Source organism: Lycorma delicatula, chromosome 8, assembly GCF_047948215.1.
Source record: "Lycorma delicatula isolate Av1 chromosome 8, ASM4794821v1, whole genome shotgun sequence".
Taxonomy (NCBI): Eukaryota; Metazoa; Arthropoda; class Insecta; order Hemiptera; family Fulgoridae; genus Lycorma; species Lycorma delicatula.
The window spans coordinates 105515368-106644722 of record NC_134462.1 but is presented as its reverse complement, the minus strand read 5'-3'; the positions used below and the strand labels follow the sequence as shown (position 1 = coordinate 106644722).

Below are 1129355 nucleotides of genomic sequence, written 5' to 3'. Positions count from 1 at the left end.
TTTCAGATATGCTGTCCACTACATTATATGTTGTGGGTGGTCTGTAAATTTTTCATAAAAGTGAAGATTTTCTTTACGCAAAAAATATATTTCCGAGATTTCTTACTCTGGTAAATGGCATCCACGTCGGATAAGAAAACTGATTTTCTTGATTAATCATCTGGAAAATGTCTTAAAATAGCTGCAATTGGTTTTCTTTAGAGTAGAACAACGTTCCTCATAAACCCAAATAGGCTTAAAGGATCTTTTTTTTTCATTATTTTCTGAATTGTTGAACGGGGAACATTTTGCTCTGAATGCCTATTCCTGATCGAGTAAAGGGTAGATCGGGAAAGGATTCCTCAACATTAATAGAGTTATTCAATCGACTGGAAGGATGTCAAGGTTGTTTCAAACTGATGACTGACCCGGTGAAAAGGTTTTCCTTTTTTCGGAATGTTACTACTGTCGAAGATTCCTTATCAAAATTCTGAACGAATCTGTATGTTATATTTTCGTAGTTTTCATCTGCATTTGTAAGCTCATGCACCTAAAAACTAGCAATTCTTTATTAATACTTCCTTGGTCTGCAGTTATAACTTAACACTGCAAAAATCAAAATTTTCACTTAACATATGAAAATACATCAGTTTCTAACAACCTGATAGTTTCTTAAGTAAATGAAAACAGCTGGTTAATCTTTATATAACAGAAATACAGCGCCGACCTCCATGGCGCGAGTGGTAGCATCTCGGCCTTTCATCCGGAGGTCCCGGGTTTGAATCCCGCTCAAGCATTTTCACACACGCTACAAATCATTCATCTCATTCTCCGAAGAAATACCTAACGGTGGTCACGGAGGTTAAACAAAAAAAGAAATACAGCGTTACCAACCTGTAAATTATATTATGAAGAGGATTTTATGACTACTCTGAAAATTTTTCGAAAGTACTTAATCATACTTAATACTTTAATCATCCGAAAAAAGACATTTATTTAAATTTTCTTAATTTAAAAATTATTATATTTTTATTTAATAAATATGAATATTTATTTAAAAAATCTCATTTTTTGATTCCATTAAGGTATACCCAAATTGATTTACATAATCCACTTGAAGTTATAACGCTCAAATGAAGTTTCTTTCTAAAGAAGAAGAGGCATTAACAGTTATTTAGTTTACTACTACGCATAAAATATAAATTCCAATAAAATAGAAATATATTAACTAAAATTTAATCAAAATTTTTCTTGTTTTAATTTTTCGTTACTTAAAATGATATAGACTAATAAACAATAATAATTTAAAATTTTTTTCATTTTATATTGAAAAATAAAAACTTATAAATAAATAACTAAAGCCATCATATTCTTTAGCAGATAACCTAGCAGTCCTAACAGAAGGTCTGAAATCGTTAAGAGCTTAATTCAACATTTTAGATATAAAACAACTAAATCAGAACTAAAAATATTAGTTGAAAAGACAAAAATAATGATAAAGATTAAAACACAAAAAATTCTACCAACAGAAATAGGAGAAGGGAGAAATAGTAAAAGAATTCAGATATCTACTGTAGATAAACTTAAAGAGAAATATCAGTAATACAAAATAGAGTTTTAAAAAACCTGAAAATTAGACATTATAAAACGCTAATAAAATCAGAGAGTTTATATCCGTATGAATGCTTAAATATGAATACAAATATGAAAAATATAGAAAAGAAGGAAAAGAAAGTAATTAGAAAAAATACTAGGTCCCGATAAAGGATTCAAACACATTTAAATTTAGAACCAATAAAGAAATACAAGGATCATTCAATAATTAAAGACAGAGATCTGTGGAGGCAAAACAGTTGATAAGAGGATATGGTACTTAGGTTTTTAACCTTGTGATGACTTTTGATCAGATTTTGAAGTAAAATTGTTCTGTTTATATATCTTCAAAATTTCATTTTTCAAAAACGAATCTTATTGAAGATTGTGAAACAGTTGAACATCGTGCAGCGCTCCGGTTTTGTTTTCCGAAGATGAAAAACCGGTTAATATTTACTCTAGTATGACGAAACATACGAACAAAGTTGTACAAACCACAAAAATTTATACAAGTGGATAGAAAAATTTAAAAACGGACGAACTGCAGTAACTGACGAGCACCATTTTTGACGTCCGATTGATGAAGCTTTAACCCCAGCGCTAGTAACTCCCGTAAACTCCCTCATAACGACAGATTGTAGTTGAAAAATTACTATTAAGTGTCGGAACAGTTCATAACATTATCAAGATCGAATACCGTAAAACAAGCACAAATGGGTTCCAAAAGAGTTGACAGTTCACCGTAAGGAGACAAGACTTCACATGTGCACACACGTGAAACAGTGATATCAGTTAGAAGGTGATGCTTTTTAGCACAGATTCTAACCCGTAATGCGATATGGATTTATAATTATGAACTGGAATCAAAAAGACAGAGCGTTGGTGGAAGAGCATAATTCACCTGTTAAGAAAAAATTCCAAACCGGACTCGGAAGGTGGAGGAAAATTTCAAAAATAGGGGATAAAAAAGATTCCCACCTTAAAGTTAAGAAAAATTTCAGATTTACTCAATACGATAATGATTGCATGTTAAAAAAAGTTTCACGTGTTAAATATACGACAAGCCCCATTTTAAAATTCCAGCAACATTTTGGTCATCCCTTGCCGTAAGGGTTGGTCATGTAAAAAATTGTTTCAGAAAAAATTTTTAGGTAATTTTTAGAGTACTAACGATCACTTTAAAACGATTCGATACTGTGCCTACTAAGGGAGGTATGTTTTTTGTCTTTGAAACCCCATTCCTTTCACTTCCTGAGCCAATGGTTAGTGATATCAAAAAACTTTACTTGCATAAGTTTCAGGCTCTTATCCAATAAATAGTAGGAACTTTCAACGAATTCGATATTTTACTTAAGAAAATTATAGCGATATTTTGTTTTTTTCTAAACCCCATTTCCACCTTCATGGTCCGATTTTACCCATGAACGAACTTGACCAATATATTGGGTCATTATATTTTATGTATCAATTTGAAAGTGATTGGCGCAAATTACGGTTGTTATCATGTCCACAAGAAGGTGAAATGTATATATATATATATATATATATATATATATATATATAAATAAATGTTTTTATATGTATTTATATATAAACTTTGAGTTGAGGGTGGTTTTGGGGTCTGGGTGATGTGAAACGCATAAATATGTCGAAATTTTCTGGAGTTCGAATCATGGTACCCTTTACAATAGGTAGTTTTTTTATGAAATCTACCTAAAAACTAGGAAAAAAAATTCGAAATGAAGTGGTTGGAAGAACGTAAAGAACAATTTACAGAGAGAATGAAGAGGTAGTGGGAAGAGAAAATAAAGAAAAAAAACATGAAGGAAGTTGGATCATTAAAGTGACCAAATTCGAAAAGAAAAAGAAATAAGGAAAATCATAATGAAAATTATTTTGGTTAAATAATCCGAAATTATTAACGAAAAATATTTTTCTTGGAAATTAATATTATAAATAACCATATATCAAGATTAAAAATATATTTTTTAATCTTTCCTAGTTTTTCAAAATTCTTTGATGTTGAATTATTAATAAAATAATTTATAACGATTCACAATTTAATTTAATAAACATAAATATTCAGATTAGATTTAAAAATTCTTAATTTATTTTTTTAGATGGGTACGCTGTATACATAATAATTTTTGGCAAGTAAATTAATTCAACAAGGTAGACTAAATTTGAAAAGTATATAAAATACCTTGATAAATACCTACACAAGATACTTACATGAAATTTACTGCGGAAAATGTGTATGCAGTTTATACGCTAATAAAATTATAACAACAATAAAAAAGTGTTAATCTACGTATTTTATTACCCACATGAAATATTTCAACATATAATGTTCGCTGTTTCTTTTATCTATTTATTTATTACATTTACATTGTAATTATTATTATTACATTTAAAAAAGGTGGGATGATACATATCGATGGCGAAACGTAACATTGGCCGATGAAAGTAGGTAAAGGATGGTCGCCTGACCTTAAGTATGTACTAAAAATAATAACTCGAGTGTTGTTATTTTTAGATTATAAGACCGGTGTAGGGTCTGAGCGGGCCATCTTTTTTAGAAGAGAGGGGAAAAAGAAATGGGGAGAATCTAAGAAACATTTCGCTTCGCACCGGATTACGTGATTACAGATTGAGGTGGTGGTGCGAGGCGAAACGACGAGCAGTCAGCGGCCGATGTTTTGTGGTCGCGGAGGATAACAGACGACGCCGCTGACGATCGTTAGGGCCAGGTGAAGTGAAAGCGCGGTTTACTAGTTGTAACTGTACACACTGGTATTAGTATTAGTGGATCAGTTAGTTCTACCGACCTGATAGTCGGCAATGGGAGTGTTTAATGCGGTTCCTATCTTCGTTTACTTCTTGATATATTTCTTCTGATTTTCAAGAATTATTATACGTTATCGTAAGTAAAACTTATTCTGAACTTTTTTATAAATTAATACGAAGTTTCATTTAATTAATAAATTATTGTAAAAACTAGTAGTACAAATTCTTTAAACTTTAAACAACACTGAGTTACCTTTGATGAAAACAACAAAATAATATATATTTTTTTTAAACTGTTTTAAAATGTTAACCTTCAATTTTTTTTAATAATAAGGGTGCAGTTATTTAAAATTATGAATATTAATTAATTATTTTGTAAAGGTTACTCAGAATTAACTAATTATTCGTTGTCACTATTTTTTCAATACAATCCATTAAAAGTTTTATAAATTTGATTTATCTTTTGATATAACAAAAGAATATCGATAACATTGCAGTTAATAAATATTTTATAAAATCGCAAAAACAATTACTATTTATTTAATCGTTGAAGAATTTTAAAAATTATTTTTCCTTGAAAATTATTTCATAAAATTTAATTTTATTATATAAAATTAACGAAAAAATTACTTTATTTCGTAATCATTTCTGTAAACAAGGTGTTTTAGTTACAGCTAACTAGCGATGTTGAAATTTATCTATAATTGCGCGTAACATGACAACAGTTAAACCGTTTTGGATGAAATTCTTCGGTAAAGGATTAATTCGTCAATTTATATTTCAGATATAATTGATGTCTGAATCGGTAATTTTTCTTTCCACATACATATTTCTTTAAACGACCAATAATTGTCATATTTAGTCAATATATTCAACCCACAGTTATTGTATTTAAATGTATGTTTCCATTGTTGTCAGTTATTTAACGTATTTGATGTATTTAATCTCTTTTTATTATATGCTAATCGTTTAGCTTCAACATACTTGCTATATCCTGCAACCTACATACTTAATGTTATTATATTTCTAATGTACATATATATATGTGTGTGTGTGTGTGTGTGTCGTTTTAATACTTGATTTTCTTTACAGTTTCTAATCTGCAAATATTTTGTAGTAAAATCAAAATAACATATTCTCAGTACCTTTTTTGTATATATATATGCTTATTTATTTACATATCGCATATAAACAAAGTATATAAAAAAATTTACAACTTTTTACAAGTATGTAAAAACAACTTTATAATGAAATTAATAATTAATGCTTCTACCTTAAAACGATATATTTTTCGTATGAGATCATCACATACCAAATACATAACCTCATGGGAGAACGCAATTCAAAAATTTTAAATAGAAACGTAGGATTTTGACACATCTTAGTTTAAAGAGTATTTAAAAACAAAAATTTGTGGTAAACAATTTTAGCTACGACAGTCATAACCAAAATGGCGGCTATTTAATGTTTTTCATAGCTAGTTTCAAAAGCGGCCTTCAGTAGCTCTTAGATAAGTCCTCATTTATAAACACTAAAAAAAAATTCGTTAAGAGATTACTTGGGTACTTGGGTTCGTTATGAGATTACGGTTTTGTACCAAAACCGCTTCTAAAACTATCCGTAAAATATATTAAAAGATTGCCGTTTTGGTTAGGATGATTTAAGGTTTTTACGTAAAACTTTTTCTTTTTCAGTATCGTTTAAAATATGTCTATTTTCATTTAAAGTTTTTGTATTAATCCCCATGGGGTTTGAGAATGTGGTAGTCTCGTACTAAAAATCGTTTCGAGATGAAAACATTAAAAAAAATTTGTTTTTCTATATTTAACAGTTGAAAGATATATTTTACGCGTAGAATTTTTTCACGCGTAACAAAATTTATTGTCATCCAGGATCAGTAGTAATTATTACTTGCTGTCAACCTATTGTTGCTTTATAAATTATTTATTGATTTTAAAAATTAATTCGAAAAATATTATCTACTGTTGAAAATTTTCAGTTTAATTTCTAGTGATGTTTTTCAGGTTTACAAGGTTTTTAGGTTTTAGGTTTTTTAGGTTAATTATTACAAAAAAAATTAGTAGGAAAATTTGAATAAGAAAGTACATATATCTACAGTTAAACGCAGGACATTATTTATAATTTTTATGACTGTCACACATTAAAAGTACCTCTCTCTTTTTCTGTTTCGCCTTCGGAACGACCTAAGGTATTAACTCAGAGGATGACAATCCTTAAGTCAACCCATTCCTGAGATGTATGGTTAATTGAAACTCAACCACCAAAGAACACCGGTATCCACGATCTAGTATTCAAATCAAAATAAAAGTAACTGCCTTTACTAGGATTTGAACCTTAGAATTCTCGGCTGATTTACGATGTCAAGTTCACCACTAGACCAACCCGGTGGGTTACATTGAAAGTAGCTGCTCAGAGCATCTTTCTCTGATAGTAATGATGTTCATTATACAGCTAATCCTTATGATGAACATAGTGAATATATCATTTCCCAAGCTCAGAAATATAAGGGCGTATCTATCTGGTACACAATTCATTTTTATTTTTCGTTATTATTCTAATGGAAACCAAGTTAAAAAACTATATTAATGTACTGTACAAGATAATTACATTTTATTGGTGAAATTTGGACAGACAGGAGTAAATAACTAGTTTTTACTTTCCCGTCTAGCAGGAAATACTTTCCCGTGTAGAAGGGAAAGTATTGTAATGGTCCAATTTGTTCATATACTGGTTTCACTGGATCTTAACATTTTGACACCTAAGGAACCCAAAAAACCGAATGGAAATCTTCCGGATGTTCGTATGTACGCTGTATGTGTTCGGTGTCGCACTGTAAGCCACTTTATATCTCCAGAACTGCTGGACCGATTTTCACTAATATTGGTCAGATTACGTCTGTATCTGGAGCATTGATACCGTTAAATTCTCAACTAAAGGTCTAGGAGGTGTGACTGTAGAGCAAGTCCTTCAGTAACTCGAGATTTCGCCTAATTAAGATCATATTTTTCTTAGATACATTTGTTAATAATTAAAAAATATTTGCAAAAACCATTTTTTTGCAAAATCGTACCCCCACCCGAAACATTCTCTAACCTAGCGGCTAAGTGGTTACACTGCGTCAATAGTACGCCCTGTCATCACAAGGAGGACTAGCGACGTATTTTAAATTAAGTTTTATGTGTGTATAAGCCGTGCGACGGGAAAGTACAACTGAATTGTCCGCTTTTTTTAAATCTGCTAAAAACATGAAATTTTTTAGTTTCGCCTTTACCTTACTACGCATACCATTCTGAGTTAAATATTATCTGACTCTCCGTAGGTTTGGCCTGCTCATATACAATATTATGATTAAATAAAGAAAGCATTGAGAAACAAAAACACTTTTCACTTCCCCTGTTATGACTCACATGGGATGCTTGTTATTCTAGAAAATGTTTTATTTTTTGAAGTAGCTTTAACTCATCTTGGATCTCTTGTGACATCAAACAGGTTATATTTTACCAAGCAGAAGTCATGGGTAAAACATGTCATATTAACAATTTAGAATGTTTTTTATCAATCTTACGAATTAAACATACTCGTAAATAAATAATTAATATTTTAGTCGTATTTAATTTATTTATATATATTTTTTTTAAATATATGGCAGTCCCAATTCAGTGTTCTTTTTTAAAAAAAAAAATGTATTTTCAAGAAAAAAGTTTAAAGTAGAATGTTTAAGCGTTTTTTTTCAAAGCCAAAACTCATGTTTAAAAAAGACATGTTTTTTTTAAATCCTTTAAACAATCCTAAAGTTTTTTCAGACGAAATAATAAAAACAAAACGTGAAAGATAAGTATGGCCAAATAAACACAACTGATCTCGCTTCACTCGGTCAATGACTTTAAGTAGAAATTATTTGTTAATGCAATAGAATTTTTTTTTTAGTACAGACACTAAACTTTTATAATAAAATAATTTAAAATCAGGTTGCATTTCACGACGTCTTCTGAATGCATTTCAGAGTACCAGTTCCACTTAAACCGGTTGCGTTATCCATATAGCCTTCTATTGATAATTTTTTATAACAGAAATCGATGACACTTTGTTTTAAATTTATAACATATTTATTATTACAGCAATACATTATTTTTTATAATAAAGCCATTTAATAAAGTGTGTCCCATATAAAGCGCAACCCAACCTTATATTGGTAGGTATTGAAATAATAAAAAGGCATATGTAAATATAAATGTAATTTTTATTATTGCCATCCATTACCTTACATTTAGAGTAAATGTTGGAAGTGGCCGCCATCTTCTTGAATACAAGCTTCAATTCTTTTTACAGCGTTTCTTGCAACTTTTTTCAAAGTTTGTGGCTGGATATTTAATACGGCTTGTTCAATATTGACTTTTTAATCGTTCAGATGTTCGTATTTGTTGCTGTAGGCTTTTTCTTTGAGGTAACCCCGTAGAAAAAAATCCGCCACAGTCAAATCTGGAGATCTTGGTGGCCACAAGCCTCGACCGATAACACGATTACCAAAGAATTCCTCGACGAAATCAGAAGTTGAACCTGCGTAGTCCGATGTCGCACCGTCATGTTGTAGCCGGCAGTGTCTGTCTTCCTCTTCCAAGAGTGCGATGAACCGAAATAAAATATCCTGATATCGTTCTGCATTAATGGTGTACACCAAAAAAATAGGACCGATTATTTTCTTCCGCGATATCGCACACCACACGCCCGACTTCTGCGGGTGTAATTCTTGTTTTTCGTGATAAACGTGGGGATTTTCAGCGCTCCAAATTCTACTGTTTTGGCTGTTTACGTAGCCGTCCAAATGAAACCGCGCTTAATCTGTGAAAAATAACGAATCCATAACATTAATTCCCTCACCCAGAAATCGACGGAACCATTGACAATATTGTAGCCGTTTTTCTTTGTCGGGGTCAAGAAGTCGATGAACCGTTTGAATGCGATAAGGTCGTAATTGTAGTCGTTTGGTCGCCCGATGAACAGTTCATTTAGACAAATTAATTTCAGCAGACAAATGTCTGATCGATTTATTTGGCGAGGCGAGTAATCGGTCTTTGATTTCAGTCACTGTATCTGTATTCAACACTGACGCAGATCTTTTGTGTTCCTTGTTATTAACAGAACCGGTCTCTCTAACCGCTGTGCAACCGCGCAGTGCAACGGCAGTGCAACCGCTGATTTCGTACTGAAGTACGACTCGACAATGAAAACACGTTCATCTAGCGAAAACACCATCTTGTCTCTAGCAATACACTGAACGTTATTATTGCATTGTTGTTACTATCGGTAGTGTTCTACTGCGTCGCCGCGATGTTCAGATGTTGGACGAGTCCATTTCTGTCACGAGTAGGGGAGTAAGCTTGACTTTTGAAATTTTATGGATGAGTGATTGATGGGTTGCGTTTTATATGGGACAACCTGTAGAATTCTATTCCAGTAAAATATTTCGGTAGCCTGCATCAAACATTTATGGGTTGTTATCTACGGTTATAAAAAATCGTTAGGGTAACAGGAATTATTCTCTAGGTAATTATGAAAGTAGATACTCGTTATTAAATTGTAAGGTATTATCTATCACAAAATAATATTAATATAAAAAGCAAAGATTCTTTTTTCCGTAATATTATTCTGACTTGCTCAACAAATTTAATATGTTTCAATACAAAGTGTTCCGGGTCCTATTCGCCGAACTTCAGGAAGGACACCAAAATGACCAAAAACGTTCATATCGACTTAAGTCCTATTTTGCTTTGTATTCCGTCTAAACGCCATTTTGTGATTTTCAACAAAAAAATTATTTCTAAGGAACGGGAAATCTACTTTAATTAAATTTGGCAAATCTAAGATTAGTGTCTTATTCTACAAAATAAACAATTTTTATAACGTCACCTTCAAAAAATTCATAATGGCAGCCATCTTAACTTTTTAATCTTCAATATCTTCGTAATTATTTGTTTGATAAAATTTTTATTGTCATAAAGTTTATTAAGCATTTTATTTTCAACAAAATGACATCTTATTTGTAAAAATCCGTTTACAAACAATCGAGTTATTGCAAACAATTAACCCGGCAGTACGCTTGCGCACATTAATGCAAGCTGATAATTTTTATTAATTTACTATTATTATTTATTATTAATAATTTTTACTACATTTAAAGAGGGAAATAAAAACAGGCAAAAAGTTATCAGCTTGCATTATGGTGCGCAAATTCCAAAACACTCCTTGATAAACTTCTCGTTCGTACCCATTTGGAGGTCGCTACATTTAAGGCTGATAGTTTCAATCTGGGCAAAACCGTAGCATCTTTGAGAGACACCGCGATGACCTTCCTAAATCTACCGGTTCGTTCTTGCCCTCGCGGATTCTGACTTCCACCACTAGCCTTTCGAATGGATAGGATCTCCTTCGAGGTTCTGGTCAAGTCTGGCCACACCAGACTTGACTGACTGTAGTAGGCCGGCGTAAGGCTACTTACGCCGACTACTTTATCAGCAGCGTCTCTGATTTAGGCGCCTCAGCACCCACGCTAGCACCGCTTCTGGCAAGAAGGTATTCGTCGCCCCGAAGCCTATTTAAGCCTTTACAAGGCTTAAATAGACGAGGTCTATCGAAATGTTTGTAATATCAGCAAGCTCGCGTGACTTCAGTCGGCGATTTTAATATGTCGCCGTGAATTCTTGGATTAATTCATCGGTCGTAGTGATTTTTTAGGGTTCTAAAGGGGTCTCATCATCTTAAATGGATGTAGGATCACGTTTAAATTCAGCAGCTCATTTTTTACCGTAGAAAACCAAGGGGAAGAATCCTTTAAAATGGAATCTAACTCTTTTATATGTCCGTTAGGGTTAAACATTTTAAAACATAAGTATTGTATAACATCTGGATATTTAATTTATCCATTTTTTCCGAAAAATTTCAAAACTTGTTTGCTTCGCTCAATCGCCACAAACAAGCAAACGTCTGTAACTTCTCAGTACGCCATCTAATAATATTTTACGCTAAAATATAATTTATATTATATAAATTAAATATAATTTATATTAATTACGCTAAAATATAATTTTTTAAATATTTATATTTTTCTGACATCAAAGTAAATCCCTTAAGATCATTTCATTAGTTTTCAACTTTACGAAAACCAATGGCTATTCTATCTCTTAAAAATTTTATTTCGAACTATCACAGCAAAATTACTTAATTATTAAATTATTTTATAGAAAGATGGAAGAGTGAAATAATGATAAAATCAACAAAAAATCGATATATTAATAAAATGGCCTTCAAAAAAAAAAGATTATATTTTTTCGTTATGTTTTTCTATATTTTCACTTTAGTATATATATATATCTATAAAAACAGGTGTTAATGATCAACTTTGTTTTGGTTGATTTCTTTTAACTTATTCGGACAGTTCTATTGCGGAAACGTGTTAATAAATTATTTTCAATCCGCGTTGGCGTAGTTTATAACGTCTAAAAAAAAATTATATATATTTTACTAGTAGCAAGCCAAATTACATAATTAACACAAAACAAACAAACACAAACATTACGACATACAGCTGCAAAAATATAAAATTATAAATTTTCATTTAAAAAAAAAAAAATATATATATATATATATATATATCCTGAAATTTAAAATTTTAAGTAATAAATAAATTTTTATATATCTAAAGAACTACATTTGGAATATATATAAATATATAATTTTAAATGACAGTGATAGATATTCCATGCTAAATTTGACTTTTCTTGATGAAATAATATTAATACGGGTCGTATAGTAAAATTTGTTCAAATAACATTCGCTAACTACCTCTCGTATTTCATTAGCAAATCATCGCATTCATTTACCTTTTCTGTCGACTGTAATGATTGCTAACTTCCAAAAATATAGCAAATGACGTTAGCAAATATCGTTATAAATATAAGAAAGTAAACTTTAAATATAGAAAAAAAAGTTTTAAAGTGATTTTGAATTACGTTGTCTAATAAAAATTCCATTCATTGCGGCATAGATAACTAATTACAGTACAAGTAGCTATATTAATAACGGTTAAATTTAATTCGTTATATATGTATTTATATATTGGGATTTTTCAAGAAAACGTTTCTTCGTATTTTCCCGGTAGATGTCTTTAGGATCGCTTAACTCTGGTAATTTTAATAAAATCTGACAGTATTAAGAAGCTTTCGAAAGGTGATATGTCACCGAGTATTTTTAGAAGGCTATAATAATGTTAGTTGATTTTTTTCTTAAAGTTATTGTTGAAAAAGAAAGAAAATAAATAACATATTTTGTACAGTTTTATTACAATTCTATTACAAAAAACTAACTCGCCGGGTTAATGTGGTTTTATATAGATTTAAATACTACACTGTAGATACCGGTGTTCTTTGTCGGTTGGGTTTCAATTAACCACACGTCTCAGGAATGATCGACCAGAGTCTGTTCAGGACTATATGTTTACCGGTACATTTACACTTACATTTGCAGTTACAGGCCTGACAAGCAGTAATTTCATTTGCCTATACACACACACACACACACACACACACACACACACACACACTCACACAGAGATTTGGCAGCAAGTTGAAAAAACTAGTTGGAATAATAATTACAAAAAATGGAAGAATGCGACTCAGACTGCTAAAATATTTGTGTTGTTTATGGATACGATACGGTATCAGTATACGTATATCGCCGATGATTCAGTCATCGGCCTACGCATCATCCATAGATGAAATCATGGAAAAGGTTCAGCAAGATATTAGAGGTCGTGATATCACTGACGAACTAATTATAGGCCAAAAAATAGTTTTAAACCGATTGAAGAAGGTTTCATAAAAAAAACTCGATGTTTCGGGCTACATGATTTAACAATTAAAAATTTAATGGATCGAATTTCCATTTGCGAATAGTTGCTAAAGCAGAAAGAAATCGATCCATTTTTGAAACGGTTTGTGACGGACGATAAGAAATGGATTACGTATGACAATAATGTAAGGAAAAAATTGTAGTCGAAGCATGGTGAAGCTCAGCCAAAATTGATTCCAAGAAAAGTTATGCTAGGTCTCTCTCTCTCTCTCTCTCTCTCTCTCTCGCTCTCTCTCTCTCTCTCTCTATCTATCTATCTGTGTGTGTGTGTGTGTGTGTGTGTGTGTGTGTGTGTGTGTGTGTGTGTGTGTGTGTATGTATGTATGCGTGCGAACGCGCGCGCGCAGGTGTGTGTGTGTGTGTGTGTGTAATGCGTTTGAAGAAAAATTGCTCAATATAAGCTGCTGCTGCCCAGTTAAACGATTGATTCTAATCTCTACTGTCGACAATTTGAGAGATAATGCCAAGCGATGGAGATAAATCGACCAGAATTGGTCGATAGGAATAGTGACTTCAATCACGTCGATTATTATATCCTGGAATTAATATTCTACTTGGAAATAATATAATAACTTAAAAACACAGTAGTAATACCTCTAAGAAAATAGATTATAGAATTCTTCGCCGTATACACAAGGATTAGGCTTATACCTATGTAGAACTCACAATAAGCTACTACCATCTTTTACGTGGTATTCCAATGTCTCTCCTTCCGCGTGACTAATAATTTTATATTCGCATGAGAATCCTATTATCAGACATTCTCTTCTGGTGTTGCTTCTATTGATTGCTGTACTGACACTTTTCATTCAAGCTACAAATATCCAATTATAAAGTTAAAATCATAAATAAGAAAAAGTAAAGAAAAAATAAAGAAGATAAATACTAAAATTTAGAATTAAATCATGGCAGTAACAGTTAAGAGCTGTCAACACTAAATTAATGTTTTTTTTAGTTATTCTACCAATTTTTTTTTTTTTTACAGTATGTAAAAAATATATGCCATTCATACTTCAGGGTTAAAGTTATATTTCTTTATATTTACATCGCACAGTAAAATTAAAATACCCTTTTCTAAATTTAAATAAATACTTAACACAATAAAGAACGAGAATATGTTTTCAAAGAAGTCCTTCGAAAATAAATTTCTTATTTAATCTTTTATTATTGTTAAAAATAAATATTCTTTCTCGATATAAATATTTCTTAAGATTAACTATAACGGATTTTTTCCTAATGTGTACTTTGCAATCTGTTCAACTAGTGAACAATAAGCAAACTCACAGACCAATGAGATAAGGATGATATATATGATATGTAAATAAGGTAGTATTGTACAGACTCAGGCCGACCATTCCTGAGACGTGTAATTAGTTGGACCCCAACCACCAAATTATTCCGGTATCCACTGTCTAGTATTCAAATCCGTATAAAAGCAAACTAACTTTTACTAGAATTTGAATTTCCCTAGTAAAGGCAGTCACTTTAATACGGATTTGAATAATAGATCGTGGATATCGGTGTTCTTTGGTGGTTGGGTTTCAATTAACCACACATCTCAGAAATGGTCAAACTGAGACTGTACAAGACTACACTTCATTTACATTCATACACATCATTCTCTGAAGTAATACCTTACGGTTGTTCCATAGGATAAACAGAAAAACAAAGAAGAATACACCGGTATTATACATAGGTTAATAACAAGTATATTATTTCAACACAACACAATGAAATAAGATTATTTAGAAATTTCCTAAAATAATGTAAAAACCATAGATAAATGTAAGAATAAGAAGCACAAGAAATAACCAAGCAAAGTCGTACTTTAATTTTCTTATTTAACTATATGAAATTCATACTTATAAACATTATTAAAATCCTAAACGTATTTCGTGTGTCATGTTTTAAATAAAGAAATGCAACGTTGCCAGTACATATTACGTTATTACTGCTTCGTAAAACCATCGGAACTCGCACGGTTCAAACTCATCTTTCAGAAAATCGTCGGAAGCCGGACCATCGAAACTAGCACTCCCGTCCTCATTAGCTAAATCCTTTGCACATTCCCTTCTAATCGGTCCGTCGCTATTCTCTTCTACTTCTCTCTAAACTTCTAATTTTCTGAAAACTTTGATAGATCGTCTATAATTTTTTGTCTCTTTCTACCGTTTTTTAATACCTTCTGATCTTTTTAATAAATGTTTTAATCAATTCCGTCCGTGATTATTCAAATCAGTTAGTTTTCATAATTTAAAATTATTCTTATTAAACTATCATTCTCATTCTGATTTCATTTTTTTCTCTGTCTTACGTATATGCGAACGGGAAAAAACTGATAAAAATCTATTTTTCTGGAGGTTATAAACTCTTAATAGATATTAAAATTATACAATAATTCTCTCGACTTATACTTGTACTTATGTACTATTGTACAAGTAATGTTTCTCTCGTGTCAGACCGACAATTCTTGACTAATATTTTTTCCCCCATTGACCGAAGTACATAGTATAATTTTCATCACTTTCCTACTATTTCCATATTTGAGATATATAGAGCACTATTTTTCGTTTTTTTTTTTTTTTAATGATTATATTTTACAACCGTACAAAAGTACAGTCCAAACTTAACACTTTTCTATAATTCTAACTCCACCTTACTACTTATAATCGTTTTTTTTTTTCTATTAAATGCTTCCTTAGACTTTGTAATTTATGTTTTTATTTCGTTTTTAAGTAAAAGAAAAAGTTTAGTCTATTTTATGCTTTCTTTTGGTTTTCCTCTATTTACACCTAATCTAGTTCAATGTTTTGACTCCCACTTATTGTATAAAGTAATTTCCACTTACCAACAGTTTAAAAAAATGTAAATCCTATCGCTTTCAGAGCTGTTATTCCATCTTCAGGGATTTTCAGGAATTTTAATTTAAATTCAAATCAATAATCGTTTTTAAATTAAACTGTTATGTTCATAATAGTCGGTCTTCAAGAATAAAATTAATTCGTACGTCAATAATACAGTCATGTGACTATTATGTTGCAAACATTTTAAATATTTATAATAGTCGCAAACATCTTACAAACATGACGTTACTGCCTTATTGACGTACGAATTTATTTTATTTTTGACGATCGACTATTACAAACACAACAGTTTAATTTAAAAAAGATTATTGATTTGAATTTAAATTAACATCCCTGAACATGGAGTAACAGATCCGAAATACTAGGATTTACGGTTTTCAAATTGTTGGTAAGTGGAAAATTTATACATTTGTATTAATACCAACGGTGCCAAATGCTTTGTAAATTAAATCCCACATCTTGTGTTCTTATCATTAATGACAATATAAAAAGAAGCTTATAACTTGAAATTTTGAATTCGGTATTATTTAAAATTGTATATTAAAGTAAAAAAGTTAAATATTTTCCTCGTTTTATATTTTATAATAAAATAATTATTATTATTATTAATAATAATAATATTAAAAATAAAATTAGATAAATCCAGCTTCAAATCCAGTCTCAGGAACGGTCGAACTGAGAATGTACAAGACTAACACTTCATTTACTCATACATATCATCCTCATTCATCCTCTGAAGAATTATCTAAACGGTAGTTACCGGAGGCTAAACAGGAAAGAAAGAGAGATTCAAATCCAGTAAATTTATTGTTAATTGAATTTATTTTCAGTATAACAATATGTACTTCGATCAATAGGGAAAAATTATTATTCGAGAATTATCGGTCTGAGACGAGAGAAACATTACTGCTAAGTTGTAATTATAATTATGGTATAATTCTAATATCTACGAGGGTTATTTTATTTCAAGGTCCGATCGGTCGCGAAATAAAAACTTGTGTAAAAATCGGATGAACCTTTGCGCATATGTGTTGCACAACGTCTCTAGTATGGCCTTCAATCACGCCGCGTCACTTTGTTTAGTTCTGAACATGCAGCTAGCACGTAAACATGTCTACAACAATAGCATCTCCCGCTAAGTGTGAAGTGCGTGCGGTAATTCGATTTCTTCAGGCTGAAGAGTGTGATGCGGCTGAAATTCATCGACGAATTTGTACGGTGAAACTTCAATGAAAGACGGCAAAGTGCGACAATGGTGCAGGAACTTTAAAGCAGGGCGTACAGATGTTCATAATGCAGGCGGTCTGGGAAGGAAGCGAGTGTCAACCGATGATCTCGTTGAGCGAGTGGATGAGGCACTTCGAGAAAATCGTCGGTTCACAATTTCTGTATTGAGTGATTCGTTCCCTGAAATTTCAAGATCAGCTCTCTACACCATTGTGAGTGAGAGACTTCATTCAGTACCGCAAACTGTGTGCGTAGAAACATGGCTGAAAACACAGGCGGCTCCGTTCTATGAAGAGGGTATTGGAAAGTTGGTACAACGCTACGATAAATGTCTAAATCGGAGTGGCGATGATGTACAGAAATAGCGTAACTATGTAAGTACTTGTTACAAATAAAAATATTTTTATTTTTTGTCTGTGGTTTAATTTTGTGACCGATCGAACCTTGCAAAATAAAATAACCCTCGTATTACAAGGGTTACTAGGTATTACAACTCCAGAAAATACTGCAGAAAAATAAATTAGTTATTAAAGATACGATAAAGAAATGGCCGTATATTATGACATCCAGGTTTATGTAATTTGACCGTAGAGAGATGTGTAGAATGAAAAATCTGCACAAGAAGAAACAAATTTTAAACTTATAAAACAAATAACTGAGGCTGTAGGATATAATTAATATGTTGCTGTTAAAATATTAGTACAGAGCAAAAAGGAATGGAAAAAAAACATTAAATCAGTTAAGTGACTGAAGATTCAGAAAAGTACAAATAAAAAAATAGCACTTTAATAAATTATTACGAGGGTCATTTAATAATTAAAAACAAAATGGCTATAGAAAAATTATTGTTTATTTAATAACTATGAAACTAACGCTATTTTTCAACATGATCCCCGGCTACGTTTAACGACTTATCTTTCTGTAAGCTTTCTTACTTCATTAATAAATAATTGTTCACCTTAGTGTCTAAGACATTCTTGTACCGCTCATTATTGCCAAACTCGTGTCACGTAACAATTTTTTGGAAGGATGAACAAAAAAATCGAACGGTACAAGATTGAGATTGTAAGTTGAATGCGGCAAAACCCTACCGATCCGGACCGAAAAGTAATTGTAATCTTTGATTTAAACATTGGTCCTGCAAGATCAAAAAATTTATTTTATAATTACTAACCAGATTCATACCGTCAACGTGTTTCAGTTGATTTATTAAAAATGCATTATCGGAAGAGAAACTATAGTTCACTCAAAAAATAGGGAAGACTACGGTTACTGTTTATAAGCTATAATTATGAAATAAAAAATAATTACCCTGTTCAAAAAATTATGCATAAAAACAAATTTTTACAAAGCGTTTTAAGATGAAATATTAACATAACGTGTGTATTTTATTATTAAAAATGAAATAATATAATTTAATAAATACATTTTCTATGAATTTTTTTGATACTGGAAGACCCAGATTTAAATCAAAGATATAATTTTTTTATTTGAATTTAAATCTCTCTGTTATTAGTATATATAATGAAATATATTATTAATTATACGTTTAAAGCGATGCAAAGTAATAATTTACTTTTATGCTGTGTAAAATAAATAAAACTCGGTCCAGTAGCTCTTGAGGACTTAAAGGTTAATTTGATTTACATAAAAAATTATGAACTGAGAAATCGTTGAAGAAATAAAATTTATTATTTCTTTTACCAATTAAATAAATTAAATTTATTTTTCTTTTACCAATGAGGATATTAATTTTATGTAGGACGAATGTAATACAAATATTTATTTTAAGTTCGTTTTTTTAAAGTTTTTTGCGAAAGTTATGTGTTTTAACTGATGATCGATCGGTTACTTGTCGTAAATACGAAGAGGAGGCGAAGACGCTCACTCGCTTACAGATGTGGTCTGTTAATAAATCGCATTGCCAACATTCCAGTACATCGTTTAACGAAGTCAAAAAAAACATTCTTTTGAAAATAATTACGGTAACTCAATAATTATGCTCATTATTTTTCTATCTTAATTTTATATTTTACTACTTTGCTATATTGCTCGGTTATTGAAATCGTTAATTGTGTTTATTTAAACTATAATTATTAATTTAGCGTTTATTACGGCAGAGTTAATTTTTTAACTTAAAATTAATTAATTCTTAATGGATTTAAGACAAAGCAAATCATCCTATCTATATATATATATATATATATATATATATATATATATATATATATATATATAAATGAATGTTTGTCCCGTATGCGTTCCTATACCATTCATCCGATTGCGATGAAACTTTGGTGAGTTGTGCGCACGCCCGCGAAGGTTTCTGAATTAGTTTGGACCCGCTAAGTGGTGCTGGGGTCGAGATATTTACAAAACAAACAAAAATATACAAACAAACTTTCTTCTTCTATATATACCTAATATATATATAAGGCAATGTTCGTATGTGTGACCGCTATAAAACTACTGGACCGTTTTACGCGAGAATTTTTGAAAAATTGTCCGCGCTGTCCGGAGAAGGTTTAAAGCTACTGAAATCCTCCATCTGATCAGTATAAAGAAAGTTAGAGGTATTTTGAACCGACTACTGTGTTTAATGAGTAGTTTGAATTAAATCCGACAGGTAGTGCTGTTTTGACAATTGGATTTATTTACATTCTGACTTTTACAAGATGAAAGGTTAAATTTTGTGAAGTTCCGTAATGTTCAGTTTTTTAATGTTTTATCAAATTTTCAATTGTGTTCATTTAATCTATATATATACATACGCAAATCTAACAACAGAAAAGCATTGCCGGGTCTAATAGTAAAGTTAAAAAAAACTTTTAATTTTTTAGATTTAAACAAAAGAATAATCTGATTTTTATGAAGAAAAGAGATTTAATAAATTTTAAAAGCTACTTAAGAAACTAATTAAAAATTCAAATAATTTTTTGAGAGTCAATCAATCAATATAATTAGACAAGTGGCAATAGCGAAATAACAATTTATTAAAATAAACTGAAATTACCTGATGTTCAATTCGGTTCCTCTGACAAAGATATCTGTTATACGAAAACACTTCCTATTATTAAAATCTCTTTCGTTTATCTCACATTGTCGGTTTCGATCGAAACATGTTCAATGGAAGACCAGCAAGCTGCGATTAAATTTTTATTCTGTGAAGGTATAAATCCGGCCGAAGTTCACTCGCAGATGTCAAAACGGTATAGTAAAAAATGTTTATTAACCGAAAGTGGGTAGAACGGTTTAAATCGGAAATAACAAGTATCAATTTTATCGGAAGATCTGTAGAAAATATTACTATCGATCTGCAAAACCGTATTAATGATTACACTCGCAAGAAAAGGCGCATAAAAATTTGGAAAATCGCTAAAATTTATAGTCCGAGTATTGGTACAATTCATTCCATTATACATGATTAGCTGCTGAAATACGCAAAACGCATTCGAAGTGGGTTCTGAGACGGCAACTGAAAATCAACAAGGTACCCAATTCACATTTGTACAGTACTTTTAGTGGAAAGTAAATACTGGTAGATTTTAGAGCGCATAATTTTGAGCCGGAATCCAAACGCCAGAATATAGAATGGAAACATCCGAGTTCGCCCGCTAGGAAAATATTCTGAACCTACGTGACAGCCGGTAAAGTAAACGATGTTTGCCAACGGTTTTTGGATCTATAAAGAACCGCTTAATTAATTGAAATAACAACCTACAATTAACAGCGAGTACTACTGTTATACGCTTAAAAATAAATTGAAACCCGTAGTAAGGAGGAAACTTCCAAGTTCTCTCTTAAAAGGTATAATTCTTCTGCATGATAACGCTTGCCCCTCATATCGCTCAAAAGATACGGGAAGCGAGAAAAAAGTGGGGTCGGTAGAGATTGCCGCTGATTGAGAAATGTTACAAGAGAGATAGTTCGACGCTGTTACCGGTAGATGGATCTTCAGCTTGATAACGCGGATCAAGACCTGAATCGAGAGGAGACATGCGGAAGTGGACTTTTGGACGGTCCAATGGCTTACGGGTCACGGGTCGTTCGAGGTCTACCTCCAAACCAAGGACAGGCGTGGCTCACCTCTATGTCGCTACTGTGACGACGAGGACGTTGTAGCACATACGTTTCTCAGATCTCTACGATGGGCTTCGGAGCGATCCTTTGATAGGGCGGTTTCACCTTAGGAGGTGATGGAGAGTATTATTGGTTTGCTTGGTATTTCTCCCGCCACCAGCCCATTCGTTCGTCCTAAATCATAAGACCGAATGTCTGTGCCACAAACGGCTACTGAGCCACGAAACAGTTTAGCGACCGGTGTCCTAAATATCTCCTAGAGCTACCTAACAGCGTGAGCGGACTAAGCGCGGTGCCATACACCACCGTCTTACGTGTCCCAACCGCTCACTTGTCATATATTTCCTAAAATGGGTAGGCGCACCCCGTCAACTACTAAAAATATATATAACATCCGTAAAGTAAAATTTACTTTTTCAAGACAGCAATTCGGTGCCACGCCTAGGTCGCTGAATGTCAGCAAGTTCCTGTCCATCATATTAAAGCGCTTGGAGCCCTAACTAGCCGGTGACCAGCCATATATCTCAAGGTTAGCTTCCCACAGCAGTGTGTTAGGAATCTTTCCCTTACGTAAACTCCATCACTAAGTGATGGAGAGTATGATCGGTTCGGGCGTAGGTTTGGACAGGTGCTCGAGAAGGTTCAAAAGAGTTCTGTCCGTGAAATGACAAAAAGAAGGTATTGCCGCATCCACATTACAATTCAGGTCTTGTACCGTAAAATTTTGTTTTGTTCGGTCCTCTCCAATAGTTTTTACATGACATTGAGTTCAGGAACAAGCGGATCAAGAATGCAGTACAAAAATGACTCGGATATCGAGATGAACAATTCTACTAGAATAAGAAACTCGGATGGGACAAGCGCCTAAATATAGCCGGGGATTATGTTGAAAGTGTGTTTCATTGTCATAGAATTAATAAAATTCTTCTACAGTAATATTTGTTTCATTAATTATTAAACGCCCATTATAATTTAAAATTAATTTTTTTTAACGGAAAGTATCTCTTTATTTTTTTACAAGAAGTCTTTTTTTGTTATTTTGTAATAAAAGGAAAATAAAACAATTATTGTTTTTTTAACCGGTTAACAAAATTAATCTTAATATATACCTAGTTTTATACTTGCCGTAATATCGCTCTGAGATTTACTCGTACATTAAACATTTAATACGAGTATATTAATATTTTTTTTTTAAAGGGAACATTAAATTCAATGCCTGCAATTATACCAACACATGAAAAATGTTTACGTAGTTTCACGTTACAATAGCAAACAAAATACTATTTCTAAAATTGTTTTTTTTTTTTGCATTATGCAAAATATTTGTAATTTAAATAAACTACTTACTAAAAGTGATGAAAGAGATTTATTTTTTAGTTTATATGGCAGGTGCCAAACACGAGGTTATAAAATTAACGATGAAATTTAGCTATAAACATTTACCAAATGGTAACAACATTAAAGTGCATAACTAATTTTAATTAGGAAACGAAAACAAAATAAAGTTAATTGAAAATTTTTAATTATTAATCATATGTATAAATTAATTATGTAAGAATTTCCTTCTTTCTTTTTTCTTTATGAAAGAAAATATATATAATCCAGTTTTATTAGAGAAAAAACTAGAAAGCTACCTTAAAAATTCCTTAACAGTCGATTTTTACTAAATTAATCTAACACACCTACTTAATTATAAGCAAGAGTGTCGCATATAAAACGCAACCCAACCTTATACTGGTAGGTATTGAAATAATAAAAGGCATGTGTAAAATGTAAATGTAATTTTTATTATTACCATCCATTACCTTACATTTACAGTAAATGTTGGAAGTGGCCGCCATCTTCTTGAATACAAGCTTCAATTCTTTTTACAGCGTTTCTTGCAACTTTTTTCAAAGTTTGTGGCTGGATATTTAATACAGCTTGTTCAACATTGATTTTCAATCGTTCAAGTGTCCGTGGTTTGTTGCTGTAGGCTTTTTCTTTTAGGTAACCCCGTAGAAAAAAATCCGCCGCAGTCAAATCTGGAGATCTTGGTGGCCACAAACCTCGACCGATAACACGATTACCAAAGAATTCCTCGACGAAATCAGAAGTTGAACCTGTGTAGTGCGATGTCGCGCCGTCATGTTGTAGCCGGCAGTGTGTCTTCCTCTTCCAAGAGTGCGATGAACTGAAATAAAATATCCTGATATCGTTCTGCATTAATGGTGTACTCGAAAAAAATAGGACCGGTTATTTTCTTCCGCGATATCGCGCACCACACGCCCGACTTCTGCGGGTGTAATTCTTGTTTTTCGTGATAAACGTGGGGATTTTCAGCGCTCCAAATTCTACAGTTTTGGCTGTTTACATAGCCATCCAAATGAAACCGCGCTTAATCTGTGAAAAATAACGAATCCATAACATTAATTCCCTCACCCAGAAATCGACGGAACCATTGACAATATTGTAGCCGTTTTTCTTTGTCGGGCTCAAGAAGTCGATGAACCGTTTGAATGCGATATGATCGTAATTGTAATCGTTTGGTCGCCCGATGAACAGTCGATTTAGACAAATTAATTTCTGCAGACAAACGTCTAATCGATTTATTTGGCGAGGCGAGTAATCGTTCTTTGATTTCAGTCACTGTATCTGTATTCAACACTGACGCAGATCTTTTGTGTTCCTTGTTATTAACAGAACCGGTCTCTCAAAATTTTGCGACTAACCTTAATACTGATGTTTTGTTAGGAGCTGGTTTATCTGGGTACTTATGGCGAAACAAATCTTGCACTGCAACCGCTGATTTCTTACTGAAGTACGACTCGACAATGAAAACACGTTCATCTAGCGAAAACACCATCTTGTCTCAAGCAATACACTGAACGTTATGATTGCATTGTTGTTACTATCGGTAGTGTTCTACTGCGTCGCCGCGATGTTCAGATGTTGGACGAGTCCATTTCTGTCACGAGTAGGGGAGTAAGCTTGACTTTTGAAATTTCATTGATGAGTGATTGATGGGTTGCATTTTATATGGGACACTCTGTATTTAGTTTGAATAAAGATTAATAGGGACGATTGACTCGGACAGATCTAAATGACTGAAAAAAAATTATTATTATTATTTTTTTAACCACAATAAAAAAAAGCTGACAACTGTGGCTTGTTTCTGATGCACGGCCTTACACACACAACTTAATTTAAAATATTTATCATTTTATTTAAATATAATATTATTCGTTTATTTAAATAAATGATTCTAACCAAAGCGCGCGCGTATACCGTATTTAATTTGCGCGGGTGCCTCGGTACTAGCGGCGACAGTTGGTACTAACTAAACTAATGTAATTTCACAACTTAGGTAGAACAAATTTCTTTTGTACGGTCCGCAGCTGGTGTAGCCGCAAAGCTTAACGCACCAGGTACCGAGTCGACCGGACGATCGAGTTCGAAACCCGGCCAGACCGAATTACTTTTTTACATTTTAAATATTATTCACTTGTCCAACTCTACCGCTCACTTGTGACGTCACAACATAGCAGTAGTTCAGAGCATTTTTTGTGGTAGCGTGCGTACTTTTTTATTCATTTATTTAATTCTTGTACTCATCTGTGACGTCACAACTAGCAAACTACTACAAAAGCTGTACATCAGTGCTACCAACCTTTGAAATATTAGCTAAATTAATATTTAATGTGTAAAAAATAATTTGGTAGGCAACCCTGTAGAATTAAAAATTTCCCGGTTCAATTAGATGAGGGAAAAGGGAACTTCCCATATAGAAAAAGGGAAATTCCAACATGGCGTATGCGTGATACTAGCGCTCCTTGTGGTGACAGGGGGTACTATTGACGCAGTGTACCCACTTAGCCAATAGTTTAGAGCATTTTTTGGAGTAGGATTTTGCAAAAACGTTTTTGCAAATATTGTTATTTTTTAATTAAAAAATGGGCCTAAGAAAAATACAACCTTAATTAGGCGAAATCTCGACATACTGAGGGTCACTTTGCTCTACAGCCTCAACCCCTTAGACCTTTTAACTTGAAAATTTAACAGCATCAATGCCTCATACATAGATGTAATCTGACCGAGTTTGGTCAAAATCGGTCCAGTAAATCTGGAGATATAAGGTTATTTAGAGACCAACACCAAACACACTCACACACACACACACACACACACACACACACACACACACACACACACACACACACGAACATATGAACATTAACATCTGGAAAATTTCCAACCGGTTTTAGGTTCTTTGGGTTCTTTAGGTGTGAAAACGTCAAGATCCGCAGGAAACCACGTATGCCTAAATTGGACCGATTACAATACTTTCCCTTCTAGAGCTGTAGCTCTGCTATAGCGCTATCTAGACAGGAAATGTCTACATATTAAATATTTAGTGATTAAAATATTTAAATCGCTTAATTACAATTGCAAATCACGAAGTATGGTAGAGACCAAAAGCCGTCACGAGGAAAGCTTTCATGAAAAAAGATATGTACATACAATCTTTTATATATTCTTGAACCTAATAATTTTTTTTTTTTTTTTTTGTGTGTGTGCTTAACCTGCGGGCCCTCCGTTAGGTATTGTTTCAGAGGATGAGACGAATGATTTGTAGCGTATGTGAAAATGCCATGCCTGACCGAGATTCGAACCCGGGACCTCCGACTGAAAGGCCAAGATGCTATACCACTCGCGCCACGGAGGCCGGCGAATCTAATAATTAAAAACCTATTTTTTAAACTTTTGTACGAAGTACAGCAGTTACGGGTTACAGGTAAACCAGAAAGGTAAAATATTTTAAACGAGCTGTTGCAGGAGGATGTAAAAAAATGGATGGGTCGATAAAGTATGAAGCGAAGAGAGAGAGCTTAAGATAAATAGGAAAGGCGAAAAATTTAGAGCAGAATCTTATAAAAAAACGAAAGAGATTGGTATGTATTTTAAGACATCAATTTTTATTTCGGTGAGAGAAAAATGTGTAGAAGCTAAAATCTGTACAGAAAGATAAATAATGATTGTATGTTAGCACATAATCGAAGATTTAGTAATTATGCTAATGTTAAAAGACAGTGTAGAACAAAACGAAATGGAAAATGAAAAACAATTTAACTTAAAAAAATATTTAACATAAAACAAAAACATTTATTTTAATTAAATTTATCTTGAAATTCTATTTACTTATTTATTGCATTTATTAGAAAAAAAAAAAAAACAAAAAAAAACGTTATTTAAAATTTATGATACAAACAGTATTAAAAAAAAATTATATGATGAACTGTTACGAATTAAGCATTACCGAATGGGTTATAAAACACTACTGGTGATTAAAAGCACGCTTGTGATAGAAATAGAGGATTAGTAAATTTGTGTTTGTTTACATACCAAAGTGAAGACCTCATTTTTAAAACTGTTTCGTTTTAAAGAAGCCTATTGCAGAAATTTTAATTTCACCGAATTCATATAATTAATATGAAGCTTTAATAATTCTGACTAGAAGAAAAATACGTTAGCTTAACAATTGACCCAAATTGAATGGATTTTTTCAAGCAAACCATTACAGTTTGTTTAAAATTAGTTTGTTTTTTTTTTTAACCTTGAAATTTACTATTATTAGAAGAGTTTTTTTGAAAATTTAGAGTAAGTGATTTTATTTTGTTATATTATTATATTTTACGCGTATTTTAATGAGGAATATGAGATATAGGGGAAAAATCAAACGTTTGTCATGAAGAATCGAACCCGGAACCGGCTGATTAAATTATTCGGTACCTCATATTTACAATAAATATTTTTTACTTTCCCGGCAATAATTTTATAACTGTAAGAGAAAGTAATCCACCGAGATGGTCTAGGGTTGAGTTCGTCATCACAAATCAGCTGATTTCGAAATCGAGAGTTCTAAGGTTCAAATTCTAGTAAAGCCAGGTACTTTTAAACGAATTTGAATACTAAATCGTGAATACCGGTGTTCTTTGGGGGTTGGGTTTCATTTAACCACACGTCAGGAATAACTCACCGGGTTGGTCTAGTGGTGAACGCATCTTCCCAAATCAGCTAATTTGGAAGTCGAGAGTTCCAGCGTTCAAGTCCTAGTAAAGCCAGTTATTTTTACACAGATTTGAATACTAGATCGTGGATACCGGTGTTCTTTGGTGGTTGGGTTTCAATTAACCACACGTCTCAGGAACGGTTGAACTGAGAATGTACAAGACTACACTTCATTTACACTCACATATCATCCTCATTCATCCTCTTAAGTATTATCTAAACGGTAGTTACCGGAGGCTAAACAGGAAAAAGAAAATTATACATATCAGGAATGGTCCACCTATGACAGTATAAGACTACACTTCATTTACATTATTCATACATATCATTCTCATTCATCCTCTGAAGTAATACCTGACGGTGGTTCTGAAGGATAAACAGAAAAAGAAAAATTATTATTATTATTTTTTTAACCACAATAAAAAAAAGCTGACAACTGTGGCTTGTTTCTGATGCACGGCCTTACACACACAACTTAATTTAAAATATTTATCATTTTATTTAAATATAATATTATTCGTTTATTTAAATAAATGATTCTAACCAAAGCGCGCGCGTATACCGTATTTAATTTGCGCGGGTGCCTCGGTACTAGCGGCGACAGTTGGTACTAACTAAACTAATGTAATTTCACAACTTAGGTAGAACAAATTTCTTTTGTACGGTCCGCAGCTGGTGTAGCCGCAAAGCTTAACGCACCAGGTACCGAGTCGACCGGACGATCGAGTTCGAAACCCGACCAGACCGAATTACTTTTTTACATTTTAAATATTATTCACTTGTCCAACTCTACCGCTCACTTGTGACGTCACAACATAGCAGTAGTTCAGAGCATTTTTTGTGGTAGCGTGCGTACTTTTTTATTCATTTATTTAATTCTTGTACTCATCTGTGACGTCACAACTAGCAAACTACTACAAAAGCTGTACATCAGTGCTACCAACCTTTGAAATATTAGCTAAATTAATATTTAATGTGTAAAAAATAATTTGGTAGGCAACCCTGTAGAATTAAAAATTTCCCGGTTCAATTAGATGAGGGAAAAGGGAACTTCCCATATAGAAAAAGGGAAATTCCAACATGGCGTATGCGTGATACTAGCGCTCCTTGTGGTGACAGGGGGTACTATTGACGCAGTGTACCCACTTAGCCAATAGTTTAGAGAAAAAGAAAAAAAGCTGTAAGAAAATACGGTAATAGGTAAAAATGTTAGGTTTGGGTTTTTTCAAATCTCGACATTTCATTATTTCCTCTAACTGAAAAATACAAAACGAGATCGTGGAAAATTCTGGAAAGGTATACAACAATATATGTTGTACGTTAAGACTTGAAATTTGGCTCAAATATTTCTACAAATAGTTTATTGATACTATTTAATTTTAAATTTGATCAGACAACGGATCAAATCAATTAGCTTGATCAACAGATCGAACTTAATTAAAATTTAAACTTTTTATTCAGGCGTTTTAATAACTTGAATTTTCAGTATAATGTAGTACTTCATGAGTTATTTACGGTATTTAATTTTAATTTGTTATTTTATAAATTTATTATTTTTATTATAAATTTATAAATAATTTATTATTATTATTTTTTATTATTTTTTTATTATTATTTTTTTATAAATTTTGTTATGTATTTTCAAAAAGGATTACTAAAAATTGATAAAACTTGATAAAGATATTCATCTACATAAATTCTAATTTTTGTTAAATGTTGACCCGATCCGACAAGGGGGTATGACTGTATTTAATTTTTTTTTTCTTTTTTTTAGAGTTTGCTTAATATCTTCTTTCTTTCTTTTTTTAGCCTCCTACCGTCAGGTAGGATGAGATGAAATAGCAATTTTTTAGAATATGAGAAATCTCATCCTGGCCAGGATTCGAACCCGGGACGCTACAACTTTCTAATCCAGCTTAACTATAAAGTACTAAATTAGAATTAAGTATTTCTTTTCATAACATTTTAATTATATTACGTTCTATGCCCCTACATACAAATAGAAAAGGCGTTATTAAATTTCATATTATATTAGTTTTCTTCTGATATCATTAAACAAATTTTATATTAAAAAACGAACTTTAATTCAAATATTTCCTTATAATTGAATCATACAATAGGATATTAGTATTTATTTGAGATAAATGATGCTACATTTGCGCCTATTATCATCTAGAGAAATATCGCCAGAAACTTTAAAAACAACTTACACAAATCGATATCTAAAATCATACACTAAATTCGTTATTTAAAATAGTTTTTCCAGTATGTAACTGGTATTTTATAATTGATTTGATTGATTTTAAGTAGAAATAATAATCTGTACTATTATATAAAGAGGAAGAGGGTTTTTTGTTGTTCGAGATAAACAAAAAACTACCCGGTCAATCGCTACTAAATTTTTACCCATGTTTCTTGGCATGACTGAGAAGGTTTTTGGATATATTTTATCTCGAAAACAAAATATATATATGTGTAGTAGTGGAGGTTTGCCGATTCAAGCAAAAGCTTTAATTAATTGAAAAACTGATTTAATTAATTAATTGAACTGTGAGTGTCTATCACTATGCGAGCTGGGTTTGAACTGATTGCTTATGAACATCTAAAAATCAATTTCTAGATTTTTTTAGTTTCATTCTGAGTTTCAAGAGTTAAAGTTGATTTTTGAGTTTTTTTTTCAAACCCTGTTATTTTTTTTTAATTTCGCGGAAATAAATGAAGAAATCAATTTGAATTTTGGTGTGTGTAATTTTCATGTCAAGAAATGAATTTCTAAATTTTTGAAATTCGACCTTGAAAGGGATGAAGAAAAGAAAAAAAAAACATTTTTGAACAACGATTGTAAATTTTCCCGATTCCGACTATATTAAACGAGATATTCAGTAGATTTGGGCTTGCAAATAATCTTCGGATAAATGTTTAAAACTGTTTTCAGTTTTTTTTTAAATTCCAATAATTTTTAAAATTAGATTTTTTAAGGGGTGCGAAACGGCTCTGTGGGTCAACCTACACAGCCACGGCCACCGTTACTGTACTTGTGACGGGCTGTAATTGCCTCCGCTTATTTAAATAAAAACCATAAAATAACAAGATGAACGATACGGGAAACGCAAGTAACCATAAGCGCGGACGAAGCTGCGACTGGGAGCTAGTAATGAATAAAGTAATTACTATTTAAAACCCTATGTTATATTTGAAATAAAAATCTGTCAAGGTAATGCTGGTAATGTTATGCAACCTTTTGTCGACCTTCTTTTTAAAATATTTTAAATGGTATGAGTTATCTGGAATGTAAAACCAAGAAAATTTTTTGCATAGAATATTTTTGTGTGTATTTATATATATATATATAATGAGTAACAAAATTTATTCGTTAACTTTGCCTAAAGAACTAATGCCTTGTATGCTAAAAATAAATTAAAAAAAAAAAATTAAAAATAACCAAGAAAAGTGAATTCTTGTATTGTTTATTTATTATTTTTTTAAAGCAAAAAGCAAATTCCATTCAGATTTAATGTTGTAAGTTTTACAAAAATAAACTTCTTAGACATTTGAAGTGTTAACAGATTTATGTTTTTGAAAGTTTCAGAAAGATTTTTTTAAATGGAATTTTTTTTATATAAAACATTTTTACAAGCGATTTTTTGTTTTATAATTAGCTAAGGTATGTCTTTTTTGGATCACTCAAAATAAAAAATCGCATACAAATTACGGGTGCTTGATGTTAGAAGTAATCTGTGCCACTATTATTACAAGTAGTTTAATTAATTCTTTTTTAATATTGAATAAATATGGAATTTATTTTTGGATATTAGATTAGTTATTTATATAAATTACTTATACAACACAGTTCAACATAAATTTCCCTGTTATTGTTACTCATGTTACAAGAATAACTTTTCGCCAGCGTAAAATAAAATTAGCTACACAAAATAATATTACTTTTATTTTTTTAATTTTTAAACGGTAAATTTAATTAAATCGTTGATAAGTTAATGAAATAAATTATTAATAAAAGCTGATTAAAATACAGGCAATTAAAACAAAAAAAAAGATGTAAATTTTTCTTATAAGTTAAATATAATTTATTATTTATTTTTGAGAATTTGAAGCGTCAATTACTGCTGTAGGTATAATTCGTCCAATTTAAAACAAATTTCGTTTACAAACCCAGAATTGTTTAGTTCTTGTGATCTAATTTCTTCTTGGATAAATGATTAAAATATCATTTTTTACTTATGAAAATGCTGTTTCTGATTTTCTTTATCCTTAAACCATTATCTAGAGGTAAATAACAATTTAATATGGATACGGTCGAACGATTTGTCATTCGGTTGGATGCTATCATTCTCCACGTAAGTTAAGGGATGAGTTGGAATTTTTCTTTATATACCTTGTGCATGTTCTTGACAGAATCTAAAATTTCTAGAGGAAATGCAATTTTATTCCGGTATATACATATCTCAACTATTTAGGTAATACTATATACTCAACCTGGATTAAAATACCTAGTCTTAGAAAAGATTGTCAATCGGGTGGGCCATCACTAACTGAAGATTTTGAAGCACTATTTTTCGATGGATTTTTTCTCGCACCATATATCTTTTGTAAATAGATCGTCCTTTTTTTATTAATTTTAATCTATTTTTAAATCTAAAATACCTAAATACTTATAAAATGTTAGGAAAGAAATTTGATCTTATTTGTAATACGACCACTACTTTATCCGTTACTCAAATTATCATTAATTGAACCTGATGTTTCATGAATATATGATAAACATGATTTAGATTTTACTTTCCCGTCTAGCGCTATAGCTGTATAAGGTAAGTATTATAATCGATCCAATTTGGGCATATTCGGTTTTCACCAGATCTTGACGTTTTGACACCTAAGAAACCCAAAAAAACAAATGGAGATTTTCCGGATGTTAATGTACATGTGTGTGTTCGGTTTCGCACTCTAAATCACTTTATATCTCCAGAACTACCGGACCGATTTTGACCAAACTAGGTTAGATTACTTCTATGTATCGGGCATTCATGTCATTAAATTTTCAACTTAAAAGGTCAACGGAGTGAAACTGTAGAACAAGGTCACCCTCAGTATCCCGAAATTTTGCCTAAGTAAGGTCTTATTTTTCTTAGGGACATTTGTTAACAATTAAAAAATAACAATATCTGCGAAAAAAATGTTATAAAATCGCGCCCCCATCCAAAAAAATGCTTTTGTAGTCGTCTGCTATGTTGTGACGTCACAAGTGATCGGTAGAATTAGATAAATTAATAATATTTAAAATGTAAAAAAGTAACTCGGTCGCCCGGTCGACTCGATACCTGGTGCGTTAAGCCTCGCGGCTACATCAGTCTGACGACCGTTCAACGAAATCTGTTCTATATAAGTTGTGAAATTACATTAGTTTAGTTAGTGCCGATTGTCGCCGCTAGTACCACCACACCATCGCGAATTAAATACGGTTTGCGCGTGCGCTTTGGTTAGAATCATTGAATTAAATAAAACGAATAATATTATATTTAAATAAAATTATAAATATTTTAAATTAAGTTGTATGTGTATGTGTATGTAATCCGTGCATCAGAAACAACCCACACTTGTAGGGCTTTCCTGGAACGCGGCTTTAGCCACGTGACGGGAAAGTCCTACAACTTGGTTGTCAGTTCTTTTCTACAACTGTGTCGGCAGCTTTTTTTAGTTTTAATTGAAATATATTTTTATATGTATTTTATGTATTCCTGATGATAAATACTACACAATAAACTTGGAAAAATACAGTATATTAAGTAATAGATAAATTAATGATCAAATATTTTTAGCGATAATATTTGATATTGACAAATTTTAAAAATAAATATGTAAGAAATTAGTTTTATTTTCCGGTTTTAATAGAAAGTTTGTTTAAAATCTGATAATATAATTATATTAGGTTGGTAATACCGGTATATAATATTACCGCTTTTAAAATTAAACTACATTTATATGTGCTTATGCTATGAAAATAAAACATTTGAAAACATAATCTTTTTGGAGGTATTTATTGTTTTCAATAATCTAATACTACCGAAAACGGTCATGGTTTATTATTTTTATGTACAGAATGTTCCATGAAGAAAAGGAAAAACTTTTAATCCGTGTTCTACTGGTGAAAATAATGACAAATGTTCAATAAACATAGATCTGGAAACGCTTTATTTTCGAGTTGTAGCTAGCGAAAGATTTCGCCCGGATTTCAGCACTTCTAATAAAAAGAAGCCCTACTGTAATTCTTGGAACCCAAATTAAGGAGTACACTTAGTGATTTCTTATGTAATTTGAGCTGGGATATAGGATAAGACAGGTCTCAGAACTGTAAATCCAGTAGTTTTTAAGATATCCGACGTAAAATAGAAAATTCGGTGTCAAAAAACAAGTTTTTTTTCGATTTATAGTACAATAGCTTTGTTAAATGACTAATAAATGCAGAAGATTAACAAAAGAGGATTAATGCAGAAGAAGTAACAAAACCTGTAGAGAATTTATTTGTAAGAAAATTAATGTAAATACAGCCAATAAAAAGTAAAAAACCTTTTAAAAATCGGTTTTTTATTGAAGAAAAACATACGAAAATAAACAAAAAATCATACTCTTTCTGTGCGTAATAAACATTATTCTTAATATAACAAAACAAAAAAATAAAATATATGAAATGATAAGGTAATAGAATAAAAAATCTCGATTACAGTAATTGTTTGAAATTCCCTCCTTCACAATAAGCACAGCACTCTGCCCGACGTAAAATATTTCCGGTGGCTTTCCGTATCATCTCAGGATCGTATATTCCTTAATTTGAATCCCAAAAATTACAGTAGGGCTTCTTTTTACCCACTACGGAAACAAGACGGTAAATGTCAACGGTATACGCGTTTGGGATGACAGATTGTGCGATTGATAGACATATTTGCCCACGATGGAACGGCGACGGTATATGCGTTTGGATAAGAGGTTGTGCGTATGTCTGTTAACATTTTCCCCAAAAAATACTGGACCGATTTCGATGCGTTTATATGCATTACATAGATACTTCAGAACAGGTTCTTAGATTAATTTTACGGTTATAAGACGCCAGAGTATACTGCAGTAGATGTGTTTCTCTAAAACGGCTGGGCCGAATTTGATGCGGTTTTTTTCATTACATAGTTATCACCCCAGAGCAGCTTCTTAGATTAATTTTACGGTTATAAGACGCCAGAGGATACTGTAGTAGATATGTTTCTTCAAAACGGCATCGTAAATTTTAAAAAAGTTTTAATTTTATCACTTTTTATTAGAAGAACTGAAATCTGGGAAAAATCATTCGATAGTCGTAACTCTAAAACAAAGCGTTTTTAGACCTATTTTTATTTGAACTTTGTCCATATTTTCACCCGTAGAAGAAATTTTCCTGAAAGTTTCTCCATTTCTTCACGGGACATCTGTATGATAAAACCTGTATTAAATCATTAATACTACAGTGGCGAATAAATTGACCTGAACACAGTATTTTTAACAGAAAATTTTATTTTTAAATGAAAAAATGTTTAATTGTCAAATTTATTCAAATTTAATAGTTTATGTGTTCTCCTTTGTTTTTTATTATCTCATTAATCCTCTTTTGACCTATTTAATAAGGTCAGCTTTTGTATTACAATTTTTTTCCTAAGTCTTCTTTTTAGTATGGTCCATAAATTTTCAGTGGAATTCACGTCGGGGGAGTTCCCTGACCACGAGAGCACTCGAATTTTTGATTTTTGAAGAACTCTTTTGCTTTCTTTGACGTGTGGTATGGTGCAAGGCCTGTTGGAAAATGAGTTCCGGGTTCTTCTGCATAAATGGGATTATTTTTCTTTGGCATATACAAGTGGATCGGTCCGATTCCATCATCCCGTTCTCAGGTATTAGTACTCCTGGCTCTTGATAAGTAAAACATCCCAAAAACATCTTTTTGGCTGGGTGTTTGGGAGCTTGTTTTGCAGGTGTGCTGGAGTTGTAGTCTTCTCATCTGCTGCCAATGCAGGCAAGTCTCTCCCCTTGAATAAAGAAATGAGTCTCGTCTGAAAATTTTTTTTTCCACATCTCAATAGTCCATTCTTTACGTTCCTTTGCCCATTGAAGAAGTCTTTTTGTCTTCATAACCTGTGTCAGTAACTGCTTCTTTTTAGGTTTCCGAACAATCCTTCCCACTGCCTACAACTGTCATATCAGATACATTAGTCCCACTGGCTCTTAAGTCTTTATTAAGGTCAACTGCTTCTTATTAGTAATCGATCCTGTGTAGGCGTGGTTTTCTTTTTCCATCCGCATTTTCCTTTTCTCTTTGAAAAGACGGAACCTGTTTCCCTAAACTTTTTCATGATCATTTACAGTACCTAACCCCACACTACACTCACCGGCAATCCGTCTTTGAGTTATTTGTGTGTGTTGGGACAGAGCAACAATTTTTTACCGCTTTCGTGGGGTTACGCCCATTGTATTAACTAGGAGCGAATAAAAAACTTACAACAGAAACACACAAGTTTACCAAAAACTAATTGACAACCAATTATAAAAGCACAAAAACCACTAATTCTGTTTTGTATATGAACTAACAACGTAACCTAAAACACAACAGCAAGCAGTCTGCCACAGAATGAAAATTCCCTACAAAGAACAAAAATTCCCTTTGTTTGGAATAATTTTTTCGCTACTGTAAGTTTATTAAGTCAAATGTTTGTAACAAGCTTTATTCTTTTTACCTCTTTATATTTCTAAGTTGTAAAATGAATCTACGTTCATACGCGCGCGCGCGCACACACACAAATATATATATACAATATATAAAATACAGGTTATATACATTTCAAAAATTTATATATATAGTTTTTTTATGTACAAAACCTTTTTTCTGTTATTGCTGGCAATAATCCATATAATGTATGTTACTTTAAGTGAGTGAAACTAGGATTGTAAGCAACCCGATATGGCTATCCAACCAAACCCGTTGAGATCTTTCTGCCATTGCGTTTTTAATATTCACATCACAACGTCTTTTACCATCATAAGAAAACCACTTTACTAAACCGCAATTTAAATTTTATAAGCATTCGGAAATCAAATAGTTCCATTTCTTAAACCGGGTTTCTCCACCAACTCCCGTTTCTTCCATTATTGTTGAATCGGTTCTTATTTTCCTGAAGAATATTTATTATTTATTGTTAACCTCTGTCATTAATATTTTTTAACGTTTATATTATGCTACTTGAACTACAGAAAAATTATAAAACAATTAACAATTATTGATTCTGAAAGTAGTCGTATCAGTAATAATCGTAATACTAATAATAATATTGAACTTATTTTACTATAAAATAGACTAATTTCCATATAATATTAATTTAAAGAAAGAAAACATTTGATGAATTGGAGTTTTATACATAGAGTGATTCAGGTAGAATGTAGCAAACTTTTGGGACATGTTCTACTGGTGAAAATAAAAAAGAAACTTCATATAAACGTTAGTTCGGAAAAGCTTCGTTAGTGAAAGATTTTTCCCTGATTTCAGCGCCTTCGATAAATTAAGTCAGCTGTAATTCTTAGGACCCAAATTAAGTTCTAAATATAGGGTTTACATGAAATATTACCTGAAAAATTGAAGAAAAAAAATACGTCCCAGAATTTTTTTATTTTTAATAGTTTTGATAAATCTGGGGTATAAGATAAAATAATGGGAATCGAAAAACATACTATTTTATATTAAAATAACTTTTCTAAATGGGTAATAAATCCGTAAAACGTTTAAACAAAACTTGTAGAGAATTTGATTCTGAGTAAAATGGTTGAATAAAATTCACATAAATTAAATACAACGTAAAAATTTCAGTTTATTAAAAACAAAATATAGCAGATTTTAATTAAGTGTTAAACGAAACAAAATTTCCAGTAGTACAACACAAAAGAATTAACTATTTTAGAAAAATAAACTACCAAAATTTAAAAAAAAAAATTAAAAACACATACCACCACACAGCAATAAAACAATTCGATATATGTAAACGAATTAAAAATTAACTTTATCTAAATTTGTTTGAAATAATTTATTTCATAAGTTGGCAATATTTAATAGCTGATTCCAACTATTAAACTTTTTGTATTGCATTTCAACATATATTTATTTTTGCATGTCCTTTCTTTTTTTCTGTTTAGCCTCCGGAACCACCGTAAGGTATTACGTCAGAGGATGATATGTTTGAATGTAAATGAAGTGTACTCTTGTATAGTCTCAGGTCGTTCACCTGAGATGTATGGTTAATTGAAACCTAATCACCAAAGAATACCGGTATCCACGACCTAGTATTCAAATCAAATAAACCTACCCGTCTTTACTAGGATTTGAACCTTTGAACTCTCGACTTCGAAATCAGCTATTTTGCGATGACAAGTTAACCACTAGGTCAGCCTGACTGCGTTTGAACTACAATAGTTATTTAATGGAATAGTGCGTATTTGTCATTATCTAAAAATGTCTTATAAATTTTCCAATTAAGAATACGCAAACATCTTTTTCGTTAATAAATTCTACAATGAAAACGCACGTAAATGTTTTTTTTTACTTCTTTATTTTTATTTTTTAATTGTTGCTCTTTTATCTGCACAGCGAGAATCTCATCAAACATTTCCGAATAGGAGGATTCCTAGTCACACTGCTTGGGTATTTGCTTTGGTATTTCTGTGTTTATTAATATTACTAAAATTTATCAAATTGCGTTGTTAATAATTCAAATTGTATACTTAGACGTATACTTAAACTACTAAAAATACAGTTCTGGAACCGATTTTTTTTTTTTTAATTTTTCAGTTCAGATTTCTTATAGAACCACTAAATTTATCTCTTAATTTGGTTCCCAACAATTACAGACTAGCTTAATTTTACCGAAGGAGCAGAAATCACGGCAAAATCTTTCGCCAGTTGACACTCTAATTAAGCTTTTCCGAATCTGAGCTTATATAAACTTTCTTCTTTATTTTCATCAGTAGAACATATCCTGAAAGTTTGTTACATTCTTCGACAATCAATCTGTATTTAAAAACCATATTCAACAAATCTTTCTTTCAAATAATAGTATTATACGAAGATTACTCTGTTTTATAATCAAATTAAGTTCAGTATTATTATTTATACTACTACTACTACTAAATTTTTTTTATACGATTGCCCAAAATGGAGTGTAATGTATTTAGAGTATGTATTTATGTTTGTTCCTAAGCAGCTCAAATTAAAATAGCTTAACGTTGAGCAGCTTGGGACCCAAATTTAGGTGTAAATATAAGGTTTTATATGAAATATGAGCTGAAAAATTAAAGAAAAAAATTACCGTAGGAGCAAAACGGCAGAACCGATTTAGATATCTGACCCCGCGTTGGAATCCTTACGTTACCGAAATTGTCATAATCTGTATAAATACCTATATTTAAATAAATTTTAAAAATCTGATGTGGACATCACATGACGTCCCTGTACGTCTATTAAATTACATAAACAGATTTTTTTTTTAATCAAAAGTACATAAAATTTTATTTCATTAATAATTTCTGATATTTTTTCATTTTTTTATCAGATGTTAATAACAATTAATAAATCAATACATTTAAATTAAAAACAAAGTTTAAAAAAAGAAATGAAGTTTGATTCGAGCCGTAGTGCCTTCCCCTTGTAAGATCCAAATATTTCATTAATTAAAATTTTATTCGGCTATAACTGTGGAACCAAAGAAAATAATTACCACTTATGATAAATCCTTGAAAAGCTCTCAATGAGGGCTTATTACTGCAGTTAAGAAAAAATCCAAAATCCAATTTTTTGGAATCTGGTTTTATTGAACACTTTTGGTCCAGTCAATTGTAATAAATAGGGGAGGAGCACAACTAGATGTTACAGCAGTCCTAAATCCAAAATTTCAACATCCTACGGCTAATAGCTTTTGAGTTATGCGAGTACATACGCACATACGCACATACGTACGTACAGACATCACGCCCAACTAGTCAAAATGAACATTCCGTTGAAATCTGAAAACCGAAATTTTTCGCGTACTTTTACTTCGTACAAGGAAGTAAAAATTGAAAAAATCTATCAGATAAATGAGTCGTTTTTGAATAACTAATTTCACGTATAAGATACGAGGTTTCCGAATCATTCTGAATGAAGCATTGAGATGCGAGTTATTCAAAAACGACTCATTCATCTGATAGATTTTTTCAAACCTATCCATTTGATAGATTAAATGATCAATTTTATTCATGTAACTAGTTTTTTATATGCGACTACCCAAAAAATAGTGTAATTTTTATTGCTTATATATTTACGAATGTGTGTTTGTTCCAAGCAGCTTAACGGCTGAACCGATTTAGCTGTATCACCAATTCATTGTTTAATTTGCAATGGTGTTCTGATGAAGGTTTTTACCACGGGTCCATCATTGATTCTACCCAATCATATGCTGAATCAGTTCCTTTTTTTATCAGTGGAGATAGTATATCTACCATTTATGTTATGTATCTATTTAATTTTTTTTTTAATTTAGAAATAACGACTGCTTATTGAAATAACTGTTATTTAAAAAATAGTTGATAACTGGTATACCGTTGTTCGTAAACACTCATATTCAACAAACACATTGAAAACATATTAAAATTTTGACAGTTAATACATATTTTTAGAATTTTTGGGTTTCCTGCTGGAATAAGGTCGCATTAGTTTAAAAAATTGTCAAAAGAATACTTTTCTTCAATTTAACAGAGAAATGACTGAAAAAGAGATTGATTAATCTTTTGCTGTAATTGTGAAGCTCCAACACGTAGGCGTATATTTTTACAATAACTTATAGTAATTTTTTTACGTAATATGTTATTATGTGTAATTTGAAGTGTGCAATATTGAAGTTGCATTCATACAATTGACATAGATTGGATTTGAATATTTAATTAATATTGAATATTAAGGTGATCTTAAAACAAAATTATCGGAAATTGTACGCCTACGATAAGTGATTCATCGGAAATAATACATGTTATTACGTCTGGTCTCGTTTCTTAATTTATATAATAAACATAAATTATATTAGACAGAATTAAATAACACGAATACGAATGAATTGCAGTACAAGATTTATAAAGACTGTATTTGTTACGAAAAATACAACAGTTTATTGTCATCAAATTTTATCTTCTGTATTCAAACAAACAAAAGCGAGAGTGTCGCCAAAAAAAAGACACAATCGCACACTACGACAACATTACGCGGATTTTTAACAGTTATTTGGCGCCAAACTCCACTGGTCTGTTGTATGTTAACGTTATTTACGAGTTGCCTTAAAAAAATTTGATGGTTATATTGTAATATTAAAGATAAAATTTAAACTACCGTATAGTACTTCTCAAGTACCAAAACCAGAACCTAAAACGAAAAACACAAGCTCTTTTATTAATAAATAGATTTAAAGATCATCGCTCTTTAACTTACAAAATATACAAATTTATAAGCTTATATATATTATTATTTTTATATAAATAGATAAGTAACAATAGGAATGAAATTATACATTATCGTACAGTTTTACATGATACATTGTTTTAATGATAAAAAAGTTACAAATTAACATTAATTTTGTTTATAATTTTAATATTATATACAAAACCTCGTAATTTTTGATTTCTTGCCAACTTTTATAAAAGAAACACTTTTAATAGATTAATTCTCCTTGTTTATAAAATCCCGGGAAGATAATACTTTAAAATAGTTAATTTAGTTATAAACAGTAACAAATTATAGTGGTTTTTTTTTATTTCATTGTTAATAACGGGTAAAGATAATAAACAGATAAGTTTTTTTTCATAATGTTTATCTTTAGTTTTTTTATAAACTTAAGGATGTTAACCTTCCTTGACGTAATTAATGAAGACTGAAAAATAAACTTATTATTATTTTTCGTAAATAAATAATAAAAGAGTAGAATATTTTATAAACAAATTTATTTTTTATAAAAAAAAAAAAAAAAGCTGACAAATTGTAGGGCTTTCCCGCCACGCGGCTTTTTTCTGATGCACGGCTTACTCACACATACACACACACAACTTAATTCAATTTTATTTAAATACACTATTTTTGGTTTATTTAATTCAATAATTTTAACTAAAGCGCGCGCGCGCATACCGTATGTCATTCGCGCGGATATGGCAGTACTAGCGGCCATTTTAAATATTATTCATTTATTTAATTCTACAGCTCATCTGTGACGTCACAACATAGCAACCGGACTACTGCCGGCTACGGCAGTAGTCCGGTTGCTAAGTGGGATGTGTAAGGGGATGTGGAGGGTGGGGGTTGATGGGTTGATACCCCACTTTGACGGGGAACAAATTTATGGATCCAACGAGATGCTAATAGAAAAACTACAACGAAAAAGACCCGTTGTACTGCCTTCTACAACGTTTCGTAATTATTACTATTCTTTTTGATGTGAGGGTGCAATTTAGCAAAAAAATTTCAACACAAAAGATGTTTTTTTTTATAATTGTTCACAAAAATATTTTTTTTATAAATGCGATGAAAATCACCCTCTGTATTTTCTTCTATAAATCTTCAAAATTAAAATCATTTTTAGGAGTGGGAGTGAAATTTAGAAAATATTCTTTTTGCAATAGTTGTTTATTAATATTCACAAAATTATCAAAAAAAGATATAAAAACCTTAGTTATGCAAAATCTGGAGACGATTTCGTTTTTCCCCCTGTATCCCCAACGCATGACCTTTTGAATTGAAAATTTAGTAGCATCAATGCATAATTTGGTCAAAATCGGTCGATTACTTCTGGAGATATAAAGTGATTTGTAGACCAACACCGAAAACCATTTTTACGGGTGAGGGTGAAATTTAACAAAACATTTTTTTACAAAATTTGTTAACTTTATTAATATTCACAAAATTATCAAAATAAGATATAAAACCTGAGTTTTGCAAAATCTGGAGACGATTTCGTTTTCCCCCTTGTATCCCCTACCACCTGACCTTTTGAGTTGAAAATGTAATAACATCAATTCCCTTACTATATAAATATTATAGCTAAGTTTGGTGATAAATCGGTCAAGTAGTTCTGGAGGTATAAGACGATTTACACGTCAACATACATAACGTACGCACATTTTATCGCGAAATTTCACTGCCATTTTTCGGTTTTCTGGGGTCCGTAGAGATCAATTCGTCAAGATTCGGTGAAAACCGGATATGCACAATTTTGACCGATCACCATGCTTTCCTTTCTATATAGCTATAGCTGCTACATAGACGGGAAATTAATATTTTATAAACAATCGTATCACAATTGAAGTTTTCTTCAATTCTTTTTTTAGTCAACTTTTAACAATCGGCATCAAATCAAAAACACCTTACGAATCCTTACTTGGAGGCAACTTCGAAAAGTCAAGATTAAAATAATTGAAAATTATTTTTTCTACCTTTTTATATAATTTTTTAGTCAGATTTTATTTATTTACTTTATAAGTATATTTTATTTTATATTTTTTAATTACACATTTGTATTTATATTTTAAAAACTTTTTTTTTTAAAAAACCCGTTCCCAAATAACGCAAGGATGAAAAACCTACGCTTTGATAGAAATAAAAAAGATACCTCGAAAAACTAAGAAAATAAATAGCTAAAATTCTTGTTACTAAAATAATAATTACTATTATCTTTTCTGCTAAGATCAGTATAGTTTCTACGTTGAGTACTGCTTACCTTTCTTAGCTTCATTCATTTATCACTTGTTGACGCGTTTCGGAATCACGGCATTGCTAAAACATATTGTATTAGTACTTTTAAATCGCTGTTAATCTTAACATAACGTTTGGTCAACGCCCCTCGATATATTTGACGTGATGCCTAACTGGCCTTCTTTTTTATTTGTTATTAATGTTAATATATATCTTTTAATTTATTTATCTATTTCCTGTCTTCAATAAATTGAAGTTCTTGAAAAGGACATCTGTTTGATTATTGATTTGTTCATTTATGAACGTTTTATTGTTACATTTTAATTTAGATTTCAAAATATTCTAAAAATGTTCATTCTTCTTCCATTAACACATTGTGAATTAATTACATTGATTCTTCCATTTTCATCGGGGTATATCCATGTATTAAGTGCGCTGCATAATTAGAATCTTGTTTTTGATTTTTACAAGATTTCATGTGTTAGTCGTATTTTAATTTTAATTTTCTTCCCGTTAATCCAATGTATGTTACATTATATTTTGTATATACCATTACTATTGTACGTATCTTTTACTTCTTTTACTGAAGAATAATTTAATTGGGTAAATTTCTTTCCTAGTAATTGTTAATTTACTCCATTTAAAAGTTTCTTTATTCATTTATTTTTCTGATCATTTCTTTTTTGTACACGTTATTTTGAGCTGTTTGAAAAATAGTGTTTAATTCTTCTTTTTTTTATGCTGGTTTCTTTAATAGTAATTTATGTAGTCTATTGTTTTTTTAACCTCGGAGACCACCGTTAGGTATTGCTTCACTTCAGAGGATGCGATGAATGACAATAGCGTGTGAAAATGCCATGCCTGACCGGGGGATTCGAACCGGGACCTCCGGTTGAAAGGCGGAGACGCTACCACTAGCGCCACGGAGGACGGCTTATGTAGTCTACCATGCACCTAACAGCCACTAATTTATGCACCATTGGGTGATTCGAATCTTAATCTATGATGTTATCTATACAGGTTTCTTTCTGTATATTTCAAAATCTGGATTATTATTATTTCTTTTTATCGTTAATAAAATAATATACTACTTAGAGAAAATGTACTGGTTAGAGAAAATATAATTGCTACTGATATAAGAACTGCTATCTAGTGTACGCGGGAATGTATTGTGATGTTTGTGGGATTGTAGGGTGGAAATATTTTTACTATAAATTTTCAGATTAATTTACTTGTACTTTTTCTTTGAAATAATAGGAAAGGTAATAAATTGTTTTAATATTCAATGATTTTTCTTTCCCGGTTATAGTTGTCTTGGTAATGAACTCGTAGTTGCGTAGCCATGAAGGGTAAAGTATTGCAATCAGCGAACATTTTGGGTATCAGAATTTTTGCAAACTTCAAAGTTTCAAAACCAACTTAATCCAAAAAGAATACAAAGCAATAATATAGAAATTTCCATAAATAGATGTATTGCCCCATATTTTCATTAATATCTTCGGACTGCTTTAACAAAAATTCTTCGAAAATGACACAAAAAAAATTCTATATATTGATGGCATTTAATTGTGAATAAAATTAAAAAAGGAAGAGGAGGGTTTATGATTTTAAATTTTTGACTTTTTGTATAATGGTCGTAGAAAAGTCAACTTTAGTACGATGAAATTATTTTTAACTTATTTCAAATTCAAAATCTTTAAGTAGATCAGATTTAATGGTAGGAAGATATTTAATATTATCTCCAAACAGTTTCGTCACATCTCCAAACCCGTTTACGAAAAAGGTTGAAATCTAGCACAAATATCTGGTTATATACAAGAGGTTATCTCTAAAATAAAGACCGTTTCATTGTAAAAAAAAATTTATTCTGAAAACTTTATAAATATTTTTTATTTCTCTTAAACTACATACCTTATATTACTTCTTTATAAAATCGCCACATCAATTAAGGTATTTATCAGAGCGATACACCAGGTTCAATATACCCTTGTATTCTTCTGCCGCCAGTCCATTTATCCACTGCTTAACAGCATTTTTAACTTCATCGCCACCCACGAATTGCTTACCGCTCAAAAATTCTTTCAATTTTCCAAACAAATGGTAATCATAAGGAGCTAAGTCCGGACTATGTGATGGGTGGTCGTAAATTTCCCATCCAAATTTTCTTAGTAAATCACGTGTCGGACCCGCAACATGTGGATGTGCATTATCGGGCAGCAGGACGACGCCCTCGATCAGCCGCCCACGTCGGCAATTTTGAATTGCGCGCCATAACTGAGGTAGAGTTTCGCAGTAGGCTTCTGAATTTATAGTCGTTCCACACGGCATGAAATCAATCAGCAGTATGCCAAACCGATCCCAAAAGACTGTGGCTATCAGTTTGCGTCCAAATGGCTGCAGCTTGACCTTTGTCGGTCTGATTGGTGATTGAGGATGACGCCATTCATTTGACTGCCGTTTTCTCTCTGGCATGTAATACGAAATCCATGGTTCATCGCCGGTAACAATTGAATTACCTTTTCCACCTTTTTCTATGTAGCGCATTAAAAACTCCAAAGCAGAACCCATTCGGTTTTTATTGTAACGTTCCGTTAAGACGTGCGGCAGACAACGTGCACAAACCTTTCTGAAACCTAAGTGGTCATGAACAATACGACCGATAACAGCTCTTGAAACATCAGAAAAAGAAGGGCCAGGTCAGAAATCGTTGAGCGACGATCTTTTCTGATTTCATCATCGACACGTTTCAACAAGTCCTCGGTGATTATCAAGGGCCTCCCCGAACTTTCTTCATCACGCACATTAATTCTGTTATTTCTAAACATTTGACATCACGACGTTTCTTTCATTTATTACATTATCACCGTACACAGCAAACAACTGCCTATGAATTTCAGCCGGCTTAACGTGCTGATGTTTTAAAAAACATATGACTCCGCATATTTCACAGTCGGCGGCAACATCAATTTTCCTATTAATTTTATAATAATAACTCACACGTAATCAAAGATACTTCAACGCGACAACAACTTACAAACAACAATGCAGTGTGTACATTACTACATTACTAGCGTGGCATGAACGATACAGGTTCGCAAACCTTAAGGAGAGAAATTTCTCAGCGGTCTTTACTTTAGAAATATTCCAGGATTGGTTTAATTTCGGACAAAGTAGCAACATGCTATCTATTTCTTTTTTTGTAAAAGATTTTACAACCCTTTTTTAATTGGATTTTTTTACCCTTGTTGAATAACATTGCACCAAATTTTGGGCCGACTTATTGATGTAAATAATTGTTTTATTAAATTAACTTTTAAGCCTCCAATAAGCAAAGAGACCTGAACTTATACGTATTTAAAATATCAAATTTTTTAAACTGTAATTTTCAGTATTGATAATCCAACTGTACCTAGATACGGGAACCTTTTAATATTTTGAGGAAATAGATATATTTAGTAAAACAGGAAAAATAGAGAAAAGAACATAAATAAATATGCACTTAAGCAGGTGTATTTTATAAAAATAATGCTATTTTTAAACATACACCAAATTTATGGAGGTGGCTGGTAATTTTGGGTATGTGATCAGATCATACGAGTAGATTTGCTTTTTTGGATGCCTCACTCTTTTATTACTAAAATGGAATAGTGGATGAACACAGTAAAGAAAATTATTCAAAACCTTTTTTTTATTAACACAGATTAATTTTGTACAGAAAATTACTTAATTTTTTTCCATGAACCTTACGCAAAGAATAACGAACGGTTTACGTAGAGTCATTTCATTTATAATTTTCATTAGCATTGAAAAATTTTATAACGAAAATAATTTAATAATCTGTTTATATTAACTTTTTTCCTAATGTGAACGTTGCAATCTGTTCAACTAGTGAAAAATAAGCAACCCCACCCCTACAACCTAATGAGATGAGGATGATATTTAAATGAAATATAGGCTTTTTTCCTTTTTTTTAACCTGCGGGACTACCGTTTGATATTGCTTTAGAGGATGAGATGAATCATTTGTAGCGTGTGTGAAAATGTCATGCCTGGCCGGGATTTGAACCTGGGACCTCCGAATGAAAGGATAGGCTTGTATATACTCAGGCCTACCATTCCTGAAGCGTGTGATTAATTGAACCCCAACCGCCAAACGACACCGGTATCCACTTTCTAGTATTCAAAACCGTATAAAAATAACTTGCTTTTACTAGGATTCGAACCTCATAACTTTCGACTTCGAAAATCAGTTTTTAAACGAATGATTTAGAACAAGTTAACCACTAGACCAGGCCGGTGGGCTATTAAATATAAATGACATTATTTTTCTCTTTTTAGGGCGTACATTAATTTATACATTTTAAATAAAATTATATTTTTTTAAAGTTTTTAAAATTTTTATTTTTTATTTTAATACTACTTTACCGATTCATTATGAAAATCTCATTTAAATAAACGAGCAACATCACTTACATACCGATTAATCATATTTAACTACGTAAAAAACACAATACATTAGTTCAAACCTGCCAGTTGTAGAATAGTTGCCACCAAGCCGTATTTTATTTAACTGATCCTGTGTTCTATTTCTAGAAAAGATTTGCCATTTTATTCATTATTTTACCCTTAACATAATAAATAAATAGTAGTAATGAGATGTTCTTAATTAAGCATATATCCAATAACTAAACAAAAACACCTTACTAGAAATGTTATATCAATTCTTTATACGTACAATAAGTTACTTTTTTGGTTTTTTTCTAAGTTTGAAACGATTAAAAGTACGTTAGTCAAGCGATGGAAAAACGATGAAGTTTTAATCAGATAAAAGAATTAAAAAAATAAATTAAACAAATTCGACTGTATAGGTAAATGTAATACCTAACTCGAGTACAAAAAATGACTAATTTTCAGATAATGTTTTACAAATATTTTGAATACTTTAAGAACCAATAAACAAATGTTTTGCATTTTATTGGATGTTACTAAAAGTTATTTTAAGGACGATTTATCAGCTCTAATAAAACCGTCGTGCATACAATGGGTTATTATTATGAGGAGGGGGGATTTGCGTCATTACTTTTGTAGAGATGGCACCACTTTATAGCATCAAAATACAAAGAAAAATAAATCGTGCATCCGATTCAAATATACATTCACAGTTTAAATTCGGATGCCATTACTATATAAATACTGAAGCTAATTTATTCAAAAAATAAAAAACAGCAGTGTCTAGACAGACTCTCTCTCCGAGTTGCTTTTCCTTCCGTATTTTTTATTTATGTTAATTTGTTTAACAGAATGAAAAAATCTCACAAAACCAGTTAACTGTCACAATCAATGATATTGTTTTGCTCGCATAAACATGCCCAACTCATTTGGAACTACATCATTTCACTATACTGTGTAATCGACTTCAAAAAACAAAACGGTTTTATTTTCATGAATATATTCATAAAATTTCTTTACCTCAATTTTAAATCCGTCTTTCAACATCTTGTTAAACTTTGTATCTACCAATACTTTTTTTTGCGAAAATATTTCCTTCATTCGGTGTAAATATTATATAATTCATTATATTAGAATATGTCGATGAAAACGCACGTCATTAGACACAAAGAACGAAGTTTGCAAGATGGATTTAAAATTAACATTCTCAATATTAAAAAACAATTTAAAAAGAAAGATTTAGAAATCTTCTTCATGAAGATCATTATAAAACTAAAAATGAATGTTGTGTGTATGTATGTATTTTTTAATGTATCTTAAAACCTTATTATTTTCCCGTCTAGAAGGAAAAGTATTGCATCGGTCAAATTTGGGCATATGTGCCCAAATTGGAATCTTGACTTTTGACATCTGAAGAACCACAAAACCAAAAAACCGGATGGAAATTTTCCGGATGTTAATGTCTGTATGTACGTGAGAATGTGTTCAGTGTTTACCTCTAAATCACCTTATATCTCCAGAAATACTGGACCGATATTGACCAAACTTGGTCAGATTACTTCTATATATGTGGCATTGATGCCATTAAATTTTCAACTTAACTTCCTTGTACACATACACATACACATACACATCTAAATTACACATACACATTTTTAAAAGTATATGAAATTCTATTTCATTATTAACTTCTGATAATTAATTACTAAAGATGGACGAAGCAGGAGCGATATAAAATGCCGAATAGCACAAGCTAAACGAGCCTTCAGTAAGAAATATAATTTGTTTACATCAAAAATTAATTTAAATGTCAGGAAAAGATTTTTGAAAGTGTATGTTTGGAGTGTCGCTTTATATGGAAGTGAAACTTGGACGATCGGAGTATCTGAGAAGAAAAGATTAGAAGCTTTTGAAATGCGGTGCTATAGGAGAATGTTAAAAATCAGATGGGTGGATAAAGTGACAAATGAAGAGGTATTGCGGCAAATAGATGAAAAAAGAAGCATTTGGAAAAATATAGTTAAAAGAAGAGACAGACTTATAGGCCACATACTAAGGCATCCTGGAATAGTCGCTTTAATATTGGAAGGACAGGTAGAAGGGAAAAATTGTGTTTGGAATATGCAAAACAAATTGTTAGGGATGTAGGATGTAGAGGGTATACTGAAATGAAACGACTAGCACTAGATAGGGAATCTTGGAGAGCTGCATCAAACCAGTCAAATAACTGAAGACAAAAAAAAAACTTCTGATATTTTTTCATATTTTTTTTATTGTTATTATTGAATTATTATTTATTGTACATTTTTTTTTACAATCAGAGGTTAATAATTATTAATAAATATATGTGTTTAAATTAAAAAAGGAAAATGAAAAAAGGAAGAAAATTTTGAAAATAAAAAAAAGGAAGGATATGTAGCAAACAAAGAAAGAATAAAACCATTAATAGAAGATGATAAATATAATGAGGAAGAAAATGTTAAAACCAAAGAAATAATAAAAAGATTAAGAGAAGATGATAAATATAAAGAGGAAAAAAAGATTAAGACCAAGGAAAGAATAAAAAGTATAAGAGATGGTGAATATAAAGAGAGAGAAAATTTGAAAACTAGAGAATGTGTACACATATTAAGATCAGAAGAATTACATCAAGCCAAAGAGCAATTAAATTATTGGCAACAAAAAACAAATAAACGAAATAATGATCAACTCCGACTTAGAGAGAATATTGTCCGACAATATCAGAGGAGTAATGAACTAAAAGATAAGAATTTTTTGCAATTTACTAAACATCGGACACGTATGCCTGAGTGTATATGTTGTTCTTGCGAGGGTCATTTTTCAGTTACTCAGATACACACAGATAAAATTAAACAGAAATTAAACTAAAAAATAATACGATTTTAAATTATAATTTTCAATTAATATTAAGTAATCAGATGTTTCACCAAATCTGTTATATATATATATATATATATATATATATATATATATATATATATGTATAATAATGCCTATTAAATTACACATACACATTTTTAAAAGTATATAAAACTTTATTTCACTAATAACTTCTGATTTTTTTTTGTTGTAAGAATCTTTTTACAATCACGGGTTAATAAATTAATAAATCAATATATTTAAATTAAAAAAAGAAAAATAAATTAAAAAAAAAAACAGTTAAAAAAAAGGAGATGAAGTCTGATTCGAAGCGATGTGCCTTCCCTTGTAAGATCAAAATATTAATTAATTAAAATTTTATTTGACTATAACTCGGAACCAATGAAAATAAGTACCATATATGATATATCGTTGAAAAGCTCTCAACGAGGGCTTATTACTGTAATTAATAAAAAGTCCAAAATCCAAATTTAGATGTCACGCGGAAACTAGTCAAAATGGATTTAGGGATGGTCAAAATGGATATTTCCGTTGAAATTTGAAAACCAAGATTTTTCGCGATCACAGTACTTACTTTTCTTCATACAAGGAAGTAAAAACACGCACTACATAGTAAAAAACTAATTTTTAATTCTTCTTCAGATTTTGACGTTTTGAAATTAGTGCTACATTAGCAATAAACAACTACCGTTCTTTTATAATTTGGACACCGACTTTAAAAAGTCGAAATGTAAAGAATTAAAAAGCATTTTTTTATTTTCATCTGATGATGATTTTAATGAATTTTTCATTAAATTTAATAGATACAGAAGATGATAAAGTGATTTTAGCATGGCTTGAATAAATAACAAGTATCTAATAAAGAACTAGAATTTAAATGACCCTCAACATCTAAATGGCAATGACCCTCAACATTCTATTACTTTTTACACATTTTATAAAGAACTGAAATCTAAAATAATTGTTAAAGGGAAATTATATATTGTTTTTTATTTTACTAAAAAAAAATATTCTAAAAGGTAATTAATTTTTTTTTGATAATTACCTCGACTGATTTAACACAAAAGAGATGAAGAGAATCAATCCAAGGCTAAATGAACTGGTATCCAAGACATATAATAATAGTATTGCAAAGCCTGTATAATGGAATGACAATTGCTTTAGAACTACATGATATATTAACAGAGCAAATCCCAATAAACAAAGGAATTCATCAAGGGCGTTGTTTATCTCCTACGTTATTAAATATATATACAGAGTGTATCATGAAGTTCTCCCGGGACTTTCATAACGTATTTTACTCATGAAAATAATGGAAAAAATTCACATTAACATATGTCCTAAAATGCTTCGTTTACAAGTTACGGCTAGTAAAAGATTTCGCTCGGATTTCAGCTACCACATTGAAGTAAAATCGTACTGAAATTTTTTAAACGTTAATTGAGAGTAATTTCTTATGTTTTTTGACTTGAAAAATCGAATAGGTAGCAGAACCGAATCTCAATAGTTTTTGAGAAATCTGGGGCGAAAACCAATAAATTGGGGTAACGAAACCTGTTGTTTACATTTGATGATATACAATAACTTTGTTAAATGGGTGATAAACCATAAAACTTTTAAACAAAACAAGTAGAGAATTTAATTATGAAAGATAAGTTGAATAAAACAAAGAAAAAATTAGAAAAATTAGAATTTATTTTGAAACAGTACATGAGACAAAAATGCATTATACGTTCCTTTCTTTTTTTTCTGTTTAGCCTTCGGAACCATCGTAAGGTATTACTTCAGAGGATGAATGAGGAGGATATGTTGAATGTAGATGAAATGTAGTCTTGTACAGTAACAGGTTAAGCATTCCTTTTGAATACTAGATCATGGATACCAGTGTTCTTTGGTGGTTGGGTTTCAATTAACCATACATTTCAGGAATGGTCAACCTGAAACAATACAAGACAACACTTCATTTACATTCATATATATAATCCTCTGAACTAACACCTAACTGTGGTTCCAGAAGCTAAACAGAAAAAAAGAGAGGTATGTATAATGCACTTTAGTCTCATGTACTGTTTCTAAATGAAATTGGAATTTTTCTAACTTTTCTTTGTTTTATTCAACTTATCTTACACCAATTGGTTACAAATTAAATTCTCTACAAGTTTTGCTTAAACGTTTTATGAATTTATCACCCATTTAACAAAGTTATTTCATGTAAAACATAAAAAACAGGGTTCTTTACCCCAATTCATAGGTTTTTACCTCAAATTTCTCATAAACTACTGCAGATACAGTTCTGGGATCTACTTTATTCGATTTTTTGGGTCAAAAACCATAAGAAATCACTAATGCTGCCCTTAAATTAACATCCTAAAAATTTCAGTACGACCTCGTTTCACTAGGTTATCTGAAATCCGAGGGAAATTTTTCACTAGCCGTAACTTGCTAATGAAGCATTTTAGGACATATGATTGTATGATTTTTTTTTTTACATTATTTTGAAGAGTAGAATAGGATATGAAAGTCCTGGGAGAACTTCATGATACAACCTGGATTTATATTTATATGGGAACATATTTATGAACATGGAATTTATTGGTCGAATCGGCTCTCTTATAAGTTTATTGATTTATGGGGAAGCCATACTATTGTATAAGAAAATGAAGAAAAGTTAGAAAAAGGGGTATTTATTTTAAACAGATTCACACGAGTTTATAATGTGAAAATCTTCTTAGGTGAAAAATGGAAAATATGACTTTTAAAAGAAAGTACTCAAGAAGAACAAAAATAGAATTAGATAGTAAAATTGAATGAGTAAAATATTTTAAATATCTTGGAATCTATATGTATCTTATGATTTTAATAATGATGTATCTGACTAACTGGCCAGGTTCCAAAACATGCGGAAATACAGACATTTAAAAAACAGGCACAATGATTAGGTTTTATAATATTATTATCACTCTCTCACTTTTATATAGTTGTAAATAACAGGTCTACATAGAAAAAAAATTGATAGTAAGATTCTGGTTACTAAAATGAGATTTTTACGATGAGATAGGAACAAGAACATCAGAAATGAATCAGCTGTTCATCCTTTAATAAGAAAATAAAACAATATAGACAAAGATGGTGTGGTCAGTTAGACAGGATGCCACTTATATGACTACAGTTGGGTATATTGAACTACTCCATAGAAAAGAGAGATGTTGAAAGACCACGAAAGAGACCAGAACAGGTTTTATGAAGCCTATTCTTATTTGTGAAAAGGAAGAATAATAAGAAGAAGACAAATGAACAAAACAAAAATATGATAGGTGTTAAAAGAAAGAATTGAACTTCAAGAGATCTTGTTGACTTATAGTTTATTGTTTCAGTTATTTCTTTTTATTCTATAATTTTATTTTTTATTTTATAATCAACTGTGTATTTCATGATGTAACACTGATCAAGGATTTACTATGGTTTCCAGTGATCCATTCCAGCAAATTCTGGGAAAGTTCCTTTTTTCCATAGAGTAGCATATCAACCACTCCCAACATGATCTATATAATGTGCTATTTACCAACCAAAAGATTTATTCATTTATTTTTACTGATGTAATCTAGACTGTGATCACTGACTATTTTCCTTGAATTTTTCTAGATTTAACACCGCTATTTTGATCTAACACCACTTGTTTCCATTCTTCTGCTAACCTTAACTATTTAATAAATATTTTTTTCACCTTAAATACCTATCACTTTTGTGGTATATGTTAATACATAAATCTGTTAACAAATTAGTGTTATTTTTATAGGTCTACCAACTTCTCCTTTATTCATCTGATTTAACCATCATAAAATAATTTTTAAAGTATACTTAATGTGAATGTTACTTTTTCATGTTACAGGCAATGACTTCAAATGCGATTCGTGGAATAAGGCGCAAAAAGTCATCTCTTTCTGAAGTAAAGGTTGCTGTGATCGGAGCACCGGGAGTCGGAAAAAGTGGTAAATTAAAATCTTATAATTAAATTGAGCTCTTCATTCTTGTTTTGTAACTCTTTTACCATCATCAGAAAGTATTTGGTATGAGCAAAAGTGAAATAAGTTTTGAACACACCCTTGAATTACTTATGTTGGTAAAAATATGCAGTAAGCGTCTGTAGTTATGGATAAACTAAAAATTCAATGACTCATTTACAGGTCTGATATAGGAGAAAATATCAAAACAACTTTTCCTGTATTAATCAAGCACTATATGTAAAATTTTTCAACTTTTCTATAATTACAGTTATTTCACTACACAAAAAGTCAGTTGTTCAGATGCTGCATTATAGAACAAAAGAACATTTATCAAAATTTCAGAAAGTTGACAATAGATGTTAGAAATTTTATCATCATGTGATGACAAATAATTGAGATTTTCTTTCAAGATACTCTAAAAAACTTTGATTTAAAAAAAAAATTTGTTAAAAGCTCCAAGACTTCATTCAAATTATATTTTTGAATTCTTATTTTCATTAAGGTGATACGCTCAAAAGAATGATCAAAATTTGAAAGTTCTCAAGAAAAAATTTGTGGAAATTTTAATTGTCATTAAAATTAATTGAAGGCTTAAAAAGACAGTGAGAAAAGAATACCCTACAGTGAAGGTAGTTAATTTTTTGTACAATAAATTTTGATTAATTAACTCTTAGATTATTTTAAGTAGAGATTTTGTTTTAAATTTTCATACAAAAACATTAACTTTTAGTTGAAATATTCTTTTAATAGATTTGATTTCATCAAAAACCAAGTATACTAAGACATTTAATAATTACTTAACTTAAATCAAAATGCGTCTTAAAATAATGTAATCTATTATTAACTACATAGAAAAACATCACTTACAAAAATTTCAAATAATAGACATACATACTTTTATGCAATATGTACAGGCAATATAGTCAAAAAGTAAGAAAGTGTTAAGAATATCTTGAATAGTAATTCTCACATTTAAAATTATTTGGCAACATTTCTAAAAAACACAAGAGACATTGACATTATGCTCATCCGTGCCAAAATATTGTATTATTAATTTCAAAATACAAGGATTCAAAAAAATTTTAAATTAAGAAAAATATACATTTTTATAAATCATGCAAAATATACATGTTATAAGTTTATATTTAATTTTTAATTATTTATATTTTTGGATAAAGTTTTATTTGTTGTGTAATAAATTGTTTTAATCTAATTAACAGAATTTATTCAATTTGTAATAATAATGAAGTATTTTTTTAAATAATTCAGTAAAAAACCAAACAAACGAACAAAATTTGTCATAGTTACTTATTTTAAATAACAAAATCTTTATTATATGAAGAATTTGGAATACAGAGAAAATACCATTTGAAACAAACACTAAGCAACTTTTTATGATCTTTAATTTACGCTGTACAAATCTTACAATAAAAAATAAAGTACACCTTAAGATTATATATATATAAAGTAGAAGTTTTATTAACAATAGGGGCCTAATCACTAGGATTTTCTGAAAAATCCTATCTTAAAAGATTCTAAAGCCTTTAGTTATCTGAAAAGAGCCTATGCCTGGCCAGTCGTTGAGGTGAAGAAGATTTTTTGTGGTTTATTAGCCCAAATGTCACCTGCATTTTGGTGTTTTTTTAGGATAATATTCTTTATATCAGTTGCTATGATTGTAACAATTATCTTACTGACTGAAACATACTCCTTATCATGTGTTAGAGAAAACTATTATCTTCAAATCAAGAACATGGCTGGTTAATATTTTTTAATTGGTACGTGACAGAAAAATGTTGATTTCATTGTATTCACTTTTGTATTATAATGAGCCAGCAACAGTTGGTCTAAAATATCATAACTATTGTCATGCTAGAATACTACTCTGTTATCTGGAACTGTCACAGACAAATGATAAGTAGTAAGATTAAAATTTTCCAAAAGAGATTGTTATTAACATCATACTATCAATGATTAATTGAGGGAGGCTTTTCACTGAAGATGGTTCCTTAATATTAGACATTATAACTTTAACGATTAGGAGAAAAGATTATAACATACTCTTAGTCTATGAACCAATTAATTGTTACATTGACATTAATATTTCCGCAACTGGGCCCTGATTTCTAAACATGAATAACAGAAAACGATGTATTGTTCATAAAAGTACTACTGAATTTTGTACATGGAATGATGTATTCGAAGATTTAATGAGGTTAATTGTAATTAGGGTTGGAAAAAATGTTCCTTCATATTTTAATACAAAAGTAAAACAACTGTTTTTTGATATTTCAAACAAAGTTTATTAAATCAAATATATGTAATTTCGATCTGCTACCTTCTCCCAATTTTGAGGTAAAATCATAATCCTGTCACTAGAACTTTAGTTACGTTCTGGATGAAAAACTACAATAAGTAATTTTCTCAGAATTCTTTTGAAACTAACTTTATATCATTAAGATAGTTGGTAGAGATCAAATCAAATGGTTGTCTGACAGTGACATATAGTCAGGACCATACAATGGATGCATCAAAAGTTCCCAACCAAGCTCTCTCAATTTTCTATGGACCAAAGATATAGGGGTGTTATGTTGTCATGATGGAAGATGACATCTTTCCTATCGATCAATTTTATCTTGATCACGTAGTGTAATCTTTGCAGTAGTTAACAGTAAAAATTAGAATCAATTGTTTCTCAAGGCGAGACAACAGCTCTTTGTGAAAAATGCATTTCCGATCCCGCCATATACAAAGCATCACTTTTTTTTACATCAATCCTGCCTTTGCCACTTTTGGTGGAGCTTTATCTCATTTTGACCACAATATTTTTTGTACATTATTGTTCTTGGTGATCCATTTTTCATTACCAGTAATGAACTTTTTAAAAATGGTTTATTAATGGTATTTTTTCCACTTTATCAGCAATTCACAGATGGAAATTTAGATTCATTAAATTTTTAATTGTTAAATCATGTGGTACCCAAAAATTGAGTTTTTTTTGTAACCAGCCTTCTTCAAATGGTTTAAAACTGTTTTGTGATCAATCTTATATATGTTTCTAGTTACATGATTACAGTACTAATGTACTGGTTTTGCTCTATTTTTTCATACTTTCATCAACTTTTTCAGTTATTGGCAGATTGGTGGTGGATTGAGATGCACCAATGAAATCAAAATTTCTAGATTAAAAATTGCTTGAACCAGCTATGTGCCAACCATATTGATACCTCATCATGTCGATAAATATCGTAAATATTTTTACCAGCCTGAGTGACACTCTTCCCTTTATTGTAATAAAATTTCAAATTTATTGAGTTTCTTCTTTATTTTCACTCATTTTCAAGACGCAATAACTTTTATATAAATGAACTAACATAATCATAACCTTTCTAAAAATTCTCAGTAATGTGTCACCTCTCAAAAGCACACAATTGTTGCCAGATTGGTTAATTGTTATCAAAAAATGTGCAATATTATGAAAAAAAAATTTTTCCCTAATCCTGTAACATAGATATATTTAACTCAACGATTAAGAATTTCAAGAGAATAATAATCAGTACTGTTTCTCAAACAAAAACATATCTATGGCCCTCATAATTTTTTCTCTCTAACATTCTAGGCTTATTTAATTTGTAAGCTTTATAAATACATATTTTCACTATCTCTTTAATAAAGGATTTTTATATACTTTTTGAACCCGCTTTCCTGATATCTTTTTGAACCCGCTTTCCCTTTTAGTATAGGTTACCTTTATGGAGGCTGCGATGGTTGTAAGGAGTGTTGTGGAGGCCAAAAAAAAAAATTATTATTGTAAATAAATTTATAAACAAATAATAATTAATGTTTCATATAAAAAATTTAAAAAACATTAATTTTCAATAAAATTTACCATAGTTCTTGATAGATCTTTCAGAAAAAATTAATAACTAATTTAATAAAACTAACTATTAATAAAAATTAATTAATAGAGTTTTTCTTGTTTACTGTTTATAAAAAAAAATTATCAAGAATAAATCACTATAATTTGAATACAGCTACAGAAAAAACAATTTCTTCTTGTAAGCTGATAAAAAATGTTGAGAATTACACAGCTAAATTGAAAATTAAATATTTCACTAATATATAGAAGTAGCTACATGAGAGAAAATCATATCAGGTTTAAAAACATGGTCAAAGTATGACATTTTACTGTACTGGTTAGTATATTACTTCTTTTATACAACACATACTGCTTAATTTCTTGGCAAATATAAAATATTTATTTTATTATATTATTACAACATTACATAAAAAGATATTTATGCTAAATTTTCCATTTTAATTTCAGGTTATAAAATTACACATGTTAATGAAATCTGTTAGCAACACTATTTTAGGGCATTTAATTTAATCACCATACATTCTCAATTACACACACCATATAAAAAATGTAAATTAATTCTAAAATAGCATTAAGGTTACTAATGTATCCAGAGAATTATGATATCTAAATTTTATGTATAATACTCGTAAGTTTTAACTTCAGAACAAAGGGTCAAACTTTATAGAGATTACTTGAAGCAGTTCATTCATTTGAGCAGTTACCTCATTTGTAGCCAACCACACAGAATATGAAGATGTCAAATAATAAGACTATTTCCATACCTAAGAAGTTTTAATTTCTGTGCTGAATCACATAAAACTATCACTGATGTCAAAATATATGGACACTAGAATTATTCTTAAATTAAATAGCACATTATTGGTCAGTGAAAGTGAATAATGCATAATGCTTGCAAGACCAGTGTAGATAGTCATTATGCAGCAACAATAGTAATGAAAAATAAAACCATAATTTTTTTTAATGGCACTGCTAGTATCTAAAATTGTATCTATTTTCAGTGATAAAAATCAACAATGCAAACATTACTGCTCCACATACATTCAGACAGATAAAGCAATCACTAAAAATAGACCACATTTAACCTGACCCAGATTATGTGAAGGCCAGTATGGTGCTTAAATATTTGACTGGTCCTGGGATCTATGCCTGACAAGAATCTAGCATTTCATCTTGAATTATCATAATTAAAAAAACTGAAATTATATTTGGGCAGACACCTGTTTTAACTGATAAATAAGATATTTAAGCATTAGTAAATAAAAATAAAGCGTCTACTAATTGACACTGATGTAGCCAAAGACAATATATTCATACAATATTATGAAAAAATTAAAAATATAATAAATAAATCACAAAAAGAATAATAGTTCAATGTGTGGTTTTTTCATATTGTTGCCTGTTAGACTTCTTCAGAAGAAATCAACTTATCTTCATTAAATATCAACATTTAGAAAATCTTAAATGTTAACTTATCCTTGTATTTATATTTCTGAATATGCAATCTTTGATAAAATGAATTCTCACTTATTCTTAAAAAATAATAATATTCACCTCTATCAAACCAGACAACAAAACTGTTTTCATGTAACTCAGTTCTTCAGTTGATGAGAAATTATGCTTCCTTGACATTTTTAATAAATTACAGAACCATTTGAAATATCTTCCCACCAATTTATTTAAAATGCAATTTAAAAGATTTCTTTAAAAACAAACAATATTAGTGTTTAATTTTTAAACAATACTAATGAAAATATTAAAAAAAACTGAATGTTCCACATCCCATTTAAATGTATATAAATATAAGAACAAATAATTTTCATTAACAGCTTCTGAACTGTGAATTATTTTGTTGTTAAATCTTATATTTAATATATTCATGTATTTACCTTGACATTGCGTCATGTATTTACATCAAAAAATTAATATGGACTTTAATCAAATCAGTTTTTTATTTTATAATTAATTGTGTACTGTGAGGCTGCTCTGATCAGAGTTTTACCAAGGTTTTCCTTAATCCATCCAGGCAAATGCTGGTGCAGTTTCTTTTTTTTATTTACGGAGTATCTTCTCATTCCTGATGGATCTATGTAATTTATTATTATTATGTAAAAATCTGAATAAAAGGTTTATTTTATGTTACTTATTTATTTATTTACATTACTACAAATTTATGAAAATAGTATCAATATTCCCTTTCTATAATTTCAAGCTTATGTTCAGTTAGGCTAACCATACTCATTTCTTTTAATAATGATGAAATGAATTTTATGTCATGAGAAAAATGCTAAGCCTGACTGGGATTCAAATCCCCCAATCTTCCAAATTAAAGATAAGGTTGCTACCACCTTGCCACAGAGGTTAGGAGAAGTAAATTTATTTATATATTCACTAAAAATTATATTTTTACAAAATTTTCTTATGAAGACTACATCTAATTAAAACAAAATAAATAAAAGTTAAAAAACACAATAAACTCTGGAAATCAAATTCCAATCAGCAGTTTTTAATCCTATGCTTCAAATAGAAATCAAGGAAAATTTTCATACTTGAGTTTATAATTCATTTGACAAAACATGGTTAGAAATTAACTTAATATTTCATTGCCTATACACTAAATTTGAAAATTTATTTGGTAATTTTTTTTTTACATAATTGTAGTAAAACAAGACCTTATTGTAGGTTTTCTTTATTTGATCTGTCTAATAAAATCTGTCACTCAAAGTATTACTTAGTCTGTCATTTTAACATATAAATTAGATTACTTAATTGGTTTGTAGTGCATTAAACTGTAAAGATCAGAGATAGCCAATGTTATTTAAGTTAAGACACCGTACCTTACTTAACTTCTTAGTAAACAAAACATAACTGACAGCTGGAGATTTTACACCTGCTGGCCGTAAAACTTCTAAGTGATGTGCCAATTTGAAAACAGACACCCTTGTTTTTATAATTTTACTGCTACCTAACATAATTATACCACATATTTGTGTTGCTAATTTAATTTTAAAATAAAGTTAATAAATATTATGATATTTTTCACTTATATTGAAAGCAACTCATTTTTTGAGTAGCTCTGAAAATATATCCTTTTACTAATATTTCATTTATTTCATATTCCACCATTTTTTTTTTAAGTAGCATTTGTTTCAAACATCTATTAAAATTACACAAATACAATTGATTTCTGTGTAGCCTTTTAATAATCATATTTTTGAATATTTATGTAATTAAAATATGCTTACATTAATTTTTCTGAAATATTGTATTCTTCTTATGCTAATTGTTTAACCTTCTGTAATATTTTTCATCATTCAGTAAAAATCTGCAAAATTCAATAAACTTATAATTTATTAAATTTTAAATTGTCCTTCACGAATCAACATAGTAACTAACAATTTTTCTCCTCTTATCAAAAATGACAGTTTTATTTAAAACTATCAACATTTTAATCAAAGGAAACCAAATTTATTTAATATGAAGTTTTCATTTAACTTACAGAAAACATTTACTGAACATCTCATAAATGAAAATCATAAATATCTACCAATATTAATAACATTTATATTCTACATACACACAATTAAAGGTCTTACTTGAACATTATGAAATATATAAACATCCAATAACAACAAACTAAATAAACATATAACTCAAATCTAATCCATTTTTTAACAACAATTTAAATATGTGACAAACTCAAAAATGCACCAACAATAACATCTAATACCAGGATGAGAATTACAGCACTAATCGCAGAAGATAGTCGTATGAGCAACTGAAACATGACATGAGTGTTAGAAAATCTGTTTGAATAATTTGATTTGATTTGTCATGGCCGAAATAACTTGCAAAGGATACCCGAGTCAGTCATAACACGCAAATGGAAAGAAACAAATATGGCATTTAGGTGTACTTTATCTGCTACAAAAATTTATATTTATCTTTTCATATATTCACCATTTACAACAACACATTGCTCTAAACAGTGAACCAGTTTTCTTATTCTCTTAATGAAGAATGCTAGCAGTCTTTTCTTGATCCACAATCTCACAGTGTCCTTCAGTTCATCATCCATGGTGAGATGAATACTCTTAATATTCTACTTTAATCAGAAACAATTGAAAATCCCAAGGTGCCAAATGTGGTGAATTTGGAGGGTGTGTGGCATAAGTTCAAATTTCAACTTCACAAGACCCTCGGTGGTTGTGCACAATGTATGTGGCCAAGCATTATTGTATTGCAGAATTATTGGCTCCTTACCAAACGTGATACAAATGCCTCCTTAATTATTTTAACATCTCTATGTATCGATTAAAATTTACATATTGACCCAGCTTTCAGGTAGTCTGTTTCATATAAATGTTTGAAATCCCAGAACTCTGTCAAAAGGGCTTTTTTTTCAGAGGTTGTGTTTTGAAATTTTTTATGATGAAGAACCATAGTACCAGTATTACATTGTTTGACATTTTACTTTTGGGCCATAATGATGTACTCAAGTTTCATCTACTGTTATAATATTGAAAAGGATGTCATATCCCTCATAATGAGGGCAATAACATTTCAAAAGTTGTTCCATTTCAAAAGCTGAAAACATTCCTTTTGATGTTGTTTGTTCTTTTCTATAAGTTTCATGGCACCCAAGTGATTATTCCTCTTAAAAAATTTTATATATTTTATTTTATATAGCTTATATAATTTTATATAATTTTATATAATTTTTATATATTTTTATAATTTTATATATATTTTTATATAATTTTATATAATTTTATATAGCTTATTATTATTATTTTTTTTTTAATTTTCTAACTATTGGTCTAGATGATTCATACTTATGAGAACCAAGCAAATGATCTGACAGCCCATTTTTTGTATCTTTAAACTCGTTCTGATTTTTTGGTATAGCCCAAGAGAAATTATACTTTAGATGGGAATAATCTGCTAGCATAATAAATGGTTAATAATGATGACAAGTCTTAGTCTGTCATTTATTAAGCCTTATTGTTTCATTAAGGTATGTACTTTAAAGCAAAGAAATAAAATTTGAAATTTACCACTTTTCTAATATTCTATTTTTCCGGCAAAATAATCTCCATTAAAGGTAAAAATATGGCCTTTTTTGGCACCAAAATATGCTTTGTACATATAAATTGCTACCAATAAAATGTTTACTCTACTATGTTCTTTGAACATAAAGCATATGAAATACGTCACATAATCAACTTATAAATTGATTTCTTCATTTACTGATTCCCTTCAGCAATGTTTTTCAATCCACCTTTGTTTACAAAGAAATTTATGGTGTTCAGAGGGATAGGTGAGGGTTTACTTTAGAAAACCTGAGCCTGTTATCAGGTAGATATTAAGTTTCTGAAGGAAAAGTACTTTTGTAGTAACAGTTTATTTAAGCAGTTAAAATAAAAATCACTGATCTGTAATGTGTAATTATATTAAAAATAACTAAATCTTATTCTACAGTTTGGTACACCTAATGAAGGGTATCCCATGAATAAAATGTGTGACAGTTCCTCCACCAGCAGATTATTCTTATCCTCAGCACCCATTCATTTTCCTTAAAATGAATTAAAATTTTTCAGGAGTCTAATTCATGCTAAGGATACAGGGGGGACCTGTGGAGCCATTATATCTTTAGGTTATCTGGTGTTGATGGCAAGAAGAGGGAACATTGCCTGTTGACACAATCAGAGATTCACATTCCTTGAGTGATGTCTGTAAAGTACAGCTGTGCAGATATATGACACATTCAGATTACTGAAATTCCAGTTAAAATCAGATCAGCCAATATCTCCCAAAATACAATCAAGATATGTCTATAATGCTTGAAAAAAGGTTTTTGTCAAATTTGCAATGTTATGCCCGATTATCCATTTCTAAACCAACACGAATTTTAAAATTTGTAAAATTTATTTAAGATAAAACCAGAATTTATGTATTTCATACATTTTTAATCTAAATTAGTGTGATAAAGAACCCTTACCATATGTTCATTTCCAAAAACTGCTGATTTGTAATGATATAAGAGTGTTTTGTTGTTGCCAAACAGAGGTTATAAGTCACATAAAACAAACTTATGATAATCAAAATAGACATTTTTATGAGTTCACAAGAGATATTACAGGAATAATATTATAATTTACAATGTCATTCACCAGTAGTTCAACTCTTATTACCATTAAGAAGAAACAGATGAAACAGCAGATGTTAATTCAATCTATTATGATATTTGTGTCTATTTGCCTTTAATGTTAAATACATTAAGAACTGTAATCAATGACATTAAGCATTAAAACCACACAGAAAGCTGTTATACTCCTTCTTTCACCCATAATATATTGAAAATATTTTTTGAACTCTTGCCAACTATGTTGTTCTGTTGAAGATCTATGAACATCTACGTTGTTATAAAAAAAAAATTATTGAAGATTTAAAAGAATAACAAACAATGTTATATATATATATATTTATATTTATTTGTTGTGGCATTTTTTCATAGGTATTAGTTCTTTAAAAAACCAATTTAAAAATTTAGATGAGTGTTTTTTTATTTCATACACAGTTTAAAAAAATGATTTAAGGTAACACAGTTTTTGCTTGACATTATTCCTATATTATTTGTTATACTGTCTAGTACTCCTTCAAGATTTATAAAGAATTACATAGTAATCTTTATTTTCCTTTACAATTTGTATTCAATATATTTGAGTTATCTTTAATTTAATTTTTAATTATAAAAGCTATTTACCCTTGATACCTTACATTTTAAAACTAGCTATTCTTTAAAAGAATTCAGCAAAAAAAGGATTTTGTAATAATTGATGTTAAGATCTTTACAGTTCTATCTTCTTTCATAGTATTGTCTTTTTTAAATATATTTTTGTTAGTCCAACCAAGGAAATACAAGAGTTGTTCCAAAAGTTTTCAATCTGACAAAGAAAACATAAGATTTTTCAGGGTTTTGTTTTTAATTTTTCAACTTAGTCATTTTGCAATACGATACATTTTGACCAATGATTTAACATTTGTTAATTCTATAAGTACAATGCTTTTTGTCTAACTGCAAAGTATGCAATTGTCTCAGTTATGACCTCATCATTTGAAGTTAATCTTCATCCATCGAGCCATTTCTTCAACTTTGGGGAGTGGATGTAATCTCTGAAAACCAAATCTGGTGAAAACAACTTCAAAAAATATTTTCAATATATTATTGGTGGAGTATAACAACTGCCTGTGTGATTCGAATGTTTAATGTCATTGATTACAGTTCTTAATACACAGTGTTTATAAAAGAACTCCTTGGTTCCAAAAAGTTGTAATGGAATCAGTTAAAAGCGTCTGGTTTTCATATTTATGTTCATTATATTAATAAGTTTTTCACTGCAAATTTTCATCACAGTTTGTACCACTGTGTAACCTTCACTATGTAACTAGTCGGCAGTCTCACTCTGTCATGACAACACCACATCCCAATCCCATAGGGGGAAGACACCCACCTTGTGACGTTACCGGTCACCACACCACCCCCTCCGTTTTGAGCCCTGAAGGGCTTTACCGGAGGTTATCTTTAGACCCTATAACTGATTACATCTCACAGTCATCAGCCAGGCGCCTTGGTCAGGATGCCACCAATGTAAATGCCTTGGCAGATATTTGCCGAGGCATAACAACATCACAGCAGAAAGCTCAGTGCGTGATTTGGTTTATCAAAACAAGATCAGTTTCATCATTATATGGGATTTTCATCATAGATCAGTGCAATTATTGGCATGAATATGGCGGTGCCACGCCTATGAATAAAACAATACTTGAATGGTATCAGTTTAAGGAAACAGGTAGTGTCTTAAAGGGGAAATCATCAGGCAGGCCGTCTGTATCTGAACAGAATGTGGAACGGATTCAAACAACTTGTACACATAACCTGTAAAATCCATTAACAAGGCGCAGTTTAGAGTTAGGAATACCTAAATGTACAGTGTACAAAGTGATGCATAGTAAGGTGCTTAAACTATGTACGTATAAGATGCAACTTTTACATGAAATCAAACCCAATGACAAAGTGAAAAATTTGTTTTTACTGCTTAACAACATTGATGAAAATGAGGACTACCTGAAAAATGTCATGTTTTTGGAAGAGATGATATTCCACACTAGTGGGTCAGTAAATCAGTACAATTGCAGGATTTGGAAATTAGAGTCACTGCATGAAATTATTGAACATCAGCGTGACTCTCCCAAAGTCAATGTTTGGTGTGGACTGATGAGTGTCCATTTCGTGGGTCCATTAATTTTTGTAGAAAGCATAATTAATGCAAATATTTTCTGTGACATGCTCAAACTTTATGTTTTTCCACAAATTGACAATATTGAAGAAGAAGGATTAATTTTCTATCACCTAGATGGCGCTCCGCCACATTACAGCAACCGTGTTCGTGCTGTATTAAACATTCGGTTTCAAAACAGGTGGATTGGAAGAGGAGGGGCAATTGCATTGCCACCAAGGAACCAAGACATGACTACTAGATTTCTGGAATTATGGAATATGTGAAAAACATTGTTTATTCAGAGAAAATAATGTTTCTCTGAAACATTACCATCTACAGGATGCCTACCATCTACAGGAGCAGATTGCTGTGGCAGTAGCACCCATTATACCCAATATGCTGGGTTGTTTCATGGGAACAGCTGGATTACCGTTTGGAGGGCAAGGAAATGGTGCATATATCGAAGTATATTATACATCAAAAAAATCTTCAGAATTTACCCTTTCAGAGTATTTATTCGTGTAAGTAATATATAATATTTTTTTTAAATAATACTTGAAAGCGAGGAGTTCTTTTAACATTAAAGGTAAATAGACAGGAATATCTTAATATATTGAATTAACATCTCCTATTCCATCTGTTTCTTAATGGCAATAAGAGTAGAACTACAGTGAATGACATAGTAAAGTCTTAGACATTGGGACTTGGGACATATGTCCTAAGACATAGCCAAGTCCAGGCTGTAAGGAGGATGAACAAAAATGTCCTGATGGAATTGATTCAGAAGTTTTTGAGTTCTTTGAGCATTGTGACGACAAGTGTTGTCATGCAAAAAACAACACCGGATGACAGCTGACTGCAGTGATTGTTCTGAATGGCCCTAAGTTTCATCTCTTCACTCACATGAAGAAATGTCTTGGGTCGCAGCATTTCAGTTATGATGATGAGCTTAAAAATGCCATGAAAGATTGGCTAGGTACCCAGGTGGTTAGGGAGCCACTGCAGCCGATTGGTTTAAGGTTCCCAGGTGGCTGAATTTTATGAAGAAGGTATTTGTAAATTAGTGAAACACTATGAAAAAAGCTTGAATTAAATGGCAGCTGTGTTGAAAACTAGTTAGAAGCTGTAGTTTTAAGTTGTACATAATAAAATAGTTTTATCTCTGCAGGTTTTTTATTTATAACCAAATGGAGGTTACTTTCTGAACTTCCCTTGTATTTATAGATACACTATGATTAGTTACTTCTGTGAGACAGATCCATACACTCACCAAGCCAACATTTATCATTTTTTCATGTTTATTTTATTTCAATTATTCTATGTTCATAATAGTCAATAATTAAAATAGTAGGTTATTTGTAATATACTTACTTACATTAGTATTATCAAAGTAAATTTTGTAAATATATTGGAGTATTTTTACCAGTTTTAGAACATTTTGATAATGCTGAAAATTCTATTTACCTAAGTATTTGATTTTTTTCATATTAAAAATATCAGTTCCTATATAATGAATACTTTAAGAAGAAAAAATATTATTTTGTTTTAGAAAGTCATATGATACTAATAATATTGAATAAAATATTCCTTTACATGATTTTTTTAATTACAGTATATATTTACCTTCATCTGTTTACAAAGCCTATGCAACACTGGAGAAAAGTAAAAGCTAAAGCTAAAATGTTAATGAGAAGCTACCTTTTCTCTCTTATCTAAAACTACAATACCATGTATTACCTACTGTTTTGTAAACAAAGTAATTAAAGTAAAATTTTACTTCTTTTGGATGATTCATTTATTTAAGCTTATATTTTGGTAGTTTGCTTTTTTATATAAAAGAATACAAATTTATGTAAATTTACAGTCATTTAGTTTCATGAGAAATAATAATATTTATATTCTGTACTTAGATAAGTGACTTGAAGGCGTGGTTGAAGGACTAAATTAGAATAATATTTATGTTTACAAATGATAATAAATATCTTTCTAATAACTATAGAAGTACTATTTTGTTTTTAATATTTTATTTTTAATTTTGTTCTTTTCTTTGCAGCACTGACTGTGCGATTCTTGACAAGAAGATATATTGGAGAATATGATCATCAAGCAGGTAGTTTTTTTTTTAAGATTAAACCATTATTATGAAAATTTAACTAAAATTTAATGCTTATTACTAGTAATTTCATTATCTGTTTCCTCAGCAATTTGTTTATATTTATTTCATTTTTATTATAGGAGAAAACATGAATAATTAAAAATACATTATTAATAAAACAGAACCCTAATTTTATTTCAAATTTACAAAAAATGTTAAAAATTGTGTAATGTTAGGTTGAAATGAGAAAATTTTAAACTATAAACTCTGCTTTTTAGATATCCCTAATTGCTTTTTTCAAATCATTAAACAATTTTATTTTATTTCTCTTTCTTATATCCTCATTACCTTTTCCTCCTTCTTTTAATCCTTTCTTCTTTCTTTCTCTTTCCTGTTTTAGCCTCCGGTAATTACTGTTCAGATAATACTTCAGAGGATGAATGAGGATGATATGTATGAGTTTAAATAAGTGTAGGCTTGTATAGTCTCAGTTCAACCATTCTGAGATGTGTGGTTAACTGAAACCCAATCACCAAAGATCACCGGTATCCACGATCTAGTATTCAAATCCGTGTAAAAATAACTGATTTAACTAGGACTTGAATGCTAGAGCTCTCGACTTCCAAATCAGCTGATTTGGGAAGACACGTTCACCACTAGACCAACCTGGTGGGAGTCCTTCTTTTAATCCTAATGTTAAATAAAAATTCAATTTCATATGATGATCTCTATTTTTTAATCTTTTATCTTGCATATTACTTTACATAATATCATGAATTGTCAAACACCTCTTTCGCAACTACTTCTGAATAGCATGTCTATAAGTGATTGACAGTTATAATTTTTATTTTTCCATTTTCTTGTTCATGATGGTCAGTGATGACATTAATTTAAAATTTAAACTTTATTTTAACAAACTGAATAAATTTATATAAAAAGTTGTTTTTTAGTTTAGTTTATCACTAAAAGTTAAAATTTTATATTACAAAATATTATATTATACAAATATAATCTGGTTCAGTTAATCAAAAACAGTTATATGCTGTCATACAATTTTCATAAAAATTATGACATCAGCTCAAAAAATTAACTGGATGAATTGTAACCATCTAATTTTAAATATGCACAAAACCATTGCATTGTGCTTGTCAGTTAGACATAACATTGCTAATTGCTACAAAAGAATTCCCATTAATGGTTAAATATTTCTGTCGCCCACAAAGTGAAATTTCTGAGTATTTTATTAGATGACAAGTTGTTGTGGGATGATGAAATTGATTTCATTTGTAACAAAATCAAACTGTACTTTTTTGCTCTGAAGCAACTTAATAAAACACCAAGCTCGACATCATTATTAAACATTTATACATAAATTTATTCTCATACAAAATATATCACTGAGGATTCCTCAAAAATCAGAACAAGTTGTTAAGTTACAAAATAGGTTGTCAGATCATTATCTAAACAAGACCCATAAGTATGAATTGTGTAGACTTACTTATATTTAGAAAATGAAATATACTTGCGTTTATACTATTCTTGTGTTTATATTTATGAAAGTGTAATGTTTGCTAAAAATGACCACTAATTCTTAAAAAATAACACATATTTACCAAACCTGACAAACTCAATACAGTACTTTGGCTTACAAGAAAAGGCCTTAGTATGTTTCTACTGCCATTTTTAATAAATTTCAGAAAAATTGAAAAATTTTCTCACCAATTTATTTAAAATAAAATTAAAACATTTTCTTTTATGAAAACATTACTTTTTTGATGAATTTTTAAATAATACTAATTAAAAACTAAAAAAAACCTCTGATTTTTCTACATCCCGTTCATGTCATAAATAAAAAGAGCACTAGGAAAGTTTTGCAATACAACTTTATTTTTTAAAATAATTACCAGCACACATTACACATTTGTCCATCCTTCAAAACCAGTCTTCAAAGAAACCCTGCCATGTTTCATCAGAGATCTGGCCACATTCATTGTCCCAAGCCTTTAAGAAGTTATCATTGCTCATAAAATACCTCCCTTTCAGTCTGTTCTTCATCTGTGGGAAAGACTGAAGTCAAATGGTGAAGGTCAGGACTGTAGGGAGAGTTCTCTAACAGTTTTATTCCAGTATTGGCTAAATACTTGAAGCAAACTTTGGAGAGCATTAAGGAGTTCCTCCTTAAGTTTGGGTGCAGCTTCTTGAAAGCTTCAACAACTTTAGGCAGGCATTCTTTGGTACATCACTTCCCTATAACTGTCTTCTGTTTCCCACACAACTTGCTCTAAAACTCCTCTCACACTAAAAAATACCACCACCATTCTCTTTGCTGATCTGGATTTTTGAACTGCCATTGGGGTCTCCTCTTCTTTGAACACCCATACTTTGTTCTGAGCCTTGGTCGGGATGTCATAATAGTAAAGCCAAGTTTCATCACCTGTCACAATAGTGTTCACAAAGGGAGATTTCCCATTTTCAAACTTTTTCAGTATTTCATGGCACCATGAACAATATGCCATCTGATCGTCGGTCAAGTTATGTGACATTCAATAGTACAAAGCTTTCTAGCTTGAAGGTAATCTCACAGAATAGTATAAACTGTTGGTGCATTAATGCCCAAGGATACTTCTATTTATTAGTAGATCACATGACTGTTTGTCTCAAGCATTTTTCATATTTCAGCAAAGTCCCCTCAATCAGACAGATGAAACCCTGTACTGCCTAAATGTTGTTTGCACCATGAGGACAATCCTCTCTCTATTGGAAACCTTATATCACCATCTTCAGATGTCCTAGTCACATATCTTTTATTAAAATATTCTCGGATTGTTCTTCTTATGTATGCTGGAATTTTCCTGTTTTGGAGCTCACTAAAGATTATTTCCCACAGTATTTCATTAAAAGCATTAATGAACATTATGGAACCTATCCTCCTCATTCTCCACATTCCCTCTACTACTGACTTCACTACGCCCTTCACACACTCTATAGAATCAATCGCTGAACGTCCAATCCAGAAATCATACTGATCTGGATGTAACTCACCAAATGCCTCCACTCCCTCACTTATCCTCCTAAAAAGCATCTTCTCCAAGAGTTTTGCGTAACAATCCAGCATATACAATGGCCTGTTCGCTGTCTGTGCACCAATAGGTCCATCCTTTTTTTTAACATGACCAACCTCGCACCCTTTTACCTTTCGGCTACCCATTCATTTAGTAGCACCATGTTCATGGCTTGTAGTACTTTTTCTGGCTCCATCTTAACAGTGCTCACTACAACATGCGCAATCTTTTATATATTTAAACTCTTGTAACTTAACTATTTGATAATGAAAATACTTTATAGCAATAACATTATCATAAAAACTATTCTATTTGAATTAAATAAAGTGGTAATTAAAAATTTAACAAAATCTCATTTAATTTACACTAGCTAACTTTTGCCTGCTAAGAATTTATATATGTGATTCACATCCTTCTTCATTGTGAACTTCCTGACATCCACATGATTCCACCTCCTACTAATGAGACTGGTAAAACTTTATAGTATGAATACTGCAAAATGTTCAAAACTTTATTGGCAATCATAAACTAGAAGTTTTAATAGTAAATAATTGTAGATCAATAGTAGCATTGTTGTCATTGTTAATCAGTAGTGAAAATTACATATAACTATTAATCTTTAAAGGATCAAGTGTTTCAATATGATGTTTTTTTTATACCATATTCCTTTCAGTAATTTTGAAACCATTGGCTGTATGTTTTTTTATGACAGATGCCAGCAGATATTATTGTGTAATTTTTATTTAGGACGACATACTTAGGGTACAGTCAAAACATACATTAGACTTAGATTTGAATTGTTCACCTTTCTTCATTAAATATATAATTGTTGTATTATTGTATATTTCATATTGTTCAAGCGTATTAAGTTATAAGTTTTCTTGAAGAACATTAAGGTTAATATTTATTTGGTAGATTTGTGATTTCCTTCTGTGAAGTAATTAAAAAATGTTGATTCTTATTTGATATGGTATTCTAAATTGATATTTTCTTTATGTTTATTTTATCTTTAAAGCTGTGATTCACTTCTTCAACATAAACATTGTGGCACACTCAATAGTTTAATTTATATATTGCAGGGTTACTACACTATTTAACTGATAATATATTTTTTTGTATTTCAACTTTACTAATGCATAGATAGAACAAACCTGTTAGAACTAAACATAAAATAAACCATTGTGTATAAAACATTGTTGCTGACTTAATCCCATGAGTATGTAATTAAACTACTCCACACAATATTCTATATTAGAGAAATGGGATGCAACTTCAAAGATATAATGAACACATAAAATCACATTTTCCAATTACCTCATGAAAACAAAAAAACAAATCTATCAACATTATCAAAAGCTTTGATGTTCTAAAATTACTCAAGAAAAAAAGGTCACATCTGAAACTTGAATATTGATAAAAAACTTGTTTACTAAATGAATAGATTGATACATTTTTTGACTGTACCCTAAATAATAATAGTTGTCTTTATTGAATTACATTATAAGTTATATGTAGCTCAAAATAATTATTTTATACAGATAATACTCCTGGTTTCTAGACCAGGAGTATGGGACCTCACAATGAATGGAGGAGTTGAACGTCACAATTAACAAATAGAAAGATAATAATTCCAGTGGTATTATAAAATAAAATAATAATATTACTAATTAACAAAATTAAAAGTAATAGCCATGTTAATTAAACTCCTTAATCAAATGAACATCTATACATCCATGGCTTTTTATAGTATTTAGTCAGTTGCCACCAACTATTGCCATTTAGACAACCCTTCAACTCATCTTTTTCTAGAATTTATTTATTTAAATATTGTAACCTAAATTCATACTGGTCAGATGTTAAGAAATGTGTTTATTCTTCTTCTTTTCTTTCCTCAACACACACTCTTCTTACATGTTGAATACACTTTAAAAATATTTGTTCATGAATATTCATGAAAATATAGAACTAATTATATATTTTATATTAAAATCCAATTCCTTATACATCAAATGACTGTAATTATTATTGAATATTGATTTATCAATTTCATTTTGCCTTTAACTGTGTTTATAAATTCTTCAATTTTAAAGTCTGGATTTATTTCTATTTAACTGGAATGGTCCCAAGACCATTCCATTCTGTATAAAAGTAAGTCTTTTTCTGTATGATATATTTTAGTAATATATTTTAAACACTGTATTATTTCTATCTTATCTTTCATCTTGTACCCCATACTTGTGATCCATAGATCTGCATAGGATTAAAAGTCTCTGTTTTCTTATCAAATCTAAATAATAACTTATAACCATGTAAACAGTAAACCACATCAACTGATACTAAAGCAGAAAACAACTATACCAATCCTGACCACAAAAACATTGATATATGAATTTAAAAAATAAATTGTTACATTAAATTAAATTTGGTTCAGTGTCATTAAAAATTATAAATTACATATAATTTCAGATTATTTTTGCAATTACATGCCTAAAAAGAATAACATCTTACATTATAAGGGATGGACTGGTGAAATGGGAATAACACATTCAGTTCAGGAATTATCCTCAGTATAAAGCTTATTTTTAGATAAAATTAATCCTTGGCAGGTTATTTACATAGGTAGGTTAAAAATATAAATGTTTATAATATCTGTATGTATTTTTTTTTTTTATGAATGAAATATTTTGTACCATCAGTACTACTAATATGAGGTGTAATACACCTTGTGAGTTTTCTGGTTATTAAAAACATATCTTTAATCAAAAATTATTTTGAGAACATATAAAGATTTTACACATCATTATTTTTAATAAATTATTTCTAAACTGGTAATGTTGAGAGAATATATCTGTCTCCAGATGAATTATTTAAACTGAAGAAATATGTTCAATTGCTCTCAAGGTGAATCCTTTTTATCTTACTGATTTTGGGATGTAAAATTTTTTGTTTAATAATTATTCAACTAAAAATAAAATAGTTTTAGTAGTTAAAAAAACATTGTATTATTTTACAAGTTATTTTTGTGCATCCCCATTTCATAAAAGAATTAAACCAAAAAATTTTAAACTGTGCCAACCATAGTGACTTGACAGAGTAGTAGCATCTCTACCTTTCATCCAGTAGGTCCTAGGTTTGAATCCCAGTCAGGTTTAGCATTTTTTATGCACTATAAAAATTCATCTCTCATTAGTGGTGTAATTGAGTGGTTAGGCTGTAATTGCTTTAAAAAAAGGAAATAAATCTTATATTGTATTACCTGCTTGAATTTTTAATGTGTCATTCTGATGCTGCTGATAATGATTCTTAAAGCTGAAATATCCCAATTATAGGAGTAAAATGTAGGCAGACTATTGAAAATTCTGGTTTTATCTTATTTTCATATAAACTGATTAATTTCTCTCATTTTAAATTATGTTTCGCTACTGTTTGATAAGCTGAAAAGTTTTAAGATAAATTTTTGTATATTAAAAATTTGTTTCAGAAACCAGGTATAAACATGAAGTCTTAGTAGATGGAGAGCCAGTACTTTTTGAAATTCTTGATTCATGTCCTAAGGTATGTTAGACAATTTTATGTTTTTTCACAGTAAAATCACTATAATTTAACTGACTGGATGGGCCTTATAACACAAGTAAATGTTTTGTTTTTAATACTGAGTAGTAAGAAACATATTTGAAAGCGGGTACCATAAGTTGATAGTTGTAAAAGATGTGTTGTGAAGCACAAGTCACTAACAAAAATATTGTTTGTAGCAATTCTGAAGAATTTCAAGCGTCTGTACCTGGCTCACTGACAGTTTATGAGTGAAATGACCAAATATTTTTCAAGAGGCTAAACATATAAGAGATATTCAGTTTACTATTAAAACCTTTATTCTGTTCACACACTAACTGGTTACATACATATTAATACTTTAGAAGATGAGATATAAATATTTTATATATTTATTTAATCTTTATGTATATATATATATATATATATATATATATAGTATATATATATTAGTTATATATATATATATAACTAATATATTATATATTTTATATAATTTCTGTCATATTTTAACACTGAATTTGATTTCTTTACTGCAAGAAATAGTATTAACTATCTCTTCTGTAATCTTATAACATATGTATAGCCATAAATTCAAATTAAGTGTAGTAAGTGTAAGTTTTGTAAGGATAGTTGGTTGTACATTAGTTCATTTTGCTTACATCTGAGCATGTGTTCATGTTAGTGAGTATCATAGTCAGTGTGGTTGTTGGTTGTTGTAGTAAGCAAGAACTACCACAACCAACAGATAGGGAGAGAAATAAACTGTTTTGCAGTACAAGACAATCTTCAGTTTTCAGTCACTTTGCATCATTTGACAGCATCTTGTCTATTTCACTTGGACTGGATGATATTTTCAATACAACAAACAACAGTATTTTTTAATACTAAACCAAAATGCCTGAATCAAAATTGACATGCTTCTTAGCTAAAAAGTGATGCTTAGAAACCAGTAACTAAATAAAATTAAAATTATATCGCAGTAAGATTAGAAGACATGTCAAGAGGTAGGTTTCTGCTGCATGTACAATTATACAAGTACATACATACTCAGGAGAGCATATTTCATCCTACTCTGGCACTGCAATAGTAACTTGAAGTTAAACTTTTGTGCCTCTAAAACACCCTTCCAACCTCCCAAGAACTACATTTTCAAAACTTAGACTTACTGTAAATACTTGAATGTTTTGGTATGAAAACATTTTCACATTGTTTGAATTGTTTGTTCACACATTCACATTGTTTGAAACACAGTGAATTCACATTATTTGTGTTTACACTCCAGGATACAATATTTAAAGTATGTTTCTGTTTCCGATCTTGTTTTTTTTTTTACATGTTCATTTTCATTATCCATAATTCCAATCCTGATCTGAGGTTCATTGTTTAGTTTTGTAGCAGTTTTTTTTTCTAGGGTGGAGTTGCAAACACCCCGTACACATCCCCAACATGAAGGATCAGTGGGTTTTCTTCTAAGAGTTCCAGTTTCCTTATTTTTGTTTATTATTTTTTTTTTTTTGAAGAGGTGGAGGAACCCCATTTACAGGCTCCTAAGCAGTATCAGTTCACTAACAGGTTCCACAAGGTGTTATTAAGTATGTATGTATACCTGCGTACTACCGACTAAACCTCCATCCCTGACTCCCCACCCTTCCTGGAATAGCTTAAGGAATCATTTCAAGAAAGGGGGTGATATGCTCTCACACACAATCATACACCAATTGCTCTGTGTAATCATGCACAGAGCAAGAAAATAAGAATCACACACATCACACCAAACAGTCGCAACAGATCAACAAACAAGCATCATACACATCAAGCACACAAGCCTTTCACACTACTTACCGGAGGTTGCCATTGAGTACATGGGCGGAGTGCCCCCAGCCTCATCATACCCAGGTGATCCCCACATGCACGGGGAACCCCCTAGGTGCTCAGCAGAGGGCCTGTCCACCCCCGATGGCTCGTTATCAAACAAGACTCCTTCCAGGTCCTTAGTTCTTCCATAACCTTGTCTGTAAATCCAGACATCACCTTCCAGTTATTCTCTGATTCTACTAGCACAGCCTGGACCTCCTCAGGCATGAACATAGTCTCTTTATGGATGTTACTTAGCAATTCCACTTTCACATCCTCAAATTTGGGGCAGGAGAAAAACACATACAAAGGAGTTTCCTCCTCATCAGAAACTGGGCAAGAATCAGAGTAGTCCAACCCAAATCTAAATAGGTAAGATCTGAATCCCCCCATGGCTTGCCAGGAACTAAGTCAAACAGTAATCAAGCAAGCCATGGGATCGATCACACCATCTCCTGACTTCTCTCACCAAATGGTGCATCCACCTTCCCTTATCATCATCATCCCATTGTGGCTGCCATGAATCCATAAGTTTGTCCATCAGCATTCCAGTCTACTTCTTCCTTTCAGCAGGTGGTATTGACCCTAACTCCTGCAACCTCCTCCAGCATTCTATTACAAGATCAATCAGGAGTAGCCCAGCCAGCACCTCCACCACAGCTTTGGAGATGATTCGGTACACAGACACCACTCAGAGGCAGCAGCACCTCTAGCATGCCCCAATATATAGCATACCTAGAGACTCCACCCCACACTACTGCACCATATAAAAGTGTGAAATAGGCCACTCCTACTAATAGTTTCCTACTCTGCAATCTAGGGCTCTGGCGATTAGGTAATAGTCCAGCCACCAGCTTTAGTACCTTGTCCGTTTTTTCACTAGCCTCACGTACATGAACACCAAACGTAGCTGGGCATCTATCCAGACACCCAGGTACTTTATTGCAGGTTTAGAAGCAATTCTTTGGCCCTCCAATGTTAGTACCAGAGTGGGTCTCATTCTCAGAGCCGAAATTACAACTACTTCAGTTTTATCTGGGACCATCAGCAGCCCTACATCACGCATCCAATCATTTATTGTGTAATAGGCACTGCACCATTTCCTAGTCAGACTGCTTCTTCCCCAGCTTACAAAGCTCTATCTACCCTGAATTCTCCACATGCTGGGTTATCTCCATATGCTCATCTGTCTGTTCAGCAGAAGGGGTGGAAATATTGCATCCTGGAATGTGCAAACAACCCTGAAAGCAGGAAAAATGATGGAGGTAGGTGATGAAATGAAGAAATACAGTGTTGATGTAATATCACTACAAGAGGTCAGATGGAGAGGAATGGATAGAATGGACATAAAGGATTATAGCTTGTATTACAGTAGAAATGATAAAAGATCTGGCAGGTATGGAACAGCTTTCATGGTAAATGCAAATGTAGGATGATGTCTGTGGGCTTTTGAGGTGGATTGTGAGTGAATATGTAAAATACAAACTGAAGGGCGATTCAGGAATATAACTATGATTTCAGCCTATGCGCCAACAGAAGAAGCAACAGAAGATGAAAAAGGAACCTTCTATGAAAATTTGGCCAGGGTGTGCAGCGGAGTTTCAAAATATGATATGCTGCTGTTGTTAGGAGATTTTAATGCAAAAATCGGGATGGAGCCTCTTCCAGCAGAAGTAGCTGGAAAGTAAATATTCCACAAAGAAAGCAGTGAGAATGGAAGAATGCTGGCAGAGAAGCAAGCATTGTTAATTAACAGCACAATGTTGGAACATAACAAAATCCACCTGGTTATCTGAAAAATGCTAGAAACTAGTATAGTCAATCAAATTGCCAGCCTCTATGGCATGAGTGGTAGTGTCTCAGCCTTTCATCCAGAGGTCCCAGGTTCAAATCTCAGGCAGGCATGGAATTTTTCTTACAATGCAAAATTCCATTTCCATATCTCACACACAAACTTCAAGCTTATATGGCAATATAAAAAAAAGAAAAAATTGACCACATGCTGATGTCTAAAAGATATGCAGTCTCTGTGTTAGAACAGCACAAGGCACCAACTTGACTCTCATCATTTTATGGTCAGAACTGAAATTTTGGAAAACATGTCAGTGAATGACAGAGAACCAACTCAAAGAAGTTGAGATGGGGCAGAGAAAGATTGATGAACAAGGAAAGGAGGGATGTCTCTGAAAGTAAAACTCAAAAATGCACAGAGGTAAATAGAGAGAAAACAAGGTGATGTGGACAGGATGTGGGATGCCACAAAATAGGCAGTGTTAGATGGAAGCAGCAGAGGAGACCACTTGAGAAAGAAGAGTGGAAAGGAATATGGAATAGTTCAATGGAGAATGTAGAGTAATGATGTTAAAAAAGAATCAGCTTAGAATAGCGATAATTCAGAGGGAAACAAGACAGAGCGAAGAGAAATAAAAAGAAGCTAGGAGAGCAGCTAATAAAGTGATTAGAAGGATAAAGAGAGAGTAGATGAAAAGTAAGCTAGAAAGCATAGAAGAGCTCAATAGAGCAAACAAATCAAGAAGGTTCTACAAAGCTATTAGAGTAATGAATACTGGGTACTGAACTAATGTCAGGGAATGTAAGGATGAGGAGGGAGACATAACAGAGGAAATGAAAATTGGCCGAACAGTTTGAAAAGCTATGCTCCCAGGATGAAAATATCCAGAAAATAGAAAATTGGGTATCAGAGTACCATACAAGAAAAGAAGAAGTGCCAGACCTTACTTTCAGAGAGGTTAAGTGTTGAAGAGATTGAAAAACAGGAAAGCAGCTGGTGAGGATTCAGTGATAGTGAAAATGTGGAAATATGAAAGAGAGGAACTGGAAAGGTGAATACACAGACAGATTCTGATGATTTGGAGAGAAGAGAAGATGCCAGAAACTGGAGGAAGGACTGGTGTGCCCAACCATGTTTGTAAACAAGAAAAGTTGACCTGCAGCAATTACCATTGAATTACTTTGTTAGATGTAGCCTAAAAAGTCTTCTCAAAAGTCCTAACAAATAGATTAAGCACTTTAGCAGAGGGAATAGTTGGAGAATACCAGTGCGGATTTAGGCCTGGTAGAGATACCATAGATCAAATATTTACGCTACGGCAAACCATGGAGAAGTTCTATGCACATGACATAAGTTTATTTGTTATTTATTGTTTTTAAAAGTTGCAGATAGGCTTAGTAGTTAAAGTATTAAATGCTCTAAAGAGTTATGATATTCCCAAAAAGCTGTTGAGAATGACATGTTCAATAGCGTAGGTTCAGTATTAACCAATGGAAGGAGTAGAGAGTTTGATATAGGGAATCAAACAGGAGGATGTGCTCTCAGCTATGCTCTTTAATCTGGCACTTCAAAAGGCACCGGAGAACATCGATATGAGAGAAAGCATCATAAACAGAATGGTACAAGTACAGGTGTGCATGGATGATGTCTTGGTAGTGAGAAATGAAGGAGCCTTGAAGGAGATATTTGGATGTAATAAGCAATCCTACTGTGATGAGGATGAATAGTTTTTGAGAGAAGCAGCAAGAGATTGAGAAAACTAGAGACAAATCATGGAGGAGGTTGCAGCCTACACCAGGTTGTAGCGCCAAGATACATACATACATACATAAAAACATTTTCACTTTTTACTTTTTTTTTTTTAAACTATCCGATGATGTTTTGTTTCACCACTATTTCTGTTTTTCAGTTTAGCAAAATGAAAACTAAGCAGTTTTGAATTTAGATTTTGTAATATAATATTTAAGGTTCTAGAATATTTTTTACATATTTTTTTTATTTTCTAACTTATTTGAAGTTACCTCTTTTGATATCCAACATACTTGAAGCAGTGATAATCATTTAAAATGATTATCAGTTTTGGTAATATAATAACTGTAAAATGATAAATAGATGTAAAAGATTACATAAATTTAATTAAGTTATTTAATTAATAAATGATTGATTTATAATATGCACATCTTGATTACAAAAATAATCAAGAAGTAAGCCCAAACAACTTACAGACAACTTCTTAATCATGTTATTTTTTCACTTCACAAATTTATTGTTATTATTTAATTTGACACTTAAAATTACAAGTATGACTAAATTTGTTTTCCATTTAAATCTTAGTCCATGAGTAAAACATTAAATAATGAACATTTATTTTTGATTTTTTAGTTACTTTGTTTTTTTAGTTACTGATTTTAGTTTAAGTTTATATTTTTTCCTAAAAATACCCAATATTAAACTAAAATTAACCCACTATTTCTGCCAACTGAATTACCAGAATCACATTACTAACAAACTAAAATCATTATTAATTTCAGCTGCCTAGTTTTAAATTTGGAAATTAATAGCTTTGTCATAAATGGCAAATAAAACATTGTTGAAATATTTTTTAGAAACCTACTGATTTAATAAATAAAGTATATGCCTGCTTGACCAGGAATGTTATGGTAAATTTCTTTTCTTAGCTAACTTACTAAGCTAAGCTATACTGTATTCAGTTAGCTTATAGAGTGAACCCACTGGGTTGGTCTAGTGGTGAACTCATTGCAAATCAGTTGATTTCAAAGTCGAGAGTTCTAAGGTTCAAATCTTAGTAAAGGCAGTTATTTTCATACAGATTTGAATACTAGATCGTGGATTCCAGTGTTCTTTTGTGGTTCGATTTCACTTAATCACATTTCCGGAACGGTCAACCTTTTTTTTTTTTTCTTTCATTTCCTGTTTAGCCTCCGGTAACTACCGTTTAGATAATACTTCAGAGGATGAATGAGGATGATATGTATGAGTGTAAATGAAGTGTAGTCTTGTACATTCTCAGTTCGACCATTCCGGAGATGTGTGGTTAATTGAAACCCAACCACCAAAGAACACCGGTATCCACGATCAAGTATTCAAGTCCGGGAACGGTCAACCTGAGGCTGTACAAGACCACTTCATTTACATTCATACATATCATCCTCATACACCTCTGAAGTAATATCTTATGGTGATTCCAGAGGCAAACAGAAAAAGAGAGAGCTTATAGTGAAGAATTAACAAACATTGCGTTTGTTTGAGTTAGTTTGTCATGATTCTGCTGAATTTTGTGTTTCTGTTATTTATTTACTGGTTTTTTTTTTTGGTTTTTTTTCTGTTTATGTTATTTAATGCCAATAAAATAATTTTTTTTAAATGTACTGGAACATGAATATAATGTATTCCTAGATTTGTGTCTGTACGAATTGAGTTATGCCATTATTTTGACACTGTGTCAAACAATAGTGCCATGAAAAAGCCTTCCAACCTAACATAAGTGGAAGTTGTGCTACTTCATTGTACAATGTGATTTGCAAGTATGAATCTAATAATGAATTACAGTTTCGTAAAAATACAAAATCCCACAGGGTAAATGAAGAAAAATTTGACGATTTTGATAACAACGCAATTTGTAAAAAAGTACACAAATTTTATTTATTAAGAAATGGTTTAGCAATGTGTTACCTTCTCTGGAAGATAATTCAGTTATTGTCTTAGATAGCACCCCCTTATCATTTATGTAAAAAGGAAAGAATTCCAGGGTGTCTTGGAAAAAGAATATAAAAATGTGTCTTAGTTCAAAAGGTGTAATTTTTGAAGAGGATGACCTTAAGGTACAATTGTTGCAAAGGGTTTCATATATTAAACGTAATTTTAATATGTAATAAAATTGATGAGTTAGCAAGAGTCAATGATAAAACTACACTTCGATTACCTCCCTATCATTGGGAACTCAACCCAATTGAGTTAATTTGGTAATAAATCAAAAGTTACATAGCATTAGAAAATACTACTTTTAAAATATCTGATGTTAAAAATCCATGCTTAAAAGCCATCGATAAAATGGGCCAGCAGGAATGGTAAAATTGTATAAAATATGCAATGGATATTATTGAACCAAACTATTGGGAATTCGGTAATATAATAGAAAAAAAAAATTGGTTCTCTCATTGTATCTCTTAATACTGACAACACTTTGGATTTCTCACAATCAGAGGATGAAAAATAATTTAAATTTATTATTTGTTTATTATCAGAGAAATTTAATCTAAAATATTAATGAACTTTTATTGTTAGCGGACAATTGACAATTTCATAACTCTTAAAAAATTTAAGGAAACTATGTAACAACAAATAATTTTAATGAATAAAATACTCATGGGTTATTACATGTGCTGAACAATGTTAGAAATATATATTGTTAAATTTAAAATGTATGTATAATTTTTGTAATATATAATAACACATGATTTCTGAATATTAACATCGCGCAGTTTCTTTTATGTGCATCAGGATTTACAGGAGTTGCTTGTGAATCAAAGGTCTGAACATTCATACACGCAGTCTATTTACTTGAACTCTATAAGCTAACTGAATTAGGTATAAATGCCTATTGCCTTCAGCCACCAAGATTCAATTTATTAAATACCCTTTTGCAAGGCCACCAATAAGAAGCACCTGCACTTTGTCAGTGATAAATATTATCCAGTGATACCTGGTTAAGTAAAGTATTATTTTACATAATCAAAATGTTACTTTTACGAATATATAAGTTTGATAAAATTTCAATTTTGTACTTTTAAATATTATCATATTAATTAAATATTTAATTTAATAGTTATTGTTTGGCTTAGGGAGATGATGAATTTCCAAGCAATGAGACGATAAATTGGGCTGATGGTTGTTTATTAGTATACGCAATAACAGACCGAAGATCATTCAACTATGTACGTAGAGCAAAGCAACTTCTAAGTGAAACACCTCTTGTGCTTGTGGGAAATAAAGGTGATATGGTTCATCTAAGACAAGTGTCAACTGAAGAAGGTTGGTATATTATCTCATTTTATTAATGGGAATAAATTATGGCAGCTGGCCATTTATAGTAGTTAAATGGTAGGAATAATGTTCAGCTGAAAAAATCAACCTATCACATGCATCTTATCTAATAGTACTTCGTTAGGTAAGGTAGCTTGAATAAAAAATTTGTCTATAATCCTGTAATTTATTCAATAATATTTTAAAGATTAAAAATAGATTCATTTAAAAAAAAAAGGTTTAAATAAAAACCCTATTTAAAGTCAAACAAAAATAATTATTTCAGTCCATTCTTTCATTCCCAGTGGTGTTGGCAATTTTTATATTGTTAAAATACTTTAGTATTTTCTTTCTTTTTTTAATAAATAAAATTATAATGAAATAATAAATAAAATAAATTTTATTTAAATGTAAACTGAAATCTCCAATGACGATAGCAATTTTCAGTTTATGGAATTTAAAGACAATCTGCAGGTAGGTAAGGTAGAAAATTTAAAAATGAAGTTTAATATAAACAAAATGGGTATAGTAGGATTAAAGAGGAAGATGACATTAACAGCAATGATGTTGCAATTTATATTTTAGGAAATAATTACTACCAGGATAGGAATGAACCCAAAGAGTTTTCTTTTAGTACAAGTGTACATACTGACCACTTAGTATGAGTATGATGCTAATGAAATAATGAGTAAACAGTAAAGAAGATTATGGAAGAGAACAGAGAAAGTTATCATGAGATAATATTGGGGGATTGGGATGCTGCAGAGAAGGAAAAGATACCAACTAGTACTTAAAAGAAGACTACATATGGAGATTACTTTGAAACAAAAGTAGATAACATATTGTCTATGTAGTAATACATTGGCTGTGATACCAATTACATTTGTCCTAATTTCCGTAAATTAGGACAGGTGAGGTTTCCTAATTAGGAATTAAGTGAGGTATCCTATTTTCCTCTTGATTTCCCTTCTGTACAGTACAGGTGCTAGGTAGTTGATAAGAAAAGGTAAAATTTGATGTTACTTTGGTGAGATACCATACTGTATTGGTGTATTGGTGTATTGGATACCATACTGTGTTGGTGTCTAAACAAGATAGACATTGTGCAGCTCATAACTCTTCTAAGTAACTCAAATAGTTTTATTAATGACTGACAGATAGTGTTAGAAGAGGCAAAAGCTTACGAGATATGAATTTTCTATAACATATCAGTAGAAATGCGAATACCAGACAATTGGAGTTTGTACTCATGAAAATTACATGATTTAAAAAACTATCACAGCCAATGTACATCTGCAGTGATGCAAACTAAGTTAGTACAGTACAAACTATGGTTCATCTCAAACTTAAGTTGAAGCAGTCACCTAAACTAGATGACTGAAAAGTTCAACCTTTCCAGTTGTCATATCTATCAGTTTAGTTGCAGTTTGGTCAAATGAAAACCTTATTCCATAATTAACTAGGTTGTAAAAAAACACACAAACTATTGCAAACTACTTCATTAAAAAAAGAAATCCTTTTCGGCATGCCAGAAGGCAGAGCTAGATTTCAGGGAATAAAAAAGATTTCCACCTTAAAATTAAGAAAAATTTGAACTTTACTCAATACAACAATGGTTGCATGTGAAAAACGTTTCAGATGTTTAAAATATGAGAAGCCCCATCTTCTTACAATTCCAGCAATATTTTATTTGATCATCCCTTGCCATAAGGATTGGTCATATCAAAACTTGTTTCAGACAAAACTTTCAGGTATGTTTAGAAGACTGATAACCACTTTAAATAGATTCAGTACTGTGCCTATTAAGGGCGGTATGATTCTTTTTTGTCTTTGAAACCTCATTCTTTCAACCCCCTGGGCCAGTGGTTGGTGATATAAAAAAAAAAATTAACTAGGATAAGTTTATCCAAAGAATAGCAGGAACTTTAAACGAGTTCAATATTTTACTTAAGAAAGTTATAGTGATATTAATAAGTTATTTTTTGTTTTGGTCACCCTTGCCGTAAGGGTTGGTCATATCAAAAATTGTTTCAGATAAAGTTTTAGGTAATGTTTAGAGGACTAATGACCACTTTAAACTGATTCGATACTGTGCCTATTAAGGGAGATATGATTCTTTTTATCTTTAAAACCCCATTTTTTCCACCTCCTGGGCCAATGGTTGGTGATATCAAAAAATTTTACTTACATAAGTTTTAGGCCCTTATAAAAAGAATAGTAGGCACTTTAAACGAGTTCGATATTTTACTTAATAAGAAAGTTGTTATAGCAATATTTTATTTTTTTCAAAAAAGCCCCACATTTTCACCCCCAAGATCCAATTTTTGCAGAGCTGACAGTGGTTTTGGCGTTTGGGGATGTGAAATATGACGATATGTCAAAATTTTCCAGAAGTCAAATCATAGTACCCATTACAATAGGTAGCTTTCTTATGAAATCTACCTAATACTACAGTGTTTGTCCTTTTAAATTTGGCAGGCAGTTCTTTTAATTATACAGACTTTAATTATTTAATTAACTTAATCTATAATAAACTACTAATCTCATATGAAGTTACAAACAATTGCTGAAAGATCTAAAACTTGATTAACATAAAATGCTGATTGACATAAAATGGTTTTATTCATCCAATTTATGATAACAGAATGGTATGGATTATTCTTACAGTAATGGTCCTTTCTCTGAGAATAATGATGTTTATTGTACAAGGCAGTCAATGTGATGAACAAATTGGATCTGAAATAGGGCTGAATTTTATCTTCACTAGTAATTCTTCTCAAGAGAAGAATTCCAATTAGTTAAAATTGAGAGCATGTTGGCGGTCACTCCTTAATGTCCAGGTAGGCTACCTTAGATGTTAGAAGGAATTTTAAGTAGCAGTATGCTAAGAAAGGTATAGATGTTACTAAATAAATAACGGTGTATAAGAAGAACTGCTTTATTTGCAGAGAAGGCAAAACTACTACAGACTCAGCCTAGATAGCATTAAGTTTATCTGGTTACAGTGAACAAGTAGAGAAAGTTTGTATCATGTTTTCTAAATTTGAAATCACAGATTTCAGCAGTAAAAAATCATTTTAAAACGTAAAATGTTAAGATGATCCAGTGTAACATTTTAATGTTTAAGATTCTGTTCTAAAACTGAATTTTATTTATAACTGTTTTAATCATTTAAGTTATTTATTTGTTGTGATGTATCATTTTCAGAAATTGACATTATTAATTCTTTAAGTGTCATTTTACCCAAATAACATTCTCAGACAGTGTCAAAACTAACGTGAAGTTATAATGTTCTATAGTTATTTTTAATGTGCAGTTTTTTATCATTTTTAACAGCTTACATTCATCATATGTGCCAATGTACAACTCAGTATGAAGCTTTTCATCACATTTTACTTTACAAGTGACATTAACTAATGCCAGTTTTACCAAAAATCAGTAATTATTTTAATAAAGCACATAGAAATCATAAAGCATTTATTTACTTAATGAAAGCAGTAATTATTTATTAGAATTATTACTTTCTTTTATGTATTGCTTTTGTATATTATTCATGTTTGGTACTGGTTTTTTTAAAGATCTCTGATTCATTAGAACATTGTTTTGTAAAATTTAATTAAAATTTAAAGGTTTAAATAGAAATTTACAATTACTATCCCATTCACTTACATAAAATGAACTCAATAAAGTGAATTAATTTTATGACTGAGATAGTTAACATGGGTTTAGCATTTTAAATTTTAATTAAATATTATAAAAGAACATTTTGATGAAGCAGATATCTCTCTGCAAGCACAAAAATGAATAATAGATAAAAGCAGTACATGAAAAAAATTAATTAATAAATAACATTATATTCTACTGCAAGAATACAGTTTAAAAACTATTTATTTTTGTTAATTGTTGATAGGGTTCAACATGATGACCATCTGTATCAATGCATAACTCAAATCATTTATCTAAACTACCCAGGATTGGAATTCTTGTTTTGCAGACTACTGATCTGATGTACTGTCTAGCAAAAAAATTCAAAGGGGTTAGATCTGGGGATCCAGTTGGTCAGCTCTTTTACTACCACAACCAATCTACCAATTTGAAAATGTACATTCAAGTAATTATGATGTAATGATAATTTGTGCCACCTTGTAAAAGCTATCATATTAAAATTATCTTCAACCAACCTAGACTTGAGTAATTGCTGCTACATACTAATAAACCAGAAATAAATCACACCACAGTAGCAAAGAATATAGGGGCATAAATCATAGTTTCTATCCAAATATTAATCTTTGGAGAGTCTTTCATTGCCCTCTTTCTTTGGATTAACAACATGCTCCTCCATATTCTTGTTCAATCTAAACTAATTGCTCTCAATCTATGCTCTCAACTCTAATCATGCCCTCAATCTAAACCAATTGCAATTCTTCTCTTGAGAAGAATTAATAGTGTAGATAAAATTCAATCCTATTTCAGATCCAATTTCTCCATCATATTTACTACCTTACTGTACAATGAGCATCATTATTCTCAGAGAAAGCACCATTATTATTCATATTTATTATGTATTTATTATCCATATTCTTCTTAGGGGTCTGGAAAAATAAACTTATAAATTAACATTTTTCATTAAAATAGTACCTGAGATTGTCACTGGGTACAATAATAGAAATAAATAAATTCAGGAAATAATTAAATTAAATGTTAGCTTAAATTTACAAGAAAATCAATTAGCAAGTTGGGACGTCTTGTAAGGTTACACAAGATGACTGACTGACTGTTATCACAAAGAACTTAATTTTCATTGATATAGGAAAAAAATCCCTAACATACATATGTTATGATTCAAATAAAGAGTTTGGGCAGTATTACTGCTAGAAGGAGATAAGTTAAACAGAAATGCTGAGAACCACAGATATCAAGAATTAATGGTATAAATACCATTTTATAAGGGCTGTTTTTTTTTCAACTTCAAAAATCGTGCATCAAAAATAAACATGAGATAGGCGGGAACCAGGTCTGTGAATCGTGAGATTGCACCCACCCCCACCATAACCTCTTCCATTGCCGGCTCCACTGCATCAGTCTGAGCCAAGCTATGGGTAACTGAACATGGCTGCTATGATCAATGCTCTCACCAAGTGTGAATTATGAAGTGTGATATGTTTTCTGCGAGCAGAAAGATGTAGCACTGTTGAAATCTATCGCAGAATGAGCCTAGTGTATGGTGAAAACTTTATGAGTGATGGTAGTGTACAGTAATGGTGTACAAAATTTAAAGAAGGACGAACAGAGGTCCATGATGAAGGTGGGCAAGGACGAAGTCTGTTGCTACTGTACGCCTCATTGAGCATATTGATGATTTTGTGCACGACAAAATGGAGGTTTACGATAAGTGAACTTTCTGCAGAAATCCTAGAAATTTCAAGGTCTTCTCTGTATACAATTGTGACTAAAGACCTAGGATACTGGAAACTATGTGCATGTTGGGGTCCCAAAAATATTAAATGACGATCACAAAATGCAGTAAATGGCATCAGCCTTAATGTTTCTCATGCGTTACAATAATGAGAAGGAAGAGTTTTAAAAGTCTATCGTTACAGGCGATGAGACTTGGATCTAGTATGACAATCCAGAAACCAAAGAACAGTCTAAGCAGTGGATGCACACTTCTCCAAACAAGCCGAAAAAGTTCAAACAGACTCTAAGCAACAGAAAAACAATGGCAACAGTTTTTTAGGACCCTAAAGATGTCTTGGTGGACTTTACGGAACAGAGGACAACAATAACAAATTAAGTTTATTGTGAATCTTTACATTGCCTCCCCAGAGACGATTTAAAGATCCAGAACAATCAAAGAGGTATACACTTGTCCGGCTTAATTTTGATCCATAACAATGCACGACCACACTGTGCCAACATGATGCAAGATCTTACCAAACAATTTAAGTAGGAAGTTTTTGACCATCCACCATATAGTCCAGACCTAGCACTTAGTGATTTTCACTTCTTTTGAGAATTGAAGGCATGGTTGGGCAGACAACACCTCACCACCAACAAAGAACTTGAGGAGGCTGTCAAGATATAACTTATCTCACTGGTGACAAACCTCTTTGAAGAGGCCAATGAAAAGCTGGTGTCATGATACGACAATGCCTCAATCGTTTTGGCGATTATGCAGTAAAATAAGTTAGATACTACTCAACGTTTAGTAATAAAATCATTCTGTTATGTCAATATGTCTATTTTTTATAGTCCTATAGGAGGTTGAAAAAAAAACAGCCCTCATTTTTATGATTCTTTTGAGTTAATACATCATACACGAACAAAAATATTTATATACAGTTTTCATTTGTCTAGTGAACTGATGTTATAAAAAAAAAAAACATTTTAATCTTAGAATTTAATTGTATTAAATTATGAAATTGTTTATAATTACAGAATTACATTAATTATATACCAGTTTTTTTTAATTAAAAGCATCAGATCGTAAAATGACAGAGACTGATTGAAAATCCAATAAGTGAGTCTTATACATTCAAAAAAATGTTACCACAGCATAAAATAATTATCAGAAAAAAAATGTTACATTACATTCATTTTATATGGGTAAAAATATATGTTATAATAATTTTAACTGTATCTTTATCACAATTTTTTTCAGGTGAAATATTAGCGAAAGACTTTGAATGTTGGTTTAATGAAGTTGCTGCTGCAGAACAAGTAACACAAGTAGGAGAAGTGTTTCATGAACTTTGTCGTGAAGTGCTTAGTGTTCGACGTAAAAATAAACAGTCATTATTAGACCGCATGCTCGGTAATAAAGCATCAGTACGTATGTATGCTCGTGGCAAAAGTGATAGTGCATTGCCAAAAGATTGACACATGCATAAATAACTTCTTTTATTTATATGTGTACAATCACTATATTGAACCATTGTTCTACTTAGTACAGCAATGATCATCCAAATAGAGTATACACATTTACTAATGTTCAGCCACAGTATTCAGCTGGTATTGTCATTGCTTGTAAATACAAGAAGAACATTGGAACAATCTTCAATTAGTATTGTTACTTATGGATAGGAATGTTTTGTATTATGTTGTCTATGTTCAACCTATTATTCATGACATTTTAAACAATATTTCAAATGATTCTCTTTGTCAGCAGCAAAATAATTTTTTTAACAATGAACAGGCAGCAGTGTTTATTTTACATTGGAAAAACAGATTACTTATTAAAATAGTTTCTTGTAAACTTCTTCTTTTTTTTCTTACAATGTTATTTAGAATTTGAAATATTCCCAAATTTGACCATTGTAAAAAGCATTTGTATAGTCCATTTGCATTGTCACCATCTGATAGTAGAGATTCAGAAAGTGTTCTGAAATAGGATAAGGAGATAAAAATTAGGATTTTAAAATAAAAATTGAGACAGATGTTAATGTTACACCAAATAACATAATGATGCATAATGTTGCTTGTGTTTAGATTGAATGTTTTATACTAAAATATCTACTCTTCAATAATCTAAGAACATGTTTATAAAATTAAACTTTTTTATAAAGAAAATTTCACTTTCTGAATCTTGACAAACCAACACAGAAAAAGGGAATGTCACAATATTTATATTTACAGTTTCAGATATGTTACTTTAATGACTAATTTGTTATTAAAATTATTTTTTATTTGTAGCACTCTTAATGTAAACTAAATTTAAATACTGATGATTGTTATTACTAATCAGTAGTAACCGTAGTTTAGCAGGCTATTATAATATTGCTAATAGGGTAATATGAAATTAAAATTGTTTCAAATCCATTTAATTTTCATAAACACTGAAACAATATTTGTTAATAATAATATCCTTGGTTTATCTGTTCGTATTAGAATTTTTGTGTTAAGATGTTTTTAATGTGGCTGTGAAAGGAAAAATAAATAATTTTGTGAAGGTTTTATTAATTTTATCCTACTGCAAACAAATCTTAATCCTTATCTATCATAGGATTTTTTCAAGATTTTATTTTTTATATTTCAATTTACTTCAGTCATTTTTTTAAGTTAAACTATTAATAATATTTATTTTGCTTTCATGTCTGTTTTCCACTCTGCATTATATATAGGTTATTGCTATATAACATAGAAAAGAAATATCTACAAATAAATAATCTTTTTATTCTAAATGGTGTATAATAATATATATTGTGTCAGGTATCAGTAGATATGCTACTTGATGTATAAAGAAAGGACTGCCGCCAAGAATTTTTCTGGATGGATCAAGGGAAACTATGGTAAAACCCTGATCAGAGCAGCATCATAAAATACACAACTAATTACAAATTAAAGATAAATGATTGTGGTTAAAATCCATATTAATTACATGGTAAATTTTTACGTATGTATTTTTTATGTTGATTCAAAATATGACCTCAAAATTTGTCCTAGGCTTCATTTTTTAATTGTCTCTTGTAAAGGATGAAAATTATTAAAATGATTTATTTACTCTTAAGGTTAAACACTTGCAAAGATTTGTAATGAATCAGGGTTTATATTAATAATGAAATATGAATGTCTGAAGATATTTATAAATGAAACACATTTATGAAAGACTAAAAGTGGAATAATTTGGAGTGTGACCTGTGACTGATATAGTATTACATCATAAAATGTAATTACTACTAACTGGTTACTAGACTCATTCCTTCTAGATAAAATATATTTATCTCAGTAATATGATTTAATAGCCTTTATTAATGACCTCATAATTAATGTAGTCATTTTAATCATTATTTTTACTCTGGAATAACGTAGACCAGAGAATCATATTTACATGCGAATACCATTGTGGGTTTGATATTTGGTTTTATTCCTACATTTTCTAGTACAGATGTGTATTATTTTTGTATGTATGATATATTAGTAATTTGTATAAAAGTTCTTCGTAGTTGTATAAATCATCCTAAAAGTGTTTACTATGTGTATGTAGTGAATTAATGTTTAAATCTCAAAGTAGTATTACTGCTTTGATTAAACAATCATATGAGCTCTTAATTTGGGTTTAAAATAAGAGATCAGGACAAATCCCAGACCCTTGTAATTTTGTGTGATAATACTACACGACTGGCTAAGTAGGAAGCCACAATGTATGTTTTTTTTTTGTTCCTATGGACTGGAGTGAATCTAAGAACTACTGAAACAGATAGTTATTTTTGTAACACAAAAAGACACCACAAGTAAATTCAAGAAATTTCTTGCATATTCTAATCTTCCTTTACTCATAAAACTTATTCCATGCCGTGAAGGTGATCTGTCATTCTGCAGATTACCTGACGTACCTCTGCCTCAGTGATCTCAGAAGATTGTAAGTTGGTCTCGAAAACCGTGACTTCCCATCTGACACGCTGGCGGTATGAAACCACAAACACCATAGTGTCATCCAGGAACAAATCATTCAGCAAAATATTAAGGGCATGGTCCTTAACAATTACCACTCCCTCGCAAGACGACAAAGCTGACAAGAGGACATCTTTCCTGCACTTATGACCAAGGGCTCTGTATACAACACCCCAAAGATCTCTATTCCCTTGAGACTACCAACCAGATATACATTCCTGGCCAGTCCCTCCAGGAATAGCTGCTTCAGCCGCCACCACCAACGTAGAAGTGAAATTTCCTGCCAGGATATCTAATGGTAGGCCGTCAAGGTCTTGAGAAAAAATCTCCAGTCTGACCTCCAACAAAGAGGAGAATTTCAGCCAGTCCACCTTCCTGTGCAGGAAGCACCCCTGGTAAACAGGAAAGTGTATCTCATGGCCATCACGCAGCTCATTCCCTATTTCAAAATGTATCAATCAATCAATCAATGATCGCTAGAACAGTTGTCGAACACAGACCAGTCAAGGATCCTGCCAGGGATATTCCTACCAATGGTAATGTCAACATTTGTACCTGAAAAGGCCCTTTGTCCGTCAACCATACCAACAAAAGCGGCCAACTGGTCTGCAGCATTAAAGACCTCAAGATTATACACAATGAAACTTTCAATTAAGTCACTGCCATGTTCAGTGATCCCACTGTGCCAGAAAAGTGACTTTGCATTAACATCGGCACTAATAAGAATTGGACCATTACCCACAATATGAAGGATCCTATCCTATCTCACTAAATGTTCCTCAGTGGGATCCCTGTATTGGAAATATGAACTAACAACTGTAAGGTTCTGTCTGCAAATAGCAATCTGACCACAACATGATGTGCATCAGAAACCTGCCGTATAAAGATACTAACAAGTGCCTTCCTGCACAGAATAGCAGACGTATAGGTATGCCCTACACAAAACTTTTTCCAGCTGTGAAAGCCTGGCAGATCATCCCTAATTATATATGGGTGCTGCAAAAGAACAACATCGAGGCTCTGTCTCTCTACAACCTCACCTAACTGAACCTGGACTGCATAAGCATCCTGGGCATTAAGTTGACCAAACCTTACCACCTAAGGAATTTAAGTACAGATCAACGGCCCTTATATAACAGACACACTCCTTACTAACAACAGAGTGCTCATGATTCTTATGCAATCTTTTACAATTAGCACAGGCCAGAGCCTCAGACCTATGTGAGCAATCATCACGCTTGTGACCCTCCTCACCACAATGCACACACACTAAGGCAAACTTACAAAATTTAGCCCTGTGACCACATCTGCAGCACTTGAAACATCTTTGGACATCCATGTACTCTTTTACTCAGCAGGACCCAAAATCAATAAACAGTCTGCTTGCAGATGTAAATTTTTGAAAGAGAACAAAACCACTTCAAAAATTCTGTGATATTTCTGTCTACCCATTTTAAAGATCAGCCTACAGTCCCACCAGAGGCGCCTTCATCCAAATCATTGTTCTGCTCCCTAATGAGGAACAAGACATCCTCATCGGTAAGGCTACGATCAATATCATAGACTACAATTTGGGGCCTATGCATTCTCTTTGGGTCTACTTTTATATTCAATCACTTAACCACAGTGAAATCTCTAATTTCCTGAATGGTCTCTTTATCATCTGCTACTACAACTAATCCCTTATTGGTCTGTTTGATGTTTCTGATTTTAAGACCCTTCCAGTCACCCTGAAGCTCTTTCTTTAGCTGACTGGCTGGACACAGTCGAGTCCTCTGCCCTGTTGACAAACACAATCTCAGGTTTCTTAGAGGACTGGCTGGTTTCATGTCTGCCCCTAACCTCCTCAGTATACCTACGTGGCTGCATCGGGGCCGGGGCTTTCTGAACAGCAGTTACTTGCTTAGACTTTGAGGCAAGATTTTCAAAACCTTCCATGAGAGCTGTGAAAGCTGCTCAGAAGAATTCTAGACGAGGCAATAATCTCCCCTTGGTAGCTCCACTGGTACTCATGGTGTTTGCTAAATAGGAAAACAAGCCATCTAGTTCCACCAAAACATCATGGACCAATGGGGCAGAGCTGCTAGGCCTGCCCTGGCTTGTGAAAACTCTTCATCAATTGGGTTCATACCCTCCCAGGTGGTCACCCCTACATCCAATTCCAAACCATCATTGTCTGAACCAGTATTTGAGGAGGTCAAAGGAAAAAGCTCTGCCCCCCCCCTCCAGCTAGGCTTTTTACCTACCTCTCTAAAATCAGTCATGGTCAGAGATTCCCTGACCTAACAGTATACAAACAAAATGCTCACTGTATTCCTTCTATCCAGAAATGTTGGGCACAAGCCCACAAGCATGACGACTACCTGCAGTAAGTCTTGGGCAGCTGGAGACCTTCTGTATTCTCCTGTCATTCTTTGTACCTCTTTGCCACTACTGGATCAAATGCATGAAATCAAAGATCAACACACAATAACAGATTAACACACACTAAAAGAGCACGAGCAGGAGTAAGAGTAAAGGCCCCTTTGTTCGTAACAGGGACTTACTACCAGGAGTCTTTGCCACTCTTTTCACCGCGATGAGACAGGTGCACGAACAAATCATGTGCCAAAACACTCTGAATTCCTGTGAAATGAAGATGAATCATCTAAACAATAAAGATGCAAAACCGTTTTAACAGTTCTCAGACAGCAAGATTGTGAAACTGGAGAAGGTGCACACACGACCACCAGCTCAAAAATAGCACTGAAAAAGACTTTATACAACGCAAATACTCTGCTCGTGAAAAGAGACCAGAGTATTTTCAATGGACAACTATTATTACTTTAAAACATTCAGTTGTTAATTTTACTCATATTATATCTTTTGCATTTTATTTACCTATTACTTTATTTTAATAAAGCTACTTTTCACTGATTTATAATAGGTTATAATAAACAGTAATATATCTTAAACAAATCGCAGAAGAACTGGCTCCAATCAAACCCCATAAAAAACATCAGTGGTGGAACAGCAAATGCGATGAAACAATGGAGAAGAAACATCAATCATGTATACCACACCAGTCAGAAACATACTTCCAAAATCTAGTGAAACAAAGAAAAGAAACAAAACACCTCCAAAAATATGAACTCCCAACATTAATAATGAAGGATGAAAACCATAATCTGGCCCGTAATAATAAGGACATCATGGAAATCTTAACTAATTATTTCAACAAACTCCTAAGTTGTGAAGAACTAACAGAACTCTTAACTTCAAATCCAGCATCCCAACAACATCAACCCTACCACAATAAACGAATTTTACCAAACTGGGTTAGATGAAGAAGTTTACTGGATGAGATGAAGAATTACAAAGTGGCAGGAGAAGATCAGACCTTTGTAGAGTTCTGGAAACATGCTGGAAGACCAGCAAAAATCACTCTTCATCAACAGATGAAGAGTGATTTTTGACAAACTGTTGTTTGTCAACATCTGGATCAAAGAATAACTGCCAGAACACATCTGGGTGTTGAGGATGACAGCCCTCAACCACCCACTTCACAAAAAAGTGGACAAAACAGACCCTTACTACTACAGGGGAATCTCACTCCTAGATATACATACAAAATTCTTTCAAGAATCATCCTCAACAGGATCAGTTTATAACTCAAGAAAGAACTATGAGAATACCAGGAAGGTTTCAGACCCTGGAGAAGTTGTCCAAACCAGATCATGAGTCTCAAGTTAGTTATGGATTGCAACAGAAAAAAAGCAGACATGATGAAAAATAGGTCAAAAAATCAAAACAAACTGCCTTGGTTTTGTTGACGACTTGGCAGTGCTAGCAAATGACATTGCTATAATAAAACACAGCTATAACTTCAAAATGTTGCAAATAAAATTGGTCTCAAAATATCATTTGAAAAGACAGAAATTATGTTCCAAAAACCATCACAATTAAAAGAAGTAAACGTACATGGTAATAAAGTCAAAATAGTAACCCAGTGTAAAATAGCTGGTAGAAATAATAACAAACAACCTAACTCAAAAAAACCTCAATCCAGTATGAACAAATAAACTAGCTAAAGCACAAAAATTAACCTGGTACACCTACAGTAAAAATTGTCAATCCATAAATGCAAAAATAAGGCACTACAACACAGTTAAAAAACCCAGAAGCCACATATGCAGCAGAAACAACCTTCCGCCTAAACAATCAAAAGCCGACAGACTCCAGAAAATTGGAAGAACTTGCATTTACAAAAAGTAACAGAAACATGGGCATTGGTGGATTATGCCAACAAAGTCATGTACAAAGAGTTAGAATCCATCACTGATACCATGAGTAAGAGGAGACTAGGATTGTTTGGACACATCTGAGGATGCAAGATTCGAGACTTCTGAAACAGCTGTTACAGTACAATCTCGACTTGGAAAACACCAAGACAAGATCCAGAGAAATAAGTGAGCATCTGAAAGAAAATAGTCGTATACCAGAAGACTACACAGACAAGATAAAATTAAACAAAAATATCAAGGACAAAAACAGGAACATTTTCAAACCAAAAAGGGCATGGAAATCGGTATGTATGAAAAAGTACTGGAAGGACCTCTAACACCGAACAGTCCCTTCGAAGAGACTTGGACTGATTCTATGCAATCATAAAAGATTTTTAAAAAACAATAATATTAATAACAATTGTATTTATTACTAATAATATAGTAATAACAAAGTAATTATAAAATAATCTGACCAGATAAACGACCATAAAAATAATAATCAATGCTTACTAAAGGGTGGTGCAGAGAACGCATTTTTTTCACTACTGAATAACTTCGTTTGTTTTATTTATAGAAACAAAAGGTTTACATTATATAATATTTTTATTATATTTTTGAAATCAACATATCTTAATTAGGTTCGGAAAACAATGTCAGTAAGATGACGTCCTTCTTGCCGGAGCCTCTCCTCAAAGCTCTGTACGGCTTTCTCCAACATTTCATTCGACACAGCTTCAATTTCATAACGAATGGAAATTTTCAGGTCTTCGAGTGTGTGTGGCTTGTTCCCGTTCACTCTTGATTTCAGGTAACCCCACAAAAAGAAGTCACAAACAATAGATCGGGAGAGCGTGGTGGCGGAGAAACATCGCCTAATCGTGAAATGACGTGCCCAGGAAACATTTTCTGAATCACTTCAATCGATGCTCTCGCCATGTGAGCTGTGGCACTATCCTTTTGGAACCACTTTTTCTCATGTTCAACCGATGCCTTTCAGTTCTGGACGCAGGAAGTTGTTTAATATGTCGATGTAGCGCGCTGATATCATTGTAATTGCGGTTCCCCTCTCTTCAAAAAAGTAAGGACAAACAATCCCTATCTTGAAGACACCGCACCACACTGTTATTTTTGAGCTGTGGAGAGTTTTTTGGTGTAGTTCACGTAGGTTCTCTGACGCCAAAGTAGTACAGTTCTGCTCATTAACATAGCCATCCAGATGAAAATGGCCCTCGTCATTCATTATTAGGGCGTTTGCATCTTCCATAAGAATGGCTTTACTATGCCACAAAATTCTATAAGTTGCACAAAATCCCTTTCAGTTAGCTGCTGGATAATAATTATTTTGTATGGGGGAAATTTGAAATCACCGTGTAAAATGGGATGAAGCGAACGACCCGACAGCCTGTCGCCTAGCGGATTGTTTCGGACCTGCAAGATCCGCTCTTCTCACTTTGTCTACGTATTCCGGAGTTCGGACTGAATGGAAAAGATCAGGTGGGTTTTTCTTCATTACAGATCCAGTACTTCTAAATGCCTCAACCCATCGGTGTATGGTGATTCAATCTAGAACTGCACCTGGACGTTCGAAGGAAAATTATAATTAATTAATTAGAATTAATTAAAATTTCGACGGAAAAAACGTAGAATCGGGACCACTGAACCATTGTTTCTAAAAAAAAAAACTGCTGGACAGCAAACGCACGATGTTCTACGTTCCATAGCGATTGAACTTGCGTAGTCCGAGCTTTCCATCAGAAATCGCCGAAAGTCAATATCCCCACTCGCCGCTGAGTACTAGCGGTTTAAAAAACATGCGTGTCCTCTGCTCCACCCTTTACATACTACAGTAACAGCTTGGAATTTGCTGACTATGCAAATTATCATTTGCACTCAGCATGCAGCTACACAGGAAATGGCATATCTTGTACTTCATTTTTTCATCCACATCTGATGTCAAGCTGTGCATGACATCTGATGCTGATGCTGTGCACGTCATGCACAGTACAAGCTTAATGTACAAAAAGCTTAAATGCATGTAATGTAAAAGCTTAATGCATAGTACAAGCTATTTCAAAACTACGTACAAAAAACAACTTTGTAATTATGCTTTGTAAATCACCTCATAGAAACAGAACCCAAAATGGGAAACTTTAAAAAACCATGCACTAAATGGGTTTTTTTACTAAATATTTAATGAAGAAACACAACACAAACCATAAAGTATTTAACCTCACCCTACAGTAATTTTTCTAAACACTTAAAGTAGTGCAGTTAAGGAAAGCAGTACCTACTATCCTTGAAAAAGATCTCTGGTAAGTGAAAAGATATTTTGGAAATGCAGTTGTTACATAAGTAGAAAGTGAATTATTTTTCATTTCTTTTTAAAAAGAAATTTAAGCAGATTTAAAAACTCAATATAAATTTTGTAAACACACTGACAGAAACAACATATCAAATGAACAAACTTAACACAAAGCTGTTCTGTTTTCCATCACATCTCACATAACTTAACTGTTCTAAATTGATACCAATTATAACAACACAACATAATGTCAACAGGTTGACCAACAATTTGCTGATACCAATTCAAGTTAATGAATGAAATACTTTGTATTTTTTATACAATCGTTCTCATTAAAAAAAAATCAAAGTAAATAATATAAGTATAATTATTAATTGCTGTAATTTCTTATTATTAACAACATAAAAATAAATGTTTAATGAACTGAAGTAAAGAAATCACATTATATCATAAATGCAATTTTATCAACCTGAAGAATATAATGCTCTTTAATTTACCCACAGCCTTTGTGAATGTATATTCAGTAATCATGATGATGATAGAGAGTATGACTGTATGTTGTCTCCTCTTTAAAAATGTTGGCAGTAATTTAATAACAGCCTGAATTGTATGATTTTTTGACAGTTAAACTTAAAGAAATTCAGACTATTAGCATTTACAAATCAGTTAAGTTTTTTAAAATGCTGTTGAATCAGATATTGCTGCCTACTTGTTACAACATCAGCTTGATTGAGTGATTGTAAATCTGGCATCATTTCATTGTTGTTTCTTCATTTTATTTATCCCAGTAAATTTTAGAACTGTTAAATGGGAAAGCCAAATTAATTCATCCTATGCTATTTTCCTTAATTCCTAGAGTTGAAGATCAGGTTGATGTAGTGGATATAACTGATAACAAAAATTATGTAATTCTTGATTTAATTTCTGATATTAGTCTAAAATTGCTCATATAACAAAAAATGTGTAAATTTCAGTTTACAGGTACTGTTAGTTTTAAAATACAGTTTTATTAGAACTTCTTTTTTGTCTTCAGTCATTTGACTGTTTCATGCAGCTCTCCAAGATTCCCTATCTAGTGCCAGTCATTTAATTTCGGTATACCCCCTACATCCTACAACCCTAACAATTTGTTTTGCATATTCCAAACATTGTCTGCCTGCACAATTTTTCCCACCTACCTGTCCCTAAAATATCAAAGCGGCTATTCAGGATGCCTTAAGATGTGGCCTATAAGTCTGTCTCTTCTTTTAGCTACATTTTTTTAAATGCTTCTTTCTTCATCAATTTGCTGCAACACCTCTTCATTTATCACTTTATCCACTCATCTGATTTTTAACATTCTCCTATATACATTTAAAAAGCTTCTAATATTTTCTTCTCAGGTGTATATGGTTGCAGCGTAGCTCAAAACATATACACCTGAGAAGATTTTACTTTCAAAAATCTTTTCCCGATGTTTAAATTAATTTTTGATGTAAGTAAATTATACTATTGACTGAAAGCTCATTTCATCTGTGCTATTCAGTATTTTGTATTGCTCCTGCTTTGTCCATCTTTATTAATTCTACTTACCAAATAACAAAATTCTTCTATCTCCATACTCTTTTTTCATCCTATTTTTATATTCAGTGGTCCATCTACTTTATTTCTACTACATTTCATTACTTTCATTTTGTTCCTGTTTATTCTCATGCGAAGGACTTCATCCATGCCATTCATTGTTTCTTCCAAATCTTTTTTACTCTCGGCTTGAATTACTATATCAGCAAATCATAACATATTTATCTTTTCACCTTGAACTGTTACTCCTGATCTAAACTGTTCTTTAACATCATTAACTGCTAGTTCTATGTAAATATTAAAAAGTAATGTAATGGGAACATCCTTGTCCGACTCTCTTTTTTATTACTGCTTCTTTCTTATGCTCTTCGATTATTACTGTTGCAGTTTCATTCCTGTAAATGTTAGCAATTGGTTTCTATCTCTATACTTGAAACCTAAATTTTTTAAAATGCTGAACATTTATTACAGTCTACATTATCAAATGCCTTTTCTTATAAAAGCCATGTCTGTTAGTTTGTTTTCTGTAATCTTCCTTCTACTATTAATCTGAGCGCTAAAATTGCCCTTGACTCTATACGTTTCGTAAAACCAAATTTGTGTTCTCCTAATTGTTCTTCCACTTTCCTCTCAATTCTTTATACAGAATTCTAGTTAAAATTTTTTATGCATGTTATATTCATGCAGGTTAAAGGTTCTTAAATATATGTTTGCTCGATTTGTGTACAAAATATGTTTATATAGTTCAAAACAAAACAGAATATTATGCATTCATATAGTTACCATAACCATCTAAAATAATACTGTAATGAATTTTGTAGCGTGGGCAAATATGCAAAATCACTTTAATGTTATTATCCTTTACTATCGAAAAAAATATAGTAGTTAAAAATTTATAACAAGAAAAAGATTTATGACAAGAAAAAGATATAACATATTAAGAAAAATTACTGATTGAACGAGTCATTTTTGACTAATCCAAAATCAAACAAAACAGCTGTAGCAGGCGTACCTCTTAGTAAGTAGCTACAAAACAAAGTTGATGTTATATGTGGAGCGGTAACCGGTGGAATGATTAAGTGATATGATATAAAATATAATTAAAGTTTCTTTTTTTTATCAAATATCAACATGGATCCCGCATTACTGAGAGAAAGAGAGCTTTTTAAAAGGAAAGCTCTGACCACACCGACGTAAGTACTTAATAAAATATTTATTTTAACTGCCAGTCTTAACAAAACTGAGTTTGAATTTTTGAGCTCTTAAGTAATTATTTATTCATGACTGTCAAACTATATTTACGTTATTGTTGAAGTTACTTTAATTTGCAAAACCAAATTTGGTTTCCTAAAAGTCAATTTCCGAATTATTATTTCACGTAATTTACGGCAGAATTATAGTTAAAACAATTTTTGTAATTAATTATATATTTTTAATTGCGGAGTTTGGAACTTCGTACAAGTAGAAGTTTTTTCGCTATTTAAAAGTGAAAATAGTTATTTTTGGTTTGGTTAGTTTTGGTTAACCATTAATTAATTGTCGAAAACTATTTTTATTTTATTTTATATATATATATATATTTTTTTTTTTGTATTTTTCTTTCGAAAAAATCTTTTCCTTAGACCCAAGTAATAAAATATTTACTTGAAAAGTTTTATGATCATTGAAAAATTTGAAGTGGTGGGATTTTATTTCTGATGACCATTATTAATCTGCTTCTGTTACTTGATCATGTTCAATTTTGTTCATACTTTAATTTACCATAATAGATATGCTTAGGATGAGTATTCTATTCAATTACCTATAACTTTTGTGAGTTATCGATACCTGCTCAGATGTTAATCCATTCTGTGAAGAAAGGTTAGGGTTAAGGTTAGAGTTCTGTGAAGAGAGGTTAGGAATAAATTACAAAGATATGGCAATACTTAACCTATCTTGTCAGACAGCCGAATTTATGTTTAAATGAAAATATAGTCTCTACAGAGAGAGAGAGACAGACTTCACACGTTTCATTTTGATAGTCATATACCTTACGAAGATTGCTGTTACTTATCTTTTACGGCTGACTCTCAAGCCCAACTATGATGGCTGTTGAGATTAATTTATGGTTTATTCCTCTTTCCACAAAATTCTTAGATTTAACTCTAATCTTAACCCTAACCTCTCTTCACAGAATAGATTAGCATCTAAATGGGTAGTTATACAATTTCATTGTTGTTTACTAAACTTATATCATTTCGATTTATATCAATCGATAGTATAAGTATCAATAGCAAGCTAGCATCGAAAGAAATCATAGTGTAGAAAAGATACTGAAGAAAAGAGAGTTCTTATTTGATTTATTAAATTATATTTAAGTAAAGTATGGTCATCAATTGTATATTTGTTTAAAGGACTCAGTAACAGGTTACGGGCCCAAACATATAACTGAACAGAGGTCGTGAAAATTTTGTTGGAGATCTTTGTTTTGAGTTGTGACCATGTAGATAACCTCAAAATGAAATCACAACAGTTTATAAAGTTAAATGAAAATAACTGGAACGTTTGGAAAGTCCAGATAAGAGTACTACTATTGACAGCTAAAGATCTCTTCGATATTACCAGTGGAGATGTACAGAAACCAAATGCTTTGAAAGCTGCAAGATTGAAAAAGTGCCTGTCTTTATGATTTCTGAGGACTTTGAGTGAACATTTTCTGAACCACGTGCACATTTTCCTCCATCCTGAGGGGCGACCATGGCTCCTAACATCTGATACAGAACCTGTGTCCATCAACTTCAAGTGGCAATTCTGTATAGTCTGCATCTATCAAATACGAGGTCTTTTCACACTTCACCACCATCTCTTTACTTGCATCACAGACCACCATACTTCGTACCGGGATGCCAGCTGAGCCCACTCACCCAAGGTTAGACGTTGCATGCAATGACATAAATGAGATATCCTGTAATAAATTCTACCATTGTAAGGAACAAAATGCTTTTTGTTTCATATAAATTGGTTGAAATGTGGTGGTGCTCATACTGAACAATAGATTGTTTTGAAGTAGTACATTTGCTTAATTTCATATTTCTATGTTTAACAGTTAAAAAGTTATATATGTGTTGCCATATTTGTTTACATCTTGTACATGATACTACAACTATACGGATAATATACTCCCACATTTAGGAACTGTTCTGCGCTGCGCATGATGTCACTCACTGAGAGCTGCTAATCCGTGCCATCAGTTTCTATATAATATACCCACAGTTTATTAACTAGTACTTTAGAGTGAATCACCATCATGATCTGTGTTCTTCTGTGCGAGATTTATTTATTGTTTTTTTATTCTCATTTTAGCAAGTATATTGTTTGTACGTGAGTAAGATCTGTGAATGTGTACATCCAAAAACTGTGTGTGTGCCTGTTTTGAGTTTCAACACAGGCAGACAATTTTACAAATTCAAAATAGTGATGTGTGTTGTTTTTGGGTGGAGTAAGTTGGGCCACGTGCTTATAGATATCTCTTAAAATACAAATATCCACTACTGGCAGTTTTTAGACGTTAAAAAAATGGGCTAGCAAAGTTACGCCATTCCGGGTACACTAAGTGTCATAAGTATTTTGAAGGACTGCCATTTATATCCATTTGAAAAGATTTGTGTCCTCATAGCCAAAGAAATGAAGGTGAAAGAACTATATAAATTCAGTGAATAAAATGGTATGTTTCGTTTTCCCGTTAAATATATCCAAGTGATTGAAATTCGTGCTTTATTCAAATCTTGGAAGTAGTCTGTTGTATATTACTATGATTGCAAACTTACGAAACATAATTTTTAACATAACTCAGTTAGAGACTATTGTATTCAACATCTTGGCTATGACGTCTGACTTAAGAGTGGAAACCCAGGTTTGTGGAATGAACTGTGGGTTAATTTGAGGAATAATTATTTTTTAAATCTTGTTACAGACAAGAAAATTTATTTATTTGGTGATGCTCCACATCTCATTAAACATTTACTAAACCACTTTTTGGATTCTGGATTGTTAGTCAATGGAAAAATGTTACAAATTGTTAACATTTACGATCATTGAACTGTTGGAGAAAACTGGGTCTTCAGCTATAAATTTTGTGCAGAAAGTCACCGATCACCACTTGACTGTAACAGGTATACAAAGACAAAAAGTGAAATTAGCTTTCCAGCTGTTCTCTTACACCAGTTCATGTGCCTTAAATTTGTAGGGTCCTTAAAGCATCTGCAAACTGGAAACTGGGAAGAGCTGTCATCTTTCATGAAGTTGGTGAATAACTGGTATGATGTTTTCAATTTTAAACAACCAAGAATTGATTCCAGGAAGAGATTGGAATTAGAAATCCAAAATAAAATTCTCCTTGATATGGAGTCAGCAGTGATGACGGTGGGAGTTGGAAAAAAAACAACTCTCTTACCCTTTCAAAAAAGAATATTTATGAGTGTCAATTCACTAAGAATGCTATTTGAAGATATGCAAGCTAAATACAAAATTAGCTACATAATTACGAACAGGCTAAATCAGGACATCCTGGAGGGTATTTTTTAGCATCATGAGATACAGCGGAGGACTACAGGATTATCCTTCACTGCTAGAATTAAAATACAGATTAAGAAATTACATTATTGGAAGAAATGACGGGGTTATATCTTCAGCAGCAAATGTAGAAGATAAAACAGACAGTGGTGAAATCATGGTTACCGAAAATACTTTGCATTCTATTACATCCTTGCACCATAAGAATGACAACTCAAATGAAGAAACGGCGATCACTGCAAATATATTTCTTGTTTAATTGATAATGTTGTGAAGGCTAATGAATGAGTTCAAGGATATCGCCAAAATCGTATATGACGAGTTAGAATTGTTGGCAGATTCATCATGAATAAATCTAAAAATAAGTATTCAGAATTGGGGAAAGATACCTACATCGAGCAATTGTCAGAGATGTGGTTATACAAACCATCTATGGATTTTTTACAAAATCTTTCAAAAATGTGGTACATTTTTCATAGAACAGACTTTGTGCTTAAAGAAAATTTTATTAAATCTCTACTTGAAGAATCACAAGACGTTAATGCACCAGAAGATGAAAAAAACTTTTCTTTAGAACTGTTACATTGTTCCATTAAGAAACATAATTGTAACATTTTGCAGTAAATCACGGGAAAGAAAACTTCAGAAGACTGTTACTTAACTTCAAAAGACTGCTATATACCTAACAAATATCTAACCTTTTTAAAAAATATTTAGAATATAACAAATGAAGTATAGGCCTACTTGTAACTAGGAGATCAGATGTGCACTTTATTTGTTTTCCCATGGATATTTTCAAGAATAGTCATTTTTGTTAGTAATCAAATTCATATAATGTAAATAATATGCAATAATAATAACAATGTACATGTAGGATAACGACAATGTGTTTTGTCCATTTCTCTTGGGCCTGGGCATATAATAAATTATAGTTATTTTCCTCATATAATTAAAAAGGATGAAAGTTTAATTATACATATAAAACCATAACTTCCACCAAAATATACACAAGCTGTAACACATTATAACTGTTTGACAATATAAGTGGTGAGTCAATCTTCGCCTGGCGACGAGTTGTCAGGGATTTATGTCAAGTGTGGGAGTAAGAAAGCTGCACATGCCAAGAGACTATCTGTAGTCGTAGTGTCTTGCATCTTGTATATACAGTCTAATTAATATATATACCGTGTGGTGCCTTAAGATATCTCTAGTGGTGATGCGTTTGTTTGGTTTTTTCATTATTTTTCTCACCTCTTTGACCTTACATTCATTTACAAGGCATTTTTTAATTTATATCTACTGAAAGTTCTTATTGGATACTTTTAAAAATTTAGTATAAAAAAATTATAAATTTTTTTTTGGTAGTATTGTCATCGTTTTATATATTAAAAAAAAAAATTGTTTTATGTTATAGAGTTGAGAAGAAAAAGAAAGATCCTGATGCAGTCGCCTCTGTAAAAGAAGAACCAAAAAAGAAATCAAAACCTCCTTCATCTTCTTTAGGATCAAATGCAATTAAGTATGAAATGATTTCAATATTATGTATATAAAAGCTGTAGTATTACTTAAAATTTGTCTGATTATATATTAAAGATAATTGAATTTTATCGTATTAAGAAAAATTGTTTATTTATTTTTTTAATTATTTTCAGTGTTTTTGGTTTTACAGATCAAAACCTTTGTAGGAAATAAATTAGAGAAGTAATTAATTATCATTAAAACTATTTTATCAGAAGTATTTTCATTTTGATGAAATGTTTTAATTCTGTGTTTAATAATTTAAAACGTGTAATAATTTAATTTTTATTTCTCCTCAAACTTTGTATAAGTACAATCCAATAATTAGTTTTTTAAGGGGGAAAAGTAGTCTTCTATGAAAGTGTTATGCGCATAGCTTATGATAGAAATTAACAAGTGTTGGTGAAAAATGATTTGGGATTTAGAAAGTGGTATATGCTAGTTGTAAAAATGAATTCAGTGAAGTGCATACAAAGAAAGTGACAGACATACTAAGAATTTATATATCTGTTTTAGCATATGGATTTTTATTTACTTTGTTCAAATAGAGTTCACATTGTTATAACTATTTTTTTAAAATTACACTACAATTGTGCACTGTTTTTCTTTATCTGCATTTTAGAGTGAACTAAATGAGGTATCCATTATTGAAAGTTGAGAATTAAAAATATTGGTATTTCAAAATTATTGATGTTCTATCACTGTTACATGGAAATATAGAAATATAACAAAAGAAATAATTTATTGTAATACGTTTTTTATGCAGAGTGTTTATAAAGCCACATAACTTCAATATAAAACAAACTATATTTATTTAATGACAATTAATTTAATTATTCAATAAAGGAAACTAAGCAGAATATATTTTTAATTTTTTCTCCACATACATATCACAATAAATATCCTATTGTTCACCTTGAGCATTAATACAGTGATTAAGTCGTCTCTTCAAATTCAGTTTTCTTAGAATTTTTACTTAGGAGGTGTTAGAGGTGCTGTCTTTAGTATTTTCTTTCAGTTCATCCAAAGTGCACTGCTTGTTGTTAAAAACTTTATCTTTCAGATAACCCTATCTATCTAGGTACTGTGAAGCTTAGTCTGCAGAAAATTACATAGTAAATGAAAAAATGTATGTAACCAGTCAGGATCAGCAGTCAAGCATTTAGCAGTATGTTGCCATAACCAGCAGTTTTGCTCTTCAGTTTCAAGCTAGGATGCAAAACTTTTAATAATTTTTGAATAACATTCTATGTAGTTAATGTTTCTGTGCATAAAGTGGATCCAACCACTCTTTCTTGCAAAAGTTTGCACCGTACATCAACTTTTTAAAAATGCAGAGGCATTATGGGGATTCTCAGTGCTCCACACTCTATTGCTTTTTGGGTTAATATATCAGGAAAGATTTATGCAGACATCCATCTGAATTAAAAACATTTCCAAAATATACATGCCACTTCAAATGAAATGTTTGAATCACCTATTGTCCTGAAGTCATTTATTAAATTACGTTTTCTGAGTTGTTGCTGTTTTTGAATTCAATATGCGTGTAATTTACTTGAGGTTTTTTGTACCCTTGTTAACAACCCCACCAGAAAATTCAATCTGTTGAAAGTTTCCTGAGTAATTTTCTTGGAAAACGTAAAACCAGCTAATGAAGGTCGTACAAACTGTCATCATGTAACACTGATGGACATCACTGTGTTTACAAACAGCTACTGTTCCTGTTTCATGAAACCTAGACACTACACGAAAGGTAGTCTGTTTCTTTGGTACTGGCATTTCTAATAAGACTAAGTGAATAAATAATGTTCTGTAATGTAATTACACTCTCAGCTTATGAAAATGGCATGCTTTTTGTATGTTGTACTGCTACAAAACTACTGAGACAGATGGCGGGACAAGGAGTTAGGTGATCTCTGTACGTTGGTCTTATTTAGTTAGTATGGATTCAGCAAAATATCCACTTTGCTAGAAATCCTATAATTACAAATTTACAAGTGAAGAATCAATGCCCATTTTGAATTGTATGAACTTATGTACACATAAGATATTAAATATATAATAAATATTTAATAATGTATTTAGTATTTGGAATTTCATAGCTTACTAATACTTAAGATTTCTTTCTTCATTTTCTGTTATACTAATAATAGTAAATTTTTCTGTAAAAGTTAATGTCTCATATTGCACCTGCAATGATGTAATATATTAAAAATATGTCATACTCAAAACCAAATATATATAATATTGATAAGCAGTTTACTCATTATGTATGAAGAACAAAACTTTTGAAGTATTTACTACTTAAAAAGAGCAGAACAAACATAAAGATTTCATTAAATTACTTCTGCTGTAGACTTATACGATGAGTCAAATGCTATTCAATTGGTAAGCTGTTTAGACATATGTATCAGTACACCGTATTAAAACTTTTATTTCTTAAAATTATAAAACCAGTCTAGCAGTTACTGGTTATAAAATGGTTAAGTGGGCTGTGTAATAATTTGACACAGTTTGAATGTAACTAAAAGTTTGTAATTTAATACCGGTACACTAAAAGAAAAACTTGTGGTAAAACATAACCAACCAACACCATGTCGACTTCACAGACCCAACTGAGCGAGCAACACACATGAACAAGGGAGTAGGATAACTCCCAACTACACCATACACACAGACACGCACCACACGCATGCACATACAGAAAAATATCCAACACAATCATAAAAATTTCTGTCAGTTATATAACATTTCCTTATATTTATCATTGGTTTTTTAAGAAGTTTCAATTATATTTAAAATGGGAATGAAGAAAATCCTTAATCAAAGTATTATTCTTGAACCGATTGTATCAGTTGACCACGTAATACAAGGAAAAAATTGTTTTCAATTATCTGAAAAAAATACTATAACAATGGCTGCAAATACCATTTTTCATATGCTATATTTACATATCCCACGCACAAGCTTCAAGCTTATGTGGCAATATCATTAAATAAAAAAAAATAAAAAAATGCCTGCAGTTATCAGAAAATTGTGCTAGACATATGAAAACTTGCAAGATATTGTAACAGTCAATCAGTACATTTAAAGAAAGAAATAATCACTTGCCTTTGTCTTCTCCAATGTCAGTCAGTTAACTACAGCCAATGATCAGATTGTGGACAGCACACTCCCGGACCGTTAGTGGAGTAGTACTTTTTTTATGTTAAACATAAATTACCAATTGACGTAATAGACTTTATTGCATCAATTTTCTTAGAATTAAATTCTCTGCAAGTTTTGATAATAAAATTTACAAAAATATATTACGAATATATTTAAACATTTTTTTTATTATGCGTTTTTTTAGGTTTGTACTTCAAATCGAAAAAACTTGTTTTTTGTTACAAAATGTTTCTGTTTTATGTTGGTTATCATGAAAACTATGTGACATACAGCTCTTTGACCTGTTTTATTCCATTTTCCAGATCAAGAAACATAAGATACCATCAATTTACCCTTTATATAATGCCTTAAAATTTTCAGTATGACCCCATTTCACTGGGTAAACTGAAATAAATCCAGATGAAATTTTTTGCTAGCCCTAACTCATTAACAGAGCATTTTCGGACATATGTTTATATAAACTTTTATCCCTATTTCAAGCTTTAGAATAAGTTCCCAAATTCACCTGTACATTCAGTTACCAGTCATTAATTAGGAGATTCATGTTACCACAGGTCAATTTAAAAACAGTTACTGCGATTGAGAGCATGTTAAAAGTGCAGCATGCTATTGTTCATTTTTTGGTCAAAAAAACTTTAAAGGATAACCGTCAGAAAATGTTTCCTGTTTTTAGTGAGAAATCATGTAAAACAATACACAAAAGTCGCTCAAAACCTTTTGACAAAGATGAACCAGGTCATCTTTTTTCAAATTGTTGCGGTACTAACAATGTGATGGAGAAAATTATTGAAGTTGATTGTGTAGTATTTTCAATAGAATCCCCAGACTGTTAATTTAAAAATATTAAATGAATTGAATGAGCCTATATTTTTAACATCACTCAGAAGGTATGCTTAATAATTTTATTAGTGAGGCTAATTATATTTGCTTCACAAAGCATGATTCGATCCAATGAAATTGTACTTCTTTAACTTCAGGAATGCTGCTAACATCTACCATCTGCTTCCAAAAATAAGGCAGTAAAGTGAATACTGCAAGTTACTGTAAAGTGAGATTGATCCAGTTCAAAGGTATTGATTGATAACATCATGACAATGCCAAATCTCTTTATGGCTCAGTTAACGTAAAAGAAAACATGAGTTAGAAGTGAACCATTTGCAACATCCGACTTTCAGCCAGAATTAGCCTCAAGCAACTTTTCACCTGTTTTTTAATGATTAAAAACATATGTGGGCATCAAATTATGGCTGATGATGATTTTAAATATAACATGCATATGTGATCGAGGCAATATCTCAATGACTCAGGTTGCATATTTTAAGGTACTGATAAAAAAATCAGATAAGTCCATTAATGTTGATAAATTAAAAAAACTTATCAATATTCTTTGCAAGTACCTTTCATTACTTACCTTGCTATTCATCAGTACCTTTTTTTATTTTTATTTTTTTCAAAGTGTATGTTGTGGTTGAAAAAGGAAGGTACAGGTCAACTATTTACAGTCAATTGATTTATTAAAATGTTTGATGGATAGGTTAGAAAAATGTTTTCGTTTTCCTGTTATTCATGTTATTAACTCTTTTTTCCCATTATTAACTCTATTTTTTTTTTTTTGTAGTTACAAAACAATATCTGGAAGTTCACAATACAAGTTTGGTGTGCTAGCCAAAATTGTTAAGCATATGAAAACTCGTCATCAAGATGGCGATGATCACCCTTTATCATTAGACGAAATTTTAGATGAAACAAATCAGTTGGATATTGGTTCAAAAGTAAAACAGGTAATTAATATTAGTAACTTATTTAAACTTATGATAATGTGTCACCATATTTTTTAGTACACTTTTGTCTTAAAATTTTGAATTTTAAATTAAAAAAATTCATTAAATTAGAAGCTGTTTTATTCAAGACAAGACCTTTCATATTGTACTAAAGATGAAGAGGAATAAAGTAAGTATTTCCTTGGGAAGTACAGCTTTATTACTTTCTGCTTTGCATTAGTTGAAAGGTTAACAAAAATCCTACTAAAGATTTCTATCCATGAGGCAATTCAAATATAAATTACTTGTATATTGAATAGCAATTGAGAGAATGCTTGTGCACTTTTCATTAATACTCCTTGTCTGGTCTGTTAATACATAAGAGCAGTTTTTTTAAGTTATTTTAACTTTGACATCAGTTGAATTTCTTTTTTTTATAAATACTGAAAGTAAAATTTCTTAACGCTAAATTTTTTCTACATACAGTTATTTTTAGCCTGTAAAGTATAAGTTAGAATTTATTTAAATTTCATTATTTTACATGATACATCCTTTATTTAATTACACTTTTGTATGTTCTAGTGGTTGCTTACTGAAGCTTTAGTAAAAAATCCAAAAATAGAAGTTAATAATGAAGGTAAATTTATATTTAAAGCGCCTTATAAGATAAAAGATAAGAAAGGATTGCTACGTTTGTTAAAACAGCATGATCTTAAAGGTCTTGGGGGTATTTTACTCGAAGATGTCCAGGAGTCATTGCCACATTGTGAGAAAGCTTTAAAGGTGAGGATATATTATACCTATCTTTATTTGTAGAAAATGTACAAGTTTTATAATGGGTGAAGTGAAAAGCTTCATATTTTAATGCAGAACTAAAACAGAGTTTTTTGTTTTTTTTTACATTTGAAGAAGTTTATTAAACCAAATATGTGTTGTTTTTTGCCATTTTTGAGGTAAAATCATAATCCTGTCACTATAGAATTTTTGTGTTTTCTGAAAAAAAGACTGATGAATGATTTTTATAGGTATATTTTGAAGCCAACTTAAGAGATTCTGTAGAGACTGAAACAAATAGTTTGTCTGACAGTGCAAGGTCAGAACTATATGTTGGAGCATCAATCCATTAAATTTTTCATTGTTAAGTTATGCAACACTCAAACATCAACTTTTTTTATTTAGATTTTTTTTATACTCTTTTGTAGTTTTGTGGTTGACGTTTGGTTCATTAAACCACTAATGTTCTGTTTTTGCTCAATTTTTTCCATAATTTCATCAACTTTTTCAGTTATTGGCTAACCAGAATGAGGTCTTCTTGACATCAAAATTTCCAGATAGAAAATACTTGAACCAACTATATGCCACACATACTGACTAATCATGTCCAGAAAAACCACAATTTTTTTTAGCAGCCTGGGTCACATTCTTTACTTTTTATAATAAAATTTCAAAATGTATCAAATTTATTCTTTATTCATTTTCAAAACACAGTAACTTTTAATAGATAAACTAATATTATTGTAGCCTTCCTAAAATACTTGCCAATATAACACCTTTCTTTCAAAAGCACACAGTGTTGCCAGGTTTAATTAATACTAGAGTTATGTGACCCTAAGGCCACCTACCAGGAGAATACAAAGATAATTTTTTCCCAACCTCAATATTTTCTTCAATAATTAGTTGTGTTGAATTATGTACGTTTGTGAGAAAAAGTTAAAAATGTGCAATTTTTCTTATTGAAAATCATTTAAAATACAAAGTATAATTAAATATGAAGGTAACAATGATGTAATCTTACCTGGGCACAAAGGCCATACATGAAATATTAGTAGAACATATTGTTAGAAAAAGATAGAGAATTGGGGTATTAATAGAAAAATAATTGAGATAGTAAGATCACTGTTCACTGTGAATGAAAGTCATGCAAAAGTATCTTCAGGCAAAACAGGCTGGTTCTCAATCCATTCAGAATTGTTACTGGGAAATTTGTCTCCAAAACTGTTCGCAAGGAATTGACTACATAAAACTTCTAAAGAGAAAGCAATATAGAATCAGACAATAAGGATATTGTTTGAGGAGAAAAGGAAGAATAGATTCAATAGGAACTAGAAAATAAAATTGCCCAATTAAGAAGAATAGAAGTTAGCAGTGAAATATGTAAATTATAGATTGATTGTGAGAAGAGATTAAAATGTGAAATTAATGGTCTTCAACTAGAACAAGTTAAGGAATTTATGTATTTGAAAATAGTACTTACAGAAGATGGCAAATAACTGAAGGTAGAAAAATAAATGGGTGTTAGATTCAGAAGACATCTGGTTTTTATTAGAATGTAAGAAGCACAGTATGATATAAAGAAGTACCTGCACAGTAGAAGGAAATGCTTTGCGATGCTTACTAAATTATCTCACACATTTACCTGAAAACCAGGTACTGAAGTGATAAGAAAGGAGTAAAATGCAAGCAGTAGAAATGAAATTTTAGAAACTCAAAAATACAAGGATAAGGCAGGCAGTTTTTGGATATGGATAGATCGCTTGACAGAGATGGGGAAAAATTGAAACTATATAAATATCTGAAGAGAATGCAGAATGGGAATTAGCTAAAAACGAAGGCAGTAGAATCAGATGGAGACCCAGGAGAGATGGTATGATAATGTGATGAAAGAAATCGAAAGGAAAAGTCACAGAACAGAAAAAATTTGTAGAGAGCAATAAGTTGAAGCATTTGGCCCAGCCCAGGAAGCCTGAAAAATAGGAGCAGATGAAGTACATACATTTATACAAATGACTGAAAAACGCACTGGCTACCACAGGTAAATAAGGAAAATTTTGGCATAAGTTGGACAGTAGTGCTTAATAGTTATGACTATGTAATGTTGTCTTCTTTTTATGACAGTTGATGATACTATTCATTTAAAATTGTATGACAAACTGAACCAAATTGTACAATAAATATCTTTAAAACTTTACTTTGTCATTTTTTATTTCAAAAAACAACAGAAAAAGTAAACTTGGTAATTTAAAAAAAAAACTTAACATTTAATCTTTAAATTTGATATAAACTTCAAAATATTTTCGGTCATATGTTTTCAATCAGTTGTCTTCCAAAAAGGCAGCTGAAAAATGTAAGTTCTTTAAAAAAAAATTTATTGTACAGTTTGATTTGATTTTAATATACTTTTTCAGATACCTTTTGAAAAGATGAATGAAAACATTTTGAAGTAAGTTTCTTAAAAATGTTTTATTTATATAGTTTGGTTCGGTTTATTGTTACAAAAATTAAAATTTTAAATTTATAAAAATCAAATGAACATGATATAAGAATCATATTTAATTAACTTTTTTTTATATTACAATTCTGATAATCTAAAATAATGAATATTATCCTCTTGTGATTTATGTTTTATCAGTGTTAAATAGTATTAAGAAATATTTTTTGATTGGCTAATTTAGGTTACGGTTATTTTAGTTCTGTGGTACACAGAATTAAACATCATATTAACCAGTTGTATTTCAAAGTAGTATTTTACTTATTCACAAATCATTAGTTAAATAAGTGTTTATGATAAATTAGTTAAATAACAGTTTTTTATGATAATTAACATATTACAACCAGTTGATTTCTTAACTGTTGAAATCAGCCAAAGATTGGCATTTTCAAAATTGAAATAAAAGAAAATGCCTTATAATTGAGTCATAATCAGTTATAAAAGAGCTCTCAAACATTGTTGTACAATGGTTACGTTTGGTTTAATGATTGTGTATTTAGGTATTGTAGGCTGAAATTTTTTTATGGTATGACGTTTGCAGTTGATGTGTAATAAAAATAAAATTGATTTAAAAACATCGTACAAATTTCAAAAAAAAATTCTGCTTTAAAGTTTTGAAATTAGTATCTAGGAATTTTTTTTTTAATAAAAAAAAAAAAATACTTAAAAATGAAATTTTAAGAATTGGGAAGGCTTAAGTTGTTTAATTTTTAGGATTTTTTTTTAATTTAGTTTTAAAATTGAAAAGGTTTACAAAAAAAGAGCTGCCTGCACTAGAAAAAACGTTGTGATTCATACAAATGTAAAATGCAAGAAAGCTGGATCTTAATGGAAGTAACAAAAGGAATACAGAGAAATGATCACAAAAGAAATTTCATCTTTCTATGAGATTACAAAACTGATAACTACAAAAAGATGAAAAGCATAGTCATCTTGTCTATGTGGACAGTGTAATTTTTGGTTTAAAAAAAAATTCTACTTATTTGAAAAGTCTCTTCAGAATCACCACAGGAACCTAATCTAAAAAGTCTTTCCCACCCTACAATTAACATTTTGTTACTGTTTTAAAAATTGCACAGGGTTTGGTTCATAAGAGATAATTTCTTAACTTCTACTTGATATCCCTGGTCCGAAGGTCACAAATTCAACTGAGCAGTCACCAGTTATTTTTTTTCATAAATTATATCTGTTCATTGAAAGAACTGATATAATCAAGTCTGAAATAATCAAACCTTAATAATAAATAATCATTAGCTGAAATAATCAGCAAAATTTTTATCAGTTTCAATCAATTCATTACTTATAGGACATTTTAATTTACCAATTTGTATATTTTAAATTTTGTTTACTTTCTCCAAATATCTGTGTACGCATAATTCCAAATTTTGTGTGTATTTTGTATATATATATATATATACAAGGGTTATTTTTTTTTAAGATCTGATCGGTCACGAAATTAAAACCACAGTGAAAATAAAAAATTTTTTATTTGTAACAAGTACTTACATTGTTGCGCTATTTCTCTACATAATCGCCACTCCGATTTAGACATTTGTCGTAGCATGGTACCAACTTTCCAATACCCTCATCATAGAACCCACCTGTGTTTTCAGCCATGTTTCTACGCTGGTCTGCAGCTCAATGTCTGTGCCAAAATGTTGTTCTCCTAGCCAGCGTTTCATGTAAGCAAAGAGGTGAAAATCGGATGGAGCCAAGTTTGGGCTGTATGGTTGGTGATCAAACGCTGCAGGAGCTTCTTTGTTACAGCTGCAGTGTGTGGCTGAGAAATGTTAGGGAGGCATCCATTCTCCCATTGTTTTGTGACGGTCGGACAGCATCTTGGGAACCCATCTCGCACTCAGTTTGCGGTACTGAAGTCTCTCACTCACAATGGTGTAGAAAGCTGACCTTGAAATTTCAGGTAATGAATCACTCAATACAGAAATTGTGAACCGATGATTTTCTCAAATCGTCTCATCCACTTGCTCAACGAGATCATCGGTTGACTCTCGCTTCCCTCCCTGACTGCCTGCATCATTAACATCTGTACGTCCCGCTTTAAAGTTCCTGCACGATTGTCGCACTTTGCTGTCACTCATTGAAGTTTCCCTGTTCACATTCATCGATGAATTTCAGCTGCATTACACCCCTCAGCCTTAAGAAATCGAATTATCGCACGTACTTAACACTTGGAGATGTATTGTTGTAGACATGTTTACGTGCCAGCTGCGTGTTCAGAACTAAACCAAGTGACGGCGGCGTGATTGAAGACCATACTAGAGATGCTGCACAACACATATACGCAAAGGTTCATCCAATTTTTGCACGGGTTTTTATTTTGCGACCGATTGGACCTTGAAAAAAAATAACCCTCGTGTATATATATAATTTGGACATACATAATTTGAATATATATATATATATGAAATGCCTTTTTTTTTTTTGTAGCTGAGAAACTTTTATTTCTTTCTTTTTTCTTTCTTTAATAGCTTGTTAGTTTGTTCAGTAATTTAGTATGGATATGGTATTTACGAGGGCAGTCCAGAAAGTAACTTATGTTTGTGGGGATAGATTTGCCATCTTGGCATCAAAACGTTTCTACACTCAGTATGCATCAAGTTGTAGCATGTAGAATGTGATTTTTCTGCTTTGTTCGTTGTGAATTATTGAAATGTGGGCTTCAGTAGAAAATCCCGCAAGTTGTGAGTTGCGTTCAGTGAATAGGTTTTTACTGGTAAAAAACATCAAACCAATTTCAATTCATCTGCAACTTTGTGAGATGTACGAAGATGGAATAATGAGTAAAGGTGGAGTGAGGCACTGGTGCGTTCAGTTTAAAAATGGCCACATCAGTGTTCATGATCAGGACCGCAGTAGTCAGCCTAGCCTTGTGACTGATGAATTGACAGTGAAAATCAATGATAAAATTCATGAAAAACATCACATTACGGTTACGAAACTCTCGCTTCATTTCCCCCAAATTTCAGGAAGTTTACTGCATGAAATTGTATTGGGGAAGCTTGGTTATCACAAGTTCTGTGTAAGATGGGTGCCAAAAATCCAAGATGGCAGATTTCTACAGAGAAGGAATTGAAAAGCTTGTGCATCATTATGATAAGTGCCTCAATTTTAATGGCGACTATGTAGAAAAATAGTTTAAGATTGTCCCTTTCAAATGTATATAATAAAATTTCTTTTTTTTATTTGGTTGGTTTTTTATTTCAAAACGTAAGTTACTTTCTGGGCAGCCTTCATAGTTTTCAGATACCATTTTTATTTTTTCTGTATATTTTGTATAACTTTTCCTTTTTATTAATTATATTTAATAAAATTGTGTAACCCATGAATTTTTAGAACCTTTTTACTATGCAATATTTTTAGCTTTTCTAGTTTTAGCCATTAATTCATGTACTAATTCAATTAATAATTGCATTGCTTCATTTACATTATTTACAAAATATACATCTTCCCAGTTAAAGTTTCTCTTAGTAATATCAATAATTTGAAATTGATATAAACAAAAAGTCATTTTAAAAGATTCAGATTATTATTTCAGTATTAATATTTAAAAATAAAGGATAATCTGATAATTGAATCTTACAGATTTTTTTATTAAAAGAGCTTTTAATAAAAGCATTGTCTGTGCATGATTCATCAGAATTACTTCTGATTCGAGTACTTTTATTAAAATAAGGTTCAAATCCTAATTTATAAAAGTTATTAAAAAATTCAACACCCTTAAAATCATTTTTGTTTATATCACTATTGAAATAAATACTCATATACAGTTTTTTATTTGTTTATTACACATCAAATAATTATAAATATCCTTAATAAAGATTTTGTTTTTATAATTATGACTTCTTTTCAAAGCACTTATGGTTAATATATTTTAATTTTTTTAAAGGTATAGAAATCAGTCAATTCTAAATCATCATTGGTGGTTACTTTGTGTTCAGCATTGCAATCAAATCAAATATTTTTTTCAAAAATTTCTTCATTGACAGCATACTCATTGGTTGAAATCAATTCATTTCTTTCTTCATTGTTCTGATATAAATAACAAACTGAGGTGTATAAGAGTTATAGCTTTGCAGAATGGCTGATAAATCTTTCATTAATGGTATTTACAAGAGATATTAAAATAAGAAATATAATATCAAGGACACTACCCTTGTTCCAATAAATCAGTCTAAAAATTGCAATAAGAATTATATTTTATACAGTTATATAAGAGAAAACACATATAAAATAGTACAATCGCGTATAAATCGATGAATAACATTTCAACAAAATCCTTAGTAATAATTCAACCTACGTCTTTGACAAATTCAACTTGAGCGGCATATACAGTATTAAGTGCATAGACTGTGATGCCATATATATTGGAAAAACTGATAGATCGTTTAAGGTAAGATTCTCAGAACATCTGAGCGCATTCAAGAATAAAAAGAACAAATAGACACAAAATTAAAAGCTTAGCAGATAATCTTGAAATATTAGAAGTTTGTAACGTTAAAAACAAACTAAAGAATTTTGAAAAGTATTACATATATAAACATAAGGACTTCAATTTAGTGAACCATCAAACACATTTTCAACAATCTAAGTTTGTATAACGTTTGCACATTGACATCTGTTTTTAACAGTTGATTATGATTTAAATTAGTTTTACCTTAGTGACCAAATACCTGTTTTATTAATTATGTTATCTTGACAACTGATGATCGATCCAATGGGTCTGAAAAGGTCTTCTTGAATATAAAAAATTTTAACACTTAAAGGTGAGATCAATCTTATTTTTTGTATATGTGTGTATATGATGATTCTTCAACTATAAATTATATATATACACACACTATCTTCTAAATTGTTAAACATAGACTTAGAATATTAGGTTGGGTTAAATGGATAATTAGTTTTTTGTAACCTCTGCAGAAGCCAATTATAAGTCTCACAATTAACGTGTCAGCTGGGTGATCAGTTGGTCTGTTCTCATGATATTTATTACTGAAACTGATGCAATTAATGCATCTTTTATATCCTTATTATTGCATTCTATATCGATGATTACCAGTGCAAGTCCTGCAAGCAATTCTGTCTGTACATTTTTTAACACTTTGTCCATAATTACAGCAGTTAAAACATGGATTTAAATTAAAATCATTATAGATTGTGCATCTATTTGTACCAATAAACACGTTTTTTTCTATCATACGTACAGCATAAGCACTAGCAATTAATCCTGCTATGAAAGTCCATTTCTATTTCTTTTATTTTGATACTTATGTACAATTTTAATGCTATGTTGATCATTCATCATGTTTCTTTCTATGATATCACTTTCCAAATGAATGAAATCCAAAGTTCCTAATTCTTTATAAACTTCAATTATTTTAATTTTAGGATTTTTCATTTTTTCAATTTCAATATGAGAATCTGTAGATTCTAATTTAGTTAAAATATCTTTAGTTTTACTGATATCTTCACTTTTATTGCGCCTTATTGTAATATTATTATCCATCTTTTAAGTAGTTTTTAGTTGTACTCTGGTTTCTTGACTCATCTTTTGTTTTACTTTATTGTAGGTCTCCTCTGACAAATTTTCATTTGTAGATGTTATAATAATATTTTGTAGAGTGGTTATTATTTTAGGATAGATATTTTCTGTTAACTTAAGAATACGACCTAACCTGTACAAAATTTTCATGAGTTTAGATTTTATCTTGTAAAATAATATTTTCCTTCAACTGTGTGTTAAGATCCTTTAGTATATTATTTTTATCATTTAATTCAGTATTAATTTTATCAATTCTTTGATAATAAGTATCAATTTCTTTGATAATTTCATTAGCTTTAGTTTCAGATAAAGAATTATTTTTCTCCAATTGCTCAGATTTTAACTTAAATTTTATTTTAATGTCATATATTGACTTTTAGCTTGTTTACATTTATTTTTTCTAATCCTTTAATTTCTTCCTTCAGTGTAACTATAATCCCATGTGGATATTTAAAATTTAGTGAGGTTAGTTTTATAATGTTATGTTCATCACATATAACTAAAGAATTTGTGATATATTTCACATGCTTTAATTCGATTAAAATCACTTTTGTGATATACATTATCACATAGAATACAAATAATTATACCAGACGATTAATTACTGTAACATTTTAAGACCGTTGGGAGGGACTGCCTAAGACCTCCCTGTCATCTTAAACCTTCAGCATAAATTAATATAAAAAAACTAATAAAATAATTTACAAAAAAATATTTACAATAACAGATGTAAAATCACATAAATATAACTTATAAAAATTAACAAGAAAGGAAATCCACATAACGTTTTACTTGTTTTTTAGGTTAGGAAGGCACCATATATTTAAATTAGAACGGAAAAAGATTTTAAAGAAAAATGAAAAGATATCAGAAACAAAAATTTACAGGAATATTTTAAACCCAAATACAACCAAAACCAAAGTAAAAAAGCCACTCAGAAACAAAAAGCATGCAGCATACAAAATCACCTAATGTATTCCACACATCCATACTGCAAATGAACAGATATAATTTATAACAATTTTTTTTGTAATGTAAGTAGTATGATTACAAAAAAATTAATGTTAACAACTTGAATAGAAAGCATACGAGTAAAAGTAGAGCAAATGTTTAGTCTCTATATCTTAAACCTGGAAAGAATGATGAAATAAAGAAAATAATTAATAAATTGAAAAATAAATCAGGTGAGGGTTGATGGGATACTTCTGTGATAAAAATATTAAGCAGTAATATTAAATTTATTTATGCTCCAACTTATTTATACAATTTAAGCTACTATACTGGTATATGTCCTGATCAATAACTGAAAGTGGTCGAGGTTTTACCAATTTTTAAAGTTGGTGATAAAACTAATCCTGAAAATTATAGACTTATTTTCCTTGTCCGTAATTTTCTAAAGATATATGCTATTACATAATAGAATTTAGAATTTTCTGAATAAATATAATATTCTTTCTAACTCATAGTATGATTTTAGAAAGGGTCTTGAAACTAAAGATGCAATTGCTGATTTATTCGCTAAATGTAGACTAAATTAAACCTACAGCTGCTACATTTTTGGATCTGGCTAAGGCCGTCGATACTGTAAATCATAAGCTTGAAAATATCAGAAGTTTTACCTCTCCAGTTAATTCAAAATTATCCGCTGAATAGAAGAGAGTATGTTAAAACTAATTGAGTAAAAAGCAACCTATAAGATTTGAATACTGGCATTCTGCAGAACCATTCTTGGACCTTTATTGTTTATTACTTATATTAATGATATATTTGAACTACAAAATCCTGATTGCAAATTCTTATCTTATGCTGATGTCACTTATGTTATGAAAACTTTTGGTTTGAAGTTTACAATAGATTGGAAAAACAACTTACTGAATTAAAAGAATGGTTAGATTGTAATAAGTTAGCCCAAAATGTAAGTAAGACTAATTTTTGGTAATCATTATGACTGTATTTTACTGTCATTACTTCTAATTTTAATGTTATCGGTAATGAATTTGTTCAAAGAAAATTTTCCTCAAATTGTTACATTGTGATCATTGATCAAATTTCAGATGGGATTATGGAATTTCAAATAAAATAAATTATATAAGATATTCCATTTTTGTATTATTTAGACTAAGCAAAAATCTTACTGTTCAAAATTTATTTACTATTACGTTTGGAATTTATTACAGTATTGTAAGCTATGGTATAATTGCATTGGGGTTAGCTAATAAATATCAAATAAAACACATTTAAAAACTATACATAACAAAATAGTAAAAACTTTTTAAAATCAAATAAAAATATTAGATTACCACTTTATGTAATTGAAAAATATGTATTAGAATCTTTCAAACATCATTACAGTGAAATAGACGTAAACTGTATAAATAATTTCTCTAATATGAGATATAAATCCATTCTATTATTGAAAATATATAAAGAAATTCAAGAAGGAATTATAAATATTAGAAAAGGGTATAAGATGAATGAACTTGAATAAAGCCCCCCATTTATGAATGCTTAATTGACTGTTGTATTGGATATCATTTTTTATGTTTTTGTATTTTTCTTATATTTTTTATTTCTTTTATTTATTTATTTTTTTATTAATTTTTAATTTTTTTAGATTTGTACACCAGACTATGTACAGGTGCCTTGGCATTTGTGCAAAGTACTATTGACACATTGTCTCTATACTGTGTAACTATGTAATAGGGTATTAAATAAATAAGAGTGGCCAAACGTAATATACCATGATATATTACGTTTTTTTTTATATATTAAAAAAGTGGGAAACAATTTTAACCAACTTTTGTGAATGAAATGTCTGATAGAGGCATAGAACAATTTATTACAGCCTGCATTCTGTAATAGCACGATTTTCAAATGCATTGTTCATCATCACATTTTTTTTTCTGATGACTGAAATTTATCGCAGTTCATGAGCCAGGAATAATTAAGCCCTATGGTACCTCAATGTCAGTATACAACAAATGAAGAATTGCATAACAGCATGGTGGAAGAAGCCTTTTGAACCACAACTCCAGAAATGCTTCGCATGTCAAGGAGGGTGTGAGAAATATAGCTCTGGGTATTCAACACGATGCTGTTACACAGATCCAATGGATAAATATTTTGTAAGTACAAATGTATGCTAATTTTCATATCTGGGTAAAGGTACAAGTACTTGTCAGATATTATACTCTACAAAATAGAAAAAGAATTATCAAAATTGGCATGTCACTTAGTGAACATTAAGGTTTGAAAATACTTTTTGAAAATGTCAATTTATTGAATTAATAACCACCTCTGTTTTTTTAATTCTGTTAAAAGAAATAATAAAAGCGCACACTTTATTTTTATGGATTCTTTTTTTCTTTAAGAAATCCTGTCAGACCATTAATTCTTTTAGTATAATGAAACTTGGATAAATGGAATTTGAGTTTACTTTCATTTTTTACTATGTACTATCTTGTCAGTGTTATTGATTATTTTATTTTTTCAGATTCTAGCTAATGAAATAATTTACATTGCTAGGCCAGTTGATAAGAAAAAAATTATGTTCTATAATGATAAAACAGCAAATTTACCTGTCGATGAAGAATTTCAAAAGTTATGGCGTTCTGTTGCTGTAGAAAGCATGGATGATCAAAAAATTGAAGAATATCTAGAAAAACAGGTAAGTCTTATATATTTTTTTCTACTGATAAAAAGATTTATTTTTTTATTTCTTTTTAAGAGAAAAATAATAGCTCTATTTCAAGTCTGTCTCATTAACTAATTTTCTTAAAATTGATATACATATATATATTTATTAAAATAAAATATTGTAGTTTAATTGATTGCTAACTTAACTAATAACGTATTATCTACTTCATAAGGATTAAATGTTACTCTACTATGTCCATATTTTTTATTGGTCCTAGATTTTTCTAGTATTATTTAAAGGTTTATGATGATAAAAATCTTTTGTGTATTAAATTTTTCATTTCAAAGAGAAACATTTCAATTATAAAATTATGTTTATGTAAAGCACTTTAATGTTTTAAAAATTTTCTACACTGAATCTGTTAAAATAATTTCTAAGATGCATTTGTAAATCAATTCATGTTCAAAAATTAGAAAACCAATTTCAGTGACATTTGAAACAACAATGTATGAATAAGATAAAGATCTGATTTGATGTTTAATTAATGAATCTGGTAACATCATCTGTATAGAAAAAATTAGAATTTTGATTTATTTTTAAATATATTGTTGTGTGTTATCAGTTTGACTAGGACATTGTAAGGTAGCATATGTTACAATTTACGCTGTTTAAGATATGCAGTTTGTTCACGCTAGAATAACTTATATACAAAATAAGTAAATTGTGTGTTGAAATTACAATTCCGATTTTACTAATGAACTTTTCAACAGCTATTAAAAATTAATACAAAATTAACTAGCGATTATATCATTAAAAAACAGTTATTACGAAATTAATAATTATCTTTGTACAAGAATTATTTACTTTTAATATTTATGAAAAGAAATTAGCTTACACTTTCATCAACATTACCTTAACGGATGACTTACAAACCAACCAAGCCAAACAGTTACTCTTATTTACTGCTTTCAGAATTCAAAAAGCCTTGATTTTATTCATGGGTTAGACATTAGACATTTTTTTCATAGAATATAATTTTTTTTTATATTTTAATGGAATTCAATGATTTATTTGAAAATATATTAAGTGATTGTAATGTTATATCGTATTTCAAGGGAAAATTCATGCATAGCCCAGTCATCTCGTCACTTATTTTAATTATTTGTTTAGAAATAATATCCAACCTTGCAGACTGAAGTACATTGTAAGAGGGTTTGAATAATTTTTGCTAGAACAAGCCATACTACTTTTTTACAAGTTATAAGTTAAAAATGTTGAAGCATCAAAATATTCAATTATATTCAATGTCGTAAAATATTTTAATAATGTCCAATATGTTGCTTTATTGTATTCTACTTTAGGAGATAACTAAAATTGGTGGAAAGCACAATAATTTTAAAAACTAATTTTTTTTTATAATTAGAAATCTCAATTTGAATTAAACATTTTAATGTGATAAAAGGTACTTATCCACAAGTTACTTAGTGGCATCTATCACACAAATGGGTGGTGCCAATGGTTCTAATTGAATCACTTGCTATTTATTTATTCAGTTTGAAATGAAATGATTATCAAATTTTAAGTTTTAATATAATTTATTATGATCAATTTAGAATAAACTTGTGAAAATTATATTTATATAACAAATACGTATTGATTTCCAAATTGACTTCACGTGTATATTCTTTTTTTAGGTTATCAGAATATTCAAATTGCATTTGCGATATTCAATAGTTATAGCTCATCTTGATGTCCAACCATTGCTGAACTTTTATTAATTTTCAATAACTTTCAAAATGGAATGAGAGTTTCCAACGTCTTCTCTTGAAGTTGGTTTGAAGTTTAATAATTAACAGTTGTTCAACATTCAAAGATGTAGAAGTTCAATTGATACATCTCCAGAATCCATTTTATTAGCGGTAGTTAACTTTATTGGATTCTGTTTACATGTATGTATAATAGTATTTGTACATATATAAATGAATTGATGCACATAATAAACCACGAACAATTGATGCACTTGTGAAATTATAGGTTCTATAAATCTTCAAATTTTTCCTGGGGTTTCTAAATTCTGTATCTTTTTGATCATGTTGATACATTGATGTTGTGATCGATGTTTGTTCATTTTGTGTTGAAACAATTTGTCTTTGATCTGTTGTTAAGTGAGTAATAGTACTTCCCTTCATCTGTAAGGCATACTTATTTACATAACTATTTATACTTTTATTCCAGAATGAAAATTCCAGTGGTTTTTGGAATAAAATTTGTGCTCATACCATTTTAATGTACCTTTTCAAATGTATGTTCCTATAATATAGACTATTATTTCTTATCCAATTCAGAAATATTCCCAGGTTTGTTTACTTATATCATGTACTTAATCTGTACACATTTGTTATTGTTTGATAGGTTATAAAAATTGAATTGGAAAATCATCACAGAAACTACATTTGTATTGTTTATATTTGTAATTTCATAAAAAATGTATAATCAAGTAACATATTTCCAGATTGATTTGGGAATGGAAAGAAATCAATTTATTTGAAAAACAATCACCTTAAATTAATTATTTAATAAAAGTCAGTGTATCTCAATTTTAAAAAATCAGTAGAACCAATATACCTAGAAATTACCAGTAGTGCATTATGCATCATCCTCTGAATAGTATAGAACATGTATGGAAAATTTCAAAACATTTGGTGAAATAGTTGCAGGGGAGTTTGGAACAAAGTTTTGCACAAAGTTAGCCCAAGAAGGTTGGGCTATGCCTGGTTTCATCAGACTGTATCTAAGAAACACTATTTTTTGTTTGTAGAAAAAAACATTTTATAAACATTTTAAAATTAAAAAATTGTATTGATAACACAGCATGTAATATTAATCTATGCAGGTTTGAGTAATGAATTTTGAGTTTGATTTTCTGGTCTCATATAATGTTTGAATCAACTGAATCACTACCTGTGCCTTTGTGGTAATTCAGTTGGGGTCACATGAGTAATCAATTTGAAACTGTTGGTTTTAAATCTGTTTGTAAACATCAAGCTTATAAAATCATTTTCTGGTTGGCTGTTTTGAAAAAATAAATCTGTACATATAAACTTTTGAATAATAGTGAGTAATCAAAATTTAGAACAAAATGTAAAAATTACATTTCACGTGAAAATTGGCAAAATACCTACTGAAATACTACAGCTGTTGAAAGTAATATGTAGTTTATATGTTGAAAAAAATGAGTTATCTTTAAATGCCATAAGAAATTCAGAAACAAGCCAGAAAATGTGAATCACAACCCCAGAAGTGGGCAGCAAAAAAATAGAAATGGCAGATGATATGAAAAAATTGCAAGATTTGGTACAATATGAAAAATAATTAATTGTTGATGACAAAATTATAAGAAAGTGTTCAGAAGAAATGACTTTAATTATGGCCTGACAAGAGGTCATCCATCATGTGTGCCAAGATATGAGGTCTGTTCAGAAAATAACCGAACATTTTTAATTACATGCCAATGGAGATATTTAGTGATGTTCAGTTGGCAGGATTGTGTTCCGTAAAACCTCCTCTGTAATCATATGTTCTTGGATTGTTGATATCTCTTTTAGTTTTCGTGTTATTGTTATTTGAGTGCAATGTGTTTAAATGTTATTAGCAATTTTTGTAATGTGTGATTTTCAGGAGCAACGATACAACAAAACTTTGTGTGAAAGTGGGGAGAACTCACAGGAACTTTTCAAATTTTGAAACAAGCTTATGGAGATGATCCTCTGGATCATATGCAATGTTACTAATGGTTTTCATTATTTAAAAGTGGTTATCAGTCAATTGAAGATGACCCTTGACCAGGAAGGCCTTTGACTTCAACTGATGACACCTATGTTCAGAAAATCAATGATCCTGGTATGTGCAAATCGCTGATCGACTATCAGAGAACTTGCAGAAGAGATGCATCTCAAATGGATCATGCCGTGATATTTTGACTGAAAAATTCAACATGCAACGAGTTGAACAAAGTTAGTTCCTCGTTTGATGACCAAAGAGCAGAAAGAATATTGAGTGGACGCTTGCTAACGACTTCTTGAACAAGCCAATGACAATAAAACATTCATGCAAAGGATCATAATGGGAGATGAAAACCAGGTTTATGACTACAACATTAAGAAAAAGTTCAATCATCACAATGGATCGGCAAAGGATCACCCCAAGAAAGCACATCAGTCTCAATTCAATGTCAAAGTGTTGCTCTCTATTTTTTCAATTTTAATAGAATTGTGCATTTTGAATTTTTGCCTCAAGGTAAAACAGTGAACCGTGCATACTATCAAGATGGTTTTACAACGGTTACATGAAAAAATATGCAAAAAGAAAACAGAGTTGTGGCGAGAAAACTCGTCGTTTTTTGATCATGACAGTGCACCCGCACACTGAGCTTTGTCAATTCGTCAGTTTTATGCCAAAAATCAGATAACTATCTTCCTCAGCCTCACTAATTGCCAGATCTCACTCCTTGCAATTTTTTCTTATTTCCAAAATTAAAATCTGTGATGGTGAAAGGACGCCGTTTTGAGACTGTTGATAACATTAAAGCAAATTCATCATGGACCTTAAAGGCCATTTCAAATGAAGTTATCCAGGACTGCTTAGCATAGTGGAAACACCACTGGGAAAAGTGGGTGAATAGGGAAGGGGAGTACTTTGAAGGGACAAGGACCAGTAATCTGTCAAATTAATAATAAAGATTAAAAAAATAAAGTTTGGTTATTTTCTGTACAGACCTCATATGTTATGCTTATTTTGAGAGATTTTGGCCAAATATTTTATTCCAGATTCAGCTCAGGCTCCTTATTAACCTGACCTAACCCCTTTTCATTTCTAGTTCAAAAATATTTTCCATATAGATATCCAGCAAATACGATAAAGGAATTTAAGAGTATTTCAGAAAAAGAGTTCTAGGCTTGTGTACTAATGTACAGTTAGAAAAGTTTATTTTTTAGAGATGCATTCCAGGAAGTAATTTTTATACTTCATATATTCTAAAAAATATACTATATTTTTTATGTTCTAAATATAGATGACATTCTCTTATACCAGTGGTAATGATACCAAACCTACTTTTTTTGCATAGCATTCTGAACATAAAAAAATATGCCGATAATAAAAATTAAAATAATTAAATATATAAACTTCTTTAGGAAGTTATTATAATTTTAATTTAATAAATTATTTAGAAGTTAAAAATTACTTGGAAGTAATTGTAACAATTACGATTACAAAGTGCTACTTCCTGATAGATAGGAAAATAGTATTGGCTGGAGGCAGAAATCTAAGTGTAGGAAATATTACAGTACACGAATACTGTTCAGTGAAAAATTTTGTTTAATTAAGTCCGTAGAACTCTACTTGCTTTTTCAAACCTTCTTCATTCTTTCAAAACCATCCATTAGAATAGAGTTGATCCCCATAAAAGTTTTATTTGTTTATTTGCATATGTATATGGAGTCTATTAAATATGTAATCTATTTTTCTATAGGGTATTCGATCGATGCAAGATCATGGAATGAAAAAACCAGCACCGGCTCAAAAACGAAAGAAAGCGAGTCAGAGGAAAAGAATACAGAAAAAACCACGTGATAATGAACACTTGGCCGATGTACTTGAAACTTATGATGATAAATGAAAAATAAATTAGATTTTTCTATCCCAGTTTGTGTTCACAAATGTTAAGTAAATTTAATATTGCATGAGAGTTGATACTTGATCAGTGGTGTTAATGTTAATTATTTTTTATTACATGTGTAAATAGTTATTGGTAGGGAAGTGGCTTTTTTGGATTCCACAATATTCCTGTTCTTTCTTATCAATTTATTTTGTGTTTTTTTTTTATAATTGGTGACTTTATAGACTTTATTGGCCTATATATGTTTAGTATTATTAATTTTAGTGTATATACCGTAATTTTTTATAAAAATAAATTGTATTTAATTTTATAGGATGTATTTGAAATCAATTCATTTTTCAATAATTTTTAATTTTAACAGTGTAAAAGTTTTCAATAACAAATTATGTAATTTTCCTTTAAGTTTTACAGTAGTGAGTACATGGAACATCAAATTAATTAAGGATAGAACTCTTTATTTCGATGGTGAATTGTAAAAATAAAGTAATTGTTACCAAATTCAAAATAATGAATTTTTGAATATGTGTATATTGCAATTCAGTATGTGAGATTGAAAAACAATTATAAATTTTGAGATTAGAATTTTTGCTTTAAACATCATTGTAAAATTATAATTTCTGCTTTAATTAATTTTATCTGAAAAAAATAATCCCAAATTGTATGCTACCATAAATATCTCTTTTCTTCATCTGATATTTTACTTTTTGGGGAGGGGTATTACACTACAAATCAGAATGTAAAGTGACTGAAAGAGTTATTTAAGTTTTACAGATAATTTATTCAATAAATCTTTCATTTTGTTGTTTAAAAATCTGATATAATTGAAAATAGTTATCATAAATTATAAAGGACAGAAATGTAGCAAAACATCAAGAAAACTGCTTTACTCTACATAACAATAGACTTTAACTGGTTTGTAAAAGGTTTTAGAGGAATATCTGTTGATAAAAATTGCAACAGTTCATCCAAGTTTATTCTAAAATTTACAAGCAACTATGTTAAGTAATATCACACTTATTTCATCTGTTCTGTGTTTTTCTTTGTAATAATGTCATAATCTTTCATTTTCAAAGTTAAGTTGGTTATTATCAAGTGTTTATGACAAACAATGTACATTAGGTTTAATTTTAAATTCTACAAGATCAAGAGTGAACTACAAAATTGCTACAACAGTAATATGGTGCTGGTATACCCAAAGCAAGCTTTAAATATTAAATAAATCTATATCTAGCTTATTCTTATAAATGATAAAATTTTGACCCTCTTGCAGCATAATGCCATGAAGTATTACAAAAGTACATACAGCCATTTTGAAGGATTTGGGAGATATAGGAATATGTAAAGAAATTTATCAATTAGATTGTGCATTTATGTTTGCTAATATTTTTTGTATAGTAGACTGTTGAAAATTTTAGTTAATTAGCAGAAACATCAAAAGAAATTCTCCGTAGGGTTGGTTATGAATGACTGATAAATTTCTCTTTATTTTCATTAGTAGCTAGCTACAATCCCCCTAACAAAGTAACAGTCACCCCACTGAACAGGCTCTGATTTTTTAGGCACACAATGTTTCAAAATAATCAATTTATTGTGTAATTTTGGTGATAAAATTTTTAAATATTTTTGCATTTGCGTAAAGAAATATTTGTTAATCAACTTAGCAGAATGTGGTTAAATATATTTTAAAAAAAGGAATTAAAAACTTAATATCTATGTGTGAAACTTAGCTTCTAGAAGATCTTAAAGCAATTATACAGCTCTTTCATTATTGGTATTATATGTATCCATTGTTAACTGCACCAGCATTCTTTAAGAAATTAGAGAACATCTTTAGTATGTGGCCAAACCATACATTTGAATTGGGTTGTTTATGTAACAAGTTGTATTTGTCAAATTTAAGGTATGTAAACTTCATAATGGTCAATTTGTTGATATTGTGGTTTTTATGTGTTTTATATAAAATATCAAAGTTTCATCTAATATATCTCAATGTTTTTCAGTTTGTTTTTAGGTGATTTACAAAACTGTAAAAAAAATTTGTTTAGTAACAGCTAGAAAATGATCTTACCAATTGGTTTATCACACATAGTTTTATTTAACATATAAATTAACCTTTAGTATAATGTAACTATTAAATATGTAACAAGAATTTATAAAAACACAAAGTTATTATATTTTGTCTGCTGTCGCAATTACATAAGATTTGTTTAGTTTTAAGTTTAAGTTTTGTTTTTACTTAACAGCATTCAAATGAGATTTTGTTCACTTTCTTCTAGAAATCTCTGAGTGTTTATTTTATCCAATTATTGTTTATTACACAAGGGTTATCTCTAAAGTAAAGACACCTGAGAAATCAGGTGTCTTTACCTATCCTTAAGGTTTGTGAACCTGTGTTGTTCATGGACACGTTAGTAATGTACACACTACATCATTGTCTGTAAGTTGTCGTGTTATATTATCTTTGATTACGTGTGAGTTAATACATTATAAAATGAATAGGAAAACAATGTTGCCGCCGACTGAAATACGCAGTCACATGTTTATTAAACCATCAAAACGTTAAGCTGGCTGAAATTCATAGGCATTCTGTTGCTATGTACAGGGATAATGTAATGAATGAAAGAAATGTCCGAAAATGGTGAGAAAAGTTTAGAAATAATAGAATTAAGGTACATGAAGAACGTTCAGGGCGAAGTCCTAAGTAATCACAGAGGACATTTTGTAGTGTGTTGATGAAATCAGAAAAGTTCATCGCTCTACGATTTCTGACCTGGCCCTTCTTTTTCCTGATGTTTCAAGAACTGTTATTGGTTGCATTGTTCATAACCATTTAGACTTTAGAAAGGTTTGTGCCCGTCGGATGCCGCACGTCTTAACAGAACACCACAAAAAAATCTGAATGGGATCTGCTTTGGAATTTTTATGAGTTCCTTAATTCAGTTGTTTCTGGTAATGAAACATGGATTTTGTATTACATGCCAGAGAGAAAAAGTAGTCAAGTGAATGGCATCATCCTCAATCACTAACCAGACCAACAAAGGACAGGCCACAGCCATTTGGATGCAAACTGCTGGCCACGGTCTTTTGGGATCGGTTTGGCATACTGCTGATTGATATCATGCCACATGGAATGACTATAAATGAAGCCTGCTGTGAAACTCTACGTAAAGTCTACGGTACACCATTCAAAATCAGCAGAAGAATACAATGAGGGTAAATTGAAGCTGGTGTATTGCTACAATAAATGTCTTAATTCACGTGGCAATTATATAGAGAAGTAGGATAAGGTATGTAGTTTAACAGAAATAAAAAATATTTATAAAGCTTTCAAGATAAATTTGTTTACAATGAAATAGTCTTTACTTTAGAGATAACCTCTTGAATAATTGTGGGTTTTCCGAAAATTGAAAATTTTCATCCTTTTTTTCGACTTACGTTCTTATGCTCCTATTTTAGTAACATATATTTCTTAGTTAATTCATTTTAATTTTTTAAGGTTTGTACACATTACAAAAATATTTTATTATTACTTGTAAATATGAATAAACTATTGTACAATGGACAATTAAACAGATTTGTTTATAGGAATAGTGAAATTAAAAGGAAACTCTCAATTGTGCACAAAGGTCTCTACTGCCACATTGTCTTGGAATTGCGTAGTGCTTTTTTAAGCGAGAGATGAAAATCACAGGGCTATAGAGATGATGGTCAAGTGGACTCCATTCATTTCGTCTAATTTTCTACAAGTTAGAGCTGCAGTATGGGACCAAGCGTTATCATGGAGAAGAATAAGATCTCAAATCTGTTGGTCACATCTTTTGGAACAATAACCATCCTTTACCTCATTCATAAGCTCGCAATAATAAGCAGTATTTATTGTGTGACACTCATGCAAGAAATCAATATGCAATGTGCAAAATTGCCGGTCAAAAAAAACAGTTGCAAGCACCTTCCCAGCTGACAGCGAGTCTTGGCTTTCACAGGGGCTCCTCCCTCTCCTTCTGCCACTCCATGCTGGCTTGTTTGGATTCAGGCGTGTAGTGATGGAGCCAATTTTCGTCACAGGTGACAATTTGATTCAAAAATTCATTCCTATCCTCCGCAAACTGTCCTAAAAGCTCCTGACAGATCTGGACATGTCTCAACTTGTGTTTTGCTGTTCAAAGGCAAGGGACCCATCTGGCACACACTTTACGCAACCCTAGTTCTTTTGTCATGATTGTTTGATAGCTTCCATAACTTATTCCAACCTGTGATGCGATATCAGGAACTGTCAGATGTCAATCGCTTTCAATAAGGTCATAAATCATGTGAATGTTCTCCTCTGTTATGCTGGTCCAAGGACGGCAATCATGTTCCTCATTTTCAACCTGTTGATATCCTTTCTTGAACTCCTTATGTCAGGCAAACATGCAAGCCCTTGACACATGTTTGATCCCCGAACTGTGCAGTCAATCTTTGCAGAATTTCCACCAGTTTTACGCCTTCATGAACAAGAAATCTAATGATAATGCATGTACAGTGGAACGATACACCTGTTGCTCTGTCATCACGAGCGCTACTGCCAAATTGGTCTGAATCAGACCACCTGGTCTCCCCACCAATGCACTCTAGATGCAGCTGTCCATTCCCTTCACACTTATGCATTCAGAAAAGACTCATTTCATATTTGATCCACCCTCATAGTAAAAAAGTGAACCAAAGTGGATCAAGTGCTCATACATATGGTCTGAAAGAAAGACAATTGATATTAACAAAAACACTTCCTGTTGATCAAAAGATAACCTAAATAAACTCAAGAGTTCTTTTACAAACATATTTACAAAAGTATCAAATACTTTTAATTAAATCACTCATTGTCAAAGATAAAAAACTCTTAATTTTCAAATTCATTTAAACTGACATCAGTACATTAGCCATCACATAACGGCAAGTTTATGCTTAGTAGCATAAACATGTTCAATTTTTGTTTATAAAACAATGTATTTTTGTGTATTTACCATGTTAAGAAAGTGACATCATGTTACAAATACAAAATAGTTATTTTTGTTTTCCATATATATAAAGTTCAGTTCTGTGGTTCTCCTGTTCGTTACGGTACTTTTGTCATGTGTTGTGTATTTTGTTACATAGTCAATTATTGTAAGATATGATATTTTGTAAAATGTTTTTATCATGGTTTACTGTTCAAATTTTTTAAAGTAGTTCATTCATGTGGAAATAGTTAAGGCTCTGTAGTGAAAGGTAAAAAACTTTAAACGCAGGCTCATGAAATTGTAAACAAGTATGATGATTTCATAAAGAATCTTTAGCTGTACTAAATTAAAAATGACAAGCATTTAATTGCTATCCAGAAGTGTGAAGAAAGAACTGCAGCTGCCTGTGGCATTTCCAGGACTCAAGTTCAAAACCTACGAAAAGAAAAAATAGAACTTCAATCCAAGCAACTAGAATGATTGTTCATCACCCTAAAAAAGAAACATTCTAAACCAATTACTGGATTAGATAATTTTGATAAAGTTGTGGTTACGCGAACTGTGCATGAATTTCTTTCAAAGATAGGAGTGCTGCCAACAATTAACAATTTCTGAAAGTATTCAAATTAAATTAATTTTAACAGCAGTGAAACTAGTTTAAGAAGAATTAAGTTTTAAGTAGCGCAGAACAGAAAACGAAAGGAAAATTTTAGTTGAAAAACATTATGTTAGAAAAGGATTTCATATTTGCAGACAATCAGTGATTTTAGAAAATGTAACTGGGCAATTGTATACTTTCATGAATCTGTTTTATCTCATTCAATGGTAAAATCATGAGCTGACAGCAGTGTAGGACTTCATTTACCAATAAAGGTGAACGCTTGATTAAAATTCAAGCTGGAGGTAAAATGGGCTTTATTCCAAATGCAATGTTAATTTAGACATCCAAATCAAAAAGCAGCAATTATCATGAAGTATGAATACTAAAAATTATTTGAAATAGATTGAAGAAAAATTAGTTCCTAACCTTACTCATAAGTTTATAATAGTTGCTGACAATCCTCCGAATCATTATACCCTTGCTGAAAAACTTCCAGTGTTATCAAGCAAGAAACAAAACATGACTGTTTGGCTAAAGAAACATATATTAATTAATTTTTATTCATGTACATCCCTGTGTAATTAGTAACAGACAACTTTGTCATCTGTTATTACATTTTACAATATACAATACAGAATTAGCGGATTGTATTTAATTTCAAATTGTTGCATTCATTTGTTAAAAATAGAACAATTATTGGTAAGGGGAAATACTAAGATCGAGGAACAACATGTTATTATGTTAGATAGCAAGTGTCGCCACTCCAAGCTCATAGTTACTTTGCAGCAACCGTACATGCACCAGAGCACGAATTTACTAGAGCAAAAACCATGCTGCTTCAATGAAAGAAGTTTACACAAATAATTAAAAATCTGCTTTTATGTAATAGATATCTATAATTTTTGCAACCATTTTTAATTGATCAGGAAATTTATCATCCTTAAAAATTTTATTCATTAAATATCTAAGGGATCTACTCTTATTAAGTGCACTTTTTACAAAAAAAAATATATATATATTTTTTTCATAGTAAAGTTCTTATGACTGTTAAGTATTCTATTTGTACTTTGTATTTTAATTAGCATTATTTTGCAGTAATCAATTAAAAATGCATGTGACAACTTCTACTTTTTATACTTTTTTGATAAAATTTAAATAATTCATACTAAAATTTCTCTGAATTTAAATGATAAAAACTAAGTTAAGATAATACTTCACTTATAAACCTACTCAAGTGAAGTCACCACTTAGTAGATAGGTATTAATTCAACACCACAAACATTAACAGAACAATGAATTTGCCAGATTCCCATCTGGCAAATTTGATTTGTTAATGTTTTTCTTAATGAAAGAAAACACATTTCTTGATTAATCCTTTACTGAGGACAACACCTACCTAATACAATCATAGCACTGAATAGATCAACCTTCAAGACTATAACCACAAAGACACACATTATTATGGGTGTGGAGATCAGATTGCTGACCAATAAACAACGCAAGGGCTAGATAACAAAATTAACAGTGTAGAAGCACTAGACAAAACATGGATATCCACAAACAATAAAATGAAAAAGTAGTACATGCATTTGAATTAAAATACCAAAATGGGTTAATATTGTGTAAATATGTTAACATATATAAAGAAGTAATGAAACTACGTTATTTAATTTTTTAGTGCTATTTGTATTTTTTACACAAAACATACACTTTTAAATTATAATAGAATACAATTAATAAACATATAACTAAATAAAACTAATTCACAAAACTGAAAAGTAAATGCTTACAAAATAATACATTAACAAAATGTTCATGCTGATTTTTATAGTTGCATAACCAGAAAATAAATGTAAGAAGACAAAAACAAAACAAACATTGAAATACACAAAAAAGTTCATTCAATAGTACAAAATAAACAAATTAACATTTTAAATTAAATATAATAATGTCTTTGGATACCGTAATTAAATTCACGTTGACCTAATTACAAACTTAAATTAATTAAACGATAATAAATTATAATTATTAATTACATATGAAGATACATAATAACAATATAAGGAAAGTTTTATTTCTGCTATTTATGAGCAAACTATACCACAATATAAGATAACAGATGTTCATTAGAAATTATCTTAATATTAAAAAGGAATGTTATCATCTTCAACCGCTTCAGGATTGACCATTTCATCCCACATAACCTCAACCATTTGTACAGAACCGTCTTCTCCGACTGAAAGCACCTGTTTCGTAGAATCAGGATTTTCCATTACCTGAACGTACAGAGTACCATCCTCGGCTTGCTCCATTTTTTGCACTATCATCCCGTTTTCATCGACCATACAAATAGTGTTTGAACCATCAATAGAGTCTTCACCAGAGGCGACCTGTAATGTAACATGTTCCTGACCATCAGCCCCAACATCTCTTACATTCTCCGATTGAGAATCAGCAGTAGATTCAACAGCACTATTCGATATCATGACGCGTTCATCGGTAAATTCGTTGATTTCCGCCGCTATCATTTCAACTGTTTCAGATTCATCAGACATAGAATCATCTTTTTGCATGGCAGTAATGGTGTGGCTGTTTTGATCCCTATTCAGTTTATTATTACCATCGATTATTTCCATTGTTTGTAAAGGTATGGACTCTTCTTTTGACTGTGAACTGTCTTGCAAGGATTTTGTAATTTCAGTCGTTTTTTCTGTGGCAGAAGTCGACGATTCAGTCTGAGGTTTGTCTTCGGTCAGAGATTTTTTTGAAGGTTCACCATGTTTACGAATGTGATGGATCATGAATGAGTTGTAAAGAGTAGTATACTTGCATTTGTCACACTGTAGCCATGTATTTGATCGACCATCTTTTTTGTCTCTGTCTAAACTGTTCCATTCATCGTTCTCACCATCCATGCTTGCTGCCTTACGTTTACGAGCCTAAAACAAAATTGATATAAATTAAAAGAAATGTTAATAGAAGTAGATTTAAATTGTAAACAAGGTAAGGCACACCAATCATAATAATGTCAAATAAAATGCAGATTTTCTATTAATTCAACCAAACTGTTAAACCATTAACTGATCAAAGGATCATCAATAATTTTCTTTTCATAATTATTAGTTAGCATTTTTCTGTTTATTAATTTAACAAAAAAGAACAATGAATATATTCCAAACAAGTTGAATTAACCAGCATTCAGTCATGTATCAGTTCTTGTCTATTATCTTCAGGAAACAGTCAAAATCTATTTAAGTTATAACTATGATTTTAAGTCTAAAAAAAGTAACTAAAAATATAAATATATATATATATATATATATATATATATATAAAATAAATATTAATATAAAATATAAAGAGTTGTAACAACAATAACATTAAATACTATGTAAAATACTAATATGTCAAAGAAATAAAATTACACGGTTCAAAATTTCTGTCATTGCCCAGGATTCGACAAATGTTCCCAGGCAATTTAAATTTATGATGCAAGGCCACATAACGCATGAAATCCACAAGGATGTGGCGCACAGTCAAGCAGCAGTTGCATCATATGCACACTGGTGCGTTTACCGTTGACATCAGTAGCTCTTGTGTGTCCTATCCACAATCGGCAGAGGACCACTTCTTCACGACAAATTTGTCCCATGGCAACACAAAAACTTTAATGTACTGCGGTTTGTTATCTACTGTAGCCGTTCAGTCATCTTGCCACTTTGCTCAAAGTGTGAGTTTTACATGGTAAAGCACTCTTGGGATGTAAATAACACGGGTAGTGAAGATGACTACATGTGTCTTTAGTGACAGACTCTACACGTTCATTACTCAGAATCCCCATGTGGCTAGGGATTCAGCAGACACACACTTGTGTACTGTGACAGTCCAACAACTCGCCGACTGCATTGTAGATTTCAGTGACAATAGAATGTCTGGAATAAAAATTTTCTAAGGCTTTGAGAACACTACAAGAGTCGCTACAAATAAGAATATGTATGACCTTGGATTTCCAAGGATTGGATCAAGAACCAGGTGATTTGGCTGTCCCTTGACGAGTAAAATAAGATGCTAAAACCTGGTCCCACCTATCCCAAAGTGATGGCTCACCGGACCTGTAGCAAGCCGAAGGAAGCATGATATACAGCAGCATCCAGCATTTTAAGCACGGTATTATGCGCTGAAGAGTAGGCAACACCATAATCCAAAGAGGAACAAACTAAGGAATAGTAAAAATGCAACATAAATGATCAGCACCCCAATTGGTATTGCTAAGGACTTGCAGCATACATAAAAGTTTGGAACATTTCGTTTTTAATTCTTTGATGTGATTGACCAATGTAAGGTGGCTATCAAAAAATAAACCTAAAAATCCGACATCAGGAGGGATAGCAATTAGCTCTCCACTGAGAAAGACTTGCGGAATAAAGGGGTCTCACATCTAAGAAAAGACTACAAATTTTGTTTTCTCAGGTGAAAATGTGAAGCCAACCTTGGACCAAGCTTCAAGGTGAGATATAGTGTTCTGTAGTAGTCTCTCTGCTGTGGCTGTTGCACAGGACGCAATATTTATAGCAAAATCTTCAACAAATAAGGAGCATCAAACAGGTGGCTGCAGATATTTAGTAGTGCTGTTGATGGCTATAGAAAATAAGGTGGCACTTAATACACTTCCTTGAGAGAGAATCCCCAACACAAACATGGAAAGTAAGAAACCCCTAATAAAAGCAAGCATATTGCCCTTGACTACTCATTCTTTGAGGGTGTGTAGAATACATCACCAGGCCGTGACCAACGTCTTTGTGATATCAAAGAAGATAGTGATGAGATGCTGGCATAGTAGGAAAAACATTTTGAATAGCTGTTTCAATGGCACTAAACAGTCAATGCAGGATCGTCTTTGATGGAAACCACGTTCTGGAGATAAAAGGCCATATCTCTGAAGTACCACATACGTCTGTAGTATTCTCTCCATTACTTTGCATAAGATGCTTGTCAAGAAAATAGGGTGGTAGCTTGAGGGACTTGCTTTGTCTTTACCAAGTTTAAGTACTGGTATGACAAGAGCTTCTGACCAGCTGGGTGGAAAATTTCTGCAGAGAATAAATCATTATAAACATTCAATAGATGTTGTATCATCAAATGCGAAAGATATGACAGCATACTAAGATGAATGTAGTCAGGTCCAGAGGAGGTGTCACGTGAGTTTTTAAGTGTGCGTGACAACTCGTTGAATGTAAATGAAGCATTTAATTCACCGATCAAATCACCAACATTCAACAATAATACTTCCATTTGTATCTTTTACCTCTGAAATTCGTTACTATATGATGAAGTGAGAGATACTGCTCGGAAAGAGTTTACTAAGGTAGTTAGTTACCACTGCAGAAGGTGATGAATAAAAACATACAGGATGAATTCAGTAAAATACGAAACACTATTAAGAATACTATTTAAAAATAAGTTATAATACATATTGTTCATACACCTCTTTCATTGAAATCTAGCATATAAATGGTTTGCAAAAAACATCAGCTCAACATAAATATATTTGAGCATACAGTTGTATGTAGAAAAAATGTCATATTTAAATATAAAAGAAACTTCATACAGTAGGAAAATAATTGAATGAAGGTTTAAGCTTGACACTGTTTTGATTACATTTTTTGCATAGAGTTCCATTAGATAAAAATTCATACTTGTAGCTTGTAAATAAGCTTTTTTGTAAAAAAAAAAAAAAAGAATGATCACTAATTTTAGAAATAAATTTCTGTTTTGAAAAAGTATGGTTGTGCGTGAACAGTGTTCAATATACGTATCAAATAAATCATGAAAAATACTTCGGGATGTTTTATATATATATATATATGCCTATGTATAAAATTTTCAGCCCCAGAAACCTCCAAACTATTACATCAGTTTCATTGAAATTTATATATGCAAGTAACAAATTTGATGAAAATTGGTTGAGTTCTTTCCCTGAGTCATTCTTGACCAATCAGGATCAGCTGATCTCAGTCAGACCACTTCTGAAGTCTGAGTATTTTTAGAGTAGTTACTGTGGAACTTTGATGCCCTCCAATAAAAACGCAGAAATCCTAATCAAAAAACTGTTTTGCGCATAAGATTACATTTTTATTCAGGATTCTTAAACACAATTCATTTCATCTAATTCATTCCAAAATTAAGGAATTCATTAAAAAAAAGTTTTTTAGTTCTGTCAAGTTGTCATTATTTTATTTACTCCTGTAAATATGATTGAGAATTGAATTTTTAGTAATTTTTTATTTATTGTTGTTCCTGTTGTTAGAGGAAATCAGTGAATGATCTATTTTATTTTATTTATGTAGTTTGTATTTTATTTTGTTTATGTCAACTTCATTTTATTAATCAAATAACCAGATTCTTATAAAATTATTTACCACTCTCCCTATTGTTTCCCACCCAAAATTCACTTTTAGACTTGATACTTGAAATTTCTGTCAGAAAATATTATTTCAAAATTTTTTTTTGTGACTTATTGTCTCTTACCCCAGCAATATATTATTTATCTTTAGTATTTTAAAAATACTTATCTAGATATTGTAGCGAGAATTTATATCATTCTTCTTTCTTGATTCATCTCATAACCTCTTCAATTATGCTTCATCAGTCCACCTAATTTAGTGGACATTCTTCTACAACAATAAATTTCAGAGGTTGTAATTCTTTACTTTAACTTCCCTATTTTCTCATGATCCACAACCAGAAACAGTGCATTTGAGCTGTTTAAAAAATTGTTTTTTTTTCTTCCTCTGAGTAATCTGTTTTTAACAACCTTTCTGTTTTCTTACATTCCCCCCCCCCCACCCATTGTAATGTTTCCCGCAAAAATAAAACTCTTTCACTTCTAGTAACTTTTAACTCAAAAAAATATGTTCCTTTTAGTCAATTACTTCAAACTTACTCTTTATTTATTTTGAATATATATTTTCTCATTTTAAATTTTAGCTACAAGAAAACAACATCTGCATTAATTTATATTATATAAATATCTACAAAAATATATTTTATAATTCTTTAAGGGACAAATATATATATTTTATAATCCTTTAAAGGACAAATATATTTTCTTAAATGTCTAGCCTATTATCACATACTATCTTTAGTTCACAATAAAATTTAAAAAAAGACATCCCGTATGATTAATCTCAATATATATTAATATAACTTATCAGTTATAACATTTAATTGATTTAAACGCTTATTCACAAATAGCAAAACAAAATCACACCAAAAAAACCAGACAGCTAGCCAAATATAAGATTAAAAGATATATATATATATATCATTCCTTCTTACTGTTAACTGATAAGTTTTATAAGCCAAACACAATTTTTTGTGTGACTTACAAAACTTGTTTGGCTTATAAAACTTATTTGGGCCAAATAAATACTTACCACCAAGTCATTAGAGCCTGATCCTTTTTTCTGCCCTAAAACAAAATTAAAAGAAAACAAATATAATGAAAAGAATCATTGATATATAAATTAGATTATGATAAACAGTCGACATATTTTTTTTTTAACACATAATAATCTGCTAACAAAAAATGAAAGCTAAATGTGAGATGTTAAAATTTTACAAAAAAAGAAACTCGTAATATTTTATGTATGTATGCAATAAATCCTTTGTAACAGATTAACTACTGTCTAAAGAAGAAAAGAAAAAGTAAATGAGAACGCCTTTGCATTTCTTGTTCAATATAAACAAGAGATGATAAATTCTACTGATACACTGATGATGAAACATGGATCTGTCATAAAACACCAAACCCACTGAGTTTCATCATTTTACTTATTACAGAGAAAAGTCACTGATATTACATGGGAAAAAAAAGGAATCTTCTGAGATCAGAAAGCTTCCTTCTTGTTGATTTCAGGCTAGTTGGAACAATAATAACAAATTAACAGACTTATTTAAAACACTCAACCTGCAAAAATACACAGCCTATTATCAAACAGTATCAGAATTTGCTTCAAAAAATACCATCATTTTCATTCAGTTTCTGGAGCAAATGCTGTTAAAAAAACTTAGTTGAGAAGAATTTCAATATTCACCCAACACCCCTGTCTGTCAGACACCTCCTTCCTACATTAAAAGGAATTTTAGATGGTAGTCATTTTAAAACTGATGACAAAATTATAATGGGAAATTTAAAATGTATTCTTTTGTCATATTATTCAAAATTATGTTTATATTTTGAAATAATAATATTATGAAGAAATACAGGATTACGTATTATGAACAAATATGTATTACAGGATATTGCGAGAACTAGCAATTGATTGGAAATTAATGTGGTAAGTCTAATTTATCTAATTAGTGTTTTGATAGTGTGTACATTTGTGTGCTCATGTTAGTGTGTGTGCGTGCATAACCTATTTTGGTTAGGATTGACATAGTCTGCAGTTTTTTATGCCAAAACTTTAAAGTAATATCATGCTCTTTTCTTTCCATTTAAAATCTTTGAGCTGCTCCACATAGGGTGTGCTTGGGGTCTTAGTAAAAAGATAGTATCAGGGTAAAAACATTTGCTAAATTTTGTTTTACTAAGATTAACAGTTAAAAAGTTGGCAAAATCTGTTAATGGCCTGTATAAAAATAAAAAAATTTTGTATATAAATTATACCTACCATTTAAGTAAATTTCCTACACATTTATAATATATTAATCCTTTTATTTTATATTAATTCTAAATATAAAAATACAACATCTGATTATTATAATGTGGGAAGGAGGTAGATGAAGCAAGATATATATAGAGGTTGTGTACAACAATGCAAGTAAACCATTAAAGAGTAGGCAAAAAATCTATGCTTAAAATGATAAATCCTGAGTGTAAAAAAGGGCAGACACAAAATGGATTAGAAAAGCAAGAGAGTAACATAAAGTATTAAAATTTAAATGGCAACTGTTAATTTGTTTCATGAAAGCATTGAGCAAACCAAAACATAACAGTATGATGATTTAAATTTAACTTAATGTAATCCATCTGAGAAAAAAATCACTTTTCTTCGCTTGTAACATAAAAATAAAATAAAAATAACTTGTAATACAAATATTAGAAAATTGTGATAAAATGATATATTTATCTTAAAAATATAAGTTTTAAGAAAGTATGTTACCACTATATTAAAATTTCATAAAGTAAAACAAAAAAAAAATATTTGTTACTTCAATGTAATTCTTCAATACCTGATAAGCTTGCTGTCTTTTGAACTACTTTCATCATTTCCCAAATTTATCACAATATCTTCAAGACTTTCACACAAGCTGCACACTCGCTTCCCGTGCTTTTTTTCATGTTTAATTACATGTTGAATACTATTTGTCCAAGCATTTGTAATCTTTTTTATTAATACCTTCTATCAATAGATTTTTTATATCAATTAACTTAAAAGTTGTGTTATTACTCCCAAAGAGCCTTTGACTTGTGCCCAAATCAATTCTTCAGGTTAAAATTGCAACGGAATGGATGAAGACGCAAACAACATAATTTTTTAATTTTGCTATTTCATCAACTTTATAATTAATATATTTTTGTTTAACCAATTTTACTGTTTTTAAAACTTCTACTTTTAACATATATCTTCAGTATACGCAATTTTAAACCAATGCATAAAACTGTCACCATTCATTTAATAGTGATACTTTTGGAACGATCTGGATTCAAATTATTGGATTGCAATTATTTATTATTTAAATAACAATAATTACTGAATTTATTAAATAAATACTCAAAAAATTACGGTGTTAATTAGTCAAGGTTAGCGAGCGAAGCGAGCATAGGTTAAGTTTGGTTAAATTATATTTATAAAATAAATAAAGAGACTGTTTTGAATCTATGTTAAACTATATCGGGTCATTTTCCACCGAAATCCGATTGAATACTTTGTTTTTAAATAAAGCTGTAGCTGCAGTGGCGTTAATACGCAAGTACCGTTCCTTCACTAACACCTGTTGTATTACTTGCTTTCCGAGCAATGTCTACAACTGCAATTTTAGAGTTATCTTGTTTTAAGGTTATATATATATGTTGCCGATTTTTTTTTTTCAGTTAAGGGTTTTCCGGGTTTATGTTTCACAACAGAATCACTCATTGTTAAAACCCAATTGGCACAAAAACACAGGGTAAATTAAAATTAATGAAAATAACACTGAATAAAACTCATAAAAATGAACTATAAAACTGCATCGTACTCTACAAAGTAACATATATTGAAGCACTTTTTTCCACTGAACTGAATAATGGTGTGAAGCATTACAAATGATATTATCGTTATTAAACATCAATAACAAAAACTCAAAAAAATTATTAATTACTTATCACTGTCATGCAATGGCACTAAACAGTACATGAAATGTACTGTCATGAAATGGTGCAGCAGATATAAATCTGCTGCACCATTTCATGACACAAGGATTAGGTAAAATAAAAAACACAAAGTTTTACAAGTGGTACCAAATAAATATTTTTTAATCTCGTTTTAAATTCATTAAAAAAAAAAAACTAAATTAAGATACCCACCTAATTTGCTAAAATTCTTCTGAGATGGTAAGGAATTTTTAAGAAGCTCATCTTCTTCAAGTTCGTACTTCTTTTCAAGGTATCGCAGTACAACTGTTCTCAATGAATTCATTTCTTTTTCTAATCTATCTAAGGTATTCATCATAGATGCACATCCTCTACATATTATATCTTCTTCAGAAATAACAACCATATACCTGTAACAAACAACCATATATACACATATATATATTTTAATGATCAGTTAAAACTATAAAAATATACTAAAATATAAAAACATAACCATTAGTATGAAATACACAAAATACTATAGTGTCCTAAAATAAACGCAAGATTTACTTTAGAAAAAAAAACAATTTTATTTATTTATTAGTTCACAAAATTAATACATTATTTGAAAGATTTAACTATTAAGCGTAGGATAGGACATCTGACTATGTTCACAATGTATTTATACTCTCAAATTCTTTGTCAAAATTCTACATCACTTTTCACTGATCTCTGTGGAGTGGTAGCATCTCAGCCTTTTATCTGGAGGTCCCAGGTTCAAAACCTGGTCAGAAATGGCATTTTTCATATGCTACAAAATTCCATTTTCACTTCTCATGCACAAATTTCAAACTTATGTGGAGATATCATCAAGCGAAGAAAAAAATAACTGAATTCCTGCCTTCAATTCTGAAATCGTTTTTATTTTGTAGCATAAATTTTAAACTTAATCAATCCCCACAGAAAAAAATTGCACATTGTGAGGTCAAATGACATTGGTGGTCAATTCATTTTGTTATTGTGTAAGATAAGTCATCCATTAAATTTCTGTAATAAGTGGATTGTTTCAGACGTCATTCTAAATCATGCTGTCAAAATCAACAAAAAATCCAGTATCAAATTATAATGTTCACCATTTAAAAAAAAATGATGGCCCAATCATTACCAGTATGAAATCCACACCAAACTGTCATAAGATATGCATACGCTACATTGAATGTAGCTTTTCTATACAACCAATGTGACAATTTTCCTTGACACATGGAAATAAACCTCTTCAGTAAAGATGTTTTATTTAACAAAATCACAGTTCACTTATAGATTTTCCAGCTGCCATGTGATAAATCTGATATTTCAAATGGTTGATTGGTTTAATTCCTTGGTTAGCTAAATCTTGAATGGGTGAAGATGTAGATTTTTCGTAAAAACACACTGCACTGTACTGTACTTTTTGGAATGTCCAGTTGCTGTAACTTTTGGAGCAATGAGATTTTGCAATGCTCCGTTACATTATCAATCGTAGCACCGTGTTTTCAGCTGAAAGGCCAATAAGTCAGCAATTTTTTGGCTCCAACCAAACCTGTTTGTTTAAACTTTTCACAATTACTTCATTTGAAGTGACTTTCTCCTACCGAAAATGCAACTTAATTTGCATACAGTCTCAGCGAAACATTCTCTGTATTTTGAATGATCGTCATTTGTTCCTCCATTGTTTAGCATTCCATATTAACAAACAGTAACACATTTATTACATGTGGCCTTGAAGATTACTTTAATTCAGCAAGAAAATAATGGCACACAATTTAAATCCTGCGTGAATTTTGAGGCACTTGTTATTACATGGTTTCTAACCACTACTGAAAAGATGCGCACCTCTGAAAAAGTAAATTAGCTCATTTTTGTTGTATTTTGGCTAAAAACTACTTCACACTATGGTGATCAGACAACTTTTTTGACCATCTCTTCTGAAATATCATGCTTCTTTTGGCAGCGAATTTAAATTAATTTTTCATGCAGACTATATCTGTTTCATAATTATTTCATATTTTATAATTTTACAAGCTGGTTGTGCCTGTTTCTTGATATAAAAATGTGTTAAAATAATAATATAATATTTATTTTTATTAATAAATATTCAAGTATTGTATTAAAAACTGCTAAACATGTTTCTTTTCAAACAAACATTTTATCAGTACTTTTACATTGATAGAATATCACTTAATTTAGTGATATTTTTTGTTGTTGTTTTTACAGAGTTGTGAACCCTGAGATACAAAATCTCTGTACTCTGTAAATTTAACTACTTCAATATTAATAAAATTAACATTTTACTTACAGCATTTTCAACCAGATACATATCTGGAAGCCAAAATTAACTGATTACTTCCAAAATGGTGTCATAGAGTGCTCAGTATATATATTAAAAAAAAATAAAATTAAAATAAATGGGAAAAAGTAAAAGCTTCTTCATTGTTTGGCAAATTCACATTTTTTAACATCACAGCAGTAGAAATAAACTATGCTTGTACATTAATAAGAACAAAGTATGAATGAAAATAAACAAAAGCAAACAAGAAATAAATTCATCAACTGCCACAATATTTTATCTCAACAGCCAGCCCTGAAGTCAACAAATATCATGGTTATGACCAAAACATTTACAGTAACTGCAGTCTAATTGGATATCATGATGTCACTATTAAAAAATGTCAGTCTAATCTGTAATTATAAGTTGAAATACTGCCTTTCTCTTAAAAATAATGTTGATGAATATTATAATAAACAATCAAAACTGATTTGTTGCAAACACTGAAAAAGTGAAACTTACTTATCACCTACAAGTTGACCCAACTTTTCAATAAGTCTAACTTTTGAGGTCTGCGTACGGCATGTTGCAAGGGTAAAATATCGACCCACTGCAGCCCCATCACAAACAAAACAATTCAATCCTTCAGTACCCATTTTTCGTCTTGCTGGAGAATGAATACCAAACAATTACATGCCTAGAAGAAAAAAAACAGAATTTTGAATAAAATAATATGTATTAGGATTTTTCAATTAATATATAAAAAAGAAAATCTAAGCGCTTTTCATTTATCTTAAACAACTCCTACAACACACAATTTTAAATTTTTAACATACAAAAAATATATTGTTATTAGTATCCAAACTAATAGAAAATTTTTTTTCTATTTGAATTTTATTATCTACTAAAATGTAAGTCACAACAAAGCCTATAACACATCAAGGCACACTTTCAAAAAAATTAATTTATTTAAAAATCTATAAAATTTTCGTAAGTAAATTTCAAAATTATTTATTTATTTAAAATTTCTACGGCATCATTCCATAGCTCTCATGACATCATTCAACATTCACAAGAAATATGTAAAATACCAATAGTGGACACTTAAAAAAAAAAATAAAAGAAAAAAACGAAAATTTGAAATAAAAATCTCATTAAAGTAAATAAGCTAAATTATCAAAGTTTCAACAGTAAAAATTCTTGAAAAACCAGAGTGAAAAGATAATAAATATTTCACAAATATTGTTCTTTTTGGAAACGCCGTTTTGCTACCTAACTGTAATAAATCAACACCACAGATATGTTTATGTATACTACAGAACATTAGATATACCACTACTTCAAACAAATTTACTTGTCACAATCTAGACCTAAGACTCATCCACACATTTGCTAAAATTATACATTTTCTTTTCATTTAAAACTTCCTTTATTCTTAAAATTATAAGTAGAAACAATCCCGAAAAATGTATGCGTGTTTAATACCACATAAATTAAAGCATGAAAAATATTATTAAAATATTTACTGCTTTATAAAACTAACACGTAAAAGAACAAATATTTCACTAAACACAAAAAGAAGATATGCAACTTTAAAATCTGTTCCGATAACCCATAAGTATTATACTTTACCAACTAAACGACAAAATATCAAGGAAAATGTGTAACACGTATTAGCAAACCAGTTACCATGAGCTTACCAATTGCCTAAATACAATTAGGAGAACTGTCAAATAATTGTACTACTAATCCAATTCGAAGGAAATAAAAACACAAGCCAACTTACGAAAACATCTTAAACTAACCTCAAACTTTCAATTCACATTCAGTTTTCACACTAAAATGCGCCATTATGTATCAGGGTCGACAAAAAACGAAATAATAAAAGAGAACGATGCAATAAAATTCTTGAAATTCATAATTTCATCTTTTCTCTTTCTTATAAATAAAATATTATTATAAAACAGTAATTATTTAATTTATATGGGATTAATTAACAACTCTTTATCGCTAATAAAGAAATGCCTTCGTCACATGCTTTCTTCTTTGGTGCTTTTTCTGGGGGAACTCTTTGGAGAAAGTACATAATTTAGGAGTTTCATTTACTTTAGCAGTATTTCATTTAGGGCATTGTTTCTCAAACTTTTTCGCCCACTGCCCACATTGAGAATGAAAAATGTTCTAGCTCCCCCAAAAGTTTTAAACTTACCATCTATTAAAAATAATAATGCAATTATTGTTTTTAAACGTGGCATATCCTATTTCTGAGTTGAAACTTACATTTTAAACGAGAGCAATTAAAACGCATATTTAATCATATCAGGAATTATTTTTCATATATTTGGAATATTTCGGTTCAGACAAATTGTAGAGATATACAAAAAAAATTAATTAAAGCTAAAGTCTTAAGCTTTTAAACGATTTTAATGTAGTACAATGAAAAATTTCGTTTCCCCATGCGTTCGATCAAACACGAAGAAAAACTTTCAAATTTTTAAAACTATTCTCCCTGATTTTTTTTTAAATTTGATCATTTTCGATATCTGAAGAACATTATTCAAAAAGTAGAGTATTCAAGCTTTAATTTTTTTTTATTCATCTCTAAATTTATTGGATGCTAAGTTATAGTAGTTTGAATGCAATCATTTTTTATCATAAAATATAGGTGTTCCTTTAATTTGTTGTACTAGTGTAGTAGGTATTTAATTTTAGTTTGAAATATCAAGAAAACAATTTTACCTTTTTTTTAAATCAGCCATCGCCTTCCTAGAACGCCTTCAATTTTCTATCGGCCTTCTACCCCCCCCCCCCCCCTGAAGACCCCCCAGCGACCACAAGGGGGTGTTATAGCCCACTTTAAGAATGAGTGATTTAGGAGTATTGGAAGAATAACCGATAATATGAAAAAAAAAACAATCATTTTGCTTTCTTCCATATGAAAAAATTAAATCACTAACCACAAAGCAGCCTCATTTGTCCTTAATGCCTTAATATCAAAGGTTCAATTTACAATAAAATATAATTTTTCTTTGTATAGTATTAAAAATCGCACTTGAATTACCTATCTCACTTTGATTTGAATAGACTGCACCAGTTGAAGAAGAGTATGATATTTTAATGACATGAAGAAGAGTAGTTTTAAAACTACATTTTCAAAGGTATGCCATTAATTCAGTTCAGAGTATACAGTTTAGAGGATGCTTTTTAGATTAATGCAAGAGAACCACTTGGATTATACCAAGGGACTGAGATTTTTTGTAGAAACTGTAACTTTATGAGGAAAATTTAAGATCAATATTCAGGGAATTTAAAAGTGAATATATATTAATTGATTAAGAATCTAAAAATTATAATAACTATTGTAGAAAAAAAGAAAGATAAACTTAACAGAATTCAGTCAATATATGTTTAGTTTAATTATGGTTATCATGTATTGTTAACTGCTTGTTATATTACTGCACATCCATTTGGAGATCATCCAGTAATGTGAGTAAAATGGGTCTTACTCCAGAACCAGTTCATTAACTAATGACCTGGAGTTTTTTGTAGAATGTTTTTAAAGAACACAGAATTTTGATTGTGACTTCCCTACAATATAGAATTCCCTACTAATTTTTTTTTTTTTTTAGCTTGATGATATCACCTTATAATCTTGAAGCTTGTGCATGGGATATGGAATTTTGTAGCAAATGAAAAATACTGGCCGGAAAAAATACCTGACCAGAATTCAGATCCGGGACCTCTGAATGAAAGGCCGAGACACTACCTCTCTGCTACAGAGATTGTCATTAGAATTAATTTCAATTGCATTCAACAATTTTTTTTTATGGATTAGATCTGATTTGCATAATAGGTTTAAAAATTGTATATGACTAAATAGCTGAAAAAACATAGCTTTTGAATTAGGATCCAATTATCTACGTAAACATATCTAATGATGTAACAGAAAACAAAACAATTTGAAAAGTCATATGAATGTGAATAAAGTTTAGCTGAATTACTGCTCCAAATAAAATTTTATAACTCTTAACATTAAATGGTAGCCTCTGCCTTTCATATGCTACAAAATTCATTACTTACCACTATATGAAAAATAAATTAGAGTTGCTGAAATTATGGATAGTCATGTAATTACTGGAAGGGGAATAAATAAGTAATATATTTATACTTGAAAATGTTCTTTATTATTCTCCTCTGGTATTAAATAGGAGTTTGATAAAAAAAGAAGAAATCTTGTGTATGAATAAAAACCATACTCTACAACAAATATTATATGTGATAAGTAACTGAGAGCTAATTAATAGTTTGTTTAACAGATTGATTAATATTAACTAATTAATAGATTGATGCTCTCATGGCTTATAAATTTACTAATTTCTTAAATAAAAACATTTCTGGTAGGAATGCTGTTAACAATGGTGCTATCACTGGTAAGTAAATTCCATTATTAGCTACAAAAACAACTTCTGAAAGCATTTTCTCTACATAATTTAAAAGTCCCATTAATAATTTACAACAAAAGAACAGTTCATTATTGAATTCAACTTCTTACATGGGCAGTTTCCAGCCCAGTTTGGTTGGCAAAGTATGTGTATTATTTTTATTGTTGAAAAAACCTATGAGTTTAAATAATATGTTATATAAACTTATAGTAACTTTTGTTTTGCTTTATTATTTTTTACATAACATTAAATGTTTCTGTTAGTTATTTATTGAATTTATTTGATTGGCAATATAAATAATTCAAATTAAAAAAAATACTGAAAACATATGACTTGGCTTTTATTTCAGCAAATATTTACAAGGGATGGCTGTAATACAATTCACAATGAAATGTACTGGAAGAACAAAATGAAGCACAAAGTGACAGTTGCTGCGACTTGTAAATTCATTCCCTACTACCAACATTCCAAAACTTGTTGACCCACACCCTCTCATTTTCTTTCAATCACCATTGAGTTTAGTCAAGTATGATTGCTATGTTAACTAGTCAAAACAATATGTAGTGACTAAATTTTTGGCAGCAGAAAAAGTGAATGATAGTGATGTTCATCATTGTCTAAAAACTATTAATGGTACTATTGACCAAAATACTGTGAGTAAACGGGCAATAAAGTTTAATTCATCAGAAGATGGTAAAAGGCAAGTACTAAGGATGAATCTCGCAGTGATAGACCAATTTCTGTGACTTTCTTTTTCCTGTTTAGCCTCTGGTAATTACTGTTCAGATAATACTTCTGAGGATGAATGAGGATGATATGTATGAGTGTAAATGAAGTGTAGTCTTGTACAGTCTCAGGTCAACCATTCCTGAAATGTGTGGTTAATTGAAAACCAACAACCAAAGAACACTGGTATCCATTATCTAGTATTCAATATCCATGTAATAACTCATTTTAGTAGGACTTGAACGCTGGAACTCTCGACTTCCAAATCAGCTGATTTGGGAAGACGCGTTCACCGCTAGACCAACCCGGTGGATTAATTTCAGTGACTAATCAGATGCATCAAAAGGAGGTGGACAAATTGATTCAAACTAACCATCACATCACATAACACATCGCCAACTGGATAGTCATATTGAAGAAAAGTATACGACACTTTATTATAATAAAATGTGCTATTCTTTCAGTTCACCGTTAATTTCTTCGCCAAAAAAAGGTCACAATATTGCTCAGATTGGCTACCGTAGAATATGTCTATAATTTTGAATCGTGTATAGCTGAGCAACCAAAACTAATGTTTTCCTTTTTTTAGTTATTATTCGTATTTACACCAATATGTTGATTTTATCTTTTGGAATAAAAAATAACTAATAACATTTAATGAGCGTTCCTCCTGTTAATTTCTTAATAGGCATATGAGTGAATTATACCTTTATTTTTTTTTTAGATTGCTTGAATACAATGTAATTTTATCCAACCATTTCTTTCAGTAGTTTTTTTATAGATTCGAATTTCTTTCTTGTCGTCGAGTAGTTCTAATGTAGATCATTGTGCTTCAACTTATTTAACGTTCTTATTTAGTAACTCGTTTTAGAACTTTCACGAGTTTTTTAACCTTAAAACGTCGTGAGAGAATTTAAAATCATCTTCATATCTTGTATAATTTACGATGCGGTTTTGTGAAGCCATTATCGTTATTTCAGTTTAATTAATATAGAATAATTTCAAATTTACTAATACAAGAGTTAAACAATATAGAATTTGTAGAATTGTAGAATTTGTAAACATTGTAGAATTTTCTGTGCTGAGATCTCATTGTGGTACTTTATGAATGATGTATTTTGAAATCAGTAATGTATTTTAATTTATTTAAAATGAATACTGTTAGGCAAATACATTGTGTCGGCAGTTTACGAACAGTTGCAAAATATATGTATTCAAAAAATTCGTCGGGAAAAATATGTTTTAAGGTAAAATATTTAAATTTTTTTCATTGTCGAATTTTTACCGCTACACAGAATTCATTCAAGTTTAATTCTTATAGTAATTGTGTGTTGTACTTGCCAGAATAACAGTACTTTTGAAGCAAGATTTTATTTTTTGAGGAAATAAATGTCGTCAATTTTACTGTTGAAGATTTTTTTTGTATTTTAATACATGCCGACGTTTTTCACAGATTCTCGTTCGTTGTTAGCCTGTATTGGAAAATTAGCCATTGTGGAAAAATATATCTGTGACAGTAAATAACTGTTGACATAGGTATTTCATTAGCTGATTCTCAAATATTAGATTTCAGTTTCCATTTTTTAACTTTTACATGTCTTTAATTGTAATTTGAGGGAAGTGTTTGTAGTCTTTTAATGTGCTATGAACACAGCATTCTTTTAATATTACATGAACCAGTAGGGAGTTGACTGAATACCAATAAATCTATAATTTGAAATGTTGTTCACCTGTTTAGTTAAATTGTATAACTTCATTGCCCTATGTATTCATTATAAGGTAGCAATTTGATTTCTTTTTCAAATTGGTAGAACTAATATGAAGAATAATGTATATAATAAGGTGTATGGAATTTTTGTATATCAATATCTCACATATGTTATCATTAGCTTTCTACTTCAAGCCTGACCAAACTAGTTTTACTTTATTTAACATTGCCGTAGTCATTATTTTATTCTAATTAACGGTTTATCCTAGATTAGTGAGATCAATGTAAGAAGCTGAATGTACACCCATTACATTAACAAGGGATGTGGCTGTTGATTTGACAAATCAAGGAAGCTTAATTAGGTATCTGGAGACGTAAACTTATAACAGTACAATTGTATTTAGGATAAGTACTATGTATTAAGCAAGTTCATGGAAGTATAGTATTTCTAACAGTTTAAGGAGATTTAATAATCTAATTAAAGGTCTTTTATGTTTTATAATATTAGATAACTGACTTGATAGAGATGTGACCATAAATAATAGAGTATTACTTTGGAATAATGTTGTAACAATTGTTAACAACAAGTAGAAGATAGTATCAAAACACTGTTTATTGATGTTTATTAATTACATGTATGTAGTTCAAAAACCATTATCTACTGCATGAATAAGTATGGCATTTTGTGACAGTTGGGATACTTTTACAACAGCAGGATTTTATTTGCAACAAATAATGGTGTAAATTCTAAAGTAATGATTTTGCAGCCTTTAAAAGTATTTAATTATTATACTATATTTTTATTACACTATGTATGTATACCCTATGCACTGATTAGTAGGAAGTACTATTATATATATATAAATAAAATTAGACAAGGCATCCAAATAGTAAGTAATTAATTACCTGACTTTTTTTGGTACTTTTTAGTTAATAATTCTTTTCTCTAAATTATTATTATAATAATTATTTTTAAGTTCCAAACTATTTTACATGTCATCACTCACTTTGTTACTCAGGCTATATTTTCTGAAAAATGATGACCTATGTAAAGTAGTTTAATAACTTAACATTTTTCAAATTTCAGGTTATTTAGTTAAGAGGTAATTAAATAACAAACATTCCTTCATTTACCAAAAAGTAATTTTTTTACAGATAGTAAAATTTTATAAACTGATTGATATGTAGATAAAAATTATATAAACTGAATAATATGAAGATATAAAATTTGATAGCCATAATTTCCTTTACAGTGTTACTTAATTAAATCTATATATTAGTGTTGTGCTTGTGATATTGGGAATGTATAATCTTCAGAAATAATCTATTCATTATTAAAAGAGCAAATAAACAATAAATAAATTCCATTGGGTTAAATTTTAATGGTAATTTTGGTTTGTACCTGTATTTTAACATAGAACCTTATCATTTTTTTTTAAATTGTTGAATTTACTCCATTAAAGATCTGATAAAAGTAATCAGTGATTTCAGAAAAGTAAATTATTCTCCAAGATTTGCATAATTTTTCATGTTTTCTTTCTGTTATAAACTTACTTATAATAGAAGTATCAAAATATATTTCCACTTTGCACTTGAATTTACTATTGGTACTGACTGTTTGCTAGAAATAAGGATTTTGTTGCTGAATAGTAATTTTATCTTAGCCCACCTCTCTCTGGCTAACCATCACTTTTTGAGAGAGAAAAGTATGGTACTTCAGGATTTGAAATCCTCAAAAATGATACCTGGTCTTTGTGAAATAGATGATAATTGTGGGCGATTAAACAAATTTTCAAGCTGTGAGAATTTGGTTGGAGATTGAGTGATTATTTATTTGTAATTTCTACTTAGCAAAAATTAAAATAAAAACAGTATCTTTTGGTAATGTTATTAAACATTTTACATAGCCTACCACTTCACCTACTCCTTTACTTTATCAAAACACTACAAATGCCATATGATTCCTTTGTAATTAAATACAAGGGTACACACCTTAATTCTTATTTTTCATGATGTATTTTTTTCAGATAACAAAAGCTTTTTATTTTTGTTTACAGATCCCACTCCCATACATGCAAATATGTTGTTTTAGTACTACAAAGTCTATGAAAAAAGAAGATGTAATCCCAAAACCTGATGAAGATTCTCTTCTGGAAGTTTATAGAGGTTCTATATGCAATTATGTTTACAGAGTCAAGGCCTTTTCTTTAATGACAAGTGTTTTTAGTCTTGCAACACAACCATTTATATTAAATAGAGCACTCGAATCTGAAGAAGTAAATATTGCTATTATAGTAGGTAGTTGTACATTTGTCGGATTTTTCACATTTGTAACACCTTTACTACTTCACTTAATTACAAAAAAATATATTCTGAGACTTCATTATTGCCCTAAAACCAATTCATATACAGCTACAACTTACTCATTTTTTCTTAATAATAAACATGTAAGTATAAAAATTACATTATAGTTTTTATTTATTTTATCTTTAAATTTTGCCTGCTTCAGTATAATAATAAATTTTCCAAACAGTATAGAATTCTAAGTAAATTAGCTTTAAAACAACTTCAAAAATCTTTCTAAGAAGTAAAGAATAATTTTTAACTTTTTTAATCTGTACCAAATTAAAAACAACTAAGAAAAATTTACTAATCCATAATTTATCACCAACTTCATGAAGTAGAATTTTAAATAAGAATTGAATAGCACTTTTTTAATTTTTACGGACTTTTTTAAGTTTATTTTATTTAAAAAAAATTCCTGTCAGTGTGAAAAAATTCATTAAATAAAGAGAAGAAATCATATTATGATAAAAAAGAAAGAATGCAAAGATGATAAGTAATACTGATTGTGAGCTAGATGTCTAATGCAATTCTTCAGTTAATTTTTTTGAAGCTTTGCATAAAAATAATTTTAATATTAAGAGTTTCAAGCTATTTGTCATTACCTTATAATCAAACCAGTAATAACTGGATAATGATAATAAGTGAAAAATATTTCAATTGTCTAAGCAATTACATAAATTTTCATTAAACTATTATGTGTTTAAGTTACCTGAAAGTTACTATAGAACAATTCAGGGACTTATGCTAATTAGAGCAAATTTTGCATGTCGGGGTGTTTGCATATCTATGTCGGGGACATTTACATCCCTCTCTAACTAAAAAAACACAATTTTAGCATTGAAAAATTGTGGAAGATGTATGTATGTTAGCCTGGTTTTTGCTTGATACCTCCAGACTAGACAGTGACTTGGATTAAATTTGCACAATGATTTCTGTATACGGGCATTGATGCTGTTTATTCTTGATCATAATTAATCAAATGGACTTTAAGGTCCCATATCTCAAACTTTTACTCAGCATTTTTTTCCACTACTCAGTATAGTTTAATGTTTCGTAGGTAACATTCATATTTTCTAATGGTGTTTGATGTTATTCAGACCCCCATAAAAACGACTCCCTTTTGAACATCGCTTTCATTATATAGTTGGAGTGGAGTAGAGTAAGCCAATTTTTTTTTTAGTTTTTGTGAATTTCTGTTTTTTACGTTATCTTAAGACTGGATTAACTGATTTTTATGAAAATATGTATGATGACTTCTGAGTATGATCCATTGATATCATTTAATTTTGGTTAGAATTGGGAAAAGGGTGGAAATATAAGGTCAAAATGGATTCCTTATTTCAAAATTTTATTCAAACGGTAAAATAATTTTTTACTTGCATACTTTATTGTACCACTCCTGAGTAGTAGGGGTGAGCAGTGTGCTGAAAGTACATGCTATAGCATGCACTTGATGCTAGTGGAACATCTAATAGCAGTGGCAATTATTCCTTAAGGAATTGTAGAATTGTATGTAAATGTCGAAATTAAGACATCTTGGGAGAATGAATGGTCTAATTAGCTGATCATTAACTAGACCCCACCACACATTCATGTTAAATTGGTGTTGGGAATTACATTCTACTGTCGTGTGTAGATTGACTTCTGCGCAAGTGTGACTTGCAAAAGTTATTGAAATCTCAGTAAACTGAGCCTCATCAGTAAATAAAATGAACCTTTGCAATCGGTAGTTCTTATTCAACCAGTTCCAATATTGCAAATGAAGAGGAGGATCTCTTAATTGAAGATTTTGAACTCATTGATTACGGTAAGGATACAGCTTGATGTTATGAAGTGTCCTCCACACCACAGACTGATGAACTCTGAACCGCCAGGAAAGGTGTGTATTAACCCGAACTGTGTTGAGTAGCCTCGATAATGGTTTCATAATATCAGCATCGTAATCTGCAGAATGGAAGTGTACCCATTTCTCATAGCGTATGGTATGTTATACTAATTTTTTAGGATATAGAACTTCAATTTGTCAGATCAAAAAACCATAAGAAACCATCTAGTTTATCCCTTAATTTGGGTTTCTAGAATTTCAGTGTGGTTTTATTTCATTCTGCTCAGGAATCAGGGTGAAATCTTTCGCTAGCCATAACTTTCTTACAGAGCATTTCCTGACATATGTTTATGTGAACTTTTTTCATTAGTAGAGTGAAGCACCAGTAACACAACATGAATTACCACGTAAAAGATGAAATAAAGGAATAGAAGGAAAATTTGAATGTAAAATTTAAATTTAAAGGAAAATGTAAAGTAAAACAATTTGCTGATGATATTGCTTTGCTTGAAAGTAAAGATGAGATAGATGTAGGAAATTATTATTAATTGCTATTAAGAAATAAAATTTATGTGAAAGTAAATGTGGGTAAAATCAGATGTGACAAAAGAAAATTATAAATTCTAGGTTAGAGAAATATACTATTCTAGACTTATCAAGGTTTTTTTTTTTAATATAGGAACTTTACTAATACTAAAAATATATTTAGTTAAGGAGATAAAAATAAGTATCTGTAAAAATTATTGGGTAATATAGCAGAGTTGGTTTCAGTGAGATGAAAGCAAGAATTAATGCAATTTAAATTTATTGCAGAATATACAATGATTACTTGTATGCCTTTATCTTTTCATACAGCTTGATCATCCAGAACATAAAACAATTGATAGATAGACTTAACCAGTTTAATCAAGTGGGGTGTACAGTACACCGATTTAGTTATATGTCAAGATTATAGTTTTAAAAATCTATTTTCCTTAAAAAACCTTCTATGTCTAAAAAAATGTCCAAAGCTGACCTTGTCCTTGTAAAAACTTATTTTATTTTTTTGAAAGCACATTCAGTTAAAAGTATGTTCTTTGACATTAATTACAAATAAAAAGTTTTTAGCAGCTTTCCTATTTTTTCAAAAGGTATGCACATTATAGAATTGATATGAATATATATTCATCCAACTCTACTCAATATTTTACCTTAAGATTTATATCCTCTTGAAATTTGTACCTAAAATTATCAGTGTCTTGGTCAAACTCAAAGAGAGTCAGATTTTATCAGAATTTCTTCATTTAACATAATGTATATGTGATTTTTAATTTGTATGTTTTTTTAAAAATTAAATATGGTTTACCTAACCCACTGGACTGATCTAATGGTAAAGTCGTTGCAGATCACATGTGTAACAGCTGATTTCTGAAGTCAAAGTCTTGGTTTCATATCCTAGTAAAAGTTGGTTGCTTTTATATGGATCTGAATACTATACAGTAAATACCCATCAGTGTACTTTGGTAGTTGGAGTTTAATTAACCATACATCTCCGAACTGGTCAGCCTGAGTTTGTGTACAACTATACTTCATTTAAATATCATCCTCATCTCATTGAGCCAGTGGAGAGATTGCAGATTGCTTATTGTTCGCTAGTTAAAAAAATTCCATTGTACACATTAGGAAATAAAATAAAAAATCTATTTATATTTATAGAGTCCATATAAATAAATCTTATATTTTGATCATTACATAATAATACATTATACCGATCACATCATGAATGGATAGATAAGTAACTCCACAGATAAAAAAAGAACAGACTCATCATTTGCATGGATAGAACAAGGGAACCATGATAAGCTTTAAATCTTGATCAGAGCAGCATCACAAAATGCACAATTAATTATAAAATAAAAAATTAATGTGATTAAAGTCCATAATAGTTATTTAAAATCTAAACATATGAAAAAATGTTACAGTGCTAATGTAACATAACGTAATATGAAGATGCTAACTATAAAAAATAATCACAATTTAGGAAGAAATAATAAAAACTATTTGAGCACTTATTTATGTACACATTGAATGGAATGCAGAAAATTCATGGGTTTTTTAATTAGTATTATTTATAAACCCTTTGACAAAATAATAATCTTTCTGTAAAGAAAACTTTTTAACTGTATTTTAATGGAAAAATTTGTTAAATGGTTTGTAAATTTATTAATAACTGAAGTATAATTGGTTCTTTACAGTAATCCATAATTTCATAATGGAAGTATTGTGTTGTGTTGCACAAATACATTCATGTTGTCTGTTTGTTCATGGAGGGTAGATATTATTTTTTAAAGAATAAGCGATTAATTTTTTTTTAGCAAATATTGCACATTCATAAATATGAATGTCCATCCACAAGGATGGATAAGTTATCATTATTCATTTTTTAAATATTGGATTAAATTTAAAGTCCAAAAAATGACCTGGCAGCCTTCGTTTTTATTCTGAAAACTTGTTCTAACTATTTGAGGGAGCCCCAAGAGTTTACATATCTTCTACAGAAATTTACATAAATATTTAATAATTAACACAAGGTTAGTATTTTATTAAGACACATTAAGGCAAAACAATACAGTTTGATTTTGTTGAAAACTGAACCAATTTAATCATACCAAGAGGATTTTTGACATAATAAAACGCCCAAAAATTTCACTTACAGGCAACAGAAATATTATCATTATCCTTACTGGAAATTCTATGCTCATAGTAAAGCTTCATGAACAACTTTCTGTGGTAAATGTATGTAGCCTAGTACAAGATATAGTGTACACCTTGATTTGTTATGCTATATGGTACATAAAAACATTACTATCACTAATCTGGTAGTTCTGGTCAGTTTGGTATTTTCATTTACTACAAAATTCATAAAATTTCTATTCATAAATACCTTTAGATTTCTGTAATAGGGGTCAGCCTTGTTGCTGAAATTAATAAGTAAATTTTATACTTTCTGCTCATAAACAAAAGTTATTAGATCTTACAGTTATTTGCAGGTGTATTATTGTGCGTGCAATCTGATGTTTAATTGTGTTTTATTGTAGTTATTATAAACCGATAATGAAATTATTGTTTTCAGGATAACTTTAAGGCAGATGAAATTAATATACCTGAACTACCAGGAATGCTGACTACATTTGAAGCGAAAGGGAAACCATACTTTGTTGATAAAAATTGTTTTTTGGACATTAATCATTATAAAAAAATTATGGGTTTTGATAAACCATTAGATTTTAAATTATCTAAACCTGAATCTGTAAAAAAAGATAGCTTTTAAGTAATTTAGTTATTGTAAATACAAGATAGATTTACTGTATTATGTTTAATTGTTAACTAGTGAATGTAACTTTTTTTGTTTTATGTTAAAAATTCTCTATTTCTTTTCAAAGAACTGAATATTTTCAGAGTACGTGTAAATTTAAATGTTCACAAAAAAATATTAGTAATGTGATATGTATGATTGTTATGTTTTACGTTGATTTCTAGAGTGAAGTTTACCATCCAATTTTGTACTCTTAAGCCCCTTCTGTTGTATAAAATATTAATCGTTTACTTCATTGCATTATTCTGTCTGATATGCACATTTGTCAATTCTTGTATTTTTATGCAAAATGTATTGTTATGATTATTATGCATTCTACTTTTTACTAAATGTTATTCAGTTTGCTGGTGATAAAATTGTTTTTGAATAATTGTCATTGCTTAATTTCTAGATTTCTCTAAGCAGTGGAATCCTTCAGAAAGGATATCACTAGCGATTATTTATATATATATATATATATATATATATATATATATATATATATACATATACATGTATCAGTGCATTCATTTACTAAATGTTGCAGATAAATTTAATGATAACTACCACAATATTTCAAGTACAAGTAAAAGAATATTTATAAATTAACAGATGAATCTTTTTTCTCTGTATAAAAAATAACCAAATTTTTTTCTAAAAAGGTTTTATTGAATATTTACAGCATTATACAATTAATCTACTTCAAAATAATCTCCTTCCCCATTGTATATACTTCCCAATGTCCCTTCCACTTCAAGAAGCAGTTCTGGATCACACTTTTCTAAATTTCTGTTCTTTTATTAGCAAGTTTCATTTTGAAAATAAAATCCCTCATGGTGGATGAGGGATGTCACTGAGCAAATTGTTTTATACAAAACTTGTAAATTATCACAAGTATGTGGACTGACACATTATTTTGAAGATTGAAGGGTTATCACACTAAAATTCAGATCCCTTCTTCCTTACTTTTTCATGGAGATGTCTGATGACTTCTAGGATGTAGTGGGAGTTGGCAATTTGCTTTGCCAATAGAAACTCATAGTTAAGAATGCCTTTGATGTGTAAAAAAATTGTCATTTTCATGTTTGTGTTAGAATGATATTTATCTGTCTTTTTTAATCTCAATGGTGGTTTTCTAACTTAACAATAATAACAGAAATTGTTTCCACATCATACCCATACACCTGTATTACTAGTACTGTCATCTTCAACATTCAGAAGTTCCTGACATATTTTTATGTATTTCTGTTTTGAGTTAAGTTTCAAAAACAACTTATGGTGCACAATATTTTTTTTTTCTTAATTAGGATTTTGTGACATGAACCCACCTAAATCCCAGTGTCTTCTGCAACTTGAGGAACTATTATACTTCAATTTGACCTCACCAAATCGTTCACACGGGCAATGTGAAATGTGTCTGTTGATGATTGCTTGCTAGATAAGAATCATTTATGGTAGATTCTCAATCGCTTTTAAAACACCTGAACTACTTACAGCATTGTGTGGGGCTCAAAAAGTCCTCATAAGCATCTTAAATCATTTTACATTAACACAAACTTTTGCTGCAACTCTGTTCATGTAAGTCATTCCTTAAATATCGCCAAGGGCATCAAACCCCACCTTTTAAATAATTGCTACTAAAACTGACCATAGACAGTTGCACGGTGGAAGATTGTTGATTTACAGAGTGATGTCACACTTTTCAGATTATCTCTGTAAGCACCACAGGAAAAATTTTAATTATTTTTTGAACAGACCTTGTATTATATCTATACATATTTTAAACTTATAAATTGTACTTTAATTGAAAATCTGCAGTCACATCAGACTTATGCTAGGCTAGTGGTCAATGTACTGCTAGCTTCTACTCATAAAAGCAAGTAAATATTAATTCCTTAAATAAAATTTTATTGAAATATTAAATTAAGATTACAGTTTTTGATTATTTTTATTTTATTATGCGGTAGGGAATTCATCAGTAAAATAAAAAAAAATAAAAATATTTTCTGCAAATTTTCAAATAGAAAATAGGACTTGTGTAATTACTATTAATTTTTAAAGTTGTTGTTTTGACCCTCTGTTGTGGCAAAATACTGTTACCATAACTCTCTGAAAGTCTTTAATAAATTTGGCTCCTGATTACAAAAACAAATCACTGCATACTATTCTTCCCTGGTACAAACAGAAAGTGAAGTGAGCATAATTAATCAATCTTACAGGTCTAATTCAATTGACCTAACAATGTCACCTTATCAGAAATATTCATATGACCTTACCACTTAGTGTTACACAAGCACATGGTGCCACTGCTAATATAAACTCTAAACTACATTACAGTTAATTTTGACTTAGCTTTGAATTCGAACAACTGAAACTATCCAATAATTAAAGGAGACTACAGGTATCTGGTGAGAAAAGATGCTCAAAGCTCACTCAAGTCCCTATTAGGTTTTTTATTAATCTTCAGAAGCAGAATTCTTTTTGAAAAAGATAAATTCAAGTATTTCAACATTTTAACTGTTGTTTATTGAAAAGGTAGACAGATATTTGAACATGATTGAAATTAAGTTTTATATTGAACACCGAAGAGTTTTCAATTATTTGAATGTCTCAGTATTTTAATTTTTTTTTAACTGAAATTTTACAAAGAAGTAAGGGGCTATAGTCAATTTTCATATATCATGGAAATAAACAAGTTGGTAATACAAATAAACAGTGTGTAATAAATCATGAAATTAGTTGACCCTAAAATAAAGTGGCAATATTTGGTATAAAAGTTATCACGCTCCCTGTGACCAAAAAGCTCTATGTTCATTGTAATGTACTATTTGTTTTTTTTTCGTTATATAAAGAACGAATTAAGAACTCCTTATCCAAGATAAGGAGTTTATTACAATTAGTCGCACTGCAATATTTTGACATGGCAAGAAAAATGATTTATAGTGGATTTGACTCCATTGAGGTAAACAAAATTACAACTGTACTGTACTGAACGTAGTGGCTGTTTAGCATATATTCAGGGTGCTTTGAAAGAAATTATGCAATTTAGGACTTATTCTTGTAAGTTAATTCTTGGAACTTTGATTACCAGCTTGTACTAGAAATTCACTTCACCATTGCTAAATATCATACTCATCATTCATTTTTAGAAATAGGAAGAAAAACTTATAACTTTCCACCCCCTAAAGTTACAATTCTATAAGAAATTTGTTTTCTGATTGAAACAAGCTAACTACCGTAGGAACTTAATTCTTTTAAGATATATAATGTTCATGTCTCTTTGTCATTGAACAGAAATAACAATAAACAATATTATTGAGCAAGCAATAATATTGCAAATGCAATACAGCGAGCTGTGATGTAAATTACCTTGATTGGCAAGAGGTGAATAGTACAGAAGGAGGGGGGATACCATGACCTGTAGCTGTGAAGGAAATGCAGTTGAGCCAATTACCAGTGCACAAAGACGAATATGCCACTGACAAAGGATACCAGAATATTTACAGTCAGGGAATATTATGCACAGGGCAGATCGATCAAATGAGTACAAAAAAAATTTTGTACAAGTGTAACTGTTATGTACTCGTCAAATCATCCATAAACGAGCTCATGAAGTTTGAGTGAACTGGAACTGTGCTTGATAAGAAGCATCAATACCTACTTGTGAAAAGGACCTGAATTTGAAGCCATGCAAGTGTCATCCCTTTACAAGAGTTAAAGCCTATGAGGTCTGTAAATAAAGTAATGACACTGGTTCAGAAAATTTTTTTATTTACAATCCAATTGTACATGGTCTCTATCACCTACAAAATAGTTTCCTTGGGAAGCTACGCAACACTTCAAATGGTTTTCCCACTCTTCATAGCAGTGTTGGAACTCAGAAACTGAAATATCCTTCAGAAGGTCAGTTACATTTTTAAAATGTTTTTTACCGTTCCAAAATGGTGTCCTTTGTGGTGGTTTAAAAAAGTTGGGAACAGGAAAAAGTCACAGGAGTCCCTGAAAAAGTCACAGGGACTCAAAATCACTTGACTTTAAGTGAATAAGGTGATTGAGGAACTGTAGGAATGTTTTTCTTTGCCAAAAACTAATTAATTGAGAGTACAGTTTAACAAGGTGCATTATCATGATGCAGCATCCAGCTGTCTGATGGCTGATCTCACGTGGGCAACTATTTTCCACAATCTTTCAAGAATTTCTCTGTAAACATATTGATTTAAAGTCTGACCTGTAGGCAAAAACTCTATGAACAATACCATTACTATTGAAGAAACAGATTAGTGGTTTTGATTTTTTATTTGCACATTTTTATTGTTTGGGACACTGTGAGTTTGAAGTATGCCATTCCTTGCTCTGGCATTTTGTTTCTGGGTCATACTCAGATATCCAAGATTCATAACCAGTAATAACATTTTTTGAAAATCAGGATCAGTTTCAATTCGCTCTGGATCGCGGCACACTTCAACCCCGTTGTTTTTCTGTTCAACAGTGAGGTTTTTTGGGACCAATTTTGTACAAACTTTTTTTTATGTCCAATTCGTTTGTCAAAACTTGATGGACTGTGATATGATTCAAATTCAGTTGTTCTGCAAATCATTCTTCATTTTTTGGTCGTACCATATCAAGTCTCTGGTTCGCCCAACATTGTCGTCACGTTTTGACGTTAACAGTCTTCCAGAGCATGGATCATCCACAACTGATTCCCAGCCATCTAAAATGCTTTAAACCATTTAAAAACTTGGTTTCTGACAGTGCTTCATCTCCATATGCCTTTTTCAATTTTGAAAAGTTTTCAGTTTCATTCTCACCAAGTTTAACACAAGACATGAGATTGCACAATGTTGCTCAAAATTAGTATTGCTTATTTTTGAAATGCACAACAAAAACTTATTTCACAAAAAGTTTGTTTACTTCTCACATGGCAACAATAGACTAAAAATAGTAATACCTAATATGAATCAGCTGTTCATATAACCATATGTTTACTTACTAGTAACTTTACAGTGTCACCACTTTGGCTGCCAAAAAAAAACTACTCTTATTACTTTATTTACAGACTTGAATAGACCATGATAAACCATGTATGGTATTGCACTGCAGGAAATTGAAAGTGGTTTACTTGATCCAAACCTCTACTACATGAGGATGAGGCGTGGTTTCACCTCAGTGGCTACGTTACTTTGTGATATTGGTCTGTTAAAAACCCATGATAAATATTCGAGCTACTGCTATATTATGTAAAGATTGGTGTGTGGCACACTGTTGTCGGGAATGAGAATCATTGGACTTATCTCCAGAGACACAGTGAACTCCACATGTTATTGCCGACATCTTTCACTCCTTAAAAAGAAAGGTTATTTAAAAAATTAAATAACTTAAAAAGTTATTTAGAAGAAAAGATTTAAAATAATTAAATTCAGTTATAAGAATAGAAGAGGAAGAAATGGTAGATCTGATTTGGAGTTGACAAATACAAAGATGTCTTTCTCTGTTTCTTTCCAACTAGTACTTCTAAGAATTGATGCAGAAGTTGAAGGTAAAATGTGAGTGTAGAAAAAATGTAAATGTTAAGATCCACTGATAATATTGTTCTTTTGACAGAAACCAAAAAAGAGTTAGAAGAAATACTGAATGTATGCTTTTGTAGGTAGGTTACAACCTCATTGTGAAAGTAGATAAAGAGTACAACAGAGGTAATGAAATATGATAGAAATTAAATATTAATTAAGGGATGTTCCCAAAATTGGGAAATTTTGTTAAGGAGAAAAATTACAAAGAATGATTAACTAATTTAGACATCCAAAGCACACTGGTATGTGTGACGAAGTTTTCATGTAAAAGAGATTCCTGAAAGTATTATGTGGAGGCAGTACTTTCTTTCTCATAGTGAAATGCAGACAATAGTAAAAGAATAAAGGTCATTAAAATATGAGATAACAGGAGGGTGCTGAAAGTTAGATTGGTTATTTAAATACAAAATCAAAAGATCATAAAATAAATAGAAGAGGAGAGAAATTTATGGGGAAAGTAGGTTGTTGGCCAATGCATTTTTGACATGTAGGTTTAATTAATTTGGTAATAGAGGGACTTGTAGAAGGTAAGAAGTATAGAGGAATCCTGTTTGATGATAAAAAGATGAAGCAGGCTGTAGTAAATAAGTTGGGATTAAAAAACTGACTGCACAAAATGAATGGAAAATAGCATTGAACCAGTTACTGACTAATGACTGCAAAATAAATTAGCCAGTCAGTTAACTCATTGGTACTAATAATGGTTAATCTTACAACAGAGTTAAATATTACCACTGATGTAGCCTTAATGTAATTGAACAGCATGACAAAACATGATATTTTAGTCTTTACGCATTATATGAGGTGCGACAATAAAGTAATGAGACTGATGTGAAAAAAAATGTTGCTTACCGTTTTAGTCATGTTTATTCTTGTCTCCTTCAAAGTAGTTCCCCTCTGATTGCACACCCTTATTCCAGAAATGGTAACATTTCTGGAACTCATTTTCTGTAATATCCTCCAAGACCCTCGTCACAGCTTTTTGGACATCTTGTGTTGTTTGAAAATGGTGTCCCTTGACTGCCATTTTTACTCTTGGAAAAAAGTGGCACGGAGCGATATCTGCTGAATAAAGTGGCTGTGGTAGTACTGAAATTTGTTTTGAGGTTAAAAATTACTGTACTGACAGAACAGTATGGGATGGCGCATTATCGTGATGCAGAGTCCAATTATCAGCGATGTTGGCACGGATACGAAGAACTCGTTTACGAAGTCTTTCTAAAATTTCTTTATAGAAATATTGGTTAACTGTTTGTCCAAGAGGCACCCACTCTTTATGAACAAATCTCTTGGAATAGAAGAAGCACACAAGCATGCATTTCACTTTTCACTTTGACATGCGAGCTTTTTTTGGTCTGGGTGATCCCTTTGAGCACCATTGCGAAATTTGGCGTTTTGTCTCTGGATCGTATTGAAAAAACCAACCTTCATCACCAGTGATAACACGGATCAACAAATCTGGATTGATTTCAGTTTGCTTTAACAGATCGGCTGCCACATTTTTCTGTGTTTCTCGCTGTTGTTGTGTGAGATCTTTGGGGACCATTTTTGCACAAATCTTTCTTATACCAAGATCTTCAGTTAATATTAGAAGAACCGTTTCTCGATTGATGTTGAGTTATTCTGCAATCATTATCACGGATAATCTTCGATCAGATCGTACGATTTCACGCACCCTGGTCAAGTTGACATCTGTCCGTGAGGTTGATGGTCATCCACTGCGGTCTTCATCTTCAACATTCGTTCTGCCGTCACTAAAAATTTTATGCTACTGAAAAACTTGGGCTCTTGACATAACCTCTCCAAAAGCCTTCTGAAGCTTACCATAATTTGTCGTCATGTTTTTACCCAATTTAACGCAAAAATAAATGGCATACCGTTGTGCAATATTTTGCAGTTTCATTTCTGTGACGAGAGACACAAACACGTGTTCACTTATTACAGCACAACTCACGACTGAGCAGTTGCATCAATGTGCCGCTTGGACTAGAAGTAGCTTATAGACCAAGGTCAAAGATGGTGTGCGGCGTACGCAAGCTGCAGAGATGCCACATCTTGCAAAGAAAGGTCAGTCTCATTACTTTATTGTCGCACCTCGTATGTAAAATTTTCATGTTGTGGTTAACGTCTTTGTGTGTCTTTATGTTTCTGTTAGGTATCTTCAATCATATCCAGTTCATACAGGGATTGATCTAGTCCATCCTAAGGATGTTATGTTATATACAGTATAAGCATATTACAACAAACAATAAAAATAACTTTAGAAAATTACCTAACCAATAATCCAATTAAAAAAGGAGGTGCAAAATCAGCTCTTAAAGCTGAAAATCAGTTTCCATGTAATCTGGAACCAAGTTATGTATTTTTCAATATAATTAGGATACTGGAATCTAAGATAATTACCTCTTGGTGTAAATTTAGCACCAGTGGAAGTAATCGTTTTTTACTTTGAAGAGTAGATGTGTAAAAATCAAATCTTATAATTGGAATGAAGTTGCACTTTTCAGTTCACACTTACAATAATAACAAAATGAATAAATTAGCAGTTTAACACTTATTCTTATAAGTGATATACCCTATTAATAGGGATCTAAAGGCTAATTAAATACTTTTTAAGCCATTCTTTTAAAATAGTTATTCCTCTAGGTGTTAGTTTTTGTTTTAGCTAACTTCGTTAAAAAGTAATAAAAACTAAAAATGCTCTAAAGATGAAGATACAATGATGATGTTTTCAGTAATGTTTGCAATTTTCAACAAAGAAAAATATTTTGTAAAATTATTGATAATATAGAGGTCTAGATGAATTGAAAAGTACATGATTAGATTATATGTAGTTTTCCTGGTTAAATGTTGTTATTGCCAGATATTAACATGATTATTCATCATGTTAAAAACTTTCAGATCTTGCTGCAGGTTATGGTTTCCTTCAGAAGTGATGTAGATTTTGAGGGGTATTTAAGATGAAGTAAGTCTTTGAGGAGTACCATTGACACTCAAGGATGTTACGGAATTGATTGACTGACCTTTACATTCACAACTAAAAAAAGTATTCGTAAATAGTGTATTAAGTTAGATAATTTTTAAATATATTGTATATTATCCAAAGAAATTCTAGTCAGAAGTTTTTTCATAAACAATCTCTGCCCTTAGACCCATCCAAAAAAATTCAGTTTGGATTAAGGAATATTTTTCTATTAAAAAAAAAACTTAAAATAATTGCAAGGAATTATATTATAACAAAGACCCATTCATAACTAAATATTGTGTTATTTATTGATTAGAAAACCAGAACAGCTGTTAATAACCCCCTTATTATTTATTTGTCATATAGTAATAAAAAGGATTTATATTTTTATTATTGCGGGAAATGAAACTTCAGTATGTAAATAGAAATTTTCTTCATAAAATTACTTTATTTTGATTCTTTTTGTTAGTAGTAATGCTTTTAGACATAAATTTTATGAATTGTTTTGTTTCCATAATCCCTGAAAGTACCTTTTTCTTTGGTTCTATTTTTTCTAGTTTTCTAATAAATTAGATGTTATTTTCTAACCTTAACTCTGTATTACTTTATTTTGATGACATCTCATTTTTCTTTTGTATACTTGTACTTCAGTTATTTATTTATTAATTATCCCTTTCAGCATCTTCACTTCTTATATCACATTTTAAATACTGTTGTATTAAATTGATATATTCCAGTTATGAGACTGTATTATATTTAGGTTAAATTCTAATTAACATTGATGGAAACAATTTATGAATTTTTTTATATTATTAGGAAATAGGTTTGGCACAAATAACAGCTTTATCACAAAAGTTTATTTTTTTAAATTTTATTTCTTATTAACTTGATACTAGGGGTGATTCAAAGTTGAATTTAAATCTAATCATTAACTTATAACTACGTACTTACTGTTTTACTAAAAAGAGAAATTACCATCATAAATTTTGAGAAAAGCTATCTTTAGTAAATAAAAACCTTTTATCCCATTATTATTTAATAAACACCTGTTAAAAAAAGAAAACTCTTAGAAAATTTATTTAAAAAAACATCTCAAAACAATGTAAAAAATGTTTATGTTAATTAAAAGAACCATTCAAATCATTTTTAGCCATGGCTTTTATGCAGCCATGCTTTACAATCTATCCATCTGCTCTCATCAATCATCAGTTCCTCTGTTTTATCTTCTATTGGGTTGGCATTTAAATAATTTCAGTTTTGTAGTAAAAAATAGTCAACAACTCAACTTTTTATACAAAGGATAAACTTTAATCAATTATACATTTTCCATTTTGTCCGATAAGTTTTTGCCATCTTTCTGGTAACTTCATGATTCTGCACTTGTAGAACTTCTGGTCCTTATCAGCATAAAACTGAACCAAGTACAATATCAAGTAATCATCATTAGTAAACGTTTTACCATTTTTAGTTCTGCAAACTTCAAAATAAATGGTCATCTGATGGTATAAGATCAGAGCTATATGAGGGTCATCACTTCCCAACCAAACTCCAATAATTTTCCACGAGTTACCAATGATTTGGCAGGTCTCGCATCATCTTGGTGGTACACAATTCCTTTGCGATTTGTAAATTTTGAGCATTTTTCTTTGACTGTTTCACTAACTGATGACAATAAACATCGAATTGATTGTTTGGTTGCTTAGAAGGAAATCAAAATTCACAACTCTCTGTAATTCCACTGAATTGACAGCATGATGTTTTTTGATGCTATTCAGCTTTTGACATGGCTTGTGCCAGTTCATCACGCTTGCTGCACCATGATTGTTCTCGATTGATGATAATAAAGACAGTCCACTTTTCATCATCGGTAAAGATTCGTTTCAAAAAAGGGTAGACTATTGTGTTTGAGATGCATATTGCAAATACTTTTTCTATTCATGTGAACACAAATATCGAGCTTCCATGACATTTGATGTGATTTTCAATTGTTGTGTGTAATACATTTAACCCCTCTGCTCCCGAGTCTTTTCTTCTGCAAAATAACCAAATCTATCATCATTGCACCCGCCAGGACTTCAGCTACCTTCCTTAGAGACTGTTCTATACGCTACTATGATTCGCAGACAACATTGTTTATGAACCGACTCTAGTCTTCCACAATATTTTGCAAATCTCGTTACATCGGCACAAAGCTCCGCCCCGTACAGTATTGTAGCATATGTCACTCTCGCTAATAATCACCCTCAATGTATAGTCAGTCAGTCCACCAGTATTAGGTAGGAGGCCGGCTATTAATCTCACAGTGCTCTTGCCTCTATTAGTTGCTTCTACTGCTTGTATGCTACATCTTAACCTAGTATCTACCCATATACCAAGATACTTTATTGCCGGCCTCAACACTATCCTCTAATGTTACTTAGAGGATTGGTCTCTTCTTAGCCCCGGAGATTGCTACCACCTCCGTCTTATCTGGAGTGTAAATCCCACCCCCACCATCCAATTTTTTATTATCGTGTATGCTTCTCTTATTTTGTCAATGACCTTTCTCTTTGTATTCACCTTGACGACCAAGGCGAGGCCATCGTCATAATCAAATATCGTTACGTCCTGCTGAAGGTAAACTCAAAAAACACCGTCAAACTCAAGGTTCCAGAGAGTCGGTCCAAGTACCGACCACTGAGCCACTCCCCTATGAAGGTTCCGCAGAACTGTTTCTCCTTATACCCGACACTCAAGCCTGCGCCCCAATAAGTAGGGATGAACCATTCGTCGCAAATACAAAGGTACTCCATGTTCCTCCAAGACCTGCATTATGGCAAAGGGAGAAATGCAGTTACATGCATTTCTCACAATTAGAATAAGAAGTGCACAAATTTCTTGCTGTTCCCCTCTTGCAGCTCTACCAACCACCTCACATACCGCCGCTACAGCATCGAGGGCGGACCTTCTCCTACGAAAACCGTACTGACTTGCAGAGAGTTCACCCCCTCCTCGACTGCCTGAGATAATCTAATCTGGAGCACACGTTCCTGTATCTTGCCCAGCGTGTCCATCATCACCAGCGGTCGGTAAGAAGAAGGGAGCTCTGGATCTCTTCCAGGTTCGTGGCAAGCACTAGCCGCTGGCGCTTCCATATCTCAGGGAATACGGCTTCCATGAGACAACTGTTGTAAACCTCAAGAAAAATCAACGGCTTAGCTCGAACCGCTACCTTGACCACCAAATTCGGTAGCCAATCCGGACCCGGCGCCTTAGCCGGAGGTAATCGTGTTACTGCCTCCAAAATTTCAGTTCTCCTGTTCACTCCTCTCATCAGTCCTAAGCTGCCTCCTTCAGGAAAGAGCCCGTCTATTATATTGTGAATCTCATGGACATCCTGAGTAACAGGGGCTAACAGGCTAACTCCTGAGTAACAGGAGATATGAACCACATGGATAGCATATCTTAATATTTCACTTTAAGGACAGGTAAATTTTTAAATTAATTTAGTGCTTCGTAGTGAGCTATGTAGTTTTTGATGTTTAATATCCATGAAGGAGCTTTTTGTTACTTTTTGACCCAGGTGATGATAATGTGAAACCGTTTTTCATTCCAAAAAAAATAAATAAAAGAATAGGGGCTTAAAATGTTTTTTTCTGTTTTGTGGTTACAGGATGTGACTCGAGTCACATTCTTGTACTACTTAAATGATTCCATTACATTATATATTCTGCAATTTCATTTAAGGGTGAGAGGATCTTAGGCCAAATTTTTTTTTTGCTTTTTACATTAGTTAATGTTTTGCTTGATATCTTAAGAGTGGATTAATGAATTATAATGAAATTTTGTATGATTAGATCTAAATAAGGGTCATTTATGCCATTTAAGTTCGGTTGCAATTGGTCAAGGAGTTGGGGAGATACAGACCCAATAAGTCCTGTACCTCAAAATATTACTGAAAGAGTAGAATAATATTTTTACATAATTCTTTTCATACTTACATATTTTGATCTTCCCCTTAATTTTCCTTCTAAGTTATGTAAATTTTTGCCAGCTTTTTTAATTTGTATTGAGAGTATTAATTAAATAGCAGTTTTTATTAATAACTATTACTCAAAAAATAATTACTGAAATAATCAACATAATCACATAAAAAATAATTGACTGCTGCAACTGTAATAATTTCTTTATAAAACAAACAGAATACATCTTTTCATAATGTTACCAAGAACATGTAAAAGCACTTCATTCCTACCCTAAAAACAAACTAATTACATCACTGAAACAAGCAACAGACATATAAAAGTGTTATACATATAGACAGTAAAAGACAAACTAGATACATTCAGCAACTCAAAAAAAAACATAATTTTAATCACACTCTACCTAAAAATATATTTTAAAAATCTTCAAAGTCAATTTAAACAGAAACATCACAATACCCAACACTTCAAGTGTCAGACTATAAGAAACTTAAAGGAAAAACTAACTTCATAGAGGGGATGTTTTTATTGCTTTGACCTTAAAATAAAATGTACTGCAGCTGTTTTTAAAGTTCAGTTTGTCAGAATATGGTATATCAGATAAAAAAACTGAAATTTTTACAACGAATAATATTTTTAATTTATAAATTCATCATGTTAATATTAAAAGATTATTATGCCTTTCATAAAAAATTTTTGAAGGGATGTATAATTGTACTAATTAATAATAATGTAATTGTACTAATTAATTATATTATTCTTTTAAGATTGGTAAATCTTGCAAAATTTTTGCAACGCTTGTATAATTTTGATGGTACAAATTCCTTAAAAAATAATTATGTAGAATAAAGGTATTTTTACATTATGTTATGGATTTTGTTTTAAATAACGTAAACACTATCAACTTACTTTAGAAGCGTTTTAGGTTTTGGTTCGTAATTATTTTACATTTTTAATAACTCTATTCGCTTATTGTTATTGTTTTTTAAAACCATTAAGAAAAGCTCACTTCAATGAAACACTCGTTACTACATCATCTTCATGTATTGAGTAATAAATAACTTATTTAGTTACTCTTGTACATCACAGATAGCGCGATATGTTACTACAGTACTTCAAGTAAATATTGTGTTCTACTACTGCACAGGTTGTGTTATTAGGTTCGGAAGTAAAAACATGGCGGTGGTTGTTTTGGAAATTAAGTGTAAGGTGTAATATGTTTCACAGTTTAAATATAAGTTTTTGTTATTGTTTTTGTTGTGATTATCGAAATGAGTTAGCACCTTAGTTCTGTGCTTTCGCACCTCTGCCTAGGCCTCATGTGCCATACGAGAAGACTGTTAAACAAGACTGAGGACATTGAAGATACTAAAGACTGAGCTCAGGTTAGGCCAATTTAGAAAGTTCTTAATTTTTAATAATTTTCTTCAATCTTCTTATTTTAAGTGGCCACAGTTTATATTTATGCCGATTCATTACCGAATGATGCTGCCAACCCTTTTTAACAGATTTATTTAGAATTTCAGCCTGTCAGTTTAATGAAAATAAACGACTTGGTCTTCCTATATACCCAACAGTGTGCACCCTTATCTTAATAATTTACTTATTATTTTAAAGTTTAGTTGTTTTAAATTAACTACTGTTTTAAATTTATGTGGATGTTTTCATTGATAACATGTTTTATGAATTTACAGTTTCTATTTCTTCAGTTATTGGTTGTTTATTAGGGCGTATGGATATCAGTCGGATTCATTTTTACGATTAATTTAAAACATTAAATTTATCATTTAAATGTTTTATTAATAGTATTTTTTTTAGAGTGCAGATTACCTCAAAATTTTTGTACCAATAATAAAGTAATGGAAGTATTTATAAAAAACCACATGTTTATTTTCTAAGTCATATTTACTTACTTCATTTTATTTTTTTATCTTAGTGTATTGTTTGCCAAGTTGTGAGATAAATTTGGTGCTGCCTTGATTGTACAGCAGTTCATTGTTTAATATTATGTTTTATCACTAAAACAGTGTTATTATTTTTTATCACTGTTAATGTTAATTCAAAATTTAATAACTTCCTAATTGTGTCTGTAGAAGAATCAGTCAAATTTTCTTCTAAATTCTTGTTTGTAATAAAATTGACCTGTCTGTTATTTTATATTTTGTATTTCTATACAGCCTATCTATTGGATCTTGATTCTGAGTAACTACAAAATGCAAATAAGTTTTCTTTGTAAATGTCTATGATAAGTTGTAACATCTGTTCAGATGTTTTGCCCTTCTTTTTATAAAAAAACTTGTATAACCAGATTTACTACCTTTTCCCTGATGGCAAGAGTTCTAGAATTAAATAGTGAAAATCCTTGTTTCATTAGATACACCAAAGTTGTATTTGAACATATACGTGTGGTATAATTGTGCCAATAATTCCCTCCATTAAATCAAACAGGAGATGTAATTGAAAGGTGTGATAAAATATTATACTTACTGACACTATTTAGAAGTTTTAATTCAATTTTGGCTTGAATTTAAACATTTTAGTTAATATTTATTGTTATTAGTGTTCTTGGTATGGTATAAGTGTTGTTGTTTTTTATTTATGTTTTGTTATGGCTTTGTTTTATTTTATTCGTGCTCGTGTTGTGTATTAAACTCATCCTTGCCCATTACGGTGTAGTTCGCTTTATTGTCAGCTCAGTTGGTCCAGTCTTGTTTAAGACTATTTCGTTTTATACAGATAACATCGAATGATTAGTAGTACACAGATGGAAATGTCTCACGTGACATTTGCATCAGTGGCATCCTGACTAAGACAGAACAAGGCCGAGAGATGTCTTTGCCTGAGGTTTAGAAGATGTCTTCCGATAAAGCCCATCAGGGCTAGATATGGAGGAGGTGGTGTGGCGACCAAAATCATCACATAGCAGTTGTCTACCCCTACGAGGTCAGGATGTTAATTAAATATTTTTTAATTATGGTTTGAATTCACCCTAGTTTTATACTGTGGCATAAAACTAACAGATTGTCAGAGGATACTTGATATTGAATTTTTTAATCAAATTATTTCAACTTCGCATCCTAATCAGGATGAAATTTTATATAATACACCATTTAAAATACATTATTTTGGTGTCCCTGATAAAGATGCTGAAATTATAATAAAATTGAATATAGATTCAAATATATAAAAATCTTTAATGAAAGAATTCCTTTTATTTTAATAACCTCAGTATAAGGGTATGAATGTTTTAATAGCCCATCTTTTTACTAGTTATTAATTTCTGTGATTTTTTTTTGAGGGCAGATATAAATTATGATTATATTTTTTTTATGCATTTATCAGGTTTTATTTTACTGCACTACACAAATGGTTCACGAAGGTAATAGTGGTCCTGTTATATAGCATCCCCTCTCAGAGTTGTGGATATTAAATTTAACAATCATCTATTTTTTGAATACATTAGAGGATTTTCATCACCTCAATTATTTGCGTTAATACCTTGTTATTTGAAGATTTATTCTATTTACTATCATTGTTTTATTTAATTATCCCTATTAATTGTGGTTATACAAAAATAAAATATAAACAGTTCAAATTATATATAAATATATAATTATTTTCAATTTGGTTCATTATTTTGATAGTTAATTTATTAATTATGAACTTGAAAAATATTTCTAAATTTTATTTGTGTATTGAATCATTTGGCATCAGATCATCAAATGTCACACTTGACAGAAAAAAAAAAGCATTTGGAAAAATTAGCGACAAGCAATTCCAATATTAAGAGTAAGCATGATGACACTGAAGGTTTATTGACAAGTGTAAACCGATTTTATCATAGATTTGTTAAATTAAATTTGTGTTTAACCAGACTGTCGACTGATGAAAACCTTAAAATGGCAATGAGTCTGTAAAAAAATCTTTAAAATGCTAAGAAAAGAATCATTTATTGTATTTGTTGACCAGTATACACTTTGAAATAACACTTAAACATTATTAAATATAAAATGATTGTTTTTAAAAATAATGATTCTTTCTTCCTTGGAACTTTAATATATAATTAGCATCACTTTCTGTTGGAGTTACCTGTGGTGCTGTTATAGGGGCTTCTATTTAACTGAAGAAGATACTGGCTCTTTAGCTTTGAAAGAGAAAATTCCATTATTTTGAAAGCACTTTTCATATTTTATCCGTAGAGTAACATATTTTAATCACTCCTGATGTGATCTGTGTATTTTATATTACTTTCTATTGTAAAATAAAATATCTCTGTTTATTAACTTAGTTTTTATGGCTGCATCTAGTAAATTGGTTTCTCTCTTCAGAAATGTTGAAGGTAAAAACAAACTTGTTTAGAGAAGTTACGTATAAATTGATTTGTAAAATTGATATTTGAAATTAAAGATCCATAGGTCAAATTAAAAAAAGGATTGAAATTGTAATAATGTAGTGTTCGGCTAGTTAGATCACAGAAATAAGGTAACCCAAATACCAGCTGGAAACTTTTATCTAAATAAGTTTATTACAAATGAACATTTAAAAAAATGTATGTTATAAACAGAAATTAGATAGTAGGGAAGCCTATTTTATCAATGATGATAAAAAGCTTAATTGTTTAATAATGAAAAGGGATCAATATCCAACAGCCTCTTAAAATTTTTTTATTTTGTTCATGGGCGGGGATATTCCTTTGATTGGTTTAAAGTTCACAATATTTTTATCTTTCCTGAGGTAAATTTTTATTTATCAATTTTTTCAACTTTTTTTAAATATGCACAAGTCGTGTTATATACAATTTGCATTGGAAATTTTTGTATTTAGCTGTTTTTTTATTAGTTTTAAATGACAGCAGTTGAATTTTTAATGTTTAATTCCAAAAACACTTTTAAAAGCTCCAATTTTATAATTATTTATCAAATAATATATAATATTAGTGTTATTTGTTTTTTTTTCTGAATAACCCACCTTAGAGATACATCAAATTAATTATTACTTGTTGCGTATTCTGGCTTCTTTCCTTTTTTGCCGTTAAGCATTCAATTTTTCCGGCGTGGCTTTCTTTTGTTTTGGTTTTCCCCGCGTTTTGAGTTCGCTTATTCCTGGTTCATTGTTTTTATTTTTTTATATTTTGCTTCTGTTATTGGTTTCTTTTGGTTATACTTTGTTCTGTTAGATATTTTTGAATCAATATGAACTGTTTATTTTTTGTTTTTATAGAATTTAGGAATTAAAAAGTTTTGCTTTTTGATTGTTATTTATTCTGGAGAGATGACTGTAAAAGTTTATTCTTGTTTTTCTCATCGTATCTGTAAGCTATTTTATTGTAATTACGGATCTTTGTTGGAATTAGTTTTTTTTTTTTAATTTTAACGTAAATTTTCTTAATTATATTTTTCCCGTCCTTTTTTCTATATTATCCGTTATTCCTTTGGGTAATTATGAATTAACGCCACCGCAGCTACAGCTTTATTTAAAAACAAAAGTAGTTAATCGGATTTCGGTGGAAAATGGGCCGATATAGAGTTTAACATAAATAAATAAATAAATATTTATTTTATAAATATAATTTAAATTAATTTAATTTAACAGTAATTACAATTATTTATTATTTAAATAATCAAATTGCAATAATTACTGAATTTATTAAATAAATACTCAAAAAATTACGGTGTTAATTAGTCAAGGTTAGCGAGCGTAGGTTAAGTTTGGTTAAATTATATTTATAAAATAAATAAATATAAATAACCATTTATATTCTATATCGGCCCATTTTCCACCGAAATCCGATTGACTACTTAGTTTTTAAATAAAGCTGTAGCTGCGGTGGCGTTAATACGTAATTACCTTCCTTTGTTATTTATTGTTAAAATTTCCACTGCATACAAGGCTTCTAGTTTTCCTACTGTGTTTTCATTTTTAATTTTGGCGTTCCAAGTGTGATTCTTTTACTGTATGTCTTAAGATATTTGGAATGCAGGTTTGATCTGTTATGGATTTGATTGCTCGCTTGTACAGTGCATTCCGGCTGATCCATTTTGCTAAATATTTAAAATGTTTTATTATTTCAGTATTGTGATCATTGATTTCTAGATTCTTCTATATGTTGTTAAAGTTGGTCGTGATTTTATTTTTTTTAATTTCTTACTTTTTTGTAAGTTTTAAAATTTACTCAGCGCCTACTTGGATGATTGTTTAACATTAAAATTTGCCATTTAATCTTTGTTTTCCGAAACCGTTCACCAGATATAAATATGATTGCAGCATGTGCGACTAATATCTCAGTAGTTAAGACTGAGGCATTCTCCCTCGTACATTCCAATTATTGCGTTATCGTATAAGCTATCACTTGTCTGGCGCCGTGGCATGCCGATGATACGCGATAAAAATTTTATTGAATCTTTGTTATTGATGTTTAATAACGATAATATCATTAATGGTTCACGCGAATATTCGGTTCAGTGAAAAAAAGTATTTCTTATATGTTATCTTGTTACTCCGTACGGTTGTGTTGTATGCAGTTTTGTAATTCAGTTTTATTTTCATTAATTTTAATTTACCATTCGGTTTTGTGCCAATCGGGAGTTTAACAATGAGCGATTCTGTCGTGAAACATAAACCGCAAACACTTTTAAACAGCTCTGAAAACAAAAAAAAAATAATCAACAACGTATATATAACCTTAAAATAAGGTAACCCTGAAATTGTAGTCGGAAACATTGCTCGGAAAGCAAGTAGTGCAACAGGCGTTACCTAAAGTACAATTTTTAATATAATAAAGAAAAACAAAATTGATGGTAAAGCATGTTAGCCCTTAAAAGACTCGAAAGCGTTTGAAAACGATTGAAATTTAGTTTACTAAAACCCCTGTCAGAAAAAAGTTTTTTCGTTTTTTGTTTCGATAACGTGTTTCCTAACTTGAACAAAATATTAAATGCCGTGAATATCGATTCTGAACTGCTGAATTTTTTTAGAAGTACATTACATCCTGTTTTGAAATCAATGAATTTTTGTTTCATTAACAGAAAAAATAATACTTGATTGATTTATTCAATGCGAAGTTATTACTTCGTGGCGTAGGGAATATTTAAGAAAAATTAAGCGATTTCGTGAAGAGAATAAGACAATTTATTATCTAGATGAAACGTTGGTTAATGTGGAACACATACAGAAAAAGGTATGGATGGATAAAGAAACAAAAAGCGCAGAAACACTTTTGTGAAAGGTTTGTTAACCGGGATGAAAACTCCGGCTGGAAAAGGTTGATTAATAGTAACGCACGTAGGAAGTAAAAACGGGGTTTTGAACGGTGGTTAGTGGTTATTTGAGTTCAGTTCTTGTTAAGAGTATCACAATGAAATGAATGGTTACAATTTTCTGCAGTGATTTAAAATAATTGTCGAAATTGTTATTGAAGAATGCGTCATAGTATTGGATAATGCGCGGTACGATTGCCTGATAACTGAAAAAAAATTCGAACCGAAGATCGGAAATTTCCGCATGGTTAGAATCAAAGAAAATCACTTACACCGAAGACAGAGTGTAACTTATAAGATTAGTAAAGTAAGATAAAAAAATATATATTCATTATAAAGTAGGTGAAATAGTAAAATTAAAAATTTGTGTTGTGTTGCGTCGTACTCCTCCATACTATTGCAATTTTAACCCGATAGAATTGATTTGGGCACAAGTCAAAGACTCTGAGAGTAATAATACAAAATTTAAGTTGTGTTGTAAAACATTTATCGATTGAAATTGTTAATAGAGTAGATTCATCAAATGATTGGAAAAAGGGCATTCAACGTGTAATTAAAGAAGAAAAAAAAGCATGCTAGCGAGCAGGCAGTTTGTGTGAAAATATTATTGAAGATATTGTGATAAATTTGAGAACCAATGACAGTAGTTCAACAGACAGTAGCTTATCGGTTAATGAAGAAATAGACTGAGGAAACAGATATTTTTTCGTTTTACTTGATGCATCAAAAATCTTAACTAGAATTCTGTACAGAAGAATTGAGAGGAGAGTGGAAGAAGTGTTAAGAGAAGACCAATTTGGTTTTAGGAAAAGTATAGGGACAAGAGAAGTAATTTTAGTACTCAGATTATTAGTAGAAGGAAGATTAAAGAAAAACAAACCAACATACGTGATATTTATAGACTTAGAAAAGGAATTTGATAACGTAGACTGGAATAAAATGTTCAGCATTTTAAAAAGTTTAGGGTTCAGTTATAGAGATAGAAGAACACTTGTTAACATTACAGGAACCGAACTGCAACAGTAATAATCGAAGAGCATAACAAAGAAGTAGTGGTAAAAAATGGAGTCCGACAAGGATATTCCCTATCCCCATTACTTTTAAAACTTTACATAGAACTAGCACTTAATGAGGTAAAAGAACAATTTAGATCCGAAGTAACTGTGTAGGTGAAAAGATAAAGATGCTACGATTTGTTGATGATGTAGTAGTTCTAGCTAGATATTCTAATTAGAAGAAACAATGAATGGCATGGATGAAGTCCTTCGCAAGAAAATAAATAAGAACAAAACGAAAGTAATGAAATGTAGTAGAAATATTGTAGATGGACCACTGAATATAAAAATAGGAAGAGAAAAGATTACGGAAGTAGAAGAATTTTGTCATTTGGGAAGTAGAATTATTAAAGATGGACGAAGTAGGAGCGATATAAAATGCCGAATAGCAAGGACAAAACGAGCTTTCAGTCAGAAATATAATTTGCTTACATCAAAAATTAATTTAAACATCAGGAAAGCATTTTTGAGCGTATGTGTTTGGAGCATAGCTTTATATGGAAGTGAAACTTTAACGATTGGAGTTCCTGAAAAGAAAATACGCTTTTGAAATGCGGTGGTATAGGAGAATGTTAAAAGTCAGGTGAGTTGATAAAGTGACAAATGAAAAGTTGTTGCGGCAAACCGATGATGAAAGAAGCATTTGGAAAAAATATAGTTAAAAAAAGAAACAGAGATATAGGCCACATCTTAAGGCATCCTGGAATAGTCGCTATTGGAGGGACAGATAGATGGGAACGGTTGTGCAGGCAGGCAACTATTGAAATATGTAAAACAAATTGTTAGGGATGTAGGATGTAGGGGGTATACCGAAATGAAACGACTGGAACTAGATAGGGAATCTTGGAGAGTTGCATCAAACCAGACAAATGACTGAAGACAAAAAAAATATTTGATGAGATTTTAATATAGCAGTACGTACATGCTTAAAATTTTTATTTTTAAGATAAATATATAATTTTATCACAATTTTCTAATTTTTGTATTACAAGTTATTTTTAGTTTAGTTTTATGTTAAAAGTGAAGAGAATCGATTTTTTCTCGGATGGATTGCGCTAAAGTAAATTAGAATCATCTTAATGTTTATGTTTTGGTTTGTTGCACGGTTTCGTGAGACAAATTATAGTTTTAGATTTTAAGGTAAATAATTTTTTCTTTAGAATTTTATTTATTGATATCAGTAATCATTATCATAACTTTTTTTTATACATTTTTTTCAATCATCTTGTGCCTGAAAACCTGGTACCTTTTCGTTACTGCTTCATTCAGAAATATTACCTTATTTTCAGTCGCATTAACATCTTGCTATTTTTGGTTGTACTATTAGGTATGGTAGCCGTATGACCGGAGGCGTGGCTTCGTTCCGCCGATGGCGGTCCTGATTGTGACTTGGTAATGCTCCATGATGTGATTGGGTGGGGGTGCAGGGTTTGTCCCCGGCTCCTGCGCGGACCGGAATGAGGTTACATTCCCCTAGTGTGGTGACCTAATTTGGTCGACTTATTTGGGTGCAAGTCTGAATTTCTATTTTGTGTAAAACACAATTTTGATCGGTATGCGTGTAACACTGATTTGATTTACAACTCGTTCGTTTTCTGAGGCATTCACACTCACGAACGGTGCAGTCAATTTTGGACTAGGCGCGGGTCCGCGGTTTCGGTTAGTTAGTTTGAGGGAATCGTGTTAGGTTGGATGTGAAGATGTCCGTTTGAGGCCTACGTGAAGGCAAAATTTTATTTGTATTTTACTGATGCAAATGTCTGCCGAGGCATTTACATCGGTGGCATCCCGACCGAGGCCTGGCTGATGACTGTGAGATGTAATCAGTTAGAGGGTCTAAAGACGACCTACGGTAAAGCCCCTCAGGGCTTAGAACGGAGGGAGCGGTGTGGCGACCGGTAACGTCATAAGGTGGGTATCTTTCCCCTACTGGGTTTGTATGTGCTATTATCGGTAAGTTACTGAAGTATATCCTCCATAAATGTGAATTTTTTTTTTTTGCTTGATGATAATGCCTCATAAGCTTGAAGCTTATGCGTGGGATATGGAAAATGGATTTTTGTAGCGTACGAAAATGATATGCCTGATCGGGATTCGAACCCGGAACCTCCGGATTAAACACTGAGACGCTACCACTTCGCCACGGGGATAGGCATTGTTTTTTTATTATTTTTTCAATGTTAATCTTGCATTTCAAGTTTTATTTCTGTATCGAATACGTTATTATTGACAATTAAAAAGCCTACATCGTTATTAATATTATTACTATTGCTTATATTTTTGGAAGAAATTGTATTCACCTGTCCTGAATTTTTGTTTATCGTTTTAATACTGTTTATTGAAGAAAACACAGTATAAAATGTTACAATATATATTTATTTACAAATATGTACTGTGTGGTCTATTAAGCTACAAATCCTGCTATCTTGTCTTATTTTTTATTTTTAGTTCGGTTTTGGAGAGGAACGATTAGTGGTTGATATTATATCTAGTGTTCTCTATTAGTAACCGTCATCCAAACAGATGCTAAATTTATGGGATGTTTGTTAGCATCTGTTGGTTTACATCCTTTCATATATTGATCTTATTATAATATAGTAAATACTCTTCTAATCGATGATTAATTAAAATTTAAAAAATCAGTCGTTACAAAATTATACGAGTAATCGTTTTTTTTACCCAGGAATATTGTTTTTTTTTAGGTAGATAATTTTCAATATGCAATCGAAAAATTTGAGTACCATTCAGTATTTATAGAGATCATGTATCGAGCTGGAACTAGTGTATACTTAGTTCAAAATTTATTAAGAGATATAGTCCAGTCAGTGGGAAAAAGGTCGATTTTTGAGGAAAATTAGTGGAGTTTAGGGAAATACATGGGGTTGTAAATTAGAGTAAGCATAACTTGTTTATATACGACTGGACGAAATTGTGGCCGTTCAAAGGTGGTGAAAATAGGTTTTTCAATTTTGAAAGCGAAGACGAAAACATTGTGATTAAAAGTGTTAGTCATATGCAGAATCTATAATTTAAGCTCTTAAACGTTGAATTTCGTTAATTAGTTGCAAAAAGCTTAAAAACCAATAAAATGGCAGTTTTTTTTTGTAAAAATAACTTTTTTACTATTTTTATTGTTTTAAAAGTTAGAAGAGTGTGGTAAGTACATAAAAGCCGAGTATATGTGAAATAATTTGTAAAAACTGTTAGCGCAGTAGTTTTTTCAAGATACCCCAGATTAAAAAAATAATGGTCTCGGTCCGTCCGAAATTCGCGAGATAGAGCGATTTTTCGCACTCCGTCGATTTCAAGGTACGAATTCAGTTTTATTCGCGCGCGACTGTCGCGAACCGCTTCCCCCTCCCCTACTACCGCGCGAGCACGCTCTATTTTTCGCTCATTTTTTCGAAGAAGTTTAAACAAGTTTTACATTAAGTTTTGGTCTAAAATTTTTTACCGTTTGAAAATTCAAGTCTTGAAGAATAGATTGCATTTGAAATGGGCACGAAAAAATGCTTAAAAGCCAAAATAATTACAGTCGTCTGAAGAGTTTTTATAAACAAATAATAATATCTCAACTACGAATAAACCAATTTTCTTGTGTAATCACTCATTCAGTTTGGGATTCCAAGAAATAACCTAGTAAAAAAGTTATTTTTGCAATAAATATTGGCTTTATAAAAAAGGGCCATTTTTAACGGTTTTTTGGGTTTTTTTTTGCAGTTACTAATTAACGAAATTCAACGTTTAAGGGCTTAAATTATAGGTACTTCAGATATCTGCTAATTTTATTCACCTTTTCGCCTAGGAAGTTTAGCTTGGCCTACAAAATTGGTAAACCGATTTTCACCACCTTTGAACGGCCAGTAATCATTGTCAGTAATACCTGACAATGATTCCCGGAGGCTAAACAGGGAAAATTTTCATGGACTAGTTGGATCACTTGCCTATTGTGGTAAGGGTGCAATGGCAGCAATCAATTACAAACAAAAATTGTTTGTTGTTTCCGGTACCGAAGCTGAAGTGGTTGCGGTTGATATAGTAACGTACGTATATGCGTTGGAAAATTTGACACGGAGCTCAGCTTTGCATTGGAAAAGTGTCATGATGAAAAAAAAGTTGTGTATGATTTGTGAAACAGCTGGGGGAAATCGATTAAATAGGGGGAATATTAAAGAATCCGGGAAGCAGAAGAATGTTTTGCTTTTTAAATTTATACAGACAGGTTAATACTGAACGAATGGGATTTAAATGTGCAGGGGTAATTACAGCAGGAGAATGGGTACAGTATTTCCTGGTTTGCTATCCGTGGGAAGGAGGATCGGTTCCAGTTGCATGTGCGTGTCGTTTAGGATGGTTGAAATATTGGATTCTCCAATTTATATCGTATAATTAAGTGTGGTTTTGCAGAAACAAAAGAAAATAAAGCCCCGGGCTAGACGGGATACCCTTTTAATTTTACAAAGTGGCGCCTAAAGATTTCGGCAAAATGTTGGTTAAATTTTCTAAAATATTTAGTCACAGATCAAGTTTCGAGTAATTTTTCGGAAGGAACTATTTTTTTATTGATGTGATAAAAAAGTGCCAATTCATCGGGATAACTTTTCTTTATTTTTTATTTGTCCAATGTTCATGTTTGTTATCTATATTTTTGTAATTCCATGCTTTATTTGGATTTTCTTATTAAACAGGTTAGTTTTTACGTGTTAGATTTGTTTTAATGGATTTACGAGGTGTGTGAGAAAAGTAATGAGATTGGTAACACTGCGAGCGATCTGGCAACGCTGTGTCTACCGGTCTGTGCTAGACCGTTTATTAGTTCATCCCTTCCACATGCTCAGTATGAGTTTCAACTCCGTTCAGCCAACGCATTATTTTTGACAGCGCCATCAGTGAAGTTTTGTTTTTGTTGTGTGTTACGAAAATGGAGCATCGGAATTTAGAGCAACGTTGTGCAATCAAGTTGTGTTAAACTTGGGGAATCCGCGAGTGTGATCTTTGAAAAGTTGAGACAAGCCTATGGTAAATATTGGTTATCAAGAGCACAAGTTTTCCGCTGGCACAAATCATTTTTGAAAGGCCGAGAACTCGTTGAAGATCAACCTCGCTCAGGGAGACCTTCGACTTCAAAATCTGACGAAAACGTTGAGCGTGTGAGGGTTATTGTGAGATCGGTCTGATCTCACAATAACCCTCACACGACGGTCTGTCGTTTAACAATAAGGATGATGAGTGAATAGTCAATTTTAAACACTTTCACCGTATATCAAATTTTGACAGACGATTTGGACATGCGAAAGGTTTGTGAGAAATCGGTGCCGAAAAACCTCACAACGGAACAGAAGGACGATCGAAGAAACGTGTGCGTTGATCTTCTTGAGAGGATTGACAATGATAAAGAATTCTTCAATCGTGTGATCACAGGTGATGAATCCTGGAGATTTGAGTACGATCCTGAAACAAAGCTGCAAAGCGAAGAGTGGCACACTCCTCGACCGAAAAATATCGAATGAGTAAATCAAATATCAAAACCGTGCTGATTTGCTTTTTTGGCAGTAGGGGTATCGTGCATAAAGAATTTGTTCCTCCAGGACAAACGGTCAACCAAGTGTTTTACAAAGGTGTCCTTGAAAGGCTCAGGAAAAGAGTGATTTGCGTGAGACCAGACATTGCAGACAAGTGGATGCTTCGTCACGACAATGCTCCGTGTCACACGGCCATTTCCATTAGGGAATTTTTGACCTCAAAACGCATTCCTACGGTTCCTCAAACCCCCTATTCACCTGATTTGAGTCCTTGTGACTTTTTCCTTTTCCCGAAATTCAAATGTGTCTTGAAAGGAAGTCATTTTGGAGCTCTCGAGAACATTCAAAAGACTATGACCGACCAGTTAAAATAAAAGCTCTACCAGTTGAAGCCTTCCAGCGCTGCTACCAGGAGTGGGAACGACTCCGCCGGTGTATAGCTGCCCAAAGGAACTACTTTGATAGGGATAATATTGTTGTTTGAAAAAAATAAAAACTTTGGTAATTAAAAAGTCAGTCTCATTACTTTTCTCACACACCTCGTATTTTTCATTACATGTATGACCATACATAATTTATTTTTTATTTGAATTTTATTACTAATGATAAAAATATTTTAATTAGTTATTTTACATATATATTTATTTTTTAAGTTTTATACTGATTGTTTTTGTTTTTATAATTTTTTTTCTATATTGCATGGTTTTTTGTTAATTCAGTTAATTATTAACAATCGGATCGGTATTTGCTTTAAAAATATAAATTTTTAGATTCTTACGTAATGTAAAATTTTATATTCCATAATAAATCTTATGTCTACAATAATGTTTTATATGTATCGGCTAATATTATGACAACGTCGTTGTTGATGAAGCTTTCTCTGTGATCGATCCACAAACGCATTCACACTTTATTACAATATAATTTGAATGTTGTTGCTTTCACAATTCTACTTGTCTACCTTTATTACTCGTAGTTTTTGAATTCTTATTAACAACATATCATGATGGTTCTGTTAACCTCGTTTGTAATTCTTATTCATGAATATTGTTATTTTTCAATATGCACGATGATGATTGTTCCGGTATATTTAAACCCTTACGCATAAATATATTATTACTATTTCTAGTTTTCCTGGAAACCTTAATTGTTATATGACCTGCTCATATGATATAAGTTACATATATAAATCATTTTCCTATTTCCAGTATAATTTTTTTGCAGTGCTGCTGAAATATTAATATGTATATTGCTGCTGGAATATGTTAGTATTATATTTATACATCCCAGCATATTAATAGGTATGATTAACAACTTCTGTGGTATGTACTCTGATGAAAAAACAGGATTGTACGATTATTTTGTTGCCACATGCTTCATGCCTTCGGGCGCGACGATAACCGGTACCATGTCACGGAGATAATATACGTCAGTGTTATACGCCCATACCCACACACTCCCCCCACCATGCTGAGCGCCCAGCACCCCACCACGCGCTGGCGGCTATATAATCAGCGATACGAAAAGGCGAAAGCATTTGCTGTCTGACCACCACCAAGAGATGAAGAAGAAGGAAGAAGTTTGCTTCCTTCTTCTTCCCGGCAAATGTCAACATTCTCGCCGAGGGAGCCGCTGGGCGCGGACGCCACATTTCGCTCCAGCCTGCTGTGTTACAAGCGCCCTGGCCGGCGGCCCGATCAACGGGCCTGCCAGCAAGAGCGGGCTCAACTTGGAATTACCCCTGGAGCAGTAGGCCTGGCTGGCCGGTTAGCACAAGGTCCGATAGCGCCACTTGGCGTAACGGTGAAGACAGAGCCGGAAGAGCGCCGCTCGGGGAGAAACATCTCGGTCGCATCAAAGAAAGAAGATCGACGCCGACCCAACACTGCGGGGATCCGCGAGCCACCACACCTCTCTGAAGCGGAGACCCAACGTTGAGGGGAAGCACGGTTGGATTCCAATGGACGAACCGCAACTTCTCGATTATAACCCGTCAAGCCGAGCCGACATCGTCAGAAACCAGTGCCCGGACTCAACAGCCCTTTTCAGGGCAACCACATCGTTCATAAGGTGCCACATGCCATCAGAGCAGTGTAGCGACAATTCATAATTTACAAAATTTAGTTTATAATGACCTTTGTGTGAAAGACAGACATTAGGATTGTAATTTTATTTATGAAAAATCCTTAGATTTTATTCTTTTATTGAAAAGATGGAAAGATGAAATGTAAATTTAGCCCTTCATGCACCATATTTCGGAAATACGAAGTACTTAGTCTTTCTTGTGATTGTGATGCATGTAAAGCACCTGAAGTGCAAAAGTTAGCAGTTTTAGATTTTTATAGAATAATGGTACTTATTTTATTCAGCAGTTTCTGCGGTAACTAGAGTGAAGTTTTAACGTGTACAGCTGAATATATTTTAATTTCAGAGGAATTGCAAGGTCTTATATAATAATATGCAGTGGTATATTCGACTTGCCTTAAGACCTTGACAAGAAACTACTTTGCACCTCATTTTTTTTTATTGTCTTTCCATAAGGTGCTTGGTATTTTTGCAGTAGGCGTATATGAAATGATTTTTGTCTTGTGTCAGGTCATCTACAGCTGTTTTAGTAGTGACATCTAATAAACAGATAACTTATTACACAATTTAAGAGAGTTTATCTCATAAATAACACTGGCCTAAATATTTAACATGCATGATTTTACTTTCTTGCTTATGATTAATATAAAAACAACAACATTATATACGAGTATTTTATAAAATGTATGATATTACTGACTGTTATATCAAAATGTTGTAAAACATATTTGGTAAGTTTTTCTGGGCCATTTCATTTATTTACCGTGTACATAATGATTAATTTATTTACACAGTAATTTTGTATGGTGTGATTAATTAAAATTTACGTTATTTTGTTGTTAAATCTTATTATTTATCATCAACATTTTTTTATTATTCTTTTTAAAAAAAGTTTTCAGTATTAGAAACTTAATATCTTCTGCGTATGGAGATTAGGATTATGCTAGTGATGTTCGGAATGAATTTATTATAAGCTGTTTTAATTTGAGTTGATAATGTGTTTTATGTAGACAATCAGAATTGTTGTCATCACAAGTCTGCAAACAATTCTGAAATACAAAGCAATTCTGAATTACATTTAACAAAAATAATTGTTTAATTTTGGAGAATATTAACATTTTATTTTTTTTGAAGAAGTTAAATTTGATGTTTGTTATTAAAACAAACATATAACTATTAAAAACATATATAACATATATTAAATTTTAAAAAAATTAGGGTTTAAATACAGAGTTAGAAGAACAATTGCTAACATTTACAGGGACCAAACAGCATTTTTGAAATTTATATGTTGCTATACATTTTTATTATTAATTCCTTTTATATTTGGAATGAAAATTTACAAACTTGAGTTTTGTGAAAATGTTCCATTATGATTGTCACACTTCAGTTTTTTGTTGTAGTTTACATAATATGAGTATTATACTAATGAATATAATATTGTTACAATTAACTGTTAACTTATTATTGTTAACAGTAATAATTGAAGAACATAAGAAAGAAGCTGTAATAAGAAAGGGGGTCCAACAAGGATGTTCCCTATCCCCGTTACTTTTTAATCTTTACATAGAACTAGCAGTTAATGATGTTAAAGAACAATTTAGATTCAGAGTAACAGTACAAGGTGAAAAGATAAAGATGCTACGATTTGCTGATGATATAGTAATTCTAGCCGACAGTAAAAAGCATTTAGAAAAAACAATGAACGGCATGGATGAAGTTCTACGCAAGAACTAACGCATGAAAATAAACAAGAACAAAACGAAAGTAATGAAATGTAGTAGAAATAACAAAGATGGACCACTGAATGTGAAAATAGGAGGAGAAAAGATTATGGAGGTAGAAGAATTTTGTCATTTGGGAAGTAGAATTACTAAAGATGGACGAAGCAGGAGCGATATATAAAATGCCGAATAGCACAAGCGAAACGAGCCTTCAGTCAGAAATATGTGAGTTTACATCAAAAATTAATTTAAATGTCAGGAAAAGATTTTTGAAAGTATATGTTTGGAGTATCGCTTTATATGGAAGTGAAACTTGGATGATCGGAGTATCTGAGAAGAAAAGATTAGAAGCTTTTGAAATGGGGTGCTATAGGAGAATATTAAAAATCAGATGGGTGGATGAAGTGACAAATGAAGAGGTGTTGTCTCTTCAATAGATGAAGAAAGAAGCATTTGGAAAATGTAGCTAAAAGAAGAGACAGACTTAGAGGCTACATATTAAGGCATCCTGGAATAGTCACTTTAAAATTGGAGGGACAGGTAGAAGGAAAAAATTGTGCAGGCAGGCAACATTTGGAATATGTAAAACAAATTGTTAGGGATGTAGGATGTAGGGGGTATACTGTAATGAAACGACTAGCACTAGATAGGGAATCTTGGAGAGCTGCATCAAACCAGTCAAACGACTGAAGACAAAAAAAAATAACTACTAAGTAGGTTTCTTCTGAGTGGGTTTTCTATTAAATTTACAACATAATTTATTCATTCGTATTAATGATAAATTGTAATTAATTGTTAAAAAAGGTTTTTAAAATTTTTGAATTTATATGTGCTATACATTTTTATTATTAATTCCTTTTATATTTGGAGTGAAAATTTACAAAATTGAGTTGTGTGAAAATGTTCCATTATGATTGTCAAACTTGGGTTTTTTATTGTAGTTTACATAATATGAGTATTTTACTAATGAATATAATATCATTACAATATATTATATAATAAAAATTTTACTGGATGTCTCATAAATAAATGTACACATAAAACATGTATTAAGTGAAAATAAGGAAAAATTCATATAAAATGTGTCTGGAAATGCTTCCTTTTTGAGTTATAGTTTACAAAATGTTTGCTCTGATTTCTGCTCCAAACATAAAATGAAGCTGTACTAAAGTTTTGGAACCTAAATTACGGGTCAGTTTAATGGTGTTTTACCTAAACAACTGAAAAAAAGAAAACAAAAACGAAAAATAAATGGGCCCCAGGACTGTATATAGTAATTTTTGAGAACATTATTATAAAAAAGATTGTGTTGCAAAACACTATTTCTTAGGTTTGACATTAATATCTTTATTAAATTGTCAGTAAATAGATAGAATTTTGCAGCAAAACTTGAAGAGAATTAAATTCTGAGAAACTGTATGAGAGTAATAATGTCAACTGAACTGAATTTAAAAGTTTGACTTTTATTAAGACAGAACTGACTTAAACAAACTAGAAAAATACTGTATTATAAATTTAACAAGATCTTTCCAATATTGGTAAAATTTATTATGGCAATAATTTAATAGAATTATTTAAATTTCATTGTTTAATATTGGATTTGAAAAAAAAAATCTGATGTGGACACGACATGACTTCCTTGTATGCCTATTAAATTATATACACATTTATTTAAAATGTAAAGTATATAAAATTTTATTTCATTAATAACTTTTGATATTTTTTCATATTTTTTTTTTTTTATTGTTATGTTATTATTGTTTTATTATTTATCATAAACTTTTTTTACAATCAGAGGTTATTAATTATTAATAAATCAATATGTTTAAATTAAATAATAAGAAAAAGGAGATGAAGTCTGTGTGCTCTTGTAACATCCAAATATTTCATTAATTAAAATTTTATTTGGCTATAACTCTGGAGCCAATGAAAATAAGTACCACTTATGATATATTGTTGAAAAGCTCTCGATGAGGGCTGATTACTGCAGTTAAGAAAGAGCCCAAAATCCAAATTTTGTTTAGATTTTGGGCTTTTTGGACACTTTTGGTTCATTTGGTTGCAGTCAAAAGGAGGGGAGGTTTTCACAACTAGATGTTACAACAGTCCTAAATCCATAATTTCAACATCCTACGGCTAATCATTTTTGAGTTATGCAAGATACATTGGTACATACAGATGTTGAGCCGAAACTAGTCAAAATGGATTGGGGGATGATCAAAATGGATATTTCCATTGAAACTTGAAAACCGAAATTTTTCACTATCACAATACTTTCTTGTACTTGTACAAGGAAGTAATAAATTGATTGATTTATTATTTTGTAAGTTGTTAATCAACAAGTGAGATCTGTGAATCGCATTTGAATAGTTTTGTATGCTTTGAAAATGAAGAAAGTTATTGTGCCTAAAATATATCTTTTTATTTTTTAAGAAAAAAATATGCAGATGTAATGATAATTTTTTTACGGGAAATATGCCAGCTGTACATCATGAATATCAAGAAAATTTTCCTATTAAAAGGATTATAAATTTGAAAACCTACACCTCAGTTATTGTACATAACTGGTTGTTTTCCTACTATATTATTTTTCTTTTTTTTATCTTTCATGAAATATCTGTATTTAAATACATTTATATTTCGCATCTGCATATATATATATATATATATATATATATATTAGTTATGATATTTTTTTATTTTTATAGAAATTTTATGCACATCTTTTATTTAACAATATTAAGAATACCTGAATCATTTACATGGCTCACCTTACCATATCAAATAAGTTGTAAATATTGTTGTCATAAATGTTGGTTCTGAGGTAATATTCCCTTACACCATGTCCATCTCCATTCTCCTTCAGCTAGCACCTAATGAATTCCAGGTAGTTACCAATTCTTTTTAAATTATAAATAATCTTTATTTCCTTCTGGATGATCATTTTAAAAGTTTTAATCAATCCTTAGCTTTCCTATTATGAATTCCTTTGATTTAGTATTCTCTCATTACATCATAATTTTTCAATTTTTTTTTTTTTGTCTTCAGTCATTTGACTGGATTGATGCAGCTCTCCAAGATTCCCTATCTAGTGCTAGTCGTTTCATTTCAGTATACCCTCTACATCCTACATCCCCAACAATTTGTTTTACATACTCCAAACGTGACCTGCCTACACAATTTTTCCCTTCTACCTGTCCTTCCAATATTAAAGCGACTATTCCAGGATGCCTTAGTATGTGGCCTATAAGTCTGTCTCTTCTTTTAACTATATTTTTCCAAATGCTACTTTCTTCATCTATTTGCCGCAATACCTCTTCATTTGTCACTTTATCCACCCATCTGATTTTTAACATTCTCCTATAGCACCACATTTCAAAAGCTTCTAATCTTTTCTTCTCAGATACTCCGATTGTCCAAGTTTCACTTCCATATAAAGCGACACTCCAAGCATACACTTTCAAAAATCTTTTCCTGACATTTAAATTCATTTTTGATGTAAACAAATTATATTTCTTACTGAAGGCTCGTTTAGCTTGTGCTATTCGGCATTTTATATCGCTCCTGCTTCGTCCATCTTTAGTAACTTTACTTCCCAAATAACAAAATTCTTCTACCTCCATAATATTTTCTCCTCCTATTTTCACATTCAGTGGTCCATCTTTGTTATTTCTACTACATTTCATTACTTTTGTTTTGTTCTTGTTTATTTTCATGCGATAGTTTTTGCGTAGGACTTCATCTATGCCGTTCATTGTTTCTTCTAAATCCTTTTTTTTCAATATGGCTGTCTAATATTTTCCATTTCTTCCATGCCCGCATTACAAATGCTTCCAGTTTGTCTTTTTCTTTTTATCTTACCGTAAAGGTTTTACATCCATACCGAAGTACATATTGCAAAATATAATACTTAAGTCTTTCTGTATCTTTCAACATAATGCCTTTCTTCTTGTTAAATGTTTCCTTAACAAATATAAATAAATATTATTTCCTCGACAAATTAAGATTTTTTTCAACTTTAATTATTGTACTTGAGAAATTATTTGAAAATTGTTAAATGGGAGGGGGGAGCCCTCCCATAAATGTTTCATGTTAAAAGATAGAACATAAAAGATTAAAAGGTAGAACATTCATGTTCAGTGTATGATTAATTTCCCTTACAATTTATATTAAAATGTTTGAAATACCATAGTGGGATACAAACAAACATTTGCATCAATTTTTAAAAATACTAAAACATGAAAAGACTATTGAGATGAAAATGCTTACAAACATTTTTATTCATTTAGAGTTTCAGTTGCAACAAATTTTCTCAAATTTTAATTTTACATTAATTGTAAGGGATATCAGATTTTATTATTTAAAGACTCCTGGTGAGAAACCAAAGACAATCTACACCTTTCTGACACGATTAAGTCTTTTTACAAACTTTCAAAAATAGAAGTTTTGAAAAAATATAGTAATTTTTCAATAATCATAGTTATTACTTGTAGGTATGAATATTTGTTTTTATCAAAAGGTGAAAAATAATCATTTTTTTTTTTAATTGATAGAAGACTTTGAAAGGTAAGGGAGGGGTCTATTACTTCTTTGGCATAATTGACATTTTTATATACTTAACTTGCTCATGGTCTCAGGAATTTGAAAATTCTTAGCTACACTAACAAAAGTCACCAATTCTCCCTTTTCATTTTCCTGTTTAGCCTCCGATAACTACCGGTTAGATAATTCTTCAGAGGATGAATGAGGGTGATATGTATGAGTGTAAATGAAGTGTATAGTCTTGTACATTCTCAGTTCGACCATTCCTGAGATGTATGGTTAATTGAAACCCAACCACCAAAGAATACCGGTATCCACGATCTAGTATTCAAATCCATGTAAAAATAACTGGTTTTACTAGGACTTGAACGCTGAAACTGTCGACTTCCTAATCAGCTGATTTGGGAAGACGGGTTAACCACTAGACCAATCCGGTGGGTGTCACCAATTCTGCCGGTCAACCCCACTCAAAGACAATCCTTACACTCAACTTCCACCAAATAAAGTTTAATATTATCTTTCCAACGTTGTCTCAGGTCTACCCAAAGGTCTCATTCTGTTGGGTCTTCCGACTAAAACCGTAGCAGCTACTCTTTCATTCCACATTCATGCAGTGTGTCTTGTCCACCGCAATGTGGATGGGATTTGCTTTATATCGGTGGGGTTTTTATATGCCTGAGAAAAGTTTTGTAGTTTGAATATTATAAAATTTCAATATTTTGTAATGAAATGTAGAATTTTCTGTATTCAATTTTTTAACTGAAGGGGATAGGGATTGAGACTCTTGAGAAGATGACCTAACATTTTGGATATATTTTATATCATATTTCTTAATTTTTGTGAAAGTAATTCATATTTTGCAAAAGAACATTTCAAATATAGCAATATTTCAATCTTTTTTATTACAGGCAATGCGACAAAGGTTTCTGAATCTTTTTGATTTATTATGCAGTTTAATTTTTTTATTTTTTGTGGGACATTTATTTATTTTACCAAATATTGCATTTACATGTAATCTACTAAGGTTAACAAGTAACCTGTGCATGGTAATTGTACAATTGACAACTTAACATACTAAAAATAATAATAAAATTTAAAAAGATAATAAATAAATCATTTCCCAATAACAGTGGTGCATACATAACAACATTTTTTTTTCATATGAAAATGAATCATTTTTATTGAACATTCAAGTTAACTCATGTTTTCACTTTTTGTTTCTTAGCTACTTTTTTTTAAACAGTATTTTCATATTATTTGGCAGAGTATTAAACAATCAAATTATCACAATAAAACTATTTTTTTCACTAATAGTTTTAGTAATTTTTGGCATCAATTCCTGTTTCTAATTAGACTATTAGAAACTTTCGTAACGCTTTTGAAATCAATGTAATGATTTTTTAAAGCTATTTTTATATTTAAAAAAATAAAAATTTGAATATCGTAAATGTGGGGCTAACGGGTAGAACCTGGTTGGGCAAGTGAGCCTGAACTTCTTGGACATTATTGTATTCTTTTATTTTTTCTGAAGGTTGGTTTTATAAAATAATCTATTGTAATATTTCATTATTTTCCAAATGAGATTCTAGTGGACTCAGAAAGATGTTTGAAATCTTTTCAACCCTGGTGATGGTCATTGATGGCTTTTAGACTGGAAGAATTAGATCCCATAATTTTGTTCAGAGGAAGCAAAATTAGGCACACCATATGAGACAGGGTGAAATTATTGTTGCACCGCCTGTAACTCTCAGGAAGAAGTAAGCTTTAAAATGGTGAAACCAGTGGCAACATTTTTCAGAAAGTTCAGTAGTTCTTAAGATTATCCTGAACAAACTCTGAAACTGCTGACACACTATTGCAAATACAAGGGTATTTCTTTAGGATATCTGTGCTTGTTTACAAGTGGCTCTTTATTTTTTTGGTGAAGAAAAACCTTTTTTTTTGTTTTTTTTTAAGGTCAATGCAAAATTATTCATTAATTAAGCATTTGTTCTTACCTTACATAAAAATGTCCCATTCTCTCAAGAGATTGTGTACAAGATGGTAGTTGCTGTGAGAAGTTAAAGCTATTGAAATGGATGTTGAAACTATCCTCTTTGTAGTATTTTTTCCTTTTGCTCCAGAATGAGACAAAAGTGAGTTCTTTTTTTTTTAATCATTCACCTTTTTCCTTATCCTTAATTTTTTTATTCTTTTTAAGAAAAACTCTTAAAAAGTTTTTCTCAAATGGAAATGTGGAAATGGATGGTGATGTGGAGAATTAGGAATTATTAGGGAATTAGAAAAACTGAGTATTAAAAAAAAATACAAAATAAATTTCAAAAATATATTTGATTACATATAAAAAATTATTTTTTAAAAAAGCTTTTTTTTAGCGACCGTTTTTGAATTTTTCAATCCATTCGTAGACACTTCGTTGCGGTAATACACTGTTCTCGTACTGTACCGAAAGTCTTCGATGAATTTCGGCCCCTGATACATCTTCCGACCACAAAAAACGGATCACTGAACGTTGCTCTTCTTTGGTGCCAATAGAAAGCGGAGCAGCCATGGTTAACGGCAGGGCAACGATAATGGAACTAACGTAGCAGCATCAAACATGCACAGACATAACAACAATTAAACCACGCATGCGTCATCTACGCAACACGACAGTACTACCAACATAAACAAAAATATTACTAAATTGCGGATAATAATTGACTTACCTTTGTATTTTTTTTTGGTAGGGCTTGTACTTTATTGCTTTGAATAGCGGTTAAATAGTGCAACAATAATTGCGTTCATTATATTTTAATTTTCGGTTTTGTCTTTTTTCTATTCTTACTTATTACATTTACTTGATCTCATTGGTATTATGCGTTGAAGCTTTCATTGAACAAATTTTATTAAAATATAGAAAAAAGAATACTACTTATGAAGAATACAGTTCTTTCAACTGGATTAAAATTTGTTTTTAAAAATCTGTAATTAGAGTGTTGTTTAATTTAGCGTTAGTTTCTGGCATAGCTTTAAAATTACATGTTTAGTACTATTCAACAGCTTTCATTGTTAACTAATTCAATAAGATTGAACAGACTCAATTAAAGGTTTATTATTATTTTCAATCATTACCTTTTTTTAATTTAATCTGTAATGTAATTTACTTGTTTCAATTCTTGTTTAATATTATACTTAATTTTAATTACATGATTCAACTTAATATTTGAACAAAATTCAAATTATTATTATTAGTATTATTATTATTAAACAATTGATATTTAAAATTGTTTCACTATCTGTTTATTTTTATGTGGAAAATAGAGCTTACAAAAATAATGGACGTACCACCAACTAATATGATTCAAGCCATTTACGTTTTTTCTTTTGCATTGTCCATCTATGTTTCTGATCAGCCTGTACTTGCTTATCTACTTTATATAGTTGTCTAACTTTTTATAGTTGTCTGTTTTGGCTGTGAGGTTGTAGCAGTAACGATTAAATTCATAAAAAAACTACAGAAAGGCCAAATCACATTATTTCCTACCACTTACCAGTTATTCTGTGTTCAGTCATTTTCTTTTTGTTATATAGTAATGCTATCAGGCATAGTTTTAAGGATATCCTTTTATTACTAGGGTGGAACAAGCTTTTCTTAGGTAGTTTGTATAAAAAGCAAAGATTAACCTTATCGTTAGTAATTTTGTGTTACAGCAAAGAAATTCTTTGTCAAGAAAATACTGCTACTTGAAAGTTGATTATCTCTCATCTTTTATAATTATCCTTTTTTGTATCTTTATCCTTTCTTAATTCAATCAGTATTTTGAAAATTGTGTCGGCCAACATTTTGGATCAATTATTATCACCAACCTGGTACTTTCTAGTAACCGCTGTGCCATCGGTTTTTTTTACTAGGATTCTGGGGTTGACAATTCTGTCTTGGAAAATTGCTGTAGATTCACGTTCTCTATCTGTGACTCGAATAGTAAACCCAAATGAATGTTACTCACTGGATATAGTTAGGTCACCTATTCTGATAAAATTCAAACTAAACTTGTTTATATGTTATTGTATTATCTTAAGGTTCTGAACTACAGTGTTTTAGGATCTTCTTGCCGATATATCTTACCAAAATAATGAAACAATTTTATATGTACATTCTATTCTCTTTAACTAAGACTGCTATGACCAATCTAAATAATTCGTTTCTCAGCATCAAAGTTAGAACAATATGTTATATTTATTTGGATGCGATTTATTTGGTAAGGTAATAATATTTAATAATTTAATCTAAATAGTTAAATAAAAATTAATGCTTTTTGAAAAGATTTCTTTAAAAACAAAAAACGTTCTTTTTTGCATTAAATAAATCATATTATAAATATTAAATGAATTCAGTCCCAAAAAATATCTTATAGACCGTTACTTGAGAGCTAAGTTTTTCTAGACTTGTATTTGCGGAAAAATGTTTATTCGACCAATGGAATGTTGCTCTAAATTCCAATAAAATGCATCAGTAGATAAACAGCCTCTATAAATACCATTTTTTATGGTAACACTATAATGACCTTTTTTTTGTGAAATATTTTTCTCTTAAAATAATTTGATTTCAAGCTTTGTGCCAGCATTGGATTTAGTGTCTTGATTATTAATCATTTTCATAAATTATTCTTTTTAGGTATTTCATTCTATCTTCTATTTTTGTACATAATACATTGTTCACTTTAAAAACAGTTTTATAGATCTCTAGCTTTACTCTATACGAGGACTGGCTGTTAAACAACGAGACTAATGCTGTAAAATATTTTATTTTAAATTTATACATGTTTAGTTATTATCCGCTTCAATATACACCCCTCCTCTATCCGTACAACGCTCCATGCGAATTTTCCATTGTTCGAAACGGTGCTGGAAATCTTCTTCTGTGAGCTCTTTCATGACCCGTGCCGCTTTTTCTTTCACAGCTTCAACGGTCTGAAATCTTGTTCCTTTTAATGCAGATTTGACCATGTGGAACAGATAAAAGTCACGTGGTGCGAAGTCAGGCTAATAAGGCGGATGGTCTAACACTGGGATGTGTTATACTTAGCTAGAAACGTCTTGACAGACAATGCAGTGCGAGCCGATGCGTTGTCCTGATAAAGAACGTATGACTTGTTTTTCCACAATTCGGATCGTTTTTTTCTTATTTTTTCACGGAGTTGAGCAAGGTAGTAATGTTGATGTTGAAGGTTTGACTTTCAGGAACCCCGTGAAGGTACACAATTCTGTGAATGTCGAAAAAAACAACCATCATCGCTTTTAATTTTGATCATCTTCACCGTCTTCTCAGCCATCTTGGAAACGCTTCAACCACTCAAAAACCCGCGCATGTGATAAAAATTCATTGCCATATACTTTTTTCTTTAATAAAAAATAAGTTTCAGTAGCGGTTTTTCCAAGTTTCATATGAAATTTTACTACAATTCTTTGCTCTAAAAACACTTTTTCATTTTTTCGGCAAAACAAAAAAACAGGTGTTATCCATACGAAGGCCACGGCCAGACTAATATGTCTGCAGAAACTGGAGTGACAACAATCGAAAGAGAATGTTCGTGGTACATAGCTGTCTGTCGTACGAATTTTGCGCATGCGCAGTTCTTCTGTAGCAGCATCAGCCTCGTTATTTAATAGCCATACCTCGTATCTTATAGCTTCGATGCATCTAGGTTCAAGGGGCACTGGACAACATTGTTTTTAATTACAATAATGATGTACATTTTAATTTCCTTTGTGGTGTGGCAGAATGAAGGTGCCACTTGTAATGCCAAAGATGATCTGCATATTCATGAGCTCGGCAGCTAATATGCACTCATATATTTGCCTCTGTGAAGAAGATTATCATAAATCTCTTCCCTTTAGAAATCTCGGATATATCATTTATGGGACTTGTTTTTCAGGTCACTGTCACGATTATGACATGTTATGTACTTAATGTACATGTATACCGTTTTTTTGTTGTAACTTCTTAAACATTTATTATGATTTTGTTACTGATCGATCCATTTTGTTTTTACAAATCTTTCAATAGTTCATTTTTAAATACATAAACGTTCTCTTTGTTTTCCAGTAAAGGTAAATAAATACGCATTGTTTCATGAAAGAAGGGGGTTAATTTATTTTCTCGTTTAAATTTGTTGCAGTATTTTAACATACAACATATGGAAAGCACTTTTAACATTATGGAATCACCAATCAAGAGGTGATTACTTTGTTCGGAATGATGATGTTGATTACACAGTTATTACCTGTTGTATGCAGAGTTAAGGTTGCATTTGAAGGGTTAAATGTCACCTTCATTGTTATATTTTTAGTTGGCTGATATGTAACTGCAATCTATTTGGTCTTGTGTAAAAACTGCAGAAACCACTTTACTCCTCATTTTCCCTACCTTGTTCTAGATAACAGATCGACTGATTCTTCGGTATGATTCAATATCATTGTTTTATGCGTTGCAAGGTATATTTTTTTAACCTTTGTAATTGTATATTTAAATTGTATATATTTAATATTTTCATGATCGTTGTAGAGTAGTGATAACACAGATGTGAAGACTATTCCATAATAGCAGTGATTCAGCGATAGTATATTATTTGTTATCGCGTTTGTTATTCACTTTCAGTTTAGCTAGGCTATGCAATCGTAGCTTTACTTTTTTCTATACGGATTTATGATTCTAAAGATCTATTCGTCGAAATAAAGGTTGAAATCAATTTTATTTTTAAAGAATTATTTTTATAAACAAAAGGTTATAAATAACTAAAGTTTATTTTGGTGGTAGTCATACATTTGGAGCTACCTTCTAAACTGTTTCAGTAATATTTTAAATATTTTTGTTTCTGTTGATTTTTCCTTTGTCTTAAAACTTTTTTTTTTTGTTATGTACGTTTGTCCTGGTTAATTTGAATCCATTAGAATAATTAAATCGTAGTTAAATTATGTTTTCCAATTTCTTCCATAGTATTTTTAATTTTGCCGTTAAATGTATAGCGCAGTGACGTATATAATGAAGTAGTAATTAAGAAGTAATATTGTGTAGTTAATTGTTTTAAGCAGTTTTATGTTCAGTTTTATCATTATTTGAATGCGTTTTAATGACTTAAGAGTTTCTGATTTTATATTTCCAATATGTCCGATTGTTCCACGTTTTATAGGTAGATATATTTATTTTGAACTTTTGTATTTAATTTTTAATTACGAATTATTTATTCATTAGATTTGTGTGAGTGTATTGTCGTGCTAAACGCACAAAGAGCTGTACAACTCTATGACCTCCTCTTTGATATGTTGCGAAGGATTTACGGAGTTATTATTCGAAAGGCCTCCTTTATACTGTTACGGAATTTTTCATTATTATGTATCGACGTTGAGATACATAATAGTCTATTACGAGGGTTATTTTTTTTTCAAGGTCCGATCGGTCACGAAATTAAAACCACAGTGAAAATAAAAAAACAAATTTGTAACAAGTACTTACATAGTTACGCTATTTCCACCCCGATTTAGACATTTGTCGTAGCGTGGTACCAACTTTCCAATACCCTCGTCATAGAACGGAGCCGCCTGTATTTTCAGCCATGTTCCTACGCTGGTCTGCAGCTCGATGTCTGTGCCAAAATGTAGTCCTCCTAGCCAGCGTTTCATGTGAGCAAAGAGGTGAAAATCAGATGGAGCCAAGTCCGGGCTGTATGGTGGGTGATCAAACACTTCCCGACGAAAACGCTGCCGGAGCTTCTTTGTTACAGCTGCAGTGTGCGGCCGAGCATTGTTATGGAGAAAGACAATCCCTGATGACAGCATTCCTCTCCGCTTATTCTGAATTGCCCTTCGTAGACGTTGAAGAGTCACGCAGTATGAGGCTGCAGTGATGGTCGTGCCACGTTCCATGAATTCCACCAAGAGAACTCCATTCCGGTCCCAGAACACAGTAGCCATACACTTTCTGTTGGAGAAGGTTCAATTGAACTTTTTTGGTTTACTGAGAGAATGAGAATGCATCCGCTGTTTGAATTTTTCTTTTGTTTCTTCAGTTTCGAAATGGACCCGTGTCTCGTCCCCTGTGACAATCTTGTTCAAAAAATCTTCTCCTTCATTGTGGTAGCTCTGGAGAAACGTTAGGGAGGCGTCCATTCTCATTGTTTTGTGATGGTCGGACAGCATCTTGGAAACCCATCTCGCTCACAGTTTGCGGTACTGAAGTCTCTCACTCACAATGGTGTAGAGAGCTGACCTTGAAATTTCAGGAAACGAATCGCTCAATACAGAAATTTTGAACCGACGATTTTCTCGAATCGCCTCATCCACTCGCCCAACGAGATCATCGGTTTACACTCGCTTCATCCCCTGACCGCCTGCATAATGAACATCTGTACGTTCTGCTTTAAAGTTCCTGCACCATTCTCGCACTTTGCTGACACTCATTGAAGTTTCACCGTACACATTACTTATTCTTCGATGAATTTCAGCTGCATTACACCCTGCAACCTGAAGAAATCGAATTACTGCAACCACTTCACATTTGGCGGGCGATGCTATTGTTGTAGACATGTTTACGTCCTAGCTGCGTGTTTAGAACTAAACGAAGTGACGCTGCGCAACACATATGCGCAAAGGTTTATCCGATTTTTGCGCGGGTTTTTATTTCGCGACCGATCGGACCTTGAAAAAAATAACCCTCGTATTATCATTTCCCAAAATGAGTTGTCGGGGTTACGTGGGAACCGGTGATGTTTGTGAATCGGTATTTCCTGCCTATTATCCATTTAGGAAATCGTGCACTCGAAGAGCCAAATGAGATTGGAGCTCCGTCTTGCTGATTCCATAAGCGTTCTGAGATACCTTTCTAATGAAGTCAAGATATTAACGTTGTTTCCATTACTCGTATTTCTAAATAACAATTCACGTACTACGGTCCGACCAAGTATTCCTATGTAATGCTTCCCCGTACAACATGTGGTGGATTCCTTTCCGACTCGCGTTCAAAATGAGAATTCTCGTTTTCCCAGAAAACCAGATTCATGGTTTTTGTAGCTAAGGAAATTTTTTAATTTTTATAGGTTTAACCCCTATCTCCATTTTTTTTCCATTTTTTTTTTTCTCTACTCCCCTGGGCCGGACCGACTTGATGGTATTACGCCACCCAGGGGAGTGTCCGTTACTCTAATAGGCCCTCCCCGCCTACCGGCTATATACCGGCATGGCAGGTCAGGCCTACCGGTGGCTCTTTTGAGATTTTTTATACTCTATTATGTCCTCTATGGAACCACATCATACCTACAAGTCGTGATGTGACCCCCGGATCTTTCATAATACTCTCTTGTCCTTACAGCACACCCCAAGGAGTCCTCAGCGGATCATTGAAACCAGCACACTTAAGCATGCTGACTCTCACCGCTGAGGCTGTCCACCAAACCTAACATACTAGAAACCCTGTTCTAAGCAAACTTTCTAAGCTATTTTTTCTGTTCTAAGCAAACTTTCATCTACGCTAAACATTTACTATATTCTACAGCCTCAGTTACCCGTTTTATATATTCCAATCGTTTCGTGTTGTAATTATGAGTGTCTAAATATTTTATTAATCTGTCTGTCGTCAATTATTAATTAAATAATGAATAAATCGTAGGTGTTACCATATTTCCTTATGCTTACTGTAAATATAATTCTTATATAAATATAATTTCTTATAATTGCTTTTGTATGTACCGTATAACCTCTTTCTAAATTTTGTTTTAATTGTTCGCCAAAACAGTATCGAAAATTGTCGTTTATAAACTGTTCTTATCCGTTTAAATCAAGATTTTAGTCTTCCAAACAAAAATTTTAATTTAATGGATGTGGTCATCACAAAAGAGGTAGGTATCGATCGTTACAGCCAAGAAATTTATTAGTGATGATTATTTTATGATTTTATTGCGTATAATGACATTAGTATAATTTTCTTATTGCTTATTTATTTATTTTCCTTTTTCGCCTAGAAAACCCCCCCAAAAAATGTATATATAAATATATACATTTATGATTAATGCATTTATATTTGCTCTGGAATGTATCATCTGGCTAGAATATTACTAGATTGCTGTAATCACCGATGTAGATCATTTGATGCGTATTAAAAATAAAATTGGACCTTAGTACCCGACCTTGCGGTACTCCAGCTCGTGCTTCGACGAGTTGGGACTGATAATTTACTTGATACTGCTTTTTTTGTCCTTTGTCTTATTTGTATCCTTCTATAAAATATTTAAACTAGTTCGTTGCATCTCTTATACCTAGTTTATGTTTAAGTCAAAATTCATTCGATCAATGCTTTCGTTAATTAAAGATGAATGTTTATAACCTTCTCTTCTGAATCATGTTTTGTAAATAATTTATTAATGTACTTTTTGTCGATTTTTATTTTCTAATCGTCTTCAGCGCCCGCAAATTGTGATCGATAGTAAGTCTATTAAAAATTCTGCTTTTTTATGGTTCTATATTTGTGAATCTGGTGTCTTAGATTAAAAAAAAAAATTAGTATTTACTTAAAAATAGCAGTATTCCTTTTTTATTTTACACTAAATCTATTTTCGCGTAACAGAGCATAACATCATCATCCCACAAGATTAATACCCGGTAAATCGTGAAATGCCAGACCAAACAAAAAAAACAGCCAAAAAAAGAGGCTAACTACCGGGAATATAACACGCGAAAAAATTTGTTTTTTTCTGTTTTTACATATTTAAATGTGAATTGCCGAAGAATATTAATCGAAAAAATATGTCGAATGTGTTCTTTTGATTACATTTTGAAATCAAAATGGAATTATCTCAATTGATCAACTGTTAATCGTTAATTTGTTAATTTTTTTTGAAAAAAAAATTATTTAACGATTCGGTCGCAGTACCGAGATCGCAATATATGTATCTTGCGAACCTATAAAATATATCTTGAGGCAGTTGCCAAAAGATCGCATTTGCCAAATCGCACAAAAATCAACTTAAGATTATAAAGACGTTGAAAAAATAGATTATATAGATAGTATCAGAGCGCTAGCAGGCGAAAAGGACACGTTAACCAGGAATTAAGACTATGCAGAGTTTTTCCGAAATTTTTGTGATAAAATTGATGATCTAAAAGATATTTTCAAATACAACGACCTGTTTAAATAATAATTGTTAGTAATTTCAAAAAAAAATCAATCGATCAGACATCATAACTCCGATTTCTGTTAATTTCAAAAAAGGTAGCGTAACAAATATGTCTTAATGAATATAACAAGAAGAAAATATAAATTCGATAGTTGTTAATTTGAGAATATGATGCAAAATATTCAATTTGTTTCATCAGATAGCTTTGTAGTAGTAATAAACTTATTTCCGTATGAGGAAATCTGATTTATGAATAAAGAAAATTAAAAAGTGCGACATTGAAGATGCGAACAAAGAATTTAAAATTGAAGATAAATTATATACTGTAGTAAACACATTTTTTCATTTTGGTACATCTTTTGAGAAAGGACATTTACGTATACATGAAACAAATAAGAAATGGGTCCGTATACATGATGAAAAAGTTAAACGTGACAACCGGCATAGAAATACAAAAGATGCTTATCTCTTTACAGCAAAGAAAGAGTATTATAACCTGAAACACATTGAAATTGACAAAAAGGGAATACCTATCTTTTTTCGATGAAAACTAAACATATTCATATCATATGCAAAGTCGGTTATTTTACCAAATCATTCAATTATTGAATTTCATACAATTTGACAAACTTATGAAAAAAGCCCTGATATCACTCTTCAAAAACTAATATCATCGTAGTACGCCTGTACTTTACTCCGAACCAGAATGTCTGCAAATATTTAGGGCCCATACCATACATTTAATACTGAACGACTAGTGAGAGATGTCGTTAGGTTATGGAAATCAGAAATTTTTTTGCAATGTTCTCGTATTCGAAATATCGGGCGTTCCACTTTGGAAAAAAAATTTTATACGATTTAGTGAATAATTCAGTTTTAGTATTATCATAACCTTTAATATGATTGTTAAGTCATTTATAATTGTCGTCTAAAACGTTCATGATTATAAATAATGTAAAAACTTACTAATAACACCCTATAAAAAGTTGTATGTGATCACGATAATATTTTTCGAGATTTTAGGAATTCGTCATCAAAATTTTCATTGGTTAAATAATTTATGGTGCAATTAAAATGCGTACTTGCAATAAATTAACTGCCGATCCTGTCGCTATTTTTATTATATTATTTCATAAACAGATTACCTTCAATTAATGTAAATGTATTTTTTCATATTTATTAATTTTTATTTTAGTTCATTCTTAAGTCCAGACTTTTATCAAAGAATTTAAATACTAATTTATTTTACTTAATATTCCCAATTAATTCTGTTTCAGAAAAGTTAACTGATCGATCTAGTAACTCATTACTTGAAGTAAACCTTATTTAATGAGAATTATTAAAAGTTATAACCGAATGTTATATTTAAATGAGTAGAGACCAAAGCTTTCTAGTTTCTACATTGTAAAAGTCCAGAAGTAATATTACTGCCCTCTAGTAAATTTACAGATAAAATTTACTCTTCTGAGTGTGGTACTTTTAAGAGCCCGAAATTCGCTGTACTCAGCAGTATATTCGGGAGGAAAGAATCTGTCCAACTATGCCTAGTAAGTGACAAACATTTTCTCTGGCTAAGCTTTTTAACGAACTTGTCTGTCGGGTCTGCCCCCTCTAAAACTCCAAATTTTGGACAAATTTTTTGCTCCCGAGTTTAGTATTACTACACTATATTACTATACTTATTGTCGATAATTCTGTTATCTATTCTGAGATCAGTACTTTTCCCTACAGAATAGGTACGCTACCTTTTGAAACATTTACTGTCCAACATCAAATTTTACAATTCTTTCGACTAAATTTATTAGTTTAACAGACGTCAGTGGTAAAATTACCAACTTCGGTAGAAATAGATATTCTGCTCATTCCTATGTATTTAGCCAACGGGCTCTGATTAAAAAACCAATTTGTCACCTGAGCATGCATTTAAAAGAATGAGGATTATATTTTTTAATGAATTTTGAACTTTAGAACGATATGCTTTACAAATTATACATTTTACTTTCCCGTCTAGATAACGCTGTAACAAAACTATAGTTCTAGAAGAGAAGGTATTGTAGTCGGTCCAATTTGGGCATATGCGGTTTTCACCCGATCTTGACATTTTGACATCTAAGGAACCCATAAAAAACCGATTGGAAACTTTCCAGATATTAATATTCATATGTGTGTTTTCGGTTTTGGCCTCTAAATCACCTTATATCTCTAGAACTACTGGACCGATTTTGACCAAATTTGGTCAGATTACTTCTATATACGGGGCATTGATGACATTAAATTTTCAACTTAAAAGGCCAAGGGGGGTGAGGCTGTAGAGCAAGTTCATTCTCAGTATCTCTTGATTTCGCCTAATTAAGGTTATACAGAGTGATTTTTTAGTCCTGTTACGCAATTGTTAATGTCTGGTAATTTTTTTCTAAGAAAGGGAAATTTTGTTTTGTGACACGAAGTTGGTAGTCCTACTCAACCGGTATAGATACGGCAGTGTGAGTTGATTCTCCTTGAGCTGCGTAAACTTTTGTGTCGTTTCCGGTCGTGTCGAACAGAATGACTTTTATCATAGAACAACGAGTTTTCATTCTTGAACAATATTTTGCTACGAAATCGTACGCGAGTGTGAAAGAATCATTTCAAGTTAAATTTGTTTGTGTTCCTCCGTCAGAAAAAATGTCAATTTCTAGGCTAGCAAACCGATTTCAAGAGACAGGTAGTGTTTGCGACAGAAAACGTAGCGGTCGACCAACTTGCTTGACAGATGACGTTTTAGAGAATGTGAAAACAAGCTTGCTCAATTCTCCACGGAAAAGTTTACGAAAACTTTCCACGCAAGTCGGTTTGTCATATTCGAGTGTTCAGAAAGCCGCTAAAAAATTGAAATTGTATTCGTTTAGCGTACGATTAGTCCAAGAGCTTCAGCCTCCAGATTTAAACCAAGCGATTGCAATATTGCCGTCGGTTTAGGTCTCTCGTAAATGATAACTGAATCGAATTTTTAAACACAGTGTTCTTTAGTGATGAAACTTGGATCCATCTCGATGGTTATGTGAACAGTCAAAAATGTCGAATTTGGGCGGTTGAAAATCCTAAAGCTTTACAAGACAAATCTTTCCATCCTGAAAAAATTGGTGTGCGATATCTCGTCATCGTATATTCGGACCCATGTTCTTCGAACAGACGGTAAATGGTTAAGTATGCAGGAATATTGTGCGCCAGTTTGTGTCCCTCCTGGAACCTCAAGAACGGTATTGCTGGTTTGAGCAAGACGGCGCTACATGCCACACGTCTCGAGAAATCGTGGATTTTCTGCAAGAGTTCTTTGATGATCGAATAATAAGCAAGGGCTTATGGCCTCCAAGGTCCCCAGACTTCACATCTCCTGACTACTTTTTGGGGGGCTATATTAAGTCCGAGGTCTTCAAAAACAATCCTCACACTATTGATGAACTTAAAGTCAATATTACAGACTTAATCACGAATATTTCCAATGCAACTGTTAAAAAGGTTTCTGCTAATATGCTGAAAAGAGTCCGTGCGTGTATAACCGCAAGGGGTGGGCATTTTGAGCATATTCTTTAAAATTTATGTAAGTAATAGCTTTTTATTAAATCTCATTTATAAATAACAAATACATTTTTTTATTCCACCTAAATTTCCCTTTCTTAAATTACATTTAAAATTGGTAAAAGGACTAAAAAATCACTCTGTATTATTCTAAAGCTCATTTGTTAACAATTAAAAATATTTGCAAACAAAAGTTTTTGCAAAATCGCGTCTCCACCGTAAAAATTCCGTCACAGGTGAGCGGTAGAATTAAATAAATGAATAATATTTAAAGTGTAAAAAATTAACTCGATCTGGTTGGGTCTCGAACTTGATTGCTTGGTTCACCCGGTATCTGGTGGTTTAAGCCTCGCGGCTATACAATCTCCCGACCGTACAAGCGAAATTTGTTCTTTGTAAATTATAAAATTGCATTAATTTAGTTAGTGCCGACTGTCGCCACTAGTACCGCCACACCCGCGCGAATTAAATACGGTATGTGCGCGCGCGCTTTAGTTGTAATCGTTGAGTTAAATAAACGAAAAAATATTATATTTAAATAAAATTATAAATATTTTAAAGTAAGTTGTGTGTGTAAGCCGTGCATCAGCAACAACCCAGAGTTGTTGGACATTCCCGGAAGCCGAGTTATAGGAAACTCCTACAACTGTGTTGTCAGCTTTATTTGTTGATGTTTTATCTTTAAATGAGAAATATTGACATTATTAGTATAAAACCAAAAGTAAAACATTCCTCCGATATTTTTACAGATATTAAATTTTTTACCCGAAAATTTAATTTTATTAGTTTCGGATTAGCAAATGGGGCGCTTAATCAGTTAGAAGGCTTCTACTGAAATTGGTAAATGTGTTTTATTTTCTCTATGTGATACCATAAATTCATGAAAAAACTGATAAATGCGAAAATAATTGATCATTACAAGGCGGTACGTTAGATATTTGGAGTACATTGCAGTAAGATCTTTCGGATTGTCCTCTATCAATAACGTCTCTCAGTAAGTCGTTCAGTATTAAATATATCGGTCCTAAAAATTTACGGAGACATTCTGGTTTGATGTAAATTACTGGCGTACTGCGACGATATGGTCTTTTACTTTCGATGAAAATTTTCCCTTCAGTTTATTTAAAATCGGATAGAAAATTTTTTTTTTACGCAGTATTTATTTATTTTTGTTTCAAATATTGCTAATTAAATTAACACAAATGTTTTGTAATCTTCATGAGCGCGAACAGGTAGTATGCAGTCATACAATTTCTATTAAAGTTTTCTAAATCGCTATTTTGTACTTGATTTATTTTATCTTTACGAATATGCTTTATTATTATTATTTCATATATTTATTATTTTTATTTACCGTATTAAGAGGTTAATCATTTCTCATTTTTATTATTTTTTTGTTGTTTTTTCTTCCTTCTGCGAATTAAAGAAGTATTGTGATCGCGAAAAAATTCGGTTTTCAACAGAAATATCCATTTTGACCATCCCTGAATCCATTTTGACTACTTTCGACTTTCGATTAGCCGTAGGATGTTGAAATTTTTGGATTTAGGACTGCTGTAATGTCTAGTTGTACACCTCCCTTTTTGATTACAATCGTCTGAAGCAAAAGTGTCCAAAAAAGCCCAAAACCCAAAAAAGTTTGATTTTGGACTTTTTCTTAACTGCAGTAATAAGTTCTCGCTGAGAGATTTTCAACGATAAGTGGTACTTATTTTCATTAGTTCCAGAGTTATAGCCAAATGAAATTTAAATAAATGAAATATTTTGATCTAACAAGGGGAAGGCACATCGGTTCGAATCAGACTTCATCTTCTTTTTCTTTTTTTTTTTGTTTCAGTCATTTGACTGGTTTTATACAGCTCTCCAAGATTTTCTATCTAGTGCTAGTCGTTAAATTTCGGTATACCCCCTACATCCTACGTCCCTAACAATTTGTTTTACATATTCCAAACATGACCTGCCTACACAATTTTTTCCTTCTACCTGTCCTTGCAATATTAAAGCGACTATTCCAGATGCCTTAATATGTGGCTTATAAGTCTGTCTCTTCGTTTAGCTATATTATTCCAAATGCTTCTTTCTTCATCTATTTGCCGCAACACCTCTTCATTTGTCACTTCATCCACCCATCTGATTTTTAATATTCTCCTATAGCACCGCATTTCAAAAGCTTCTAATCTTGTCTTCTCAGATACTCCGATCGTCCAAGTTTCACTTCCATATAAAGCGACACTCCAAACATATACTTTCAAAATTCTTTTCCTGACCATTTAAATTCATTTTTTATGTAAACAAATTATATTTCTTACTGAAGGCTCGTTTAGCTTGTGCTATTCGGCATTTTATATCGCTCCTGCTTCGTCCATCTTTAGTAATTCTACTTCCCAAATAACAAAATTCTTCTACCTTCATAATCTTTTTTCCTCCTATTTTCACATTCAGTGGTCCATCTTTGTTATTTCTACTACATTTCATTACTTTCGTTTTGTTCTTGTTTATTTTCATGCGGTAGTTCTTGCGTAGAACTTCATCCATGCCGTTCATTGTTTCTTCTAAATGCTTTTTACTCTCGGCTAGAATTACTATATCATCAGCAAATCGTAGCATCTTTATCTTTTTACCTTGTACTGTTACTCCGAATCTAAATTGTTCTTTAACATCATTAACTGCTAGTTCCATGTAAAGATTAAAAAGTAACGGGGGTAGGAAACATCCTTGTCGGACTCCCTTTCTTATTACGACCTCTTTCTCATGTTCTTCAATTATTACTGTTGCTGTTTGGTTTCTGTAAATGTTAGCAATTGTTCTATCTCTGTATTTGAACCCTAATTTTTTTAAAATGCTGAACATTTTATTCCTGTCTACGTTATCGAATGCCTTTTTTTAATTTAAATATATTGATTTATTAATAATTATTAATCTCCGATTGAAAAAAAAAAATGAAAAAATATCAGAAGTTAATGAAATAAAATTTTACGTAATTTTCATTTTAAAAATGTGTAAATTTAATTTAATAAGCGTACAAGGAAGTCATGTTGTGTCTTCATCAGATTTTTCTTTAAAAAGAAAAGATTTTTATTTATGTTGATAAGTGAATTTTTAAAAATATTTCTCTATTAAATCCTGCATCATTAGGACAAATGTGAGAATTTTTTTATCGGGCTCTTCCTTTTGGCCGTACACGTTAAAATTTTAAAATATTCAAATTAAAAGTCGTCGATAAGTTATAGATTTTTTTCGCAAAATATATAATTATTAATAATTATATTTTGAATTGAAGATTTTTTTAATAATTTAATTTGTAGAAAATACTTTAGTCGAATAATAATAAAAGGATTTTTTTGTAAAATTTTAATCCGGTGACACTGAAAAATGTAGTTAACTGTAACATTATAGTTTTTTTTTTTTTTTTTTAATATAAATAAATGTATATTGAAGTACGCTATATATTTCAGCGTAGTTTAGTTGTTTTTAGTGTGGGAACATTGTTATTGTAAATGCTGATAGGCGCTTTTATTAGTAGAGTACTTAACATTTTTATTCACTGTCATAATTTATAAAAGCATTGAACTGTGATTGGTCGGTAGGCCGTTAGAATGGTAGGCTTGCATGTAATCAATTAGTGTACAACTGTTGGACTAGAGTGCACCACTGCACACGATAGTGTTTTTTTTTAATTACGTTTGTAAGTAGTGATGTTTGTGGCAGATTGTATTGATGGGTTTTCGTATGATCTTGATAAATTCTCTTTATACGTTTATCGTAAATATACTTGTTTATTATTTGTAAATAAATCCCTTACAATATAAAAAAAAAATGTTATTTATTGTATTGTTTTCTATTTATAACTTATTTTGTGTGATTTTTTTTTTTCATTCGGATAATTAGTAAACGGATCCGCAAAATTTTTTACTTTTTAACAGTAGTAGTTTTTTTTAGTAATAATGTGTTATTTATTATTTTTAAATTTAATTTAGGAAGCATAGGCGATTTGTTTATAAGACCACCATTGCACGTTTTTCCTTTATTATCCGTTCTTTAATGGAATAGAGCCAATAGTTATTATTAGACGTCGTTATTTTATTAATATTAACTAGCTTTTTTCTATTGGTTTAATTTACATAATGGATTTTTATGGCCTTTTTAAATCTTTTACAGAATAAAAGATTATATATAATGAAATCTTAAGGAAACTATAAAGTTTTACAAGTTTATTAAAAAATAACAGTAATTAGTATTTTTAATATCTATTTCCTTATTTGTGAGTACAATATAATAACGAATTTTTAATTGTTATTTAAAAAAAAGAAAATAATATAATTTATTGAAATCTATAATTGTTTTTTTATATATAGTTTGTGCGTACACCATTTGGCAGTGGTATCAAATTCAGTACTGTCGCAGAAGTTATATAATTATAGAAGCCGTGATCCACCTGTAAAGCGACTAAGGTCACTCCCAGAAATTAACGATATGTATGCACCTACACGAAACTACTCGCATAGTTTTGCCGTTAATGTTTATTTAAGTTTTGTGTAAGAATGGCTGAGCCGATATTTGACGGCTGTTACAACGGTTTAAATCTTAATCTGAATTGTAACTAAGTAGTAAACATACCCATAATTCTGTTGAAATATATTTTTTTATCATTCATTCGTTAACGATGCATTATAGAAAAAAATCTGTTATGGACACCACATGACTTCCATGAACGCCTATTAAATTACATATATACATTTGTTTTTAAAATTAAAAGTACATAAAATTTTATTTCATTAATAACTTTTAATATTTTTTTTTATTATTATTGAATTATTATTTATTGTACATTTTTTTTTACGATCAGAGGTTAATACTTATTAATAAATCAATATATTTAAATTAAAAAAAAAAAAAGATGAAGTCTGATTCGAACCGATGTGCCTTCCCCTTGTTAGATCAAAATATTTCATTTATTAAAATTTCATTTGGCTATAACTCTGGAACTAATGAAAATAAGTACCACTTATGATATATCGTTGAAAAGCTCTCAGTGAGGACTTATTATTGCAGTTAAGAAAAATTCCAAAATCCAAATTGTTTTGGGTGTTGGGCTTTTTTGGACACTTTTGGTTCAGTCGATTGCCATGAAAAGGGGAGGTGCACAACTAGATGTTACAACAGTCCAAAATTTCAACATCCTACGGTTAATCGTTTTTGAGTTACGCGAGATAAATACGTACGTATACACGTCACACCGAAACTAGTCAAAATGGATTCAGGGATGGTTAAAATGGATATATTTCTGTTGAAATCTGGAAACCGAAATTTTTGGCGATCACAATACTTCCTTTACTTCGTACAAGGAAAGTAATAAATGGATATTAAATGAAATGTAAACATTTTCAACCCTTCAGCCTGTTAGTAAATTACAATACAAAATTTAAAAAATTACTAAAAATTAAAAAATGATCTTACTCAGTCATTCTTTAAATTTCGACTTTTTAAAGCCGGCATCATACCATAAACGAATCCTTAGTTTTGCACCGACTTAAAAACTTAAAATTATCAAATTAAAAATGAATAATGTTAAGTAAATAATAAGTAGGATTAAAAAAAACGACATTCATTAATTAAAAGACTCTTTTGTGAGAAATTTAAAAGGTGAGAAACCTGCGTCTTGATAAAAGAACAATTCATTCGTTTTATATTAGATAATTAATTCAGTGGCGGCTTGTAGCTAAAATTAGTGAAGGTGGTGCTGCTCCAGAAAATTTCTTTCTGGACCTTTTCAAGGCCACGGTTAAAGTTTTCTGTAAAATAAAAGAACTTAAGTAAAATGAATCAAATAGAAAAGCTGGAAGCAGGATAATGATCTAATTCTACACTTTATCACATTCAAGAATGTGGTATACGGTACGTATTCAGTTTAACTAAATAAATAATAAAATGTCCGCTTAAAAAACAACATAATCCAGTGGTGCTTAATTTAAATTTCTATGACACAGAAACTAATTCATAAATAGTTTTTACTAATTACCTTCTCTTTCGCCCTTCCAGCGTGTTTTTGGACAGATTTGGCAATCAAAGAGCCCTTGCTTCCCGCCATCTGCTGATCACTACCGAAAAGACGGCTTTCATGTTCGTTCCACCGACTAAACTAGAAAAGGGAACGAACAAGGAACGTTCCATACACATGCGGAGTAAAAGAAAAACTTCCACCAGCATGCCAGGGTCGGCACTGCGGGAGCGACAGTGCTGTCTCTCCCACGGAGCCTGGCGTACAGCTTTCTATGTGCGCATGCGCACAACAGTCAAATGCCATGCCGCTGGAACTGTGAAGCGCAGAATTACGTACAAAGAGTTTTTTGTATCTTTTTCATAAACTGGGGGATGACTACTGACATTAAGCTTAAGGATTATATATTGTAAAAGGATAAAGAAAGGAATAAAGAAAAAAGGACTCATTATATTAAATGTTATCGATAATATCAAGTGGAAATAGGGGTGCTGCACAATTCCACAGTGCCTATACGCGAGCCTCTAATGCATTAATTACTATATTTAAGTACATTTATTAATTTTAATTATTTCATTTTAGTACATCTTATTAACGGTAGAAATGAAATCAGACTGAAAATTAGGTCATCAATTTTACTTTCCCGTCTAGCACTGTAGCTGTACAAGTGAAATTATTGTAATCGGTCCAGTTTGGGCATATGCGGTTTTCACCGGATCTTGACGTTTTGACCGTTAAGGAACCCAAAAAACCGGATGGAAATTTTGGATGTACGTGTGTGTTCGGTGTCTCACACATTATATCACCTGAACTACAGGACCGATTTAGACCAAACTTTGTCAGATTACTTCTGTATATTGGGCATTGATGCCATTAAATTTTCAACTTAAAAGGTCAAGAGGATGAGGCTGTAGAGCAAGGTCATCTTCAGTATCTCGAGATTTCGCGTAATTAAGGTCTTACTTTTCTTAGGCGCATTTGTTAATAATTGAAAAATAATACTTGCAAAAAATTTTTTTTTCAGAATTGCACCCCTACCCCAAAAAAATTCTATAATAAATTAGTGGCTAAATGTGTATACTGTGTCATTAGTACCCCTATCACCACGAGGAGCGCTAGTGTAACACTGACGTACACAGCTGCTGTAGTCGACTGCTGTGTTGTAACGTCACAGTTGACCGGTGTAATTAAATAAATGAATAATATTTAAATGTATAAACGTGTTTAAAGTGGCCGCTAGTACCGCCACACCCGCGCGAATGAAACACAATATGCACGCGCGCTTTGGTTAGAATCATTGAATTAAATTTAAAAAAAGAATTATTTAAGTAAAATTCTCAAAATTTTAAATTAAGTTGTCTGAATATGAGAATGTGAGCCGTGAATAAAAAAAAGCCACGTGACGGGAAAGTCCTGTTTGTACGCCCAATTTTAAAAACAAAGTGTCATTTTATTTACAATGAAATATTTAAATTTCTATAGCAAATAAAACGTTTTTTTCAATAAAACTAATGATTAACGAGAAAAAAGTAATTTTGAAATTGTGTACGTGTTTAGAATAGTAATGTTTTATATTTATTAGAGAAATTTGGTATAAATAATTGTACCAACTACAGGGTTATCATAAATGAATAGTGCGGTTTTGAACATGGTTTAAATTAAAAGAGAATTACTTACAGTTTATGTTTTTTATTTTTCAAATTTGCCGTCTCAAACATTTTTTGATATAATTATTAAATTTCAATATGTGCGCCCTTAGTCGCTCGATAAATATCCAAACGATACTCAACTTCTCTCCAAACATTAGTTAACATTTCTTCGTTAATGGTTGTCATTGCTTCATTAATCCTGTTTTTTAAGTGGTTTAGGTCGCGAATTTTTTGTGTATAAACTTTGATGCATCCCCATAAGAAAAAATCGCAAGGTGTCAGGTCTGGACTCCTTGGAGGCCAAAGTACGGGTCCTTGCCGGGCTACCCATCGATCTCCAAACTTTTCGTTCAAAGCGTCCATGACCAATGCATTGAAGTGCGGGGGAGCACAATCTTATTGGAAATGAAGTCGATGAATGTTTTCGAGTTCATCCGGCTGAGGAAAGCAATAATCGGTTAACATGTCAAGATAAACAACTCCATTAATTGTTTTTTCAAAACAAGAAGAAAGGCCTTATTACACGATTTTTCATCACACCACACCAAACATTAACTTTAGGCGAATCGCGTTGTTTCTCAATAATTTCGTGTGGGTTTTCAGAGCCCCATATTCGTGAATTGTGTCTGCTAACTCATCCATTCAAATGGGATGTAGCTTCGTCTGTAAAAATTATATCGTCTAAAAATGATTGGATGATCTGAATTTTATAAGCGTGTAATTTAAGTTTTTTATGTAAAAGTTTGTGAACTGCTGATTTTGGAATACCTAATTCGACGATTCGACGGGGGATGGACTTCCCAGGACTTCTAATTGACGATCGTCTAATTAGTTCAACCGTTTCGTCTGGTACACTTGGTCTGCCGGTCGATTTCTGTTTCTTAACCGATCCGGTTTCTTCGAATCGTTTGAACCAACGTGTTACGTTATTTTTGTGCGGTGGATCTCTTCCGAATTTACGTCGAAACGCACGTTGAACGAAAATTACGGATTTTAATTCAGCCATCAATAAAACACACTTTGCTTTGTCTTTATCCGTGAACATAGTGATTTACTAAAGTCACCGCAACAACAATACAAGAACTTACGTTGCGGTTACAACTGCTGATAAACAAACTTTTGGGTTGGAGGCTTTCAGGGATACCAATATAACATCTAGAAATTTCCCCACAATCTTCCTATGAATTACTGAAACCGCACCATTCTTTTATGATAACCCTGTATTATAGTACCTCCTTAATCTAATCTTGAGATATAAACGTTTCTTTTTAAAACACAAACCGGTGGACAGTAGAAAAAGAATAGAACTGGAAATCGTTATTTTTTCATAGAAAATTTATTGTTCAGTTTAATACGTAGAATCCGTAAATGAATAATTAAGTTGTTTCCGAAGGTTTCTGAATTAGTTAGTTTGGATCCGATAGGTGGCGCGGTGATCGATATATTTCAACAAAATTGTATATGTGGTCCGCTTTAGCTTACATTCAGAAAATATATTAGTTACGTGAAAATAAATATTTTTGTGAAAAAGGGAAGAAGAGAACAAGAAGCGTGGAAGAGGGGTAGGGTTGAAGAGCATCACAAAATTTAACCATTCCTTTTTTTTTCTCTTCCCGAAAAAAGTAAAGGTTAAATTTTGTGATTTTTGTAATGTTCAGTTTTTAATGTTTTATCCAACTTCCATTTGTGTTCATTTATATATATACTCAAATCTAGCAACATCGAAGCATTGCCGGGTCAGCTACTGTATATATAGACTTATTTCATGTAATTGGTTAGAACTTCGCTCGTAAGTTATTGTTCGCAGAACTGGACGGCACGGCGAAGTCAACCAACTATGTTTACAGTTCTAAACATGACCTAGCCTAAAAGTATTTTAAAATGGGGGAAAAATAAAAATTCAAGAACGAAAACATTATATTTCAGTTCAATTAGATTTGTAATAAAGAATTACAAAATATATCTCGAATTATGTTAGACAACGTTTTTTTCTTCCATTTGATGAACCGCGGGATTCGAGTATGTCACTTTTCCACAAAAATGTCAGTTTACCAATCGCGTCGCTAGGTAGCAGTACTTAACGGTGCCGTAGAATTTACGAATGATCTCATATGCAAAACCTTGATAATAAAATCTAAATGAAAATACACTACAGCTTGTGTTAGTAGTAGATGCTGTTATGTAAATGAAAGTAGGCTGAAGATGAAACAATTTTTTAATTCCTGTCACTTCATTAAAAAAAAATAAAAATGTTAGTTTACAAGAGATTATAGCTGCTAGTAGTAAAACACGAACAGTAGGAAAGTGTTGCAAACGTGGCAACAAAGATTTGTTACATGAAATAGAAATAAATATTATTGTGTAAAATTTTTATTCTACAATTGGAGCTATTTGAACTAATTGATGGACAAATAAAAAAAACTTTATTTAATAATGATATAAAGTGTATCCGCGGATACGATAAAAATCGAGGGTTACAATTACGAAGTAATAAGTGCAATATTAACATCACACATCTTCGATTCGTGAAGGTAATTATACTAGTTTTATTAAAAAAGGAAAAATATGGTGTGAAGTGAATGATGACTGTCAACAAAAAAAATTGGCCGAAAAAAAATGTATATTTTTTCTTCTAGGAAGGCAATAAATTTTAATAATAAATCCATAAAATAACAATCAGTAATTCATAAAAAAAAAATAATAAATAAATAAATAAAAAATAATCTAACAAAACGATGTAACATCCAAAAAAATTACAATAAAATTGTAAACCGTACGATAATTATCGCAGATATCATTTCTTCCGCTCAAAAAATAAAAATTTTTTTATCTAAAGAAAACTGTTTTTAAGAAAACGATACTGACATCTAAAGAGGTTAGACACTACATTTCTATTATCAAAATCTGTTACTAATTTAGAATTTTCTTTAAAAAAAAAAATCATGATAAATATATGTAATATACAATAGATATACAATAATAAATAATAAACAATGTTTAAGTGTTTCATATAATAAGCAAAAAAAAAAAAATTGTTACAAAACTCGTACCGGCCCGATTTCATTTATAAAAACAACGAATTATCATAAGAATTGTATTAGTTCTGTAAATCTGATATGTATTACATATAAATGAAATCGGGCCGGTAAAAGTTTTGTAACTAATTTTTCTATTTTTTGCTTATTATATAGAACTTTTAAACACTGTTTATTATCTATTATTGTATTAATATTACCTATACTTAACATGTATTTTTTTTTTAAACAAAATTCTAAATTAATAACTGATTTTGATAATAGAAATGTAGTGTCTTACGTTTTTTGATATCAATATCGTTTTGTTAAAAATAGTTTTATTTATATACAGACATTTTTGTTTTTTGAGCGGAAAAATGATATCTGTTAGACCTCTTACCGTACGGTTTACAATCTCATTGTAGTTTTTTTTTTTTTTTTATGTAAACGTCTATATATTTATGTACGGAGCTAGGTAAAAGTTCGAAATGTATGATTTTTTGCAGTCTATAGTTGATTTAGAATGTGTTTGATTGCTCTTTATTCAGCGTGAGCTGGTAATGCGTTAGAAACACAGAGTGTTCGGAAAATTAAGAAAATGTATTTTTTTTTTACTATTTTATGTGTAATTACTATTTTTTCGTTATAAAACTGTCGTTATAAAACGGTATATTTAATTATATTAATTATTCGTTATATTATTTTAATTACAAAATGACTTATTGAATTCATGGTGTTATACGTAGTTTTTTTTTGTCATAGAAACTCACCCGGTCGAAGTTTAAATAACTATTTACATAATCTTTTGATCGGATTAAATAAAGTTTAATCCCCATGTATAGGTTGTTCGATACCAGTTTTCTTTATCAGGCTATTAAAAACGATCTTTTATTTATTTTTAAGGCTTGGAAGAGGTGAAAAAATTGGTTAGTATTATGCTCTTAATAGGCGTATTTTTAGAATTTTTCTTGAGTTTAATGCGATTAATTCGGGTTCGTGTAAAAAGTTATAATTCATTTTTTTTAAGGTTAACGGAAAAATTATTTGGAAGTAAAATAAGACCGCCCTTGATTTTTCACCGTTTTTATGAGGCGAATAAATTAACATGAAACTCATCGGCAAAGATATAACTTGACTAATAAGGTGTGCTCGTTTTCTTAATACAAATCTATGTTCTTATGTGCATATGCGTATGAGGGTATAAACATTTATGAATTTACCTTTGCTTTTATTGACCTGCATTTATTATTTTGTTTTTTTAATATGAAACTATGATAGCAGTTCTATTGTTACAGTACATTTATGATTGCAGTTATTATTAATGTTACAGTAGAATTTTTCTTAGATTTTTTTCTGTCTATCGTTTTGTTATGTCTACGTTCAATCTATGAGGTTATATATCCCGTATACATACAGTGTGCGTTGTGGTCGTTTTGCTGACAATATGTAATGATCTCCTTTCACCCCGCTTCACCCTTGTGATCGTTACACGTGTCTTACGGTAAATTAAATGAAGCTATTATTCATTATTAACGGATAATATCATAAACGTTTTATTAATTGTTAATATATGATTTATGAATTAATTTACGATTTATTTTTATCGTTTTTAACTTTTACGACCTTCAGTATGGTGCGTATGTATGTGTAATTAGTTAACACTTAATTTATTTTAAAATCATTTTCTATTAGAAGTTACTATTTTGTTTATTTATCTGCTTGAATTTTGGTTCGGCCGGATTGAACAGGACGTCGATTTGTTTATTCTAGTTATCACGTTTTTTTCGCATTCATACAAGTTTATTCGTTGCGATATTGTTTTAATGAGATAAACTCGGTTAAAACAGAAATATTAAGAATTAAATATCCGTAGTGACATGCCCACACTACTTCTCGTAAAAGTACAAACATCATGGTAACAGCGTGCGTTATTATGGACATTGTTTACCGATTTAAAGGTTGCTGACAGTTTTCAGTAAGGTGTGACACTTACACGATTACTACTCGTCCGTTCCACAGTAAATATGATTAAAGTTCTAAATTTACTATAGACTCAAAGCCAAACAACCAAATCCGGATCTCAGATCAGGTTGATCTGTCGCCTTTCGGAACGAATACAAATATATTTAAATGTAGTTTTTTTTAAAAATAATTCCTACAACCAGAGAATACATGTAATCCATCATTTCGTAACGGTGGTACATTTCCACTAATCCGCCTACCATCATTTTACAGTTCAAAATACAGGTCATTTAAAAAGGTCGCAGTAATTTAAAAATATCGTATCTCAGAAACTACCAGAGATAATCAAACGAGTATTTTTTTTTTTGAAATTCACCAACTCAAAATGTTTTTTTTTTTACATACCTTAGAATGTTTCAATATGAGCTCAGTATCTCTGACACTCAATAATTTCATCGGATTGCTGATATTACCGTATCCTACAATTATGCCGGTTGACACAAACTACTGACATGGAAAGTCGCTTCATCCGTAAACATAACACGTTTTAAAAATTTTCCGTCATCGTCATTGTTATTAAGTATCTTACTTGCGAATTCTACACGCTTAGGACGATCCGTAGGTTTAATTTGATGTTTAAACTAATTTGTGTAAGCATAAAGGCGTAAACGGTTGTGCGGTACATTAGAATAGTTGTCTTTGGAATTTCCAACAGTAAACTTCGCCTAGAAATCGATTTTTAGAGCTTCTTAAACAATTTTGGCGTATACGCTCGACTGCTTCATCACTCGTTTTGGGTCTACCAGGGAACATTTTCTTCCACGGTGCCAGATTCCTTAAATTGATCGTACCAACGAGTAATTCTGTTTGCGTGAAACGCAATAATCATTGCCATAAAAACGCCGGAAAGTTCGTTGAATAGTTACACCGATTTATACTCCGCTTTTCCTAAAACGCACTGTGTTTTCTGCTGAACTATCGCCATTGCACTGACTGACAGTGGCGTTGTGCGCATCGGCTCAAGGTCATGACTGTTCACGTCTAAAAAAAACTTGATGATATTCCGATTATTTTGTATTTCCAATTAATATTTTATCTCTACATAGGGAAATATAATTGTTTTTTCTTGCAACGTTTTTCGATGATCCTGTATGCGAAGAAAAATTATATGCTTATTAAAACGTGAGAAAACGAGGTGTGAAAATTAGCTTAAAATAGAATATGTTGTGAGCAACTGAGGTAATACTCTGGTTTTTATTCATCATTGAACGATAAAATTTGTTTTATTATTATGTTCTGTGCAAAGAGTACTTCTTTGTTCACGTTCAATTAATTAGTTCAGTTCAGTTAATTTTGTTCTGCCGTCAATTAAAATAAAAAATTAATATAATTCCTACAAATAATATACTGAGACTTGTAATGCAAGTCTCAACATGATACACACATAACAGAAACGGTTCTATAAATATAGCTGCAAACAATTCATTCTGTTTAGTCTGATTTTATTGTTTTATATATAATACAGTATGAGTATGGCAAATGAAATAGAACAGAGCGAAGTTCAGGAAAACATTTTCCGACAGTGAAGAAAAAGTATCAGAGATTGAAAATCATTCAAATGCCGAGAATTATAGCGATAGTGATGACTCTGTTGTGGATAGTGGGGTAAAGCAAATACATTTTTCAGCGCACACAAGTATGCTTTCTAAAGATGAAGAGATTCAGTGGAAAGTGGAGGAGCTTTTAAAACAATACGGACGTCAAGCTACCCAAAATATTATCAAAAATGCATCCGGTGTCACGAGATATGCATCTTCCCCAGGATAGCTTACGCTGTGAGATCGTTTCATCTTATTTTCTGTTCTATCGAAAATGAAGCAATAAAAATGAATAATATTGAGAAGCTCGAGTTTATGGAGAAAAATTAAAGAATTAGGACAAATATCATTTCAGGCGTACTGTGGATTATTGTTACTGGCGGGGGTTTATAAATCTTACGGGGAATCAAAAATCTTATGGGATCAAGATAATGATGGTTCCATTTTCCGAGCAACTATGTCCCTTGAGATATTTTGTTCAGTATCTGGAGTTTTACGTTTAGATAATAGATCGACACGTAAAGAACGAAGGCGTTCAGATAAATTAGCTGCTGTCAGTGAAGTCTGGGAAAAATGAGTCGAAGTTCTATCAAAATTATATTGTACTGATGTAAATTAACAATTGATGAACAATTAGTTATGCTCCGTTGCTCGTTCAAACAATATATTCCCAGTAAACTTGCAAAGTATGATATAAAAATATGGACGTTATGTGATTGTAGTACTTCTTAGGCGCTGAAATTGCAGGTGTATACCGGAAAAGAACCAGGTAGCCGAACAGAGAAGAATCGGGGAACAAAAATCGTGTGGGAGTTTACTAGTGAGTTCAGAAGTAAAAATAGATAACGTTTTTAGATCTTACAATTTAAAGCGGTCTTTTCTTTGATGTAAAATAACTATGCTTGGTACCGTAAGAAAAAATAGATTAGAACTGCCGGCGCAAATCTTTCTTTGTGTTGTGCTAATAACACAACAGTAGGTGAATTATGTCGCAAAAAATAACAAAATTATTGTACTTACGAGTACTTTACATACTGGAGTAGAGATAAGCGCGAGAACTGACAGAAACATCACAAATAATTTTACATTATAACGTTAGTAATGGTATTCCAGATATTCGTGACCAACTCGTAGCTGTGTACTCGTAAATGCAAAATTAGCCGGTGGCCATGCGATAATCTATATATATATATATAAAAATGTTAAGTTCGTTTGTGTACGGCTTCAAAAACTCAAAATGTTCTGCACCGATTGAGCTCAAATTTTAGCACGATATATAACCCGCATCAAAGATTATTTTCATCTATTTTTAATAAATCTATCTATCTATTTTTAATTTGTACCTTTTTAATTTGGAAATGTAAACAAAGGAAAACCAATCAGATCAATGCAAGATGGCCGCTGTCAAACACAACGACCAATCACAATGAGCCTGTATGGCTGTTGTCAATGTAAACAAAATCACAACTGATTAAGTAACAAATTTCTTTGAATTATATTTAACAGCTAAAACATCTGTATTTTATTAAAAAAAACACCAAAACAAAAATAAAAGCCACCAAGAAGGATGACTTAGAGTAAATAAATTAAAACACCCAACTTTCTTATAGCCCAGATAGACTTAAGACTATGCAAACAACAAAAAAAGTCGAAATAACCAAATACACAGAAAATAATATCCCTACATAATGACCAAAAAATCCTATGTTAGGTTATTTTTTTACATATGTATGACCAAACAATCGTTTTTTGGTCATTTAGCGTTCTTTGCTATGTAAAAGCAAAGAACAAAATTTACAAATAGTAACACTGAAACCACACAACTAAGTATTCGTTTTTTTTTGTTTTTTCTAACCTCCGAAACCACCGTTATGGATTGCTTCAGATGATGATATGAATGATTTATAGCGTATGAAAATGCCATGCCTGACCGGGATTCCAACTCGGAACCACCGGATTAAAGTCCGAGACGTTACCACTCGCGCCACGGAGGCCGGCAAACATATTCGTTAGGAGCCGAATAAAAACACGACTTACCAATATGGCGTTGTGTGTCAAACCAGTTTTATACGGACTATAATTACTTTTAATAGGCGAAACCCTTTGCAATGATTGAACATTAACTTAAACCTCTTCAAACATTATTCCTTTTGAACTAAGTCACATTTTGATATCATTGTTTTTCTATAACACGGCTGGAATTCTTTTCGTTTAATGATAAGAAGCGTTGTCGAAGACAATAACCGAATTCTCTTCCAAAGGACATAATACACCGCTAAACTATTTCTAAATAATTCAAATTCGTGTAATTTTTTTACGAATCGCGTTTTTATCAAAATCTCCCCTTTTCTCAATTGACCTGCGGGGTTTTGTTTTCTTTGGAGACCGTAATTCATTAGTAGATTCATACTCGAGAATCACGTTGTATACTGAAGCAGAACAACTTCTACTTACGTTAGCAGTTTATTAACATCTGAAATCAACGCCGTTTGATTATTCTGTAATTTGTAAGCATTACTCTGCTTTTGTAAGCATTTAAAATGATGTGTTTTTTCGCACGACTTAAGGGCTTTTTTTCGCAGCTCACAAATCTTTATATATAAAAATGTTAAGTTCGTTTGTGTACGCTTCAAAAACTCAAAATGTTCTGCACCGATTGAGCTCAAATTTTAGCACGATATATAACCCGCATCAAAGATTGTTTTTATCTATTTTTCGCATCAGTCACATACCCGCGACCGCGAGAAAAGTTTTTTTAACGGTCAGCTGTGTACCAGTGACCGCGCCATCTGCCGGAAGCGAGGGCAATACGCGCCATACTAGCTAACGACAACCGCAGTCACATGTGAAACAATATCTGTTCCCAATTACATTGTTTATTAAAAAAAAAAAAAAAAAACGTATCCACTTGCATCCGATTCAGATTATTATACAATCTGAATTAAATATTCACTTTAATCGAGGTACTTTTGTGTGATCGTGTCGTGATTGAGCTGCGCCTTTCACCAAGCTCTGAATTTATTAGAAAACGACCAACAGTGGGATATATGTATTAATGACGCGTGCAACACTGTACATCCTAACCAAATTCGCGCATTATTCGCAATTATATTGACCGCTTGCTTCCCTTCATCTCCCACAGAGTTATGGGAAAGATATCGATCGTATATGGCTGAGGATATTTTGCATAGAGTACGCCTAGAAAATACCAATATGACCATGGAATTTACAGAAGGCATTTACAACGAAGCATTGATAAATATTGAAGATAAGTGCTTAGCTATTGCAAATAAAGTTCTTAGTCAATCGGGAATGCCAGCACCCACCCGAGCTGCGATTGCTTCATTTGATGTGGATTTACGCCGTGAACAGAGTTACAACATTGGTGATCTTCAGTCATATGTCCGATCAAACATTCCCAAATTAACGCGAGAACAGAAAGGCATTTATGATCGCATAATGCAAATGATAAATGACGGAGTTGGGGGACCTTCTTCTTGGATGCGCCAGGAGGAACTAGGAAAACCTTCCTCATTAGATTGATTCTAGCAACGGTTCGATCAAAAAATGACAATTGTCCTGTTGCGGAATATTAATCAGCGAAAACTCTGCAACGGCATGCGACTTGCAGTTAAGAGATTGATGAATAACGTAGTGGAAGCAACGATTTTAACGGGGCCTTTCAAAGGTGAAGATATCCCCATTCCTCGTATACCCATAATCCCGACCGATACACCATTTTAATTTAAAAAATTGCAATTCCCAATTCGATTGGCATTTGCAATCACAATCGATAAAGCTCAAGGTCAATCTTTAGAATTGTCGGGTTTAGGTTTAGATGCGGATTGCTTCTCACATGGGGAACTGTATGTTGCGTGTTCCCGATTCGGCAAACCAGATAGCCTTTATATCTACGCAGACAGTGGAAAAACAAAAAAATATTGTATATCCACAAGTATTGCAAAATTAAACTTCTATGAAACGTATGCTTTGCTTTGTTTCTCATTTCTCATCCATGCAACTACAATGTGCCACAGCGAAGCGTGGCGGGTAGAGCTAGTTTTTTATAAAATGCTTGACATATCTGCATACAATTCATATATTTTTTGGACATCGGTCAGTCCAAACCGGAATAAAAAATCACTGACTTAAAGATTTTATTTACAAGGACTGGGAAAATCAGTTATTAAACCGTATATAAAATCAAGCTTAGAACATTGAGTTCGCTTAGAAGTTGCGAAACTAAAAGCTAAAACAATATAAAGTTTTCCTCTCCAGGGATTTTTGACGGGGAAGTTACAGGGACAAAACGCGAGCGGTGCAAGTTTTATCCTTCAAATATGACAATAAAACGAACATTTGTTCTAAAGCAAACATTTATGCACCGGAGTAATTTTAAGTGAAATTTTCATATTGTAGCCTAATTTTCATTTAATTAGTGTTTTCATTCATTACATTTAGTGTTTTAATTTTATTTTTCAACACTTACTTAATGTCTAAAACTATAAGAAATTGTGCTTCGAAATTTGTAAACTAGAACAGTAGGGTATTCAATTAAACGTATTTTCATTTGTTCATTGATTTCATTATCCAGTTTATTGTTTTGTGCTTCATAAACGCTTAAATATTATCATTTACTGAACTATATAATAGTAATAATAAATATTTTTAACCAGAAAGTTATTTTTATACCCAAATAGTTCCATGAAAAAATATCACACGGGTCATATTGACCCGAACAGTATGTTAAAACAGTAAATGCGAACAAAACAGCTGGGTTAAAAAGATTTTTCATAATTTTCCCTTCGTCCGTTCTTTCTACACTAAATCCAGACCGCTTCAGTTTCCGAACCAGTAATCAAGGGGCCAACGAGAGGATGATCATACTCAAAAAAATATACAAAAATATATAATATATATATATATATATAATTATATATATATATATTATACCCAAAATCTATATTTTTTGGGTATAACATACTATACCCAAAAAAATTGTTATGATAACCCAGATTTTCCTCTGTGATGAAGAGATTAAACTCTATTTAATGTATTCAATTGTTTTTTTTTTTAATTTTATTATTAAGTGTCATGATAAATGTTTATCTAATATGAATTGTACTGTTACTGTTTGCTTCCAGGTATAAGTGGATTAAACTGTGCAAAAAGTAACAAGTGATGTTCTGTTCACATTTATTTTAATAAAATAAATTGTTGTATGTTATGAAAATTAGATTATTTGTATTGCATAGAACAATTACGTAATGGTTAAATTTTTTTCAGTGAAAAGAAATAAATAAAAATAATAAACCCTCTTCCATTAAAGAAATAGAAATATTAATATAGTAAATAATTTTTGAAGGAAGTGAAATACACACTTTATGCGTCATATCATGTAACTCTTTCTTTTAAACAATTTTCCTTGTAAATTAAAAATTTCAAAACCATTCGAGATAAGGCCTTGGTTAAGACAAAATTATAGGCTCTTAGCTATCCTTTCAACAAAAAGAAAGGTGAAAGAACTTCCTCCCTTAAAGGAAGTTAAATACATTACACGAAGTAAAAAAAAAAAAAACCTAAAAAGAAGATAACATATCTACAGAAATCAAACGACTGTGTATGTTACTTCAGTACGTGCCAAAAGAGCGCTGTACGATATTACAATTAACTGATAAACAACAGTCGCTAACGTAACTTAATAAATGGAAAATGTACTACATAAAGTTTATATCGTGTAAAAATAAAGAAATTAAATGAAAATTGTGTAAGAATTTGATATATATTAAATTTCATCTCTTTTGCAGTATAGTATGTTATACTAGACTAAGTAAATAGTGCAAAAATATTAAAATAAATCGGGCATGAGAAGCTTAAGATCGGTTCATATTAGACAAACGAGCAATAATGTATGCGACTTAATAAGCTCGGAATTCTCTTTGATAATGCTATTAAATTGAAAATCTACTATTTCAGAATGTATATATGTAAAAGAGTTGTTTAATTTTGACCGAACTTACTGTCGGTAACTAATAGAGTGCGGTATAAAGACGATTTTTGAAGAGAAACCTAATTACTTAACTAATTGTAAAATTTATTTTTCCGATACAATATGGTATAACTGCCATTTCTCAGTTACACAAATATGAAAATTGTATGAAAAAATCCAGTTTAAGTTTTAAAAATTACATCATCCTAATTCCGTTCTTTTTCACCGGCCATTCATCAAACCTTTAATCGAAGCTCTCAAAAATACGACCTAACGTGCTTTGCGTTACGGTAGCAATTTCTTGGCGTATAGTTTCATCCAAATTAGGGAGTTTATTCATATACACTCTGGATTTAAAAATCCCTTGCAAAAAAAAAAACACTTATACTGAGGTCCAAAGAACAAGTAGGCTCGCTAGTGGGTGTCTACACAGTGAAAAGTTAGGTACCCAGAAAATTTCTGTTTCAAATAATACATTGCAGTGGTAGCAGTACGAGCAATTTTGCCCCATATTGCCCGTACTAATTTGGATTGCAACTGATGCGGCTTCTTAGAAATTCGGGAATCATGAAATGTTTAAGCATGGAGAGGTAGGGACTAGTTCCACTTCTTGCGTAACGTACCTGACGTTGATGTCTTGGGTGCCCTTGGTCTTTCCGTAGACTTATCTTTTAAAGCTGAATCTGTAGTTTTGAATTTCTGCACCCATAACAATATCCCATTTTAGTGATGTATGATAAGTGGGCGGTGGGTCACGCAGGCGAGTGGTGTATGGTACCACGCTTATTCCGCTCACGCTTTTAGGTTAGTTCTAGCAGTTATTTAGGACACTGGTCGCTAAACTGTTTTGAGGCTCAGTAGCCGTTTGTGGTACAGACATTCGATCTTATGTTTTAGAGCGACCGAATAGGGTGGTGGCGGGAGAAATGCCAAGCAAACCAATAACCCATAACAATATGGAACACGACCTCTTTGACTCGCATTGAAGTATTGGAGGAACAACCGTTCACGGAGGCCACGGTCCTCTGCTGAAGTTTTTTTTAAATCGCATGAACGAGTGCTTGTGGATCGTTTGATAGTCCGGTCGAGAAATATTGGCCTCGCTATACGATTTCTATAAACGGCATGCCATACACCGATTTTCTGAACGTTAAGAGATGGCTCAAACATCCGGTTTGAATTTTCTATCATCCGATATTTGGTGTTGTGCGAGTTAACATGCTCGTTCCTCGTCTGACGTGAAATAAAAATACAGCATCGTGGCTATCGGTCCATTAACAACGTTTTTTTGAAGCCAGTCTCAGTAATTAAGACGTTTCGGGTTGTCTGTTCTATTAAATTGTTACACGATACAGTTTCAAATTTAAATCAGGAATAACCTTACGGCAAGATGTATATTTTATACCGTATTTTTGTGATAAATTATCTATATATTTTTTCGGATCGGCAGAAATATTTCTTTGAATATTGGCTGTGGCCTCTCGACTCCTAACGGAAGGTTGAGATCATGAATGCTAAAATCAAGATCATAATTTCGTTTTTTGTTTGAAACCGACCCCGTTGTACGCCATTTTTTTTTACGGAATCTTTTATGCTTTCTCTTTGCTGGGGTACTGGCATACGGAAATTTTTGTCTGAATATTTGACGAATAGTTCGAAAGGATACAGATTCCATATAAACTTCCACTTTAGTAACCCTTCCCTTATCGGGTCTGAAACTTTGCAGCACGTCATCTAAAGGATCATATTTAACAAATATCGTAGTAGTTTAGTCATATTTGCGCCATTTCCGTGTCAGGCCGAGAACTTTCCGAACGAAGTACTAATAATGAACCAGCTAAATAAATATTCACTATTTTGGTAAGGAATATTATCGAGAAATAGATTAGTCGTTAATTTTTATTAAAGAACCGTATAAGTTGTCAGATGATGAAAAAAATACACTGGCAAGGCCATTTATGATAAAAAAAGTGTTGGTTTTTTTTGGGAGATAAGGACTTTCAGCCGTAACTGTCGGAGACTGTTTGATATTTTACACGAATAGTTACACATGACTTGATGTTCAGAGGCTGAATTTTAAATCCCTGAATCAGATAGTCTTGGAGGGGCACTTTCTTAAGACTTTTTTCTGGTATTTCCAACTGCAGTTCCATCATCTTTAGGTACAAATACTTTCCCTGCAATTTCTTTTATTTTTTACATCGGTTAAAGAATTGAGGGAGAAAAGATTAATATAAATAAGGTATTTCAGAAAAAACAAACTGCAAAGAACGAAACTGTACTTCTTTGAGAAATGAACAGTTACAATTGACAGTATAGACTATGAGTGGTAACATACACAACCAGCAGTGGCGCTAGTATTAGCTGCGTTAAAGGTGACACTCAAATGACTGCGGTTCGGTTTGAAGTTGTTCACTTGGTGTAATTTTGTATATTTTTTAAACCGTAAATAACTAACATGTTTTCATAACATAACTTGAGTTATGTTCTCTTCTCATTCCCGTTCCCAGAAGTATTGTCGTGAAGATGTAAAGGTTCAGTCTGTTCTTTAAGAATTGATGTGAATCAGTAAACATGACATTAAAACGTTTAGAGAAGCTGTTGTAATATCATAAATTATTTTAATTCGACAGACAAATTGTTTTATCGCTTTTTCTCAAAATTTTAGTCGATTAATTAAGCCCTGTTACACGCATTTATTTAAAAGTGATAAATAAATAACATCGTTTGATTCAACGTCTTAATAAATTTTTATTTGAAAACGGCCATTTTTATCGTAAATCTATTAATCTATGCAGAATGCGCAATTCGTAGAATTAATTTCCGTTTCATTTTTATTGCGACTTTCAGTCACGTTACGTAATAATAAAACTTTTATTACGTTTCATTCTAGTATACGCTCTATTGTTTTTCCTAGCTTGTAGTACTTTTATTATCTAAGCCCCTGTGTAGTATAAAGGTTTATTTATAGGTTATGATGTAATTTTTATTTGAAAAATAAATTAATGAAATGAAATGCGTTTATTTTAATAAAGAGAGATTATACTGTAAATACTGAGATACCGATTAATGTTTTGTGCTGTTTGTTATGATAATATTTGTAATAGCTTGTGGAAAGATTATGAGGTATTGATTATTACGGCACGATCGAAAGGATATTGGTTTACAAAACTTATTTGATAACTTTCTATTTAATAACATTAAATCGATATTATTATGAACTTATTATTCTTCTTCTTATTATTATTATTATTCTTACAAAGGGATCTTATTATTGCAAAGGGATGGAAGTCGGTAAAATACTATATCTGTGGTTTGAAAGAAAAAGAACAAAGGGAAAAGGGTATAAATTATTTATCTTTGATTACCTGAATTACTTAGCGTTCAATTCTTGTCTATTATCATGGAATGAAGCGTGATAAACAATTTAAAAAAATAGTTGCTGATGTAAGTTATTTCAATTTTTTATTTATATTCACTTTTCCTCCTGAATTCTTTTACCGAAGTAACAAATAAAAGAAATTACAGGAAAAATATTTGCATCTGTAGATGGTAGTTGGAAATTTCAGAAAAAAGTCTTAAAAAAGTGTCCATCCAAGGCTCTCTGATTCAGCGATTTAAAATAATAATAATCTTTATTCCACAAAATAAACAGATTACAAATGAAAATAAAATTATTTGGAGTTATAAATTCTTAATACATAAGCTTAGTAGACATACAACCAAACAATATAATATAATTAAATTTAAACAAATATTACTTAATCTTGTGGAACTAGTACCCCCTATAGTAATAACTGTATTGGAGGTTACCAACCATTATTTCTCCATGAGTAAAATAATAAACTAACCGTTTAAATTCAGCCTCTGAACATGAAGAGTTCAATAACTCTTAGTGTAAAATACCAATCGGGTCTCCGAGCGTTACAGCTTAAAGACCTGATTCGTCCCCATAAAGAAAAATACACTTTTTACCATGAATGGCTATACCAGTGTAATTTTTCATCATCGATCTAAACTTATAGAAACCTTTTTTAGAGTTGTTCAATAAAAATCTAATTAATCTATTTCTCGCTAATATTCCTTAACAAAACAGTTAATATTTTTCATCTTGTTCATTACGACGTCGTTCATGAAGTTTCAAGACTGACAAGGAGCTGGCGCAATTATTATGATCAAGTGATTATGATATTTGCCCATTATAGAACTTTAGATAACGTATTACGAAGTTTCAGCGCGTGCGTTTAGTTGCTTGTTTGTGACGATCGAATAAAGCAAATAAGTTTTGGCATTTTCTGAAATACGGATAAAACTGAAATTCGAGTTTTTAAGCGGAACGGAATGCAAGGATGGCTGGAGAATTCCTATCTCCCTACTATCACAGAACCTGGACGAAAGTCCCTTGCTGTTGTGTCTTTCTTTTATAAGGCGGATAGGAATTTATTTTGTGGCGGTTATAATTATTTTATTTTATTTATGGACGGAATTATTTGCGTTTGATTTTCCAGACCGGGAAGAAACGTTTTGATTGGGGTTTTTAATATCCGCGTACGAGCTGCTTTCTCCCGGCGTGATTCCACTTCATTCCATCTCCTGAAGTCCTTTCGGTGCTAGAGTCTTCCGTCCTAGTAAGAATGCGCCTTTCAGGGGCCCTAGTGTTTGGAGTTTGCAGTGCATTCTCCTTTCCGGAGGGAGTCGGATGTGCTGGCGATGAAGCTTTTAAGCTAAAACTACTTTGTTTAAAAGGTTTAATCCCAACGAACATACAAGTAGAGTTAGAGTCTACTTTTTAAGGATCGTTTCTTTTCGACAGTGGAAAAAGTGGGTTGCTGAATTTAAAGGTGGTCATGCATAAATTCAAGATTATTCAGACTCGGGACGCCCAAAAGCTGCGACCGACGAAATAGTCACAAAAATCTACAATGTCTTGCTAATTGATACCCGACTGAAGACATGGAATCTCACACTGACATCGCAGACATCTCTATACATTTTACACTACACTCTGTTCCACTACATTCTACATGATGTTTTCGTTATGAAAAAGCTTTCCGCTCAATTTATGCTACATTTGATAACAGTCTACCAAAAAACGCTTTCGACTGAACACCTTCCAAGGGTGTTTAGACTTATTTAAATGGACTCCTCTACATTTCTTCGACTTTTTATAACACTAAATGAATCTTGAATTCTCATTACACGCCAGAGATGTTTAACAGTGTTTAAACACAAAATAAGCCGTTTATTTTATAGAGTTGGACAAATCGTATTACATTCAGTTCATTAACATTTGTAGAGTCGCTTGTCTAAATGTATTGAATTGAATGATTGACTTTTTTTAAATTTAGAAAAAATGTCTCTTTTCTTTGTCAGGTCGAGAACTTTCTGAATAATTCTCGTATGTCTGCGCGTTCAACCTTTGTTTTGTAAAAATGCATAATATAAAATTTGAATAGTTTTCTTGATCACAATTGCGGGTTTTTTTTATAGGAATGCAGTTTCAACATGTCTGCATTTTTAATATTAATTTATTAAAAAAAAACAACTTCTGAATTGTTTCAGGAGATGCAAGAGTCGGGACCACGAAGTGGAGAGGATGAAGCTGATTGTGAGCAGGAACAAGAAGATTCCGCCGGTGAGGGAACCTCAACCGCGCAGCATTTGCCTAGGTAAGGATAAAAGTTCCTTAAATTAAATTAATATTGTGTTGGCGATCCTGTCGACTCTTGTCAAAAAGCGATTGTTGATTTGTCGGAACGCGAGCGAGATAAATTTAGATTTCTGATATATGGTTTATAAATTAAAATTTTTCTGCTACAAGATGCTAGTTGTACTATTACAACGGTAGAAACCGAATCGCGTTTAAAATTCCAGGCGCACAAATAGCGAGTTGGTATCAGTTCAATAGTGAAACACTTAAGACGATGACGTAATAGTTTTAATGTATTTATACATAGTTTTAAATACGTAATTAATCGAGAATATTATATATGTAATAACAACGTTGAAATTACTAATAATTACGTACGAGTAAATGTAACTTATATTTAATTGCCCTAGGCGCTCTTACTTTTTTATCCGTATCGAATGAATGAGAAATAAAATTTGGCTACGTAATAAAAATACGTCTGTTTTTAAGAGGAAGACGTACAGTAAATTTCTGTCGTAGCCAACTTATCATATTTTGCACGTTTCCTATTACGTTTTGCCAATTGTTTTATTTTTTTCAATTAAGTTTCTTCTCTTAAACGGTCATTAATGTTTAAATTGCTTAGAAATATGTCGGTTTTACGTCAAATATTATTATTATTATTTTAAACAGTTTGTATGAGTAATTCCATTTTAATATGGCAAACGTTGTGTTTTGTCTCTTTTATCTTTTGTAACAATAAGTGATTTCATGTTCTGTATTTTGCTGTCTTCTTATTTTTATAACGCTAATTTTTTTTTGTTGTGATTATGCAAGGTGTAAAAGGGTACACTTAATCCGTCACTCTAAGTGACGGATTATAATGTTATTTCTTTAGCTGCGTCTAAATATCACAAGGTAGTAAAACACATAATTTAAAAATGAAATTTTACGAAAACCTACAAAGCTTAAAAATTTGCAGCTACAAGTAAAAAAAAAAAGTTTAACCATCTGCAAGAATTCTATTAAACTGTTAAATAAAATTTTATTGTTTGTGTCCGCGAATGGCTTCTGGGTAGCTTTTAACTTTTTCAGAAACGTCAATGGGGTTTGGTTCATTGCAATTGTGATTCCTATTCTCGTATTATTTTCCTTTTTTTATTTACAATTTACTACAGAACGGCAGTACTTTTACAATAGGGGAATATTAAAGGTAGTTGCGATTTATGAATAATTTCTGATATGCCACTGTTTGCCTTCAAATTTTTATTTATCTTCTATCTATTCGTTTTAATCCGTTACATACCACCAGCTGATATAGTAACTCTATTCTTCCATCGATCTGTTTTCCTGATGTATACAAATATAAAAAAATGAATTATAGTAGATATTATTTTTTGTTCTGCTTTTCATCGATATCCACGTATGTTACAAATTCGTTATGGATGTAAACAAATTAAATTCTTTTAATTTTTTTTTTACTTTGTACGAGTACAAGAATATTATTTTTTAAAGAAAAAATCGTTTTGTCATAAATCGATAACAGACTAAGCCACGTTGAATGTTTTGCCACCATTCGGTGACAATTCGTTGGACATCACCATCAATTCAAAAATTTCTTAACTTTCAGAAAAAGAACAATGTCAGCTGTCCGGAAAATTATAATCCATCGACAGATTAACAATATCTCACGTCGAAACTTTTGTGACCTTCTGTCGTGTTACAACCCCAAGACGAAGACCCATATTGTCATGTTACCTCGGTGAACATTCTAGATTGATGGTGTCTTCTGGAGGAAGTTGATCGGTTAAATGACTATCTTTCCGGGTCGTAGAAAATTTCGTTGATGACGATTAGGCTTTCAAACTTCGTTTCATCATGTTTGTTGTTTTCCCTTCGTTGAGTAATTAACGTTTTTCTGTATATTTACCTTTTCATCATATATTCGTGTACTTAGACCGGTTGACGATGAATTTCAGAAGGCGATTATTTATTGGATTTAAAAAACGAATCGTCAGCCGATCGTATCTCGTTTGGTGAAATCGACTATCAACAAACGAGGTGTAATCAAAAAGTATCCCATTTTTGCTTATAAAAATGAAAATACTTCACCTATTTAGTTCAATGACTCGGCCCCTTCTGATGTAACACACTTATGTCAGAAGTTTTTCGCTTGCCGGAAACATTTTTCAGTCATTTTAAGCGTGCACGATAAAACCTCTTGTCGCATTTATTTTGATATTTGCCTTCATATCTCCTTATCCACAGATTCTTGGCAAAATATAGGATCGAACAATTTCAGCAGGGTTTTTATTCACTAGACACGGCCCCCTGGGATTTTTTTTAATCTTTTCTAACCTTAAAATTCCGCTAAAGGAAAGAGATTTGACGATAGAAAAGAGTTCCAAAAGAAATGCTACAAGAGGACTTATGGTAATAACTAAAAATGGTCTTGAACAATGCTTTTGACAATGAAAACATCATTTAGGTAAGCGTACTGCATCAAATGGGATATGCTTTAAAGAAAACAAGTCATTCAACTAAATAAGTTAGGTTTTTCTTCTTTTTTTTTTACCCACCGGGTTGGTCTAGTGGTTAACGCGTCTTCCCAAATCAGCTGATTTGGAAGTCGAGAGTTACAGCGTTCAAGTCCTAGTAAAGCCAGTTCCAGTTATTTTTACACGGATTTGAATACTAGATCGTGGATACCGGTGTTCTTTGGTGGTTGGGTTTCAATTAACCACACATCTCAGAAATGGTCGAACTGAGAATGTACAAGACTACACTTCATTTGCACTCATACATATCATCCTCATTCATCCTCTGAAGAATTATCTAAACGGTAGTTACCGGAGGCTAAACAGGAAAATGAAAGAAAGGTTTTTTGTTTTTATGTACTGAAGTCGTATGCATTTTGATTGCACCTCGTAGTTCTTAAAATATTACTGAAAAATTATGTAATTAGGTTTTTGGGTTTAATGTACCGAGGTCGTATGCATTTTGATTGCACCTCGTAGTTATTACAATATTACTGGAAAATTATGTCTGCATTTAAAAGCTGCCGATTGTCAGGGTCAAACATATATGTTTACAATCAGACTTACATAAGGTCAACTTGTGCAAACTTAATAATAATGTATGCAAATGATAACTAGTTTAAAACTGACTCTCATATATATCATTATATTATGAACTGCAATTATTTTTCATTCGCTCGACCACTTTTTATGTCGGTAATAATAATATTACCTTAATTGAATAAATTATGTACGTAATTTAATATAAAAACAAAATGATGCACAATACTCGCAGTAAACTCTTATTTAACTTACTCTGCTGTTACCCATGGACAGCTGATCGTCTTGGGGAATTGAGTGCTAGAAATGAATCCGCAATTACCTTTCATGAATCAGGAAATAAAATCAGTTTTTAGGTTTTGAATAGTATGAATTGCTTAATAGGTTAGCATTTAAAATAGAAATGAGCGATAAAAGAGAACCAAAAATCAAAATAAAGTTTAAAATAAGTGGAAAAGAACAAGATATAAAACCAGATCAAAAAAAAAAGGAAAAAGATTTTTTTATATTTATATATATAACAAAACGACCCTTTTTTTCGATTTTCAGACTATTACGGTATTTCCCAACTTATTTATGATCATTTAAACGTTTCCTCCATTCAAATACAATTTCTATTGATAAAATAGGAAAATTAATATTTTAAATTTTGAATAACATCCGTCATTTAACAGGTTAAAAAAAAACACAGGAAAGAAACATATGTAAGGAGCAGAATCACTAATGACATTAGAAATATCTTCATATTCATTTTTCAGCTATATATATATATATATATATATATATATATATATATATGTGTGTGTGTGTGTGTATAAATTGGCAGTTACAATTTTATATATATATGTGTGTGTGTGTGTGTGTGTATAAATTGGCAGTTACAATTTTTATAGTTTAAATTTCCACGTGTATGTATACGTACAGTTTTCCTGAGGGGAAATAAGTTTTTATAAATTGCTGTAAACAGTAAAGAAAAGAGTTTTATCCCAAATGTAGACGTAGAATAGTTTTTATTGCTGTAAAAATGATTAAACTTGCCACAGTAGTGTATGGGAAGTAAGATTTTAATTGATAGTGTTTGAAATGTAATAGCATTTTGTGTTTTAATCTTGTTTATCAATGTGTTTTAAATGTTCACAATATTTTTTTTTTATACATAAACATAAATAAATATGTCGGTTAGTTGAGGAATAGTAATACGGATTGATTCGAGGGCGTTGGGCTAAGTTACGGCAGCGTATCATTTTAACCCACCGGGCTCGTCTAATGATGAACGCGTCTTCGCAAATCAGCTGATTTCGATGTCGAGAATTCCAGCGTTCAAATCCTAGTAAAGGAAGTCACTTTTATACGGATTTGAATACTGCATTGTGAATACCGGTGTTCATTGGTGGTTGGGTTTCAATTAACCACACATCTCAGGGATGGTCGACCTGAGACTGTACAAGACTAAACTTCACTTAACACTCATACACATCATCCTCTGAAGTAATACCTGACGGTGATTCCCCAGAGGCTAAACAGGAAGAAAAGAGAAAGCTTATCATTTTAATGTCCTTGAATCGCGTGGTTTGCTTTCAAACTTAGCTACAAACTTGAGTAATGTTTAAGCTAATAATAAATATGTCTTCTGAAGAAAAAATGTATTTTCTTGACAGCAACAGTTTTATTGAATTTTATATGACAGCACAGACGTAATCCTTTTTTTTTTTTTATAAATATTGTTTATTGTTATTCGTTATATGGCCGTCGATCAAATATTCTTGACAGTATAACTTTCAGAATATTTATGGTTCTTGACATTATAGATCACGCTATGTGTGTGTTCAAAAACATAAATGTGCAAAAAAGAGACAAGTGTTATATATCATACAATGTTTTTTACCAGAAAAAATAAAAAATAAGTATTGTGTACATTAAATAGATATGAAAATGAAGGAATATTTTTCATATCTTACTTTCTAGTATTTGCATTTATTTTGATCATTTTGGTTTATTTTCAGATCACCGTAGACTTCCAATTTTTTTTACATAATTTTCTAGGCCTCCTTAGTCAGAATTTTAAAACAGTTTGCGTGCACCTCCGTGTTTTTGTGTGGGTTGGCGTCTACTTTGGTAAGACGTCTTACCTAAGTTGGCAGGAACGGTCGGGCCAATTAATTAATCGTTCGAACCAAATTGTATCTTGTGTTGATCTGTTGTACAACAGATCAACACAAGATATAAGAAGTGTCACTGCATACTGTTTTGTATGCAGAGACACTTTATTTTTAAGCGGTTAAAGTATTGGAGTTTTAACTGTTCGAAAGTGTGAAATAAGCTAAATTTTAAAAGAAAATTAATAAATATTAAAATACCCAATTTTTGCCCTTCCCAATTGATAAATCTTATTATGGTTTATTTTATTTGGAAGAAATTTCACGGTAGGATGCGACTGCTTAAATTAAGCAGGCCAAGTGATTTTTTTTTTTTTTGGCGATAGCAAAGGGATTAATTTAAGTTATATTAATAAACATTACTGTAATTTTTTAAATATTCCCGTTGTATATCAAATTTTTTTTACGTACAAATTTAATTAATCAAATCTAATTAGAGAAAGATTACCAGTAACTACGTACTAAACTTGCGCGTCGTTACGGTTATAAATGTATATTATTACCGTGTTTGTATGTAAGTAAATGCCATAACCGTAAATAGGCGATTTGATGAGTCAAGTCTCCGTCGAAAATGTGTAGCCATTTTCTAGATTAAGAGTATTTCGTGCAAGGCTTCTAAATAAACTGAGGAGTGAAAGGTTTTCCCATTGCCTTGTTTATTATACGGTTACGTATCAGCATGCCAAGTCCACCAAGATACCCACCGGGTTGGTCTAGTGGTGAACGCGTCTTCCCAAATTAGCTGATTTGGAAGTCGAGAGTTTCAACGTTCAAGTCCTAGTAAACCCAGTTATTTCTACACGAATTTGAATACTAGATCGTTGATACCGGTGTTCTTTGGTGTTTAGGTTTCAATTAACCTCACATCTCAGGAATGGTCGAACTGAGAAATGGTAGAAGACTACACTTCATTTGCACTCATACATATCATCCTCATTCATCCTCTGAAGTATTATCTGAACGGTAGTTACCGGAGGCTAAACAGGAAAAAGGAAGGAAGGAAGTCCACCAAGATGCAGTTGTTAATTTTCCCTCAACTGATACCTTCATTACTTTCATCGTAGTGTTTGGGTCTATAAAGAACATCATTACTCTTTGAGAAAGCAGCTCTTTTTTTAACTTCCGGGACTACCGTTATGTATTGCTTCAGAGGATGAAATCTTTGTAGCGTGTGAAAATGCCATGCCTGACCGGAATTCGAACCCGGGACCTTCGGATGAAAGGCCGAGACCCTACCACTCGCGCCACGGAGGCCGGCAAGAAACAACTGTTAATTAGTTTTTCTTGCACCTTCATTCCTGTATACGGGTATAAACATAAAAGTAAAGTAACTAATTATACTCTTTCTTGTACAAAAAGCGGGTAGTTTATCCCGGTTTAGTTCAACAGTGGCGATTACGAAATTAGGACTGGGAATTTGAATCGGTTTTCGGTTTGTTCGAGAGCAACGGAAATTTTCCATTCGCTAGGTAAATAATGCGTTGCTAAGTAATGATAAATTTTAACGGCAAATTGCAGAATGATACATCGCAATCAGTGAAGCTTAAAGTTTCTCACGTACAGCAAAGATAAAACAAGTTCAGACTGCTTCTGGTTATCTTTGTAGTCGCACGCAATAATCATCGCAGACGTCAGAGACAATCTAGTTCTATTAAAAGCTAAATCGTCTCTGATGTGACACATTCTTCATATTAATGTAGCATATCCTTGTAAATATTTGGCCAGTTGTGTGCGCGTGTTTTTTTTTGTAATTTGAAAAATCCCTTTTTGACATTTTAATTTCAGATTGTTGAAAAACAATGTTTTACAAAAATGTGCATTTATGCGGCAAACTTATTGTAGAACCTTATGTAAGTACACGTGCCCTGGCGTGTAAAGTAACACGAAAATTTAAAGTACCGTTGCTTTATTACTGTATCCCGCTATAATGTAATCGTTCAGAGACTCGCCGATTCGGTAATAAAGGAACCGATTTCCAGTAAATCCGTCTTCTAAAAAAATTAAAGTTTACATTTACATGTTTTATTCGCAGTTTGGTAAAATAAATTGGATCTATGTCACTGTTCGATCAGTATAATATTTTAATCAGATATACAGTACGTCGTAAAAAAGTCTTCTTGTTAACAATAGATACATTTTCATAACCGCTTCTTGTGCAAAACTTTATTTTAGCATTACGAAATAAAGTTTTACTATCAGTTCGTAAAGTAGGGGTTTCTCTTATTGTATAAGTTGTGTATAACGTTTGTATATTTGCACGTGCTACGTTTCTAATTTGCTGTCTCGCTATTTTCGATCGATTGTTCTAAAATCTGTTCATTTTATTTTTTAAGAAGATTATTAATGTGTGCTTTATGGAAGATACGTCCTGATTCATGATAATTGTTATTTTTACCCCCGAATATAATTTAATAATCGTATTGTTTTAATTATTTATTATTTCATACTTTGAATAAATTTTAAGTAATTATTTCTTACAAATGAGATATCAATTTTAAAGTTGACGAAACTTTACGATCACCGTCCAGCAATTTTTCTCTGGTCCGCTAAAAATTAAAAGCGGAATTTTTTGGGTTGGTGTTATCCCACGACCAGTGCCGGCTCGTAGCTAACATTAGTGGGGGTGCTGCTCCAGAAATTTGTGCTCTAGGTCCGCTTAAAAACACTATAGTCCAGTGATGCATAATTTAAATTTCTATGTACACAGAAACAAAATCACAAACCTTTACTAATTACCTTTAGCTTACCATTACCCTTAGCGTTACCATTAGCTTTTACTAATTACCTTCTCTTTCACCCTTCCAGCTGTTTTTGGACAGATTTGGCAATAAAGAGCCCTTGCTTTCCGCAATCTTCTGATCACTGCTGAAAAAACAAATAAACCGCTTTCATATTCCTTCCACCCAATAAACTAGAAAAGGGAACGAACAAGGAACGTTCCATACACACGCGGAGTAAAAAAAAAACTTCCTTCTACCGGCAAGCCTGATTCGGCATTGCGGGAGCGACAGTGTTGTCTCTCTCCCTCGCAGCCTCGCGTTCAGCTTCCTATATGCGCACAAACAGCCAAACACCATTTTGCATGAAACTGTGCGCTTCACAGTTTCATACAAAGATTTTTGTATCTTCTCACAAACAGGGGGGATGGCTACTGACATTAAGGTTAAGAATTATATATTGTACACGTATAAAGAAAGGATTAAAGAAAAAAGGACTCATTATATTAAATGCTATCGATAATATCAAGTGGAAATAGGGGTGCTGCAGTTCCACAGTGCCTGTACGGGAGCCGCCACTGTCCACGACATATACGAAGTCTTTTTACGTTGTAGAATGTCTTTCCTTCTCGGCTAGTTGTTTGTGGCGTTCAGCTCGTTTACCATGGATTTGTACCGGTTTTTGTTTATCTTGTTCAACGTCTTTTTAATATTTTTCTTTCCATGTCCCATAATCGGTTTAGTTTTTCAAAATCGTCGTTTCACTCTTTCTCTTCTACCGATCGAATTTACATCTCATTGCATTATCCGTCATCAAGGCTACTTTGATTTCTGTGACGTTAGTCTAATCGCAATTCACGTTATATATCAGCTTGATAGTCTTTATTTGTTTTTCCATCATCAAATATTTATTAAAATCTATGCGTTGCAGTAGTAATTCAACGTATTGTTATTTTTGTTCGATCGTAGAATTCGGTGTAACGTAAAAACCATCTGGTAGTAATTTCTGTAATACTTCACTTTTCACCCGAAGTTAAAATTTTAATGCATCTGGTTTCTTTGAACGATTTGGAATTGTTTCTTATAAAGCTTTTAACATCAAACCAAGTTTTTTCTTGAATATTTTTTACGTACGGCTGTTGGATTTTTATATTCTAGAAATACTTACTACATCGTGTTCTTAAGAAAGTATATCTTTTATTATTACTAGTATATACTCGTAATAATATATAGATCACCCTCACAAACGGGTAGGCATACTATTTCAAGGGAAAAAAAGAATTGCCCTTTACCATCCAATATTTGCCCGGATGGATCAAGGACAAAAACTTGATCAGAGCGGAATCAAAAAATTTTAAATTAATTATAAAATAGGAAATAATGTGATCAAAGTACGAGTACATATTAATCGTTTGAAATATGAACAGACGAAATAACGTTATGGTCAATACTTGAAAACGCTAAATTTAAAAAAGATAACTACAAAATAAATAACTCAGAAGATGTTAATGAAAATTGAGTAATATTTATGTACACGTTTAATGGGATGAAAAAATTCATGGGTTTATTTAATTAGTATTATTTATAAATTCATCGATGGAATATTATTATTTATGTAAAATAAAATATGTTCATTATATCTTAAATAAATTTGTGAGAAATTTTTCAAACGGTTGGTCATTAAAAAAGGCAATATAAGTTTGTATAAGGCTCTTGTAAGCCGAAGCATTGTGTTGAGTTATACGAAAGCAGTTGTGTTATTTGTTGTTAGTTACGGTGATAACTGGTTTTTTTTTTCTTAAGAGTAAATTATACTCTTTTAGCAAAGATTGCACATTCATACATATAAACATAAAGATAAGTTAAAACGAGAAATCTTTTAAACTATTTTCTTTATGTTTATTAAAATATCCAGTATTCGAATTTAATGACTTTCGTATAATATAAGTGTTTGCTTTGTCAAAAACTTATTTGTACCCTTATAATAAAAAAATAGATTACCGTAAATAAAAAAGAACAACGATAGAAATCATTAGTAATAATAAAAGGTTTGTGTTTACTTTCCTACGTTACAAACACGTTTATAAAAATATTATTTTTATAAAAATTCCAAAAGAGTACTTGCTAGAAATTACAAAATACATATTCAGGAACGTTTAATCACAAACTATTTAAAGCAGCAATTTTTGCAAAAAAAAAGCTGCTAATGCAGTTGTAGGACTTTCCCGTCACGCGACATTTTTTGACGCGCGGCTTACACACGCGCGCGCGCACACACACACACGCACACGCACACGCACACACACACATCCCTTAATTTAAGATATTTATCATTTTACTAAAATATATTTTTCTACAACACCTGTACGTCAGTGCTACAGTAGCGCTCACTGTGGTAGTAGAGGATACTGTTGACGCAGTATACCCAGTTACCCATTAGTTTAGAGCATTGTTTGAAGTGGAGTGCGGTTTAGAAATTTTTTTTGTAAATATTATTTTCTAATTGTTAACAAATGTGCCTAAGAAAAATGCAGCCTTTTTTTTGTAGAGCAAGGTCACTGAGAGTGACCTTACCTCCTTGACTTTTTAAATTGAAAATTTAATGCTATCAATGCGCCGTACACAAAAGTAATTAACCCAAGTTTGGTCAAAATCGGTCCCGTATTTCTGTACGTACGAACATCCGGAAAATTTTCATCCGGTTTTTTTGGGTTCTTTAGGTGTCAAAACGTCAAGATCCGATGAAAACCGCGTTTGCCAAATTGAATCGATTACAATACTTTTCCTTCTACTGGAAAGCAAAAAAAAAAAAATTACAATCTTTATAAAAATTACACATACAATGTAATATAAAAAGAAAATATTTATTATAACTTAAAAATACAGTGCATTCCTGATAATCGGATCACTTCGGGAACGGGACCACATGGTCCCGATTAATCGATATTAACGAAAAATGAGGAGGTATACTATAATATAGTACAGTACAAATTAATTAAACACGATTTAACATCTTATTATCCGGAATTTTATTTATAATACTGTATTATACATTATGTAAATACATTATTAAATTATACAATTTTTTTTTGTCTTTCGTCATGAATAAAAAATAAAGGGGTTGATAAACAAAATAAAGGTAGAAGTCATAATTATGAGTGCCTTTTATGGCCAGTAAAATATTCGTACAAAAATATATACTTAAACGTCTCTTACTTGGTTAAAATTTTTTGAAAAAATTCTCTGTTGCTCTGTATTCTCCCTTTCATTACCTGATGTTCTACAGACTGGCAGTTCTGTTAGCGGTCTTTCTTCACTACCTTTCTTGCGTAAGTACTGCTGAAGTTCGTCAGTGAATTGTGCTGCATATTTTTTAAATACGTGTTTAACTTCGGGTTCGTTTTCATTGTCTTCAACTTCGTTTAGATTTTAAGTAATCTTTTTAATTAATTTCGTCATCACACCCACACAATTGAAAAAAATTACGTATTGTGCAGACCAGTACGTATACTTCTTTCCCTAGTGTTTAAGAAGTTATCTTCCTTCCTATAATGTTTAAAAAAAATTATGTGGACAACACATGACTTCCTTGTACGCCTATTAAAAAACACTTACACATTTTTTTAAAATGAAAAGTATATAAAATTTTATTTCATTAAAAACTTCTGCCGTTTTTTTTTTTTTTTTTTTTTTTTTTTTTTTTTTTTTAATTATTATTCACCGTATTTTTTACAATGAGAGATTAGTAATTATTAATAAATCGTACATATAGATTAAAAAAAAGGTTAAAAACAAGGAGATGAAGGCCGATTAGAACCGATGTGCGAATGTGCCCTTGTAACATCAAAATATTTCATTAATTAAAATTTTATTTGGTTATAACTCTGAAACCAATGAAAATAAGTACAACTTATTTTATATCGTTGATAAGCTCTCAATGAGGGCTTATTAGTGCAATTAAGAAAAGGTCCAACATCCAATTTTTTGGGGGATTTTGAGCTTTTTGGGTACTTTTGGTTCAGTCGATTGCAATCAAAAGGAGAGGTGGACAACTAGATGTTACAACAGTCCTACATCCATAATTTCAACATCCTACGACTAATCGTTTTTGAGTTATACGAAATAAATACATACGTACAGACGTCACGTCGAAACGAGTCAAAATGGATATTTCCGTTGAAATCTGGAAACCGAAATTTTTCGCGATCAAAATACTTCCTTTACTTCGTACAAGGAAGTAACAACGGGTAAACATCACACATAACTAATAAAATTGTGTTATTTTGCCAGTAAAATAAAGAAGCATACGAACTAATGGGCATTATAAACGGCATTTTGGCCGATAAACCGGTGTAATTTTACATGAATGATACTAGTATGTTTGTTTTTACAAAAATGCCCCAATTAAACGGCTGCCCCGAATAACCGGTGGTCCTATTAATCGGAATTCACTGTTTTAACACATTGTATTTGATTTATATACAAAGAAAGAAAAAAGACACTAAATCAAAAATTATATTTTATTAACATGTAATAAAATGTCTGTGTTGTATTGTCATATTTTTTTATACGAAAGGAAAAATATGTACTTCAATAAAATCAAAAATTGAAATTACGCTTGTAGCGAATAGGTTATATGCAGATGAAGAATATGAAACTCGTAGATCAGTTGTAAACAAATTTTTGTTAAAAACATACTTCAATACGTAGTGTGATATTGTGTTTATGATGCGGACATCCTTTCCTTATATGTTACCAGCGCCAGCATTACTGTCAGTATTCTACTTCTTTCATCAATAAACAGTACTAAATCTAAAAGTAGACCAAATATTCCCTCCCATCCCTTTATTGCCTCTTATTTTTCTGGAATATAAATTTCCACTTAAGTTATATTACACAATGCTGAAACAAATGTGGGGTAGAAAGTAGCAAAAATAATAAGAAAGATAAAATACGAAAACATATTTGGCGATTGTACAAATTAATCTTTTTCTGAACTAAAACATCTCACCTCATCGCTTCTCAGATAAAAAACCACCAAAGCTTTGTAGTGTCTTTTCCATTTAACAATCTTATCATTTCCTCTTCCGATATTATCCTTCTCCCTAAACTTAATTTTCTAATCTCCCCAAGGGAAGAACACCTAACGATGAAGTGGTTCTCTTCCTTTGTTGTCATTGCAACTGGGGCGCATTCGACTAATATCTTCTCAACTTTCTCTGCTATAAGAAAAGGAATAGCCTTAAATATAACACTTTTGAATCTACTAGTAAACGTATCGTTTATCTATTTATCGATGCCCGAAGTTCTTTTAAGCTTATTTTAGATCGTAAGGGGCTCTGCCCTCCCGCTGCTTTAATTCTTCCTTTATTCTATTTAACAATAGGAACAACATTACATTCCCTCGACCTCTGCCTTCCTCATCAAATCCTAGCCTAATATTGTATTTGTCAGCCGATTTTACCTGTACCTTACACCAACGTCTCCTCCGCCGGCTTTCTGCGAAGTCTTATTTTCTGTAATCTCAACACGATGTGATGTATTTGAAATACATTTCCAGTGTACTAACAAAAAGAAGAATTGGTGTTCGTTTTCAAATGAGGAATGTAATCGGGACGTTTCTATGTACAGCAAATGTTTTCTTAAAATACGTACTTTAGATATTTCTATCCTGAAATATCCCCAAAATTTTCTTTCCGAATGTTACTATAGATTTACACTCGCCTAGATCGCGGCTTGTTTTCCCGATATTTGAAAGTTGTTTCTGGATAAAATACGGTTCCGATTGGAGTTCAAAGCAAATGTACCGATTGCAACCCTCTCTTTAAAATGCCTTAATTTGGTAATTACAGAATTAGAGTAATTCCTAGCTGTTCACGATCTCAGTAGGTTTTTCTCGTGCGCTTAGACCATCCCAAGCGTAAAAAAAAAACATTATTTTACATTTAACTAAGTTTATTTTGAAAGGCCTTTCTATTACAAAAAGTTTTTTTTTAAAATTATCATATGTCGCTGGTTTTGTAGCCGCCGAAACAATTTCTCTGCCTGTAATAAAAGTGTTATATCAATGTTGTTTATTGATAAACTTCCTTCCAAATTGCCATGTAAATAATCAAGAAATAGCGCGAACAAAAAGCGTGAGAGAAACAGCTCTCCCTGTAGTTTTAAATGGCTGTGGCAATCCACCCTTGCACCTGACCTACATCATGATATCTTCGTACATATAAAAAAAAATTCAATATTTTACCCGTGAGTTACATAATTTATAAAAGAAGCTTTCTCTACGATGCTAACAAAAGTTAGCCTTTAACCTTTACTTGTATGTTGCTACATAAGTTATCTGTAGCTGAATAGCTGCGACGGTAACCAGCTTGAAATTCGTTTAGTTTACTTGTTTTTATGGATTAATTTATCCAGTCTTTGCGATAGAATAAAAAGAATCCGTAAAAAGTTTAGAAATCAAATGTAAAATGAATGCTCCTTAAGTAATAATCATCCACACCACGTTTATTCTTTATCCTCTAAAAATGTCCTCTTACTTCTTTTTCAAGAGATTCAGTTCGGTTCTCTTGTCAACGAATCATCTTTGTGCACAATAAAGTAAGTTTCTCATAATTTTCCTTTCTCTACAGATATTTCTGTTTTATCATTATCATTCGGGATTAGTGCTATAGTTTGTCTGTTTACGCTCCTACTGCCTAAATAGTGTTCTCTATTAATTTTATAACAGCTTCAATTATTTTGTAAAGAAAATTTTAGTATGGCTTTATTGACTCTTGTATCCTCTTTACAGTGTAGATCCCTGAATATAAGATCGTTTCTTCTTGATCTGTCTTTCAATTCGTTTAACCTTTTATTCGTCGCCTCGTTTTGAATTTTCAAGTGTTTCACTTCTATAAGTTTGTGATTTTCAGCCGAAATCGATGATAGTTTTTTTTTTTGAGCAAGATAGACTTTTACGTCTCAGTCTTTTGATAACATGTTTGTCACGACTTCCTGTCGAAATCTCTTACTTTCCTGTGTCAAAATTGCCGGGTTAAAGTTCACACTTCGACTTCTTTTCGGTTTCCTGAAATATTAAAAATTTAGCGATTCCCTAGACACTACTAGTATCGGAATAAGAATCGTCTAAGTAATATTTAAATTACCAAAACAATTTTATTAGTCTAGTTATAAATTTAATCGAATGATTTGTTATATTAAAAACTAAGGTAATTTGATTATTTGTAATACATTACTTTTTTAATTACTGCAAATTACCCTTATGTATCATAAAGTACAGGGTGATTCAAAGAAACGGGAAATTAAAAAAATTAAATAACGTTAATGAAAAAATTTTTTTAGAAAATAAATTTTATTTCATGTAATTGTGCAAATGTTTCCATTTTAGGATACATACATTTCAGTTTATTTTTTAAAGATGACATCTTCCAGGTGACCTCCTCTTCCACGTAAACACTCACGAAGTCTCTTCGTTAAATTGTTCGTGGTTTGACGTAACATCTCAACCGGAATTTCCGCAATTGCTTTTCGGATCTTTGCCTTCAGTTCTTCCGTTGTAGCAGGTCTACTGTGGAACGCTTTGCTTTTAAGATGACCCCACAAAAAGTAATCGCAAGCTAAGAGGTCAGGCGATCTGGGAGGCCATCTAATGTCACCATTTCGTGAAATGACACGTTGTCCAAACAATCGGCGTACAGCTGCCATCGATATTCGTGCAGTATGTGACGTTGCTCCGTCTTGTTGAAATCAGGCTGTGTTAAGAATCGGTAGAAATCTCTTTTGTTGTTCCACAACAAAGGTTTCAAGCACGGCTACGTAACTAGCCGACGTCACTGTAATCGCAAGACCGTTGTCATCCTCAAAAAAATAAGGGCCTATAACACCGTAAGATGACATAGCACACCACACGGTCACTTTCTGGCTGTGCAACGGACGCTGGTGTAGTAGCTGCGTAGGATTTTCTTGTGCCCGGTATCTGAAATTTTGCTTGTTAACAAATCCACTGAGGTGGAAATGCGCTTCGTCTGACATCCACAGTTCTCTTCGTTATCGTTTATCTTCTGAAGCATTACATTACAGAATTGTGCTCGCACAACTGCATCGTTTGGTTTCAGTTGCTGGACAATCTGCAACTTGTACGGATGGTATTGCAAGTCCTTCACTAACATTCTTCGAACACTTGAACTATGCAATTGTAAAGATGCTGAGAGACGACGGATTGACCGATGTGGACTTCGTGTGACAGCATCTTGTAAAGCTCGAACATTCTGTGATGTACGGACGGTTCGCTCACGGCCTGGGGGTTTCTTTTTCATTGCCGAACCGGTTTCCTCAAAATTAGATATCCGTGTTTTAATTGCATGTGCTGATGGAACACGGTCGTGCCGTCCCAGATTAAAATGAGGGCGAAATTCTCTACGCGCTCCCTCCACACTGTCATTGTTTTTGTAAAACGCTTTGATAGTAAATGCACGTTGCTCACCACTCCAAGGATCCATGACAACTAAATGGCAGGTTAGGTTAGAGAGGCTGGCGCCACTTATCAAGTGGTACCAATCGCCCACGGCTACCAACATAACTTTCAAAATTTCCCGTTTCTTTGAATCACCTGTATTAAAAACTAAGGTTACTTGATAATTTATAATACATTACTTTTTTAATTACTGCAAATTACCCTTATGAATCATAAAGTATATGGAAAGCTTCTTTCACACTATTTTACTAAACCACCTAGTCTTGCCGACTCGCATCATTAGGAATTCTTTGAGTAAATAAAAAAAATTAAATATAACATAAAAACCCGTGAATTTTTTATGAGTTTTACTTGCTTGATACGTAACAAATATGATCTAATAAAATTGTTTTGTTATTTTCCTAGCATCTATATTAATTTAATTATTCATAAAAGATGTGAAAACAATATATGCAAAATAAAAAGATTTTCATAAAAGCCGTGCGGTTCAGATTTTGGGGAAAATATTTATTCAGTATTTAACTATCAGAAAAAAAATGTTCAAATCTAACGAATAATTATAATTTATAGTCGTTTACATTGTTATATTCACTGTATACTAATCTATAATTATACTTGTAATTACTTTAGTTTATAATTACTTTCATAATTGTTTTTTTTTGCATTAATTTATTATCTTGTATGCTAATAAAGCCTTTTAATTAATAGTTTGTATTACGTTCTTTGTTGTTTAAAACCATTTTATATAAATATATATAAAATTCTAAATCGCACGTTGAATGCGCTTATGTGAGTTTTTATCTAAAGATTTTTAAAAAGATTCCAGATATTCTTTTTTGTACTAATTTTTACGCTCGAAACTTAAGAATTATTAGTTATATTTTTAATTATTAATTCGAGTCGAATATAAACCGGAATTTTTTTAAATATTTATAAGTACAGAATGAAATTACAAAACTTGTTATTGATTTTTTTATATTTTTTTATGTAGTTTCCCTAAAGTTCTGCAGATTTTTCTCGACGTGTGAACATGTTGTGGATACCTTCATAAAACCTTTGGGGACTTGTCACGAACCGATTGCTCACAAATTCCTCTACTTCGTTGTCACTGGAATCTATGTTCTCCCAGTATAGCAGACGGTTAAACTTGAATTGAACGGGAGATGAGAATTTCATCTAGTTTCTCTCGAATGCTAATGGCTGTATGTGGCCTGGCGTTGTCATAAAGAATAACGTTGATAAACATAATTTTTGTTTCCTAACACGTGATACATAATTTTAATCTGTTTTTGATGCTGATAACGAATATGAACTCACAATCTTTCTATCACTCATTTTTGAAAAATTAAAAAATTTTAATTAAAGTATTTTTTAAATAAAACATTTTTCAACGTATAGTTAGCATTTTAAGCTCCTGTATTGTATTTTGTTAGCTCATTTTTTAATGTTTAACTTTGTTAACATAATTATATATAGCTTAGCTAACATAATTTGTAAGCTATAAATAAACAATACTAGACAAAGAATTAAATCGTATCATAGTCACATATATGACATATGTACCTATGGTTTGGCGTGAACCGAATGATCACATAACTTATTGTTACTTTTAACAAGTGTGTCTGGAATTTCTAAAAAATCTAAACATACTGTAAAATATCCTTTATTACAATCTGCAGTCAGGCCTGTACCTCACAGTGAAATTGTTCCAGTTCCTGAGCCACCTGTGAATGTATGTTTCGAAAAGCAACGATGAAGAATCAGGCAGTACTGAAAAAGACAACAATGATTTTGATTTTAAATTATCTTCTGATAAGCCACATTTTATATCACAAGGTGAATTAAATGACTCGGTTAGGGATTTAAATTTATCAAAAAATCAAGCTGAACTGTTAGGATCAAGACTGCAAGGGTGGAATTTACTTCAAAAAAATACAAAAATTTTGGGGATTTCGAAGCCGACAAAAAGAACTTTCTTAGTACGTTATTGATAAAAATAATTTGGTTTATTGCATAAATATTGATGAGTTTATGTTGCATTTAGGACAAGTTTATACAACTGAGGACTGCGCCGTTTCATAGATTCATCCAAGTATAGTTAAAAAGTGGTTCTGCCACACAACGGTAACAAATATCCTTCGATACCAATCGCTTATGGTATTAATTTGAAAGAGACATACGATGTGATGAAACACGTTTTTGAAAAAATAAATTATAAAAAACGTAGCTGGAACATATGTGGTGTTTTGAAAGTTATAGCTATTTTGTTAGGCTACATTAAGTGCATGTGTTTTCTTTGCGAATGGGACAGCCGAGGTAGGGATAAACATTATGTTACCAAAGAGCGGAAGAAACGAGACACCTTAACTCCAAGCGGGTAAAATATTATTCACGAGCCATTTTTGAACCCAAAAAAAATATTTTTACCCCCTCTCCATTTCAGGCTAGGACTAATGAAATATTCTGTAAAAACAATGAAGAAGGATGGTCCTGGATTATTGTTCATCAGGCAGAAATTTCCGAATGTAAGCGAAGGAAAAATTAAAGAAGGAATATTTGTTCGTCCTCAAATGAGAGAGTTGTTCAAAGATGATGCATTTAACTCGGTGTTAAATAACGTAGAAAGTGCAACTTGGACTTCATTTAAAGACGTTTGCAAACATTTTCTCGGCAAACAAAAATTCTACAATTAATACAGTATTGTTAATCAACTTCTTACTTCATACGGAGCTATGCGCTGTAATATGTCCTTGAAAATACATTTCCTCCACTCGCATCTGGATTTTTTCCCAAATAACCTCGGAGACGTAAATGACGAACACGGTGAACGTTTCCACCAAGACATTTTGGTGATGGAAAGACGCTATAAAGGGAAATGGAATACCAACATGCTAGCCGATTACTGTTGGACATTAATTCGAGATGTGCCCGAGGCTATTTATAAAAGAAAAGCATCAGTGAAATCATTCTAACACAGGTCTTGCAAAAAATTATAAATTTTACACATTTTAACTATATTTTCACTTAATTTTTTTTGAAGCGTAATGCATTTTAAACCAAAAGTGATAGAAAATGGTATCACACTTTGAGAAACGTTAAACAATTTTTTTTGTCTTACTGTAATTAGATCTCTAATCAGCCGACGGCGTCTTTTGTTCTATAGGCGACTTTCCTTTTATGCAGCATTAGTATGCTGCATACTAATGCTGGCATTAGTATGCAGCATTCATAGTACGCCGTTCATGTAGAAAATAGGCAAGCAAATACACCTTTCTGGTCCCAAAATACGGTGAGGAGGCCTTTTTTAGCTGACGGATGCTTTTTCGTCTACAAGGGCAATCGATTTCGATTCGAAATTGTAGTGCTGGACCGGTCTTACCACGAGAGACTATTCGAGAGAAAAGTTATTTATTTTTTTCGAAATATATTCGATAGCCTTCGGCAAATTTCCTATCGGGCCTGTTTCTGATTTCAACTCAAAAATCTTGGAAACAACCCCGCACAGACTTTGCGGAGCCGAGATTCTTTGCGGAAATGGAAGAGGCACTTCTACGACTGATGCCCGATTCCTGAGCGAGTTCATGGATCGTAAGATGCCTATCATCTTCGGGCGTCGTACTCGTCTTCAAATGCTATTGTGAGCCTCCTTTAAATTTGTTGGCCTAGTCTCGAGTTGTCGCGAATCCGGTCAAACTACACATACAATCCAGTCAATATTTCATTATGGAATCTCTTGCCTCCGACATGTCGCTATTGTCTAGAACAACGCGAATGCCGAGGCGGTTGGAACACTCTTCCGCTCCTCAGATTTCTACCGTCAGTATCCCTCCGCACTGGCTCGCTAATGTTCGTACGCGAGCCGCGTAAATGAAGTCCGGTTTATATTTGACTGATATCTTGTATATCAAATTATTAATTTGATTTTATCTAATGATTTCTTATTTTTAATTTTTGTTTTATACGACAAATTGTTATGAGTAAGTTTTTATACGTTATTGTTATTCCAGATGTTCGAGATACATTTTTCTTATTGTAATAGTTAAAATTTTATATAGAACTAAACTGCATTATTTTAGATCAATTGATTTGACCTTACGAGTTTTTTATTTTTATTTTGTATATTCGATTTTTTAATTTTAAAAATAGCTTAATTTTTTTAAATTGTCTTATAATATTATTCACATCGGTTAATAATTTAGTATTAATTTGTTAATAATTTATGTATATATATATATATATATATATATATATACATAAATTATATATATATATATATATATTACATTTATATTAATTTTTTTTATACTCGAATATTTATGTATACATTATTTATCGGTTACCATTATTTTCTCTTTCTGAACTTTTATAAAGGTATGAATATTATTTTACATCGTGTAGTTGTTTTAAACTTACCGTCACGTATCACCGCTTAAACTTGTACGCGTCCGGTATAAAATGTTTTTGGTATAGCAATTATCTGAAGTAGACGTGGATAATAAATCGGAAAGGAAAATTTTAAATTTTCATACGATCTGTCGATAGAAAAAATACTTTATATCACTATGGGTATTTTTATTGTACCTATAGATTTCCTCATTAAGAGAATTTTAGAGAAAGGTTTCATCGTCCTTGCACAAAACGTTTTTTAAAATTCTCTTGCCCAGAAATTCTTAATTCGTTAAACAAATTAATGAAAGATAAACCTAATAAGTGTGCGTCACGTTTTGTGTACATTATTATACCGATTGCTAAAGTCAACCGAAAATATATTGACTGAAGACTTTTCAAGGATTCGCGTTTCAAGTAAACGAGATCCCGCTGAGTATCTTCTACGTTTTATTACAGTAGATAAAACATGGATTCACCGTTACACGCCAAAGATCAAACAGTAGGTTGTAGGAAGTGAAAATGCGCCAGAGAAAGGGAAAAGGGTTTCATCTGCTAGAAAAGTCACGGGTACGGTTTTTAGAAACCGTAGAAGTGCAGATAGGTTACCTGGAAAAAGGCAGGACTATCATCTAGGAGTATTACACTACACTATTGGATCGATTGTAAGGGTGCTATTCAAATTAATCGTTCATATTTGACCGAATCTAAAGCGCTCTTTATCACTATAATGCGCCTGCATACGTCTCGGGTTGTTGAAAACCTACATGACCTACGCTTCGAAGCGCTTATACGTACTCCGTATTCGTTGGATTTTTCTCCAGGCGATTACTTCCTCTTCCCAAACCTGAAGAGACGGCTTGTCGGACGAAGATCTATCTCGAATGATGAGGTCAAAGCCGAGACATCCGCTTGTTTTGCAGAGTCGGGACAAATCGCATTACGCTGAGGTTATTAAAAAGTTGAAAAGTCGTCGGTCTAAGTGTATTGGATTGCAAGGTGACTACATTGAAAGATAAAAAATTCATAAAAATCTTGTTTTTTTTTTTGACTGGCCGAGACTTTCGAAAGACACGCTTATTACACTAATACCGAAGTACATAGACATTTTTCTCCATAATACACCAATTCTTTATATTTTTCTAAATTTTTATTGATAGTTTTATTTATTTTTTTTTAACTACAAACGACTCCATATTGTTTACTTCCTTTAATATTTCAGTTACCAATGCTGTTGTAGTAAATTTACTATTGCGAAATATTTAGTTATTACGATGTAAAAAAAAAAAATTTTTTATAGTTGTCATAACCCGACCTTTAAAATAATGAACTACGCAGTTGTAATTTTATCGTTATACTAATCGGGACTAGAAAAGTTAATTGTAAAATGTATCCGATTGAAGGCGTTACATACTTTATGAAAATTTATTATTTTTTTTATTTAGAATTTTATCGTACACTGTGTAATAAGTTTTAATAACTGTTGCATCGCGAAAACGTTTATGTTGCAAGCCAACATTTGTTGTACCGGCCGTGTTACATTTTTAGTTAAATGTACGTGGTGGGGATGGTATATACTTATATACAACTGGTCCGAGGTCATTTAGTGATAACTTTCTTATCATTTACAGTATGCGTTTGTTGTCTATTATAACTTTTCTCTCTCTGTTATCTCTCGACACTTGCATTTTTTCATTGTGTAGGTCCGTTTCTATGATTACACGTTTTATTAAGTGTTAGTGAAAAATATTCTCTTATTAGCCTATTCTTTTAATTAAAAAAGTTTTTTTTTAATTGTCGCTGATCTCTTTGTACCGATATCGAGAGAACATAATATATAGATTGTTTTAAAATTTATGTATTTTATCGATATATATATCGATAATATACCTTGAAATGAGATGAATAAGATCAAAATTGGAGTAAACGTTTCAAAATTCATATCTAAATAAGTAATCAACATAAATCAATAATTAAAAAATCAAAATGAATGTTACTTTCTACAGCATTGAATAAGATAAAATTAAAAATCTGAACTTTGGCAACACTGTTTTCAACAGGTGTCAGAGCAATCAGCTGATTACATAACCTCTAAAACTTAGTGTGCAGTTCGACGAACTTTAACCCGTCAGATTTTTGTTGCTACCTTCGCGTTATTATAACAAATATGTTTTAGATTTTTAAAAAGTTCGCTACTTTGATTGTTTGTTAATTATTTTTTATTAATTGTGCGAGATCTTTGAAAGTATAGGTGAAAAAGATCACGTAAAACTGAACGTGCCGAGAGATTATCATACTTACCCTCGGTCCAAACCTTACAAGAAGAGGTTTGCAAATGAATTTAAACCTGCTCTCCTGGAAATAAAGAAAGGTAAGAGCATTTAAACAAACTGAAAAAGATTGTAATATATCATATACCGATTTGCACCGCCATTTCAAGGACAGAGATTTAAAAAATTAATGGGGCGGACTGGACTGCCTTAACTGCAGCAGAGGAGGAGATTATTGTGTCACGCATTGTACTTTGTGTTGATTGGTATTACTCTTTTAATCGTACGACGTTACGAAATTTTATCAAAGGTTTTCTTGACCGGCGAGGAAGATAATTTGTCGAGTTATGAGTTAACCGTCAGTTTTTTGAAACGGCGTAAAGAAGAATTAAAGTTTAAGACTACTTTATAATAAAAAAAGATTTCGCGCTGCAGTTTTTCGTGAAATTCTTTAAGGATATTTTGGAAACTAAAAAAAAAAAAAGAAATCGATGATCTGCCAGAAACTAATATCGTGAACTTCGATGAAAGAAACCTTGCCGACTATCCTTGTCGTCACAAATTCATTGTAAAAACGGGCTGTAAATACCCGGAAAGAGTAATGAACATTTCTAAATCAGCAACTTCAATCATGTTTGCGGCTGCTGCTAGCGGTGACCTGTTGCCTAGGTACGTTTTTTACAAGGCAAAACACTTATATAACACGTGGATAGAGAATGCTACAAAAGGAACACGTTTCAGTCGAAGTTTGTCAGATCGGTTTGACAACAGCTAATTTTTTGATGACTGGATCGAGACGATAATAATTTCTTATTTTTCTGAATTTACTGGAACAAAAATTCTGATTGGGACAACCGTTCTTTACATCTGTCTCTAGATTCCGTTAGAGTGTGTAAGGAAAACAGAATTAAAATGGTAATTTTACCTTCAAACTCAATATATCTCACACAACCGCTTGATGTAGTAATTTTTAGGCCATTAAAGTAGAACTGGAGGAAAATATTAACAAATTGGAAATCGGGTTCAGGGAAACGAGAAAGCTCTGTGGCTAAGGATGCGTTTCCACGACTGTTATTTCAAGTTTTATTCGATATTGAGATAAAATCAGCCGAAAACATAAGGGCAGGATATAAGAAATCTGAGATATCACCGTCAATGAAACCGTCAGAAGTTATAGAAAAGGTACCGTCTGAAGAAGTAACAAATGATGGCGTACAGGCATTAAATGAAAGTATAGATCGATCTCTTATCCGTATTTTAAAAGGACGAAAAGGGACTGGAAGCAAAATCGGTTCGTATAAAAAATCAAGAATTACGGTAGAATCAGACAAAAGTGCCGTTGTAGGACTAGAAAGTGACCGTGAAAGAAAGTAAGGTGCAGATGAAACTGAAAGTGCCCAAACTGCCGATGAAGCTGTCTGCTCAACTTCCCATCGCAATGACGAGCAAGTTTCTGAACATGTCTTCTGACGGTTTAGTCCGTATGTATTTGAACCAAAGGATTTTATAATAGCGGGATTTACGACAAACAGTCGCGGTTTATTCCACTCGTTCAAACTGTTACTGACAGTGAAATCATCTTTTTCTGTTTGCGAAAACGATACGGCAAAAAGAATATATTTTTTATATTTCCTAACATCGAATATCATTCTGTAATAAGTCAACAGCAGCTTGAAAGACTAGCGCTCCCAGTCAAAATCCGTAAAGAACAGCATCGATTCAACGTTGATGCGACCCATCTGTAATCGTTTATAGATGCTCTTTCAGGTTTTATTCTTTTTGTATTTTTCTATAATTTTATTTTTATTCAAAAACAATGAAATTACTATTAAAACGTAAAAATTACTTCATATATTTTGTTAGATTTAACAAATAAATCCTATTTCTTGAATAAAAACCTTAAAAAATATTTTAACCTTTTTCATTTTTCCCCTTAAGCACTTTAAGTTAGTATGTCTAATTATATATATAAAGTGATCCCAGTGGTCCAACGTATAGGTTTCTAGGTTAAAATTATGTATTTCTTACATATGATCCTATTCATTCCCAACACTGGAACCAATCTGATCGCAGCACTAAAAAAAAAAAAAATGATTATTGCTCGTAAAGGATAAAAAAGGGATTATATGGCGCGATTGATAAACTATTAACAAAAGAATTGAAAATTGTTTTATACGGGATGGAGACATGAATTTTAAACAAATAAGTAGAACAAATAGTCGTAAACATCTTACAAAATTGACGTTATTGTCTTATTGATGTACGAATTAATTTCCTTCTTGACGACCGACTATTATGAACATAACAGTTTAATTTAAAAACGATTATAGATTTGAATTTATATTAACATCTTTTAGAAAATCCCTGAAGATGGAGTAACATCTTCGAAAGTTCTAGGATTTGCACTTTTTAAATTGTTGGTAAGTGGAAACTTAATTTATATAAAAGTAAAAAAAAATTGGACTATTTGTTGAGATAAACGCACAAAAATGAGTCGGGTATATACGTATTAAGAAATTAAATAATGGAAAAAAAGTTGATGAAGAAAAAATTATTTTGATAACGATGAGAAGTAGTAAAATTATTTGGATTAAGACATTAGCATAGAGAAGGTTGTCCTTTTGATCGGAACGGTATGTCGATGTCGGTTGGGAAAACAGGAAGGGGATGTTTAATTAAGCAGCAGGTGGTGGCCAGTATCTAGCTTGAACGCAGCAGCTGCTCGATTAAAAGAATGACAGAAGATGGACGGGTGGGGAGGAGAACTGATGACATAAGAGGGCTTACCTTAAGGTTAAATGCAAAGCGATGTGAATCTTTTCTCTTTATCGGTTTACAGTTGTACGAGTAGTCCATTTAATAATTAAATTTTGATTTGATTCAGTTTGTTTTTTCTTTATCTGAAATGTGTGTAAATTGTTACGTAATTAAGCTATTTTAATTAGCATTTTATAAATTTGCCTCGATTTAATTTAATTGAAAGTAATAAAGTCTATTAATATTCTAAGTGTTTACAATTGACGTGCTTGTTGATTGACACTAGAGTCGTTCTTGTCTTTCACTGTTGCCAACCGTCTTATAATTAAAGTACCTCCTTTCTACGTAATATCTTACTTACTTATCTCTAAAAGTCTCTGCTTTTATTTAAAATATATGGTTTTTTTTTAGTAGAAAAATCAGCAATGAAAAAATTAAAGAACAATTTATAAGCAGTCACACATCACGGATCGGTTTTTGTTTATTTTTTTATCCTTTATTAAAAATTACTTTCTAGAAAAATCGTTTTATATGGTTTAATTGTTATTAAAGAGAAATTAATTTTAAAACAAAAGCGGAAAGGAATTTTACGTAAAAATAAAAGCGTATAAATATTACAATAAGGAAGATAATTAATCGAGAGTTTTTCAAGGCAATAAAATAATAAAAGACGAGAAAAACAAAAATTATATCTATACTATGTTAACTTAAGCTAAAAGATGTAAGCTGCGGTATCAGAATCTGGATTTTCGAAATAGAAAAAAAAAAATAACTATAAATTTGCGGCAATGTAACGCGGACTTTTGGGGAAATTAAAGAACGGAAAGAAATTATTGATATGGAATAGAGTTATGCGACTATTTATGTTGTCAAAAAAATTCGGCAAATTCTGGCTACATTATTAGGCTTAGATTATTTTGTTAATTAAAGATTAGTCGGTACAGCTGTACTGGTTGATAATGATTAAAATACGTAACATAATGATTGGAGATTTAGGATATAACATTAAGTTGAGACGTAAACATTACAACCAAGAATTGCAGTTCGTGTCCAGTTTTTCCAATTCTAATAAAATGGTGCTATTTTCAAATTTTATCTCGGAAATGAAATGCATGTGTTACTTTCTTGTACGAAGTAAAGGAAGTATTGTGTGATCGCGAAAAATTTTGGTTTTCAGATTTCAACTGAAATATTTATTTTGACCATCCCCGAATCCATTTTCACTAGTTTCGCCGTGACGTCTGTACGGTCGTAGGTATGTACGTATCTCGCATAACTCAAAAACGATTAGCCGTTGATTATTGAAATTTTACAATTAGGACTGTCGTAACATCTGGTTGTGTACTTCCCGTTTTCATTGAAATCGACTGAACCAAAAGTGTCCAAAAAAGCCCAAACTCCAAAAAAAAAATTGAATTTTGAGCTTTTTCTTAACTGCAGTAATAAGCCCTCGTTAAGAGCTTTTCAACGATATATCATAAGCGGCACTTATTTTCATTGGTTCCAGAGTTTATAGACAAATAAAATTTTAATTAATGAAATATTTGGGTCTTACTAAGGGAAGGCACATCGGTTCGAATCAGATTTCGTCTCTTTTTTTTTAATTTAAATATATTGATTTATTAATTAACCTCGGATTGTAAAAAAAAAAAAAATTACGATAAATAATTCAATAATAACAATAAAAAAAAAACAAAACAATGTGTATATGTAATTTAATAGGCGTACAAGCAAGTCATGTAATGTTCACATCTGATTTTTTTATTTTGTAATGTTTTTTTTTTTCCCCCTAGTAGGTCAGGATTACATTTGTACGCTTACTTACCCGATTGTGTAGGTTGTATGTATACTGTATAAGGCAAATTATGTTAACCTGCCAAATTTTTATTTCGATGTTTTGGAGTTCTTGACCTATATTCTAACAAAAACAAAATTTTAGCAAGAATTAATAAATTAGAAAATGTGTTCACATACTTGCATATTTATGTATATTGGCCTATTTTCGTTTGATATCTGCTAAGTGGTTTGACTTGTTTGAATGAAATTTGACTCGGCGATATATGTATATAAGGCGTTGATGCAATTTAATTTTGTGTTCACATACATGCATATTTATGTATATTGGCCTGTTTTCGTTTGATATTTGCAATGTGGTTTGACCTGTTCGAATGAAATTAGACTCGGTGATATATGTATATAGGACGTTGATGCAATTAAATTTTTCCACAGTCGGTCAAGGGATAGGGAGATTCGGACTTTATGGAGTCCCGTATCTCAGAATTTTACTTAAAGAATAAATATATTTTTTCTCGTAATTTAATTTCCCTTCGTTAAAATATTTTTGTCGTACGAGAAGTATCTTCTGTTTATTTCATAAGCCGCAATGATGAAACCTCAGTTTCCAAAAAATACGGGTGGTGTTTGGTTTAGTCAGACTCTCGATAAAGAAAACCCTCTTTTTGTCGTTTGTGGGTTCAAAGTTACGCTGTTGTTCTAATTAGATGATTCCATTATATTAGTACGAATGTCGGCTGATAAATTTTGCACATATATGTGTAGCACGGGAATGAAAAGAGATATTGGAATGAAATAAAGAATGAATTAAAGCAAAATGCAGTATTTATTTTCCAACGTAATCCCCGTTACGCTGATACACTTTTCCCAACGTGTGACAAATTTTTGCATTCCGTCACTGAGAAATTCTGGCGGTTTTTCTCGGATCCAATTGGCCACAGCTTCCTTCACCTCATCGTAGTTAGTATAATGATTACCTCTGAGATCCCTCTTGTGATGAGGGGTGAAGTGCAAGTCGCACGGAGCTAAATCCGGCGAGTATGGCGGATGCGGAATAGGCTCAAACTTCAGCTTGGGGAGAGCATCTTGTAGTGGCGTGCGATGTGTGAGGCCACGCATCGGTCTTGTTGCAAGATTATGGGTCTGGTGGTCTTTCGAACGAGACATACACGTCGTCTGAGGTGTCTTAACGTCTCAATATACCGTTCGGAGTTAACAGTCGTCCCTTGTTTCAGATACTCGGTCACATAAACGTGTGTTTGGCATTCCAAAACACCGTCAAAAGAAGTTTCTTCGCCAAAACTTGAGTTTTGAATTTTATGGGTATTGACGATTGGTAATGACTGTATTCCATGATTTGCCTTTTTTCTTCCGGGTCGTAATGACGTACCATACTCTCATCCCCGGTCACAATATTGAAAATGAAGTCGTTTATTTCGGCACGATAGCGTTGTAAAAGTTCTTCGCAACGACGCTGCTTCTTTTCGTCCGTCAGTTTGCTCGGTACCCATCGTGCACAGATTTTATGGTAACCTAATCGCTCGATAATATGGTCTACTCGTTGTTTAGATATGCCTAACTGAATAGCGATGCGTTGCTAGATGATTCGCCGGTCATTTTGAAGTAAATTGTCCACCTCCTTTCGATATTTCTTATCGGTTACAGAAACTGGTCGTCCGTTGCGAGAAGCGTCCTCAATTGTCGCTTTACCAGCTTCACATTCGCGGAATTTCAACGCTCACCTATTCACATTACTCCTATCAACAGTTTCACTACCGTAAACGGCTTTTAAACGATGAAAAATTCACATTTTCTGCTGTTCAAAATTCGATCGCTTTGCGGTTTTAACCGTGTCGACATATTGATCATACTCGACTCCAGTTTAACTGCTACTGAAAACAAAACCGGTCAACGGATTTCAACGCATTATCGCAGGTTTGTAGAGGGGGATTTCAGCTACCATGTGCTGCCACGCCCAACTCGATAGTACCTTTTGTCTCCGTGTAGCACGCTAGTGCGCAAATATTATCAGCCGAGTCGCGTATGTGACTTTGGTAACGTGTTCGGGCAATTTTATTCAGGTAATATAAGTATTATAAGCCAGATTTTCTTTTTTGTCAATTATCGTTCGATTGAATTCTTTAGACTGGATTAACTGAATTTTGGAAATTTTTACAAAGACTTTTGAGAATACGGATCACTAAAGCTATTTAATTGTGTTACAAATTAGGCAACGGGGTGGGGTTCAAGCAATAGAATAATATTTACAATTCAAATTTTTTAGAAGGCTTAAGGCTTATGCTCTTTTGGTAATTGTGTCACTCGAATGCTAAATTAAAAGCGTGAGGTTAAAAAAAAGTTTTTTTTTTCAGTTTTTTGTCTATTGTAGAAATTTTCTTTTTATTGTCTAAAATAGGTCACATAATTAAAAAATGTATTTATAGTTAATTACATGTCACTGGAGGAAACTGATATCATTTTTCAACAGGGTCGAGACTTTAAGTATAAATATAGCGTAATCTGTCGTGAATTGACTCAATTACCAGAAATTTACTGCCAACTACAGATCCCGGGTCTTAAACCCGTAGAAAATCTGTCGTCTAATTAAAAAAATTAAAAAATATTGTTTATGTGGAGCTACAGTTATCGATTAACATTCTAAGAAAATCAGGGAGCTATGGGATTAATTTATTCGAAGTATGCCAAACTAATCCACGAAGCTATTAAAGCATTAGCTTTAATAACTTCAATTTAAGCTCTTAAGCTTATTAATAAGTTTTCTCTTTTAAGTAGTAGCTTGCTGAGAGCGAAGCTAGTTATGTAACTTTTCCCGGGTAAAACTCACTCACACACACACACACACACACACACACACACACACACACACACACACACACACATATATATATATATATATATATATATTATATTAAATTTGATTAATCCAGTGATTATGCATAATTACCGGTTAACATGTATAATTGTTGGAGAATTTAACAAATATATAGCAATTTATTAAATGCCGATCATTTTACATATTTTCCAGCGCTCGCTGGTGTATTTGATAAATAATAAAAACAGTTATAAGAATTAAAAAACACAACTGCCAAAAAATACATTAATCAAACTAAAAAAAAGAAAACAAGGTATACAAATAAAGGACTAAACAACGTTGTGCAGAGTTTAATTAAATAACATAATGGGTGACCAATCAACTTTCAGGCAATTTTAATTTGTTAAATGTATTTTTATAAGCTTTTATTTAACCTGCTTTAGTTATAATCAAATCTTGCCACTGCTATATCTTTTGATCTATCGTAGAAAATCAATGAAATTTGGTACACGTATGTAACTTCGATGTGTAAAAATAAATATATTTTTTACTTTTTAGTCTTAATAAACAAACTTCAGCGAACAATAATATTCAGATATAAATATTATTAAGAATATTTTTTTTGGATGTAAAAAGTTTATTCATTAAGACTAAAAAGTAAAAAATAAAAAAATACAAAAACAATTACAAAAATATATTTTATTACATATAAAAAAGTATTTGTTAAATAAGCTTTTATTTAACTAATATTAACATTAATGAAAAAAAAAAAAAACAAATTAGAAAAACCCTCTAAAAAGTAAAAATAAGAATTAAATCAAATTGACAATTTTAAACAAAAAAATATAATATATAAATGTCTATAAGTACTTATTCGAAAAGACTTATAAAAACTGCGCCACGCTTTTATTCAACTAAATATTTTCATTATTTTTAATTTTAAAATTTAACAATTATTACATCTATTTATTTTTTATTTATTGGTTATTTATTAGATATTTATATAATTTATTTTTTACTTTTCAGTGCATTTTTATATTTGTTTATATATTATATTTTTTTGTTTAAAATTCCCAATGTGATTTAATTCTTTATTTTGAATTTTTAGAGGGGTTTTCTAATTTGTTTCCTTTTTTATTAATATTAATATTAATATTAGTTAAATAAAAGCTTTTTTTAAAAAATAATTTTTTATATGTAATCAAATATATTTTTGTAATTTTTTTGTTTTTTTGTATTTTTTTATTCATATAGAAATATCATTTATGATTGTTGTCAAATGATTATGTTTTCCTCCAGGTCTTAATATAGAATAATTACTATTTAGAGCTCTTTAATATAGGTAAGTTATTTTTCAGAGCTCTCCGACTGCATTTAAACATTTTCGTTGATGGACAAAATTTTTCTCGATCTAAGAACTGGTAAGAACTTATCATTAAATAATCCTAAATCCCTGATATTTCTACAACATAAAAAATATTTAAAAAAAAATTAAAACTGTCTAAAGGTTGATCGGTTTCTCATTAATTTATTTAATCAAATACTGCATAACGATGTTTAGTTCTTTATTTCCATACCTTGTTTTCTTTTTTTAGTTCAATTTATGTATTTTTATTTTATTTTTTGGCAGTCGTGTTTTTTAATTATATTGTTCCTATTACTTAGTACTTTTTAGAGATCATCGAGAAAACTTCACGACTCGGAAACGTATGGATATAATGTATTTAACGTACTGAGCCAAATGAGGAAACTATACGTTTCAATGTATTTAACTGGCGTATACCAATCTAAACTTACAAGTTTCTTTTGATGAGATTCTTGAAAGACTATCGTGCGGATCATACAGCAATTTTTTGGGATCCAACAACTAATAACTAAACTCTCCAACCGTCTCAGGCGACTCAGTACTACGTAGGCCTGGCCTTGAGTAAAATATGAGTGCTCAGATCTACGACAGCTCTATCTAGAGTAGTCCCTTATATTTTATGCATCGTCACAGCCCAGCACAATATTAGTGACAGCCGTTCCACTTTGCCCTGACCCTCTAAAACATCAAATTCGACAACAGTGGGCTCGATGCTCCATCCGATGCCACAGCATTACCTCTATTCTCTAATCGTACTGTTATCAAACTCTACTAAGACCGCTTGTGGGAGCTCGTCGGATTCAAGCTAGTCACGACGTAGTGTAGACCACTCGATTTTTCTGTCGGTTAATTTTTGTCCTGGTTTGTTCCATCGTGATTTTGTATATACTAGCAAATACCCCGTTTGAATTTTGAAGATTGGAAGATCGGTTGCGAAGATATAACATTTCCGAATAATCGTGATCTGTTAGATCGAGAGTGTACTTGATGAGTGTAAAAGTTAGCCTTTAACCTACTAACAAATACCCCCTTTGAATTTTGAAAAACGGACGATTGTTTGCAGATATATTATAAGAGCACCTCATTGCACCTCCCAAAACAGCGCCCCAGGGACAACCCGTTTGTTGATGGTTGATGGTGATGATTGGTCTAGCCCTGCACGAGGTGCTCGCATCCCTCACGCTCTAGCCTCACACGTATTCCCCACGGGAAGCTCATTATTATTAAGTAGAGATTTTTATTAAACAGAAATTTTTTAAATTTATTTATTATATTTTATTTTGTTTAACGTAAATTTAATTCTATTATTTTGTAATATTTATTCGATTGATTTGAATCATTTAGTTCAAACCCAGCTAACACAGTGATAGATTACAGTTCATTAATTCAACTCATTAAAGTCCTTCAACCGGAAAATCTCTACCAGGGTGTCCCATACAAAACGCAACCCAACCTTATATTGGTAGGTATTGAAATAATAAAAAGGCATGTGTAAATGTAAATGCAATTTTTATTATTACCATCCATTACCTTACATTTAGAGTAAATGTTGGAAGTGGCCATCTTCTTGAATACAAGCTTCAATTCTTTTTACAGCGTTTCTTGCAACTTTTTTCAAAGTTTGTGGCTGGATATTTAATACAGCTTGTTCAATATTGACTTTCAATCGTTCAAGTTTTCGTGGTTTGTTGCTGTAGGCTTTTTCTTTGAGGTAACCCCGTAGAAAAAAATCCGCCGCAGTCAAATCTGGAGATCTTGGTGGCCACAAGCCTCGACCGATAACACGATTACCAAAGAATTCCTCGACGAAATCAGAAGTGAACCTGCGTAGTGCGATGTCGCACCGTCATGTTGTAGCCGGCAGTGTCTGTCTTCCTCTTCCAAGAGTGCGATGAACTGAAATAAAATATCCTGATATCGTTCTGCATTAATGGTGTACTCGAAAAAAATAGGACCGATTATTTTCTTCTGCGATATCGCGCGCCACACGCCCGACTTCTGCGGGTGTAATTGTTTTTCGTTGTAAACGTGGGGATTTTCAGCGCTCCAAATTCTACTGTTTTGGCTGTTTACGTAGCCATCCGAATGAAATCGTGCTTCATCTGTGAAAAATAACGAATCCATAACATTAATTCCCTCACGCAGAAATCGACGGAACCGTTGACAATATTGTAGCCGTTTTTCTTTGTCGGGCTCAAGAAGTCGATGAACCGTTTGAATGCGATAAGGTCGTAATTGTTTGGTCACCCGATGAACGGTCGATTTAGTCAAATTAATTTCAGCAGACAAACGTCAGATCGATTTATTTGGCGAGGCGAGTAATCGGTCTTTGATTTCAGTGACTGTATCTGTATTCAACACTGACCCAGATCTTTTGTGTTCCTTGTTATTAACAAAACCGGTCTCTCTAAATTTTGCGACTAACCTTAATACTGATGTTTTGTTTGGAGCCGGTTTATCTGGGTACTTATGCCGAAACAAATCGTGCACTGCAACCGCTGATTTTGTACTGAAGTACGACTCGACAATGAAAACACGTTCATCTAGCGAAAACACCATCTTGTCTCTAGCAATACACTGAACGATATGATTGCATTGTTGTTACTATCGGTAGTGTTCTACTGCGTCGCCGCGATGTTCAGTTGTTGGGCGAGTCTACTTCAGTAACGAGTAAGGGAGTAAGCTTGACTTTTGAAATTTCATGGATGAGTGATTGATTGTTGGGTTGCGTTTTATATGGGACACTCTGTATTACGTATATATATTTAGACACTCCGGTAACGTAAGGATTCCATCGCGAGGTCGTACATTAAAATTGAGCCGCTACAGTGGACACACACATCGTGAACACATTACACTACTTTTTGGGCAGTCGTAGAGAGAGAAACAGATGAGCAATGGCGACCAATCGCTTTTATAACCTTTAATATATCGTCATTTAGATAGTGCAGCGCTGTTGAGCTGAACGAGAACGACCGCTGAGTCTGCATTCTTAAGTTAAGTTTACTTTGTAATAATAAATAACATTAGTCTTGGAACTTTTTTTGTATTCTGTTGGCATCTAATTTCAATAAATCAATATTAGTTCGATTCATTTCGTAATCGCTTTTGATAGTTTGTCTACCTTCTGATAAAGTTCATCGTTATTTATAGTTTTCATCAAGAAGTTAACAGTTTTGTTACATTCCGTGTATGTTTAGTCACCAATAATGTTTGGATTATTTTTACTTTCCCGTCTAGACATCGCTATAGCTGTAGAAGGGAAAGTATTATAATCGGCCCAGTTTGGGCATAAACGGTTTTCACCGGATCTTCACGTTTTGACACCAAGGAACCCAAAAAACCGGGTGGAAATTTTCCCGATGTTAGTGTTCGTATGTACGGGTGTGTGTGTGTGTGTTCGGTGTTGGCCTCTAAATCACCTTTTGTATCTCCAGAACTACTAGACCGATCTTGTAATGACTTGGTCGGATTACTTCTGTATGTGGGGCAATGATGCCATTAAATTTTCAATTCTAAAAGGTCAAAGGGTTGAGCCTGTAGAGACCATTAGTATCTCGAGATTTCTCCTAATTAAGGTCATATTTTTTTTAGGCACTTTTGTTAACAATTAAAAAATAACAATATTTAAAAAAAAATTTGAAAAATCGCACCCTCACACTAAAATGCTCTAAACTATTGTTACGTTGACATACTGCGTTAATAGTACCCACTATCATCACAAGGAACGCTCAGCCGTCTGTCGCAGACAACCATTTTGGAATTTCCCTTTTTACGTGTGTGAAATTCCCTTTTCTTTTTTCTCTTAGACCGAGAAATTTGAAATTCTTCATTGTTGCCATCCATATTTTTTTTACACTTCAAATATTAATTATGTTATTTAATTTAGGTAATATTTCTTAGGTTAGTAGCGGTTATGTGCAGCTGTTGTAGTCGACTGCTATGTTGTGACGTCACAGTTGAGCGGTAGATTTAAATAAAAGAATAATATTTAATGTGTAAAAACTTAACTCGGTCTCGAACTCGATCGCCCGGTTGACTGGGTACCTGGTGCGTTAAGCGTCGCGGCTACACCAGTTGCCGGCCGTACACACGAAATTTCTTCTATGTAAGTTGTGAAAATTAGTTTAGTTGGTGCTGACCGTCGCCGCTAGAACCAACCAGAATTAAATACGGTATGCGCACGCGCTTTAGTTAGAATGATTAAATTAAATAAATGAAAAAGTATATTTAAATAAGATGATAAATATTTTAAATTAGGTTGTGTATGTAAGCCGTGCATAAGAAACAACTCACGTTAGGAAAATTCCTTCAACTTTGTTGTCGTTTTTTTTTCTACATAGTAACGCAAAATTAGTTCTTTATATTTATTATGTTTATAATTACAGTATTTTAAAGTAAAATTATTCTGTTTTTATTTTTTAATCATCTAATAGTATTTTAGTAGTCGACAGGATGTATTAGTAATTATGTATTAAATCTCTAATTATATTTGAAATAAATTAATTAGTGTGAAATTCAAGATATTGTTATAATCGAAGCTGTGTTTTGTCAATGTTAAATTAAGCCTAGTTCAAAACAGTATCTGCAAGATATCCGTCTCTGACTTAATGAAGTTCAATGTCAAGACGGGACGTGTGCTTAATGACTAAGGTATAGTTTACGTCTGGTATTTTATTAATACTACTATTTCTACCGCCTTCTGGTTGTAATCAAGACTTTATGGACCGGATCCAATATTTAATTGTGCCAATTTGGTCAGTGTCTTTTTTTGTGTAGTGAAAATATTTGTTGTCTACTGTTTCTTCCAAAATAAATAATTTGTAATAAGAGTTTTTGACCCTTTTCGAGTTTGCGCATTCATAATTTTAAAAATATATTTTTATTGATTTAAATAATCAATAAAATTTTTATTGATTTCAAAAAAAAATTACTCGTACCTGTTGTTATGTTACTGTTAATTTCTACGTTCGTTTATGAATTCTATAGTGCGTACGTATAATTTGGATTGCAGTAGACACTCGGAACGGATTATTATAAAAATAGTTTTAAAAAATACTGGATATTTTACGTAAAATGAATAATTTTTCGTAAAATATTTTAAACTTTGAGAAATCTGTGCTTTATGTGAACAGAATGTTTTGTTACATAGATTCCGGTAACTTAAAAGTTCTGTTGTTTTAGATAAAATATTAAACCAAATTTTTTTTAAATTTTAAAAATTTTCTTTTCTACCGTCATTCTTTTGTCTGATCGTATTTACTATCCAAAACTTCTCTTGTTTATCAATTCATACCTTGTCTTTACGGGTAAACTTTTCGCTTCGAATTATTACATGTTATTGAAACCGCTGACTGTCAATGTAATTTTTGAGTTTTGGAATACGTTCAAAGCAAGATTTATTTATTAAATTGATTAGTATGAGAAAAATAGTTCTTAGATATTTAAAGAAATTTCAAAATCTTTATAAACGATCGAGGACAAGGGTTCATTGCATGATCAACATTTTGTAACACAAAACTAGGACGTTTCTATTGAACGAAGATGAAAAAACAGTCGTGGTTGTTCGTCCTCCAGTAATGTTTTTTAAACCTTGTGGGATTGCCTTTTGTATTACCGTTCGTCATACTTTTTCTTCTTTAATCTGTGTATTCAGTATACAATTTTGATTCTCGCTCAGTATTTTTTGTAAATAAAGGTCCATTTTCTCGATGAATTATTATCAAAAATTTCGTTCTCGACGGGGAAAAAAATATGTTGATGCTTAATTCAAATTTGTAAACGATACTTGCTTGATGGACTGGATTAATGAAATAAAGGTGCGAATAAATTAGTCCGTGGAACAAATAAAATTTTTCCGATGGATAGGAATCTTCCTAAATGTCCGGATTCGGTCCGCTGTTCGTTTGTTCCGACTAACCTAAAGGAAGAATTATTTGTCGGATGCCCCTCAGTGTTTTTCTTAGTTTTCGATGTTCGTAAGAATATGTCATAATAGTTTTTAATTGTTTATTTCTTGGCAAAATTTGAGGACTATAATTATAATTCCTTTTTATCCCGACTTTTTAGTTTTAGTGTTTATAAAACCATTTCTAGATAAGTCAATGGAAATTGTCATAACATCAATATCGTATTCAGTATTTTTTCTACGCTAATATATGTTTTAATGGATTATAATTAAGGATAGAAACTTCTGATAGTCATAAACGAAGGTCAGTAGCAAATTATAGAACCTTCGAATAAAACAACTTTTTTTAAATTTAAATTACTTTAAGAAAACGGTGTTAAGTCACACAACTCTTTCCACTATTAAACTTTTGATATATTTATAATTAATGATTATGGCATTTTATAATTACAGCATGTCAATTGAGTTGTGACATGTAATTTTATTTTAACAGTCCCACAATAGATTGAAGAATATTAAACAGAGTTTACGTTTATAAATTAATTTTAGTTTGTTACTGTAATTTTATTATAAATAAGTGGAACCTTTTATAAACGTCTAATTGTTTCTGCTTATTTTTGCGTCAAATTATTATTTTCTCAATTTTCTTTACAAAAAAAAATGTAAAATAAAATAAAAACTGGGCAGTCATTGTAACCCAGTAAATGATTATTAGACGATATATATTGATTAAAAACATATTTTATATTTTATTATTTTAAATAATCTGTTATATTAAAACATACTTTTTTTTTGCAAATACAGAGGATTTTTTGTAACTGTGTTTCTTTTGTCGATCAAGAGAGAGTGTGAAAATCAATCATCCCTATCATATCAATGTATGATAGGGAAGGCGCTTACAAATGTGATAACACTGAAACGAAATGAATTAGTTAACAAGTTTTTTTTTTCTATTTTCTATGTATGTTTTATTTCATGTTACTTATAACATATTTTTTTTTACGTTTTTATAAAAATAAATAATTTTCGACCCTTGTTTCAATTTTTTTTTATTAGATATTTATCTACCGAGTACCTGCAATTATTACGTTTCTATTACAATTTTTTTCTATCGGTGAAATTACATCCGTTTGTCGTGTAATCGTTTATATCGCTGTCTAATTGATTCATCTAAGGAATATAATTTGAATAATTACGGTTCTTATTGTAGAAATCAAATCTATTTATTTATTTTTTAATGATTATATAATTGGGATAGGCCTTTACATTAACTAGGGTACACAATAAAATTATTTTTGTAAGTGAAGATTATTTTGCTTTACGAAAGGCTTTAAACTCAGTGAAAATTCGCCAGTTGATCTCGTCCGGTTAATTATTCTATTGCGCACCGGGTTGGTCTAGTGATGAACTCGTCATCGTAAATCAGCTGATTTCGAAGTCGAGATTTCTACGGTTCAAATTCTATTAAAGGCAGTTACTTTTATATGGATTTAAATACTAGATCGTGGATACCGCTGTTCTTTGGTGGTCGGGTTTCAGTTAATCACATATCTCAGGAATAGTCGACCTGAAGAGTACACTTCATTTTAATTCATACATATCCTATGAAGTAATAGCTTACGGTGGTCCCGGAAGCTAAACGGAAAAGAGAGTAATTATTCTCTTGAGTTTGCCGTTTATAAATATAAACGTAGTTTTTATCCGTTATAGAGTCATTTTAAGCCGGTTTAAATTTTATGATTGGATCAGTCGTATTCCAAAAACACCTACCATATCTAGAGCGTACTGACCACAACGTTCTTCTAGTAATATCATTTTTTTTTTGACATTATTAACCATGTAGGCTGGTTATCGATAGATCCTTCAGCCCGTAACCAGATACAAACCAGTATTCATTATTTTATAGCAAGAACAACAGGATGGATTCAGGACATCAGTGAATAAATGTTGTACTCTAAATCTCGTACAACGTTCATGAAATCCGATCAACTTTACTCATTTTTCATCTTCTGTAATGTATGATTGAACCACCTACGGCTTTCTTTTTCCTGTTTAGCCTCCGGTAACTACCGTTTAGATAATTCTTCAGAGGATAAATGAGGATGATATGTATGAGTGTAAATGAAGTGTTACTCTTGTACATTCTCAGTTCGACCATCCCTGAGATGTGTGGTTAATTGAAAACCCAACCACCAAAGAACACCGGTATCCACGATCTAGTATTCAAATCCATGTAAAAATATCTGGCTTTACTAGGACTTGAACGCTGTAACTCTCGACTTCCAAATCAGCTGATTTGGGAAGACGCGTTAACCACTACACCAACCCGATGGGTTAACCACCTACGGCTACTCATCTTTTACATAACTTCTAACGAAAGCATAGAATGGAGAAATGTTTATTTCTAATTCCAGCTTTCCTCTCATACATCTATCTTCCCGTTTTCTACAACCATTGCGGTGATACGATTTAATATGCAATAATACGGTAACTTTGTAAGCCGATCTTTTAAAATTGATGTGCTTGAAATAATGAAGTATTTACGGAACGTAAAAGTGGCGGGAGTATCACCTTTTCTCCCTACGAATCGCAGAGCCTGGACAATGTCCCTTGCTGCTGTATCTTTATATTATCGGGCGGATTTCATCGGTTATTTAGTGGCGGTTATAAATTTTAACTTTTATTTATGGACGGATTTGGTGATTTGCGTTGTCATCCGTTTGGACCAGCATTTTCAATTTATTACACTGGGTCTGGCTGTGGGAGATGTAGCTTTTTGAGCCTGGTGCTCCCGGCGTTATTCCCCTTCAGACCGTCCGCTGGAGTCCTTTCGATTCTAGCACCTTATGGGCTAGCAGGAATACGCCAAAACGGGACCCTAGTTTTTTGGAGGAAGTCGCGCCCCCTTCTCAGGAGGGATTGGCATGTGCTGATTAAATTAAATCGTAAGTTTTAAGGATTGTGGATAAAGGGTTACAGATCTTCGTCTTCGTCTTCTGCGGCTGCCCTTCACGATGCGAAGTATTTATTTAGGTCGCCTAGTATCGTACGTCCACCAGAGTTCTGAGGATGTGAAAGGTTTTTCGTGGTGAATTTTTATCTAAAAGAAAACAGATAGGTCCCTTCCTTGCTTTTTTTATTGGTTATTTATGACTTGCCCCAAAATCTTGAGCTATTCATTGTAACACTTTCGCAGACGACCCTATGTTGTCTATATCTGAAATTAATCATTTAAAAGGAATTGGAAATTATAAGGTACTAGCTCAAAAAATTATTCTTTGGATGGATTAAAACCGTCTAACTTTAAATATGAATTTTTAAGTTGACTTTAAAAACTTTTATTAGCGTGGATAGAATTCCTACTAATATCAACGATAATATTTCTGTTTCTCCCGAACCGAAATTTCTTGGTACTTTATTTGATGATTTCTCTAGAGATGATCAAATCGATTTTGATTGAAACAAATGAAAATGTATTGTTTTTCTTACCTTTGAAGGCTTTAATAAAAAGGCTAACTTTTTTAAAATTATTAACTATTTATGACGCATTAGTGTATCACCGTCTAATGTATTTCATCTCGTTAGACTTCCTCAAAAAGACAATTAGTTTTTAAGGTACAAATATAGCCTATCAGATCATTATCCGGCGCCAGAAGTATAAATCGTGTAGACCTGAAATTAAAAGTACTAACTTATCCTTTTGTTGATATTGATGAATAAAAAAAATAAACAAATAAAATCAATAAGAAAACCAACAACAAGAACAAGAAAAATTCTTGTTCTTTCAAGAACAAGAATCTTTCCTGAAAAGAACGATCACTTATTCTTTAAAAATAACAACAACCACTTATATCACACCAGGCACAGGAACTGTTTTTATATATAACTGAACACAATAATTCGGCTACTAGAAAAGAGGTCTTACATATCACGCTTCCGTTACCATTTTTTTTTTTTTAAATAAATTATTGAACCGTTTGAAAAGATTTTCTAACCGATTTATTTAAAATACAATTAAAAAGTTTTCGTTTACAGAAGTTATTTATGTATTTGAGCTAGGCAGTGGAAAACTTTTATCAAATGAGGGAGGTGCCATCCCGTATAAAGATACTCTTCCGTACAATTTTATACCGGTTGCCTGAAAAGTGATTGAAGCATCCATTTAGGTGGTTTTGTTTGTATTTTTTCTCGTTGCTTTACGGTTAAATTGTACCTTTCTCATTATTTATCCGCTTATCTTACGGGTTTTATGAAGGGTCATCCCGGATCATTCCTGAGGATCTGTTCGAGTTTGTACGTCGTTGATGTTTAAGTGTTTCGGGAAGCCCACCGGGTTGGTCTAGTGGTGAACGCGCCTTCCCAAATCAGCTGATTTGAAAGTCGATAGTTCCAGCATTCGAGTCCTAGTAAAGTCAGTTATTTTTACACGGATTTGAATACTAGATCGTAGATACCGGTGTTCTTTGGTGGTTGGGTTTCAATTAACCACACATCTCTCACAAACTGAGGATGTACAAGACTACACTTTATTTACACTCATACATATCATCCTCTGAAGAATTATCTAAACCGGGGCTAAAAGAAAAAAAAAAAAAAAAAAAAAAAAAGTGTTTCGGGAGGAGGGGGGCAATTATATCTTCAGACCTATCCCCGGTAACTTTGTGTCCTATTCGTATCTACAGAAACCCTGTCCTGGAAATACTTGATAGGGAAACAGGATCTCCTTATACATTCGTGGTTACCATCCGTGGAAAGAACGAAAAGTGTTTTAATCGATTAAAATTTTTGTTTAATCAAAAGTTGTTTCTTACGCAAGCCTTCGATCACGTTCCTTCAGCTGTTGTGGACGGGCGTTTAGTAACCGTTCACCGTAATATAATTCGTATAATCAACACGAATTTTGTCCAAGCTCTCTATCGCTTCCGATTTCAATCGAAACCTAAAACGCTTCTTCTCTTTTGTAATAAGTAATCGGTTAAGTAGAATTTCTCTCTTCACCTAATAGAGTAGACCGGGAATTTGTTCGTAGACATTTTTCGGATTATAATATTAGCGATTATTTTAATATTAAAATTAAATTTAAAATTTATTCTGTGTTAAAGTATAAAATAAATTAAACGATGGATACGGGCTACTAGGTGTTAGTCAAATTGTGTCCGCCGACCTTAGATCGAACAATTGGCCTTGTTATATTTAAAATAAAATAAATTACATTAGAATTAAAAAAACCACTCTTTTAAGCGACTAGTTAAGGGCTGGTTTAGTTAAGTTTGGTTAGATTATATTTATAATTTCTTTGCAGTTTCTCTAAAAATACCCACTGATTTGGAAGAATTCTGCCTCTATTGTACTTCATTTTTAAAAATGAGGACTCGCTTATTTCTACCGTCATTACTGGACCACCTACCTTTTCTTGGACTTTTTAATAAATGATCAACACACACACACATACACCTCTCACGTACATCTTCCAATCTGTTATTGCTTCACTTGACATTAACCTACGCTGGCTTCGCTCACCAACCTTGACTAATATGTTTAAAATAACCGGTATAAATCACCGTTAGTGTGTTTTCTGTAATGTTTTATTCATCAGTTATTATAAAACATGATATATTAAGTAATTTTTATGTTAAAAAATGCGAAAAAAGTGTCAGGCGTAAAACGAAAACTACCCGTTTTCAATATACAAATTGATATTTATTTATAAAAAGCAAATATAAAAAAATTGATTCCGCAGGCGTTACCCGATGAGAATAATGAAAAAAAAAAAAAACGACAACAAAACTTTAAGATGCAATATTTATAGACAAATTAGTAACAAGTACTATTCACATTTATTCTATGTAACCTAAAGCGCTGAAGGTGCAAAAAAAAATTAAAATGTGATTAAAACCGGAAATGCAAATAATGTCTATAATATAATGGAAATTAATGCCGGTTATCACCTTATACTACTTTTTAATTAGTCATAATGCAACAAAATGTAAAACGCTTGCAACAAAGTAAGAAAAATAATGAATGATTGTTATATTCAACCGTCCTGGGAAACCGTATATATAATCTACGTCTACATTTTACAGTATTATAACACCGTATGAAATTTAGAAAAAAAATTCTTCATACTAATTTTGTAAAATCAAACCACCCATTTCGGGCACACTAAAACAACAATCACGTGAACGACAATATTGTTTTATATAGCGTGACAATCTCTTTATAAAAAAAGGAAGTAAATTAACTTAGAAATTTGAAATAAATTCCCGGAAAAATTCAAATAAATGGATAAAAACTATTAACGAAAACAATTTTCCGGTTTTGTGGTAATTATACATTTAGTGGTTCGGGATAATACATCGCGAGCCCGAATTTTGCAACATGTGTAGCGGGTGGTGTATAGCTGTGCACTTTGCGTGCGAGAGAGATAGATTGATAGGACGGGTGGAACAGTTAGGTGTCATTCCTTTACGAAATTATCTCGTATAGCTACGTACACTTACATAGTACGCTGTACATTGTTATGTATGCAGGATAGTTAATAGCGCGGTAAGCCAGTCGTCAGTCTATTTGCACAGCAATACGCCGCCCGCTATACCTGTAGTATAAAAGTCATGCTGGGGCACTTCACATTAGATTACGACATTTTGTAAAAGAGAACTGCGCACCGTTTACCTAAGCTAAACAAATAATTCCAGTAATTATTGCAATTATTTAAATAAACAAAACATTATTGTTAATTAGTCAAGGTTAGCGAGCGAACCGAGCGTAGGTTACGTTTGGTTAGATTATATTTATAATTATATGAAGTAATACATATAATAATTTTGTTAAGCATGTTCAGTTGGTGTAAGTATATAAATATGGTTAATTTACAAAAAAAACCGTTTACCAACAATTGAATTCAACGCGTTCAAGCGTTTTCAATAAATTTCCAGGAACTCTCATATTCGTCCTATTTATAATGTTAATTAAAACTTCACATTAAAATTATAAAAAATCGTGGTATTTGCTTAAAACATAACGGTTGGTCCCTCATCATATGTTTTTAAAAAATGGCAACGTAAACGTCTTGTCAATTTGGTTGTCATCCAAATCTGACCACCAAATTGACAGTACGTTTACGTTGACGTAATTTTAAAACATATGACGACCAACCGTTATGTTTTCACCAAATACCACAATTTTAATGTGAAATTTTAATTAACATTATAAATAGGACGAATGTGATAGTTCCTGAAGATGGAATTTAATTCCGAAAACGCCTGAACGCGTCGAATTCAATTGTTGGTAAGCGGTTTTTTGTATATTAACTATAGTAAAACTTATATTTTTAATATGTACATTATGATAATATGGAATATGTTTAAAATGACCGATATAAAACAGTATGTTAGTGCGTTTTCTCTAATGTATTATTGGGTTATTTTTATTGAGTTATAGGGTTACTACGGTATTTTTATAATGTTTTTATTTATCAATTATTATAAAACATGCTTTATAGTAATATTTATGTAAAAAAATGCGAAAAAAGTGGGTGGCGTAAAACGAAAAGTACTTGAAAATGTATCAAAGTAATTAATAAAGTAAAGCCGGCAAAGAGTTACGTAACTTTCCTGGTTTTTCTCTTGACATATTTTAATTTCAGGTAAGCAAATTTTATACAGGATAATTAGTAATGTAGGATAATTAAAAAGCGTGCAGGTGATGATTTTGTTTATAGTATAATTTTTTTTTCAAATTTTGTAATTTTATTTAAACGTATATATATATATATAATATAGCTTACGGCACTCCCGGTAACGTAAGGATTCCAGTGCGCGGTCATAAATCTAAATCGGTTCACCCGTTGAGCTGCTACGGTGGAAGAAACATACATACACCCTAAATACATTCCACTTCTTTTTGGGAAGTCGTGTAAAAATATCCACAACTTGAAAAACAGATCAAAAATGATAAAAGATTCAAAACTGTTAAAATTTTTAAGAGGCGTCTCATGAGACTCGCTTTTCTTAAAAAAAGTTCACGTGTAGTCTTCATTAATACTCTATATTGTTGGATTTTCACTCTTGAAAATTGTTAAAAAAAATTGATTTATTTTAAGTACGGGTCCCATTCAATCCATCTGGTTTTTGGGTCTTAAAAGTTTCTTTAATTAGTAATTATTTACTTCATAAGTCAAGCCCCTTTAGGTCCAGTGTTATTCAACAAATTAAAAAAAGTATATTTATTAAAAAAGAAGAAAATGACCTCCGTGCCTTTTCTAAGAAAACCTACTAAAACGGCCAGAGGTAGAAATACATCCTAACACGAGATATAGTTGAACAGTATAAATTGCACGGTAACAAAATGAAGAACGTACAACAAAGCATCATAATGACATTTATTTTGCTCAAGCATTCACTCGGTGTTTAAAAGAAGGCAAATTTGGTGAGACGGTCGATCCATCGTTAGCCGGAAATCAGGATAAAAGAAAACACAGAAGTTACCGGACAGGGATGAATTAAAACTGGAGTTTCTTACCACAAGGATGTTTAGGATATTAAAGGAGTAAATAAAAAAAGTAGAAATCATCGAGAGGATTTATCGATTGTAAAATTGTAATGTTTTGTCTGTTAAAGAAAAACAAAGGAAAAGATTGTGAAAATCGTAAGTAAGTCTTAAAGAATTTAGATCTAAAGAACGATCGAGGTCAACTTGGGGTGAGATTTAGAGAGAATTTTACGAGAAAGTTGACTGATGAGGAAGTGCGGTGATGGGCAGACAGGACCGGAAACATTTCTGTGGCTGTACACCTACCGATTTATAAGGATCAAATATGTTAATATTAATCAAATTTGAATCGCTTCCCCTGTCTTTTGATCGGTATGGAGGTGGGCGTTATCATGCAGTATTATTATGCCTTTTGAGAAAGAGAAACAGAAGGTTTCCTTCTTATTTAGGATTTCACTTTATTTTCTAGTGTCACAAGAGTACACACTGTTGATCGTATGTTCCTTTTCCAAATAATTGCAGTTAGGCTTTTATATTTCCAAAATAACTTAGCGTCACTGTACCGGATGATACGTAAATTTTGATTTTTTTTCCTGGCATGCGAATTCGGATATTCCATTCGATACTTTGGCGTTTGGATTCCGATACAAAATAATGAATCCAAATTTCATAACGAGTTATACAATCTAAAAAAAAAAAAGACTTTCTTTCGCTAAAAACAGGCGTATTAGTTTTGTACAAATGTGAATTCAGATGTATTTTATGATTTTTAGTAGACCATTTCGGACCCATCTCGAACGTGTTTTGCGCTAATTAAACTTATTGTGAGTAATGGAATGGACAGTACCACCGATATTTCCACTACAAAATTGCAATTTCAAAATATTTATGTCCAAGCGAATAACATCATTAATGCGATTTTTTAAACCACCAGTCGATACTTCGGCCGGTCTTTCGCTTAGATGATAATCGATAATACTTGTTTTGTCATTACTTTTCTATCCATTTATAAAGATTTGTTCGTTAATTATGATAAAAATACATTTTTTATCGTAACGTTTTATAGTCCACGAGTGAATTTCCGCCGGTTTACACCTTCAGAAAATAGAAATCTTTTCAAAGCACGCTTTTTACTTCCTTGTACGAAGTAAAGGGAGTATTGTGTTGGCGAAAAATTTAGGTTTCCAGATTTCAACGGTAATATCCACTTTGACCATCCCTGAGTCCATTTTGACTAGTTTCAGCGTGACGTTTACATTTGTGCATACGTATGTATCTCGGGTAACTCAAGAATGATTAGCCGTAAGATGTTGAAATTTTGAATTTAGGACAACTTAGATGTGCGTCTCCGTTTTAGATTCCAATTGACTTGACCAAAAATGTGCAAAAAAGCCCAAAATCAAAAAACAAATTTGGATTTTGGACTTTTTCTTAACTGCAGTAATAAACCCTCATTGAGACCTTTTCAACGATATATCATAAGTTGTACTTTATTTTCATTGGTTCCAGAGTTTAGCCAAATAAAATTTTAATTAAGAAATATTTAGATCTTACAAGAAGACACATCGGTTCGAATCAGAATTCATCTCCTTTTGTTTAATTTAAATTATAATTTATTAATAGTTATTAATTTTTCGTTGTAAAAATGTGTTTACGATGACTAATAATTCAATGATGACAAAAGAAAAGAAATAATATTAGAAGTTATTTATGATATAAAATTTTATGAACTTTTAAAAAAAAAATGTGATATGTAATTTAATAGGCAGACAAGGAAATCATGTGGGTTCCTCATAGATTTTTTCCACTGTATACGTTTCAAGCGAAACCAGCATTTTTAAATAAACAAAAGAATTTAAAATAATATAAATTATTAATGAACATGTTTTTTAAGTCGAGGGTGCCAACTTAGATAGTTTCACTTTATTCTTTTCCAAAGTTCTCAATTTTCTATTGAAACCACCCTTGTAATAATGGATGTATGTTTTGCGAAACAATATAACATAACAATATACAATTTCACGTACGGTAGTCGTTATTGATCAAAAGTTAAAAAAATAATTTTTTTCACAGTCGATTAGGCTTTAGATTTAGCTATCTATGTATAACAACACGCTGATTATAAATTATAATTATAAATTTAACATACTCGTCTAAATTGACTATTTGGAAGAACAAACCCACCAGATTGGTCTAGAGGTTAAAGTCGTCGCAAATAAGTTAATTTGAAGTTATTTTTGGTGCTTGTTTTCCTGTTCCCCTGGGCCGGCTCAACACAGTATTACTCAGCCCGCCTACCGGCAGTAAGTCTGGCATGGCAAGTCGGCTCACTCACTGGTTCCGGATCTTTTCCTTATTTTCGTCTTGCTTCTTCTTCTAACCGCTAAGGCTAGGGACACCGGGCATGGCTATGCAGTTCCCGGGCCCTGCCCCAATCGCCGGGTCTCGGTCGCGCTTCTTTTTTTTTAAGTATTTCCTCCCACTTCCTGTAATCCACTTCCTTTGTTCGTATAAACTCAGCCACGAATCTCTCTATTGTCAGTCATTCCTCTTTACCTCTCAACATATACTTTGTTGTAGTTTCCGTTTTGATTTCGAAATTGAAGTTTCTAAGGTTCAAGTCCTAGTAAAGGCAGTTACTTTTATACGGATTTGAATACTAGATCGTGGATACCGGTGTTCTTTGGTAGTTGGGTTTCAATCAACCATACATCTCAGGAACGGTCTACCTGAGACTGTACAAGACTTTCATTGATACATATCATCCTCATTCATCCTCTGAAGTGATTCCGGAGGCTAAACGGAAAAAGAGAGAATTGGAATAACAACAATGATATCAAAACATTTTAATTTTCGAACCTGTCGATGCAATCTATATCAATATATGATTGCTGATTTCCTAGTTAAGGATATCCCGATCACCGGAGAATTGTGGGCAGAATGGGTCTGTAATGCCTGGTGAAGTTCTTTCAAAGCTCCCTCCAGTGATTCATCATTCCCTGAAGAAGTTGTCTTGTTTCGTAATCTCATTGTGAATAAATCGTCCGTTTCTCACTGCCCAATCTTTTTTGCTTATATTTAAATCCTACCCTAAAGTGGTTTTAAAATTTTTGTCGGGTGATGCCCACTAGATGAATTTACATCCTCGGTGTTAGTAGCTGTATTAATAAACTTGTCAAGGAAATCTGTTTCCTCTTTGGTGGTTATACAAAAAATTGAAGTTTTTCGAGGAAACTCAGGTAGAGCTGGCGTTTCTATTACATAAATAATGCTCTAAATATAACTTATGTTTACAGTATTATTTTTAATCACATTTCAAGTTAAAACCTTAATAAATTGAAATTCTTGTTTTAAAATTCACGAGTACAGTAATAAATTTTATAAGTCCATTATTTTATTGTTTTTCAGTTAAGGTCCATTTATAAATGCCGCAGTACTGTTAAAGGTAAATCGTTCAATCACAGGTTTATACGGTGTAATAGGGCTAAGGGTACATCCAGTAATAAAAGTGAATATACAACGTAAAAAAAAAAAAAAACATTTTCAAGGATGGATCGGACTATCTTATTTTAAAAAAGGCTTTGTTAACGAGAAGTTGTAATTTATCCTTTTTCTAACAAAATTCCGAACTAAATCATAAAATAAATGTTTAAAGTGACAAATACTTTTGTATTTTTGACAAATACAAAATCTAAAGTGAAGTTTCGTGGCGAATTTTCCGAACCTTTTTATATAAATTCCGGACTGGGATAAGGCGACGGACGTTCGCCTTTATTATTTAATTGTGCATTAGAATTTCTGATGCGCGAACGGTTTAAAATTAATCCAAAAATATTCACATAGGATACAAAAGAGATAACTTAAATTTAAATCGCCTAGGATTTGCTGACGACTTTGTTAGCTAATAGTATCGCAGAAGCCAGAATACAAATAACAAGTATAGAAGAACTTGCGAATAAAATTGGACTTGGCGGATAAAAAAGACTAAAATGATGGCTATAGATCCTTTAGTTATTAATTCTGTGAATATTAACGGAAACAAAGTAGAACTTGTAGAAAAATTTTAATATCTTGGAGATCATTACTTGTAATCGTAACGAAAAACAAAATTGGACCGAAAGACTTTAATAATAAATTTTTTAGAGTGCCACAAGTAACCAAAAATAATTACAACAAAAAATCGCTCTCGATTAACATTAAAATTAGACACTGCAAAACTGTGGTTAAACCAGTAATTACTTACGCGAGCGAGACTTTATTTAGATTAAATCAGAAAAATAGGACTGAACCTTAGCTTAAAGTTGAACGTAGGATTCTTAGAACCTGCATAAACAAAAAATATAAACACGAAAATCGGTACAGATTATCGCCTAATAAATTTCTGTACGAAAACTTGGAATCCTTAATCGATACTATGAAAAAGAAGCGAATTTCTTTTTGCGCACATTTGTTAAGATTACCGCAGGATAGGATTACTAAGAGAATTATCGATCGATTTTGGTTTTTAAAAAATCCGCCGTTATGGATCAAAGAAATTAAAGAAGACGTGCAAGAATTAAATTTGACTTACGAAGATTTACTTAATAAATCCGAAAAATTAAAATTTGCTATTAAAGATCCGAATACCAACTTTAAAATAAGAACTTTCAATTATACAAAAAAGGGTTTATTCAGAAGAGGATCGTAAAGCAAGATCATTAAGAATGACTAAATATTGGGAGAAAGTAATAGCTAAGAACTTAAAAGCCAAAAGATCGGCAAAAAAGACCTGAATCATTCTGACTAAAGTGGTCCTTTAGCCTTAAAAGAAAAAAAAAAATGTTTAAAGTAAAGAATCTTATTACAAAATGTTTTCAGTCATCTTCGGTAATTGATGATTCTGTTTTTGTCCTGGCGTCGCGTCGGCTGATGTTACTACTATTGAGGGTTTTTTTGTGATTTGGGGTTGGTTTTAAGAATTTGGGGTAAACTATATATCATTTGAATCGTGTCTATTCGTAGATTTACATTCTTACCAGGTTGACTGTCACACTGAAAAATGCAACATTTCCAAGGCTGCTATACTTATTTTGCTAAAAATATCCACCGGTTCTGCCATTTTTTTTTTTTTCAATTTCAATAAAGGTTTTGTTACTCTATTAATAATTTTTCATACCAATTTTACTTTGCAACTTTATTTTTTGAAATATTTAAAAATAAAGTTGAGACGTTAATTTGTGTTTCATAGCAGTCGTGGATATCGAGACACCAATTGATGTCTCAATATGTTTCTCATATTTTAATTGAATTATAATATCTTTTACTTACTAATAACTAACTGATGGTATTTATTTTTAATTTTACAACTCCAGAATTGTTTGAATAGTGTTTTTATTAATTGCAATACTTCTTTTAACGTAAATTACTAAAGGTCACTCTCTCACTCGCTCTTCTGTAATAAAATCACATATTACTAATAATTGTAATTCAAACTGACATTTTTAAAGTAAAATTTTAATTTAATATTTTTAAGAGTACTTTGTATTAAAATATAATTAAACTTTGTCAGTAAAAAGTAAAATTAATTCACATTTTATTACAACACTTTTCAGTTATATTTATTTGGTAATTTTCAAAAAAAAAAAACGTTTTTAATTTAAAATTAAAAGAAAAAAATCGGTGGTACATACAACACAATAATATAAAAAATTTCATCTTTAAAATAATATGTAATTTGATACAAAAAAATTAAAAATACACAATAATATTGCATCTTAAGTGTGACATTACATTGAGACATAATTGGTGAAGTCTCGTAGCAGTATTGAATTGCGAAACTTAGACATCAAATTACAACTCATAGCAATAATGTATAACTGGTTGAGACATCATTTGATGTCTCACGGCAATCATCCTGTTAAAGCATACCTTCCTAATTAAAAAATACTGTCAACAGTACGATTAGTTGACGCTAAGGTAAAAAAAAACACCAATCTGAGGATGACTGAAAACGTTTTTAAGTAAATGAAAAAAAAACGTTTTATTGTAAAATTTACCTTTATACAACTTTGCAGTAGTTTAACCTCAAATTAATATAATTACCACGGTCAAGAATATGGTAAAAAAACAAAAAAACGCTTCAACCTTTTGACGTTCTGAGTAGTTTCCTATTACACATTGTAAGTCATAAGAATTTCAACGACCGAACCGATTATTCTACATTTAGTATTTGCGGGAAAAAACGTGAGTGAAATATATTAATTAATACGTTTCATGTTGATTCGTAAATACTCAAGATTTATTACCTTGTTATAAACAGTTTTAACGGTTCCAGTAACTTATCAGTTGATAGTTTAGTTCTGGCTGTGATAAAATAAAAATAAACTAACTGCAGTGTAATTCTTACTGTAGTTTTTTTTTTTAAACATGTAACGTAATTTTATTCGTTCCTGTTGCTAAGAGTGGGGGGCATTATTTATGAAAGTTCGAAAAACAGAATGTATTGAAGTGTGGACTACATTTTGTCCAAACCTGAAAAAAAATCCAAATTTATGTAATTGTAGAATTATATAACAGCAGCATTTCAAATATTTTGATATTATTAAATCATAAATTTATATAATCCCAAAAAATATTGGTGTTGAAATGTCTTGGATTCTTTTTTTGTTCTAAATACTTTGGAAATTCCTATTTTCTATAGAATAACTGTTTTTTAGGTTTTAATTTTATCCCTCTTTTTATCTTCCTTGTTTAAGATACGGGATACCTGTAAATATTGTAATCGTAAAATTATGGTTTTAGATCCCCCCATCTTTTCTCCACAAGTCAAATTCCGTCATATATTAGAATATCTCTTCCTATTTTCCAGTTCTTAGTTCATCCAGTATTTAGTCTATAAAAATTTGTTTTAAAATTGTCAATTAATTTTTAGTTGTAACCGCATTGTATTTATTATAAGTACTGAATAATGTAAAAATATTTTTATTTTTAATTAATTAAATATATAATCATTTTCTGTAAATTATTTTTGCTGACTTCGAAGAAAAGTACGGTATTACTTTCGGACTTACGACGAGATTGAGGGGTGAACTGAGTTTTCCTTAATTTTATTTTGAGGTATGAGAAGAACGAAAATACCATTCACTATGGTATAAAATCCATAAACCATTCACTCTGTATAAAACCATTCCTACAAGAATGGGTACCTAGGTTTTATATCTAGGTATAAAAACCATTTACTATGGTTTTGCCTATGTATAAAAATTTTGGCTCGAAAATCTCCAAAACTACTTGGTGAATTATGTGCTTTTTAGTGTATGTGAAGTTGTGCATGTGAGAATTTGATGAAGATTTGTCGAATCGTTCTTCAGTTACGTTTAATTTAAGGTCAACAACAGACAACCTAAATTTGAGGTTATTTTTAATTATTTTATTAAATTACGGTTTTAATTATTTAATTTTCTTTTAAACATATAATATATTTTAATATTATATTTTAAAAAAAAAATATATATATATATATATTTACTTATTTTAGTTTTCTTATTTAGTTTTATGTTTTGTATATTTCTTGCGTAAAAAATTATGCAAAATAAAATAACGAAAAGTGGGTATCTTGCGCAAAAAAAAAGTTTTTTTCTAGAAATATTTTTGAAGTAACTACAGGAATTTTACTTCTTGTTTGTCTTATTTAATAAAATTAGCTGTGGGTTTGTAATTTTTTAAAAAAATACTGCCCCGTAGTATTAGTGTGTTTCTTATATTTAAATCATTAAAATGAATAATTCTTAAATATCAGAGATATTTTTTACATTAAAAAATGCGCCACGTTTTTTTTTATAATTAAAATTTAGTAAATCTATTTTAGACGCGCTTAGGTAATTTAAGAACGGTTTATAAGAATGGTGATTATTTCTCTTTAAAGTGTTCTTTGTTTTGTAAATCATAAAAAACATTAAAAATATTTATTTTATTTATTTTGTTTTTTAACGATATTCGTAAAAACGTAATTATATTACGAATTATACGAAACGGTTACACGCATTAAGAAGGTCCTGTCTGCAAGTAAGAAAGGGGTACTCGGGTTTAATACCGCTTAAGCTTACGGATAGGGGGTTGTATTTCACGATCTTTTTAGTTATATTTTGTGTTGTGACGGTAAATGTATTTAAAGGTTTGTTTTTGTTTTTTTAGACTAATTTTTGGTAAGGTCAGGGTTGTTTGGTTATTAGTCGTGTCCCGTCGGAGGGTTAGGCGGACACAGTCGTCCGGTGTACGGGACGAGACAGATCGACTATGGAAAGCGGCGAAGAAGGGAGAGTCCATGACCTAGGTGTCGCTATAAGGGGTTGCCCCTCCTCGCAGAACGCACGGCGTATCGTCGGCGCGCTGCACGCCGGCTGTGACCGAGCGAGTAAGTGAGACGGGCGAGAAAGAGATATCGTGTCGTCGGTGTATACGGAGTATTCAGTCGCCATCCAGTACCCGACGCGCGCGTTTGTATCTTATAGTAGTGTTTTTTCTTATTAGCAGCCATGATTGGCTGTTGGCTGTCGCCCGCTTCAAGTCCTACCGATTATTACTACCGTAATTACGGTAACGGGCCGTTTTATTCTTACAACGGAACGACCGATCAACACCTTCAGGTGCAACCGCGTCAGGTTTTTCCGCCTGAATACCCGAATCATCCGATAGATAACCATCATCATCATCATCATTCCGGAGTACCCGATGCTATCAACCATCAACCGTTGTCGTACAATTATCATCATCGAAGAAATGACTTTAATGACGGTAGCGGAATGGATAATAGTGTTTCCTGGTAAATTTGTTTAAAATAAAATGATTTTAGTATAAAATTTATAAAGTTTTTGTTTAATGTGTTTATAATATACATACATAAAAGCTTAATCGATAATTTAATTGTTATCTTAGACATCCATATTAGTTTTCTTCTAGAAAAATAAACATTTTCGTAAATAACCTTAGATTTTAGCGGTTAAAGTGACTTATTTGTTATAAATACTTATTAATGTCATTAATTCAAGTATCGCGTATATATATATATATATATGTTTTGTTTTTTTTTTAGAATTATTTTTCTTCCATTCATCGGGTTCAAATTATGAATTTTTTCAACGATCTGCTAAATTAAATTATTATTAAGTAAAAAAAAAGAATGAAGCAGATGAATGAAATACGTCGGCATACGTTTTAAAATCATAAACAGCACTTTTCTATGCGAATTTATAAATATTTTGTACTATTTCTTAAATTTAATTAAAATTGTTATTTCGTATCTTGTAAAAGGTTTTTTTGTTACTTGATAATTTTTGAAGAGGAAAAATTAGAAAAACTTTAGTTGCTTTTTTCTTTTTAAAATTGTTCCGTCTTTTAAAAGCTAAGCGTGATTTTGAATATTTCCGTTTTCAGAAAAGATGTCTTCATATATATAAAATTAGCATAATAGCATTCTAGTGTAAAACGTTGAGGAGAAATGGAGTGTAAAAAAAATCGGAATTTTTGTTTTCTTTAGATTTAGAATAGTTTAAAAGCTGAAAAAATGAAAAAATATTAGATGCGCACGAATCCTTAAAATATTGTTTTCTGATTTTTAAGCTAAGCGATTCAACATTTAATTAGTATTGTGATTGAGTATAGAAACTTTCAATCCATTCATATTTCCAGATTACCATTTTATATATAAACAAATATTTCTTTTAATGTTTCAAAAAATCAAATAAATTTTATTCTTTAAATTTGTTTTGATGTCTATGTGTATGTTTAAATTTTAAATATTCATTTTTGATAGTTCAGATAAGAATTATTGAGAAAAAACAATAATATTCTACTCGTTGCTCCATACTATTCGAATTTAAATATCCTTCTCGGCATTTAAACTTATTGTCTATTTTTTATCCCGTTGTTAAGAAACATCTTTCCTCAAATGAACTTAAATTTATTCCTTTAATTATTAGAAAAAAATAAGATTATATTTTAATTATTTTACTAACTTATTTCTTAACAAAAGGATTTTTTTTAGTTATTTGGAATTTTTTTTATTGTTTCAAAGAAGTACTTGAAAAATGATATAATATTTGGGTATTTTTAATTATTTATTGTATATTTTTAGGTTTTAAAATAAATTTTATAAAGTTGCGTGAGGAATAATTTTTGTTTAAATTTTGTGGGTTCCATCTTTGTTGTATCAATTTTAATAAAATATGTTAAAACAATATTTCATAAATTTGTGAATTTTTTTTTCTCTTGAGTTGGGGGGATCATTTTAATGCTAACGTTTAATGGCAACCTTTTTTTTTTTTTTTTAAAGACGCATCAGCAATTAAAGTCGATAGCGACTTATCAGTGTAATGAAATTGTACCGGTAAATGTATACCAACTCAGGCCGACCGTTCATGAGACGTGTAGTTTAATTGAAACCCAACCACCAAAGAACACCGGTATCCACGATCTAGTATTTAGATCCGAATAAAAGCAACTGCGTTTATTAGGATTTGAACCTGGGAATTCTCTACTTAGAAATCAGATGATTTACGACGTCGAGTTTACTACTAGACCAACCCTTGGCTTTATATTTTATTTTATTCTTCTATTTAAATATTATTTTTAATTAACTGTGTTTTTATAGTAACGTGATTTGCTTCTTAGATTACAAAAAAAAAGTTGCTGCAAAAAATTGTTTTACTTGGGTAATTTATAGTTAAATTATATGTAAATAATTATAAGCCGCGGTTTCTTATTGCTTTTTTGTTCCATTAAACTATTTAAAAAATTATTATTTAGTAAAGCTGTATATTTTAGGAAATAGTTGTTTAGCATTTTGGTACAGTGACCGACTTTACCTGTTGAATTAACTTCAAGATGCTTCATGCGACAGTCTCTTTAGAGGGATTCCAGTCTCTATTTGTAAATTATAGAGAATATTTTTTAAATTAAAATTTTAGTTACGTTTCAATTTTTTTTTTAATAATTTTTTCAGGATAATGAGCGCTCTTTATAATCCATTATCAGTTCATGGATTTAGTATTTTTTTATTGTTGTTTTGTCAAAACTAGTTTATTAATCGTACCCTTTGGTTATTATCATTTTATCCTTATTTCATCCCCGTACATTTTCAACGGGAGATGGTCTGGAACAATCAGTTTGTAAGGGAACGTAGTTTACCATTTATATAGTTTCAGTTTAATTACGTATTTATTGTTTTACTATAATGTATTAATTATGGATTTTTCTTTTTATCCTGCAAGTTTATTCTTGCTGATGACGGATTTAAAATTTACTAAAATTATTTTTCTCTTAAGTAAAATGATTTTACCTTATTGGAATTTGTTCCTTTATCTTGGTAATGTACAAATATTAAAACATAAACAGTAAGTATATTTTTCTTACGGATTACTTTATCTTTAAGTGCCGATAAATAGTTAAAATTGTCAATAAAATAATTAACCTTTACCGTTTGCACTATTCAGTTGAAACATTGTAGATATTACATGTTAAACGATAGAAAAACGCAAAGGTTACATTAATTTGTTAATGCTGTTTATTCTGTTTTTTTTTCTATTTTAGGGTTTGACCCGTGTAAATTTAGTATTTTAGGGATAAAAGACACTACTCTGAGTTCCTTTTCTTGAGAGTGATGATATTACACAGCCAACCCGTACGATGAAACCCACCGGGTTTGGTCTAGTGGTGAACGCGTCTTCCCAAATCAGTTGATTTGGAAGTCGAGAGTTCCAGCGTTCAAGTCCTAGTAAAGCCAGCTATTTTTACACGGACTTGAATACTAGATCGTGGATACCGATGTTCTTTGGTGGTTGGGTTTCAATTAACCATACATCTCAGGTATGGTCAAACAGAGAATGTACAAGACTACACTTCATTTACACTCATACATATTACCCTCATTCATCCTTTGAAGTTTTATCTAAACGGTAGTTACCGGAGGCTAAACAGGAAAAAGAAACAAAGAACCCGTACGATGAGTCGGCCTCCGTGGCGCGAGTGGTAGCGTCTCGGCCTTTCATCCGGAGGTCCCGTGTTCTAATCCCGGTTAGACATGGCATTTTCACACACGCTTTAAATCATTCATCTCATCCTGTAAAGTAATACGTAACGGTAGTCCAGGAAGTTAAAAAAAACTCGTGCAATGAGTGGAGTGAAGATATCACTTCTAGGGCCGATTAACATTTGCGTTTCGTTGAACTTGGTACGGTGATTTATAATCATTTATTTGGATCTTTATAAATGCATTGGGAAACCGCTTCACGTTTTACGTAGTATGCCCGGTAAATGCGTGTTTATTATTCTTATTGATGTATCGTTTTCAGAACTCAAAAATGACTCATATCCAGGTGCATTCGACCGATAAAATTACGACATTTGACATGTACAATGTGTTTCCCGATTTATACCGTTCGTTTCTTTTTTTTTTTATATAAAAATTTGTTTTGTAAATTTTTTTCTTCAAGTTTTTTCTCAAGATGTTTGAAAATCCGGTTTAATTTTAAACCGGTGACAAAATTGGTTAAAAAAAAACTTTTTGTCGGAAAAATATTTAATATGAATTTAGAAAAATTTCGTAAATTTGTATACCGTACAATTTTTTTTCTACAAGTTATACTTATGTCATATGTATTGTGATTATTGTACGTTTCACTTATAAAATTATACGATAAATAGTGCGTTCGGATAATGGTTGTACAGGACAGTTCATCGTTCCGAATATCCTGCTGACGGGTAAAGGAATCTTCTTTTTTTTTTAGGAAACCTGAACTCGTCTCGGAAAATCACTTATCATTTGGTAATCCGCTTTTCCTATCCTGATTAAAATCTTTGATATTCTGCAGAAGAAAAAACTTAACTTAATATTTTCTTCTAATTGATATAATAGGAATTAATTTTCAATTTAATTTTTATAAAGGTAAATAATCAATCGCCAATTAGATTTAAGAGGCTATCGGACTGTTCATTTTTTTTCGAACGTATATTTCTTATGGAAACGTTTTGCGTATGTGACGTTATTAATGTGCAGTTATATTTTTTTTAAATCGTAAATTGAGATATTCTTTTATTTTCTAATAATTTAATGTCTGTAGAACGAAATTAATTTGAAAAATTAATTTTTAAAAAATTCTTTTGTGTCGTAATATATGGCTCCAATCATCTTATACTTTTGGTGCTCCATAGCATTTTTACCAGCAGAAATGTTGTGTAATAAAATTATTTCGATTAATATTTTTCATCCTGGTATCGCTAAATATCATGATTTATATTAAACGTGTAATTTATTTTATTGGTTAGTGTATGCAACGGATAATTATTTATTTTGCAATGTTAATTTTTATAATTACATATTATTCATGTAATAATTGATGAGTAATATAATAACTCGTTCGCACAAAGCTGGGAAAAGTGTATGATGATCGGTTTGTTAAAATCAATTGATTTTTTTTTACAATTAAGTTTTATTAATTGACTTCTTACAATGTAAGATTTATTTCATTAATTTTTTTTTTAATTGGATAATAAATTAAATAATATAAAAATTACTTTGTCTACTTTGTATAACTTAGATTAATCTATTTATTTTTTTTAAATTGCACTGACTAATTAATGGAAATATTATGCACGTGGACTGCATCCATTGTTATTTTATCGGTTAATTTGAGGGAAAATTTCATGGTTTTGGCTTTTCACATAATATTTTAACCTTATAGGCTTCACCAGAGTACAGTTTCACTTGTTGCGTATCGTCAGGTTCCCGTTTTTACCCGACACCATTTAATTTACGTATAATTGCATGAAGAAGGTAGATTTGTTTATTTAATCCTTGTTTTGGTCCAACCGGATTCCGATTGGATTCATGTTGAGTTTGTGGGACATCTTTGATTTACTGCTCCCTTTAATTCTTAGCTGTCAGATTTGGAGTTATATCGATTCCAGAAATTCCGTTTTTTATTCGTTAGTTTTACAAAACATGAGATTGATGTAGCTATCTCACAAATCGAGTCTCGCTAATATTTATAAAAAATCTCTGCATATTTATAAGAAATATTAAGAATGTCAGAAACCACGGGTAGTTCAACGGGACTAAAATTCTAAATCCTTTCTTAAAAAAAAATTCTTAACCCCATGAATAGACGATAGAAAAATTAAGTTAAATAAAACATTTTTCTAGGAAGTAATTTTTTTTTAGCACATCTTTTTTTCACACAGGATTTTTTGAAGATAACTTATTTGTTTCATTGTTTTATTTATTTATTTTTTTAATACTTTTATTTATAGTCGCATGAACAATTAAAGTCATTAGCGATTTATCAGTGCAATGTATCTGTACCGTTAAATTTCTAGTCTTGAATAAACTCAGTTCGACTATTCCTGAGACGTGTGGTTAATTGAAACCCAACCACCAAAGAAACCCACCGGGTTGGTCTAGTGGTTTACTCGTAATCACAAAACAGGTGATTTCGAAGTCGAGAGTTCTTAAGGTTCAAATCCTAGTAAACGCAGTTACATTTATACGGATTTGAATACTAGATCGTGGATACCGGTGTTCTTTAGTTGTTGGGTTTCAATTAACCACACTTCTTAGAAATGGTCGACCTGAGACTGTACGAGACTACACTTCACTTTTTCATACATAACGTGTTCTCTGAATTAGTAACAGGTATCCAACTACCTTTAGTAGCATTTGAAACTGAGATCTTCGATTTCGAAATCAGCTGATTTACGACGATGACGAGTTTACCGCTAGACCGTTTTATTTTGCTTATCTATTAATAAGAAATGTTTTGTGTTTGTATTTTTTTTTGGATATTTCTTTCTTAAAAAAAAATAATATTAAATAATAAAAAGATAATTGAAAATATCTTAAGTATTTACATTTTACATGTCGAGAAGAAAATATTTTTGTTTTAGTGGTATTTGTGATAATGAATACGATTATAGAATTCCTCAAATGGATGGGTTTTTTTTTCAGAACCCGTTTGGATAAGGTTAATAGGGCTTATTATTGTATGATAGCGTTATTGTTTGTTGTTTCTATAATAAAGAACTCCTATTATCTATCTGTATATTATGCAATATTATATTTTATTATAATTATAAAATTATACAATTTATGGGATTATGATAAATTTCTCGATTTTGCTTTATACTATTTATAATATTTTATAGCGGTGGCTAATAAAATGAATATTTTATCAAATAATTTATAAAAATTACAATAAAAAAAAAATTAAAAATATATTACAAAAATTATTTTCATATATTTTACCTCTACTTTATGCTCTGAAGAAAATCGAAATGTTATGTGGTACGCATTTATAAAAAAATGAAACATTATTTGATCAGATTTTTAACGTGAGACAAGACTTATCTGTAGATTTTCCGTCAGTTCAGCGATTTCTAGTTTATCTGTCACAGGAAGGAAATTAAAATACAAAAAGTATTTCCTCCAAGTTATTAAAAATTTGATGTGTTTTAATTCTTTACTTTAAAAATTGTTTGATAAAACACAATCGTGAAATATAGTAAAAGATTTCTCGAAAATAAAAATAAAACTCTCTATGGTCGAACAGAAAAAAACCATTGTTTTTTTCGTTGAACAATTTTGTAACAAAATGTTGATATTTAAATTTTTGTTTGATAAAATATTTTCCTTAAATAAACTTTTCTTTTCTCATTTTGCTTTATTCATTTTGAATGACAGAAATTAAAGAAAAAAAGCTCTTTTTGACCGAGTAGTGTTAACTCCGTTTGAGAAATCTAAAACAAACGTTTATTATAAATGTTGTTTAAAATGTCAGTTTTTTAATTTTTGATCTTTAAAATTTGTTGCTAAAATGCAATTTTATCCGATTAAGAGAAAAAGGAAAATACTTCCTTGTGACAGAGGTTTGGGAAATTTATAATATTTTTTTTTACGATATGAATTTTTTTAAAAGACTGTTTGAGCTGTTATTTTTTCACTATTAATTTATTTTTTTTTAAAATGCACCTTAAATGAGAAATATATATATTTATATCAGATGATTCAAAATAGGTCTCAGCTTTAAAAACATATAAAAAATTATTTAAATAACTTACAGATTCCGTTAAGATTTCATTTCATAGCAAAACGCGTCACGTTTTAATTCACGTCATTCATTAGTGTGGAATTCGGCCAACAAATGGATACATATACTTGTAAGGAACTTGCTCGCTGTGTGGTTTCACGATTTATAGCCAGCAATTGCAGTTCAACGTAATTTCGAAGAGAGTACGGTATGCAGCCTCCTTGTAGGCATACAATTTACTCTCGGCACCAAACTTTCGTTGAGAGAGGTTGTTCTGTCAGGAGGCAACCGTGAATTTTATTGTTTATCTGAATACGCTGCAAAATTTTCTGATAACTCAGACGATGATGACAAGATTACTATCAGCAAGACGTGGCACCACCTCATTACCGCCTAGAAGTCCGAGATTTTCTTGATACTTGATTCCCCCAGAACGGTGGCTCTTGAAGTTCCAATTGAACGGTCACTTCGCTCCCCACATATGATCCCGCTAGATTTTTTCTTGTGGGGGGGGGGGGAGGTTTCATTAAATATTCGGTATACGTACCGCCTTTGCCGGCTGATTTTGTTAAGCTAAGACTTCAAATTAACGCCGCAGCTGCAGAGATAACCCCCGACTTCCTGGCTACAGTCTGGAATGAAATCAACTTAGAATGTATGTCGCATTAAAATGGAAGCCATATCGAACTAAACTGAATGTCTGGTAACAAACTTGATATCAAATGAAACCTCAACCGAATCTATAAGTTTTCTCAATAAATTTTAAATGGTTTTAAAGCTGTGATGTCCTTTTCAAATAACCGCGTGTGTGTGTGTGTGTGTGTGTGTGTGTGTGTGTGTGTGTGTGTGTGTGTGTGTATTTTTTAATATCATTTATTTATACGCATGATTTTATAATCATTTTTTTTATACTTACACAGTAAGTCTGAAAAGTTCCCGAACTAAATTAAATAAAAATACAGATTTAAAGATGAACGAATTTACTCACATCAGTCCTCTATATAAAACCATTCTCTAGTTATACACTCAATGCCGCGCCGGTAGAGTCCGTTTAACGCTCTGGAGAAACCATTTGTGGGATCGCCTTAAACTGCTCGGTGCAAGCCCTTTGGATCTTCAACTTGAGTTTCGGGAACAAAAAATTGCCTGCTGGAGCCAAATCGGGTGAATAGGGTGGATGGGATAAGACGGTGATTTGATTTGCGACGTAATAACGTGTTAAAACTGTTATAATGTGGACCGCGGCATTGTCGTGCAAGAGAGTCCAACTGCCCAGATCCCGGTACTCGAGCCGGATTCGACGAATGCAACGCATCAGGCGTTTCATTACTTCCAAACAGAATTTAGAATTCACGGTTTGACAAGTTGGAACAAATGCATGATGAATAAGGCTCTTTGAGTCGAAGAATGCAACCAACATCTTTATCACATTTGATTTTTGCCGCCGACTTTCGCCGGTCTTTGTGCTCTGGGATTCAACCAAGCAGCGGATTGACGCTTCGTTAGCGGATCATACATGAAGCACCAGCTTTTATCCCGAGGTATAATTGTTTGCAAAAACGTAGGGTCGCTATCGGCAGTTTTAACGATGTCTTGAGCGCAAAAAAGACGCACCTGTTTTTTTTCTTCGGTCAAGAAGTGTGGAACGAGACAAGAGCATATCTTTCGGCGGTTCATTTTTTCTGTTAGAGTTGTAGATACCGCGTCTTTACCTATGTTTAGCTCCTCTGCAACGATCCGAAGGGTAGAATGAAGTTTGAGCAGGATCGCACGTACTTTCCCAACATTTTCGTCGTAAACAGCTGTTGAAGGCCTCCCGCTTCGTCATCCAACGACTCTACCGCCTTTAAACCGCTTCAACCACGTACTTGTTGTGGTACGAGATGTGGCTTCATTACCGAATGCTTGCCGATTCACAGAATAAGTTTCAACGAAAGAGTTTTCAAATCGAACACAAAATTTTACCGCGCTTCTCTTTTCCATGTCGCGAGCTCGCATAACGTCACATGAACACAACGTACGCGGCCGAATATTATTTGAAACTTGAGTGACGAAACGTAATGACATTTTGCACACACGTCAGACATCGTACTACATAGTTGCTTGGTTGTCCGAGAGATGGCGCTGCTTGTATCTACTGCATAAATTTCACTGATCTCAATTAACTGGATAGGGGATCCTTACGGCGTAAAATTCAATTAAGTGTTCAATATTGAAGCATACTCCAGCGCCGCAGAATGAGCGGCTGAGAACTAAATAACGCTTGCGCGACTATAATCGTGATGGTAGGGATGTTTATTTTACGCAAGTCAGGTAACCAAAAGAACGGTCATTTTCGCAACACAAGCTGAAATTTACGGACAGTTGTAGAAAATTTATATAAATTTCAGCGTTTAAAATACAAAATTAGAACACTTCTACTGCATCGGTTTTATCCCTACTCTTACACTTATCTCTGCACCTGCGCCGTTTTATTTTATTTAGTTGTAGCCACTTATTTGGTGGCTCCAGTTTATGCTTCAAATTTTACCAATTCCAATACGTGGTAGTATCCCCTATCCAGTTTAATAGAGATAAGTGAGAAATTTAGTTCGGGAACTTTTCAGACCTACTGTGTATATATTTGGAACTGTAAAATTGTTTAAATAAAACTGTCTTCGGATTTTTAAATTCAAACGTCACAGAACTTAAATACATAATTAAAAACAATAATATTTCTAAGTGCTCTTGAGAAATTTTAATTTCCTTTAAAATTTACAGTAATTATTCGTAATTATCTTCGTTTTTAATTATTATTTGACAGTTTTTAATAATTACTATTAATTTATTAACAGTATTTATTGCTAATAATTAAAATAATTATTAATAATTAAAAAATATTTAAATGCACTACAGAAAACATTATATATGTTTTTAATTATATTTTTAAATTTTGTATTGGAAAAAAAAAGAGGAAATTTCTTGTATAATTAAAAAGCGTCTATCGATGAAAACCGAATCCGGTTGTGTTTTTAGAATTATATACCGGCGTAAGTAAGGATACCGACATTTATTTGTTTATATGCATGAAGAAAATTTATTTTTATCAAAAGAGAGGATTAATACTTTGCTAATGTTTTAATTTAAAATTTTATTTAGTTTCAAACGTGTTTATAATCAGTATTTTACGCTCTTTTTTTATTTGTAAGAAATCGCATCGAGTTATATTTGTATATTTTGGAATGTGAATATTTACTCCGTTTAATAATTAATTATAATCGGTTGTATGTAATCTTATTTTAAAATAAATAAATAAAATGTAATCTTATTATTTTTAATAAAATGCCTCAATATTTTAGCTAATTTTTATTAGCTAAATTCATTAATTATTTTAATATCATTAAAAATATTATAAAATAAGAATTAACAATTCCACCGTTTATAAATTTAAGGAGAAAATTATGAATTTCATTTTATATTATTGTGTATACGAGATCTGTAAATAAAGTAATGAGATCGGTTCAGAAAAACCTTTTATTTACAATTCAATTATACATGGACTCTATCTTCTTCGAAATAGTTGCCTTGGGAAGCCACGCAACGCTTCAAACGGTTTTTCCACTCTTCATAGTGTTGGAATTCAGAAACAGGGATATCGTTCAGATGGTCGGTTAAATTTTTAAAAATATTATCTATTGTTCCAAAAAGGTGTCCTTTGAGATGTTTTGTTAAAGTCGAGAATAGGAAAAAATCGTAGGGACTCAAGTCAGCTGAATAAGGTGGTTGAGGAACTACAGGAATGTTTTTCTTTGCCAAAAACTCATTAATGGAGAGTGCAGTGTGACAAGATGTATTTTCATGATGCAGCATCCAGTTGTATTTTTTGCCGGATTTTTAATGCTTTTACTTTTTCGGTTTCAGAAACCAGATTTAGTTTAACTTTGAATAAGTTTTCTATTAAAAAATAAAAATTAAAACAAATAATTTTTTGGACAACCCGTTTGAATTTAGTATTTTTTTGTTTATTAATTTCTGTCGATCTCCGGGGCGTAGTGGTAGCATCTCGGATTTTCATACGGAGGTCCCCGGCTTCGAATCCCGATCAAGCGTGTCATTTTTCATACGATACAAAATTCCATTTCTATATTCCATCGGTAAGCTTCAAACTTATGCGGTTATATAAAAAAAACAAAGTTTTCCGCTTCTCTTTACGAAGAGCAATCTGTATTCAAATTTTCCATTTTCAAGGATATCAGGAGGTATTCTTTTTCAGTCCGGATTGAAAACAATTACTTCGTATTTATTTATTTATCGTGTAGTATATAAATGTGTTGTATCCAAGTTATTTTATTAAAACTAGACATTAAAACTAGCAAATATATAAATAATATTTACACGGGTTGTAATACAAATGTCAATATAACTAGAAATTAACGTCCAGTTTATTCAGCCGTTCGACTGAAGGCGTGGTAGCACGATATGAATCTTAGGGATCTCTCTTGTACGCACGTTATGGACAGTACTTAATTAGATGTTTAACTCTTTGGAGTGACTCGCAACCACTCAAAATGTACCCTACACATAAACATACCCTACTTGTTCATAAAGTAATTACATCTACCGTCAAGTTCTTAACGCGGTTAAGCCTGCACCAGTACTATGTTGATAAACTTAAGCTCGCCTCTATGCTTTGGCAGCCATAGTTTTCGTTCCACGAGATCCTTCGTTGTGTTTGATATTAAAATCCTCCTCTGTAAACTTTTGGGGCGTGCCCGAAAAGGCTTGGCCATGGGATTTCTCGGAAATCCATGCAGGTTTCTGAGATTTCAAAATAATAATGATAACGAGGAATCGACTAATTAAATAGGAATGTATAATTTAAGGTGCTGATGATAATGGCGTAATTAACTTTATTTTTAAAAAAATTATCTAGAAAAGTGTAATTGAAAATAAGAATTTTCATTTGAAATTTTGTTTAGGTAATTATAAATTGTTAAGAAGTATTTAAGTCTATTCTAATTTACAATTTTGCAAAACGCAAATAGTAAATTGTTGTGTAAAGTTCAGATCTGTTGTTTATTAGCTATTATTATTTAATGGTAATCATGGTTGTAGTTTCGTAGTAAAACCGTGCTGTTTTGCCGTGAGATGAAATATCGTAGATCAAATATTGTTGATATACGGAAAATAAAAAAGTTGTCTTTATCTCATTCGACTCTTGGTTCTCGTAGTATGAAATAATCCTACCCTACTAAAGTGATGTGCGTGTGTGTGTCTCCCTTAGCTTAGCATCGGAGTGTACAGATCACTAGCGGAAAATCCCGATTCGTTAGTACATGTCTCGTGGTGGTCAAGTGTATACTTTCCAAATCATAAATAAGACCGGTCAAGTATGGCAAAAGTCCCGTGTGTCTTCGACTGAAAATAAATCGATTAACGAAGTGTGTTACTTGGTCGATTTCCATTTTTTCTCTAGGGATCGAATTTTAATGCGAGATATATTGTTTTTATCCTACAACGAATGCTACAGGATGAATTTAGTAAGATACGAAACACTATTAAGAATACTGTATAAAAATAAATCGTAATACGTTTTGTTCATTGCATCTCTTTCGTTGATATCTAATATAAATATAAATAGTTTGAAAAAAACAGCTCAACATAAATGTGTTTAGGCATAGAATTGTATGTAGAAAATAATGCCTTATATTGAAATATAAAAGAAACTTCATATAGTAAGAAAATGATCGACCGAAAATTTAAGCTTGATAGAATGTGTTTTGATTTCATTTTTTACATAGAGTTGAAGGTAGAATTGTCCATATAGTTCCTCGTAGATAAAGTCATACTTGCTTCTAAATAATATTTTTTGTAAAGAAAGAATGATCACTAATCTATATATACAGGATTATCATAAAATAATGGTGCGGTTTTGAACATGGTTTAAATTAAAACAGAATTACTTACAGTTTATATTTTTTATTTTTCAAATTTGCCGTCTCAAACATTTTTTTACATAATTAATAAATTTCAATATGTGTGCCCTTAGTCGCTCGATAAATGTCCAAACGATACTCAACTTCTTTCCTGACATTAGTTAACATTTCTACGTTAATGGTTGTCATTGCTTCATTAATCCTGTTTTTAAGCGGTTTAGATCGCGATTTTGTGTATAAACAAGCTTTTGATGTACCCCCACAAGAAAAAATCGTAAGGTGTCAGGTCTGGACTCCTTGGAAGCCAAAGTACGGGTTCTTACCGGCCTATCCATCGATCTCCAAATTTTTCGTTCAAAGCGTCCGTGACCGATGCATTCGGGGGAGCACCATCTTATTGGAAATGAAGTTGATGAATGTTTTCTAGTTCATCCAGCTGAGAAAAGCAATAATCGGTTAACATGTCAAGATACACGACTCCATTAATTGTTTTTTCAGCAAAGAAGAAAGGTCCTATTACACGATTTTTCATTACACCACACCAAACATTAACTTTAGGCGAATCGCGTTGTTTCTCAATAATTGCGTGTGGGTTTTCAGAACCCCATATTCGTGAATTGTGTCTGTTTACACATCCATTCAAATGGAATGTAGCTTCGCCTGTAAAAATTATATTATCTAAAAATGATTCGTTTTCACTTATTCTGTCCGACATTTCAACAGCGAAATCGTAACGTTTTACATCATCATCGGGTTTCAATTCCTGCAGTATCTGGATTTTATAAGCGTGTAATTTCAGTTTTTTACGTAAAACTTTGTGAACTGTTGATTTTGGAATACCTAATTCGACGCTTCGACGGGGATGGACTTCCCAGGACTTCTAATTGACGATCGTCTAATTAGTTCAACCGTTTCGTCTGGTACACTTGGTCTGCCGGTCGATTTCTGTTTCTTAACCGATCCAGTTTCTTCGAATCGTTTGAACCAACGTGTTATGTTATTTTTCTGCGGTGGATCTCTTCCGAATTCACGTCGAAACGCACGTTGAACTAAAATTACGGATTTTAATTCGGCCATCAATGAAACACACTTTGCTTCGTCTTTATCCGAGAACATAGTGACTTACTAAAGTCACCGCAACAACAATACAAGAACTTACGTTGCGGTTACAACTGCTGATAAACAAACTTTTGGGTTGGAGGCTTTCAGGGATACCAATATAACATCTAGAAATTTCCCCACAATCTTCCTATGAATTACTGAAACCGCATCATTCTTTTATGATAACCCTGTATAAAGGAGTTGCTTTTTTAAAATGTAACATTAAGGAAGTTCCCTATTATTATGAATTTTTATGTTTTTCTTTTATACTCTCAATTATCCGGACATTATCTTATTCCGAAATTCAGTTATATCTATCAGACGGTATGACAAATTTTAAAAATTCAAACGGCTTATTTTTTACCATGCTGAGCGCTAACGTTTGCATAAAAGGGATGTACGCTGGATCATTCGGTTACTTTTAATTATCCGTTATTTTCCGAAATTTACTTATATCTCCGGAACGGTATGACCAATTTTAAGAATTCAAACAACGTATTGGCTAGCAGTACAAGGGCTAATGTTTGCATAATAAGATCTACTCTCGATTATCCGGTCATTCTCTTATTCCGAAATTCAGTTATATCTCCGGAACGGTACGACCAATTTTAAAAATTCAAACCGTATATGATAAAGTATAAGAGCTAACGTTAAAATTATGAAATAGAAACAAATCGAAATGAATAATTAAAGTACCGGAAATACAAATAGTAAAAATTTTTTAATTAAGTAATTTTTTGTAATACGTAGTTTATGTGAGGCACGCAAAATTGAATAATCTTGAAAAGATTTTCAGCACTATAAAAAAAAACAACGTACATTTGACTGTACCTCATGGGTGTTGTGAAAAACAGTTAATTTTTTGTAAAGTTTTACTGAATCTTTATCTGAAGTTATGTATTTTTACACGATTACGTTAAATAGATTAGTTTTCAGAAACTGAATCTCCTTTTACACCCTAAAGAGCAGAGCGAAACGATGCCTGGCTGAAGCCGGGTTGAGCAGCAAGTAATAATATATTATTTATGTTTTTGTATGTGTGTGTGTTTAATGTTTGAAATGATAACCTTATTTGTTTGTCAAAAATTCGAGAATATTTAACATTTTAATGCAGTTTAATTTTGTTTACAATGTAACATTTATAATTTATATTCTCAAATTGTTAATTACAACGTAATTTTATTAATTGCATCGATAATTCCACTTGATCTCCTATTCGATAATAGAATCATTTTTATCTGTTGTACTGATTGATTGCTGTTTTACTTTTTTTACTTTTTTAATGAAAATCTAAGCTACATGTTTTATTTTTATTTTTTTTTTTATCACCAGCAGATAATATAATTTTTGTATGTAGATTGCGCTTCAGTATTAACAATTTATATATAATAAGTTGAAATAAATTACTTTAGTATATGTTTTCTTAAAAAAATAAGAGAAAATTGTGACGACTATTTCAAAATTATAAAATTATTTGAAATTAAAATTAATTAATGAATAGTCTGACATTGATGTTGATTAATTTTTCCGAAGTTTGCTTGCATAAACCAATTATTTTGTGATAAAATTTATATTTATTATTACCCCTATGACCTTGTTTATTTTTTTAAGTAAATAAAAAAAGTGGTGGTAATAATAATACTAATAACAGTTCTAAAGTGATATTTTAACCGGTAAATGTTGTAAGTATTAACAGAAATTCAATCATATTAATATACCCCGCCCTAAATTTTTATAATGCGGTTAAAAATATCGTAAGGACAAAATCTTCAATTATTTAAACAAATAATAATTATTTTTTTAATTGAAAATAGCTGACAACACAGTCGTTGGATTTTCCGGTCACGCGTTTTTTCTGACGCAAGGCTTACACACACAACTTCATTTAAAATATTTATCATTTTATTTAAATATAATATCTCATATTTATTTAATTTGTTTATACCTAAGCCTTCATATAATTAAATGATTAACTAAAACGCGCTCGCATACCGTATTTCATTCTCGCGACTGTGGCGGTACCAGCGGTCATTTTAAATACTTTTTTACATATTAAATATTATTCATTTATTTAATTCTACCGCTCACCTGTGACGTTACAACATAGCAGACGACTACAGCAGTTACTTTTATACGGATTTGAATACTAGATCGTGGATACCGGTGTTCATTGATGGTTCGGTTTCGGTAAAACCACAAGAAACGGTCGATCTGAGACTATACAAGAATACTTTCTTTTTTATTCATCTATATTATCCTCATTCATCCTTTTAAGTAATACCTTACGGTGATACCGGAAGCTAAAATAGAAAAAGTGGAGATTACTACACCAGCTTTACGTCAGTGTTACACTAGCGCTGCTTGTGGTGAGAGAAGGTACTAATGACACAGTATTTCCGCTTAGCCGCTAGTTTATTTAGATCATGTTTTTAGAGTGGAGATACAGTTTTACAAAAATGAAAATGTTCTTCTTTGAAAATATTATAATTTTTTAATTGTTAATAAATGTGCTTAAGAAAAATATGACCTTAATTAGGCGAAATCTTGAGATACTGATGGTAACTTTGCTCTACAGCCTGACCCCCTTGACCTTTTAAGTTGAAAGTTTAATAGCATCAATGTCTAAATGCAATAGTAATCTGACCAAGTTTGCTCAAAAACGGTCGAATAGTTTTGGAGATATAAGGTGATGATTTAGAGTGCGACACCGAATACACACACGTACATTCGAACATCTGGAAAATTTCCATCCGGTTTTTTGGGTTCCTTAGATGTCAAAACATCAAGACCCAATAAAAACTGCATATGCCCAAATTGGACCGATTACAATTTTTTCCTTTTTAAAGCTATAGCGCTAGACGGGAAAGTAAAATTTATCTTAGAAAGTTAGTTTTACGGTAATTTTATTGTTATGTTTGCGTCTAACAGTCTTATAATATTTTATTACTATTTAACCCCAAAAAAATATAATTAATTTTGAGAAGAAAAAAGTAATTTTATGTCTTCAGATGGTAAAAAAATTAAAAATGTGTATGTATATATATATATATATATATATATATATATATATATATAAACAAGATGCAACAATAAAGTAATGGAGACTGATGTAAAAAAAAAATGTTGCTTACCGTTTTAGTCATGTTTAGTGTTGGCTCCTTCAAAGTAGTTCCCCTCTGATTGCACACACGTATTCCAGCGCTTCTTCCATTGATGGTAGCATTTCTGGAACTCATTTTCTGTAATATCCTCCAAGACCCTCGTCACAGCTTTTTGGACATCTTGTGTTGTTTGAAAATGGTGTCACTTGACCGCCATTTTGACTTGGAAATAAAAAAAGGTCGCACGGAGCGATATCTGGTGAATAAGGTGGCTGTGGTAGTACTGAAATTTGTTTTGAGGTTAAAAATTGCTGTACTGATAGAGCAGAATGGGATGGCGCATTATCGTGATACAGAATCCAATTATCAGCAATGTTGGCACGGACACGAAGAACTCGTTTACGAAGTCTTTCTAAAATTTCTTTGTAGAAATATCGGTTAACTGTTTGTCCAGGAGGCACCCGCTCTTTATGAACAATTCCCTTGCATTCGAAGAAGCACACAAGCATGCATTTCACTTTTGACTTTGACATGCGAGCTTTTTTTGGTCTGGGTGATCCCTTTGAACACCATTGCGAACTTTGGCGTTTTGTCTCTCGATCGTATTGAAAAAACCAACCTTCATCACCAGTGATAACACGACCCAGCAAATCTGGATTGATTTCCGTTTGCTCTAACAGATCGGCTGCCACATTTTTCCGTGTTTCTCGCTGTTGTGTGAGATTTTTGGAGACCATTTTTGCCCAAATCTTTCTGATACCAAGATCTTCAGTTAATATTAGACGAACCGTTTCTCGATCGATGTTGAGTTCTTCTGCAATCATTTTCACGAATAATCGTACGATTTCACGCACCCTGGTCAAGTTGACATCTGTCCGTGAGGTTGATGGTCGTCCGCTGCGGTCTTCATCTTCAACATTTGTTCTGCCTTCACTAAAAATTTTATGCCGCCGAAAAACTTGTGCTCTTGACATAACCTCCTCTCCAAAAGCCTTCTGAAGCTTACCGTAAGTTGTCGTCGCGTTTTCACCCGATTTAACGCAAAAAGTAATGGCATACCGTTGCGCAATATTTTGCGGTTTCATTTCTGTGACGAGAGACACAAACACGTGTTCACTTATTACACCACAACTCACGACTGAGCAGTTGCATCAATGTGCCGCTTGAACTAGAAATAGTTTATAGACCAAGGTCAAAGATGGTGTCCCTACGGAAGCTGCAGGGTTGCCACATCTTGCAAAAAAAATCAGTCTCATTACTTTATTGTCGCACCTCGTATATATATATATATATATATCAATGACTAACAGATCTTGAAAATAAGCATTTCATAAAACTAAAAAACCGCCAATGAATTGCTTACCGATCATGTTATGCTGTTCATTTTTGAAAAAAAAAAACGTCTTGTCTGTTTTATTGTTTTTCTTGTTTTTTTTTTTAATGTTTAAAGTTGATGATTTTAAGTTAATTAAAATTGAAATTTAAAATAAAATCTATATTTTTTGTAATTTTGGAGCTTCCTTTCAAGAGGGAAGTTATTTTAGTGACTATTGCTTAAGAAATACGTTTTCAGCGTTAAAAAAGTGAAAATTGCGAATTTTTCTTTTTGTTTTCGGGTCTTCCATACTCGAGCAAAAGTTAATATATATTCTTTCCTCTAAAGATAGTAGTTGTTTACCAAGTTTGAAGAAAATTTACTCGTAAGAACTTTGTACGCTTGATTATTGAAATAAATCTGTAAACAGAAACATATTTACAAATAAAAATTTTAAATCTAAAACGTTTTGTTTGTAAACGAGCTTTTTATATGGAATTTACGTATTAATTGTATTATTATACGAAATGACTATTTAAATGAGAAAATGAGTAATCTGATTAATAATATACCATGCATATTGTATATTTAATTACTTTTTCAACCGAAAACGATTTTAAATTACAATTTAAGGTTATATAATTGCAATTATTCATTTTTAATCGGTTTCAATAAAAGTAATAATAAAAAAAATACGTCATCATATCTTCCTGTTCAAAGCAAGCCTTTACTGAATGAAATGATATCGATAATGTTTGATATTAATTATGTTATGGAAGTTTTCATACCTCTGTTGTAAATTGTATCGATTTAATTTGAATATTTATTTTGTACGAAAAATTTATCTGTTTCGACTATTTGAAGATACTTTTTGTTGTAATCATCGTTTAGTGTTAGGTTATTTTACCGTAATCATATATAGCGGCGTCATTTTTATACGATTGCTCAAAAAGGAGTGTAATGTATGTAGTAGTATGTATTTACTTACTTTGTTTGTTCCTCTGTCGCAGCTCAATCTATTTAGATATTTATGCAGGTCATTCAAAAGAAATAAAATGCATAAAATTTGTGGTAGCCTAGCTTCTGTGAAACAATTTCAAACAATAAAGTCCGTGAAACTTGTGGGAAACATAGAGAAAGCTCAGTTATTGTGAAACGGCGGTTTTCACGAATCTTTTCGTCAACTTTGGACACCAGATCGTCAGTCACAAGGCTCGGAGTCCACTCTTCTCTTTATCGTGAACGTTTGTTCGGCCATTTTTTAACTGAATGTACCACTTCCTGACAGAACTTTCACTCATTACGTTGTTCCCGTACACTTTACACAGTTCCCGATGAATTTCTATTGGTTTTAAGTTTTTTGCCAGCAAAAAACGAATCACAGACCGCACCTTACAATTGGCGGGATTTTCGATTGCAGCACACATTTCAAATTTGTATATAAAAAAAAACCGGCAGTGCGGAGATGTTCCCGTTGTCACGGCTGGACGCTGACTGAGGTGCCGAGCACGAGCACACTAATATATACGCGATTGGCGTGCGCCTGGCGGCGTCCGGCGGTAACGATCCTTACTTTCTGAATAGCCCTCGTATATAAGAAGTCGTTCCATCACAAAAAGGGGTACTCTTAATTTGTTGTTTTACACTCTATGGCTCGGTCTTTCTACTGCTGTGACCGATGTAAAGCCTTTTTCAAGATAATTATTACGATTTTAGCTTTATCTTCCCTTATATTTTTGTAATTCTCATATCATTTATCGCATAAAAGACGATATTTCTATCAAATTTTCTAAAAGTACAGAGTTTTTCTTGTGAAAACGATGTTTTCATAACTATCGAAAATATTCGCAGCGATAAAAACACTTTACACAGCGATATTAATTAGCAACAGTTTTAAGTGTTCCAAATTTGCATTCCCACTTCTAGACGGCCGCGCTGATCAGGACTATAAACACCACGTAAGTCGGTCCTTGCGAATTTTTTTCGCAACTGCTGCGAATATTCTTTGCCGGCCTATGAGAGCCTTTAGTATCCGACATGCGAAGAGGAGGTCGATATAATTTTTCTTTTTAGAAAGAACTGACGTTTATTATACCACCCGTTTCTGTAATGAACAGAATGAAGGTTTCACTTGTTATCACAGATATTATTTGCATTTTGTTACGCATCGGTATACCGATATACGTTCGTATATTCAGCTCGTTAAAGAAGACGACGAGGTGTCCTGCTTTACTCCTCAGTTTCCGTCGTGAGTCTGACGAGGAATGTTTGTTAGTTGTTTTTCTTAGAACGGTTATGTCGTTTTTCGGGAATGATTTGTGCTTCATACTAGGCTGCATACAACCTAAATGTATGAGTTGAAGACTAATGTACGCTTGCTTTTTAAATAAAAATAAAATTTGTCGATAGGAAAAATAGAGTAAATTAAGATAAGTAATGAAGCCTGCTTAAAAAAAAACTTGACCGTTGTTAATCTTTTGTCTCGATGTCGTAGCCGTATACCCGGCTTTCGTCTCCCGTTATGATCCTTTGCGTGAATGTTTCATCTATATCGGCTTGTTCAAGAACCTGTTTACAAACATCCACTCGATGTTCTTTCTGCCGTTCAGTCATCAAACGAGGAACAAATTTTACTGCAACTCGATGCACGTTCAATTTTTCAGTGAAAATGCCACGGCATGATCCGATCGAGATGCTAACTCTTCTGCAAGTTCTCTGACAGTCAATCGGCGATTTGCACGCACCAGATTGTTGATTTTCGATAGACGGGTGACATCAGTTGATGTCGAAGGCCTTCCTGGTCGAGGGGCGTCTTCAATCGAATGAAAACCATTTTTAAGTCGTGAAAACCATTCGTAACATTGCGTACGACCTAGACAATCATCTCCGTAAGCTTGTTTCAAAAGTTTGAACGTTTCTGTATAAGTTTACCCCAGTTTCACACAAAGTTTTACTTTTATCGTCGCTCACGAAAATAGCTCATTACAAAAATCGCTATTAATACTTAAACACGTTGCACTCAAATAATAATAATACGAAAACTAAACGAGATATCAACAATCCAATAACATGTGGTTACAGAGAAGGTTATGCGGAACACGGTGCTGCCAACCGCACGTCACTAAATATTCCGCACGTCATTAAAAATGTTCGGTTATTTTCTGAATAGACCTCGTACATTACTAATCAATTTTTCTTTAACGTCAACTTTATGAAATCAGCGCCAAATTAAAAACAATTATGAAATTAATTGATTTTTAATATGGGCCCGTTTTTTGAGCGCTTTTAAATTTCTTTATATTTGCCTTTAAATTTTAACTTTTTTGAAATTTAAGAAAGTAGTATCGAGAACTATTATATTTAAGCTGGTCCATTTTATTTATTTGTGTGTTTTTTATTCTATTTTCTGTAAAGTATCGATTATCGTTTTATGTATCAGATGTTGACTGAATGTTTTGCCTTATAATAATACATCTAATTATATTATAATAATACATCTAATTATATTGTAGACTGGTATTTATGATGTATTATTATTTTATTAATTATATATATATATATCAGGCCACTTTTATAATTTCTTGGATTATCCAGAATGATTTTGTATAATTCAGTTTAAATTGCTTTAATTGAAACTGAATTACGTCTTTTTTTTTTTTTTTGTAATAAATAATAACAATAATATTATGATCATTATTAATCATGAGCCGTTTTTTTTTTTGTGTTCAGTAGCGATATAAAGCATAAATACTCAACGGGGTGTAGTGTGTAACGCCATTTAATATAATGATTTTCCCGCTAATTAAATTTATTTTGAACCCCTTTTCCAATGCACTAAAAAAATTAACCTGTTTTTGTCTTTTCTCTTCTAAAACTACAATAAATGATCCCGTTTTATAATCTTAATCATATTTATATTTCTCATTCAAAGATAATGATTTTAGATAAAAATAAAAATTGGAAAAAAAGAATTATTAAAAGTTAATTAACATTTAATATATATTTACAACAAATATTTTATTTTTTTAACTCTTTACTATTTTGTAATATTATAATACAAAAAAAAAAATAAAAAAAAAAATGGAATGATGTTTCGCTTCAAATTCGAAGCTTTCTCACGTATAACTGAAAGCATAACTACCTAATCATACACGGGGGTAAGTCAATTATTATCCGCAACGTAGTTATAAATTTTATTGCGATACAAATAGGAAACTACATGTACATCGTTTTTCAAAATAGTCCCCTTCCACTTGGAAGGGGACTATTGTTGCACTTGGTCCATTGTTGCATAAGCTTCCAGATGACCTCATAAAAGAAGGTTTTCGGTTGAGCTGCGAGCCAGGAGTACACCGTTTCTTTCGCTGTTTCGTCCGAGGTAAATCGACGGCCCCTTAATGCCTCTTTGAGTGGACCAAACAAGTGGTAGTCAGAAGGGGCAAGATCAGGACTATACGGAGGATGAGCCGGTACTTCAAAGTTGAGTTTCTGGAGCATTTCAGCAGCGTGGGCAGTAGTTAGTTAACGGGCATTGTCGTGCAACAACACAACACCTTTCGACAGCAGTCCTCTTCGGCTTTTCTTCGAATTGCAGGCTTCAGATTGGTAGTAAGCATCTCACTGTAACGCGCTCTATTTATTGTGTCGTGCCCCTTTCCTCATAATGTTCCGGTACTGGACCTTGTGAGTCCCAAAAAACCGTAAGCATCAGTTTTCATGCGGACGGTTGGGTCTTGAACTTTTTTTGCAGGGCGAATTTGGATGTTTCCATTCCATACTGTGCCGTTTACTCTCCGGCTCGTAATGATGGATTCGTGTTTCGTCACCGGTGATGATTCTGTCTAAGAAGATGTCCCGTTCTTCACCATAGCAATCCAAATGATTTTGGCAGATATCCAAGCGCGTTTGTTTATGCGACTGTGTGAGTTGTTTTGGGATCCATCTTGCACAGACTTTATGAAACCCAAGTCTGTTGTGGATGATTTCGTGGCAGAACCGTGACTAATTTGCAGACGATGTGCTGCTTCATTAATCTGTCATTAAGTCTGTCTAAGAAAACCGTGTCACGTGCACGCTCAATGTTTTCTTCATTTGTGGCTGTAAACGGTCGTCCGGCTCCCTCGTCGTGCGTAATACTTGTGCGACGGTTTTTGAATTTTTTAATCCGTTCGTAGACACTCCGTTACGGCAACACACTGTTTCCGTACTGTACCGAAAGTCTTCGATGAATTTCGACCCCTGATACACCTTCCGATCACCAAAAACGGATCGCTGAACGTTGCTCTTCTTTGGTGCAAACAGAAAGCGGAGCAGCCATGTTTAACGGCAGGGCAGCGATAATGGAACTAACGTAGCAGCATGAAACCTGCACAGACATAACAACAATTAAACCACGCATACGTCATCTACGCAACACGACAGTACTACCATTATAAAAAAAAATATAACTAAATTGCGGGTAATAATTGACTTACCTTTGTATTTTTATTTGGTAGGGCTTGTACTTTATTGCTTTGAATAGTGGTTAAATAGTGCAACAATAATTGCGTTCATTATATTTTAATTTTCGGTTTTGTCTTTCTATTCTTACTTATTACATTTACTTGATCTCATTGGAATTATGCGTTGAAGCTTTCATTGAACAAATTTTATTAAAATATAGAAAAAAGAATGCAACTTTTGGAGAATACAGTTTTTTCAACCGGGTTAAATTTTTTTTTTTAAATCTGTAATTAGAGTATTGATTAATTTAGCGTTAGTTTCTGGCGTAGCTTTAAAATAACATGTTTAGTACTATTCAACTGTTTCCCTATTCAACTATTTCATTGTAACTAATTCAGTAAGATTGTACAGACTCTATTAAAGGTTTATTATTGTTTTCAATAGAACCATCCGTTCTATTGTCGATAGAATGTTTACATTTGAAAATATGAATCATTTCAAGTATGAACCTCCTAGTATTGTTTACATCATAATCTAAAATCTTTACCTGTTCTTAATTAGAACTGTATTTATTTTCGTTTTCATTTTTGGATAAGGCAGTAAGTTCACGTTTTCGGTCCTTATAGGCCTGCAAACGCTTTTTTAAATATTGGGCTGTTTGTCCTGTATATTTTTCCTGGTAATCATTATATTGAATACCTTATACTAAGTTAGACTTTTAAGTTTGGCAATTGACAATTTCAATTTGGAAAAAAGATGGTTAAAATTGTTGAAGTATTTAAATGCAACTCTGAAATCTTGTTTCAAACATTTTTCGACAAATTTTGTATACATATGATTTAAAATAAAATAAAAATTTGGAAAAAGTTATTAATAATAATAATAATTGGTTATATTGGGCTGATATTCGTTTTCATCGCACACAGTAACTCCCATGATGTTGCTGCTGTTGTTATATTTAAAATTGCATATTTCATAAAAGTTATCACGGTAAATATTTTTAATTAATTTAGCAGAATAATTATTTTTCAATAAGTTTATTGTTTCGCCAATTAATTTATTTCTATCTTTGGATTGGTAAACGATAGTAGTTGAAATTATTCATATTTTTAAATGTAAATATTCTATCGACAACGGATATTGATGGTTAAAGTTGTGTGTATGCTAGTATAATTTAATATACGGAGTGTGCCATCTGAAATGCCCTATTTATATTTAACTATATCTCCCAAAATATTACACTTATTGGCATGAAACAAAAATTATATTAAAGCCTGTCTTATCAAGTTATAACAAAAAATCACGTTACATCATATCACTTCCACATGTGCCCCACCAGTCACACGAAGAATATCCAGCCGATAGGCGATTTCTTTCTATATTCGTTGAAGATTTTCTTGTGTGATGGTGGAAATGGCATTCCGAACCACTCTCGCGCAGCTCCTGGATGTTTACCATTTTTATCGTATACGCCCTGTCTTTGATATAACCTCAGAATCAGAGGTCCAGACGGGTTATGTCTGACGATCTGGGTCGCCAGGAATTGAACCATCTCTTCCAATCCATCTACCAGGAATATTGACACGTTGGAGCAGTTTGCGTTCCCACAAATTGAGCATAGGCATCCTAATATCCTCTTCTAGTAAGATGGTGCTCCGTCGCACTGGCTTGCTTGAGGTAAGGGAAAGGCTGGATGAAACATACGAGGTGTGTGAGAAAAGTAATGAGACTGGTAATACTATGAGCGATCTAGCAACGCTGTGTCTACCGGTCTGTGCTAGACCGGTTTGTTTATCCCTTCCACATGCTCAGTACGACTTCCAACTCCGTTCAGCCAACACATTATTTTTGACAGCGCCGTCAGAGAAGTTGTGTTACGAAAGTGGAGCATCGGAATTTAGAGCGACGTTGTGCAATCAAGTTTTGTGTTAAACTTGGGGAATCCGCAAGTGTGACCTTTGAAAAGTTGAAACAGGCCTACGGAGAACATTGCTTATCAAGAGCACAAGTTTTCCGCCGGCACAAATCATTTTTGGAAGGCCGAGAACACGTTGAAGATCAACCTCGTTCAGGGAGACCTTCAACTTCAAAATCTTGACGAAAACGTTGAGCGTGTGAGGGTTCTTGTGAGATCAGACCGTCGTTTAACAATAAGTATGATGAGTGAACAGTTAAATTTAAACACTTTCACCGTACATCAAATGTTGACAGACGATTTAGACATGCGAAAGGTTTGTGCGAAATCGGTGCCGAAAAACCTGACAACGGAACAGAAGGACGATCGAAGAAACGTGTGCGTTGATCTTCTTGAGAGGATTGACAATTACCAAGAGATCTTCAATCGTGTGATCACATGTGATAAATCCTGGATATTTCAATACGATCCTGAAACAAAGCGGCAAAGCGAAGAGTGGCACACACCGTCATCTCCTCGACCGAAAAAATGTCGAATGAGCAAATCAAAGATCAAAACCATGCTGATTTGCTTTTTTGACAGTAGGGGTATCGTGCATAATGAATTTGCTCCTTCAGGACGAACTGTCAACCAAGTGTTTTACAAGGTATCCTTGAAAGGCTCAGGAAAAGAGTGATTCGCGTGAGACCAGACATTGCGGACAAGTGGATGCTTCATCATGATAATGCCCCGTATCACACGGCCATTTCCATCAGGGAATTTTTGACCTCAAAACGCATTTCTACGGTTCGTCAATCCACTATTCACCTGATTTGAGTCCTTGTGACTTTTTCCTTTTCCCGAAATAGAAACGTGTCTTAAAAGGACCTCATTTTGGAACTTTTGAAAACATTCAAAAGACTGTGACCCACAAGTTAAAAGCCCTACCAGTTGAAGCCTTCCAGCGCTGCTACCAGGAGTGGAACAACGACCTCCGCCGGTGTATAGCTGCCCAATGGAACTGCTTTAAAGGGGATAATATAGTTGTTTGAAAAAAATAAGTCTCATTACTTTTCTCACACGCCTCGTATATACATATATACATTTTTTTTTTTTTTGTTTACTGAATGGCAAAGGGTAGATTTAATATTTTTTTACTGTGATAAGATACTATTCCTGAAAAAAATAAATTGAGAGGATATATCTAGTATCTGTGGTTGTGGTGGTTTTAGTGATGATTTTTTTATGACTACAATTATTATAAAAAAAAGTTACGTTTCATTGTATCATTTTTTTTCTAGTAATTGGCCGATACTGCAAATAAATTTATTTGTTTAATAATATTCTAGTTAAGTATTTTTATTTAATTGATTATTATAAAACATAAATCATAATTCAACTTTGATCAAAGCCAGCGTAAATTATGTTAGCTTTTCATACCATGTAATCAACAGTTTATTTTATTACATTCGTCGAAATGACGTGAATAAAAGAGGTTTTAGTTGTGGAAATTAACTATTTTTTCTTTTTAATATGAAACATACTAATCAAAAAATATTTTTTTTTTTAAATAAAAAAAAGCGTTTTAGTAAAATAATTATTATTCATTTTATTTAATAAAATATTTTATCGGTTTCAGCGATTTATTTTTGTATTACTCTTTTCTGGCCTCCCTCAAGATTTATCGTAGATTTTATTTTTTATGATATTTATACAAAGTTTAATAAAATGAGACGATAGGAAATTATTTCTCATTAATTATCTTTAATTTCAAATTACAAAGTCTGAAAATAATGTAAGAGAGCTCATTCGTACGTATTTATTATTATCAAAATGGTAACGACATTTAATCTTTAATCTTATTAAAATTATTATATTTATTAAATCATATTTATTGCATATAATCTCGGAATTATTTATCATATTTTCAAAGCCCTATGCCCTTTGCCTATTTGTATTGTAATTGATAATGAAAAATTGTTAACGTAATTATTTATTTACTGATTTATTGTTTTAATCCCATAATTAAATACTGTATACTCTTTGTTTTTAAGTTTTTAATACAGCGACTGGTTTTTGTTTTATATATAGCATTTATGTTTAGATTTTAGTTACGATGTAAAATGGAACGTTACGATTTTCTCCCGTTTTTTAAAATAAATAATTCATTCCCCGAAAAAACATAGATAAGATTGTGAGTGATAATAATGGTTTATGTAATACTCGTAACCAATTTGTCAAGTGTCACCGGGATTCGAAACCGGAACCATCCGGATCCGGATGTAAGACGAAGAACCTATCCTTCCTCTTTGGAATTAGTAAAAACGAAAAATTACTTCACAACTCGTTTTACCTATAATCCTCTGGTTTTTTGTAGTAGAAAGAACAAGATACAGACATATTCTTGGTAGAACTCTGTTCAGAAAATAATCGAACTTTAATTTTTAATCTTTATTATTAATTTTACAGATTATTGGCCCTTGTTCCGTTCAAAATACTTCGCTCACCTATTTACACACTTTTCCCAGCGGTTTTTCCACTTCGCGAAACTGTCCTGGATAGCTTCATTTGAAATGATCTTTAAGATCTGTGAAGAATTTTCTTTGACATCAATAGTCTCGAAACGACGTACTTCATCAGCGATTTTAATTTCTGAAATAAGAAAAAATCGCAAGGAGCCAGGTCTGACGAGTAGGGAGACTGAGGGAGGACGGTCATATGATTTTTGGCACGAATTGACAAAGCTGAGTGTGCGGGCGCATCGTCATGGTGAAGAAACCACGAGTTTTCTCGCCACAACTCCGGTCTCTTTTTGCGGATTTTTTTACGTAATCGTTGTAAAACGCCTTGATATAGTACGCACGGTTCACTGTTTCACCTTCAAGCAAGAATTAAAAATTCACATTTCCATTAAAATCGAGTAAAACAAAATGCATTACTTTAACATTGGATCGAGAGTGACGTGCTTTTTTGGGTCGTGGAGATCCTTTACCGAACCGTTGTGATGTAGCCGTAAACCCGGCTTTCGTCTTCCCAGTTTTCTTCAGTTTCACGCAAATTTTTACGTTGTATCGTTGCTCCCGTAAATCTCACATAAAAAAAAATCGTTACTAATACGTTGCACTCAAATTACAATGACACGAAAACTCAACGACATATCAACAATCCAAGAAAGGTGGTTACAAAGCAGGTTTTGCGAAACACAATGCTCCCAACGGCACATCACTGAATATCTCAGCTGGCGTGTTATTAAAAATGTTCGTTTATTTTTCTGAATTGACCTCGTATCATAGAAAGTTTACATACGGGTAAATTTAGATTAAATAAATTACGAAAAACCTTCTACTATACTATGAATTGTACGACGTGCGACAATAAAGTAATGAGACTGATGTGAAAAAGAATGTTGCTTACCGTTTTAGTCATGTTTAGTGTTGTCTCCTTCAAAGTGGTTCCCCTCTGATTGCACACACTTATTCCGGCGCTTCTGCCATTGATGGTAACATTTCTGGAATTCATCTTTTGTAATATCCTCCAAGACTGTCGTCACAGCTTTTTGGACATCTTGTGTTGTTTGAAAATGGTGTCCTTTGACCGCGAGCTTTTTTTGGTCTGGATAATTTATTTGAGCACCATTGCGAACTTTGGCGTTTTGTCTCTGGATCGTATTGAAAAAACCGACCTTCATCACCGGTTATAACACGGCTCAACAAATCTGGACTGGTTTCCGTTTGCTCTAACAGATCGGCTGCCACATTTTTCCGTATTTCTCGTTGTTGTTGTGTGAGATTTTTGGGGACCATTTTTGCACAAATCATTCTCATACCAAGATTTTCAGTTAATATTAGACGAACCGTTCCTCGATTGATGTTGAGTTCTTCTGCAATCATTTTCACGGATAATCTTCGATCAGATCGTACGATTTCACGCACCCTAGTCAAGTTGACATCTTTCCGTGAGGTTGATGGTCGTCCACTGCGGTCTTCATCTTCAACATTCGTTCTGCCTTCACTAAAAATTTTATGCTACCGAAAAACTTTACCTCTTCACATAACCTCCTCTCCATAAGCCTTCTGAAGCATACCGTAAGTTGTCGTTGCGTTTTCACCCGATTTAACGCAAAAAGAATTGGCATACCGTTGCGCAATATTTAGCGGTTTCATTTCTGTGACGAGAGACACAAACACGTGTTCACTTATTACAGCACAACTCACGACTGAGCAGTTCCATCAATGTGCCGCTTGGATTAAAGTAGCTTATATAGACCAAGGTCAAAGATGGTGTGCCTACGCAAGCTGCAGGGTTGCCACATCTTGCAAAGAAAAGTCAGTCTCATTACTTTATTGTCGCACCTAGTATACATATGCGATTGAATCTGTATACATATATTTAAAATGTTTCGTTGTAAGTAGGCAATTCATTGTCACTGTTGAAAGTATTATAAAAGGCCCTTGTAAAACTTAATTAAATATTATATCGTTTGCCTGTAATATTTTATGCAGAATTTTAGCACATCTTGGGTCGATCGACAGTCAGTCTACAATTTATATGTGAATGCGAAGAAACCCTGGGGACTCCTTATAAGATTGCTCGGCTAAAGTCTTCTAGGTAAAGTTCTATATCCATTATTCTCTCCATGCGTTCCTGACCGTTCCAGTTCCCGCACCTGTCGGCAAGAAGTCCTACGAATATAGTTCCTTCTAAGCTGTGCGGGTGCAGCATGATCGCCCAGTCATTTTAAAGGTATTACAATAAATTGCCCAGAGAAATTTATTTCCCGCGCATCTATAATCAGCTATTGTAAATATGCAAGGTATAGTCAATGACACTTTTAATTAAGACTGCGTAGTAACATACACCGTGATTTTCTTACCGGTGTTCATAACCACTATTCACAATAAAATCATTATGTTCAGTTATCGGCAGTTCATAACATTACCGCTTAAATTATAGATATAATTTAATTACAGTAGTTAAGAAAAAATTTGTATGTTACATGTTGTACCATTTTGTAACTGTAATTCGGGAGGCTGTTTCAAATATGCTATTGAAATACTCCATAAAGGGTTTATTTAATTAGTTTTTTTTATAGTAAACTTATTTTGATTAACTGTTTAAACTATATGCATACATGCTTAATAAATAAATATATACATTGTATCATGAGAAGTAAATATGTACAAACATGTCTTTATATTGACATCAGACACATTTGTTGTTGCCTACTATAGAGCTTAAAATCTTATTCAGTCTAGCTTCACTTGTTTATAATGTGTATTGTAATTCACAGAGTAATTAATGTTTTGCTATATTTCTTCAATTCTTTGTAATACAAAAGTGATGTTTCTCGTTTTTATTTGCTATAACACGGCTTCTGCAAACGCTCGTGAATGTTCAAATCATCCAGACAGTTTTTGTTATGTCTGTGATAAATTTACGCCAAAGAAAGAATATTTCTGAATTGATAAAAACAGCTCATAAATTTTTTTTTTGATTGTGCACTCGGGGATCAAGATAAAATTTGGCGCTTCATGTAATTTGCATATCGTGCTCAGTAAATCTTAACTGAATAGTTGAACGGGAAACGATGATGATTTGCTGTAGTGATGGTTTGGCGTGAATCTAAGGACCACTTTACTTACTGCTCCTTTTGTATTACAAATCTATTTAGATTTTCATTCAAAAAATCTTCATAAAATATTAAGATGTATCCTCAGCTTTAAAGACGGCACCACACGGAGAGGAGTTACCTCTACTTGCACCTGTAATCCTACATTGCGAGAAGTACAGTCTGAAGATGAAGAAGAGCTTGTTGAAGAATTTCTTCCTCTATCTGATGTGAAATCTTCTCATTTAATTCAACAACGTGAACTTAATGATTTAGTTCGCGATTTAAAGTTATCAAACCAGCAAACTCAACTTTGGGGTCTAGACTGCAACACTGGAATCTTTTAGGGGAAAAACAAACAGAAGTTACTAAGTTTAGAAAACGAAATAAAACACTTATTTTACGATGAAAAATTCATTGTGCGTTTGTACTGATGTCGATGGCCTGATGAAAGTGCTTGGAATTCTGCATATTCCTGAAAAAATACGTCTTTTTATTGACTCTTCCAAAGTTAGCATGAACGCAGTTTTATTACATAAAAGTAATAAACAGTCATCCATTTCATTAACTCATGCAGTCGACATGTAAGAAACGTATGAAATTATGGAATTAATATCAGAAGCAATAAAATACAAAGTGCATATGTGCAAAGTGTGCGGTGATTTGAAAGTTGTTGCGTTTCTTCTTGTTTTACAAGGTGAGTTTACGAAACATTGTTGTTTTGTCTTTGGAACACAGTCGTGATACAAAACTACATTAGCAAGTAAAGAATTGGCTATTGCAGCAGAACTTTGTGTAACCCACCGGATTGGTCTAGTGGTGAACGCGTCTTCCCAAATCAGCTGATTTGGAAGCCAAGAGTTCCAGCGTTCAAGTCGTAGTACAGCCAGTTATTTTTACACGGATTTGAATACTAGATCGTGGATACCGGTGTTCTTTGGTGGTTGGGTTTCAATTAACCGCACATCTCAGGAACGGTCTAACTGAGAATGTACAAGACTATACTTCATTTACACTCATACATATCATCCTCATTCATCCTCTGAAGAATTATCTAAACTGTAGTTACCGGAGGCTAAACAGGAAAAAGTAAAAACAGAACTTTGTGGCTGGTGAAATAAATGTAAAGCACTATCATCAATTTGAGAATGGTTAAATCATACTGCCGCCACTTCACATAAAACTTACTCGTGAAAAGTTTTGTAAAGGCACTAGACAAAGATGAACTATGATTTAATCATATAAAATAAGTTTTTTAAATTGAGTGATGGTAAGCTCAAGGAGGGTATATTTATCGGTCCGCAGATCAAGAAACTGCTTAAAGTCTCAACTTTTGTCGATAAACTTAGCGAATGTGAACTAGCTGCATGGAAGTCCTTCAAAAACATTATTGGTGACTTTTTAAGCAATAGAAAAGATGAAGACTATGTTTTTTTTTGGTCAATAAGCTTTAAGAAAACTGCAAATGTTTAGTATCTAGAATGTCATTAAAATTTCATTTCCTACATTTCCACCTAGACTTTTTCCCCGAAAATTTGAGTTCTTTCAGCGATGAGCAAGGAGAGCATTTTCACCAGGATATTCTGACCGTGGACTATCGCTAACAAGGAAGACGGGATCCAAGAATGATAGATGATTATTGTTGATTTTTGTTTAGAGAAATTGATCAAGTGAAAATTTTGGCAATATATTTTTAAAATTAAAGGTAATACATTTCCAGTGATTTAGATTTTTTGAAACTGTTATTATAAAATTGTAGTAATGTATTTCAGTTTGTCAAGTGTTTGAATAAATAAAAATTTAGTTGATTTAAACAAATTTTAAATGAATACACATAAATAATAATTTTTTTTTAAATATTGATTTCACAGTGATTATACATTTATTGGTAAATAAATCGTATGTATCAAAAAAAAAGTTACGTATTACACAAATTCTGATAACAGTTTTGAATTCAGCACCCCAAAATTAGTTAAATTCACCACGTACGATTACACTGAATTACACGATATACGGAAATTTCTAGAGTAGTGTAAGTAATCATTATTAGCCTATTAATTACATTAGCATATCTGATAGCTACAATATAACACCGTATAAAAATATCGATTAACGAGGTTTAAATGTAAATCAAAAGATTTCTGTATGAATCAGAACATTATAATCAGTCATTAATTACAATTACTTGTCGAAAACTGTCAACTGATTTACAAACAAATATATATTAAAAAGATTGACATAATATGCATCAACGATAAAAATAAATTACATGGAATTTTAAACAATATTCGATATAATTAAATATTACAATGCTCACGCAAACAAACGCATTCATTGTATACAAATGTCACGACAAAGAATTCATAGTCGACTCGTATTTTTTTTCTGTTTAGCTTCTGGAACTACCGTCAGGATTACTTCAGGGATGAATGAGGATGATATGTATGAGTGTACATGAAGTGTACTCTTGTACAGTCTCAGTTCAACCATTCCCGAGATGTGTGGTTAATTGAAACCAACCATCAATGAACACCGGTATCCACGATCTAGCATTCAAATCCGTATATAAGTAACTGATAGTGGCAGTAACCACTAGACTAAGTAACTACTACTAAGTAACCACTAGACCAATCCGGTGAGTTCAACACACATATATATATATATATCCAAGGCAAATAAACACAACTGCTAATACGTATCCATTCGTAAATATTATTTTAAACATCATTTGCTTACATCACATGGGCAGAATTATTCACAGCACTGTTGTACGGTCAAGTAGTGTCGTGCGTAGTGTTTATTGACAATTTATGTGCGTAGTAAGTATTCTTCAAAGTTACCCATACGGGTCCACTAAACCCACCAGGTGGGTCTAGTGGTAACATACATTCACAAGTCACCTGATTTTCGAAGTCGAGAGTTCTAAGGTTCAAATCCTAGTAAAAGCAGTTACTTTTATACGGATTTGAATATTAGATCGTGGATACCGGTGTTCTTTGGTGGTTGGGTTTCAATTAACCAAACATCTCAGGAATGGTCGAACTGAAACTGTACAAGACTACGCTTCAGTACACTCATACATAGCATCCTCTGAAGTAATAATACCTGAACGGTAATTCCCGTAGGCTAAACAGGAAAAAGAAAGGATGTATCTGTCTGTTACAAATTAGTCAATAATGCGTCCAAGCTCTGGCAAAGTTATTTGACTAAAACAACTATTTTTTTATCGTTTTCTACAAAATTGTGGTCAAATTATTAGACTAAGAGCGTGTAAATTACAAAAGCTTTATTTACTGAATACAAAAAAAAAAAATAGTACTATGCAATATGAGCTTTTTAATATTTAGTTTGCATTCCCTTGTTCTTGATGAGCATTGAGTCTTTTAGGCATTCTTTGCACAAGATTTTCACATATGATCTTGATTTCTTCATCATAGTGCCAAACTTGGATGAGCGTTTCAATTAATCGCCTCTTTGTTGTAATTTTTGTTTTCTTTAGTCTTCGTTTGACTATCGCCCAAAGGTTCTCTATCGGGTTCATTTCGGGACTGTTGCCAGGGAAGAACTCTGATCCTTCTTTAAAAACTCTTTAATACTCTTAGCTTAATGACACGGGGCTACGGGGCTCTATCATGCATAAAAATGACTTCCCGGCTCCGATACCAATCACAAGCATGCAGTAGTATTTTAGTTATCAAAACATTTAAGCATTGATCCTTCCTCATAGTTTTTTCAACCATTGCTGGTGTTATTTTTGGTTTTTTCTTCGGTCTGCATGCCCGTGGTAGTCCTTCTTCCTTTAAAGTTTTTCTGTCAGTCCTAGCTGAAACATTTATGCCGTATTCTCTTATTTGGTCACTAAGAATATTATTTGTGTCATTACTGTTAGCTAGTGTCTTGTTTTTCAATTTTCTGGACATTCTAGAACTAAGAATCTTTCAGCCACATTTCCCAATCCGTCCGGATTTAAAGATGTCATTGTTTTCAAGTTTTTTCTTAATTCTACTAACAGATTTTATAGTCTTGATATTATCTGACTTTAAGAATAATGTTCTTCTTGGTTGTATTGTAGCAACTCTCCTTGGCGAAAGATCAGGATTTGTACCCATAACCACAAAATTTTACTTGTTTAAAAATTAGAAGTGAAAAGTAAACCCGAAAATGAAATTTATATTATTTTTAATAATATAAACACAAATCTAAAAATCAAATTTAACACGTTAAGAGGTTATGTTTGACTGAACAGTGGAAGGTTGGTAGTCACTGAACGCTGAAAAAAACAGATGAAAAGGTCAGTTTTGACAATTTGCGACATCAGAAACGTACTTTTCATGTTTGATATATGTTATAGTGATAATCTGATGGAAATAAATACGTTAGAGACACATACAAAGCAATATTTGTAATAATTTTGTACAAAAACGCAAAAAAATTGTTTTAGTCTAATAATTTGGTCAGGGCTGTAGTGTGATCGTTAGTCTAAATTTGGTTTTTAAAAGGTTTTAATTTGGTTTTTACGTTGCAAAGGTATAATGGAAAAATACGGTACTTACTTTTATTATATGTTTTAAAGTTATAATAACACATTAAATTGTGTTGCGGTAATAACTATATTGATAATTTGTACTTAAACATTTAAATATAAATACACGAACGAATGATCGAAAGTAAAAGCAAATACTTAAGGTAAAAGACTTGCATCAATTAAAAAGCAATGGCTTTCAATATTAGTAGAAACTGATACAACCCATCTTCAGATAAAACAGAATCCGTAAAATTATATTAACTTTTTTAGTTTGATGAAGAAACTGGAAATGTTCTATGTATACTTCGTGCGGAAGCAAAATTTCCAGAAAATTTAATACGGGAAAAACGTGGGATTCATGGAAATAAGATTATTTGAAAATTTAATTAAAAAGTCGCATACAGAAGCAGTAAATAAATTGAAATATTTGAAAAAAGATGGAATTATAAACATTTTAATGGAAAATTATGAAGAACGCCTATTTAAAAAGGAAAAAATAACAGTACAATAGCAGATTATAATTTAGTGGATTCTAATTAAAAGCGTAATATTGGCAATAAAAATCAATGGGTCAATCAATTTCATTCTTGTCGTACAAAAAAAAAAAACATGCATGGAAAAATTTATTAATTACCTCAAAATTGGAGAAGCAAAAATTATGCGTTTGAATTTGTTGAATGCATAATGCTACATTTATTAAAAAAAAACCGTATGTAATGAAATGAGAATATCCAGTTTTCATACTCTTATTATAGTTGAAAGCACTGATATTTTTGTACAAAAAGGGGTAATTTTTTTTTTATTCTTCTTGATGAAATATATGCAAAACTGTATTTGGAATTATTGTGAAAATGAAAAATTGCAATGGTAATCGATTGTAGAAAAAATTAAACAATTTTATAACGAAATAATTTGAATATTCAAAAAATTATATTTACGAGCGATGGAACCAATGTTATGTTCGGGAAGAAAAATTGGGTAGCAGCAATTCTCAAAAAAGAAATATTACATTAACGCAACTGAAGTACACTGTATAGCACATAGGGAAGATTTAGGAATAGATAGGTGATGCATGGGTAAATGTATCTGTCATTCAAGGTATAGAAAATTTGATTATAACAATCCGATTTAGAATTAAAAAGAACCATTTTGAAGAATTAGCTCAGGTGTCAGAGCATGATGTTATATCATTTAAACTATTAAATGAAGTTATCCAGATATTTTGCAGTCGGTACTTTAGTAAAAAATTACGATTCATTAATGGGGTATTTTAAAAAAAGTCAGATATCAGAATACAATGACCCCATTTGTAAATATTGTGATAAAATTTTGATTAACGGGTCGCAATATTTGCCCTAAAAGACGAGCTTTACATCCTTTTGTAAGTATCTACAAAAAAGTGATTTGACAATTATTGATAATCATCGGTGTGTAAAACTCAATATTTTATTTTTTTGGGATACGACAGTTTTTGGAGCGACACTGTAGGAAAAATACTATTATCGGAACGTCAAAAAGATATTGATACATCAGTTATAATATAATTTATTGAACTTGTATGTTTGCACTTAGAGAGCAGATTTTCAGATTAAGCATTAAAAGATTAGCAAGCATTTGATAATGAAATTATTATAAATTCTTGAAACAATTTTGATTTCGGAAAGCAAAATATAATACAGCTTACCAAAAAATATTCAGAATTTATGGTAAATAAAAATACGTTGATGTAGATAAAATATGAAACATATAATTGAAATTTACAATTCTAGAGAAAACTAAACTAAACTAGGATTATTCAAGACTTACAGATACATTAATCTTTGTCCAAACTAGCCTTGAATTTTCTAACCTTTCCTTTCTATGTAACTTATGGGAACTTTTCAAGCATCCATCGCCGACTACAAACGTGGATTTTCTGATATGAATTCCATACAAACAAAGTATCAAAACAGACTCGAAAGTAAACACTTGGGTGAATGAGAATTAAATTACCCTTTAGCCAGTGTTTGGTGAAAAAGTAAATACAAATGAAGTTTACAAAAAATGGATTTCTATGAAAGACAGAAGACAAAAAGTTAAAAAAAATGTTAACCTAAAATAAAACAAGTTACCTAATTGTTTTCGTTTAAATATGTATTCATATATGAATATATTGCATAATTGATACATTTGTATATAATAAAAAAAATTTGCACAGGTTGATTTTTGAATAACATTTTTTTTTTGGCCACGATTGATTTTTGCACAGTTGGAACCCGTTATGCGAACCAGCCCGATGATTTTTCCAAATGCTACTAAGGAGATTTTTTCGTTAAAAATCGAAATATTAACAGATGTTTGTTTCAAGTATCCAAGGTCAAATTATATCATTTGTAATTAAAGATCATTCGTTGAATTATTTATTACCGTAGACCGTCTACTTTTTGAGAGATGATGTCATTAATAAAAAAGAAAAGAAAAAATACTATCGTTCAGATAATACAATTTTGTTCTTCTTTGTATGCGATCCAGTAATGAATGTTCGCGACCGCATGCTCCATGCTGTGGTTCTTTCAGGAAATAATAGATGCTGCCTTTCTCTATCCAAACTCCTGCGCGCTGCGTTTGCCTTAACTAATCTTCCTCACTGCCCGTGAGGGTTCTGTCGGCTTATTTACTGACGACTTATACTTTCCGTATCGGATCTTTTTCGGTTTGTGGAGTTTTATAGATGCTACATCGTCTATCTTGACGATATCAAACTGTATTATATTCGCTGCCATTGCCTATCCGCGACCATTTTCGGGTTCCTTTACCGTCCATCTTCACTGTCAACCGGGAAAATTATTCTCCAGATTTAAACGAATAATTAATGTATGTGATACGAGGAAGAAAACAATCCTTTGTAATATAAGACATTAAAATGGTTGAAAATCCTATTAAAAATAGAACGCGATCCGGCAAATATATTTTTATTTTTGAAACAACTTCGTAATGTTGCCCCTAATAAACGAGTAATATCGCTCGCTTATGAGACACATCGAATATCCAAATCGAAAAAAAAGAGGAAAATTTTGTTGTTTTTTTTTTGCAATTTAATTTAAAACTGAAAAATAGAACGGTTTCTATCTTGTATATTATACAACGCGCAGAATAAGCAATTCGATTAACCTGAAAAACAGTTCAACCGGGTTTTTGTTTTCTTGATTCGGATATACAGGAACCAAACAGCAACAGTAATAATTGAAGAACATAAGAAAGAAGCCGTAATAAGAAAGGGAGTCCGACAAGAATGTTCCCTATCTCCGTTACTTTTTAATCTATACATGGAATTAGCAGTTAATGATGTTAAAGAACAATTTAGATTCGGAGTAACAGTACAAGGTGAAAAGATAAAGATGCTACGATTTGCTGATGATATAGTAATTCTAGCCGAGAGTAAAAAGGATTTAGAAGAAACATTGAACGGCATAGATGAAGTCCTACGCAAGAACTATCGCATGAAAATAAACAAGAAGAAAACAAAAGTAATGAATTGTGGTAGAAATAACAAAGATGGACCACTGAATGTGAAAATAGGAGGAGAAAAGATTATAGAGGTAGAAGAATTTTGTTATTTGGGAAGTAGAATTACTAAAGATGGACGGAGCAGGAGCGATATAAAATGCCGAATAGCACAAGCGAAACGAGCCTTCAGTAAGAAATATAATTTGTTTACATCAAAAATTAATTTAAATGTCAGGAAAAAAAATTTTGAAAGTATATGTTTGGAGTGTCGCTTTATATGGAAGTGAAACTTGGACGATCGGAGTACCTGAGAAGAAAAGATTAGAAGCTTTTGAAATGCGGTGCTATAGGAGAATGTTAAAAATCAGATGGGTAGATAAAGTGACAAATGAAGAGGTATTGCGGCAAATAGATGAAGGAAGAAGCATTTGGAAAAATATAGTTAAAAGAAGAGACAGACTTATAGGCCACATACTAAGGCATCCTGGAATAGTCGCTTTAATATTTGAAGGACAGGTAGAAGGAAAAAATTGTGTAGGCAGGCCACGTTTGGAATATGTAAAACAAATTGTTAGGGATGTAGGATGTAGAGGGTATACTGAAATGAAACGACTAGCACTAGACAGGGAATCTTGGAGAGCTGCATCAAACCAGTCAAATGACTGAAGACAAAAAAAAAGATTCGGATAATCAACATCTTAATTTGATTCTTTCTGTGCGCGTGCGCGCTTATCTGTGCATATATGACAATAAAATGAATGTGGGAACGAAGAGGTGGATGAACTTGCAGTTAAAGCAACTAGAATTTGCAAAGCAAATTAAATGGACACCCGCTCTTCATCACGGAAAAATTGAAAACTTTTGTTGTTACTCATATCCGACATAACAAGAAATTCTCGATGCATGAGCTTAACGCGGCTGTTTTTCCTAATGTTTTTATTTCCCCTAATGTTATTAACCAAATCGTCAGTAAAGATTTTGTGGAAGATTAACCGCACGAATGCTTACATCAGAAAATAAAAGTTGTTCGGGTATTTATTCTTCTTTAACGAACAGAATTCTTTGCTCGGTTAGTGACGAGAGATGAGATATGGACGTCTCGATACAAACCTGAAAATTAAACGACATTCTCTTAAATGGCACTGCTTACATTCTTCGAACAAAATGTTCAAACCAAAAAGTTGTAACCGTAAAAACACAAAATCTGCAACCGCAAAAACTTACAACGGTATTTTGAGAACAGAATGACATTGTTATGATCGGTTATTTTGGCTCTAAGAGAAACTATCAACGATGAGTGATATGAATCATTTAAATATACGGCGCGCTATCGAACCATCGGCTCGATGGCCTGCTATCTATTAGGATGTGTCTCAAATGCATGGGTATCAACGAAAACTGTTGAAAATTTTTTTTATTTACTATGAAACGTTAACAATTTGTGATAAAACGATTCTTTGTTTAATAAAAGACCATCTTATGTGTTTCGACTTAAAAGTAGTTTCAACTGGTTATACGACCTTTTTACAGTTGTTTTATTTTATGTTCGTGTACATAATGTTTTGAACTATTTTAATTTTTATAATTGAATTAAACATATTTAAGAAGAAAAATTTTGTGCTAGAAAATATTTATGCTGAGTAATAGTTAATAAAATATCGGTTCCGACTTGAAAAAGTTACATGTTTGACACGTGGAAAAATACATTTTTTCATCATATTTATTTTTGTTTTGACCGATGAAAATGGTAATTTTATATATATATATATATATATATATATATATATATATATATATATATATATATATATATTTCAATTTAAAAATATTTTTAAACATTTTATTCAGTAATTAATAAACAAAGTATGAGGATTGAAATTAGTTGCAAAGCTATTTATAAAAGTTTCTTCTCTATATTTTTCGGATTGACGTGCTGATGTATAAATATTGTGAAGAGTGCAGCTGTCGAAATCATAAATTGAACTTATACTTGGTTTGCTTGCACGTGCAAGCATTTTTAGAACATTTTCAGTCACTGTATGTAATAACATAGTGTCATGTATGCAATGATGTGAGTAAATAGTTAGGAATTTTAATAATAAAAAAAAAAAAAAAAAAAAATCCATGAACTCTTCATTTTTTTGTTGATCTGATATTCATTTTTTGATTGTAATTTCCATTTATTATTTATGTACTTAAACTCTTTTCAATAGTTGATTTATCTTCCACCGGAAATTAAAATAAAATTTATTTATGTGATTTTTTATGAAGAATAAAAGTTTTTATGAAAAATAATTTGACGAATATTAAAGCTGTTAATCGCGTTATGTCGTTGCCGATTAGTTGAATAATTTAGCTTCAACGTAATAGTAAAAAATTGATGGTTGTGCGATTTCATTTTGTTATTGATATTTGTTTCCTGAAAAATATTACTGTCGCTTGATATTTCGCGCGCAAAAAGAAATTCTTACATTATACTCGTTCCTACATCCAATTTCTTGGCCACTCCCTACGTCCAATTTTGGCTTTTTTGGATCAGCAATTTTTTCCCAAGTTTTCATTTATGGTTCCCAGATGCAGGAAAAGTTAGGAAATTTTAGAAGAATGGAAAAATTGCAAAGACTTGCAGAGAATTGCATTTCCAGAAATAGCTTATCCGTTAATAAATCCCTTCTTGTGGAGAATTTCCACGAAGAGACAATAATTTATCTACGAAAACTTTTTGTACGATTGTAGATACTGGTGGCAAGGAAATTGTTTACATTACCAAAAAAATGTTTAGTTTAGTGAGAAGCTCTAGAAGACTATTTTAAGAATTTTGTGGAAAAAAAAAAGAAAAATTAAGAACAAAATAGAGCCATGAAAAGGAAAATGTAAGCAGAAATTAAAAAAAAAAAACTTGAAGAAATGAAATAATTGAGAGCTGCTATCTTGGTAGAAGAACAGGTAGCTGCCAAAGTTAAACTTTTAGAAAAGGGCAAACCATTAGGAACCTAAAGATATTGAAGAAAGGTTTCCTTAATTTTGATACACGCATAATGTATATAATGAGATCTCATGATTATTTCTTTTAATTTTTTGGTATATGAGTGTTAAAATAATAGTGATAAATATTTTAAGTAGTAGTTTAAATAGTGAGTAAATTTTAATTATGTTTGTTTTCTATTAAAAATAAGGTGTTCTATTCTAGTTTTTTATTTGTATTACTTTTAGTCACCGTGATTTTAGTTTCCCTGAGTTGTGATCATCCATATTCTTTGTTAAACTAAAATCTGTTTCTTAGCATTTTTATACAAAAAAAAAAGTTAAATATTGTTTTTTTTTTTGTATACTTTGCAAAATAATGTAGGCTAGCTAGTTTTTGTGAAAAACGTTTAAGCACTATTAAGTGCGAGCCAATCATTTTTAAAAATTGCTTTAGTTTATTTTTATTTATTTATTAATTTATTTATTTTTTGTTATGTGTGTTACTTTTAGTTAACGTAATGTTCATTTTTATGTAAGAAACCTAATAAACACTAGTAAAACGTTATAAATATAAATTATAAATTTGGTTGCTAACAAATATTTATATAAATTTACATCCTAGCGCTTTCCGAAAATTATTTCCATCTTCAGGGATGTATCGTAACTAATTATACTTCCCTGAAGATGTAAATAATTTTCCGAAAACGCTGGGATGTAAATTTATACAAATTATTTGTAGGTAAGCGGATTTATAATTTTTTATATAGTATATATATCAACGGGTCTTCTTAAATAAAATATTGTTTTTGTTTTTCTGTACTTTGCAATGTAATGTACTGAAAAAATTTATCACAAAAAAATAGCCTAATTTTAAATGTATATTATTAAAAAATAAAACTTAAAAATGAATTGTAATAATAATAATAAAAGGCGTCAGTTGGGCAGCTATGGAGATGCAAATTGGTTGAAAGCTCGAAAAAAAATATTTTGCAGAGTAAACGGCAGTAGCATAACGTTGAAAGTCAGGAAATGTTTACTAAGTTGGCCAGGAAAAGTAAGGAAAAACGAATTTTAAAATTCGGTGAGAAACCTTGTCATTGTTTTTTCAAATAATATGTCTATCTGGTATGGTCATTTAAAATTGAGAAAAAAAAACCTTGTTTTTTGTTATTAACAGAGTACAAAAACGTAAAGACGTATATACGAAGGGTGGCTGAAACGTAATGCAGATTGGAACGTAACGGGAGAACAGTATGTGTTACAAAGTGACAAGTGCTGCCATCTTTTAGTTGTATTCCCCTAATACTAATATTCCAAAACTCGTGGATTCGTGCCCTCTCATTTTCTATAAGTCGCTATTGTTATAGAGTCGAGTACACACACATTATGGTGTCAACGTGTCTAAAACAAGGTGCGCCGATTGAAGTTTTAACATTGTAAAAAGTAATTTCTGTTGACATTCGTAGTCTGAAAGACGAACAAAAACGGCAGAGCGTGGAATACCGGCATTACGGTTACAAAATCAAAACAAACCTCCGCATAAAAATTCTCTCTTGATTTTGTTCTGGAATTCCAAACACGTGTATCTGGAAGGGAGATATCGGGGTCGATTGTAAATTTTGTGGGATTCGTAGAGATATTAAAACACTTAGGATATGTTTGTGTCGTGTTCGACAAACCTCCAAGCCGATAAATTTTCAACTTGATAATCCTCGGCTATACACATCACGTGCAACCGCCGAGGCTCTTCTGAAGTTGAAATTTGAACCTATCTGCACCCTCCGTACTTACCAGATTTGGCGCCTTACGATTTTTTTTACTTCTTTCCTAATTTATAAAGTGATATTAAAGGTTTCCATTTTACCAAGGATGAAGAACTGAACGAAAGACTGCAAGCATTTTTCATCGAAGGAATGAGAAAATCGGTTTACCGTCGGGAGAAATGTGTAACTGTGAACGGTGATTACGTGAAAAAATAAATATAATTTTTGTAGCAAATAAAATGTACACGTACTTTTATGCCGAACTTGTTTCATTTGATTATCTGTTATCATTTACGAGTTATAAACGTGTGTGCATTGTATTTCAGCTACCCCTTATAGTAAAGAAAAAGCATCATTTCTGTGTGAACGGATGATTAAGTGTTTTGTCATTACGAGTAACGTAAAGTAATTTTTGCATGAAAATCATAAGAGTGCACGTTGTCTTTGGAGCAGAAGTTCACAATAACAACTGTGCAGTCCATGTTAGTTCATTTATGTAGCGGCCGCTTTAAATTACTTTTTGATTTTAAGTACTAATTTTTCATTTTCATAATTACAACTTTTAAAAATTTCGTTATTAGGCTTACACGAGTGATATCTGTAAAGTAAAGACCGGTGGGAAATTTCTCTCCTTAAAGTCGGCGAACATATGTCGTTCATGGCTACGCTACACACTTCAATGTAGTCTGTAAGTTGTTGTGTTATAGTATCTAGTATCTTTGATTACGTTTGAATTATTATGTTATAAAACGAATAGGAAAATCGATGTTGTCGCCGACTGTGAAATACGTGGTCATACGTTTTTTAAACCATCAAAACGTTAAACAGGCTGAAATTCATACGCAGTTGGTGGCTGTGCACATTGATAATGTAATGAACGAAAGAAACGTCCGAAAATGGTTTGAAAGGTTTACAGAATTAATGTGCACGATGAACGTTGGAGAGGCCCTCTATAATCAAAGAGGACTTGTTGAAATGCGTCGATGATGAAATCAGACAAGATCTTCGCTCAACGATTTCCGACCTGGCCCTTCTTATTCTTGGTGTTTCAAGAGCTGTTCATGACCATTTAGACTTCAGAAAGGTTTGTGCAGGTCGGGTGCCGCATGTCTTAACGGATCGTCACAAAAAAATCCGATCGGGATCTGCTTTGGAATTTTTGATGCACTACGCATAGAAAAAGTGATGATCCTTAATTCGATTGTTACCGGCGATGAAACACGGATTTCGTATCACACCCCAGAGAGAAAACGGCAGTCAAGTGAATGACTCAACCTTAATCACTAACCAGACCGACAAAGGTCAGCCATTTGGACGCAAACTGATAGCCACAGTCGAGTATATTGATGCAGAAGCCTACTGCGAAACTCGACGTAAGTTTCGACGCGTCATTCAAAATCTGCGACATGGGCAACTGACCGCCGGCGTCGTCCTGCTGCATGATAATGCACGTCCACTTGTTGCGGATCCGACACGTGATTTACTTAAAACATTTGGACGGGAAATTTACGATCACCCACTATATAGCCCGGTCTTAGCTCTTTCTGATTACCATTTGTTTGGGAAATTGACGAATTTTTGTGCGGTGAGCAATTCGGGTGACGATGAACTTAAAAATGTTGTTAATCGGTGTGTAAATGGACTGGCGGCAGAAGAATACGACGAGCGTATGTTCAAGCTGGTATATCGCTGCGATAAATTTCTTAATTCATTTGGTGATTATTTAGAGTAGTATAAGATATGTAGTTTAACAGAAATAAAAAAATATTTATAAAGTTTTCACAATAATTTTTTTTACAATGAAACTGTCTTTACTTGAGGTAACTTCTTGTGTAAAACAACATATGTTTTTCATTACATAATCATTCCCGACTGAAATACTACTATTAATTGGAAAAATAACTAAGTTATGGTTAGTTCGGCAGTTAGTTTTCTTCAGTTTCAGTTCGATAATTTTTCAACTCAAAACGTCAAGTATATCGGGAACATTACCGATCCAATTAAAAATAATAATTTATTTAAATATATCAATCTAGGTCGTGCAGAATTAGAATTCACTGGTTAGTATAAATTACCAACCACAATTAACTACTATCGTGTGTGGGTTTTCTGCAGTATATATTCTACTGAAATGTCTTATTTATATATATATATATTTATCAAATTCATGTCAATCGTTTTACTAGTTTTATTCTTGAATTGATTTCCCTTCTTTTTTATTTCATTTCTTATTTAAAACTATTGCATAGAATGTAGTATATTTTTACAACAGTAACATTGTTTAAATAAAATTTTATTCATTAGAAGCGTATTACAGTACAGTATACTTATAATTTATTTTATTAATGGGTACGTGATTGGTTTCAATACTTTTTAATATTTATTTTATAGTAAAAATGAATCTTGGTGATATAATATTTATTTTTACAATTTTTTTTGTGGTTTTTAAAGTATTCTGATATTTTTTTTCATTTCACTTTTAATTTACTTATATTACAATTTTATTAGTTTCTAGATCACAGTTCTTTACCGTTGTTCGTAATTAATAACAAATACAAATTTTATTTTATTTGATAAATTTAAATTATTAATAAAAATTTTTTATCGAGTGATTTCTATACAGTCTGAATAGTATATAATTACTCTCCTGCTGAACTCAGGCGGTGAGAATATAGTATATTGCTTCTCGACTGGAAGTATTGCATATTAATTTGTTACTTTTAGAAGTTTTAAAGGCGATTGTTTTTCTCCTGAGTTCTTCATATTATTATTATTACTCTTTTGGTGAACAGCGAAGATGTCAGTTAAGATGAATGCTACATCTCAGCTTCCATAGGTTCGAAGTGTAGTGCTATATGGAACGCAGTGCGTTCTGCTCGAGCAGTAAATCCTTTCATAGATCTTATTCTCTCTCTGTTAATTCTTATACAGAATGTTGGGGGTTCTTTTGAGGGAGGCTCTACTGTTTCCTAATGCGGCTTGTGTCTCGGATCACTTAACACCGCGTATTACTACATTGGTACGCGTAAAATACTCTTGGTTAAGTGTCGACGAAATGTTATAAATTATTATTATTACATTATTATATGTTGTTGATTAAACGTCGATTCGTCTTTATTTTTTTTAAATTATTTTATATTAAAACTTCCGTAATATAAAAATAAAACAACATAATTATTGTATAGTAATTAGTAGTACGTAAACATAATGTAAATAAATAAAAATTAATTTTTTGTGCGTTTAGTAAATATTTATTTTATAAAATTGACTGTATGTGTAATGTTTTACAAATATATAGCTAAAGTTTCGAAAAATATTAGTTAAATTTATGTTGCGCAGTCCGACATCCTCGTTCTAATAATTAAATTTCGATTACATTAAATAAACAGTACTGACTTATTTTTATTTCGGTGCAATTAGATAATTTGTTACAACTAAATTAATTTCGGTACGGAGATCAACGCATCTGAATATCTTGAATAAGATATTCAGAACTGTTGTTTTGGCAAACGAATTTTATGTGTTACAAGATTAAAATCTTGTAACACATAAAATTCGTTTGCCAAAACAGCAGTTCATCTTGTCATTTGTCTTTCTCCAAAAATGTCTAACAAATGATACTTTTACTTCTTTCCGTTAACGAAACCTTTTAACAAAATCTTTTAATTGAATATTTACAAACGTTCGGATTAAAACAGTTTTATTCTCTACAAGTCACTCGTACAGTTGCTGATGACGAATTAGCGTAATAAATTTGTTCTCGACAACGCCCCCCATATTAATAAGAGTAAATAATTTAAATCGGTCACAGTGCTAACATTATCAGATATTTTAGATGTGATATAATTATATGAGGTGTACGCGTAACGTTTTTTCTGTGCTTATCGATAATAAATTATGAACAAATATATTGTACTTTATTAATAATATGTTTAGAAAACTTGTAAATGTAATAACTTAAGAGATAGGTCTAAGGGCAAACGCGTACTTACGTGGCCACGGCCAGGAAAGCAGCTGTCCGCAAGCGGCCAATTTTTATAGAACTCGCATGAATGAACGCGCACGTGGCCGGTGCGACCAAATGGCCGCTGTGGCCAAAATTTTTTTATTAATTGTAATGGGACAACGCGTACGTCAAGACAGCGACCTGTTCTGTTTTCTGCAAAGGTATGCAAAATTGTATTAAATTGTAATTTTAGTGCGTAATTTAGAAAAAAAAAGTGCAAACGTATATATTTCATATTCGTTTTTTTCCCTTGACTCTTTTATAAAAAATATTGATGTAATGTCGGAAATTTATTTCGATACAGAAAAATTCATTTCGAAAGTTAAAGAAAGATGAAGTTTATAGGATCTGAATACTAGATCGTGGACACTACTGTTGTTTTATGATTGGTTTTCAGTTAACCACACATCTCAGAAACGGTCGACCTGAGATTGTACAAGACTACACTTCACTTACACTGATATATGTCATCCTTATTCATCCTCTGAAGTAATACCTGACGGTAATTCCCGGAGGCTAAACAGGAAAAAAAGAAAAAAATACCTTTTTTTCTTTTTTTATAGGATTTGTTTTTTGATTGTTTCAACAAATGTTTTTCCATGCGCAGACGCAAAGATGTGTCTGTACTCTTATGTCACCCGCAATTTTATTTAAAAAAATCATCAAAACTCTTGTTGTCTGACATTCTTGTGAAATTAAAAATTCTTTTTCATGTTGACGCAGATCACAAAAAAAATTATAAAACATGCTTTCTGGAAAACGACTTCGTAAAATAGGGAAAGTATAAAAGCCGCGTATTAAAATTAACAGTATTAAAATTTCTTTTGTACGCTCTTAGAAAAATGGATTATATGTGTAATCTGGGAAAATGTTTTTAAGTAAAATTGTACTTTCAAAAAAGGGGGATTCCTGTAATGCTTGATAAAAAAAAGCTACGGATAATGGTAATCTTTTATCTCGTTGTATTTATACTGTTAATTAAATTTAAAAGAATTTTTAATTAAAAACTCCGTATACTTCCTTGAAGGAAACGGGTTTTCCTTAGCACTCAGTTTTAATTTCATGCTCTTTAACGGATAAGCTGAAGTCGTGTTCTTATTGTACAATTTTGGTGATCTTACATCATTACCGGTAACCGTACATTTAATTCTTAAAATACGTATTTTAATTTTTACTGAACAAAATCAGAACATATAAAATCAGGTAACAAAAAAAGTGTTACATTTATACGAGTACAAAATTAAACCGTGTGAGCATAATGTAATACTACAATGCATATCATTTTAAATAAACTAGTACATTAAATTATGTAGATATGCAAATACGTTCGTACAATTACGATAAATCTTTTATATATATATATATATATATTTTTTTTTTCCTATACCATTCATCCATCCGATTACGATAAACTTTCGTCGAGAAGTTATGTGCTTGCCGTGAAGGTTTCTGAATTAGTTTGGATCCGCTAGGTGGCGCTGGGGTCGAGATATTTCGAAAAATTGTGTTTATGGTCCGATTTGCTTCATATTCGGAATTTATATTATTTACGTGAAAAGAAATGTTTTTGCAAAAAGTATACCCTCAGGGTGACGCCGGGGTCGAGATATTTACGAAACAAACAGATATATATATATATATATATATATATATATATATATATATATATATATATATATATATATACACATATATAAAAGGTAATGTTCGTATGTATGTCCGCTGTAGACTAAAAAACTACTGGACCGATTTACGTGCGGGGGAAAAGTCAAATGGGGAAAGGGATAAACTGAAAGGTTAAATTTTGTGAAGTTTCGTTATATTAACTTTTTTAATACTTTATCAAACTTTCAGTTGTGTTCATTTAATCTATATACTAGTATGTATATATATATATATACTCAAATCTAGCAATAGCTAAGCATTGCCAAGTCTCTACATACACGTTTATTGATATGTGATCCTAACGACAAATGCCTACCGAAAATTATGGATTCATATAAAGATTCGAGAGAAATTGAAGAAGAAAAGGAAATAAAATAAGATCCGTCGTTAGTGGGTTTTTTCTTCTCTAGAAAATGTAAATGTGTTGTCATTTATTGGAACGGTAACCACTGACTTTTCCATGATAAAACCAATTACCAGTTAAAATTCTTTTTTTTCTTTTTCTGTTTAGTCTCCGGAACCTCCAACAGAATTATTTCAGAGGATGAATGAGGATGATATGTATGAGTGAAAAAGAAGTCTAGTCTTGTACGGTCTCAGGTCGACCATCTCTGAGATGTGTGGTTAATTGAAACCCAACCACCAAAGAACGCTGTTTCCAGGATCTAGTATTCAAATCCGTATAAAAGTAACTGCTTGTACTAGGATTTTAACCTTAGAACTCTCGACTTCGAAATCAGCTGATTTGCGAAGACGCGTTCACCACTAGACCAACCCGGTGGGTTATCTGTTAAAGGTCTTTTTCTTTTTCCTGTTTAGCCTCCGGTAACTACCGTTTAGATAATACTTCAGAGGATGATATGTATGAGTGTGAATGAAGTGTAGTCTTGTACATTCTCAGTTCGACCGTACCTGAGATGTGTGGTTAATTGAAACCCAACCACTAAAGAACACCGGTATCCACGATCTAGTATTCAAATCCGTGTAAAAATAACTGACTTTACTAGGACTTAAACGCTGGAACTCTCGACTTCCAAATCATCTGATTTGGGAAGACGCGTTCACCACTAGACCAACCCGGTGGGTTCTGTTAAAGGTCTAGTAAGACTTTTCTTAACGGAACATTTTTACTGTTCTCTCAATTAATAAACGTTTCTAACAAAGTTATTATCTCTAAATTATACTTACGCTAATTAAATGTAGATAATATAAATAAAATATAATTTATTTATCTCGTGTTTTGGCGGTTTTATGGCTTTTTTTCAATTATTAAAAAGTTAGTATTTCCGCCATTTTGGTGACGTTCACTTGATTTTAAAAATTTATTTATTTTAGTAAACCTTACTTTAATGCGTTTGAACCATCTTGATAGCTTATACCGTTATTGCGTAATGATTATTTCAAAATTTTAATTTTGGAAGCTATTTTGAGATGAACCCGACGGCCGGTCGCCGCCATTTGTGTATTTTTTATAATCTTAACGATGCTTAATCCCAATCCGAATTCAAAATCAAAATCCCAGACGACACATATATACATATTGAATTCAGTATCGAACGGTTCGATCGTTGATAATAGTCTACAAGAATCTAAATAATAGAAATAATCGAAATTAATAGAAACAATCTACAAGAATTAGATGTTTAATTTGTTCTTTGTTTATATCTATTTTCGTCTTAAAAATAATCAAATAAACTGGTTAAAATTAATCCGTGAAGATTAACTTGTTTTTTAGGTTTTTTATTTGAGAAAAAAATCAAAGTATATGTTAATGTAAAATTTATTGAATAAAAGCTGACGGCACGGTTTCTTTTTTCCTGTTTAGTCTCCAGTAACTACCGTTCAGATAATACTTAAGAGGATGGATGATATGTATGAGTGTAAATGAAGTGTAATCTTGTACAGTCTCATTTTGACCGTTCCTGAGATGTGTGGTTAATTGAAACCCAACCACCAAAGAACACCGGTATCCATTATCTAGTATTCAATATCCGTGTAATAACTCATTTTAGTAGGACTTGAACGCTGGAACTCTCGACATCCAAATCAGCTGATTTGGGAACACGCGTTCACCACTAGACCAACCTGGTGGGTTAAGTCGGCACTAATTAAACTAATGTAATTTCACACCTTATATAAAATAATTTTCGCTTTTACGGTAGGTACACTGGTTTAACTGATCAATTTAAGCGAAATTTCGAAATACTGAGGGTGACCTTGCTCTACAGCCTCACTCCTTTGACCTTTTAATTTGAAAATTGAATGGAACCAGTGCCTCCATACGACGAACTAATCTGACTAAGTTTGATCATAATCGGTCCAGTAGTTCTGGTGATTTAGAGACCAATGCCGAACATACACACGTACATACGACGAACATTAACATCTGGAAAATTTCCATTAAGTTTTTTGGGTTCCTTAGGTGTCAAAACGTCAAGATCCGGTGAAAACCGTATATGCTCAAATTGGACTGATTATAATATTTTTCCTTCTAGTACTATAGCGCTATCTAGACGGGAAAATAAAAATTATTAATTTATTATTGGTTTGTATCGATTCTTTTAGTTTTGTTTCAGTATAATTTTAGTCCTTTTTTTTTACAACATAATATTTAGATGAAGTTTTTCTAGATAAATGTACTGCAGAAATGGCGTTTGAGGTTTATCTCGATAAAAGCTATGTAAAATTTGTGTAGGAGTATTGCCATATTGGAAATTGTATTTAAATGTTTTTAATGTGGCATTTGAATTGAATTGAATATTAATTTTACGCTAGGATTTTCTTTATTGGATTTTATGCTTATTTTTTAAAATTTTTTTTCTTACTTTGTGCTTCGTATATGCGTAGGATACTTAGGTATTATTTATTGATTTACTTTACTTTTTTCTTATGATAATATTTTAAATATTTGTTATCAATTATATAGTTTTTTTTTTAATATTATTATACAATCTCTTGTAATATTACTATTGTTATTATTCAATAATATTGTTTGCAAAATTCTCTTTTCAGAATTCTATAGCATTTAAGACCTTTTAAAGGTATATAAATTACGGTTATTAAAAATGGCTTTATTATTATTTTTTATTATATGACGGAGACAGCATAGTATCTTGGTGTGAGGTGTTGGTATAATTGGCAACCGGTTTGTGTAACGATCGGCTCGCCGGTTTCTCTTAATTAATCGATCTTGAGTTCAGATCCCATTACGGGTCTTTGTTACGTTTTTATCATCCGTCGAATAATAAAAAAAAACAGATTTTTCTTTTTTTTGCCGTGTTTGAAAAGGATGTATAAACAAATTATTTACTGTCTTGTTTTGTAGAGTAGTTTAGCGTCTAATGGTTACCATAGTAACCCCCGGTTACCGCCTGGATGTTTAAGCTACGCCCACAATTTTAATGCCCCTTTATATACCGATATCATCAGAATGAAAATTTTTCCCATCTTTATTATCGCGTTGCTACTCGTTAATGCGCAAAAACATTTTTTTGTTATAGCGCGTGTCTGTTTATGTAATTTCAACACGCGCTTGTAAATGAATATGCAGACAAAAAATAGAATTTTTGTATTTTATGCTTTACAATTTATTTTAAATTCTGTTTGTATATTTTGTAAACAATTTTCTAAATCGAAATGATTATTTATACATTTTAAATCTCTAATAATGAGAGATTGGTTATCACCATCGGGAAAGTATTTTACATTTAGTCTTCTCTCTCAAAAAATAAATAAATAATTTTCTTTTCAAAGAATTTTTAGTTTCATTAAATCTGAAAATTTTCTTGTACTTGTGAAACCTTTTCTTTGTTAAATAATTTTTATTTTGATAACTGTTATACAGATCTTATAATTACGGAAGATAAAAGGATAAATAAAAGTATAGTTTGGTAAAATCGAAATTCATTAACGGTATGATTTTTTTTTTTTGTTACAATTAATGAAATTTTATCTCTGTAATTTTTTTCCCCTATTCATGTTAAGAACTTAAATTCGAAGGAAAACTTCATTATTCGTTTGCAATGAACACAAAAATATCTTTTATTACAATTGTTAAATTTTTGAATTCAGATTTATCTTTATTCTGTTTTAAGGGAGGATTCATATTTGCTTTAATTTTAAGGATATGAAGGAGGAGAAATAAAATAAGCCGCGGAAAATATTCATGAAAGCTGAAGATTTTCTTTTCTTAGCTTAAATAATTTTGCAGTAATCTTAAAGTCTTAAATAGTATAAAATTTAAGTAGATCAATAACTGAAATAATTGCACCTTTAATTTAAATCATTATTAGAATAATTATGTTTCTTAAACTTTTCTAATCCATGGATTTTTAGAGATAGTTTTAGAAGTTTGGTACTGAAATTAAATTTCATTCGAAAGTAATCTGATTTTAACATTTTACAAACGGCGTGGAATCTGGGAATGGTCGTAGACTGAATCCATCACATGACTATTTTTAAAGTAAAAATTCAGTACGAAACGTTTATTTGTTTCTTATATCCGGTTTCTAACTAAAATATGATTTGTCTCTGTTAAACCCTTTTTTTCTTTTTCCTGTTTAACCTCCGGGAATTACCATTCAGATATTACTTCAGAGGATGATATGTATGAGTGTAGTCTTGTACAGTCTCAGTTCGACCGTTCCTGAGATGTGTGGTTAATTGAAACCCAACCACCAAACAACACCTGTATCCACGATCTAGTATTCAAATCCGTATAAAAATAATCGACTTTACAAGGACTTGAACGCTAGAACTCTCCACTTCCAAATCAACTGATTTTGGAAGACGCGTTCACCACTAGACCAACCCGGTGAGTTTCTGTTAAACTTTGTTGGAAGAATAGGTCTCAGAAATAACGGATCGGTTAGTGATCGGGACGAGGAAAGCTATTTTCTCTTCGGTTATTTTTTTTTACGACAAAATTACTCTTAATCGTATGGTTTTGTAAAAAGTTGAGATCTCAAAGAAAAACAACTAAAAACTGGAAGTTGCAAATAAATAGCAAAAAGAGAATAAATAATATTTTCGTGGCGGAGTGGTAGCGTCCCGACCTTTCATCCGCAGGTCCCGGGTTCGAATCCCGGTCAGGCATAACATTTTTCATACGCTTCAAAATTTTAATTTCATATTTCCATGCACAAGCATCAAGCTTATATGGCGATTCGGTTGGTTGGCGATTTGGAAATAGCAGCCCGCCTCGGTAATCACCAAAGGCTGATGACATACGAGGTGCGACAATAAAATAATGAATCTGATGTGAAAAAAAATGTTGCTTACCGTTTTAGTCATGTTTAGTGTTGTCTCCTTCAAAGTAGTTCCCCTCTGATTGCACACACTTATTCCGGCGCGTCTGCCATTGATGGTAACATTTTTGGAACTCATCTTCTGTAATATCCTCCAAGACTCTCGTCACAGCTTTTTGGACATCTTGTGTTGTTTGAAAATGACCTTGACCGCCATTTTGACTCTTTGAAATAGAAAAAAGTCGCACGGAGCGATATCTGGTGAATAAGGTGGCTGTGGTAGTACTGAAATTTGTTTTGAGGTTAAAAATTGCTGTACTGACAGAGCAGTATGGATGGCGCATTATCGTGATACAGAATCCAATTATCAACAATGTTGGCACGGACACGAAGAACTCGTTTACGAAGTCTTTCTAAAATTTCTTTGTAGAAATATCGGTTAACTGTTTGTCCACGAGGTACCCACTATTTATGAACAATTCCCTTGGAATCGAAGAACACACAAACATGCATTTCACTTTTGACTTTGACATGCGAGCTTTTTTTGGTCTGGGTGAACACCATTGGGAACTTTGGCGTTTTGTCTCTGGATCGTATTGAAAAAACCAACCTTCATCACCAGTGATAACAACAAATCTGGATTCATTTCCGTTTGCTCTAACAGATCGGCTGCCACATTTTTCAGTGTTTCTCGCTGTTGTTGTGTGAGATTTTTGGGGACCATTTTTGCCCACATCTTTCTCAAACCAAGATCTTCAGTTAATATTAGACGAATCGTTTCTCGATCGATGTTGAGTTCTTCTGCAATCATTTCACGGATAATCTTCGATCAGATCGTACGATTTCACGCACCCTGGTCAAGTTGACATCTGTCCGTGAGGTTGATGGTCGTCCGCTGCGGTCTTCATCTTCAACATTCGTTCTGCCTGCACTAAAAATTTTATGCCGCCGAAAAACTTGAGCTCTTGACATAACCTCCTCCAAAATCCTTCTGAAGCTTACCGTAAGTTGTCGTCGCGTTTTCACCCGATTTAACGCACAAAGAAATGGTATCCCGTTGCGCAATATTTTGCGGTTTCATTTCTGTGACGAGAGACACAAACACGTGTTCACTTATTACAGCACAACTCACGACTGAGCAGTTGCATCAATGTGCCGCTTGGACTAGAAGTAGCTTATAGACCAAGGTCAAAGATGGTGTGCCTACGCAAGCTGCAGGGTTGTCACATATTGCAAAGAAAAATCAGTCTCATTACTTTATTGTCGCACCTCGTATATGAAATGGAATTTAACAGTATTAAATAAAGTAAAATAGTTGGATTTATAAGAACAATAACTTTTTGGAATTGAGAATGTTATGAATTTATGATTGGTAAAAAAAATAAAAAAATAAAAATACAGGTAAGGAAATTGTATAGAGGTGTATAACTTTTTCTTTCATATGTATTAGTAAGAGAGTATTAGAAAAAAATAAAATAAATTTAATTTGTTTAAAATTTTAAGAGGAATTGTGAAGAAAATAAATGGAATGAAACGAGTGATCAGAAGGTGGTAGAAGACATTGCTTAGTCATGTTGTGTTTTTGCCGATGAGTTTGAAATTTTAATAACCCGCTTCCTAAATTGAAACTCAATGACTATCTTCGAAAAGAGTCTGTTTCAAAATAAAAAAGAGAAACTGGGTTTTTTTTTTAAAGAAAAACGCATCCTCTTAATGCAAATTAACAAATGTAATGTAATGTAACAAAGAGGAAGTACTAGTCTCCTGGCTTGTCTTGTCGACTGCATTCTATCTTCCAAGGGGCAGTATGCTATACATAATACTAATATCGTCTCACATCATCGCATCGCAAGTGTGACATATTTCACGCTTGTAAATGCAAATGAAACTAAACCGCAAACATTTATGTTATAAGTTACAATTCATGTTACAATGAAGGTGTGAGAGGTAATACATATCTATTGAAAGGAAATCAAAATAAGTTAATTAAAATGTAATTGTAATTTGTAATAACTTCACAAAAAAAAAAATGAAATATAAAAAAACCGTGGAACCATAAGTTATAGCATGTTAATTAACGGCGATTGGTGTTATTTAATTCGTACAAATTTTTAATTATTCAAATAATCTAATTTTCAATTACTCTAATGGTTTTCGAATAAAAAATTCTCTTCATAGTAATACCATGTTTCATTGATAACAATTTCCGATTATTTGTTATTTTCACCCACTTAAATCGAGTAATACAGTTTTTAAACTTGTTTCTCCTCTTTGCCAAACCGGATCATTTTGAAGCTTATTTTTTTAATTTTTGACTGTAGACACTGTTTTATTTGTCAATGTAACAGATTTTTGTTTCTTGCATCTTTTATCCGGCGTACGGAAACTTACTCGCCATTAACAATTGAAAACACACTTCCCTTTTTATACGCGTTGTCGCACTAACGGATACACCAGTAGCTTTACTTCAACGAAACTGAACTTGTTGCAAGGGAACAAGAAAACTATCGTTTGATTTCTTAGATTTGTTGAACTTAGCTTCTTCTTCCATAAATTTTAACACTTTATATACAATTTTTTTTTTGCTCCGTCCGTGTAATGTTTTATTTTTTATCTTACTTTTAATTACAGTATTCATTGTTAACAAAAAAATGTCACTAAAATAAACTATTTTGTTTCACGTGAATAGACTTAACACTATTAGGCCCTATAACAAAAAAAAAAAAAAAACTACAATTCGTTTTCAAAACCCACGCGTATTATACTTTACAAACAGAAAAAAGTTATGGTTCTTAAATTGAAGTCACTTATATATTTAAATAAAAAACGCACAAATAGATTTATTGAAATTTGCCTTGTTACAGTTTAGAAGATGATTTTGACCCTACTGTCACATAAGACGATGCTAAATATTTGTTATTTGACCCTGAGTATGATAGGATCGGGAAGGCAGTCCTCCTGGAGAGGGCCATTTCGGCTATTCAGTAGGGGAAGTCGGGATGCTCTTATGATCCAGGAGAGACCCCGATGGGTGGGTCCGTTAGTGCCTAAGCTAGGGGGCGCTTCTACGCCACGATACATAGGTGTGACCGAGGAAACGTTTTCTAGGCAATTACCGGTCGCCCCCCAATTTGTTTAAAAAAGTTTTAAAAAAATTAGTTATTGTTCTTTATAGTTCTTTATAAATACAAGGGCCTACACATCTATTGTATAACAGGAATCATATAGTGTAAACATCTTTAAATGCAAATATAACTACAGAAATTAGAAGATTATGTCATTGTAAATACGATATGATATCGTAATATTATTTTTGTAATTACGATGTTTGTGGAACATACGCATAACATTTCTTCAACCCTCCTCGCAGTCCACTCACCCTCAGAGAGATAATACAGCGCGGACCCAATATTATTACTAACAGGTAACAGAAATATGAACTTAGAAGCCGCTAATTTGAATAGTGCCAGCAAATTTTCTTAACATCGATTATGGAAATATTTTTGTTCTTTTTAAGGTATTATCGGAAACGATACTGTGACATTAATCTAAGAGAAATGAATATGAAGAATTTCATATCTACCATAGTGCCTTTTTTTATGAAATTTTAAATCTCGCATCCCAAAGAACATTAGGACTTTTAGTTTTACATTTTATTTTTGTAATCCTCTTCGATTCATCGTATCAATATTGGATGTTTACATGAAATTTCTATCCACTTTTCTAAAAACAACGATTTTTTTCTTTTTTCATAAATATTAAAAATATCTGCAGCGATAAAAATGCTGTTGACAACGAAATAATTTTAATATTTGTAAATTCGCTTTCTCGCGGCTAGACGACCGCGCTGATCCGATCAGGTGGATAATCTGCCGTGTATTTGTGAAAATTCTTCATCGATTTATCGGTGCCTTAAAATAAAATCATTTCAGATTTTTTAACGTCGTTATGAAACGGTGTTTATTAAATTACAACACCACTAGCAAACTTATTTAATATTATAAAGGAAAGAATCCCGGAACTATGTGAGTGAATATTATAGAAAGAAGTTACGTTTTCACATAAATTAAAGTATTTCGCTTAAAACAAAAATTAATCTAGAATGTTTTAGTAAGAGGATAAGTTATGAACGAATGCCACGGTTTCTTACAATAGTCGGTAATTCGGTTACGGTTTAATGATTTTATTCGGTTTAAAATTTGTATAAAAATTAACTTTTTGATTTACTTACCAGAGCGTATTCCCTTTACTTAAACAGAGTTGAAAAAATAATTGCTTGATTTAAATCCGTTAAAGAAATAAGAGTAATAACGAAAATAATTACAGTATAACCGGTGTCGGTTTTGTGTTACCGCACGAGTATATGTCTGCTTGTAATATTGAAATACGGTAAGTTAAATCAGCAGATAATCAATAGCAGTGAGAAAAATTGTGTCGATTGTTTAGTTCGCAGTATTTACAATTTGTATCTATTTATTTCTACATAATATATCCAGTTAAAAAAAAATAAAAATCTACTCGATCGCAATGTAAACTCTTTTAAGATTATACGGATTCTTGATAAACATTTATAAAGTATTTATTTTAATCTTTTAACATGCTTATTAAATTTTTTTTCAAACAATTAGAAAATGTTATAACGTATTGGAAATACAGAGCGTTCAAAAAGTGGCGCAACCGTATGAGAAAAGAAGTAAGTTACAATAATTGTTGAAAGCGGCCTCCATTATGCGATTCACATAATCAAATACGACGTTGCAAGTTCTTAAACACATGTTGTAACGTTTGTTTGTTTAGGAATTGCAGTGACATATCGTTAAATTTCGCTCTGCTATTCGGAAATGGTGTGAGGATGACTTTTATAAGCGGCATCCTTAAAGTATCTCGCAAAAAAAAGTCAGGAGGGGATAAAACAAGAGACCAAGGGAGCCACAACGAAATCACTTGTCCATGGAAACATTGATCCGAGAAAGTCATAGTGTTGTCGGCTGTATGAGCCGTAGCAATGTCCTGCTGAAACTACGTGTACTCTAGCCGGTCTGCAGGTATAGTGTTTACAACTTTTGCACCAACTACTTTTAGCGCTCACCGTTCACTTTGTCATGAAAAATTGTCATAAAGATTCGCCTACATGATATTGCACACCAAACATCCACTTTTGGTCTTTGCAGAGGAGACTCGTGCAGCTGATGTGGATTTTCCGTACACCAAATGCATGAATTATGTGAATGCACGTATCCATCGAGATGGAACCATACCTCATCAGACCGAGACCGTTCGTCGAGTTCTTCCCCATCTCATGTTATAGATGATATGAATTACTGATAGAAGTCACGTTTTCCAGTGTCTGGAGGTCTGGAAACTCGTAAACAACACGAATTCTATACGGGTGCATCTTTTAAACTCGCGCGATGGCGTTGTGAACACTCCCAACGAAGAGGTCAGACTGGGTAGATAGGCTACGCTCAGACTTTTTAGGAATAACAGAATGTGCAGCTGGCACTTCGATCAACTTTTCTGGTGTTAGCCCTTTTGGACGATCTTTTTTGGCTGCATCTGCCGCATTCCCTGTCTCTTCGAACTTTTAAAGCCGCTTGATGGGGGACATTTTTAGTGCATTCACACTCTACTTTTCTGTAAAGGCATTCTGGGTCTGGGCAGAACTGGCTCATCAAATGTATCGGGAGACAATGAATATTCTCTGCTGCATTGTGTAACCGATTTTCCCTCAATTTCCTCAGGTAATCCAAAAACAAAAGAACGAAACATTCTTCCATAGGTTTGCGTCACTTTTTGAACACTCTGTATAAGGCCTTGCAAACTGAACGTATCTCGCATCATGAAAACAGACAAAAAATAGATTTTCCTGCATTTTAAATAACATCTAAAAGTTTTAATTTTTATGTAGAATTAACACATATTTTAGCTCATTCAATTTAATTTTTAGAAAATTATTGAAGAAAATAAATAAAAAAGAAAAACAATAAAAAAAACAAAATAGATAATTTTTAATTCTTCTTAAATTTTTACGTTTTTAATTACAAGCCAAATAAAAAAAAAAAAAAAAACGAAAGAATAGAAAGAATGTGCTGACGCTTATTTATTGTTAAAAACAATTCTTCCATTTAGATGCTCAGAGTTCACGAAAATAAGTTCCTGTAAAAAAAAATAATCATCGTAACGAGTCATTTGGTCTTGAGTAAGGTTGAAGGTACAAGAAAAAATACGGATCGAATTTTTCTTTTTCAATAACTATTTATATTTTTTGAAAATAACCATGTTCAAAACTTGATCTTGTTTACTATCAAGATTTATAAAAATTTATTCTATATAATTAATTAACGGAATTTAAAAAAAAATTCATTACAGTATCACGCTTTTTTTAGTTTTTAAACATTGCTTGGTTAGAGTCTATGCTAATGAAAGCATTTTCAATTTTTTTCTAAAAGAATCCATTTTACAGAATAAAAAATATCAGAAAGACTTTAAATAAGTTTAAAGATTGCTAAGTACAGAGTGAACGTAAGTTCCTTTCACCTGTTTTTATAAGCTTTTATTTAACTTGCTTTAGGAATAATCAAATCTTGCAACTGCTATATCTTTTGATCTATCGTATGAAAATCAATGAAATTTGGTACGCGTACATAACTTCGATGACAATTCAGCTCTACGGTGTCGGAATTTGATATGACCCATCCCCACCGCCCCACCACGCGATACCCCTATGCTAAATTCATGCATTAGTTGAAAATTTTCATTTCTCATGAACTATCGTATGAAAATGATTGAAATTTGGTACACGTATTTAACTTCGATGTGTAAAAATAAATATTTTTACTTTTTAGTCTTAATAAACAAACAAACAAACTTGAACAAACAATAATATTCACATATAAATATTATTAAGAATATTTTTTTTATTTTATGTAAATGTTTATTGTTCATTAAGACTAAAAAGTAAAAAATAAAAAAAATAAAAACAAAAAAATTACAAAAATATATTTGATTACATATAAAAAATTGTTTTTTTAAAAAACCTTTTGTTTAACTAATATTATTTACATTAATAAACTATTATTATTATTATCATTAATAAAAAAAGGAAACAAATTAAACCCTCTAACAAGTAAAAAATAAGAATTAAATCAGATTGAGAATTTTAAACAAAAAATTATAATATACATATAAATAAATGTAATAATTATTAAATTTTTAAATTAAAAGTAATGAAAATATTTAGTTAAATAAAAGCGTAGCGCAGTTTTAAAAACTTAAATTAATTTTAAATTTAATAATTATTAAATTTAAAGTGCATTTTTATATTTGTTAATATATTATATTTTTTTGTTTAAAATTCTCAATTCGATTTAATTCTTATTTTTAACTTTTTAGAGGGTTTTTCTAATTTGTTTTTTTTTTTATTAATGTTAATATTAATATTAATTAAATAAAAGTTTTTAAAAAAAATAACTTTTTATATTAATCATATATATTTTTGTAATTTTTTTGTTTTTTTTTTTTGTATTTGTTTTTCGTATTTAATTTAGTTAGTTCTGACCAAGGCCGTATCTATTTTGGATATAAATACTATTTTATTCTAAAATTTTGATCGGCTTATATTTAACTTTATTTTTTTAAACGCCATTGTGATCATATTTCATATCATTTCCGTGTAAAATTTGAGGGAATAATCGATGACGAATACCGCGCATCGATAAATTCATCCGTTTTCAAGATATTATCCTTTAAAAGGCTTAACTAAGGATGTTTCTTTGGTCACTCTGTAACCTAAAAAAAATAATATAAAAAAACAGTTAGATTTGTGAGAACTTAGAACTTCATTTTAACCAATAATTTAATAATGTTTTTACCTTGTACGAATTATTTAAGGGTTCTTGTTACCGCCTATCCTTTGTTATGCTAATTTTAGCTACGAATGTAAGTCCCATTATCTCAGCAACTATTAATGCTACTGGCAAAAAAGATTTTCTGGATACTTGGTATTCTAAATAGATTAGACGCATCTAGAATTATAACTATAAACCACTTCCCTAATGAAATATACATTAAGAATACGTAATAATAATATAATAATAAATTATTTTCTATATTTTAGGAATTGTTATTTTTTTAACGGTTTTTCACAACTTTTCATAATCGTAGATGTATTGAAAGTTATATGCGTATAGAATAATGAAAAAAAAAAATTCAATGTATTATCTTCAGTGGTTTCTAAGATAATGGTCATAAATATAGAAAAATATGTTTTCTGGAAAAATGGATTTAAAAATTACATAAACAAGTTTGTTTAAATTACCTGTTTTAAAACTTTCTTAGCTTCACGATCCGGTCAATGGATATAAATAATATGTTATATCAAGAGTATAATAATATGTAATATCAAGAGTATGGAATTGACACGCCACAGATATCCTGTTCCCCAGGTCTTCAATAGCTGCTACTATAGTTGCTTTTTGTAAACAGTAAACTTTAACCGACTCGATAATAAAACGTCAAGTGACGTAAGAGCTAGAGAACGTGCTCGCCATTCCACTGATCTTCTTTCATATATCCATTTTTATGGAAAATCAATATTTAAGAATTCTTTTACATTTCTATTGAGGTGAGGTGCTAAGTCCTGCTGATAAACGGCAGCCGGCCGCTTTAAGCCTGCTTCCGTTTTTCGGCAGCAAACCGAAAAAGGGCAGTCCTGATCAGTGTTATTTTTCTGATCTTCTTCTTCTAGCTTTAGCTTTTTATTTCTGCTAGTTTATTTCTTTTTATTTTCTGCCTTGCCTTTTTCTGTATTTCTTGAACTGTTTTTCCCGCCTCGGTTATCCCGTTCCTCTACATTCTTTTTTCATCTTTTTACGGTATTAAGATCTGGATTGATTCCAAGATGCTGCAGAACTTCACACTCGCTAATGTTTTGAACGTTAAATGTTGACACTGTATCATTTACTGCTAACTCAAGTGTCTCCTTTCCCACAAAAATATTTTTTAGCAACCGGTTCAAAATTATGTTGTTGAAAGACTAGCTGGAGTTCTGAGTCTCTCCATGGAGACATTTTTTCAACATATCTTCGTCAGATAAACTTTGAAATATTGGCTTTATAGCTTGGAAAACAGTTATTGGGAGAAAAGTTTTGCGCGAGTAAGAACAGCCAGTTTTTATTGCATTTGCAACTTTGAGTGTCATTTGCAAAACAGCTGTACTGCAATTTTTTTCATAAAATATTATTTATTATACCGTTATGAATTTTATATCAAATAACTCAGAAAATATTGAAAAATAAACTGAGAAGAAATTCCAAAAAACGATTTTTTTGATCCCTTATTTCTTACGAATGCACTTAATTCCTTTATTGGGTTTTTAATAATTATTACAATGCAATACGATAATACCGCCCCTCAATTAAATATTACAATTCATATACTGTTTCGATCTCAAAAACATTTAAAAAAATCGTTAATGATCCCTGTTGATATCGAATTTGATTTATCATCAACGCGTGCAACAGTTAACTGCATTGACGCTTCGTTGTTATTTATTGGTGAGAATTTTATACGAGTTGTGTATTTGAATATGTTAAGAGAGAAAATCGTTAAGATCGAAACATTAAAATGTTTTCGAAAAATTAATGTTTTAAAAAATTAAAACATGTTAATATTTTCGGTTAAGACCGGACTCCCTGAAAAAATCCTGAATCGTGATACCGTTTTTCAGCAGGACCTAGCGCTACCTCATTTCATTAGAAAAGTAAAAGAATTCTTAAATGTTGATTTTCCTTAAAAATGGATGGTTGAATGAGGATCATTGGAACGGTCAGCACGTTCTCTAGTTCTTACGTCACTGGACGATTTATTACTTAGCCGTTTAAAGTTCACTGTTTACAAAGTAAATAGAGTAGCAGAGTATAGTAGACATACTAAGGCATCCTGGAATAGTCGCTTTAATATTGGAAGGACGGGTAGAAGGAAAAAATTGTGTAGGCAGGCCACGTTTGGATATGTAAAACAAATTGTTAGGGATGTAGGATGTAGGGGGTATACCGAAATGAAACGACTAGCACTAGATAGGGAATCTTGGAGACCTGCATCATACCAGTCAAATGACTGAAGACAACAAAAAAACGTTAATTTGAAAAGTTTGAATGGTTTCAATTTCAGAAAATCGAACTGATCTTTTTTAACCGATTTATTTATTACTTCAAAATTTAGGTATTTAATATAATTAATTAGTAAGCATCCTTAGTTGAACCTACTAAGGTTTTTTAATGATTTTAATCTTGAAAAAGAGTAGAGCTATCAAAGTGCGATTTTCGTCTTAATATCATCACAGTTTCATTAAAGAAATATTGTTGAATCCTACATGACGGAAACAAGTTGTTGGCCAAAATTTTAGAATAGATTAAAAAAATAGTATTTTCGCTCAAAACAGTGATGGAATTGCTCGTGATTTTCTAAATAAACAATAATAGAATAAATTGGGAGGAGGGAATTTTTTATACGCGGTTTATATGTTATATAAATACTTGTATTTATCTTTTTTTTTTAAATAATCAATTTTTAACATGAGATAAATATTAAAAATTAATAACACGACTGCGAAAAAAGCAAACATTGCTCTTTAATATAGGATAATTAAAGAGCGTGCGGACGACAGTTCTATGTTTAATATTTCTATATAGTATTTTTTTTTTTTTTTAGTTTATTTAAACATATTATTATTATTTCCGATTATTCCCCTTTAGGAGATTGCGTGAATTTGTGCCAATCATGGCTTTACTTCCTTCTCTTTTCTTTTCTTCCCAAAATCTCTTCATTCCTTCGCTGTTTCTTCTTCCTTTCCTTCGTCCATCTTCTTCCTATCGTTTCTCTTTTTTGCTCTTGTTCAATTTTCTCTTTTCTAATTTCACGTCTAAATTTCCTTCAATCCTTGACTTCTTCTTCTGAGATGTTCAGTAGTTCCAGGTCGTCTTGTGTGTCTTTCCTCCAAATGGACTTTAATTCACTTTTCATTGACGATGTTGAAAATTTTCTTAGAGAGTCTGCCTTCACCCATCCTTCATAAGTATCCGTAGAATTGTAGACATCTTTTCCTAAATTTGTCGATGATGATATCTGTGCTTTCATATAATATTTAAACATATATTTATGTATTGAGGTATTTCATTTTAATCGCTCTAACCGATTTTCTCGTAAACTACATTTATAAAAAAAAAAAGGACTTACTTACTTACTAAAAGTTAATAAGATTGGAGGGGACACCCCATGCTGACCTTGGATTTGATCTTGGCCTTATTTTAAGGTTAACACAATTTTTTGAAATGGAATGACCTATTTTGAACCCCACTAATGAAAAGAGCGGAAAATTTTACATTGAAATATCTGGTCACACATACGACCTTGGACTTTTATTTTGAAGGTGAAACGGCTAACCATCAAGAGTTAATGTTACACGATAATGTAGTCATTTTTATGCTCTTTCCCTTTGTTTGTGAGATAAATGGCCTGGAATATAAATATTCCAGGAATGTATGACCTTAAAAAACGTGTAACTCGTATAACCCTTCCACTATCTGGAGAGGTTTCCCCCTCCAATCTGAGTAACTTTTGTTTAAACCATATTTTTTATGGTGCGTAGTTTACGAGAAAATCGCCTGGGGGGGATTCAAATGAAACACCTATGTATATATATATATATATATATATATATATATATATATATATAGCCTTTGACACTCCTGGTAATATAATGATTCCAACGCGAGGTCATACATCGAAATAGGTTCAGCCGTTGAGCTGCTACGGTGGAAAAAGCCTACATACATACTTGCACCGTAAATGTAATACACTCCTTTTTGGGCAAAAATTATTTCAAGAACACATGCAGTTTTATTAATGTCATTAACATAAATGGAAGTATACAGATTGCATTAATAAATGACACCTTTTCATAAATAAAACATGCCTCGCAAGAGATACTCGTATCACCTCGCTACTCTAGCTTCGCACGCAGTTCCCATGGGAAGCCCATTATTATTAAACAGATTTTTTTTAAATTTATTTAAGTTTATTTTATTTTATTTAAATTTAATTCTATTATTTTTGTAATATTCGATTGATTTGAATCATTCAGTTCAAACCCACCTCGCACAGTGATAGAGGCTCACCGTTCATTAATTCAATTCATTAACGTTTGTATATATATATATATATATATATATAAAAGTCTCGCAGATATCATTTCTTCCGCACAAAAAACAAAAATTTCTGTAATATAAATAAAACTATTTTTAACAAAACGATACTGATATCAAAAAAGGTAAGACGTAACATTTCTATTATCAAAATCTGTTATTAATTTAGAATTTTCTTTACAAAAAAAATACATGTTAAATATATGTAATAAAACAATAGATATACAATAATAGATAATAAACAATGTTAAAGCGTTCCATAATGCACGAAAAAAGTAATTGTTACAAAACTCTTATCGGCCCGATTTATGATTATTAAACAACGAATAATTATAAGAATTATTGTTTCTGTGAATGTGATATGTATTACGTATAAATGAAATCGGCCTGGTAAGAAGTTTATTAACAAATTTTTCTTTTTTTTTATTATTATACGGAACGCTTAAACATTGTTTATTATCTATTGTCTATAACATATATTTAACATGTATTTTTTTAGACAAAATTCTAAATTAATAACAGATTTTGATAATAGAAATGTCTCACTGTACGTACGGTTTACAATTTCATTGTAATTTTTTTGGATATCATTGCGTTTTGTTAGAATATCTTCTTTTTTTATGAATTACTGATTGTTATCTTATGACTTTATTATTAAAATTTATTGCCCTAGAACAAACAAATTGAATTTCACGGCCAATTCTTTTTGTTGATAGTCATATCATTCATTTCATACCATATTTTTCCTTTTTTTATAAAATTAGTATAATGGCCTTTACAAATCGAAGATTCGTGGTGTAATATTGCACTTACTACTTTGTAAGTGTAACCCTTGATTTTTATCGTTAAATTCGATTTTGCCAATCGAATTTATTTGCGTTTTATCTATTCCTTTTTAATAAAACTAGTAGAATCTTTTGTAAACTAATACTTTTATTTTTTTTTTTTTAAAGAAGCTATGGGAATTAAAAAAATTGTTTCATCTTCAGTACTTTCATTTACATAACAGCATTTACTATTCAATTAAACTGTAATATATTTTCTTTTAAATTTTATTATTTCAAGTATATTATCAAGTTTTTGTACGCTACCTAGTACTCTCAAGTACTGCTATCTAGCGGCGCGATTAATAAAGGTACATTAAAAAAATGAATAAAATGACACATTCGAGTCCCGCGGTTCATCAAATGGAAAAAATTGTCTAACGAAATTCGATGTATTTTTTGAATGTATTCTTCATTACCAATCTACTTGAACTGAAATATAATGTTTATACGCTTATTGTTTTTTTCCCATTTTCATTACACTGTTACTTAGGTCATATATAGAACTGTAAACGTAGTTCGTTGACTTCGTCGCCTCTTACCGACGAAGTTCTATCGAACTCCTTGATATATATATATATATACATATTTATATAGCCTGTGACTTTCTCGGTAATGTAAGGATTCCAATGAGGGTTCATACATCTAAATCGGTTCGGCTGTTGAGCTGCTACGGTGGAACAAACACATACACTCATACACACATACACAACATACACTCCTTTTTGGGTAGTCGTGTAAAAATTTTCTTTTGTGAGCAAATATTATGAAGTACTTACTCGTTTCTCTATAGAGATTTCTCCTTTACTTAAATAATAATTTACGCTTAAGTACCTATTGTAATATTTTATTGATATCATCATATATTCTCATAAAACTGTTAAAGAGAAAATATTCTCAATAAGCGCTTTTTTATACGCTATATTTTTTAATAAATCACGTCGTTTGACGCTTGGTTTATCGAACAGGATCACGTTTACCCGTATAAGGGAAGTACTATTTTTTAATATTCTTTGTTTAGTCTGTTCCATTAGTCTACATATATGAGAATATGTATGTATCTGTTTCCAATGTTGTAGTTTTGAAATCGCTGACCTGCATTTGACGTAGTTTAAAAAATATATTCGTATATTTCGATTCGAATCGTAGCTTAAAATTCTCCTTGTTATCTCAGACGTGTTATTGCAGCAAATTTTTTTGATGTAGTGAAAAAATTTGAAATCTGAAATTATTTTTTAAATTACTGTGCCTTTCTTGTTCAGAATATTATTTGATTAAAAAAAAATCTTTCAAAATATTTTCTCCTGTAATATATTAAAATAAATGAATATCGTAAATGAGAAAAAAATTATGCTTATGGATAAAATTGGTAATGTAAAACTAAATTTTTGTTTTTTAAGGATATTAATTTTTTTTAATCGATTGTAAAAATCTCTTAATCCGAATAATGCCTCAAATTTATGTGATTTATTTTTCAAATTCGATATAATTATTAAAAAAAAATTATTAAAATTAAAAAAATAATCGGTAAATAAAGAACTAAACGTACAAGTTCTATTTGTATTAAAAGGGAAAATAACAATTTTAAAACGAAGTTTAATTAATTTTAAAAAAAATCTAGATATTTAAGAATATCTTTACCTCGTAGGGGAAGACATCCATCCATCTTGTGACGATCCCGTTCGTCACACCACCTCCTCCGTTACAAGCCTTGATGTGCTTTACCGGAGATCATCTTCGGGACCCTCTAAAGTTGATAACACAACAAAGTGATCAGTTTGGCCTCTCTCAAGATGCACTGATGTTAGTGCCTCGGCAGACACTTCCATCAGTGTATTTACACAACCTACTATCGTATTCGTAGAGCCTCTTCCAAACACGACCACCTACCATAACTTCAACCTTCAACTATTAATATTAAATTAACTGATTCGCGGTAGCACGATCCCCGCGCCTCCCTCTAATACCGTAGGTTTCACACGAAAACTCTTCCTATATCTAACTGCAATTAGTCTATGCACTCAGATCATTATTTGATTGAATCTTTCAACACCAAAAATACTATCCTCATAACAACAGAATTAATCACAACGATAATTTTGCCTTATACTTCAATTTACTGTAAGTCCTCTTGATTTATTTAAAAATTAATAAACAGATTCACAAATTTAATAAGCCTCTAACGAAGACATACCCCATTTCTATCTGCTCTGTTCTGCTTTCGGGAGCAAGGTCCCGAAAGGAGAACAGGATGGAGCAAGGTGTGGGAAGGTGTAGGCATTGGCCTACACCTTCCCACACCGCAGCTCCATCACAGAGTTCTCCACACATCCATCTCATCCTAAAAGCGAATATCTCAGCTAACCGGAGCTCGATGCCAAAACGCCTTTCTTGACGAACTAAGCATCAGGCGGGCTCCTAGCCTCCCGAGTTGCTATTCTATCTATAGATGTATAACAGCATCAGACGTATATTAGCCATCCTCCACAGGGCTAAAAATGTAACGAAGCCAGCAACTATGTTCCATTCGTTTTTCCAGCTAACTTGCAGGTCAAAACCAGAATTGATCCTCCCAAACTCTCTAGCTACTTTGGTAAGTTCAGCTTCGTACCTGGGGCAGAAATATAAGACATGCCGCACATCACCAAGCGGCCCTACACTCCGGACACAAGCCTTACACAGTTAAACTAAATCTGGCGAATTTATTTCGAAAAGGACCATGTCCGAAAAGAAACTGTGTAATATGCCGATTGGTGGAAATCCGCGTAACTATGTGCGTACTTCTCACATCAGGATAAATACGACGTAACAGCCATCAGACGATTTAGTCCACCTGACCTGCCGTAAATGGAAACCTTGGTCGTCTATTACTTTTATGCGCTCAGAAGTAAGTTGGCCTCTCTTCTTAGCATCATAACGTAATTTCCGCTCAATCGCAAGGATATTAATGGGGTTAATACCAGAAATAACACGGATCGCCTCTCGAAAAACAATCCTATAGGATCCGATCACAGATTACAACAAGAGACGCTGGGCTTTCAATAAAATATTCCTATTACATTTGTACCTCATTCGATGAGCCCAGATAGGTGCAGCATTATAGCTTCTCATACACCTTTATGTAGAACACGCATGGTTTTCCTCAATCGGGGGAAACTGCTTTCTGAATACCGAAGAAAACAGAAGAAGCCTTTTTGGTTTAAGAACAATATAAACTACCTTATAACCATTATTTCATAATAATTATAATGTTAGAATATCCATTGTTGAAACCGCTCGCTGAAGCTTCTCACATCTTTCTGCAACATTTTAACTTTAATGTTTACGATTTCTTCACTAATGTTTCTTGTAAAGTTCAATGTTTTGAAATTTATTGTTGTAGACCAGTTTTTGCAACAAAAAGTGGTCATACGCACTTAAATCCCAAGATCGTGTTGACTGTGGAAGTTATCATTTTTCGAGACAACATGATTTCGAGCACAACATGATTGTGGTGTACATCCGAAGTGATCCCCCAAATCTTCTTAACTGATTAGGTTATTTTGAAAATATTACGTATAGAGCTACAGTTACAGTTGTTGCATGACCGTTCCATTTTTAAAACAACATGACTTTTTAATTCTTTGGTGTAAGACAGCACACCAAACAGTTATTTGCTGTGCTTGTTATATCTATTTTCTAGGTGAAATTGCTTTGGATTCTCTAACGCTTACAATCGAAAATTTTATTTATTTAAAAAATTATTCAAGTAAAATATATGCTTCATCTGACATTTATGAATCGGGGGAAAACGGTCATTTTCAGTTGTAGTTAAAATTGACCGATATAAATTTTCATGGTTTCTCGTCTAGAGGCTTTAGTTCTTGAACAAACTGCTATTTATATAGGTGAAAATGAAATCTTTTGACAATATTTTTTGTAAAACTTGTATGCGATCTTGAATAGTTTCGCGCTGATGACGATTGGACAACTGTTGTAACGGCTTCTATATTTGCAGATTTACGAATTGTTCTCCCCATACCGGTAGGAATTTCCATTTGTGGGGAGGTTTCTTCGAACATATTCTTTAAATATCTAATTTAGGTATTTATCAAATGAGCAGATTCTGGACGACGAAGGTTAAATGAAAGTCCTCTACGTACGGCTCGGGCGCATTCATTATTTTTGTGATACGATTTTGTATCGAAAACGTTTACATCTCTTCACCGCTCCATGTCGACTAATAACAAGAATAAGGCTGTGAGTGTTACGTATACAACAAACACGCTTACATAAACCGCAGTCTTGCCAACATAGCAAATAAAGTTTCCCGACTTTTGTGGTTAAGTTTTATTTTATTTTTACTGTTAAATGCCATATTTTTATGTAAGATTTTTAACTTTTGGAACAAGAAATATGTTTGATTTTTATAATTCATAGAAGTGCCATTTTAAACCACTATCCTATTGAAAAACACTCAAGATAACTTTTTTGTTGCATTCCTTTTCGTCATGAAAGGTTTTACCGCCGAATTTCGTTTTTGTGTTAACGAGAAGTAGATTTTTTAGTTCGGCCAAAGACACGTTTAATGTTAGTTATATTTATTTATGATTCTTTAATATACTTATCCCAAAATTTTATTGAGAATTGTTTTGTTTCAATTATACAAAATATATGGAAAAAATTAAGTTTAACTTTTTAAAATGACATCAACCAATGGCGTTCATTTTTCTTCTAGCACTCTTCAAGCGTTTCACTAAATTTCTCAAAAAAACGACTGAATATTATGATTACATTTTCCCCCGGCTTATGGTCTGCTTAAGTTCATCCATATTATAATGTTTATTCATGCGGAACCTGGATTTAAGAAACTCCCACAGGAAAAATCAGGTATGCTGAGGTCCAAAAAATATCAGTCCTCCACGATGATAGATTAGACGCCCAGGAAATTTATATCTCAAAAACTTTATTGCAGTGGCATCCGTGTAGGCCCCATCATGAAGGGGCGATTCTCACCATTTCTCCATCGTTACTAAAGTAACGCGTCCAGTGTGCACAGTCGATCCCACTCCATTACCTCTCTACTCACCGCCTATGATGTTAGCTACGCGCTAATGAGTACAATCAAATTTTTATATCATACCCTGTGCACGATATAAAAATAAGTTTCATAGAATGTACTGTAAAATAATTATTCAAGATTCAATTCTTGATTTTCCATTCACAAGATTGAACTGATGAGACGTCAGGAAAATCTTCATAATGTAATGAAAAGTTAAAAAGAAAATTAGTATTTTATTAATTAATGATTTGAATATTTTATTATCCATACAAAAGCAGTATTATTAAATTTCTATTTTTATTTTTAGTACGTATAGTATGTTTTATGACGTAGCTTTTGATACACATACTTAATACTTCGCAAACGATGAGTTATGTGAAAGGATATTTGAATATTATATGTATTTATATGCATTTTTTTGAATATGTATGCAATTTTATGAATAATATATGCAGTTTTTTTCTGTATTGGTTAAGTAACCAGCTTATATTTTTTTTGGGACACTTCAAATGGATTGATCCTGTTATGTCAATATCTATTGACGTTCTAAAATACAATTTTTACTTATTTGTGTTTAATAACTAAGCAGGTTTATTTTTTCCTTTCATATTTCTGAGATTTCCGTTCGGTAGAATAGTAACATTTGTGTTATTTCAACAACATATGTTATTTTAGTTTACATAATTAATATTTGTGTATGTGTAGTGTGTGTGTGTGTATAAAGGTGTATTTTTTATATATATATATAAATATATATGTATATGAAAAATACGCCTTTAGTATTTTCTATCATATTTGTTTTATTTTTCAATTTAGTCGTTAGGTAATATGAATCTGCAGAAGAAAAGTTTGTTATATAATAAAATTGGTTGTTGAATTTAATCATTTTTTTTCTTATTAATTTTATTTTAGTTGGTTTTTTACATTTGAATACAACACCCCAGATATTCACGGAAGTAATTGTGAAAAACGTTCGCATTGCAATTGAAAGATAAAAACCTTTCAATATTGTATGCTTATTCATTGAACGTCTATTATAAAAAAAATAAGAGGAAAACTTTTTAAAAAATATAGAATTTAAATTTATATTGTAATATGCAGGAAAGGATAGTTATAGATGATGTAACAAAAGTTAAATAAAGTTAATACATTCATAATTTTCAAATATAACAACTATTTCCTCTCTTATTTTATCGTTATATTTACACATTCTCTTTTATATACATCATAATAATTTAATTATTTCACCTTTGATCAACCCGCACAAAAACGGAGCAGTCATCAGCTTCATAGTTTTTGGTAATGTAGTTAAAACCATTTTGTGATTAGAAAACACGAACATTTTATACGGTTTGTGGTTATTGAGCTAAAAATTTAATCAAAAGGAACTAAAAACAAATCGTAGATCTTGTTTTGAACCTACAGAAGTAGTAGTAAATATGTTGTGATACAAAATTTGTTTATAATCTCTTGTTAATTATTGTACTATAACTAATCATGCAAGATGTAATTGCTAGATACAATAATTTTACGCTCCATTTTATAAAAAAAAGATCTGATGTGAACACCACATGATTTCCTTGTACGCCTATTAAGTTATATACACACATTTCTTTAAATTGAAAAGTACATAAAATTTTATTTCATTAATAACATTTCATTTCATTTTTTTCTATTGTTATTATTGAGTTATTATTTATCGTAAACACGTATTTACAATCAGAGGTTAATAATTGTTAATAAATCAATATATTTAAAATAAAAAAAGGAGATAAGTCGGATTCGAGCCGATGTGCCTTCCCCTAAGATCCAAATATTTCATTAATTAAACTCTTATGGGGCTATAACTCTGGAACCAATGAAATAAGTACCAGTTATGATATATTCTTAAAAATATTTCAATGAGGGCTTATTACTGCAGTTAAGAAAAAGTCCAAATTCAAAATTTTGGGATTTTTGGTTTTGGACATTTTTGGTTTCAAGTCGATTGCAATCAAAAGGTGTAGTGTACAACTAGATGTTAGAACAGTCCTAATTACAAAATTTCATCATCCTACGGCTAATCGTTTTTGAGTTATGCGAGATACATACGTACGGACATATGTAAACGTCACGCCGAAACGCCGTCAAAATGAACTCGGGGATGATCGAAGTGGATATTTTCGCTGAAATCTGGAAACCTAAATTTTTCGCTAACGCAATACTTCCTGTACTTCGTACAAGAAAGTAAACAGCATGCTGTGATAAAATTTTTATTTTCTGATGGTATAAAATCGGCCGAAATTCACTCGTGAATTTTAAAACATTATTATAAAAAATGTATTTTTACCATAATTAACGAACAAATCTTTATAAATGGATAGAAAAGTAAATGGCAGAACAAGTATTATCGATTATCATCTAAGCGAAAGATCGGTCGTAGTATCGATGGGCGCTTTGAAAAATCCCATTAATGATGTTATTCGCTAGTACAGACACATAAAGATCTGGATTTGGACTTTATTAAATATAGGAGATATATACCTACGTACAGACGTCATGCTAAAACTAGTCAAAATGGATGTTTCCGTTGAAATCTGAAAACCGAAACTTTTCGCGATTACAATACTTCCTTTCCTTCGTACAAGGAAGTACAGAGGTTTTGTAATCGATCATTTAAAATTAATAGGCCTGCTGATCTCTGAGATTGCCTTATAAGCTTTCCCCCCTTTTCGGCTTTTTGTCCATCGGATAAGAAAGAATTCCCGACTAGGTCTATAGATAAAAGTTCCCTCCCCCATTTAAAATAAAAATGAGTGCGACGGTGCGTGGACACATGACGGAAACGAAGCCTTTTAAGCTCCTTTTAAAGAGATTTAGGAAAAGTAAAATTAGACAGCTATAAAATAGTAACAGTCAGTGATAAATATATGATATTTTTTAAACTCCATGACGTTTTTATTAAAGAAACACATTCCGGGATCTGACTACAGTTTATCGATGGAATCATTTGTTTACATTATTTAGACTATGACAATTTTAAATCGAAGTAAGATAATAGATAATCGACGTAGATTTATATAAAATTATTTTATGAATTAAAAAAGGTGCACGTGAAACAGGAGTTTTTTCGTTGAAAAAAAGTCTGGTTATTGTGCATATTGTGTAGTTGCAATTTATTATTATTATTAACTTGTTTACAAATTTGTCACGATGATGTAGTATTGTTCAGATGAAATTGTATGCACTTGAAAGAGAGAACTGGTATTCCACACGAGCTTTTTTCAATTCATAAAATAATTTCCGTCACGCATTTTCCATCATTTTACTTTGATTTTCATTTGTTATACAAAGTTAAACAAATTGTTATAAAAAATTCGTTTGCACTGCCTCCCTTTTCCTGTTTTAGCCTCCGGTAACTACCGTTCACGTATTACTTCAGAGAACGGTATGTATACGTGTAAATGAAGTGTAGTCGTGTACAGTCTTGGTTCGACCATTCCTGAGATGTGTAGTTAATTGAAACCCAATCACCAAAGAACACCGGTATCCACGATCTAGTTTTCAAATCCGTGTAAAAATAACTGACTTTACTAGGACTTGAACGCTGGAACTCTCGACTTCCAAATCAACTGATTTGGAAAGACGCGTTCACCACTGGGTCCGTTTGCACTTACTACTCTGATGATACCAAATGTATCGCAAAATATTCGTCAAATTCATTCCCGGATTGCGTTTGTTTTTCATGGTTCACGAATCCAGTAAAAGTCAGTAAACGCCAGAAAATATAAACTTAGGAAAAATTGCAAAAATTTTTAGAAAATTGCATTTTCGGAGGTGGCTTTTTTATTAGCAAATCTCTTTTTGTGGAGTATATTCAGATAGAGATAATAATTGATCAATGAAAAGTTTTTGTGCTATTGTAAGTGCTGGGAACAAGGAGAATGTTTTCATTACCAAATAAATGCTCACAATATTTTGTAGAAAAAATATAAACTTCTTTCAAGAAAAACAGAATAGAGTCCTGAAAAGGAAAATGCAAAAACAGAAATTATAACTCTGGAGGAAGAAAGGAAAATGTTGAGAGATACAATCTTAGCTGAAGAAGATCAGATAGCCGTCAAAATTAAATTTTTAGAAATGGGCAAACCATTAGGAACCGAACGATATTGAAGAAATGTTGTTCTGTGTTTTACAAGTATGTAACGAGATCTCATGTTATTTTTTTTATAGTTTAGAATAATAATTACAAAATATTTTTTTAATTAATGTTAATAACGTTGTTTTCTGTACAAAATACGTTGTTCTTTGCTAGTTTTCTATCCTGCATTACTTTTTGTCTCAGTGATTTTAGTTTTTCGTTAAGTTGTAATTCCTTTAAGATACGATACACATATTCTTTGTTAAATTGAAATCTGTATTTCTTAGCATTTTTATGCAAACCAAGATATTTAATATCGTTCTTGTTTACTTTGCAAAATAATGTAGGCTAGTTTTTGTGAAAAATTTTTAAGCAATCTTAGGTGCGAGTTAATTATTTTTAAAATTTGCTTTAATTAGTTTAGTTTTTATTTCTTATCTGTGTCTTAGTTACCATGATGTTCATTTTTATGAAAGAAAAAATTATTATATATTGTGGTTTTTTTTGGGCGTTGCAGTGTAATTTACTAAAACAATTTATCGCAAAAAATGGCCTAATTTTATATATATATATATTATAAAAAATACTTTAAAAATGAATGTAATAATAAATAATTAAAAAAGGCATGAATTGGGCAGCTATGGGTGTGGTGAAGGATGGAAAAAATATAAAATATATTTTGCCGAGTAAACAGGAGTTAACTTAACATTATGAGAGTCAGGAAGTTTTACTAAATTGGACAGAAAAGGTCAGGAAAAACGAATATTAAAATTGGGTGGGAACCCTGTTTTTGTAAAAATAATGTCACGGGTGTTTTAAAAATCGTTGTATCGAACCGGTACTCCACTGGGTGATAAATAAGACTTAGATAAAAAATATCATTTTTATTCCTTGTCTGTTACGCTTCTTTAAAGCTTTATAAATTTTACTTTTCTGTAAGTCTCCTTTAAACTCCTGTTTTTTCATGCCAATATTAAGGAAACTGAAAATGACCCGCAAGCGTTGTTTTATGCATTCTATCCAGAAAAGATTGATAATTCTATCGCCGTAATTATATTTTTTGTATGAGGGGTTTTAACATTGGAGTAACATGGCAAAGTTACTTGTCAAATTGTATGGCGCTTTATAAAGTAAGTGTTTATACAAAAATTCAAGAAACGTCGTGATGAATAAAAAGATGAAGAATAAGGAATGAAATGAATAGTGAAAAATGGGGAATTTGTCCACATATAAACCGCGACAAACTGGAAAAGAAAGACAGATTCTACAACGATGCATCGGGGAAAACATTAAAAAAGACGGGATTTGGAGAATTATTCCAAACGAAGAGATTTACAAAACGATTATCCCGATAACTAATAAATTTAGAAGGAAGAGAATTTCCTTTCTAGGACATATTTTCAGAATGGAAGAGACCAGACTTATCAGACGGATAATCGAACTTTTCTGGAACAAGAAAAGCAGACCGAACTGGTTATACGAAGTACAGAAAGACATGGAAGAATTAGACATAACCCGTAAAAACCTAAAAACGAAAACCGGAAACTATGAGAAATTAAAAAATAAAGAAACAAGATTCCTATCAAAATCCAAGACAACAATAAGCCTGGTGTACTCTGAACAAGAAAGGGCAAGAAGATCTGAAACCCTTAGAAATTACTGGCAAAAAAGAAAAGCTGAAAAACAACAAATCAGCAAGAAAAGAAAGAACTTGCCAAAAAAAATGAACTAAACTGATCCATTATGGTCTTAAAAGTAAAAAAAAAAAAAAAAAAAAACCGTGAAATAAGTTATACTTTATTGTCAAGAAATGGGGATCTCAAAACCACTTCTAAGCAGTCTGGATTCATTCAAGTAAATGAAGCATAACTAGGTTTTTTCTTAATCCAAGTGAATAGTAATTAAAATTTAATTTTAATTTTTTTATCAAGCTATTAATATAGATAGCTTAAAATTTATTAATCGAAATTCACTTATAAAATGCAAATTAAATTATTCAAAATGAAGACCACTAAATTTTGAAAATATAGGTTCAAGTTTCTCTTTAGCTGTTGAAGACGCGTAATATCTTTATAGATACCAATTTAAAGATAGATAACTCCTTTTTTAATAAGAAAAATAAACAAAAATCAAGGGGGATTATATTATAATTATATATGATTATAATATGTGATTATATTATGATAATATAATAATATAATTTGACGTAAAACTCGTGTAAATTTTACTAGGGTTATTTTTATTCAGTTGTTAATTTTTTAAGTTAATAATTTCTGTTACTCAGAATACAATTTGCTGAATTATGTAACGCAAATTGCTGATCAAATCAACTATTCACAGTTTTCTACGGTATTATGGTGCGAGTTATTAAGCTCCTGGCTTGTCGGTAAAGTATAAAGCGACTAATATTTTACCATTTTTTTTTTTTTAGAAACGTAATGAAATATAACGGAAAGTTAAAAAACCTAGGCGTAATGTTGTTAAATATTAGTGGTGTTTGGATGTAGCTTTAAATTTATCTGATCTCTTATTATTAATATTAGAAAAAAGGCAGGCTTACGGCACGCCGCGAAAATTTTACATGGTTTATGTTTACATTACGCATTATTTTGTTAAATATTTTTGTCAAATGTAACTAAATAATGTTCATGAATTTAGCGTACTAACAACAACAAAATCTTTTACAACGAATAGCTTCAAAATCTTGAACATTTTTAACTGTTTCTTGAGTTGTGATTTTTTTTAACACATCTCTAACCCCAGTTTTTTATCCCCTTCAAAATTGTATAACAGTTCCGTTAATTGCCTGAAGAAAAGAATAAATACTATCAACCAATATGTAGTAAACAAAACATCCATTATGGTTAGTTTAGTTGCTCGCTCGCGAGGCGATTGAATAATCCAATTTCGCGGAGGGATGGTCGTGTAATGTATCTAGCCGATGTTTTGGAGGTGTTATGCTTATATTATACAGGCGTAACATGAAGTTTCCCGGGATTTTCATAACCTATTCTACTAGGGAAAATAATTGTAAACGTTCATATAAACGTATGTCCTAAAATGCTTCGTTTGCGAGTTACGGATAGTGAAATATTTCGCTTGGATTTCAGCTATCCCGGTGAAATTGAGCCGTACTGAAATTTTTAGGACTTTAATTAAGAGGCAGAATTAGTGATTTGTTACGGTTTTTACCTGAAAAATCAAATGAAATAGTACACAGAATCGTACCTGCAGTAGTTTTTGAGAAATATGGGGTGAAAACCAGTAAATTGGGGTATAAATTGTGTTTTTTATGTTTGACGCACAATAACTTTGTTAATGGGAAATAAACTCGTAAAATTATTAAACAAAACTTGTAGGGAATTTAATTCTTAACAAATTGGTGTGAGATAAGTTGAATAAAACAAAGAAAAGTTAGAAAAATCCGAATTTTATTTAGAAACATTACACTAGACCAAAGTGCATTATGCGTACCAGTTTATAATAAATGTTCAAAATTGAGCCTACCATTATCAGCACATTTCTTGGTGCGAGTCAGTATTGCTTTGGTTACTCTTTTTATTTTTTCAAGTTTGTATTTAAGTTATTCAGCCGCATCCATAATGCGGACAATCAATTCCTCACGAGAATGTATTTTTGTGTTGTATGCAATATTTTTTTAGAATCTCTGCTACACAAATTAGAAACAAAAGACACTTCCGTTAGGTAATTCATCCCACAACAAGAGGGCTAGATTCATCTTAGTAAAAGTCCTTGGATATTGCGAAGAGCAGCATTTAATCGAGCGAACATTTTGCTTTGGCTTGGCCCGAATACATTCTCCGACTAAATATTTTCTTTCCGGCTGATAAAGATACACTTTAAATAGCCTCAGGCTTTCGTAAAGAAACCTGACCCTAGGTGTACGGAATTACCCACCGGGTTGGTCTAGTGGTGAACGCGTCTTCCCAAATCAGCTGATTTGGAAGTCGAGAGTTCCAGCGTTCAAGTCCTAGTAAAGCCAGCTATTTTTACACGGACTTGAATACTAGATCGTGGATACAGGTGTTCTTTGGTGGTTGGGTTTCAATTAACCACACATCTCAGGTACGGTCGAACTGAGAATGTACAAGACTATACTTCATTCAAACTCATACATATCATCCGCATTCATCCTCTGAAGTATTATCTAAACGGTAGTTACCGGAGGCTAAACAGGAAAAATAAAGAAAGAAAGGTGTACGGAATTAAGAATATATACCCGAACTATACAGTTTGAAAAATTCACATACAAACATAATTTTCGAATAGAACTACAAGTTAGTTGTTTTTTTACCGATGATTTTAAGAATTGTAGAAACCTATCATAATTTTTTTTTTTGAAAATATTAAGTGTTGATTTGCGATTATTTTCAGGGGGGATGGTTTTTTCTCATATTATAAGCTTTGTCATAGTTCAGTCTTTGTTTAAGCATTTCCAGAAGCGAGTTCATCTTTTATTTTTATTATTAAAAATCTGTTTTGAATAGTCTACAGCTCGTTTAAAATACTCGTGTGTGTATATATATATACACACGATTATTTTAAATATATATACGTATATATTTTTATCATTCTTTTAAAAGTAGTTTTTCAAGTTTGGTTCATTTCTACTTATTCTTTATATCTTTATACTATATTTATTATTCTTTTTTTTTAAATTAGTTAAAATTAACGTTCTTATTTTTCATTGTTATCCCAGAGATTTATTCTAGTTGTTTAAATTATTATTTATTTTGGTTTTGCTTCTCCATGCGTAATGGAATATATTTCGCAGATCGGGGTGATATTAATGTTTTTAAAAAACAAATTAACGGGTTTTTAAGATGTAATTATTTGCATCTTAATATCATTAAGGAAGTTTTACATAAAGTAATAGCTTTTTTTTTTTTAAATAAAATTAATTTTTCTACTCGAACGTTTTTACTTCACGTTAGGAACAAAAAACCAAATAAAAATTTGAATAACTTATTAAAACACTTATATTTTACTTAAATAGAAAAATATAGAGAAAAAGAATACAGGGTACGGACTGGCATTTATTTTTTTTTTAATATTGATGATACATTAGAATCATTTTTTTATTTATTAATTCGACTGTTTGGTTTTATTATTATTTGATACAGTTTATATTCAATTTTAAGAATAATATACTATAATTATTTTAAGTATAATGTACGTACTGTAATTAATTGATTAGAATACTGGTCGTAAAATAAAATTAGCCTGATGTGATAAGAGAAGTGATCCAAATGTTTTTTAAACAGAACTAGATTTTTAAATCATCGATTGTTCAGTATAAACAGTAAAATAAATAAACTTATTTATTCCTTTATTTTTCGATAAATTAATGACTTTTTGTCATTCTAAATTATTATTTTATTAACCTTTTTGATCAAGTTTTGTTTTTTTATGAGCGTACTTTTTAGTCTATTGGAATTACAGAAATTATTTCTCCTTTTTTAAAAATTTTATTATATTGAATAAATCTGAAATGTAATTAAACGTATTAGATATTAAATCATTATCATAAATAATATTTCTTATTTGAATATCAGACCTCTTGAATGATTCCGAACTTACAAGAGTCATATAACTTCAAAAACATGCAGGCCTCTTTAATTTGAAATAAAATAAGTTAGGAATAATCGTTTAAGTGGTGTAAAGTGGTCGAATTACCTTCTATTTATGGTCCATATAAATTATTATTTATGTATTAATTATTTAAAGAGATATTCATGCTAATTTTTTTGTAAACAATATCGTTATCGTAAAATTAAAAAATCCCTTTCGGCATGCCGGAAGGCAGAGGTAGATTTCACCGGTGCTAAGCAGGGGATAAAAAGATTTACTCCATAAAGTTAAGAAAAACTTCAAATTCACTCAATACGACAATGGTTGCATGTGAAAAAAGTTTCACATGTTTAGTATATGACAAGTCCCATTTTTTTTACAATTCCAACAACATTTTGGTCGTCCCTGGCGAAAGGGTTGGTCATATCAAAAATTGTTAGACATAAGTTTTACGTATTGTTTAGAGGACTAACGACCATTTTAAACCGATTCGATACTGTGCCTTATAAGGGAGGTATGAAGGTATGATTATTTTTTGTCTTCGAAACCCCATTTTTTCAACCCCCTTTGTCAGTGGTTGGTGATATAAAAAAACTTGACTTAGATAAGTTTTAGGCCTTTATCCAAAGAATAGTAAGAACTTTAAACGAATTCGATATTTTACATATCAGAAAGTTATAGCATATATTTTCCCCCGAAAAAGCCCCCCCCCCCACGATTTCCTCCCTCATGATCCGATTTTGACCGTTAACGAACTCGATCGAGATTTTGGGACAACTTATTTTTAAGGAACAATTTGAAAGTGATTGGCGCAAAATTACGACAATGGTGTACGTTATGGTGTCCACAAGAAAGTGAACTATATATATAAACGTTTGAACTGACGGTGGTTTTGGGATCTGGTGGATGTAAAACGCGAAGATATGCCGAAATTTTCCGGAAGTCGAATCATGGTACCCATTACAATAGGTAGCATTCTTATGAAATCTGTCTAAAAGAAGGAAGATAATATAAATGGAATTTGAGCATAAAAAGTCGAAACAAAGTGGGAAAAGGTGATAAGAAACCAGGTGACGTCATTATTATCAAGTTTTTTTCGTTATACTTCGGATAATATCGGGTGAACTGTATATATCGCTTGATAGAGAAGGATAAAATCTGTTTTACTGCATATTCTTATTACCGTGCTCTTTTATATTAAGAAAATTTCGTTTAAGAACTATATACTATATACTATACTATATGGAATTTTTACATAATAAAATGAAATTTTAATTCTATTCAAAATTGATAGGAAAGATGATAAGAAAATTGTAAAACAAAAGTTAATCTTCTTGTTTTCTTTTTGGTTTTACAGAGATTTTTATATATTTCTTCCAAGATACTCGTACAAGTTCTAATACTCCTCGTACGCGAATATTAATAAAACTAAAATCTTATTGAAATCGCTTGAGAATTACTGGGTTGAACAATACATGAAGTTACATGGAATTACGAGTTGTTAAGTTGAAAACCATATACTCTTAATTCGATTTATTAAAATTTTAATTCTCCAAACGATCTGTGAAACAAACATATTAGTTCACGATAGACTAACGCGATTAGTTTTACGGATTGGCTACTATTGATTCTTTCTTATAAGTTTGAGAATTAAATACTTCGAAACATTTATCTTAAGGTATTTTTTATTCTATATTGATAAGATTATAGATTAAAAAAATATATACTACTTTACTAATAATATGTTAAGTAGACGTATGATAATAATAGGTGAGAAATTGAAACAGACGATTACATGTTTTTTCCCCCGATACATTCGATAACAGTACATTCTTCTTTGAGTAGCATTTAGTTTCGATGAAGCTTTGGACTGGAGAACAGCATGCGTTTCCGATTAAATGTCTATAAACAAAAAAGAGATAGTTTACGGCTGCACTAATTGCAGTTATTTCGACGGTGTTATCCATCCAAATGATGCGGTGCCGTCGGCCAGTGCCATTAAACTTTATATTTAGAATTTCGTAGAAACTGTTTTAGCACTGAACAAGAAGCCTCTTGGTAAACAATGGATTATAGTACACCTTAAAACACAAAAAAGAGCTGCAGTGATATGAAATCCCAAACGTTTTACTCATCGTCGTTTATTTCACTTGGATTGTTGAACACTATTGTTCGAAGGATTCTCAATTAGAACTTCCACATGCAACCGCGTAAAATGACACTATTCATAATATATTTACGAGTTATTAATTACATTTACTCTTATGTAATTATGTAAATAAACCAAACTTGCTATATCGAACAAAAAGTTCTAATAATATGCATCAAGAACCGATGCATTGTATTAAAGTTACTGTATCGTGTCTACTAGCAACCTCTGGAATTGTCGGTCCATATGTCTTTGAGGTCAGTGATGGGAATGCTGCTGCAGTTACACCAGAGCGAACGATTGAAGAAATTTTATTTTCTTATGTAGCGGAGAAACCTAAAATCTATCCAAACACTTTATTTCAATAGGATGAAGCGACCGATCGTAATACTAAGGACCGATGAATACTGTTGAATGAATGTTTCCAAACTACGTTACTTCCAGACACGGTTGAATTCCACAACCCTAAAATCTGAAAGCGTGCAATTTTTTCTTGTTGGGTTATTTTTACTTCATTGTATGTACAAGGAAGTATTGTAATCTCGAAAAATTTCGGTATTCAAATTTCATCGGAAATATCCATTTTGACCATCCCTGAACCATATTGATTAGTTTCGGCGTGACGTATTTTTCCCCTGTTTAGCCTCCGAGAATCACCGTCAAGTATTACTTCAGAGGATGAATAAGTATGATATGCATGAGTGTAAGTGAAGTGTGTAACCCACCGGGTTGGTCTAGTGGCTAACGCGTCTTCCCAAATCAGCTGATTTGGAAGTCAAGAATTACAGCGTTCAAGTCATAGTAAAGCCAGTTATTTTTACACGGATTTGAATACTAGATCGTGGATACCGGTGTTCTTTGGTGGTTGGGTTTCAATTAACCACACATCTCAGGAATGGTCGAACTGAGAATGTACAAGACTTACGCACTTCATTTACACTCATACATATCATCCTCATTCATCCTCTGAAGAATTATCTAAACGGTAGTTACCGGAGGCTAAACAGGAAAAAGAAAGAAAGTGAAGTGTGTAATCTTGTACAGTCTCAGTTCAACCGTTTCTGAAATTTGTGGTTAATTGAAACCCAACCACCAAAGAACACCGATATCTATCGGCGTGACGTCTGTACGTACGTACGTATGTATCTCGCGTAATTCGAAAACGATTAGCCGTAGAATGTTGAAATTTTGGATTTAAGACTGTTGTAACATCTAGTTGTGCACCTCCACTTATGATTGCAATCGACTGGACCAAAAATGTAAAAAAAAACCCAAATTCCAAAAAAATTGGATTTTGAATCTTTTCTTAACTGCTGTAATAAGTCCTCTTTGAGAGCTTTTCAACATAAAAATACTTACTACTTATGGTATAAAGTGGTTCTTATTTTCATTGGTTCCAGAGTTATAACCAAATAAAATTTTAATTAATGAAATATTTTAATTATATTCGAATCCGACTTCATTTCCTTTTTTATTTTTTTTTTATTTAATAATAATTATTAAGCTCTGATTGTAAAAAAATGTTTACAATAAATAATAATTCAATAATAACAAAAAAAAAAAAAATGTAATAAAAAGTATAAATTTAAACAATTATGTGTAATTTAATAGACAAGGAAGTCATGTAGTGCCCACATTAAATTTTTAGAGTATATTAAGTAATCCGATCACAAAACCTATAACAAAATAAAGAAAGAATACATCACGATGTTATCGTAATTCACGTGGGATTTTTCCGCATTATGTAATGAAAAACTTAAAAACTCAACTTTAAGAATATTTAAACCGAAATTACCTTTAGGATGTAATGTTCAAATTGTTTTAAGGTACATTTAAATTCTGTTAAACTGCTAATTTATTATAAAACTATTTTTCTTTAATTTATAAATGAAAATATTAAATTTTTTAATTCGTTTGTTGTATCGGCTTACGTTTTATTTGGACTGATGTCAAAAAATGTTTTTCAAAAATCTATAAAATTAAGTTTCTAATCGTCATATATGTATGCAGGTTTATTGTGGGTAATAAAAAACCAATTTGGCGTCTCTGATTACCAGTAGCAGATATGGAGCCCGATACGTGGCGCCGTCATGTAAACACATGACAGCAATACCTTCACCTATCCAACCATTGTTTTCGACTGCTATTGATATATATATATATATATATATATATATATATATATATATATATATACACATACATACTAGGTTTTTTATAACCTTCTGTTAAAAGGAAATTGTTAAATGTGTTTTTGTAGCCTATTCAGACTCGGTATGCATTATTTATTTTGAAGTGAACGTAGTCCATTTACAGGATATTTTACCTTGTAAAAAACGTGTATTTATATTTCTACCCACACCTGTTTTTTTTATAATTTCGCTAGATTGCACATACACACGTGCCCGGACTCCTACATAAGTGTCTGTTTAGACCGAGAGAGAACTATTGATAAAACGGGAAAGATATAGTTCCTTAAAGAAAGGGATGGTTTTATGCCGATGTAACTATTTTAAGGGAATTCATGTCGGGTTATATTTTTCCTTCCTCTCTCTTTTCCGCTTCATCATGATTTGTTGTCGTCGTTAATGTTGCTGATTACTAGCGATTCAGCACAGCCGGTGTACTTCTGATTATCACAAATTGTCTACTGATGATAATAATGTCTGTCTGTCTGGCATCATCTCAATCTTCTATCCGTCTGCAAGAAACAACACTATTCTTATCTGTAATTGAATAGTTTCTTTTTATGCGTCGAATATTACTGCTGTTGTTTTAATTTTTCCCCTGTTTTATTATGATTTAATGTAAAAAAAGCAGTGTCTAAAATGTAAGTTTATACCGTGAAGTATTTACGAAGTGATAGTTTAGAACTCGTTGAATTGCTTTTTGATAAGAAAAATAAATACAGGTTGCATTACGATAACGCAGTAAACTTTAATAGATACGTTGAAAGGCGTTATATTTTTAAGAAATTGAACACGGGTTACATGCATCTTCTTTCTATCTTATAATTCTAAGAGGTAATCGATTTAAATCTTTAAATTATTAATACATAACATATCCAGAAAAGATTTTTTTTACCCTATCTCGTAATTCTGGAATGAATTTAGCCATCGATATAACTCCGCTAACAACTGCGTTCTAATTTTTTCTTTTATGATTAGGGATGAATTGGCAGCATCATTAAAGTTAAAAATAAAATGTTGAGTGTAAATTGTATAATGCTAACTAAAGTTCATAAACTAGTTTTCTTTAATAAGTATTACGGGTGTAAACAAATTCAGGTTTCAGTTGAATGGATAACCTTTAACATTTTGATATTTTAGATAATTTTTGTGAAATTAACATCGTTGTGAAGAAATATGTAGATTACAAACAGATTCTGCTAAACCGATTCAGTTCATTTTGCATTCTCCAAGTGAAGTTAATTAATAATCTTAGTTAAATTAAAATTAATCTTTCTTGAATATTATAAATTGTTAGAGTGTCAATCACTTTGACGGAAATCAACTAAAGAAAAATATTTACGTCATAAAATTTCGATAAAATTTTTTCAATCATATGATTTTTCAATTTTATGATTTTTATTAAAAATAAAAATATTCTAACTGTCAAAATCGGATTAAAAACAAAATTGATTATAAATGTTAAACCTTTGTTACTGAAGGAATTAAAACATAAATTAGCATTATTTAACAAAAAAATTGTTTGTGGAATATATACAGTATATATGTATGTATGTTACCGTGAAAGACAGATATCTGCAAATGTCAATATTATCCAATGAATGTTGACACCTACCAAATACGTCGGTGAAAGACCGAAATATTTGCTTGTTCGGACCTTCCCAGTATATCAACAAACACAGATAAGCTCTGGTGATGTTTGAAACGATAACTAGAAATTAAAAAAAGATCATCCACTATCGATTTCGAAGGTAAATTGATTACGAGAAACCCTCTTAAAAAAAGACATTACTTAAAATTTAAGCCGTACATAACCTACGCTCGGTAATCTTATCTAATTAAAGTTAAATATACAAATTATATATATCTTATTCTCCAACATTGGAGGCGATTAATCAAATTCATCGCATTTATAAAAAAATTAATAAAATCTTTTGCATTTTATAAATTGAATGGGCCATTCGGAATATGTTTACTGCATGGATGAACGATAACAATATAAATAAATGATCAGATGGTTTATCCTTTGTTCATTTTTTTATAAAAATATTTTTATTCATCTTTTATCATCAGTGCATGCTGAATATGAGGGTTTCTTGTAATCTATTAACCTTACAGAAGGGTATTGGATGATTTTTTTTAAATTACTAGTTATCGTTTCGACCCCCATCAAGAGCTTATTTGTGTTTGTCTATATATACCGGCGAAGGTCCGAATGTCCAAAATAAATATTTCGGTCTTTCAACGACGTGTTTGGTATATGCCGACATTCACCAGAGAATATTGATATTCTCTAATTTTAGTCTTTCACGGTAACATATTCATACATACAAGTGAGGCATTTTTTTTTTTAGGTATCAGTTTGATATAAAAAACAACTAATAGATTTTTTTTTTTTGAAAAAATTATATTCACCTGAAATTATATTAAAATAATATTCACTTGAATCTTTAAAATCTACAATTCTTCATAATTCCCGCCTAGATTAAGGCACTTGTTTCGTGTGATCAGCTTCTGCATTTCAGCTTTATGAAATGTGCCGCCTGAGAAGATAACCGTTGCTGAACGGCTGTTATGACGTCATCGTGGCGCTAATTGTTGAACTGCTGCTCTAAATGTAGGAACAATTGGTAGTCACTGGGCGTCAGGTCAGGTGCGATGAGAATCATTTACTGATTGTCGGAAGCACACGATTCCCGTATTGACCATCCCACGCCTTCTGTTTTGGTTTGCGCTATCCGGTTTAGTCTCACCTTATGTTTCGACTTTTATCGTTTCATCCCGTGGAAAAAAATTCAACAAGCAACGACGCCTGTCTTCCCAAAACACGGTGCACATGATTTTCCGGGCTGACATTCTTTGCTTGAATTTCACTTTCTTGGGAGATTTTGAATGATTTCATTCCATGGACTGCTGTTTAGATTCCGGTGTAATGTGACATACCCATCTCTTGTCACCGGTAATAATTCGGCTTAAAAACGGATCGCCTTCGTTGCTGTATCTCGAGAGAAAATTCAAAGCATCGGCTAAACGTTTGTTTTTGGCCAACTTGGTCAGCATTTTTGAACCCATCGACACAATTTCATGGAGAACACTTCGTGAAATTAAAGAAAATTCATTACATAGAGATGAAGTCGCTAACCTTCTACTCTCACAGACTTTCCGTTAACTCTGTGCACCAGGTCATCAGTAATAACAGACGATCACGTATTTCGTACCACATCGTATACGTTTATACGGTCCCCTCTTTAAATGCCCCAACCCGTTTTCTCACCTTTCTATCGGATATAGCGTTATCCCCGTACAATTCCCTACTGTCGATAAATTGCGGCCGCGTTCTTACTTCTTGTATTTAAGAAACGAATTAAAGCACGTATTTTACAATCGACAGGACTGTCTTTAGTTAAGCATTTTAAACACCCACAGGAAACTGTAAAAAAAGTCTAACAGTCACGTAATGGCATCTGTAGTAAGCCACAGTAGATGTAGTTACTCGTTGCACATGCGCGAAATGGAGACAGACGCGTTGCAGCGGACATATATTAAAACGATACTTAAAAAATCATTCCTCGTATGAGGTATGTTTAATATTTTAGTTATCGGTTGGTCGACTGGTTTGTTTCCCTTTCACATTCAGTTTTCTTTTATTCGCCAATCTTTTAGCCGTACATCTTGTCCTTTTTTATGATTGCGCCACTTTTCTCTTCTTAAAAGTCCTCACTTTTCGATTCAATAAATTTTCTACGGTCTATTACAACTGAACATTTTACGAACTTCAATATTTTTTAGGATTTGTTTTTAAGATTCTTATTTTTTATGTTACACCACTGCACACTTATCTTTTGAAGAATTTATTTTACGTATAAAATATTATCGGAGTTTGTGTGTGAGCACACAAACTTTTTTAGCATCTTCTTTACTTTGTCTATCCATTATCATTTCACTACCTAACTCTAGCTTCCACTGAGGATCTTAGGCAATGGTATAATTCAGTCGAATTATTTATTTTTCACATCGATCATTTATGGGAATGAGTGAGATCGTTGTGTGAGAAACACCGTACTTCTTTTCAAATTATTAATTTAATTTTTGAAGAAAAACCTTTTTTAAAGCGTATATTTAAGTCGGTTCATCCAGATTCGTTGATCAATAAGTTTCTTCTTCCTTTTTTTATCCTTTTTTAAACACTCCCAACATCCCCGGCCTCTGCCGTTAGGCTATGCGCAGGAATGTCAGGGTGTCGTGGCAGTCGACTGCCCCGCCTTGCCGTTTTTTGGCTTCCCATCGGGGTCCTCTCAGTTTCATCAAGATGCAGTAGCCCTCCCTTCTGGACGACCACTACATCCCTCCACTGAGAGGCTACCCTTCCCGTCCCTGAGTTTCTGTATAAAGTTATCCGATCTTCTAAGTAGTTGGTGGGATTGTTGTTCCGACGTGTAATGTTTTATTTGTAAGTTGAGAACTTTTAACTCTTTTACAACTGTTTTAATTCTTAGTTATAAAAAATCGGGTTTATTAATGTCTTGAAAGGACTTAAGGTATATTTCAGAAGCCATTCCTTAATACCCACCGGGTTGGTCTAGTGAACTTGTCATCGCAAATCAGCTGATTTTGAAGTCGAGAGTTCCAAGTTTCAAATGATCCTAGTAAAGGCAGTTACTTTTATACGGATTTGAATAATAGATCGTGGATACCGGTGTTCTTTGGTGGTTTTTACCCTCTACTCAACCCGCCTTCCCAAGACCGGACCCACTTTTCCAGCATAACTCGGCCCTGCGGGGAGGGGGTTGCCATTGCCTCTAACCACCCGAGTGTCCACACTTGGTTCGGCTATGCCATTTTCAGGAGCACCAGCCGAGCTGAAACCGCACATCTCAGGAATGGTCGTCAACCTGAACTGTACAAGACTATTCTTCATTTACATTCATACATATCATAGTCACCTTACGGTGATTCCGGAGGCTAAACAGAAAAAGAAAGTCATTCCTTAATCTGATCTAACCGTTATGTGAACATCCAACAGTACCCCTTTCCATTAAAATTCAGAAATTCATGATGCCTTAAAGAAGATATATATTTACGTGCGGTAGATAATTTAAAGAAATGTATGCGAATCGTAGTGTATTTAAAACAAAATTAAAAACCATTCTGCGATCGGTTAATATGAAGGCGTAGTGAGATATTCCTGAATCCAGAATCCCCTATTTCAAATCCGTGTCGTAGATAAAATTTTGTGTTTTGAAATATGTTATTTACCGATTAGCACGCGATTATTCACCGAGCTAATCGGCGAATAACACGGCTCTATTTCCGTTTTTATTCACTTTGTATTACTGAAGGGTATTATTATTGAACAGTAAGAGGTGGAGAATTTATAACACGTGACCTAACTCAAACGCGTGACCGATAATGCATCGGTTATCTTTTATAACCGATCATATATTGTCGTACGGTGACCTTAAATTTGATCGAATATCCACTTTAGCAGATTTTAATATTATTTATTAATTATTTTTAAGGGTTAGATGTCTCACAACGTTCTAGCAATCTTTTAAAGAGATTTGTACGCCAGAACGCCCACATTTTTATTCCTTCTCACGAGACCAGTAAGGGAATTTTTTTTTAATCGATGGAACTTCGCCACGAATGTCGAGTCGAGTACGGACTATAGTGGCAAACAGGGATTAGATTTACAACCTTTGCTAAGGCATTATCGTCTTGCATAAAAAGGAAATATTTTACGTAATAATTATCTTTTAACCGATTAAACTACATTTATGAAAGAGTGGTATTATATTTTGATTAGTAAACAAATTGTAATTAAAGAAAAATATCCCTGGGATGACTTTTTTTTAAAAATAAAACGCAAATAAATCGTTAACAAGGTCGTTTTCTCAATAATTGTCATTATAATTGCAATCACAAATAATCCTTTGGGATTTCCATGTGGTAAAGCAGAACATTACCTAGCATAAGTCCCGTAGGAAATTAAATCTATTGCGCGGATAGATGATTACTGTGAAACCGACTCAAGGTTGTATGTTAATATTAGTTCGACGAATGGATATCCCTTCGCCTCCCTTTTTGCATCGCATTACCATTTTGTTTTCGTCTTATTTAATTTTTTCATTTTGTTAATAAAATAAAATACTTTCTTTATTATATAATATCGATTCGGTTTTATATCTTCGGCACGAAAAACAGTAACGCTAACTTTATGCAATCGGCTATGAATACTAGCCACTAATAGTATATTAAATCTACTAAACTTTAGATAATATTAAATTTTATACCTGACGTATTGTAAGAGGAAAAAATAATTATAATAATAATAAAAATTTGCACTATCCTGGGTCGGAATAGGAATTTTTAAACGATATAAATTTCACGTATCATATTCCCACGCATAATTCTTATACATTGCTCTCGTTGTGATTATTCATTAATAAAACTAAATGACTAATAAACTCGATAAATAGATTAATAAAAAGCAAAATAAAATTATAAGTAAAACTAAACGCCGATAAAAAGGTTAATAACTTAATAAATCAGTCTTTTACTTTGATCAATATATAATAATATATATAGTTCATAATGGGTAGATTCCACGGATTAAAAAAAGGAACTATCCCAACCTTTGATTGGATGAATCAAGGGAAAATGTGGTAACGTTTTAATCAGAGCAGCATCACAAAACACAATCTTACAAAAAAAAAAATTAATTAATAAAAAACACTAAAGTCCGTATTAATTATTTAAAATACAAATACATGAAATAATGTTAAGGTAAATACATGAAAATACTAAATATAAAGATAATTCATAATTCAAGAGGCGGTTAATGAAATAGAGCGTATATTAATATTAAATGGGGTGCCACAGGTTCAGTTTTAACAAAAAAAAATTAAAGAAAATTTAAAAAAATTAAAAAAAAGAGTAAAGAAAATTTTTTAATTCTATTTTGTATAAATTAATGGGAAGATTTTTAAAAATATTTTGGTTATGTAATAAAAATTACAACGGAAGCATAATAACAAAAATATGTACGAAAACAGACTCATTGTCTAGTTTGGTAAAGGTGAATATTGTTATTTTCAAAAAGGCTGACAACACAATTGTAGTATTTTCCCGTCACGCGGCTAAAGCACGTTATGGGAAAGTCCTACAACTCTGGGTTGTTTATGATGCACGGCTTACACACACAATTTAATTAAAAATATTTATAATTTCATTTAAATATAATATTTTTCACTATTTAATTCAATGATTCTAACTAAAGCGCGCGCGAATACCGTATTTACTTCGCGCGGATGTGGCGGTACTAGCGGCGACGGTCGGCACTAACTAAAGTAAAGTAAATTTCACAACTTACACATAACAAATTACGCTTGTACGGTCGGCAAACTGGTGTAGCCGCGAAGTATAACGTACCAGGTACCGAGCTATCGAGTTCGAGACTCAGCCAGACCTAGTTAATTTTATACACTTTAAATATCACTTATTTGTTTTAATTCTACCGCTCACCTGTAACGTCTTAACATACGGACGACTACAACAGCATCTTTTGGGATAGGAGTGAGATCTTGCAAAAATTCTTTTCCAAATATTGTTATTTTTTAATTGTTAGTAATGTGTCTATGAAAAGTATGACCTTAATTAGGCGAAATCTCGGGTTACTGAGTGTGACCTTCCTGTACAGCCTCACTCCCTTGACCTTTTAAGTTGAAAATTTAATGGCATCAGTACCACATATATAGAAGTAATCTGGCCAAGTTTGGTTAAAATCAGTCGGGTAGTTCTGGGTATATATGGTGTGAAACCCCGAACATTTCACACGTACATACGAACATTAATATCTGGAAAATTTCCATCCTTTTTTTTGGATTCCTTGTGTGTCAAAACGGTCAAGATCCGGGGAAAACCGCATATGCCCAAATTGGACCGATTACAATACGTTCCCTTCTAAAGCTATAGCACTAGACGGGAAAGTAAAACTAAGTGATCGCTCTTTTTAATAAAAATTGTACATTCAACACAAAGATAATTTAACATTTTTAATTTTCTTAATATCTATCTATATTATTCATACGTATGAGCGCCAAACAATGATCTGACACCAATTTTAGTATCTTGAAAACTCGTTCTAAGTTTATAAGGAAGCCCCAAGAGGTAACATAACTCATATTGGAATTCTTAAGCATAATAAACATTTAATTAGTGGACAGTAATGTGTGTAAGATTTAAAAAAAAATCTGAATAGCTATGTAAATATATAGTAATTATTGTTACAATGACAACAAAAAGCAAAAGTGTAAATGAACACTTTATGAACAAGAAATTATGAAATGTTAAATCAGCTGCAAAAAAAAACCGTTTACAAAATAACTGTGTAGGTCTCTCTTCCCGTAATACCTTAGCTCTTGATCTAAGGACATAAAATTTGGTAAGATAATTTTTATATTTGGAGTATTAATTCTTTTTTTTACTTCCTTGTACGAAGTAAAGGAAGGTTTCTGATCGCGAAAAATTTCGGTTTTCAGATTTCAACGGAAATATTCATTTTGACTAGTTGCGGCGTGACGTCTGTACGCACGTATGTATCTCACGTAACTCAAAAACGATTGGCCGTAGGATGTTGTAATTTTAAATTTAGGACTGTTGTAACATCTAGTTGTGTAAACCTCCCATTTTGATTGCAATTGACCTAACCAAAAGTGTTCAAAGCTTCCAAAACATTTGCGTTTTGGACTTTTTCTTAAGTGCAGTAAAAAGCCCTCATTGATGACAGCTGTTCAACGATATATCATAAGTTGTACTTATTTTCATTGGTTCCAGAGTTATAGCCAAATGAAATTTTAATTAATGAAATATTTGGATCTTACTAGGGGAAGGCACGTCGGTTTGAAGCCGACTTCATCTTTTTTCTTTTCTTTTAATTTTTTTTAGCGTTTTTTAATTTAAATATCTTGATTAATTAATAATTATTAATCCGTGATTGTAAAAATTGTTTTACAGTAATTAATAATTCAATAATAACAAAAAAAAAACAAGAAATATGAATAAATCTCCATTATTAGTGAAGTAAAATTTTATGTACTTTTAAAAATGTGTTTTTGTAATTTAATAGGCATTATTACATACGTGCATTTGTAATAGATTTGGTGAAACATCTAATTATTTATCATTAATTGAAAATTATAATTTAGAATCGTATTATTTTTAGATTTTCTAGTTTAATTTTTGTTTATTTTATTTAATTATCCTGGAATTTCTGTGTATCTAAATTAAATTTAACTATAGAGTGAATGAAAAATAGACCCTCACAAGAGCAGCTATACACTGAGGCATACATATCTGATCTTTAATAAATTACAAAAAATTCTTATCTTTTAGTTCATTACTCCTCTGATATTTTCGGACAATATAAGTCGAAGTGTATCATCATTTCGTTTATTTATTTTTTGTTGCCAATTATTTAATCGTTCTTTGTTTTAATATAATTCTTCTATAGTAATTTGTGTACACGTTCACTAGTTTTCAAATTTTCTCTCTTTATATTCATCATCCTCTCTTAATCTTTTTATTCTTTCTTTGGTTTTGACATTTTCTTCCTGTTTATTCTTTTTTTTTTTTTTGGTTTGCAACATTTTCCTCCTTTTTATTCTTTCTTTGGTTTTAACATTTTCTAATGTAGTAATACGAATAAAAAAGGGACTTTTACTCTTTCCTAATATTTTATGTTAATAAAAACTAATATTTCAGCAATTGTGTAACTGTCCACTTTATTAAAGAATTGGAGGATCGTATCTCACTTTCAAATGAAATAAGTATAATAAAGTGCATCAAAAAATGTATATATGTAATTTAATAGACGTACAAGGAAGTCATGTAGTGTCCACATCAGATTTTTTTTATTCGTCTAACGGATGGGAAGAAATTAAGACAGTGAGGTTTTATATTTCATTAAAAATGTATAAAGGGTAATTTTTTCTTATCTATTTATTACCTAAAAATATGTTATTTTCACATAAAGTCACCCTCCCTGCAAAATATCAGTTTACAGATTTAAAAAAGATATTGTAATTTAATACTTAATTATTATTATGAAATATGTATTACGGATGGTTAAGTTTTGTTTTAATAAACATTTCTTAAGGGAATGGGAGAGGGTAACTAATTTCAGCCATCCCTTATTTCTCCGAACTACGTTTACGTAGAAGCTTGAAATTTGATCGCATGACTTCCATTTAGGATGAGGTATTGACGTAATTAAATTATTTAAATAATTCATGTATATGGCGGTGAGATACAGAGATAATTGGTTTTCGTATCTCGATAAAACTCTCTGAAAATTAATTTTTTTCTTTTGTTTTGCTCTTTCAATACAACATTTGCAAAAAAAATTAAAAAAATGTATAGCTACTTACTAATCTTGTCGTTCACTGTTCACCTTTCATCTCCTATGATCAATACTTCTCCATTCTTCACTTTATCCGCTATCGGTTATAATAATCTATTCTGCATTATTATCCAGCATCCATATCTTAAAAGGATCAATTTTTATCCTGAAATTCTATATCTTCGATGCAAAGACAGATTGATAATAACTAAGAAGCTTTTAAGAAAATTCTATTTTTTAGAAAAGTAATCCTCGTCATTAAAAGACTTCTCTTCTTGAGAAGAATTTCCTTATTTATACTGTTCTCTCTGTACGTTTGATTGAAATCTTCAATCCTCTATTATAATACCACGTAGGAATTTAAAATTATTATATTTGCACTAGTTTCTCGTCTTCAATATTTATTTAAACCTTCTGTTTTCTATATTTCGTAGAATTATATCTATTCGTTTTATTTCTACGTATTTTCATTCGGTATATAAGCTTCAGAATTTCATTTATTTCGTGAATTGTATCTTTGTAAGAAAAAATAAATAAAAGATTTTATATTCGCTCATCAAAATTATTCTGTTGATCAGGACAGTAAATAAAAGTATACAACCTTCAAAAATATTTAATATCCAAATCTGTAATAAAAAAGGTTGACTCTGGATAAAATTTCGACGTCGCTTTTAGAGATTATCTTTGAACGATCACAGTTATATTGTACCAGTTTTCCATTTAACTAGTAATTTTGTTCAAGAAAATTCCAACAAATATTAAGTTTGTATAAATTAATGTTTCCACTTGCCAACAATTTTCAATGTATATGTCCTAGCGCTTTCGGAGTCACTTCTCCATCATCAGGGATTTTATTAAAGTTGTTGATTTAATATTCATGTGTAAATATTAAAGTGTAAATATTTTAAGAACAAGAAATTATGAAATGTTAAATCGGCAGCAAAAAAAACCCCGTTGACAAAAATAAATATGTAGGTCTCTCTTTCCTGTAATACCTAAGGAAGGGCTAAGGACGTAAAATTTGGTAAGATAATTTTTATATTTGGAGTATTAATTCTTCTTCTTTTTTTTTATTCGTCTAGCGAATGGGAAGAAATAAAGACAGTGAGTTTTCATATTTCATTAAAAATGTATGAAGCGTTATCTTTTTCTTATTTATTAACACATTCTTATTATTGACGTATAAATTATTTTATTATTTGACGATCGACTATTATGAACATAACAATTTTAACTTCAATTTAATTATAATTATACATAGAGAATTTATACACATGAATATTAAATTAACAACTTCAATAATATCCCTGACGATGGAGAAGTGACTCCGTAAGGGCTAGGATACATTACATTGAAAATTGTTGGTAAGTGGAAACATTAATTTATACAAATTTTATTAATACGAACGGTGCCAAATGCTTAGAAAATTAGATCAAAAAATTAAGTAGTTTTTTTTTGATAGAATTATCAGAAGGATTATAATTTTTCTTTTTCATTTTAAAGTTAAAAAAAAGTTCATGAGTTATTTAATTTATTTCGTAGTCACTCTTAAAACATATTACAGACTAATCATAATTAATTAGTATGTTCTACTACGCTACCATGACATTAGAACTGGTTTTCAATTTAATGGAAATAACGGAAGGAAACTGGGTGAAATTTTTTTTTTTTTGAATCGAGTTCAGAGTACCCTCTGAACTCGATTTTGTGGTTTTATTTGTCAGTAATCTGTAATATTTTCAACTACATTTTTGATTTTATTTTTCATTTTTTTTTTTTTTATTAATCAAAGTGTTTTGTTAACTTAATTTTTTTGTAAATAAAAAAAATAATAAAATAAAAAAAGCTGTTTTGTTTCAGTTGAAGTTGTAGATAATTTTATTGTAGGCTATTGAATAATATTAAATTAAATATTCTTTCTTAATAAACCTTTTTGTTTACGCTCTAAAAATAAGTGCAGCAGTATTTTATAATATTGAGTGTTTGACCTTCAATAGTTTTTTATTTTATCTTTTTTATTAATAATTTCAATTTTATGTGTTTAACCTTGAATTTTGTTTAATCTTTATTCGCTGTTAAGCATTTCGCAGTAATTCAAGTCGTTATCTATTTTTATAGTTTTGTTGTGTAATAGAAAAATTTTCAATTGTGTTGCTGATAGCTGATTACAATGTACGTTCTAACGTTAACTTAAAAGCTATGAAGGAATTTTAAACATTTCATTGATGGAGGAGGTTTTTTATTTATTTATTTTAAATTAAAATTATACCTTACTTTTAAATAACAGAAGAAATAAAACAAATTCTAAAAAGATAGATTTTTTTTAAGGACCTGCTTTAAATCAAACTAATGTATTTTACAATGAGATGCTTTAAAACTTTTCTTATAAGTTTAAATTAATTGCCAAGTGGTAGCGTCTTGGCCGTTCATCCGGAATTCCTGGGTTGGAATCCCGGTTAGGTATGACATTTTTCATACGCTACAAATTTTTGTTTGGGCTTATAACCATGGCAGTTGATGTCATGGTCTCAAAAACAAATTTTACGTGTCTTTTTTTTATAAAAAACCCCTTTTTATTGTGATTCTTAGATCTTTTCTTACCACCATTTTTTTTTATGCTTGATATATTTTTCCCCAGTTATCAGTTCGGTGGGCGCAGATCTGACCATGCTGATCGGTTTTCTATACAGATGATGTATAGAAGAGCCACTGCATTCGGTAGGCCTAATGACTGAAGAGGTTACTGGTAACAATTTAAGTGGTTGTTGAGTGATCCTAATTTAAAAAAAAAGGACCTCCTATACATAATCAATATTTATTGTCAAATTAATTATCGAAATATATTTAATTGCTGTGACTGCTTATCCATAAAGTATGTTACAAATGAAATAATTGGCGGAGTTCCGTAAATTTGTATAAACAGAGGAAAGAGACGCAAGTTTAAAAAGTGTATTCATGACCGCAAACATTCAGTATTGTTATCCTAGCTCTGGAGGAAGGAATAAAAGAGTATGGAATGAAAATAAATATAGAAAAAAGTAATGGAAGTAAACAACAAAGAGGATTTTGAGTTGACGGACAAGTGAAGGAAGAAAAAGTAAAAAAATTACAGATATTTGGAGATAACGGTTACAGAGCGATTATGGAAGAGCGCAATGGAAATAAAAGGATGGATGACGATAGCAAAGGAAGCGTTCAGAAAGAAGAGGAAATTACTATGTAGTAAAAGTCTGGGCTTAGAGTTAAGGAAGAGGATAGCCAAATGCTGTGTATCGAGGGTCTTGTACGGGAGTGAAGCATGGACGATAACGAAAAGGAGAGCAACTAGATTGAGGCTTTTGTCATGTTGTTAAGGAGAACGTTGGAGGAAGTAAGATGGACGGATAAAGTTAAGAATGCGGAAGTAAAGAATATAATGAAAGATGAAAGAGCATGCGGAAGTACACAAAAGAAAAGGAAACCAATTAGGAAAGTTGTTAGAGGAAGTAGAATCTTGGCAATTGTATTGGAAGCGTTAATAGATGAGGTGAAGATTGCAACTACAAGGGGACGAATAAGATGGAATAGAAATGAGTGGATAGAATGATGACTAAGGGACCTGCTACCAGGCGAATGCCTGATGATTGTGATTTTTAACTTGGCGTGTGACTCAGAATTTTGAGGATAGATTTATTTCCCTTTTTTTGAAGATGCTATAATATTGTCGAGGAAAAAAGAAAAAGTTGTTAACCTAAAAATTCCTCGACGAAATTTAAACCATATCCTACGAAAAAAATGTTCAATTCTGATGAAAAAATTCTCAGACTAGTTTGCGATATAGTTTACCATAACTATAAAGCTTATTTAATGTCTAATTTTCATAAATTAGATGTCTTCGTAAAATTTCAACCTCCGTAAAGGATTCTTAAATTTTCCTCAGGTGTAAATGTGTTTTATTTTGTCGGCTTGAAATGTATGAAAATTATAGTGATTGTATTGAAGTTGCTCGTAAAAATAGTGTGATGAAAACTTAGCGTTAAATTTTGTAAAAATAGAGTTAAATGATTTTCTAAAATTTGAATATGTATTTCCAAATAATTTTTTCCAATCGATACATTTACTTCGAATAACAATCCTATAACCATAGATTGACTGGACGAGTCTCCGTATTTATGCTAAGTACTGCGTATTACACAGCTTGTTGTTCTAGTTTATAAACGTAGCATGAATGGAAATTTTTATCATACTCAAAAAACTTAAAAAACCTGTATTTTATGAAACTATAAAATGAATATGTAAAATAATAATTTCAATAAAAAAAAGTAAGGCAATAGAAACTAAAACTAACCGTATAAAATCTACAAACCATAAGGAATGCCTTGAAAATTATGTATTGCGGAATTGTCATGCACAGTACTAATATAATGACGTAGACTAATAAAACCCAATTAAAATAATTTAATTTTAATACCTTATGCGACCAGTGTTATTATTATTTAACATTTATGTAGGCGTAAGTTTTACGGGGCGTTCAAAATTACATCACGTTGTTTTACGTTTTATTGTACTTTTTTTTGTCATATTTCTTAATATTCCCCTCCCTATCTCGTTAAAATGAAGTCATTTTATTATGTACTTCTGGTCGATTGTTCCGTCATCAAAACACTATGTCTAGTTATTATTAAATCTTTTTTTATAGTGATTATTGCCTTTTAATTGGAGGAATTCAATCTTAGAAATCTATTACTCCTCTTCCTAAAAAATACGAGGAACGATACACCCCCCTCTTTGAAACAAACACATATTTATAAGGTAAATTTTTTTTTATTGAACAAAAAACTACATATATTTATCAATTTTTGACGTAATCACCAAGTTTTTCTAAACACTTTTCATACCTTGTGACAAGTTTTTCAATTCCTTTCTCATAAAGATTTCTTCCAATTTCCTTCAACCATTTAAGGACCGCTTCCTTCAGTTCATCATCATTAGCGAAACGCTCCCCTCCCAGGTCTCGCTTGAGAGGACCAAATAGATGGTAGTCGCAGGGTGCTAGGTCAGGGCACTAAGACGGATGAGACCACATTTCCCACTTGAATTTTTGCAGTAACTCCTTTGTCATATGAACTGAATGAGGAGTAGTTGAGAAGAAAAACGACCCCGTCGCTCAATCTTCCAAGTCTGCGATCTTTAATAGCATTAAAGATCCGGTTACTCAAGAACATTTCATTCACGCGTTCCGCGTTACCCGTCGTGTTTGCAGGTGAAAGACGCCCAGCACGCAGTTCGTTACTCACATTTGTTTTTCCGTTTCTGAACATTTGGCACCGTTCTGTGATCATAGGGCGTGCCATTGCATTTTCACCGTAAACCTCAACAATTTGACGATGAATTTTACAATAATTGTAAATTTTGTCCACAAAAATCGGACAACTGAACGCACTTCTATGGTGAAGGAAACTTCTACAAGACGTGCCATATTGACAACGACACTACATACGTACTGAATATCGTACAGAATTGTTGCTGGGGAAGCGTGAAAATAACAACACAACTAGTGCCGCCACCACAAGACATTATTAATGTATCCCTTTTAGTTCAAGAACACGGCAAGGTTGTAACTTATTTTTGATTCACCTCTCGTACCACTTTTCAAAATGGTACAGAAAATTTTTGTGGTCTATATTATCTGAGAAACGATCTGTTACACCAAAATACTATTTAAAAATAAAATTTCGAACGACACATTAATCTCCGTTATTACTTCACTCATTTGGTACGAATTTTTCCATAAGATTTTGGATCCCTGACATTATCTGTTAAACTCAGCCATATTGAGCTTTTAGTGTAGTCACATTTTAGTGTAGACTTCTTTTCTTTCTTTTCCTGTTTAGCCTCCGGTAACTACCGTTTAGATAATTCTTCAGAGGATGAATGAGGATGATATGTATGAGTGTGAATGAAGTGTAGTCTTGTACATTCTCAGTTCGACCGTACCTGAGATGTGTGGTTAATTGAAACCCAACCACCAAAGAACACCGGTATCCACGATCTAGTATTCAAGTCCGTGTAAAAATAGCTGGCTTTACTAGGACTTGAACGCTGGAACTCTCGACTTCCAAATCTGCTGATTTGGGAAGACGCGTTCACCACCAGACCAACCCGGTGGGATAGGTTAGTGTAGACTAGTTCCCTGATAGCTAACCCACCGGGTTTGTCTAGTGGTGGACGCGTCTTCTCAATTCGTCTATCACGGCCGACAGTTTTCTTGAAAACACCTTCTCATGTCCTGTTATTGTCAGAATGTTGGGGTATACATTGTTTACATTTAACGGCAAAATAAAAATTCGGATTTATTAATTGTATGTTAATAACTTCATGCAATGCGTGTGAAATTGTACGTATAAACGATATAATTTATTGAATGATTTCGTTCAAAAATTTAAAGGAAAACCATTTCTTTTTTAAAGATTCGGGTGAAGCGGTGTCTACGAATACTCCTGATTTTAATTGAAAGTTCTTTCGAATTAGTTAAAATATAATTTCCATTTTTTAAATCTGTGTAATCGTTCTAAATAAATGAATTTATTGACAGAAATACAAAAATTATATATTTATATATTGTTGTGTTATATATAGTGTACTGTATACTATGCATAGTACAATTTTAAAGTTATATTTAATATATATATATATATAGGGCTTTCTGCAGAGAGTACTTTGAAAGTACCTCTTTTCTCTAGTTAGTAAAGAAAATTTACTAATTTTTTTATTATACAATATCGCTTTTTTTTCTTGCTTTCTGGCTGTGACGCTTATAAAAGCAGCTGAACTGCAAGAAAAAGATGTTAGAGTTGCTTTCTCAGAGAGTAATGATGTTCTTTAATATCTAAAGCGTATGTCACATCTTGTTAAAGGGAATGAAGTTAACACGCGCCTAGGTGAAGAAGGCACTGAAAAACCACTTCATTCGTAACTTTCTTTAGTTAACCATGACATATATATATATATATATATCGCACGGATGCTTTGTTATAACTATTATTTTTCATTTTTTAATCGATGTACACGAAATTTTTGTTGTATCAGTCCTTTTACAATTCCTGTCGCTATTTATTAAACAGTATGGTTTTTTTATACAAAAATAATTAATTATTTTTAATTAAATTCGGAAATAAATCTATGTACTGCTTGTTAATATACAAAGTAACGTGTTTATATTGTGAAAATGAATTAAGCATTCAAATACATCTCTTGACTAATTGCTTTATTTTTAGTGCTTGTAAGTTGAACACCAGTATGAAAACTATTGTGTTTATAGTTTTATTATTTTATCTGGCTTTAATCCAGATGGGCTAGTGTTGAAGTACTGCGTATACTAAAGTTGTTTTGTTGAATTTTTACATTTCTCTTTAGCTACTCTTACTGTAACTGTTTAGTGAGTACATAAAATTTAATCTTGTGAAAATCTTTGTTGTTATTCCACGATAAGTTTATTATTTTAATTGATAGATTTATTTTTGTTGTCGTTTTTTTAAGGTATAATTAATTAATCGTTTTAATCTTTTACGTAAATTCAGCGAGAGCGTTAAATAACTACACGTTGTTCTTTTCTGCGTAACAGGAGACTATAAACCTCAAAATAGTAGTTTTCTTTTAATTACCAAAATAAATTTTATATCTCGTCACCAAATTTATCTTTTAAAATCTTATCTTTAAAATTCATTGGTCCATTATTGTCATCGATGTGTCTCGATGTCATTTTATCAACCCAATACAAATTTTATTGTTACGTTAAGCGATAGATTAATTTTTTGAATTCAACTAGGTTTTTTTTCTACCGGTGTGATATTCAGGCAGTTTTCATAAGAAGGCTGCAATTGATTCATGTTTGTACGTTCTCAAAAATAAAGTATCCATCTAAAGAGTTTTTCTCTTAAATTTATTGAATGATTTCTTGATTTCTTTGATTTCTCAAATCGAATTCTTGATTACATAAAAAAAAAAATTACTTTTGGCTCAGTCCCGTTACGGATATAACTTTATTATAATAAATACGCTTAGTCATTTTGTTTGAAAGAAAGTTTTTGGTGTTATGGACATGTTTTCAAACATGACCATAACACCCTTTTCGTATCGCCCTTCAAGTTGACATCTGGTCATGTCGTCCGGGAAGCTTCCAAAAAGTGATTATTTTATTTTTTCAAATAGAAATTATTTTTTAATGTTTTAAAGCTTATTTACAATCGGTTACATTTACATAAACCTGTAGTAGATCGGATCATTTCCTAATCGCATAATAAGAAGTTCTCAGGAAACTCCTGAAAAATTACACAGTAGTGTAATAAAAACTATTACGCCAAGCACATACAGTTAGCAATTATGAATGACACACAATACCGCTACAATATTAAAAAACAGAATAATATATGATACACTAAAATAAGTAGAAATAAAAAAAAAAAGATGAATGAGTGTAATAAAAAGACCAGTATATGTAACAAATTTGAAATTAAGATTCGAATAATTCATGCCCGATACTCATTGCTGAGGTTACTAAAGACACCATAGGAACACTTACGGAACGTGCAGTCGGTTCAACCTTATAATGTCATCCCCATTGTCTAGTAAGTTTACTGCCAAGTGATTGTGCGGTAGTTAAGCAGAAGTTCGTATAGCGGGCGGTGTATACTGCGCACATTGCGTGCGAGAGATACATTGATAGGACGGGTGGAAAAGTTAGGATAGTCATACGAAAATATTTTGTATAGCTCCGTATATATGTTGTATACGGAACTATACGAGATTTTTTCATAAAGGAATGACTGTCTAACTGTTCCACCCGTCTTATCTGTTTATCTCTCGCGCACACAATGTGCAAAGCTATACGCCCCCCCGTTATACTTTGAACTGAAACGTATCTCCTCCCGCATGGATCGTAATCCTAAATTATCCTGGGTCTCGCTGTTCCTTGTAAACCAAGGTGCCTCTGTTATGCATCTCACTAGCTTATCTTGAAACCGCTGTAAGATTTCGACATGCGGTGACCCATAGATTCAGATCTACGGGTCAAAAACAGTAGTACTATTTCCCTAGAATACACATTAAAAAAAAGAAAAAGAATGTGAATCCCTATTGATGTTTTTTATTCATATTTCTTATTTAATAGAATCAATCATTAATTACGTATAAGAGAACAAATATGTCTGAGAAAACAAACATCTTCATTATCCGATGGTATTAAATTTTAATGCGGAATATTTATTAAATAGTTTGAAACAATTTGGTTTAAAGGATCAAGAGAAACCATCTTAAAAATATTCTAGAAGAATATAGAAAAAAGTGGTTGATTTTAGAATAGCCTTTATGTGGTATAAATAAATTATTATCACGCGATAATACGTCAAGTATGAAAGATGTGGAAAATACTGCTTTTTGACTTATAACAATAATAGACGATTATTGGGGTAAATTGAAAAAAAAAAGTCGATCATATATTTTCAGATGGCTTATCAGGGAAATAAAATTTGCGATAAATCCATCGAGATGGAAACAAAGTGCTCGTGATGACACCCCACGACGCGACAAAACATACGTTCAATCTGTTGAAGAGAAACCGTCAGAAACTGTCTGGAAAACGAGTAATAAACGTTGCTGTGTCAAAAAAAAAAATTGAAAAAAGGTAGACACGGACCGGTAATGATTCCTGTACCAGTTGAATCGGGAATGCCTTATAATTTGAAAAAATGAGAGAGGAAAAAATATTTTTTTTTTTTTAAGTAACTTTTTAAAAGATGATTTACCAGGTATTTAGGGGGTATTTCGATTGTCAAACTTCCTTTTTTGAAAACAAAAAATTGTTTTTTAAAACATTAAACATTGTTTGCCATATATTCTTTTTTGAAAACATTGAAAATACACTTAATTAATGAATAGAGGAACAATAGCAAAGCTTACTACTACTGCACACCGAGAGATTCTTTGTGGATTTAATTGGAATGTATGAGACCATTTATTTATTTATAGCCTGAGCAGTAGACATTTTGTCGAATTCATAATTTGAGGATTCGAAGTTTTTAATTATTTGAACAAATTTAAAGGGACTTGTATTTTCAGTACTAGAGGTTTTTCTCTGTCACTTAAGTATACATTTCAAAAAAAAATTAATACATCGAATAATTTTCTTTTGGTTAATTGAACCGGTGAGTGTTTATAAAAGCGTTTGTATGTATTGATTATTAAGCGTTCTGTACCTGCGGCAATTAAATAAAAGTTGTCGAATTTTTAACGGTGTATAAACAAAACCGGAAATATACAATTTGGAAGACGCGTGGTTGAGCTCGGTTATGAATGACTTGTGCCGGTGGTTTTTTTTTTATAGTGGACGATTACTGTTACGCGTGTTTATATATTTCGTAACCTTGAATCGAATACAAGGTTATTTATTAAGACACACACAAATGAATTAATAAATTATACGCAAACGTATAATATATACATTTATAATGAACATGTTTACTTTTATCGCGCGCGCATATGCGTGTGTTTATAAGAATGCACACACGCATTGCGTTTATCCTGTTGTGTCGACTGTTTGCCATTTAGATTTAGCATATTATAATACTTCGTCGCTTATCTATATCGATCATTGTGACTTACATTAGGTCCCTCAAGCGCCAGCCAAAGTCGCTTTCTCTGAAAATGGTGATCTCTAAAGTGTTTATTCCCTTCTAGACCGACTTGTGTCTCATATCGCTTCGCCCTCAATCATTTTTATATGACATCTGATAGACAGCTTTGACTTAGCCGGTTGATAATATTTTTTCATAAATATTTTTTCCTTTTGTCATTTTTTTTTCTGATTAATGTTTGCGACACACTTTACTGGACGATCGATTATAGGATTTATAGTTTTTTTTTATTTTCTTAGCTGGCATGTTAAAATATCGGTTTTGTGATAATTTGATAAAATATTCCAGTTTACGTGGCATACATATTATCACTTCTTTGTTAAGTTTCCTGGCCATTTGGTCGAGGAGAAGGAATTTTCTTCCGTCAAGGATTATACGAAATCGTATGGTACTCGGCTTACTGGAAGGATGTGCGAAAGATCGGATTTTCTTAACGGTTCTCTTTAAGTAATAATAATGAGCCGGCCTCTGTGGCGCGAGTGGTAGCGTCTCGGCCTTTCACCCAGAGGTCCCCGGTTCGAATCCCGGTCAGGCATGGCATTTTCACACCGCTACAAATCATTCATCTCATCCTCTGAAGTAATGTTTAACTGTGGACTCGGAGGTTAAACGAAAAAAAAAATAATAATAATGAAGAGGTTCAACATTTTACCTTCGTTCACTGATGATATTCTACAATATTTTTCGGTTGATAATGAGTCATATAAAATTGCGTATAGTCTGGGTTACGGAAGATTTTCAATGCAGATCGAGCACATGATTGTTACTTTTCTTACGCATTTTTATTTTTTCCAAATATTCCTCGATTAACATGTTTTGTCGTAGATGAAAATATGAATTAGGAAATTGTTTATATGAGTGTAGATAATGTACACAGTAGCTCACAGTGAAGACGTGCAGTGCAGTTAAACGATCTCGCGGGTTAGTTCTTCGGTAACTAATTTGAGACCGATTTAATGTCCGTTGGCCGGATCTGTTTTAAGTCCTTAGCACAGTTTATGGAATTTATGTTTAGACACATTTTGTTACTAGTTCTCTAGATCGGAGAATCGATTAAAAAAAGTTCTAATTCGATATTTAAACGGTTAAGAAATTACATCTGCCATTTATATTAAATTAAATCTTCCTTGAGAAATGCTTTATACAGAAAAATGCTCAACAGCAAACCTAATTCCGTTCAATTATACTAATGTTTTGTCATAACACAAAAATAAGACTTACGAAATTTGTAACACGTGTAGATGTGTAAAAGGTACTTGATAAATACTTGTGGCTTATATTGAATCAAAGGATCTGTCAGAAACTTTTATGATACTCTTTGTATAGTCATGGTACAATTTTTTCCTGAAATCCTTAAATACATACTTACTTATTGAGTTTTTTTTAATATAAAACAAAGGTATGTTTTAAATTTTCATCTGTTGAATTAATTTTTATTATTATTGCTGTTGCTCGTCAAATGATTTATGTAACAATAACAAAAAATCTGGCTGTCGATGGTCACATTTTTTCTTAGGAAGAAATTTAAGTAGGACATTAAAGCATCCTATTATGCAATCAATTTTCACTTTATTTTTTTCAGAGCTGCGCGAACAAAAAGAAATTGTGACCGTAAAAAAAAAATATTCAAAAATCAATTTGTGTAACATTTTTTTAATATTTTTATTGCGTGATGAAATTAACTACAGAAACTCGAAGCTTGAGCGTAGGAATATAAAATATAATTTTTATAAAGTATGAAATATTCCTGACAATTAGGTAACTTATTTTATTTTAGATTAATATCTTTCTTAACTGTTAGTTTTTGTCTTCCGTCTTTGGTAGAAATTCATTCGTTGTAAACTTCTTTTGTATTTACTTATTGACCAGTAATTAAATCTCATGAGGTCACCCAAGTGTTTATTTTTGAGTCTGTTTCGGTATTTTGATTTTATGTAATTCTTAACAGAAAATAAACGTTTTCAATCTGCGCTGGTTGCTTGAAATGTTCCCAGACTATTAAAATAGTGTTATACGCAAAGGAAAGGTTTAGAAAATTCAGTGGTACTTTAGACAAGGATTAATGTAACGTCGCTAAAAGTCTTGGAACAGTCCTAGTGTAGTTTTCTCTAGCATTGTAAATTTCAGTTTTTCACAATTTTTACAAATGGAGTCGTTACATTCTGCTATCTGACTTTTACAATACTCAGTTAATGTATTATAATTTTTTACTAAAGGGACCAACTACGAAATATCTGGATGGCCATTTAACTTCATTTAACGGTTTAAATGATATAACATCATGCTCTGACACTTGAGCTAATTCTTCAAATTTTTTTTTTTTTTATCCTAGATCGGTGAAACATTGTGTACGCAGTTCTAATCAAATTCTCTATATCCTGGATAATAGATGCATTTTTCCATGCATCATCTAATCTTAAGTCTTCCCTAGGAAAGTCTCCTGTAAGAAAGTCATGTATAGACATGTATAGTCATGCAGTCTCAGTTAAACTTGTCATCGAGTACCTTGCGTACTCACAGTAGCTGATTGTAGATGCGCGGGAAATAAATTTTTCTGTTGCGCGAATAAAATCATTGCGCGGCCGCGCAGCTTAGAGGGAACTATTTATGCAAATAATGGATTATGTAAAAATTTATTCTATTCTGATTAAACTTTTGAGATACCGGAAACATTATTTTTGTATCTCCCCATCCCTTTAACTGATTGTAACCAAACTTAAATTAGATCAATGTCCCGTATAAAAAAATCCTAGCGCCAAATATTTCCTAAATCGGTGTATTAAGCCAAAAATATTTACACGCATACTTGTGCATCGTTCTGGAAATTTTATAGCTAAAATTATGTTTTTTTCTTCCTTGTACGAAGTAACAAAAGATTTCAACGGAAATATCCATTTTGACTAGTTTCAGCGTGACGTCGGTACATGCGTATGTATCTCGCGTAACTCAAAAACGATTAGTCGTACGATGTTGAAATTTTGGATTTAGGACTGTTGTAACATCTATTTGTGCACCTCCCAAAAAACCCAAAATAAAAAAAAAGTTGGATTTTGGACTTTTACTTAACTGCAGTAATAATTCTTCATTGAGGGCTTTTCAATGATATATTATAAGTGATATTTATTTTTATTGATTCCAGAGTTACAGCCAAATAAAAGTTTAATTAATGAAATATTTGGATCTTCCAAGGGGAAGGCACAACGGTTCGAATCAGACTTCATCTCCTTGTTTTTATTTTAACTTTTTTTTTAATTTAAATTTATTGTTTTATTAATAATTATTAATCTCTGATTTTAAAACAACTTTTACGATAAATAATAATTCAATAACAATAAAAAAAAATCAGAATTTATTAGTGAAATCAGATGTTATGTACTTTTAAAAATGTGTATATGTAATTTAATAGGCTTACAAAGAAGTCATGTGGTATCTACATCAGATTTTTTTTGTATGTGTTGTGAAATGTTAAGATCTGGAAAAACCCTTACTTGAAAACTTTGAATTGATTAGAGTACTTTCCCTTATATAGTATACCGTATAGATATGCAATATAACTACAAAACTGAAAAACGAAAAATAAAACAATTTTCTTGAGATTTTCTTCGATCATTGTATTCTTGTTGTATCCACTTCTTCGATGTCACATTTTTTAAATTAAAATGTACTCGTTATTATTTAAAATTAAATTTAACGTATACGGACTAATTTAATGTTCTTTTTTTTATAAAACCTTACTTCTTTTGTTATTATCAGTAATGATTTATCATTTTTTCATATTTAAAATTATTTTTTATGACCTTACGTAAAGTCATTAGGAGCGGTATTTTCTCTTCTCTAGCTAAATGTTTTCGGATCGGTTAATATAGTACACGAGGTGCTGCAATTAGAGTTGTTAGATTTAATACTGTAACAATAACCGCTAATAGTAAAGCGGTAATCCAGGAATCGCTGCTGCTCTCACAATGTGATCAATTTGATGGGTAATTTACCTCCAGCGAGTCCAGACAAGGACATTTCTGTATCATCGTCCTTTTTTCCCCCTAGAATAAATTAAAATTTGGATGAATATTCATTCGTTAGACCCGATTGGACCTCATTTCAGTTTTTCCCCTTGAATAATATATACGTGTATTTATTTACACGGTGCCCCGTGATGGTTAAATTTATTTATATGTTATTTATTTATTTTTAAATATTCGTAAATAATTAAACAGTTCTGTAACCGAGATTTAAAATAATTTTCATTTTCATATAGTAGCAAACGATAATCATTTTACGCCAAAAGAAGTGTGAATCCTGTAGAATTTTGGCCGTTAATACAACGATAAAAATTACAATTTAACATCTGTTGGGTAAAGTTAACAAAAAATAAAAGAACACACAGCTCGTATTTGCCAAAAGAAATTGGACTTTAATTAGAAAGAAAACAAATGAACTTATGTTAAAGCATAACCTTAAATTAAATTAAATTATGAAATAAACATAACTTAATTCTATATAAGAAATATCAGCTGAAATCAGCATATCAGTAATAATAATAATATTAAATGAGAAAATACATGAATATACATTTTTCAAATACACATTTTGAAAACCTACAATTTAACAAAGCCTGAAAACAAGAGAACATAGAACACGTTATTTACAATTATATACTTAGAAAAACAAAACATCAATAAACATAGTACGACTGGAAAACTATGCATTACTGACATGTGCTGTAATATTGAAAAATTAGCAATGAAAAAATGTCATTAACCTAGAAAAATAAATTACACTAAATCTTATTATTGGCACTGGCCTTTCCTGATTTATGATCATCAAACTTAGCATTAAATAATTAAAACAGGTAATTCTAGTTTAGTGTAGAAAAAAGGCCCCAATAATATTCTAATACAAAAAGAGTTAATTACAATAATCAAACTGAAATAAGTAAATATATAAATAGAGTTCATTTAGTAGTAAGCTTTCTTGAAAATATAAAATTACAAAGTCCAAAAACATAAATTCACATCATTAGTAATTTGCTTTATGTTAATTTAAGAGTAGTATTAAGTTCAGTATACAGTTCACGAGTAGAAAAGGATTAATCTCGGCGATTAACAAGTTACAAGATTAAATGATAGAGTTAATTACAATAACAACAAATTGTAATAATTAAGCACGTAAAATAGGTTGCACTTGAACAATGACATAACCTTATATAAGCCACCTTTCGGGACTGCACTTAAGTGAATAATTAAGTGGTTTTTTAAACCAAACTTGAAATTGAAATGCAAAAGGTACGATGAACTGAATGTTCCAAAAATTTTAATGATAAAATAACTGTTTAACGTAATAAATAATGAAAATTGAACTTGCCTGTAGCACACAAATATTAGCAAGAGACGAACTCGTGAATGAAGGTATATGAATACATACAGTAATCCTGGGCGTAGCCTACAGTGGTGTATCAGGAATACAGGGGTGAGACGTGGTTTAGAGGTTGAGCAGGACGTGGGGTCTCAAATATGTAGCCACGAGTTTGGAGAGATTCTGCATCGATGAAAATGTAATCAGCAGCTGGAGAAGATTCGGCGTCGACAGAATTGGCAGTTTGTAGTGATTGAAACACTTTCCACTGAGCCGTAATATAGTGAATTTGAAGAATAACTTAACAAAGAAACGAGGCAAAACAAATCGTAGAGCTCGGTGAAGTTACGAGACACTGACGAGTAGAGCTAGAGAATGTTTCGACAGAGAAATACCACAACGTTTATGAGAGCATGAATGCGATGAAAATATTATCACAAAGTTTGAGAGAGAAAAGTCACAGTCGACTGTACATGGTGAATGTCTGATGTACTTTGCCGAAAAGATGGCGTGAATGAAAAGAGGGGGAAACCAAACCTAGGCAGTCGACAGGAGGGAGTGTGTGTAAAAAACAAGAGATGTGTGCATATAATTAGTATGGGAACGGAAGAAAAAAGGGTGTGTGAAAAAGGCGATAAATAATGCAAGATATGAAACACGCGGTCACTAATGATGACAGAAACAGACAGTCTGAGCGGCGCCAGAAGTGTTGAATGCGAAAACAAAAACCGAAACAAGCCTATTATAGAAATACACAAATGACAAGCCCATACAAAAGAGAGCAATAAATTACCAAGCCTGAAGCAAACAACAAGACCCAACAACCCTAACTTTGAATTCATTGGAAATAACGCAACTTTACGCAATGGCGTAAACAACATCCAAGATTCAGATTCTTAACTATAAACTCCAGTATTGCTTGATCAGATTCAATAAGAAATAGATATTTAATTTCATTTTACTAGCTGAAAAAAAAAGTATATTGATTGGTAAAAAAAATCTTCCCTCTAATCCGAAAGTAGTAGAATCTACGTTATAAAATTTTACATACACGTGCATGTTTGATTGTCAGTGTGTTGCCCTCTGTTTGGCTTTACACCTCGGGAACGATTTAAAAGTTCTATACTGACGTTTATTAATTGTGTAATTCTATCTTAACATCAGTAATATTGTTTTTTTTTTAATTTGAGAAATTTAGGAGTTATTAAACTGTGTACGCTGTTTTGGCGCAGTCATCCGTAGTGTTTTATTAATTTTAATCTAATATTACTTTTTTCGATGAATTGTTTGGTTACTAAAGTTCAGAAACGTGTAATTCATTTTTTTTTCAATAAATATGGTTATTTAATTTTTCAATTTACTTGCATTTACGATTAATTTACATCGGAATATTGGAAAAAATGTATTCCGTACATTTAAATTAAGAGAACCTCCGTTGTGGTTTGTTAAAATCGGTTTATAATTGAAAAAATCAGAATGAAATAAACATTTTTTGTAAGCGTTGTTTGGTGATGCAGCTCAGAATGAATCGTGTAAACCGATTATTAGAAAATTAACAAATATTGAATTAAAATTCTATGTTAATATGTGAAATCTTTTATAAAAAGAATACTCTTAAAAAAATAGAAAACACAGTTGTAGGACTTTACCGTCACTCGGCTAAAGCCGCATTCCGGGAAGTCCTACAACTATAGGTTGTTTCTGATGCACGGCCTACACACACAACGTAATTTAAAATATTTATCACTTTATTTAAATATAATATTTTTTTCGTTTATTTAATTCAATGATTTTAACTAAAGCGCGCGCGCATACCTGTTTAATTCGTGCAGGTGTGGCGGTATTAGTGGCGACGGTTGGCACTAATTATACGAATGCAATTTCATAACTTACATAGAACAAATTTCGCTTGCACGGTCGGAAGACTACTGTAGCTGTGCGGCTTAACGCACCAGGTACCGATCGAGTTCGAGACCCACCAGATCGAGTTGTTTTTTACTCTTTAAATATTTTCATTTAATGCTCACCGCTCACCTGTGACGTCACAACATAACAGTAGTTTAGAGTATTTTTTGGGGTGGGAGTGCGATTTTGCAAACATATTTTTTGCAAATATTGTTATTTTTATTTAACAAACGTGCCTAAGAAAAATATGACCTTAATTAGGCGAAATCCCGAGACACTGAAGGTGACCTTGTTCTTCAGCCTCACCCCCTTGACCTTTTAAGTTGAAAATTTATTGGTATTAATGCTCCATATATATAAACAGATTGACCAATTTTGGTAAAATATATATCTCCAGTAGTTCTGGAGATATAAGGTGGTGATTTAGAGGCCAACACTGAACACACATACTAATATTAACATTTCGGAAAATTTCCATCCGTTCTTTTATGGGTTCCTTAGGTGTCAAAACGTCAACATCCGGTGAAAACCGCGTATTTCCATATTGAATCGATTACAATACTTCTACAGCTATAGCGCACTATGTAGACGGTAAAGTAAAAGCGTAGAACATCGTGTATTTACTATCTTTTTTTTTTTTTTTTTTTTTTTTTTTTAGAAACAATGATTCTGTGGTCGCGGTTCAACGTCTTTTCTGTCGAAATTTAATGTCGGACGTCGAGGTGCAGTTGCAGATCGAAATACCATACTCCGATGGGTTGTGATGTTTAGAAGTAGTGGATCTGTAATGAAAACGATCCGCTAGACGACAGGCTGTAGCGCGATGCATATGTCATGTCGTTCGCTTTTCTCATTTTACACGGTGATATCAAATTTTCTCCGTATAAAATAATGATGGTTCAGCAGCTAATGAATGGGATTTTGTGCAACGCAAAGAATTTTGTGGCATAGCGAAGCCATTTGTACAGAAGATACAAAGCCTTAATAATGATGAGTGGTGAGGCCCATTTCCATCCGGTTGGCTATATTAATGTACAGAACTGACGGAACTGGGCGTCGGAGAACCCACGTCAACTACACCAAAAAACTCTCCACAGCTCAAAAGTAACAGTTTGGTTTAATGTCTCCAAGATAGGGACTGTTGGTCTTTACTTTTTTGAAGAGGGGGGAACTGCAGTTTCAGTGACATCAGCGTGAGAAATATGGTTCCAAAAGGATGGCGCCACAGCCCACACGGCGAGAGCATCGATTGAAGTGGTTCGTCAAATGTTTCCTGGACGTGTCACTTCACGATTAGGCGATGTTTCTCGGTCCCCACGCTCTCCCGATCTATCGATTTGTCACTTCTTATTGTGGGGTTATCTGAAATCAGGAGTGTACGGGAACAAGCCGCACACAATCGAAGACCTGAAAATTTCCATTTGTCATGAAATTGAAGCTCTGTCAAATGAAATGTTGGAGAAAGCCGTGCAGAGCTTTGAGGAGAGGCTCCGAATTTGCGTCCGACAAGAAGGACGTCATCTTACTGACATTATTTTCCGAACTTAATTAAGGTATGTTGATTTCAAAAATACTACAAAAATATTATTTTACAAAGTAAAATTGTAAAACGTTTTTTCTTTAAAATTAAAACAACCGAAGTTATACAGTAGTGAAAAGTATGCGTTTCCTCTGCTCCATCCTTTACTTCTAGAACTATTTCACGCTAAAATTGTGTTTTTTTCGTTAGATGGTGTCATGAAACGTCAAGATTTGCAAAAACTTCGAATACAAAATTTGACCCGATTAGCAGTGTTTTCCTTATATCGCATACATTATAGCATTATAGCCGGTAAAGTAAAAAGTCAAATGAAATGTGTAACGAAATTGCCATCGTATTTGATTTAAAAACTTTTGTTGTCAAATGTAGTCGTACTATATCATTAGTATCCAAGCATCATTTCCACGTACCCAGTCATCCACTAACTAATGATTTTCGAGACCGTACTTCTTTTTACGTCTTTTTTTTTGTATATTTTTTAAACTACATTATTTATAATAAATATGTAAAAATGTATTGTTTACATAGCAGAATATACAAATAGCACCACCAGACTGTGATCTAAAACGTGATTAACATCGGCGCTCTTTCCAGCAGTCTACTGTTCGCCGTTTTCAGACGGAAAATTTCTATGAAAAATCGTTCCGTGTAAATCGTTTCTTTTAATGACAAGGAGTTTTTATACGAAATTTCTTATAAATCGGTTAAGGTGTTGGATTGTAATTGCGTCAAAAATACACAAGCAAATATAGTATTAAAAAGATCAAGTTTAAGGAGAAGACCTCGCTTTCTCGGTCATCCATTAAAGAAATTAATTTTATTAATTTACTTGCTTATTTTCCGCTATTTTCTGGTATTAAACGGGTGATTTTTGACAGCAATTTGTTAGTCTTTCACGTGATAAATGTGTGTTTTTTGATCGTATTATTATTTGTCAAACGTTTTTAAAATTATTTTGGAAAAGTAATTTTTTAATTGTTTATTCACAGGACCTGATTACGATTCATTTCTCTGGATAATACCTTCAAAATGTAATATTTTTGAAAGGAGCGACACAAGGTTTTTTCTGAAATTCAACCATCGGCTGTCAAATAGAATGTTATTAATTGAAATAAAGTTTATCATTCTTTAAATTTGTTCATCTTTTTGTTTTTCGTAAGGAATGTATTTTTTGAATTTTTCGGTTGCTTTTTATGACTGGAAACTAAGTTTTCGTTTTAAAGGTAAATTAACAAAATTAACAACGTTATTATTATTATTATTATTTAAACTAATTACTACAAAGTAATTGGTTTAAAAAGTTAAACTACTCTGTATACATACAAATTCGAGCACAAAATTCATTTATCTTAAAAACAAACCGTAATAAAAAATTATAATAATTTTCAACATTATGCATCGATACTTGTATTAAGGTTTTTGAATAAGATTGTTATGCGTTTCTATATTGTAGTGGTAGACTATTATTAATGGCGACTAAAAATTGTAGAAATTTCCTCGCACGTGTCTGTTAAGTATTATCTAAGTTCTTCTGAGTTGTTTCTGTAGTAAAATCTGGTTTATCATCACGTTTTTATTTTAATTAAATGTTTACTTTATGCATCTCACCACACAATTACAGCAAAATTTAATTTACTTACTTCTCAGGGGGTTTTTGTTATGTTTTACCTGAATTTAATGAGATATTGTGTGTGTATGTGTGTATGTTTGTTTGTATATATATATGTATATATATATATATATGTGTGTGTGTGTGTGTGTGTGTGTGTGCGCACACACACACAGACACACCACACAAAGTTCTAATTTATATAATAAACTGGAACTTGTGTTAACATTTTATTTCTGACACGCTACTATAATATATCGTTAATACCAATATTAATAAAAAAATTGAATCAATTTTCTCGCTTGTACCGTTAATCGGTAACTTTGTAAATTTATTATGTTAACTATTAAGTTTAAAAGATAAATTAATTTTCATATAATTATGTTGTTATGTAATTTTAATTATGTAATAACTTCTTTCAGTTATTTAAACAGTTATTATTTTATTTTTGCAAGTAAACTATAAAATAGGTCATAATCAGTTTTTTAAAATATAATTAATTGATACAAATCAATAAACCTGTAATTTGTTGATTTTTTCCTTATTAAAATGTATGTTATTCTTTTTCATCCACTTCGGCTGGATTTATATATGGCGGTACGTAACAAGACGTTGTTTTAAATGCGGGAGAAATTGATAAAATACCTTCGTAGTTTAATTCTTTCCATCTTTTTTTTAAAATGTCTACAGGGTCAACCTGTGTACCCCGCTACCGATAATTTTCAGCATTGTGTAGGTTTTTTGTTTATTTTTTACGAACTTATTTATTTTTATTTGTTTAATAGTTTTGAGATTTCTTTACTATTTTAAATATGTTAACCGTAAAAAACACTTCTTTTTTCGATTTTACTTAAGCTGTGTAAGTTCCTGACAAATAAACATACGATTGGTGTAAAAAAAAAAACACTTATATTTTCCAGAAAAATATTTTAGTACTATGCTTTATTTAATTATAACGGTGATCGATATATGCAAGATTTAGTTAATCCAATTGTTTACAGATTTTTATTACATTTTTAATACCTTTGCCCTATTCCATCTCTTTTCATCCGGTATATGTGTCGGCTATAATAAAGTGTTACCATTTTTCCCCCGTTTTTATGGTTCTTAAAAATATAAGTTTTTATTAAGAACGATCTCCTTCGCACCAAATAAAAAGAATGGATATATTTTCATCCTATTTTTATTTTGGTTTTTATTACATATCGATTTCCACTTACTATTGTTCTCGATGTAATACCTGGCCCTTATTTCTGTTAAGAAACAGAATTACAAAAACATGATCGGGAAAGTTCGTAAAATTAAAACTGTGTGGAGTGTAGCACATCTTGAAAAGAATCCAACCGAGCAGAGAATTCGTTGCATACTTTAACCGTCATGTCTGCAGTAATGGAAACGACAGCTGTTTCAATCCTACGTCTCAAATCGGGTAGATTAGTACGTAGCGGAGACCCATAACTAAATTCATTTATAAAATCCCAAGGAAAAAAAATCACATGGGGTCAGATCGTTTGAGCTTGGCACCACCACAAACAAACTATGCAATCGGATCCGTGCCGACCGAACCAGCAATCAGGAAAATCCTCATTTGTCCTATCCCGAACACAGTTGTGCCAGAGAAGAGCTGCGCCATCTTGTTGACAAATAAAATTTTTCAGCAGAAAAGGACCGTAAACTTGTATATCGTATAGAAAATATTTAATTTTGGGAAGACCTTTTCCCAGTGTAAAAGTTTATGAGGATTTTTTTATCCCCTGTTATGGAAATTATTCGTGTTAACGTTTCCACTAAGATTAAATATTCACAATATTACGTTACGTATTATGTATTGTAATACAGTATTCACTACGATCAAGAAGGTGCAACATTTCGACCGCAAAATCGGCACGCACAGTTTAGTTTTTGCTTCAAACTTTATAACAGCTTTAAACGGTATTGACGCATATGTAAGCGTTTCCTTGAAATATTCCGCATTGTTTTCACCGTCATTTCTAATTCGCGGCCTGATTTATTAACGAATTTTTTAGGATTTCGCAGGAAAAACTCCCAGATACGTTCAACATTTTTTCAGACAATAGTCGTCACGTACACCGATTTCTAATCGTTTCGAAGGGATTTATCGAAGAATGTTATTGTCGCTCGTAGGATCACAATTAAAATTTCAACGGGACGCACGTTTAACTTTAACCGCTAATTCACAGTTAGTAAACTGAAAAATACAGAACGTCTTCTGTTCAGGAGTCGCTATCTTTCTTAGTGGTGCTGTCAAGCGAAAAGATAAAAAAAAAATTATCACGGCCATGCGCACAACTTAAAATTGTCGTAAAATTAATAATTAAAATTACTCTTTTGTTCTAGCCTTAAATCAGCATCGTACACATCATCCAAGAGATATTATAACAAATTAAAATCTCGATATTCTTTTTCGTACTCTCGGTATTTTGATTTTTCTTGTGCTTTTGGCTTCTTTGGCTTCTTTTTACTTATGCTAAGTATGTTTAATACAGAACTAAATAAAGAACCATACGACGTGAAATTATCCCCTGAGAAATACAAACAATAGAAGTAGCTTTTTCAAATTATTAAGATCTTTAACAATATTTTGTGGAAAAGCTGTGAAGGTAAAATATAAAAAGCCTGATTTTCAGAGTATAATATACAGAATACGCAGTTCTCTATATTAAATATAGAAATATATAAATAATTCTACCTTACTAAATGTCATTTGTACGTGTCTGTCTGTGTGCGTCTCCCCCTTAGCTTAGCACCGGAATGTATCGATCACTAGCGGAAAATCCCGATTAGTTAGTACATGTCTCGTGCAGGTTAGGTATATACTGGTTATATTTTATATATCGATATATATGCGAAATATGTATTAATAATATATCTTTTATTTATGCGATTGTTATTCTTCATAAAATCGATTATTTATGATAAGACTCAGGTTTCATTTCCTTCTTTTTTATTTGTAAAAAAAAAAAATTTCACTTTTTTCTTACTCTATAAATTTTCAAGTTTTCGTTTACTCTTATAAATTCCTACTTTTTTTTTTGTTACTGTTGTTAAATGTATCTGTCTAATGCTCTGTTGTTAGTATTGTAATAATCTTATGCAAGATTATGCATTATAATAATCATACGCAATAATCTTATTGTAATATTCGTATGCAATCCTGTACCATTCATCTTATTGCGATGAAACGTTTGTGAGTTGTGCGCACGCCTGTGAAGGTTTCTGAATTTGTTTGGACCCGCTAGGTAGGGCTGGGGTCGAGATATTTCGGAAATTATATTTACGGGCCGATTTGGTTCATATTCAGATTACATAAAATTACTTGAAAAGAAGTATTTTTGCAAAAAATTGACCCGCTAGGCGGCGCTGGGGGTCAAGATATTTCGAAAATTGTATTTGTAGTCCGATTTGGTTCATTTTCAGATTATTAGTTACGTGAAAAGAAGTATTTTTGCAGAAAATGGAAAAAGGGAAAATTAAATTTTGTGAAGTTCCGTAATGTTCAGTTTTTTAATGTTTTATCAAACTTTCGTTTGTGTTCGTTTAATCTATACATATATTTACACAAATTTAGCAACGGCGAAGCAATGCCGGGTCAAGTAGTTATACCATAAATTAATACATTTTACTACCGTAATTCATTCATTCAATATCGTAGCAGATCTTAAAACATAACTGAAATAAATCGGTACTGAAAATACTATCGATTATCCATTTAGAATCGTATATAATATTTTTTTTGGCCTTGTAGCTACTATTAAACATACATGTAGGTAAAACACACGGGTCGAATCAAATGTAAACAATAAAGGTCAAAATTAGAAGAATTTTGATTTCTATAGCGATTTATTGATTTTGAAACCATCTTCTCTTTTCTTATTGTGTCAAGGAAGGTTAGTTTCTTATTACGATAATTTATTTCGTTAATTGAATGTAATATATAAATAATAAATAAATAAATTAATTAATGTAATTTATATTTCAGATTTCTGCTCTCGTATACAGTAAATTTACATACGGGTTTTATGGACCTTGATGAAAATGTTGGGAGTATGCAGTCTTTTTTTTTTTTTTTTGTCTTCAGTCATTTGACTGGTTTGATGCAGCTCTCCAAGATTCCCTATCTAGTGCTAGTTGTTTCATTTCAGTATACCCTCTACATCCTACATCCCTAACAATTTGTTTTACATATTCCAAACGTGGCCTGTCTACACAATTTTTTCCCTCTACCTGTCCTTCCAATATTAAAGCGGCAGTCTTTAAAAGATGCCTAAACCGATCTAAACCAGATTTAATTGGGAAAATTAGCTGATATTTTTTTCGCCTTTCCTCGATCAGTTTTTTAATTAAAAAGAAAAAAAATTTTACACAAGGGTTAATCAATCTTGGATTTCTGTAACATTCCGAGACGCTGCCCGCCCGGGCAATCCGTCTGGAGGGCCTAGCTGCGGAGGCTTGCCATAGGCACGCCGTGCAGGTAATAGTTTTCTAAAGACGAGTGTGTTCATTTGTGTAATAGAAGTTTCAGACAAATCTTGATTTTTTTTTTTTTTTTTAATAGAATGCTCTTATAATTCGAAATCAATATGAACTTAACACCAACTTTGCTAAATACGATTTAACTTGGTGAATAGCTTTGCTGTGGTATTGCGTACCCCCACAAAAAAATTATGAAAAATATTTAATTGCACCATTTGAATCATCCATCCTTTCTGCGTAATTGTATATAAAAAAAAATTTTTTTCGAGTCCGTTTCCGTTACTTTCTTAAATAAGTATGTTATATAAAACATAGTTTATTTTTTTATAACGATTCTATCACATGCTTTATACAACTTGTTTTTACTTTTTAAAAGAAAAAGCACGATTTTTTTGCAGAATTTTAAAAAGTAACATTTACGTATCATAGCCATAAAAAGATAATTAACATCTTTATTTATCACTTTGCGGAGTACCAGTTCGATTAAACGATTTTTTAAAAGTTCTCCGGTTTTGTCTGTTTTTTTTTTTTTAAAGATGCGCGTTCCTGGATCTGTCAGCGTTTTGCAATAAATTTTTTCGTAGGAAACATCAGGACAACACGGATTTGACAGTAACAATAAAACTAAATAAAATTACCTACGCAGTAGATTTGAAATATTTTTATGAATTAAAAATTCGCACGAAGAACGACTGTATTATGTGGGGACAGTTTCTATATCGGTTTTCACTGAACTGTGAAAACCGATAAACTGGTGTAAACCCAATTTATAAATAACTGATGAAGATTTATTTGTTTTTTATGATTATATTAATTGATTTTTTTTAAAAATTAAATAGTTTCTATTTAAATAAAAGTATTTTTCATTGATTATTAGATTAAATTATTAAAAAGCATACTCAATAAGAAAAAAAATCCATTTTTTATTTCTTTCATACTTGTAGTCGAAACTGTATGCTCTCGAACGAGAAACTGCCATTTTTAATTTAATTTTTAGTTCGTGAAATAGTTTCAAATCTCTTTCGATCACGCGTTTCAATCGCTTTATTTTGATTTGAAAAAAACTGTTGTAGTTGAATTCGTATTGTACTGACGATTCTAATGATACAAAATTCAACGCAAAACGCGACTGATACTGACAAGTAAGGGTTAGTTGAAAAATATAATATCAAATTTTTCTCCACGGATGGTTTATTTTATATAGCTTTATAAATTTTACTTTTCTGTTAATAGCGGAGCTATAGCTTTAGTAGAGAAAGTATTGTAGTCGGTCCAATTTGGGCATATGCGGTTTTCACTCCAGATTGTCGTTTCGGCACCTAAGGAACCCAAAAAACTGGATAGAAATTTTCCTGATGTTAATGTTCATATGTATTTGTGTTAACCTCTAAATCACCTTATATTTACAGAACCACTGGACCGATTTTAACCAAACTTTGTCAAATTATTGCTATATATGGGGCATTGATGCCATTAAATTTTTTACTTAAAAGGTCAAGGGGGTGAGGCTGTAGAGCAAGTTCACTCAGTATTTCAAGATTTCACCTAATGAAGGTCATATTTTTGTTAGGTATATTTGTTAACAATTAAAATATAACAATATTTACAAAAATATTTTTTTACTAAATTGCATTTCCACTCTAGAAAATGCTTTTGTAGTCGTCCGCTATGTTGTGACGTCACAGGTGAACGATATAATTAAATAAATGAATAATATTTAAATTATAAAATAGTTATTTGGGCTGGTCGGGTCTGGAACTCCTTCTCCCGGTTGACTCGGTACCTGGTGCAGTAAGCCTCGCGGCTATACCGGTTCCGACCTTGTCAGTGGAATTTTTTCTGTGCGAGTTGTGAAATTACATTAGTTTAGTTAGTGCTTACCGTCGCCGCTAGTATCCCCAGACCCGCGCGAATTAAATAAACGATTAAATATTACATTTAAATAAGATGATAAATATTTTAAATTAAGCTTTTTGTATAAGCCGTGCATCAGAAACAACCCTCTGTTGTAGGACTTTAACCGTCACAAGCTGTGTGATAACACAGTTGTACGCGGTTAAAGCCGCGTACAACTATGTTGTCACTGTTTTTTTATAAACACGGCAAAGTTTCCCCTTCTAATTAAATGGTGTTTTGTTCGAGTATTTATAAAATGGTAGCCACTAATATAAAAACTTAAGCTGTGTGTCTGAACTGATTATAATAGGAGCGGCAGAGTGATCTACCAATTCAGACGGGTGTATTTTTCTCTCTCTTTCACTGCCTCTCCCTCACTCAGCTCTCTCTTTCTCAAGTTGCGTGAATCTACAGAATTCGAGCTTCTTTGCAAACCTCCTTTACTTTCTTATAAGTATTTTTGGCGTTAAATATGCCATTTTTAACTTAAACCTTCCGATATTCCAGTCAAAATTTCCTGAAAGACGTCCTCCCTAATCTTTGATGGAGAATCCGAATTATTAGATTATTCGGCATATAGAGGAGTAACGAACGAGTGACTCATAAGTCATTCTATAAAATAAAAAAAACTTATAAAATTTTAATTTAAAACGGTTTTGTATAAATTTATTTTTAAAGCAGAATTTTAAAACAATTTTTGCATTTGTTCATCACCTACTTTTACACAGGCTTTCACCAAAACGACCATCGATTTATTTGATGAACCTACTCATATACGGTTACTAGCTTACTCATTTACTTTGACTTGAATTAACATATTTTCTACCGTAGTGCTGTTTGTATTTTTTAAAAAGGCTATAGTATTAATTTTATCTCTATAATTGATAAATCGTTGAGATAATTTGAGAACGGACCTATAGATATAGAACCTCGGATAAGTCAGTTTTTTTAGATAAAAGATATGTTAGGGCGTAAAAATAAAAATTATGTTTATTTATCATACAGTGGGAGTTAAAGGTGACCTTTAAGTTAATTGTAAAAAACGTGTTATCGGTTTTCCTTTTTTTATTTTCTTAAATTTCCTTATTATTTATATAAAATGTTACTGATTTTACTAATAGTACTCTTACGAATACGTACTTATATTAGATGCAGCGCAATCTATGTTAAAATAATTAATGTTTACAATGTAATCGGTAATGCATTGTTAATAATATACTAGAAACAGTGTAATGTTCCATCCTCTATAAATAAATATTGCATTGCATACAATGTTATGCAATTATAATTCAAAGTGATTATATTTTATAGTGTCATGACCTTCCCTACCGCATCCACATGTCGTTTTCGTATTATGATATTGTCGTTCTTATATTCATGTCTTATTCTTATCGTTTTTTATTTATTGACTGCACTTTCGACCTGTTTTACTTGTAAAAATTTTATTCTTTTTCTTTTTTTTTTATAAAAGTACTTACATTGACAATCGAATTTTTATTGACCGAATAGGCCAGTTGTTATTTTTTTGTTCCAGCCGGTATATTTTCCGAGTAAATATTATTAGCACGTTATTTTTGAAAAATTAAGAACATATTTTCTGTTTTTATAATATAATATAGAAAAATAAAACAATTTCATTCTAAAATATGTCTCTTGATGATACAAATTGATATTATTTTTATCATAATTAACGCCCCAGTTGTAAAAGAAAATTATAATAATAAAAGTTTCACAACCGTTGTAAAAAGATTTTTAAAAAATGATTTAACTTCTATTTTTAGCGGTGATGATTTATTACTCATAACTTTCTAATAAGGCGTGAAAAATGTTCTCGCTCCAATAATTATTCGATTTTAAAAAAATAATGAAAGTTTCATTTGGATAACTCACAAGCATCAAAATTATGATGCCTAAAGCTTGTTTTTAAGGGTGGAATTATGTCGCTCCGTAAATTTTCCACCATCGTATATCGTCTCGGGCTTCCGAGTCGCGAAGCTCGAACCGAGGTTGGCCCTTACGGTTTGTTATTATCTGGCGGAACGGTTTTGTTTCGCTGTGTGAATCGAATGACCGCACCAAAAAAGAGTAGACCGCGTCCAAAAAATACGGTGTGTTGTCGACCCCTGAGAAATCAATCCGTTTTGTCGGTGCGGTCCAGTTGAATGTGAGAAGAGGTTGATTTGGGCGTGCCCTAATTCTATTTGCGGCCTAGTGAAGATACGAAATATCGTTCTACGAATCAACGGCAACAGGAAGTGACAGGATAACGGCTTGCGACTTACCGAGATGAATACCTGATACCGGATTCGTCAGGTTTGTTATGACCGAGGAGTCGCAGTGTAGCGAAAAACGTGATAAGCGGCATATGATACTGTAAACTGTTCTTAAATGATTTGTTTATCATATGCTACATTGTTGTTGCACATGGTAAGCTTTGCCTGTAATATAATTCGAGAAACTGAAATTAAAAATATATTTTGTGTGATTTTGCGGCTGTATAAGTTTTATTAAAAAAAAAATAAAATTATTAAAAATAGTTTTATAATGCCAATTGATCATTTTACAAAATAAACTAACTTTAAATAATTGAAGAAATGATATATATATATATATATATATATATATATATATATATATATATACTCGGATGGTTTAATTGTTTTGATTCTACAATAACCGCAATCTTATTAAATTAAAAGTGTGAAGAATAAAAATTCAGTCGTACTTTTAAATAATTAGTTAGACAAAATATTAAAATAAAAAAGTGAGTGTATATTAATTACCTTCCTTTATTGTATATAAGTAGTAAGGTACACGTGGTTTTGGTTATTCAGCCTGTATATTATTAATTATTTTAATACTTCATGCACGTGTAGAAAAAAAAATTTGTCTCAAATGAAATAAGAAATTTGATTTTTTCTCAATGAATTTACCGAAAAAAAAGATCATTAATACAGGATATGTCCGTGAAGCGGGAAAATTTAAAAACTTGATTATTCATTTGATATTTGGGTGAGGACGCTGAACTTTGTGATATACGAGTATTATCGATTATTTTATTCCGTTTAGTAAACATGGAACAGTAGTTAGATGCACTTCGTGCTTTCTGTGTTAAATCGTTTTATAAAAACGGTGACTACGTGACAACTGTACAAAATTTATTTCGCAATACGTTCTAATATACTGCATCATGGGCGGATACTATCTGCTCGTGCAATTAACTTACGAATTGAAAAGGTTGAAAAATTGGATTCATATCAAATTAAAAATATAAAGGAGTAATAAAAAGTATTAGAACGCTACAAAACATTGATAGAGTTCAAACTGCCATAATATGCAGACCAACACGTTCTGCGATTAAACATACCATTAACATTAAACCACTTATCAGGCGAATAAGGACTTAAATTTTCACCCCTATAAAATTCAAATTATTTAATAATCTGAAAATGCTGATGCATTTACACGCATGATTTTTGTTAAGAAATGTTGCAGCGTTTGGTAATGAAAATTTAATTCAAAACATCTTTATGTCAGATGAAGCTAATTTTCACCTGAACGGTCACATAAATAAACGGAAGAGTCCATATTGAAGCGCTGAAAACCCAGTTCAGTTAATTGAGAAAGCAGTTAGTCCGAAGGTCGTAGTGTGGTTTGCACTTTCGCCATATTATAGGACCATTCTTTTTTCAAAACAATTGTTACTGAAGCGCGTTACACAGGCTTGCTCGTAACATATTTCAGGCAAGAATTTGTTCATTTTTCACTAATTACATGGTTCCAGCTAGACGGTGCTGCAAGACATACCGCTGGTGTGTTTATTTCTGCTTTAAAATAACTCTTTTCAAAATGTATCGTATCCAAAAATGGAGATACTTTTTGGCCGATTTGATCTCCTGATTTTTCTGCGTGCGTATTTTTCTTTCGGGATTTGCTCAAGAGCAAGTTGTATGTCGAGCAATCTTAAACTTTAGCGGAACCAAAATTAAAAATTCTAGTAGTTGTTCGTATTAAATCGGTATTGTTACGGCTAGTAATGGAGAAATTTCGTTTAAGAAAACAAGAGTTGGTAAATCGTAATGGTGTCCACCTTTAAGCGTTTAAAAAATAAAAAATAAAGTAACATTTCTTACTTAACAGAAAAATGTAACCACATTCATTTTAAAATAAAAACTTATTAAATACAGAAGTGATAAATTTTTCCCGCTTTTTTGCCGTACTCTTATTTATATTGAATACGGTTACTTTTATAGAGTTAAAGAAATAGTACAGATAGTGAGTTTAATATACAAATAGTGTATATTAAAATTGACATTTATTTAAAAAATCTAATATATTAAATACAAAAAAAAATTAAATTCTAAAAAAATTTTTCTTCTTCCCCTAGAAGAGAATACAATAATATATTGTGAAAATTATTAAGAATAAGCTTTTAAGCAAAATATGATTATTTTCGAAAGAAATAATCGAATAAAATTTAAAAAAAATGATTTTATTTGCACTAGTGACATCAAATTTGGGTCCGATATAGCTCAAAATGCGATTCTGTCGAAATTTTGAGTAAATTCATATGAAAGAACTGCCAGATTAAGTTCATTATACAAAAAATACGGTTTCATAGGATTTCATTTCTTTTGATTACTTTATCGATCGATTCCAAACACAGAGAATTTTTACAAGAACGTTCTGTACGTACATCACTTAATTTTTTACATTTTCGATGAGCTTTTACTTGAAAAAACATATGACGGTGGTCGTTCAGAAAATAACCGAACATTTTTAATTACGCACGGAGATATTTAGTAATGTGCGGTTGGCAGGATTGTGTTCCGCATAAACTTCTCTGTAACCACGTATTCTTGGATTGTTGATATCTCGTTTAGTTTTCGTGTTACTATCTGAGTGCAACGTGTTTAAGTGTTAGTAACGATTTTTGTAATGTGCGATTCTCGGGAGCGACGATACAACGAAAAGTTTTGCGCGAAACTGGGGAAAAATATCACAGAAACGTTCAAACTTTTGAAACAAGCTTACGAAGAAGATGCTCTGGATCGTACTCAAAGTTACGAATGGTTTTCACGATTTAAAAGTGGTTGTAATTCGATTGAAGATGGCCCTCGACCAATTAATGTCACCCGCCTTCAGAAAATTAACGATTTGGTGCGTGCAAATCGCCGATTGACTGTCAGAGAACTTACACAAGAGTTAGCATCTCGATTGGATCATGATATTTCGATTGAAAAATTGAACACGCATCGAATTGCAGCAAAGTTTGTTCCTCGTTTGATGACCGAACAGCAGAAAGAACAGCGAGTAGACGTTTGTCGGCATCTTCTTGAACAAGCCGATGACGATGAAACATTTATGCAAAGGTTCTTAACGGAAGACGAAAGCCGGATATTCGGCTACTAATATCGAGACAAAAGTTCAATCAACACAATGGATCGACAAAGGATCTCCTCGCCTCAAGAAAGCATATCAGTCTCGATCCAATGCCAAAGTGATACTGTCTATTTTATTTAATTTTAATGGAATTGTGCATTTTGAATTCTTGCCATAACGTGAAATAGTGAACCGTGCTTACTGTCAGGGCGTTTTAGAACGGTTACGTTAAAAAATTCGCAAAAAGAGACCAGAGTTGTGGCGGGACAACTGATGACTACGACAATGCAACCGCATTTTTGTGCCAAAAATCAGATAACTGTTCTTCCTCATCCTCCCTACTCACCAGACCAAGTTCCTTACGATATTTTCCTATTTCCGAAATTAAAATCAGCGATGAAAGGACCCCCGTTTTGAGACTATTGATTGCATTAAAGTAAATTCATCACGCACCTTAAAATTCATTTTACATGAAGTTATACAGGACTTCTTCGCGAAGTGGAAACACCTATAGGAAAAGTGTGTGAATAGGGGAGGGGAGTACTTTGAAGGGAATAAGGAATATTTTTTTAATTAATAATAAAAAAATAAAGTTCGGTTATTTTTTGAACAGTCCTCGTATGTATATTTAACAAAAAGAAAGCAAAGAAAAAGCCAAGTTATAAAAAATACTAAGAAAACTCCGCTATCGGTGCAGTTTAAGATTCATAGCTCAATCGGATACTGCAACACTATCCCAAAGAAAGACATTCCTTTTGATAGGTTTTGCCTATTTTGGAGGAAAAACATTTTTTGTTGCAGTACGTATTATTTGTTATTAGTAAGCTGCTTTTATCCGGGACCTTGAATTTTTCCTCTGAATATCATTATTTCTCCTTAGTTATTATTTTTTGCTTTTCTTCCGTTGTAAGATTTTTTTTGGGTAGATATAGGGTTATCATAAAAGAATGGTGCGGTTTCAGTTATACATAGGAAGATTGTAGGGAAATTTCTAGATGTTATATTTGTATCCCTGAAAGCCTCCAACCCAAAAGTTTGTTTATTAGCAGTTGTAACCACAACGTCAGTTCTTGTATTGTTGTTGCGGTGAGTTTAGCGAGTTACTATGTTCTCGGATAAAGACAAAGCAAAGTGTGTTTTATTGATGGCAGAATTAAAATCCGTAATTTTAGTTCAACGTGCGTTTCGACGTGAATTCGGAAGAGATCCACCGCACAAAAATAACATAACACGTTGGTTCAAACGATTCGAAGAAACCGGATCGGTTAAGAAATAGAAATCGACCGGCAGACCAAGTGTACCAGACGAAACGGTTGAACTAATTAGACGATCGTCAATTAGAAGTCCTGGGAAGTCCATCTCCGTCGAAGCGTCGAATTAGATATTCCAAAATCAACAGTTCACAAAGTTTTACGTAAAAAACTGAAATTACACGCTTATAAAATCCAGATACTGCAGGAATTGAAACCCGATGATGGTGTAAAACGTTACGATTTCGATGTTGAAATGTCGGACAGAATAAGTGAAAACGAATCTTTTTAGACGATATTATTTTTACAGACGAAGCTACATTCCATATGAATGGATGTGTTAACAGACACAATTCACGAATATGGGGTTCTGAAAACCCACATGCAATTATTGAGAAACAACGCGATTCGCCTAAAGTTAATGTTTGGTGTGGTGTGATGAAAAATCGTGTAATAGGACCTTTCTTCTTTGCTGAAAAAACAATCAATGGAGTCGTGTATCTTGACATGTTAACCGATTATTGCTTTCCTCAGCCGGATAAACTCGAAAACATTCATCGACTTCATTTCCACCAAGATGGTGCTCCGCACTTCAATGCATCGGTCACGGACGCTTTGAACGAAAAATTTGGAGATCGATGGATAGGCCGGCAAGGACCCGTACTTTGGCCTCCAAGGAGTCCAGACCTGACACCTTGCGATTTTTTCTTGTGGGGGTACATCAAAAGCGTTGTTTATACACAAAATATTCGCGACCTAAGCCGCTTAAAAAATAAGATTAATGAAGCAATGACAACCATTAACGAAGAAATGTTAACTAATGTTTGGAGAGAAGTTGAGTATCGTTTGGACATTTGTCGAGCGACTAAGGGCGCACATATTGAAATTTATTAATTATGTAAAAAAATGTTTGAGACGACAAATTTGAAAAATAAAAAACATAAACTGTAAGTAATTCTGTTTTAATTTAAACCATGTTCAAAACCGCACCATTCTTTTATGATAACTCTGTATTTAATTAATTTCTTTTGCAGGATTTCTTGTTCGTTTAAAACAATAGTATCATTTTAATTCGATTATCTAGTATAATGAGGTCACTTTTAAATTTTGGTATAACTGTGCTGTCTGTTAACACTTCTGTTTGTTTACTTGTAATTTAGTTTGGAACTGTGTCGTAGATTTTAACGAAACCGTACAAAAGTAGGTCCGTAATACGAGACCGTATTCTCTAATTCTTAAACGTATGTAAAGTAGTTCGTATAAATTATGTCGAAAAAATAATATACGGAAAAAATATTTATGTATTTAAAAATTTCAAAATTATTTGTAAAACCAAAACGTTTTCATGGTTTTTGGTATATATATTTTTTTAACCAACTTTAATCGATTTATAGTAATTCTTTGATATGTGTTTTTTCTTGTAGTCTCATTGTTATCGAAAAAGGTTTTGTTAAATTAGTATTACTATTATATAGCATAATGTAATGTGTCGATCAGTGGGATCTCGTATTAGAATAATAAAAATAAATAAAAGGAAAATAAATGTTTTGAACGATTATATTTTATTGTTAATTATTTTCCGTTATCGAATGGACCGGATGTGATAAAACATTTTTTTTTTAATAATAGAAAAATTGTTATGATAGTTGTTCCATTGTATTTTTTTTTATCATTGCTTAATTAAAAGACTTTTCTTCAGCATATCCTACCCTATTAAAGGGCATTTGTATGTTTGTCTGTCTGTCTGTGTGTGTCCGTCCCCCTTAGCTGAGCTGCGAAATGTACCGATCTACAGCGGAAAATCCCGATTCGTTAGTACATGTCTCGTAGGGGTCAGCAATATATTTGTTATATTATTATAAATCGATATATATATTAATAATATACTTTATTTTCGTAATTGTTTTTATTCCTAAAATAAAATTTGAGAATTTCTTCTTTTTTTTTAATTCCAGCATAATTAGATTGTTGTCACATAATTATTTATTTATACTATAATCTTTTATCATTCGACATATTATATTACTCAATATATTTTCACAAAAAATTACACGTCTTATTCACGTTAGTCAGTAATTTATTTGAATACTTTATTTTCTTATTTTTTATCAAATTATAGCTTTCTCGGCTTTAAGTATTTTTGATTTGGGTATTGTTTTTGTAGGTTTATTTTATTTTTAAATAAAGTACTTTATTTTAGAAAAAATCCAATTCATAAAAATTTGCACTAAAAAATGTACTCTTTCAGTTCTTCAAATCTTGAAGTCGTTGTAAAATTGGGATTAATAAAATGTTTGTAGTAATTTATTTTTAATTGTGTGCAAATTTAAAAAAAAATCTGACAAAGTTGTTTCTGATGCCCGGCTTACACACAAATACACACGCAACTTAATTTAAAATAGTTATCACTTTATTTAAATATATCTTTTCGTTTATTTAATTCAATAATTTTAACGAAAACGCGTACCGTATTTAATTCGCGCATGTGGCGGTACTAACGGCGCTAACAGGCGACAGGTGGCACTAACGGTGGCAGGTGGCGACAGTCGGCACTAACTAAATTAATGTAATTTCACAACTTATATAAAAACAAATTTCGCTTGTAAGGTTGGCAGACTGGTGTAACCGCGAGGCTTCACGCACCAGATACTGAGTCGACAGGGCGATCGAGTACGAGAACCAGACAGACCGATTTACTTTTTTACACTTTAATTATTTTTTATTTATTTATTTAATTCTTTTCTTTTTCCTGTTTAGCCTCCGGTAACTACCGTTCAGATAATACTTCAGAGGATGAATGTAAATGAAGTGTAGTCTTGTACTTCTCAGTTCGGCCGTTCCTGAGATGTGTGGTTAATTGAAAACCAACCACCAAATAACACCGGTATCCGCGATCTAGTATTCAAATCCGTGTAAAAATAACCGGCTTTTATTAGGAGGACTTGAGCGCTGGAACTCTCGGCTTCCAAATCAGCTGATTTGGGAAGACGCGTTCACCACTAGACCAACCCGCTGGGTTATTTAATTCTACTGCTCACCTGTAACTTCACAACACAGCAGACGACCCAGAGGTATACGTCAGTGCTACCAACCTTAGAAATATTAACCAAATTAAATAATTAATATTTAAAGTGTAAATAATAATTTGGTCGGCAACCGTGTGGAACTAAAAATTTCCTGGTTCAAGAGAACGAGGGAAAAGAGAATTTCTTACAGGGAAAAGGGAATATTCCAAGATGGCTGACTGCAACACTAGCGCTCCTTGTGGCGACAGAGGGTTTGTTGATGCAGTATGTTCACTTAGCCACTAGTTTAGAACATTTTTAGGAGTAGGGGTTCGATTTTGCAAATATTGTTATTTTTTTAATCGTTAACAAATATACCCAAAAAAATATTATCTTACTTGTGCGAAATCTCGAGATAGTGAGGGTGACCTTGCTGTACATCCTTACTCTCTTGATCTTTTTTGTTGAAAATTTAATGGCATCAATTGCCCGTATATAGAAGTAATCTAACTAAGCTTGGTCAAAATCGGTTCAGTAGTTGTGGTTATAAGACGATTTAGAGGCCAACACACACACACGCACGCGCGCGGACATACGAACATTAATTTCCGGAAAATTTTCTCTGGGTTTTTGTGTTCCTTAACTGTCAACACGTAAAAATCCGGTGAAAACAATATACGCCTAAATTGGACTGATTACAATACTTACCCTTCTATAGCGATATCTAGACGGGAAAGTAAAATTGAAAATTTTTTCACATTTTTTGAAATAGTTTATTTATATACGTATATGTACGAAAAAATAAATAAATTTATTTTCTATTTAACAAAAATAATTTAATCCCGCCCGGTTTGTTTATTTTATTAGGTGTTAGAAGTTACGGGGCATAAATCCACACTATTTAATACGTTTTATATATTTTATCCGTGAAGAGAACAAACAGATTCATTTATATTTTTCTGGTCACTTTGTTTAATCTAAAATTAAATTGCTTTTTCTGTATTGCATTATTGATCTGCGATATAAATTTATAATTTTATTTGTTCGTATACCCGCTAGTCGAAATATGCGCGCGCAACTTAGTAACAAAAAAAGAAAGAAAAAAGTAGTCTGTCAGTACTAGTCATTCATTAGATCATTAGATTCATTAGATCTAGTTCAAATGATGTTTCAAGTATCCATGGCAACCGTAGGTTACAGATTTATCCACGAGCTGTTGAAAACAAATAATTGCTTTAACGTTGGACGTAAACAAATACTATTTAATCCCTCATTTACTAATATTTGTTAATATCGAAAACGATCGCTATTACACGTTCGTATTTTATATTATAATATAAAAATTAAGTATTAAATATTTTTTTAATTAATAAGTAAAAATAAAAAAACATAGATTTAATAAAAGGTTTAAATTTGTTCGATTTAAATAAAAATTAAACAACATTAGTTTTTATGGATTCTTAGGTTTACATATATATATATATATATATATAAATAAGTATGCATTCGTATATAAAACAGCTTTATGTATAATAGAAGTGAATATTCATTAAATTTATTATTTTACAGTTTGGTGTTTGATTGGGCTGCACTCGATGTTTTTATACTTTTGGTTTTGGTATAGATTATAATTTAAATCTATAGAGTGTCACAAATATAACTGTGCAATTAAAAAACGAAAATATCTGGATCTCGATCATAAAATATGATTTAACTTTTTTCTTATATTGAGACTAACAGCTGATTTTCACGTTTCATTGATAGTGTTTTTATTTCCATACTTTGAATCTTCTATGTACATTTTTGATTCCGTTGGTGGACAACGGTTTTAACAGTTGAAGCTCGCATTTTTTTTTTTTGCGCCGAGTACACAGAATATGTGAAGGAAACTAATGTTTTTTATCAAAGGTGTCCAGACATGATGTTTCACATCGCACGGTTTGCGAATCTTTATGGAATATCTTCCAGGAACTGAATCTGTCAAAGACGTGGCCAAATTCAGTAGACCATCGATCCTGACATTGGATGGTATTTCCAATGCCTTTAAATCCAAAAAAAACCGTCAGAAAATTGACGTAGAAAATCGAAATCTCATGTAATAGTACCCACAGAGAACTAGCTAAAAATTTTAAACGTTATAAGTTAACTACATCGAGTCGATTAGACGATACTGATTTTTCTAAACCTTTTGAATATTACCGGTGGTTTTAGATTTTATGAATGAAAAAGGAAAGACATTGTGGACATAAAATTTTTCTTATGAAAAATGTTATGTCCACAATCTCTGTCGAATCCGGTCTGTTAATAATAATCCTCGTAAATTCTTCGAACGATAATTACACGATGAAAAAAAATTGAGTTTATTGTAAAAAGAAATCACTAACGGTTAATCATTCAAATTTTTCTAGAACACAGTAAATTCAAAACGTTATCTCAATGAATTAATCAATCCTTTCATCGGCCGACAAAATCAGAAGAAATTGGAGTGTATAAGATGAAGGAACGACGCATACCACAAATATTTCGCTAAATTTGTTACGTGATTTTTTGGGAATAGGCTAATTTCAAAGTACGTTTGGCTACCCAGATATTCTGATCTTGTACCTAAGGTTTTTTATTTACGAGGAACAATTTAAAGGAATTTTTACAAGAGTTTCTTTGAATGAACTGAAAAATAATAATTGAAATTGGAAATAAACTTAGAATTCTTAGTGCTTCACCGTGTATTTTCAAACGTGTTCAGGCATTCGTGGAAGCAAATGGTGACATATCGAGCAGCTCTCGATAGAAATTTATTGTTGTATCATACAGGAATAATATTACTATCATTATTATTTGGAAAAAACAGATGAGATCATGAAAATAGGGATAACTTAAGAACGCTATTCGACGTTTCCAACACAGGAAGGCTCTGTATTTAAAGTAGTTTTGAGAATGGAGGTACTCCGAAACGCGTCAACTACGGTTGTTAAAGTGACAATACTAGGAAGAGTAAAAAATAAAACTTAAATAATATTACGTTTCCGGTAAACAATTTTTTATAACCTTTCTCGATGTTTGCTGTTTATAGGTTTGAATTATAATAGTTTGTCAAGGTTATCGTAACTTGTCAATTTTAATTGTCGGCACTTGGGGAAAAAAATGTAGGTGGATGGTTTGAGATATGAGGTTTTGATGGATGGTCGAAGTACGTTCACGCTTAGAGTTGTAAGTGAAGAAGATTTACACAGAAACTTTGATCATCCCGTACTGTATATTTCTAACCGTTGGATAACAACACTGTTAAATGTATCTGAAATTCTGTTCTGCGCCATTATTTAATACTCTGGGATAACTAATAATTTATACTTAATGATATCCCACTTAGGTAAGAAGTAACTAATCTACTTAAAACGACGTCAACGCATGTTTTGAAGTATATAAGATGTGTATATATTTTGAAATAGGATTAAACATTTTGATTCAATTAATGATTTTAATTTTAATTTTATTTAGATAGTTGTATTTGATTAATGGTTTCGTTTTTATTTTGTGTGTTTCAGGTGAGATTATAATTTCAGCTAATTAGTGAACTTTAGTTGCATTTATATTTTGTACATGATATGTAATCTTCATATTGGTACGTACACAAGGTTTTTTTATGAATATATTTATATTATTAACATTTAAATATTTTTATTATAAATAATATCTTTTTTAAATTACATATGCACATATTTTTTAAAATGAAAAGTACACAGAAGTTTATTTCATTAATAACTTCTGATATATTTTTTTATTTTATTATTATTATTATTATTGAATTATTATTTATCGTAATAATCTTTTTACAATCAGAGGATAATAATTATTAATAAATCTATATATTTAAATTTAAAAAAAAAGTTAAAAAAAGGAGATGAAGTCTGATTCGAACCGATGTGCCTTCCCTTCGTAAGATCCAAATATTTCATTAATTAAAATTTTATTTAGCTATAACTCTGGAGCGAATGGAAATAAGCACCATTTATGATATATCGTTGAAAAGCTCTCAATGAGGGCTTATTACTGCAATAAGAAAAAACCAAAATCCAGATTTGTTTGAATTTTGGGCTATTTTGGTTCAGTCAATTGCAATCAAAAGTGGAGGTGCGCAGCTAGATGTTACAACAGTCCTAAATCCAAAATTTCAACATCCTACGGCTGATCGTTTTTGAGTTATGCGAGATAAATACGAACGTACAGACGTCACGCTGAAACTAGTCAAAATGAATTCAGGGATGGTCAAAATGAACCTCGAGCTCTTTTCCTGAACCTTTCAACGACACCTTTGTAAAACACTTGGTTAACGGTTTGTCCTGGAGGAACAAATTATTTATGCACGATACCCCTTCTGTGAAAAAATCAAATCAGCACGGTATTGATCTTTGATTTGCTCATTCGATATTTTTTCGGTTCAGGAGATGACGGAATGTGCCACTCTTCCCTTTTCTGCTTTGTTTCAGGATCGTACTCAAATATCCAGGATTCATCACCTGCGATCACTCGATTGAAGAATTCTTGGTCATTGTCAATCCTCTCAAGAAGATCAACGCACACGTCTCTTAGATCGTCCTTCTGTTCCGTTGTGAGGATTTTCAACACCAATTTCGAACAAACCTTTCGCATATCCAAATCGTCCGTCAAAATTTGATGTAAGGTGAACGTCTTTAAATTTAATTGTTCACTCATCATCCTCTGATCTCACAAGAACACTCACACGCTCAACGTTTTCTTCAGATTTTGACGTTGAAGGTCTCCCTGAGCGAGGTTGATCTTCAAAGTCTTCTCGGCCTTCCAAAAATGATTGTGCCAGCGGAAAACTTGTGCTCTTAATAAGGAATGTTCCCCGTAGGCCTGTTTCAACTTTTCAAAGGTCACACTCGCGGATTCTCCAAATTTAACACAAAACTTGATTGCACAACGTCCCTCTAAATTCCGATGCTCCATTTTCGTAACACAAAACAAAAACAAAAATTCGCTGATGGCTCTGTCAAAAATAATGTATTGGCTGAATGGAGTTGAAACTCGTACTGAACATGTGGAAGAGATAAATAAACCGGTCTAGCACAGACCGGTAGACAGCGTTGCCAGATCGCTCGCAGTGTTACCAATCTCATTACTTTTCTCACCGATCTCGTATTTCCGTGTTATATTCCTTCGTTCCAGTTCATTGAGATAAGTATATAAGTAATCAGGTTTTTTTTATTCTTCATCACTGTCAAAACGCTTCCTTCCACACTTAATGTGTCGCAATACCCGTTAGTATTTATCGCTTTATGGCGCGTAATAACAACAAGAATTACTGACCTCAATAAGAGCTACTGTACTCTGGGACCTTATTGGTCCCAGCCATAACCTTTCGAATGTAGACTGCCCACTTATTTTTTTTTTTTGGTTCGGATGGCGAGTAAGAGTGATGTCATTCCGGACATTGACGTTTATTGTCTGATGTACCATATGATACCCAGTTTTTGTCTCCTGTCTAAATATAATAAGTTAGGAATCAATCCGTCTCCGTCCTTCACGGAAAAATTAAAAATTGACAACTCAGCACCTAGACAATTTTTTTTTGTTTATCACTAAACTTGTGAAGAATCCATCTTGCACCGATTTCTGTGTATTTGAGATGATTAAAATTTCATGTACAATCGTGCTAGAAATAAATAAAATTTTTCAAATAAATTGTATCGAGTGTGATCCATCGATCCTATTTTATGAATTCGTAAACACTATTCGGAAAATCATCCGTTATGACCGATTTTGTTTTGTTCGTCATCGTTGACGTTCTCTCCCTGCATTGAAATTTCGACACCATCGTTTTACGATTCTTCCATCGTATTCCAGTAAATTTTTTTTGATTTAGAGTGAATATTGACACGGTTGCGTATTTCTCGGATTTAAGAAATAAAATTTCAGTTCACACGCTGAGGCAATCTTTTATGTTGTTATTAAATGTAAACCTGCAAAAAGCAATACATTGTAAGTAATAGGAATAGAACTCGCACAGACTAAGAAGACACATGATAGAAATCGGTTGAATAGAAATAGACGTGCGCGGTAATAATGCGCACACGGACATTACTTTTGAACGGTCCTTTACGTAAATTTATTTAGTAAAATTTTAAATATAATTAACAGAAGAGTAATTTTAATTTATTCTTCACATTAAAAAGACTCATAAATATTTCGTTGGTTGAAAATGACGATGAGATCTTGTAAAATAAAATCGGGTGTTCTTGTTTTCAGAGCATTTATTGACTGAAGGATAGAGAACTAAATGCACTTTTTTATCATTGTATCATTTATTCTGCCGTTATGTAGATAAGAGAATAAATTTCTTTAATTATTTAAGTACAGGCAATTTGTCATCAAAATAGGCTGTATTTGAAATTCCTTACCTACCGATTGATCTTTTGTCCATGCGTTAGTGGGGATGAGGGAAGCTTAATTCCAGATTTTTAACATCCCCCTCCCATAGATTTTTGAAAAACTCAAACAGTTTTTGATATGCGTTTTTCTCTGAATCTGTGCATTTTAGAGAAAAGTTTTTCAAACAAAAAATGTACAGGACATTCTCCTCTACAATTAATTTCTTTGAAGTTATGCCGTATAATTTTAAATTGAAATACTAGGTGGCACTGAAGTTGTAAACGAGTAGACCGGTTTCGAACACGTGCCCAATTCACAACATTTTTACACTTTCACAAGCTACAGCTCCAAAACGGTAAGTCGTACAAGAAAATTGTTTAAATAAAAGTTGTCTGTTTTTTTGAGATTAACAACTTTTCCAAATGCAATACAGACGAAAACAATTTTTTCCGGTGATAAAAACCGAAAAACTCGTTTTTTTAGAACTTCAGCGCCACCTAGTATTTCAATTTCAAATTATACGGCATAACTTCAAAAACATTAATTGTAAAGGAGAATGTCCTCTACATTTTTTGTTTGAAAAACTTTTCTCTAAAATGCATAGATTCAGAGAAAAACGCATTTCAAAAAACTTTTTGAGTTTTTCAAAAATGAATGGGTGGGGATGTTAAAAATCTGGAGTTAAGCTTCCCTCATCACCCCTAATATATGGAAAACACATCAATTGGTAGGTAAGGATTTTCAAATAAAAATACGAATTGACTGTACTGTTTGTAACGAGTAAACTCGATTTAAAATTTCGTTCTAAATTTAGTTATAAACTGATTACATTGTTATAAATTATTTAAAAATTATTGTGAAAAACAGATTATAAATAATAGGTAGTAAAGGACCAGTCACACAGCAGTTGTACGAAAAATGGATCCAGTGAATAGTTCGGTCAGATAATTTTAGAGATTTTAGATTTATTTCCAGCTATTTATACCTGGAATTTGATTCGATATATTATTAAAATTTCCCCCCCCCCAAAAAAAAAACATATTGATCTCTAGAATAGATTTAGGTATTATGTTGTTGATTTAGTTCGATCTATTATATTGTAACTGCAAGAATTAAAATTATTTATTTCAGCAAATTACTCGATTTGATTTTTTACTAAATTATTATTATTATTATGCTTTTACGGCCAACATGGGACCACTTAAGTCAATTTTAGTTGGAACTTTTCTGAGAAAAGCGTGTTATTTTACTCTTTCGAGCTGCCCAGTATTTCTTCATCCGTTCAGATCTTGCTTTCTTTTCTTCATCCGTAAACACCCTCTTCGTTGTATTTTGTCGTTTGTCTGTCTTTTGTTTAAATCTAATGCTTTTATCTTTTAGCTTTGTAATTTTTCCAGTTTTATTCTGTAGGTCAGTCAGGGAAATTCCCAATTCTTTCATATCTTCTCTAATTTCTTTGATCCATCCTACTTCTAGCTTTTGGAACCAGAGCTTTTCAATGATATTTCTTGACAGTCTTGTTTGCGGTGTCCTTATGAGATGACCGAAGAAAGAGATTCTTTTTTTCCGCATAGTATCAGTAACAGGCTCTATTTCTCGATACACCACCTCATTTGGCACAACCCACCATCGGCCTTCTTTTTGGTGTTTTTTATTGATACACGTTCTGACAATTCTCCTCTCTATTTTCAGAATTTTTTCAATTCGGTTTTTCTGAGTGATTTTGAAAAGGGTCTCGCTTCCGTAGGTGACTTCTGGCTGTACTACAGTTTTATAATGTTTAAGTTTTGTTTTAGCAGAAAGGCATTTTTTGTTATATGTTGACCAAGTTAATTTTTGGGATTTAATCATTTTATTTGTCCTGTTTTGCCATGTCACTTTTTCATTTAAATTATAAGTTATTATTTCCCCTAGATATTTAAATTGTTTTACTATTTTAATTTTCTGATTGTTTACTGTAATGTGCTCTATTACCAGAGGATCCTTGGCCATTAGTTCAGTTTTTTTTTTTTTTTTTTTTTTTTTTTACTAAATATAATACTAACTTATTGTATTTCTATAAAGGGAATTTAAATCGTTCATAAAAATTTCTTTACGCGAATCTGACTGCTTAAATCAATGTTTTACTTAGTAATCATTTTGTTTTTACGTTGAAAAAATGTTAAATATGTAAATTTATATTCCTTGACCTTAACAAGTGACATAACAAAAATGAAAAATCTGAATGTTTAGTAAGCGATCTATAAATCCTTGTCAGACGATACCGGTTTCAGTTTTCCTTAGCATAATATTATTTTGATAGTTTGGTGGTAAGAGCGGACTCAATTCGCATGTTAATGAAGAGCTGAAGTCTGTTGGGTTTTGCCGTCAGAATTTACATTGATTTTTTTATGAATAAATAGGTTATGTGAATTTAAGCAATGTTTAACGATAGACGATTTTTTTTACTTATCAGAAATGGTTTTTCGATAGTTGCGATTTCAAAAACGAATTACAAATTATCAATGGGAAATCATAAACGTACGTAAGAATTTTACATCTTTATTTTTATTTCGGTTGAATTTAATAATTATTGATATAAATAATTTTAATGATTTAATAATGGATAATCCTACCCTACTTAACGGCATTTGTTTGTCTGTGTGTGCGTCCTCCTTAGCTTAGCACCGGTATGTATCGATCACTAGCGGAAAATACCGATTTGTTAGTACATGTCTCGTGGCGGTCAGGTGTATATATTATTATTGTATATCAATATATATATATTGAAGTTTTGGGAAAATTTAGTATTTTTCACCGGAACCGAATTTTCGAACGAAAATCGCAATTCTCTTGAAAACGGTCGGTCCGAACGTTCTGAAAAATTTTTTTCGACTCCATAGTTGTTAACCCACCCGCTCCTACTAGTACCCGTCGGATGATAATATTTTCAAGTGCACCCTGGGCGGGGCGCTGTTCGGAAATTGGAGAGGGGTGCGATGGGGTGCTACCGAAATATCTCGGCAACCGCTCGTCCGATTTTAACGATTCAAACGGCAGCTAACCGATTCACATATGTATCAGCAGGTCGAGTGCTAACTGTTTAACGCATCGGGTATACTCTTGATCGACCGGATCTTGTTTATCCGGAAATTAAATCGGTTAGCCCTATGTTTTGATTCCACTCACCCACCGTAAAACGTACCGATCCGATCTTTCGCTAAATACGCTCAAACCTGTCCGCCAGCGCAGCTGTAAAGTATAAACTTATGAAGACTAAAATGTTGAAAATAAAAAAATATATCAAAAAAACGTTTTTAAAAAACCACTCAAATTAAATGCACTAAAAAAGTAGAAAATAAAAGATACGTAAAACAATTTATAAAACACCACTATTGAATAAAACGCGATAAAATGTAAAGAATAATTTTAGGACGGTATCTCAGGATGGATTTCACAACAAGCTTTGATGGTGTTATTGAAAATTATGCGAGTCGTAGCTTCAAATTAAAGATTTTATGTTTTTGCCAATTTTTTCACATCAGTGATGAATGGCCTAAAAAGTGGGTTGCAAAGATTTGTACTTTACACGTGAGCTCTCCCACTCTTAATTTGACGTGAGCTACCCCACTCTTTAGCCCGTTCATCATACATGTGAAAAAAATTTGCAAAAACATCAAATCTTTAATTTGAAGCTATAACTTTCACATAATCCTACATACATCATCATAGCTTGCCAAATCCATCCTGAGATACTGTCCTAAAATTATTTTTTACCTTGTAGCGCTTTTATTTTATTAATGGTGTTATAAACATTTTTTTACGTATTGTTTATTTATTTTTGATTGTTTTTCTTCATAAAATAATGAACTATAACCAAAAAGTAGGCACCGGAATGTACCGATCACTAACGGGAAATCCCGATTCGTTAGTATCAATTTTTTAGAGTTAAATTTCTAATATAACTTTCGTTATATCAATTTTCATCATTAAAAAAAAAAATATTTTTACACAAGAGGTTTTGTTGTACACAACAAACCTCTTGTCCTTGATTTTGGACATCTAATAATTCCATTCTGAGACTCCGCCCGCCAGGAGGGACTAGCTGCGAAGGCACGCCCTGCAGCTAGTCATAGGATAAGACTTTAAGGCACAACTATATAATCTTGACATTTCATAATTTACTTATCGAATTACTTTTTGAGGAACGTACATTATCAGCCGTCGTGATGTGGTGGTGACGGGTGTTTCAAATATGGCGTATTTTGATTCCTTGCAACATTATCTAAACGCATTATCGTCGATTTAAGTAATAAATCGAATCGGATCAAACGATTTTACTGATTTCAGTAAAACTTGTAGAATATTCTTAATTGCATTGTCCTTAAAATTTGGGTTTTATCTAATAGCTTCGCCGATCTGTCAGTTTTTTCTTATTCGTTCTCTACCTCATGATTCTTTTTAAAGAAATTCGTTCTAAGTTTGGAAAATTAGCGTAGATTTAGTAGTTTAATAAATTTTCATCACTTGTACTACCATAATAACTCCTCCAATCGTTTTTTTCCAACTTTTCTAAAAAAAAAGTACAGTATTACTTTCGGTCGCAGATGGGAGTGGAGGATGAAATTGAATTTTCTTTACGTTTTGAGGTATGAGTTGTACGAAAATATCATTCACTTGAAATGTAATCTCCTTATATATAGGCCTGTATATAAAATTTTTGGCTCGTAAATATTCAAAACTACTTGATCAGTTTCATTAAATTTTTTATATGCTGTACTACATATCTGAAGTTCTGCATGTGAGAATTTGATGAAGATTGGTCGAGTCGTTCTTCAGTTACGCTCAATTGTACCAAACAGATTGAAAATTTTATCGCTCGAAAATCTTAAAAATTGCTTAATCAATTTCACTGAATTATAGATATGCTATAGTAGCGTACTTGAAGTTGTGCACGTGAAACTTTGATGAAGATTGATTGAGTTTAACGTAACCTCAATTTGAGATATGTTGACTTAGGTTTATTTTTCATTCGCGCTTATATATTGTTAGTCACAGTGGTAATTGAATCTTGATGCTTGTGTGTAGGGTCTACTCGTAATTTTTAATTATTTCATCAAATTACGATTATAGTAATTTAATATTCTTATAAATAGAAAATATATTTTAATATTAAATAAAAAAAATAATAAATCTTATAGTTTTTTTTCATTTAATGCATGTTTTGTATATTTCTTGCGCAAAATATACAAAATAATTATTAAAAAAAATGTTTTATATATAATAAAATAACGAAAAGTCGGTTTTGCGCAGAACTCCGCAAGAATATTTAAATTTTATTAGATTTTCAAGTTGAAAATATGTTTTTTTTTTGTTTATAGTTTTTGAGTACCACTTTTTTCTGCCTCCTTATCTCTTGAGGAATTTATCACTTCTAGATCACTATATGCATACAAAAGAAGTTTTTTTTTTGTCTAAAAGTATAAATTTAAACAATTGACAACGATTTTTTTTTATTACGAATTTTTGATTTGTGGAATAAAATTTTTTATCTAATTTATTTTTTAGTTAGGTATATGTCATAATGGTTTATGCGATTAGAACTACTTTTTTATAATTTTATTTATTCATTTTTTTATGAAAGAGCGGGCATCAACAGCTATGGTTATTAGCCCGGTGGAAATCGGTAGCATATGAAAAGATGCCATGCCTGACCGGGAGATTCGAACACGGGACCTCCGCACAAAATGCCGAAAAGCTACCTACTCAGCCACGGAGGTCGACATATAATTAAAATAATTATTTATTTCAACCTAAATAATATTCATAAAAAATTATTTGTAGACCGTTATATTCTCGTATTAATAAAATTCAAAATTCATACTCATATATGTATTTATATATACACTGATATTTAAGTTGATGCATAAAAATGTTATTTTACCTTCAAATGCGAAGTGTGGAGAAAATAAAAATTTGTGTTGCATCTCGTGAATATTGAAATATTTTGATTAATATGTTATGCGAGGGAACGTTAAAATTAGAAATTACAATACCGGATTATTATTATTATTATTATTATTAAACTGCATACGAATTGAAGAGTTGTGTGCGTACGTCTATCCATCCGTCTATTTGTGCGCATGCGTAATAAATTATATTTAGTTTATTTTTGCGTGTATTTAAATTATAGTTAATTTTTTTGTAGTTGTTAACAGCAACGTTTGAATATATTGCGTTCTAACAACACAGGAAGGTCAAATAAATGTCACTTAGAAAGGATTGCTTTGCATCGCTTGTTGTTACTTGGCTTTCTCGTTTCTCACAATAGTTAACAGGGCGATCGTCAGACGGTTTGTGTATGTATTTTATGTATTTTGTATGTATATGTGTGTATGTGTGTCGCGGAGTGTGCGCGCGCGCGGGCGAGCGAGCTGTGTACAGCTTGTTGTAAGTGCAGCGTTTATTATGACTAAGCTAGTTTTTACGATTGGACTGCATTCCTTCTTTCTTTATTTCTCACTTTTATTTATTTCCATTTTTATGGTTCTCTCTCTCGTCCTATACGCGTTACATTTATATCGAACGTGTCGTACGGTTTTCCGGTGCAGTTTCTAACAGTTTTTTTTTCTTATCTGTATTGTATTTTTTATCCATTGTTTTTTTTATTCTATCTTCGGCGTACGAGTTGTTATTATTACTGATCGGGTTGAAATATTTTATAAATTTTAGTTCTTATTCGGTGGACTTCACTTTGTTGTCTTCAATCACTTTTGTTCTATTATCAGATATCGACCTTCATTGAAATCTTATTATTTGCCTTTGAAGATAAAAAAAGCTCTAGAGAACTTTTATTTGCATTCGTTGAACCTATTCCTCTTCTTTCGCCCGGCATATTAACCGGTTTGCTATTTCTATATAAAGTTATTAACTTCGGGACATCTACTTCGATCCGATAGGTATCCTACTTTTTGTTCGGTACATTAATGTTTCCGAAGACACAGTGTAAAAGGTCTACACATGAGCGATATCTATTGTCCAAAGATTGAATCGTTGTTTGCAACACGTCATTCTTGAAGTGGTTTGATGAGCGAAAGCGATTTCATATTTTTGAAACTTTTCCGAATAGTCTGGACATCTTTAACCTGGATTCGTGATATGGAACCGGATTGTACCTTTCAGAATACACAATCAGCCTTCTTGTTCTTTTACGTACAAAGAGCTTTGCCTCCTCCAGATGGGTTTTCTTAATTTCTATCTGTATGAAATGTTATGTAGGCAAATAAATGTTTGTTCTTTTAAAAGAAAATCTTATTTTTGATTATTTCTTAAAATGAAAAAAAAAAACGGGCCTTGATGATCAATTTTTATATAAAAAATATAAAATATCAGTATATAAATATAATATAGGCCGGTATGCGGCCTATACTTTAATTGTCGCTTTAAATAATATCTTTTCCTTTAAAATATGTTGTGGAGGAGCAGATCTTGCCAAAATATTTCAGTGTCTCCAGACAACTAATAGAATTTAATAACTTTGCTTGAACTATTTCTTTTAACATTTCTGTATTTGATTCTTCTAATGCAGTTCCATTGAAAAAAATATGGATCCGTGACACCACCGCTCCATTTATCTGTTCCTATATTCATGTTATTTCATAAGAATTCTAGTCGTTAGAATAAAAAAAAAGCAAACAATACTGTTGTAGGACTTTCCCTACAACTGTGGTGGGTTGTTGCTGATGGACGACTTACACACACATACACAAACAAAATTGAATTTAAAATACGTATTTATAATTTTATTTAAATATAATATTTTTTTGTTTATTTAATTCGATGATTCTAACTAAAGCGCACGTGCATACCGTATTTAATTCGCGCGGGTGTGGCAGAAATAACGGCGACCATCGGCACTAACTGAACTATTGTAATTTCCCAACTCGCATAGAACAAATTTCGCTTGTACGGTCAGCAAACTGGAGGAGCCGCGAGGCGTAACGCACCCGGTACCGAGTCGACCGGATGGTCGAATTCGATACCTAGCCAGATCGAGCCCATATTTTACACATTAAATATTATTCATTTATTTAAATGTTACCGCTCACCTGTGACGTCACAACATAGCAGACGACTATAACAGCATTTTTTGGGGTGGGGGTGCGATTTTGAAAAAGCATTTTTTTCATTTAATGTAATGTTTGTTTTTTAATCGTTAAAAAATGTATGTAAGAAAAATATGACCTTAATTAGGCAAACTCTTGAGATACTAAGGGTGATCTTGGTATACAGCCTCACCCGGTTGACTTTTTAAGTTGAAAACTTAACGGCATCAATCTCCCATGTATAGAATTAATCTGACCAAGTTTGGTAAAAATCGGCCCGATAGTTCTGGAGATATAAGGTAATTTTAGAGTGCGGCACCGAACACACACACGAACATTAACATCGGAAAATTTACATCCAGTTTTTTGGGTTCCTAGGTGTCAAAACGTCAAGATCCTGTGAAAACCGTATATGTCAAGATTGGACCGATTACAATACTTTCCCTTCTAGAGCTATAGCGTTATCTAGACAGGATAGTAAAAAAACAGTGACGACGAGTAATCTGAAAATGATCAGTATTTGTCAGATTGATAACGCTTTTTAAAAAATCTGGCTTCATCTGTATAAAACATTCCAAAAAAAATTTTAATTCCCATAAAATTCGACTTTTTAAACGATACCAAACTCAATCTTTTCATATAAATTTCTTCGTACGACTCGTAACTACATTTTTCGTGTTTGTTATATATAACGTATTAGGTTACAGGTCGAATCTGTATTTACAAGAATCTTTCTTAAAATAATTATAACATTTAAGATAAACACAATCGAGTCATATGTACGAACTTTAAACTTAATTTTAGCTTTTGTGGTAATTAAAAAAGGCACATTAGTTAACAATTAAAAATTATATATTTCCAAAAAAAATCTTTTACAAAATCGCATCTTCACCCGAAAAATTCTCTAAAAGAACTATTAACTAATAAAGAACTAAGCGGGTATACTGCGTCATCAGTACTCCCTCACCAGTAGGAGCGCTACGTAGCACTGATATACAGCTGTTGTAGTCAACTATGTTGCGACGTCACAGGTGAGCGGTAGAATTAAATAAATGAATAATATTTAAAGTAAAACAGCTTATCAAATTCCATTTTTATTTCCTCGAGCGCTTTCGGCTATGCTATGATCCAGATAAATTTATGGAAGTATCGGATTACTCTAATAATTATTATAACGCCTTTAATCTCGAAAAATTCCATATATACAATAATAATAATAATAATAATAATAATAATAACAAATTAATAAATGAACAAGTTAAATTTGATGATGATATTTTGTATAAGCAGTTAATACTAATTAAGTTGGCTAAACTGATTCCACAATTTACAGAGCTCATAACAATCGAGTAACTATAACAATACGGACGTCGTAGTCATTTTGATTTAAAACTTTAACTTTTGACGAATTTTAACAAAAAGACGATCAATTGCTATATGTATAATTTATTCTTGTAAGATTAGTTTTTTATATGTTAGTCATAATTAAACTCCTCCTGAAGATGGTACAATAGCCGAAAGCGCTCGAGAAAATCAAATTGGAATTTGATAAGCTGTTTTAAAATTATATATAATATTTATTATACCAAACTGTGCCGTGCTCGAAAAAACTAAGTATTTAAAGTTTAAAAAAGTATTGGCCGCTAGTACCGCCATACCCGCGCGAATGAAATATTGTATGCGCGCGCGCTTTAGTTGAATCATTGAATTAAATTAACAAAAAGTCTTATATTTAAATAAAATGATAAATAATCTTTAAATTAGGTTGTGTGTGGATGTGTGTGTAAGCCGTGCATCGGAAACAACTGTGTTATCAGCTTTTTTTTATCGAATTTATATGTAAATTATCGGTTATATTACTTCACCGTTTTTATTTTGGTACTGACAGCGCTGTTTTGGTGAATGTTGAACGAATAATAAGGTAATTAATTTATTGTCTTTAAATTTATGTGATATTGTATTATATAACATGTATTTTACTTTTTCCGTTTATATTTTTTATTCCGCTATAGAAATTAAATGTTAAAGGTGTTGGCCCGGTCGCCTTGGAAACGCAACTAGAAATAGTTTGAAGCGGAGCACTCCCAAGAATTTATAACTGTACTTACTTTGTAGTGAATGCAGAACTTCTGTTTGTTAACGAAGGTATTCGTTTTCATACCGGCTGGGTTCGTTATTGGTTTCATCAGATTGAATTCTGTTTACTGTACCGCTTTGTAATTGCAACGGTCATCTCTCTCTCTTTATTTATTTATGCTTCGCTCCACGACGTCCTCTTTTTATTTTTCTACGTTACTTTTATTGTTATTTCATTACTTAACCGATAAATAATCGATATCAATACGTATACGTCGATGTGTTTGTGACGATACCGGTCGTATAATTAAACAATTAGTGAATTTAATTATAATTAAATTATCTTTATTATTTGTTGTATTTTTTTATAAGTTATAGACATCGTATCTTAAACGGTGTTTTTCTTTTGAATTATTACGGCCTTTAATTTTGTGTAGTACTAATGGTCGTAAAGTATTATTGATGAAATTAGTTGTTTTAAGGGGAAAAAAAATTCATTCTTTCATACTAATTTTTCGTATTATAGTATTAATATTTACATAGATTTGCACAAAGACTACGCTTCTAAAACCGTTAAGGATATTTTACTTAAAGTTTAAATTTAGGTAGATATTTCGATTGTTATACAGGGTCCGGCATATAAACCTGACGATTTTTGAGGGATAATAATTAAACTGTTTCGTACTAATAAAACATTTAATATATCAAATTAAAGATCAATTTTTGCAATTTATAGTGAATTACTTACATAGATTTTTTTTTAATTTGAATATTATGTCGCCCATAATATTCCATTACTCCTCACACACTCACTTAACCTCATTCTAAAATTTGACATTGCTCGCTCAATCATCACTTGTAGAACCGCTTCAATTTCTCGTTGAATGGCCTCCTTGAGCTCTGCAATTGACTGTGGTCGACTACTGAAGACTTTATGTTTGCGATACCCCCGCAGAAAAAAATCACAAACACCCAGATCAGGTGTACGCGCCGGCCAAGGAATGTCGCCAAATCGGGAAATCAAACGTCCAGGAAAGGTTTCTCGCAGAACATCAATCGCGATTCTCGCCGTATGGGCGGTGGCACCATCCTGTTTAAACTAAATTTCATGTCCTTGAAAGTCATTCGGTTTTGGTCGCGGAAATTCATGTTTACGTATCGATGAGATGTTACTGTTACTCTGCGATTTAACTCCTCAAAAAAATACGGGCCGATTATGCCGAATTTTGAAACCGCACACCACACTGTAACATATCGACTGCGAAGTGATTTTTCAAGAATTTGCCGTGGATTATGAGAAGCCCAATAACGGTAATTTTTTTATTTACAAATCCTGACAGATGAAAATGCACCTCGTCACTTAAAAGAACAACGGCATCCTGGTGGACATTTTCGAGGATGACCTCGCAAGCTGCTTTGCGAGACGCCCGATCATTTGCATTAAGTTACTGCATTAACATCATCTTATACGGATGGAATTTCAGGTCGGCACGAAAAATTCGTCGTACACTTCGATCAGAAATGGCTAACGCAGCAGCATGTCTCGCTGCTGAACGTCGTGGAGACCGCGTAACAGCTAACCTTACAGCGTTAATGTTTTCAGGCGTTCTCCGTTTTCGTCCTGTCGGTTTCATTTTTAAAGCGGACGATGTGTTCCTAAAATTCTTCACCCGCAATAATATCGTATTCCTACTAGGAACAGACGCGTGTCGATTTAAATTGAAATGTCTGCCAAATAAACGCTGTGTTACAATAACCGAGCCATTATTTTTAAAATAGGCTTCAATCACAAACGCTCGTCGTTCACCCGATCACGAAATACTGGCTACTGAAATAGCATGAATAGACCTGTCGATGTACAACACTCCCGCCTTCTCATTGACAGTGGTACCAACATAACAATTACTACATAATCGTCAGATTTATATGCCGGACTCTGTACAATTGTTTTCAGTAGTCTGTGAAAAAAAAATAAGGGGAATAATAATCACAAAAGAAGAAATAATAATAAAAATTGAATGATAAACAATAATTATATTTATGAAAGTATCTTTAGAATAAAAGTAAAAAATACAAGAAATTTTGTTGTGTTAAATGATCCCTATCAAAAGCATAAATTTAGCTTAAAAATATTAAACTACTGAAATCTCTACTCAGATCGTCCGCCATGACAAAAATGCACGCTTCTGGTGTAGGTTAGGTAAGATTAAAATTAATCCCGAAAAGGTAGAGGTAGGACAAACGTTAAAACAATCAAGGAGATATGCCACCCGTCAACAAACTTTTAAGGGATAGTTATTATTATGATTACAAAAACATTTTTTATATTTTTTAAAATACGACCCCTATCGTTGTTCACCATTGAGTTTTCACCTCGATATTGATCGATAAAAAATTTCCCGGCTACGTATTTCTATTTATTGAGTACAGTTTTTAGAATCTGGTTTTCATGAATTTTATAATTCATAAAACCTAATACCCCAAAGTCACTACTTAACTAACGTAATACCACTTAGCTACATGTTAGCCTAATGGTTAACATAAGTGGCTAATTTTATGGCCACTTTCTTGGCAATGTTGGGCTACAACTGATTCTTTGGTCTTCTATATTTATAATAAGAAGAATGCTTGTTTCAATTTTTTTTGCTTTTTTAAGCGCTATAGCAGAGCTGTAGCTGTAGAAGAGAAAGTATTGTAATCGATCCAATTTGGGTGGTTATCACCGGATCTTGACGTTTTGATACATAAGGAACCCAAAAAACCGGATGGAAATTTTCTAAATTTTCGTATGTACGTGTTTGTGGTCAGCGTATCATACCTTATATCATCAGAACTACTGAACCGATTTTTACAAAAGTTGGTCAGATTAGTTTTGTATATAGGGCATTGATGCCATAAAATTTTCAAATTAAAAGGCTAGGAGAGGGAGGCTGTAGAGCAAGGTCATTCTCGAGATTTCGCATAATTATGGTCTTATTTTTCTTAGATAAAATTGTTAACGATTAAAAAGTAATAATATTTGCAAAAAAATTGTTTTTAAAATCGCACCTCCACCCCGTAAAATTCTCTAAACTAGTGGGTAAGTGCGTATATTGCGTCAACAGTACCCATGGTACCACAAGGAGCGGTAGTGTAGCATTCACGTACAGCTGTACAAAAAATATTAGATTTAAATAAAATTATAAATATTTTAAATTAAGTTGCGTGTGTAAGCCGTGCATCAGAAAAAAGCCGCGTGACGGGAAAGTCTACAACAGTTTGTTGTCAGCTTTTTGTAATTTAGAAATCCCCGTTCTTTCCACGGATTTAGAATTTATCTTTAGCGTTTCTATTTAGAGGCCAGTTTCTTCGATGCAGTAACGGTAACGTTACGTTTTTAAAAAAAAGAAGTTTTTTAACCTTTCTCCTCTACAAAAACCAATGTACAATTTTTATGCGTATTCTCACCGATCCTGCTTCTTTACTCTTGTGAAGTAAGGTTGTTTTACTATAGAAAATTTATTCGTTTCTTTTTTTATATCTTCAATGGTTTATCCATGAAAACCATGAAACACCTCTGCTGTAACTGTAATTAAATTCATTTTCTCTGCTCTAAGGTTTCAAAGTGAGCGGTACTCGGTTTCCTCTCTAAACCTTTACATTACTATATAATGTGATTTACAATCTTAGATTGTATATAATAAAGAATAAATCGGCATCAATAAAATTGATGCCGATTTATTACTCATGTAATTATTTTCCTCGCTTATATCGATTAAAATTAGCCGTAATTTATTTTATTACTAATGAATTTATTTATTTTTTATCTTAACAGATATTCACTCAGATGCCGGATTTCCTGTCTTATGACTTAGAGAGAATGTTAGTGAGCTTTCAATAAAGCAATGGAAGAGACGCATCATATCGTGTGGGGTAGCCGATGCGCAATGACGTCTATCGTGTTTAGTTGTATTTCTTTCTCGGAACATAATTTCTTCTTGCAATTTTAACAAATAGAGGATAGTTATACCTGTCTGTAACTAGATACACGTCTGAAATTGTCGTAAGGCCGGAAGAACAGGAATGAATCCGATAATAGCGTCGAAGATATTCCCGATTGTTTTAAAACGAGAAATCTAGTTTTTTCTAAGTTATAATTGCGTATAACGCTCTTGTTTAATCAAATATTCTCCTCGTAGAGTGATTTGTGGAAGCATGTACTCACTATCCCGCACAGAAAACCCTTGGGATACTGTTGAATTTTTATGCAGATTGGGAAAAATAAATCCTGAAATGGGAAAACCATAGCTCTATGATTTTCTGTGAGATATGCTATCAGAAGGAAAGTATGGTAATCGGTCAAAAAATGGGGTATGAGTTTGTTTTTTTTTCATTTTTCGACATTTCTTATCCCAGGAACCTTAAAAAGAGAAAAAAAGTGGGGGATAATGTTCATACGTATGTTTGTATCTGTGTTGGCCTGTTTGAAGTTTAATAACTTTTGACTGGGTAATCTGATTTTGATGAATACAGAGACTTTTGTGTGTGGTATATTTTATGATAAAATTTTGGGATCAATATCTCCAGGGAGTGGGGTAGCTAGTTTCTTTGTGGTGAATTTTCTCACAATTTTGAAAACATAATTCCACTTCATACTGAGCTACATAAGCATACATGCATACATATGCATACATATCTTACCTTTTTTTTTTAATTTTTCCCTAAAATGTTCCCTTCTACAAAAATTTAAAGAAGTATTTTGTTATATTATTTTAGCCGATTTTTTATGCCTTCCTAGGCGTAGTAGTATTAGTGTAAGCGACCCAAAAGAATAATTTGGGGACACTATTGCGGGTTAAGGGTGCCAAACAAAGTTAAAAATTATCCATTTTTAAAATTTTTCAAATATGTTTGGTTTATTTTAATATACTTTTTGTAATATTACAATAAAATTTCATCATAATTAACCCACTCCTAAAAAAAAAAATCTTGGGTAACTTTTTATTGTACATTTTTAGTGGTATTTGTTTTTCAGTTTCTTCCATTTAAAGTAGTAAATGTAAAAAAAATTAAAAAAGATCATCAAACAATTTTTAAAAGGTGAATTTGAAGGTTGGGGAGCAGAAAAAATATCGATCTTTTTTACTTCCTTGTACGAAGTAAAGGAAGTGTGATCGCAAGAAATTTCGGTTATCAGATGTCAACGGAAATATCCATTTTGACCATCCCTGAATCCATTCTGACTAGTTTCGGCGTGACGTCTGTACCTATGTATGTATCTTGCATAACTCAGAGACGATTAGCAGTAGAATGTTGAAATCTTGAATTTAGGTTGTTTTAAGATGTAGTCGTGCATCTCCCCTTTTGAATATAATCAACTGAACCAAAAGTGTCCAATAAAGCCCAAAACCCCCAAAAAATTGTTTTTTGATTTTTTTTTAACCGCAGTAATAAGCCCTCATTTAGAGCATTTCAACAATATGTCATAAGTAGTACTTATTTTCATTGGTTACAGAGTTATAGCCAAGTAAAATTTTAATTAATGAAATATTTGGATCTTACAAGGGGAAGGCACATCAGTTCGAATCAGACTTCATCTCCCTTTTTTTTTTTAATTTACATATTGATTTGTTAATAATTATTGTAAAAAAAATTACGATAAATAATAATTTAATAATAACAATAAAAAAATGATAAAATATCAGAAGTTATTAATGAAATAAAATTTTATGTACTTTTCATTTTAAAACAAATGTGTAAATGTAATTTAATAGGCGTACAACGCCTATGTGGTGCCCTGTGTCCTGTGGTGTCCACATAAGATTTTTTTGGTTTATTTTAACATATAATGATAATTTACAAAACACTTTATCAAAAAAATATTAGATAACTTTTTCAAGTAATTTTATTTTTTCGCTATATAAGAATAAATAACCAATGCCAGAAAATATTACAACTTTCTTGTCAGTTTTTTTCCTAACAATCTTATGAGATATTTGGCTAAAGTTTATGACTGTTAAAATAAATTCTCGAGTTTGAATTCAACAGTGGTCTGTATTACATGAGAAAGTATGAGATGTGTTTTTCAAGTAATACTTCTTACTGAAACTTAAAAAAATGCCACGTTCTTGTCACTGAAAAATTATTCTTTTTTACGATATTACTGACAAATATCAATACACTGTAAAAAATGTAATTCTACATTTTATATTGTAATTGTAATTTGTAAATTACTTTTATTAAATAGATTACTAGTTTATGTATCTGTTTAATAAATAAATGATATTTAATAAGTATTTTGCTATTAAGGAAGGGCTAGGGTTTTTTTATAATAAAAATTACATAAAGAATTGCAAAAAAGTAATGTTAACTACTCGTACAAACTCATATAATTAATTATATTTTTATTTATAAAAAAACTTGACTTTCAACTTCTTGTATTTTTTTAATAAATTATGTAAAGATATCTAGAAACGTTAACGTGTTACTATGTTAAAAGAGATTTGTATAGACAGTCTTGTGTGTGCCCTTGATATTTCTGTACTAGTGAAGTGCTACATTAATTATATATATTTATTATTTTTGCAACTTTGTAAATAAAACGTTTTGTAAATACTACGCAAACACATAAATTTCATTTATTAATATTACTCGTTCTGCAATTCCTTTAAGCAACTTAACTTAATTCCTTTCAAGCATGAGAACGAACGTTCCGAAGAAAAATTGATTTGTAAATTCTTAAAACTATATCGATATTAGGAAAAATATCAAGCAGATTCCGAACTCCAATCCAGTTGCACTTATCATATTTACATGTTTTTTTGTCTTCTAGTGCCAATAACTCATTGAGGTGCAAGATTTCTTCAACTAGATCGGCTGAAATATCTTGTGAATAAACTTAACGTATAATTTTAACGCTTCACTCCTTGTTTCTCTAACAGAGAGTTCGATAACTTAAAGAGAACGTAGAAAATTTTGAACACTCTACCGTACGCACATTTTCGACGGTCCAATTCCGAGATTAATCGATCCACATTTGTAAAGAATGCTTTTATTTTGGGATAGTCCTTAGCACCGAGCAGAACTCTTCATCATTGTCGCTTTCATCGAAATGTCGTCTTCTCTATTTACTACGCTTTTCGCTTGCAGTGTAGTTCTGCTTAACCAGGTAGAGATAAGAACCACCGGGTGGGTCTAGTGGTGAACGCGTCTTCCCAAATCAGCTGATTTGAAACTCGAGAGTTCCAGCGTTCAAGTCCTAGTAAAGCCAGTTATTTTTACACGGATTTGAATACTAGATCGTGAACACCGGTGTTCTTTGGTGGTAGGGTTTCAATTAACCACACATCTCAGGAATGGTCGAACTGAGAATGTGCAAGACTACACTTCATTAACACTCATACATATCATCCTCTGAAGGATTATCTAAACGGTAGTTACCGGAGGTAAACAGGAAAAGAAAAAAGCTAGAGATAAGAACCCACCGGGTTGGTCTAATGGTGAACGTGTCTTCGCAAATCAGCTGATTTGGAACTCGAGAGTCTCAGCGTTCAAGTCTTACTAAAGGAAGTTACTTTTATATGGATTTGGATAGTAGATCGTGAATACTGGTGTTCTTTGGTGGTTGGGTTTCAATTAACCATACATCTCAGAAACGGTTGACCTAAGACTGTAGAAGACTTACACTTGACCCCTTCACTTACACTTGTACATATTATCCTCATTTTAGCCTACGGAAATTGCCGTCAAGTAATTCCCGTAGGCTAAACAGGAAAAGAAGAAAGTAGAGATAAGAAAATTAGCGAAGTTGATATTCCGTATGAAGTAGGCGCGGGAAAAATTTCCGCCTTCGACAATTTGCCGTTTTCGAAAATTTTCCGCCTTCGACAATTTGCCGTTTTCGAAAATTTTCCGCCTACGAAAATTTGCAACCGTAGGCTATAGCCTAGCTAGCCTATTTAGATATCGCCCCTGTATACAAAGGTAACTTTTAATAATGAAAAAATTAAGTTACAGAATTGTTTGATACATCACTGAATACAATGCAGACTGACCATGAAGCCTTTCCATGATTACAAAAAAAATTATTAACACGGTAAAAAAAATTATCAAATTTTTTTTACCGTGTTAATAAACTTCAAGATGTGCACCTTTTGTCGCTTGTAGAATGTCCAACCGATAATCAATTTCACGCCACGTGTTGGTCGACATTTCTTCGGTAATGCTAGCAACACCTTCAGTTATTCTCCGTCTCAATCTGTCCAGATTAGGTACGGGTGTTGTATAGACTCTGTCCTTAACATAAACCCAGAGCAAAAAGTGTAAGGGAGTTATGACTGGTTATCCTGGTGGCCAGGGAGTGGGACTAATCCATCTGCCGTAAAATGATTCATTCAGAAAATCTCAATCTAGTAATCTCCAATGTGATAGTGCGCCATCCTGCTGGAAAACCACCTTAGCTTACAAGTCATTTAATTGAGGTATAGAAAAGTGTTACAGCATATCCAGGTAAATGTTAGCTAGATGAAAAAGAAGGGACGGATGATTCTGTTGTGCATCAGACCGCACCACACATTCACTTTAGGGGAATCTCTAATTTTTTCCCTGGTAAGTACGGATTTTTTGAGCCCCGTATTCTCACATTATGCCTGTTTACTTTCCCTGAGGTGTGGAAAGTAGCCTTGTGTGAAAAACCTACGCGCAACAGGTACTCATTGTCGTTATCAATCCGTTGCAAAATCACGATCGCAAAGGCAGCATGACGAGGGCCGTCATCTGGCTGTAAATGTTGCAATATCAGAACTTTATTCGCGCGCAACCTTGGTTTCTTCGATAAAACTTTGTGCTCTGTTGACCGTGAAATCCCTACTTCACGATTTGACTTGTGGATTTGGAAGGGCTATGTAAAAATGCTTGCTGCACAACTTTCTGTTCACTAACGGATGGTCGCCCTGTTCGCGGAAGGTCGACTGCACTTCCACTCTCCTTAAACCTTGCAAACCACGCAACGATACTGTAGCTATCAGTTGCTGGTCGTCCTTATTCCTTTCTAAAATTTCACTGCACAGTAATCGGTGATTTCGACTCGTGTTCCAACACACATTGCGCTTTCTCTTGGATTGACGCCATTTTATAAAAAAAATTGATCACAGTGCCCTCTACTTTGCCTCTAGCAAAAACCAGATATTAAAAAAAACTTGATAATTTTTTCTTTGTTTTGCCACTAATCGCACAGCTGTAACTGTAATAGGTTTTTTATAATAAATTTTTGTAATCATGGAAACACTTTATGGACACCTTGTGTATCTTCAAGTTTCACTCCCGCCTAACACCGTTAGTTTCCGACGTTCGTGCAAGTTGGCACGCGTTAATGAGTAATTCTGTCAGACATTAGAAGTCGTATATCGGTGCAGAGCGTGCTCAGTGTTTTGTTTATGATTTCATGAATCCAAATCAGCTATTACATTTCGTTGACAATTCACGACTAAATATCGCAAGCAACCACAGTCTGTTATTGCATGGTACATTCGTTTTGCTGAAACAAATTGTGTATCCCGTAAGACGTCAGGTCAGGGTAGACCTTGAGTTTCTAAAGCGGGAATTGAACAAGTGCGGCAGACATTCATTCGAAGTCCAAGTAAATCAACGGGGCGTGCCAGGTTAGAATTGAATATTCCTAGTACGAGTATGGAAGGTATTGCGTAATCGACTATCATTTAAACCCTCTACAAATTACAACCGATATAAACTGTGAATGAAGGTGATAAAGAAAAACGAACCGAATTTTGTATAGACATATTTAAACAAAACTGAGACTGAGTATAATCATTATCTTAATAGAATTGTGTTAAGTGACGAAGCAGCCTTTCATACCAGCGGTAAAGTGAATCTACGTATTGTTTGATTATGGGGTGAGCAGAATCCAGGTTACGCAATGGGAAATTGTACGGGACTCGCCTAAAGTAAATGTTTTTCTGCTGTAAGCCGTCACAAAATTTACGGTCCTTTCTTTTTTGTGTAGTAAACTGTAACCAGGTACGAGATGTACCTGGACATGCTTGAACGTTGTCTAATGCCATAATTAGAACAGGATACGGGCACAAAATTCATTTTCTAACAAGATGGCGCGTCACCTCATTATCATGGTGCAGTTGTTGCACATCTCAATAGCAATGTGTCGACTGCGGTTGGACACGGTGGAAAAATTTCCTGGCCACCAAGATCGCCTGATTTAATTTCAATGACTTAGCTGTATGGGTTTACGTTTAAATGTTTATTGCTCCGCTTCCAGTAAATATCGGCGAGCTGAGGCACGGGATAACACACACAGTTGCCACTGTATATGAAGACATGCTTAATAGGATTTGGCAGGAAAATGATTACAGATATTATATCTGCCGTGTTACAAAAGATACATATTGTATGAACATTTGTAAATGAAACTTGAAGATGTTCAGTATTCAGGGTTGCATCAAACATTTCTGTAAGTTTACTTTTTTTATTATTAAAGGTCGTCTTCTTATTTTATTCTACCGTTATAAGTTGGTAAATTGAAATTTACATTTAAGTTGACATATAAAAATAAAAATAAAATGTTTATAATAAAACAGGTTTTTATTTTATTAATTCTTATGTTAAAATAGCGGTTAGATCATTTTCCTTCCTATTTCTTAGTAATTTATTGTGTAATTTTCTGTAATTGATAGTTATTAAGGCAGTTAATTCTATGACGTCATATTATTATTATTGATATAAATATTAATTTTTTTTAAATCGTCATTCATCTGTAGGTTTTTTAAAAATAGTTAGATTATTTTTTATAGTGTATGCAAGTTATGTAAAAGATTTTATGATTTTTAACTTTATGTTAGATATAAATATATATTTTCGTTTATTGTTCACTTTACTATCGATGTATGCACAAGTAAAGTGTAGTGTTACTGTGATTATAATTGTTAATTTTTTCCTCTATTCTCAGTGAAGTTTAGATTTCCGATTTAATTTCGGTTAACTATAGTTTGTACATGAAAAACGGTAACGGAAATATAAACTGTCTTTTAAAACAGTTCGTCGTAGATTTTTCTGTGCAAAGGGGATTGAAGAATTTTAATCCCCCAATTTTCTGCATTTTAATGCTGAAACATGCTACAACGAATGTTCCAAAAGTCTCTTGACCGAGAAATACAATATTTCTATTTTACGTTTAAAAATGTCATATTTATTAGTGGTAACACTACTTATGTTTTCATTTTTCTACCCGTAGATTGAGTAGTTCATTGTTCATGTTTACCAGTGTTGATCTATAAATTCACTGTGAACCGTAAACTAGCAACCGAACAACGTGTTTTTCTCTTATAATGTTGTTGGAAGATCAACAAAAGTCGTGATGAAGTCGTTTAGCAATTTGAAAAAAAATTTCCTCAAACTCCAGCACCATCCAGACAAACGATCTACAACCTGAATAAACGACTTGAAACAACCGGAAGCGTACTTGATTTGCCAAGGAGTGGGAGATTTAAAACTGCTGCAAATAAATGATTTAACTTCACAGCCGTTGCCGAGTCAATGTTATTTAGAGCCCAAAATACTATTCGTAAAAGATGTGTTGATTTGGATATTGCTTGCACTAGTGTGAACTTACTACTGCATTTTAAAAGCACTGAAAATAGAAGCTTATCGTCCAAAACTGCATCAAAATTTAATAGAAGTTGATTTCAAACAGTCGTCTGGAATTGTGTGAACGGTTTGTAATATGCTGTGAGTCAGAGCCTAACTTTTAAAATCGCATTTTGTGGACGGATGAAGAAGCTTCCTTTACACTGAACGATTATTGTATCGATCGTCATAACTACGTGTACAGAAGTGACACAAATCTGCACGAAGTACTTGAATAAGAACTAAGTGTTCCAGGCATCGATGTTTGGGCTGGTGTATCGAATACTGCATTGCGTTCCATACTGTTTTAACGGTACTGTGAGTGGTGATTCTTACTTTGAAATGCTACAAATAGTTTACCTGAGCTACAAAATAAATCTTAATTTGAAAATATTTAAGCAATTTTGGCGAATGGATCGGAAGACAACTGACTGGTCACCAAGGTCATGTGATTTTACACCGTTAGACTTTTCAGTTTGGGTAATTTTGAAAACTTTTTCTCATAAACCTAGAGATTTGCAACAGTCGAGACTAATAATCGAAGATGAATTTAAAGCGTTAAACGCAAACAAAGATTTGTGTAAAACATCGCTGTGAAAAATGTATTGAAGTATATGGGTAACATTTTGAGCAACTCTTGTAAGGTTTTTAAAAAAAAAGTATAATCAATTTTACTGTTTAAAAACATTATTGTTGATTTAATATTGTTGCTTGTTGCAATACTGTTTAATATTGTTGCTTTCAGTTTTTTTTTAATATTGTATTTTACGGTAAAGCGACTTTTGGAAGGTATATTAAACCTTTATTTATTTCCACCTTGTAAATTCTTCTTCAACTCGGTATAAAAAATCTGAATGTAATTTCAACTATAAATGGTTTAATGTACGTGAATCAATTATTAATTCCTGCAGAGGTTCACTGACAAAGTTATAGAAAGTATAAATTTGTACCGCTTTTATTACCTTTTTTTCCTTATGTTTTGAAACGCTTCCATTATTGACAAGCATGTTTTTGTCACGTACCGGTCTATATATCACGTACAAGTGAATATTTGCTTTCAGGTAGATTATAATTAAATACTGCACTCGTTAAAAAGTGTAACAAAAAATAAAAAAAATAAATATATAGATATTTTAAATTAAAATAAAATATTTATTTTATTTTATTTTAATAAGTTATAACTCAAAATCAGTTTTTTGAGTTTATTATTGGTTGTAATATAAATTTCTTTATAAAAAGAAATTCATTATTATTACAAACTAAGATTAAATACGACGGTATTTTTTTTCTTTTTTTTTACCAGTACATGTATGAAATCTATTTGCAGTGTTCATTAGGTTTATTCATGATTTACATTTAGGGATATGTTTTATATTTATAATTTCAACTGCACGCTGAACTGTTAATTACGTTCTATTCGGTTAGGCGTTAAAAAAATAATCAGTTGGTGTAATTTTCTTAAAGCGTTGTATAATTGTTCTCCAAATAACTCGTTATCATGAGACCGGACATGGGGTCTTCCGCACCTGTGTGATAGGAGGAGGGTGGATGACTTTTACTGCCGTTACTGCGGCGACCCGGATACCCCAGGTGTTCTAGTGCCCGCTGTGGGATGATTACCGCCTAGTTTGCGTGGAGCGTGGAGAACATCATCGTCACCATGTTGCGGAGCCCCAAGAGTTTTGACACCATTGCAGGGTTCGTGGCGAGGGTTCTTCAGGAGAAGGATCGGGGGGCTCGGGGATGAGGGACGACAGCCCTCTGCGAAGCTGCGGTTCGCATGTGCTTGCACGAGTGGGCGGTAGCGATGTTGCACGGGGACTCTCGCACTCCTGAGCGAAAAAGACCTAGTCCCGGCGCTGATACCTCACTCGGGGTGTCCACGTTAAAGGCATTGGCATAAAGACCGAGTCCCGGTTCCCAGAGTGGGAACCCAGGGACGGCATAGCCGGGGGCCTGGTGGATCCTACTTTGGGGGTTTGAGGCGGGCGCAAAGTGAAATCCGACCGGCGGGCCGAGACGTGGAGGCCCGTTAGAGTAAAGGACACTCCCCTTTCTTTTTCCTGTTTAGCCTCCGGTAATTACCTTTCAGATAATACTTCAGAAGAGGATGAATGAGGATGATATGTATGATTATAAATGATGTCCAGTCTTGTACAGTCTCAGTTCGACCATTCTTGAGATGTGTGGTTAATTGAAACCCAACCACCAAAGAACACCGGTATCCACGATCTAGTATTCAAATCCGTGTAAAAATAACTGATTTTACTAGGACTTGAACGCTGGAATTCTCGACTTCCAAATCAACTGATTTGGGAAGACGCGTTCACCACTAGACCATCCCGGTGGGTTAAAGGACAATCCCCTGGGGTGTGTAATACTTAACTGCAGCATTCGGTAAAAAAAAATGATTCGTTATCGGATTTGTACCCTAAACTTTTAAGTGGTGAGGAATAGTAATGAAGCTATTTATTTTTTTTTTTAATGTCTAGAACTTTTCGTTGTTTCGATCCGTCGATTTCAATCTTTTAATGTTTTCTGATATCGTACTATAAGGGTGAGAAATCATTTTCAATCCTTAAAAAAGGATAAATTTGGATTTTTTCCTAAATTAAGCATTATCTAATCGGGGAAAATTTACAATCTGCAGATAAAACTGGAATTAATTAATAATAAAAGAAGTATTCGTTTTTTTAACTCTGTTATACTTAAGACAGAGCTCTTTACAACAGGTTTCCTTTTATCTTGTTTAGCCGCCGGGAATTACCAATCAGATATTACTTCAGAGGGTGATATGTATGAGAGTAAATGAAGTGTAGTCTAATACAGTCTCAAGGTCGACCGTTCCTGACACTTGTGGTTAATTGAAACTCAATCATCAAAGAACACTGTTATCCACCATGTAGTATACAAATCCGTATAAAAATAACTGCCTTTACTAGGACTTGAACGCTGGAACTCACGACTTTCAAATCAGCTTATTTGCGAAGATCCATTCACCACTACACTAACCCGTTGGGTTCTTTACAACAGGTTTAAATCGCGCTAAGTTTTTTATGCGTTCGAAATATTAATATTACAAAAATTTTTAAAAACGTGCTTTATAATTATTAGTCATACTTTAATCAAATTATTATCGTGCATTGCATGAATTCAAATAGTAGGTTAACTTGGATTTCAAAACGTAACATTATTTATTGAAATTTCTATTATATTTATAAAATATCAAACAAATTTTCAATCAAACATTTATTATACAAAGTTATTAAATAGTGAAGTTTTATTTCAATTAACTATCACAATTTTGGACAAACGTTTTTGTGAGTTTTTATAAAAGATTTCTCATTCGATCCATCTCTGATAATTCATCATTGCCAGAAGATGTGTGAATGGTACGGAGCCGAGTGAATCTTCAGGAGCTGTCTCAGCATACTGCCCGCATAAAATATTTATGTGAGTGATGACGAAATGTTGTCAAACTCAAAACTACAAAAACTCTGGTGCCAAGTTTTTGTCATTTTTTTATATTAAACGGCTATCAGATTTGTCTTCTGCGATCCCAAAGGCCCCGCATAGCCGTTTTGCAGAATTTGCAATTTTTTACATCTGCATCTTAATTTCCACCCTAAATTTACTCCCGTACAGGGAGGTGTTTGCAAAAGTAATGGTTGAATATTGTATTATCACCTGACCTTAGTAACTGTGGAAAATTTCATCAATAGGCAGTGTCAGGAAGTATGTCAAATTAAGGATGCAAGATTTGAGGACAAACATAAAAAAAAAAACATTGTGAGGCAAAGAAAATCAAGTAAAAATACGTGTAAGTAGTCGGAATGATAATTGTAATTGTCGTTACTGAAATAGCGATTAAATTTTAAGCTTCATTTTAATATCAAATAAGTTTAGCAACATCGTAGCCAGACTCTTTGTGATAGATATCAGAAAATTAATTATTTATTTTTAAAATAAATAAAAAATTGTACCCCTAAGCCCTAAATTATAACACTTGAAAATTTAACTAACGATAAAAATATTTTATTTGATATGTCATTATACTTAGTGCCGTTTAACTTTGGCGGATGACTTCGACGTGTTACTGGGTCGCAATGTCGTTTTCGGTTTTCTTTCTTTTTGCATGTTGAATAAGAGAACTGCCGTTCCGCATACGATTTTTTAATTCACCAAATAGTTTTAAATCTACGTTCATCATGCTTTTCCATAATATTATTTCGATTTCAGATTGTTATAGTCGAATTCATGTTGCACTGATAATTAAAACTATACCATGTACATCGCAAAACATCTGTTTGATACTCTTATGCGATTGTTTTTTGAAAAAAAAAATCCTGGAATATAAGAATTCGTTAAACCGACTGGTACTCGGCAGAATAATTATTAAAAGTTAGATGAATACGTTAAAATATGAAATATTTTATTGCCGTCAGTTTTTTTATGGCTACTTAAATTTTAATTTTCTGAACATTTCTTGAAAAACCTTGTTTTTTTCTCGTTTAACACCATTAAAAAGTAAACAGAAAGGACACAAGTGTTGTTTTATAAATTTCACGAAAAAAATTGATAATTTTAATGGTGTAATTCAAATTTTTTTTCTGAATTTTTTGGCGGTAAAGCTACACTTGTCGATATATGGCGCTTAGTATAGACTTGTTAAAAGAAAGCAGCTAACCTCGGATTGCATTTTTTTAACCGAAAATGTTAATTGAGTGTCATTTACAATTATTAGATTTCAGTTTTTAGGTGTGTTCAATTAAATATCTTCAGATTAAAAATGTTACTTTAGAAGTGTTACAAAATGGTTTCAGATGGAGTCCTTTTATAATCTCTGTCATCGATGTCAGATGATGTTTATGAATGGAAACGGATGTGGAAAAGTTAATGAATGATAGACCAGAAATGAGTCAGCTATTTTCTTATAATCTTTTTTTTTGTGATTACTTGTATTTAATTACTGTCTCTTCTTGCTTCGCTTGTAACTTCTCATGTGTTATTTAACTTTAATAATGTAAAATAAAATTACGATACGATTTTTATAGTTAAAAAACTACTAACATATACTGTATGTTTTTTTTTTTTAATTTTTTTAAATTTAAATTTCCATCCTTTTTGGCATTTCCGTACGGAGTCAGGACTGACTGGAAGTTACATATAAATTAATATATTTGGAGCCTAGGATAGGTCCGAAAATAGTAAATAATCGGTATCAATTTTGAGGAATGCAGGACCCGCAGTAAAATTTAATTGGCATCATCCGTGATGATAAGCCCTTAAGTTTCTTCGCTTGAGCGCAGAACTTAAAATAAACATATTTGTAATTTATCAAAAGGTAAAATGGAGGATGCACGGATTATCACAATCGTAGTTAAGTTTTGCGGTAACATTTACGTTGTGATTTTTAATAAAAGTATATATTGTCAAATCTTTTTAATTTCCTGATTTATAACATAAATAAATCATTTGTACGGATCGGTACATAATTATACATTATTTGGATGGTATCAGGAACTATTAGATCCGGAGGTCCCGGGTTCGAATCCCGGTCAGGCATGGCATTTTTCATACGCTACATTTCCTTCGAGCTAATGACCGTAATAGTTAATGCTCGTAAACCTATCCTCAAAAACAAATGAAGCGTGGTAAAACACTGATAGAGTAGCTCACAATACACGCAGTTCATTATAAAATAAAAAAGCTGACAATACAGTTGTAGGACTTTTCCGTCACGCGGCTTTTTTGTGATCCTCGGCTTACACACACGATTTAATTTAAATATTTATCATTTTATATAAATATAGTATTTTTTGTCTATTTAATACAATGATTCTAACTAAACCGTGCGCATGTCGTATTTCATTCGCATGGGTGTGGCGGTACTAGCGGCTACTTTAAATCATTTTTTTCCACTTTAAATATTATTATTGTGACGTCACAACATAGCAGATGACTACAGTAGCTGTACGTCAGTTGTACAGTAGCGTTTCCAGTGGTGAGAGGGATACTAATACCCAACTTAGTCACCAGTTCATTTAGAGCATTTTTTTTTTTTTTTGGTGGAGTTTGCGATTTTGCAAAAAAAATATTTTTTATGTTAACAAATGTACCTAAGAAAAATAAGAGTTTAAATTAGACGAAATCTCGAGTTACTGAGGGTGAACTTGTTCTACACCTTCACCCATTTGATCTGTTAAGTTGAAAATTTATTGGCATCAACGGTCGGTCCATTTATAGAAATAATTTGACCAAGTTTGGTCAAAATCGGCCCAGTAGTTCTGAAGATATAAGGGGATTTAGGGTGCGACACCGAACACACGCGCGTACATACGTAACAGATGTTTCACACGTTTGAAACGTGTTTCAAACGTTTATGAAACAGATGTTTCATACGTAACATACATAACAGATGTTTCACCAAATCTGTTCATATACAAATATGTAATAATGCCTATTAAATTACGTATACACATTTTTAAAAATACATATAATTTTATTTCACTAATAACTTCTGATTTTTCTCTTTTTTTTTGTTTAGTTATTATTTATTGTAAAAACTTTTTTATAGTCACGGGTTAATAATTATTAAATAAATATATTTAAATTTAAAAAAAATTTAGGAAAATCAGTAAAAAAAAGAAGAGAATTCTGATTCGAACCGATGATGTGCGTTCCCCTTGTAACATCCAAATATTTCATTAATTAAAATTTTATTTTGCTATAACTCTGGAACCAATGAAACTAAGAACCATTTTTGACATATCGTTGAATAGCTCTCAATGAGGGCTACTATTACTGCAGTTAAGAAAAATTCAGATTTTTTTTTGACTTTTGGTCCAGTCGATTGCATTAAAAAGGGGAGGTGCACAACTAGATGTTATAACAGTCCTAAATAAAAAATTTCGACATTCTACGGCTAATCGTTTTAGAGTTATGTACGAGATACTTACGTACAGGCGTCACGCTGAAACTAGTCAAAATGGATTCAGGTTTGGTCAAAATGGATATTTCCATTGAAATCTGAAAACCGAAATTTTTCGTTATCGAAACAAATATATTACAGAAGGAACATCCTTTTAATTTGTATATTTTTGCATTGTTGTGTTTGGCAGTGTATGTATTTTGTTTTTTTTTGTGATTCTTTATAATAAGAAACTGTATACTAAAGTTTATACTACAATTCATTAATTAATGATAAATGCTTTCTTCAAATATTACCGTTAATTGTTGTATCGATCAGTTTTATTGCGTTGTATTACGTACAAGACGTCTGTTAACGTTATTTCATTAGCTTAATATAGTTCTTAATAAATGTGCTGAAAAAAAAATAGTCTATAATGGTAGTGACGTAGTATGAAATATTTTCTTTTTTACAAGCGTAGCCTACTGTATATATTATGATAAATAAATAAATTATAAATATCGGCTTATTTACGTTTATTCATATTTTCTACTTATGAATAGCTTTTTATTAAAGTAATAAATGAAGTGAAAATGTGGCGAATACTGCTTATAAATAGCAACGGATGAATAGAGAATATTATTCTCTCTCGTAACGAAATATATAATACGATACATTATAATCTTATTAACCTATTATTGACGAGTTCTACGAAAACCGAAACTTGTAAGGGATTACTTTTTTTATTATTAGTTCAGGTAACTTCAATATTAATTTTATATTACAATCTATTTTACTACCTTTTGCTTATTACCGTATATAAATGTAAAATTTTATTAGCCGTAAGACTTTTGAAACGAAGAAAAACGAGGAAAATCGCGCGATGAATGTGTAGATTGTTAGAAGAAAGATTTTTATTTTTTAATATTTCATTGTTTAACCTGATTATTTGTAAGCAAAAATACTGTTACAGGATTAAAAATACAACATTGCTATATTTTTATTATACGAATGATTTTGTACGACATCGCTAAATGTTTTACAAAAATATATATTACTTTTTTAAAGACCGTCCTTTAGTCATAAAAATGAAAGTCCATCGAACAAATCGATCGATTGTTTATCCTAAGCTCTTTGAATCTCTTTTTTTTAGCCTCGGGAACCACCGTAGGTATTACTTCAGAGGATGAATGAGGATGATATGTATGAATGCAAATGAAGCGTAGTCTTGTAAAGTCTCGGCTGAAGTGAAACATTCACGTTGACGTTGACATGTAATACAAAAAGTAGTAATTGAAAATCGAGCTGTTAAATTAGAAATGCAAACAGCGGTAATTTTAAATAAAACTTTCATCTTTACAGTTACTTTAATATACTGTAAAATTTATAAAAACTGGAGTTTCTTTCAAGAAATGTTACCGATATTAAATTAGTAGGCTGATCAATTATACTGTAAATATAAATTGAAACAGATTTTAAAATTAAGTCAATTATCGTGTATCGATTAAATTGTACATGTAATGTCCTTAAGCTTTCTAATTATTGCTTCGATCAATTAATTTCGGATTAGATTCTTACCGAAGGCCTAAAGTTTTTCAACTTTCTTTTCATATTTCGTTTATCCGTTTCGTTTTTGCACCTTTCGTATCATCGATCTCATCTTCCTTCTTAAGGTAAAAACATGTTTAGGTTGTCCGAAAAATTATTTTATATATTTTTTTTTACAAAAATAACTTCCGTATAAAATTACTGAGGCATAAAACTCCCTCAATTAAGCGGCACAATCGAGTCGGAACTCCCAGTTGTCGGTACAGTTCCAGTAATTGTCTTACATCTTAATCAGTCGCCACACCGTTTCTGGCTTCGATCGGCTTTACTGGAAGTCATCTTGTCGATCTTCAAACATTGATTACGTATCATAGTCGTTATGTAGGCCTCTATCAGAGTGCGACTGATGAAAACCCCTCTGTAGATATTTCCATCGGTAATATATTCATAGCTTTTTTCTTCTCTTAAGCGTCTTCTTCCATTGTGTCTTCTTTCCTTCTTTCTTTTTCTTGTTTAGCCTCCGGAAATTACCGTTCAGATATTACTTCAGAGGATGATTGAGGGTAATATGTATGAGTGTAAATGAAATGTATTCTTTTACAATCTCAGTTCGACCGTTCTTGATATGTGTGGTTAATTTAAACCCAACCATCAAAGAACACCGGTATCCGTGAAACTAGTATTCAAATCCGTATAAAAGTAACTTTACTAGGACTTGAACGCTCTGGAACTCTCGACTTCCAAATTAGCTGATTTGGAACAACCACCCGATGGGTTCGTGTCTTCTTTCCTACACTGTTGTTTCCTCACAACTACTAGTCGTATCCGCAGAATCGCGGACCCTACGCCTAAGTATGTAAACTACCGAAAAATATTGTAATAAATTTGTTAAAAAACTTCAAAAACTGTACTTAACTCTTGCATTAATTTGTTATCGAGTTACAGTTTAATTCAAATCTTCCTCAGATTCATACCAAATAATACTGTTAAATGAATCGGCGACAAAGTTTGGCCTAGGATAGCCCGCAAGTTTTTCTAAGCAATTAAATACCCTTTCCCAAACATTCAAGCACTCCCAAGTTATCCCAGTATCACTTGACTAAGCTAACTTAAGTGGGAAATCCTTTCCATAAATGTCCAATCATTTCAAGGCAAGTTCTCCTAAACCAACTGGCACATAAATATTTAATTCTAACCACCGGTTTAGTAAGTGACCGCACACTATTATTGCGTTTAATTTTGTATCTACAAAGTTTATCTACACATAGCGGACGGATTCGTTACATAATATCGATTGACCCGCACGATCTTATCGAGAAACTCTCATAGGACACGGTAACGCACCCTCCCCCACAACGTTTTGCTTAATGAAGGGAAAATCTTTCCCATGATCTCAAAAACCTTAAGTCTAAGATGCGGTCTGGGCCTTTTCGGGTAATGAAATGTATAGGCTCTCCACTCAGAGGAAAGCTCGAAGCCTCTTTCAGGCAGCGGGCACCCGTTCCATCGACAATCCCTTCGGAAATGAGTAATTTTTATCACGAGTAGAAGCAGAATATTAGGTATCAGTAATTTTTTGTCGGCCGGTTTAATTATTCGTCAACAAAAATTGCTTTTCTTTCATAATTTATATACCGGGTGATTCAAAAAGGACTCGCAACTTTAAAAGCATATAAAAATTGATTGAGTTAACTTACAGATTCGGTTTAGGTCTCATTTCAATAAAAACACATCAAGTCTGTCACCTGATATTGTTTGGTTCTATATGGCTTCTGTTTGAAATACGACTACATCCCACCTAAAGTCGATTTCATTCCAGACTGTAGCCAGCCAGTCGGGCGTTACCTCTGCAACTGCAGCGGTAATTCGAAGCCTTAGCTTAACAATATCAGCCGACAATGGCGGTACATAAACCCGATTTTAATTAAACCCCACCAGAAAAAAAATCTAGCGGGTCAAATCTGGGAGCGAGGTGGCTATGCAACTGGACCTTCAATACTAATCCACCGACATGGGAATCTAGTATCAAGAAAATCTCGGACTTCAGGTGATACTGAGGTGGTGCCTCGTTATACTGATAGTAATGGCGTCCATTTTGGCCATCATCGTCTAACTGAGCAATTATAAAACTTTGAAGCTTGTTCAGATAAACGGCACCATTTACGGTTGCCTCCTGGAAGAAGAACTGGCTGTACACTCTTTATTTGCTTACGGGACAAAAAATATTTACCTTAAGAGTTATTACGAATGTGCTGCAAAGTTTCAGAGGGTTTTCGCTACCCCATGTTCGGCAGTGATGGGTGTTCCATCTTACTCCTGATGTGAAACGTTTGACTCGTTACTAAAAATTTATCGTTGTCGCAATTATATTCACCATCTCCACACAAAACTGCAGCCGAACAACTTTGTCGTCATCGGTAATGCGTTGATCCACGGTTTCAAGTGCGATCGTTTTCGCGCCAAACAGTCGTTTGTGGAATTCCAGTCTCACGTGATGCACGTCGAGTTGATTTCTTCGGATTACGTGCAAAAGCTTTTCCTGAATTGTTACACAGCAGCTTCAGGGACGCGAAGGTTTGGCGCCAAGAGTAAACTGTATAGGAAGCTCGTTACCGTATACTCTACGAAAATTACGTTGATCTGCAGTTGCTGACAGCGGTGGTGGTCGAATTCGATACTAATGAACTACGCAATCAAAACTTGGTGCTTTTATATGTAATAAGATCTCAATTGAATCTGTAAGTTATTTCAATAAATGTTTATATGTTTTGAAGTTATGAAGTCCTTTTTGAATCGCTTAGTATTATGTTACCTTAACGGATTACAATCTGTACTACGTATACCGTGCATAATTATTCAAATGAATTATAAACAATGAAGTGAAACGGCCCATACGTTGTAACAATACGGAATATAAATACAAATTTTTATATGTATCCTTAGATGCATGCTTTTCCTATTCAAAAAATTAGAATTGATGATGAAGATCGCCGTTTATAGTTTTGAAAACGTTTTGCTGTAAGTAAAAAGTACATTAATTCATTATAAATCTAGCTAGTTCTTCTTAAGACTGTACGTAGTATAGTATATTTTGCAATTTTACCCAACATCGGGTTCATAAAATCTAATTCTAGGAATCATTTTTTTTTTTTTTTGGAAGGAAACTATGAAAAAATAAATAAAATTTAGTAGTTGACTATTATATATATATATTTTTTTTTTTTTAATTATGATACAGTTTTCATTTAAATAAAAAGTTAATACGCAATCAGTTTATCTATATATGTTGAAAAAAACGTTTATCTTTATTCGGACCAATTATTTTTAACACCTGTTAAAATAATGGTAAAATCTTAAAAAGTGTTTATAATTTATTTATCGTTAGAAATTTTTATGTTTTTTTTTTATCACGGTTAATTCTGGTTACTACGCGATTAAAATTGTTTTTTTTTTTTTTTAAAGTAAAATTACTGCGTGCATTTTACTTGCATCATTTCCTAAAATATCTTTTATTGTTGTTTATCGTTTAATGCCATCTTAGTTTTCTTCAGTGGTTTTTACTAATGCAGACCTCAAGTTTAATTTTATTGCATTTTTTTCTTTGTTATTTTGATATCCTTTTCTTTGTTTATTTTCATTTAAAGTTAATTTTTTTGTTGTTGTGTTGTCAAGCATAAAAGTTTTAATTATGTCTTTAGATCGTAAGATTTTTTTAGTTTAAAACAGTAAGGTATCGTTATGCGATGTAAAAATAGCCCTCATACAATATAGTTAGGACGAACTATATTGTAATGAATTTTTTTGTTTAATTTCATATTATTATTATTAGTAAATTTAAGTTTACTATACTGATTTTTAAATACTGTTATTTTCTATTTTAAAATAACAAAAGAGTTGGTTATTAGTATTAATACAGATCGGTTATTACGGGAAGAATATATCTGTTTCTTTTCTTTTTTTTCTTAGTTTAATTTTTTACACGTGTAACGCGATGATTTAAACGTAAATGGTTGTGAAGAAATATCTTTTCGTGTTCATAAATACAGTCTTTGTTTATATATATATATATATATATATGCTTCACTAGTAACTTATGTTCGTTTTAATGTTTATTAGATTCGGTCAGTACAGCCTTATTCTTGATTACGGGTCCAACGATTGATAGGGGTACGTAACACCGGCTAATATTTAAAATACGAGTAAATATAGAATGAGTGAAATTAAATTTAAAAAGTGGTATTAACAATTAATTTAAGTTCTTGCTCGGATGATGTTTTGACTTTTTGTCTTTTTTTTATTCAATTGATCTCTTAATTATCTTGAAATTTTTTCGATGTAATGTATTTCCTTGTACGGTTCTTAATCTTATGATTTATTAATCTATTAACAATTCTGATAATGGGATCGGTGAAGAAAGTACAAGTCGATCATAAGAATAGCATAATCGTTCTAAAGAATGGTCCTCCAATGTATACCAGAGAACTGAAAAGTTTACTGACCGTTATACATGTCATACTACAATATTTACCGTAAAATTTAACACATCTAAATGCAGCTGTCTTTGAGCCCTATAAATAATATACAATCGTTCTATTTGCTGATGGACGATCTAGCTTTGTACTTAACATCGAAATTTTCAAAGAAACTAAATTCTGACTTATACGATTAAATATTTCTGAATTTAGGCATAAATATCTCTGAAAAGGAATGCCAAATTTCTATAAATTACGCGTAAAAATTTTGACTGTTAAGTTTTAACAAATGTTCATATATTTGTGAAGTTTTTGGGGTTAAAAAAACCGCTTTTAGAAATTTTATTTCAATCCACTGGATTGGTGTAGTGGTGAACGCGTCTTCACAAATCAGCTGATTTGGAAGTCGAATGTTCCAGCGTTCAAGTCCTAGTAAAGTCAGTTATTTTTATACGGATTTGAATACTAGATCGTGGATAACGGTGCTCTTTGGTGGTGGTTGGGTTTCAATTAACCACACATCTCAGGAGTGGTCGAACTGAGACTGTATAAGATTACACTCATACATATCAATTCTTATTCATCCTCTGAAGTAATACCTGAAAGGTATTTCCCGTAGGCTAAACATGAAAAAGAAAGAGTGAAATTTTATTTCGAGCGTCTTATTTTGCTTGTAATAAAATGTAAAATCTAAAATCAATTCGGTTTAAATTGTAAAGAATTATTTCTCACATTATTTAATTTAATTTTTTTTCGTAACAGTAATATCTCCGCTGCTATAACTAGGGACTCATTGTTTTCTCTCGGTTAGGATTCTGTGTCATAAATTATACATTAAAAGCAGGAGCTTACGATTAACAGTTATTTTATTACAGTTTTCTTTCACTCGGTCAAAGGAAAGAGGTTGATTCAACGTTGTTAAGTATTTTCGGGTATAAGAATAAATATTTGTTCAAATGAACCTGGCAACGTTGCGGGTGTCTTTTCTTGCCGTATAAACTATAAAATAGTAATAAAATTTTAAAAATAGCTTATCATAACTTCCTTTTATTAATATTTCACTATTCCGCCGACCTCCATGGCAATAGAGGTGATGGGTTTTTCATCCGGTACGTTCTGGATTTAAACTCCAATCAGGTTTGACATTTTTTTTCAAGTTCCAGAAATTCATTTCTCATCAACGGCTGTATTTGGGCGGTTAGCTTGCAGTTAGTTGCTTAAGAAATAAAATAATAAGGTTATAATGAATTCTACTTATATAAACTTTTCTAGCCTCTTATCAGATATGATTCCAGTGATATGACTTAATAAAATATCGTGGTTGAATATAATTTTTCATAATTCGATGATTAATTTTTTAAAACGTTTAACAAATAATTCTGCAAAATATGAAGCAATTAAATTATGGATTTCGTAATTAAGCCGAGGAACATCTTTAAAAGAACTGAAACACTTCTTTTTTTTAGATTTACGTAATACATTTTTATTATATATTCTCTTAAGAAATTGTTAATAGCAAATCAATAAAGGTAAAACTGTTGTAAATTATATGAAAATAAGGTAGCCCATTACTTACAGAGACGTATCTTCAAACTCTAGAATCTTTTACCTGAAAAATATCAGAGACTAAAACATTTAGTAAACTGTTTATAAATTAATGAAACCCTTTTACTTTCATGACCTTGGAGATATGCTGCAAGAAGGGAAGTATGATAATCAGTCAAAAAATAGGGTATGATTTTTTTTTGCATTTCTCGATGTTTCATGCATGACTCAGTACCAAATAAAAACAAAAAAAGGTGGGGCAAAATTCGTACTTCGTACGTGTGTTGGCGTATTTAAGTCTTAATAAATTTTTACTGGATAATCAGATTTTGTATAGAGATTTGTGTATACGGGGCAATTATTTGGTAAAATTTTGTAGTCAATTTTCTCAAAATTTTGCGAACATAATGTTACTTTATGATAAGTGCAGTACGTGCTAGAAAGGCAGTTACTTTTTTATACGCATTTGGAAACTTCTTTCTTCCTGTTTAGCCTCCGGTAACTATTGTTTAGATAATACTTCAGAGGATGAATGAGGATGATATATATATATGTGTGTGCATTTGGATACTAGATCGTGGATACCGGTGTTCTTTGGTAGTTGGGTTTCAATTAACTACACATCTCAAGAATAATTAAACTGAGATTGTAAAAGATTACACTTTAATTACACTCATACATATTATCCTTATTCATCCTGTGAAGTAATACCTTAAAGGTAATTCCCGGAGGCTAAACAGGAAAAAGAAAGTAAGTTCAGTTCATGCGTATATGATTATCTTACCATTTTAAAAAAAATTGCCCCAAATTTCCACCTTCTCCAAAAATCGAAAAAATCTATCTTTTTATTAATTGCATTTTTTTTTTAAATGTTTCGTTAGGCATAGTCTTATTGCAATCGAACGATAAAAAATACTTCAAAAAAATTGTAGATTTTTTAATTTTTAAAAACATTTTCATTTAAACTTTTATTATTAATATTACAATAAAATTTCTTCATAATTCACCCCTATTCCAAAAAAGAGATCAAAGAGATAACTTTTATTGGTTGTACATTTTTTAGTGGAATTTTTTGTCACTTCCATTGTAAATTTTAAAAAAATCAAAAAAATTACTTGGAAGGTGATTTTGGAGGTGGTGGAGCAGAAAAAAATAAAAGTACCGATATTTGTTTTTTTAAGGGTTTTTGATTTATTTAATTATGAGATGATAATTTTACAATAAAACTTCATCATAAATTCCAAAAAAAAATTAATCATAGTTAACTTTTATCATGTGAAACATAAATTAATATAAAGCAATATTTTCACAGAAAAACTTTACAACACGTAGAAGAGTAACTATACTAGCCTGAAGGGGTCAGACGAGACCCCAGGCGCCACTGGTGAATAACCGATAAATGACAAAGCGCAACTGAAGCTGTGCACTAGCGCTACTTAGCGGGAACTTAGATTACCTGATCGGGCAGTGGTTTGGCGGAAAAATTCCATATTTATTTTTCAATCCGTTTTCAGGATTGAAATACCTTCGAAAATTACAAAATGGCGGCCACGTTTATTTTTTAGTCCTTTTTATCTCCATAAATATTAGTTTTATCAATATGTATGTTGCTAAAATATTAAGCCTTTTATTTTGAACAAAATGACATTTTACTTTTTAAAATCTGTTAACAAATAGCCGAGTTATGGCATTTAAAATTAATTGTCAGTTAAAATGTCATATTATTCAAAATAAAAGGCTTAATATTTTAACAGTAACATACTTTTTGATATAACTAATATTTACGGAGATATAACGGATTGACAAATAAATATGGTAACCATTTTGTAACTTTCGTAGGTATTTAAATCCTGATTTTTTGCTGATTTTAAAACTTTATTACCAAGACGCTTACCAAACATAAATCCGATTCCTCTATCCGAACTTGAGATATAGATTTTTACATAAAAATAACAAAATGGTGGACAGGGGGAGAACGAAAGAGAATTTCCATATTTCCTAACGATATTTTTTGTTTAGTTTTACAAGTAGAATCCGTAAAAATATAGCCAGCCCACCGTTTAAGAAATACTCTGTATATTTATATAGCCTATGATACTCCCGGTAACGTACGGATTCTAACGATGGGTCATATACTTAAATCGGTTCAGCCGTTAAGCTGCTATGGTAGAACAAACATACATACATACATACACCCTAAATACATTACACTCCGTTTTAGGCAGTCGTGCAAAAATCCAATGAATAAAAGTTCACTAAAATAATCTTCATTTAAAAACTTATTAAATGAAAATTATAAAAAAAACTCACAAAAAAGTATTGTAGAGTTATTTTGTTATAAAAAATATCATTTCTTAAAAATTAAAAGAAAAAAAATAGTAACTTTAATGAAATAAAACTTATTCCATAAAATGGTGAATGAAAACATACTTTTAAAAACACTATTTCTTCTTAAAAACTCCATCTGTAATCTGTATTTGCTTTAATGTTGATCTCCGTTTATGAGCTGTAAGATGACGTAATCGGTTTAAACAAAGAAACTGTTTATAATCGCATTATTTATGACGCTTCAATCAGTCCATAGCGATAGACAAATATCCATGCGCTTTTCGTGTGGCGTGCGTTGTTGGATGCAATTCATTACATCATACTTCATGCTTCACCGTTTAATTTGTTTCTATCGATCTTTTCAGAAGTTAATTTAACGTAGTGCTAAATTTACGTATTTATTGTAGTATACGAATTACAAAAAAGTCGATTAAAAAATCCAATAAAAACTAAGATCGATAAGAATTCATTTCCTGTTGAAACAACTGTTTATTTGAACAGTATTAAAAATTTTTTATATAAGTGTATTCTTGTTTAATTTCCTAGTGCGGATGTAAGCAATCCAGAGAGTTGGACATTCGGAAAATCGGGTCTCACTACAGAAGTAATGTAGATATTTAATTTTTTTGTTAATTCGTTTTCATTTTTATCTCAGAAATACTGTACTTCGTAACATCAATCTGAACGGTTCGTTAGTAAGTTAAGTTAAAATAAAATAATTCAGTCTCGTCTCGTTATCGTTTTCCGTAATTAGATGTATTGATTGATACCTCACTACTGTGAATGAATAATTTTATTAGTTACATCGACTAAAAAATAATCGTCATTAAATAAGCTGAAATTACTTTGAAAATGAGCATAAATATCTTATTCCTCAATCGCTTTTTTGTTAAAGCTTAATTATTGAAATTTAACTTAAAAAAAAAAAAAAAGCGGACAAAAATTTGCGTAACTTTACTTTTTAGTAAGCGAGTAGGCGTGCCTACGGCATGTCTCTGCAGCTAGACCCTGGCTCGGATTGGGATTATTAAGGTGTCCAAAATTGATAACCTCTTGTCTAAAAATGTTTTTTTTTTTTTTTTTTTTTTAATGGTGAAAATTTATATAACGAAAGTTAAATTAGAAATTTAATTCTAGAAATTGATCAAAACGAACCGGGATTTTCCGCTAGTGATGGTACATTCCGGTGCTTACTTGTTTTGTTATAGTTCATTATTTTATGAATAAAAACTATCACATAAATAAAAATTATGTAATAAAAAAAAAAGTAAAACATTACCCTTAAATTAAACGCACTAAAAAATAAAAAAATTATTTTAGTACGGTATCTCAGAATGGATTTGACAACAAGCTTTTATGGTGATATGTAAGATTATGTGAAAGTCATAGCTTCAAATTAAAAATTGATGTTTTTACAAATTTTTTCTTACGCGTGATGAATGGCCTAAAGAGTGGGGTGCAAACACGCATAACAAAAAATTGCCAAAAACATCAAATTTTTAATTTGAAGCTATGATTTTCACATAATCATACATACATCATCAAAGCTTGTCAAATCCATTCTGAGATACTGTCCTAAAATTATTTTTTAATTTTTAATGCGTTTAAGAGTTTCTTTAACATATTTTTTATTTATTGATGTCATTCTTCATAAAATAATGAACTATAACCAAAAAGTAGGCACCGAAATGTACCGATCACTAACGGAAATTACCGATTCGTTTGTATCAATTTCTACAGTTAAATTTCTAATTTAACTTTCGTTGTATGATTTTCATCATTAAAAAAAAATTTCGACCGTACAAGCGAAATTTCTTCTATGTAATTTGTGAAATTACATTAGTTAGTGCCGACCGTCGCCGCTAGTACGGCCATACCCGCACGAATTAAATACGATATGCGCGCGCCCTTTAGTTAGAACCATTAAATTAAATAAACCAAAATATATTATATTTAAATCAAATGGGAAATATTTTTAATTAAGTTGTGTGTGTAAGCCGTGCATCAGAAACAACCCAAAGTTTTTAACCGCGTGAAGGAAAAATCCTGCAACTGTGTTGTCAGGTTTTTTGATTTATCAAAAGATTTAATCCCAGAAATTAAATCTGATTTATTTTTTCTATCCTTTTCATTCTGTACTTGTATTTCTAAATCTCAGCATATTTGATGCACCCGGTGTTTACATTTCATTTATAATGTATTTACATTTTTGTTTCATTTTATCCTTTTTTTTTATTTCTACAGTTCCTTTAATTAATAGATTTACTTATCCCGGGATAATTTTTATTTATGACCATTTATGCACGATTATTTATATATATATATATATATATATATTGAAAGAAAATTTTTAACATTTTTAGTTATTTGTACAAGTTTTATCTCAGTTTACATACAGTATTTACTTAAAAGATAATCTCAACGTAAATAATTCAGAAAAATTAACAATAACACTTTGCTGCGTTATCACTGATCTAAAATCTTAAATGTTTGACCGGGCATACAATGTATGATTCGCATAATATTGATGCTGTTTAATATTAATCTTGTGCAGCAGGTGTAATTTATCTATATATTTATTTATTTAATACAAATAACAAATACAACTTTAAATAGACTTCAGTAAATTTATTCTAAATCTCGAATAATTATTAACATCAAATTTATTTTTATTTAACTAATTTATGAACTAATAGCATATCGTCGATTCATCTTTTTCTCGTAATTATCTATTGATGATTTACAGTCAGCCGAGGGTTTAATCAAACTTCAAATTTAATCTGATTTAAAAATTAGATTAAATTAATTTTAAAGGTTACAGTTACTACAGTTTTTTATTTGACCATTTTATATAGGAACGATAACATTAAAAGTAAAGGTTTCCCAAAAGTAACGCAAGATATAAAATGAATCTTCATTTATGCATTAATTGGCAAAGTTGTGAAGTACTGTCTTTCAAAGCAAACATTCCGATTAAATATGAAAAATAATATCCGGCAAATGCCCTCCACGTTTCATGTGTCACTCTAGCAAACAATGGAAAAAATGTTCAGTCGCATTTTCATAAACACATGTGGTTCAGTTGTTGCGACAACACGTCGGATTTCTTCTTCAAGTTCAGGAATGGCTGGTATACGTTTGCTGTAAATCTTGCCCTTTAAACAAATCCCGAGAGATAAAAGTCGCACTGTGTAAGATCGTATGACGTTAGTAGCCAGTTGGGATCACTGTTGCCCAAACTTAATATCCTGTGAAATTTCTGCTGTAGCAACTCAATATTTTCGCACGCCGCATGACACGTGGCGCCATCATACTGGTAGAACATCTAATGAACTTATAAATCCAAAATCCAAGGCTTCCAATTTAGGCCAGAAAAATGCTGTTATCTTGCAATATAACGTACACCGTTGACAGTTAATGCACTTCCAAACTCGGCGCTCACGCGGCGATGTTTTCTGCCGAGCGTCTAGTACGAAGACGCCTACCTTTTTTGGTGTACATTACCGAACCTTTTGAACCACTTTTTTTTTTTAGTCTGTATGGCGCTTATTTCTGTTCAAAATTGTCTGGTAATTTTCGCACAGTACTCTCCGTTTTTTTTTAATACGGGTATGTTTTCACGGTTGTTATGCGCTCTTGCATCATGTATTTCTCACTACTGGCCGGAATGTGATTACTACATGTGCTTCAGAGAGTGTTGCCAACCCAACGGGGAAAAAATGGCGCGTAATTTAAATCTTGCATTAATTTTGAGTCAGTATATTTGGATTCAGATCCCTTTAATATTTGTGTTTTTCTTCTAAAATAATATTGGTGGAACGTACTTTTATAGTTGTGTTTAAATGTTCTCTACCCCAATATTGACTTTTGGGTAAAACAGTTGTCAACAAAAACAGCTCTTGAATTATTCATATAACATAAGATATATATATATATATATATATATATATATATGTATCCTATCTCAAAATTATTGTATTTTTTGGTATGAGGCTATTACACCCTAAACATCCAGACGAGGCAACTCAAAAATGTTCAAATGAAAAGAGTATGGTTGCGGTACATAATTTTAAAGTTCATTAAAAAACAAATATTTTGACGTAAATAAAATCGAAATATCTGCAATAGTGAACATTTGGTTTTTTATGCCGGTTTCAAAAGTAGTCTACGGTATCTAACTTCTCAACAGTGAAACACTTAGTTAAAGTTAGATTTAACAGATGCTACTATCTCTAAACGGTGTATTTTTGTATCTTACCTCCATTTGAAGTGTTACGTGTTTACGCCACTGTTTATGAAAAAAATTAAATGGCGGTCGCCAGTTCGGTGAGAGTAGTCGTAGCTCGAAGTATCTACGTCGAAATGTTTTTCAGTCCCTTTAAAATATTGTCACAACCCTTTCGTTTTAAAATTTTTTTACATCCGCCCCTTTGGGAGCCCCCGTGGAATTTATTATATGGTAATTTCATACCGAAAAGTAGATCGTTTCAATGTAGAAACATTTGGTAAATTTCACTTTACCAAAATGGCACACTTGCGAATTATACTTAACAATGTAATTTCGCATAACTAAATGTGAAATTATATATATATATTTTTTTTTTGAGACTGATTTCGTTATTTCTTTTCAGCGTGTATTTTCGGTAGTTTAAAAGATGTTTTTAATGTTTTAACCTCTACATAATTATTATACTCTACTTAGTTATGTATTTTATATATTCCGATCTTTGTTTTCTATCTGATTTTGGATGTCGTAATATATGACCCAACAACCTAGTTCGTCTCTATGCAAGATTGTGGCCGCAAATTTCTTTTCCACTTTTATTTGTGTTAAGACTTTTTCCTTTGAATTTTATCGATCCGATTATTTTTCAACATCTTCGTGTTAATTTACATTTCAAAGGCCTTAATTCTTCTTTCTGTTTTTACTCGTACTACTCTTCATATCGGATGACATAAAGCTCCACAGTATAAAAAAAATTTCATAAATTTTATTTTAATTCTTAGATTTATATTTTATACAGGCAGATTTCTTCTATAAGCTAAACAACTCCTTATTTGGACCAACCTGCTTTTGATGTCTGCTTGCTTCATCCAGCCTTTATGCTATGTAATAAGAATAAGCTGAATGAATTCATTATTACAAACTCAAGTATTAAAGATTCTAGTAATTCCTAAAATATGTTTTCTTAACCGATTTGTAAAATTTTATTTCATTTAATATTATTTTTTCTAGCTGGGTGTATGTACAATACTTTTACAATGAAAATTCTGTGAATATTGAGGCGGGATCTAAGTATGATAACAGTAAAAACTTGCTCGTGCAATGGCGGTTTGTAACTGAAATTAATGCGGGTGCTGCTCCAGAAAATGTTTTTCTGGACTTTTACAAGCCCATGGTTAAAATTTTCTGTAAAGTAAAAGAACCGTAAAAAAATGAATCAAATAGAGTAGCTGGAAGCAGGATAATAATCTAATTCTATACTTTATGGATCACGGTTTTTAAGCACATTGTCATTAAAAACCGTATTCGGTTTAACCGAATAAATAATAAAATGTCAATACAGACAATATTTTTTTAGTATTATTAGATAATAACCTAAAATATCCGCTTAAAAACACTCCATTCTAATGGTGCTTAATTTAAATTTCTAAGAACACAGAAACAAATACTTAATTAGTTTTTACTAATTACTTTCTGTTTCGCCCTTCCAGTGTGTTTTTGGACAGATTTGGCAATCAAAAAGCCCTTGCTCTCCGCAGTCTTCTGATCACTGCTAAAAAAAACTGCTTTCATATTCCTTCCACCGACTAAACTAGAAAAGGGAACGAACAAGGAACGTTCCATACACACGCGGAGTAAAATAAAAAAAAACTACCTTCCACCAGCACACCAGGGTCGGCACTGCGGAAACGACAGTGCTCTCTCTCTTTCCCTCACATCCTCGCGTGCAGCTTCCTATGTGCGCATGCGCACAACAGCACCATGCCGCTGAAACTGTGAAGCGCACAGTTCCATACAAAGATTTTTATATATTTTTCATAAACTGCGGGATGGCTACTGACATTAAGCTTAAATATTATTTATTGTACAAGTATAAAGAAAAAAATAACTCATTATATTAAATGTTATCGATAATATCAAGTAGAAAAAGGGGGTGATGTAATTCCACAGTGCCTATAAGCGAGCCGCCACTGTGCTCATAATTTTTAGAAAAGAATTAAAATATTCTTAAAAACATTTTCGTTCAGGATGCGCTGTGCAATCGGCCAGAACTTGTTTCATTAGGAAAATATAGAGGGAAATGAGTACATGAGAGCTACCCTATTTTTATAACAAGACGAGTTTTCGTTCTTTTTTACCATTTCGGCGCTCTAGATACGGCGATACTGTTATTAATTAATTACTAAGAAGATACATCGATAACATTCCGTTTCGCACATTCATAGTTCAATCACGATCGTGGGAGTAAAGAGAACTTATTTTTCTTCTATTTCGCAAGTGTGTAACAATCGAACCATTTATATTTTTTGTGCTGTTTATTTACAGGCAATGAAATCGGAGATAATCCATTACGTTCAGAAAATTTAGAACGACAAAATTGTATTAATAAAATTACTACCAATTATTTAAACACAATATTGCAATATTTATGAGATATATTTCAAAATAATCAAGTTCGAAATATAAATGACAACCCCGAGTTATAAGTCGACCTTGATTATTTTTTATTATGAAATTCCATAGTCTCTATTAATAAACGTGGAGTTTCAGTGCAATTGTATTTACCAATGTTTTTTTTTACATGTAAAAGTGAATTTTGATGTTTATTGCATAATAATGAATAAAGGTCGGTTAATTTTGTAGGGTAATGGAAACGTTATTGAGAATCAAATAAAGATTCAATTTTAGTTGGCGGTATAGTTTGTGGGTTGAACGTATAAATTGATAAAACGATGGGAGGAGTGCGCCTGAGTACGATTTCAAAATATGCATGTGTCGGTTGACAGCGGCCTCTGTTTCCATAGTTACCTATGGCGGCGGTGGTGATGACGGTAGTGGGGATATTTCGTATGTTTTTACGTCGGGAGACTGTATATATATATATATCGGATAGTGGAAAGAGGAGAGATGTATCCCTCTCTACCTGCTTTTGCGTACACTATGATTTCCAAGAGCTCGGGTTATAACGACAAAAAAAGAAATAAATAAATAAAAGAAAGAAAGAAAGAAGTTTACAGATTGCTTGAACAATCAATATTTTATCGCCTATTGGGATGCTGCAAACTACGCTTGTACCTTTTAATAAAACTCTTCTCCCGGTTGATACTTACCACTTAAACCGGTTTAAACTGCCATTTTTCCGTCTCCGGGCGTTTCCCTTTAATGTTGTTAGTCCATGATAATTTTATTTTTATTTGAGATAAATTAAATTAATAATGTCTGATAAGTTTTTTTTTTTTTTGTCTTCAGTCATTTGACTGATTTGATGCAGCTCTCCAAGATTCCCTATCTAGTGCTAGTCGTTTCATTTCAGTATACCCTCTACATCCTACATCCCCAACAATTTGTTTTACATACTCCAAACGTGGCCTGCCTACACAATTTTTCCCTTCTACCTGTCCTTCCAATATTAAAGCGACTATTCCAGGATGCCTTAGTATGTGGCCTATAAGTCTGTCTCTTCTTTTAACTATATTTTTCCAAATGCTTCTTTCTTCATCTATTTGCCGCAATACCTCTTCATTTGTCACTTTATCCACCCATCTGATTTTTAACATTCTCCTACAGCACCGCATTTCAAAAGCTTCTAATCTTTTCTTCTCAGATACTCCTATCGTCCAAGTTTCACTTCCATATAAAGCGACACTCCAAACATACACTTTCAAAAATCTTTTCCTGACATTTAAATTAATTTTTGATGTAAACAAAATATATTTCTTACTGAAGGCTCGTTTAGCTTGTGCTATACGGCATTTTATATCGCTCCGGCTTCGTCCATCTTTAGTAATTTTACTTCCCAAATAACAAAATTCTTCTACCTCCATAATCTTTTCTCCTCCTATTTTCACATTCAGCGGTCCATCTTTGTTATTTCTACTACATTTCATTACTTTTGTTTTGTTCTTGTTTATTTTCATGCGATAGTTCTTGCGTAGGACTTCATCTATGCCGTTCATTGTTTCTTCTAAATCCTTTTTACTCTCGGCTAGAATTACTATATCATCAGCAAATCGTAGCATCTTTATCTTTTCACCTTGTACTGTTACTCCGAATCTAAATTGTTCTTTAACATCATTAACTGCTAGTTCCATGTAAAGATTAAAAAGTAACGGAGATAGGGAACATCCTTGTCGGACCCCCTTTCTTATAACGGCTTCTTTCTTATGTTCTTCAATTGTTACTGTTGCTGTTTGGTTCCTGTGAATGTTAGCAATTGTTCTTCTATCTCTGTATTTGAACCCTAATTTTTTTTAAATGCTGAACATTTTATTCCAGTCTACGTTATCGAAAGCCTTTTCTAGGTCTATAAACGCCAAGTATGTTGGTTTGTTTTTCTTTAATCTTCCTTCTACTATTAATCTGAGGCCTAAAATTGCTTCCCTTGTCCCTATACTTTTCCTGAAACCAAATTGGTCTTCTCCTAACACTTCTTCCACTCTCCTCTCAATTATTCTGTATAAAATTCTAGTTAAGATTTTTGATGCATGACTAGTTAAACTAATTGTTCTGTATTCTTCACATTTTTCTGCCCCTGCTTTCTTTGGTATCATAACTATAACACTTTTTTTGAAGTCTGACGGAAATTCCCCCTTTTTCATAAATATTACAAACCAGTTTGTATAATCTATCAATCGCTTCCTCGAATTACTGCACTGCGCAGTAATTCTACAGGTATTCCGTCTATTCCAGGAGCCTTTCTGCCATTTAAATCTTTTAATGCTCTCTTAAATTCAGATCTCAGTATTGTTTCTCCCATTTCATCCTCCTCAACTTCCTCTTCTTCCTCTATAACACCATTTTCTAATTCATTTCCTCCGTATAACTCTTCAATATATTCCACCCATCTATCGACTTTACCTTTCGTATTATATATTGGTGTACCATCTTTGTTTAACACATTATTAGATTTTAATTTATGTACCCCAAAATTTTCCTTAACTTTCCTCTATGCTCCGTCTATTTTACCAATGTTCATTTTTCTTTCCACTTCTGAACACTTTTCTTTAATCCACTCTTCTTTCACCAGTTTGCACTTCCTGTTTATAGCATTTCTTAATTTCCGATAGTTCCTTTTACTTTCTTCATCACTAGCATTCTTATATTTTCTACGTTCATCCATCAGCTGCAATATATCGTCTGAAACCCAAGGTTTTCTACCGGTTCTCTTTATTCCGCCTAAGTTTGCTTCTGCTGATTTAAGAATTTCCTTTTTAACATTCTCCCATTCTTCTTCTACATTTTCTACCTTATCTTTTTTACTCAGACCTCTTGCGATGTCCTCCTCAAAAATCTTCTTTACCTCCTCTTCCTCAAGCTTCTCTAAATTCCACCGATTCATCTGACACCTTTTCTTCAGGTTTTTAAACCCCAATCTACATTTCATCATCACCAAATTATGGTCGCTATCAATGTCTGCTCCAGGGTAAGTTTTGCAGTCAACGAGTTGATTTCTAAATCTTTGCTTAACCATGATATAATCTATCTGATACCTTCCAGTATCGCCTGGCTTTTTCCAAGTGTATATTCTTCTATTATGATTTTTAAATTGGGTGTTGGCAATTACTAAATTATACTTCGTGCAAAACTCTATAAGTCGGTCCCCTCTTTCATTCCTTTTGCCCAGCCCGTATTCACCCACTATATTTCCTTCCTTGCCTTTTCCAATGCTTGCATTCCAATCTCCAACTATTATTAAATTTTCATCTCCTTTTACGTGTTTAATTGCTTCATCAATCTCTTCGTATACACACTCTACCTCATCATCATCATGGGCGCTTGTAGGCATATAGACGTTAACAATCGTTGTCGGTTTAGGTTTTGATTTTATCCTTATTACAATGATTCTATCGCTATGCGTTTTGACAAGTTATACCTCCTTTAATAATATGAATATAGTTTCCTTCCCTGTTTTCATAATTATTATACAACGACATCTTAAAAGGTTACGGAAATTAAAAAAAATCGTATCTCTGAAACTGCTAGAAATAATCAAACGAGTTTTTTTATTTCAAAGTTCACCGATTCAAAAAGTTTTTTACATACCTTAGAATGTTTCAATATGAGTTCCGTCGGGCGCTCTGTAAACATCCAGCCGGTAATCGACTTCTGTCCAGGTCTGCTGGATCATCGCCGGCGTAACTGTGGCAATAGCAACGGCGATCAGTTGTCATTAATGTTTTGGCATAATTGTATGATATGGGGATCTCAGCAGCCCGATGAAATTATTGCGTATGTCAGAGACGCCCCAAAAAATAAACTTGTGGTCCGATTTGATGTCCGATCGTGTGATCGGCCCATTCTTTTTTCATGAGCCTACTATCACAGGGAATTCTTGTTTAGACGTGATACAAGTGTACGTTTTCCCGCAATTTGACCAACACTTTAGCCTAGGCGCTCGACGCGCTCTCGATGAAATATTCCCTAATCGTTGGATCGGTAGGGCCGTCCTGTGCTTTGGCCTCCGAGAAGCCCAGATTTGATACCCCTAGTCGTTTTTCTATGAAGATACGTTAAAAACATTATCTACAATGAAAAAATCAGGGATTTACAACATTTAAGACAACGGATCACCGTTGTTATTGCCACAGTTACGCCGGCGATGATCCAGCAGACCTGGACAGAAGTCTATTATCGGCTGGTTGTTGCTGAACGACCGACGGAGCTCATATTGAAACATTCTAAGGTATGCAATAAAAAAACTTTTTGAGTTAAATTTAAAAAAAAAAAAACACTCGTTTGATTATCTCTAGTAGTATTGTGTTGTAGACCCTGTATTGCTTTCCTTTATCGCTGAATTAACTTATCGTTTTATTTAATCTTCATTTTAATTTATAAAAAAAGTTTTCTTCTAACACAATTAAATATCGAAAATCTGTTCCTCGAAACAATTATGTCTATTGATATGAAGGACAGGAAACCTAACAACAATTAACTCCACTATGTTTTATTATTTTATTGTGTTTGACACTGTAGCAAATACCGATTGATAGTTACTTTTTTTTGTCTTCAGTCATTTGACTGGTTTGATGCAGCTCTCCAAGATTCCCTATCTAGTGCTAGTCGTTTCATTTCGGTTTACCCCTTACATCGTACATCCCCAACAATTTGTTTTACGTATTCGAAACGTCGCCTGCCTACACAATATTTTCCTTCTACCTGTCCTTCCAATATTAAAGCGTTTATTCCAGAATGCCTTAATATGTGATCTATAAGTCTCTCTTCTTTTAACTATATTTTTCCAAACGCTTCTCTCTTTATTAATTAGCCGCAACACCTCTTCATTTGTCACTTTATCCACGCGTCTGATTTTTAACATTCTTCTATAGCACCGCATTTCAAAAGCTTCTAATCTTTTCTTCTCTGGTACTCCGATCGTCCAAGTTTCACTTACATATAAAGCTACGCTCCAAACATATACTTTCGAAAATTTTTTCCGACGTTTAAATTAATTTTTTATGTAAACAAATTATATTTGTGACTGAAGGCTCGTTTCGCTTGTGCTATTCGGCATTTTATATTACTTCTGCTTGGTCTATCTTTAGCGATTCTACTTCACAAATAACAAAATACTTCTACCTCCATAAGTTACGATAACAGTTACTGTTATTATCTTTTCTGCTAAAATCACTATAGTTTCTATGTTTAGTACTGTTTACTTTTCTTTGTTTCATTGTTTTATCTCCTGTTGACGCGTTTCGGAACCACTCCATTGTTAACACTTATTGTTGATACTTTATATTTTTATCTTTATCTAGCGTTTAGTCAACGCTTCTCGCTACATTTAACGCCTTGCCTTACCTGGCTTTCTACTTGTTTATTTGATGTTAATGGTTTTACCTACCTTTTAATTTTATTTGTCTATTTCCTGATTTCAATAAATTGAGGTTCTTGAAAAGGACATCCTCTTGATTGTTGATTTGTTCATTTACGATCGTTTTATTGTTACTTTTTAATTAAAAAATTTCTAGATTTTCTAAAATATTCATTCATCTTCCTTTAACACATTTTTGAATTAATTTCGTTGATAATTCCATTCTCATTGCGGTATGTCCTGAATTTTAAATAAATTGCTGTGTTTTTTGAACGGTATAAGAAGGTATAATTATGCCTTTTAAGAGTGAACCGGGCGTTTCCTACTAATTCCACCAAATTAGTAAACGAAAAAATAACGGTATCACTAGACTTGTTTATTTTGCGTATGCCCGATCAATATTATAATATGGAATATGTTCGTGGAGTGGGGCAAGAAACGTGCACTTTATTAAAGCATATGCGCTTAAAAAATACTTAAAGCCTTAAATAGGCCCAGACTTTACCGTACAGCTGTCCTCTTCCGGACATTTAACATGTTAACAATCAGACAGCTCTGTGTCGAAAACATTGTTTCATATATTAACAAAAATATAAAAATTTCTTTAATGCCGATGATTCATCATATAATCTTTTCTTTTTCCTGTTTAGCCTCCGGGAATTACCGTTCAGATGTTACTTCAGAGGATGAATGTAAAATGAAGTGTATTCTTGTATAGTCTCAGTTTGACCGTTCCTGAGATGTGTGGTTAATTGAAAACCAACCACCAGAGAACACCGGTATTCACGATCTAGTATTCAAATCCGTATAAAAATAACTGCCTTTTCTACGATTTGAACGCTGGAACTCTCGACTTCCAAATCAGCTGATCTGGGAAGACGCGTCCACCACTAGACCAACTCGGTGGGTTTCATCATATAATCTGAGGCCACCTATTATCATCTTTATAATACCCCGAAATGATCTATCGGTTTGCAGAAGACATTTCATGTATATTTATTTTTGCTAAAGTTTGTATAGCAGGGGGAACAAAATCACTCCTTAAAGAAATACATGAGTGTATAATGAGAAAAATGTGTACGAATCACTATTCTAAACATGTTTTTGTCATCCTATCTTAATTATACGTAAGTATTAATTTTCTACCCAATCGTAATTACATTTTGGTTTTTTATATAAAATCCTATGACGGAGCTAATCAAAACTGAGTAAGGCAAACTTATTAAGGGTAAGGTTATAATTATAATTGCAGTCTTAGTATTAATACTAAGATTGTTTAGCATTATTTTGTATTCTTACTAAATAGTGTTAACAACATGACAGTATATATAACATTAAGAATATTCATTTTATTTCAATTTATACAATATACTCGTACATAAAAGTCTACAACAATATAAATATTATTTACATCATCTTCACATTCTTGTATCTTCTTGGTATTGCTGGATCTAGAATTTTAATGCATGGGTACGGGTGTTCATTTGTTATAGTATTATTATGTTCAATTTGTTTTTTCTTTCGTCGTTTTTCTAAGATAATAAGTTTAAATTTTAATTGATCTCAACCTTTAACAATTATTATATGTTTGTAAGAACTTTAATTTTTAATACATGGTTTTTTTTGTTTTTTTTTTTTTGTCTTCAGTCATTTGACTGGTTTGATGCTGCTCTCCAAGATTTCCTATCTAGTGCTAGTCTTTTCATTTCAGTATACCCTCTACATCCTACATCCCTAACAATTTGTTTTACATATTCCAAACGTGGCCTGCCTACACAATTTTTCCCTTCTACCTGTCCTTCCAATATTAAAGAGACTATTCCAGGATGCCTTAGTATGTGGCCTATAAGTCTGTCTCTTCTTGTAACTATATTTTTTCAAATGCTTCTTTCTTCATCTATTTGCCGCAATACCTCTTCATTTGTCACTTTATCCACCCGTCTGATTTTTAACATTCTCCTATAGCACCGCATTTCAAAAGCTTCTAATCTTTTCTTCTCAGACACTCCGATCGTCCAAGTTTCACTTCCATATAAAGCGACACTCCAAACATACGCTTTCAAAAATCATTTCCTGACATTTAAATTAATTTTTGATGTAAACAAATTATATTTCTTACTGAAGGCTCGTTTCGCTTGTGCTATTCGGCATTTTATATCGCTCCTGCTTGGTCCATCATTAGTAATTCTACTTCCCAAATAACAAAATTCTTCTACCTCCATAATCTTTTCTCCTCCTATTTTCACATTCAGTGGTCCATCTTTGTTTTTTCTACTACATTTCATTACTTTTGTTTTGTTCTTGTTTATTTTCATGCGATAGTTCTTGCGTAGGACTTCATCTATGCCGTTCATTGTTTCTTCTAAATCCTTTTTACTCTCGGCTAGAATTACTATATCATCAGCAAATCGTAGCATCTTTATCTTTTCTCCTTGTACTGTTACTCCGAATCTGAATTGTTCTTTAACATCATTATCTGCTAGTTCCATGTAAAGATTAAAAAGTAACGGAGATAGGGAACATCCTTGTCGTACTCCCTTTCTTATTACGGCTTGTTTCTTATGTTCTTCAATTATTACTGTTGCTGTTTGGTTCCGGTACATGTTAGCAATTGTTCTTCTATCTCTGTATTTGAACCCTAATTTTTTTAAAATGCTGAACATTTTATTCCAGTCTACGTTATCGAATGCCTTTTCTAGGTCTATAAACGCCAAGTATGTTGGTTTGTTTTTTTTTAACCTTCCTTCTACTATTAATCTGAGGCCTAAAATTGCTTCCCTTGTCCCTATACTTTTCCTGAAACCAAATTGGTCTTCTCCTAACACTTCTTCCACTCTCCTCTCAATTATTCTGTATAAAATTCTAGTTAAGATTTTTGATGCATGACTAGTTAAACTAATTGTTCTGTATTCTTCACATTTTTCTGCCCCTGCTTTCTTTGGTATCATAACTATAACACTTTTTTTGAAGTCTGACGGAAATTCCCCCTTTTTCATAAATATTACAAACCAGTTTGTATAATCTATCAATCGCTTCCTCGAATTACTGCACTGCGCAGTAATTCTACAGGTATTCCGTCTATTCCAGGAGCCTTTCTGCCATTTAAATCTTTTAATGCTCTCTTAAATTCAGATCTCAGTATTGTTTCTCCCATTTCACCCTCCTCAACTTCACCCTCATCATTTTCTAATTAATTTCCTCCGTATAAGTCTTCAATATATTCCACCCATCTATCGACTTTACCTTTCGTATTATATATTGGTGTACAATCTTGGTTTAATTTTTGAAATTCCCTTTTTTTAAATATTATATAAACTGGCTCATGCCTGCGCACAGGTTATCGTATGTTTTCTATATATTATAATTCTTTTTTTATGTCATATTTTGTACAAGGGAAATAAAGGTTTATTCATTTATTTGCGGGTTTTACTTTATTTTCTAGCATATCACAATAGTATTTACTGTCGATTTTATTTCTTCTTCCAAATAATCGTAATAAATTTGGGCGTACATATTCGCAAAACATCGTAAACATCACTTCCCCGGCTGACGCTTATGTTTTGCATTTTTACTTATCGGGTGAACTGGGATGTTTCTATAACATGCTCTGGCGTTCGGATTCAGGCACAAAAAGATGAATCCGTGTTTCAACACAATTTATCTATATTAAAATTGCTTCCTTTAAAACTATTGTTTAATTTTCGTACAGATGTAAATTCGAGTGTCTTTTGTGATTTTAAAGTCGACCGTCTCGGAACTCACATAGAACAAGTTGTGCGGTAATTTAACTTATCATGTATATTGGATTGGAAAGTACCGATATTCGCACTACGAATTTCAGCTATTTCGCTTTTTTTTTTCTTCCGTCCATGCAAAAATAGATCGCTAATGTGATTTTGCAAAGCTTTCGTCGATACTTCCGCTACGATGAAAATCGATGGCACTTGTACTATCAAATTTAAACTGTTCAGTCCACTTATAAAATTTGGTACGGTTAATACAGTTTCAGACCCCCCACCAGGTTGGTTTAGTGGTGAACTCGTCATCAAATCTGATTTCGAAGTCTAAGTCGAGTTATAAGGTTCAAATCCTAGTAAAGGCAGTAAATTTTATACTAGATCGTGGATACCGGTGTTCTTTGGTGGTGGGTTTCAATTAACCACACATCTCAGGAATGGTCTACCTGAGACTGTACATGACTACGCTTCATTTCATCCTCTGAAGTAATTCATTCATACATATCATCCTCTGAAGTAATACCTTACGGTGGTTCCGATGTCTTAACAGAAAAAGAATGAAAGATTAGTTTTCACCACCATACTGTTTTTAACATCCGGGATAGAATTTCGTCCGGTTTACCTCTTCACAAAATAAAAATGTTATCTCATTACACTATTCTTCTATGGTACATGTTTCAAACGGAACATATTTTGAAATAAAGTAAAAGACGTTTCAGTGGTACTTCTTTTAATAAGTACCTCTAATAAGTACCTTTTAATAAGAATAAGTGATATTTTTATGTCAAGGTGTCAACCTGAACGTCATACAATTTCAGATCTATTAAACAGTTTTTCCGGAGTTACAGTTTGTTTTTTTAATTGTTAAACGATCGTCGTAGTTATTTTATTTTAGTATTTTAAATATAATTTTAATAAAACTCAACAGTACTCTGTTCCTTAGCGAGTTCTATAAGAAAATAGTTAATCTCCGTTCAGAATATCGAAGGATTTTAAGATATGCAGATACCCTATTGAACGAATTTTTTTTTCACTTTCCTCTTTAGTAGAGTAATTATACACAATGCATTACAGTTTCCTATAGAAAGGGGATATCTTAATTTATTGCGTTAAAATAATCATTCTATTCTTTCTTTTAGCTGTTATGCGTGTGAAGTACCTGAGATGGAAGAGATACAAATAAATAGTTTTTTCGTCAAGACCGGTGATGTTCATTACGTAGCTAGTTCCTGATGTAATAAAAATAAAAGTCAAAATGAATATACGTGTATTTCGAAGGATTTAGCGTGCTGACATGTCGCAGTATAGTAGGCGCTGTGAAGAGGGCAAGAAGATTCTTCATTAAGCTTATTCTTGGTTGGTTAGTTGTTATTGTTGAGAATGGTTATGCCATTTTTATAACTGTTTAATGTCAGGTCGTCTACAAGCATGGTGTGTTGAACTATGGCACCCGACATGAACTGTGAATTTGATCTCTATAATTTAAAATGTTATACCATTGTAGGTTGTAGTTTATTTATTACGTATTATATTGTATCATAATAAGTAATATAGAATAATAACGATGAATAATATCTCATAACCTAATTTTTTGAATGTCGGGTGCTCATGAAGGGTGAATTTTGTTGTCTGCGTTATTAAATGAGCTTTGTAGAGTTTTTCATTTTAAACTCATTATTCTATACGCAATTTTACATTTTTTTATGCGTTGACAGTCTTCGAAAAGTTGAAATATGTTTCTTCTTAAATCATAGTAGCTGTACGATATTTTCGAAGTTGATTGTCGGAAAGACACATTCGAAGAGTAAAAATCTTTGATAACTATGTATTGAAGTTTTAGCAAGTTACGTCATCCACCAGCCGATCTAATTTTTTTCTATTTAACCTCCGGGACCATCGTTAGGGATTGCTTCACAAGATGAAACGAATGATTTGTAGCGTATGAAAATGCCATGCCAGACCGGGATTCGAACCCGGGACCTCCTGATGAAAGGCTGATACGCTACCACTCGTGCCGCGGAGGCCGGCAGCTGATCTATTCTGTTCGTATTGTGTGTATTTGATTTCTTCCTATCTGCGGAATATAAAATTTTATTGGTGGTGCCGTGCTCCGCTGATGTCGCGGTATCTTGTAAATCTACTGGGCCTCCTAAGCCAGATCGGAAGAAGTTTAGGAAACAGATTAAAAAATAACACGTAAGCATCTACTCTCTTTATTGTAGACGGCTGCAGTCTGTGTTTGATGCGGTTGATTTTTGTCCTCGGGATAAAATCATATCTCGTTGGGATCTTCTGGAGAATCAAATTGCGGCAATTAGTTGGTAGAAAGGAGTTAGTAAGGAATTTAAAAGGTCTGGTCTAAAAGAAACTAAGGTTTACTTAGAAATAGACGAGAATAGAAGAGTATGTGGTCCAAGGGACTTGGCTGGCTGCAGATAATAGATTGAACAAGGCAGATGATATTAATGAATTTAATTACAGTTCCAAAAGTTTATTTTCGATCATTGTTATAAAGATATTTCCCGACGTATATTACACTACCTTTATCCCTTAAAATTTCTTCTTTCTTTCCTTGATTCATAGAACACTGTAAAAAAAAAAAAAAGATCGTAGAGATTTGTGAAGAATTCGAAACTGATGAAATAATTGATCGAAATCTTGGCAAGAATACGTCTCATATAAATGAGACGTATTCACATAAATGAGACAAATAAAGAATACGTCTCATATATTGGCAAGAATACGAAGAAAAGTCTCATATAAAATAAAATATCGAGACCGGTTATTTATCAGAAATTTCGTGTCACTCGGTCAGTAGGTAAATTTTTTCAGAATTTTTTTATTTTTTCTTTATCTCTACATCGTCTATATGTTTTTAATCCGGCAATATACTATTGTATGTTAGTACAAGGATAATCTTATAATAAGCATTTTTGTGGCCTTATCCGATAAATAAGGGCAACGTGTTTTAAATTAATTTATTACATGCGTGCGTGCGTTAAGATCGTATTTATTATTACACATTCTTTATTGGATTTTTATATTTTATCTTATGTAAATTTTTTCTTAAAAATTCTTCGTATTTGTTTTGTTGTTGATTTTAATGATTCAGTTTTGTGTGTTATCTATTTAAATTCATTTTATGAAAGTTTTTTTATGTAAATAAATTAATAAAATTATTTATTTTTTTTTTTTTTTAGTTCATTTTATTTGACGTTGTAAAATCAATATACTTATCTTTATGATTCAAGTTTTAAAAATTTTATTTTTTAAATTAATTAATTTTTTTACGTTTATGTAAAGTGTGTAAACAGTTTACTTACGAGGAAAAGTTACGTAGTGGATATCATAAAAATAACGTGGGGATAATTCTTTGAAAGTTGATCGATCTTTCTACAAATTATTTGTTTTTATTTAAAATAATGATTTTGAACCTAAATGATGATGAGATTCAATATTCCGCGAGCGCAAAAAAACAAAGTTGATCTTTGTCATTTTTGGTATTAGAAAATATGAAGACAAAACAGTCATCGTTAATTATGTTTAAAATATGGGAAGATCTGAGAAATTGCTTTTAGAAGGAGACGTTAATTACGACTAGCGGTGCACAAGCTAATATTAGGATTATTATTTTTTTTTAGCGGCTTTTCTAACTTAATAGAAACTATCGAGTATCCGATCTTCTGAACTGATTTTTCCATATTCTTATAATTATTAATAATAATTTAAAGATAATAATTTCAGATTATTATTATTATTTATAATAATAATTACAGATAATTTTTATATCTTTAAATATCGCAAGTATTCGTAAAAGGTAAAGAGTGATTGTCAATTTATCGACTAACTAACGTGCGTATGACAACGCGCTATCGATCTCATAAATCGAAATCGATTACCGTAGGATTTTTATTCCGAATTGTTAATGGAAAAAATCACATCATACAAATAAAATGATTAAAAATCCAATGATTTTACACATTCTTTACGTTCTCAAAATAGAACTTTTAGGGTCCTAATTTATTATTCCAGAACTTAAAGTAAGGAAGACGGCTTAAAGGGCAAGGAAAAAGAAAGAACAAAGAAAATATGAGATGAAAAAATTATTTATCCGAAGGAAAACCCTTGACACGAAAAGTAACTGCATTTATTTGTTAGCTTCGTGGCCTACAAGTATGTCTCGGTCTTTCATCCGGGGGTTCGAATCCCGGTCAAGTGTGGCGGTTTTACACGCTACAAAAATATCCATTTCATCTCATCCTCTGAAGCATAACCTAACGGTGGTCCCGGTGGCAAAAAAAAAAAGAAAAAAGTATATAAAGGAGGACCTCAATCAACTAATCAATCAATACAACTTGTCAAGAGTTGTATTTTGAAAACGTTTCAATTGAAAAAGCGAAAATTTATTTGCATAAAGCAATGAAAAATGGCCTTAAAAAGTTTTTTACTTCCTTGTACGAACTAAAGGAAATATTGTGGTCGCGACAAATTTCGTTTTTCAGATTTCAACTGAAATATCCATTTTGGCCATCCCTGAATCCATTTTGACTAGTTTCGGCATGACGTCTGTACGTACATACGTATGTATCTCATATAATTCAAAAACGATTAGCCGTAGGATGTTGAAGTTTTGGATTTAGAACATTGTAACATGTAGTCCTGCAGCTCCCCTTTTAATTACAATGGACCGAACCGAAAGTGTCCAAAAAAGCCCAAAATCCAAAGAAAAATTGGATTTTGGATTTTTTCTTAACCGTAGTAATAAGCCCTCATTGTGAGCTTTTCAATTATATATCATAAGTGGTACTTATTTTCATTGGTTCCAGAGTTATAACCAAATAAAATCTTAAGTAATGAAATATTTAGATCTTACAAGGCACATCTGTTCAAATCAGATCCTCTCCTTTTTTTAAATTTAAATATATTGATTTATTAATAATTATAATAATTTATTATTATTTATTAATAACCTCTCATTATAAAAAAAAAATTACCATGAATTCAACAAAAAAAAAAAAGAAAAATTTCAGAGTATTTAATGAAATAAGATTTTATGTACGTTTCATTTAAAAAAAAAAAATTGTAAATGTAATTTAATAGGAGTAAAAGGAACTGAGGTGTTGTCCAAATCAGATTTTTTAGATTACAATGAAAAGCGTGAGGTGCGCTCGTAAATATAACTACTTAATAATTAGATTTATAAAATAGGTCTATACTTATCAATAAGTCTATTTATTAAACTTTAGTTTGTCTACTTATTTATAAACAAGTAGACTGGTTGCTGGTTGGTCATCTAATTATTTTATTGATTGGGTATTAGATATTATTAAAAAATATCTTATTTTCATGAAAACAAATTATTCTTTACTCTTTATTACATTTTTTTTTTTTTTTTTTTTTTTTTTTTTTTTAAAGAAGACCATGTTAAAAAATTGTTAATCTTTTTTCTGTATTAAAATAATGTTTTCTTCAAGATTTTCTTGGGAATAGATATGAAAAGAAATTTGATACGATGTATATGTATTCTTTATTGCATAAACCAATATATCATCCGATTATGTATGATAATTTCTTTACATTCTGTTTGTCAGTTGAATTTAATCATAATCTATCATTTTCTATAAATTTTTTTAGAATAAATGTTTCTTTTAGGTAAATGGTTTAATGTAAAACCGATATATATCGCAAGTCGTGGTATTAGATTATTTTATTGGACGATTTTTTCGTACTTCATTTTAATAATTAACAAGTTTCAAATTTTTTTTTAATATATGGGATTCAATTTTTTACGTATGAATGTATTGTTTTAATACAGTTTTTATTATTTAAATAAAAAAATAAAGAGTCAAATTTGATGTTAGATATATATTCTCTGGAGTGCAACCTTTATTAGCGTAATTTTATACTACGTTCAAATTATGTATAGTTATTCCTAAAAATCTTAATTTTTTTAGTGGATTTTTATATCTTAATTTGTTTTTAATTTTACGGAACAAGTGTTCATTTTTACAAAATGGGTTATAATACAACTGTCAACATGTCTAATCACGAGGCTATAAAATTTGAGTATCTTTAAATTTTATATTTCTCTAGTCGCTTTGTATAATGTTTTTACAATTTTTTTTTTAACAAAAGATTATTCTTAATGCGTTTTATTGCAATTTCAGCATTTTATGTGGTATTTTGTAGCTGCAATATTTTTGTAATTTTCCATACGTTTTTTTGGTAGACCCCATATTCTGAAACCAATTTTGTACTACTAATGGAAACAGCATATTACTAATCGAAGATGTCTGTTTTTACACGACTGCCTAAAAAGGAGTGTAATGTTTCAGAGTGTATCTATTTATGTTTGTTCCACTGTAGCGCTCAACAGCTAAGCCGATTTAAATGTATGATCCCGCGTTGGAATCCTTACGTTACCGAGAGTGTCATAGGCTACATAAATATTATCGCTGAATGTCTTCGACGACACATTGCACTTAAAAATCATGTGGTAGTCCTCAGAAGGGTTTTTTTGTCGATTCGCTTCGTAGGCTCGTTATAATTTATAACCTTATGGTAGCCCTGAGAAGGGCTGGGGTCGTCGAATGGCTTCGACTGATCGTAATTTATAAACTTGTTAGCTATGTAAAGGGCAATTTTTTCGTTTTTTTTGCGTTAGCTTTGAGAAGAGCTGTTGGGTCCGGAAGCTGGTCTCCGGCGAAGTCGGAGAGTTGCGGATCGTCCATTGAAATCAGACCGGGCTTCCCCTCAGCGGCAGTTGGGTCCCCGCTGCAGGGTGACAGTGGTGGCCCCCAGAGCCCCCGCAGTATCGGTTCGGCGTCGGTCGTCTTTCGCCGGTGCAGCCAAGGCGGTTCTCCCCGATCGATCCCACGCTGGGTCGGATCCTGTTGCTGAGTCCGCCGGCCGGATTGAAGCCCGGCGAGCTGGAGCGGGAAGGTAGCGTCGGCGTCCAGCGGCTCCCTCGGTCGAGGGAGGCAGGCCTGGCCGGCCTGCTGCTCCGCCGGGAGGTCCCACGTTGGGGCGGCCAGGAAACTTCTTCTGTCTTCTGCCATCTTCTTCTTCTTGGTCTTCTCCAGGTGGTGGTGGACGATGAATTAAAAAATTCATTCGCGTGCACGCTCTTTTCTTGCAGCCTGAGAGTGGTGGGGCCGCAACGCCGCTATGGTGGGAGAACTGCGCAGTCATTTGCGCGGGGGGAGTGACGCTTGTAGCAGCGCGTAGTAGGAATACGTGTGCTTCAACTGTCTTCTGAGCTGCTACCGTTGTCGTCCCCCGATATTAAATTAGGCATATATGTAGTAACCATATATATGTAGTTGTGGAGAGTTGCCGGTCGAAGCACAAACTTTAGTTGTGATTCTCTGTTCATCTGTGAGCTGGGTTTTAACTGAATGATTCTATTCAATGGAATGAATAATATTAAAAAAATAATAGAATTAAATTTACGTTAAATAAAATAGTATTAAGTAGATTTAAAAGATTTCTATTAATAATAATGGGCTTCACGTTGGAACTGCGTGTAAGGATATTGTGTTTAGGTAATGCGAGCGCTCGTGCAAAACTAGACCAACAATTATCACCATCAACTGGGAACAAACGGGTGTCCCTGGGGCGCTTTTTTGGGCGGTGTAGTGCCATGCTCTTATAATATAGCTCTTCAAACAATCCTCCGATTTTCAAAATTCAAACGGATTAATTGTATATCTGCAGTTTCACTCTCGTTCTAACAGACCATTGATATTCGGAAATGTTATATCTTCGGAACCAATCTAAATTTTAAAAAAATGAGCAAAAAATTATATTTTATGTAAATCCTATATACAAAATTGTCACCTAAATGCTCTTTAATTATCCTACATTAAAGAGCAGTGTTTGTCAACAATTTTTTTTTTGCGGTCGTGTTTTTTTTAACACTTATCTTTTGCTATGATTTAATATCAGATGCGACAAAAACTATTTTTCTTTCAAAGAGTTAAGGCAATACGCGATGAAGTATTAATTGACTTCTAAAAAAAAGGACTTTTGCTTATCTCTACAATTATTCAACATTTGGAACTAAGCGATGTAGTCCTGTTAATTCTAAGTTAACTATTTTAATTAAATTAACTAAAATTAATTTAATTAAATTAACTATTTTAATGTTAACGTATATACAATGACATTTCATCGCTGAAATTCGTCTTTCAAAAAAAAACTAAGTTTTTTTTTTACTGATTATCAACATATATCGACGTAAAGCTCGAATAAAATTCTCAAAATCGTTTCAAACATGTCTTATTAACTTTGCATAATTCATATATTTTTCATTCTTCACCTAACTTGAACGGTTTTGCTTCAACAGTTATTCTTCACCCATTTTGTTTCGGAATAGCTATTTCATTAAGAAATAAAATTATTTTTAAATAATAAAAATTGATATATTCCTTGATGATATAATCTGATATGGACACCACATAACTTCTTTGAACGCCTATTAAATTACATATTCTTATTTTTTTTTTTAAATGAAAAAGTACATAAAATTTTATTTCATTAATAACTTCTGATTGTTTTATTATTATTGAATTATTATTTATCTTAAAACTTTTTTTTACTATCAGAAGTTAATAATTATTAATAAATCAATACATTAAATTAATACAATTAAATTAAAAAAAAAAAGTTAAAATAAAGGACATGAAGTCTAATTCGAATCGATGTGCCCTTGGAAGCTCCAAATCATTAATTAAAATTTTATTTGGCTTTAAGCCTGGAACCCTGGAACCAAAAAAAAATAATTACTACTTATGATATATCGTTGAAAAGCACTCGATGAGAGCTTATTACTGCAGTTACAAAAATGTCCAGAATCCAATTTTTGTTTTTGATTTTGGGCTTTTTTGGACACTTTTGTTTCAGTCGATTACAAGCAAAAGAGGAGGTGCACAACCAGATGTTACAGTAGTCCTAAATCCAAAATTTCAACATCCTACGGCTAATCGCTTTTGAGTTATGCGAGATACATACGTGCGTACAGACGTCACGCCGAAACTGGTCAAAATAGATATTTCCGTTAAAATCTGAAAACTGAAATTTTTCTCGATCACAATGCATCCTTTACTTCGTACAAGGAAGTAAAAATCATCGATTCAAACGGGACAAAATGGTGTTGAAAGAAAAGATCGTTTTAAAAATGTGATCACTACACAAGGGAAATATTTAACAACCGCTTCAGGATAACAGTTTTAGTGATTTATTGTGTACTGCCGTTCGTAAAAAATGAAACCACTTTTCACTTTCTTGTGATAGTTAATGGAAATCGCCTGCTCTGGTGATTTTTATTATTTACCTTATCAAAACGTACGTTTCTGTTTTTCTTCATCGGGAAAACCAATTATAAAGATAATTATCTCTAATAGAAATAGCTAGTACTTAAAAACTGGCTGATGACTGAAAAACGATTTGTCAAAAATATGATCAAATCGGATGGGGAAATTATTATTTTTAATTCACTAATAAAATTAATATTTAAAAAAAAAAATGAGTGAAACAAGAGATAACTATTAAAAGATAAAAAACACGTTTGACGAAAAAAAACATTGCTGACAAACATTGTTCTGGATTTGTTCTATCGTGATGTTATATTACACTAGCAAATACCCAGTTTTAATTCTGAAATCAGAAGATCGGTTACAAAGATACAACAACATTTCCGAATAACTGTGGCCTGTTATATCGAGAGTGTACCTGATGCATGTAAAAGTTGGTCTTCAACCTACTAATAAATACCCAGTTTGAATTTTAAAAATCGGACGATTGTTTGCAGAGATATTATAAGAACACCTCATTGCACCTCCCAATACAGCGTCCTAACGGCACCCTGTTTGTTAGCACTTCTTGGTGATGATTGATCTAGCCTCGCACGAAGTGCTCGCAAAACCTCTCACTCCCAGTCACCACGGAAAGCCCATTATTATTAAACTATTTAATTTATTTTATTTTATTTAACGTAAATTTAGTTCTATTATTTTTGTAATATTATTCATTCTAATCATTTGAATTATTCAGTTCAAATCCAGTTAACACAGTGATACAGGCTCATAGTTCATTAATTCATTTCATTAAAGTTTGTGCTTCAACCGGCAAATCTCTCTCTATATATATTTAATATATATATATACATATACTAGCAGATTCGACAATGCTTTGCTAATGCTAGATTTAACTATATTTGTAAATTAAATGAACCCAAATGAAACTTTGATAAAACATTAACAAAATGAACATTACGGAACTTCACAAAATTTAACCTTTCCTTTTCCCCTTTCCCCATTATCATGTTTACCATATTTCCTTTCCCTTTCCCTCATTTCTCCCTTTCCTTCTCCCGTTTCTCTTTCTTTATTTTCCTTTCCACCTTCCTCTTTCCCTTTTCTTTTTATTTTTCCCTTTCCATTTCCTCTTCCCCGTTTTCCCCATTTTTATTTTTTCCATTTACTCCTTCTTCCCTTTTACCTTTTTCGATTTTTCCCTTTTCAGATTTTTCTCTTTCTACCTTTTCCTCCCTGCGTAAATCGGTCCAGTAGTTTTTTTAGTCTATAGCGGACCCACATATCAGAAACATTGAAATGGAATCGTAAAATATTTAGTATAGCGTGTATTGCTTTTACGTTTACCAGATAGCGCTGTTTTTTTTTTTTTAAAAAAAGCCTATTTTTTCCTGTCACTGGTGTGACATCTTAGATATATAAATAGTAGGTATATAAAAACGCGCGTATTCGAATGCACCGTGGTGTAAAAATTTCAAAGCAATCGGTGAAGATATTTAAGACTTTTAACAAACGAACATTTACATTTCTATTTATACAGATAACACTCCCGGTAACGTATGGATTCCAACCCGGGGTCGTACATCTAAATCGGTTAGGTCGTTGAGGTGCTACGGTGCAACAAACAAATTTACATGCACCCTAAATACATTACTCTCCTTTTTGGGCAGTCGTATAAAATAAGGTACTCTTTCGTTTTGGTTTTTTTTTTTTGTAGATAGATTTAGTGATGATAAGAAATTTTATAGGTTAGTGAAAAACCAATTTAAGGGTGGGGAGAAGGTCACTCACTATTTTTTACCTCTTTGTTATAAAGCTACAAAGTGATCGGTGAAGATACAGCATGGCAAGTGTGGTTTACTTTCATGAGGAGTTTAGTATATACTGCTTATAGCCTATGAATATTAATTATTTTTTGTTTGTTTGCTGTTAATGCGCGCACGCGGTTTATATAACATTAACTCGATTATAATTCAAAAGCTATAAACTATTACAAGATGTTGTTGCTAGCTAGTTAATGATTTTTTTATTTGTTGTTTGAAAGTAGTAACATTATAGTACTTTTTAATATGAAAAAAGAATAGTTTTAAAGAAACAAAAGTATAAATTTAAATAAATCTTTATTTATTAATTTTAGATTTATCATTTACATTATTGTTTAAAGAAATATATTATTTCTATTTATATAAATAAATATATAAATGTTTATATTTCAAAGTTTACCTTTCTGTTTATTTATTATTAATTAGGAAATTTCCACTTTTTCTTGCTATTGGAAGATTGCCATTTAATAACTTATCTTACTATTTACAAAATTTATTTTACGCGTATGTAATACTTTTATTATATTTTGTATAATTTAAAAATTAATTACATTTTTATTCTGTTAGCTCTTCTTTTTTAAATTGTAACTAAATTCGAATTTGATTAATTTATACGGTTCAGATTCTATCCTGGGAAATTGAAAATGTTGTTTCTTTCTTTGTGATGATTTAAAAAAATAAATAAATTTAACAAACAAACCTTAAAGTGTGAGTTATATTTTGTTCATTTTTTTTATGGGTTTCATTTATTTTAACATATCTAACCTAGGGTGTTTTAAAAACTTTTGATGTCTGCAATATATTTTGAGTTTTACTGATTTTTTAAAGTTAAATGTATAAAAAAATGTAATAAAAGCATTAATGGAATTTATCCACACATAATTTTTTTATATTTTATTTATGAACAACGAAAAAAATTATTCTTTTTTTAAAGAGAACTAGGTAAACAGCGGGCCTATGGCTTTCCGCGAAAATCCGTGAACGTTTCAACCTGTTTCTTGAGTTGTGATTATTTTTTTAACCGCAATGTTTTCCTTTTTTATCCCCAAAACACAAATATAATTTTAGATATATCATTCGAACGAATGAACCGTTCGAGAAGTATGAATCATTCGTGGGCTGCGCGTAGCCGTCCGGCGCACCACCGTTGGTTCGCTCTGCGCCAATAGCAGGTAAAATAAAAATGTGAACACGTACAACAAACAAACAAACCCACACCTCCTTTTGTGTGGCAGAGAAAATATAGTTAAAAGATCAGCGATTACCGCAACTTTAGATGAATTGGAAAAGTATATATTAATGACATCATTTCTATCTACATTTCACAAGCAGGGATTTAATAATTAAACGTGACATTTAAAGTTGTATTTTTTCTGATTTTAATGGAACAGCGACAAATATTCATGGACACTGGAAAAAATTCATCTTTGCGTGAATTTTGATCGACCCCCGATCACGAACCGCTTATCCTATAAGCCTTATTTGGAAAATCCTTTCATACAGTTGACAAGATTAAAAAAATATTTATCGAAAATTATTCGAATTTTACTTATTTTGGCTTGTTTCTAATCCCCAGTCATTTTATAATTAAGATTTTAAAAATATGATTAAATTTTGTTCCGTCGATAACATAAAACACTTTTTTTCTTCTTTTTTTTATAACTTATCGTTCTTCAATCTATTTACCAGCTATTACTTAATTTCTGTTTCAAATTCTTATTACAGTAATTTCATAAAAATAGTAATAGTAGCAGTTGCAGTAATTCTTAATACAAGTGGTTTGCATTTTTCGCGAATGATTAAAAAAAATAATAAGTCATAATTTTTGGTGGTCTATCTTTTGCATGACGGTGAATTTTCCTTAATAAAGCTATTAAGAAAAAAAAATTAAATAATTGTTAATTGCGTTTCAAAATAAAATAAATGTCTTTACGTCTAAGGATGGGCTAAGACATAAAAGATGTATTCCAGCTGTTATCGATCCACTGAAAAATGAAGGCATCTTCATTACGTTTCGAACTGTTACGGTCTTGTTCCATCTGCCAGTTCAGTCCAGTGTACTTGATATTATCAATCGAATGTGGCTTTGATCATATTCGTGGACGTTTCACATCTAGTGGTATACATTCACGTGCCGATTTAGTCCATCTGCTATCAGTTCTTATTGGCGCATGACTTGTCCACGCCCATTTTAATTTTTTATCTTTCATGATAATGTCATACCCTCGTATGACAGAAAATAACCGAACTTTTTTTTTTAATCTTTATTATTAATTTTACACAGTATTCCCCTCCCCTATTCAACACTTTTCCCAGCGGTGTTTCCACTTCGCGAAGCAGAGTCCTGGATAGCTTCATTTGAAGTATCGTTTAAGGTCCGTGACAAATTTACTTTAATGTCATCAGGTCTCAAAACGGCGGCCTTTCATCACAGATATTGATTTCGTAAATAAGAAAAAATCGCAAGGAGCCAGGTCTGGCGAGTAGGGACGCTGAGGGAGTACAGTCATCTACTTTTTGGCAGAAAACTAACGAATTGACAAAGCTGAGTGTACGGGCGCATTGACGTGGTGACGGAACCGTAGGTTTTCTCGCCACAACTCGGTCTCTTTCAGCGAATTTATTCACGTAACCGTTGTAAACCGCCTTGATAGTACGCGCGGTTCAGTGTTTTACCTTGAAACAAGAATTCAATTAAAATCGAAAAACAGAGAACATCACATCAACGTTGGATCGAGACTGACAAGCATTCTTGGGGCGTGGAGATCCTTTATCAATCCATTGTGATGAATGAACTTTTGTCTCGTTGTCGTAGTCGTAAACCAGGCTTCGTCTCCCGTTATGATCCTTTGCTTGAATGTTTCATCATCGGCTTGTTCAAGAAGTTGTCGACAAACGTCCACCCGAAGTTCATTTTAATTTTTTGTACTTTTTTGGTTCTTTAAAAATAAAAAAAAATTAATAAAATCCCCCCCCCAAAAAAAAATTAAACAAATTTTAATCAATTTTTGTAGTCAAAATGTCATGACATGATCCAATTGAGATGCTGAACTCTTTTGCAAGTTCTACGACCATACATCGGCTATTTGCATGCACCAGATCGTTGATTTTCTAAACGTGGGTGTAATCAGTTGAAGTCGAAGGTCTTCCTGATCGACGGTCATCTTCAATCGCTTGACGAGCACTTTTAAATCGTGAAAACCGGTCGTACCATTGCGTACAAACCAGAGCGTCATCTCCGTAAGCTTGTTTCAAAACTTGAGAAGTTTCTGTGAAAGTTTTCCCCGGTTTTACGTTGTATCGTTGCTCCCGAAAAATGCAAATTACAAAAATCGCTACTAACATTTAAATACGTTGCACTCAAATAATAATAACATGAAAACTAAATGAGATATCAACAAACCAAGAACACGTGGTTGCAGAGGAGGTTATGCGGAACACAGTACTGCCAACCGCACGTCACTAAATATTTCCGTTGGCGCGTAATTAAAAATATTCGGTTATTTTCTGAACAGACCTCGCGCATACTTTCGTCTGTTCTTTGATTCATTTACAGGTCTCTTTTTCCCGCCTGGTAATTCGAAACATGCATTGTTGCATATTTCTTTGTGCTACCCGCAGTTCTGTAATGATTTAACGGTTAATGTCCAATTTTGCTTCCATAGGTCAGTATTTTTTCCTGTTTAGTTTCCGGGAATCACCGTCATGTATTATTTCAGAGGATGATTGAGGATTGTATGTATGAGTGTAAGTAAAGTGTAGTCTTGTACAGTCTCAGGTCGACCATTTCTGAGCTGTGTGGTTAATTGAAATCTAACCACCAAAGAACACCGGTATCCACCATCTAGTATTCAAATACGTATAAAAGTAAATGCCATTACTAGGATTTTAATGTTGGAACTCTCGACTTTCAAATCAGCTGATTTGCGAAGACGCGTTCACCACTAGACCCATCCGGTGGGTTCCATAGATCAGTATCGGCAGGATTTATTTTTAGGTTAATCTATATTGAACGATCTAAACTTATGAAATTTTTAGTTTCATTAATTTTTTTTTTTTAGAATTTATGAGATTTATATTTTTAATAATTACGTGTAATTCGCAAGTGTGTAATCACAACTTTAATTACAATGTCATGAAAGATGTATGTTAAAAGCTGAACGTAAGGGACTTGGAATATATTCTATTTATTGTTTTTGCTACTTCAAGGCTGCCGAGGTTATGAAATAAATAATTCTATATTTGTATAAACGAATATTTTTCTCAAAATTTTCATTTCTTAACAAAAAAAAAATATATAAAAAAATAAATAAAATCAGAACTTTAGATATAAGATGAAAACAAATTTTTTTCTATAGGTAGTTCTATCTATAGAAGCATAGAGAGCTATTGGAAAATGGGTTTAAGAAGAATCCTATAAAAAGAAATAAACAACGCAAAGAATCACTAAGAAAATTCGAACTATTGAAAAAAATATTATCTTCCATCATAGAGAAAAAAGTAAAATATAATTTTCCTTTCAAATATTGTATTTGAAAAAGAATTATTTAATAATAATAATAATAATAATAATAATAATATTCAAATAAATAAATATTATTTAAATATTTCTTTCATTTGCAATTTTTTTCCTAAGGCCAAAGTATGATTTGTTGTAAATAAATACAGCGTATATTGTTAGGAGTTTACAATATTCTAAGAATCGTTTAGATAGTAGGTCGACTGAGACCGAACGGAAACTAATTAACTAATTGATGAGGAACTGAAAGTTAGTACGTTTTTTTTAAAGCGTTTTACTGAAATAGAAAGAAACATCTCATACTACTCAATTTTAATTGGAACTGTGCGACTCTGTTTCATGAACTGAATAGAGAAAATATTTTGATAGAGTTTAGATGTTGCTCTCTGTGATACTAATGATTATAATTCTTGTATTAAAAATAATATTGAGTACATGAACATTAATAACAGTGTATTGAGCTATGCACATTTATTTCAGAAGCTCGTCGACTGTAAATTGTAAACAGTCGATTTCTTTGCAGAAAAAACAATTTGCAGTCGATTTGAATATAATAAAATTAATTACAAAATTAGCGTTCAAAATCGTTTATTCGTTATTTGATTTTATTTTGAAAAATTCAATTTTGATGAAATTTAATATATTATAAGAAGGAAAACAAATTATGAAGAAAAAACATAATTAAATATTTTGAATGAAGGAGGAATTTATAATATGATGATAAAAACTCAGGATAGAGAAAAATGCCTAATAGTTGTCGACCTGCTTGGGAAAATCTCTGGTGATGGTAAAAAAGGAAAAATATTCTAATGTAAATAATAGACCAACTTCTAGTGATAAATTTGTCGTAAATCACCATCTGATTTCGAAGTTGATGTTTTCAGGTTCAAATTCTAATAAATGTAGTTATTCGGATTTGAATAGTAGATCGTGGATACCGGTGTTCTTTGGTGGTTGGATTTCAATTAACCACCCGTCTCAGGAATGATCAGCCTGAGTTTTTTTACAAGACTATACATGTACAGTTACATTACACTGATAAGTCGCTATAATTTATTGATGCGACTATAAATAGAAGTAGTAAAAAAAATTAAAATCGTGCAAATAATTTTTGTAAAATTTGGCAAAACAGTGGTCCGTATCGACAAGTATAGTAAAACATGAATCGCTATCGTTTTATTAAAAGTTTTTAAATCTGGTGTAGCGTATAATTTTTACAGTACTTTTTTTCTTCCGGAATATACATTATAAATTTTCAGGGGGTTTTTCTCTAATTAATGTGACAAAAGTTTGTTTACGTTTTCGCTTATAATATGATTTTTTAATATATTTCCTAAAAATTGTTACAATCAGTATTATGGAATTACGAAATTTTTTGTTATACAAACATATTTATCAGTTCCAACAAGGTGTTTTTATTTACAAAGGGAACATCGTGTGGACATAAGTATATATGCAGAGGTTAAAAGTATGTATGTGCGAACGATATTACAGTAAGAAAGTATTTTTGAAAAAGTAACGGAAGGAAACAACAAATTGAGATATTAATAAATGTGTGGCAATGGTGTATCATAACGTAATAAGTTATAAATTCAATTCATCTTTCGATAACCAAGTAATATCAATATTACATTAAATATTTAATTTACAATGACGAATATTTGTTGTTTAAAGCGAGATGTATTTCTTATTAATATACGCGTGTTAATTTTATTATAATAGTTGGACTGTGTTGTTTGTTGTAAATGGAAGGGTTGCGGTAGGTCTTCTTTCCTGAAAAGAAACAAAAAAAGGGTTAAAAGTAAGCAGCGTATTATTATTGAAAGTGGTACGCTCTGAAGGTCGATAAAACAAACCATGACCCACCCTTTACTACAGAACATTGACCTAGCTCGGCGTAGTCTGTGTCTGCCTTTCTCGGATTGACTTCCCCCCTCGCAATTGTCGGGTCATTGCACTTTCTATTTCCCGCCTACTGTTTCCTATACCGTATTCTCTCTCGTCTTGCTTATATCCATTATTATTGGTGCATCCAGCCGTAACTTCTGTCGGCAGTTAATAAATTTTTGTGCTCAGAGTACCAATAGTAATAATAATAAACTGAATGAACTTCCTTTTTCTTTATCCCAGTACATTTTGTTCTATATTTGGTATATTTTCTCTGATAAAAACTAAAATAAAATTAAGATTGTTAATTAATTAAACCGTATCGAAGTTTTTATTTAATAATATCATTTTTTTATAAATATTATTTGCTAATTGAAATAATATGTGATGAATTTTGAGCTCTGTATTACATTAGATTGTGTAAAAATTACATATTTTACGTGCTTATCCTGTTTATTTTAATGTTTGAAAGAAAATTGTTTTACTTTCTGTATTAGGGAAGGAAATTTTAATAACAGTGAGAAAGTGTTTTGTAGTTACTTTTTTTCATTATGTAGTAGTATTTTTTTTAGAGTTTTTATTTTTCCGGTATAAATAATATATATATATATATATATATATATATATATATATATATATATATCTCAAAATAATAATTCTAAAAACAAACACAGTAATGGAATATTATAATAAACTACCAAAACTTAAGTGGGATTCTATTTCATCAGTTGCTACATAATTTTATAATTATGTGAAAAAATTTGATGTGGACATCACATGATTTCCTTGTACCTCTGTTAAATTACATACACGCAGTATTATTATTATTTTTTTAATGAAAAGTACATAAATTTTATTTCATTAATAACTTCTGATATTATTTCATACTTTTTTTATTGTTATTATTGAATTATTTATCGTAAAACCTTTTTTTTACAATCAGAGGTTAATAATTATTAATAAACCAATACATTGAATTAAAAAAAAAGTTAAAAAAAGGAGATGAAGTCTTGATTCGAACCGATGTGCCTTCCCCTTGTAAGATCCAAATATTTCATTAATTAAAATTCAATTGGGGTATAACTGTGGAATCAATGAAAAAAAGTACCACTTATGATATATCGTTGAAAAGCTCTCAGTGGGGTTTATTACAGCAGTTAAGAAAAAGTTAAAAATCCAAAATTGTTTTGATTTTCGGCTTTCTTGGACACTTTTGGTTCATTCGATTGTAATCAAAAAAGGAGGTGCACAACTAGATGTTACAACAGTCCTAAATCCAAAATTTCAACATCCTACGCCTAATCGATTTTGCGTTATGGGAGATACATACATATATACATACGTACGTATAGACCTCACGCCGAAACTAGTCAAAATTGATTCAGGAATGGCCAAAATGGATATTTCCTTTGATATCTGAAAATCGAAATTTTTCGCGATAACAATACTGTCTTTATTTCGTACAACGGAGTAATAATAATTGTAAAACAAATAACAAAAATACAGTAATAGACGAATATTTTATTAAACTACAAAAGTTAACTTAAGGTGGTATCCTGTATCATCAGTTGGACATAATTCTGTAACTATGTGAAAAAATCTGAAGAATTGTGCGCCTATTAAATTGCATATACACATTTTTTTTTAAATGAAAAGTACATAAAATTTTTTTTCATTAATAACTTCTGATATTTTTTCATAATATTTTGTTTTTATTATTGAATTATTATTTATCTTAAAACTTTTTTTTACAGTCGGAGGTTAATAATTATTAATAAATCAATGTATTTAAATAAAAAAAAAGGAGTTGAAGTCTGATTCGAACTGATGTGCCTTCCCCTTATAGATCCAAATATTTCATAATTAAAATTTATTTGGCTATAACTGTGGAACCAATGAAAATAACTACCATTTATGACATATCGTTGAAAAGCTCTCAATGAGGGCTTATTACTGCAGTTAAAAAAAAATTGAGAATCCTAATGTTTTGGATTTTGGGTTTTTTTGGACACTTTTGGTTCAGTCGATTGCAGTCAATAGAGGATGTGCACAACTAGATATTACAACAGTCCTAAATCCAAGATTTCAGCATCCTACGGCTAATCGTTTTTGAGTTATGCGAAATACATTCGTACGCACGTATGTACATACGTGTGCATTTATACACATGTATGTATTTATACTTACGTACGTACAGACGTAACGCCGAAACTAGTCAAAATGGATTCAGGTATGGTCAAAATGGATATTTCCGTTGAAATCTGAAAACCGAAATATTTCTAGATCATAATACTTCCTTTACTTCGTACAAGGAAGTAAAAAGAAATAAAAAATTAAAGGAAGATGTAAAACTTAGCAATTATAAAATTAGAATAACATAATATCATTATCAGCTGGAATTATGTAAATTTAAAATGTCATGTAACTATTTAAATTTTGTTGTTGCAAACTTTCTGTGAGTTTAATTATAGTATCATTTTTAAAAACTGTTTGTTGATTAATCATTTTATGTTTTTCTTTAAATTTACAAATGTAATATTTTTCGAGTATATTCATTTTTTTTATTGTTACAAATTTCGAAATTATTTATACGTAAAAATTAATTATTTATGCATTAATTAATTACTAAATTATTATTTAGTAAAAAAACATCACCTCCGGGTTTTTGACAGCTTTCGACGGTTTACCCGAAGGAACCCATTTTGATAAAAAACACACTAACATTTTTCCGGATTTGATGTATGTGTTTTCAAACGTACGCTGCTTTTCGTTAAATATCCTCAAACTGAAAGAACCGATTTCAATCAAACTTCTCTGGAAATAAAATTATCGTTTAAAAAAATTACATGCGTAATTCGGGGTGGTTATGCATCCGAGGGGTTGGATAAAATTTCCGAATTTTTCTTTAGGTGGTTTAGAAAATAAACTTTCTCAGTCAAAAAAATGTAGCACTGAAGTAGTGTATAAACTTTAGCCAATTTTTTTTTTTTTTTTGAGTAACTTAACAAAAGTAACTACGTTTAAAATTATCACAATCATACAGGAATACCTATCGTATATATATTTGAAAGTTTTTAGACCTTAGAGTCTTAATCCGCAAATATTTTTTGATAATTAAAAGCGAAGTTTAATTTTATTTTTTGAATGTAACCTATAAGTTTTTTAAAATAAAATAGAATTTTAGTTTATTTCCTTTAAATAATATTTTAAATGAAAACATCTTAAAGGTGAAGTCTTGAAATCGTTCGAGAAATTCGTTTTCTAAATACAGCTTCACTTTCTCAGTGCCAAGAGAGCATACCAACGCTATGCTAGCTTTATTTTCTTTAATTCGTTTTATTATTTCTTTCTGGTGTTATCTACATTAGCTACAGAAATAAATTTGCTTTTTCATCGCTTATCTATATTACCAATTTTATAACGTAAATATGAATAAGATTTTTTTTTTAACAAAGAATCAGTTTCAGTTTCTTAAAACTGTAGATGCACGTTACATTTTTTTACACCAATTTTTTAATGTAAATGAACAGGCAATCATCTGATGTTATAATTGGTCCACTGTTTTCCAAAATAACATCAGAATTTCTTTACCAGCTTTCTCCCTGATAGAGTTGTTTTTATTCCTTTCAATTTTTAGGAAGATATTATGAAAAAATTAATTAAAATTTGTATTTGATCTTTGGAAGTTTTTATCTGACAGACATTGTTTATCCGTTCTGTTTTAATGATTTAAAGGATTTTATTTTTCATCTCTCGGACAATTTGATTCTAAATGAAGTTGGAAAATATTTTATTACTGTACTTTTATAGTGAAAATAATTTTTATAAATGCTCAAGATATAATATCAAGATCAATAGGAGAAACTAAGCGTTTCAGTTATGAAATCTAATTAAATTAATCGGATTAATTTTATTTATTTACTCCAGAAAGAAAAGGCTGATGAGTGATTACAGTCTTTTGATAACGAATGAATTTTGTAACGTGCCTGATCGGGAATTGAACCGAGAAACCTCCGGTTTAAAGACACAGACGCGCCCGCTAACAGTTCGCCACGGAAATCGGCGGAGTGGTATACATTAAAATTTACAATATCTTATTATTAATGAATAGAAATCTTGTTTGCAAATGAAATTTACAATCTGTATATATATAAAAATCTTGATATGAATATCACAAGACTTCCTTGTACGCCTATTAAATTAAATATACACATTTTTTGCTGCATTTCATTTAAACTTATTTCGTTTGAAAGTGAGATACGATCCTCCAATTCTTTGTTATAGTGGACATTACACAATTGCTGAAATATTAGGATAGATTAAAAGTCCTTTTATTACTCGTAGATCAGTATTATTTCGTATCTTCGTGAGTTGCTGATTAACAAAAATTTTACATCTCTTGTGTATCGTATAAACAAAAGTTAATAATTAAACTATTCCGTTTAGTGAAACTATTCCTTTAGTATATCTGGTTACAAAGGTTAATTTCGACCTAACGGTGTAAAATATTCAGTTTTTTATTGGATTTTTTGGTGAATAATCAAAAATGAAAAAAGAAACAATCATACAGGAAAAAGAAAAATATAATGAAGAAATATATCTCAAAAAATGACAAGAAGATGAATATGAAGGGGAAGAAAATGTTAAGAACAAGGGAAGAATAAAAAAAGAGAGAATGATGAATATAAAGAGAGAGAAAGTTTGAAAACTAGAGAACGTGTACGTAAATTAAGACCAGAAGAATTTCTACATCAAGCCAAAGAGCAATTAAATGATTGGCAACAAAAAACAAATAAACGAAATAATGAACAACTCCAACTTGGGAAGAATATTGTCCGACAATGTCAGAGGAGTAATGAACTAAAAGATAAGAATTTTTTGCAATTTATTAAAGATCGGGCACGTATACCTCAGTTATATGTTGTTCTTGTGAGGGTCTATTTTTGTAATTACTCTGTAGTTAACTTTAATGTAGATAAAATTAAACAGAAATTCCAGAATAATTAAATAAAATTAACAGAAATTAAACTAGAAAATACAAAAATAATACTATTCTAAATTATAATTTTTTAATTAATATTAAATAATCAGATATTTCACCAAATCTATTACTACATATATTTTCATATGTAATGCCTATTAAATTACAACAAATAAATTAAAAAAAAATATGAAGTCTGATTCGATTCGATTCGATGTACCTTCTTTTTAAGATCCAAATATTTCATTAATTACAATTTTAATTCTAATTTCGATTGCAATCAAAAAGGTAGAAAGTACACAAGTAGATGCTAAATACAAAATTTCAACATTCTACGGTTAATCGTTTTTGAGTTACGCGAGATTCATACGCATATACATACATACGTACGTACAGACGTCATATCGAAACTAGTCAAAATGGATATTTCATTTGAAATTTGAAAACCGTAATAATGTTTTGCGATCACAAAAGGAAGTAAAAAAAAGTTAAAAAGGAGATGAAATCTAAAGACCGAAATTTTTCGCGATCACAATACTTACTTTATTTCGTACACGGAACTAAAAGTTTGTTTGTTTGTCTTGTTTGTGTTCCTATACCATTAATCTGATTGCAATGAAAATTTGGTGAGTTGTGCGCACGCCCGCGAAGGTTTCAGATTAGTTTAGATCCACTAGGCGGCGCTGGGTTGAGATATGTCGAAAAATTCTATTTACGGTCCGATTTGGCTCATATTCAAAATATATGTTACATGGAAAGAAATTCTTTTCCAAAAAATGGACCTATTTAGCTGGCGCTGGGGTTGAGTTATTAAGAACAATTTAATCACATAATAACTGTCTGAGGAAGTCGATATTGACTTATACAACGAACGATATAGACGATGTCTTTCGATAAATACAACTACATTAAAATTAGTAAAAGAAGTTTTATCAGCTTATTTATTCGTTTTTTTATGATTTATAGTTTTTTTTATGTTTAATGAACTCGGAGAGGCCTAGGGTTTTTATTAAAGGATTCGTGCGTGGAATCGTTATAGCGAATTTGACTGAACTATAAATTGTGGGCCAAATCCTTACTTCGGAAGAAAAGGGTCACCTATATAGATGGTTTATAACGATATTAATATTTATAATTTTTAAAAGTTAAAAGTTTTACGATAATAGATTGTACTGAATACAATTTATCATCATATAAAGTCGGTATGTACTTCAGATAAGTGTAATTTATCTAGCGGTGAATTATTGCTTTTCGAGATGGATCAACATCCATAAATAAAAATCAAAAGGAATACTAAATAATCATAATTTGTTTACGGTTTTTAAGAGTGTTTTTCATCTCGCAGAAATTAACTTCTGATATTTTATTCCGTAAGTTTTACGAGAGATTTATTTTTCAAATTCAGTTAAATGTAATTAAATTTATGTATTCTTAAATTATGACCGATCGAAGTACCTTTATTTCCATTATTTATTTGCATCCGTCAGGTTTAGTATTCGTTTGGAATAATTCTTCGCGTCGAGTTCATTACGACTGAAGACGAGTAAATGAGTTAATTCGATTTAATGTACGGCCATTAGGTTTACTATAACGGCATACCGTCTTGAGATTTAAACGTCCTTGAGCCTAGAAAAGGATGAGCCGGAAAGTAAAATATAAGTGTGTTGTAGTGTAATGTTCTGAACGTCGAACGATTATTAACCGTAAGAGAAAGAGGAGAAAGCTTGAGAGTGTATTCGTGCGAGTAAAGTGAAAGAGAAATACAGAGAATTGTGCGATAGACGCGTGGGACGTATTGCAGTCTGTGCACCGCTCCGCTGTTGCAAGGGTCTTGTGTGTTGGTGCTTATGCAGTACCCGTCGCCCAGAGCCGTTTATAGTCGGCCAGGCTGCTAGTATAAATATAGCGAGTCGCCCGTAGCAACCGACCAGTTTCAGTACTGTTTGGGCATAACTGCACTTTCACGCCCTTCTCTTACTTTTCCCTCTCTCGTCTCCGACATTTATTACGTTTTATCTCATCGGATCGTTTTACCGACGGTTGATGAATTATCCCTCAACCGATTTTTTTATATCTTTTTTAGAATAATCCCTGTTGTATATGGTAGGTAAAAATGTTAATAACTACTTACAACATGATAGAACATTGCATATTAATTAAAATATGATCGTTATATTTCAATATTTTTCAATTTGGGTGCATATACGTATTCAGAACGCTAAAGTCTACTATTAGGTCTGTCCAGAATTGTAAATAAGTACTTCAAAAATAATTAAAGAATTTAGAAGTAGGGTATTTTTTATACTTATGGTTCCGAATAATTAAGGATTTCATTTTGAAGAAATAAATTCTGAGGAAAACAATAATAAAAATTAAAACTGGCGCGGATTTTTTTTGTTTTCATTTTTGTCTTGAGCCTTTTAAAAAAAAAAATAGTGGTTATCGTACTATGTAATTGTTAAAAATAATATATTGTCGCGTGTTCGCGGCTCGAACAAGATATTGAGAGATTGGCGATTGAAATATTTGTATAATCACAATTAATTGGTTTAAAAACATAATTAAAACAAGACAAATCAATAATAATAATGACAATGGTAATAATAATTATAAACGACAATAATAAAAAACAAATAATAAAAATAGTAATCGCAATTGCAATAATAATCAGAATAATAATAATGACAACAGCAAAGAATAATAATAATAACAGACAGTAATATCATACAAAACAGAATTTAAAGTAATCGCCAGGATTTATTCACAGGTAGACAATTAATGAAAACCAGAATTCAGTTCCATTGACATAAGACATTAACATGACGGCTAGTCTTAACACTTTTAACCACTAGTCTTGTATTAACAATAGTACAATAGATAAAACAAGTATAAAGTTCTTTTATTCAAATAACTTTGCTATTAACAAATAAAATTATCCTAACAATTTACGAATGAAATTTAGTACATTATCACTTTTACTTATAGTCTTACAGTAACTCACCGAACCATTTCTTGTTTTTATGTACTGGAATTACTTGTAACGTCACCTTAATCGCGTCGAACTCGCATTAATAACTCATCTATCGTTGCACTCTCGCGCAGTCTTACATTTCGCAGACTCACATCATAACCTCTCGCTTAGACTGATTTCGCAGTACTGATTTCAACTGGTCTTCTACAGAGTATTTTTACTCCTGTCTTCTTTACCTTCCGGACCAGACCCAACTCGAAGCGCGAGAATGATCGTCAAACTCCTACCCTGGTACGGTGACTTTTCTCACGGAACAACATCTGTTTAGGTATGCCTGTGGGCAGTATTACAAAAGACGATTGGTAAACGGATCTGTTATCTTTACTAAAAAGTTTCTTTTAGCCCTTTTTTGGATTCCTCCCGTTATGTTTACTACTACTACTTTCTTCTTAATTGCTAGGAATCCGTTAATCAGGTCTGTTATCCCGGTCTTGTTACAATATTTATTTTGGAAATCACTAATAAGAATTTTTCTTTCTTTTCTAATCTTTCATCAGAGTTTGAACCGCATAGGGTTATTCAAATAGAAGGAACAGATTTTAAGTATTAATTTGTAATGAACTACAGTAGATGGAGACTCATATGATACATCGCTGTATAGAGGAAAGTTCAAAGTTTCCATTATCGATTCGACGTTTGTCGAATCGATAATCCATTTCTTGCCACACATGAATTAACTGGTTCCTGGTTATTGAATTCACTGCTGTTCGATTTCGGAGATCTTGGAGAGTAGTAGGGATAGGTGGTACATAGGCGCTGTCTTTTGTGTACCCCCTACAGATAAAAATCGCAAGATTGATGATTTGGTGATCTTGGAGGCCACTTGCGATAAACAAGATCATGTTGCCCGCCTCTTCTGATCCATCGTCCTCGAATTGGTGTCGTTCAGATAGTGCCGTACCTCGTGGTGAAAGTAAGGTGGAGCGCCGTTTTGCATTTAGATAAAATCATCCACACCGTTGGTTGCGGAATTCCAAGCTCTTTGCTTGTGGATTTGCTAGGGCTACATTAAAAGTGGTTCAAATACGCTCAACATTTTCGTCTGACGTGCCAGGACGACCAGTGCTTTTACCTTTCCATATGCGACCATCTTCTACGAATTTATTGTACCGATTGTAAATCTATTTATGACGAGGCGGCTCTTTGTTGAACTTACAATGAAATGCAAGCTGCACTGAAACAATGGATTCACTCTTTGCACACTTTCTTTTTTCTGTTTAGCCTCCGGAATCACCGTAAGGTATTACTTCAGAGGATGAATGAAGATTATGTGTATGGATGTAAATGTAGTATAGTTTTGTACAGTCTCAGGTCGATCGTTCCTGAGATGTGTGGTTAATTGAAACCCAACCACCAAAGAAACACCGGTATCTAGTATCAAATTCCGATCTAGTATTCAAATTCCGTATAAAACTAACTGCCTTTACTAGTATTTGAACCTTAGAACAATCGATTTCGAAATCAGCCGATTTGCGATGACATGTTCACCACGGACCAACCCGGTGGGTTTGATAAACTCTTTGCATACTACAGCTTACAAAACGACTTTTCCTGTGGCGTCGCCATTTTCTCGTAAATAAACCACAGCGCCACTGTAGGTATTGAATGCAAATAATACTTGAAACTTTGAAGTTTCCTTTAATCAGCGATGTATCGTATGCGTCTATGTCTATTGTCGTTCATTTGAAATAAATATTTACAATCTGCTTCTTCTTTTTGAATAATCCGAATTAAATTACTTATTAACATAACTTCTTTCCTTTTTCCGACATATTTGTTTAAAACTATATTCAGTATTTTTTCTGTTTAAAAAAAAAGGCGCAAACAAATAATTTTAAATATGTAAAAGAATTGTAATTAAAGAAACTTATTATGACAGAATATCTGATAGTGCTGACACTTTAAGATAAATAAATCAAGTTAATAATTAATAAATTAACATAATAACAGAAAATAGGAAGGGAAGTCGAGTGCATTTAATTATTGTAACAATGTTGAAGCGTAAAAAAAAAAAATTCTTTTTTTGTATGACGCTTTCAAGATATTAAAAAAGTATTCTTTACAATGTATAAAAGCCACAATTTAATTTTAATTGATTATTAAACAGACTAATTATTTATCGTTGTTTTAATGTTTATTTATTTAAATTAAGAATTTATAATTTGATTAATTTTTTCTTTCAAATTAAATAGACGCAGTTGTAAATAAGTCGCTTCGTAATTTATAATTGTGCATTTTGTAGATAAATCCGCATGAATATTTAATTTTTGTTCTATATTATTTGGGATTTAATTTTTAATATTAATGCATTTCTTGCTACGTAAAATTTTTTCTTCCTTTTTTGTTATATTATTTTTACTAATATACATTCTTTTTATTTTATTACATTTTTTTGGGGCTAAAAAATAAAAAAAATAATGGCTTTAATTAAAATTCATTTTTATTTTTATAGATAGTTAGTTAGTTTTTTCTTTTTTTTTTAATCGTAATACTTAGTAAAATCGTTGAAAATCTAATCTTTAATTTCATAAAATTACAACCGTTTAAAATATTTTCTATTTGCATCAGTGTGAAGTGGAATGTAGGATCTAATGTAGTAAATATATTAGCAAAAAAAAAAAAAAAGGATAGATTAAGGTACATATTTGTGTAATATCTTATCGAATCTTCTTTATGAGTCTTTTACTTTATGAAGTTGGATAAAATAAAGTATAAAAGGGAAAAGAAAAAATTGCTGACGTTTTGAGTTGCTTAAAGTGATTTTTTTTTTGTTAAAAAAAAAATAATTTATTGAAAATTAAAACTAGTTCGTAATTATTGTCGTACAGGAAAAGTCCCTTGTACCACGTCCGGTCTCCATTCTTTGTTCTCAACCAAACTTTTAAGAACTTGATAGCTCTTATTTCCTTTTAGTTATTTTATAAACCTTTTATTTATCCGTTTTTTTTAATGTAGTTTTTTTTTACCTTTTAGCTCCGTTTTAATCAACCCATTTCCTCTAATAATAATATTTTCCAGATAGTTGGCGTTTTTTATTTCGGTTAAGGTTTTTTATTTTTTATTTTATCTACCCGTTCAATCTTCTCAAATCTCTTCCATGTCCGTATTTAAAACACATTCAGCCTTTTCTTTACTAGTCTCAGTGTTTCATATCCACAAAATAGTACAGTCGAAATCAGTGGCGGCTTGTGACTAAAATTAGTGATGGCGGTGCTTCGAAAAAAATTTTTTTTGGGTCTTTTCAAGACTTGGGTTAAAATTTTCTATAAAATGAAAGAACCGAAAAAAACAATCAAATAGAATAGCTGGAAGTAGGATAATAATCTAATTCTATACTTTATCACATTTTTAAGCAGATTGTACTTAAAAACCGTGTTATTTAGTATTATTAGATAATAACTTAATAAAATGTCTGCTTAAAAACGCTAGTCCAACGGTGCTTAATTGAAATTTTTATGTACACAGAAAAAAATACGTAATTAGTTTTTACTAATTACCATTTCTTTCGCCCTTTCAGCATGTTTTTGGACAGATTTGGCGATCAAACAGCCCTTGCTTTCCGCCATCTTCTGATCAGTACTGAAGAATCGACTAAACCGCTTTCATATTCCTTTCACCGACTAAACTAGAAAAGGGAACGAATAAGGAACGTACCATACATACGCGGAGTAAAAATAAAAAACTACCTTCCACCAGCACGCCAGGGTCGGCACTGCGGGAGCGACCGTACTCTCTCTCCCTTGCAGCCTCGCGTGCAGCTTCCTATGTGCGTATGCACGCAACAGCCAAACACCACGCCGCTGGAACTGTAAAGCGCGCAGTTTCATACAAAGGTATTTGTATCTTTTTCATAAACTGGGGGATGACTACTGATAATATGCTTAAGGATTATATATTGTACAAGTATAAAGAAAAAGAACTCATATTAAATGTTATCAAGTAGAAGTAGGGGTACTGCAGTTCCACAGTGCCTGTACGCTAGCCGCCACTGCTCCAGATATAACAGTACTTGACAAGACATTTCTTCACGTCTAAATGCCATCTTAATACATCATAATTCTTTGTTTCTGTTTAATTCTTCCTTAACCGTTGCTTATTTATGTTTTTATTTTTATTTGCATTACTAAATTTCTATTAAAGTGATAATTAAATAGTCGTACTGTTTTACGTGTTATCTATTTATTTTTTTATATCGACTTTCAAAATTGATTTCTTATCTTCAGTTTTCATTAAGTTTGATAATGCGAGGGTCGTTTAATAATTAAAGAGACAAATGAGTCTAGAAAAATTATTTATTATTCAATGGCAGTGAAACTAATGCTACTTTTCAACATAATCCCCGGCTACATTTAGGCATTAATCATATTTTTCTATTAGCTTTCTTCCAGTAGTGAACAATTGTTCGACTCGGTGTCTGAGCCATTCTTGTACCTCATTTTTAACCCGCTCATTTTTGCCGAACTTAGTGCCGCGCAAAAAAAACTCTTTGACAGGATCTAACAGAAAAGAATCGTACGGTTTGAAATTGGAACCGTAACGTAGATGTGTAACACCATCCGACCCAATGTTTGAATAGTTTATCATGTATTTCGAGCAGTATGAGGGCGGGAATTATCGTGCAGAAAAATTATGCCTTTTGAGAGAAAACTAGGTCGTTTCGTCTTTGTTTCCGGTTTCATTTTGTTTTCTAACGTCTTATAATAGTATTTGCTGTTGATTATACTTTGTTCTTTCAAACAATACCAATAAATTGGGCTTTTATAGTTCCAAAACACCGTTAGTATTGTTTTACCGGCTGGCGAGTAGGTTTTGAATGTATTTTTGGCCAGTAAACTGGGTTGTTTCCATTCCATACTGTGACGCTTTCGATTTCGGCTCAAAATTATGAATGCAAGTTTTATTATAAGTTATTATGCGATCTAATAAAGCATTACCTTCAGCTAAAAATCGTTTATAATCCGTGCAATTGTAAAACAAAAAAAATTAAGGTAAGAGTCTCGCAGATATCATTTCTTCCACTCAAAAAATAAAAAATTGTGTAATATAAATAAAATTGTTTTTAACAAAACGATACTGATATCAAAAAAGGTAAGATATTACATTTCTATTATCAAAATCTGTTATTAATTTAGAATTTTCTTTAAAACAAAATACATGTTAAATATATGTAATAGACAATAGATATACAATAATAGATAAATAAAAAACAATGTTTAAGCGTTCCATATAATAAGCAAAAAATATAAAAAAATTGTTACAAAACTCTTACCGGCCCGATTTCATTTATTAAACAACGAATAATTGTAAGAATTTTCTTATTTCTGTAAATGTGATATGCATTACATATAAATGTAAACCGGTCGTTAAGAGTTTTGTTACAAGCTTTTCTGTTTTTTGGTTATTATAGAACGCTTAAACATTGTTTATTATCTTTTATCGTATATCTATAGTCTATTACACATATTGACCTCTATTATTGTACATCTATTGTCTACTACATATATTTAAGATGTATTTTTTTTTAAAGAAAATTTTAAATTAATAACAGATTTTGATAATAGAAATTTAGTATCTTACCTTTTTTGATATCAGTATCGTTTTGTTAAAAACAATTTTATTTATATTACACAATTTTTTGTTTTTTGAGCGGGAGAAATGATATATGCGAGACTCTCACGGTACGGTTTACAATTTAATTGTAATTTTTTTTGAATATCTTTGGGTTTTGTTAGATTATTCTTTTATATTTTTTTATGAATTACTGATTGTTATCTTATGGGTTTATTATTAAAATTTATTGCCTTTAAAGAACAAACAAATATACATTTTTTTTAATTTCTCGGCCATTTTTTTTTTGTTGATAATCATCATTCACTTCATACCATATTTTTCATTTTTTAATAAAACTAGTATAATGAATTACCTTCACGAATCGAAGATCCGCGATGTAATATTGTAGTTATCACTTTTTAAGTGTAACCCTCGATTTTTATCGTATCCGTGGATACTTTTTATGTTATTATTATTAAATGATTTTTTTTTATTTCTCCATCGATTATTTCACGTAGTTCTAATTGTAGAATAAAAATTTTACCGATCGAATTTATTTCTGTTTTATGTAACAAATCTTTGTTGCCACATTTGCAACACTTTTCTACTGTTCGTGAGTTTTGTATTTTATTAGCAGCTATAATCTCTTGTAAACTAATACTTTCATTTTTTTTTTAATGAAGTGATTGGAATTAAAAAAATTGTGTCATCTTCATTACTTTTCATTTATATAAGAGAATTTACTATTAATTTTCTTTTTAATTTTATTATTTCAAGTACATTATCAAATTTTTATACGTGATCATTCGTAAATTCAAAAAAGGCGCCGTTAAATACTGCTACCTAGCGGCGCGATTTGTAAACCCCCCTTTTTGAGGAAAAAGTAACGTAATATTGTCCTATGGTTCATCAAACGGGAAGAAAAAAGTCCAATAAAATTCGAGATATTTTTTTGAAAATATTCTTTATTACAAATCCAATTGAACTGAAATATAATGTTTTCATGCTTATTTTTACCCCCACTTTTATTTCACTTTTTGGTTATGTCATATTTAGAACTGTAAACATAGTTCGTTGACTTCGCCGTGCCGTCCAGTTCTGCAGACTGTTACCGGCAAAATTCTAACGAATTTATTGATTCGGGTGTGTTTGTAATTTTGAATCGACTGTTTCAGAATCTACCGTAAACACGATTTGCTGTAATTCAGTTTGTCAGAATACAGTAAGCTGAACTTACTATGAAGTAATTTTTAATTCTACTGACTGTAATATTTATGATAATGAAATGAGTAGAGTCAATACTCCCACTTCAAATTTTAAAAATTTCCCAAATTTTTACAATATAAAAAAATTAAAACGAATGCACCGTTGCGTGGACACACTACGAAAGCAAAGTTTCTTACTCAGTATTATATAAATTTATTAATGGTGCAAAATAACGTAAATGCAATATACACAAATGATACATTTTTTTATTAATAAGAAATATGAACTAACAGTGAAATACTTGTATAATAAAAAAACAGAACGCATGTATACGCATAAGCCGTGTGTAAGAGTGAGTGAGTGGGTGAGAGATATTATAGTATCTATAATATATAGCTAGCGGGTAACGCTTTTTCGTGACGCTCGTTTTTTCTCAGTTGACTTCCCCATTCCGAAGCCGGCGTTAAGAAGCTTCGCTTCAAAAAGTAAGAAAAAAGAATAATTAGAAAAAAATATTACTTCCCGCAAAGGTTAGAAAAACATTTAAACTTAAATCGTCTTTGAAATATGTCAAAATGTAGGAAAATTACGTTCGTAATGAAAAAGCAAAGATTATGTTCTACAGTTACCTTGTCAAAATGAATAAAAAAAGGTTAAAAATAAGGAAATCTTTGATTTTCCAAAATTACTTCTGTAAAAAGAAAACGGATTAAAGAAGTTAAAAAATTTAAATTTTGAAATATAACAGAAGAAGATATTAAAAATCGAGACATTTTTAAAACCAAAATTAAATATTAGGAAGGACTTTAGGGGTAAAAGAAAGATTAAAAGAGAAAATCCGAAAGTGAAATGTTCGCAAGAATGGAAATAACAACATGCAGAAAGAATGAAGAGGTACTGACTGGGAATAGAGTAAACAGCAAAGGAGGTGATCCTAAATTGACCGTAATCGAAATGAAAAAAGAAAAAAGAAAAAAATAATAAAAATTTAAAATTTGTAATTAAAAGAAATATTTTTAGAAACTTATTTGTCAGTTTTGTTTATTTTTTTAAATAATTATTTCTCCTTTGTTTAATTTAGATTTTAAGTAAAATTTCGTTGTCAGTGTTTTTTTAAGTGTAGCTTTATTCTCCAGTTTAAAAAAAATATTAATTATTGAATCTGTTAATATTCACAGTCACAATTTTAATTCAATTTTAACCCGTTATTATTATCTTCCCAAATAATATTTTTAAGTTAAAAGAATTAAACTTAATTTAATTACTTTATTATCATAAAATATTGATACGACCTTCTCAGTAGGCTACATCCGTAATGATTGATATATGTTAAAACATGATAGAATATTGAATTGAAGTATGACAATTTTCGATATGTGATATATGGTAGAAATGAATGACATTGCTATTTTATGCCGCTTTAATACTACACTTAAACGAGTATGTATTTAATTTTATATATAGATCATTTTCTTAATATTGTGTGCTTATTATGTGTTACCAAATATCGTTTAAAAATTTTTTTTCTAAATGACTGCCCAAAGAGGAGTGTAGTGTATTTAGAATGTATCTATTTATGTTTGTTCCACTGTAGCAGCTCATCAGCTGAACCGATTTACATGTATGACCCCGCGTTCGAATCCTTACGGTACCGGGAGTGTCATAGTCTATATGTATATGTATTTTTTTTTTGTCTTCAGTCATTTGACTGGTTTGATGCAGCTCTCCAAGATTCCCTATCTAGTATCTAGTGCTAGTCGTTTCATTTCAGTATACCCTCTACATCCTACATCCCTAACAATTTGTTTGACATATTGCAAACGTGGCCTGCCTATACAATTTTTCCCTTCTACCTGCCCTTCCAATATTAAAGCGACTATTCCAGGATGCCTTAGTATGTGGCCTATAAGTCTGTCTCTTCTTTTAACTATATTTTTACAAATGTTTCTTTCTTCATCTATTTGCCGCAATACCTCTTCATTTGTCAATTTATCCACCCATCTGATTTTTAAAATTCTCCTATAGCATCACATTTCAAAAGCTTCTAATCTTTTCTTCTCGGATACTCCGATTGTCCAAGTTTCACTTCCATATAAAGCGACACTCCAAACATACACTTTCAAAAATCTTTTCCTGACATTTAAATTAATTTTTGATGTAAACAAATTATATTTCTTACTGAAGGCTCGCTTAGCTTGTGCTATTCGGCATTTTATACCGCTCCTGCTTCGTCCATCTTTAGTAATTCTACCTCCATAATCTTTTCTCCTCCTATTTTCACATTCAGTGGTCCATCTTTGTTATTTCTACTACATTTCATTACTTTTGTTTTGTTCTTGTTTATTTTCATGCGATAGTTCTTGCATATGCATATATATATATATATATATATGTGTGTGTGTGTGTGTGTGTGTGTGTTTAAATAAGTTTTAAAAAATGGGAAAAAAAGTTTATTATCTACAAAATTGTCACCCGCGTACTTTTTAATTATTCTATATCAGTAATTACGTATCTTATATTAAAGAGGAATCTGTGAGCAATGTTTTATTTTGGCAGTTGAGTTTTTTAAATTTTTAAATATATATCTATTGTTTATTAATTTCATTTACATGTTTTTAGTGCGAGAAAACTTCAGATATGAATTTGTTAACATTTTTATCGTAATATACTTATATAAAAAAGTCACCGATTTTTGCAGGTTGAATGTATCTTAACGCTCTGTGTGTGTTTTATTTTCCCAGTTACTATTGTGTATCAAAGAGGGAAAGTATTCCTTTTCATAGAACAAATGACAGTTCCTTTTTTAAAATTTATTGTCGTTTTGAAGCCCCTTCTTGACCGCTCAATTTTTATGTTTAGCCTCCGGAACCACCGTCAGGTATTACTTCAGAGGATGAGTGAGGATGATATGTATGAATGTAAATGAAGTATATTTTTGTACAGTCTTAGATCGACCGTTTCTGAGATGTATGGTTAATTGAAACCCAACCACCAAAGATCACCGGTTCTTTGGTGTTTTTTTTTTACGATTTCAAATCCGTATAAAAGTAACTGCCTTTACTAGGATTTGAACCTAAGAACTCTCGACTTCGAAATCAGCTGATTTGCGATGACGAGTTTAACAACTAGACCAACCTGGTGGGTTTGAAGTCCCTTCTTGTCCAAAACTACTTAAATGTACATATTTAATTTAGTTGCCCTTATTTTTTTTCTTACTTCGAGATCAGATTAACCTATAGGTTGTTTCTAGATCATTTTTTGGTTGTTGTACGAGGATCATTCAATAAATAGACACAGTGGAGGCAAATTTTAAGGGTTGGAGTTGAAGCTTCAATAGGATTTCCAGAACGGCGCTGACGACCCAGAGGGGTGAAGTGCAATCGACTTTAAATTTTTCAAACCTAACCGCTTGTAAATATTTCTGTAATTTATACAAATTTGTCCGTTTAGTTTAGTCGTAAGAGAATAAATGTTAACCGGTTTTTCACATAGGGTAAACAAAAAACGGTTCACTGCATGCTGTTGAACTAATTTGCAAACTTTTTAAACAGTATAATGGTGGTTATAACTTTTTAAACAGGACTTCTAATCAGAAGTCACCACACGGTTACCAATTTACTGTACTGAAATAATTATAGCGCTGTAATCAGTTGCTTAGCGTCCAGAGCTATTTGTGTCTTATTTGAAGAGATTATTTGTCTGAGCTATTTGTATGTTATTAAATGACCTTCGTAGAAGTAAGGCTCTTGCACAATGCCCGAATCCATTTTTCTCTATTTTAAGTTCCTTTATGTTTCTCATAGCTCCTATTCTCTTTTTGATGGTTGTAATTTTGGGGCCTCTTTTCTTTGCACCTTATATTAATACTTATAACACTGTTTCAATCGATTCTGTCATATATCCCGATCAGTTATCTTTCTCAATCTGAAGTATTCAGATAAGCTTAGATTCTCGTTAAATCTCCTCATGAGCGTTTCATTTTTTATATTTTTTCTCCGTTTAATCTTCTCCAACCTTCTTCACTTTTTCATTTAAAATTTCTCGCCTTCCCTTTTCTCTTTTCCTTAGTGTCTGTGTTCGGAATCGTACAAAAGTTGTACCAAACAACAATTCACAATACCTTCAAGTCTAACTTCATTTTATTATACAATAAAGGAGGTTTTGTTTTCACTTTTGAAATCTTCTGTTGACAATAAGTAAAATGTTTATTTTTATCGATACATAATAAATTACATAGATCACATCAGGAATAGATAGATAGGTGTAAAAAACTGACAACAATATCTGTTTGGATCAAGAAAACCGACAAAGATTAGAACTGCATCATAAAGTGCACAGTAGTTATAAGATAAAAGAGGTTTGATTAAAGTCGATATTAATTGTTTAAAATATAAATATATGAAGTAATATTAAGGTAAATACATATATATGAAGATACCTACTTATAAAAAATTAGTACTAATTAAATCACAATTCAGAAGTCTTTAATAAAAATTATTTGAAGACATATATTAATGTACACATTTAACGTGATGCATAAAATTATTATTTTTTTAAAATTAATATTGCATTCTTGTGCAAATTAATGTGAACAAGAGTATTTTTTCAAAAGTAATTAAATTTATTACTATAAAGAATGTACAGTATTTATTACAATATTTTTTTACTATTTACTATGTCCTCCTCGCCCTTTAATAATCATTTCAGTTCTTTTAGGCATTGAATCTATAAGTTTTTTTTTACATATTTCTTTAATTTTTTAATTGTGAAATCACACCTTTATCACAGCAAAAATCATCTTTTCTTTGGTAGTGCAGCCCATTATTCTCAGTCTTTTATTCACAACTGTCTACATATTATCAAGTTTGGATCAAGTCAATTTCCAGGCCGGTTCAAACACTGAATTCATTTTTGAGACATGAAAAGCTTAACTTTCTTTGATGAGTGGCAGGGGGCCAAATCTTGTTGAAAAAACAGAGTTTTCGTCTCCAAGTAAATCTTTAAGTTTTTGATGCTTTATTTTGAAGCCCTATTTTCCGATAAGGGATGTACTTTTCACTTTTCATCGTCCCAGAGATGGGTACTAAGGTGTTAGGTCCAAAGTAGCTGATGCATCCCCAAAACATTTTTTTTAAGGATGCTTTATAACTTGTTTGATGTGTTTTGGCGAAACTCGCTGAAATATCGCTTCTTCGCACATGTGACACGTCTTGAACTAAAAAAATGACTCTTGTCAGAGAAAAGGACTTTTCTTCAAGTCTCAGCACTCTTTTATGTATTATTTTTTTGCTCAAAGAAGCATTGTCTTCTTCAAGGCGTTCATAAGAAGTTATTTATAAGCCTTCGTGCCTTGCGACCAGACGTCTTCTTCGTACAGTAGAATCGTGAATTTTCACGCCAGCTCATTCTAAGTCATTTTGTAATTCAGAACTATTTTTCTGAGGATTAATTTTACTTATTTTACGTAAAATAGTATCATGTTTTAAGCCGGTATTACGTTTTCATTCACAGCGATCTTTTCATCGGGGTGAAATTGTACCCGTCTCAAGATTTTGTTTAATTATCTTATTAACTACACCTAGATTAACCTTACGCTCTGCTGCTGTTTGTCTTTTGAGTCATACGAGTATGTTCATTAAGGTTATTATGTTACCCTACTTTTGTTAGGATTTAAATCCATATTGCTACTTTTTTAAATTTATTAAAGAAATCACAAGAATATCACTTACTTAGAAGAAACCAAAATAAAATAGGTAAGCGATGCACATAAACTCTCAGAACAAACAAGATATTTTCAGGCAATACTTGAAATGGTGGGAAACAGCTGTACTACATCTGGAATCAATGATACAACATAACTAACTAAAAATTACGTCTTGTTCACATTAATTTGCACAAGACTATATTTAAAAATTCATCAATAAAATAATATTGTTTCTATAAAAGAAAATTTTGTAATTTTATGTTAAATAAATCTTTTGGAAGATCTTTTACATGTGTAATTTATTAAGAGCGCTAAACAGGAGCATAGGAAACCGTTCTCGAAAGCCATATATTGTGTTGGTGTAGAATTATATGAAAACAGTTCTGTTTCTGGTTTGATACAGATGTATTTTGTAATTTTTTTTTTTTGAACAGTGATTATTCTTTTTACGAGTAACTAAGATTACATATATGCTTTTGAACAAAATTAAATATGGATACCGTACTACATCCAAATGGATTTTAAAAATTTATTAAACCTGAAGTTTTAAATAAAATGGAAGTTTTGAGAACCTGAAAATCAAGAAGTAGAACCGTATTTTTATAGGTTCCCTCGAAGTAAATCATGATACTGTATGGGCCGTTTCAATAACCTGTATCATAGCTATCTATTTAGCTGTAATCATAAATATTATGGTCTGTATTTTCACTTCGGCATCCGGAAGTTAAAAATTTGATTGTCCCTTCAGAAGTTAAGACGGTTTGGTTATATGATACCGGATTTTCATCTGATTGTTATAAATCTAAATCAAATGATATATTTATATTTAAGTTATGTTAAGATAATCAAATACCGATATTTTTTAGTAAAATTTCTTTCCAAACGATCGAATTTCCTTCTGAGATTCAAATAATAAATTTATGGAGTTAGTTCAAGTGTATTATTAGTTAATTGAAATTTCGTGATCGAGAAGTATTTTGGAATCTTTTGTTAATAAAAAAAAGAAATAATTTAGAAATTTATTGGAATCTATAAATAAATATTTTTTTATTTCAATGAAGTTTTCTACATTTTAATCATTCGAAAGTTTTGCATCGTAAATTATATCTTTTAGATTTCTCAGTAAATTTACCAATCTCTCAGTAAATACACCAATTTATAAATATTGACAAAAATCGTCGACTTTTTCTAACAAACAGTATGTATTATCAAATTATATTGCAGCTAATACAATGAAGCGTATGAGGTAACTAAATTAGTTATAGATGTCGAGAAAATGCAGCGTGCATTGTCAGTAATGCAATGGTGCAGCGGTAGAACAAGATTGGCATTAGAGTGCTAATATTATAAAGGAAGTAAGAAAGTGGAATTATTCAGTCTAAAGCAAGAGAAACCCGTTCCACCTCTATTGTTAACTCGGGACATAAACTGCCAACTAAGTAATTTCTGTATGAGTAATTCTGTATTGGCATACGTACAAATATCATTGTCTATTTAATGTACTTAATGGATTGCGTTACGATAAGCCAAAATTTAGTAATTCAACAAAGTAGTTAATTTATTTAGATGTTATTTTTTTGTTTGAAATCACGGAAGTAAATAGATAAAACAACTTTATTTTCCAATGGAATCGTTTATCTTGCAAATTATAACTTTGTTTGCATTATTGTACCGTATTATTTTTGTTATAGGATTTAGGTGTATTTTCTCCCGCTAGTTTTCCAGCTACTACTGGGTCTGGGTGTGTGTTTGTAGATTACAAACTGCAACTATTGGTGTCGGCTTGCCACGCCTGACGTAGCTACAAATGTAGCGGCAGTCTTAAGTGTAAATGTACCGGTAAACGTGCAATCTGGAACAGACTCAGGTCGACCATTCCTGAGACAGAAACCATTGATCTCTATATAACTGGCCTGGGGATTCCCCCATATATTGGAATTGGTAATATTTGAAGCGTAAACTAGCGCCACTAAATGAGTGGTAGAACTAAATAAAATGAAACTGCGCATGCGCAGAGATAAGTGTAAGAGTAGGGATAAAAATATGTTTTAAATTTAAACCGATGCGGTAGAAGTGTTCTGATTTTGTATTTTGAATAAAGTAACCTATTTTTATCGGATTAAAAAACTACCGATTGTGAATATTTATAAATTGAAAATAAATTTGTGTCTGAAAATCATGCGGAAGTGTGTGTTTGTAAAATAAAAGATACGAAATTGGACAATGTATTTCTTTAATTAAGTACAACGTAAGATTTGAGGTTATGACATGTAAGAATTGCAAAACTTGCATAATTATTGTTAATTCATAACGAGTTGTTTTTCATAAAAAATAAAAAATATTGATTAAATATATACAGCACTCGTAAAACTATTGTCCAATTCAGTTAAAATTGATATCAACTGCACAGTAATTAACTGGTCGTCAAAAAACATGTGGTTAAACAATTTCTGAAATTTTAACAGTTTATTAATAAAGCATTACGAAAAAATTGACGCGCGCGCGCGCGTGTGTGTATGAATTGGAACATCTTATATTATATTTTAGATGTTGAAATTGGCTTAGAAAATTGTTCATATATTTTCTTTTAGTTCTGTATAAATATCAGCTATTTTATTACTTAAAAAAAAGTTCTGAAATTTTCTACAACTGTCCGTAAATTTTTGCCTGGGTTGCGAAAATGACCGTTCTTTTGGTTACCTGACTTGAGTAGAATAAACATCCCCACCACCACGATTATGGTCGCGCAAGCGTACAATGGTTTTATTTAGTTCCCCGCATCTCATTCTGTGGCGCTGGAGTATGCTTCAATATTGAACACGTAATTGTATTTTACGTCATAAGGATCCCCTATCCAGTTAGAGATCGGTGATTGAAACTCAACCGTTAAAGAACACCGGTATCCACAGATTAACATTCAAATCCATATAAAAGCAACTGCCTTTATTAGGACACGAACCTCAGAATTCTCGACTTCAAAAATCAAGTGATTTTAACGATGACGAGTTTAATCACTAAATCAACCCGGCGGGTTCAAAGGATTATCTCTTTTATATTTTCCCCATATACCTAAATAATCTTATATTTTTCAATATAGAATTATTAAGGTATATCGGAAAATATTAAAAATTCTAAGTTATATCGGGTTTCGATAGCTGAAAATTCCGATTTCATCGGTTACTTTATGTAATCTTCAAATCTTCATTCAAAGATTTTGTACTAGTATATCATTTACATGTACAATCATTTTCTTTCAACATTAATATTTTATTTTTGTTGCTAAGTAAATGTTGCAGAAAAATCTTAACGTATAATTTTGAACTGTTTTATGGTCCAGTCTACTATATTTATAGTTACAATATGTGATTCGTTCTGGGAAATGTTAATCCAGGGATGAAGTTAAATTGAATAGGAGTATATTCTTTTAAAAACATTTTTTTTTTATTAATGATTAATTAGGGACGTTTCAGTTTTGACGCGTACTTCTTACCATAGTTTACACGTAATATTTTGACTCGTGCAAGTTCTGACTAATGTTTTTTTGAACGAGTAATAACTTAAAGTAACTGGTATTAGGTATTGGCATCGACTTATGTTTAGCTAGAATGTGCATGTCAGAGCAGGAGACGACAGGACACGACGGTGATTGAGAGCACAACAGAATTGCTTAAACAGACCGGAAAACGATTAAGAAAGGCCAAAACAATTGTTTATTAAACAATTAATAAATAAAAAAGGTCTAAGTGGAGGAGATATGCGCTGACCTCGAACGGGATCCTTTTGGTGTCGCGTTTAAAATAGTGAGGGATAAATTTCGACGGGTACTTCCCAAGCTATCTAAAGATGAGTTGAGGGAGTCTCTTCGGGTGCTTTTTCCTGTGGATAACAACTGGAGAAGGAGGGAAATAGTAACAGTGGAGATCCCTAGATTTACAATGGATGAATCGGATGGATTATGCGCTATCTAAGCTTAGACCACGCAAGAGTCCGGGTCCGGATTGCGCGCCAGCGAATGTTCTTAAGATTTTTGCTGGGGTGTCACCTTTGGCTTTTTTGGTGATTTACAATTTGGTCTTCCTGAAGGAGACTATCCCGGGGAGCTGAAAAGAGGCCCGCTTGGTGAAGATTAGGAAGAAGTTTCGTTCTATCTCCCTCATTAACACTGCGGTAAATGTGTTTGAGACATTACTTGCTAGAAGTCTAGAATTAGAGTTGGAGAGTCGAGGAGGCCTTTCGGAAAACTATTACGGCTTTAGAAAAGGGAAATCTACGGCTGATGGGGAATACTGAGGGTCCTTGGATCTCCAAGAGAATTGCTTCTGCTGCGGTTTCGGCCATTTTATACGCGGCGCCAATTTGGCACATGGCCCTAGGGATTAAGCGTAACAGAGTTCATGTACACAGTATTTATCGGCGACTGGCGCTGCGGGTCGCACAAGCCTATCGAACGATGTTCCTTGCGGCAGTGTTGGTCATTGCCGGAATGCCTCCATTAGATCTAATGGCAGAGATTTATTTTAAATAAATTGTTTTGATTAAATTGTGGAGCAGTAGCTAGAAAATCTAATTATGATGTTGACGTTGTGGGTTGTTTTCAGCACAGACAATCGAAGTAAAAGAGTATATATAGCCGATATTTCTGAAATTATTATATTCTTCAAAGAGGATGCTTGTGAGAAACATCGTAAAAATATTTTTAAATTAATTTTATTAAAAATTTAATCAAACATCATAAGAAATTTCAAGATCATAAAAATTATTAAAAATATTACGGAAAAACTAATAAAATGCATTTAAAATAATAAAATCCGGTAACTAATATTATCGAAAAAGGAAACATAATAATGATTAAAAATTGTTAGTTTAGTTGAGTTTTATATAAAGTTTCATCCAATATCCAATAAGGGTGCAAGGTCGCTCAAGATATTGATTTTCTGTTTTTTTTTATTTTTTTTATCTTTTAATTTTATATTTTGATTGGCTGCTTAGCGAAGAACATTAACTTCTGTTTGTACGAGTTGAATTAAATCAAAGAAAAAATATGTCCATAACCGTAAAGTAAAAAATTACTTGAAATTTTATGCATGAAGTTATCGTCAAGTTATATTACTCTGGTAATTATTTTAATTTATGATTTAGGGCTTATGAAGTTGACAGTTTTTTTTTGTGGGGGTTGATTAATTCATCATTAACATTTTATTAAATGTTTAATGTGAATGAGTGCAATAAATAACAAACACGTTATTAAAAATCGTCAAATCTTGCACCGCTCAAATACTTTACCTAGAAATCATCGTAAGTCGCTCGTATTTAGTAGGGTTGAAGGTAGCACCGTAGGAGTTATCATGTCACCGATTAATTCGCCTACGTAATGTTAAAGCGTCAGTGGGAATACGATATGGTATATGCAAAATACTCAGTCTGTACGGGACTTCCAACGAAAACCCACGACTTGCTCGATGAAAAGCTGGCCATTCTTCCTTTCCAGTAGATTTCGGCAGAGTTATATAGACATCTTTTTATATTTCTTTGTGGAACTCCCTGTTGTATCAAATCTTTTAAAACTCCTTTACACGAGAACTTCAACATTTCTGTTTACCTCACGTCTGTTGTAGTTTTGCAATAGACCTTTTCTACATGCTTGAAACTACATGGATTTACTAGTTTCATAGATTATTTTTTTACTTGTTACGTTCATCAACATGCGTTTGTCATACACATATCGATTTATAAACATCATTGTTTTAAGAGCTTACAGGTGTAGTTTCAATTTAGATTGAATAACGGAGTTTTGTACAATGTTACAGGTATCGCAGATACTTAGAAACAAGAGTTTTTTTTTTTATAAACGGTTTAATTTCTTTAAAAAGAGACCAAAAGTTCAGTACCTACTACGTTTATTTTTGTGATGAGAATTGTTTTAGCCCTTTCATTAGCATCTTGCTACATTCATTATTATATCTTTACCTTTTTCAGAAACAGTATTATATAACCTATTTATTATAAAACTCATTTGTGATTTTTATAATAAATAATATCATTAAAAGGTTTTTAAAAAGTCTAAATCTTGTGCATCTCGTTTTTACTTTCCCGTCTAGATAGCGGTGTAGCAGAACTATAGCTCTAGAAGGAAAAGTGTTGTAATCGGTCCAATTTGGGCAAATGCGGTTTTCGCCGGATCTTACCGTTTTGACACCGAAGGAACCCAAAAAAACCGGATGGAAATTTTCGGAATGTTCGTTTGTACGAGTGTGTGTTGCGATGTCAGCCTCTAAATCATCTTATATCTCCAGAACTGCTGGACCGGTTTTGACCAAACTCTTGTCAGATTACTTCTTTATATAGGGCATTGATGCCAATTAATTTTCAACTTGAATGGCCAAGGGGGTGAAGCTGTAGAGCAAGGTCAATCTCAGTATCTCGATATTTGGCGTTATTAAGGTCATATTTTTCTTAGGTACATTTGTTAACAATTAAAAAATAACAATATTTGCAAAACATTTTTGTAAAATCGCACCCCTATCCCAAAAAGTACTCTTAAATACTGCCAAGTTGTGACGTCATAGTTGAGCATTAGAATCAAATAAATAATATTTAAAATATATAAAATTAACTCGGTCTGACTGGGTCTCGAATTCGATGGCCCGGTCCATTCGCTACCTGGTGCGTTAAGCCTCGCCGTACAATATAAATTACATACCGTACAAATGAAATTTGTTCTATGTAAGTTGTGAAATTACATTAATTATGTCAGAGCGACCTTCGCTCCTAGTACCGTCACACCCTCCTGAATTAAATACGGTATGTGCGCGCGCTTAAGTTGGAATCATTGAATTAAATAAACAAAAAAATATTACCTTTAAATAAAATGACAAATATTTTTAATTAAGTTGTGTGTGAAAGCCGTACATCAGAAACAACCCACAGTTCCCCGGAACGCAGTTTTAGCCGCATGACGGAAAAGTACTGTGTTGTCAGCTTTTTTATTGTAAGCGGGTTTCCTACAGATTGCTCCGCATCTTCATAATTTCCTGTCCATCATGTCATCCTCGACCATTGTTCTCTCTTCCGTTGTCCTCTGCACCCTTTCTCACCACATCTGCCTTCTTTCTTTCTCTGTTTAGCCTTTCTCAGCGTCTTTTTGGGTGTACCCTTCTTCCTTCTTGCGACAGGACAATAATTTAACACACTTTTGGCCACCTGTCCTCACTCATCCGTTGAACATGTCGTACCACACTAATTTTATTACTTTGATCTTTTGAAATAACGGAATTTTTAATTTTTTATCTCCGACTTCTGAATAGTTATTTATTTCGTAGTTATTTGATTTATTCAACAAATTCAGATATTTAATTTACTATTATTTTACGGATCCATTTTTAAAATTAATATGGATTTTAACTAATTCTGTTTTTTATTTTGTGATGCTGCTCTGATGTAAGTTTTATTATGATTTTTTGTGCAATCAGGCAATTGCCGGAGGAGTTCCTTTTTATATCGGTGGAAGTAAATATATTTACCGTTCCTGATGTGATACATTTAACATCATTGTTATGTACACATCAGAATAAAATAATTTCTTTTATTTAAAAACCGGTATCAGAATGTATATACAGTTTTACTATACCAGAAGTTTGATCGTTAGAACTTTAATAATTTTAAGTTATAAAAAGGAAAACAGAATTAGAATGAATTGTGATTATATTGTAAAACTTCCATCGTTCGAAGGTTCCTTTCAGGAAGGACATCATGAGTTTAAATTTTATTGATCTTAACACCTATACGCCTGTTTTTCATCTAAATCATTTCTACCTAAAAAAGTGAGATCAAAATATTTAATATAAAAATGTATATTTTTATCTGTTTTGTTCTTTATATCTTGCAGTAAAGTTTTATTTTGGTTGCTTTTACCAAAGTACAAAATCATAAATACCCATTCCTCTACTTATTTCTTCTATGTTGAAATTTTCATAATTGCATTTAACGATTCTTCCCATGCTTTATATATTCGCTACATACACTACTTATAGTATAAGAAAGGAAAGCGGTTGAAAACTCCCACGGTGACCGACGGCGTCGGAAAGTGATCCCTATAATATTTTTCAAACATATAATTGATGATAGAGAATAATTTTTATTCTTTCACTTACATTATTTATACCAGTCGTTTCTTCGGTTATATTTTATATAAGCGCATTAGCTATAACCGAAACCAGCTGGAGAAGCTTTACCTGAGAGTAGTAATGCTCATTTTTCGTTAAATTTAATAGATTTTTTAACGTACATGATTAAATTGATGCTGATTTTCGATGGATTTGCCATATTCAAGTGTAATATTAAATTCTTTTTGATGTACTGTGCGAAGTGAAGCCTCATCAATCCTTAATTTTCGTAGTAATTAAGCTGGCACGGGATTTTTATTTTCTTAACGGCTGTATCGTATTTCGTTGGTCGCCTGTAATTAAATTACAGTTACGGTAAGTGATAAATAAACTATGTTTTATTTTTAAACAATTCTTATATCTTTTTTCTTTTGTTGTTTCAGGTAATTACATCTACCATATTTTAAAAAGAGAATTTTTATTCAAGAATGTCAGGAATACGTGAGTTATTCATGCTTTAGAATAGTAGTATATATTAATTTACTTTTATCAGTTAATTGTCCGATGTAATAAATTATTGTTAATTAGAACCACATACATCAACATAATTTTAGTCTCACAAGAATAACCCATGGGTGGGTCTAGTGGTGAACGCGTCTTCCCAAATCAGCTGATTTGGTAGTCGAGAGTTCCAGCCTTCAAGTCCTAGTAAAGGCAGTTACTTTTATACCGATTTGAATACTAGATCGCGGGTACCGGTGTTCTTTGGTGATTGGGTTTCAATTAACCGCACATCTCAGGAATGGTCGAACTGAGACTGTACAAGACTGCACTTCATTTACACTCTAACATATCATCCTCATTCATCCTGTGAAGTATTACCTGAACGGTAATTCCCGGAGACTAAACAGGAAAAAGAAAAAAGTCTCGCAAAAGTAGACGTTTCATTAAAATTGTTCAGTATATAAAAAAATCAAGTTGTACCGGGAAAGTCCTACAACGGTGGGTTGTTTCTGATGCACGGTTTACATACACACACACACACACACACACACACACACACACAACTTAATTAAAAGTATTTATAATTTTATTTAAATGTAATATTTTTTCGTTTATTTAATTCAATGAATTCAACTAAAGCGCGCGCACATACCGTATTTAATTCGCACGGGTGTGGCGGTACAAGCGGCGAGGGTCGGCGCTAAATAAACCGGTGTAATTTTACAACTTGCATAGAACCAATTTCGCTTGTACGGTGGTCAGACTGGTGTAGCCGCGAGGCTTAACGCACTAAGTACCGAGTCGACCGAGCGATCGAGTTCGAGACCCAGCCAGACCCAGTTAATTTTGTACACCTTAAGTGTTATCCACTTATCTAATTTCACTTGTGGAGTCACAACGTAGCAGTATTTAAGGGCATTTTTTTGGTGGGGGTATGATTTTGCAAAAATGTTTCTTTTGAAAATATATAGTTATTTTTTAATTAACAAATGCGCTTAAGAAAAATATATTATCTTAATTAATTAGGCGAAATCTCGAACTAAGGGTGACCTTGCTCTAAAGCCTCACTCCGTTGACCTTTTAAGTTGAAAGTTTAACAGCATCAATGTCCCATATATAGAGGTAATCTGACTATGTTTGGTCAAAATCGGTCTAGTAGTTCGGGAGATATATGGCGATTAAGAAGCCAACACCGAACACGAGCGCGCACACATACGATCATTAACATCCGTAAAATTTTCATCCGGTTTTTTCGCTTCCTTAAGTGTGAAAACATAAAGATGCGGTGAAAACCCCATACGCCCAATTTGGAGCGATTACAATACTTTCCCTTCTAGAGCTTTATTTTTTAACCTACGGGACCACCGTTAGGTATTGTTTCAGAGATGAATGATTTTGTAGCGTGTAGAAATGCCTTGCCTGACCGCAATTACAACCCGGGACCTCCGGGTGAAGTCCGAAACGCTAACACTCGCGCCACGGAGGCCGGCTCCCTTCTAGAGCTAGCTATACGCTATCTAGACGGAAAAGTGAAAGACAATTTTAGGTAAAACATATTTTCGTTTTTATGAAGTTCAGTATGTGAGATGACAAGAGGAGATGTATCAGAAAAAAATTAATAATTTTATTTTTAATGATTATGTAACTGTTACCTGTACGTAAAAAGAAATTTAAATAAAAAATTCAGCTTAACCGTCAAAGTTTTAGAAAAATAATATGAACTGTTTATGAGATATTGTTTTGAAATTTATCTAGCGTTATTAAGAAATAAAATTTCATTATTCCGTGTAACAACTACAACTTAGTTTGATCCTGAAGTAGTGACATTAAAAAGTTTTGTAATTGGCTCGTCAAACTGTTGCGAATAAGTTAGAGCACGCGCAGTGCGGCGTCCAGTGTTCACGTTCCGGGTCTAGAATTTGTACGCCAAACTCATTGTACAGACGACGGCTGTTGTTTATAGTGCTGAGATTTTACTGCAGCGTGTGGGATTGTGTTAGTGCAGTAATGTACCGGATGAGTCAATTTGTTAGTCCTCACCAGTTTTTATATTAGTTTATCGGCTATCGTGTTTCCCAGCAGTGATATAACTTTTATCGTGTAATTAATTCGTAAATAACTCGATTCAGTCGGTGCTAAACGAAAACATCAAATAAAAATAAAATGAATAATTCTTAAGGCTTCTACAAACCTTCCGATCCGATCTCCAGTTTAGGAAAGGAGATCCTAACACTTATCCACACTCTACAATTTCTTTGTTCCGATCTCGTTATTAGTCAGTACCACTGAGACTTCCGACCTGATCACACCCTCGTAACGGCACCGTTTTTGTCGAAAAATCCAAAAATTGGGGTTGCTCTTACAACATTGTTGATCCTCTTAAAGCCTCCGTCAGAAAGGAAATTTTGAGCAAAAAAGTGGCCGAAGGAAAGAAAGAAATTTACCCGTTCGATATTGCTGAAGCGATTTATCTCGGGTGATTTCCGAATTTTTTTACGAACGAATGAACAGTATTTTATGGAATTGTTGTATGATTCAAACTTTTTTATTAGGACGATCAATGTACACGCTACACAATTTGCCATTTTCATGCTACATATAGGACATCGGATCGGATTGGATTGAAAGGTGCGTAGGGGCGTTTACTTATTTTATTTTTGACGTGACGCGTATTTAAAATCGCACCGAAACATACGGGTACCAGAACAGAAATTTGTAGCGTAACGAAAATGTCTATATTGTCCTGTCTTAATATCTTCCTATTAGTCTCAGAGACGTAAATGCGGTGTCATTTTATTACTTACATGGTCAGCTCGCCGATACGACTATGAGTTTGCGTCACTGGTGAGTGGGTTGGTGAGTGGAACATTTTGAAGCCTCTGATTATCATTATTATTATTATTATGTCCTTGGACTTTATTGGACGTTTTCATCGTTGTCTATAAATTTTTCTTCTATTTAAATAAAATCAGTTTAATATGTTGGTGAATTAAAATTTTCCTGTTAAACTGTGTTTGGTGAAAATTTCAATATTATTTTCTTGATTTATTTGTCATTATTATTCTTTGTTTTATTCAGTTATGGAAAATTACTTTTTTATTAGTTTTCTGTCAAATTGTAATTGGAGTTATTTTTTAAATATTTCTAATGAAGAAAACTACTTTTTTTTGGAAAAAGTTGATTTCATTTTAAGTGAAGTTTCAGTAAATTAACGACGTTTTTCCCTACGCTGTAGCTCTGTAGGATAATCACGCTCTCTCTCTCTCTCTCTCTCTCTCTCTCTCTCTCTCTCCCTCCCTCTCTCTATCTCTCTCTCTCTCTCTCTGTGTGTGTGTGTTTTTAAAACTGTTAAACTTTTTTATTACATCCTTGTACGAAATAAAGGAAGTATTGTGACCGTTAAATAATTCGGTTTCCATATTTCAACGAGAATATCCAATTTGACCATACCTGAAACTATTTTGACTAGTTTCGGCGTGACTTCTGTACGTACGTACGTATGTGCGTGCGTATGTATCTCGCGTAACTCAAAAAGGATTAGCCGTACGATGTTGAAATTTTGGATTTAGGACTGTTGTAACATCTAGTTGTGCACCTCCCCTTTTAATTGCAAACAACTCAACCAAAAGTGTCCAAAAAAAGTTCAAAATTAAAAAAAAACATTGGATTTAAATTTTTTTTTTAACTTCAGTAACAAGCCCTCATTGAGAGCTTTTCAACAATGTATCATAAGGGGTACTTATTTTCATTGGTTCCTGAATTATAGCCAAATAAAATTTTAATTACTGAAATATTTGGATCTTAGGGAAAGGTACATCGTATCGTTCGAATCAGAATTCATCTCCTTTTTTTTAAAATTTTTTTTTTAATGTAAATATATTGATTTATTCATAATTATTAACCTCTCATTGTAAAAAAAAATTATGATGTATAATAATTGAATAACAAAAAAAAAATAAAAAATATAAAAAATATCAGAAGTTTTTAGTGAAATAAAATTTTATGTACTTTTCATTTTTTTTAAATGTGTATATGTAACTTAATAGGCGTACAAGGAAGTCATGTAGTCCCCACATCAGATTTTTTTATAAATTAAAAGATGTTCATCGTAAATCTACTGACATAAATACACATTATTTCTCATCATCCGTTCGAGTTTTAGTTATATTTATCTCTGTTTTTAATATTATTTATGATTATATTCATGTGCAGAAATATTGTATAATTTTTTTTTTAATAATTATTTTAATTGGAAAATAAATAAATTAAAATTAAATAGAAATCAGATAATAATAATTATTTGTGAAAGAAATCTAAATGAATTAATGGCGTTGTATAACAATAAATATCCCGTTATCTCATTATTGTTACTATTATTTATTTATTTTAACTGTTGATTCTTTGACATTTTAATGAGATCTGGTGATTAATTTTTATTACTGGTATAAAGATAATAAATGCAGTTTATAAACGATAAGAATATCTTCTCTTATATTTTCCGTAAGAAGTTAAAAAAGTTTTCTATGAATGCACTTGATTCATATCCTTTAATTATTTTTCATTCTTCTGCTATATTTTTTTTTTAAATTTATGTTTTTTTATATTAAATTTCTTATAAATGATTTACAGATTTTGTCTTTTACTGCACTATTATTCGCTCTTTTGACTCTTCTTCATAATCAGAAATGACTCTTCCGTAAATTTGTGAGAAAATCGATTTAACACTTAAGTCGTGCATAATATTTATGTTACCGATCAGTTAACAGATAATACTTTGTTAATTCAATATTACTTTCTTTTTGATATACTTCAAAGGTAAAGTTTTTTTATTTTTACAATAATTCTTTTAATACTTTTTGCAATGAAGACGAAACGGTAGATGAATAGATTTACCTTTCCTGGGAGAACCTAATAGTTTAAATTCCTGCATCTAACCACCATACTTATTAGCTAATGATATAGTTGCAACCGGTCTATTATCCCGCCCGAAAAATTAAGTCATCTGTTTATCGGTCACTTGTTTACACGTCTTTTCACCGTGACCAAAGGCTTAGTATTATAACGGTGTTTTTATTTAGTATTTAATTTTTTTTGTAGCCGGCCAGCTATGAACCACGAAAAGATAACAGTTTCTTCTGACCATTTAATGCCTTTAGATGTTTCTTCTTGAAAAACTTTCATTTTCTTTCTGAAGTTGATTTGTCAAATATTAAGTCTTATTTAATCACTATATATTTTAGGTGTTTTCTAGTTTGTTCTTCCCAACTTTTATCGCGGTCAGTTTTCCTATTTTCGAAAGTTATGTGTATTTTTGGTTAATCTTCTTGTCTTTTCTGAAGGTGTTCGTAAAAAGTAACTCCTGTTTTTCTAATTTCATCTGTTATTACATTTGGACAAAAGGTCCAAAAGCTAGTGTTTAATCTCATCCCTTAATTTCTTCTTTAATGATTTGACCGAATATTTTCCTTAGAATCCTTTTTTTTCTTTTCTAAATCTTCTATTGTTCTTTTACCTGTAATTAAAAATAATGTTTCTGAGCCATAAAGATCATCTGGTTTTACTACTGCGTTACACTGCCTCTATATAATGTTTTTAGGTAAACTTTTTTTTTATTTATATAAATCCTAACTTTAAAAACTTATTCCAGTTTTTCTGCTTTGTTGAAAAATTGTTTTCGTGGAGAAAACTTTTTTTTTGTCTTCAGTCATTTGACTGGTTTGATGCAGCTCTCCAAGATTCCCTATCTAGTGCTAGTCGTTTCATTTCAGTATACCCTCTACATCCTACATCCATAACAATTTTTTTGACATATTCCAAACGTGGCCTGCCTACACAATTTTTCCCTTCTACCTGTCCTTCCAATATTAAAGCTACTATTCCAGGATGCCTTAGTATGTGGCCTAAAGTCTGTCTCTTCTTTTAACTATATTTTTCCAAATGCTTCTTTCTTCATCTATTTGCCGCAATACCTCTTCATTTGTCACTTTATCCACCCGTCTGATTTTTAACATTCTCCTATAGCACCGCATTTCAAAAGCTTCTAATCTTTTCTTCTCAAATACTCCGATTGTCCAAGTTTCACTTCCATATAAAGCGACACTCCAAACATATACTTTCAAAAATCTTTTCCTGACATTTAAATTAATTTTTGATGTAAACAAATTATATTTCTTACTGAAGGCTCGTTTAGCTTGTGCTATTCGGCATTTTATATCGCTCATGCTTCGTCCATCTTTAGTAATTCTACTTCCCAAATAACAAAATTCTTCTACCTCCATAATCTTTTCTCCTCCTATTTTCACATTCAGTGGTCAATCTTTGTTATTTCTACTACATTTCATTACTTTTGTTTTGTTCTTGTTTATTTTCATGCGATAGTTCTTGCGTAGGACTTCATCTATGCCGTTCATTGTTTCTTCTAAATCCTTTTTACTCTCGGCTAGAATTACTATATCATCAGCAAATCGTAGCATCTTTATCTTTTCACCTTGTACTGTTACTCCGAATCTAAATTGTTCTTTAACATCATTAACTGCTAGTTCCATGTAAAGATTAAAAACTAACGGAGATAGGGAACATCCTTGTCGGACCCCCTTTCTTATAACGGCTTCTTTCTTATGTTCTTCAATTGTTACTGTTGCGGTTTGGTTCCTGTGAATGTTAGCAATTGTTCTTCTATCTCTGTATTTGAACCCTAATTTTTTTAAAATGCTGAACATTTTATTCCAGTCTACGTTATCGAATGCCTTTTCTTGGTCTATAAACGCCAAGTATGTTGGTTTGTTTTTCTTTAATCTTCCTTCTACTATTAATCTGAGGCCTAAAATTGCTTCACTTGTCCCTATACTTTTCCTGAAACCAAATTGGTCTTCTCCTGACACTTCTTCCACTCTCCTCTCAATTCTTCTGTATCGAATTCTAGTTAAGATTTTTTATGCATGACTAGTTAAACTAATTGTTCTGTATTCTTCACATTTATCTGCCCCTGCTTTCTTTGGTAGCATGACTATAACACTTTTTTTGAAGTCTGACGGAAATTCCCCTTTTTCATAAATATTACACATCAGTTTGTATAATCTATCAATCGCTTCCTCGAATTACTACACTGCGCAGTAATTCTACAGGTATTCCGTCTATTCCAGGAACCTTTCTGCCATTTAAATCTTTTAATAATCTCTTAAATTCAGATCTCAGTATTGTTTCTCCCATTTCATCCTCCTCAACTTCCTCTTCTTCCTCTATAACACCATTTTCTAATTCATTTCCTCCGTATAACTCTTCAATATTTTCCACCCACCTATCGACTTTACCTTTCGTATTATATATCGGTGTACCATCTTTGTTTCACACATTATTAGATTTTAATTAATGTACCCCAAAATTTTCCTTAACTTTCCTGTATGCTCCGTCTATTTTACCAATGTTAATTTCTCTTTCCACTTCTGAACACTTTTCTTTAATCCACTCTTCGTTCACCAGTTTGCACTTCCTGTTTATAGCATTTCTTAATTGCCGATAGTTCCTTTTACTTTCTTCATCACTATCATTCTTATATTTTCTACGTTCATCCATCAGCTACAATATATCGTCTGAAACCCAAGGTTTTCTACCAGTTCTCTTTATTCCGCCTAAGTTTGCGTCTGCTGATTTAAGAATTTCCTTTTTAACATTCTCCCATTCTTCTTCTACATTTTCTACCTTATCTTTTTTACTCAGACCTCTTGTGATGTCCTCCTCAAAAATCTTCTTTACCTCCTCTTCCTCAAGCTTCTGTAAATTCCACCGATTCATCTGACGCCTTTTATTCAGGTTTTTAAACCCCAATCTACATTTCATTATCACCAAATTATGGTAGCTATCAATGTCTGCTCCAGGGTAAGTTTTGCAGTCAACGAGTTGATTTCTAAATCTTTGCTTAACCATGATATAATCTATCTGATACCTTGCAGTATCGCCTGGCTTTTTCCAAGTGTATTTTCTTCTATTATGATTTTTAAATTGGGTATTGGCAATTACTAAATTATACTTCGTGCAAAACTCTATAAGTCGGTCCCCTCTTTCATTCCTTTTGCCCAGGCCGTATTCACCCACTATATTTCCTTCCTTGCCTTTTCCAATGCTTGTATTCCAATCTCCAACTATTATTAAATTTTCAACTCCTTTTACGTGGTTAATTGCTTCATCAATCTCTTCGTATACACACTCTACCTCATCATCATCATGGGCGCTTGTAGGCATATAGACGTTGACAAGCGTTGTCGGTTTAGGTTTTGATTTTATCCTTATTACAATGATTCTATCGCTATGTGTTTTGAAATACTCTACTCTCTTCGAGTTAAGAATTTATAATGAAAATATAAATTTAAATTAAAGTGTTAAATCAGCCATGATGACCGATTGAGAGTTTTTTATTTTCCTTTCTTAAAATATATATTTGTATGCGTATATGTATATATAAATTTTAGTATTAGTAATATATAATATTGAAATGTTCCTTACCGTAGCATACTGCTTAAAGTTAGAAAAAGAATAAATTAGGTTGTTTTTCTGATTTCCCCGCATAAGTTACCCGGTACAACTTGCGGCAACTAAGTTTGGATTTTAAACTTACTTAAATTTATTTATTTTATAAATTTTGTAATTTTTTATACGATAATCTTCCCTCCCACTCCCATCGTTTGAGAAAGAGTAACCTTTTGGCATTCAGTCGTTCGGAACTTCAAACTAATAAGCAAATTGAATAAGAAAGCCCAGAAATTTCTAAAAGGTTTTATTATTAGATAGAACAATGGTAAATTTTTTTAAGGGAAATTAAACAGAAATCAATTTAATAAAACCTGTATTTAGATTTTTAAAAAATTAAAAGATGGTTTCGATTTTTTTTTAATTTTGTTTTTTTGTGATTCTTTCCCGGGTTGGTTCCAAGCAGTAAAACTATTTTAGACAAGAAAATTTATACGTTTCATTCCTTTGAATCCAGGTGACTCATCGAAGTTAAAACTAACATTTTTTCAAGCAAGCTTGTTTCATGATTAACTTCATTTTTTTTTAAATTATCAACGGTTTACGTGTTTTTAACGCCTGTAGATCAAATCCAATAAACACATCACATTTTTTTTTTAAAATGTGTATAAGTAATAAAATTTTATTTCATTAAGTAACTTTTGATATTTTTTCATAATGTTTTTTTTTTTGTTATTGAATTATTATTTATCATAATTTTTTTTTTTTTACTAGAGGTTAATAATTAATAATAAATCAACATATTTACAATAAAAAAAAGTTGAAAATAAAGGAAATATAGTCTTGATTCGAACCGATACGATACGCCTTCTCCTAAGATCCAAATATTTCATTAATTAAAATTTTATTTAGCTATAACTCTGGAACCGATGATAGTAAGTACCAGTTATGATATGTCGTTGAAAGGCTCTCAATAAGGGCTTGTTACAAGAAAAAATTCAAAATCCAATTTGTTTTGATTTTGGGCTTTTTTGGACACTTTTAGTTCAGTCGATTCCAATCGAAAGGGGAGGTGCACAACTAGATGTTACAGCAGTCCTAAATCCAAAATTTCAACACCCTTCGGCTAATCTTTTTTGAGTTATGCGAGATACATACTTCATGCTGAAACTAGTCAAAATGGATTCAGGGTGGTCAAAATGTTGTATTTTCGTTGAAATCTGAAAAACGAAGTTTTTAGTGATCACAATATTTCTTTACTTCGTACAAGGAAGTAAATATAGTTGCGGGTAAATCTGTTACTTTTTATTCACATTTGTATTTTAATAGCTTTCTTCGCCTCTTGAACCCTATCGACGCCTCCCAGTAACTCTCTGCAAGATCCTTGACTTATCGCTTCTTGGATTCCGTGGAATTATATCTCCTACGTCCTCCTCGTATAATTTATTGTTTTTGGACGAGAAAAGCACAGCGATAATTTTCCTAGCGATAACTAGCCTCCTCTCGGTTCATATAGTAGTAGTCGGCCAATTTTGGCGTTCTTTAAAATACGGTATCCTGAGTCATTTATGAGTTATCTGAGGCGGTCGCTTATTATTTGCACCGTTCAGGAGACCACAATACGGAGGAATGCTGTACCGACTTATCCTTTTCTATAACCTTCAGCCATTTCTTGTTCCTGGACTTTATTTGTCGATTTTTTTTTTAAGCTTATATATAGCTGTAATGCAATATATTTCTCGTTTCCGACTATTTTCCTAGATCGCAGTAAGGAGTACGTCCTTGAAGAAAACTACTGTACTTCATTTTAATATTTTTGCTACCTGACACGTACTACTGAAGAAAATACCGACTTCATATATCTGTACCGGTTACACAAATAATCGATTTCATCATTTCCAGTGATAAATTTACGAGTTTCCCATCCCCACTTTACTGTTCTCTTTTACGTGTTTATTTTTCATTTTATGTCTCGATGCCGTGTACTTTTGTTAGATGCACTTTATGTGCTTTTATGTAAGTATTCTTTTTCATTCTTGGTTATTTTTAGTCGTAATAAATGGATGTTAGTACGTCGCTTATCATTTAGGATGTATAATCTCTAGCAAATTGTTTTTTTTCCGCTTTGTATCTTTTGTGAAATTTTAAAATATTAGATACTGTCATTGTCTATTTAATATCATCCGCTTAACGTACGTACTTGTTTATTTAAACGTGTTCAGTGTAATTATAAAATATTAATTTATATATGCGATAAGAATGTATTATTTTTTTGCATATTTGACCTCTATTAATAGGTTCTATATATTTTTTATATTATGGACAAGACTGTATAATATAGTATTTTCTGCTTGGTCATGTTTTTTCTTGTTAAATTAGCCTGGAAAAGGAATATTAAATCGGCTAATGCAAGCGTATTTTATTCTTTTTACATACTCTGGTGTTCCGTTTCAAAGTTCATTTTCTGATTTATATATACATCACATTTTATTAGTTTAATATTTTATGTGTTTTTATTACAGCATGTAATTTATTTTAAACGATGTTAAAAAGTGTTTTTAAAATCGTTTAATTGATTTTAAACAAACGAGATTCGATATGTCACCGTCTGAAATGAATTCCGTGTGCGATATTTCTGGTTTGGATAATGCCTCTTTATTAATATTTAAACTACTTTTTGAAGAGAAAAGAAGGTAAATAATCGTAGTTTTTTATTCGTAAATTATTTTACGGATTATTAGTTTTTAATGATAAACCGAACCTCGATATTATCTTTTACGCTATCAGTATTTCTTTAACTATCAAAGAGTCGTTACCGGGAATCGGGTTCGATTTTCACCAAGGTTTTGCTATATTCTCCATTTACCGTTTCATCTACCTCGTATCCTTTTAAAATAATGCTGAAGAATGTTCGATTTGACTGTAAGAAAAGTAAATAAAATTATTAACAAATAGAAACCATCTTCTGAACGGTTTTTGTATTTGTAGTTATTTTGTAAAAGGGAAGATTTTATGTGTTTGTATTTCGTCGACAAAATATAAAACTGGATACAAATTCTCTGTTTCGCTAATATGTACGATTGAATATTTAAAAAAAATTGTTTAATTTAACTTTGTTACGTTCGCCGATAGAAATTAATCCTATGTATTTCTTTTGTGTAAATTTTCTAAACTGTGTGTTTTTTATTTATTTTTCTTAACAGTAAATTTTCTAAATTATCAAATTTTAATCGATTACTTTGTATTACTTATTTCACCGTTCCGTGTAATCTGTCGCGTGCTTCTGCAGATAAAATTTAGAGTAACGCTCGCCGGAAATTAGCACGAAAAACATATTCGAATAAAACACATCGTTGTGTAAATTGTTGAATTATAAAATGGAAAACATCAGTGATTAAAATAAAATGGAAGTTGACTTATCGAATATAATCTTTTTTATGTGTACAACTTTCGATTATATCGATATCGAAGGCGGCTTCACGGTTTATCGTAAGGTAATGGAAATAATCTAATAACCGAAAAAAGTGTGATAAGCAGAAATTAAGTAAAAAATAATTTTCTAAGGTATTCGATGAAGCCTCAGCGTTAACTCGTGATTATTAAACCGTCGCTGCAAATTCTCATTGTTTTCAATTTCTCATGCTCAGTATTTTAACTATCATTTTTGATAGATAAATCCTAAAATGTTGATACTCCGTCACAATTACTTCTTTTTTATGAATCTTATTAGCGTGTTCTAAAAATTCTGAGGATTCCGACACATTTGTTTTCTTCTATAAGTAGTGAAGAATCATTATTTTCCAGGTTTGGCTAGATAATTTACGGTTACCTCATTTTACATCGATTTTGGAACAACATAGATCGTTTTGGAAAAAGATTATTTTGCTGATAAAATTTTTTAATCATTAACGTATTATTCTATCAAGATTAAAAAAAGTCCATCTCTCATGAAGTTGTAGAAAGATTTCGAAGATATCCACACACACTTGAATTTTATTCCCGATGGAATTGTTTATTTCGTGCTGCGTGCGTTTTCTTCGAGATTAATCGAAGAATAATTTTCACCGCCTAGTTTCTTTCCTTATTTTGTAGTTTGATCCTGCTAGAACCTTACCGAGGTAACCATAACTAAACCGTTTAGGTGTGATTTGTGGATAGCTATGTTCCTATACGAGATCTGTTCATCTTTTTCTTTATTGGCTTCAATTCACAGACGGTTTACTTATTTTTCTAAGCCAGGCTACGTGTTCTTCCCGAATAAAAATAATATCTGTCACAAAGGTCGGTGTTGTCACGATGTCGACTAAACGTTTACAGTTTATTTTTTTTTAAGTTTATTTTTACAGTCGGGTTAAATTAAACTGTTTACGTAATATATTTGATATAAAACTTTAACATTGCTGATCGGTTTATTTGTTTGTTAGTCTATTATAATACAGAATTTTGATCGTTCATTACTTATTTAAATTCAGAAATTTAATTCTTATTACGGTTTTGGTTATAAAATATAGGATATATAAAGAAATGAACTTCGCTTATTTAATTATGTACTACAAAACTTTTAGTTTTATGTTAACGTAAAACGATTTTTTTCTTTTTTTTTCTTGTTCCTGTTTAGCCTCCGGTAACTACCGTTTAGATAATACTTCAGAGGATGAATGAGGATGATATGTATGAGTGTAAATGAAGTGTAGTCTTGTACATTCAACGTAAAACGATTGGCATTCGTTTAGTGTGCACGCTTAGTTTTATGAATTTATTATTACTATGTTGGAGTACGTTTTATGTTGCCCTCATAATAATAGTTTGCTTATATTTGTGCGTCGTTGAATTAAATGAAAAAAAGTATATATATATATATATATATATATATATATATATATATATATATATACGTATCGCCTCGTGAAGGCAGATGGAAGATGAAGCCAGATAGTGGGGGCAAGGTCATACCGGGAACAAAATTACATTTTGTTGCACTGAGTGCACAGCTACGTGTGCACGTGAATATTGTGTGAATTTTATGCACCTACTCACGCACACATACACGCATATGATTATGTTTCTCTATAACTGCATTATGATATTAATTGCGTTTTATTTACGTAATTTAACAATTTTTATTCGAAAATTGTTTCATTATATGCTATTACTGTTTACCAATTTGTGAACAGTTTGCGTTTTTTTTTTTTGTTTTTTTCCCTCTGATTGTTAAAATGATTGGTTTAGCTCCTTTATTTTATTTATTTATTTACTTAATGTTTTTGGGTAGAGATATCCTTTGAATGAAGTAAAAATTTCTGGAGTATAAATCACGGTATAAATTCACATTTATACGGTGAAATTTGAATACAGTGTTAAAATGTGGATTTCATCGGAATCAAACTCATGTTCTATAGAATGTGATGCCGATTACGACTGTTATTATTATGTTCTAAATTTTAATCTGTATTTTATAAATAGATAAATCATCAAATGATTTTTTTAACTAATATAGAATGTATTGACGACCTTTTAATTATAATTTCCCGAATTTAAAAAAATTTTTTTTTTACTTTCCCGTCTAGCGCTATAGCTGTAGAAGGGAAAGTATTGTAATCGGTCCAATTTGGGCATATGCAGTTTTCACCGGATCTTCGCGTTTAGATACCTAAGGGACAAAAAAAAACTGGACGGAAATTTTCCCGATGTTCGTACGTACATGTGTTTGTTCGGAGTCGCACTCTAAATCACCTTATATCTCCCGAACTACTGGAACGATTTTGACCAAACATGGTCAGATTACCTCTATATATGGGGCATTGTTGCCGTTAAATTTTCAACTTAAAAGGTCAACGGAGTGAGGCTTTAGAGCAAGGTCACCCTCAGTATCTCGAGATTTTGTATCTCAGTATAAAGAGATTTTAGATACATACATTTTAGTTTAGTTTTTAAAGATGACATTTGCAGGTGACCTCTTCTACGTAAACACTCACGAAGTCTCTTCGTTAAATTGTTCACGGTTTGACGTAACATCTCAACTGGAATTTCCGCAATTGCTTCTCGGATCTTTGCCTTCAGTTCTTCCGTTGTAACAGGTCTACTGTGGAACACTTTGCTTTTAAGGTGCCCCACAAAAAGTAATCGCAAGCTGAGAGATAAGGCGATCTGGGAGGCCATCTAATGTCACCGTTTCGTGAAATGACACGTTGTCCAAACAATCGGCGTACAGCTGCCATCGATATTCGTGCAGTATGTGACGTTGCTCCGTCTTGTTGAAACGAGTCTGTGTTAAGATTCGGTGGAAATCTCTTTTGTTGTTCCACAACAAAGGTTTCAAGCACGGCTACGTAACGAGCCGACGTCACTGTAATCGCAAGACCGTTGCCATCCTCAAAAAAATAAGGGCCTATAACACCGTAAGATGACATAGCACACCACACGGTCACTTTCTGGCTGTGCAACGGATGCTGGTGTAGCTGCGTATGATTTTCTTGTGCCCAGTATCTGAAATTTTGCTTGTTAACAAATCCACTGAGGTTGAAATGCGCTTCGTCTGACATCCACAGTAAACAAACTCTTCATTATCATTTATCTTCTGAAGCATTACATTACAGAATTGTGCTCGCACAACTGCATCTTTCGGTTTCAGTTCCTAGACTATCTGCAACTTGTACGGATGGTATTGCAAGTCCACTAACATTCTTCGAACACTTGAACTATGCGATTGTAAAGATACTGAGAGACGACGGATTGACCGATGTGGACTTCGTGTGACAGCATCTCGTAAAGCTTGAACATTCTGTGGTGTACGGACGGTTCGCTCATGGCCTGGAGGTTTCTTTTTCATTGCCGAACCAGTTTCCTTAAAACTAGATATCCATGTTTTAATTGCATGTGCTGATGGAACACGGTCGTGCCGTCCCAGATTAAAATGAGGGCGAAATTCTCTACGCGCTCCCTCCACATTGTCATTGTTTTTGTAAAATGCTTTGACAGCAAATGCACGTTGCGCACCACTCGAAGGAACCATGACAACTAAATGGCAGGTTAGGTTAGAGAGGCTAGCGCTATTTATCAAGTGGTACCAATCGCCCACGGCTACCAACACAACTTTCAAAATTTCTCGTTTCTTTGAATTTTACTATATGTAATTTTTTTTTTAAATTTCGGTTTTATGTAAGTAAATATTTTTTATAATATGTGTATTTCATTGTTACTTCGTATTTCTTATTAATAAAAAAAATTAATTTCTGTATATTGCGTTTACGTTATTTTGCACCATTAAATTCATATAATATTGCGTAAAGAAGCTTCGCTTCCGTCGCGTGTCCACGCACCCACCGACGCATTCGTTTTAATGTTTAATTAGTTTATTAGTTTATAAAGTGAATTATAATATGGGACGAATAAAACAACGTCCTTCACAAAAACAAAATGTAAGAAGACGAAAATCAAAAATTGAAATTATGAACGAAAAACACGCGAGGAAAAAGGTTTCCCTGGTAGATTCTGAGATTCAATATAATGAACCAAAGCTTCCCTTTTTATGTATGTATAGGTGACATTAGCCCAAAAAATGTTAGTCCACTCCTGTCTGTTTTTCAAAAATCAGAACATTCAGAAATTCATGATGTTCGACCTGAATTTATCAATTAAAAACGGTTTCAGTACAAACCGTTTTTTACATTTTCCGAAAACTTTTTTCCAGGATTTTAAAACGTCATAAACTTGTATGCATGATATTTTGATGATTTAAAAAAAAAATTGCATATAAATTCTTGATTTGTGTTGTTTAGAGAGGTTATTAGAGATTAATTCACATTAAATTAAAATAAAATATCAAGGGAAGGTTAAAATTTTGGTTAATTTTCGCAAAAACGTTTTCCTGAAAAAGTGAAAATCGGAAAACAAAAAGTGTCTCTAAACATCACAGAACAAAAAGTTCTATTTTGGTTAAAGAATAAGGTTTCTAGGATAAATCATATCTGAAATAAAGCGTTTCTCGATTATTTACCCACAAATATGGTTATGATTTTTTGTTACACAATTTCCATTTAAATACTGTTACATTTTCCGATCAGAAACGCAAGAGAACTCAAAAACTAAAAAAAAGAAATTGGGTTGAGTACCCCCTGAAGATCCAAAATTCTATTCTTGTTTTGACCTTAAAAGACTAAAATTTTATAAATCCAGACTGTCTGCTATTCGTAATACTTAATTGCATAATCTCCAACATACAGGCGCGTCCACATTTAGCCAATCCTGGCACTGTACGTATTCTTTATGAACATCTTGTTACTATATTTGATATGCGAATTTTTCTTTAACGCATTAATTCTTAATTTTTGGCAAAGTCCTTCAAACCGAATGATTTATGTTCATTTATGTTTACCACTCCTCTTTTATGGCTGTCTTGTTAATTATCTGCATAATACTTATGTATATGTTTTTGTTTACATAGGAAACACGTTAGCGATTGATGACACGATATAGAATTGATATTTCCTTATTTTTAATATTCGTAAAATGTAAAAAATCTTCTTAAATTTAAAAACGGAATATTTTGTTTTAGTCGGATTTTTACGGTATATTTTTTAAAGCTAATTTTATATTTAAGTATAATAGGTCACAGAGGACATACATTTTTTAACGAATAAAAATGTTATTAATTTTTTTATTTTCTGTAATTTACTTCCACGAACGGATGAGTCAGAAATTTTATTAGTTATACAAAATAAATGTTTCATTATTATAATTTATCACTTTTAATTGATAAAATAAAATAATTATTGTAATTAAATTAAACGTACGTAATGTTAATCGATCGGTTTAAACCAATCAGCGTCTTATATTAATTTAATCGTTGGCAGAAGTACGTTACATTATTAATCTTATTTGCAATATTCTTTAACTTTTTTGTTTTCTTTTAATTATGTGTTATATCTATAAATAGTATGCATTAGCTGTTGTATCTTATCTTTTACATTACTTTCTCTCCCCCCTCTTCTTCCTCTCTAATACTGTTCTCTGTTATTGCTTTGTTGCAGGCTCGCTGCAACTTTGTTTTATTAGCTGTCACGTGGTGTGCAGTTTTAAATGCATGCAGTTCTGTTTCCGTTTGAACAAGATATTGCATTACTATCTTGTTCGTCCGTTTCTAAAACATTTTATATCTTTTAAAAATTATCTCTGATGCGTAGGAGACTGTTTAATCATAGTGAAATATTAAAATAAAATTTAAAAAACAAAACCTTTTTTTAATTTTAATCAGAAAACCTTTCCGTGTATTAAATATTTATTTATTGGGAATATGATAATTAATTTGGGTAATTTTTCTATGAAACGATCTGGCTAAAGTTATAATGACGATGTGAGAATAACAAAATAAAAGTTAATCTTATTCAATCAAATACTTGTGTATTTTAAAATAACTTCGAAAGAATTAAAACACGAAAACTTTCTTTCTTTCGCTTTAATTCATTATTCGTTAGATTTGTAATAAATAAATTGCAGTATTAAACGCCACAGAAATGAATTTTTTGAATACATAACGGTTAAAGAATTTCCGAAATAAAATATGCGTATCTTAGTTTTCTTCTTAAATAAAACTTTTAACGATCTTAATTTCTAAGTAAATAATGTAAATTAATAAAATATTGCGTTAGAATGGATTTAAATAAGATCATATTTAATGCTTTAAAAATATGTATAAAATTTTCCATAACTCAAAATTTATAGATATAATTTGTGTTTTGTTTTAGGTCGGCAGTATGGCCTATAAATACAACATAAATATTCGATTACAATTTTGTTTGTATTAGATTGCGGCCCTCGAGCCAATACATGCTAGAAATATTACCCCGAAGTGAAAAAAGGTTGAAGATTTCTTCTTAATAGATAAAAGTAAACAAGAGATAAATATTAAAAATTAAAAAACACGACTGCCAATAAAAAATTGCTGACAAACAGTGCTGTTTAATATAGGATTATGTAAATCGCACGGGTGACAATTTTGTATGTAGTCTAATTTTTTCAAATTGTTTAGATTTATTTAAACGTGTGTATGTGTGTGTGTGTGTATATATATATATATATATATATATATATATATATATATATATATATATATATATATACACTCTCGACAACGTAAAACAACCTAAGACACTCTCAGTAACGTAAGGATTCAAACGCGGTGTCATACATATAATCGGTTCAGCGTTGAGCTGTTACGGTGAAACAAACATACATACATTACTCTCCTTTTTGGGCAGTCCTGTAAAAACACTAATAAGACACTTCATATTTATGAGATACAAGGTTTCCGAATCATTCAGATTGTGAAGCATTGAGATGCTATTTATTCAAAAACCACTCTTTCATCTTCTTTTAGGCGAGTGTTTGCAGCTATAAAAGCCTTCTCTAACATCCCAACTGATAATCTCTTCTATCGCTCCAATCTTCCTTGTCCAAATTCCTTTACTTCATCGTCTCCGTCACTACAGACAACCACTGCTTTGGAGGTCGTCCACGTTTCTTCCTTTCTCTTGGAGTCTAAATCCTCATAGGTACTGTATTCCTCCATTCTCCGAACATGCCCTTACCATTGATTTCTTCCCTCCAAATCAGTCACTGTACCGATTTCCCCAATTCTTCTTCTGATCTCCTCATTTCTCCACTCTTTCATCTGATAGATTTTTCCAAATTTATTTAAACATACACGCACACATATATTTATATTTATGTATATATAGATAGATAGCCTAAGACACTCCCGGTAACGTAAGGATTCCAACGCGGGGTCATACATCAAAATCGGTTCAATTGTTCACTCCTTTTTGAGTAGTTGTGTAAAAAAATTAAGGTACTTACGTATTAACGCCATCGCAGCTACAGCTTTATTTAAAAACAAAGTAGTCAATCGAATTTCGGTGGAAAATGGGCCGATAAATAAATAAATATTTATTTTATAAATATAATTTAACCAAACTTAACCTAAGCTCGCTAACCTTGACTAATTAACACCGTAATTTTTTGAGTATTTATTTAATAAATTCAGTAATTACAATTATTTATTATCTAAATAATCAGATTGCAATAATTACTGAATTTATTAAATAAATACTCAAAAAATTACGGTGTTAATTAGTCAAGGTTAGCGAGCGTAGGTTAAGTTTGGTTAAATTATATTTATAAAATAAATAAATATAAATAACCATTTATATTCTGTTTTGAATCTCTTTCGGCCCATTTTCCACCGAAATCCGGTTGACTACTTTGTTTTTAAATAAAGCTGTAGCTGCGGTGGCGTTAATACGTAATTACCAAAATTAAAACCTTTTTTTTTGTTTTTAACGTGTTTAGTAATAATTAACGTAGCTAATAACGTTAAATTATCATTAGTTAGCTGCCATCATTGTTTGGTTGGATTCAAAAATTTTCTTGAAAATTTCGTAGTGCTTCTTAAAATAATTTTCGTGGGATCTGTCTACATATTATAAAAATGTATATAGACGTTTGTGTATTCAATACACAATAAAATGTATAAAAAATGTTTATACGAATCACAACTAGCTTTTATAATCCTGGAAATATTCTCCATGAAATTTAAAAAAGGTTTTTTTTTTGTTTGAATGGTTTCTTCATTTTGGAACGAGTACTGCTGGAAAGATATTCGATTATATAGGTCTGTAAAAGATCTTCCAAAAGTATATATTTCTATGTATATAAAAAAGTGACTAAACCTTTATTGTGTTATATTTATTGTAAATATCAACGTATTTTTATTACGCTGATCCATGAATGTACAGGAAAAGCTGTTAATTTTAATTTTTTTTAAATCATTAAATTTTTGTTAGCAATAAATAATTTATAGGTTTGATTTCGATTCTTAAAGATAGTTAAGAGAGGATAATCGATTATAAAAGTTAAAAAAGTTTATTCAAATAATAATTTTAATTATCTTTTATGGTTGGACACATACAGAGTTATATCCTCTCCGAATTTTGTTTTTTTAATAAATAAATTTTTTTTTTTTTTATGGGTATATAATACATTATTGTATAGATTTCGTCTGGAGTAACTAGATAAGCTACTCCACAAATAAAAAAATTAACTTTCCCAGCATGTACCTGGATAAATCAAGGGAAACCTTGGTAAAACCATGATCAGAGGAGCATCTCAAAGTACTCGGTTAATTATAAAATGAACAAGTAGATGCGATTAGAGTTCATATTTTTTGTTATTTAGAATATAAACACAAGTAAATGTTAAGTTATATAATGAATGTTATAACTATTAGAAATAACTACGGAATAAACCTCAATTCAGAATGCGTTAACTACAAGGTTAACGGGATACAGAAAAATTCGGGTTTTAAAAGAAAAATTATTACTATTTAAAAATTTATCGTAATATTGAAAATTAGTAAATTAAATAAATTAATTTAAACAAATAAACAAAAATAAATTAATTAAATTTTATAAATTTATTACTTTTTAAAAATGTATTTTGTACTACTTAAAACTATTTTTATTGAGTTGTTTTAACTTCAAGGTATGGATTTAAAAAGTAGGAAGAAGGAAACCATATTCGGTATGTAATCAGATATTCAACTGGAATCAACCCAGTTGTTGTGATACATTTTAATTGGTAAGAGCTGGGATTCAGAATTCTTGCTTTACAAGAGAAGTAGATTCCAATTTCGTTCAATAGCTTATTTAATTTAGCCTATTGAATTGAAGCTATTTAATTAATTTATTTGCTTAATAGTTAATTTGCAATAGTTTTTGTGTTCCTTTTTTTTGTAAAAGAAAATCCTTTAATATTTGTTAAATAAATTGGTATGAAGATCTTTTAAGTGATTCAAATATTTATATAATGCCCTTTCTTGTAAGCCGAAGTATTGTATTGAGTTCTTTTGTTTGGTTTGGTAGAAATGGATATTGTGTTTTTTTTTCCAGAGATAAGTGACTATTCAATTTAGAAAAGATTCCACAGTTATAAATGTAAACGCGTGGATAAGTTTTAATGTTTAATTTTATAAACATCGATTTTTATTGATTCATACTGGGAACCAAACAATGATCTGCAGCCCACGTTTGTACCTGTTGAAAACTAGTTCTAACTTTTTAAGGGAGCCCCAACGTTATCGAAATATAATAAATATTTAATAACTATAACATGCTTATCGTTTTATTTATTTATATATTTATAATGCTGACAAATTAATACTTATGAAAAATACCAAACTTGAACGAGCTTTCCTTTTGGATTAAAGTGAATCATGTTATCAATATACTACAGGAGACGACATAATAAGGAATCTGATAAAAATACTTCATAAGTATGACAGATATATCTAAAGTAAAGACGCTGGGAAATTTCTCTCCTTAAACTTAGCGAACCTTCTTTCTTTCTTTCCTGTTTAGCCTCCGGTAACTACCGTTTAGATAATTCTTCAGAGGATGATATGTATGAGTGTGAATGAAGTGTAGTCTTGTACATTCTCAGTTCGACCATTCCTGAGATGTGTGGTTAATTGAAACCCAACCACTAAAGAACACCGGTATCCACGATCTAGTATTCAAATCCGTGTAAAAATAGCTGGCTTTACTAGGACTTGAACGCTGGAACTCTCGACTTCCAAATCAGCTGATTTGGGAAGACGAGTTCACCACTAGACCGACCCGGTGGGTAAGGTTAGCGAACCTGTGTTCGTTCATGGCCACGTTAGTAATGTACACACTGCGTTGTTGTCTGTAAGTTGTCGCGTTGTAGTATTTTTAATTACGTGTGAGTTATTACGTTGTAAAATGAATAGGAAAATCGATGTTGCCGCCGACTGTGAAATACGCAGAATCATACGTTTTTTAAAGCATCAAACGTTAAGCCGGCTGAAATTCATAGGTAGTTCGTTGTAGTGTACGGTGGTAATGTAATGAACGAAAGAAACGTCTGAAAACGGTGTGAAAGATTTAGAAATAACAGAATTAATGTGCACGATGAAGAACGTTCCGGGAGGCCCTCGATAATCACCTAGAACTTGAAACGCGTCGCTGATGAAATCAAAAAAGATCGTCATTCAACATTTTCCGACCTGGCTTTTCATTATATTGATGTTTCAAGAGCTGTTATCGGTCGCATTGTTCATGACCCTTCAGGCTTCAAAATGATCTGTGCACGTCGGGTGCCGCACGTCTTAACGGAACGTCACAAAAAAATCCGAACGGGATCTGCTTTGGAATTTTTGATTCTCTACACACAGAAAGGTGATAAGTTCCTTAATTCGATTTTTAGCGGCTATGAAACGTGGATTTCGTATTACACGCCAGAGAGAAAACGGGAATCAAGTGAATGGCGTTGTCCTCCCATCACCAATCAGATCGACAAAGGTCAAGCCGCTGCCGTTTGGACACAGACTAATGGCAACAGTTTTTTGGGATCGGTTTGACATACTGCTAATTGATTTAATGCTGCGTGGAACGAGTATAGATGCAGAAGCCTACTGCGAAACTCGACGTAAGTTACGGCGCGTCATTCAAAATCGGCGACGTGGGCGGCTGACCGACGGCGTCGTCCTGCCGCAGATAATGCACGTCCACATGTTGCGGGTCCGACATGTGATTTACCGAGAACATTTGTATGGGTAATTTACGATAACCCACTATACCGTCCGGACTTAGTCCCTTCTGATTACCATTTATTTGGAAAATTGAAAGAATTTTTGAGCGGTAAGTAATTCGCGGGTTACGATGAACTTAAGAATGCTGTTAATCAACGGCTAAATGGACCGGCCGTAGAAGAATACGACGAGAGTATATTGAAACTGGTGGGTAAATCACTATGATAATGTCTTATTAATTCATGTGGCGATTATATAGAGAAGTAGTATAAGGTATGTAGTTTAAGAGAAATATAAAATATTTATTAAGTTTTCAGAATAAATCTTTTTACCATGAAACGGTCGTTACTTTAGAGATAACCGCTAGTAAATACTACAATTATTTTTTCCATAAAATTTATTTATTTTTTATTGTAGTATGGAACATTTCAAATTAAAAGTACTATGGGACTTAACAATATTAATTATCTTGCCGAATGAAGTTCACGTGAAGAGAGGATTCCTGCAGGGAGGTAGTATTTTAGTTTTAATTTAAAAGTAGTCTCTTTCTGCCTTCTAATATTTTAGTGTAAGCGTGTATGTAGATAATTAAACAAATTTATGCGTCGTAAAGTCAAGGCTCTTTTTTACTTTTTGTTTAAAATAATTATTTTCATTCTTATTTAACCGAGAATGAATTTCAGAATTTTTTAACTATAATTTTGTTTTTTTCTCTTTATTATGTTTTACGTTCCTGTAGGTAATTTTGTTTACCTACTTAAAAATAAATGTTCTTTTAGTGTCTTGGTGCATAGATTATACATTTATTTGTAGTTAAATTCGAAAACTTTCTCCATTAATTCAGATTTAAGTAGACACATGTATCTATGCATCGGTAGAAAATGCTCAACAGTAAAAAGAAAATAAGAATCTTCAAAAATAAATAAGATGTAATTCGTAAAAAAAAATATATACTTTAAAGTATCTTTTTTGAGCTATTTTAACTTGAAGATACTTGTATATAAAAAAGATTTTTAAATATTTTTCAAAACAAGGAAGAAGGAAATCTTATTCGGTATGTAATTATGAGAGGTTCAATTGTTGTGTTACATTTAGATTGGAAGAAGGTAGGATTCACAATACTTGTATTACAAGAGAAGTCGATTCCAATTTCGTTCAATAGCTGTTAATTTACATTCGATTATATGGTGGTCATACTTTTGAATTTGTTTATAAAAAGAACGCCGCTCCATTTTCTTAACCGGTAACGGTTTAAGAATATATTATTACTAAATAATACTATTAATGTTTTCAAATAGTGTATTCTCGTTTTTCCGTCGGGTATACACCCCGTTTAACTCGTTAAACGTGTAATAAATTAAATCTTCGTGAAAATTTAGAAGTCTTTTAATTTTCTCAATTTAATGTTCAAAAATATATTTATTAATAAAGTTTATAACTTTGCTCTTTTTCATTCATCCTCTGAAATAATATCATACGGTGGTTCCGGAGGTTAAAACAGAAAGAGAGAAATATGACTTAAAACTGTTTTAAGTGAATCGCAAAAAGTTTGCAGGCCAACAATTTTGTACCTGTTTTCACTTCCTTCACCAATTCATTTAGTAATAATTTCTGTTATTAATAATTGGTGTTGTACATCCGATTAGGTTATGGTATTTAACTTACAAGCGATTTAAATTTTAAACTTCAATATAGTTAAAACGTTTAAAACTGCAGTTTTTTCTACAAGTGTTCAGTATGAGTTCATTTCATCACACATCCAACCGATTCGAGTGTTCGTTCCATACTTTATCCGGCATGTCCAAAGTAATGGAACCGACAACTCTTTACTCCAGCGCCTCAAATTAGGTAGATTATGAAGTAGCGGAGGTTTATACACAAAGGTCCTTTATAAAACCTACAAGGGAAACAATCGCATGGAGGTCACATCGGGTGACCTTGGAGACCAATGCAAACAAGCTCTGTTATTAAGCGAGCGGATTGAGGAATTCATCATTCAACCGATCCCGTTCAGGAGCCCAGGATTTTGTTGCCAAATAAAATTTCGTTTGGTCCGTCTTGCAGTCGAAGAAAAAATCCTGGATGTAACAAATTCAAATAAGTGACTCCTGTTCTTTTTTTCTTTTTCTGTTTAGCCTCCGGAACCACTGAAGGGATGATATGTATTAATGTAAATGAAGTGTAGTCTTGAACAGTCGCAAGTCGACCGTTCCTGAGATGTGTGGTTAATTGAAACTCAACCGTCAAAGAACACCGGTATCCACGATCTAGTATACAAATCTGTATAAAGGTATAAAGCCCTTTACTAGGATTTGAACTCTCGACTTCGAAATCAGCTGATTTACTATGACCAGTTCACCATTAGACCAACCCGGTGGGTTAAATAAGCAACTCCTGCTTCAGCAAAAAAATAACGGCTCGTAAACTTGCCGTCGGGATATCGTTCAGAGAAAATTTAATTTTAGGGAGACCCTTTCGGATTATAAGTGTTTATGGATATTTTCTGACCTCCGGATAAGAACGTTACGTATGTATTTTTCTAATAAGATGAAATATTTATTCGTCACTAAATAGAATTAGATCACGAAAATCGTCATCTTTATGCAACATTGTGATCGCGACGTCAACACGCGCGGCGTGGTCGATAGACTTCAAAGCCTGTAATAGCTGTAAACCGTTTGGACGCATGTCTTTTCTTAAAACATTCCACACCGGCATCGTAACTCCCGGCCTTCGTATCAGAGTTTTTAGGATTACGCATGAAAAACTAACTAAAACGTTAACGTAATTCTTCAGACACCCTTGGTCTTCCCGTACTTTTCCCTTTACGCAGACCTCCTTTCGTTTAAAAACCGATTATGCCATCGACGAATGTTATTGTCACCCCGGAGGATCACAATTAAAGTTTCTATGGAACGCACATTTAACCGTAACTATTAGATTCACATTTTAGCAAACTGGAAAACAGAACGTTTTTATTGATTCTAGCCTTAAATCATTGATGTGTATGTTGTAGGCGAATTGAAAAATCAGGCTTATTACAATGCTCTCGCCTTAATTGGAAAATGAAGTACAATATATTTAAATTATTGCTTATAGTTATAAATAATATCTAACTAAACCTAACCTCCGCTCGCTAACCTAACTAGCGAGCGAAGCGAGCGTAGGTTGAGTTTGGTTAGATTATAATTTCCAATTAGCCGGTAATTTTCCAGTTAGCCGTGCGCATTGCAATGAGCAGGATTTTTCAGTTCGCCTACGGTATATATATCATCCAAGAAATAAAATGTAACTAATTAAAATCCGGATATAGATTTCTTAAATTAGATAATCTATATGAAACCCACCGGGTTGGTCTAGTGGTTAATGCGTCTTCCCAAATAAGCTGATTTTGAAGTCGAGAGTTACAGCGTTCAAGTCCTACTAAAGTCAATTATTTTTACACGGATTTGAATACTAGATCGTGGATACCGGTGTTCTTTGGTGGTTGGGTTTCAATTAACCACACATCTAAGGAATGGTTGAACTGAGAATGTACAAGACTACACTTCATTTACATTCATACATATATCATCCTCATTCATTCTCTGAAGAATTATCTAAACGGTAGTTACCGGAGGCTAAACAGGAAAAAGAAAAAAGATTATCTGTGTGATTGTGAAGCAGGTTCATTTTAAATATTACTCGGTTCAACAAATACAGTATTTTTTTTTTTTTTTACGAATAAGGAATTTATAAAAAATATATGAACAATAATTTACATTATAAAAAGATACATATGAAAACATTAAGATCTCGAGGAGAATATACGAGGCTACGTTTTGTGTATTGATTTTTTTTATACAATAGAACCTGCACTAATTCTAAGATTTATACTTCGGTTTCGAAGCGATTGAAATATTTATATTAAAAAGGTATTCTATCTTTCACTATTCCAGTAGTTTCTTTCTATTGTTTTAATTTATTTATAAAATACCATAACTAAACTCTTTCCGTAAGGATTCTATCTATTTAGTTTATGGCGAAATATAATTAAATTGCGTATTGCAGGTTTGTTATTAAAAACAAACTGACCGGATCACTTTCAAAAGTTACTCGGTCGATTTGTAAATTTTTTAGACCTTAATGTGTACTTAGGTAAAAATTTATACATGTGTCTTTGTGAATGTTTAAATTTGACTTAAAATTGTTAAAAAACCTATTTTTTTCTTTTAACTTGTATAATAGTTCAAAAATGATAAATAGAAGGGGTTTTCGCAGAATTAATCGCACATTCCACCTATGTTTATTTTTAAAGATAAAATATATGTTTATATTTAGTTTTTGCTGTTTTTACAGATATTCTGTAAACATTTAAAAATATTTTTACTAGGTTATAGTAAATAGATGTAACATAAGATATTGTATTTTTAATTTTAAAAATATTACTGTTTTCAAAACGAAAAAAAAACTGAGATGGTAAATTAAACGTATGACGAAATGTATTTTATTATGACTTCCCTGTTCACTAAGAGTAATGAACTTTGAAAAAAAAAGTCTTCTGACATTTAGTTTGGACAGCTCTGTATTATTTGCATGTTTGCCAATTATTATATGATCTTTCAACTCAACGCATATTTACAACACACTTAACATAAAATCTCATCAAAATTACTTTGTTTCTTTATGATGTATAAAAATGTATTTTTTGGTTTTATAAATTAGTGTGACTAAATACATTTAAATTGTCCTTATTGCACAGTAAATTATAATAAAATTCTTACACCTTTTCACACATTTATTTAAAAATTAACTGTTGCGTATTTGGAATAGAAAACTAGCTAAAAATATAAAATTTCATTGAATATATATATATATATATATATATATTCAATGAAATTTATATTTAATAATATATATATATATATATATATATTATTTCATGTAAATTTTATTACTAAAAGCTTATTGCATTTTCTAAGAAATTTTCGTTTCGTTCTTATTACAAATTAATAATCTCTTTAAAAATCGTATTATAATACAATTTCATCTTTTATAGTTTTCAGTACAGAGAATTTATATGCAAAATGCATTTTATTTTTATTAATTTTAAAAGAAGAAAGAAAGGCGTAGTAGTTGTATTCTTCGCTCGTAAAATCGTATTCAAGGACGAATGTACTCGTTAGCGGACCAGAAATAATTGGAAAGTAAACCGAGGTTGTGGACTGTACTTACAGTACTGAACGTTCGGAAAGTACCAATAAATAACACTCCGTAGTTATTTTAAACTTAATGAATAGAACTTTCTTTTGTAGCTGTATTTATTCGTAAAATGTATAAAATGTGTTTGATATTACATTATTTACAATTTTTTTATTATTTAAGTGATATATTAATTCTCAGAAGACTTACATTTAATCGTCGAGATCTCTTTATTACATACATATGATTTCTCCTTGTGCTTAAGCGGGATAGGTTTTTTTTATGTAATTCTGTAATCGGCGTTTCATCGATCGACTCACAGGATGCTGTCAAATGGTCTAATTTAGTGCACTCATTTGGAAAGGCATCTTATCAGTCTTAAACACGTGAAGTTTAAAGGTTAAACTGATGATGGGGAGGGGGTACTCTAATTACATTGCTTTATACACCTACCAACTGCACTTTTCATGAAGGAACGTTTTTGAACGATAAAAGCTTTACAAACGAACAAGCTCTTGATTTTTGGTTAGTTCCTTCGAGTTCCGTGTGGAATACGAAAATTGTTAGGGCATTCAGTCTCTGGTTAAGGGTGCAAATCCCAACGTGTATGATAATATTTTTCATAAGGATAGAGAAGAATTCAAAGGTTCAAAAATTCATGATTCCACGCTATTTTTTTTTCATAAATCTCTGAGTGAAAAAAGCCATAATTAGTTTTTAATTTATTTTATTTTTATCTTTAGAGAATCCTATGAAAAACAGTTAATTTAATTTTTCAAATTTAAGTAGAAAAAGTAACTAGTTTAAAAAACTGCGTAAAATAACTGCATAAATCTTCTAGAGATTAATTTATGAAAAATTATATTTGTTTACCCGAATTTTTTTAGTGAAAATTTAAATACACACTGAATTACGGATGAAATTTCTGAAACATTACGGAGAAGCAAACTCATCTTAAGTGAACCGATTGCGATGCATTGGCTGGCGGTGTGTACACGTAATGTATGATCCGACAATTGTAGTTCATATGCGCCGAAACATCCCCATTCGTCTAAAAGAGTAAATTTCGATTAAAAGTAAGTTCGTATACGAAGGTCATCCAGAAAGTAAAATTCGTTTATATTTTATAACAAATGTATAGTATTTATTTTAACTTCAATATATTCATCATAATCTACATTTTTAAAGCTACTTTTCCGCATAATCACCTCCTACATTAAAACATTTATCGAATCTTGGCATTAGTTTTTCTATGCTGTCGTCAAACAAGTATTCCGCCGGTCTATTATACCACTAACGAACAGGCGTCTTGACCTCGTCGTCACTTTCCGCCATGAAACATCTTCAATTTTTTTAACAGGTGGAAATCGCTAGGAGAAAGATCTGGACTGCACGGCGGGGGATAAAAAAACGTACCATCAGAAACCTTTGAGAATTTCATAATTTTTTTGCGGCTCGTGGTTGTGGTTGTCAAGAAGCAAACACACCCACCAGTCAAAAGATCATGTCGCCGAAGTTTCGCAAATTGTGTGACCAAGTTTTATCAAAATTTCCGAAGAGGATTCAGCATTAAATATCTCTCTACGAGATATAAACTCACGCAGAGTAAGATTCTGTGACGACCCTAAACGTGGTGGCCATCACTTTACGTTTTTAAAGTATTTGTGTGAATTGTTTTTTGGCTTTGAAGGCGATTGAGGATGATGTCATTGAAGTGAATGACGTTTACTCTCTGGTATGCACTTTGAAACCCATATTTCATCAGCAGTTACTATGTGATCCAGCATTTCATCGCTATCTCTGTAGTACCGCTCTAAGAGTGTTAGAGAAGCTGATATGCGAATTTTTTTGTGACGACATTTTTGGGACCCTTCGGGCTCAAATTTTACGTTAATGAGGTGAACAGTCGCAACTTCATATAATAGAACGTGAATATATTGGAGATTTATTACTAAGTTCGTCTAACGTGTAACGCCGGTTCTCTTTAACGTGTCTGTCGAGCTGTTCTTTCAGCCGTTCACTAATGAAACAAGGGTGTCCTCAGCGTCGCCATGAACAGATTTTCTCCATCTGTCGTAAATAAACGACGCCATTTCCTTACGTTTCCTTCATTCATTACACTGCTACTATATACGGCAGTAATTTGATGATGAATTTCCACAGAACGAACACCTTGTCTCTTCAAAAAACTTACACCTCGCATTCGGGATTTTCAGTTCTTTTATTCATTATAAAAACACGCAAAATCTCACTCCCTGTCACAGTACAGCTGTGAAATTTTGTAACAAACAAAGACCACATGCCTTGAAGCGTTGTTGTCAGTGAATCTGCGCACATGCGATGCGCAAACGATTCTTACTTTCTGGACAACCATAATATTTTTAATAAAACGTTTTGATGAAAATAATGAACTGTTTATTTTATACGGAATGAGGACATCGAAGACTCAACTGTGATATATTTGATTAGCCTGAAGACCGCATGGAGATTCGGTAACGTACTTCTAACTACGTATTTTTTCGATGTATATATACGTAATTTTAATAGTATATGAGTTATTAGAAAGCAACATACAATTGAAATTGTAGATGAAATTCATTTCATCTTCTACCGATCGTAATTACACAATTTTTGGAAAAAACCTTTTTATCATAATTATGTTGTAAAAGGAAATTGTGAAAAACATCTGTCAAACAAAACAATTGCTGTAACCGCTTTAATGAGCGATGTTTACGTTTGATTTAGATATCAGCGTATTATTTATACTCGTACTTGTAGCGGCTATAAAATGTATACAATCGATAGCTTCCGTACTTATTTATAAGCTCGGCACACTTATCAATATCTAAGTAACAGCGTTGTCATCTAAAGTCGTAAAAGTGTTGTTGCTATTTTTTACACTTCGAACGTGCTCGATAGTGTTATTAGTAACATTAATATATTTAACTGAAAATAAATAAATTCTGACGGTTTGAATGTCTTAATGGAAAACGAGTGGATTCGTTCGATCTGTAAATTTTCGATCGTTTTTGGTTTCAGAAGTCGAGAACGGATTGATCGGTTTCGATATTGTTTTGCTTAATCATTATCCCGGTATGTTCTTAGATATTACAAATCGGCGTATCAGGGGGCTAAGCAGGAGCGATCGATTTAACTTTTATTATTTTTTTTTTTTCAAAGAAACATTTAAGAAATATATTTTGAGGTAATTTACCTCAAAAAGTATGTCGGGAGAAGGCGATACAATAAATCTTGTCAATTAAGGATTGCGAAGTTATAAAAAAGATCTTTACTTCTCTTTTATACAATTTACTTCTACGATTATTATTTGGTAATTGTATGGACGAAAAAAGTTGCAAGCAATTATCTTCGCGTAAATATCTATTTTAGGTTGTTGCTAGGAGATATCCCACTACCGTTCAGAATATCGATTCTTTGTATATTGTGTAGAGTTATTTGTTAGTATCTGTTAGTAAATGCGTAAACCCGGTCTCCGTGGCGCGAGTGGTAGCGTCTCGGCCTTTCATCCGGAATTCCCCAGTTCGAAAAAATCTTTCTTATTACGTTTTTTCTTTTGTAGTATTTTCACTCAGTATTTTACTTAAATTCCTAACCCCAAAATAAAATAAATTATCTAGGTTATCTATAAAAATGATGGCATTTTATAATATATTGTAACGAGTGGAGATTAAAAGTTTAAAGATAGTAGATTAAAATTTACTTCGAATTTTTTTTTAACGGTTTATTTATTGTACGTAAGCATCCTATCGAGCTATTTTTATCTTATTTCGAAGATTAAAGTTTGTGAACTATATTATATTGTAGGTAATTTTCATTGAGTCGTGAAGGATTCGATTTTCATGAACGTCTCAACATCCGATTCGTTACGGAAACGATGTTTGAAGCCGTTAAACGGTTTGACCTCTCTTCTTCTATCCGTAGTTGTGCTAAGAGAAAAAGAGTGATCTGGCAGTATTTTTCTTGTCTGCCTTGGTATGAACCGTTGTTAATCGATTACTATTTTCTTTTCGCTATGAACGTTGACTTTATACTGTCGGTCCAATTCTGTGAGTTTCATGGAGCTATTTTTCATCTGCTGAATCATTTTACGTTGTTTTCTTTCTCCCTTTATCCGCTCTCGTTTTCGATTACTATTTTTTTTTTGTCATCAGAGAAGACTATGTCATTGCTGTCATAGTTTTAACGTCAGTTTTAACGTATATCTCATCGTTTTTTAACGTCGTTCTAGTGTCCGTGTTTATTTTGAATCGCGTTTTAACATTAGGAACTTTCTGTTTAATTCTTTTCCGTTCTTCATAGCGATTAAAGTGGAAAAATGTTATCCTATCGTAAACGTACCGGCCTTAGAGTTTATTTTCGTCTCTTTTACTGTATTTACCTAACAGTTTTTTCTTTTTATCCCACTACAGGAAGAGGAGATAAGGTGTTTTCAGCAATATTCTTTTTACGTGATAGAAAGGATGATGATAACCACACTCTTATGGTTCGCCCACAATTTTAGGATTGTACAAAAATCATATTTGAATATCCCCACGAGAAAACCTGTGCATGTCAAGGCGGTGTTATTAAAACGGAAACGTCTGAAATTCAACGTGATTCCACGCACTCAGTGTTGTATCTTCGTACACCGTTTTCAGGTACTTAGTCGAAATCGATGTTTGTTGGCGAATAGCGTAGAATTTATCGACCGGGTATGCGGTTGGCGTTCGTTATACATCGGACATATCATCGTGGTTAAAAGACCAAAAAATAAGAAGAGTCCAGGACCCGATGGTGTGCCAGCTGCAGTTATAAAGGGTTTGATGTCCGTCATCCCGTGGGAGATGACAGATATTGCGAGTTATGGGGTCCAGCATTGCTTTTTTCCTGCTTGCTGGAAAGCGTCAAGAACTGTTTTCTTGCCCAAACAACAGTCAGTTCCAGGGGCTCTCGAATATCGCCCTATAAGTCTCATTAATAATATGGGAAAAGTCGTGGAGAGGCTCATCGCTAATAGACTAATTGAGGAGCTGGAAAACAACAACCTCCTCCATGAGAATCAGTTTGGCTTTAGGCGGGGGCGGTCAACTATTAACGCCATCAACAAAGTAGTTTCATGGGCTGCTGCGGTGAGGGCTGGTACTTGGAGAACCAGGCGAATACCGCTAATGATACTCCTGGATATAAGGAACGCTTTCGGTTCGGTACCTTGGCCAGCTATATTGAGGGCACTTCAAAGAAAAAATATAAGCGAGTACATAGTGACGCAAGTAGCCAGCTATCTATCCGAGAGATGAACTGAAATCAATACGGTGGATGGTGTGGTAAGTCATCAGATCTTCGGTGGAGTCCCGCAGGGGTCTGTACTCAGACCCCTACTTTGGAACATCTTCTATGATAAAAATTTCCGACTTCAATTCCCGCCGGGGGTGAATGTCGTAGGATACGCGGACGACATCTCGCTACTAGTGGAGGCCAGTACCTTAGATGACGTGGAGGTCAAGGGGAATATTACCTTAGAAATAGTTAATGAATGGCTCGTCAACAACAGTTTGGAGGTCTCTCCTTCCAAATGCAAGGGTATCCTCTTCACTGTTAGGAGGATACTCAGAAGATTAAATCTGCGCCTGAGAGGAGAGGCAATTGTCGAGGTGGAAAGGGCAAAATATGTAGGGATGTTACTGGATAAACACCTCAAATACTCCAGCCATGTGGCCATGATCTGCGACAGAGTGGAAACAACAATCCGTGCCATGCGAGGTCTCTTTGCGGGACAAGGAATTCCACGTGCGTCGAAGAGGCGACTTATCACCTCGGTGATAACGTCGTCTCTGTTGTACGCCGCCCCGGTATGGGTTGATGCGGTTAATGTCCAGCGCAACAGAAAAAAACTGACTAGCAGTCATAGGAAGTCGCTTCTGGGGGTAGTTTCGGGGTACCGAACGTTATCGTATGATGCACTGTGCGTGCTTTCTTCGGTGCCCCCGATAGAATTGCAGATTAAAGGACGAAAACTAAGGGCGTCCAGTGTAGCCAAAGATGAGACCAGTTCTATTATACGAGAACAATGGAAGGTGACATGGGCGGGTTCAGCAGTGGCCGCATGGACAAGAAGAACTATCCCGGACCTGGATGCTTGGCTAGATCGTTCTCATGGTGAATTAGATTACCACACAACGCAACTCATGTCGGGACATGGTGCGTTTGAACACTACCTGCACAGGTTTGGCAGGAGAGAGGCACCAATCTGTTGTTACTGCGATGCGGTTGACGATGCCGAACATACTATTTTTGAGTGCAGACGATGGGAGGAACAACTTATAAATGCAGGACTGATGCATACCCGACCGGAGCAGCTCTCGGAGTGGCTTTTGGCTATGTCCGGAAACTGGAATAATTTCGCAATATTTGCAAGAACAGTTATCAGAATAAAAGATGATGTGGCAAGACGACTGGGATACTGAGGGGTGTAGTTTATAGTAGGGCTGGGCGGACAGCCCCGTTCCTGAGGGCTCACATGCCCTGGTGTGTGGGTTCCCGTGATGGAGCGGGGACTCCTGGGGTCCGTTAGGTGCGAATGAATGAAATGACCGAGACCCTGCCGGCGGTGTGGGTTCCCGGATACGCTTTGGCGGCTTCGGCTCCTGCGCCGTCGGTTTGAGGCTGGCAAAAGGAAAGACCGAGACCCGGTCTCCGGCGGGGGGGGGGGGGGCTGGGAACGGCATAGCCGGGCCTGGTTTCTTCCGTTGGAGATTAGAGTCAGTCAATTAGAAGATCCGGAAAGGACTCGTTCCCGAGTCGAGTATACTTAATTGGATGTCCGGCTCGGGGATGTAGGCAAAAAAAATAAAAATAAATAAATAAAATAAAAAATATCATCGTGCCTTACGGTCTGGTTCACTGGCGTAGATTTGAAGAATCTTGATACCTCCCTCTGTCGGTCCTTGTTTCTTTGCGTAATGTTTAGGGCCTCCTTACTGACCGGACAGGTACCACCAAAATAACAATTTTCCTCGGTCGGTTATGTTTATCGCAGTAGACGGTTCTCTTCGGTTTGTCGCCATTCTTTTCACTTTTCTAGCCTTATTTATGTTTACCTTATTTATTTATCCGTGTTTAGCTTTGAGCTTCATACCTTCGTTTTACAATGTTTGCTAATACAGTTGGTAGAAAAGTAGTTAATTTAGAAGGTACGTAATTATAGGGAATCATAATGTCGGAAACTAACGGATTTTTTGTTTTTATTACTTCATTGTAGAAGGAAAATCTTCACATACCAGATTTCCTTCGTTCCGGCCTGTTAAATTCAAAATAGACAAGCGACCGTCTATTGCAAGCTACCACATGCAATTCTCTCCGCGAAGGGCGTAGATAACACCTTTCAAAAAACTAGGGCCTTACCAGACGCATTCCTGCTAGATCGAAAGGCCTTCAGAGGACGGCTGAAGGTGAATACATCGGGAGAAAGGCGCAAACATTAGCGTATTTCCCAAGATATAAACCCCAGTAATATCTCGTCAAACTCACGATCTATAAAAATCGGAACACGATCCCAAACTCCGTCCATCTTAAAATAACTTAAATAAAATATATAACCGCCAGTTAAAATAAATTACCAGCAATCTAATTAGAAAGACCCAGTAGCAAGGGATAAATGCTTGTGATTTGTTATAAGTAGTGGGATAAACATCGCTCCTACACTTATGCGTTCCCTTCTGTTCCATCGTTGCGTCAACGAGATTACCGATCAGCATTGATTTTCAGATGTGAATCATACAAACGAAGGGAAGGAGTCTATCTGTAGATAATCTTTCAAGAAAAAAAACCAGTGTTCCCGGGAAAAATGACTGCTATCGTCGTGGTCAATAGGCCGTGTACGGCTAAAGCCGTCCCTTTGTGGGCGTTTTCCTTCTTTCGTTTTTAGATAGTTCTTATTGTATCGCTTTATCAAGTTGTAAAGTTTCTCTTCGATCGGTTGTTTATCGAGAAGAAAGTTTTGAAATAGAACGGATTTCCATTTTAAAAGTATTTTCAGTTTTTCAATTAACTGCCGTTTCCTCTACTTCGGTATTTCTCCGATCCTTGTTATCTGCTGGTTTCGAATATTTGTTAAATTTATTCGTAGGTTTGTCCGACGAAAATTTTTTACCTGATCGCTCTCAATGTTCTTGTATCTTGTAATTTTTCTTCTCCCGCTAGTTTATTCAGCTGATAAATATTTCTCTACAAAAATATTACATAATTAATCGGGTGTATATTTTCACGTTTTTTATTTTTTCGGCCTATCGAATTAAAAAAAATAAATGGATAACTATTTCCAAAATTATGATGTGTAAATTACTACAATTCTGAGTGTTTTTTTTTTTTTAGTTAACATGTTTGATGCGTTAACGTGATCTTTCTGTTCCACAATTAATTTATCTGCCTTAATTTCTATGTACTAAATTAAAAAATTATCTGATTGTATGCAGTTGCGTGATAATTTTATACTTTTGTCATCAAAATTGCAGTTTTTCCTTAGAAACTTCCTTCCATTTTAGAAATTCAAATGAAAATTTTTTGGTTGACTTAGAAAATGTAGAAGTTTATTGTCTTTGTAGATTCGATATTGTTCGTTTTATTAAAATGTATCGATAAAAGATTATAAATGTACCTATAATTCTCAAATTTATTATCATTTACCGAGTGTTTCTAAACAAAAATATTTTTCTTTTTTATTAAAGTATTTAGTTTTTAAGCGTCCGTACTGTTTAATTAATTTATACGATACTTTTTAAGTTTTAAGACGATAAAATGATCCGATATCAGCCTTATTAGAGATATTTTTCATTACTTTGTCCTCGTCACCATGACAGGTGTTAATCCAGGTGATATTTTGCCCTTCAAATGACACCTTCGCTCTGTTCACCGCAAATATTAGCTGTAGAATAATCTACATTACTGTCAAAGAAAGCGATTTTGAACGGTAAATATTGTACCGCAGGTGGTTTAAATGCGTCACAGCATTACTTAAAAGGGAGAGGAAGTATAAAGGAACAAATTCATGCCTTTGTGTCTTGAAACAATTCATTACATATATGTAGCGTTATTCAGTTACAGAAAGTTTTTTTTTTTTTTAATTCACCATATAAGTTAGAAGCTTATGCACGAGAATATGGAATTAAATTTTGTATCTTATGAAAAATATCGTGACCGGATTCGAACGCGGGATTTCCAAATGAGAGGCCGAGATGAAACCACTCCACTTCGGAGATTGCATACAATGGCAATAGAATCATTCGTTTCAATTTATGCGAGCATCCGTAAATACATGCGGACAGTTTTTTTTTTGTATTTTATTGTTGCAGAAGTACAAAAAAAGTTCAACTTATTGTTATGTAGTATACAAGAAAATTTAATATAATTTAGTTGTTTTCCTAGGACTCCGATCACGAATACATGTTTTTCATATTCCTTCTTAGAGGATCATTTTTAATGAAAGAATCGTTTGCAAAGTTTAAATAACAACCAAAAGAAGTTGGCGCTTTTGAAACCAACCCGGTTAGGAAGTTGTCGTTAATACGTTTTCAGTTACCCCGTAACTTTTGATTGAATTGTATTTTATTAACCGAGTTGGTTGTCGGTTCCGCAGATTATGAAAGAAAATCGATGATGCAGTTTTTTAATGAAAAAAACATTCGCCCGGTGAAATTTATCGACTAATTATTGAAAGTTTGATGAACGAGCGATCGATTATTATATTAGATGAAATGAGAACGAAGAAAGTACGTGGTAAAGTAAGATTTGGTCTACTGCAGAGGTTCCCAAACTTATTTTTCTCATAGACCACTTTCAAAATTTTGCTGGTTCCGGTGGACCCCGGCAGCTACATTTCTACCATATTTCCAGTCGACGGAAAATGTGAAGATTAGATCTAACTATGAAAATTTGAGTTCCACGAACTAACAGCTTCCGAAAAAAAAGTGAGAATTGATTGCTTTCTTGTGGTGTGAGTGAATGTCAAAAATGTAAAGTTGGCCGATCAAAAAAAATTCTTCCATCCAACTTTTTATTTTTGACATCTACTCACAGCACAAGAAAGCAATCAATTCTCACTTATTTTATTTAGAAAACTTCCCATTCAGAGTGGTAAAAAGCAAATGAAAAATAGTATATTTTTTTTTTTGTGTTGCATTTATTCAAATATGTAATTATTACACTATTAATTATTATTGTTATCATATTGCAATGTAATATAATAAAGTTGTCGTAATATAATTAAAATTAAACATTAATAACGTAATGTAACTTCTACAATGACAATCACACAATTTTAATGGGAGGGATGTACTTGATGGATTGACAGCAAATTATCAATATTTGGCTTCAGTTTTGTTAGGAATAACCGCAAATCTCCCCGTTCTGTGATATTGAATCTGCTCCTTTTTTTTGAAAAACGGTTTGTAACGACACTAAAACTTTTTTCGACAAGATATGACGAGGGAAACGCTATCAAAAGCTTTCTCGCAATTCCCCACAGCCCAGGATATTTTTCTGGTATTTCTGTCTGCAGCCAAAATGTTTGATACCCTCTTTTAAATTTCACCTTCAGCTCCTATTTAGGGATAAAAAAGTTCAACCTTTCTCGGCTTTCTGTTCTTTTAGGGAAGTCTCTAATAATGGCTCTGTTCAGTATTTAATTTTTAATACGTACCGTAAATGAGTAACTGAGTAAATGATAATACGTAAATGAGTAACGTTTATCCTTGGCAATCGTATTTATATTAGTGAAGAATCAAACAAGTTCATGCGAGATTGCTAGCACACATACCACAAGTCGTATTTCGTCCCTTTGCACGTATGAACAAGCGTTGCGGACGGCGGCGGCGGCGCTTTGCAAGTCTCGACACGTTCGTTGTACTGAATATGGAATATGCAAGTTTTTACAAGTAACAGTCGCTGAGCTTCTCAAAACATTATCTGCCTAGATCGATACGCAAAGTCAAGCCAACATTTTAGTTCTTCACTATCGAAACCAGATGAATTTTCGTGGACTCCCGCTTACGAATTGTGAACCCCCATTTTTTTGTCACGCCAACGTAGACTCCCGTGGAGTCTTCTGTGGACCCCTGGGGGTCCACCTGGACCACTTTGGGAATCAATGGTCTACTGTCTGTCATCACCGACTTATTTTGGGCCGAGAAAGTATTTTTATAAAAGATTATCTATTTCGTAGAGAAATCTTAAACTGTTTCGGTGCGGTATAAAGAGAACATGCTTGCTCAAAATATCCCAGAACAATTTGCAAAAATTATGACAGGAGATATTTAACCGGCAGCCGTATTATTTGGATCTAGTTTCATCTCAATTTTCTTGAAATTAAACAAATGTTTTGGCGGAAAATGCATGCAGATCGTTGATACGTCCGCCGGGCTGTTACCGATCGGTACAAGAAACAGACGGCAGTGTTGTCAACGAGGGCATCATCAAGCACGTTTTCTGATCTCAAAATTGCTTGAAAGAAATCGAGAATTATATTTTAAAATACGGGTGTTGACCAAGGTTTGTAACTGTACACAAAAATATTATTTTATATTAAACAAAAAATCCATTGTACATATGAAATTAACATTTCATATGCGTAATTTAACGTTTCATCAACGTTTTTGATCGGCTAAGTTTAATATTAAGTGCTTTTCCGTATAACTCTGTATAATATTGACAATAATAATTAACTCTTATTAGTTATTAAACAGAATACTTTATTAATGAGAAAATGCATTCATCGGGAATTACGGTATATTTGTTGAGTGCGATGTTGATAATTGTAGTAATAATATGAAATTGTAGCAGCTAAACTGTTTGTTTATTTAATTGGTATTCTATAATTATTAGCAAATTAATGCGATCGAAACAAATCTAAACTAATCGATTCCGAATACATTCATTTTATTAATGTTCAGCGTTAACGTGCAGTTTAATTTAACATGAAAAATCTCGAGTGTGTTTAGTTATAATTTAAATAGAAGATTTATTGATAAATTTATTTTATTTGTTAAAATAATGCTAATGCCGATTTGATTGAATCCCTTGTCAATAAAACTTTCCCTAACGAACATTATTGTTTTATCAGTTTTAATTCCTTTCTAACAAAGTTATTATCTCTAACTTCTATTTACGCTACATACACAAGTTAATATAATTAGTTTTTAGATATCTGATATTTTGGCGATTTTATGGCTTTTTTTTCAGTTATTAAAAAGGTAGTTTTTCCGCCATTTTGGGGCTCTTAATTTTAATTTAAAAAATTTGTATTTATATATATTATTCATTTTAGTAAACTTTACATTAGTGCGTTTGAACTAACTTGATAGCTTACACCGTTATTGCGTAATGATAATTGCAATAAAGTAATAATTTTGGCGGCTAATCTCAGACGAAACTGACGGCCAAATCGCGGCCATTCTTGTATTTTTGTAATCCTCTAACGATGCTTAATCTGAACCCGAAATCAAAATTAAAATCAAGTGTTCACACGTATACAACATAGATATTAAATTCTATAACGAACTCTTCGTTCGTTGAATATCTTATTAATATTTTTGAAACATTGATCATTCATTTAATTTAAATGCTCCAAAGAATTTCTACTTTCCTGTCTGTGGTTATGTTGTTGCCGAAACATCATAGGTATAAACGAAAGTATAGCGATCGGCCACAATTTTGGATATCTGCGTTTTTTTAAAAATCGCGATGTTTCAAGACTCCCTTAGGAAAAGAATAAATAAATAAATTATAAAAATTTCCGTACCAATATGTAGTAAATACGTGTGTTGGCCCATATTTTGATTACACTGAAATTTCTCCAAATTTTTACATTTAACGGCGTTCATTGCAGTAAATTTTGGACAAAATTAAAAAAATATTATGTATATACCACATGAATTCCTTGTACGCCTATTAAATTACATATACACATTTTGTTTTTTAAATGGAAATTGAATCAAATTTTATTTCATTAGTAACATTGATATTTTTTTATTGTTATTATTGAATTATTATTTATTGTCAGACTTTTTTTACAAGCAGAGATTAATAATTTATTAATAAATCAATGAATTTAAATGAAAAAAAAGAGATGAAGTCTGATTCGAACCGATGTGCCTGCCTTCCTCTAAGATTTAAATATTTCATTAATTAAAATTTTATTTGGCTATAACTCTGGAACTAATGAAAATAAGTATCACTTATGCTATCGTTGAAAAGCTCTCAACTAGGGCTTATTACTGCATCCAAACTTGTTTGGATTTTGAGCTTATTTTAGACACTTTTGGTTAATTCGATTGCAATCAAAAGGGGAGGTACACAATTATATATTATAACAGTCCTAAATCAAAAATGTCAACATTCTTCGGTTTTAGAGTTATGCGAGATACGTACGTACAAATGTCACGCCAAAACTAGTCAAAATAGATTCAGGAATGGTAAAAATGGATATTTCCGTTGAAATCTGGAAACCGACATTTTTCGCCGTCACAACTGTTCCTGTACTTCGTACAAGGAAGTTGAAAAGGGAGTCCCGTGGAACTTGACGTAATTAAAGAAAATTTAGATAATTTTTGTTACTCCATCTGTTCTTCAAGTTAAAAGTTTGTATAGGTCAAGGAATGGGATTAAATGAGACCTAAATGTTTTTATTATAAATTTATATTTTTTCGCAATTATACCCTAAATATAGTACGATGGTAAAAACAAAATTTGGTTAATCGAGTCAACGGGACCCAAAATCTTTTACAAAAAATTTAGATCTTTTTCATAATCATACTCTTAAGTATTGCATAATGAAGTTATAATTATTTACTAGAAAAAATGCGGTCCTGTGGTCCGCCGCAAAAATGGCTTGTGGGATTTCTTCTTCGCTTGGTTTTGTGTGCGTTAGTTATTGGGCTCGCTGCTGCTCCTTACTGTGCTGCTGTTGGCGCAGACCAGATCACGTGGTGCTCCGGGCGGCTGCATGCAGCCGATAGTATTTCTTTCCCACAGTCCGTTGTAACGTACTTTTAGATTCGTTAAATAAAGAATACTTTTTTTTACTGCTTAATATTAACCGATAGTCTTTTTCTTTTATTAATAAGTTTGAATAATAATTAATATATAATTAATTAATTTAAATAAGAATTGTTAATATTTGATTTAAATTTAGTAATAATCTATAAACAAATAAATAATACATTAATAAAAATATATATAAAAATAATTTACGCTTATAAATTAAATTAAATAATTAGTAAATTAATTGAAAACGGACTGCTTCTAGCCTGTAAAAGTTAGCTGTTTCTTAAGTTGTGATTTTTTAACGCATGAAACGCTTCATTCAAAAGCGAGAGCTGCGCGCAGCCGCCCGGCGCACACATGTCTGCTCGGCGTCAACAGTAGCTAAAATGCAAATGTCAGCAAATGCTACAATCCAGCGCACCATCCACTTTTTTACTGGAGAGAAAAACCATACTACGTATTTGAAATAAAAATATGTAGAGCAAAGCCAGGAAAGTTGTGGAACCTTTTGCTCACTTTTTTTTAATGGTCGATCAATAATCTTTCTGTTGTAACTTTATCTACAATTTTATTTGTTCATTTTTTATAAACAGTTTTATTAGAATAGTTGTTTTGTATTTGCTGAAAAGTCTTAATAAAAAAATCCGGTTGTTGGATATTTAAAATAAAAATCTATTTCAATTACGAATGATTATTTTTACTTCCTTGTAAGTATAAGGAAGTATTGTAATCGCGAAAAATTTCGGTTTTTAAATTTCAACGGAAATATCCATTTTGGCCATCCCTGAATCCATTTTGACTAGTTTCGGCGTGATGTCTGTACGTACGTATGTATCTCGCATAACTCAAAAACGATTAGCCGTAGGATGTTGAAATTTTGGATTTAGGATTATAACATCTAGTGTTGCATCTCCTTTTTTGATTGCAATCGATTGAACTAAAAGTCTCCAAAAAAGCCGAAAATTCAAAACAGTTTGAATCTTGGACTTTTTTTTAACTGCAGTGATGAGCACTCTTTGAGAGCTTTTCAACGATATATCTTACATGGTACTTATTTTTAGTGGTTCCAGAGTTATAGCCAAATAAAATTTAATTAATGAAATATTTGAATCTTACAAGGGGAACGCACATCGGCAAGAATCTGACTTCATTTCCGTATTTTTTTTTTTTTTTTTTTTTTTAATTTAAATATATTCATTTATTAATAATTATTAACATGTGATTGTAAAAAACAACTTTTACAATAAGTAATAATTCAATAATAACAAAAAAATAAAAAATAAAATATGGAAAAGAAAATTTAATAAAAAATGTATGTAATTTAATAAGCATACAAGGAAGTCGTGTGGTGTTCCCATCAGATTTTTTTTAAATTTGTATTATTCTAGTTTAATATGTTTTTAATGTATATTTATAAAGGGATTAAAATCAGTTTGTCATAAATATCCGCTATCACACCGTAGATGAAGTCGTATTTAAAATTCCTTTTTCTTTGTTTTTTTTTTTTTTTTTTACCATAATTATCGAGTTATTAATTTCAAATACATCGATGGTGATTTAATTCAACTATAGTACATTAACAAAAAACTATAGTACGTTAAACAAAAAGTTTGCTTTTGAAAATTTATCTTTCAGACCATTTTATAATAAAATTGAGTTACTGTATTAAAGTCGTTATTTTCTGGTTTATTGTTGTCATCTGCATACTACATAATTATTTATTTACTATGTAATACACGATGCTGCTATATTATTTTGTGGCGTTTCCTGATGATTTACAAAACTTCTCAATGTACCACAATAATTATAATTAAAATTTCTCTTAGACTGTTCATTAAGTAAACATTGTTTGATATTCTTTTTCTTTACTTTGTACTGCTAAACTTAATCGTATATGTATATGAGTATTTAAAATATTAATTTAAATTAAAACTTTTTATCATATCAGTTATTTACTATTTCATGTTTCAGTTTTATTATCACATTTTATGGAGCGCAGGTAATGTATTTAAATAAAAAATCGTGCTTAATAATCTTTAAGCCAGTGATCCCCAGACTGTGCGCCGCGGCCTCTTCACAGGGTTGATTTAGTGGTAAACTCGTCGCAAATCCCTTGTTTAACAGCTGACCTTCGACGTCGAAGGTTCTCAGGTTTAAATCTTATTCAGATTTGAATGCTAGACAGTGGATACCGGTGTATTTTGATGGTTGGGGTTTAATTAACCTTACATCTCAGGAATGGTCGGCTTAAGTCTGTACAAGATTTAAACCTCATTTACAGTTGTTCATCCTCATCTCATTGGTCGGTGGGGGAGGTTGCTTATTGTTCACTAGTTGAACAAATTACAACGTACATATTGGAAAAATAAAAATAATAATTATAAAAAATACCTAAAATGATCGGCGTAGATCAAACATATAATTTTTATTCGATTAGTTGCTTAAATTATGTAAATATTTATTACCAGTATGATTTTATGTTTTCACGGTATTGTAAATATATATCCCGCGATTGTTAGTACATAAACTATGCGATATTGTTAATAACTTTTGTCCAGCAATCATTTGGATGTACGATGGTCGTTTAATAAAGAGGTAAATAACAACAGCAACGAAAGAATTATACTTAATAAAATAAACTAAAACTGTCCGATGATCGAGACGATACCAGTGACATAGAAAATATCAGCTGTTTGAAAAGAATTTCCATTATTATAATCTTCATTTCAAAATGTTTGCTCTATTTGAAACGTGTATCGTGGAAGAACAGCCTCATGTGATAAGATTTCTTTTCTCTAAAGTTGTAAAACCGGCCGAAATTCAGTTACATTTGTTAAAACTATATGGTAAAATGTATATTAACCGTGAAAATTTTTATAAGTGGATTAAACAATTTAATTTTGAACATAAAAACTAGGAATATTGCTGAAATTTTTTAGTGAATGTATCGGCACCGTTCGTTCCATTAACCATGAGAAGTTGAATTACCGAAAAATGTGTTCGTGGTGAGTTCCGAGACGGTTTTTTAAAAGGCTTTTAATTTATAAATGTTACATCACCGAAACCGAAATGTACAAGCACTTATATCGAACTATTACACGAATTATAATTTTAATTAACGATGTAATAAAAATTCAACTTATTATCTTGAAGATTATTCTCCCTGAAGTTAGGCTTTTTGTATTGAAAATGCAATTTTGATTTGAAAATAACATTTGCTAACGGAAAAGACGTTTGACGGATATCAAACGTTTTATAAACATCCCACAGGTTTGTAGACAAGGGTATGCGTGGGGTGCATACCGGGATCCTCACTAGAGTATAGGGACGGGAAGGGCAGCCCCCCTGGGGAGAGTCATCTCGGCAACCAGAAGAGGAGGTCGCGATGTCTCGATGAACCAGGAGGGACCCCGACAGGAGCTCAGCTCTAAGCTGCATACAAAGGGAGGGCTAGCATACAGTCACGTCACTTAGGATCGACCGAGGCAGCGTCTGCAAGGCGATTACCGGTTGCTCCTAAGTGGTTAAAAATGGTATGAAAATAAAAAGAGGTTTCTAGAGAAACCTAAATAAACGTTTTCTGGAAATAAATGATCGAAGGTAGGACAAAGGTCTGTATATTATATCCTCATAATATTTGCTACATGAAAAACTCTAGCCGAAATTGCATCGGATTCTCTTCTTTAGGTAGTCAGGATCCATCTAACCTTTAATATCTTGGAGACGGTTTTCTTTTTAAACAGGGTGTGTGTGAGTACGGATGAATAATTTTCTATCGACTTGCTCAAAAGTATGTTGTATTAAATTGCTTTTCCTTTGATACTGTAGAAGCAACATAGAAGAGTTTTCTCATTAAGGAAAACATTCATTCATGTTTTTATTATGTTCAAACAGTATATTAAATTTATTTAATTTGATACATTGTGTTCCAATACCTAGAATATCGTACACTTTTATGATTTTGTCGCTTGACGTTCTTCAATCTATTCTACAAAATAAATTTTCATAATTGTGTTCGTAGATAATTAGAGTTTTTTTTTTTTATAATTGTTTGTTTTCGGCAGTCTTTCTTATAATTAATTTTATAATAGAATGAAATTTTACATCTATGTTAACAAAAAAAAAAAAAAATCGAATTAATTAAATTTTAGCATGTTACTATATGATCGGGTAATGTACGTTTGTCGTCAATAAATAGGTTACTTCCATGGATTTTATTTGTAGAAATGAATACAAAGATGAAATTTGCAGCAGTAGAGCATTCTTTCTCAAAACGGGTCATATTGCTCCCTTGTGGACGCTGTAGGTCTTCAGGGGGGCGGTAGAAGGCCTACAGAAAATTGTGGGGGGGGGGGTTCAGGCGGTCTAGGAAGGTGGTGGATGATTGAAAAAAAGGCAAAAATCATGTTTTTCTGATATTTCAAACTAAAATTAATTACCTATTACACTAGTACAATAAATTGAAGGTAAATATTGTTGTTATATAACTAATAGATACAATCGTAATTTTTTTGAAAGCAATTTTAATAAAAGTACTTCGAAATATGATTAAATATGCGTTTTAATTGCTCTCATTTAAAATGTAAGTTTCAAATTCGAAATAGGATATTCCATGTTGAAAAACAATAATTGCAATTGCTGTTTTTAAGAGCGCATCTTAAAACAGCTATTGCAGTTATTATTTTTAACAGATGGTAAGTTTAAAAATTTTGGGGGCGCTAAACATTTTTGACTCTCAATCGGGCGGTGGGCGAAAAAGTTTGACAATCAATGCTGTAGAGGATTCAACTTAAAAGAGACTTTTTCTTCACGTAGTCTATAAATAATACTTTATTGGTAAACACTTACTTAATTATTTATAGAAGGTGTTGAAAATGATGTCCGTCCAATTGTATGCATTTGTCAACACTTTCATTTGTCAGATCATGATTCTGGTTACTCTTGTTAGTTGTACCCTGTCTATTTCGTGGATGGAATCGGTAATGTTTGTTTTCAATTTTTGCAATGTGTGTGTGTGTGTGTGTGTGTGTGGACTGCTTCTGTAAACAGTTTGTTTTAAATAACCGGACAGAAAGAAGTCTGGACTGTCAGATCAGGGAATTTTAGTGGCCGCAATTCTTCAGATATGATTTTTCCACCAAAAAACTCCTGTAAAGTCTCCATAGTAGACTTTACAGGTGTGGCATGTGGCGCTGTTCTGTAGCAACCAGTAGTCATGCTCATGCTCTTGTAGTAAGACCATGAACTGTTGGATAATTTCTTGACAGACGGCAGCATCTACAATTTTTTCAAAAACAAGGGTCCTATTATTTGTCGCCTTGAAACCGCACACTTTACGCGGTGTAGAGGACATTTAACGAAAATGTACCCCAGGATTGGTAGTTCTGATTATTAACACACCCACCAAAATAAAAACCACGCTTCATCTGTGAAAAACTATTTATACAAAGTGCCAATGTTGCCTCTAATGAAGTTCTTGAACCGTTGACAATGGTGAACCCTTTTAACATAATCAGCATTAGTTTGTTCGAAGAAAATCTGCATTTGATACGGATAATTCAGCATTGCAGTGTGGGCTGAAATTAGTGAAATTTTCTTTACCAGTCTTATAAATCATCAGATATATGCCCTTGTTACTGCCGCTTTAGTACGAGCTGCGTCGTTAAAACTGACCTCTGCCGGGCACGCTACTGATAACACCGAACCTTTTTCATGAAATCATGTAACTAATTTTTGAATAATTTGTTTCACTTCCTTCTCAAATTTCTCCTTGAACTTTCGTCGACCCACAACATGAGAGTTCGTCTCTAAATAAGGCTCCATCACGAATACATGTCCTTCAACAGTTAATCGCATTTTAACATACACAACATACAGTTAGTTACAAGCAACCTTGTTCAAAAACCAATGCTAGACGCAGACTGGGCAGACAAATGTGCAGACAATAAACAGTTCTTCCCACTCCAGCTCCAGTCTTATCAATATCTTCCACATTATTTTTTCACCTCATACAGTATATGCATTTAATGTAAACTACTTACTACATAATCGGGCCCCTTATTTTTTAAATATGGCCTAGTCTGTTAACACTAAATAATCTTAATCTTTTTTAAATTTGTGAAGGTAAAAGGCGATTTATTTCTTTATAATTTTTCCCCGTTAATTTACAGTGTTTGACCTCAGCTCATAGTTTACTGTAATTTTAAAATTCAAGTGAAATAATTTGCTAAAAAAATATATACAAAAAAAGTTATTTTACATAAATCCATTCGATGCGTATTTATGTTATTTAACTTTAACAAGTAAGTTATATTGGGCTTTTTAAAGAATTCCCAAAATTCTTAAAATTCTGTCAACGAATAACGAACCATCTCCCGTAGATGATTTTATGCTTCTTTTTTATACTTAAAGAATTTTTTTCGCGCAGTATTTTCTGGGAGAATATTAAATAAAATATTCACAAGTAGTGATAACTACTCTTTCTCAAATAACGATTTATGTTTGGGATAATGCAAAACATTCTATAACATATCGGTGGGCCATTCCGAGCTGAAAAAAGAAAAATCAGCCGATACGTCCGGTAGAACGTCTGAAAAACTGGAAACAGGTTTTGAGCACGCGATACGAAATCTATTTCCAGTCCGTCAGAGCGTTGTATTGAATAGATCGAGCAAATTTTTTATTAAAAACGCGAAATATCCGGAAATAAAAGAAAGACTTAGAGTGCATATACTGGATGTTCGAAGGTATGGACATACAATTTCTACAGAAAGTATCGGATGAAAGCCCTGGAATTCGCCGATGAATTAATTATCGGTGTGGTTGATCTGGCCTTAACTACGTACGCCGATTTCTTTGCCGACGTAGGTTTTTTATTCGATAAAGGACGACGGCTACCAGAAGTATACGAAGATAAACTGAAAAAGTTTCAAAGGTATCTCATAAATTTAGGAAAAAGGAACAATTATTTCTTAGGTCAAATCGGGAAAGGGGGAGGCCAGACGCCGGTAACTTTCTAAATACCATCGACAGCAACTGTTAAAAGTATAGGTGCAGAAATTGTTCAGATACGAACAGCCGGTTACGAAAAACAACGTCGCCGGTGATGATGACAATACTTTCGGAGGGAAAAAATTACCACCGTATAATTTTTAAAAGAAAACATCTATCGAAAGGCGAAAAATGTCCGCTTTATGTTGTCGAATGAGCACAAGGAAAGAGATGGGTGAATGCTGAACTGAATTAATGCTGGAGTGAATTAAATGCGTCTCAAGACTCGACCAGGCGCTATATTACGCAAACTTTCCGTAGTTGTAATAGACAGTTTTGTTGTACAACCGGTGATGTAAAGTGAACACTGATCGCTGGAAAGTACGATCAGATTATTATTATTACTGGTGGAATGACATCTATTCTTCCCCTTTAGATATCTGCGTAAACTGACTGTTTAAAAGCAAACTTCGTAAACGCTAAACGAACCGGATGGCCAACACGACACTATATCATCTCATAAAATTAAGAAACCGTCTTTCATACAGATTTGCGAATGGTTTATTGCCGCTCGGTCAGAAATACCGGTTAAAAATGGGTTCATGAAATGTTGTTGTATTTCGAACGCTCTCAATGGACTCGAGGACGATTATTTGTGGTTTACTGATTACGAAGATAAATGCAATTCTACGGAATCTCAAGTACTGATAATAGTAGTTAAGGTAAATACCTCTATTATTTCATTGCCTTTAATTAAATATTTACTGTGAAAACTGATTTACTAACATTATAGTGACAAATACTGATATGCGCTTGATTTTTTACGATGATTTTCTTAATAAAGTTAAAAAAATTAACGATTTTTTTTTTACTTTTTTCAATTTTCAAAATTGGATGCCCATCTTACAGCGGTGTTCGTGGTACATGGATACGGTAATAACATGTAATCAATATTATTTCGTAGTTAATAAAAAAAAAAACCGAAAACCGCTTAATCTTTCACTTACTGGATGGTCGTAGAAAGTTAAACAATTTGTCCGTGATGTCGTATACATTATTTTAAACATTTGTGTTCTTCAGACAGTCGGCTCTAAATAAAGAGACGTGTGAAATGATGCAGACCATAGGTCCGTCAAACTTGCATCATGTATCCCACCATACTTGGGATACTTACATCGTGTATGCACTTGAGTTGCATCATATATTTTTCCATATAACATGTGTTATTATCTTAAGACAAAAAATTTCGCTGGAAGATTTTCTGTCGTGTGCGCTTAGCATAATTAGTTGTTCGTCTGTTACAAATGTTATGCTAATTAAAACTGGCAATTTTATTTTACCATATAACGGGATAGTGACGGTAGTGGAAACATGACGTTGCGTAAAATGACTTTTGTGCATGTTTTCTTTTAATTTAATTAAACTTAAGTGCAGCGCTACATAATTCTGTGTAATAAAATCTTAAGTAGTGGACTGTATATCATAAGTAAATAAATATTAACAGAATTGTTTCGTGACGCTATAAAGGTAATCTTTAAGACTTTATCAGTGTGATAGTTCATCGTATGATAGCATTGCATTGTAGTTTACTAAAACCGTATATTTTTAAATGTTATGTATGCATATGTTAAAATGAATTAATTTTCGTTAGTTATGGAAATTTCAACATTAATAGTGCGGGATTTTATTTTATTGTTTAACGAATAAAATCGATCGGAATGGTTTTTTCTTCTAAAGACTGGTAAATATAAAATTTAATTTATTGAAATTCTAAATACATATATTTGTCAATCTTACCCTACTTAAGCGCATGTGTTTGTGTGTGCGCACCCCTTAGCTGAGAACAGGCTTACATGTACTGCCCGTCAAAAAACCATAAGAATTTTTTATTAAATATTTCTAAAAAATTTTTTTTTTGTCTTCAGTCATTTGACTGGTTCGATGCAGCTCTCTAAGATTCCCTATCTAGTGCTAGTCGTTTCATTTCAGTATACCCTCTACATCCTACATCCCTAACAATTTGTTTTACATATTCCAAACGTGGCCTGCCTACACAATTTTTTCCTTCTACCTGTCCTTCCAATATTAAAGCGACTATTCCAGGATGCCTTAGTATGTGGCCTATAAGTCTGTCTCTTCTTTTAACTATATTTTTACAAATGCTTCTTTCTTCATCTATTTGCCGCAATACCTCTTCATTTGTCACTTTATCCATCCATCTGATTTTTAACATTCTCCTATAGCACCACATTTCAAAAGCTTCTAATCATTTCTTCTCAGACACTCCGATCGTCCAAGTTTCACTTCTATATAAAGCGACACTCCAAACATATACTTTCAAAAACCGCTATCTCATCAGAGTGTGGAATGTGGTGGGTTATCGGTTTGACATCTACAGAGCTGTAAACGGTGCTCATATTTAGTTACATTAACAGATAAAAAAAATTAGGCTTTATACTTTCGTGTAATAAAGCACATACGTTTGTAGTGAATTTAATTTAAAATCGCGGAGTTGTTTGTCGGAGATCTTCTGTTCATCTGCTTGATATACTGAATTGGACTGAAATAAGTGTCCTGATAATTATACAAATACAGTATATCGCTTTCGGTTACACGGAACTGGATATCTTGTAAAGCAACACGTTTTTTTATTTACTGAAGAAGTAAAAATTGGGTTTTCTTTATTTTATTTAATACATTTCCTATAATTTCTTATAATTTTGTTTTTAATCTGGAGTCAAATACATTATTATTCATTCTTTAACAAAAGTTTAAAAAAAACATTAACTTTTCAGTTTATAAAGACGTTTTTAGAAATATTTATATAAATAGATTAGAAATTAAACGAATGAGCAAATAATGTAGGAATACAGATCTCCTTCGAAAAAACGTAACGGTTCACAAACTGTAAAGAAAATAAAGAAACCGAAATTAAACTACACGAAATTCAAGAAATCCAAAGAGTTCAAAAAATTTAAACACCTCGGCGAAATTATAATCACCAACGTTTTAGAAATAGAAGAGATGAGAGAAAGATTCAAGAAAATGAATCTCCCCTTTAAGTTAACAAAAGAAACACCTACAATAAAAAATCACTGTCTTGAGCAGTTTATAAGTTTCAAATCACTATCTCCTACTATAAAAAAACACTAAACTAAAACACTACAAGTCATTTTACCCGTAGCCCTATATGCAGCCAAATGCCTCCAAACATTTTCAGATAAAGAAATTTTCAAAGTGAAAAAAGAATCCTAAGAAACATTAATGGTACGAACTTAAAAATCTGATGTGAACACCTATACACCTATTAAAATACACACACATTTAAAAAAAAAGAAAATTACATAAAATTTTATTTCATTAATAACTTCTGATTTTTTCATATATATATATATATATATATATATATATATATATATCGATTGCAATCAAAAGAGTTCAATTTGCAATCAGTCACAACTAGATGTGACAACAGTCCTAAATCCAAAATTTCAAATCCTACGGCTAATCTTTTTTGACTTATGCGAAAATCCCTACGTACGAAGACGTCACGCCGAAACTAGTCAAAATGGATTCAGGGATGGTCAAAATGGATATTTCCGTTGAAATCTGAAAGCCGAAATTTTTTCGCCATTACAATATTTCCTTTAATTCGTAGAAGGAAGTAAAAACGGAATAGACAAATTCAAAAGCGAAAACGAAATTTGCAGAAACATAGATAAAAATCTATACCGCAAGAAAAAAGTTATCATTTTACGGCCTCTTGTACAGAATAAATTCATAAAGACTAGCAAAACAAATCTTTGATAGATTTAATGAGGAAAAAACTAAACTCACATAGTTCTCGGAATTCGATAAAGACGTTAAAAAATAAAACATAAACGAAAAGATAGTACAAGACGGATATCAATCTGGAAAACTTATAAAAAACGGTAGACTCCCAGAGAAAGCCAAAAGATCAAGCGTAAAATGAACTGAAAAAAGAAAACGAGAACAAATTAGCAAAATGAGAGAATACTGGAAGAACAAAAAGAATAATTCTGTTTTGATCTTGTGTGCGTGGTCCCTAGATCCCTAATCGAAAAAAAAAATTAATAAGCGATTTTTCTAAATTTTCTCTTTATGTTAATAAATTAGATTTTAAATACAGAGAAGTATAATTATTTCGAATTAAAAAATAATTTTTTATTGAATTTGATTCCATATTAAAGATAGAACGATAAGATAGTTATTTAACTCTATTAGAAAGAAAGTAACATGTTTTTTGCATTCAGTTACTCTTGTATACACTCCGCACGTACAGACACACATACGATGTATATATACATATATAAGTCCACTTGCACGCACAAACCCGCTCAGCAAAACTTTGGTGAAATGTTTATTATGATAGTGTAACAGATTTAGCAGAAAAAAAGAACACTTTGAGTTTGAAAATTTTTTAAATTAAAATTAAATAGAAAAAATATAATTTTAACGTAAAAATCTTAATGTAATAATAGAAATTTGAAAAAAATAAATAGAATTGTACATTATAACAATGAAAAAATATTTATATTTAGGTGGTAAAGGTTACGGAAGAAATCCATCAGAACATATAAAATATAATGACGTGACTGACTATGGTGCGAGACGAGAAAGAAAAAAATAAAGAAAATTACGACCGGATCAAAATAAAGTAAAATATCGTCCGTGGTTTCTAAACGATCCCTTACGTAGTTACCGTGGATGTATTTGTGAGATCGTGTTAACTAATTCTTTAGCGGAAGAGGAAAAGAACGGCAGTAAGATAATACTCACTATATTGAAAGTATCGACTACAGTTCGAGTCGTTATGAATAAAAACAGGTAAGTAGTGCAAGAGCGACTGCTATTTTCAGTCGCTACTGTTTTCACAGCGATTTTACGGGAGATTTTTTAAAAAAAAAAGCTCGACCCAAACTCTATAATTTGTGCACATTATATTAAATTACTTTAATAAAATTTTGCCGTTTTATTGTAACCATTTGTCAAGGGAGATATTTTTTAAATTTTCCTTAAGATTCCAGTTATCTTTTAACTACGGTAGATTTACGATCGAATCTGTTGTAATAGTAAAACATTTATTTAACGTAGTTTTCTATTATTAATAGAATTAATTTTAATGTTGTGTTAATTTAATTAATATTCTTTTCATAATTACAATGCAATGTACATTCGCTCGTAAGCAGATTACGTACCGAGTACTATTTGTATTCACTGCATAACCCACGATTTTTTTTTCTGTAGTTTATTTCTTTCGATTTCATATTTCATTAAAAAATACAACTGAAGTGAATGTTATAGTACATTTTTGTAATACTGTTATTTATTTACAATATATGAAAAATAATAAAATACGACTGTTGCGTAAAAATATTATTCTCAGTTTATATTTTTTAATTTACCTTAGGGTGATGAGTATCCTTGAATGGACGGGTTGTTGAACGCATTATAATTTAGTTGAATCTTTTCCGCACGCCTCAATATTCTGTGAATAAACGAAGATTTATCATAAGAAAGGCTGTATCTTACTTCTGTTCCCAGGTGGGACTTTATTAGCTACAAAAAATCAATGAAAAGCTCGTATTATTTTTGTTAAAGATACCCCGGTCTCTGATAATTTGTCGTCGGGAGGATAACTGTGGTTTACAGGAAATATCGAAGTACTTGTTTGAGTGATATTGTTTTGTCTCGTTTTTTACTTCCTTGTACGAAGTAAAGGAAGTATTGCGATCGCGAAAAATTTCGGTTTTCAGATTTCAACGGAGATATACATTTTGACTAGTTTCAGCGAGACGTACGTACGTACGTATATATGTCGCATAACTCAAAAACGATTAGCCGTAGGATGTAGAAATTTTTGATTTAGGATTGTTGTAACATCAGTTGTGCACCTCCCTTTTTGATTCCAATCGACTCGACCAAAAGTGTTCAAAAAAGTAGTAAAGTAAAGTTTTTTCTTAACTGCACTAATAAGCGCTCATTGATAGTTTTCAACGATATATCATATGGGGTACTTATTTTTATTAGTTCCAGAGTTATAACCAACTAAAATTTTAATTAATGAAATATTTGGATCTTACAAGGGGAAGGCTTTTTTTTTTTAATTTAAATAAATTGATTTTTTTAATAATTATTAAACTGTGATTGTAAAAAAAGGTTTACGATAAATAATAATTCAATAACAATAAAAATAAATAAAAAATATCAGAAGTTATTATTGAAATAAAATTTTACGTACTTTTCATTTAAAAAAAATAATGTGTATACGTAATTTAGTAGGGGTACAAGGAATTCATGTAGTGCCCACATCTGATATTTTTATTTGTTATTAGCGTTATGCACTGAGTTTTAAAATAGTCTGTTTTTAAATTTATTATTTCACATTAGCTATCTTATGAAAATATGTATAGGATAAACGCTACGATTTAGCTTACAAAATACTGTTATTTTAAAAGTAACTGTTAAACATCAGAAAATTACTTTAAAAGTTACTTAAAATAAATATTTCAAAATAAATGTACGTGAATATAATCCTTGAAGAAAAGATATATATTAAAATTAATAGGATAATTTTTTTTTTCATGTTTTACGGATCGTTTTTTTTATAATGTATAAGCAAAGAGGAAATAACTCGTCGATCTATGACGTTTGATCAGAACGGGTAAAAATAAAGACGACACAGTTTTGTAGAAAATTTTTTTTTATTTCCTACGTAATTTCGTATCATGTCTATAGACTTAATAAAATGACGTTCCAAGTTTTTCGATCCTATCTGTATAGTGAGATTCATATCTTCAAAATAAGCAGTTGTTTTAGAAATCACTTTATCTTTCAGCGTAAAGAAGATGATGAGTATTGTCGGTTATCGTTTTGCTATTCTTCAGAAAGTCGCTGAATGTCAGGTATCCCAAAAGCCATTCTCTTTCCTTCTCTGGAGCAAGTTTCTTAATTGCTACACACTGGTAACACTCTGGGAAAAATCTTTTTTGATTTCAGGTTGATGCGGTAATGATTACATCTAATTTTCATCAACTGTTATGAAGCTATCCAAAAATTCCTCATTTATGTTGAAACTCTTATAAATTCGTTCAAACTTTTGAAGGTTGTGAGCAAACGCGGCATCTATTTAGCGGTCAATTTTTCTAGGTATGTAAAATATAATGCATCCGTTTAATTTGAGTTGTTTATTGTCTTACTGATCTCACGAATTTTTAATCTTCCATCACACATCAACGTATGAATTTTCTCTATATATTCTGCACTTGTAACCTCAACAGGCCGTCCGGAACGTTCAGTGTCGTTTTTTCTGATATGACCTTTCCAAAAATAGCCAAATACTTGTAAACTGTACTAATCGATAGAGTTGACTCGCCGTAATATCTACCCAGCTTGAGTTTAAGTTTACTGTACGGTTTTTTCCTTTCAAAAATTAACGGTTTGATCATCGAAGAGTTTTCTTTCGTCCATTTTTCATAAATTGCAACACTTGATCGGCTCAAACGATTGCTAACAACAGAATTATCGATGTGTCTTACTGAAATTTTGTGTATGTTCCTAGCGGAGATGCCAGATACTAATAATGACTTAAATATTGGTACTATAAACTCCATCTCTTGACTTTGTACGGGTTTATCAAATATCCTTGGTATTGTTCAGTAACAAAGATTTGTGTGTAAAAGATAAAAGTCTACGTACAATAATGTACCATTATTCCGATTTAAAAGTTATATCCTTTTGTAATTTTAAGATATCGTTAAAAGGGTAATCGAAAAATAAAATTATCGACTAAAATAATTTTACTGTCGAAAATAGTTTTGTCGAGGTTTTTTAAAAAAAAATATAAGTACCCTTTTTTGATTAATTTTTTATCTAATCGACTTTAAATCCGTGTGAAGCACGTAAAAAATTGTAAAAATATGGCATTTTTATTACGTTAATACTACTAATGTTTTCTCATAATTCTAGTGGTTTCGGTCAATTAGTTTTTCAGTTATCTGTCATTTTTCCAATTATGATTATTTTGAACATTAGCCGGCATTTCATATGTGTATTACAATCATCGTTCGTGTCCACGAAGTCTTTGTTGTAGTGTGATTTACTGTACCTTAATTTATCCAGCAGCTACATTATTATATGATTTCCGTCCAATCAATGGTTTTCTTTATTTATATTTTGTTATTCAGCTTAACAAAACAAATACAGGGTGTCCCATATAAAACGCAACCCATCAATCGTTCACCCATGAAATTTCAAAAGTCAAGTTTACTCCCTTACTCGTTACTGAAATGGACTCGTCCAACATCTGAACATCGCGACGACGCGGTATAACACTACCGATAGTAACAACAATGCGATCATAACGTTCAGTGTATTGCTAGAGACAAGATTGTGTTTTCGCTAGATGAACGTGCTTTCATTGTCGAGTCGTTCTTCAGTACGAAACCAGCGGTTGCAGTGCAAGATTTGTTTCGCCATAAGTACCCAGATAAACCGGCTCCTAACAAAACATCAGTATTAAGGTTAGTCGCAAAATTTAGAGAGACCGGTTCTGTTAATAACAAGGAACACAAAAGATCTGCATCAGTGTTGAATACAGATACAGTCGCTGAAATCAAAGACCGATTACTCGCCTCGCCAAATAAATCGATCAGACGTTTGTCTGCTGAAATTAATTTGACTAAATCAACCGTTCATCGGGCGACCAAACGATTACAATTACGACCTTATCGCATTCAAACGGTTCATCGACTTCTTGAGCCCGACAAAGAAAAACGGCTACAATATTGTCAACGGTTCCGTCGATTTCTGCGTGAAGGAATTAATGTTATGGATTCCTTAATTTTCACAGATGAAGCACGATTTCATTCGGATGGCTACGTAAACAGCCAACTGAATTTGGAGCGCTGAAAATCCCCACGTTTATCACGAAAAACAATTACATCCTCAGAAGTCGGGCGTGTGGTGCGCGATATCGCGGAAGAAAATAATCGGTCCTATTTTTTTCGAGTACACCATTAATGCAGAACGATATCAGGATATTTTATTTCAGTTCATCGCACTCTTGGAAGAGGAAGACAGACACTGCCGGCTACAACATGACGGTGCGACATCGCACTACGCAGGTTCAACTTCTGATTTCGTCGAGGAATTCTTTGGTAATCGTGTTATCGGCCGAGGCTTGTGGCCACCAAGATCTCCAGATTTGACTGCGGCTGATTTTTTTCTACGGGGTTACCTCAAAGAAAAAGCCTGCAGCAACAAACCACGAACACTTGAACGATTGAACGTCAATATTGAACAAGCTGTATTAAATATCCAGCCACAACCTTTGAAAAAAAGTTGCAAGAAACGCTGTAAAAAGAATTGAAGCTTGTATTCAAGAAGATGGCGGCCACTTCCAAGATTTACTCTAAATGTAAGGAAATGGATCGTAATAATAAAAATTACATTTACATTTACACATGTCTTTTTATTATTTTAATACCTACCAATATAAGGTTGGGTTGCGTTTTATATGGGACACCCTTATAAAAAAAAATATATATATAATATAATTTTTTCTTTTTTTTACCGCCATTTTGCAGGAAATGTTTGAGATACAAACTTAGTTTTGAAATCCAGCTTATCTACTGTAATACGATCTATGAAAAATGATATTTTGTTTTTTCAAATATATTGTCATCGGTAAAATAATAAAAATCGTGATAAATTAGTTCAAATGATAATAAATAGTACAACTTATTATATTTATTTATTATACGATTTAATCAGATTTTTATGTTGCGTTTTAAACAATATTGTTGAGCAATAAATCGATTTCGTTAACTGATATGCGGGTTATAAAACTATTAAAATTATCATTTTTGTTGCGATTTAATTTTTTTATTATATTATTTTCATTCTTTCTTTTTATCAAGAGTATTACAATTTTTGAATTTTATAGCTGAAAATGTTTACTATATATGATTCTGCGTTCGTTACTAATTGGACGTAAGGCCAATCACCAGTGAAAAAAAGCACGTGGCAGTCATTATGCACCGATCATTGAGGGAAACGTCGTGTATAAGAAATGTGTAACGTCGCCTGTTTTAGTGGTGGTGGTATGGTTATGCTGTTCTTCGTCGTCTGAATTTTCAAGTGATGTTATTGTAGCGTTGTATTGTTGTTATTATTATTATTGTTGTTATTGTATTCTGTTTTGTGTTATTGAATTCCAAAAAAGATTTCAGTCATTAGTAACACGTGTCTAAATGTATAAGCTTCTGTGTAGGTAACGGAACAAAGGAATTATCCGAAAAAAGAGCAAATTTTTTTTAAGACTTCTATTTCATCTACTTTCCACGCAATACTTTAATTTTATTGAAAATTGATAATTTTTTTCCTTGTAAATTATTAAAATAATAATGATGTTCTATATGTTGAATACTTTTTTTTTACATCGTACTTCTTTTAATTTAATTTTGATAGATCTTAACAATTTTAAACCGTTTTTTTAAAAAATCAACTTCACTTTCATATTCCGATGAAAGTGAAAGTAGAAGGGTCAGTCAAATATACTCCGGAGTTTTGTTATTAAAATTTAATAGTGCAGAATAAAAATACGAAACAAATATATATATATATATTATATAAATATAAAAATAAATTACAAATATAAATTATATATATATTCTACATTGTCTGCCTGAAGTTCTTCTTCACATTTCCCCCCAACATATGGTGGAGTTTGTTGATCCCTTCCCCATAAAAAATTTGATGACGTGTCACTAGCCAATTGAGCACGAACTACTTTGTTCACGCTTTGGAATCGATATCCTCTCAAAGTTTCTTTCAATACGCCGAAGAAAAAAAATCGCTCGGATATAATTCTGGACTATGGGAGAAATGTTCTAAGGTTTCCACTTAAAAATGTCTTCCTTTTATCCGTGCTAATTGTATAATGAGGTTTGACGTCGTTAATGAGAATCGCATCTCTCATCGGTTGACAGCGCTTTTTGATCCTGTAGGCGGTGTTTTGTCCAGGAGCTGGCAGTAGCATGCAGTACTCACAGTGCGACGTGCGGGGAGAAAATCTACGAGAAGTACCCCTTTTCGGCCCCAAAAGGTAGTTGCAAGGACTTTACCGGTTGGCAGAAACTGTTTTCGCCTTAGCAGGGCAAGGTTCTCTACTCCATACTCGCCGATTTCGTTTCGGGCGTGTAGGGATGAACCCGTATTTAATGGCGTGTGATTCAATGGAAAAAAATATTTCTGTCTTCTTATAAAAACTAATCGGAAGAATACGACAGAATTCTTGTCGAGCCTGTTTCTGATATCGTATCAGAAGTCTTGGAACTCACCTCGCACACGCTTTGCGGATCCGGTGATGTTTTGTGATAATAGAATGAACATTTCTACGAACGACATCCTCTTCCGAAGTGATTTCAGCACTTTAAAATGTATAACCTGTTATTTTTTAAATCGATGACTTTATATTCTTGTGTTGATTATTATTGCAGAAGTGAAGTTAGATTCAAATGAAAGTATAACTATTTTTAATTTGATCTAAATTAGGGCGTACATCAATCATTAAAATTGGTTCTTTGCTTTTCTATTAACATTAATATATATTAAAGTCTGTAATAATGTTAAAAAGTAAAAATACGTATTAAACGTATTATATCGTAGCGTGTTATAAACATATTAAATGTATCATTGATGTACAGTTACAAAACTTAAACCGCTTTAAAACGAATATGCAAAAAGAATTTAACATACGGGTATTATTAATAGAAAAACCTCGAAAAGCAGTTCTATCTCGTGATGAAAATCCAGATCCTTACCGGAAATCGAACCCGGGAAATTCAGTTTAGTTAACGCCGATGTTGACCGAGTTGCCGGGGCTTAAAGTTGTACATTAGTATATGCACGATCATACCTTCGATATTCACATTAAAGATATGAGTTTTTACGAAAGCTATTCTTAATTGACCTCCTTATTCCTGATAAAAAAGAAAAATGAAAAGAAAATATTCTTTTATGTATAACTTATCTGCATATCTATGCTACTTTTCCGTAAAGTGGTGATTCGTTCAGGATATTATTTTTGAAAATCCTAGTTTAATAACTATATTGCCAGTTTACCCGGCCGGTTCCTCGATCGTGAATTTGGTCATCGGTTTCAAATAACCGACCTTAAAAGATCCCGATGAAGAAACGGTAGTCACTCGGCGCCGATTTCGAGCTGTACTTCGGAAAAATCTGCCGATGGTGAACCATTCATATGAAGCCTTTACGTACAAGCGAGTAGGCTTGTTACATAGCGCGGTATTGGGAAGCTTATCCCACCAATCGCTGCTCCCCACCTACGAACTCGTTAACGCCGCATGGAATCTGTAAGGTTAATCGAATTAATCGATGCGTGTGATGTCTATTCATCTAGTAAGTAGCAGTAATATTGCTCATACGCTTTAATCTAATGTTAATTATAAATTTTATTGAAAATGGATTTTTAGAAATGCCGTCATCGATAAATTTACGAGAATATAAGATTTTCATCTATGTTAAATATACTTATAAATTAATTAGTCTTAAAACGTTTCAGTTTATATTTTCTGTCTACTTACAGTAAACGTAGTAGGTTTAGTTTTATATCTCACGAAAATTATTTCTCATGAAAAAATAGGCTACTAAACCACCTTCCTTATGCTAAACTTAATACTAGAATTTGTGGATCGTAATGCTGTAGGTCTTGCTGAAGTTATTATTTACGGTATAAAATCGTTACTGATATTTGAAGTAATTTTACATCTTTTAAAATTAATACAAATTAATCGATCCCAAATCTGTCATGAAAGCACAAGTAAAAAACTCACATAACCGTATCGACATTTTGATTAGAATTATGACAATCATTGCGGTGAAAAACGTAAGGATGGTGTTGATGTGGCGCAGTCGAAGACAAAGTTTCCCGAGTACGGGAAGATGTCACGGATCTTTTTCATTTCCTACTTACCGAGTGGCGCCGCACTTAGTCATCCGGAATTTTAGTGCTTTTCATGACAGTCCCCCGTGTTTAGTTTTAGACCGACTAGAGGTGATTCTTCAATTTTTGAGTATAGACTTGTTACGTTCCTTGGTCCCGAGTTCGATGAATTTTTCTACAAAATTACCTCGCGGTCCCGTTTTACTACAGCCGTAATATTTCGATTCAGTAATGTCCGTCTTAGCATCTTTTGTTTAATCGGTGTGCGTCCGGTCTCGTATCACCCTCTTACGGACCTGATAATATTAATATTATTACAGTAGAAAGGCCTAGATCGTTTACGAATCGGGGTGGCTTTGTATCCTTAAGTAATAAATCGAATCGTTAAATCAACTCTATCGTTGGAAGGGTCTCAGTGACCGGTTCTGTACTTCATCAAACACTGTTTTACCGATACCGAACAGAACGAATAACAAGAGTGTAGTGAAGTAAAAAAATTATCGATGGATAATTGTCACTTGCTAATTTGCTATGGTAACCAGTTTATTTTCAACGGTATCAAAAATCGGTTTTGGAATAGCTTCTATATTTACGATAAACGATTATAATTTTTATTAACCTTGGTTAAGATAGTTATTAAATTTTTGTACGATGTAAAGGAAGTATTGCGATCGCGAAAAATCTTAGTTTTCAACGGAAATATCCATTTTGACCATTTCTGAATCCATTTTGACTAGTTCGGCGTGACGTCTGTATGTACGTATCTCTTATAACTCAAAAACGATTAGCCATAGGATGTTGAAATTTTGGATTTAGGGCTGTTGTAACATCTAGTTGTGCACCTCCCTTTCTGATTTCGATCGACTGGATCAAAAGTGTCCAAAAAAGCCCCAAATTCAAAAGGTTTGGATTCTTGGACATCTTCTTAACTTCAGTAATAAGCCCTCATTGAGAGCTTTTCAACGATATATCATAAATGGTACTTATTTCATTAGTTCCAGAGTTATAGCGAAATGGAATTTTAATTAATGAAATATTTGGGTTTACAAGGGGAAGGCACATGGTTCGAATCAGACTTCATCTCCATTTTTTTTAACTTTTTTTTTTTTAATTTAAATATATTGATATATTCATAATTATTAACCTCTGATTGTAAAAAAATTTACGATAAATAATAATTCAATAATAAATAACAATAAAAAAAAGAAAAGTGTAGATGTTATTAATAAAATAAAATTGTATGTACTTTTCATTTAAAAAAAAAAAAATTATATGTAATTTAATAGGCGTATAAGGAAGTCATGTGATGTCTACATCAGATTTTTAGTTATGTATTAAAAAAATAATGTTTCGTAATACTTAAAATTGAAAATTTGAAAATTAAATTTTCATATGATTTAAAATCTTTATAAATGACCTATTTATTATTACATATAAATTATGTTTTCGTGTATTTTGAACAGATTAGTAATATCGAGGAAAGATTTTTTAATTTTATTTACAAAAGTTAAACTTAAATTTGAATTAAAAGATAAAAAAACGTTATGCAAGTTAATTGTGTTAGTTATTTGAAGTAATTTTTTTTAGTTAAAAATTATAAATATTAATATTGTATTATATTAATATTATTTACAATCTTGAAAATATTAATCGAAGTTTCTTAAAAAATTAACGGGATATTGAGTTGAAAATTTTTTATTTCCTTTATGATTTCACTCGCATATATACAAGAACCGATCAAAAGTGTAACGAAACTTTTTGAATTGCGCGGGCTGTTTCTTGTCAGTTGATTTGATCTTTTTTCTGTATATTGTTAGTACACTGACGTACCTGATAATCTTCATCCGACTACAACGCTTAGTTTGTGACTGTGGAGAGATAAACCAACACGTACTTTACTGTTTTAGGCGATTTTTAATGTGGCAAAATGTCGGTTCAGAGAATTTGACTGAAATTTTGAGTTAAAACGAAATTAAGTGCAGCGATGCGTTTAATGTGTTAACGAAGGCCTTGGCAACGATATTATGTCACAAACACGAGTTTATCAGTGGTACAAACGCCGTCAGGAAGATCGAAAAGATATTGAAGATGACGCGAGGTCTTAGCATCCTAACACACACCAATCATTGATGAAAATGTTGTAAAAGTTAGAGATTGTGCTTGCTAATCGCAGAACCACCATTAGAGAGGTTGCCGAACAAAATAGGAATTTCATTTGGTTCTTGCAGAGCGATTTTTATTAATGTTTTGAAATGAAAAGAGTGGCAGACATATTTGTATTCCGAAACTGCTAAATTAAAAAAAAAAAGATACGAATCGCGTAACCAACGCTGAATAAATACTTAATGACGACCAAAATTTGCTCAAACCCATCATAACTGGTGACGAAACGTGAGTCTACGCCTACGATTTGTAGACGAAGGTTCAGTCGAACTGATGGAAGTTTTTTGAGGAGCCAAGACCAAGAAAAGTACGTCAAGCCCGGTCAAATTTGAAAGTACTTCTAACTGTTTTCTTCGACTACATTGGAGTTGTTTATCACGAAGAATTTCTACCGCAAATTCGTACAGTCAACAAGGAGTACTACCTAGACGTTTTACCCGAATTGCGTAAGGCGGATTGCCTTACGCAAGGCGAAGTTTGGAATTTGGAAAAACAACTCGTGGATTTTGTACTACGACTACCCCACCGATGCATACCGTTTTACTTATTCAACAGTTCTTCCGAAACATAATACCACCCCCGCAACTACTTCATTCTCTAGACATGGCTCCCCATAAAGTTTTCTTTTTTCCCAAATTTAAAAAGAAATTCAAGGGACAACTTTTTCAACAATAGATAAGATAAAGGCGATACTCAAAGAGGCGTTTCATGAGTGTTTTTCAAACGGGAATCTACGTCAGCATAAGTGCTTAATATCATAGCGGGACTACTTTGAAGAGGACGGGATAAACTTTGAAAATTGATTAAATATTTTTGGAGAAAATTAAAACTTTTCGTTATTTTTTGATCAAACCTTTCGTAGTAGGAGGATTCCGGGACCATCTGAAGAATCTTTCTTCTTTCCTCGGAGATTATATAAGTCGTATACTTTGAAGCGGTTTCATACTCATATTTGTTATAGAACTATTACGGTTATGTTTTTCCTTTCATTTAGAAAAGTGATAATTTTCATTTAAATTTGATCGGGTTTCAAAGAAAATTACACAAAGAGATTTTTCTCCTTTTCATTCTGTTTGCTTACAGATTTTACTATTTAAATAAATTTAGATGATATGTTAAGTTTTAAATATTTTTTTAAAATTATTACTAGAAGAAACGTGGGTCCCTAAGGCCAGCTGCGAAAATGTTACGTGGTTTTTGTTTCATTACACATGATTTTTCCAAAATTGTAACTAAATAACGTTCATGAATTTAGCGTACTAACTACAACAAAAACTTTTACAACGAATGCTTCAAAATTCTGAACATTTTTAGCTGTTTGTTGAGTTGTGATCTTTTTAACACAGCTCTAACCACAATGTTTTCCTTTTTTATTCCCAAAACACAAATAAAATTTTAGATAAATCGTTCGAACGAATGAATCGTTCGTACGCTGCGTGCAGCCGCCCGGCGCACCTCTATTGATGCGCTCTGCGCCAGTAGCAGCTAAAATAAAAATGCGAGCACATCCAACAAACAAACCCACGCACTATCCTATTTTATGGAGAGTGATAAAATCCTGGTGGCCGATATAAAATTACGTTTAGATGAATTTTGTAGTAATAATTTATTTGCTAACTTACATAATCTAATTATTATCTAATTTTCTAATTTACATATTCCATATTATTTTTCTGTATGGCAAGTTAAACTTTTAAAGTTAAACTTTTTTTATATGGCAGTAGATAAACTCATAAATATCTTATATTTTTTTTTAAAAACAAAACTACATTATTATTCAGATAATTTTAAATGTATTATTAAGAATAATAAATTATTGGGGGTGTATGAAATATAAATTTGTTTTTCCACTATAAAGTTCTATTTTTTAAAATTGTATTGTAAATTTACTTGTTAAATTAGTTAAAGTTTGATTAGTGATGAAACTTTTAATGCACGATACCTACCTGTTACTTAGCTATTGCATGTACCACTCTGCTATTATTGAATGAAGTTACTTAACGATACATGTGGTATTTGTATCAAAATTAAATGTTTGTGAATGAATTAAAACTCTGATCTCGATTTAAATTTCATTTCATTATTATTTTTGTAAAACCCGTATGTAGTCTTTTATCATTAAATATTTATTTGAAACGGAATTCAAAAATGAGGAATTCACTAAGTTTGTATGTGTTCAGTTTAAAAAGAAAATTTTTTTACGATAACTTTTGAAAAAATAAAAATAATTTCAATAATGATTTTATTCTTCTTTAAATTTTTTTTTGTTGAGTGATGAAATATTGATACTTAATTTAATTCAGACTTCTAAAGGTAAAGAAAGGTTAATAATCCAGAAGCTATTAATCTTATTTTTAAAGAAGCCTTTGGTTTTATTTTTATTTATGTATCAATAAGCCTGCAAAAACCGCTTGCCGTAAGAAAAAAAAAAAACTTTTCACAAAGTTCACCAATTTGAATGATTTTTTTTTTTTTTTAACAATAGAGGATGATCCCAAGGTAGTCCTAGTCCTATAACAAGTGATACTGGACCATTAAAAAAAGTATCGAGCAAAAATCTTCGATCTAGGTATTAGAACGTATTTATTGCTTTTCGAAAGCCTTTCCATTAAATACATGCCTTAAATTATTTGATACTTGACTCAATGTACGTAAACCACTATATCGTTTATCGGTTCTTACGTTTCACAATTTTTCACATTGACGCTTTCTTACAGCAGCAGTCTATATGAACGTTTTTCATTACAAAAACGTTTATGAATCGACGAAAAACTGAGATTTTTAAATCTCATTTGAAAGGCCCTTGCTGTTCAAATCTTGTAATCGTTTCCTTTTAGAGTATTTTTTGTTGACAACTCGCGTTTTTCATATATTCCCGCACTTTAGTCAGTTTCTCCTATCGTACGATATCAAACTCTTGTCTCCGAAACCTACGCATTCATTCCTTCGGATATTTAAGATGTTTTGAGCTAACTTTTTTTTTCTACCTACGGGACCACCGGTAGATATTGTTTAAGAGCATGAGATGAATGGCAATTTTTGTAGCGTATGAATATATCATGCCTGACCGGGATTCGAACCCGGAACCTTCGGATGAAAGGCGAAGATGCTACCACTCGCGCTACGGAGGCCGGCTAACCTTTCTTTTTCCTTTTTCCTGTTTAGCCTCCGGTAACTACCGTTTAGATAATACTTCAGAGGATGAATGAGGATGATATGTATGAGTGTGAATGAAGTGTAGTCTTGTACATTCTCAGTTCGACCATACCTGAGATGTGTGGTTAATTGAAACCCAACCGCCAAAGAACACCGGTATCCACGATCTAAGGCCGTTTTCTTTTAAGGCCGATCTAATCTGTTTTCTTTTAAGAGAACGTTCTTTTCTCTTACGAACAGTTTCTGTTTCCTAGCCCTACTCATATTTCTGCTTCGAAGTAGTTATAAAACTAAAAATAATGAAAAAAATTTGAACCGACTTTTTTGAAAAACGTTTTTTTTTTAATATTACAATGAAAATTAAAAATTAGTTTTTCCACTTCGCCTTTAATACTGTCGAATTTTAGGATTAGCTGAAGCCTTAATTCAAATAAATTTCGCAATCCGTACTTCGTGCGTTCATATTTATTTTAATTTTCGGGCCGAGTTTAAAAAATAAGTTTCAAAAATTGTATTGAGGGGGTAGGGAAAATTATTTTTTTCCTTTTCAGTACAATATTTTTTATGTTTTCTATTTTGGAGTCTGTTCAATTTTTTTCAAACTTTTTTTGTTTTAAGTAAAATCTGTAATCATACTTAACACTGCATTAAAACGGTATATTTTAATGAGTTTCATTCTTAAACGGTTCAATTTTTTCAAGCTGGAATTTTGTGAAGATTTTTTTTGTAAAAAGAGAGAATTCTGAATAATCATCGATAATAAAATCATTAAAATATATAATAGTTCGGATTATTGATAAGGTCGGATTAAAGCTATTCGGACTATTGAATAGACCAAACATTTTTCAATAAATTTTTTTGTATATTTAAATACTGATTCTTGTTTCAGTTCTAGTCGCAACATGCGGAATCGGGCGGAGAAAAAGCGAAGGGATAATCTCAATTCCTGTATCAGTGAATTGGCTGCCCTCGTCCCGATGGTGTCCAGTTCACCAAAGAGAGTCGATAAAACAAGCATATTACGTCTTGCAGTTACTTATCTCCGGATAAACAACAGTAAGTATTCTATTTTTGTCACTTTGCTGTCGTTTTGTTTCGTTTATTTTTAAAAAATAGTTTCGGTTATATTACTCTTTTTTTTCGTTGCAAACTATGGGCGTTGCCAGTCTTTGTTGCTTTTTGAATAGTGGTATTATTATCATTTCGCTTGCTTCTCAGCGTGTTTTGTTATTTTATTTCTTGGTTTTCATCTATTTTCTTTTCTTTTTAGACATTAAAAAAGTTTTTACATAAGAGTACTTACGTACACAAGATCTACGTTTAATTTATTAGAAAAAATGTTTGTTTATTTTTTTATTTTATAAATTTATCCCGTTTATTTTAGAATAATGATGCTTCTATTCCATTTTAATTATTAGTGTTATCGATTAAAACAGAGTATAACAAGTTTGATGTTTGTTTAGTAAGGATTTGAATTTTCAACGGGATATAATTCCGTATAAGGAAAGTTAGTTTGAGCAAAATTTAATCGCAGTTTTTTTTTTTTATTGAGGGTAATTGAAAATACTTCCGTGTTAATTTTTGTAAAAAAATCTATCTATCTTTTTATCAATTAATCTATTCATAGATTAATTGATAAATATCGCATCCTTATTTTATCTAACGCATTTCCAATTTTTATTTTTATTCGTTTTGTTTAATCAACCCTTTAAAGATGAAGAAAATTAACGATTAATATTTTTCATTTTTAACTTTCAGAAAATATCCAGGGTTGATGACAATTGAGTACACTATATTTGTAATTCAATAACTGTAGTCGGCGTTCCTTTTCATAGTTTTAGAGAATTTACCGGGTTATATTATTTTCCTGACCTATTAGTTACATATATTACGTACTATATAGTGAAAGATATACTAATCTGGTAAACATGTTGCGTGCCGGGAATTTTGCAGATCATGACGTTTTCATCATGACCCCTCGAAACAAAAAACAGAATTTTAACATTGAAAAGTTCCGAAAGTATGTTTGTACAGACGTACATGTTTGTACAGTATGTATATGTTGAGTTTTTTTCGTTTCATAAATTTCATCCTAATCGGTCCAAATAATTTGGTGATATCAAACTATGTTGACCGATTAGGATGAAATTTATCACGATGATTTCTGTTTATCGACTTCATTATTCTCGGTTACAGTTGGCCCAGGGGCCAGAGAAATATGGACAGGAGTCCTGTATCTAAATATTTTACGCAAAGAATAGATACTTTTTTTTTAAGAATTTAATACCTGTAAAGGGCTAATATGCTTTTTTTTAATGGTGCTTTAATTTTATTTCAAACCCCCTTCATAAAGGAGTAAAAGCAAAAATATTTTTTCTATTTTATTATATCTGAACTCAAAGTCACATTTCTTGTACTAATTTGATGTTTCCTTTCATTAGTTTGTCACTTTGGTAGTGTATTCGGGCAATTTCATTCAGGTATTGGGGAAATAAAGTTAAGTTTTACCTTTTTTTGGCGGTTATCGTTTTGCTTGATATCTTCCGGTGGTATGATAACTTCTGGATACGGATCATTACCATTAAATTTTAGTTACGATTGGTCAAGGGGAGATAGGGTCATCATGGGTCTTAAAATTTTAAAGGGGTCTTATAATTTTACTCAAATTGTAGAATAATTTTTTTACGTAATTCTTTAATTGCATACTTACACATTTTAATTTCTTTCTAACTAATACTATCGGGAAAGGTGCTTTTCCCGATATTCTGCTTTTCTGGCAGCCAGAATGGTCGGATATTCTTTTTATAGATTATTTTTAGATTAGTTTATATTCGCATAATATTATTATATATTCTATTAGATTTGTATGAATTTTGTTTGATTACTAGAGCGAGAACAAACGTCTCTCATATTTGAGATTTCTTTATCTTGATATGTGCGGAATTGTATGTGTAAACAATTTTCGCATAATCGAAGAGGATGTCGAGTGATTGGTTTCCATCGAACGTAATGTTGTGCTTGTCTAATAATTCTATTTTTATGCAGATTAAGGAATGTGTTCTTTTTTTATGTATTTATATTTATTATTTATACGTATTAACAATTATAAAATGCATTCATTCAAACTCGTTTTAATTATGAATAAGATTTTTTTTTATTCAGGTATTCCCTCGTGTGTTTGGTTTATTTTAAATAATTTCAGCGCGGCTGTTCCTTTTTTTTATGAAATTATTATCTTTGTTTCAGTTCTCATTCCTGGAACGGATCGGCATATTGCTTTGCCCAATTTATTGGAAAATCTAGATTTCGCCAAATTTGTGTTAGATGTGAGTATTTTTTTTTTTTAACTTTATACGATATGTTTAAATGTTTTATTTTTAAGAAATTTAACGGCTTGATTGAAGGGTTTGTATGCAATTTACAGTTTCAGTACTGTAAAACGGGGTAAAACGTTGGGTTGAATGAAAGGAAAAAATTGTTATTTATACCGTATTGTCACTTGTCATCTATTTTCTGTATAATTGTAGATTAATATCAATTTATTCTTAAAAAAAATAAAAAAATAATTACGTGAAATCACGCAGAGATGATTTACGATTCTCCTGTTTTGCCGATACTGCTGTTTCAAGGCTTGTTAACGTATAATATTGGAAGTTAATGGTTATGTACGAGTATTTATTAAGAACATAGTTTTATTTATCTGTTATAATTGTGATCGGTTAGTATGTTTTTAAGAAAATAAAATAGTAAAGAAATTTATTATTAAGTGATGCAACTCGTTATCAAGTTATGTAATTTTTATTTCATTTCTAATTTTGTTTAAAAAAATTATATAATTTCCCGTACTTAAAAAACTGCACAGAGCAGTGACGGCTCGCGTATCGGCACTGCGGAACTGCCTCACCCCCTATTTCTGCTTGATATTATCGATAACATTTAATATAATGAATCCTTTTTTCTTTATACTTGTACAATATATAATCCTTAGTGTCACATACTACACAATTCAGTTATTGAGTCAAAAGCGTGATGATTCGATACTTTCATGAAATATAATGTTAATTGGCCACCAAGATCGTGTGATTTGACTCCGTTGGTCTTTTTATCTGGGGTTATGTAAAGTCACAAATCTATAGTAACAAACCACCAAACGATTGATGATTTGAAACCGTATATAAACGCGTTATTAGTGGAATTCAAACTGATTTGTACGAGAAATCATGCAAAAGCTTGTTGATAGACTTGGCCGTGAAAGCAAAATGATTGATTTGTTTTTCGAACATAAAGTAATGTTATAAGTTTCAAAACAAATAAAAAAATTTGGTCGATATTACACGTATTTTTATTTTATTTTAATTTTACTTTTTTTGTGCAGAAAATGCCTTTATTATAATTTTAAAGACCTTTATTTTTATAATTTTAAAAATCCATATACGGGTGAGCCAGTAAAATCGACGATCTTAAAAGTCAGCTTTTTTTATTAATTTATTTTTTATTTGTAGATTTTGAAAACAATCATTTCTACAAATTACAGATTTTATTACTATTTACCAAAAAAATCTCTCTAAAAATATATTTATTTATTTTTACACATAAAGATATATGTATAGCTCAAAATATTTTAAATTCCGAAGATCATGCTCTAAAGAAGACCACATTATCATTTCGTTTCACATATGAAGTCTGTTCAGAAAATAACCGAACATTTTTAATTACGCGACAACGGAAATATTTAGTGACATGCGGTTGGCAGCATTGCGTTCTGCATAACCTCCTCTGTAAGCACATATTGGATTGTTGATATGTCTGTCGTTTAGTTTTTATGTTATTGTCATTTGAGTGCAACGTGTTTAAGTGTTAGTAGCGATTTTTGTAATTTGCGATTTTCGGAAGCGACGATACAACGTAAAATATTGCGTGAAACGGGAAAAATTTCACAGAAACGTTTTAACTTTTGAAACAAGCTTACGGAAATTATACTCTTGATCGTATGCGATGTTACGAATGGTTTTCAAGATTTAAAAGTGGTCGTCGGTCAATCGAAGATGACCTTCGACCAGAAAGGCCTTCGACTTAAACTGATGACACCCACGTTCAGAAAATCAACGATCAGGTGCGTTCAAATCGCCGATTGACGGTCTTAGAACTTGCAGAAGGGGTTAGCCTCTCAATTACATCATGCCGTGACATTTTGATTGAAAAATTGAACACGCATCGAGTCGCAGCAAAGTTTGTTACTCGCTTGATGACCGAACAGAAAGACCATCGAGTGGACGTCTGTCGGCAACTTCTTGAACAAGCCGATGACGACATTTATGCAAAGGATCGTAACAGGAGACAAAGGTTGAATTTAGTGCTACGACATCGAGACAAAAGTGCAATCATCAAAAGATCGCATATTTCAAAAATCGCTACTAACACTTAAACACATTGCACTCAAATAACGATAACCGAAAACTAAGCGAGATAACAATCCAAGAACATACGGTTACAGAGTAGGTTATGCGGAACACAATGCTGTCAACCGCACATCACTAAATATCTCCGTTGGCGCGTCATTAAAAATGTTAGGTTATTTTCTGAACAGACCTCGTATACTAAATGTAGTGATTATGTTTTCCATCGCATTGTGTAATATATCCATAAAAATCGGGATGAACTTCAAGACGAATATTTTATTTTGAGTTCTTCAATGTTTATTGAAGGAATGTGGATTACTGAATTAGTCATTCTAAAAAATTACGCTTACGTGAAAAATCCACGATTTTTTTTTTTAAGTGGTGTCTACAACACTAAATCTCGAAGAAATTGATTAACATAAAAGGAATATTAATAAAATACATAATTGAAATGTTGCAGAGATTATGAGAAATTTCACCTATTATTATTTTGTTTTGGTTTACTAATGTTAATTATTTAAGTCGAAATGGGCGAATATTTTTAGATTTTAAATAACATTTTTGTTAACGGTTTTTTTGAATTCTAATTAATTATATTGTATGTTCGATAAGTAACTAATTGCAAATTACAATGTATAAGTTTATTATCATATATATGTAAAAATATTTACATATATATATATGTAAATATTATATGTATATATATATATATATATATATATATATATGTAAATATAAAATATTTTTGTACTGATATTTTTCTGTTTAATAAAACAGTTTAAATATACACTATTTATTTTGATTTCATACATTTGAATGTTTATACAATATTTAATGACGTATTTAATTCCATTTTGTGAATACATATAACAGTATTAATTTGTTAAAAATGTTTGTTAGGTTTGACAAATATTTTGTACTTTAACGCTTTTTTTATAAAATGTATATTTGTATTACTTTGATGACATATATAATTGGGAATACCTTCTTAACTTTGTGTATCTTTCGTGATTTTATATATAGTTACCTTTGTTGATTTTTAGAAATCTGATGTTTGTTAGGTTTCTCTAATGGTAGGGAACACACATACATATATATAGATACATAGGTATGTATTTATATATATTTGCTTAAATAATTAAGGGAATGTTCCGCGAAGAAACTGAGAAACTTCAGGACATGTTATACTGGTGAAAATAATGAGAAAAGTTTACATAAGCATTCGTCTAAAACGGTTTATTTTCGAGTTATGGCTAGCGAAAGATTTCGCCCGGATTTCAACTCTTCTAATAAAAAGAAGCCCTACTGTAATTTTTGGGACCCAAATTATGGAGTAAAGTTGGTAGTTTCTTATGTAATTTGAGCTGGGAAATAGGTTAAAACAGGTCCCAGAAGTGTAACTTGATTAGTTTTTAAGATATTCGACGTAAAACACAAAATTCGGTGTCGAAAAACAAGTTTTCTTTAGGTTTGTACGAGGGAAGTAAAGACCGCTGGGAAATTTCTCGCCTTAAGGTTGGCCGCGTATCGTTCATGGCCGCGCTAGTAATGTCCACACTACATTGTTATCCGTAAATTGTCGCTTTGTAGTATCTTTGATTACGTGCTAGTTATTACGCTATAAAATGAATAGGAAAGTCGATGTCGCCGCCGACTGTGAAATACGCGGAGTCATACGTTTTTTAAACCATCAAAACTTTAAGCAGGCTGAAATCATACGCAGTTAATTGCTGTGTACGTGATCATGTAATAAATGAAAGAAACGTCCGAAAATGGTGTGAAAGTTTTAGAATTAATGTGCACGATGAAGAACGATCGGGGAGGCCCTAGATAATTACCGAGAACTTGTCGAAACGCGTCAATGATGAAATCAGAAGAGATCGTCGCTCAACGGTTTTCGACCTGGCCTTTCATTATCCTGATGTTTCAAGAGCTGTTATCGGTCGCATTGTTCATGACTTTTTAGGCTTCAGAAAGGTTTGTGCACGTCGGGTGCCGTACGTCTTAACGGAACGTCACAAAAATATCCGAACAGGATCTGCTTTGGAATTTTTGATGCGATATATAGAAAAAGTGAGTTCCTTAATTCGATTGTTACCGGCATTGAAACACGGATTTCGTGTTACACGTCAGAGACAAAACGGCAGTCAAGTGAATGGCGTCATCCTCATTTACCTACCAGACCGACAAAGCTCAAGCCGTAGCCATTTGGACGCAAACTGATGGCCACAGTCTTTTGGGATCGGTTTGCCATACTGCTGATCGATTTCATACCGCGTGGAACGACTATAAATGCAGAAGCCTACTGCGAAACTCTCCGTAAGTTACGACGCGACTTTCAAAATCCGACGACGTGGGCGGCTGACCGACGGCGTCATCATGCCGCAGGATAATTCACGTCCACATGTTGCGGGTCCGACACGTGATTAACTGAGAACATTTGGATGGGAAATTTACGATCACCGACCATACAATCCGGACTTAACTGCTTCTGATTACCATTTGTTTGGGAAATTAAAAGAATTTTTGAGCGGCATGCGATACGCGGGTGACGATGAACTTAAAAATGCTGTTAATCAGTGGCTAAATGGACTGGCGGCAGAAGAATACAACGAGGGTACATTAAAGCCGGTGTATCGCCACGATAAATGTCTTAATTCGTGTGACGATTATATAGAGAACTAGTATAAGATGTGTAGTTTAAGAAAAATAAAAACTATTTATAAAGTTTTCAGAATAAATTCTTTTTAAGACAATGAAACTGTCTTTACTTTAGAGATAACCTCTCGTAGTACAATAGGGTTGTTAAATGTAATAAATGCGGAAAATTGATAGAATTTTGCCTGTTTTTATTTCCTCCACGAAATGTAATAAAAATTATTAATAAATAATAATAGTAAATTAATAAAAATTATCAGCCTGCATTTTAGTCACTGAAATATAGACATACTGGAATGGGCACTAGCGTTAGAAATCCGTGCCAACAAAGATAGCTGATTTAGAGGTATACCTCTCTTTGTCTACAGTCCGTTCAAAAAGTTTGTGAAGATCTCTCTCATCCTCATCACAAATCACAAGTTATCTTTCACAATTCAAGTTATTGTAGAAAGTTTTTATAAAAACATTTATATGATACAATGATTAACTCAATATTTATTTAATATTCATAAGCATTGAAATTGTTCTATTAATTAAATAGAATTATGAAATTTTATCACTTAATATTAACTAAGGTACAATGCGCATGCACTGCACTGTGCGACAATGACAACTACACCTCTAAATCCATTAGTCTCACGTTCGTTTTCCGCTCACGTTGGACATAGGCAGTGCCCATTCCAGTATGTCTATATTTCAGTGATTTTAGTGTGCAAACGTACTGTTGAGTAAACTGTCTACAATAACTCGATTGTTTTTTCAACGGTTTTTTACAAATGAGATACTATTTTTGTTCAAAATAAAATGCTTAATAAATTTTGTAATAAGTTAAAATTTGATCAAACAAATAATTACAAAGATGTTGATGATTTAAAAATTAAGATGGCCGCCATTTTGAAATTTTTGAAGGTGACGTTTAACATGTTTTATTTTTTTTTTAGAATAAGACAGTAGTCTTAGATTTACCGAATATAATTAAAGTAGGTTTACCCGTTCCTGAGAAATAATTTTTTTTTATTGAAAATCACAAAATGGCGTCCAGAAGGAAAATAAATCAAAAAAGGACTTATTTCGATATGAACCTTTTTACTCATTTTGGTGTCCTGAATCAGTGTACCTGAAGTTCGGGAAATACGTCCCGGAACAGTCCGTGCGTGTGTGTGTGTGTGAGCTAGCGCGCGCGCGCGCGCGTGTGTAATTCAGATGCGGTATGTAGGCTTCTTAAAAAAAAAATCCTTCCAAGAGTTAATTCTTAAGAATCATAAAAAAATTTTTTTCTTTTTAGAGCACCACATTAAATCCTCTTTTTTTGAGTTTCTGTACATTTTACGACATAGGAGTTATGGAAAATCTTGCATAAAATATAGCCCGTTGTTTTCTTTTTGTTTGCTGCTTTTAAATAATAGCACATTAAAAAATGCAGTAGTGTACTTAACAGTGCAATTTTCGTGCGGTTAAAGAACAATTCAAAAATATTCCAATAGGTCGGTTTTAATATTGGTGCCATTAATAAACAAAATGCTTCAAATGTTCTCGGTAAAGACAGTAATGGATTTTTTTACGATAAAATTATTGCAGTACGTAAATAGTTTAGTTATGTTAATTATATGCTTACATTTGAAATCGTATGTATGAAACGCATATACATACATGATAGAAAAAAACTATTCAGAAATGTTATGCGGCATTTGAAAAAATTTCATCGGAATTTCAACAATTTTTTTTTTTCAATAACTCTTTTTGTTCTCCAAGTCTTTGTCAATATTTTGATTTCGGGAGATCACAAATTCAGCGGAGCTATTGTCACTGCTTTTGCTATCGTTGATGTTTTTCGGTTTACATGGCAACTCCGTCCGTTTCATAATCATTCTGTTCTATTTTAAAGACTATTTGTATTTGCAGCGCTGCTTTCAATATTCAGCCGACATTTCAGAAAATGTTTTCTCACCCGTTTATTTTATTATATTTTGGCGACGTTATAATTCTTTTATTTTCTCCAATCAGATCAATCGGGTTCAATTGAAGGCGATACGGTGTCAATTTTAATACATTGTGGCCGTAATCTTCAATATTTTGCCGGAGTATTATTCTTCATGTCGAGATTTATTCAGTATTAATAATTCACACGGTTTAATTATAATTACTTGCTGAGCACGGAATATTTCTACTTTATAGCTATTCTAACAATTATTGTTTTCTGCAATTTGATTTCGGTGTAATTTTACGTTTTGATAGCGAGCGTTGCCGATTACCAGAACTGAACGTGGTGAAAGGTTTCGTATCCAGTTTGTTTCTACCATTTCTTTTTTAGTGCTTAGCATTCATATTCTTTCCCGATTCTCATTGCTTCTGGACTGATTTAAACATCAGCCCGTGAACTTAATTCATGATTTATCCTTTTCCGGAATTTTCTTCTTAGATTACACTTGAAATTGCTGTAGCGCATAAAATTGCGAAAAACGGGTCTGTGATATTTTTTCATAATTTTTACTCGAATTGATAACAGTATTAAAATATATTTAAAAACTGGATAGAAATATATTATTATTCACATTTATATAATTTATACATTAGTAACGTAGTTCGAAGAATTAAGAAAAAAATTCATTTTTGTAACAATCGCAGTAAAGTTAACTGTTTTATTTTAATAGTCGATAGTTCTTTTTGTATACGTTCACTTGTCGATGCAAACCGTTACGTAGCAGATAATATTACTTTGATGAGTTTGGTGGTGTGTACTTTTGTAGTGGAGAATTAAAATAAAATTCAATATTGTACTTTAATATGTAAAAATCGGATGTTGTATTTTCACATTTTAATACCTGGAGTATTACAAAATAATACGGCAAGACCGTTAATTATAAGTAGAAGTATAATCTTTTATATGGCTGACCTGGCAATGCTTCGCTATTGCTAGATTTGAGTATATATATATATATATATATAGATACATAGATAAATTAAATGAACATTAATGAAAGTCTGATAAAACATTAAAATACTGAACATTGCGGAACATCACAAAATTTAACTTTTCCCCTCTTTTCCTCTTCACCTCTTCCAACACTTGCATTTTTAACCCCATCCCCGCTTCTTTCCCTCTTTTCCTTTTTTCCCTTCTTTCTTTTTTTGCAAAAATATTTATTTTCACGTAACTAATATATATTCTGAATATGAGCCAAATCGGGCCATAACTACATTTTTTTTTTTTAAATATCTCGACCCCCAGCGTCATCTAACGGGTCCAAACTAATTTAGAAACCTTCGTGGGCGTGCGCACAACAATTCACAAAAGTTTCATTGTAATCGGATGTATGGTGTAGGAACGCATATGTGACAAACAAACAAACATTCATTTTTATATACAAGATTAAATAATATTTCTAATGTAATCGCATCACCAGGAGGCTATTTGTATTCAATCTCTTTTATTCAGTTCGGTAACCTAGAACTTTCAGGACACTTTTATAAAAGAGGTCAATCCGCTGTTTTTTTCAGCGGTCTTTACTTTAAAGTACTTATGAATCGACACTGATACATATCACGTTTTGATTTATCAAAATTACTTAAATTTACATTATTACAGGAGGATAATTGTTATGATTTGTGATCGATTTGTTAAAATAAAGCCTTAATCATTTTTTTTTTTTTCATAATTGGTCTTAAACCAAATTCTCTTTTATTTTGGGTGATCGAATTCATTAAAATATTAATAATTATTGCTAAACCACTAATATCGTTAAACTTAGTGGTTATCTCTGTCATTACAGAGTTTTTCCAATGTTTCTTTTAGATCGATTTTAGAATTTCAAGTATTTTTATGTTTTAAAATTTTGAATACTTAGAAATTAGTTTGGGTTTGGATTTTATTGTTTTGGATCGCTTAAAATCCGTTTTCTCTTAAAGCGTTCGTGGAGCCTGCGATCGGTCGATAAAAAGATGGAAGTAATATACGCGATATTTTTTAATGGATTCACGGATGGTTGTTATTGGTGTAATTGAAAGTGGAGATAAGTCCGGTCGTTACCGAGAGAGGATACCACGCGATGATTATGTTCCTCGATTATTATAGGGTCTCCCGATCAGGGAACGGTCTGTATGCGAGTGGATTAGCAAAGACTGTCCTTCCTCTTTCTTTTTTTGATTTCTCAAGAATTAGTCGGGATATTATCTTTAGGATCTTATTTACTAGAGGTAACTAAAACAGAATTTGTCGAATCATCCCATTTATTACATTATATTGTATTTTATATACTAACATTTTTAAAAAAATAATATTTCAAAAAGATAGAAGATTAATTAAAGTATTGTATGTAAATCAGAAAACGGCTATAAAAATAATGGGTTTTCAAAAACGAGTCGTTTGATCTAGAAAGAGTAATGATGCTAGGTTGTTGCCGGCCTTGTTTAATGTTTATTTGAAGATACGATCAAAATACTTTAGAAGAAGATGAAGGAATAAATATAGAAGGGGAAAGAATAAATGGCACAAGCTTCGCAGATTATGTGGTTTCTTTGGAGGATATCGAACAAATAATTTTAAAACCAGAGACGTTATGGCAGCATAAAATGGAAATAAATGTTAGAAAAGCTAAAGTAATGAGAATAAGCTAACATATGCACAATAGAATTGAACAAATCACAAAATGGAGTTAGAGTGAAATAAGTGTTATATTTGAACTCTTCCCTTTACAGATGTGAAATATGAACATTAAGAAAAAGGAAAATGGAAGGATGAACGTATTTGATATGTAAGCTCTACGTAAACTTATTTTGCTATACATTTACGGTAGCTGTTTTGTTCGTTGCCGGATAATATTCGTTAGGTTCAAACAATAAGCCGCTTTACTTTACCCGTTTCTCGGTGAGATTCGATACAAAGTCGTGCATTTTTTTAATCGCTATATAAATATTATTTAATTTTTAAAGAATGCGCTTAATTATCTTGAAATAATTATTAGCATTTTATTATTTTATTTGAATTAATAAAATAATAAATTAAGAAACAATACGTCAGTACGACGTAAATTAAAAATTAAATAATCGGATACAACGAATAAAAGATGAGTAGAGTTTTGTAAACTTCTTAAACGCAATGTCGCATAATTACAGATAGGTTAATTTGAGTATGTAAAAACTACAAGTAAAATTCTTGATATGCCGGTACAACGTGGTATTTTTATAATAACGTAATCCAAAATTTTGTTTTATCATATCTATTTTCGGCATAAAAAATTCGAATCGTTAACTCGGGCGAACCGGTTTGGTGTATATAGATGAATCATACTTTTACGTTTTATCCAGACCGGTAAACCGTGACTTCCCGACCTATGCCTATAGGGGAGATTTAACACGTTAATTAAATACTTAATGCTTACGTTTTTACCTTCAGCTAGATATGCAGCTAAAAAACTGCATATCGAATTACATTGTGCAGGTTTGTTTCCCTTATTTTAAAAGATTTTCTGTGACATAGAGTAAATAAGTTTAAATGCAAAACAAGATTGCATTATGTAGGTTGCAGAATATACAGTAATAGTAAATAGGAAGAAGTTGTATGCCGTCCGGTTGACCTTGAGAGTCTGGATACGGTTTTAGATGAGTGGTATTTTATAAGCGGTCAGGTCGGCTCTGCACGTATTACAGCTTTAGTCTGTGGTCTGCTTACCGCTGACTAGGCTTTGGTCCATCGTAAAACGTATCGGGTAGGTCAGGTACAGGCGGCCTCATAATTATAATAGGCCCTCCACTCGACGCGAAATGCATCGCGTGCAAAATAATAATAGTTTTCTTATTCTTGTACTGTAAGCTATCAAACTTTCTTTGATCCTCGGTCTAATCGTAAATGTTTTATCGTTATCAATATTATTATTAAATGTATGTACTTATGTAAATTTTCTTTTTTTTTCTTATTTAGTAGATCTCTCACCTTGAACAGAATGAATGGTCGGACAGGTTTTCTGTAAAGATTAATTTAAGGGAATAATTCTGTATACATATTTTTTCGAATTGCGCAGTTAATATATGTCAGCATATCACGTGTTTTACTAGTGATTTTTATAATTCAAATAAGCAGATATGTACTTCTGCAACTTTGCGTTTTAGAAGTTTACAAACACTATTCATTTTTTATTTGTTTTATTCGATTATTTACTTTTTAATTTAGGTCGTATTGACGTATCGTCTATATTATATTATAAATTATTTATTATGTATTTATTAAAATTTATTATTCCTTAATAGTAGGTTAATTATTTATATACGGTTAGCTTTTTTATAATGTACAATTAGGATAAATTGTATACCGTAGTTTAAAATTTTAATACAGTTTTTATCTTTCATTCGTTGAATTGACACTGTATTCGGTCTGTTTTATCACTATGTTCTTTTACCTTCTCATATTCATCTGAATTGTATTTTTTTTAAATCATCCTTATTTTAAATTAAGAAGTAAAAATATACAAATTCGATGTGCATATTATACTTAACACAGTTGTAAACTGTGAAAGTGTAAATTAAAAAAAAATCGATTTCGTCAGAATCCCGACTTAAAAAACTAAAACTTAATGTACTCTTGAAGAGATAAGATAATAATATGAACTTATTATTAAAGAATTCGGGATTCTCGGGAAATCATGTTTCCTATAAAAGATTTTTTCCCGTATTTTAAAAGTTCTTCACAGCTTTTATTAATTACTCCACAAAACAGAATTGGCAGTAGTTAAATAAATATAAAACAATAAATCCGGGAAACTCCACTTTAATAATTTATTACTTAAGGCGGCAAAAGAAGTAATTTTTATTTTCTAAGTTCAAGACCGAAAAACACAAAGATGGAAAATAGCCTCTTAAAAATTAAATTTATTTTAGGATTGAAACACTTATTTCACTATTAAAAACCTGGTTATCGAGTCGATTTAAAGTGTAAAAAAACCAAGCTTTTTGGCTCTTCAAATTTAAATTGTAATGCGATCCATTGAAACGGGTAATTAAAAGAAGTATTTTTTTCTTTTAAAAGAAAGAAAGCGTGTGGTTTACGTTCTATAAAAAATGGCAACATTTTTGTAAAGGCATTTATACGGATTTGATACTAGTCGTGGATACCGGTGTTCTTTGCCGGTTGGGTTTCAATTAACCACACATCTCAAGAATGGTCGAACTGAGACTGTATAAGATTACACTTCGTTTACACTCATACATATCATCTTCATTCATCCTCTGAAGTAATACATGAACCGTAATTCCCGGAGGCTAAACAGGAAAAAATAGGCAACAACCCATCGGGTTATTCTAGTGGTGAACGCGTCTTCACAAATCAGCTGATTTCGAAGTCGAAGGTTCCAACGTTCAAATCTTAGTAAAGACAGTTACTTTTATACAGATTTGAATATTAGATCGTGGATGCCGGAGTTCTTTGGTGGTTGGATTTCAATTAACCACACATTTCAGAAATGGTTGACACCTGGGATTGTACAAGACTACACTACACTTACACTCATACATATCATCTTCTGAGGTAATACCTGACGGTCATTCCCGGAGGCTAAACAGGAAAAAAATAGCAATAACGGTCCTTTGGACGCTATATCTGTATCCACAGGATGATGCGGTTCTCGTTGTCGTTAAAGTCTGGATAATGAATATTGAAAAAAAAGGGTTTTACGTCAAAGAAATTCGTGTTAATAAATATAAGAACGCGTAACTAAACGCGTAAGAACGCGTATAAATATAAGAACTGTAACGCGTAACTGCTATGAAGCCGGTTTCCCGGTTTCATTTTTTTGCAGAGGTTAATAATTATTAATAAATCAATATATTTAAATTTAATAAAAAAAGTTAAAAAATATATTTATGTGAAGTTGGATTTGAACCGATTTATCCATGGTTACGGATCCGATACGTTTTCACTTGCACCACAAAAAAATAATTATTGTTTTGTTTTCACTTGAGCGACGTGAAACAAAATTAATATATAAAACTAATATAAAATGCTGATACGGAAACCACAGAAAAAAGTGATGCGATGTGGTGTTCACCACAATGTAATTGTGCAACTGTCCACTTTATTAAAGAATTGGAGGATCGTATCTCACTTTCAAATGAAATGAGTTTAAATGAAGTGCAGCAAAGAATGCGTAATGTAATTTAATAGGCGTACAAGGAAGTTATGTGGTGTCTACATCAGATTTTTAATACTGATATGGGTTTCCGTCTATTATGATAAGGTGAAATACAGTAGCAATTCGTTTATGAAACCATACACCGATTCATAAAACGTAAGCAGTAACGTTATAAAGATCTATTGTCGGGCTTTTAAGTAGTTATTTATCAACGAAAGACACTAATCGACTTTGTATTTTGCAGTTTTGTTGATGCGTCTTGAATTACAGTATTTAAATGCTTTCTGAGTACGTCCCGTAGTGAGCTGTTATTCTGTCTTTTCTCTTCACATCAAATGGCAGCGTGTAATGCATTGTTTTATATGTACGAGAACATTGTGCATTCATTTGCATCGGTGCGTAACAGGAAGCTTATCATGATAAAACTTTATCTGCAAAAATGATGTGTATTTTTAAGTGAAGGAAATTTATATTTAAAAAAAAAAATTAAAAACGCTGGCAAAGTATTGCATGATTTTCCCGGCTATTAATAATAAAAATTAAGAGTTAGAGCCAAAAAACACAAAATATATATGTGTTTATTTATTTTTTTAGTGATAGGGAATAAATTTAAAAAAAAAAATTTTTTTTAATATTTATGTATAGGTTAAGATAACAAATTTCTGTAAATTAAGTTTTCTCTAAATCTATTATACTCCCTTATTTTAGCCTGTATTGAAAACTCCCTGCAATACAGGCTAAAATAAGAAAAATAAATTTTCCAAGAAACTTCTCTGCATTTTAGTTTCCGGGTGTATAATTAAAAAAGTTTTTTTAAGATATTTCTTGATATGTGAAGTATAGACTTTCAAAAATCTTTAGAAAAAATATTTAAACCGAAGGGATATCAAACAAAAATCATGAATTTATATTTTAAGAGGTAGGGGTTGATTTATAAAAAAAAAATTATTTATATATGCATTGTACGTAGGTAACAAATTTACTTTTATAAAGTCTTCTCTGAAGTTTTTCTGAAGAAAATAGAAATTAATTTTTCGTGATATTCCTCCACCACTTTAACGAATTAAAAAAAAAAATGTTCAGTTCCTTTATATATATACAAATATTTGAATCAAATTTGTTCGGTCAGTCCTAAGATATACGGTCAAAAGCATACATATATCCCTGTACGCACATATAAACTTACGTACATACATTTTTGTTTGATCTAGATGAGAACTATTTGGACCCTAAAATGTAAATATTTGAAAAAATCAATTTTAGGACTTGATCACCATACTTTCCAAGCCTTCCCCTTTTGTTTATTTATTTAACCCTGCCTCCCGGAACCATACCCCCGATTAAGCTTGAACACGGTTCCGGGAGGTGCCTTCACCTCTAGCCGCCAGATGAGAAAACGCCAGACCCGACTATGTCGTTCCCGGCCTCCATCACCCAGCAACCGGGACTCGGTCCTTTGTGTTTCGCCTCTAACAGGGACACCCCCCGAAGGGATGGCCCCGCCCGGACTCGGTCTTTTAGCTCAGGGGCTCGAGAGTCCCCAGCACTTCCACTATCGCCACCCGTGCAAGAACGGGCGAATGGCAGCTCCGTACGGAGTTGTCCCTCACCACCTCGCTTCCCGATGTTTCATTTGAAGTGTTCCCGACACAAAACCCGTCCCAGTGTCGAAGTCCACCAATTTTAATGAAGTGAATTTCTTAACAGGATATCTCATCATCGAATTTTCTTGATTCCATCTTGGTCGGGCGTTTAGTTATGAAGATCAATTTTTCTCGTTTCATAAACCCCCATTCGTTGTTCCATCTTAATAGATTGAATTTTCTCTTTCGATCACCCTATTAAATTTCGATTCGTTTCAGTCTTTTGTCTTCACATGGTTTTCTCTCTTCTCCTAAATTTAATTTCGATTTATTTTTTAGATTATCATTCCTCTCCCGAGCTAATAAAATCTGTAAACCGCCGTAGTTTTCTCAAAATATTCGTTTTCAATTATTCTCTTTTAGGTACTTACGTATTAACGCCACCGCAGCTACAGCTTTATTTAAAAACAAAGTTGTCAATTGGATTTGGGTGGAAAATGAACAGTCTCTTTATTAATTTTAATAAATGGTTATTTATATCTATTTATTTTATAAATATAATTTAACCAAACTCTTAACCTACGCTCGCTTCGCCGTACTGCGTAACATCGTTCCAACGATGGTCCCTACCTCGAGATGCCTCAGCGCTCTCCTTATTATGGTACGGGAGGGAGGATAAGGGCAAGCTACGGTTTACCCTTATCTCTCCCTTACCTTCCCTGCCACTTTACCATAGCTGCTATTCTAGTTGTATTCGCCGGGAAAGTAAAAATATATATAATTTGCAAAACGTTTTTATAACAGTTTTACTATTTTTCTTCAAATCCTTGACAATTGTCAAGGATTATTTATAAAAACTAAATAAGTTAATTCTAATTATCTGTTCAGTGAATAATTATTTCTGGATATCTAAGGTCTCGCCCGCTTGTAACTGTTAAATATAAATCTAGTTAATATTTATCTATTTAATTTAGTTCTATTAATTTTTGAACGAATTACTTCTTGCAAATAAATACGATTATAATTTACTTAATTTCAGTCTATCGACATATTCATTATTTGGTCGCAGAACTAATGTCACGTAATTTTTGTTTTTATTTCAGGAACTTGGAAGTATTATGCTGGTCGTTACGTCTACTGGGAAGATAGTTTTTGTTCCTCATACCGTGGAACAGGTGCTTGGATATCCACAGGTAAGAAAGCTGGTGTTTCTGTTTAAAAATTGTTTCGCACTGATATACGAGCGTGAACAAAAATTACTGTTAGATTATTACCGATAGTATTAAATAGAACATTTTCTTTACATAAATTTCGGTTGGCCATTGTAGATCGATCGCTTTTTTTTGTATTCGACATATACAGGTCGCATATCGACCCGCTTCGGACTTTTTACATTGTAACTTCAGGTATTGACTGTTAACTGAAGAGACTTCGGTAGAAGGATTTTCTGGCTAAAGAATCCTAAAACTTGTTTCTGTGACAATTATTGAGCGATTTGATGGAGAGTTGGACAAGGTTAAAACAGGAATGACTAGCCGACATTAAATAGAAATTTAAAGGAAAATATAAGGATTCTTTACTAGATTGATTCCTTTTAGTTAGTTCAGCATTACCTTTAGAACGATCATGATCTTTTTGAATGGAAAATGATTAAAAGAATTCTGAGAATAAGGATTTTATTCATGTTTTCCCCCCCCCCCCATCAATTTAATACATACAGCAGGGTGACATTACTGACTATTATTTGAATCTCAGCATTTTTTCGGTGTAGTGTACGTCTTAATTTAGGCGACCGTGTTAAAACATAAATATTTAATCGAACAGAACATTTTTCGGTTGTATATTAGAATCAATTTTCAATTTTAATGAAGTGAGTTTCCTAACAGGTAATCTCATCATCTAATTTTCTGATTTCATCTAGCTGGAGCGTTTAGTTATGCAGATCTATTTTTCTCATTTCATAAACCCCCACTCTTTGTTTCATCTTAATAGATTGAATTTTCTCTTTCGATCACCCTATTAAATTTCGATTCGTTTCAGTCTTTGTCTTCACATGGATTTCTGTCTTCTCCTAAATTTAATTTCGATTTATTTTTTAGATTATAATTCCTCTCCCGAGCTTATAACATGTATAAACCGCCGTAGTTTTCTCAAAATATTCGTTTTCAATTATTCTCTTTTAGGTACTTACGTATTAACGCCACCGCAGCTACAGCTTTATTTAAAAACAAAGTTGTCAATTGGATTTGGGTGGAAAATGAACAGTCTCTTTATTAATTTTAATAAATGGTTATTTATATTTATTTATTTTATAAATATAATTTAACCAAACTTAACCTACGCTCGCTAACCTTGACTAATTAACAGGAGTGTTTTGATTATTTAAATAATAAATAATTGCAATAATTACTGAATTTATTAAATAAATACTCAAAAAATTATGGTGTTAATTAGTCAAGGTTAGCGAGCGAAGCGAGCGTAGGTTAAGTTTGGTTAAATTATATTCTTTCGGTTATCGAAACCTTTTATATATCTTTTACAATATGGAAATCTTTCTATACGTAAACATCTAAAATGGTAATTAAAGAGGGATCCGTAACAAACTGCAACATAAGTAACCACTCGTTACTACTTATAATCTAATCGCATGATAAAGCTACAAATACTTCTTACACAAATATATTATCTCGTTTGAATTAATCTTTTTGTGCCGATTCATTTCGCGTCAGTTAATTTATTATGTCACTCGTTAATTTAAATTTATGTTTATTTGTACGGTTATTGATATTAACATTTAAAAATGTTAATAAAAAAATAAAAACCTAAAGATATTTTTTATCATTGTAATAGTTACACGCTGTTGAAAGTTTCTGGAAACATTTTTACTTCATACAAGAAAAAATAAATTAAAAAAATAAATATATAAAATTAGCCAAATTTTTGAAGGAATGATAATACTAATTTTTGAAAAAGTTTAATCGTCACTACTGTTTAAAGTAGTGAGCTTCGACGCTAATTTACGTCACAATAAAGAATTGTGTATACGTTCGTTGCAGTAATTTGAGTGTTTGTTCGTCGGTCCTATGTTCTACAAAATTGTTATTATATATCCAGTGTTTATATATTTTATATAAATCCAAATAAAAATTAAGGGTACAGTGGAGGAAATGAAAACCGAATTTGTTCTTACTTTTTCTCCATTTTCGAATCTGATAATTCGACACGCTGTGACGATGTAAACTATAACTGTTATTTGAATAAACGTATCTTTGTTTTTTCCCCAAATTAAATTACTTATTTTTACCTAAGAAATAAAATTGACCGAACGTTTTACTATCGGGATATTATTAAATCAAAATGTTGAAATGGAATTTAAAAAAGACGTGAATATATGGATTTTTTTTGTAGAAACTGTGGGGTTAAAAATTGATTCCGAATTTTAGTGAAATAATTTCAATCCTTTATATAGGTATGAATTCCTGTGAAAAAAAAACGTTCCAACGTTTCAGATGGATTTTATATAAACTAAAAAAAAAAAATAGTTTTTATGTCCGAAAGTCAAATAGTTAATTATTTTATGTTACACTTATTAAACTAACGTGTTGGTAAAAATATTTACCAAAATTAAACGAAATGTATTAACATTTTGATCGGGGGACCTATTACTATTAGATAATTTATTACATATATTTAAGAAATCGAACAAGAACTTTAGAATTTAACGATAAATCTATTGAAAAGGAATAAGTATTTACATTCGATTATCGAGAGTAGAGTTTTCATATCGATTTGATGAAGATGTAGAATGCTTAAAGGAATTAGTTAATTTTCATTTAATTGGAAGAAATCTATAACACGGATGACGATCCCGAAGTGATCTTATTTACGCCGCTACGATTCTTGAATAAGCAAATTTATAACGTTTACTTTTCATCAAAATCCAATCGAACTTATTACAATAACATTTTGTCATCGTTTAAGTATCGGTTACCAGCCGGCAAGGAAAATTAATTAGATTACGTAACCTTTTTTTTTTTTTTTTTTTTTTTAATTCTACACGTGTTTTTTATTGTTACCTAAAAATACTAAACTACGTTCCCGATCGATTTTCGATACGAACCAGGTTTAGTACAAAGGGTCCTTTCCGCTAAAGGAGTTATCGCATGGTGGCCCGTTCCTTTCCGCCTGAAAACACACATAATTGACTAACGATCGGATCGCTAGAAAATCTCTAACCGTATTCCGTACGAAAAACTTTTCGAAAGAAACTTTACGAAACACATTTTCTAAAATAAAGCTGGCAACACAGTTGTAGGACTTTCCCTTCACGCGACTAAAAACATCCTACAGCTGTGGGTTGTTTCTGATGCGCTACTTACACACACGACGTAATTTAAAGTATTTATTATTTTATTTAGATATAATATTTTTATCATTTATTTAATTCAATGATTTTAATTAAAGCGCGCGCGCGTACCGTATTTAATTCGCGCAGTAATGCCGTTACTAGCGGCGTCGGTCGACACTTAACTAAACTATTGTAATTTCGCAACTTATATAGCACAAATTTCGGCAGACTGGTGTAGCCGCGAGGATTAACACACTAGGTACCGAGTTAACCGGGAGATCGAGTTACTTTTTTACACTTTAAATATTATTCGTATCTATATTGCTTTATTTATTGCTTTTTATTTAATTCGGTATACATCTTTACTTCCTTGAACGAAGTAAAGGAAGTTTTGTGATCGCAAAAAATTTCGGTTTTCAGATTTCAACGGAAATATCCTTTTTGACCATCCCTGAATCCATTTTGATTAGTTTCGGCGTGACGTCTGTACGTACGTATGTATCTCGCATAACTCAACAACGATTAGCCGAAGGATGTTGAAATTTTGGAATTAGGACTATTGTAACGTGTAGTTGTGCACCTCCCCTTTTGATTGCAATTAATTGGACCCAAAGTGTCCAAAAAATCCCCCCCCCAAAAAAAATGGATTTCTGATTTATTTCTTATCTTTAGTAATAAGCCCTTATTGAGAAATTTTCAACGATTTATCATAAATGGTACTTTTTTTCATTGATTCCAGAGTTATAGCCAAATAAAATTTTATTAATGACATATTTGGATCTTACAAGGGAAGGCACGGCACATCGATTCAAATCAGACTTCCATCTCCTTTTTTTAATTTAAATATATTGATTTATTAATAATTGTTAACCTCTGATTTAAAAAAAAAAATTAAATTAAATAATAATTCAATAATAAATTTAAAAAAAAAAAATCAGAAGTTATTAATGAAATAAAATGTTATGTACTTTTCATTTTATTAAAAAAATGTGTATATGTAATTTAATATGCGTGCAAGAAGTCATGTATTTGTCCTCATCAGATTTTTAATTGTACATTATTTTCAGGTGGGCGTAATTAATAACTAGAACACGAGGAAATTTTAATGTAATAAATCTATTTCTGCATGATTATTTAACAAAGTTAAATATTTTAAACGATTAATAATTAATATATTTTAGTCTGGAATGTACTTAACATATGTTATTTAATAATTATAACAGAATTGTCGTTTTTTCATAGACGCTTCAAAAACAGTAAGCAAAATTGTAATAATTATAACAAAGAAACAAAATGGGGAAAAAATATTATCCTATCTAAACTAAAAAAAAAAACGTTATGATCACTTTAAATGAATATTTAATCAATCTTTTTAATTTAATAATATATGAACGATTCCGAACGATTTGCAAACATGTATTAGTCGAATACTATCATCAATTATTTATATCCCCCTTACGCTTAGACTTTAATTATATTGAAAATAATATTTTTACTCTGATAAAAACTGATGCAATCGGTCCTTTCATCTCATATACTTCGATATTGATAATAATCTTCAAACGTAAAAACATTTTGGAATTCGTATGAGCGGTGAAAATTGTAAGCTACATTCCTTTTTTTACTTTCCCGTCTTGATAGCTCTGTAGCAGAGCTACAGGTCTAGAAGGGAAAGTATTGTAAACGATCCAGTTTGGACATATGCGGTTTTTACCACCGAATCTTGACGTGTTGACATCTAACGAACCCAAAAAACAGGATGATAATGTTCGTATATGTACGTGTGTGTGTGTGTGTGTGTGTGTCCGGTGTTGGCCTCTAAATCACCTTTCATCTCTAGAACTACTGGACCGATTTTTACCAAACTTGGTCAGCTTATTTCTATATATGGGACATTGATGCCATTAAATTTCCAACTTAAAAGGTCAAGGGTATGAGGCTGTAAACAAGGTCACCTTGGGTATCTTGCGGTTTCGCCTAATTAAGGTCATATTTTTCTTAGGCGCATTTGTTATTTCCAAAAAAGATTTTTTTTTTTAAATCGTACCCATACCCCAAATAATGCTATTGTAGTTGCCTCTGATATGTTGTGACGTCATAGGTGAGCGGGAGAATTAAATAAATGATTAATATTGAAAGTGTAAAAAAAAGTAATTCGGTCTGGCTGGATCTCGAAAACTCGATCGCCCGGTCGATTCGGAGGCTTAATCTGGCGTGTTAAGCCTCGCGGCTACACCATTATACCGACCGTTTAAGCGAAATTTGTTCTATGTAAGTTGTGAAATTACATGAATTTAGTTAGTGCCGGCCGTCGCCGTTAGTACCGTCACCCGCATTAAATTAAGTACAGTTGAATTAAATACGCGTTTAGTTAGAATCACTGAATTAAACGAAAACAAAATGTTATGCTTAATTTAAATGATAAATACATTAAATTAAGTTTCGTATGTGTGTATGTATGTGTCAGCGATTCATCAGAAACGACTGTGTTGTCAGCTTTTTTTATTTTTAATCAGAACCTGTTACTCGCCTTTCTGTTTGCCTTTTATGTATCTGCGTATGAAAAAAGCATTTTTGTTTTTCATACAGACAACTTTTTTTGTCGTCCTATCTGTTTTCTAAATAAAACTAATACTATTAAGTATAAAACCTTAGAGCTGCTGAAAAATATAACATATTAAAAAATCTACTTCAAAAATTAAAAATAGTTTTTTTTTATTGTTTTGAATTACGTAGAGATTCAAGAATTCGGAATCGTTATAATTTTTAATGTTGATAGTAGAAACTTTGTTTGCCAATTTGTAAACATCAAAATTATGAAAGTATTTTTTATTTTTATTACATTTTCTATTTTCTCGATTAGAGCTATATTGCTGATGCAGTATGGTAGGTGTAAAGAAAAACATTTTGATGGTAGGCCAAAATTTTGCAAATGCCGACATTTCAAGACCGCTTAATCCTAAAAGAAAACGTTATAGAAATTTATGGAAGATTTATGTACTTGCGTTGGCTTGTACTTTGATCAACATCTCCCGACCAGTTCAAAATAAATTTGCCGAATATTCTCATGAATATGAGATTGATGGCATTAAATTTTGAACAAATTAAATAAAAATATTTTTTAAGAAATCTAAAAATTGGATTACCCAGTGAACATAACTGGAAAATAATTTTGTTTTGAACAAAGTAGTATTTAAGTTGTCTATTTGCCTAAGACCACAATGAAAAGCATGGAGCTCAACCTCACTTGTAGTTGCACCATAACTAGTTCATCCAAAAAGATTCCTAGATATTGTATGTTGAAGCTATAATTTCCATTTTGCATCAAAACCATTGTGATACTCAAAGAATTTATGTAGATATTGAATATGAAAGCGCCCCCCTTGCTTTTTATTGTAGTCTTGCGAAAATAAACAACATATTTTGTTGAAAACCAAACTTTCTTTTACAGGATGATTCAAAGAAACAGGAAATTTTAAAAATTAAATAACGTTAATGAAAAATTTTTTTTAGAAAATGAATTTTATTTCATGTAATTGTACAAATGTTGCCATTTTAGGATACATACATTATAGTTTATTTTTTAAAGATGACATCTTCCAGGTGACCTCCTCTTCTACGTAAACACTCACGAAGTCTCTTCGTTAAATTGTTCACGGTTTGACGTAACATCTTAACTGGAATTTCCGCAATTGCTTCTCGGATCTTTGCCTTCAGTTCTTCCGTTGTAGCAGGTCTACTGTGGAACACTTTGCTTTTAAGGTGACCCCACAAAAAGTAATCGCAAGCTGAGAGATCAGGCGATCTGGGAGGACATCTAATGTCACCATTTCGTGGAATGACACGTTGTCCAATCGGCGTACAGCTGCCATCGATATTCGTGCAGTATGTGACGTTGCTCCGTCTTGTTGAAACCAGGCTGTGTTAAGAATCGGTGGAAATCTCTTTTGTTGTTCTACAACAAAGGATTCAAGCACGACTACGTAACGAGCCGACGTCACTGTAATCGCAAATTATAGTCGCCATCCTCAAAAAAATAAGGGCCTATAACACCGTAAGATGACATAGCACACCACATTCTCACTTTCTGGCTGTGCAACGGACGCTGGTGTAGCTGCGTAGGATTTTCTTGTGCCCAGTATCTGAAATTTTGTTTGCAAACAAATCCACTGAGGTGGAAATGCGCTTCGTCTGACATCCACTGTTCGTGAACAAACTCTTCGTTATCATTTATCTTCTGAAGCATTACATTACAGAATTGTGCTCGCACAACTGCATCGTTCGGTTTCAGTTCGTGGACGATCTGCAACTTGTACGGATGGAATTGCAACTCCTTCACTAACATTCTTCGAACACTTGAACTATGCAGTTGTAAAGATGCTGAGAGACGACGGATTGACCGATGTGGACTTCGTGTGACAGCATCTTGTAAAGCTTGAACATTCTGTGGTGTACGGACGGTTCGCTCACGGCCTGGAGGTTTCTTTTTCATTGCCGAACCGGTTTCCTCAAAATTAGATATTCATGTTTTAATTGCACGTGCTAATGGAACACGGTCGTGCCGTCCCAGATTAAAATGAGGGCGAAATTCTCTACGCGCTCCCTCCACACTGTCATTGTTTTTGTAAAACGCTTTGATTGCAAATGCACGTTGCGCACCACTCCAAGGATCCATGACAACTAAATGGCAGGTTAGGTTAGAGAGGCTGGCGCCACTTATCAAGTGGTACCAATCGCCCACGGCTAACAACACAACTTTCAAAATTTCCCGTTTCTTTGAATCACTCTGTATTTATGTTTACTGGGTAATCGGTTTTTTAATTTTTTTGTTATTAGTACGATGTTTAAATATTTAAATACTACCACAAACGCTATCTAGATCGAAATAAAATACAGGCATTCTGGTTGTTTCAGAACAACTTGAAAACTTGAATATAATTCGGGAGTTTTTTATGTCTCGTACAAGAGAGTGTTCGAAGCGTTACGTTGGTTGATCGACTACATCGATGTTCATCCCAAAAACTTACTGCGCATGTGTACTACTCAATTTCACGTTCTGCGCATGCGTGCTATCTATTAATCGTGGAACAAAAGTGAATTAAAGAAAAGCATGTAAAAAGAGGTAGAATTATTAAGATATTTAAAATTCAAAAGTTTTAAATCGATCCGTTTTAGGGGTGGGCGGATATTCATTGCCTTATACCTTGGTCAAAAAAAATATATTTAGGTTTTTTGTATATATGTATATCCTAGCTTCGACCGGATTTTCAACACTATTCTATAAGGGAAGAATACTGTACCCATATTATTGATTCTTTTTAGCTTTGTTTAAATAACATTGCACCAAATCGGGGTGAATTGGGTCTGAATGGGGAACCCGTTCCTAAAATGTCAATTTTTTTGAAACTTTAATTTTCAAGATTGAAAATACAACTTATCTAGTATTAATATAAGGTAGTTAGAAATAAAAGGGGTTCCCCATGAAACTCGAATTAAGAATTAAAAATTTTTTAAAACTCGTTTTTTTTTAAGTTGTGGAAGTTGGAACCCAAATTTTTTTACTAAAAATTTTGATTTTTTTTATTAGTAACTTTTTTTAACTTTTGAGGCCGCATTGGACCACTTTAGTCATCAAAATTTCAGTTCCTCTTGAATTTCTGCATTAGTCTAGCCTTTCGATTTTCCCAGTATTTCTTCATTTTATTGGATCGTTAATTCCTGACCTCGTCTGTGACCTCCACTTTCTTATGCATTTCTAATTTTTCAACGTTGAATATATTGTTTTGAAGTGCGTAGTTAATTTTCATTTTATCATATGCGTCCTTATCCCTCAAGCCAATTTCTTGAAGATCTCTTTGGATTTCTCCAACATATTTTCTACAGGTTTTTTAGTTAATATTCCTTGTGAACAGTTGTTTTAGAATTCGGTTCTCAGTCATTCTTGATACATGAAAAGAATGGGAAATCCTTCGCTTTTTCGTTGTACTGAGAATCGGGTCGACTTGTTTGTAGACTGTTTCATTTGTGGCAATCCGCCAGACTCCATCCTTTTGATAACTTTTAGTTAAACGACTTCTGATAATTGACCTTTCTGTTTTAAGTAATCGGTCCGTTTTATTTTCATTCTTAATCTGAATGAAGCTCACAAGCATAAAGCGCCATCGGAGGAACTACTGTGTTATAATTGTGAATTTTGGATTTTATCGAGAAACATTTTTTATTGTATGTTTGCCAAGTTAGACTTTGTGCTCTTTTAGTAATTTTACTTTAAATAGAATGTAATTTTGATAATAAAAAGTCATTATATTGTAGGTCAAGGAGATCTACTGGGATCCTACATTTTTTATTGTGAATCTTTATTTCTTGATTATAGTTTTAATACTGCATAACTTTTAAGATAAAATATGATTTGATTAAGAGGCTCAAATCAGACCCAAATGTTTTTACGGAACGTTTTGATATGTCTGCATTTCTATTCTAAATATTGCGTGATTGAGTCATTAATATTTCAAAACCCTGAGGCGTATTTGAATAAAACCTGTTAAGGGTTATACCAGCAAAACTGTGCAACCATTTGCAGGCGTTTTTTTTACGAATTAATTGTAAGTTTTTTTTTGTAATCTTTATTTGTAATTTCTGTTCTTGTAACGTATTTCAATTTACGCAGTTAACCTCAGTGATCGATTAGTAATAATATTACTTACCAGATATTTTTTTTCAGCAAAATATTTCATTATAATAATTAAAAATTAAAAATAATTAAAAAAAATATTGCAAAGAAAAATATACCCAGTTACCTATTAATAAATAAAAATAATACAATTTTATTTATTATTTTAAATATTATATTTATAATAATTAAATATTATTTATGATAAAATTTTTTTTCTTTAATGGGTTACTAATTTTTTTTTTCTCTAACCACTTGCAACAAGTTTTAACCGATATGTAGTTACCTGAAATTTAATAAAAATAAATAAATAAAAAGGGGCTATCGAAAAGGGTTTATTCTGTTATAGTAACAGAACAATAAACTAATGGAAAATTCTTGCGTCCGCTAATAGATTATGTTTACTTTTTAGATAAATTTCTACGGGTTTATGTCGTTAAAAATATAACAGTTTAATCTTTCTAATGATATCGTTTCAGATAGATACGCCCGTTCTCCTTTACTTTCATCATTAATTATATATATTTCACTAGTATCATATTAGTACGATAGTATCAAAATAAGTAAATAAAGAAAAAAAAAATATATATCGACAAATAATAAGAGACTAGCTGACGTATAGTTGTGAAAAATTTTCCAAAAGCTTTTATGGAATTCTCGAGTATGCATGTTACAATTTTACAATAGTTTTTCCAACAGTGTTTAGAATTGTCGTTAACATTTTGAAAAGTATTAAAAGTATTTATAAATAAATCATTTAAGATTCTTGAGAGAGAACCTTCGATTGAATTCGGTGAACCGAAATGCTGAAGCGTAAGATTTTTTCACTGCTTAAGTTCGATTTGAATCGATTGATGCTTATACAATAATGTTATGTTAATACTATTTAATTGCAGGCCTTTTTTAATAAAAAAATTGCGATTGTGCGCTCACTTAAAAGATTTAATTAGTTTTTCTTTTACCCGTGGTCTATTTTTCATTTAATTTATACCAAGGGTTATTCTTTTCAGTAAGTTTTATTATGTCATAAAGTGGTAACAGTTTACTGTAACTCGTAATTTGTGTTTTTACGATGAAGATCTATCTATTTTTCAACATAATCTCTGTGACACCGAAACATTTTTGTGATCGGGAGATCGAACTTGACCGTACTCTGGTTGGAGAACTCGGCCGCTTGTTTCTTAAACCGATCGATAACAGTTCAGTAGATATCGTCTTAAGTTTATAGGCATTTGTGTTTTCCGCTAAAGGTTCCTTTTAATTTCAATAAAAATGGTAGTCAGGTGGTGCCGTATTCGGATTGTACGAAGGATGATCCGATATCTCCCATTGAAATTTTCCTACCATTCTACCGTCTTTTATTCTGCTTGAGAACGCCGTACAATACACACATCCTCTTAGTATATAAGCCACGTCGACGGTTTTGTATGATACGCTGTAAGGTTTCGTAACGTAACGCAGTACTTTTCTACGGTTGGTGTGTGCTCCTCTAAGCAGATAACGATAAAAAAAATCGGTGTGATGACAGATAACGGGCATCCACATTTTCACACATTTGTTTCTCTTTATCTGTTTAACCTATGGAACTACCGTAAGGTATTACTTCAGAGGATGAAAGAGGCTGATATGTATGAATGTAAATGAAGAAGTGTAGTCTTGTACAGTCTCAGGTCGACCGTTCCTGAGAAGTGTGGTTAATTGAAACCCACCCACCAAAGAACACCGGTATCCACGATTTGGTATTCAAATACGTATAAAAGTAACTGTATTTTTTCTAGGATTTGAATCTTGCAAATCTTGACTTCAAAATCAGCTGATTTACGATGACGAGTTAACCGCTGGACCAGTCCGGTGGGCTGCACATTTCTTTTGCCCATCACACCCATCTTCATATACTTCAACTAGCTAAATATAACTTTTGGTCGAGAGAATGTTGTTTATATTTAAAAAAACGAATCTCCGATCGTATTTATATTTTTGAGTTTTTAAATTTTTTTTGCATAATATAAGGCGACCAAAAATTATACATACTCACTAATAATTAACAAACGCAAAGTTATTTTAATGAAACTAAATTTTACTGGCTGCAAGAGCTCGCCTTTTCCTTTCAATGCAGCCACATTTACAGCTGTATATTTCTCACAACGGTAAAATAGTTTTCTCATTCCGTCAACGAAGAATTCTGACGATCTTTCCTGGATCGTTGACATCACTGAGTCCTTCACTTCATCACCGAGATGAATTTTTCTTAACCTCCTTCTATAAATTCGGAAAGAAATGAAAAATCTCAGGGCAGCAAATCTGGTGAATGTGAAAGATATAGCTGTGTAAAGATTCCAACTTCCCAAGGGTCTCGGTGTTAACGCACGTTGTATATGGCTGAACAAAATCGATATCGTAGGGTTATCGGTTCAGTGGATTTTCCAACACCGAACACCCTTCTTCTTAAGAATTTTAACGGCTCGTGTACCGCGTAGAATTCGCGATCTTCCTGGTTTCCATGTGTTCCGACGCATGTACGTTTACGGCAACCCAATACTGCCAACAGAAATAAGTTTTTTTTAGAGGATAGCGGTCTTAATTTCTTTTTCGTGGATTGCGACAAACGGAAGATTCCCTGCTTTACCTTTTTTCTGGATTATAACGTAATAATTGGCTGATATTCAACTGTCATAAGTACCTTATTGTACGTTATTTTTAGCGCATTAATGTAGTAGGCATACTCAGGTCCACGGTAACAGCTGCTGATTAAGAAAACCAGACCGGAGTCCATAATTTAACCTAAATCTGGGGTTTGAACCGAAAGTTGAGTTCAGTAAGGGAATTGAGGACTAAATTTCGTTGTTGCGATCAACATCTTTGGTGGTATGTTGTGTTTAATTGCCTCGAATTACGAGACATTCACGAAAGTAGAACTAGGCGCGGGGTTCGTGCTTCCGCGAGCTCGGTTAGCTAATTCAGAGGGATACGATGTAGGACATTCAAGATGTCCAGACGAGGCTTACAGCGAAGGCAAAAGCCGAGTTAATAAATCACCGATGCAAATGTCTACCTAGGTATTTACATCGGTGGCATCCCAACAAAGCCAGGCTTATTATTATGAGATGTAAAAAGTTAGAGGGCGATAGACGACTCCCGTTAAAGCCCAACAGGGCTAGGAACGGTGGGGGAGGGGGTGGCGACGTAATGTCACTAGACGGGTGTGTTCCCCTACGGGTGGGGATGCTGATTAAGAACGGGTTAATGGAATTCAAGGAGACTTGGTATGTCTGTACTTTATTTTTCTGTTTAGCCTCTGGAACGACCGTTAGGTATTATTTCAGAGGATGGATGAGAATGATACGTATGAATGTAAATGAAGTGTACAGTCTCAGATCGACCTTCCTGAGATGTTTGGTTAATTGAAGAACACCAATATCCACGATCTAGTATTCAAATCCGTATAAAAGTTATTGCCTTTACTAGGATTTGAACCGTAGAACTCTCGACTTCGAAATCATTTGATTTGCAATGACGAGTTCACCACTAGACCAACCCGTTGGGTTCGCATGTCTGTAATGAGGAAATGTAGCAACTATATAGAAATACACGCCGCTCTTTATGATGTTTTTCCTCCCGTTTTGTGGTATTGCTAATTACTAAGAGCCACCGCTCGTATTATTTTTTCTTCAGTTTAGTTAGTGATTTATGTAAATACTAAACTAGTATTAATTTAATTTGATGAATGTTATAAGGCTAACACTTAAGGAAATAACTTGAACAGGTCTTTACCTTTATTTTGCCGGTGGGATTTGTTAAATAGATATTTTTGTTCAAATTTACTCTTTTTTTTTTATCTTTCAGTAATTAAATTTTTTATTGTTTATAAAATGAATGGTAAAAATATTTCGTTCGTTTTGTTTTTTTTTATAGATAGAATTGTTGGGTGAATCTTTATTTAAGATTACCTGCCTGGAAGATCACGATGAGTTGAGGAAAAATCTTCGACCGGATGAAAACGAAATATCAGAAAATGCTTGTTCAACATCCGGTAAGTTGTACTTATGTATCTATATTGTCATGTTCATATATATATATATATATATATATATATATATATATATATATTCGTTTTTTTTGTTTCTTGAAAAAATTATACGTTTTTAATATCTGTTAAAAAAAACAGCTACAATATCGACAACTTTTTACAACTTCTCGTTTGTGCTAATATCACTTATCTGATATTTCCGCCCTTCTCCCTCCGACTACTGATTTCCATTTTACTAATCGATTAAAATTGTACAATCGAAAGTGCACAAATTTTCTTAAAACAACAATCATTTTGATTCCCGTAGAGCATGTTGAAACATGCTCTACGATCTTAGAACTTTACTTCAGTAAAGTTCAAAGGTTACAGGATAATTACTTTTATATCGCATACAGCAAAGATTCTTCTTCAAATTTTGAACAGAAGAGTAAGTTTAAAGTAAAAAATGAAGCGAGTTGTTACAAAAGAACATTGTGGATTTAGGAAAGGAAGGGGCAAAATGGATGCAATCAGGAAGAGGTATATAGAAAGAAGTAAACAAACAGAAATCCGAAGAATTGACCGTGTAAGATCCGTAAGTAAATCGTGCAACGTTCGCAGTTGTACGGTTTATTTAGAAGATGAATGACGGAATATTCAACACGTGATTTCAAAATTTGAATATTTGCCGACCAAGAGGCAGTACGTCGATGAACGTTCGAATAAAAAAGGAAGGATAAAACGAGTAAAACGGTGCAGATACTGTGATATCTTCTTAAGAGATCGCAAAAGCGAAAACTAAGTAAAAATAAGAATAGTTGTAGGTAAGTATTTAACGGAAACGAATAGTTCTGTGATCGGAGTCGAGGAAGCGAGAAGCGGTCTCGTGAAGTCTTATGTTTGGAACGTACGTCTGTACGGATGTGAAACATGGATCCTAAGGAAAAGAGAAACAAAAAGACTAGAGGCATTTGAAATTTGAGGCTGGAGGAAGTCGGAGAAGATTAGAACAGAGGAATTGCTAAATGTGGATAGCGAACTCGAACGGAAGCTTAATCAGAAAAAACAGGTAATCGATTAGTTAAAAGGAAAGGTGAAAAAGTTTAAGCATTATTACTGATGTTCTAATAAGAAACGGCAACTATCAAGATCTCAGAAATTTTGTCCGGCGTAGAATAGGCTAAAAAAAACGGACGTGTGCAAGAGATCCGCTTAAAGGTAGTGTGACAGTGACGCCCGATCGTACACCAGACCTGTACGAAAATTAAAAACTTATGTAGAATGCTGTTACTATTTCATTATTGAAAATCGCATATTATTTTTTTCTCTTTCTTTAATCGCATCAGCGTATTGTAGTTTAGTAACAGATGAACTTAACATAGCCACAATGTTGTGTATGCAATTTAAAACAATAAATCTTTAAAATTGTTATTAAACCAGCCTTATAAACTAAAAAAATGCAACAAAATTTATTAAATCTTGAAAGCAATATCGAGTTTTTCACAAAACCAAACTAACAGTTTCAAAAGTCATATTAAGGGCGTATGGTATTTTACACACGGCAACAGTTGTTAACGAAAGACAAAATAAATGGAACAATCATTTGTTCACTCGATATAAATGCTTTTAAGTTGTTTCCTTTTATTGAAAAAATAAATAAATAACCGAGATATATTTCTCATTTTAAAAAGCGATATTTTTTTTCTTTATTACGACTAAACCATATATGTTCTACAGACTATTTACGTTGTTATAGTTTGTCGTTTTATTTTTACTCATAGTGTGGTACAATTTTTCTTATTTCTCAGAAGATTTTTTTTTTTTACTTTTAAGGCCGCAAAGGACCACTTTCAGAATAATTCAAGTCTTTTTTGCCGATCTTTTGGACTTTAAGTTCTTAGCTTTTACTTTCTCCCAATATTTAGTCATTCTTAATGATCTTGCTTTACGATCCTCTTCTGAATAAATCCTTTTTGTATAATTAAAAGTTCTTGCTTTAGAGTCGGTATTCGAATCTTTAATTACAAATTTTAATTTTTCGGATTTATTAAGTAAATCTTCGTAAGCCAAATTTAATTCTTGCACATATTCTTTAATTTCTTTGATCCATAATGGCGGATTTTTTAAAGACCAAAAGATATTTATTTATTATAATATGATCGTGTTTGTTTATTAACTCTCGCGCAGATTGCACTGATAACGAGGAAGTTATAAGTCGATAACGCGAAGTTCTATTGGTAGAAGAGCGCAGCACTGTTGTTTTGTTTGGCTATAAACAGAGATGGAGATATATCATAGCAGTACAGTGTGGGCTTAGTCCTACTGAACAAAGTGGCATCCTTATTAATCGGTTGTAAACAAGAAATGTTGTCCTTTTAAAATAGGTTACTGGATTTTGTGGAACCTGTAATTTCTCTCTGATTACGATAATAACACAAAAATATTCATTTACATTACTGTACTCATAAACCAACTAAATTTAGCCTGCAATTAATTACAATATTTTAATTAATTAAAAGTTTTCAGTAAAACGCTATTGTAGTTTAAAGCATTTTATTCAAGACCGATGGTAATAATTTGGGCCTACAGAATCGCAACAAGTTGGATATAAAATAAAACGTGCCGAATAAAATATAAAATAATATTTTTATATTAATTTACTACATAATTAAACAATCAATACTATCTTAATACAGTTTCGTCTGCAGTTTCCGTAGAACAATCTTCTGTGATAGGCCAACAACTCTCGACTTCTTAGCTTCACTTGATTTCACTTCTACCAGAATTAATTTCCAATTCGTCTTCACTATCTGATGTCTCATCATCGTCCATCCATATATTTATAATTATGCTTTCAATGGCATCTTCCATTAACGCATCTGTTTACCAGTAAGAATCTATTTTCTGAATTTTCGACTCTTTTCCAGTCTTCTACAGTAATTGACGAAATTGCATCTAACGAAACGGGTCTCAGTTATTTCAATGACACGTGGGAGATATTGCGGTCTTAATTTGTTTTTAACTAGATTTCAAATAAATTCAATTTAGTTGAAATCTGCGTGGTAAGATGGCAATCTAAGCACTGTAATTTCTTGTTACTTAGTATTTCGCGTAATTCATGTTACGGTTTTGGACGGTGTAGTTTGACAATTTTTAAAACTTCTTTTTCTGTTAGATCTGGGTCGTAATTATTATTTTTTTTGAGCCATTCTTGAATATTTATTTTCAATGGGTTGGATGACGGTTTTTATACTTCCTGAATTGAAAACACATAGAGTTTATAAATTTCTTATATGTTTCCCTACTACCGGTAAAATGCAGTTCCTTGCAGCAAAAATTGTGTAATATTTGTATGGTAGAAATTTGTATGGTGTGGTTGTTATAGCCTTCCAGCCATAACAACCACTTTCACTTTGTCTTCAGCGAGCCGTAACCACGAGCTATTAGCCACCTCTTAACCACATCAGCCGCTTCTTCACCGGCCACCATCAGTTCTTCTTCCGTTTTGCGGACAATTACAAGTGCCAAATCATCAGCAAACGCCACCGGAGTGACGCCCGCCGGATAGCGCTGCCTTAGAACATTATCGAAAGCAATGGTCCACAAGGCCGGACCCAACACCGTACCCTGAGGGACACCCCTCTCCGCCGGAAATTTCGTTTCACCACCTTCCGCCCTGCCCACCACGAATCTGTCTTTAAAATATTCGTGCAACACCCGTCGAATTCGTCTTACTTCTAGTTCACGAAATATAACTTCCCATGGGAGCTCATTAAACGCATTGCGTATATCTAACAGCATGACCGCTTCTATCTTTCTCGACCTCCGTGTGCTCTCTGTAGCTGATCGAATAACATTCATCACTCGGCCGATCGCATCAATCGCTGAGCGTCCAGCCGGGAAACCAAATTGGTCCTCATGAAGTCCCCCTGCCACCTCTACGCCGTCGTTGAGTCTTCGAAGAACAAGTCTTTCAAACAACTTCGCAAAGCAATTCAATAAACAAAGTGGTCGAAACGAAACCTGTGCCCCCGTAGGACCAGCAGTCTTCCTTAGCATCACCAACCTTGCACCTCTCCACCGTTCAGGTATCCATTCCATCTCCAATATCATATTCATTGCACGCAATACCACACCAGGCACCGTCTCGGCCACAATTTTTACGACCTCCGGGGGGATTTCATCCGGCCCAGGACTCTTGCCGCCTGTAATCAACTTAGTCGCCTCACTCAGGTCTTGCAGCGAGAATGGAACCATTGATTCCACCACAATTTCTTCCCGTTGAAAGTCCACTCCTTTCGGAAACAGTTCATCAACGCCTTTCCTCAGTTCATCGTCGGTGAGGAGTGGCAGCCGTCTTCCAAACTTTTTTGTGACGATACGATAGGCATCACCCCACGGATCAATTTCCACAGCATCACACAATTGCTGCCACTTGAATTTTTTGGACGCAGCAATTGCTCCACGAAATTTCCGTCTAGCAAGCCGTAACCTTCCGAGCTCCTCTTCGATGTTCTCACCCCGCCTCTGCGTATTTACACGTATTTTATTTGTATTTACACGTTTATATATTACATAGTGCTTACAAGTATAACTACGCGCCTATTTTAAACTTTTAACCTATAATTCTATGACTCATGCGGCTCTGTTCGTCTTAATATCATTAATTAAACCAAAATAATTGATGTAAGAAATTTACGCTTTATTTATTTATATACTTTTTTTAGACGATATATTATCATATTGCTTCCGTTTTAAAGTACATTTACTAACAAAAACAATTGCTCTTATTACAAAATAACAGGGAAAAAGATAAAATTCATTACAAAAATAGCCGTAATTAAGCAGAAGAATAACCGATAATTTATAGTTAAACATTAAAATTCAAATGACAATTACTTCATTAATATGAAATTAATATAAATAAAGTCTAAAAAATAATATAAAGTTATGTACACTATCATTGTATGCGTCTGCGGCGATACATATAGACAATGCTGTTTAAAACAGCAATCTAATATTACGGCAGAGGTCGCAGTTTCTTTACTAGTACCACTGGAACGTGACTGTACACAGCAGTAGTTGGTAAATTCTCTAAATATACACATCACCTTGTTGACTTGTAGACAGAATTATAGTGATCACAAAAAAACCTAATGATGATGTAAGTAATAATTTGTCGATATTTTTTCGGGGTGAAATTTAGACAATCACTGTTATTAGATACGTTATAAAGTGTTAAACGATCGTACCCTACGATTCTTTTCGTATGTCCTGCGACGATGTAATCTTTGAGGATTGAATTAGAGTAAGGAGTGGATAAAAATCGACTACAATAAAATCCAAAATAACAAACAATGAAGAGATATAAAAACTTGAACGTGTGTTCTTGTAATAGCTTTAACTATTATTTTCACTAAAAATCAAGTTCATTGCACATTCTCCTTCGAACATAACCGTACGCGCAGACAAAGGACTTTCATCGCCCTGTCATATAATAACATATAATTAACAGCTAACATATAATAGTAAAAATTATAGTATCTATTTAAGAAATTAGTGAAAAGATCGTTCAAAGGATTTCCTTTAGAATGAAAATGTTACGCTTACTATTGGCACAGAAAGTATGTGCCATCCGATTAAAGGCTTTGTAAAGATAAAACCGTACATCAGATTTTGAAACATATTTACATATTTTGTAGATTTTTTTATTCTACGTACGGGATTAAAATTTTATTTTTTAGTTATTTTTTTAAATAAGTTATCACGCCGAGAACGAAAAAAGGCACCGTTTGTTGAGCATTCTGTTGTATAGTTTGTCTATTATCGCTCCTTTTTCGGACCAATCGCGTTCAAGTTTTTACACAAGCTTATCCATTTTATTATTTCATAGTCTACCGAATTTCAGAACAGTACCTTCAACAGTTGTCAGGTTATTTGATATGTAAAATCTCATCTATAGATCTATTTATTATACAGATACGAGATAAGTTCTTTTTTCTTCATCGTTTGTTTAAAAATGAATGTAATATCTTATAAACATACGTTTGGTAAACATATATGTGTTAGAAATTCTTGAATTCGTCGCTTAAATGAGCCGACTGATAGGAGGAAACATTCTTTTTTCGGATAGGAGAAAAGGCTCAGGAAATTTTATCGGCTGTGGTAATAGGGTTGCCGAGTATGACTCATCGTAACACTGCGTACTCCATTCATATTAAGCTAAAACCTTACCAAAATAATAATGCACTCCTATCAGTAATTTTTGAATCGATAATTATGTTATGAGTCATTAAGTCCGACCGTAATTAAAATAAATAGCCAGAGTTAGATCTAGTAGGTACGGATTTGTATTGGTATTGTATCAAAATTCGTGTCCTTGGGCAGCGTAAGATCAACCGGCTATCAGGAAAGGGAAGAACTGACTTGCTGAAGAGCGATTTTTCCCTCTTTTTGTCGCCTCACTCATGTAATGACTTCTTAATAAATAATATACCGTAACAAATGTACTTTCAGCAATATGGTTTGTGAAATATCATATTCATCTATTTAAAAAGAAAAAAGATAAAATGTAGTAAGGTTCGAGACAAGGTAACGAATTTTATCTCGTGTTTGTTGATCGTATAGATCCAAAGCCTATTTGGTTTTTCAAATAAAATAACTCAAAAACGGTTGAAGATATATCCGAGTTCGGAGTTATTTATTTATTTGGTTTTTTTTTTTATTTCAGACGGAGCCGGGGAAGATACAAGCAGCTCAGAATCTTCGGTAATTATTGGTCAGAGTCCTTCTCCCGGAACGACGGCTACTTCATCGATCTCCGGAAGCTCAGAAACTGCAGCGCATCAGAGGTACCGGCGTTCATTTTACTTGAGATTGATGCAACGCGCTGCATCTCGTAACGATAAGCCTCAATATGAGTTGGTACATATTGTCGGTCACCTCCGAGTACCTCAGAAACAGAAAATATCTAAGAAGACACACAAAGGCGCTAAAGGTTTGTATTCAATTTTTGTTCGATTTTTTTCGAACGGATCGATCATATATCATTCTTTTCTCTGCGTACGCATACAATTCTGGTTTCTATTATTTTGACGGTTTAAATTACTCCTTTATTTTGAGTAAATTATTAACATATTTATTTATTTATTACCAAAGCAACATGAAGGAATAATATTTTAACAGCAATAATGTTTAATTAAAAGAAAGAAAATAAATAATAATCCTAGGTATTGTTGCATGTTCGCGGCGGTTCGATTAGGATATCGAGAGATTGACAATTGAAATTGTTTATACAATTACAGTTTATTAGTTTATAAACGTAAATAAAATAAGACAAATCAATAGAATAGTAATAGTAAACGACAATCATAAAACAAATAAATAAAAAAAATATAGTAATCACAACCAAAATAATAATAATAAAAACAAACAATAAAAAAAAATCCCACAATAATATTTAGAATAATGACAAAAAAAGGCAACAGTAATATCAAATGTCAATAGCAAACAAATAAAATGTCAATAATAATAATAAAAAAACAGAGATTAGATACAAAGCAATATTTAAAGTACTCGTTAGGATTTATTCGCAGTAGATATATAGAATGGAAAGGAGAATTCAGTCCCAATGACAAAAGACATTAGCATGATCGTTAGTCTTAATACTTTTAACCGCTAGTCTTGTATTAACAATAGATAAGACAAGTATAATATTCTTTCACTGCAAATACCTTTGCAGTTCACAAATAAAACTACTCTAACAGTTTATGAATGAAATTTTGTACATTATCTCTTTCACCTGTAGTCTTACAGTAACTACCGAACCATTTCTTGTTTTTGTGTACCGGGATTACTTGTAACGTCACCTTAGTTGCATCGAACCAGCACTCGAAATTACTTCCTTCACTGATCTCTTCGCAAAATATACATCCCGCAGACTGACATTCCAGACTCTTCTCGCGGAACTGATTTTTAACTGGTCTTCTCCGAAGTATTTATACTTTTATCCTTTTTTACCTGCTGGACCGGACCCACCTCGAAGCGTGAGATGGTAGACTGCCCTCACATTTTTCTCTGATATTCCAAGCCTTGGTCCGATAATTCTTTTCGCGGACTGATATGTCTTAAGTGTGTCAGTAGGCAATATTACAAAGGACCATTGTTAAACGGACCTGTTACCTTTACTAAAAGGGTTTCTTATAGCCCTATTCTGGATTCCTCCCATTATTATATTTTCTACTACTTTTTTCTTAATTGGCAGAAATCTGTTACTCAGGTCCGCTATACCGGTGTTGTTACGGTGTAAAGGTTTTAAGGGAAATAGGTCGTCTGAAAATTATAAATCGGTGATAATAAATGGCTATCAAAGCCATTTATATTTTGAAAATTTCAACTCATTAGTTTTTCATTATAGCCGGATCTTTAACATTATGTAGTGATCTCTTCGGTCGCTATAATTTTTTTTTGCAAATATAATTTTTAATTGTTAACAAATGTGCCTAACAAAAATAAGACCTTAATTAGGCGAAATCTCGAGATACTGAGGGTGACCTTGGTCTACAGCCTCACCCCCTTGAACTTTTAAGTTGAAAGTTTAACGTTATCAACGCCCCACATACAAAAGTAATTGCCAAGTTTGGTAAAAATCGGTCCAGTAGTTCTGGAAATATAAGGTTTGATACATCGAACATACACGTAAATACGAACATCCGGGAAATTTCCATACGGTTTTTTTTTGGTTCCTTATGTATCAAAATGTTAAGATCCGATGAAAATCGCATATGCCCAAATTGGACCGATTACAATAGTTTCCCTTCTGCAGCCAAACGGCTAAACGGGAAAGTAAAATATCATAAAAATTTAAACAGGATAGCTCCCAGAAATTTCATTACGAGTTTTCAACTTCGGTAGGAATCTGATTCCCTTTTTCGATTTATTTCCTCAGAATGAATTTTCTCAAGAAGATCGAAGGGGGATTCGAAAAGAAAGAAAAGTTGTTAAAAAATTTATTTGTACATTTACAAACGCATTTTTTTAACAACTTTTGTACAAAAATTTTAGTTTTTCCTTTTCGTACCTAATAATGAACAGAAAACTACTGGAACGGTATTTATCTATTGTATATCAAGGAAACGTTTGTTTGCATGTTAGCAAAAATCTCAAGAACCGCTAAACTAATCGCTACCAAATTTTAACAGTAACTTCATTTTGTAATCTGGAGTGTCGTAGGATATATTAAGATGAAAAATTATTTATTAAAACGTGTAAATTATAAATATTCAGTTACAGTGCTGCGTTTCTCATTCGGACCGCTAAATTCTCATGTTCCTTTCTGTAGCGAGCCGCTTCCAAGATATTTTTCAATATGGATGCGGCCGTGTCCGAACACGGCCATCTCCGAGGCATCTGCCGAGAGAACCGTATTCCACAGGGTATAAGAAAACGGCCTCATGCCTTATTAAACGAACCACCGTGAAGAGGTGGTACGAGAGTCAAAAAATGACAAACCAGGCTTAGGAGCCTCTATATCGCGTAACCTATAAATGGAAACCGCGCGAAAATTCCGGCCGCGAAAGTAACCGTTTTCACAATTAAATTTTCTTAAAACTACAGAAACCTAGACAACACCTCACACCGTCCTACGAAGAGACCACAGTCTTATTTAGTCAGCGTATGCGACTCCCTCCAAAGAACTAGGGCTCTGATAAGCGCATTCCTGCTAGCCCATAGGTGCTAGAACCGAAAGGACTCCAGCGGACGGTCTGAAGGGGAATCACCCCAGGAGCACCTGGCTCAAAAAGCTTAATCTCCCACAGCCAGACCCAGTGTAATAAATTGAAAATGCTGGTCCAAACGGATGACAACGCAAATCACCAAATTCGTCCATAAATAAAACTTAAAACCTATAACCGACATTAAAAGAAAACCCTTGAAACACGCCCGACTATAGAATCATACAGCAGCAAGGGACATTGTCCAGGCTCTGCGATCTGTAGGGAGAAATATTGAAACTCCCGCCATTCTTACGTTCCGTTCCGTTCCGTTCCCCTATATGGATATTTTCAGTAGAGGTCTTAGTGAAATTTAAGACAACATATCCTTAGTGATTCATATCAACGCCAAGCAAAACCTACTGAAGATAAATCGATGAAAATTTGTGTACAAGTTCTTACGGTGTAAGTACATACCAAGAAAGGATTTCTTGAAATTCTGATTCTAAAGGGGCAAAATGGAGTAATGTTGAAATTTACTATTTGATTAAGATTTCTCGGTAATAAATGAAGATATAAGGTTGATTTTCTGGCGTAATCTTCATGTGAACATCTAAAAACCAATTTCCAGATTTTTTTAAATTCCGAGTTTAAAAGATTAAAATCGATTTTGTAGTTTTGTTTTTTTTTTAAGCCCGGGTGTTTTTTTAATTTCTCGATAAAAAATGAAGATATCAACCTGATTTTTGGTGAGTGTAATCTTTATGTGAATAAACCAATTTCAAGATTTTTGAAATTCGACCTTGAAAGGGGGTGAAGAAAGGTAAAAAAAAATACGAACAATGATTAAAAATTTTCCCAATTCCGACTACACGAAACGAGATGTTCAGCAGATTTGAGCTTACAAATACTCTTCAGAAAAACTAAAAGCCATTTTCGGGTTTTTTGAATTCGGATTTATTTAAGGGGTGTGACGGTATACGGCGCGGAGGCTCAACCAACTCGCCCATTGCCATCGTTATTATACGTGCGACTGGCTGCAACTGCCTCAGATTACTTGACTAAAAAACATAAAATAAAAAATAAAAAAAACCGCGACGGGAAACGCAAGTGACAGTTTAGCGCGGGCGAAGCCGAGACGCGACGGGGAGCTAGTAAATCGATAAAATAACGTAGAGCCTGTTTAAACTACTAACCTCTAGCGTAAGTTTTGTGCGCATGCATGATGTGTACGTGTAATATAATACAGTATATATTAAAACTATAAACTTAGAGTTTTAACAAAAAAGACTGAGTCTTTATTTTATGTATTTTTTCTTTAGCCGTAGATATTTCTTAGGTCGTGAATGCTTTTTATTGGTTAACAACGAAGGGAGTTCGGTCGTTACATAAAATCGTAGCACCATAGTTTTATTATGAGTTGTGTTGAAATGAACGGGACAAGTCTCCTTCAACTTACTGACATTTTACATCCGCCGATCTCAAACTTTTGAACGGATGTATGGTTCTTTAATGAAACTCTAAACGATTATTTTTGTATATGTACATATTAGAGTCGGTAAGTTTTCTTCTTTTTACGTTCGTGTGAAAGTGTCTTAAAACGAATATGAGAAGAAATATCTGTAGAAGAATTTTAGAGACTTGCAAAGTGGTTTCCCTTATTATTAAGACATTTAGTTAATTTTGTTGTTGAAATAAGTAAAAACTGTAAATTCAAAGATTTGATTGTATAAAACGGATAATTGAGAATATAGAATGAATATTTTAAGAAGAATTATATTAAACCGGTCGAACGGTTGATAATTGAAGTTACAGAAAAGGTAACTTTTAGTTGTAGAAACTTCTATTCGAATTTGTATCGGTTTTCGCTGATAATTTTTCATTTTTTTCGTGCTTATATGTTTTGTCATATATTTAATTTTTACATTATTTAGAGTCTGCGGTTTCTCCCTGATTACGATTCGATTGATTATCGGTGATCATTTTTTTTTCTTACGTAAATAAAATAATATGTTTACCTGTTTTTGAAGCGAAATATTTTTGACGATCGTTAATGAAAGTTTTTAACTTTGCAGTTCTGATAAAATCGGTATTTGAGAATTCTATCTATGAACATCCTACAAATATATATGTGTTTTTAATCGAAATAAATAAACGAATAAAGTGGCGATTTTTTATCGAATCGTTTCAATAAATTCGATAAACAAAATCGGTTTTTGTTTTGCCACCTCTGATCCGCGGTGATTGAAGAATTAGTCGGATAAATTAAATTTAAGTTTTACCTGCCGCACTTTTTTGTGCTTTGTAATATAGCATAACCAAAATTTGTTAAATTTTATCTCCGTTTATCTGTTCAGCAGTTCTACAAAAATAGTAAAATATTGTGGCCGATTGTGTTTATTGAAAATTCATATAGATTTATAAACGAAAGAATATTTTTAAAGTGCGGGAAGTAACCGTTTAAGTTGCGGTTCATCCATAAAGGCGCGCCACAAGTCGGCCCATATTTATGGAGGGAGATTGTCTCTCGGAGAGGGGGTAGTTGCTGGAATCAGACCACGTGTTGTATATACCGTAATACTAAGGGTTGTGAATGAACGGGGGCGATACAATTCCGAGTGCATCGACCTCTACGTCCGTTTTGTTTTGTTTTACTCTGCAGTACTTTTGTTTTCATCATATTACTGCATTACGCTTTAGGGGATGTTTTTGACCCGTTAAGGAAATGGGTTTTTAGTATTTGTTACAATTCATTATTTATTAATCTGTGAATATTAGCGGTAATAGTAAATTACTGTAATTTTTTTTTGCGATTGATTTTACAGCTTATTTGCTCGCGAGTTGTTTTTATATTACTTTTTCTATTTATCGACTCGTTTTACGGAACTTAATTTTGAAAACATAGACGTAGATAAATAATAGTTTTTTCATTATAAGCATTAAAATATCGTAGAACCATTTTATATCGATCGTTGTTGAAAGCGGTCACTTTAGACTGCCGCTATATACAAAATATACTCGTATAAAAAAAAAACTATTATTATTCGAGATAGATGCTTTTTTCAACTCTTACTTGTACTCGTGTTTTCAAGATTCATACTTTATAAGTTTCAATTATACTGTAAATAACAATGTAATTTATAAAAGAAGCGTCACGTCTGTTGACGATGAAATGGTATTTTACTGTCTTTTCTGTGGGTGTATTAAACGGGGCGTTACTTTGAGCGAACGGCCCGATAATATAGCTTATCGCATTAACAACTAGCCGTACTGGTATTTGATGTTGTTTTCGACCGAGCGACACAAGATCTTTACAATAACTCCACCTTTTATCGGAATCGCATGTTTTCGGGGTCATTTGGAAACGATGTTCAAACGAAAAGTGACAGACAGGAAATTAATAAAAACGTGAACAAAATTTAAAGGGGTGAAATTTGGGTTACAATTTGCTGCACACCTTTCTTTCTGAAAATAAAAAGATCGTGTACGATAATATATTTAATCACTTTTCTACACGGTCCGTCACATCTGTGAGAAATACATCTATCGTCATGCATTATCAAAATTATGTGTACAAACGAGAAGGTAAACCTTAAAATCAAAGCAATTGATTATGAGCATCGTAGACACATTATTAAATATGTTTAATACGTGGTAAACGGAATCGAAAGCAGAGGTTACAGGATATTGTATCCTGATACAGGATATGAATCTAATGTTTTTGCTTTGTCTATTGAAATCGATCCGAAAACCCGATTGTATTTTAAACGAACACCGATAGGTTAAAAGTGGAGCGCATAAATAAATCGTTAACTATGTTAAGTGTACGATAGTATTATTAATTATACTCAATAGTTACCGGGATTTCTGTTATAGTGTAATAGGTTTGAAATAATTACTCTGTAATGTAATGTCGTAGGACAAATAACAATGGTCAAGAAAATTTAATTTTTTGTTTGTTAAATAAGATTAAATGGCTGATTCTTATAGCATCTTTCATCCTGATTTCATAAATGTTAATAGTTTTTTCCATCGGGCTCAGGTTTTTTGTAATTGAAATTTATTTTCAAACAAAAAATGTACGGTAAACATATTATGGCAATACAGTACATACATTTTGTACTCGTCTAAAATCTATTTCTTTTCTATTTTCTGCCGTAATTTGCTGTAGATAGATATTTCTTTGGATTCCAACAGTAGTTGGCTAAACTCTTTCTGGCGTTCTCCATGTTCATCATTGATAATGCCTAGATCGTTAGGGAAAATTCCAAATGTGTATGTAAGAAATGAATTTTGAGCGATATGTTACACCCAAGTTCTTTGTAATTTTGTAGGAGTTCACTCACAAGTTCTCTCCAGTTATTGGCCTTATGGTTTCCGAGGTAGTTAGCGCATTTTGAAATGATTTCCATGCAGCATCTTCCAAGTCATTCAAACATTCTTCAAACGCCGGATCACTTATTAGTTTTCTTATTTGCGGTCTAACAAATATACCGTCCTTTATTTTAGTGTCGCATATATTTGGGAATTTGTTTTTTAGAAACTGAAACCCTGCACCGTTACGATCCATTGCTTTAACAAAATTTTGAACAAACCTAGCTTAATATGTAGCGGCGGAAGATAACTTTTTCTGATTTTACTAATACCTGACTGACAACATTCTTCTCTCCTACAGTCAATACTTCGATCTTTGCCGAGGCTCTTTTATGTAATGGTTTTTTCTATCCCTGCTGTCCCAGTCGCACAAAAAGCAAAAGAACATAATATAGCTTCAGTCCAAGTAAAAGCGCTATTACTTTCAGATCTCCACAAATATGCCATAAATATTTCATACTGAATCCTGCTCAATACAAATTTCATAAGGCTTCTTCGTGTGAACAGATTTATTTCCAATGTAAAGTAGAATAGATCTTAAAAACTAAGCTTTGACGAGTCAATAAAAAGTCGCCATTCGTCAGGATGGTACATATGTCCTAAAGCTTTCAGTAATGAGTCCGTATCATTACAGTATACTAAGTTTTCGTACGGAGCGAAGAAATGTTCAAATTCCGATTGTCGGTCACGAAAAGCAGTTATTTTAATGTGTGGTTGTAAAAGATGCCATCGTTTCTGTCTTGATGCCAATGTTTCTGCTTGATGCTTTGATAAATTTAGATCACGAACCAGATAAATTAATTCTGACCTATTAATTAAATGGGGTTCAGTATATCTATTTTCTAAAAAGTTTGAATTTCTTTCTTCATCGCCTGATAAGTCAGCACAAGATTCGACATCTTCATCTAAGTATCATTTTTCTGGTGGTCCTGGAATTGGAAGCTCTTGGCTATGTGGCACTGGCCGCATGGCAGAGGTAATATCAGGGTATTTAACAGTAAGTCTAGTTTTAGCTGTTATTCCGGATAATCTGTGATGTGATCCTTCGGTTCTCTCCAGACTATTGGAATTTCAAATGGCATGTGACGAGATCTATTTAGCCAGCCGGTCAACAGTGTTACAGAAGAAGCACAGCGAATATGAGGAGTCGAAGATTTGTCTTCATCACCTAATTTACATCCAAAATACAGTTCATACGACTTTTTTTTCGGTGGGGCTATACTTTTTTCTGAAACTTCATTACCTCACCGCAGATGTAGCAAAAATTGTTTAGATGATTAATGCAACTGTGAAGCATTGTTAATACATTACAGTAACTAATATTGTTTAAAAAGAAACACTTTATAAGCACATTAATTAATTAATAAACACCCTCACGTTACTGAACAACATACTCGTATACCCGCAAATACGGAAGCCAGCTAGATAACTGAATGTTACACTTACACACACACGAGAACTCGCACGTGAATGAGAATTAAGAATCTTTCTTCAGTCTGGACGACGGTTTATAAGTAAATATGTGACAGAAATAACTAATGAGTGGATGATATGCTTATAGTAAGCTGAAAATAGTAAGAATGAGTTATATTCTTCTTCATTTTAATTAATGTATAAATAATAAACACGATTAGTTAGACTAATGTCTAACAAATCAATGTGATAACGATTAAGGGACTGTAATAAATAAACAAAAGTTATTTAGTTGATTAATAATAGTATAATAAAATATTTTTCACAAAATGGTACGCTTATGGAGTTTGTGCATGATAACTACCTGAAAATATGATTGGTAGTTACAAAAAAAGTAAGCCTGATAGAAGAAGAATTCTGATTTCATATTTGAAATCAGCATGTAAAATATTATGAGAATTAGTTATTCACTCTCATTTAACAAAATCATTGTTTATCAGCGTAATCAGTGTTTACAGGATGTCGAACAAACGAAACTCTTATGTTATCGTCCATCTAAAACAGCAGAATGGTGTTCTTTATTCGTTATATCTTTAAGCGTCCGATCCTTCTAGCTAGTTTTTTACGGTTTAATTTCCATTCCAAACCGTTCTGTTTTCTTCTACACGGTCTTCTCCTCTTATTAATTATTCTATCGATAAAATCGTACGTTGAATTTACGGTTCACCTCTTTGGATTCCCCCCGGTCACTTCTTCATCACAAATTCCAGTTACCTGTTTTGATTAATTCTCATAAAATCATCAAATCAATCGGTATTGTCCTCTCGACCGGATTTGTTTTAATTTCTTGTTCCTAATGTTATTTCCCTCGACTTTCTGCACTGCTTTTCTCATTATCTCGATTCAGCGGTTCTTTAACTTATCGTTTTGTTTTCAGCGTTATTAAGTCCTCTGTTGCGTTTAATAAGGTGATAAGGCGATACACTTTATTCTTATACGGTCATTCTTTTTTTTCTTGCTGAGTATTTCCTCGGTCGATAATGTAACCGATTCGTCTTCATATTGTATATTGATTTTCCAACGATTTTTCTGTCGAACGTATCAGGATAATCAAAGATATCGACTCGTTCCGTTCGGCATTATATCGGCTTTTTTAATACGTTATAATTTCCTTTTGTACACGCATAATTGTTTCGCCGGGCCTCTTTTCGCCTAAACGACAGACGATTTATTGTCGTATTTTGCATTGAAGTCCTTTCGCCTCAAAGTCAACAGAACGTCATCATCAACGTAAATCTTCGATCGATAATATGCAGGTCTCATTCTTCGATAACCGATCCGATTTGTTGTTGATTTTTGGCTGCGTCGCTAATTCGGTTTTTACCTCGATAGAGACAAAAGACCAAGCTATCTCCATGTTTTAAAACTTTTATCGATATTAAACTCGATTGACTTTTCTTCTACGATTAATGTTGCGATAATACGCTTCTAGTTTTCATTTATTGTAAAAGTTAATATTTTTATATACGCTTTCTGTAAATATTTTCACGAGATCGTGTCAAATGTTGATCATAAATACCGATCGAAAAACCGATTCAGGAAAAAACAAAGATCGGGATAAGATACTACTTTACAGTTATAAAAGTTTGATATTTCTATCCCTTTTATTTATTTATTTTTTTATACCCCTTTAATGTTTCTTATTTCATTTTTTTTATAAATTTATTTAATATTTACTTAGCGTGATTAATCGAACTGATTTTTGTGAGTAATTATGTTAAATTTCAGCTTTCTACATATTTTTGAAAGAGGAGAATTTAGTTATAAGAGGGTCAGCAAGAGCTTTTAACTACTTGCCCTGTGAAAAAAATTCATTTTTAACACTTCTGTTAAAAAAGAATAGCTTATTCTTAAGCAATTAAGAAGCTATTAATAAGAATAGCTTATTTCATAAATAGAATATAGCTGTCGGCTTTCAAATCTGAAGATTTGAAGACCGCTTCAACCAGCTTTTCTACTCCTAAATAAATTTTATACAAAAAAGGTATTTATGAACCCTTACCTTTTTATGATTTGATTTTTAAATATATATTATTGGTATTCATAATGTATTGATTCTGTAAGGAATTAATAAATTTGTTTTTATAACTAATTTATTCTTGTTTCTCTTAATAATAATTAGATAGCTGCATACAATAGTATTAGTGAAAGAACATATAAAAATGGTTTGTAAATATGTTTAATTTTTTTTAAAGAATAAATTATGAGGTTACAGATTTGCTTCAGCCAATCAGTTGTATTTAATTCATGAATCGGCTGTTCAAACTAAAATGTTATTTAATTCAAAATATGACCAGTCCCTTTTGTATACATCAGTTCACAACTCCAATGATCTTTGGCTTGGGCCGTAATAATATATTGACAGCTTCATTCTTCTACTGTTTTTAAAAATGTAAAAAAAAAATTTTTACGCATTATCGTACATACCATTGTTAATTATTGAAATAATCTCCTATAATTGTAGTAAAAGCGATTAAGTAATTGTATGTTTTCTGTTTCAGATCAGTTAATAAGTAATAATGAAGTATTGCTTGTCGCTATGATGAAACCATATAAAGAGAAACGTATAGCGGATCTATCGTTACTCGAATCAACAAGAGAAGAGTATATTACCCGTCATTTAGTTGATGGAACCATTATTTATACCGACCATAGGTAAAGTATATATTTATTTTAGCTTATTATTAAAGAACTCTATAATTAACATTATACTTTTACTTTCTATATCTTTATCTCAGATATCGCTTACCGATGATTTATTTAATCTTTCTACACTTCTGTAATTTGTGTTAAATAAATAGATTTATGAAGCTATGTAGAACTAATAAAAGGTGAAAAAGGGTACATAAGATTTTTTTATATCATTATTTAATTTGTCTCTGAGAATAATTTGTTGGCAAGAATGAGAGAAAATGTCTTGCGTTCTGCTTTATCGGTTATACTCTGTCCTGTATCAGTCTTGCTGTAAAGCAAATGAATACTATAAAATTTGAACATTTTTTTTTAATGTAAAAATCAAAAGTCTTTGTAGCACTCGATTTAGACCTGAACACAATTTGTATTTTATTTGAGGTACATCCCTTCTTTGTTGATAAAGGAGTTGTTGAATGATGTAACAAAGGATTTTTGTTAATTTTTTTTGTGATCTTAAGATAGAATGCGATGCTTAATTAAATGTCTTCAGCATTATTGAAAATATGATTTCGTGATGATAAATTTAATATTTTAATATATGGTCAGGAAATATGAAGGAGATAAATCTAAAGAATGGTGTGCATGACTGAACACCTAAAAAATTATAATTCTTTAGGGCGGTTTTTGTAAAATTATAATTGAAAAAAAAGAAAATAATAAATATTCCAAAACTACAAGACATAATACAAAATGGTTATGAATTACTAATAATTTAAACTTGTGCTTCTTTTTGGGCCAAAAATTCCTGATGAACTACTTTCTAATGAGCAACATATTGTTGTAAGGACACTGACTGACTTCTTGTCAAAATAATTCATTTGTAACCAACATACAAATTTTCATTCATCTTCTGGTAATCCTGGTGATTTCCATTTGGCATGTTTATGTGTAGTTGTAGGATCGCAGCAAAAATACATCTACTGTAATCAAATTCAAAAATGTTTTTTCTATGAGGAGTTTGAAGGATGTTTTTGCTCGCTGCAAATGGTAATTCCGTCATCAACTGGAATGAATATATTTTGCATGAAACACAGCAAAAATCAGGAAGGGATTTTTTTTGTCTGAATATTCCTTACAATTTTGAAAATTGCCTTTCTGTTAATACTAAAATTCATCTCTAGTTGTTCTTATATTTTAATGTGCTTCATAATTTTTTTCTTACTTCAGTAATGATTCCTTATTGGTAATAAAAAATATGAGTATTTAGACTTGACTTCTTGAAGAATTTTCATACTGCTCTTGAATTACGTGAACATTTGAGGATATACATTTATTCCCATATTCTTATCTAATCAAATCTTGGTCTTAAATCACCGTTTTCCTGAGTTTCAATTTGAATCATATATTCGCTGTCTGTCACTACCGTGACAGTAGTTTCTCATTATATACACAATATGGTACCATCTTTCCTGATACATTTAGCCAGACTGTACAGTTTGGCTAAACCACAGACCTGCCAGATACATGTAATGGTTGTTCTATAGGGTTTGTATAAAATCTCTCTTGTTATTAAATTTTCAAAATGTGTTTAAATAAGTGTGAAACTTTAACATGTTTGTTAATAGACTGGACATCAAAAGTAGGGATCCAACTTGGCAATTCAGTCAGATCCCCAATATTTATAGACTAATACTTTCATGCGCCACATGATTTTGGAAATGAGTGAGATTGTTCCTTTAGAATTCCTGCACCTGATCTCAGATAGCTCTTTAATTTTCATAGGAAAAATAATTTTTGTTTTAATATTTATTGAATTTGCTCAAAGAATTGATCTGTTATGTGCTGCTCTCTTTCTGGCTAAAAATAAAAATGCTTCAATCTGTGTGTGCTCTGATTGTAAATCACCTATCTTGGAGCTTTCTTCTTGGTGGATATCTCTGTTTTCATCACCATTCTTTGAGAATAGACATCCACTCTTGTACTCTTACTTTTATCCATTCGATCTCATTTTGATTTTTTGTGGATGAAGTCAGTCAGTATGTTTGAAGATCCTGGGATATGTAGAGCGGTTTATAGGATAATTTGGGACTCTGCCTGTGATCTGATCATGAGTTTTTCTTTCTGTCTAGTCAGTGGTAGTTTATGAATTGCCTATTAGATAAAGATGCATCTCCTGATCTGTATTAAAATATATACACAAATAATAGAACTGATTATAAAATGAAGGTATAACAGTAACAAGAAGATAGAAAGAATTTAAACAATATAATGTAAAGTAAATAAAGAAAATTGATTAATTATAAGATTGAGAGGTAAGTAATATGTTGGAGAGATTAATCATGATTATCCTGTTTACTCACAGATGTTTTTACCATAATTCTAGAGAAAAAGAGTGCGTCAGTTAAATATAACAATAAGAAATAAGCATTTTTGATCTAGAAGTAGTTTGATTTTTACAAGAAAATACACAAATAAAAAAACCCTCATTACCCATATTACTTACTGGCTTGTAAGTGCATAGCAGCATTTTTAAAAGTAGAGAAGTGTGTTGATCTTTAACATGTGAAAGGTACGTGTTACTACTTATCTTTTGACAATGTTATTATTTTTACGAGTTCATATATCATAGTACTGCGTTAAAAATTTAAACTAATGTTTTAAAGAATATTTGTTGCAGGGATCAGTTTCTACAGTTATCGGTTGTTAAATTTTTACTTGAATCAGTTGTCTGAATTAAATTAAGATATTTATCATAGTTTGTTTTAGAATAGTAATTACTGGCATAAAAATGAGTATAATAGAAGAAAAAATAAATTAATTAGTGAAGTTGATAAAATATTTAGGATAAATTATTGTGATTGCTGATAAATTATTTATCTGCTTATTAAATGGAATTTATTTGTTCTCTTTCAGGATATCTGTAGTCACCGGGTATATGGCTGAAGAAGTAACCGGTATCCATGGTTTTAATTATATGCACAAAGATGATGTGCGATGGACTATGATTGCACTTCGACAAAGTAAGCTAAAACCAGAAAGATTCTTTTTAAATTACTTGTCTATGCTTAATGATCTGAATCTTCTTATTACTATTGTTCATTAATATCTGGTGATTTGTAGTTTTTCCAGTTGTGAATTAACTTGATTTTTATGTAGATGCAAATGAATTTACATAAAGACATGATTGTTCCTCATTCAGTAATGAATGAGGATCATTCATCTTTTACTCTTGTACTGCATTCTTGACCCCACTCATTGTTCCCAAACTTTGTGTTGTGTAAAAATTCTTTTAGAGGACCTAAAAAAAATTTGATGATGGGGCAACACCTCCCGCCCAATTTCTGAATAGCTTCCCATATTGTTTGAGTATGGGGTGGATTATCATGCAGAAGAATTATGTCTTTTGAGAAGCAACTAAGACTTTTCCTCTTGGTTATTTATTTTATATTATACAACTTTATTTTCGAGCATGTTCTCTCATTCACTGTTGATTGTAAGTAGTTCTTTCAAGTAATCACAATAAATTAGAACTTTGTAGCCTCAAAGTACTGTTAGCAATACTTTACTTTTTGACATATAGATTCTGAATTATTTCCTGACAGGTGAACTCGGATGTTTCCATTTCAGACTCTGACATTTGGATTTAGGCTCAAAGTGATGAATCCTAGTTTCAAAACAAGTTACTCAAATTAGGTAATCTAAAAAAGCATCCTTCAGTTAAAAATATTTCAGTTAAAACAGTCATTTAAGTTCTGTACAAGTGTGAAATCTTGTGTGATTTTGAGTTGACTGTCTCAGAATCTACCTTGAATATGTTTGCATTAATTCAGCTTATTATGGATAATTAGGACAATGTTAGAACTTGCTTACAAACTTTAGCAGTTTCCCGAACATTTATGCGTTTGCCTTTATCATGAGGTAATTAATTATATTTTGCAAAGTGTCAATCCAAACTTCCTTCAGTCTTCCACTGTGATGAAAATCAGTGACATTTGTTCTACTCTCTTTAAACTGTTTGATCCTCTTATAAAAACTTGCACTAAATAGTTTTTTTTTAACATACTGTCTTAATATACATGAGTGAACTTGAGAAAATAAAAATTTTGGCACAGCAAGCTGCTGTTCTTCCATATATTTGTTTCAAGCAGAGCTGATATTTTGAAATAAACAAACAAATTATAATAATGGAAATCCTTTTTAAACAGCTGCTATTTTCTATGTCAACTTCAACATCAGACAGTTTCAGTTTATTCTATTTAATTGTTTTTCCACTGTTGTCGTTTGTGTTTTTATTTAACAATCCTTGTACATGCAAATTTTTTTAAAATTAAATGATAAAAAAGGTGGTTTTTATTTATTTTTGTTTTCCATAAAGGAAACATAAAAATAATTGGATAAAAATGAAACAGATTTTTTAGTTATAACAATAGTAATGTACTGTGTTACAAATATTTCTTTAATATTTATACTGATTCAGGTATGGCAAACCTGCAATGTGTATGCAATATGCAATTTGTATGAAATTAATTGAAATTTATTCTACTTTTTCTGTTTTATTCTCTTTTTTTTATTTAATTTTAAACCCTTTTTATAACTACAACTAATATAAAAATTTTGTTACATAACATGTTTTTATTGTAATTTTTGAATAGTGCTACATCTTTCAATTGTTAATATTTTAGAAAGTTTGAAATCATTATGTTTCAGTTCATTTTAAAATAAATAATAATTTTCCATCAATATTATTATACCTTTATCAGTCAAATCCCACATTCAGATTTAGTGGTGAAGTTCATATTTAGTGATCTCATGCTTGCTGTCTAAAAACACAGAAAGGTTTGGCCAAAATATTTCTACAGTGAGAGTAAATTACAGACCACCATCTGATAAAGATCTTTTAATTTCTGCCTGCCCTCTTAATATGTGTCTAGTAGCAAGACTTGATTTATACATAAGAATTCAGAAAACAGATATAAAAACATCCTTTTACTATAGCTGGATATGATAAATATCACTTTACAAAAAAAAAGAAAAAAATGGCTTACATCTACACTAACAGTATCGTGATTGAAGACAATGGTTATAATAGCATTAGAGTTTTCAGTTAAGAGTTCTACTTTTATAAATCTGCAGGAAGATATTTGTACTTTTGTAGTTCATTAGAGGTAATAAATCTAGCTCTAACTCAAGTTTCAATCAAATCCGAGCACAAAAAGGCACTAAAAAAATACTTTAATTTTTTTCTGCCATATGAGCAATAATATTACTTCAGTAAAGATTAGTGCCTAGTGTCAAGGAAATAATAAGGAATGATACTGTTCCATAACTGCAGATGGAACCAAGCTGATTATTTATCAGGGACTGTTAAGTAGGAATATTTGGAATGAGATGGTAGATACTGTAGTAAAGAAGGAAACACACCCTGCAACAACTCCAAAAAAAAAAAGTGTCCTAGTATTTTGCCAAGTGAAGAGTAAAAAAAATTAAAAAAAATAATATCTAAGGATGAAACATTAAGGGAAAAGATGGGTTATGTCATAGGATAAAACATGCAGCTTCTTGAACATCCAAGGAGGAAAACAGAGGCAGTTTTCAAAAAGATCACTTGTCATGACACTTTACAAAACATCTATATAAATTCGGTGTTTAACCCTTTCTGAAGTGTATGATGTTTAAATGCCATTATAAATTAAACCTTCCTAAGAAACATGAAGTTTATGTAGTATGTCTGATGTGTAGTTGTTCTGTGGATGACGAATTATCAAATCAATTACTGTTAGATACATAAATAATTTCTTGAAGCTTTGTTTTATTTATTAAAAAAAGTGTTTATATATATATATATTATGCATCATGTATTTGATTAAGCATATTACTTTTTTTGCTTCACTTTTATATATTTTTGGCTTCTGAATTTTTTGTAGAGGTTTTGAGAATAACAGTTTACATTTGATGTAAAATTGTGAAAGTCCAGTTGATGTTTTGTTTCTTTGAACTGGCCCATAATCTCAAATTACATTAAGTTTTCATGTTTCCACTATTCTGACATTCCAATCTACCATTATTATCAGATTAATATCTTATTTTGCATATCTCATTAGATATTTTCCTTCTTCATTTATTCTTTGTATGTTTATTTTTTCATTCTTTTGCTATTAATAAAATTTAACAAATTAAATTTATGCTAAACCTAAAAACGTTTGCTTCTCAACACACAATTTTTTAGGTTTTACAATAATTTTCTCAGAAACTGCTGGAGATGTAGTTCTGGGGCTCATTATTTTTTCAATTTATCAGTTAAGACTACATATAAAACCATTCGATTTGCTCAATAATTTGTCTATGAAGTTTTAGTATAGCATTGTTTGATCTTAGAGCAAAAATCTGGTAATGAAATCTTTTGCTCCCTGTAACTTTAGAGCAAAGTGTTTCCAGACTTAAGTTTTATGACTTTTATCATTCTTTTGATGAGGAAAGTGTAGCTATAAAGTCTGGGTCAGAGAATTTTTAAACTATTAGTTAAAAAGGTATATACACAAATTTTTTATGTATTTTATTTTAGTGTATTATCGAGGTGAATCATATGGATCAAGTTGCTACAGACTGATGACTAAGACTGGTAATTTTATTTATTTAAGAACTTATGGGTATCTGGAATTAGGAGAGGATAATGAGACTGTCCAATCTTTCGTCTGTATAAATTCTTTAGTTTCGTAAGTTATGAAATTATTTTTATTAATTACTACTTCTTAGATATTAATATATTTCTTTTTGTCTGTTGTATTCAGTTTTCACATTTGCGACAATGAAATTGCAGTAAAATTGTTCTTTAATTAAAATATAGAATTTTGAATTAGTATGGGAATTTGATTAATATCTTATAATTGTTATTACAAGAAGGACAATTACAAAAGTCCAAGCACAGATAAGAATCATGGATGACAAGATGCATATATATATATATATATATATGTATATATATACATATATATATATATATATGTATATGTATATATATAAAGTTTAAAATAAGTTCCCAAATTTAAGTACATAAGGATAATCAATTAATCAAACGATAAATATTATCAAATGATAAGATAAAGAAGTAAATAAAGTAAGGATCAGCAAAATGCAAGAAAGCCTACGCCTTGACTCGAAATCAGGGAGAAGTAGTCAAAATAGAAATTAGTAAGAGAAGATACTTGAACTGAGGAAAACGGATGAGGGTTGGAAAATTAATTAGGGTTTGTGAACCCGAATTGATTAACTGAGTGGATTTTTGGCAAATATAAAAATGGATACAAAAGTAATGTCACATGATTCAAACAGATTAAAAAAGATAAATATAAAAAGAAGATACAAGGAATCCAAAAAGGAAACAGAGAATTTAATAATAAGAAATGGTCAGAAGAACAATAGGATTGAAAATGAAAGAGAATTGGAAGAACAGAGAGACCAGTAATTAATTATTAAATGTGGTTCCATTGTGTCCTGTGACAATTGGAAAAAAATTTTAATTTAAAAATTCGTCTTTCATAACTTGCTTACTTCAATGACAAAAACCTTTGAAATTAGAAATTGCAAAGAATTTGAAAGTGAGATTTCAAACGTTAATGTGCAAGCAAACATTATGAAAAGTGGCTGCAAATGTTATTAAACATGTACGAATCTGCATTGGGATCGCAAATCATTTTGAACATCTGTTGTGTAGTTACTAAAGGTAATTTGAACTTTATATATATGCCATTTTCATTACAGCACTGGTATAGTCCTTACTATTTTTCTGGAGTCAGAGAGACATTTCTTGTTTAACGTAGAAGTGTTAACTTCTACATTAACACTTAATGCTCATTATAGAGTTAACCAACTTGAATGTTAAGTTAAATCATATAACATAGCCATGCCTGTATTACTATCATCGTTGGTTATATTGTATAACATTCTTGCTTCAGATAATGTACGCAGACATTCAAGTCGAATCTCTCATTACTTTTTCATAATTTATTCTCATCCAAAACAATCAAATTATTAATCAATAAATACTCTAAAATCAGCACCGACTAATATTCATTGTTAGAGTTTAGTACTTAAAAACAACCGTACCTTTGCTTCTTATAAGGTAGGTGAAAAAATAGGAATTTTTTTTGTAATTTTGGCAGACTGATTTGTGTAAATGTGGTCTATACATGTACCATTGCTCAGCTGTATTATTGCCACTAGTTGACAAGGATTGGTGGAATGGTGTATAATATTATTCATTCTAAAATCATAAAAGGATTGTGCACAAACCATTCATAGGGACTTTCATAGACACTTTAATCTTCATCATCGTGATCCTGTTCCATCTGTTCATGCAATAAGGACTTGGATTAGGAATTTCAAAGAAACAACCTCAACACAAAAAAAATCCGACCCATAAAGCAAGAACAGTCTACAAACTAGCAAATGTTGAAGCTGTTACTGTTGCTGTTTTACAGAGTCCAGTGCCATCGGCCTGTAGGATTTAAGATCATTTAGCATATGCATTCAAGTTTAAGAAAAGAATATTGTTAAAAAATTTGAATTTTCAATCATATAAATTGTAGTTTGTTCAAGAATTGAAACTTCACTACTTGAGAAATAATGAAATATTTTGTAAGTTAATTAATGTTAAATAAGATGGAAAATTACTATCATTTTCTTCCCAATTTTTGGATGTCATATGAAGAAAATTTTTATTTAAAAGGTTTAGTAAATAAACAAAATTTCCAATATTATGCGTTAGAAGAGTTTCACGAACAGCAAAAGTAGTCATTTGGTGTGTTATCCCAAGCAATTATTGGACCGTATTTCTTTGAAAATAAGAATAATTGTATAATAACTGTTACTGCAATTCAATATGTCAGTGTGGTAGCATTAATATTTTATTTTTGACATGATGAATGATAAACATATTTTAACTAATCGGTTAAGAAAATCTGGTTGGTTTCACCAACATGGTGCAACAGCACACACTACTTATGACGTCTATTGCTACGATGTAACAATTGTTTGGGAATCATGTTGGCTTGTGAAATGAGAACATTCTACAGATGGCAAAGTCCCAAAGTCTCCAGATTCAAGTGTGACTACTTTATGCAGGAAATTTTGTGCAATACTGTCCACAACACTATTTTGTAACACTGCCCTCAAAGTATTGGTGAACTTAAAAGGAGATTACTGAGGTCGGAAACATTACGGGTGAAACATTGAAGAAAATTGTGAGAGGCTTCAAGAATGCTTACTTATTCGAAGTAGACATTTAAAGGATATAGCTTTCAATGTGTAATAGTTGTGAGGTAGTTTATAATGGCTTAATTTATTGTTAAATCTGATTAAATAAAATTAATTAAACAAGTCTTTTCCGTTATATTATGGAACAGTTATCTACTATTATTCCTTTATTGTTTCAGTGAAGAAGAAGGGGAGGAGTTAATAAGGAAAATGAAAAATTTGTTCTCTCCTTTAGTTACTGAAAGAACCGAACCTGGCATCAATGCTATTGCCAGAAATCATATTCAGTTGGTAAGTTTTAAAAGTAGATGCTGCATGCTGGTAATCTAAGTGAATTTAAATGAATCTTTCAGTATGCTTCTTGTGATCCTTAATCAGTTTATTGCTTGTGAATTGTTTTCTGCTGAATCAAAATATTCAATAAAGAAAAGCTTTTATTTCTATTTATTAATAACTAGCATAAAGCTTGCTCATGTTTTGTATTCTGTTATCTTTTTCAATAAGTTATCTTCAAATAAGAAAACTATAATTTAAAAATTAGCTTTTACATTATTTATTATTTATTTAACCTTTTACTTCTTAAGGTCATCCACGGATTGAGAGTCTGAGAATAGGAAATATGTAATGTGAGTTGCACTTTAAAAACTAGAAATATTTATACCGATAATGTTCAGGTTGTTCCCTGCACCCTCCTCATTCCAGATTGTTTCAGAGACCTCATTCTAAAGTTCTGGCCTTGATGCAGGATGTTCTCCTCATCCAATTTCAAGGTCATTGACCATTTTCCCGTACCAGTACTTGATTAATAGTAACCCTTATTTATCAAGATACAATACCATTATGATTACATATGGAATTTAGACAAAGCTACTCTTCTGCTGAGTTGTTTCTGATAACTCAGGACTACTTGCTGCTACCTTGGTTCATGACTTATTGGCTAACATCCCTCTTCTCATGTATGAGGGAGACATTTCACATTCTGCTACCTGTTGCTTATGTACTTAAGGCTTAGCATGTCAAAATGTAACATTGCCAGAAAAATTGGTCATGTCTTGGAGTGATTGTCCCTGCAGATTTCACTTTTGTATAAATACCAACAATGCCAAATGCTTAGTAAATTAAATTCAGTTCATTTGTCTTGATAATATATTTCTTGTATTAGGTGTTAAAGAAATAGATTATCTAAATATTTTTATTATTGTAAGACAAACGCTGTATATTTTGTTGCAGAAATAGTTATTTTCATAAAATATTTGCAGATAATTTCTATAATAAAATTTCTAAATGTGATATTGTATTAAGGAAATAATTGTACCTGACAAACCTTCAGATTATAGCAGTTCTCTAAGGATTTAATGGATGAAGATACAAGTCAGCTGTATCTATAAAAAGTTGACTTTATTCTAGTAAAACAGATGGCATCTCAATTAATATAAATTTTATCAATTTAATATGTTGTTTTTGTACCGTATTTCTTGCTGCCATGGGTAAGTGATCTTAATTCCAATTGTTTTTTTTTATGATGTCATGAATTGATTGTTTGGTTAGCCATATTTACTCATACATTTGTATTCAATAAATAATTCAGTTAAATATTCATTATGAATTTTAATTTACTTTTATTTGTTATTTTATTAATAACTTATATTTTTTCCCCCAATTTCTATTAGTATTTCATCAGGGAAATAGAGATGTAGATTATCTCAGAATTTAGTTTCTTATTTTCTACGTGTTATGTGCGTTTTGCCTGACTTACATTTTTTACTGGTATTCTTGAAGTGATGATGCCCTTTCAGTTAGGTATATCATCATTTTAATGAAAAAGGTACCTTGTTTAAAAGAAAAATTACTGTAGTACACATGCAGATTATTATTCACGGTCACTTTTATATTCTTTAAAATTAATTAAACATGGAGTAGATTCATGTAAACCAACCTGTTCAACTGACCTGACCTTAAACAGAGACTTAATATCAGTATGATACTTATAAAACTATTACTTTCATCTATACAAACTCAATTCAAGTTAGTGGTATTATTAATTTAATAAAACTATTATTTTCATTTATAAAAATCAACTCGAGTTAATAGAAATATAATTTATTGGCAGATTTAATTAATTAGTTAGAGATTCTAGATAAGAAAGTAAACTGTGAACTTTCTAATCTGTTATCCTTCAATCCCTAAATATAAAAAGTAAATGACCTGGCAGATTTATAATAAACTACCTCCCCATCGCTTCACCTGTGCGTTATGGTTAATTGCGTTTCCTGTAGCAGTCACTCTTTTTATTTTTTATATTTTAGTCAAGTAACCACTGCCAAGTGTGATCAGTCACACTTACAATAACCGTGGCAGTGGCTGTGTTGGTTGAGCTTCAGCGCCATATATTTTTGCATACCTTAAAAAAAAAATCAGAATTAAAAAACCCAAAATTGAATTTAAATATTTATCTGAAGTTTAAACCCAAATCTACTGTGAATTTCTCGTTTACTATAGTCGGGATTGAGAAAATTTACAATCATTGTTCAACATTTTTTTTTACCTTCCTTCATCACCTGTCAAGGTTGAATTTCAAAAATGTAGAAATTGGTTTATTGATATGAAGATTGCACTCACCAAAAATTGGTTTGATTGTCCGTTTGTTATTGAGAAATTAAAAAATAACAGGGTTTCAAAAAAAATTCATTTTAACCCTTGAAACTCAGAATTTCACAAATCTAGAAATTTTAGATATTCATAATCATTCAGTTCAAATCCACCTTTCAGAGTAATAGAAATTTACAGTTCACAGTTCATTATTTCATTTCATTTAAATTTGTCTTCAACCGGAAAATTTCCATTACTGTATAAATATATATACAGTGAAACCTTTACAAAACAGAACCTCCAAAAAAAACCAGAAAACTCCTCAAAACGTATGGTTTCCCAAGTCCTGATATATTTTTATAGAAATTAACCTCTTCAAGATAGAAAACTCCACAATATGGAAATCGAAAGGAAACATAGATTTTACTTTTAATTTACGTATTAATCTTGTCCCATAAGACGGAAAGGAAATTAAAAAAAAAAGATTGTACATTCCCAAGATTTGCAACTTATAAATCCAATAGAAATGATTATTATTATAATAATACAGTACTGTAACTGTTGTTTACCTAACAATCAACTTTCAGGTTAGCTCCTTAGCTAATAGTTGGTAACTATTTCATGTAGATACATGAAATAGTTATCAACTGGAAAGATAAAATTAAAGCAGGTTACAAACCAAAAAATATTAGTAATTGTAATGAAACTTGTTTCTTTTTTAGTTTTACCGAACAAAACATATTGTTTCAAAAATGAAAAGTGTATTGCATACAAACAATCCAAAGAAAGTCTGTTCTGGTGTGCGGTTTTGCAGATGGCATGTTGCTTAAACCATTGGTGATAGGTAAATCTTGGAAGCCTTGCTGTTTCAAAAATTCATTCAGTTACCACTAGAATGATAGACTTCATCTAAGACTTCTTATTTGAATATCATTGCAGTGGTAACTATACAAATTTTTGAAACAGCAAGGCTTGGAAAAATGGAAAAATTGCTATATAATTTAAATGAGAAAATGGTTAGTGAAAACAGAAATATTCTGCTGTTTTTAGACAATGTGTCGTGTCACCCTCATGGAAATTATTCTAACATAAGGCTTGTGTTCTTTCCTCCGAACACAACTAGTGTAACTCAATCGATGGACCAGGGGGTTATTAAATCATAAAAATTCATTATCGGAAACACATTCTGCAGTCGCTAGTCACCAATATGGATTCATGTTCATTTGTTCAAGAACTGATGCATATCAGAGCACCTTATGCGCTAACAAATTACAAATAACTGTGTTAAAAATGCGTTTAAAGAAGCTGGTTTCTGCACGGAAACCAATAATGATAATGATTATGTTCTCGATACTTGCATTTTGCACAGTACAACAATATTGTGTGAAGTTGAATTTCTGTTGCATAGAAAGTGGTCAAATATCGGCTCATGCTGAAGACTACATGGGTATTGATAGTGATTTGGCAACCGAAGAAGGATTTTCTACTGTAGATGAAATTATTTTCTCTAAAACTAGCAAGATTAACAAAAGTTCAGAAGAATAAAAACATAGAAACATGGACATGGAGGGACACAGAAAACAAAATTAACAGTGTCGGAGAAGCATTGGGTACGGTTACACACAGCTGAAAGAATTTTTAATTTGTATAAACAGCGATGATTTGTGACAGAATATGTTAACCGCTAGAATATATTATTGAAAATGAAAGTTCCAAGAGTAAATTATTGAAACAGAAAACTGTACTTGACTAATTTAGGAAATGATTTTACTTTAGAATTAGTGTTAGATCATGTTGTGTTTTAGGTTAAGTGAATTTTTTCTATTCTCTTGTATTACTGAAGTGTTTAAATTATTGAAAATGAAAGTTCCAAAGGTAAGTTATTGAAACAAAATTGTACTTGATTATTTTAGAAAATAATTTTATTTTATTTTTAGGCTAAATATATGTTTTCTAACATAACATAACCTAAGTTATGTTATTTTTACCTAAAATAACTTAAGTGAAAAATAATAACTTTTAAAAACATAAAACGCCCTTTTAGTATAACTGAACAATTTTTGAAAATTAGTGGTTAATGTTTTTTATATGCAGTATAATATCCGGATTATTCCAAATGTTTATCCTTGTCTGACTTCATTTTAAATTTGTATAATTCATAGCACAGGACTTCATGATAAATTAGCTAGATTTTTAAAAACTCTAAAAGACAGAAAAATCTTCAAAATGGAATTCTTACTCAGTCCCGTCAGATTCTGTTTTGGGGAGGTTTTATTGTATATATATTTATTTTTTTAAAAGAAATTCTTTTAATAACCATACTCCTCTGTACCAATATAAAATTAATTTTTATTTAATAGTTCAACCCTAAGTACAGAATAATTGAAATAGGATGACTTACCTTATTTCATTGAACAAACAGAAGCGCTTTCACGAACTTGATTTGCATCATCAGCTGTATACATTTGTATATATATTACAAAAAACATCATAAACTTGCAATCCGTGATAATATATCATTTATTCTCTTATAATTTTATGTTAAATATATTTTTAAACTAATTAAATTTTATTAAAAAATCTTTAAGTTAAATTTAACTTCATACTTTAAAATCTTATATAAAAAATTTTTAAAACATTTATTTAAATTAAAAAATTTTTAAATATAATCAAAAACATTAAATATAAAAATTTTTTTAATATTATAAAGATTAATCAATTAAAATCAACTAAGTTAAAATTAAAATGTAAAAATATAATTAAAACAAACATAAAAATTAAAACTTTTAAAATAAAAACAAAAACTTTAAGCAAAGAAAAATCATGTGCCAGCCATTTCACTGAATTTACTGTACTTGTTAGTAGAGTAATTGATAGATAGTAAAGTAATTGATCTTTCAATATGGTTATATATATATATATATATATATATATGCAGCTGATGATGCGAACCAAGTTACCATTAATAATTTTTTCATTTTTGCAACTATTATCATTTTGTTATCGATTTGTTCTTACTTTTGTACCTATCTCTTAGAATTCAGTGAGTTGTACCCTGTACTCCATATTAAAGATATAACCATCTTGATTGGGACCATTCTAAATAATCGATTCTCTTATTTTAATTTGTAATTGAAAAGGTTTTTCTTATTATTCTTTAGTTATATTTTAACTTATTATTTTGTTGAGAATATTTATAATTTAGTTTTATTGAAGATATTATGATCGATATTAATTTTTCAGCCTGATGTAATCGAAGGTGCGGACAGTGGTTATTCTTCTGGAGAATTGGAGGATCCTAGAGAATTACAGTGCGCTATCACCCACCTCGTATCAAGTCTACCGGCCAATCATACTGTGAATCATAAACCGTGTAGCCCTAGCCCGCTACCGGAGTCACCGCAATACTTTAAATTGGCTTGGCTTGCTAGTAAATCATTTCCTCCGGTCGTTAAACAATCTTCAAAGTTCAAAATTACATTTTCTACATTAAGAACTGGCGAAGAGCAACAACCACAACAACAAGAAACCACAAAGTCTGCTCAGGCAGAAAGACAGTCTGTTATAAGAAGGACTACTAGAAATAGAAACAGTGAATCAAGTGATACTGAAGTTACAGATGTTAAAAGGATGAAAACATCTGATGAAAGTTCTGTTCATGTGGATGTTGAAAGCAAAGCATCGCAGCATGTCGGAGTTGTTGTTACACATCAGATCGATGTGAAACATCATCATGTAAAACTGATAGTACCAAATTCCCAAGCATATCCAGATTCTCCTCATAATCCTGCTCCACCTCCTTCGATACCACCTCCCCCATCACAAGTAGTACCCCTGATCCCAGCTCCTCAACACCTCTCTGTCGACTGTTCTTGTACCACTTCTTTAGTAGAACCATCGTTATCACCGACAGTCTCTATATTTGAACAATCTGAAGATTTTATCTGTGAGTTTATGAGTTCACTGGAAAATCCAGCTACTCCTACACAAATGGACTTCAGACCTTTGAGTCTTGCCACTGGTGAGTATTTGTGTTTAATATTTTTAGTTATTTTACTATTTATTTTTCCTCTTGTACAGTATCCTTCGTAAAGATGAGTCGTAAATAGAAATCTACTCCGGGCTACTTTCATCTTCAAATATTGGTATCAAAAGCATAATGGCAGTAAGCAGCTTTTTAGATCACTTACTTACTCATTTTCTTTTGCTCCAGAATAATTTTTTTTTTTGGTGGTTCTTCTCTTGTGTTATTCATATCACTTCTTTTAAACTTATCTCTCATATTATTTGCAATCCTTTCTTGGCTAATTCATGTCATTTTCATTCTCTGATGTCATAAAAAAATTTATCGGGTCAGCGAAGTTCCTGTTGACCATAAGTTATAAAATATTGTAGGATTACTGCATTCAATTCATTGGATGCATTATTAATGAATTTATTACTGAATATGGCCACTAATGATTTATCATAATACGTTTATTTTTTATTAACTTATTTTATTATTACTTGTTATGTAAACCGTTTATTTTGCTTACTGTACTGAAGTGGTATAACTTCTAAACCACTTTTCTATGACAAAATTTACTTTAATTCTGATTTGCTTTTCTATTTAAAATGAATCTATGAAGAATAATGTCAAAGAATGAAACTGTTAAAATATTTTTTTCATTATTGTCCAGTACAATGGCCCAAACTCATGAATTTTTTTCTTTTCCGATTAATGTCTAGATTTTATAAAATAATCTTGAAGATTACTATTGAAATCCTTTTAGCAGAAAAAATAAAAATAAATTACTGGTTGCTGTTACCAGTGTGGAAAGTTTGTGTTAGAAAAATACACATACCAAAGAATCTGAAATAGGTTTTTGAGATCTTACAGTATTTACTACATATTTAAAGAAAATAACAAAGGAGTAAAACAATTATAATGTGTATAATTGATCTATTTAGATTTTAATAAACTTTAATTTCTTTCTTTTAGATCATATTCCTCTTGGAGGTAAACTTAGAAAAATAGGATTATGTGTCATAAGTTAATGAGATTTGAATATAATTTAAAAATAATGTTTTATCAAATCGCTTAATGTTTTTACAATGAATTCTGTAATTTAGCCTGCGTCTCAGTTGAAGTCTTACAGTCAATGAAGAGAATAGACATTCGTTCTATTCTCTCACAAATTCATGATTTTCAGAAAACATTGCTTTGCGTCCTGTGTTTGAATATTACCTAATAGATTTTACTTCAGTTTAGGGAAGTAATTACAACTTATTCTATTAATTTAACAAAATAAACCATATTTGGTTTTCTAAGAAATTTTTAAATTACAATTTAAAAAATGAAATATGGCTACTTACAAATACATTTAAGGTTGCATACATATGTTTCTGGTTAATTATGTTATATTTGAGTTACATATTAGTTAAGTTAATTGTATGTTTTAAGTTAACTAAAACTTAAATAATCAACTTTTAATATTGCAGCAATATTAAACCATAAGTTGCATTGACTGTCAAAAATAAATATATTTTTATAAGATATTATCAGAACATGATAATACATTATATAGAATACATCAGTATAAGATAAATTGTAAATATAAAAGCAAATTATAAAATAAAAAATAGATGTGATTAAAGTTCTTGTTAATTATTTAAATACAAACATATGAAAAATGTTAAGGTATTTACACTAAATATAAAAAAAGCTGACAACACAGTTGTAGGACCTTCCCGTCACACAGCTTTTTTCTGATGCATAGCTTACATTCACATACACACACAACTTAATTTAGAATATTTATCATTTTATTTAATGATATTTTTTGTTTATTTAATTCAATGATTCTAACTAAAGTGTGTGCACATGTCGTATTTCATATGTGTGGGTGTGGCGGTACTAAGCGGTCACTTTAAATACTTTTTTATATTTAATTTATTTAATTCTATCGCTCCTTGTGGTGAGAGGGGCAACTAATGACACAGTATACCCACTTAGCCACTAATTAATTTATTTAGAGAATTTTTTGGGGTGGGTACTACTTGCAAAAAACCTTTTTTGGAAATATTATTATTTTTTAATTGTTAACAAATATGCCTGAGAAAAATAAAACCTTATTAGGCGAAATCTCAAGATACTAAGCATCTGTATATGGGACATTGATGCCATTAAATTTTCAACTTAAAAGGTCAAATGAGGCTGAACAACAAGGTCACCCTTATAATCTTGAGTATTCACCTATTTTTATAAGACTTTGTCTTATTTTTCTTAGGTACATTTGTTAACAATTAAAAAATTTTGTAAAATCACATCTCCTACCCAAAAAAATGCTGTAAATAAATATGGTGGCTAAGTGGGTATAGTGGGTCAATAGTGGTACCCCCTCTTACCACAAGGAGCACTTGTGTAACAGTGACATACAGCTGTTGTAGTTGTCTTCTATGTTGTGATGTCACAGGTGAGTGGTAATATTAAATAAATGAATAATATTTAAACTGCAAAAAAGTATTTTAAGTGGCTGCTAGTACCGCCCCACACCTGCATGAATGAAGTACGGTATGCATGCACGCTTTAGTTAGATTCATTGAATATTATCATTTTATTTAAATATAATATTTTTCTATGCGTAACTGGAAAGTCCTACAACTGTGTTGTCAGCTTTTTTTTGAGAGCTTGCAATAATTTGCATCTTTTTAATTGGACTCATTATGGAAATATCAAGCCACTTCAGTTTCTTTCACTCAGCATATTATTATATATAAAATTGACATTCAATTGGAAAATTTGAAGACATTAAAATCAGTAATAAGTTTTAATAGATTATTTTTTATGTATGCTTATATAATTCATGTTTAAATATTTTATCTGAGAGTATATGTATTTATAAAATTCTTTAATTCTACTTTCATGTTTTATTTTCAGAACCGATGTCTGAAGACCTCACCCAAGAAACGGAGGTAATGTTTAAATAAAACACATAAAATCCACTTAATTAGGCACTTTAAAATTTCATTAAGTTTTGTTAATCTGTCTTATTTTGCTCTAATATAAAATAGAATTTATTTTTAACATTCCACAGAAATTGTGTATTACTTATCTTATTAATTTTAAATTTTTATAATATCACTAGGTACATAAAATATTAATTTATCTTTTTATTGGGCTTGTTTTAGTAAGTTTGTCATTAATCTTTTAATTTATCCACCTTTTAATCTTCTGAATTAATATGAATAAATATGTTTTATTTACTGTCAGTATTATACTATACACGGAGGGGGTGGTGTAGCGACCTGACACGCTATGAGGCGGGATCTTCTTCCCTCGGAGGGGAATTGAGATGTCAATATTATACTACGATGATAGTAGTGAAAGGAAATGTCACACGGGACTCTGTGATGGAGCTGAGTGGGAGTAGGAGGTCTGTTCCCCTCTCCTGCAAATGAAACTAAGTCAGGGGTATGAACTGAATGTTTGAGGAGTTCACTAAGGGAACTAGGACTAAATTTCATTGTTGCAAATAACATTTTTGGTGGTATGTTATTGTTATTCTGTTGCCTTGATTATTACGAGACATTTATGAAATTGACTCTGTAAAATGTAGAACTAGGCACTGTTTGTGCTTCCGCAAACTCAGTTAGCAAGTTCAGAGGGATACAATGTAAGACATTCAAGATGTCTGGATGAGGCCTGCAGCGAAGACAAAAGCTGAGTTTAAAAATCACCGACGCAAATTTCTACTGAGGCATTTACATTGGTGACATCCCAACGATGCCTGGCTTATTACTATGAGATGTAAAAAGTTAGAGGGCAAAAGACGATTCCCGTTAAAGCCCATCTGGGCCAGGAACAGGGGGGGACAGTGTGGCGACCAGAAGCGTCACAAGGCGGGTGTCTTCTTCTATGGGGTTGAGATGTCAGCGTTACACTACTATCTTAAAATATAGAACTAAAAAAGTAAATAACTCTGATAACCTTTTAACAAATATAATATAATATAATTTTAACAATTATACCATAAATTAACAAAAAGTACTTTTTTAATGAAAAAAATTCAGTTATCAATAATAGAATAGTAATTTTCCTGTACATCCCTATCACCAAGGGTATATTTAAATTCGGGGTCCCTTGTTACATTCCTCCTTATTGCAGTGAATTCTACTTTCCATGTAACATTTTTTTCTAAAGTCCAATCAGCTTTCTTAAATATTCCTCCAAAAACAACATAAAAAAGTGATAAATTTCTATTTTTCTACTGGCTCTGACTATGTCAGCATATCATAAATGACACAGCTTCCAGTGAAATTGCACCCAGTGACGATAAACTTAACTGATCTATAGAAATCGGTTTATTAAATCTTACTTTACCATATGGCAATTACAACTTTACAATTTTCAGGGTACTAGAGATTACTGATATTCAATCAGCATTAGTTTATAAAGGATGTAAATACTTACCCAGTATTCATTGGTCTGTCTAATATTATTCTGTTTATAACTACCAACAAAAACCATTCATAAACATTAAACTAGCAGCAAGCTCAATGCAAAATTACTGATTTACATAAAAAGCATTTTTTAAATCTATTGATTCTTCATTAGTTATTAAAACACTGTCTTAAGACAATGCATTACATTTATTGTATGTTAAAACTGATTGTTGTACAGCCCATTTGTTGTATGTTTTGACATTTTTGTAGAAAAATATAAATTCTTCTAAAAATTTATATTAAATTTACCCAACAGTCCTGTTTACTTTTTCTAAATAAAACATTCTTCAGAAATTAGAACTCTAAATTACCATGTATATCATTTGGTAATTTTCTTGTGTATCATTTTAAGTTTTCTATGTAGTCCATAGAAACCATGATAAATTGTTATATTATCAAATGGTGATTTAAATTTGAATTCTTCCCTATTGATAAATTTGGTTGAAGCATTATGATTCTTTATATTGCATAATTATTTAGATTTATTTAAGTAGGAGGAGGTTATTTTTTTAGTATCTGTTTTTAGTAGTCATTGGAGATATAGTTATAGCTTGTTAAGGAAGAGAGCTGAATTAATTACATCAGTCAATCCATTCGATGTTTACTATCAGTTCAGTTTATATTCATCAACAGGATGTTTTAATGTAACTGGAGTAAGTTTGACATTTGTAATCAATATAATCAAATGATAAAAAATTAAAAAGTTTTACATAGTTGAAATAGGTGTAAGTAAAAACTTACACTTTGTTTCTTAATTAATAAACATTCTGGTTATAAAGAAATAGAGGAAAATCAGTTAACTTCTTTTATTGTTAGATTACAGATTATTAGCTTAGTTGTATTAAAAGGAGAAAAAGTAGAAAAAAAAACCTTTTAGAAGTTTTATTTTTATTAAAGTAACTGTGTATTTTGATAATACACAGTTAAAAAAATATATATATACAGGGCGTTTCATAATGTTCTTCGAAGTTGCGAAAATTCATTAACAAAAAACTATTTCACACATGCGTTTCGGTTGAAATTTCATAAGGAGCCATCAAGTGAGAATTCAATTCGTGCATGGTATAAACAATTCAGTACTTGTGCAAGCGAAAATCAACTGGTCGCCCATCAACCTCAGAAGTCAATGTCGAACGTGTGCGTGCAAGTTTCATTCGAAGCCCATCAAAATCGACTGCGGCTGCAGGCAGAGAATTAGGAATTCCGAAAACAATAGTGTGGAGAGTTCTCCGTAAACATTTATTATGCAAACTGTACCATCTTCAATTAATCCACCGTCTTTCTGATGGAGATAAAACACGTAGGCTCGATTTTTGTTTACAGTTACAGGAAAAGATGTTGTTAGATGAAGGTTTTCTAAACAAGATAATTTTCAGCGATGAAGCTACTTTCCATATTAGCGGCAAAGAAAACCGTCATAACGTGTGAGTTTGGGGAACTGAAAACCCACACGCTTATGTGGAACACATTCGTGATTTTCCGAAAGTAAATGTTTTTTGTGCGATCAGTCATGAGGCAGTATATGGGCCGTTCTTTTTTATGGAAATTACAGTAACCGGCATGATATAACTGGATATGTTACAATTATGGCTTATGCCTCAGCTACTCAATGACTTAATTTTCCAGCAAGATGGTTGTCCTATCCATTTTTATAACAAGATTCGACAGTACCTTAACACAACATTACCTTGGCGCTGGATAGAAGACCAACACATGTCCCTTAGGAGATCCTTGAATGTCCCTTAGAAGACATGGATAGAAGACCCTTGGCAGAAGGGTCTTCTTCAGACCCATGGTCTGAAGAAGACCAACACATTATACTGTGGCCACCAAGATCACCAGACCTCACGCCATGTGATTTCTTTCTCTGGGGTTACGTGAAAGATAAGGTGTTTATTCCACTGATGCCACACGATATCGCTGAGCTAAAGGATCGCATAATCAATGCGATCAACTCTGTTGAAAATGACATGTTAGAACGAGTTTGGCAAGAGCTAAACTTTCGTGTTGATGTATGCCGTGTCACCAGAGGAGCACATATTGAACAGTTATAGATTTTAACAAAAACTGTTAAAAGAGTCCTTGCATCACCTTGTACAACTTTCATTTAGATAAGTGAAATACTTTTTTTGTACTGAATTTTTGTAATTCCGAAGAACATTATGAAACCATGAAGTTCATGGTATCATCTTAAGCCCTCCCTGATTGCTTTTTTGTTTTAAGAGTCTGTTTTTGATAATTCTACTGATTATTCAATCTACCAGTGAGGAAAAAGCTTTGAACCTTATTAAAAAGGTGTAATTATGCCCTTTTTAAAAATAAAATTTCTTTCAGACAGGTATCTGTTTCATTGTTGTCATTCTAGAAATTTTTTTTAGCAAAATTTTCATTTGTTTATTACTTAGTAAGTGAGGCTATAACTAGCTAATACCTTTAAAACTTAAATCTAAGAAATTTTGCATGTTTAATATATTTTAATTCCCCAAAAGAAGATTTTTGTCAGGAAAGTTCATATCAACCAAACAACATAGTAGAGAAACAAGGAATTTAACTGGATCATGGATCTATTTATGCATTAATAAGATTTACGCATTTAAATAAGATTGTTTTTATTTTATAGGAAATCATGTTTTAATATATTTTTTGGCAATTATTTAAATTGTATATTAATTATTATTTTTATTTTTTTATATTTATTCTAGCAGCTAAACCACGTATGGGGAGGCAGCATTGAAAGGAATCATCGCCAGTTAGAATCAAGAATGCAGTATCAAAAAACTCAGATTACTAAAATTAAGGAAGATCTCCAAACAGTTGACAATATCAACAACCAATTATATATATCAAACTTTACTAAGCTTAAGGTATTATTATTGTACAATTTTTATTTTTACTATTATTCAAAATCATTTTATGACTGCTAAAATTTTTTTTAAGTTATCTTGTAAAAGAGAAGATTTAAATATATAAAAAAAGTAAAATTTATCATTAAGTTGATAAATGATAAGTTGAAAATGAAGTTGATAAATGATTAAGTTTATCATGAAGTTTTCATACGTATGGTAGATTTTTACAAATATAAATAATTGTGTATTAAGTTTTATCATTTGAAATAGAGACTATCATCAGGAAAATTTGACATTTCTTGTTTTATGCTGATCAGAAATAAAAAATGTGGGGTATCTTCAATCTTACTAAGATCTGATGTTTGATGGCTGTTACCTTATTTTACTTCAGGGGGTTTAATCAAATTTTTTAGACTTTAAAAACAGAAAATTGAAATTTCATTTTCAATTGGATACAATTTAAAATCTAGGCCCCCTTGCTTCAAGTTTTTGGATCTGGGATGCCATAAAAAGTCTCCTTGACAATTCACTGTTTTTCTTATTATTTTTTAATGATCTTTAAAATTTTAAACAGTTCATTATTACCTCTGCAAATTATTTCAGTGCTTCTACAGGTTGCACGTAAAATGCAACTGATATGTCAGAGCCATATGTCAATAGGTATATTTAAATTAAACAGATAGAAATAAGTTATTAAATATGTTTTATTATCAAAATTTTAACACCTTAAATTCTACAGTAAATGATGAAAGTGACTGCCATCTTCCTGAATACACATTTCTTCTCTTTTCATTGTGTTTGTTAGAACTGTTTTCAGAGTTTGTGATTATATATTTAATACAGCTTCTTCAATATTAATCTTCAGTTGTTTTAGTATTTGCGGTTTGTTGCTGTAGGCTATTTCTTTAAGGTAACCCCGAAGAAAAATTTTTGGTGATATCTCACCACCAGATTTTCCATGGTATGCTATGAAGTTTGGTAAAGTATACTGACCTGAATTAGAGAAGGATGTATTGTATATTTTTCATTGATACTCGATAGCCTACATATGAGACAACACGGATAATTCCATCTTTCACATATCTGTGGTTAATACTGCTAAAAAAAAGTTGGTGGTAGATGAAATTGTAGGGTAAAAATGTTTTTTTTTTTTTTTTTTTTTTAATTATGTTAATGTAAAAAACAAATAACCTGGTTATATAAATGGTATTTTCTGAATATATTGAAATTAATAATAAAAGAGGTAATTTTCAACATCAACCTTGGCAAACCGAGAGCTTATTCCATCATCAATCACCAACAGGAGAAGAAAACGATTATGATGGAAGAAGAAAGAAGAAGTTCTCTGTCCTGCCCAATGTAGGACTTTCTGGCGGAGGCCAACATCCCTGCCAGAAGCAGGAATGGTGGCATTCCTGGTTTGAGGGGCAACCCTGTCCCACTGAAGCAATATCTAACAGTAGTCCTGGAGGCTAAAAAACCTTCCCTGCCGGAGCAGAGCAGGCCTAGCCGGCCTCCTGAGGGAACTGGTGGGTGCAGATGCTACCTTCCCACCCCGTTTTTCAGGCTTCAAGCACTCTGGTCGGTGGGCTCACCAGCAGGAGCCAGCCCAACACGAGATCACTTGGGGAGAACTGCCTTGGTCCGCTGGCAGAAGATAATCAACACTGTGAGGTTGGGGCTGCCACTGCCACACTGTAGTGGGGACCCAACTGCCACTGAGGGGAAGTTTGGTCTGATTCCAATGAACAAGCTGCAACTCCCCCTACAGCCAAGCTGACATCACCAAAAAATCTTTTCAGCAACATTATGATTTGCATTTTTCTATCTTAAAAACCTGCTCTTTTATTTCAGCATCAGACAACACCCTCCATTTGTTACAAATCAAATCATGCTGTGACCATTCCTAGAATATCTTTATTGGGCAATATTCTCTGGTCTTAAGAAAACCAATTCCGTTTAGTTGTAGAAAGATTATGAATATTCATTACTAAATCATAAATGAAAGGCTGCCAGCTTACTACCAGTATATTATGTGATTATATATTGCACAAAATGTAAGCTTCTGATCCCTGTTTGGGTGCCATTTTGTAAGCTTCTATACTACATCAAATCAAAATTTTTTTACAAAAATAAAAATTTAATTTAAAAAAAATAAAAAAAAAAAACTTACTAATGTTGGGATTTGCGAAACTATGTACTAAGACTGCTGCTTCATAAGTTTATACCTAAGATTGATCGCTTGAGTTTTACAAAAAACCAGTTACAGTAACTCAACACATCAAAGAATGTTACAGCAATGAATTATTTATTGTTATACTTACATTATTTATTCGTTATGAAACAAATTATTTATATATATATATATATATATATATATATATATATAAAATAAAAAATAATAAACCCATTTGACTTAAAATACCCATTATTAGCCTACGTGAAATTCATAGAACCCTTATTATTTATGTACTTGAACATATCAGAATTTCACAAATTATCTTAATACGGAATTGGCCAATCCAAAATTAATTGTAGTTATAATTTTTGATTTAATTTATCATTATAACAAGTAACATTTTTAATAATTCTTTATAAAATAGTCGATGGATTAGTAATTTTGTAATGGATCCATGAAGTATTTTTACGGAGAAGCCTTTAATAATAGTTTCTTATACCTGTATACAGAATAAAACATAAATTGCAAACCTCCTGAACAGTTTTTTGAACAGTCACTATACTCAAAAGTAACACCAATGAATCCCAACACAAACTGCATCTTTCAATGGTCTCCCGTCTAACCCCCACAACAATTCCTGAGAATTACTCAGTCTGTGTGAGTGCGTGTATGCACACTAACGTAACACTTTTTGTAGGAAAAATTTGTTCCCATTGCAAGCATAATGTCATACTATGATAAAATTTTATTTTTGTCAAGAATGTATGATAAGAATTAAATTATGCCGTAATTTTCCACAATCAATCTTCTCTGAATAAATCCATTTAACCTCGCATTTTAAAATCATCCGTCGACGTAATACAAAATTTATAAAATAAAAAGTATAAAATACAAATAAAGTAACCAACTTAATTAAGCTGTATGAGCCTAATTTAGTCAAAATTTATAATGGTTACAAAAAATAACTCAGATAAGCAGGTAAAAATGTACTTGTTCTTTTCATTACTTTATGAAGTTCTCAGTCATTCAAAGTTCTCTTACCACTACTAACAAAACAATTCTAAAATATTAATTGAAACCTATAGTAGATTAAGTATGACTGTATAAAAAAAAAAAACTAGATTCAGTTGACTGGCAAGATCAACTCATATATAATTTTCAGTGAGTTATTATCTTAGGCACTGAAAATTCTTTTCAAAAAGCATTCTTTGTTTTTCTCCTTTAAGTATAGTTATGTTCATTTGTTATATGTGCTTTTATTAATACATTTACAGAGAATTCTTAGTTCTTAAAATAATGGATTGGTGCATTAAATTTAATATTCTTCTCCACGTCTTAGGGAAAGGAGCCGTTACAAAAATATTACATAGTGATGATTGCAGCACCATTAAAAAATAAAATTGCAATTTTTATCTGAAAATTCATCTACATTCTCAGAGTAAAAATGTGTGGTTTAATTTTTGTCACAAATCATTGCAAACAAAGCTGGCTGTAGACCAGTAAAAACTAATTATACAAACATTTGATTTATCTTTCCAATTTTATCTTTATATTTTTTAAGATATCACTTCACTTTATATTACTTGTCTTAATATATTAAAATCACAAGTTGGTTCTGGAATGTGGCTTCAAAGTTGCATTTTTTCTTAGCTTAGATTTTAATAACTCAGAAACATGGGGGGGGGGGGTCTGAAATTTAATAGGCTTAAGTGCATTATTAGTACCTTTCATCGTATAAAAAAATTAATTTGAAAATAACATTTCTCAAAAATTTCTGGTTTTTAATGATTTATATTTCAAAAGGGACTGAATAAAAAATTCATGTATTTTCAAGTTATAAGGTTGATATAAAGAGAGCAGTATCATGAAAATGATTTTGAGTCTCAAATCAGTTAACACTTTTTCTTAATACCCAAAATATTAATAATGCCTTTTAACTTAGACAATGCCTTTTAAATTAGGATATCTCTAATACCAATAAATGTTAAATAACATTATATAATTGATTTTATTTAACAGTATAAATTAACATATAATTTATTTTATTTAACATCATTTACATTGTATTAAATGATGACAGGATGAATGAGAATCCTTTGTTGTATGATGAAAGAAAAATTCACATATCTATTAACATTCATATATTTGTGACTTATTTGCCATCTTGTAAAATGCCAACCACATTAATTTTTGCATACAAATATAGTCTCTCGGTATTTTTACAAGAAAAGTTTGATGTAAGCCCTATTGGTTTTTCCCCTTTTTATTAATTTACATGAAATTCTTTTATATTTTAAGAATAGAATTTTAGTCCAACAAATCACACTTAGAGAAAAAAAGTTTTACCTGTACTTTTATTAGTGGAAATGCCAAAGGGGTTTATAATAAACATAAAAATATAAATGTTTGAGTGGAGGGGTGATTTGGGGGGTTGAAAAAATTTTTTTTTCCAATACAAAAGTTGTAGATCATCAATCTACAACTTTTGTAGAAGTCACTTTTTAACATAACCTCAAAATTTTCAAGAAAAATGCGAAAAATCTTTTCTTTTTTTTCATTTCCATAAAAATAATTTATTTTTGACGAAACATGGTGAAATATACCTTTCTGTGTCTTAAATAACCACAAATTTTTTTGATGTTAACTTTCGCTGGAAATCACAATAATACCATTTTTCACCCCTTTTCAACCTCCTAAATCAACCCTCCACCACCCCGCTCACACATTTATTTTTTTACATTTATTATAAGCCCCTTTATAATTTTCACTTATAAAAGTCCATCGGGTTTCAATTCCTGCAGTATCTGGATTTTATAAGCATGTAATTTCAGTTTTTTATGTAAAACTTTGTGAACTGTTGATTTTGGAATACCTAATTTGACGCTTCGACGGGAGATGGACTTCCCAGGAATTCTAATTGCCGATTGTCTAATTAGTTCAACTGTATCGTCTGGTACACTTGGTCTGCTGGTTGATTTCTGTTTCTTAACTGATCCAGTTTCTTCGAATTGTTTGAACCAATGTTTAATTTTATTTTTGTGTGGTGGATCTCTCCTGAATTTACGTCGAAACGCACGTTGATCTAAAATTACGGATTTTAATTCAGGTATCAATAAAATACACTTTGCTTTGTCTTTATCCGAGAACATAATAACTCACTAAACTCACCGCAACAACAATACAAGAACTGACGTTGTGGTTAAAACTGCTAATAAACAAACTTTTGGGTTGGAGGCTTTCAGGGATGCCAATAAAACACCTAGAAATTTCCCTACAATCTTCCTATGAATTACTGAAACTGCTACTGAATTACTGAAACCGTTCTTTTATGATAACTCTGTATTTTATTTCACCATCAGTAAAGAATTCTTCATTTTGACTTAAAAATACTAAAATTGATTCAGAACCAGTACAGAATTCACACTTACCTGGTTTGTAAGATTCATTTCTTAAATAATAGATTTTACGTTCAGAAAATCTCTCAATTTAGTCTATTTTCTGTCGGTTTGAAATTTTGATGAATAATAAAGACTTATACAAGTTCCTAAAGTATTAGGAAGTGCACACCACACTAATCTTAGTTCTGAAGATTTTGAAAAACCTGTTTTTAATTTTGAAAAAACTGTTATAATATTTTTTAAAAATTACACAATCTTTTGTTTTGTTTCTCTAACTCAGTAATTTTTCTAATAGAGAAATAATATTTCATCATAATAAAAATTTTTCACGGCTAAAAGTGGCAAAATTCCATAATTTTTAACTGATTTTTTGTTTTGCTGTTTTTTTTTTTGTAAGCTCATTTTTTTTTAATCAAATGCCAAACTCTTTCGACTTCAAAGGGGATTACTATTTATAAAAAAAAAAAAAAATTTCAGTTAAAATTGAAATTTATGTAATATTTATGGATTGTACATGTACAGTTATGTTAAACTTTTCATTCAGTTATGTGCTATGTGGCATTACCTGTCAGCAATGAGTGCTAAAGCAATCCGGGAACAATCAAAAAATATTATTTTCAGTGTGTATAGTTATTTTCCGTGTGTATAGTTATAGTTATTCGAAAGATCTTGTGCAAAATAAAACAGAAGTGACTATTCATGAAATATTTACATCTACCCAGAAAGTAACTGTCTCTATTTGGTTGTGGAGCCTTCTCAGTGTGCAAAGAATATGTGCCTAAGCCCATGAGAGCTTATCTGCTGCATATGTTATCAATGAAATTTGTGATGTCAGTGACCAGCAACCATTATTTTCACTTAAATATCTTGTTAAAAAGACAGCTTATAAAAATTGGGTAACCAATGTAGACAGTTTTAATCAGGAATGTATTTGCTGTACAATAACAGAGTTTATCAAATGCAGTGAGTATTCAACTTGCAAGAAAGTGTGTGCAATTTTAGAAGAGAAAATTGGATTTATCAGAAGCACACAATCTACATGGAAAATTATGAAAAAATTAGGGTATGCATACAAGAAATGTAATGATGGTTGGCAGTTCTTAAAGGAACATGCAGATATTATATTATCAGTTTAAATTTTGTAGGGAAAATACATTCCTGAAGAAAAGAATTCATTTTAAAACTTATTACTTACCTTGATGAGATATGAGTCAACCAAAATCATATGAAAAATTTCATTTTGCAAGATTATGAATGCAAGAATGGTTTCCAAGTGCCGATAGGTAAAGGGTTGCGGCTAATTTGCCACACTGGTAGTGCTAGCCATGGATTTATTAAAGGAGTAAAATTAATATTCCAAGCTAAAAATTAGAAAAATTATGATGACTAAATAAATGGCATTATTTTCAAGGAATGTTTTATTGATCTGTTAATGAGTTTAGAAAAAGGTTGTGTGCTAGTGATGGACAATACAAGCTACCATTCAATTCTTGTAGAACAATTTCCATCTAGTAAATCAAAATAAGCAGCCGGGAAGAGGTTCTTCTTTATGCCCTTCATTGTGATACATTTGCTATAAAAAATAGTGTTATTTTTCTACATTTTTATTGATACTGCAGTATTTGAAGAAAATGCTTTGTCAGGAGATTTAACTTTGCCAACTGTTTTATTTTTGTTATTTGTGGTTATCTTATATGCGGTCCTATAAGTGTAATTAAATTTTTAAATAAGGTATAAATATCGTTCTTACAATATTAATTTATTTTATATCAATTACTGTGCATAATTAATCTTTATTATTGTTTATTTCAGGCACAGCAACAAGAGTTATCCTGTTGCTATAAAGAACATAAGGAACAATGCCAAGAATTAAGAACGTTACAACAAGACGCTCTTAGTATTCAACAAAATATTACCAGAAATGTGCCCAGATATAATGTAAATGATATATAAGTGTGGAAAAAAGAACTGAAAACATGATTACCTTTCTTTATTTAGTTTTCAGTTGGAATTAAAGACTAAATCCTAAATAATAAAAATTCCATTTTACTACTGTAATATTTATTTTAAAAAATTGTTATTAATGTAATATTATTGCCTACATATATTTGTTAAGAATTTATATTGTGTTTTTGGTCATTTTTTAAATTTCTATGCTTTTTTATATATTTTGGTTACTGTACATTTTAAGTCATTAAAAAAAATACTTTGTTGTGTTTTTTTATCATGAAATTTTTAATTGTGTTGCATAATTATATTCTTGCAGTAAAATATGTTCTGCTCAATTTTTAGTAACTATTATTGCAGTAATCTATTATTGTTATTATCATCATTATTATTATTATTATTATTATTATTATTATTATTATTATTATTATTATTATTACTACTACTACTTCTATAATTATTATTATTATTTTAAATTATGTTATTGTTAATTAATTATAAAATAAATATTATTTAGTTTTATTAATTAGTGTTAATTTTTTTTTAATATTGTGTTTTTTACCATGAGCACATTATGATATTTTTTTTAGTTATTATAAACCTAGCCCAGTACAATAGATAATATAATGTTTAAAACCATTAAAATTGTAATTGGTAAAAAATAAAATTTGATTGAATATTTTTTTAAATTCAGTGAAGAGCATTAAACTCATCTGTGTCAGCAGATGATATTTCTGTTTTTTAACTCCTAAAATTAAAATCTTTTTTCAGTTTCCTATTTGCTTCATTGATACTAAATTTGTACTCCTGTAAAAAAGGTATTTTCTTATTTCATTACAGAAATTGAACAAAAAATTTAAATTTAAAAAAATCTTGTCTGCAATAAATAGATAAATTGTTATTTTGTATAACGTATGTCAGAGGGATGGAGATTATTTGTGCTAGACTTTCTGTGTGAGACGTCAGCAATACACAGCCCTGTCAAACTGGGGAATTTTATCTGCAGAATTTTGGAGCTCCTTGCTTGCTTGTAAAATTTATATAAATTTTTTTATGAGACAGATGTGTAAAAAAAACACATATGATGAAAATAAAATCCTAAAAAACATTTACGGCACAAAATTTAGAAATGGAATCCACAAACTCAACAGCGAAAATGAAATTATAGAAACACAGATAAAATCTACAACACAATAAGCAAAAACGTTACAATTGTACAGCCACTTTTACAGAATGAATTCATAAAGACTTAAAACAAATCTTTGATAGATTTATGCAGCAAAACTAAACTCGCATGGTTCTTGGAAGTTGATAAAGACATTAAAAAATTAAATGTTAATGAAAACACAGTACAAGTTCGAGATCAATTTAGAAAAAAACTTATTATAAAAAACAATGGATTCTCAGAGAAAGCCAAAAGACCAGGCATAAAATAGTCTGAAAAAAGAAAACTGAGAACAAAGTAGCAGAATGAGAGAATACTGGAAGAACAAAAAAAATAATTCTGTTTGACTTTGTGTGCATGGTCCCTAGAGGTCTAATCGAAAAAAAGATGTTACACTCAAATATGTGATATTAATGATAAAGTATAACTTCTAACCAAATTATAATTATGAATTTAATTAAGTTTTATCATCACATTCGTATTTTGTATTTTTTTAAAAGTAATTTAGCTTATTCAAATTCAAATTATTAGTTTTAAGAATAAAAATAAAATCAAAACTTAGGTTAGTCTGTGAAAGTTTCAAGGTATTTAAAAAAATACAAAATTTTAGTATTTGTTGTACTTAAATCCTCTTAAAAAAGTTGAGTTTCTATTCACTATTTACTAATGGAAAATAATGCATATGGTGTAATTACTTTTTAACAAGGTGATTTTGATTTTTGGAGGCTCAAACGTTTTCAAAACTGCCGAAATTGTTTAAAAAACTATTGTAGTTTTTCACCTGGTTTTTTTTTTATGAGCCTTTGATCTTCTAAATTTATTAATAAATCAGCTGAACTAGATTTTTTTTCTTTTATTTTAACACATCTATTACACCTGTAGTGTTATAGATGTAATTTTATCATCTACAATAATTTTTCATCTAATCTTTAATGTATAGAAGACACATTCAATACATAATGCATTAGAAAATGCGTTATGAAAATGTATTAGAAAAAGTTAATAAGGAAAATTGAGAACTTGTTTATAAATGAATTAAAAATGGGAATAATTCATTACAACTATTCTATTTACGAGTTTAAAAAAAGGGTTTAAGATGTTTGAATAATAATTAATTATTATGGTATAATTTATGTGGATAGTATTTTAATTACATTAAATGTAGAACACTGTAATGGATCACACAAGATGGTCTGTTAGATTTATATACACATATTGAACTGTATGAAGTGTTGATTGCTTTAATTAATGTTATAAAGTATCAACCAACTTTCATAGTGGCAGTAAATAGATACCGTTTCATACCATTTAGTTGTTTATTACTACATTTTTTTTTTAGTGATTATAAATTTATTCTGCTCTGCTGGCAGTAATTTTAAATCAACTGATTCATACCAGTTGGAATCTCTATGTAACCACTTATTTTAGATTAAAATTTCTCTTTCTGTACACACACACACACACACACACACAAGCTGTTGAGCTTGTTTAGTTAAATAATCATCTAAAAAACTTAATTGTCTAAAAAAACGTTTCTTCTTATGATTAATAAACCATTATATATAAAAATTATTTTTAAAATTTTATAATAATTATAAAATATATTGTAGAATATGTGCTCATGGTTTCTTTTTTATTGTCTATAATACTTATAGGCAGACTGATAAATGACTGAGCCAGAAAATATAATAAATGTATAATATATCTATATATATATATGTCTGTGTATTATATATTGTTTTATTAAGATACTGTAAAATTATTTTCTTTTTTCTCCATTACTATCATTTTTCTAATTGTATCTTTTTTTAATTGCCTAATGAATCCAGTGTTCAGCTTTTTATTAAACAGTAGTAAATAGTTATTTTTTTTTAATCGATTTTATCTTCTCATTGTTGATATGATGTTATTACATAGAAACTTATTTTGAATTAATAATAGTAATAATAATGATTGTAATTTACTGTAAGTGGTGGTTTGCCCGATAAATTAATGTTAGTAAATTTCAAATATTTTCCTAGTTAATAAAAAAAAAAAAAAAACATTGAGGCATGTTCTTTATTGTCATCTTATATATATATATATATATATATATATATATATAAGATGACAATAAAGAACATAAAGAACTCATATATATGAGATGACAAAAATAAATGTAGAAACCTTTTAGAATAAGATTAATATAACAGTAAATTAATACGATGTCATATTCTGTATATAAGTAACTGTAGTTTTATAAATAATAGTAAATGAGATATGGCAATCAATTTTTGCATGTATGAGGTGGAAATTATATATTATATTATATATATATATATATATATGTAGAGCATAATTATTTTCTGAAGAAAAAAGTCAGTAGTCACTGGATCTAACTACATTCAATGTAGTATTTTTGTATCTTTAAATTACTTTAAGTTTTTCTAAATTAAGGACAATTTACATCATCATTGTCCTTGTCTCATGATATAAGTAAATTCCATCACTTTTATTTTGGTTATTAAATCTTGTATTCATTGTTTGTGAGAATATCTATAGCATCAGTATCATCTTCTAATCTGTCATTCATTGAAGTTTTCTTAATCCTCAAATTTCATTATTCTATATACTTGTACGTATTTATCAAGGTTTAGTCCAGATAAAATAAAAATCATAATAAAAAATAACAGTAACTTATCTTGAAAATCTAAACTTTATCTTGTTTATTTTTATCTCTCTACTTTCTTTCAGATTATTTTTATATAGTTTAGAAATAAATAATGAAATAGTGCATGTTAAATGTATGATTAATTGGAAAAAACCAAATGCAAGAAGGTGTTGTTTATTGCCTTCATCTGATTATGTCTGGCAGATACAATTGTTTGAAGAGGTTAAGTTATTAACTTTAATCATTCTGTTCAGATGTTCTCATTATATTTGCCACAGTGTACTGTCGTCCTAATATTCTTTACATGATATTTCCTTTGAATAGTTTCATTTGGCATTCTGTCCAAAATTTTATTTATTAAACATTGTAAAAAAAAATGTTACTCTAAATTTTAGATGTTCTTTTTTGTTGTTTTACTGGTATTTTGTATTCAGTAAAATTGAAAGAAATCTAACAATGAATTCTGTCAGATGGGAATTTAGTTTCTAGTTTTTACATTCCAAAAAAGGAAATCTGAAAAATTTGACCGGAATTCAATTTTTCCTGCTTTTAAAATGCTTGTGGTTATACTTATGGTTAATGCTTATGGTTATTTGTGTAAAGCTTAATAATTGTGGTTTAGCTTGAGGTCCTCATACCACAGATAAAGCATAAAAATAGTGCCCTGACTGTAACTATACTGTGTTTATTTGTGTCATAATAGCTGTCTATTTTGTGTTTGAACAAAACACTATATAAATTTAATAAACCAAAATTCACATCATGCAATATTGTGATGCATCACATTTTATTATGAACATAATAAAAAATATCTAATGTAATAAATAATATTTTGTGATAACAACTCCAGCGTATTTAGTGATAGCAAATCATCCATAAGCATTATTTCTGTTCTATTTCAGCTCAGAGTCTAAGCAAAAATGGCTGCATTTCCAGCGTCCTCCAGAGTGCTAATGTGAGAGTTAAATTTTTTTTATAGTAATTTAAAAAAAAAATATTTTGTTTTATTTTTGTAAATTTGACATTAAAGGTTTCGGTGTTAACCGTAAGCATATAAATTAAAATTTAAAAAAGTTGACAGATTATGTTAACATAGCAAAAACCATTAAAATCATCATTATATGAAGTTATGTTACATTACATAGATTATTTATAACAGTTTTTATTTAGCTTATGTTCTTTTGGTTTTACTGTTAGATTTCAATTGAAGTAAGCAATTAAATTAATTGCATAGAGAAAATAGTAATAAAAGTGTATAACTAATAAAGTAACATAAGTAAGTGCAGATAATGTTTTGCAATACTCATAGATTAGTGAATGCAGCTGAGTTAAAAATAGTCCCCGTGAAAGTAAGGATAGGCCAAAACCTAGGGCTATTTTTGTTCCTTGTGGATAGTTCATATTTTCCTTCTAAAATACATAAATTTTTTTCTTAACACAATTCAAATTTTTTCCCTTAAAATTAAAAAAAAAATCATTTTACTACCTGCATCCCCTGATATTGATGGGTACTGATTTATCTTGTGAAATCAGTTCATCTATAGTTGAATTACTCATAGATTTATATATTGCATTAAAAATTAAATACAAATTAAAAAAGAATGAAAAGTATACAAGATGACCTTATCTTCGACAGCTTTTTCCCATTTTCTTAAAATAATCTGTTAAATGCAACTGTACATATATATATCTTTAATGTATTTCCAGAATCTGGTAATGATTATTCTTAATGCAGAATCGTGATTATACATCCACAAATGAGAAATCTTCTAAAATACAAAGATATTTTATATAGAATGTGTTTAATATTATTTTTTTATTGATTACAAGAACCAAAAAATATAATTCCCTTGTTAAATTCTGTTATAATAAGCTGTTTCCTAAGACTTCTGTGAAGTGATTAATCCCATTAACACTTACATTTTTTCTTTGAGGTGGATTAAGAAACTGGATATTTGAAAATTATATAATTGATTTAATTTTTACTCTGAACATTTATTTTTATTATATAAATTTATAGTATTTATAAAGGTGGCAGATTCAATTTACTGCTTCTTAATTATATTTTACTCAATAATATTGTTTATTGTAGCTTTTTGATGGAGTACAAGACATTCTAAACTAAGATGTTTAATTATATTGATCTATCTCTATAATTTTACGCGACAACTCAAGTGCCGAATCCGTTGCCATATCTCTTGTATATAAGGTTAAGTAAATATATAAATCACATTTATATGAACTGATGTAAATAACATTCTATTTATTATATTTTGTTGTTCTGATATGTTGTTGAAATAATTATCTTGATGAACAGCTTACCACAATTAGATGATAGTTGTTTTTGAGATAGACTGGTACTGTAGCCTTTATAGTGACATCACACTGATGCTGCTAAACGATTAGGTTATCTTTTAGGTGTAGTGGTGGCTTGTTGTTTTGTCCTGTACTGTACAAAATAACCAATTTTTCTTTAAATGATAAATAGTGCTTAATTACTTTATTTTTAATATCTTCTTTGCTTTTAGTTTGAGAAAAACTATTTGAAATAAGTATTTTAAACAGATTTCAAATGAATACTCTCCGTTAATCAGTAGTTTGGTGTTATGGTAAAAGCTTACCCTTTTTTTAAAAATCTGTAAGTTTGTTTCGGGTGGTTGGAAACAGTGAATTTTCTTTGTTTTAAAGTCCTGTAGATTTTTTCATTCAAATTAGATTACCAGTTGTAGGTGTGCGCATAGCTTGTTTGCCTGATGTACTGGCTTATTCATCTCTCTAATATCCATGATGTATTTCTATTTGATGATAAATTATGTTTTTAATATATGTATATGTTATTGTGTTGTGTTAAATAGGTCTATAATAATTCTGTGTTTATTAACCTCTTTTTTATATAAATGTTATTACTAATTAATTTTCTTTGTCGGTTCCGTATTCTTTTTTTTAACTGAAAGTAGAAACTTATTTAAATTTCCCTCCCCCCATAAATAAAAAATAATGTACTCGGAGTTATAATATTTACATTTAGTTTGAAGACTGTTCATTTAATTACATCTTATATTTAGTTTATATCCCTTTTCTGCTATTTAAAACCATCTTGAGGTTATTAGCACAACTTTACATAATAGATGTACTACACATAAATTCAATATGCATCTAATATCTGCTTCTATGGAATTGATTTTAGTATGTAAATTTAGTATCTAACACACCAGCTTTTAGTATGTAGCTGGTAAGTTGAGGTTGTAGTTTATTCTGCTACTCGTTCTGGTAGTATCAAGAATATATTTTACAAAAAAAAAAAAAAAAAATAAGAAAGTTTCTGTTTATTGGTAGCTTGACTAAGAATAATATTTTTTACAAATAAAAGTTACAAACTTGTACCTGAAGGTAATTTACATTTGTGCAACATTACATGCTCATTATAAAATAATGATGAGAGAGTTGTTTGGTTGGACAGGTTATTATGACCCTACCTGGAATTAACATGTCATTAAACTGAAATTAAATAATGGCTCCCTTAGCAAGCTGTTAAACAATAAAGAACTGTAAAGATGTTAGTAGATAAAATTCTTCTTAAAACTATGTAAATAAAGACTTAAGAAGGTGATCAGTTTTTATTAGGATGAGTTGCATTTCAAAACTATTGGCCTTCTTTTAGAAGATTCAGTTTTAAATTATACCAATTATCCCACAGCATTTTGTGGCATTCACTCCTACGTAGTAAATTGTTCTAAAATCAAATGAATAAAATTAATGGATATTTTTTTCATGTAAAAACTGATTTGCTTGATAAAATTTCAAGTTTTACTAGGAATGTAGAACTGGGCTAACAGAACCTCACGGAAAGAGATAGAGAAAAAAACTTTTATGCTGATATGCATAGGCCAAACATTGCTTGGAATCTCTTATCTAATAGTGTATGTTGATGAGGGGGAATGGCGTATTAGGTCATAGGTTTTCTCCATTATTCAGGTAGCATCATGTATCGTGCTTTCTTTTTCTTTACTATTTTTTTTGGATTTCTTGGATAAAATTATACTATTTTTTTTTTTTTTAGATTTTCATAAAGAAAGTAATGATTCATGTTGAAAATGCAAAGTATGTGCATGAAGATTTTGTGATGTGGCGTTTGTACATGTAAAATTGCACAAATGTTAAAACAGATTTACTTACTCATGGTGCTCAAAATAAAAAAAAATGGTCTCAAAACTGCCATAATAACAAATGTACTTCGTAGACAAACAGTTAGTAGTTAAAAAATAATTTGGAGGTTTGGTCATTTATTTTTTTGAGATAATGTAGTACATTATTATGATGTAATTGTCTGAAGGGAAGAATTTTTCCATCGTACATAAGCTGGAATTACTTTGTTCGTTCATTACTGGTACACTTCATACCACATTTATTTGCTTTTATCATAATCACTCATTTTTACAGTTTATATAATTGAGGGTTTTACAAGCTTTTAATACTATTATTTTGTTTTTAAAAAATAATCTTTTACCTTAAATTTTCTATTTATTAAATGACTAATATTGGTTTATCATTTGTTACCTTTTTATTGTTTTTTACCCTAATCAGTTACATAAAAAAAAAATCAATGTACTCTGTTTATTTATCTGATCCTCAGATTATATTTGTTGTCACTCATCTAGGTATATACATATTTTAAAATCACAATTGCATATATAAAAAAAGTGTTAGTTTAAATTTGTGTAATTTTTATAATATAAATGTATTTTTTAATTTTTTTATAGGTTTTTAATATTGTATAAATTCATTTATACATATGTAAATAGTAAATAAATATGTTTAGTTAAAAAAAGAAACAATTTATTGTATATAATTTTAAAATAAGTGTAATTAAAAAAAAATGACTGTTTATAAAATGATTAAAATAAACATATTATAATAGTAATTGTTTGTATTGTATAGTTAGAATTTATTTTATTAAAATAAAATAATTGTATTTAATATATATTTATATATATATTAAAAAAAAAAAATTATGGCAAAATTATAAATTGATTGTTTTATAAATTTTAAGTATTTTAGTTTTTATTTTACCTTTACAGATTTATTTTTATTATTTAAAATTAAAATAAAGAAAAATGACTTGTATATACATAATTATGTCTTATGTGCTGCATTTGACAATAAAAACTAAGTATGTATATATTAATTTTGGGAGCTTAATTGCTGCCATTAATCTATTACAGTTTATGTGAAATAGCTCCTTTTGTTAAAAAAAAATAATAATAATAAGTTCTATTTTATTGTAACTTATAATATTTCAGTCAAGGATGGCAGTGAACAGGTAAAAATTCTTAATTTGTTTTTAAGTAATTTATAAAATTTTGTCAATTTTTTATCTTTATGAATAAATCAGTTTGTTACTTTTTCTAAGACTTTAGATGCTTTGTTATATATATTTAGATGTTAGAAAATATTATAATAAAAAGATGCTGAGAAAAAATTCATTATATCACCATCTTCATTTATATTTGATGATCAGCATTACCAAACATGATTATAATTTAAAATTATTTATAACTGCTTTCAAATTTCATTAAAATTGATTTTCTTCTGGATCTTTCAGAATAACTTTTTCAATGATGTTATGTTAGGTCTTTTTATTAAAACATTTGAAAACTCCTTTAGTATGAAATTAAAGAATATGTTCAGTATTGTGTTTATTCATGTGGTACATTATTTTTGTTCAGTTTATTGTAATAAATTTCATATTCAGTTTTAATAGACGTTCAGCAACTGCTGAACATCTATTAAACAAATTGATGTAACTAGACAAATTGATGTAGAGAAAAAATGATTTATTCAATGACAATATAACTTACACTTCTTTTTAACATAGATTCCAGCAATATTTAGACATTTGTTCCACTGTTTCTGTGAGCTTTCGGATTCCTGTAGTATAGAAGTCTTTACCTTGCTGTTTGAACCATTCATGTACCACTTTTTTGACTGCTTTGTTGTCGAATTTCTTGCGGCGTAAAAAATCTTTGAGCGGGCCGAACAAATGAAAATTTGATGGGGTGAGGTCTGAGCTGTAAGGAGGATGTGGCAAAACCTTCCGACCCAACTTCTTGAGTGTTTCTCCTGTTCTCTGAGTGATATGGGGGCATGCATTGTCATGCAAGAGAATCACATCTTTTGAGAGAGCACTCTGACATTTTTGCCTTATCACAGGTCTCACTTTCTGTTGGAGCATGTTAGGGTAGTACAGTAATCCCCTACAATAGCAAGGGAATGGAACCCCCATGAGTACATCGGTTGTTCCCCCACATACGTGGGGGAACAGAATTTATGCAGAATGGAACCCCATGAATACTCATGGGGTTCCATTCTGCATAAATAGTGCGAGTAATGATACCACAAATACCAAAACCAAATTTATATGACAGAAAGGGAGTTACGTTCTTAAATAACCCGAATATTAATTTTGTATACTAAAGTACCTATTAAAAAACTATGTACAACATACTATATGGTTATGAATGAGTGTAGCCATAATAAATATGTTTATTTACGTACAGTACAGTATTGTATTTTTTTCATGTCATGTTTTTATTTTAATTTTGAACAGTGAAAAATTTATATACAGTTTGTATAAAACCATAAACACTTAACACTAAGAACATAATGTTTTAACAACTTAATGTAGGTCTATGTTAACTTACTTTATTCTTTAAAAAATAAAACTCATAATTTTTTGTTTTTTATTTTTTTTTTAGTTCTTTTCGTAATTGACTGTATGGTGGTAAGAAAAGTCAGTTTCAGAAACCTTTGTTATTAACTGCCGAGCTGGACAAAAAATATTGTTATAGGGATTTTAAGTTTAGTAATTCACTCCTTTTGTCTTCATCTTCTGGAATAGGTAAAGACTGTGTTATCAGCTCTTCAAGTTCTTCTTCCTTGAGCTCTTCCTTGTCACAGTGCATCAGCTTCTGAATGTAAGCATGATTTCACTGAAACCTTCACTTTGAATTTTATGTGCTATTTGCACAATATCATTCAAAATTTTATCAGCAGTTTTGTTTTGTTCTTTTTTTCAATTTTCATTTTTTCTTAATCAGGTCGGGCCACAAATTCCACCAAGCATTGATGGTTTAATTTCATCAACTGACTCCTTATTGTTTCCAATGCAATCTTCAATGGTATAATTTTTCAACCACTGACTCACAGTCAATGAATTATCCACCTCTGTTTCTCTTATTAATCCAATTGCACTTATTAATCCAAGTCCAGCAATGATTCTGTAATCCAAAGATTGAATTAGAGCAGACGTATTTAGTGGCAGAAATAACACTTCTATATTAGGATACAAAAATCTTACTTCTTCTGAATTGTCCTGGAGGATTATCAATTAAAATAAGAACTTTAAATGACAAGGGCTTTGTTTTCAGATAAGTTCAACATGTTTAGTAAAAAAATGAAACTACTCAATAAAAATAGATGTGATTATCCACGCTTTTTGGTTTGATTTCCATAAAACTAGTAAATTATTTGTATAATTTTTTAATTCATTAATTCTTTAATTTATTTGTAGTTATATTAGTAAAATTCACTCTTTAGAAAATTGGATGAGGCAATTGCAAATAGCGAGGGACTCACTGTTCACAGTACATTGTTCTTCTAAATAGTCACTAAAAATTGGGCCATACGATTCCCAGAATGCCGTCAACATCACTTTACCAGCTGATGCGTGAGTTTTGAATTTTTTTTGATAGGCGAATATTTCCACTCAAGACTTTGCAGTTTGGATTGAAGCTCGAAATGGTGTATCACGTTTCATCACAAGTTATTATATGATCTAGAAAGTCATTTACCTTCTGCTTCAAACTGTTCTCCGAGATCAGAACAAATGTGAATCTGGGTAACTGGGAATCTGGATAATGTGAATGGGCTTGAGACAACTGTCTTGGAACCCATCTCTAACAAATTTTGTGGTAATTCAGCACATCATAAATGATTGAATTCGCAGTTCCAACACTAATATTACATAATCTAACAATATGGGAAATTTTGACTTGCCTGTCTTCTTGAATAATATCATTTATGCAATTTTGCAGCGTTGCAGTCAAAATTTCAAATGGTCTTCCAGAGTGATGGAGATCAGTCACATTTGTTCTGTCCGAATTAAGCTGTTCCACCCACTTATACAGATTACTGTGGTTTAAACACTTTTTACCATACTGTTTCAACATTCTTGAGTAAATTTCTGCCGGTTTCACACCTGAAGCAAAAATCTGATCACTGAATGTGCCCTTCCAGTATATGTGTTTCAAGCGGATCTGACATTCTGAAATCTACAAAAGAGGTTATGTTTAGAATAATTACGATCAAACAGCTGATTAAATGTATTCAAAAGTTTTCATTGTCATTGAATGAACGGTTTTTTCTCTGTATCAGTTTGTCTTCTTAATTATTGAACGTCCCTTGTATTAAGAGCTTGGTTTTTTTATATGAACAGCTTGAGATATTTTCATGTCAGTATTTGAAAAACAGTGCTAAATTTCTATTTTTATTATTCATGTTATTCCTGATAAAAGAGTTTTCATATGCTCTCTGTACTCTTTATTGCAGTTTTATGTAGGTAGAGAAAAAATTAAGATAAATTATTTTACCAAAAATAAAAAAAAAAATTCCACATTATTTTTTGATTGAAAAGTAGTTGATTAAAAAAATATAAAATTTTTTAAAGTATTTCTAATGATAAAAGTGCTAGTACTAATTAGTAGGTGTCATTGTCATTATTAATTTCTTAAAATAAATATTTTTATTCTTTCGAGTGAAGACAATAAAAATACGTATCACCACATTTCTTACAGATATTAATTTGATGTTTTTTACTATCTATCTATCTTTGTGTTTTGTACAGTTTAACACATATGAAATTAATCGAGTTATTAATACTATTATTTAGAGTTGCTTTCTTGAGTGTAATGATGTTCATTATACAGTCAATTATTTGATGATCAGGGTGAAGATATTGCTTGTAGAGGGTTAAATAAAACACTTATATTTCAAAAGATTAGGTATGCTAATATGCAGCATTGTATTTGGTTTGGTGAAGAAAGCAAACTATGTCAGTTTTCGTCAATTTCCCTAGTAAGGCTGACATGAGATGTTTTTTTGTATGATTATGACCCTGAAGTATGTAAATATATTTAGAAATTTTATCCTTAATATGTAACTTATAATAAATTTTAATAATCTGGATTGCATTTGAGATCAAAATTTAAAAACTGTTTATTACAAAATTTTTGTAAGTAAATGTAAAAAAGATTAAAAAAATAGCGCATCTCTGATTATTTTAGATTAAGAAACTGCAATGAGTAAAATAAACATATCCTGTTTTACATTTCCTGCTAGTTTTACATTTTTCTAAACATATTTCTTGTTTTTTTTTATTTTTTTTATTATGCAATCATTCCACTTCTTCTCCTATTATTAAAAACTTAACAGTTAATTAAGTATTTGTATTGCTTCAATTATTATGTAAGAGAGAGAAATACATACTAATTGAAAAAAAGTCTTGGTTTAAATAAAATATCATTAAAAATGCTTGTCAGATCAAAGTAATATTAAAAATAGGTAATCATAAATAATCAAATTGTTTTTACATCAGTTTCAACCGTCACAACTTATTATGTAAGTATAAGTTATCACTGCCATCCAAGTGTTTTAATAAAATTTCAGGCACTATCTGGAAATAAATTTCCAGGATTATTAATTATTATATAGATTTTTAAATATAATTAATATCAACATACATTTTAAATTATCATGTAACGCTTTTTTCTGCTATGAAAGGTATTGAGATCTCTTGGTTTACTGCATAGAATTTGTAAGAGATCTTTTAAATATAATTTGCCTCTCTGGTTTTGTAATGTTTAAAAAGACCTCAAGTGAATGAAAATTGGAATTCATGCACAATTTCCATACTCTGAGGATCCATAGAGATTTAAGTGTTTTTTGACAGCTTTTTGGACTAAATTTTTTTATAAAGGTAGATTCTTGCTATAATTACATAACGGTGACAAAGTTTTAATTTACTTTGAAAAACAAGTACAGCATATTTAGTTTAAAACAGTGTAAATGTAACTATTTGTATTTGAAGTGTAAATGATGTGCTTTTTTCCCCAAATGAAGCAAAAATATAGTAAAGCTTCACTAACTGAGAATTTTTGATAATTGAAACTATTCAAGGGAAAAATATAAATGAAATGCCAGTTGGTCACTAACATACTAAATAATTTTTTTTTACCAAAATGCCCCAATAAAGTCTTGATATGGACATTATCCCTTTAACATCTGCATTTATTTGCAAATTTACTTAAATATGTTCATTTATTTTACAATTAGATTACTAATTTATAAAGAGCTTTTAATTTTGACTATGTAAAATTGAACTGTAGGTAATCGCTAAGTGACTAGGTTCATTGTTCACAATTTAAAGCTGAAAGTTTCTTGTCATGAAGGACCAAATTAATGATTAAAAGAACATCCTTTAAACAAAGTTTAGATGCTTTGAAGTTACAAAAATATTCAAAAATGTTAGATCATGATTTTATTAACCCTTTAACTTGTCAGACTATGCAGGTAACTGTGACTCCCCCCCTATCTGCATAGGTTTTTTAAAATAAAAGTACAGAAATGCGCACGTTAGTTGAATTTACTTTATTTTAACTTCTGCTTAAGATCTGTATGTAATATTTCAAACTTAAATAGTAAACATTTTAGAATAGGCGACGGAAATCAGAATGACGGCATCGTGGTGAGAGGAATAAGCTACAGTAAAGGAACGTTCAAAACAGCTGTTTCTCTTGGCAATTATTACAGAAATTAGACCTATGAGTAACATTTTATAGCCTAATGTTACTATTCCCTTATATTACTAAATAAACTTAGTCTAAATGATTTTACACAGCAGCGGCTGATAGCAATACATGAATTATACTATTACGGCAAAACGCTGTGAGACTGAATTTTCACTGTCGTAATAATATGACAAAACACATCAAAAGGTTAAGCTTCAAGACAATCAAATGTAAATTGTTATAGTCTCATATAAGATTCCAAGTGATAAATGAAAATTTGAAAATAATATATAGCAGTTCAATAACATCAACCCGCAGAGTTAGCAGATTATATGGACGGAGATATTTTATACTCAAAACCCGCATATAATTAAACTAACAAATAGTATATGTGATCAAATTAGACCAGATAGTTCAATGGATTCAGTACAGGAAACATCAAGCAGTAGTTAGCAGAAATATCACCTCTTTGTGTTAGTTGTATGGCCCCAGTGGTGACCATCAAAAGGTAATATATTAGGGCTTACAAGATGTTTGACTAAAATGACATTTCCTTGATGTAAATAAAATGTGTAAGGTGAAAAGTTTCACAGACTGTAAACACAAGGTGATATAATGTACCTGGAATGAGATTATTAGTCTGCGATTCATGCCATTCTAATGACAGGTGTTTCATGCTAAAGTACATCATACCTGACTGCAACAGTAAGTTTATTATTTATATATATATAAATTATGGTTTCATTTATGGTATAAAAATTATTGAAATTAATCTTTTTAATATTCATGTTATTCCTCTCTACTGTTAAATTCTATTAAATGAACCTTGTAATACAGACTATTAAGATAAAATGTCTTATCTCAATATTCTGTACTAAATGGTTTATTTAATAGAATTTAAGTATATATTTTCAAAATTAATGGTTTATTTTTTAAAAAAGTGCATACTGTTACTCCAAGAATAACATTTATTTCATTATAAAACTTCATGTATGTATATCTGTTATCGTTACATTTTTAAGTAATACCAGTTGTTATAATCATTGGTCACTAATAAACGATGAAAGATCTAGGAAACTGTCTTCCAATTTTGTTTAACTTCGGTGCTCTATAAAAACTAATTAAAATTTTTACTTGGTATTTTCCATTACTTTGCACACTTCAATTTCCAAGATGCTACACTCTAGTGTATTCTAGATTTTCTAGATTCTATTTATAGAATAAAAATAAACTTAATGTTACATATGAATTTTTCATAGTCTTTATGTAATAAATATTCATGGTATATTTTTCAGAAAAATATTGTTTCTTTGTGAATGCAAGTATAAAATAAATTTTTTTTCAGACATTTCAGTCATCCTAAAATTTCAAAAGACCTACCCACAACTCTGAAAAATTACTGTGTAGCACTTTTGCAAGCTTTGAAACTGTTTCTATTATCAAAATAAAATACACTGCTTGGTTTACAAATAAATTTATATGATTTATATATGACGTGGGCGAATTGAAAAATCAGGCTTACTGCAATGCGCCCAGCTAATTGGAAAATGAAATGTAATATATTTGCATTGCTTATAATTACAAATATAATCTAACCAAACTTAACCTACGCTTGCTAACCCAACTATTGAGTGTACGTTAAGTTTAACCTACATAAGGTTAATCTAACCAAAGTTAGATTACATTTATAATTTCCAATTAGCTCGTCATATTGCATAATAAGCCTGATTTTTCAATTTGCCTATGACATATTTGTATAATATAATATTCAGGATTGAAATTTTTGTCATTTTTAAATTCAATCAAAAAGTGTCTGCCGTAAGAATAATTAACACATTCTTCTGAAACTTTCTGGAAATAATAATAGTATTTTTAACGTTAAACAAAATTTTTTAAAAGATTTTTATGGTATATTATAGTATAAAAAGAAGCAGGAAGTATAATAATTGTCACAAACCTAGGGACATGAGGATGGTATTAATTGTGTTACTTTCTTTACACCATGACGGTATATGAAATTTATAAAAAGATAATATGTGGCTTTTATTTGTTTTAACTATAAAAAAAAGGTTACAATTAACTATTTGTTCTAAGCATTAAACTTTTGCCAGTATTTTCAGCTTAAAATCCTGTAGTGATTTTTGGATATTTTTGATTGGATATCCATTCTGACATCCACTTAAGAGAAGATACATGTAATACATGGTGTAAATGATTGGTTGTACTTATATATATATTTTCTTTACTTATACCATGTAGAAGATATAAATTGTTTAATTTTGGTTATTTACATTTTAGGAATGTTCCAGGGTTTTTGAATCAATGTATACTTTGTTTATTACCTTTTACTGGAAACTTAGCCTTTTTTTATTAAAAACATAGAATATTATTATTATTATTATTTTTTAATCAGAAAAGATTTAAATTTACTGAAAGAATATATTAGAATTTAAACATTCATTAAATGACATCATGTTTCAATTTCTATCTTCAGTTGACTTAACTGTTCATAGTTTTGGTGATCTGAATTTAATTTTGCATGAATGTTTTGAATCAATTTTTTTCTCTGGAGTTATAGGTATTAATTTAATTTGTTTATAGAAAACATAGAAATACTAAAAATTTTCACAGAATAATTTTTTATTTATCCTATCCTATTGAATAGGATTTTATAAATATTCCGTTATTAGTTTTGTCATATAATCAACATTGTAATCTGCAGCGTGTAACAATGAAAAATATATTTTAATACTGTTAAAATCATAGATAAAATCAGTAGTTTGAACTGCATACGCCTTATTTCCATTTGTAATAAAACTCTGATGTTTCTTAAACTTAATTGTACTTAATTTAATAAATTAAGTAAGTAAAGGAGAAGGTTCTCATTCTGATCCATTTTTCAAATCTTATTATTTGTCAAATTGACAAATTTTATGACTTTTTTGTTATCTTAGAGGAACATTCTCTCTCAAAAATTGTTCCCGTTCTATTATTTTATTCATTACAATTTCTTCTTGATAACTTGTGTGGTTGAATTTTTATAAAGAAAAACTAAATTTTCTATATTACCGATGTAAAGATTTTAAAACTTTTTTGTCATAATCATTATTTAGTATTTCATTGGTTAGTGTAATGATATGTATTCTTATGTTATTTTGATAATTCAGTGTATTTTCTTGAGAAAGTTAAAGAAAAGTTCAGTAAAAAACTTGGGTAAACTTTGGTTAATTAAGAAAAGAAATATGTTGCATAATCATATTTATGCATTTTAAAAGGGAGCTAATGATAAATAATTAGTAGTATGTCGTGCCATTTTTCTGAACTCTTTTGCCAGGCTTGATGAGATTGTCTGTAGTAACTAATAAAAGAGTAATGCTGAAATTTAAGTTCTTGAGCTGTTTATATTTAATCATTATACATTTCTGAATATAAAGCTGTATAATTTTCATAAGTTAATAACAGTATATGGTTTATTTTTGGCTTATTATCACTTCATGTATTTTTATACTAATTAATTTACATAAATATTGTTCAGAAGTAGTGTAGTTAATTACTTGGACTTTTTTACTATTTAAAAAATTAAATTTATAAAATTAACTCAATGAAATAACTGAATATATAACTGCTGATGTTATATTCAACAGCTATATGAATATAACTGTTGAATTTTCAGACGGAATATAAATAATAATATAAATATATAAAACTTGTTTTTAAACATAACTGAAGAGTGAAAATAAATAATTACATAACACACCAGCACAAACCATTTGCTTTCTACTCTTACATTTTTTCCTGATTCTTTTCACAGTCTTCTGTGCTTCCATCACTTAAATTGACATCAATGTCTCATCTTCAATAGACCAAGACAGATTATCTTATGTCTCATCTGGTGCATTATTCTTTTAAAAACTTTTCATCATTATTTGCTTGGTATAAAAATTCTATGTTTGATTGTTGGCTGAAAATAGGTTCACAAAAACGTTTTTTTTTTTTTTTTTTTAATTTTTATAGGTGGCGATAAGCTGTGAAGGTTAATCCCTTCCTTTCTTTGTAAATTTCTCATAAAAAAAAGAAGACATTTAAATTGTTTATTTATAGAAATATTGAGCGACAGCAAGGCATCTGCCTTGACCCCTAATATGTATTAGGGATCAGCTGGAATAATTGCAGGTATGTATTTTGACTTTTTAATTTTTTTTACAATATTAGATGCAACAGTCTAAAAGTAATAGATTTTATAGTTTAATAATGCCACATACTTCTTTCTACCTTTCAGATGAAAAATAGTTGCATTTTCCATCTAGTCATTAGATGTTCAACTGTTTTTGTTGCATCATCTGTAGATTCCTATCATATTTCCTTTGGGAATCATTTTCTGGTTAAAAACCGTATCAGGAAGAAACTTCCTACCATAAAGATAAAAAAAATTGGCATTATAGTTCATCTTTAGCTATACTCTAATTGTTATTATCTAAGTACTTATACCTTCTGAAATGGTTGTGATATATATTTTGCATGTCGTATAAAAGTGGTATTTGATTGGAATTTTCTAAAAGGCATAATGTAAATTCATGACTCCATTGTTTCTTCCTTATGGTTTAACAATGAATATTTATAATTATTGATTTAATTTTTGTAATAATATATACCTTTTATGTCGTTTCAACCCATTTTATCTCATGAATATTAACAAAGTAATATGAAATTAGATTTGGGAAAATACAATATTAACAAAATAATTTTAGGAAAGCTTTTTTTTAAATATAAAAAGTTTTGTAGATTGACCAAATACAGTAATTTATATAAAGTTGAAAGCCATTTACTGAAACTGTTGCTAAGGAATAAACCTGTTATTAAACTAGACCTTAAGATAAGCAGACAGGTCAAATAAGGTGTGTTTTTAGTTTTGCATTTCATACATTATTATTATTATTCTTTAAACAAAAAATAATGAAATTGCCAAATAATGATGTTGCCAAAATTTTATTTTGAAATTAATAATTAACTTTAATGTTTTATTTAAAAGTTGTGCGAGGTCTAAAACTATTAAAAAACCGTACAGTTTTTTCATACAGTGTTAGTTTATTCTATCGACTCATAAAATCTTTATTTTTGTACTGCTTTGCATCCAGTATAAATCATAATCAAACCTGAGATCAGGATTAATTTTGTGAAGAAAGAATTGATGTATAAATTAGTTCTAAATTATTGCTGATTTACACAGTCTGGTTTTTCTTTGGTAATGGTTTTTGACAACTTGTTAAAACTGTAAATTGTTTTCTTTTCAGTAGTGTTAAGTTATTATAACTAAAAAATAATAAAAAACAATAAAAAAAATAATAAAAACTAATTAATAATAGTTGAAGTTATTAACATATTCTGATGGTGTGAAAGTGGACTTTCTACTGTGGAGATATGTAGGTCAAAATGTCATGGGTCAACATGCGTCGGGTTAGTGAAATTATGAGAATGTTGAAAGTTTCATGGTATTATGTACCTAGTTTATGTGGTGTACCAAAATATTTACTGCACATGTCAGACACAATAAGGTGCTGGGCAGTCATTTATAACTTGTTGAACTGTTTCAACAAGTTAAATCAGAACACTGATTTAGGAACTGTATTCATTACACAAACCAGTAAATGAAAAAGTTCACTATCAACAAACTGGTTTTTCAGTTTTTAAGTAATATAAAAAATAAAAAAAAACCCATCCAACATTACAGAAAAACTAAATTTCACAGATGTCACAGTTTTTTTTTTTTTTGAGGGTGGTTGTGCATGAATTTTTAATTAGTTTAAATATAAGATATATGGAAGTAAATATAATTAATGAAGAGATTAAAAATTTAACATTCCCAAAATTTTGTTTCTGAAATAAAAATATCTTCTATTATATGGATCATTATGGATGACTGGTATTATTGTAGAAATTCTTCTATTAAACTGTTGTTTAATAGGTTTAGTGTTTGAATTCTACAGTTTTTTTTTTTAAAGAAAGGTTTTAAGAAAATTTATCTTATATCCTTTGGTAAATTTCCAGCAAGATTTACCTGAATCTAGATCGTATCTATTGGGGTAAATAGTTTTACCTATCCAGTGTAATCCACAAAACTCATGAAAAACAAAAGCAAAAAAATTAATAGAAAATGTATTTAGTTAAGTTGGCCATGTGTTTTCAAGAAATCTTTTTTGTGTATCACGTAATACTGAGAAATGCATAACTTTTAAAGATAAGACATTAAAATTATTATCTAGAAATTTTATATAAGAAATACTTTTATTTCTTTATATCTTATAATGTAATTCAGTTCAATTGAATACAAATTTTATTTTACAGTTGTATATATGAATTATAGTAACTTATTTTAGTGATATCAATTTTGTGGCATGCAACATATACATAATACATATTATATAAGTGTTGTACATTGTTAAGTATTGTATAAAAAGAAAAATTATATAAAATCAAAACAAGTATTTGTTATAATTTTATACATAGATTTAATACCAAAATATTATAATAATAAATACTTTATTTACTATTATAAAAAAATATTACATTTTTTAATTCTTTTTTTTAAAAATGATAGTAACATTTATTTTGGTCCTTTAGTGTTTAATACTTAAAATTTATCTCTGTATAGATAAAATATGTAGCATTTTTGTAAAATTTTATTTTCGTTTTAAATAAAGATCTACACGTTAAAATAGTTTATTGTTCTAAATATAAGCTGCAACTCTGAAAATGTGTTCAAAATTGGTAGAAAAGTTAGGTATGAAACCTAACTTGGTTCAGATCAGTGTATTTCAGTTACATTACACTTTAAGTCTTTATAAAATTTATAATTTTCAAAATTATTATATAACAGATTTTGAATAGAAAGGTTCTTTAAATTGCTAGCTGAAGAAAAAACTTAAGATTACTTTTTCAAATGTTTCCATTTTTATATTTAGAAATTATCTTAGGTTAAATACTAGGATATGTGTTTGATTAACATTTGTCTTGCATCTGCATTGGTTGTTGTTTAAATAAATACAAAAGAAAGTGATGTAAAATCTTTCTGTTTCATTTTAGAATTATATTTTCATAAATTTGAGTAAATTTTCTGCTATGGAATGACTTCTATGGCAGAACAATTGTTTTTGCTTTTCATCTGGAATGTTGTGGGTTCAAATCTTAGGTTTAGCATTCTTTGCGCAGTACAAAATTAGTTTCTCATCATCAAGGCAAAAATGCAGGAAGTTAGTTGTAGATGGACATCGACCAATAGTTGCTGATGTGAATAAATAATAATATTCATTCTTGGATAAAAGATTTATCTCACATCTGTTGTGTTCTGAATTATTACTCATTTAGATGTTCCAGATTAACGTGCAAACAAATTTGTTACCAATTTGATGTTATAACTCTGTTGTAAGGGGGGATAAATTTATTTCCTTTTCAAAGGTTAATAAAAAATAAAAATAATTTTTTACCCCACTGATAAAGATAATTTTGGTAATTTGTTATAGTTCTGGTGTAGATCTAATTCAGATTATTGAGTTATTTCCAGGTGAAAACTTGCAGACTTTTGGGGGGAGAAACGAAAAAGTACCTTAATTTTTTTCTAACTGAAATTAAAATAAGTAATATATTTAATATAAATTATGCATTAATTTACTAGCAGTTTTATAGCAATAGTTCATAAAACATTGCAAGATTGAAATGGCAGAACAAATTGTTAATTTGTGATAGGGGCTGATCATTTGTTATTATTTTATTTATTCGTTAATTATGCAGTATTTAACTGAATATTGTTTAATTAGGTAATCACCCATTTGAGATTTATATTTCTGTTTTGATGCTGTTATCCAGACATTGTTTTACATAAGAAAAAATAGATCGTAATTTTAATTATGACATTAATTTTAGAAAGGATGAATGGAGCTTAATCAACAACAGATTAATCAATTTTTAATAACAGTATATCGTAGGTAGATCTGTGTTGACAGTAGACTTTTTCATTATTTAAACAAAAATATTGGCTAATATTTATGTGCTAATGTGGTTGTTTTTATTAAAATAGATATTAAATGAATATCACAATGGTTGTTCTGGTTTGTTAAAAATAAAATGAATTTTTTGTCACACATTATAGGATACGTTTACATTATTGATTCTGCTAACTAAATTTATTAAATATTATTTTTATTTATTAACTTATATTTTAAGGAAAATTTTTTAAAATTTGATATTTTAAATATATACAAAGTTTAATTTTTTTCATATTTGTACAGGTCTTATTATTTATATGTTTATGTATAAAATATATATTTTTAGAAAAGATCATAACACTTTGAAATTTTAGAAACTTGAATTATAGTTTCTTGTAACTCAACAATAATTCTTATTAATATGAAAACCTTAGTATTATATTAAAGTGCAGGATTTGTAGTGGTATTTTACTTACACAAGGTTGTTAGTAATAGACTGAACTGCTGCACTGTAACACAATTTCAATTAAATATATTAATTAACATTGCATTGTATGCTGATATCAGATCATTCTCTACCATATGTATCCTTTACCAGTGACTTGTGCTGCTTTAGTAATGGACTGATAAACTTGTTATTGGTAGGGTTTACTTATTAAATAGTTGTGTGTTGAGAAAGTTGTCAAAAATTGTTTTAGGTATGATATTTGTCTTGCAGATATATTTCAGATTTCGTACTTTGTATGCATGTTAAGATGTCATATTTAGTACGTTTGTTTAGTAAAGCTTAACATTAATCTACTTGTGATTATGATTTTATGAGATGATTGATGAATATTATCATCCTGCATGTGGATGAATTCATATATATTTGAAACCACGTAGTATAAAATAAAACAAACTATCACTCTCAGAAGGCAATTACTAAACAAATACAGTAATTAAAGAATATGCATACTTAACAGTGAAATGCTTCAGATTAAAAATTAGGGTGCAACTTCTGAATTATAATGAAGTAATAAAAAGTACTCAACAGCAAAACTTTTGATATTCTATATATACATGTTTAAAACGACCATATTTTAATACATCTAAAGAATATGAAATTTACAAAAACATTTTATATAGATATAAAAAAAGTGGGCGAACATACTTTTAAACATGTCTACCCGTTACAATAACTATTTTTACATCCTAAATATTTATCTTCCAGACTCAAAAAACTGTTAAATAATAACTTCAGATGAAACTTAATTTTTCAGAACAAGTAACTGGTGAATTATGAATGTTTTTGATAATTTTATTAAGAACTTTCATTAAATTAAACTTTCATTTAAATTTGCTTCAGTTTGTTCTAAAAGTAATAATTTTTTTGTAATTATAACATCAGTGCTTTATTTATGGAAATTGGAAATTACCAATAATACATTTAATAATCCATATGTGGAATGAAGTTTTATATAAAGTCAATGTGTTAATCTAAGCTTAAAATCAGTATTATGTTTAAAAAGAATATCTTCTAAAAATCCAAATTGAACTTTCTTAAAATCAATAATAATTTAGTAGATCTATTTAGAAAATAAAAATTGTATGTTTTTGAGTTGTTATAATCTTTTCTCTGGTGAATAATGACTACTATTTGTTAGCCCATAAATCTGTATAATATTTGTGAAGCTAATTTGTGTTATATATTATATGTTTGTGTTAAGATGAAGACAATCGCTCATTTTTTTTTTTTATTGAATTGTGATTGTTATTTTTTTTAGTAGAAATCAGTCAAACTTAAGGTAACACACACAGACGAGATGAATTTTCTTGTTGGTATAAAATCCACTATTGGATAATAAAAGTGTCAATGTGTTATATAAATGTTTATTTTTGCTTTGAAAGTCCTGTGTTGCAGTTATTTTTTTTTAATTAACAAAATTATGTGTTTAAATCAATGTAATTAGCATACACATTAATTATTCTAAATATATTAGTTATTGTTTCAGATATGTTCATGAACTAGACAGAGTAGAATCAAATTAGTAAATAACCTAACTAATTTTCTTTTATTTTGAACTAGATTATTACTGGTCTAAAAAATGTTTTTTCTATTACATGTATTCAATAAGGTGTGTATTATAGTATTTTTTGCACCGATTTCAAATCTGCCAATTATAGTTGAATGGAAGGCAGGGTTTTTTTTGAAGAATTATGTAAGTTTTAAATATGATGTTTTTTTTTCCTGGTATTAAGCCTCTGGAATGTCTCTTTTCAGTCTCCAAAAGTAACTGACTTGATGTTTAGGCTCCATCATCAATATATCCTGATGAAAACATTGATTGTGCTAATCACTTACATTGCCAAAGTTAGGTTGAAAAAGTCTAAATATGAATACATCTTGTGTATTTTATATTTTTAGAAACATACTTATCCATTTTTTCATATGTTTTCAAGAAATTCACTCACCAATTCTACATGGTTCTCAGGTTTATTTTGCCCAGAAATGGTTTAACAATATTTTGAAATGATAGCTGAGCTCTTTCTCATATTTATTCATCAAACTCCTTTAAAAATCTGAATCCTTTATTAGCTTTTGTATCTGTGGTCCAACAAATAGTTTAACAATTCTTGAGGTTCTTCTGAAAAAAGCATTTTGAAAATTTTAGTAAATATTTTCAAATCATTCTTATTATATAAGAATTTATAGAACTTAATATTATTAGAATTACGTTTAAAATTTTGTTTTATTGATCTTTTTCTAGAAAATTTGTATTTTATTGATAATTTTGCCTTACTTCTATTATTAAATATTGCATTTATTTTTTCTGGTAATCTTTTATGTGCAAAAATTATTTTAAAGAAATATAAAAAGAAAGACAGTATTGTGAGCTGTATAAGAAAATAATGTACTTATCTACCAAATGCTTTTCATTTAATAGGTATAAAAAATACCACTAATGAAAAAAAAATCTCGTGTGTACTTATGTACGCACATAAGAAGTTATACTTCTTTGGCGTGAATAAAAAATAATTTTTTTATGCATTCAAACAAATTTGAACTGAAGCAAACGATTGATAGACTACATTAAATACCATGAATAAAAGTTTGAATGAATAACACTTAAATTAAATAAAATAATATTTATTTTATGCAATTTAAAAAGTATTAAAGTATTTGTTGTCATATAAAACAAAGTTCATCAAATATATTTTGATTAGTTTAGTTCCATTAATTCTTTGGATGACAGTTGAATAGACACGAGGGTTATCAGTGGCTTATGATATGAAAAGTATGATACAAATAGTTTTATTTTATAATAGTATATTTTATGAAAAATTTTGTTTTTGGTAAATTTAAAATTATTTATGTAAAATCAAGAATTTATCTGATGTGCTATTTTCTGTGTCATTAAAAAATATAATTTTACTTATAAAAAATATAAATAATACTTACATAAATATAACCTAAACTCTTGATAACAATTTTCACAAAAAAAAAAAATATATATGCTGCAATATAAATAAAGTTTTATGAGTATGAACAACAATATTCACAGTTTAAAATATCCGTCTTCAGAAATCCGTGTATATAAATATATATTTATTATGGCTCAATATCTGTTATATTTACAACTCATGCTAATCACTTAATTGCATTGAACGACTGACTGAATTAGACACTACACGCATGTGTGTGCAAACTTATCCACTTGGGCCTGTGCAAACCTTCATGGTGTGTTATATCGGTGCGTGCAACTTTCATAACTTGCTGAAAATACACTCTGATCAGTTTCTCCTAATGTGCCAAAAGAAGTATAACTTCAATAATGCAATAATAATACTCCATAGCAAAGTGGTATCATGTCTATCTTTCCTACAGAGACTCTGGGTTTCAGTCCTGGACAGGCATGGAATTTTTTACATGTTACAAAATTCATTTTTGTGCATCAGTAACTGTTACTGGGTGACAATTTGTTGTTACTTTATAAATGAATAAAAAATGTATCACTTCAAGCTGTAACAATAACTATTAGTAATCAGGAAGTACTGATTTGAAATCCTGGCTGGGCTTTGCATTTTTCATATGCTACAAAAATTCATTCACATCATTAACAGTAATGATAGTTGTTATTCAGTAACTATAATTGGCAAGTAACCTATTATTAAAATTATTTTGTTAAGATCCATTAAAAAAAAATCAACCAAAATTGATGTGATCACTTCAGATAGAATATTTCAAAATTGACCTATTTAGAAACAAAAAGTCCTGTGGCAATTGTTAGGAATGCAAATGCATATATAATCAAGTTATTATATAAAGTGAATGTCCTCTTATTGATATAATTGATAGTAGACAATGTCTCAGTTGCCTCATTATAGTGAATGAACTAGTATCACTTAATACCATTATATTTTAATATTGTTTAGTTTCTCGGGTATGGCAGAACTGAAAAGCAAGCTAATTTTCTGCTGTATTGCTGGACATAAAACTTGAATTGACGGTTTTTTTATTATAACAGATGTTTACTATGCTTAATTGTAAATCATAATTCTATTCCATTAAGAGAATAAGTGAAACAATTTTAGGTCAGTTTTGTGATTCAGAACTGTTGTCCAAACAGATAATGTGAAAGATGTCTATGAATAGATTAAAATGCTGCTCCACAATTTGTGTATCTCTGTTCATTAATTACATTTCATTTATTTACAATTTTATAGCAGATTATATTTAACTAAAATTTTTGCATTATTTATGATGGATTCCTTATACATTATCCTTTGTTTTTTTCTTATCTACTTATTTTTTTATTTTAGCAATGTAACGACTTGTATTTTGTGCTCTTTTCTAATAACAATATTATAAAATGTACTTTTCTTACTTTTAAGTTTTAAAAAATCCATTTTTAATAATTTATACTTTACAGATTTATTTTTTTAAATAAAAACATATACATGTAACTGTAACATAAACTGTTCATAGATTTATCATTTACGATGTAATAAACGTAACATTGAGAAATCTTGGGCTGTCCATGATAAAATAAAATAATGTTGCTAAATTTTTTTTATAATTGCTGTTAATGTTTTTATCATCGAATATATAAATTTATTTGTTTTTTCTGTTACACCAATTATAAAATTACATTTGCTTTTTGTGCCAGTGATAAATTACAAAACTGTGTGCAATGGATATTAAAGTATGTTCTGTTCACTTTATGAAATACAGTATGTAAAAGTATTTTTTTACAAAAAACTATTTCTAGGCACTTTTCTGTATGCATGTCATCGTTATCTGGAGTTCTGTCTGGAAGCAGGTCCCTTACACCACTGCTTTTCCATCCATTTTTGCCCAAGTTTTCTTCATCCCCTCATAGTTTCCAATCTTCACTTCATCTATTACCTTCATCCTTCTTCCTCGCTCTCTTCTACTGAGCCTTCCGATGCAGTTATCAGATTCAAATTCCCCATCTTCTAACCATATGACCTAATCGGTTTTCTTTTAAGTACTTCCCACGTATGTTGGTCAGTGTATACATGTAACATGAAAGAAGATACTATTCAATCTGTCCAATCAGCTTCTTTTACACTGCTTATTTTACTGCTTTTAGGCGCTAAAATTACTGAAATCATGATTTTACTGTAAAGTATCCTTTGCCGTCTTAATAAGTCAATATATTTCAGATTTACGGAAAAATTCATGAACCTTGGAAAAATTAATGTGTTCATACCATAGAGAGGTAATAAATAACACTTTGCACGGTTTATTTGCATATTTAAAAGTAAATAAACATTTTTTATAAGCTCAATACCATTTTAAAAGATGGAAGAAAACACTCGTTTTAAAATGTTTCCTATTGGAAATGTCCCTATATTTTCTGTATGTACAGGTTGAGATTAAGGGCATATCTTAATTCTTATCTTATACTTAGTAAATTTGAGATTACTGTAAATAGTTTTTCTTTTTCATTTATATCTTTTCGGCCATTACATGGCTGACTCATACTGAATTCTTATTTTGTTATAACATCTTAGTAGAAAGATTTTCTAACATTTTTCAGAATTACTATTATCACATAACTTAGGTTCAATATGTTTTTTAATTTTTTTCAGTTTTGTTTTATAGCTATCAGTCAAACTAGAGAGATTAAGCCTGTCTTTAATCAAATAATTTTATGCTTTTTAATGATATATAAATTAGGATGCACAATAATTGATAAAATAGCTTTAACCTGGTTTTTTCATATCTATCTACTAAATTGCTGACCAGTTTATATAATCTCATTATTCAAGAAAGATTATCAATTTAAAAAATGTTTACAACAATTTAAATTAATGTTCTTTACTGATTTGATCATTCATGCAGAAGTATAAACTACATCTAAGAATAGAAGAAACAGTTATTGTGATAGCTCATTTTATCACGATAGCTAATTTTAAAATAAATTATTATAAGAGTTGATGTTAAACATATTTAACATTGTGTACTGTATATTTTATAAGTAATGCATATTACAAGTAACAAGAAAACATTACTTTTAAGGCAGTTTTAAATATTCTGCATATCTTTTTATTAATATTAAAATTTAAAAAGTATTATTTAACGTTTCCTTTAAAGAGGAACATTTTTAATAACTAAAATAAATAAATAAGCAAGAAGATTAATGTGGTTAAAATAAAAGTATAGCACAGATATTTAAAAAAATTTTATTATTGGTTTACAGTAGTACTGGAGTTTGCCTGAACACTGCCTTACATGTTGTCTTCAGAAACTATTTATTATAATTAAAAATATAACAGAAAAAAGCACGAATTAATAATTCAAAACCAGTGATGCTCAAGCTCTGTGTTCACCAGCAACCTTGAGTACTTTTATAAGTGGTATTTGTTTTGTATTAATGCATATTTTTAATAGTAATTAATTATAACATAATAACTTATTTATAATCACATAAAATGTTTATTACCATATTTATATCACATTTATATTGTATATAATTGTAATACTTTTATATTGCTACAGTCAAACAGTAATAGTATACAGTATATTTACAATCTTAACAGATAAATTAAGCTAATATTTAGTTTATCAGCTTCAGATCATACTTGTAATATTCATACAAACTTATTACTTTAAAATAAATTCTTTATTAAATATTTAAAGGATGAGGTCTGTTGTTTAAACAAATGTGTATTTGTAAACATTTGGGTGAAGTAAATTTTTATCATTATTGATGTAATAGAATATAAAACTACATCATTAATGGTGTCTGTAAATGCATAAAAATGGCTAAAAAATTAAACCTTTTATCTTTTGAACCAGTCAGCAATAGTTGCAAAGAATTTTTTTTATTTAATACTCTCTTGAGTTGTTGCCACTGGCTTTTTCATTATATTCTATCTTTAGTTTCCTATCTACTGCTATGGCACAGCTGTAGCTGTAGATGGTAAAGTGTGATAGTTGGTATAATTTGGGCATATGTCGATTTTGCCGGATCTTTACATTTTAACTCCTAAAGAACCCAAAAAAACCAGATGGAAATTTTCCAGATCTTCATGTGTATTTGTGTGTGTTCGGGGTGTTGGCCTCTAAATCACCTTATACCTCCAGAACTACTAGACCAATTTTGAGCAAAATTTGTTAGATTACTTTATATATAGGGCATTATATGCCATTAAATTTTCAACTTAAAGGATCAAGAGAGTGAGGCTGTACAGCAAGGTCACTTGCGGTATCTCAAGATTTCGCCTAAATACAGTCTTATTTTTCATAGGTATATTAGTTAATTAAAAAAATAATACTATTTCCAAAAAAAGTTTTGCAAAATTGCTCCCCCACCCCAAAAAATATGTGAATTTTAATAGTAGGCATAATAATTATTTATGTTATCTTTTTTATAGTGACATTGCATTTACATTTTAACAAGTGTTTGTCGCTACTCAGTCTTCTCAAAATACATTGTACTGATTGATATTTAGCCTAAAATACTTCTGGGATAATAAGAAATATTTAATGAACGATTAAAATCTTAATTTTTTTTAAATTTTAGAATGGATTAAAGATACATAAGATGTTAAACACCATACTCATCCTCTTGTTATCTTTAGATAAAACAGCTGACTTTTATTTAATTTGAATAGTAAATAGCGTGTAGAAAATATTGCACAATAATTAATTTGGCATATTTATTCAACTCAAATACTATTTGTAAAGTACAAGCTGTTACATAATTTACTGTACTGATAAATCATAAGATTTTAATCATAAATTTCATGTATGTTTATTGGTGCACAAATATAATTATGTTATAATATAATTTTAACTATTCTGACGAATTTATTATAGTTCATTCATTAGAAACTAACTTTTACAAATTTAGTATTCATTAAGAACTAAACAATAGGATAAGTAAATTAATTCATACTCACCTCCATCCTTTAAACAATTTTATAACAAATTTTTAAAAACAAAATTGTTAAATTTATTCATATCTACTAAATTTTTTCTTAAATTTCATTTTTGTGCACTTTTGAGACAATAGAAGATTAATTTTTAATTAATTTATTTCACAAATAAAGTGGTAAAATTGTAATTAATTTCATTTACTACAAACAGTTTTACATAATACTTTAAACAAAAACAAACGTAAAGAGAAAAAATATATATAGCCAACCACCTGTGCAATTAATTTTTCATTTTATTTTACTTGTTTCTTTATTCCAGCACCAATAATTTCTCCCAACAGTGATTTCAACTATCTATTTAAGCAGTTTTCAATCTTTTGTGGTTAACCCTCTACCATGTGAGCAAATTTCTTTTAAGATGAAGGTAACAAGTTGTAATCATTATGTGTGTTGCTGGGTTCCTAAACTGTTTGATTTACTATCCTACATCTTGTTTTGAATTTCCTGTAAGTAAATTTTTTTACAACTTTGTGGTATACAGTGTGAAATGAGATATTTTCTTGCTTATCATGCTCAAAATCTCAGAATTGGGATCATAATTTTTTGATACATCATGAATATACATTTATCGTCCTCCTTGATAAATTGAACCTACCATTGCTCATAACATTTGGTCAAAGAATATGTTTATGAAATTTTAATTGCAAAATTATTTTATACTCTCAAAAATAAAATTGAATTCTACAGTTGGCAAAATTATTTATTTTAAAATTCATTTTAAATAAACGTTTTTCATTACATCTTTTACATATGAAGTAAGCATCATTATGTCTATTACAGTTCTGGTTGTTTTTTCTTACTACTTCTGTAAGGTTTGTCAAAACTTAATAATGCTAGTTTGTGAACTAGTGTTATTAAAGGCACAACAGTAGTTGTGTCTTCTGGAACAAACATGATGTCTTTCAAAATTACATCTTTGATATCAAAAAACACATCGCGTACGTCTTTGAATTTGGTCTCACTTTGAATAGCTTTTTTCATTCTTAGTGATGATAGTTTTCAGTGCACAGACTGTCATTTAGTCTCAGGAGTAAACTAGAAAATTGATGTTTCATCATAAGTAATGATTTTTTGAAAAAGTTTGGAAACACCATCAATTTGTTACAGCATCTAAGTGCTAATTTTTTTGTAGAATTCTTTTTTCTCTGGTGTGAGAACCCTAGGAACCATTGTGGCAGAACATTTTCATTGAGATCCTTACATGAATATTTTAAGCAGTGTTTTTATCAATGTTTACAGCTTCAGGTGTAATTTTATGTCAGTGGTTTTTACATTCTCTTTGGTTCTTGAAGTGGAAAGTTATCCAGGATATTCATTCATCTTTCACATTACTGACACCCTTCACTGAATCTTATATATCACTCAAACACAGGTGTGTAAGATGTGCAGGCTCCTCTATAAGCCTCACTAAGCATTTGAAAACAATGCTTTTTTGATGTTTTGTTCAATAATTTTTAAAAGTTTCAAATTGACATGTTGCTCAACTTTTAAACTTAGCATTATATCAGCATACAACAGAAACATGCATAAGTTAATGGATCACAAGCAACTGAACACCCAAGAGTGTTGATGTTTGTCACACAGGTCAGATGTTTAACCCACCGGGTTGATCTACTGGTGAATGCATCTTCCCAAATCAGCTGATTTGGAAGTCGAGAGTTCCAGCATTCAAGTCCTAGTAGAGTCAGTTATTTTTATACGGATTTTAATACTAGATCGTGGATTCCGGTGTTCTTTTGTGGCTGGGTTTCAATTAACCACACATTTCAGGAATGGTCGAACTGAGACTGTACAAGACTACACACTTCATTTATGCTTACATATCATACTCATTCATCCTCTGAAGTATTATCTGAATGGTAATTACCAGAGGCTAAACAGGAAAAAGAAAGGTCAGACATTTACCAAAGAGTTCACAATCACTTTTCATATCTTTCTCTAAGCGGTAGAAACACTGTCTCATTATTTTATAGATGAAACCCATTGTCTCATTTTGAAAACTATGCTTAGTAAATTTATTTTAAAGGTTCATTTTATAAATGAAACTTTAAAAGTCAAGTAAAAACTTATTTACTTCTACATATTTTTTTTATTATACTCTTCTACTACTAATTTTTCTCTTTCCCTGAGTAATGTTATTTTTTAGATTGATACGAGTTTTTATTTTTATTTTATGTTTCTCTTCCTTTTTCCTACATATTTTTCTATTACCCTATAATTTTTTTCTCTGTTTATGTTTTAAGTTGTATTTCATTTATTATTGTATATATATTTTTTTTGTAGTGTGCTTGCATAGAAATAACAAAATTTTTATTAGTGGAAAACTTACTTATAAAAGTAAAAAAGAAGATTACTTAAGATATAACTTTGTCAGTCATATCTAAATAAAGAAACAATTGGAATTTAACTCAGTTCAGTTAACAATAATGATCTAACTGTTTATAATATATCAATTTTTTTTTAAAATACATAAAATCGTTTAAAAATCTTGTTAGTACTTAAAATTTTACTCAACCATGGCTAAATGTAGATTTTATATTTTAAAAGAAGATTAATGAACTATTGTTAAACAACAAAAACATTGTCATCAGGCATGTGCTATCATATTACTTACTGCTTTGATGGAAATAATTTATAATATATTTATATATATATATATATATAGGATAGTATTCTTTTATTTTAATCCTTAAAAAATACATTTATTTAACTAATTATGATTTTTAGAAGTGCACAAAAAATCTGTTTAAAAATTAAATGTATAATTCATATTTCCTCAAAAAACTATCAGTCCATTTTTTTATAATCTTTCAAAATTTCCTATTAAGGTAAAGTGAAAAGCTGTAGAAGTTTAACATAACATTTATTTTACTATTTAATTTTTCATAAACTTTTACACATTTTGTCATTTATTTTATATATACAAGTAATTATTATAAAACAAATTTTAAACATCTTAATCTTTTCTGTTCAGTGTTTTTTGTTTTATTTTTTTATCTAAATTATGATGTTTATATTTATATAAACATATTGCATTAATTATTTTGTGTAAGATTGAGCAATGCTTAATAAAGAGTATTAATAATAAAGATGTATAGGTTAGATAGTAAATTGTATTACCTTACAGCTAAGTGGCTCTATTAAACTTCTCCTGCATCTCCTTCACCCAGATAAACTTTAAACTATCATAGTGAAATATGTCAGAGTAATGCAAGTTACATTGAATGATTCATTGGTATTTTATTACTGAAAAAGTTCAGTAATGAGGATTGTAATTTTTTTGTTGATTGTAACTAACATAATTATTTCAAGTTTTTATATGTTGCATTTACTGATAAATAGAAATGAACTGTGCTCTGTATTAATGATAAAAAGAATCTTACATAAGGTAAAAATGCATGATTTATATTTATATAAAAATTATTTATGTATACATATATGAGTATGTTAATGTGCGTGCATGTGTCTGTATGAGTTTTTAACATCTCCCTCTGTCTCTAACTCACTCACTCTCACTCTCTCTCTCTCTCTCTCTGTGGGTGTGTGTGCGTTGTGCTTCATTATTGTGAAATCAGTATAAGAAAAAAGTAATACATTATTTGTGTAAAGTGTAATATTTATTTTATAAGGTAATAATAAATGAACTGATTTAGTTTTAATTACATTTACTGTAAATAACTTATAAATTATAGATTTTGTTAACACTTATATCTTTATGCATGATGAATAATCAGTTCTATTAACCTCTGTTATTAATACAATTATATATAAAAAATATATAGTAATCTAATCCCAAAATGTGGAAATTTGACCTTTTTACATTTTTATTTTACATCTGTTTTATATTCTTAAGACTGAATTAAAAAAAGAAATATTGTATATCTTTGTTTAGATGTTAATAGTATATTACAAAATATGTGAATACAAAACATTTGTTTTATTTTAACTGTAAAATCTGTATTACCATGAAAATTCCTTTTTTCTTTTTAATTTTAAGTTACCAGTATTGGAGAAAATTAAATTACCAATATTGGTGATCTAATCCTTATTAATGCTATCAAAATCTTTTACAAAGACTAGGCAGCACTGATAACATGTAATAAACTGAGAGTTATCAGGTAGTGTCATAATTCTCTCAGATACATATTCAGTTAAATAATGATTGATGCACATGATAATACTTGAATATAACAAAATGAATACATATATCTCAACTATGTACTGAGTAACTACAGTAAATTAACCAATAACAATCAAAGTAAATACTTTATTATTAAAAATAATTATAAAAATCATTACACATTACAATGTTTGACATGGTTGCTAACTAATCTGGTACTCCTTTTTAAAAGACTTTAAAAAAAGAAGAGATTTTCAATTAAACTCATATATCACCTTTACTTTCCTGTCTAGCTCTAGAAGGGAAAATGTTGTACTCGGTCCAACTTTTGCAAATGTGGTTTTCACCTGATCTTGATGTTTTGACACCTAAGGAACCCAAAGAACTGGATGGAAATTTATAGATGTTTGGATGTTTGCATGTGTGTGCGTGTGTGAATACACGCGTTTGGTGTTGGCTTCTAAATCATTTATATCTCCAGAACTACTGGACCAATTTTTACCAAACTTGTTCAGACTACTTTTAAATACAGGGCATTGATGTCGTTAAATTTTCAATTTAAAAGGTCAAGGGAGTGAGGCTATAGAGCAAGGTCATCTTCAGTATCTCAAGATTTTGCCTAATTAAAATCATATTTTACTTAGGCGCAATTGTTAACAGTTAAAAAAATAATAATATTTGACAAAAATATTTCTGGAAAATCGCATCTCCACCCCCAAAAAATGCTCTAAACTAGTGGCTAATTGGGCATACTGCATCAATAGTACTCTTGTCACTACAAGGGGTGGCTAGTGTAGCACTGACGTACAACTATTGTTTTCTGCTATGTTATGTCACTGGTGAGCAGTAGAATTAAATAAATGAATAATATTAAAAGTGTAAAAAAGTAATTCACTTGGCTAGGTCTTGAACTTAGTCTGGTATCTGGTGCATAAAGCCTCGCAGCAACACCTTTCTGCTGACCGCACAAACAAAATTTGTTCTAAGTAAGTTGTAAAATTATATTGGTTTAGTTATTGCCGACCGCCACCACCACTACTATCGCCACACCTACACAAAATAAATACTGAATGCGTGCATGCTTTAGTTAGAATCATAGAATTAAATTAACAAAAAAATATTATATTTATATAAAATGATAAATATTTTAAATTAAGTTGTGTGTGTAAGGCGAACATCAGAAACAGCCCATAGTTGCATGACTTTCCTGGAAAGTGGCTTTAGCTGTGTGACTGGAAAGTCCTGCAACCGTGTTACCAGCCAAATATTTGTGTTTTTAGTAAAATATTTGTATAATTTAAACATAAGACATTTTTAATGAAAATTAAAAAGCTTCCTATGTAAACAATTAGAAGATATTTTTAATTTTATTCCGCAATTGTCAATGCATAATATTGGATTTTTATAGTATAACCAGTATATCTTGTTCTTATATTTGAAATAGTTTGATTTGGAAAACTTTGTATAAAATTAAGAAAGAAGAGGGGATAGGATAAACTACATGAAAAGGAATGAAAAAATTGTAAAAATACAACATATTTCCATTCCTTTTTATGTAGTTTATCCTCTCTTCTTTCTTAATTTTTTAGGATGCAAGTTTTTCTCACCTTGTGCTTTTTATGATGGCTCTTTCATATGATCAGTGTTTCTTGTAGCCCTATTCATAAATCAAATAAAACTAAAACTAAATTAATTATTTTTTGTCTTCAGTCATTTGACTGGTTTGATGCAGCTCTCCAAGATTCCCTATCTAGTGCTAGTCGTTTCATTTCAGCATACCCCCTACATCCTACATCCCTAACAATTTGTTTTACATAATCCAAACGTGCCCTGCCTACGCAATTTTTTCCTTCTACCTGTCCTTCCAATATTAAAGCGACTATTTCAGGATGCCTTAGTATGTGGCTTATAAGTCTGTCTCTTCTTTAAACTATATTTTTCTACATGCTCCTTTCTTCATCTATTTGCCGCAATACCTCTTCATTTGTCACTTTATCCACCCATCTGATTTTCAACATTCTCCTATAGCACCACATTTCAAAAGCTTCTAATCTATTCTTCTCATTCCAGTTCTATCATTGAATTACCCCATTTATATCTTTACCCTGTAACAATTTGTTTTAAATATTCTAAAACTTGCCTACTTGAATAATATGAATTCAATCATTTCACTGGTTTAATGCAGCTTTACAAGATACTCTTTCTAGTGCCAGTTCTTTCATTTAATTAACCCATTTATATCTTTGCCATGTAACAATTTGTTTTAAATATTCTAAAACTTGTCTACTTGAATAATATGAATTCAATCATTTGAATGGTTTCATGCAGCTTTACAAGATTCTCTTTCTATTGCCAGTTCTTTCATTTAATTAACCCATTTATATCATTACCATGTAACAATTTGTTTTAAATATTCTAAAACTTGCCTACTTGAATAATATGAATTCAATAATTTGACTGGTTTAATGCAGCTCTACAAGATTCTTCTTCTAGTGCCAGTTCTTTCATTGAATTACCCCATTTATATCTTTACCCTGTAACAATATGTTTTAAGTATACTAAAACTTGCCTACTTGAATAATATGAATTCAATCATTTGACTGGTTTAATGCAGCTCTACAAGATTCTCTTTCTAGTGCCAGTTATTTCATTGAATTACCCCATTTATATCTTTACCCTGTAACAATTTGTTTTAAATATTTTAAAACTTGCCTACTTGAATAATATGAATTCAATCATTTGACTGGTTTAATGCAGCTCTACAAGATTCTTCTTCTAGTGCCAGTTTTTCATTGAATTACCCCATTTATATCTTTACCCTGTAACAATTTGTTTTAAATATTCTAAAACTTGCCTACTTGAATAATATGAATTCATTCATTTTACTGGTTTAATACAGCTCTACAAGATTCTTCTTCTAGTGCCAGTTATTTCATTGATTTACCCCATTTATATCTTTACCCTGTAACAATTTTTTAAATATTCTAAAACTTGCCTACTTGAATAACATGAATTCAATCATTTGACTGGTTTCATGCAGCTCTACAAGATTCTTCTTCTAGTGCCAGTTCTTTCATTGAATTACCCCGTTTATATCATCAGCCTGTAACAATTTGTTTTAAATATTTTAAAACTGGCCTACTTGAATAATATGAATTCAATCATTTGACTGGTTTAATACAGCTCTACAAGATTCTTCTTCTAGTGCCAGTTCTTTCATTTAATTACCCCAATTATATCTTTACCCTGTATTAATTTGTTTTAAGTATTCTAAAACTTGCCTACTTGAATAATATGAATTCAATCATTTGACTGGTTTAATGCAGTTCTACAAGATTCTTCTTCTAGTGCCAGTTCTTTCATTGAATTACCCCATTTATATCTATACCCTGTAACAATTTGTTTTAAATATTTTAAAACTTGCCTACTTGAATAATATGAATTCCATCATTTGACTGGTTTAATGCAGCTCTACAAGATTCTTCTTCTAGTGCCAGTTATTTCATTGATTTACCCCATTTATATCTTTACCCTGTAACAATTTGTTTTAAATATTCTAAAACTTGCCTCCTTGAATAATATGAATTCAATCATTTGACTGGTTTCATGCAGCTCTACAAGATTCTTCTTCTAGTGCCAGTTCTTTCATTGAATTACCCCATTTATATCTTTACCCTGTAACAACTTGTTTTAAATATTCTAAAACTTGCCTATTTGAATAATATGAATTCAATAATTTGACTTGTTTAATGCAGCTCTACAAGATTCTTCTTCTAGTGCCAGTTCTTTCATTGAATTACCCCATTTATATCTTTACCCTGTAACAATCTGTTTTAAATATTCTAAAACTTGCCTACGTGAATAATATGAATTCAATTATTTGACTGGTTTCATGCAGCTCTACAAGATTCTTCTTCTAGTGCCAGTTCTTTCATTGAATTACCCCATTTATATCTTTACCCTGTAACAATTTGTTTTAAATATTCTAAAACTTGCCTACTTGAATAATATGAATTCATTCATTTTACTGGTTTAACACAGCTCTACAAGATTCTTCTTCTAGTGCCAGTTATTTCATTGATTTACCCCATTTATATCTTTACCCTGTAACAATTTTTTTAAATATTCTAAAACTTGCCTACTTGAATAATATGAATTCAATCATTTGACTGGTTTCATGCAGCTCTACAAGATTCTTCTTCTAGTGCCAGTTCTTTCATTGAATTACCCCATTTATATCATCAGCCTGTAACAATTTGTTTAAAATATTTTAAAACTGGCCTACTTGAATAATATGAATTCAATCATTTGACTGGTTTAATACAGCTCTACAAGATTCTTCTTCTAGTGCCAGTTCTTTCATTGAATTACCCCATTTATATCATCAGCCTGTAACGATTTGTTTAAAATATTTTAAAACTGGCCTACTTGAATAATATGAATTCAATCATTTGACTGGTTTAATACAGCTCTACAAGATTCTTCTTCTAGTGCCACTTCTTTCATTTAATTACCCCAATTATATCTTTACCCTGTATTAATTTGTTTTAAGTATTCTAAAACTTGCCTACTTGAATAATATGAATTCAATCATTTGACTGGTATAATGCAGTTCTACAAGATTCTTCTTCTAGTGCCAGTTCTTTCATTGAATTACCCCATTTATATCTGTACCCTGTAACAATTTGTTTTAAATATTTTAAAACTTGCCTACTTGAATAATATGAATTTAATCATTTTACTGGTTTAATACAGCTCTACAAGATTCTTCTTCTAGTGCCAGTTATTTCATTGATTTACCCCATTTATATCTTTACCCTGTAACAATTTTTTTAAATATTCTAAAACTTGCCTACTTGAATAATATGAATTCCATCATTTGACTGGTTTAATGCAGCTCTACAAGATTCTTCTTCTAGTGCCAGTTATTTCATTGATTTACCCCATTTATATCTTTACCCTGTAATAATTTTTTTAAATATTCTAAAACTTGCCTACTTGAATAATATGAATTCCATCATTTGACTGGTTTAATGCAGCTCTACAAGATTCTCTTTCTAGTGCCAGTTCTTTCATTTAATTACCCCATTTATATCTTCAGCCTGTAACAATATGTTTAAAATATTCTAAAACTGGCCTACTTGAATAATATGAATTCAATCATTTGACTGGTTTAATGCAGTTCTACAAGATTCTCTTTCTAGTGCCAGTTCTTTCATTGATTTACCCCATTTATATCTTTACCCTGTAACAATTTGTTTTAAACATTCTAAAACTTGCCTACTTGAATAATATGAATTCAATCATTTGACTGGTTTAATCCAGCTCTACAAGATTCTTCTTCTACTGCCAGTTCTTTCATTGAATTACCCCATTTATATCTATACCCTGTAACAATTTGTTTTAAATATTTTAAAACTTGCCTACTTGAATAATATGAATTTAATCATTTTACTGGTTTAATACAGCTCTACAAGATTCTTCTTCTAGTGCCAGTTCTTTCATTGAATTACCCCAATTATATCTTTACCCTGTATTAATTTGTTTTAAATATTCTAAAACTTGCCTACTTGAATAATATGAATTCAATCATTTGACTGGTTTAATTCAGCTTTACTAGATTCTCTTTCTAGTGCTAGTTCTTTCATTTAATTAACCCATTTATATCTTTACCATGTAACAATTTGTTTTAAATATTATAAAACTTGCCTACTTGAATAATATGAATTCATTGATTTGACTGGTTTAATGCAGCTTTACAAGATTCTCTTTCTGGTGCCAGTTCTTTCATTGAATTACCCATTTATATCTTTACCCTGTATCAATTTGTTTCAAATATTCGAAAACTTGTCTATTTGAATAATACGAATTCAATCATTTGACTAGTTTCATGCAGCTTTACAAGATTCTCTTTCTAGTGCCAGTTCTTTCATTGAATTACCCCATTTATATCTTTACCCTGTAACAATTTGTTTTAAATATTCTAAAACTTGCCTACTTGAATAATATGAATTCAATCATTTGACTGGTTTAATGCAGATCTCCAAGATTCCCTATCTAGTGCTAGTCGTTTCATTTCAGTATACCCTCTACATCCTACATCCCTAACAATTTGTTTTACATATTCCAAACGTGGCCTGCCTACGCAATTTTTTCCTTCTACCTGTCCTTCCAATATTAAAGCGACTATTTCAGGATGCCTTAGTATGTGGCTTATAAGTCTGGCTTATAAATCATTTAATTAACCCATTTTATATTTTTCCCCGCTAGCAATTTGTTTTAAATATTCTAAAATTTGCCTACTTGAATAATATGAATACAATCATTTGACTGGTTTAATACAGCTCTACAAGATTCTTCTTCTAGTGCCAGTTCTTTCATTGAATTACCCCATTTATATCATCAGCCTGTAACAATTTGTTTAAAATATTTTAAAACTGGCCTACTTGAATAATATGAATTCAATCATTTGACTGGTTTAATACAGCTCTACAAGATTCTTCTTCTAGTGCCACTTCTTTCATTTAATTACCCCAATTATATCTTTACCCTGTATTAATTTGTTTTAAGTATTCTAAAACTGGCCTACTTGAATAATATGAATTCAATCATTTGACTGGTTTAATGCAGTTCTACAAGATTCTTCTTCTAGTGCCAGTTCTTTCATTGAATTACCCCATTTATATCTATACCCTGTAACAATTTGTTTTAAATATTTTAAAACTTGCCTACTTGAATAATATGAATTTAATCATTTTACTGGTTTAATACAGCTCTACAAGATTCTTCTTCTAGTGCCAGTTATTTCATTGATTTACCCCATTTATATCTTTACCCTGTAACAATTTTTTTAAATATTCTAAAACTTGCCTACTTGAATAATATGAATTCCATCATTTGACTGGTTTAATGCAGCTCTACAAGATTCTTCTTCTAGTGCCAGTTATTTCATTGATTTACCCCATTTATATCTTTACCCTGTAACAATTTTTTTAAATATTCTAAAACTTTCCTACTTGAATAATATGAATTCCATCATTTGACTGGTTTAATGCAGCTCTACAAGATTCTTCTTCTAGTGCCAGTTCTTTCTATGATTACCCCATTTATATCTTTACCCTGTAACAATTTGTTTTAAATATTCTAAAACTTGCCTACTTGAATAATATGAATTCATTCATTTTACTGGTTTAATACAGCTCTACAAGATTCTTCTTCTAGTGCCAGTTATTTCATTGATTTACCCCATTTATATCTTTACCCTGTAACAATTTTTTTTAAATATTCTAAAACTTGCCTACTTGAATAATATGAATTCAATCATTTGACTGGTTTAATGCAGCTATACAAGATTCTTCTTCTAGTGCCAGTTCTTTCATTGAATTTCCCCATTTATATCTTTACCCTGCATCAATTTGTTTTAAATATTCTAAAACTTGCCTACTTGAATAATATGAATTCAATCATTTGACTGGTTTTATGCAGCTTTACAAGATTCTCTTTCTAGTGCCAGTTCTTTCATTTAATTACCCCATTTATATCTTCAGCCTGTAACAATATGTTTAAAATATTCTAAAACTGGCCTACTTGAATAATATGAATTCAATCATTTGACTGGTTTAATGCAGTTCTACAAGATTCTCTTTCTAGTGCCAGTTCTTTCATTGAATTACCCCATTTATATCTTTACCCTGTAACAATTTGTTTTAAACTATCTAAAACTTGCCTACTTGAATAATATGAATTCAATCATTTGACTGGTTTAATCCAGCTCTACAAGATTCTTCTTCTACTGCCAGTTCTTTCATTGAATTACCCCATTTATATCTATACCCTGTAACAATTTGTTTTAAATATTTTAAACTTGCCTACTTGAATAATATGAATTTAATCATTTTACTGGTTTAATTCAGCTTTACTAGATTCTCTTTCTAGTGCTAGTTCTTTCATTTAATTAACCCATTTATATCTTTACCATGTAACAATTTGTTTTAAATATTCTAAAACTTGCCTACTTGAATAATATGAATTCATTGATTTGACTGGTTTAATGCAGCTTTACAAGATTCTCTTTCTGGTGCCAGTTCTTTCATTGAATTACCCCATTTATATCTTTACCCTGTATCAATTTGTTTTAAATATTCTAAAACTTGCCTACTTGAATAATATGAATGCAATCATTTGACTGGTTTTATGCAGCTTTACAAGATTCTCTTTCTAGTGCCAGTTCTTTCATTTAATTACCCCATTTATATCTTCAGCCTGTAACAATATGTTTAAAATATTCTAAAACTGGCCTACTTGAATAATATGAATTCAATCATTTGACTGGTTTAATGCAGTTCTACAAGATTCTCTTTCTAGTGCCAGTTCTTTCATTGAATTACCCCATTTATATCTTTACCCTGTAACAATTTGTTTTAAACATTCTAAAACTTGCCTACTTGAATAATATGAATTCAATCATTTGACTGGTTTAATCCAGCTCTACAAGATTCTTCTTCTACTGCCAGTTCTTTCATTGAATTACCCCATTTATATCTATACCCTGTAACAATTTGTTTTAAATATTTTAAAACTTGCCTACTTGAATAATATGAATTTAATCATTTTACTGGTTTAATTCAGCTTTACTAGATTCTCTTTCTAGTGCTAGTTCTTTCATTTAATTAACCCATTTATATCTTTACCATGTAACAATTTGTTTTAAATATTCTAAAACTTGCCTACTTGAATAATATGAATTCATTGATTTGACTGGTTTAATGCAGCTTTACAAGATTCTCTTTCTGGTGCCAGTTCTTTCATTGAATTACCCCATTTATATCTTTACCCGGTATCAATTTGTTTCAAATATTCGTAAACTTGTCTATTTGAATAATACGAATTCAATCATTTGACTAGTTTCATGCAGCTTTACAAGATTCTCTTTCTAGTGCCAGTTCTTTCATTGAATTACCCCATTTATATCTTTACCCTGTAACAATTTGTTTTAAATATTCTAAAAGTTGCCTACTTGAATAATATGAATTCAATCATTTGACTGGTTTAATGTAGCTCTACAAGATTCTTCTTCTGGTGCCAGTTCTTTCATTGAATTACCCTATTTTATATCGTTCCCCGCAAGCAATTTGTTTTAAATATTCTAAAAGTTGCCTACTTCAATAATATGTATTCAATAATTTGACTGGTTTAATGCAGCTCTACAAGATTCTTCTTCTAGTGCCAGTTCTTTCATTGAATTACACTATTTATATCTTTACCCTGTAACAATTTGTTTAAATTATTCTAAAACATGCCTACTTGAATAATATGAATTCAATCATTTGACTGGTTTAATGCAGCTCTACAAGATTCTTCTTCTAGTGCCAGTTCTTTCATTGAATTAACCCATTTTATATCTTTCCCCGCTAGCAATTTGTTTTAAATATTCTAAAAGTTGCCTACTTGAATAATATGAATTCAATCATTTGATTGGTTTTATGCAGCTCTACAAGATTCTCCTTCTTGTTCCAGTTCTTTAATTTAATTATCCCATTTATATCTTTCACCCCTAAAAATTTGTTTTAAATATTCTAAAAGTTGCCTATTTGAATAATATGTTTTCAATCATTTGACTGGTTTAATGCAGATCTCCAAGATTCCCTATCTAGTGCTAGTCGTTCATTTCAGTATACTCTCTACATCCTACATCCCTAACAATTTGTTTTACATATTCCAAACGTGGCCTGCCTACGCAATTTTTTCCTTCTACCTGTCCTTCCAATATTAAAGCGACTATTTCAGGATGCCTTAGTATGTGGCTTATAAGTCTGGCTTATAAATCATTTAATTAACCCATTTTATATTTTTCCCCATAGCAATTTGTTTTAAATATTCTAAAATTTGCCTACTTGAATAATATGAATACAATCATTTGACTGGTTTAATGTAGCTCTACATGATTCTTCTTCTGGTGCCAGTTCTTTCATTGAATTACCCTATTTATATCTTTACCCTGTAACAATTTGTTTAAATTATTTTAAAACTGGCCTACTTGAATAATATGAATTCAATCATTTGACTGGTTTAATACAGCTCTACAAGATTCTTCTTCTAGTGCCAGTTCTTTCATTGAATTACCCCATTTATATCATCAGCCTGTAACAATTTGTTTAAAATATTTTAAAACTGGCCTACTTGAATAATATGAATTCAATCATTTGACTGGTTTAATACAGCTCTACAAGATTCTTCTTCTAGTGCCATTTTTTTCATTGAATTACCCCATTTATATCATCAGCCTGTAACAATTTGTTTAAAATATTTTAAAACTGGCCTACTTGAATAATATGAATTCAATCATTTGACTGGTTTAATACAGCTCTACAAGATTCTTCTTCTAGTGCCACTTCTTTCATTTAATTACCCCAATTATATCTTTACCCTGTATTAATTTGTTTTAAGTATTCTAAAACTTGCCTACTTGAATAATATGAATTCAATCATTTGACTGGTTTAATGCAGTTCTACAAGATTCTTCTTCTAGTGCCAGTTCTTTCATTGAATTACCCCATTTATATCTATACCCTGTAACAATTTGTTTTAAATATTTTAAAACTTGCCTACTTGAATAATATGAATTTAAACATTTTACTGGTTTAATACAGCTCTACAAGATTCTTCTTCTAGTGCCAGTTATTTCATTGATTTACCCCATTTATATCTTTACCCTGCAACAATTTTTTTAAATATTCTAAAACTTGCCTACTTGAATAATATGAATTCCATCATTTGACTGGTTTAATGCAGCTCTACAAGATTCTTCTTCTAGTGCCAGTTATTTCATTGATTTACCCCATTTATATCTTTACCCTGTAACAATATGTTTTAAGTATACTAAAACTTGCCTACTTGAATAATATGAATTCAATCATTTGACTGGTTTAATGCAGCTCTACAAGATTCTCTTTCTAGTGCCAGTTATTTCATTGAATTACCCCAGTTACATCTTTACCCTGTAACAATTTGTTTTAAATATTCTAAAACTTGCCTACTTGAATAATATGAATTCATTCATTTTACTGGTTTAATACAGCTCTACAAGATTCTTCTTCTAGTGCCAGTTATTTCATTGATTTACCCCATTTATATCTTTACCCTGTAACAATTTTTTTTAAATATTCTAAAACTTGCCTACTTGAATAATATGAATTCAATCATTTGACTGGTTTAATGCAGCTCTACAAGATTCTTCTTCTAGTGCCAGTTCTTTCATTGAATTTCCCCATTTATATCTTTACCCTGTATCAATTTGTTTTAAATATTCTAAAACTTGCCTACTTGAATAATATGAATTCAATCATTTGACTGGTTTTATGCAGCTTTACAAGATTCTCTTTCTAGTGCCAGTTCTTTCATTTAATTACCCTATTTATATCTTCAGCCTGTAACAATATGTTTAAAATATTCTAAAACTGGCCTACTTGAATAATATGAATTCAATCATTTGACTGGTTTAATGCAGTTCTACAAGATTCTCTTTCTAGTGCCAGTTCTTTCATACAATTACCCCATTTATATCTTTACCCTGTAACAATTTGTTTTAAACATTCTAAAACTTTCCTACTTGAATAATATGAATTCAATCATTTGACTGGTTTAATCCAGCTCTACAAGATTCTTCTTCTACTGCCAGTTCTTTCATTGAATTACCCCATTTATATCTATACCCTGTAACAATTTGTTTTAAATATTTTAAAACTTGCCTACTTGAATAATATGAATTTAATCATTTTACTGGTTTAATACAGCTCTACAAGATTCTTCTTCTAGTGCCAGTTCTTTCATTGAATTACCCCAATTATATCTTTACCCTGTATTAATTTGTTTTAAATATTCTAAAACTTGCCTACTTGAATAATATGAATTCAATCATTTGACTGGTTTAATTCAGCTTTACTAGATTCTCTTTCTAGTGCTAGTTCTTTCATTTAATTAACCCATTTATATCTTTACCATGTAACAATTTGTTTTAAATATTCTAAAACTTTCCTACTTGAATAATATGAATTCATTGATTTGACTGGTTTAATGCAGCTTTACATGATTCTCTTTCTGGTGCCAGTTCTTTCATTGAATTACCCCATTTATATCTTTACCCTGTATCAATTTGTTTCAAATATTCGAAAACTTGTCTATTTGAATAATACGAATTCAATCATTTGACTAGTTTCATGCAGCTTTACAAGATTCTCTTTCTAGTGCCAGTTCTTTCATTGAATTACCCCATTTATATCTTTACCCTGTAACAATTTGTTTTAAATATTCTAAAACTTGCCTACTTGAATAATATGAATTCAATCATTTGACTGGTTTAATGCAGATCTCCAAGATTCCCTATCTAGTGCTAGTCGTTTCATTTCAGTATACCCTCTACATCCTACATCCCTAACAATTTGTTTTACATATTCCAAACGTGGCCTGCCTACGCAATTTTTTCCTTCTACCTGTCCTTCCAATATTAAAGCGACTATTTCAGGATGCCTTAGTATGTGCCTTATAAGTCTGGCTTATAAATCATTTAATTAACCCATTTTATATTTTTCCCCGCTAGCAATTTGTTTTAAATATTCTAAAATTTGCCTATTTGAATAATATGAATACAATCATTTGACTGGTTTAATGTAGCTCTACAAGATTCTTCTTCTGGTGCCAGTTCTTTCATTGAATTACACTATTTATATCTTTACCCTGTATTAATTTGTTTTAAATATTCTAAAACTTGCCTACTTGAATAATATGAATTCAATCATTTGACTGGTTTAATTCAGCTTTACTAGATTCTCTTTCTAGTGCCAGTTCTTTCATTTAATTACCCCATTTATATCTTCAGCCTGTAACAATATGTTTAAAATATTCTAAAACTGGCCTACTTGAATAATATAAATTCAATCATTTGACTGGTTTAATGCAGTTCTAAAAGATTCTCTTTCTAGTGCCAGTTCTTTCATTGAATTACCCCATTTATATCTTTACCCTGTAACAATTTGTTTTAAACATTCTAAAACTTGCCTACTTGAATAATATGAATTCAATCATTTGACTGGTTTAATCCAGCTCTACAAGATTCTTCTTCTACTGCCAGTTCTTTCATTGAATTACCCCATTTATATCTATACCCTGTAACAATTTGTTTTAAATATTTTAAAACTTGCCTACTTGAATAATATGAATTTAATCATTTTACTGGTTTAATTCAGCTTTACTAGATTCTCTTTCTAGTGCTAGTTCTTTCATTTAATTAACCCATTTATATCTTTACCATGTAACAATTTGTTTTAAATATTCTAAAACTTGCCTACTTGAATAATATGAATTCATTGATTTGACTGGTTTAATGCAGCTTTACAAGATTCTCTTTCTGGTGCCAGTTCTTTCATTGAATTACCCCATTTATATCTTTACCCTGTATCAATTTGTTTCAAATATTCGTAAACTTGTCTATTTGAATAATACGAATTCAATCATTTGACTAGTTTCATGCAGCTTTACAAGATTCTCTTTCTAGTGCCAGTTCTTTCATTGAATTACCCCATTTATATCTTTACCCTGTAACAATTTGTTTTAAATATTCTAAAAGTTGCCTACTTGAATAATATGAATTCAATCATTTGACTGGTTTAATGTAGCTCTACAAGATTCTTCTTCTGGTGCCAGTTCTTTCATTGAATTACCCTATTTTATATCGTTCCCCGCAAGCAATTTGTTTTAAATATTCTAAAAGTTGCCTACTTCAATAATATGTATTCAATAATTTGACTGGTTTAATGCAGCTCTACAAGATTCTTCTTCTAGTGCCAGTTCTTTCATTGAAATACACTATTTATATCTTTACCCTGTAACAATTTGTTTAAATTATTCTAAAACATGCCTACTTGAATAATATGAATTCAATCATTTGACTGGTTTAATGCAGCTCTACAAGATTCTTCTTCTAGTGCCAGTTCTTTCATTGAATTAACCCATTTTATATCTTTCCCCGCTAGCAATTTGTTTTAAATATTCTAAAAGTTGCCTACTTGAATAATATGAATTCAATCATTTGATTGGTTTTATGCAGCTCTACAAGATTCTCCTTCTTGTTCCAGTTCTTTAATTTAATTATCCCATTTATATCTTTCACCCCTAAAAATTTGTTTTAAATATTCTAAAAGTTGCCTATTTGAATAATATGTTTTCAATCATTTGACTGGTTTAATGCAGATCTCCAAGATTCCCTATCTAGTGCTAGTCGTTTCATTTCAGTATACCCTCTACATCCTACATCCCTAACAATTTGTTTTACATATTCCAAACGTGGCCTGCCTACGCAATTTTTTCCTTCTACCTGTCCTTCCAATATTAAAGCGACTATTTCAGGATGCCTTAGTATGTGGCTTATAAGTCTGGCTTATAAATCATTTAATTAACCCATTTTATATTTTTCCCCATAGCAATTTGTTTTAAATATTCTAAAATTTGCCTACTTGAATAATATGAATACAATCATTTGACTGGTTTAATGTAGCTCTACATGATTCTTCTTCTGGTGCCAGTTCTTTCATTGAATTACCCTATTTATATCTTTACCCTGTAACAATTTGTTTAAATTATTTTAAAACTGGCCTACTTGAATAATATGAATTCAATCATTTGACTGGTTTAATACAGCTCTACAAGATTCTTCTTCTAGTGCCAGTTCTTTCATTGAATTACCCCATTTATATCATCAGCCTGTAACAATTTGTTTAAAATATTTTAAAACTGGCCTACTTGAATAATATGAATTCAATCATTTGACTGGTTTAATACAGCTCTACAAGATTCTTCTTCTAGTGCCAGTTCTTTCATTGAATTACCCCATTTATATCATCAGCCTGTAACAATTTGTTTAAAATATTTTAAAACTGGCCTACTTGAATAATATGAATTCAATCATTTGACTGGTTTAATACAGCTCTACAAGATTCTTCTTCTAGTGCCACTTCTTTCATTTAATTACCCCAATTATATCTTTACCCTGTATTAATTTGTTTTAAGTATTCTAAAACTTGCCTACTTGAATAATATGAATTCAATCATTTGACTGGTTTAATGCAGTTCTACAAGATTCTTCTTCTAGTGCCAGTTCTTTCATTGAATTACCCCATTTATATCTATACCCTGTAACAATTTGTTTTAAATATTTTAAAACTTGCCTACTTGAATAATATGAATTTAATCATTTTACTGGTTTAATACAGCTCTACAAGATTCTTCTTCTAGTGCCAGTTATTTCATTGATTTACCCCATTTATATCTTTACCCTGTAACAATTTTTTTTAATATTCTAAAACTTGCCTACTTGAATAATATGAATTCCATCATTTGACTGGTTTAATGCAGCTCTACAAGATTCTTCTTCTAGTGCCAGTTATTTCATTGATTTACCCCATTTATATCTTTACCCTGTAACAATATGTTTTAAGTATACTAAAACTTGCCTACTTGAATAATATGAATTCAATCATTTGACTGGTTTAATGCAGCTCTACAAGATTCTCTTTCTAGTGCCAGTTATTTCATTGAATTACCCCAGTTACATCTTTACCCTGTAACAATTTGTTTTAAATATTCTAAAACTTGCCTACTTGAATATTATGAATTCATTGATTTGACTGGTTTAATGCAGCTTTACAAGATTCTCTTTCTGGTGCCAGTTCTTTCATTGAATTACCCCATTTATAACTTTACCCTGTAACAATTTGTTTTAAATATTCTAAAACTTGCCTCCTTGAATAATATGAATTCAATCATTTGACTGGTTTCATGCAGCTCTACAAGATTCTTCTTCTAGTGCCAGTTCTTTCATTGAATTACCCCATTTATATCTTTACCCTGTAACAACTTGTTTTAAATATTCTAAAACTTGCCTATTTGAATAATATGAATTCAATAATTTGACTGGTTTAATGCAGCTCTACAAGATTCTTCTTCTAGTGCCAGTTCTTTCATTGAATTACCCCATTTATATCTTTACCCTGTAACAATTTGTTTTAAATATTCTAAAACTTGCCTACTTGAATAATATGAATTCAATTATTTGACTGGTTTCATGCAGCTCTACAAGATTCTTCTTCTAGTGCCAGTTCTTTCATTGAATTACCCCATTTATATCTTTACCCTGTAACAATTTGTTTTAAATATTCTAAAACTTGCCTACTTGAATAATATGAATTCATTCATTTTACTGGTTTAACACAGCTCTACAAGATTCTTCTTCTAGTGCCAGTTATTTCATTGATTTACCCCATTTATATCTTTACCCTGTAACAATTTTTTTAAATATTCTAAAACTTGCCTACTTGAATAATATGAATTCAATCATTTGACTGGTTTCATGCAGCTCTACAAGATTCTTCTTCTAGTGCCAGTTCTTTCATTGAATTACCCCATTTATAACATCAGCCTGTAACAATTTGTTTAAAATATTTTAAAACTGGCCTACTTGAATAATATGAATTCAATCATTTGACTGGTTTAATAAAGCTCTACAAGATTCTTCTTCTAGTGCCAGTTCTTTCATTGAATTACCCCATTTATATCATCAGCCTGTAACAATTTGTTTAAAATATTTTAAAACTGGCCTACTTGAATAATATGAATTCAATCATTTGACTGGTTTAATACAGCTCTACAAGATTCTTCTTCTAGTGCCACTTCTTTCATTTAATTACCCCAATTATATCTTTACCCTGTATTAATTTGTTTTAAGTATTCTAAAACTTGCCTACTTGAATAATATGAATTCAATCATTTGACTGGTTTAATGCAGTTCTACAAGATTCTTCTTCTAGTGCCAGTTCTTTCATTGAATTACCCCATTTATATTTATACCCTGTAACAATTTGTTTTAAATATTTTAAAACTTGCCAACTTGAATAATATGAATTTAATCATTTTACTGGTTTAATACAGCTCTACAAGATTCTTCTTCTAGTGCCAGTTATTTCATTGATTTACCCCATTTATATCTTTACCCTGTGACAATTTTTTTAAATATTCTAAAACTTGCCTACTTGAATAATATGAATTCCATCATTTGATTGGTTTAATGCAGCTCTACAAGATTCTTCTTCTAGTGCCAGTTATTTCATTGATTTACCCCATTTATATATTTACCCTGTAACAATTTTTTTAAATATTCTAAAACTTGCCTACTTGAATAATATGAATTCCATCATTTGACTGGTTTAATGCAGCTCTACAAGATTCTTCTTCTAGTGCCAGTTCTTTCTATGATTACCCCATTTATATCTTTACCCTGTAACAATTTGTTTTAAATATTCTAAAACTTGCCTACTTGAATAATATGAATTCATTCATTTTACTGGTTTAATACAGCTCTACAAGATTCTTCTTCTAGTGCCAGTTATTTCATTGATTTACCCCATTTATATCTTTACCCTGTAACAATTTTTTTTAAATATTCTAAAACTTGCCTACTTGAATAATATGAATTCAATCATTTGACTGGTTTAATGCAGCTCTACAAGATTCTTCTTCTAGTGCCAGTTCTTTCATTGAATTTCCCCATTTATATCTTTACCCTGTATCAATTTGTTTTAAATATTCTAAAACTTGCCTACTTGAATAATATGAATTCAATCATTTGACTGGTTTTATGCAGCTTTACAAGATTCTCTTTCTAGTGCCAGTTCTTTCATTTAATTACCCCATTTATATCTTCAGCCTGTAACAATATGTTTAAAATATTCTAAAACTGGCCTACTTGAATAATATGAATTCAATCATTTGACTGGTTTAATGCAGTTCTACAAGATTCTCTTTCTAGTGCCAGTTCTTTCATTGAATTACCCCATTTATATCTTTACCCTGTAACAATTTGTTTTAAACATTCTAAAACTTTCCTACTTGAATAATATGAATTCAATCATTTGACTGGTTTAATCCAGCTCTACAAGATTCTTCTTCTACTGCCAGTTCATTCATTGAATTACCCCATTTATATCTATACGCTGTAACAATTTGTTTTAAATATTTTAAAACTTGCCTACTTGAATAATATGAATTTAATCATTTTACTGGTTTAATACAGCTCTACAAGATTCTTCTTCTAGTGCCAGTTCTTTCATTGAATTACCCCAATTATATCTTTACCCTGTATTAATTTGTTTTAAATATTCTAAAACTTGCCTACTTGAATAATATGAATTCAATCATTTGACTGGTTTAATTCAGCTTTACTAGATTCTCTTTCTAGTGCTAGTTCTTTCATTTAATTAACCCATTTATATCTTTACCATGTAACAATTTGTTTTAAATATTCTAAAACTTTCCTACTTGAATAATATGAATTCATTGATTTGACTGGTTTAATGCAGCTTTACATGATTCTCTTTCTGGTGCCAGTTCTTTCATTGAATTACCCCATTTATATCTTTACCCTGTATCAATTTGTTTCAAATATTCGAAAACTTGTCTATTTGAATAATACGAATTCAATCATTTGACTAGTTTCATGCAGCTTTACAAGATTCTCTTTCTAGTGCCAGTTCTTTCATTGAATTACCCCATTTATATCTTTACCCTGTAACAATTTGTTTTAAATATTCTAAAACTTGCCTACTTGAATAATATGAATTCAATCATTTGACTGGTTTAATGCAGATCTCCAAGATTCCCTATCTAGTGCTAGTCGTTTCATTTCAGTATACCCTCTACATCCTACATCCCTAACAATTTGTTTTACATATTCCAAACGTGGCCTGCCTACGCAATTTTTTCCTTCCTCCTGTCCTTCCAATATTAAAGCGACTATTTCAGGATGCCTTAGTATGTGCCTTATAAGTCTGGCTTATAAATCATTTAATTAACCCATTTTATATTTTTCCCCGCTAGCAATTTGTTTTAAATATTCTAAAATTTGCCTATTTGAATAATATGAATACAATCATTTGACTGGTTTAATGTAGCTCTACAAGATTCTTCTTCTGGTGCCAGTTCTTTCATTGAATTACCCTATTTTATATCGTTCCCCGCAAGCAATTTGTTTTAAATATTCTAAAAGTTGCCTACTTCAATAATATGTATTCAATAATTTGACTGGTTTAATGCAGCTCTACAAGATTCTTCTTCTAGTGCCAGTTCTTTCATTGAATTACACTATTTATATCTTTACCCTGTAACAATTTGTTTAAATTATTCTAAAACATGCCTACTTGAATAATATGAATTCAATCATTTTACTGGTTTAATTCAGCTTTACTAGATTCTCTTTCTAGTGCTAGTTCTTTCATTTAATTAACCCATTTATATCTTTACCATGTAACAATTTTTTTTAAATATTCTAAAACTTGCCTACTTGAATAATATGAATTCCATCATTTGACTGGTTTAATGCAGCTCTACAAGATTCTTCTTCTAGTGCCAGTTATTTCATTGATTTACCCCATTTATATCTTTACCCTGTAACAATTTTTTTAAATATTCTAAAACTTGCCTACTTGAATAATATGAATTCCATCATTTGACTGGTTTAATGCAGCTCTACAAGATTCTTCTTCTAGTGCCAGTTCTTTCTATGATTACCCCATTTATATCTTTACCCTGTAACAATTTGTTTTAAATATTCTAAAACTTGCCTACTTGAATAATATGAATTCATTCATTTTACTGGTTTAATACAGCTCTACAAGATTCTTCTTCTAGTGCCAGTTATTTCATTGATTTACCCCATTTATATCTTTACCCTGTAACAATTTTTTTTAAATATTCTAAAACTTGCCTACTTGAATAATATGAATTCAATCATTTGACTGGTTTAATGCAGCTCTACAAGATTCTTCTTCTAGTGCCAGTTCTTTCATTGAATTTCCCCATTTATATCTTTACCCTGTATCAATTTGTTTTAAATATTTTAAACTTGCCTACTTGAATAATATGAATTCAATCATTTGACTGGTTTTATGCAGCTTTACAAGATTCTCTTTCTAGTGCCAGTTCTTTCATTTAATTACCCCATTTATATCTTCAGCCTGTAACAATATGTTTAAAATATTCTAAAACTGGCCTACTTGAATAATATGAATTCAATCATTTGACTGGTTTAATGCAGTTCTACAAGATTCTCTTTCTAGTGCCAGTTCTTTCATTGAATTACCCCATTTATATCTTTACCCTGTAACAATTTGTTTTAAACATTCTAAAACTTTCCTACTTGAATAATATGAATTCAATCATTTGACTGGTTTAATCCAGCTCTACAAGATTCTTCTTCTACTGCCAGTTCTTTCATTGAATTACCCCATTTATATCTATACCCTGTAACAATTTGTTTTAAATATTTTAAAACTTGCCTACTTGAATAATATGAATTTAATCATTTTACTGGTTTAATACAGCTCTACAAGATTCTTCTTCTAGTGCCAGTTCTTTCATTGAATTACCCCAATTATATCTTTACCCTGTATTAATTTGTTTTAAATATTCTAAAACTTGCCTACTTGAATAATATGAATTCAATCATTTGACTGGTTTAATTCAGCTTTACTAGATTCTCTTTCTAGTGCTAGTTCTTTCATTTAATTAACCCATTTATATCTTTACCATGTAACAATTTGTTTTAAATATTCTAAAACTTTCCTACTTGAATAATATGAATTCATTGATTTGACTGGTTTAATGCAGCTTTACATGATTCTCTTTCTGGTGCCAGTTCTTTCATTGAATTACCCCATTTATATCTTTACCCTGTATCAATTTGTTTCAAATATTCGAAAACTTGTCTATTTGAATAATACGAATTCAATCATTTGACTAGTTTCATGCAGCTTTACAAGATTCTCTTTCTAGTGCCAGTTCTTTCATTGAATTACCCCATTTATATCTTTACCCTGTAACAATTTGTTTTAAATATTCTAAAACTTGCCTACTTGAATAATATGAATTCAATCATTTGACTGGTTTAATGCAGATCTCCAAGATTCCCTATCTAGTGCTAGTCGTTTCATTTCAGTATACCCTCTACATCCTACATCCCTAACAATTTATTTTACATATTCCAAACGTGGCCTGCCTACGCAATTTTTTCCTTCTACCTGTCCTTCCAATATTAAAGCGACTATTTCAGGATGCCTTAGTATGTGCCTTATAAGTCTGGCTTATAAATCATTTAATTAACCCATTTTATATTTTTCCCCGCTAGCAATTTGTTTTAAATATTCTAAAATTTGCCTATTTGAATAATATGAATACAATCATTTGACTGGTTTAATGTAGCTCTACAAGATTCTTCTTCTGGTGCCAGTTCTTTCATTGAATTACCCTATTTTATATCGTTCCCCGCAAGCAATTTGTTTTAAATATTCTAAAAGTTGCCTACTTCAATAATATGTATTCAATAATTTGACTGGTTTAATGCAGCTCTACAAGATTCTTCTTCTAGTGCCAGTTCTTTCATTGAATTACACTATTTATATCTTTACCCTGTAACAATTTGTTTAAATTATTCTAAAACATGCCTACTTGAATAATATGAATTCAATCATTTGACTGGTTTAATGCAGCTCTACAAGATTCTTCTTCTAGTGCCAGTTCTTTCATTGAATTAACCCATTTTATATCTTTCCCCGCTAGCAATTTGTTTTAAATATTCTAAAAGTTGCCTACTTGAATAATATGAATTCAATCATTTGATTGGTTTTATGCAGCTCTACCAGATTCTCCTTCTTGTTCCAGTTCTTTAATTTAATTATCCCATTTATATCTTTCACCCCTAAAAATTTGTTTTAAATATTCTAAAAGTTGCCTACTTGAATAATATGTTTTCAATCATTTGACTGGTTTAATGCAGATCTCCAAGATTCCCTATCTAGTGCTAGTCGTTTCATTTCAGTATACCCTCTACATCCTACATCCCTAACAATTTGTTGTACATATTCCAAACGTGGCCTGCCTACGCAATTTTTTCCTTCTACCTGTCCTTCCAATATTAAAGCGACTATTTCAGGATGCCTTAGTATGTGGCTTATAAGTCTGGCTTATAAATCATTTAATTAACCCATTTTATATTTTTCCCCGCTAGCAATTTGTTTTAAATATTCTAAAATTTGCCTACTTGAATAATATGAATACAATCATTTGACTGGTTTAATGTAGCTCTACATGATTCTTCTTCTGGTGCCAGTTCTTTCATTGAATTACCCTATTTATATCTTTACCCTGTAACAATTTGTTTAAATTATTCTAAAACATGCCTACTTGAATAATATGAATTCAATCATTTGACTGGTTTAATGCAGCTCTACAAGATTCTTCTTCTAGTGCCAGTTCTTTCATTGAATTAACCCATTTTATATCTTTCCCCGCAAGCAATTTGTTTTAAATATTCTAAAAGTTGCCTACTTCAATAATATGTATTCAATAATTTGACTGGTTTAATGCAGCTCTACAAGATTTTTCTTCTAGTGCCAGTTCTTTCATTGAATTAACCCATTTTATAACTTTCCCCGCTAGCAATTTGTTTTAAATATTCTAAAAGTTGCCTACTTGATTAATATGAATTCAATCATTTGATTGGTTTTATGCAGCTCTACAAGATTCTCCTTCTTGTTCCAGTTCTTTAATTTAATTATCCCATTTATATCTTTCACCCCTAAAACTTTGTTTTAAATATTCTAAAAGTTGCCTACTTGAATAATATGTTTTCAATCATTTGACTGGTTTAATGCAGCTCTACACGATTCTTCTTCTAGTGCCAGTTCTTTCATGGAATTTCCCCAATTATATCTTTACCCTGTAACAATTTGTTTTAAATATTTTAAAACTTGCCTACTTGAATAATATGAATTCAATCATTTTACTGGTTTAATACAGCTCTACAACATTCTTCTTCTAGTGCCAGTTACTTCATTGATTTACCCCATTTATATCTTTACCCTGTAACAATTTTTTTAAATATTCTAAAACTTGCCTACTTGAATAATATGAATTCCATCATTTGACTGGTTTAATGCAGTTCTACAAGATTCTTCTTCTAGTGCCAGTTCTTTCATTGATTACCCCATTTATATATTTAGCCTGTAACAATTTGTTTTAAATATTCTAAAACTGGCCTACTTGAATAATATGAATTCAATCATTTGACTGGTTTAATACAGCTCTACAAGATTCTTCTTCTAGTGCCAGTTCTTTCATTGAATTACCCCATTACATCTTTACCCTGTATTAATTTGTTTTAGATATTATAAACTTGCCTACTTGAATAATATGAATTCAATCATTTGACTGGTTTAATGCAGCTCTACAAGATTCTTCTTCTAGTGCCAGTTCTTTCATTGAATTACTCCATTTATATCTTTACCTTGTAACAATTTGTTTTAAATATTATAAAACTTGCCTACTTGAATAATATGAATTCAATCATTTGACTGGTTTAATGCAGCTTTACAAGATTCTCTTTCTAGTGCCAGTTCTTTCATTTAATTAACCCATTTATATCTTTACCGTGTAACAATTTGGTAAGTTCTGTTCCTATCCCGATGTAATTAAGTATAAAATTGTTTTCGTCTAGACGGTAAAATTATTTCAGACGGTGAGAGGACAACAGACCTGTATTAAATCTACAAATATTTTTCACTGATAATGCATTATACAATTAATATCAAGAATGGTTAAGGATGGAAATACATCGATAAAAAAATAACTCTTATAATACCTGATAAATCAAAGAAAATAGAGGTAAAACTTTAATTAAAGCGACATATAAAATAAAATTGGATGCGGTGAGTCTATATTAGTTCTTAGAAATATTAAATATCTGCATCGATGATCGGTAGATTAAATAAAATTCAAAAAAATAAACAGCTGAAAGGCATTGAGCGCATATTACACAGCGATGAAAAAAACGAATTAAAAAATCATTGAAAACGGAATATTATTTTTTTCTGTAAAAGAGAATATTTTAATTAAATTAACGGGGAAAAAGATTTAACTAGATCTTATTAAGAACAACAGCAGAAAAATAATTAACTCCTTTCTTGTACTCCAAAGAACAAGTAAACAGTTCTATAGCCCGATTCGATAAAATACAGGTAATTTTGTTTTTTTTTTCTTTAGAATAAGTGACTACCGAATAGTGTGATGTTAAATAAAAATACAAGGATTAATTAGAATTGATCGTACAACGGTAAAGATGTTTGTTACTTACGAGCGCAAAAGAAAGAGCACACGGGATACATTTGTTTCTTGAAAGCCTTTCATTTTGGTGAAAAAGGAATGAAATAAATTTTAATCGATACATTTAGGTGATTTTTCTTACTCGTCATTTTTTTTTTTTACAGAAAATTCTGCGAAGAGGGTTAAAATTAACGATAACATTTTGAGGCAGATTATTAATAGGCGGTTAAGAAAAGCAAAAGAACTAAGGGGGTTTCCTACGTTCTATAATTTGGAGTAGGGACTACATTTCTATGGATGTTATAACAGAGAAATAAAGAATATCTGATGTCAGTAATGTGTGACCGTAATCGGTTTTAAGTAATTCCTTTATTATCGTAATAGCTATGACGACTTAACAATAAGTCATAAATCTTCGGTAGAGGGACGGCTGAGAAGGTTAACACAAATTTTGAGTTAGGAGTTTACCTCCTTTATAACTAATTACCTAAAAGGAGGAGAAAATACACCTCGTATTGTTTGCTTTCATAAGACTATATTTACATTAAATATATTTCCTAGATAGGCTTGACGTTAAGATTAATTATAATTTTTACGTTCGAAGAACCAGACATGGACACTAACATCACAAAGCAGTGATGTTTACTAACCCACCGAATCGGTCTAGTGGTGAACGCGTCTTCCTAAATCAGCCGATTTGGAAGTCGAGAGTTCCAGCGTCCAAGTCCTAGTAAAATCAGTTACTTTTATACGGATTTGAATACTAGATCGTGGATACCGGTGTTCTTTGGCGGTTGAATTTCAATTAACCACGCATCTCAGGAACGGTCGAATTGAGACTGTACAAATACCTCATTTACAGATACATATCTCTCTGAAGTAATACCTGGACGGTAATTACCGGAGGCTAAACAGGAAAAAGAAAGAAAAAGATGGGTTACCAGAAAATGTTCGGTATTTATAACGAATCCTACGATTAGCCGTAGGATGTTGAAATTTTAGATTAGGGCTGTTGTAACATTAATTGTGGACCACACTTTTCGATTGCGATCGAAATTAAAATAAAATTTTAATTTATGAAATGTTTGGATCTTAAAGGGAAGGCTCATCGATTCCAATCACACTTCATAACGTTTTTTTATTTTAATTTTTTATTTATTTTTTTAACTTTCATTTTTTTTAGTTTAAATATATTGCTTTAATATATTAACCCGTTATTTAAAAAAAAAAAAATTACAATAATAAATACAATAAATTACAATTCAATAATAATAATAATAATATATATCTATATATATATATATATATATATATATATGAAAAAAATCAGAAGTTATTAGTGAAATAAAATTTTATGGAATTTTAAAAACGTGTATATCTAATAGATTTGGTGAAGTGTCTGATTATTTAATATTAATTGAAAATTATAATTTATAATCGTATTATTTTTGGATTTTCTACTTTAATTTCTGTTTAATTTTATCTACATTAAAGTTAATTACAGACTGACTGAAAAATAGACCCTCATAAGAACAACAACATATACACTGAGACATGCATGCCCGATCTTTAATAAGGTGCAAAAAATTTGTATCTTTTAGTTCATTACTCTTCTGATATTGTCGCACAATATTCTTGCCAAGTCGGAGCTGATCGTCATTTCGTTTATTTGTTTTTTGTTGGCGATCGTTTAATCGCTCTTTGATTTCATATAATTCGTTATATTATACTTAAAAATTTACGGGCGATGTACTGTATATAGATATTTTGAAATAAAATTAATAGAAAAATGAAGAACGGCAAAGTTAAGATCGTCCAAGGTGAAACGATAATCGACAGAAAAATATCATTGTCGGCCATAATGATGTACCGCAACGAAAACTAACAGAAAATTTTGAAGAAATGAAGCTTCAGTACATCGGTAACAAACACGCGGATGAAAAATCGCTCGATCAGGAGAGAGAGTTAATAGATACTAGGTCGATAAGGGGAAAAGCACAGATCAGGAATATTCTAACATCAGGGTATGGAGTAGGGAAAATTAGTAATCTCAGTTAATTTTTAAAATTTCAAAATACGATTTTGAGTTCTAAAAATTCAAAAAATAAACGATATATGGGATGTATCTTATTTAGAAAAAGGAGGGCTAAGAGAGTAGGATAATCGACTGTATGAATAATATGTAACTGATATTTTATGCGAGTGGAATAGTATCAACAAAAATTAGAATAAGGAAAAACAAGTTTTTTTGTCTTCAGTCATTTGACTGGTTTGATGCAGCTCTCCAAGATTCCCTATCTAGTCTAGTGCTAACAAAAAGTAATGGAAATATTTATGCTCATTTGAAATAATATCGATCGAGAAATAAATTGTGAAGATTTTATTATTTAATCTAGCGATACAAATAAGAATTGTAAATATGTTTCTTTAGATGTTAATGAAAATTTAATTAAACAAATATAACAGAGATGCAATATTTTTTGTCAAGTGTGCCGCAAAAGGAAAAAATAAAAATTATTAGATTTTGTGGTCAAGGACACACGTCGCAGACAGCAACGTCGCCAGCAGTTTTGTCGATTTCGCAATACCGGCTAGAATTTGTCAACAAATATGAACGTTGTAATAAACAACTTACCAACGAATTACACACGCAAGATTATTGTTAATAATAATAATGGGTGGGGAAGACGATGTTACCAATCTATCGAGCATTTCTGTTCGTGAGGCGAGTACGTAAGCTTCGGTTGTGCAGTGTAAATGTTTTGTTATCGATAAATCATCGCGCTGAGCTCTACAAGATATAAGTTATATAAATATTTTATTTAATTCTTACTTACTGTTCGCGGCTGTTTCTGTGTTGTCGGAATGTAATAAAAAAAGGTAAAATTAGATTTTATTATTTTTGTATTTGCAAATATAATGTGTGTTCGATGCAGAGTGTAATATTTTCAGTTTAGTCTTCTGTTCTTGTAGCGTAAATGTTATTTACCGTATTGTTTTCCTTTATTATAGTTGACGCGTAAACTCTTCTTGCGATTTTGGTATATAATTATAAATTTAACAAAACTTTAAATAGCGTTTATGCGACTTATTATTTTTTTCTTTTATCTTTCGTAACCGCTACCCGATCAGATCCTCTCAGAACATTAGGAAACGATAACGAAAAGACTTTAAGGAATAGGAACGTATCTCATCGACCCCAATAATAGTAAAATTTTATATAGAAATAACCCACTACTTTACGCAAGAAAGAGTTGCAGGAAACCGTATTTTTAGACGTTAGTGAATTAAATTTTTATAAGGCTCATATTTATGTATTGTATTGTAATCAGCAGCTCCCGGGTATTTTTGGGGGAAGAAGGAGTTAGTATTTAGCATATGCAAGCGTTTTCCTGGAATAGTAGTAATTCTAAAAGATATTACGTTAAAGTCTATGTTTTTTATTTTTATGAAATCTATCTTTATCTTGTGCACTCACTACATAGCAATAGCTGGGATGCGCAGAGCAGCATGGCGCATCACGTGTCCCCTCTGCACCAATAGCAACAGAGAAGGGAAGCGCAGCTGGCCTGGCAGCACACACACACAACACACACACACACACACACACACACACACACACACTCAAAGGCGAAGAAGCATCCAAACATAAATGTCTACCAGCAAAGTTAATATTAAAATTAAAAACCGTAAAATTCTACAATAAATCACAGAATCGTGATCAAATCACTTGTAAAATTGATCAAATCACTTGAAAATGTTCACAAAAATATACTCTATGCCCTAATACTAATCGAGTAAATATTCCTTCTTTACACGTGAAAAAGATATTGTTTTAAACGGTTAATTACTTAAGAGTTAAAAACTACATGAAGTCAATAAACGAACCCGTAATTTAAATGCTAATGTTAATCGGAAAAACAAATAAAATAAATTCGTGTGATGTAAAGATTATTAAATATATAATCAAGTTTTTAATTTAACTCTTAACTGGGCCCGCAAAGGGTAATCTTACCCACGAGTGCGTGGGGTCGCTTTCTTTCATTAATTAAAATTTTATTGGGGGCTATAACTCTGGAACCGATGAAAACAAGTACCGCTTACGATATATCGCAGAAAACCTCTCGATCAGAGCTTATTACTTCAGTTAAGAAAAAGGTCAAAATCTAATTATTTTAAATTTTGGCTTTTTTGGACGCTTTTGGTTCATCCGATTGTAATCAAAAGGGGAGGTGCACAACTAGATGTGTTACAACTGTTTTAAATCCAAAATTCCAACATTCTACGGCCAATCGTTTTTGAGCTACGCAAGGTAATTACGTACGCACATACATATGTACAGACGTCACGCAAAAACAAGTGAAAATGGATATTTCCGTTGAAATCTGAAAACCGAAATTATTCGCGATTACAATACTTCCTTTTACGTAAAAATAAAAGTTGTAAATTATAAGTAAAAAATAACTAAAACACTTTAAGGAATATATCTTATCGATCTTAATAACGGTAAAATTATATAAATAAATAACCCACAGTATGCGATAAAAGTCGCGGGCATCCAAAATTATATAATGAACTAAGTTTTGATTAGTCTCGACGCACAGAATTTTATATAAGTTTAAAAACATTAGATTTAGATAAAATTAATTTGTCACCCGTTAAAAAGAAAAAAAATTAATACTAGTGAAATATCTATTAGAATTTTGTTATCGCTTTTAATTTTAGTAATCGTTAATTGTGTAATGTAATGTAGAATATTTAAATAAAGATCACTCGTTACCAGAAGAACGTTTATTATTATTTAAAAAAAAAAGTATTTTCAACGGAAAATGTTAACACACTTAAAAAGCGCGTAACATTTTTTTATAATAAATAATAGAATCCGTATTTATAATTTTTCAGATTTTTTCTTTCAGCGGTAAATCTATTGGTTCTCTGATGTGTGTAATTTTCACGCGAATAAATAACAACAGACTTCGATTTTTCAAAAGGGGTGAAGGAAGGTAAAAAAAAAAAAAAAATTGCCCCTGCCTCCGGTTAATTTACTAAAAACATAAATAAAAATAATAAATTTAACGAGATACGATGTACTGCCACCTCCAAGATTAAAAGAACCGAGCCAGGTTGAAACATAAAGTTCGATTGTTTTATAAATATTTCCGTTTGATATGCAGATTTCTTTAATTTCTAAGGCGCTATAAACATTTTATAAAAACTCGGAATTCGCAAGCAAAGAAATCTACTTTTTTGCACCGCTCAAATTTATTCGTTATTACGGGCAATTTTTCTTGAAATAGATAAAAACAAATTACGCCTTCCAAAAATTTACTAAGCATTTTTCAAAAAATAACATTTCAATGGATATAAAATTTATTTTATTACGCAAAAATAACAAAAAAACTTAAAATATGAATCCGATTTACCTATCTTAAAATAATAATCGCAATCTTGACGGGTAATTTACAAATAATATCTAATTTTTCATCTAAACTATTACTTACAACCAGCTCGAACAATATTTATCGTTAAAATTACGGCTTGTAAACATTACAATTACTTTCTATTTTAACTTTAACTTCATTGTAATTACGGCAGCTATCCTATTAATTTTGTCCGTAATTCAAACCTAATTTTTTTTTCCGAATTTAGAAATAATTGCAAATAAAATTACTCTTTACTCGCAGACGATAATAAACCGATGAAAACGTTACTAATATGACACGATGGTGGATAAATTGAGAAAATGAAGACGGAAATGATCATAATTTTATAAGGAATACGTTACCGTTCGTAATTTCAAAGAAAAATCTGTTGTTTAATTGAAATCCATCCAAATCGTTTTCGGTAAACCGACCGGGTGTTGCGTGCTGAACGGATGTCGGTTTTTGATGTCGGTTTTGCTTGCATTGTTTTATAAAGGTGTGATATTTGTTTGATACGTTTACGACCGTCGCCTATCAGTTTTACGTACCTGTAGTTTACAGAAATAAAAACTCCACTAACTCAAAGATGGAAATCTTCTTTTAATTTACGGTTATTATCAAAACGATATCCACCTTTCCTTTTCCTGATTGGAATGAGTTAATCGATCTACGGATGTATTTTGGATTTATTCTACCGAATGTTTTTTAAATCCCGTTAAAAAAGTAATAAATCTTTTAAAATGTTTAAACTTTCTACATCCGTTTATTGAATATAACGGAATAATTAAGGAAACGTTAATTATGTTTTAAGCACGATCTGAAGCAGAGTTCCAAAAATTTTGAGAAACTACGTTAACCGAATAAATTATCGTAAAATACGGTAAAAAATAAGAAATTATGTATTACTCGTATCTTAAAAGTTATTATGCCTATAATTTCTTAAAAATGTTGTTGCCTTTCTAGTATTATTATGGGGATTAAAAATTCCACAGTAGTAATAAATGTACATTTTTAACGTGGATAACCTATATATATATGTCTGATACGAGATAGTAATAGCGTATATAAGTAATTTAAGTGTTTATTGTGGTGATTTTTGAAACCGGGATAAAGTTGTACATATTTATTATGCAGCATTTGTATGCTTTTTATATTTATCAAATGTAAAAAAAATATTTTGTTCTTGTGAAATAGTTTTCTCATTTTCGAGGTTTATTTATTAAATCGCTCGCTAATTTATGTAACTTATATTGGATTTTACTATGTTTCATTAATTTTTTATACTGTATTCACTTCTCTGTACAGCGTTTAAAAACAGCTGTCAAAAATGGGAAAATAGAATACGGGTAGAGTTGAGATTTAATAAAAATAAAATGTTGATACCAGTATTTTTAATAATATTCATTTTTTTTTTCTCTTTCTAGGGGGAGGAAAAATCTCTGCCAGCCGCCGTCAGGCCAGCACTGACGGCAGTGCGGGGTTCTCCCCCGCTAAAAAAACCTGCCCCCCTATCCTGCAGGGCCCGGATCTAAGCCATATGATATGTACAGTCCCTGCATGATCACACAGGCACTCTACTATCCGAATCCGTATGACCGGAAGGCGTCCCCAGGGGGTGATCGAGGAGCGACGACTCCCGAAAACATCTATGTCCAGACAGGAGCCGGGTAAATTCGTAGCCTGTGTTACCGTGCTTTCGCTCCGCCCAGTTCCTGACGTCGCTTAATAATATTCATTGTATGTACTGTTTAGATACGGTGTAAACAGTTAAACAAATATGTAACGTTAGAATTATAAGTAAATATGAAACATTAAGTAATTTCAGCGATTAACATTTCTAGACGGATTACGGAAAAGTCTATTTCGTCGAAATAAAGTTCAAATATAATTTAGGCAGACCAACAGGTCCTTTCGCCAACCGCGCGAGAAACCGAAAAAAGGATATTTTTATCCCTTTATAGGGGATTGAATAATACCGGAAAATATGTTCGCTAGGAAACATTTCTGCCCTTTGAATAAAATTTTGAGATACAGGACCCTTAAGGTCCATATCTCCTTGCCTGCTACACCTATCGTGACAAATTAATCGCCGTCACGTACAAAAAATCATCGTGCCGATTTCATCCAAATCGGTCCATCCAATTGAGAGATACCCGGTTTCTGGAATTCTTCATCGCTGAAATCGTGTCGTCTGGTTAGAAACAGACACGAACAGTAGCGGTTCGTAGCTAAAATTAACTAGGTTGATTTTCTTAGCCTTTTCAAGGCCGCGGTTTTCTGTAAAATAAAAGAACCGAAAACAAGAATGAATCGATAACAGAAAGCAGGATAATAATCTAATTCTACACTTTATTACATTCAAGAATACGGCACACCGTTTCTAAGCACATTACGCTTAAAAGGCCTATTCGGTTTAATCGAATAAATAATAAAATGTCAACAGATAATATTTTTTAGTAATATTAGGCGATAAAATGTCAGTAGTATTACTATTAATTTGTAATTAAAACTAAACTTGTATGTAAGGTAAGTACAAAATTAATCGGGTTTTGATAAAAGTTCAATGCAGCAAATTACCTAGTTTATATATTTGTGTGTCTGTCTGTGTCTGTGTGTGTGTGTGTGTGTGTGTGTGTGTGTGTGTGTGTGTGTGTGTGTGTGTGTGTGTGTGTGTGTGTGTTTTATATATAAATAACCTTTATTTATCCACATGATTACAATTAGTAATACTAGATGAAATGTTTCTTACAAATAAATATTAGTACATAAAATAACTTTTTCTATACTGTCATCCACATTTCATTTTAGTTATATTTGTAAATCTTGTAAAATATTTTAGTGTAACTGTTCATTTTAAAAAAATCTTGTACTAAGCTTTTAATATTTTCTTAACTTACACTTTAAGTATAAATATAGTCTATGTAACGTACATTTCCTATTATAATGTAATTCTTAAATATATTCTAATGTATAATTTACTCTTTTCCCTTAAAGTGTACATTACAATATGTTCAACAATAAGCAACCCTCGATGACCCAGTGATATGTATGACATGTAAATGAGGTGACTTAGGCTGACAATTCCCGAGACCTGTGGTTAATTGAATTTCAACCGTCAAGTATTCTGGTATTTACTATCTACTCAATTTCATATAAAAGTAGCTAACTTTTACTAGGCTTTGAATCTCATAACCTTTGACTTTGAGAATCAGCTATTAAACAACTGATTTGTGGTGAGTTAATCAGCTCTGTGTGCTATCCAATATGAGTTTTTATACAGTAATTTAAAAAAGAAGTTTACACAAATTATATACTTGTAAGTACACAGTATTCAAAATAATTTGTTTACAAATTCTCTTAACAGATTTTTAATCACGTGTAAAATATTCTAATGTGCATATACTTTGGATTTAAATTTCTTTCATTCTACCAAATCGTTTAAATGGAGAAAATTATCATATTTTTTTTGGAAACTCAATTAAGAGGAAATATGTGGTTTCACCACGATGGAGCCCCAGCACATTTCAGTCAGTCGGTATCAGATTTCAATAATAAATATATATATATATATATATATATATATATATATATATATATATATATATATATATATATATATATGTATGTATGTGTGTATGTGTGTGTTTTTTTTCTGTGTGCGTGTGTTATGTTACCATTAGTTCATGATGCGTTGATACTGTTATATGTTTTATAAGTCCGATTCTTTGAGAGAATAAACACGTATAAAATTCACTGGAGCGAATATTTGTCAGATAAATTTATTTCTCTTATTTCATAACAGATTTCATATATATATATATATATATATATTTTACATACACACAAACACACACTCATACTCACAGTGCAAATAAATAATCCTTGTTCCATGAAATTAAAAGGAAATTTTAAACAATAATTCTCTTTAAACATTAAATAACCAATTTTTTTTATTTGGGCTGAACGTAAACCACAAGATAAAATTAATCTTGTTTTAATGAATGAGTATAAAAATTGTAATAAATTTACAAATTAATACCATTAAATGATTAAAAAAATAATAATTAAAAATTTATGATTAATGTAAAAATATTATTAATTTTTAACAACATAGAATCTGATGTTGACAACACATGATTTTTTGTACGCCTATTAAATTACACTTACACTTTTTTTTAAATGTAAATACGTAAAATTTTATCTCATTAATAATTGTAGATATTTTTTCTTTTTTTTTGCTATTGATTTATTATTCATCGTAATTTTTTTTTATAATGATAGGTTAATAATTATTAATAAATTTAAAAAAATGTAGATGAAAAAGGAGATTTTAACCGATGTGCTTTCCTCTTTCAAATATTTCATTAATTAAAATTTTTTTGGCTATAACTGGAACAAATGAAAATAAATACCATTTATGATATATCGTTGAAATCCTTTCAATGTGGGCTTATTACTGCAGTTAGAAACTAGATTTTGGTCTTTTTTGGACACTTTTGGTACAGTGGATTGCAATCAAAAGGGGAGGTGCACAACGAGATGTTACAACAGTCCTAAACACAAAATTTTAACGTCCTACGGCTAATCTTTTTTGACTTATGCCAAATACTTAAGTACATACGTACGTACAGACGTCACGCCCAAAGTAGTCAAATTGGATTCAGGGATGGTCAAAATGGATATTTCAGTTGAAATCTGAATATCGAAATTTTTCGCGATCACAATACTTTCTTACTTCGTACAAGGAAGTAAAAATGAACTAAAATTAAAACGTGAATTAAGAAACTATTTTTTTATGCATTTTGAATTATTTATTTATTAACAAAATGGATCACTTTTTACGTTTTTTTTATTTTTTAAGATAAATTCTCTCTAATGATCATCTTATAAGTTTTTTCGGAAATTTTTATTAAATGACTTTTTATTATAATTTTTTTAATTTAAAAATACACAGAATATATGTATAAACCGATCGAAAATATTCTTCATTCTATTTTCCTGGCGTAGATCTATAGGTATACTGCAAGAAGGAAAAGTATGATAATCAGTCAAAAAGGGGTATGGTCTTTTTTTTAATTTCTCGAAGTTTTATGTCTGAGGAATCCCAAAAAAGAAAAGATAAAGTGTTTTGATGGTGGGGGGGGGAGTAAATCTCGTACTTATGAACGTATGAAAAAATCATACTATTCCATTGATAGTTGCTTTTCAAATAAAAGTAAAAGAAAAAGAAAAACGTTTTGAACCAGGATGCCGGTTCAAAATTTGGATAATTTGTTTGCGCTTTAATATGAGGTACATAGTAGCAGATGTTTGGTTTCGCTATTACAAAGAGACGGTTCACTATTGTTTATTAATTTAACTTACTGAATTTGAACCGCAGTTCTGCTATGTCAAACATTAGACGTAATAACAACTTCCTGATAGCCGTGCATGATGACTCAATCCGCCACTGTTACCATCTATCTATAAAATGTTTATATTTCATTTATTTATTTATTTTTTTCGATCGATGAAATAATTCACCGCAAAATCTTACAAAGAAACTTCTAAAGCGGGAACGTGAAAATGGAAATTTGTAGCGTATGAAAAATACCGTATCTGGCCGGGATTAGAACCCGGTACTCTGAACGAAAGGCCGAGACGCTACCGCTCAGCTACGGAAATCGAGTAATAATTAATTTTATTTTTCACTTTTAAGTCGGTTCAGCTATAATTACGTTTTGATTGTTTTGTTATACATTTACCATAACTAGGCGGGAATTCAACCCACGACTTTCAGCGTAACAGGGGGAGAAGTTCTTTTCCCGTTGTTGCATTTTTCATTCGTTTTACTTATTTAATTTTAAATATTTAGTGATATGCGATATCAAATTTGTATTCGCGCGCGTGCGATTGTTTTAACGTGCACTTTTGTATTAATAAAAAGTCACCTGATTTGAGGTTTGTCCGAAATGGAACATTATATAAACGGTAACTATCAGTTCTATTTTATTTATCGTAAATACAGGGTGATTTAGGAGGAAAGGGAAATAATTTGGGAACCGATTCTAGATTTTGAAATAAAGGAAAAGGTTCACGTACAAACATATGTCCGAAAACGCTTCTTTGTAAAGTTACGGCTAGCATAGATTTCGCTCGGATTTCAGTTCCCCTGTGAAATAAGTCATACTGAAATTTTTAAGGCGTTATATAAGGGGTAAAATTGATTGTTTCTTATGTTTTTTGTTTGTTATGTTGTGTTTTGTTTCGTAAATATGTCGACACCGACCCCACCCGCCCAGGTGGGGTCGGTGTCGACATATTTACGAAACAAACAAACAAATATACAAATAAACTTTTTTATTCTATATATATATATAAATGGCTTGTTCGTATGTGTGTCCGCTAAAGACCAAAAAACTAATGGATCGATTTACGCGCGGGATAAGGGGAAAATGAAAAACGGGGAAAAGGTGGAAAGAGAAGAGGGGAAAATGGGAAAGGCTAAAAAGGAAACTGGGTGAGCGATGAGGGAGAAGAGCGAAAGGGAGAAGTTGGAAAGGGAAAAGGGGAAGGAGAATAAGTGAATGGTAAAATTTGCGAAGTTCAGATTTATTTTTGTTATCAAATTTTCAATTGTGTTCATTTAAACTCTCTCTCTCTCTCTCTCTCTCTCTCTATATATATATATATATATATAGCAATAGCGAAGCATTGCCGGGTCTGCTGGTATTTTAATAAAAATTAAAAAGCAAAAATTGTAATTATGGAGTAACAGATTTCATTTGCGCGCCGCATGTGTGTGCGTGCGAAATCTTGCAATGATAAATAAATGTAATAATAAATTTCTTATAGTAACAAAAAAAAAAAAAAAAAAAAAAAATAGTCAATGACCAATGATAAAATAATACGATAATTTATAAAATTGTTTAGTTTATACGCCGACAGAGGACTTTTGCTAAGACGAATATTAGAGGTAATTCTTTTTTTTATTTAATTTTTTTGGGATGACGTATCAAGTAAAGACAACTGACAACTATCACTGTGACTATGCGTAGAGGGGCGACGGGTAGAGGGGGAATGAACTTAACACAGGTGGCTTCCTTCGCTCTGATTGGCTACCGTCGGACAGTAATGATCACGCGATACAATTCAAATACAACTCATAATAAATCGTTTCTACTCGCTCAATCACTCTTCCTTTCTCTCTTTCTCTCTACACAGATATATATGTATGTATGTATATATATACACACACACACACACACACACACACATACATACATACATATATATATATATATTAAAACGTATTACACGTGTACAAGAGATACGGAATTTCAATCCGTCTTTTTTTTAAAAGATAATTTTTTTGGACAGCTGTCATTTTTCTACAAATAAGAGATGATTTATTATTGCATTTATGTCGAATGCTTTGTCTTAGATCAGTTCGGTTTCACTTCTTTTTTTAACGGTTTTTTTTGTATTACACTAGTTTGCAGCTGTTTTATATCTTTGCTAATGTACTTTACTATGTACAGGTCATATTCTTTGTAATAAATATTATTTATACCATTTCTATCTAAAATTTTCCTTCAAAGATATTTTCACTCCCATTTGAATTATTAAAAAAAAAACTACGTAATCATTTCTTTATTTTTTTTCTCTAAAATATATATATTTTTTCATTTTATATATTGATTTAACTATTTGTCAATGCGAGCATTAATTACCGGACGATTTACAATCGCTGTAAAAATATGTTTTATATTAAAATTAATTAAGTATATTAGTTCTTTCCTCGTCAAGAACATTTGCACAGATATATACCTTATCAAAAAAGTTTTTTAATACTTGTACGACAGATTAATAACAGAAAGTAAATGTTAAAAATTTTATGGTATTTGTTTTTTAGTCCTTTAAATAAATATCCGCTCTCCTAATATTATAACTAAACTATTATTGTTGTACTATATTTTTTAAATGCAGATCATGGATGCCGGTTGCAAACCGGTAAATAAGTACGAACCCCATTCTTTTCATTATCTTGTACGAATTCAAACGATTAGTGAGGGAAAGAGGCGCAAACAAAAACGTAAAATCAATTCCAGATGATACCGCTATCTTGAAAGTATTCATAGCGGATGAAGAATTTCCGTATATATTACGATATCTTTCTAAAATCGGGTTAATCAACATTTCTTCCGATTTAGATACTATAAATTCCTTTTACCTTTTTGTGGATTACTTTTTTAAGATGCGAATTTTAATTTCATAACAGGGAAAAGATAATAATAATTACTGCACATTAAAAAATGCGGTAGGAAAGACAAAAAGAAACAAAAGTTATAATCGCATATACAAACAATCTAGAATTCGCAATCATCATCACAAAAAGGAATCAAAGCATATAAATACGCATTCGACTGATGTAATATCAGTGTTGGTTTTTATGAAATATACGTGTATATTAATATAGAATAAATTTATATTATATGTAGAAATTAGTTTATAGAAGCAGGTACAGATTCAGAAAAGTGTCTTAAGGAATTTTTTAAGTATGTAGACGAAATTATTTCTTACATTTCAGCGCATTTAGAAGTCGATTCCATATTTTTTTTAAATAATTATTTATGTTTAAAAATGTCAAGAGTTGATTAATAACAACTTTGAAAAAAGATTATTTTGTAATAGGAACATGCATCTAACTGTAGATTTTAGTATTTTTTTGTGTAATCAGTCACATGAGCATCGCATAACCTCGAAGCTTATGCGTTAGGCATATGAAACAGAAATTTTGTAAAGTATGTAAAATGTCATGCCTGACCCGGTATTCAAAACTGGAACCCCTCCGGGTGAAAAGCCGAAACGCTACCACTCCGCCACGGAGACAACTGTTAATTATCATCATTTTGTTTTCAATAAGCACCTTTTCTAAATTTGGTCGCTGTTAAACGTAAAAATTTGGAAATAAATTTTAAACAATATATGAGCAATGTTTTTAATAATGTTTTTTTTAATATCCAAAGTTTTTTTTTGTCTTCAGTCATTTGACTGGTTTGATGCAGCTCTCCAAGATGACCTATCTAGAGCTAGTCGTTTCATTTCGGTATACTTTCTACATCCTACATCCCTAACAATTTTTTTTTACATTCCAAACGTAGCCTGTCTGCACAATTTTTTCCTTCTAGCGGTGCCTCAAATATTAAAGTGATTATTCAAGGATGCCTTAATATATGGCCTGTATAAGCCTGTCTGTTCTTTTAACAATATTTTTCCAAATGCTCCTTTCATAAATTTTCCGCAACACCTTCTCATTTATCACTTTATCCACCCGTTTGATTTTTGACATTCTCTTATAGTACCGCATTTCAAAAGCTTCTAATTTTTTCTTCTCGGCACTGCGATCTTCCCAAGTTTCACTTTCACGTAAAGCTACGCTCAAACATATACTTTCAAAAATTATTTCCTGACGTTTAAATTAATTTTTTATGTAAAAAATTATATTTCTGAATGAAGGCTCGTTTTGCCTGTGCTATACGGCATTTTATATCGCTCCTGCTTCGTCCATCTTTAGTAATTCTACTTCCCAAATAATAAAATTCTTCTACCTCCATAAGCTTTTCTCTTCCTGTTTTCACATTCAGTGGTCCGTGTTCATTATTTCTACTGCATTTCATTACATTCGTTTTGTTCTTGCTTATTTTCATGCGGTATTTCTTGCGTAGGACTTCATCATGCCGTTCATTGTCACTTCTAAATCCTTTTTTCTCTCAGTTAGAATTAGTATATCATCAGAAAGTTGTAGCATATTTAACTTTTCACCTTGTACTGTTAATCTGGATCTAAATTGTTTTTTAACATCATTAACTGCTAGTTCTATGTAAAGATTAAAACCTAACGGGATAGGGGACATCCTTGTCGGACTCCCTCTTTTATTACGGCTTCTTTCTTATATTCTTCAATTATTACTGTTACAGTTTGGTTCCTGTAAATGTTAGAAATTGTTTTTCTATCTCTGTACTTGAACTTAATTCATTTAAAAATGCTGAACATTTTATTCCAGTCTACATTATCGAATGCCTTTGCTAGATCTATAAGTGCCAGGTATGTTGGTTTGTTTTTCTTTATCCTTCCTTCTACTTTTAATCTGATCGCTAAAATTGCTTCCCTTGTCCTTAAACGTTTCCTGAAATCAAACTGGTCTTCTAACACTTTTTTCCACTGTCCTCTCAATTCTTTTGTACAGAATTCCAGTTAAGATTTTTGATGCGTGACTAGTTAAGTTAAACGTTCTGTATTCTTCACATTTATCTGTTCCTGCTTACTTTGTATCGTGACGATAAATTATGAAATATTTGGATCTTACCAGGGGAAGGCACATCGGTTAGAATCCTACTTCATTTCCTTTTTTTTAACTTTTTTTTTAATTTAACTCTTTCAATTTATTAATAATTATTAAACTCCGATTGTAAAACAAGTTTTACAATAAATAATAATTCAATAATAATAATAAAAACAAAGAATACTAAAAAAAAAATCTGAAGTTATTAACGAAATAAAATTTTATATACTTTTCAGTTTTAAAAAATGTGTATGTGTAATTTAATAGGCGTACAAGTAAGTCATGCGGTGTCCACATCAGTTTTTTCTTTTCGTCTTCGTAAGCATAGGAGTAGTGCAAGTGTTACAAGTGGCAAAAAAAACAGCATAATATTGGTGATTGGGGAATCGATGAAAGTTTAAAAATATCAGATTTTGGAATTTTTTAAAGATTTTCTAGCCCGTTTAAATCTCTGTTAATAATATTACAATAAAAAATTAGCATAATTCACCCGTTCCTAAAAAAGAAAACTTTCATAAGTTTCGGTTGTACATTTTTTAGTGGATTTTTTTTATTTCTTCTATTTAACATAGTAAATGAAAACAAATCAAAAAAATTCCTTGGGCGGTAATTTTGGGGGTGGGAGAGTAGAAAAAGTAATAAAATACTGATTTTTTTTGAACTCAAACTTTTTTCTTGAATAATTATTTTTTCACTATGTAAAAATAAATAACCGGTGTCAGGAAAGTATTAAAACAGCCTGGCGCCGGTCAAAAGCCGCAACTTCAAATGCGTTCTCAAGAACAACAAACAAAACATACCAGGTTTACCTACGAAACCTGAGGAGTGAAGCGGTTTCCTGATTCTTTCTTCGTTAAGCTGAACGAACAGTTTCTGCTGTGTATACTTGGGTTGAACTAAAACGCAGGTTTTATTCAGCTCTACAAATGACGTCTCTCCGTTCTCGCTGTGATCGGGGATGTAGTGAATGTCATCGCTATCAGAAAAATTATTATGTGAAGTATGGTTCTCGCACCTCATATGTTTTAAATGTGTTTAACGCTACAAAATATACTGTAATAGATTATAAAAATATTTAAAAATTTTAAATATTCTGTGATTTACTGTAATCGCAGCTAAAATTAATTAAATGTAATAAATCCACGACTGTAAAGGATTTTTCTTAGTTATAAAATTATATTTCCATTTTCAGTATTTATTTTTTAAAAATATGTATTCGGATATAACAATATAATAAAAGTAGGCAATTTGTCATCACAATAGACTTATTTGAAAATCCTTAACCTACCGATTGATCTTTTGTCCTCGCTGAAGTTGTAAAAAACGTAGTAAACAAGTAGACCGGTTTCGAACACGTGCCCGATTCACAACATTTTCACACTTTCACAAGCTACACCTCCAAAACGGTAAGTCGTACAAGAAAATTTTTTAAATAAAAGTTGTCTGTATTTTTGAGATTAACAACTTTTCCAAATGCAATTAAGACGAAAAACAATTTTTTCCGGTGAAAAACTCAAAAAAACACGTTTTTTACAACTTCAGCGCCACCTAGTATTTCAATTTCAAATTATACGGCATAACTTCACAGACATTAATTGTAGAAGAGAATGTCCTCTACATTTTTTGTTTGCAACAATTTTCTCTAAAATGTATAGATTCAGAGAAAAACGCATTTCAAAAACGTTTTGAGTTTTCCAAAAATCTAAGGGAAGGAAGAGGCATGTTAAAAATCTGGAGTTAAGCTTCCCTCATCACCCGTAACATATGGAAAAAACATCAATCGGTAGGTAAGGATATTCAAATAAAGATACAAATTGACTGTACTAAATAAAAATATATTTAAATGCATCAATAATAAGCGCTGTAACCGATTTATTCATCGCGTACTTTAAGACGAAATTACGCGCATGAGAATAATTTTTTAATGCGTTTAATTTAAGAATGGTGTATTAAACATTTTTTTAAACATATGTTCTATTTATTTATGTGATTATTTTTCTTCATAAAATAACGAACTATAACAAAGTAGGCGCCGGAATTCACCGATCACTATCGGAAAATCCCGATTCGTTAGTATCTTCCTGGAGTTGGATTCCTAATTTAGCTTTCATTATATAAATTTTCATCATTCAAAAAAAAAAAATATTTTTTACAGAAGAGGTGGACCGAGACACCGCCCGCCAGGAGGGCAAGCTGTGGAGGGCATGCCTCTGCAGCTAGTAATACTTAAATGAGTCTTAAAATATAGCCTGATCTAAGTACAATTAATATAAAGTTTGTCGCATCCAGTCTAGTTTATATTAACCCACCGAGTTGGTCTAGTGGTGAACGTCTTCCCAAATCAGCTGATTTGGAAGTCGAGAGTTACAGCGTTCAAGTCCTAGTAAAGCCAGTTATTTTTACACGGATTTGAATACTAGATCGTGGATACCGGTGTTCTTTGGTGGTTGGGTTTCAATTAACCGCACATCTCAGGAACGGTCGAACTGAGAATGTACAAGACTACACTTCATTTACACTCATACATATCATCCTCTGAAGTATTATCTAAGCGGTAGTTACCAGAGGGGAAACAGGAAAGAAAGAAGTACAAAACCTTGATCTTTTTGTATATTTTGAACGCTATTTTATTTTTTTTCGTTCTGCGTTAATTTTATTCACTCTGATTTAGAAATCGTATCGCTAGTGTCCTGAATGTCGGCAAACCGTTTCTACACCTCTTTAATGAAGATTAAAGTTATACGGTTTACATTATTGTCTAACATATTATAAATCTTAGGTCCCAGATAGACGAATCATTTCGAAACCGTTCTTTAAATACACGAGGCATTTGTGAATTTTTGCATTCTTTTTTCTTGTATGGTACGCATTTTTTATTTTATGATTTTTACAACTGTTGAAAAATACTCTTAATAATTTGTATACGTATAGATTCTTAACGGGTAAAATATTCAGTTTTTTGGAAACCTCAAGACATAGGTTGAAACCGCTTTTGAAAACAATAATTCTAATTATTCTCTTTTGCGGTGTTTCCGCATTTAAGTTAGATTTATAGGTGTCTGTCCGACATTCGATTCCAAATTCAAGACTAGATTTAATAAGTCCATTATATAAATAAAACCAACCGTTTTTAATCGCGATAATTATATTTAAGGTTAAATAAACGAGGTTAGCGAGCAAAGTGAGTGTAGGTTATTCCTTTTTTTTTAGCGTTTCCTTTCTTTACTCGTAGTCTATTAATCTTAGAGATTGGTATCGGAAAATTTTTTTTTTTAATTTCTGGTTATCGTTTCGACCCCCGCCACTGCTTGTCTGTGTTTTTCGACATATACCGGTGAAGTTCCGAATGTATAATATTAGAAATAATTCGGTCTTTCACCGACGTATTTGGTGTGTGTCTACATTCATAGGAGAATGTCGATAGATATTCTGTAATTTCGATCTTTTACGTTTACATGTATATTATACGCGTGTAGTGCAAAATAACGAAATTCTGCGTGCGGGTACTGCGTAAATTATCAGCGATTATTTAATTCGGATGAAAGGGGTTTCTGACGAAAAGGTTTTTTTTATAACTTATAACTTACGTCTTAAATAAGGTAAGAATATATTTCAAATTTTATAAAAATCAGGGGCGAGTCCATAACAGCTGTACGTAACTACCCTTAAGTTAATCGTGCGATTCTAACCCGGTATGAAAATAATCCCGTTATTTAAAGGCCATTCTGTCAAACGGGAATACAGATCTACGAGAGAATTAGGTTAATACATTAAAATACGTTCAGTATTACACAAAGTGAAGCGCAGAAAAATATTATTTTCAACAGTATTAATGAAATACGTTTGTAACATGTTTTGCAAGCGTATATAGTGTTTCGTTTACGTTCTTTTACTATTTTCAACGTTTTTTGTTTTGCTTAACCTGATTATGTTACCGTACAGGGTGAAATTAAAATATGGAAACGGGTTCATATTTTGAAGCCGTAGAATACTAGCAGGTAGAAACAAAGACGGATCTACGTAGTTACAAGAAAATTCTTACTTTTTGATGCGTTTCAAATCTTTTGAATCATTTTGGATCCACCGTATCGAATCAAAATTCATTTTTTCAATCGGAAACGGATACGTGATTTTAATGTAATGTTTTACGGAAAAAACAGTGGCGAAAATCATTTCTCGATCAACGCCCTTGCTTTTTAGTTATGAGCAATCAAAGTTGGAAAAACGAATTAATCGCGATAGAAATAAAACGAGTAAAACCACCGTAGTAACTTTTTTATTATGTATTACCTTCAGAATTTCATCCGATATCAAACTTTAAACGATTAATGTTGTAATTAATGGCCCAAACCCTAATAACAGCCTTCTAAATAATTATAATAAAAAATATCTTATAATTAACATTACAGCTACAAACTAAACGGCTAGGAAATTGAGGTCTTCTTTACTTTAATTATCAAAATATTTAATTTTAAAATTTAGTTAAGTGTTTTTTTTCAGTTCTAAATTATTTAATACAACAAACTTTGAAAATTTAAACAATTTTGAAATTTGTTAAATTGAGAAGGTCAGTTATTTTACAACAATGCGAATTATTAACTTGTCATTTTGGCTTCTTACTTCAACATGTAAGTACTTATATTATACAGTACAGTATTATTACACACACACACACACACACACACACACACACACACACACACACACACACACACACACACACACACACACACACACACACACACACACACACACACACACACACACACACGCACGCACACACACACACATACACGCACACACACACACACACACACACACACACACACACACACACACACACACACACACACACACACACACACACACACACACACACATATATATATATATATATATATATATATATATATATATATATATATATGTATGTATAATAATTTTTATCTATATTTTTATGATGATTTAAATTATTATTTTTACTATTATCAATTATATTAACAAACTGATGTCTTTAGTTTATTTTGATTTTTTCTAATCTACCAGTTTTAAGTATTTCATTTTCCACGTCTATAATGGGGTTTTTGATAATTTTATTTTTATTTAAAATCTGTAGTTTATATTTATATGCGTGTTTAATGCGTCTTAAATGTGCCTGTCAATGTTAGATGAATTGTAAAGGACTACGTAAAAATTTTCCACGAAACGTTGTACGCGTAAATTAAATTCTTATGTATAGTCTGTATCGGTTTAACCGTTTGATTTATTTACAGATCTTTCAATAGTTCTCACATTATTAGAATTTCGTAATTTTTATTAACGATTACGTAATTTTTAATAAATCTTGATAACAAACACAAATTAAAAATAATTTGTTTGATACACGTCACTGATGATGGTGCCGGCATGTCAAGGTTAAACGCATTACAATAGAAATAACGATGTGTCAGTAAATGCACGCGATAACCAATCACTTTATTATTTTGTAGGGCTACGAAACGGTTGCTGAAGTAGCAATAAATTTTATTAGTACAAACAATTTGTCATCATAATAGGCTGTTATTTGAAAATCCTTACCTACCGACTGATATCTTTTGTCCATGCGGCAGGGGCGATGAGGGAAGCTTAACTCCTGAACAAAAAATATTATATTTCACTAAATCGATAAATATTTTAAATTAAGTTGTTTGTGTATGCGTGTGTAAGCTGTGCATCAGAAAAAAGCCGGCTGAAGGGTAAGTCGTACAAATGTGTTTTCAGCTTTTTCTTTTGGTAATTAAATTCTAAATACGATATAAATTTGACGGTAAAAACATTATTTGGTCAAGAGGATAAACTTAGACGCAAAATGTTTTATTACAAATTATTGTTTTTTTTTTTTTTATTCTCATTAACGCTTTTAATACCGCATCATTTGTAAATTAAAAACATAATTTGATCAAGGAGTTCAAATCTGGCCCGTTTCCCGGAAAAGTAAAAACGATAGATGTTCAAGGTTTACTCTTCATTAAACCGAACGATTTTAATGATAATTTCATGGATTTTGTAGAGGTAATTCCACCGATAATCCTGAGAAAAGTTTTTTTCATAACTTATTTGAACGGAAAATTATTTAGTCTAAGTAAACGATTTTAATGTAATCGGCATTATCGTTGGATTTTTATAGCGGGAGGATTCATTTTCTAATGTCATTCTTATTTAAAGGTTTTTGCGTAAAAATCTAAAATTCTTTTAATAATTATACCGCTGCTTGTGTTCAAACAAAGAAAGTTTTATTAATCTTATAATGTTTTAACAAAAACGATATTACACGTACAGATTTCAAGGACAAATGGTACTGTAGAAAAACACTATAACAAAACGGCTAGTACTGGCCATTGTTCATGGCGGAATAGGGTGTGGCTTGTAAAATATAGTTATCGTAAACATTTTTTTTTCCATAACCGATAATAATGAGATAGCAAGTATATATATAGGAATCGTTATAAATCATTTATTTAAAAATTAATCTTTGTTTGTTTTTAGTCGAACAAAAACTCTGTTCGATAGAAAAACTTTTTTGTCTTTTAAAAATGCTATTCATTTTAACGCAAACATAATTCTTCTCCTTCCGTTAAACACTGACAACGATACAATTGTAGTTATAAAAAATAAATGACATAATCATATCGCCCTCTTTGCGAGTTTTAAATTGATGAAAATTTGAATATTTAAAATACACAGCAACAGCCAAGGAGAAACGTATATTTGAGAACCGATCGAGATAAAGTGTAAAATCCAATTATTTCTTGTTAAGATATATTTCTTTTTATTAAGTTACGTAAGTTTTAAGTTGTAATTTACATTGTAATAACGTAACGTAAATTACATTATTACCTTACATGTTAAGTTTCATATATGTCTACTTATAAGAATGTGCAAATATATATATATATGTTAAATGCGTGCAAATTCTGACAATATTTATGCATACTATTTTTTTTAAAAAAAAGGAAGTTACTTTATTCAAGCGGTGTGTTAAATTAATTTATATAAAAAGTGTACGAATATAATCCTTAGGATTACAATAGTTACAAACGAATGCATTAATATTTCTGTAATTAATTTACCGTGTGTAAATACAATTTTTAATTTAATATATTTCTTATTATTTAAGAAAAATATTTCAGGGCGTAGAACCGGCCACTTCGATTTTACTTTTATGATATCCTTAGTTACCAACATCTACTGCAAAAGCATTACCGTGTAATTCACAACATCATTCGGTGTCTGTAAATCAAAGAAACAGTACAAGAAACGCTTACATTAAAATAATAAAATAAAAATTTATCGCCGATATATCCGTGGAAGGAAGTGAAAATATAAGTAAATACTCCCTCTAGGAACGATCAGTTAGTAATGATGCGGGAAGAAGAGCGCTATGGAGTACACCCAAATATGTAGCGTATTACATCAAATTTATTTATTACGATAATTTTTTTCTTAAATTTAATTTAATATATAATTAATAAATAAATTAATTTGATTTATATTTAAGCTTTCCGTTTCTCGTATCGAGTGAATTTGCATATGGATATTGTGAATATTGAAAACGTTTAATGTGCGATCATTAAAAGACGCCTAAACCAAATTTAATTGCGTAGATTTGGTGACTTTTCGCTTTTCTTTGATCGATTTTCATCATTAAAAAAAAAATTCACACAAGAGGTTATTATTTTTGGACTCCTAATAATCCCATTCTGAGATGCTGCCCGCCAGAGGAACCGCCTAGCTGCAGCTAGTTATTAAATAAAAGAAAAGGTTTTTTTATCGTATTTAAATCTTTTAAATATGTCAGTGTTAATTAATAATTTATATATGCAAAGAATAAACCGTTTAGAATAATACTATGTGTTTTCTAAACGGTTTATTTTTCTCTAATTTATTTCGTTTAAAATAAAAATGTACTAATGGTTATTATAAATATAAGACGGGGGAGATAGTAAATAATTAAAAAAAGAATTATCAAATTAGTAAATATTTATTATACTTTCGAGTTAGCTTTTTAAATACGTAAATTATATTATTTTTCTAAATTAATATAAAATTATCAATCTACGCTGAATTTGTATCTGAAATATGATCTTAAACATATGTGTTGAGTTTCATATAAAAAACGCACATAAATTGTGTTTTGTGTGTTTGCGCGCGCGCGTAAGTAAGAAATATAAATTGTAAAAAAAAATAATTGTTCGTTGTTATAATAATTAAAAATATTTCTTCACTTTATTAGGTGGATACACAAATAACACGATTTTGTTTTTATCGTATAAATATCGATGTCAATTAAGCCATTTCTGGGTCCGTTTTTGTTCGATTTGTATGTCAACGTTTGTTAAAAAATAATGTTTAGATTATATAATAATGTATATAGTTTACGATGAAAAAAGATATTTATATAATTCTCTCCACTACAGAAATTCCATTTTTGCAACGAAGAGAGCGCGGCAATCGCTCACCGGTTGACCTCTCCGAGCATCGCAGTACGTGTAGTGCGCCAGGCTTAGCTACATATGATTTCTGCGGTTCTGATAGTTAATCGAATCGGTGGGTTACTAAATCGAACCGGCATGTTTTATAAATCGTTGTTTATGCGAATAAGTTTACTAATACTATTTTTTAATTAAGTGAACGTAAATAATATTATCCTAATTTAATATATTATTGTGTGAAATAATTTAATATTGATCATTTTATTTTTAACGAGTTAGTGTCTTCTTTTACGGAATTTTCATATTATTTTTTAAATTGAACGATGTAAAAGTTTACTGTTCGAAAATTTTACGACGGGGAATTTTAGCCGATTCTTTACTTTCGACACGTATTGTTCATCGCTACATTAACAGGTAATAAAATCTAATTTAGACTTTTTTATGTAGATAACGTTTTAATTTTGTTGATTATAATTTTAGTATTTGATTTCGGAAAGTAAAAAAACAGTTAAGTAACATAAATAATTGTTTAACGTCCTTCAAATTCAATTGTTGTCGGAAAAAACTAACCGGATTGAACGAAAATTTTACTTGAATTTAAACTTTATGGTTTTCTATAATCAATTGACACCTTCCAGCGGGAGAGAGTCGTGGAAAGAGCCTTGTGTAATTACTCGCTTCACCACCACGGGCCGTTCTGCGCCGATAGCAGCTAAAATAAAAATCTTTTAATTTTTATAAAGTAAAATATTTACAATACGCCCCATTTTGTCTCCGTTTTAAAAATTTCCTGTTTCAAATCGATTTATTATTTTTTTGTTTGTTTAAATTTCATCATTAAACGTGAACGCATGATATTTTTGATAGCGAATAAAATTCTCCAAGTCGATATCCCAGTATAAATTTAAAAAATATTATTTAACAAGTTTAATAATATTTTAATTAAAAGGTTCGTTTCCTTTGTTAAACTTACGCGTATATTTCATTAAATGGGAAAACCTTTTTCGAGATAAATCATTTCTTAAAATTTTTTTTGAATTTCACGGAATATTTTTTGTGTTATTATATAGCCTGCCTTCCATGTGCGGTTATTTAACCTTTTCAGATCATGTAGCCACTAAACTAGGTGTGTATATATGAAATGGTTACAAAATCATTTTATATGGCATCTAAGTCGGTTATTTTGTTTTGTATTCACAAAGGAATCCGTTTTATTACACAATTTGAACGATGTTTATACAATGTAAAATGTTTTATTTAGACTAGAAAGAATATGAATATATGTGCTTGTGTGTGTGTGTGTGTGAGAGGGAGAGAGACTTGTGTATTAGCTTATCTTATATATATTTTTTATTTTTATTTTTTACATCATTTTTTTTAACTACTGGGGCTATTAAGGATTCTAGCTTAAGTTAGTGGGATTTTCTCTTTTGTTTATGATTTTTTCTATACCATTCGTTTAATTATTTTACATAATAATGGCGTTTATTTGTTTCGATACAATTTCTAACGTACTCTTATATTGAAATATATTTTTTATTACGTATATTGATGTATAACGAAAATATTATATTTCCTAGTTTACTTTCTGTTATATATAAATTTTGTCATTACAGGAATGTCTTATTAAAAAGTTATTTTGGAAATTTAAGTGGATTTCGATTTTTTAATGATATAAAGAAAATTAAAAGAAGAAAAATTATATAAAAGTAGTATTATAGGAAGACTGTTAAAATAATTGTACCGATTCGTCTTAGATTACATAATATATATCGAGAGATCATCCATATTGTTTGATTTTGTCGTTTTAACCTGAAATGTTTTGTCAATCAAGAATAATATTTGTCTCGAAGCCTCGTTAAAGAAACGCTGTCGATATGAACTATTTGCAGTGTTTTAGATGTCGGTGTCAAATTCATATCTGAATTTAAAGAAATTCTTTCGTGATTTGTTTTTAAACTAATTTCATATTTATATAATTTTAGATATGCACCTGTAATGCGGGGTATAATATTAATTATCAAACGCATGTTTAAGTCTTAATATAATCTAAGCTAGTCGAATAAATAAGAATAACAGGGTTAATTTTATTTTGAATTCCAAGTAGTATATTCATAATGTGTTGGAAGGTCGGTAAGCTATTAAGTAGATTTCATAAGAAAGCCTACCTATTGTAACGGATACCATGATTCGACTTCCCCAATTTGGACATCTTCGCGTTTCACATCCTCCAGATCCCAAAGTCCCCGTCAGCTCAAAAGTTTATGTATATATATATTTCATTTTCTTGTGGACACGATAACCGCCGTAATTTTGCGGCAATCACTTTAGAATTGTTCCCTAAAAAAAAACTCCACCCAAAATCTCGGACGGGCTTGTTAACGCCGAAAATCGGACCGTGGGGATGGAAATGGGGCATTTTTTTTCGAGTAATCTTAATTCGTCCCAAATTATTTTTATTGATAACCGGTCCCAAATTATTTAATTCACTGCTGTAACGATTCTATTTCGCAAATCTTGAAGAGTAGCAGGCGTAATCGGTACTCACCGGTTTGGGCTAGCGGTTAACTCGTCATTGCAAATCGGCTGATTTCGAAGTCGAGAGTTTTAAGGTTCAAATCCTAGCAAGGTTAAGAATAACTTTTTTACCGATTTCATTAGATAGCGGATACCGGTGTTCTTTGGTGGTTGAGATTCAATTAAACACATCTCACGAACGGTCGACCTGAGACTACAAAACTATGTAAAAACCGTTTCGAAGAAACCACGGCCGTCGCATGTCGAAAGAAGAATTTCTTAAGTTAGTATAGTTATTAGGAAATAACCGATAAATATAAATTTATAATTATAATAAATAAGTAATAATAAATATTATTTATTTTATTTTCATAGAAATTTTGAATCGGTATTAGGAAGGAAAGGGTGAAAATTAGTTTAGACTTTGTAAATAATGAATTATCGTGCATAAATATAATAACTCCTGTACATTATTTTAATACAAATCGAGAAATGCAGGGAGAACATTAAAAAAAAAGTTACATTGTGGAGGCACGCACGACGCGAAATAACAAGTTTCAGGTGGGAAACGTAAAACACACTGAAGGCGTATTGTCCTATAAAAATATAAGTGGGACCTGACATTTCACAATATGCAATTTTCAAGGATGACGTAGCTTATCGTACGGTGTTCTTGTCGTACACGTATATATTTAAACAGATCCTTCTTTCCAGTAATTTTCGCAAAAAATCAAACGAAAAGTACCAAAATACGTCAAGAATAATGATGAAAGTAATAAAATAGCTGAAAATACCGATTTTTAATGTCTCACTGTGTATTCGCGCGCGCGCTCGCGTTTTCCGTCTGAATTAATTTCTCAAAAAAAAAAAATAGATTATAAAATTTCATATTACTTCTACAGCAATATAGTTTTGCTCCTAAAGGGTTTATATATATATTTTTTAAAAATATTTACGTATACAAAAAATAAAATTAAATAAAGTTTAAAAACAACGGTTTACTTTTAAAACGAAATCGCTCTAAAAAGTAGAAAATAAATTTTCTGGTGATTTTAAGATAATGAAAATAATTTTCAGCATTTTTAAAAAATAACCCGTTGTGCGCCGAAAAAATATTATTTTGTCTTATCGATTTAATTTACGTTCACATTTTTACCTTTATTAATTATCGCAGATTGCCTATTCGAATTCTTCAGTAGATATTTTACGAGCTCAGAATTCTTATAAATATTGAAAATTATTTTGATTATCTTATAATAAACAAAAATTATGTTCTACTTTTTAGAGCGATTTCGTTTTAAAAGAAAATCATTATTCAGTTTATTTATTTTTACTTTTTAATCTCCTGCTTGAACTTGTTCAAATATTATATCGTAAATTCTTTACAGGTATAAAACCTTTGTTAGTGCAAAATTTAACTTATATCGGTCCAGTCGATTTGGACGAAAGAATAACGGGTGTACACGTTGTTCTGCCGGATCTTTTATGTCAACTTGACCAGGGTGCGTGAAATCGTACGATCTGATCGAAGATTATCCGTGAAAATGATCGCAGAAGAACTCAACATGAATCGAGAAACGGTTCGTCTAATATTAAATGAAGATCTTGGTATGAGAAAGATTTGTGCAAAAATGGTCTCCAAAAATCTCACACAACAACAGCGAGAAACACGGAAAAATGTGGCAGCCGATCTGTTAGAGCAAACTGAAATCAATCCAGATTTGTTGAGCCGTGCTATCACTGGTGATGAAGGTTGGTTTTTTCAATACGATCCAGAGACAAAACGCCAAAGTTCGCAACGGTGCTCAAAGGGATCACCCGACCAAAAAAAGCTCGCATGTCAAAGTCAAAAGTGAAATGCATGCTTGTGTGCTTCTTCGATTACAAGGGAATTGTTCATAAAGAACGGGTGCCTCCTGGACAAACAGTTAACCGATATTTCTACAAAGAAATTTTAGAAAGACTTCGTAAACGAGTTCTTCGTGTCCGTGCCAACATTGCTAATAATTGGATTCTGCATCACGATAATGCGCCATTCCATACTGCTCTGTCAGTACAGCAATTTTTAACCTCAAAACAAATTTCAGTACTACCACAGCCACCTTATTCAGCAGATATCGCTCCGTGCGACTTTTTTCTATTTCTAAGAATCAAAATGGCGGTCAAGGGACACCATTTTCAAACACAAGATGTCCAAAAAGCTGTGACGAGGGTCATGGAGGATATTATAGAAGAGGGGTTCCAGAAATGTTACCATCAATGGCAGAAACGCTGGAATAAGTGTGTGCAATCAGAGGCGAACTACTTTGAAGGAGACAACATTAAACATGACTAAAACGGTAAGCAACATTTTTTTTCACATCAGTTTCATTACTTTATTGTCGCACCTCGCATATATATATATATGGGAGGCGAACGTAAAAAATACCTATTTTAGGTTCGCCCGAGAACTGGTAATGTTGTTAACTTACGTTTGTTCCCATAAATTCAATCAATTACAATTAAATTTTATGAAACCAACCTCATATAATATTTTATTAAATGTGTCGGGAAAGTACATGATAAATTAATAATTGTGTTTTCCGTAAATTTTTTTTATTTATTCGTTATTAAATCAAATACATAAGCAGTATGAATTGTTAAAATACCATCGATTAACTTTTTATACAAACTGATAATGGAATTCTGACCTTTTATGTTTTATTTTCAGAGGGTTTTGTCTTTTGGAGAGGACCCGACTCACCGATAGGAGTTAGAAGAACCAGTCAAGCGTACAGATGGGAGTTAGAAGACCTAATCAGCGGTACAGATCCTATAAGTGACCTACCTGACGTGACCTACCGGTCGTGATTTACCGGACGTGACTTATCGAACGTGACCCACCGAACTAGACCGACAAACAAACTTGATTAGGCGTATTGAACTACCGAACTTGACGTAACTTTAGGACATGACGATTGACAAGATTAGATTAGGCGTGCAGACGAGACGATCCGATCCAGCAGAGAAAAACTTTAAGGTTAATATCATTGTTAAAATTTGATTCTAATCTAAGGTTAATATTATTGTTGTTGTTAGTATTATTATTCTCCACTATAGAGCTATTACAATTACCATTTTTAATTATCAAATATAGTATCATTAATACCTTACTACTACTAATTAGTTAAATCCTATTATAATTTATTTTGTATTAGAAAATTAAATTTAAAAAAATGGTAGTTGTATTTAAATTTTGATGGTATTTTAACATTTAACAGGAAATCTTACTGAATAAGTGTATTAAGAAAATTAATTTATTATGTATAAACCCTCAACACAATTAATAAAATAAAAATATAAGTGAAGGAAAAAATACAGATATAACAGAAAAAAGCTTGTCAAATTAAAAATGTTTCATTATTTCATGATAAATATTGTCTTTCCATTTTTAGTCTTACTGAAAATTTTTCTACAAATACTAGTCATAGAATATAGTTTATATGTATATATATATATATACATGCCCGTCACTGGACTACTGAAGAACAGATATTGACTTTCTTTAACATTCAAGTTAAAGAAAGGCTGGCTCCTTTCTTTAACATGTATGCAATAATAAGTTTGAAAATATGTATTAATAAATCTTTTTTTCTTGATGGCCTTTACTTATATCATTAAAACAAGTTAAAAAATTTGATTGACTGGCTGCTCTGATTGCTGGCATTCATTGATACACTTTTTTGTTGAACAATCATTCTCTAGTTCATTCATTTAAAAGCTTTTTTTTTAAGTATGATCTTACTTAAAAATTTATCACCTTTATTTTTATGATGTAATTTTTTGATCTCCTCACTCATGAAAAGAACACAACTAAATTGCAAGAGAAACATTAAATCACATGTCAGTTTCATGATATATTATGATCTTAAAAACAGAAACTTTATTTTGCTTATTTATTACTTTTAGTAACTATTGGGACTAGGAGAAATCATCTACCTAAATAAATATTCAGAAATTGAAATTCTAGGAAAATTAAATTTTTAAAAGCCAACATAAAAAAGAGACCATGTATTTGGATCTAAATCATTTCTTATTAGTAACGCTGAAAGAAAATAATATTATAAATAAGGCTCAAAAAAAAAAAACAATAAATAAATAAAATAAAAATTAGAAATGTTGTCTAGAATATGTATTATAGAAGGTCCAGAGATGATTTCATTACCAAAACATTTTTTGATATCCTAAAATCATTTCAGATAACAAAGTACACAGTCACAAAACAAAATTTTCAGATATTACATATAAGTATATTTATTTCAGTATCCTACAAAGATATTATAAAATATACTGAAAAGGCAGTAGCAGATTTGAATCAAAAACTTCAGGGTAATGAGATTGTTAAATAAGTTTATAATACAGATCTTTTATTTCAAAATGTTTATGTTGCAATCTGTTCAACTAGGGAACAATAAGCAACCCTCCCCCCCCCCCCCCTCCAATGACCCAATGACATGAGAATGAGGTGTAAATATTCAAAAATCAGTTATGTTTAAGAAATTAAATTGTTTCCAAATCTACTAGTTGCTGACATCTGAATAATCTGTTTTTAAAGAAAATAGGTATTTGCTTTTTTTTACATATGAAAAATTAATCTCTCAAATGAAACCAAACAGTTCTTATTTTTATTTTGTTTGATGAAATGATTAATTTCTACTCTTCACTAAAGTAAACACCTGTAATAAAAAAATTTTATCCTCGTTTGATTTTATTTACCCCATAGAGTTGTTTTTATGTAATCATATCTATTTTTTAATTTTTTTTCAAAATTAAATAATATCTGTGGTAACAATCTGCAGTGATAGCAACTCCTGGATAATTGTTGTAGAGAAGAATTGTAAATTTAAGTATACTTGGAATCATACCAGGAACTTTTACCACTGTCAGATAAAACCAAATAGGGCAAGCCTATCTTGAAGCATTGAAAAAAAAACTGTTAGAATTTTACAATATAATTTAATTGTGTACTGAAATATTAAACAGTTTTGTTGTTGTATTTAGAATAATCTATGATAAACAACAATCATTTAAATCGGATATTTATGGAGGACATTTAGAAACATTATTATGAAATTGGTAACTAGAAATGGAATATCTCTGAATTCAGTTATTAACTCGGATATTTCCTTTGAAATTATTTGCTTTGTCATTTAGCAACAAACCCCATAAATATACTATATTATTATTATTATTATTATAATACTATATTCTATAATATAGTATATTATAGAATATAAGATTAAAAAAACTTGGTCTGTTAGATCTCATAAGCATAATTATAGTAGGCTGGTTACCTGACATGACTACAAAAACAGCATAGACAGTTTTTGCTACAATCTCTTTTTGTCAAGAATAAGAAACTTCCCATGTTTCTCCCATGTGTGGCTTACTAGGGAAAATTAATAGTAAAATGGTGTTTCCAACTGTCTTTTTTATTAGGATATCAGTAAATATACTGTTGCACACCAGCATGCCAAACCAACATAATTTTTTTGGAGTTATTAATCAATTGGTTTGATGCTATTTTCTCTTTTGTTTTGTTCTGTTCTTTGCTGATTTTAAAACTGTAACTTAACTGCGTTTCTTCTTTAGAAAATTTAGCAAATTACATCCTCAATTATCTGTTTTATATATTGTAGTCTGACTTCCTCTATAGCCTTTCTTATACATTTCCCTGTATTGCTAAATTAACTAATAGGCCAACCAACCATTTTTGGTTGACTCTACGAGACTTTGCTGTAAACTTCTCTCTTCTCCGACTCGCTCTTCATAAATCCACCAAAATAAAGTGAATATTCAGCTCTTGCCAGTCTGTTCACCAGTGGCAATGCTTGTACAATGGGCATCATTGTTCTAAAAGTAAGCAAATCTAATTATTATCTCACATGTAACATTTTTTCTGTGAAACAATGCCTGGTACATACTATCTCAACTCAGTGTGAGAAATAAAATAAATAAAAATCTCAAGAAAAAGAGTTCATTTGTAGCTAAAATACAGAAGTGAACCAGAAGAACAAATACACTTCACTACGTTAAATGAATGCAGAAAAGAAGATATGCTTGGGCTAAACCAGGTTCTCATTCCATTTATGACAAAAAATTGCCATGTGTACCAGTTCTGTAGCCTGGAGGTAAAGGACACCATTGCCATTTTTGTCAAAAATGGGTTTGAATGATTCATATAGTATTTTTGGCACTCCTTCCAGAGGTATACAACACTATTCCCAGTTGAGAATAATAAATTAGATAGCTACTTTTAAAATGACTAAAAGGACAAATTTTACGGTGCAGATAAGGACAAACTCAAGTGCAGATATCACTGTATATCTCTTACAACAATTAGTCTTAAGTACATCATGTGCACATGGTCTTTTATACCTCTAACTTGTATTTATAATTTTAATGTGGCTAGTGTGAGACTAGTCACAAAGTGACATTTGATAGAAGAAGGAATTTCATAACACACAGTATTGTTGTATTTTAAAATCATATTAAATAAAGTAATTTTAACTCAATTATAATGGTATTCATTTCATCTTAGTGCCTATCTAAACTTTCTAACATTCACAATTCTAATAATTTTTATAGAAGTTTTTTTCTAAATAAACATCTCATTATTATTATTATTATTATTATTATTATTGTTGTTGTTGTTATTGTTATTATTATTGTTATTATTATTATTTATTAATAATAATAATATTTATTCTCTTGAATGGAATATGTTTTGTTAAAATAATAGTTTTTAATTAGTGTTTAAAATATGTTAAAAAAGATAAAACGGTTGTAATATCACGGGCTGAAACAGTTATGCCCTTGTTAATAATAAATGAAGTAAGATCAAATCAGGATGAAAGTTTTTATTACATTTTTCTACTCTTAGGTTTAGTCTTCAGTTGACATAAATGTTTCAATAGCTGTTCAAAGAAACTCCTAAATGTGCTAATTTTTCCTAATGTTCTTATTTAATCACTAAAATAATATAAGTAGTTTTCATGATATGTCAGAGTTCCAGTGGACTGCTCAACATAATGTTTTACATGCTAATTGCAATTGTATTTCAGCTTATACTCAAAGATTCTGAAAATTTTAGTGCCACTTCCTTTAGTTCCCCTATTCTGTCTTTGACCTGTTACAAGGCCAAAGTAATATGACTAGTTGTTAGGCCAGTAATATGCAGCTTATCATGAAATTGATTTTTGGGTAATTGAAATTGAAAAATCAGCTTTTAAACAAAAGATTAAATACATGTTCAAAATCATTAGTAAGTAAATAAAGAAATCAGGAAAATTTTTGTTATAGAAATTACATTACCTATAAAATTCACATTATCCATGTTGTGGTCACAGCTGGTTATAATAATATATATTCGTGCTTTAATGTGGGTAATTTTATCCTGGCATTTGGGAAATTCTTACTGTAAATGCTTTGTATCGACCTTATGCTAATTATTCTTGTTTTTTGAAGGCTTTCAATATTTTGTATTTTGAAATTGTTAATTTTAATTAACAAACACGTTAAAATATTCAATTTTTCGGCTAGCTGCACAATTATAAAGGTTTCGGTTTATTCAAACTGTAATTGTGTAAAAATAGGTAAAAAAATGTTGTTATAGAAAATTAATGTAAATGAACCATTACCTTCATTTTAAAATGAACAAGTCCATGAGAGAACCTCAGCTTTTCCCAATTGCTCTCAAAATGATCAAGTTACAGTCACATTTGTTAGAAAAGACATGTATTTGTGACTGAAAATACTTAAGAGGATGAAGATTATGTACCATCTTCAAATGTAAGATCTGATTCAGAGAATGAAACGCATAAACCTAAGAGAAGGTATTAATTAAAACAATCATTGAACAGCAAGGTTGAAAATGACAGAGAAACATTGAACAGTAGACTTGTAATATTAGTAAACAGAAGTACTTAGCTGGTGAAAGCAATCAAATAAAAAGGGCAAAGAAGTGGCTGCAAAAGAAATTAAGCCTCTGTATATGTGTAAAATGAACTGTTATCAAAAAATTACTGAGTTACAATGCAATTAAATTTTTAAGGCTTACTGGGATTCAAGAAAGGGTCACGACTTAAAAACACAGATTATTGCATCCTATATTGAAGTAAGTTTATAAGAAAGATGTATAGGTATGGATGGTACAAAACCAAAAGAAAATTCTTGTTATTATAGTTTAACAAAGAGGATGGCATACACTTGCTATGAAAACACCAGAGGAAATAATTCAAAATGTTATTCAACACATAAATGTTATCCTGAAATATGAGAGTCATTGTTCATGCTTGAAAACTAAGAAACTGTTTTTAAGTCCTGATTTAAATTTAGAGAAGTTGTATTTAATTTAAAAATTATGTGCTGAAAATAAGGTAGGTAGAGAAAAAGTATCAAAAAACTGGCTTTACATAGTCATATACTGCGATACCTGTGATTTATACCTAGCAAAATTAAAGGGTGAATTAACTTCAGATGCTAAAAAATTGATTTAAAGTAATTATGAATTGCACCTTAAGGAATCATGGAAGTGTTATGACCAAACAGTAAAGATACTCAAGATGCAAAGAACAGTAAATGTGTTGACAGCTGATTTACAAAAATGTTTATCAAAACCACTGTTAACAAACATTAAAAGTTTCTACTGCAGGAAGTTGCAGACATTATTTTCACGATTTATGACATGGTGGCAATGAAATATCTTCTTGGATGCTAAGATAGCCTGAACAAAACATTGCCAAATAAAAAACTGAAGAAATAGTATTATGGTCATAAAATTGCTATGCCCAGTACAAAAATTTGGATATGTTTTATCTATACTTTACACTGAGGCTATATGTATATGGAAGCAGTAAATGTCCAAGCGCTGATAGAATGAAACAAGAAGAAATAATGAATTTTTACAGATACTGACACATAGGGATTGACAGCAGCTGGTTCACCAATGTTCAAAAACGTATCTTTTCAAAATGGAATTACATGATTTCAAGAATTTTAAATCACTGTTCAGTAATACATTTCCATTTATTTACACAAGTTTTTAAGAAGCAGCCAATAATCCTGACATAATTTGTTCACATTAAAGTTCAGCAAGAAAATATTGATGAATTATTTTATAAATATGAAGATATTGGCAAAGAATTTCTTTCAGTCAATTTATGAAAAAATTTGAGAAAGAATGACGCAAGTTTCTAGATGTACTTGTTGTCATTAGGCGATCCAAAACTGATATCACAATTAAAATACAGAGACCTGTTAATCTACTTCAATATTTACCATCAGAGTGTCATCTGTTTTATCAAAACATAAGTAACTGCAGTGGAGCAAATGATTTCCCTGAAGAAGAAAGTGATGAAAACTACAAGGAGTAATTATTTTTAATGAAAAATTTAGTTTAGAATACTTTTCTACTATTTTATCATTTTTTATTATTAATTTTCAATGTTTTGTGAATTTTTATTGTACAGTAGATAATATTACTTCTGAGGAAATTATATTTTTTCATTCTTTGTAATTTTTGTTGAATGTCCTTAACAATAATGTTGTATTACACTTTTTTTGTATGAGCAAAATAATTTTATAATAATAATAATTAGTCTTTTAAAATTACCTTTTTCTTTTCATTGCAACAGTGTTACAATATTTTACAATCTTTTTAGAATCAGACTCATCTCCTTTTTTTTAACTTTTTTGTAATTTATTTTAACATTTTTTTTAAATTTAAATATATTGATTTAATAATTATTATTAACCTGTGATTGTAAAAAAAAAAATTACAATAAATTATAATAAAAAAGCAATGTAATTTAATACGCATTATTACTTATATCTTTATAATAATAGATTTGGTGAAACATCTGATTATTTAATATTAATTGAAAATTATAATTTAGAATACTTTTTCTAATTTTCTTGTTTAATTTCTGTTTAATTATATCTACTTTAAAGTCAACTATAGAGAGACTGAAAAATACAAGAAAAACATTTATACTGAAACATACATGCCCGAATTTTAATAAATTGCAAATAAATTTTAATAAATTTTAGTTCATTACGCCTCTCATGTTATCGGACAATATTTTTCCTAAATTTGAGTTGATCATTTCATTTATTTGTCTTTGTTCCCAATCATTTAATCACTCTTTGGTTTGATATAATTCTTCTGATCTTAATATGTGGACAAGTTCTCTAGTTTTCAAACTTTCTCTCTTAAAATTTACTTCTATCATCCTCCCTTATTCTTTTTATTCTTTCCTTGGTTTTAATGATTTCTTCCTCTTCATATTTATAATCTTCTCTTAATTTTTATTTGTTCCTTGTTTGCAACATTTTCTTCCTGTTTATTTTTTATTTTGGCTTTTAACAGTTTCATCCATTTTATTTTTTCTTTGGTTTTAACATTTTCTTCCTCTTTATATTTATTATCTTCTCTTAATTTTTTATTCTTCCCTTATTTTTAACATTTTTCCCCCTTCATTTTCATCTTCTTGCAATTTTTTGAGATATTACTTCGTGCTGTCTTTCTTTCTCCTGTCTGATTGTTTCTTTTGCATTTTTAATTATTCACCAAATAAGCCAATATTAAAAAATGAATGTTTTACACTGTAAGGTTGAAATTAACATTTTTAACCAGTATACAGGAGTTCACTAAACGGAATAGTTTAATTATTATTAATGTTTATTAATATGACACACTAAATCTAAAACTTTTGTTAATTAGCAACTCATGAAGACACGAATAATACTGATCTAGTAATAAGAGTAATAAAGGGATTTTTACTCTATCCTAATACTCTCTGTCCTAATACTTTATGTAAGATTGTTGAATTAATATTCAAAGTTAATAAACACTAATATTTCAGCAATTGTGTAACTGTCCACATTATAAAAAAATTGGAGGATCGTATCCCACTTTCAAATGAAATAAGTTTAAATGAAGTGCAGTACAGTAATTTAATAGGCATAACAGATTTTTTTTTGGTTTTTATTTTATTTTTATAATTTTTGTTATTTTTAAAAGATTAGTGAAATAACTGATAAGTAAAATTTCTGTTGATGCGTGAAAATTAATAAAACAAAAATTTAAACGTATAAAAATCAGTATTAACTGTTGAAGGAAAAATTTAAATTATGACTAGAGATTCGAACTTTCCGTATGATAAAAACATTAATTTTTTTAAAATTCTTATCTGTTCATAAAACTGGAATATCTATCAACTTTTAATAAAATAATTTTTAAATTTCTAACTAGGTAGAAGGTTTATTCCTCTTTTAGTGATCAGTATTTTTTTATAACCTTCTGAGATACGTTGAAGTTTTAGGAAAGAATTTAAAACAAAATATGTTAAAACTATCCTTCTATGAGCAAAGAAACTCCACGCTCTTTGCATTATAAAAATGTATTGGCTTAACAGTTTTTTTTTATTTAGGCTTTATTTACTTTTAAAATTCAAGAGATAAGAATGATAAATATTTAATGATTACATAATTAAGAAAAATTTTTAAATGTTACTCCTCAATAATTAATTGAAGTAGGTAGTTAAAATAATTGTAACTTATTCAAAAACCACAGATGAAGAACATTTTAATTCATTAACAAAAATGAGTTTTTTATTATAATTTGGGATATAAATAGAAAATGAATTAAGTTTGATTATATACACTTATGACAAAATAAATTTTTAACAGCACAATAAAGTGTGTGTAAATGATTTAAAAAAAATAAAATACCAACAGAAAGCATATAAAACAATTTAAAAGATTACATACATTACATATCTCTTTTTAAAAGAATGTGGGTCTATTTTTTCTACCTTGAAAAATTTTGGCATCTTTCTAGCACGGTCTCCAATTCCTCCTATAATAAAATCAAAAATTTCAAGGCTGATCAAGGTTGTTTAATGTTTCTGAGCTTCAAATGCTATTTTTCATTGTAATCCAAGCTATTTTCTGTATTCTGCAATCTGATATATGTTGGCTAATCCAATTTTTCAATGTTTTTAACTACCTTGACCCATTCTGATTGCTATATTGTATGACCATTATCATCCACTATATTGAACAGTGTGATTAGGACATAGGATTACAAGATGATTTTTTAGAACTGCTCAGATTGATACTCTATCCCATTCTGTAACAGAGGACCTACCAAAAGTTTCCATACTACACTCAGCTTATTTTTCATTAGGGTAACTCTACATTTGAATTCTGCTATCTGTATGGTGGAGTGTAAATTTACTCACCCATAAAAAGGTGTTGAGTATGGTTAATCTGTTGTAAAGCTGCTTTGCCTATACTTTCCTGGCTAAATGATGTCCTCTGGCTGGAAATAATGCAAGCTTCCTTTTCCTCTTGTCTGTGATGAAACCTTCTACTGATGGTTTGTGAAAAAACAATCATTTTCTTAGCGCTTTTTTAGTACAAGATTATTGTATTTGTATTTGTTTTTCTTAAAGCCAAACCAGAAGTAAATCAATCCTATGCTTGAACTGTTGCATCCAGATGGTTCCTGCTAAGCATAAAATTACCTGCATTAAAACTATTCTCATTGTTGTTTTTAAGCAATATATAAATGACTGATATTCTTATTGTTATTTTTAAGCAATATTTAAATGACTGTAAAAATATTACTCATGAGCCCTTAGTTGAACCCAAAAATTTTTTATCCCCTCTCCACATCAAGCTAGGACTAATACAAATTTTGTAAAAACAATGAAGGATAGTTCTGGGTTTTTGTACATCAGGCAGAAATTTCTGAATGTAAGTGAAGGAAAAATTAAAGAAGGAATATTTGTTGGTCCTCAAATAAGAGAGTTGACCAAAGATGATGTGTTTAACTCAAAGTTAAATAATGTAGAACGTGCAGCTTGGGCTTCATTTAAAGATGATTGTCAAAAATCTGACAATTACCATGATATTACTAATCAACTTCTTACTTCATACAGACCTATGGGATGTAATATGTCTTTGAAAATACATTTCCTCCACTCACATCTGGATTTTTCCCCGGATAACCTTGGAGATGTAAGTGACGAACATGGTGAACGTTTCCATCAAGCCATTTCGGTGATGGAAAGCCGCTATAAAGGGAAATGGAATACTAACATGCTAGCCCCGATTACTGTTTGACATTAATTTGGGATGTGTCTGAGGCTATTTATAAAAGAAAAGCATCAGCGAAATCATTCTAAACAGGTATGGCCATGCAAAATTATAAATTAAAAAAATTTTAACTATATTTTTCCTTAATTGTTTTTGAAGTGTAATTAATTTAAAACTAAGGGTTATAGAAAAATTGTATTTACAGATCTGTAATGTACGCAAAAAAGCAATTCAAGAAATGGTATCATACTTAGAGAAACATTAAAAAAACTTTTTTTTGTCTATCAGTGTTATTAATCATCTGTAGTAAGTGTCAAATACAAAATAAATTAATTTACAAATTAAAACTTCTATAAATAAGATCAGACAAACAAATACAATACAGAAAATAAATTTGTACTCTTTAAAGTAGTACAGTATTTTAACATGCTGAAAGGTCTGTTACAAATTGATAGTTGGTCTTTGCTTTTTCTGAGATAGTCCCATTACTGGAACCTACTGTTTCAACTCTAATTTAGGATGATTACATAAATCTCAAAACCAGCTAGCTAAGATTTATTTGGATTTGTATCAAGGTACTTGCAACATGGCAAAACAGATGAAAACATTTATGAAACTAGAAGGCTGAATAAATATTAGTAAATACTAGATATCTGCATTGAAATTAGTTTGTTCTGAATCAGTCTAACCACATTTGACATGAATGGATTTTGATCCTGATTGTTTCAAAAAATCTTGATGGTTGTAGATTAAAAAATTTGTTAACGTACTTGCCATGATATCAAAATGATGTTTTACTCTATTGCAGTGTATAGTAAAGTATCACCTGAAAAAAGGGTCTGTTCAACTGTGCTGAGACCGGTAGTAATGTCAGTGGTTAAAACCACTGTAAATTGAAAATCAATAACAACAGATGAGAATATTAAGGTGTCCCTGTAGTAGTGATAACCAAAAAAATGGTGTTATTAGAAGTAATATAGTAGACTAGATAGTGGAATATTCTCAGAAAGAAAGGTGTAAGGTATGTTGATAAAGGTAAAATCGTAACAATGAAGCTGCTAGACTGTAAAAAAGATATGTTAATAATAGTGTAATAATATAAGAATAGTGTTAATAATATAAGAATTCATCTATATAAGACTAATGTAAGGTTATGGGTGTAGACCATGACAAATGGAAGAAGGAGAACATCTTCTCCTAGGATCTCACATAAGCGATAATTAATGTTGAATACACTTAGATAATTAAATAAAAAGTAATGACTAATTTAGAGAGTTATAATATGGAAAGAAGGCAAAATTTTTAGTTATCAGCAAATATGGCAACTGAATTAGAATGAGCATATCACAAGCAGTATAGCAAAATATTTTGAAAAACAATTTTCGTGTTAATTTTTTTGCGAGGAAAGAACAAGTGGTTTAACAAAGTATTGAAAAATCCAATATGAAGTGGGGAACTGAAATGTTATCTATGCAGAAAAGGACTAAATATTGTCGGTAGGTAAAGGCAAAGTCAAAGAAGAGGAAAAGTCATACAAGGAAAAAATTTCAGAATCAAATTATGGGCTGTAAAACGTAACCTTAAGTGGTCATGGAGTATACCAAAATTTACTTATTATGAAATATCTGTGTGATAGATTCAAATGTAATGAGCAAATTAGCTGGATATTTTGGGATTTTTCTTTCTCTGAGACAAAGTGAGTGCGTTACGTCTTACTGACCATATGTTTTATAAGAACGAAATTATTAATTTAGAAATGACTTTTCAAATAAAAGTTATTAGGAAATCATTCTTAAAAACTAAAGTAGTACACTATAGATCTTAATTTACTCAAAACATGAAGTAACGTGGTAGCAAAATAAAAGTTAATTAAAAACCATGGATATAAAAGTATATGGGAATTGCTGGATGAATGAAATAATTATCTATCTGAAAGCAGAAGATCTCAAAGATAAACTATACACACTTACAAAATACAATAATTGCAGAGCAGCAAAGAAAAGACTAATTGCATGAAATAGTAATGAAATGTATTAAAAAGTTACTACTTTTGTAGATGTAGTCTGTAAAAAAATAAAAATTATTTTTAATTTATCTAAATATATATATACATCACCAGTACAGGCAAAAGAAAGCTGAGAGAATAGGAAGTTTAAACTATTGCACAAAAGTAAATGGAAAAAATTGCTTAGAAATTGATGGGAAAAGAAAACAGTGATTATTTTATATTATACTATTTTATTATCAGAATTTGGTAGGATTCTAAAATTTTAGGAAAAAAGGTAGTAGGAATAACAATAATAATATCATTAAGATTGATGTATTCATTCACAGGTAGGCTTTAATTTATGACAGTGAGCATGTACCCTCAGGCTTAAAGAAAAAAGTATAATTATTTTAAAACTAAATATGTATCTCCAATTGCAAATAAATCCAATAATTGTCAGCCTTACTCTGGCATCTTGTGCATTGAAATTATTAACTAAGATAATTTATAGATGAATTGAAATGAGATGGACTTTAACTTGCCTAAAAAAAGAATTAATTTTCAGAAAGAACATCAACGCAATGCAAACAGTGTCATATAAAATTGTGTGTTATTTTAAAAAAGGTATTAAGTTATGATAACATCTAAAATTCATTTTCAGGTTTCTGTTTTCTTCTTAATTTTCCCACTTCAGAAAAAAATAACTGAAAAATTCAGAATCTATTAAAGATGTCTTCTAAAAAATTAACAACATCATGTAAAAAAAAAGGGATTGAGCTAAACTAAAGGAGAAAAAAGTTTTAAATTAAAAAGTAGAAAAGAAAGGGATCGAGCAAGAGACTATTTTAGAAAGAGTAGGTCAATTTACGTTTAATTGCTTGCTACAAAAATATATCAATATTCTTAATCTGTTAGTTAATTTAATAAATTTAACTTGAAAATTCAAGAAATATCAGTAAAACAAAATTTGTCAAAAAAGAGGAACCAATGAGAATAAAACATTTCTGGAGAAGATATTTTCTAATATGCATTTACATTAATCAAAATGTTGTTGACCATTAATATCCTTAATAAAACACCCCAAACTCCCTACAAATTCTAGAAGGGATTGGTGCTCGACAACTTGAAGGGTTCTTGAGTTATTGTCCCCAATCTATGCTCTTATGTTTTCTGTAATGCTGGTAGCAGCATAAGTATAATAACTGACACCTATTACATAAAATTGGGCATTCTCAAATATAAATAGAAAATATGGTTAGTCTTTATACCAAGAAAAGGATTCTTTGTTTCCACTGAATGATGACACAGTAGCGGTAACCAGTCTTTTTAAGTCACCAGATAAGTAGACTGACAATCACAGAGAATAAAACTTTAAACATTGCACTTACCAATTTCAGATCTATGTCCCTATCGCAAAATGTTAAGATTCTGCAAAACTGTTATGTACTTTATGAATAAAAACAATTGTAATCTCCAGATAAAATTTTTAAATCCGGAACTATACATGTTAAGAATGGATTTACCATGTTGTAAATTGTTTAAAAAAATAATGTTAGGTATTACCAGTTCTGATTGCCCAACTTGGGATGACAATGATTTCATATGGGACAATTTTGTAATTAATGAAAATCATCAAAAGTGCTGTCATTAATAATAACTTTTATTTTTACTGGATAATAGATTTAACTGATCACTTTCTACAAATTTGGGTAATGAGACTAATTAAATTTTATTTAACTAACAGCTGTTAAATAATATTTCATTATGCCTATTCAAGAATTTTATGATAGAGGAGGGTATTCAACATCAAATAAAATAGAACATTTTGAAAAAAAAATTACTGGAAGTGCATATACAATTAGGTAAGAATTAGGGTTCCACTTTTGTAAGTGTAATGATGGCAGAACATTTTTATTTGAGAGTTTTAATGTCAAGGATATTAGAGCAGAGATTTAACTAAAAATTTATTAACTAAAGAAAGTCAGAAAGAAACATGTATTATTGTTATTATTTGAATAAGCAGGTGAATTTTTGCTGTAGTTAACTCAACTCTACAAACGTCTATGTATGAATTAATAAAACTAGAGACAATGAAACAGATTTTTTTTTCTAATGGTTCTTTTGTTCACGATGCACTTCTTTATAGGTTCTCTATTATAATAAATTTTTGGTACTTTGATGCTATGGAGATGTAGACTGAAGTGAAATAAAGTCCTAAATATTTATCAAAATATTTTTCTGATGAAGTTATTACGCAGCTTTAACAAGAGTTGAGTGAGGTTGCTCATACTGAGAGTTTGCATTGTATTTAGCTCTGTGTTTAATAGCTTTTTGGTAAATTTTAAGATACGGATAAGTCTTTCGTTTCAAATTTTTTTGGTTGACGGATTGCACTGTTTTTTAGTGACAACGTTACTTCTCCATATAAGACAACGCTTAACCTATAGACTAGTTGAGAGAATATTTTCTAAGTCTTTAAGCACTCAGCAAGACTGTGAAGTCAACGATTTTGTAAGTAAACAAATGTCGGCCTCTGTGGCAAGAGTGGTAGCGTCTCAGCCTTTCACCCGAAGGTCTCAGGTTCGAATTCCAGTCAGGCATGGCATTTTCACACACGCTAACAAATCATTCATCTCATCCTCTGAAGAATGCCTAACGGTGGATCCGGTGGTTAAAAAAAACACACAAGACTTGTAATGCTTTCTATACCAGGGATAATTTTTTCTAAGTCCTGAGGCTCATTATATGGGGGAATTTTTATCTTTAAATAACTCCTGAACCATACCTAATCCACCCGAACCATTTTGGATCTTCACCAATCACACCCCCCCGGAGCCACTAACCACCAAAACCCCAACCTCAAAAAATAACCCCCCGAAAAAAATTCTAAAAATCATTTTTCTTCAGGTTTCACTCTTCAGCACCCTTCTGATAACCCCCACCTTCCAAAATTTGACCTCAGATTTGGGGTAATATATTTTACTTGCCCCAAAAAGTCCCCTTCCAAAAAGGGGCTTAGGAAAAAGGCAAGTGGGTACTCAAATTGTGCGAAATTGAGCCCAGAACGAGAAGTCAAGACCCTCTTTGGGATAAAATATACCTGACGGCCAGGGATGAACGAAAACGTTTTTAAGACGTCCAGTAGACTAGAGAGGTCACCAGTTAGGGATAGTCCATCAGTTCATGGCTCAACATCATCGTTGCGGATGGAAGCCGAAGACCCAGGTGCGACTGCTGCACCGTCGATCTCAGGAAGAACCACGCTAGTGGGTAAACGTGCCCGAGTTGCATTGTTAGACGAAGAAGAAGAAGAAGAAGCTGTCGACTTGCTAACGCTTGTTGCTAAACTAGAGGTGCTTTCTAGTAATTTAAGTAGCTACATAGAAAGGAGTACTAAGCGTGAAATAAAACTCCTGGATAATAAACTTGCTTTAATGGCACTCGATTTTCTGACATTGTGCGAACAAACGCCACCACAGGGGCATATACAGAAGAACCTTATGCAGGTCACTCAATCGATGCTGACAGACGCACACAAGATATCAGAAATTGACGAGATTCTTAGAAGCGCCTTATCAAATACTGACCTACTGGACCAGCTTCCGCGAAGATGGCCGCCAGAATTTATAAATAGAGTTAGAGAGGTGAAAACGCTGTCTTTTGAAAATGTAAATTTATAGTCATTATTCGCACCCGTGGAACAGGAACAGAGCAGCCGGCTGTCACAAGTTATAAACCGGAATGTCGTTAGAGGAGTCCTATCTCTCATGGAGGAAGAAGTCGAATCTCAATGGAGATGCAGATATAGCATATATTACGAACAGCACATATAAATTTAAAAAAATCAGCAGTCATCTTGAAGGCAGTGACAAGAGTGCTGGTGAAGTCAGCATCTCCGATATTTATCCTCCGAGGAGGCCTGCTTGGAACAGCGGTCAAAAAGATTTTGACTTACCTCTTCAGGAAGAATGCCGAGCCAGTAGGTTTTGGGTTGTCCCAAAACCTGAACGCTCCAGATCGAGGTCGGCTTCAGCTAAGAGGTTGACCCCTCCAGTCGAAGACAGCCGCACTGCAGTAATATGCGCCCAGGATAAGACATACGCAGACTTGTTGCAACGATGAAGATGTCAATCACTAGAGAATAGGCGGGTGAAGTGCTGTCTATAAGGCGGGACAGAGGAGATGAATTACAAGTTAAAATTAAAGGCAAACAAAGTGTGGATCAATTTTCCAATACACTTACGGGCCGAGCAGCGAGCTTACAAGTCGACATGTTAGAGAATCCTAAGCTCCCTAGCATCAAAGTAGCAAAAATTTATTATTATAGAGAACCTATAAAGAAGTGCATAGTGAACAAAAGAACCATTAGAAAAAAAATCTGTTTCATTCTCTCTAGTTTTATTAATACATACTCTACGTTTGTAGAGTTGAGTTAACTACAGCAAAAATTCACCTGCTGATTCAAATAATAACAACAATACATGTTTCTTTCTGATTTTCTCTAGTTAATAAATTTTTAGTTAAATCACGCTCTAATATCCTTGACATTAAAACTTATTAACACATTCAGTGAGAACTGGGTTTATAATGGTGACAAAAAGTGAAAAGAAACAATTTTATTGTTGTTTACAATAACGCATGATAATGATAAAATAAATACTGTGTATTTCAAAATGAATATCAGGGTTTTAAAATGTGATATATGTGTTAAATTTACTTACATTAATAAATTATATATGAAATGAAATAGAAATTCACATTTTTTTCTGTCAGTACTCAATGTAAGCACTATTCGTTACACAGTACACATCCGGCCGTTAGGAGAATTCATTCCATGTAATTGGTGTGACAGCTGCTTCAATCCTGAGTCAAAGTTGAGTAGGTCAGCTGGAATGGTGGCACATATACTTGATTTTTTATAAACCCCAAAGAAAAAAATCATACAGGGTTAGGTCGGACGAACATGAAGGCCACATCAAATAAGCCCTGTCATCTGGTCCCCAGTAACCAATCCAGCAGTTGGGGAGAATTTCATTCAACCAGTAACGTACAGTGTTATGCCAGTGAGGAGACGCACACCATCTTGTTGCCAAATAAAGTTCTGTGGTTCATACTGCAGTTAAGGAAAGAACTATAATTGTAGCATAGCATAGAATTTCCTGGACTACACACAGAAGACTCTCTTACATATTCAACATTGTCTTCAGACACAATCGGTCATCCTGTACTGTTCCCTTTAGAAATACAGCAAGTGTTTTCAAATTGTTTATACCATCTATGAATGCTGTTGTCACTCAGAGGATCATAATGGAATTTCGAAAAGAATACTTTCAATTGTGGAGGGCGGGTCGTTTGAAAGTGAAAAACGTGGAGGGGTGAAAAAGCGATAATCATAAACAACGACATGAATAGATTATTGCAGTGGTCGATAGGTTTCAGTTGTGTAGTTGGAACAATGGATCCGCTTTTGTTTGATGATAAATTAATGCGAAAAGAATCGATAGGGTACAAGCAGATACTGCTTGTTCAGACTTGTAAGTTGGAAATGCAGTAGTAAAAAAATTAGGGGAAAGGTGATTTTCACACTGTCTGTAATGATAATTATTTCAGAAGTGTAGATTTGATGGAAAAGTTAAAGTGACAGAAGCTACGATGTTCCCATTATCCCGTTCGCTTGTGCCACTTTCAAATACGGAGATGAGATCAGAATTCCTGTGAATCAACTCGGTGTGTGCACATTACTTGGTGAAAGTTGACTGCATGTTGAAGAATATCGCGGATAAGAGGAAAGCCACTAAAGTTGGTGAACAACGCGGTCGCGTTCCTCTACGAGATCCGTTACGAATTTAATACGACAGAAATCACAAGAATTAACATTTTCGTTAATATTTGATGATGATATAAATAATATAGTATTTCAAACGAACCTTTATGTCCAACAGACTGGTAAAAGGTACAGTCCACCGATTTTACTGAAATAAAAACCTTTCTTGGGATAAATCTATTGATGGTAATCAAGAAATCACCCAGTACAGAGGTTATATCCAAATTGATGACTGTTATTAGATTTGGATGGTTCTTTCGTAATCTGCAAATAAATAACAATAGCATCATGCCTATTTGTACTTCCGCAGATTACTATAAACTGTTCAGGATAAAGCCTTATTTAGACAGCTTGAAAGTAAATATTAAAAAATGTTTCTTGCCATCAGCTATTGTGTCTGTTGATGAGAGCATGATTAAGTTTAAAGGTAGATCCAGTATTTACCCAACAAGCCTATAAAAAGTGGATATAAGGTGTGGGTCCTGGCTGACAAAACAGGATATATGCATGATTTTGACATTTACATAGAAAAATTGGAAATACAGTAGTAAAAAAATTAGGATAAAAGTGATTTTAAGAAATGACATCTCAGTTATGCAATAAATTTCATAGTGTCTCTATCGATAATTATTTTAGAAGTGTAGATTTGATGGAAAAATTAAGCTTTGTTAAATTTTAGCTTGTTGAACTGTAAACAGCAAGAGAAATTTGCCAAAATTTGTGAATGAAAAATCTCTCCATCAGTACAAGTTTGATTACTGAAAATGAAATGATATTTAGCAATATTGTGGAAAGACAAAAGATATGTTTGTCTTATCAAATTTTCACAATCCTGATGATGTTGAAACAGTCCCTAGATGGGACCGACATGGTATTGTTTCGGCAGTATCATGTCCAAAAATCATTAAAGATTATAATTTAAACATGAATTCGGTTGACAAGTTTGATCAGCTGAATTCAGTATATGAGCCGGTGAAAGGAAAAGTGGTTTAAGTCATACTTACATGGTTTTCAGATTTATAGTGCTTTATTAGAAACGATGCTGTAAATCAGACAATTATTTTGGAATATTGTTATTTATTTTAAATATTTCCAAAATAATGGTTTTCTTGTTAGTTTTTTATATTTAAAAATTTTAATTTTCTTTAACATAAAACTGACTTACACCACTTCTACACTTACAACACTGCACGAAAAAATAACTTATAAAATTTTAAGTTTCAGAATAATGTACTATAATCAAATTAAGATAACATAAACAAATATAAAATACTCCTATTGAGTAATCATCAGAATGTTCATCTATCATAAAGGGGCCTTCTGCTGCATTCCTGTTCTCATCTATTAGTTTGTTAAAAAACTCATGATGAACTTGGTATGAATGGTAAAAGGTCAATCATATCTCTTTTTTTTTGGGTTGCTGATGGGGCGATGTTCTAGGTACAGCTGTAAGGTTAAAATTACACCCTGAGTTGAGTGGTTTCTTTCTCTCCTTACTGGTGTAATGTCTAGAACATTAAATCCAGTTCATTACTCAGCGATTCTTTGTAAAGTATTTTAAATGGGTCATCTTTTACATACCTTAACCAATGGAATTTTGTCTAAGATACAGAATTTCCCATCTCATTAATTTCTTCTTGTAACTGATTTTTCAAGATCTCTAGTAGAAAAGAAGTCTTCCTGAGTCATGACTTCTACATGAAATGGTCTCTTTCGCTTTGACTGGGCAATAGATGAATACCAGACATTAGGAACATGCATGAGTTTTCCTGTAGAAAACTGCTCAACTCTACCAAAATTACAATCGTTAGGCAAGAAAGAATGGCCACTACCATAAACTTATGGTCAAGTATCTAATATTGTTCTCTTGCTGCATGTAATGCGTGCAAGTTAGCATAATCTTAATGTTCTGGTTTTGACCTCCGCAACAATTACTGAACATGACAACTTGTTCTACACTGTGGGAGGGTCTTTGATGTAAATGTTTAAAAATTCAGGAACTTATTAACAGAGACCCTCTTAAGGCTACTTGTTCATCTCAGACATATATGAAACCATTGCCTGTAGGAAGTCCATGGCATCCAAGATTATAAACATACATATTACGCTTGTAATATGCCACTGAGCACTGAAGCATGGGAAAAGGTAATGCCTTCTGCAAATCAAATGTAAAGGCGTATAAATTTGGGATTGTTAGCCATTTCAGTTCCCTGATCCAAAATTTGCTGAGCACGATCTGCTCTGTGAAGATGCAAATCTGCTGATTTCAAGAGCCTCTTTTTTCTTCAATATTTTAGATTAATCAATTTTTATTTTAAAAATATTACATTTGACACATCTTGTGAAAACGCAAATTAAAATCTAGATTAAAATTTCGGCAATAGATAGCTTCAGACACAAATTTTACATTAATATTAGCATAGTGTTCTTTGTATAATTATGCATTAACTGAATGTTCAGATTTTCTGGCAAGTATTGTCTATGTGGATTATAGCTGTTGTATAGCGTGACTAATAACAAGGAAAAGAAACAATGTGATCACTTAAAATTCTCATCTCTTCATCATTTACTTTTATTTACAGGGGTTAGCTTCCCTCTCATATCATATCCTGGTACTATACCATCACAAACTTTTTTAAGTGCTCTAAAGGCTTGGTCATCAGATATTTGAAATGTATCTAAAAAAAATATTTTTTACAAACATTTATATTGTCATCTGCTAACTGGAAATAGCACTTGACACTAATCCCTTTAGTACCTCTTCTATCATCTCTTGGATGATGCATTTTTGGTACAGTTTGACGACAAAATCCAGTAATATAACCATTTTGAGTTTGAATATTTCCCATTTTGTAAAACGCATTAAACAAAGAATTTCTCTGCTCTTCAGTAATTTTCTCACCACACTTTAATTTACATAGGCGTGGTGAATTACAAAATTTTTTCTCACAAACTATTTTTCTTTTGTAAGTAAAATACTTTTTACCAGAATAACATGGTAAATAAATTACATTTATTTTATACATATATTTTAAATATGGAATAATAAATAAATAAATATATATATATATATATATATATATATATATATATATATATAAAATCTATATATAATGCAAGGGTAACATCTTGAGGATGGTTGTTGAATCGATAAATTGTAGCTATCGATCAGTTAGCTGTTGAAGCGGATTTTAATATAACTAGTTTCGATTTACTTATAAAATTAATGTACGGTAATCATCTGATTTAGTTATAAATAATTGGTATCATTTTTAAAAATGAAAATTAGAATGAGAATTATCCAGGTCATAAAATTCGACATAAATATTTTTTTGTTTGCTAAAGAATTAAAACAAATAAAAACAGAAAATTTGCTCGTCAGTTTAAATATATTACAATTTTAAAAACTGTGTTAAAATTAACACTTTACAAACAGATTTTATAACTTAAGAAAATGAAATTTGGTTGCGGGGTTCTTTGGCACGAGTGGTAGCGTCTCTGTCTTTCATTTGCAGTTCCTGGGTTCGAATTCCGGTCAGGCATGATATTTTTTACACGTTGCAAAAATCACATTTCTTATTCATAACAGCTCAGTTTTGTAGATGAAATAAAAAGTGGAATACATTTCCCCGGTGTACTAGCAATCTCGTAAACCATATTTTTTTCATTTTACTTATATATGCTTTCGGCTTAAAATTTCTGGTTATCATAGTTACTATTATTCTATCTTTCGTAAATTGGTTTCTTTTTCAAAGTTTCTATAAAGCCTGAAAAAAATATTTATTTTTTCTTGTGTTGAATTTTTTTCTGCTGTGTTATTTGCATGTGTTGTTTTATGCTTTTATTCTTAGGTAGATTGCTTCATTGCATTTGTTCAATCCACAATCTGTGCTAATGATTTACATAATATACAATAAAATAATAGATTTTTATTGATAGATTTTCTAAAAACTGATAAGAGTTTGTATTGTGTTATATCTGTTTGTACGACTTCATTAATAAGTTAATGTAATTTCTATTGTTGAGAAAACATAATATGATGTACTTCACTTAGGCAACCGCACTACAGTTATCTTATACTGTGAATGAAGAACTCTGCTAACTCAAACTGTTTTACAGTACTGTGAAAAAATAATACAAATATTTTCATTAAAAAATAAATCAATATATTTCACTTTAAATATATTTTACAAAATAGAGGTTACATTGATGGGTATTATTCCATATAAATAAAAATATATGCAGGGTCTGCAGTATTTTTGTCATTACTTTCATATTCTGTTTTACAAAATCTAGCTCCCACTTTAGATGACGCTACTGAAACAGAGTAGTTTACAGAGAATATGAATAACAACAACAACAATAAATTTTTTCACATTTTTATCATTTGTCTTTATTTTCTTAGGTGTTGTAATCACAAAAAAAAACAAAAGTAATACGTTATAACAGTATTTTACAAGATCGTGCAACACCTTCCATATAAGGAATATAATATTTATTAAAATTAATTTATATTTTATTTGTTTATTAAAGGATTGCTTTTAATCATCAATATTCATGAAAATTATTTATTTTGTACACTAATAATGAATACTGCTGGTTAAAAATAATGGTTTGACAACACACCTTTGGCTTATGAAGTGATGAATCGCACGCTAAGTGTGCAACATGTTATTCTTACATTAGCCTACAAATAGTAACTTGGCAATTCTACTTTGTACTGTTTTTATGTTTTGATAAGGGTTTTCTTTGGCAATTACATTTTGATTTTACAATTTAAAAAAAAAAATCATAATTTTATCAAATGTTCAGTTTCTATGACTGTGTTCGGTCAATTTCATGTTTTAGTGAAGTAGTGTTTACTTTTTGATACCCATGTAATATATTTAAATGTGTTAATTTTGTTTAATGGAAGTGTAAGAATTTTTTAAAATGTGTAATTTTGAAAAACCATTGACACTTTAGTATGGAATTGAATTTTAGAACAAACAGCCAAACAGCAAAATTTTAACAAACAGCCATTGATGCAACTTATAATCCATTCATCAGTAAGTTTATGAACTTACTGATGAAGATATTGTTGAAAATTTGCTAACAGAGAAAAACTTGCATACTGAAAAAGGCTTGATGTTCAAAAACCCAGTTCCAGAACCAATAAGAAACTGGCTTGCGACAGTCATTGTCAGAGAAGAGAGAATAGGCTTCTTAAGTGCCCATTGTGCAGAAATTGAATAGAGGTAGATTTAACATTTCATGAAAAAATAAATTTTGCAGTTGTTATAGTTAAGACAGTTGCACCAGTAACCACAATGGCATTTATCCATTCTCAAATATGAAATGATACAGCCGAAAAGAAAAAAATGCACCATTATATTAGTCAGCCATTAATGATAACAGAATATGGTAAAACCACTCAAACTGTATAATCACTGATACAGTGAAGAAATAAGAATACCATGGAGCATTGCTGAGATTGAAAAAAGTTAATTTTTCTGCACCACCAATGTGCAACCATAAAGAAACAATTTGCCAGAAGATGTTTATGATCAAATAGGACATAAAACAAATTGGCGCACAAAAAAATGAACTTTAATTGTAATATAACAGAAACACATTGTAATATAATTATTTGATAATGTTCTTAACATAAATATTGGCGATGTTTAATTTATTGAATACATTGTATTCTCTGCACATCAGCAATAATAATATCCCGCAATGCATGAAGTGCAGTAGCAGAAGATAGCAAAACAGTGCTGCACTAAAGAGGGCAGCTTTGGTGGTATTTTGTTTTATGACTTAGCTATGCGCAAGTTTAATTTACAAATTACATTCTTTACTTTACACAGTCAACTTTACATGTCCAAAATGTTGTGATAGAACAGAAACCATTGGAATACTTGAATGACAAAAACAAGAATTTATCTCCAAAAGAAAAAATTTAAAGAAACTTTTATTCATGAAAAATTAGAAACTAAAAAATATCTATTTTTTATTCAAATAAAAGATTTGGAATGTTTAAATTTAATTAAATCAATGTTAACTGATGTTTGAACAATCAGATCTGATAAATTCCTCTTTCAAATGATATGATTAATCGTCAAATTGAAACCTTACCTGAAAATACCAGTTAATAATAAAACATATTAAAGAATCACCAATTTGCCATCCAGATTGATGAATTGTGATATTTCTAAAAAAGCTGTTTTGCTCTATATTTCTGGCTGCTAAGAGCTGGCAAAGTATTACTAATATGTCAGGAAGAGTGATTTCTTGAATAATCGCACAGACAGATACAATTTTTTCAGTTTAATATTGAATATAAGAATTCAATGAATCAAAATTTTGGAACTGTTCGTGTGGGAATCCAAATCTTTGCAAAATAATTATTCTTTGATTTCTTCAGAAGAATAGTCAGTGTACTGTACATAGTAACGTACATTTTGCTCTGCTATGAAAACATTGTGGAGTAACAAAAATTATTTAAGAAATCGCTCCTGACATATTAGTAACACATTGCATAATACGTTGCCAGCTCTTAGCAGCCAGAAATATATCTAAATTAAACAATGTTCTTCTAAAATCAACAAAAATAGTTTATTTTGTAAAGAAAAGCGACTGATTATAAAGAATATTTCATACAGTGCACTGTATGTAAATACCTTCTTGAGGAACAAAATTTTTCTGCATAACAATTTCTGAATTCTCTTCAATTTTGTCCAAAACCATCTAATTCAGGTGTGATAGAAGAACCACGCCTGAATTGGTTGGTTGGCTTACCATAATCAATGGGTCAATAGCTAGTCAATCACACAACTGCTAGTTTCAGCCACTTCACATCTATATATAAAAAATGTTAAATTCTGAGAAATTACTTTTTTTTTACTCAAGTAAAAAAAAAAGAACTAAATGCCAGAACGCAAGTTTTGACAGCGAGTGATTCCTTGTAAGGTCAAAGTCTGCACTGTGTTATCAGGGCTCCAATCAATCAGCAATAAAGTTTTGTGAGTTATGAACTGTTCAGATGCTAATTTGTTCTGTGGGAAGAGGTTAGAGTTAAAGAAAAATTAAGGTTAGAGATTTTTGAGCAAGCTCACACTAAAAGTTTCCAATATATCACAGCTGTAAGGAAGATTTAAAAAAGCTGTTATTTTGTTCTGTGTAAAATTTTAACTAATAATTAACATGCATATAAATTCAATGTACAAACGTTAAATAAAAATAAAATTATCAAAAATACTATTATAGATGTGGAGAATAATATAATTAAAATTGATAACAGATAATAAAAATAAATTAAGAAATCAGTTTGTTAATGTAATTTATAATATTAAAAATAATAAATATCTAAATCACAATTAAAAGATAATAAGGCATTTATTGTTAAATCCGATAAAACAAACATACCTGTTATTATCAATAACAATTTATATATTGAATAAGAATAAGAAACAAACTTAGGATAATAAAATTAAAAAAGAAATCATTTCTAACAAAAACTATATGTTTTCAAAGATGAATACATGAAACAAAATTTTAAATTAACTGATACCAATGTCTCAGTATTGCGGGCACTAGCTAAGATTCGTAAAGCAGACATGCCATAAATTATATTAACTCACCCACTTATCAGTTAAGTAAATTCTATCAAATACGTTAAAAGAATACACTAAAATTGAAAACAAATATTATTTAAAAAACAGCTATGAATTATTAAATATAATTTATTATATAAACATAAGACAACTTGTAATACTTGACATAAAAGATATATATACAAATATTGACATTAATAAAACTATAAACATAATTAATAACTCTTTGACCAAATTAAAAGTAGATAACAGTATATTTTTATGAATGAATTAGAAAACACTATTCTACCCGACACAAATAACAAACACAAATTATAAAAAAGATATGTAGATGATATATTAATTATTTATAATCAGCAACTTAATAATTAAAAGGACACAATAATTAAAGAAATGAACTCTAGATAATATTAAATTTACTTTAAACCAGGAAAGTAACAATAGTATTAATTATTTGGATATAAAAATTTTAATAATATTAAATTTGTCAGATATATACAGAAAACAAGATATTATAATACATTTTAATTCCTTTATTTCATTGCTCTATAAATTAAAAACAAAATAGTACAGAACTAAATAACATTAAACATATTGCTATAACAAAAGGTTGTAATGTAAATTTAGTAAACAAATTAGCAAGGTGTATATATATATATATAATATTAAACTAACAAATAATGTTAGTGGAAAAGATTATGTTAAAACTGAATATAATATAAATTGTAGAATATTTAATAAAATACTTAAATCATTTGAATTAAAAACAGCATGTACAACTAATAAGAAAATAAATTATATAAATAATAAAGACCCTTCTAAAGCAACAAAATGTAACCAATATAATTTAGATAAACAAGAAGTATATAGCTTAAAATGAGAAAATTGTGATTTAAAATATATTGGTATGATGAATAAATCATTTTCAGTTAGAATCAAACGACATATTAACTGTATAAATAAAGAAAATAAACACTGTTCTAACTTGTTGAATGGTCTTTATTTTGTTAAACAATAACAAACTGATGAACGAACAAATTAAATTTGATAATGACTTTTATTTAAACAAATTATAAACAATAATTAATGATTACTAGGTATGCCAAACAAACTGCTTTTATTTCTTATTACCATAACAATTAAGATTCTTTTTCTGACAGGACATGTTTTTACTTTTACTTATGACTGTTACTATACTTTTAGTACTAAAATTAATATACTTTTAATAATATGAAAATCAAGTGATATGGATATAAAATTTTATTTTAGCTCATTTTGGATGAATAGTTATATGTTATATATAAAGTTTTTATAATAAATCAAGTGGATATTCCTGAGGATGGACGAAGGTCTGTCCAAAAGCACTTGATAGATTTAAACATTTTATAATTGTTGGTAAGCTGAACTATCACTTAATATTTTGTAATAATTACTTTTTGAGATTAGTATAGTATGAGCAACTTAAAGAACAATTACACATAGTTGAACCAGAAAATGTAATATTTTATGAATGAACTGAAGAAAAACTTAAATTCAGTATTTAAATTAGCAAAAGTTTATATATTTATACAAAAGATGTTTAAAGCGAGTGCCCTGCACAGCAATGCAGTCAGTCAACTTCTTGTTGAATTTCACCTTCAGTTCATCATTAGTGGGAATTTGATTCGTAAACTCTATCCTATAAATAGCCCAAAGGAAAAAAATAGCAACTAGACTAATCTGAGGAATGTGGAGGCTATTGCCCTTGGCTGACAATTTGTTCTTCTGTAAAAGCTGTATGAACACATGGTAGGGAATTGTTTGATGTGTAACATGTTCCTTCATCTAGTTTTTTCACTACCTGTTAACTGAAGAAAGAATTCTTAGGAAATTGTAAGGTACACTTCTGCATTACATTCAGTCAAAAAATACTGGTCCTGCTATACAATTACCTGAAACAGCACACCACACACTGATTTTTTTTCACTATGAGGTGGACATTCAAACATCTAATCAGGTTTTTTAGTCGTCGATACCTGGGAATTTGGATACCAAGGTAAATGAAACCATGCCATTTCTGAGATAAAACACATCAATAGGTTTGTTTGTCCATCAACAGTGTTTTTGAGAACCAGTCACAATAATAAAGATGTTCTGGTTTATCTGTTTTCTTAAATCGTTGCACAGTTGTTACATAATAAGGTTCCAAATGTAAATCATGAAGAATTTAGCTCCAATATTTTTATTTTATACTACACTGTTGTGAAAGGGCTTGTATATAAATATTTTTGGAAGAAATTCTTCTCTTAATATCAGCTGTGGTCTCTGGTGTCTTAATGGAAGGTCACCTTTTTTGTTTTAAGTTTGAAACTGATCCTGTTGTATGGCATTTTTTAACCAAAATTACATTTTTCTGTATTCTTGAAAGATCTAAAATGCACATAATCTTCCACTATATCACACTTTCCTCCTAGAACAAGGCATTTTGGAAAAACAAAAATGCAAAGACAAACTATATTGCATTGAAACATGAACAGTTGTTTACAAACAACAACAGGTGAGGATAGTAATATACAACATTTGTTCAGAAAATACCAAACTTTACTAATTTTACACATTGGTTCTTGTCTCCTTCAAAGTATTCTGCTCCTCTATTCACATACTTTTCCCAGTGATGTTTCCACTTCGTGAAGCAGTCCTGGATAGCTTCTTAAGGTCCATGACGAATTTGCTTTAATGTCATCAATAGTCCCAAAACTGTGTCATTTCATCACCGATTTATTTTTGTTGAAAAAAAGAAAAGATTTCAAGGAGCCAGGTCTCATGAGTAGAGAGGACCAATCATCTGATTTTTGGCACAAAACTGACGAATTGACAAAGCTGTGAGTGGGGACACATTGTTGTGGTGAAGGAACCATGAGTTGTCTTGTCACAAATCTGGTTTCTTTGACAAAACATTTTGTCAGCTTGGTCAAGAAGTTACCGACAAACGTCCACTCAATGTTCTTTCAGTTGTTCAGTGATCAAACGAGGAACGAACTTTGTTACAACTCTATGCATGTTCAATTTTTCAGTCAAAATGTCATGGCATGATCCAATTGAGATAGTCACCTCTTCTGCAAGTTTTTTGACAGTCAATGGGCAATTTGCATGCACAAGATTGTTGATTTTCTGAACGTGGGTGTGATCAGTTGATGTCGATTGGCTTCCTGGTCGGGGGTCATCTTCAATTTACTTACGACCACTTTTTAATCATGAAAACCATTCGTAACATTTGGTATGATCCAGAGCATCATCTCCGTAAGCTTGTTTCAACAGTTAAAATGTTAAAGTTTTCCCCAGTCTCGTGCAAAATTTTATGTTGTATTTTTGCTCCTGAAAATTGCACATTACAAAAATTGCTACAAACACTTAAACATGTTGCAATGAGATATCAACAATCGAAGAAAATATGGCTACAGAAGAGTTATGTGGAACACAATTCTACCAACAACACGTCACTAAATATCACCATTGGCGTGTAATTATGTTCCATTATTTTCTGAACGGACCTTGAACACAACCAATAATTGGTGATACTAGTTGCATCGTAAAGATGGCTCAAATAACTAGGATTCAAGATTGAGGATATCTGTGATCTATCTACAGATCATTTTCAATCTTGATTTTTAATTGTACATTATTATTAAAGCCTAATAATAATACTTATAAAGATTAAAACCTTCGCATCCGTTCAATGAGTGAAGTACCTATAACAAATTTATGAGAATATAAATTCAGTATAGCCAAAATAATTATTTTAATTTTCTCTTAATACTGAATAAACTAAAACAAATTTTCCTGTTCACAAACTATTTGAAGGTTTATCATTTTATTTAATTGTTCTGATCTAATATAACTTATTACAATTATTTTTTGCTGTCTTACATATTTTAAAATTATTTTACACAATTTTAACAATGGCAATATCCAGTGAAATATTACTGCTTGTATAAAGAGCAGTAACATTTCATTGGATGCTGACAGTGTTTCATGTTGGCTGATCTATTACGTGCATTGGTAACTTGTTTTTCTGGTGATGTTGAAAATATTACCAGACATCCTGCAAACACAAAACAAAGATTTTTAGAATTGACTTACTTCATCATGTTTTGGGAGATGATTCTAGAACTAAAACTTAAAAAAAACGCATATGAACATAAGTCTGGACTAGAGTTATGGCTGCTAAAAGGTTTCATTCTGATTTTTGTTCTGCAGAATTAATACAATGCAATGCAGTACTAAAATTATTTAAAACTAATTATGGTAAAAGATTAGTATATTTATATTGTAACAAGCTCAGTAAAAAAAAGACCTGAGTAACGGATTCCTGCCAATTAAAGAGGAAAGTAGTAGAAAATATAATAATGGGAAGAATCCAGAAAGGGGCTAAAAGGAACCCTTTTAGTAAAGCTAACAGGTTTGTTTAACAATCAATCTTTGTAATACTGCCCGCTGACACACCTAAATGGAGTGGTTCTGTGAGAAGAGTAAAAATGCATGGGAAGATGAAAGGGCTTGGCCGATCATTCTCACGCTAAACTGGGGTCTGGTCCTGCAGGTCAACTCATCTTCTCTGAGTATTTATACTCCAGGGAGTTGAAACATTGTTCTGCAAGAGAGTGCTAAGCGAGGAGTTATTAAGCAAGTTTGAAGGGAGAGTATTATGCGAGTTTGAAGGGAGAGTATTACATGAGTTTGAAGGAAAAGTATTCTGCGAGGTCAGTGAAGGTGTGAATTTCTAGTGTGTACTAGTTCGTCGCGATTAAGGTGATATCACATGTAATTGCAGTACATGAAAACAAGAAGTGGTTCGGTGAGTTACTGTTAAAACTAAGTAAAAGAGATAATGTAATCAATTCCATTCATAAATTGTTAGGTTAGTTTTATTTCAGAACAGTGAGGGTATTTGCAATAAAAGAACGTTATAATGTCTTATTTATTGTACTATTGTTGTTAATATAAGCCTTATATTGTTAAGGCTGTTAATATAGCCTTATATTAACAACAAGCTAGTTGATAGAAGTGTTAAGATTAGCAGTCATGCTAAAATGTCTTTTGTCAATGGGACTGAATTCTGGTTTTCAACCTGTAAATAAATCCTGGTGATTACTTTAAATTCCGTTTTGAATGTAATCACTATTTTTATTATTTGTTTATTATTATTTTGTTTTGTTTTACTTATGTTTTAGAACTAGTAAATTATAATTATATAAACATTTTCAATTGTCAATCTGTCAGTATCCTGATCGAGTTGCGAAAATATTTTATCTAAATTGATTCTCAAAACTAAATCTCCAAAACATTTTGAGAAAAGTCATGTAAAATTAAAAAAATTTAGAAAAATATGAGATTTTTAAATTAACAAAGTTAAATTGTCAATTTAAAACTTAAACAAAACTTTGCAGAAAATTTTTAATTAAATCAATAAAAGCCAAATGTTAGTTTGACAAACATGATTTAAATTTTTAAAAAATGTGACAAAAATTTGTATGTACAATAATAAAACAAAAATTAAAGTTATCAATATTGAAGATAGTAAAAATTTAATTGATCTGCCTTGAAGATGCTGATGAAAAGAAAATAACTAAATTTCATTAGCTTTTAATGAATGTTTCAAAATTTCACCATTAAGATCCACTTCCCTAACTCAAACCTTAAGATGTTCTCTTGATTGTTAAAAAAACCTTCAAAGCTCTTTATGAGTAAGCAGTATTTAATATTCAAGCAATTAGTTCATCTTCCTTATTTTTCTATGAGCACATAACCTTACTTATTATGTAATCCCCTATTAACCAGTAATCTAGTGTGAAGTAAAAAAAACTAACAATAGTTATGAAAGTATGCATCAATTCACAAAATTGCAGTAGCACAGCACAAATTTTATATGAAAGTCAGCAAAACTATTACTGAAACACTGAAGCTATGTGGAAGTGGCAGGTATTACTTTACGGATGCTCTGAAAAAAATGTCAAGAGCCTAATGAATACAATTAAGTTTTAAAGATGAGTAATACGTAAATAATGATCCAAGTTGTAAAAAAAATAAGAGCAGATTGCACGATCTGGTATGATGTGATAGATGATTTAAGCGTGCGATAATGGTTGATGAAAAGTTTCTGTTTAAAAAAAAAGATCTAATAATTACGAGCTCTCATCACAAAAATGCATCAAGTCATGAGAGTTTCAGGTAAAAATTACCGAATTGTCATAACTGAACTTTATTCACACTAATGATGCTCTCTATGATTTCTGGCTGTAACTCAAACATTAAAACAAATATTTTCTGATAAACTCATAAAGGAGATCAAGATTATTTTAGAAAAAAAATTCCCAAGACTTTTTAAAGGCTTAATTATGATATAGATGATTCAAGAATCTATACAGATGACTTAAGACAATCAGGATACATATGACCTCAAGGGGAGTACTTTGAATACAACAGTAACCACAAATTCCAAATGTGTTTTTATGCAAAAACTTAATGACCTGCAAGTTTGAAGCTTCTGGTTGAGGAAGCATGATATTCATGCAATTTAAATAAGCTTAGAGCTAAAATGAAAATGTAATATAATAAAGTAAGCACAAAAATATAGCTTCAGCTCCGGAAAGAAACAACACAAAAAATTACTTATTTTTTTATACATGGAAATAAACCGTGGAAACAAATTTCAAATGGGAATCAGGCGGCAGAAAGTACATCAAGCATTTTTAATTATCTTAAGCAAATTCTTAATGAATCTAAAAACGTAACTTGAAAATATCATTAATTTTTTAAAGGTCAAGTAGCTGGTAATTTTAACTGTATTTATGAACTTAGAATACAGTAGGACAAGAAAATCAGTAGTAATGAAAATGAGTTTTTAATTTCAATTCTTACTGGTTATAACATCATTCCAAGAAAACTAATGAAAAAAATCATCTTTTTGTTCAGTATTTTGGTCATTAGAAACAATTAGGCTTGTACATGAGTAATATAAAATAAGAATACAGTTTTATAATAAAACATTTTAGCATTTACATAAATTATATGTTAAATTAGGTCCTTTCCACTAAGGTTTAGAACGAATGTAAATGCTCTACAAGTTTATTGATTGGGAGTATCTTGACTGATGTGTTTCTATAAAATGCTTAGTGCAGCACATCCCAATAGTATAAGAAGCAAATTTAACTCAGACATCATTTATAATACAATTAAGTAATTTTAATACATAAATATTCCTATTAAATTAACAATAATTTGTTTATCTTTACTAATTATTTCCTTGTATGAAGTAAAGAAAGTATTGCGATAGAATATAATGGACAGAAATATCCATTATTACTAGTTTCGGCGTGATGCCTGTACGTACATATGTATCTCCACATTAACTAAAAATCTATAAGCTGTAGGATGTTGAAATTTTGGATTTAGGGCTGTTTTAACATCTTTGTGCACCTCTCCTTTTGATTGCAATCAACTAGACCAAAAGTGTCTAAAAAAAATCCCAAAATTTGATTTTGGACTCTTTCTTAACTGCAGTAATAAGCACTCATTGAGAGTTTTTTAACGATTATAAGTGGTACTTATTTTCTTTGGTTCCAGAGTTAATAGCCAAATAAAATTTTAATTAATGAAATATTTGGATCTTGCATGGGGAAGGCACATCGGTTCAAAATCATACCATCTCCTTTTTTTTTAATTTAAATATATTGATTTATAAATAATTATTAACCTCTGATTATAACATTTTTTTATGATAAATAATAATTCAATAATAACAATAAAAAAATATGAAAAAATTTCAAAGTTATTACTGAAATAAAATTTTTTGTATTTTCATTTTTAAAAAAAATGTGGCAAATGTAATAGGCATACAAGGAAGTCATTGTGGTATCCACATCTCATGATTTTTGCTTCTCATGTCTTATTACATCAGGTGATGGACTGCAGACAGTCTGTTACCTCAATAGAATTGTTTTGCAAACTCAAGCTTGCACTGGAACAGTTTGGTTTCATTACAGTGTTTATAAAAACAAATTTAAAAAAATTGAGTATGGTTCCCCCACATTGAAATGAAGAAAAACTTTATATCAACTATGTGAACGCTAGTCATGCATCAAAAATCTTAACTAGAATTCTATACAGGAGAATTGGGAGGAGAGTGGAAGTAGGAGAAGACCAATTTGGTTTCAGGAAAAGTATAGGGACAAGGGAAGCAATTTTAGCGCTCAGATTAATATTAGAAGGAACATTAAAGAAAAACAAACCAACATACTTGGCATTTATAGACCTAGAAAAGGCATTCGATATCGTAGACTGGAATAAAATGTTCAGCATTTAAAAAAATTAGGGTTCAAATAAAGAGATAGAAGAACAATTTCTAACATTTACAGGAACCATACAGCAACAGTAATAATTGAAGAACATAAGAAAGAAGCCGTAATAAGAAAGGGAGTCCGACAAGGATGTTCCCTATCCCCGTTACTTTTTAATCTTTACATGGAACTAGCAGTTAATGATGTTAAAGAACAATTTAGATTCGGAATAACAGTACAAGGTGAAAAGATAAAGATGCTACGATTTGCTGATGATATAGTAATTCTAGCCGAGAGTAAAAAGGATTTAGAAGAAACAATGAATGGCATAGATGAAGTCCTACGCAAGAACTATCGCATGAAAATAAACAAGTGCAAAACAAAAGTAATGAAATGTATTAGAAATAACAAAGATGGACCACTGAATGTGAAAATAGGAGAAGAAAAGATTATGAAGGTAGAAGAATTTTATTTGGGAAGTAGAATTACTAAAGATGGACGAAGCAGGAGCGATATAAAATGCCGAATAGCACAAGCGAAATGAGCCTTCAGTCAGAAATATAATTTGTTTACATGAAAAATTAATTTAAATGTCAGGAAAAGACTTTTGAAAGTATATGTTTGGAGTGTCGCTTTATATGGTAGTGAAACTTGGACATTCGGAGTATCTGAGAAGAAAAGATTAGAAGCTTTTGAAATGTGGTGGTATAGGAGAATGTTAAAAATCAGATGGGTGGATAAAGTGACAAATGAAGAGGAATTGCGGCAAACAGATGAAGAAAGAAACATTTGAAAAAATATAGTTAAAAGAAGAGACAGACTTACAGGCCACATACTACGACATCCTGGAATAGTCGCTTTAATATTGGAAGGTCAGGTAGAAGGAAAAAATTGTGTAGGCAGGCCACGTTTGGAATATGTAAAACAAATTGTTAGGGATGTAGGATGTAGGGGGTATACCGAAATGAAACGACTAGCACTAGATAGGGAATTCTTGGACAGCTGCATCAAACCAGTCGAATGACTGAAGACATAAAAAAAGTGAATGCTTAGTTCACCAACTATCAGCCATTTGAAGCAGCAGACTTGTAAGTTGCTAAGTAAAAAAATTTATTGTGGGTCATTCAGATTAGCAGTATCATTTATGGGTGCAATTCACAAATTCTTAAAAAATCCAAAATAAGATTTCATGTTTTTGTTCACAACAGGCAGCAAATGAAAATTACTAATCAATAAGTCATTTAACACATTTAGTGCGGCCTACTAGTATTTGAATAGTTGTCTGCCGCTAGGAGCATATTACTCCTTTACAAGTACCATTATTGTTATAGTTTAGTTTGAGCTTAGCTCTTAGCAGAAGTGGATCGATGTTGTGCACATTGTAAGTTGATATTGTTCATGTAGTTTATGTATCTGATTTTTTGCCAATTTTACTTTTACACAGAATTTGAAGTGTCAGTTATTTTTATCATCTAATTTATTATTTACAATGGCTACCTGTTGTACAGTTGTGCAACACCTCAGTGATGACACTTATAGATTCGTAAGGTAGTATCTTGATAAAAACTTCACATCAGAGGAGTCATCCGAAAGTAAGTTGGATGATAATGAAATAAATACCATTTGAGCAAATAATACACTAGGATTAAGGAAAATTCCTTTCAGGCCTGTAAGAGGTAGTGGATTATTGAGACAGATTCCAGGGGAGATCAGATCAATAGGCTGGTTTCTTTTACTTAATTACTTGCTTTATTATTATTTACTTTAATTTTCTTGCAGAAATACAAATGAATACACTTTAAACTGTTCTGTAGTCCTTCTACTTCTGAAAAATCTAATATGACTCTGTGGAAAGACCTCACAGTACCAGAATTAAAAGTTTTCCCTGGTTTGTTGCTACACACAGGAAACATTACTCAATAGACTTCAGGATTACTGGAAAACCCAGACTATAAACTTACCCGCTTTTAGACAGTACATGAGCTGTGATCGCTTTATTAATTCTTAGATGTCTGTACTTTTCAAACGCCAATGCTCCTTAACTGCTTGTCCACAGAACTGACCAGCCATTGCCTAATATTGATCACCTGTTCAAACTAAGACCACTAATAGATCATTTTAATACAACAATGATGTTGGTATATTATCCTTCAAGAGAATTATGTATCGAGAAGCAATGATACTTTGGAGATGCTGAATTATACTCAAGTCAGTATGTAAAAAGCAAGCACCATAAGTATGGTCTAAAATTATACTGTCTAAACAGTATAATGAACCTGAACCTGAAGGGCTCAATTTTTAAGTTTGCTGTTTATGGCGGAGGCAATGACTTTTTTCAGTGAAAGGTCACTGTGAAGAAGACTTCTTCATATATCATGAATGAGTTATTAAATCATGGGCACTAATTACTCATGGATAACTATTGTAAGTTTTATCCTCACTTCCAAACATCTAGCAAAATATACATATTGTACTGGTATTCTACAAATTGATCAGAAGCATTCCCCAGATTTAGTTAAAAGTACAATTTTGAAAAAAAGGTGAATTATTGCCCAATATGCAGATGGGATTATGATTGGAATGGAAGGATAAAAGACCTACCATTTCTTCTCAGTTTGACAACAAAATGTGCACAATAAAGAAAACAGGAATGAGAGAAATTAATACCGATTTAACACATATGAAAGGTGTAAACAGAATGGGCCAGATGATTGCTTATTATCCTCGTGAGAGGAAAACAATTTGGTGGTGCAAGAAAATATTCACCCATATTTTACAAATGCTTATTATGGTCAATGCACACCACTTATACAACATGCACAAAGAAAACTTTCATCCTACGACTTCCATCTAAAGGTCATAGAGTAACTTTAGCTGCCTAAAGAGAAGAAGCCGGAACGAGGACGCCATATCCTGCACAAAATGTAGATGAAGAAGGTGGAAAACTTTGCAGTTTGAAACAAGAATGGAAAGAGAAAGCAAACATTAGTTTGTGAAGTTTGCCCAAAGAAGCCGGGTTTGTGCATAGTTGAGTGCTTTGTAACATTCCATATAAACAAATAGGTGGATTGTAGAACAATTCACCTATTTGTATATGTGAGTTTGGTTGTAAATAGATTCATAAAACATATAAATTAGTATTATTGTAATTAGGGGTAGTAATGTATAATATATTACATTGCCTCATATAATATTAATATATGAGACAAAAAACAGAAAGGGAACACAGCATGGCTGTCTCGGAATCTATTCATTTGTGGTTCGCACTACTCGAATACGAGTACCAATCCATGACGTGACAAATTACAAACAAAACCCCTAAAAAAATGTTGGCTACATTCCACACTTTAATACAATATTTGCTAAGTATTTATTGCAAAATATTTTAAAGCATACTAGGTATCTTATTCATTATATACTATAGCATTGAACATGTTCCCTGGATCGATTACCATTACTTTTTCTTCGCTAATTCTAGGTTATGTTCTCATATTTTTGTAAGATAATGATTAAAAGTGGATAAGCTTAATCATCAATTAAAACTTAGAACTACTCAAGGGCCTACGAAAAATATTCAAACTTACCTGAGAATCAAATAAATAAAAAATACAACTCGAGATATAACCAATTTTAAGATATTAAAGCGACTTCAAGCACTTAAAACCTTATATCCTGAAAATAAAACAATCATCTTAATGAAAATTAAATTTTAAACAATGTAATAAGTTCTCATTCTAGAATTTCAATAAAAATAACTACACAAATATCGCTAACTCAAACACTATTCCTCGCGATAATATCACCAGTTCTTCTTCTTCGTTGGTCTAGTTTTAAATCACCCGGGCAACTACATTTCTTCGTTTCTCAGTCAAGCTGAAGAACAATTTAACTGATTTGCTGTACAAGCATAAAGTAATCAAACACAAGATATTATATCTTCTGCAATTTACGTTTGTTGCTGTATCAACATAAATTACATAATATATCATGTGGAATTTCTGTTTGTGCAGCGTTTTTGTCGCTGCACAAACAAATCTTGTGTGCGTTTGATATGTAGACGAATACAAATAGACGACACTAATGAAAATTAATTATATCTATTAATAGTAGTGGTTATAGTTAGTACTAGTAACAATTAATTTTATTATGTGTGTATACAGTATACGTATTAAAAATGTCATACCTTTATAATGAAAAAATAGCATTCACTATTAGCAGTACTGATCGTGCTGGGCTGTTTGTGATAGCGGTTTTATTAACAAAAAAAAAATTATACTTTTTTTCGGGATAATAAGTACTTTTCAAGATGACCGCAGCCGATCTGTAGTTAGTTATTATTGTAGTTAATTTTATTACATGGCGCCACTGACCCACCGGGCTGATCTAGTGGTTAATTCGTTATGGCAAATCAATTGATTTCAAAGTCGAGTGTTCCAAGGTTCAAATTCTAGTAAAGGCGGTTATTTTAATACGGATTTGAATACTTGTATTATTAGGTGGTTGGGTTTCAATTAACCACACATCTCATAAATGGTTGACCTGAGAATGTACAAGATTACACTACATACATATCACCCTTTGAAGTAATACCTTACGGTGATTTCGGAAGATTAACAGAAAAAGAAAGAGAGAGGGAAGTCCACTAAAATAAGTTATGCCTTATTACTCAAAATAGAGGACTGCAAATATAATTTTTTTCTTATTAAAAAAAGTCTACATCCAATGCAATTTCTTTTTAAACCATCGTATTTAGATCAACTGACAAAAAATAGCACTCTAGTTTAAGAACATGCGGACAAGTAGAGAATAAAATAAGAAAAAAAAATTATATAATTTATATATATATTTTACATAGCCTATATTTTGCCAATAGATTGAAGGTAGACCGGGTTGGTCTAGTGGTGAATGCGTCTTTCCAAATCAGCTGATATGGAAGTTGAGAGTTCCTGTGTACAAGTCATAGTAAAGTCAGTTATTTTTTGTGGATTTTAACACTAGAACATGGATGCTGGTGTTCTTTGGTGGTTGGGTTTCAATTAACCACACATCTCAGAAATGGTTGACCTGAAAATGTACAAGATTACACTCAAACATAATATCCTCTGAAGTAATCCTGATGTTGGTTTTGGAGGCTAAACAGAAAAAGAAAAAAAAAGGGACCTTATTATGATGAATTTTTTATAGTAAATTTTCTTAATATGGCTGTACTTATTTAATATATTTTATGTATTTATAACATTGTTTACTTTTATTTAACAATTTTAAGTGAAACGGAACAAAAGTTAAGTAATAGTAAATTTATTGAGTTAGAGTGTTAAATTAGAGAGTATGCTAATATGTTTGGTGGTGATTCAGAAAAAAACATTGGCGACTTCCTACTATTGAAGATATAGATAGTCTTGAAAGACTATATTATTTAGTATAGGTATATTATTTAGTTTCTACATCTTGTAAATGAAGAATAAAATTACAGATTGTCATAGTTTTAGTTTTCATTTATTTACAATATTCTGTACGTAATTACTATGTTAATTGGTTTTAAAATTTGTTAAAAAAATGAATTAAGCTATTCTAAATTATGATGATTATTGAATTTGTTTTAAGTTCTTAGTTAAAGCAAGCGTAGGTTAAGTTTGGTTCAATTATATTTATAGTTTTAGACTTTTATATATTTATATATATATATACATTTATTTAGTTATTTACATAAATTTATTATACAGTGCACCTTCAATTTATGTGTGTGTTGTGTTACCTTCTGGAAAATTTCTGTACACAATGAAATCGAGACATTTAATGCAGAAATATAGGTTAGGTTCTTCTTAAGTTATACAATAAATAATATACCTAAATTACTGTACTTTATTTTACCATTTTAATGATATTACAGTACAATGTATGTATTTAAAAAGAAAAAAATATGTACAATTTATATATTTTCTCCTTTCGGTGGCATTTTCTCCTTCAAAAATATCTTTTTTTTTGTAAATTTAGATGAAAAAAATAACAGGTTTACATTAAAAGCTAATGTATGTCAAATTTTCTATTAAAAGTTGAATGAGATAACGTTGAACTATCTTTTTAACTTTTGGTATTTTTCACCTTCTCATAGCAGCTTTTTTACAATTTGCTTGAAAATAATGGTTCCTACACAAAAATGGTTTGGAAGTTATACAATCGAAAGCTAATTAAATTACCTCTTTTTCAGTCCTATACGATGATTATGGAGATGACACATGATCACCAAATGCAGATGTTTAAAAAAGAATGACTGCAATTAAAAAATTGTATTTGATATTTTTCTGCAGAATTTGCATAGTCAAAAAACAAATAAAGATAAATCATAGATTTCAAATATTTTTTTTTTTTTTGGTGAAAAGTAGGTTTATAAGCAATTAATTAAATTTTATTATATGTTACTAAATACTGAATATTGTTTTTCAACAAAAATTTTAATGAGAGTTGTTTTGCCCATTTGTCTTAATGTTAGTGTGTTTCAGTAATTTTAATTATGGCATATATCAAAGTAAAGATTGATATTTTATAATTATTGAAAAAACTTATATTTAACAATTTTGTAAAAATGAACACCTCATATATGATTGTAATTACATTAATTTACAGATTAATTGTAATAATTGGATGTTTAGTGAGTACGAAAGACAATTTTAATAATGAGTTTTATCATTTTTAAAAAGGATCAGCTCCTTTTTTCACTGTAAACTATCGTTTTTAAAGCCGAAAAAAAATCCTTTTTCAATTTTTTTATTACTGTTTTAAATCTTTCATTGGAAAAAACACTGCAACTTTAATAAATAAAAACATATATTTTTTGTATTTAAACATTGTAAAAGTGAGATAAATTTCTTTGAAAATCTTTACTAAGAATATTTTTTTGGTCTTGTGTACAAAAAAAAAAATAATGAAAAACCAAATGGGAAATTAAAAATAAAAAAGTTGGTAGTCCAATAATAATAATAAGATAAACCACTCTTATTGAATTAAATTTAAGATAATCCCCAAATGTGGCTTATTAAAAAATCAAACGTTAAAATCCCGCCAATTTCATTCCAGGGGAGGAAAAGACAAAATGAAACAGCTTTTAATTTTATACAAACCAATTTTTTATGTAGAATTGATCAATTGTTTTTTAACAGTAGTTAAATTAATTTTTATCATACAATGACACACAAATTAAAGATAATTAAAGACGCTTTAAAAAAAATTCTGCATTCTATTGATAAAACCAAACTTTTGATTTATTTGAAGAAAAAACACATATTTCATACTCGTTATTGCACTGTCCTCATTTCAGGAGAGTAAGTAGACTGAATAACCTCATCCGTTCCTTGAAAAATATGTACTTACAATTTATGTAAAAAAAAAATTATGAGTAATATTTTTATTATTCATAATTATGATTTTATTCTTAATTTTTATTGAGTTATTTGTCTTAAAAATAGCTCCCTTTATGTCACTAGATTCAAAAGTAGTTGAATAATACCAATTTTACAATTGTATTGCACCTGTTTGTGCAATAAGTACAAAGGTATGGTAAATATGACTGTTTTTTTTTTTACTAAAGAATTTCAAACAAAATTTTATTATTTTATATGGAAATAAGTTTGACAACACTCCTTATTACCAATTCCTCCATTGGAGAGTGGCTAAATACGTATAACAGTTAACTTCCATACATTGCACAATATTGATTGAGACTACAACTGTTTTAAATGAACTCTTTAGTATCTAGAAGAGAAGTCTAAAGCAACATAATTTGAATGAAAAAATGCTGATGTGCTGCAGAAAAGTTACTCCAATTCATAGGGATTGTTGGTGGTAAGGATATTCTACAGGTTTCTTTCTTCCTGGTGATATTCTGTAGATTTTGGCTAAGTAATCATTGGTTCATGTAAAGTGTATGGGATCGTAAAAGTACAACATTCCTAGTATTTGTGTGGTTTAGAGAGTAAGCTCACATCCATCCACTAACTGCCTATAGGCAGTTTCCTAGTTATATGGAATTCGGGATTCTGCTTTTAGCATGTGGCTGGACAAATTCAATGAGACAGGTTAAGAATCAAGATTCTTTTTTATTCACTATAATATTTAATTTTGAATATTAAAAATTACCTACTCTCATTCAGATTGTTATTCTACATCTTTTTGGAGCTGAAGTTTCTGCTTAGAGTTATTAATGATGTAATGTGTAAATGATGTTCATCTTTAAGCAATTAGGAAACTCCTTTAGTAAGCAGTCAAATAATATGTTTTACACTTTTGTTTATTTTTAACAGGTCAAATGAATAGAAATATTTGTGTAAGTTCTATGTATAGATTTTGAGTATTATGCCTACTATGTTGTAAGTATATCATGTTTCTATGAAACCTTTAAAGATTTAATTCTGTGTTTGTGTTTTTTATACTCATAGTTGATGTGTGTCCAGTCTGAGAAATGTAGGAAGTACGGTCATTAAACTTTAATTTGAATACTGGAAAGTTTATTCGTTTGTCAGTATATTCTGTTACTTTGGTAAATAATCTTGTGTATTCTGTTTATAGCTTTGAAGTGAAACACCAATATTCTTTCCAGAAAAAATGTTGAAAATTTTTGTATGCAGTGTGTGTTGTTATAGAAATTTTATATTACATCATTAGTTTGCAACTGATATTTTCTAAAATGAATTCATTTATTTTTTCTTTTCACAAATGATTTTTTGGACACATAAACAAAGAAATCTATGAAAACAGATAATTTAGTAATTATCAAACTATTTACAAACGTTTTGTATTTAGTGATTTACAGTATTTTAACAGAGAAAAGGTTACAGAAAGTTGTGCACCAAGTGGATTCCAAAAATTTTGATGAATGGGCCAAGGAAGCTGTTTTTGAACTGTAGGATGCATCTTCCTATAATTTAAATATTTTTTGGAAAAACAGAAAATGTTTTTGAAGGCATAATAATACAGCTAAAAATGATATGAAAAGAGTGGCAATGAATGGTAACAGTGTAGAAAAATTATACATGAAAAATTATTTAACGTAATAAATTTTTTTCTTTATCACTCACTTTTGTTATTAAATCAAAATGGGACAAAAAAACATGACTTTTATTCAATTTCAGTACTGATGCATTTCTACCTGTAAGGTTCATCAGTAAGAGAGTAAAATTTAAAAATCTTAAAACATTACACAACACTAACTGAATGAATGCTATTGCAATTACATATGTTTTATAATAAAAACTTTGATTAATTGTGGATAGCAGTAGATCTCCAAAACTATCCTCTAAAAATGCAATATGCTCTTTTAATATTTTATTATTTTTTTTTAGAAAAATAGAGTTTCTCTATTGCCACTATGTAATTTTTTACTTTACTACTTATTACTTTTATAAGAACTTTTTTCTTTTTACCATTTAAAATTTGTGCATGCTTATTTTTACATTGTCTAAACAATTTGAGGGTACATTTCAATTACAAAGCATTTTCAAGTCCTTGAAAATGCTTTTTAGAATTATAAAAACTTTTGTTTGAAAAGCTTTAGAATCAAACAGTAAAAATATCAATGGTTTATTAATTAACGATAACCCAAATAATCCTGTTTAGTGGTTTGACTATAAATTATAAACTCATGTACATATAAGGAATAAAAACCCTATATAATATATCTATTAAATTAAAAAAACAAATTTCATGTTAAAAAAAGTAGTACGGAAATAATTAATAACATCAAAAAATGAAATTAAGCATATCATTATAATGCTTTTTAAATATAAGATATAAAAGATGTGTATAACAAACTGAGAGCAAATAAAATCTCAAAAAAAAAACCATCAAAACTGTTAGAATTATTTATAAATTAAAAAAAAATATATTTTTATAATAATAAACTATTTCTCTTCTAAATAAATTCTTATACAGTGTAGACATGGTAATTTCTGAGTAGATGAAGTCTTCATTGAAGTGAAATGAGGAATTTGATACCACTAACAGGAAAACAAGAAGGATTGGGATGACAGACTGTGATTTAGGGAATGAATTAAAAGATAAAAAAATAAGAGAAAAGACTGTGAAAAGTAGGTTAAGATGGTTTTGGACATGCGAGGAGGATGAAAGATATGAGACTAAGGAAATAGAAAAAAAGGTTAAGAGGGTCTAAAACGTGAATCAAATATCAACGGTGACTGATTAAAAAGAATGTGGAGGAAAGAGGTTTTTCATGGGAGATGGTGATTGACTAGGAGCATTAAGATAAATATCATGATTTAAACATAAATTTCATTATGTTTACGTAAATGTTATCATTATCATTGTTTAAAGATAAATATCGTTAAGATTAAAATCATGTTTTATGAATACCCAGATCCATTACACGGAGCAGTTCCTGCTCCACATAATGTAAGATGGCAGGAACTGCTGCAGTTCTACATCTTTCTAAAGTTGAAAATTTCATCACTAGGTGTAACAAACTTACAGTGTTCTAAGGCAGTCTACCAACTAGCCATTACTCTGTACTGTTTACAATGCTTTCCATGTCAGTTTTTCTTGGTGCTTGTTAAATGCATTCTATAGTCTTTATTATGGTTTATCAAAGAGCGATCTCTGTTATATTTTATAACAGAAAACGGCTGTTGAAATGTAGCGATGATTCAAAATGCGTTTAAAGAAAAAGCTTTAAATAAAATGCAGATATATATAAGTGGTTTTCATGTTTCAAATGAAACATAACTATGAATGTTGAAAATCTTGAAAAAATTCACAATGGAATTTATGAAGATCGTCATCAGACTATTAAACAAATTTTTTAATTGACTTGTGCGTCTTGGAGTTATTGCTGATGAATTTTAACAGATATGAACATGATTTGTCATTTTTTGTCAGTAACAAAATTTACAGAGTTTGTTCCTCCTGGACAGATGGTTCAACCTTTGAAAAGTTGAGATTACATGAGTAAAAGATGAAAATGCACGCTGTTGTAGGATTGGTTCCTGCAACATGAGCCTCTGTCTACTCTGCCATCCATGTCATATCACTTAATCCTGCTCCTTGTGACTTTCTGACTATATAAAAATATAGCTCAAGAGAAAGCATTTTGTGATCAAGTGTTTTTCTGTTTAAAATATTGAGAAAGTCATTGGGATAAGTGCATTGTCGTGTGCCCCACCCGGTTTTTTTTAAGTAGTTTTGGTATTAATATAGAGTAATGTAATTAAAATGTTAGAAGTTCCCTTAGAATTTTTCTTCTCATATAAATAGCAGTACCACGTAGGGTACCACGTTCTCCACTAAATGAAAGCTAAAAATGAAAATTTGAGAATGCTCTCTATATTATCATATTTTAAGTCAAATTTTCAATATACAATAAAAATTCTATAAAGGAAAAGAATAAAAAATAACGAATATTAAGAAAAAAAAGAAAAACATTTAATTACTATGAAAGTTTCTGATATCCCACACCAACACAAGTAAGTAATACTTTAGCAACACCTAGTTGTAATTCATTATCATCAACATCAACATTTTCCTCATTTTTGAATGGTTCAAGTTTAAATATCAATCCAAAAAATTTTCTTAAATGTCGAAGGAATTCAATCCTGTAAAAAAAATTCTCATATGATTAAATATGAAAAAATACATATTTAAATGCAAGTATTAATTTATAAAGCAAAATTTTAATTTATACTCTTTTAGTGAACAGCAATAATTTTTATCTTCCGACATATTTGTAATGTTGGACCAGCAGTTTTGTGATTCCGTACTTTTTTGTAATGGAAAACATTCTATTCACAACAGAACTTTGCAATTTTATCTTAAAATACCTGGCAGTATTCTTTCATTTGATTTTAGAATTGATCTCTGATTCAGAACACACAGCCTCCAAGAACATAAATGTATAGTAACTATTGAAAAATAAAAAGCCGCTACTATGCAGAATAATGCTCAAGAGCAGAATATTTAGAGCTGATGTGGTCAGTGTCTATGGATATATTAAAAAAACTCATGTTTTATATCCCTTAATTTTGAATTAAAGTAATTTAGAAAGTGTAATAACATTTTTAATAATATCAATGTGACGAATAGCTGTCGCATATAAGCTGAGACACAGGTCTCACTTCTACACTTAAAAAAATGCATGGTGTAACCTACTACACAAGAAGCACAAATACAAGATAAAAGTCAAGCTGACAGTGATAGTAGATGCAAGGATTAAATGATATAATTCAATTATATCATTTCATTTCTAATGCTGACAATAATGAGAAAAATATTCCCATGTTTAGGAAAAAACTTTACATCTGATCAACAAAAGTTAAAAAAAAAAATATTGAATTAATAATAAGTGTCAGTTATAATAAACACTGACGATTATTAAGTATCGATATGATAATTATCAAACAACATCTTGACCCCTAAGGGGAACACACTCACCTTTGACAATTCTGGTTGCCACACCACCCCCTCTGCTCTTAGCCCTGATGGGTTTTACTGGAGGTTGTCATATTGACCTCAGACACAGATTAGATATCACAGTCATCAGCTAGGCTTCCATCAGGATGGCACCGACGCAATTGTTTTGGTAGACATTTCCATCAGCGATTTTAGCTCAGCTTTTGCCTTCACTGTAGGCTTCTTTGGACATCTTTGCTCTTCTGTCCTACTTTATAGCCCTCACAACTATTTGACAAGATCAGGGAAGTGCGGTCGCTGCACCTCAATCTAACACCAAAGAAGACTAATCACAATTAAAAAAAACTTTAACAGTGTAGATTGTGATAATCAACTCATAATTAATTTGTATATAATGTCAAAGGACTTTTTCTCATACAACAGAAAACTGATGATCGCAGCCACCAAAATTGTTGATAATTTTGATCTGCAATCACCCCAATTGTTAAATTTGTTAAGTAAATTGTTAAATAAATACAGAACTAAACAAACTGGGAATTCCTTTCCACAATTCTGAGGAGATTCCACACACTTTAACTAAAACCTCTGATCTAGTCTGTAATTGGAAGTGAGGTTTTCTGGGACCACACTTATCAGTTACTTCCTAACACGAGGAGTCCTTCACCCTTCCACATCACAGCTCTATCAAGAGTACCTTAACCATCTAACCTCTGGGTCTGATCTGATCTTGGAAGCGAGATCAGTGCATCCACCCTTCCACGCACAGCTCCAACATGGAGAAAACAACAGCAAATACTGTAATTAAATTGCTGCAATAATTTTATTATTAAGATCAGCAAAAATTGCCCTTCATCAACAGCTTGTCAAGATCTGGATCAAAGAAGAACTATAAGAACACTGGATTATAGCCCTCATCCATTCACTACTCAAAAAGGGGGACACAACTGACCCTAACAATTACAGGGGAATCTCACTCCTAGACACAACATACAAAATTCTTTAAAGAATCTTCCTCAACAGGATCAGTTCACAACTAGAGAAAAAACTAGGAGAATACCAGGGAGGTTTCAGACCCTGGAGGAGCTGTCTAGACAAGATAATGAATCTCAAGCTAATAATGGATTACAACAGGAAAAGAAACAGACAAGGTGATAAAATTTGTAGATTTCAAGAAAGCCAACACAATTAAAAGAAGTAAACATAAATGGTAACAGAATTAAAACAGTAACCCAATTTAAATACGTTGCAGTGATAACAACAACCTAAATGAAAAAACCTTGATCCAAATAAGAAAAAACAAACTAGCTAAAGCTCAAAAATTAATGTGGTATACTTACAAAAAAAAAGAAAAAAAGGGTATCAATAAACACAAAAATAAGACAATGCAACAAAGTTGTGTAGAAAGAGTTAGAACCCATCACCGACACCATGTCTAAGAGGAGACTAGGATTCTTTGGACAATTCACGAGGATACAAGATTCAATATTTCTGAAACAGCTAGTACAGTACAATCTCGACTCGAAAAACACCAAGATAGGATGCAGATGGATCAGAGAAATAAGAGACGATCTGAAGGAAATTGGCCTTACACCATTGGACAACACAGATAACATAAAATTAAACAAGAAAATCAAGAACAAAAACAGTCGCTTTACACTCACATGAAAAAACTCACAACCCGAACATTTTCAACACTAGAAAGAGCACAAAGATTGAAATGTATGAAAAAGTACCGGGAAGACCACAAGGCCCAAACAGTCCCATCGAAGAGACTTAGATACTGGACTGACTACAGTGATCCTATTCATTATTAAAAGATAATAATAATAATAATAATAACAGAAACTATAAAGATTACTAATCAAGATGATCTATTAAAATATAAGTGACAAGTGTTTATCCAAAGTACAGTAAATTTATTTATTTAACGTATGGCACCAAAACACAACACCAATTACAATCAAAAATTACAAACAAACATCTAACAAATTAATATGAGCTACTGATTCTGGAGTCGCCATCAGGAAATCCTCAAGAGTCCCTTCATAAGCTGTCCTAGGGCAAACTTCTGCGGATGTGTTTAACAGTTTGATTTTTATCACACCTGCAAAGGGGCATCGGTGTTTTACCCCATTTATACAGGAAATAGGTGCACCTACCATGCTGAGTTTGTATTCTGTTTAGCATTGAGCATGTCTTACATGGCAAGTCAAAACCCGGTGGCTTTTGAGTAATACATGGGATTTGGTTATTTTGCTTTGTGGTCCATTCTTGACGCCAGGCTTAGTTAAATCCTTCCTCTGTGGCAGCAATTGCTGTTTTGACAGGTGGCTTTCTAGATAGAAGGTGACCACGATTGGCTTCCTCAATATCCCCATGTATTGGTAGGTTTTGATTGTCCATAATCTTCTTGTACTCTCTTATAAGAGCGTTCATATGGCGCAGGTTTGGGGGTGGTATGTGGCTCAATACTGGGATCCATTCCACAGGAGTAGACCTGATAACCCCGGCAGCAATCATTCTCATAGTGTTATTAAGTTGAGCATCAATTCTATGAACACAAGGGCTGTTAAGCCATACTGGCGCACAATGTTCTGCAGCCGAATGATGTGCCCAAAGTGGAAGCCGATGCTCCCCTCGTTGTTCCACAGAGCTTATGTATAATGTTGTTTCTCGGCTTCAATTTCTCTGTAGTTTTCATTAGGTGCTCCTTAAATGAAAGCATTCTATCAAGTGGCACGCCTAGGTATTTTGTTAAATAATTAGCGATGAAAATAATTACAAAAAATTATTTATTTATTCTTTAAGCAACAACAGCCTTATTCCCAATTACAGTCATTCTATGATAGACAAATTTTGTTACATAAAAATTGCCAAGCCTGACCACAATTTGAACTAAGAATTTTCCGGATAAAAGGTAGATGCAAATCTTGGGAGGTCGGCAATCACAGTATACAATATTATTTTACAGATCTTTAACTAAATGCTTAATAGTGGTACTTAATTAAAATCTCTTTATAAAATTCTATGTATTTTATAACGCATTTGTGGATAATTGACTTTTCAGTTACTGTCAGAGAGTCTAGACCTGGCTGGGCCAATGTCCACTGTACTACCCGTAGTCTTTTAAATAGTCTTAAGATTGAATTAATACTAACAGATAATAATGAGTAAGTACATGTGAATTCATGTACCTTTAACTGATAATTCTATTTAATCTGTTTAATTACTGCTGTTTGTTTGTGACCTAACAAGAAATATTTTTCTTACCTGCATTAAAAACTTACCTGAAATTTGATTTAAAAAGTACATAAAATAATACTCATCAATTATAGAGTAAAATTGTTTTCAAGGAATTAATCAGTGCATCTCAAAATTCATTAACTGATGTGCACAAATAATTTTCTAAACATCCCATTTTTAAAACATTTGCAATATTTTAAAGCTTGACAAAAATGGAATGAAATTTATTTAGTGTAATAATTATTATTTTAGATTAATTCTGCCAACTTACTTAATTCAACAATAATTTCCAGCTGTTTAAAGAATCAAAATTCAGTTTGTTTTCTTATCAATTTATAATTTTTTTAGTTTTAGATATAAATACTTTTCTAATCTACAAAATATAAATAAATTTATTTTGTTTTATATTTTAATCTACACATGTAATATGACAGTAATAATATTTGCTATGAATAGTCATTTGCCATATATAAGTGACACTAGTGCAATACTATTTCAAAATCACAATCTGATGTAAAAATAAGTAGCAATAAAATATTACTTCAATATCTGATCATACATTAACAGTTGTTAAATGTTATGTTATCTCAGAAATCATAATGTAGAATAAACAGTCAAAACATGAGTTTAAAATTTAAATTTTCAATGTAATATTCAATTTTTCTTAATCTTAAATTTCGTTAATTATTTTCTAAATATCTGTAATTTGTGCTAGTTATAAATCAGATTTTCTATCAGCTTTGATAATTTTGAATTTCTATTTTAATAGGTACCAAATGTTTCTCGGTAAACATATACTACAAGAATCAAAATTCATTTTATAAGTAATATTATTATGAATTAAATTCTACTTATTCTTATGCTATTTTTTATTCCTCCTTATTAAATATATATTAATAAAATTAATTCATAATTAAAATAAATTATATGTGTTTTCTATATTTTTCATTACTATTTTGAGTTATAGTAATTATAAAGAAATACTAACGTGTATGGTGATAAGGGTCCTATAACACACTGAGAAACATCCTTTGTTGTAAGAGCCATATAGAGGCAACATAGAGACTGAAATGCTGAATCAATACAACCACCACCAGATATTTCATCCAGTAAAGCCCAAGCTGCTTCTTTTCCGACATCTTCAGGAACGGAATGTTTTTCTGTTGGGGGATTTGAAACTTTATCACTTGTATAAAATACATCTGTTGTAGTCTCAGCGTATATACTGGCACCAAATCCTAGAAGAGATAAAATACATACAATTACTGGCAAAGCAATATAAAAAAGTGATAAAAACAACTAAACATTTTTAATACAGCTAATCAAATAATTGAAACAAATAAAATGTTGTCAAAAAAAAAAAATTAATATAATTTTTTTTATTACATGTAGTTTTGTTAAGATTTTATTTTTCTACGAAGCTAAATAGTTTTATAGATTTAAGACAGAACTTTAACACTTATTCAGTCATTAAGAATATGATTTATTTTTTTTAATAAAGAAATATTACTCAGCTGTAAATTTACCACTAATATTCAATTTTTCTCTAAAAAAAAAGGATTAACAATAATTGCTTGTAAATATCATTGAGAAAAAGATCACGTAAGGAAATTCCTATACAGAAAAATGCAAAATGTAATAAATTTTCTCAAATTCCTTTTATTACATTATTTAGGGGCTACGGTAATCCAATAAAGTTTACGCAAGGTAATAGGAGTAGTTCAAAGTGAGTTTGTTCCAAACAAAAATGGTTTGGCATATTAGTTGATGTGTCAAACTAGTGTCCACAAGGAAGACGATTCAATCAAGTCAGAATATGATATTTTCAACTCCTCTTAGGAAGATAGAGTGAAATATAAGATACAGGAATAACTGGCAATTCATTAAAAGTTTATATGTTTAAAACTGGGTATGTTATCATAAGAGGGAAATCATACGGGTAAGGTTAACATGAAATTTATAGATATACTAATTTATATACTACTGTAAATTATAGTACAATCCTCAACCCTGTTAATCTTGTCTACATGATACTCAGGACATGGTCCAGGTAAATAAAAGTCTGGATAGTCTAATGACATCACATTCTGAACTGTAAAATGCAGAAATTTATTTGAAATCATTTTTTAAGGTATTTAAAAAATATACTTAGGAAATATGAAAAATCTAAATTTTCTGATTTTTAAAAATTATTTAATTTTATTTAAATATGAGGGTCATTCAAATTAAGAAGCAAATAGCTGTGGAAGAAAAAGAACTGGTAAGAGGGTTATGATACTTTCAGAACATTAAGTTGGAAATCCTGTGATGACTTTTGAAAAAATTGTTTTGTTTATAACCTAAAAATCTCATTTTATGATGGTGAGTCTTCTTGAAGTTTATAAATTAGTTGAACAGCGTAAAGTGATCAGTTTTTTGCTTTCTGAAGATGAAAAACTGGTTAACATTTACTCTTGCGTGGATAAAATTGTAAGACTACAGAAATTTTTAAAGCGGGTAGAAAAATTTAAAGACAGCTGAACTTCAGTGATTCACTACATTCAGGAAGTCCAATTGAAGTTTCAATTTCAATGCTTTAAACTCCACATAGTCTCTCATCCAAGAAGATTGACAGATTACAGTTAAGATTATAACTGAAAAATTACAAGTAAGTGTCAGTACAGTTCATAACGCACTATCACAATCAAACTCAAGTACTGTAAAACACGTGCAAGATGAGTTTCAGAAGAGTTGATAGATTTCTTCCATAAGAAGAAACAAGACTTTGCAAGTGCACAGAGCTGAAACAACAGTATCAGCAGGAAGGTGATGCTTTTTTGCAGATTTTTCTAACCTGTGATTAGACATGGAATCACCATTATGAACCAAGATCAAAAAACAGAGCATGGAGTGGAAACACATGAGTTCACCTGTCAAGAAAAAATTCTGAACTTAACCATCAGCAGGAAAAATCATGATGGCAATCTTTTAGGATGCAAAAGGCCTAGTTTTTGTTTATTTTCTAGATCAGTGAACAATAAACAGTATACATACTACTGTGATGTGCTTATCAACAAAGTGAAGCCAGCAGAGTGTTGAAAAAACACACTGGATCTCAGTGCAAAAGGCATCATTCTGCTTCCTGATACAGCCCGGCTTCAAACAGTAACCAACAGTTACCAGAGCCTGGTAACTCGAGAAACCATCAACAAATTGAATTGGGAAGTACTACCTCATCCACACACAGTTTTGACTCAGCCTTCACAGACTTCCACTTGTTTTATCCACTCAAGGAAGCACTACATATTAAGAAGTTTAATGACAATGAGGATGTAAAAAAAAAATGTAATAAATTGATTGCCAATATCAGGATAGGATTTCTTTACAGCAGACATAAATAAGCTGATTCAGAAGAGGGACAAATGCATTAATATTGCTGGAGATTTTTTTGAAAAGTGAAAGAATTGTCACATTGATTAAATAAACCATTTTACCTTCAGAGAAACTTGTGTCTTTGGTTATTGAATGACCCTTGTATTTCATAATATTATACCATTTTGAATTAAGAATCTGATAAAAATTATGAAAGAACGAAAGAAAGAGCTGTAAAATATTTTATAAGCTAACACTAATTTTTAAACTTTCAGCTAATGTTTCCAAGTTGAAACTAAATACCAAAACTCACTATTCACTATGAACAGTCTATTATTTTACTACAATTATTACATCAATTATTTTTAATTTTACTAAACAAACATAGGGAGAAATATTCTTTTTGTAAGAAGTGTTTCTTTATATACTCGTACTAAATGTTAATACGAGGATCAATCCAGAAGGTTCCCAAAGAGCTCCAGCCGCACCGGAAGGTGCGAGGCAAAATCTGGCAACACTGCTGTGCGCGGCTGTTCCTCCACTCTCGATTCCGCCCGGCCGTGCTTTGCTGTGCTGCTCAGTCTTGGCTCAGCAGCCGTCCGAGATGGAGGTTCCACTTGTTGATCCTGCCAAGTGCGAGATTCATTCTGTAATTCGCTTTTTGCATGCCAAAGGGACTCCACTCGTGGATATTCATCGTCAGTTGACAGAGGTGTATAGCGACAAGTGTATGTCTGTTCATCCAAGCAGTGGCGTCACTCAGGGTCACCAGTTGCAAACAAGTTCAAACAAACTCCTTCTCCTGGCAAAGTCATGGCCAGTGTTTTTTGGGCTCTTAAGGGTATACTGCTGATCGATTTCATGGAACCTGGGACAACAATCAACTCAGTTATTGTGGAACACTAGGAAAATTCAGGCAAGCTATCCAGAACCGCCGGCGAGGATGACTGACAGCTGGTGTAACACTACTTCACGACAACATCCGACCTCACATCTCCCGTTAAACCCAGGAACTTTTATTATACTTTGGGTGGACGGACATGCCCCACCCACCTTACAGTCCGGACCTTGTGCCTAGTGATTATCACTTGTTCTCAAAGTTAAAGGAACACTTGAGTGGCCAATGCTTCCGGAGTGACGATGAAGTCAAAGAAGAGGTGAAACGCTTCCTCAATGGGTTGGTGGTGGAGTTCTATAACATTGGAATACAGAAATTGGAGCATCATCTACAAAAGTGCGTAGAAAAAGATGGCGATTATGTAGAAAAATAGAGCAAAGTTTCTTCTTTCCAACGATGTAAATTTCTATTAGAATAAACAATGTTGTCTATTTGTAACATTGATGGGAACCTTATTTCTGGATCTACCCTCGTATTTTTAACGACAACATTTCTATTTCTGTAATTCTATCATTTCCCATTTCTGACTGCTTCTTTGAAGTTCTGTAATACTTTAATACCCAAGTATCTACTGATGATAACTGTTTGGCAATGAAAATGAACATCCAATTTTACATTTTATTGTTTTGTTAATAGTTTTTGAGTTTTCTATTTATGAATTTAATATACCTATATTGGAACTCTCATAAATATGAGATAATTAAATTTACCTGGAGATTTTCCAGCACACTGGCCCTTAAGATGGTCAACCGTAAAGAAAACATCTGGTATAAACTGCAAGAAAACTCCTTTTGCTGCTTCAACCATACGATTAGAAAGTGCTGGTGAAACTCGTAATGCAAACATTGTTCCTCGCACACGTTTCATTTTTCCCCAATCCTTTAACTAAAATATATAAATAAAAAATAATTAATAAACATTATAATATAAATATAATTTGGCTGTGATATTACAAATTCCTTCCCTGCATAGATTAAATGAATAAAACATCTTACATTGGTAATTAAATTATTATGAAAAATTATAGGAAGTAAAAATTAACAATTCAATTATCGTTAAGTTGAAATGAAAATAATCTTTTAACACAAAGAATATGAACATACTTATCTAAGAGTTAAATATATTTTTTGTATTTTCAATTAATGTAAACTATACTACAGCAATTCAAACATTTTGAATATATGAAAGAAAATTTAGAGAGTAAAAATCTTTCAATTGTCACAATTTAATTATGTACTTAAATCAATAAACTTAAGAAATGAAGACGACTACTTTTTGATATACAACTACAAAACATTTTGAAGTTGACAAAAAATTTATATTTAACTTTAATTATAAAATGGTTAAGATTAAAAAAAAAAATGTAAATTATAAATCTGTTTGAAGAAAGGCTGTAATTTTTTGTTATAATTCTTTCAACTGATACAAATTTAAAACTATTTAACTATTTAAAAAAAATTATAAAATGCGGTTGAAAAACTAACAACCAACAATTACACCAGATATATTTTTTATTTTATACAACAATTAACTAAAACCAAAAGCAGATTTACAAAGAAAGATCAGAATTCATTTCATATTTCATGAAAATCATTTAACAAGTAATAAAGAAACAGCTGTAGAGAGACTAACATGGTTTATTTCTGCTATTTTATGATCTTAAGAATCTAAAGGAGAATTTGTGATTGTTTGTTTGTTTGTTTGTTGCAAAGTCAAAAAAATTACAGAAAACTTTGAAAGTAGTGCATAAAAAAACTCAAAAAATACTCACAGATCACATAAAAGTAATTTATAAAGTAATTCTATAATGAAGATTTACAACTGTTTTATCTTTAAAATATTACAATGTTATTGTATTATAAAATAAAAAAACTATATGTATATAATTGCTATATAATATCGAATTAGCCATTAAAAATATCACTTTCTTGATTATGGAACACAAGAATGGCAGGAGTTTAATTATATCTCCCTACAGATTACAGAGACTGATTTTCATCTTGTCATACACATGCAAATTAACAGTCCAAACATATGCAAATTTATAATATAAGCATACAAAATAAACAAAAAGTAAGAGCTATGCTAAACAGTTATTAGAATAAATAAAATGCTCAAAAACAGGTTATAAAAAAAATCAGAATCTAAAATTTTCATTTTAGAATAAAAGTTAGAAATATTTCTAGATTTTTATTAGTTCTTTATAAAAATGTAATCTGGATATCTTCAATTCATAAATTTATAGAAAATATACCTTTCACATAAAACAGAAATGGATGAAAGAAAATCAACAATGTTATATAATAAATTAAGCACATACCTGATTACAACAAACCTTAAAGGGTTCATGATGACTTCTGTCTGCTTAAATCTTCTATCTGTATCTGTCTCCTTTTCAATCTCCCACTGATCACACTCACTGTATTTCTAGTATTCTCTCACTTCTTACTTTTATCAAATTGCATACCCATCTCATTTTTTTATCCTTAAAATATAAATCTAATCATATCTTTGTAATATAGAATCCAATGTAACTGTAGAGCTTATATTTCCTGTTCTTTTTTATTTTCTGTAAAATGGAAATATCATCCCTCCCAGTTTCATATTTGTTTCACAGAATTTATTAATTTTCTCTCATTCCCTTTTATTAGTACTCATCAAGAAATTATCATTGGATATTTTTTCCACTTTACTACATTTTATTACATTTGCTTTACACATTCTTCCACTTCAGTAAGTAACTAAGATTATTACATAGCAAAACCCTTTTCATTTGTGCATTCATTTTCATATGTTCCTCAAAAATAATTTCCCTAAATAATTAATATCCTTAACTTTCCTATTAACTTTTCCTCAGTGATACAGAGTAGCTGGACCAAAGGTGCAACCATATCGGAGCGGTATCTGTTGAGAGCCAGACTAAGGAATGATTCCTGAAAGAGGGCAGCAGCTCTTACAGTAGTTGTTACGGGCGTAGGTCAGGATGACTTAAATGGCCATATCAACATCACTCAGTCCTCTGAGTACTGTGCAGCTGAAAGCAATGGAAAACTACAGCAGCTTTTTTTCCAAGAAAATGTAGCTCTGGACAGGCAGGAGTCGGTTTCATAATGAACAAGAAGATAGGGAAGAGAGTAGAGTATTTGAAATTGCATAACGATAGAATCATTGTAATAAGGATAAAATTGAAACCTAAACCGACAACGATTGTTAACATCTATATGCCTACAAGCGCCCATGATGATTATGAGATTGACCGTGTATACAAAGAAATTGACGAAGCAATTAAAAGCATAAAAGGCGATGAAAATTGAATAATAGTTGGAGACTGGAATGCAAGCATTGGAAAAGACAAAGAAGGAAATATAGTGGGTGAATACGGGCTGGGCAAAAGGAATGAAAGAGGGGACCGACTTACAGAGTTTTGCATGAAATATAATTTAGTAATTGCCAACACCCAGTTTAAAAATCATAATAGAAGAATATACACATGGAAAAAGCCAGGTGATACTGCAAGGTATCAGATAGATTATATCATGGTTAAGCAAAGATTTAGAAATCAACGCGTCGACTGCAAAACTTACCCTGGAGCATATATTATAGCGATCATAATCTAGTGATAATGAAATGTAGATTGGGGTTTAAAAACCTGAAGAAAAGGTGTCAGATGAATCGGTGGAATTTAGAGATGCTTGATGAAGAGGAGGTAAGAAGATTTTTGAGGAGGATAGCAAGAGGTCTGAGTAAAAAAGATAAAGTAGAAAATGTAGAATGGGAGAATGTTAAAAAGAAAATTCTTAAATCAGTAGAAGCGAAATTATGCGAAACAAAGAGAACTGGTAGAAAACCTTGGATTTCAAACGATATATTGCAGCTGATGAATGAACGTAGGAAATATAAGAATGCTAGTGATGAAGAAAGTAAAAGGAACTATAAACAATTAAGAAATACTATAAACAGGAAGTACAAACTAGTGAAAGAAGAGTGGATTAAAGAAAAGTGTTCAGAAGTGGAAAGAGAAATGAACATTGGTAAAATAGACGGAGCATACAGGAAAGTTAAGGAAACTTTTGGGGTACATAAATTAAAATCCAATAATGTGTTAAACAAAGATGGTACACCGATTTATAATACGAAAGGTAAATTCGATAGGTGGGTAGAATATATTGAAGAGTTGTACAGAGGAAATGAATTAGAAAATGGTGTTATAGAGGAAGAAGAGTGTCGAAGAGGATGAAAGGGGGAGATACAATACTAGATCTGAATTTAAGAGAGCATTAAAAGATTTGAATGGCAGAAAGGCTTCTGGAATAGACGGAATACCTGTAGAATTACTGCGCAGTGCAGGTGAGGAAGCGATTGATAGATTATATAAACTGGTGTGTAATATTTATGAAAAAGGGGAAGTTCCGTCAGACTTCAAAAAGATTGTTATAGTCATGATACCAAAGAAAGCAGGAGCAGATAAATGTGAAGAATACAGAACAATTAGTGTAACTAGCCATGCATAAAAAATATACATGCGACATAATGCCGAAAAGTACAGGAGAAACAAGCTTTCAGTCAGAAATATAATTTGTTTACATCAAAAATTAATTTAAATGCCAGGAAAAGATTTTTGAAAGTATATGTTTGGAGCATCGCTTTATATGGAAGTGAAACATGGATGAACGGAGTACCTGAGAAGAAAAGAAGCTTTTGAAATGGGGTGCTATAGGAGAACTTTAAAAAATCAGATGGGTGGATAAAGTGACAAATGAAGAGGTGTTGCGGCAAATCGATGACGAAAGAAGCAATTGGAAAAATATAGTTAAAAGAATACAGATTTTTTAGGCCACATATTGAGGCATCCTGGAATAGTCACTTTAATATTAGAGAGTCAGGTAGAAGGAATAAATTGTGCAGGAAGGCAACGATTGGAATATGTAAAATAAATTGTTAGGGATGTAGGATGTAGGGGGTATACGGAAATGTAACGACTAGCACTAGATAGGGAACCTTGAGAGCTGCATCAAACCAGTCAAATGACTGAGACAAAAAAAATTTCCTATACCCTCTCTCTTTCCCTGTTAGAATATTGTTTCCATTTTTACTTCCAACTGTGTATGCAGTTTTGTTTATATTTATTCCCAACCACTTTTCAGTTACTGGATTTCTCTTATGAAGATCGATCACTTTATCTTGTTAATCTTTAACTACATATATCATAAGTAGAAATATATAGTCTTATTTTCTTATATCTGAGTCTTCCTTACTGCCTCTATTACGATTCTCTTTATGTTAGCCTCCGGAACCATTATAAGGTATTACTGAATACCTTATGAATGAGAATGAGAATGATATATATGACTGTAAATGAAGTGTAATCTTGTAAGTCTCAGGTTGATCATTCCTGAGATGTGTGGTTAACTGAAACCCAACCACCGAAGAACACCAATATCCACGATCTAGTACTCAAATCTGTATAAAAGTAACTTCTTTTACTAGAATTTGAACCTTAGAACTCTCGACTTCGAAAGCTGATTTACAATGAAGAATTTACCACTAGACCAAGCTGGAGTTGATCTACATTAAGGCTAGTGTTGTATATCAGGATATACAAAGGATTAACACTTGACTTTCTAAATAGAAGGTTGATGTTGAGATCAAGCTAAAGCACTTGTGTTTTAAATTTTAATTCTATTAACACCTTGATGCTGTCTCTTAGCCTTCACTCTATTGACAAATTTGTTTATGTGATTGTAATAATATTCTAGTAACATAAAATCTGATACTTTATTTACAAGCTAGGTGTTGTATAAGCAGAACACTAAAACATAACCATACGCTAAGATCTTTTTGTAAAATTTATTTTGAGATAAATTTTTTAAATATTATATGAATATTATGGGTTTTGATTTTCTTATTTTCATTATTATTTCTCTTGTTGAAATGCAATATAACTTGTCAACTACAAAAAGCTGGATTCAAACACATGTCTTGTTTGAATCAATAATATTGCTAGATGACAACATGTTGTGTCATGTCAAGAGAATAATAATGAAAATTATAAAAAACATCAGCCTGATAAATGTTAGTCAAACTAAAAATTTTAAATAGCTATAAATCAGAATGGCTAAATGTAAGAGATTTTTTAAAATAACTATGTTTTTTCTTTATGATATTGAAGTAAAAACGTACAATTAAGTAAACATAAACTGATTATGATTATGAAACCCATACCATAATTGGTTTCAACTGTTTGATGTTAGGACAATTTAAGGTGACTTCTCCACCACCCTGAGGTTCCATTCCTCTCTTTTTGATAATCAATTCAAGACCTGGATCAACAACCATAAACCTTCGTAAAACTGCTAAAGCTCCATTTTTAAATGCATCTACTGAAGGGTCTTTCTATATAAAACAGAAACAACATTATCAGTTATGTGTGTATGTGTGTGTGTATGTATATATATATATATATATATATATATATATATATAAATACACACTGGATGAGCAACTTAAAACCACACAAAATTGGTTCAAACTGCAGTAATTTGAGTGTCATCTAAAACGCTGCTAGCGTAGCTGCTATTACTACTGCCACTACTGATTAAGAATGTTACTTCTCTTGTCTACTATTATCAATTGTTAACTACTCATGCTTCAGTGCAGTGGAGTTTCTTCTGCAGTTGTATTCTTCTAAAAGCTTATTCAATGATTATTATAGTGGAAGCTTATGTACACTCTGGATCTTTTTAAGAAATGTGTCAAATATTCATAAAATAACTTCCAAATGCCAGTATCCCAGCAGAGTAGCATACATAATTTGGTTAACAAATATTACACAATGGGTCAGTTTAGAATGGAAAACAAAATAGGGCAGCTTCCATTAGGGGTCCAGAGGCTATAGCCAATATTCAAAGAGAATTTCTGTTGGTTCAAAAAAAATCTATTATGCAAGTTGTCAAAACAAAGAGATGTAAAATACACATCTTGTCGTAAAATTCAAAAACATTGACAATGAATAGAGATATACCGATACTCTATTTACGCCTGATGAGACATGGTTTCATTTATTTGGGCAATTAAATTTGCACACCAGTACTGGATGACTGAAAATCCTTACCAGATGTTTGAACCAAAACATCATTAAGTAAAATTTCATTTCAAGATGAGAAAATCTGTGTCTGTTGAAGTGCTGTATCTGGAAATCATATAGTGGGTTTCAATATTTTTTAACCAGATTGTCATCCCAACCCTATAGGGAGCAAACTGATTACATCACAGTCATTGGTCGGAACGCACCAATGTAAATGCATCAGCAGATATTTGCATCAGTAAAATACAAATCGGATTTCGCCTTCACGTAGGCCTCAAACGGACATCTTCACATCCAACCTAACATGATTCCCTCAAACTAACCGACGAAACTGTGGAAGCGCAAACCCCTTGCCTAGTCAAAATCTGACAGCACCATTCGTGACTGTGAATGCTTCAGAAAATGAACGAGGAGTTTAAAGTTAAATCAGTGCAACACTTATACCAATCAAAATTATGTGTTATGCAACATAGACATTCAGACCTAAACTCAATTAAGTCGACCAATTTAGGTCACCTAACAAGGGGAATGCAACCCCATTCTGGTCCACGCAGGGGCCAGGGAAAAACCCCGCACCCCCACCCGGTCGCATCATGGTGTCTCGTGTGGCATTACCAAGTCATGATCACAACCGCCATTGGGGGAGGGAAGCCACGCCCCCGGCCGTACAGGTTAACATACCCCAGCAGTGCGGTCACCCCCACAAGCGGAAGTCCCAAACCAGACTGTCAATACATAATTGTCCAGTATAATTTTCAAAGAATTCTATGCACAGTTAACAAATCATGAAAAAGAGGCTTCTGCCAGAAGATGGAGCAACATCTGAAATATCAAATGATTCATGTAGCTCTTACAGAAGAACAATCTGTCTGCAGAGAGTGGTAGCCTTCATAATTCCCAGATTCGTCTAGTTATGATTTTTTCTTTTCGGACTGTTTGAAGGATAAAATTTATGAATCAAATCCCCATAATACTGATGAACTCAAGGCAAATTTTCAACAAGAAATCGATGGTACTAACAAAAATGTTACTGGAGCACAAAAGTGAATTGCTGCTGCACAGGGCTCATTTCGATTATCTTTTGTAAAAATATGGTAAGTATGTAAACTTTTGTAATGTAAATACAAAATTTATGTTGCAACAGTGTTTAACTGTATCGGTTTGGTTTTATGCTGCTCAGCCAACACACACACACACACACACACACACACACACACACACACACACACACACACACACACACACACACACACACACACACACACACACACACACACACACACACACACACACACACACACACACACACACACACACACACACACACACACACACACACACACACACACACACACACACACACACACACACACACACACACACACACACACACACACACACACACACACACACACACACACACACACACACACACACACACACACACACACACACACACACACACACACACACACACACACACACACACACACACACACACACACACACACACACACACACACACACACACACACACACACACACACACACACACACACACACACACACACACACACACACACACACACACACAGAGACACACACACACACACACACACACACACACACACACACACACACACACACACACACACACACACACACACACACACACACACACACACACACACACACACACACACACACACACACACACACACACACACACACACACACACACACACACACACACACACACACACACACACACACACACACACAGTAATGTGCAGATTAATTCGAACACAAGAAAGTAATTTATTAAAACGTAACTTTATTTTTAAAAAAAAAATCATACGTGTACAATTTGAGTATCTAGTAATTAAAATGCCCTCCTTTATTCTTCATCACTTCATAAACATACTTTGTCATCTATTTAATACTGTACTACACACTTGTTTGATTTCTTCATCACAAAACCATACTGATAATATTGCTTTAATGAGATCATTTTTGGAGTAAAATTCTTTAGTCATTTTTTAACTATTGCTCAAATATTTTCAACTGGGTTTATGTTATCAGTCCATGGGAGCACTTTAATGTTTCATTCTTCAAAATATTTTTCCACTTTTTCAGCAGTATCGTATGGCACCAGATCTTGTTGGAGCACTTCATTGCCTAGTAGAAATTTGTTTTGAAGTTGTGTCACAACCCACATCTGAGGGTCTTCAGTTGTGAAACAACTCCAAAAACTCTTTTCTGGGGATGTTTAACTGATTGTTGGATATGAGCCAGTATATGTATTTTCATCTGATGCTTTTCTACCATAATGGTATGGAACCCTTTGCCCCTGTAATAAAAATATGACTCATCAGAAAACACAACATCTTTCCAGTCTTCTTTGATTCAGTTAGCATGTGCTTTAGCTCACAAGAGCCTTTATTTGCACTTTGTAGTGTTAAAAGCAATTTTTAGCTGGCTGACAAGCTTTCTGTCCAGCTGCAGAAAGTTGGCATCAAGCAGCTGTCACATGTAAATCTGTTTCACTGGCTGCTAGTTCTTGATTTAAGTCCACAGTAGACAATTTTGAATTAAGTTTACTTTTTCTCACTAATAACTTATCCGTCTTGGTGTAGTTTTCCTTTTACAGCCTCATTCGCCTTCCCTTTGAGGTGAAAAGGAACCAGTTTCTTTAAATTATTTAAAAATACCATTCACTGTCCTTAGTCCAAAATCACATTCAGAAGTTATTTGTCATGCCATACTGGTATACGCAGAAAGAGAAACAACTTTTGAATGCTTTCTAGGAGTTATGTCTGTTATTATATATTCAAGATAACAGAACAAAAAATACGATTGTGTAATAAAAAAACTGATGTGGGCACCACATAACTTCCTTGTATGCCTATTAAATTACATATACACATTTTTTGCTGTACTTCATTTAAATTTATTTCATTTGAAAGCGAGATATGATCTTCCAACTCTAATAATGTAGACAGTTACACAATTGCATTTTGATGGATATCACACTGCATCACATTTTTTTGTGGTGTCTGTACCAGCATTTTATATTAGTTTATAAATTAATTTTGTTTTACATTGCTCTAGTAGTTATGTGGTGTAAGTGAGAACATGTCAGAACCGTAACCATGCACACATCAGTTCCAATCCGACTTCATAAACACATATTATTTTTTAACTTTTTTTTTTAATTTAAATAAATTGATTTATTAATAATTAACCTCTGTAAAAATTTTTGAATTAAAATGAGAAGAACATAACATTTTATTTCTCTAACAACTTCTGATTTTTTTCATTTTTTTTTTTTTATTGTTACTATTGAATTATTATTTATTGCAAAACTTTTTTTTACAATCAAAGATCAATAATTATTAATAAATTAATATATTTAAATTAAAAAAAAAGGTTAAAAAAGGAGATGAAATTTGATGTGAACCGATGTGCCTTCCCCATGTAAGGTCCAAATATTTCATTAATTAAAATTTTATTTGGCTATAACTCTGGAATCAATGAAAATAAGTACCACTTATGTATGATATATTTTTGAAAAGCTTTCAATGATGGCTTATTACTGGTGTTAAAAAAAGTCCAAAATCTAAATTTTTTGGATTTTGGGTTTTTTTAGACACTTTTGTTCCAGTAAACTCAATCAAAATGGGAGATGCACAACTAGATGTTTCAACCGCAGTCCTAAATCCAAAATTTCAACAAATTATGGCTAATTGATTTTGAGTTATGCGAGATACTAATGTATGTATGTACGTACGACGTCACACCGAAACTAGTCAAAATGAATTCAGGGATGATCAAAATGGATATATCCATTGAGATCTGGACACCGAAAATTTTCAAGATCACAATACTTCCTCCTTTACTTCTTAGAAGGAAGTAAAAATGAAATAAACTTCCACAAAAGACTATCTATAAAATGAAAACTGCTAAATAAACAAAGAACAATAATGTCAAATTACACAGACAATTAAAGAATGTGTGTGTGTGGTCAAGTAGTGACCACACTTTTTGATATAAACAAAAAATTTATTGTGTTCAGATTAATTTGCATGCTACTATATATATATATATATATATATATATAATAATCTACTTTAATGAAAGTTTTATTTATATAATACAGGTTGTAAAAATGAAATATTTTGAATTGTAAATTTGGCAGAATTTTTAGCTGATACTGGCAGGCTTATAATGGTGGCAGTTAGATTTCCTAAATAAGCCATTTAGTACTTACAGAACAGTAGCAGGAGAAACAGATGCCTTTCCTATTAAACAATTTTACAAAAACGGTATGATTTTTATATAAATTAAAACTTATATGATTTGAAGCTTATGAAATGTTATTTCCAGAATTTTTTACTAAATAATTTTGGGGCAAATGCAGGAGTTACAGTATAGGATGTGTAAACAGAGTTAAGAATGCAGGAGTTACAGTATAGGATGTATAGAGTTAAGAATTAAGTTTACATCTGGTTGAAGTTGGACATGCTTAGTTTCCTCAATGAAGTTTTGTGTTTTTCAGTGAAATATAAGTGACTTTTTAAGTTCATTTTGTATTAAAGTGTATGCTCATCTGTTTCTTTATCATCAGTGTTTTTGTAAAGCAATTTAAGCCAGTAAGTAGTATTTTATTTAACAAAATGAATATATTTAGGTTAGTTATGAAAAAAAAATTACATGCTATACATGTCGTACACCGGAATAAATTGGCTACAGGCCAGTTGGGCTGTATTACCATGACGTACATGAAATAGGGCTGTTTACTGTTATCATTGTTTACTTTCCTACTTTTTTTATGATAAACTGCCTAACTATTTGGCATATTTCGCAAGTACCTTTATTCTTATTGAATTTCACTCTTTGTTCATTTAATGTTGAAGAAACATTTTCATCATTAAATTATTTAATTTACTTTAATGCCCAATTATACTATTTTGTTTGATTTGTTGAAAATGTCAGTGAACCTCAACAGTTTTCATTATTATTGGAAAAATTAAAAGTGGAAATCAAAACAGAAAACACTACTTTAAGTAATTATTGTCTACTCCAAGAACAAAACAAAAGGCTAGTTGATTTGAACATGGAAAATTAAAAAATTCCAGTTAGAATTATAAAAAAAAAAATTAAATTCATTCATTAAATTGATTCGATGAAGAGGGAGACAATACAATATTTTACAGAATTGCAAAAATGTGGATAATTGTGAAAAGTAAAAAGGAAAAAAATTAGATTTATGTAATAAGTTTATGATAGTCTGCATAAAAGATCAGAAATTAATTCTGTAATAAGATTAGGTATTGAATCAGGTAAGAGAATCAATTTTTTTCATTGGCTCTTGTAACTATTTAAAAGAAAATTACAGTTCTGCACAACTGTGGAAAGCTTAAGGGTAGTAACATTTTTATCTCTACATTTTATAACAAAAAGTGAATCAATCTAAAAACTTTGTTTGAAAGAGGAAGTATTTACAGAAAGCATACTATACCCTGAATCCCAGAATAAACGAATCTTTATAGATGAAAAATTCTATCATTACAATGAACTCTGCAATGATTTCTTCAATAAAAATGTTATTTAGGAAATTGGAATATGGAAAAAAAATTTAGGAAAAGTAAAAGAATTTTTGCTAAAACAGGTGACCGGTCATGAAAATTATCAACTTTTTTTCATTCTGAAGTAGATCAGTATCTTTTAGTAAATCAGTCTAGAATTAATGATAAACCTAACACTGAAAGTATCAATGAATAGAAGTACATTTATATTAATTATCTTTTTTAATTTACCCGGTATTTTAGTTAAACTACAGAAATTCTTTTAGTTAACCACAAATCTGTTTATAATTTGAAAATTTTATTTATGACGAAAGACATTTCAAAGTTAAAAAATAAATTTTCAACCTATGAAGTAATTCAGTATTCTGCTGTTAAACTTCTTTATTCAGGCAGGCAAGTGGAGGCACTAATTACAGAATCATAAAAGGAAATAAATATGATAAAGTATTTAGATTTTGCTGATAATGATATCATAGAATTGAATTTGGATTCTCAAGCAATATATTTAATTAAGTGTGAAAAGTAGAATTTCTTGATAATGGGGAATTTTAATAAAAACTCTGTGATACAACACGTTATCCTAGAGAATATTATTTTTAATATCTATCACTTGGAAAGAGTTAATAGAAACTCTTTACAGATAGAGTTAAATAATCAGGAAACTTTGTTGTTCTTTTTTTATGACTTTAATCTAGTTTTATTGAATGGTCAGATAGCAGGTGATGATGAACATGTGTACAGCTTTATGCAGTAAGTTTTTTGATCCTATTGTAAGAATGACAATGTTTGTACTTTTTGTAACAGTGTATTTGTTTTGGAAAAGGAAATAAAGATTGATTTTAAACCACTGAGAAACAAGAAAGTTGTAAACAACTAGTTGTCATGTTTTCAAAGAAAGACCAAGTAAGAAACAAAATGAAAACTGGTACAGATTTTAAGTCGCCAAAAGAAATTTCTATTGCTCATTGAAAAAAAATTAAGAAAAGAAGTTTAAAAGAGCCATATATTTAATTTTTTGTAATTTGTTCTAATGAAATTCATGATCCTAAATCTAAGCATGGACCTTTTGATTTTATAGTGTATAAAAAACTGATTCTCTCATTAATACTTACTAAAAATTATTTTCATATTTAACTAAACTTCCATATTTAGCAAACTATTCATGATTTTATGCAAAATATAACTTTTTTCATTTAAAAATTTTTCCAAATGAAGTAATTATTAATTTTTTTAAAAACAACCATAAGATTTCCAATGATTTATATTTCAGTTAAAATATTGGTAATTATTTAGAAAGATAACGCGCATTCGAAAGTCAATAACCTTAGCTTATATTGTCATTTTTACTGTGCTAATTGTAAATTTATTATTATACAAAGGGTTTCGTTTAATTTAGTTTTCTTGTAATTTAATCATGTTAATGTTTCATTACAATCTATCAATAACTGAAATTGTCGCAATTTTATTGAAATTAAGAAATCAAGAAATTCATGGTTACAATTAGGTAACTAATGATTCTGTACAATATCAACATAACCTAACGCTCATTAAGGTCTAATTTAACCTCATTAAATATTAAATTTGGCAATTTAAAATGTAAAAACAAGAGAATACTGATACAAATTCAAACATTACTCTCGCCGAATATGTATTTTTTGATAATCATTTTAAAGTCTTTATACATTAAAAACTACAATAAGGCAATAATTTCTTTTGTATATTTGCAATCAATGTGGAGCAAAACAACAATTTATGTCACGATTATTGACTTTTGAATACGTGTCATCTTTCTTAATAATTACAAAAATATTCTTGCGAATTTTATACTTAATATTCTCTGGTAATTTCTTACTGCTTGTAAAACAAACAAAATATTATTATCGCAGATATGATAATATTAATTCCAATAAAGTGTGAATTTTATATACACTTTAAGAAGGTGAGAGACCCAAAAATTTACATAGGTCTTTATTAGGAAATTCTGTGAGAATAATTTACTCTCTCCAAAAGGGAAAAATATTCCAAATGCAAAAGAAAAAATTGTAATCCCTTCAGATCAAGAACTTCAAGAATGAGAAAAGCTCCATTAAATTCTCAACTGAATTGAGGTTGAATTGAAAAAAAAAGAATAAACATAAATTGCGATGAGTGTTTTTAAAAATTTTGCAATTGATGGTTGGTTATCACAAAAATTATAGTCGATCAAGCAAACGGTAAATTCTGGCTTAAATTTACACTAAAATGCTGTAAAAAATACACAATTAGCAGTTATTTAGGGGAGCACCACACAAAAAAAATGTGTTTAACATGGATTGTAACACAATAGTTCATATGATTATCCTAATAACAAATATATAAAAACATACGTTTTGGGAAGTGTTACAATACGTATGTTTGACAATACTTATGTAATTTTAATACTTTAAATACATAATAATATTATCTATATTTACATTCTATTAAATAAACCACCTAGTACAGAATATTGAGATAAGACATATCTTTTATTTAATAGAATTTAAATATAATTTAACAGTACAGAGAAATAACATAAATCTTAAAAAAGATTAATTTCAGTAAAGTAATATATATACATAAATATATAGAAATATCTTAAAAAATAAACTTACTTGATTATTAGTAACCCCTCTAAGTGTAATATTGAGAGATTTTTTACAAAAAGGTGCTAATGCTAAAATTACTTCTAAATAATAACCTATACCACGTAGTCGACAACATTCATGAATAAGAGAACCACCAATCAAAGATCCTGGTGTAAAAGAAAATGCTGTACCAGTCTCATTAACTTCTAGCCACGTTCCATTTGACATTTTATCTAAGAGTCGCAGTAAATTTACTTCATATTCTGAAAGAAGATCATTAAAAAAATTCAATAGTATTTACAAAAGATAAAAGTTTAAAGAATTTAAATACAGAAAGCACTGTCCAGTGATAAGATGCACAAACTTCCATCAACACTGATATTATACCAAGTGAACAACTGAAAACTGAACCAAGCCAGCTCAAACTACAGTTATTTGAGTATCACCTTTAATCCTGCTACTACTATTGGTTGTTTGTTACTACTTTTTTCTAATGTTGTCAGCATAAACTGTTCATGATTAAATATAGTAGTTCTGTTCTTTGCAGTTGTGTATATCTAAAATACCTTATTCAATCAAGGAAACGGTTGTTACAGTGAAAGCTTACAGCAGAATATGGTTAAAAATGGTGTACGGCCATAGCCAATATTCAAAGAAAAATTTCTACCAATCTGAAATAACCTATACATAAGTTATTACAGCAAAGTGATGTAAATATAGTTCTTGCCTTAAGATTCTTCATGATTTTGAAACCATATCGTATAACAACTTCAACTGTGTGACAAGACTTAAGAGACACAGACAGAACAAATGTTTTTTCATTTTCTTATTAATTTTCTAATAAATCTTTGTATATTTTTTTAAAAATCCTGTATATTTGACATATAAGCTTCAATAAATTATAATTTAAGTAATAGCATATAATAAATAAGTCATTTAATAAATACAACCCCGATCTGTGCGGTAGAAAGACTAACTTCATCTGGGCTTGAATATATATACATACATGCAAGACTTAGTATTATACTCAAGGGTAGATTTTTACACTGTATTCTTACCTCACAAGTTTTGACCTTACGAAGTAAATTAAATCAGTTGACAAAAAAGGTAATTAAAGCTCGACTTTCTTGACGAAAGTTAAGCATTTTTAGTCTTAATACTACCTTTAGAAAATATTCGAATTTTATACTTAAAAGCTACTCAAATCTTACCTTTTAAACCAGGTTCATCATCCCGAGTTCTTATATCGGTAATTCTGATAGCCTTACCACTGACAACCGATAATAAGAGTCGCTGTCGCATGTAATTGCTGCCCTTAAAGCACAGAACATTTGAATTATCCGCTGCCATAGTTAAATAATCAGTTCTGTAAAAACAGCAAAAATCTGGAAAGATCCACAGAATTATCTACTAATTAAACAGTAATCAAAATACAGAACTGCAAGTTAATCCATCTCAATAAATGTCATAACTTGATAAAATATACACATTGAATTCACGTGTAATGGTACACATAACCTTTATTTGATAATTCGTACACGAATGAACGGTATAAAGGATGGCAATCTTAGTGAATGGTAACAATTTGTTGGTTCGTTCACTCACTCTACTCAATCTATATTTTTCTTGGCACTTATTTCTACTTAAATTATTTGTATCTCAAAATACTATTAGTAAGGCCTCCAAATCTCTTCTAAAATACAAAATAAGTTGTAGTTCATCGTTCAAGCTTCCGGATCAGCTGATTTCTTTCCTTGCAAGGTTCACAATAATTTCATCTATATCGTCTTCGTTAAAATAAATATGTAGCACGTCGATGTCCGAATTACGGTCAGGCATGGCATGGCATGACATTTTCACGGGCTACTAATTGTTATTTCTATTACGGTCATAGCTCAATTGTTTTTAAACTGGGCCAGTAGAAAGAAATAAAGATGGTAACAATAGTCAGACAAACATAATTTTTACACTATAGGTGCTAAACCTATATTTTAGTCTTTAAGCTTTCTTGAGTTTGTTGACTTCATAAACAGTTTTTACGATTTATTTGACTGTATTGCTTATACTACCAAGGGCTCGAGGAAAGCATCGATATGAGCCGTATTCTAAATCGAGGCCAGTATGGCTTCATGAAAGGGGTTAGAACCGAGGATTGCATCTTAAATGCTCTTACCGAGGTGGAAAGCGCCGACTGCAAATATGTTTTGGCTATTTTTATTGATATAGAGACAGCATTTCCTTCCTTGTGTTGGAGTTCTGTCCTCTATGCTTTGGAACGCCGCAATGTTCCCGAAGCCACACAGGCCGTGGTAAGAGACTATTTGTCTAACCGAACGGCTCTGTTTAAAGATGCGCACCTAGTTGTGGAAAAGTCCGTCACCAGGGGAAGCCCGCAGGGTTCCGTTCTCGGTCCCCTGCTCTGGAACCTGGTGTTTGACGGATTTCTGGGATTGACTTTCCCAGAAGGAGTCACGGCCCAGGCTTTCGCCGATGACTGTCTCCTTTTAGTTCGTGGAGATTCACGACCACAGCTAGAAAGCAGAGCGCAGGCGGCCTTGTCAACCGCCGAAGGCTGGATGGACATGCAAAATTTAAAAATTTCTGTGCCCAAAACGAAGTTTATGCTTCTAAAGGGCGCAGACAAATTATCATGCAGTCGAAACCCCCACATTAAATATAAAGGCTGTGTAATCAGCCGAGTAAGGGTTCATAAGTACCTAGGTGTTTTGTTTGATGATAAGTTGCTGTTTAGTAACCATATTAAGCAAGTTGCGGCGGACGCTGTCTCTGTGATGCACAAGCTTAGAAGGATTGCTCGGAAAGACTACGGGCTGTCGGGCCGCCAAATGTACTTGGTGTACCGAGGCGTCTTTGAAAGTATGATCGCATACGCGGCGCCGGTTTGGGCGCATAGGTTGGAAAGGAATAGAGCACTACTTCAAAATTTAAGGAGTGCCCAGCGCAGAGCCATGATAGTATGCACTGGTGTATTTAAAACAACCTCCTACGAGGCTACTACTGTATTGGGAAAGGCTCTCCCAATCGATTTAGTGGTGAAAATTCGGGCAGCCATGTGGAAGTTGCGAAGAGGTCGGGAGGCCGAGGCATTTGGGATGCGGTTTCGAGCCGGGCCAGAACCGGAGCGGAACGGTGATCACAATGCACCGGAGCAAAATTTCGTCCAGTTGCCCATCTCCCGTCTGCGGAAAAGGCTACAAAGCGTCGCGATGGAGGCATGGCAGCTTGAATGGCACACCACGACTAAGGGTAGATCCTTGTATAATTTTATACAGGATTTGGGGGGATTGTATGCCTCGAGTTCCTTTTTAAGGGCGTCGGGTGCCCAGGTGCTCACCAACCATGTGAATCTAAACCAATATCTGTTTCGGTTTCGCCTGGTGGCTGATGAGTTGTGTGTCTGCGGGGAGGTCCAGTCTAATGTACATATGATGTACGACTGCCCGGCCCTTGGGGGGGCCAGAGACCGAGCCACCCTGGAACTTAGAGGTCAGGGGGAAACCTGGCCGCTCACAAGCGGCGAGGCAGTGTGGTGAGAGCCGCACTGTCGGACCGTGTGGGAGTTCCTCGATGAGGTTGCTATGTTCAACCGTCATCGGTAAATTTAAGGGATTCTTAAATGTAATTGCATTTGGACTCCTACAGCTTTGCTGCTGGAAACCAACCTTGGTAATAGGGCTGGCCATCAGCCAAATCAGCTCCAAGCGCTGTTAAATGGTGGACAGGTACTAGCTGGCATACAGCGACCGAGGCGTGGCAGCCAAAATTGCTGTCTTTCAAATTTTTTTTTGACGTATAGTTTTAAATTGTACAAGGGGTGCGCCTCCCCGATCTAGTTTTATGTTTGACAAGTGAGCGATTGGGACACTTCAGCGGGTGCTGTATGGCGCCCTGCTTGATTCGCTCACGCACGTTAGGTAGCTCACTAGGAGCTTTTAGGATTTGGGTCGCTAAACCGTTTTGAGGCTCAGTAGCCGTTCTTGGCACGGAACATTTGGTCTATGCTCTAGGGCGACCGAATGGGGTGGTGGTGGGAGAAATGCCAGTTAACCAAATACTACCAAGGGAGTGTTTGTTGGTGTTATAAACAAACATGTTGGACTGCCTTAAGGAGTGGCCAACGCTGGCGAGAGCAATCTCCGCCATTATAAGAGGGCGCCTGTCAGCCAAAAGTACCAGGCTCTTTGTAAGGCTGCAGCTAAGCAGCGAAGGCGACTTCAGAGAAGTGTAGAGTTTTCTGAATTCCAAGGGAGTCGCCATTCACTCCTTCCAGCTCCCAAAAGATAGCGAGCTCAAAGTGGTTATCCGGGGCATCCCGAAGAAGTAAAAGAGGAGCTGACCTCGCTCAGTTACGAGACAATTTCAGTTAAAAAGCTAACGACAAGGGACGGAAGGGAAACGGTTAGGCAAACTCTCAGACTGCTACAGTGGAACGCCAATTCAGTAGTAGGCAAGACAGCAGAACTTTGCCGTCTGGCTGAGAATCTACTAATCGACGTGATTGTCTGAGACGTGTCTGAACGCGAACAAACAACTGACCATTCGGAATTACTTTACTTATAGAACGGATAGGCCAATACGACCCGGACGTCCTGCCAGCGGCGGAACCACAACTTTAGTCCACAGACGCCATATACACACGCGGGTCGACCTCCACACTAACGTGATGGAGCAGACTTGTGTACATGTGGAGCATCTAAGCACGGTGTATCGGCTGATTTCGGCTTATAATAAACCAAACTCAGCGGTACCCGACGCAGATCTAGATGCCGTGCTAGAAAATTGGGATGGGCCCATGATACTCATGGGTGACTTCAACGCTAAGCACGAGTCTTGGAATAGCAATCTGAGAATTGCAAATGGCAGGTTGCTATACTGACGAGCACACCGGTTAGTCGTCATAGGCCCCGAGGTGCCCACCTTCGTTCATCGAACGGGCAGATCGAGACCTCATGTATTCGACATCGCAATTATGAAGGCGGTAACAACTCCGGTCATGATTGAAACGATAGAAGACCACAGCTTGGACCACTCTCCTGTCTTATTGGAGTTGGACCAAGCAGGGGGCGGCCGAGACCTCCCGACTATACTCCGAAGGTCAATGAATTGGAAAAGGTTCTATGAAACTCTCCTACGGAATTAAAGGCCAGCGCATCCTGAACTCCTGACCACACCGAAGGAAATCGACGACACGGTCGAACGCGTCATATCGTCAATGACCGAGACTCTGTCCAACAGCTCTACGGAAAAGACCACGAGGCCTATCCGTAATAATCTCACACCTCACGTCTATGATGCTATAGCAGAAAAGCGCCGACTGAGGAGGAGATACCGAATCACTCTGTCCCCCGATGATAAAAGGGCTTTTTATATTCAAACGGACAGAATGAAACAGCTGCTGGTACAACATCGAGAGGATTCGCGGAATGAATACCTCGCCTCGGTCTCAGACGACCACTCCTCGGTGTTCAGGCTAAACAAAAAACTACGAGAAGGAAAGAAGTCCCACCACCCGTTTGTGAGGCAACAAATCCTTCTGGCATATTCGGAGACGGATAGGGCTGAGGTTTTCGCCGACATCCTGGAGAACCAATTTACTCCAAACCCCCCTCCCGCCTCGAAGGACGACCACACAACCGAGGTAGAGTCCTTCCTCATAGATTATTTAGCACAGGTGGAGGACCCCCACTAGAAATAGACCAAGTCACTGAGGCGGAGGTTTCCGCTACAATCAAAGCCACAAGCCCTGACAAGGCTCCAGATGTTGATGGGATCGGTGCCCGCACATTCCGGAATGTTTCACCCGCTCTTATAGCGACCATAACCACAATATTCACGTCAATTTTGTACGTTGGATATTTTCCGAATTGCTGAAAAACTGCAAAGGTTGTATGCCTACCCAAACCTGGGAAAAGTCTGCTCTTTCCCTAGAATTACAGGCCGATTTCCTTATTACCAGTGTTGTTAAAGTTATTCGAAAGGATTTTCCTGGAAAGACTTAGGTGACATTTGGAAAAAGGAGTACGGCCTGAGCAATTTGGATTCAGGGAGAGCCAATCGACGACCTCAAACTGGTTAAAATAATAGTCTTGTCGGAGGCCTAAAAAGAAAAGCGGTACCTGCAACCATTTCTCTAGATGTAGCTAAAGCCTTTGACAAAGTTTGGCATAGCGGCTTGCTGTATAAATTCGCACATACGACGATTCCCTGTCGCTATGTCAAATTGATACGGTCTTATTTACTAGACCGACAATTTGTTGTACGCGTAGGGAAAACAATAGACTGCCGCCAACGAGCAGTGCTTTCGCCATTCTTGTACACGGCCTACGTCAACGATATGCCGCTGTCGGAAGGAGTCAAAACAGCTCTATAAGCAGACGACACGGCATATTATTATGAATCCGGAAGTGTAGATTACGCGATCGAGAGACTCCAACGGCAATTGGATCTAGTAGAGCCGTGGCTCGATATGTGGAGAATCAAGGTCAACGGTGAAAAATCGGTGACAGTGATGTTCATATACAAGACACATGCTCCAGCCAGGTAGCTGGAAATCTCAGGAGAGAAAATCCCCTTTGTGAAAACAGTCAAGTACCTGACAGTAGTCCTGGATAAACGGCTCACCTTAGGAGAACATGTTAGACATGTGACCCAAAGGGGAAAGGCCGTCAGGGCCTCACTATACCCAGTACTGAACAGTGCCAGCCCATATCCACTGGCGACCAAATTGCTCATTTTTCGGCTATACGTCCTGCCGATTCTAATATATGCTTACCCGGCTAGGGGAGCTTTGTTGAACTCCACGCTGCAAAAGAAATTAGAAGCCGTCCAAAACATAGCGTTGCGGACGATATTTGGAACACCGTGGTTCGTCAGAAACGTCACTCTTCGCTACGATGCGGGACTACACACCGTATCCAAGGTGGGCGTGGTGCAGGCACGCAGACTGTTGGGGAGAGCGGCCGTGTCTGAACACGGTCATCTCCGGGAAATCTGCCGAGAGGACCGTACTCCACAGGGTATAAGAAAACGGCCTCTTGCCGTATTAAACGAACCACCGTGAAGAGGCGGTAAGAGAGTCAAAAAATGACAAACCAGGCTTAGGAGCCCGTGTATCGTGTAACCTATAAATGGAAACCGCGCGAAAATGACCGTTTTCACAATTAAATTTTGTTAAAACTATAAAAGGCTAGACAACGCCCCACACTGTCCCAAGAAGAGACCACAATCTCATTTAGTCAGCATATGCGACTCCCTCTGGAGAACAGGCTGCATTTCTCCCTCCAAATAACTATGGCTCATTCACCTATGGCGCATTCCTGCTAGCCCATAGGTGCTGTACTAGCCCATAAAGTGCCCTACTTGCCAAATATGTTATTTAAGTACATTGACTGGTTCTATGCAGCTCTACAAGATTCACTATCTAGTGTCAATTGTTTCATTTTAGTAAACAGCTTACATTGTAGATCCCTAACAATTTGTTTTACATAGTCTAAAAGTGCCCTACTTGCCTAATATGTTATTTAAGTCCATTGACTGGTTCTATGCAGGTCTACAAGATTCACTATCTAGTGTCAATTGTTTCATTTTAGTAAACAGGTTACATTGTAGATCCCTAACAATTTGTTTTAAATATTCTAAAACTTGCCTACTTGAATAATATGAATTCAATCATTTGACTGGTTTCATGCAGCTTTACAAGATTCTCTTTCTAGTCCCAACTCTTTCATTTAATTAACCCATTTATATCTTTAGCCTGTAACAATTTGTTTTAAATATTCTAAAACTTGCCTACTTGAATAATATGAATTCAATCATTTGACTGGTTTCATGCAGCTTTACAAGATTCTCTTACTAATGCCAGTTCTTTCATTTAATTAACCCATTTATATCTTTAGCCTGTAACAATTTGATTTAAATATTCTAAAACTTGCCTTCTTGAATAATATGAATTCATTCATTTGACTGGTTTCATGCAGCTTTACAAGATTCTCTTTCTAGTCCCAACCCTTTCATTTAATTAACCCATTTATATCTTTAGCCTGTAACAATTTGTTTTAAATATTCTAAAACTTGCCTACTTGAATAATATGAATTCAATCATTTGACTGGTTTCATGCAGCTCTACAAGATTCTTCTTCTAGTGCCACTTCTTTCATTGAATTACCCCATTTTTATCTTTACCCTGTAACAATTTGTTTTAAATATTCTAAAACTTGCCTACTTGAATAATTTGAATTCAATCATTTGACTGGTTTCACATTCTCCCATTCTTCTTCTACATTTTCTATCTTATCTTTTTTACTCATACCTCTTGCGATGTCCTCTTCAAAAATCTTCTTTACCTCCTCTTCCTCAAGCTTCTCTAAATTCCACCGATTCATCTGACACCTTTTCTTCAGGCTTTTAAACCCCAATCTACATTTCATTATCACCAAATTATGGTCGCTATCAATGTCTGCTCCAGGGTAAGTTTTGCAGTCAACGAGTTGGTTTCTAAATCTTTGCTTAACCTATCTTTGCTTAATCTATCTGATACTTTGCAGTATCACCTGGTTTTTTCCAAGTGCATATTCTTCTATTACGATTTTTAATTTGGGTGTTGGCAATTACTAAATTATACTTCATGCAAAACTCTATAAGTCGGTCCCCTCTTTCATTCCTTTTGCCCAGCCCGTATTCACCCACTATATTTCCTTCCTTGCCTTTTCCAATGCTTGCATTCCAATTTCCAACTATTATTAAATTTTCATCTCCTTTTACGTGTTTAATTGCTTCATCAATCTCTTCGTATATACACTCTACCTCATCATCATCATGGGGGCTTGTAGGCATATATACGTTAACAATCGTTGTCAGTTTAGGTTTTGATTTTATCCTTATTACAATGATTCTATCGCTATGCGTTTTGAAATACTCTATTCTCTTCCCTATCTTCTTGTTCATTATGAAACCTACTCCTGCCTGCCCATTATTTGAAGCTGAGTTAAATATTCTAAAATCACCTGACCAAAAGTCGCCTTCCTCTTCCCACCGAACCTCATTAATTCCTACTACATCCTAATTTATCCTATCCATTTCCCTTTTAAACTTAAAAAAAGAAATAATAAAACAGCTAATGACCAAAATTACTAACTTATACTTGGTGCACACTTTAGACAAAACAGTCTTTTTCAGACCCTAGCTGATAAGTGAACAAGGAACATTTAGTATAGGAAGCAATTATATTATATCACCTGTGCCACTGAGGCAGTTAGATTTCTATTTAGCATTAAATAAGTATATAAAATAAATTGAATTACTGAGATATATTATAAAGTGGTACATCATAAAATATCAACCCTCCCACAATAAAAGAAGTCTACTAGTGGTTGGTTCTCAACTAGCACTGGTTGAGATGAAGAATTACAAAGCAGCAGGAGAAGATTAGACTTTTGTAAAGATCTGGAAACATGCAAGAAGATTAGCAAAATTTCCCTTCATTAACAGCTTGTCAACATCTGGAGCAAAGAACTCCCAGAACACTGGATGACAGCTCTCATCCATCCACTACACAAAAAAGGGGATAAAAGAGACCCTAACAATTACATGAAAATCTCACTCCTAGACACAACATACAAAATTCTTTCAAGAATTATCCTCAACAGGATCGGTCCACAACTCGAGAAAGAACTAGGAGAATACCATGGAGGTTTCAGATTCTAGAGGAGCTGTCCAGACCAGATCATGAGCCTCAAGCTAATAAAGGGTAACAATAGGAAAAGAAATATGCTGTACAGTCTGATATTGAAAATGATGATGTAATAGAACACGGCTTGCTGAAAATGACAATGTGGCTAACACTAATGATGAGTTAGTTGATCAACGATTAGCTAATTGCTATAATTTTGTTTATAAATTTGTATTCAACCTCCTTTCACTACCTGAGTTACTACCTTTGATTTTATTAATGTAATAAACAATCATGAGATCGTGTAAAACAATCATGAGAGCAAGGTGGCAAAGTGACTGGGCGACTACTGTCGATAATATACTACGACGGATTAAAGATTCAGTGTTGCCATGGGACTCTTCTTGCAGAAAAACTCATCGTGAGGAAGTAGTCCTCTGCCGATTACAGATAGGACATACGAGGATCACACACGAGTACCTAATGTAAGGAGGACACTCATCCCTATGCACTCGATGCAACTGCCGCATGACTGTGTACCACATTCTCATAGACTGCATATGTTATGCGGCGTTGCGTCGTAAATTTAATCTACCCAGAAACATCCGTGGTATCTTGTACAATAATAATGAAATTTTTAACTGGATGTTTCTGTTTTTGCGTAGTACTAGGTTACTGCAAAAAATTTAATATTATATATATTTTTATGCTAGAAGAGTTTTTGATAAGTTTTTCCTTTACTTTCAATTTTGATTTTTTTGGTTCTATGTCTAATTTTATTATCCGAGAAGGGAGCCTTTTGCACAACCTATCGGAATTAGGTAAGTTTTATATAGTTTCTTTTTTCTATTATTTTAGCTTATATATTTTAAAGACTCCGTCTGCGATATTAGTTTTAACAAATTTTTATTATATGATTTATATTAATTTTAAACCATATAAGTTTTATTATTTTAGAGTTATTTTGCCTTTTTTTTAAAGAAAATTCCGGGCGATGATAACGCACAGTCGTTTTTCACCCCCCCCCCAAAAAAAAGAGATGATATACTTAGACTGGAATATACATAAGCATAATAAATGCTTATATTGATGACAAGCTTAATGTTTTATTAAGGCACTTCGAAGCGAAGAAACTGTGCTTTGATTTTGTTGCAAATTCTTTTTTTTATTCAAATAGGGGTTTAAATAAGAAAAATATTATCACTGCATTAAGATTTGAATTTATCTCAATTAAAATAACTTTCTTCTGTGGTTCTTATTAGGCATACAGAATGATTAATAAAAGTCACAGTTCTAATTTTGCTACTGTACAGAAGAAATATTTTTCATAACACAAGGCTCAATTAAAAAAAAAAAAAATTATTGTGCTTGTACATATTTTTAATTTCACAAGAAATTTGAAAAGGAATTTCCTTTAACCTGGATGCATGTTCTTACCTAATTCATGACATTTACACATAATGTGTAAAATTTCAGTTTCACTTTCATTGTTAGTTTTCAGTTCAAGTATATGAAGAAGATTGAATTGAAAAACTAATTTTTTAAATATTTCCTAAGGAAAAATCTGGTGATGCGATAATCTAGAGATCTTAGTGGCCACAAGACTTTTGATATCAGGTGATGATCAAAGAATGATTGTAGTGCTGTCATTTCTTAGCAGTATCACATGTAACATTGTTTTGCTGAAATCAACATTCTTGTTTATCACTCTCTTATAGTGTGATATTAAGTAACAGATTAAAATTGACTTCTTTACAGCATAGAAAGAGACTGCATGCTAAATATTTATTTTATGAGTAAATTTATATTTACACTTGTAAATTTTACTTACAAAGTGTAAGTGTTGTTAAAAGTAATGAAAAATTTAGTCATTTATATTAAAAAATCAAAATATTGACCTGTATCAAACGAGGTAGCAAATTTTTTTTTTGTAGCAGCACAAAAATCTGGTGAAAACTATTTATATATTTCCATTTTCAAGTAACTACAGGCTAACTGCCCAATTACAACTGATTTACAGAAACAAACATTCGTTTATACTGGTATGTTGTTAAGAGCTTACAATTTTCTTTTCATATAAATCTTTCGAATCAGTTGAAACATGAATTTTTGTATAATGTGAAAAATGCTAAGCCAGATGAAATTTTAACCCAGGATTTACCATATGAAAGGGAGAAATGCCATCGTTCAACCGTGGAAGTTGTCACCACTTTATAATATAAGTCCAGTATTATTATTAGGACTTTGTTATGCTCTGTTGCAATTTTTAATAAATCAACAATCCATTTAAGAGATCTAACCAATAATTTATTAAAAATAGAATTAAACAATTTTATGGAAATATTATTACTTTGTAAATCAATTTTTAAGTAATACTAATTGAAAACCTCCTCAGTTTTCTGAACCTTTATTTAATGTAGACAAATAATTTTCATTAATTTTTCTAAATTGCTTTTTTTTGGTACTTAATTTATATATATTTAGTACCTTCACATATTTTCTTTCTATTATTTAATTAATTTATTACTTTTAAGAATTAATCATTTTTTTACTTTTAAGGACTTTAATCACTTTATTGTTTTAGTTTATAAATAATTGTGTGTTTTGTAATATTTGTATTTATTGTTGGTTATGATCAAGTTTGCAGTTTCCCTTATTTAACCACGAAAATCCTGGGGAAATCTTCTTTTTTTACTTTTGGAGCAGCTTACCTATTCTCGCATGCTGGTTTTATGAATGTATAATAGTTACACTTTTATCAGAATAAAATAACTATTTGCGTAAATGTGATTGTAAAAAAGGTGAGGATTTTCACTGCTCATTCAGCCATCTGGGTGAAAAACAGGTTACTCACTAAATAAAAATGATCCAGCTCCAATTTCTCATTTTTATCAGTAAAAAATTAAACCCTACTTCAGTGCTACAGCCTCAGCCAAATTAGTTCAATTTTTTAAAGGTTATTTATCAGATATTATACTCTTGACTTACTGGGAACTGGAATTTGGGGAAGTGTAAGCTGAAAGATTCGAAAGATTTATATGAAAAGAAAATTGTAACAAAACTCTTAACAACATAGCTGACCCAGTATAAATGAATGTTTGTTGATATGCTGCTAGTGTAGGGGCAAGGTTATTTCAACTGTTACATACAGTATAATTAAACTTCAATTCAGGTTGACAGCTGACAAATAAATGTTAAATTTACTCAGCATAAATTATACATACCTTAATTCTGAGGGTTGCTTGAAATTCCCATTTGCGTACTTTTTCTTTTCTATCTCTATTCTTGTATTTCTGATTTTCCGTTAATTATCATGCGGTCTATTGAACATAATTCTTGCCTTTTTTCCATATTAAGTCACAATTCTTCCATTCATTCTTGAATCTAACCCTTAATTCACCATTTCTCTTTTCAAATTATTTATTGTGCTATTGTTATACATCTTTATATGCTTGTATTCAAAGAATGACGAATATCGTATATTTTTTACAATCTCCTTTTGTAATTCTCATTTGAAGACCTTATTGAAATACTACTTATTCTGTGGAGTAATTATTCCCAAATGATTTCATCATATTGTTTTAAAAAGTATAGAGGAATGAAAAATATATTGGGAAGTACATTGTAGGTTTCCACCGGTTTTGACTGCAATGTTGAGATTATAGCAAGTGCTTTACAATACACCTGTCAAAATGTATCAATCGTAAATTAACTTATTTCTTTAACATGTATTGAAAGGGGCTCCTATACCCTTTTAGGATTTATTTTCATTTTCTAGTATGTCCACTAGTGACAAAGTTTTATGATTTCTAGAGAGTCTCTTACAAATGAATTTCAAATGTTAATTTTTTAACCTGTCAACCTTTCAATGTGCAGTTTTATATTACAATATTAAATGAAAAACAAATAAGAAAGTCTTTAAAAAATTATTTTAATTTTTAGAATATTTATGTTTATTACTTCCTCTGTTGAGTAGACAGTGCATATATTGCTCTATTTCACAGTAGAAAAGGGGTACATTAATTTGTTGATTTAAATTGTTTGTTGTAATTTTTATTATAGCTGTAATGATCCACATTATAAGCAAATGAAGTAAATAAATCTTTTTATTTTGATAGGTGCGTAATACATTTTGTAGATCACATAATTGTAACATAAATTATAAAAATAGAAACATAAATTATAAGATAAAAATTAGATGTGATTAAAGTCTGTGTTATTTAAAATATAATCATTTGGGTAAATACATAAAATATAATAAAAACTGTCAAAATAATTACAATTCATAATGCGCTATTGAAAATTTACAAATTACATGTAATATACCTTTAAACACTATTCAGCATTGCATTTTTTTAAAGCAATAATGATTAAAGTTGTAATAATGATATACTGAACTATATTATAAAATGTATTATTAAAGTATATCATGTTCATGTACAGGCACTCTTGGTTAAGACAATAAGATGTTACTTGTAGTGCCGAATATTGATGGTATTTTGGTGAATGGGTATTTTTGATTTTTATACTGGATGAGCAAGTTAAAACTGAACTGACTGTCTCTAACTGCAGTTATTTGCCAAGCTGCAGAATCACCTTTAACTCTGTTACTACTAATTACCACTATTGATTGTGTATGTTACTACTAGTGACTATTGTGTCAGTTGTAAACTGTTTGCGCTTCAGTGCAGTAGAGTTTGTATCAGTGCACTTAGAAATGTATTGTACAGTTTTGAAGAGTTCTGTGTTCAGTTATCAAATTGTGAAAAAGATAATGGTTTTTTTCAATGAGATGGGGAACACATCACACTTCGAATGATCACTACCATGCATTCATGCAGTTTTTACAGAAGAATGAAATGTTAGCAGCAGCAGAGGGTAGTGTCCTCCACATTCACCAGATTTGTCTAGTTGCGATTTTTTTCCTTTGGGACTATTTGAAGGATAGAATTTATGAATCAAATCCTTACACAATCGATGAACTGAAGGCAATTTCAACAAGAAATTGTTAGCGCTTACAACATTGTACATCAGCTGACTCTCAATATGATCACTCAAGCACACAAGTGCATCGCGACTAGGGTGCTCACTTCCAACATATTTTGTGGAAACATGTCAATTTTTGCTAATGTAAACATTAATTTAATTTATTCTTTTATTTCATTCATAAAATTTTACTTGTTGCAACTGTGTTTAGCCTGTAGCGGTTTGATTTTAAGTCTCTCATCCAGTATTAGTGGGTTTTGATTTGTTAGTTGTTGAACTAATAATTTTTTTTATTTTTATTTTAAAAATAACACAATAATTTCTTCCTTGAAAATTTTTACAAAATTTGTAGGATTATTGGTTGATATATATTATTATTTATTTTTTCATGCAAGTTGTGTTTTTAATTTTATTCTGGTTCATGTTGTCAGTAAATGTGAATGTGTTTTCATTAAAGTATACTAGATCAATTGAGATTAAGAAATAATAACTCCACAGTTATTAATATGCTATTCAAGTCCACACAAAAGTATTATGTGCCAAAATGACTTACACTTGAAGGAATAACCTAAAACTTCTGTCTAAATCTTTTCTAAGTACATATCAATGTATAAAGCAAGCCTCTTCTTTTTTCTTTTTAGTTATGAACACTTTAAAAACAATCCCTTAAAGTAATTATTTTATTAAAAAAAAACATTTCTATGATGAAATTACTAATTTTACTTTTGGTAAGCCTCCTGTAAAATAGTCAGGTGAGTAGTTAATAGTACGTTTGGAGGATATTTCTGCATGCTACTGAATTCTATGAATGGTAAGGTCATTCTTGTAAGATCCATTTATCTAATCTCAGATGATTTGAGAAAAAGCAATTGTCTTGCGACATATTGCAACCTTTTCTTTTTTCCTTGCAAATTCAGTAAAATTTTTAATCAAAATGCAAAGTCAGTGACATGTTGCTCCTGACTCAGGTAAAAATTCTTTGATTTCTGAAAAAATTGTAAGCAGGATCAGTGCTTTTTTCTTGGAAGTGATCTGAGCTATTCTTTCGGTGAGGGATTATATGCTATGTATTACAACTCCTCTGTAGATTTATTGTATTTTCTTATGGTCTGCACGCTTTCCTTATTGTTGAATAGATCTTTCCCGTTTTGTGGTATATCGATGGATATCAAATCCCGTAGAAGTCTCAGCACAGATGCACCATCATGAGTATGGGCATCATGATATGAATGAATCCAATTTCTTGTTCACAATAAACAGAAATGTCAATTTGGAAAGCCTAACTCCCATCTAAATACAGTTCTTTTGGTTCGTTACTTTTATTCCATATTTCAAAGGATATTTAGGAAATAAATTTAGTCGTATGATTTTATTTCATTAAGCATTAATAATGACAAGAATTTTAATGGATTTTATGTTTTTTTTAGTTTGGATTGTAATTATTAGATATTAAGATACATTTGTAATTATGGAAATTTTCATAAAAATATTTTAAAAGGTTAATTTGATTCAATAGAGTTGAAATATTTAACTTTAAACATATAAAAATTTTAAATTGTTGACAAAGACAAATCTACAGTATAAAATTAATTTTAATTAATTAACTGAAAGTAATAATAATAATGACGGTTTACAAATGATGACGATAATTATGATGATGATGAGAACAAGGTGTAAAATGATGTGTCACTTTTCCACGGTGCATTTCCTCCTTCCTTCGTAAGGCATTTACCAGCAACGGGCGCCTATCACACATCTTTAATTTCCTCTATACTGAGCGACCCCAGATTTGTCATCGTGCGATAACAACTCTCCTCCACGCTATAAAATTTTATGGAAAAATGGTTGCTCATTTATCAGAGGTATTTGGCTGCGTTCTACGCTCTGTGCTACGTTAGGACGCGGTATGGTGGTTCAACCGAATTGCCGACAACGTACATATATTATCTCCTTATCGGGTACCGTATAACTGTACCGATGACTTAACGTTTAAGATAGTTAACACCTCCACTTCAATAATGCGTTCTTATTTATTATTATTATCAAAGTAATCACCGATATTATTTTTGTTACCTTTATTATCGCTATTATTTAGTAACTCGTTAAATTATAAATTTACGTTTAAGAAATATATTCTGTGTTGGCATCTTCATTCATAAACTTTTAATGTGAGAAGTGTACAACCTACGGTTATATGCCTTATAAGAAAGATTTTAATATACTGTGAACTGCGAACTCCGCCTCTATTTACTTCTCTAGCTTATCCTGTTGGATTCATAAATTTTTATTCCCTTTATTTTTCGTCTCGTTCACTACTTTTTTGTTCGTAATATTTGTATATACCCAACCCACCTGAACAAATATACTCATTTCGAAATTCGAATAAATAAATCCTTCATACTGAAGCTCAGTAGTCTCTATAAATTAGAAAAAAAAATTAATGTTTTAAACTACCAATAAGTTTATTAATTACTCTCCCGACTCCAGCGATGTATGCTTCCCCAGCTATAACGGGAAAGTATGTAGATCGGTAAAAAAAAGTCTAAAAATATTTTACGTCTGTCCCCGATACGAGGTCGAATGTTCACGAGCTGTTAGGGAACTTGAGAGAATACATTCCTTTCTGGATCTTCGTATTAACTGGATGATCGCGAGGAGTGGTCTACAGTGGCTGGTTTTCTTCGCGCCCTTGCGGTGTGTAGATCTGCAGAGGGAGTTTAATCGAGGTACTCGATCGTGGTAGGATCCCGGGTGGCTAAGGTTCCGGCTTAGGCATTGGATTGGTTGGAGTTAGGCGCACTGGCATCGTGTCACGGTTATATTGATATTGTTTATGATTCGATTTGGGGTTCCCGCTGGTGGGGGTGGCTGCGCCGCCGGGGTTTGTTAACCCGTGCGACCGGGGACGTGGCTTCCCTGCGCCGGTGGCGGTCCTGATCGTGACTTGGTAATGCCAACAGTTGCGAGTACACAATGCGCATGTGTGGAATGCCGACCGCAGCGTAGCAGCAGCGGAATTTTAAAACGGTACTTACTTTAAAAACATGCCTTGTATGAATAAAGTATACTGCTAAGTAATGACCAGTAAATTCTTATTAAGAAAATTAAATACTGACTGACCCAGTTAAGCATTTTTTAAAAAGTAAGTGAATAAGCAATTACTTCTATTTACAACAAATTACTGACAGTCAAGTGTTTTGCGAGTGGCAGTGAATTTACAGAATAAGCATTTCTTTTACTTAATTTTAAGTAATTACTGACTTGTTCATATTTGAATGAAAAAGAGTACTTTGATAAAGAAAGGAGTCGTACATGTTTAAAAATATTAATACACTTCCATCATCATTGTATCCCCAACATTAGCGTAGTTTTATTGTGATTTTTAACTAATTAAAATTCGTCGCTATTTAGTAAAAATATTGATGTGATATGAGATTGAGGCCTTTGTCTGTCTAAATTAAGACTCAAGAATCAAATAAAATTGTTGTTTTATTAACCTAATTAGTAATTAAGCAAGAATAAAGTAGTCTTAGTTTGTAAATTAGACGAAAAAACTAAATAAATCACAGATGGAAATGAAATAAATGTCTACCGAAGTATTTACATCCGTGGCATCCTGATAGAGACCAAACTGATGACTCCGTTATATAATCAGTATCTAAGCGTCAATAGGACGATCTTTGGTAAAACCTTTCAGGATTAGGGATGGATGGAGTGATGTGGCGACTGGAATCACCACAAGGCTTTCTCCTAGGGTTTCAGGATGTATCCCCATCATTGAAAATACATTCATAATTGTTCGTGCTTTTTGACTGACAATATGTCGAACTAAAATTCGACATAAGATCCTTGTTGCCGATGCTAAAGTAAGTTTGGTAAATGCATTGAAAAACAACACGATCTTTTAAAATAAATCATTGTCGGCTAAATTACTCGTAACTAAAGAAAGAGCTTGGCTTTTTTTTTGTCTTCAGTCAATTGACTGGTTTGATCCAGTTCTCCAAGATTCCCTATCTAGTGGTAGTCGTTTCATTTCGGTATACCCCCTACATCCTACATCCCTAACAAAAATTTGTTTTACATATTCCAAACATTGCCTGCCTACACAATTTTTTCCTTCTACCTGTCCCTCCAATATTAAAGCGACTATTTCAGGATACCTTAATATGTGGCCTATAAGTCTGTTTTTTCTTTTAGCTATATTTTTCCAAGTGCTACTTTCTTCATCTATTTGCGGCAACACCTCTTCATTTGTCAGTTTATCCACCCATCTGATTTTTAACATTCTCCTACACCACCACATTTGAAAAGCTTCTAATATTTTCTTCTCAGGCACTCCGATCGTTCAAGTTTCACTTCCGTATAAAGCTACGCTTTAAACATATACTTTCAAAAATTTTTTCCTGACGTTTAAATTAATTTTTTATATAAGCAAATTATATTTCTGATTGAAAGCTCGTTTCGTTTGTGCTATTCCGCATTTTATATCGCTCCTTCTTCGTCCATCTTTAGTAATTCTACTTTCCAAATAACAGAATTCTTCTACCTTCATATTCTTCTACTTTTAAAGAGTTTGGTTAAGCATTTTAAAAGTATCTGAACGGTTTACTAAGACAAAAACAATACAGGATAAAATTAAGAAAATGCTAAACAGTATGAAGTATGAAATAAAAAAAAAAAAAAATTGACAAGGAAAAAACAGGAAAAAAGGCCGTAAATTGTCACTTATTATTATTTTTATAAATGTAGCACTGACATGAAAAGTAACAATAGTTAAAAAGTAAAATGTAATGTGAGTAACGTAGTATCACGGTGAAAAGTAAAAGTAAGAAGAATTTGTTTTAGATTGGTCCAAGGCTGTCTTAAAAATGAACCAATATTACTTTATAAATATTGTCTTTTATTCACATAATTTTAAGTAAATACTGATACTTACCAATATTTGTATGTAGTTTTCATTAAAATACGATAAATAAAAGAAGTGCTGAAAAAAGTTAAAAGTTTGCTAATTATTGATAATTTATTCACCTCTACATGTAAATTTAAAAACGTAAAAAACAAGCAGTAAACGTAATTACTGATTTTTATTCACGTCACCCTTTATGTTTATTTAATTACGTCATTATTTCTGAGTTTATTTACAATTAAGGATTAACGTTTATTATTTGAGCAGTTTGAATTTACTTAAACTTTTTTTTGTAGTTTGTGTGGATTTTTTTTAGATTTAGGAACAAATTAATTCATTAGCATAGTTCTCTCTCTCTCTCTCTCTCTCTCTCTCTCTGTGTGTGTGTGTGGTGTGTGTGTGTATGTGTTTCAGGGGTGGTGTTTACGCAAGCGCGTAGTTGAATAAAAATGTTCTTTTCAATAACATTAAATAAAAATTAAATATTCCTGGTTGAAAAATTATATTCTGCAGCTTTTTATCCCTTCGAAATTATTTTACGATTTACATTTACTAAAACTGAATTAATGTTAAAATTCGTTTCTATAATTGAAGCAACCTATTTTTTATAATTTAAAAAATAATATTTCTATTTTTTAAATGAAATAATATATGAAAAAAATAATAAAAAATATTTTCCGGAATTGGATGGTTGGTCAGAATTTAATTTTTAATTCCATGTTTTTCTTTTGTAATCTTAGAAATTTGAATGTTGCCCAGTGTTTATATGATTTTATTAGGTTATTCTTGTGAAACGAATTCTGTTTATACTACCTCATCCGTCTCTAACAATCTATATAAATTATTATAGTTGGTTTCAATTTACAATGGGAGTTTTTAATTTATTTTTTACGTTTTTAATTATGTTCTTTACATGAAATAATTTATTTTTTTTGGAAGTGTAGTATGATATTCGTTTAAATACGTACTCTGTGAAATTTTATATAGTTCCAGTTTTTAATTATTACTTGAAAGTATATAATGAATAATATTTGCTGAAAACAAGCAGAAAAAAGCGGTTTTATTTTTTAATACCGTTGTTTAAAATTAGTCTCGAAAATAAGGGTCGGCCGGATCACGATGAAAATTATACGGTTTTAGAAAACACAAAAGGTAGAGATAGTCGAATGAACGATAAACTGGCCGTAGAACTAACTCTCTCCTCCCGACGTGCCGGCCTATGATCTGTCCTTAAATAACATTTAGTCGGACCTCTCCGATCTAAACGGCGAAAACGAAGGAAAGGGGGAAAGCCCAGGGCAATTTGGGTTCCCGTGTTTGTTCACAATCACAACCGCTTGGCTCGCTCTACTAATTCTCCGGTATCGACCCGGGGAACACTACCGTCTGCCATCGTTGTGGAATACCTTACTTACTGCCAACCGATTTCCTTCCTTTCCCTTTTATCGTGTACGCAACTCTTTCTTTTTCATTTTTCATTCTGATTCTACGTCATCTGTCTTCTTTACAGTTGGAACACTTATTTTTTTCGACATCGTGTATTTAACCTTTTACGAAAAAGTTTAATTTGAGATTTTTATAGAGTTGTTTGTAAATCATTTTATAAATTGCATCTACATTTCATTCAAGAGATGATCTGTGAAAGTAAAATCTGCATCCCTTATTATTTTTTGTTGATCTATTGGCCGATTGTTGACTTTTCCTCTAAGCTATGTGTATTTACATATTATTGCTGTCTGCGGTAATTAATTATTAGATATTAAACGTAAAGTGAATTTGTATTTTTGTTTCATTTAAAAAAATAAGAAACACAAACAAATTTAAGTTTAGTGGTTTAGCTTTTCCAGGAAGAAACGGTATTAAATTCCTAGGGAAAAAGACGAATGATTTCCTGGTTTTTTCCTTAAAAAAAATCGAATATATTGTATGCATATCAGCTTACCAAACTCACGAAATGTAGTCGAAAAACAGCTTTATCAGAGATACCTTTAGGCTGTACACCCGCAGTACAATGAACTTCATTAAACTCAGAAAAAGCAGTTATAACTAGTACTACTCGTATCTCAGAAACTTTACATACATTACAACCATGTTAAAGACCCAGACAGATATGTACATCAACAGATTAATGACTTCTTTTATGTGGGAAACAAACAATTATGTACATTGTTATAAGTCAAGGAAACTGTCCGCATTTATATAATTATAAATATTTAACCGTATTTAAATAATAGTCTGACAAATTTTTGCCGGTTTTCACGCGTTATTTTTTGGATTCACTTCAGCAATTACAGTCATATCTCGACTGTTTTATCAACCGGTTTGAACAAATAAGGTGTCATTTTGTTCATAATAAAGGATTAACATTTTTATCTAATAAAATATAATTCCAGAATATAAGTTTCCAGAGAGAAAGAAGGAGAAGGGTATATAAACCAACCTTAATAGATGGACGGAAGAAAAGCTACAACAACAGAGCAAAAGAATAAAAAACCTTTTTGGAAAAGAAAAAGAAGTCAAAACTACGCAAACGTGATCCGTAGTGGTCGGAATGAAAATTAATATTTTCATAGTGGTCGGAATTCTATAAAACTAATATTTATGTAGTTATTAATGATTAAAAAAGTTAAACGGCTGCCATTTTCGAAATTTTAAAGGTAAGCCGTTCAAAAGTATTTATTTTATAGAAAATATTGTTGGATGCTTGTACATCAGATTTCATTATAATATCTCAATTCGTTCTTATGATATAAATTTTTATTTGAAAAACACAAAATGGCTGGCAGAGGGGAAAACGAAGTGAAACAAGGCATTCGTTCACGGTTTGTTTATTATGATATCATGAATCTGTTCCTTATTTTGTCTAACACCTTTGGGGGCAGTTAAATATTACATGCGCCATTAAAACAGATAATTAATTATACATTTTTTTCCCTTGTAGCATCCGGATAAGTTCGGTAACAATAGATTCTTCTTTCTGTAGCATTTATTTATGGTGGATCGTTGAACAAGTGAACAGCGTAAGTTGGGGATTTCAGTACTTTAAACAGCGTAAGTTCGGGATTTCAGTACTTCAAAAAGATTCTGATAGTTTTACGGCTTCATAATTTTTCCGACGTTTCTTTCGATATCATCTGCGGTGATGTCATATTATACCGTTTAAGTATAGCTGCAAAATTTTAAAACAGCTGATTCAGCCTAGAACAAGAAGCCTCTTTGCAAACAATGGAATCGTAAGTGCTGCTACAAAGTCGTTAGAACTCTGATTCCAGAGTTCTAAGGATCAAATCTTAGTAAAGGCTAGATCTAGATTGTGGATGCCGATGTTCTTTGGTGGTTGGGTTTCAATTAACCACACATCTCAGGAATGGTCGACCTGAGACTACACGACTGCACTTTATTTACATGCATACATATCATCCTCTGAAGTAATATCTTACGGTGGTTTCGGAACCTAACAAAAAAATAAAAAAGAGCTCCGACGCTCCGTTGTCATTCTAACTCGGCTTATCGAACAGTTGAGTTCGAAGGGTTCTTCATAAAAATTTGAACATTCATCCTTATAAAAATCAAATAGTATATTCGTTAAGTGACGCCGATCGAAGTTACCGAATGATTAACTCGATTTTTTGTTGTCGACGATTAAATCTTATAAACTTCAACATAAATGTTATTCGCAGTATGTTAACAACGATAAATCAATCGCATTTCCAGTTATGTGGATATGGGAATAAACAAAATTTGTTATATTGGGTGACAAAAAATCCTAATGAAATGTATCAAGAACTTCTGTGTAGTATTAAATCCTCCGTATAATGTACGTACATCTTTCGGAGTAATACGTCAATATTTCTTTTAGGACAATAATAAGAATCCTGTTGCCGTTATCTTAGAACGATTGAAGAATTTTTGTCTTCTTAAAGAGCGGAAAAATACGTGCTTTAAATAGAATGGAACGAACAGTTATACAGCTAGACGATTGATCGATGGAGTTAAAAGCATTGTTTTCAGATCGCGTTATTTCTAGATACGTGATATTCCTTGGCCCGCTAGGTTATTGGATCTCATAGGATGCGATTTTTTTATGGGCTATTTAAAGAGTATTTGATGATGTATCCCAAATAAAGTTAATAAAAAGAAAATTATTACTAAGTAACTGTAGTTCCTGTGGATATGTTACGTCGTTTGATGGGAAACATAAAATTACGATTTGAAAATTTGCGATTCAAAATAATAATAATCTTTATTTTACAAAATCAGAAGTTTGCCCAAGGACAGCTTATGAAGGGACTCCTAAAGATTTCCTGATGGCGACTCCAGAATCAATAGCTTATATTAATTTGTTAGATGTTTGTTTGTAATTTTTGACTGTAATTGGTGTTGTGTCTTGGTGCCATACGCTAAATAAATAAATCCACAAAATAAACAGATTAAAAGTGAAAAAAAAATTATTTACACTTATAAATTCTTAATACGAGGGCTATTCAGAAAATAAGGACCGCTTTGGAATTTAAAAAAAAACCAAGTAAAAGAAAAACCTTTTATTATATACATGTGAAAGAGGGACTAAAATACTTCTTTTCAACATAATCACCATACAAATTCAGGCATTTATCATAGCGGTGGACAAGCTTTGAAATTCCTGTGTCATAGAATTCTGTCGCCTGTGATCTCAACCACTCAGTGACGCGTACTTGGAGCTCCATCTTGCACAAAATTTGTGGTAGCCTAGCTTCTGTGAAACAATTTCGAACAATAAAGTCCGTGAAACTTGTGAGAAACATAGAGAAAGCTCAGTTATTGTGAAACGGCGGTTTTCACGAATCTTTTCGTCAACTTTGGAGACCAGATCGTCAGTCACAATGGTCGGACGTCCACTCTTCTCTTTATCGTGAACATTTGTTCGGCCATTTTTAAACTGAATGCACCACTTCCTGACAGAACTTTCACTCATTACGTTGTTCCCGTACACTTCACACAGTTCCCGATGAATTTCTATTGGTTTTAAGTTTTTTGCCAACAAAAAACGAATCACAGACCGCACCTCACAACTGGTGGAACTTTCGATTGCACACACATTTCAAATTTATATATAAAAAAACGGGCAGTCCGGAGATGTTCCCGTTGTCACGGCTGGACGCTGACTGAGGTGCCGAGCACGAGCACACCAATATATACGCGATTGGCGTGCGTCTGGCGGCGTCAGGTGGAAACGTTCCTTACTTTCTGAATAGCCCTCGTACATAAGCTTAGTAGACATACAACCAAATTGTGTCTACCTTCCAAATTTAATGTTCATAACTTAGATTATTTTAAGGTACAGTTAAATACTATTAAACAAACGGACAATTTATAGTAAAAGTTCGTTGTTAAATGTATAAATGAACATAATTAAAATAAAAATTAACGTTCATAAAATTAGTGAAGGGCAGGTCATGCGTAGAACAAATACTAAACCTTAGAAGCCTGATGGATATTAAAAGAATCAGAAATTTAAAGTATGTCATAACTTTCATTGACTTTAGGAAGGCCTATGATTCCATAGACAGACACACATTAATCAACATTTTAAGAGAATTGGGACTGGACAGTAAAACTACAGAGTTGATCAAAGCCAAGTTAACAAACACCACCTTCAAAGTTAAATTCACGGGAGAACTCTCAGAACAGTTTAAAATTAAAACAGGAGTAAGACAAGGAGATGGCTTATCACCGTTATTGTTGAATTGCGTTTTAGAGAAGATAGTTAGAGAATGGAGAAAGGCGATTAACACCAAAGGCCTACATCTCGGAACAAAAAACAAGAGAGTTGTTATAGACTGCTTAGCTTTTGCTGATGATATGGCGTTAATCACAGACACAATAGAACATGCGCAAGAACAAATAACAGAACTCCAAAGACAAGCGGCTAAGGCTGGCTTACAGATCTCCTTTGAGAAAACACAATACGTTACAAACATCAAGAACGCGCCACAACATCTTAAAATAAAAAGAAATAAAATAGCCAGAACTGACAGTTTTAAATACCTAGGAGAATGAATAATGCAAAACAATAGTGAAAAAATAGCTCTAGAAAACAGACTACTCACAATAGAAAAAGCATACAATATCACGAAGAATACCTGAAACAAGAAATCCCTTTCCCTGAACACCAAACTAAGAGGCTACCGAACGGTAGTTAAACCAGAAGTACTATATGCGGCAGAAACGCTGAAACTACATAAAGTACAGGACGTAGAGAGAATAGAGAAAATAGAGAGAAGAATCTTACGGAAAATATTAGGCCCAAAAAACAACACAGGACTAGATTATAAACAAAGATCAAACCAAGAGCTATATTTCAAAATAGAAAACATAACGGATGTAATCAGGAAAAGAAGACTGCAATTCTATGGACACATATACAGAATGGAGAACACCAGACTTTTTCTTTCTTTTTCCTGTTTAGCCTCCGGTAACTACCGTTTAGATAATTCTTCAGAGGATGAATGAGGATGATATGTATGAGTGTAAATGAAGTGTAGTCTTGTACATTCTCAGTTCGACAAATTCCTGAGATGTGTGGTTAATTGAAACCCAACCACCAAAGAACACGATCTAGATACTAGATCCACGATCTAGATACTAGATCCACGATCTAGTATTCAAATCCATGTAAAAAATATCTGGCTTTACTAGGACTTGAACGCTGTAACTCTCGACTTTCCAAATCAGGTGATTTGGGAAGACGCGTTAATCACTAGACCAACCCCGTGGGTTGGAGAACACCTGACTAACAAAACAGATCTTCACCCTACTAACCACTCACAAGAACAAGATAACCTGGCTTAAAGAAATAGACAATGACCTAGTAAACGATTCAATAGACTCAGACATTTTAAAAGACAGAGAGGAACAGTCAGAAAAAAAATACAGGAATTAGAGTTTCAGAAGAGGAAAAAACTCACCTGTAGAAGAAGGAGAAAATGGACTCAAGAAGACAAAGAACACCGCTCTAGAAAAATGAAAGAAGCATGGGATAAAAAGTTGATTAAGCGTGCCCTCTAAATGGGCTATTCAAAAAGAAAAAAAAAGAAAAATTATAAAATATATTTACTTACTATACAGAAAAAATTTCGTGGTTTTAATGGTATAATTCAGTAAGAGAATCGCAAATAAAATGAAAGTGTAACTTACAGTTTTCCCTACCAGTGTTTGTGTTTTTCCCTACCAGGTGTGTGAGCACCTTTCCTCATGCGGTACACATCAATCGATAGGAGAGTTAGTTCCATACTTTAACCGTATGTCTGGAGAAACGGAAGCGACAGCTGTTTAATCCTGTGCTTCGAATCGGATAGCTGAATAGATAGGTAAGCGCAAACACAAGATCCTTTATAAAAAATCACATGGGATCAGATAGGGTGACCTTGGAGACAACCGCAAACAAGCACTGATATCGCGTCCATGCCGACCGATATAGCGGTCGGGGAAAACATCAACCGATCCCGTGCAAAGTTATCTCAGTGAGGAGACGCACCATCTTGTTACCAAACAAAATTCTCTAGTCCATTTTGTAGTCGAGAAAGAGTCGTGTGCGGAGCATTTTTTTCCTGTTTAACCCCGGGAATCACCACTTCAGAGGATGAATGAGGATGATATGTATGAGTGTTAGTGAAGTCTAGTCTTGTACAATTTCAGGTCGATTATTTTTGAGATGTGTGGTTAATTGAAATCTAACCACCAAAGAACACCAGTATCCACGATCTAGTATTCAAATCCGTATAAAAGTGCCTTTACTAGAATTTAAACATTGGAATTATCGACTTCGAAATCAGCAAAGCTGATTTCGAAGCTGACGCGTTTACCACTAGACCAACCCGGTGGGTATGGAGCATATCCTAATAACCAACTTCTGTTACGCTTGCTTCAGCGAAAAAGGACTGTCTGTAAACTCACCGTCAGGATATCGTACGAAAACATTTAATTTTGAAAAGTCCGTATTGTAATTATTCATGGGGATTTTCTTACCCCTTACCCCAAAAACAACCATACATTCATTATGTATGGTTGTTTTTACATTAAGATGAAATGTTGAGTCGTCACTTCAGTACCCAGTACCACAAAAAAAGTCGTCATCTTCATGCTACAAATTACGATCGCGAAGTCGGCATCCAAGCGTAGTCAGTAAGCTTCAAAGCTTGTAATAGCTGTAATGTAAGCGTTTTCTTAAAATATTCTACAGCTAGTTCGCGGCTGACCTTTCTAACAGATTTTTGACTAAGCAGAAAACTATTTTTTCTATTTGCGGTGTCAAGCGGAGAGGTAGGGAATCAATCTAACACTATACGCTGAACTAAACGCTCATATTAAGAACATTTTCATATATAGGGATATAATGCTTATATACTGGCGATAATAAATTATTCAGCGAATTTTATGCGTTAAATAAAAAAATAACAAAGCAATGTACTTACATCATATTCTGTTGTGGAACAGGACTTTTCAAACAGTTTTGTTTACAATACTTCAAACAAGTTTCACATGACCACCTTTCGTGGCAAGTAAATGTCTAGACGATATTCAGTTTTACGCCACACTTTACGAAGAATATTTGGAGTTAATTATATTTTCGATTCTTCTTTTAGTTCAGTGATGATGACAACCTTCGGTGCGTATTCCCTTAAAAACGAATTATCTTCGTTCACTTAATCAAAAATGACCACGGTAAAATTCTAACAGCGTGGTTTATCGTCATCTTCATTTACATGCGCAGACTGAATTTTGTATGCGTGAAGTTTAAGGCGATTATGTAGAACCTTCACAATTATCGATTGAGGAATTCTCAGTTCTAAACTTGAAAGATTAGTCGATTATCCGGGGTTTGAGAAATTTCTCTTACTCGATCCACAGCTTCCCTGGAAACTTCAGAAGCTTTCTGTTTATTAAACTTGTGATTGACCAACGTCTAATAGAGTCTTTATTCACGAAAACGAAAACGTCTACGGACAGTAATAACAGATCTACTTTGTAACCATAGTACGCGCGCGCACATTGCTTTCTCCTGCACAGTAGCCATTGCTCAATTGACGTTATATCGCGCCGGCGTGTTCATTCAAGTTCATCTTAGTTTTAGTATCTATACTGATGGAGAACAAATTAACGCGTGCTACATTGGTTTGATCATTTTTATTAACTCCTAAAATGAGGTGAATAATTTATGTTCACTCTGTGTAATCAAAATTACACAGAAAAAGTAAGAATCTAAGAAGTAAAAGTAAAGAAAAACTGTCTTACTTTAATGATACATTCTTATTTTATATTGAAGAGCGTGTTTTAGTTTTTCATTTGAAACTTTATTTTTATTTTTATTAAAAATATTTAATTCATAAAATTACAAGTCAAGATAATAAAGTAAATGTTAAAATAAAAAAAAAAAAACAAAAAAACGTCGTGTAGGTGAAATGTTTACATGAATTTTAATCGTATTATCGGTGTTCATTATAAACAGTGTAGCCAACATGATAAGATCTATTATCCATCGCGTGTTAATTTAAACAGATATCCCCATGTCACAATGTGCCTATGAATTCATTAACGTTTTTTATTTTTTAATAATTGAATGCAATACTTTTTTTAATCGTTACAGTTTATTTACGTTGTTTATCAATTTGTGTATTTATCAAAATTATTCGTATTTGTAAGAGAAAATTGAAGAAGTTATCGAACTGGAAAAGAGAGGAAGGGTAATTTAGGATAAAAAGAGGTCATATAGGGATGTCCACTCTCACAATTAGACTTAATTTTATTCTTAATAGTTTTCAATGAACTAAATTATTTATTTAAAAAAATTACGGTGAATGATATGTTGTATTTATCACACTTGAGATTTATGAATGATTCTACGATGAGTGGAATGTACGAGTAAGAAGACTGTTTAATTAATGTTAGGAGTTAGCAAGAAGCAGGCGTATATTAAGTACAGATAAAACCAGACTTATCATCAACTTTGGTCCTATAACAGTTCAGATAATTAAGATCGTATCTTTTCATCAGGGAAGAAGTAAGGAGGTGAAAAGCAGAATTAACTCCGGTTCTTTATTGGAAGAAGTGCTAAGTGATACTACTTTCCCGTCTAGATAGTGTTATAGTAGAGCTAGAAGGGAAAGTATTGTAATCAATCCAATTTGGGCACATGCAGTTTTCACCGGATATTGACGTTTTGACACCTAAGAAACCCAAACAACTAAAAAACCAGATGGAAATTTTCCGTATGTTAATGTTCGTATGTACGCGTTTGTAAGATACAAACGCGTTGATTTAGAGGTGTTGGCCTCTAAATCACCTTATATCTCCAGAACTACTGGACTGATTCTGACCAAACTTGTTCAGATTACTTCTATATATGGGGCAATGATGACGTTAAATTTTCAACTCAAAAGGTCAAGGAGATGAGGCTGTAGAGCAGTGATTCTTCACCGGGGGTGACCGCACCACCGGCGGTGCGGGAAGGTATTTTTGGGGTGCGGGAGAAGCCTCTAACAATGTACATATATTATTTTTGCGATATTTGAAAAGTATGTATTTCAATTTTCGATGACATCAACAAATTGTTTTTTGTTTAAAAACGGTTATGTAGATTTGGCTGCGTCCGCTCTCACTCCCTTACTCTCTACCTGAGTCTATTATTGTTTCTGCGTCATCGCCAGTTTGTTGAAAACCTCTTGAGACGGACACGTGTACGTATTTAAACATCCGATTATTTACATTACTTACCTATTTAATACATTCGTATTGATCAGTGATTCAAGCCCAAATAGGATACATCGATAATACAAATGAGAATTTTTCTCACTAAATTTTTTTGTTGAAACCGTGTATATAAAGCGTGTTGTACAAAACATATGCCACAATTTATTCATCCGTGTTATATAAAACCGTGTTATACGAGGTTTGGGTGTATTTTTGTTATTTTTTATACGTTATTTATAAATAATTTAATTGACAACGCTGCTATGTCAAAAAAACGCCAATGGAACGACAAGTATGTTGCTTATGGATTCACTTGTACAACAGAAAAAGATGGTACGTAACGACCTCAATGCTTCTTATGTTCCAAGATACTTTCAAACAGCAATCTCAAACCGTCAAAGTTATTAGAGCATTTCAACAATCTGCATGGTGGTGAAGGTGCAGGTCATAGCATGAACAGCTTGAAGTCAAAAAAGGCTCGATTTGATACCAGTGGTACTAGCTTAAAATTATGCCAGCCAGCACAATAATACAAAAGCCCCTGTTAGAAGCGTCATATCAAGTGGCATATTTGTGCTCAAAGAAAAAAACTCCACACGATCGCTGAGGAATTAATAAAACCTTGTGAATTAATAATAGCTGAAACCGTATTGGATTCTGAAGCGCATAAAAAATTCAGCAGATTCCGTTATCGAACGATATAATTCGATCGCGAATTCAAGATCTCAGTAAAGATATTTTATTACTAATAATAGAATACATAAAAGCCAGTCCACTAAAAGTAAGCATACAACTGGATGAGTCAACCGATGTTGATAATTGCAGCCAGCTCTTGGTATTTGTGCGATATATAAAAGAAAGAGAAATGATAGAAGATTTTCTATTTTGTGAGCCACTGGAGTTGACTTCGAGAGGAATTGATGTTTTCAATCACAACAAAGATTTTTTTCAAAATATCAACTACCGATGAATGTGATTGGTTCAATATGCACTGATGGAGCCCCAGCAATGTTAGGCAAAAATTCTGGATGTTTTTCACACATAAAAAGAGAATTACCGCACGTTACAATAACGCATTGCATGTTGCATCGTCATGTACTTGCATCGAAAGCTTTACCAGAAAGTTTAAAAAACACTTAAATACTGCAATAAATGTAGTAAAAATATATCCGTGGACGAGCGCTTAATCATCGCATTTTTCGTGCCTTTTGTGAAGAAATCGGTGCTGCGCATACCGTGCTTCTATATCACACTGAAATTCGATGGGTCTCTAAGGGCCGCATGCTTAACAGGGTTTTTGAACTACGTGAAGAAATTATTCAGTTACTGACTAGTCAAAACTGTGATATAGTAAAAGATTTTGAGAGTAAGGATGCAATTCTGAGACTAGCCTACTTAGCAGATATATTTAGCCATTTGAATGATTACAACATATCAATCCGAGGATTTGATAAAAATATAATAAAAGCTAGTGAAAATTTATCTTCATTTATTGGAAAATTAGAAATTTGGATACGTCGAGTTGAAAATGGAAATTTTGCAAACTTTCCTTTGCTTGATGCAATTTTTGTAGAAAATGAGAGAAATATAATTATACCCTACATTGCAATACATTTGAAACAATTGAGCGAATCATTCAATGGATATTTTTCTACTGGAAATATTACCAAAACTCAAAGATGGATACTGGATCCATTTTTATATAACCTAAATTTTATGGATGATAGAGATTTAAAAAAAGACGATCTAATTGAAATGCGAGAAAATAGCCACATACAAATGCAATTCGAAAAATTTGAATTGCAACAATTCTGGTGCATACAATTAGAAATTTATCCACCGTTGGCGAAAGAAGCATTACAGTTACTACTACCATTTGCCACCATCTACCTGTGTGAAATGGGATTTTCATCACTTCTCCACATCAAATCTAAAGCGAAATGCAAGTGATGACTTAAGAGTGGTAAATTTAAAAATAATATTGTTATAAAAAATTTACATTGTTTAAAAAATAAACAATAAATTTCACAAAAAAAACGTTTTTTTCTAAACCTAAAAATCGAAATGTATTTTTCAATGGGATGCGGTGACCTTTTTTTTCAGATTCAAAGGAGTGCGGCTCACTTAAAAGGTTAAGAAACATTGCTGTAGAGCAAGGTCACCCTCACTTTCTCGAGATTTCGCCCAATTAAAGTCATATTTTTCTTATGCACATTTGTTAACGATTAAAAAATAACAGTATTTGCAAAAAAAAAAAAAAAAATTGCTAAATCGCAGCCCCACCCCAAAAAATTCTGTTGTAGTCGTCTGTTATGTTGCGACGTCACAGGTGAGTGGTAGAATTAAATAAATTAATAATATTTAAAGTGCAAAAAAGTAACTCGGTCTAGCCGGGTCTCGAACTCGATCGCTCGGTCGACTCTGTACCTAGTGAGTTAAGCCTCGAGACTACACTAGTCTGCCGACCGTACAAGCGAAATTTGTTCTATGTAAGTTGTGAAATTACATTAGTTTAGTTGGTGCCGACCGTCGCCGCTAGTACCGCCACACTCGCGCGAATTAAATACGGTATGCGTACGCGATTTAGTTAGAATCATTGAATTAAATAAACAAAAATATATTATACTAGCGGACCCGACAGACGTTGTCCTGACGCGGCATTATTCTGTAATAAATGCACACACACAAATATAAGTAACTTAATTAAGTTAAAATTAGCAGGAATGTGTTCTAAATTTCATTAACATGACTATTAGTATGATATCATCAGTTTGTGATTGTTGTATTATTGTAATGGGTTTGTTGATTAATTATGTGTAGTATGGTTAATATTTATTTTCACTAAATATTGAGATGTCCGATGAAAATTGAATTAAAAAATCGAAACGTCGTAAAATTAATAATTAGTGTAATCAATAAATTTTAATCCACATTACTACTAATTTTCACTTAACATCATTCTAAAAAAGTACCTCCTACATATTTTTTTTTTTTTTTATTTAATAATTTTGATGTTTCATAACCATGTAACAGCTTAATAAACAAATTACAGCACTGAAAAAAGCAACGTAATTAAAATTTTAGTAGAAATTTTTATCATTTTTCTCATTCTTTATTTTAACATCTATTTTACCAAATTTTAGATAATTGTAAATTAAAAATAATTTTAGAAAACTTTTTATAAAATTAATCAGCTAAAGCATTATAAATTCAATTTTTTAAACATACTTTAAACTATTAGTAACTTATATTTTAATTTTATAAATGTTATAATTTATTTTACAAAATTAAATTTTTATTTTCAAAGAGCCGTTCAATACTTCATAAGTTGCATAGAATCAAATGAGAACTGACAATTTAAATTTGTAGGTTAAGTTGATTGTTATTGAATGCACGCATATACATCATTCAAATTCATGAAAAAATCATGTAAAATACTCACTTCAATACTGCACCTTACAAATTTGCACGATGTACATTTTTTAATTAAACTTTAAAACGTTATTTCAATAAATAATAATATTATATTCTCAATAAGCGCGCAATTCTAGCAGACTCGGCAATGCTTCGCTATTGCTAGATCTGAGTATACATACAGATTAAATGACAACAATTGAAAGTTTCATAAAACCTTAAAAACTGAACATTAGCAATAAACAAAATTTAACCTTTCGCTTTATAAAAGTCAGAATGTAAATAAATCCAAATGGCAAAACAACAGCACTACCTATCGGATTTAATTCACACCACTCTCTAATCACAGTATTCGGTGAAAAAAAAAAATTTAACGAAAAGTGTTGTGGCTGAAAAATCATTACAATTAATACTGAACATTAAGAAACTTACAAAACATTACGGAACCTTATAAAATTTCACCTTTAACTTTATAAAATTCAGAATGTAAATAAATCCAATTGTCAGAACAGCACTACCTATTGGATTTAATTCAAACTATTCTCTAAACACAGTAGTCCGTTAAAAATATGAATTTTGATGTAAGAACAACACTAAGCTACGACGCAAGTAACTGATATGCGAAAAAGCAACAAAATAAAAAAAATTCCTAGAATCCGATCGCAGCACTACCGGGTTTGACTGATAAACCAAAAATTAAAAAAAAAACTTCTAAAACGCGATCGCAGCTCTGCCTACCGGACCCACACGCTGCCTACCGGACCCAATTGTGAACCTTAACCATCCCAAGATCAACAACACATAAATAAATTAAAAAAACATTTTCACTTCAATACTGTACCTTACAAATTTGCACAAATTATATTTTTTAATTACACTTTAAAACGTTATTTCAATAAATAATAATATAATATTTCTCAATACGCGCACAATTCTAAACGCCTAAAATTTATTTTTTAAGTTTTTTGATATCACCAACTATTGGACCAGGGGATTGAAAAAAAAAGGGTTTCAAAGACAAAAAAAAATCATACCTCCCTTAATAGGCTCAATATCGAATCGGTTTAAAGTGGTCGTTAGTCCTCTAAACATTACCTAAAACTTTTGTATGAAACAATTTTTGTTATGAAAAAAATCTCAGCAGCCTGAATACGTGACTCATCCCAACTCCGCAAAACCAACATTTCACTACCATAAGTAAGAATAGGCACGGCCATTGTTTTGTAGAATCTTGACTGAATCTCCTGTTTCCCCTAACGACCTGCGTATTAAACCGCAGACTTCCCTAAATCGGCTCAGCTTCTTATCGACATGTGTATTTCTGTCGTATGATAGATCAGAACCAAGACAATTAAAAAATCGTACTTGTTCCAAGATCTGCCCTTCCAAGATTATTTTCGGGCGTACTGACCATTTACCTTTAAAAGCCGCAATCTTTGATTTTGGAGACGAGATTTTCATACCCAATTGCTTACTTGTTTGATTTAGGATATAAATTGCAGGTTGTAACTTTTTCTCATTTCAAAATTCTCAATAATCGAAACAGATATTTTTTTTTGTAGAAAATTTAATTTTATATACTGAAAGTGTTCTCCGAATTCGATTTGACCGACGGGTTGACCATAGTAAATGTTAAATATCAGCATGGAACATGATCCGGTTGTTACCGCAAGCCATTAAAACGGCCAAAGTCTGAAAACGGTGACAAATTTCTAACAGCAATAGTTCTATGTGTTTTCCAAATATAAAAACTGTGTTCATGAAAAATTTCAGGTCAATCGGTTGAGTAGTTTTTGTGTGAAAGTGTAACAGAGTTACAGACACCAGTACATTTATACTGATATCTATAAAATTATAACACAAAGACGTAGTAGACTTCAGATTTTTTAAGCTTCAACATTTTTTAATTAATAAACTATTAGTTGTATTATTATTGTTTCATAATTAGAAAATTAAAAAATGTTCATATATGGCAACAGAAAATTAGTTTACGTAAATTACGAACGTAATTAAACGAACGTAAAGTAAAATTAACTATCTCTGTTGTAGAATGGTAGCATCTCGGCTTATCATTCTCGGGTCCCGGGTTCGAATCCCGTTCAGGCCGGAATTTTTGATACGCTATATGAGAAATACTTCTCTGTAAGCATTTTTGCTTACAGAGAAGCATTTTTCAGGCTTCTCAGTAAGCTTCTGTGGTGAATTAAATCATCAAATAAAAAAAAAAATTATGAAATAGTTTTTTTATACATGCAACTTTACAACTTTTCCTTTCATACGTGCAAAGATTATGTATAGGTTTGGTGGTATTTTAATTTTTTCTCAGTTAAGAAAAAAAAGCTTAAGGAACATTTTTTAACTAACGTAAATGTGTACTACGCGTATATAATTTTTTGTTTTACTTTGTCTTTAACGTATAAAATTTTTAAGGGGAACTGTGGTTATTTCTAACTGATCAAAGATTTCTTATTATTTTGCGTGTAGTTTAATCTCGGAAGATGTTTTACAAATTGACCAAAAAAAATTATGCGTATGCGTATATATATATATATATATATATATATATATATATATATATATATATATATATATATACATACAATAGATTTGATGTTATCTAATTATTTTGTGAAATAATTATCAGTGTATGAAAGAAGAGGTACTCGAGTGAAACTATTTCTGCTGTTATTTTTAATAGTAAAAATAATAAATAATACTTTATTTAAAAATAAAAACAAAACTAAGCGTTTAAAATAAGTAAATAAATAAATGAATCGAAATGGCATAACGTTTCTTGATATTTTGTTATGTCAGCGGCCAATCCAATATTTTCAATAAAATTGAAGGAAAAACCACTTTAGTCAGATACGACAGCAATGTAACATCTGGTACCGCTATGTCGACGATACACATCTGGTTAGCGGTGGCTGCTGTCGTATCCTTCATCCTTCATCCTTTCACCGGTTGGCTATTGCTTGTTTTTGTGAAAAAGTGCGCTCTTTTTATCATAAATTATTAATGTAACGGTGAATTATTTTAAGTACTAAAATGTAATATAATATTGTATATGTGACTTATTGGACGTTTTTATACGTCGATAAGACTTACGCAGTACAAAAATGTGTTTGGTCTACGTGTTTTACATTATTCTGTAATACCTTAATAATTTTTTTTTTTTTTTACGCAGGAAGAGAAAAAATCTGCACACAGACATCCAGCAGCCCGCACCACTGGGTGTGTGAGAGGTTCCCGCAGAAGGTGTGGACTCACTAAACGACCTCCCCTATGACAATATGTCCCGATACCCGCTGTAATGGCATTAATCGGGGCACGCTGTTTTCCCAGGTTGTACAGGACGATTTCAGGAGTTCCGCACACATCAGCAGTAGCAGCGACCCGAGGGCCTCAAGGTACCTCCATGTGAAAGCAATCCCTATCCTGCCCTTCCGTTCCTGCCCGTGCGTTCAGGCAAAATTTCAACTGACGGAACCTCCATAACATCTCCGTGGTTCTATTTCTTTCCTATTGCCTTTATCCACGAAGGTCCGTGGCACAACCTGAAGCACCACTAATAGAGGGACACTACTGGTGACCTCCCTGAATCTACTGCCGCCGTTGGGCAGACGGATTCACCGCGGCAGATGACGTCAACCCCATTCTTTGGGAGCAGAATTTTTTGATATCTAACTGAGAGAACGGTTCCAGAAGTTCCCACATATCATAGGTAGATCTTAAGGATCCCAACTACCTCCATGAGTAGGTTGTCCCATCTCCGTGCTGTCCCGTATTCCCACGGCCATTCTTCCTTGGTCTTTAGCTCCAGGACTGTCCGAAACCATGTTCCACATCGTTTCCACTGGTTCCGATGCAGAGTCTTGAAAGTCACTCCTTTTTGTCTAAACATCATCCTCCGTGGACAATTTAAAAAGGTGTGTTCAGCTGTGTTCACCTGATCGCAGTAGATGCATTCCGGGAAAGGTCTCTTCTGAATGGCAAAGAGAAATTCCCGAACGACACATGTTCCATAAGCCATTGGGTCATCCATCCAGTAATCTTTCTCTCTATGTCCCCTCTCTACCCAAGCCCGGACATCTGGAGTCAGCCTGTGAGTCCATCTAGCAGTGTAGGGTTGGTCCTGTCAGTTGTACAAAAAATTTCTAGCAGAATGAAAGTTAGCACCGTTATCAGAAAATATTTTAGCAAGTATACCTCTATGTAAAATGAATCTTTTGAAGGCGGAAATAAATAATTGTGATGTCAAATCAGAAACTAACTCTAAATGAATAGCCTTAGTGGTTAAACATATAAAAAGCGCTATGTAAACTTTACTTTATGTTTTAGATCTCTGCCTGCCATGATGAATTACAATTAGGCCACTATAATCTACTGAGAAGAGAATGTTCAGGAAAGAATCATTCTAACAGACGGTAATTGACCAAGTTGCTGGGATTTAGTTTTTGCATCAAACTTAAAGGAAGTTAAATACTTATGAATGATTGAAAAAATGATTCTTTTTGAATTTATTATCCAGTATCTCTAACGCAATGAATGATGTGTTAATTGTACACCAAAGTGTAAAAGTCTTAAGTGTTCAAGAGTTGATAATTAATTTTGTAATGTTTGTAATAGGGTGTAAAATGATAGCATGTTTAACATGGTATTGTTGGAGAGAATGTTGAAGTCTGCCTCCTGCACAGATTATAGATCTAAATCATCCAAGAATAGATCTAATGAACTAAGCTTACTTTGTTTATTAATAACCTGATTATTTTTAAGATTATTTATCTCATTATTGAAGTAAGTGGATTGTGATTGACATATAAGAGAAAAAAGAGTATGATCTAATTCCTTAGTAGTTAGAGTACTAAAGTTACATTTAGACGGTTTTGATTTAATATTATGAATGAATTTGAAACAGAAGCTAAATGTTCGTAAGAAAGCATGTAAAGATGAAAAAAACCTTTGTGTAAAATCACATGTAACATCAGGTGCACATGAAATAAATATAGTTTTATGCTTTTCTAATAAAAATTCAGGAATTAAATTACCATCTCTAGATGTAATATTATGATCCGTTGGCCAATGGGAAGAAAATTGTAATAGACAAGGAGGACCATGCCACCACCATGACATATCAAGTAATTTGCTTGGTGAGTAACCTCTAGATAATACGTCTGCTAGATTATTAGAGGATTTGATGTAATGCCAATTGGTAATTGAAGCGTTTTGTTGAATTTCAGAAACTCTATCACCTATAAATACTTTCCAACTCAAAGAATGTCCATGAATCCAGCAAGGTGCTATTGTAAAATCCATGTGTAATTGAATCTCAACAAATTATATCTTTAATGTATTAGATACCTTCACGAATAAATGTGAAAGTAATAAATCACATTGAAAGTAATTGAACCACAGAGTTCAAGTCTGGGTAATGTGATTTGTTTTAAGGGGGTAGTTTTAATTTAGAACATAGTAGATTAGATGTAATTATATGGTTGGCGAATAAGGTGCATATATAAAGGCAACAACCACAGGCCTTAATAGAGGCATAAGAAAATCCATGCAATTGAATTGAATGAATTTTACTATTATTGTTAGGATTAATGGTTCTACTTAAGTGACTCAATTAAATGTAATTGATTATACAGTGAAAGGCTTTTTATTATTAATGGTTTGGGTAATATTTTGTCCCAGTCAATTTTGAGTTGTCATAATGACTGCATAAACTGTTTGTATAAAAATTATGATAGAGCCAATGAGTCCTAAAGGATCATAGACACCTGCTATGATAGAGAGAATCATTTGGTATAAATTTTACAATTATTAGAATGAGTGATTTGGAAATTTAGTGCATCTGAATTGTTGTTCCATAGAACTCCTAGAGTACATATGTTGTGCTCCTGTTAAGATGGTATGGATGAATTATGATTAGATGTTGAAATATTGCAATTATTAGAGTACCATGTGTGAAGTGAAAAACCATACTTTTGTAATAATTTAGAGATGTCATCCTTTAGTTGAATAACTTCATTTAGTTTATCTGAACCTGTAATGAGATCATTGACTTAGAAGTCATTTTTAATAGCTTAAGCTGATGGAAAATTATTTTTATTTTCAATCGATATTTTAATGAGACATCTTGTTGTTAAATATGGTGCACAAGAGGTTCTGTAAGTTACGGTTCACAGTGCATAATGTTTTGGAGAATTACACCAGAGAATCCATTGTAAATTAGAATCATTGGATTTAACTAGTACCTGTCAATACATCTTTTTTTTTGTCAGAGGTAATAACATAATTATGAATTTGGAATCTTAACGATATAGAAAATAAATCTTGTTGGACAACGGGTCTGACTAGTAGAGTATCATTAAGAGATAAACTGTTAGTGGTTTCAGATGAATTGTTGAATATCACTTGAAGTTTAGTAGTTGGACTAGTTGATTTAAATACCGAAGGAAGGGGTAAATAACAGAGATCTGATTTGTCTATTAACAAATCATCAAAGTTAAGTAATGACATGTGACCCGAGTCCAAAAATTCTTGTATGAAAAAGGAATAGTCACGTTTAAGAATGGGATCATTGTTTAGCCTTCTTTCCAACAATAAAAATTGTTTCTTTGCATTTATGAAAGAATCGCCTAGCCTTATATTATTGTATTTATGTGGTAATGCCACTACAAATCTGCCTTGATTGTATTGAGTAAAGTTGAGTTGAAAATGTTTTTCGCGGATAGATATTTCATTAAATGGAATATCAGTTTAATTTTCCTCAATGTTCCAGAAGTTCTCAAGTGCAGTCAAAAGATTTGTAGAATCCTTTCAAGAAATAAAAGATGCTATGGTATTATTGCTCTTAGAGTTAATAAGAAAACAACCACTGAGAATATATCCCAGTTTGGTTTCTTGAAGAACAGGATATTTAAAGTTTCAAATAAATTTCCTAGATAAAATAAAATTCAAATAAAATTGCGCTCCAATAAAGATATTAATTTTATTTGTTATGTTAAATTCAGGATCTACATAAATCAGATTATGGGAGAAATTAAAATGTGAAATATCAAAGGTACATGCTGTAGGCTCTCTGTTATTTCTGTTAAAATAACACATTGCAATTGGAATGAAAAGTTCATATATAAAGAATGTAGTGTCAATACAACACTATCTATATTCAGAATGAGAAAGTGTATTATTTATTACTGAAATAGGAATATAATTTTTTATAAATGGAAGTTCTAACCTTTGTGTGAATTTATAAGTACAAAAATTCGCTTGAGTGCCAGAGTCTAGTAAAACTCGACATATATGAGTATTACCATGTACATCATTGGTAATACATAATGCAGTAGATTATGTTTTTGTTTGACTGCAAATTAAATGACAAATGATTATTATTTTCAGAGTTATTGTCTTTTAATTTAGAATTAATATTATTTATATGAATAAGAATGTTATGTTTTTGAGAACAAACCTCACATACACCTTTAGAATAATATTTGTCAACTGAATGACCTTTAACTAAACAATTGAAACAACAATTGTGATATTCTAGAAATTCTTTCTGTTCAACAGAAAAATTAAAAAATTTCTTACAACAATGTAAATAATGATTAGAATTATAAATTAGACATTGATTATAATTAAATTTTAAATAACAGCTATAATTATTTACCTTATACTGCTTGTTACCATTTACATTAAAACGTTTAGTGTAGGATTTAGTTCTTCCATTGTTGTGTCATTGTCCCTTGGAATTATGTCTTGAGATGTCTTGATGGTTTGATTTATTTGTATTAATATTTTCAAGCATCTGTCTTCTAAATTCAAGGAATTCTATGAAATCTTTGAAAGTGGGAAACCTTTGAGTTGAAAGTTTCTCTTTCCATAATGTGGAGGTATTGTAATCTAACTTTGATGTTAATAACTGAACAACAATAAATTCATATGTATTGATTGGATTATGCATCGCTTCAAGAGCATTAACATAAGAATATACTTCAATAATAAATTTGGATAAATTATCCAAAGATTCTCCCTTTATGGAATATTTAAAAAAATAAAATCTGCATTATGAGATGAAATTAAATATCTATTGTCAAAACGCCTTTTTAATAGATCTAGTGCAATTGTATAATTTTCATTTGTTACTGGTAAATTTTAATATTAGCTAACGATTCGTCCTTCGAGGAGGTATGTAAATAGTGGAGATTTGTAAATTACTTAAATCATTTCTATTATGTACTAAATCGCTGAATAAACTATAATAATTTTGCCAGTCAGGAACATTACCTATGGAAAATGGTAAATTAATCAGATGTAGTTTCATCTGCTTAGTTGCTGTAACTACATTATTTTCTTGATCAATTGTCATTTACTTAATATTGTCTATTAAACATTGTAATTTACATTCAAAACTGCGTAAATTCGTTTTCAACCTGTACATGATCTGAACAAATGTATCACTACCGAAACCATGTATCCATCTGGACCTGTTTGATTTCCCTTTCAGTGTTCCTATCTATCGACCTCTTGAATAGCTCCAAAAGTCATTCAAGTTGTGTGATTAGGTCAACCAAATCATCATCCACTTCTTTCTTGGCACTAGACAGATGTTCCACCTTCTCATCATCCTGAGTAGGGTTTATCCCAGTCTTTCTACATAGCTCCTCCCGTTGCAGTACTTCATGAGGTTCCACCCGCTGCAGCTCACCGTCAGACGAGCCACATTCAGCCGTCACCAAATGTAAGGGAACATTCGGTGCTACATTTTCGGGACACACATCTTTAGCCGGTACATAATCTTCATCGGTCGATTCTCTCGCGAGAAAAAAAAGCGAGAGAAATAGTTCTTTAAATTTTCGTTCTTCGAGTAAGGCAAAAGCCTAAACTTCTGTAATTATTTATTACTCTCATTTGCCTCCTCGCGGATCCTTTCGTGGGTTGTCCTTCATATATCGCTTCAGCATCAGACATATCTCTCTTAAAAAAGTTTAGGTCCAACGTAATCAGAACAAAGCTGTTTAAAAGTAAACAAATTGTCAACTACCAGTCCAAAAATCCGTAAATAAGCAAAACTTAACCGGGTGTAAATGACGAAAAATGAAAAATTCTCCTCAAGAAAAATTATAAAATACTACACAGTAATCATAAAAAAAGGTCCCAATGATCCGTAAACAAACCGAAATTTTACTGTAAACAAATCGTTGCTTAACGACATAAACAATAACAAAAAAAATGATAGCTCATATGGCCAATATGGCGATCAATATAAACTATTATAAAAACTCAAAAATATAACGAAACAATAAGAAAACCACAAACGACGAACACGATAACAAAACAAAACACTAAACAATAAAGATAATATAAAAGATCACGTTGACGGAAGCTTAATAAGTTAACGAAGTTTGTTTTTCAATTACGGATATCGCACTGCTAATAAACGGTGGAATCTACCACCTGGTTCGGTTAAATAAGCCGTACTCTTTAGCAGTGTATAACAGGCGCTCGGGGAGTTTTCGTTTCCCCTTTTTTATGAACGGTTGAAAATATTTTTAGTTTATTAGAGGGAATATTTTTTGCTGACAACAAAAAAACGGATCCATCTTTACATTTTACATTACTTTGCGTTGTATTAGGACTGGCCCCAAGGACGTAAAACCGTTTTCCGCATACTAATAGGGTTTAATCTTCCCAAGAGTCTTGTGTATGTAATCTCACTGGAGTTAACCGCATAACATAGACTACTAAGTGGAATATCAATGATCATTATGTAATAAGGGGTAATGTATTCGTTCCTCTTAGTTTCCGTAACAATTTCTTTTTTTAGTTCCTACCCTAAGTATGTGAAGTGAAAATATAATCGTATTCGAAATTTTAATGTTTATAATAGAAAATAACTTTTTTACTAAACTTTATTGTAACTATTTTTACTAGATTTTAGATTGCTCTTAAATCGGCCGCCAGTAATTAGTAAATAACAAATATATCCTGTATAACACTGTAAAATGATCATATTAGGAGAAATGTCTAAAAATGAAAAATTTGTGTGTTAATAAAGCACTTTCTATGTGCTTCAATTTCTTATCGTTGAAATACTTTACTTAATTTATTGATGGGAAATTTAAAACGGAAAGTTGAAAATTAAAAAAAAAAAGATTATATGTATGCCTGATAAGCAAGAATCGAACCAGGGCCAGTCCTGGTTCGATTCATATATGGTTCCATATTTTGGGTTTGCCTATGCCGGCAAAACCACTTGCCGGCAAAAGACGTCTCCCCTAATTTTTGATGGAGAACCCGAATATGGTCTCAAAACCCAAAGGACGTATAGTCCTTTCTGGATTTCTGGATTCACCAGAACTGAACTGTTAGATTAATCGGCGTAAATAAATGAGACGATTTATTCATTGGATAAACATATTTAGTTTGTGGTTGGGTATATGAAATAGAAATTTTATTTCGTATAAAAAAACGCAACGCATAAGCCGAATTCTAATTTCATAGAAACTTTAGGGACCCATTAAGAAAGAAAAAGCTGCTGTTTACATTTAGATATCATCATCGATTATAAGAGAATGATGTAATCTCATTCATTCATTCTATAATTGTCATGATAATTCTCATTCTTTATAAAATAATCGACAAGCAACGGGATTCTATAAGGAAGAATATGTAATACAATTATTTGAAAGTTTGCCGGTACAAATCCACAAACTTGTTAAACCTAAGGGGATATTAATACTTTTCCTCGTAAGTATTAGTCTGACGAGAGTTGCACAACTTAATCGACTTCACCGGGAAATTCATTTTAACTCTTTGCCGGCTTACTGATTCTATCTCTAAATTATTTTTTCAAATCTGTTATTTTATAGTATTTGCAAGTAAATTTCTGTAATGCCTGGCAATTCTTTTCGTTTTTGTTATTATATGCTTTTATTTGTTACAAAACCCTTACTATGAATGAGTTGTTATTTCTTGCACCTTTGTATTTAAGTCACAATTAGTTCTATAGATTCCATTTTAGTTGAATACAGCCAAGCTTTTATTATTTTTTTTATTACTCTGGTCTAAATATATCAAAATATTTTTAGTGGGTTTATAACCTATAGCAAGAGTAATTCAAAATGATAGACTCATTTTCGTAACTCTGTATTCCAAATTAAGAAATAATGACAAATGTGAAGTATATTACATCTGAAAATAAAGTTTACAAATACAATTCATAAATGTTCAATGTGGCTGCACGGCACATATCTAACCGGTAGCAAATCTTTGTAAAAAACTTTCTTCAATTCGTCTCACATTTTCCTCTTCCATACGCGGTCGGCCTTTGTTCTTGCTTTTGTTTTTTAGACACCTTGTTTGTTCACATTGGTGAAACCAACAACATATGCCTCCTTGCGTTGCGCTGTCGCCATCTTACTCACATCTGAACACCCATAATTGCGGCGGAAGCGCTCTAGCGGTCGTTTACACAACTACATGCGCTGTTGGAATATTTACATAAATTCTTATTACTCATAAAATATGAATAGTTTTATTTTGTGTATCCGAGAATAACTTGAATTATCGTCTTATAATTGAGTTTTTTATAAATATTTATTTTGATTCCTTTTTGTTTTTGTTAATTTTTTATGTTTACGTTTAAACAAATACGTCAGTTTGTTGTTTATCACTTTATACACTAAATTTTAATTTTGTTAAAATTAAGATTTATTTTGTTAAGATTGTAAACTTATCATTATTATTGGATGCTTATCGTTTATGAAGGGATTAAACATAAATAAAATGTCATTTACATAACAAACTGACAAAAGAATATTATATATCCTTAAAAATTGATTATTTATTTTTTTATAAAGTGTTTCCTGTGTGAATTAATGCAATAAATCTACTTCTCGCTCCTAGAGGAAGGCAGCGTTAATTTCCGTCATTACAGATATATATATATATACTTAGTTTATTGTAGTGCGTGTATGTATATATATATATATATATATATATATATATATATATATATATATATATATATATATATATATAGTATTCTGAACAAAAGATTCTTTTTTTTGTTTGATTTTTACTAAATATTTTGTCTCTGATCAAATTTTATTTCGTTCAGAATTTTAAATGATTTTTATTTCCATGCTATACATATTTTTTTAATCGCACATTGGAAGTAAAACTATGCAAAGAATTAGATAAATAAATTTCTTTTGAGAGAGAGGGAGCAGTTGCTCATCTTATAAATATTTGAACTTTGATATTACGCCTAAACTTTTAGCCGGGGTTGAGATAATTTTATCCAAACATAATCACTAAATTCGGCTGTCATTCATATGGGACGTATTACATATCTTGCTTTAGTTTTTTTTTACAAAATACAAAGATATTATGAACAATAAAAAACCTAATTTTAAGCAATTTACAAAGTAAACTTCGTTTAAATTTTTATATTATAATTTAATATGTTACCGGGTATATAGTAAAGTCTTTTTCTGCTTACAGATAGGTGATGTTATCTACTGATGAAGTTTTTGTGTGGATCTGATGAGAAATAGGGTAAGAATTTATTCGTTATTAATTTTTTCTCATTCAATTCGTGTTTTATAGTTTGGTTTGATCCTTGAATATGCCACACTATTCTAAGCGAGAATTTTCTTACGGGAATACTGATGCTACTTTCTGAAGTTTCTTTAATTAAAGAAGAAAAAGAAATTTTTATTGTAATGTGTGTTTAAAATGTTCATCGCAAATTCATTTATCAGTAACGTTCCGCACCGTCTCGGAAACTGTAGGCAGAAATTGAAAATTGTAGGCGAAACAGGGAAATTGTAGGCGGGAATTCTTCTTGAATTTTCAACGGGTGGGGTTGTTTAGTTGTTTACCTCGTCTCGTGATTCCTCCGAGTCATCTCTTCAGTCATCCTTTCTTACCGTCCACCCTCTTTTTTGTATCCTCGATCTCTTGTTCATCTTTTTTCATTCCTGTGGATGAAGATTTAATTCTGTTAAGCCTATGCATAAGATATTAGGGTCTTTAGAATTGGTGAGAGTATTTCTTGTAATCTGGTGAGATGAGCTGCCTATGAACTGACCTGTGGTTTCTCCTTTCTTGTCCGGTTTATGCGCAGTAAGACTACTGGCTTAACGGCTAAATTGCCCATAAATACCGCGGTAAGATACCGGAAAAACCTTGGCATTTTACCTAATCCCCTCTAAAATGTAAGTATTAGATTATTTTTGTAAATTATTGTTGATGCATTATATTTTTTTATAACTGATTTAAAACGATTTATGCTTGTAAGATGCTTTTTGGTAACATCACCTGTTATTTCTTTATATATATATATATACGTGGTCTGTTCAAAAACTAATCGTACGTTTTTAATTACGCGCCAACGGAGATATTTAGTGATATGAGATTGGCAGCATTGTGTCCCGCATAATCTCCTTTGTAATCACATATTCTTGGATTATTGATATGTCGTTTATTTTTCGTGTTATTGTTATTTGAGTGTAACGTGTTTAAGAGTTAGTAGCGATTTTTGTAATGTGCGATTTTTGACAGCAACCATACAATGTAAAGGTTTGCGTGAAACTGGGGAAAACTTTCACAGAAACTTTTCAAGTTTTGAAAAAAGCTTACGGTGATGATGCTGTGAGTCGTAAGAAATGCTGCGATTGGTTTTCACGATTTAAAAGTGGTGGTCAGTCAATTGAAGATGACCCTCGACCAAGAAGGCCTTCGACTTCAACTGATAACACACACTTCAAAAAATCAACGATTTGGTGCGTGGAAATGCCGATTGATGTCAGAGAACTTGCAGAAAGAGTTAGCATCTCGATTGGATCATGCTATGATATTCTGACTGAAAAATTGAACATGATACAAGTTGCAGCAAAGTTTTTCCTCGTTTGATGACCGAACAGCAAAAAGAAAATCGAGTGTACAATTGTCGGCAACTCATTGAATAAACCGTTGACGATGAAACATTCATGCAAAGGATCATAACGGGAGACGAAAGCTGGTTTTACGGCTACGATATTGAGAAAAAAGTTCAAACATCAAAAAATCGCAGATTACAAAAATCGCTATTAACACTTAAACATGTTGCACTCAAATAACAATTACACGAAAACTAAATGAGTTATCAACAATCCAAGAACATGTGATTACAGAAGAGGTTATGCGGAACAAAATGCTGTCACTATCACCGTTGGCGCGTAATTTAATAAGGTCTGTTAGTTTTTGAACAGACCACGTATGTATAATTAATTCATCAGTGGGCGAGTTGATTGCATTTTCCGATCAGCTCTTTCGAATGGTAAAGTTTAAATGCAAGTAAAGCTTTTAACTTTTATTTGAGTCGGTTAGAGAATAAAAACGACGGCGGTAAATATTGTAAGAAAGTATATATTTCACTTTTTTAATCTTTAATTAAAATAGAATGCATTGTAATAACGACTTTTTAAAGAAGCTTACACAGAAAATAGAAACGTTTACTAATAAATGTGAAAATGAAATTAAAAAAAAAAATTGAAAATGAAATGTCTGTCTTCTCATGCTCTTGCATTGTATTCTATATTGGCTTATGTCTACAGCTGGTCGAAAATTAGAAACTGTATTTTATTCCTATTTGACAGCGGAGGGGATCGAGTCTATACGTTCCTGTCAAAACCTTCAAACACGCGTGCTTCCTTCAGTTCTTATGTCCTTTTTTCCCTTTTTTTATTCTTGAAAAATTCGATTATTCCATACATCATAATTCGAATCTCTGGTATATATATATATATATATGCTTCCTTTGTGAATTAAAATAATTTTTGATTATATTATTTTTTATTTCTTCAAACATTTTAATATTTTAAATAAATAGTGGCAAAATTTATGTTAATGTTTTTTTTTAATACGATTTAAAAAAAAAATTGATTACATTTTTACTTAAACGAATAATACGAGATAAGTGAAATTGTAAGTGAAAAGTGAGAGACCCCGTCTAAGAATTTTATCCAAGAGAAACAGTATTTAACTTAAGTAATTTTTTTTTCAAAGCCGGATGTGTTAAAGATATTGTACAATAGTAACATGTAAACTTCTGAATTCGTTGAGCGTGATGAAACGTGGTAATACTATATTAAATTAAACATTTTTAGAGTAGCCCTACCGGAAGTTCCATTGAAGAAGGTGTTGCTACTTAGCCCCGATAGGCTCTAAGGAAAAAGGTTTCACCTTAAAATGAGTCATTTAATTAGTAAAAAAAACTTTTAAATTAACATAATAATATTGTATTGTTAAAACATTTAAAGTAAGGTACAGATTAGCAAGTGAAATTTTTTTTCTGCCTCATCATTATCATTGTATGTTTATTTGTCCTTAGGCAAGTACCTTGGACCGCATTGTCTCTATTTTATTCTATTTCCCAGTAACCTTTTGAGTTTCTTTCTTAGATTTTTATTCATACTCGTTTTGTAATCTTTGTGCTTTCTACCGATCCTTTAGCAATTTTAATTACCCTTTCTCTTCTAATGTATGATCCCGGCTTCTGGATTCGTATTCAGAAAAGCCGAAGATAGTTTTTTCTTTTTTCATACGTACATAACTTTTTGATATCCTATAAAAAATTAACATTATTAAAGAATACCATACGGGCTAAAGGATGGATATATATGTTTCTTTTTTCTTGATTTCAAAATAAGTAATTAATTTTTTTAAAGATCTGGGAATTATAATCTGTGAGTCGAAGAGTGTAATACACTCTTCGACTTTTCTGATAAACTTTTCTCTAATCGAGAGTTGTTGTCCCTAGCTGAAGATCCGATGATTAGACTTAACCTTTGAAATAGAAGAGTTTATCTTCAAAGTAAAGACCGTTTCACTGTAAAAAAAATTATTCTGAAAACTTTATAAATATTTTTTATTTCTCTTAAACTGCATACCTTATATTATTTCTCTGTATAATCGCCACACGAATTAAGACATTTATCGTAGCGATACACCAGGTTCAATTTACCCTCGTCGTATTATTCTGCCGCCAGTCCATTTAGTTGCTAATTAACAGTATTTTTAAGTTCATCGTCAGCCGTGAATGGCTTATTGCTCAAAAATTCTTTCAATTTTCCAAACAAATGGTAATCAGAAGGAGCTAAGTCCGGACTATATGGTGGGTGATGGTAAATTTCCCATCCAAATATTCTCAGTAAATCACGTATCGGACACGCAACATGTGGACGTGCAGCAGGACGACGCCGTCGGTCAGCCGCCCACGTCCCTGATTTTGAATGGCGGCCAGAAAGTTACGTAGAGTTTCGCAGTAGGATTTAATATTTATAGTCGTGGCATGAAATCAATCAGTACTATGCCAATCCGATCCCAAAAGACTGTGGCTATCAGATTGCGTCAATTGACTGTGGCTTGACCATTGTCGGTCTGGTTGGTGATTGAGGATGATGCAATTCACTTGACTGCCGTTTTCTCTGTGGCGTGTAATACGAAATCCATGTTTCATCACCGGTAACAATTGAATTATGGAATTCATCACCGTTTTCTGTGTAGCGCATCAAAAATTCCAAAGCAGATCCCAATCAGATTTTTTTGTGACGTTCCGTTAAGACGTGCGGCACCCAACGCGCACAAACCTTTCTGAAGCCTAAATTTTTATGAAAAATGTGGCTGATAACAGCTCTTGAAACATCAGGAAAAAGAAGGGCCAGGTCGGAAATCGAGCGACGATCTTTCCCGATTTCATTATCGACGCGTTTCAACAAGTTCTTGGTGATTATCGAGGGCCTCCCCGAACGTTCTTCGTATTGCACATTAATTCTGTCATTTCTAAACATTTCACACCATTTTCGGACATTTTTTTTCCTTCATTACATTATCACCGTACACAGCAACCAACCTCTTATGAATTTCAGCCGGCTTAAGGTTTTGATGGTTTAAAACCGTATGACTCCACGTATTTCACAGTCAGCGGCAACATTGATTTTCCTATTCATTTTATAACGTAATAACTCACACGTAATCAAAGATACTACAACGCGACAACTTTACAGACAACAATGCAGTGTGTACATTACTAGTGTGGCTGATACAGATTCGCCAACCTTATGGACAGAAATTTCCCAGCGGTCTATACTTTACAGATTTCCCTCGTAATTTACGCAAACGGGTAAATCATCGTATTGAAAAAAGTAAAGATTGATCAAGTTCATTTCCTCATAAATTACTGTCGCAATTTTCTGTTTCTTAAAGCCGCATACTACTCAAAGCGTTGTTCAATCTATTATTTTTAATTTTTATTCAACGTGTATAAAATCTTGGTCAGGAATCCGAAGTTATCAGATACTTACCCGGCTTGAGATATTCCATAGAAAATCTTTATTAGTCGATGCGCCTTTTTTCTGAAAGGAAAGTATATTCTCTTTTAAGTGACTTCCTCATTAATAATATATTCTCGTAATTCTTTGAAGGTGAAGGTCACGTTGATAGATTAATTTGTCTCAAGAATCCACGATTTTGGATATCTTCCTAGTGAGTATATTATTATAGTTGAAATGCATTTATTTGAAAATCTGTTGAATTCGGTTTAAATATATTAATTTGGATGAAAAAAGATTATGATAGAAATTAATAACGGTTGTTCTGAAAAAGATTTCTTAATTGAAAAATCAATAGATTTTCATGGTAAGTTTTATTACATAATAAATTTATGTCATTCAGTCTTCCAGGTTGATTTTACCAGTATTATTGATTCATATTTCGGGAAGTTATTATTCATTTTAGAATATTTGTTTTTCAGATTTCAACATCCATTTGTTAAACGCATATAAATAATGTTAATAAAAGAATAAGTATAATCAAAGGATTAAAAATAATTCATCAGATAAACATTTGAAGTGTATTCAACGGTTTTAATTTCTCAAAGATATTATTAAAAAGAGAAAGAAAGGTCAATTTCATTAAAAAAAGAGATTTAAAATCTATTTAATAAAATTTGGATTAACGTATTCCGTTTTAATATTTTTATTTTTATCAAAAGAAATGAAATCAGTAATCATAATGACGTAGCTAACTGCGAAATCAGAACCAGTACCCCTCTCGATCCTCGGCTCCATTCCTTCAGGACTTTCGACCGCCTCATTATGCCCTCTTGTCTGCAACTCCAGAATCAAAGCCGTTCCAAAACTCATATCCTTTGAAATGCCCCAGAGAGACTTTTTTTTTTTATACAATATAATGAAATTCCGGAAAGAATGAATTCTCTTTTGCTTTTTATTGCATGGTAATTTTTTTTTCAGAGATAATTATAATGAATATAATTTTGTTATTATGTTACAATACTAATTCTTTTCTTGTTATACTTTTCGCTATTTTTATTCAACCGCTATCGTAGAATTTTGAAATTGTATACGTTATTCTTGACCATTAGTAATACATTGACCCCAAAATTCTAAAGTAAGGGGAGGTTCAAAATGGGATTTCTGGTAATAAACAAAGTTCTATATAATAAGTTTATTTAATGTTACGGGAAAGTTCTAATTTTTTTGCGGATTTATTTTTATTTTACCGAATTAAATACGAACCGTAACAAAAGAAGTAGGATATCATGAATATCAATTAGATTTATAAATCCAATAAACCTATTGCACAGAAAAACATTCTCGAACTTTGATATCGTGTTCTTGTAAGTACGAAAAAAGTTTATGTCTATTTTGAAACCCGTTAATACTTTCTCGGCTGTATTTCAAAGGGAAAGTATATAAATCGGTTCGATATTTAGATGGCAATTTTTTTTTGCAAATATTGACGATTCCACGACCCCTGAATTAAAAAAAAAACGCAAAAAAAACATAATTTGTATTTTCATTAATAACTCCGGTTTGGTTCAACATAAATTCTTTGAAAATGGTTTTAAAATTTTCTGTAATGGGGAATTGGTGGCATTACGTTTAGAACAAAATTAAAAAAGGGGAGGGATAATTTTCGTTTTTTTGAATTTTTGACTTTTTGTATAATGGTAATGGAAAATTGTGTTTTAGTACGATGAAAGTTTGTACATGATGTAAGTTTAGTACGACGAGAGTTTTAGTACAATTCCAAATTATTAAGTCGATTGGATTTATGGTGAAGGGGATGTCAGTACATTTTCTGAATTCATCTCCAAAATCCGTTAACCAAAAAAATTGCAATTTAGCACAGATATTTAGCTATATACTATAATCCTAGCTTGGGCCTGATTTTTTATTCTTGTCGGATAAAACAGCATAAAGTACAGCATCTATTCTTTTTATATTAAACTACGTTTTTTTTTTTTAGCTTTGTTGAATAACGTTGCATCAAATCGAACCGATTAATTGAAGTAAATATTACTTCAATAAATTAACTTTTAAGCCCCAAAAACAAGGAGGCTAAATATGACACGTACTTAAAATGTAATACTTCTAAAAAATGATTGAAAATCCATCATTATTTTAATTAGTGTAGACGGAATCAGAACTTTTTAAAAGAGGAACCTGGGAGCCGATTGAAGAATTGTAATAAGTTTTGAAAATTTTCATAATTTCTCATATTTTATTTAATCTGTTTTTCAACTTTGGCTGATACTAAAAATTCTATATGAGATAACTGTCGAGGAAGGTGTTAAAACGGGACTCAATGTTCTTACTAAAATTTATTGTTACTTCCTTGTACGAAGTAAAGGAAGTATTGTGATCGCGAAAAATTTCGGTTTTCAGATTTCAACGGAAATTTCCATTTTGACCATTCCTGAATCCATTTTGACTAGTTTCGGCGTGACGTCTGTACGTACGTACGTAAATACGTACGTATATATCTCTATACGTACGTACGTATATATCTCGCATAACTAAAAAACGATTAGCCGTAGGATGTTGAAATTTTGGATTTACGACTGCTGTATCATCTAGTTGTGCACCTTCCCTTTTGATTGCAATCGACTAGACCAAAAGTGACCAAAAAAAACTCAAAATCCAAAAAAATTGAGTTTTTGACTCTTTTTTAACTGCAGTAGTAGGCCCTCATTGAGATATTTTCAACGATGTATCAGAAGTTGTACTTGCTTTTATCGGGTTCAGAGTTATAGCCAAATAAAATTTTAATTAATAAAATATGTGGATCTTACAAGGGGAAGGCACATCGGTTCAAATTCGACTTCATCTTTTTTTTTTAAATTTATATATATTAATTTATTAATAATTATTAACCTCGGATTTTAAAAATAATTTACCATAAATAGTAATTCAATAATAACAATAAATTAAAGTATGAAAAAATATCAGAAGTTATTAGTGAAATAAAATTTTATGTACTTTTCATTTAAAAAAAAATAAAAAAAATGTGGCGAATAAGTAATAAGTAGTATAAGTAATAAGTGTATAAGTTAATAGGCGTATAAGTTAATAGGCGTATAAGTAAGTCATGTGCTGATCACATCAAATTTTTTATTTAGCAGTCATACGCTAAATACGTATATTTTAATTGTGATCAAAAAACGTTATTCGATTAAGGGGGGTCAAGTAGGACGCAATTTTTCTTACTAAGAATACTTATTTTCTCTTAATTTTACTTTTATTCCTGCTTAATGTTTAAGGTAATTTGATAAAGATCAAATCAGTGTAAAATTTTTTCATTAAAACATTTTTATTTTTTTTCAATTTTATTCTAAATATAGCAAAATTAAGTGGTTAACATTTAAAAACCTAACACGTATTTGAAAAAAATTCTCTATAGGACAAACCGACTGTTTGCCGGATTTTCTTTTTTTGCAAAAATCGAGGTATTTTGATAAAATTTAGTAAATTATTAATCTTGCTGAAAATAATTATTTTTATTAAAATAAATGTTTAATTAAAAAATAATCTTTATTAAATAAACAGAATTTTAATCGAAATTTTTCTTATATGATTTATAAACTGGTTCTTGTAGGTAATAAAAATTAATTAATAAAATTTATTTTTATTTTTAATTCTTTTTTTTTTAACTTTACTTGGTATGCTTAATCTCAAAAATAGAAGTGTATTATTTAATGAGTGTAATACTAATAAGTATTAGTGAAATTTCTCTATAATTCTGTCATCCAATAATCTTTTGTGATTAAAGATCTCACGACGTAGGCTTGCACTAATGTAGCGTCGTACGGCGAATGACAATCGTTCTTGATGTGTATGTTTTAATTTTATCAAAATTTATCGGTAATTATAAACAGTGTAGTCGACCAACTGTTTTGTTATACAGAATGTTCAACTTAAAAGAAGCCCATCACTCAGTAGTTTATACTAAATGCATATATTGGTGTGAGATGAATAAAATAATGTAGATGTTGGTGCGACTGAAGCGAGAGTGTGGAGGAGTGTTTACTGCCTGTACATCTGAGTATTACCTCTGGGTCGAGCATTGACGTTTGAGCAAGTTTGCGTAATTGTGTTTGTTAAAATGAGGTTAAACGTTGAAGAACGTCAATTCGTCCGATTAAAGTGTATAATTGTTAGGAGACGCAATCGAGTTTTCCTGCATGACTTTATGTCACGCAGACTTGATGTGATTTGGCCATACATTTGTTTAGGCATGGTTATAGGGTAGTTTCATTAATTTTTTCCTTCTTTATGAGAAAAATATGCTCCATAATCCTGCAATCGCTCTGACTTAACCCGAACGTTCCATCTTTTAATCATGATGTTCCATCAAATCAAATGCTTTGTTCAACATTTTCAAAAGGTGATTAAAATTACCGCCTGCACCATCAATACAACACTGTACACGTTTCAATTGTTTTCAAACAATTTAACCAGCTGATAAACTGAAATGTCTCGTATCTATGTCGTTATTGGGATTTTCTGTTCTTCATTCCTTCCTGGTCTGTTGCAATAACTACTTGTTTTGCTGCCTCCCATCGAAAATAATCTGGGGAGTGAGGTCGGGCGATCGTGCAGGATACAAACTCCTCAAAATGATTTTTTCACCAAAGACATTTAGTAAAAAAATCATTGATCTCTTAGCTATGTGCGCTGTGGCGCCATCTTGTTGGAACCAACCGTGATTGATTTTCACTTCTGTTAATTACCTAACGAAGTTTGTTAGAACGGCACAATAACGATCACTATTAACTGTATTTTCAAAAAAGATTGGACCCACAATGCGCATTCTACTCGCATTCCAGACTCCAATTTTCGCTTCGTGTAAAGATTGTTAGTGTAATTTATGGGGGTTACTTGTCGACCGCAGTCGGGTATTTTGTGAATTAATATACCCTCCAAAATGAAACCACTCTTAATCTGTAAAAAACGTAATGTCGAGAATACCTACAGAATTTTTGTCAATAAAACGTTTAAACCGTTGAAAATAATTCAGTTTTTTGGCACGATCGGTAGGTTTCAGTTCTTGAACACACATTACATTGTAAGAGAAAAGTTTCAGTTCTTTTCTTACAGCTTTATGTGCGATAGCAAGTCCGATATCTTGCTGCTGTGCTAATTTACGAATCGCGATAATATCCGAAATATCAAGCAGCAAAAAAAAAAAAAACCGAAATTTTTCGATAAAGAATTCGTTGTGTACTCATCGCTGTGAGAAAAAAGTATTTACAAACTTTTCAGAAAACTTGTGCTTCACTAAATCAGTATCACAAAAGACGTGTTCAACGAGAAAAAATTGGGTTCCTCTACCGAAAGAACCATTACGTTTCTCGCAACTATCGATTCCGATAAACGAAACAACACGGAACGAAATAAAGGACGTTCAATTAAGACTCAACAACAACTGACGTGTTGTTTTATTATTGAGCAACGCCCAACGAACCGACAGGGCAACCAACCTAACGCCGAAAAAACAGAATGCACCACATAATTAAAAAGCATACTGCACAGCGACTTTCCGAACACACTGCTTTAAAGCTACGCAAACGTACGTACAAACAATGGATGAACAAAATACGATCTAGTTTAGTAGAACATTTTGTATATGCCTGTAGGTCTATATTTATTTTGGTGTGTGTATGCTAAAGCGATAATGTAACAGGGAGTTAATTTTGACGTATTATTATTAACAGCCTAGCCTTTGGGCTTTAATGATGTTTCATTATAAGTACAGCACAGTATTTTACATCAAAACTCGTACTCTATTAAACTTGTTCAATATTTGATAATGACCGATCACTGTTGCCGATATTCTCTCGCTTCTGCCTCATGTTTTACTCGTTACCGTGTCAATGATGGTGTTGGAAAATACCTATTTTGGGTTAATGCTTTATTAACATCTAGCAGTCTGGTAGTCGTAATAAAATAATCAGATAGGAACAGTGGTTTTAATGAGATTTTCGTGTTATATTTATTAGAGTTAGCTTGATGATAGGCTGACAGAGACGGCATTGAACATATATGGTTAAATTTCTTAAGTTATTAAACTTTTTATTGAGTGTGCTGTTTTGTTTATTTCATCTTATCGGTTATTTTTAATTTTCATTTTTCATATTTAAAAGAATTTAAATAATATGAAGCGAATAAAATAAAAACGAACAAAAGTAAATGTACAGAATAAACGATTATTTCCAGTTTATTTTTCCCATTTTTTAATTGGGATAACGTAGTTTATTTTACACAGGGTGAACGATTTAAAACCGAACCTCTACATACTAAACACGGTTGTGACATGTAACATTTTATAAATGATATAAAAAAATGAAACGTAAATTAAATCAAATTCTGTATTTACATTTGAAAAGTTTACACGTTTAAGATATTTTTACAAAAGGTGTTCGTAGTGAATTTCCTGCGCAGTGAAACACCTCCGCAAAACTTTGTTGTCAATGTCATTTCTTATTGAATGTTCGCTTTAGTTCTCTGGTAGTGTGGGCATCCTTCAAAAGCCCGAACGATAAATTCACAACTATACAAATTTGGAAAACGCGCAGGCCACTGTCCTCTGCTGACGGTTCGTTCTACTATAAAAGCCACGTGAAGGCACGCTAGTGAATCGTTTGATGTGCGTCACGTTGCTCCGTGTTGTTGGAATAAGTAGTACTCTTTTTCTAGGCCTAGAATTCTTCGAAAAGTATAGGATACACTTCTGTATTTACAGTTCGGTCAATAAATATACGATTACTAGAAACAGCAAACTGTACATCGATTTTCTCATCGTGAAGTTAAAATATCCTTTGAGGATTTCAGTAATACTATACGTGGTGTTGTGCGAATTAAGATATCCATATAAATAAATTGTGCCTACTCTGACATTAAATACAGCAACGGGTTTATCTGAATATAAACACTGCTTTTGAGCAGCCAGTCGGAATAATTAAGACGTTTTCATTTGTAAGTTGTTACACAATTGTTACAAGATATAGTTTCAAACATAACTAGTCTAGATGTGCATTTTACATTGATTTGTAGTAAAAACTTACGAATGATTTTATCGGACCGGCAGAAATTTTTATTTGAATTTCGGCTATGGTCTCTAGAGGCCTAACGGAAGATCGTCTATCTCTTTTTGCGTTTGAAATCGATCCCTTTTTTAATAATTATTTACCGGATCGTTTATGCTAATATTTGCTGGGATACTGGCATTCGGAAATTTTTCTGCAAATATTTGACGCGTTTCTTGAGTTGATCCTGAACATACACAAGCTCCCACTTGGTTTGGAGCAAGCCTTTCCTCCATAGAATACGACATTTTGGAAAAATATATCTACAAAGAACGAACATATACCGAATTGAAGCATGAACAGTTTACAACTGAGAAAACAAGATCATAGTAGTAACAACCATAACTGATTTTGGCGCGAGTAATAGCAGCGACGGTAGTAGCGTTAAAGGTGATACTCAGATAATTGCAAATAATTTCGAGCGGTTTGGTTCGGTTTTAAGTTGCTCAACCGGTATAATATGAAAAAAAAATGTTATTCGCTTGTTTGTTTGGTACCACAACCGAACTGTTGTAGACGACCTGACGGGATAATCATGAAAATACAATTAATACTAAGAATAATAAGCAACTCACGTCATGCTTATTAAGGAAATTGAGGTGTGAAGTCGTTTCCTATTGTCGTCTTTAAGCCAGAAATATACTAGCATTTAACAATATGCCTAGTCTAACAAAATGCGGATAATATTTAGGCCTTTAAATTAGTCCTTAGCGTAGTTCATCCCCGTAACCGGCTGCAAATCTAACATTATTAATCTGAAGTCACATTCTGAAATCGCCTTTTTTCTCAAACGGTGATTATTAGCGGTCATAGCCGTAATACGTACTAGGGCACATGGGACAAATTGGTTTACCCCTTCCTACAGAAAAACGACATATTTATTAATTTGGCTTTGGATTTTTATCATAGTGTATTAAAATTTGTTATAAATTATATAAATTTTTATTTCTCTACTAAATAGTATTCTTATTTTACACATACATCAGAAGTTATTATCTTCAAGAACTGAATTGTTACACCCGATTCAATTTCGGTTTTAAAATTTCACGTTTTTCACTAAATCTATAATTTAGTATTTGCCGCGAGTTCCTGATATTTTCCATTTTTCTATATACGCACTCGTATTTATTTTAATACCTTTATATTTTATTTTTATGTTACACATATAGTGCCTTAATAGCAATGAATGTAGGGGGGGGGGGGACTTGGCATGGCCGGTCTCCATTGCGCAAATGATAGCTTCTCGGCCTTTCATCCGGAGATCCCGGGTTCGAATCCCGGTCAGGGATGGCATTTTCACACGCTACTAAATTGTCATTTCATCTCATCCTCCTAAGTAATATATAAAAAAAAGGGGGACTTGGCATGAGTCACAAGTTTTTCCTGAAAATGAAGAATAACCTTTCTCAAGAATAACATGACTTAATGTACTACGAAAAATGTAGAGTGATAAATTACAGTGGATATTTATCTTAGAAGTGATTGCTTCATTATAAGAGCTCTGGTTGCAAAGTAAATATTTGAGAATTTGTATCGGCTAAAGCTTAGACTGATCCTTATTACTATAATTTCTTGATATTTATATTTTCTGCCATTGTTTTGCTTATGCAGGTTTAGTTAAAATTTAATAATAAGTTTGTTGTTTAAACTTGCATTGTATTCCATTATAATTATTATTACTTTTTTATTTATTGTTTTTTTTTCAATTATTTATTTATATATTCGTTTGTTGAATTTTCTCCATTGTTATTTATTCTGAGATATTCTTGAAATCTCAGCATACGTGCTACATTCTAAACCATGAAATATATTTTACCCAATACAGTTTTCATACTAAATTAATAATTGTAGATAGCGAAATTAAAAACAAAAAAAAATGGATTTTTTTACTGATGTTTAGACGTTTCACATTCATTACTCTGGCATCTTTGCTAAAAAAAAATAGTCACTTATTCTTTGTCCTAAACCGGTAACAAAACGGATAACGTAACTGTTCGTAGCTCAACACAGTACTTAGATTTACGATAAAGGTCCTTATTATGTTTCCATTGTCACTTTTAATAAAGTACCAAACCGCTAAAAAAGAATTTCCTTCCGATTTACTTAAAATACAATTAAAATAATTTATTTTACAATTCTGTTTCCAAACTCTACTTTTCTCTTATACTATTTTTAAATTATACGTATTAAAAAATAAAAATAAAAAGAAAAACTGATATTTTGCATCTCTTTTCAACTTATACGTAAATATGAGTTCAAATAATTTTCATTAACTCCTTATGTGTTGTGATTTATTTTCAACCTATTTAGTACGTTTACTACATATTGTTTATACGTTTGTACGTTTATATTGTTAATAAAAAATTATTATTGAATGAATATTATTACTATTGTTATTATATTATATTATTATTGTAGAATATTATTACAGAATGTGTATATTATTATTGTTCATATTGTTTATTGTTTGCTTGTACGTTATCTACATATTGTTTGTATTGTAAATAATTAATATGTACTTCAATAACATTTATTTTTTATTATAAAATTATGGCTGTTTGATCAAAGTTTTATCACGGTTTCCCTTGATCCATCCAGACCAGTGGTTCTATAAGTGTGCGCTTCGGTGCCTTGGAAAGCCGCGACTTTCTCACAAGGACGGCGAAAAATATTACACAACTAGGCGGTTCGCTTAGCTAGAATCTGGACGCGAGGGTCTGGGATTAGCCCACGTGAATCCCGGAGTCAACTCAGAGGCTCCTCGGGGCCTCCATGGCCGCAGAGCTCGCTTTGAACGTCGTTCCCAATTTTCCAGGGGGATCGGCGCCCTGGACAACCGCAGAGCTTGCTTCCGTCGCCATTCTCATCTACCAAGAGGATTCCACCCTCTAGACTCTCACACTATACGTTTGGTTGAGAGAATAATACTGATAAATAATAATTATAGTATTCAGGCTTTATAGAAACCCGAAAAAGAAACAAAATTACAAAAGATAGAATAATGATAACTATGACAATTAAAGTACACACACCTTTGTCGACGAAAAATTCATAACTTATTTCTTTGCCGTGGTGGCAGAAATATAATAATGATGTAAAAGGATTAATCTATTTTTTCCTTAATCAATATCTTTAATTTACAGCTTCTCCTCCTTCGGGGCGAAGAAAAAATGAATATTTTAATAGCTTAATCTTCATTGGAACTAGAGCCTCGGTTTATGGCGTAACACCTACCCTGGGATAACAGGAATGTATCCTGCAAATTTGAAAGTAATCGGTCGAATGTTTCTCGCGTGATGCGATAACTAACAAACAGACAGACTTTATGTATATATATATATATATATATATATATATATTTATATATATTTTACATACATATATAAATACATATACATATATATATATATATATAAATTTCCGAATAACCGTGATCGCTTAGATTGGGAGTTACCCGGTGCATACAAAAATTAACCTTGAAACTACTGACAAATACCCATCTGAATTTTGAAAATCGGACTATTTTTTCACTTCTTTGAACACTGTACTGCACTCCTTTAAATAGCACTCCCCCCACTGCACTTCTTTAAACAGAGCCCCAGGTTCACCCCGTTTGTTACCGGTTGATAAGATGATAGGTCTAGCCTTCCACGAGGTGCTCGCATACCTCACCTCTCTGTTCTTTCACGCAGTCCCTACGGAAAGCCTATTATTGTAAAACAGAATTTTTTTAAATTTATTTAATATTATTTTATTTAACGTTAATTTAATTCTATTTGTAATATTATTCATTCGATTGATTCGAATCATTCAATTCCAGCTCACACAGTGATATAGATGCACAGTTCACTGTTCATTAATTCAATTCATTAAAGTTTGTGCTTCAACTGGCAAATCTCCACTATATTTATACATATAGATATATTTTTATGTATATAGATTTATTTTATATATCTATATTTTTTTTGTAGATTTTTGAGATGAAATGTATCTAAAAACCTACTTAGTTATGCCAAAAAACATGGGTAAAAATTTGGTTGCCATGATTGAATTTCTTTTTGTTTATCGCGAACAAACAAAAACCCTTTTCGTCTTTGTATGGTAGTATAGATTTACATTATTTCATTTCCACTTTCAGTTCAGTGTTATAGGACACGATATCTAGCGAAGCTGGTGCGAACCACTTTATTACTGTTTGCGGGGCCTCTGTAAATGATTACTAGATGACGCGATACTAGTTTTGTCGATTGATTTTTATTATTCGACAAAACAAAATATTACAGTATTTGGACTTTGGTTTTAATCGATAAGTCATTGGCGAAGAGAGATCACTATGTGTTCTGTATATGAAGGTTTGACACCAGAGCGCGTGTTGCTAAGTTGAAACGCTATTTGGAAACCACACATCCCAGATAGTAAATCTCATGACTACTTTAACAGAAAGCTAAAAGAGTTAAATCAACAAAAGGGTAGTTTTTATACATCAATACCAAGCGATGTTTTGCTAACATCTTACAAGGTAGCGCATAAAATCACAAAATGTAAAAAGTCCTATACAATGGGCTCATAGTGGAGGATTTCAAATATTAATTAACTGAAAAATTAAAAGGGAAAAATCTGGCTTGCATATTGATGAAGCTACAGTTTCTTTCTTCTTTCTTTCTTTTTCCTGTTTAGCCTCCGGTAACTACCGTTTTTAGATAATACTTCAGAGGATGAATGAGGATGTGATATGTATGAGTGTAAATGAAGTGTAGTCTTGTACATTCTCAGTTCGACCATTCCTGAGATGTGTGGTTAATTAAAACCCAACCACCAAAGAACACCGGTATCCACGATCTAGTATTCAAATCCGTGTAAAATTAGCTGGCTTTACTAGGACTTGAACGCTGGAACTCTCGACTTCCAAATCAGCTGATTTGGGAAGACGCGTTCACCACTAGACCAACCCGGTGGGTTGATGAAGCTACAGTTAATAATAATTATTCTCACTTGATTTGCAATGTACAGTTTAAAGATGATAATAATATTATAGAAGACTTTTTGTGTAATAAAAGTATCTTTGCTAGTGCAAAGGCTCCAAACTTGTTCGAGATCAGTGATAATCGTTTATTTGAAAACAGTTTGGACTGGAAAAAAGTATCAGTATCTGTACTGATGATAGTGCTCTTTGTATGTGAGTTAGTTATGTAGAAGTAAAGTCTTTTGTCAAATAAGGCTCTTGAATTACTGTGATTCCACTGCGTTAATCACAGGAAAGCACTCAGGTCAAAATATCTGAGCCCAATATCGAACCAGTTCGTAGAATGTGTAGTGAATTTTATAAAAATTTGGTCGGTAAAGGCAAATTTTTTCCAGAAAAGTATATTTTATGCGAATGCGCTCGGTTGTACTCTTATAAGAAAAGTAAAATTAATTTTTAACGTTAATTATTTAAGGTTTATAATTCTGATCGACTTTATGTCTTCAGCCAGTAACATAATACAACGTATAGAATCTATATCTTACGTAATTATAATCGGGAACAATTGAAATATTAAAAATATTTCACGGTAATTACTGAAGGTTGTAGAGTTTCAATTATCTTAGAAAACAATTAGAGTGTAACCGGAATTTTCATTCGTGGAATTACACGAAATGAAGACAGTTTTTCTTCCCCTCCTATCCTATCTGTCACCGGAACACTGCGGGGGCGGTTATTAAAATTAGAACGCGGGTAAGGGAAGGTATGTCTTGTGTGGATTGAGATGGCACAAACGGGGTTAATGAGATTTTAATTAGAGAAGAGAGGAAATTCAATTATACGATTCAGTGTCGGTTTAACATCGGGGGCCACAATACCCCCATCGTGACTTACCGGTGGCTTTCCCTCCTCCCTTCCGTTTCATAGAGACTCATTGTTCTCTGACATCGTCGTTCGGTCTCCGGGAAAGTTCAGAAAATTGATATCCGCTCTCATTTTCTTAAAGAATACAACCTTATTATTCGACAACTCGTCCTGGCACGACCAGAAATTAATGAGAAATGTGGGACTAATCATCTGTTAATTACAATAAGGGATCATGTCATTAAAATATTTCGCTGATTCTTTTTCTCGACTTTTCTTGACGTCATAAGATTTGCGTTTCTGTAATTTTTTTATGGACGAGAGAAAAACAATCTAATAATTGAGAACGGATCGTTTAATAGTAAACATATTGTTAGTACCGGTTTATATGGATCGCTATAATGTTTAAAATAACGTTTAAAAGCTTATTTCCTTACGGTACTAAAAACGGTTTTATCAGAACAGGTTGTAATGAGAATTTTGAGTATTATAGAGTTTTATATAGAATTTTCAGTTTTGTATTATACCGCCGGAAGGCGGTATAATACAATATTATTTATTTATTACATTTCAAGTAATACAATAGGATATGTATGAATGATTTTATTTTATATGTATTTTGTTAACTGTAAGATCAAATGCTGCAACCCATTTAATAAAAGAGTATTATTGTTATAAACGTTTATTCATTTGTGTTTCAAATGGACTTTTAATTTTAGGTAGATTTCATAAGAAAGCTACGTATTGTAATGGGTACCAAGATTCGACTTACGGAAAATTTCGTCATATCTTCGCGTTTCACATCCCCCAGACCACAAAACCATCGTCAGTTCTAAACTTTATATAAATATATATATTACACTTTCTTGTGGACACGATAACTGCCGTAATTTTGCGCCAATCACTTTCAAACTGATACTTAAAATATAAAGACCCAAAATCTCGGTCGAGTTCGTTAATGGGCAAAATCGGACCATGGGGGTAGAAATGGGAGGCTTTTTCGAAAAAAACAAAATATAGCTATAATTTTCTTATTAACTTAAATATCGAATTAGTTGCAATTTGGTAAGCTTCTCCATTACATATTTATTTTATGTGACTTGTTTTTTGAAAATATATCTCTTTACTGTTTTCGATTTATTTCAAGGAAAATAATAAAAATCTGTAACGGAAATTGATTCAGCAGGTGGGATAAAGTAAGAAATTATTTATAATACATTATTTTGAAACTATTATTAAATTAGAACAAATAAAATTAAAAAATTTCTGCTTCTTTAATAGTATCACAGGTTTTTAAATATACATTTTGGCAGGCGAAAATTCGACCGAGTTATTAAAATCGGTAAAGTTATTATTCGGTTTATTTATAATTTTAATTTTATCCAGTTAAAAAAAAATTACCGAAACAAAAATAAATATTTTGCTAAAAAGAATTAATAAAATGAAGAAAATGTACGTCTGTAAAATTATTATGTATGAGGTTTTGATTTAACTGGCATTTCTCCCGCTACCACCCCATTCGGTCGTCCTAAAGCATATGACCAAATGTCTGTGCCACAAACGGCTACTGAGCCTCAAACATTTTAGCGACCAATAATCTAATAGCTCCTAATGAGCTTACCTAACAGCGTGAGCGGACTAAGCGCGGTGCCACACACCACCGGATTACGTGTTCCAACCGCTCACTTGTCACAAAACTAAGACTAAAACCGGGGAGACGCACCCCTTGTTATTATACTAAAAAGACTGCAATTTCCTGTCACGTCTAGGTCGCTAAATGCCAGCAAGTACTTGTCCACCATATTAAAGCGAATGGAGCTTTAACTGGCTGGTGGCCAGCCAATATCTCTAGATTAGCTTCCCACAACAGCACGGTAGGTTTCTTATACCATTAAATAAACTACCGATGTCGGTTGAACAAAGCAACCGCATCGAGGAACTCCCACACGGTCCGACAATGCGGGTTTCGCCACACTGACCCGCCTTTTGTGAGCAGCCAATTTTCCCCTTGACCTCTGAGTTCCAGGGTGGCCCGGTCTCTGGCCCACTCAAGAGCAAGTTAGTCAAACATCATATGCTCATTTGACTTGATCTTCCCACAGACGCATAGCTCATCAGCTGTCAGACGGAACAGAAACAGATATTAGTTTAAATTAACATGGTTGGTGAGCACCTGGACACCCGTTGCCCTTAAAAATGAACTTGAGGAATACCATCTCCCCAGATCCTGTATAAATTTGTACAAGGATCTTCCCTTATTCGTGGCGTTCCATTTCAGCTACCACGCATCCATCGCGAGGCTCTGTAGCCTCTTCCGCAGACGGGAAATGGGCAACTGAACGAAACTTACATCCGGTGCATTATGATCACCGTTCCGCTCTGGTACTGGCCTGGCCCGAAACCGCATCCCAAATACCTCGGCCTCCCGACCTCTTCGCAACTTCCACATGGCTGCCCGAACTTTCACCACTAAATCGGTTGGGAGAGCCTTTCCCAATGGTAGTAGACTAAAGGAGGTTGTTTTAAATACACCAGTGCATACTATCAAGGTTCTGCGCTGGGCACTCCTTAAATTTTGAAGTGGTGCTTTATTCATATCTAATCTATGCGCCCAAACGGGCGCCGCGTAAGCGATCATGCTCTAAAAGACACCTCGGTACACCATGTACATTTGACGGCCCGACAGTCCATAGTCTTTCCGAGCAATCCTTCTAAGTTTGTGCATCACAGAGACGGCGTCCGCCGCTACTTGCTTAACGTGATTACTAAACAGCAACTTCTCATCAAACAAAACACCTAGGTAGTTATGAAATCTCACTCGGCTGAATATGTATGAGAATGTGAAATACTGTAATTAATTAATTAGAAAACAAGATTGCTTTCCAAAAAAAGTTTGCAAATAATTTTACATTAAACCATTTATGCAGGAAGTTTATCAGAAATTATTGTTTTAAAAATTCTATTTAATAAACAGGAATTAGATAGTTTAAACATTTTCTGTAACAGTTTTAAATATATTATATATATAAAAGAGAAAAAGAATGAAACAGCGATGGAAAACTTCGGTCTGGATTCTTAGGTGATCTTTTCATGAAAACTAAAAGAGAATTTCAATAGTCCAACCGTGTTCGGTTGAAATATTTGGACTGTATTTTGTTGTTTTTGATTTCTCATCGTACTGAAAATTTTGTTAAAAAATTAATCCAAATCAACGAAAAAGTTAAATTTACCTGTTAAACTGAAAATATCAATTTCGAATTTAAAATTAATTCGTTCGAATAAAATCTCTTTTGTTATATACCGAAAAACTGCGCACAATGATAGGTTCATCACTAATGATTTTTTTCATATTTTGCAACTTAAAATGGTAGCTTTTAATGGTGTGTTTTACAGAGCAAAAAGAATGACGCTTGATATGGAAAAATTAATTTTGTTAAAAAAATATTAAATGCATTGGTTTTATTAGAAAGAAAAGACATCTTTTGAAAATGATTTTGCATATACCAAAAAAGAACTGGCAAAACGTTTAGCAAATTTATTCAAACTTATCATCAGAACAATAGAGAAGCAGGATCGGAAAAGCACAGACAAAAATGTCACATTGCTTTCCGTAGAGCGGCGAGATAAAAAGTAATTGAACAAATTTCTATTTATACGTTATCATCGTCGCTACATCTAGGAAATTGGGTTCTGTCTTTTAAAACGTTAAAAATAAAACTAAACTTGTTGAAGAATCTGGGATTTATAAAGTAATTAGTAAAGACCAAAATTATAATTTAGGATACCTAGGGAAATATTTAAAATAAAGGAATATTAGTCTTATTATCAACAAAGAAGGCCATAAATATCGGTTGTAGACCGTATTGCTTTATAAGTTGTAGAATTAATTTATTAGAAAGATTGTTTTTTTTTTTTTTTAATTTTCATTCATTCATTCATAGTGTTCTGCCATTAGGCCAGGCCCTGTCACTGTTGCTGCTAACCTAAGCTGGAAGTTAGCTCACCTTCGCTAACTTCTTTGTTTCCGCATATTTTCCTTTTTCTTAATCCCATCCATCATTTGATATCTCTTCCTTTTCTTCCATTCACCAAACCTTCTATCGCATACATACACACCTTATTCACATTAACATTTACCTAATTTACCTTAAATTAGCATTTAATTAATTTAGCATTTACCTTATTCACATTTTGCATTTTCCTATTCTTTCCGATTCCCCTTAATCCTTCATTTATTACTTGGTTTTACCTTTTACTTTACTTTATTTCTTTTGTTTATCTTTTTATACCCCCTCCCCTGAGCAGGATCCATAGTTAAGTACAATGCAGTCCAAGGGAATATCCTTTAACTCGGGTGGGCCTTCTCGCCCACCAGTTGAACATCCGGCAAGGCAGGTCGGCCCACCGGTTGGATATTTTACTTTATACCTGCCTCTAATCCCCAGCAAGGAGACTCCTGATCCAACAATGCCGTAACATTCATCCCCACCCCCAGTGGCCGGGTCTCGGTCTTTTGTGTGCCTTATGCCTCAAATGGTCCAAGAGAATCCCCCACCGGGACTATGGTCTTGACTCTTCCCTAAAAGACGTCAGTTCCAGATGATCGTCATCCCCTCCACAGCAGAAAAGCGTCACACTTCGTATATGGAGTCCCCAGCTGATCATCGGAGCCAGCACACCAGGGCATACCGGTCCTCACAGCTTGGGCTGTCCCACAAGGTCATACTTGGTCTTACCATCTAACATTTATCATTCTGCGCCACACCCGCAACTCAAAAGTCTCAATTCATTTTCTGTCTGCCTTTCTCGTCGTCCATGTGTCGGCTCCATAGAGCATCACACTCCAAATAAAATATTTCATTAATTTCTTCCTTAACGCTAAGTTTAATTTCCTACACAACAGTCTTGCTTTCTTATTAAATGCCTGCTGACGTCTTAATATTCTTGTTTTAATTTCTACTGTGAAAGTCAGGTCATAAGTTATAAAGCTCCCTAAATTCTGAATTTCTTCACTTGCTCTAAAACTTAATTTCCTATCTTAATCTCAATCCTCTCCTCTTTTTCGCCTAATAACATTTTGTCTTCTTTTTGTTGATCCTCAAACCCTGACTTTTGCAGGCTTTATTTAAGTCATGAAGTATTTCATTTAGATTACTTGGGATCTTCACCAGTATCGCTAAGTTATCAGAAAAATGTATACATCTTATTCTTCTTGCCCCGATCTTTATCCCTCTTTTCGTCAGGAAACTTTTATCGATATTAATCAGAAAATTTATGTTGAACTACGATAGGGGAACAATATCCATTAATTTAAAATTGATTATAAATTCTTTTGTGAAATGTTCAATAAGACCATTAAACTGTTATTCCTTCATTGAACATTATGTTTACGGTGGGAATATCACATTCACTGGTTTAAGGTTTGTGTTGTATTGTCAGATAAATTAAACTTTTCAACCTATAAAAGAGGCTTAAGTGAAATTAGAACAGGCTTAAGGTTATAAGTGAAATTAATTAAATAATTGTATTTATTTAACAATATGTACATAATTAATAAAGTTAGGACTTTCCCGTCTCGCGGCTTTTTTTCTGATGCACAGTTACATACACAACTTAATTAAAAATATTAATAATTTAATTTAAATATAATAGTTTTTGTTTATTTAATAATATGATTCTAAATAAAGCGCGCGCGCATACCGTATTTAATTCGTGCTTCATTAGGGGTGCTACACTAGCTCTCCTTGTAGTGGCACGGGGTATTATTGACGTATTATATCCTCTTAGCCACTAGTTTAGAGAATTTTTGGGGTGGGGTGCGATTTTGAAAAAAAACATTTTTTGCAAATATCGTTTTTTAATTGTTAACAAATGTGCCTAAGAGAAATATACATCATAAAAAGCGAAATCTCTAAATACTGAGGGTGACCTTGCTCTACAACCTTACCCCCTTGACCTTTTAAGTTGAAAGTTTAATGGCATCATTGCCCCATATACAAAAGTAATCTGAAAAAGTTTGGTCAAAATCGGTCCTGTAGTTCTGGAGATATAAGGTGATTTAAAAGCCAAAACCGAACAAAAGTACATACGAATATTAACATCCGGAAATCTCCATCCGGTTTTTTGGGTTCTTTAGCTGTCAAAACTCAAGATCTGGTGATAATCGCTTATACCTCAATTGGACGGATTAAATACTTTCCCTTCTACAGCTATAGCGCTAGACGGATAAAATTGTAGTCGACTTGACGACGAATACTATACAGTGACAGTAATTATTTACAGTAAGTAATATGGGATAAACATATTATGATTTTTTTTTAATAGCCTACCGTCAACTGATTACGGATATTCTTTTTTATTAAAAAATACTTGTTGACAAGAGGTTTTATATGTAAAATTCTTTATCAATTAAGAGGCTGTACATGAATTGTCAAGAGAACTCACTCTTGGTGAGGCTATCTAGAATTGGCTATGAGAGACAGGTCATCACTTAAAGAGCCTAGTTGGGTAAGCTTTAAAATAAAAGTGTGTAATTTATAGATTATCTCATTCAAATTTGTAATTTTTTTCTATCGATTTGAATTTTATCGGTATAATCAACAATATAAAGTATTTAATAAATACGTGAAGAAGATTTTACTGTTTTATCGAATATTCAGTAAAATAATGTCGCGTGGGTACTGTCATCGTCCAAGCAATGACTTTCTACTCTCGTAAATGTAATGTTTAAGTCCGACTTTACGGGTAAATTTTAGACTTATGATTGGAAAAATTTTGTTTTTTACTATCAAAGGATATAATTATAAATAATAGTTGGTGGAATTTTGCGTTTTATTGGCATACATTTGCGTTGAAACCGTAGAAATCTGTTATTTCTGTTTGTAGCAGTCCTAATTACCTTCTGAATAATAACTGCCCTGAATTTCAATTCACTCTTCATCTGACTTAGTAACGTACAGATTTAAAAATTTTATAGTGACGGAAAGAGCTTTTAAACCCCCTCCCTTTTTAAGATTATTTATTAAAAATTTTGAAAGAATTTTTTTTCAAAAGAACGGGTAAGGAAAAATGCAAAAGAATTATTAATAGGTTAAAAGTATTATTAATGAGTTTTGGTAACGAAAAGAATTAGCTTGAGTCGGTCACTAAGAAAGATTTAATTCTTTAATGGCTGGATTAATAAAGTTAAAAGATATCATCTTAACTAAGCTGAGAGGAAAGTATTTATATCCTTTAATTTTAAAAACAGTATATTCTTTTTACAAAAATATTTTTATACTAATAATAGCGTGGATTCTATTTATTTAATTTTATTATTATTTTTACTTTTTTACCGCAAAAAGAAGTTTATGTATTATAAGAGAATAAGATAAAAAAAAATAGTGGATAAAAGGTTTTTAGTCGGGTGGAAGTAACGAGGTAACAGAATACGATTATCCTATGTGATACGCCACGATTTTCGTGCCTTATCAATTTTCATCCACATTTTACCTCGTAGTTGTCTGTTACCGACGACATCGCTTACAGTTTGTTATTTTGTATCATTCATTGTACTAATGCAATATTTACTAGATAAATAACATTTGTTGAAGCGTATAATTAATTGACTACTGGATTTACTAGTACTTACTTTACAATGCTATTATTATTTAAAATTTTAATTAATTAAATTGTTGCAGTTAGCGATTATTATATTATATAATTTTGACTAGGTATTCTGAATGGGAAATTTATCCGCATGTATTTTGTAAGTAAAAATTTGTTATATTATATAAAGAAGAACGCGTTTATGATTCATATTAATTTTTTAACTTATCGATCTTAACATTGCATATCTATTATGTGGGTCTAGAAATCGCGGAAAGTATGAGCGATAATGAACGCCGGATATGTTTTACTTGATTTTTTCATCTCGATGCTTTTTTTTGCCGATATATTAATTTTATTTTTGTGTCATTATAACAACGATAGCAATGAGAGGGTGAGGAACAGTTTAGGGTGTCGGTTAGAGATTCCAAGAAATGAAAAGCAAACGCCGATGAAGTTCGTAAGTACTGATTAAATATGTATGTATACATATATATGATGAACTTACTTGGTTTATAATAAAACATGCAAAGTCAGCAATGAATTTAATAACTTTCCCATCCACGACCGGAGAAATTATTGTAGTCTGCAAGTTTTTTCAATTCAATCATTTTAAGCTCTGTGTTTTTTTTTATGCTAAAATAATTCATTTTATTGAAAAAAAAAACCAAAATTATGAATTTTTTTTCACATTTTTATATAAAAATACTAGCAGACTCGGCAATGCTTCGCTATTGCTAGATTTGAGTATATATATATATATATATATATATATATAGATTAAATGAACACAATTGAAAGTTTGATAAAACATTAAAAAACTGAACGTTACGGAACTTTACAAATGGAAATGTATTTCCAACAATATGGGGCTCCAGCACACAGCTGTGGCGAGGTAAAGAAAATTTTAAAAGCGGGGATACGTGAAAGACAGGTACACATATCAGTGGAAGAACTTATAGCTAAGGTAGTCGAAATTTTGTACTACGTACATAACAGCACATTTTCAAAAAGATGTTAATGACGTTTTCAGGAGAGCGACTGCCTCCATTTACTAATGGTAGCCATTTTGAAAATCTGCTATAATTGTTACTGTAGTTTAGTAGTGATTCTTCCTTCTTATAACCATACCGTTCAAGGTAAAAGTCTTTTAATTTCACCTTTACTTTATTTTCGAATTTTGAAAATATTATTTGACAACCAAGTACTAATACGTTAGGTTTCCATTAAAAATAATTAAAATAAGAAGATCCAGAACCGGCGGTCCGACCTGCCATGCCGGATCTACTGCCTACAGGCGGGGAGGCCCGTTAGAGTCGCAAGGACACGCCCCTGGACTGAGTATTGCTTGACTGCAGATCCGGTTCAGGGTAGTATGGTGGGGGAAGGGAACATAATAGCGTTGGCCATCATATTTCATTTTAATATCGTCAGCGCGTAGCTCCATAACGGAAGAGAAAAATACCCAAGAATAAAAATTTCTAAAAATAATATTTTTTTACCCAAAATTCTATAAAACTGTAAAGTTTTCATTTGAAATAGTGAAGTTGGTCGCCATATTGGAATAAAGACCGAAGATCTAAAATGTGGTAAAGCCACTTTTAAAATGCGGTTAAGTGGTTATTTTTAATGTACGGAAAAATTTAGGGAAGATTCCCCATTTAAAATTTCTCATAAAAATTATAGTTTCCGAGATCCCATTTCGTAACAGCTTTATACTGCATATCTGAGAGGTATTTGGAGGAAGAAAAAAATGAGGTTCTACACATAGTTAAAAACATCTGACGTGGACACCACGTGACGACTTCCTTGTATGCCTGTTAAATTACATATATTTTTTATTACATTTTTTCATATTTTTTTTTTGTTATTATTGAATTATTATTTATCGTAAAAATTTTTACAATCAGAAGTTAATAATTATTAATAAATCAATATATTTAATTAAAAAAAAAAGTTAAAAATAAATGAAGTCTGATTCCAACCGATGTGCTTTCCCTTGTAAGATCCAAATGTTTCATTAATTAAAGTTTTATTGGGGGTTATAACTCTGGAACCAATGAAAATAAGTACCACTTATGATGATATATTGTTGAAGAGCTCTCAATGAGGGCTTATTACTGCAGTAAAGAAAAAATTCAGAATTCAATTTTTTTGGATTTTGGGCTTTTTCGACTTTTGGTCAGTTGATTGTAATAAAAAGGGGTTGCACAACTAGATGTTCAACAGTTCTAAATAAAAAATTTCGACATTTTACGGATAATCGTTTTTGAGTTAAAATGAATATTTTCGTTGAAATCTGAAAACTGAAATTTTTTGCGATTACAATATTTCCTTTACTTCGTACAAGAAAGTAAAAAGTTAATATTTTTAAAGAAATGAAATTAATTTTAAATTAAATTTTTTTATACTAATTTTATATCATGTAGACCAATATTTAGAAAATGAAATCGTTATTTAGACAATTAAACATTAATTAATTAATGTTCGAATATGAAATTTTACTTCAAATTTTCATAAATGCTCAGTTTGGCTCTCTCCGGATTCTCGGCATACAACACGACAATTAACTTTCATTTACACAAGCGATTATATCTTGTGTTACTGCAGCCAGTACTATTATTATAGTATTTCACAATTCGTCCACAGTTACTGGAGTAGGGATCACATAAAATTTTGTCAAACCTCCACAAGAAAAAAACTGTAAGATCGGGCGATTTTGATGGCCAGTAGTGAAATGCTAAATCTTAAGTCTCCACATTCGATCCACAGTTGTGGAAGCTAATTTTGAGAAATGCTCGAACTTGCAGATGGCAGTACGATGAAACTTCGTCATCTGGAAAACAAATTCATCGATTCTGGTTATAACCTCAAGAAAAACCATTTCTGCAACATTTTCGGAAATGTGATTCCCATGGCACCATTATCCAAAGAGATACAGCCCGTAAACCTTTCTCGGAAAAACGGCGCAGAAGACCTGTGGAGAGCCACATTCTCGAGTGTTGCATATGGCGGCTTTGATCCTCACATCCATACGTGGTGACAATTATTCTCTTCATTTAGATGAAACGTGGCTTTATCGCTGAACATTAAAGATGAAATGAAAGTGGAATCTTCCTACTTGTCGAGGATGAATTTACAAAACTCTACGAGTCGTTGTTTATCATTTCTGCGAAAGGCTTATACCAACTGAACTTTGGTTGTTTTGAGTAACAAAATCGCCGCATAACACACCAGACAGTCAATAAGGAACGGCTAGCATGTCAAGTGGACTTACCTGGACCAAGTACAAAACTGTAGGTTGCGCTCAATGTCTTCGTCCGATATACGGGAGCGACCTGCGGATTTATCTCTACGCGAACATTTTGTTTCTTGAAAAAGTTGGTACCCATATTGAATGCTGTGAGCAGTAGGAGGGGCAGTACCGGAGTATTTTCGACTCTGCACAGTTTTCACGGACTCACAATTGTCAAAGCGGAGAATGCGGGATGCTTTCTGTTACATCTTGACGCAAGCTGAAGGAAACATGTCACAAGGGAGGCACCTGCCGGTAGACAAGGGAAACTCTAGATTTCCCTCTTATATTCCATATGATTCGTTCGGTAGCAGTGAACGGTTGTAAAAGTAACAACGCATAAGAAAGAGCGAGTATAAAACTTCGAATGTGCTTTGAATATTAATTAACAATTTGGTAAGTGTACGTTATGCATCAGGATACAGGATAAAAACTAAAATCAAGTACCCGTGTTACAGGTATACTAGGGTGGTTATTAAATATTATTACAAATATTGTAAATGAACGTCGACATGACGCTAAACAAGACCAAACTGGACTAGTGTAACTGGACTTATAGACTTTTGAAAAGAAAATATCACCTCAAAAACAATCAGACAAAGTAAAGAAAAAAATATTTTTTTTTAAACGATAGTAGACAGCATTCTCTAAATTTTATTTCCACAGATGTCAATACAATAGAAAATACTTAACGAATTCAGCTTTGATCTTCCAAATTTAATACATTTGTATTTGTACTAAGATGTGTTGTTATGAAATTTCCAAGCAGATGCATTTTTATGGTAGTAATGTAATGAGGATTTAAAACTTTTGTATTCCATATTTTGAAGAACAATTTTGAGAAGTCCCATAAATTTAGAATAATACAAATTTAGAATGTTTCAAAATGATATATTCGATTTCAGAAGGCTTTAATTAAGAGTGGTAGTTAATTAATTGAGAGTTTTGCTGGTGTATGCATTCTATTATCATCATTCCTCTACGAAATTTAAAAAAAATAATAAAAAGGATAAAAAAATAGAGTAATATAAAATAATTTAATCATAAAAAAGGCATTAAGATTTTGAGACTGTTGTTCCTTTTCTACAACCGCGTAAGATGGATCTTAAAGGAAACTCCTTTCAGTAAAGCAGTTTATTTAAAGGGATTCGTAATGTTTAATTATTGAATACTCTTTACCTCCTCTCCCTTTTATCTTTGTTAGAAAGGATTTCATGGATAATTTATTTACCGGATTTTGATGGATTTTATTAAGTGGATTTATTTTTTTTTACTGCTCGTTTTGCCTTTTGACTCTGCTTTTACTACCTTGGATATTGAATTATTCATTAAGGTAGGTTTCCGAGTATAATACGTGAAAGTTTGTAAAATACACACACCTACAAAATACATACTTATATATTCATTGATGCAGCCGAGCAAGCTCTTGTACTCGGCTTTGTTGTGTCGTACCAAGGGATCGTCCACTTTTTCAAGATCAAGGTTACTATAGAAGTTCGGTTTCTTTTAGTAATAATTTATTAAAAAAGTGTCGGATTATTTTAGTATTTTCTTTAACAGATGTGTTTATAGAAATATCTGATATCTGTCCATTTTTTATATTCCCGACTACGTCGCTATTGCTGCTACAGCAGCATTTCTATTAAGGAAAGTATAACGAACGGCCTCCATTTTGGATATCGTAGTTTTTGCAAATATCGACGTTTCAAAATCTCCCCTTACTCCAAAAAAACAATCTCAAAAAAGTTATAGAAATTTCCGGAAAATGTATGTACGTTTGTTGGCCTGTATTTTGATTAATACTTCTGGACTCGCTTAAAATAAATTCTTCGAGAATATTTCAAAAAATTTGTATGCCCGTGTGATAAGACATTGATGGCATTCAATTCTGAACAAAATTAAAAAAAAAGAGAATGGTAGTATTCCCCATTTTTAAGTTTTTGTTTAGCGATCGTAGAAAATTGAGCCTTAGTATGATGAAAGTACCTATAAAAATATTTAAAACTCAAGTTTTTAAATCAAACGGTTTGGGTTGGGAATACTAAGCATTAGTTTTAAGCAGTTTTTGCTCCATTTCTCGGAAACCCGTTCATCAAAAAAAGTTGAAATTTGGTATAAATATTTGCTATATATGTAACATGTCGTGACTGATTCATAAACAACGCCCAACAAAAACTACTGAAGCTAAATTTATGAAAATTTGTACACACATTCTTACGGTATAAGAGCACCCTAAGAATGATTTTATGAAATTCCGAATTTAAAGGGTTAAAATAGAGTAACAATGGGATTTAATATTTTTTGAAATTTTCTATATCAAATGAAGATTTCAGCTTGATTTATGGTGTGTGTAATATTCATACGAATATTTAAAAAACAATTTCTAGATTTTTTTGAAATTCGCCCTTGAAAGGGAAAAAGAAAAGTAAAAAAAAATTAAAAAACCGAAAATGGTTTTTACATATTTATCTAAAGAGTAGTTGCAAGCCCAAATCTTAATGAATACCTCGTTTTGTATAGTTGGAAACGGGGAAAATCATTGTTTTTTTAATTTCTATTTTCTAAGGGATGCGACGGTGTACGGCGAGGTAGCTCAACTAAGACAGCCACTGCCATTATTACTGTATATGCGACGCGACTGGCTTCACCTGCCTCTGGTTACTTGAGTAAAAAACAAAATAAAATAAAATTGACCGCAAAGGGAAACCAAAACCGAAGTAACTATGTAGTGCGGGCGGGATTTAAATGTTATATAACCTTAGGATTTGGTGATATTCATTAAATTAAAATTCACTACGTGTGGAAGTAATCACAACCTTCAAGAGGTGATCTTGATTTTACTGAATATAATGTTTCTAGAGAAACACCCAAATTTTTTCTTCGTGTAATTAATTTATGGGGATGAGTTGTCGACCACAGTCGTGTATTTTGTGAATTAATATTAATTAATTCCCGGGGGACTAAGATTCCCCATCGGGGTTAAATTTAGAGGGTATATACCCTCCAAATTTAGCCCCAAATTGCATCAATGATTGATATAAATTGATCAATAACCAAAAATTGGATCAATAAATTTGGAGAGTATATACCCTCCAAATTTAACCCCTACGGGGAGAATTACTCTTTAAGACTTTTGGGGTAGGCGTCCCCACGGCCATAACCGATGTAGCTTTTCTTCCTACTACATCTCGAGCTGCTGAACATTTTACACTATACACATACAATACACCAAGAACACTACACAAATTACACAACTTCCTACGCTGTTTCTTCTTACTCGGTATGGTGCAACACCTTACGAAATGCAACTGTAACGTGAAAACTATCGCGCCAATGGGCGAATGGCTCTACTTAGTGAGTCTCAAACGATGTTCTCTGTGCACCTAGGCTAACCCAAATGATTTTAGCTCTAGTCTTTGTACGCGTGGGCTATGTGCAGGTAGTCCTGTATTTCCCCGGTAATCGTGGAACCACATTTGGTTGAAATTGTTTGGAACCAATAGTAATGTTGGAAGTTAATATAAATAGAGAGGCAACCTGTCCTTAGTTAAAAAATTTGTATTTATGCGAAATAATCCCTTCACAAGATTTCATCTTTCCTGATCAACAAATTGGTAATATAATCAGGTGGCTCGTCGAAAAACATCAATAAATTAAGAGACTAATCGATACTAATCGAAACATATAACGAACGATAAGCAAAGTCAATCTCTCTTACGTTTCACCAACGTGGAAGGTATAAACGTAAACACTTGCCACCAAACCTTAAATACAATCCGTGGAGTAATATTTTCCAGGACATTCTTGAGACTGATGTCACTGAAGTAACAGATGAGCTTCGTCCCCAAGTAGAGGTGAAGCGAATAATGAAACGCCAGAATGGCATGGAAGAACTTACACCTTCCGTTATATTAAAATTCAACCTTTCCGTATCACCAGAGAAAGTACTCTTTTTTGTTGACAGATACCGAGAATGAGATACAAGGAATATTGAATAGTATTGATTTACTGCTAGGAGGAAACTTCAGTCTGGAAATAAATGAGTGTAAAATATAGTATATGTAATATTACAAAAAATAAATTTCAGATAGCGGAACACAATAAATTAGGAGTCACAATTTTGTTGTTTAGATTGTAAAATTACGAAGGATATCAAAAGCAGATAGATCGGCACAAATGAGTAACATTCATGCAGTAAAGAAATCTGCTATCGTCTAATATTGACTACAAACTAAGAGTTAAAGTATGACATTTTACACAAATCGTATGGAGTGCGCGCTTTATGGTTGTGAATCGACGATTGATAAAAAAAATATAAAGGAAAAGAATAGAGGAGAAGCCCATTAGAACATTCTTCTTTCAGAAAAAGTGTTGAAACTTATAATTCGATAAAATTTAGAATAAAGAATTTTTAAGATTAGTAGAAGAGAAAAGAAATTATATCTTGTAAAGAGATGAATGACCATTTATCAAGATATCCAGGTTTAGTTAATTGGGAAAACTGTAGAGGAAGTTAATGTTTGGAATGTTTGAAACAAATAATAGTTAAGGATATAGTAAATAGGAGAATAATGATTTTAAGAAGAAATAAATACAAGCATATTAGGATAAGAAGAAAGAAATGGAAAATAACATCGAACCGTCAAATGAGTGATGATTGAAAAGTAAAGAAATAACATTTTGAAGGAGCTCCGAGAGGTAATATTATACTTTAGACGCGGAATATAAGTAGTAATTTTTTTATATATATATATTTCAATGTTTGGGATACAGTACATTAATTACTTTGATCAAAATTCAGAAAATTAAATTAAAATTCTAACTTATTCTAGCGTTTATATTTATAAAAATGAGTTAAAAACAAAATCCGACTAAATACAGATTCATTAACAACGTGTGGTGTATTTCTGTCTGAAACGGATTTTTTAATAAACAAAATTGGTATTGAGTCTAGAGTCGGATAAACTAATGTATTTCACACGGCAACGAGGTGACATATAGCATCCTTTGTCTATCGTATGGATTAATAGGCTCTTTTTTTGAGAATAAGACTTCTGTCAGATTCGGCTCAGTACGTCGCACGTCGGAAACCTTTATTAAGAGAAAACTATAAACATTTTTAAAAATGATTGAAAACGTTTGGTTTCAACAAGACGTATCAAGTCATACACAGCACGACGAATTTCGTGAAAAAATATAATACGAGTATTTTATAATTCCTCAAGATCCCTTTGACTTAGCGTGAGATTTCTTCTTGTAGGATCACTTTAAAAGCAAGCTGTTCAGCAATCAACAAAAGGTTTTATTCAAATTTTTAAATTTATAAGTGTAAAACTTTTTTTTAAATGGATAACCACTGCAATAAGGTATTGTCATTGAGAAAATATGATTAAAATTTCTTTTGATTTTTAAATGCGAAAATTTTATCTCTGAAAAATTAAACTTTTTCTAGTATTTGGATTAGCTATTTACAATTTTTATGGATCAGTCAATAATCGTTTTGTTGTAAAAATATAATCTTTCGTTTCTTTTTAACGTTGATATTACTTTGTATCGATTCGACAGCACAATAAATACGTTGTAAAGAAATCGAAAAATGAGAACAAAACTTCTTTAAAACTACTATATACAGAATGTAATTGAAGTATTCTGTTTTTAATAACAAACAAATAACAAATAAAACGAAGGCGTATATAGAAATGAGAAAATAAAAGCGTTCGCGTGTTCAGTTGTTTATGGAAAAGCTGATACGTTGAGAGCTAAAGTACGCAGTGGCAGTACAAAGAGAATAACGTTTGTTTACGAACGAAATACGTATATTTCAAAGCGACAAATTCAACGATCTCTTATTAGAAGAACATTTGACTGAAATTCCTTTTAAGCTAAAGAAGACTTTTGAAACAATGTACCGACTTCACTTAGTACATTTATTAAAAGGAAAGTTCAAATGCAAAACCGGCTAAGTCACCTCTCCTACATTTCTCAAACTTTGCATCTTGTCTGCTTTTCCTTGTATTTCTTATATTCACTAGTTCTAATTCTTTTGTTCGCGATTCGATGTTTTGTATTTTACTTTCTTTGTTTTCTTTAAAGCGTTTGCTACAGTTATAAAAAGTTGTAATTTTATTAATTAATTTACTACAGAAATATTCTTAAAACACTGTTAATGTGTATTCGATTAAGAAGAATTAGGAGAATCAACTTTTCCCAATAATTACCTAGGCTTTAGGAGGATATTTTTGTGCGGATCGAAGAGTTCCTATATACGCCCGTAAACAGAATCACATTCGCTGAACAAATAGGCTTCCATTACCTTAATATGAATCCATTAGGTGTATATCTTCTATATTCTGCGTGTCTACCCAGAACAATTCCGAGAGTGGGAACGAGTCAATGAAATTAGAAAGGAAGGGATGATAATAAGAATGGAACAATCTGTCGACCGAGGAATTACGAAACGATGTAACACCCTTCAAAAAAGTGATATAAGGTTCCCTCCTGGGAATATGTAAGCATCTTTCTTACAGCTCCTCAAGAAGTTGAAAATCTTTACCTCAGATGGGATTACCTCGACGATTTTGTGTCAGTCGGCTAAAATATGAACGGTTCAGACTCATTATGGAAACACTAATTCATACCAAGGTTTTTTTTTTATTGGGGGTTTTTTTCTGGGTGAAAAACTCTCCCGCGTTATCATCGCTCGGATACCAAGATCTTGTATCCAACTGAACCAAAAAACCCTTTTGCTAAACCCTTTCTCGTAAAAGGTTTAATTATTGCACTTAATCGGTAAAAATGCACCGTTAATATCGAGAATAAATGATAGCTTAAGTTTGCTGCTAAGAAAACTCGCACGGCCAAGTCATTTCATTGGCTAGGAAATTTGTATCTATAATATTTACCTAAAGAATTGATCTGTCTCGCGTATTATTATAAAATGTGAAGACTGCTGTAATGTAATTAAATAAATTATTTTTCGTTGCTTTTAACTGTTTTCTTGCACTTCGTATGTTTGGATCTGTGTGAATGAAGTAATTCTTAGCGAATGAATAAATTTCGTTTTTGTTTCAGGATTACAATTTATGGGCATTTACTTTTCTTTCTATAATGGTTTGTTTTATTTTGTATGTGTTTGTATAATCAGAATTTTACTGCAAAGCAATTTTAAAGTTATCTTACTTAATGTGACATTTGTCTAATATAAATATATACTACTTTCTATTATGATTAATTTCTCATCCAATTTATTATGAATGAAAGTTTGCTAAAAATACCGTTATATCGTGTATGGGTTTCGGGATTTAAAACATTTTTCTAAGTTGTACCAAGGTTTGAAAGGAGGTTAAAATATAATATGTCTTGTTTTTAGCAATTTGCTATAGATTTGGGTAATATTGTATACTTACTAGTACTTTATTATAATTATTGATTTTTGCTAACCGGTATTTTAAATTTTCAACTACCATAGTATAAAAAAATCCGGCAAATGATTACAGAACTTGCACGGCTTTGACCTTGACTGATTTTTATTTCAGATTTGCCGTATGGTTTTTAAATATTAATGACATTTTTGTAAAATTTAGAGTGAAACTGGGTAAACGTTTTCCAGTTAAATTCCATCAGGGCTAGGAACGGGGTGGGGGTCACAAGGCGGGCGTCTTCCCCTACGGGGTTGGGATGAGTAAAAGTTCAGTAAAAAAATGTGGATCCAATTTGGATCAATTTGGGTTTTTAAAAAAAATTTAATTATGCAAGATTAAAAGTATAACAGAATAAAAACAGATTCGTATTAAAAAAATTAGATGTGATTTAATGGCTGCCTTGCTCGAGGGCTACTTCATATAAAATTTTTAATTATGGTCACAACTTGAAGAACAGATAAAGTATCAGAAATTTGAAAAAAATTAAAGTCGAGTCCAGTGATATCATCTTTTTTTTTTAAAAATAAGTTTCCGTGTCGTCTACATTAACATTTAAATACAGGTGAATTTTCAGTTTTGAAAATTAAAGTTAAAAAAAATGATATTTTAAGTACTGGTCCCATTCAGCCACCTTCTTTTGGTAACTTAAAATTTATTTATTGGAGTAATTATTAACTTAAATCGGTACAATTTAGTTGAATGTTATCATACAAGGCTAACAAAAATCTTAGTTTACTAAGAAAAAGACAAGTTGAAGTTGACTCTCCCTTGTTTGATGGGATTGAAAATCAAGTCAAAGCTGGGATTTTTATAACCAAATTTCAAAAAAATTTATCAAAAGATTTTCAACGTATGATTCAAAAACTGTTTAGATGTATTGTTGTATAGCCTCCAGCCCTAAATCCGTTTGGCTTAAAACATTACAAAGCAAGCTTAATTTTCTACGACTACTGTATAAAAGATAAAAAATTATGAAAACTACTATTTTACTCCATATTAGTTTTGTCCGAAATTTCACGCTATCTGTACTTCATATATAGACATTTTTTGAGTCGTTCTCAAATTACATTGAGTCCGTCTGGAGATACTAATATACGTAAGTGCGTGCTATGTACATCTTGATCTTAAGAAATTTCACTCTTTTTTTTATTAACTAAGGATGACCTGAAACGTGTTGAAATATACAAAATCCCCGATACAAAAAACTTTGGGTGATCCTTATACTTTCCCTTTATAACTATGCGTTGCAGAAATATAGCTATAATCGAGAAAGTAAAATACCGTTACAAACATTTTATGATATTTAAAAAAAAAATTGTTCTTTGCCAAAATATTTGCGGTCTGGTATACAGTTGTACGGTATTGATAGTATAATAAGAACAGAAATCGCAGCGAGAAGACCTAGACAGTAAATTTAGTTTAGAGTTTGATTAAACGATAGAATTATTTTACCGATTTAGTTCATACTAATTGCCGATATTAAATCGTATTTTTAAGCTGGATCAAGTAAATACTGTGTAATAAATGACCTTTATCAGATTGATTTCTGAAAAAAAGTTTTCTTTGAAATCCCTAAAACTTTTCTGTCTTACCTCGTTTTACCATTAGCATCAGAAAAAAAGAAAAGAAACAAAATGATAAATGCGAAAGAAAAACAAACGTAGATTAGAATATAACTGACGGTCTGTTACTGTTCTTGTCTTGCTTTCTCTTTCTTTCTTTGCTCGGTTTTTTTTTCTTAACGAAAAATCACTTTTATACTTTCATTTATTTTTAGTTTCAATACGTGTGGTTTTTAAGAAAAACAAGCGAGTATAAAATGTATTTTCACGCTTCATCAAAAGTACGTTGTAGCAAATGCGAAAAAAAAGTTATATTGTTTTATTGAATTTGTGCAGTTTAAATTACATGTGGTGTAAAAAATTATATAAACTTTAACAAGAATAACGACATAATTTTGTAATGTTTATGGGACTTAAGTAAAAAAGTTTCCAATAGATTTACGTCCTGAGTCGCGCGTACTTCTTTTCGAATTTCATGATTTTAAATATCTTGATTCCCGTAGGGGAAGACCCCGCCTTATGAAATCTAAACTTAATAACACTCTAAACTTAATAACAATACGGTCATTAGTTTAGCCTCTGTCAGGATGCCATCGATGCAAATGCCTCTGCAAACATTTCCGTCAGAGTATTTACACAACCTGCTATCGATTTTGTACGGTTTCTTCCAACCACGACCACCTACTATAACTTACAACTCTCAACTATCAAATTAACGGATTCGCGGAAGCGCGATCCCCGTGCCTTCCTCTAAAACCGAAGATTTCACAAAAAACTCTTCCTATATCCAACTTCAGTTAGACTATGTAGTCAGATCATTACTTGAATGAGTATTTAAACAGAGTGAAAAAGCAAATATTTTTCGCTTAGCCTGTCTGTGATTTTGGCAAAATTCATGTTGAACATTATTAAAAATGAAATAATTTTTTTAAAAATTTATTTCATTCTTAAAGCCGACCTGATAGACGACTTCGCCATCATGCCAAAGACGTATTGTTATGTACTTCTATGTAATTCTTTGCAGCCTACATTAATTTTTAAATTTTGTTTTTTTTAAATTTATTTTGTTATAATTCTATTTTACGTCAATAATCGCCCATTTATTATTATCAATAAGAATTCCTTACTACTGGTTGAATTAGAAAAAATAATTGATATGGAATAATTTTTTTATATAGATTTTTAGTTGCGTATTTTATATTTATGGATAATACAGGATTTATTTAAGAGAATAGATTCATTTATATAAAAAGAGTTATTCCTTATCTCTCCAATAAAAAAGGATGGTGCTTTGGTTTGTTGTATATGTTCAGATTTTTATTTTAGCTGCTATTGGCGCAGAGCGAACTATGTTGTGCGCCGGGCGGTTGCGCGCAGTCGACTCACTCCCGCTCCATGCTTTTTATTCTGAATAAAGCTCTTGAAGTGTTAACAAATCAGAACTCAAGAAAAAGCTAAATTTTACAGGCTAGTAGCAGTCCGTTGTCAATTAATTTAGATTATTTAAATTTTTAGATTATTTAATTTAAGCGTACATTATTTTTATTTATAGTTTATATTTGTATTTTTAATTATTTATGAATTTTATTTATGTAATTTGTAATAATTTATTATTTTATTTGTACTGTATTAATTAGAATTTATTAGATAATTATTATTTATTTATGATTTATTATTAGATTTAAATCAAAGATTAACAATTCTTCTTCTAATCATTTTATAATTATTCAAATTTAATAAAAGAAAAGGATCATTAGTTAATATTTGGCGTTAAAAAAAACGGGTTCTTTATTTAACGAATTATTTAAACATACGTTGCAACGAACTTTGGAAAAGAAAGCCTAAGAGAGCACAGGGAGCGGGAGAGAGTCGGCTGCGCGCAACCGCCCGGCGCACACGTGGTCCGCTCTGCGCCAATAGCATCCCAACCCCGTAGGGGGAAGACACCCATCTTGTGACGTTACCGGTCGCTACACCACTCCCTCAGTTCCAAGCCCTGAGGGGCTTTACCGGAGGTCGTCTTTAGACCCTCTAACTGATTGTATCTCAATCACCAGCCAGGCCTCGGTCGGGATGCCACCGATGTAAATGCCTCGGCAGACATTTGCATCAGTAAAATACATATCAAATTTTACCTTCACGTAGGCTTCAAACGGACATCTTCAAACCAACCTAACATGATTCCCTCAAACTAACTGACCGAAACCGCGAAAGCGCGAACACCGCGCCTAGTAAAGATTTGACAACACCGTTCGTGACTGTGAATGCCTCAAGAGGCATTCACAGTTTGCGCCAGTAGCAGCAGAGTAGGGAGCAGCAGCTGGCCTAGGAATTAACACAACCTCACACGAACACACAAAAGACTAAACGAAGACGGCGTCCCCTAGCCAACTCTCTGTTATCAATATTTCGTTATAAAATTTTTTGTCGTTAATACGCTACATTCATGAACGTTATTTAATTGAAAAAAACATTTAACAAAATCATAAATCATGAACAATTTTCGCGGCGTAAAATGTTTTGTAGTTGTACCATAGTTTAACTGTATCGTGGGAGTGCGGGAGGGAGGTAGACAGAGAGAGAGAGAGAGTAAGAGAGTGAGAGTGTGAGAGAGAGAGAGGGAGTGAGCTAACGTACTTTTTTCATCTTAAACAGTTTTTTCCGTTTGTGAAAATATAGCTGACATTGATATCTTGCTTAAATAAACATAACGTATTGTATCTTACAAATATAATTTTATTATTATTATTTCTCTTTTTTATATAACGAAAACCTTGAACATGTTGATGTATTATTTCTATTTTAAAATTATTGTTATTAAAGTATTTGCAAACATGATGACAAGCATTTTAATAGATTTTTATTTAGTAAAAACATTGAAATAAGGAAATAAATGAAGTTATTTTTAATAGAAGCGATATACAATTTAGTCTTTTGTCCTTCTGTTGATATGTAGGAGTAAAATAGGGGAAGAACAGAGCCGCGTAGGTGATGCGTAGGGGAGTGAATATTCCTTTTGAATTTACCACCTGGTTGGGCATAATCTTCGTCCGGGTCGGTACAATATTTATGTGTTTACCTTCTGGAAATAATATCTAGAAAAAAAGGGAAACGGATGTCAAGCGAGGTAGGAAACGATTGTGTGCACGAGCGATTTATATGGTCAAAATTAATAAATAAATAAATCATAAAGGTTACTCCTGCCATGTACTAATATTAATATCAGCATTTTTCTTTTTGTTTTGCTTCGATTGTTAAAAAATTAAATTGAATTGGTGATTATTATTTAATTGACTAAAGTAAGTCAATTCTATTACATACATGAACATATATATTCTATACGCTCTTTATTTTTTTATCTTTTATGGAACCATTAACTGATCTTTTTTTAAACTCAAAAAAAAAATCAAAATTTTACAGAAATTTTTAATTAACTCTTCATAATTATATATATATATATATTATTGCTGTTCTTAAAGTCATGGATCCAAATAATTTTACTGATAATATTCTGTTTTGAATAACTCGGTGAAAAAAGTTTCCCATTAATCTTTATCAAGAAATTACCACCCTTTTAGTTTAAATGCAAGTTTTTTTGTTGAAAATACGTAATAAATCATAGAACCCCCACATCCTTTCTTTGGCTATTGCTGTTTATAAATGTGAAGTCAAATTTTCTTTCGGTTTGATTATTAAATTCCCTACTGATTTGAAAAACATTTCTATTGAACGTAAAAATTGTATAGCGTTGTATGTATGACATATCGAAATTATCTATTCCTGTGACCGGGTTTGGAACGTGCTGTTTTATCCCTGAAGTGCTAAATTAATTTTTTTAGATCTGTTCCACGGTTAGGGTCTAAAAAAACCTTCTTTAACTTGTTTAACATATGGATATGGTTCAAAATTTCTTGAAAAACATACAGCATTAATAAACTTTTAGCATGGTTTTAGGAAAATAATCCGTACTGACACATCGTTTCCCAGTTTTTAAAAAATATTCTAAATTCCTTAGATAACAAAAAATCTATTTAAAATTTTTTTCATCTCAGTAAAACATTCGATTTAATTCCACGTTTTTCCTGTTGAAAATACTTGGTAGCGGTGGTAATCAGAGCAGTTACTTACAATTCCTTGAAGTCATACCTTACCGAAAGTAAACAAGTGGTTAAAAATTTATCTTTTAATAAGAATACACTTTTAGGTTCTCACTTCAAGATGTAGAACGTTGAATTCCTCAGGAAGTGTTTACGGTCCCTAGATTTTTTGTTGTTTATTAATGATGTGTCTGAAAACCTTGAAGCAGTCATCGTAACCCTTTTTGCACGACAAAAATGTATCTTCATCTGAAAATAATTTTTTAAAAGGAATTGAAAATTGTACGTTAGCAGCTCAGATATTATTCACTTGATGAATTGTAACTATCTAATTTTAAATATGGATAAAACCGTTGGATTATGCTTCTCAGGTAAATGTAATATTGATGGAAACGTGGATAGAATTACCATTAATGATACCCCTAATATTTCTGGTACCAACTAAGTAAAATTGCTGGGTGTTTTATTAGATGAGAGGTTCTTGTGGGATGATCAAACTGATTCGTTTAAAAAAATAAAGCTTTAACTTGAATGCGTACGTACTACAGACGTTACCTCGAAACTGGTCAAAATGGATTCAGGGTTGATCAAAATAGATATTTCCATTGAAATTTGAAAACAGAAATTTTTCGCGATCACAATACTTTCTTTACTCGTACAAGGAAGTAAAAAAGGTAATGTTCCCAATTCGATCCTTCTAAAACGTTACATTTTTCCTGTAAGGCCTACTTTCGCCAAATTACCGATTTTGATGATTATTTTTTTGATTTGTAAAGAAACTTTCTCCTGTGGGTCCCGTTATAAGTGTTTAGACATAAATTAGTGGATAATTTTTTAGATAAAAAATTATACTGATTAATAATATGTTTTCAATTTTTGTCGTTACTCAGGTTGGTATAATGATAAAAATTTAACGTCGTAATTCAGTTGATTTCGAATTCAAGAGTTCTCAGATTCGAATCCTAATAAAGGTAGTTGCTTTTATTCTGGTTTGACTACTAAATCGTGGATACCGGTGTTCTTTGGTGGTTGGGTTTCAATTAACCATAACTCATTCATGCGTCATAAACAAAAGACGTGGATGTCTACAGGTTCCGAATACAAAAAACTTAATGGGATATCCGGAGATTTTTAGAATTTTCAGACGAAAATAAATTTTTGTCGTCATCATTGCTTGTAGTGATTTTTAATGAATATTAGCTGATTTTATTGTTATATTAATTGTACTTGCTAACGATTTCAGAGAAACTATTACAAAACTTAAGTAAATACAATGTCCCTCAAAGAAACGGAGAAACTTACAGGGAATTTTCTATTGGTGAAAATAATGAAAAAAATTCATATAAACATAGGTCTGGAAACGTTTTTTTTTTCAAATTACAGCTAGCGAAATATTTCGTCTAGATTTCAGCTCTTCTAATAAAAAGATGCCCTACTGTAATTTTTGGAACCAAAATTAAGAAGTAAAGTTGATGGTTTCTTATATAATTTAAACTGGGAAATAGTATAAAACAGGTCCCAGAACTGTAACTCTAGTAGTTTTTAAGATATCCGACGTAAAACACAAAATTCGGTGTCGACAAACAAGTTTTTTTCGGTTTGTAGTACTATAGCTTTGTTAAATGACCAATAAATGCGGTAGATTTAGTAACAAAACTTGTAGAGAATTTAATTTTGAGAAAATTAATGCAAAATTATATCTTATTCTTTTTGTACCTAATAAACATTATTCTTAATACATCAAAATCTTAATAAATCGTTTTTTTTACTTTGTTATTTTGAAATCACATTGTGATTTTGAAATCTGTTCCAAGTCAGAGTTGGAATAAAAATATATACCTATATGTGTTGAAAAGTGAATGCGTTTGTATTAGTTTTACTATAGTTGTTTTTATTATGTTAGTTACTGCTATCCTTACCAAATACGTTAGTAGGTGACCGTTGAAATGGACTTTTATATATTTCTCTTATCAATAATTGAATATTTTTACTGATATGAGCAGTATTAGCGCTGGTTGTAAATCAAACTTTTTATATCTCGTCTGTCCTCATCATACTCCGATTGCATGGAGTTATAGTTTTGGCTTCGTACTAATAGAATACCATAAATGTGTTTATAATATTCAAAGGTTTTACTGTTTGTTTTAAGTATCTTATAAGAGAGGGATTCTTATTTGTCAAATCTATACAAAGTGGATGTTACAAAAAAAAATGACTAGAAAAATTGGTTGATAAAGATTAAATTATTTCTGTATATTTATATATATTAACAGAGTAAATATATAGCTTAAGGTGAAAGGCAAAACCGAGCCACGAACTGTTGATGGATCCAAATATAAATAACAGTAAATGAGGATGATTCTCACTATGACAATTTATTACTTTTTTTTCTAAATAAACAATTAAAAATGATAAAAAATATAATTAAATTCATGTAAAAATTTAAGTAATTTAAAAAAAAATCAAATACAATTTAAATAGTTTAAATAAGTTTAGGTTAATACAGAATTCACTTATAACACAAGATTAAATTGAATGATAAATTGAATTGATTGATTAATTCAATTGATTAAATTGAATTGTAATTGACTAAATTGAATGAATGTGTGATTACATAAAGAAAATTATAATTATACAATTTTCAGAAATCAAATTGATTAATTTTAATTTATATTTAAAGGCAACACAAGGTTTGTTTTAAAACTTTTAAATAAACGTTTTTAAGAAAAGTAATAAACAAAAAAATAAAAGTATACTGTAATAATATATTACTAAGTTATATTTTTAATTTTTTAAAATATTATGTATAGCAAAATAATGCAAAAATCACAGGAAGTTTGCTTACCCATTTTAGTAGAAAATGTCAACAACAGATATATTGTAGCACAATACGTAACAATATACAAAAGAACTTTAAAAGCTTACATTACCATTTAGAAGATTACATAAACAAAATGAAAATCGAATGCATTATACTCAATTTATAAATAAAACTTAATTATTGTGTAGTATATAACTGGTTTTCGCTTCGAAAGAGAAAGTTATCCATTACACAAAAATAGAACAATTCAAAATAACTGATAATCAGTATAAATTAAAATAATACGATTTAGATTTAGTTATGAACGAATTGTTAAGGTAACGATGCATTCTGAGTAATTTAAAAACCAAAAATGTTTAATTTATTTAAATTGTGGGTCTTCAATACAAGGTCGGCGAACTTAAGAAAACTGAGTCATAAAAATGTATCTTCTTTTATTAAATACTTGTTACTTGTTTGTACGAAGTAAAGGAACTATTGTGATCGCATAAAATTGCGGTTTTCAGATTTCACTGGAAATATCCATTTTGACCATCCCTGAATCCATTTTGACTAGTTTCGGCGTGACGTCTGTACATACGTATGTATCTCGTATAACTCAAAAAACGGTTAGTCGTAGGATATAATGTAATTCTGAATTTAGGACTGTTGTAACGTATAGTTGTACATCTTCCCTTTTGATTGCAGTCGATTAGACCAAATGTATCCAAAAAAGTCCAAAATCCAAAATTTTGGATTTTTGAATTTTTTTTAAACTGCAGTAATAAGCTTTCATTTAAAGCTTTTCAACGTTATATCATAAGCGGTACTTATTTTCATTGATTCCAGAATTATAACTAAATAAAATTTTAATTAATGAAATATTTGAATCAAGGGGAAGGTACATCAATTCGAATTCGACTTCATTTTCTATTTTTAAAAAATGTTTTTTAATTTAACATTGATTTATTAATAATTAACCCGAGATTGTAAGAACAATTATATAATAAATAATAATTCAATAACATTAAAAAAAAAAAAAAAAAAAAACACATGAAAAAATAAACAGAAGTTATTAGTGAAATAAAATGTTATGTACTTTTAATGTGTGTATGTAATTTAATAGGTGTACAAGGTAGTGTCCACGTCAGGTTTTGTATTTATAAAATAAGTTAAAAATTAAAATATAAAATATTGTATATCCATCTTATTTAAATTCATTCATTATTTAGTTAACTTATTAATATGTATGAACTTCAGTATTAAACGTCATAAAACAGAATTTTGAGTTAAAGAATTTCCTAAGCCAAGTGGGCGTATCTCAGTTTTCTTCTTAAATAAAACTTAGTTAATCTAACTTTTTAAACAAATAATAATAAGTATTTAGTTATGGAGTAATTAATTAATTAATTATTTCAAAAAGGGATTGAGAAAACGATTAAGAAAATCTTCTATAACTCAAAAGCAGTGTGTGTTGAGATAGGCCATTTTGGTTTAGGACGTTATTATAGGGCTTGAAAAGCCAACATAAATTGTTGTATATTTCATTAAAATATTATTTGTACTGGATTACGGATCTCGAGCCCAGTACATGTTAGAAATATTAGCCCGAAGGTGAAATAAGGTTGAAAACCCCTTTTTTAGAAACATATAGAAGAGTTTGGCTCGGTACGAAAAAGATGGCAGGTCAATTAATGTTCTAATTAGCTCTCTAATTTTGCCAGTGTGACTCGGTAGGGGAACACATCCTCCGCCGCCCGCTCCGTTCAGAACCTTTACGGGCTTTTCCGGAGGTCATCTTCGAAACCTCGGTTTTTGAAATATTCCAGTCCGCCTCGGCCAGGATGTCACGAATGACATTCCCATCGGTGTACTACTATTTAATGAACTCAAAACAAAACAAATCTTATTGAGTCAAAATGAAAACATTTCCCCGCCAAACGCCTCTCAAAATGATCTACGATCAGAAATGGATCGTTGCAATGTCCCTTGCAACAGCTAGGGATAAACTTTTAGTCTCTAATACATAGCGGGGGGAGGGGGGGGGGCGTTACGCATTCTCCGATACCTTTGAGGTCCGTTCAATTTCTTTCTTACACTCATAATTTCTTTCCATTTCATCTATCGTTAAAATACGTGTAAAAAGTGCACGTCCAAAGTCGTAAACTAATGTGAAACAATACGTTTTATATTTTATCTTTGATATGTTAAGAACAACTTATTTTATTTTAAGTAAATTTCATAAGACAGCTACGATGGTAATGGGTACCATGATTCGTATTCCGGAAAATTTTGTCATATCTTCGCGTTTCACATCTCCCAGAGCCCAAAACAAAAGTTTTCAAAAGTTTATATATAAATATATATATTTCACTTTGTTGTAGACACGATAACTGTCGTAATTTTGCGCCAATTACTTTCAAATCTATAGATACAATATAACGACCTAAAATCTCGGTCAAGTTCGTTAATGGGTAAAATCGGACCATGGGGGTGGAAATGGGGGGCTTTTTCGAAAAAAACTAAATATCGCTATTACTTTGTTAGTAAGTAAAATATCGAATTCGTTTTAAGTTCCTACTATTCTTTCGATAAGGACCTAATATATCTGAGTAAAGTTTTTTGATATCACTAACTATTGGCCCAAAAAATGGGTTTCGAAGAAAAAAAAATTATTTATACTTATATTACCTTGTATTATATTGTGCCTTCCTTAGGCACAGTATCGAATCGGTTTAAAGTGGTCGTTAGTCCTTTAAATATTACCTAAAACCTTTGTCTGAAACTAAGGGTTTATATGACCAACCCTTAACGTAAGGGTTGATATGACCAACCCTTACGAGAAGCGATGACCAAAATCTTGCTGAAATTGAAAGAAGATGGGGCTTATCGTATGCTAAATATGTGAAACATTTTTCACATGCAACCATTGTCGTATTGAGTAAATTTGAAGTTTTTCTTAATTTTAAGGTGAAACTCTATTCTCCTATTTAGCACCGGTGAAATCTACCTCCGTCTCCCGGCGTGCAGAAAGGAATATTTTTGAATGAAATACAAATTAATTTTTTTAAAAATTCATTTTAGGGAACGTGATTTATTAATAGACTTAAATTTTATTAATACATGAAAAATAACACTCTACAATATGACGTGCCTTCGGTCCAAGCTTTATTGCTCACCCGATGATGGAGTTGTCTACTTAAGTTTATGTTTGAGATCTTAAAAATGAGTGTTTGTTTTTTTGTTTGTCCTGTGTGCGTTCCTACACTATTTAACCGATTGCGATGAAACTTTGGTGAATTGTGCGCACGTCCGCGAAAAAAAAAAATTGCATGCAACTGGAAAAATTGCATCTACGGTCTGATTTGGTTCACATTCAGAATATATATTAGCTACGTGAAAAGAAAACGTTTTGCAAAAAAAAACTAGGTGGCGCTGGTGTCAAAAATTTACGAAACAAACAAACAAATATACAAACAGACTTTCTTCTTCTATGTATTTAAAAGGTAATGTTCGTATGTGTGTCCGGTATAGACTAAAAAACTACTGAACCGATTTACGTGCGCGGGAAAAAGGGAAAAATAGAAAAAGAGAAATAGTAAAAAAGGGAAAAGTAAAAGGTTAAATTTTGTGAAGTTCCGTAGTTTTGTTTTTTGATGTTTTATCAAACTTTCAATTGTGTTCATTTAATATATATATATATACACGCATTGCCAGGTCTGCTAGTATTAGATAAATATATGGGTAAAAAAATCATTTGGATCGGCTCAGCGCTTCTCAAGTTATTAGTGAATGTCGTTACCAACAATTAAACATATAGTCATTCTGATAAATATTCTTATGCCACGTACTTGAAGGCGGTTGATTTAATCATTTTATTATGTTTAGTATATATAAGTAGTACTTAAACCATTTCGCTTTTGCTGTATTACTATTATTATCGGTAATAATAATAATAACAACCAGTCGTCATTTTTTTTTGTCAGCCTTGGGTAATGGAGTGAATTATTTTTGTAAATCTCAGTTCCGTTCAGTAGTTCCATTGTTCCTTTAAAATTTGCCCATTTATTCTTGAAAAACAGGAGGAGCTTTGTTCCGTTCCATTTGCCTTTATTACTTCACAAGTGTTCCTTCGACCCATTCGCTCCTTCGCTCCTTTTTCCTTTTCTAACACGATATTGAAACCAGACTTCCCTCTTTACCCGGTTTTCTCCTCCTCATCCACCCACCGATAACGCGCCCGTTTCTTATTTTACTCCTTCATATTTTCTTCTTCTTCATCTTCATCTTCTTGTTCTTTCAAACGCCTACTTGTTTTGAAGGTTGAATAATAACTGATTGTGTTCTTTCTTATTATTACTACCTCTGTTATTATTTCATTTTGCATGTCCTCATTTTTAAGTCCTTCCTTTTAACAATTGTTGCGGTAGTAACTTAAATGAATTGTTTGATTTTTTTCTTAAAGAATTTGTTAACTACGTTTATTACAATAATTTCTTTTATTGGCACCTGCCTTTTATCTTTAAGGTAATTATTACCTTAAGGTAATAAACCTAATACCTCATTATTACTTAATGATAAGATATTACTTTATCTTATTATTATTTTCTTGCATAAATAACTAATTTCATTAACTGTACATTAATTGTTGTATCATTTTATAATCTGTTTAACTATTTTCATACATGTAGGGTTATCTTGGCTCACCGTAGACTGTAGAGGAATGGAATGCAAAGTTGACGGGAGTTTATTTCTCCCTACTTATCGCAGAACCTGTACAGAGTCCCTTGCTGCTGGATCATTCTAATCGGGCTTGTTTTTTAAAAGGGTTATTCTATATCTCGGGTCTAATTTTTCAGGTTTTGTTTATTATTATTTAGTTAATTTAAGACGGATTTAGTTGCATTCCAATCCGTTGTTGAACCATCGTTATCGAACCCATTTCATGGGCCGACCGCGGAAGGCTAGGCTTATAGAGCCTGTCCTCCCGACGTAATTCCCCTTCAGACCGTCCACTGAAGTCCTTTCAGTGTTAACGCTTAATAGGCTAGCAGGAATACGCCACAACGGGGCACTAGCTATAAGGAGGGAGCAATGCGTCACCTTTTCCGGAGGAGTCGCAATTGCTGGTTTATTTTATCTAACTTGTAAGTTTTGACGACTGTAGAGTAACTTTCTCGGGCTAATCTTCTTAGGTATTATTTACATTTTATGTAGAATTATTTGTACTTTATATTATTTATCTGTTAGGTTCAATTTAAAACGGTTATATTTTTTGTGAGAAGGGTTTTAGTGGTTCTGGATTCGAATCCCGGTCAGGCTTGACTTTTTTCACAGCTATAAAAAAATTAAGGTGTAGGGGTAATTGTAATTAGACAGTATTTTTGTTAAAGGAAAGAAAAACCTGTAATATATATATATATATTTGTAATAATACCGGGTGAGAAACTTAGAATCGATCAACCGTTAATGCTGCTATTTTTAGCGCCACTATCGGTGAGTTATTTTACTACTCTTGTCTATGTCAATTGTAAACTGTTCATGCTTAAAAAAATATAGTTAAGTTATTCGTAGCTGAGGTTTCCTAAAATGCCTTATTCGAGCGGTGAAAGGATTGTTGTAGTGGAAGCTTATGTAATATTCTGGATCCTTCAAGAAAGGCGTTAAATATTCACAAAAAGATTTTCGAACGCCAGTATCCCATCAAAGAGTAGCGTGCACGATTCGGTAAATAATGTCGTAAAACGGGATCAATTTCAAAACGCAAAACGAAATAGGCGACCTTCCGCTAGAGTTATTATAACGATGTTCAAAGAAGAATTTCTGCAGGTCTGAAAAAATCTATACAACAAAGTGGGTAAAATTAGTATTTTTAGATGCACTAAAAACATTTAAATATTTTCTAGGTTATGTTATTAAATTTTTTATTACACTTAACGGTAAAAGGATTTTATAAGTATAATACAATAATATCTATAAGGGCCATTAAATTATTAAAAGAAATAAGTTGCTCTTTAATTAAAAGGTTTATTTAAACGATATGACTTTTTTTTTGGTTCCCATTTCAATTTCCAACAATATTTATACCCTTGACCCATCTCTGAATCAGAATATTTATGATTGTTGCAAAGAAATCCTTGTCATGATATCGGAACCAATTTATCACCTTTTCTTTGACGTCGTTATTATTATAAAACATTTTTACACGTAGCGTCTCCTTCACTGGACCAAACAAATGGAAATCCGACGGGGTCAAGTCAGGAGTGAATGCAGGATGAGATAGTACTTCCCAATGCGTTTCATGTTTTCTCGAGTTATCTGAATTGTGTGAAGCCGGCCGTTTTCGTGAAGAGAATGATGGCTCTCTGCTAAGATCCAGGGTGTTTTTTTTTTAACACGGCTGGGTTCGCTTTGATAATAAGCATTTCACAGTAGTATGCGCTGTTTATTGTTTGCTGATCTAGAAAATCGACAAAATTCGGGCCTTTTACATTCCAAAAGATTTTTATCATGATTTTTTCTGCTGATGGTTGGATTCGAAAATTTTCTTGATAGGTGAACTCCGGGGCTTCCACTTCATGCTCTGTCTTTTTGATTTCTGTCTATATTGGAGAATCGATGTCTTATCACAGGTTAGAATAATGTGCAAAAAGAATTCGCGTGGTTTCAACTTTATGCACATGCGAAGTCTTGTTTCCTTATGGTGAACTGTCAACTTTTTTGGAACTCTTCTTCCATTTGTTTTACATTACTTGAACTTGTCGGTGATAATGATGTAAACTGTACCCGTACTTGTCATTTTTCAGCTATAATCTCGAGTGTAATTCGTTGGTCTTCTTGGATGAGAGAATCTATGCTAGTTTCAAGCGCTGGAGTTGAAATTTCAATTGGATGTCCAAACGGTGCTCGTCAATCATTGACGTTTTTAAATTTTTCTATAAGCTTGTAAAAATATCTGCAGTTTACACAATTTTGTCCGTAAAATTTGGTCTTAGGAGAATCAATGTTAACCGGTTTTTCACTTTCGGAAAGCAAAATACGGATTACTGTACGCTGTTTCTCACCAATTTGCAAACTTCAAGAGGACTCGCCATTTTAAAATAAGATTTTGACGTTATAAGGAGAAAAATTTCTCCAAATAGCCGATCAGAATTATTACAGGATTATCAACTTACTGTTCTGAAATTATCATAATACTCTTCTCATAAATACTATTTTTCCTGCTTTTAATATTTTTAAACTTAAATTCAATTAATTCGCCTATTTACTAATTTTCAGACAAAGCCTTTCTATTATTTATTTATTTTGCAATTTTATATTTCCGTTTATTGAATTATTATTTTAAACTTTTATATTTTCGTTCTTTCTATTATTTATTTCATACTTTTGAAATAAATATAAAAATTATTTACTGCAGAAGCCTTTAAAAAAAAAAATTAACGTTTAAACTTGGTAATCCAACAGTACTTTTAAAAATAGATTTTTAAGTATTTTTTTATCCCTTGCAAATGTTAAATTTTAAAATTATTTGTTCTATTTTCCTTTTAGCTGGTATCCTTGACGTTTTTCAACAGCCGATCGCTTTGCTGATGACATAGAAAAATATACATCCAACATAACGGTACGTAAAAGTTCGTTTGTTACGTCCATTATTAATTAGTTTCGATTAATTATGATATTTACCTAAGTATTTACATATCTTAAAAAAATACGCAGTGAATTCTTTGAAATTTTTAATAAAACCAGATAAAAGAAGGATCTCATTTTGACCTAGTTTCTTCCTTCCCTACACACATTACTCGAATCGATTGTGATTGTGATAGGGTGAAAAAATTGCCGCTCCACTCGAAGGCTTTATAAATTCTTGATTCGTATTTACTGATAACTTCTTATTTATTTTCTTATAATTTACAAAACGTTTGACATTAAAAATGCCTATTATAAATAGGGTGGAGTTCTTTGAGATGCGAGTCTACCCTAGATTACTTACATAAGTGTAATGAGCGGCAAGAGTGAAAAATGGGTGAGCTGAATAAACAAAGATGTAAAACTGCTAAATGTAATAAAAAGAAGGAAAAACAGAATATATCAATAATATAAAAGTGTAGTATAATCGAACTAAAAAAATATTTCTTTTTGTATATAGTAATTTCGAACACTTTTTATTCGTCTAATTAATTTTTTTTTAATCAGAGAAAAAAGGCGGGTCCATGGCCCGCCGCGAACTGTAAATAAATAACGTTTATGAATTTGGTGTACTAACAACAACAAAAACTTTGTCAAAATGAAAACATTGAATAATATTATAAATTTAAAATATTGGACTATCATATCAAAATCTTGAACATTTTTAGCTGTTTCTAGAGTTGTGATCTTTTAACACAGCTCTAACTCAAATGTTTTCCTTTTATATCCCTAAAACATAAATATAATTTTAGGTAAAAAGAAGTATAAAGAAGTCAGATTCCTTGTACGCCTATTAAATTACAAATACACATTTTTTTTAAATGAAAAGTACATAAAATATTATTTCAATAATAACTTCTGATATTTTTTCATATTTTTTTCATTATTGTTATTACTGAATTATTATTTATTGTAATTTTTGTTTTTATAATCAGAGGCTAATAATTATTAATAAACCACTATATTTAATTTAAACAAAAAAGGAGATGAAGTTGGATTCGAACCGATGTACTTTCCCCTTGTAAGATCCAAATACTTCATTAACTAAAGTTTTATTTGGCTATAACTCTGGAACCAATAAAAATACATACTACTTACGATATATAGTTGAAAGGCTTTCAGTGAGGGCTTATTACTGCTGATAAGAAAGTCCAAAATCCAACTTTTTTGGATTTCGGGCTTTTTTTGGATACTTTTGGTCCAGTCGATTGCAATCAAAAGGAGAGGTGCACAACTAGATCTTACAACACTCCTAAATTAAAAATTTTAACATTCTACAGCTAATCGTATTGAGTTATGCGAGATCCATACGTACATACATACGTCACGCCGAAACTCGTCAAAATGGATTCAGGGATGGTCAAAATGGATATTTCCGTTGAAATCTGAAAACCGAAATTTTTCACGATCACAATACTTCCTTTACTTCGTAAAAGGAAGTAAAAATGTGAGCACATTCATCAAACAAACAAATAAACCCTTGTACATTCTTTTTTATGGGAAAGATATGGTATGATGGCGTGGGAATTCTTAAATTTCTGTCAATTAACGGTATAAATTAAAAATTATTTGAAATAGACGTTTCAAATTTAACATCATTATTACTTCCTTGTACGAAGTAAAGAAGGTACTGTGATCGCGAAAAATTTCGGTTATCGTATTTCAACGAAAATATCATTTTGACCATCCTTGAATCCATTTTGACTAGTTTCGGGGTGATGTCTGTACGTACGTATGTAGGTATCTTGCATAACTCAAAAACGATTAGCTATAGGATATTGAAATTTTGGATTTAGGTCTGTTGTAACATCTAGTCGTGCATCTCATCTTTTGATTGTAATCGACTTGACCAATATGTCCAAAAAAGACCAAAATCCCAAAAATTTTAACGTTGGACTTAACTGCAGTAAGTAATAAGCCCTCATTAAGAGCGTTTCAATGGTGTATCATATGTGGTTCTTACTTTCATTGGTTCCGGAGTTATAGTCAAATAAAATATTAATTAATGAAATATGTTAATCTTATAACGGAAAGGCACATCGGTTCGAATTCAACTTCATTTCCTTTTTTTTTAATTTAAAAATATTGACTTATTAATAATTATTAATCTCTAATTGTAAAAAAATATATAATAAATAATAATTCAATAACAATTTTAAAAAAAATATTAAAAAATCAGAAGTTATTAGTGAAATAAAATTTTATGTACTTTTAAAAATGCTATTATATAATTTAACAGGCATACAAGGTGTCATTAGATTTTTTTTATTTGATTTGATCGAAGTCATCTTCAGAATTGTATGGTGATGTTAAGAATTGTAAATACAATAATTGTTAGTAGAAAAATATTTATAGCTGCATGATAATTAAAAAGTTCAAAATAAAATTATCTACATATCTTCAAATAGAATCCATTTATTGCAGCTAAATTGCATTTTGTCTTACATTTTAAGAGCCTGTTATTTACTATCCTGTGTTAAGGGTTTTTTTTAGGAGCAAATATGTTTATGAAAGCAAGCACGCAGTAGGTCTGGTCTATCAACAGACCAATGTAATCCTAATGTCTGCTTGGCTTCTTTCGTAAGCTGACAGGTTTCTTTATTCTCTCTCTCACTCTCTCTCTCTCTTTCTATCATTCACTCTCTTCTTTATCGTGTTACATTGTTTTTGTTATAAAATACTAGCTTTTACCAGATGAACTTTTGACGGCTTTTGTTCCTCTTCTAAAACACATTTTACAAGGCATTATAAATTTTTTAGCGAACAGTTTTATTTCTCTTACATGGTTATGTATCGTAAAAATATTTAAAAACTGAAATTACGGTAATTTTAAAAAATTACCTATTCTCAAGTTATCTTTATCTTTTCTGATACTTGTGGTTCATTCTGTTGACTATACTTAATTTTAATTTTACTGTTTCGACCTCAGACGTCTACACATACAGTTTAACGGTCGAGAGATTTAAGGTTCAAATCCTAATAAAGGCAATTGTTTTATACGGATTTGAATACTAGATCGTGGATACCGTTGTTCTTTGGTGGTTGGGTTTCTCAGGAGTTGTGGATTTGGGACTGTACAAGACCACACTTCATTCACAGTCATATATATCATCCTCATTCATCCTCTGAAGTAATACCTTACGGTAGTTGCGGAGGCTAAACAGAAAAAGAGAGGGATTCGATAAGGGTGAAATGATGGAAAAAACGGTCAGGCCTTTGACGGGATTTAGATGTAGACCAGCTGATCTAGAATCCGCCATGTTAACATTATATCTGTTGTTAGGCTGTTAGTATTAAGTTAAATTTTTCATACTTTTCTTCCCTCGCTTTGACTTTTCCAAATGAAATTTTTCTTTAATATAGAACATTTAACCTTTCCAAATATTTTAGTCCTATTACAAAAATTTAACTAAATATTTATATAATCAGCTTAATTGCGAACTATAATTGAATTTTTAAATCCTTTGCTGTTTAATTTTGAAAATTTTTTCGGATTTCCTTTCCTAATTAATTTTTCAAAAGTAAAATTTGTATGAAAAGGTAAAATTCGTTTCTATAGGAACGTGGAATATTTGATTTTAAAGAGTTTATATTTTTATAAAGTCAATTCTTATTTTTTAACGTAAAAAAAATATAAGGGTTAATTCCATTGTTACGACTACATAGAAACAACTGTCAGTACTTCCGCCTCAAAAAAAAAGATGACATCGAAACTACTTCTATTTGACGTTAGTAGTGGAATGTAAATAGGAAAATCCAATAAAATAAAACTAAAAGTTTTAATTGTTAATGCACAAATTCTGTTAGCGGAATTTGTGAAGTTACGCATTGACAGACAGCGATGACGTCTATATTTCACCTGGAAGGTTTCAGGTTCGTATCTTCCATTAATCATGTACTTTACATCTTTACTACTTCCCTGTATTAGATGGCATCAGACGTAACATCACTCGTAAATATTCAAGTAAATAGAAGAAGGGGTTGAAAAATGTGTAAAAGAGACAAAAAAAATATATAACTAGGTAGAAAAACCTGTCTTCCCAAATCAGCTGATTTGGAAGTCGAGAGTTCCAGCGTTCAAGTCCTAGTAAAGTCTGTTATTTTTATACGGATTTGAATACTAGATCGTGGATACCGGTGTTCTTTGGTGGTTGGGTTTGAATTAACCACACATCTCAGAAATTGTCGAACTGAGAATGTACAAGACTGTACTTCATTTACACTCATACATATCATCCTCATTCATCCTCTGAAGTATTATCTGAACGGTAATTACGGGAGGCTAAACAGGAAAAAGAGAGAAAGGTAAAAAAACCTAATAATAATAATTGAAATTCGAGCTTTACCCTTATTTCCTTATGTAATTGAGATTGAGAGTCTGTTAATAGATTATTAATCATTACTTTTGAAGGATATGTTGAAATATTGGGTATACAATTTCTATGATCTGTGAAGCGTTACACTTTAAGGAACTGTTAAGTTAAATGGAACAATATTTGGAAACAATTAAATACGGAATTCACCATAATAGTCGCTTGAAAGAGTTCCTTTACCCGATTGGAAATGTTGTTTGGGTAGACCGTGGAAGAGATAATTTGAAAAATGGAACAATGCTTTGATTCCATTCTTCATTATGAATATAATGACGCTTTCAAATCAAGAGCGAAATCATTTTAATTCGGCTTCGTAAAGTAAAATGTAATTCGTTTCGATTATATAGATTACAGATTATAGAATTCAGTATACATTTTTATACTAGTAAGAAGCTGTTTAAATTTTATTACTGTATTTAAATTATTTTTGTATTAACGTTATTTTTCGGCATTTTAAAAAAAAAATACTGTGTAAAATATTGCTTTTCTTGGCATAGAGAAAAAAATTGGTCTTTTTAACTTAACAAGGGCAGGATTCATAAATTTTTTTTACGGAAATGTATAAAATAGTATTTATCTTTAATTATTAATCGATCTTTACGTAAATGGAAATTCTATTATATCAGCTTGTTTTTCTTCTTAATGACTGTTCTGGTGTAGTTAAAAGGATGGAAAATAAATAAATCGGATCGTAAACAGGTAGTAATTTTTGAAAATTCGAAGAAATTATTTTGTATCTTGTCGAAATTTTTTGTTTCGGTTACATTTCTTATTCTGTAAGTTCTCTTTTTGGTATTGAATAATTATTAAGCTTCATTCATTTAATCTTCCCCCTTCATATTTCTTTAAAATATTCTCTTTGTATTTTGACTCCCTCTTGTCGACATATTTCCTTAGTTTATGCGACCACCTTTTTCATCTTTACATATTTCTTCTTATCATCTACTGTATAATCGGGATTCAAATTAACTTAACATTTTTAAAAATAAATTAATTTTTATTAATTAAAACATTTTTTAATTAATTGAAAAATAGAAAAAATGACATTTCTTTAAAAAAAAAATAAATAAATAAATTACTTCTGAATATTAGCTTTTAAGTTGTATTTATTAACTTTTAATCGACTTAGAATTTGAAGATACAATTGTTTAATAATAATACACATTAATAGAGAATATTATCACTCAATATGAAGGAGTAATTTCTTTATCGAGACGTTAGGATACGCATGGTTAAAAGGTACACGTATAAAAGATTGATTGATATAACGGAGTGTGACATTTCAAGCGTACTGACATAGGTTAATTGAAATCTTGCGTAGTGAGCGACGAAGCGTTACTATACGCTCAACGGTCGTTCCGGAATAGGATCTTATAGTAAACGTTGTAAGAACATTTATACGGAGACGTGAGGCATTTTGCCGTACGTAGCTTTATCTTGAGTTCCCGGATTTTGTTTTTTGTTCATCGCTTATAAATTTATTTATGTATTTTTAACGTTTTTCATAAAAATATGTTAAAAAAAAATCACTCGTACACATACGCCTAATTTTTCGTAAATAATTTATTTTTAGGTTATATTATAGTCTGCATTTATCATTTGGTTTTAACCCCAGAGGAACGCGATCGAACTCTCTGTTTTGTATATGTGTTTACCGATTATGTCTGACAGTGCATATGCGTTTACAAGGGTAGACTAATTTATATATGGATGCATAGATACGTTTTGTTTTTCATTCGTTACACGTTGCAATTTAGGTTGTCCGAAAGAAATTCAATCCGGTTTTATTGCTTTGTTATTTCATTTGTTTCTACTTGATGACAGGTGATGTATATATATATATATATTTTTTTTTTTTGTTTCAATTTGCTTACGATATGTATCCGAAATTGCTTTGTTAATTGAAATAAACGTCCGATCGAATTAAAAATTATGTTTACATTTATATCCATGCTATATGGAAATTATATCCGACTGTTGAGCGTGTTGTAGAAAAATAATTATAATCTGAAGTAGTCTGTAATACTATGTTCAACTTTAATGTAACAAATTCAATATTAAAATTTGTATTTACGATTTTGTTTTTTTCTCTGTGTTTATATTAATGCAGAAGTTTTTAATCTTTCACTGGATTTACGGTTGGTCTTTCGTCAGAAAGTGTCCAATTTCATCATTTACGAGTCAAATCCGTCCATATGTTATTTTTTATACCTTTTGTTTTCTCGCTATATTTTAATTACTTTATTTTTTTAATCGATGGACTTTTGTATCCATGCAAGTTTGATTTACCCTTTCTCTTTGCCTAATTTACGAAATTTTATTTTTGCTCTGTGTTTATCAGTTTTGTTAATTTTTTTTGAAAATTTACATTAAAATTATCTTGTCATCATTTCATTTGTAGCGAGGCACATTTTACATTATACAGAGTGTTCAACATAAAAGAGGCCATATCACTTAGTTTAGCCTATAAATAATAGTTTATTGGCGAACACTTATATAATAATTTACAGAGGTGTTGAAAATTATGTCTACCCACTTATATCTTTTTGTCAACAGGTTTGACCTTGTCCCGGCTACTCTTGTTAGCTAAACTCCGTCTATTTCCTGGATGATAATGTTTGTCTTCAGTTTCTGCAGGATGTGTGGATTTCTCCTATAAACAATTTCTTTTAAGTGACCCCACAGAAAGAAGTCTAGACTTCTGTGTAAGATAATTCATACCCTCCGGTTTTTTTTGCCTCTCTAGAACAAAAAACCAAAAATTGTGCAAAGATGATTTTTTTTTGGCTCCATTACCATTCTTTCTTCTTTTATTGTTTATATTATCCAATATAAGTGCTAAAAACTACAAATATACAGTTTGATTAGTTTAATGTAATTTTTAGCACTTATAGTACAAAATATACTATAAAAGAAGAAAAAGTAGTAATCGTGACCAAAAAAAAAATCAACTTTGTAATAGTTTTGGTATTCTTTTTCTGTTTTATCCACCGGAAGGTGTTACTTCAGAGGATGAATGAGGATGATATGTATGAATGTAAATGAAGTGTAATATTGTACAGTCTCAGGTTGACCGTTCCTGAGACGTGTGGTTAATTGAAACCCAACCACCAAAGAACACAGGTATCCACGATCTAGAATTCAAATGGTTTTTATTCTAATATTTGGTATTCTAATAGTAATCGGTATTTTTGTTGGTCTAGAGAGACAAAAGATAAAACTGAGGGTATGAATTCGGTTGTTCGTGTGAACTTATTTTTTTTACCATTTATTGATTGGCAGTGGTCAGTGCTAATGGTAACTCTGTATTGGATGTTCAAAAATCTTCCGACATATATATAAATAAATTGGTAAAACCTTTTAAACCTGTCGATAATTTATTAAAAATGACAACCAAACAGTAAATAAGAAGGCGTTTATTTTATGCCAACGTATATAGTCAAGTTACACGAAAAAAGGGCTTTAATGTTTATATATATATATGTATTTTATATATATATATATATATATATATATATATGCATGTATATGTTTATAAATTAACAAATATTTAAAAGATTTTACCAATTTATTTTAAATAAAATTAAAAGATTTTCTTTAATTGAAATTCAATGTTACTCTGTTGATGACTTTTTAAATCAAAATAATTAAAGAATAACATACAACACGCTAATTTTCTACGTCTCCGTTTTACTTGAACAAAAGATACTTACAAAATAATTTTCATAAACGCTTTCCAAATCGTTATTTTATTTTATTCCAAAATCGTTTTATTATTTCTTCACATTTTAAAATAATTCACTACATATGCTCGAAGCTATGAGTGAGAATACTTTTGAATGTAAATTTCAAAGCGTATTAAAAATGATTTGTTGATCGGGATTCGAATCCAGAATCTTTTTAATGAAAGGGATGAGATGATACTATTCCCGACTGGGAGGTGAGAAAATTATTATTTTTATATTATTTGATATATATATATATATATATATATATATATAATGTAAGTGTAAAAATATAATAATAATAATAACATAATAATACGGACTTAACGATTTGTTATTTTTTAGATGCCCTGATCAGGGTTTGTTTTTCTCGATCCATTTTGGCAAATGTACCCATTCATTTATCTTTATCCATAGAGTAGCACATCTACCCGTTCCTGTTCTGATTTATGATCTCGTATTTTTCTACTACAAAGAAATTCAGTCGCATCTAACGGATCGTATATATTTTGTAGTTAAAAGCTGTAATAAAAACTTTCTTGTTGAAATTTTTCTGATTAAAAATTTTGACATTTTAAACAGGTAAAAGAATTTTCAGAAATTTTTTTATAAATTTAATTTTTCAGTACCGGTGGGGGCAAATATTTTTTTGATAAGATATTAGATAAGATATTTCCTGCATTCTACAGGACTATTCGACGAAAAGAAAGTAAAAAAAAAATTATGAAGTATGTAATAAAAACCTCTCTTGCAGATAGGCTCTAAAATAACAAATGTACTGGAACAAAGAAGACAAAAAAATAAACAAAAAAAATGTATTAATTTTGGAAGGACGTAGGGTTTGTCCTCTGAGATTCCTGGTTCTGTAAGACTAGATGGTAAAATAAAAAATAAATATATTCAATTTGTTTAAAAATAATAATCCTTTTTCCAAATTCGTAATTGTATATAAAAAAAAATAATTCACATTACAAAGAAATTTCATTTGATGAATAATTTTGATTAAAATAAAATATCTAAACAAAATAAATTTGGACACTTATCTTGTGCTTATCCTTGTTGCTTACATATTGAACCGGTTGTCCTGTTGATTGGTGTTATTGTCAAGCTGTGATAATCGAGTTGGACTCGATTTTAGTACCTACTTACATATTGATTGCCGAGTTTCGACTGAATTGAACATAAGGTCAAAAAAAGATTGGAGGAATAATGACGATAAATATAAATACGAAACTATCGTATTTGAAATAAAATTTTATCATACAAACAGGAGTGGCTGAGATAAAAATTTACTTATAGAAAAAAAAACTCTTTTTGGAAAATATAATATGCCGAAGGCGGACCGAATTAGAACTATAATACAATAATTTGTATACTAAAATTTGTGTACTATAATAAAAGTATACAATTTAAAATTTATTGACGATTTAGAAAACCAGACTATAGGTGTGTGACGCCCCTGATAATGACCTTAACATTGATATAGAAATGATACGATATTTTTATCTAATTAAAACATTCTTCCATATCATACAATAAAATTGGAGGAATTAATATCGAATGTATAGAAAAATAAAAACGATCAGATTAATCTACAAAAAATTTTTCAAAAAGTAAAAATTTTAACAATGAATGGTTCAGTGTTTTTTTTTAATATTTGGATTTAAACATTGAAAGAATATGAATAAAAATGAAATAAAATCATAATCGTAATAAGGCCTAAAATGAAGTTCAGGAACGTATTTATTGGGAGTAAGAATTAAATGAATCGTATATTCTTTTTATTTTTCCAGTAAACAAAAAAAATTGAAAAACCCTAAAAAATTGACGAAATCGGAAATGTAATTGCAAAATTGATGAAGTTCAAGATTACTACTTATAAGACAACGGAAACTTTAAATCTTTTAAATCGGTCCTCAGATTTAAGAATTATATGCAATAAAGAAATTTAATATTAACAAATAACTTTTTGACCTAATTCTTATCGAATAAAGTAATACTGATTTTTGTTTAATTGAAGGTTCTATATTTTTTAAATAAAATCACAGTAGAGATAAAATTATGAAAAAATGTAATAAAAATGGAAGGGACAAAGTGAGACGCTGTAGTACATAAAATTTAAACAAAACTTTTATAGGGAGAATTATTTATATTTTAATTACTATACGCAGTGTTAATTTTTAAAAGAATAAAAAGGTCACATACTTGAATAGTTTATCTTTTTGTAAGTGTAAAATATATGGATGCGGGTGAGGTACAAGATTTAAGTACACCTATTCATTTGATACGTAAAACAATCTACATAAAATTTCTATCGTCTAAAAGTTCCTTTTAAATTTTGTCATGTGAAAACTGAAAGAAAATAAAATACAAATAAAATAACATATGTATATAAATATATATATATATTTTTTAATAAGTATTCTTTTCAATATTGTTTTTATGAAATGAAAAACTAACTCGGAAAAGAAGTAACGTGTAAGAGGAAAAAAATTTATTTTGTCAAGCACATTTGTAATGACATTGAAAGTAATTAACAAAAAATGCTTTGTAGAAATGATACCGAGCGAGGCCATTTTTAGCTATTTACGTTGTAAAGAGAAATAAGACGGTATACAGCTTGGTAGAATAGGAGTCGAATGTGAGAGAGAATGAGAGAGAGGTCTTGCATTTGCATTTAAATGCAGTACTTAATTATGCCTATTGAAGGTAGAGTGCGGAGGTAATTGGAGATTTCACGGCATCCTTATTTCCCTTTGTCTTTCTCAACCGCACTTTTTCCCTTAGTTTTTCCTCATCCTATCTTTCTATTTACCGGCGCTTCTTTGTGTCTTCTACTGCATCTACTTCTGAATCTTTATCTCGCTATCATCACCGTATCGTATTCTGTATTTCTCTTTTCTTTACTTCTATTTTCCTTTACAAGAAATTTATTTTTTATATTACAATCAACGATAATAGGAACTTCATAATGGATAAAATTGTATTTAGAGAGAAAAATTGAATTTCTACGCCGTAAAATAATGAAATTAAAATTATTTGATCGAGTGGCTTTACAGTTTCGTTTTGTAAATCATTTCTTTGTATTTGTAGTTTATATGCAAATTACTAGTTCTAAGAACGGTAGAATTAACTAATATATTACTTTACGAAACGGATTAAAGTTGCAAAAGTAGTAAATGCTAATTACAAAAGAAACAGAAAGAAAAAAGACATAAAATAATGTAAAATCCGTTACTTTTATTTTTACTACAAGATAACAAGATATGAATTTACGAGAATAATCTACGAGTTTAAAAACTACATCTAGTAGTTTCCCAACTACTAGACGGTCCCACGACTAGATATCTACTAGCAGTATAGTCTAATAAAAGCAAATAGAATATTAACAATAAAGACTAATTAATTAGAGCCATTCCAGATAAACTAGTGGATATGTTTTGCCGCTTTATTTATTTTGTCTGTGCCCGTCCATAACCGCTTCCTATAATCGTAATGTCATTTACATATTTACGAAAGGGTATCTCTAAAGTAAAGATCGTTTTATTGTAAAAAAACTTTATTCTGAAAACTTTATAGATATTTTTTATTTCTCTTAAACTACATACTTTATACTACTTCTCTATGTAATCGCCACATGAATTAAGACGTATATCATTGCGATTCACCAGCTTCAATATACCCTCGTCTTATTCTTCTGCCACCACTCCATTTAGCCACTGATTAATAGCATTTTTAAAATCATCGTCACCGGTGAATTGCTTACTACTCAAAATTTCTTTCAATTTTCCAAACAAATGGTAATTAGAGGAGCTAAGTCTGGACTATATGGTAGGTGATCGTAAATTTCCCATCCAAATGTTTTCAGTAAATCACGTTTCGTGCCCGCAACATGTGAACGTGCATTATCGTGCAGTAGGATGACACGGTCGGTCAGCCGCCGATTTTAAATAAAATAAACCGTAATTTACGTAGAGTTTTGCAGTCGGCTTCTTCTCTATTTATAATCGTTCTACGTCGCATGAAATTAATCAGCAGTATGCTAAACCGATCCCAAAAGACTGTGGCTATCAGTTTGCGTCCGAATGGCTGTGGCTTGACCTATGTCGGTCTGGTTGGTGATTGAGGATGACGCCATTCATTTGACTGACGTTTTCTCTCTGGCGTGTAATACAAAATCCATATTTAATCGTCGGTAACAATTTAATTAAGGAACTCATCACCTTTTCCTGTGTAGCGCATCAAAAATTCCAAAGCAGATCCCATTCGGATTTTTTTGTGACGTTCCGTTAAGACGTGCGGCACCACCTAACGTGCAAAAACCTTTCTGAAGCCTAAACGGTCATGAACAATGCGACCGATAACAGCTCTTGAAACATCAGGAAAAAGAAGGGCCAGGTCGGAAATCGTTGAGCGATGATCTTCTCTGGTTTCATCATCGATGTGTTTCAACAAGTCCTCGGTGATTATTATCGAGGGCCTCCCCGATCGTTCTTCATTGTGCACATTAATTCTGTTATCACTAAACCTTTCTCACCATTTTCGAACGTTTCTTTCACTCATTACATTATCATCATACATAGAAACCAACAGCCTTTGAATTTCAGCCGGCTTAACGTTTTGATGATTTAAAAAACGTACGACTCCACGCATTTCACAGTCGGTGGCAACATCGATTTTCCTCTTCATTTTATAACGCTAACCCACACGTAATCAAAGATACTACAACGCGACAACTTACAGAAAATAATGCAGTGTGTACATTACTAGCGTGGTCATGAACGACACGATTCGGCAACCTTAAGAAGAGAAATTTCCCAGCGGTCTTTACTTTAGAGATATCCTTCGTACACAGCCATGTTTAAGTATAGGTTTGCCAAAGCGTGTTGTGTTGTCCTACCGTGAACTGTGTTCTGTGTACTTGGAAAGAACCTAGTTTATGTATACGACATGAATAATGAAAAAAAAATTTTATAACATCATAACTAAAAACATAATTTTATTTTCATAAAGAAACATTATAATATAAACTTATATATTATAAAATTTTAATTAAAACTTTTAATGGAAACTGTCCGAATTTCCTTAGTATAATCAATAAAAAAATAGAGAAAGTGGATAATTTTAAATATCTTGGAGAACGGAGCGGTTGGAATTCTTTAGAAAAAATCGTTAACAGTTAAAGCTAATAAAATTGAATTAATTTTTCAGAAAACGAAAAACACATTTAATAAACAACCTAACTCAGAATGGAAGTCAAAATTTTGACACTGTGAAAGCCGGAAGCACTCTATATGGCAGAAATCCTAAGACTGTGCAACAAAATTCTAATAGAAAATGTAGAAAGAAAAGAAAGGAAAATTTTAGGTACTAAATTTCAAAATAATCAGGTAAAATAAATTCCAAATAACAAACTTTCTATTAAAATTAAAAAACTGTCAGACACGATAAGGAAAAGATGAATTACATTTTACTCCCATTTAATGATCAACAGTAGATAGATTAAACAAATTTTTGATTTCTTCCACAGTAAAAGAACTAAAGCCATATGGTTCATATAAGTCTAAGAAGCCTAAAAGAACTGAAGAAATTATAAGAGAAACAGAAATTTTACATGTAGAATATTAAAAGAAGAAAAGAAAAGTTCCAAGAACCCTCAAAACGCAAGAACAACACAACTGAACTTTCTGAAGAATGAAGGAAAGAGATATTAAAAAGAATGAAGAGGTACTGGGCAGATAGAAAAACAGAAAAAAGAAACAATCGCAAATAAATAAATAAATTACCTAAAGTGTTCCAAAGTGAAGTATTCGGAGAATAAAAATTATATTTTTTCGTCGTAATATTTTTATAATTTTATGGATAGTGCTTTTCTATTTTTATTTACAAATTTATTGATTTATTGTGAATGCTTATGTTTTTAGAATTGAATTACATTTAAATTTATTCTAGCGGTGGAAGAATGATTCCCATCGCTCCTCAGATGTGAGGTCCGTGATCGGTCTTGTAGAATAATTAAAACCAGTGCTATTCTGAACCGGAGGTTTCACTCTTTTTATTTTGAATTTAATACGTAATTAGAGCTGTACAACGAAATTGAATTATACGAGTGAAAATTAAAATAAATTATAAAACAGGATTGTCAATTTTAATTACTCGTGAGAGGCTTTTTTTTTTTTTTGTCTTCAGTCATTTGACTGGTTTGATGCAGCTCTCCAAGATTTCCCTATCTAGTGCTAGTCGTTTCATTTCAGTATACCCTCTACATCCTACATCCCCAACAATTTGTTTTACATACTCCAAACGTGGCCTGCCTACACAATTTTTCCCTTCTACCTGTCCTTCCAATATTAAAGCGACTATTCCAGGATGCCTTAGTATGTGGCCTATAAGTCTGTCTCTTCTTTTAACTATATTTTTACAAATGCTACTTTCTTCATCTATTTGCCGCAATACCTCTTCATTTGTCACTTTATCCACCCATCTGATTTTTAACATTCTCCTATAGCACTACATTTCAAAAGCTTCTAATCTTTTCTTCTCAGATACTCCGATCGTCCAAGTTTCACTTCCATATAAAGCGACACTACAAACATACACTTTCAAAAATCTTTTCCTGACATTTAAATTCATTTTTGATGTAAACAAATTATATTTGTTACTGAAGGCTCGTTTAGCTTGTGCTATTCGGCATTTTATATCGCTCCTGCTTCGTCCATCTTTAGTAATTTTACTTCCCAAATAACAAAATTCTTCTACCTCCATAATCTTTTCTCCTCCTATTTTCACATTCAGTGGTCCATCTTTGTTATTTCTACTACATTTCATTACTTTTGTTTTGTTCTTGTTTATTTTCATGCGATAGTTTTTGCGTAGGACTTCATCTATGCCGTTCATTGTTTCTTCTAAATCCTTTTTACTTCTTCTTTTAAATCTGTTTCTTTTAAATCTTAGTGAGAGGCTTATCCTACGCAAAAATTATCATACTGTATTTGCGATATTATCCGAATTGTTTTCAGTGACACCAGACATCATTGACCTCTGGCCTGACGAGGAGGAACTTCTGTACTTAATCGTTTTTTGTTGTATTCTTCAATTTTTTTTTTAAGTAAGTTATTCGAGAGGAAAATGCTAAACAAATTTGTAGATAAACACGTAAGATTAAATATTTAACATTGTATTTTAAATACACGATGCTACTTAATGCTATAATACGGTCTTAAGACAGGGACAAAAGTTAGCTTTAGAGATGGAATAGAAATTCAAATGTGAAGTATTTAACTCATATCTCCTGAGAAACAAACCGGAAATAATAAGAAGTAAGAGTTGTTACAAGTGGAAAGGAAGTCCACTAGTAAAATTTGTCTGCTAAGATGGCTTGTTTACGGAAACTTCCCTTTCAACATAACAGTCATTTATTCTCCTGTAGCTACCATTTTGAAACGGCATATTTTATGAAAAACTGTTACGTATACGTCGTTTCATCTAATATCAAGTGATCTTGGTAAAATATTTCTTAAAATTTGGTTGTCCGTAACTTTGTCACTGACCTACAAACAAATTAAATGCGGAGAGTCCCATGGTAGTATTAGTTGACCTTACTTCTTTCGCTCAATTAATAACGATCAGGAGAAAACACAAAGGACTCTGTAACGGTAAAATTTATTTAGTACATGTAGATTCAGTCTATCCATCTTTTATATGAAAAAATAAGTCCTTATTCACCATGATATCCCGATTTAATATAACTTGTAAAATTTATATTGTTTAACATTTTTTAATAAGGATGTTTTATTCTGTTATTATTTATTGTATTTGAACGACCTTGTTTTTGGTTTATCCTTAAGCATTTTTGCTAAGTGGTATTTTATTGATTCATTCAATTTTTTTGTACAATGTTTGCTATTTTTACTTCCTTGTACGAAGTAATGGAAGTATTGCGATCGCGAAAAATTTTCGTTTTTAAATTTCAATTGAAATATCCATTTTGACCATCCCTGAATAGATTTTGACTAGTTTCGGCGTGACGTCTGTACGTACTATTTGGATGTATCTCGCATAACTCAAAAATGATTAGCTATAGGATGTCAAAATTTTGGATTTAGGACTGTTGTAACATCTAGTTGTCCACCTCCCTTTTTGATTGCAATCGACTTGACCAAAAGTGACCAAAAAAGCCTAAAACCCCCAAAAATTGGATTTTGGACTTTTTCTTAACTGAAGTAACAAACATTGAGAGCTTTTCAACGATATATCATAATTAGTACTTATTTTCACTGGTTCTAGAGTTATAACCAAATAAAAGTTTAATTATGATTCGAATCCGACTTCATCTCCTTCTTTTTAACTTTTTTAAAATTTAAATATATTGATTTATTAACCTATGATTGTAAAAAATATTTCAATAAATAATAATTCAATAATAATAAAAAAAAAGAAATAATATCAGAAGTTGTTAATGAAATAAAATTTTATGAACTTTTCATTAAAAAAAATCTGTATATGTAATTTAATAGGCGTACAAAGAAGTCATGTAATGTCCACATCAGATTTTAAGTTTTTCAAAGTATATGAATTTTTGATTGCTTAAACAGTAAAAAATGATTTTTTATTCGGTAATATAGAACATCTGAATCGCTATGTGACTTAAATACATTGCTACGTTATTATAAAAATCCAATTAGTTTGTTATTTACTGTAAAACTTTGATATTTGCTGCAAATAAATAATATTATTATTTTTAAATAGGTTGGATATAGAATGAAATTGACAAAATTATAATATTTTTTTTTATTATATATTTTTCCTGGCGATCTCAATTTTAACAGTATGTTTTTGAAATATACAAAATTATTTTAGAAATCTTAAGAGTATATAAACATTCTTGAGATGTGTGGTTAATTGGAACCCAACCACCAAAGAACACCGGTATCCACAATCTAGTATTCAAATCCGTGTAAAATTTGTAGTGGTCAGTTATGTTGTGACGTCACTGATGAGCGGTAGAATTAAATGAATGAATAATATTTAAAGTGTAAAAACGTAACTCGGTCTGCCGGGTGTCGAACTCGATAGACCGGTTGACTCGGTATCTGATGCAATAAGCCTCGCGGCTACACCAGTTTGCAGACCGTACAAGCGAAATTTTTTCTATGTAAGTTGTGAAATTACATTTGTTTAGTTAGTGCTGACAATCGCCGCTAGTACCGACATACCAGCGCGTGACAAAATGTTGAAGATAATCAGTAGGAAATGTGGAAGAAGAGAGTGGTTTATATCGATAAAGTGCAGAATGTCTATTGCTGTTATTGTAAGAATTCTTGTTATTAGATATAATAAACATGTGACTATAAGGGTATCGATATCTAGTTGCTACCAAAAATATTTAAAACCAACAGAATGTTCATATAGAGTAACAAGCATCCTGCGCGGGGCTGATTAAGAAAATGAGAAGTAAAACTGTTATCTTTATTCATTCGAGCGTTTATATCTCTACTGGCACATCAAACTCGGCGAAGTGGAGGTAATATTCAAGCTTGTAAGTGACCTTATCATTTGTTTTATTCATTATAAAAGTGGGCTGCACGAATCGTAAATCTTAGAGATAAACCGATTTCAATTTGGTTGTTTTTTGTATCTCGGGTCATCTACAATCATTGTACTCATAAGAAATACCGAAACAAATTGTATAAAGATATACAATTATGAACCTATTTCTGTTTGAAAACAGAATTTTGTTTTTACTCTATAGGGGAACTAATTTACCTTCATGCGTTTATTTTGAATTTAAATTAGTGTAATCGTAAGTTTGCATAGTAATTTAACAGGTGTAAACAAATTTTCATAAAACAAATTATCAGAATACGCTTACAACGTCATTTTTTGTACGCTAGTTTGATTTAAAATTTTTTATTACTCGATGATTGATTAGTTTGTCATATTTATTAAAATTTGTATTATAAGGAAGAGGTCGGGTTCAAACGCTCACACGAATGTACGTACTCGCCTGCATTAGATATTAATAAAAACAGGGGTAGAAGTCTCATTGTTATGTGTGACCACGCGTACTCGCGCGCTCGGATCCTTTATCGGTAATCTAATACGGTGGGGCCGAAATACATATTCAGAGGGAATGTGAATATGTATTTCTGGCTGTGCACGATCGTTTTTAATCTAATACGAGCCGTAGACTCGAACAAACATCGTTCGGTTTTTAGCGTTCGGTAGATGCGTTCTCCCGGCTGGTGGCACCCGCCGGTCCGGGGGATCTCTCTTGCCGCCGAGACTCTGCAATCTAATTAATTACCGCTATTAAATTTAACTTATATGCTCATCGAACAACATATATCGTATTTAATTAGCGCCCCTAGCAATAAAAATAGCTGATTCGTTAATATTCCCTCCTTTTTTACCGAGCCGTTACCGAATCTTATCTCCTCAAAATTTATTCCTTGTCACGCAACCCTATTACGATATACACTTTAAAGACAAATAGTTGTAAAACTTGTACATTTAATTACACGGATTTATCTTTAAAAATTATTTTAAGTATACCCTTCTAAAAAATTAAATTTACTTTTAATATAAAATAAAAACTGCTGAATTTTGCTTCATATTTACATATTTCGGCCGTTAAAATACCCGCCGTGCATTTCTCTGAAAAATAATAAAGTTCAGTATTATATGAAATGGTGATATTTAAATTTGTATGTATGTGTACATACACACTGGGTATGTGTATATATTACACGTAAAATAAAAAATGCTGACAACGCAGTTGTAGGACTTTCCCGTCACGCGGCTTTTTTCTAATGCACGGCTTACACACACATATCATTCTCTATATCAAATGTTTTTGAACAAAAGATGTTGTTTTATTATTGTTCACAAAAATATTTTAAAAAAACAAGTTTAACGGCCCTTGAAAGTGTGAAAATCGATGCCCAACACCATTATGTTTGTAACTTTCAGTGTGAACCCCAAATGGGGGTTTTTATTGTCCGGTTGATAGCTGGGGATAAGAGCCCCCATTTTGTGAAGGAAAAATTTTTGGGCACAACGAGAAGCCAGTAGAAAAAATCTGATGTGGACACCACATGACTTCCTTGTACGACTATTAATTTACATATACACACTCAAAAAAATTAAAAGTTCATAAAATTTTATTTCATTAATAATTTATTGAATTCTAATTTATCGTAAAAGTTTTTTTTTTACAATCAGAGGTTAATAATTTTTAATAAATCAAACATGAATTTTATTAATACAATTAACATTATTACAGTTGGTATAAATTAACTATAAATAATTAACTTTTAAGATAATTTGGCGTGTATGATAATGATGAATTAAATAGAACGTCGAAGTGGTCGAACGAGTACTGAAATAGAACTTCATTCGACAAGAGAAGAAGACCAAGGAAAGAATAAACAGATTAAGAAAGGATGATGAATATAAAGAGGAAGAAAATTTGAAAACTAGAGAACTTGTACACAAATAAAGATCAGAAGATTTATATCAAACCAAAGAGGGATTAAATGATGGGCAACAAAAAACAAATAAACGAAATGATTATCAACTCCATTTTAAGGAGAATATTGTCCGACAATACCAGAGGAGTAATGAACTAAAAGATAAGAATTTTTTGCAATTTATTAAAGATCGGGCACGTATGCCTTGTATATGTTCTTGGGAGGATCTATTTTTTAGTCACTCTGTAGTTAACTTTAATGTAGATAAAAACAAACAGAAATTCCAAAATAATTAAATAAAATTAAACACAAATTAAACTAAAATTCCAAAAATAATACGATTCTAAATTATAATTTTCAATTAGTATTTAATAATCAGATTTTTCACCAAATCTATTATACGTACACAAATGTACGTATGCCTATTTAATGCCTATTAAATTACATATTTTTGAAAGTACATAAAATTTTATTTCACTAATAATTTTTTTTTTATTATCATTGAATTATTATTTATCGTAAACATTTTTTTCAGTCACGGATTAATAATTATTAAATCAATATATTTAAATTAAAAAAAAGAAAAGTAAAAAAAATAAATAAAAAAAAAGTTAAAAAAGAGATTAAGTCTGATTTGAACCGATGTGCCTTCTCTTTAAGATCAAAATATTTCATAAATTAAAATTTTAATTATAATTTCGATTGCAATCAGAAAAGAAGGTTCACAACTAGATGTTATAACAGTGCTAAATCCAAAATTTCAACATACTATGGCTAATCGTTTTTGAGTTATGCGAGATACGTAAGTACGTACAGACATCACACTGAAACAAGTAAAAATGGATTCAGGGATGATCAAAATGAATATTTCCGTTGAAATCTGAAAACCGAAATTTTTCGCGATCACAATATTTCCTTTAGTTCGTACAAGGAAGTAAAAAATGCAACGAAAATCACCCCTTGTATTACCTTCTATAACTCTGCAAAATTAAAACCATTTTTAGTGGTGGGGTTGAAATTTAGCTAAATTTTTGTTTACAAAAGTTGTTAATTTATTAATATTCAAAAAATTATCAAAAAAAACATATATATATATAAAACCTTAATATGCAAAATCTGGAGATGATTTCGTTTTCCCTCTGTATCCCCCACCCCCTGAACTTTTAGAATTGAAAATTTAATACCATCAATGCCCCTACTATAGAAATATTATAGCAAAGTTTGCTAAAAATCGGTCCAGTAGTTCTGAAGATATAAAACGATTTACACGCCAACATACATACATACTCGCATTTTATCGCGGAAACTTCGATACAATTTTTCGGTTTTCTGGGGTTCTTCGGGGTCAATTCATCAAGATTTATTGAAAACCGGTTATACCCAGTTTTGATCGATCACTATACTTTCCCTTTTATATAGCTATAGCTGCTATATAGACAAGAAATTAATAATTGTATATGCTGTATAGACGGGAATATAATATATGCGTACATAATTTTTATTTAATTTTTAGATGCTGTATAGACGGGAATGTAATATACTCGTACATCATTTTTATTTAATAAAAATAATGAATTTTGTAAAACAAACTAACTTGAAATTTTGTAAAATGAACATTAAAATGTACACAGAATAGTAAAATATAATAATTCTTTTTCTAATACCGGCTTCAATAAATAATTATAAAACACTAAAACACTTAACAGTTGTTTTAAAGTTTAAAAATGTAAAAAATTAAAAGGAATTGTTGTTAAGATAATAATTACTATTATCTCTTATTCTAAGATCACTATAGTTTTATGTTTAGTACTGCCTACTTTCTTAGTTTCATTTTTTTATCACTTGTTGACGCGTTTCGGAACCATTCCATTGTCAAAACTTATTGTATTGGTAGTTTTAAATATCTGTTAATCTTTATATAGACGCCCCTCCCTATATTTAACATCACGCCTTATCTGGCCTTCTTCTTGTTTATTTGTTATATAGCAATAATATGAAACAATAAATAAACAAAGAAACAAGAAGAATTAACTACAAATAAACAAGAAGAAGGCCAGATAAGGGATGGCGTCAAATATAGCGAGGAGCGTTGACTAAACGCTATATAAAAATTATTTAAAAATACAGTACAATAAGTTTTGACAATGGAGTGGTTCTGAAACGCGTAAAAAAGTGATAAAGAAATGAAGCTAACCATAGACAATTAAAAAGAATTAAAAAATTACTTTCAAATATTATTAACATTCGGTTTATTTGTTTATTATTTTTATATGGATACAAAAAAAAACGTGCGTATTTCTGTAGGAGTAGTTTTCTGATTAAAAAAAGAAGAGTAAATTGAGACTACACTCTTATGGGCTAAGACTCTCTGGAACGAAGGATTTTTACTGATACCTTTATCTCAGTAATTTTCTTGAAATCTCGTGTCAGAATATTTTAAATATAAAAATTTTATAAATGAAATCTTTATTAAATTAAAGCTTTACGATTTAAACTTCATATGATTTAATTTTTACTCGCTTAATACAAATAAAAAAGCTGAAAACTATGGTTTATTTCTGATGTACGGCTTACACAACATATACACACACACAATTTAATTAAAAATATTTATCATTTGATTTAAATATAATATTATTCCTTTATTTAATTTAGTAATGCTAAATAAGTTGCAAATACCGTATTTAATTCGCGGGGGTGTGGAGGTATTAGCAGCGACGGTGGGCACTAACTAAACTAATGTAATTTCACAACTCGCATAGAATAAATTTCGCTTGTACGATTGGCAGACTTGTGTAGCCTTAACCAGTCTCCGACTGGCTAAGCCAGACACCGAGTCAACAGGACGATCGAGTTCGAGACCCAGCCAGACCGAGTTACTATTTTACATATTAAATATTATTCATTTATTTAATTCTACCGCTCACCCGTGACGTCAAAACATTGCAGACGACTACAACAGCTAACCCACCGGGTTGGTCTAGTTGTGAACGCGTCTTCCCAAATCAGTTGATTTGGAAGTCGAGAGTTCCAGCTTTCAAGTCCTGGTAAAGCCAGATATTTTTACACGGATTTGAATACTAGATCGTGGATACCGGTGTTCTTTGGTGGTTGGGTTTCAATTAACCACACATCTCAGGAATGGTCGAACTGAGAATGTACAAGACTACACTTCATTTACACTCATTACATATCATCCTCTGAAGAATTATCTTAACGGTAGTTACCGGAGGCTAAACAGGAAAAGAGAGAGACGACTACAACAGCTGTGTCAGTGCTACCAGCCTTTGAAATATTAACTAAATTAAATAAATTATATTAAACTGTAAAAAATAATTTGGTTGGCAACTTGTGAAATTTCAAATTTCCCGGTCCAAGAAGAAGAGGGAAAAGGTAATTTCACTCAGGGAAAAAGGGAAATTCTATGTTGGCGGACTACGACACTAGTGCTCCGTATGGTGTCACAGGGTACCATTGACGCCGAATGCGCACTTAGCCACTAGTTCAAAGCATTTTTTTGGGATGGGGTTCGATTTTGCAAAAATAATTTTTGCAGATATTGTTATTTTTTATTTATTAACAAATGCGGCTAAGAAAAATATCAGCTTAATTAGGTGAAATCTCGTGATACTGAGGGTAACCTTACTCTACAGTCTCACTCCCTTGACATTTTAAATTGAAAATTTAATAGTATCAATGCCTCATATATAGAAGTATTCTCACAAAGTTTGGTCAAAATCGGTCCAGTGGTTCAGGAGATAGAAGGTAATCTAGAGGCTGACACCGAACACACACACGCATACATACAAACATTAACATCCAGAAAATTTCCATCCGGTGTTTAAGTTGTTTGGATTCGTTAGGGCTCAAAACGTTAAGATCCGGTGAAAACCGCATATGTCCAAATTGGACAGATTACAATACTTTCCCTTCTAGAGCTATAGTGGTATCTAGACGGGAAATTAAAGGGTGGGAGAGCAGCCGAAATGAGGTACTACAATTTTTTTAGCTCTTTTTAACAACTGCCTTTTTAATACTCATACAAGCTACACAAAATATGTTCTATTACCATATTGGACTCTTTCATTGATAAAGGTCTTTAATTATTACGTTAAATTAAATCAGCCTATTAAAAAAAAAACTTGATAATTTAAATTTTCGGAATTCTATAAAATTATATCAATTCAATGTAAAATAATTTGAATTCCGTTGATTTTCCAACATATTAAGGGGATTTTGCGTCTTATTTATAATTGAGATTTTTAAACAACGGTAGCCAAATTTATTACTGAATTTTTTATTGAGATTAATTATTTAACAATTACATTTAAGTAAATTGGTAATGAGTTTTAATTTTTCAACTAGTAATACTTTGTTCTCTATATAAGATAAAGGTAATGATAGTTTAAACAGTTTAACAAATGTATTTATTTTGTCTCTGCATAGCTCTGTTGCTATAAAGGGAAAGTGTATTGATCGATCCAAAATTTCGTTGTCAGGTTTTCTACGAATATCCACGTTTCATTACCTCCTGTGTGTCTAAAAAACGTAAAAACCCATAAGAATTTCCAAAAGAATTCGTACGTACGAACGTGTATTGGACTGTATTTTGATTTATATTACCGGATTGGCTGAACATACATTCTTCAAAAATGGCTCTAAAGATTTCTATATATGGGTCAGAGATGATATTAAATTTTTAATAAAATAAATAAAGGGAAGGAGTAGTTTTCGCCGTTAAGAATTATCGGTTTTTTTTATAGCGGTCGTCGAAAATTAATAAAAACCATGATAAAAGTACTTGAGTATTTAATATTCCCAAATTTTAAGTCAATCTTTTTAGGGCTGAGGGATATTAAAGATAAGTTTTAAACAGTTTTGGCTACATAACTCAAAAACGTGGCAGAGATATTTGGCTATATGTATCCCATATTTGGCCTGATTTTAAAAAAAAGCTTTGCTTTATTATTCCCTCACCGGATATTCCAGGAGGTGTTGGTCAAACTTAAGGAATTGATTCAGGATATCAAAATATACAAAAACGTTTGTATGGATAATTGCCCTCCTTATCTTGCTTTGATTACATCTGTCCGCCATTTTGTGTTTGAAATAAACATTTATATCTTAAGTACGGGGTAAAATATTTTAATAAAATTATTTGTATACCTACCCGAGAACATCTACAAAATAAATCAGTCTGAAAATTTTACTTTTGGAAATTAAGATAATTTTAAATCATTAATTGTTCCATAAATATTAGTTTTATCGAATTGTAGGTATTTTTTCGTTTTATAATACCCAATTCTTACCCAAATGAACTCAAAAATAATTATTATGTAGAAAAAACAATTTTTAGGTGAGAAAGAAGGTAAAAAAATTTTTTCTATTTTTTTGGTATTAAATCAAGCGAATACAATTACTTTTGTGAATTCCTTTGATCAGCAGTAAAAAAACGTAATAACAGCATCAAATAGTTGCGTATCTTGTAACCATGTATTATTGCTTAAACCAGTTTCTGATCAACAAGTTCGTGTTTTGCATAGCCACCTATCATGTCCATTTAAATTCAATGTCATTAGATGTAGTCTATTAATATAACCATTATATTTATATATTTTATGAATATAATTTAACAAAACTTAAATTATATTCTCGCTAATTTTTACTAACACAGTGGTTGACTAACACGGCATCTGGAACTGCTTCTTCGTAGGAACATCATGGTGTCTCTGAGGGACAGCCCCATCCGGTACTTTGCAGTACTGTTAGGAGGAAAGTAAGACCTAGTCCCGGTGGGGGATCCTTTCGGGGCTTCCCATTACAGGAACGGCATAAAGACCGAGCCCGGCGGGGGTATCCTTTGGGGTCCCCTCATTAAAGGCATGGCGCCTAAACGACCGAGTCCAGGATATCTGGCGGAAACTTTGTTCCCGACGAGATAATTAGAGGCTATGGCACCTCTCGGAGCCGTGTTTATGTTTAGTTGCGGGTACCGGCTCCGGGGGGGGGGGGCGAGGAAAAGAAGGAGGAAAAAAATAAGCTCAGTTATTATTGAAATTATTTGTTATTTAAATAATCAAAACATTACTGTTAATTAGTAGATTAGCGACCGAAGTGAGCGTAGGTTAAGTTTTGTTAATTTGTATCTATAATTATACGAGGTGTGTGAGAAAAGTAATGAAACTGACTTTTTACTTACCAAAGTTTTTATTTAAAAAAAAAAAAAAAAAATTATCTCCTTCAAAGTAGTTCCCTTGGGCAGCTATACACCGGCGGAGTTATTGTTCCCGCTCCGGGTAGCTGCGCTGGAAGGCCTCAACTAGTAGGGCTTTTAACTGGTCGGTCACAGTCTTTTGAATGTTCTCCAGAGTTCCAAAATGACGTTTTTTTAAGACATGTTTCAATTTTGGGAAAAGGAAAAAGTCATAAAAACTCAAATCAGATGAATAGGGGGGTTGAGGAATCGTTTGTCATGAAGAAGCATCCACTTGTCTGCAATGTCTGGTCTCACACGAATCACTCTTTTCCTGAGCCTTTCAAGGACACTCTTGTAAAACACTTGGTCGACAGTTTGTCCTGGAGGAACAAATTCTTTATGCATGATACTTCTACTGTCAAAAAAGCAAATCAGCACGGTTTTGATCTTTGATTTGCTCATTCGACATTTTTTCGGTCGCGGAGATGACGGAGTGTGCCATTCTTCGCTTTGCCGCTTTGTTTCAGGATCGTACTCAAATATCCAGGATTCATTACCTGTGATCACACGATTGAAGAATTCTTGGTCATTGTCAATTTTCTCAAGAAGATCAACGCACACGTTTCTTCGATTGTCCTTCTGTTCCGTTGTCAGGTTTTTCGGTACCAATTACTCACAAACCTTTTGCATGTCCAAATCGTCTGTCAAAATTTTATGTACGGTGAAAGTGTTTAAAATTTAACTGTTCACTCATCATCCTTATTGTTAAACGACGGTCTGATCTCACAAGAATCCTCACACGCTCAACGTTTTTGTCAAGATTTTGAAGTTGAAGGTCTCCCTGAGCGAGGTTGATCTTCAACGTGTTCTCGGCCTTCCAAAAATGATTTGTGCCAGCGGAAAACGTTTTCTCTTGATAAGAAATGTTCCCCTTAGGCCTTTTTCAACTTTTCAAAGGTTGCACTCGCGGATTCTCCATGTTTAACACAAAACTTGATTGCACAGCGTTGCTCTAAATTCCGATGCTCCATTTTCGTAACACACAACAAAAACACAACTTCATTGATGGCGCTGTCAAAAATAATGTGTTAGTTGAACGGAGTTGAAACTCGTACTGAGCATGTGGATGGGATGAACCAACCGGTCTAGCACAGACCGGTAGACACATGTCTCAAAGTTTTAATAAAACTTTGAGTTAATTTGGGCATGAATTTTTGGGTGGCATAAAACGAAAACTATCGAATTGTGCTTTATTAAATAAGGTTTTAAACCGTTTATCGTGAATAAAATTTGTTCAAATTGAACATGTGAGATGTAGTTAAAATTGTTTTTAGTAGATTCCAAATACTACGTATGAAAAACACAAGTAAAAAATTGTATGACTGCATAATTTTCAACTCCTACCGACAAGCGGATAAGCGGTATACACTTTTAGCAAATATAATTTATATTTTCCTTAGAATTTTGATTTTTTATTCTCAATTATACTTTTAATATCGCATAATTTTTAAGGTAAAAAGATAATTTTATCAACGAAATCAAATCGGAATTAATTTTTTTTTTTTTACTGAAATTTTGATCTTTTTCACAATTGTATTCTAAATATTGCATAATTAATTCATTAATATTAATAAATTTATCAAGCCAGGAAAGTTATGCAATCCTTCGCCAGTGTTTAAAAAAACATCTATTTCATATTGATCAGAAAATGAAGTAGAAAAGTCGGTTAACCCTTTTTTGTAGTATACAAAAATTCAATGAAAGTAAGATATCTTTGAAAACGTTCTTTATCGGTTAGATTCAGATCAACGTGAATAAATTTACTATAAGAGTATCATTTGGACGATGCGACGACTGTGTTTACCGCATGATTTATTCATGAATGATGTAAGAAATTTGAAGTGCATTAAAAAAAAAAAAATAAAGAAAAACGGAAAAAAGAAAATAGAACAGAAGTACCAGAATAAAAAAAAAATGGATATTGTGATGTTAAAAGAGAAGTACAGATAAAAATAACAACAAACATAAAACTAACAAACAATTACGAAAAGTTAGGACCGAGATTAAAAATTCATAAGATTCACACTCAGCATTTACTTAGTACCGTTTGTCTATCGTTCACAGGATGAGTTTCGTTGACAAGTAGCTATTGTCTTTAGAGAGGAGTTTCATTAGCTTTCCTGTTCTGTACTTTTCATTCTTTCTTTCTCGTTACCCTTCGGCAGATGCACCAATTTACTGAAATACTACTTCACTCTTGAATTACAAGTAGTTCTCGACCTCTTTAAATATCAGTTTAAAAAAAAGAATTTAACTATGCAACTTGTGCTGAGCATACTGCTACTGTATATGCTAACCTTAATTAATGTAAATATGAAATTGAAATGACAGTAAAAAAAAAATATTAAGCTCGGTGTAGATAAATGACATCGTATTTTGAACATCTTACACCACCTTTTCTGTATAATGCCGTAAATTATTTTACTGTTCTAAGAAGGAAGATTTAATTTTTATTCGTTTATTATATCTGCTAAATTATAAAAACATTAAGAAAGAAGATCGACCTTATATGCACAGCAATAATATTGCATAATATATAGAACCTATCAAAATAAAAAAAGAACTTTAGATAATATTATCGAACTGAAAAATAAAGAAAAAAAGCTATGAAAGTACAAAAGAACAAAAAATTCAAATAATGAATTACAAAAATAAAACTCTCACAACAAAAGTTTCCTTCTTTTAAAATAATTAATTAGAAAATATCAATTTATTCAGAAACCCGGTTTCGAAAAGAAAACGTAACTAATTTTATTACATATAATAAATTTCCCTTATTGGACAAGTCGCTGGATTAATGAAAAAATTCATATATTTCTTTTAACAAACAATATTTATTAAAATTGTTTTAAAATCGAATTTAAAATTAATTTTATCGAATAGCTGATATATCTTTTTTTTCTAATCGCAACTGAGCCATCGATCTTTATTATTATGAACATCGAAGTTAAAATAAAGTTCCCTGTAGAATTAAGTTCATTTAAGTTATTATGTTACAATATAAGTGGTGTTAGTTTATATGTAAGTTATCATAAGTTGCATTTGGTACTTAGATGCGTCTACGTAATGATGTAAGTTATTTAATTATGTATACGTAATATTGTTATCTCGATTATTTAACTTATAATCAAATATTATTTATCAAAATAATTGTTTTCAAATAACATCAATAAATTATTAGATCTATTTTTTATCGGTTGAAAATTTTGAAATTGTTAAATATGCCTAGAAGATAATCTGTTTTTATCGGATATTAGATGGACTGAGTCCAATTCCAATAAGCTGATTTATATTCATAAAAAAAATCGGGTATGAAAGTTAATAAATACGTAGTCGAATCAAATAAAACAATATAAAAGCTATATGCTAATTTTTAACTTACTACTGCTGGTAGAAAAGTGATGGGTGGATAAAGTAGATATTGGAATTTTTTTCCAAACTTTATGTAACTTGTATATCCTGAAAGTTTAGATCATAAATTAACACGACACGAGCTTTTCGAGTAGCCATCTTTAAAAACAAAATATTGATGTACCTTTCTCTGGAAATTATGGTGAAAAATGGTTTCTCGTTGCTGTGTTCATTGAATCAAATGTAGTGTTATAAATAAGATAAAAATAAACCCTCTCAGAAGTGTAGGTAATATTCCGTCTTACAAAATAAATATCTGTTTTTATAGTAGAAATATCTATATTATAAAATAGGATATTACTATTCGGTCCGTCTAGCCAGAACGTGGACTCTCGGGGCTAAGGTCAGCCCAGGCGAATCCCAGAGCCAACTCAGGGGCTCCTCGAGGCCTCCCAGGGCTGCAAAGCTCGCTTCGCTCGCCATTCCCAATTTTCCAGTGGGACCGGCGCCCTGGATATCCGCAGAGCTTGCTTAAGTCGCCATTCCCATCATCCCAGAAGGATCCACCCCCTAGACCCCCCGCACTGTACGTTAACCTCATTGTAAGAATAATTATTATTAATCAGTAATAATAATTACAATATTCAGGCTTTATAGAACCTGAAAAAGAAACTAAATTATAAAATATAAAATAACAGTCACTATGGTAACTAAAGTACACACACTTTTGATAAGGAAAGATTCATAACTTATTTCTTTACCATGGAGGCAGAAAATATAATAATGAAATAATAGGATTAATTTATTTTATCCTTAATGAATATCTTTAATTCACAAGTTCACTTCCTCGGGGGCGAAGAAATAATGAGTATTTTGAACATCTTAACTTTAAGGGAGCTAGAGCCTCTAACGATAGCTTTAAACCTTCCCTGCGATAACAAAAAAATTTTCCTGCAAATTTGAAAGTAATCGGCCGGTTGGTTCTCGCGGGAAAACAAACAAACAGAGTTTTCAACATTGAAAATTTCGAAAAAATTTAAGGGAGAAATTTTGTGTTGATAATTTAAAAAAATAATTTTCACAGTTTAAATCCATAGATTATTATTATTTCAAATAGTTTAAGAAGTAACATCACGTAATTTTATAGTTTTTTTTTGGATTGAAATTTAAAAAAATATTTACCCCATATGGTTTTTCAAACCTACCGAGCGGAGGGGAGGGCGGTTTTTAATTTTCTTTTCACCAAACTTCATTATTTTTTTCAGGTGTCAATTAATGTAATTAAATGTTACTATTGCCATTTAAGATTTTTGAGTTGGGGTAGGTGTAGCCAACAGGGTGGGTTCCACCCTTTTGAAAATAATTTCAAAATGTTCCCCTCGAGAATGGTGTACATACCTGCAAACAGAAATACGTTGGGACTGATAGCTTTTGAATAATAAATGTGGTAACTTTTCACATGATCACCCGGTTTTTATATGACAACTTTTTTATATGAGATTTCCGAATAACCGTGATCTGTTAGATCGAGAGTGTACCTGATGCGTACAAAACTTAGCCTTCAAACTACTAACAAATATCCCATTTGAATTTTTAAAATCGAACGATTGCTTCCAGAGATATTATAAGAACACCCCATTGCACCTCCCAAAATAGCGCCCCAAGATCACTACTCCGTTTGTTACAGGTTGCTGGTGATGATCGGGTTAGCCTCCCACGAGGTGCTCGCATACCTAACCACCGTAGCCACCAAATTTATTTTAACTGCATTTTATATTATCTTACTTATCAGCTAAAATTATATTTAAATTTTACTATATAAAAATTATTTACTTTTGTTTTATCTTAAAGCCATATATATATATATATTGTTACCACATATATGTTTAATTTAATATCGGCGGGCGAAAAAGGTAGCAACGATGTGAGCGGAGCGCACAGTATACGGACGCGTTGATACAAGTACCACTCCCACCGCGCAGTTCTCCCACCATAACGGCGCTGCAGCCCCACCAATCTCAGGCACCAATAAAAGAGCGTTCACCACGAGAATGAACGCAATTCATCGCCAAATGAAAAAGAAGTTGGAAGAAGAAGTTCTCTGGCCGACTCAACGTGGGACCTCTCGGCGGATGCCAACATCCCTGCTGGAGCAGCAGGCGTGACCGGCCCGCCAAGGGAGTCGTTGGACGCGGAAGCTACCTTCCATCACCAGCTCCAGGTCCAGCTCGCCGGGCTTCAATCGCCCTGGCCGCAGCGGACTAAGCAGCAGGAGCCGGCCAAGCGTGGAATCACTTGGGGAGAACCGCCTCGGTCGCCCCGGGAAAGGACGACTGACGCCGACCTGACACTGCGGGGCTCTGGGAGCCACCGCTGCCACACTGTAGTGGGGATCCAACTGCCGCTGAGGGAAAGCCCGGCCGGACTTCAACTGACGAGCCGCAACTCCCCGACTTCGCCGGAGACCAGCTTCCGGACTCAACAGCTCTTCTCAGAGCTAACGCCACAAAAAACGGGTCTTTTCAGGGCCACCACAAGGTTATGAATTACGTTCCGTCGAAACCATTCGGCGACAATAGCTATTCGGCAATATATTAATACATATATATGTATTAAATTATTTAAAACCTTAAATTATTTTCCAACCATTAAACATAAACTTAGCCCCGAAGTTCGAACTATCTATTTTTCTGTATGAGATCACCATACCCCACGCATCGAGGGTCCCACACTGGGGAAAACTCATAAATTTTAATAGGATTGAGAGATACCGTTTTACATTGTATTAGAAAGAAATAATTCTGGTATCAAAACTTCAGGCTACGAGAACACTAAACAATATTTTATTTTAATTTATGATCCGATTACACTCGGTGACCTTCGAGATATAAGGGAATTTAAAAGAAAAGAAAAAGCTAATTTTTTACCCGTATTGATACTTTAATTCTATTATGTATTATTACTACACTGGATAGGGAAACGAATAATAATAATAATACTTTTTATCAAATTTATTTTCTTGAAATAAAATATCCAAGGGAGTTTAGTTTGATGTTTTATATATATATATATATATATATATATATATATATATATATATAATATGCTAAATTGGATTATTGTTTTTGCTTTGATAAAATCACAATAACTTTTGAAATACGAAACGTATTACATCCGATTACTTATAAATTTATGAAATCGTTTTCCATGCGATTACTTTTTAAATTTAACCTGCTCAGTATATAAGAATTATTCTGCTTTCTTCTTAATACCTTGAAATATAAGAGTATATCAATTCTTAGTTCCCCCTCTGCTTGTTTATTCGGCGTCGTAACAAAATATGATTCAATATCGGTAGGGTCGCCACGAAAAGGTTTATAATACACACGCTCCCTCGGCGCACAGTATTACGATAAAATAAGTAGCAGGAGCGTGGAAGCGAAGAAGGGGGTTGTAAAAATATTCTGTGTTTTAAAAAACACCCTTCAATGATCAGAACTTGACTTAAAGGGTGAGTGAGTTTCTACACGCATTTTATGGTGGATTCCCCTTCGTGACGACAGGTTGTACCGTCAATGTATATAGAGATATGAGTAAAAACTGGTAGATTCTTTTTTTACTTAGTGTGAATATAATCTAGTGTAATATTTTTAACACATTAACAATTATTTCGGTTTACTTATCAGTTATCACGTAAAGGTGTCTATTTAAAAAAAATATAAGTACATTATTATCATGGTCATAAATAATTGTTATTAAAGATATTGTTTTTATACATATATTATATCATAGATCTTACTGCAATAAAAAAAAAAAAAAAAAAATAGTTAGGACAGTCCAGTAATATGTTATTTAGAATTTTGCTCACAAATAAATTGGAACGAAAGTTGAATAAAAACCACTGTGGAATAGGCATGAATAAATTTAAACAAACTGCTGGCTTCTTAAAAACAACCTAAATTAATACACCGTAACAGATTTCTAATCTTCGAGGGGTGGCTGAAATGTAATGCACAATTGCTCGTAACTCGCAAATAAAAAGAGATAATCAAATTAGACGAATGTGGCATAAAATTACATCTTATTTGCTACAAAAACTTACAGTTATTTTCTTACTTGTCATAGTTTAGAACTACACATTTATTCCAAAGCTGAACCAGTTCTCTCATTCTATCAACGAAGAATGCTGACGATCTTTCCCTCATCTACTTCCTTCCTGCGTCCTGTAGTTTATCATCAGTCATGAAACCCTTAACATCTCTCTTTAATATCGTGGAAAGAAGTGAAAATAACAGGGCGCTAAATCTGATCTCGGTATGTAGGATATGGAATAGGTTAAAATTTCAATTTCACAAGAGCTTTGCACGCAAGAGGTTGCACGCGAAGTGTGTGGCCGAGCATTATCGTGTTGCAGAATTGTCGAACGCGGTACACACATCTCAGAATGGTTTTTTACGTCTCTATGTATCGCTGAGAATTTACAGTCAATTCAGCTTCTAGGTAGTTTGGTCACGTATCCGTGTTTGGAATCCCAGAAGATTATAAAGAAAGTTCTTTTCAGAGGGTTATATTTGGAATTTTTTTGATTTTTGCGAACCACATCCTGTTTTCCATGGTCTGCCGTTTCTTTTCTGGGTCTTAATATTGTAACAATGAGCACCTTTTGCTTTTTGCGACATTTTGTTCTTCCAATACGATCCATTTGTATTTATATATAGCTATACTGTATATACAAATACCCTATACGTACATCTCATCAAACTAGTTTGGACTTAACGGCATCCAATTTGGGATATACATCGGGCACTTCGAATGTTATGATCATTCTACGTTTCCGGTCTAAACTTTTTCATACTCTTAGAGTAGCAATGTGGTTCATAAATAAAAATATTTACGGAAGTCTAAAAGTTATTAAAGACAAACGAGAAATTTCAAAATTAACTGCTAATCAAGAAAAAAACTTCAAATCTGCCAACATTATTTTTTGTAATAAACCAATAAAATTGTTTTGCTCTTAGAATCGTTCTAACTTAAGGAAATTTATTACGAAATTTAAAACTGAGAAATGAATTTATTTTACTAAGAACTCAATTATCAATAATTAGACGGTTTGGTTTCGCTTCGCTCACCCTTCCCGTCTAGACTGGACCCCCCCCCCCCCTCTGCGCGTTTGTTATCCTTATGCTTGCTAGAATAATACCAATAAATAACGATTAAACCTTATCCAGTTTATATAAAACTATTAGTATTGTAATTTCTATAGAGAAACATTATTTTAGTCATTATAGGACTCGAAACTTTGATTGGTTTGAAGTATGCGGGTTTCAGAATAGTCGGCTCCCATCTCGTAAACAGTAGTTATAGCTAACCAGCTATAAGTACTATTTACGAGTAGGATGGCGAAGGATGGGTAACCCCCATCCTTCGCCTTGGTAAAAACGTATTTTGCACGGTTCTTAGCGTTACCCGATATTCACCATGATGAGGTGATCGAACTTCTTTTCTTATTCAAAAATTTTTATTTTATGTTTTTTATTCAAATAACCGGAGGCAGATACAGCCAGTCGCGTTGCAAACACAGTAATAATGGCAGCTGCTGTTACTTGAAACGCTGCATTGTACACAGACACACTTTTCTTGATAACTGATAAGAGATATCGAACCATTTAATTTATGAGGGATATTTAATTTAATAAGAGATATCTGAAAGTTTAATTTCTTCGAATTCTGTTGAATTTGACTAATAGTTTCGCCCTAGTAAAGTTGAATATCGGTAAGAAACTAAGTCCTATTTTCTTTCAAGGAATATAAGCTATGTTCACGCTAATTTTCAGCTCAATCGGTTGTGTATTTTTTTGAGTGAAACAGTAATAAACTCGCAGAAACCACTAGACTTATATATATATATATATATATATATATATACTAGCGGACCCGACAGACGTTGTCCTGAGGCGGCATTATTCTGTAATAAATGCACACACATAAATATAAGTAACTTAATTAAGTTAAAATTAGCAGGAATGTGTTCTAAATTTCATTAAAATGACTATTAGTATGATATTATCAGTTTGTGATTGTTGTATTATTGTAATGGGTTTATTGATTAATTATGTGTAGTATGGTTAATATTTATTTTCACTAAATATTGAGATGTCCGATGAAAATTGAATTAAAAAATCGAAACGTCGTAAAATTAATAATTAGTATAATTAATAAATTTTTATCCACATTACTACTAATTTTCACTTAACATCATTCTAAAAAAGTACCTCCTACATATTTTTTTATTTAATAATTTTGATGTTTCATAACCATGTAACAGCTTAATTAATCAATTAATAAACAAATTAAAGCACTGTAAAAAAGCAACGTAATTAAAATTTTAATAGAAATTTTTATCATTTTTCTCATTCTTTATTTTAACATCTATTTTACCAAATTTTAGATAATTGTAAATTAAAAATAATTTTAGAAAACTTTTTATAAAATTAATCAGCTAAAACATTATAAATTCAATTTTTTAAACATACTTAAAACTATATTATAAGTAACTTATATTTTAATTTTATAAATGTTATAATTTATTTTACAAACTTAAGTTTTTATTTTCAAAGAGCCGTTCAATACTTCATAAGTTGCATGAATAGTAGAATCAAATGAGAACTGACAATTTAAATTTGTAGGTTAAGTTGATTGTTATTGAATGCACGTGTATACATCATTAAAATTCATGAAAAATCATGTAAAATACTCACTTCAATACTACACCTTACAAATTTGCACGATGTACATTTTTTAATTAAACTTTAAAACGTTATTTCAATAAATAATAATATAATATAATATTCTCAATAAGCGCGCAATTCTAGCAGACTCGGCAATGCTTCGCTATTGCTAGATCTGAGTATACATACAGATTAAATGACAACAATTGAAAGTTTCATAAAACCTTAAAAAACTGAACATTAGCAATATAACAAAATTTAACCTTTCGTTTTATAAAAGTCAAAATGTAAATAAATCCAAATGGCAAAACAACAGCACTACCTATCGGATTTAATTCAAACTATTCTCTAAATAGGAATTTTAATGTAAGAACACCACTATGCTACGACGCAAGTAACTAATATGCGAAAAAGCAACAAAATAAAAAAAATTCCTAGAATCCGATCGCAGCACCAACTACCGGGTTTGACTGATAAACCAAAAATTAAAAAAAAAACTTCTAAAACGCGATCGCAGCTCTGCCTACCGGACCCACACGCTGCGTACCGGACCCAATTTTGAACCTTAACCATCCCAAGATCAACAACACATAAATAAATTTAAAAAAACATTTTCACTTCAATACTTTACCTTATAAATTTGCACAATGTATATTTTTTAATTACACTTTAAAACGTTATTTTAATAAATAATAATATAATATTTCTCAATACGCGCACAATTCTAAACGCGATCGCAGTGCTGCCTACTTGTTACTTAATCAGTTGTGATTTTGTTTACATTGGCAACGGCCATACGGGCTCTTTGTGATTGGTCGTTACGTTTGACAGCGGCCATCTTGCATTGATTTGATTGGTTTTCCTTTGTTTACATTTCCATCTGATTTATTAGCCTCTTATTTATTAAAAAAAAGTGTTTTCTTGCGATTTTTTGTAACACAATAATAACACAAAATTACGAAATATTTTACCCTTGCCAGTGCGTTAGATGATTTGAAAAATAAAGAGGTTAGCTGATTCCTTTTTTATTAAGCAGGCAGTGAGAAATATTATAATGCATATATTATAAGTTGCATTGAAATACATATGAAAATCTATGTTAAAAGTAAAATCTATCATTTTATTCCCCACAAAAAAGAGACTGATTAACATTACTCTCAAAGAAAGCGAATCATACTGGTGAATTTTTCATTTTAGATGATATGTAAGAGACGTTATAAGAGTTGGAAATATCATCGTATAAACTAATAAATTAGTGACTCCTTTTCAAAAAAAAACAATATTTTTATTATTACTTTTGTTATTATTATTTAAAAGCCGATTTAGCAAATGGTTGGTAATTAATGTCAGTTTAGCTGGTTTTTTTAAAATAAAATTTCTTGACATTAGCTCTTAATGATTGATTATTAAGCTCTTAAAATTTGTTTAATATGTTTGTTTAGTGGTAATTTTTAACAAAATATTTTAATTATATAAAAGGGTAAATGCGTAAAAAGCCCGAAGTACAAGAGATAATATTAGATTGCTTTCACTGTGAGTAATGATGAAGGGTGATGAACAGATTCAAGGTGTTGATTTTAGGACCGAGTTTCACGTGCATTTCTTTTAACTTTTCATGCCGATTTACAACAGAATACTCGCCTCAGTGATGAAGGTGATGGGAAACCTCTTCATTCCTTATTTTCCCCAATAAATATGGTAGAGTTCGTTGGTAATCTTTTGAATCGTTTTGCTATTCTTTGAAGTGATTCTACTGATATAACTGGTGGGTTTATGAGATTTAACAGAACAAACCGAATTTTAGGTATGGTTGTAAGATTATCAAGAAACGTCTGTGGCGGTACTTAATAATAATAATAATAATAATAATAATTTAATTTATTTTTTATTAACACAATAAAACGTCTACCATCTGTTCCCTCAGAATAATGAATAAATGTATTGAATGTTTAAAGTTGACATGAAAGAGAGAAAGCTCATTATAGCAGTTAACTCTTTTATATTCCGTTTTATTTTGGTTGGCACTCTATTTATTTATTTAGCGTATGGCACTAAGAAACAACACCAATTACAGTCAAAAATTACAAACAAACATCTTAAAAATTAATATAAGCTACTGATTCTAGTGTCGCCATCAGGAAATTTTTAGAAGTCCCTTCATAAGTTGTCCTAAGACAAACTTCTGTGATGTGCTTCACAGTTTGATTTTCAGCAGACTCGCAAATGGGCGTCGGTGTTTTACCCCATTTATTCAGGAAATAGGCGCACCTATCATGCCGAGTTCGTATTCTGTTTAACGTTGATCATATCTTACGTGGCAAGTTAAAACCCGGCGGCTTTTGAGTAATACATGGAATTTGGTTATTCTGCTTTGTGATCCATTCTTGACTCCAGGCGTCAATCAGGTTGAATCCTTCCTCTGTGGCAGCAATTGCCGTTTTGATAAATGGCTTTCTAGATTGAAGGCGACCACGATTGGCATTCTCAATGTACTCATGTTTTGGTAGGTTTCGATTGTCCATAATCTTCTTGCACTCTCTTATAAAAGTGGTCATACGGCGCACATTAGGGGGTGGTATGTGGCTCAATACTGGGAGCCATTCCACAGGAGTAGACCTAATAACCGCGGCAATCATTCTCATAAGTGTTATTAAGCTGAGCATCAATTCTATGAATATAAGGGCTGTTAAGCCACGCTGGTGCACAATATCCCGCAGCCAAGAAGACGAGTCTCGATGGACGATAATGAAATTAATTTTTTATAGCGTGTGAAAAATGCCATGCCTAATCGGTACTCGAACCTAGAACCTCCGGATGAAAGACAGAGATGTTATTACTTCGTCATGAAGATCTAGGAGTATTAATTAAAATTAATTTACAAGTATTAAAGCATTTACGTTTAAAATAATCTGGTAAAAAAGTAAGCTTAGAAACTTGTGATGGAAAACAAAGATTAGAATGTGTGAAACAATCGTTTTGGATATAATAAAAATAAAATATGCTTAAGTTAAAAATGATAGTTTATGGAAAGAACTAAGATATATACGAAATCATTTTAATGATTTTTCGATAAATAAGTTTTTATGGTAATTTTTTATTTTTTTCTATAAATAAAAATATAATTGTGAGAAATCATTATAATCTGTATGTAATTGTAATAAGTTTAAATGAAATATTAAGTAAATAAATATTTCCCTGTTGGTAGAGATTTTCATTTAAATAAACCCTAAAGGAGCATTGAATGAAGTTTTTAAGTCTTGATGTATAGAAAATGCTTATAAATTTCTGTCCCTCTTTTTGTTTAATTAAAAATTAAAAGTAAATAAACATTTTATGTAATTATTTCAAGCGCAGTGGTGAATGAGAAGTTAAATTCTAACTTTTAGCAAAGAAATTTTTATAAGCGTATATAAACTCATATTGAGTGAAAATTTAGTCGGCTGATTTAAATAAAGATTGTTTAAGCTGAATAGATTTTTGCAAAATATTTATATACATATACATATATATATATATCTTAATTACAGAGGTATTATATAACTTATTAATTAAGTAAAACTTGACGTAATAAAATACATAGTAAAATATTTTGTATTGTGAATCGAACAGTAACTAATTATATAAAATATGAACGCGTTGCCTGCTGCAACTGAAAATTGAAACCTTTTGTTTGTTTGCCGACTAGACCAAGTCTCATTTAATTCTTATGAAATTTGTTCGTTCGGCATACGCAGTAAAACAGTTGGCATGTAAAATTAATCGGTGCGAAACAATTTAATGACATCTAGCATTCAAAATAAATTCTCTTTCTCTGTTTCTAACGCGCTTTTCTCTTTCTTTCTTTATTTCTTCTTTCTCTAAAGTTTCTGACTTTAATATATTCTTTCTTTTTGCTCTCATTTCCATTTTATATTATTTGCATTCGTGTGTTGTGTTTGTATGTAACTCGAATCATAACATTCTTATACTTAAATGCGACGGTATAATAATGTAAAACTATCAAACAAGCGTTTTTCGTGTTTTTCTTTCTCGGTTGACAGTTTAAAATAGTAAACTATTGTTATGAGAAAAACAATGTGCGCGTGGTAGTAAAGGAGAGAAGATTTTAAAAGAAATAAAACGTTTTAAACAATCACAATTGAAAATTGATTCTCCTTGTTTCATAATATTAGTGTAAAAAACAACTTCACATTTTATAATTTTTCTTTTGACAGAAATTGATTCTAATAACGGAACATTATTATTTTGTTTGCAGTATAAAAGAAACGTTTTAAATATATATAGATTGTATCAGGAAGTTCTCCCTTTATAACGTATTCAATTCGTGAAAATAATGGAAAAGCTCATTTAAACGTATGTCCTAAAATCTTTCATTTGCGAGTTACGGCTTGTGAAAAATTTCGTTCGGATTTTAGCTACACTGGTAAAATAAGGTCATACTGAAATTTTTAGGACGTTAATTAGGGGGAAAAATTAGTGCTTTCTTATGATTTTTACCTGAAAAATCGAATAAAATAGATCCCAGAACCGTATCTACAGTAGTTATTGAGAAATCTGGGTGAAAACCAATAAATTGGGGTAAAAATCTTGTTATTTATGTTTGACGTCCCATTGTTAAATGGGTAATAAACACGTAAAACGTAAACTCGTAGAGAATTTAAATCTGAGCAAAATGGTGTAATAAAACACCAAAAAGTTGAATAAAAGAGGAAGGTTAGAAAATTTCGAATTTTATTGAGAAAAATTCTGATGCGGACACCACATGACTTCCTTGAAAGTTTATTAAATTATCTATACAGATTATTTTTAAATGAAAAGTACATAAAATTTTATTTCATTAATAACTTCTAATATTTTTTCTTATTATTGTATTATTATTTATCGTAATTTTTTTTACAATCAGAGGTTAATAATGATTAATAAATCAATATATTTAAATTAAAAAAAAAGGTACAAAAAAAGGAGATGAAGTCTGATTCGAACCGATGTGCCTTCCTTTTCTATGATCCAAATATTTCATTAACAAAATTTCATTTGGCTATAATTCTGGAACCAATGACAATAAATACCACTTATGATATATTTTTGAAAAGCTCTCAATCAGATCTTATTACTGCATTTAAAAAAAAGTCCAAAAGATTTTGGACACTTTTGGTTCAGTCGATTGCAATCAAAAGGGGAGGTGCACAACTAGATGTTACAACAATCCTAAATCCAAAATTTCAACATCCTACGGCTAATCGTTTTTGAGTTATGCGAGATACGTACATACAGAGGTCACGGCGAAACTAGTCAAAATAGATATTTCCGTTTGAAGCTAAAAACCGAAATTTTTCGTGATCACAATAATTCCTTTACTTCGTGCAAGTAAGGAATATAACCACAGTATGCGGTTATATTTAATGTACCTTACAGAATAAACCACTAATATAACAGTATTACGCATTGTTGATCAAGTGTTGTTATTTTATTGCCAACTTTGAAATAATAATTTTTCTAATAATTTGTTATGTATAATTCGTTAAAAAAATTATTGACTAAATGATTTTTATTTTACAATTGTTTAACTTCAATTTTTTTTTAATTTTTTAACAGTAAATTTTGTTTTTACCAATTTTTCACGTCACCGAAAAAGAATTCGGTTTTTGTGTAAATTATATAAATATTTTTCTGACAAATGTAGTATTGTACGGTTTATAAATAAAATTCGAATTTTTCTAACTTTTCTTTGTTTTATTCAACTTATTTTTCACCATTTTATTCAGAATTAAATTTTATACAAGTTTTTTTTAAAAATGTTTTGTGCTTATTACCCATTTAACAAAATTATTGCACGTCAAACATTAAAAAACAGGGTTTTTACCCCATATATTGGTTTTCACCATAGATTTCTTAAAAACTACTGCAGATACGGTATTATTCGTTTTTTCAGGTTGGAAACAAAAGAGATCACTAGTTTTGCCTCTTAGTTAACGTCCCAAAATTTCAGTACGACCTCATTTCACAAGGCTGGCTGAAATCCGAGCGAAATATTTCACTAGTCGTAACTCGCAAACCAAGCATTTTAGGATGTATGATTATATGAACTTTTTTCCATTATTTTCACGGGTAGAATACGTCATGAAATTTCCTGGAGAACATCGTGATACACTTTATATAAAAGTAAAAGTTTTAATCGGCTGGAATTAAAATATACAATTTTTGCAGTGAACTTCTATTAGAAAATAACCGAAGAAGATCCAGAAATGTATTTAGAAATTTAAGCTTGTGTAACTGATCTTTACAGCATATCTGCCCATATGGTTCGTAAAGTTATAACAGAATCAAATTAACTGGATGAAGATTGAAAATTTCAATACGCCCCAAGAATTTTGTAAAAGAATGAAGAAGAAATTAATTTAACATTGATGAATCTTAAAATTCATCATCATTGCCATCTGGTGTTCTGCATGGAGGCAGGTCCCATTCATTTCTGCTCCAAGCCTTCTTCTTTGACCCCTTTTAATTTCTAATCTTCACCTCATCTATCAATTCATTCTTCTTCTTTCTTGCTTCCTTTCTATTTCTAATGACCCTTCCAATTCAACTGTCAAGACTTCACTTCCTCTATTCACATGTAATTACCAGTTTCTTTTCTTTTTTGTACTTTTGTAAGTGCTACTTCTTTTTTAATTCTATTCATTACTTCCTCATTCATCCATCTTACTTTTTCTATCTTTCTCCTCATCCACTTCTCAAAAGTCTCAGTCCAGTTCCTGTCCATCTTCTTCATTGTTCACACTTTACATCTACGCAAGACATTCCATATGTAGCATTTGGCTAACCTCTTTCTTAATTCTAAATCTGGACTTACATAGTAATTCTCTGTTCTTAGTGAAGGCTTTGTTTACCATCACTATCCTCCTCATAGCGCTCTTCTAATCTTTTTCACCATAGTTACAAAAGTTTCACAAAAATTATAGGTATTTTGGGAATCTGTAATTTTTTACTCTTTCTATTCTTACTTCACTTGCCCTTTCTGCTAAATTCTCTTTGTTGGTTACTTCCATTAATTTAGTTTCCAACATTTATTTTCACTCTGATCTCTTTTATTCCTTCCTGTAGGGTTGTTAACAATCTTTGAAGCTCGTGTGCCACTAGCTAGAATTATCATATTATCAGCAAACTTTATGCATCTTATTTTTCATCCTCTATACGTATTCGTTTTTATTTTTCTTCTAATATAATCCTTATTGAATCTTTTAAATATATTTTTAAAAATATCCTATTCTTTGTTTTTGCAATTTATAAACTGTATTTTTTAATACAGAGTTACTAGTTATTAGGCTTGTTATTAACAGTTTTTTTCCTTATACTATCTTCTCATTCATATTTATCTTCATAGTACTTTAAATATCTTGTCTGTTTTCTGAAGAGGGTGGTTTGTGATGGTGGCAAAGTGACTGGAATGCTATCATCAATAATAAACTTCATCCTGTCAGGAACACTGTGGAGCGCTTCATGCAGGAACAACCATCAAGAGGAAGTTATTTGCTGTTCACGAATAGGGCACATTAGACTCATGGATACCTCATGACCTAGATTGATGTATCTGTTCGTGTTTGCTGCGACTGCCAACTAATGGTACACCACATTCTTGTGGGTTGTGTCTGTGATATGGCATTGCATTGGAAATTTAAATTAGGTGCGAACATCCAGGATATTTTAGGGAACAATATGAAAATGTTATCAAATGCACTGTTATTTCTTAAGGCCATGCATCTATATTCAAATATTTAATTATTACTATAATATATTCTGTCTATTTATGCCATTTGGCATAAGCCAGATGGCAATCTTGTTCTTTTAAGTTAGATTTTTAATATTGTATATCATTGTGGTTTTATTTCACCTTTAGCACATGGAATAGGCAGTTTACATCTATGCTGTACTGCATGAGGAATATTTTTTGTTATGATATTGCGCATTGTAATTGTTGATTTTATTTGCTTTTTATTACCTTTATTTAACTTCTAAATTTATTGTAGTTAACCTAAATTGTTTAATATAATAATATTGTGCTCGGGTGCTAATAATGACACTTTGTTGGCCATCCAGAAAATTTTCTTAAAACATTCCCAATATTAGAAAAGTTATTATCAGTTTTAAAAACAGAAGACTGGTGTGTGCAGATAAATTGGATGCATATAACTCTATAGAAAACTCTGAGGAGTATGAGTTTCAGAAGGAAGAAGACTGAAAATAATGTAATTTTGATAGCAAAACAGTATGTACTCTGCAAACATGTAAATTATTTTAAACAAATAAAAATTAAAAGAAGAAATAGTAGTTATTCTTTCAGCCTGATTCATACATTCTCTCCATACTTATAAAAGTTATGGAATGAAGTCTCTGTTAATGGATACAAAAAACCGGTATCCTAAGATTCGAATTGATATTGATACTCTCTGGCAGAGCTGCAGGAAAAATTCCAAATGATTTTTTGATTTTTAAATAGGGCAGAAGCAAAGAAAATTATAGAACACTAATTCTCTAAGAACTACAAAAAATGGCTAAAAACAAAGTTAATACCAAATCTCCCACCTCATTCATTTTAGGTAATTGACAACGTTCATAATCATAAAGTAAAATTACACAAAGCCTTGAATTAATATTGAAGAAAATAAGAACTGATAGAATGGCAACAAAGAAATTTCCATTTTCGACTTATTAAAAACTGAACTGTACAAATTAATGGTTGATACAAAATTAATAAGTTCTGATATGAAGAGTAATACTTTGTAAAAAGTTGGAGGATTATGGTCATAATGTATTAAGACAGCCACCATTTGAATACAAATGATCATAATGTATTAAGCAATAAAATGAACCTTTTTTAAATAGGATATAAAAGATTAACATGTAGATTAAAGTAACATTAAAGCAGATAGTAGTTGGAAACACATTTGCTGTGTAATGCATTCATATGTCTTTGTGTGTGTAGTGTTTGTTTCCATTAATATTCTTCGGATCTACCCTCTGGTCCTGGAGTCCATTTTCATCCTAAAGAACAATTAAGCTTTCATAACTTTGATGAAAAATACATGATTCTTGTAGATTGATAAACTTAGAAAAACTTCTTTTCTGGTACAGATGTCATATAAGTGCCTGGTGATATAACAAAGCTTTTCATCTCCCGAGAAAGTTAATAAATTTATATACAATGGAAACTGTTGTATTATGTCTCTGTCGAACAGTATTATTATCTTGTGTTGTAATGTTTACTATATTGTAATTATAAAATCATGGACTGCCAATGCAGCCCACTTTTGCAATAAAATACATTTATAAAAATAGTGATTTTGTGCATCATTAAATTTCAAAAGCACAAATACTGAACTCAGTATACGCTGCAGTAATCCTGTTCTATCAGCCTATGCTCTCAAGACTTTTCTTCAAGTTTTGAAAGTTACTACATTAAAAGTAATTCCTATACATTACAAAAGAAAGATGGAATATAAAAACAATAATACATATACCCAAGAGTATAACGAGAGGCTGCTGAGTAGCTGCTTTGTGTTACTTGGGCTGGCTTAAGCCAGTAATGTACATTTTACATAAAGATGCACCACTAGAAAATCTGAGTTACTGTTTCATTACATAGACAAGGCTATGAAAACCAAGCCAAATTGTGTATCAGATGTTTTTACAGTTAATTAATGAAAATCAAGAATTACTAACCCATCCATTGAATAATAGAAACTAATTTTCATACATGAGTTTCTGTTAATAAACAAAACTTTAGTTATCGGTCTCCTACAAAACAGTGACACTTCATAGGAAACCACTTCACAATTCCAAAATTACCATGCGGTTAGTGACCTCTTCCTGAGGAATTATTGGGCATATGTTTTTAAAAAGGTAAAGAGTTGTCACTATGATAGATAGCATTTTATTTCCTGAACTCTTGTCATCCGGTATAATTTTTTTAATAAGATGGAATCACAAACCATATCGTATGAAAATCCAAAACTTTGTAGAATTTTTTTAAAATGATGTTGTTTCCTGATATGGGAACATGATGTGGCTGGTCAGTCCACTTGACCTTTTATCTCAAAATTTTCTTTCTACGGATCGTTTTGAAAACTTAAATTTTGAGGTGTTGCAAACTTAAATCTAACTAAAAATTGATTTAATTCCTGAATAATATGTGAGATATGCAACTGATTTGAATAATGCATACAGCAATTTAAAGGATGTTATTTTTATAAAATTAAATCTTGCCATATAATTAAATGCTTTTATACATAAAATTTGTTTATATGTTAAAAAATTAAATGAAGTAAATATATCTCTTCCCTGTTTTTAAACTAAGTCAATTCATTGATACACCAGTATTACTAATCTTAATATAAATAATAAATGGCCAGAGATTTTGAAAATTTTATCAAACTAATGGTTTTTTCTTTGTAGTACTGTGAGCTTTGTTAAAGTTAGCCTCAATAAGTTTTTTGGACCAATAAGTTTTTTGGTCTAGTGATAAACTCATTATCACAAATCAGCTGATTTTGAAATGGAGAGTTATAGGGTTCAAGTCCTAGTAAAGGCAGGTTACTTTTATATGGATTTGAAATGCTAGATCATGGATACCAGTGTTCTTTGGTGGTTGGACTCCAATTAACTACACGGTAGACCTGAGATTGTTTAGACTACGCTTCATTTATATTCATACATATCATCCTCATTCATCTTCTGAAGTAATACCTTATGGTGATTCCAGAGGCTAAACAGAAAAAAGAGACTCAATAAGTTTAATTTTGGAGCAACAGATGAAAGATCTTAACAGAAGTGATTGTAAAATATCAGATCTTGCTATGTCACTGATTAAGCATTGTTAAAAGAAATGTAAAAAAAAAAACAGAGTGTATGTATATTTTTTAAGATTAATTATTACCAACAAAAACCATTATAAATGCTATTAAATGCAAAATCAATTGGTAAACCTACCAATTAAATAATAAGAATTTTTCAACTTCATTGATTCATCATCAGTTATTAAATACTATCTCACGTAATATATTACCTGAGAAAGTAGTGCATTACTTTGTCATAAGTTAAAATTGGTAGTTCTTCTTTATTTGAAGAATTACGCAATTATTATAGAATTCACATTAGCCGCCAATGCTTCTATAATCTTCTCACTGATATTCTAAAGTCAGGGAGATAATCAATCTGCCTGGATACAACCCAGATGTCTACACCAATCTATCTTATATTCGTTCATCTTTACTTTCAGATTAAAAATCTTAAAATTCTATTCAAATATTTATTTGGTATTGTGCCCAATAGTTTGCAAAATTTCAATGCACAAAGAAATCTTATTTTATGCAGTTCTGACTTGATAATTTTTTTTTTATAGTTTTCATGTTTCACTTACATACAATAAAATCATTCAATCTACTTTCTCTCTTGTGCTTTAGTGTTCTTCGAATCATTTCAAAAATATACTTAAATTTAATAAGTTTATTAAGTAAAACTGATAGTTTGAGATTATCATTATCAACTTCTTCAACATTTTATTAGTAATTACTAATTGCAATAGAATGGACAAGTTTAACAAAATCTTCTATCGACAATCTCATTATGCAATTTAGTTTCATGTTCATTTTCACTGTTAATCACAATATTTATTAACATATTTTGTTTTTAAGCTATCATAACAAGTAAATATATGTTAATTTTTGTTTTTGTTCTATTATTTATTCATGAATCGTTATAAGCGATGTTAAATGCCTTTTTTTAGGTCATCTGTCATTTAACTTGGTTTAATACTATTCTCCTCTCTGTTCTGTATAAATCTTTTAATCTCAGTAAATGTACTATATAAGTCATCTGTTTTACATGTACTCCAACCTCTTGTTGTCTCTTTCTCTTTACTGTTTTTGTGTTGTACGAGGCTAAAAAACCAAAATTTATTTCTAAAATATAATTATTTAGTAATTAAGATGTTATTTTGACTTACACCTTTCAAAGTAATGAATGGTACTGTGTACTATTAACGAACTTCATCATGATTTTTTTTTGAAGTTATATTTCTTTGGTACGTTAGGAGAAAATGACCAGAATGTATTTTCAGCAAGCTACAGAAGTTGCGCATGCCGATGTAACACACCATGAAGTTAGTTTTTAGTGAGAGTTTTTTTTTTAATATTATGATTATTTTCTTTTCGGTCTAAACTTATCAAATTGTACTATTTGTAAAGTTGTTCGTAAGGTAATTTATTTTATTATTATATCCTAAATTAATTTATTAATTTCCAAAATTAATTTTAATAAATACAATTGAAGGAAAATAAATATTGTGAATGTTAAATTAAAAAATGTAAATAATAAAAAAAGCATATTCAAATTTTGATGAACTTTGTTTTATATGACAATGAATATTACAATACTTTTTAAACTACATAAAAAAGTGTATAAAATAAATATTATTTAATTTAATTTAAGTGTTATTTATTCAAACTTTTATTCACGGTATTTAATGTCGTCTATTGATTGTTTGACTCAGTTCAAATTTGTTTGAATGAGTAAAAAAATTCTTTTTTTATTTACCCCAAAGAAGTATAACTTCTTACGTGTGTACCTAAGTACACATATGCTTTTTTTTACTACTAGTAAGCTTCTTAGAACATTTTTATCCTATAAAACATAGTTCTCATAACCATATTTTTTTTAATTTCTTGGATTGTTTGTTTTTAAAATGGCAGATTTTCAAAGTTGGTTTTAGTTTTAAAAAAATGTCTACCAGAGAAAAATTTGGAGGGGATGGGTTGACGAATAACAGTTAAGTATTTTGCCAAAAAATCGTTAATGAGGAACAGTACACGATCGGGTAAAGGGGACCCATTATTTGCTGTTCTTTCTCATTATTCTATCACAAATTCTAATTCTAAATGAAACTCTGTTGTCTCTTGAACCAATGAATAATAACTACGTATTCATCTTTTACCACCTGTTTTTAAACATTTCTAAAAATGTGTCTACTATCATTTCATGTGATATGTGTTCAGTTTTTAGGTAAAAATCAAGTGACATAAGGTTATATTTACTAAATAATACTTCTGACATTTCACAGGCAGTTGGCTGACAATTTTTGCTGATGATAGCATGTATGTTTTCAATCATTATTATAATGCATAGATATGTTTGCATTTGTGTTGATATAACTGGTGCCTCTCTGCCTGTCCTGATGTCCACATTATTTTCCTTTGTGACATCTAAGCTTTGTAAACTTTGACAAGTAATAATACAGTATCAATTTTACTCACTTTTTGTTATCATTCAGTGTTTCTTTATTCTAATTTTATTTTTCTAACTATTTTATACTATGAAGTTCTTATAAACAGATTTTTCTTTAAACTATTAATAGTAATAATGATAGAAGTAGCATGAACTTAAGTAGGCAGCAAATTTATTGATAGTTATGTTTAATAAGTTTGGACAGCAACATCTCGTAAGTGCTATTAAGTTCTGACAAATAACTTTAATTATTAATAATGGATTAGACATCTGCTTATCAGAATACATGATCAACTTTTTTTTAAACCCATTAATATTTAAGTATTGAAAATGTACTGCCTTTTACTTTGAATACATATTAAAAAAAAAATTTATGATTTAATACGTAAATCCCGGTTTTTTTAATCCTTTTAATATTAAAAAATGGCATTTATTAAGTAATAAAATGTATAAAATAAATTTGTTTTAGCTATTTTATCTAAATTAATCTGTATTAAACAATCAACAAATTACTTAGTTTTTATATGTAAGGTGTAACAAATTTTTTTTACGATCTTGTTTCTTTATTGGCTTACATACTTACTTATACTGTATAGAAGTTTAAGGGAAAGTAATTTTGTAAAATTTTACATATCGAGGTTTCTGTTGATGTTAATGTACGATCCTCTCTGACAAAAAAATCTGATGTGGACACCACATAACTTCCTTTATGCCTATTAAATTTAATATACACATTTTTAAAGTACATAAAATCTTATTTCATTAATAACTTCTGATATTTTTTTTATGGTTAGTATTTAATTATTATTTATTGTAATTTTTTTTTTACAATCAGAAGTTAATAATTATCAATAGATCAATATATTTAAATTTAAAAAAAAAAAGGAGATTAAGTCTGATTATACCCATGTGCCTTCTCCTTGTAAGATACAAATATTTCATTGGGCTATAACTCTGGAATCATTGAAAATAAGTATGACTTATGATATATTGTTGAAAAGCTCTCAATGAGGGCTTATTACTGCAGTTAAGAAAAAGTCCAAATTCCAGTTCTTTTTGATTCTGGACTTTTTTGGACACTTTTACTCATCGAATGCAATAAAAAGGGGAGGTGTATAACTAGATGTTACAACAGTCCTAAATCTAAAATTTCAACATTCTACGGCTAATCGTTTTTGAGTTATGCGAGATACGTATATAAGTACATATAGACGTCACGCCGAAACTAATCAAAATGGATATTTCCGTTGAAATCTGAAAACCGAAATTTTTCGCGATCACAATACTTCTTTTACTTCGTACAAGGATGAAAAAACGAGCGTCTCAAAAAAGCGTCACGTGAATGACGTATCATATGTAGTAGTGGAGATTTGCCAGTCGTAACACAAACTTTAACGAATTGTGTTAATTAACTGTGAACCTCTATCACTGAGTTAGCTAGGTTTAAACTGAAAGGTTCTAATCAATCGAATAGATAAGAATAAAATAGAATTAAATTTACGTTAAATAAAGTAGTATTAAATAAATTTTAAAATTCCTGTTTATCAATTTTAAATTATTGCTATATATATATAATTATAAATTATAACAGTTATCAGTTAATGGGCTTCCCGTGGGTTTGCATGTAAGGCTAGAGTGGTGCGGTAGAGAGCACCTTGTGGGAAGCTAGACCACTCATCACCATCAACTAGTAATAAACGAGGTGCCCCTGGGGCTTATTAGTAAAAATTTTGTCATTTGTGAATACAGCGAATACGTTATTTTGTACGCGTAATAATTCATATAATATTGCGTAAGAAGCTTCGCTTCCGTCGTTTGTCCATGCACCGACGCACTCGTTTTAATTTAATTTTATTTATAAAATTTTAGCTAGGGAGAATAAGCAAACTGTAAGTGATTAATTAGAGGGAGAATTAATCAGCTAACTAAAATAACAGCAAAATTCAAAATAAAAAAGAAATACGAAAACGTAGTAAATTCTCCACGCTTAGCCCTTGTTAAGCGTTGTCCTATAATCAAAACTCGCAGAACACTACCTGAGTACCTGAAAAAAGAAATTATCAATGGGAAAAAGAGTTGGATAGTGAGAAAGGAACGTTCAACTCGCCAAAAGATCCTAAAATGGAACAAGCAATCCCAACGAATGTAATAATTTAAGGGCCTCTGTAGGCGATCTGGTGTTGCAAATTTCAGGTACAATTCCTCGGGTAATCGGGCTATTTCACTCAACATGGAAGACCAGCGGATTATGATCAACTTTTTTGCACTGACAATTTTACATACCTAAAGAAGAAGAAAGTTGTTTTTACTTCCTTATACAAAGCAAAGGATTGAGATCGCGAAAAATTAAGGTTTTCAGATTTCAACGAAAATATCTATTTTCACAATCCCTGAATCTATTTTGACCAGTTTCAGCGTGACGTCTGTACGTACGTGTATCTCACATAACTCAAAAACGATTAGCCGGAGGATGTTGAAATTTTGGATTTAGGACTATTGTAACATCTAGTTGTGCACCTTTCCTTTTGATTGCAATCAACTGGACCAAAAGTGTCCAAAAAAGTCCAAAATTCTAAAAATTTTGATTTTGTACTTTTTCTTAACTGCAATAATAAGCCATCATTGACAGTTTTTTAACTGTATATCATAAGTGGTACTAATTTTTATTGGTTTCAGAGTTATAGCAAATAAAATGTTAATTAATGAAATATTTAGATCTTACAAGGTGAAGGCACACCGGTTCGAATCCGACTTCATCTCTCTTTTTCAACTTTTTTTTTCACTTATATATAATGGTTTATTAGTAATTATTAACCTCTGATTGTAGATTTTTTTACAATAAATAATAATTCAATAATAACAATAAAAAAAATAAAAAAAAGTTATTAACGAAACAAAATGAGTATATGTAATTTAATAGGCGTACAAGGAAGTCATGTGGTGTCCACATCAGATTTTGTGTAAATTATACAAGTACGATACCACTAATACAAGAGGAAAAATCTTATATCATTTTATAATATGTGCTGAAAAACCCCGTATTAATATTGTTTATATTAATAATATATTCTTTGTTTTCAGTGATGTAGATGGTCAAGAGGATAATCTATCGTGACAACATTGTCACGATGGTTTCAGTCATCGTTCAGGGCACACGTACGACAATGATTTTTGTCGGGGTTTACAAAAATTACATTACAAACAGATCAAAAAGAGTAAAATTTTGAAACGTCTTGGTACAGAAGGTATGTCTGCTTGTAATTATTTATTCCGAAATAAATAGATAAAACTTCGGTCTGCATAGTTAAAATATTTCGGTATTTCTCTCAATATTGTAACCATTTATTTTTTTAAATTGAAACATCGGAATAATGTGCAACTTCGAAATTTTGTGTCGAAAAATGTTTGAAAGGATCGTTTTTGAATCATAATTTTTTTAACTAAATTTTTTTGGTGATCGGACCTCCTAATAATCACGCATACATAGTTCTGAATTTTTTCTTTTCTATAATTCTTTCATTCTCTTCCTTAATTTTTCTCTTCTTTCTTCGGTTCGTTTACTGAGTTTACTTTTCTGTTTTTCTGGAAATTTAGATTCATTCACTAATTTTTTGAAAGATTGTCTGTGGAAAATTATTTCTTTGGAAATATTTAATAATATTAGATCTTTTTCAATTTCTTTGAACCAGCTCATTTTACCTTTCCTTTATTCGAAAAAGTTGAATATTAATTTTCTAAATTTAGTTTTTCTTAATCATCTGTTGTATAGCGGCCATAAAATTTGGGCTGTGAATTTTTTTTCTTAAAATTTTTTTTCAATTCTTACTTAATTTTTTCCTGAGAAATTCTGTAGGCCTTCCGTATTATATAACAATATACTAATATAATATGTTGTTACACATGTAACCATTATATGTAATAACGGCTCGAGTATTTTTTACGTAGATTTCATAAGAAAGCTACCTATTGTAATGGGTACCATGATTCGACTTCCGGAAAATTTCGATATATATTCGCGTTTCAGATTCCCCAGACCAGAAAAAGACCCCAGAAAAATGACATATATATATATAAATGTTTATATATATAAAAATGTTAATTTCGTTTGTGTAAGCTTCAAAAACTCAAAATGTTCTGCACCGATTGAGCTCAAATTTTAGCACGATATATAACCCGCATCAAAGATTGTTTTTATCTATTTTTCGCATCAGTCACATACCTGCGACCGCGAGAAAACAGTTTCTTAACGGTCAGCTGTGTACCAGTGACCGCGCCATCTGCCGGAAGCGAGGGGAACACTCGCCATACTAGCTAACGACAACCGCAGTCACATGTAAAACAATACCTGTTCGCAATTACATTGTTTATTAACAAAAAAAAAAAAAAACGTATCCACTTGCATCTGATTCAGATTATTATACAATCTGAATTAAATATTCACTTTAATCGAGGTACTTTTGTGTGATCGTGTCGTAATTGAGCTGCGCCTTTCACCAAATCGTAAGAAGAGGTTATGTTTTATATGAGAGATGGTCAGAAAAAATATTAATTTTTTATAATTATTATTTAACTATTTCGTTTAACTAATATTTTACTTATTTATTTAAATTCATGTATTTAGTTAATATTATTAATTTTTAGCCACTTTTCAATACTGTCTGTCCTGTGTTTCACTGTTGTAGAGCTGCAGCTATGAGAACCATGAGAGATAGGTGAAAAAAGTTTAAATAAATTTTTTTGGCCTTTTCAAAATGAAAATTTTTCGTTATTAAACTTTTTGTCCTTTCTGTCAAGGTTTTCAATCTAGAGCTGTGTGACCCATAAGAGGTTATAATCTTATCCCTTCCTTCTATTCTAGTGAAAACCGAAATAATGCCTCGCAGAAAATCGAATTTGGGCCGTCGCATTCGCCACACAGAAGGATCAAGAAGACGGCTTATTTCGAATATGACTGAGGAAGAGCGGGCATCCGTACGAGAGAGGAACAGACTAAGCACCATCCAGATACGTAACGTGGAACCAGCGGAAAGACGAGCAGCCAGGCTTGAGGATGACAATTGCTACCTGTACCCTGCGTGGCAGAGTAGCAATTAATTAATTAATTAATTGCTACCCGGTGTACTCAACGTGGTATGGCCGTAGGCGATTATGTGTGTTTATTTTTTTGCATATCTAGTACTGTTAACATTCTTGTAAGAAAACGCTTTTACGTTCATATCGAATAAAAGTAATCTTTTTGACTTTACGTATTTACTAATTTAAGAAAAATAGTTTATAACTAAATCACTTATTCACTGCTATATATTATATAAACTGTATAAAAATGTAAAAATAAATAAAAGATTTAACATAATTAAATGTGTTTTTTGTCAATGATAGATGTATCGTTAAGTTTTCCGGTACGTATAGATATTTTTTTTTTTTTTTGAGTGGAGGTTGATGACGGAACGCTAATTACGGACTTTAAATATGTTTATGTAAACCTTTCGATAAATAACCTTTGCGCGAGATAATCTGTAGATGAAGTGACCGCCAGCGGGGTGATCCCGATATTTGGACCGACTTTTTACGAATTGATATTTGGTTTATTTTGTGGGTGGTAGTAGTAGGACAGGGAAATTAAAAAAATAACTGTCTGATTGCTAATAGTTCAAATTTCCTGGTTAAGTTTTCACCGGGTATAATTAAATAATTTTTTAAAACATTCAACGTCACAATGCTCCAGATGAACGCGAGACACCTTAAAAAAATTTATGATTATTTACGCATTCAACGGATGTAAGAAAATATTTATTGTCGAAATTACCTGTGGAATAATTATTCACCATTTTGTGATCTCTAAACGTTATTTTGTGGGTAATAAACGTTTAACCGGACTCATTTTCTTCGAATATAACTAAAACTTATCTTCTTTGGGGCTGTTCCTTTTTAAAATTTTTAAATTAGCTTTTGAGCGGACAATATTTAAATTATTTTACCTGACTGTTCTGATCCAGTGTTTTCCACGGCTTTCCTTGATCCATTCCAAGAAAACGGGGTAATTTATTTAACACCACTGATGAAAAAAAAAAAGAATTCCGTCGGTTAAAATAATATTAGTTATTTTGTATAAAAATATATGTCAAAAATTATTAAATTGATAATAAAAAAAAAAGGAAGTCCCACAACAGCCGCGGTATTCCCAAGCGGTCATCATCCAAGTACTAACCGCGCCCGACGTTGCTTAACTTCGGTGATCAGACGAGAACCGGTGTATTCAACGTGGTATGGCCGTAGGGGATTATGTGTGTTTGTTTTTTTGCACATCTAGTACTGTTAACATTCTTGTTAGAAAAGACAGATTTGGGACTTTTTACACGACCGCCCAAAAAGGAGTGCGATGTATTTAAGGTATATGTTTGTATGTTCCGCTGCAGCTGCTCAACGGCTGAAGAGATTTAGTGGTATGATGCTGCTTCGGAATTCTTACATTACCGGGAATGCTTCAGTCTATATAAATATGTAAATGTACGAGTGTATATATATAGTAGTGGAGGTTTTCCGGTTGAAGCGCAATTTTTAATAAATTGCATCAATCTACTGCGAACTGGGAGCCCCTTTCATTATGTAAGCTGTGTTTGAAATAAATAATTCTAATCAATCTAATGAATAATATTACAGAAATAATAGAATTAAATTTACGTTAAATAAAATATTATTATATAAAAAAATATGTATAAAATAATAAATATTTAAAAACTTTTTATGTAATAAAAAAGAAGCTAAAGTGGTGAAGGGAAGCGAGCATCTCCAGCGAGGCTAGACCAAATCATTACGATCAAATGATAAAAAACGTTGTGTCCCAGAGGCGCTGCCTTGGTTGGTGCAATGACATGCTTTTATAAAACCTAATGATACAATTGTTATTCGCTTGTATAATTCAAAATTACCATCCAACCAAATCAAAAAATAAAGGGCAATGGTATTTTTCACAGTCGTGTTTTTTTTTTAAATTTCTAATATTTGTCTCTTGGGAGACAAATATTAGAAATTAATTGTCGGCTATGACAATTGCTACCTCGTCTATAGTTGGAGCATTATATCTCCGGGCATGTTTTTCAGTGGGCGTTTTGTCTGTGTGTATGACAATCTTGTGGGTATCTGATGACATCATATCAATTGCCGTTTTGAACAAACGCACCAAATTGTTCCTTTCGTGAAGGAGCTTCTGTAGCTGCGAAATAATGGATCTTCTTAGCGAGGTATGTATTCCACAACGTGCATCGACTTCATCTCTATCATCACCGATGAAGTACACTTGAAGGAATTTATGGCCACTATCTGGGAACCGGAGCAGGGAGCCAGCTTTGTGATATATTTGCCCTTTAATTTTAAGAGTTGGCATGAATTGAGTCGTCACGATTTCCGCACCAAATGACGTCATTTGGAAGCAAGAGTTATATTTCCTGATGTTCGATTGGAAATGCTACGATTCAGCGGTAGATCCAGCAAGTAGAGTTTTCAATGGCTCTGGTGGTGCATCAAGTTGAAGCAATTTGATTTTTCCGCCGGCGCAACACATCCCTTTCGTTTCATTATTAAACTTTAGAGCCTGGCAGTAGGTACAGACATGACTCATCTGGCCAATGATAACATACCGACTTGAACTATAATCAACAGCTGGATTGCACCGGAACGCAAGACGATTATATTGCAGATTCAGATCAGCTGTTCTTTGGGTTCGTCTTTCAGCTATCCTCACCCTGTCGCGTTCATTCCGTTGAGAACGAACCAAATCTGTTGCTGCAGAACGCGACTGACATGCTCTCAATCGTGCATCCTCAAGCCTGGCTGCTCGTCTTTCTGCTGGTTCCAAGTTACGTATCTGGATGGTACTTAGTCTGTTCCTCTCTCGTACGGATGCCCGCTCTTCCTCAGTCATATTCGAAAGCCGTCTTCTTAATCCTTTTGTGTGGTGAATGCGACGTCCCAAATTCGATTTTCTGCGAGGCATTATTTCGGTTTTCACTACAATAGAAGGAAGGGATAATATTATACCTCTTATGGCGCTCACAGCTCTATGTTGAAAACCATGACAGAAAGGACAAAAAGTTTAATAACGAAAAATTTTCATTTTGAAAAGGCCAAAAAAATTTATTTAACCTTTTTTCACCTATCTCTCATGGTTCTCATAGCTGCAGCTCGACAACAGTGAGACACAGGACAGACAGTATTTAAAAGTGGCTAAAAATTAATAATATTAACTAAATACATGAATTTAAATAAATAAGTAAAATATTAGTTAAACGAAATAGTTAAATAATAATTATAAAAAATTAATATTTTTTCTGACCATCTCTCATATAAAACATAACCTCTTCTTACGATTTGGTGAAAGGCGCAGCTCAATCACGACACGATCACACAAAAGTACCTCGATTAAAGTGAACATTTAATTCAGATTGTATAATAATCTGAATCAGATGCAAGTGGATACGTTTTTTTTTGTTTTGTTAATAAACAATCTAATTGGGAACAGGTATTGTTTCACATGTGACTGCGGTTGTCGTTAGCTAGTATGGCAAGTGTTCCCCTCGCTTCCGGCAGATGGCGCGGTTACTGGTACACAGCTGACCGTTAAAAAACTGTTTTCTCGCGGTCGCAGGTATGTGACTGATTCGAATAATAGAAAAAAGCAATATTTGATGCGGGTTATATATCGTGCTAAAATTTGAGCTCAATCGGTGCAGAACATTTTGAGTTTTTGAAGCGTATACAAACGAACTTAACATTTTTATATACAAAGATTTCACTTTCTTGTGGACACTATAACTGCCGTAATTTTGCGCCGATCAGTTTCAAATTGTACCTTAAAAATAATTTGTCCCAAAATTTCGGTCGATTTCGTTAATGGCCAAAATCGAATCATAGATGTGGAAGTGGGAGGGCTTTTTCGTAAAAACAAAATATCCAAATATTATTATTAAGTAAAATATCGAATTCGTTTAAAGTTCCTACTACTATTTGAATAAGGGCCTAAAACTTATATAAGTAAAGTTTTTTGATATCACCAACTATTGGCCAGAGGGTGGAAAAAATGGGGTTTTGAAGACAAAAGAATCATACCTCCCTTAATAGGCACAGTATCGAATCGGTTTAAAATGGTCTTCTTAGTCCTCTAAACATTACTTAAAACTTTTGTCTGAAACAAATTTTGATATGCGCAACCCTTACGACAAGGGATGACCAAAATTTTGCTGGAATTGTAAGAAGAACCCCATTTTCTTACAATTCCGGCATATCGTGTGCTAAACATGTGAAATTTTTTTTATAAGCAATCTTTGTAGTATTGAGTAAATTTGAAGTTTTTCTTAACTTAAGGTGGAAATATTTTTTATCCCCTTCTCAGCACCGTGAAATCTCTCTGCCTTTCGGTGTACCGAAAGGGATTTTTTTTCTTTGTATTGTTTTTATTCATTTTAATCGGTTTTGGTATTTAATCTAATATATATGTATATATTTCTAATAGTAATTCGTACATTTTATCTAAAACCACATGAAATGTTATGCAGATGTTATTTGTTAAACTTCCTGTTTATTAGTCGAAGCGCTATATACGAGAATATACTCATAAAAGGAAAGGATTATTTTGACCTAACATACGTTTTCATTCGGTAAGCCTACTTCTTTGTTAATACTGTACTTCCTTTTGTTTTAATTACTTGTATTGTCCGTACGAGTAGCTTATCGCCCACTTAAACCGATGCACTCAGATTTCGATGTCGGTCTAATGTCTACGGCACAAAAGTACGTTACGCTATTGAACGTTGTTCAGATACCCGGAAGAGAGAGGCCGTCGGTCTAACAAATCTCCTTAAGAAGATCAGGCGAGTCGACCCCGGAGGAAACAAAACATTTGTTTTGTTTCCCGAGCGAGCTCGTGTACCGATTTCCCCTCTTCGCTTTACTTTATTGTTTTATAAAGGATCTTGTCGTATGTTCTCTTAAACATTTAATGGGTAACATTAAGAATACGGATACTTGATTTTATAATTATGATAATGTTTTATAAAGGGATGAAAGAATTAAAATACTCTAGATTGTTTATGATGCTTGAATTACAGTATTTATACCGCCGGATTACCTCACATGTTTCTATTTATTTATTTTTTTCTATGACGGTAGGGTCTTGTATGTAGAGTTGATGGATTACAATTTAACTGTATTTTGCAGTAATATTTATAACAGCCTTTGCTCGGTTGCGGTTTGGTGTAATTTAGAATCTATTTACAGGCATGCTGATATTTTTTCTATACAAAATTACAGATTAAGTTTTTTAAAAATGTATTAAATTTCTGGAAGGTTCTGGGTTCAAATTCAGTTAGCTTTTTTTATACGCTACAAATATATCTCGTATATTATTCTCACGCATTAGCCTTGAGCTTAGTGGTTAATTAATCTTTGTTTTTAAAAAAAAATTAATGTAAATGATAACTTCTAATCCTAATTTTTGTACGCTAATCTTATAAGATTAAAAAATCTAAATCTAAAAAAAGAAAGAATTTTACTAAATTTTTTTTGTATCTACCAGGGTCGTTCAATAATTAAATCGACAAATGACTAGAAAAATTATTATTTATTCAATAGCATGAAATAAAGGCTAATTTTCAGCGTAATCCCCGGTAATATCTACGAACTTGTCTCATCTTTGTGTAAGTTTTCTTTTTCCAGTAGTAAAATGTTGTTCACCTCGATGTCTTAGACATTCTTATACCGAATTGTTACCAAAATCTCTGACAGGACCGAATAAAAAAAAAAAAACTGATGCGAAATCGGGATCATAAAGAGGAAATAGGAACACCTCCCAACTCGTTTTATTTTTACTATCCCGTGTCTTTTGAGTGGTATGGGGCGACATTCATCAACCAGAAGAATTACACTTTTTGAGAAAGAACCAGGACGGTTCCTTCTTATTGCGGGTTTCACGTTATTTTCTAGCGTGTTGCAATAATACTCGCTGTTAATTGTACGTTTTTTTCTAAATTATTGTAATAATTGAGCCTCAAGACATCGTTAACATCACGTAATCAACTGACGCGTAGGTTTTTAATTTTTTCCTGGATGTTTTCGTTTCGATACTCTGATGTTTAGTTCCGGTTCAAAATGATGAATCCGAGTTCCATTATCAGTTATTATTCGATCTAAAAACGTTTTCCAATAAAAACCGTTTTTTTTAAGCGTTGTTGGAAGTTCCGTAGAAATGTAAATTCAGATATCTTTGTGACTTTGAGTCGACCGTTGTGGGAACCCACCTTGAACACGTTTTGTGTGGTAATCCAGCTTATCATGAATAATGAAATGGTCAGTACTAATACTCTTACTACAAATTTCAGCGACTTCTCAGATTTTTATGCGTATCTCGTTGCGAATAAGATAATTAATGCGATATTGCAAAGCGTAAGTCGACATTTCCACCGGCCTTTCGTTACGATGGAAATCGGTGATATTTGTTCAGCACGACTTAAATTATTCCATTCACTTATACAAATGTATACTATCAATATACTTTTTACCGTACTGTTTTAACATCCTTGTGTGAATTTTGAAATTTATAAAAGAGATTAAATTTTTCAATTGCTAGTATTTTCTGTATAAGAGATGCCGATTTGAATTCAGTTTCAGTTTATTCTATTAAATAGTTTTTCGCTTTGGCCATTTGTCTCTAATTACGGTACGACTCTTGCATATAAAGTATATGACATATCTCACTCATTAGGGTTTCATTGACGTAGGATTAATCTATAAAATATAATTACATTTTCTCTTTCATATATATACGGAGTGGTCCATTTAAATTGAGATACATCTTTATTTCCAAAACGTGGACAAACAGTGCACAGTTACACTATTGCTAAAATATTGAATTTTATTAACGTCAAATATTTATACAATTATTAATTCAACAATCTTACCTAAAATATTAGGATAGAGTAAAAGTTCCTTTATTTCTCTTTAAATAAATATAAGACATATGTATCTAATACTATGTTTTTTAATTTATTATGATGTAACTCAATGGTTCCCAAACTTTTCCGAGTCGCGGCGTCCTTTTTCAATTAAAAATTTTCCATGATCCCTTACCCAAAGTAAAAGTATGACTACTCGTAAGTAAGAGATAAAAATAAATAAAACTCGTGTATCTTCATTATTTTTTACTTTATTAACATTAAATTAATAATTATAAATATCTTGGTTCAATTAATTATGAATCTTTTAGAATATATAACGGCGCTCCTGTGAAGAGTCTGCGACTCCCCGGGGCGCCGCGGCGTACAGTTTGGGAGTCACTGATGCAACCATTAACAAAATGAAAACAAAAACGTAACAGGAGAAGTTTACTAAATTTTATAGCGATATTTATTATAAAGTAAACTGAAACAAATACATAAATAAAAATAATACGATTCTAAATTTTCAATTAATACTAAATAATCATATTTTTAAAAGTACGTACAAATTTATTTCGCTAATAAATTCTAATTTTTTTTTCATATTCTTTTTTTATTGCTTTTATTGAATTATTATTTATTGTAAAATTATTTTTACAATCAGAGCTTAATAAATCAATATATTTAGATTAAAAAAAACGTCGGAAATGAAGTCGGATTCGAACTGATTGTACCTTCCCCTTCGTAAGATCCAAATATTTCATTAATTAAAATTTTATTTGGGACCGATGAAAATAAGTATCACTTATGATATGTTGTTGAAAAGCTCTCAATGACTTATTACTGCAGTTAAGAAAAAGTCCAATAATCACATTTTTGTTTGAATTTTGAGCTTTTTTTTGGACATTTGGTCCTGTTGATTGCAATCAAAAGGGGAGTTATACAACTAGATGTTACAACAGTCCTAAATCCAAAATTTCAACATCCTGCGGCTAATCGTTTTTGAGTTACATGAGATATATACGTACATACCGACGTCACGCCGAAACTAGTCAAAATATATTCAGGGATGGTCAAAATGGATATTTCCGTTGAAATCTGATAACCTAAATATTTCGCGATAAAAATACTTCCTTTACTTCGTACAAGGAAGTAAAAATACCAAGTACTGGTGTCAGTAGTCGACCACAGTCAATTTCAGAACTCAAGGAGGCCATTCAACGAGAAATTGAAACGGTTCCACAAGTGATGATTGAGCGTGCAATGTCAAATTTTTAGAATGAGGTTAAGCGAGTGTGTGAGGAGTAATGGAAAACATTTGAACGACATAATATTCAAATAAAAAAAAATCTATGTAAGTAATTCATTATAAATTGCAAAAATTGATCTTTAATTTGATATATTAAATATTTTAAAAGTACGAAAAACAGTATTATTATCCCTCAAAAATCGTTAGTTTTATATGCCGGACCCTTTACCAATATGTCGTAATTTGCAATCTTCACATTTTAGGCTGCACATTCCCTGTCCGTTAAAATTATATTTATTATCATTTATTTCAGTTTTAGTTGGATCTCTATTACTAATATGATTTATGATTTTATTATTAGTTTTATATGCTGGTTTTAGATTAAATGATTTATATATTTTATTTTATTTTCTATAGTTTAATTATAATCCATTTTTGCATGATCGTTTTCCGAGTTATTATGTTTTAGTTTTATTTTTTATCTTATTTTTTAATTTATTTATTATTATATGTACGTTCGTATATGTCTGTTGCCTGTATTTTAATTATTATCTCTAAATTGGCTCAACATAAATTTTCCGAAAATTTGACTCGAAAGATTTCTACACGGGGAGAATTGATGGCATTCAATTTTCGGCAAAATTAAAAAAGGAAAGGTGTAGTTCATTTAAAATTTTTTAAGTTTTTAATTTTTACAAATTCATAATATATTTCTGTAAATTTTTTCTTTTACTAATAAAAGTTGATGTTTTTTTATTTACTATGAATTATTACACCAATTTTCTCAGAATTAAATTTCCTGCAACTTTCAATGATAAGATTTGCGCATTTTTTGGTCATTAAACAAAGTTATTTTACTTTATACTTAAAAACACGTTTAAAAGTACGGGGATGATACAGAATTCTCTTGCATACTAAGAAATTAACTGATCTACCCATCCTAGATAACAATATTTTGTCCCCATCCTTATTGTAACAGATCACCCTACTCACGCATGATTAATCTTAACTTTAGATAATTATATCTCTTTATATAATTCGATTGCTATTTCCTGTGTATTGAAACCTTTACAATGCATATATTTTTCTCAAAAATTAAAAACATTAAACATTATTTTCCTTACAACTAAATTTATAATATAAATATATGATCTTTTTTTAAAATTAAACATATTGCTTAATCCGGTTATGTCCATTCTATTATTGACAGCGTTTGTATTTTTCTTGGCTGGTGTACGAGTTCTGTAAGTAAAGTAATGAGACTGGTTCAGAAAAATTTTTTATTTACAATCCAATTATACATGGACACTATCACCTTCGAAATAGTTCCCCTGGGAAGCCACGCAAGGCTTCAAACCGTTTTCCCATTCTTCATAGCAATGTTGGAACTCAGAAACCGGAATATCCTTCAGATAGTCGGTTACTATTTTTAAAAATGTTTTCTACTGTTCCAAAATGGTGTCCTTTGAGATGTTTTTTAAAGTCGAGAACAGGAAAAAGTCGCAGGGACTCATATCAGGTGATTAAGGTGGTTGAGGAACTACAGGAATGGTTTTCTTTGCCGAAAACTCATTAATTGAGAGTGCAGTGTGACAAGGTGCATTGTCATGACCAGTATCCAGTTGTGTTTGATGGTTCGTCTCAGGCGGGCAACTCTTTCCCGCAGTCTTTCAAGAATTTATCGGTAAACGTATCGATTTACAGTCTGTTCTGTAGGAAAAACCTCCTTATGGACAATGCCATTACTATCGAAGAAACAAATTAGCGTAGTTTTGATTTGCTCATTTTTGATTATTTGGGACATGGTGAGTTTAAAATGTGCTACTCCTTGCTCTGGCGTTTTGTTTCTGGGTCGTGTACAAATATCCAAGATTCATCACCAGTAATAACATTTTTTAGAAAATCAGGATCAGTTTCAATTCGCTCTACAAGATCGCGGCACACTTTCATCCTATTGTTTTTCTGTTCAACAGTGAGGTTTTTAGGGACCAATTTTGTACAAACCTTTTTTATGTTTAATTCGTTTGTAAAAAATGTGATGGACTGTTGTACGGTTCAAATTGAATTGTACTGCAATCATTATGAGAGTTAATCTTTGGTTGTACCGTATCAAGCCTCTGATTCGTTCAACATTGTCGTCACGTTTTGACGTTAACGGTCTTCCAAAGCGTGGATCATCCGCAACTGATTCCCGGCCATCTGAAAATGCTTTAAACCACCTAAAAACTTGGGCTCTTGACAGAGCGGTATCTCCATATGTCCTTTTCAATTTTGAAAAAGTTTAACTAGCATTGTCACGAAGTTTAACGCAAAACTTGATTGCACAACGTTGATCATAATTAGTATCACTCATTTTTTTAACGCACAAAAGAAATTCGTCTCACGTAGCAGCAATAGACTAAAAATTTAATGCCTAATGTAAATCAGTTGTTCATATAACCATACGTTTCCTAGTAACTTTACAATGTTGTCACTTTGGCTGCCAAAAAAAATAGTCTTGATATACAAAGTCTGTAAATAAACTAATAATTACAGACTTCGTATATCGTTTCTACAGTCTTTTTATGTGTATTTTGTTCTTTGTCTAATATTTTGGTGCTGCTGAAATCATTTTAAATTTAAAAATAAATTATATGAATAATGCCGCGGTTTAGCGATAGGCTCACCATTAGGAATACTTGGAAAATAAAATATTAGAAAAATTAAATACTAAGATCTCATTCTATAAAAGATACGTAGATGACATTCTAGTTTGTACATATAAACAGGATATTGATTTAATATTAAAGAATTTAACCTGTTTAATGAACATACACAATTTACATAGGAAGTTAAGATTAATAATAGTATAAACTTTTTGGATTAAACAATAACTCATTTCAAAAAGAAAATATCAACAAAATGGTATATAAAACCAACATCTTCAGGCAGATACCTAAATTTCCTAACTACACAACCAATATCACATAAAAAAATCAGTAGTCAAGAATCTTGCAAAGTAATAAAATATACAAACCCCAAAAAAGACCAGTAAATTCGAGTATATAAAAAAAATAAAAAGATCTATTAATAAACAATAATTATCCGGAAAATATCATAAATAAAATATCTAAAAATACAATTTATAAACACTGTAATAGTATATGAGCCAACCATCCTAATAAAAATAATAAGAGTGAGAATTATGTTGCATTATCAAATCTGTCAGAAAAGATTACAAAACTGCTACGAAAGGATTTCGCAATAACCCATAAAAATTACAACAATCTGAATAGTATGTTTTCTACATTAAAATCGCCGATAGAAAAAATCAACAAGCCAATATAGTATACAACATTCCGTGTAAAGATTGTAATGCTGTACATTAGACAATCATTTTAATACCTTAAAAAATCCCTTTCGGCACACCGGAAGGCAAAGTAGATTTCACCGGTGCTAAATAGGGGATAAAAAAGATTTCCACCTTAAAATTAAGAAAAACTTAAAATTTACTCAATACGATAATGGTTGCATGTGAAATAAAGTTTCACATATTTACCGTACGACAAGCCTCATCTTAAAATTCCAGCAACATTTTGGTCATCCCTTGCCGTAAGGGTTGGTCATATCAAAACTTGTTTCATACAAAAGTTTTAGGTAATGTTTAGAGGACTAATGATCACTTTAAACCGATTCGATACTTGCCTATTAAGGGAGGTATGATTTTTTTTACCTTTGAAAACTCACTATTATTTTTTTTACTCACGAAAAAACTAAAATTATTACTGGCACGTATGTTTATAAGAAATCATTACTTATCTATATTTCACATACAATAAAGAAAATAAAAAAAAATCTACCTCCTTTGGGATTCGAACCAAGTCACCCTTAACGACACAGAAGAAACTAAAAATTTAACGCCTTAAACCATTCAGCTATACCAACCAACCGGCAATATTGCTTAAAATTGTATTACATAAGTTGAAAATTATCTTTTACGTATATGTTAATAGTAATACCGTATGATCATTACAATTGTTCATTTATATCAGTTGTGTTTTCATGCTGATTCAAAGTACTCGGGACCAAGTAAGCAAATAAAGGTGCTTACTATTTAACTAAACTTTTTAAAAAAGTCATTGTAGAAAAAATAAAACATTTTGTTATTTCAACTAGATCTTATTTTATTTTTTTTCAAACTCAATGCAATTATATTATAAATCTATATTTAATTTATTATCTAAATATGTAACATCAATACCCTTATATACGAATATAAACGATATATACGAATATAAATGGTTTAGATTGATTAATTTTATTCAAATCTGACTTTTTATAAATAAATAAAAATTTTTTTTTTATTCAAATGCGTTATTGGTTACAGTGGATTGATGTTAAAATATGTTTGATAATGTTATAATGTCTTCACAAAATTTATAGTATTAACATACTCTAGACTGTCTATGACGTCAGGGGATTCCCTATCGCAACAGTCAATCGTTCATAATTAGTTGTTTTTTTTACATTTATTGGTTTAGATAAATATTACAATAGCATTGATCTTTAATCTGTACTTAATGTAAATTACAGTTTTTCTATGCATTTACAGCAACATATTAATCGATGTATTTTACGAACAAATACAAGATTCATATGGTATTTTCACCGATTTTAATCTATCAATACAAATACGGGTTTTTTAACACTAGAAAATTACGAAAAACTAGTGGGAAACAATTTAAAGCATGGTATTGTAATAAAGAAAAGAATAAAAAGAATTAATTAAATTTAACAATAAAAAAGCCGACCCTCAGTTTCGACGATCGGGTGAGGTTAAAGATGATAATAAAGATGAAAAAACTAAAATAATTACCGGTATGTATGTTTACATTAACAAATTATTACTTATCTGCTTTTATCATACATTAAAGAATGAAAAAAAAAAAAAACACAACTGGCTGGGTTTTCGAACCAATTGACTACGAGACGTGGTTGTTTGTCGCTTTAATCCGTTCGACTACACTAGCTACATAATATGTACAGTGAAAATTGTATTACATGAGTTGCATGTTATCTTTTACGTATAATAAATGTTAACAGCAATACTATATGATCGGTGGGTTTGGGGTCTGCGGGATGTGAAACGCGAAGATATGTCGAAATTTTCCGGAAGTCGAGTCATGTTATCCATTACAATAGGTAGGTTTCTTATGAAATCTACCTATTGACAGCGTTCACAAAACATACAGTAGAACATAAACACTTGTTCCGTTTCAACAGCACTAAAATATTAGACAAAGAACAAAATACATAACAAGGGACCACTTTAGAAATGATATACATCAAGAAAAATACTAACGCTGTCAACAATAGAACGGAAATTAAGCAATATATATATATATATATATATATATATATATATATATATATATACATATATATGTTAATTTAATTTAAAAAATCATATTTATATTGTAAATTTAGTTTAAAGGAAAATAATGTATAATGTTTGTAATTTTGAGAAAAATATGTGCATTGTAAAGGTTTCAATACACCAAAAATAGCAGTCAGATTATATAAAGAAATTATCTAAAGATAAGATGAGTCAGGTATAAATAGGGGAATCTACTCGTATTACAACATGAGGATAAAATATTGTTGTCTAGGACGGGTAGACCAGTTAATTTCTTAGTATATAAGAGAATTTTGTAGATTGTCACCTGAGGAAGCTTAAAGAATTCTAAGCGAAACGTTGTTGTATGTAATTTATAAGTGTGTACAGTTGATTGGTTAACCAAAGAAATTAATAAAAGTATTATTTTTAAGTAAAATATGTCTTTTTATTATATTTAATTCTATTCAATCAAGAGGAAAATAAAAAGTAAATTACATTTAAGTTAATATTCAGATATATGTGTGACACACACATTTATTCCGATATTTTTTGTATCATGACCTTTTTTTTCTCCGTCGATTTTCCCGCCCCTGGGAACCGGATTCGTAACCAAGCATAAGCTCAGCTTCAAGGGGTGCCATCGCCTCAAACACCTCGGAAGAGTACAAGGCCCCGCTCAAGCAGCCGGGACTCGGTCTTCCTCGATTGCCATGCCTCAAATGAGGGGATCCCAAAAGGTTCCCTCACCAGGACAACGGTCTTAATGCCTCGCCTCTAACAAGGAACCCCAAAGAGATCCCCCTCCGGGACTACGGCCTTACTTTCCCCCCAACGACACTGCAAGTGAGTCCCCACCCGATCATTGAAGATGAGATGCCGAAGCTTCCCACCTTTGAGGCTGTTCCTTGCAGATACCACAGCGCAGCTGTGTACATATTCATGGTGCTGGCGTAGGTGTGGCCACCTTACATCCTCGACCTCCGGGTGCATGTCCGTGCGATCTACATGACAGATAGCGAGGTTTCTGTGTGCAGTCCCTCCTCACGTGGTCAGTCATACCGCAGGCAAACCAAGATTACAGGAGCCGTCTTATACGTATATAGCCGATTATAAAGTAATGGGAGGTTATAACCAACCATCATTTACTATTATTTGTGTCGGGTGCAAGATAAATTATGAATCGTTTTTTGTTACTTTATGTACAGCATGTTAAGAAGAATGTGATTGGCTTATATAATTACTGCCATTATGATTAGTAATGCACTTCTACTCATTCGGTTTATAAATTTCATTAATTTATTATTTATTTGTGGTTATTATAAGAAATATGAACCTTATATCTTTGATATATTGTATTTTATTTTATAAAATAATCTACATTTAAAAAGATTAAATATATATTGGAATGATTCACGTAGATTGTTTAATAATGAAGCTAATAAGTTTAGAATAATAAATAGTTGTTCAATTTATATAGTTAACGAGGATGTAAAATGAAACGATAAAAAAAAAATAGTCCATACTTTCCAGAAATTAAACCGGATATCGACTGATTCAGAAATCGGCATTTATAAATTACGTTCAGTCGTTAAAACGGATAATATAAACTTAAATATGACATTCTAATAAGGATACTGATGCTTCAACGAAATTGAACAGAATAAGTTGAAGCGTCAAAGAGAAAGGAAGAAATGAATTCAACGTATTGTCATAATATAAATGAAGGAGGGTTTCCAGCGGCTTTTAAAATAGGGAGGTATTTCTAATACATAAAGAGAGGAGGCCTTTTACATCGACATTGCCCTTTCATTCATTAGTAACTTTCTCTTGTTCTGATAGCTACACCGTGTTTTTCATTATTCAAATCGGCCCCAAGTAACTAAAAATCCTCAATAAGACTTTCACAACGGTTCATATACTGTAGGCCACCTTGATCGTCTGGTTACTCAAATATTTTATGCGGCTCTAGTTTATTTAAAACAGTTGAAAGAATAAATGTAATGTTTTTTCTTGATTTTTATACGAGTAATAACAGAGAAACTATATAAATATTTCAATACTGAATTATGTGCAATAATAATAATAATATTTTTAATATAAACTAAAGGACATGTTTTTGATAAACAGGCGGAAATATTTTTTGTCTAATTCATATTAACAATGTTAAAATGGATTAATTCAATCGTTACTTAAAATAAAATCCAATATAAAAAAAAAATTAAACAAATAAGTGTGATTCTACAACGAAGATCAAATGATATAAGATATCAAAAAAAATATTAAATTATACAAAAAAAAATTGCTTATTCACCTTAATTAAAAATTCAAAATGAAAAAAAGAAAAAAAAAGAAATTCTTGATTAAATAAACTTACCGGATATATAAAAAAACGAATTTTTTAAAGAACAAAAAAAAAACAAAAAACAGTAAAACATTGTTAGATCATCAAAAAAAGAAAAACAAAACATAAAGAACAGTAATTGAGATTGAAATTGATAGATGTCATGTTGAGGTACTTACGGAAATAGTCCTATTGTATTTCTTACTATAGCGAATATAAAAAGCTGACACCACAGTTGTAGGATTTTCCCGTTTCGCGGCTTTTTTCTGATGGACGGCATATATATATATATATATATATATATATATATATATATATATATATACACTCAACTTAATTGAAAATGTTTTAAACAAAACATTTTATTTAAATATAATATTTATTTTTACAGCTGTTCGTCAGTGCTATACTAGTACTCATTGTGGTGACAGTACCCCCTGTCACCAGTATTGACGCAGTATACCACTTAGCTACTAGTTTAAAGCATTTTTTGGGGTGGGGTGCATTTTTGAAAAAAAATTATTTTGTAGTTATTATTTTTTTAAATTGTTTACAAATCTACCTAACAAAAAGAACACCTAAATTAGGCGAAATTTCGAGATATTGAAAATGACCTTGCTCTACAGTCTCATCACCCCCTTGACATTTAAGTTGAAAACTTAATGGCATCAATGCTCCATATACAGGAGTAATCTGACCAAATTTGGTCAAAATCGATCCAATAGTTCTGGAGATATAAGGAGATTTAGAGTGCGACACCGAATACACCCACGTACATCCGGAAAATTTCCATCCAGGTTTTTGGGTTCCTTAGGTGTCAAAACGGCAAGATCCGGGGAAAACTGGATGTGTCCAAATTATACCGATTACAATACTTTTCCTTGTACAGTTATAGCTCTGCTATACTGTAGACGGGAAAGTAAAAATTTGATGTGGACCACCACATAATTTCCTTGTACGCGTCTTAAATTACATGTACACATTTTTTTTTTTTTTTTTTTTTTAAATAAACAGTACATAACATTTTATTTCATTAATAACGTCATATATTTTTTCATATTTTTTTTTTTAGTGTAAATTTTTTTTTATAATCAGAGGTTCACATCTCCTTTTCTTTTTTTAACTTATTTATTTTTAACTTCATTTTCTTTAAATTTAAATATATTGATTTATTAATAATTATTAACCCGTAATTGTAAAAAAAGTTTTACAATAAATAATTATTCAATAATAATAATAATAATAATATTAAAAAATATATATATATGAAAAAAATCAGACGTTATTAGTGAAATAAAATTTTATGTCCTTTTAAAAATGAGGTATATGTACTTTAACAGGCATTATTACATATGTGTATAAGTAATAAATTTGGTGAAACATCTGATTATTTAATATTATTGTTAATTATGAGTTAGAATCTTATTATTTTTGGATTTTCTAGTTTAATTTCTGTTTAATTTTATTCAATTATTCTGGAATTTCTGTTTAATTTTATTTACATTAAAGTTTACTACAGAGCGGCTGAAAAATACACCCTCACAAGAAAAAGATATACACTGAGACATACATGTCCGATTTTCAATAAATTTCAAAAAATTCTATCTTTTAGTTCATTAATTCTCTGATATTGTCGGACAATATTCTAAGTCGGAGTTGATCGTGATTTCGTTTATTTGTTTTTTATTGCCAATCATTTAATCGCTCTTTGCTTTGATATAATTCTTCTGATCTTAATTTGTGTACACGTTCTCTAGTTTTCAAATTTTCTCCCACTTTATATTCATCATCCTCTCTTAATCTTTTTATTCTTTCCTTGGTCTAAACGTTTTCTTCGTCTTTATATTTTTCATCTTCTCTTAATCTTTTTATTGTTTTTTCTTTGCAACATCTTCCTGTTTATCTTTTTTTGGTTTGAGACATTTTCTTCCTTTTTTCATTTTTCTTTTTTTTTAAATTTAAATATATTGATTTATTTACCTCTGATTGTAAAAAAAAACTTTTTAAAAATCAGAAGTTATAAGTGAAATAACATTTTATGTTCTTTTAAAAATGTGCATATGTAATTTAATAGGTGTACAAGCAAATTATGTGGTGTCCACGTCTGACTTTTTGTACTAGTGTAGCAGGCATTTAATTTTAATTAGAAATATCAGGAAAACTAGTTTTTGCCTTTTTTTTAATCAGCCATCGTATTTCTAGACCGCCTGAACGGTATCAATTTTTTGTAGGCCTTCTACCGCTCCCCCGAAGGCTTCCAGCGCTCACAAGGGGGCGTTATCGCCCACTTTGAGGAAGAATGCTGTAGAGTATTAGATTAGCCTGATGATTAGGAAAATTAGTGAAAATTAGAAATAAATCCTTGAAAATATTGGTTTAATGTGTGGCGTTTTTTGGTATTAAAATATAGGCAACAGAAAAAGTTGAAAAGAAAAGAATGGAGGTCTTTGAAACCTCCATTTGGAGGTTTCTGAAGGATATTTGAAATAAGGTTGGTCAATAAAATTAAAATGAAGTTATCGTAAGGCGACAGGGCGGAGAGAAATTTGTGGCAGAATCTTATATGGTTGTTTAGTCGGCGAATCATGTATTAACATTACGTTCTTAATAGATATTTAATTTAAGTTTAAAGGCTAAATAGAAAAAAGTTAATTTGTTGAAAAGAGGAACGTATTGAAGGCAAAAATTGGAGTTTATTAAACAGATAACTAAAGTTGTAGATAAATAATAAATATGATGTGGTTGAAAGATTAGCGTTGAACAGAAAGGAGTGGAGAAAAGCATTAAACCAATCAACTGATTGATGACAAGAATAGGCAATGTTTTATTCAGTATACATAGGTTCCGGGACGTATTCCCTGAACTACAGGGAAACCAAATTGAGGACACCAAAACGAGCAAAAAATTCATATCGAAATAAGTTATATTTTTCCTTGTTTTCCTTTTGGGATATTCAACAAAATTTTATTTCTCTAGAACGGGTAAACCAACTTTAATTAAATTAGGCAAATCTAAGAGTAATGCCTTATTCTATAAAACAAAAAAAATTGAAAACGTTATCTTAAAAAACTTCAAAATGGCGGCTATCCTAATTTTTTAATCTTCAATATCTTTGTGACTGTTTGATGAAATTTTTTTCTAATTACAAAATTTGTTGAGCATTTTTTTTTAACAAAATACCACCTTATTTATAAAAATCCGTTGACAAACAATGGAGTTATTGCAGAAAATTAATCCGACAATACGCTTGCGCACCGTAATGCAAGGTGATAATTTTTATTAATTTGTTATTAATAATTTTTATTACATTTAGTGGAGGAAATAAAATCAGGCAAAAAAAAAATTATATAAGATTATAATTATAATATCTGGAAAACCTTCAAAACTTCCTATTTCCACACCCTGAAAATTTCTAGCAGCTTGCAGTTATTCCGATTTTTTTTAATATTGAAATTTCAATTATAATAACAAATCGATCAGATTCCTTAAATAGTATTAAAATACCCCCTTTTATAATACTTTCATGTTTTCAAAACAATTAGTTGTGGTTATGTTAATTTGGTATTATTTTTTGAAAATTAAATTTAATTCACAGTATTTAATTGTTTATCATTAAGAATATTGAACTAGTTATAAAAATTAGGATTTTTTATCTGTTACATGTACTTAAAATATAAATTTTTCTTCTCGTGTATCGGATTTATAATTAAAGCTTACACGAGAACTATGAAACACTGTTATAAATAGTATTTTTATTTTAGAATTTTCTCCTTTTTTACTTCCCCGACTCTTTCACAATTTTCTTTTCCCTTTAATTATTTTCAATTAGATCTCTTTCTTTGTTCTCGTATCACCTTTTTTGTTTTCATATTGTTATAATCCACTTTTATTTCTTTTATCTTTCAAACCGATTTTTCTCTTTTCATTATTTTAAATTCTTTTTCTTCCTCGCTTATATAAGTAAAATTAGACTACATTCCGACGTTCTCTGTTCGTATCCGTTATCGATTTAATGTCATATTTCTCTACATCACCTTATCCATTTTATCAATGCAATAAGGGTTTTTATTTATGAAGAATTTTACTGACGAATACCACACATCGAATTGCGTATTAAACGTACGTGTCGTAAGATTAACTTACTAATAGCTCTACCTCATGTATTCGTAAAAACCGTTAAAGTATTTCAAAACACACATGTGTGGTATATAGAACCTTTAAATAGAATTTATTAAAAAAAACTCTTTTGAATATTAATATAGGTCTGCGGATCTGTATAATATTCCTACTGTGTTGTTAACTTGAAACTTTTTAACAGACTTCAAAAAAAGAAGGAAGTTCTCAATTCCACTGTTTTTTTTTTTTTTTTTTTTTTTTTTTTTTTTTTTTTTTTTTTTTTTTTTTTTATGATTGTTACGCATTATCTCCGATTAATGAACCAATTTTGATGATGTTTTTTTTTTTATTCGAAAGAGTATACTTTCGCAGTGATCACACATAAATTTTAACCAAATCCGATGATAATCTTAGGAAAAATACTAAAACAAACCGAACGGCTCGACACCCTTAGCCGCTGATCGCTCGCACCAGTACAGTGTTTCTTTCTGGTCCCTGCATGACTAGGATATTAATACAGTCTACATTACTGTTGATTAGTCTCTGTGGAAGTAATCATGGCATTTCTTTCTCTATTTTTCTTCCTTAAACAATCATTCCTTTTTTTTCTTGTCTACATTTCTCTTAAGTCCATATAAATATTAAATCCACATTTAATATTTATGTAAATTGGTGAAAAAGTATATTATTCCTAAATGTAACATTATAATATAAATATTTATATTGTGCAATAATAAATTAATTTTGCAATAAAAATTCTAATTTTTCAACATTAAATAAATAGTCATACAACAAGCTCCCAACCGACATCACTCTATATGAATCGAGTTAAATATTATAATTTTATAATAAATAATATTCCATAGTTATTATAAACACTTTTTTTAACCGGATACTCACAAACCTTGTCCAAAGGTCTACTCAATAATGAAACCTATAAATTGAATAGTTTACGCAACCTCATAATTTCTGGCAGAGCCTTCTCATCATATAGTCTATTTAATAACTTATTATGGCCTATTTAATATGGTCCAAATAAGACAAGGCGATGCCCTGTTAATTCGACTAAGAGCGAGGTAAAACTTCATTCCTTTCCTTTGAACGATCACTCCTTTCTTGGCAACTTTCCTTAAAACGTCGCTGTCTCATTTGAGCAGCGCGTTTAGTTGGTCTTCCCATATTTTAATTATATAATAATAATAATAATATATATATATATATATGTACGTATATATATTAAATATAATTACAATCGCCCCAGCGAATCTCTCTCTTTTTCCTGTATAGCCTCCGGGATTTGCCGTTTGGGTATTACTTCAGAGGATGATATGTATGAGTGTAAATGAAGTGTAGTCTTGTACACTCTCAGTTCGACCATTCCTGAGATGCGTGATAAATTGAAACCCAACCACCAAATAACACCGGGATCCACGATCTGGTATTCAAATCCGTGTAAAAGTAACTACCTTTACTAGGACTTGAGCGCTGGAACTCTTGACTCCAAATCAACTGATTTGGGAAGACGCGTTCACAAGTAGACCAACCGATAGGTTGCCCCATTGAGTCTACGAGTCACGTGCTGACATCTCATTATATTACTGTTTTCAAAAACATTATTTTTGCGCGTAACTATTATTTTTATTTCATTTACAAACAATACGGGCGCCCAAATAATACATTTATGTTGTTGTGTGTTCAATTCTTTCAACTTGAGTTGATTACATGTATAAAAATGCTTAATGACTCAATCTTGCAAACAATAACAATTCCTTAACCGATGAGTAATGCTCTAGTTGGTATTATGTACAGGCCTATACAAATTTATACATGCAGTTAGAAACGATGTTTTTCGTCACGGTTATATTTAGATCCGTCATTCGTAGTACACAATGTGTGTATAATAAACTTCAGTCCAGCTTATATCCTGTTCAGTGAAGTATTCGGATAGCGTTTTTGTGCGGTCATATTATTTTGGTTTTCGCAAATTTTTTGTAATATAGTACTTATTACTTGTTGTTAGTGCGGTTTGTTATGCTAGAATTTAAATCCGTAGTTAAGAAAAAAACTTTCAAGCACGTGAAATTATAAATAATTTTACGATTTTATAAAAAAAGAAACTCTAAAAGTAGGTAAATTAACTGACGACAAACATATAATTGGCAATCAAAAATGTGAAGAAAGAATTGCTGCTGGTTGTGGGATATCAAGAACACAAGTTCAAAAACCCAGAAGAGAAAAAATAGACATGATTCTTCAGTTAACATCCCAATCGCGTTCTTTCAGCACGCCGAAAAAGTATAAACGACGTTCGAAACCTGTCAGTGGAATGGAAAATTTTGATTTAGGTGTAGTTAAAAGAACAGTTAATGAATTTCATTCAAAGAAGGAAATACCTACTTTAAAAAAAAAGTAAGGCAAGAACTTCAGTCATCTATTGATTTTAAAGGCAGTGAACCAACTTTATCTGTTATTTTGAAAGAGTAAGGTTTCAAAAAAAGCTTAATTAACAGAAAACCTTTAATTGAGAAATCCAATATCAGGTGGAATTGAATATTTGCAGGCAATGGCTAAGTACAGACAGAACAATGCCACAATTGTTTATTTGGAGGAAATGTAGGTTTTAAGCTCGCATTGTTTGACATAGTCGTGGTCTAATGGTATTGTTGAGGGACTTCATGTGCCGATTAATAAAGGTGACCGTTTAATATTAATTTATGCTGGAGGAGAAATCGGTTTTATTCCGAACGGTTTTGTTTCGAACTAACTTGAAAAGCCAGTTCGAAAAGTGGTGACTACCATGAAAAAATGAATACAGATAATTTCATGAAATGGGCGCGTGAAAAATTTATTCCAAATCTTTTACCAGTGTCAGTAGTAGCTGTTGATAACGCCCTTAATCACAATACAGGTATTGATGAAGCGCTAAATTCTAACACCAGGTGAAAAGTTATGACCGATTAGCTGCAGAAAACCCATATTCTGTATAGTTAAAAAATGCTGAAACCACAGTTATATGAATTAGTAAAGTAACATAAAACTAAAATACAAAAATATCACTTGGATGAACTTTTGAAAAAACACGGGCATCTTGTTCTTAGACTCCCACCGTACCATCCTGATTTGAATTCGATCGAGATGGTATGGTCAGCCGTAAAAAGATATGTGGCGAGTCATAACACGATATTTTCTTTCACAAATGCTGAAAAATTAACTACGGAAAAAATTAATTCCATGAATGAAGATGAGTGGAAACCCTATTGTGAAAAAGTAAAAAATATTTAAAAAGAGTATGAAAAACTGGAAACACTGATAGATAAACGACAGAACGTTATATTACACGTGTAGTGACTCTGTAATGTAAAGACTCTGATAGTGAAAGTGAAAATGAAAGTGTCAGTGATTCGTTTAGCAAAGATGATGAACTTGCTAGAAGTTTGAATTAGATGCATGAAGAAAATTCAAGTAAGCTTTTGTTTATTATTAAAAATTAATAATTTAATACAAATAAAGGTTATAAAAGAATTAATTACGTGTTATTTATAATTAGTAAATGTAAATATGATAGTTATTACCGCGTAAAATATAATAATAAGTAATACTTGGATTTGATACGCAGAGTTGATGTTTTCAGGCCGAGTAGTAATAAAAAAATGTAAAAAATGTTTGTTCATTAAAAATTTTTAAAGACGATATATTATTTAAAAACATACTAAATATAAAAATACAAAGAAGTAATAATTTAATCTAATAGTTATCTCTTTGATAACACGATTTCGTTTGATTTCATTTTAATCCAACACAGTATATGTAAATTCTTTCATTATACTAGCAGAGCCGAACAGTCATGACTGTTTTTAAATTTTAACTATGATTTTTTTAAAGTCGTGACTTTGTGTATTAATTTTAACTCCTGAAGATGGCCTCCAAGTAAGGCGAAAGATCTAGAGAACATAACAACCTGCTGGTAAGGTGTATTATATTAATTGTTAATTTATTTAATATGTTTGAGAAGTCTTAATTTACATGGTAAATTCTCAAAATATATTCTTGTTTATTTTTTAGGAAAAAATAACTTGATGAAATACCAAAATACAGCTTAAAAATGTGCCTTTCAGCGAAAAAATTTGTTATATTAGTCTGCCTTGTCGTTTTTTATTTTGGTCATATGCTCATCAAAAAAAGTTTTATTATAATTGTATTAAAATTAAAGAACACGAGTTGAGTAGATTATATATTTTTGAATAAGTAACATAGGAATCAATTTATTGTTTTTATTTTTACATTTTTATGAAACGGTAAACTTAACACAAAATGTTTACTTAGGAGGATATTTTAAATTTGCGCTTAGAAATTGGTTGTTTTCTAAAGGTTATAAATCTTTCTAGAAAAACAAGGTAACTGATTGAAATCACCTCTACTGACAAATGTCTCGGTTACTTCTGTGTAAATAAAAGGAGTTTTCTTCAGTTTCTTACTTTTAAGGCACTTAAAAATAACGAATGCTATTATTCCGGAAACAGTGTTTTCGTAACATTAACGTTAAACTAAAAGGAGTATAAAGAATTTTTTTAACGTAGTGTAAGGTATAAATTCTGTCTTTGTTAATAATTACGTATTTTAATTTCAGTTATTTTTGTTTTTAGAAAATTCTTTACCGTAGAGAGATCTTATCAGTAAAATCTTATTTTTAAATTGCCGCATTAAAAAAAATTGTTTAAAGTTAGCGTCTAAGTCAAAATCAGCATTCTCTGTCACGCAGGTGTAAGTGTTAAAGATGTGGAGAGATTACCTACTTACTTCTTAGTAAGAGTATAACTCGTCAAAGTTTAAAACCGTACAAATAAAGATGCATCGACCTTGGTTGTATGAAGTAGGGTTGGCACTGGTATGAAAATAGTGAAGGGTATAGTCTATAGTTATTTTTTTTTTTTTGTGTGTTATGCTCTACAAAAGTTTATTCGCTCTTTATTTGTAGCCAATAGTCATTATTATTTACTGCAACAGAACTTTCAAATAAAAATTTAGTAAAACAGTAATTTAATATTGAACTTACGAGCCAGCGCAGTTGCATTACACCGCAACTGTGCTACCTTTGAGCTATTGATTACAGTCGGTGCAGATTCACATCTTGCAAAGAACATATCGGTAATAGACTTGATTACACTGGTCAACAAAAAAAGGTTTTTTTGTGTATCTAGAATCGTATATAGTGTTTTTAACTAATTTTGGGGTGCTGATTCATAACTGTTATCACAATTTTTGTAATACGTCACGTTTTTTTTTTTAAATACATACGATTTATTTACCAATAAGTGTATAATCACTGTAAAAACAGTATTTAAAAAAAAAATATTTATGTGTATTCATTTAATTGTTTAAACCAACTAAATTTTTATTTATTTAAATACAGATAAATTGAAATACATTAATATAATTTTGAAATAAAAGTTTCTAAAAGTTTAAATCATTGGAATTATCTTTCATTTTTAAAATATGTTGATAAATGTTTGCATTTGTACGATGTTTGATCAGTTTCTCTAAACAAAAACCAACAATAGTCGTCCATCATTCCTGAATCCCATCTTCCTTAGTACCGATGCTCCATGGTCAGACTATCCTGATGGAAATGTTCTCCTTGCTCATCGCTGACAGAACTCTAGTTTTCGGGGAAAAACGTCTAGGTGAATACCAAACAACTTATTACCAAAAAAACATAGTTTTCATCTTTTCTGTTACCTAAAAAAACCACCAACAACGTCTTTGAAAGCCTTCCATGCAGCTAGTTATCGTCAAAAATTGAGTCCTTAAGCAGTTTCCTTATTTTCGGACCGATAAATATACCTTCCTTGAACTTACCGTCACTCAATTTAGGAAAACTTATTTTTAAATTATTAATTCCTGGTACATCTGTGTCTAGTGCCTTTATAAAATTTTTCATGAGTCCCAGTATTATGGGAAGTGGCGGTAGTATGATTTTTTCATTTTCAATTAATTTGAAATCCTTTATATTTTTTTCACCAGCCACATAGTTCTGCTGAAAAGGCCAGTTCTTTACTTGGTAATGACCTTTTGTATCGCGACTATATCAAGACAGACAAAGAAAGCAACATTTCGTAAACCCCACTTTGGATACCAAGAAATAACGCAATAACTTTCAGATCACTGCAAACTTGCTATATATGTTCTCTGTATTTTATTGCTTTTAATATAAATACCATAGGTTTATACGTTTCTTTCATGCCGATGAGCTAATGGAATTATAGCTGTTTACCATTATGCAATAAAAATGCTTTCATACTAATTTTAGAAGAGTCAATAGTGATAAAAGACGCCATTCATCAGAAATATATTGAAATCCAAGCTGTTTCATCAGGCCATCGACATCAGTAAATACGTATCTGCATATTTTATGAACTTCCTATTTTTGAATGAAATTCGAAACATATTTGTCATACAAAAGCAGCTCTCGGTGAAGTGGTCCTTTTTTTTTGTAGAGGTGGTGAATCCATTTTACAGACGCCGAAGCATTGTCGGGGTCGCTAACAGGTCCCGCTAGATTTTAGGAAGAGCGTATGTACACCTACGCACTACCGACTAAACCTCCACTCCTGGCTATCCACCCTCCCTGGCATAGCTAATAACGCATTCCAGGGGGAGATCGCCCACACACACAGTCATACGTCATATCATACTACAAGTACAGATCTTAAGTTTAAAACACAATACAGATTCTCTCTTACATGTGATCATTAAATAGTCAGTACAAAACACAATACAAACATAAGTGATACAAATTATACATGATACATGTACGAATACAGCTAACCATATACAACAAACAAAGTAGGGGTTTTTTTTACATAATATCTAAAACTAAACATTATATACGTACTAGAAGATAAAAAGAAAAATACAGAGTATGTCACGCCAGAAGCGCAACCCACAGAAGCTGTACACAGCGTTACTCGTTTCACAGGTACAGTACATACTTAAAATACCAATCACCCAGGCTGCCATCCAGCACCTGTGCGAAGTGCCCGCAGCTTTATCGCGCCAAGGCGACCCCCACGCGCCCGGCAGGCCCCCTAGGCGCTCAGCCTAGCACGATGTGAAAATAACATGAGGCGCCCAGATTTTATCTTTACCCCTGAATGCACGATCAAAATAAAATTTATAATCTGTTCTAACAATTTCGAAATAGTCTTTCTTTGAGATTTAGGCGTAAATTTACCACATATATAACAAAAATTGTCTGAATAATATGAAAATCCACTAAAATTTGCAAAAGTTATGTTGTAGCAAGTAAAAATGAGAAAAATTAGTTTTGTATTATAAAGAATTGATGAAAATATAGCAAAACTGTAATAACTCTGTAAAACACAACATATAGTGTAGACAAGAGAAGCTAGACTAAGATTTTTAGCTGTGTAGTAAGCAACAACAGATGTCTGAATGATGTCATCATACAGACATGTTTGTGCATGTTTATTTCTCATGATGCATTGTATATATTTATTAATTTTTTTTTTATTAAGCATATATTCATATTGTTTAAAAGTAAAAATGCAGAAACTGCACTTCTTAATGTAACCTGCAGTTGATTGAAATGAGTATTATAAAAATACTTTTACAATTTACGATTTACGTAAAACCTTTACGTGATAACCCAATTTTATTCAATAGCATATTTGAAATCAGCACCCAAATTACAGTGAGAAAAGTTGTGTAACATATGAGATACAAATTTTATGTTGACTTGTGTTATTAAAAAAGAAATAGATTAATTGTATTCTTGTGGGCCAAAAAAGGACAAGTGTCACGTGAGGATGAAGAGGAAACAGCTAAACGCAAGGTACAGGGAACTTCATTGGCTGCTACGGAGGAACTCAGGCCTCACGTTATCAAACAAAATCTTAATTTACAAGGTTATCTTACGCCCGATCTAGACGTACGGTATGGAATTGTGGGGAACGTCTAGTACTAGTAATGTGGAAATTGTACAACGATTTCAGAACAAAGTAGCGAGGGAAATTGCCGAAGCTCCGTGGTTCACGCGGAATGATGAGATTCAGGATTATCTGGAGCTCCCATCGGTTTGTGAGTTTGCACGACAGCGCAATGTCAAATACTTGCAGAAGCTTGAGAATCATGTAAACCGCTTTGCAATTAATCTATTCGATAACAGCAGAGACGTCCGACGGTTGAAACGAACCCGTGTACTCGACTTAGGGTCTGCGTAACGGTTTGGAATCGAACACCGTCAAGTTTAGTGGTGTCGTATCTAATTTCTTGTTACTTCTCTTTCTTTTTCTTTTTTATTTGTTATTAATGTTTGTTTTCTTGACTATATGGTGCTGAAATTATTAGTTTGTGATTTATGACTGAGCTTGAAATTTCATATTTGACTTTAAGTTTGCTTACAACTGTTTACTGTGTATTATTTATTTTGGGAGTTCCTTAAGGACCTTCTTTTCACGTGCTTTTGTCAGGAAACTTACTTATGGCTCCGCAGGAGAACCGATTGTAATTATAATTGTTATTGAGCAAAAAAAAAGAAAAAAAAAGACATTGACGTTTCTTTTTTATTACTAATTAAATTAAAAAATTTATTTATTAATTTAAAAAAAATTCCTGTTCAATTTTACATTTTCTTCGTTGTAGTGGGTGTTCGGTTAGTTTTTTCTAACACTAGATCATAATATTTCTAAAATTTTTTGTTTTTAGATTTTTCAGAACAAAGGTTAATAATGAAATTATAATATACACGCTAAGTATAAAAGAGAATTACACGTCAAGTATAAAAAGCGTAGATGTACATTTCTAACCGGGGATGTCTGAGGTAGGTTTAACATTGCTAATAGTACAGTAGAGGGCAAATGTACCGAGGCACGATGTCTTAGCGATTCATCATTCTATCCCCATCCTGCGTCTAAGCTAGTTTTCTAAACTTTGATGAGCTGTTCGGTATGTAATCATTTGATTCACTTTACATCCGACCACCTACCTTTCATGTCTTTTATCGACAAAAATTAACACCAATTACAACCGGGTTGGCCGGTGAGTAAGGTTAGAAATTTTAAACTATTGGAACTCGACTTAGATCAGTATATTTGAATTAATGAGTCTATTATTGAGTTATGAAAAATTCTTTAAAGAATTAAAGGATAATTTAATTGTAATTTTGAAAACCTCTCAGGTTTCAAGCTTATTATTTATTTATTTTTTTAAACTAGAATATAGTCTAATTTAAAAAAAAAATGAATGAATCATATTCAATACGAAATATCAGTAAGTTATTTTATGCTATAAAATGTTGGGCAAGACAGTCTAGCCGATTATTACATATTTTGTGCGTTAGATGTATTGAATAAATAATAAACGTATGAAAAAAATCTGTATTTTTGCGTGTTATATTATGTATATATATATATTTTTTTCATGGAAATTTTTCTAAATGATTTAAACAGTTTTTTACTAAAATAAGTGCTATATATTATTCAGGAAAAAGGTAATCGATTGGTTGCTCGGTGGGGCAGAAAGTCTGTGGAATGTTTTTTAGCTACAGGCTGGTCATTTGGATTTATGGACTTTTCATGTTCTCCGCGCCTAAAAATTCTGCTTCTCTTTTTATATGAAATTGTTTATTTTTAAAATATTGATGCATTTGAATTGTTCCTACGGTATTGTCTCGTGATAATTTTAATATATTTATTATTTTTATTTTAGGTTAGCACACTTTTTTGTTGTTTTTCTTTTTATTGTCTCTTAAATATGATCTCTCTTTTCTTTTTATTATAATTGCAGTTAAGCTATGTTTTTCTTGTTTTATTTTATGTAGTTTGTTTTTGTAAAAAAAAAAACTGTTTTTGTTGAATGATGTGATTTATTTTAAGTTGATAATATTCTATCTTGTATTTCGCTTATACAAAAAGTTTCATTTCCATGAACAGGTTTTATGGGTATAATTTTATACTTTCCACAATTGTACGAGATATTTATAAAAATAATATATTTTTGAAAATGTAATTTTGAAAGAGTTTACTTTTCAAACTTAGGGATAGTAGATGAAAACGGTTTTTATAAAGTACCCGAGATTGGCGTCTCCTGTTTCGCTTTCATGCATTTTTCGTATATTAATGAGATAGTAAGTTAATATGTGGGCCTCTCTTTTTCTGTTTAGCCTCTGTAATAACCGTATATTACTTTAGAGGATGAATGAGGATGATATGTATCAATGTAAATGAAATGTAGTTTTGTACAGTCTCAGGTCGACCGTTCCTGAGATGCGTGGTTAATTGAAACCCAACCACCAAAGAACACCGGTATCCACGATCTAGTATTCAAATCCGTACAGAAGTAACTGCCTTTACTAGGATTTGAACCTTAGAACTCTCGCCTTTGAACTCAACTGCTTTACGATGACGAGTTCATCGCTACACCAACCCGGTGGGTACATACATAGGCCTAAATCATTTAATACTTTTATTTATTACCTCCTCAAGTAAAACATGTACGCTTTGTTTTAGTATTGTAGAGGAAATTACTATAACATGGGTATATATCTCTTATTTGAATTAAAACAGTGTATGTCATTCTTTTTTCTTTCTTGAAAACAGATAGCGGGTAAATTAATTTTACTTTCTCTGAGAATAATGATATCTACTACAAAGTTCAATTGTAAAAGAGTGAAATTACTTATCAATTAAGAGATCGCTTGTAGGATCGACTCCTGCTGACATTTCGGTGCGATCGTATTCTAATAAAGGCGACAAGAAAGATTTTCCTATGTACGGATGGTACGAGGTATTGGTTGTTTTTGAAAGTGATGAACTCATTTTCGGAATGATCTGCCCATGTAGAGTCATTTGCAATCGATCCGTTTGTTTGCGAGTTATGTAATGTATATTAAAATAAATTTTTTATACTTTATGTTTTATTATAAATGTAATTTTTGTTATTCATATTCGAAATAACATTCTTAACGGAGGTTTAACGAAAATTTCTTCTTATCGAAAAAAACTATTGCATTAAAAATATGAACAGAAATGAAACAAAAATAATGAGCACAAAAAATTAACGTATTCAAGAATTTTACTAAATTTTAATGCATTTTGAACTTACTTTTCTTGCTAGGCTGTTTCTCTTTACAACCGGCTTTTGACGTTACATAATAACCTGTTTTTTCACGTTAGATAATGTTTCATGAATATAGCATCTTGAAGCAAAGATGTAAAGTAACAGATAAGATGTCAACAGAAAATGCAACTCTTAATAAACCGATCTTCATAGAACACCGAAGTTCAATGAATAACGCTGAATTTATTTTATCTTTGGTAGAGTTAAATCATACCTATTTAAACATTTTTTTTTCACCCACCACCCCGGGCCGGATCCACAACAAGCAAAGCACAGCCCAGGGGGTTGTCTACTCAAACGGGCCTCCCCGTCAACCTGTCATAAGTCTAGTCCGACAAGTCAACCCGCCGGTTAGATCTTTTCATTGCCTGCCTCTAACCCCTAGCGCGGGGTATCCAAGCCCGACTATGTAATCGGGGAGTAGGGTGGAAAAAAAATATTTTTTTAGTTAATGGTCTTAAAAATCAATACCATTAGATATTTGTATACGTATTTAGTTGTTGATCGACTACTTCATTCCTTTTTATTATCTGGGAATCTTTTAACCCCCTTCATTTTATCTCTGACGTCCTACATTCTCGATTATCTCTTTAAGGTATTCTAATCATTGATTTCTGTTACATCTTTAGAATTAAATTTCCTTGTAGAACTGAATTCTATAATTCCCAGAGTGATATATCGTTAATCTTGCTCATTTTTACAAGATCTTCCATCAACTTCTCTCTTATTCCAGGAATTTTTTTTATATTACACATTAAAAAACCTGTATTTGGTGTTTCTAGCTTCCTTTTTCCCTTTGTTTTTCCCCCATTATTATGCTGAGCAAACAATTTACTTAATGCAAATATTTTAAGAGTTTATTTGTAATTTTTAAAACTGCTAACGTGTCACAGTAATTTAATTTCTAAGTAAAAATATTTTACATAAAGAATTTAATTTTATTGATTTCAAAGTATTTATTAATCTATAAGATTAAAAACAATTGTAAATGCAACAATATTATACGTATAAAAATAAATGTATAGGTACCCCAATGTCCGGTACCAAGCAAGCGAGACTGTTTCGGGATCGTCGCAAAACTGGCTCGGCGGGCTCAGTGAACGACGCCGACGGCGCGAACACCTCTACCCCCGCTTATTATGCCTTATGTCTCTTTAATTATCACAGACCGTTGTTGAACAAAATTGTCGTCGAATATTAGTCGAAATAAATATCATGTACCATTTAGTGTCCGTTAAATGTTAAAAGTAAATTTAGTACGCAGTCAATGTCTCGTTTTTATTTCAATCCGATACACTAAACGTGACTCGCTGACATACAGAGAGACCTATTTATTTCTAGAGTTGGCCAAATGAAGAAACTAAAATTTTCCATCGGAGACTTTCAGTTTGTTAAAAAAAAAATACGATGGTGGCTCTTCCATTTAACTCTACAAATAAGTTTCGGTCTGTAGTTCGGAGGGTCTTCATTCAAAGTCTTTAACCTTTCACGTTAAACCAATGGGCATGCACCCCGACAAAACGAAAAAAAAAGAAGAAAATTCTGTTAAATATTCTTTAGACTGAAAACTTTTCATTATTTATAAATTTATATGATATTCAGACATAGAATCAAGTAATAATTTTTTCTTTATATTTTAAAGAATACTAAGAATTTATAATTTCTTATTATTTTATACCTGATTGTTTACGAACGCATTGTTCTTTAATTCTTTAGTCTTGAACGATTCATCTACACGCACATTCTTCAACATTCATTCATTTAGCAACATGTTTCGTTTTTGTTAGGATTCTAAACGTTAATATATCTAGAGTTTTAAACAACGTATAAAATCTCTTTACTAGTAAGAATTTACACGGTGCGTGGACTCTAAAATAACATGTTTTTCCATTTAAATAAATTATAGTCTAACTTATAAATATTTTGTTCACTTAATTATTTACGGAAACGACAATTCTGTATGTTTTATTAGCTAAGCAGTTAAAATGTATGGGAGTAATTGTACGTATTGATTAAATTTGTTCGTTTCATTATTTATTAATAAATTAAGATTTAAATGAAAGCGTTTATAATTTAATCGAATGATTAATCGATTTATTTAACCATTTATTTTTCAATTTATAAACCCAGAGGAGTTAGATATAGAACGTGAACTCTTCATCGTAGATTTTTTTAAATTTAATTCATCTTGCTTTACGAAATATTTCTTCTTTTCCATCACATACTCTTGGGAGAAGTGCGTGACTGAAGTAACGTAATTGATGTTCTCTCATTCATCTTGCACATTAGCTCCAGTACATTTAAGTATATTAAAAGTTATAGTTTTTTATAACTTTAACATTTTCGATGGATTTTTCAAAATAAAATAATTTTTATTTTTTATTTGTATTTTTTCCATTGTTTTTTAAAAAATAAATTGTTCTAAAAGCTCAGATCGTTTCGTACTTGTATTCAATAATCTTTTATATTTTGATAATTTTAACTGTAATAAAATTGTTGAAAAAATTTTGTTTTCTTGTTTTTAAAATTATTTTTAAATATATCCGAATTAAAGAAAAAAAAAAAGAAAAAACCAGTTTTTATTGCTTCATTTTATGAATTATTTTTGTTTTATTTGGTTCAATTCTAAATTGTTGCAGATTTTATACCTTTTGATTTTTTTTTGTATAATTTTATTGAGAAATTTGCAAGAATAAAAACTGAGGTATTTATATTTAAAAAAAGGGGCCTAGAGATAGGAAACTCTAGAAAATTTCAAAAGAACATTATTCCGATGTATCTAATATAAAACTTTGTATGATTTTTACGATATCTGTGTACATTTATTTTGAGATATACCGGCACCAGTATAAGTAATCAGGTAGGGAAAATCTACCGGTTTTAAAATATCATACATTACAAGAGTAATTACCATTATTGGAAATTCTACGATGTAATGATCGATCATAATTTTTGTTAGAATGACCGTACAGTTTATACGCAGTTTTTAGATACACACATTTACAGATTTTACACGAGTTCAAATAATACACACGCTAAAATGAGAATAAAAAACAATAAGTAAATCACGCAAAGAAGAACACGGATCACGATGACGATTTACGCTAAAGTACTAGCTTATAAATTACGGGTATATTACATAGTAACTGATTGCACGGGTTAGTACTTGTCAGTTACTGACGTCATGCGCAGAAGAGATCAGTTTTCTACTGCGGGAGTATATTATCCGTATAGTCGTAGTATCACGAATACGAAGTACACGTAGGTTTACAATGAGAGAACTAGATATCAGATTTACTTTTGATTTACTCTATGCGTACTAGTGATTTAGAACTATATTAGAAGATCTGTATTAGTTTTAAGTGAAATATATCATATTATACCATGCGCAGGATGTTTAATATAAAGACATATATAAAACGTGGAGAAAATCGAGTAAAATTTATAGAGACTTTCAAAGATTTTGAATTATCTACCATAAATATCTTGTAGGTAAATTCTAAATATATTTTATGATCAAAATTTGTAAAGAAAATTATTTTTTGTTCAGAAAGATATTCGTAAATCCTGTATCTTCAGAACTACTCGGTCGATACTCGCGGTACAAAAATCTAACGAGGTGTTTATAGCAGATAATCAATTGGGAATTCCTATACTGTCCACTGTATTTCCTAACGGTAATACAAGAGTAACTAACAAAATACTATCTCTCTTTTTCTATTTAACTTACGGAACCACCGTAAGGTATACTTCAGAGGATGATATGTATGAATGTAAATGAAGTGTAATCTTGTACCGACTCAGGACGACCACTCCTGAGCTGTGTGGTTAATTGAAACCAACCACCAGAGAATATCGGTATCCACAATCTAGTATTCAAATTCGTATAAAAATACTGCCTTTGCTAGGATTTGAATAAGACCAGCCACTATCAGAAAATATTTTAGCTATCTAAGGGTCATTAAATTATGTGAAAACATTTAGATACTCTTTGAATAAAAGTTTACTCACTCTATCTCCCTGGCTGTCCTCTTGATCGATTGTGTACAAGAATAAATAGTATGAATTTCCTGTAAATTATTATCCCAAATTTCGGCAGTCCATCTAGTCTAGAGATATCAAGCAAAAAACAACACATGCATGAGTACTTACATCCTTCTGGAATTTTTTAATGCTAAATTGTGTTTTTTGGTTAAAGAGGGTCATGAAACGTCAAGATCTACAAAAATCTCGACATGTGCAGAATTTGACCCGATTAGCACACTTTATATAATGGTACTGCTATACACTAATTACATAACAGGGAAAATAATTACATTGATGTTTAAGATAAAACAAAAGTAAAAATAAATAATCACTATTAGCAACCAAGCAAAAAGCTAGTGCTTAGATTACATAATACCTTAACTTTTCCCAGTTCGTAATAAAGTAACATAGTACAAATAGTAGGAAAATTACGATTAAAGACTCATGATTAACTGATAATAATTGTTTAACAATTCATGTCTTTAATTAGTTGAATATTTACTTAACGTACACGACTTTTACGTTTATCCGATCGGATTAGCTTATTCTTTGTTCTGTAATTGAATAATGAGAAATATAATAGCTTGTTATTAGAGAAATTTTCATTACATTCATCTATAGATTACGCTGATCAACAACGATTTTGTTAAATGAGAATGAATAACTGATTCTAATAGTATTTTTCATGCTGATTTGAAATACGAAATCAGATTTCTTCTATCAGGCTTAGTTTTTTTGTAATTACCATTCTTATTTTCAGGTAGTATCATGCATGACTCCACAAGCGGAGCATTTTGTGAACGTATTTTATTATACGAGGGTAAGTCAATTAATATATAAAATAATTTATGGCATATTTTTGGAGATCTGAAAATAATAGCGCTTTTACTTAAACTTATCTTGGATACACTAAGTTCTGTTGCTTTTTGTGCCAGTGCGAAAAACCATTGCATAAAAGAGCAGTGGTCAAAGAGAGAGGTACTGACTGTAGGAGAGAAGAATGCTGTCAGTTGGGTATTAGTAAAACATAAAAAGTTTATCTTCTGCCACTACACATTAAGCAACATTTATTCAAAAATTTTGTTAAAGAAATGGATCGTAATGGGGGGTTTCAGTTTCTAAAAAACAAATTCGCTAATATGAGCGATACTAAAATAGAGGAAGGTATATTTTTTGACCACAAATAAGAAAACTAATGTGTGATCTGGCGTTTTAATAATATTTGAATGACTTGGAAGATGCTTCATGGAAATCATTTAAAATTGCGGTAAACAGCTTCCTTGGAAATTATAAGGCCAATAAGTACAGAGAACTTGTAAGTGAACAAATCTACAAAGAACTTGAGTGTAATATATCACTCAAAATCCATTTCTTACATTCACATTTGAATTTTTTCCCTAACCACCTTGGCGCTATCAATGATGAACATGGAAAACGATTTCACCAGAAGATATTTACAATGGAAACACTATACCAGGGAAAATGGAACCTAAAAATATTAGCTGATTACTGTTGGAATTTAAAAAGGGATCTACTTACAACAGAAAATCCAAAAGAAATAAATTTTAGGTGAACACAATATGCGTGTAATGTATTGGTCATATTACATTCACCACAAATTTTTTGTTTCAAAAGAAATTTCAGTTACAAAAAAAAAAAACTGAGCCCGATAGAAAAAAATCTATTAACATATATAAAATCAGCATAAAAAATACTATAAGAATCAGCCATTCATTTGGCAAACAAAAAATTTAATTTTGTTGACCAGTGTTATAGGCCTTAAAAGTAAATTTTACTGAAGATGTACAAAATAAAACATTAAGAATCGACTGTCTACATATAATAGAAGGGCTATATCTTCAAAATTTGTGTGTAATCTAACAAGAAATGCAAGTTTTATTCCTGAAGATATCAAATAATAGCTGAAAAAACTTATTGCAAGTAACATTAAAACAACCCTCTCGTTATTTTCTTGTTAGGGATTGGCTGTGTAATAAACATCATTATTATCATAGAAAACAACTGTGACTAGTACTTCGTGGTCCTCACAGGTTCATATATATCATAGTGATAGAATCAAAATAAAGATTGTGAAATATATTACTACATTACTTATCTGTAGCGATAAAGTATATAATATACACCCTCTTTATTCGATAGAAGGGTTTTATTATTGCATTATTATTAATAATGTGGTCTTGTGCAGAACAAATTTGAAGAAGAAACGGTACACGTAACAACTTTTATTACAGATAGGTTCGTTGCAGTAAATTTTAGAAGCTTATATTTATTAAGGGTATGGTGTTTGTAACATAGAATACTCTAATTGCTTCCTTACAGCTTTCAAGATTTCCTGTCTGAACCAATTTAAGCTCGTCGAGATTGTAAAGCGAATCAAACTCCCCTCACTTGTACTTAAATAGTAAACGTCTTTATTGATCTGTATTTCATGAGGCGTTAAGATGTTAAATCTAATTTTGTCATTATTAATTTTACTTTATTATATATATAAAAATGCATTATTAATGAAATAAACGATTAATATATATATATATATATATATATATATATATATATATATATATATATATATATATATATATATATATATATATATATTATATATATATATATATATGAAATCTCGAATTTCCGTACTTCGATGAACTGGAATTATTCGGATTATTATATAAAATTAACTACGAATTAAATATTTTAAAATAATACTAATTTTAGTATAATTTATAATGTATAATTTAATTATCTTCGAAAACCGTGAAATATTGCATATCGTTCATTAGGATAACGCTTTTGTTGTAAGCAACATCATAAGTTTACACTTAACAAAGAAATAGGATATCTAAAAATGCAGTTAATAAAAATCATGAATAAAGTAAAAATTGAATCTTTTTGTAGATAAATATAAAGTGATCTAGGTATTATTTTTACCCGATCATAGTTTGATGCTTTTTAAGTTTTTACTTTTACACAGATTTGTAACCGATGTTCTATGATGATCAGGTTTCAATTAACCAAACACATCTCAGGAATAGTCGACCTCTCTCTCTTTCTGTTTAGCCTCTGGAACCAACGTAAGGTATTATTACTTCAAGGGATGATGAGGATGATATGTATGACTGTGAATGAAGTGTAGTCTTGTACAGTCTCAGTTCGACCACTCCTGGGAAGTGTGGTTAATTGAAAAACCCAACTACCAAAGAACACCGGTATCCACAATCAAATCCGTGTAAAAGTCATTTACTAGGACCTTCACCAGATTGTAAAGGATTTGAATTTTAGAACTCTCAACTTCGAAATCTGCTGATTTGCGGTGATGAGTTAACCACTAGACCAGCCCGGTGGGCAGAAATGGTCGTCCTGAGACTGTACAAGACTACATTTCATTTACATTCATACATATCATCCTCACTTATCCTGTGAAGTAATACCTTACGGTGGTTCCGGAGGTTAAACAGAAAAAAGAAGTTAAGCTGATAAATGACATAATTGAAAAAATGAATCCCATTAATGGGACCTTCTAAACGTTGATCAAATTTGTAATATCGTAATTTAATTTCTTTTTGTAATTTTTTGTAAAATGCTTCATTTTGCTGATTGTATGAAATCAACGAATTACGAAAATTACATTACAAAATGTTTTACATTACGAATTCGAAAACGTTTTTATGTGGTACAATAATGAGTGATAATAATGTTGGCTTGGGTGATAATAATGCTGTGGTGTAGACCGATAGTGAAGTTACCGGATGGTTTTATTTCTCCTCGAACTTTTTCTGTAAAAGGTACAAAACCAGTAAGAGATATGAAAAACTTGATAAAAAATAAAGCTAACAACACAACTAAAGGATTTTCCTGTCACGCGGCCTTTTTCTAATACACGGCTTACACACACAAACTTAATTTAAAATATTTGTTTATTTTATTTAAATGTAATATTTTTTGTTTATTTAATTCAATGATTTTAACTAAAGCGCGCACACATACCGTATTTCATTCGTGCGGAAGTGGTGGTACTAGCGGCCCCTTTTAATACATTTTTACACTTTAAATATTATTCATTTATTTAATTTTATCGCTCATCTGTGACATCACAACATAGTGGTCAACTACAGCAGCTTTTCGTCAGCGCTACACTAGCGCTCTTTGTGAGAGAGGGGGTACTAATGACGCAGTATACACAGCTAGCTTATTTAGAGCATTTTTTTGGGGTGGGGGTGCAATTTTACAATAAAATCTCTTTTTAGAATTATTATTTTTTTAATTGTTAACAAATGTGCCTAAGAAAAATCAGACTAATTAGCCGAAATCTCGAAATATTGACGGTGACCTTGCTCTACAGTCTCATGTCCTTGACCTTTTAAGTTGAAAATTTAATGGCATCAATGCTCATATACAGAAGTAATCTAACCAAGTTTGGTCAAAATAGGTCCAGTAGTTCTGGAGATATAAGGTGATTTAGTGTGGGACACGGAACACACATACATACAAACATTAACATCCGGAAAATTTTCATCCGGTTTTTTGATTTCCTTAGATGTCAAAAAATCAAGATAAATTTCCCATCCCTTGAAAATAGGAGTTATAAAAACTTTTCTGATTTTTTTTCCTGTTATTAGTTTAAATAAATAAAAAAAAGGTTAAATTATTGACTGTTTTCTAAATGAGTTGTTACAAGTGGGTAAATAGTTTTACACTTTTGTTATTGTATTAATAAGCGTTGAGGGTCATTTTAAATTAAGAAAAAAGTAATATTTTTGTTGATATAATCCACAAAATATTTTAAATTGCTATGATTTTTATTTTGTTAACCCCATATCTTGTCATAAGAAAAAGTATTTTGATATCGGGTTTTAATTTATAAAATTATTACGGTTTTAACTGTTCATTAGATAAGAAAACAAATGACGTCGTAAATGGTAAAAATTATTTTTATATTTTTCACTCGGGTAGAAATTAAATATAAAACGTGAACGTTCGTTAGTTTTTTTTTCTAGTTGTTGAGAACAATTTTTATAGTATGCTTGGTCTCGTTTATTACAGTTTATAATTAACAACTGTTTCTTTTAATATATATATGTGTGTGTGTGTGACTTACTGTAAATTAAAGTAGGTGTTATTATTATTCTTTTTATTATAAACAAGAATTTAAAACGTTTAAAGTACAACATTAATGATATGTTTTTATTTGCACTTAAAGTAGGTACATAAAACACACAAACACACACACACCGCTAGATAAAATTAAACACGCCATCGGTGATGGTTCGCCTAATTTACAAACATACAAGAAAGTGTAACCGACGGTGTGCACATATAGGGGCACCATCGTAATTTACAAACACTGCCCTGATATTCTGTCTCTCAAACATTCATCAAAGATTTAAACAAAGCTGAAAATGACCCCTTTCTCTTAGTCTTGTCACTCTCGCGCTAATGATTTTACTGTGTTTGTTTGCAACCTGCACCTCTGTTTACACTTTTTTCTACCTTATTGTTTGCATGTTTTATTTATTTAATATTTTGTTTTGTTTACGTTTCTTTTATTTCTACGATGTTATTTTTTCTTATTTATGTGTGTGTGTGTGTGCGCGTGTGTGCATTTTACAAGTATACCCCTAATTTTTTATTGTCCTCCTAGATTAAATGTATTTTCTGAGATTTGTTTAGTTATTTACATTTTAAGATTAAGATTTAGGTCTATTTTTTTTATTCCTTTTTTTCTGCTTGTTATAGAGTTATGATTTTTTATTTCATTCAGCATGGATTATTTTCTAGTGAGTTAATTTTAATTTACGCAAGTAGGCAAATAGTGCAACTTTTAAAGTTTAAATATAATTCTTACTACATGAGATTCTTCTTTAAAAAATCCAAAATAAAATTATAGTAAGTAATAAGTCAAGGAAATATTAGAATCTTTTCTAATGTAAAATGTCTTTATTGAGCTGTTAACATAATTTTCTAAGTTAGAATATACTACTAGAAGAAGAAGAAGAAGAAGAAACGGTAGATGACTGAAAAAATTATAAAGAGAGAATATAAAAATGTCAACATTCTTCGATGACTTTTAGGTAGATTTCATAAGAAAGTTATCTATTAAAATGGGTACTATGATACGACTTCCGGAAAATTTCGACATATCTTCGCGTTTCACATCCCCCAGACTCCAAAATCTTTGTCAGCTCAAAATTTTATATATATATATATATATATATATATATATATATTTATTATAAGTATATATATATTTCACTTTTTTTGTGGAAACTATAATTTGGGCCTTTCAAATCACTTTCAAATTGTTTCCCAAAAAAACTAGACCCAAAATCTTGGATGAGTTTGTTAACGGCCAAATTTAAACCATGGGGGTATATATGGGCTATTTTTTTTTCGAAAAAACAAAATATTGCTATACCTTTTTTAATAAGTAAAATATCGAATCCAATTAAAGTTCATACTATTCTTTGGATAAGGATCAAAAATTTACTAAGTAAAGTTTTTTGATATAACTAGCCATTGGCCCAGGGGGTGAAAAAAATGGGGTTTTGAAGACAAAAAAACCATACCTACCTTAATAGGCACAGTATTGAATCGGTTTAAAGTGGTCGTTAGTTCTCTAAACATTACCTAAAAACCTGTATGAAACAATTTTTGATATGACCAACCCTTATGGCAAGGGATGACCAAAATATTGCTGGAATTGTAAGAAGATGGGGCTTGTCGTATACTGAACATGTAAAACTTTTTTCACATGCAACCATTGTCGTATTGAATAAATTTGAAGTTTTTCTTAATTTTAAGGTGGGAATCTTTTTTATTCCACACTTGCAATCTTCGCCTTCCGGCGAGCCGAAAGGAATTTTTTTTTTTTTAGTAAAAAATCGTCAACTAAGAAAGAGTGCTAGGTATCTTGAATATGTTGTCCGTTTTTGATCTGGCAAATATTTATAAAACTTCAGGATTCAGGCTGTAATAAAGGTAGTATCAAAGGTAGAATTTAGGATTTAGACTTCTTTGAAAATAAAAAGGCAAAAGTTTAACCATTTTTTTAACGACCGAATTTGCGGTTATAAGGGGATGGACCAAAATTTTGTATGAAAATTCTCAATCTCATCGATACGTAATAAATAAAATATAATTCTAGGAGAGGCCCCAGGTCTTTCAGTAATAACCAATTGCGGCCAAGGGAAGTCGTTGTTTTTGTATTTCGCAAATACCTCTTATACCATCAGAATATCAAATTCAAAAGACTTCAGTTACCTTTAAAGCTGTGTTTTTCCATGATTATCAACAAGTCTCAAAAAGAGAAACTTAAGGTGGCGGGAATCGAACTACCTGGAAGATCTTTTCTCTCCCGGACTGTTTTACGTGGCCTGTTCCAGAATGAATCCGACTAACTCTTCGGCCAGTCTTACACCTGAAGACAAAACCGCAGTTGTAGTTTATAAAATAGTGCTCAAATAGATTTTTTGTGGTGTTTTCTACCCGCTTAAAAAACATATTGTTCGCGAACGGTAAACAAAATTTCAAGTGTACTAATATTCCTAGGATAAAGCCAACCGCTAGAAATAATTTGACAAAACCAAAAACCTCGCAAAATAAATAGACGGATTTACCAATACTTCCATTAAAACATCAGTCTTAAATTACAGTAGAATTTTAACAAAAATGTAATTTTCCTTTTGGAAATTTATTCTAGATAAAAATCCAAAATTCATGCAATCGTGGCAGTGGGTAACAACTAGGTTTTATATGAAATAAAATGGTTTTAAATATTCAAAATTAAAAAAAAAAAAAACAATGTAATTTTACCCTTAAATTTATACTGAAGATCGATTAATTGCTAATAAAATGAAATTCTATGTAGAGTAAATTATTTACAAAAATCATAGCGAAGCGTTTTGAATAATCCTTGTGAAAAATGCAATACGATAAAAGTTAAAAAAATAAATAAAAAAATATATTTTTATATATATTTTCTTCTACATAAATTTTTTTATTTATATATATAAAAAACATAAGGTATTGAAGTAGTTTTTGTCAGTAATTGCAATTAATTTAAGTTACAGGGTATGTTACTATCAGTATAACGACTGTACTAACAAAACTATTTACCTATTCTGTTCACGTTTCTACAACTTCTATATTGTTGAAATACGTTGTTTAATGTTAACAGTATAAATGCAAAACCTTTAATAAAAAAATTCGTTTACAATTAAATCCATGATCAGTAAAACAGCAAACTCTTGTTAAACATTTCAATATACATTCGTATGCATACACTTCAGTGCCCCTTGAGTGATTTTATTTTTTTTTTATTTTTTAGAAAGAAGTAAATTCAGGGTTTATATGATTGTAGAACAGTTTTTAATAATTCATTGAAGGTCATATCATACTTTGCACGTTAAATTTTTACAATTTGTGACGCAAGTCGGTGATGAATTTATTTATCCATTAAAAATGTATCTGGTATACGATTGGGTTATGACGTCTTTTACTTGTTTTCAATTATTTTTTACGTCATACATGCTCACAAAAACAATTTTATTATTTATCAGTTGAGAATCGCTTGTTGATCCTATGACGAGAATAAGGTATTATTATTTTATAATTTTATTGTGTCATCGTTTACCTGAAATAATTATTATTCACCAAAATAGTGACGTTAAAATTCTTTTACGTCATTAACACTTCACCGGTAATGAATTTTTTATTTATACGAGTATCTTGATTTAACTCGATCTATTGATTTTTATCGGTATACTTTACAGTAGTGTAGGTAGTTATAAGTTATTTAAATATTCTTTAATCCATGATATAGTTGGTCATATCGTGTGACGATTTTCGTGGGGGTTAATGTTTTAATAAAATTACAGACGGCTATGATTTTATCTATTTGAAGATTTGACGTCGATAGATTGCAGTTATGACGACATGTATGGGTTTTTCGAGGAGGTGACGTTTTTCATAACTTATTAATGGGAAAGTTACGATAATTTTTTTATTAGTTTTTGTGTAGTATCGGTCTGTTATTACGTGGGTTAAATTCTTTCGCGTTCTTTCATAGATTAGTGTTAAATCAATAGATTAGCGTTCTTTCATCAATGACGTGTTAAATTTATTCTGATTTCTTTCATATTAGGTGTGCAGAAATTCGGACATTAATATTTATAGTTAAAAGTTCATCAAATCATATCTATATTACCAGTACAAGAATTCTAAATTTTCCTTTAAAATTCGATATTAAAAATAAATTTATGCTACGCGATGTAATGATAAATCTACATTTACTTTTCAATTTTTTCAATTTTTCAATTTTGTTTCTCTAAAGCCTTAAAATAGCAAACTATATTATATTCACTACAAATTATAGGTGATTTAAAAAAATCTGATATGGACGCCACATGACTTCCTTGTACGCCTATTAAATTACATATACACATTTTTAAAAGTACATAAAATTCTATTTCACTAATAATTTGTGATTTTTTTTTATTCCTATTACTGAATTATTAATTATTGTAAAAGTATTTTTACAATTAGAGCTTAATAATTATTAATAAATCATTATATTTAAATTAAAAAAAAAAACAACAACAACAAAAGGAAATGAATTCAGACTATGCGCCTTCTCCTTGTAAAATCAAAATATTTCATTAATTAAAATTTTATTTGGCTATATCTCTGGAACCAATGAAAATAAATACCACTTATGATATATCGTTGAAAAGCTCTCAATGAGGGATTTTTACTTCAGTTAAGAAAAGTCCAAAATCCAATTTTTTTGGTGATTTTGGGCTTTTTTGGACATATTTGGTCAAGTTGATTGAAATCAAAAGGGAAGGTGCACAGCTAGATGTTACAACAGTCATAAATCCAAAATTTCAACATCCTACGGCTAATCGGCGTTTTTGAGTTATGCGAGATACATACGCACATATGTACGTACGTACAGATGCCACTAAACTAGTCAATATGGATTCAGGGATAGTCAAAATGGATATTTCCGTTGAAATCTCAAAGTTTATCTTTATGTTAAAGTTTTTTTTTCTTTGATCCTTATTTGTTTTTTAAATAATTGATTTTCTTATTTGATTAGTTTATTATTATTATTTTTTTTTTTATGTTTATTTCTTATTTTCTTTTAGTTGATAAGTTGTCTTACATTTTTTGTTGTTTAAGAACTTGAATTTTTATTGCTATTTTAATTTCTATTTATTTTCCGAAATTTTTCACGATCCCAATACTTCCTTTACTTTGTACAAGGAAGTAAAACAAAGGAACTTTTCAACTTTAATATGGTCATTTTACACAAAGTTAGTTTTAAAATTAGAAAAATTGATATTAAAAAATTATTTATTTTATTTCTGTTACTTCTTAATTAATATTTTTGTTATAGTTCTTTGTGTTTATTTCACTATTTGATCATATATATATATTTTTACCTATGGAAAAAAATCGTTGTTTCACTTTACATGCAATTACGTTATTAAAATTCCATTCCACAAATCAGTTGCATATTCAGTACATTATCAATTAAATTATGAAGCTTTTTAAGCAATATTCAGTATTTATTAGTAATTTTGTATTTAGAATTTACTAGTTTGTTGTTTATATTATTATATTACTACTGTTTTTACTACTATTACATCTTAATAATTTTCGTTTCAAATAATCTTGAATCACTCTGTTAATGGTTAATGTCAGTAGCATTAGAATAACAGACATGAAAAGGTCTGTTAAAGGAAATGAAGGGGGTATACTTCGTTTGATGGAAGGAGAGGGGGCGAGTCAGTGTATTCTGTTGCTGTTATATTTCATCAATGGAGCCATGTTGTAGGGGTTTAGAGTTAGTCCGTAATCCCTTTGATCTTACAGAGATGAGACTTTTTATAAACCCTCTCCCTGTTTTGCTCGTAGTGAGACCGTACGTGAAACAGAGGGAGAAGGAATGCATGAGAGATTGTCAGTTTGTCTATTTTCCGGAAACAAACTTACCTAACCTACCGGCGACCACTTTCAGTACCACCGTTATACCTACGGAAGGGGAGCTTTTAGTAGTATACGTTAGTTGTTAGCGGCGTTTACTTGTATACGTTGTGTTGTCGTTTAGTTTTACTCTCTACCCGCCAACAGACACACGATATTCTGTTAATGAGTTCATTTCATCGGTCTACATTTATCAAGGGCGACTTGGTATAATTAATTTCAACCGGGTGATGCTCACGTTTTCCTCTTCTGTCATCTTCGGTATTTGTGTTAGGGTGATAAAACGTATGACAAGACTATCCGCCGTAGTTTTCTTTTATCGAATAAATAACTATATTACAAGTTGTAGGTGCAGCATGCAACCGACTGGGTGTATTCGTTTTAAATCGCTATCGACATCTTAACTTGTGATCACAGGATTTAAATATAGTTTTGTTATTTGTTCAATCCTCTTCTCCCTAGTTTTTATATTAGTTTAGTCAAATATGAAAACGGTTTTTAGTTTTTAATATTTATTAATACAGAGCAAAATCTTATTTATTGCTTTTCTACGTAATCACCGTGATGTTCTACGCATTTTTCCCAACGTGTGGAGAGCTTGTACATCCCTTCTTCATAAAACGTTTAAGAACGTGTCACGCGTCAATTGCGCACGAATTCTCTAGTTGTCGCAACGGTGCTTCTTTTAATTGTTCACCAAAAAGAAATTGTAGGGTATAAATCCGGATTGACGGGTGATATTATGATATTTCACCATAAATTTTGTCCAGTTTATTCGGAGAGCTAACGGCGTTGTGACACTTGGCGTTCTCGTCAAAGAGATCACATATCTAATCGGCTGACGGCACCTTTTATTCCTGTAAGCGGTTTTCACTTTGTCCAAGAGGTGGCTGTAGTGTATAGCATTTACAATGCTACGTTTGTGGAAAAAACCAACAAGCAATACGTCTTTCCTGTCCCAATAAAAGATCATGAATAATTTTACTTCTGGATTTTTGCAAAGAAATGGACGCGTTTTTGCTTTTACAGGGCTATATTCTCAATTCCTATACCACTCCATACTCGCCGATTCGACTCGGAAATGTAGCGATGGACCAGTGTTTCATAAAGTTATTTCCCTATCGTCGAAATCAGTTTAGGAACCTTTGACAAATTTCCTGTCGGGCCTGGTTCTAATTTAGAGTCAAAAGTCTTGGAACCCACTTCGCCCAGTTTTTGAATAACGTAGGTGCTTTGAAATAATGGGACGGACATTTTTACTTGTTTGTATGAAGTAAAGAAAGTATTGTGATCATGAAAAATTTCGGTTTTCAGATTTCAACGGAAGTATCCATTTTGAACGTCTCTGAATCCATATTGACTTGTTCGGCGTGACCTCTCTACGTACATATGTACGTGTCTGGCATAACTCAAAAACGATTAGTTGCAGAATGTTGAAATTTTGGATTTAGGTCTGTTGTAAAATCTAGTTGTACACCTCCCCTTTTGACTGAAATCAACTTGACCAAAAATGCCCAAAAAGACCAAAATCCAATTCTTTTTTGGATTTTGGACTTTTCTTAACTGCAGTAATAAGCCCTCATTGGGAGAGCTTCAACAATGTATCATAAGTGGTACTTATTTTCATTGTTCCAGAGTTATAGCCAAATAAAATTTTAATTAATGAAATATTTTGATCTTACAAGGGAAGGCACAGCAGTTCGAATCCGACTTCATCTCCTTTTTTCAATTTAAATTTATTGATTTATTAACAATTATTAACCTTTGATTGTAAAAAATTTTTAACGATTTATAATAATTCAATAATAACAATAAAAAAAGAAAATATTAAAAAATATCAGAAGTTATTAATGAAATAAAATTTTACGTACTTTTAATTTTAAAAAAATCTATACATGTAATTTAATAGGCGAACAAGGAAGTTATGTGGTGTTCACATTAAATTTTTATGACGAATATTCATTTCCGAAGGAATTTCGTCTGTCGTAAAGTATCGATCGTCTTCAGTGAGGTCATTGCCGATCGAATGTTGTCATCTATCATATTTGTCCTTGAATGCCTATTGTAACTATCATTTTCTACAGCTTTAAGACCTTCCTTAAATTTGTTGACTAGTAGAAAATTAGAATACGTGACAATACCAAATCCCCGAACTGCGTACGAAATATAGTCAAAATTTTGGGACAATGTGATGCCCTCATTCGTGAGAAACTTTAGCATAGTATTTTACGCGTAAAATTATATAGAATCTTTATATCTAGATGAAATATAAATAGATAAATATCTAGATAAAATCTTTTGCTCTGTCTTGACGCTACTGACTAGATAAACGTGAATGCCGAGGTCTCTGGACCGTCCATCCCCTCCTCCCAACATTCTCACTGCATTAGGCCGTTCATGTTTGTACGCGAGCCATGGAGATATAAGACCGGTTTATATTTGATTGATCTTCGTAATAAGTTCGTATCGGTTTGTTGATGATGTTAATAGTAAATTATTATTAACTACTAAAAATTATTAACATCACCTGATCTAGATGGTGTTAATGTTATGTAGTAACATAATATTTTATCGAAATATTAAAAACCTTTTTGCTAATCTGAAAGTTAGTTTACGTAATATGATTTGTTCTCTGTGCTACCGTAAAAGATATTTAAATGTACATTACGTAGTATACATTGTAACCTCTGTTCCTATATTTTTTCTTCGGTAGGGTTAATGGAATAAATAAATAGCATATCATATACGAACTTATGCGAGATTCAATCTAGTGCATTCCATCCAGTTTTTAATTAAAGGAAAACCTAGTATCGTTCTTGAATTATAATGTATAATGAATTAATGCAAATATTTAAAATAATAATCTTTTAAAACCAATTTGCGTTTTAACCTTTCTCATATAAAGAAGAAGGTTCTCAATTCTTATTATATGTATTTTATTATGTAAGTTCAGGTTTTACTTGGGAATAAATTCGGGTATTTATATGTTCTGACTTTTAATTTTAATAAAAATCTTTTAATTTCTATAAGAATATTTTCTTGTAATCCTGTAGTAACTTTCCTTCGAACACCTTATGCGGATACGTTTCTAAACGAAGAATTAGGTACATCAATCAACCCACCGGGTTGGTCTAATGGTGAACGCGTCTTCCCAAATCCGCTGATTTGGAAGTCAAGAGTTCCAGCGTTCAAGTTCTACTAAAGGCAGTTAATTTTATACTAAACTTCACTTACAGTCATATATATCATCCTCTGAAGTAATATCTGAACGGTAATACCCGAAGGCTAAACAGAAAAAGAAAGAAAGAAGGTACATCGTCTACATTTATGTTATGAAGATACATTTTTATTGTCATTGTCACTTAAGCATCTTTATAGGAAAATTTAGGAAAATGTTTAAACAAATGTTTAAAGTAAACTACTCGTGCGGTCTTGAGAGGATTACTTCATACACAATAGTAATTTTCTCAGAATTCTCAAGTTTCTCAGAATTTCTTTTTCGTGAAATACTCTGGTTTCTAGTTTTTTCTGCGTTCGAATTTTGTAATCAAATGAAATAAATAGTAAACAACATATTTTATACTCGTACGTTACCTAATAACATATAAGGTATATAGTTAATATATTGACTGCTTTCGTATTATTATCTGAGTAATAATAAATTTTAACATACAATGTTAGGAAACGATTTAATTAATTGCATAAGTTTCATACGAAAATTTAAAACTAGTTTATAATAATATAGTTTACAAATTTAAAAATAAATTTATTTTTATAAAAAAATTAATAAATAATAATAAAAAAATCGTTCATTTGAGTACAGATTATTTTAATTACTTTCTAGTTACTAATTTATTCAAAAATTAAAACTACACTAAGAAAGGGATAGAGAAATGTTTTATTTAATTACTGCAATTAAGTGTTCACAATCACACCGAAACAATGAGCAGATTTACCATCTTTACTTCTTGTAATAGTTAGAAATTTTTTTCTGAATTCAGAATTAGTTACGTAACATTTTCATTTCATTCATGAAATTTTTACATTCGCTTCACTATATAATTTTAAAAAAAACCGCCGAGAGATTTGAATATTTAAAAAAAAAAAAAAAATTGTTAAAGGAGTAAAGAAATAGGTTAACGCAAATAGTATTAAATTTGGAATCGGTTTATCCACTTTGAAAACTGATAACCCTCTTATTGTAGGTATCGATTTCGTAACACTATTATGTACAGTTAATAGAACACCAGTGTTAATACTCGTATTGTGAACGATTAGATAGTTAAAAATAGTTCCTTCTTCACCTTCTTGAATCGGTTTTCCTGAACCAATTTTCTAAATGTAGTTGAACACATGATCATCGAAAGACGTCATTATTTAACGTTAAATGAATATCGAACTAACATTAAAAATTAACCGATTAAACTTTTTCAGTATTTATGTATTTGCTCATATACAGATTGCTCTTTACAGGTAAGGTCAAACTCTAGGAAGTGATTCTATTTAACATACTGAAGAAAAAATGTCCATTGAACATAGGTCCGAATACGCATATTTTTTTATCCGCCATTTTCTGTTTATAAAAGAAAAATTATTTTTCAAGAACGGTTGGAGGTACCGCAATAAATATTTTTTATTTTAAACTAACGTTTTTTAATAGGATAAAAATGACGATACTTTTCATCGACAAATTTCAAAATGGCAATCGTTTCAATATTTAAATCTTAATTATTTAATTAAATAATTTTTAAATATCTTAGTAATTATTAGATTTATCAAATTGTGTTGTATTATAAAAATTATGAAACATTTTTTTGTGAACAAAACTACACCTTAGTCGTAAAAAGTCGGCGATAAACAACAGAGTTATTGCAAAAAGTAGGGTTATACCGATATGGCGGCCATCTTGTTTTTTTATTATCGTGGTTTCTGATTAAAATTGCTAATTTTAGCATTTTATCAGAAAAAAATTATTTAGTTATCAAGTGAGTCACGATAATAAAGGTTTTTATTATCTGTCTAAGCCTATGCTTTGCAATAACTCTTGTTTGTCGTCGGATTTTTCGACTAACGTGTCATTTTGTTCACAAAAAAATGCTTTATAATTTTTATAATATAACACAAATTGATAAATCTAATAATTCCTAAGATATGTAACATTGAAACGACCGCCATTTTGAAATTTTTCGACGAAGTGTAATTTCGTTATTTTTTTCCTATTACAGATTGTTAGTTTAAAATAAAGTACAAAATTATCTCCAACCGTTCTTAAAAAACAATTTTTTTCTTAAAAACAGAAAATGGTAGATATAGACAGAAAAATATGCGTATTCGGACCTATGTTCACTGGAATTTTTTTTTCAGTTGTTAAGTAGAATCACTTCCTAGAGTTTTGCCTTACCTTTTAAGGACACTGTATATACTCAGGCGTGCTTTTAAAGTTAGGTCCGTTTTGAATTTGCCATCTATATACGCGATGTAAACGGATGGAGTTTATGATGCTCCGTTATTTTAATCAGTAGTCAGCTGCTAGCAACAATAGTGAAGTCATTTTGTAGTTGCTGATAACGAGTGTTTCAATTCGTGATCCCACCGTGTTAAGTATGGTAAAACCATTATGCGGTTGCAATTCACTACTAAATATGTGACGTTTACTGGCGGAATATTATGAATGACGCTAGAGTAAGTTAGCTAATCTTGAAAAGGGTAAAGGAACGTTCATGATGATGAAGGTAGCGGCCAACTATCGGTAATAACGGATGAAAGATTTCAGAAAACAAGCGTTTCACTTTCTCACAATTGTCTTTGATGTATCACGATTCTTAGTTATGAAGTACTGACTGAAAATTAGGCTGTTAAAAATTGTATGTCAGATGGTTGCCGAAGATGTTACAAGATGTTTTTGTAGCGGTGTTACAAAAATAAAGATGATAAATTGTTTGATCGCATTGTAACCGGAAATGAGACCTGGATTTCTTGTTCGAATTTCAAAGCAATAGTCGATGCGATGGTGGCATTTATCATCTCCTAGACCTAAGAATTTCAAACGAGATCGCTTGGTAAAGAAGCTTATGGGTACAGTTTTTTGGGGATAAAAATGGGTCGAATAAAGCTACACTATAAAATGTCGAATTTTGTGATAGTGGAACTACTATGAATGCTGATATGTATTTTGAAACTTTAAAAAATCTTAGAAGGTCTACAAAAAAAACTGATAACAGTTATAGGACTTTTCCCGAACGCGGCTTTAACCGCTTGACGGGAAATTCACGCAGCTAAAGCCGCGTTCTGGGAAAGTCCTATAACTGTGGGTTGTTTCTGATGCACGGCTTACACACACAACTTACTTTAAAATATTTATCATTTTCTGTATGACATGTAATGTAGTTATGAAATTACGTAAAAAAGACAGGAGAAATAATGAATAAATGAATGAATGAAATCAATAAATATAATATGCTTATAAAGAATGTTAAAAATCAGATGGGTGGATAAAGTGACAAATGAAGAGGTATTGCGGCAAATAGATGAAGAAAGAAGCATTTGGAAAAATATAGTTAAAAGAAGAGACAGACTTATAGGCCACATACTAAGGCATCCTGGAATAGTCGCTTTAATATTGGAAGGACAGGTAGAAGGGAAAAATTGTGTAGGCAGGTCACGTTTGGAATATGTAAAACAAATTGTTAGGGATGTAGGATGTAGAGGGTATACTGATATGAAACGACTAGCACTAGATAGGGAATCTTGGAGAGCTGCATCAAACCAGTCAAATGACTGAAGACAAAAAAAAATAAAATATGCTTTCGTCTAATTCAGTGATTCTAACTAAACTGCAAGCGCATACCGTATTTAATTCGCGTGGGTGTAGCGCTGCTAGCGGCGACGGTCCGCAATAATTAAACTAACGTAATGTCACAACTTATATAGAACAGATTTTGCTTCTACGGTTGGCATAATGGTGTAGCCGCGAGGTTTAACGCACCAGGTACCGAGTCAACTGAGCAATCGAGTTCGAGACCCAGCCAGACTGAATTACTTTTTTACACTTAAAATATTATCGATTTATTTAATTTTACCGCTCACCTGTGACGTCATAACGTAGCAGACGACAATTGTACGTCAGTGCTACCAACCTTTAAAATATTTCTTAAATTAAATAAATAATTAATATTTAAAGTGTAAAAATTATTTGGTTGGCAAACTTGTGGAATTTCAAATTTTCCGGTTCAAGAGAACGAGGTAAAAGGAAATTACCACAGGGAAAAAGGGAATTTCCAAGATGGCTATTTGCGACACTAGCACTCCTTGTGGTGAAAGGGGGTAATACTGTCGCAGAATGCCTACAGCCACTAGTTTAGAACTTTTTTGGAGTGGGGGTGCAATTTTACAAATTTATTTTTGCAAAAAATTATAGTTTTTAGTTGTTATCAAGTGTGCCTAAGAAAAATATTAGCTTAATTAGCCGAAATCTTTTGAGATATTGAGGGTGATCTAGCTCTACAGCATCACCCCTTTGAAAAGTTAATGGCATCAACGTATGTATATATATAAGTAATCTGACCAAGTTTGGTCAAAATCGGTCAAGTAGTTCTAGAGATTTTGAATTGTAAGGTGATTTAGAGGCCAACACCGAACACACACACGTCCATCCGGAAAATTTTCACCCGGTTTTATGGGTTTCTTAGGTGTCAAAACGTGAAGATCCGGTGAAAACCACGTATGCCCAAGTTAGACCTATTACAATATTTTCCCTTCTATAGCTATAGCGCTATCTACGGAAAAGTAAAACAAACGACGTATTCCGCGGGATCTTGTTTCTGAAGACGATGCCCAGCCACACTCGGCAAATTGGAAAATGAGGCGAGTAGATAAATTTCGTTGGAAAATCCTCAATCATCCACCGTATAAACCCTAATTTAAATTCCAACGATTATTTTCTTTTTCAAGACCTTAAACAGCAGCCTACACAAAGGTTTGACGATACTTTCGTCAACAGCGGTTTCACACAAAGGTTTCGATTTGTCAAATCGAAAAATGGCGTTGCTGCGTGGTTTAAGTCAGGCGGCGGAATTTTTTGAAGAGGAAATGAAAAGGTTAGTGAAAGGCAATGAAAGATGAGTTGAAGTTGAAGGTAGCTGTGTAGAAAAGTACTAAATAAACGTAGTTCTTATGTGTAATTAATGAAGTTTGTTCATATTTTTCAGTTTTCTTTTTATTTCAAAACGGATCTTACTTAAAAAAAAATCCTATGTAGACATCACATAACTTCCTTGCACGCCTATTAAATTACATATACAAATTTTTTTTAAGTGAAAGGTACATTAAATTTTATTGTATCGTAAAAAGACTTTTACAATCAGAGGTTAATAATTATTAGTAAATCAATATATTTAAATTAAAAAAAAAAAAAAAAAAAAATGAAAATGGAGATGAAGTCTGATTCGATCCGATGTGCCTTTCCTTAAAATTTTCATTAATTAAAATTTTATTTGGATATAACTCTGGAACCAATGAAAATAAATATCACTTATAATGTGTCGTTGAAAAGCTCTCAATGAGGGCTTATTACTGAAGTTAAGAAAGAATCTAAAATCCAAATATTTTTGGATTCTGGGCTTTTTTAGACACTTTTGGTTCAGTCGATCAGGGAAAAAAGGCAGGTGCACAACTAGATGTAACAGCAATCCTAAATCCAAAATTTCAACATTCTACTGCTAATCGTCAAAATGAATTCTGGGATGGTCAAAATCGATATTTTCGTTGAAATTTGAAAACGAAAATTTTTTCGATCACAATACTTCCTTTAATTTGTACAAGGAAGTAAAAACACCCAATATATGTTATCTAATTAATAAAATACACGTGATTACTTTTGCATTTATCGTACAATGACTGATTAGTATAATCGTGGATTTTTTATTAGATAATTATTTTCATACAGTTCTAACTAAATGATATCGGTAAACAGTATCTTAATGACATTATAATCAGTTAGGTTAATCTCAGTTATAATATGTGGTTGGTGGTAGATACAGATTTTATTCCCTGTTGAGATATTTACTCGTATACTCAATCGGGGAGTAGGTATGGAACGCGGTAGGTATAAATAGTTAGTTATTAATGTATCTGTAAAGCATGTGTTCTGCATGTTATTCCTATATATACAAGATATTTGTTGAAATGGTTATTAGACAGACGAGTGGTTCGGTTAGGCAGAATAGTGGAACGGGTTGTTAAGAGGTGTTTGAGTTAACTATAATTGTATACGTCCAGGGAACATTCAGGATATAACAACAGATTACGTTAGACTAATGTAAATGTTTAATAAATCATATACGCATCTAAATACGTATATATGTTGTTACTTCTCTCATGTTCTCTTCCCCGTCATTCCTTTCTCTTTTCCTTAGTCTCACTACAGAATCGGTTAGGGGAACCGGATACAGGTGTTCTATGGGGATTGTGTTTTTAAATCGTTGATTAAATCTACTTTAATGTAATTATGTATATGTTACATGTACGTACACGTAAATGCATATTTTTTAAAAATTATTTTAGTTTACTTATTCTTTGAAAATATTAATAACATTTGGAAATTTTCAACATAAAATATTAATATATTTCATGTTGTTTGTGTTATACCTTTGTCGATGTACGTCCTAGAATTACAATCTGAAAAAAAATCCAAATTTTTAATATTTAATCTAATTCTTCTTCTTTTGTTACATTAAAATGCGAATAAATATGATTTTTTAAGTGTTACATATTTTTTTAAAAATACATCTGTTTCCTCTAAACAATTTTCTAGCTACTGCCGGGTCTGTGCATGTTTGTGTAGCCAAATGCAATTATAGCTACCGGCTTGTCAGGCCTGACTTCGCTGTAGAAGTAATGCGTAAGTGTAAATGCACCGGTAAACATATAGTCTAGAACAGAATCTGGTCGATTTCTCCTGACACGTGTGGTTAATTGCAACCCGATCGCCAAAGAACACCGGTATCCGAAGTTTAAGATCCAAATCCGTATAAAACGAAACTGCCTTTACAAGGACTCGAAGCTTAGAACTGTCTACTTTGAAAATCCGATGATTTTATGATGAGTTTAACCACTAGACTAAACCGACTTGTTTTAAAATCAATTATGAATGAATATTTATTTTTTTTCAGATTAGTATTTTTGCATGAACATAAATTCAATTTATTTTTTTATTTTTGACTGTTTTACTAAAAGTTTTGTTTGTAACAGAATGAGGTTATGGAGAAAAATATCGACGTAAAAATATTTGTCGTAAATAGACGACCGAAGTAAAAAAAAACTATGTTTAATATAGAATTTTACTCTGTACAGGATAGAGGTTAGGATGGAAGTAGAAAGAAAATATAAGGTGATAAAAAATGAGATAGTCACTTTAGATTGTAAAAAATTACTTTTCGAAGCGCACATTTTTACTTAATGGTTTTACAAAAAAATTCTTAAAGTTTATATATAAATTTTCAATGTGTCTATCGTAAGTTGTACAACAGGTATCAACACGCTAGACCAATTCATTCCAAACACGTGCTCAACCCAACAACAGTGTTTGAGATACATTGTTTTAAGACATTCGCATCAACAGGAAGGAGAAGTACAAACACTTTGACTTTATAAAACTCTGCAAAGAGTAGAAACAAGGCATTAAATCCGAATTTTTTAGTGGCCAACGTACCAACGCTTTTTTTTTGTTAATTACACGGGTGATCCATTGTTCTGTAAATGTTCATCCAGATAATTTTGAACCTGTATAAGCTAGTGAGGCATCTTGCTCAAAAATTTAATTTCAGGTCTTCCTCGATGCCATTTACGTAGCCCGTTGAGATAAATTCCTCAAATTATTGTGCGTCTGTGAAAAAAGAAGAACGGTCAGGAAATAACACTAAATGTATCGCATATGTTTCTTCAGTGTTTTCTGTTCCTTGCATTCGTAATTTGCTTCTTGTTTACCTTTCTACAAATGAAACGGCGATCGAAGAAACTTCTTCATCAACACTTTCCTTCATGTCCATACATAAATCTTTAAGTAAGTCTTTACTTTTATCAGTAAGTATTGGTATTTATTATAAATTACAAGGTGTCTTTTTTAACCGTTTTCGTAAAATTTTCAGAACGGTCAGTCGCGTAATTTGTAATTCTAAATTAGGTTGATATACCTGATCTACACCGGTATACTTCTGACACGGGTCGCTTTTAGAACCTTTCTTTTAACATAGACATCCTGTGTTTTCTAATTTATTTTTGCGGTTGGAAAAGGATCGCCTTTTGATAGACCTTTATCGTATTTGTTTTTTAAAATACACTGTACGATAGTAATGGAGTTTATTTTGGCTAGTTTGAACGAACGAAAATCTTTTTCCACAGCAGTAGCGGCCATCTTTTCAGACTGATTATGCGTCATGATAATCAATACCGACGTCAAGAAGTCAACAACAGCATTTAAAAAAATTAAAAACATTCCCTTTTTTGCGTGGAGAACTATCATCTGAGAACCTACCTAATTGCCATTACGTAATTTCTCTACGTAATACCGGTATTTTGATTTGTTAAAGGTTTTAAAGCTGTTTTGAAATCATAAGTTTATACGTTAATATTTATTTATTTCAATCGTAAAACTGATTAAAATAAATCAGAAGATTTATCTAGAAGGCAGATTTATAAAAAAATTGAAGATTTTGATTCATGTGTAATCTATGTTGTTCTTGTAATATAAAAAAAATTGTATTCACTCCTAGTCGAATACTATTTTATCTTTTTATATAGTTTAATTTTGTTAAAAATTTCATTAAACTCTGAAAAAAAATTAGCAGGTAGTACCCGGTTCCTCTTTTTAATTTTATTGTTTTTATGTGAAATTAAAAAGAAAACGTTTAGATGCCATTTTTATTTTGAACAAATGAATGGTTTTATTACTATTAAATTCTCAAATGCCATGAGATATTTATGTTTGTGAAGCTATAAACAAACGGGGAATGGTAATGAAAACAGACTCTAAATAAATTTAAAAAATGATTTATGAGGAAAATCGCAGGCGTTAATGCGGTTCAAAAAAACGAATTGTTATTAGACAAAACATTTTGAGTTGTGCGAATAAGTCTAGTATATCTTTATTAATAGTAGAATATAAAGGTGCAGTTTGTGGCTTACACATGGGAACTCTAAATGCACTTCTGCTGTGTCATTTACTTCTAGAGTGTCGATGTGAATACCGTACCGTTCCTTCTTATTTCGAATTTACATTTACTTTATTCTTGCTCTACCTTATAAGGTTAACAAAATTATCGACATTCTTCTTCTTACTTAGAGCTTATTGCGTTTCATGAATTACTTCTTAAATTTTTCGTTTCGTAATTGGTAATACCGTAAATTCCACCTTACCAAGGTTTGCTACTTACTAATTACTATTACGGATTATTTTTATTTATTCTTAAATATATTTTTATATTTCTGTTTAAGTATGATTTAATGTATACCGTTTAACAAGAGATAAATATTAAAAATTAAAAAATAGAATACTGCTGACAAACGTTGGTCTTTACATAGGATATTTGTAGGATAACATTATAATTTATAGGATAATTAGAGAACGTGCGGGTGAGAGTTTTATAGCGTTATAAAACTAGTAGTATAATTTTTTTAAATTTATTTTAACATATATATATATACAGCCTGACACTCCCGGTAACGTAAGGATTCCAACGCCGGTTCATACTTCTAAATCGGTTCGGCCGTTGAGCTGCTACTGTGGAACAAACGTACATATACCCTAAATACACTTCTTTTTGGGTAGTCGTAAAAAAATAAATATTGGTGATAGATATCAGGTATCGAATCGTCTTTCTTACTATTCATACCCTACAGACTACAGTGATATAATCTTAAGTGGGTGGAGATAATTAAGGACATAGATTTCAAATAGAAGGTGGTATGGAGGTAAATCGGAACGTATAGATATAAATAACAGTAAAAAGACAGATGTTAATGAAACGAGATATGCTATTTCTCCTCCCTCCCATTTTAATGAAAGGACATTGGCTTGTTGCTAGTTACGTTACCACTCCCATTTCGCTACTTAACGCATTCGAGTCTAGAAAACCAATCTTTGATCGGTAAACGAGATATGCTATTTATCACATTCTCTTTAAACATTAATAATATACTTTTTGATACATGTTGTTGATACAGAAGAACAGTTAAAATTATTTTCCAGTACTATAAAATTCGAAATGAAAACGATAAGGAGAAAAGAGAAATATGTGGCAGAATCTTAGTCGAACTAGACTAGCAGGTCATTTATTAAATACATCGAGGTTTAGTTAATGTAATAATAGAGGGATATATAAAAGATAACGATTAGAATTTATAAGACTGAGGACTGTAGGATGTAATAACATTATTTCAGTTAAAAATTTATAACTAAAAAATATAATCTCTCTTAAAAAGAATAGTCATTTATTTTTTTAAAATTAAAGGTATCCATCTCTGCCAAATCAAACAACGGAACTCTTTTCGTACAACTGAACACAGTATACGAGAAGGCACTTCGGCTTACGAGAAGGGACTTCATTGTGCTTCCATTACCATATTTAATAAATTATTAAATCATTAAAAAAATTTTTCAATCAATTTATTTAAATTACGATTAAAGATATTTTTTTAAGAACAAAAACAATATTATTGCACTGTCAATAAATTTTCACGAGTCCTCTACTGTCTTACTCGTTTTTTCGATATGCCTATCTTGGGGACGATGCGTTATGTGATGCCACGTCATTTTTAACCGATTAATCCACCTCCTTTTGGTGCATTTCATCAGTCACAGAAACCGGTTTACCGTTGCAAGATTCGTTCACAATATTTGCTTTACCAGCTGGTAAAGCACGAAATAAAATGGTGCACGAAATTTTATTGTCCACTTTACTTACATGTTTTGATCAACATTTTCATCACCATAAACAGCTTTTAGATGTCGATAAATGTCATTAAACGTTCAGTCGTTGCATGTTGTTATAGACATATTGAAATAGCAGGAGTACTTTACTCCACAACAATGGCGATTGACAAAAATAAGAGGGGATGGACCAGCGAGTTCCAGAAGTTTAGTAGTAAGGGATTGATAATAAAAGTTGGCAGGACTTCTTACTTTGTACAACATTTTGTTCTCGCGTCATGTTTCAGTGTGCATTACGTTTTAGCTACTCCTCATAAATAATTCTAATTGAACATTTTTAAAAACTCTTAACTTTATGTATTTAATTGAAAGCTACATAAATAAATATGTGCTCAAATAATTCTCGTTTACGTCCTCTAATTATGAATTATTTTTTAGTTATTTTTTATATTTAGTATCTTCATGTGATTATAAGTTTTTATATAATAATTAATGTGAACTTTAATCACATCTCTTTTTAATTATACTAGAAAAAAGGGGCGAAAATGTTACATGGTTTATGTTACATTACACATGATTTTGTTAAATGATTTTGCCAATCGTAAGTAAACAACGTTCGTGAATTTATCGTAATAACAAGAAATTCTACAACGAAAACTTCAAAATCCTGAACATTTTTGGCTGTTTCTGGAGTTATGGGGTTTTAACACAGCTTTAACAGCAATGTTTTCCTTTCTTATCCCCAAAACACAAATATAATCATCTTATTTCCCATAAAAAAGGATGGTGCGTGGGTTTGTTGTATGTGCTCTCATTTTTAATTTTTGGCTGATATTGCCGCAGAGCGGATCAATGGTTATGCGTCGATCGGCTGCGCGCAAAGCACGAACAATTCATTCGTTCAAACAATTTATACTTCTGGATACGAACGATTTATCTAAAATTATATTTCCGCTCTGCGCCAATAGCAGCTAAAAAGAAAAAAATTGAGACACACAAAAAAAAAAAACCACGCACCAACCTTTTTTATGAAGAGTGATTATAATTAATTATGTATTTTATGATGCTGCTTTGATCAAGGTTTTACCACGTCTTCCCCTGATACATCCATGCAAATGCTGAGCACCATCTGTATATTATATTCTTAATAATTATCTGTGTATTACTATAAGTATTATTATTTATCGATCAGAATAAAATACTTATTTATTAGCATATAACAACAATGAATGGAGAATTGAAATCAATCAAATGATTTTTGAAAAAACCTGACTTATTTTTGGGAAAATGTGGAAGTTTACGGAATTCTATAAATTTGTTTAAATCTATATTTTGTTGAAAAATTTTTTGGGGCGATTTTTTTTTCTGTCACGCTAAAACTGTTTTCTTTCAACGAAATTCTGATTCATTGATATTCCTCTATTCTTTCCTAAAAATCCATTCTTATCTTTTATCTTAATGAAACTATTTCCTACATTTTAAATTACATAAACTCTACCTTCATTTACAGATTTACGTTTGATATAAGAAAATTATTTCCTGCGTACGATCGATTGCCTTGAGACTTTTTTTTGTGTATTCATCATCTTCTTTACTGTCAGATTTTATTACATTCAATTAACTAAATTTATTTTTTGTTCCAGGTTTTTAGTTCTTTTTTTTTTTTAATACAAGTTTAAAAGGAACGGAGGTATTTTATAATCATATTTTTTACTTTATGGATTGCAGCTTGCATTACTTACTAGTTATCTATTCTCATAACAGGTAACTGTTTTCTTTTTGTTTTTTGCACGGATTCTAAATAATTCTTTTTCTATTTGTGAATACCATTTTTCTTAAAATTACAATTTTTATTCGGTATAAGATGCCCTGTTCTAAAATTTAATTCCAATCCATGGTTTTATTTGTTTTAAAAATAACATTTTACAAGCTCGGTGGTGTTTATAATAATTTTTATAGAATGCTGAAATAAAAGGATATCATTTTAAAAATAACATGGAATATTTTACAGATCTTTCTTTACACCGGGAATAATTTTAAAAAAATACAATACTTATGCATCCGCGAATACTTAATATAAACCTCGCTACAAATTTTTACTAAGATTAAATTAAAATAGTCGTAGATAAAAACAAAATTACTCTTGAACCTATTGTCTGCTACATTTTTCTAAATTGATAGACAGCTTTTATCGGGTTGTCGTCTTTAACCTTTCCTTTTTTTACTTCAATGATTTGGCTAAAGTGGCTGTTAGGAAAAACTTCTTTTCCTCGGGCACCCATTACTTCTGAAACTACTGGTCGGTGATTTCTAGTATTATGCACCTGTATCCACACATTCTCTCTAAATTACTCCTCCATTTCGTCTTTATATCTTCTACGTTTCCCTTGAGATTAAAGAAGTTCGACTCTAAAACCTATCTGATTCTGCTATAACGCAAGTAGATTTAAATAACAGTCTCTCGGTCATGTAGCCGAATGTAGACTATTTATTATATGGTCTCTTGTTTTAAGATTCAGGATTCTATAAATTTAATTGGACGTAAAGCTTTGTATTTGCCTCATTCTGTTTATAAATTAATATAATATAAATTTAAAAATATTTTGATTAAAAACTTGGTAATTTGTAAGATTTTTACAATTCTTATACGATTGATTTCGTATTTTTAGATTAGAAAATTTCCTCTGCGGTATGTAAATCTTTCTTAAGAAAATCATATAACGAAAAAATTCATTTTTTACCCGATTATATTTGGAAGACGGTAAAAATACATCTGATACCATTTCTCAGATATTTATTAATATTATTACATACCCTTTTGTCCGTTTAAAGCATCAATTTTTATCTATTTATATGTGATTTAAGAAAATTAAGTGGTTACTGCGAAATTAAATGAAAACTGACCTTCTATGATTTATCAATGCTTCCTAGGTTTTGTATAATAACTGATGTTTATGTTTGTGTGAATCGAATAATTTTTTGAAGGACAACTTACATGTATAAGCTGTTTATGTCATCCAGAGCGCTGTAAAAAAACCTGACAACGCAGTTATAGGACTTTCTCGTCACGCGACTAAAGCCGTGTTCAGGGACTTCAACAAGTGTGGGTTGTTTCTGAGGCAGGGCTTACACACACAACTTAATTTAAAATATTTGTTATTTTATTTAAATTTAATATTTTTCCGTTTATTTAATTCAATGATTTCTGATTAAAGCGCGTGCGCATCCCGTATTTAAATCGGACGGATGTGGCGGTACTAGCGGTGACGGTTGGCACTAACAAACTAATGTAATTTCACAACTTATGCAGCTCTCCAAGATCCCCTATCCAGTGCCATCCATTTCATTACGGTATACCTCCCACATCATACATCCCTAACAATTTGTTTTATATATTCCAAACGTTGCATGCCTTTTTTTCCTGTTTAGCCTCCGGTAACTACCGTTCAGATAATTCTTCAGAGGATGAATGAGGATGATATGTATGAGTGTAAAGGAAGTGTTAGTCTTGCACATTCTCAGTTCGACAATTCCTGAGATGTGTGGTTAATTGAAACCCAACCACCAAAGAACACCGGTATCCACGATCTAGTATTCAAATCCGTGTAAAAATAACTGGCTTTACTAGGACTTGAACGCTGGAACTCTCGACTTCCAAATCAGCTGATTTGGGAAGACGCGTTAACCACTAGACCAACCCGGTGGGTTAAACGTTGCCTGCCTGCACAATTTTTTCCTTCTACCTGTCCCTCCAATATTAAAGCGACTATTCCAGGATGCCTTAATGTGTGGCCTATAAGTCTGTCCCTTCTTTTAACTATATTTTTCCAAATGTTTCTTTTTTCATTTATTTGCCGCAACACCTCTTCATTTGACACTTTATCTACCCATCTGATTTTTAACATTCTCCTACAGCACCGCATTTCAAAAGCTTCTAATCTTTTCTTCTCAGGTACTCCGATCGTCCAAGTTTCACTTCCGTATAAAGCTACGCTCCAAACATATACTTTCAAAAACCTTAGGCTTTATAAAAACATAAAAAAGAAACTAAATTACAAAAGACAGAATAATAGTAGCTTCTTCTTTGTTTTCCTGTTTAGCCTCCAGAACCACTGTAAGGTATAACTTCAGAGGATGAATGAGGATGATATGTATGAATGCAAATGAAGTGTAGTCTTGTACAGTCTCAGGTCGATCACCCCTGAGATGTGGGGTTAATTGAAACCCAACTGCGAAAGAACACCATCATCCACGATTTAGTATTCAAATCTGTATAAAAGCAACTGCCTTTTATAATAGTAGCTTCTTTCTTTTTCCTGTTTAGCCTCCGGTAATTACCGTTTAGATAATACTTCAGAGGATGAATGAGGATGATATGTATGAGTGTAAAAGAAGTGTAATCTTGCACAGTTCGACCATTTCTGAGATGTGTGGTTAATTGAAACCCAACCTCCAAAGAACACAGGTATCCACGATCTGGTATTTAAATCCGTGTAAAAATAACTGAGTTTACTTTATAATGGTAGCTTTTTTTTCCTTAGGTCGGTTCGGACTTATAATGGTAGCTGTGGTTCTAAAGTATACGCACATTTGACGACAAAAAATTCATAACTTATTTCTTTGCATGGAGGTAGAAATATAATAGTGAATTAAAAGGATTAAACTTTTTTTCATTAATGAATATCTTTAATTTACAACTTCAGCTTCCTTGGGGGGTAAAGAAATAATGAATATTTTTAATATTTTAACCTTCAGGGGAGCTAAGGCCTCGGTCGATGGCTTAAACCCTTCCATGGTACAATATGAATGTATCCTAAAAATTTGATATACTTACATACGTTTGTGTGTGTGTGTGTGTTTGTGTGTGCGCGCACGCGTGTGTTTTTTGAAATAGAACTACCGGTTAAACATTAGACAATATTTTACCAAATTATGTTACCACGTGGTAGTGTATAGTACAAGATACACGTAACCAGTAAAAGTTTATTTCACAATGCCCACGTTACAGCAATGCAAATGAAAATAAAGTCAGTCTATTGAACCTGTACGTACATATTTCTTAATAAATTTCAGACACAAAAATTCTTTGGTCTACTCCGTTAATTATTTTCATAAATTAGTTATATAAGCTGTTAGATTGTTACAAATACACGATAAGTTAATTAGATTTTTAGCCTAATTTTATGTTATAGTTTTACTGTATAACCACACGGTATTATTACAAAAATTTCCAAAAGGTTGTACGTGCGTATGTATGTTGGCCAATAGATCTCTTGGTATTTCCAGACTGGATGGACCGTTCTGGATGAAACTCGGCATGATGATTTCTGTATGTTCGGAGTTGCCATTTAATCTTGGTGACAATCAGTCAAGGGGATTGGGAGGAACGGATATAACGAGTATGTTATTTCAAAAATCTCAAAATTCTATTCAAATGGTAGATAAATTTTTTCATGTAATTTAATGTCAGTTAGGTTCGTAGATAAGATTGAGAGATACGTAGTTAAGATTGATAGGTACGTAGTTAAGATTGCAATAACTGACTGCCGTAGCAATGTTGGCCAGGAAGGTAATGCAGAAGCTGTACGCCAAGGAGGAGTCCCGCAGGGGCAGGCGAAGAAGGGGTCGCCGGAGGGCGTTTGGGAGGACAGGCTCGGCTGAACGCCTAGGAGGTCCCCCCTAGGCATGTGGGGGTCGCCTGGAGCGATGAGATCGGGGGGGCACTCCTCTTATGCTTCCGATGGTGGCCTGTAAGTAAGTATGTGGTAATTACGTTGTATGTCAGTGATTATTTATGAGTGTGTGTGTTGTTGAGGAATGTGTCTATGATGCGATTGTGTGTGTGTACATGGTGTGCGATTGGTGTGTTGCTGTTGTATGCTAAAGTAAGTTTTGACGAATGTGGTTGTTGTTAAGGGGATGGGTGTGACTTATGATGTGTAGCGACGTGTGTAGTTATGGTTGCTGTTATGTTGTGTTGCGTGTGTGATGTGCTTTTTTGTTGTGATTTTTTTCGTGTGTGTGACTCTGCGTGGAGTTTCATTGTGTATGTGTAGGCGTATTACCCCGTTTCTGATGAAATGTACCAGCTGTACCAGGAAGAGGAAGCCAGGGGTGGAGGTATAGTCGGTAGTGCGCACGAATACATACGCACCTAATAGCATCTTGCGGTACATGTTAGCGAGTCCGACATTGCTCCCGTAAATAGGGTTCCTCCAAATATTTAACAAAAAAAAAAAAAAAAAAAAAAAAGGATGTAGTTATGTTACTCTCAGATGGTGTTTGGTTTTATTCGAAGAGGCTGGATAAATTATATACAGTAGTAATGTAGATTAGCCCTTAATAAATTATATCGATTTAAACGAACGTTTGCTTTCACTACTAATAACAAATGAAGCTCATCGGTTACAGAAACGGGAAAAAGTTTAGAAAAAATACCCTGAAGAAGCAGTCAGTCCGTGAAATGTAAGAATAAATATAAATATTTTATCGACGGAATTATGAATCATGATGTATTGAATCATGTTGGTGGAAACCGATATAACTTTTCAACCGGTTCGGGGCCCAAAATAAATATCGAAATTGTGTTGAATTGGCTCAAAGATCAAGAATTTTATATTTCAGATTAGCAACCACAAACCAGGAATCTTAATTCCAAAGAAAATTTGTTATCCCATTAAAAATGTTACTGCTTATGTGGAGCCAATATTTAAGATTAATATACTTTATAAGAAAATCAGCGAGCGATGAAAATTCCATTAGCAAGAATACGTAATAAAATTAGTAGAAAGTAAACCAAAGTGAATCTACGAAATCATTAAAGTTAATAGCTTAATAATTCTCTTCTTAAATTATGCTATTCTTTCCCGGTTTTTTATCAATTTTACCCGTCCAAAAGTATTATCGTTTACGTTTTATATTAATTAAATAAACACGTTTTCTTAAAATAAAATAATAATATATTATCAATTGGAAGTGAAATTAAGATACAATTTATTTAACTCCTGTTTATGATTTTATAATATGTGATATGTAGTTTAGGCCGGATATATTGAAGAAATTAAACAAACCAAGGTAGTTAGTTGTTGGGGAAAAGAGAAGAAGAAAATGATATCCGGGTTTTATTTAGAAGGAAAGTCATGTGCTCGTAATGTTAAATTTATTTGTAGGATGTTGAAGGTTATAAATTATTAATAACTTTATAATTAGTTGATAATTTGAGCGAACTAATAATTAACGAGTTTAGCGGTAGAGTACTGACGAAGTATATTTTTAGCGTCGTTCGTTAGTTTCCTTTTTGGCCGACAGATTATATACTAATGAATATTTTCTAATGTTTTTAAGTCCTTCCGGGATCATAAGCACAGACATGTAGATTGTTCCCCTTCGTGTGAATAGTTAATTTAAACGGGTTAAGTTTAAACGAAATTTCGAATGACTTCCTCGTTATGTACTTTTTTTTTTAATTTCGTTATAGTAATATTTAAAAATAATTATTTACTAATTGTAATTTACTCAAAAGAAAAAACATTATCTATGTAAAACTATAGTTCTATTAGTACTTTCAGGAAAAAGACTAACAATTTCTTTTTTGTTTAAATTTTTACTTCATTTTCAATTTCAGTTATTTAAGGTATTTCTTGTCATTGTTTAATTAGTTGATTCGAATACTTCTTATTAGTTTTTTCCCTACGTTATATATACCTTTATGATGAAAAGTTTTTTTTATTTTATCATTTGCCAACAGTAAACCAATAAGTACATAAGTTTAATAATACGAGGCTTTTCAGCTGATTTCATCTTATTCCCTCATGATGGCAGTACTATCTATTACGTATATCAATATTTAAACCGTATTAGACGCATAGTTATAATTTGGCAGCGGAATAATTAAGTTGTATTTTTTTTAGAAGTGATTTATTTTTTTGAAAAAAAAAACAGAAGAAAGGATTTCCATTAAATTTTGTGTTAAAAAGAATAAAGTGCAATGAAATAGTACAGAACATTTTCGGGGAGGATGTTATGTTGACAACAAGGGTTTATGAGTGGTAGATCAGCAATCACTTAAATATCCCAAAAAAATGTTTTATTGCTGTTTTATATTTGGAGGCCTTTGTTCCTTACTTCCAGTAGATGGTACGTTGAAAATTGATGGATATATCAAGATTTTGGAAGAAAGGGTTGTGACAAAAACAAAACAAATACCCACAAGGTAACGCAGGGTACAAAAAAGATTTTGCTCCATGCCTTACCGACAAAAAAGTGAAAAAATATCTCGAAAAAATTAAAATATTAAAGTGCGTGCTCAAATGGCCAGAGAGCTTCCCAGACTGAAACCAATTGAAAATCTTTGGACAGTAGTCAAAAAAATGAATTAAAAATAAATTGTACTATAAAAATTGTCCATTAATATCGGCATGATTTTATGATTAAGAAATCAAAAAAATGTGTACACTTGTTGAATCGATGCCAAACTGTGTACATAAAGTAATTAAGAGTAAAGGACATAAGGAGTAAATTACTAGATATTCACAAATTGAAGAGGTATGACTTTTTTTTCTAAATAAAAGTACTTTTTATTAAATAATATATGTCGTTTCGAGTTAATTTGCAGGCTACTGTAGTCTCAAAAATGGTTTAAAAAACATAAATGTTGTAGGCCTTATACCGAAAAATAAATCGAATTTTGAGGTAAGAGTATTTGATAGACTGTTTTTATTGTTTCATTTCAGCAATTATTTGAACTGTACCACACTTTTGAAACTAGCTGTGAAAAATATTAAATGATCGCCAATTTGGGTCTGACTGACATAGTCCTACGATTTGAACATCAAAAGTTTTGTTTTTTGATGCTCTTTCAAATGATGCATAATAACCATGCGTATCTTCCATTAAAATTTTTGAGTTGCTCTCGAATAAGGGATTGGAGACTTAGTGGTCAAATTTTTCCCGAAAAATAACTGATTCGAGATAAGAATATTTATTGAATTTCATACTTCTATGCTTAAATGTTGGGTTCCTATATTTTATGAAAATTGTGAATAATTAAATGTTTTCCCTAAATTTATACGATGTCAATGTACAGAGTGTACCACGAAGTTCTTCCGGGACTATCACAACCTATTCTACTCGTGAAAGTAATGGAATACCATAAACTATGTCCTAAAATGGTTCGTTTGCGAGTTAAATTTGTCTAAATTTCTTTATTCTATTCAACTTACCTTACACAATTTTGTTCAGAATTAAATTCTCTGCAAGTTTTGTTTAAAAGTTTTATGTGTTCATTTTTCATTTAACAAAGTTATCGTACGTCAAACATAAAAATGGGTTTTTTTTTACCACAATTTATTGCTTTTCATCCCATATTTCTCCAAAACAACTGCAAATAAGATTCTGGGACCTATTTTATTCTATTCTTCAAGTCGAAAACCATAATAAATCACTAAGTTTGCCCCTTAATTAACGTCCTAAAAATTTCAGTACGACCTCATTTCATCGGGTTAGCTGAAATCCGAGCGAAATTTTTCACTATCCGAAACTTGCAAACGAAGCATTTTAGGACATATGTTTATAAGAACTTTACCATTATTTTTACGAATAGAATAGGTTGTAAAAGCCACGGGAGAACTTCATGATACACTGAGTATATATTTACAAATAGAAAAGCGTTACCAACTAATATTTGTAGAAATGTTTAGCTTTTATTGATGTTAGGAACTTTTTATAAAATTATTGATCGACCTTTATTATACGGAATGTTCCGGGACGTATTCTCCGAACTTCAGGTACTTATTCTGGTCATCAAAATGAGCAAAAAAGTTCATATCGACATAAATCTATTTTGTTTTGTTTTCCTTCTAGACGCCATTTTGTGATTTTCAACAAAAAAATGATTCCTCAGGAACGGGTAAAACTACTTTAATTAAATTTGGCAAATTTAAGTCTACAGTGTCTTATTCTACAAAATAAAAAAAATTTGAAAACGTCACCTTCAAAAATTTCAAAATGGCAGCCATCTTAATTTTTAATCTTTAATATCTTTATAATTATTTGTTTGATCAAATTTTTACCTGTCACAAAATTTATTAAGCATTTTATTTTGAACAAAATGACACATCATTTCTAAAAATACATTGACAAACAATCGAATTATTGTAGACAATTAACCCGGCACTACGGTTACGCACCATAATAATAGCTGAAAATTTTTTGTTTTTATTTCCTTGCGGTGTAAGGAGTGATGATGCGTCTCTTAAAGCCTTTTTCCTGTTTAGCCTCCGGTAACTGCCGTTTAGATAATACTTCAGAGGATGAATGAGGTTGATATGTATGAGTGTAAATAAAGTGTAGTCTTGTACATTCTCAGTTCGACCATTGCTAAGATGAGTGGTTAATTGAAACCCAACCACCAAAGAACACCGGTATCCACGACCTAGTATTCAAATCCGTGTAGAAATAACTGGATTTACTAGGATTTGAACGCTGGAACTCTCGACTTCCAAATCAGCTGATCTGGGAAGACACGATCACCACTAGACCAACCCGGTGGGTGTCTCTTAAAGCCTCTCTCACTCTAAAGTCAATCTCGCCTTCACAAGAAGCAGACGTTCGGTGCACCGTGTTTATACTAACGAGACTATGACGACCGAACGACTCCAGGTATGAGTCCCTCTTTACCAATTGCCATCGGTTTGTCAAGGGCGGATGAGCGGGTAAGGATAGGGCAACCCCTTGTCCCAGGGATGAGAAATTGTCCCTAAAGGTGGAGGAACCAATAACATGGTCAACGGCAGGGGGATGCAGAAGGCAACGGGAAACCACTGCATTAATTATCCCGTATAGGGTTTCCAAGTAGTAATACGACTGTGTCCAATTCAAAGTTTTCCGGAACTTCAATTCCCCTATTCGGATCTCCGAGGGGGAATGTCTTGGATAAAGCTGTAAAGAGTAGACGTTGGAAGGAACTTTTTAGAATAGTAACATGGAATGTAAGAACACTTTTAAAAGCTGCGAAGTTAGAGGAAGTTAAGATGGTAATGAGGAAATCAGAAATGGACATCTTAGGCATCTGCAAAACTAGATGGGCAGGAAACGGAGATTTTCGGTCTGAAGATTTCAGCGTTATTCACAATGACGGTGCCAGGTCAGGAGTTGCAATTGTTTTAAGAGGGAAATGGAAGAACAACGTTTTGAACACATACCACCGTACCGACAGAGTAATCATGGTTACAATTAAAGCCCGACCTGGAAATATGGATTTGGAACAACAAGAACAAGCTCGGTGGATAGGGAAAGAAATAATCAAGTGTTAGCAGAAGTGAGTGAGAGGAGGTCCTTGCTAAATGTTATACGAAGAAAACACCGAAATTCATAGGACATGTACTATGACATGACCAATTCTTGACGAATATATTTGAGGGCAAGGTTTTGGGTAAAAAACCTAGAAGTAGACCAAGAGCAACCGTGGGCCTTGGTTCATATAATGACTTGAAGAGAGAAGCAGTGATAAAATGACGTGGCTAAATCGAAGGGATAGCCTTTAGAGAATGATAATGACTTATTTCCTCCACTAAATGTAATAATTATTGGAAATAATAAATAAATAAAAAATATCTCCTTGCATTAAGGTATTACTGGGTTAACTATCTGCAATAACATTGTTTGTTTATGAATCTGATGGCAGGATATTTGTCATCAGTTACGTGACTGGAATTGTTTAGAAGTATTATTTAAATTTTAAAAAGAAAAGACTTAAGCAATGTTTTTTTATTGAAGAAAAAAGAGCTATACAATACATTTTTTTTTACTCGAAAAATATTTTAAGTAGCTTGAATATAAATTGTAATTATAACTGTGGCCTAATAGTCGGTTTTATTTCTTAAATGAAATCAGTTGGCTTAAGCAGAACAAAAAACAACCATTCTTTTTTTTTGTTTTTAGGAAGGTCTTTATTATTTTTTTATAATCCTATGTAATATTCCGTGAAAACTGCTTTTGTTCTTATGCTCTTCTTATAACAAACCATTAATTTTTTATTTTTTGTCAACTCGTGCTTCTGAATGTTTTCTTAATTGGAGTATACCTTTTATTTACTTTTACATTTTTCCTTTGTTTATATTCGTCTTTTCATTTAAACAGTAATAAAAGTATTATTAATATATATATATATATATATATATATATATATATAAAGTTAATAAAATCGGAATTTATTTCAAGACACGATTTTACGATCAAAAGAGTTTAATTAAAACATTTTTATTTATGGATAGTAGTCATTTATTCAGTGGCAGAAATGTACATTGATAATAAACCCTTTTTTATTACAGGCAGATTTTTTTTTTGAAGCAATGTAATTTGAAAATTCTTAATCAACTTATTTATACGAATTTTACACTTCTTTTAGCTTAGATATCTGCTTTGGTTATAACCGGCCTAATACATTTAAAAATTTGGCGATAAATATAAATCAATTTTACCTAAAAATGTTCTATAATTGACATTTTTTCTTTTTAAATTTACTAGTGTTCTTCATCTTTATTTATTGTGGGTACTATCCTTTTCCGTTTAGCCTCCGGATCCACCGTAACATATTATATCAGAGGATGAATGAGGATAATATGTATGAATGTAAATGAAGTGTAGTCTTGTACTGTCTCATGTCGAACATTCCTGTGATGTATTGTTAATTGAAAAACCCAATCGCCAAAGAACACTGGTATCAACGATCTAGTATTTAAATCTGTATAAAAGAACATATACCTTTACTAGGGTTTGAACTAAGAATTCTCGTCTTCAAAATCAGCTGACTTGCAATGACGAGTTCACCACTACACCAACCGTGTGGGTTATTTATTGTAGATACAATTGGTTAAATGCTCGGTGCATTACTTTTTTTTTATGTTTAAATCTTCTTTCATTGGTTGCATCTATTGAACAGTATTACAAGTTTTTTATGTGTTTTTTTTTTTGTTTAATGCTAGTGTAGCACTGATGTACAAAAATTATTGTACAAAAATAAAATTATTTTAAATTAAGTTGTGTGTGTAAACCGTGCAACAGAAAAAAGCTGCGTGACGGGAAGTGCTACAATTGTGTTGTCAGCTGTTTACTTCCATGTATGAAGTAAAGGAAGTATTGTGTTTTCGAAAAATTTCGGTTTTTAGTTTTCAACGGAAATATCCATTTTGACCATCCCTGAATCCATTTTCACTAGTTTCGGCGTGACGTTTATACGTACGTATGTATGTATGGATGTATCTCGCATAACTCAAAAACGATTAGCCGTAGGATGTTGAAATTTTGTATTTAAGACTGTTGTAACATTTAGTTGGGCATCTCCCATTTTGATTGCAATAGACTGGACCAAAAGTGTCCAAAAAGGCCCAAAATCCAAAAAAAAAAAATGGATTTTGGACTTTTTTTAACTGTAGTAGTAAGCCTCATTGAGAGTTTTTCAACGATACATCATAAGTGGTACTTAATTTTCTTAGTTTCAGAGTTATAGCCAAATAAAATTTTAGGATCTTACAAGGGGAAGACTCATCGGTTCGAATCAGACTTCATCTCCTTTTTTAAAATTTTTTTATAAATTTAAATATGTTGATTTATTAATAATTATTAACCTCTGATTTTAAAAACATTTTTACGATAAATAATAATTCAATTATAACAATAAAAAAACAAAATATGAAAAAATATCAGAAGTTATTAATGAAATAAAATTTTATGTACTTTTCCTTTTAAAAAGATTTTTAAATGTAATTTAATAGGCGTACAAGGAAGTCATGTAGTATTCACATGATACTTACATTTGTCCAAGCCTCGTTCTATATCAAATTGACCGATTTAGATTTTATTTTTTCTAAATTAGATTCTACCCACAAATTTTTCTACATAGCTTAAGTGGTAGATATTTTTAAAAGACTAAAGTAAATTTTTTCATAAAAAATTTGAAAATATCTTTTGCTTCCATCATTACAGAAAATGACATACTAAGGCAAAATCTAAAATAAGGTGTTGTCATTCTGATATCCAAAATGTTTTAGAACAAAACGATAAGAAAAATAATTGGAAAATTTATTACTCAAGATAGTAAGTCTCTTTTTTTATTGCAGTCTGTACATTTATTTTCTTACTTTTTTTATAAAACATAAGTTTATGTGCTTTGAAATTTTTTTTTAATTTTTTCCATAAAAACAACGTTTTTAAAATTTAAAATTACGAAGATTAGACCGTATTTAAATAATTCTGTAATTAAAAAAAACTTTCTCAGGGCTTGTTTAAATTTCGATACATAAAAAAAATCTGCGTAGTTTTAAAAGTAAGGATTTATAAACTATTTTTAATTCGGTTTTGACTTCTAAAAGTCGAAAGGATTGACCTTTTTTAACAATACTATAACAATAAAGAAAATAGGTGTATAATTCTCTATATTTTTGAGAAATCAAACGGGAATATTTAAATATTCTTGCGTGTATGGCCTTTTATTGGCGATTTCCCTATAAAAAAAAAAACTGACAACACAGTTCTAGGACTTTCCCGTCACGCCGCTTTTCCTGCACGGCTTACACTTACAACTTAATTTAAAAATATTTAAATTCTATCGCTCACCTATGACGTCATAACATAGCAGACGACTACAGCAGCTGTACGTAAGTGCTACACTAGCGCTTCTTGTCGTGAGAGGGAGTAATAACAGTATATCCATTTAGCTGCTAGTTTATTTAGAACATTTTTTGAGGTGGGAGTGCGATTTTGAAAACGTATATGAAAATATTATTTTTTAATTGGTGACAAATGTGTCTAAGAAAAATAAGACCTTAATTAGGCGAAATCTCAAAATACTGAGCATGACCTTACTCTACAGCTTTACCCCGTTGACCTTTTAAGTTGAAATTTTAATGGCATCAATGCCCCATAGATAGTAATAGTGTAATGGATTGGTAATCTGACCAAGTTTGGTCAAAATTGGTCGAGTAATTTTGGAGATATGAGGAGGTGATTTAGGGTGCGACACCGAACACACATTCCATACGAACATTAACATCTGAAAAATTTCCACTCTTTTTTTTTATTTTTGAGTTCCTTAGTTGTCAAAACATCAAGATCCGGTTAAAACCGTATATGCCCAAACGGGACCGATTACAATACTTTCTCTTCTAAAGCTATAGCTCTGCTCTATCGCTAGACGGACTTCATAGGCCATTGCCGATATTGAAAGGAGAATTTCTTCCAGTTCTAAAAAATCATTACCCAGGTTATCCCAACAATCTGGTGTTAAATATACATCTTGTCGTAAAATTCTTCATGAATTAAAGTTGAAACCATACTGCGTTACAACTGTGCAACAACTGAAGGAGGCAGACAATGAGCTATCAGTAGAGGAAGATACCCTCCACGTTCCCCAGAGTTGTCTACTTGCGATTTTTTTCCTTTGGGGCTACTTAAAGGAGAGTTTATGCATATAATCGCCACAATATTGATGAACTGAAGGTGAACATTCAACTAGAAATCAACGCACTTAACAAGAACGTTTTGTGTCAGACGACTGTCAATATGATCAGTCGAGCACAGAAGTGCATCGATGTCCTGGATGATCATTTTGAACATCTTTTGTAACCATAAGGTAAATAAATTCAACATTTAAATTACTTTTTAATTTTTATTGTTTAATTATTCCGTATCGTTCATAAAATTTCATTCCAATACAACCTACCGATTCTGCAGCGGTTTCGTTACGAGTTCGGTTTATATTGCTCACTTTGTATTATATCTACTAAGTTGCTCTCAACAAATTTAAGTCATACATACATGGAAAATCTATATAAGAAATGCTTCATTAAAAAGACGATATTTTATAAGAAAATGGATAAGTTAAAGGCTAATAAATTGTCTGAGAATTACTTTTACATTGGCAATAAAATATTTAAAAGGATGGTGTGGAAACGATTTCAAAATCACGTTATCATTATCAAGGAGAGTTTTCTTTTATTTTCTTTTGAGGGAGAAAAACGCTTGCGTGCTATCATCCCCCGGAATCAATGCAGTGAAATAATTTACTAGCATTAAACATAAATTTAGGAATTAAATACAAATAATTAAACTTATTTTTACGGATCGTTCCCCTTCGTTGTTGAGAAACATAAATAATACGTAAACGAAAAATTCAAAGAATGAAAATTATCATATTAGTTGAAAATTCTTAAATAATGAAGTAATCCTGTCCGAGTTTTATAATATTTATTATGAATTACGTTAGAGATTACGTTTTAGTTCGGACCTTATCGACCATTAATGATCAATTAGCATTCTTAAAATGAACTGGAAGGTTTACTGTCTCTTTTTAGATTTGTTCCTTTATTTGGTTTCTCTACGGTTGCCCACCAGCTGTGATAGTGCCGACTTTACAATAATCTACTAGTAGAAACACGCAAGCTTCTCTTCACCCTCATTGAAATCACATGATTACTTGAGAGAAAAACATTACGTGAAAGCAACTGAATTATAAAATCGGAAATTAAGAGGTAGATAATGTAATTTTCATGGAGATAAATTAGTACAAAATGATTTAATGATTTTATTATTCTTTTTTATTACGTTAAAATTTAACGTCAAATGAAAATAGCCCTTTAGAGCTTTTCGAACTTTTTTTTTAGAAAGTAAAACATTTATCTGTAAGTATCATTCGTTAAAAGATATTTCCAACAACTGGAGTAGTTTAATAAAAGACAATACTGTAATTTTTTTATTATTTACTATTTATTTTTTGTCTTCAGTCATTTGACTGGTTTGATGCAGCTCTCCAAGGTTCCATATCTAGTACTAGTCGTTTCATTTCAGTATACCCCCTACATCCTACATCCCTAAAAATTTGTTCCCAGCCGAATGATAGTTTCTGGGAAAAGTCCTCTGAGAGAGGCAGAAGAGCACGACTGGAGGACGAAGGGGTGAAGGACAGCTCCCTGCTGAACTGTCGCTAGTCCGCGGTTGCGTGGATCGGCGACGATGATGACGCACGGGGACTCTGAATCCCCTGAGTCTGAAGGCTCCCGCCGAGGCCGTGGTAATGCTTCAATGCCGGTCTGGCCCTAGACAGGGGGAGTTGGTGAGGGGGTTTAGGTTTATTCGGTGCAGGAATGCAGGAACACATAAGCACTTTAATTAACACATTGTGGAACTTTTGGCGAGTCCGACACTGGCGTACGTAACTGTAATGTTCCCTACTCACCAAAAAAAAAACATATAACAGGTCACCTGTTATGTTTTAATTCTAACGGTCCTCGATAATGCCTTTCCGTCCATCAAACTTAATTCGGTATTTAGGAAAGTTACGGGTATAACCACTGCACAAACAAAAGATGCAGTTGCCTACGGACACCGAATCAAAAAAAACTCCACAATAAACCTGGAGACTTACGGAATACCATACAAATCAATCCGTCATTCCTATGATCTGTAAAACTGAATAGCCCCTATAAAATCATAAAGATAAATTACTGTAGTACGAATTAGTTCGTTCAAAAAAGTATCTATGAACTGTGATTATGCTGTTACGATAATGTAGAATAGTTTTTTTTTAATATCTAGTCAGTGGTGGCTCGTAGCTAAAATTAGTGGGGGTGCTGCTCCAAATTTTTTTTTCTGGGCCTTTTCAAGGCCATGGTTAAAGATTTCTATAAAATAAAATAACCGCAAAAATGAATAAAATAGAATAGCTGAAAGCAGGATAATAATCTAATTGTACACTTTATCACATTCAAGAATATGGTACTCTGTTTTTAAGCACATGTGCTTAAATTCGTATTCGGTTTAACCGAATTAATAATAAAATGTCAATACAGATAATATTTTTTAGTATTATTAGATAATAACTTAATAAAATGTTCGCTTAAAAATACTGCAGCCAATGATGCTTAATTTAAATTTCTTTTTTTGTCCTCAGTCATTTGACTGGTTTGATGCAGCTCTCCAAGATTCCCTATCTAGTGCTAGTCGTTTCATTTCAGTATACCCTCTACATCCTACATCCCTAACAATTTGTTTTACATATTCCAAACGTGGCCTGCCTACACAATTTTTCCCTTCTACCTGACCCTCCAATATTAAAGCGACTATTCCAGGATGCCTTAATATGTGGCCGTCTCTTTATAAGTCTGTCTCTTTTTAAATATATTTTTCCAAAATGCTTCTTTCTTCATCAATTTGCCGCAATATCTCTTCATTTGCATCAAATTTATTATTTACTATTATCTATGTAATAAATGTTAAATTCGTTTACGAAACCGGTTAAACGAATTAGAATAAATGCAAGTTTTTTATAATTATAAAATCTTAATATTTAATTTCTAAAAAATCTGATGTAACACACCACATACTACAGTCACCACATAACTTCCTTATTAAATTACATATACGCCTATTAAATTATGTGTAGACATTTAATTTAAAATGAAAAGTATAAAAAAGAATAAATTTTACTTCATTAATAACTTCTGATTTTTTTAATTTTTATTGTTATTATTGAATTATTATATATTGTACAGATATTTTTACAATCAGAGGTTAATAATTTATTAATAAATCTATATATTTAAATTAAAAAAAAGGAGATAAAGTCGGATTCGAAGCGATGGGATGTGTCTTTTCCTAATACGATCTAAATATTTTATTAATTAACCTTTTATGTAACTATAACTCTGGAACCAACGAAAACAAGTACCACTTATATATATAGTTTAAAAGGTCTGAATAAGGGCTTATTACACGTTCGCACGATCTGACCCCGTGCAATGTGTCTTTCTTTGAGGGTTTATAAAGGATTAAGTGTATGTGCCACCGTTACCAGTTGACCCACCCGACTTGAGACACAGAATTAAAGCAGCTATCGCATCAATTACTCCAGACTTGCTGATTAAAGAACGGGATGAACCTCCTGTCGGACAAAGGTGCTCACATTGAACGCTTATCGGCAAAACTATGTAGGCTGCTCTTTCATTTTATGTATATTTATCAATGTATGTAAAACTTAATAAATATTAGATAACTTTAAAACTCCGATATTCACGTTGAAACACACAGCATATATATATATATATATATATAGCTAATTTTTTTTTGCCTTTTTTCAATTTTTTTTAATCAATAGGTTTTTAAGATACGATGTAAGAACTGACTAGAAATAATGTTGAACATCCCTCACTCCTAAATTCGATCTACTTAATACGTTGGAATTTTAACTTGCCTTTCTCCTTTGAAAACTACCCGTCTCTTTTTTTACATTTGTCCAAAATTTTATGCCATGAATGCGCCATACAGAAAAATTTTAAAGCCGTATAAAAATTTAAGTCATTTTCGAAGAATTTTTGTTGAGCCAGTTCTTGAGTTACTAATCAAAATACAGGCCGACAAATGTACATACTAGATCTTCTGCAATTTTTGTAAATGTGTGTTTTTTTAATTAAAAAGGTGTTCAAACATCGACGTTTTCATATACTCAAAATTATGATCGTTGTCTATACTTTATTTTTATAGCTATGCTGCTGCGGAAGCAATAGCCGGAAATGTAAAAATGTTGAAAAAAGTTGCTTTACGGGTTTTTTATGAACAGTTTTACAAGCTATTCATCTGCATTCTTCTCAGAGGACATCAGAAACACATAAAAAACATCCGATGTAAAAAGGAAACCCGTTAACAATTGGTTTAAGAAAGCAAATTAAGAATCAAGCAAATTGATCATTAATTTACTTTTAGTATAACAGTATTTTGGATAAGTGATAAAGTTGATGATATTAAAAACAATTGTGGAGTTTTATGATTCATTTGAGATGGCTTAAAACCATTATGGTTTTGGTCCTTAGATGTTGAGAACTTTTTTTTTGGTGAGGGTCATGATTATAAGATACTCTTCTTGGAAATTAAACAAGAAAAACTAAATAGAAAACAAGTAAAAACGTTTTACCTAATATAAAACAATTTTTCTTTTAATTACGTATATGAATTAATTTTTGTATAAATAAGAGGTCTTTTTTCACTTTCTTTGTCTCATTTTTCATTTTTGTATTAAGGTTATTTTTTAATTTCGGGTAAAGGTTTTTCTGACAAAAAATATTACCTGCTGAAAAAAAGATTTGTTTGATTATTTAACATTTCGTGTAACTATTTGTTTTCTACGCAATATTCCTATTGAAAAAAGGCACATATACAGAAATTGAAATTAATAAATAAATAAATCTATTTAACCGAGATAAGAGAGAGAGAGAGAGAGAGAGAGAGAGAGAAGTAACCGAGACCAGTCAAAGAATATAAATTAATTCTAAATGTTGAACAGATTTCAACAACTACTTCTATACATCAGCTTTTCACTTTAAGACGTCCTGGCTTGTACGTTCCTCGTGCTTCACTTCATGCTGAAAAGTTGTTTTAAAGTTGAAATAAACTTTGTCTTAAAGTTAGGAAAACAAGTTGAAAGCTCTGTAACAAATGCGAAGCGAACTGCTTCAGTTCAGTTATTTGGATGGTCTGTACCGCTTCACTGCTTTCAACATCGTTTATCTGCGATGCGTTTAACATGCCTATCCTTTTATCTTTTAACTGTTAAATAATATTTGTAAAATATACGAAAAAGAGTAATTAGTTAATTAATTTATTGTACTTTTTAATTATTACACGCCTAAAAACATTCTTAATCGTATTTAATTTCAAAATATAAAAAAAAAAAATTGCTGTCCGATTAATTTAACTTTAGTATTTCACGAGTATGCTGTTTTACACGTTGTATGTAACGAAAATTATTTATTTTTATATGCTTTCCATCAGCAATGTATTCGAGTTTAGTATTGATATTTTTCGAAATTTTACCGCTTAATAAAAGACTGTAATCCCAGTTATAAAATGTGACGATCTGTTGCTCCGTATCCGTTCTAACGGTTCCGAGATAGTAAGGTTAATATTCTACTTGCATTACCAAACTTAAACCGCTTGACTTTTTTCCTCTAAACAACTCTCAAAATATTTGATCATTACGTTGAACAGTAATCTTATTTAATTGTTCATCTCTTAGTAATTTTGAAATATGTTAAACCTAAGAGAATTATCATTAGATAGAATATATCCATTGATCTACTTCAATTAACAATATTTTCATTCAAAAGCGGAAAAGTTAAAGCATTTAAATTTACTCTGAGTACAGTTTTAATGTTTTTATTTTTATTTGAACTTTGAGAATTGTATTTTAATTTTGAAAATACCCATTAGGTTTGTCTCTAAAAATTGGGAAGAAAATTTTCCCTCCGTTGTATCAACGCTAAGTTCCACAAATCTTTTAAAATGGAAATTATATAATAAAGTTAAGTTTTTAAGTAAAATTTATTTAATTATAAATTAAAGTTGTTGATATTTTTATTCGTCTTTTATGTATGAAAAAATCAAACTACATTTAGTACCTTAAGAATAGACTTTAAGAAAATCGATCGCTTAAATTATGAAATATAAGTAGGAAACAGTTTTAGCAATCGATTTTTCTACAGAGGGTACCTAGAGGTTCTGACAGTACCTTACTAACTGATATGTAGCAATGTAACCTCATGTAAAAATCTGATGTGGAAATCACATGACTTCTTTGTACGCCTATTAAATTATATATACATAGTAAAAATTCTGAATATTTAAAAAATGTTTTAAATAAAAAAGTAATACTAATATAAAAATAAAATTACTAACCACTTTCATTCCAACTTAATATGATAATATTTCCAACATATTATACGATATCGTTATACTATTTCATAACGTATTCGTCAAATTATCACAATACAAATTAAAATTAAAAATCGATAGTAATCGTTCCATCAAGCTGTATAAATAAAATTTAACGTGTCGCTTTAGTGAACTGAAATTCAATTTATTTATTTGTAATATATGCAATATTTATTTATTTAATTTCAGTGATATTCAAAATTCACAGATATGTATGATGTGTTTTAATATTAGAGTAGACGTTTTTAAACTTGTAAAGCCCTTCACAATTTGTAATATCAAATAATACGTATACAAGAGTAATATGTATACGTATATGAGTAAGTTGTTTAAAATTTAAACAATAAATGAATCTGTTAGTATATTTTTTAAAAGCAGTCATAAATATTATTAATATTAACTTAATCATAAAATAAAAAAAAAATTAATGTGGACATCACATGACTTCCTTGTACGCCTATTAAATCACATATACACATTTTTTGCTGCACTTCATTTAAACTTATTTCATTTGAAAGTGAGATATGAACCCCCAATTCTCTAATAAAGTGGATCATTACACAATTTCATTCCGATGGACACCACATTGCATCAAATTCTTTTGTAGTGTCGGTATCAGCATTTTACATTAATTTGTTTATTAAGTTTGTTTCACGTCGCTCAAGTAATGTGGCGTGAGGAAGAACGTGTATCCGTGACCGTGCACACATCGGTTCGAATGTGACTTCATACATATATAATTTTTTAACTTTTTTTTAAAATTTAAATGTACTGATTTATTAATAATTATTCACCTCTGTAAACATTTTTCAATTAAAATGAAAAGTACATCAATGGAAAAAGCAAATAAATTACTCTCATTATGAAAAAAGAAATACAACAAAACTATATATTTGTGATTATATATATTTGTAATGTACAGATGATGGGATTCTCTAGACCAAAAGTAGCTGTAGGGTTGTATAAATACTGAAAATATTTTACGAATTTTTTTTTTTTTTAATAGTTATTTTATATGAAATAGTATTCGTATATGTAGAACATAGAGGGAGAGTTTCAGATTTTACTCCTAAAAATGCTTTGTTTTTTTTTAATAGCCGCATCAACAATTACAGTCATTAGCGACTAAAGTTACACTATCATGTAGTGTTATGAAACAACAAAAATAAACAATAAAGAAACAGGAACAATAATGAATAAACATAGACAAGTAACAATAAAAAAATTCTGAATTTTTAAAATAATTTCAAAGCTTATTCAAATCATTCAACGAAAAAATAAAAACAAAAAGCATATTTCTCTCCAGATATATTACATTCATTGTTTGTTATTAAATACTCCGTATGACGGTAGACGTATACAATATTACAACAGTCCGATAAAAGTAATTTAATCTTTGTATACGCAGAAAATGTTCGGCCGCTAATAATCTTGATCTATGATGTTCCACCAAATTTTGATGTTGTATTGAACGTCATTTGTAGCTGAAAGATTTCTTGTTTGAAAATGTTCAAGCGCAACGTTCTCCGCAAATCCTCCATTTGTCCCAGTTAACCAAAATATCCTGGCAGGTTTCATACTCTTAAATTAATATCATCAATATTTTTCATCTTCATTAGTCGATGATTGAACTTTTCGTGACTATCAACACTTGTGAACACGGTCTACGATCGTCTTAATTAATCGTCTACGATCTTTTAATTAAACTCTGAGAAATAAAACGAGTTGTTGGGCTAACAATAAAATCTCTTGTTTTCATCTTTCACCTCCCCCAAAATGTTTTCACCATTCCTTGTTCTATATTCTTAGCCTGCACCTTATGTCTTTTTGTATTACTTTTTTATCGTAAATAAAAAAAGCTCGTGTTGGAGCTTTTGCATCGTTCAGGAAATATTCTTAAAAATTTCTAGGATAAGACCTAGGAATTCCATAGCATTATATTATTTTGCAAACAGGAATTAAAATCACAAGTATACCATACGACAATAAAAACTATAGCACGGTGTCTGTGGGATAAGGAAATTCAGTTTTCCATTTCTTACCTATTACTTCAAAAAGTTACCTAAATAAATTCAGTACCCTTATGAAAATTATTAAAAATGAGGTTAAAATGTATGTCAATATTTCGTCCAAAATTATATCCAGTTAATACTTTTTTTATCATATCTAATGTTCTTGTTTTACAATTTAAATAATACAGACTGTGTAAAAAAAATGACCCGATTTCAAAACCATACACATGTATCAACGCCGCATCGTCAGAGAATGAAATTTGTACCATTTTAAAGTGCTCTTCCTGGAGTTTCGAATACCGGCCGTAAGATAGCAATACTAGTACTGAAACCTATGTTTACGGTTGACCTCAGCCGTAAACAACATGGCGTCTATGCAACAGAAGCCATTTCGTGTTCTACAATTTAGACAGAGTCCGTAATAATGGTTTAGCGTGTGTTTCGATAGCGTTTCAGCATCTATCCACCGTCGGCTAAGAACATTCGTCGCTGGTATAAACATTTTGACGCATCGGGACGTTTACGTAAGGGAAAGAGTCCAGAAAACCTTGCATTTCAGTGGAAAATGTACAAAAAATTATGAGGATTTTCAGCGAAGCTCGAATAACTCAACTCGTCGCTGTAGCCGAGAACTTGTGATCGAGCATGTGACTGTATGACGTGAATGTGAGATGGAAGATGACGCTTACATTTCAAGCCGTTCAACCAACATAAACTGTCCGTTTAAGAGACAAAAGAAACCGTATACTCTTAGTTGATATGGAAGACGATAGGTTCGTACCCCGGTTATTTTTTTAGTGATTAAGTAACATTTCATTTAAGCGGTAAAGTTTCACGTCACATTACTCGAATATGGGGACTTGAGAATCCGTATGAGATTGTACAGCAGGAGCGAAATTCACCAAAAGTCAATGTTTTTGTCCAGTTTCGTTTATGATAATTTATAGCCCTTTCTTATTTGAAGAAAACACAGTTACAGGCCATTCTTTTCTTGTGATATTGCAAGAATGGCAATTTTTACCTCAAGTAAATGAAGACTGAAAAATTAATTTTTTTAAGACACATAGCCCCAGCACATCGACAACCGAGTTGGTCGGTTTCTAAATGAAACATCGCCTCGGAGCTGGATAGAGGTCACGGGACCCAAGACTTGGCACTACACTCTTGGACTCCATCATCTGCAGACAATTACATGTTGTGATTTTTTCTTGTAGGGATATGTGGAACAAAGTGGTATTTTCCAGCATTATCTGCTGATTTCGATGAGCTAAAAACTAGGATCACAGCTTCAGAAACTTCTGTAACAAAATACTGTTTGCAATGTTGCAATGCGTTGTGGAAAAATTCAGGTTGTTTTAATATTATCCGTGCAGCAGATGGAGGGCGTATACAATATTTATAACTTGGAAAGTGAAATTTTGAACATATTTTAATAGTATGCAATTTATCTTTTAATTGTAACACATTTCTATTATGAAATATATCTGTCTGAAATCCGGTATTTGATTTTTGAAACGCACTACATGGAGCTTAAAATACGCTAGGAAAATCATTTGAATTAAACCTCATTTTCTATAAATCTCATTATTCTGAAACATTGATTCTCAAAATTTTTCACCCACCGCCCACATTGAGAATTAAAAATGTTCTAGCTCCCCCTCCCAAAATTTTTAAACTTACCATCTGTTAAAAATAATAATTACAATTGCTGTTTTAAGATGCCCCCTTAAAAACAGCAATTGTAATTGTTGTTTTTAAACGTGGCATATCCTATTTCTGAGTTGAAATTTACATTTTAAATGAGAACAATTAAAATGCATATTTAATCATATTTGGAAATATCTTTATTAAGATTGCGTTCAAAAAAATTACAATGGTATCTTTGTAGCTATATAACAACAATAGTGATAGAATATTCAACATAACAATACAATAATTAAAGCAAAGCTTTCAATTGAAAAATTATATTTACATTAATGTGAAGGATAAATCTGATGTTCTTTAACAAGTTTGTTAATATCAGGCTCGAATTTACTTAAAAACAGCCGTAAGTCGCCGCGTTCGGTGACATGCGCCAATTTACCTTTTTGGTTAACAAAATTGCTACGGAAAAGACAAATACGACGATTGGAATGCTATCAGAAATGATTGAACAATCGACCATAATTTTCACGAAGAAAAACTTTCATATTTTTAAAAACATTTTTCTCACAGAATTTTTTTTAATTTGATGTATTTTTAAATCTGAAGTATACTGTCAAAAAGTGGAGTATTCAAGCTTTAATTTTTTTTATTCGTCTCTCTAAGCCTTTTGGTTGAAAAGTTAAAATAGTTTGAATCTTTTATCATAAAATATAGGTGTCCCTTTAATTTTTTATACTATTGTAATAGGTATTTCATTTTAGTTTGAAATATCAGGAAAATATAATTTTTGCCTTTTTTTTAATCAGTAATTGCCTTCCTAGACCGCCTGAACACCTCCAATTTTCTGTGGGTCTTCTACCGCCCCCCCTGATGGACTTCAGCGCCCACAAGGGGATGTTATCGCTCCCTTTGAAAATGAATGTTTTAAAATCTTGCAGCCCTCATTCGTTTTTAACTACAGTTGCCTCCTCAATCAGCAGCAACGTATAATCAGGAAACGGGAACTGATTTCGACTTGCATAAAGAAGTAACCTCTAAAGTGTTTAAAACAGAAAAATTCGAAAAACAGGTTGCAAACGTTGCTCTGGTGACATTTAAAGGAATTTTTACACAATGAAGCCACTTTCTGCACTATTATTATTTCTTCAAAAGTTGTAAAACTGCTATCGAACAGAGTCTTAATTTTCGTGAATACATCGTTGTCAGTTCGTTCTGATTGACTTATCAGTCTAAAGTCGTATCATTTGTCGCATAAAACTGTATTAATTATGTTTATATTAGATTACGATATCATACATTGGCCGATCAAATACTTTTGACGTAGTAGTTAAAAAAATGTCTACATTTTTAATTGAGCGAAAACGTTTACAGGTCGTCATTCGTTTTCTTAAAATTTTTATTTATCATGTCTCATTCGAGGCTAATCGTTTCATAATATTTAATGAAAATCGGTTGAGATTTTCTGGATAACAGAACCGAAAACAAACTCACAAATTAAGGAATAAATTGAAATTTGAATTTTTTTATATTTTTTTAAATTAAATTTCATCTTTATTCAGAAAGAATATTGTTCATAATTAGTTTTTGTATTAAAATTATATTAATTGTATATAATTCAATCGTTTATATTTTTTTTTAATGGTTACATATAAAATATATTATTTCATTTCACAACTTTTTTTTTATTTGAATTTCTATGATGTCAAGAAAAGCAGAGATAATATTTCCAACGTACAAGTCACATTTCAGAATATTAGCGCGATGCAAGTTATATCCTTTAGAGATAACTTTTTTCCTTCAGAATATTGAATATTTTAGTATGTATCTTTAAAATTTCAGTAAAAGTCACATTCAATTTATGGTATTTTCATTTTAAAATGCATTTCGGGGATATCTTTGTACCTGAGTTAGAACAGAAATCAGGAATGATAACAGATTTTTAATATTTATAAGCTTTTACATCTATTAACTGCGAATATATTAACAATAATATATTATTGATAACTGTTGTAATATTAAGATATAATGTCACTGAAAAATCTGACTGGTAACTCTTAAGTTCAATATGACTGAAAATTAAAGTTTTCTCTAGCATTTATTTGACGTAAAGTCAATGTAGAGTTTTTTCCGTCTACGAGTAGATATCACTATAGCTCTAGAAGGTAAAGTATTGTAATCGGTCCAGTTTGGGCACATGCGGTTTTCACTGGATCTTCACGTTTTCACACATTATATCTCCAGAACTACTGGACCGATTTTTACCAGACTTGGTCAGATAATTTCTACATATGGGGCACTGATGCCCCAACTTAAAAGGTCAAGGGGATGAGGCTGTAGAGCAAGGTCACCCTCAGTATCTCGAGATTTCGCCTAATTAAGATCATATTTTTCTTAGGCACATTTATTGACAATTAAAAAATAATATTCCAAAAAAAAACTCTTGCGAATCGCACCCCCACTTTGATAAATACTCTAAACTACTGCTATGTTGTGATGCCACAGGTACGCGGTAGAATTAAATAAATGAATAATTTGTAAAGTGTAAAACGGTAACTCGGTTTGGCTGGCTCTCGAACTCGATCGCCCAGTTGACTCGATACCTGGTGCGTTAAGCCTCGTATCTATACCAGTCTGCCGACTATAAAAGCGAAATTTCTTCTATGTAAGTTGTGAAATTACATTAGTTTAATCAGTGCCGACTTGCCGAACCCGCGCATGCTAAATTCAGTATGCGCGCACCCACTTTAGTTGAATCATTGAATTAAATAAACGAAAAAAATATTATATTTAAATAAAATGATAAGTATTTTAAATTTAGTTGTGTGTACAGGTGTGTGTAAGTAATGCATTCAGATACAACCTACATTTGTCAGCTTTTTCGTTGAACGTTCAAAATTATTTAACGAACTCGAAAAAAAAGTAATTTTTAGTTTTACAAATCTATTTGTATAAGAAGCTTAGATCTAAACTGAACGAATCGAATGAAGTTTCTTTTATAAATGATTTAAATTTTTTCTAAATTGTTAGGTTCTTTTTTTTTGGTTTATTCTTTTGTTTTATTTACTGTTTTAGAATGTTTTATTTTACTGAGCACATGCTCTTAATTTTAATCTCTTTTACTTAATATATATATATGTATGTATTACTTGAAAATTTGTTTCTGTTTTCGTAAAAAGCTAAATGGAATGAATAAAATATATATAAAATCTCTATGAAATAATAGCAAATTAGAAAAAACGCAAACTTTTCCATGGTTTATGTTTCATTACACATGATTTTGTTAAACGTTTTTGCAAATTGTAACTAAATAACGTTCATCAATTTAGCGTACTAACAATAAACAAAACCTTTTGCAACGAAAAGCTTCAAAATCCTGAACATTTTTAGCCGTTTCTTGAGTTGTGATTTTTTAACACAGCTCTAACCCCAATGTTTTCCTTTTTTATCCCCCAAACACAAATGTAATTTTAGATAAATCGTTCGAACGAATGAATCGTTCGTGCGCTGCGTGCAGTCGCCTGGCGCTCCACGTGGTCCGCTCTGCGCCACTGCAGCTGAAATAAAAATGTGAGCACATACATCGGAAATTTTTATGGGAAAGATTGAAGTACTTAAACAGTCAACGGTCATAAAAATTAATAATATTCTTTTTGAAGTTAACATTAAGAATTTATAAGATTAATAACTTCCAATAGCAAAAATTTGTAGTACGTGTATTTAAAAAATTAATTTTTGTTTACCGATGAATAATTTGAATCGATTTAATAATGTATTTATGTACGATTCCAAATTTAAAATAACATAATTTGTCGTAATTGAAAAAAATAATGTTATTTAAATACTAGCAAATATTTTTTTTGAATCGTCTAAATTAAATTATAAATTTTAATTTTGTATTTGGTAAAAAATATCCATTGTGGTATTTATGAATTAAATATCTTCTGAGGAGCTTTAATTTTTTTTAAATCAGTTTATTTAAATAAGCAATTTATTATAATTACAAAAGTTCTGACTTTAGCAAAATAACAATCTTTCTACGTAAAAGGAAAGTTGAATACCATGAACATTGTGCTTAACGGCCCCTCTACCTTTCTTTCTCTTATTTATTGTGAACCCTTCTCTCTCTTACTTTCCTCTGCGTAAATTATTTTATTCTATTTAATGTGCGGATAACAATCAAAACCAAAAACACTTATTACATTTACTACTATGAAAAATAAAACTCATTCACAAGAAGCTGAACTGCGAGAAATCTGCATCTTTGTAACAATCAGAAATGGAAATAGAGAAAAATTATTTGAAGCAATTGATATTGATTGCGAGCTAAGACAAGAAAAAACACATATTGAACACAAAACAGATTTAGTTGTCTATATTAACTACATATTTTTTATTTTCATAACTCTAAAATAGTGTACGCTAAAATTATCAACTGAAAATTTCTTGATGGACCACCAAAGGAACTTATAACAAAAGAAATCATCAAAATCGGTCAACTTGATAAAAAAAGCTTGAATATTCATTCAAATATGTACAAAAACGTAAGGATCGAATACAAAATCTCTTTCTTTTTTTTTAAGCCGATTAAATAGTAACTGTATTATTTAGTTGATTTAAATTAGTGTCTTGCAGCATTTCAGAACTTTTTCAATAACGTGTGATCGGCATATAAACTGATGTGATCTATTATAATTTCCTAATAAGACTTTTGATTTTTACACACAGTACGTTAGTTATTCCGCTGTGTTTTGTGTAGGTTTATCCTCGCGCGCGCGAGTGTTTGGGCGTTTGTTTATTTTACGTATAATTAAATTAATATTAAGAAAGATGGAAAGTAAAAAGTATAAATGCAATGTAATGTATAATGACATCGTCCTTTTTTACGTTTGAAATAAAAAAAGGGTGTAATGGAGGGTTCTGTACCATTTTTCCGCCTAGCTTCCTATCAGTCCAATTTCTGGAACGAGATGGAACGGAAAGGAAAGGGGAAACGTAGACGTTGACGAGTAAGGAGAGAGAGATCGTATCGGGAGGGTAGAAGAGAGAACAAGTCGCACGGTAATGAGCGGCTGACTAAAATAGGGTTGCGTTGTTGAAGCCGACGGTATTTCAGAGAATAGTAGAACGTAAAGGTGGAACTAAAACAGGGTGGGTTGGAGGTTGTAATGGAGGTGATGCTGCAACGAGGAGGAAATGCAGGGAAAAGTAACACGATCGCGTGGAGGGCTGGTATTTCGAATAGGAGCGGGAGAGGAATCTGAATAATACATTGTCTGTACTGCTGTCACTCAATGCATTGTCTTCTATGTATTATGTATCGCTGACAAAACTACGGGAATCGCTGGTGTACATTAAAATTGCGCGTGGACTGGTCCGACTTGATTTTACATTTTACTGAATCGTATGTTTTTAAAAAGGTCGCTAAAGCCTAATACTGTTCCACTAATATACATAACTGGTTTATTTATTTTTTGTTGTAATTTTGTATATAATTATTTCTTGTCTCATTCGATTCCATTATTTTCGCGCAATTTTTTTTTTTGAGGTAAATTTAATATTCTGGTATATATTTGTTTTGTTTATTCTCTCTCAAAAAACGTTTTTCCAACAAAAATTGGAATATTGAATGTGATTATGAATTGATAAAAATACAATAATTACAGTCCTTTATTTGTGTTCAAAAGCGTAGAAATCAACACTGAATTTTCTGTCCAATGTGTTGGGGATTGAAAAAAGTGTGTATATATATATATATATATATATATATATACTCTATATACACTGGCTGACCCGTCTAGCCAGAATCTGGACCCTCCGGGCTCAGGCGAATACGGGTCCATGGCCGTAGAATTCACTTCACTTGCTCGCCATTCCCAATTTTCCATGGGGACCGGCGCCCTGGACACCCGCAGAGCTTGCTTCGGTCGCCTTTCCCATCTACCCAGGGGTCTCCACCCCTTGATTTCCCGCACTGTACGTTATCCTCACGGTTGTGAGAATAATGCTGATAAATAGTTATAATATTCAGGCCTTACAGAAACCTGAAAAAGAAACTAAACTACAAAAGACAGAATAACAGTAACTATGGTAACTAAAGTACACACAACTTTGACTACGAAAAATTCATAACTTATTTCTTTCCCATGGTGGCAGAAATATGATAGTGAAGTAAAAGGTTTAATCTATTTTTTCCTTAACGAATATTTTCAATTTACAATTCATAGGTGTGAAGAAAAATTTATATTTTTAATGTCTTAACCTTCAAACGAGCTAGAGCCTCTATCGATGGCTTAAAATCTTCCCTGGGATGAGTGAATGTATCCGAAAATTTGAAATTAATCGGTCCGTTGGTTCTCGCGTGATGCGTTAACAAACACACAAAATTTATATATATCTATGTGTGTATATTTGTTTTTTTTTTGTTGAGATATTTCAAGATAAAATAAATCTAAAAACCTTCTCAGTTATGTCAAATAACATGGGTAAAAATTTGGTTGCGATTGATTGGGTAGTTTTTTGTTTATTCCAAACAAAAAAAAAAACAATTTTCCTAGGGTCCGGCATATAAATCTGACGATTTTGTAGTAATTGTTATGTTGGCACCACTGTCAATGAAAATTCTTGAAAATGTCCACCCGGATGCCATAATTCTTTTAAGTGACGAGACACATTTTCATCTGTCAGGATTTGTGAATAAACAAAATTACCGTTATTTGGCTTCGCATAATCCACGGTAAATTCTTGAAAAACCACTTCACAGTCAATATGTTACAGTGTAGTGTACGGTTTCAAAGTTCGGCATAATCGGCCCGTATTTTTTTGAGGAGTTATATCGCAGAGTAACAGTAACATCTCATCGATACGTAAACATCGAATGAATTTCTGCGACCGAAACTGAATGACCTTCAAGGGTATGAAATTTGGTTTCAACAGGATAGTGCCACCGCCCATACGGCGAGAATCGCAATGGATGTCCTGCGAGAAACGTTTCCTGGACGTTTGATTTCCCGATTTGGCGACATTCCTTGGCCAGCGCGTTCCCCTGATCTGGCTGTTTGTGATTTTTTTCTGTGGGGGTACTTTAAACATAAAGTCTTCAGTAGTCGACCACAGTCAATTGCAGAACTCAAAGAGGCCATTCAACGAGAAATTGAAGTAGTTCCACAAGTGATGATTGAGCAAGCAATGTCAAATTTTAGAATGAGGTTAAGTGAGTGTGTAGGGAGTAATGGACAACATTTGGACGACATAATATTCAAATAAAAAAAAAAAAATCTATGTAAGTAATTCACTATAAATTGTAAATATTGATCTTTAATTTGATATATTAAATGTTTTAATAGTACGAAACACAGTTTAATTATTATTCCTAAAAAATCGTCAGGTTTATATGCCGGACCCGTATAATAGTACAGATTTATTCATAGGTTTATATATAAAATTTTTTGGCTCGAAACTACAAAACCACTAAATAAATTTCATTGAAATTTAGATATGCTGTAGCAGTATATTTGAAGGTTGTAAATGAGACAATTTAATGAAGATTGGTTGAATCGTTCTTGAGTTAGGCTCAATTTAAGGTCAAGAAAATTTGAGCGGAGCAAGTTAGAAAATATGTAACTGATATTACATATTTTCAAATAACGAAAAGTCGGGGTTTTGCGCCGAATTGTACAAGATTTTTAATATTATTATTTTTTTTTTTTACCGAGTTTAAATAATGATATTTAGTATATTCTGTAAATACGCGTAGTGAATAGTTTCCAAATTAAATTTTTATATCAAATTTATGGTACATATTTATTATATATATATACAAAATAATTTTTAAATTTACCACTTACGCTATGTGTTTTTAATTTCTTATTCATACAAGGTGCACATATGAGAGCATTCTAAGTTTTAATTTTGTGAAACTCTCCATTGTATAAAGGTCTAGATATAATATATTTAAAACTAACTGATGAGAAAGTCATTTTTGTACATTTTTTTATTTTTTATTTTTCACCAAGGTCTAGTAAACTGACAAAATTTTAATTATGAATATTTTAGAATTAAAACTTGCTCTGTGTGTGAGTGTGTGTCTGTGTGTCTTTCGGTAATGTATACGAATTATTTTGGTCGAGAAGTTTTGGAAAGTGTACTTGCGATAAATGAGAACAATGGTAGCCTATAATAAATATTAATGTTTATTTTAGATAAGGTAAAGTTTTTATAAAATTTTAAAAGAGTTGTTTTTGTTTTTATTTTATAGCCACTTTTACGACTTGAAAACGTTACCTACCTTTTTTTCCGGTAGACAGTGTAAGCTGTGACCATTAAAGGCTTTAAGGCGTTTTATACTGGAACACGGATTTCATTTATGGTTCTCACAAAGAGCCATATCGTTATATATATAAATACATGGTCTATATTTCTTTTCTTTCATTGATTCGGTATAAAATTGTAGTTTTTTTTTAACTAAATAAATATATAGCGTATTATCGTAAGAATTTTGGCTTTTCTTAAAATCGATTGGTTTTTTATGTCTATGTACATTTCATTGCGGTTGTCTATTTCTTTTCATGCATAATTCATAAAAACTATTGAATGTTTTTTTTTGTAATCTCTTTATTCTTTTAGTGAAATTTGTTTCTAACGATTGTGCCAGTAGGTTAATATATTTGGATGTTAAGTTTATTACGAGCCATGTGTCTTCAGAACGCTTTCATAGATTTTCATTATGTGTGGATTAACTGAAAATCCAAAGTCGTTTGAAACCTACCGAAAGAAAAAAAAACGACCGGAAAATATAATTTGAATATTCATTTTGACGGGCTCAATACATTATCCAAACTCCTTACTATTACTTAAAGACAAAGAAAAAGTTTGTTTTTCCGGGATAATAACTAGAATTAGTTAACCGATATAAAAAAAATTACGTTGTTTTAAAGCTTACTTCTTCGCGAATGTTTTTACATAGATTGATTATCAATCAATTTATTCATCAATTTCAATCAATTCATCAATTTATTCAATCAATTTATTCATCAATTTATTAATAAATGATCAATCTGATCATTTATTAATAAATTGATGATTTTAAAAAAAACATCAATTCTGAGTATTTCCTGAGTATGTACTACATATCCTAACAACAAGGGTTGAAACGATTTTAAACGATTAAATGAAACCATTTAATCTGCCCCCCGTGCAATTTATTTCTATAAAAATCTAAAATACTGCGATAGTGAGAAACTTTTCTTTTATGAAAGTATATTTATTGTTCTACCTTTACAAAAAAATAAATAGTTAAAGGAGATATTAAAACTCTCTTATTCTTCATAGGAATCTACCCTTCACATCCATAAGAAAACAAAAAAATTCAGTATCTTGATTTTTATCAATATTTTCTTTTCAAAGTGTATTCTACATCAAAGAAAAGTTAGAAAACAAATAGAAGAGGTTCAGATTTTTTTTGTGACACAAATAGTACCGTAGCTTTAAAATTTCTAAATATAATTTGTAAGTACATATACAAAAAAAATCAGATGTTCCTTGTACATCTATTAAATTACATATACACATTTTTAAAAAAAATAAAAGTTCATAAGTTCATTCTATTTCATTAATAACGTCGTATTTCATTAATTTTTTCGTATATATATATTTGTTTTGGTTATTACTGAATTATTATTTATCATAAAAGCCTTTTTTTACAATCAGAGGTTAATAATTATTCGATAAATCAATATATTTAAATAAAATAAAAAAAAAAAATGATATGAAATCTGATTCGAACCCGACTGAGAAGGGGAAGGCCCTTCTAAGATACAAATGTTTCATTAATTAAAATTTCGTTTGGCTATAACTCTGGAACCAATAAAAATAAGTATCAGTTATATATCGTTGAAAAGCTCTCAATGAGGGCTTATTATTGCAGTTAAGAAAAGGTCCAAAATCCAATTTTTTTTGGATTTTGAGCTTTTTTGGACACTTTTGGTCCAGTAAAAATTACAAAAATGATAATATATATATTTTTTTCTTCTCTTTTTGTTTAGAATTTATGAATAAATAAAATAAGGTAATAAAAATTAAAAAAAAAAAAAAAAAAATATTTTGTTACTGGGTTATTAAATTAAGTTTTACACTATTATGATTTATAAAATTCTGTAAATTTACGCAGGTCCAACGTTGGCATCATACGCAATAATAAAAAAAAAAAACAAATTACATATTATATTTATTTAAAGCTTAGGTATATAATATTCGATAAAAAAAGCTGACAATTGTGGGTTGTTTCTCATGCACGGCATACACACACAACTTAATTAAAAATATTTATCATTTTATTTAAATATAATATTTTTTCGTTTATTTAATTCAATGATTTTAACTAAAGCGTGGGCGCATACCGTATTTATTTTGCGCGGGTTTAGTAGTACTAGCGGTGATGTTCGGTACTGACTAAACTAATGTAATTTCACAACTTACGTAGAACAAATTTCGTTTGTACGGTCGGCAGACTGGTGTAGCCTCGAGGCTTAGCGCACTAGGTAGCTAAGTCAACCAAGCGATTGAGTTCAAGGCCCAGCCAGACCGAGTTACTTTTTTAAACTTTAATGTTATTCGTTTATTTAATTGTACCGATCACCTGTGACGTCACAACACAGTTGACGACTACAACTGAATTTTTTTGGGGTGGGGGTGCGATTTCCAAATATTAGTTTTTAATTTAAAAAACTAATATTTTTTTGTTAAAAAATGTACCTAAGAAAAATATGACCTTAATTAGGCGAAATATCGAGATACTAAATGTGACCGTGCTCTACAGCGCACCCTCTTGACCTTTTATGTTGAAAATTTAATGGCATAAATGCTCCATATATCAAAGTAATCTGACCAAGTTTAGTAGTCGGTTTAGTAGTTTTGGAGATATAAGGTGATTTAGCGACCAACACCAAACACACACACGTAAATACGAACATTAACATCCGGAAAATTTTCATCCGGTTTTTTGGGTTCCTTAGGTGTTAAAACGTGAAGATCCGGTGATAATCGCATATGCAAAATTGGACCGATTACAATATTTTTTTTTGTAGAGCTCTCCAATAGCGCTACTTAGAGGGAAAAGTAAAAATATAATAAAACCGTGCGTTTATAAATCAAAAGCTAAATAATAAAAAAAATTACACAATGAAAATTTCGAGGTAATGTTTTTAATATTTTTTTCTTATTTTACGAGGTTACGTTAATCTCTCCAAGATCTCTCACAAAGCTGAAAAATCAACGTATTTAATAATTATAAATAAAAAAATGTAAAAAATAAAGATCTGACTTAATGTATTACAGAATTAATGCGACACGTTTAAGTATATAATTTTAAATAACCCTCAAATCAAATTGACATTGTTTTTTAAATATATTATTATTATTATATTAAAACAAATGTATTATATAATGATGTAATAAGGAGAAAATTTCGAAAAATCAAACAATTAAGTTTCAAATTATTACTTTCAGTCCGTGAAATGAACGGCTTGGTTGTCGGTAATGGAATGGAAGGAGTCATACGAAGTGAAAAAGAATAACGGAATAGACGCTAAACGTCCACGGTGATAATTGCTTAATAATAATAATAATAATAATAAGAGTAATGCTAATATTAATAGGTATACTAATAAAGCTAGTAGTAATAATAAGGGGTTCGGTTTGTTGTCGAAATTCAAGATAACAATACTGTTTTACCTGTTGTTAATAACTGAAATACAAGTTCAGTGTTTGAGGTAGACTACAGTATTTCGTTTGACCCATAGCCTCATCAGTTTAGTTCCAGTAGTCACTCCCCCCTCTCAATCTCTCTTTATCACTCACCCAACCCTTCATTCATAATTGTTTATTTTAATCCTTACTAAAGGACAACTGCTTCTCTGTTTCTGTACAATATTAATTGGTTTTCAAAATTTAATTAACAATTCATGTCCGCTCATCCTTAAATTTAGTATTAGTTGTTTAATGATTTAATGTTAAACATTGAGTTGTATGTGTAAGTTTTCATTTTTCTCCGTATTTTCCTTTGTTTGAGTTTGTATATTTTTTTCTTTTAGTTTGTTTGAGCGTAGGGTACTGGGGTATATTCAGTTTCGTAGGGGTCCTAATAAAGTTGATATTTTTTGTTTATATCAGCCTTTCAGTGATGTATTATATATATATATATATAATATTAAATAATATTAATATATTATATATGTGCCCCCGTGTGCGCAACCTGTTTTCTATATATATACATATAGATTTCCTTTATTTGCAGTCAAACCAATTTAATATGAATTTATTTTTGAGAAAAGTAAGAATTCGATTTATATTAAATGTAATTTTCTATGTAAAATGTAATGTTGTTTTTATTATTTTGTTTATGTGTTTTTAGTTTTAAATGCATTTTCTGTTAGACTGCATAAATAAATGTTTTACTGAGTCGTTCTTTCTGATTCTTTTTTTAAAATGACCTTTATTTTACGTATGAACTTTTAACCCACTTTATTTTTAATTTTTTAATCAATATGTCACTAGAAAAAATTATTACAAATTAAAAAAAAATCAACATATATTGTATTGTATTGTTTTTATTTTAATGACAGATAAAATACCGAAATTTTTACAATTTATTGAATTTGTAATGTAATAAATGCATTCAATAAAGTCAAAATATGTCTTCATGACTCTGAAAAAAACCATTTCATAATAGAATTTATAGGGAAATAAAGAATTCGCTTTTTCATTGCTAATTTTTTTATTGAAATGATTTCCTAATTTTGTCTTTTTTTGGCTATTTTAGCGTACTTTAATATAAATGGTAAATTAAAAAAAAAACTTACAATTTTTAAATATAAAAATCAGAAAACTTTTATCGTTATACTGAATGATGTTTTAAAATTTATTTTTAAATACTTCCGGTATTAGAGAGTCATAATTATGGGTTTTGGCGGATCACATCTCGAGCACCCTTGTCTTAAAAAGTTTAGAAAACCAAAAGCGACGTGAAAAAGATGAAAGAAAAAAGCGGTGGGTTTTTTAATTTTGGTTGTTTCTACGTAGAAAAATCGTCTTTTTTTGCAACTCGTATGTAATCGGTTGCTATACAATAATTTTTGCGGAAGGTATTGCAAATGCATTTACGCACGGAGTGTCGGGCTCCCACTGATGGTATTATCCAATCACCATCAGCAGACTACCGACTATAACTACCTCCCTTTCTACCAGGACACGACCTGAACCATTTAACACATTACTTCCGGCCGATTCCTCCTACACTAGCCTGAGAAGGCTGCTACCTAATTTTCAGGGCTATCCAGGTCACCCTTCTTGGTCCAGAGAATACTGCCGACAAATCGGGCTACACTCTCCCAGCTGCTCAGGTCACGGAGCATCATCGCAACCACGTTGTAGAGGCTCAGTGCCCCGAGATCCGCCTTTAGTGTCCCTCGATCTGCCACCCACCTAGCATATTTGAAAAAACTGTGCTGGGCGTCTTCCCGTACACCGGGGCAATAGAGGCACTCGGAGGACGGTACTTTCCCTGTGACATAGAGATAAGCGCAAAGTACCCGTAACCCGTTAAAAACTGGTTCATGTAGTATTCCACCTCTCCATACCGCCGTCAGTCCACGGTCTGATCAGAAGGATAAGCCTTGCGGTTCATCGTCCTCTGGTCTTGTGGTCCCAGGTCTCTTGCCATGCGAGAAACGTCTGAGTGCGTTCCTCGTTGGCAATGGTCTCCCGGTCTTCGCCTGCCTGTCGCCTCCTGTAAGTCGCCTGGCGCTCCCTTGCTAAAACAGCAATGGGTATGACGTCCGAGACCAAATAATAATAAAATGCTTTCACAATGCGGGAAACTTTTTAAAATCACGTTGCTACGATTGATATCTGTAATAATGATAAAGTAATATTTTATAAATGAATATTACAATGGAAGTTTTCTGTATGGTAGTATTGAAGACATAACATAATACTTGAATAATACTATTAAATACTATTACTGAATTATACTAAGTGCCACGTATAATTTAGCAGGTGATTTTCCGTATTATCATGCCGTTAAAAATTTATTACACCAATAGATTCATTAATAATTTCTGGGTAAAATGTACTGGATGAGCAATTTAAAACCGAACCGCTACAGACTAAATGCAGTTGATACATGTAAAATTTTATGAATGAAATGAAAAAATGATAACGTAAATTAAACTAAATTCTGTATTTATAATATCAAATTCTACGTACAATATTTAACCATATTTTTATAAAAGATGTTCGAAGTAAGCTCCCAGCGCAGCCATGCCCTTTTTCTGCTCGATTAATCATATTGAGAGCAACCTGACCGCGAAACTTTGTTTTCAAGGTCGCCGATTTCCTATTGAATGTTCATCTTCAGTTCATTGATAGTGTGAGGATTCGATTAATAAACTCTATACTTTAAATAGCGTCAAAAGGGAAAATCGCAACTAGACAAACCTGAGACTCGGAGGCCACCGTCCTCTGCTGACGAGTTCGTTCTTCTGTAAAAGCTGCATGAATGCGCCTAGAGAATCATTTGATGTATGACACGTTGATCCGTCTAGTTGAAAAAAGGCGTACTCTTTTTTCACTATCTGTTAACTCAGCGTAAAATTCTTCGAAGATTGAAAGACTCGTTCGAAAATTTATGTCCAGCTATCCGATTACCAACCCACCGGGTTGGTCTAGTGGTGAACGTGTCTTTCCAAATCAGCTGATTTGGAAGTCGAGAGTTCCAACGTTCAAATCCTGGTAAAGTCAGTTATTGTTATACGGATTTGAATACCAGATCGTGGATACCGGTGTATTTGGTGGTTGGGTTTCAATTAACCACACATCTCAGGAATGGTCGAACTGAGACTGTACAAGACTACACTTCATTTACACTCATACATATCATCCTCTGAAGTATTATCTGAAAGGTAATTACCGGAGACTAAACAGGAAAAAGAAAGCTATCCGATTACCAGAAACAGTGCACTATATACGATGTTTAAACATCCGGTGGGGAATTTCAGGCGTCCAGTACCTGGTGTGGTACAAATTAATATGCCCAGTTAAAGGAATTAACGTTCTTCGTGTGACATGTTCTTCGTGTGCATTGGGTCTATCACTCTCTCTTTTTCTGTTTACCCTCTGGAACCATCGTAAGGGATTACTTACGAGGAATGATATATACGTATAAATTTAGATAAAATTAGTATTGTACGGTCTCAGGTCGACCACTCCAGAGATGTGTGGTTTATTGAAAACCGACCACCAAATACACCGGTATCCACGATCTGGTATTCAAATCCGTATAAAAGTAACGTTGTCTTTACTAGGATATGAACCTTATAACTGTCGACTTCGAAATCAGCTGATTTATGATGACGAGTTCATCACTAGACCAACCCGGTGGATATTTGTTGGTTCTATCTATCCACAATGTTTCTGAGAAGTCAATCACAGTAATTATGACGTTTCGTTTTGTCTGTTCTCGTAAGTTGTTACACAATACGGTTTTAAACTTAAATCATGAAGGGAAAGTGCTTTTTCACTGCTTTGTTGTGATAACTTAGACATAAATATTTTTGGACATTGGCAGAGATTCTTTTATGAAAATCGACTTTGTCCTCTGGAGTCCTAACGGAAAGTAGCTTATTTCATTTTGCGTTTGAAATCAATCCCGTTGTACGAATTTTTTAATCGAATCGTAACTGCTAATTTTTTCTCAGATATTTCGGATTTGATACTTTTTACATTCCAGAATTTTCCGCAAATATTTGAATCGTTTTGTGACGCAAATAAGGTTCTACTATAGGAACCCTTTCCTTGATCCATCAAGGCATATGCATCGGTTTACAACTGACAGTAGTAAACGAGAGTAGTAACTTTTGCATAACAAACAGTAACGGTAGTAGTAGCAGCGTTAAATATGACCTCAAATAATTGCTATTCGAGCCGGGTGATTCGATTTTAAGTTCTTTACCGGAAATAAAACAACATACATGCTTGTCGTTCCACGTTTTCATTTAATTACCATGAAAAAAAATCCACAATTTTTCAGGGTATTTGCGGAAATAATAATTTATATAACTATAAAACAGAAAACAGACGGCTATCAAAATGTTATATTCTAACTTGTTCATTTAATCCTTATTTGTCATTCTACCGGGTATCAGCTCGTTAAACAGTTTTGTAATATCTGAGGCTTTTTTTAAAGAAACGCATTTTGGGATGCGATAGACGTTTTGCGACAAATTTAGTTTCGTTGGATTCGTCAATGCAACAAGAATTCGACTAAAATAATCAAAATAAAATAAGAGAGACACATAATAAATGTAGATTTGTCGCTATTTTATTAATTAAATAGGTTTGTATGGAACGACAGTTTTCCGATTCACGTACATTCTGGATGCAATGTATTATGTAGCTGCAGTTTGTTATTACTCGTGCTAACTTGTTTATAAATTTGTCACGATGTTATGATATTGTTCAGTTGGTACTGTGTCACGGCATTCATCCGGTAAGTTATATACCGCGCATATTTTAGTCACGTAGCGTGGTTGTGGATAAATTTGAAGCTTAATAACTAGCAACATTATTACGTCGAAAATCGAGGATTACCGTATTGTTATTTCTTTTTACCTTAGTGATTTCATTTCATGCCCGGTAAAAACATCTAAAAATTTATTTAGATAACTTACAGATTCGGTTGAAATCTAATTTTTTAGCAAAACACCTCAAATTTTAACTAACATAGTTAATTACTACTGAATTCGGCCACCAGCGCTGTCATCAATGTTGTTAAAAATGGATATATTTACTGGTGCGGAACGTGCTCGCTGTGCGTTTTGATTTCACAATTTGCACTCGGCAAATACAGTTCAACGCAATTATGATAGAGAGTACGGTAGGGAGCCGGCTAGTAGGCATACAATTTACTTTTGGCACCAAAACTTCATTGAGACAGGTTGTTCTGTTAAACATACAAAAATTGCCAGGACACTACGCGTCCCTGAAGCTAACAACTCAAAAAGCTTTGCACCTAGTCCGAAGGAACGAACTTGACCTCCGTCACGTGAGATTGGCATTCCACAAACGACTGTTTGGCGCGTATTACGTAAACGATTGTACAAATTAACCATGGTTCAACACATTGCACATGACGGAAAGTTGCTTTGCTGCAGTTTAGTGTGGAAATGATGGATAGAAATGCAGACATCAATACATTTTTAGACAATGTAATTTTCAGTGTTGAGCAAAGTTTTTACATCATTGACAAAGGGGAACACTCATAACTTCTGAATATGGGGTAGCGAAAACCCCCATGAAACTTTGCAGCACATTCATGGTTGCCCTACGTCAATGTTTTTTTATCCTAAGCAAACAAAGATTGTGCGGCCCGTTCATCGTCCAGGAGACTACTGTAAATAGTATCGTTTATCTGGACATGGTTCAAAATTTTCTAATTCCTGTTAGATGATATTGACAAAGATAGACACCATTACTACCAGCAAGATGGGGCACCACCTCACTACCAAGAAAATCAAGAGGATAAAAAAAATCTACAAGAAAATTTCTTGATGCTCGATTCCCAGGTCGGTGGATTGGTTGTGAAGGTCCTACCGAACGGCCATGTCACGCTCCAGATTTGAACTGGTTAGATTTTTTCTTGTGGGGTTTTCATTAAAGATTGGGATTACGAGTACATACCACCTTTTCCTGCTGATTTTGTTGAGATAAAACTTAGAATTAACGTCTCATCCTGACGCCCGAAAGGGAAGACTAACAACTCGCCTTGTGACGATAACGATCGCCAAATCACCCCTTCAGTTCCTAGCCTTAATGGGCTTTACCGGAGGTCGTCTTTTATCTTTTAGATCCTCTAAACCTGTTAATACTTTACAGTCATTAGTTTGGCATCTGCCAGGATGCCACCGTTACAAAGCCTAGACAGACATTTCCATTAGTATATTTACACTTAACTTACTATCGCCTTCGTATGGCTTCTTCCAATCACGACCACCTACCTTAACTTACAACCCACTTATCAAATTAATCGATTCGCGGAAGCGAGATTCCCGTGCCTTCCTCTAATACCGAAGGTTCTACACAGACACTATTCCTATATCTAACTTCAATTAGATTGTGCATTTAGATTTTATATCCCTATTTTTTTTTTTTTTTTTTAGCATTTAGGAACGACCGTAAGGTATTACTTCCGAAGATGAGTGAGGATGATTTTAAATCCCTTTTTTTCTGTTTCATCTCCGGAACCACCGTAAGTTATTACTTCAGAGGATGAATGAGGATGATATGTATGAACGTAAGTGAAGTCTTGTAGAAATTCTTGTACAATGAATATAGTCTTGTACAATCTTAGGTCGACCATTCCTGAGCTGTGGTTAACTGAAACCTAATCGCCAAAGAACACCAGTATCCACGATCTAGTATTCAAATTCGAATAAAAGTAGTTACTTTTATTCCAAGGCAGTGAATAAAGGTAGTTTACTTAGTGAAGGCCTTCACTAGGATTTGAACCTTAGAACTCGGCATCTAACATCTTCAGCGCCGTATTACGCGCTAAAGTATTATTCTTTAGCGCGTAATACGTAACAACATTATAGTTGTTTACAAGAGATACAACTATAATGTAAACTGTAACGAACTAAGAAAAAATAAAAACGCAACATATATGACCGATCGGCTCTCCAACTTGTGTTGCTAAGGACTCGCAGCATATCTTGAAGTTTGGAACATTTCGTTTTTAATTGTTTGATGTGGTTTGACCCATGTAAGAAAACTTTTAAAAAGAAATAAACCTAAAACTTAACAACAGGAGAAATATAAATTAGCCTCCGTAGAGGGAAATTTGCAGAATGAAAGGGTTCCGCATGTTGGAAAATACTATACATTTTGTTTTCTCAGATATAGATTGATCTTACTTAAGTAAAAAAAAAGTATTAATAAATTTGAATCATAATTAACCGAATGTTAACGAAAAAGCAAAAAATATAATATAAAAAATATTCGATATAATATCGGCAACTAAATTTGTGTATACCGGTACTAACGTTTCATAGGAGCATTTATCATCTTGGCAAAAGGGATTGTTTCTATAATAATTGTTTACAAGGTTAAAAGTGTTTAATGTTTTTCAACAAACGATTGCTCATCATCCGATTGCCAATAAAATTTTACTTTAATAAAATTAAAATTGCTGCCATTAAATAATATTTAAATAACGTTAACAAAAAAATATTCTGCCATAAAACATTAATTTATTTTATATCAATTATCTTAAAGTCGACTGTTTTTATAAATATTTCCCATTCAAGTTATAAAAATAAAATATAATAGATATTTTAATGTTTAAAATTATAATTCTTGACTGAATTAATTGTTTTATGAACGTCCAAAAATGTTCGTATTTTATGGGAACTAACAGAGTTGATCATATTTAAAGATTTTTTCATGAAATTTTCACATTCACAAATTCAGATACACTACTACCATATATCTAAATTTTATTGAGATTGATGAGGTAGATTTGGACATTTTCAAGCCAAAAACATTGAAAATCTTTTGGAACAATTAAGGGTAACTCAAAAACGACTTGATCAATCTTCATCAAATTCTCACATTCATAACTTCAGATAATTGATGTAATAGTTTTGGCGATTTTCGAACCACAAAATTTTATACGTATAAATATGTACTTTTTTTGCGACAGACGTAAATTCCATTTAGTTTTAGAAATATTCACAAAAGTTTACATTTTTTTTTTCATTTTCTTTAAAAGAATAATTCTGTAACGATATAAAATTACATAGGTTAATAGAAAAGTCATTTTGAAGTAAATTAAGATCACCCGTGATTATTTTTTACCTTTATTATAAAGCGAGTTATTAAGTTGAAACGCGTAACTGAATGGGCTAGAGATCGTAGTAGTGGCACTGAGCGTCGACGGAGGATCCCGTTAATGATCCTCCTAGACGTCAGGAACGCCTTTAGTAGTCTCCAGTGGCAGACGATTATTGATCAGTAAGACGACTGCAGATCACCCAGCAAGGAATCAGAGTTGCATTTAAAGACCTGAGACTCAGGCGAAGAAAGTGACTTGAAAGTGAAGGGGCGAAGGACAGCACCGTGTGGAGTCGTCATGCGTCTGCGACGGTGATGAAGCACGTGGACTCTGAAGCCCTGGACCCTAAAGGCACCTCCTAGGTCCGCGCAATGTTTAAACTGCATGATCGACCCCGGAAGAAGAGAAACGGTGAGATGGGAGTTTCAGTCGGTAGGGTGCGGGAACACATAGGCTCTTAATAATATCTAGCCGAAACCGTGTGGATTCGACACTCCCCCATTTATGGTGGAGGGGGGTGCGTAAATGGCATTTCTCGGTGCGTATATGTTATTTCATCTATAAAAAAAATTATTTGCTTAGATATAACGTATGATTAGTATAGGAACGAGGTAAGGTAGAGAGGTCGAATGCATTAAGACCGAAGCTTTCATTAAATAAGACGTCCGTTAATGATAAAAAATTACGTCCGTAAAATTAAATTTTTGGATTTTTTTAAAGGCTAGAAAACGTGACGTGTAAATTACAAGAGCGTAAAAGTAAGTTGAGAATAAATTAATCATTAGAAACAGATTTGTTAAACAATAATTAAGAATTTACATATTATCCAGATTAATCCCGTATCATTCACGTTGTATTTCACGATAACATTATACGGCTTACCGTCGTTTAAATAGCCTACTGTATATATAAACATACCGGTTTACTGTCATTTTATTTTATTTTTTAACGAAATACTCTTCCTCTTTTTATCGTTTAAACAAATAATCCTATGTTTACACCTACTGTGAAATTAAAAATACATTGTTTATATGAAATGAAAACGTATTTTTAATACATTTTTATTATATTGCCTTCGGTCTTAATAAAATATAATTACTTTTAGATTATATTGCCTGCAACCATTCCCGATACACACGTTTCCGCTGTCTAGTTAAAAATAAATAAATGTTCAGATTTGAAATTAAACTATTGTTTCTTTACTTTATTCTGTTTGTTTGTCATAGTTATTCTTAGACTTTTGTTCGTTTGATTAAATATATTCAACATTTTAAAAATTATTACTATTTTTTTTTAATCTCAGTACAATTTTTTTATTGTTTTACTTGCTTATGTAAATATGAAAAGTAGATTAAACAGGTTTGTTTTGTTTTCCACCGCCAGTTGTCGCTGCAATTTGGAGAATATAAAGAATTAAAAAAAAAGTGATCCTTATTAACGGTTAACTTTCCACGTACTCCATAACACGTGGCTTTTTTCCTTTCGACAAAATTTAGTCACTGCATCGTTCATATGTTACAATTACTAGGAAAAAAGCGGACCTACGGCCCGCCGTGAAAATGTTACATGGTTTATGTATCATTAAACATGATTTTGTTGAATGTTTTTGCCAATTATAACTAAATAACGTTCATGAATTTATCGTACTAATAAAAACAAAAACTTTTAGAACGAAAAGCTTCAAAATCCTGAACATTTTTGGCTGTTGCTTGAATTCTGATTTTTAACACAGCTCTAACCGCAATGTTTTACTTTTTATCTCCAAAATACAAATATAATTTTAGATAAATCGTTCGTATCAAGAAGAATAAAAAATCTTTCGAACGAATGAATTGTTCGTGCGCTGCGCTCAGCCGTCCGCTCTGCTCCAATAGAAGCTGAAATAAAAATATGAGCACATACAACAAACAAACATACCTATGCATCCATGACGGCAGGAGACGGTCGGTATATGCGTTTGAAACAAGAGGTTTTGTGTGTGTGGATGTCTGTTACCATTTTCCTTAAAAACTACTGGACCGATTTCCAAGCGGTTTTTTGCATTACATATGTTTTATGGTTATAAGCTGCCAGTGTTCGCTGCAGTAGATATGTTTCTTGAAAGTGGCTTCGTAGGTTTTCAAAAACTTTTTATTTTATCACTTGTGCTGCTTCTTTGTGGAAAAGAAATAATTTTATATTTATATTTTAGGTATATTAATTAAATTTATCTACTCTCATGATAAATAATTGAATGTGTTCTATGATATGTACATGTGTTTTATATGATATCTATGATATATATGATGAAGAGAAAAAATACTGTTCGACAGCCATTTTAGTCATCCAACAGTCCTTCGGCAAGATCTGGCACCCTAGCTTTTGTAAAAATTAAACATGAGCTTTCCTCAATCATATTACCTTATTCTACTCAGTACCTAGAATAACGTTTTTCTCAGGTGATATATAATCAGGAGTTGCCCGCGTTTTTTGAAATAAAGTCTGGAGTTCTTCAGTGCTCTGTCTTCGGTCCCGTGTTACACTCCATCTTTACTGCACACCTTCCAACTACAGATGAGTTTACCGTTGCTTCCTTTGAGGATGACACAGTTGTAATTGCTGTTGCCAATCCGATTATAGCGTCGAACAGCCTACAATCTTTGTTACAGAGATCTTACAGCGATTTCAGAATAAGCTGAGACACCTTGATTTACAAGGTACAATAAGATCCAGGAATATTTAGGTTTACGGTCCGCGCGGGAGGAAATACAACGTTTCAGTTCAAAGTACGAACTTTACAGTGAACCTACTAAACAATAGGGATGATATTAGTTTGAATCGACTAAATATTTTGAGGTTTTCGTAACTGGCAGTTTGTGGTCTGATTCTCGTTTCAGCAAAGAATAAAATATCTCGTTATCTTTGCCCAATTTACAGATATAATAATTATAATTTTCTAATATCAGTTTTTAATTGAGAACCGGGAGAGAATTTCATTACTTTTTCTTACAACAAAGGTATGCACAAAATTTCCAAATGAGTATTTTCATTAATATACAGAGTGATTCAAGAAGAATGTACAAACTTTCAGAATATATTCTACTGGTGAAAATAAAGAAGAACGATCATTTAAAATAGAAAGATAAAATAGAAAATTGAAAAATCATAAACATAGGTTTGCAAACACTTCATTAGCGAGTGTCGGTTGCGAAAAATTTCGTTCTGATTTCTGCGACTTCGGTAAAATTAAGCCAGATTGTAACTCTTGGGACCTAATTTAAAGAGTAAATTTAATGGTGTTTTTTTATGAAATTTGACCAGAAAAATTGAAATTGATGTGGACAACACATGACTTCCTTCTACGCCTATTAAATTACATTTACACATTTTTTTAAAATGAAAAGTACATAAAATTTTATTTCTTTAAAAATGTATAATAATAAAAAAATTTTTTTTTTGTTATTGAATTATTCATCGTAAAACTTTTTTACAATGAGAGGATAATAATTATTAATAAATCAATATACTTAAATTGAAAAAAAGTTAAATAAAGGAAGGAGATGAAGTTTAATTGGAACCGATGTGCCTTCCCCTAGGATTCAAATATTTCATAAATTAAAACTTTATTTGGTTATAATTCTGGAACCAATGGAAATAAGTACCACTTATGATCGTTGAAAAGCTCTCAATGATAGCTCTCATTGTTAAGAAAAAGTCCAAAATCCAAATTTTTGGATTTTGGGGTTTTTTTGACTCTTTTGGTTCAGTCGATTGCAATCAAAAGAAGAGGTCTACAACTAGATGTTACACCAGTCCAAAATCCAAAAATTCAATGTTCTACGACTAATTGTTTTTGAGTTATGCAAGGTACGAATATACGTACGTACAGACGTCACGCCGAAACTAAAAATGGATTCAGGGATGGTCAAAATGGATATTTCCGTTGAAATCTGAAAACCGAAATTTTTCGTGATTTCGTTATACTTCATACAAGAAATTGAAATAAAACTAAAATGAAAAACTAATACATTTTCAATAGATTTTCCAGAAAAAGAGGTTCATTAAATTAAAAATAATACTAGTATCAATATTTTATTGAAGCAACAGGAAAGGCTTCCTATTTTTTGTTTGTCAACCTAGGCTTCTTTTTGACGAGTCTATAAATAAACACCGATCATGAATAATATATTCAATGTCCAGTTCAGACATTAGCTCCTTAAGATCACACCAGGAACAAATTAAACTATCTCTTCTAAAGTAATTTTTCCGTTTCGATTTCTATATACTGAAATTTTAATATCCTTGTTTAATAAATGCATTCTTCAAGATATAAATGTAGGATCGTGTTTCGACAAAAACAAGTCACAAATTAGGACGCTCAGTTCTGATTTGTGATGAAGTGAAGTTCAGTATTTGATTCTTATGGAACGTAATTAATATCTATTGAAGTTGAGGATTCATCGGTTGAGCCTTCTGAGGAATGAGATATGATTTCCAAGAAGTTGGAGGCATCGGAATCGGAAATCAACACCATGAAGTACCGGTCTCATAGCTGAACGAAAATTTGGGTATGCAATACGGCTCTTATTGTTTGAATTGAAATCAATAACTATTGTTAAGTAAAAATAGCAGTCATCATAACAATACGCATATGTGCATAATAAAACCACTACCACAACTAAAGAATACAGCAAGTCACACGAAGAGGTGACTCACACTGAAGAAAATTTCATCAAGTTGAATTACTCATTAATTGACTCACTGACACGTCTACACATGTCTGTCTGGCTTGATATGAAATTACATCATTCGAGTGTTATGTATCTAATATAAGTCTACAGCATGCATCACAATATTAATCAGATATAAATAAGCAAACATACACATGCACCAATTTACTGGTATTATTTGTTCTACGAATTATGGAACAAATAAATTTAAGGGGTTGTAACTTAAGAACGGTACGTGACCGGTTGTTTCGGAATACATATTTAGGTTCAGCATACAAAATACTACATAGAACACCTACTCCCTTTTCAGTTCCAAATTTTATGTTGACCAGTGTTATTTTACTCTACGGAAAGATCGGCCGCCATAGACCCGATGACAGAGCTGGTTTGCGGTGGCCTCCAAGGTTACTCGATCTGATCTCGTTTAATTTTTTCCTTTGGGGTTTTACAAATAATATACGTATGCGCCTCGGCTAACTGCTGATCCTTCAGATTTGAGGTACAGGATTGAAGCTACTGTTCCTTCCATTACTCAGTCATGCTGGTTATGAAACGGGACGAACTCTCCTATCGTCGATAGAATATGCAACGAAAGGTACTCTCACTGAACACTTGTAGTAAAAAACTATAACTTTTTAATTATTTTAAAACAAAAATAAAAGATATTAAACAACTGCAAAACCCCAATTTTTGTTGTTCACCTGTATTTACAGAATCTTATTCAAAATGGTTGTAGGTGACCCGATATGTTTAACCCACCAGGTTGGTCTAGTGGTGAACGGGTCTTTCCAAATCAGCTGATTTGGAAGTCGAGAGTTCCAGCGTTCAAGTCCTAGTAAAGTCAGTTATTTTTACACGGATTTGAATACTAGATTGCGAATACCGCTGTTCTTTGGTGGATGGGTTTTTCAATTAACCACCCGTCTCAGGAATGGTCGAACTGAGACTGTACAAGACTATACTCATACATATTATCCTCATTCATCCTCTGAATTATTATCTGAACGGTAATTACCGGAGGCTAAACAGGAAAAAGAAAAAAAGGTGACCCAATGTGAGACAAAGTCATTCTTGAAAACTACCTCCATTCTGCAAAATAACAATTAATCCAATACGAGGCTTACTGGGGAAAGTAAGCAGTAACTGGTTTCTGTTGTTTTATTCATCGAACCGAATATAGTTTTGTTTATCGTTCTGCCAAGCTCACTAAAATCTGGGTGATATTGAGCCTTCTTTTTCATACTTTTCTTTTTCTGTTTAGCCGCTGGGAATTACCGTTCAGGTATTACTTCAGACGATAAATGAGGATGATATGTATTGAGTATAAATGAACTGTAGTCTTGTACAGTCTCATTTCGACCATTCCTGAGACGTGTGGTTAATTGAAACCCAACCACCAAAGAACACCTGTATCCACGATCTAGTATTCAAATCCTTATAAAAGTAACTGACTTTACTAGGACTTGAACGCTAGAATTCTCGACTTCCAAATCAGCTGATTTGGGAAGACGCGTTCACCACTAGACCAACGAGGTGGGTTGATATTCAGCCTCACAGGTGTTCCTTCACCCTGTTTGTTGTATAACTGTATTAGTGGATATAATTACTCTTACAGGAAGCAAATTTATGTATTTTTGTTCTCAAATAAGCAAGTTGTCAAAGACTGGAAAAGATATGTTACATTTTCTTTGGAGTACGTTTATGTATGATAGGTTTCTAGTTTATTTTAGTTTCTTGTATCATATTGTTCAAGAAACAGTTATAGATGTTGAGTTCAAACACAAGTTTTTATTACAAATGTATAAAGCTCTAACTCATGTGCTATGCTCATATATATTTTAGTCACTTAATATACTTAAATCTTAAACGATTACTAATATTTTAATCGTCCAAATATATGGAAATTATACCAAAATTGGTGAGGAGGAAGAAAGGCCCAGACATAATCAAACCATCTGAGGCTCACTCCAAAAGAACAGATATTGAAGAAATTTGTTTAGAATATAGAAATGTTTCAAGTTTTATAATTTATAAATGTGCGAAATAGTTGAAGGTAGTTGGCCAGGGAATTTCTGATTTCTTCGAATTCATCGAATGTTTTATATTCCTTGATAAATATTGAAGGTTGAGAATAGAATTTGAAATTTAATTTTTAAAGTCTGTCAATCACTGTATCTGAATTTTTTTATGAAAAAATGCGGTGTTACCGATTTAATTTATTTTTAAAAAGTACAGGTAAATAAATTTAAATCTGATGTAATGAAAAGGATAATATATTAAGTGGAAATCTAAATAAGTAATTGTAATTTCTTAGGTGAATCTTTTTCTCTTGAAGGTGAAAGGAATTTAAATGTGTAGACTATTTATGCAAAGAGGGGCTCCACTCGAGTAATTTATTTGTACAAAAAACATCTCTTTATGATCGGGAAATGACTGTTACCGAGTTCCGTCTCAATAATTTCCCTTTTTTCTCTAATAATAATTTAAAAAAAAAAAACGAATACTAAAACCAATATTCTTTAGGAGTTACCACTATTTATGCAAATCTTTATTAGTGATTAGCATACCTCCATAAATATTAATGGTGTAAAAGAAATTGAAGAAGGAGATATTATATTAAAGTAGCAAGAAGATAAGGAATGACAGGGGGATAGGAATTTAAGTAGGTAGAGAGGGACCGTCGATGATTTACTAGAGTATATAGCGTACAGCTAAGCGGCTTGTGGCATTTAAAAAAATCCTTGCCTTCTTTAATTTAATTATATCTGGTGCATTAAAGATTTAATTTTAAAAGAAAATTATTATGAAAAATATTACGTAATTTTAAATTTTTTTTAATTTTATTATTCTTAAGATTTTAAGTTACTTATTTTTATAACGTTTTCTTTTAAATTTTCTTTACCGATGTAAAAATAATGGCTGAAATGAAAAAAATAATCAACATATAAATTCACTCTCATCGATTTAATATTTCGCTATTAATATTATTAATTTTTAAACATTAATTTTAATTTCCAGATAATCTTTTTCAGCTATAATTTGATACAAAAATTTGATTAACCGATATTTTGGGATGGTTTTATATAATCTTGACTCATTAGCAAGGTTAGTTTTCAATTAAAATCAACTATAAAATGGATTGAAATTTTTATCTGATATAATTTGTTATATATTTAAAAATATCTTTCTGAATTTTAAGCGATTTCACTTTTTTTATAAGTATAAAAATAAATAAATAAATGATAATGTATATAAAAAAGAAGAAGAATAATTAGAAAACAATATTACGTTTTAAGGATACATAACATTTTTAACCGTAAAGCCACAATGAAATATTTAAAAATATAGAAAAAATAACAGTAACGATGAAAAAAAACAGAGATTAATGTATTTTCTTGTCATAATAAGTAAATACAAGTTAACTGAGCAAATCTTTGATTTCTTTTGTGATAGGAAAAGAGAAATAAACTGGATTAAATAAGGTAAAAAGAATTAAAATTAAAAAATCTGACGTGATTTTCTTGTACGCCTAATAAATTACATATTCGCATATTTTTAAAATGGAAAGTACATAAAATTTTATATCATTAATAACTTCTGATATTTTTTCATACTTTTTTTTATTGTTATTATAATTGTTAAATTTATTATTTATTATTGTTAAATTTTTTTTACAATCACGGGTTAATAATTATTAATAGATAAATATATTTAAATTAAAAAAAAGTTAACAAAAAAGGAAATGAAGTCGGATTCGAACACATTGGTTCGAATCCGACTTCCTCTTGTAAGACCAAATATTTCATTAATTAAAAATTTATTTGGCTATAATTCTGAAATCAATGAAAATCTATTTATTTATTTAGCGTATGGCACCAAAACAACACCAATTACAGTCAAAATTTACTTACAGACATCTAATAAATTAATATAAGCTATTATTAATTCTGGCAGGAGAATCAGGAAATCTGCAGGAGTCCCTTCATAAGCTGTCCTAGGGAAAAATTCTGTGGTGTTTTTAACAGTTTAATTTTCACCACATCGGGCAAAACTCCGACGCCCTTATGAAAATAAATATAAGTACCACTTACGATATATCGTTAAAAAGCTGTCAATGAGGGTTTATTACTACAGTTAAGAAAAAGTCCAAATTTTTTTGGATTTTGGGCTTTTTTGGACACTTTTAATTTAGTCGATTGCAATCAAAAGAGGAGGTGCACAACTACATGTTATTGAAGTCATAGATAAAAAATCTCAACATCCTACGGCTAATCGTTTTTGAGTTATACAAGATAGATATGTACATACTCGTACGTATGTACGTACAGACGTCACGCCGAGACTAGTTAAAATGGATTCACGGATGGTCAAAATGGATATTTCCGTTGAAATCTAAGAACCTAAATTTTTCACGATCACCATACTTCCTTTACTTCGTACGAGAATGTAAAAATATATTAAAGATCTTTAAAATCAAAATTATTTTGTTAGAGGGTTTCTAAGAACAAAAGACCAGGAAAGAAAAATTTATAATAAAATGATCGGAAGAACGCAAAGATCAACTCGCGTAGAGAATGAACAGGTATTGGGAAAAGAGAAGAGAGAAATAAAAGAAGCTGGATCACGGTCCTAAAGTGGCTGAAATGGAAAAAAAAGACTACACTGTAATTATATATTCTAAATAACGGATATTGTATACATTCAACAAAATAATCAAATTTTTTTTTTGGTTAAATAATTGTTTAATTAACCCTTCCTTGTACAGATTGGAAAATAATCGCCGGCAACAAGTGTCCATTGAATGTTTTCCGGCAGTATTTTAATGTATCTGAATACTAGGAGATAATAGTTCGTGGTGCCTGAGGCTCAAGATTAAACAATATTAAATTTATCCATGTGTCCCGCCACGAGTGAGAAAACATCGATCGGTTTGCTTGTGTTGATAAACACATAAAATACTTTATTTCAGGCTCTACACAATTTGGAATATTTTTTTTTAAATTTAGATTGCAATATTACTGTAAAAAAACTGTCAAATAGATTTTTTTCTAATATTTGACGTGTTGCTTTATCATATCAAAAATTTCTTTGAGGCAAAATGTGAAGATCGAATGTATAAGTACTCGAAAAACATTCCCAAAAAATCTTGTTTGTTTTCTTCATTTTTTTGAAAGCGATGATATTGTGTATAAAATTTAATAACAAAATTTTTCTCTTTCTCGATCTTTTCTCTAAAATATACAGTTATCGAGTTATCTAAGAAAATAGGAGAAAATAGATATTTTGGCGATTTTTTAATATTTTTTTTTTTAATAAAAATGTAAGCACACCTTTTTCAATTGGCGCACAACGAAGTAATCATTTTTTCTGATATTCCGAAGGAAAAATTTAGCGATCATATAGAAAAAGTCCAAATGTGCCCATTTTAAAATAGGTACCGCCCAGACTATAAGCTCGATTTTTTTTAAAATAAATTTTCTATTGAGATTGTAAAGTTGTTTTTTCTTTTTTTATTAATAAACAATTATTTAATCTTCCATTTAAAAAGAGTATTTATATATTTTTTTAATTTTTAGATAAATGAAACTATTAACTTTTAAAGGCCTTTCTGGAGATAGTAACCAGACTTTCTTCAGTGTTTTTTCCTGTAACACAATTGTTAATAGATTTCATCTAAAAAAAAGTTGGTACTCCTCTTAAGAAAGTAATTGAATAATATACTTCATCTTGTCGTTTTGGTTTATTAACATATCGTTTTTGCCAGATTTAATAAGAAGTGGGAATGGGTAGCCATTAACTTAAGCCAGATTTTTAATTTGTCGAGTTGCTTCAATGTACTCGGTTGATAAACTGTACGTATTAGGTGTCGTGACGTATGTAACAAAGCTGCATTTATGTTGTGTATGGTGATTAGATGTGTTATGGAGAAGTGTATTATATATATTGGATTTTCTGTGTATTTTAGTAGCGTGATTTTTATATATGTTTACGATTTAGTAAGGTTAAGTTTTGGTTAAATAAAAAAATCGATTAACATTTTTATTTTTGGAAATATTATTGGTGGTCTGAGGTATCCGTTTTTATTTATCTCATGTAAAATAAACTTTACTAATTTTTATCTTTATAAAATATTAACTGCAATCTCAGTAAAAGTTAATGGGTGCGAGCGTTTACCTACACACAATAATGTAGGTTTTCAGGATTGAATATGTTACACTAGAACCGTTTTTTGTTGTATCATCTACTTTTCCATATTTCATCTTTAATTCATTGTTGTTTCGTTTATATTTGATTGAAATACAGGTGTTCAACTTTAATCGGTTTTGTTTTAGAAATTAATAAAGCAATTATAAATATTTAGAAAACAAATCTTAGAGATAACTGAAATTCAGTATTTATCATTATATAATTTTGTTAAATTTATAGTAGTGTTAAAAACTTAAAATAGAACGTATGATGTTTTATTTATGGGCTATTATACAAGCAGGCTTGTAAAATTCGATAAAATTCTAGTCAGAGCGTTTCTACGAGTAGGTTTTGTGTAACAGTAAGTAAGAGAGAAACAAATAAGCTAAAACTAATAGTATATTTTATTGTGCGCATAACGTTAACTTATATGAACATTATAAACATGCTTCGTCTGCTTCAAATATCGGCACAGACCGACGCGACCATAAAATATTGTGCGCTAGTGCAGCAGTTTTATGAATACTTAATTCGTGTTCTTTGTTTTGTATGCATATACATAAATATATATGTAATTTAATAGTTTAAAAACGAACAAAACATTTTTTTTTAATCATTGTACATATATATATATATTTAATTATTATCCTATATAAATACTCCCTACTAATTCTAATAATCTAATGAAATTTAAAGTACTGGACTTGGGGAGGTCTTACAATGGGAAATGACTAAATTTACAGGCCACCGATTTAGAAGTCGGGAGTATTTCGCAGTTCAGGTATTCCTTTAATTTGCAATCTAACTTTCAAAGTCTTAGTATTTGACATAAATTGAGTATTCGATAAAGTAAAAAATATTCATTGAATTTGTATCATTCTTTGGAAAAGCTGATATTCCTTGCAAAATAGATAAAGATTATATTACAAAAAAACGCCAAGAAACGTTTTCCGATTATCATTTTAATTTAGGATCCGTATCGCAAGCACTGACAAAATGTATAAGTCTACTGAATTATGTAAAAAAATTATGCTACTATTTGAATATAACGTTTACGTTATGGGACCCATGGTAACTGTATCTTTCAACTCCTTTAGCTAATTGTAATCAAAAACTATCAATAACCCAAATTTAGAAGTTATCGTACAAAATCTCAAAAATCAGTTATAAAGGAAAATATTAATTGACAAAAAAGCATACATATTAGATTTTTCATTACATGAATGAAATTACCCAAATACTTAACTTTAAGTGACATAATAATGTAATAGAATCATCTAATTGTTACAAGAATGTGATTTAGAATCCACAAAATTCCCAAAAAAAGAAAAAAAAAGATTTTTTGCCTTCACTTCTTCATTGGGGATTTCCTGATGAACCATCGGCAGGAAATAACTAAGAAATATTAAATTATGTGGAAAAAGTTTTGCTTATCCTTTGGGTATAATTTTGATATTCAGGACCTATAAAATTCGTATCTTCCTGTTCCCTTGACAGGATTATGAACAAAATCAGAAAGATAGCATCAATGCCCCATTTACAGAAATAATCTTGCCTAGAAATATTAAGTCAACATAGGCACATACATCATTTAAAAATTTTGAAAGGCTAAAATTGTGTTTTTTCTTTAAAAGATGCAATGAAACGTCAAAACCGGAAAAATTCTGCCATACAGACTTTTACTCAATTAGCGTATTTCCTGTTATAAAGATGGAAGGTGTGTGGTACCTTTTGTACCAAATACCTGCGAAAATAAAATTAAGACAAAAATTGAAGCTTTTGATGTTTTATTTATTTTTGACAAACCAACGATATAAAGAGTGATCGTAAAGTCGCGCAACCCAAATGACAACAATTTTTTTTTTAAAAAGCCTTTTTATTGATTTTTTAATTAATTTACAAAATAATATAAAAGTATTACTTGCAAGTTTATAAGAAGTGCTGGAAATGTCCACCATGATTTTCAATTCAGGCATCCCCGCGTTTTGTTGCATTGTATGCGACCTTTTTCAGTTTAGCAGCATGATATTTGATATACAGTACTCAATATTTAGTTTAAGTTAAGAAATTATCCGGTCATCAAAGAAATTGCATAATACTGTACGCCGTGTGTGCAGTTGCTTCGTCTTGTAAACAGCAATCACGTTCATCAGCATGTAGCAAACCTATAAACTGCATGATTATTTCTTGATACCGTTCAGCCTCCAAAAAAAAGATAGGCCAGACAATTCTTCGATGAGATACGCCACACCACACCCCAATTTTTTTGTGAATATAATGACTGTTCATGGAACACGTATGGGTTCTCTGAAGACCATATTCTGTAATAATTTTGACTGCTTAAATATCCGCCAAGATGAAACCAAGCTTCATCGCTGAAAAAAAACCTTGTCTAGAACAGATATGTCATTTCGAATGAAACTTCTAAACCACCGGCAATAATGCATTCGTTTATCCTTATCTGATTCTTGGAGCCGATGACTTACGTTAATCCGATACGGATGTAATTTTAGAACTTTAGTAGCCTTATGTACACTTCCATAATATAACTTAATCCGGTTAGAAAATTTTCAAAGAGAATTTTTTTGGAGAACGAAGAAATGTTTCATTTATCGTCTGCAGACTGCCATCAGTTAAAATTCTTGGACGGCCGGTACGCTTACGGTCATGCATATTACCTGTATCCAGAAAACGATTAAATAAACGACATTTAGTGAATTTGTTTGGCACATTAGCATCTAGAAAAGCATAAAAAAAATCTTCTTGACACTTTGCGGACGATTTCGATTCGCGGTAACTCACAACAATAAAGATGAGTTGTTCTTGTGTAAAAGACATTGCTGCTGGGACTAAACAAACTGCTTGGTGCCACACCCACTGTTGCCCGGAGGTGTGATCTAGCAGTGCTACCACACACTATTCTTCGCGAAAAACGTTACTTTAATTAAAATATCTTTTACAAATTTAACTATTATACCTATAAAGCAGAAAAATTGGAGTTGTACTATTTTACGATCACTCTGTACATGAGGAGTATTTAATTAATTTTAAACAAAACACCAACATATTTATTTTGAGATAATTCGGGGGTGTTATATACCAAGAAACGTGATAAGCATCAACGTTTTGGTTATTTTAATAATTTTCCAAATATTCTATGATTTTGGTTTATCAAAAATCATAAATAGATTTAATTAATTTAGAAATTTCTATTTTTGTTGTAAATTTTATTTTCCCTACTATACAGTTATACTTTATAATGTATAGTGTATGTATATAGTATGTATAGTGTACTTTAGCTATACAGTACACTATACGAGGTGTGTAAGAAACGTTATGAGATTGGTAACACTGCGAGCGATCTGGCAACCCTGTGTCTACCGGTCAGTGCAAGACTGGTTTGTTCATCCCTTCCACACGCTCAGTACGAGTTTCAACTCCGTTCAGCCAACACATTATTTTTGACAGCGCCATCAGTGAAGTTGTGTTTTTGTTGTGTGTACGAAAATGGAGAAACGTGTGCGTTGATCTTGGGAGGATTGACAATGACCAAGAATTCTTGAATCGTGTGATCACAGGTGATGAATCCTGGATATTTGAGTACGATCATGAAACAAAGCGGCAAAGTGAAGAGTGGCGTACTCCGTCATCTCCTCGACCGCATAAATGTCGAATGAGCAAATCAAGATAAAAACCATGCTGATTGGGTTTTTTGATAGTAGGGATATCGTGCATAAAGAATTTGTTCGTCCAGGACAAACTGCCAACCAAGTGTTTTACAAGGATGTCCTTGAAAGGCTCAGGAAAAGAGTGATTCGCGTGAGACCAGACACTGTAGACAAATAGATGCTTTATCATGACAATGTCTCGTGTCATACGTCCATTTCCATCAGGGAAATGTTTTTGACCTCAAAACGCATTTCTACGGTACCTCACCCCCATATTCACCTGATTTGAGTCCTTGTGACTTTTTCCTTTTCCCGAAATTGAAACATGTCTTAAAAGGACGTCATTTTGGAACTCAGGAGAACATTCAAAAGACTGTGACCGACCAGTTAAAAGCCCTACCAGTTGAAGCCTTCCAGTGCTGCTACCAGGAGTGGGAATAACGACTCCGCCGGTGTATAGCTGCCGAAGGGAACTACTTTGAAGGGGATAATATTGTTGTTTGAAAAAAATAAAACCTTTGGTAAGTATACATTAGTTTTCTCACACACCTTCTATAACGGAAAGTACGGTAGCCGCCACATAACAGAGAGCTTGGATAATCAACCCATATATCACTGTTATACTGTTGTTCTGTGAAACATTGGTACACCATGACTAGTCATCTCCTAGTAGCATAAACATGATGTAACTTTCGTTCCTTTCTTTTTCTTGTTTAGCATCCGGTAACTAACGTTCAGATAATACTTCAGAGGATGATATGTACGAGTGTAAATGAAGTGTAGTCTTGTATAGTCTCAGTTCGAACATTCCTGAAATGTGTGGTTAATTGAAACCCAATCACCAAAGAACACCGGTATCCAATCTAGTATTTAAATCCGTACAAAAGTAACTGCCTTTACTAGGATTTGAACGCTGGAACTCTCGACTTCCAAATCAGCTGATTTGGGAAGACGCGTTCACCACTAGACCAACCTGATGGGTTAATACAAGTTACGTTACTTGCCGGCGACTGTATACTAATCGAGTGATAACCGGTTATATACTGGGCAATTTCAGTTAGCAGTAGAGAATAACAAGACAAACATGTTTCTTTTTTTCATAAACTGTCATTTTCTTTGATATCTTCATTTTTTATAACTGATTTTATGAAATATTGTGTGACGACTTCTGAATATGGGTTATTAATTTTATTCTATTTTGTTTGTAATTGGTCTAGGTAGTGAACAGGAACAGTGGCCATGGGTTACGTTTCAAAAAATTATACTAAAAGAGTAGAATCATTTTTTTTTACATTCAGTTTTTCTTAGGAGTCTTATACATGACTTTATATTTTCCTAAATATATAAATATATATTTGATAAGTATATATCAGAATGGTATTTTTTTTATGAAACAAACTGAATTTTAAACAATTTGGAAGAATATTTGTCCATCGAATAAAAATATTGTAATTAAATAAAATACAAACATATAAATCACGCTTGGTTAATTGCTGTAAAAATTTCTCCAATTACAAATCCATAAAGAAGCTTTAAAACTTTTTCCTATGTAGAACTTTTTCTAATTTGGTAGACTCGAAAGTTTGTGTGGTTAATAAAAATGATATTTATTGCGGTATTTAAAAAGAACGTCTTTGATGTATGTTTAATCTAATTATCACTATCAATAGAACTTATTTTATTTTGCCTGTTATTGGAAGTGGACTAACTGTAGTTATTCGTCACAAATGTAAACGAACCTTTATTTACACTTACCGACGTTTTTTAATTACATTTCCAATTAGTCTTTTAAAACGGTAAAAGAAAAATTACAGCTGCGGTCTTATTTTTAACTGTCTTAAAAGTTAATTGTAAAATAAAAAATAGGTTTGCTTGTTGTTTAGTTATCGTATTACAGTGTAAGCATTTTTTCTCTTTCCTCGCCACCATTTCCTATTTAAGGGGTGTTTTCTAATTAGTAGGCAGGTCTGTAGTACGGTACCGGCATAAAAGTAAGTAATGGAGAGTCATTTGTTTCGGTTTGAACATTTCCCCCTGCTGTTATTTCAGTTACGTACTTTGATCTTGTGTCGAATCGATGGCCCTGATCAGTGCTGTGGAAGATAAAACCTTTACTTTTATATAAATATATTTTTATCATGTATTTACTGATGCATATATCAGCTGAGAGTTTTGAGGTAACTAACTAGTAATATCAAAATAATTTCTGGATTCTACATATTTTTTTCGTGTTTTGCGTATTGAAATCTTTATTTTGTACAATTTTTATCTTCAACAGATCCAATATGACCGATTTAACAAACGTTCAATATTTCAATTTGTGTCACACCAACCGCTTCATCTCTATAATTACTCCTCTCTTCTAATCTATTCTATCTCTTTCGTACTTTATCAAACGTTTAACATTCTTCTGTAACACCATATTTTCCTGTATTCATATCGTCCTGAATCTTATTTTTTCTGATTTTCTTATTTTCTTTGTTTTGTTACCATGAATTGACCCGCAGAAATATATTCAAGAATGTTATAATAATTTTTAGATCCATATCTGATATCAATAACATTTTTTTATAAGAAATTTCTCTTTTTTGTGCAAATCCGCTTTTAATTACTTCGTGTATAGATTGCAATTTTACTACTTTAATAAGACATTTTTACAAGTTCTGGTTTATCGTGTTTTATAATATTTATATTTATAAAATTTATAGTATTTTTGTAGCGTTCATTAATTATTTAATTCTTAATAATTCTCCTTTCTATATAATTTTATTAAGTTTATTTTAGTATTATTAATTTTCTAACTGAATTTTTCTCCTAACAGCAAGATGAACTGCTGTTCAATATATCTTCCAACTAATTTTTGGTTTCTGCCAATAGAATAATGTCACTGCCTAATATTAACATTTTTATATTTTTCTCTATTTTTATTTGTACATGCATACAATATTGATGACTTATAATTATTATTATTATTATTAAACAAATATATTATTCTTGATTTATATGATCAAATATACGTATTATAATCATTATACGATCGTATAATACTATTTTATTTCTAATTATTATCTGTTTCAAAAATCAATGATAATTTTTGGGATTTTTATTTCAGCCGGGTCGAATTGGTTCTCGGTCCCAGCTAGTGGGGTTTTTAATACAACTATTTACAAGTTATTCTTCAAATGAGTCGATTTCAATTCTCCTTTCATTACTTTTTCACCTACCGCTATAGCAGAGCTATAGCTTTAAAAGGAAAACTATTGTAATTCGTCCAATTTGGGCATACGCGGTTTTCACTGCATCTTGACGTTTTGATACCTAAGAAACTCCAAAAACCGGATGAAAATTTTCCGGATGTTAATATTTGTATGTACGTGCATTCGGTTTTGGTCGATAAAACATCTTATACTTTCAGAACTACTGGACTTATTTTGACCAAACTTAGTCAGATTATTTCTATATATGAGGCATTTCATTGATGTCATGAAATTTTCAACTTAAAAGGTCAAGGAAGTAAAAGGCTGAAGAGCAAGGACACACTCAGTATCTCGAGATTTTGCCAAATTCAGTTCTTATTTTTCTTAGGCACATTTGTTAACAATTAAAAAAATAATGAAAGATTATTGTGTTTGTCAAAAAACATTTGCAGAGTCGCATCCCCACCCCAAAAAATGCTCTAGACTATTGTTGCTATGTTGTGATGTCACAGGTAGCGGTAGAATCAAATAAATGTATAATATTTAAAGTATAAAATAGTAACTCGATCTGGCTGGGTCTCGAATTCGTTTGATTGATTCGGTACCTGGTGCGTTAAGCCTTGCGGATACACAAGTTTGCCGATCGTACAAGCGAAAGTTGGTTCTATGTAAATTGTGAAATTACATTAGTTTAGTTAGTGCCGACCGTCACCGCTAGTACCGCCACACCCGCGCGAATTAAATACGGTATGCGTGCGAGGTTTAGTTAGAGTCATTGAATTAAATAAACGAAAATATATTATATTTAAATAAAATGAGAAATATTTTAAATTAAATTGTGTTTTTAAACCGTGCATCAGAACAACCCACAGTTGTAGGACGTTGACGGGAAGCCCTATAACTGTGTTTTCAGTTAATTTTGTTTTCACCGGATCTTTACGTTTTGATACCTAAGGAACCCAAAAAACACAAAAACCAGATGGAAGTGTTCGCATGTATGTGTGTGTGTTCGGTGTATCTCCTGAACTATTGGACCGACTTTGACCAGACTTGGTCAGATTACTTCTATATATGGATCATTGATGCCATTAAATTTTCAACTTAAAATGTCAAGGGGATAAGGCTGTAAAGCAAGGTCACTCTCAGTGTCTCGAGATTTCGCCTAATTAAGGTCATATTTTTCTTAAGCACTTTTGTTAACGATTAAAAAATTATAATTTCCCCAAAAAGTTTGTTCAAAATCGCATCCCCACCCCAAACAATGGTTTTAATAAACTAGTGGCTAAGTGGGTATAGTGCGTCAATAGTACCCTCTTTCTTAACAAAGAACGCTAGTGTAGCACAGACGTACAGCTGCTGTAATCGTATTTCTCTTTTTCTGTTTAGCCTTCCGAACCACCGTAAGGTATTACTGCAGAGAATGAATGAGGATGATATGTATGAATATAAATGAAGTATTGTCTTGTACACTTCATTTCAAATGGGAGCATTCCCCGCTGCCAAAGAATTAATGAGAAATACATAGAGTGCCGCAAGCCAGATCCATTTATCTCAATTATAAAAGAAGGTGTATGGGAATGTATTCTACTTTTCAGCCACCGGTGTATGTGTGTATTTATTTTGGAGTTAATTCCAAAATAATCATTTAATAAATCTATTGAATAATAATAAAATTTTAATACAACGCTATTAGGGCGTCTCTCGACAAAACGGGAAGATTTTCAGTACATGTTCTACAAGGGAAGATAAAGAAAACAGTTCAAATGTACATGGATTCGGACACCACCTCGTTTTCGAATTATAATTTGCGAAAAATTTCCTGCTGTTCCTGCTGAAAAAAAATGCTGTGGTTTTGTTTTACTTTTTACATAATTCATGAATAAATTATTCAAGCTGTAACATGAAAACCCAGCATTTCCGGATACATATTTATTTGAACTTTTTTTCTTTATTTTCACTTCTGAAACATGTTCTGCATTTTTTCTCTTTCTTTGTGAGAAAGAAGATTACAAGATTCTTATTGAGATATAAGATCTTTACGTTTGATCATTATTGGTATGTTTTTGCAAAGAAATTACAATAGGATGAGATGAACTGACTTTTTTAATATTGTAAGTGAAATCTTAACGGAAGAACAATACACATGAAAAATTGAATAAAACAATTCCCAAAAATATATTTCTTGTAATTTTTACTTCCTTGTACGAAGTAAAGGAAGTATTGTGATCGCGAAAAATTTCGGTTTTCAGATTTCAACGGAAATATTCACTTTGATCATCCCTGAATCCATTTTAACTAGTTTCAACGTGACATTTGTACGAATATATCTCGCATAACTCAAAAAAGATTAGCCGTAGAAAGTTGAAATTTTAAATTTAGAACTTTTGTAAATTAAGTCGTGCACCTCTCCTTTTGATTGCAATCGACTAGACCAAAACAGCCAAAAAATTTAATAAAATTGGATTTTGGAATTTCTCTTAACTGCAGTAATAAGTCCTCATTGATTTTTATTGTTTTCAACGATATATCATAAGTGGTATTTATTTATTTTCATTGGTTCCAGAGTTATTGCCAAATAAAATTTTAATTAATGAAATATTTGGATCTTACAAGGGGAAAGCACATCGGTTTGAATCCGACTTCATCTCCTATTTTTTTTCACTTTTTATTATTTTATTAATTTGGATATATTGATTTATTAATTATTATTAACCTCAATAAATAATAAATACAATAAAAAAAGAAAAAATGCCAGAAGTTATTAATGAAATAAATGTTTTTGTATTTTTCATTTAAAAAAATGTGTTTATGTAATTTAATAGGCGTACAAGGAAGTCATATGTCTACATGAGTTTTTTAAGAAAGTTATTGAAAAAATAGAAAAAAAAATTGGTGTTGTAAAGCAATTTTTTTCGTAACTTCATTAAATTACCAGTAAATAAATTAAATTAAAAAAAAAATTATAGAGAAGGGTTTAAGAACTTAACTTTTCTTAAAAATAAATCAGAACTAGGCATGGTAGAAAAATATTCTATTTTCGCTTTTCTTTATTTCCACTTGAAGACATGTTCTGAAATTCTTTCCGTTCTTCGTGAAACACTCTGTATATTAACCATCTACATCTCTTGGAATTATTTACCGGAAAGTCTGATCTTTTAAATTCAGGCTTTGCAATATTGTGACCTTAAAAGGAGAATAGATAAATTATGTTTATTTATTAGGGCGGTTAGCAAAGTTTTTCTATTTATTTTAAAAAGTTCATTTTATAATCATCATAATCGGCAAAGAGATCTACTTTGATCATAATTTTGGGGTTCTTTTGTTAACACAATAATAGTTAAAGCAGGTCTGTTAGTACACTACGAGCAAAGGTCTTTGAATAAGCTAAAACCTTAAAACATTAATTACTCTCGCCTGAGAAGCCTTGTTATATTTATGTGTATTTATAAATATATATATTTACTAGATTAAAATCATTTCTTATATAGTACATGAAATTTTATAGCATGTGAAAAATACCATGTTTGACCGAGATTCGAATCCGATACCCCGGATGAAAGACCGAAACGGTAAACTCTGCCACCGAGATCAGTTTAATATGTCCTTAAAATGTAAATATAAAGCAACCTGACAAGCGATATAAATTATTCTTGAATATAACAACTTAGTCAATCGCAAGAATTAAGAAAAAACATTAAAAGGAAAATTAGGATTGGAGTGATTTCTCTCGTTGTCTTCTTCAGTGAGATAAATATATTATTAAGTATAAGCGTACTAAATCCACGAATTTTAGATAATTATTTAGTTTTATAAAGAACATTTTCACTTTTTTTTTTCACCAGTAGTTCTAGCTATAAAGGAAATATAATATTCTCAGAGAAAGTATTACTTGAATATTAAGTAATTAATATTTTAAGTAATAAAGCATCGAATTAATGTTTTCCGTTCTGTTGTGAAATAATATGTCTAAATATACTAAACTAACTAGGCAAGTTTTCTATTATCTGCCAATAGGAAATTGTCATCTATTATTATTATTATTTCTTTTTTTATCCGAAACGGGCAAATCTATTCTGTTAAAACTTCTTATTAAGATTATCCACCGATAATAACTGTTTGACTTATCTAATCGATGTGAATAAACTTTGTAACAAAAGAAAATTTCTACTTATCATGTCGTCTAAAGATTATCCTGTACATAAGTAAGCGAAGAAGCGAGTATAAATTAAAACTTTATGTTAAAAATGCGTATGTAAGCTCACGTTTAACCGTTTTAGAAAGTTATGAGTTCTCTTATTTACTCTCTGCTCTTATTAACTCACTAACACATTAACATGGAGGCATAGAAATAAGGCACTCTCTTTTAAACTTATTCGCTTTCGAACCTTTAACTAATTAGATGAAAATTATTCATTATCGCGATTGCTTAAGGCGCTTATATCTATTACTGTTTAGCAAAGATGTATCTTTATGTTAAGAAGATTTTCATAAAATATCTTCGGAATTCAAGATTGAAAATTTACTTGCGGTGGGTTGTCCGTTGATATTTAAATTGTGTTTTTAAACGGATTTAATTGTCTTTATTACGTGAAAATTTAATTTTTTTAATTGATAACTTTTATAAGACGTTTGACTAGCAAAAATTTTATTAATTTTAAAATTATATTTCCCTTATTTTTTCTTTAGATCAGGTGCTGATCGTTTTCAATGAGGTCTATTTGTGACCTCATTGAAAACGATCAGCATCTTACAGTCGATGAAACTGCCTCGGAAATGGGTATCAGGGATGGAAGTGCCCATTCCATTATCACAAAACACTTCGATTTTCGCAAAGCCTGTGCGAAGTGGGTCCTATGATTTTTGAGCCGAAATTGGAAACAGGCCCGTCAGGAAATTTATCAAAGGTTCTGAATCGATTTTGTAGATAGAGAACTGTTTAAATGAAATAGTCACTAAGCTTCCGAGTCGAAATCGACGAGTATGAAATCGTATAGGAGTGGAGAGCCTTGCCCTGCGAAGGAGAAAACGCGTCCGTAAGCCGAAAAAGTAATCGTAAGAGTCTTTTGGGACCGGAAATATGTATAGATCGTCGATTTTTTCCACGAACATCGCATCGGGAATGCTGAGTACTACTGCTACTTCTTAGATAAAGATGTGATTCTCTTTCAAGACTCAAGGCCTAACAAAACCGTTAGCATTCAGAATAAACTGTTTGAGATTACTGGGAGATCTTAAAACATTCCTTGTACAATCCAGATTTATTCTGAATTCTTTTGTTCCTAGCATGTGTCGATATTTAATAAAACATATAATATCCTTGTAACCAACAGCTTTTGGTGTTATGAAGATGTATTATCAAAACTATTTCTTTATCCCTGAACATGTAATTGCACTAATCAGTATAAAAAGCCCTAAGAGCAGTCATCGGCATAGTGATCGGTCTTTCTACAGTAGTCATCAACGATGAATCGTATTTTGCGACCACCGTTTATTTAAACCACTATCAATATTTTACTGAGCGATATAAACAGAATTTAAAATTATTAAATTTTCCGTAAAATCCGACTACTACTTCAATAAATGTCAAAATTTAGTTTCTTAAAATCAGTTCTTATAGAATTTAATAGCATTTTATTACCTTAATCATATTCCATACACAAACGGTTCTAATAGTGAAATAAATAATGGGATAATTTCCAGCTTTGTTGCTTGCTATGCCGATGTGTCCCTGTAAATTTGGCTAAAATTTACCTTTTTTATAACGTAAAAAGAAGTCTCCTCATTTTCATCAGTGAGATTTACATTGGATGTTTGTTGTCTTGAGAATGAGTTTGATAATTATATATAAGTTAGCAACAAATGTATATATATTTGTATATATTTATCTAAATATTTTTTTATGACACTTAAGATATATATATATATATATATATACTATTATATAAAGAGGAAGACGATTTTTGTTTGTTCGGGATAAAAAAAACTACTCAATCAATTGCAACTAAATTTTACCCATGTCTCTTGGCATAACTTAGAAGGTTTTTAGATATATTTCATCTAAAAAAATCTCAAAGAACCAACAGATCGATTATTTTAAAATTTTCAAGATACATTTGTGTTATACCTTGGAAGGTTTTAAAACACAGAACGAGACCCTAGCTCCCTTGAAGGTTATATTCATTCATTATATTTTCACTTTCATGGAAGGTGAAGTTGTAAATTAAAGATGTTCATTAAGAGAAAAAAGATTACATTATATTTCTGCACTCTACGGCAAAAACTAATGAAATTTTCGTCGTCAAATATGTGTGTACTTTTGTTACCATAGATACTATTCTGTCTTTTGTAGTTTAGTTTCGTTTTAAGGTTTGTTTACAGCCTGAATACTTTAATTGTTATTTATCAGTATTATTCTCACAAACATGAGGATAATGAACAGTGCGGGGGTTCAGGGGGACCGAGTCCTCTGGGTAGACTGGAATCGCGACCGAAGCTAGCTCTGCGGTGTCCAAGGCGCCGTTCCCCTGGAACACGAGAATAGCGAGCGAAGCGAGCTCTGCGTACCTAGGGTCGGCCCCGTGTCCCCTAGGAGCCCGTGAGTTGGCTCTGGGGTTTACCTGGGCCCTGAGATTCCAGGTTATGGCTAGACGGGCCAGCTAGTTATATATAAAATATTACATTATTGCATTAATTTTTAGCACCTTCACGTAATTTTTTCTATCTGTGACATCCGAAAATATCACTCCAGAAGAACCACTATATACATACATGAATATTATTTTTAGATTTTTGATATATAATTACATTTTATTTTTTAATTTTCATTTAATGTGATAATAAATTGTCGGTGATATTTTTATAGGTTTATCTAATAATTTGTTATCTTAATTACTTAGATTATATTTATCATTTTATATATTTTTTTGTGTCATATTTAACAATATTTATAATGTTTAATAAGTCTTATTTAATAACGCGTTAAATTATTAGTATTTTATTATTGTTAACTGAAGTTAACTTTGTTCATACTTTACTCGTCGTGGCAGGGTGTGCGGCAGCAGTTTTCCTTTTGTAAAACAGTCTACAATTACAATTGTTAAGATTTGACAATAGCTAGGTTTATTTATGACATCTTCAGCCCAGTTTGTATCCAAAAGTTGTCTTCATGAAAGTTGTGATAGCGGTATCGTCGCCTAACGCTGTCGGAAGAGGTATAGAGGTTAAGGTGGCGCTTAACAAAGTTACTTGCTTTCTGATTGGTGGGCTTATTCAGAAACGAATGAAGAGAGACTATTCTCCTTGTTAACTCGCTCTCTCTCTTTCTCTTTCGCCCCTTTTCCTTCTACTTTATCTTTCCTTCTTGTATACCGTTTTACTACCTTCTAAGGTGTTCTCATTTCTTGTCAGTTTCAGGCGACCTGACTTCTATAAATTTATAATACCCCACAACTGAAACCGCAAAAGCAATTTAAACTAATATATTAATACAGGATGGCTACGCCCTTACTATGCACCTTCTGTTTCAGTAGCAAAGGCTATTTTTATTACGAACAAAAAATTAACCAAAATATTCAACTTAAGCCGATTACTGGGAAATTGGCATTTCCCAAACATTTTTCCATGTTAAGCTTGCCTATTAAATTTTAAATGTAAATAACTTTTTGGAATTATTAAAACTGTTATAAATGCTTTACCATTTAGTGAATTTCTAATTAGTGAAGTAAACGTTTTTATACATCTGCATAAAGATCAACTTTTAACCTTCAACTGGATGTGTTTTAATTAGTTTTATTATATTATTTTTTAGTGATTTTATGTATTATATTTAATAAAAACGAAAGGAAATACGAGCAAATAAAAAACTGTGAAATCAAACAAATGACAAAATAGTCTCCTACGTAAATTTGTCTGGAATGAAATACAGTTTAGCGTATTTCCTATCACAAAGGAACACCCCATGAAGTCTCTACAAACACTGAGTAAGTACTTATATATCGCAACATGAATTTTTAACAGATAGTTGAAAATTACTCTGCGACTAAACGTAACGGTAGACATAACAGTCAAAGTTAACAACTGCTAGTAAAGTATATAAATAAAATCTAAATGGGTACAGCCACACATTTATAAATCGGATAAATTATTATGAGATATATATATATATATATATAGAGTGTTCATTAAATATGGGAGATATTAAATACTGAAATATTTAATTACAGAAATATTAAATTTTTGCAGATTCTTCTTCCTCGGAACGATCTATTTTTTGGAATGAGGTCATCACACCCTAAGCATCCATCCCAACCTGGACAGGAAGACACTCACCTTTTGGTAATTCCGGTTGCCACACCACCCCTTCCGTTTTGAGCCCTGAGGGACTTTACCTGAGGTACCGTCTTTAGACTCTCTTAACTGATTACATATCACAGACATCAGCCAGGCCTCAGTTGGGATGCCACCGTTGCAAATGCATCGGCAAACATTTACGTCAGTAAAAATTATTATCTCAGCCAAAGCCTTCACTTTAGGCTTCTTTTGGACATCTTCACTGATTTTTTCTTACAATATAACCCTCTGAATTAGCTAACCGAGTCCGCGGAAGCGCGAACCACCCACCTAATCCTGGAAGTGCCATTTAAAAACGTAAAAGTACGATAAATACCAACGTTAACAAATGCGGTGTAGACATTTAAAAATATTAAATGTTCGCTACTTTGATTAGGACTAATCTGAAGATTGCTATTCTTTATTTTATTTTGTTAGGTTGGTTAGATTAAGTTTTCAATTTATTTTTTCAATGCCTATTAAAATGATGTGTAGTAATTTTACACTTTCCATTTAGATATTTTTTAGTTACCTTATTCGAGATTGGGTGGGGGGGGGGGGTGAACTCTTGCCGATTAATAGAGCGTGTTGGACATTTACTAAATGTTTTTCCCAAAAATTTTATGAATCCGTCCTTGCGATTAAGATCATTAAAGCAAAGCATTAGTCGAAACTTCCACCGGTCTTCCGCTACAATGAAAATTTGTGCCCGATTTAAGCTGTTCAAGTCACGTATAACAATTTTCACGATTAATATACTTTTTAACATCTGCGAGTGAATTTTGGCCGGTTTTATACCTTCAGAAAATAAAAATATTATCACAGCAGGCAGTTCTTCTATGGTACATGTTCAAGCGGTGTCGAATTTTTTAAATAAATAAAAGAGGTCAATTTTAATAGAAATTTTTTTCGAACAATTGATGTTTTCTGTGCCAGAAATACCGTCTGGAATGTTAGACAGTTTTATTCTATCGACTAGTTTTTCCGTTGTTATTTATATGTATATGATTTATATTACTAAATAATAAAAACAATGTATTTCATCTACATTCCTGAGAGTTCTCGTTTTATCCTTTGATAAAATATTTTCACGTTATGCTTGTTAAAGGTTTTTTTTTACCATATCAACTTTGTGGAAAATCGTTAGAAACAGATCAAACTGTTTTAATTAAGTTAGTATTTTATCGATTGAACAATCTCTTTGAAATGATGTAGGACATTCCTAGTTTTAGTATTATACTTTTTTCACAAAAACATTTAAAAAAGTATGTCATGGATAAATAATTAATTATGATTATTTTTCCCTATATTTTCAAAGTATTTTCAATAAATATATTGTTTGATCATCTACTTTATATTTCATTTACATTTTAAAAGTAAAATAGTAATGATATATTTAAAAGAAAATAATTGTAATATTTTCAGTTTTAAGATATAAAAAATTAATATTTTTCATTTTTTAGCAATACAATTCCGTTTCTTAATTGTATGTTTAGAAAAGTTTAGCGCTTACGCCAAAAAAAATGAAAATCTTAACCAAGAACTTCATTAATAATTAATAAATTATAAGGTCGATGTTTGCTGTACCAATGTAGTGAAATTTATCAAAGTTATTTTGATCGTTTAATTTTATTTCTTATATGGAAAACTTATACAGAAAAATTACCTTAACTAGTCATACATCAAAAATCGTAACTAGAATTCTGTACAGAAGAATTGAGAGGAGAGTGGAAGAAGTGTTAGGAAAAGACCAATTTGGTTTCAGGAAAAGTATAGAGACAACGGAAGCAATTTTAGGCCTCAGATTAATAGTAGA

At 31.4% G+C, this 1129355-nt stretch overlaps 6 protein-coding genes, 1 long non-coding RNA gene and 1 pseudogene across 14 annotated transcripts; 4 read left to right on the top strand and 4 right to left on the bottom strand.

Annotated features, from left to right (window-relative positions):
• The first annotated feature begins 4063 nt into the window (after positions 1-4063).
• LOC142328736 (ras-related and estrogen-regulated growth inhibitor) lies at positions 4064-92155 on the top strand. 2 transcript variants are annotated; one of them, XM_075372718.1, is made up of 7 exons: positions 4064-4495; positions 54523-54622; positions 68853-68909; positions 75438-75511; positions 84020-84209; positions 86868-87040; positions 90862-90999. In XM_075372718.1, exons 2-6 carry the CDS (start codon positions 54526-54528, stop codon positions 86996-86998), a joined length of 549 nt encoding a protein of 182 aa, XP_075228833.1. In that variant the 5' UTR covers positions 4064-4495; positions 54523-54525; the 3' UTR covers positions 86999-87040; positions 90862-90999. The 2 variants fall into 2 exon arrangements, with proteins under 2 accessions (XP_075228833.1, XP_075228832.1); XM_075372717.1 differs by lacking the exon at positions 86868-87040 and having other exon boundaries at positions 4145-4495; positions 90862-92155.
• Positions 92156-102711: 10556 nt separating this feature from the next.
• Positions 102712-131286, top strand: TfIIEbeta (transcription factor IIEbeta). Its single transcript, XM_075372642.1, has 6 exons — positions 102712-102910; positions 107683-107787; positions 112573-112735; positions 113297-113497; positions 125036-125209; positions 130710-131286. The coding sequence occupies exons 1-6, from the start codon at positions 102849-102851 to the stop codon at positions 130854-130856; spliced, it is 852 nt and encodes a 283-aa protein (XP_075228757.1). The 5' UTR covers positions 102712-102848; the 3' UTR covers positions 130857-131286.
• A 6820-nt stretch (positions 131287-138106) lies between these two features.
• On the bottom strand, positions 138107-151105 carry pzg (putzig). Of its 2 annotated transcripts, none has more exons than XM_075373250.1 (5): positions 150775-151105; positions 149597-149771; positions 147001-147197; positions 143870-143904; positions 138107-139372 (listed from the first exon to the last, which is right to left on the bottom strand). In XM_075373250.1, the coding sequence occupies exons 2-5, from the start codon at positions 149728-149730 to the stop codon at positions 138578-138580; spliced, it is 1161 nt and encodes a 386-aa protein (XP_075229365.1). In that variant the 5' UTR covers positions 149731-149771; positions 150775-151105; the 3' UTR covers positions 138107-138577. The 2 variants fall into 2 exon arrangements, with proteins under 2 accessions (XP_075229365.1, XP_075229367.1); XM_075373252.1 differs by having other exon boundaries at positions 150880-151105.
• A 4015-nt stretch (positions 151106-155120) lies between these two features.
• LOC142328835 (transmembrane protein 70 homolog, mitochondrial) lies at positions 155121-163846 on the top strand. The gene is made up of 3 exons (XM_075372921.1): positions 155121-155489; positions 158008-158397; positions 163234-163846. The coding sequence occupies exons 1-3, from the start codon at positions 155373-155375 to the stop codon at positions 163429-163431; spliced, it is 705 nt and encodes a 234-aa protein (XP_075229036.1). The 5' UTR covers positions 155121-155372; the 3' UTR covers positions 163432-163846.
• Positions 163847-164116: 270 nt separating this feature from the next.
• Positions 164117-176980, bottom strand: LOC142328836 (uncharacterized). Of its 2 annotated transcripts, none has more exons than XR_012757368.1 (4): positions 176862-176980; positions 175971-176248; positions 172942-173036; positions 164117-165168 (listed from the first exon to the last, which is right to left on the bottom strand). It is a non-coding gene; the product is annotated as an uncharacterized LOC142328836 (long non-coding RNA). The 2 variants fall into 2 exon arrangements; XR_012757369.1 differs by having other exon boundaries at positions 175971-176225.
• A 146-nt stretch (positions 176981-177126) lies between these two features.
• Positions 177127-685654, top strand: LOC142328886 (basic helix-loop-helix ARNT-like protein 1). Of its 3 annotated transcripts, XM_075373021.1 has the most exons (15): positions 177127-177337; positions 238614-238720; positions 604469-604635; positions 606826-606905; positions 622443-622532; positions 636270-636387; positions 643094-643360; positions 654425-654578; positions 657471-657577; positions 661120-661270; positions 663989-664100; positions 669642-670419; positions 673318-673352; positions 677585-677746; positions 685118-685654. In XM_075373021.1, the coding sequence occupies exons 2-15, from the start codon at positions 238617-238619 to the stop codon at positions 685256-685258; spliced, it is 2466 nt and encodes an 821-aa protein (XP_075229136.1). In that variant the 5' UTR covers positions 177127-177337; positions 238614-238616; the 3' UTR covers positions 685259-685654. The 3 variants fall into 3 exon arrangements, with proteins under 3 accessions (XP_075229136.1, XP_075229135.1, XP_075229134.1); XM_075373020.1 differs by lacking the exons at positions 177127-177337; positions 238614-238720 and adding an exon at positions 293256-293710 and having other exon boundaries at positions 677588-677746; positions 685118-685653; XM_075373019.1 differs by lacking the exons at positions 177127-177337; positions 238614-238720 and adding an exon at positions 293256-293710 and having other exon boundaries at positions 685118-685653.
• A 118103-nt stretch (positions 685655-803757) lies between these two features.
• LOC142328684 (putative RNA 3'-terminal phosphate cyclase-like protein) lies at positions 803758-844965 on the bottom strand. 3 transcript variants are annotated; one of them, XM_075372606.1, is made up of 7 exons: positions 844648-844965; positions 843464-843699; positions 834384-834554; positions 828872-829046; positions 824901-825150; positions 819694-819855; positions 803758-804024 (listed from the first exon to the last, which is right to left on the bottom strand). In XM_075372606.1, coding segments are annotated over exons 1-7 (1134 nt in total). In that variant the 5' UTR covers positions 844787-844965; the 3' UTR covers positions 803758-804023. The 3 variants fall into 3 exon arrangements, 2 of the variants coding, with proteins under 2 accessions (XP_075228721.1, XP_075228720.1); XR_012757324.1 differs by lacking the exon at positions 803758-804024 and adding an exon at positions 820691-820978 and having other exon boundaries at positions 819662-819855; XM_075372605.1 differs by lacking the exon at positions 803758-804024 and having other exon boundaries at positions 819662-819855.
• A 152247-nt stretch (positions 844966-997212) lies between these two features.
• Positions 997213-997332, bottom strand: LOC142329619 (5S ribosomal RNA; annotated as a pseudogene).
• Positions 997333-1129355: the final 132023 nt, after the last annotated feature.

Excerpts from the sequence above, each read along its gene's own strand:
- LOC142328736 (XM_075372717.1), top strand. The coding sequence starts at position 54,526 with ATGACTTCAAATGCGATTCGTGGAATAAGGCGCAAAAAGTCATCTCTT. Across the intron at positions 68,910-75,437 it reads AGAATATGATCATCAAGCAG|AAACCAGGTATAAACATGAA; the intron begins GTAGTTTTTTTT and ends AATTTGTTTCAG. Across the intron at positions 75,512-84,019 it reads TTCTTGATTCATGTCCTAAG|GGAGATGATGAATTTCCAAG; the intron begins GTATGTTAGACA and ends TGTTTGGCTTAG.
- TfIIEbeta (XM_075372642.1), top strand. The coding sequence starts at position 102,849 with ATGGATCCCGCATTACTGAGAGAAAGAGAGCTTTTTAAAAGGAAAGCT. Across the intron at positions 107,788-112,572 it reads TTAGGATCAAATGCAATTAA|TTACAAAACAATATCTGGAA; the intron begins GTATGAAATGAT and ends TTTTTTTTGTAG. Across the intron at positions 113,498-125,035 it reads ATTGTGAGAAAGCTTTAAAG|ATTCTAGCTAATGAAATAAT; the intron begins GTGAGGATATAT and ends TTATTTTTTCAG.
- pzg (XM_075373250.1), bottom strand. The coding sequence starts at position 149,730 with ATGGGTACTGAAGGATTGAATTGTTTTGTTTGTGATGGGGCTGCAGTG. Across the intron at positions 143,905-147,000 it reads GAAGAATTTTAGCAAATTAG|GGCAGAAAAAAGGATCAGGC; the intron begins GTGGGTATCTTA and ends ATTTTGTTTTAG. Across the intron at positions 139,373-143,869 it reads CAGGCTCTAATGACTTGGTG|GCTCGTAAACGTAAGGCAGC; the intron begins GTAAGTATTTAT and ends ATTTTGTTTTAG.
- LOC142328835 (XM_075372921.1), top strand. The coding sequence starts at position 155,373 with ATGTATTTTAATTTATTTAAAATGAATACTGTTAGGCAAATACATTGT. Across the intron at positions 155,490-158,007 it reads CGGGAAAAATATGTTTTAAG|ATCCCACTCCCATACATGCA; the intron begins GTAAAATATTTA and ends TTTTGTTTACAG. Across the intron at positions 158,398-163,233 it reads TTTTTCTTAATAATAAACAT|GATAACTTTAAGGCAGATGA; the intron begins GTAAGTATAAAA and ends TATTGTTTTCAG.
- LOC142328886 (XM_075373019.1), top strand. The coding sequence starts at position 293,424 with ATGATTGGCTGTTGGCTGTCGCCCGCTTCAAGTCCTACCGATTATTAC. Across the intron at positions 673,353-677,584 it reads ACCTCACCCAAGAAACGGAG|CAGCTAAACCACGTATGGGG; the intron begins GTAATGTTTAAA and ends TATTTATTCTAG. Across the intron at positions 677,747-685,117 it reads CAAACTTTACTAAGCTTAAG|GCACAGCAACAAGAGTTATC; the intron begins GTATTATTATTG and ends TGTTTATTTCAG.
- LOC142328684 (XM_075372606.1), bottom strand. The coding sequence starts at position 844,786 with ATGGCAGCGGATAATTCAAATGTTCTGTGCTTTAAGGGCAGCAATTAC. Across the intron at positions 834,555-843,463 it reads GAGGGGTTACTAATAATCAA|AAAGACCCTTCAGTAGATGC; the intron begins GTAAGTTTATTT and ends TGTTTTATATAG. Across the intron at positions 829,047-834,383 it reads AACAGTTGAAACCAATTATG|TTAAAGGATTGGGGAAAAAT; the intron begins GTATGGGTTTCA and ends TATATATTTTAG.